This window comes from Eublepharis macularius, chromosome 17, assembly GCF_028583425.1.
Source record: "Eublepharis macularius isolate TG4126 chromosome 17, MPM_Emac_v1.0, whole genome shotgun sequence".
In the NCBI taxonomy this organism is placed as follows: domain Eukaryota; kingdom Metazoa; phylum Chordata; class Lepidosauria; order Squamata; family Eublepharidae; genus Eublepharis; species Eublepharis macularius.
In genome coordinates, this window is record NC_072806.1 from 10044558 (window position 1) to 11114808 (window position 1070251).

Genomic DNA, 1070251 nt, shown 5'->3' on the forward strand with positions numbered 1-1070251 from the left:
AAAGCTGAAGCATAGATCAGGGGCTGAAAATAGCAGGCTTGAGAAATTCAAATTCATCTGTAACTGGGGTGCCCCACTTTACATGGGGCAGCAATCACCTCTATCTGCCCCATTTCCATGATGTCATTTGGCTCCAGGCTTAGCAGGAAAAACGATCCCCCACTCTTGCCGTTTCCATCTTTCCAGCAGGATAAAGCTTCCATTAATATTCTCTGCTTGCCTCCTCTGTTATGCCGTGCATGCGCTTCTGGAAGAGCTTTCGGTGTATCCCCAGTTCGGCTCCCGCAATGACAGATATTGTAACAATGACAGTAGATTAATATCTCTTTAATCAGCCCAAATGAACATGACACACGCGGGTGACAGTTCAATTTCCAGATAACAGATTGTGGCTATCAAAGCCCAACCATTTCAGCTGCGCTTGTTAGCATTATTATTCCTGGCAGAGATAATAGGGCTCGGAGAGGACCCCGGGTCCCATCAGACGCCTATTAAATAAATCTTGTAACACATAGGCGTTACTCACCCACCTGTCGGGAGCTCACACTGCTTGGTGAATTAAATGAGGGTTGACACACGGAATGGGTAGGCATTGTCACTTGGCTGGTGGACGCAGCAAGAATGTTATTCCAGGCTAAACAAAATACCTTGGGCGTCTTTTGCTTTCATATTTGGCTGGGTGGCTTCTTACAGAAATTGGTCCGAGGAGAGTAGAGATGTATGAATATTTATGGCTTCACTTCTTTTAAAATTTTTTGCATGATCTGGAAGAACTTTTTCATCACACCTGGGTTTGGGCATGGGGGTAAATTTCCCATTTTTGTTTATTACTTTTATGCTTTTATGTTTTCATTATGTGCCATTTTTACCCGATTTTTATGCCGTGTATATGCAATTGGCCACGATGCATAAGATAGCCTTCTTAACTCCACCCCCTGAAACCCATGTTTCATTTATTATAAGAATAGGTGCCAAAATCATCTCTTACTTTTGAGGAGGGCAAAAAACAGGGCTTGCGTTAATGCCTTTGAAATTATAGCTTTCATTAGTTTGAGTTTTTATTGATGGTGTTTAATGATGCTATTTTTGCTATTAATGTTGTATCATCTTTGTTTTTTATGCATTTTAAGTTGATTTGGACTTCCCCTGCAGCAGACAGATGGTACATTCTCTTCCAAGCTGAATTTTAAGATTGCTAAATGCAAAGTTTCACTTTGGAACTGTGGCACGCTCATTGGGTAACAGCAATATCTGCTAAATATTTTGCAACTCTAGCATTTCCATGTGAGAAAAAGTTTGGAGAAGGGGAATGGAATTTGCATATGATCCTCATCGACAATATGATCCCGACTCTTTCTAAGCCTGCCTCCCTGTCCTTGAAAAAGTTCCAGAAAGGTACACCTATAAAAGAATGGTGTTGTGATGGAACAGGAAGGCAAAGGGAAGCCACAAGAGATGTATCATTTGTGAAATCTCTCAGGGGTTGGGATTGGGTTTGGCAGCAGGGATCAGCAGAGCTGGGTCAGCTGCTGAACTCCACAACCTGGCAGATGGCCAGCCCTGACTGCACATACTGAGTCTCCCATTTCTCAACGGGAGAAGTGCCTGGAGGCAGTGGAAGAAACAGAGTGGAAGAGAACCACCTTCCACTGCCTCCTACAGGCCCATTCCTAATTGGCCAAAAGTGCAGTGACCCTTCCTTACTTCTTTTAGAGCTTCCAGTAGCAATAGGATTATTTTTTAAGGGTGAGAAATTCATGCCACATGCCCTCCGATTTAATGACAACTCTGTAGGGGAGAACAGAACCTCAACTGGGTGACGGAAATGTGGCCACGATGAAGGGAGGGAAAGATGGTGTAGTGGAGGGGCCTATGTAAACCCTACGCCCAAGAATTCAGAGAAACCTACTTTAACCCTGGTCTATGGGTGTGATCCAATGGAAAGCCCCATGGACATTAACCGTACTATGAGAACACAGAAGTTCTAGATCCCCCCCCCTTTATTTTACAGTTATTTGCCGGGAACTTTTAAAATTTAAATCGATCAGTCAATCAGTACTAAATATTAGAATGTTTTATAGATTACATTGCAAGTTTCCCTGATGGATTTTAGAGATACGATACGGGGGCAGAAAGATACTCTTTTTGTTGTTGTTCTCGTTTGATATCAAAATTGCATTAAGTTCGCCGAATACTGGTTTCCTTTCCAGAGGTTCTGCTTGGTTCCCAGCTCTTCCTTCAGCAGAGAGCATGTTTATTTTGAAAAGCTCAAGTGCGAGCCTTCCTAATGGAAACGTTCCCGAGAGAAAATGAGCAATAAATGACCCCAATGAAGACATTAAAAAGTTATCCATATGATTGTAATTATGAAGTCAAATTCGTCCGGAGGAGTATTCTGTCATCCCCCATTCTCGTTACAACGCTTGCCACATGAGCAGGCTCATTTTCCATTTTTCACTTCTTATTACAGCCTTTGTCATAAAAAAAATAAGTCATCACAGTTTCAAGTGAGTAATAAATTCTCCAAATTACAGTCTAAGGATGCATGGTGTTAATTTTTGCCCTCCCCTCTGCTCCGTCTTAATGGCCTCCTTTGCTCCTACCAACGCTCTACACTTTGAAAGATTCGTTAGGCTGACACAGGGGGGAAAGAAAAGGATTTACTAGCTGCCAGAGAGTCTACCCAGCATGCATTTATCTGTTGCACAAAGTCTACATACAACATCACACCTGGATTGGGATGATTCGGGAGGGAGTTGAGCAACCAAAGCTAACTGATTCCCATAAAACCCATGCCCACTTGAGCCTAATGAAAAACAGATCAGTTCCCCAGTTTCAAATGTACCTCCCAAACTCACTGCATTATGCAATGGTTGTGTCCTACCACCTTTTCCAGTGGTGTGCTTTATGGCAGCACTGCTGCCATAGCAAGACTTCACTACAGTTTTGCAGCAGTGCAAGCGAGCAAGATGCCTGCTGTTTTTCAACCAGAAACCAGTTTACATTTCTGCTCTCAAGGATACTGAAGGAGCTGAGCCCAAAAGGACAGGTGCTTTGCAGGGCTGAGAGTCCAAACTTGGCATTAATGATCCATGAACAATGCATCTTCCTGGGATTTGAAGGGGGGGAAAGGTACCCTTGCAGGGCCTTGCTGTAGTACATAAACAGAAGACTTTTAGCCCTTCCTTCCCCCTGGTCTTGCTAATGAAAACCAACCCATCTCGCTGGCCTGGCTTTGTTTGGTTTTGAACACACTAGAAAAGTGAGATATTAATCTTTTTTATTGAATAAAATAATGTAGTTATTGGCCCCATATGAGGGAAGGAAGAAAAGAAAGAGGCAGAAATCTCCTTTGCGTAAAGACCGGGGGCGGGGAGTAATTTTAATATCAAAATGTTTGCTGGCCCTCCCACTCGACTGGTCGGCCATTCCGAAGCTGCATATTTATTCGGGGATGTAAAGATCTGAAAGGTCACTTACCGCCTCTGTCCATGAGATGAGGTTGTCCAAGTGATGTCGCTTGGCAGATTTGATCGGAAAGCAGAGGTCCGAGTGGACTCTTTGCCGTTTCTTCTTCCCCGTGGGACTTTACTCTCTTTCTTTCAATTCCGAAGGGTATCCTTCCAGGCAAGACTGTAAACCTCTCCCAGGGAGCTTCAGGCCAGCTGTGCTTATCAAATCTCAGTGCTTGAACTAGAGTAAATAATTTAATCCTAGCAAAGGTAGGAGTATTATGCAGGAGCGTCCACTCAGGATGTGATCTTTCCCATCTTTCTCCCATCTGGAGACCCCGATTCAAATCCCCTCTTTGCCATGGAAGCTGGCTGGGTGACCTTGGGCCGGGCACACACACTTAACCGAATCTTTGAGGATAAAATGGAAGAGAGGAGATATAGGGTTGCCAGCTCCAGGTTGTGAAATCCCTGGAGATTTGGAGGGTGGAGCCTGGAGAGGGTGGAGTTTGAGGAGGGGAGACCTCAGTAGGGCATTATTTCCTAGTCTACCATCCAAAGCAGCCATTTTCTCCAGGGGAACTCATCTCTGGGGCCTGGAGATCAGGTGTAATTCCATGAGATGGAGCTGGTAATTCCATGGAAGTGGAGCCTGAAGCTGGTACTGCTCCAGCTATCACCTGGAGGTTGGCAATGTAAGAGGAGAGTGAGGTAAGCCGCTCGGGTCCCCCACTGGGGAGAAAGGCAGGGCATAAATGAAGAAAAAATAATAAATAAACGACATGTAGTTTGGCCCTCTGTTCTCTCTGTCTTTTGCAATTTCCATGAGCCGTTGCTTGTCCCTCCCCCCTTTTTAAAATTGTTCTGTACAGCATTGGTAGTTACCCCTACCTCTACCACTACCCCAATAATAACAACAGTAGTATTTTGGTTTCAGAGAGCAAAACTCCAATTCTCCTAGCTGTAATGAGAATACGGAGGAGCGGATTGTCAGAGAGAACTCATATGACAATGAAGAAATAGAATGGGAGGAAATCCGCTCATCCATTACGTTGGGCTTACAAATGGAGCCAAATGGCTCTATCGATCAGACTGTAAGGTTTGCCCCAGTGAAAGGCACCTGTGGGTGCAAGCAGCACCCAGATGGCTCAGTGTGTGAGCATTTGGGACAGCTTCAGTATTATCAACGTGGCGGCCATTTCCAACAGCTCCCGCATCTTTCTTCATGACCTTTTGAACTCGGAAGCTCAAGGGGGTGCGAATATCATGAAAGATCCCATCCAATACGTTTCCTAACCTGTCTTTGCCAAATCAAATGGTACAGAGAAGTTCTGGGATAAATTAAACAGCCAGATGTCAGAAGCTGAACTCGCCAGCTAGTTAGCCTCTTAAGCTAGCAAGTAAACACCTGAGACTGCCAAGGAGTTTGAGGGCGGAAGCCCTCTAGAGGGAGCCAGAGAGCTTTTTTCCCAGTCTCTTCACAAGAAAGCGAGAGTTTCCAAAATGCAGCACAACTTGAAACTAGGCATGGTCCATTTCTGGAGTGGTAGAAAAGGAAACTTGTCAGAAAGGGCTGACAATAAGAGTCTTTCACTAGCCAGGGTTCAAGCTAAGGTATCTGGTTGAAGGGAATATGATAACTGCGGAGTGTGTGTGTGTGAGAAGATACTAGTGGTTCATAGTGAGCCAGCTAAGCAAGGTGTCAGCTGAATTGCTGCCAAGGCAAAACTGGGCCTCATCTTGAAGCCAGCTTAGGAAAAAGACAGCCAATGAGCTGTTGGAGGTGGAGCTTGAAGTTGGTACGGCTTCTTTTGTCCACTGCCCCACAGTCTTCAGTAGTTCACCATCTGGGCCAGCCGCAGATTTTTACAGGCCATTGACCACGGGGAGTTGATAGGCCCACCCACAGCTGCTCTCTTTCCCCTTTATGGTTGCCAGTACGGCCTTGGCAAATGAGGTTGATACATGGGTAGGATGGAGTTTGGGGAGGATGTGCTGTTGCTGATGCTCTAGGAATTTCCCCTAGTCTCTATGGTAAAGACCACACAGTAGAAATCCTAGAGCATCGCTATGGAGACGATTTTCTGATCATTTTTAGTTCTGCTCCTTAGTTTCTGGAGGGAGGAGGATTGGGGCTGAAGGTGAGGGTTTTAACCACCAAGGATGGGTGGTTAAACAAGCCTATTCCCCTTTCCTACTGTGGCTATGTTTCCATTAACTAGTTCAGGTTCTATTCATCTATTCTTGCAGTAAAAGTGGAGGAAGTGAACTTTCCCTGTCCATCAGTGTGTGCTGATCTGAATGGAGAAAGGAAGAGTGCATATGCACCCCCCCCCCATTAGTTTAATTCAGATCCAGGTATCAGGGATATCATAAAAAATCAGCATCCCTGAAATCTGGGTCAGATTCTGTAATCCTGTTTGGTAAGATTAGAGAATCCCGAATTTATCCAACCATTATCCCCTATGGGGGAAAATATCCCAAGGGTGGAGGTGGGCGTTTTTCAAGCAAACACCACCACGAGTTCAGAGAACCTACTCCTTTCTGTCCACTAAAGACTCACCAAGTTTCAGGAAGGTTGGACCCAGGGGTCCAGTTTCATGGACCTCTGAACAAAATGCCCTCGGCCACTCTCCATTGTTTTGTATGGGGAAAATATTCCCACAGCTTCCCAGGCAAAGAGAAACCTTACACAAAGGCAACCCCTCTCCAAAAGCCAGTCCCATACAAGTACCACTCCCTACACACTCCCTACGCCGAACCAACAAAACCGACACCAAACCAGAGAATCCCAATGTCAAACCAGAAAACCTCCATGTCAAACTAGAGAGCCCTAATGTCAAACCTGAGAATCCCAAACTGATGCAAGGGGGAGTGGGGCTCACTAGACAAGGCACGGAGATTAAAAAGTTACCCGTGGTGACTTGAAGGGCTCTTTTGGAGCTCGGGGGTGGAGGGGGAATAGTAATCTCCCGCCCTGCAGAGAAAAGCAGGCAGCAGAGGTGGAGCAGCCGCCACCAGTGAGACGGCAGTGGCAGGAGGTAGTTTAAAGAGCTGAGGCAAGTGGCATAAGGCCAGTGGAGGGCAGGAGGCAGCAGACACAGAGGCTGGGAGAGGAGCTGGGAGCATGGAGAGCCATGAGCATACTGGCCGAAGGAGTTGATGTTCCCTCCCCATCCCTATGCCTGGAAAGAAAAAGGCGGGGGGAGCTTGGATATGCAGCCTGCAGCGTTTGCCAGATTAAACCAAATAAACTCATTTTAATCCAGCCCACCAGTGTCTGGCTTCCCAATCCCGATCCAGGATCCTCTAATTTGAACCGGCACAGCCGTATTATGCAAAATTGGCATAAATCCAGCTATATAACCAGTATATGAATGCCAGATTGCACATCCCAAGGGAAGACCCTCTCTATCATTGCAAAAGAGTAAAGAGTCCAGTAGCACCTTTAAGACTAACCAACTTTATTGTAGCATAAGCTTTCGAGGACCACAGCTCTCTTCGTCAGATGCATCTGACGAAGAGAGCTGTGGTTCTCGAAAGCTTATGCTACAAAAAAGTTGGTTAGTCTTAAAGGTGCTACTGGACTCTTTGGCATGAGTTTCTATCCCATGGGTCCATTCCTCTAGCAGAAGTGCTTTCCACTAGCAGGAAGAGCCTTCCCCTGATACAAGACGTGTCAAAAGGAACGCTCCTTTTGTCAGAAACAAAGAAGTTCCTGGTCTGAGGCCTGTTTCATGAGATCGGAGCTGCAAGTCCTCACTTTGGACAACGGATTAGAAGCAGCGACTAAGATTCTCAACAGTAATTTCTTGGCATCATGAAGCTAAGATGATTGTTTTAAAAACTAAGTACTCCATCCTTCTACCATCTAGTCTGTTTTCTGTAGCCATAAATAGTGGCTTTCCATTCAAATGAGCTGCGCAATTAAAAACGATGCTGTCAGAGCTGGACAAAGTAAAACGAGATCTTTCTGCCAAGCATTACAACTTGGGATACATTTATAGCCTGCTGTTTTTGAATTGTACCTGTCTGTTCCTTTCTTTGTCGCCAACAGGATGCTGAAATATTCCAGAATCTCCATTGCGCTCCTTTGTACATGTGCCAACAGCTGTCTTGCTCCTTCTCTTACACTCTGCAATATATACACCATGTGTAATCAATGTATGCTACGCTAGTAAATTCACGGATGGTTATGTGTACAATAGGCTTGCAATCTGGCCGTCACCTGCAAACCCTCTCAAGCCATTGGCTGAGCTGCAGTGATGCCATGGAATGTTCACAAACACTCTCAATGCTCAAAGGGAAAGCTGACAGCGCAGCTTTCTGTGAGGGAAATGAACAATCCATTTGAGATAGGAGAGAAAATAGAGCACTGGGGTTCGGAACCATGTTACTGCTTCCCCTGCTCTAATATTTTATAGGGACCCCACTTGTTTGTATTTGTTTAATATCTGCTGGGATCAGACATATTCTCACATGATCCAGAAGCAATATCCAGAGGGGATCTATGCAAATAGGTGCTGGCTCTGTTTCCAATGGATCTGATTAAGAGCATAAGACCACAGGTCTACTCAGAATCTACTTAAGTTCATTCAATAGGGTTTAGTCCCAAGAAAATGTTTTTAGGATGGCACTGCTAGTCCATCAAACAGATACTTCTGGAAACCCCAGCCTTCTCCTGCTGTTGACTCCCCAAAACTGTTGTTCAGAGTAGACTGCCTCTGAACAGAGATATTCCCTTTAGCCATCATAATTAGTAGCCACAGACAGGTCTATCCTCCATGAGTTTGTCTAATTCCCTTTTAAAACCTTCTAGTCTATTGTCAGCATTACATCCTGTGACAATGAGTTCCATAGATTAATTACGTTCCACGAAACAGAAGTGTAACCAGGGTGAAAACTGAGAGGGGGGCAAAACAGAAATTGAGGTAACTGTGAATGGGGACCTTTAGTCTTCAGTAGATAGAAGAAGCTTGGCAACCCTACTTAATCCTTCATCAACCCCACTTTTCTTCAAGGCAGGGCAGCAGATATCTGTTCCTTACCCTGTTATCAACAACCCCAACTTCTGCATGCTATTATCAATGGCTCCCAAGACCCACTCATGTCCCTTTCCCCTTTCTTTTTCACAAACAGCCATCTTAGAGCTAAGTTGCAAAAGACAAATTACATGAGGAGGAGCACGTGAAGGGAGTTGCAAGCAACGTTAGCTGGGAAGCTGAGTTTTAAAAGAGATCAGAAGGCTTTGTCTGTTTCCCCTCTCTACAGAGCCAGGGAGATCCCGCTTAGAGGGTTTGTTTATTTCCTCTTTGCCTCTTAGAAGGGGAGGTGAAACTGACAGAGCCTTCCAGAGGCAAAAAGGAAACTAACAAACCGTCTGAGGAGCGATCTTTGCTAGCTCAGTAGAGAGGGGAAATTGACAAAGCCTTCGGATCTCTTTTAAAACTTAGCTTCCCGGCTAACTTTGTGACTATCTTCAGTGATGTCAAGATTCCTTTAGAGTGTTGTCTTACCAGTTTGTTGTTGCTGGAAATAGGTGTTACTTAATTGTTTTTTGATCAATTGCATTTAAGTTTGGTTTTAAAGTTGTATTTTTATTTTTAGTCTTCTATTGTTAACTGCCTCAAGCAGATTCTGGAGATGTAGGGGTATAAATAATATGAATGAATGAATGAATGAATGAATGAATGAATGAATGAATGAATGAATGAATGTGTCACAAACTGTACCAGTGAAAGTGCCACCATACACTTGAAATGTAGCTAATTTTAAGTAATTCTGGAACAAAAAGAATCTCAGCATTTCCATTATGAGCATTTCCCAACAGTCACTATCCAATTGGCTGCCATGCTGGTGGGTGTAAGCACATTTAAAATATGGATGGGGATTAGAGATGGGCACAAACCAAAACAGGAACCAAAGTTCGTCACAAACCAAGCTGGTTTTTGGTTCACAAAATGGCAGTTCACCGGAGCTCATTTCTGATGAACTGCGATGAGCCGCTATGATTTTTAGAGCAGTTTGTATGGTTCATTTTTTGGTTCAGCACTGCAGATAGGCTGGTGTCGATCAATCTGTTACCAAGGCAATGGGGAGGGGATGAGCTTTCTGCAGACTTTCTGCAGCCCCAGAAGTGATGAACTGACAAACCAAATGAACTGATTCACAAACCAGGCAATTCGTGGCGGTTCGTGGTTTGTGAAACGGGATGAACCGTGAACCTCAACGAACTGCCATTTTCTCGATTTGTGCCAGCCTCTAATGGGGACCAATGTGAGTCCACTTGGTCCTCAAATGGAGAAAAAAAATACAACCAGCACACAAGGAAAGTTCCATTTTTGAGCTTTTTGTTGGCAACGATCACAGCATCACTAGCCGTGATCTCCGTTAGAAGGCCATTCCGTGAAAAGCCTATCAGGATCCCTTGGTATCAGGGACCCTCTAACTCTATTTGCACTTCGTGAGAACAATAGATACTACAGAACAAAAGGCTGTCATGGGTGGTGGGGAGCAACCACAAAGTGGCCGTCATGGTGGCTGGATCCAATCACTTAACACTGGGAGGCAATTCAGAATGTTAGGAGGTTCCCAAGCCATGCATCTTCCTAGAACGGTGGTAACTGTTACCAAATGGGCACTCTCTGCAGACCGACTGGGTTCTTCAGAGGTACCTATTACTCCAGTGAAGTAGAAAATGGCCAGGACTGGTTTTCTGCTTAGAGGAGAAGCTACTTCGGGGGAAGAAGCAAATGAATCCAAGAAACCTGTTGGTAGGTGCCATAGCACCCAGAGGAACATTAACAATATGGCACTCCATTGCTCCATATTGCCAGCTTTGGCTCCCATCTAAGAAAGGGAAGTATCCCTCCAAATCATGGATCCAGGTGTGTGTTACTCCTTCTTATAATTTTTGTCCCATACCACAAAAAGTCACACCTCCCCCAATAATTTGGCACCACTATGAGATCATCCTGTCCAGAGAAATCTATATAAACTCTGATGTTGAGGATTCAAACAGCTGCAGGCCTTTCTCATTATGGAACAGATATAACTCTGTGAAATGATTATTATAATAATAACAACAACAACATTGCTCATTTTAGCACTAAGCTTCTTTATGAGGGTGTTTTATATGTTGCATGTGTGCCATAAATTTTTCCATAAAAATGTGTGTAAAAAGGCAATGTATCGTTTGCAGAAACCAATCAAAGGTTGGTGTTTACCGGGCAGGGCAGCAAAGGATGGAGTGCAGGCAGTTAAACATGCCAGCAAATTCAGGTTATGCTGAATTTGAGCCTTTGAGGCAAGAGGCTGCAGCTTAGCAATCAAGCACCTTGGCCATTGTCTATTACAGGACAGGGCAACAGAAGAGCAAGATTTGGGTCAAGAAGTGCCTTAAAGACCAACAAGATTTTCAGGGCACAAGCTTTCAAGAGTCCAGCTGCCCTTGTCAGAGGTCAATGCAATGTAGCAGTTGGCAGACTAGGAGGCATGGATTCAAATCCCTCTCAGAGTCTCTCTAGACGTGACACCTCGGCGCATGTTCATCAAGTGTAGGGAGATGCAATGTTAGCCGGGAAGCATCGTTTAAAAAGACAGAGCATGAGGAGATTGGTCCTCAGAGAGTTTGTTAATTTCATCTTCGCCTCCCTGACAGCTCTGTCAATTTCACCTCTCCAGTCTAAAACTGGATGGGATCACAAACAGAGGGCACCGAGGAATGGAAATGGGCTGGAGCTGCCTTCCAGAGCCAGGGTTGGATCTGGAGAGGTTATAATGGGCTGAAGTTTCCCTTCTGGCTTTTCACAGCCCCTTCACACAGCTCCAGTGTAGAGCAAAGCCTTTGCCCTGCTGCCAGCTCTGTCTTTTTAAACTAACCTTCCCAGCTACCATTGCATCTTCCGACACATGTTCTTTACATGTCAGATGTCTCGTGTAGAGAGAGACTCAGCCATAAGGCTTTCTGGGTCACCTTGAGCCAAATTCTATCTCAGCCTCGCCTGCATCACCCCGTCCACTTATATGTTGAGATAGCAATGTGAGGAATGGATGGATGGACGGACGGACGGATGTTGAGGAATACCTTCGTGTATCTGAGATCCTTGAAAGTAGACAGTGATTAGCTTGGCATACGAAGGATCTCTGATGTCAGCTTCACCTCTGCTTCTGGGAGCCGGGGAGAAAATAAACAAACCCCCTGAGCAGCCATCTTCTTTGCCGGCTCTCTAGAGAGGGAAATTGACAAAGCCTTCCAATCTGTCTTTTTAGAACTTGTCTTCCCAGCTAGCATTGCACCTCTCTTCACTTGAGTCTCTGCATGTACTTTGTCTCATTTAGAGAGACTCCATGCTAGTAGCCCCTGACAGACCTATCCTTTGTGAATCTGTCTAATCCTCTATTAAGGCCAGAACAATTCTTTGAGTATATAATGGTAACTTAACCACTGGGGGAATGGCCACTGCAGGAGAGAGTTCTGGAAGGGAACGTGCCAAATGGCACACGTGTTCCTTGGTTTTATGGGTTTAGTCTGGCTGGATTTCTGAAGGCCTCCAGCTCAGTAGCACAGCAGGAGCTTTGCGTGCAAGATGTTCAGGGGGAAGTCCCTAGCATCTCCATTTAAAAGGCTCTCAGGAGCAGATCAAGATGGGTAGCCGCATTAGTCTGTCTGTAGCAGTAGATAAGAGCAAGAGTCCAGAAGCACTTATACGACTAAGAAAATTTGTGGTAGCGTAGGAGCTTTCATGAGCCACAGCCCACTTCTGCAGATACGGAGCAGGGTAAGAAACGCCCTGGATGGTACTAGTGAGATATAATAACACTCAGAGCCAAACTCCAAGTGACGCCTTACACAGGTTGGACACTTGTCAGCTTCCCTCAAATTTCGATGGGAAATGTAGGCATCCTGGTCTTGCAGCTGTAATGGAGAGCCAAGCTGTAAAACCAGGGCGCCTACATTTCCCATCAAAACTTGAGGGAAGTTGACAAGTGTCCAACCTGTGTAAGGCATCACTTGTAGTTTGGCTCTTAGCTAGACAGACAAATGGCCCAACTCTGAATAAGGCAGCTTCATGGAATATATTCTCCAGCTTTTCTGAAAAGAAGATGAAAGGATTCCCGATTTCTATCAAGCCACACTATGGTTGATTTCAAACGATTGGAAGTTCAGAAATAGGTAAGATGAGCCCTTCAGGATCAGACCAAGAGTTGCCATGACTCAGGAAGAAACTTACCAATGCTGTTTTGTGAAGATGATGCATCGAGGAATGGCTTGATAAAGCAATACACCGCGAAACAGACTGTTTTAATTGCTAGCGCACCCGTTGCCAACAGCCTGGGAGCTTCCTTATCGACCTTCTGGCTCCCGTCGGACCCTCTTCACCCTTCATTGGCAGGTTTGACTGCAAGAAAGAAGAAACAACTCGTTGGAATCGTGCACTTCGAAAGACGGACTTTGTATTTATATGCATGTTATTATACATGTGTGGTATGGACTGTATTCCATGCATTGGGGCTATATGTGTGTAGACGGATAGTCCCTAGTATGTTTGGAGTATATACATTGGAAGACTTACCTTGCCCTTTTTGCATTGGCACTTTTATTAAAATTGCATTATTGTTATTATCTATCAAGTTTCTGTAGACCATTTGGTCCTTGTTTGGCAATGTCTTTTACAGCTTGCCACCCCCCTGCTATGGGGTCTGAATTTAGGGGGTCGTGCAATATTAAGTGCCGCATTGAGAAATTGTTTTATTTCATTTATAGTGCTGAAACATTTTATTCTATGCTGTTTTATCCTTATATGTATTTACTGAAGTTGTTATCCGCTCTGAGCCTGTTCGCAGGGATAGCGAGCTATAGGTTTAATAAAATCGAAATAAAAAATCAATCAAAATCTTTGTAAATTAATTACTCTCAGTAAAAAGCAGCCCTTAATTTAGCAGTATGCCATGGTGTCCAAATGGGTTAATCACCTCTCATTTACACAAGTTTTTGATCAAGTTTGCAAGATGCGGGAATTTCTCAACAGACAAATGGAGGTGGAAACACTTCCCAGGTAGAAAAGTCTGAAAGAGATGCTGGTTTAGCAAATGGATGAGCTGCTCCAATGTTGCGCTTGCTCTGGCTGTCTTGAGTAGAGATGGGCACGAACCTAAATATGACCCAAAAAAACCCACGAACCAGGCCAGTTCAGGGTTCGCAAACCAGGGTTCGTGGAAGCTCCTTTCCATGCTGGTTCATTGGGTCGTATTTACAGGGGCAGTTTAAATGGCCATTTCCCCAGTCCCTTTAAACTATCAGCTGGGAGGCGGCAGGGCCCTCCCAGCTGATAGTTTAAAGGGACCTGCTGCTTGCAAGGCAGGAAAGGGCCCTTTAAACTGTTAAAAGCCCCTTCCCCTGCCGCTGTTAAGGCCAGAGAGGGGCATTTAAACCCCACAAACCACAAACTAGTTCGTAACTGGTCCAGTTCCATGGTTAGTGGTTGGGTTTTTTTGTTCCATGCCCATGTCTAGTCTTGAGGCCTTTCTCCCCTCCAAAACCCATCTCGAATAGAAGCTGAAGATAACAACCGCAGCTAGAACCAACATGTCCACATAAAATGGCTGTACTTCACAATTCCATCTTCTCAGAACATTGTTCTGTTTTTATTTTAAGTGCCTCCTATCCAAGTCATCTTGTCAGTTCAGTTTGTTCACAAATATGTTTGCACTTTAAAAACCCTTTTTATATGCAACACGACAATCCATTAACACAAATCTCCTGGTTTCCTCTCATGTTAAACTTCATGTACTTTCTCTACCTTTTCTATAATGAAAAGATCTCCCACCTCACTTAGCAAATGTCTGAAGCCCAGTTTGGCATGCCTTAAATATTCACGCATATTGAAAAGGGACTTAAAACCATACACCTTTATTTATTATTTAGATAATGTCAGTTTTTCTGTAAGAATACAACTTTATTCATTTTCCTCCGTTTCCATTAGTCTTCTCGTTAAAGTTTAAAAATAGCTTTGTTGTTTGGATGCCGAGGCTTAGTTCCTTGTTTGCATTCGGGAGGAGAGAAATTTGTTCAGATTATATCAACAAGGTGAAGGGCTATTAAATAAGAATGAGTAGATTGTCCGCAATCCAATCCTTTATTGTTCCAAAATTTTCATTCTGCGCCTCATTCGACTCCTCTGTAAGGCTAATTGAACTAAGAAAGTATCTAAAATTAATTCTGCAATTGGACTGTCATTTACAGTTTGCCAAAATGTTTAGTTCCTTCTGTTGATTTAATATCTCCCCCAGTCATATGCTGTCAATAAACGCATATTGATAAAACATAGCAAAAATTCAGCCTGGCTTACCAGTTTTCATGGAGAAAAAGTTAAATATGGGTATGATTTTGAAATGACGTATCCCCCCCCCCCCGAAACCTCATGTATACAGGAGAAGATGGGTCTGCAGTTAAATATGTACATCATTGTGCAATTGTGGGCTTGCTTCATATTTGTACAAATGGTAAGGGGTCTTGTCCCAGGGCCCCCAAATCTTAGCTATGGCACTGTTGAACAGGTATAGGCAAATTTCTTGTGTTTGTTTGGGGTGTCAGTCCCCCCTCCCCAAAAAATAAATGCAACATTCCAAAATATTTATCATTAATTTATTTAAATGTTTAGACCCTGTTTTTCTCCCTAAGGGGGAGCCAAAACAGCTTGCGAAATCACTTTCCTCTTGGCATTTTATCCTCACGATAACAACCTTGTTAGGTAGATCGGGCTGAGAGAAAATGCTGAGTCACCAGTTTCCGAACCCTTTTCCCCATGAATATTCTACCCTCTGAAAAGTTCGTTCTGGGTGACATAATTGGAGTCCCCTGTCTTTCATGGTAATCATTGTTGTCGATACTCAAGATGCTTGTTGACCTTGCTATACCAGCCTTCGGGGTTTGTGCATATGTGTGTGTAGATTCTGGAATGAGACCCGAAGAGCAATGGGACCTATAAAATGTTTATAAGTTCTACTTTATAAAGTATAGCTAGCTGAGCAAAAACATTCTCTCTCTCCCTCTCTGTAAAATAATGGTTTTGGAACTGGATTCGAGAATGTTCGTTCAAGAGAAAACCGCCCCCCTCCACATTAACCACAATCCTTAGGGTACCAGGTAAGTATACCCCAGGGCCAAAAGAAGAAGAATATCTCTGTGGAATGGTATGGACCTGCAAGCAGAGATACTTTGTTTTGTTAAAAAAATAACTAACAATGCTCTGTATAAACAGACTTGACCCTTCCATGTCCTGCCAACCAGTTCCTTGCCCAATGTGGTGCAATAATCAAGATCTGGCCAGAGAGCACCTAGGTTAAATTTTATGGGTTTAACAGATTTCTTGTAAGAATCACCCATTAAATTCTTGCTTCTCACTGCTTTCAGGTTTGTTGCTCTTAAAAGTCGCTAATGAGGATGGTTTCCATTATAGGACCCTTTTTGTTTTGTTTTCTGTCCTGAAAAGGAGTCAACGGCTGGAAGAAAACACCAGAGGGGCCTCTCTCATAAATAAGTGATTATTCCAAGAAAAGTTAGAGCATTTAATTTTCAAGCTAAGGGGCAAGCATATAAAAACATTGCCATGGTTTCTAGGTGTAATCGTTCAACAAAACAAGCAATACACCAATCCTTGGCACAGAGGCTTGGAAGCGAAACTGTACTGAAATCACTAGAATTAAAGACTGGCTCACTCACTTGATCAAGCTGCGTATTTACTATTAGTATCTACCAATACTATTTGTAAAAACGATGTAGAAAATCCTAGACAAGACTTAGATTGGCTCAATAAGACAACAGAAACTTGGAGGGTTTTGATCCAAGCTTGCTCCCAAGTCCTTGAAATAATTGATACACATCAAAAGCAACATGTATCTTGCTGAACTGAATTGCTTCAAAATTACTGTACAGCTGGTTCAAAAGGACACTGCTGAAAAATGCACAACTATTGCACTTGTAATATTGGTAGTGCAGTTGAAAGACGATTGCATGGATTTTTTTCACCTGGAATGGAAAAATTCAAATATTGAACCTCATGATGTGTGCATATGTGCTATCAAGTCATAACCGACTTATGGCAAACCCAGCAAGGGGCTTTCAAGGCAAGTAATGAGCAGAGGTGGTTTTGCCATTGCCTTCCTCTGCAGAGTCTTCCTTGGGGGGGGGGGGGTCACCCATCCAGGTACTGACCCTGCTTAGCTTCCAAGATCTAATGTGAGTGAGCTATACCATACTGCCTTCACTCCCAGATCTCATGACAGTACCATATTCAAAATGGAACTTCCATGTTCAGGGCCAGTATATCTGAAAGTCAAATACTGGGAAATGACAATGGTAGAGGGCTGCTGAATTAACACAGGGAGAGAGTAAAAAAACCTCATTATCTTCTAATGGTCAGTTAATTTTTATGTTTTTATGATTTGCTCTTGTTTTACTTTGTGAGACAACTTGAGCAGGTCGCTGAAAAGGCAGCATATGAATGTTCTAAACAAGTAAAGAAATACCATGTCATGCACTCTGTAGAACGTCCCCCACTTCTTGCTTCACTTCTCCTTGGAGCCAAAAGCTAATTTGGAGAACAACAAACCACGAACTTTCAAGAACTTGCCCCGGTTTGTGAATTGGTTCATTTGGTTTGTGAAAACGTCACTTCCAGGGCTGCAGAAAGCCCATCTCCCCCTGTTGCCTAGGAAACTGATTGATCAGCACCAGGCTGTCTGCAGTAATGAACCGAAAAACGAACCAAATGAACTGGCCTAAAGTTCATGGCAGTTAGTCAGAAATGGGCTCTCTGACGAACCACCGGTTTGTGAACCACAAACCAGCCTGGCTTGTGATGAACTTTGGTTCATATTTCGGTTTGTGCCCATTTCTAGCAATGACATTTTTCTCTCCCTTCCTCTTTGATTAAGGTCTCCTTTAGATCTTCTGCTCATAATGTCCAAATTATTATACCCCAAATGGGAAACCACCAAATTCGTAAATGGTTAGTGAAAAGTGATACCAGCACTAATAACCTCAATTTGGACCTATTGTCTTCCTGGAATGCACAACCCAGCACAACTTCATGCCAAGCGTTTGTGCACACTTGTCCCAGGTAGTTGTTTGAATCTGTGCACAACTAACAATGCTTCTCATGGTTTACTCCAAGGAGCCCTGAATAGTTCTAAGGCTATTATTCTGAGTAAAAAAAAACCCTCCAGCAATGGTAAGGAATATTGCCTGCTATAAAGTTTGAGTGGTGTTGGTTTAAGGAAAAAGCGCCTGATGTGAAATCATATTGTCAGGAGAAATTAGCTACGCTGTATTAAAAAAAGGAGAACCTCTTACGGAGATTACGCTACCCGTATTGTGTTAACATTACAGGTTGAGTGCGTCTCACTGTGAAACATTTTAAGAAACAACGGTTTATAGTCTCAAATCTTTATGATATGGGCAGAGGGAGAATGTCTCAGCATAGCAAAGCCAAATCTATGTTTTGAATTCAAAGTGAAAAGCCCATCCGTGTTCCCAACAAGGAGAGAATGTCTGGGATCTTTAGTCAAATCAATCCAAGATGTTATTGCGTTTATGGGTATGTTTTTCTCTTCCGACAGCCCCCCCCCCCCCCACCAAACACCATGGTTCTTGGCATACAGTCAGAAACACTGAAGGGAGGTATTTCATGAGCCGATTAAAATATTGTCTGAAACACATATGGTATAGTCCTACCATGTGGAAAGCTAATACAGTCAATGAAAAAAGCTGGGATAATACATTTCCTACCAGCATGCCGTCTATCTATATATAGGGTATTTAAATGTGCGGAGACTGGGAGAAGGGAGCCAATGATGGGAAAGAAGCTGTATTACCTCATCGTTGCAAACGAAGAGCAGCTAAAAGTAGGAAAGTAACGACAAGAAAGCTCTCTTCAAGTGTAGAATCAGTTCAGTATTTCCGAGCATTCTCAGAGAGCGTTCGGAAAAAGCTTTTCTGTTTGCTGAGATTTCTGTCTCAGCTAGTGATGTCAGAGTATGTGTAGCGATGATGCCATATGTACTCAAATTATTGTACTGCCTGTGAGTATGGTATGCTGGTTTCTCCTGCTCAGCGTGTTCCACACAGCACCAGCTATGTGGAGATCTAGTTAGAAATATAACCCCTCCAAATCACACACACAACACACAGTTACACATACACACAGCTAGGAACAACAGAGGCTTTTTGTCTGGGATAAGACAATCTTCACATAACCACTCCAAGGAGATTCTTGTCTTGCTTATCGTTTTCTTCCACTAGCAGGTGAAGACTTTTTTTTTTTTGGTTTTGTTCAGCATATCCCCAATAACTGTTATTAGCCCTCCTCACTGGTTTTGGCATTAACGTTTGTGCTTTTATTGAACTATTTAATATACTATTTTAAATGCTGTTTCTTTTTTAAAAAAAAATAAAATTTTATTGAAGAACCGTATACAACTCAGGGCTCATTTCGAGGGGAATGCACAGGAATGCAGTTCCGGCAGTTCCTCAAAGAGGTCACATGTCAGGTGGCCCCGCCCACCTGACTCTTGGCCATTTTGGGCCTGTTTCAGCCTGGATTGAGGCTGAAACGACCTGGATCGGGCCTCTGACGGGTGGTGGATCACTCTCCTGTTCAGCAGCAGCCCAATCCTGACCATTTTGGGCCCCTTTTCGGCCATTTTCAGCACCTTTTTGGCTGTTTTGGGCCCAATTTCGGCCCTGAATGGCCAAGATTGGGTCCAAAGCAGCCAAGATAAGTGCTGTCAGGGCGTGTGGCATATGCAAATCAGTTATACTAATGACACACTTCCGGCGATGGCAAGAGGCATGGCATATGCTAATGAGTTATGCTAATGAGTTCCTCCAGCTCTTTTTCTACGAAATGACCCCTGATACAACTAATTAATTATAATCCATAACCAAACAAAAATACTATTTGAAGTCTATTATCTCAACTCCTTGCAGAGAGTCTACATTGCACATTCAACCTAACTTATAATTAACATTAGATATTGATAATTCAGTGTTAGTGCTGGTCCTGTTATTGCTGTTTCAGTGTTCAAATGTTTTAATGTTTTTGATGTCCACTGCCTTGGGGACCCCATTTGAGTGGAAAAGTGGTGTAGAAATGTTTTGAATAAATAACATGAAATGTTTGCAAGGAAACCACGAAAATAACTGAACCAGATGAAAAGTGCTTAAGAGTGCTGGTCTAGGACTAGGGAAATCGACTGTCAAATCTTAACTTGGCCCCTGAATTTGGGCCAGTCACTCTTCCAGACCAACAGACCACCACAAGGAGAGGATAAAAAGGGGAAGAGGGGGACTGTATCTTGCCCTGGGCTTCAGGAAGGAAGGGATTAAAAACATGACAGGGGTGGTACTTTTTAAAAATTTTATAGAAGCTTTATTTTAAAATTTAAACCTTATTTTAAATGGTCTTTAAAAAGAAGAGATATGACAATAGAAAGTGTACTACCTTTGGAATTAAATTGAGACATACAAACCTGTATAAACACTACATTTGGAATTAGTTTGAGATGTATGCAAACACTGCATTTAAAATTACATTAAACTAATAGAAAAATACATTCAAAATTTGCCATAACTAGACTTGATTGTGTAATGACTGTCATTCCCCCTCCTTGGTTACTTATCCTTGTACAAACTATAATATCAACTTTTTGGGTTAGTCACTTCCCTGTATTTTATCTTCTTATCTTTATATTAAGTTTCCTTAATTAATGTTGATTTTTGCCTAAGTAATCAAAGAAATCCTTCAATTTTTCCCAAAATTCAGCTATTGGTCTATTTTGTACATAAGTAGTTAATTTGGCCGTTGATGCATATTCATAGATCTTATCTATCTACTCTGACACAACAGGACATATATCTGTTTCCCATTTTGCTGCATATAGCACTCTTGCTGCTGTCACCATATAACGGAAAAGGTCTCCCTGTTCTTTTCTAACATTAATTGGTAGCATATTTAAGAGCAAAAATAGAAAAGAGTCCAGTAGCATGAAGTCCAGATGCATGAAGAAGTTCTCTTCATCTCTCTCTTCAGAAGAAGAGAACTGTGATTCTCGAAAGCTTATGCTACAGTAAAGTTGGTTAGTCTTAAAGGTGCTACTGGACTTTTTTCTATTTTTGCTACTACAGACTAACATGGCTAACTGCTCTGGATCTATATTTAAGAGCATGTATTTTTGGATTTAGCTCAAATCTGAGTTTGAAAATCTTCTGCATCTCTTTGTGTATCTTTATCCAATATTTCCACACTTTCTTACAGGTCCACCGCATATGGTAAAATGTTGCATCCATGCATTGACATTTCCAGCACTGTCCACTGTGACCCTTACTGATTCTCACAGTGTCTTTGGGACTAGTGTAGATAGGAATGGTACTTGATGACGCTCCATCTGGTCACATAGTTCACTATGTTCTACCATGACCATTTCATTCGTCCAAGCAGGGCCTTCTGCTGGTGCTGTTTCCTAAATGGGGGGGGGGTCTCTTTGAGGTTTGGGGGAATTAGCATGCAAGGAGAGGCAGTGAGAGGTGGGTACCTGTGCCTGGAATGGGAGAGTGGATAAGGAGAGGATCAGCAGGCTATGTTAAGGATATCAGTTCAAGAACTCCTGAAAGTCCCTGTTGTCTTAAGTGTAGTGGTTAAGAGCATGTGACTCTAATCTGGAGAACTGGGTTTGATTCCCCACTCCTTCACTTGAAGCCAGTTGGGTGACTTTGGGTCAGCCACAGCTCTCTCAGAGCTCTCTCAGCCCCACCCACCTCACAGGGTGTTTGTTGTTGTGGGGATAATACTTTGTGAACCACTCCGAGTGGGTGTTAAGTCATCCTGAAGGGCAATATGTAAATTAAATGTTGTTGTTGTTGTTGTTATAATAATAATAACACTTTGTAAACCGCTGTAATAATAACACTTTGTAAACCGCTCTGAGTGGGCATTAAGTTGTCCTGAAGGGTGGTATATAATAATAATAATAACACTTTGTAAACCGCTGTAATAATAACACTTTGTAAACTGCTCTGAGTGGGCATTAAGTTGTCCTGAAGGGCGGTATATAAATCGAATGTTATTATTATTATTATTATCATTGCTGCACATCTCTGGGGCATGGGGGCTGAAAGCTAGTCTCACCTGGTGACTCACATGCTAGTAATTTTCCAGCTCCCAGCTGGGATCTGGCAGCCTTTCCCTGCCTTGCTAGGCAGTGTTTCTGTGTTGAAAACACGAGGAGAGGGGCTTATGACATTGCCATATTCATAAGCCTTCTTAATAACGTGAGGGCAGGCCTGACCATTAACAGCACCACCCTGCAAATGGGCAAAATCAACAACTGCCTATACATGCACATTCTCTGCTGTGGCCACCACCTTATGCAATGGCCTGCCCGCTGAGTTCAGGAAAATTCCCACCCTGCCAGCTTTCTACAAACTATGCAAAACTATATTATTCAAGTGGGCTTTTGGATACATATAATGCTGTACAGTACAGATAATACTCTACTGTAACAAAACAGTTGTGAACGATACTCAGAGTAAAGGACAGGGACTGTAGACTGTACCAAGGTATGCCGTTTGTACTCTCTGTTGCAGAAAGTAGGTTTATTCATTTGTTCGTCTACTTTCTCCACAGTGGAGACTCGAAGAGGCTTATATTGTTCTCCTCTGCTCTATTTTATCCTCACAATTTTATCCTCACAATAACCCTGTGAGGTAGGTTAGGCTGAGAGTTGACAACCTGGTCCAAGGTCACCCAGCGGGCTTCCATGGCATAGCAGGACTTCGAACTTGGGACTCCCAGACCTTAATCTGACACTCTAACCACTACACCACACTGGCTGGCAAAGATATGATGGGATTTCCCACCCCAGCAAGTAAGTTCTTCCTATGTAATATCTTCTGCATCATTTAAAGCGTCATGTTAATACTTGTGCTTTGCTTCACCACTGTTTCTGATCCCTGGTAGGTTCCATATGTTGTCCAAGTTAAATCCTATTGCCTTGTCTATTGGATGTTCTGTCTTGTTCATTGTATCGACTTAGGCTGCTTCCACGCACGTTGGATAATCCACTTTCAATACTCTTTAGTGAACATTTGGAACTGCTTTTCCATGTGTGGAACAAAAAATCCACTTCCAAAGGATTGCTAAAGTGCATTGAAAGTGCATTATTCAATGTGTGTGGAAATGGCCAGATTCTGTGCAATCCACCTTGAGCCCAAGCTAGAAAGGTGGACTATGTTGATAAATAAATAATACAACTAATAAGAGTTTTGTTAAAATTAAAGATAACGTTACGAACAATCTTTTGTGTATGCACCTACAAAGCAGCCGTCTTGGGGGCTCCTTCTTCTCTGGCTCAGAATGTTAAATGCGATTCTGACCAAATGCTTCTGAATGCTGAAACCATGCGCACGGAATCTCATTCAACATTCTGAGCCAAGGAGAACTTTTCCTGCTCGATTCCTAATACAGCTAAGCGTTATGAGCTGGATAAATCAGCATCCCAATGCAGACGATAATGAATTTTGGCACCATCACTACAGAAGAGACTCCACTAGTAGTTTTTTCTTGGTGGAGAGCACTGGAGCAAGAAATTCATGTACCATCATGGCACATGAGTGCCGTGATCCTCCAAGCGGAACAACGTATATGTGCACTGCAATAGCATTAGTATTTCCTTGGCAAAGAGGGTGAGCAAGTTATGAACTACCCCAAACTTTGGAAAAGAGTTTGGCTCAACCAGTAACTGGGGTGCATTTTTCAACCCATGGGAGTTTATTTCCAAACCCCTGATTTCTAAAAATGCTTTCCCATGTCTTGGTCACACATCGGTCTTCAATGTTCAATGGCTACAACTTCCATCAGTGATTTACTTATGTGAATGAGCTATCCCAGGTCTAGCACCACTGCATCACCTCATGCCACCTTGAATATAATGCTGATCATTAACACATTCACACACTTCTGGTGTTGGAAGAGTAAAGTTGGGGGCAGCGGAGGGGGGAATCCAGCACAGTCCATTTTCTAATCCTCCACCAAGAAAGGGCTGAAAGAAATGTGGACGTTACCCCCCTTTCCATTAGAAGAGAAATAAAACCTAACACCACCTTGCAGGAATATAGATTGTGCGTTGAGTTTGACCCACTGAATCAAGGTTAAACCATAAGAATCCCCACGAGAAGTTGCCATTCATCTTTTATAGGTGAAGATTTTCAGGTATAAAAGGAGGGATAAACCTAATACAGTGTTTAATGGAGGAAAAAATTATGACACCAGCATCACATCTGTGTCTGTAATTTCTTCGCAGGACAGAGTTATACTCCAGCTCCCCCCCCCCACCCCCATACGTCTCTATATAATACATGTATAATTTAATATCAGCCCCAAGGCTTGTGGTTTCGTATGTCATCAACTTCCAGGAAACCAGATCTTTGGTCTAAGTATCAGATGAGTTGCTAACGGTTGCGGGGGGCGGGGGAAGCATAAAAACATGTTTTTAGTCTCCTTTTTTATTGCTGTTCTTGAAGCACGAATTGGTGATTGTAACCCAATGCAAGCTTTGCAGAGATGGTTTCATTATTGCCAGGATAACTGAAAGCCCAGACAAATGGGGGTGTACAGAGCGGGGGCCCTCTTTAGTGTTCAAGACAGTTTAAGTGCTTAGACGGTTCAGATGATACATTGACGTATCTTGCCATTTTATGAAGGCTTAAAAGGACGGTATTCCCAGCATCGAACTTCCTAGCATACCTGCTGCTCTATATACATTTTGAGTGGAAATGAACAGAGTTTAATTTTGCAACAAGTTACTGAACGTGTGTCAAGAGCAAATGCCTGGTAATGTGTTTCAGTTAAATATATCAAATGCAGGGGTCATTTTGTAGAAAAAGAGCTGGAGGAACTCATTAGCATATGCCACGCCTCTTGCCATCGCCGGAAGTGTGTCATTAGTATAACTGATCTGCATGTGCCACGGCCCCTGACATCACCTATTCTGGCTGTTTTGGACCCAATCCTGGTCATTCAGGGCCGAAATTAGACCCCAAATGGCAAAAAATGGCTGAAAATGGCTGAAAAGGGGCCCAAAATGGTCAGGATCAGGCCACCGATGAGCGGGAGAGTGGTCCACCACCCATCAGAGGCCCGGTCCAGGTCATTTCAGCCCCAATCCAGGCTGAAACAGGCCCAAAATGGCCGAGAGTCAGGTGGGCGGGGCCACCTGACGTGACCTCTTTGGGGAACTGCCTGAACTGTGTTCCTGTGCATTCCCCCTCGAAATGAGCCCTGATCAAATGCAACTTTTCCTGGAGGGAGCAGGAATACACTAGGGATTAGGGGAACTTCCAGCTTGGGCCCTCCATTCCCCCTACCATTTGACAAGCCAAGTTCTCTCTTGGTTTCCTCAGATCTTCTTGAGATGTTTCCACCAAGCAGAGACTCCTCCACTCTTCAGACTTCAAAATTTCACTTTGAGCTAGGAATGCTTCTGAAATTGTCATCCAAATTCCTCTCCATATTTTTGATTTAATTAGGACCAACAATGCCAGGACCTGGATAGTCCAAGCAAGCTCAGTCTCGGAAGCTAAGCAGGGTCGGCCTTGATTAGTAGTTGGATGGGAGACCTCCAAAGAATGTCAGTCTGGGGGTGGGGGGTGGGAATAAGGAGCTGGGCCAAAATTAACAGCAACATCAATTCAATATAAAATAATGCATCTGAAAAAAGGTCCACAAAATGCAAATTACACCTTCATTTTTTTAAAGAATCAAAATCCAGGAATTCAACAGGTCGACACTCCAGGAGCCCCCACATGCCTGTCTAATGATTGCTGCTGACGAAGTTGCTGGTGTTTGAGGAAGAAAAAAGGTCCTGCCTTTTTCACAGAGGTGGAAATGAGCAGATTAAGGTTTTCATGGCATGGAAGTAAATAACCTTGCTTGATAAATGCTTACAGATCAAACTGATATTAAAGGGGCAGCTATAGGGACCAGTTGGCCGGCTTAGCTGCCAGGTTTGCCAACAGGTCTGGGGGGGAAATTGTCCTGTCCCTTTAATAAAGGCAGGGAAATGGGAGCTTGATGCTTCTCATGGCATGCAGGTAAACAACCTCATCCAGTAAATAACATCTCATTAAGTTTCCATTAAAGAGACAGGGCATTTTCCCCCTCTAAACGACTGGCAACCCTCCTCATTGCTAACTCTGCAGGTGTAAAAGCAAGGCATACACCTGAAATGTAGCCAATTTTACAAAGACTTGCTTGTGGTGCTTCTGGAGCATACATAGTCCAAGTAAGACCGTAAATTGTTAGCATGTGCCAACAGCTGGTATCTGTGCATAATGTCACCAGCTGCGGAGATGAAAAATTACTCCAAACGTTGTGCATTTTGAATTGCAAACAACTCATTGATGCGATTGTACAAGACAGCCAACTAGAGAGGCAATATGTATTGCCAGCAAGGTAAATTCCATTTTTGAATGTTTTGTCTGCAAAAACAAAATCATTTGCTACTCAACATGGTGTCTAACTCTTTGCAGGATACACTTCATCATAGAAGAGTTACACGGATGGTCTCAAATAGTTTGTGCTGACGTATATCAAAAAATGGGCATTATTCCAGAGTTCACAGCAAAACTTTTTGATGAGAGTTAATGTTCTTATAGGCATGTATTCAAGAAATGAAGCGCCATCAACAAACTAAACATTTCTTGGGAAGACGGTGAGGTTCCGCTAATATAACAAGAGCTTAATGACCTCATTCCATTGGAACTTCCAAGAAGGTTTTACACCTGGCATCTCTCAAAGTTAAACCCTAACTGTTCATAATTCTTTGGCAGTATTGAACAAAGTTTTGCCACTGAGGGCCAAGCTACACGGGACGAATGACACTTGAACAGCAAGTGTATTTCCCCCTGTTCACTTGCCCTCCACGCGATCCACTTGCCGTTCAAGTGTCATTCGTCACTTGTAGCTTGGCCCTCAGGGCCAAGCTACACATGACGAATGACACTTGAACGGCAAGTGGATTGAGTGGAGGGCAAGTGAACAGGGAGAAATACACTTGCTGTTCAAGTGTCATTCGTCACGTGTAGCTTGGCCCTGAGCTTCTTGTGGTTCAATGGGTTGGGGCAGCCAGTGGCAACGTATCAGGTGAGCAACCTCATGTCATGGGTTCATAGCTGTTGTATCTTATGCAAGTGTCCAGAAATCTCTTGTATGGCAGCTCTACAGCAAATTTGCGGCACTGCGATTCAAAAAGAGACGCACTGTTTTTTCAATCAATAATTATTTTCGTCTGTGGACTTGAGGTGTCAGCAAGGCCCAAAGTCAGGCCGATGCTGAGGTAATTTTTTTAAAAATCTGACTACAACAGTCTTAAGTTTTCTACCAGGCAATCTGTATAAATAAATAAAACTGGTTGTTATGCAGTACAACAACAACATTCTTTAAGGACATGAAACTTAATGAGATGATATGGAGAAAAGACAAGCCAATCTTTTCAATAGGGAGGGTTCTGATGAATTGGCAGGCGGTGGGGGGTTTCTTTGGCTTAGTTTTTTGCTTCTTCATCCCGGGAGCCTTTGGAATATCTTGAAATCTGAGTGGATTTCATGCTGCGTCACCTCTGCAAGTCCTCCTGGTATCCATTTTAAGAAAGCTGTGAATTGCAGATAGTGCGGATCTTCCAACATGCCAAGAAACATCTTACCTTTTTCTCATCGCTTTTTACTTGCACAAGCAATGAGCCAGATGAAGAGTTCTGTGGAACAAGAAACTTGCATTTGCTGTTCTGTAATACTGTGGTTCATTCTGTGGTGGTGGAGAGTGCTGTTAAGTCATAGCTGACTTGTGGAAACCCTTGATGGGGTTTTCATGGCAAGAGACTGACAGAGGTGGTTTGTCATCACCTGCTTCTGCAACCTTGGTCTGTTTTGGAGGCCTCCCATCCAATTACTATCCTAGGTCGACCCTGCTTAGCTTCTAAATTCTGACAAGACCGGGCTTGCCTGGGCTATCCAGGTCAAGGCAAGTTTGGTCCTAATTAAAACAAAAATATGGAGAGGAATTTGGATGAAAATTTCAGAAGCAATTCTAGCTTAAAATGAAATCTTGAAGTCTGAAGAGTGGAGAAGCCTCTACTCAGCGGAAACATCTCAAGAAGATATGGGGAAACCAAGAGTGAGCTTTGATCAGACTGGCCAAATTTTTCAAGGGGTTTTGAGACGTGGCACAGTGGGTGGGACAACCCCACTCATCCAACCACCCACCCTGAACGCAACGTGGGCAAGTCCATGATGACAAGGGGCCACTTGACCCTCTGCGGCCCAGAATGTTGCGTTTCCGTGGATAAACACATGACTTCATCCAAGCCCAGCTGCGTCCTCACCCCATTTGCAAAAACGACTGACAAGCCACAGCTAAAAGGTAAATGACGTTTTCCAGCTAATCCTTATTAACTGGGCTTAGCTGGAAAAATTAAAGCAAACAGAACCTGAGTGCGCGGGATTTATTATTAAATAAATACATTTCATATATATATATATGTTAAACAAACACACACACATACACTCTTGGTTCTCTTGCCAGGTTTCTAACTCTTATTTGAGAGAACTTGGGAGTGGGGTCGGGGCGGGGTGAAGAGAGAGAGAGAAAATGGCCTGGTCTTGTTTTCTCGGTTGATAATGAATTAATCTTTCTGCCCGAGGGATAGAGGGGCAGTTAACACAACCCCTGTGGACTGAACAGATGCAAGCAAAAAGCTCCCCACAAATAAAGGCCTAGCACAAGTCTTACCCGCTTACTGTTTGCTGTAAAAAAATAAATAAATAAAACGCTTTAAACAATTGGCATAAAGTTGAACAGTGCAAAGGAGCACGGCAGGGAAATAATTATTTGCCTACGGCCTGCCCACGTACCAACTGTTGTCCCCATAAATCCACTGAGCTTCAGGCTTCCACCAGAGGCCTCACCTGAATCGAGGTCTTTATGTTCATCTCGACTGGCTCGTGAAAGATTCATGGTCAAAGCCACTTTAAGTATTTTTTTTCCTTATGAATAGGGCCCCTTGAAACATTTCCTTCTCATTTAATTTATCATTCCTTTGCAGGCTTTCAGCACTGTGGACAAGCTAAGGAAGAATGGAAGGAACGTCTGGACCAGGAGCAAAAGGAAAGCGGAGAGAGGAGAATGTCACGTTTGGTCCTCCGTGAGGCCGGATTATTCAAGCACAGACTGAATTCAAGATCACCCTGAATCCAAGAGGATTGAGAGCTTCTTCGGAAGGGGTGCTGAGCAGACTTTTGTGTTTAGATGGGATCTGTTTTTTTAAAACAGAATAATTGGATCATGGATAGTACAATGTAGTAAACAACCATTGGATTTATTTACTTTTATTTATTTATGTCATTTGTAGTCTGCCTTTCTCACTGAGACTCAAGGCGGATTACATAGTATGAGATTAGTACTATCAGTAGCAAGGACAAGGGCAGGCATTTCCATACAGTGTCAAGGACATTTCTGTAAACAATGTCATAGAGTAAAGGTAAAGGTAGTCCCCTGTGCAAGCACTAAGTCATTACTGACCCATGGGGGGACGTTGCATCATGACGTTTTCTTGGCAGACTTTTTACGTGGTGGTTTGCCATTGCCTTCCCCAGTCGTCTACACTTTACCCCCAGGAAACTCATTTTACTGACCTCGGAAGGATGAAAGGCTGAGTCAACCTGTCATAGGGTAAATAAATGCAGATTTACAAAGACATAGATAGCATTAGCAAGGATCCAATTTGGAATTGAAGAATTTCTGAAAAATTCTTAGAATTACGGTTGCCAACTTCATCCTGGGAAATGATGAAGTACGCACCAACCTTGAAAGGTTGTTGTTAGGGTGAAAAGGAAATATTGTTTTAAATTCCAAACAAATCACCCACTCGATCATGTCCAGCAAAAACTTAAAGATCAACAAGATTTTCCAGGGTATACGCTTTCGAGGAACAAGCTCCCTTCTTCAGATACTTGATGTACCTGATGAAGGGAGCTTGGCTCTTGAAAGCCTGATGATGGAGAGTGCCTTCAAGTCATAGCTGACTTATGGTGACCCCTGGTGGGGTTTTCATGGCAAGAGACTAAGCAAAGTGGTTTGCTGTTGCCTGCCTCTGCAACCCTGGTCCTCGTTGCAGGTCTCCCATCCAAGTACTAACCAAGGCCAACCCTGCTTAGCTTCTGAGATCTGACGAGATCAGGCTCACCTGGGCTATCCAGGTCAGGGCCTTGAAAGCTTATACCCTCGAAAATCTTGGCCTTTAAGGTGCCACCGGACTCAAATCTTGACCTTCTACTCAGACCAACATGGCTACTCACCTGAAACAATGGTGATAGGGAGTGTTTGATTCAAGAGGAAACTGTGAGTGTGTATTTTATTTATTAAAATCAATTTGTCTCTAATAAAATTTTTAAAAATGGCCATGAGCAAATAACAATATCCAAGTATGATATGTGTTAATTGTGATATCTTGTGCTCTAGCGGAACTGGGCTCAACCAATATTAGATTATTTGAGACTAAACATGATGTTGCGATTCCTTTTCTAGTCCTCGAAAGAGTTTATTATTGCAATACTGCAAAGGCCTGTTTGATTCCTGCATAGCTCAACTGTTTAGTCTTTCCTGAGAGTTCCCCTGGAGCAGTGGAAAGGATACACGAGGCACATGCAGCAGCTTATCAGGGTAAGGAATCTAAAACATAAAGCCTCCAAAGAACAGAAGGATGAAATCTGATAACACGGCTTTACTCAAAAACTTAATACCATCGTAAAAGTCTTTATTTTCTCTTTTAAGGTTCGAAATGTATTTTGTTATGAAAATCGGGTGTCGCGTTACCCGCAGTGCACAAAAGGATTTGGAGAGCAAAGCCCTCTATAAAATTTCACAGCTACTGTAGATGCGAGGGCAACGGTGTAGGTAGAGTGAAACGAAATCGCAACATTAAACAACTCAGCCCAAAACGAGCCATTAGAAATGTTAATCGCTGCCTCATGGTTATTAATACCTCTTCGGCTGTAAATCTCCAAAGTCATACTCAAAAAGCTTTCTCCCTGGCACTCAGAGAACATGGTCCGACGGGTGCAAATGTGTTTATTTGTAGGGACGTGCAAAACCTGCCCCTTTTTAATATCTACAGGGGTTTTCCTCCATTTTTTGCCCCATGATAACCACAGAAACTTCATAATGCATGCTTAAGTGTCTCAGATTTGGCTCACCCGTGCAGAGCACTGAGGTGGTAGAACTCGGCAGGGCTGGCACGTCCATGGAGGTGGGTCTGAGGCACTGGAGGGGGCACCGGGGGTGGGGGCACGCGCTGTGGAGCTGGCAGCGACAGTGCTGGCGTGTGAGTTTCTCCGTCAGCAGGGGGTGCCGCATCTGTCGGGTCCGCCGTGGCGGGAGTGCGGTCTGTGCAGCCGGCGGGTCCAGAGGGGTCCCGTTACTACCCAGGCCGGGCAAGCGGCCTGTATGCTGGCTCCAGGGGTCCCAGCTTCCCTTCTGATTGGCCTCAGATGGTCCCAGGGATGTTAAGCCGTGTGTAGTGGCAGGCAAGCACAGCCTCTGGGCCCAGGGATGGTCCTTCCCTCAGGACAGCCTCCCTGTTTCTCCCCTCCCCAGCCGGGAAGCTCTTGGCCCCTTTTATCCCCTCCCTCCGGGTCGTCGCCGCCGCAGCCCCCTCCGCGGCGAAGCAGCAGCCTCCACCCGGGTCGCCGGTCCTGCTGCCGCCGTCGCGCCCGTCCACCGCCGCAGCCGGGTGAGTTTCGGGGCTCGTGGAGCTGCGGGGGGCGGCGGCGAGGAGGGAGGGGAGGCCCGTCCCCGGACATGGCGGCTGAGCAGAAGAGCTGGGAAGCTGCCTGTATGCCGCCCTGGCTGCCTGCCATGCCTGGCCCACAGGTGCTGCACCCGGCTAGAAATGCTTGCTGGTGGCAGCAGTGCAGGGCAGTCTGAGCAGGCAGCCTCCCAGCCTTTCCGCTCAGTTGCCCTGTGCTGCCGCTGCCACTGCCTGCACGCAGCTGTGGGCCAAGTGCAACAGGCAGCCAGGGTGGCACGGGACAACTGAGCGGGAGGGCTGGGAGGCCACCCACACACCATCCCAGCAGCCTGCCATGTCAATGGGGCCGGCTCGCAGCGGCATGCTGCATGATGATGTCACATGCAGTGACATCGTCACGCAGTCCGGGTGCGAACGCACACACACGTAGGGACAGCTACAGCCCTGAAGCTGCCCCTGGCCTCAGCCACCAGAAATTCTGGCACCGGCCCTGGAATTCAGAGATGGTAGATGTGCCACTGTAGACTGCAAGGGGTGGGTTCCAGCTTTGAGCGATTCCATCATGGAAACATTCAACGTAAACTGAAATCAAGCACAGTTGGGAGGTTCCTCTTTCTTCTCTTGTTATAATAGTTTTGTACTTGCATGGAGTTCTTAACACAGGGGAATGTCACAAAATGCATCCCTCCACCTGCCATCTCAAACGGGGCCAGCACACACCATTTATCCCCCTCATGGGGGTGGTAGAAAGTGCCATCAAGTCATAGCTGGGGTTTTCTAGGCAAGAGACTGATAGAAGTGGTTTGCCATTGATGCCTCTGCGACCCTGCTCTTTGATGGAGGTCTCCCATCCAATTACTAACCAAGGCCGACCCTGCTTAGCTTCCAAGAACTGATGAGACTGGGCTTGCCTGGCCTATCCAGGGCAGGGTATTCCCATCAAATAAGGTGATAAATAGTGTGCTTTTGATGGTTAACAATCGCATGATGTTTAATTATTTTTATCGTACTGATGATGTCACTCATACCCAGGTCCATGGAGGCAGGTCCGGCAGCCGTCTCAAGCAATGAGGCGCTGGAGGGGGCGCTGGAGGGGTGGGGGCACACGCTGTGGAGCTGTGGCACATGCCACAGAGCTGGCGACGGCAGAGCTGGTGGCTGAGCAGGAGGGCTGGGAAGCCCTGCGCATGCCACCCCGGCCACCTGCCCAGGCAGGAGCAGTCTGAGCAGGCAGACTCCCAGCCCTCCCGCTCAGTTGCCCCATGCTGCCACCACTGCCGCCTTCACACAGCTGCGGGCCAGGCATGGCAGATGGCCTGGGCAGCATGGGGTAACTGAGCGGAAGGGCTGGGAGGCCACTCGCGCACTGTCCCAGCGGCCTGCCTTGCCAACGGGGCCGGCTCGCAGCAGCATGCTGTGTGATGAAGTCACATGCAGTGACGTCATCACGCAGTCCGGGTGCTGCCCCCAGCCTCAGGCGCTAGAAACTCTGGCACCGGCCCTGCTCATACCATACACTGAACGGGTCAGGATGTTGCCTGCTTTCTTATAAATAATGTTGATAAAGTTTATAAAGAATGTTAACTAATCCCACGAGTCAAGGTGGCAGCTCTGCAAGTGCAGATGAGCTGTCTGTATTATTTGATGTAGCTGTAGAGTGGAAAGCTGAGTAGAGAACCCATCACAGGCACATCCCAAATCCGATGCTCCCAGGCAAGTTTCCTAGTAAGTCATCTGGGGGTGCTTACCCTTAATCGGTCGCTCCAGCTGCTTCCTCTTCTCCTTTCATTATCATTACCAATAGCAGAGGAAGAAGGCCAGCCCTTTTCTAGGCCACCCCAAAGTTGGGATGCACAAATGTGTATTTGGTTATGCATGTGTTTTCACTTTTGTGCCGAGCTCGACTCACCATTTTCATCCCATTTGTTTTCTTTGACAAATGTCCCATTTTCAGCTGTTTCATTGGCAACTCCCTTTTTTGCAATAGATTTTATTTTTATTTTACTTTATTCACCTTTCTCCCCGAGACCCAAGGCAGATTACAAAATTTAATGCTATTTTAATGTTGTTGATATGCAACTGGTGCAAAAACAGGCGTCCGTTTCAATGAAGATATTTTTCCTTCTGCTGGTGGAAGGTCTTTGCACGGGACGAAGGCTCTGCTAAAACTGGAATAGAACAACCCCCCTATAAAAAGTTTCCTGATGCAAACACCATGTGTAATGGTATCATTTACGCCCAAGTTTTAACAGTGTGCACATGTGCTTTGCTAAGGTATGGGGGAGCTGCACAAAACAATGGAAAGATCTCAAAAGCTGTTGTAGCAAAATGGTTAAATGGTTGGGTTGTGAACCAGCACTCTGCTAGTTCGACTCCCATTACTGCTACGAACTCTGCAGGTGGCCTTGGGTAAGCCACTCCTCTCAGCCCCAGCTCCCCAGCTGTATTGTGGGGATAATAATAACACTGGCACAAATCTGTCTAGAAGAGTGACATATAAGCACACTGTTATTATCATTATTAAAACAATGCATGATCCAATTGCAGAATGAATTCCAGAAATTCTTCTATTGAAACTGGAATTCAGAGGAAATAAAACTTGTCAGAGAGAAATTCCGAAACAATAAATTAGTGGAATAGGCATAATCCACTCACTCTTTCCTAACAGCCGGGATCTATGCTAACAGACTTTCAAAAACACCCTCCTCTCCGATAGAGGCTGAGGAAGGTCTCCTTGAGAGTAATTCCTTTCATCAAGCACCAGTACTCTTGCAACATGTACTGTAAGATTTGAGCCAAAGAGCAACATTTTCATATAAAGGTAGGCAGGCTGGCTTGGTAACTGGAGTTTAATAGGCTCCTGCGTTCAGCACATTATCTTTGAATGGAGTGTAATGTATTGTAAAGGCAATATTTAATTAAAGCCTGTCAGAATTCACTTTCATATTTTCCCAAGTTGGGATCTTTCTTCTTGCAGGGTTGGTGGGTTTTGTCCCCCCCCCCTCTAAAACCCAGTTTGTGTCACACAGTCAAAACAGAAGGTGCCGTTTAATTTACCATATACACAATCATAAGTGGTTGGCTTCATAGGAAAACACACACACACACACACACACACGCAACATGCTTATTATGGAGAGGTAAGGCTAGCATTATTTTATTATTGCTAATAGTAAGATATGCTCTACTTTCCAGGAAAATAGACTACGGGCACTATAGCAGCTAGAAGAATAATCTCGAAGACCCTGGTTTGAATGTTGCCTCTGCCACGAATGCATCAAGTGGCCTGAGACCAGCAATGTTCAGCCTTCACATCCCCCATTAGCAACATTGGGACAATAACAGTGGCCTCACATTACAGCCGTTTTCACATGCCCGTAACCTTCGGAAAATCGTGCAAAACTCACGGCACGAAGTGTCTTCCTGGTGCAATTGCCCATTGTGACCCCGTTTAATGGCGCGATTTCTGATCTCATTGTGCCATTAAACGGGATCGTGATGGGAAATCGCACCAGGAAGCTGCTGCGTGCCATGAGTTTTGTGCGATTTTCCTGAGGGTTACAGGGGCATGTGAAAATGGCCTACATTACAGGGCTAGCGTAAATGTAACCCCTATGAGGTAATTGGTTGAGCCCAGTAGGGCGGAGTCAGTAGCTAGAGCCAGGCAGCTGAGGAAGAAACTGGTTGCCAGGGAACTTAATAATAATTAATAGATCCAGAGGAGTTAGCTGTGTTAGTCTGTAGTAGCAAAATAGAAGAGTCCAGTAGCACCTTTAAGACTAACCAACTTTACTGTAGCGTAAGCTGTTGAGAACCACAGCTCTCTTCGTCAGATGCATTGGACTATTTACCTTTTAAAGGACACTGTTGGCTGAAAGTTTCTGTATGGTTGCACTTAATTTAGTTTAGTTTAGTTAAAGGGAAAGAATAGTTGTATTTATTATTAAACATTTTTTAAAAAAAATTCTTAACTTACAGTTGTATGAAAATTTGCTTCCTAAACCCCACAGAACCCATACAAAGAGAAGTTACATAAACACTGAACCTTATGGGCTGCCTTCACACAGCCCATTTCTACACATCCTTTTGGGGGTGGTCCACTCACATAAGGCTGGTGGCTTTTCCCCAGGATTCCAGATGTCTCAGTTTGCAAAACATTTGCAGTCTGCTTGGTTTCCGTTTTTTGGTGTCTTTTCTGGGACCGCATTTTCCCTGGTCTTTTCTTTTGCCTGACAGAGCGGTTCTTCTATGTTCTTGGGTATGTGACTGGTTAATGGACTCTGAGGAATCCTCCAATCACAACCCAGCTCTCAGCATGCGATCAAGAGCAGAGCAAAAAAAAACATTTGAAAAGGAGGCAGGCGACAATGACGAAAGTGCCCGATTTCCCCTCCCAAACCACTTTTTTAAAGAGCTGTGAAGGCTGCCTGCAACTTCAAAGTGCAAAGTAAGCACTTTTGGGGAGTAAAATAGAAGAGTCCAGTAGCACCTTTAAGACTAACCAACTTTACTGTTACTGGTTAGTCTTAAAGGTGCTACTGGACTCTTTTCTATTTTGCTACTACAGACTAATGTGGCTAACTCCTCTGGATCTTTTATGGAGTGTGTGTGTGGGGTCAAAACAATAAAAAACACTATTTATATGCCCTTAGTATTCACCCATCTGTATGGCTGGTAATGCAGAGGAGGAAAAGACCCAAAGGAAAGGAAAGCTGAAGTAAAGAGTTTGGAAATATCAAAAAAAAAAAAAAAAGCAGGGAAATTTCCTAATACATGAGAAGGAGGGCAGAAAGGGTTACATTAGTGCTTCATTCTCGTGGACCTTTCTTACATGCCCAGGGTAAGGCCATTCACAACCTTGGGGTCAGGTATCAATTTTCCCCAGGCCAGTTTGGCTAGGGGTCGTGATGGTGTTTTTCCATCTTCCAGGCATGCAGTAAGGGTCACTGGGTGTGTGGGGGGGGGGGCGGGGCGGGGGGGGGAGATCACGGTGAATTTCCTGCAGTGTGCAGGGGGTTGGACTAGATGGCCCCGGAGGTACCTTCCAACCCTATGATTCTATGATTCTACTGCAGAAACAAGATTAGGTGTACTGAAACTTCCAAATCTCACTGCAACAAAGCAGACTGAACAGAAAGAGAACTCCACCCACTCTGGCCACTGCTGGAGTTTAGTCACTTGTTTCAAATATTTTCTATCAGGAGATATCACATCTTTAAATGTTGTGGAGCTTTGGTGCATGTTTTAATGGTACACCAGTAGGATGTAGCGGCTGGGGTGTTGGGCTAGGATCTGGGAGACCAAGGTTCAAATCCATGCAGTTCCATGAAAGCTTGTCCAGTGGACCTTGGGATTGTCACTCTCTCTCAGACTAATCTACCTCACAGGGTTTTTGCTGTGAAGGTAAAATGGAGGATGAAAGAAGAACGTTGTAGGTTGATGTATTGTCGAAGGCTTTCATGGCCGGAGAACGATAGTTGTTGTGGGTTTTCCGGGCTGTATTGCCGTGGTCTTGGCATTGTAGTTCCTGACGTTTCGCCAGCAGCTGTGGCTGGCATCTTCAGAGGTGTAGCACCAAAAGACAGAGATCTCTCAGTGTCACTAGATCTCTGTCTTTTGGTGCTACACCTCTGAAGATGCCAGCCACAGCTGCTGGCGAAACGTCAGGAACTACAATGCCAAGACCACAGCAATACAGCCCGGAAAACCCACAACAACCAATGTTGTAGGTTGCTTTGGCTCCCCACAGGAGAGGAAAGCAAGTGATTAATATCTAAATAAATATTGTAATGGTGAACGTTGTAACAATATGTGTAAGGTAAGGTAAGGTAAGGTAGGGTAAGCTACTATATAAAATTTGGGTAGAATTCAAACTAAAGCCGACATAGAAAAAACACAATCAAAACCCCATGTTGGGAGCAAACAGAAATGCTGATTGGGCAAAATAATGTATGGATAAAGGGGGGGAAAGACGCATTCATACATCTTTAGGAGAATATATTTAAAATTCCTTGCACATAGAAAATCAACATGGAGGCTAGGCTACGACCTTTCCCCCTGACAGTCTAGCTTTCTGTGGGTAGGGGATTGTTTTGGATGCAGGATCATTACATCATGTGATTACCCCTCTTCCAATCGCAAACTGGAATAACTTAGCTTAGGATTCCACTGTAAACCATATGATTGGAATGCTGGAGAGTGCTCCCAAGTCAGAGTTGACTTACAGAGACCCCTGGTGGGGTTTTCATGGCAAGAGACTAACAGAGGTGGTTTGCCATTGCCTACCTCTGCAACCCTGGTCTTCTTTGGAGGTTTCCTATCCAATTACTAACTAAAGCTAACCCTGCTTAACTTCTGACAAGATCAGGCTTACTTGGGCTATCCAGGTCAAGGTAAATCATGTGATTACCGTTCTTCTAATCGCAGATTGAAAAAAGTCACAGGTTGGTCATCTCAGTGCTTACTAGGTCAATGAGGTCACGTTGCCACAGGAGATAGGTTGTCATAGGGGGTCCTCTAACATGGAGGACAAGATGAGTAGGTTGTGTGCAACAAATATGGGGAATGTGTGTTTCATGCATGTTTCGTAACTCCCCTAAAAATGCCCTTTATTGTATGGAAATCCGACTCAGCAATTCCGGTGGATCAATTGGGATGTTTTGAACCAAGTCATTGCTCAGTATTCAGAAAGTAATTTTAGTAGCCAAGGAGTCCTGAAACTGATATTATTGTCGAGTCACTTTGGAAGTCATGTTGAATTAAGGTGTGGTTGGGTCGAAGGCAGAATAAGGGGGACATCAGAGGTCCTAAATGAACAAGGAATTGTTGGGTTGTGTATGTGTATGAATTTTACCTAGGCTTACTTTTTCAACTCTCTTTAATATATTGTTTTAAATAAAAAATGTTAATAAATCTCCAGCAAAATATGTCACAGCCATACTTAAAATCTGTAGTGTAGTATCTAACAGTTCATAAAATATTCGAGTCAAGATTGGTGCCCATTTAGACCAGAAGTAGTTAAGTACAGGATCAGTATTTTATTACCTACTAAAATTAAGAAAGAGGACTGCTGTTTCACAGCCAGATAATTAAGTACCGCTTTTTCTCTCTCTCCCTCTGTCTTTTAAAAAAAAATACTATAAAATTAAACTTCCGGTTTTAAAGGCCCGATGGAGGCTGGAGGCAGAGGGGTCGTCTGATGAGCCCTCGGGGCAAAATCCAGAAACATAACACAACACTTTATTCACACAAGGCTTTAATGGGGTGGAAAACACTGTTTGAATGTGCGTGTGCGTGTGTTGCAGTAAGCAAAGCATCGCACATAATAAATCAAAGATCCAGTTTTTCGCATCATCTTAGTTAATCCATTAAATCTCCATGCAAATGGACCTCAGTCAGAAACAGAAGCTGTTGCTCTTGCTTTGACTTCAAATCATATTAGAAAGCTCAATGGATATCAACTTTATTCTAGGCTTCTAGAGAATTTATTGTCTATAGCCATAGGCCGTCACAAATTTTCAAACATCACACCAACTAATAAACAGTTAACTTCCAGTATCACAATTTAAATTCATACACATACACAATCCAACAATTCCTTGTTCATTTAGGACCTCTGATGTCCCCCTTATTCTGCCTTCAACCCAACCACACCTTAATTCAACATGACTTCCAAAGTGACTCAACAATAATATCAGTTTCAGGACTCCTTGGCTACTAAAATTACTTTCTGAATACTGAGCAATGACTTGGTTCACAACAGTCATCAACAGATTTCCGTATCCCCCATGGTGCAGAGTGGTAAGCTGCAGTACTACAGTTCAAGCTCTGCTCACAACCTGAGTTCGATCCTGGTGGAAGCTGGGTTTAGGTAGCCGGCTCAGGGTTGACTCAGCCTTCCATCCTTCCGAGGTCAGAAAAATGAGTACCCAGTTTCCTTGGGGTAAAGTGTAGATGACTGGGGAAGGCAACAGCAAACCACCCCATAACAAAAGTCCTGTTCTTGCGGCTGTAATGGAGAGCCAAGCTGTAAAACCAGGATGCCTACATTTCCCATCAAAACTTGAGATAAGCAGACAAGTGTCCAACCTGTGTAAGGCGTCTCTTGTAGCTTGGCTCTAAGGCTTAAGAAAAAGGAGACCTTTAAAGCAGACTCTGAAAGAGAAGAAGGACCTGAATCAGGTATGAATTTTCAGGCATAAAAGGAACCAAGAGAGCATGTATGGAATCACCTTTGGGCCACCGTAGAATGAGTGAATGCCATGGGTAGGAGCAGCATTTCCTTGTAATGACAGAATGATAGGGTGGGACAATGCTATGGCATGGTAGCTGAACATAAGATTTACATGAAGAAGGTTCCATGTTCAGTAACCTGTATCTTCAGACAAAGGATTTCAGGTAGTCTGTTGGGAAAGACCCTTCTGACTAAGACTTGGAGAACTGCCACCATTTAAAGTGGGCAATATTGGGCTAGATTATCACTGGCAACTGTGTTTCTGGTGTGACATTCCGGTGATGAACTATGACCAGAAAACCAAGAGTAAATGAGTGGATCCGGAAGCTTACTTGAGATCATTCCATAGAGGCCAAGGAAGTAGAAAATGGAAGAAGGACGCCAACTCAATGAAAGTGGATGACTCCTGGAAAAATGAACAGGCCGCTAAAGAGAGATACCAGGCCATTTTTATCTGGAAAAGTTCCAAGAAGGTTCCCAGGCAAGCCAAAGGCCAGGCAAAAAGAATCTGAGGGATCTCCTTATTGTAGAGAAAGCTGGGAAAATTCGCCAGCCTTTCCATGGGTTGGCCACCGTAATCAAAAGCCTCCATTTCTGTCCTTGTTGAGGGCAACGCTTGGATATGTACCGCAAAGTAAAAGGTCCCTGGAAAGAATGTAATGGTTAAACAAGCCCCTTAGGTTCCATAACAACTCATGCCAAGTCAACATTCTCCAGAACTTTATAATTGATGTGGTCCTGTTTCATTTTTTCCTACTTTACCAGTGCTGGGTAAGCCACTGGAAAGAGAGAGAGAGAGAGAGAGAGAGAGAGAGAGAGAGAGAGATGACTTTAAAAAATTGTCACAGCAGGATTGATTGCTGTTTGTTTCCTCTCCGTTTTTGCCGAGGTGAAATGGATACCCACCAAGATAAACATCTTATATTTCAGGCTTCAGTTTTGTTTTTGCTGTTCTGATTGAAGCCATGAGGGGATTGCCTTTGTTGATGGGCATTCAGGGCCGAGCATCTGAAAATCACTCATCATTTAAGGTACTCAAAGGACATCTAAATATGAAGACTAGGAGGCACAAAAACATGGGAGGCAACCATATGGCACAAACGTTACAACAAGCCATTTAAGATATGCAGAATTAGAATGCTCCTTGATCAACAGAACAATTTTAACTTGGGAGATGTGAAACTTCTCCACAGTGAAGTTGAGTAAAAAGGTAAGGCAGGGTGTGGAAAGCAAGATCTGCTAGATGGAGATATTGGGGCAAAATCTGCTGGTGTCAGTATTGAGATTAGGCAGCCAGATAGGAGAGGTACCGAAAGATGTATCTCAGCAATATCTGGAACAAAGTTGGATAGAGTTCAGGGAAAGATCTTCAGGAGAAACCTTTGGAAGAAGTCAGATCATAAGCCAGGAATGGAGCTAAGAACTCCATTGGAAGGGGGGCTATAATAAGGAAACAGGCAGGTTGGAAAATGAAGATGGGAACAGGGACAGGAGATGAGTACAGAGACAGAGACAAGTGGACACAAGCAGAGTACCTATGGATGTTCTGTGGTATCAAAACAAAAACAAAGGCCAGTGCCACCTTAAAGACTAACAACGTTTATTCCAGCATGAGCTTTTCAGGAGACATAGCTCACTTCTTCAGATATAATGGAAAGAAACTCCTTTACCTTGTTTTTTTACAAAAAATCAGGACTTTTTTCAGCTGGAATGCAGTGGAACGGAGTTCCAGAACCTCTTGAAAATAGTCACATGGCTGGTGGCCCCGCCCCCTGATCTCCAGACAGAGGGGAGTTGAGATTGCAATCTGTCTGGAGATCAGGGGGCGGGGCAAGGGCAACCCACTGAGTTCCACCACCTCTTTTCCCAGAAAAAAAGCCCTGCAAAAAATTACAGAAGGGTAGGGGAAAAGAGGGAGAAGTTGAACATGTTTAATAAGGTCTAGTTTAATAAATCAGGTGAGATTCTCTAGCTGAATGGTTCAAGTCCTCATATAGGTGCATCTGGACTTCTGTTTTGATTAACTGGGTACAAGCCTCTTTGTTGTTCAGGCAGAAATTCTAACCTTGACATAGAAATATCTGCAGCATGGACCAGCAAGAAGGAACCAATGTCTCTTACTGAGCACACTGGGATCTGGAAAGACAATACTGTCCCCTTGTTTTTCCACCCTGTGACTTCTCATGAATCGCCACAGAGGACCACTGCACAAGCTAAGGGTGGAATTGTCATACAGCCCAATTATTTGGGGCTTGTTAAAATCCTGGGCCCCCTATAGGCCATAATCTGCCTCATTCTTTAGTATGAAGCATTTCCATCCCCATTTTCCACTTCAATGAGGGACATCAAATCTCTGCCTGTTCAGTTTCTCCGTGACAAGTTTTTATGTTGTCTGAAAAGAACGCCTGAGCAAACCCTGGAACGAATTTATAGTTGGAGCAGAAGAGTTTTCCATTAGGCTTTGTTGTAGATTTTACCAGAAACAGACACCAAATCAGTTTTAGACAGGGCAGCGCTGAATGTGCTTGATTTACACGGTCAACAAAGAATTTGCATAGATTGCAAATATGGATGCCTGGATTTGGGGGACTGGACTATAACAACCCTAACTGAGAGTCTCTCTACAAGAGACATCTTACACGAGGATGTTCAAGTGTAGGGAGACGCAACGTTAGCCAGGAAGCGTAGTTTAAAAAGACAGAGCCAGCGGAGATCATGCCTCAGAGGGTTTGTTAATTTCATCTTCCCCTCTCCGAAAGCTCTGTCAATTTCACCTTCCCTTCAGGGAGGTTCTGTTGATCGGAGAGTTGTTCTGTTTATTTGAGAACAACAGCAGCAACAGACCCACAGACACATCTCGTTGAACTCGAGTACCTTAATCCATCAGAGATCCAGAGACAAGGACACCAAGGAAGCCGACAATGATGCGTGATGTGCACAACATTTGGAACAAGGCACCAGATCAATAGCTACAGGTGTTTAGGTCATATGTAATTTCTTATTATGAACCAAGCTCTTTTTTATCATGGACTTGTTTACAGAAGGGGCCCATACACGCTTGCAAACATCTGCTGGATATCATCTGTCACTTAGCGATGAGAGAGAGATTCACGCTCTTCCTCGGTGTACTGAAGGGTGGCCAATTAGATAGGGAGGCTGTTGTCGTTGATTTCACAAATCAATGCTCCCCTGAGCTCATCCTTCATCATCTTCATGTTCCAGCCATTTAACTGTGTGTGGTTACTTAATTGGTGAGCCATTGACCGATTCAGGCAAATATCAATATTATTTATCCTTGCTGACTATACTAATGACACTAAATTAGTTTATCATTATGGTACGCCGTAACGGGCTAGGCAGCTGGCTGGGCAGGCTATTTTCAAACACACACATAGAGAGAATGTATCTGTGGCAAGCAGTAACGTTCTCATTACTAAAGACCTCTTCCTGAGACCCTGGAGAGGTGCTGCTGCTCACAGCAGACAAGACTGACCTTGATAGACAAATGATCTGACTCAGTATAAGCCAATTTCATAAATATTTGTGTTCATATAAGCTATGGTTCTGGGCAGAGCTCTAGTCATCTCATGCTTCCTTCCTCTCTAGTTGGCTAAAGGGAAGCTGCTGTAGCACAGTGTGGTTAAGTGGTTGGGCTGTGAACCAGCACTCTGCTCGTTCGAATCCCACTACCACCAAGAGCTCAGTAGGTGGCCTCCTCTCAGCCCCAACTCCCCAGCTGTATTGTGGGGTGATAATAACACTGAGAGCTGCTGTAGCATAGTAGTTAAATGGTTGGGCTGTGAAGCAGCACTCTGCTGGTTCAAATCTCACTACTGCCACAAGCTCAGTAGGTGGCCTTAGGTAAGTCACTCCTCTCAGCCCCAACTCCCCAGCTGTACTGTGGGGATAATAATACACTATGAGAGCTGCTATAGCATAGTGGTTAAGTGGTTGGGTTGTGAAGCAGCACTCTGCTGGTTCAAATCCCACTACTGCCACAAGCTCAGTAGGTGGCCTTAGGTAAGCCACTCCTCTCTGCCCCAACTCCCCATCTGTATTGTGGGAATAATAATATCACTGACTTTGTTCACTGCTCTGAGTGGTGCACTGATCTGTATAGAAGAGTGGTATGCACAGTTGTTGTTATAGCTCTTCACTCTCAGTAGAGTACAACTGGGTTTTGTTTTTTTGCATATGCACATTCTCATATAGCCACATTGAGTTCTGCTATCCCCCATCCTTGCTGCATAAATGTTCTGCTCAGCAAGCCATCGTTTAAATGGGCAATGAGATCATTCACAAATCATATAAATCAATCCTCTGTGCCACGTCTCAATAAAACCCTACCCTTCAGCATTCATCTAAGTAATCCTTTGTGACACTAATAGCCACCAACCAGTTTGGATCGGCAGCATCGTTGCACATATGCACTTTGAGAAATCCCAATCTAAACCAGTTTAGCAGGCATTCAGGGCTGCTCGTCATGAATCAAGCGGATTGAGCAACTGGCTCACCTCTGATCGCCACCTTTGAAACCGGTAAGTTCAACAGTTGCCCATGTTTGCAGTGAAATTTGCAGTATCCCTGATGACCTTGGACCAGTCATTGTCTCTCAGAGAAGTCTACCCCATAGGGTCGTCGTTAAGATACAACGATGGTGTGGAGAACTGTGCATGTGGCTCAGAATTCCTTTGGTAGACGGGGGGGGGGAAGTCTAATAGAAAAATCTAATAAAATTGCAGGTTAAATAACCCCAACATAGTAGAGCTATCAGCAGCAAGCTCATTGGGGCATAATCAGTTTCTGTCTAATTTAAAAATGAAATGCTTGAATAAATAAAAAAATGTCTTCAGGCAATCAGATTGTGGATCTCACAGGTATCACTGGACAGCTGATTCTGTAGGATGGAGAATGCTGAGACTGATGCCAGCAGGTTTTTCCCTGCATATCTCAGTAAGAAGGAGGGCCACATACAGCAGAAGACATCCTGCAAGAATCCCAGAGCAAAGCCATTAAGGGGGTGATTTCTCTAGGAATGATTTCAAATTTCTCATTCTTGCTGTTTCAGCCCCCCCCCCCCTCAAAAAAACTGTGTTTCAAATTCAGTTCTTCCAGCTGGAAATCAAACTTATGATTCTTAGTTTCCTGTTCATAGCACCTTCCCCCCCCCCCCACCCCAAAATTCAGCATTTGTTAATTATTTGTGTATCAGTACATTCACGTACTGTAAATGCCATATAAAAAGCAGACATGAACTCCCAAAAAAGGAATTGACCAAACCAACAGCAAGAAACACAGACATTGGAAACATAGTCTGAATAACACCTTGAATTTAGCTTGGAAGCAGCTCATAGAAATCCGATTAATATATTCCCTTTACCATACACCTAAAACCAACCCAACATTATGAACTGAATATAACGTCTAAATTGCAATTATCATAAGCATCACAGAGAACACATTACAGAAGTCCAAATGTAAAGCCTGGTTCTTTAAATTCCCATGTCACTGGAGTTTTGTCATTATTAATTTCCCCCCCACTTAATTAAAATAATGAGCTCTGATATATAAAGAACACCAACCTGCATCAAAATAAACAAGGTTTCGAAAAGAGAAGAAAACCCAGATGGGCTTGATGAGAAGTGACGATGCTTAGTTCAGCCTCTTATATGAATATTGATGCCTGCATTTATTTATTGGTTTTAGGTGTTTTATTGTGGTTCTAAGTGTATATTTTAAACTCTGTATTCAAACATTGTTCCGAGCTACCCTGAGCCTGTGTGTGTGTGGGGGGGGTTATAAAGGTAATAAACTAAACTAAACCAAACTTGCAGACCTTGAAGAAAATGGATTGTTGAGGACAGCTGAGCGTCAGAAAAGCGGGTGGTGGAGGAAAACAAGGAAGTACACAGAGAATTTGGCCAGGAGGGCCGGCAGCACCACAGCTTGGACAGGGGCCGTGTTTGCAGCCCCGGAAGAAGGAAAGGCAGCTGGGCTTTTCCCAGGCATCCTAAGGGCTTTGCTGGGTGGGCAGAGCCAAAGGCATATAAGCCTGCTCTGCCCTTCCCTAGCATGCAGTCATCTTTGTCGCTCGGCCCACCTACCCTCCCTATAGCAGTGCAGGATTAGCTGGTCGCTGTTTATCAGGGCCAGATAGGATTGTTTCCTTCTCTCCCAACTGGCATAAGGAGAGGCATTTTTTGCCTGCCTTGTACTGCGGGACGAAGTCATGGTAATTGGTACAGTGGAGCTGTAAATAGTTCGGCCACTGGCAGGTTAGGATGGGGAAATGAGCGTGCTGGTGGGGACCCTCTTGGCACGTTCCATTTGGTGAGGAATTGAAGTCTGTCAGGAGTGGCTGGTAGGCTATACAGCTGCCAGTTTTGAGGGCAGACTGCCGCGTGGCTCCTCCTGTACTGCTGGGCTGCTGGGTACAGCCACACGTTGTAGGGCTCACCCTGGAGCAGCGGGGGCTCACCCAGACAGGTCAGGGTGGAGGTCGTGGGCAGCTCTTGTACTGCTAGTTAGTTAGATCCCTTGCCCTATTGACAGTTTATGCTGTAATTAATAAAGTGGCCCACTTTTATACCCAAGCTTTGTATCTGCCTTTTATTTTAACTACGGAGGCAAACTGGCTTGCTTGGGTGTCACAGTGGTAACTGGGCATGCTCACTGCCCTACGTGAAGCAAAGAACGTTGAGGGCAAGGCAGCTGGACATCAATTAAAGAGATGGAAACCAAAGCACAGTGAGAGACAGAGAGATTGGCCTGCTCAAACCTTCGAGAACGTATAGTATTACGGGCAACACAGAATTTCCCAGTGATTTATTCCCCACGCTTGCCGTTTATTTGCTGTACTTACAAAGGTCCTTTTCCCCTCAAGTGACAAGAAGCAAATCTTCTGGCCACCTGTAAAGGCAGTGGTTCCCTTCAAGTAACAGGTAGAAAGATGAAGGACCGCTAAACCAAGCATCTGGCTCCTGCCAGCTCGCGGCATTTCAAACACTTCCATTCCACCTCTTAGTAATCGCTGGCGTGTTTGCCCTTCTCAGCCTTATCACAAAGGGCACTTAGTAACCTGGATTCGTTTGCCATTATGTGGATTTGTATCCATTCGTTTCTGACACATTCTCAAACCACAGCCTGCCGAAGGAACCCATAATAGCCCGGCCTTGTCAATGACCTCCGCTAAGCAGATTGTTTGAACTTCAAATTTGCTCAATTGGTCCCTTTTCCATTATTCCAGCTTGGCCAGGCCAGCTTGGTCGACTGCATTAAATGTCTATTACATTGTTTACTAGAGTCATGTTAAATGGCAGCTTATGAATGTCAATTTGTTCTCTAATTAGCCATGCTTTATTGACTTCCCCTCAGCCATTCAACCATCAGCTTTTCTCAAGTGCCTGTCACAGGGAAGCCCTCCGATTGTCGGAGGTGGTTCTCCTCGTGGAAGTGTGTGCCTCGAGGTACTTTCACACATGAACAAAAAGCTAAGGGCATATATGTGAGAACGATCACAGGTTTACATCGGTCTACAGACGGCAAATTGCACGTGTGTGCACCCTTGTTTTGGACTGAACCCATACAAGGAGGGGGAAAGGAAGAGTCAGCTGTTCAGCTCACGCTAGATTTCATTAAGCGAAATCAGGTTCACTGTGCTGTGGTTAGCATTTTAAAAATGAAAAGGCAGGTTTAGAAAGGATATATCTTCATCTTCCACCCCCCTGTAAATTGCTTGTAATGGCATGGGAAGCCTAGCTTGGAAGTGTCCTATTATCTTTCCCAGCGGTCATTTTGTAGAAAAAGAGCTGGAGGAACTCATTAGCATAACATTAGCATCCCTCATTAGCATATGCCATGCCCCTTGACAGCACCAGAAGTGTGTCATTAGCATAACTGATTGGCATATGCCACACCCCCTGACATCACCTATCCTGGCTGTTTTGGACCCAATCCTGGCCATCCATGGCTGAAATTGGGCCCAAAATGGCAAAAAGGGGCTGAAAATGGCCAAAAAGGGGCCCCAAATGATCAGGATCGGGCTGCTGCTGAGCGGAAGAGTGATCCATCACCTGTCAGAGGCCCGATCTGGGCCATTTTGGCCCCAATCCAGGCAGAAACAGGCCCAAAATGGCCAAGAGTCAGGTGGGCAAGGCCACCTGACATGTGACCTCTTTGGGGAACTGCCTGAACTGTGTTCCTGCGCATTCCCCCTTGAAATGAGCCCTGCTCTTTCCCCTTCCCATATGGTCCCAGTTCTAACCACCCTGTCCTGACAGCTGCATATGCAAATCCTTTGCTTTTTACAGATAAATCTGTGAGCTTAAAAATAGGGCTTAAAATATAGGGCTTAAAGAGCTTAAAATAGGGATGTTTTTCTATTTCCCATCTCTGCCATGTTGACCCAACTACCATTTTGCTTCTTCCTTAACCAAGTCAAATCTAGTTTCAGGTAGGTGGCCATGTTAGTCTTCAGTAGAAGATCATGATTCGAGTCCAGTAGCACCAAAAAGACCAAAAAGAAATTTATAGGGCTGGGCAGTGAAGAAGGCTGAAAGGAAGAAAATTATTTGAAATGTGGCACTGGAGGAGAGTTTTGTGGATACCATGGACAGACCAAATCAAGCCTGAATTCTCCCAGAAGCTAAATGACAAAACTGAGGCTATCGTACTTTGGTCACATCGTGAGAAGACAAGACTCTCTGGAAAAGTCAATAATGCTAGGAAAAGTGGAAGGCAGTAGGAAGAGAGAAAGACCTAAAACAAGATGGCTTGACTCGATAAAAGAAGCCACGTCCTCCAGTTTGCAGGATCGGAGTAAGTCTGTTAATGATAGGACGTTTTGGAGGTCTTTCATTCATAGGGTGGCCATAGGTCAGAGGCAACTTAACACACAACTTAACACATAACACACACATAAGCATTTGAGTGTAAAGCTCCATTTGTCAGATACAAATCCAACTTGTGATTCTTTTTCTGCCCTGTTCTGTCTCTGTATCAATTTTTTCATAAAATTTACTGGCATTGCCACATTATCTGCACAATAATAAATTAGAATTATATGAACATATAACTATACATTTACATTTAACTGACTATATGTACATATAAAGTGCTTATAAAACTTTATAACGTATATCTGTGATACAAACAAATCTATAAAACCAAAAAAGGGTCAAGAAGAATCAAAAACTACTGATAAAAATAGAAATAAATATAAAAAGGAACAAAATAGAGAACACTTTTCCATCCCTTTTTCAAAGCAACTCCATTTGAGAGGGTCATTTTTCATGTTATGCAAATCTACAGTAGTGATGTGTGTGTGTTCTGTGCTGTTAAGTTGCCTCCGACCTATGGCAACCAACCCTATGAATGAAAGACCTCCAAAATGTCCTGCCAGGTAGCCGCTACCAGTGTCGCTCTCCAGGTACTATGAATGAATTGTAAAAGACACGGTGCAATATTGACATGCCCCTGAGGAAGTCCGAGGGGACAAAAATCTGAGTGAGAAAGAGCCGGCCCCGGTTTTGGGCGTCTGGATTTTATTACCATCAATCCGCTGGTCATATTGCAAACTGGAAGAAGAAAGAAGAGACTACATATTTAAAGACTATCTGCTGAACTTACTTACCTTGTACCTTGGAGTAATTAACTGTGGAGTCAATCACACATATGTATTTGCTATGTATTGCTATATGCACATGAGAAACTGAGTACTTGCCACTTTAATTTAAGTAAATTTCTGATATGCTTTTGACTTGGCGGGGTTCTTTCCTCTTTTGGTTGTTTGCTGCTCTGGAAGGCAGCTCCAGCCTATTTCCATTCCTCGCTGCCCTCTCCTTGTGATCCCACACAGTTTTAGACTGGAGAGGTGAAATTGGTAGAGCCTTTGGGGAGGCAAAGATGAAATTAACAAACCCTCTGAGGAGTGATCTCTGATGGCTCTGTCTTTTTAAACTATACTTCCCAGCTAACATTGTGTCTCCCTACACTTGACAAATACGTGCCAAGGCGTTTCGTGTTGAGAGAGACTGAGAGATTGTCCCAATGGAAAACTTCCCTGACTTTTCCTGGGGTATTCCCAGGGACCTTAAAGCTGTGGCACGATCTGCATTCTCAATCCATCATTTGATCTCAATGTTACATTTGAAAGCATGCCGAGTTGTTGTAGGAGAACCACGTGTAACGTATAACCCTTGAAATGTCAAGACCTTTGTGTTGTGATCCCAGGTATCTAGATGTAGTTATGGTGGGGTGCTTAATCACTCCTTTTTAAAAGGGGGGGTTGATTATTCCCACTTATTACCCCCTCTGCGTTCCCACAAAGCACATTTATCCTTTAACTACATGAAAGACACAATTTCAACCCTGTGGTGTTTTACCAAAATAATGCTCATTAAAAGGTCAAGCGGACCCATTCAGGTGCCACTCTCCCTAATTAATAAGCTCAGCTCCTGGACCAAGATCCATATCGAGACTGGAAGGAAGAAACCACTGATGGAGCACAGAACAAATGCGAACAGCACAATGGGCCCGGTAAGTACTTTGCGGATACGTTCCGTTTCCAGGTAACAAATTGAAATCACAAAAGGAATTTGCAAAAAGTCCATTTCTCGTAACCTTTTGAGATATTCTCAAAATGGACTGTGTGCTTAAATACACTCCCCGATGTAAACGGCATGTACAGGTGGCATGGCGGAGAAGGAGCAATCAAGCCTCATTAACACCGGAGCTGATAATTACAAATTACTGTAATTTGTGAAGTAGTCAACATTTGCCAAGGGTGCTATTTCAACTGTCAGGGGGCTAATGAACAGGGTTTGAAGTCTACTGTAAAAAGTTCTGTTTTGCGTTCTTTTATTCTCCCCACAAACAAGCCTCGATGCTTACAGTGGAGCGTGAATGCGCCGAAAGATACAAGTTAGCTATTAACAAATTATTATTTAGGTAAGAACAGGGAGCTTTCAAAATATATATGTTTCAAATGCCTATATATTTATGGTATTAAAAAAGATTTTCAATGTTATTGTAAGGACATGCTTTTGTTTGTAAAGGTTATATTGAAAAGTAGAATGCAGAAGAGGAGGGACGTTTAGCAAACAAGCACAGGGTGAATACCGGCAAGGAGCGCCATTTCAAACAGCAATGGTGGGGGGACTCAGCAAGGCCTGTAGGCCCACTCTTGGAAACATTTGAGGTTAATTACAATTGCTGTTGTTTGCCACAAAAGCGTTGCCAAACTCGGGACATACTTTTTTTAAAAAGACATTTATGAAAGATTGTCAAAAATACACAGCAAAAATGGAACAGTTTGAAAATAGACAATATTTCAGGGTAGGGTTGTCAGCCTCCAGTTGGTGGCTGGACATCTCCCAGAATTATAACTGATCTCCAGGCCACAGAGAAAATGGCTGCTTTGGAGGGTAGACTCTATGGCATTTTGCCCTGCTGAAGTCCTCCCCCTCCCCAAACTGCACCATCTCTGGGCCCCATCCCCAAAATCTCCGGGAATTTCCCAGTCTGGAGTTGGCAATTCTATTTCAGAGAGAGCGAGAGAAGAAATCTGAGAGGCCATCCATTACTATATTTTATACCACTTTCCAGCATGTAATTGTTTTCCAAAAGGGAACCGATGAGGAATCGACACATAGTAAAAAGGACCAGGGCTTTTTTTCAGGGGGAACGCGGGGGAACAGAGTTCCGGAACCTCTTGAAAATGGTCACATGGTTGGCCCCGCCCCCTGATCTCCAGACAGATGGGAGTTGAGATTGCCCTCTGCGCCGCCAAGTGGCGCGGAAGCCAATCTAAACTCCCCTCTGTCTGGAGATCAGGGAGCGGGGCCACCAGCCATGTGACCATTTTCTCTGAGGGCAACCCACTGAGTTCCACCACCTCTTTTCCCAGAAAAAAAGCCCTGAAAATGACAATTAATGTTCAACGCTTGAGGAGAAGTTTTTCAGTTGAAATGGATAGACATGGAGGAGGGGTGCTTGACCTTCCTACCTGTCATGACCTTACCATGAATCTGCCTCTGATGCTGAGGCAGGCCCAAAGCAGGTCATGGCACAGCCATGTCTAACTGAGGAGGCTGTCCGTGGGCCTAGGGGTAGCATACATGCCGTTCTTCGGAGATCTTCTATCCAGACATTGGCCTGATCCCAGACCTGCTTAGCTTCCTCAATGGTGCACCATCATATATTTTCTGACCACAATAATCAATTTAGACAAATTGTATATTGTTTCTCCAGATGTGCCCAGGGCAGCTCATGCCACCCTGATATATTGGAAGCTCAAACTTGGACTGTTTCCACACAGCTGGTCGTTCCTGCATTTTGCCCACTTTTTGTGCGTGTTTTGCTGAGTTGCTCCAAAATCTAAAGCCTCTACACACTCCTCAAAAGTGCTTATCTTGTGCTTTGAGGTCGCAGGATAGGCTGCATTATTAGAAAAAGTAGTTTGGAAGGGGAGGTCAGGCACTTTCGTCATCATCACAGGCCTCCCTATCATATGTTTTTTTTTTACTCCGCACGTGTGTGATCGCATGCCGAGAGCTTCGGGGGAGGAGCTCGGCTGTGTTTGGACAATTCCTCAGAGCACTTTGACCATCCACATGCTCAAGAACACAGAAGACGTCCTCCATCATCCCGCAGCAAAAGAAAAGACCAGGGAAAGTGCGATCCCAGAAAAGATGCCGAAAAACTGGAAACCAAGCAGCCTGCAGCTATTTTGCAAACAGAGACATCTGGAATCGTGGGGAAAAGCTGCCAGCATTCCATGAGTGGCCCGTCCCTAGAAGGGCATGTGGAAATGGCCTTGGTTTGAGAATGTGGGTGTTACATGTATTTTTATCTGCGAAATCTTGAAATATATAAAAAGAAGGAGAGTGAGGAGGAGAAAAGGAGCACATACTTGAAGCAGGCAAGGCTGAAATGAGAATTTAAAAACCACTGCGCCAACTTCATGTAGATTTTGATACGAGCCAAAATGAACTCTTAGGATTCCAACAAGAAATACACAATTTATACGGGGAATGAAAAAAAATGGGAAATGTTTGAAATTGAAAAACAAAATGAGAATCCAGATTCTCTTTCACCTATGTGTTCATGGGATAGTAAAAATGTACAACTTCCTCTGGCAGACTGGACCAACAAGCATTTTATCACCTTGCTGGTTGTTATCTTGCAATTTTCACAAAGAGGAGTTGTTGTTACAATTTGCAGGAACTCATGAAAGGGCGATTGCAGATGGGCATCCCGTGCTGTTCTTATCTCTGAATCCCGTATACTTAACGTTTATTAAAATCAATAGACTCCATTAACCTGCATTGGTTCCATTTTTTAATAATCTATTGATATATTGCTTGGACTTTCACAGGACTAAACAAATTTCCTCTTTATATGCCCTGTAATAGCCCAAGGTCAGACTGGTTGAGAGCAGTTGCCGTATATAAATGTTTATTTAGTGGCTGACTACTGATTGAGAACATATCTGGTCTGCAGGCATCAGATGGCTTTTAAACTAGAGATTTATGACTTACTTCCTGTTTTCCAGACACAGTACAAGTAATGAATGCAAGGTATTGTGAAAGCAAGAGCTGGTGGTTTACCAAATTGGAAATTTGGGACGTGCATGCAAGGCTCTCGTAGGTTGGATGGTAGTCCCTCCACCTCTAGAAAGTTGAAAGTCGGAGGCTTCCAAAATTCTTCAAATTTCCCCCAGATTTTGCTATTCTGAATTACCCGGTCCTGTCTCTGAATGCATGGAGAATATTTGATTTTTTGAATTTCTGAATTTTGTATAGAACACTGCATGTTTGCATAGTTTATTACAGCTTTCAATTATTTCAGTTTATTTGTCTTTCCCCAGCCCCGTATGATATACACAGATTTTAAAAATCTGCAAAATAAAAAAAAAAGCCATCTTGATGCAATTGTATGCATGATTTTATTTTTGGTTTTTTTCCTAACCAATTTTACTGTGGCTCATAATTTCTCAACACCATTTCTTACATTTCCCTCCTCCTCTGTACCTTCTTAAAATTAGCAAGTTGGAGAAGGATGTAGAAAATGAGAGCTGATCGTTCTTCTAAGCTGTCACTACATTCTTGAAGAGAACGCTAGGAAGAATTGGGTTTGTTTGTTTTTTTAATTTCTCCTGAGAGGAAGGACTTTTTTTTTTAAAATGCAGTTTCTAAAATTAAATAGTGGTGCTAAACTATTCCTGATTTTTCAATAAAAACTTCTAAACCTGCTTTGACATTCCTGGGAAATTTTTAATTGCTCCTGACTCATTGACCACGTGAGAAACAGACTACAATTCCCAGAGTTCCTGGCTATAATAGAAGGAGTGAATATGCTCAGAATACCTAAGCCAGGTGTCTTGGTTGTTCCTTCCTTCCCCCCTACAAGTTGGCAAGAGGAGGAAAGAGGGAAGATCAAGGTAACTAACCACAAGAAGACTGGCAATTGTAGAGAAGTTCCTTCCGGCCGAGTCTTTTAGGATTTTGGACAGGGTTTGGGAAAAACCTGAGCTTTCGAGAGATTTATCTAAAAAGGCTCAGAAAAAAACACTCTATTCCAAACCAAGTTAGGGCTTTGTCTAGGAATGTATGAATGTGTGTATTTCTTTTTATATCTGTTTATATTTTTTTGTCAGTGGATTCAGTTCTTCACTTTTCACTGTTGGTTCTGTAGATTCGTTGGTATTGTATAGGTGTGCTGTATGTTTTTTTAAAATGCAATTAATACAATATTTATACATACAGTGTAGGCAATTTAGGTGACTAAGGCACATATAATGTATAATGAAGATTTGTTGATACACACATAACATATTGGAAAAAAAAGCACATTATATGCCCCTGGATAGCCCAGGCAAACCCAATCTCATCAGATCTCAAAAGCTAAGCACGGTTTGTTTTGGTTAGTAATTGGATGGGAGACCTCCAACGAAGACCAGGGTTGCAGAGGCAGTCAATGGCAAACCACCTCTGTTAGTCTATTGCCATGAAAACCCCACCAGGGGTTGCCATAAGTCAGCTATGACTTGATGGCACTCTCTACCACCATGCACCTTATATGGGGAAAAATGGAAAATGGCATGAAAATAAAGAATTGCAGGTTTACTCTGCATGAGGGAGATGAAAAGTCGAAATAGGGATTTTAGGGTCGAATCAGCAGGGATGAGAAATTCGAAATCATCCCTCTTATAAACTAACTTGTATCCAGTGCAAAGGAGCATTCAGGGGCCTAAAAAAGCGAAGACATACTGCTTTTCATGGTGATCATATAGTTCAGCTCTTACATCCAGTTAGACATGTGGTTAAGGGAGTTGGAAACGGTAGATATGGGTTACAGATCTGAAACCATGCAAGGGAGATGAATTTTGCCTCGTGTGCATGCGTCACTCAGTTGGCCTCTTCTAGAAGTAAATCTCACTGGTCTGTGAGTTTCTTGGCAGCAATTTGGATCTGCCTATGGACAAGATTGACCCTAATTGCCCTCAGGGGAGAGATGAGCATTACATTCTTTGGCCATTCCAGTACTGTAAATATCACCTCCCCTTGGGGAAGGCGCTTGATGCGGTTTAAGAACAATGTCCCAAAGACGTTTTGTGGTCTTGTTGGAAGCCTGGGTGATTTAAGAGACAAATTGAGTCTAAAGAGGTTGCAAGGTCCACTTTAAATACACATACCCAGTAGCAGTGGTGGAAATTCTAACCTACCTAGAGAGACGCATATTACAAACCACCATTTTGTGTGTTGCTGTTCTATACTTTGTGTGCCCCTTGTTATAAAAGTATATTAATATTACAAATTATAATTCTGTACTATATTTGGTACTATATTTTTAACTGGATTTTACAGGAGTGTAATCGCTTGTTTTGTGTCATGCTGGTCTATGACCATAATCAATTAATTGATTAATCAGGGGAGGGCGCTAAGGAATTCTAACACAGAATGTCCCGTTCTTGAACCAAACTACAGTTCCCGGGATTCTTTGGGCATTGTGGATGGTTCTATAACAGTAAATCGGGTGTAAAACCTGCCACCAAATGGCGATAATTGTTTTGCTTTTAAGAAAACAGAATTGCATCCTTCTTGTTTATGTATTATTCACAGCTTTAGGTTTTCTGGTTATATCCTCACAATTGTAGAATAGCAGTAGTGGTTTTCTGAGAGATCAAATTCCATCACACGTGCTATTTTCATATAGCTTCCAGTGCTACAGAACTGACAACAGGACGTGACACGTACACTCACGTTCCCATCTTCCTCTGCAACAGATGGAAGGTCGGGGACTAGGGCATTTCTTTACTCCTATCATGGATTTTCTTGTATAAATTTAAGGTTAGAACCTCCTGTTTTGATTATTCACAAATGCAAACTCCCGTTTATGCATTGTTTTCATTTATGACTTTTAGAAAACAAAGCAAAAAAACAAAAAAAACAACAACCCCCTCCCCCAAGAGAAAGCTCCTTACAAAACCAAAATTAAGCTATTCATTTCAGCAGTGTGACTAACCGGCTTTGTACTTAAGGTTGCCAGCCTCCAGGTGGTGGCTGGAGATCTTCTAGAACTGCAATTGATTTCCAGGCTATAGAGATCAGTTCCCCTGGAGCAACGGGGTCCTTTGACAGGTGGCCTCTTTGGCATTATACCCTGCTGAGATCCCTCCTCTTCCCAAACACTGCCTTCTCTAGTCTTGGCCCCCCAAAATCTTCAGGAAGTTCCCACCCTGGAGCTGGAAACCCAGTTTGTACTGGGGATCAAAGATGGGAAACTGAATCAACTGAAGATTACTGGTCAACAAAGGGCAAACTAGATGGGTCACTGCTGGAGCATCCAGGAGCAGAACTTCTTAGCCTTTTTACAGATAAGTTGCAAGTGCAGGATTTGCACTGCAGACATATGTCTGGGATGGGTTTTAGGGATATTTGGGCAACTATTCCCATATGATTGTATCTTCATATTTCAGGGGGCTGAATTATTCTGTAGAATCTTGGTGATGAGGGAATTTTTAAGAAAGAAATAGATCTAACTTTTGTTCAGACTGGTAGAATAGTGCTTGTGCAATTTTCAGCTTACTTGCTTTCCCTGATTACATTACAACATGGAAAGCAGTGCTACTTTATAATTATTATTTATTTATTACCTTACCTTTCTTCCCAATAGGAGCACAAAGCAATTTAACAATAACATTCAATGTATATACCGCCCTTCACGACAACTTAATGCCCACTCAGAGTGGTTTACAAAATGTGTTATCATTATTATCCCCATGGCGTTCCCCCTGTGAGGAGGGTGGGGCTGAGAGAGCTCTGAGAGAGCTGTGACTGACCCAAGGTCACCCAGCTGGCTTCAAGTGGAGGAGTGAGGAATCAGACCCAGCTCTCCGGATTAGAGTCCTGCCACTCTTAACCATTACACCAAACTGGTTCTAGTGCAGGCCAACGGGAAGGAGCGAGTTCCTCAGACCTCTTATTCATGCAGAGATGCAACAGAAACCCTCCTCCAAGATCAGGCCATTTTGCTATGTTTCCGCAGCGGGAGCAATGAGCTCATTCAGTCACAGAACGATTTGTTTTAGTAGAGGCTGATTGAAAAGTGGCATGTCTAGAGTATTGACACATGAAGAGACGCAACAGACAACCTCCTTGTGGTTCAGAAATAGTCACTCTGTACCCACAGCTATCAATCAATAACTGGCTCTCACTTACAACATCATTCGCTTCTCCTCCATTGTATCCTTAGAACAACAATGTTGTGAAGTAGATTAGGCTGAGAGTGAGTGACTGGCTGAATATCACTCGGCAGGCCGTCTCTCACATTCTTGTCCAACATTCTCACTACTGCACCACTGTTGCTCCTGACAGGTGTGATTACAGTTTCTGGGCAGCAATTTAATCGATGTTCATGTATGCTTGTGTGCACAGCTAAGATTTAGAGCTGTATAACATTTTAATTTCTTTGTGCAAATTGCCTCTCTATGACGGAAAGGCAGAATTGAGAGCTTCTAAATATATATAAAAAAGACGCAGAATGAATGAGCCGATTCCAAAATTAACTTCCCCCCCCCCCAAGTATTCACATTAAATTACAAGGCAGATAGAGAGGAGCAGTGGGCAGAGCTAACCTGGGACCCATGATGCAATGGAACAAGGAACATCTGGACTGCAATTTTTTTTTAAAAAACCATAGAATTTGTGAGGGAAAGTATAATCAATGAAAGGAGCATGCAGATGGTAGGGTGGCCACAGCTTGATGTTATAGGCTTTTTCTGTAAGGTTTGTGTGTGTGTATGTGTGTGCATTTTTAATCTGCTACCCCATTAAAAAAAACTACACATGGCACAATGCCAGCTCTATGCGTGCCTCCGAGACACAAGGCCCCTTCTTGGAGAACACGCTTGTTAAAAGGTGTAATGAGAGACATTGCAACCCCCCCCCCCCCCAATATTCTGCAAGACCTTCATTAGCTCTCTTAATTATATCAGCCGTTTCTATAATATAAAAATGTGTGGTTCTTTATTAACATACTTGGCATCGGTGGGAAGCAACCTGGGAGAGTTGGGAGAGGGTAACGGAGAGAAGGAAAAAAATGCAAGACCAAAAAAAGAAAGAAAGAAAATCTCCCTTTCCCTCTCATGTCGCATGCCTTGTTGATTAGAACATCCCACTTTGGAACAAATGGAGGTCAATGGGGAAGATCAGTGGTGGAACGGACTGAAGCCCACAGCCCAAGGAGAAAAATAGAAAGAATGTAAGATCCCTAATGGATCAGAGAGAAGATCCATTTTGTCCAGCATCTGTTCCCCTCAGTGGCCAGTCATATGCCTCCTGAAAGCCCACAATGACGTATGCCTTGGTCTGGCATTCCTGCCTGCCTCCCTGTGTTCCTCTATGGCAGCTTCGCTCATCTGAACACGGTCTCCTGCAGGTGCCAGGCTGCACATGGGTGAAATCAATAGCAGCCTGTACATGGGCTTTCTCTGTGGTGGCCCCTACCCTGTAAAACAGCCTGCCTGAGAAGGTCAGGAGAGCCCCCACCCTCCTAGCTTTCTGCAAACGATGCAAAACCAAACTATTCAAAAAGGCTTTTTACTTGAATGGGAGGGCTGCATTGTAGGGATGGGGTCTCAGATGCTTCACTAATGAGTTAGGGACCATAGACTTCACCACTATGTTGCCTTACATATCATCTGTTGCTTTAAACATGTACCCCTATGCAGGGCTTTTTTTCTGGGGAAAGAGGTGGTGGAACTCAGTGGGTTGCCCTCGGAGAAAATGGTCACATGGCTGGTGGCCCTGCCCCCTGATCTCCAGACAGAGGGGAGTTGAGATTGCCCTCCGCGCTGCTCTGCAGCGTGGAGGGCAATCTCAACTCCCCTCTGTCTGGAGATCAGGGGGCAGGGCCACCAGCCATGTGACCATTTTCAAGAGGTTCCGGAACTGCATTCCCCCGCGTTCCAGCTGAAAAAAAGCCCTGCCCCTATGTACTACCTGTGCTTTATGTTGTCTAACATCAGTCCTAGAAGTGATTATGTTCTGTTCCAGTATTTTCTTCTATTTTGTATTGGATTCTTAATAACACTATGTCTTTTAAAACTTGTATCTGTTTACCCTATGGCATTGTTTATGGAAATGTCCTTGACACTGTATGGAAACATCCTTGATACTGATTGTACTAACCTCACATTGTGTAATCTGCCTTGAGTCTCAGTGAGAAAGGCGGACTACAAATGACATAAATAAATAAATAAAACAACTGGCATTCAGAGAAAACTCTTTTGGAGAGTTTTCACTTAGCAATCACTGTTCATAAATTGATCATCCCTGGATATGTCCTTGTAATTTTGGAATCACCCATTTTTAGCCACCCAGGAAGTTGTTGATTTTGACTGCCTCGAGGAAAATCAATGCATGCCAACGCATTGCAAACCAATCCATTCGGGATCTTGACCTCCAACAAAATGTTCACTTGCATTCTTCTCTCTCACTGAGGCCAGCCTTCTGTTTTTGTTTTTTTAAAAAAAGCTTGCAGCTGAAGCAGCCAAATGAGTACGAAGTGTAAATTCTGAAAATGTTAAACATGTGGTTTGTGTTTCAAGTCCCAGAAAAAAATTATCAGTGCCATAAACTATCCTGCCTTTGGCTGACCAAGTGAGTTATCCCTTTGTGAGCGCACAGGTTGAGATTTACCTACGTGCCATTTGCTAAGTAGCCCATTCCAAGAGGCAAAATTAGAAGAGGAGAAATGAGTGTTATTTATGCGTCGTGGCATTGGGCTGCATGCAAAGGAGGCTTGAAATGCGCACGGGATCATGAGAAGGGGGAGGGCTCATCTTCGTTCTTTAAAGCAGGACTCTTCTGAAGTTCCCATTCAAAATTTCTCCCAAGAATTTGGACTCCCTTAAGAACATCAAAAGAGCCCTGCTAGATCAAAACAATGGGCCATCTTGTCCATCTTCCCATAGTGGCCAACAACATTCCCGTTACTAAGAACCTTGGGACCCTCAAGTGAACCTCATTTCACACGTCCCAGCTCCAACTTTCCATGCACTTGCTCGCACAATCGTACTTCAATTTGCTCTGCATGAATTCATCCACGCGTTAGATATCAGTTCCTCCTCAACTGCTAAAAGTATCCCCGTTTCCCTCACATCCATTCACTGAAATGCAGATCTTGACACTTCCTCAGACCTTAAAGAAGTGCAAATTGGCAAGTCAAGGGAGCCAGACACACTTGCAGACGCACAAAGGAAGCTCCATGAAAGCATCATGCCCATCTGCTGAGCAAGAACAACCTGCAGACGAATTGAGGACCACACATGAAATCCTGCACTTGGTCTAGATGATCCTGGAGGTCCCCTCCAACTCTATGATTCTAAACTGAAGCAAGTGAAAAATATGACAAACTCACTAAGCTCCCAATCTGAAGACGATTTCATAAATTATCCTAGTTTGATGAGCATTGGGAGGCATGGAGCCACAGGCAGGACTGCAGAGTCCATTGTGGGAAATTCCTGGAGATGTGGGGGAGACACCTGGGGAGGGTGGAGTTGGGGGAGGAGGAGGACCTCCACAGGGTGTAACCAGGGCCGGCGCCTCCATTGAGGCAATCCCAGCGATCGCCTCCAGTGCTGAGGCGCCAGAGGGGGTGCAAAGGCTGGGGGCGCGCACCGTGGAGCTGGCAGCAGCAGTATGCGGGCGGCTGACCGGGAGGGATGGGAAGGTGCCTGCGCACTGCCCCGGCCACCTGCCATGCCTGGCCCGCAGCTATTGCAGCCTCCTAGCTCTCCTGCACTGCCGCTGCCGACACACGCCCCCGGCCGGGAGCAGCAGTCATGGGCCAGGCGCAGCAGGTGTCTAGTGCGGTGCACAGAGCAACGGAGCAGGAGGGCTGGGAGGATGCACGCACGCCTCCCCAGCCACGTGCCGTGCCTGGCTGGGCCGGCAGCCTCTCAGCCTTCCTGCCCAGCTGCCTGCCACCCCGCAGTCCAGGTGTGCGCATGCGCTCTGCATGCTGCATGTGAGGGGGCAGGAGCAGTTATGAAGCTGCCCCCCATGCCTCAGGCGCCAGAAATCCTGGCACCGGCCCTGGGTATAATGCCATAAAGCAGTCCTTTTCTTCAGGGGAACTGATCGCTATAGTCTGGAGAGATTGTTAGGCCTTACCTGGAGGCTAGCCACTCTCAGCCACGGCAAGGAGCAGCCCAGGGCCCTGCCATGGTGATGCTCTCAGGCATTGAGTGAGGTCTTTCCCCATTGCTAGGTCCGGGATCAGTGGTACTGTGGCAAGCTGCAGCTCCAACAAGGGCTGCTGGAGAAGGGGTTTTCCCGTGACACGAGAGGGGGAAAACTCATTTTCCTCGGGAGCCAAAACCCCGTTAGATTGCTCTGATCTGCTCTCACACATATTTATTGGCATATGTGATAGAACACACACAGGAAGTTTCACTCTCTGATCCTTGGTGTTCTCAGTTAAACAATCTCAGGGCTAAGAAGTGAGCTGCTGGCAACTAGAACAGACCCTACATGGCAGCTTTGTACATAAGAACCAGTGTTGCATAGTGGTTAGATCCTACCATGTTTTTTAAAAAGTCCTTGTAGTTCTTTGATGACATCAATGGTTTGAGAGGCAAATGCTTCTAGGGAGAATGGGGCTAGTTTTTGGATACAGAGGATGAGATTTCCAAAGATAACACCCAAGTAGGCCACAGAAAAGACAAGACCCACACAAAAGCCAAAAAAGAGCCAAAGAGGGGAAATACCTCCACTCCAAAAGAGGTTTAATCAGATTTGCAGCTACACAGAGCATTTGGCATCAGGAACTCGGGTGGCTTAGTTTACTTAATAGGCTGTGACCTGAAGTCCATTTAGAGTGGAGTGTTAATGAGTAGAGGTTTTTTCAAGTAATTAAATTGGCAGGAAAACTCCATCTTTGAGAGGTGAAAGAAAGAAAAAGGACGGAGGGACAGACGGAAGGAAGGAAGGAAGGAAGGAAGGAAGGAAGGAAGGAAGGAAAAAGAGCACATACCCATCAACATACAGCTGGAACTCTTTGAGACAATCACTTGAGCTTGTTCAGGCATGCACAGAGCTGAGGACATTTCTGCTGGGACTTCAAATACTGGAAGCAGTTTTCAGTTTTCCATTGGCTGGACTTGCTGAGGTATTGGCAGGGCATCAGCAGAAGCCATGCGTAGATATGGGCACGAACAGCATTACGAACAGAAAAAACCCATGAACAGCCCAATATGCTGTTTGCGAGCACACTGTTCGTGAGGCCCCATCCTAAACGAACAGGTGCTCGTTAAAAGCCTTGTTTGTTGCCTTTGGCAGCCATTCGGCAAGCCAGACAGTCTGGCGCCTGCTGCAATCAATCCCCTTGGCAACCAGAGGGAGGGAGGGACTGAACTCTTTCTGAACTCCTTCTGGCTTTGCTTCTGGCTTTAACCCTTCACAGTACTTCCAGCAGAGAATCCTGGTTTTGCCACTGTGAAGAGAAAATGACAGCCAATGGGGAGACCCATGGACCATGCCTTTCCCGGGATGCAATCTCTCTGAAACTTGGGGGGTCTTCAGAGGACAGTGAGCACTATGTCCCTTGCAAATTTGGTGGATATTGGAAATTGAGAAGGTCAGTTTGTGGGATGTTCAAAGGGCCCTGCTCCTTGCACGTGGCAGGGATCTTTAAAGGGCCAGGTAAGTGGGTTTGAGGGGAGGGGGGCTAAGTGGGGGGTTGGGGTGGGGGTGGTTCTGGCCCCCATGAACAACAAACAATGAACATGTACGGGAACAGTCCATGTTCGTCCATGTTCATTGTTTGTTGTTCGTGGATGGCACCGAACGACGAACAGGGTGTTCAGGGGGTTTTTTTGTTCGTGCCCATGTCTAGCCATGAGCTTCTCTCAGGAATCCTTGACTCCCTGAATTCACTAGAGGAGTGGGGGCTCAGCGCTCTACATGATAAGTTAGCAGCATCAGATTTCCCAAGATCAGGAGAGAACAAGCCCGGTGGGCCAAGAGGTTTTGTCTAGGAGAGGCACATGTTCTTGAAGGATAAAACGATGGGTAGATGGACCTAAGGCAAGCAGCTCACTCTAAGGCTGTGGGGAGGAAGGGGCCAGGGCTCTTTTCTCCTACTCGGTCTTACTGATGCACATCGGCATATTGATAAAACACTGCAATAAAGCATTAGAAAAGAGCAAGATTCCAGTAGCACCTGTAAGGCTAACAAAATTTGTGATAGGGTATGAGCTTTCATGAAGCACAGCTCACTTCTTCAGATACAGCTAGAATGTGAGTCCATTTGTCATATCTTGGAGAGTGGAGGGATTTCAGATACCAAATGACAACAGCAGGTAAATGACAATAGCTGGTGACTGACAATAGCAGGTGTGATTGGATTAGGTAGGATATGCAGAGGGGAAGTAGTTGTGGAGAAATCAGCACTGGTAATGAGACAGGTCTCGATTCAATCCAGGTGGATGCATGGTTTTGAGCTTCATTATCAGTTGCAATTCAGCAACAAAGCATGTTGAAAGTGATAATGCCTAGAACTGCATCAAGATCCATTTTGCGGGGCATTTGGCATTCCTTTGCATTGGTAAACAGCTATACCAAAAGGATCTTGATGCAGTTAGCACATACAGTTACATCATGACTGGGTGGATTTTTGGTGGGGAGGGGAACCCCAAAGAGACAGAAAGCCTAGGTCTCGATTCAATCCAGGTGGATGCATGGTTTTGAGCTTCATTATAAGTTGCAATTCAGCAATAAAGCATGTTGAAAGTGATAATGCCTCGAATGGCATCAAGATCCATTTTGAGGGGTCTTTGGCATTCCTTTGCATTGGTAAACGGCCATACAAAAAGGATCTTGATGCGGTTACCACATACAGTTACATCATGACTGGGTGGATTTTTGGTGGGGAGGCGGTATTACTTTATCAATAATATGGGGAAACAAAACCAGGTTATTCAGGACTCTGAAGTACAGGGAGCAATTGGGATGAGAATGTCAAAAGAACATCCTAGTCAGACACTCAACTACGCAAAGATACGGAGGATCACAGTTCTTGTAACAGGATTCAACTTTGAACCGTCTAGTCAGCAAGTGACCTTCGTAGTCACACCATATGGTAGTTCGCAGTCTATGACTCTGCTTACTGCACAACCACAGCAATATTCAGGAATAAGTTGTTCCTTAATTTCTATGAGGGCTCATAACCGGTTGTATCTTTTGGCTTACTTGGAAATAAGTACTGCCAAAGCCTGTGGGGCTCATCTGCAAATATATGTGTTTAGGAATGGGGGGAGAAGCACACCTTAGAGAAATCGTCATCGCGTCTAGGTGTTTGGGCTTTTGCAGGTTCTTGAACGCTGACGAAGCCTGCGAGGCTGAAGGAAAAAGAAACCCTGACAGTTCAGAAATGTTAACCTCCTTCTGGGGGCTTCTCGGTGATTTACGACCCCCTTTATACACTGTTTTCATTAACTGGCAGGTCCATTCAGTGCGTCTTTAAAAGTCCCCAAGTTGGGGTGAAATACTCAATGCTCTCAGCCAATCCAAACACCACGTTGGATGTTCGGAGGCGTAAAACACATTATTCTATTTCATGATTGAACGTTATTAGGTATTCAACGAGTGATGCTTACATTTTGTTCTTCAGGGCCAAAGGCATGAAGAGTTTTGAATTAGGGCTTCCAGATGTCTGCTGAGAGATGGTTCATGACTTCTCAAATCCCTCATGGTAATACTGGAGGCATCATAGAACTGCAGGAACGGAAGAATCGGAAGGACGACTTCCCCTGTATGAAATTGCCGGTGATCCTTCTTGTTGTTCACATGTCTTCAAAGTAATGCAGAACTCTTTCTGTTGTAATATGTTGGCCCTAGAACGGCCTTCCAGCAATCATGCATGGGACATTTTCTCTATCATCTTCTGAGACTCAAAGCTGATGAAGAGAGCTTTGACTCTCGAAAGCTCATACCTTGGAAATCTAGTTTGTCTTTAAGGTGTTCCTGGACACGGACCTTGCGATGAAGCCATTATACACTGAGACAAACCAGGATTTCATAACTTTCTTGCAAGCCAAACCCTGACTTCACAAACTAACCATAATCAACCATGGTTTCACATTGACTGAACAGAACCAGTTTTATTTCACAAATCTTTTTTGGAGGTACTGAATCAGGTTTACTATGCTGTTCACATGCTGTTTGATTATCTGATCTTGCTAATACCTGCTCTTTCAGTTGAATTTATATTGAACTAGCTTGATACCCGTGCTTCGCTATGGTATTTAGCTACTTTAAATCCAGTTATAATACTTATGGGTATGTAGCATTTTTTGTTTTGTTTTGTTTTTTGAGTTGGCAACTCAAGTGAACTTTTAGGGGAAGACTAGGAGGTGCATTTGACCTCAGCCCACAGTCAATGACTCACAAGAGCAACTGCAGACTGTTTAGAATGTGGGGGGGGGGTGAGGACCAATCAGGCCACATATGCAAATGACCTCTGTGTTCCAACTGTTGGGGGGGGGGGCTGAGGTATGGAATGTTTTGAGCCCTGATCACCCCGCATATGCAAATGACTGGAAAAGGTTGGCCCAATCAGGGAAGAGTCACTGAGCTGACCGTGGGCAGGGGTGCAAACAGCAGCAGCCTGCCAGCCACACAGGGAAGCTGTATCCCTTTGGGAAAACATATTTGACCCGTTTGTTTGTTTGTTTGTTTGTTTGTTTGTTTGTTTGTTTGTTTGTTTGTTTGTTTGTTTGTTTGTTTGTTTCAAATTTCTATTCTGCCCTCCCCGCGAGCGGGCTCAGGGCGGATAACAACATATTAAAATACAATTAAAAATTCATCTACATTAAAACATTAAAACAAAAGTGTATTAATACACATTTAAAACAGGATGGTGGACAGCCTTCACAGGGAGGGTTAAGATTTTATACACCGATTTTTTTTCAGGCCGGCGGAGGCCCAGCCTCAGCCATATGCCTGGTGGAACAACTCTGTCTTGCAGGCCCGGCGAAAGGATAGTAGGTACTGCTGGGCTCTGATTTCAGCAGACAGAGCATTCCACCAGGTGGGAGCAAGGACCAAAAAGGCCCTGCAAATTTCTTAAAATCCCTTCTTAGGGATTTTACATCATGAAAGGAATCTTCTCCCCAAATTTCATGTTTCTAGGTCCAGAGGTTTGGGCTGTGTATTGATGAGTCAGTCAGGACACTTGTCTTTATATATATATAGATTTAATTTGTTGTCTGATTTGTAAGCTGCATTGAGCGTTGTTTTTTAGAAAGGTGGAACATTTTTTTAAAAACCAACAACAACAAATAAATAAAGCAATGCATCTGAACATCAGCAGAATGTTCTCTTACATCAACAGAAAACAGTGATGTAGGATGGAGCTGGATGCCTGCCCATTGAGAAGATGGAAGTTGAAAAAGCCTTTTATAGCCTGGAAACCTGAGGTTGGCTCTATCAGTAATTCCCAATGACAGAAGGGGGGGTTGTCAATGGAATGGGACTTTCTCACTTCTCCACTCCACTGCAGCCAAAAATGCTTCCCAAAAGCTGCTACTGGGGGACAGGAAACTCCCAGGAATATCAGGGGGGCAATTCAGAGGTCTGCAGTGAAAAGGAAGAACTGATGAAAACCACTCCCACCACCCTCCATTGGTAAAAAATCTTCCAATGGATGCAACCTATGTACTCCAGATTAATACTTATGCTCCAAGACTTGGCCTTTCAACTCACATCCTGCTCACCAGTCGCAACCTGGAAGCCAAACTTTCAGCAAGCTGTATGGACACTTCTGGGCAAATTTTGAAGGAGATTTGTGCACATAACGTGGTTTCCCCCCACGATTAGGCTTTCTCAGCTTTTCCCTTCCCTTGCCCTTTGGCTATTTCTGCCACCACTTCTAAAATGAATTCACCCTGAGATTTTTCAGTTGAGAATTACTACGAAACTGAAGGCCACTGTCAACTTTAGAAGCTTCTTTTAGAGCATGAGTTTATCTAGTACAGTAGTTGTCTACTCTGCTTGGCAGTGGCTGTCCCAGGTGTTGAGCACAGAAACAAAAACATGTGCATCAGGGATGGGGAAGGGGTGTACAAAAAGCAGCCAGGAGCTTTCCTGTTAATTCTAGATACAATTCCAGCAGACAACTCCATCTTTCCAGCTTCTAGATGCCGCCAATGACACCATCAGAGGTAGAAGAGACCAGCATCATTCTTGGACTGAGTTTCCTTTGCCACTAACTTCAGACTGCACTCATCGGGACAGTTGGAAGGAGGCAGGAAGAAGCAAGGCACCCCTGCCTCGTCCACAAGTTCAGCTGAGGATCCTTTCCCTAAGGCATATTTTCTGTTGACATTTTGATTTCTCCATGAGCCTCTTCGGAAGCCAAATTTTGGCTTCCAAGCAGGATCAAAATATAACAGAGTGTATTAGAAATAAAAGAATGAGAGACTGAAATATTTAGTCAATTTATAATGGAGATAGCTCGCGTGTTGTGTTGGGAGGGGCATGAGGCAGTCACCTATTTTTGTTTCATTCTCTGCCAGCACTCTATAAAATTACTGCGGGTTGCTACAAGAGGATGCCAAGTTCCAAAGGTCAGAGGTCATCAAACACCCCAAAGGATCTTTCTGTCAATGCCCTTTTCTTCCATTGCTTTGTCACCTTCTCCTCCCAAACTCCCCTGTCCCACTTCTCTCCCCCCTCCCTCTTTTAAGTGTGTAACCCCCCCCCAAATTTCTAATAGAATTACTCTTATCTGCAAGTGATTTAAAGCCAGAGGTTTACAGAAGATTTAAAGAGTGAGAACACAGTTGGAATGTTTTAAACTAACAGAACAAGTTGCATTTTAAGAAAATAATTAACTCCCAGGGGAGGCGCGGTTCGTGGAGTAATGACAGATTCAAAGCTAGCTTTGCTCTATATGGAGTTTTCTAAATAATAAAATATCTTTGATTCCCTACTGGTGTCAGATGAGAACCTGTGAGTGTGCTAGTTGCAAGTGGATCGTCGTGGCTGTGAGATTTCCCTCCCGTTCTTTTAGTGGGCCCATTAGAGTCTTAAAGGCACAGTACACGGTAGGTAATCATATATGCAAAGCTTTTGCGCAAAACCCTGTAAAAGAAATTCATTTGATATGCTTACATTTACACACGCACACGTGGAGGGATTCAAAGAATTTATACTGAATATTTTGCTTTGGACAGCTAGACTCCATGCAGTATTTATAAAAAGCAGCAAGAGATATTGAGATACCACGTTGTTATCCGTCCTCCGAGGAGTTCAAGCTATGGTCTGAAAGTACATGAGACAGCAATCTGGATGAAGTTGGCATGTCTTTGTTTCATTAGTGCCTGGATGGGAGACCTCTTAAGAACCTATCTCCACCACCTTACAGAGAAGCTTCCAAATTTTAGGGCCACTGACAAACTGTTATCTAACAAGCCACCTTCCAGGGATAGCCATGAGGGGTCGTTTCATAGAAAAAGAGCTGGAGGAACTCATTAGCATAACTTATTAGCATAACTCATTAGCATATGCTACTCCTCTTGCCATTGCCGGAAGTGTGTCATTAGTATAACTGATTTGCATATACCATGCCCCCTGACATCACCTATTCTGGCTGTTTTGAACCCAATCTTGGTCATTCAGGACCCAATTGGTCATTCAGGGCTGAAATTAGGCCCAAAATGGCTGAAAATGGCTGAAAAGGGGCCCAAAATGGTCAGGATCTGGCCGCTGATGAGCAGGAGAGTGATCCACCACCCATCAGAGGCCCGACCCAGATCGTTTCAGCCCCAATCCAGGCTGAAACAGGCCGAAAATGGCCGAAAGTCAGGTGGGTGAGGCCACCTGATGTGAGACCTCTTTGGGGAACTGCTGGAACTGCGTTCCTGAGCGTTCCCCCTCAAAATGAGCCCTGGCCATGACAGATAAAAAGAAGGCAAAAACCTGTGGGTGTTTCCTCTCATTGCCAATGCTTCTCACTCACCTGCCAGGGTGAACCAGCAGCCCCCCCTGAGAGTCTCTCTACACAAGACATCTTACATGAGTAGGATCAAGTGAAAGATCTTCCACTTGTTCTCCCATTGTGGATACACATGCACTGCTAGGGAAACAGAAAACACTTAGTTGAGCATCACTTGAGTATCCCCATGTAAAATGTCTTCTGTAAAGAGACTTTGAGACAGCAGCTCCACCACCTATTTTTGTGCCTTGGGGACAGTGGCTCTCATTAGCCACGGCGGCTTGTTTGGGCAAGTGAATAAGTATTATGTGATACTGAGCCAGCATGGGGTAGTGGTTGGGAGACCCGCGTTCAAATCCTCCCTCTAAAGAAGCTTGCTGAGTGACCTTGGGCCCTTCACACACTCTCAACCTAACCTACCTCACAAGATTGTTGTGATGATAAGATGGACAGGAGGAGAATGATGTAAGCCGCGTAGGACCCCCACTGGTATTAGTGAAGTTAATTATTCAATAATTAAGCTAGGGAGGATAATAACAACAACATTTGATTTATATACCGTCCTTCAGGACAACTTAGCGTCCACTCAGAGTGATTTACGAAGTGTGTTATTATTATCCCCACAACAATCCCCCCTGTGAGGTGGGTGGGGCTGAGAGAGCTCTGAAAGAGCTGTGACTGACCCAAGGTCACCCAGCTGGCTTCAAGAGGAAGAGTGGGGAATCAAACCCGGTTCTCCAGATTAGAGTCCTGTCACTCTTAACCACTACACCAAACCGGCTCTGGCTGGAAAGAAAAGGAGATGCCACCATCTCTGCCTGTGATGCACTGGTATGTATATCAAAGGAGGAAGTAGAGGTGGGCAGGCCTAGTCCTTCGAGAGATCTAATCCTAACATCTCCACTGCCAAAAACGAAAGAAAGAGAGGGCAGGATGTGACTGCTACCACTGCACAGGGAAGACTTTATTTAGGCTCTAAAATCTCAGCAGCTGCCCAGCAATGCATATTCCTGAGGCCAGCCCTATCAGTCTGAGTTCTATGGACATGAGGGAAGATAAAAGCTGTAAATGTAATAAATATTTTGACTGAAAATCAGCATCTCATCCGTGCAGTTCACTCATGAGACCAACGGGAGGCGCTGATTCTACAGCTTTCATTTAGCAAGCCAGCCCCGAATGTGAGAGAGGGACATGGAAATATATCGATTTGTGGTTAGTGGTTTACATCGTTTGGCCAGGACCTTGGGATAAGGCCCTATCACATCTGTCAGGACTTTGGAGTGACAGTTACAATTGGTAAAGTGGTTTATTTTTAAACAAGAAAAAAAATCCCGCTGATTATTGGCACAGCTTTTTTTCAAAAATGTAACAGATGATATAAATGATTTAGACTTCGCAGACTTGAATAAATATCCAGATTCTGCAACTTTTACTCACAGAATTTGGTATGGGCCAGTCTGCATGAGCAGTTTGTAGATTCCGTTCAGGATTTAATCCGATACTCCTAATCTCTTAGGCAAGGGAAGACGGGAAAACTAATAGAGGACGAGTCCAGGATGGTTTCCAAACTTTTTATAACCTGAATTACTCCCCTCTGCTCTTTCAACCCCCATATCCCTGTTTTGTTTTTGCGTCTCCCTTCCATGATTGAACACATTTCCACATTTTCACGCTGCTTTCTGTACACTCATTCCCATTTATTTCCTGTAACAAGTTTCTTGAATATTTTTTGTGCATCAATAAATCAGATTTTTACATTAAGCATATATCGTACATACGTGTGATGTACATTGTGTGCATTATGTACATGCAAAGCAGATACTCTACAACCAACCCTGCTTTCATAATCATTTGAGAGGTCTCGGCTACAGGAACACATATTGACTCAAGAAGATCCATTCGGTGGTGCAGCCGTAAACTTGCGAACTCTCTCAGCATAGAAATGCCCTCCAAGGTAAATACCTCAATAAGTAAATAACAGTGCAATCGTAAGCAGAGCTGCTCCAGTCTAAGTCCATTGAAATCAGTGGGCTTAGACTGAAGTAACTCTATTTAGGATTACACTATAAATGAAGTTTTTTATTTTGTTTCTTTTGCTATTCATTTATGTTTTTGTTCGGACTCCACTTTTGTGGCTGGTTCCATAGGTTTGTTTGTATTGTGTATTCCCGCTGTATGGTTTTTAATAATAACCATGGTTTTTAATACTGCCCTTCAGGACAACTTAATGCCACACTTACAATGCATTCCGATGCAGTCACTCCAATCTAAGTCCATTGAAGTCAGTAGGCTTAGACTGGAGCAACTCTGCATAGGATTGCATTGTTTGAGTAGTTTACAAAGTGTTTTATTATTATCCTCACAACAATCACCCTGTGAGGTGGGTGGGGCTGAGAGAGCTCCTAGAAGCTGTGACTAGCCCAAGGTCACCCAGCTGGCTTCAAGTGGAGGAGTGGGGAATCAAACCCAGTTCTCCAGATTAGAGTCCTGCCGCTCTTAACCACTACACCAAACTGGCTACTCTATATAGATTGTGTGAAATATTTATATGTACAATATACAACATTTACACTATTCATGTTTTCAGGGCTTTTTTTCTGGGAAAAGAGGTGGTGGAACTCAGTGGGTTGCCCTCGGAGAAAATGGTCACATGGCTGGTGGCTCCGCCCCCTGATCTCCAGACAGAGGGGAGTTGAGATTGTCCTCCGTGCCACCAAGCGGTGCAGAGGGCAATCTAAACTGCCCTCTGTCTGGAGATCAGGGGGCGGAGCCACCAGCCATGTGACCATTTTCAAGAGGTTCTGGAACTCCATTCCACCGCGTTCCTGCTGAAAAAAAAGCCCTGCATGTTTTAAAATGCATACTTTTACAGGGGGTAAAAATCAGTCCAAGGAAACATAAAATGATGTAATGAATGACAAAGACCAGGAAGAAATGGAAATGTTCCAGTAAAAACACTAGGAACGAGCAATTCAAAATCATCCCTCATTCAGCTCACCTGTTGGCTCAACCAGGATTTCCTGCCTTCCCATTTTCTTGGTTCTTTTTCAGGGACTTTCATTGAATGAGGCTGAAATAAAGTCGCAGTCTTTGTCACCTTTCCCTTGGCCAAGCTGGAACTCCCTGAAATAAATGGGCCCAAAGTGAGCAAAAAGCTGTGTTTATTCTTGAACCTACCCTTCCACCAACATGCTCGGGCCAAAGCCTGATCATCATCACCCCTGGAAATTAAACTGGGGTGGTGGAGGGGAGGGAAATAATATTAATCAACAAGCAAAGGGTGCACACACATTGATCTTTTTAAAATAATTGTTAAGAAAATATTCATCTGAGATCTTAGAAAAAAGGTTCTTGTGATGGGTAGCTGGGAAGGGGTGGGAGCTAACTAACACCCCTCACAAGATTTTTACGTCCCTTCACAATTTTAATTTCGCGCCTACCCCTTCTATCAATGCAGTGAACTTAGCAAAGACTTCTGGTTTTGTGCCAAATCGTTGTTTGTCATTATGTCCAAACCACAAACTTGGGTTTTCCTATTCTCTACAAACCAGGATTTCTCCATCTTAACTGTGATTTGCAATCTTGGTTCGCAGACGAGAAAGCCAATCACAGTTTCCACTAAATCTCACCCGGATAGTATTTTTTTAAAATTAATTAATTGTTCCTAAGCCTTGGTGTCTTGTTTTCTCACGGCTTTCTTACCACACAACAGATAAAAGCCATGTGAATATGAGGGAGAAGAGAAATTTGATAAGTATGGTACCACCGTATAAAATGTAAGAACTTTATCAAGGGTGAATTTTCCCTCCTTAGTTTCTTTTGATATTTGTTCATATTTTTGTCAGTGGTTACGTTTCCTTGTCAGCTTTTGGTTTTGTAGATTTGGTTGTACTAAATACACCTGTTGCATAGCTCTATGCACAAATATATGGTATTTCTATGTACAAGTATAATGTGACATACCTAGATGGTATGCTGATTTTTAAAATGAATAAATGTTGGGAAAGGCGTACATAATTTCCCCATAAATGGAAAATTTCGGAGGAAACTAAAATGTTGCAAAAGTAAAAAAAACACATTCATTCAGGTTCATTCATTCTTACACTGCCTTTCTTCCCTATAGGACCCAAATCGGCTGACATCATTCTCCTTTCTTCCATTTTATCTCCATGACAACAACCCTGTGAGGAAGGTTACGCTGAGAGTGCATGACTGGCCCAAGGTGATCCAGGAAGCTGAAACATGAACTTTGGAGTTGAAAAAACAGAGATGAGAAATCTGAAATCATCTCTAATCTGGGGTATAGCCATGCCCGATGGCTAACATTTGTTTTTCCCAGATTCCCTGTGCTTATTCCATCCATATGTCACTGGTTTGTTTTGTCATCGTTGTGCATGATTTCCCGTCCAGTCGTTACCATAATTAAGTTTGGTACCGGTTAAAACCTGACGGATGCCCCAGCGTGCTTTTCGTCAAAGGCCAAGAGAGCTCACGGGCTGCACTTTCTGAACACATGGTCCAAGTTAACAGTTTTCATTGACTATGAATCTATTAAAAAAATACATATGGGACCAAGGTATACGGCTGTCTCTGTGCCTCCTTCTTCAGTCTAATTGGGGTGCAAACCATTTTAATAGACACTGTGGAGTCTGTTTAACTACACCCTGTCAGAACAATGCCCTATTCACGTCCCAAACAGAACACTAGTGATTGGGCTAATATCTTGAAGTTCAGAAACAAGTTTTAATTGGAACAGATGCTGCAAATACCGGCACAAAAAGCCAGCGCATGGGTGATCAAAACCAGGAGTGGCCCATTGATTCGTTTTTAATAGCAGCTTTCATTTTTTATTAGGGGGGAGATGCAGAATTCAGTAACGCGATGCAAACCGTCAGGAACAATACTTGGAGAAAAAGCACCTGATTGAAAATCAGGTTCTCTGTCAGATTTTGTTTTGGGCAAAGAGCTGTAACGATTCCCATTGTATGTGCCATACTATGTTGCTTGTTATGGTATCCCGGTATTGTTTCCGTGGCAAAGACACCAGGTGATTTCTGTTTTGAGTTGTCAGCAAATTCCAGATTACCCTGAGGGTTTTTTTTTTAATTTAAAGCTGCATTTTCCAGACTCTTTGGCCAGGCATCCAGGTGGAATGAATGGACAGCCAAAACTGGCCTACCTGTTCTATTATTCATCAGTTACAGTTTTATCCCATTCCTTTCTTCAAGGAGCTCAGAGCAGAGTACATGCATGTGCCCGCTTCTCATGTTATCTTCAGCAGAGCCACATTATTCATAAGGCTGACTAGGCCAAAGCCTAAGTCAGGGTCGTATTGTTCATAAGGCTGCCTAGGCCGAAGCTTAGGTCAGGGCCGTATTGTTCATAAGGCTGACTAGGCCGGAGCCTAGGGGCCCCGCAGGAACTGAGGGTCTGTCAATTTTTTTTGCCGAGGCACATCCCCATATAAATTACAATTAATTGATTCTCTTATATAACCTCTATTAATATGATAATTAACTGTTTCCTTATTGAAGTGAAACAAATTGTCGCTTATATTAAAACAATTATCCATAAATTATATATATTTTAATAAATAATAAAAATTGTATTCACTTATAAATGTTACAGTATTGAACAATTATACCCCGCAAAAATGTGCTTTCCTGAAGAGTTCTACTTGCACAACAAAAATATTTTTAAAATTGTGAAGAGAATTTTCAAGAGACTATCAAAATGGATATAGGGTAGGGTTTCTCAACTTGGTGCTGGCAATGTATTGCGGTCTGGTACCTACTGTACCATGGTCAGGCTGTCATCTGTAGTGGGGTGAAAGACTGAAGTGCCAGAGGGGGCCCGAAATATCTGAAAGTCTAGTGGCCCGACCATGGGTTGATACGGCCCTGATCTTCAGTACTCTGCAAAGGAGATGGGGCTGCAACTGATTCATGAGGTGAGCTTCAGGTCAGAGTGGAAACTTGGACTAGAGTCTCCCAGATACCAGAACCACTAAGTCTAACTGGAATGAAAAGGGCTGTAGGCAGGCAGGCTTTCCCAAGCCCTCTAGGCTCCTTTGCACATTTTGACGTTGTCATTGGTTTTGTAAACAGCCCGAGAAGCCTACCCATTTACTCCACCCCTTCCTTTTCTAGATGTTCCCTACAAACCGACATACCTTCTTACCAAGTCACCCAAGTTTTGGGACTTTGCAGACAGACCTCTAAAGTTCTCCCTCCTATGGAGGCGACCGCTGACACATGGAGGAGTTCGACTTGCTCCAAAAGGGCAGCTTGTGCACAGTAATTTCATTAACTACATTTGTGGAGAATTTCTTAAAAACAACAAAAAATGACCGCAACAAGCTTTTGTGACGACTGCTGTGTATTTGGGCGTCTGTGTATTTAAAATTTTGCTTCCTTCCCAATTTAAGTGACGGGAGGTTCGAAGCAGCCTTTGCCAACCGAGTTTCCTTTGGAGGAGAGAACACCAGAGACTCAAGGTGTTCTTGTGGAAATCAGCTTATTTGCCAGCTTGTGTGTGTGTTATGTGCCGTCAAGTCACCTCCGATCTATGGCTTACAGGTTGAAAAAGTCAGGGACTCAGCAGCAACCCACACAAGGTGGCCAACTTTTCCCTGGCAAAGTCCCCATGCTTTTAAGAACTGCTTGACAGCCAAAATTTCAACGAGTGATATTAGCTGTCACCCTGTTGGATCAGATACAAGATCTGTCTCATGCAAGCATACAGGTTTCAAAATCTAGATACCTTTGCGGGGTCATAAACAGTGGGATATGAATGGAATATCCTTCCTTTGTTGCATTTCCCAGTATTTGGAGCGTCTGAAAATCTCCGCATCCAAATTCTCTCTGAATGCTGATGTTCCGACGAATCTGGTCATCTTTCTCAAAGGAAATGCTTGCATTAAGAATTTCCCATTGTTCTCATGGTTCTTATTGTCCATGCACGGTTTGCCACAGCTTTCAAGTCCTTCTGTTCATTCGTATGTCCAGCCCCATCTCCATTATCATGTGTGCGTGCCTCCCACGCCTTGTGTGATGATGTTCATTTGTATGTCCACACCCACCCTGCCCTATCTCCATTACTAATATGCATGTGTGTATTAATTTGGGATGATTTCCCTCTGCTTCAATTCTCATTCTCCATTTCACACCTTGGAACAGTGGTTCCTTATTGACATGCCGTTTTCAATTATTTTGCACTATTTTTTCCTTTTAATTGTACACAGTCTTCAGTGTTATTTGTGCACCAGTAAATCAACATTATATGGAATGCACTGCTCCCACCTTCCCCCCCCCCACTTCCCCCCCCCCGCACACACACCACTTACCTGGCCAAAAGCGGAGCGGGGAGAAAGATGGGAAATGGGCCTCCTGGGCATGCTGCCGCGGCCAGTGCAACGACATCACTGGTGTCATCACGCTGCCCCAAGAGCTCTTCCATGCTTCACAACAGGCCGATTTAGGCCCCAAACAAGCCAAATTGGGCCCGTTTGAGGCCCAAATCGGTCCACTGTGAAGCGTGCATGCCTCCCTCACCTTGTGCAATGATGTCACTTCCTGAAAGTGACATCACTGCGCTGCCTTAAGAGTGCTCCCACGATTCACAGTGGCCCGATAGGATACCAGAAAGAAGAAAAGGGTAAGCGCCCGGTTCCCCTTTCCTGCCAGGAGGGTAAGGGGGCTTGGCAACCCTATATGGATACTACATATGTAAATGGTATACTTTTTAAGTATAAACACCATTTCATCAGCATATAAAAGAACTGATTTTTCTGAGATCCTAAAGCGGGGGGGAAATTATCCCGGATAACGTCAGGATAATATCATTTAGATATAGGTTAAAAAGCAAAGGGGTCAGGACACACCCCTGCTTTACCCCTTTCAGAATTGGTATTGCCTCTGTTAAAGAGCCTGAGGTGCCCACCCTGATTTTTTACAAAGATGTTGGAACGGAATTCCTGCAGAAGAAACAATAGCCTCCTGTCTATGTTTGAGGCAGCCAGCTTCATCCAGAGGCGTTCTCTGTCGATGGAGTCAAAAGTGGCTGTTAAGTCCACGAAGACCACATACAGAGATTTAGTGGGGCCCTTGATACTTTGGGATGCTCATTGGTAGAGGGTTTGACAATGGTCGATGGTACAATCGACCATTTGCGGAAGCCAGCTTGCTCAGGATAGATGACTTGGTTGGAAGCTTCCCAATCCTCCATCTTACACAGCAGAGATTTGCTATACAATTTGGCAGCTACATCCAGTAAGCTTATTGGATGGTAATTCTGGGGATCTGGTTTGCTCCCCCTTTTAAACACTGGGACTACTATACTCCGTTTCCACCCTGAGAGGAAGACCCCTGTTGAATTTACCTGGGTGAATAACTTAGCTAAGATGGGAGCCCACCAATCAGGGAAGGACTTAAACTTCTCAGGGGGAATCAGATCCTCACCGGGGGACTTGCCACCATAAACACCATTAGAATCACCTGTTAAACATATACAGCATCATGAATACATGAAGTTGCTTTATACCAAGTCAGACCATTGTCCGATCAAGATCAGCTCAGCTTTGCCTTCTGGAAGGGTCAATGCAGGGTCTCAGGCAGAGGACTTTCACATCACCTACTATCTGACCCTTAACTGAAGATGCTGGGAATTGAACCTGGGACCTTCTGCTTGCGAACCATATACTCTGCCACTGAGCCACAGCCCATTCCCCACTGTTTATCCACGATTCAACTGAGTCGGCAAGCAGGGAACCAAAACTTGTGAGAAAACTATACATAAATATAAAAAGAAATGAACTGATTAATATTCACTCGTCCCCAGTATCACAAAAGCAATCTTGATGGGATTGCATATATGGTTGTATCAACACTTTGTTATGTGCAAGAGTGCATGTACACACACAAATTTTAATGCAGTTGTGTGTACTTATTTTTTTTGCTGTCATGCTTTTTTTTTGCAGTCATGCTTTTTTTTTTTTGCAGTGTTTTGTCAAGATGGACATGAACACCGATAGTGCGGTAGGAAGAGGAAGATACCAATGAATGGAAGGAACCAAAAGAAGCCACAATGGAAATGGATGTGCATGACAAAACTTTTGCAATACAATTAGGAACCATTCTAAGTCCTCCGTTGAAATGGAAACTTTTGTGTATTCAAGGTCGCTGCTCCCAATTGGCCACCCTTATTAAACTATTGTCTATTAGGCACAAGAAAAAAGGTTTATTAATTCTTAGGAGGAATTTCTTGAGCTGCCTTCCAGTGTGGACTTGCCTGTCCTGCTCCAGCATTACATAAAATAACATTTCCTTCTCTGTCAAACTGATAACCAGTATCTTTTTCAAAGGGAGAATCCTGCTTTCTAGACTTCTTTCTCTGGAAAAGAGCACCCCCTAGGGCTCACATTCAAGACTGCTTATCACAAGTTAGTTACCCCTTAATAAAATGTACCCACCCCTCTCTTATTCCCTGCAGTCAGATGCATTATGGAGCATTTTCTCTTCTAAGATGCATTACGGAGCATTTTCTAACCTAACCTTTCCATACTAAAGACTGTGAGAACAGAATCAAACAATGAAAAAGGCATACATTTTGCAGGGGAAACTCAGTGTGAGGAAATGGTGTGAAAATCAAGAATCATGAGTTTCATTCATGCAAGGGAGAAGCAGAAGATAAAAGGGAATTTTTTTTAGGTCAAACAGCAGGAATGAGCAATTCTCATCTCTAGAGCCTTCATGCAGGTGGAAGCTCATTTGGGACTCCCTGCAAACTTAAGACTGCTTAGAGAAGCTCTAGGAGGAGTGGCTGAAACAGTTTTTCTCTTTTGCTCTCCAAGCCCTTTCCCCACTCCTTTTGTCCCATGCTTTATCGAGTGTGCAAGCAGCAATGTGTTCAGTTTATGTCTAGTAGGTGTCAGGTGCTTGGATAAATACTGAAGGATTATTTTAATGGTAATGATTTGTTTGCAGATGGTCACTGGCAATGCAAATGTATTGAATCGAGACTGGCACAAACTGAAATATAAACCAAAATTTGTCACGAACTGGGCCGGTTTGTGGTTTGTGAACCGGCGGTTCGTCAGAGCCTATTTCTGACAAACCACCACGAACTTTAGGCTGGTTCGTTTGGTTCATTTTTCAATTTGTCACCGCAGACAGCCTGGTGCCAATCAATCAGTTTCTTAGGCAATGGGGGGGAGGGGCTTTCCACAGACCTTCTGCGGCCCCAGAAGTGACATTTTCATGAACCAAACAAACCAGCTTGCAAACCAGGGCAAGTTCGTGAATATTCGTGGTTGGTGAAACATGACGAACCACAAATCGCATGGTTCGGTATTTTCCTAGTTCATGCCCACCTCTAGTATTGAATTCAATGGGCTTAAAAGAGTATAACTCTGTTTAGGACCCCCACAGTTGACCATTCACAGTCAAATCCCGCTTTGATGTTGATCATACCTGTTGCTTAATACTTTCTCTGATGTACCACTCTGCTCCTCAGATTATTTGAATGACAATATCTCCATCTCCGCAGCAGATCCAGTGGGGGTGGAGTGATTTTCAAAAGGAGGAAAAACAGCCTTGGAATATAGCAAAACGGATGTGCAAAAACTTCCAGAATCCACTTACCAGCCTCCGTTAGAATTGGCAAATAAGCTGCATGCAACCAAGGCCAGAGGAAGGCCTTACAAATAGAGCAGGGGCATTTCATGTGAGTGGGCAGGATTATTTCCTCTGTGCAAATCGCAAGTGTTCAGAACAGAAACCGTTATGCATTATTTACCCAGAGAAGGCCACCAATCTAGCAATGTGTGCTTGCTCTAGGGGGAGGCGCGTGCTCTGCTACCTTGCTGGCCAGGCCTAGTAATACCTTTTGTGCTGTCTCAGGGCTAGGTGGGTGACGCTGCCAGTCTTAATGGCCACTCTGTGGCACCGTGCGGTGGGGGCACCATCTCTTTGCTTTGTTTGCTCAGGCTGCCCCCAAACCCCCTACCCTGTAGGTGTTTCAGTCCTTGCTCTGGAGTCACAATGGCCGCTTTAATTACTACTATTTCTCAGCCAGCAATTCCACTGCCTTTGGTGCTCAGAGCAGCGGGGTCCATTGTGACTGAATAAGCTTGAGTGGTTTGCCTTACTGACAGTTGTGGGATGAGGTGCGCAGAAAAGCCAGTCCCTTTGGGAGCTGGAACGCCCTGCCCTGAAAGCAGCTTCCTCACTGGGCATTAGGCCTACAGCTGAGAAGTTCTGCAAAATATTTAGGGCATCGTCTTTTTTAAAAGAAACAAAAAAGGGCACAGAGGAACCAGTTAGGAAGTGGTCTAAGCCTGAATATAGGGGTGTAGCAATCAGTTGTTACCCATTTCTTTTGCAATTCATATATGCCCTTGCAAACCTTTTCAGCATCACCCATTTCGGGGCTGGTGTTCCATATTTCTTTGCATTACAGGCCTTTTCATTCCCTTTCATTTGATTTCATTTTAATAGAATTTTTAATGTAATTGATGCAAAAGCACATGTCTGTTCTTAACAGACAATGAGACATCTGTTAGCAGAGTTGAGAAATTATTTTTAAAAGGCCACCAATCTAGCAATCTAGCATTTCATCTCAAGACGGAAGAACTTATGTCAGAAAGTCAGGCTTTCTATTTTTTAAAAAAATAGCATTTACAAACTTTGGTAACATCCTTAATTTGATATTTCACAGCTGAGTTGGGGAAACTTTCTGTCTTTAAAAATCTCCCACTTTATGCAGCTACTGAGTTTTACCCTGACCACATAGCAATTTTATACCTATCCACTGCCCTGTGTGAACAGCAGTTATCTGCCAATTAACGTTACCCAACCCTATTTCGTCGGAACTCTCAAGCCTTCTCCTGTCCTGTTTCTTGAGATTGCAGCTTAGATTCTTAACCCGGGCCAGTCTTTGTAAGGATCGGCTCTCTATTTTATAGTTTGTTTCTTTATATCGCTTTATCGGTGTGCTTGGCAGAGTTGTGCAGCAGGACACATTTTGCACAACGGAGCGAAAGAAACTGCACTGTGAGAATTATGTTTTTGTGCAATAGGGCATGCAGAGTTTAATAAGTAGCTAAGTTGTTTCTTTAAAATAAAAAGATTTTTAAAAGGATATAAGAAGAAACAAAATGAAGATAATATAGTCTCTTTTTCTTCTCATCGTTCTGTCATGTTGTTTTTCTCCTTCCTTCCTTCCTTCCTTCTTTTGGGGAAGGCCTTGGCAGTTATATTCTATTTGTTGGCCCTGCAAGGCAAGTGGTTTAACACTGCGGGATACGTGTTCCAGTCCAGCTTCTCTGGACCAGAGGGGATGAAATTGCTTGAAGGAGCCTAGAATAATCCTGGATGCATGTCACAACAACACAGAATAAAATGACAGGGCCTGTCTTGATGAGTTTACATGCAAACATTTGACTCTAGGGAAGCCACACGGGGAGGGGAAGATAAGTTTACCAACCTCTAGGAGGGCCTGTGGATCTCCCAGAATCACAACTGATATCAAGACTGCCTAGATCTGTCCCCCTGGAGAAAATGGCTGCTTTGGAGGGTGGACTTTATGGCATTTTACTCTCCCCTCCCTAAATCCCACCCTCCTCAGATTTCAGCCCCAAATCTCCAGGAATTTCCCAAACTGGACTTGGCAACTCTGTGGGGAGATCACATGTTCTATATACTTCAGCTAACTTCCAGTAGGGGCTGAAAACGAAGTGATGTAGCTTCTCAGAAACTAAGTTTTGTGTCTTCAAGAAGGAGCGTCTTTCCTCCACTCCTCCTTTCTTCCACCACATCTTATTGCCTTCCCATCTCTTTGCTAGTTTTTGTGCTTCTTCCCATGGTAACACACGATTCCTCAAGGAGTTTCAATCAAGAATAGGTGTATGGAAGCAGCAAAGGGGAGAGCAGGTTGAAGGTCACCATCAAGGTTGAGCTTCTAGCTCCAAAATTCGAGGCTATCATCTTGATTAACACTCCCCTCATTTATCCTGCACATCTCCAGACCTCTCGGATGTTGTCTGGAGGCATCATGTTCCTGTTTATATAACAGAGACGTACCCAGTGAGGCTTGAGGCGAGCCAAAATCCAAGCAGCGAAGAATCTTGACGGTTTTGTCTTTCATTTGGCTGATGGGTTTTAAATATTTAGAAAGGGAAAAGTAAACATCTTCGAAAGGCTCCACGCATTTGCACTTGGAAGTTCAAAATCGTTAGGATTTATAAACTCGGTGGCAGGAAGGGAAGGGAATCCTCTTTAGGATGACACGGGATGGACACTCCAGACTTTCCACCCAAGCGGGTTTGTCTCTGTGGCTCTTCCCTGAGCTGCGTTTGCTGGTGGAGTTTCCTGAAGTGTTTTTTTCCTCTCGTTTGTAAACTTTTCTTAACCTCCCCGGCTGTTAATGAGCTGCTTTGCAAAATAAACGGAGGGTGCCAGCTTGGCAGAGACGACAGAGCAATGTTTGCTTAGTGGAAACTGAAGGGATGGTGAAGATCAAGGAGCAGTGCCCACGGCGGAGTTTTGACCTTTACGCTGGCCAGGATCCAGCCACCTCATGTTACTGCAATCAAACAGTGAGGGTCTGTGTGAAGTAATCATCCAAATGTATAAAGCTGTCTTACACAGAATCGTTCTACTTGGTCTGTCCGGCTCAATCTTGTCTCTGCGTTGGCAGCAAATGTTCCAGGTTCTCAGGAAGAGAAAGATCTTTCCCATCACTTGCTATCTGGAGAGGGACATAGACAGAAACTGGGACTTTCTTCATGCAAAATAGTTCCTCTGTTACTGAGAGTCTCACTACACGAGATATCTGACACATGGAGAACATGTGTCAGGAGATGCAATGTTAGCTGGGAAGGGTAGTTTAAAAAGACAGAGCCAGCGGCAGGGCAAAGACTTTGCTATACACTGGAGGGGCTGTGAAATACCAGAAGGGAAACTTCAGCCCATTACAATCTCTCTAGGTCCAAGCTTGGCTCTGGAAGGCAGCTCCAGCCCATTTCCATTCCTCGCTGCTCTCTGGTTGCAATCCCACATAGTTTTAGACTGGAAAGGTGAAATTAACAGAGCCTTCGGGGAGGTGAAGATGAAATTAACAAACCCTCTAAGGAGTGATCTCCGCCAGCTCTGTCTTTTTAAACTGTGCTTCCCGGCTAACATTGCATCTCCCTATACTTAATGAACATGCACCGAGGCATCTCATGTAGATATCCACAGGCACCACTTACTAGTCTGAAGAACACCATAATTTAAGACCTGTCTAATTGCCATCCTTACTTTTGTGGAACTAGAGATGCTTCCAGAATTCTCTTTATCAGAAGGCCAAACTACCTGTTACAAGGTCCCTGGGTCATGTCCAGGTCCAGCCCAATGACTTTCAATCTGACATGAGTCAATCTGACAGTTCCCAGGTTGCAGAACCTCGATTTGAATAGGGAACACAAAGAAAAGGTGTTTAAGCCTCTGCCCCAGGCTGTTGTCCCAACCTGAAATAGACCTGGGATGTGCCGCTGGGGAAACCTGTATGTATGCCATCAGTACATTTGAAGCTGCAGTGGGGCAAAGAGAATGCAATTGCTAAGTTCTTCTGCAGTTACCAAATGCTAGGTGTATTTCTATAATCTTATAAAGGCTTCTTTTACACTGCAGACTTTAGTATGTATGGCATGACACTATAAACTGTGTAGGAAGCTTTTGCCCTCCGAAGCCGGCAACATTGCTGAACCTTCCCTCGAACCACAGTAGAACTTCCCAAATTCCACTAGGTTTAGCTCCCACCCATCCGTCTCCATGCTGACTCCATGGTCAAATGCTCCATAAGGGAGATGAGACACAACACAGATACCTCTCCACTGTCCCTAAAGACTCTTAATGTAAACCAGATAGGAGTTGTTCTTGATTAAGAAAATAGCAGAAGATTGCTCCCTTTGCGTAGCATTGTGTCCCAGATCCGGGGCTTTTTTTCAGCTGGAACTCAGTGGAACCGAGTTCCGGCACCTCTTGAAAATACTCACGTGTCTGGTGGCTCCGCCCCTGATCTCCAGACAGAGATCATTTCCCATCAGTTCCCTCTTGAGAGTTCCACCACCTCATTTCCCAGAAACTTTTGAGAGTTCCACTACCTCTTTTCCCAGAAAAAAAGCCCTGCTTGGATCTAGACTGCCTTGGCTGTTTTTTGTGGCTGAATTATACACTCAGAGATATCATCATGGATCTTTAGCACGGCAAGTGCCTTGAACATTATAAGGTTTAAAGCGAGGGGAGGGTGAAAGAGACAAGAATGAAAAAGAGGCAAAGGCAGCCGCAGATTTTCTAAATATTTCAGTATTTCCATCGCTCATTTGAAATACATACATTTTCAGCTAAGCATGCCCTTGTCCATTATACATTCTATTTTCAAGATCTATGTTTCTTTAGAAAGGAAAAAAAAAGTCAAACTATTTTCCCAGAGTTGGAAATAATATATGCGGCTGAAAATGCCTCTTTTCAGATTGTTTTGAATTAAATCTGAACTCCTCTGAGGGGCTTGTACCTTCCGGGTTGTTCATCATGACCAAAGGGTTTATTACATTTCAGATGATACTATTAAACTGAGGCTGTCTCCAGAGATACTAGATGGACGTAATGGGTTTAAAAAGTAGAAGGCCATGTCTTAACATCCCCAAGGGAATTACAAGTTACCAAATCAGTAATTTAAGTTTCCCTTAAAAGGACAACGCTAATAAGCCAGAGGTTTTCCTTCCCCTCTCCACCATCTTTTTTATTTGTATCATTTATAATTTATTTCCCCTTCTCGACCCCTCCACCATTTACCTTCAGTGAAGCTAAAAGTCCCCCCCCCATTGACTTTACCCTGTTTCTCCTATTTAACAGACATTGATTTTATTCCTTCTTCATCCCATCTCCCTCCTCCCACCCCTCTCATTTCTGTTGGCTTGGAATTAATACATCTTTTGGGAACATCAGTCTATTTAGCATCTAGAAGTCCCATTTTGTTTCAATATATAATTGCTGACCTTCCCAATTCCCACAGTTCATAACTGTGAACATCACAGTAGTGGAGGACTCAGTTGAAATGGGGGGTGGGGTACATTTTATGGGAAGTCCCAGTTCCTGGGAAATATGCCTTCGTCCCAGTTCTGGTAGTAATTTGGCAGGCCTACAAAACGGGGCAAAAATATCTTGCTGTTTAGAATGAAAGCAGTATACGTAGTTCTCTCTCTGATTTTGCTATATCTGATTAGGGGCAAGGTGCCGTGATCTTTCTAGCTACATGACTGGCCGAATCTTGTAGCTAGCAAGAAGAACCATCTTGAGGAAAAAAATTAAAATCATGCAGCCTGGGTTTTCAAGTCCTCTGGAGGTGAAATCGGGTGATGGGAGAGTCATGGGGGTGAGTAGTGCTAGAGGGGCAGTTACCTCATCCATGCGCATGTGCACATGTGCTCTGTAGCATGCAGGAATGCTTTTTGCTCCCTGCAGCCATGTTCTAGCACCTCCCTCCACCAGCCAGGTGAGAGGTGGTAGGGGGGGCACGTGGAGGACTGGTAAGCCTATCCAAGCAGCATTTTCCTCATGCTAGTCACTTCAGGGACCCTTGAAAAACATTGCTTGGGCATAAATGGAAGTGCCTTGCGCTGCAAAGGGAGATCTGCAGTGAAGGACCACCTTCAGAGAGTCCAGAAAGAAATGCATGTGGAACAAAGTTACAAGATCCAAGCCAAAGTCAACTCACTCGCTAACAAACAAAAACTAAACAAAGAAACTAAAAAAAATGGACAATGGAGAATTAATTTCTAATGCATTTGGTTTCAGGTTTTTTGTTTTTTTTAAATAAGACTAGGGCATCATAATTCCAAAATCTAAGGAGAAATTTGAAATTTAAGATACATTTTTAATCTCTCTCTCTCTCTCTCTCTCTCTCTCTCGCTCTCGCTCTCGCTCTCACTCTCGCTCTCTCTCTTGGGTTGCCAGGCCAATTCAGGTAACAAAGGGAGACATTTTTTTAAAAGCAGCCAGCATCACGTGTGCTATGATGTTGTTTTTCCCAAGAAGTGATGTTGGGTAACTCTAAGAATCATCAGAAACCATATTTCACCATAGTGTTTCCAAGGATTCCTAGAGCTACTTGACTTGGAAATGACATCATGGAACATGTGATGCCACATCCCTCCATGTCATGCCCGCCCCTCCAAGCTCTTGCCAGTTACCAGATGCACACATGCGCACACACACAGGCACACATTTATTTCTCTGCATTGGCATTCTCATCTCTGCTTCTAAAGTGTTTTAGGAACCAGATTTCAGATTTCATTCCTAAACCATAATTCCACAACATCATCATCCTTAATTGCATTTGTAGAAATCCAGGTTTCGATTGCTCTTTCTGCATGGTTTTTTAAAACAGTCTGTTTTCACTTAGCTAGAGTTTAGAGTTCAGTAAGCTAAAACTGTGCATTGTTCAAAGATTGATACAGAAAGGAGAAAGTTTGCCTTTTTATTTCATTTTTTTAAGAGAGAGAATTGTCAATAAAAGCACAAAGCCTTGTACAGTTCTTGAAGTGGAAAATTGTGCGCTCAGCTATTTTCAAATAAAGCAGGCAAAGAATGCCCTATAAATAGCATATTAAACTATTTATGGCTTGTGCCTTCTCAATGGGGGAAGCCGGCATCTGCAAGGAGCTGTTCACAGGTGTTTGAGATGAAATTCTAGTAAACGACTTCTTGTAAAAAAAAAAAAAATCCTACAATGTACTTTACAGTTTCTAATTTTGTCCATTACTGAGGCAAAATCTTGTCACTGGATGCTGTAGGAGGTGTGAAATCAGTGTACGGGAAAGATTCTTGATGATTTAAAAGTCACTGGAACTCACTGCCACAAGATGGATGGCCACACACTTAAGGCCAAACCAGATCTGGATTAAAAATTCTGCAAAAGCCCTATCCCATTTTAACACGGCTTTAAAATGTCATAGGGGTCCGATCCTGATCTATTGAGCTGAGGCAGTTTGGTCATCCTCCCCCTCCCCATGCTGTAACAGCTGCAGAGGGTGTGTGCGGCCATTTTGGCAACCAAAAATACTTGTAGGGTGAGGGGACAAGCGTACCTACGCCTGGGAACCATTGGGAGGGTTAGGGGCACGAACTCTATGGTCAAACCATAGAGTTTCTGCTGATTCCTAGAGCTACCCTACATCACTTCTGGGTTCTTTCTGAAAGTGATGTAACAACTTCAGTGATGTCACTGTCCCCCTCCCCCCCCGTCCTACCACCATTCTGAGCTATGGCAGGAAAAGAGGCCCTCATATTTTTAAATTGTTTTAAAATTGTAGCAGCATTTACGGGTCACAAGCATGGATGCTCTCATATCTAGTTTGGCCCTAAAATGGTTTTAAAAGGAGATTGGACACATTCATGGAAGCTTAGTCAACTGCTGAGTCCAAGCCATGTGTTCAGAAGACAGTATAGCTCAAACTTTCAGTTGTTTGCACAATGATATCTGGTTGGCCATCTTGATAAGGAGCATGCTGGGCTAAATGAACCTTTGACCTGATCCAACAAGTACTTCTTTTCTTAAAAAAATTATTATACCCTCCTCTACCACCAAAACACAATGTTGGTAGAGGCTTACAATTTTTTTAAAAAACCCAGTAAATAAAACACTAACACAAAAAGTATATTCATCACAGTCTTGTGCGGCAATAAATAAGATACACGTGACGTGACTCATCATGGCAGTTAATTAATCAGTTAACACAACTCACCAACACAGCAGCAGAAAGAAACATATCTAAGAATGTATTCATTTGAGCCTTTTCCTGAGCTCAAAATGTGTTTGTGCAGCTAGTTCAAATGTGGCACAACATCGCTAGAGCTAGGCTGGTACTCAACCAATAGGGTGGCTTAAGGGAGGAGCTTATTGGCTTACTCCGCCTTCCTCAAGATTAGGTGGCCATGTCTGTGCTGTCCCACGCATCATAGAATAACATGGAATTGGCTCTTCATCACCTTCAGGAGCCAAGAAAGAATGTTTCAAATTGGCTCAGATTGGGAATCTTGTCTTCAACTTAAATCTGCTTCAAGTTGTTCCTAGGGGGTGGGGTTCGAAATAGGCCTGGTTAGGCCATAACTAAAACTGCTAGGAATAGGGTCAGTTGCTCAAACATGGGTAGGGGCTAGTTGTAAGCACCCTGAGAGTCTGTCTACATGAGATGCCTCAACACATGTTCATTAAGTGTAGGGAGATGCAATGTTAGCTGGGAAGCAAAGTTTAAAAAGACAGAGCTGGAAGAGATTGCTCCTCAGAGGGTTTGTTAATTTCATCTTTGCCTCCCCGAAGGCTCTGTTAATTTCACCTCTCCAGTCTACAAATGTGTGGGATGGCAACCAGAGGGCAGCGATGAATGGAACTGGGCTGGAGCTGCCTCTAGGTTTGGACCTAGAGAGATAATAATGGGCTGAAGTTTCCCTTCTGGCATTTCACAGCCCCTTGACACAGCTCCAGTGTATACCAAAGCCTTTTCCATGTTTCTGGCTCTGTCTTTTTAAACTATCCTTCCCGGTTGCCTCTTCTGACGTGTTCTTCACGTATTGGATGTCTCGTGTAGAAAGACTCTCACACATCAAAGGATGAAAGGCTGTATCAAAAACAAAATGTTTGTAGTAAGCCACATCAGCCAAACTCACAGTTGCTTGGATGGCACAGAAAGGGAAGGGGATGAGACACCTCTTGACACAGTAAATGTGCAGTTTAGGAGAAACAAAGCCAGTGGAAGTACATGCCAGGTTTTGAGCCAGGGTGGCAATGCCCGGGAATGCTGGTTGACCACAGGCTGCCCATTAATTGCAACCCACACTTAATCAACGAGAGAATGTTCGGTGAAACAGATAAGCCATTTCGAAAAGTCGAGTTTCACTCATAGATGGTCATCTCCTGTCTTAATTTGGGGCAGGGGAGATCATTGGGATAACGCTGGGCAAATAGACTTCATCTGGTGCGTAAGCAAAGACAGATGAAGGAGAACATATGCAGAGAGGGAGGGAAGGACTTCCTCAGTCAGGGTGCAGCCGCAGAACCGATCGGTATAAGCCACCACTCTAATCTTTGAAGGGTTTCCAAAAATTGTTTCTGAACAAGACTAGGTACGTGTTTAAGCGAGGTTCCACACTTCCCTCCTCCCTCAAAGCAATGAGAGGCTCCATGTCCATACTTTCCCCGACAGAGGTACATGCCTTCCTTATGGCCCCAAGTCAAAGTTGCTGACTTACGTTTAGGAGTGCCTCTTCATTTTGCTTCTTTCAGCTGGGACCTGCATCTGATTCATAACCACCTTTAATTAGGTGCTGGCACCTTTGCCACGCTAGCTGCAAGGGAGAGTAATTAAATTTAATGGAAGCCACCCTCCCTTTGAAGCAGGCCATAACTTAAGGCTAGCGGGAGAAGCAATTAAAATGCAACCGCTGTGGGCTCTCTACCATTAACTGCACATTCACAGGTGACTTTTTTAAAAAGCGTATTAAAATTTTACTCTAGCTTATATTTCATGGTCAAAGCTGATGGCTTTCCAAACCACGCTCTGAGATTAAGTAATATATAATAACAACAATAAGAGTAATAATGCATTGGAACTTCTATCCCACCCCTTTTTTAAAAACTCCCAGAGACATTAAAATATAATGCTACCTTTAAAAGTAACAATAGTGACAACTTAGTCACCAATGTTCAAATGTTTCTAGGATTAAAAAAAACAGCAGGCGTGTTTTCGGATCCTGTTGTTGACGTAAAAGTAAGTCCTATTTTAGACAATGGACACTTACTTAAGAGTAAGTCTCATTGAACAGTGAGACTTACTTTTTAGAAAACATGCACAGAATTGGAATTCATGTGGCCCTGATCCAGAGAACATGAAGCCAAATCCTGTGCATATATACTCCTATTGTGTTCCATGGGAATTACTCTTAAGTAAGTGTGTATTCAATTGCAGTCCTGTTTGAAACTAAGCCTTAAACACATGTAGATTCTTCTCCTATTTGTTGCCAGCTCCACTTGTCTCCCTTATATATAATTTTAGATTCTAAGCTCCTTAGGGTAGAGGCCTGCCTTCTTGTATTCTGACATGCATATGGAAGGTACTGTTGCAGGAAGAAGAAGAGGTAAATATTTTTTTTAAATTATATTTTATTCAATGTTTTCATAATTTTTTAAACAATAACAAATAAACAATGTAGAATATTACGTACAACAATCAGAAAAGTACACCTCCTGTTACATGGTTCAATATGCCTTATTCGGTTATTTGAGTGGCTGTTATGTGACAAAGATATATAGGAAAAAATTCAGTTAAACAAAAATTTTCCATGTTTGGTTACTGCTTAGTGGTGATCATATCAATCAATGTACCCAGCTGGTATCATAAGTATGCTTGCATTTGTCATATTTTCATCTTTTGGTTGTTGTGGGTTTTCCGGGCTGTATTGCCGTGGTCTTGGCATTGTAGTTCCTACAATGCCAAGACCACGGCAATACAGCCCGGAAAACCCACAACAACCATCGTCAGGAACTACAATGCCAAGACCACGGCAATACAGCCCGGAAAACCCACAACAACCATCGTTCTCCGGCCATGAAAGCCTTCGACAATACATTTTCATCTTTTGTTAAGTAATCTAGTACTGGGGACCATTGCTCCAAAAGGTGGGCTTTATAGTTTCGGTTTTCTCTTTGGGCCAGTTGGTCCGAAAGTTTTCCCATTATAAAATGGTCCCAAATTCAGGCTTGCCAATTAGAAATTGTCGGTGTGGATTTTTGTTTCCAATTAGAAGCTATAATTAGTTTTGCAATCACTAATAATGTGAGCATTAAGAAGAGGTAAGTCATGGCTGCAGGTTAGTTTTGACACCCAGGCTAATTGTCTCTTTGCCAGCACATCAAGTAACTATTTGCATTAGAGTTGCCAGCTCCAGGTTGGGAAATTTCTGGAGATTCTGGGAATGGAGCCTGGACAGGGCGTGTTTTGGGGAAAGGAGGGACCTCAGCAAGGTATAATGCCATGCAGTCTACCCTCCAAAGCAGCCATTTTTCTCCAGTTGAACTGATTTCTGTGGCCTGGGGATCAGTTGTAATTCCAGGAGATCTCCAGCCACCATCTGGAGGTTGGCAACCCTAATTTGCATATGTGAATGAATAAATCTGAGATCAAATATCATCATGTGAAGCAGCAGGGCTTTTTTTCAGTGGGAATGTGGTGGAACCGAGTTCCGGAACCTCTTGAAAATGGTCACATGGCTGGTGGCCCCGCCCCCTGATCTCCAGCCAGAGGGGAGTTTAGATTGCCCTCTGCGCCGCTGAGCAGCACAGAGAGCAATCTAATCTCTCCTCTGGCTGGAGATCAGGGGGCGGGGCCACCAACCATGTGACCATTTTCTCCAAGGGCAACCCACTGAGTTCCACCACCTCTTTCCCCAGAAAAAAAGCCCTGTGGAGCAGGTTGTAAAAACAGCTTTAAAATATAGAACCCTTCAGTTAAAAGCTTGAGTAAAAAGGAATGTTTCAGTCTAATGTCAGAAAGACAGGAAAGCTGGTAGTGACCAGGCAAGCTGCAAGGGTAAGGGCATTGCAAAGACGAGGGGCCACCACCAAAGCCTTGTGTGGTTGCCTTCTGCCTCACCTCTACAGGAAGAGGCTCTTAACTGGTGGGTTTGAGAGTATGGGAGGAAACATACTTGCCCACCCACGTTTCCCACTAACCCACCAATCTCACTCCCGAGCCTATACAAACTGTAGCCTCCCTTTGTTAAGATGCCTTCTATTATTTCATTCATCAAATGGTTCCAAATATTGGAATCTTTCTTAGAACTTCTGGGCTATCTTCTCTATGTACGAGAGGATGCCACTGTGTATGACATCACCGCTCTAGAACCCTCGTTCTCAAGTATTCTGCTCTCTGGCAGTTCCACCCCCTTATCAGGCAGCTTCTCCAGATGAGAAGTGTACCATCTAAAGGATGCTTGATCTCAAAGTTTTAGACATCCCAGCTGTGATCTTTGACAATGGGTCTGGATTATGCAAAGCTGGCATTGCTGGGAACAATTCTCCACGGTCAGTTATCACGGCAATAGTTGGCCGCTCGAGAGCCAAAGCCACCATGCTTGGAGCTGGCCAGAAAGAATTTTACATTGGAGAAGCTGCCCAGTCCAAAAGGGGGGTATTATCATTGAATTATCCAATTCACCACGGCATAGTGACATCCTGGGATGACATGGAGAGAATATGGAGGCATGTCTATGACTGTGAACTGAGGATCAAACCCAGTGATAGGCCAGTACTCCTGACTGAAGCCCCCCTGAATCCCCTTCGGAATCGGGAGAGAATGACGGAGATCATGTTTGAAAGTTTCAAGGTACCAGCAATGTATGTTGCAGTCCAGGCCACGTTGGCTCTGTACGCCTCAGCACGTACCACAGGGATAGTTATGGACAGCGGGGATGGTGTTACTCACACGGTCCCTATCTACGAAGGCTACTGTTTGCCACACGCTGTCTCCAGGTTGGACATTGCCGGTAGAGATATCACTGAATACTTCATGCGGCTCCTTCTAGAGAGCGGCCATTCTTTCGTCAGCACAGCCGAGAGAGAAATTGTGAAAGATATCAAAGAGAAGCTCTGCTATGTGGCTTTAGACCCCGTCCAAGAAATGAGAGCCAAAATGAATGAACTCCTGAGTGAGTATAAACTGCCTGACGGCAACGTCATTAAGATAGGCAGTCAACTCTTCCGAGCCCCTGAGGCCCTTTTCGTACCCGCTAACATTGGTGTCGAAGCACCCGGTGTCCACAAAATGATCTTCAACAGTATTATGAAATGTGATATTGATGTCCGCAGAGATCTTTATGGAAACATTCTGCTGTCTGGTGGATCGACTTTGTTCCCAGGATTGGATGAGCGTATCATGAAGGAAATGCAGCTCCAGGTGCCGACCGGGATATCAGTAAGGATCATAGCTCCGCCGGAGAGGAAGTTCTGTGTATGGATCGGGGCCTCCATTCTAAGTTGCTTGAAGTCTTTCAAACAAATGTGGGTCACTGTTGACGATTACAAAGATTTTGGCCCAGGTGTGGTTCACCGAAAATGTTTTTAAGGAGCTATACTGTCCTATCTAGTGACCTTGCTAGGAAGCAGCGAAACAGAAATTCCAAGGAAGACCCAAAGTTCCAAAACTGGTGGCCCTCCCCATATTTAAAAAGAAACACCTGTCTCTAGATTTATTGGATGGACAAACTACAAGAAAATAAAGAAATACCTGTTAGGATCAGGGTGGCTTTTAAGTGTCTTGTTCCTCTGTCATTTTGCAGGAGAGATTGGATATCCTTCTTTGGCCTAATAGTTAAAATACAACATCCCTGCTTTGCAAGGAGATCTAAAATAAGGGAAAGGTAGGGGCTTTCGAAAGGGACCAGTACCCCCCAAAATATTTGAACTCTAAAACATTTGCTAAAACATTTGCAAAATATTAATAAAATGTCATCTTTTAATAAAGACTTGCAAGATTCTCTCCTTCTGGATTTCTGTTTGTACTTTGAAATTTCAAATTATCTGGTCTTGTTTCCAGATGCAACAGAGGCGTCGTGAAGAATCCTCCATTATCTCATTGTCCAAGTTTTGTATGGTGCCCTCTACATGCACCATTCCTTCGTGTCTGGGCGTTTTACTGACTTAACAGGGGGATGGAGGCAACTCAGCCTTTTGCTGAGCCACCTTCTTTTCGGTTTAAACTTAGCTTCCCCAGATAGTTTTCCATCCATAGGGAAAAGACAGCTTGAGGTAGGGTCCAGCATGAGTAAAAAAGTAGCCCAAAGCACAAAGCAGTCAGTTCCTTCTACCAGGAGCATTCCACAGCTGCTTTTCATTTTTTTAAAAAACCTGTTGGGAAACACACCAACATATGTCATGTTGCTGCAGCCTGAAAGACAAATTGGAAATCCTAGACACAGGAATAAAAGATTAAGTGGTCCCAGAAGGGGTGGGAGAGATACAGCCCAATCCTATGCAGCTCCAGTCTTAGCCCATTGAAATCAATATCTTTATGGAATCAAGCGTGGATTAGATTGCCCTGATATTGAGTTCAGTGTAGAAGGGCTACATATTTGACACTTGTGGCTGTATATTTTCCACTTTCCAGAGCAACTATGAGGACTAGAGACTTGTTTGAAAGAAAATAATTGAATGGCAAGAGTTTGTGGGCTTCAGTCACCCAAATGTGACTTGCAAATCTTGACTTGCTAGGAATCTCTTTCTCTCATCTGGTTTGTGGAAATAATTAGGTTAGTATAAAACTATTCTACTTTGTTATGCTTGCCAATAGTCCTGGATAAAAATGGTCTGTCCCTTAAATAGAGGCTTAATTTATCCTCGTGTCATGAAAAGCTTCAACTGCCCATTTCTATATATTAAAACTCTATTAAAGGGACAGGATATTTCTTTTCCTTAAGGCCAGTATCCTATTTGTTGTCCCCTTTTAGAAATCAGGTAATATTGACAAAAATTTGCTCTCCTCTGTATCAAGATTTCTGCTTGCTTTCAAATATTTGCAATCCTTATTGTATTATTTATTGAATGTTTATTGGATGTCCCAGCTGTTGGTTTTATAGACCTACTTTGTGTAATCTGCCTTGAGTTTGAGTGGAAAAGGCCAACTATAAACAGCATAAACAAACAAACACCAGGCCATATCTTCGGTCCATATTTTAGCCAAGTGTACCTTAACTAGCCTTGGTTCTTAGGCAAAGAAAGGTTCATCTCCAAAAGAGGGTTGCCAGCTTTGGGTTGGGAAATTTCCAGAGATTTGGGGGTGGTAACCCTAACCCTCCAAAGCAGCCCCTTTCTCCTGGGGAACTGATATTTTTCATCCAGGGATCATTATAATTCCAGGAGATCTCCAGGCCTCACCTGGAGATTGGCAACTCAATCTCAACACCTTCTGCCTGAGATCTTAGAAATGGAGGTGCCAGGAATTGAATCTGGAACTATGTGCATTGAAAGTAAGTGCTCTTCCATGAACTCTCAGCCCTTCTCTTGAATAACAACATGCATACAATTTTTTAAAAGATATATAATTTTTGAAAACACATATAATCAGGGCTTTTTTTCTGGGAAAAGAGGTGGTGGAACTCAGTGGTGGAACTCAGGACCACACAGTGACATCACTTTGGGTCAGCTGGAACAAGGGGGGAGTTTTTTTAAAGTTTAAATCACCCTCAGTGAAAATGGTCACATGGCCGGTGGCCCCGCCCCCTGATCTCCAGACAGAGGGGAATTTCTAAGGCACCTCCAGCGGTGCGGAGGGCAATCTAAACTCCCCTCTGTCTGGAGATCAGGGGGAGGGGCCACCAGCCATGTGACCATTTTGAAGAGGGGCCGGAACTCCTTTCCACCGCATTCCAGCTGAAAAAAAGCCCTGCATATAATGAGTTTTCCAATCAGAGCAATGAGTCACTTTGCATCTTAAGATTTCCTCCATCTGTTGGTTTCCTAGAAACCACCAACAATTACCAGTACTTACCTCACTCATTGTTAAGTGTTGTATACAAGCAGTGCTTTCCAGTTACCTTAGAGATGACCATCTTAAATGCAGGTACAACGCTTCAAGAATTTGGGTGTTAGGATGCTTCTTGGTCTTTTGAGACACCGGAAGTTATGCCAGCAGAGTAACTTTGGTGAGGCATGAGCTTTACAGACACATTAATTCAAGTTTAAAATGGTACGTGCAGCAGGAGGACTGAAGGCTAAAGCCTTCAATGTACCAGCCGTGATTATTGACAATGGATCTGGGCAGTGCAAAGCTGGGATTTCGGGAGAAGTTGGCCCAAGACAAAACATTCCTTCAGTCCTTGGCTGCCCCAAAACCAAAGTTATATTATCCAAAGACAAACAGAGGGAATGTTATGTCGGAAAGGAGGCCCAGGATTGGCGAGAAGGATTGTCGCTGCGATACCCGATAGATTGTGGAATTATTACTTCGTGGGATGACATGGAGAAAATCTGGAAGCACATCTATGACAAAGCATTGGGAGTGAGATCCTTTGAGAGAGCCCTGTTGATGACTGAACCTCCTTTGAATCCCCAAGAAAATCGAGCCAAGCTCACTCAGTTGATGTTTGAACGTTTCAAGGTACCAGCCTTCTATCTTTCTATCCAAGCTATACTATCTCTCTATGCCTCGGCACGATATACTGGACTTGTGATGGACAGTGGCTTTGGAGTGAGCCATGCAGTGCCGGTATATGAAGGCTATTGCCTGCCCCATGCTGTCTCCAAACTGAGCATTGGTGGCAAAGATGTCACTGAGTTCCTACGGAAATTGCTTCAGGAAAGCGGGCAGTACTACAGGAGCTTTCCGGCAGCAAACAATGCTGTGGAAGATATCAAAGTGAGGTTGTGTTTTGTGTCCCTGGATTGCTACCCTGATCATAACAAGATGCCGGTGGAACTCCCAAAGGAGTATAAACTACCCGACGGTCATAAAATCAGCATCGGGGATGCTCTCTTTTTAGCACCTGAAATCCTTTTTTCACCAAACAACATTGGCAAAAGTGGACAAGGCCTGGATAAGATGATCACCAGGAGCATTCGAAAATGTGACTCTAGCATCCGCCAGATGCTCTACAAGAATGTGCTGCTTTCCGGGGGTTCCTCTCTCTTCCCAGGATTTGATGAGAGGATCTTCAAGGGGTTGGAACATAAGGTGCCCCAAGGCGTTCCCATACATGTCATATCACCTCCAGATCGGTGGTTCTCAGCTTGGATCGGGGCCTCTATTATTACTTCCCTGAGCACCTTCAAGCAAATGTGGGTCACTCTGGCTGACTACAGAGAGTTCGGACCAAACGTTGTGCAGAGGCGCTGCTTTTAAAGAGGACATGGGCACGCATGGCGAGTTATCAGTGTAGACAATGAGGCTCAGGTAGCGTAGAACAGTGCATTCAGTGCTTTTAAAGGGCTACAATAAAAACACTTTCTACAAGTTCCAGGAAGCTGTTTCGGGTGTGTCATTTGTTTCCTTGGCCAGTTGTCTAATGGCCTCATGAGGTTTCATGCTCCTAGCCCAAGGAAGAACTGGATGGGGAAACTGGAAGTTCGCTCACCTCTTTCATTCTGCAGTTCAAACCAATGTCTCTTTTGGAGGCCTTTAAAAATGTCCTACAGGGTAAAAACCCTGATCTGGATAGCCCCGGTGAGCCTGATCTCATCAGATCTCAGAAGCTAAGCAGGGTCAGCCTTGGTTAGTAATTGGATGGGAGGCCTCCAACGGAGACTGGGGTTGCAGAGGCAGGCAATGGCAAACCAACTTTGTTAGTCTCTTGTCACTCTCCACCACCAGTCTCTTGCCACTCTTAGCACTCTCCACCACCAGAGGAACAGAGCAAGTAAAATACATCCATCTCTAGTGAGTGTTGACTTACTGGTGCAAATGACAGGTAGGTTAGCTTGCCAGTTTGAGTTGGTTTGATGATTAATCTCCAGAATGTACAGTGCAATCCTAAAAAGAGTTACTCCAATGTAAGCCCATCAATGCTTAGCTCTGTTTAGGATGGCACTGTTCATTGAATAATCATTGGATATCAATTTTAATAATTCTGGATAAGAGCTAAGGACGTAATTTTTGAAGCTACCTGTTTTCTGGTGTGTCACTAAAGAAAAGATTCCCAACTATCTTCTTTAAAACAGACAAAATGATTCCTAGTAACCAGGGACTTTCTCCAAAGCCCGAATTGCATTGTCATTCAAAAAACACAGAGATTTCTCAGCTGTCCAAGATATGGGCCCCATATCTTGCTTTTCTACTACAGATAGCACAGCTGCCCACCTGAAACTTAGCTATCCTGACTCCTTCTCCAAACTTCGAGTGAAAAATTCATTCAAAAACACAGAAAGTCTCCCAATAGCTTAGGAAGATCTCCATTAGCTCCCGTTTATGTAACACCATATCGGCATTCAATTGGCTCACAGGCAATTTTTAATTGGCCTGTAACGTTCCAAACAAAAAGCTATGGCCCTAAAACAGCTACATGGCTAATATAGTGACTTGTCTGGGAAAACTTTGTCCTGTTTACAACTAGCATGGCATATTTGGGGGGGCTGGGAATGGAGGCAGAGGCATAACATGGGAGGCCGTGGGGGCAGCCACACCAGGCGCAAAATTTTGAGGGGGCACCACTTCCATGCCTCCCCACAGTGCCCCTTTGCCGCTGCCTCCCCATTTGCCTCTCTGCCCCTTTGCCGCTGCCACCTGTCTCGGCTCGGCCCCCAGCAAGTCAGGTGTACCGGTGGAGCAGCAGCAAGTGGAGAGGCAAGCGGAAAGGTGGGGGCTTCCCCGCTGGACTCTCTGTCCCATTGCTGCTGCCACCCTCCTCAAGTGAGGGGCGGGACACTCCTGTGTGATGATGTCACAAGTGTCATCATCGCGCAGGGCCAGAGTGCGCATGCGCTTCGCACATGCACGAGGTGAGGATCACCACCTCCTGCCCCGGGAGTTCCGCAACCATGCTACTCCGCTGAGTAGGGGCAAAGGTCTGCAAGTTGGACTCATCTTCCAGTGGTCTCATTTATTGCAATATTCACCAGCTGCCTGCCTGTTGTTTTTAGTCCCCTTTCTATTTTGCCACCACAAATGTTCTTCTATTACATCCACACACACCCCAAGAGTGTCCTTCATAACACTTGGAGAGCCCACTTCAGTAACTGCAATATGCAGCTCTGTTGATTACAAAGAAAACAATGACAAATATAGACAGTTCATTGACAAAGTAACGATGTTTCCTTTTCTGCTTTTGGTTTTAAATGACCCCCACATATTTTTTTTTAAAAAAATTCAGTGTGATGAGAAGGGACATGTGTATGCACGTTTGTTCACTGGTTCGTTTCAAAATTGTTGTCTTATACGAAGGAAACTGCTGCAATGGAGCGGGAACCAAAGATCTGTTTAGAAGTGGCTACAACTCAACTGCAGAGCATGTGATTTGCATCCAGAAAGTCCGAGGTTTAGTTCCTGGTGTCTCCAGAAAAGGTGACACTTTGGCAGACAGTGTCATTATGAATTGTGAAGAGGGAAAGCCCTAGTTCTGACTCATGGAGCACAAGCTGCCTGTAAATCATAACTCTGTGAATCAGTCAATCTTGCCTTTCTAATTCAGACTAGAGATGGGCACAAACTGAAATATGAACCAAAATTAGGCACAAACCAGGCCGGTTCGTGGTTCGTGAACCGCAGTTTGTCAGATCCCGTTTCTGACAAACCACCACGAACTTTTAGGCCAGTTCGGTTGGTTCATTTTTTAGTTCGCCACTGCAGGCAGCCTTGTGCCAATCAATCAGTTTCCTAGGCAACAGGGGATGGACTTCCTGCAGACTTTCTGCTGACGCGGAAGTGAGCTTCTGCTGGCCCGGAAGTGACCTTCTGCTGACCCAGAAGTGATAATTTTCTGACTCAGATGTGACATTTTCACGAGCCAAATGAACCAGTTCGCGAACCAGGGGCAGGTTCGTGAAAGTTCATGGTTTGTGAAATTTGATGAACTACGAACCACATGGTTCGTTTTTGTTCTGGTTCGTGCCCATCTCTAATTCAGACACCCAAAAGGACATCTCTTCCCATTTTTTTCACACAACAGCCCTATGAGGTAGGTTAGGCTGTAAGAAGTGCTGTTGGCCCAGCAGTACCCACCAAACTTCAACTAAAGCCAAATCTGCATCGGTCTATTTCATGGGTTCAATTCTCATACTGTGGTGGTTTTTTTTCATGACAGTCTGCACCAGATTTGCCACCATAAGTAGTCACTCTGGTCACTATGCAGCTTTCCCCCAGCTTTCCTGGGAGCACTTATAATACGACTTTCTTAAAAACTCCACTTTGCGGTAGGCTGTTTCCACGTGCATACTCTTTATTCCATTTTTAGTGTTCCACCCTCTTCCCTCCCTCTCCCGCCCTCTGCCATTGTGATTGGCTACTCTCATCTAGCCAGCCACTCCCTCTTCCCTCTTTCCCATTCCTCCCCCTCCCCTCTTTCCTCTTTTTTTTTTTAAAAAAAAGTCCAGAGCAGGATCGATGAATTGCTGGTTTGAAAGCAGGCAGGGGAAAGTTCCCTTTTTATTCTTTTTGCTTTGGCACTGGTGGGAATATTGTATAGGGGGCTAAATATCTAGGTATCAGAAATAATTTAATTTTAGATTCCCTTTTTATCCCATGGTGGAGATACAGATGCTTGGGGGTAACAGAGAAGGAGGCAGGAAGGGAGTTTTGCCAACGATTCATCGCTGCTCCTATGAGAGGTGCAAATGGCCACATACAAGCCAATTCCATGCCCTTCGGCTTGACTTCAAGAAAATTGAGGAGTTATGTCCCCAGTGCAGAAGGGGCTTAAGAAGTAGGATTTGAATCCAGGTCTTCCTGGCTACAATCTAACACTTTTTTAAGACACTAGCTTTTAAAACATTTTCAAGTGAGATTTCTGTCTCTTTCTTTGCAAAAGCATCTCCTTTTATTGTCCCTCTTTGATACCACGGTGCTTTTCTGATGTCATTTATATGATGAACTCTATAGGCTGAATGCTGATGATGAGGAGAACACAAGATGCTGCTTTGCGCTCACTCCTTTCTAAACATGTGTGAAGCTTCGCTGAGGAAGAGAGAACGGTTCAAGTTCAAAGGCTCCTAAGTAAGCTCAGTAGCTATGGGATAAAGGGCCAAGTCCTCTTGTGGATCGAAAACTGGCTAATTAATAGGAAACAGAGAGTGAGTATAAACGGGCACTTCTCACAGTGGAGGGTGGTGAGCAGTGGGGTGCCACAGGGGTCGGTATTGGGTCCAATGCTTTTTAACTTGTTTATTAATGATTTGGAATTGGGATTAAGCAGTGAAGTGGCTAAATTTGCAGATGACACGAAATTGTTCAGGGTGGTGAAAGCCAGAGAGGATTGTGAGGCACTCCAAAGGGATCTGTCGAGGCTAGAAGAGTGGGCATCCATGTGGCAAATGAGGTTCAATGTAGCCAAGTGCAAAGTAATGCACATTGGAACCAAAAATCCAAAATATAAATACAAGTTGATGGGGTCTGAACTGGCGGAGACTGACCAAGAGAGAGATCTTGGAGTCATGATAGATAACTCACTAAAAACGTCAGCACAGTGTGCGACTGCCATAAAAAAAGCTAATGCTATGCTAGGGGTTATTAGGAAAGGGATTGAAAACAAATCAGCCGGTATCATAATGCCTCTGTATAAATCGATGGTGAGGCCTCATTTGGAGTACTGTGTACAGTTCTGGTCGCCACACCTTAAAAAAGATATCATAGCACTGGAAAAAGTACAGAGAAGGGCAACTAAAATGATTAAAGGGTTGGAACACTTTCCCTATGAGGAAAGATTGAGGCGCTTGGGGCTCTTTAGCCTGGAGAAAAGACGACTGAGGGGAGACATGATAGAGGTTTACAAGATAATGCACGGGTTAGAGAAGGTAGAGAAAGATGTGTTTTTCTCCCTTTCTCACAATTCAAGAACTCGTGGGCACTCTATGAAATTATTGAGCAGTCGGGTTAGAACAGATAGAAGAAAATACTACTTTACACAAAGGGTGATAAACACATGGAATTCGTTGCCACAGGAGGTGGTGGCAGCTACAAGCATTGCCAGCTTCAAGAGGGGACTGGACAAATATATGGAGCAGAGGTCCATCAGTGGCTATTAGCCACAGGAGATAGATGGTATTCTCTTTGTGGGGAGGTGGTGCTCTGTTGTCTTGGTGCTGGAAGGAAGGCAGTGGGAGGGCATCTGGTGTCCTGGCCTCACTGACAGTCCTTTAGATGGCACTGGATTTCTAGCCACTGTGTGTGACAGAATGTTGGACTGGATGGGCCACTGGCCTGATCCAACATGGCTTTGCTTATGTTCTTATGTACTTCTGCGGCGGGCCCGTTTCAGTCTGAATGCATCTTTTAGATATTCAGGGGCTGCTCATTTGATCTTGGAGAAAAATATGCCCAGCTTCCTTGTGTCGATGGTACTCTACCTTCTTGAAGACGCTTCCAGAATAGAAAGACAGCCGATCTTTACTTTTCAAAAATAAACTCTGCATTTCAGGTCTTGAAGGGCTTCATCTTACAGGCTAGCTCCCGCTTCCTTGAAGAAGAATCTGTTTCCTGAAACATATGCAGCATGTTCATAGGTCTAAACATTCATTAGAAAAAGAATTATCACCTTTTGTGACTCAAAGAGATCTAGAGTATTGATGGCGGAACATTCCGTTCTACCAGAGCACTAAGATACAGAGCGGGTGAAAAAAAATCCCTCCTTTTTTTGTTTTGCCCAAGAATGTCTCACCCCAGAGCACCAACCCTCCCGGCTGTCATTATTGACAATGGATCAGGGCTGTGTAAAGCTGGGATATCGGGTGAGCAGGAACCCCGTGCCATTGTTGCTACTGTGATTGGCTACCCAAAGTCTAAATCCATTATGTTTGGGCCTGTTCAGAGGGAATATTTTGTTGGCAAAGAAGCTCAAGCCAAGAGGGGCATCTTGTCTTTCAAATACCCTGTGGAACATGGGATGGTCACATCCTGGGATGATATGGAGAAGATCTGGAGACACATCTATAGGCATGAGCTCAGGATGAGGGCCAGGGACAGACCCGTGCTGCTGACAGAGGCTCCGTTCAACCCTGCCCCCAACCGAGAAAAAATGACAGAGATTATGTTCGAGCGTTTCCGGGTGCCGGCCATGTTTGTGGGCCTGCAGGCTTTGTTGGCTCTCTACGCCTCGGCTCGCACGACGGGCTTAGTCCTAGATAGTGGGGATGGGGTCACCTTGACAGTCCCTGTCTATAAGGGCCATTGTTTGCTTCACGGCATTTCTAGGATGAATTTTGCAGGCCGGGATATGACGAAGTATTTAGCAACTCTTCTCTTGGAGACTGGGCATATCTTTTCAAGTTCGGCCGAGAAGGAGATAGTGAGGAACATCAAGGAGAGCATGTGCTATGTTGCTTTGGACCCTAGCCAGGAGAAAGGGTCAGTCCATCAGTACATGCTCCCCGATGGAAATCCTGTCAAGATGGGTGACCAGCTTTTCAAAACTCCGGAGTCCCTTTTCAGCCCCTCTGATGCAGGAGTTCCATCACCAGGCATCCACAAGATGATCTTGGACAGCATTTCCAAATGCAGCGGAAGCATCCAACAGGATATCTGGAGCAATGTGTTTATGGCAGGTGGGTCCACTCTCTTTCCTGGTCTCAGCGACAGACTTCTCAAGGAGCTCCAGGCCCTAGCACCCAAGGGCATGCCAGTAAAAGTCACAGCGCCAGAGGACAGGATGTATTCTGTCTGGATCGGAGCATCAGTACTCACCAGTTTGGCTTCATTTCAGAACATGTGGGTGACCCGGCAGGAGTACAAGGAGGTCGGTCCAACTGTGTTGCAGAAAAAATGCTTCTGAGAACAATGAATGGCCAATCGGCAAGGCAAAATAAAAAAAAAATGTCAATCAGAACAGCTGGGGAGTGGCCAGTAAAGCTTTGCACAAAGAATCAATGTGTTGGACGCAATTTTATAGCATGGTAAGAAAAGATCCCTTGTGGTTCAGTTACAGAAAGGGCTCTTGTATAGTGCATTTTGATGAGCCTGTAAGTTTCTTTATGTATGCTCGGGGGGGCGGGGGGAAGTGTTGCATGAAACAAGAATAGCAAAATTGTTTGTTCGCCAAGCTTTTAAAATTCTAGAGAGCAAACCACCTTGGCTTCTATGCCCACGGGCATTGGTTCTTTGCCAGTCACTGTTAATATCCAAAGGATGTAAAATAGACCAATAGTGCAGAATGGGATATGGCTGCCCCCACCGACCCCAGGAGGAGATATCTTTGGAAGAATATTGCAGTGTATACCAGAAGCAACTTTTCAGGACTGGCAATGTGGAGACAAAGAAAACAGCAGTCGGCAACCTGAGAGCAGCTTGTTCAGACAAAGGAGCAGGCCAGAATCGGAGAATCCTAGGTAGAATCCTAACCCCATTCCACTACCGTCTCTTATCCCTTGTGTCAACCTGAAAAAGAAAAACTACAGTACTTCCTTCTGATAGGCAGGGCTTTATTTCAGCTGGAACGCAGTGGAATGGAGTTCTGGAACCTCTTGAAAATGGTCACATGGCTGGTGGCCCCGCCCCCTGATCTCCAGACAGAGGGGAGTTTAGATTGCCCTCCACACCGCCGGAGTGGTGCGGAGGGCAATCTAAACTCCCCTCTGTCTGGAGATCAGGGGGCGGGGCCACCAGCCATGTGACCATTTTCTCCCAGGGCAACCCACTGAGTTCCACCACCTCTTTTCCCAGAAAAAAGCCCTGCTGATAGGTAATAGTCAAGCACTACAGAGAACAAGGTAGCTGCTTCCATTTTCTAGTGATCTGTGATTGTAGCACAGAGAGGTAAAAGGCCTCTACAGATCACAAGAGTCTCAGGCTGGCATTCTGTTTTTTACATTTAAAAATGTTCCTTAGACCACAGACGGCTTCAAAAAGAAAAGAGGTAGGCCATGCAGTACCGAAGCTAGCCAGCCCCTGCCTTATACCACGTGTATCAGCTTTCATTACGAGCCAAAGTACACATGATATTGGAATTCCACGATTAGAAAATTCAAACACGCTTTTTGAGCCCTTAAAAGAAAATCATGACAGGGCATGATATGGATTCGAGCCACGGAACTGGGGAAGGGAAAGGAAGTATTCTTTCCCCCGTGTTACTTCACCAGTTGAAAGAATACCCCTGGGCTGCTGTAGGCCCTAGCAGCGGGGGTAAAAAAATGACAGATACTCATATTGCACGGCATCATTACAAAGGAAAGAATTATAGCTAGGGTTGTCAGCACTGGGTTGGGAAATTCCTGGAGATTTTAGGAATTGAGATTGGGGAGGACAGATTTGGGGAGGGCATTATGGACCAATGCCGCACAGTCCACCCATCAAAGCCACCATTTTCTCCAGCGGAATGGATCCCTGTCTTCTGGAGATCAGCGGTAATTCCGTGAGATCTCCAGGCCCCACCTAGAAACTGTCCACTTTAATTTACAGTCCTAGCCCTCTTGTTGGTTTGGATTGTATGTCTTTCTTCTTTCCTTTCCTCCCACTTTCCTTCCAGCTTTCCACATCATCTGGTGGCTGCTACACAATGGCCACCTGACCAACCTGTAGCAACACAGAAAAAAACAGATTATGTTGTACTTCCTGAGGGAAGCCAAGAAGCAGGCAAGTGTAACACCTACTTGCTCTCCACAGCTGGGGCCTGAGCAGCTAGAGAGAAGGCTGCTGCTGAGAGAGAGCTCTGTACATAAAAAATTAAGTTTGTTCAAAGACATAGTTTGTTTAATATAAAGACAGAGACAACCCTCTCTGAAATATGTCCCCCTAGCCAGCCATCTGATAGGGAGCAAAGCAACACTTCCGTCTCTCGGGTATGGAAGCAGACTTGGATCAAGACAGAGGGTCCGACCACGGCTGCTGGGCTGAGGCCTTCAGTGACGCAAAGAGGAAGACCTTAATAAAACAACAGGTCTCCCATTCTGTAGATCTTTTTTGCACGGCTGCCAAAGATGGAGATGAGGTTTTGAAGGTTTTCTGGGGCAAGTGCCAGACACAGCCATACCTCCTAATGTCTTCTCCAGCTCCCCTGCCTGCAAACGTTCAGAATAAACAGAAGATAAATCAGGAAAAGGAACGTTCACTAACATTATCTAGCCTCAATGGCCGAGGTGGGAAAGAAAGATGTTCCTCCGGCTAGACGGATTGATGCACTATTTAAAGAGCTGTTATGAAATCTGAGGCAGCATCTGGCAGTCTTTGTTCTTGTTCGGCGTGTTACGTTTTAGCAGCCTGCTGGAAACGTGTAAACAAATGAAGTACAACTGTAGCCAGTTTAAATATTTTACAGCTCACTGACTTCCACAGGAGAAAGGATTTACAGGAACACGAGGGGTTCGACTTCTGCTTCCATAATCTAATGCAGAGAAAAATGCAAAACATACCATCTTGGAAATTTGACAACAGAGTAGCTTGTCCTTGGAGCTGAAAGAAATATGGGAAAAAATGATGGTAGTTTTGTCTGTATATATCACATTTTTAATGCCACCTTGCTTCCAAGAAGCTCAGGGTGGTTTAGATATAGGCCCTCAGCGTAATATTATGTTTGAAGAAACCCAAGTGACATCAGTCCTCTCTAGGAATTGCTCAAAACTCTATGGTTTTACCACAGAGTTTCTGGCTATTCCTAGAGAGGCATGATATCACTTACAGGTTTTTGCCAGACATGACATCCTACTGTTGCTGATCCCCCTTGTTCTTGGCCCCCTGGTCACCTGCTATATACATAGCTCCCTCTTTTCCATTTTATCTTCACAACAACTCTGTGAGGTAGGTTAGGCTGAGAGATGGTGACTGCTGTAGAATCACCCAGTGAACTTCATGACAGAGCTGGAATTCAAATTTGAGTCTGCATAGCCCTAATCTGACATTCTAATCACTCCAGCATGCTGATTCTTTTACCTTGAATTTGCCTGCAAACATTTAGACATAAACACTTTATTACAAGCATCCACATGTGGATATATTCAATTTTTATAACTTTATCAGATGGATTTTATTGGATTTAGGAATTTTAGTACTGAATTCAGCAAATGCTTGCTTTAAAATTAAAAGCTGCCACAACCACATTTTTAAAAATTAAATAATAAATCATCTGTCTTGTTTAATTAGGTGTGCTTTCAAATTCCTCCTCATCCGAATTTTGGAGTTAAAAATGCCTGATCTTGATTCCTAGTATGTTAAGAATTCTCATTTTTTCCCTCTCTTTTACTTCCAAGTTTTAAAAAACAGCACTTCTTTTTGTTCATTTGTGTCTTCCTCATTCTCTACATTAACAGTTCACATGAGTGCATTAATAAAACACTGCAAAAGAAGACATTTCCATTTGATTTTATATTGTTATTTCATCTTTTTTTTATTTTTTATCCCCCACCACCCTCTCCAAATTGCAGGTGCATATGTGTTCAGTGGTAAAATCCACACCCAAAGTGTTTTGAAGCAATCATCATGTATGATCACATAAAGATTGCTTTTTTGCAATGTTTCACACATACACATTGATAATATAGGTGGCGGGAGAATGCAAATGAATGAAGCTGTAGCAAAAGATCTTCTAGGAATTCCAGAGGAATGGAGGGCAGCAGAGAGAGAAAACTTAACAAAACTGTAGAAGCCAAAGCAAAGTTACACTTTTCTAAAACCGTTGAAATAAATGGGTTTAGAAAAGTGTGGCTGCAATGATCCATTCACAACTACTTTAAACGACTGTATGGAGAAGAAGCTTAGATGGTTCTCCAGCTTCTCTACGGCAGGCTAAACTTTGTCTTCCTCAGTCAGGACTCAGTGCATGTTCTCCTAATTAATCATTGGAGAAAACTGAAGAATGCTCCAGCCAGCCCGCTAGAAGAGCAATGACTTTTTTAAAGTGTAGAAAAATAAAAATTGGGCGGCAGGTTATAACACAATTCTATTCCAGTATATCTTCAGGCTGGCATTAAACTTTGAGCCGAAACAGACATTACGAATTACACGTGTTCTCCACGCGATTAAACTTACATGTGTTCCCTGCTGGATTTGCTGTTCACTTGCTGTTCGCTTGTTGCCGCAGTCTTCCTTCCTTCTTTTGAGGCTGGATATTTAACCATGATGCTGTGATAGATAAGCAAATTATATCTGGTTCAGATAGCAAGAAGATTCTAGCCTCAATTCTCATTTGGCCTGTCTCTAAGCGAAGGAGAGCATTAAAGTTTCTACAGATGAGGCCTGTTTGGAGAAATTTTTGATAGATGAGAACTCATCTATTACTAGGCTTACAGTTTTGTGTTTAGGCGACAATATTTCCTAGCAAACAATGAGGCTGTACATAGAGATCTGCCTCCTTTTTAGTATGATATTATCAATTTTAATGTTTTAAATGTGTATTTTATTATATTCTATATTTTACATATCAGAAACTTAATGTGTTTCCCATTTTGGGGGGAATCGTTGTAACCACTTGATGATGAGTCTTAATGGTCACTGACTGTAAATGAAATAAATGAAATGTCTGGTTCCATTTTTTTTACGATATAAGCTGCTTAAAATAAAACCACAATAAAGCTACTATTTGTCCAGAATTACTTTATATAAATTTGGATTGGCCTTTTCTGGCCATCTGTTTTCAAATTACGATGATAGCCGTGAAAAATGGCCACTATGGCTGATTCCGCACATGTTGGATAATGCACTTCCAATCCTTTTTATAGATCATTTGGAACAGATTTTTTCGTGTGCGGAACAAAAAATCCACCTCAAACGATTGATAAAGTGCATTATCCAACGTGTGTGGAATCAGCCTATACCCAAACATCAGTGGCTCAGTGCTTATGTGCTTGTGAAACTCTAGAACTAGAGGATCTCACACATTCTGTATTGTATTGTTCTCTTTACTCTGAACGCAGATATAACTTTTGTGCTTCTATTTTAACCTGGAGACAGAGAAAATAACTTATTTATTATCCAATACAGACCGACCCCCCATGTAGCTCACATGGTTTCCCTCTGTGCATTAGCAGCAAAGACAATTTCAGCTAAAGCACATCCAACTTGGTAGTAAATTACTCAAACTCATACTTTAACTTGTTTTTATGGGAACGAAATTCAAAATTTAATGTTGTTTTAATCACATTTTTTTATCTTTTGAGGTTGGCTTTCTTTTGTTCTTTTATATTCTTTGTTCTTTCTATCTTTTAAAAAAATCTGTAGATTTTACTGTAAGATTGCAACACACTGCAACAGTTTGCAAACAGCTTGCAAGATTGCAACAGTTCAACAGAAGTAAATAAACTTTACTAATCACTGATTACATTTTAAAACATTTCTTCATCTTGAGATGCTATGAATTAATAAAATGACACTTAGTTGATTCATTCAAATTACAAGGCCTTGAAAGAATCCGTTAATGTGTTTTTCATGACTGCTTCCCCAGATCAGGAGCGGGTAACTTTTGTGCACAAGGTAGTTTTATTGGATGCAGTCACAAATTTTCATGTCCCTTCTCTGGAAATGAAGCATGATTCCCTGTTACTTGTGGTTATTAAAACAGATGTAGGAAAGCACTACGGAAACTTGGTTTTAGAAACACTCAAATTAACTTCTGCTTAGGATGCAACCTGGGTTCAAATCTCTGCTCAATCATGACTCTTGCTCAGGTGACAGCCTTACTTACCTCACAGTGTGAAGATAAAAGGGAAAAAAGAAGAACCATATGTGCCCGTCGGAGACACTTGATGAAAGAGCAGAATACAAATGGGATAATACCATAACATAACATTCAATTTATATACTATCCTTCAGGACAAATTAACACTCACTTAGAATGGTTTACAACATGTGCTGTTATTATTATCCTCATGACAATCACCCTGTGAGATGGGTGGAGCTGAGAGAGCTCTTGTGACTGTCCAAAGGTCAGCAAGTAGAGGAGTGGGGAAGCAAACCTGGTTCTTCAGATTACAGTCCTGCCGCTCTTAACCACTGCTCCAAGCAGAAGGAACTAGGTGACCTCAGCCTCCTTTCTGCTGGCTGAGGGCAAAGGGGCTTGAAGACTAACCTACTTGTTTTTGACCCTTGGAATATCCTACAGATTTTCTGTATGAAAGGCCAGGGCAAGCAATCATTCCCCCCGCCCCCTCGCCACCATGGTTTTATTAAGCAGTTCTGTGTTAGAACTATATACATATATATTTAATTTGGAAACTTTTCACCAACACACACACCACACACATACCAGATGCAGTCAGTTTGCTTCACCGAGATTCATTAGTCTTTCACTTCCACCCGCCCAGATGTGTAAGTGGATACTTCTCCGTTACGCAACGTCAGGGTTCCACCATAATGAAAAGCCACAGAGGCCTCCAAGAAAAACAATGTTTTGAACTTGGATGTTTAAAAATTTCATATTCAATAATAATTTTTTTTTTAAAAAAAACACTCATTTCCCTATGAGAGAATATTAATATAGTTTCAGGTCCCAGAAAAGGCAGGCTTGCAATGTGAAACTGAATGTTAGACATCATACAAAATGAACCTATGGGGTACAATTGGATGGACTGTACCACTTCAGCCTGCGGGTGAGGAATGCCATTTTAACATTTTCCTAATTAACTACCTGCAAATCCTCTTCCCTCCAAATCAGAACCTAGCAAGCAAGTAGTGGACACGCCTATAACCTTTCACCCTCATGTGCTTTTTTAGAAAAAAATTTACATGGAAAAGTAAATTTTATTTATTAATGTAAATTTATTAATTTACATTAATAAAATGGCCCACACCCCCTGCAGTCCAAAGTGGTACAATCCAGTGAGTCCACCTCAGGATTCTGCCACCTCATTCTACTGCATGAGTAGACCGGTCCTGTGACTAAAAATCATCTTAAGTGACATCATCAGAAGAATCCTGTTGTATACCTCTTGCTGGACTCTACCACTGATGTGTCCTGTTGAGGGGGGAGCCAAACTAGAAACTTGTTTGCAGCTAGACTAGTTTCATGGAGGCAACGTAAAGGAAATTGGATCCCAGGATCATGATCTGCAGTCTGAAGTGGTACAGCCCTGACACAAGTTGGCCATTGCAGTGCAAACGAGGGCTTTAACCTGGTTCTCTTTCTGACATCCTAGTTTTCAATATGTGGGGAATTTGTACTTAGGAGCATAGTCTAATAATAATAACAACGTTCGATTTATATATCGCCCTTCAGGACAACTTAACACCCACTCAGAGCAGTTTACAAAGTATGCCACTATTATCCCCACAAAAATCACCCTGTGAGGTGGGTGGGCCTGATAGAGCTCTAAAAGAGCTGTGACAGGCCCAAGGTCACCCAGCTGGCTTCAAGTGGAGGAGTGGAGAATCAAACTGGGTTCTCCAGATTAGAGTCCCGCACTCTTAACCATACACCAAACTGGCTGAAGTGGTACACCAAACTGAAGTGGTACATTTCAAGATTCAAGTCCAGTAGCAGCTTAAACATCAACAAGATTTCCAAGGTATAATCTTTCAAGAGTCAAGCTCCCTTTCTCAGATACCCTGGTTAGATACCATGCCTGACCTTCCAGTTTCCCACTGGTTACCATAGGAAGAATATTTGGATACCCTGTGCCATAAAAATTAAGTGCCATGCCAGCCTCTACCTGGTATGTGAGAGGCAGCTAGTTTTCCAAGTGCAATGAGTTTTTAAAAAGGAGATCTAAAGCCCCTTTCTGAATTCTGAAGTGGTTGCATCAAGCTTGTAACCCGTCCGGCTCTGGACTTAACACAGAAATCTTTCATTTCTGAACCTTTCCCTTAAAATTCTGAAAGGAATACAACATCTTCGTGATCGTTTTGCATACCTCAAGCCAGCAGATCCAGAAGGCGACGCAGTTGATTGAAACCATCCTTTCCAAATTGTAATCTTGGCATCATCGCATAATCCTGATTTGGGCAACCCTGCAGTGGTTATAAGTCTGTTTCTGTTTGGCAGTCGCTTATAATTTTCAACAGTGGGATCTTTTGCAGTTTCGGGCTCTACAACGAGTCCGTTCATTTGGGGAACCTCAGAAAATAACCTGAGGGTGGCAGTCCCCTGCTCAGATGGTTTGTTTGCAAATGCCAAGCGGCACCCTTGGATGTTAAAAAGGGGGTTGGTTTGTTGAACATTCAAAATGTTTCCAAACGGAATTGTAAATATTTGGTGCAGTGCTTTTCTATGGCTCACCCCCACCTGACAGAAAAAAAAATTAACTGGCAAAAGAAGCATTTCCTTGATTGTCTAGATGCTAGTATGGGGTAGAGAAAGCTGTGTAATTTATCTCTTTAGTATCCCAATCAGGACTTTTTTTCTGGGAAAAGAGGTACTGGAACTCAGTGGTGGAACTCAGGACCGCACAATGACATCACTTTGGGTCAGCTGGAATAAGGGGGGAGTTTTTTAAAGTTTAAATGACCCTCGGCGAAAATGGTCCCATGGCCAGTGGCCCCGCCCCCTGATCTCCAGACAGAGGGGAGTTTAGATTGCCCTCCGTGCCGCTGGAGCAGCATGGAGGGCAATCTAAACTCCCCTCTGTCTGGAGATCAGGGGGCGGGGCCACCGGCCATGTGACCATTTTCAAGAGGTGCCGGAACTCCATCCCACCACATTCCAGCTGAAAAAAAGCCCTGATCCCAACCTTTCCTGCTTTTTCTCCCATTCTGAACCCCCAAAGCCCAACATGTTCATTGAGTGTTCTAAATTAGATGGCAAATTCTTTGTGTCTACCTGGGAATCGTGATTTGTTCCAGCGAGTTCTGGTCATATGTCAACTTGAATGGCATAGTACATGCTGATTGTGCAGTCACAAATTTGTGCTCAGAATGCAGTGGATTTTAACTTATGCATAGCCAGCTCCAAGTGACCCCCTGTGGCATATGTAACTCAGACGTCCAGTACACTGTACCAACAGCTGTATAGCCTTTTCTCTTTCAGAAGGAACACCACATGCCCAAGGCACATTGGAATCTGACAGCAGTGTGTAAGGGAACTTCAAGAGCAAGGTGTTGTCAAGCTGCACTATTGTCCCCCTGAAGAAATGACAGCAAACATCTTCCCCCTGTCTAGAGATAAGAACCAAGGTCTGTGATATAACCTGAACATTGTGAATGTTGATTAAATTGATAAACATGTTATCAGTGAAATCAAAACATTTTTATTAACATCTCCTTGAGTGAGTTGGAAATAAATGAGAGCAAGAGTTCCCGAATCCCAAGCTCGTTTCGTAGCACCAAAACCATGATTTGCAATCACGCCAGAACCATAACCACACCATAGCATATAGTTTCAGATAGGTAGCTGTCATGATCTGGCTGTGCCAGGAATAGGGCTGCCAGCTCCAAGTTGGGAAATTCCTGAAGATCTAGGAGGTTAAACCTGGAGAAACCTGGAGAAAGTGGGGAGGGAAAGGACCTTGGCATAGCATAAGCCCATAAAGTCCACCCCCCAAAGTAGCCATTTTCTCCAGGTTAACTGATCTCTGTGCCCTGGAGACCAGTTGTAATTGAGGATCTTGCATCTTGGGGATCAACTCTGAAAATCTTTTTTGTCTCTTAGGTGCTACTGGACTCAGATCCTGCTGTATTGCAGCATGAAGCATAATAGCAATCAATGGGATTTTTTTTAACCCCTCAAAAAAACCTTCTGGTGGCATAGTGACAGGGAAAAAATGCAAGGGAAATGGTGCCCGAAAGAAGAAAGTGAATGGAGACCCCACATGGATGCTTTTATTGCCAATGCGTTGCCTCCGCATTTGCAACAGCAAGAAATGCAGAATGGAGATGCTTCTCCGCACGTTGTGAAAGTCATTCTTTTCTGCAGATTCAAGAATGTTTCAGCTTTGCAATATTTCTTGCTTCTCTTTGACCTGTTGTTCTCTGTTTAGTAAACTTACATCTCTTCATTTTTTAAAAAAAAGAACGGAGGAATACAATGTCATAGTGTGTACCAGTTGTTCGGGGATGCCTCACCGCAAAATCTATCCAGATTTCATTTTATTTTTTGGCTTCTGGAAGCAAAAAGCAGGGGATGGGAATAATTTTTGAAAGCGCTTCTTGGCACTGTCATATCTGAACAAAAGTTTGTTTTTAAAAACCGTTTGTCCACTGAAGATTAAAACTGTTTAGTTTTTCTTGCTTCCTTACAACCAAAATGTGCCAAAAAATCTTTCCTCTCTCCCTCATTGTGGTATTTTAAGCTGTATAAGCATAATATCCACCTCTTTCACTGTTCTATAATATTTGCAAGGGTGTTCCATTTTAGGGAGATGAAATGTTTAAAAATAATATTATGTGATTTGATTTGGGAAACTTCAACATAAAGATATTAACTGTGTATTTTAAAACCTTCCCAACAATAAATATACATTTATCTAGCACCGCCACATAAAATTTGCAGAGTAACTGGACTGTGTCTTGGGGAGGGGTAAGTATTTAAGAGCTAACCTGAGCATGCCCAGTCTTGAATATATTTTGTGTGAAAATATGCTTGAAAAGATTTTTAATGTTAATAAACATCCTCCCAAGCATATTTTTATTGGGAGAACAGGATAATAACCACTTTGAATAAATAAATATTAGTCATGCTCTGAATCCAAACAGAATAATTTCAGATTTATTTATTGACTTTCTTACTTCATTTATAATCTGCCTTTCATGCCGAGACTCAAGGTGGATTACAAAATTAAAAGCAATGCAATAAAACAGTATCATACAGTCCAATAAATAATGTAATAAAGACATTTTGCAGGCATTAAAACTTAAGACCCAGTTCCTTTTATAAAAATTCCTCCTGTACATTCCATTTTACACATTCTGCAAAACTATTAAAAAAGCAGGATCCTCCTCGATCTCATTGGCCATGCCGTTCTGTATTATTTGGGATATCTGAGAACTGTAAAAAAACTACTGATATGACCATCATTCTGGTTTGTCATTAATTATTTGGGGGTGGGGGCAGGCAGGGCAATGAGGGGAGTGATTCGTCCGATCTGTGCCTGAAAGGGGAGTGAACCAACCAGTGGTTTTTAGGAGTCTGAAACTGGTACTCGCTCTTGAATATCTAGTTGTTGGATTTTTTTTTTGATTAGCTAGTTTCCGTGTAACAGCTCAGTAGGTGGCTGTAGGCAAGTCACTGTATCTCAGCCCCAGCTCACTCCATCTGCAATACAGGGAGAACAACAGTGACCTGCCTTCAGAGCTGTTGTAAGGATTACTAACAAGATAGATAATGTGTGTAAAATCTTTTTGGACACTGAAAGCTCCATACAGATCATAGAATCTGAGAGTTGAAAGGTACCTCCAGGGACTTCTAGTCCAACCCCCTGCACAATTGCAGGAAATTCACAACTACCCCCCATACCCCCAGGGACCCCCTGCTCCATGCGCAGAAGATGGCAAAATACCTCCAGGATCCCAAGCCAGAGTGGCCTCGGAAGAATTGCTTTCTGACTCCAAAGTGGCGATTGGCATTAACCCGGGCATGTAAGAAGGGGCCACGAGAACTAAGCACTGATGTAACCCTTCCGGCCCTCCCTCTCATGATCTGCCTAGGTTCCCTGAATCAGCATTGCCGTCAGATGGCCATCTAGCCTCTGCTTAAAAACCTCCAAAAGAGGAGCGCCCACCACCTCCCGAGGAAGCCTGTTCCACTGATGGGCCGCTCTAACTGTCAAGAAGTTCTTCCTAATATTTAGTCGAAAACTCTTTTGATTTAATTTCAACCCGCTGGTTCTGGTCCAACATTCTGGGGCTACAGAAAACAACTCCGCACCATCCTCTATATGACAGCCCTTCAAGTACTTGAAGATGGTTATCATATCAACTCTCAGTCATCTCCTCTCCAGGCTAAACATACCAAGCACCTTCAACTTCATAGGACTATACCTCCAATATTAATATCAGTATTATTATTTTATTTTATCAAGAGATACAGCAAACATAGCAGATACTTCTGATCCCACATCTAGGAGAGAATGCCTCTTCTAAGATGGTGCCTGCAGTTTGCAGGGTTTTTAAAATATATATATATATGTTGTGTGTCAAAATTTTTTTTTTAAAAAAAAATCTTCTTAATATACCCAGGTAATTCAATAAAAACATTTAATTGATTAATGTAAACAATGGTATAATGAATTTTGCAACCCTTGAAAAGGTAGGGGTGTCACATGTGTGCATTTTTCTCCAGTAGCTCCAAACGGCACTCCATGACATTATATCCTAATATCTTTATTTTTAACAGTCAAGCGGGAATTCCCTTGCTCTTGGCCTCTTCCAGCTGGCACCGCTTGCAAATTGGAGCTCCAACATCAGTCTTGCCTGTAACATTTCCAACACTTTCGGGGACGGATTACACAAAATCAAAACAGTTCTTTCCGCAGTGGGGATTGCACAGCTGCTGATATGGCTAATATCTGCAAAGTCCTTGGCGAGAATTCATTCCATTCCATTCCATTCCATTCCATTCCAGGCCCACTTACACTTTTGTCGTATGCCATGGAGGTGCAAACTCTCACAGCCTGCTCTTGCGCCTGGTTGCTTGGAAAGTAGGGCCCACAGAATTCAAGGAGACTTACTTCCAAGTGTGCAAATTACTGTGTCCATGCAACATCACAGCTGAGCATCCAGATTAATAAACTATCTTCTTTGACTTGATCCTGCTTTATAAAATCTAAATGGTTCTATAATAACTATGTTTATATACCACTCTTCTTGACAGGTTAGTGTCCCACTCAGAGCAGTGAACTATGTGGTTTGTTATTATTATCCCCACAAAACAGCTGGGGAGCTGGGGCTGAGAGGCATGGCTTACCCAAGGCCATCTGCTGAGCTCATGGCAGTAGTAAGATTTGAACCAGCAGAATGCTGATTCACAGCCCAACCACTTATCCACTAAGCTACAGCAGCTCTCTGTGAACTTAAACACTGAGGGTGGAAATACACATTACCAAGTACCTAGGGATACGCAAGTGAATCTCATTTCACACGTGTCCCCTCCAACTTCCCCAGTACTTGCTCACATAGTCACACTTCGATTTGCTCTACATGAGTACATTTACAAGTTCGATATCAGCTCCTCCTCAGCTCCTAAAAGTATTGTAATTTCCCCCACCTCTCACATCGATTCCTTGAAATGCAGATCTTGAGACTTTCTCACACCTTAAAGAAATGCAAATTGGCAATTCAAAGGAGCCTACAGGACTTGTTCTCACAGTGAAAACAGAGCTGAATTAGCACTTTGCCCTCTGGACTCACTTGCAGACCCAATCACACAAAGAGAGCTCCCATGAAAGTGGCATGCATGTGCGCCAAGCAAGAACAGCCTGCACATAAATTGAGGACTACACTTGAGCATCTCCAAGAAATGTGTATTTCCACTCTATGCTACTGCAACTCTCTTTAGAGGACTGCAGATTTTTTAACATCATCATGTTATTTCCTTCATTTTCCTTCCCTCCTTCTCTCTGCTTCCCCATTTATTGTCTGGATTTTAGGGCTACCACTGCTGCTGCCAAACAAGCCCAGCTACTGAGGTAGGGTGCTAATGGGTCAGTGCAGGCAGGAATACAACTCTTTTCCCCTTCACCACCTTGGATTTTTTTCCTGGCCATCCAGGCTGACCTGTTGGCTTACTCCTTGGCAAGTCCATGCTGAACTGACAAGGAAAATAACATTACTGTTCCCCCACACCTTTAAAAGAATATATCCAAGTAAGCGCAAAAATATATGAGGGACAGTGCATTAAGAACAATTGTGTGTGTATGTAGCAAGATCGTACTGGACAGCCTGAAGGGGTGGCTGGCTATTAAAGATGGGTCTGTGCACCCCTCGATGGGGGTGTTTTGGCAGAGCTTTAACCAGTTGAGCACATGGAGCTGTCTTATATTGAATCAAACCATTGGTCCATTCAGGTCAGCATTGTCTACTCAGGGCCAAGCTACAAGTGACGCCTGACACAGGTTGGACACTAGTCAGCTCCCCTCAAGTTTTGATGGGAAATGTAGGCGTCCTGGTCTTGCAGCTTGGCTCTCCGGCTGCTTTCCAATGGACTTTTCAACTGTCACTTGTCCAACATTCCACCAAGCTGCCTACATTTCCCATCAAAACTTGAGGGAAGCTGACAAGTGTCCAACCTGTGTCATCCGTCACTTGTAGCTTGGCCCTCAGACTGACAGCTGCTCTCCAGGGTCCTAGGTGGAGATCTTTCATATCACCTCCTACCTGTTTTTTTTTTCCAACTAGAGAGGTCGGGAAGTGAACCTGGGACCTTCTGCATGCCACGCAGATGCTGTGCCATTGAGCCACGGCCCCTCCCTAGTCTCCCTTGCTAGATGGAGGTTGCTATATTTCTAGGCTTCATTTCATGGAAGAATCAATGTCCTCACCAGCTAATATATTAGATCTGAACGTGCCTGATCATGTCCTGTCTGTATTTCATCTGCAAAGTCCCCTGTGGATGAGGAACATGGGTGTCCCTTTAGATTAGGGTGCTTTTGACCCAAGAATCTGTAAGAGAGGGCAAAAGTAAAAATTCTTGGCTAAACATCACTCTAAGAAAACAGAGGGCTTTTAGATAAATATGAAGATCTTAAAGGAGGGCTAGGAAAATATGGAAGAAGATGATCCTTCAAAATAGTAAAGAGACCAGTAGCACCTTTAAGACTAACCAACTTTACTGTAGCATAAGCTTTTGAGAACCACAATTCTCTTCATCAGATGCATCTGATGAAGAGAACTGTGGTTCTCGAAAGCTTATGCTACAGTAAAGTTGGTTAGTCTTAATCTGACGAAGAGAGCCGTGGTTCTCGAAAGCTTATGCTACAGTAAAGTTGGTTAGTCTTAAAGGCACTACTGGACTCTTTACTGTTTTGCTACTACATACTAACATGGCTAACTCCTCTGGATCAATGATCCTTCAGATAATGTGGTCCCAAACTATTTAACTGACATCTTCTTGGGCATGTTGGGACTGGGGTTCTGTTGTCTACCTCAGAAGAACCAGACCTCAGAAAGAAAGATATAAATATTTGCAGGGCTTCCAAACAAAAAACAATATACCTCCTCACCAGCTATTTATGTCAACTTTCAGCCTGACAAGAATATGATGTCATGGAATGTTCACAAACATTCTTGTTTCTCAAAGAGTAACCGGAAATATGAGAAGGGGGAGTGTTACTGAGATTTCATGTAGTTACAAAGTGATTTAATTTGTAGGATCAGACTTTGGAATCATGAGCCGTGAGCTCAGAAGGAAATGGTTATAGAGTTTGTTTCTCTCTTTGGGGATAACATGCAGCCAGATTTAGACTGCAATTTCATATGCTCCTTTTTGTGTGCATTTAGATTTGGGGAGCGGGGAAACCCCATGGAATTCATTGTTTGATTCATTCTTGATGGTTTGGAGAAGGACCTCCATTCACATTCCCTTTGAAGCTCAGCTTGCCTTAAAACCCAGTTCTCTGTGGAAAGTAGGGTCACCATTAAATTTAAGCACCAAAGAATCCTTCTTCATCTTATTTATGAGTTGGAGGGCAGGAGGGGTCTCCATAATGGAAGTAAGGTAAAAATATTTCCTCCCATTATAAAACAATATGGGGGAGGGATTGTTCTTTTCTTTCTGAAGCTTAAAGATTGCACTTCACAAAAGCATGCAAGATTACACTTTTACCTTCCCCAAAAGCAACATACATTGCAATTGATGATGGAATTCATGTTGGCGGGAACAGTGAAGGTTTTGACATTGATTGGTAGGGATGCTGTGATGTCACAGAGGGACACAGTAAACAGAAGGCTCTTTATTTTCTATTGGCTGAGCTGATCCAAAGGAGTGGCAGGGCAGGCAGAAGAAAAAAGAGGGGTACAGGAAGTGAGGAACAGAGGAGGCCTGGAACAGAAAATAAGGAGATTTACAGTGCAATCATCCTTGGAGAAGTAATACCCTTTATTGAAGTCAATGGGCTAACAAGGCGTAACTCAGCTTAGGACTGGAGAACGGCATTGTTCCCAGCCCCCTTCATCTCCACTTTATTCATGTATCAGAGAAAGAGTTGGTGTTTTGAGTGCTGATCATTTTATTCCCACCTCTAAAACCAAATTGAATTTTGATTCATTTGCAGTCATTCTTTACACCTTGCCAATAAAGATGTAGCAGAAGATATACTTTCCAAATGACGCCTTTGGCCGCCTGAAAAATAAGAAATATCTGTAATGCTTCTGGGACAAAACCAGTGGATTAATATCCTCTTTTCCTCTGAAAATGTGGGGTCTTTGTTGATTTTTTTCCCCATTGGTTCAGATTCTGGGTGGTTTAAGAACTGAAGATTTTTTTTAAAAAAGTTTAATAATCCTGTGATTAAAAACTACATTCTTATGCACAAATTCCACCCCCACTTGTGATTAGAGCTCCAAATGAGCCAGAACATTGCTCTCCAAAATTGTAAAGATCCATTTCCGACTTGAGACGAGAGACACTTTAGATTTAAGTCACTTAAAAATGGTCGCATGGGTGAGCTCACTCAATTACTTTTTAGAAACTTCCCAGTTCACTCTATTTAACTTTATGCTTTAGGGAAATGGAACTCTTGTCCTGCTTCCTCCCACAATAAAAGAATGAAACTGATGCAGAATGGCAGCCTTAAAAAAAACACGAGGCTGGGCTAAGGTGAAACAAAGTGAACTACGCTCAGCAAAAGGAATGCCTTAACAGAAACATTTGTGAACGTGGATGGCTGCACAACCACAGGAAATAAAATATCTAAAACTGGCACATTTCATGCTCATCCAAACTTACAGAGTAGCTCCACTTTCATAATCACTATTGCTTTTACCATGTTTTATTATTTATTTATTTGTTTGTTTGTTTGTTTATTTATTTATTTATTTATTTATTTATTGCATTTCAATTGGCAGATATAAATATTAAAATACAGCACTTTAGGCGCAGGGCTTGGCTCTTACATCATGCCCTGCGCCACACTTGAGCTCCCGCATGGGTGGTGGATGGTCTTCAGTGGTATGGCCAGCGAGAGGACAGCCTAGCCCCCACCAAATGCCTGGCGGAACATCTCCGTCTTGCAGGCCCGGTGGAAAGATAACAAATCCATCCGGGCCCTAGTTTCCTCCAACAGAAAGTTCCACCAGATCGGAGCCTGTTAAACTGGCAATAAAAATATAGTATTAAGTACCGATTTTTTAAAAAAAATTTACTTTATACCCCTCCTTTTCTCTCCTATGAGATCCAAAGCAGCTTATATCATTCTCCTCTACTCCATTCTATCTTCACAACAACCCTGTAAGGTAGTTTAGGCTGAAAGAGGGTGAATTCCCCCAAGGTTATCCACCAAAATTCCATGGCAAAGTGGGGATTCAAACCTGGATCTCCCAGATCTGAGTCTGACACTCTAACCAGTACACCACACTGACTCTTTTGTATGGCTAGGAATTATTTAGAAAAGTTCTCTGTTTCAGTGGGGTCTCTATTACTAGCAGAGGAAAACTTTTGAACAAAACTGTGTTGCAATACATTAAAATCAACTGCGTGTTCCTCTTACATGTTTCCGGCGCTAATCAGTTTAGAGACATAGGATGTCCAAACTATGTGTATGTGCTGTCAAATTGCCTCTGACCTATGTTGACCGTACGAACGAAAGACTTTCAAAATGTCCTCTCATTAACAGACTTGCTCAGATCCTGCAAACTGGAGGACGTGGCTTCTTTGATTGAGTCAAGCCATCTCGTTTTAGGTCTTCCTCTTTTCCTAATGCCTTCCACTTTTCCTAGCATTATTGACTTCTCCAGAGAATCTTGTCTTCTCATCATGTGACCAAAGTTCGATAACCTCAGTTTTGTTATTTTAGCTTCTAGGGAGAATTCAGGCTATAATAATTTTATTGTTACAGTCATTAACCAGCTCAAACAAAGACGTATTGTAAAAGCAATCCAAAAATCCCATTAAAATTGGTTAATAAAAGTAAAGCATAAAAATGGATATTACACCATAAAAATATAATTATCTACGAGGACAATTAATACTTATTCAAACTGCTAAATTCAGATTTTCAGAGCTTACAGACCTGGGCACAAAATCTAGCCACCTGCCGGGTTGTCTGATGGTTTCTGTCTTACAGGAGATAATCAAGCTTAGTTTTATTTGATCTGCCCAGAAACTTTTCTATCAATGGACTAATAGTTTCCAATCTGATCTTCCTGTGTTTTGGACAGTTAAAAAAGATATGTTTGCACACAGGGCTTTTTTTCTGGGAAAAGAGGTGGTGGAACTCAGTGGGTTGCCCTTGGAGAAAATGGTCACATGGCTGGTGGCCCCACCCCATGCGGCGCGGAGGGCAATCTCAACTCCCCTCTGTCTGGAGATCAGGGGGCGGGGCCACCAGCCATGTGACCATTTTCAAGAGGTTCCGGAACTCCGTTCCACCGCGTTCCAGCTGGAAAAAAGCCCTGTTTGTACATGATGCAAATTATACATGACTGGATCTCCGATGTACAACTGAACTTCTAGAAGCAGCTGGGAGGGGACAATATGGAATGGAGCCTTGACATTATGGAAAGGGGAGGGTACTTCTCTAGTTGTTACCTTGATCAGAAGTGCCACCACCACCCCGAGCCACTATTAGCACTAGCAAGAGGGAAATAGCTTGTATTGTGCCTGCCAATCCCTTTTCCTGCTTCGTCTGAAAGCAGCCTGCAGGGAGGGGGCAGCTCTGATCTGAGAAATAGCCAGACCATTGCAATCCATACCCAATTCCCTTCCACACAGCCAACTTTTGGGGAACTTGGGTAACAGTCCTAAAAAGGACTATGTAGAGGTAAGTCCCATGTTATTCAATGGGGTTTACTGCCAAGGAAGTGTCCCTAGGATTGCAACTTTGGATTGCAGGAAAGTGTCCTAGAATTGCAAGCCTCTAGTGTGCCAGACTATCTCCCCTTCTGGAGCTTTTCCCCTGCCGCCCTTGCTGCTTATAACTTTGAATTAACTGAGCCTCAGCAAGGCAAAGGCTCTGGAAGGAGAAACACCAGCGGCGGCGGAGGGCTGTGAGAGTATTCGTCCCCTCCGGAGTGATCTCTGCAGGCTCTGTCACTTAAAACTATGCTTCCCAGCTAACATTGTGTCTCCCGACACGTGAAGAACACGTGTCAAAAGTATAGTGTAGAGAAACTCATTGAGAAGGCTGTAGGAAATAACCATTGGTTTTCCCTTCTTTTGTTTTTCTTAAAAAGCCTTATTAGGAAATATAGCCGGTCCTGTGCAATGAGAGTGACTGGCTGTGGCCCAGGGTTACTTCCTTATGACAAGTTCAGTGGACTGGCTTTAGTCATGTTACAATGAAGTAGGGGTGGGTGTGAGATTGAGTGAGGAAAGGAAATGCAGACTAACCCCATTTTGACTTATCACATTGCATAGCCTTTCCAATCTACAGAATTGTGTGTGCAGGTCGGAGAAGGACGTTTGAGCTGAAAAGTAGGATACAAATATTTTAAAGAACAGTAATAATGGGTAGCACCTAAAGCACTATATAAATGTGAAATATTATAATTCTCCTTGATACAACTTTGCCTTGAATGCCTTTTCCCATGAAATCTCTCATTATCGAGGATGTTGCATCTCGGCGAAGCTGGCCATCGCTGGCTGGGGTGCAGGGAGGGCAGCATTTAAAAGCAACTCTTCTCTGGCTAGCCCTGTCGGAGCAAGGCAGCCTTCCCTGAGGTATCCCCCTAGCAAAATATGATTGATTGCATCTTCTTTAAAGTCACGTCTAAGAGAGTTTGGCCTCAGGGCTTTCCTGGGGTTTTGCCCTTTCCTTGCTGGTTGGCCTGTGCCTCTCCGCACAGATTGCTCCCCAGTAGGGGGAAAAATGATTTGTTTTCAACTAAAGAGAGGCTTTGACCTGGGCTGATTAAAAGGAGGGGGGCTTGGGTTCAGGAAGGAAAAGCTGACCCAGCCCCCACTCTGAAGGCTCCGTATAGATAATCTCCCTGGGGTGACAGAAAGCATTGACTGACAAGTGAAACCATTGAGGCAGGGAGTAATATGAACAGAGTGTCTTTGCTGGTCGTGGTTCTCTTGTGTCGTCCCCGCATTCATTCTTGACATTTTGCTTCCGAGACAGTTGAGCAGGGCGCCCATTGTCTTTTTCCCCTCCTTAATGTGATATAAGTTGGTTGCTAGACATGGAAATGGGTCTGAGAAGAGGGCAAGGATTGGTGTAATGGTTCTAATACTACAAAGACACTGATGGCAGCCTGGAGCAGAAGAGAACAGAAATAAAGGGATGGAGAGAAAGAAAGATTGTAGAGCTAGTTCTTTTTAATGCCCTGACTTGGATAACTCAGGTGAGCTTGATCTCATCAACTCTCAGAAACTAAACAAGAGTCAGCCTTCATTATTAATTGGATGGGAGACCTCCAACAAAGACCAGGGCTGCAGAGGCAGGCAACAGCAAACCACCTCTGTTAGTCTTTTGCCATGAAAGCCCTGCCAGGGGTCACCAGAAGTCAGCTATGACTTGAGGGCACTCTCCACCATCATTCTCTTTAATATAACCATTGTAAAGCAATTTGCTTTTCTGCTTCTTTGGATCCCACTAAATGGGATAAAAGAAGGAAGCAAGGAAGATTTAATGAATAGTATTACTGTTCTGCCGTTCCTAGATAGAATGAGGATTTGGAGACTTCTCTGTCCTGAGCAACAGGTGAGAAAAAAGTGGCTAGTAAGGATAGAAGAAGGCTTGTATTACCACATTATACAGTACACTTTTCGTTCTGAAAAACCACTTAAACACCCATTCTGCAGACATTGCCATGGTAACATCCCAGGATGAAGGAGAGATGAGTCAAGAGCCAGCAATGTCACTTCAGCTTCCTGACTCAACTTATTTAAGAAAGCAATCCTAAACAGGTCTACTCAATGGGGCTTACTCCCAGGAAAGTGTTCTTAGTGTTGCACTTTTTGTCTCTTTGACTCATGACTAAGCAAGTCAATGAAAATTCCAAGATTGCCGTTGCAGTACTGTGGAAATAGGATCCACATTTCCTTTCCCAACTCTTTAGATCTGAAGTCATACCACACTGGGATGACACCCTGGAGTATCTCTGCCAGCTCCCCCTAAAGATCTCCTGACCTGCTCCTTCCTCGTAACTTCCCAGCCCCTATGTGTGTGTTATGTGCCGTCAAGTCGCCTCTGACCTATGGCGACCCTCTGAATGAAAGACCTCCAAAACGTCCTGTCATTAACAGACTTGCTCAGAACCTGCAAACGGGAGGACGTGGCTTCTTTGATTGAGTCAAGCCATCTCGTTTTAGGTCTTCCTCTTTTCCTACTGCTTTCCACGTTTCCTAGCATTATTATTGACTTTTCCAGAGAACCTTGTCTTGATGTGACCAAAATACGATAGCCTCAGTTTTGTCATTTTAGCTTCTAGGGAGAATTCAGGCTTGATTTGATCTAGAACCCACGTATTTGTCTTTTTGGCCATCCATGATATTTGCAAAACTCTCCTCCAGCGCCACATTTCAAATGAATCCATTTTCTTCCTGTCAGCTTTCTTCACTGTCCAACTTTCACATCTGTACATAGCAATAGGGAATGCCATAGTTTGGATTGCCTTGATCTTGGTTCCTAGAGGGGCATCTTGATCTTTAAGGCTCTTTTCTAGCTCCCTCATAATCCACTTAGTTTTGTTTGATTCATATTACATATATTTAATAACAACCTACATAATGAATCCAAGAGGTTTGAATGGCTTATATAAAAGACATTCCTCAAGAAAAAAAAAGAATTATTATTTAATGTGGAAGGCTGGCAATGGCAAAAGCTTTGGTCACTTCATATATTCCATGTTTCAGGAAATACATACTAGATAATTATACCATTTTTCAACCAAATAATTGACTCCTGAAGCAGCTCGCAGGAATAAAAATTTAATACAAATGATAATTCAAATTAAATATAAAAATATAAAATGTTCTCCATGAAGTGCTGCCCGGCTGGCATATGATCCAGGGTTGCTGAAGGGCAGCTTGTCTGCTTCATGCCATCTTTTGGATGATCCATTCAATGGCAGGTGGAAGCTGAACGGAGAAGATCTTCCTCTGGTGCTGGGTCCAGGCATGGTAGAGGATGGGCGGAACATTTAGGTATACACCTAGAAGTGTAACACATCAATGTGATTAATATTTATTTGTAAACATGTATTTTCCAGATATGCTCATCTTTGCGGAGCTAATACTGTTGAGTCTTTGCATACCTGGGGGAAAAACCAAGTTTGATTCCGCCTAACATATAACAAGGCCAGTCACTTTCTTTCTCAGCCAAACCTACCTCACAGGGTTGTTAGGAGGATAAAACTCAGATGAGAAGCATGTATACCATGCTGATCTGCTTGGATGAAGAGCGGGGTACAAAGGTGAAAGAAAGCATCGCTGAATTGTCTTTACGGAAAAGCGATCTTTATTTATTGAGTTTTGGACTTTAATGCACAAATAAAACAAGAACAAAGGTAAATGATCTCATAGACTGGGATTAAAAGAAGTGTGACTGGCTTGGTCAACATGTCCTGTTTGGTATCTGAAATTAATGGTGTACTAAAATTCATAGTGGTAAAATATCATTTAAAAAAGCAGAAAATGAAAAACAAATGATGTAAAGCAGACCATCTAAATTACCAGAGCGTCTAAAGTGGGAAACAATCATTTTAGACTGGTCATCTTTGCTTCAAGAAGCTGTTTGGAGATCCAGCGAGTCACTGAGATTGAACTAGGGGCACCCAGGTTCGAATCCACACTTTCATTAAATTCACTGGCTGATCTTGGACCAGTCACTGTCATTGTAGCCTACCTCTCAGGGCTGTTGTAAGAATAAAAGTGAGGCAGAACTGGGTATGCCATCTGATCTCATTGGAGGAAGGAATAGAATTGATTTGTTGGGCAGTCTGAAACAACTTGGGCCATTTTCACACAACCCCATAACACTCTGGAAGATCGGGCAAAATGTATGGCATGAAGCATCTGGCTAGCCCAATAACCTCAGAAATTGCACCATTAAATGAGATCATGATGGAAAATTGCGCTAGGAAGATGCCATGAGTTTTGTGCGGTTTTCCGGAGGCTATTGGTGTGTGAAAATGGCCTGTTATTTCATACCTTTTCTCTTCAGTGTGTTTCACTCTTGACTCCCAGTTGAATCCAGGCAGTTTATAAAAGTAATTCCCGAACTGGGACACCCATAATCCTCTACAGTCATTTGCATTACCACCACCGCCACCCCCTGCAATGTTATTAATGTGTACTCGTGCCTCTCAGCTTAACCTACCTCACAAGGTTGTTGTGAGGACTATCCTAAACAAAGTTATACCCTTCTAAATCCACAGATTTCAATGGGCATAGAAAGGTGCAAAAAAGAGAAGCTTTCTTAAAGTGATCTTTCACTTGATTGTATCGAGATCTTTTTGGTTTGGCTTTTCGTTCATGACATAGAAAGCCCGGAAATGTTAAGAATGGACTGAAAGCTGTGCTAAACTGCTCATGTACCAAATCTGGATTATTTTTCAACGGAACAAAAGATTCCTGACATATCTGCTCCGCTTTGGAAATGAGAAAAAAGTCATTCAGAATTCCAAACTGCAGGGAGAGGTTGAGATGAAGAAAAATGACAAAGGATCCACCTAAGGGAATCTCTCTTTTATTCTACTCTCCTGTCACGCCACAAAATTATTTTCCTCAAAAATGTGTCTCCCCCCCCCCTCCCCCCCTCCAGCCCCATGTCCCTATTACTGCCCCTCCTCTCCTTCTGCCATGTCTACTTCACTCCCCTGCAGCTTACTGGGAAATCACCTCACACCCCATAAGTTCTTCGTCCACCTCTATTGAGTTATGCCTCTAACTGGCTCACATTTGAAAGTTTCATTGTATTCTAAATGAACAAAATATGTTGCCGCCAGCCCAGCAAGGTCTTTCTCTGCTCACCTTGGAAGTGAAAGAAGTTAATCGCAGCTCCCTCCCCCCTCCCCGCCCCATAGTCTACAGATTCCTTTCCCCCAAAAAGAAAAGAAAAGGCAAAATAAATGTTCCTTGTTTTGTTTCCTTTTAAAGTCATTTATGTTTTTCCTCGGTGGTTTCTATTCTCAGATCAAGAATCAAAGTCCCATGGATCCATTCTGCAATGGCGGAGCCATTAATTCTTCCCCTCTTGCATGGGGGGGGGGGGCACCACCATTAGCAGATCTACAGTATTGAATCTAATGATATTCTGTAAAAGCTTGACCAAATAAAACTGCTTTTTATCTGGCACCTTAGTATAATTAAAGCCCTGACCTGGATAGCCCAGGCGAGCCTGATCTTGTCAGATCTCAGAAGCTAAGCAGGGTCGGGCTTGGTCAGTAATTGGATGGGAGACCTCCAGCAAAGACCAGAGTTGCAGAAGCAGGCAATGGCAAACCACATCTGTTAGTCTCTTGCTATGAAAACCCCACCAGGAGTCACCATAGGTCAGCAATGACTTGACAGCACTCTCCACGTGGATATATTTGGGGAGGTGGACGTTTCTTAGCTGGAAAACCAGGCTGGAACAGGTCCTGTCTAAAAGCACTTAGATGTATTTTTTTCTTTTAGTTTGAAAACTAAAGAATGCAGATCTACTCAGAACCCTACTAAAGTCAGTTTAAAGGAGCTAATCCCCAGAAAAGTGTTAAGGTTGCAGTATAAAGGAAGATGCAACAGATCTTTATACAGTTTTGGGCGCTGTGGAGAAAGTGGGCAGAGAGAAATTTTCCTCCCCTCTCTCCTAATGTTAAGTCAGATAAAAAGAAAGTATTTCTTCACATTAACAGGGAATTAACATGGAACTTGCTGTCACAAGATGGAGGGGCAGGTGGAAGCTCAAACAGCTTTTCCAAAAAGTACTGTACGGATTTATGGAAGGCGAGTGCAACAACGGCTATTATCTATGATGGCTTAGTGAAACCTCCATGTATAGGGCCAAGCTACAAGTGATGCCTGACACAGGTTGGACACTTGTCAGCTTCCCTCAAGTTTTGATGGGAAATGTAGGCATCTTGGTCTTACAGCTTGGCTCTCCATTTAATTGAAGTTTACAGAAACCCACACACACACACCCAGTGGAGGGGAAGGGGGGCGCCTGGCGAGAGTCTGACGCCTGCACTCCCCTCCTGACCGCATGTTCTCCCTCCCACAGACTGCCGCTCTGTAAACTTCAATTAAATGGAGAGCCAAGCTGCAAGACCAGGATGCCTACATTTCCCATCAAAACTTGAGGGAAGCTGACAAGTGTCCAGCCTGTGTCAGGCGTCACTTGTAGATTGGGTCTCACATGTATTCCTCTCTGTTCACTTGCGCTCCACTTGCACTCCACTTGAGGAGCACAAGTGGAGCGCAAGTGAACAGGGAAGAATAAGTGTGAGTCTGTTCACTTGCCGTTCAAGTGTCATTCGTCACTTGTAGCTTGGCCTGTAGTCTTCCACTGAATCTCAATTGCATGGTGGGCAGTGGGTGGGGTAGATGCCTTCTTTCTACTTTTTGAGTCATCTGGTTGTCTGCTGTCAAAAACAGAAGACGAAACTAGATCGCTTCTGGTCTGCTCTAAGCATAGCCATTTTCCTCATGATCTTGAACATATTTTTGTTTTGTTGGGCTCCATGGCTATTTTTTAAAGGAAACTCTATGATATTGTTCAAACTGTAGAGTATAAAGCGTTTTTCTTACGGAGGGTGGCTCTTACAGCATTCGCAGGATTTTTAAAAAAAACTAAAATCAAATTCCTGCTGTCCAATAGTGATTTTTTGTGTGCATTAACCCTTCTACATGAGGTATAGAAGGGAAGTCAACCCTGATGCCTCAGTTATAAAATCACTAGACAGCTTTAAATAAGTCACCATCTCTATGTCACCCATGGCACCTTCAATATGATAATAATGCAGGCCTACATTAATATGTTGCCGAGTTTGGTAGTGCTTTGCATATCCTAAAGTGCCAAATAAATATTTAATACTAACAACATTATTGTGTAGTCTGTACATTGAAATTATCACCATGCCTTTACCATATACCAAACAACACAGGAATACGTTTCCCTCATTCTACTCCTTCAATAGTTGCCCCCTGCCTTGAGATTCCACTCCTGTTTTATTAGGATAGTTTCAGGTATGATCTGCAGTAGGACAGCAGGATTAGAGTCCACTGGCACCTTTGAGACCAACCAGGCTTTCAGGGGAAAAGAGCAAGAGTCCAGTAGCACCTGTAAGACTAACAAAATAAGTGGTAGTTGTTGTGGGTTTTCCGGGCTGTATTGCCGTGGTCTTGGCATTGTAGTTTCTGACGTTTCGCCAGCAGCTGTGGCTGGCATCTTCAGAGGTGTAGCACCAAAAGACAGAGATCTTGGCATTGTAGTTCCTGACGTTTCGCCAGCAGCTGTGGCTGGCATCTTCAGAGGTGTAGCACCAAAAGACAGAGATCTCTCAGAGAGATTGAGAGATCTCTGTCTTTTGGTGCTACACCTCTGAAGATGCCAGCCACAGCTGCTGGCGAAACGTCAGGAACTACAATGCCAAGACCACGGCAATACAGCCCGGAAAACCCACAACAACCATCGTTCTCCGGCCGTGAAAGCCTTCGACAATACAAAATTAGTGGTAGTGTATGAGCTTTTGTGAACCACAGCTACAGATACAGCTGTATCTGAAGAAGTGAGCTGTGGCTCTCGAAAGCTTATACTCTACCACTCGTTTTTTTAATCATATAGGTGCTACGGGACTCTTGCTCTTTTCCACTGCTACACAGACAGACGAACACGGCTAGCCATCTTGGCCTATCTCCATGGAAGGCTTTCAGGGTGAGAGCTTTCGAGAGTCAGAGCTCCCTTCTCCAGATGCCCTGAAAATCTGGTTGCTCTTTAAGGCAGGGGTCCCCAACCCCCGGGCTGTGGACCAGTACCGGTCCATAGCCTGTTAGCAACTGGGCCACACCGGAGGTGAGTGGCGGGCGATTGCAGAGCCGGCTCCAGGGAGCAGGCGAGGTAGGGACTGTCTAGTTGCAGGAAAACAAGCTCAGGGCTCCCTCTGATTCTGCATTGTGGTGAGTTGTATAATTATTTTATTATATATTATAATGTAATAATAGAAATAAAGTGCACAACTGTTATCATCCCAAAACCATTCCCTCCCCGCCCCTGGTTCATAGAAAAATTGTCTCCCATGAAACTAGTCCCTGGTGCCCAAAAGGTTGGGGGCCGCTGCTTTAAGGATTCAAATCCTGCTGTTTAATTAGGAGAATTTTTGAACTGAATCCCAGACATGGAACATGCAGTTGTCTACTACGGCTTACATTGCCTTCTGTATGTTACTAATACATATATGCACATGGATAAAATACTGCAAAACAAGCACTCCTGATATGATCATACATCTTTTTGCATAGGGTTTTAACAGATGCAACGACATGCAAAAAAACCCAAAAAACCCTCAACTGCAGAAATTCACAGCAAGGTACAAATGTTTCCTCTTGGACTGAATTGGTGGGGGAAATGGATGGTGGCGGAAAGGCAGTGTATTTTAAGACCATTCATTGTGATTATTTTCATACCTCATAATAACGATATCGATATCAGAGAGAGGTATATTTACACAATTGATCCTGCTATGTCTATTCATTAACGGTAGCTCCTTCTCTGGAGTTCGTCACGCCCACTGTTACTGAATCGGGTACTCATTTGATTGATCAGGTGTTCATTGGATTATATCAGGCATCTGACAAAGTTGGTTTGCTTATGCGACAATAAAAGCAATAGTCTTTGTTGCATTAATTATAACACCATTATCAATGCATTTTAAATTGTTACGGCATTTTTGAAGCAGAAGGATTTCCGTCTTTGGTCTGCATCATTTATTTACTTACTTCATTTATATTCCATCTTTCTCCCCAGTGGAGATCTCAAGTGGCATACATTGTTCTCTTCTCCTCCATTTTGCCCTCGCAACAGCCTTGTGAGGTAGGTTAGGCTGAGCGTGTGTGATTGGCCCACGGTCACTCAGCAAGCTTCCATGGCAGAGTGCAGATTCAAACATGTGTCTCCCAGATCCTGGTTTGGCACTGTGACTTCTGCACAGACTGCCCGCCTATATTTTATATTAGTCTATAACTACATAATATTGCATATTCTATAACTACAATATATTCTATATAGTAGTATATAGTAGTACACATAAAAGTAGTAAACAGTGGAAAGAGATAGAACAGAGGTGGCCGAACTGTGGCTCGGGAGCCACATGTGGCTCTTCTAGACATATTGTGTGGCTTCCAGAAGTCTCTGAATATCGCCGTGGCCATACATTTTAGTTTACTTTAGTTTATTTCCCTCACTTCCCTCCCTTTCCTTCTTTCTTTTGATGTCTTTCCCTCCCTCCCTTTCCTTCTTTCTTTCCATGTCTTTCCCTCCCTCCCTTTCCTTCTTTCTTTCCATGTCTTTCCCTCCCTTTTCCTTCCTGCCTTCTTTCTTTCTATGTTGGGGTTGCCAGGCCTGACTCCGAAAATACCTGGGGAGTTTGGGGGTGAAGCCTAGCAAGGATGTGACATCACTTTTGTGATGTCACTTCCAAGTCAAAGGTCAGGTTATGGCTTTTCCCAAGCTCCACCCAATGATGTCACTTCCAGCACTGCACCAAACCCCACACCCCTTCCTGTGATGTCACTTTCACATCCGCCCCTTCATCTGAAGTCACTTCAGTGCACCATGTCTTGCAGCTCTCAAACATCTGACATTTATTCTATGTGGCTCTTACATTAAGCAAGTTTGGCCACCCCTGATATAGAAGTTGGGATGAGAAAATTTCCCTGGTTCTATTACTTTATCATTCCCGAGAGTGTTCTGTCCTGTGAATCTGCTTTCAATAGGAAAGTTTCCCAGTTTTTCCAGAAATAGTGCACACTCATTTTGATGTAGTTTTCAGTTCTTTCTGTTTGCATCTATTCCCCTCTCTGTTACTGATACACTGACGGAACACTGCAAAGGTGCAATCTCGACTTAATCGTCTTTGTGATAACATCCAGTTGTGTAGTGTTTTCTCAATGCGCACCCGCTAAAACACCACACAAAAAAAGAATTTTGGTTCAACCAGGTATACAATTGTATCAAGACTGGCAAAGCTGGAAACAAACAGATCTGAACCATAGGGACCCAATCCTTCAGCAAGTTATTTTACGCAAATCCTTTGATATGCACTGCAGGCTGTCAGGTACAACGACTGTGCCCTGTGTTAATTGATGGATGGAGGAAAGCACCATTTGTATTTCAAACACCCAAATATCTTGTACCCCATTTACACTCCCAACAAAACAAAGTGATAAAATTCTAGACTCCTACTTCAGTTCTACTTTAGACAACAGTTTGGGGGGGATGTTCATATTTTTTAAAACTCCCCATATCGAAACTTCCCCCACATGTGGTCAGCTGGTACATATGAGAGAATGCTTTCATGCATCCGCTACTATGGCTGATTCTGCACACGTTGGATAATGCACTTTCAATGCACTTTATCCATCGTTTGAGGTGGATTTTTTGTTCCGCACACAAAAAAATCTGTTCCAAATTATCTATAAAGAGGATTGGACGTGCATTATCCAACGTGTGCGGAATCACTCTTTGTCACAAGCATGGGTTTTTAAAATCCGAGGGTGCGGAAACATGTGACCTCCAATATTTCATATTCTGAAGTGGTGCGGTCCAGAATTCTGTCCTCCTATCATTCAGTATAGCAGATAAGTGGGTTCACCATCAGGAAGTTCTTGATTCATATCCCTCACTGCTCTTCAGGTAGTTCTGGGTAAGTCTCAGCCCCTCATCTGTAACATGGGGGTTGCGGAGGGGATAATAACATTAGTCTGTCTTAAAGGGTTGTTACAAGAATTGAAAGATAATGTAGTGATCTGAATATCCTAAAGTGTCACATGGGCTTTCTCTGTGGTGGCCCCTACCCTGTGAAACCGGCCTGCCTGAGGAGGTCAGGAGAGCCCCTACTCTCCTGGCTTTCTACAAACAATACAAAACCAAAATAATCAAAAATGCGTTTTACCCAGGAGGGCTGTATTATACGGAGGGGGGTCCCAGATGCATTGCTAATGAATTAGGGACCATAGACTTCACCACCATGATGCCTTATGTTCTATCTGTTGCTTTAAATATGTGCTGCTCTGAGTCCCCTGTGCTTCATGTTGTCTAATGTCAGCCCTAGAATTGCTTATGTTCTGTTTCAGCATTTCTTCAACTCTGTATTGGATTCTTGCTAATGCTATGTCTTTGAAAATGTGTATTTATTTACCCTACGGCATTGTTTATAGAAATGTCCTTGATATAGATTGTATTAATTTCACCCTATGTAATTCACCTTGAGCCTCAGTGAGAAAGGTGGACTATAAATGACATAAATAAATAAAGAACGCAAGACTAGGTTTCTCTTCCTAGGTAAGCCATCAGAAAAAAGGGAAAGTCATCTAAAATTCAAATACAAGTTACAGTTATTACAGTCTGATAACAATATTAAAATGTGCATAACTTTTTAAAGGGGTGTTATCTTACATTCAGGGCCATCTTGCTTTTGAGCAAATTTCCAAGTATCATTATAGGTCCTTGGAGTTTGGCCCTATATTGGAGCAGGATTGTCCAACCAAGAAAACGGATATCCTCTGCAGTGCTTCCTCCGTCCAAAGCAGCTGAGAAAAACAGAACATCCCCAGCTTAAAACTTGTCTCTTCTATGAATTCACCAGGTGGTCTTAGGCTGAGCTCTCACACTTAGGCACATTCACTTTAGGTAGTCCCTGATTTGGCTATGGTTCCCATCAGCAATAAGGGAATAATATTGGCATACCTTAGCCCAGGAGAGCCCGATCTGGTCAGATCTCAGAAGCTAAGCAGGGTCGGCCTTGGTTAGTAATTGGATGGGAGACCTCTAACAAAGATTGCAGAGGCAGGCAATGGCAAACTACCACTTTTAGACACTTGCCATGAAAACCCCGTCAGGGGTCACCATAAGCCAGCTATGACTTGAGGGCAGGATATCATTTCCTGGGCGTACCTTAAGAGGGCTGTTGTCATGTTAAGACAGTATCTCTGCTTATTATCCCACCTGAGGGGCTCAAGGTGGTGTCTGTGGTTCCGGTCTTCTGAGCTTTGTCTTCACAACAGCCCTGTGTGGTAGGCCAGGTTGGAAGAGAGCAACTTACCCCAAGTTAACACAGTGAACATTTGAGTGGGAATTTGCACCCACTCTTAATCACCCACTGTAGCCGCTGTATCATATTGGCTTTGGACTCTGAGAAGAATCAGATAAATGCCAGGGATTCCTGACCTAACCCTGGATGAAGTGGGGGGAGGCTAATAGACACTTTCCTTCACTTGGTCCAAAACGGTTTAGCAAGCCAAGAAGTCCCTGGCTTTAAATCTGGTCTGTGCCTCAGGTTCTCTAGCTGGACTTAGACAAAGCACACCGCCTCAGCTCCTCCCCTTACAATATGCTAATGATATAGGTCCTACCTTGTAGGGTTGTTGTTAAGATTGTAAGAAGACTAAGTCTGCAAAGCGCTTTGAGCACTGGAAAGAATTAAACCTTGTGCCTTTCTGGGTGATTTGAAGGGGAGCCTTGCAGAGAGAAGAAGGCCGCGTTTCCCCATTTCTGCCCAGCAGCTGAGCCACTCCCCCCTCCCTCGCCCTTTCTTACAAAGGGCACTTGATTTTTATAGCTCTCGCCTCCTCCCTCTCCGATCCTCCAGCCAGGTCGTTCCAGTAAGCGCCTGGCACGCATCAGGCTGACTAGGAAAAAAAAAGAAAGAAAGAAAGAAAGAACTTTTCCTTGGAAAGAAATCATGCCTTAATTTAAAGTTTCTGTCCCTTCCACCTAATGATCGCCCCCTCCCCTCGCCTTTTCTATTTGCCCTCCAGGGACTGCTGGGATCGTGCCTCCGCTCTGCACAACCAGCGCCGCGCCCCCGGCTGCTCTCGGCCTCTTCTGGGGAGTCCTCGGGTCGCCCGCCTCTTTTTCCCACCGCCAAAGGTCCTGAACCCAATTAATGGCTAATAATTAGACAGGCGCTACCTGGCAGGGTCGCGGAGGAAGAGCTGGGGAGAAAAGGGGGCCCGATTCCACCGCCCCGTGCTGGAGAGCGCCAGGCACTGGCGGCGGCTGCAATCGGGCGGAGGGAGGGGCAGAATCCCTGGAACCGAATCAAGTTCAGATTCCAGAGACGCTTGTTGGCTGGAGGTGTTAATCCGAATTAAAAGGGAGCCGTCGCCTCCTTATTTTAATAACATGCCTCTCTGGGAGTAATCGCTCCCCGGGGTATTCTTGAGCCTATATTCTCTCTCTCCTTTGCTTTCCTTCTTTCCAGCTTGGATTTTTCTTTCTTTCTTCCCTCCCTTTGTGGCTGCTTTGCTTTCTTTCTTTCTTTCTCTTTCTTTCTTTCATTTTCTTATCATTTTTCTCCAAAGTTGTGCAACCCAGACTCTCTTACTCGGGAGTAAATCTAGTTGAACAGAGTAGGCTTTACTCCCAAGCAAGCACGCATAGGATGCGAGCCGATCCTCTTTTATTTGGGGGAAGACCTTTCTTTAAAAAAAAGTGGGAGAAGGTCCTTTTTAATCGGGGCCGATTAAAGTTTGCAGCAGAATTTCCTTGGGCATAAACGGGTTGCTTTGCGAACGGTCTCCTCGGAAGAAGGCGCTTGCCTCTTTACTATCTCCTTAATTTGTATAGTTTTTTAAAAAATCTCTTTCTGCCTTCTGTTAATGAAAATACTAAGACTTTAACATAATGTAGCCCGAGCCTATACGCAGAAGTAAGTTCCGTGTATAGGCTTGCAGCCGTAGAATACATTAACGAGGAAGGCGCAACGCGCTCCTATTTGATCGATGTTTCGAACGTCTATTCTGCTTCAATAAATGTTGGCTTTAGACGATTGGGGGGGGGGGTAAGCGCCTCCCGCACGTAATGCACCGTCGCCTCCCTCCTGTAAAACTTTCTTTAGGGACCTGATCCTAAGTCGACTCGAGAGTGTGTGTGTTTTTTCCGGGTCCCCCATTTGGCAAATTATTATTTAAAAGGTAAAGAGCAAAAGATGAGATCTAAAAGCCCCCTTTGGCAGGGGAGATCTTTCTGAAAGCGGTCTAGGTATTGTTCAAAACCCTCCCCGAGACCCGACGAATCGCAACTGGAGCAAATGTAGGCAGCTTGGGGCGACAGAGCTGCTTTCCCAAGCCCCATCTGGGCGTTTCATGTTCTTCGCCTTGGAAAACGAACTCTCGGGGGTTTTAATATTTCGGAATGGAAAGGGAACAAAATCAAGGGGGGAAGGAACTCTCTCCAGTTCTCTTAACGTGTTTTTTTTTTATAAGGGGGCGGCGGCTGCAGAAGCAAGAGGGGGAGACCTTAGAATAATCTCAGACCCGCTTTTAAAAACCCGCGCTGGATGATTCTCAAGTCTGAGAGTCGCGGCTCTCCGTGGCCAACGCGAGGAATTCAAAGGCGTAATGAATACCCGATGGGCTCTTCCGCCAAGACCCCTCAACCTCCGTCTTGGCTGTCGATATACACTAGATTAAAACGTGGAGGCTTTTTAAAACATGAATTTTATATTGCCAATCAAATCGCTAAAGCCATAGCTGCTACACAATCCGGGTTTTCTTGGCAAAAGTGGAAAGCCTAATTTTGCTACCCCGGGTTCTCGCGTACCCCTCTCTCCCCCCATCAAAGTTTCCAAAGAAACATTTTGGCCCCCGGCATGCCTACATGTGAAACTGCATACCCGTTCATCATAATTACTGAAATTGTGGTTAGATCATTAGCAATATTAATTGGGCTCCTTTCGGTATGTGACGCGCGAAGACGCGCAACTCATCAAATGTCCTGTTTAATAATATTGTTGCATACTCAATACTACTGCCATCGTTGCTGCAATTATTAACATTAGGCTGATCTATTAATAAGTAATAATAAAGGGAGGGAAAAGAAAACAATATTTATATGGTGCTTTGCCACCAGTGTTCAAAGCGCTCTCCACAGGTATTAGCGGGAAACGGGGGTCTTTTTTGAAAAGGAAACTAGATCCAAAAATAAGCAGTTTGATGTCAGAGGCGATTTTTCCATTCAACTGTTGCCACCCCGCCTTGTTTCTTTCCTCCTCATCGACCCGGTTCCGAAAGGGCCCCAATTCGTCCTTTGTGCGCCCTTATAGACCCAGGGGAGAGAACCTTGCATGCTGAGAACCCATCCCGTGCATGTTTACGCGACAGTAAATGTTTGACTTTAAAAGGCCAGTGCTCTTGCGCGTTTGTTCTGAAGTCCCGCCGAATTCAATGGGATTTACTCCCCCAGTACATGTGTACATGATTTTGGCTTTAAAAGAACTTTGGGGTTGGATCGCGCTTGTTTAAGCTTGGAAATCTAAAGGTAATATAAGGACACTGGAGTAGTCCTCTTTTCTAGCTAGGACTCAAGGCGTCGATAGATCAAACGGATCATTCCCTCCCCCACGACCCTCCGTTGCCTTGTATGCGTGTATACATCAACATGCAACAGAAATTATAAACACTTTTGATCTCCTCCTCGAAGCAAACTTCGAGCGAAATCTAACACCGACCAATTATCGTTGCGTCGAATTATGATTCCTTTATGGGGACCGCGTTTTGCAGAGCAAAGAGTCAGCCCTCTCACTTCAGAGTAAACTGGGGACTTACGTCCGAGAAAATATTGCTAGGCTCAAGCTGCAGGGTTAGGCAGGTCTTCCTCCCGAAAAGCTTCCCTTCCTAAAGTCAGCCGCTTTCTTAAAAGGCAGCGAAACTCCAGGCGGGTTTCTTCCTTCGTCGCAAACCGGCTTCCTCTGAGCCGTTTACCTAGGGAAACGCCTGACATTCACACACTCTGCTTTGCTAACTTCGGGACTACCCTGTTTTTCTTCCTCTCTGTGGCTGGCAAAAGCACCACCTCCGGGTTTTCTATTTGCAACGGGAGAAACGGCGTCTCCTGCGTCTCCATCCCGTGGCATCTGAAAATCCTATGCGTACTCAGCTCGGTCTAATCCAATTAAGAGCAAGAGTCCCCTAGCACCTATAAGACTAACAACATTTGTGGGACGGTATGAGCTTTCCTGAGTCACAGATATCTGAAGAAGTGAGCTGTGACTCATAAAAGCTCCTACCCTGCCACACATTTTGTTAGTCTTAAAGGTGCTACTGGACTCTTCCTCTTTTCTACTGACAGGCTAACACGGTTACCCATCTTGATCTAATTAAACCAGGTCTCCATCTCCATAGGACTACAAACTGCAGTCCTTTGGGGGGGGGTTTCCATCGTGCCTCACACAGCTTGACGAAGAGTTCTGGGGAACTCAAAAGCTTGCTCCACTGGTTTGTAGCAATTTGCTTGGGTCGGGGAGGAGGCGATCTTTGGCGGAAGGGGAGAAAATCCCTTGCAAGTCTGTAACCAGGGACTAGACTGAGGCTGCCTTGACCAATCCCTGCCTTCAGCTGCCCCCTTGTGCCTGGAAGACGATCTCTTGGGAAAGGAGACACGAAGCCCTTTGGCGAGGCAGCTCCTGTTTACAGAAGGAACGTAAATCCGTTTCCTTCTTGTACTGGGCTTATCGGTAAACAGTTTTTAAAAAAATAAAGGAGGAGGAAGAGAAGAGAGAGATCTCTAGGGAAACAGAATGTCAGGTGGGTCTTTCAGCCCCCAAGTGGTGAGCGGAGGCAAAGTGAATAAAGCGCCTCTTTTTAATAAATAAATAAATAAATAAATAAATAAATAAATAAATAAATAAATAAATAAATAAATAAATAAATAAATAAATAAATAAATTGAGACTTTTCCTAATAATCTTTCGGGGCATGGTAACAATCAAAGGTCTGTCCTAGCCAATCCTCCAGAAAGGAAAAGTTCTTTTCTTTTTTTTCTTTTAATGGCTCAAGACATCCTGATCAGCCCATAAAACCTCAACTATTTTAAGCTGTTCTAAGAACATACAGCCAGCAGTGGGGTTACTCTATGTGCGCATTTCGTTGGGTCGTCGCCTGCAAGGTGTCGTCCCGGACACCTTCCCCGCATCTACAAAACTACAATCGCGGCCAAGCAGAGAGGCCCGTTCTCTGCGGCTTGACACGAAATGTAAAGTAAAAGGACCAGTCCAATAAACGGGCGCGGGATCGCAGCCTCAGCAGGTGGTACATTGGGGCCCCATTTAAAACATTTACTCGCAGGGAAATCCTGCTGACGTTCTCGGCTCCTGCATGCGAGTCAGTGCGTTGAAGAGGCTGCCACAATTGGGCTAAGCGGGCAATCTCTTGGTTAAAGGGGTGGTGGGGAAATGATGGAGAATTGGGGGTTCTTGTTCTCAATTTTAACTAAGACTTTAAAAAATCAGAAGGGGATTCGATCGACCCAAAATTGCACCACGATCTCTGCATGCTTACTCAGAAGCAAGCCCCACTCTATTCTCTGGAGCTTTACTCAGAAGGGAGTGCGCTTTGGATGGTAGCCTTTCAGCCCCGGTTTTCTGCTTGTTCGCTTCAAAGTCCTGTTCCATTAAAGATTGTTTACTCGGAACTAAGTGTGTGTATAGTGGCTGCTTTAAGCCCGTCGCGCTCCCTGGGGAAGCTTAGATCTCTCCCACGTGCCCGAAGCTCTCCCATTTAAATCCAGAGGCCATTAAAGTGATTAACTGGTTTTGGATCGTGCCCAGATGCACGTCCCCCCCTTTCCCCACAGGAAAATGCCAGAGGGGAAAGCCCAGCGCTCACTTCAAGGAACAACGCTGCAAACATTGCCATCGTGCAAATTGTTATTAATGGCATTTTTCGGATAGAAAGAATATTGATTTGGAAAAGCAGGCTGGGTCCTCGCTCGGAATGAGCAAGAGGAAGGCAACGAGCATTGGCTTGGCTCAGGTTGACTGTCAGAACCGGAAGCCAGCCATCCCCCCCTTGGCAAATTCCGCCCCCCCCCCCACACACACATACACCTTCTCTCACTCTTAGATCCACCCAAGCTCTAAGGATAATTCTTCCTCTGTTGTTCAGGCCCTTGGGTGGTGCGATTTATGACCAAGGCTTATTAACAAACCTTTCCTTTCAGGCAAAAGTTAAGTTTCTAGTTCTCATGGGTAAAAGATACACTCCCCCGAAGGCTCTGTCAATTTCACCTCTTTTCCGTAGGGTAGTTTAAAAAGACAAGGGCGGTGCTCCACAGAGGATTTGTTAATTTCATCTTCGGGAGGTGAAATTGACAGAGCCTTTGGTGAGATGACGATGAAATTAACAAACCCTCTAAGGAACGATCTCGGCGGGCTCTGTCTTTTAAAACTAGCTTGCTGGCTACCATTGCGTCTATCTACACTTGAGCGTCCCGTGTAAGACGTTTTGTCTAGAGAGACTCTTGAAAAGCCTGTGTGTAGTGGTGGGAAATGCTACAGATTTAGGGATAAATGGCTCTACTAGTTATTTTTTATTCCATTCTAGTTATAATTTAATAGGCAGAACACTGGTAGTGCGTGGAGTTATGGCCTAGCCAGGTGAAGTGGAAAGGACATCATATAGAATCGCATTCCTTCCCTCAATGTCCTTAAATCCCCTCTTCGGATAACTATAAATCTTACATTGCTTCTCCTTGGAGAAATGATGCTTCTCATTTTACAAGTTTCTAGTCCTGGTGAGTACAAACAAGCAAAAAAGAGGGGGTCCTAAAGGATTATAGACGTCTTGGGCATTTTAACTCTGGTTGATTTGATCTGCCACCTTTGAAACACGTCCCAGCACAGGTGTGTGTGTGTGGGGGGGGGACATCGCTCCCTTTGGGGGCAATAATAACGAACCCTCTGCTTGGATCCACTCACCCTCGCATTTCCTCTCAAAGAATCTTGTCTCCACTTTTAAAAGAATGGATGTGAAAACGGCTGAAGGTTCAAAGAGGATTTATTTATTTAAAAAAAAAAACGCTGATTTTCCTCTTCCTTTGGAAATAAGGAAAGCTGTTGAAAGCTGCAGTCCGACCTCACTTACCTGGATGTAATCCCCGTGTAACAGTGTGGGGATTCCTTCTGAGTAAGCACGCCAGCACGCATACTTGACTACATCTTTAGCTCGAGGAAAGAGCGAGACTGTCTACCCACCAATGGATTCTCTTCGACACTCCTTGGTTGACATAGCTGGTTATGAGATCTGGAACAGGTGCACGAGAATAATGGAAGGGGGGGGGGTTCCAAGGGTAAAGGTATTTGAGTTGGGGAGGGGGGCTTGGAAAGGGACTTCTTTCCTAGAATTTGCTTTAGTTGGCCCAGTTAGGGATTTTTTTTTAAAAAAAAAAAAACCTCCAGGGGCTGCGAATATGAAAAGCAACAAGGAGAAGCCTGAGCAGTTATATTTTTCAATGAGGGAGGGTGAAGGGCAGCTGAGTCCCCCCTCCCCCGTTATTAAGGCTGTTCCTATTCATAAATCATAATGTAGAACAGGCGCGGTAGGTTTGCTGTTTTCGCTTTCATTGAAAGAAAGGGGGTGGGCGGAGGTCCCCTGGCAGATCTGGTTCACGTTGTCGATATTCCTCGGGCGGATCAGTAAAGGGAACCAGGTCGCTTAACGCGTCGAAGCCTTTGTTTTCGCCTGCCCGTAACAGCCGCGATCCATAACGCACTTAACACTCAAATGGAAACATTTTAATAGATTAATTCCGGGATCCGAAACGTGTGGGAAACACGCCCAGCGGCTTCGAGGGAGTTGAGATCCTTCGCCTTAATTGCTTTGGGCCTGGAGTGCTCCTCAGAAGTAAATCCCGCAGTCCGTCCGACGGCCTGATTTGAGGCTCCAGTCCTAATCCTATTGACGTCAATGCACGTGTACATGTCCCGTTAGGGCTTACTTCCAAGTAACCAAGGGTGGCTGCGTGGCTACTGAAGCTGGGGGCGGATCGGGGCCTATGCAATTCCCCATTCAATTACTAGTTGTGGAGAACTGTTTTGGAACACTGGATCCATCTGTTTCATGGAAACCTAGCCCCCTTGCTCTCCCCCCCACCCCCGCCGCCAATATCTGGAAGCGACAGGTTGAAACTCGAAAAAAACACCCTCTTTAACTTTCCTCTTTAAACGGTCCCATTCAATGGACGATTCCAAACCCGTTAAACAGCATCGTGGACGACGGTAGGGGCAGAAGTGGAGGGGAAAAAATAATGGTGTTTTGATTCTTCTGCGTCTCCCCCAACAGCTCTTTTGCTGCTATTAAAAATATTCTTTTTAAGAAAGCCAATTATATGCCTTTTAAAATCCTAAATAGATTGGGAGAGACAGAAGAAAGCCCACCTCTCCCCTTATGGACCCCAGTCACCAGTGTGAATATACGGGAGGATGTTTCAGTTAATCGCATTTGTCCATAGACTCAACCCCACCTTTTAAACGTCTCCTTCACCTCTCAGCAAGTCTTAAAATCTATCTGATTTAAACATGGGGGTATGTACTGCGTTAGCCCCGTGCTATATTGACTCGCCAATTGATTTAAACATTTTCTTTATTTTTTTCCATTATCACCAGAAAGGTTTTAAAAAGTTGCCATCTAACAAGCGCGACCCCTCTCTGCCTGCTTCCCTAGAAGACCCACCAAAATGAATGGCTCTTACGCTCGAGTAACCCGACCCAGTGCCTACAAGCGCGTTAGAGTATTCTTATCCCTAATGTTCCCATTACTTACTTCTTACTTACTTCTTACTTACTACTTACTTCTTCTGGGTAAGGACTGTGGAGTTAAAACACTACCGAGAGAACCTTTTTGGATTTTTCAGATTGACACAGAGAGAGGGAGGATCAATTAAACCAAGCTGATTAAAAAAAAGTCGTCCAAAAAAGCCAGGCCAGTAAATTGAAGTTCCAGCCACTAATGCTTAGCGCATAGCTTGGGAACGTTTAAAGCGCTTCACAGACCTGATGTGTGTGTAATCTTTACAGGGCCCCTGTAAGGTAGATCGGTTTTAGCTCCACGTTGCAGTAGGACTAGGCTGATACTGGAATGCCTAATCCGAGCCCACCTGGCCAGCACATGGCACCGTGTGATTCTAACAGGAGGCCCTCCCCGTTATTTTAGCCGCCTGGGTGCCCCTTAACGGGTGATCTGGGCTCGAAAACGGTAAGGATGCGCGCCTTTGCATCCGGCGAAGGTGGGGGGGGGGGCTTTGATGCAGGAAAGCTTCTGGCCTCAATCAAGCTTTTCGTCTTTAAGAAGCCACGCGAGTCTCGGTTGCAGCTGAACTGGGCCGCCGCTCTCGCAAGTCAACGTGTGTGCAATATAAACAAAAATATTTGCTAGACATCATATTCCTGGGGCAAATCCTAACCCCAGTCTTGGAAGTTGAGGTTTCCTTTTTTTAACCCCTTCTTCTTCCTTCCCGGAGTTGTGAAATTGACTAGAGTTCGGAGATTGTCCTCAAGGTTGCAGACACATTGCCCGGTTTCCTCCCCTGTCATCGTTGGGAAGCCAGGTCGCTGACCTCCCCCAGCCCCACACCTGAGTGCACCTGAGCCGGCGAGCCCTCTCTTTAATCGGGGAGGAACAGACCTTTGCAAATGGCAGCCAACCTGTGTGTGTGTGTGTGTCACTTCTGTTCTGGGCGCATTTGCTTGACCTTTCCAAATGGTTTGGGGGGAAGGGAGAAGGAGGGGGGGTGCAAAAGGTATTTTGCAGCCAAAAGACCCAGGATCAAATCTCTAGCCCTGAGGATAACACCATCGCCTTCCCCAGCCCATGAATGTTGGCAAGGAGATACTTTTAATAAGTCGAAAAGAGTCCAGTAGCACCTTAATAAGGATTAACGAACACATCTAAACCTCCAGGACTAGACATTCCAGAGCGGGAGATGCCCAGGTAAAAGGCAGATGTTTTAAAATGCTACAGTAGCAATGTCCTTCTTGGGCACCAACAAAAAGGCAGAAAATTACCGACTTAAAAGAGCCCAAATTTGTCTCCGGATCGGCCCTGCCCTGTTCAATGGATGCAGCCGTTTTTCGTCCCCGTTGGTTGCAAAGGAAAATAAAGCAGGCTCTTCCTCCATTAAACTCCATGGGGCTGAAAAGCTCAGCATTTATTTAATTCATCGTGGCTCGGCGCTCACCCTGTATGCCCGCACCGTGATCCTAAATGCCGGAACGCACAAGGAGCGGCCCAAGCGGCCAAGGGAAGTCACTAACTCGCTAAGAAACGACTGGTAGGCCGATCCTCTGCGTATTTACTCGGAGGTAAACGCCACCACGTTCAATAGAGATCTCTTACAAGTTAATATATCAGCAGGCTTGCAAATCTACCTACAGGTAAAAGTCAGTTATCATCAAGGGATTGGTTAGATAAACGATTTTAATATTTCCGCAAGGCTCCCTGTCTGGTGTTAAAACAACCCGGTTCTGCAGCCTCCGACTGAATCTTTTGTTATTTGCTAGGAATACTGTAAGCTGCCTGGGGCAGCGACCTTGGAACGCAAGCGGACTCCCACCGCAAGGAAATTGCCTGAAAAGAACAAGTTCGCTTCCTTCTAATTCTGTCTGAACTCTCAGCCACACTTCCCATTCAGGATAAGAGCACTTGCTTTTGAGTAAGAGTAGCTAGACTAGGGGGCTGTTCAGGTTTAAAGGGTGCCATCTCCTACGGTCCTGACTCCATTTCGATTAAAGAATGACTATTGCCAACGCATCGGGTCTTTCAGTCTATGCATGCTTACTCAGAAGTCGGCCCCGCTGGCAGTCAATCGGACTTACTCGCAAGGAGCCGTGCGCATGAAAGTGCGGTGCGGTCCCATTAATTTTCAGGATATTTCCTGGACAGCAAGAATGTAAGAAAAAAGGAGTATGAATCAAGACCCAGAGAATGCCTACACATCTCCAGGTGCAGAGGTCCCTTGTCATTGTTCCATCTGGACAAACTGGCTCGGAAATTCTTCTCCCGTTCCATTTGTTCCATTTCTTTCTCTTTTTGCACTGCTCCAATGGGAAGTTGAATTCGAACGTCCCCCCCAGCCACACAAACCGAATCCGAATGCGGCTCGCATGGAATTGCGTGTCTAAATAATTTTGGAAAGTATTTCATCTTCCTTTGAATTCTTTTTAAAAAGCCTGTCAGTTAACAAGAGGGGAGGGTTTTTTTTAAAAAAAAACCGTAATAATAAAACGCGATTTACTTAATTGTCAACTTTGTTTAAAGTTTCTGAAAGTGGGTATTATGTGTGTGTGTTGGGGAGGGGAAAATGTCTTAGGGGTTATATATTTTTTTCTCCCAGAGGGTTTTGAATGAGTTTAAGAAGCAAATGTGAGAAGGGGTAGAAGGATTGATTGGCCCCCGGTTTTTTAGGGAGGGAAAGAAGGGGGAAAGAAACGGCGGCTTTTGTATATCCCGGGATTTCCTTGACATTATAGCTCAACTACATTCCCCACTAGCCAAAAGAAGACGAAAACCCCCTTTGTACACTTCGCAGATTTAAAGGAGTTTAATCGGAAAGGAGGCAGGTACCTAATTTCAAGTTCTCCCTTTCCTCTACCTTCCACCTGCCGAAATCTCCCTCCCCGCCATATGTTTGCAGTGGAAACGCCCCCTCGGCTTCTCCCCCCTTCTTAAAATCCAGTTTATTTTCTTCTAGCCTTACTTCACCTTAATCCCATGCAAACCTGTTCCCCCCGCCGCCAACATCTAACCCGCCCCTTTGAATTCCAATAAAGCTTAATTAATTTTATTAATTAAAAAAATATTTCCGCCATCTCGTCTCCCTTCCCAGTCTTGCCATCTCCAAAATTCCCCAGTCCCCCCCCCCCCGCTGTCCCAGGAGATGAAGGCTTGCCCCCACCAATATCAATAAAGCAGTTTAAAAAGAAATATAAAACAAGCAACTTCGGGAAAGGATTTACTTACCCCGATGATCCCATTCTAAATCAACTCCCCAGAAATTATTGGGGGGGGGGGGAGAGAAGGGGCCCTGAATGCACCAGGAAAAGCACCTATGAACTTGCAAAGAAGGGGAGGGGGGCGGTAGAACCGACCCAGGTTGTTTCGATCGGAAGTCAACCTTGTAAAGGGGCTGGAAGAAATCATCATTTCTCGTCTCTTCTCTCCGCTGGGTGGGGGAGAAAGACAAAACCGAAAAGAAGCGACTGAAGGAGCCGACCGGCACACCAATATATATATCTGAAATATATTTGGGGATGAATGGGTTTGTGCGAGAGAGAAATGCTCCCAGGTTAAAAATTACAAGCCCCTGCACAGCTTTCTGTGACGGTCTGTTCTATTCGACACGTTTACTCAGAGGTAAGTGACGCCGTCTCCCCTACAAGCCTGAGCGGGATTGAAACCTTTGCACCCAAGGGAGCTTAATTTGGAGTAAAAGTACAGAAACTCGGAACCGCACAGCCGGGTTTCAAACCCGTTTCCTAGATGCTGGAATCTCCCTCGAAAGCAACCAGTCCTGGGAAGTGTTACTCAGGAGTATACCCCCACGGGATTTCCTGCTCAGTAAACGACCCATCGAAGCCTATTTCCACGTGAACGCGGCAATCCTGGGGCACCTACTCGGGAGTAAGATCCCCTGAAGCGTAAAGCACGCCTAGGACCGAGCCGCCAGAAAGAACTACAGATTCCCTCCCCCTCCTGCACAAAAAATAAAAATGAAAAATAGTCATACAGTTTGGCGTGTCTCAGAACAGCAGAATGCAACTTAGGGGCAAGAGAATCGGGTAACGCTTTTCGGAAGAGTCCCCCTCCTTCCCCGGCAACGTGCTTTCTAGGGCCAGTGACTGAACCAAACAAAAAGCACCAGAAATCAATCGCTCGAAAAGGGAAGGTCACTGGCGAGTATGTGTGAAGAGGTTTAATCTTTCTTAATAGGCTTTTAAACGCAATTACATTCCCGAGATATGTGCGCAGACTCCCTTTTGTAAGGAGCGGTGTAAAGCAAACCGGAAAGGAAACTCCCGTCCCGTGTAAAGAGAGAAAACCTCTCCATTCGGGCATCCGACCTGCTAAATTCTTGGCTCCGAAAGGCTGCAATCCTATGCACGTTTTTTCCCCACCCCTCTTGGGATAAGTCCCGGCTTACTTCAGAGTAAACAGCCGCCCCAGGCGCACGGCTGCAACCGGATGCACCTTTCACTGCGAAGCAAGTTACATTCTGATCAATGCCCCCCCCTTGCAAGTACTGAAATCCGCTTGAAGCCAGTAAGTAGGCTTTACTCCCGAGTATACGTGCAAGGGCTCAGGTGGGAAGCCAATCCCAGGATCCTAACCCCTAGTTTAGGATCAGGTTGGCTTCCGGGAGGAAATCCCCTGGAAGCAGACGGGACTTCATTTGCGCGTAAGCATGCAGAGGATCGGGGATGCCAAAAGTAGAAGGGGGAGGAAAGGCACCCCCCCCCCAACTCAAACGTAATTAAATAACACACACACACACCGATTTGCAAAGTGGCGCATGCAATTAACCGATTACAGTAGACACACACACAGCCCTCCGCCCCCTGCTTTGAAATTGACATCCGAACAGGAAAGAAATAAGAAATGGCAAAAGTCACCTTCGGCGGGATGTCCCATTCCGTCTTTCAATATTGTCCACCGGGCAAGGGCAGTCTACAAAGGGTTAGGAAGAAAGAGAGGCTTTTTCTTAAAGGGGCAGATCAGGGGAAAGTTGGAGGGGGGGGAGGAAGGATGGTGCTCCGAGAGGAGGGGGGGGGCTGAGATAAGCGATCTGAAGAAGAGGATAGGACCACCGCACTCACACACGCGCGCGCCCAGAAAGAGCCCGCACACACACACACACGCACACACACACGTCCCAGCCACCCCCCAACCCCGATGGTGATGAATACATTGGAAAGTTTTTTTGGCCCCGGAGAGGGTGTCAGATTGAATGCTCTGTGCGCATGTGCGAAGGTGTCCAAACTGACAATGCTGGGGAGATGAAGATAGCGCGGCAGAGCTGCTGCGGGTTCAAGGAGGGATCCACTCCGCCGGCAAGATGAGATCTAAGGCGCGGGCGAGGAAACTGCCCAAAAGTAGGTCCCTTCCCGCGGGGGGGGGGAGATCTCCGGCGAGATCTGGCCGGGGAGAGAGGAGGGGGCGCGCTTTGGGGTTGTGGGGGGGGGGGAGCTTGGCCGGTTGAAGGGGGGGGCGAAGATCTGGTCACCTCCCTGGCTGCCCTTTCCGGGGATGAGCCAGCTGGGCTGGAGGAAGCGAGTCCGCCGCCGATCCGAGCTCTTTTTGTGTGCGTGTGCGCGCTTCTGGCTCCTGGAAGTTTGGGCTCCTCTTCCTCTTCTCCGCACCCCGCGATTGGAGAGGGGTGGGGGGGTTCGCCTCTCTGCGGATCTCGAGGCGATCAAGGATGGCAGAGGAGGAAGGAGGGGGGATCTTAAAGGGGGGAGAAGAGAAGCGAAAGTTCGCCGCCAAAGTTGAACCCAGCAACTTTCTCTCTCGCGCTCTCCCCCCCCCCCCTTTCCCCAAGTCGTTTCCAAGTTCTTGTGAAATCTTTTAATTCCCGGCTTTTGAAATAGTGGGCGCTAGAGATTCGCGGCTGGCAGGGCTCGCCTTCCCTCGGAGGAGCTGAGAGCCGTGGAAGGGGGGAACGAGAGAGAAATAAAACCAGCGAGGCGAAGGAAGGATGAATGGAAGCGGGATCGGGAGCGAAAAGGGGGTTTGGGCAGCGAAATTGACACGGACAGTCGGGTGGCGGCGAAATTGACACGCTCGGGCCTTTCTTAAAAGCGGGGGATGGGGGGCTGTGTTGGCTTGCCTGCTCGTCCGTTCTTGTCTGGGGGAAAAGAGAGAGAGAGAGAATATGGTGGGGAGAATTCCTTCCCCCACCTCTGTTGCTGACTCCCCCTTGGAAAATTCTGCCTTTCTCCGGCGCTTATCACTGGTTGTTAACTAATGAAATATTAAGGGGTGGGTAACGCGGAAGGAGGAGGCTGAATAAGGGGGGGGGCGTGCAGCAGACCGGTCTAAAATATTGTATCTGTCAAACGGTTATTTACCTCCCTCCTCCCCAACTCGGTTCTATGAACTGTTTCTCATTGCAAAACCGTCACACATTCTTAACTGGTTTCTTTTTCTGATCTCAAACCTTTTATGCTTAACTCTTGTATACGTTTTATTTTATATTTGGGGGTTATGTGTGGAAAGCTGGTGCTTATGTTTGTAGCTCTCCTTACTAATATATATATATATATATATTGTTGTTGGCTTTATTTGACAACGCTATACTTGCTCGTTCCCTGATGAAAGTGGACGCTAGAAATTTGAACCTTAAACCCTAAAGTTTAACATACCCTTTTGCAAACGGGGGTAACGTGAAGGAAGAATTGAGCCAGGTAAGGAGAGGCGGAGTGAGAGAGCCTGCAGCCCGAAATGATGGGCCTTTTGGACCCAGAGTCAATTCACTTCACTTGGGTAGTTTCAATAGGAGGCTTCCTTCCCAGAATTGCAGCCTTCGAGGGCTAAATCTGACACGAGATTCGGAACTCCGACGCACCTTTTAAATTTAAATCCCTCTTTTCTCAAATCGATTCGGCGTCGCTTTACCAACTTTCCAAGAAGGTCTACCCTTTCGCCGTGTCAGAGGGTTTTTTTGGTTTGTTTGTTTTTAAAGGGCTCGAGGCTCCTTCTCACCGGCTTCTTCTCGTTCAAGGTCAAAGGGATTTGGGACCCAAGATTTCTCCCAGAACGTTGCAAAGAACTCTCTCTTCGGCGAAGAGTTCGCCCCAAATCGCGTCGCCGATAGATCTATTGTTTTCACAGCACTGTATATAATCTACAACCCTGACAGGGCAGTCTTAATAATATCATTGTTTTCCAGCTAGGAACTCTTTGCTGGAATCATCCAGCTTTAACTTCGCAGAGAACTTCCGTCGCTCTTAGCACCTCCTTTCCAGAACGGCCTAAATAGGAAACTGAAAAAGGGAAAGTGCTCTCACAATAATCAACAATTCTGAATAATTTTTCAGTATTCAGGGGAACAACGCCGCTCCGAAACTGGCGTCTTCCCTGGCAGGCCTCGCAATTTTCAGCAAGAAAAATAACTTCAGCCTCCATTAACTCTCTTCCTTCCATGCCTGGGTAGCGCCCAGCGATGGACGAGACGCCGAGCTCCAGGCACAACCTGCCAGGGGTCTCGATGCTGTTACCGTTCCCGACATCAAACTTGTCAGCGAATGGCTAAAGCGATTATAGGGGGGAGCTACTTTGCAATTAAGACTATAATTTTTCAATAAGCGTAAGGATCGCGCGCGCACGCTCCGTCGCATCCCCCCCCCAAATAGCCCCCTCCCATAATGCCAAAGTTATTTACTGCCTTAAACAGGCGAGGGTGTATGCATTTAAACCTTTTTTTTAAAAAAAATCCTGCCTTTAAAAGAGAAATTAATATATGTCTGCTTCATCGGGTACTGTAGAAGCGACTTGCTTTTTTCAAACGCATTCTTACTTAGGTGAAATTGACAAGGTGTGTTGGTAAATTTCCTAGATAGTTCTGGTGAATTATAGTATAAGTGTGTGTATTAGGCTCCTCTATTATTATTATTATTATTATTATTATTATTATTATTATTATTATTATTATTATTATTATTATTATTATTATTATTTTCTTCCATGGCGCGTGTGTTTGTGGCGATAGTGAAAGAAACAGAGTTATTGCAAGGATGGGGGGAGAAGTCGAAGTAAGGAAGAAGCGGGGGGAAGGATCCTGGAGAGATGTTTTGAAAAGCAGGCAAGAAGGGCGCGTTTTCCCTTTCGGTCTTTTTTGCCCCCGCCGTTTACCACTTGATCCAACCTGGAAGCGTCTGTTTTGGAAAGCTGATTAAATGCAGCTGGTTTAATACCAGTCCCAAACTCAACAGCTTTCGCTCACTCTGGTGTTGGTGGAGGGAATCCTTGGAAGGTGAAGTCGAACCCTGAAATGTTCTTCATTTCAGGGTTCGACTTCTTTTTAAAAAGGTGTTTTAAGAAAAAAGACCCGCTCTTATAGGGGATGCCCCCTCAACCGAATCTCTAAAGCGGGAGATTCTTTCAGGCCTGGGCCTTCTGTTCGCCCCTTTCCACCCGTGTCTGCTTTGCTTTCCCGTTCACCTGAATCTATCTTATATAAAACATCTTGGGGAGGAGGGGGTGGCCCCGGTTTCCGTGCCCGCCTGCGAAAAAGCGCGGGCCGCTGGGCGAAAGCGTGGTCGTCGCGCCGTATCTTTGAAACGCACAACCGCGTTTGCAGGATTCCAATCCGTCGGGCAGTATTCGAAGCAGATGGCGAGAGCCTCTCCAGGGAGCCCGGCTGCTGCTACCTGGAGAAAGTTATGTGCACGTGTGTGTGCGTGCTGGGAATGGGGGGGGGGGGGAAGAGTTGACTTTGGGCCCTGAGCTCTTGCTGGTGTTGAGGTCAGGTTGGGAAAGGAAAGGTGAGCCACTGCGAGGTCTCCGGGCAATGAAGGGGGCAGCACTGGCCGAGAAGGAAAGCGAGAGCTGGGAAGACCCGGCGCCCTCCTCTCCGGTGCCAACACTCAGTTCCGGATAAACGAACTTTGTGACAGTGAGATCCGAAGGTCAAAAGGCGCCGCTCGACTTTTCTGCTGGTTCTATGAAACCACCTTCTACTTTAGTGGTGCACACCCCTCCTCGCCGGGTGATCCTTTCTAACCGTATGAAACTGTTTCCCATCTCTCTAGATGGATTTGGGGGTGGGGGGGGGGTGCTCGGTTTGTGCCGGAAAAATATTGGGGGGGGGGGGGGAGAATGAACAAGAATGCAAGACGGAAGCATGTCTGCAAGAAGGGAGTTACTGCACCGCCCAGACGGAGTCTTTGCTCCTTGGAAGCAAAAACTGCTGGGGGACAGAGAGGATTGTGTTGTGGAGGGAGAGAGGAAAACGTGGAAAAGAAAGTTCAAAAAAGGAACGAAAGAGAAAGGAGAAGAGAGGTCAAAAGAAAGGCCGAAGGGGAGGAAGAAGGGAAACGAAGGGAGCGAGAGAAAGGGACGACGGCGGCGGAGGAGAGGAAAGGAAGAAGCCGGGAATGGGAAGGAGGAAGGCGAAGGAAGGCGAGGAGAGCGGCGGCGGCGGCGGCGGCGCTTGTTCTCTGCCCGCTTTCCCTCTCCTCGGCCGAGGAAGCGTCTTCGGGGCGCCCGGCTGCTTAGCCAAGAGGGAGCTCGCTGAGTGGGGCTCGGGGGCAGGCCGGCCGGCGGGCAGGCAGAGACTGGGGGTCTTGGGCTCGGGGGCACCGGGCAGAGGGATCGATCCACCGTTTCTCCGCGACCCTTTTCTTTTCTTGCTCTGCTTCTGGATCGGTTTTTGATTTCGAAAGAAAAAAGCAGCGGAAAGGGCTGGGGGAGTCGGAACCGAAGAGGAGTTGCTTTCCCGGGGCCAGAGAGCAGTTTGGGTCGGGGGTGGTGGTAGGTTTGGATGGGAGGAGTTGGGGGCATCCCCCCCTCCATGGATCCCCCCCTCCCCGCGCCCCAAATAGGTGAGCAAAGACATTTTCTTGCAAAAACAAAGCTGGAAACCGTCTCTCTGTCCGCCTCCCATCCGATTTCTTATTACAACCAGGAGAGAGCTTTAAAAGAGACTGATTTTTTTTTTTAAAAAAAGGTATTTAAACATATCGAATCCAGTCCCCCAAGACGAATTCCCAAGATAAATGACAAGACTTCTCCTTGCTAGGATGGGAGAGGATCTTTCTTCTTTTTCTTCCCGATCTAAACGAGCCTCGGATCGGGGCCACTGCAGGCCCTTGATCGACTCCCTCCCCCTGAACCTGAGAACAACAAAAGAGCTGCCCCCAGACGGGTCCAAGTTATTACGGATCGGCAAGAGCAAGAACTTTCTTCCAGCCTTTTCCATGCGCCCTGCCTCTCTCCCTTCGATGTATGGCTGGGATGCTGCCCTTCTGGAGAAGTGGGGGCTCTGGGGTGGGGGGGGGAGACAATAAAGCTTTGGAGTGAAGAGCTGTGGGAGGGTGCCTGTGGTTAGGTGGGGGGCTGGTCTCATGATCGCCCTGCAGCAGAACCAGATATGGTGCGGCCTGGGCATGAGAAAAGCCTTCTTGAATCTCACTAAAGGCCGCCATTCTTAACTGTAGCCTGAAGTGCTGGGAAATCCCACATTCCCAGCAGCAACAGGCAACAGCTTTTCCCTCTTGTTTGTCTTCAGTAGCTGGTATCCAGAGGTAGACTGCCTCTAAGCATGGGGGTTCCACCTCATAGCCATTGGTCTCTGACCTGGGCATTTTATCCAATTCCCTCCATTAGTTCCCTTGAAGTCACTGGCCTTCCAGAATCCACCCGGGCAGAAATGGCAACCTTTTAATGTATGCCTTGCTCAAGAGGTTATTTTGTCTGCCTGCTGCCAATCAAATTCATTGGGTACCCCCCCCCAAGTTTCAATATTGTGAAGGAGGGGAGGGGGAAAGCCCCCCTCCTCTCTTGTCGGTCATCTGTTATTTTATGAACTTCTGCTGTCTCTTCCTTTTTTTCCAAACTGAAAAGAGCCACATGCCTAGAGAAATGGCTGTTTGGCCCTTTTGGGCACCTTTCCCAATTCTCCAGGGAAATGGCCCACTCAGTACACTGTGTTGGGGGTGGGGAGACACACCTCTACTTCTTGAGCAAGATTCCTTGCTCTCTTTCCCCTCTCCTTTCCAGTCCCATTAATCAGATGTGTACCTACATCTATATCTTGCTCAATGGTCTTTCTCTCTTTCTCTCTTTCTCTCTTTCTCTCTTTCTCTCTTTCTCTCTTTCTCTCTTTCTCTCTTTCTCTTGCACTTTCATAGCTCAAGCATGTTGTCTGTGAGGAAGAGATCGAGATATCAAAAATGCATCTTGACCAGGGTTGAGCTAATAGTAAGACAATGGCTCAGTTGAAATTCTGTGTGCAAACATTGTCCAGGCAAAAACAAAGGGGGAGCTACGAAGGGGCTGAATATCTTCTGAAAGACCCACACACACACACACAACCCCCTTACCCTTTCTTGCACCTGTTTGCTCAACTTTCACTCTCAACTGCTACCTTTCTTGGCTCTGCTATGGTGCTATTTCTTTTTGAAGAAAGGTTGTTCTTCTAGTTGGTTATGCAGTCTAGTCAATCAGGGATCCTGGAGCTGGTTTGGGGATGTCAGGTGCCAACTGGATATAGTATAACACCAAGAAGCAAAATCAGGCTGAAAGCAATGCTTCTTGCCATCACTCTGAGTGGAAGAATATATTTTGCTGTATGCCCCCCCCCAATTATTGCCCAAACTGAGCAATGCATTTTGTAACTCAGGTTTATTTATTTGTTCGCAAAACCACCCTTGTTTGGACTCAGACCTCATTTTGCACAAGATGCTAAAAACTGCTCCATGAGACTCAGAGAGGCCATCCGTGTCCTTGTGTACAGGTCACTAATATAGGAGGGCATACAGAAGAAAAATCCAAGAAACATGTTTAATATTGGTTTTACATTAATGTTATAGTTTAAGGGCAAGACCTGCATGTGAGAGCTGGGCAAGTGTAGCGCTAAGGGGTTTTCATGCACACCTTCCCAGCATGAGCAATGCAGAGCAGAGTTTTGGGAAAGTGAAATTTGTACTGCTGATGAGCATTTTGGACACTATAACTAATTTCATACGTGCCTTTCCTGTGTTATTAATGTAAAAAATCTTATAATTGTTCACGTGCACAAGGCGTTTTCAATGTGAATGAATGTTCTGGCTCATATCGATTTAATGCTCAATTACAAACCAACTGGAAATAAAGGACGCTTTAGCTACCTGTCTGAAAGTGTGTGAGCTGGGAGGTCCGTGGTTCAAATTATACCTGAGAATCTGGGGCTGGCCATGCTTTGCTCTGCCTCTCATAATAACAGCTGGCCAATTTGTATGGGTGCTATAATGGTGACCAGTACAGTGAAGGCTGTGAGCTGATTGCCAACAACAACCTGTTTCTTTTCTTTCTCTGGAAAATCTTGCTAGTAGCCACCAGCCATCAAAAGCCACAAACCCTCTTTAAGTATTACTTTAAAAAACAGCACCTGTATATGAAACTGCCCTGACCTGGATGGCCCAGGTGAGCCTGATCCTGTCAGATCTCAGAAGCTAAGCAGGGTTGGCTTTGGTTAGTAATTGGATGGGACACCTCCAAGGAAGACTAGGGTTGCAGAGGCAGGCAATGGGAAACCACCTCTGTTAGTCTCTTGCCATGAAAACCCTACCAGGGATCACCATGTCAGTTATGACTTGATGGCACTCTCCACACACATATAGGAAGCTACCTTATAGCGTTAGACCACTAGCCCTTCTAGCCCCATATTGTCTGCTCTGACCACCAGCAGGCAGGTCTTGGCAGAGAAAGGTCTTTCTCATCTCGTTTCCTGAACTTCTTTTCACTGGAGAGGCCAGGTGGCTAAAGCTTCCAATTGGTCTGGTTGAGCCTTCTGCATGCAAACCAGGCACTCTTCTATTAAGCCACAGTGGCACCTAGAGAGCAAAGATGGCCTCATTGTTTGATGGCAGTAACAGTATTTTGCTTTCTTTTCTTCTTTCATACATCCATAGAAGTAGAGCCCCGTGGCGCAGAGTGGTAAGCTGCAGTACTGCAGCCCAAGCTCTGCTCACACCTGAGTTCGATCCTGGCGGAAGCCGGGTTCAGGTGGCCAGCTCAAGGTTGACTCAGCCTTCCATCCTTCTGAGGTCGGTAAAATGAGTACCCAGTTTCCTGGGGGTAAAGTGAGATGACTGGGGAAGGCAATGGCAAACCACCCCGTAACAAAAAGTCTGCCAAGAAAATGTCATGATGCGACGTCCTCTGTGGGTTAGTAATGACTCGGTGCTTGCACAGGGGACTACCTTTTTACTACATCCATAGAACTGCAACCTCAAAACCAAAATAATACTGTAACACTGGCTTTTAGGAGAAAGGTCTGCTTTGGGGACAGAGTACCAGGTTCAGTCTTTGGCACCTTCCATTAGAAACTCAGGAAGCAGGTTTGGGGGAAGGCTGTTCTTTTCCTGAGGCTCTAGATAACCAAGCCAACGGGAGAAGACAAAAGGTGACTAGGAGGGATATTGGACTAGCTTTGGATAAAGCATCTTCATTTAATCCAATCAGAATTTGTTGGCCATAGGAATGGGTTGGCCAATCAGGGGTCCTCTTTCTGCACAAGATGGAGCCTTGACTGTCTGGGCTTAGCCTCGTCAGAGGTGCCGAGAGGAATGTCTGCCTCCAGTGCTCACTTTGTGTTCTAAGGCTGCAGGCACCTCTAGCCCAAGATGAGAATCGGGAACCAAATCCGGCCTTGTGCCTTGCAACATGTCTGTGGAAGAAAGAAACTTGTTTTCTATTTTCATTTATTTAGAAATTCTGTATGCCACCCCTCCAGGCTTGCTTGCGGGGGGTAGGGGGCTAACAACTAAAACAAGAAAATGAAAGAGAGCAAACAAGACTATTTTCTTCTCACTTTGGGTCAAACAACGCAGGATGAGCCATACTGTGGACCCCAGTGTGTGCCCTCCTCGTGGCTGGTTTTTGAGGTTAAATGCCACCAAGTGTGACATGTAGTGAGATCCTTGGTGCTAATTTCTCATTAGCTTCTCGGAGCTCTTGCAGCCCTACCCACCTCACAGGGTGATTGTTGTGAGGATAATAACACACTTCATAAACTGCTCTGAGTGGGCCTTAAGTTGTCCTGAAGGATGGTATATACATTAAATGTTGTTGTTGTTGTTGTTGTTGTTAGAACCACACACATCCAATTTAGAACGGCAGGTTTTGTTTGGAGCTGCCTATTAAGAACTTCCAAAATTGCACTTTTTTTTTTTTTTTAAGTGGACGTTACCCACGCTTTCCAATTCAAGTTTCCAAGTGCAGGCATACAACATCTCAGTGATTCCTACACCATCCCTGAAAAGTAGGCCAACATTATTATTTTGCAAACGCGGGCACTGGATCTGAGTAGCTCGTTTGAGCTCGCTTATTAGGTTTGCAGCTGGCTCAGAACTCGATGTTGGCATCTCACTAGCTGTAATGGACGGAAATGGACGGGTTTTACTTCATCGTGGAAAAATAAACACGCCACAGAAAAGCCTCTGCCAGATCGTGGTGTTTGTTCCCCTCCTCCCAGAAGTCCAAGACAGAATCCATTGCAACAGCAGAGCTGTTTATCCAGTCAAGCTGATTGGTAGCAGGCTCAGGAGGACCGATGAAACAAAGTACTTCAGATGATGCATAAAGAGCTTATGGAACTCACTGCCACAAGATGTGGTTATGACTGGTAGCTTAGGAGGTATTTATAAAAATTAGGGTAAACTGATGAATGGACAGTTTTAGGTGGGAAGCCGTGTTGTTCTGCAGTGGAACAGTAGGTTTGGGGTCTAGGGGCTTTCTCGAAAGCAACAAGATTTTCAGAGTATAAACGTTTGGGAGTCAGAGCTCCCTTCTTCAGACAGAACAGCCGGATTTGAGTCCAGTGGCTTCTTAGAGAGCAACTAGATTTTCAGGGTATAACCTTTTGAGAATCAAAACTCCCTTCAGATACCAAGAGAGCTGTTCAAAGCTCATACCCTGAAAATGTAGTTGGTCTCTACAGTACTACTGGACTCAAATCCAGATGAACGGAGGTTCTATGAATGTCTGTTTCCCACGATTCCTAAATATAGAGCTTTCATGTACTGATGCAGTATACACTTAATGCTGGGGACTGAGGACAAGTCCCCCAAGTGGGGTGGCCTTCAACTTGATCTTCTTGTGAGTTTCCAGAGGTAGTTGTCACCTGCGCTAGATGGAACCTGTGTCGATTCAGGAAATCAGTTCTTACTTTCACACAGTTCTTGGCTAAGATACTAGCCCTGTAAATTAAACTGTGTTGGCACATAGATTAGGCCGAGCCACTTAATCCAAATAGCGAGTTAGTAAAGCTGCCACTGTTTGCAGAAGCCCGGACTTCCCCTCAATGGGCTCAGGATTGATTTGATCCATTTTAATTGGAGAGTCTGGGAAGGAAGGGCTGCCTTACGGGTTTCGTTGGTTCCGGCATGTTCCTCTAAGAAAGGAAAAGAAAATATTTGGGAGCGTTTTCTACCAGCAAAGGGCAGCTTTTTCTTATTAAACTGTAAATGGTCTTATGGTCCTTCTACTCGGTCTTAAAAAAAATGGTATTTACTGAGGCTTTGGTTACTGTTGTGACTTGTTACAATTTCAGCAGCTGCTTTCCGGCCCTTTTGCAGCATCTGTGCAACTGTGACTCGGCAGACGCCAGCTGCTTTCAGTTTGGCAACAGGTCCTCCGATGGGCCTGGAGTCAGGAGGAGTCAGCATAGCACTGCCCTCTCCAAGAGAATATCACTTTCATTCATTTCCTTTGCACATTTTGAATTTTCCAGGGTGTGGTTGATAGTTTCCAGAAATGGGGAACAGATACTTCTGGACTCTAATGCACATGTACATCAATGCCTGCGCATGAACAGTAATGCCTCCTGCAGTGCACGGCCTGACCCTTCTCATACAGCAGCTACTGCGGTGCAGTTGAAAACTCTCGGTAGTTTTTCAAGTTATGTTTTCTTACTGTATTTTGAAGAACAAACATGGCCTTGGGTTTTAAATCAGAGCAAGCTGGGCTAATGCTGTATAATCTTACACAGAGGACAGAGTAGTGTCTTCAGTTGGGGAAGAGACGAGAAGCTGAGGCAGTGATCCTTTTTAGGAAAAAAAGTGCGGTTGTGACTGTGAGGATGTCCTTCTTTTCGTTGGTGAAGCAATTGAGGGAATGTGTGCATTTTGTAGAATGTTCAATTAATTGTCTACAAGACAATCAAGCATTTTTAAGGCACTGTAGAGAGAACCACAGGCTTAAGTGTCAGGTGAGGGAGGAAGAGGCCCAGACTCATATCCCTTGTTTAGCCAGGAAACTCACTGGGTGACCTTAGGTGAGTCGTTCTTTCTCAGCCTAACCTACCTCACAGGGCTGTTGTGATAAATGTGGGGGGAAGCCATCTATATTGCTTTGAGCTCCTTGGAGGAAGTGTGGGGTAGAATTTTAAACAGACAAGTAAATATTGAATTAATCTTCAGCATTTAGGAGAGTGTCAAAGCTGCAGTCTGAAGCGATAGGAAATTAAGGCCTCGGTCTCTCAGGCTGTGCTCCCCTTCCAACCACCAATTTTGGGGATATCATTACTGGTTGATTTTTAAAAATATATATTGATATTTTGTACATTGACTGTGGACTGTACGGAATGCATTTACAAAATGAATGGAAAACCTGTGTTTGAGAAAACAAGTAGGAGCTGACATCTGCAAAGGCTTCTCCTTGTGCACTGCAAAAGACATGCTTGCTTTCTGTGCGTAGAGATGCTCTGTGCATATGCGTAAGGCACTCCATCATATGAACTCCCATCGGCAGCCGCGCTGCACAGATGTGGACCAACTACTTCCCCAAAAATTAGGTATGTGCAATAGACAGGACTGGGCTGCTTAAAAATTAAATAAAATCCAGCGAAAGAGTGTCTTGCTTCTGCAGAAGGAAGGAAGGCCCAGAATTGGGGCCTTGCCGCAGGTTATGAAATCCACTCAACACGTATTTGCTGGGTGGTGTTTTTTTCTTCTTCTTTCCCTTTCTGCAGATGCCATAGCGGTCACCTTACTTCCAATATAAAGAGTTCTTTGTCCCTTGGGCTTTCAGCTCCCCCCACCCCCTTTGTCAGTTGCCTGAGATGGGCACAGAGGCCAAGGAAATGGAGAAGTAGGAAGCGAAACCAGCCCTTCTTCTCTGTGGGTGGGGAGCCACCCAGAAATAATCTCTCACCTCTTCTGCTAATCCATCTTGAAGTTCTTGGCAGCTTCTGCCGCTCAGATCAGCCTGTGGACAGCCAGGCAGCAAAATGGGTCTTTTGCCCGGGAACTGAGTCAAGCAGGCACTTAAGCCTGGGACCTGGTTTATTTCCCCTCAATGCCAGCTGTGGAACACGGGCCCTATGACAAGAGAGCCTCTGAACATGTGCAGAACAGAGATGCAAACTTTGTTTTGTTTTGTAAACTTAATTCATTTTTGTTGTGCGTATTCTTTGAGTCTGTCTGTAGGCTGCCTTTCTGCGAGGGGTGCTTCAACATTTAAAATTATGGGGGGGAATAAAACAAAAGCAGAAATGGTCACAGCCCATTGGTTTTAACTTCAGGAACTGATAACTTAAACTCCTAGGACTGGAATTGATCTTTCTTTCACGGCACACGGCTCAGAGGTAGAGTACCTGCTTTGTAAACAGAAGGTCCCAGGTTCAGTTCCACTTAAAAGCATCTGTTAGGAGGCGATATGAAAGACCTTTCTACAGGGCTTTTTTTCAGCTGGAACACGGTGGAACGGAGTTCCGGAACCTCTTGAAAATGGTCACATGGCTGGTGGCCCCGCCCCCTGATCTCCAGACAGAGGGGAGAATAGATTGCCCTCCGCGCTGGCGCATGACACGGTATAAAGCAGCTTTATATGTGTCCATGTCTTTCAGAAGCCCCTGAGAAAGTGGGAAACGGGCAGTCTCAGGTGGATTATCTCTCACGCCATTGGTGGTCACTTTAGAACTGATGGTATATTCACAGGGAACACATTTTACATTTTATTTCAGTGGGTTTTCAGGGGTATTATGTAGCTTTTATCAACAAGTTTCAATTGATTGATTGATGGATGGATTGATTTGATTTATAGCTCGCCTTCTCCGCAAGCAGGCTTAGGGTGGGTCAAGACAATAGATAAAATTACAGAGAATAAAACAGTAAAATCACAAATCTAAAAAGCATACATTTTAGCAAACCAAAATCTCGACAGACATAAATTCGTCTGCATGACCAAGGAATTTGAGAGGGGTTTGCAAACTCATCAACAGGAAATGAAGTGGTGCGTACCTCTGGAAGGCCTTAAGAGGCGCCCTGTTGGGTCTATCAGACCAGTGGTCCAGCTACTCAAGTTTCATTCAGTGGCCAAGCAGCAGGGCCAGCAAACAGGGTACAAAGCCCAGGGATTCTCCCAATATTTCCTCCTAGCCCTGGAATTAAGAGATTTTTACTGGACAAGGAAGTTCGCTCCAGTCATCTTGGCTAGTTTGGTGAAGTGGTTAAGAGCGTAGGACTCTAATCTGGAGAGGCAGGTTTGATTCCCCACTCCTCCACTTGAAGCCAGCTGGGTGATCTCGGGTCAGTCACAGCTCTCTGCTCTCTCAGCCCCACCCACCTCACAGGGTGTTTTGTTGTGGGGATAATAGTAACATACGGTTGTTGTGGATTTTCCGGGCTGTATCGCCATGGTCTTGGTATTGTAGTTCCTGACATTTCACCAGCAGCTGTGACTGGCATCTTCAGAGGTGTAGCACCGAAAGACAGAGATCTCTCAGTGTCAAAACTGTCAAATTCGTGGTCTGCATGAAACAGCGGAAATTCGCTGGCAAGGTCTGTCGGGCTCCGGGGCTGCTTCCTTACAGCCCGCTCAGTACAGTTCCTCCTGGAAGAAAAGCACAACGTCACTGACTTTTTTGACTACTGGACCATTTGTAGTCTTTTTCATTATGGACTTTCTAGACTTACCTTTTGGATGTCTTCCATACTGTATTTATTACTCATATGCTTAGGTGCATGTAGGTTCATTGCCACTCTGCACCTGGTTTTGTATCTGTTATCGATTTGTGTATATTCTCTTAATTGGTTCTAGGGAGTGTGTACTTCATATACTATTTATTATTTTTGATACTATTTATGACTGTTTTTTCCTACTTGTGTGTATCCACCCTGATGGTTGTTTAGCCTTTCCAATCAGCAAGTTATTGTAAAAACACCAGACTTCAGAGTTCTTCGAGGGAACTGCCCTGGCCAAAACTATATGGATTTTTCCAATGCTTGGAGTAATTTCAGCAGCATTTGCATGGATGTCAGCAGTAGATTATGTAGGACAGGGCTTTTTTTCAGCTGGAATGCGATGGAACAGTGTTCCGGAACCTCTTGAAAATGGTCACATGGCTGGTGGCCCCACCCCCTGATCTCCAGACAGAGGGGAATTTAGATTGCCCTCCGCACCACTCAGCGGTGTGGAGGGTGATCTAAACTCCCCTCTGTCTGGAGATCAGGGGGCAGGGCCACCAGCCATGTGACCATTTTCTCTGAGGGCAACCCACTGAGTTCCACCACCTCTTTTCCCAGAAAAAAAGCCCTGTGTAGGGAGGATTTCAGATGTCTCATCTCATCTCTGACGTTTTGAATTCCCAAGGGGATTTCACATTTCCGTATGCAAAATGAACCTCTGATTATTTTTGCGCCATTTTCCTGCCAGTTGTTTTCAAATTTTCCCTGCTAAAACATTTTAAAGTGATATTCATGCATCAATGAATTCACACCATCTCTCTCTCTGTGTATTATTTATTTATTTTTGTCATTTATAGTCCGCCTTTCTCACTGAGACTCCAGACAGATTACATAGAGTGAGATTAGGACAGTCAGTATCAAGGACATTTCAGTAAACAATGCCACAGAGTAAATAAATGCAAGTTTACAAAGACATAGCCTTAGCAGGAATCCAATACAGAGTTGAAGAAATGCTGAAACAGAGCAGAAGTAATTCTAGGACTGACATTAGACAACATAGAACTACCCAGTAGGGCTATACTTAGATCAACAGGTAGTACATAGGGAGCACATACTTAAAGCAATAAATACTATGTATGGCAACTTATAGGTAAAATATGTAATACGTTTCTTGTATCTGGCCTTAGGCCTTTACAAATCTTACTACATGAAAGGGTAAATGTGTTTGAGACAACTCACCATTTATCCCAGAGAGCAGGCATGGTAGCGCACCACTAGAGAATAAGAGGGGAGTCACTCCCTGCCAGCAGCGGCCCGACCTTGTACCAATGGGTCTAGAAGGGGTCGCTGATGGGCACAGAAGCCCTTCAGGGAAATGGCGCCACCCCTGCACGCTCTGCACCTGCAGCAGCCCAATCTGGGTGGCTGCCGGATGGAGGAGCCCTTTAGGCCACCTGGAGCGCCCCTACCACACACTCCCCACCCACAGCAGCCTGATCCAGGTTGCTGCTGTGCAGAGGAGCACTTCAGGCCACCTGGTGCCACCCTCCCTGCATGCTCCCCATCCGTAGTGACCCGATCCAGCCCCAATTCTCATTCAGGCTCAAGAGTTACATATCATTTAATCTAACTGCTTTCTTGTAAGCCACACTTGCCTTAATTTTCCTGGAGGCTAAGGCAAAAAGTGTCATCTTGTAGGAGACCTAAGAACCCACATCTGACAACATAAACAGTAATTTGTCAGAATTGGAAAAGGAAGTTAAAGTATCCAATGTCTTAGCCCCAAATTTGTTCCTGGGCTCCAGGTATAAAGGGCAAACCAAAACACGGTGAAGAAGTTCTTCCACCAGATTTCCGCATATACAAATGCATCATTCATAGAATTATAGGGTTGGAAGGGACCTCCAGGGTTATCTAGTCCAACCCCCTGCACAATGCAGGAAATTCACAACTAGAGATGGGCACAAACCAAAATATGAACCAAAGTTCATGACAAACCAGGCTGGTTTGTGGTCCACCGGTGGTTCATCAGAGCTCGTTTCTGACAAACTGCCACTAACGTTAGGCTGGTTCATTTGGTTCGTTTTTTGGTTCATCACTACAGACAGCCTGGCGCTGATCAATCAGTTTCCTAGGCAACAGGGGATGGACTTCCTGCATACTTTCTGCTGGCCTGGAAGTGACCTTCTGCTGACTCAGAAGTGATGATTTGCTGAGCTGGATGTGACATTTTCATTAACCAAATGAACCGGTTCGCGAACTGGGTCAGGTTCGTGAAAATTCGTGGTTCGTGAAATGCGATAAACCATGAACTGTACAGTTTGTTTTTTTCTGGTTCGTGCCCATCTCTGTTCACAACTACCTCTCCCCAACACCCCCCAGTGACCCCTGCTCCATGCCCAGAAGATAACAAAAAAATCCCTCCAGGACCCCTCGCCAAACTGGCCTGGAGAAAATGTCTTCCTCTCCCCAAGTGGCAATTGGCTTTACCATGGGCATGTAAGAAGGGGCCACGAGAACTAAGCACTGATGTAACCCTTCCTGCCCTCCCTCTCATGATCTGCCCAGGTTCAACCTTGCTGTCAGATGGCCATCTAGCCTCTCCTTTTGAATATCGTTCAGTAAGTAGCTCCGTTGGCATAGTTTGAAAGCTGATGCTGTGGCTCAGTGGCAGAGTATCTGCTTGGCATGTTGAAGGTCCCAGGTTCAATCCCTGGCATCTCCACAGTGAAAGGGATCAGGTGGGATCAGGTAGCGGGTAATGTGAAAGAGGTTTACTGGAGATCACAGAGCACTGCCACCAGTTAGAGTAGACAAGACTGACCATGATAGGTGAGCGGCTTAGTTCAATATACGGCAGTGCGACATCCGATGACCAAAAATATGCAATATTTTAAAAAGAAATGGGCCCATTCGCTCATCCTTAACGTCGTTGTAAAAGGCTTCCAATGAGATTTCACTCCAAGTCTGCCAGATGCTCCTTATTATAGGCAAATATCCCTTATTGCTGAGCACGATGGTGCCATTTGACATCATGGGTAGACCTTATTTTCAATGTTCCAACCCCTGCAGTATCCCATAGAACAATGTTACAATGTCACAGGAGGCGCATTATTTTGAAATTATGACCTGGCCGTTTTTGCTTCCACCCCTCCTCCTTGACTATTTTCCTCCAGTGCAACACCCACCTACGTCCCACTCCTGTTTCCCCCCCAATCAACCCCTTTGAGGGAAAACTGGCTACTAGCTGTTCTCTCCCTCCCCCCTGCCCCAACAGTTTGATTCAATTAGGCAATTAGGAATACTTAGGGGGTGTGATCTGGTAATTGAGGTGATGTATAATTACAGTCTGAACCCAAATTATCCAGGATTAAAAAAATCTTATTTTTAAATGAAGTTTTGTGCCCCTTGCACCCCCATGCTGGAATAGCATTTGATGCAATTCATCAGGCGTCCAGGGAGGGGGAGAAGGAGGGGAAAGCAAACGGAATGAAAAAGTTAACTTTCCCAAGAAATTAATGCTCTAAAGTGATTGGAATGTTGATTGGGGAGCTGCTGCTCTTTCCTCGGCCCATGTGCCATTTCTCTGGGCCCAGGAGAAACTGTAACATGCTGCCCCCCCCTCAATCTCCTGAGTCATGAAACAGATATATCTGGTTTATTTCTGATGGGTCAGACCGTGTCATGCAAACAGGATTGCAGCCAAAGCCAAACCATCTAAAACCTTGCGCCCTTTTACAATGCGCCCTTCCTTCTCACCATACTCCTTGTTTGGTCCCCCTAACTAGTTCTCATTTAATCATATACTATAATTATCGACTGGTACTATAGGCAGGGGCTGGATACTTTTCAAAAGGAATGTACAGAACCTCATGGGAGGGAAGGTGGCGTAGTATCGCCCCATCTTGTCAGAGCTCACCAGCTAAGTAGGGTCGGTACTTGAACGGGCGGCCACCAAGGAAGACTCTGCAGAGGAAGGCAATGGCGAACCACTTCTGCTTCTCACTTGCTCTGAATGCCCTTTGCTCTGAATGCCATAAGTTGGTTGCAACTGGGTGGCACATGAACATGCACCGTACCTCGGACAATTTTAGGCATTCCGTTACAGTGCATTGAGTGCTTCACATTCAGCGTATGCAGACTTTTCTTCTTATCGTTCTGAAATCTCTGCTTTGGATTCTACTTCTCCTTAACTCTGATTCAGCTTGGAAAAGTCATAAAACGAAATCTGGAACTGGACCACGCGTGGGGTTTGTTGAAGCATTCAGCTCCTTCAATACATTTGTGACTCTCCTTTGCCCTGCTGTGTTGATTCTTCAGTTCACACTCCTTACGTCCTCACCTCCTTAGGGAATTCAACATCTGACCGGGCTTCTAGGAGAGCAAGCCAGCCTGAAATTCGATTTGCCAAGGCTCGGTTTATGATCTTGCCTCCAATATAGGTCAAAACTGATGATCCAGTGGCAAGAACTGTGGGATAGCCGCTTGGGTTTAAACGTGGCCGAGCACATCCCTTTGGAAGCTCAGATAGGAAGTTGTCCTGGGTTAGCTAAGGTTGGAAACGGCGGCTGCACTCATCTGCAGGGGTGCCTCTAAATCTGTTGGCCCTTAATTCAAATTGGCTGATATTTTAAATATTTTTAAATTGCATTTGTAGCCTGTATCATGGCTTTGATGCGCCGTTTAAATCATATCAGAGGAGACATCTGCACGCTAAGGTCTGTGAGTCGGTATTGGATTGTACTGTGTTTACAAAGTTAAAAACACAAATTGCTGGAACTTTGACATGTAGCATTCTTAAGCTGTTTAATTATTTTCATGGTATCAAGTGATATCCTAGCCTGTGCACTATTTGTCTCTGCACGTTTTTTAAAAAGGCATGTTAATGCAATACTGGCCGTACAGGTAAATATTACCATTTGTGAAAAGAGTCCAGTAGCACCTTTAAGACTAACCAACTTTACTGTAGCATAAGCTTTCAAGAATCACAGTTCTCTTCGTCAGATACGCATCTGACAGACAGAACTATAATTCTCGAAAGCTTATGCTACAGTAAAGTTGGTTAGTCTTAAAGGTGCTACTGGACTCTTTTCAGTTTTGCTACTACAGACTAACACGGCTAACTCCTCTGGATCTATTACCATTTGTGCGAGTGAAGAATTTCACCTCTCTGTTCCCTTTTCTTTCTCATGCAAAGTACCGTTAAGGATTCCTGACTTGAGACATAACTCAGGTACCCATCAGTGTACAAATACAACCTCACAGGTGAATTGGAGTTTGTTTATTCCCCACAAACGGGGATTCTTAACCACAGTCTTGTCCAGTTCTAGAATTCTGGCTAGTAAAGAGCAAGTAAACTCTGACCCTCCTTAGAGGGCTATGTTCCTGCATCATGGGGAACCAGAATTTTTTCAACCCAGGAATCCTCAATCATTCTATGCACAAGACAAAAGGAACAGATGTGTATGCATGACTGTGACAACAAGCCATATACACGCACCTCTTGCCGTGATGTCTGAATGCAACTGTGAAGTGTGGGCAATAAGGCTTAAATGCAGCTGTGCTCCCTATTTTATAATCCCCACCTCTCAAGTTAAAATCAGTTAGTGAAGCCCTGTACCATCTTACTTTGGATATTATACTGCTTCCACCTAAGAGCAGCGCCTTATTCACGGTGGCCCCAGAACTTTGGCATTACTTCCTGAGGGCAATTTACCTGTCTGTTTTGCTTGTCGTCTTTGGCTCTTATTTGTCTCTGTATGTTACATTTCTTTATGATTCATCTTTTTTTTTCCTATTTGAAGCTTTGACTTGAGGGTTGGTGGGTTGGAGTGGTATATAAGTATTGCAACACTGCAATAAACCCTCGAGTTGTGACAAGTTGTCAAATTGGTTAAAAGGCTGGTGATTTACCAACTCAAACTGCAGAAAAGAGCAATAGTCCAGTAGCAACTATACGACTAACAAAATTAGTGGTAGGGTATGAGCTTTCAAGAGCCACAGCTGATTTTAGACATTCGTATCTGAAGTGAAGAAGTGAACTGTGACTCACGAAAGCTCTTACCCTACCACTAATGTTGTTAGTCTTATAGGTGCTACTGGACTATTGCTATTTCCTACTGCTACAGACAAACACCGCTACCCATCTTGATCCAGCTCAAACTGAGTGACTACTCTGTTTAAAACTGATAATATCACAGTTCTCTGTGACCCCTGATTCTGTCGGTATTTCTCCAAGGGTGGGTATCTTGGTGTGTAATTTAGTCTCAAAGGTAGCTACTGGGAGAGGGATATATAGACAAGGGCTAGTGAAGGTGTAGAAGGGGTTGAACTTCCTGTATTGATCAAAAAGCCCTGGGACTGCTTTTGGCCCCTGTATGGAAAACACAATACTGTATTTCCCCCCCTGCCAGGCTAAAAGCTGTGTGTGTGTGTGTGTGTGTGTGTGTGTGTGACAGTTTTGTGACAGTTTTGATCATGGAAGACACCCCCTTTCCCCCAAAGCCACCGCTTCCTTGTCTTTTGAGTCTTAACTATACTTTGGGACAGGGCTTTTTTTCTCTGCGCTGGGGAGGGAATCCCCTGTGGAGGGCAATCTAAACTCCCCTCTGCCTGGAGATCAGGGGGCGGGGCCACCGGCCATGTGACCATTTTCAAGAGGTGCAGGAACTCCGTTCCCCCGCGTTCCTGCTGAAAAAAAGCCCTGCATTGGGAGATCCAGTCACGGGTATCTCCTAATATCACACTTTGTTTGGCTCCGAGTACAATTCTTCAGGAGCAAGCCTAAGCTGGTCTACTTGCAAGTAAGTCCCATATTATTCAATGGGGCCTTACTTCCAGGAAAGTATCCATAGGATTGCAGCCTTTTTTTTTTTTAGGGCAAAGGTTTGGCAAAACTAAATAGAACATTGAGATTCTTTCCTCTTTTCTGGGATATGACTGTAATTTCCCCTCCCTACGTTTTTACTCTCCTTTTCTAACTGTGTCCAGCAGACATGATATACTGGCAATGAAGATTGCAGATAATTTAGCCGTCACTATTAGATAGCACATGGACAGCCAGTGCAACACAGTCTATAATGAATAGAATTAACCGTCTGCTTTTCCAAAGGGGGCGAAAAAACGTGTGCTGGCGAGGTGTGTGTGTGGGGGGAGAGGTGTACATGTCAGCTTCTAGTGAATGCTCTGCTTATTTTATATCAATGCTAACTCTTTCTGTCCATGAAAATTGGCTTAATTATATCAATGGAATGTTTCTTTTTCAATTCGGGGTGCAATTAGTCCATCTTGCTGGCTGCAATTTATTTTAATAAAAAAGTAAACCGGTGCCGTGTTCAGCTCTTCGTCCCCCGGGGACAAATGCGATTGGTGTGTTTAATTTCATTAACGACAGTGTGGCCTACTGGAAAAAAAATGGGATAAAATCAGCTTTCTATGGCTTAAACACCGACGTTTGAAACAAATCATTACTGCATTAGCTGTCACGCCGGTAATTCCAGAACCCAAGACAAAAATATTATCGCTGTTTTTATAACCCTTTTGCAAATGCACTGTTAAAATAATTTGTAATCATTTTTTTTTTAAAAAAAGCATGGCTTGTTGCTTTTCAGTTAAGAATATTTTATCACCCCCCAAAGAAAGCTATTCATTTTCAGAGGCATGTTTTGTGGACTGATTCCTAATGGATTTTTCTTTTAGAGTACTGAGTTTAGACTTCTGAATGGAACATGGATTATTAACAGCTGAATAAATGCAATACTGTGTCCTGTGTACAGCTCTGAAAAAGAAACCATGTTCGCAGACCTGGAAGCCTCAGTTTCCTACCAGATATGTCAGGATAGGTGCAAAAATATCATCAGTCATCTAGTGGTAAGGAATACTCACTTATCATACGCTCAGAGGACCATGGTACCTCTGCTCTTTTTGGACTGACCGCTGGCATAGGGGTGTGTGCGATCATTTTGTTTTTGTTTTAATTAATTTCATAAATGGTTAATATTAGTTAATATTAATATTTCTCTATTATTGTGGTCCGAGTTCGGGCACCAAGGGACTACCTTTCCCAGGGTGTACCAAGTCATCTCAGATATATCATAAAGAGTATATGAAGCGGTGGGAGAAGGGAAAGATTCTCGGGCTATGTTGTTTCCCTGCCTGGGGTCTGGGCAATCCTAGACATCAACCCAGCCCATGCAATAAGCTGGGAAAGAAGGACTAAAAAACAACAACAAAAATGAATAATGACAAATATTTATAATGACTAAAGGAATAATTTTTTTTTAAAAGAGTTATAATGTTATTTATGAAGCTAGCTCAGGAGGGATTATTTGAGCAGGTATCGATGAAACATTTCCTGGGCTGAAGTTAGTCCAGGTTCAGATTTCATCTTGCTTTCACACAGCATCCACCTCTCCTTTACCAATCAATGATCACTCCTTCTGGTTAGTGATGTGTAGAATTTTTATTATTTATTAAATTTATAGTCATCTCTCCCTGCAAGCGGGCTCAGAGTGGATCATAACACTTGATATACATAGAATAAAACACTGGTAGTGTAAAAATAAATTACAGTTTGTTAAAACATCCTAAGCACGGCACACATATTGCAAAATCAAAGGATCGTGTGACTTAGAACTGATGTAGTCCTCTATGCAATGTTGTGCCACAGCATAAAGGCAATTTCATGTCTTCCAAATATTCTCATCTGAGCTCTGCAAGAGAGCCCAGAACTGCCTCTGTGCCTGCATATTGAGCTCTAGCGTGCTGCCATTGAGTTTTGCCATGGTGCTTATTTTTGTGGTGGGGGATTCCAAGAACTGAATGAAACACTGGAGAGATCAGATTGGTCAGAATCATGTCCCATCTTAGCATACTGTCACGTATGCCAGCATACCTGCCAATATTGTGTTATGCATTTTGTGCTGATCATAACTGTTTGCTAAGGTTGTATTCCATATTTTGTATCTCATCTGAGAGTGTGTAAACCACTAACTTACAATGGACTGAGCCAGTGGGGACTGTTTGTTATCTATTGCAAGTATTTACTTTCACTTTTGGAGCAAGTAGCCTTGGACACTTGCAAGCAGTGAGCAATGTATCTTTTCTCAGAGTCTGGGATGATTTCACTTTGTACTCTGTCTAGCCTAAACGAATCCGTTCCCATGTAACTCTTCGGGGTTTTCATGCCAGAATGTCAACGGCCCCAAAGGGCGGGAAGTTTCCCTATAATTAGTAGTGTCCATTTTTGAATAGTCACTTCTGCCAATTGCTACCATTGTGTGAACACCTTGTACTGCATGGATCTCTAATAAAGTTGCTTCAACTGGAATACCTGTGTGTTAACTGTGGAGAACTTGAAGGGACCTAGCTGCCAAGGACTGACACATGCATATAACTGTAATGGCATCCTCGAAAGAACTGTGTCACCTAGAATTGAGGGTTCTGAGAATTATCTGGGAGATTGCTAGTCCCACCCCTGCCCTCTCACAACATTTTACTTCTCAGAGTTCCCAGAAAGAGAAAAATAGATTAAACCAGTTACTGTCTAAATTGCGGCAAAAAGCTTAATCCCTGCTTTTATACAAGGTCTAGAAATCAGGAGGCCGACTTTTGGTTTTAAAAGTACCACCCCCACCTCCTGACTTAGGTAGATCTAACATAGATGCAACTTGAAATTCACTGCCTTTTCAGACAACAGTATTGGTACCCAGTAGAACAAGTTCTGTTACAGCAATTTTAATGATCAGGTCAGTGAATTGCTAGCCGGGTAACAATACATTTTAGAGATACTTCTGTGCAGCCTTGGTTTTTCTCCTGCCCAGTATTTTATAACAACTTTTATATATAGTGAGATCTATTCTTTATGCTGTTTGCCAATGTTTTTTGTAAAAGCAGTATAAAAATGCAGGTGAATAAATACAGTGTCCAATACAAAATGATGAAAGCAGCAGCTTCATTTGAGCACATTCCAAAGTGGCTTTATCGGATCCATTTTGCAAAATCAAAGGATCCAGTGGCTTTATCAGAATGAGAGGTAGCTTTTGAATTTCTGGACTCTGCTGTTTGGATCCCATAATCTCCATCCCAGTTTTGCTTTTCCCTTGAACCTATAACTTTTTTTTTTAAAGTTCCATTTTCTGTCACCTTGTATCAAATTAGTAAACCAAGTGCGTATTTTCAACATTGCTTCTGCTTCAATAAAACAGCAATGTATCAAACATATGAACAATTCATGTTGTGTGTATGGCTATTGCAGATAAACACAGTGTGATATGTGTGCATGTTACAAATGCATTTTACAAAATCAGCTACAAAAAGGGGAGAACTGTTGGGGAAAAACATATAAGCATCTGCAAAAACAAAACACAATAGTAAAAGCAACCCTGATTAGAAGTTGATGTTGGGCTGCAAAGCCAGAAATAAACGTGTACTGTATTTATATCGGACTCTTCACTTTACAAAAGGGAATTGTAGGCCCAGCCCTATGTATTTATTTGATTGTCCCCTGCCTAAAGTATCATGAAAAATAATTCAATGCAATAACATTACCCATGCTTCTATCCCTTCTGAGACATGAGACCATGCTTCTTAGAGGCTCTCTACACGAGATGCCTTGGTGCATGTTCGTCAAGTGTAGGGAGATGCAATGTTTGCTGGGAAGCACAGTTTAAAAAGACAGAACTGGAGGAGATTGCTCCTCAGAGGGTTTGTCAATTTCATCTTCTCCTCCCCGCTCTGTCAATTTCACCTCTCCAGTCTAAAAGTGTGTGGGATCACAACCAAAGGGCAGCAAGGAATGGAAATGGGCTGGAGCTGCCTTTCAGAGCTGGGCTTGGATCTGGAGAGGTTCTAATGGGCTGAAGTTTACTTTCTGGCATTTCACGGCCCCTTCACACAGCTCCTTTGCCCCGCTGCCGGCTCTGTCTTTTTAAACTACCCTTCCCGGCTAACATTGCATCTCCTGACACATGTTCTTCACATGTCAAATGTCTCATGTGGAGAGATAATTATACCCTTTCTCCTAGTTCCACATTTCATCTCACTGTCTCAGGACAGAGAGGGAGGAAGAGATATACTGGAGGAGGGAGGAGCAGCTTTGCCAGTTTTGCCTCAGCTGAGTGGCGACAAATGGAAATGTATTGTATTTTCTGATTTCAAGAAGAATGCTGGCTTCATTTGAAGGCTTTCCAATAATCTCCTGGACGAAAGAAACACATGCACCCAGCAGATAACCACATCTAGTTTCATTTGATCAAATACAAATAAAATTGATTTCAAATCCATGAGTGGCCTAAATAACGCTTGTTTTATAGAGCCGTTGACACTTTGGGGAGAAGTTTTGCAAAGTCTATTGGTGAACAGGAGATCGGCCAAGGTATTTTTAGAGCAAAAGGGAATGGAAAAAAATAACTGTAACTGAACGGGAAAAGAAAGATCGATGCTTACTTCTTCTTTGCATTAAAGACGTCTAATTTTATTCCCAGTTCTGTGAAGATATGAAGGAGAGGAGAATCCAGAGAGCATGTCCCCTTCCAATAACACAATGCACAATCTGCCACAACAGTTTTGTGCACATTAAAATGAATAGAAACTATACAACACATGATACAAGAGAGCTTGGCAAGAGAACTCCCGGCAGAGTCCGTACGGTGTAGTAATTAAGGTTGAGCAGAAAGCCTCGCTTCTTCTCCTGCTTTCCTACGGGTCAAGTGTGTAGTAGCATCAAAGAAGAAAAAGAGGAAGAGAGCCAGGTGCCACCATTCCCCATCTCTCATCAGGAAACAGGTGATTTCTCCAAAGCCCTCACAGAGACCTTGGCGTAGTCTCAACTTTTCTGGTGGGAAAGGCTCCTAGAAGGAGAAGATCTCTTGATTCTCTTGTATCGTAAGAGTCTCAGTCCCTTGCTCTAGTGAATCTCCCACCAATGTCACAGGGACCTGTAGGATGCTTGCTCACCCATTTCCTTACTCTTTCAGCTTTGGGGAATGTGTAGTGGAGGTAGATATGGTAGTGGTGGTGCATTTAGGGGCAGGGGGCCGCACCTTGCCCAGAGCCCTACGAAACCTGAAGCTCTCCCTGCCTGAACCATCTATTCGGATGAGCTGACTTTCCCTGTTCCTTCCTTCCTTCCTTCCTTCCCCTCCCCATTCTCTAGGTACACATGCATATTGCATATTGATAAAACATTGCAAAGAAGCAATCTGACCATATGTGCATTAGGATTCTCTCTCTTTCTCTCTCTGTGTTGTTTCATTTGGTTCAAGATTGCTTTCTTTGTACTGTTTTATAAGATCTTTTTCTTTTTGCACTGCTTTATAAATGTGCACATATGAATGAATGTACAGGGACAAAAATATGAAGGGAGAGAAAACTGGCAAATTGCATGGGTAGAGCTCTATTAGGATTCCTAACAACAACAACAACAACAACAACAACAACAACAACAACAACAACAACAAACAACAACTGCACTTATATACTGCTCTTCTAGATAGATTACTGCCTCACCCAGAGTAGTGAACAAGTTAGTGTTATTATTCTCCCTACAATACAGCTGGGACTGAGAGGAGTGGCTTGCCCAAGGCCACCTCCTGAACTCATGGCAGTAGTGGGATTCGAACCAGTAGAGTGCTGATTCACAGCTGAACCACTTAACCACTGCGCTACAGCAGCTCTCTTCAAATACAGGACCAGGAAAGCAGGACAGGGGGGAAATTTGGATGCAGAGAATTTTGGAGGCCTCCAAAAGCAGCACTTGACCGTATGCTTTGTGGCAAATCACACCATTACCAATAGTATGATGTGATTACAGGGTGCTTCTGAGCCATCTCTCCTCCCATTCTGCACCCACCAAATCTGCATTCATTTCCAGAATTAATCTCTAGATTTTGTTGATAGCCGTGCCATCAACACCCCCTTCAAAAGAGACAATGGTGTGTGAAAACCACTCAAAATTCCATTAAAAAAATCCATTAAATCAAACCATCAGTTAATCACTTGCCTCTAATCTGTTGCCATGGAAGGAGAGTAACCCGTTTCTCCATTGGAAGTGCTGTAGCCTTTGGAACATTCATGAATAAACATGGCTATTTCTATAATTTTTTTAAAAGTGCTATTAACGCGTCCGAAACCTATCAAAACAAATATGGTGACGGAATGAGCTGATGCCCAATTGCATGGCTTTGGCATGGGGTAAGTTAATGAAACATGCTCATTTTGGCATCAAAGGCTTTGTTAAGGTGGGATGGGGGAAGAACAGTAAATAGTACTTAAGAGATCCATCCTCACACACTTTTTAATGTAAAAAAATGCCTCAGACCCTTTTGAAGCACTGAAGAGTTTCCCTGCAGAAGATCTCAAGTTCAATCTCCGGTTGAAAGGATCAGGTGGCATTGAAAGACCTCTTGCTGGATAGCTGCTGCCATGGAAGGTACATAATGTTGATCTTAGCAGACCCAGGGTCTGACTTGGTATAAGGCAGCTTCATGACATATGCAACCGTGAGATTTCATTCTTTATTTCAAACCAAATTCATATATTATGGTTTTATCCTTCCACCCTGGTGGTGGTGGAGAGTGCCCTAAAGTCATAGCTGACTTATGGCAACTCCCAGCGGGGTTTTCATGGCAAGAGACTAGTGGAGGTGGTTTGCCATTGTCATTGCCTGCGCCCACAGTCCTGGTCTTCTTTGGAGGTCTCCCATCCAATTACTAACCAAGGCCAACCTTGCTTAGCTTCTGAGATCTGACAGGATCAGGCTCACCTGGGCTATCCAGGTCAGGGCCCTACTTCCTGTAGCTTACATGAAATTCCTCCCCCTCCTTTGAATCAAAGCTTTGACTGATCTGCTTACCTCCACATACTCCTACATCACAGTGGAGGGCTGCACCTGTTGGACTGGAAAAGTTTTGTGGAGTGGCCTGCCTGCAAATGTGACTCTTTAATGAATGTTTAGAAGTACAGTGTATGGTTAACTGCTGTTGAATTTGTAACTGCTTATCTTAGTCGATTTCTTGAGTCTAATAGCTTTGTTGATTAATTTCTTTTTTGCTCCTGCTTGCAGTGTATTCTGCCTTTCCTAGACGTAGCACTTGCAGGGGGTCCTCTCTGATAGCAGTGGCCACCTGGAGGCTGGCAACCCTACCCAGTATTCTCTCCTCTCCCTATGGTGGCCAGGCCAGGGCTGGCAACCCAATCAGTCAGTGAATTTAAGCCAGCCTAGCCTACCTCATAGGGTTATAGTGAGGATAAAAGTGAAGAGGAGTGATCTATGTATGCCTCCCTTACAGAGAGACAATAAATTAGTAGAAAATCTAGCAGGGCTCTATGATGAATCAAGTGCTGTGGTGCTAGCCCCTCTTTTCAAATAAGGTGCTATTGGTGACAGCAGACTAGATCCAGCCAATGGGAAGGTGAGAAGGGACATCATAAATAGCACGTGTGCCTCCCCAATTCAGGAATTTTCCAAACCTCCTCCCACATAGGGACAACACAGCTCCTCCCACATAGGGACAACACAGCTCCTCCCACATAGGGACAACGCAGCTCCTCCCACATAGGGACAACACAGCTCCTCCCACATAGGGACAACACAGCTCCTCCCACATAGGGACAACGCAGCTCCTCCCACATAGGGACAACACAGCTCCTCCCACATAGGGACAACGCAGCTCCTCCCACATAGGGACAACACAGCTCCTCCCACATAGGGACAACGCAGCTCCTCCCACATAGGGACAACACAGCTCCTCCCACATAGGGACAACGCAGCTCCTCCCACATAGGGACAACACAGCTCCTCCCACATAGGGACAACACAGCTCCTCCCACATAGGGACAACGCAGCTCCTCCCACATAGGGACAACGCAGCTCCTCCCACATAGGGACAACACAGCTCCTCCCACATAGGGACAACACAGCTCCTCCCACATAGGGACAACGCAGCTCCTCCCACATAGGGACAACACAGCTCCTCCCACATAGGGACAACGCAGCTCCTCCCACATAGGGACAACGCAGCTCCTCCCACATAGGGACCATACAGCACCCAAAGGCATCTCCGAATGAAGGGCCATTCCTGAAAGGGCTATTCCTATCAGTCATTGTATAGTGGACTAATTTGGGGAGGGACTGCTGACAGTGATTCATCGGCTCTGACTCACGAAAGCTCATTTTGAAATAACATTTTGTTAATCTTTAAGGTGTTACTGAACTCATGTGAAATTTTGCTGCACCAGACTAACGTAACTACCACTCTGGAATGACATCGAATTTAGTGGCACTCTTAGTGGCAACATCGAAACGTGGAAGTTATATAATATATATTTTGACAGTTATAATTATTAAAACACTACTATTTATATTTTGAATAACATTTTCATTCAGTTTTTACACAGGAAGCGCTACGTTCACAGTGATCTGTATTATTGTCTTACCCTTAATTTTAAGGCAGCTTGTACTAAACCAATTCTTACATTGCTGTGTCCTGACACTACTTGATTTTGTAAAGCAAAATCACTTCTGTGCAAATATTTTTATGAGATTTTTTTTCAAAAGCCAAAATGTTACTCAAAAGACTAAGGAAACAGAGAGTCTGCTTAGCACCCAACGGCCCTTTGAAGCTTGCTTTTAAAAGAAAAAAAAAGTTAACAAGTAGATTTTCTAGAAAAATTACCAAATAATCCTCATGGTGTCCAGTTCCAAGATAATGATGTGTCCCTGTGTGAAAATATTAAATTGCAATAATGTGCACTGGGAAGACATTTCTGAATGGAAGAGTCAGTTAACGGCTTGTAAGTTACATCCATTGAGTGACAGGATACAGATGGTGCCTTAGAACACTGGGGAGGGGAAGAGAATTTGCAATCAATCCCCAATGCTTCCCCCTGCCCTTGATTTTCTGTCTATTAGTGAAAAAGCTAAACATGTTTAATTTCTTATTGTAGTGTCAATGTTGAACGGGAATCTTAGCTCACTGGTGCCCCCTTTGCATGCAAAAAGTCCCAGGTTCTGTCCCTTGCACTATGAGGTGCCACGCTGTGCAAAAGATGGGACAGAGGGTTGCAGTGTCTGTTTTCTCTTGAGTCAAGCACCTTTTCTAGTCTTATTGATGATTTCTTTACAATTTGAAAAATAGCATATTTTATGTATCCTTGCAGTAACTGTTATGAGAGAAGACAGAGCAAAGAGTATGTTGGTGTTCTACTGTGGTGTATAGAGATGGGCACGAACCAGAAAAAACCCAAACCATGAGGTTCATGGTTCATCAAATTTCACAAACCACAAACTTTCACAAACCTGCCCTGGTTCGCGAACCGGTTCATTTGGTTCATGAAAATGTCACATCCAGGTCAGAAAACCATCACTTCCGGACCAGCAGAAGGTCACTTCTGGGTCAGAAGAAGGTCTGCAGGAAGTCCCTCTCCTGTTGCCTAGGAAACTGATTGATTGGCACCAGGCTGTCTGCAGTGACGAACCAAAAAACAAACCAAACGAACCAGCCTAAAAGTTCATGGCGGTTCGTCAGAAATGGGATCTGACGAACCGTGGTTTGTGAACCACGAACAGGCCTGGTTCGTGCTTAATTTTGGTTCGTATTTCGGTTCGTGCCTATCTCTAGTGTAGCCACTAAGAGGCTGACGGGTAAATCAGGAAGCCTCTGGTTTAAAGCTGCCTTTGACTTGCTCAGTAGCTGGACCGAATCATATTTTGGCTTCACCATTTTTGGACTGTAGGTAAGAACTTGGATGATGGGACGTTCTCTTCATATGCAAAAACAAAACACGCCCCCCCCCCAAACTCCTAAAAAAAGGCATTGCAGGAAAAGACTAGGCAGAGTTCTTCTCCTTGGTGTCCTAGTTTTCTACACATAGGGCAAAATTTGGTACAGAAGATTATGCCAAGTGGCACATTCTAGACACACCTCAATGAACTCTAAGACTACTTGTTTGAAGGGCAGAAGTGAGATTTGAACACTAGTTCACAGCTGTCTGTCTCCCACCATCCTCTGCAAACAGAGTATGAAATCAGGTGGGGTTTATATTGGTTAGAAGTTCTCTAGTTGTGCTTGTCTGGTAAAGAAGTCCCAGAAAAGCAGTTTAAAAGGCCGCAGGGAACTGCTTGATGGTGCATCTGAATGGCGGTGATCTAGAACTTCTGGGTAGCACTTTCCAGTTCTGGATGACTCCCAGTTTTACTAGGAGACTTATTACGGTTGCTTTTGGAATCAGAGCAGGTATGTTTTGATGGCAGAGATCAATTTAAGAATTTGCATTCTTTTCATCACATTTGGGAGCTGCATTTTGTCAATGAGCACATGTGCCCATTGTTAAAATATGCCCCCACCCCCAGCAATCTTTATGCAATCATATGTTTGATTGCATGAAAGTTCTTTTTGTGTGGTGCATTCTCAAAGCACATGTGCGCTCCCGCACAGTGGTAAAATGCATGCAAAAGAAAGGAACGGGATGCAATCATGTACAACAGCATCAAGATTGCTTATTTATGGTGTGCACATGCTCATGAGAACCAAGGAAGGGGACAAATGTGTAAATGAACTAAAGGAAGCAAAAGCTGCGGCAAGATGTAGAAGATTCGGGATTTGCTTGTTTGTTTTGATGGAGCCATGGAGGAATTCTAATGCATTGGTTGGAACAAGGACCAGGCAATTTGGAACTCCAGAATCCACGGAGGAAATACGGATGAGGAAACTTTTGGAAGCATCCCTAGTATCCGTTTTGGTTTTAAAATGTTTCCAAGCGCAGAGTAAATGAGGCAAGGAAATATTAATCTATGTGGATCTGGATTTCTGGCCACCAGTGAAATGGGAAGGTTTAAAGAAAAGACTTCCTAGGAGGCCTCCTGGCAGGAGATATTCCCTAAAATAAATGTCCTGTTGCATTCCTTTTATGAGTGGAGCGCTAGGGTGCAAAATTCGACTGCTGAAAGCAAAGCGATCTCCAGCCCGGGGTGCAGTCAACTGGAGCTGAGAATTCTCTGGTTTCATGGCTAGAAATTCCAGACCGGCCGAGCCAAAGGAGGTCCCTTTCTTCTTCACCCCTCCCCTCCCTTCTAGGTGTTAATCTCCCCCCCCCCTTTCAAAAAGTTAGATGGAGCTCTTAAAAAGCCATTGTTGGTTATAGAATATCATCTTCTAATAATGAAGCAGGCTCGGTATTCAAGGGCATCCTGGCCGCACCAATTGGGTCATCTCTCTTGGCAGCCTCGATAAGGAATCATTCTTCCCTCTTCACCTAAAGCTCTCCCTTTACCATGGGTTTTAAATTGCTTTTTTCCGATCCTGACAGACTACACTCGTTCAAAGGGAAACGGGAAAGAGGATGACGGTACTGCTGAGTAGTCAGAAGCCATTACCAAAAGCCTGAATTCTGCAGGGGTCTCGAGGGATGTGCCCCTCTCTGGCCCACCAAACAGAGTATTACATTGTGAGAAAAGAAGAACACGAGGATAAAGGAATCCAACTTTGTTTTTCCTCCCTGCCCCCACCCGACAAAGAATCCTCAATACATTTATTCAGCCAAAAATGGAATTGCATTTCTACAAGATCCTTTAGCGAGCCGCCCCCCTCCCTGGTATAACTTTGCACGGAGAAGCTATTTTCCCTCCCTTTAAACAGCTCTTCAAGTAATGAGCCAAGATGTAAATAAAAGTTGGCATTCAGGCCATCTTTTGCTATTTGGGTAGGGTGCCCAAAGAGAAGCAAATCCTCCGGAGAGTTCAGAGTAGCATGAAAATAGCATGCAAATGCTTGCTACCAAGTTTCAGCAGTAGAAATCTTGGCTTAGGGGCAATTTCAAATTTCAAATCCTTGCTGCTTCAACCTGAAGATCTGTTTCAGTTTTGCTTTGCTTTTATGAGAATCGAACCTATGATTCTTTATTTTCCCTCTGTTTTGGATTTGATTACTCCAAATGTTTCCTGTAAAACGTTCACACTTTTGAGTGGAATGCATCAATAAATTGGCATTATACATATGTGTGCAAATGATGTGAATTATATATTTAAATACTGTATAAGTCATGTGTTAAAAACCATCCTGCGTGCTAACACAATGCAAATGAATCTGCCTGAAATTATTGACAATAATATAAATGAATATATGAAAAAACAGTGGAATAGGGAACATTCGCTCACCCCTATTTTGGCTGTTCATATTTGTTGGTCCTTTCAAGTAGCTGTCAGAGGGCCCATTCTGTAAACCCAGCAACCCTCAATTATCCAAACATTAAGAATCCAAATGGCCCAATTACCCAAATTTATTTTTTGGATGATTTCCCCCATCCCATTAGTTTATTGTTCTGGAATTTTGCTTTGCTCTGCCTTTCAATTCTCCTGAATTCTGATTTAAGGAGGAGATTTTTCAACAGCACTTGTAGGTTCATGGGCAGCTCAGTGCAGCTTTTCAGTGAAGATTTGCCTCTTTACTGCTGCACATGCAAGAATAAAGCATATGTAGGATAGCAACAAGATTCTTTTTGAACATTATAATAATAATAATAACATTCGATTTATATACTGCCCTTCAGGATGACTTAATACCTGCTCAGAGCAGTTTATAAAGTATGTTATTATTATCCCCACAACAAAACACCCTGTGAGGTGGGTGGGGCTGAGAGAGCTCTGAGAGAGCTGTGACTGACCCATGGTCACCCAGCTGGCTTCAAGTGGAGGAGTGGGGAATCAAACTCGCCTTTCCAGATTAGAGTCCTGCGCTTTTAACCACTACACCAAACTGGCATTGTTAGTGGTACTGTAAAATGGTACCGGTAAAATGCACCAATATGTATATAATAATAATAACAACTGCTCTTATATACCACTCTTTTATACAGATTAGTGCCCCGCCCAGAGCAGTGAACAAGTTAGTCTTATTATTATCCCCACAATACAGCTGTGGCTGAGAGGAGTGGCTTACCCAAGGCCACCTGCTAAGTTTGTGGCAGTAGTGGGATTTGAACCAGTAGAGTGCTGATTTGCAGCCCAACCACTTAACCACTGTGCTACAGCAGCTCTGTGGTGGTGGTAGAGTCCTCCCAAGTTATAGCTGGCTTATAGTGTGACCCCTGCTGGGGTTTTCATGGCAAGAGACTAACAGAAGTGGTTTGCCATTGCCTGGTCTTTGTTGGAGTCTCCCATCCAAGGTCTACCCTGCTTAGCTTCTGAGATATGATGAGATCAGGCTCACCTGGGCTATCAAGGTCAGGGCAGTTTTATGAAGCATGTGTGTATATGTAGGTATATGTGTATGTGTGTGTGCACAATTATACATACAGTCCTACCAAGACTAGCATTTTGGGGGGTGGCAGGTAATGCTTTACCAATGCATGCATGGTCAAAATAATGAAGCCCAAGGAAAAAAAGCAGAAAACAAAAGTTTCAGAAAACCATGCATGAGCAAAGCTCTCTACAAAATGGGCAGGGGGAAGGATTTTGTCAAATGTGAGGGATTTTCACTTTGGGAACCACACCATGTGTATTTAGAATTCCAAAATCCAGAAGGAATTTATATCGGGAGTAGAAGCTTCTTTTCTCATTTGGATTCTTCTGATTAATTTGGCATCTGTCGAGCCTGTGGGAAATGCAGCCACCATTTATATCAGGGCCAGGCTGGGAGAGGTTTAACCCTGCAGCCCTTACTTGGTTTTGCTAATCAAAACCGAGGTCCCTGCATTATTATTATTAGCTATTTTAAAAGGGGGAGGGATGTCCTTTTCAGTCCCATTGACACCATATATGCGGGGGCAGGGGGGGCATGCCACTGCAACCACATGCATGGAACAAGGTATTAATTGGATTTCCATGTCTGTATGAGGGGCTTATTATTGGCTGGTTGATAAAGTTGATCAGATTATCTGCTGGTTGATAAAGTTGATCAGAAAAACCAAAGTTCCTTTGAATAAACTGAGAAGAAGCATGGTGTAGTGGAATGGGCAGGAGAGACAGGCTTTAAGCATCCACTCAGCCATGAAACTCATTGAATGACCTTAGATCAGTCACACTCCCTCATCCTAACCTACCTCACACAGTTGTGGTGATAAAGGAAGGAGAACCATGTACTCTCCCAGGAGGAAGAACGGAGTAAAAATGTAATCAATAAATGAATCACTGCGACTTGACGAACAGCAAAAAGTCAGTACATTTCACCATATCTAATACTCTAACGGTGGTGGAAAATGCCAAGTTGTAGCCAACTTACATTGATCCCTGCTGGGGTTTTCAAGGGAAGAGACTAACAGAAGTGGTTTGCCATTGCCGGACTCTGTATAAAAACCCTGGTCTTCTTTGGAGGTCTCCCATCCAATTATTAACTAAGGCCAACCCTGTTTAGCATCCAAGATCTGGCAAGACAGGGCTTGCCTGGACTATTCGGGTCAGAGCAATATTGTAGTATGTCGTAGAGCAGTAGAAATTGTTTACTTTGTAGTTCTTATTGCACTATCCACACACATGGCAGGAGAAAAAAGTTTCATGCGTTGAGGAAGTTACATTCTACATTTACATGGTGGTAGAAAGAACAGAAAGAAAAAAGAAAAAAGTGATGGAACTGTACATTTTGTTGGAATTGGGCTAAAGCCAAAAGCTTTATAAATAATGTTGATGACAGATGAATTTTGTCTTCCAGCATTTCCTGCAGTATGCTTTATGGCATCTTTACAGCAGTTTTGCTGCAGTATGATTTGGCAAGAGGCATACCATTATCAGGGAGCAGCCAATTGCTGTTTCGTGTAAAGGACAGATACAAAATAATAGGCTGAAAAGATAATTTGTTTGTTTGTGCGCTTCAATTCTTTCCTCAGATATTTTTTTAAAATTCCAGACTTTCTTTTAGAAAAAAAAAGAAAATTAGTGGTTCCTAGTGTCATATTCCTACCATGCTGTTCTCACACCATAGATCAAAACTTGGTTGATAAAATTTGAGGACTGAATATGTGTGATATTAATCTGTTTTATGGTCTCTCAAACGGTATATATCTAATATTAATTTTAATTATGGAATTATACTCATTTATGTATTCCTTTTTTGGAAATTGTAGAAAATAAGAGGTCAACGTGGATCTGACTCTTAATAAAACTGTGATAAATCAAAGAGGGGAAAGTTCACTTTGTTAGCCCACAGCCAATTTGACTACCAAGCTTGGCTATGCAGAGTTGGTGCTGCTTTGTCCCCCTCTAGTGTTAATTACTGGTATAACACAGACACTGTTGCAATCTAATGCCTACTACAACAAGCTCCTTCTTATAATAGGGAACTCTTATTAGTACTGACCTCTTTTTTAGGGCTGAAAAACCCAGGCAATTAACAAGCCACTTGAGACTACGGTTAATCCCCCCTCGTATACATTTTCTTTGGCTCACTGGTAGCAGCGACCCATTCATAGTGACAAGACCCTGTCCTAGTGCGTGCATATTGGCAGCGGTGTGGGAGTCATTACTGCTTTGGCTTCACTCTATAGTGCTCTGCTAATATCCCTCTGGAATCAGGGGAAGGGGACTTTGGGTGGGGATGTACAATCAATTCTCTGCTCACATTGCAATTTGATTGTAAACGGTGAGCAGTACCCTCAATACACACACACACCCAATATAGGGTTGCCAGCTCCAAGTTGGGAAATTCCAGAAGATCTGGAGGGTGAAATCTGGAGAAATCTGGAGAAAGTGGGGTTTGGGGAGGGAAAGGACCTTGGTATGGCATAATTCCATAGAGTGCGCCCCCTAAAGTAGCCATTTTCTCCAGGTGAACTGATCTCTGTGGCCTGGAGACCATTTGTAATTCCGGGAGATCTCCAGCCACTACCTGGAGGCTCGCAACCCTAACCCAATATCAAGCATTTGTAATTAAGTTTTATCAATATCTAAAATGCAGATATTTTAGACAAGCACGTTTTCGCACTGTTTTTCTGCAGCTGTCCTTGCCCTGCTCTTCTCTTCACCATCTACTCAATACAGAAAATTAATTAATTTCCTTTGGTCGTCTTGATCCTGCAGGGATGGTGGCGGAAGTACTCATGGCTGTCCGTTGAACACTCCAGCCCTGCTCATTTCATCTGCATGAGTTCCAAAGTTGAGTGCATGTACTAAATGTCCTAAATTAGTTTGTAACCAAATGCTTTCTGCGCCCCTGCACGGCCAAGTGGGAACTGCAGTTTGATACAACAAGTTCTGAGCTCGTCCTGATGTGTGGAATATCCAGGGCTTTTTTTCAGGGGGAACACGGGGGAACGGAGTTCCAGCACCTCTTGAAAATACTCGGCAATAGTGCTTGAAAATAATATGATTTCAAAGAATCCTGTGTGTTTCTTCCTCATTTCCCTCTTGAGAGTTCCGCTACCTCTTTTCCCAGAAAAAAAACCCCCTGGGAATATCACTGACTGCAAAGTCAGCTCAAAATGTAGCTGATTTTCAACAACGTGCCACAGATTTACCGTGTTATTATAAGCACACGCCGCTATTTGGTCATGGCGTCATCTTTGCAAATGCAACACTACTTCAACATGTTGCTCACTTTCAGTTGTGAACAGTGTGAGCATCGATATGCCCATACAAAAGTGCTCAACCTGAGGAGGGGAAAGTAGCATCGCTGCAAAACAGGGTAGTGTTCAATTATGTTTAAAACCAATTTGCAAAGATTGCAACACGGCTTGAATTTTAGTGACTTGCTTAATGATAACACAATCCTATGCAGGTCTACCCCGACTTAAGTTCAGTGGGTCTTACTCCCAGGTAAGTGCACATAGAATTGCAGCTTTAATTTTCTGGGAGCTTGTTTGCTTAAGTCTCGGAGTTTGCTTCCCCCTGAAAGGCTGCGCAACATCAACCACCTGTGACTGGCAGGCACGATGTGGATTGGCCAGACCTGCTATAAATAACTATGTTTATTTCCTTTCTGCACTGATTTGAAAAGCCAAGATCGTGTTTATTCTTTTGGCCAGATATATCAGAAAAATACAACATAATTGTCCTAGAATTTGTTATCCTACTTAACAGCTCAAAACGAATATTGCCAGCTGCAGTCCATGAAATGATGCTGTACAGTGCTTTAGCGTTCACGTGTTTACATGCACGTGCACTAGGGACGAAATTCTACCATCTCCAAATGTGAGCGTGACTTCCAAAAAACCCAAGGGAAAGGCAGAAACATAGAACGCAGTAAACACAACAAACATTACATTTTGAATGTTTGGGATAGTGATTAAGAGTGGCAATCTGGAGAGCCAGGTTTGATTCCCCACTCCCTCCCTTGAAGCCAGCTGGGTGACCCTGGGTCAGTCACAGCTTCTTGGAGCACTCTCAGCCCCACCCACCTCACAGGGTGTTTGTTGTGGGGATAATAATAACATACTTAGTAAACTACTCTGGGTGGGTGTTAAGTTGTCCCGAAGGGTGGTATATAAATCGAATGTTGTTGTTGTTATTAAATAGAGGCACTCCTTTATTAAGGTCCAGCTACAAAAAGTAGAGATCGTCCCCCATAAATTGGGTAAGGTGCAGTCATATACTTATGCTTTCCCCTGTTTTCTGATATACAGTCACTGTTTAAAAGATGTCTTAATAACATTTTATTAGCACTAAGTGCTAGAAAAGTCAACAGTTCAGCTTCTTGTTTAGGGTCTCTAGAAATTTAATTCTGGAGTTGAAACGTCATGTGTCAAAAACACGTGCACATGAACACTAAGGCACCGTGTACCATGCAGCCTGCAGTTTCATGCATTGCTGCTATCGAGCAGAATCTTGAACTGTTGATAATCTATAGGTGGGGCAATAATTTAGTGGGCTTTAATCCAAATAACAGCTCCCCTGCATAGAAGACTGGTGGTGCCGTAGTCAATAAACACAGTATGCAGAAAGGAAAACAGAGCCTGCTGCAACATCCAATAGAGGGGTATGTGTGGTGTGGGCTTGGGCCATGCTCCTTGCCATGAAGACTGGGGCGCTTTGACTCTGTCCTTATTTTTGTTTTGTGACATACTGGTGTGTGTGTGAGTCTGTGTGCACATGCATGTAATTTACGGCTGTTGGCCAAAGTACTAAGTCCCAGCCCGTGGGTGGGCACTTACCTGAAGCACATATTTTCTGAGGTTTACCTACTTACATGCTGTGTGAGTTTCCCATTTGATTAAACAACTGCTCCTCAACTTAATTTGTCTATGCCAACCATTTGTACGAAACATGCAGTTAATTAGGGCAAAGAAATAACAGAAACATGTTTATCCCTGAGATTTATGCGGAAAACGAGAACCCCCTTGAAATTTCCAGTAGTGAAGCAATTAAGTAATGGAATTCCGCAGTATAAACATGGTATAATTCAGCTATAAAAATGATGTCTAAGTAATGTTAATGAGTTGACAGCAAGCCACAAATGCAAGAAAATCTCACCGCTCTGGCTGGAAATCCAGTTTAGGACGCGTCGTGCCTTGAAATAAGGCTCTGTTGCACGAGAAAAGGTCCAAACGGGCCCTTTTCTTCAAGAACCACATTTCAGACAGTGGCCACCTGGCCGGAATAACTGTAGCCATTTTTAAAACATTCAGAATGTCTTCCAGATTGAATATATAATGGACAATCAGAAGCAATAAATACGGGAAAGGGGTTTGGCTTGGTTTTGAGTTTATCAGTTTTGACAAGCGTGCTGCTAACGGCTTTTGTAAAGTTTTTAAAAATGTTGAGAAAGTGTAAACTAAGCATCGCTTCATCCATGAGTGCGCTTTCCAGAGTTTTCCAGCACATGATTTTCAGCGTTTGTTTGCAGCGGAGTTAATGGATTCAGTTGCGTGGGAGGGAGATTTATCTGTCTTTACATTTTTATCCCACCATTCTTCTTCCAAGGAGCTCAGGGTGGTGCACATTATTCCCCCCCGCCTCAGCTTGTTCTCACAACAAGGCAGGGCTTTTTTCCAGCAGGAACGCGGTGGAACGGAGTTCCGGCACCTCTTAAAAATGGTCACATGACCAGTGGCCCCGCCCCCTGATTTCCAGACAGAGGGGAGTTTAGATTGCCCTCCACATCACTGAGCAGTGCAGAGGGCAATCTAAACTAGAGATGGGCATGATCCACATTACAATCGAAACCCCCCCATGATAATGGCGATCGCATGATCGTGACCCGGCGGATCGTGATCGTCCATGGCCAATGATCCAGCGATCGGGAGAGGCCTGGATCATTGCGTTCGGGCTCGGATCGGGGATCCAGAGACACGCAGGCGCCAGCAATCTATTCCCCTTGCAACGGAGCCAGGGGAAAGCCTGAGCTCTGTTTGCCCTCCTTCTGTCGCCCTGGAAACCCGAATGGAAGCCCAGCTTTCCTTGATCCAGCAGGGCTTCCTTCCAACCATGGAGCAGCAAAGCAGTCACAAGTTGGGAGAAGACACCCAGGGGAGGGAGGGGGAAGGGCGTGTTCTGTAGCCATGGACACTCCAATCTCATCCCTGCAAACCCTGATAGGCAGCTTTGATGTCCAAACACAGACCTGTGTTGCTGAATGGGACCTGCCAGGCCCAGCGGCCGCCGCCACCACCCACGATCCACAATCCACAGCTTGGGAACAGGAGATGATCGGTGTGGATCGTTAATTCGGGATCGTCGCCGGTGCCAATCCACGATCAGCTGGATTGTTAATTTTTTTTGGATCGTGCCCATCTCTAATCTAAACTCCCCTCTGTCTGGAGATCAGGGGGCAGGGCCACCAGCCATGTGACCATTTTCACTGAGGGCAATTTAAACTTTAAAAAACTCTCCCCTTGTTCCAGCTGACCCAAAGTGACATCATTGTGCACTCTTGAGTCCCACCACCTCTTTTCCCAGGAAAAAAGCCCTGCTACAAGGTATTGGTGGGGAGCTGCCTGGAGAAGGCAGGGTTTGGGGAGAGAAAGGACCTCAGTATGGTATAATTCCATAGAGTCCAACCTCCAAAGCAGCCATTTTCTCCAATTGAACTGATCTCTGTGGCCGGGAGATCAGTTGTAACTCCATGAGATCTCCTGCCACTAGGGCTGCCAGACCCCTGGTGGGGGTGGGGGATCCCCTGCCCCCACCCTCCCACCCCCACTTACCTGGCCAGCGGGGGGGGGGGCGCACACCTTCCATGCGAGCCCCTCTGCGATGCTGCTCACCCCCGCGCACAGCAGCCCCAGGATCAGGCCCATTTTGGCCTGAATCAGGGCCCCTGTGGAGCGCAGGAGCATTCCTGCGCTCCGCAGGGGCCCGCAACGGGCCCAATCCGCGCCAAAACGGGCCCAATCTGAACCCATTTTGGCACGGATCGGGTCTGTTTTGGGGTGGATTGGGCCCGTTGTGGGCCCCTGCGGAGTGCAGGAACACTCCCACTCTCCACAGGGGTCCAAAATGGGCCCAATCCATGCCAAAACGGACCTGATCTGTGCCAAAATGGGCACGGACTGGGCCCGTTTTGGTGCGGATTGGGCCTGTTGTGGGCCCCTGTGGGGCGTGGGAGTGTTCCTGCATTCTGCAGGGGCCCACAACAGGCCCGATCAGTGCCCAAACGGGGGCTGCGTGATGACGTCACTCCCAGAAGTGACATCATGACGCTTGCTGGAGTGCACGTGCATGCTTTGCGCGCGCACAAACGAGCTCCTCCAAGGTAAGAGCCAGGCCCCAGTCTCCTGCTGGGTGATCGAGGGGGCCTGGCAACCGTACCTGCCACCACCTGGAGGCTGGCAACCTTAGCATGCACCATTGGAATGGACAGAAGCTGCACAATAGCACAGTCTTTGTTACGACAATACTGCTTGTGCAGGAGACTTTCTTAACAGACTGAGGTTTCATTGACAGCGCTTACAGGAAAGGGGGAAAATGTTTCAGGGTTAAAACCTTGGATGTCAGCTTTGTATCGATGCCTCGGGGTGATGTTTCTATCTGGACTGATTTTAAACCAGCCTTTCTCTGGCTACCTAGTGTCGCTAATGGAAATGTTTTATAGACCCTTAACGAGAACAGAGAGCAACAGGCTCCCGTAATAAAAAATGAAGTTTATAATATCCTGAATTTTACTTCTTAAAAACTCAACAACCTTTCCATCCCGATCTCTGGCCTCTGGTCGGTACTGCTCATTTAGTTTTTGTATTTATCAGCTTGAATAAGTTTCCCGCCCCCAATAAGTTTGAAGATTGCTAAGTAGTTTGCAAAGAAATGACAGAGAGATCTAACTACGACATATGCTGTGCCCACTTTATGAAGCGTACTCCTTCTTGTTTTCTGACCTCATCCTTATTGTTGGAGCTACTTTGGTAAAAATGTTTATTGCAAAGTGCAAGATGTGGCATTCTTCAGGGTCCCATCTTTTCTCCACCTCCATGTTTCTTTTATGCTCTCAGAGAGTTAAATCAATGTTTGCACATGAGCAGTAAGGCAGCACAGTTATCCGTTCCCTGAAGGCATAATTTTTTAACCACTGATAATCTACTGTAGGAAAATGTTTTGAATCTCTTTAATGGAAAGAGCAAAGAAGACCCTCACGGCTTTGGTGTAGTGGTTAAGAGTGGCAGGGCTCTAATCTGGAGAGCCGGGTTTGATTCCCACTCCTCCGCTTGAAACCAGCTGGGTCTGACACAGCTCTCTCAGAGTTCTCTCAGCCCCACCCACCTCACAGGGTGATTGTCGTGAGGATAATAATAACACACTTTGTAAACTCCTCTGAGTAGGCATTAAGTTGTCCCAAAGGACTATATATAAATTGAATGTTGCTGTTATTATTATTTAAAAAGGGAAGATAAGAAATTGCAGGGTCAATAATGCGGTGGTTCAAGAAGATGCTTTAATAAAGGGAATAGGACTGTGGAATACACTATAGCATACATTATCTGTTTGCTATGTATTATCTTGGGAGGGAAGATGGCATGGTATAGCTCGATCTTGTCCAATCTTGTCTGCTAAGCAGGGTCAGTATGTAGAAGGTCAACTACCAAGAAAGATTCTGCAGAGGAAGATCAAGATTTATTTATTTTATTTATTTTATTTTATTTATACCCCGCCCTCCCCACAGATGGGCTCAGGGCGGCTAACAACATTTTAAAAAAGTCAAAAAAAACATAAAATCAATAATTATTTTTAAAAAGTCATTAAAATAGTCCAGGATCAGGCAATTTAAACAAATATTGAGAGTCCGTATATGGGCATAGCAGATGGCCAAGGGCAGCCCCAGAAAAAGTGGTGGTCTTAGATGGAAGGAGGACACCCGCTGGCACTCAGCCAAAGGCCCGGTGGAACTGTAACATCTCCGTTTTACAGGCCCTGCGGAACTGTAACGGGTCCCGTAGGGCCCAGATCTCGAGCAGAAGAGCGTTCCACCAGGCCGGGGCCAGGGCAGAAAAAGCACTGGCCCTGGTTGAGGCCAGACGGAGGTCTGTAGCAGTAGAAAAGAGCAAGAGTCCAAAAGTATCAATAAGACTAACAAAATTTGTGGTAGGGTAGGATCTTTTGTGAGTCTCACAGCTCACTTCTTCAGTCTTATAGGTGCTACTGGATTCTTGCTCTTTTCTTCAGCTGAGGAAGACAATGGCAAACCACATCTGCATCTCACCTGCTTCGAATGCTCCTTGCTGGTGTCAACATAAGTTGGTTGTGACTTGATAGCACACACACAGAGATGTACTATCTTGTTCTCCCAAATAGTTTTCTACCTATGTAATTCCAGGTTTTTTAGAATTGATGATAACATATGTTTAATACTTATCCTTTGTTTCAGATTTCTGTAATCCTACTACTATATTACATCGTTTAGTAGATGTTTTATTCTATCGATCGCACCATACTGCAATGTGTCTTGAGTCTCAATGGGAAAGACAGACTATAAATAACAGAAACAAATAAGCAATAATTTCTTTTCTGTTTGTGTTCAGAGAGCTTACATATGTACAGTTCTCTCCACACATTCAACAACCTAAATTCAACCCTAAATCCTGGAGACAGCGACACATCTGTTCAAATGAACACCTACCCATGCCCTTTCATTTCACTCCCAGAAAACATCTGGAAGGAAAGCAACACAGCAAAGGCTTCTGCAATGTATACGGATGGGAGCAGAATGTGCGCAACGGTGGTGTCAACAAGTGTGTGCGTGTGTGCATTTCTGCCCATTTTGCACATCGTGGCAAATAACTTCCAAGAGGGAGACTGAAAAGAAGATAGCCTTTTTCAAGTCTAGGCTTTATTTTAGTCAAATCCTCTGGGACGTTTCTGCACTCTGGCCTTCTTTGCAATGCCCCCTCCCCTTGCGTCCACTTCTCAATGTTATTTCTGTCACTTTTGCAAACCCAGTAAACGCTAATAGCCACTTGAAGATTTATGGGCTGCGATCCAGAGAGAGCCATGCCATAGCTCTCTGTGTGCCCAAAGGGGGCCCCACTGTGTGCGTGTTTGCTTTTTTTAAATATTTTTTATTGATTCTCCCCCTCCAACCCCCCAGTTTAAAAAAAAGGCTATCAGACACTCATGAACAAAACACAAAGAGAAGAAAATGTGCCTTAGTTTCAGAGAGACAGAAACACTGAACATAGGAAGACAGAAAAATAGCAAAAATGCAATAGTATGTATGATAAACTTTGCGCACTCCTTGATTATAATAATCCAAAGAATTTCTAATATGGGAGTGGTCTGATGACATTCAAAATCTCATGCACATGGAAGGACTCCTGATTATTTCAAATAATGTCTTAATTTCATCATCAGGCTAAATCGAAGAGTCCAGTAGCACCTTTAAGACTAACCAACTTTACTATAGCATAAGCTTTCAAGAATCACAGTTCTCTTTGTCAGATGCATCACACATCTGACGAAGAGAACTGTGGTTCTCGAAAGCTTATGCTACAGTAAAGTTGGTTAGTCTTAAAGGTGCTACTGGACTCTTTTCGATTTTGCTACTACAGACTAACACGGCTAACTCCTCTGGATCATCAGACTACTTTCCTCTTCAGTCAACATCATAGGATCCTCTCCAACAAAGACCAGGGTGGTTAGAGGCAGGCAATGGCAAACCACTTCTGTTAGTCTCTTGCCATGAAAACCCCACCAGGGGTTGCCATAAGTCAACTATGACTTGAGGGCAGGATTTCATTTTAAATATGTAGATATGGGCTGTTGAAGCTTTTGAAGCTAAATAACATCACCTGACAATTACTGAGCGAACTGATATTAACCAGATGGTCTCTTACTTCTTGTGCAAAACTGGAATGCCTTGGTATGACGGTGTATGTATGTGTGTGTATAAATATATAACGAAGTGCATTGTTATATAATACACAATTAGAATTATCTTTCAAAACAAAACTGATGGTTTCTCTCTTCCCTCTTTTTGGACCGTTACTCTGTTTTCCCTATGCCACTCTAGTTAAAGATATTCTTTCTCACTCTGCGTTTCCGTGATTGTAGGGTTAATATATAGGCCCTGGAAAGGTATCTTCCTTCTGTGAAGTTTCCCCCTGTCTCCTTTAAGCCAATCTAGACCTCTTAGCCCTTGTCTGAGCTGCAGAGAGTTTTCAAGTTCATTTGCACAGCGTTCTACAACAAAAAGTCAGTACAACTTAGCATCCTGTGAATTGGTTTGCAGTGTATACTCTATTGCTCCCTGTACAGGTTTTAAAACATTAGTTCGTATCTCCCCCGCCGCCACCACCAATTCTGCTTAAAGAGGATGTTACAGATCTCTGTGGAACTAGGTGATGAAATGAGTGGATGGCTTTTTAGATTTTTTTTTCATGTACAGATGTTAGACTTTGATAGTATTATGTGCTGTGGGTGTATTGGTGTAATATATAGAGGTTGTAGTGAATGTTATGTTTGATGTAGTTGCCCATTCCCTAAGAAATAATTCTGTATAAGTCCACTGATGTGAATGTGTATGTAAACTCACTGGGTGTACATACTTTACTATGAATCTCTCTCTCTCTCTCTCTGTTATGTGCTGTCAAGTCATCCCTGACCTATGCCGACCCTATGGATGAAAGACCTCCAAAACGTCCTATCATTAACAGACTTGCTCAGATCCTGCAAACTGGAGGACGTGGCTTCTTTGATTGAGCCAAACCATCTTGTTTTAGGTCTTCATCTTTTCTTAGCAGTAGAGTCTTGTTGTCTTCTCACGATGTGACCAAAGTACGATAGCCTCAGCTTTGTCATTTTAGCTACTAGGGAGAATTTGGGCTTGATTTGATCTACAGCCTGCTTATTTGTCTTTTTGGCAATCTGTGGTATCCACAAAACTCTCCTCCAGTACCACATTTCAAATGAATCAATTATCTTCCTGTCCACTTCCTTTGTATCTGTACTGGAATATACTGTCCCCACACGAATGCACAATGGGAGCCAGGGCTGTATTAACCCATGGTAGGGCCCCTGAGCTTTCAGGTATTTTGGGCCCCCTCCGGCACTTCAATCTGTCACCCCACTAAGCTGACAGCCTGACCCTGATATGGTAGGTACCAGACCGTGGTTAGGGTTGCCAGGTCCAGGCTGGGAAATTCCTGGAGATTTGGGGGTGGAACCTGGTGAGGGCAGAGTTTGGGGAGGGGAGGGGCCTCAGAATGGTATAATACTGTAGAGACCGCCCTCCAAAGCAGCTATTTTCTCACCTGGAGATCAGTTGTAGTTTCGGGAGATCTCCAGCCACCACCTGGAGGCTGGCAACCCTAACCGTGGTACATAGCCCTATATCCACTTTGAGGGGCTCCTGAAGAATTCTATTCACAATTTTTAAAATAATTTTTGTTGCGTGAGTAGAACTCTTCAGGAAAGCACATTTGGGAGTTATAATTGTTCAATAGTGTAATATTTTGAAGTGAATACAATTTTTATTATTTATTAAAAATATATAATTTGTGGATAATTGTTTTAATGTAAGAGTCAAATTGTTTCACTTCAGTAAGGAAGCAGTTAATTATCATATTAATAGAGGTTATATAAGAGAATCAGTTAATTGTAATTTATGTGGGGATGTACCTCGGCAAAAAAATTGACGAGACTCTAGTCCCTGCGGGGCCCCTAGGCTTCGGCCTAGTCAGCCTTATACGGCCCTGATGTAGGCTTCGGCCTAGTCAGCCTTATGAGCAATACGGCCCTGATGGGAGCCCACAGGGAATCTTGAGGGGATTTGGAAATCCTCTCCTCATAAATCTCCCTTTCCAAGATTGCTGAAGGGCCTCTGGCAAGCTGACTTTCAACTGCTCTCAATGTCCTGTCCCTTATGGAGCATTCTCAGTCCTGAACAGGCTGGGTGGCAGGTACCCTCACCTTTTTAAATTTACAAATTCATATTTCATCCTGCATTCCCCATGGATTCCCCCAACCGAGGGTTGCCAACACAGGGATGGGAAATTCCTGGAGATTTGTGGGTGGAGCCTGGGGAAGGGTTTGGGGAGGGGGGGTGGCCTTAGTGGGTTTAATGCTACTTTCCAAAGTAGCCATTTGTTCCAGGGGAACAAATTTCTCTCTCATTCAGAAATCAATTGTAATTCTGGGAGATTTCTAGGCCCCACCTGGAGGTTGGCAACCTGTCCACAACCTCATCTGCAGTAACCTGGTTTTGTCTTTCATCTTACAGTTTGTTCATGTATATAAGGGAGGGTGATTGTCACCAATTGCCCCCTGCCACGGCAGACCTCTACCTCCCCAACTTTTCCACAGCTTCCCCTGTCCCCCAGGAGCAGACTTAGGGCCAAGCTACAAGTGACGAATGACACTTGAACGGCAAGTGGATTGAGTGGAGGGCAAGTGAACAGGGAGAAATACACTTGCCGTTCAAGTGTCATTCGTCACTTGTAGCTTGGCCCATCGAGCCCTAAATCCTGTTCCTGGGGTAGGCTTGCCAGTCCCTTGTGAAGGCAGGGATCCTCTGTTTCCAGCTTTTGCCCCCCCACATCACATGATGCTCTGGAGCTCCCACACTGCATATCCATGCATGGTGAATGCCCCCCATGGCTGTGGGGGAGCTGTGCATTTTTGCACACTCTGGAGTGGAAGCAGGGGATGGGGGGGGGTTGTGGGGGAGGAGTCATAGTGGGGGACATTTATCATACATGCAGGCGTAGTGTGCGGGCACCAGAGCACCATGTATTGCTCCAGGAATGACACCATTCCTAGTGTGATATGGAAGCAACAGGTTATGCTGGAGGCCAACTGAGTAAAAATCAGCACCCAATTTAGTGACCGGGGTCAATTTTTATTCAATTGGCCACTGATATGACCCTTTACTTCCAGGTTGCACCAGAAATGATATCATTCCTGGAGCAATACATGGCGCTCTGGAGCCTGCACACTATGCCTGCATGTATGATGAATGTCTCCCACTATGACTCCTCCCCTGCAACCCCCCCATCCCCTGCTTCCACTCCTGGGGTACCTGGCAACCCTACCTGAGAAGCAGGGGGTACGACAGAAATGGCTTGGGGAATAATGAGATTTTCTGCCATTAGATCTCTTACGTATATGTTAAAAATTATTGTTGGTACTTTTTGAGGTTTTACTCCTGTTTTGTCTCTTTATTGGTACCCCTTCCTTTGCTGCTTTTGTTCTTTTTGTGAGTATGGAACTGTTTGTGTCGTTCTTTGGATGTTGGCCATAGTTAAATCTGGACTCTCAGAGCAGAACCACAAGTGACAAAAGGCACAGATTGGACACTTGTCTGCTTCCCTCAAGTTTTGGCGGGAAATGTAGGCAGCTTGGCGGAATGTTGGACAAGTGACAGTTGAAAAGTCCATTGGACAGCAGACAGAGAGCCAAGCTGCAAAACCAGGACGCCTACATTTCCCATCAAAACTTGAGGGAAGCTGACAAGTGTCCAACCTGTGCCTTTTGTCACTTGTGGTTCTGCTCTCAGATATTCATCCATTGACATCACTGAACACAGAGACGTTAGAAACCAAGTGACTTTTTGAACTTGTGCAGCAGAGTGCTTACCTTACACTACCGAGTAACCACAACCAGCCAGTGCATTTTGGATGTCAGGAGAATTGATTTCTTCCAAGCATCCTCCATCTTAGAGATGATGTTCTTGGGCCCCACTCCACTGCCTTTAAAACATAACTGCTAATCTTGTCTCAGGAACGCTTATGCAATGGAATCCATTTGCTACTGTTACTCCAGGCAGCACAGTGGAGGTATATCTGTAAAGAACAGTGTGCCTGTCTTTTCTTTTTTTTTTTAACAAGGTATACCCACAGATCTGTATCCCTCCCCTCCCCTGTAATTGCCTACTAATTAAAAATCTAATGTAAAAACCTGAAGTATACCCGTTCCATTTTTAGTATGCTGCTAAAGCAAATAAAAGAGAGAAACAAAAAGGCCCATACATTTGGGTCGTTAAAAGTGCATTGTTAAATCAGAGAACGCCACAAAATTTCCAAATTAAAAACGGCAGAGAACCACATCTGGAATGGGACCCGAGAACAGATCTCTGTTACTTCATCCGGGAGTCAGTCTATAGTTCATTTGTGCTTCTGGTAACCGGTGTGTTGTGAAGCCCCGGCAAAGCTGTGCTTCTGGAACCATACCTTGCAAAATTTCCTTTTTACAACATCTCCCGTGGTCAACCATAACCCCTCGCAGCTTTACCCTGAGGCTTTCAGGCTCTGAACTCCATATGCTGTCTGGTGCTTTCGCTATAATATGCCTTTTAATATGTTGAAAACAGAAACAGCTTGGAATATTAACTTAGTTCGACGCTTGAGGCTGCCAAGGTGGAATGATAAGGAGACAGGCGGCCAGGGTTTGCAATTAAATGAAATAAGCATGTTTTAAATGCCATGTAGTGATATCTTTTTGAACTGTTTGGACTTCTCAGACCAAGGTTTCCAAGTGTGGCCTGGCTGTCCTAGGGGGTTCTTGGGTGGACTCTTGTACAGAGCGAAACGCCCACCTCTGATTTGGCCCCCCACTGTATGTTGAAAGGGCTTTTCTTAGTGAATTGTCAGGTTATCTACAGAGGGGGTCAGTAGAGAGCAAAGTTATAGGATATTTGCCCTACAGGGCCAAGTTAGTCTATAAAATATTAAAGAGTCCAGTAGCACCTTTAAGACTAACCAACTTTATTGTAGCATAAGCTTTTGAGAATCACAGCTCCCTTTGTCAGATGCATCTGACGAAGAGAGCTGTAGTCCTCGAAAGCTTATGCTACAATAAAGTTGGTTAGTCTTAAAGGTGCTACTGGACTCTACTATTTTGCAACTACATATTAACACAGCTAACTTCTCTGGATCTATAAAATATTAACACTCCTGTTGTTTCCCTAAATAAACTACAGTTTAGAGCCCCAGATTAAATTCAGAAAATTACTTTGGAAATTACCCTAATTGACATTTTTGGGTAATGTTATGGTGCCTCTTAAACTTAAACCTCGGTATTTCTTAATCTGGCGCACCCACAATCCTCTTTTGGCAACTATTAGGATACTTCAGTGATTTAAAGGCAAAGGAAGCTTGGATTTGAATCCCTGTTCAATCACAACTAGGGAGTGATCAGCTCACACACAATCTCTAAAATGTGACTAATGATAACTTCAGCCAGTGTTCCTTTACAATTTAATCAAAGAGGCAACCACATTTTTGGTAATTGCCACATCATTTAGATGACTGAGCATGAAGATGGCAAAAACATGCATATGTATATGGATGGTTAAGGCATTGGAATTGCGCCTCTTGGACCTGATCCATATCCATTAACAGACCCAACTTATGCAGCGTTCTATACTTACACATGAGTAATGCATTTGTTTATGCAGCGGTTCAGTAGAGGATCTTTTTCACTGTGGTCTGGCTTGTCCTTTATATGCAGAACCCAGAAAGAAATTCCTGACCAAGATTTTAAATACTATCCATTCCTTCTCTGACCCTGATAAATTCATTCAAATGTTATCCGACGTGGATATTTATGTGTCTTTTAAAGTGGCACTTTTTGCCTTGGCTGCTAGGAAAATAAGAGCTGTGCAGTATCCAAGAAAGCACTTAATAATTCTGAGCAGTAAGTTTGGTTCTTGCTTGTGATTTGAATAATTTTAATATGGTTTGTTATCTTAGAATTTTTAAATTTTTATGGTTGTAAATTTGCTATATACGTTTTGTCTTGTAAAGGTCAATGGCTATATGCAATAACATTTACCTACCTACCTACTTACACATGTGTAGGCTTCAGGGATTTTTTTTCAGCCAGAACGTGGTGGAACTGAGTTCCAGCATCTCTTGAAAATGGTCACATGGTTGATGGCCCCGCCCCCTGATCTCCAGACAGGGGAGAGTTTAGATCGCCCTCCGCACACAGCACGGAGGGCAATCTAAACTCCCCTCTGTCTGGAGATCAGGGGGCGGGGCCACCAGCCCTGTGACAATTTTCACTGACGGCAATTTAAATTTTTAAAAACTCCTCCCCTTGTTCCAGCTGACCCAAAGTAACATCATTGTGCGGTCCTGGAAGCGTGTGCACTTTGCGTGTGCGCATGTGGTACTAGGGGCACCACCTCCTGCCAGGAGTTGCCCCCTGTGCTGGCAACCTACTGAGTTTCACCACCTCTTTTCCCAGAAAAAAAGCCCCGGTAGGCTTTACGTGTGACCTGTGTTTTTGCAGGGTACAGCTATTACAACTGAAGCCTGAACACATCTTTTTCTATGTGTGTGTTGTCCTCCTATGCAAATGGAGTTTCAAAAGAGCGGAGATACTGTGGAGTGCATATGTGTGTGTCATGGTTGTGCGGCAGAACTGTTATTCCATGTCAGGCAAAAAGTTTATCTTTTTTCACCACTCAAATCAACTTCGGATTTTGCCTCCTTATTAAAAGAAACTGCTAGACAGTTCACAAACAGCCCCCGATGTAATTCTAGTGATTATTTTGAATTTCTCACCCCTGCTTTTTTGATCCCTAAACCTGATTTTCATCTCTCTTCTTCCTTGTGTAAATCAAACCTGTGATTCTTGATTTCCCCACCACTGTTCCGTTCCTTTGCATTAAATTATTCCTACAACATGAAACAACAATATATATTCATACATATTATCGATGACATAAATGATGTATTCAAATACCGCATAGATTGTGCATAAAAACCCATGCAACATGTGTATACAGGTCAAAAGAATCTACAAATCAACTGTGAAAAGCACAGAACTGAAACAATTGACAAAAATATATACAAGATCAAACAAAACAGAGAACATTCATTCATTCTTAAGTATTTGTATACAGTCTCATAAGGCATGAATAGAAAATGTCTATTTTATTTCTGAAATTATATATAAATACCATACAAGTATAATGGGCTTCTGGCTTAGTAACTCTACCCCTCCCCCATTTTTAGACCCTGTAGAAGGTATATAGGGATATACAGGCCTTTTTTTCTGGGAAAAGAGGTGGTGGAACTCAGTGGGTTGCCCTCAGAGAAAATGGTCACATGGCTGGTGGCTCCGCCCTCTGATCTCCAGACAGAGGGGAGTTTAGATTGCCCTCCACACTGCTCAGCAGCGCGGAGGGCAATCTCAACTCCCCTCTGTCTTGAGATCAGGGGGCGGGGCCACCAGCCATGTGACCATTTTCAAGAGGTTCCGGAACTCTGTTCCACTGCATTCCAGCTGAAAAAAAGCCCTGGGGATATGCAAAGGATTTCCATACTTGTGGAAACTTTTTTTCTTTCCCAGCAGAACATTTTACTTTTGCTTCAAACATTTTACTTTTGCTTTGGGTGAAACCCAGTGACCACCTAGGGATGCGTAGATTCACATGAATACATTTTTCTAGTATTTTGAAACCCTTTTGTGTTTTCTCAAAATTCTTTAGATGCTTCATCCATCAAGCAGTCTTACATGCTTAAATTTTATAATTATTCCCCCGTCCCTTCAAATCTATAACCATTTATTTGTAATAATTTTTCTTTTTTTCTCGGGCATCACCTCTCGAATCCTCTCCTGGCCTTTCTTAGCACTGGATATAACTGCTGTTGATAAAGGGCAGGCGGGCGGGGTGAGGGGGGGAGGTCTCTCTTTGTACCACTCTTCTCCCGAAAGAAAAAGTTTTAACATCTGATTTAGGTTTACTGAAATAACAACAGATGTTTATCTTGTATTGTATGGCACACGGCACTCTAACCCATAAACCCCCTCCTGGAGTTTGAGTTGCTCGCCTCAGACACTTACCGGCTTTGTTCCCCTGTTCTTATTTTTTTCCCCTCCCCTCTCTCTGTTTTTATTTCTTGGCCATTTAATCTGCTACCAAAGTATGTATAAGTATCACATTATACAGCGTGAAACAAGGAATAGCAAGGAGATTTCCAATACTTCCTTCCACTGAGGTAGAGAAGGTATATGGGTAACTTTACCTGAAGCCTTCAGAACAGGAAATAACAATGTGGGCATTCCAGAGCATCCTCAGAAGATTCAGAGAACTTGTACTCAATGACTTCCAAATTGTTCCTACCTGCTGTTTCAAGTCCCAAATGTATCTGTTTCAATTTTCACCTGCGTGAATCAAATATGTGATTAGTTTTCCAAATAATTATAAGTATAAAGGACATAAAGATCATAGAGCATGAATACATACCCAACAGTGTACAAAACTGAGAGCAAAGAACAGAGAACTGAGAGTCTCTTTACAAAAGGCATCCAACACGAGAAGAACACGTGTCGGGAAATGCAACGTTAGCCAGGATGGGTAGTTTAAAAAGACTGCTGGCAGCAGAGCAAAGGCTTTGCTATACACTGGAGCTTTGTGAAGGGGTTGCAAAATCCCAGAAGAGAAACTTCAGCCCATTATAAGCTCTTCAGGCCCAAGCCCGGCTCTGAAAGGCAACTCCAGCCCATTTCCTCTCCTCGCTGCCCTCTGGTTGCGATCCCACACAGTTTTAGGCTGGAAAGGTGAAATTGATATAGCCTTCAGGGAGGTGAAGATGAAATTAACAAACCCCCTGAGGAGTGATCTCGGACAGCTCTGTTTTTTAAAACTACACTTCCTGGCTAAAATGGCATCTCCCTACACATGACAAATATGCGCCGAGGCGTCTCATGTAGAGAAACTCTGAAATGGTTGATAAAAACCCTATAAAAATAAATTCAACGGGGATCCCTTTCTCATGCCACTCTGACTCCCTGGATGTGAATGCAAACCATCATCTAACATCTCCTGTTCATTTCAGTGAAGCCTGGGTGAATCTGAACCACTAACAATATATATTAATCCTATTAAAATTTAGTGATGTGCAAAACATCAAATTACAATTTAGTGCAAATTAAGGAGTGGAAGTTGGAGCAGAGCTAAAATCTGAGCTAATAAAGGAACTGAACTGGGGGGAGCTGCTCATCCACCTTATTTGTCTTCAAGATACCTAGAGGGCGAGTTCTGTTGGTCAACTCTCACACTTGGTCACATTTGCATGTTGAATTTTTTCCCCCACTCACCTACAGCAGGTATGAATTGTTTTCAAGCCATCAAAAAGTGTAGCCTTTGTGAACTAGACAGCCGGGATTCTTTTTCCAGGCTCACGCGTATATATTTATTTATTTATTTTATTTTATTCAATTTGTATTCCCCCCTTCCCTTGAACTGGCTCAGGGTGGATAACAATAATGATAGTAACAATAAATAAAAATTTAAAAGAAGAAAACTATAAGAGCAGGTCATAAATCACAGTAATTCAATCTCGATTTCAGATGTCATCAACAGAGTCCATAGGCCATGATCAAAAGTATAAAAAGCTAAAAATTCAGCCATGGTATAGTGCTTAGGGCAGAATGGAGCGCGGCATGGCAGTCAGAAGGAGGGACAGGATGCTGGCTCTCAACCAACGTCTCATCATCTCCATCTTGCAGGCCCTGCAGAACTGCAACAAATCCCACAGGGCCCAGATCTCCAATGGGAGTGCGTTCCACCAGGCTGGGGCTAAAGCCAAAAAGGTCCTGATCCTGGTTGAGGTCAAGTGAACATTCCTTGGGCCAGGGACAACCAGTATCTGCTTATCTGCAGAGCGCAAGGCCCTGCGGGGGGCATAATGGGAAAGGTGGTCCCATAAGTATGTTGTCCCCAGTCCGTTAAGGGTTTTGATTATGAGAACCAACACTTTGAACTGGATCTGGAACTCAACCGGGAGCCAGTGCAGCACTGGGTGAATATGCACTCTAAATGGAGTCCCAATGTAATATATATGTACAGATTAGTGATTTTTTGCAAGGCTTTCAAAGATTAATCAATGACAATTCATTAGCTGGTGTGCTTGTTTGAGCAAAAGTCACTTAAACTTGGTAAAAATGGATATCTCTGCCTGCATTGCACAACCAAAGTTGAGTTCAAAGTTCAAGTTATACCACTGAAACACAGTCCATGTCTCTTTGAGCAAGTGACATCTGCTCTGTGTGATTAAAGGAAAGTTCAAAATGGTCTGATCTGTCCTTGATGCGTCGGTCTTGCTTTTATCTCCCCTCTTCATCAAGGTGTCTTCACATTACATCTGCTTGCTTCATAAATTGTTGATCACGCTAAGCAGCTCTGATGTAATTCTCATTAGAAAATGACCTGGAAGTGTCCGACCTGTTAAGATTACAAAGACTTCTGACTAATGGAAGTCAGAGCCCCTTTTACAGAGAAATGAGAAGATGGAACAGTTTGGGACTGGGGAATCGTCAAGATGACCTCTGCCCACATAAATCTTCTCAGGACCTAGTATCTTCTTCTAAGACCCTTATCTGGGTAGCCTTACCTTCTGAAGACAGGTAGACACCTTATGGAGGGCCTTACCCTGTTCTGAAGTAGTTATTATAAGTGCTCCTCCTGACCCCTCATAGCCACAAATCCATTGTGCTGGGGAGGGGCTTGTTGGTTCATCCTGCAAGATGTTTAGCTTAGAGTGACACTGTCTGGCTCCTGTTCCAGTTCTTCCACTGAGAAGCTGCTCTTTGCCTTCAAAGTAATGTCACAGAATACTCACCAACATTCTCTACTTTGTCAGCCCCTCCTTTTACCATCATTCTCCCTGCCAGTTGTGTCCAGTTTCAACGCCTTGTTGAAGTGTCCTGTAGTTTCCAGAAGCTTTAATCTGCCCTAAACATCATGGCAGGATGGAAAATCCCTGAGGCCAATGTGGATCCGTGGTGGCAGAGGGGCAGAGGGCGTACTTGTCTTCTATATTATCATCTAGTACTGCACTGCAGAACTTGGGTGAGAAGTTGGCATGAGCCTCTTTCAAACTCAGCTGGTGCCAATTTCCCATTGGCTCACACTATGCACAAGGCTAGAGTGACTGGCTGCTGAAGCCTGCTGTTCCGCACCTCCCCGTTAAGGATATAGGGATACGCCCTTCTTGTTTCTATATTGTCATGGCGAATATTTCCATTTCACCCAGTTTCAAAGCAAAAAATACTGACACTTGCAGAAATTGGGAGCAAGTTCAAACCATCTGAACAGGAGCTGGTTGAAGCCATAAAACTGGGTTTCTTTGCAATTCCTTAAAGGTGCCAAGTATGCCACCTGAGTGAGTCTGTGCCATTGTTGTCTTCAACAGGTGCATCTATATTTTCATTTATTACATTTGTCATCCCAGGGAGCTCACAGCAACATCCAAGATTCTCCAGTTTTAAACCTGAGAGAGAGAGAGAGAGAGAGAGAGAGAGAGAGAGAGAGAGAGAGAGAGAGAGAGAGAGAGAGAGATCAGGGCTGGATCTAGGGTTGCCGGTGCCCAAGGCAACCCAAGTTTGGCCTCGCGCACGCGCACAGCGCGCACGCACTCCCGGCGCTGCATGATGATGTCACTTCCGTGATGTCATCACGCACTGTGGAGCACACTGCCCCGTGCAGCAAGCTGGCTGCCCTAGTGCACCGCAGAGCCGGTGGCGGCAGCGCAGGTGGCTGGGAGGCCGTCCGTGCCATTCGCCTGCCCCGCTGAGGGGGCAGCCAGCTTGCCGTGGGCCCCCTGCTCTCGCAGCAGGCAAATGGTGCGGGCGGGCTCCCACTGCCCTCTGCTCAGCCACCTGTGTGCTCCAGGGGGCTGGCAGCTGCGCCCGGTGCCCCCTCTTTGACGGCACCGGGGCCAGACTACCCCCCCTGCCCCCCAGTCGATCCGGGCCTGACCGTGATGGTTTGAAGATTACCCAGTTTAGTTTTATGATAGAAGGGGATTTGAATCCAGATCCTAGTCCAAAACCCTAACCACTGCTTCACATCGAATCTCTGCTCCTCATACAAGAACATGTGTATTTCCTGCATTCTGCAGTGGGTTGGACTAGATGACCGTTGGGGTACTTCCAGCTCTATAGGTCTATGTTTATCAGCTGGGAAGGAATGTGCTTATTCACAAGGAAATGGCATAGCATCAAAAACTTATCTTTGAAGTTGCAAAATGAAGTTGGAAGAAAATTTCCAGGGCAAAGGAGAAGAACGTTCTACAATATAAAGTATTGCTTCCAGACTGAATTTGACAGTTCTATGATTTCTTTTTGCTCCTTTTAATGGCTTGGTTTGGGGCAGACGGTTTAGATCAGCTCAGGAAATCATCATAATAATAACATCATACAAAAAGTGAGATTTAAGAAAAATGTTTTAAAAGGAGTCAGATTAATAACAATATTATTATATCCCCCCTTATAAATGCTTACAAGTAAACTAATTTTAATATAGTTTTTAAAAAATAAATGTGCCCCTGCTTTGTACGTTTTCTAACATTTCAATTTCTTTACAGTTGGCATTAAGCCTCACAATAACCTTGTAAGGTAGATCCCATTGTTCCTGTCTTGCAGGCAGGAATCCAAGGCGAAGAGTGACGTCCCCACCCCCCTCCCCTTCCAGATCTCCATAAGGCACCTGTAATGAGGTTTTCATAATATGATAATTGATTTAAATGTAATCAGTGACAATAGAAATGATTAAATCATTGTTTTTTAAAGTTAGCTGGCAGCTTTTTCAAATTCATCTGTCAATGTTTTGAATTTCCGAAGTCATCACAGTGTCACACTTAAACACATACTTGCAAACGGGTGCAATTTCAGATTTCAGTTCTGGTAAGAGGGAGGAGACGGAGAGCAAAGAGATAGCAGACAGGAGAACCTTAGGAAGGTTTTGTTATTTTGGAGGTTTTTATTATGCCTTTTGGTCGTTAAAATGGCACACAAGACAACCCTCCATCTGAAGTTCAAATGTTAAAAAATTAGGGGTGGGTGTACGTTCCCTATTTCATCTTGTCATTGTTGTTTATAGTTTGGGCAACAATTTTGGGTCTTTTTTTGGGTGGAAGTTTTTGTAGATCTCTTTGCATTGTATATGCATGTTGCATAGTTTATGTGTTAAATGTGTAATGCTAATTTATTGATGCACAGACAACATTGGGGAAAAGTGCTTATATTTTACAGGCAAAACGTGATGCCAGGAAACAGAAAATAAATACAAAAAAAAGAATCACTTATCTGTTTTGTACACACAACTATGTGAGGTAGGTTATCCTTGGCATCACTAGCAATTTTTCTGAAATTCGTACTGCTTAAATCTCTCTCTGGGATTCAGAGTTCCAGATTATTCATTTTTGTTTCCAAACGATTTTTTTTTAATCTCCAATTTTTGTATAGTGCACTGTGCATACGTTGGCTGATTTCTGCACACATTGGATAATGCACTTCCAATCCTCTTTATAGATCATTTGGAATGGACTTTTTCGTGTGCGGAACAAAAATCCACCTCAAACTATTGATAAAGTGCATTGAAAGTGCATTATCCAACGTGTGCGGAATCAGCCATGGTTTGGCATAACTTCTGGTTCCTAAAGTCACCTCCCCTCCCTTACTGATGAGAAAATGTGCACTGATGAAACACTGCAAAAAAGAAATTGTGATGTCATTGTATCAAGATTCCTTTTGTGTAATGTGTTACCAACATACCCCCTAAAAGATATCATAATTGCTGTCAAAACATTCTAGAAGAGGATGAAGTATAACATTAAGTTTACTTAAGGTATTTCTTCACTTATACTTACCTGGTCTTCAGTTAGCCTTAACAATATGGCTTTGACAAAATCTTCAAAATTACCTCTCTTCCTTTTTTGGCTGATGAGTTGAAAGCTGTCCACCTGTTTAGCACTGGCTGCATTGTGAGTTGCCTGCGGAAAGACGAAAATGATATAGCTTAGTGTAAAGGATAATCCATGCATCCAGTTTCAGGAATTAAGGCAAAGATACCCCTGGAACAAGAAAAGAAACACAAATAATCTCCTTGAGTCTTTTGTCAATCGCTGACAAGTTCTTCTCTTTTCTTCATATGACTACACAGGAGTGGGTGTGGCTTGGGCTGTTTGGGGTGGGGAAACTCCAAATCCTTTAAGCTATGTTTGTAGTTCGCAGAATCAAGTTTAATCTAAATCAAGTCGACAAGGGGAATCTTTGTTTTTCTCCATTCTGCCATTTGCCATGAAAACTGAACAGGCTTCTAAGGAAAAATTGCAACTCTGACCCTATCACCAAAGGCAAACTCTGCTCACTGCAGTCTATTTCTGCTCTTTGGTATCTTTATTTATTTATTTATTTAATGTATTTATTTGATTGATTGATAGCTCACCCTCCGTGCAAGCAAACTCAGGGTGGTTTACAGCAATAGATAAAATTACAGAGAATAAAACAGTAAAATCACAAATCTCAAAGACATACGTTTCAGTAAATCAAAATCTTGACAGATATAAATTCCAGTATCCCAAGATGGGGCCCACTTCACTCTTCCCTGCCCACCATACATAAAAAAGAGTGGAAGTGTGAGTTGGTATCATTCTGTAACTACACATGCATGGGGGGCAGATGACTATGTGCCCCCCACCCCCAGAAGGATACTGGTAGGGAGGCTTATTTGATGGCTCTAATACCAGCCTCAAGCATATGCCTGGTGGAACATCTCTGTTTTACAGGCCCGCTGAAAGGATATAAGATCTTGGCAGGTTTGAGTGTCCTCCGAGTATCCTCTGAGTATCCTTTGAGTATCTGTGTAGTGCTTGTGCTTTCACACAGTTCATCTTGGTTATATACTTAGTTATGTCTGAAGTAGTTCTGTATGAGAACTTTGAGCAGACTGGCATAGATGAGAGAACCAGGTTCCAAATCCCAGTTAATCCTGAAGCTCGCTAGATGAATTTAAGACAGTCACTCTCCCTGCCTAGTCAGCCTCACAGGATTGTTGCAGAGATGAATAGAGGAAGAGAGGATTGTGAAAGTTATCCTGAGTTCCTTCAAGGAAGGCCATTACAGATGCTGGCCTTTATGCAGATACCTCTTTCCACACTGGTTATTCCTAGAACAAGCATAAAAATCATGCCCCTTACAAAGACAGAAGAGCAAGATCGGAGTCAGTAGCATCTTAGAAACAAACTAGATTTCCAGGGTATGCGCTTTATCAGATACAAAAGGAGCTTTAACTCTGGAAAGCTCATACTCTGGAAATCTAGTTAGTCTCTAAGGTGCTACTGAACTCAGATCTTGTTGTTCTACTTCAGATCAACACAGCTACCCACCAGAATCATAACAACAACTCATTCAACTACTTTTCCATGCTGTCTGGTCTTGGTTTGCCAGCTCTGGCTTGGGAAATTTCTGGAGATTGGGGGGCAGTCTGGGGAGGGGATGAAACATAGCGTGGATGCGATGCCACAGAATCCGCCTTCCAAAAATACAATTTCATCCAAGGGAGCTGATCAGTGTAGCCTGGAGATCAGTTGGGTGTTAAGTCATCCTGAAGGGCAGTGTATAAATCGAATGTTGTTGTTGTTGTATTTCCAGAACTCCAGGCCACACCTGCAGGTTGGCAAGCCTAATCTGGTTCCATTCTGGAAATACCTAAGACATATTCCCATGCCACACTATGCCCATTTCTGCTGCTTAGAGTAATTCAGGACACTGACGAACAGTGATGACACTTTTTCAGTGCACTGGTGGTCTTGAAGTAGACAGGGCAAAGCCTAGCTGATCCTAACTACTCTAGTTCTCCCCTTGAATGCTCTGAAGCAGGGGTTCCCAACCTTTTTGAGCCTGTGGGCATCTTTGGAATTCTGACCCGGCACAGTGGATAAAGCCACAAAATGGCTGCCACAAAATGGCTGCCATGGAAGGCGAAGCCAGCTACAAAATGGTTGCCACCACTTACCTTCAGTTACACAGTGAAGATCCTTGTGTTGTGATGGCAGTTGCTGCCAAACAACTATTTAAAAATCTGCACAGCCAATCACATTTCCATTGGCCAGTCAGAGAACTTGCTTGGAAAGAGCCCCACCTGACTCCACCTACTTTCGAAAACCCTTTGCAGGCATGAGCAAAAGTGTCAGAGGGTGCCATGGCGCCCACGTGCACCACCTTGGGTACTCCTGCTCTAAAACTTGTGGCGGGCACCTACTTTACTGCCATTTGGCACCTGCTTAAGAACCATTTTCTTTGCCTTGACTTTTTCATGATATGCAATAAAGATTTATTTTAGCTACCATTGGTGCCGCTAGTATTTCTACGTGGTGGTTATTATGGTTTTGGGTTTTGTTTTTCGCTTTATAGTGCCTGATTTTGTGGATGCTTTAGTATTTTTGTAAGCTGCCTTACTCTGAAAGACAGAGAGCAAATATTTTGAATAGTTAACAGGTTTACAATAATGCTGCACTCGTGTCTCTTCTAAAGGAGGACATGGTTTGAACTACATCAACTACATACTCTGCTTTCCATCCAGAAAACCTGTGCAAAGCAGTGGACAGTAATGCATGTATAAAATTGTAAATGTGTATAACTGTATATTTAAATGGTATATCAGGCTGGTTGACTGACAGCTGTCACTGCCATCAAGTCAACAGCTCTGGAGTCCATGTGGCTCGATTTGCAGCAGCCCCTTATATCTTACTTCCTGCCTCAGCTCCGCCTCCTTCAGGTCAAGACCAAGTTGAGTTCTTGTGGTCTTTCATTGCTGCATCCTCTTGGCTGAACTAACCCCCCCTTCCCCCTTCCTTCTTCACTTCTTCCCATCTCCTGCCTTCCCCTCCCTTCTTAGTCCTTGACAGAAGCGCAAACACCCTTTAAATGAGAGATAGTGGCTTCCATCCAATGAAGTAGCCGGTTAATCACCGAACATCGTGGGAAAAACACAAGATGAGGCCCGAGAAACAGCCCATTGTCTGGGCAAGATTAAAGCCCCAAAAGCCGTATTGTCTAGCCAGCGGATAAATCTTCCTACTGTCACTCAAACACTGAATTAAATTCCCCTTCATTTCTAAAGGGGCTTATCTGACCTGAATGGGCTTGTTACGCCACAAGCGTAAGGGAACATTTTAAGTGAACTCCTGTCTTGAGCACCTTCAGAAATGGAACTTTGGGGTGTGGGGAGGACTTGGGGCAAAACTAGATGCCATTTGGGCATCTATGCACTCCGAAAGGGATAGTTGTTAGTTTGGGGGCAAGGGAGAATGTCTATCAATGGAGATAAACTGGCATGTTAAAGGTAGGCTGTCCATATGAAAATTTGGATCCTTCCAAAGGTGAAGGTAGGTAGGAAGAGGCAGATACAGGCAAAAAGCTTCTTTATGTACTTTTATCTGTTTAGTATTTTTAAAAAACCCTGCCCCTCCTCCAAGGGTCTCAGGACAGCATACACTGTTTTCTCCTTCATCATTCTCACATAGGGTTACCAGCCTCCAGGTAGTGGCTGGAGATCTCCCGGAATTACAACTGGTCTCCAGGCCACAGAGATTAGTTCACCTGGAGAAAATGGCTCCTTCAGAGGGTGAACTCTATGGAATTATGTCAGGCCAAGGTCCTTTCCCTCCCCAAACCCCACTTTCTCCAGGTTTCTCCAGGTTTCACCCCCCAGATCTCCAGGAATTTCCCAACTTGGAGCTGGCAGCCCTATCCTCACAACAACCTTGCAAGGTACATTGGGTTGAGAGTGAGTGATTGGTCCAAAGACACCAAATGAGCTTCATGGAAGGGTAGAAATCTGAATCTAGGTCTCTTTATGCTGCTCCTCTGCATTGGCAAAACTTGTCATATTTATATTCCACTTTCCAAAATAAGTGTTCTCAAGACAGTTTAACCCCTCCATTCCACCCCAGAAAACAATAATAGCTGGAAGAAACCAAAGAGCTCTCTGCTAGAACTGGATCCAGACATGATACACTTGTCCTTTCTTGGATGGATGGTCTTGGGTTTAAAGGTAGTACAGAATAGCACGGTAGCCTATATATATTCAGGAAGAAAATTACAAAGTCAGGGTGGTACAGGGTTTACCCAAACTGGGGAAATATGCATCCAGATCCCATTTGGTGACTCTTCTCTCCATTTGGCATTTTGCACAGGGACAAATGGGAAGCAGAAACTCAGCTAATTTTTTAAGTCGATAGCTGTGCCGGTCTGCACTAGAACAGCAGAATTTGAGTCCAGTGACATCTTAGAGACCAAGATTGTGAGAGCGTAAGTTTTTGAGAGTCAGAGCGGTACCACAAGTGACGCCTGACACAGGTTGGACACTTGCCAGCTTCCCTCAAGTTTTGATGGGAAATGTAGGCAGCTTGGCGGAATGTTGGACAAGTGACAGTTGAAAAGTCCATTGGACAGCTGTTGGAGAGCCAAGCTGCAGGATCAGGATGCCTACATTTCCCATCAAAACTTGAGGGAAGCTGACTAGTGTCCAACCTGTGTCAGGTGTCACTTGTGGTCTCGCTCTCAGACACCTGAAGAAGCGAGCTCTGACTCTTGAAAGCTTACACCCTGAACATCTTGTTGGTAGCTAAGGTGCCACTGGACTCAAATCCAGGAGCCTAGTGAGCTCACTGGAAGAAATGGAGTGTGGAAGAGTGCAGAGATGATACAGGAGTGTAGAGATAGAGGTAAAAGCAAGAGCAGGTGTATGCCTGCTTTCCAGACTGTGGTTGAGCAATAACTGTCTCCTCAGGAAACCACGAGGGGAGCTAGGTATCCTTCAGAATTCTCCTCACCCTTGCCAAACTACAATGTCCACAATCCTTTGGAAAGGCTCTTACAATTCAATAACTAGCCAACACATATCTTTAGTGCAGATGTACCCTTGGACAGTAATAGAATGGCAAAGAATGGCTTTAGCAAAGAAGTGGGATGAACAAACAGGGGCTTTCCATACCTTCCATCAGTAACAACAAATTCCGACACTGAATGCTAAAAAGTTAGGGCTCAAAAGCACACAACAAATCCCATTTTTTCCCTATCTACTGAACTCCATCTGTATCCTGCCAGTTCTGCAGAAGCAAATTTTCATCTGTTATCCCAGGTCACCCGTACAACAGTCTTCTGGGAGAGATGTGGCTGAAAGCCCATGACTTGCCAAAGGCTCCTGAGTTTTGTAGAGATTTGCACCTGGGACTCCCAAATGCAAGATGACGATTACCTTATAAACTGAATAGCCTTCAAATGACACTAACCAGTTTCCATGTGTGTTGGGTGGTGGTGACGTTGTCTAACATCAGTGCTTCTGTAACCTCTCAAAGAATTGCTGGTGCTGATGAAGTCCTCCTGTCCAGAGGATTGCAGTCCTTCACCACATCCTGCAGTTGTCAGATGCTAAGTTTTGTGGTATGAATGTCGTGAGAATGAACACAATGCCAGTATTAACACAGTTTTACACCCAGGAATGTGTTTAGGGTGACACAACCTCTCCTTTAAACAGCAATAACGACTTTTGTCCCACCAATGGAGAAGTCTGAGAGATAGATCCAATTCCTCCCCTGAATGCATACACCGAGCCCTCTGTTGGTACAGGAGATAATTTTTTTAACATTATTAAACCCGGGTGGGGGGGTGGCGCGGTTCAGCGGGGACACGGTGGAACGGAGTTCCGGCACCTCTTAAAAATGGTCACATGGCTGGTGGCCCCGCCCCCTGATCTCCAGACAGAGGGGAGTTTAGATTGTCCTCCGTGCTGCTCTAGCACTGCTCCAAACTCCCCTCTGTCTGGAGATCAGGGGGCGGGGCCACCAGTCATGTGACCATTTTCACCAAGGGCGATTTAAACTTTAAAAAAGTCCCCCCTTTTTCCAGCTGACCCAAAGTGATGTCATTGTGCGGTCCTGAGTTCCACCACTGAGTTCCACCACCACTTTTCCCAGAAACAAAGCCCTGATTAAACCAATAATTGTGTCCTTGTTTAGTGGTGGCACTGAACTTTTTTCGATTCTGTATCAAAAGAGTAACGCTGAAGTGGTATTTACAGTGGTCCTATTCTGGCATGCCTGATTCAGGCACAAATTGAAAAAACAGGCCGATGAGGGTTAGAAATGGGCTGTCTTGGTTTTTGTTTTAAAAATGGAAGTATTTGGGCAACCATTTGCAAAGCAATGTTATTGATGGAGTTTAGGTTGAACTTCCCCGAGTGGCTGCGCCTGCGTTTCCCCAGATCTCCAGTGAAATGAAGCAGAGCTCTGCCGTTATCGACAGGTCTTCCCAAACCCTTTCTGGAAAATGAAAACGTGTACGGAAGGGATTGTCTGGGAAAGGAAACAGCCCAAGGTATTACCATTCAAAAACCCACTGATTATACTTTTTCCTCCCTTGGGGTTTAGCCTATTGGATTAAGAGGACACCCTTTTTGAAGAGTGGGTACCCAACAGGAAGACCGAAACAGGATTCTCAGCTTCTCTGGTCATTGGGGGTTTAAGTTTCTCTTTTTTCAAATCTCTCGCTGTGTAAATACGGCTGGCCTCTCCTTTTTGCAGCCCTAACAAGTAGGCTTACACCTGCTTACCAGCTTAATTTAATTAACTGAAAATAAGAGTGAAAGAGCTGGCAGAAAACAATGGCGTCTTAAACAATACCTTGGACATCCCCCCCACTCCTTTTCATTCCCCTCCTGAATTTCGATGTATTAGTGGAAACTGGGTAGGAAGAGGGTGCTTTCCAACATCCCCCCTTTCTTTAAAAGAAAATTGTTGCTTGCTTTGCGAAACTAAGTTGAGATGTGATGTAAATTGGGTGAAGAACATAAATTCTTTAGAAACCCAAGTTTGAATGGTTTCATCTGGGGATGATTTTTAATTTCTTTACTCCCTTTATCCATGTGCAAATTGAACCCATGATTCTTTATTTTCACATCAGTATTTGTTTGTGCTGAACTTTCCCCATAAAACATATGCATTTTTCAATGCTTTTTGTATCAATAAATCCATAAAATTATTATAGTTAGAAATACCATATAAATTGCTTATAAAGATTATATAATAATATGTTTATTGCTTTTCCGGCCGAAGCCATAAGCCGTACAAACACCAACAAAATATGAACTGTACACTTGAACATACCCAATTCACATAGACATAACTCATCATTATCACTTTAAACTATCTAAACTCATGAAAATCTTGTTTCTTTATCACCGTGGCTAAAAAGGAAGCCACTATAGCAGAGGTTTGATTGTCAGGAAAGTTATCAGACAATAACACTGAGATTGCCCAAGGAAGGAAGGGAAGCTTTTCTTTTAACATAATAGGAATAGTAAATCTATCTCTTTCCTAACTCCACTTAGGGCAAAAAACTATTATATGATACAAGGTCTCTAACTTTCCTTGTCCACAGTCACAAACTCGTTCAGGATAAGAGAGTCCAGAGAAACGACCAGAAAGCACTTTAGAGGGGAAGAAAGATTATATAACTGAATATACAAAGTCATCGAATCGACAAGACGGGTGAACTGAAACCACTGATAAAATTATAAAGAAATGTATAAAGCAATGAAATTACGAATATTTGTCCGCCCCTTCTTTCAGTACTTGTAGTGGCGGGAAAGATAATTTAATATTAAGATGAGTGTAAAAAAACCCTCTGTCATTAGCTGCTTGGAGCACAAATAAAATAACACCCCCAGTCTATGCAGTGAAAAGAAGAGATTTGGTGGTGATAACAGCATCTTTGATTGTGATTGGCTGAGCTGCTCTGATGTCACAGAATGGAAGGTTGAAGGATCTCTGGCTGTCATTGACTGAAGTGTTCTCATTGTAGAAAGAGAGTGTCAAGAAAGACATGGCCTAGGAAAGAAGCAACGGCATGGACTCGGGAAAGCAGAAATCTGGGGACTCACAGGAAAGGAGACTTAGAGCCAAGCTACAAGTGACACCTGACACAGGTTGGACACTTGTCAGCTTCCCTCAAGTTTTGATGGGGAATGTAGGCATCCTGGTCTTGTGGCTGTAATGGAGAGCCAAGCTGTAAAACCAGGACGCCTACATTTCCCACCAAAACTTGAGGGAAGCTGACAAGTGTCCAACCTGTGTAAGGCGTCACTTGTAGCTTGGCTCTAAGAAAAAGATTGGAGGGCTAGGCAAGAGAGTTGGAAAAGGAGAGGAAGAGCCAGTTTGGTGTAGTGGTTAAGAGCATGGGACTCTAATCTGGAGAACTGGGTTTGATTCCCCACTCCTTCACTTGAAGCCGGCTGGGTGACCTTGGGCTAGTCATGGCTCTCTGGAGCTCTCTCAGCCCCACCCACCTCACAGAGTGTTTTGTTGTGGGGATAATAATAGCATACTTTGTAAACTACTCTGAGTGGGCGTTAAGTTGTTCTGAAGGGTGGTATATTAATCAAATGTTGTTATTATTATTATAAGAAGGAAACCAACAACTTAAAGGAAAGTCAAACAGCCAGAAAGTAGAGGGGTGTTAGGCTGTGAGCTGCAGCAGTGAGACTTACTTGTTCATTTGGAACAACCAGCCAGATTTTTGTCTTCCTCCCACACCCTTTTTGGTGCTAATTTCCCCCTTCTTTTGTTTTGGATTCTCCCAGAGTGTGCGCTCATGGATCATGGGTTGGTAGGTGCTCCACTGGTCACTTGTGCAGTGTCTTCGTGTAGGACACTGCTGCGTTTGTCCAGTTTCGTGCCAGCACCCAACACAAACGAATTTGCAGAACCAATAGCAAAACCCACAGAACTGAAGCCATGACAAAAATATGAATGAATATAAAAAGAACCATTTAAAGACCTTCGCAACCTGGTTCCCCCTCATCTGTCAAAGAGCAGCTCTTTCTTTATGAACCCAGGTGACATCTCTGCAGCTCAGTCTAGCTTCTGCTGTTGATCCCATTAGCCGCATGACCCTGAGCTTTCTTGGTCATCATGGTGGCTACACTTTGGAACAGCCGTCTAAAAAAATGTGAGGAAGACCTCCCCACTCCCTCCCTCCCAGGCATTGTGCCAGGGCTACAAAAATCCATCATTTTGAGAGGACTTAAACAAGATTTTCTATTTGATACGTTTGCACTGTTAGAACAGCACAATTTAAGCACATTGGATTTTAATCTACTGTAAAAGCTAACAGGAAGAAAACTGATTCATTTGAAATATGGTGCTGGAGGAGAGTTTTGCAAATATCATGGATGGCCAAAAAGACAAATAAGTGGGTTCTAGATCAAATCAAGCCTGAATTCTCCCTAGAAGCTAAAATGACCAAACTGAGGCTATTGTATTTTGGTCACATCAAGACAAGGTTCTCTGGAAAAGTCAATAATAATGCTAGGAAACATGGAAAGCAGTAGGAAAAGAGGAAGACCTAAAACGAGATGGCTTGACTCAATCAAAGAAGCCACGTCCTCCCGTTTGCAGGATCTGAGCAAGTCTGTTAATGACAGGACGTTTTGGAGGTCTTTCATTCAGAGGGTCGCCATAGGTTGGAGGCGACTTGACGGCACATAACACACACATAGGGACTGGGAAGTTACTAGGAAGGAGCAGGTCAGGAGATCTTTAGGGGGAGCTGGCAGAGATATTCCAGGGTGTCATCCCAGTGTGGTATGACTTCAGATCTAAAGAGATGGGAAAGGAAATGTGGATCCTATTTCCACAGTACTGCAACGGCAATCTTGGAATTTTCATTGACTTGCTTAGTCATGAGTCAAAAGTTTTCAAGATCTGAGCAAGTCTGTTAATGTTAGGACATTTGGAGGTTTTCATTCATAGGGCTGCCATAGGTTGGAGGCAACTTGACAGCACATCACGCACAACCCCTTTGGATTCTCGTATCAGGGGGAAAGATGGGCTTAAAGATACTTTAATGAAAATGACACATTCACTCATCTCTGCGTACACTTCCAGACTTTTATCCCAATGCTCCTGCAAGGCCTGTGAAACTGCATGGATGTACTTTTTTAACATGGGTAGAGAAGCCCATCCCCATCTAGGGCAGTGAATGGTTCTTTGTCAAAAATTATATGCAAGTAGATCTGGATCCAAGACCAAACGCACAAAGCAATTGCAGTTGGTATAGACCAGCAAACTTTCCACCCCAATTTTCCATAATGCCACCATTTTTTTGCCCGTTCATTTTATATTCCAAACAACTCGGCTACAGCTTGCTCTTAGGTTAATGGTTTCGCAACCTCTTGGAAGAGGAACAGGAAAACACCTTCTTTTTTTTTTAAAAAATCTCATGCCATGCTACTTTTAAAGTCAATTTTATTTAAAAATCAAATAACAAGCAAACAAACTGGCAAGCCCACGGGATGTTTCTGTCCTGTGGCTTAATGGCAAGAGTCTTTATACATCAAAATGCAGCAGCTTTCAATAACAAAGGATAAAATTCACCAAACAAATTGCCTCTCTCCTCGTAAGTCGTGCACTCATATGCCAGAGGGAAAGATGTGTTGATAACATTAAAATCATTTGGTCCTCGATGAATTGTTAATTCCAACCGAGTCTCTGGCCCGCTGCGTTTGTAGCGAACAGCATGATGCGGGACACAAAATACTTTGTGATTGGTGCGTTTTGCTGTTCATTTTTTTTAAAAAGGGTAATGAGCAAATGCCACTGTCAAATTTGGGTAGGCAGGTTGGAAAAAAAAGGCAAGAACATTATGCAGGGGTGATTTAATGAACATCTGTTTTTTTAAAAAAGACATAGCATCCCTCGGCGATGGCAAATTTGAGCAAGATGGCAGCACTGAAAGGACTGGTGGGCAAAAGGTGTCAGGCTGTCGAAAGAGAAAGTTATTGCAACTCAGAGCGGTACAATGAGTTGCATGACTGTAGCTGGTGCACAAACTTCCTCTGAGCGAGCAATTGGAGGCTTCATGCGGATACATTGTCTATCGGTGAAAGTGTAACCTTAAAAAAAATGCATTGTTTTACTCCCCAAAATTAGTTCCTAAAGTAACTTACAGAAATAAAAATAAAAATATTAATGTACTATGAAAAAGTTCTTAGGGATGTCTCACTCCAAGCAACTGTTAGACGCACCCAGTTGTAAGCTATTACAACATCCAAAAAGCAGAGACGAGTCTTTGGCAACAGAGTAGCAGAGGGGCAAAATGCCGGAGACAATATACTTGCGTCAGAATGCGTTTTACATTGCTATTTTCTTCCATGCAATGACAAAAGCATATACAAGAGGCCCTGTCTGGTAGCAAAGCAGGCTCTAGGTAACCAATGTTGACGTGGTTAAAAGATTCAGACACACCACAGGTTTATCTTTAAGCTCCCTGGAATTCATGGAACAATGTTTGATTACAACACTGATTAGTATTCCTATAACTGTAATCCCACCATTTCTCTAAAGAGCTCAGGGTGGAATATATGTCCCCCTTTTTTATGATCACAATAACAAACTACTGGTTAGGAAAAGAGCCAGTGTGACTTAGAGCCAAGCTATAAGAGACGAATTACACGAGGAGGAGCACGTGAAGGGAGGCACAATGTTAGCCAGGAAGATGAGTATATATTATTATTGGGCCTCCTTGGGCCTGTTACACTCACACATTTTCTATCTCAGTCAAACCTCCCTCACAGGGTTGGTGTAATGAAAAAATGGCGGAGGAAAAAGGCTCCTACACGGCCCTGAGCTACTGCGTGTGTATGTGCCGTCAAGTTGCAACCAACTTATGGTGACCTCAGCAAGAGACATTCAAGACAAGTGAGAATCAGAGGTGGTTTGCCATTACTTTTCTCTGCAGCGTCTTCCTTGGCGGTCATCTCTCCAAGTACTGACCTTGCTTAGCTTCCACGATCTGACAAGATTCAGCTGTACCATGCTACTTTCCCTCTGAGCTCGCTGAAGACATAAAAATGTGATGGACAGAAATGTGCTCAATCAAATGTTGCTCTTTTCTCTGGAGGGAGGACGTAGGGATGCTTGGAAGCAGCCATGCCAAACTAAACCCCTCCTCTTACTGGGTGGAATCCTGTATCCTGATGTTCTCATTAGTTATTGTTAGTTCTTTTTTGCAAGGCAAATACAACTATAGGGTTGTGATTGTTAACTCTTTAAAAGGGTATGGGGAAGGCCTCATTTTATCTCTCTCTTCTTTTCCTGTAGAATAGTAAAGAGTCCAGTAGCACCTTTAAGATTAATCAGCTTTACTGTAGCATAAGTTTTCGAGAACCACAGCTCTCTTCGTCGGATGCATCAGATGCATCTTCTTTTCCTGTGTATTTATTTTTTCTTTAACCCACCCTTGCTCCGAGGAGCTCAGTCAGGACAGCATCCATGGTTCTTGTCTCCTCTCCACCATTTTATCTTCCCAAGTGTCCTGTGAGATAGGATAGACCGTGACTGACTGGCCTAAGGTTACCTAGTTAGTGGGGATTTAAACTTTGGTGTCCCTAGCCCTAGTCCAGAACTCCAGGCACTAATCCACACTGGTTCCACTGCCTAAAGGATTCGTGGTGATATGCATGGTTTGTCTGCATAATACCTTCTGAGAGAGAATATCTTGACTGAGAGAGAACCAGTATTGAATCAGCCAGTGGGTTTCATGAGTAAACAGGGATCTTGACCTTGGACACTCGCTAACTACGTCTCTTTAAGCTGTAGGCGTTTAGATAAACTCAAAAGTGGACACTTCTGGGTTCGTTCTTATTGAGGCAGGTGTTCCAGTTATAAGTTCATATTCCCGGTGCTGTTACTTAAGAAGAGCCTGATGGATTAGACCAAAAGGCCATCTAATGTAGCTGCCTCCCAGATGCCCACAAGCAAAGCAAACTTCTTCCCCAGTTTCTTGTTCCCCGTCCTCCGGCATTCTGAGGTATACTGCCTCTCAACATGGAGGTTCCAGTTAGGTGTCATGGTTCATTGCCATTAACCGATCTGTCTCCCCTTGAATTTCTGACTATAGCCTGCAAGTTCATTTCATTTTCAAATCAGGGGGACAACCTTTTTTTAAAAAAAACACTGGCAAACTTTGATTCAAAGCTCTTTACTCAAGTTAGAGAATTTGGGTTGGACCCCTAAAGGATTAACAAACAATCTACTTTGGGTCACTTTGTTCCCTGGTGATCTAATCAGATGTTAACCTGAAGTTTATATCCATGCAATCCTTTCCTTATGATAGTGATTAGACTAACCCTCTGAATGAATAGACCACAGAGAGATCCCTATGGTAACCCTCCGCACTGCATTCCTCCGGCAGGCTCTGCCACTGTCCCTAATGACATTCTTAACTCGTCTAACGAACGGCATGCTAATTAGCTGCTTAACCAGCCACAGCTCGTTATTAATAGGGCTGGGGGAGCCTGGAATGGTGTGACCGAAAAGGAAGAATGTACACACTTTTGCTGGAGTGGTATTAGTAACAATAATCAGTATGGAGGGCGCTCTTTCATTTCGGTTGATGTTCCTTTCTGTTTTGTAAAAAATTGCACCTTAGTAAAGTTGCCAGACTTCCAGGGCTGAGTTGCACCAATAAATTAGCAGCACAATCTTGTGCGTTTACTCCAATGTATTGAGTACTTTATTTACTCTGACTAGGAGTAATGGTTGCACTGTTTCTCTGTCCAGGGTCATTTTCACACATCTTTACCCTCGTGCAAAATCAGGCAAAACTCAGGCATCTTCGTGGCGCCATTTCTGATGTCACCCTGTCATGACTCTGTTTCATGGCGTGATGATGTCAGAAATCGTGCCATGAAGACTCCCTCGTTCCATGAGTTTTGCACGATTTTGCACGATTTTGCACGTGTGAAAACGACCTAGGTGCATTTCCAGAACTATAGGGAGATGGATAATATAACCTGAAACACTTAGACCAATGATAAAGAATAGGGCAGGCATCCAGCAACACACAAGTGGAAACATCCCACGGGGAGGGTGGGATATAAATATAATAAATTAATAATAATAATAATAACATAAACATGAGCAAAATTTTGTGCAACATGAAGTGCTTTCCTCCCTGTTTATAATAATGGCCACAAATTGGCTGCAAGATCTTGAACAAGAGGAAAGGAAAGGAGACAATAAGTTTGATTTAGTGCAAGCAACTACTGCTCTTTTTCTTGAGTTTCTGTTGGCGCAAGAGCTCCAGCGCAAGTGGACATTTTGCTCTGGATTTGACCCAGGGAGATTCTGAACATGTGCAGAACACCACTTCCTCTCATACCGTGAAATCACCCCTTCCTTAGACTGCTATCTAAACAGTCTTTTAAAAATATAATAATAATACATATCGTAATGAATTAGCACAAATGAAAAATAACTAGAACCTGGGGAGAATGAGGAAGGCTTGCCAACTTTGGGATGGAGAACTTAGGGGTGGAGCCTGGAGAGGGCGGGGTTTGGGGAGGGACTGCAGGTAGGTCTAATGCCATAGAGTCCACCCTCCGAAGCAGTCATTTTCTCCTTGGGAACTGACCTCTGTACTCTGGAAATGAGTTGTAATTCCTGGATATCCACAGTTGTAATTCCCGGAGATCCATTTGGCCTGCCTCTGTATCTTGCTTTGTTTGTTTGCTTGTTTGTTTGTTTGTTTACCTCATTTTATCCCATTTTCTCTACAATGGGGCTGAAATTCTCATTGGGGATTTGCTGCCACTTTAAAAGAAATAATAATTGGCTATGCAGTTGAGTTACCACTGTTTTGAGGTTTTTAGAGGTAATTTAACGTACAGATTGCTTCCTGCTATTTTGCGGGTCTAGTTGCATTTATTGTATAACTTATAACTTGTTATTTTAAAAGTTTTACTATTATTGAGTCTCTGCTAGAAAAATCAAAGAGTCCAGTAGCACCTTTAAGACTAACCAACTTTATTGTAGCATAAGCTTTCGAGAATCACAGTTCTCTTCGTCAGATCCATGCATATGACGAAGAGAACTGTGATTCTCGAAAGCTTATGCTACAGTTAAGTTGGTTAGTCTAAAGGTGCTACTGGACTCTTTTTGATTTTGCTACTACAGACTAACATGGCTAACTCCTCTGCATCTGCTAGAAAAGTGGACTATCAATGAAGTAAGCAAATAACTATTCATTGCCTAGGCTACCAGACCAGTAGAGGAGGCAAGCTGGATTGGGAGGACCGGGGCACATGGGGAGACGGTGCTTAGACTTTCCATTTTCCTGGAAAGTTTTTCCAACTTGGATCGGACCCAAAAGAACCTCTGTTTGCTTTCTTAGGGAAATGTACGTGTAGCCTATCGATACACATGTGCAAACAGTGTCTCCCAAGGGCCATTTCAGGTCAGGAATACAGTGCATGGCTTAAGCCTCCTCTCCCTGCAGGCTGGATCTCAGTAAGAAATAGGCATCTACATACTTGGAAGTGAGGTTTCACCAGGGCTGATTCCGCACATGTTGGATAATGCACTTCCAATCCTCTTTATAGATCATTTGGAATGGATTTTTTCGTGTATGGAACAAAAAATCCGCTTCAAACGATTGATAAAGTGCATTGAAAGTGCATTATCCAACGTGTGCGGAATCAGCCCAGCACACACCTGCTTGAGAGAGGGAGAAGTCAGCACGATTCAGTTTGCAGAGAATTCTGCCTTCTGGTCCTTGTTCCGTTTTGAACCTCACCCAGTCAACATCCATCAATTGTAAGGGCAGAATAAAAGAGGGAGAGCATCTCTGTGCCACCTTGAGCTACTTAGAGGAGAGACAAGATAATCATGCAGAAAAAAAATTACGAATAACTGTTAAATGACGAATCATAAGTCAGTTGGTTCCTAGGTGGCTGTTGAACGAAGCAGCTGGGCTTTTTCATATATTCGGTTAGGATGTTCATCGGAGAGAAGCCATCGCCAGCAGTCCCATAAGGATACGTTAATTCTTTCCTTGCTGATAATTGCCTTCTAATTGGCTTAGTGCTCAGATCAATGGGGAATGCCCTTGATTCTTTCTCCGTCAGATCCAACAGGTTTTGGGTTGAAGTCAAGTTTGACTTTCTGCAGCTTGCAGGTCAAAGCAGCTTGTCACCCTAGCATTTTGCTTCCTTCTAGGAATTAGTGAACACCGAGAATAGTCGTGTTCTGTTTATCTAATCTGTGTCTTGACATTCCTCCAAGGAACTCGGGGAGCCCAGTTAATCCTCACGAAAAACTTATAAGCAGGGTTGTAACTTGAAATCCAAAGTTTTGATCCCTAGAAAGGAGTTGGGGGAGGGGCACCTCCAGGACAGGGGACAGAGCTCAGAGCGGGTTAAGTGCAGCCAGTAGCTGAGCTCAGCATGTGAGATTTGGGTAGAATCAGGAAGGGTTCAGCCGGAATCAGGCTAGATTCGACCGGATTTGGTCAGATTCAGCCACCTGTGGAGAGCAGGAGTGCTCCCAGGGTGACATGTGACCCGCGTGATGATGTCACTTCCCAGAAGTGATGTCATCACATGGGCTGGGAGTGTGCGTGCACAAGGGAGAAGCTTGAAAAGCAGGTTCCTGGCTTTCAACCTTCTGCCCAGGGAGTCAAGGGACCTGACAACCCTAGTCATAAGGCCAGAAAAAATACTGTTTGAGAACTGCTGGGTTTGTTCAGTGTATGATTAGGTTGCATTTAGGATTGCCAGTCTCCAGGGGGTGGCTAGAGATCTCCAGACTACAGAGATCAGTCCTCCTGAAGAAAATGGCTGATATGGAGGATTAATTCTGTGGCATTATACCCCATCGCTGCCCTTCCTTTCCCCAAACCTCATCCTCCCCAGGTTTCACCCACCAAATCTCCAAAGATAAACTGGGAGAGTTTTAAAAAGAAAGCCTTTCCCATCACCACAGCCTTAGTTCATACCCTCCCCTCATGAACCCCCTACAAGCGTCTTGCATAATTTGGTCCTGTGGAAAGCAGAAAAAATGGCTGAAGGGTGGGGAAGAAGAGCGATTCCTCCCCAAAGAAAGGAAGGAAGGAAGGAAGAAAGAAAGGAAGAAAGAAAGAAAGAAAAAGAAAGAAAGAAAGAAAGAAATCTGTTTTTCTAGTTGCTGGCAGATATCCCTGTAGGGCAGAGTTGTCAACTGCCCTTGTCCTCTTGTGCTTTTAACTGCCTCTTAATGGGCAGAAATTAGGACATAGTTCTTGCTGCGCTGTGAAAAGAAGCCTGGTCACGGTCTAATGTGTCCACCCTGAGCTGGTGTTAAAGACACAGCTACAGTGACCAGTTGAAAAGCTGGCAACACTATTGTAGAGTTGCCTCCTTTCCTTGCTGTGCCTACTCCAATATCTTTAGCAGCAACAAAAAATGGCAGCAGCTGATATTTTGCCCATCGCTCACAACGCAATCCTAAGCAAACTTATACCCTTCTATGTCATTGACTTCAATGGACTTAGAAGGGTGTAACTCTACTTAGGGCTGCACTGTTACAATGCAATCCTAAGCGGAGTTACTCCACTCTAAGCTCATTCAAATCAATGGATTTAGACGGGTAATTCTGCTTAGAATTGCACTGTTAATCTTGGGAAAGCTTTGCCTGTTCACTGTACATGGATTGGGCTGTTCAAACTGCCCAAACCAAAGGGAGACGGGGATGCTTAATACTTACATAGAACAGGAACTTTCCACCAGTGCAAATTATGATTTTTGAAAAATACTTATCCCAGTATAATTCTGCTTTTCCATTAAATAAATCAAACCTGTGATTCTGTTACCTAGCCTTGCCTGGTAAGATGTGAACATTTGACAACATTGTTGTTGAGTTGGTAAATCAGCATAGTAATACATATGTTGCATGTATTAATTCCATATAAACTGCATATAAAATGGTACTGCAGATATACACATTGCAGTCAAATCTACAAACTCCGTATAAAGCAGAGAACTGAGACAGCTGACAAAAATGTAAAGGAACATAAAAACGAAGAAAAGTGGGAATAATTCGCTCATCCTTAATTCGACTTCTCTTTTGAATCCTGCTTTTATCTTCTTTCTTGCTGCTAGGCTGATTGCTTAAAAATATTCCCCCAAAGATGCAGAGATAATGAATTAATGTGTGCAATGTACTCTTAGAGATTTTTTTAAAAAAATTGCTCATCTCTACAGTTGTAGCAAATCTGCAGGCCACGGGCCAGATAACAGATATATTTAGCGTGACACATATCGGAGTTTCTGCAAAGGGCAATGTGTGTGTGTGGGAGGAACACTGCTGTTCACTGCCCAACAATGTAGTCCTCCTTGGCTAATTGTCTGGCAGAGACCCTGTACTAATAGTCTGTGGTTTAAGAATCGCTTTACCGCAAGTGAATCAAAAACATTGACCACTTACAACATTATTAAAAGAGGCTTGACTTGTCGAAATTCTGCAAAACCGAAGCATTCTAACATCTGTCGAGAGAGCCATTACACAGCTTTGGCTACACAAAGGAGGGGAGTGAATAAGCAATTTGAAAAAAATAAATGAACGTTAGGGAGGAGACAGGAACAATATTATTGGCCTTACAGACATTGGGGTTGTGCACCCGAACTGGGGACAGGGGCAGAGGAAGAGACGGTAAGATATTTATGTTTTTTAAAAAACTGACTTCTATAAATATTTCGGGGCAAAGGGCTGGCTGAAGGCATTCTGCTGCCAAAGTTGGAAACTCCACATGAGAACCCTTCTTGTTACTGATCACTAGGCCCAATCTACAGGATGTCCTTGAGTTGTAACTTTTGGAAATGAATGGAAACTCTCCATGTATCTAACTCGTTTAAATCCCATCCTTTCTCCATGAAGCTTAAAGTTCTCCTCCGTTTTATGCTGACCTCAGCTCTGGGAGATTGGCAAGGCTACAAGTGACCAGCCCAAGATAAGGTTCACAGATGAGCTGGGAACTGAACTCTGATCTTCTTAGTCCTAACCTAACAATCTAACCACTACATAGAGGTGCCAGACCCCTGGTGGAGGCGGGAGATCACCCACCCTCGCCCCCCACCCCCATTTGCCTGGACAGCGGGGGAGTGCACCCTCTGTGCATGCTCCCCTGTGGAGCTGCGCGCTCCCATGGATCGGGCCCGTTTTGGCATGGATCGGGCCCATTTTGGGATGCTGCGGCACACAGGATCACTCCCGAGCTCCACAGTGGCTCAAGACGGGCCCAATCCGGGCCAAAACAGGCCTGGTTTGAGGCGTGGGAATGCTTCTGTGCTCCGCAGCACCTCAAAACTGGCCCGATCTGTGGGCGCATTTTGGGCCACTGTGGAGCGCAGGAGCATTCCTGCACTCCACAGCAGCCCCCAATACAAGCCCCTGCAGAGCATGGGCACTGGAGGGGGGCTGCTGCGTGATGACGTCACTTCCTGCGCTTTGCGTGCACGTGCCCCCCACAGAAGAGAGGTAGGAGCCAGGCCACAACCTCCTGCTGGGAGATTGAGGGGGCCTGGCAACCCTACCACTACATTACACGGACTCTCCGTTCTGCTTAAGTTAATGGGAACCTTTTCTCCAAGGAGCTCAGAATAGCATACATCCCCTCTCGACCCCATTTTATCCTTGGCTGGGCACAATGATAGGATGTAGAGTTAACAGTTCGAGATTGGGAGATTCCTAGACATTTCAGGATGGAACTTGGGGAGAGTGGTATTTGGGGAGGAGAGGCCCTCAGTGGGATATAATGACATAGAGGGAACATCTTGAGGGAACTTAGTAAGTGGTGGAACTGTGCTGCCACCTTGAGAGAACTTAGAAAACGATGGAACTATGCCGCGATCTTGGAGGAACTTAGAAAGCAGTAGAACTGTATCACCATCTTGAGGGAACTTAGAAAGCAGTGGAACCATGCTGCCATCTTCAGGGAAGTTAGAAAGCGGTGGAAATGTGCCACCATCTTGAAGGAACTTAGAGAGAGGTGGAACTGTGCCGCTATCTTGGGGGAACTTAGAAAGTGGTGGAACTGTGCCACCATCTTGCGGAAACTTAGAAATCAGCGGAACTGTACCGCCATCTTGAGAGAACTTAGAAAGCAACGGAACTGTGTCACCATCTTGAGGGAACTGTTATGGGAGTCAGGGGACGGGTTGTAAAAAGTTGTTTGAGATGATGTAGGTCACTTTGAAGACACGGTTTGGCCAAAAAAAGGAACTCAGTCTACCAAATAAATAAATATGGGGCATCTGGCAGACTCTGAGGTTGCTGGCCAATTGGCAGCTGTAGCAAAGGCATATGTCTGAGAGCAACTGTATTCCGATTAATCCCTCCTTTCTCCCCCATCCTACTGGCATCTCTGGAAAAACAGCATTCTTAAATCTTGTCTTGTTGATGCATCTCTCTGGCTTGTTCAGTAGCATGAACAGGGTGGGGTGATAGTGGGGGGGATGTGAAAAAGCTACTTGGGAGGGCCTGTGTGAAAGATGCTTATTATCCTGGCCCAGATGGCACCAGCTGTACTCTTAGGCCGACACTAAATGACTGTAGCTCGCGCCAAATATGCTCTGGAGTGGGCCACGCACGGCCTTTGACAAATGCAAGTTGAATGTTAATAGATACCAAGTGAAACCCATTGCCAAACCAAACAGCAGCCCCCCCTCCGGATGTACGCAGGGCTTGCACAGACACACAAATGCAAGGAAATTGTACATTTTCAGACGATGCGTTGTTTTGGGATGGGTTTGCCGCAAAAAGCATGCCGAAGAATTCTAGAGCGATGCTGCGCTTTAATGTCACCGTTGCTAATTCTCAGTTATGCTAATAGTCGTGTGAAGGATGCGGGCAGACCGAATGGCGGGGAGGCTAAAGGCCGCCATACTGATATCATGTAAATTTGAGGGAATGGGGGGGAGAGATAGGGTCAGTGGAAAGTCTTGTAAATACCACCTCATCTCAGAGGACATGGAGCTCTGATCTATTCAGGTATTCGGGCCTTTGTCTGCTGATAGAACGCTTGCCTGTCAGCCCCGCGGTCAGAGGTTTAATCTTTTCTTCTTCACGGGCTGAAAAGGTCCCAGCGCCGCATCGGGGCAACACACTGGCTTCCTATTCTCCTTCCCTCAGGAACGCAATCACTGGACAACCCGGCAATAATTCACTCCCTGGCCAGCCCTTTGAAAAGGTGGGCCGTTTCAGCACGGTTAGCTCAGCAAGATAAATCATACACTCGAAATTAACTTCCATTGAAAGGAAGGGGTGGATAAAAAAGGTGGCTGGTCTCGGCAGCACATGCTAAAGAAAAGATGACTAGAGTTGATAAATGTCATTGTGGATAATTTGGGGGCTGCGATTAAGATCTTATCTAGGTAGGAAGTAAATAGAAAAGAATAATAAAAAAGCAAGCCTGCCCGGGGAGCTGTGCTTATGAACTTGTGAAGTTTAATTTCTTTTTTTCTTTCCCCACCCTTCAAGAAATGCCCAGAAGGTCTTTATTAATGGCAAGAGATGTATTCAAAGCATCTCCCAAAAAGGACTTTAAAAAAACCCTTTGGATGAAGCCCCCCCCCCTTTCCACTTCTTCTCAACCTTGGAGACAGCAGGCCAAACCAGGGAGCTGTGCCTATGAGCTTGTGAAGTTTAATTTCTTTTTCTTCCACCTTCACTTAGAAATGTCCAAAAGATCTTTATTACTGACAAAAGATGTATTCAAGTGATCTCTCTCTTTTTTTTAAAGATTGAAAAATATCCTTCGGGTGAAACCCTCTTCCCGCTTCTTTCCCCCCTCCCTCCATAATAGAAAGAGCAGGGAGGGGAAAAATGGAGACTTTGCCATTTGGATAAAGAATTTAATTCCATACAAAGTTAGGGAGGCAACGAACTGAGAAGAATTGATGAGAATTCCTGGGTAAGAGGCTTCTCTCTGTGTTTTAAGGAATGGGCTTTTCTGCCATAAAGTTTTCTGCAAATAAAATGTAACTTTATCCTTTATGTGTAGGGAGAGAACACGGAGTCCTTTCTGTCCATAAAGACAAACAGCACTTGCATAGAGGGGATAAAATATCTCCTATTTTATTTTTATTGCTTTTGAGCAGACGGTTCTCGCATTGTTGTTTAGCCTGATCCTTTTTAATTTAGTTTTTTTTGGGGGGGGGGACCCATTGCTTTGGCAAACTGGTAAGAAACCAAACAAGTAAAGTTTGTGAACATCTGTGTGCTTGACTGGCGGGGTATCTGCATCCCAGTGTGGATTTTCCGCTGTGAGCTACCTTCGCCCTGCCACCCCGTCGTCTCTCCTGCCCCTCCCTTTTGGCTGGGATTGCTGTAGCAGCTCTGTACGTGACGCGAAATGAGTGCAGACAATCCTTAACAGCTGTACAGCTGTTTTCTGTGTATAGACTTCTGTTAGCTAATGAGAGTGTTTAAAATTTTATTGAGGAGTTTATCCTGTGATGTATTGCCTACCTAATCCAAACCTCTTTGTGATACTGTACAGTGAAAGGTTTGCAGCACTCCGTCATACCTGCCCCAGAATTAGCCAAGGTTATGCTACCTCCTCAGTTCACTGAGGTATCTTGTGTGCATGTGAACACACATACACAGACTTGTTATGGTACAGGACCTCTCTTTCTTTAAATATATATTAGAAAAATGGAAATGAGCTGAGACTTAGGTATCAGAAGGTTTGCTTGCTTTGGAATGAATTTGACTGATAGCTGAAATCTTTAGCAGAATTCCTGTTCTGGATGTCCCCAACTTGTGAAGTTAGGAGGGTGACAAGCAAAGAGAGGGATTTTTTTTGTGTGGTGAGTACAATATATATATATTTCATATATATATATATATATTTCATATATATATATATATATATATATATATATGAAAAAAATCTGGAGGAACTCATTAGCATAACATATTAGCATAAATCATTAGCATATGCCACGCCCTTGCCATCACCAGAAATGTGTCATTAGCATAACTGATTTGCATATGCCACACACCCTGACATCACCTATCCTGGTTGCTTTGGACCCAATCCTGGCCATTCAGGGCCGAAATTGGGCCCAAAACAGCAAAAAGGGACAAAAAATGGCTGAAAAGGGGCCCAAAATGGTCAGGATTGAGCCACTGCTGAGCAGGGGATTGATCCACCACCCATCAGAGGCCTGATCTGGGCCATTTCGGCCCCAAACCAGGATGAAGTGGGCCCCAAATGGCCAAGAGTCAGGTGGGCGGGGCCACCTGACATGTGACCTCTTTGGGGAACTGCTGGAACTGCATTCCTGCACATTTCCCCTCAAAATGAGCCCTGTATATATGTAAAAAACCATGCCATAAAACTCCTGGTCACTCCCATAAAACCCCTAGTCATTTGCCAACTTTGCTGGCAAATTTTTAACTTAGGCAGTTAATGGCAGCTGAAATTAGTAACTTCTATGCTGTTTTTAAATTTTGTCTTTTCTCTTGCTCTTTATTCTGTGTGGATTTTTTTTTAAAAAAGGATGTTTGATTGTCTTGGTTTTATGAGCTGCTTTGGGTGGCACGCGATTGAAAAATGGATAGGAATTAAGGCTCAGTGAAACGTTGTGAGTAAACATCTTGTGGACAGGCTGAAAATATTCTCCAAATGAATCACATTTTTGCAGAAATTTGCTCCATTTCATTTTGGTCTAGGCAGCCAATTCGGTGCTGGTTTTTTTGTTTTTTTTAAAAGAAGGATTTCGTTGTGCTTGCTGGCATGTGATCCACTAATGTTCATTTGCATAGCCAAAATGCCACATAGCCAGTTAGATTTTGGCTTCATGATAACAGCCTAAATCAGTGACAGCAATACTTCCTGCTCTCCCCGCTCCACAAATTATCACCAGTGCGGGGTGTGTGTGTGCAGCATTTTGTGGGAAGCATATATTTTCACGAAATACACTCCCCCTATCCTGTTTTGGCTCAGCTCTAGAAAAGAGACTGTTTAAATAGAGCACAAAATGCATGTGACAGGTTAGTTTGTGTGCCCAGACAGGATTTGAACCTCCGTGTGGGATGGTTTAGCTAACTGGTGTCAGAAGTGAAATGTAGGTCTTTCCTCTATTGCAAAGCTGTCCCCCAAAGCAGCTTAATCTTCCCCAAAGGTGCAAATGAGAATAGTTTAGACCAAATTTATATAAAACACTTAAATACTGCTAGTCCCTCTGCCCCAGTTAGGCCCCCAACCTCCATTTGGGGCCTAGAGTTCTCCTTCAGCTTGCCAGCCTCCAGTTGATAGCTGGAGATCTCCTGGAATTATGACTGATTTCCAGGCAAAAGAGATTAGTTTCCCCTGGAGAAAATGGCTACTTTGAAGGGTGAACTCTATGGAACTATACCTCACTGAGGCCCCTCCCCTCCCCAAACCCCACCCTCTTCAGGCTCCACCCCCCAAATCTCCAGGAATTTCCCAACCTGGACCTGGCAACCCTAGTTCTCCTGGAATTAAGCTGATCTCCAGATGACAGAGATCAGTTCCTCTGGAGGAAATGGCACTTTTAGAGGGTGGCATCTATGGCTGATTCCGCACACACTGGATAATGCACTTTCAATGCACTTTAGCAGTCATTTTGAAGTGGATTTTTTGTTTCACACATGAAAAATTCAATTCCAAATGATCTCTAAAGAGGATTGGACGTGCATTATCCAATGTGTGTGGAATCAACATATGGTATTACATCCCTACTAATTTCCCTCCTCTCACCAAACTCCACCCTCCCTAGGCTGTGCCCTCAAATCTCCAGGAGTTTCCCAACCATAAGTTAGCAAATCTCCCAATATTGAGTTTTGAATGAGCACGTATCAGGTTTCTGTGTCAACTAATTGCCAATCAGGAAGGTTGATAAACAGTCTAATTTTACCCTCCCTGCATATGACAAAGCACGTGCTCTGATTCTGGTGCTGGTTAGAAAGTAAAGAAGTGACGTGGTGATCTCTTCCTCTCATGACTGTTCTGGATGACTCTGGTCCGGCCTGATTCAGATATAGGTGTGCACTTAAAAAGCACTGAGTATCTAGTTAGTCAAATAATTTAACTCCTGGCCAGAGGTACACCACCGATAACGATCTAGGTTTGTTACTGGGTATTGTACACAAGTAATACAATTATGGAGTCTCTGTTTCCATTTTAAGCTTTTATTATTTTGAATGACTTTCTTGGTCATATCCAGCAACTGTTCCCCTATACTTCTAGTAATATCCATAGCATGGCCCTATTTACTATGAACCATGATCGCTCCTGTTGGCTTAGCTGCCATCTTGGCTTTGCTGTGTTGTCATTTGTTAGAGGGATGACTATGAGCGGAACTACAAGTGACAAAAGGCACAGGTTGGACACTTGTCAGCTTCCCTCATGTTTTGGCGGGAAATGTAGACAGCTTGGCGGAATGTTGGACAAGTGACAGTTGAAAAGTCCATTGGACAGCAGTCAGAGAGTGAAGCTGCGAGACCAGGATGCCTACATTTCCCATCAAAACTTGAGGGAAGCTGACAAGTGTCCAACCTGTGCCTTTTGTCACTTGTAGTTCTGCTCTATAATTCTTTCCGCTTACTCAGTGTTCCGGCATCTCTCTGCTCTGTACTGATGTCTTGCAAGTTATCTCCACAGTGCTGATGAACACAGCAATTTAATTTTTAGCGCTTCTATATATGAGAATTCCTCTTTTATGGCACTGGGCTGTGTCAGAGCATGTGCTTTGCAGGGACAAGATCTCAGGCATCAAAGGGCCTCAAGCAGCGGTGCTGCCAAAGACCTTGGAGAGCTGCTGCCTAACTCGAGCTAAATGAACGAAACATCTGGCTCCAAATGGCAGTTTCGTAAGTTCACATGGCATAGCCCTATAGCTCGTCTACAGCGAAAGGACGGTGGCTTCCTTAAGAGCGATGTCTTTGCAGCTCATGCAAGTTCCAGAGAAGCATCTAACCCAGACATTTTTGCACTTACCAGAAGTATGAGGGAAGATGTGCCAATTTCTAACAGATTCTTTGAATATTTCAAGCCGCCTTATACTGATTCCAATCCCTCGTGCATCCAGTAGCGTTTCTCCAGGGCTTCGAGCAAAGAAAGGTCATTCCTAGTACCTGCTATCTGAAATCTTTTCAAATTCCAGGGGCAGGGGATTGAGCATGGGACCATATATACTTCTGCTACTGAGGTATGCCCCCTTCTATATTTTGCAGCAGTGACCGTAATCCAGAGGAACATAAAGACTGGTCAGCAAGTTACCCAAAGTAAGGTCTGTTCAGCTGCCACCTCACCAGCATTGCCAGCTCTGAACTAGGAAATTCCTAGAGATTTGGGCGGATCACGGGGAGGACAGGGTTTGGGCAGGAGAAGGGGTATAATGCCATAGAGTCCACCGTCCAAAGCAATCATTTCCTCCGGAGGAATTGATATACACACACTAGCTATAGGATCCCTGATCCACTTAGGTAGCAAGGAGGACCCTCTTTAAAAAATGCCCAATGAGAGGATTATCACATACATTCAAATTATGCAAAAAATGATAAGGGTTTTTGGGTGGGGGTATTTGGGCAACAGTACCAAGGAAAATTTTGGCTCCACCCTACTTCCAATTTGAAACCATAGATTCTTTCTGCACGAGATGCCTCGGCGCATGTTTGTAAAGTGTAAGGAGATGCTATTTTAGCCAGGAAGCATAGTTTAAAATGACAGAGCTGGCAGAGATCACTCTTCAGAGGGTTTGTTAATTTCATCTTTGCCTCCCCAAAGGCTCTGTCAATTTCACCTCTTCAGTCTAAAACTGTGTGGGATCACAACCAGAGGGCAGCAAGGAATGGAAATGGGCTGGAGCTGCTTTCCAGAGCCAGGCTTGGCCCTGGAGAGGTTCTAATGGGCTGAAGTTTCCCTTCTGGCATTTCACAGCACCTTCATACAGCTCTAGTGTATAGCAAAGCCTTTGCCCTGCTGCCAGCTCTGTCTTGTTAAACTACCCTTCCTGGCTACCATTGCATCGCCCGACACGTGTCACATGTCATGTGTAGAGAGACTCTGCATCTCAACAGGATATGAAACAATTCCAATTTTCATACTAAGATTGAATATTTTTTCAACCAATATTTGGCATAAAGCTGTTTTCCAGTTCTCCATCCTTAGAGGGCATAAGCAAAAATGAGCTCCACTTCTCTTCCTTTCCGTCCCAGAAATGGAATGTCGTGTGCAACAATCCATCTTTTCCCCTTACCGCCATTCTTCCCTTGCCATGCGAGAATCATGCCCCGTTCCAGCTAAAGCAGACAGACATTGCACTGTCTGTTAAAAAAAAAAATCCAGGTTCCTCCAGAATCCCATTGGCATATCATAATCTCTTTTTATTAATGACTTGGGCGAGGGGGAACCCTGGCCCCAATAAAGTCTGCACCGGGCAAAAGATATAGTGAGGATTGGAAAGTGCCAGATAAAGCCAATGTCTTGCTACTAAACAAACACAGCAGGACAGGCGGGGGTGACAAACGATGGGATTGTGTCAGCTTGGAAACAGATTGGACTAATGGAACGTTGGACTTTGCACTCCGGGAGATCAATACTCTTTCAAGCCAGAGACCTTGTGAATAGCATTCGGTGAGACAAAAGAGAGATTTCTGCTGATAGGCCCTGCGCCGCTGTGCTTGCACAGTGTCATCTCCCATCGCAATAAAGAGTGCCTTAATAAAGGCAGGTTGGGTGCGGGGAGAAGTTTCAGTGCCAGACAACCCTTCTTATTGCCTTTGCTGGTGGTTTTAAAACTTTCTGCCTTTTAAGAAATGCTTTCCAGTTTTTTTGAAGTCTGCCAAACAAAAAACAAAAAACCATACCCCCCCCCCAAATAGATGTTGAGGAATCTCTATGATTGTAGCTATGTACCTGGAGTGCAGCTGTGTTCATTGAAATGGATCCATTGGGCTTGACTGCATGAACAAGAGGGAGAGCAGCAAACGTATGTGGGATCTTGAGCAAAGGGGATTGGTAGGTCCTTATCACAGGTGCCTTCCCCTACCCCCCACTGCTGCAACTCTACCAGAGGGGCAGTCTCCCAATGGGAAGAGTGCCTGGTGGAGCAGCACAGCTCCTTTGCATTACATTTCTATGGCAGGTACTCCCATCAGCAAGAGATGGGCCAATGATCCATGGTGAGCCCTCCACTAGGGTGTAGGCCTCAGGGGGAACTATGCTGATCCTTAACATGATCCCTGAAAAACTGAAGCCAGTCCCCAAACCTTCCCAGCAGACCTCTGCAGATATGGTGTGCAAATTATCTTTTGGAGAATCTTGTCCTCCCTTTGAGGTGAAATTGGGGAAAACATCAACAGGAGACTGGAGCAGGAGGGCAGGGGCATGAGGGTGGCCATTGGCAATGGTGTGATGTCACTTCCTCAAAGAGACTTCACTCTACTCTAGGAATAATTGGAAACTCTATGTTAAAACAATAACAGTACCAGTGATTCCTAGAGAGGTACAATGACACTTCTGTCGCCCCCACCCCTCCAGGAAGTGACATCATGCCATTGGCCCAATGGCCATTTAATTTTTTTTGTCTCCTGCCACTGCTCTAAGTGGCAGCAGAAAACAAGAGGCAGGGCAGGGAATAGGTGTTTATGGAAATGCCCTTGATACTGTATTGAAATGTACTTGATACTGATTGTACTAGTCTCATACTGTGTAATCCACCCTGAGTCTCAGTGAGAAAGGTGGACTATAAATGACATAAATAAATAAAATAAATAAAAAATAGCCTGTTAAGGACTGACAGCCCTACTTTCATTACTGATCTTCTAAGTGAGAAATACTTGTTAAGCTTTGGACAGCTCCAGTACCACTGTTTGAAAGTCATTTTCTGGGGAAGATAGATCTAATAGATGAAGCCATGCAAGGGTGGAAGGGAATGGCTGTGAGTGCAGGATTATGATATTATTAATAATCTGTAGTGACTTGCTTTCCCATGTGTAATTTTTGAGTTCGGTAGCACCTTAAAGACCAACAAGATTTTCCTGGCATAAGGTTTTGAGAGTCAGCTCCCTTTGTCAGATAGGGACGGTATCTGATGAAGGGCGCTTTGACTCTCGAAAGTGTGTACACAGGAAATCTTGTTAATCTTTAAGGAGCTACTGGACTTGAATCTTGCCATTGTACCACAGACCAACATGGCTACCCATCGTAGGGGTTTCCAAGAGATGTGGTTGGGAGACCGAATGCTGAGCGACCAGCATGACAAAGTGGCCAAACTCATTGGCTGGGAAAATTTCCTTTAGCCCCTCTGCCATTGCTCCTTTGTCCCAACAATGCCTCAAATGTCTTTACTCAAAGATGTACAATTCTGCAACCACATTGTTCAGCCTCAGAATCTGCTAGCTGATACGTAACTTCTGACTTGGAAACAACCCCTTCCCATTAGGGCTTGCTCTGTATAACCCACGGCACTCCCTTGGTGGCTGTTCATTGACCTAATCCCATAAGAAATGTGAGGATAGGCTCCATATTCCTCTACTGAGAATCACTTTTGCTGTCTGGAGTGGAATGGGACATTACCAAAAGTTCTGGAGCAAGCTAAGCCAAGCGGCCCTGCTGGGGCCATCGACACTACTCAGCTCAAGACCCACGACCAGCAACAGGTGTAGGCGCCACAGCAGCCAATGATCTCTCAGCTTGTTCATGGCCATTCGTGGCTTTACAGGCTGGCAGCCCACCAAACTTTCCAGTTAAGTTCAAGGGCTATGTCCAGGGTTGTTTAACACATCAAGACAACAGCTATTAGTATTATCCGCTAGAAACTGGCTGGCATTTTTATATCTTTGCTGGTGTCTCTTTAGCAGTGGCTTATCTCCCCAGTGAACTTGGTTCCGCTTGTGCTCTTCTTTTCAAGATTAGGAAGTCCAGAGTCCGTCAGTGAATGCCACACTGGGCTGCCCCCCTTGCCTCTTTCTGGTTCCCCTGAGCCAAAGCTTGCACCTTCTTCACCTGATAAGCAACATGCTGACAGATGGGCCTCAAATCCGCAATTAGCAATGAGCTGGTAAAGAGAAGGATCTAGAGCAGCCGTTGGATTTTGCCTAGAGCTTTTTTCTGATGGCTCACTTCTAGTTTCCTCCCCAGGATTTCGGAATTCTGAATGACAAATCTTGTTCTGAAAACGGAACTGATGTGTTATGAATTTTTTTAGGGTTCCTTCGTTCCCAACTGCTGTGTCAAGCACTGTCCAGGGACCTTTTGCCTCAACGTACAATTCATAAGAACACGTCAGACCAAAGATGCATTTAGTTCAGCATCTTCTTTTATGCATTGGCCAATTGGATATGCCAAGGAGGCCTGCTGGAAGAACGTGTGTTTTTCTTCACTAGATGGCGAAAACCAAAGAGGATCAGGGAGAACTATAGGAAGATCGATCTAAACTGGGCTGGTGGGCAATAAATGGAACAAAAAGATCCTAACTATAACTGAAACTGAAACGGCGTGGAGAGAGTGAATAGCTTTTTTCCCTCTACCAAAATATTAGAACTTGGGGGCATCTGATCAAAGTTGATGATCAATAATTACGAGACAAACAAAAGGAAAACATTTCTTTGTTCAGCAAGTAATTCATTGTGGAATCCACTGCTAAAGGAGGTAGTGAAGGCCAGGAAGATGTGTGTGTAATGTACCATCAAGTTGCTTCTGACTTATGGCCACCCTATGAATTAATTGCTTCCAACCAGGGCTTTTTTTCTGGGAAAAGAGGTGTTGGAACTCAGTGGGTTGCCAGCACAGGGGGCAACTCCTGGCAGGAGGTGGTACCCCTGGTACCACATGGGCATGTGCAAAGTGCGCGCACATTCCTGGGACCACGTAATGACATCACTTTGGGTCAGCTGGAACAAGGGGAGAGTTTTTTAAAGTTTAAATCGCCCTTGGTGAAAATGGTCACATGGCTGGTGGCCCCTCCCCCTGATCTCCAGACAGGGGGGAGTTTAGATCGCCCTCTGTGCTGCCAGCAGCATGGAGGGCGATCTAAACTACCTTCTGTCTGGAGAAGATCATGGGGCAGGGCCACCAGCCATGTGACCATTTTCAAGAGGTGCCGGAACTCCGTTCCACTGCATTCCACCTGAAAAAAAGCCCTGCTTCCAACACGTCTTATCATTGACAGCCTTGCTCACATCTTGCAAACTGAAAGCTTTCTTTACCGTATCAATCCATCTCATGTTGGTTGGGACTTCCTCTTTTCCTTCCACTTTTCCTCGCGTTATTGTCTTTTCCAATGAGTCTTGTCTTTTCATGATGTGACCAAAGTACGATAGCCTCAGTTTAGTTATCTTAACTTCAAGGGAGAAAAGAGGGGTGATTTAGTTTAGGAACCCAGTTATTTGTCTTTTTGATGGTCCCTTATATCTGTAAACTTTTCCTCCAACACCACATTTCAAACAATTTTCTTCCTGTCCATTTTCTTCACTGTCCAACTTTCACATCCATACATAATAATGGCCACGAACACAGATGACTTTAAAAGAGGGTTAGACAGATTCAGGGTGAATAGGTCCATCCGTGGCTACTAGCTGTGATTCATTGCCATGGTGATGAAAGGGAACCTCCACATCCAGAAGCAGTATACCCCTGAATACCAGTTACTGAAGGGAAGCTTTAACATCCATGCATGTGCTTGTAGGTTTGGGGTGGAATTTCATTGGCTGATGTGGGAAACAAGGTGATGGGCTGGAAGAATCCTTGGTGTGCTCCAGTAGTGGAGAATGGAGTATGCCCTCAAGTTCTAGTTGACTTACGGTGAGCCCTGGTAGGGTTTTCATGGCAAGAGACTAAGAGAGGTGGTTTGCCATTGCCTGCCTCTGCAACTCTGGTCTTCGTTGGAGGTCTCCCATCCGATTACTAACCAAGGCCAACCCTGCTTAACTTCTGAGATCTGATGAGATCAGGTTTACCTGAGTCATGGATCTTCTTAGGTTCAGGCAGGGCTCGTTGCAGGGGGGGGGACGCACAGGAACGCAGTTCCGGCAGTTCCCCAAAGAGGTCAGATGTCAAGTGGCCCCGCCCACCTGACTCAGCCATTTTGGGCCTATTTCATCCTGGATTGGGGCCGAAACAGCCCGGATCGGGCCTCTGATGGGTGGTGGATCACTCTCCTGTTCAGCAGTGGCCCAATCCTGACCATTTTGGGCCCCCTTTTGGCCATTTTCAGCCCCTTTTTGCCATTTTGGGCCCAATTTCGGCCCTGAATGGCCAGGATTCGGTCCAAAGCAGCCAGGATAGGTGATGTCAGGGGGTGTGGCATATGCAAATCAGTTATGCTAATAACACATTTCTGGTAATGTCAGGGGGTGTGGCATATGCTAATGTGTTATGCTAATGAGTTGCTCCAGCTCTTTTTCTACGAAATGACCCCTGGGTTCAGGGAACATAATGATTTCTCTGACCCCGATAGAAACTTGTAATCTGGACCAGCCCTTCCACACACAATCCCATCCCATAGATATAACCTCCTATAAAAAAGAAAAAAATATTTCCAAAATGACATTATTGGACTTGTAGCTTGTATGTGGAATCCCTGGACTTTAATCTCTGCCATTCTTGGTCCTTGACTCTGAGACCACCTTTTTCCAACACTTTTTTTTTTAAAAAAGCTATATTTTTTAAAGAAAATTCATAATCAATGGTTGCGAAACAATTTAAAATAAAATAATCTATACCAACAAGGCAATTTTCACACATACAGTTCGCCTCCATTGTTCCAACGTCTATAAATACAGCAAGGAATATGTCAAACCACATATTTGAGCAACTGCTGATTTAAAAATGGGATCACATTACAAGAAGTAAAATATTGTTACAGGATGTAATTTAATTTTGCTGATTTGCCTTGCTAGGCAATATCTAGTGCACGGGGACGAGCTGCGTACAATTTAGAAAACGAAACACAGATTGAAGTAAGAGAACCGAATAAAACTATAACAACTCTTTCATGCATGTGTGTATACAAAAACCTGGAAATGTGCATTTTGAGGGCATAAGAACAGGACTGCCAAATCAGATCCAAACCCATATCAGGGAAACCATAAGGATAACAATTATCTTCTGTTTATCCCTAAGATCTGCTGTCGACCGGAGCACTGCCTCTGAAGAGGGAAGTTCTATTTAGCTATTGTAACCTCTTTTGTACGGGTTCTATGGGGCTAATTAGGAAGCAAACTTCCAACACAAATGTAAGCTAAGAAAATGTCTTTCCTTCAAGCCTTTCAGCAAATCAGAACAATAGCTTCTCTGAGTGGGCATTAAGTTGTCCTGAAGGCCGGTATATAAATCAAATGTTGTTGTTGTTCTCAGATCCCACCAACTGCTAGAGTCTTTTGCCACAATCCTCCCGTTTGAGAAGCAACTGGAATCCAGGCTTCTGTCCTCTTCTTGGGAATTAAAGCCCTGAAATAATAATACGATTCCAGTAATAATACCAAACTAAATATAACACGTGTATAGAGTTGCCAGATCCAGGTTGGGAAATTTCTGAAGATTTGGGGGGTGGAGCCTGGAGAGGGCAGGGTTTGTGTGTGTGTCTGGGGGCGGGGCTCAGAATGGTATAATGCCATAGAGTCCACCCTCCAAAGCAGCCATTTTCTCCAGGGGAACAGATCTCTATCACCTAGAGATCAGTTGTAATTCCTGGAGATTTCCAGCCACCACCTGGAGGCTGGCAACCCTACACCACTTTTAGTCACTATTGTTCACATACAACGTGTTTCTGATTACCTTATTCAAGGTGATAAGAGCATATCAAATGTTATCAAGCTCCCCAGTACCCAGCCTCTTCCTCAGGAGCTTGGCTCTAGATACTGACTCCGCCTTCCTGAGGTAAGCCAATTAGCTCATGGGGGTTACACTATCCTGGTTAATAAGTGTTAGTCAGCCTGTCTTCCGTTTGAACTGCACGTAGCTGAGGCCTGGAGTTCTTCCAGCATTTCAAGTGATCTTCAGATGACGGAGATCAGTTCCTTGGAAGAAATAGCAATTTTAGAGGGTATGATCTATGGAATGGCCCTGACCTGGGTCGTTTCCAAACATCTTGGCATAACGCTAAACTCTTGCAATGAGGGTGTCTTCCTGGTGCAATTTCTGATATCATCGCGCCACAATCCCGTTTTTGTGGCACGATAACACCAGAAATCACGCCAAGAAGACGCCCTTGTTTAGCGCTATGCTGGGATGTGTGGAAATGACCCTGGAAAGCCCAGAAGAGCCTGACCTCGTTAGATCTCCGAAGCTAAGCAGGGTCGGCCTTGGTTAGTAATTGGATGGGAGGCCTCCAGCGAAGACCAGGGTTGCACTGGCAGGCAATGGCAAGCCACTTCTGTTATTCTCTTGCCATGAAAACCCAGCCAGGGGTCGCCATAAGTCAACTATGACTTGAGGGCACTCTCTGTCTCCAATCTATGGAATGACATCCCCGCTACACTCCCTCCCCTCCCCATACTCCACTCTTCCCGGGCTCCACCTCCAAATCTCCCATAATTTCTCAGGCTGGAGTTGGCAGCCTTAGCCGCAGATGAGGACCGGCCTCAGGGACAGCGGTGTGAGAATGTGTGTGTACTAACCACTTGTGATCTGGTTTCAAATGCTTTAAAAAGCAACCAACCTCTTCCCCCAAAGCATTTGAGCACAGTGTTTGCAACTGGCGATCAAATTTGTGATCTGAACAGAGGAGCGATTGAGCATTCCTGATCAAAATAACTTAATAGTGGAATTCCCGGCTTCAGTCTGCCAAGAAAACATTGTGATGTGACGTCCCCCCCATGGGTCAGTAATGACTCGGTGCTTGCACAGGGGACTACTTTTACCTTTTTTGAACTTATGAACTCATTAGATGATCTTAAGCAAGCTCATTTCTCTCAGTCCCCTAGCTGCACCACCTCGGATGTTGCTATTGGCCTACCTTACAAGGCCATTGTAATGATTTCAGCAAAATAACATGTATGAAGAACTGAAAGTGCTAATAGAAATGCTAAGTTTTATTGTTTTAAAAAATTGAAAAAGACCTGTTCCTCATGTATAAGGAATCAGGGATGATGGGTACCCTCACCTTACCCCAGGCCCAACTTGAAAAGGGCCTGGAAGAACCGTTAAGAAAAATCAACAGCCAAGATTTCCCTAAAGTGTTTGGAAGTCCAAGATTCTTCCCACCATCCTCAGCTGCCCCCTTGCACCCATAATACACAGCTATCTCATCCGATCGGCTTCCAATCCCATTTACCTTGTGACTGGGTCACAGCTAGATCGGCTTCCTAAAACTACATTTCCCAGTGAGCAACAGGAAGTTGGACAATCACCTAATGTGCCCATCCATCCATTGACTGTTCATTATCAGTTTGCTTGAGTAGCAGCAGTGAAGGAGCAGCGATCCCAGAGCAAAATATGTGGCGTTGGAGGTGGGACTGAGAATTCTTCTCTGGCTCAGATAAGCAGAACAACTCTGTGCTTGTATGGTTTACCTTTATACTGAAGGTAAGCACAACAAGCGATTGAAGTTCATATTCCACACCCAGAGAATACACATGGCAGCAGTGTCTCTCTGCCCATCCTCCTCATCTGCAAGACCAGCAGAAGGAGGAACCCTGCTTGAAGGGTGGACTAATATTTTATAAGTAGCTCAGGGCTGCCATTTAAAATGGGAGCTTGGTGTCAAGTGCCTTTCCCTCTTTAATATGAAGTACCAGTTGTCCTGCTTTCTGATGTCATTGTGATGTGCGCTTCATGTTGTTGAATTCAGTAGGAACAAGGAGACACTCAATGCAGTGATATCAAGACAGGAGGAAGTTGTGTTACACTCCAAAGGGGAAGGGAAACTCAACTCACTGCTACCATTCCCCCTGGAAGCCTCCTCACTTGTTTCATATATAATATGATTGCACTGAAGGGCCATTTCCCGTTAAGGAGTTAGAAGCATGGTTGAGTTGAGCCTTTTATAGTTGCCGTGAAACAACCACTCCAAGGAGTTTGGTCAGTGCACCTTTCTGTTTGTTTTCTGCCCCAAAAATATCGGTGAAGTCATCCTCTTCTCATAAGCTGTTTATGTTTGAGGAAATAAAGGCAGAGTTGAAGCCTTTTTAACCTGTTTTTTTCCCTACTAGGCCAATGGTTCTTTGAGGGTTGGTCTTAATTATTTTTACAATAGTATTTTATTGTTGTCTTACAACTGGTAAGTTGATCTGAGTGGTGTCAGTAGTGGGATAAAAGGTTTTAAATAAATGGAGAACTCTTAAGATATGGGTGGGCCGTCTTTATGATTTTCTTACACCTTCTTTTGAAGTCTATCAATTTTAACAACTGCTTGAGAACAATTCTACAGTGGCGTGAAAATATAAGCTACAATAGACAGGTCTTGCAGACGATGTTCTTCGGATTTCTTCTGGTTTCATATTATTTTTGATCAAAGTTCAGTGAGCATTTAATAATGATAGGAATGAAAGAAAAAATATATATTCATCATTAAAAACTTTGGATGCAATAATTTTTTAAAAAGAATTCGTATCTTCCAACTCAATGGAGGTGCATGCTGGGAAAACCAAGCCTTGTTATTGCACAAGGGAACCACCAGAGAAATAAGTGATGTCCAAGTAAATGTGGTACTTCATATTATCCTAGCCGGTCGCTGTGGCCTGTACCTTTAGCAGTTGGCTGCACATGGAAGAAGCTTGCCTGGGTTCTGTTTGACAAAGAAAAATGCATCGAAGCTGCCGTAGTCATTTGTCTTTATTGGTATCCTAATTGGAATGAAAGCAAATGTTAATAGAGGTGCAAGGTGAAGTATGACTGTGTGTGAATATTGTGTGTGAGCAAGAAAGAGTTCTATGCTCGGGATGTACTCACTGGTAAGGAGTATAAAAAGGGAATACGCAGAAATCGGGTTGTCAACCAAATTGGTTGCAGAAGTCCCTGGAGTGAAAACTGTGCTTTGTGTTTTCAGAATGTAATATATTGAATGCAAGAAGACCTACTGGGTTTTTTAAAAATGCAATTTGGAAAAGTGTGTTTTACTAAATAAACTGAGTGCATGAAGTTTCTCGCACTTTGATTATTAGAAAAATGTGACAATTGCAGCTCAATCCTAAAAGGAGTTACTCCAGTCTAATCCCATTGGTTTCAATGGGTTTATACTGGAGTAATTCTTTTTAGGATTGCACTGAGAGTCATTTTTTACCTCTCTCCAAATGGCCAGAAACACGCCAGATGTGATCACAGAATACCGACCTGCAGAATTCCATCTTCACACACTTGAATCAGCCTCCGATTGAGAGAGGGGGTGAGTTGCAACAATAGCCAGGAACCAGTCTGAAGATGGGAAAGCCTCTATGGGGTGGGGATTCCATCTTTGCAATCTCAGACAACCCTCCAGTTTCGAGGGATCTTTCCAGGTGCAGCCAGGGAGCTAAGCTTGCCAAATGCATGCAGTATTCAGTGCACATATTCACTTGCTTCAATAAGCCCTCTGGTTTGAGGAGGATTCAAAGTTTGCAGTGGCAGCCGGAAACATACTAAAGCTTGCAAACTGCAAATTTGATTTAGGTGTGTGAGCATACCATCTTCACCAAATCTCAGGCTTGAAAGGGAAGTGAGAGTTTGAAGGGGAAGCTAGGAAGATATCTATGGTTCCAGGACACAAGCTAGTTTTATAATTGTGGCCATTCTTCCTTTTTGTGCCTTAACAATCAGCAGCTCAGAAAGGAAAGTAAGTAGGCATTCTCAGTGGCAGGCAGGGACATAGAATCATAGCAATCAGAGGGCTAGAAGGTACCTCCAGGGTCATCTAGTCCAACCCCCTGCACAATGCAGGAAATTCACCTCCCACCCCCCACACCCCAGTGACCAGAAGATGGCAACAAGGGGCCATGAGAACTAAGCGCTGATGTAACCCATCCTGCCCTCTCTCTCATGATCTGACCATGATCTGCTTAAAAGGAGTTTGCAGAACACAAACCATGTTTGCATGTGTGTGTATTTGTATCTAGTATGTAAAATATACTTTCTCATGTTAACCTCCATGTGTTAGGAGCACAGCCAGGGTTGGCGTGTCCATGGAGGTGGTGCTGGCAGCTGCCTCGAGTGTTGACCAGGGGCATGCACCACAGAGCTGGTGGCGGCATGCGGAGCAACTGAGTGGGAGGGTTAGGAGGACATGTGTTGCCCCGGCCACCTGCTGCGCCTGGCCCGCAGCTGAGCTGCTGCAGCCTCCCAGCCCTCCCACTCAGCTGCCCCGCGCTGCTGCTACCACCAGCCCGCGCTCCCAGCCGGGCACAGCAGTTGCGGGCCAGGCGGCTGGGGTGACATGTCGAGCAACTGAGTGGGAGGGCTGGGAGGAAGCACGTGCACTGCCCAGGCCACCTGCCATGCCTGGCCTGCAGCTGCTGTGCCCGGCCAGGAGTGCATGCTGGTGGTGGTAGTGCGGGGCAACTGAGTGGGCAGCCTCCCAGCCCTCCCGCTCAGTTGCCCTGTGCTGCTGCCGCCGCTGCCAACACACAGCTGTGGGCCAGCCAGGCGTGGCAGGTGGCCAGGGTGGTGCAGGGCAACTGAGCGGGAGGGCTGGGAGGCCACCTGTGCGCCGTCCCCGCTGCCTGCCATGCCAATGGGGCGGCTGGCTTGCAGCGGCACACCTTGCATGATGACGTCATGCACAGTGACATCATCACGCAGTCTGGGTGCACTCGCATGTTTTGCACGCATGTACGTGGGGGCAGGTATCTGGCCTCAGACGCCAGAAACCCTGGCACCGGCCCTGAACAGAGCGGTTGTTAAATTCCTGCCTTATGGCTATATTTTGCCTGCAGAGGGTTGAGTTCTTTCCTCTCCCCGTGGCTCTTCTTCTCTCCCCCACCCCTTCTTCCTCTCTCCCGCCCTCTGGAGTAAACTTCCCTCATGAATTCATCTAGAAACATATTGATTCCATGCTGAGCTGCAGTCGGACAGTGTGAAGGAGTTCTCGCTGTTTCTTCTTTCATGGAACAGGCCCAGGCTGTGTCTGTCAGAGCTCCTCCGTGCCATAATAGGTCTTCCTTGCGATTCGCAATATGAGCTGTTCATCAAGGCAAGATAGACATTTTAAATAAAGTGCCATCAAGCTTTTTTGCCCACGCAGTGGTGGCCCATTGTGTTGCCATACGGGAGAGCCGGTGATGTGCCTGTCCCCTCGGAATCCTTCTTAATTACCTTTAACATTCTCTCGCCTTGATATTTCAATTGCAGAAAGACCTCCCTGTTCTTTCTTTCTTTCTTTCTTTCTTTCTTTCTTTCTTTCTTTCTTTCTTTCTTTCTTTCTTTCTTTCTTTCTTTCTTCACAAATATTCAAGTATCTGTGAGATTGGAGGAGGGAGGTAAAAGATACTGTCAGTTTAGCTTCTGGTTGTTCGTTAAAGCTAAAAAAAAATGCAGGATCCTTCAGGCATAGTTATGCATTGGTACGCCCTGGAGTGCATAAGGATATTTGGCCCTACTGTCCAAATGTAAGTGTTTTAGCTTTTTCTTTTTAAAAAGAAATATTTGGTCCTTGTCAGAGATGGGCAAACTTTCCTTTGTTCCAATCTCACTTTGATTATAGATGGTTAGCATCACCCTCAAACGTACACAGTTTAAAAATTATTCACCTTTGTGGAATCTTCAGACATCTTCTAAATATATTTGTTTTGCATGTATACATTCTTACACTGCTTTCCCACAGATGCTCTGTCCCCCTTTTCCATCTGCCACCCACCCACCCCACCAGATAGAAAAAAAATAACTTACAAAAGGGATACTTTCATTTCTTGAACCTGTGCTAGGGCTGCCAGCCTCCAGGTGGTAGCTGGAGATCTCCCGGAATTACAACTGATCTCCAGGCCACAGAGATCAGTTCACCTGAGAAAATGGCTGCTTTGGAGGGTGGACTCTACGGAATTATACCATGCTGAGGTCCTTTCCCTCCTAAAACCCTGCCTTCTCCAGGTTTCATGGCCCAAATCTCCAGGAATTTCCCAACTTGGCGCTGGCAACCCTAACCTGTGCTGAGGTGGTAAACAGCAAAGGAGAAGCTGCAAGTTGGCCTCTAGTATTCCAGCTTCTCCCTTTATCCCTTCCTGACTCCTAAAGGTAAGTATAGCAAAAGGGCTGTGGCTCAGTGAGAGAACATCTGCCTCTTTTGCAAAAGGTCCCAGGTTCAATACCGGGCATGTCCAGTTTAAAGACTACCTGGAAGCAGGTGTGGTGAAAGACCCCCAAATCTTCAGGAATCTCCCAACCCTATGCTGCTTGGATCATTTTATTTATTTCTGCAAGCACCTGCTTTTCTCCCTAATGGGGACATAAAGAGGCTTACAATGTCATTCTCCTCGCCTTCATTTTATCTTCATAACAGCAATCCTGCGAAGTAGAACAATTGGCCCAAATTATCGCAGACAGCTTTCATCAACAAAGCTGGGTCTCTCAGACCCTAGCCCAACACTCTAACCACTGCACCATACTTTACTCTTTTGATTGGATCATGTTTGACCTCTCCTTCCCTGATCACCTAATTGTCAGGCATGGCTCATGCAACAGCCTTCTAGCTAGGGTTGCCAACCTCCAGAGGCCTGGAGATCTCCTAGAATTACAACTGATCTCCAGAGGAGTTAGCCATGTTAGTCTGTAGTTGCAAAATAGTAAAGAGTCCAGTAGCACCTTTAAGACTAACCAACTTTATTGTCGCATAAGCTTTCGAGAACCACAGCCCTCTTCGTCAGATGTCCTGATGAAGAGAGCTGTGGTTCTCGAAAGCTTATGCTACAATAAAGTTGGTTAGTCTTAAAGGTGCTACTGGACTCTTTACTATTATGGCACTCTGGGCTCCTTAGAAGAAGGGCAGGAGTAAAATGTCATAGGTAATGCTGACAAATGTTCAGTTGTGATCATACATACAAGAGCTGATGCACATAGAGCTGCCCATGGCTCTTTAATCCCATAGTTTTCCCCCAAAGGAGCAAAAAAATAAGGACCATGATCTTCTAAGGACATGCAACTGTGTGACATTAGTGATTTTCCATGGTAAATAGGGACAGTTGGCATGGACTTGCTGTGGTCCAGGTTCATCATAAATAAGGAAGAATCCATTTCTAGAAATAGGGAAAATATATATAATTAGGTTATTTACTTATTTCTCACTGAGACTCAAGGCCAGATCACATAGCATAAAACAGTGCAACCAAAAAAACATAAGACATCCAATCGTAAAGCAATAGGACTAGAATCACAAAACTCAGCGAACAATGCAAAAAAGTATCTGGCATGATATGATATATAAACCATGTGAAGAAGAAGAATGGGATTGCAATAGTAGACAGTAACGCAATAAGAGCAAGATATGTGACTTTAAGCACAAATGCCAAATAATTTAGGCGATGGTTTCAGGCTGCCGGAGAGAATCCTGTCTTAGCCAGTATTGTTTCATTTCATCATGATCAAGTTTCTCTCCTCCCTGCCTGCCCCCCCTTCCCAGCACCATCACTTCCCTCTCCCTCCTAAGAAACAAGCTGCCACCGGGTGATATTTTTGCCTCTCGGAAACCTCATTAATGTCACCAGTTGCTCACTTTAACTTATGGACTTTAATTGCCAGAAAATGAGCTGAAAGTAAACAAACTTGGGCAGCTCTTTAAAATTCCGTAGCACTTAAAATTTTTTTTGTAAGCTTGCCTCACAGCCAACAACAAGCCATTTGGATAGACAGGAGACAACACACACATGGTTTGAATGTGTTTGTGTGTGTTTTAGAAGCTGGATCTTGGTGGTTCGACACACAGCCGTGTTGATTTGCAAATCAAATTAAGCATCTTTTCCTCCCTGCCCTCTGCTCCATTGCCAAAACTAGAAATCTACCTTGTGAAAAAGATCTTAACAGTTAAAATAATGTGCTAAGAAGCTGAGCTTTTGGGGGCTCACATATGCAGGCCTTTGAAATGTCAACTGGCTGAGTGGCCCGGGTCAGGCAGTTACCCCTGCCTACAGAATGAAGTCCCACACTATATTATTGTTGTTGTTGTTATTGTCATTATTATTGTGGTTATTGTTGTTGTTATTTGTGTCATCTATATTCCACCTTTCTCATTGAGACTCAAGGCGGATTACATAGAGTGAGATTAGGACAGTCAATATCAAGGACATTTCAATAAACAATAAATGCAACTTTCCAAAGATGTAATATTAGCAAAAATCCAATACAAAGTTGAAGAAATGCTGAAACAGAGCATACGCAATTCTAGGACTGACATTAGACAACATAGAACTACCCAGAACTGCCCAGTCATACATAAAGCAACAGCTAGTACATGGCATCATATATTTAAAGCAACACATATTTAAGGCAATATAGAAGTGAAGTCTATGGTCCCTAACTCATTAATGAAGCATGTCTTTGAGATCATCTCCCTACAATACAGCCCTTCTATCTGTGTAAAAAATCTTTTGAATAATTGCATTTTGCATTGTTTGTGGAAGGCCAGGAGACTGGGGGCTCTCCTGTCCTCCTCAGGTTGGCCATTGGAAACTAATAACTTTGTTTATATACTGCTCTTCTAGACAGCTTAGTGTCCCACTCAGAGCAGCAAACAAAGTCAGTGTTACTATTATCCCTACTATACAGCTGGGGAGCTGGGGCAGAGAGGAGTGGATTTCCCATGGTCACCCACTGAGTTCATGGCAGTAGTGGGATTAGAACCAGCAGAGTGCTTATTTGTAGCCCAACCATGTAACCGCTATGCCACAGCAGCTTTTCTAGGCAGCTTAGTGCCCCACTCAGAGCAGTGAACAAAGTCAGCATTGTTATTATCCCTACACTATAGCTGGGGAGCTGGGGCGGAGAGGAGAGGCTTACCCAAGGCCACCCACTGAGCTCATGGCAGTAGTGGGAGTCAAACCGGCAGAGTGCTGATTCACATCACAACTCAACCACTTAACCACTATGCTAAAGCAGCTCATGATAAACTGTGGTTTGATGAAACCTTGGCTTGTTGTGATGGCTCAATGTAGACTAGCCAGCAAGCTAGGAAAGGGTTGGCTGGATGGCATCAAGACTGATTTTCTAGTTAATGTTTTTAACTGATCCGCAGTCCATGTTATCAGTGGTTTGTTGTAATGTTTGAATTTGCAAAACCAGTTTTGCCACCCTTCATGGCTGCCTGGCCAGAGAGACAGCAGCATAGGGAAGATGTCCTCTATGCTGGGAGGCAGAAGTAGACAAAGTGGGGTTGAGTACTTCCTCTAGTAGACTCCTAGAGTTTGTTGTGCATAACACGTTGAAATGTACTGTGACATTAGAATGCAGCCTCGACAAATGCTCTGGTGGTCATGGGATGGGTCATTCGATCTTGTGGACAGCAAATTGACTGTAGTCCTGTCCACTTGTTTAGATGCTTTTCAAAGGGAGATGAAACAGATTTGAGAAGGAGAGCTGCATAAATGGCCATTATAGCTAAAAAGCAAAATGCATCCTCCATGTTCCAGGTGGCGTATTTCTAATGGTCGATTGTTGGGGTGGGGGCTGCAATAAAGAGAGGGTTTGGCTTCAGCGCTACCATTCTGGACATTCTGGAGAAAATGGGTCATTGGCCTAATTCGGCAGGGCTCTTATGTTCCAAAAGCTGCCTGACTTTAGGGCTGCTTCCACACACGTTGGATAATCCACTTTCAATACTCTTTAGTGAAGATTTGAAACTGATTTTCCATGTGTGGAACAAAAAATCCACTTCAAAAGGATTGTGAAAGTGCATTGAAAGTGCATTATTCATCGTGTGTGGAAATGGCCTAGGTTTCGTTGAAGCTGGATTTCTGGCACGCACACGGCCGAACATTACAGCTCGTGCACAATGCAAAGGAGAGGCTGATTCACCAACCAGCAGGCCTATAAACTGGAGCCATCGTCCGCCGAGTTCTTTTTAGATATAGCGGTTATAAAAGTACATGTTTTGTTGACTTTTATGTTCGTAGCCCTTTAAAATTAAAGCTGTAAAACAGAGCAGGAATCTTGATGAAAAGGCATGCTAGGAACTAGAGCTGATCCAGACACTAAGAGCTGATGAACATCAACTGGGAGCATTTTAAGTGCCTTTAAAGAACTGTTGTGAAGCAATGGGGGCAAGGGCTGGCGGGGGGCGGGGGGGGGGAAGTAAGTTGCAAATAAGGAACAGCACTAAGCAGAGAGGCAGAACAATCTCCCAAACATAAACTTCCCCCCAAACCTTGTAGCTTTACATTATTTACGATGCTGGAACTAGAACAGGATGTCTGCCAACAAAATCGAATGAAATAACTCACCCTTTTTTGACTTCATATGCGGACGGCATAATGAACACAGTCCGGAGTTTATTTCTCTTTCCGAAGCAGGGTTGGAGAAATCGCTTTTGGAGTTGACGTCCATTTTTTCTGAAGGAGAATTTGTCCTGTGTTTTTAAGTTAGTGACGGGATATAGTAAAGTCGTTAAAATGTCAAAATCTTGCCTCGAGAACATGTGAGCGGGTAAAACTCCAGCAATTAGCATCTTGGGTATTTGGGAAGCGCTGAGTGGGGCAAAGCAAACTTTTACTATGCAGAACTGAGTAAGGAGCTGGTTAGCAAGTACTGCTTGGATTTCAGTGAAGAGGCCTATCTATGATTCATATCTGCATTAGAAAAATCATTTTTTGGAATTTGGGATGGGAGTTCTAAGGTTGACTTCTAATTTTCTAGCCTTGGTTTTGATTTTGCTTCTCCCTTGCACAAAGCAAAACCATGTTTATTTCTGTACCGTTTTCTGTCTCTTCATGCTGTCCTCCCTAATAATATATGCACTTTTAATCATCATTTATGTGCTGATAAATCATTGTTAGATATATCAACATATAAATAAGATATGAGTTTCATATAAAAGCCATAGAACCTCTGTTCCAATACAAACGAATCAGCAAAAACAATAGCAAAAAGCAGAGAACCGGAACTCATGACAGCAATATAAGACAATATTTTTAAAAAAAGATATCAAATAGTGGACATTCACTTATGCCCACCTCTAACTCAAAATCTAACAAGGAATCTTGAATATTTAGCCTGTCTTCTGTATACGAAAAATCCACTAGTCCTCATGATTGGAGAGGCCCTCATGAAAGTGTGCGGCCAGTCCCTGCAAGATAATTTCAATTTAGGACTTCAAAGAGATCCCATCTGGTATTCGTCGGCAATTGATCTTTCAACAGAAGCTGCAAAGCCATTTAGAAGGTAGAGAGTTGCATGCATGAACACATGAACTGAATTGTGTAGCAATTTTGATTTAAGGAGAAGATCCCCTTTGGGAACTGAGGAAGGATGTATAAATGAGCTACAAAGGTGAAAAACCAACACAATTAGAAACGTGGTAAATGTACAAAGCTGGTCCAAGGTTCTGCTTGCACCCCCACCCCCCAACTGTCCTATACAGTTGAGCCTCTCCCAAAAACACTCAGGAAAATTCTTAGAATCTGAACCTCTCAATGGAACAACACAAATGTAATACTGTATTTTAAAAAAGGGATTACATAATACAAATGCAAATGAATGAAGATTTGTTCACATTTCCTTTTCTAGTGCAATATAAGATTTGTATTTCTTTTAGGAAATATTTAAATTACACCTGTTCAGTTTGTAGGATCCTGAAGTGATTTCCTAACATTGTTATCAAAATGATAACACAATTTATCTTTTGAGTTTTGTTTGAAATTCCAGATTTCTTGCATGTGTCCCATTTTGTACATCATCATGAATTCTCCTTTGATAACACTGTGTACAAAAACGTTAGCTTAAAACCCCAAAAGAGATTGCAGTAAAAATCATAATATTGGACAAATGCAATGGAGTTTAGTAAAATAAAAGAGACTGAAGATAAAGCCAGGTAGAAATTTCCTAACAGGGCAGTTTTTCCTTTTTGGAAAAAAAAAGCTGTCTAAATTGGTGTGTTTCAAATTGTATTCTGGAAATCCTAGAGTACTTATTGGGGACTTTTGGATGAGAAGTAGGGGTGAGTGGATTTTTCCTGTGCCATTCCTTCATTCCGGAAGTTCTCTCTGTCTAGCATTCCACTCCTCCTAAATTCCAGTCTGACTAGGAGAGTTTCTAAAATTAATTTTGGAACTGCAGTTTATAGAAGAGTGTTTAGAGTTTTCTAGGATGCTTCCATGTGGGGATTTTCCCACCCTCGTGAAACCAGCCCTAGACTGCATACTGTCAGTTTAGACAAAGGGGCAATAACAGGTTTAGCTGATTTCCCCCTTGTGAGTCTTTTTACATTGCTCCCAAATCGTTTGCATCTTGCACGGGTTCCACATAGACATGCAAGATCAGACATACAGATGAGTCACTATGGAAAGGGTTTGCAGCAGGTAGAAAACTGAAAAACACCGGTCTGAATTAATCATTATATTCCACTAAATCATGATGATCCACCTTGAAAGCAAGGTCCTCTTTTCCTCATGTTGTCAAGAGATGGCCAACAAGAAATGGGTGTGCGTGTCACTTGGTAGGAACCAAGAGAGCTAAAAACGATTGAGTCTTTTGGACAGTTTGAAGTTTTGTTTGAATGCTTTCTCCAGTGTCTCTTGCTTATTGAATAAATGAAACAAAGCCCTTTGGCGAGAGCCAGAATGTGTGGGACAAAGGGCAATGGTGAAAAATGAACACAGTTTGAAAATGCAGAGAAACAGATGTGAGTCCGTAGTCAGAGACAAGGAGGAAGGGAAGCCCGTTCTGACATGTGGATTTAAGCTGCAGGCTTCTTTATTGACTTCCTTTAAAGTTGCATGCAAAAAATAAGAGAGGGACACTACTAAACATGTAATATGTGCAATAATAGCCCCACATTTCAAATTTCTGATCATTTGGGATCATTTCTGATCATGTCTATAAGGATTTTTAGTATGCATTTTGAATGTTCCAGGCTGGGGGTAGAACAACCACCTTCATTAAGCATTGCGATCGGTCGTGATGTATTGAGTGAACCATTATGAAAAATGAAAGCAAAATCCTTGTGTAATCTCTACAGAACAAAAGACTTTCAGTAAAAACAGAAAGTTGTTAAGGGTGCATATATCAAATGTCAATTTTTTATTAAATGTGCATGTGGCAAACCTGGACTGCATGATATACGTTAGATGCTTATTGCTAGATTTTCAGGTAAGCCAAGATCACAGCTGATGGGATGGCAGTAGACTGACTTGGGGCCTGCTGAATCTGTATGAAGAAGGAATGCTTCCAAAGTTTTCCGGATTTCTTTATGGATTTTGGCGTTCCAAAGTACCTGGTCTAGTTTCTGAAGTGGAACTATTGAACTTTCAAAAAAAATTTAATTGTCAAGTTTGTACAAAGTACAAAGCATGCACAAAGCATGCACAATTTGCAACAGCTTTGAATTCATTCAGCTTTTTGGGGTACCCGTTTCCCTTGCCTAAGAAGCATGAATGAACATTAATAAAACACTACAGAAAGTGGTTTGGATGTGACTAAACGTGATGATTGCATCAGGGTTTGGGGTTTTTTTAAACACCCTTAAGACTAACCAACTTTATTGTAGCATAAGATTTCAAGAACCACAGCTCTCTTTGTCAGATGCATGGAGGGTATGAAGAAACTGCCCAGAGTTCTTCATACCCTCCATGCATCTGACGAAGAGAGCTGTGGTTCTCAAAAGCTTATGCTACGATAAAGTTGGTTAGTCTTAAAGGTGCTACTGGACGCTACTATTTTGCAACTACAGACTAACACGGCTAACTCCTTTGGGTCTATGATCAGTTTTTTTTGTGTGTGATGTTTTTCTGTGCGCTTAACAACCATGCACACATCACTGAAACACCACACCAAAAGCATCTCAGTGCAATCACTGTGGATCGCTTCAAGATTACTTTGCCTTCCTCCTAAGGTTGCCAGCTCCAGGTTGGGAAATTCCTGGAGATTTTGGGGGTAGAGCCTGGAGAGTTTTTTGGGAGGGGAGGACCATAAGTGGGATATAATGCCATACAGTCCACCCTCTAAAGCAGCCATTTTCTCCAGGAGAACTGCTCTTTATAGCCTGGAAATCAGTTGTAATTCTGGGAGATCTCCAGCCACCATCTGGAGGTTGGTGCAACTGCATTCCTCCATGTTACCCGTGCAACCACCCTGTGAGGTAGTTAGGGCACTGGGAGAGTGAATAGCCCCAAGTAACTTAGTGAGTTTCATGGAAGAGTGGAGATTTGCACAATGCTTCTGCATCTCCCCAATACATCATGTTAGCTACTTCCATTACGTCCCCTGCAGGGTGTGGCGCTCTGCAGACAAGCAACTCCTGGTGGTCCCCAGGCCAAAGGACATCTATCTGGCCTCGACCAGGGCCAGGACTTTTTCTGCCCGGGCCCCGGCCTAGTGGAACGCTCTCCCGCTGGAGATCCGGGCCCTGCGGGACCTGTTACAGTTTCACAGGGCCTGTAAAACGGAGATGTTCCACGGGGCCTTTGGCTGAGTGCCAGCGGATGCCCTCCTTCTTCCATCAAAGACCACCACTTCTTCTGGGGCTGCCCTCGGCCATCTGCTATGCCCTTATACGGACTCCCAATAGTTGTTTAAATAGCTTGCTTCTGGACTATTTTAATGATTTTAAAAAATTATTATTGATTTTATGTTTTTGTGATTTTAATATATTTTTTAATGTTGTTAGCCACCCTGAGCCCATCTGGGGGAAGGGCGGGGTATAAATTGAATAAAATAAATAAATAAATAATACATCCAACCGGGTAGCTTGGTTTGGGGACTCCACCTAGTACGTATGCAAGGGTTTACTGCAGGTGTTCCGCTAAATATATGTACATTGAGGAGTAAGACCATCTATGTCCATTCAGTGATTGCGAAAATGCAGATAATGCAACTGAGAATGGTGCTATTCCAGTCCGGGAGTGGTAAGAACAATAATTTAACCGCTCTAAATTAGATAAAATTTGCTGCCATACTCCTCTTGAAGATCTCCGTCTTTGTTTTGTTATTTTAGCATTTCCTTTCTCCCCAGCAGTAATATCCATCAAGAAGGTTATATGGATTAAATGTGTCCTCATGCCCAGTATTAGAAAGCCGACTGTTTGGTAATGCCTGTTCTTTTAGCAAAAGTCAAAGTGAAAACATAATTAGAGTTGTTTTGTGCCTTGGGATCAATAAATGATCCTATTTCATTTGTTTGTATATTATTGTAATTATTTGTCAATAGTTTCAGTGTTTCGCTTTCTGCAATTGGATTTGTAGGATTGTTTATATTTCATATTCAATACAATTGGTGTTTATACATTCAAAGTAAGTAATTTATAGTATATCAGATGTATAATGCCAGTTTCTTGATGCAGAAATAAAGCTGAAAAATATGTATGTTTTATGGGAAGATACAGGGGAAAGCAATGGGAAATGGTGCAAAGTAAAGCTACATACTTTCCAAGAGACAGAAACAGATTCAAAAATGGGTATCTTGGGGTCAAAATGGCAAGGCCAAGGAATTCTAAATCTTTCCTAAACTTAACTGGTATTATGATTTAACTCTTGCCGTGGTGTTACTTCAGGGCTAACATACCCTAAACAGAACTCAAGTGGCTAAATGAAGAAAGGGATCATAACAAAAGAAGGAGAATAAAAAAAAGCTTAAAAATTAATACACAATCTTGATACGATTCTGGTTTTTACTAGACGCCATGCTCTGAGTTAAGAAAAGGAATTAAATTTAAAGGATAGAGGAAATCATTTGACTGTATATCCTTAAAATAAATTAATAAAGAGATAGAGGGTCCCCCTCTTAACATTCTTTTGCTTTGGATTGTGCTTGACTCTTTCCTCTATGGAGCACAATTTTCCTTTCAGCAACATAAGGCCATACATATTCAGACAGGGGCTTACCCAAGTTAGACTGTGAAGAATTAAAAGCTGGGGCCCCCTCCGCCCCATTTCTTTCTCCCTTAAAAAACGGCAAAGTTGACCACCGTTGACACAGGGAGCCGACTTCGAGTAAGGCTGCATGACCAATTTGGAAGGGAAAAGGTTTTCTATCAATCTTGTTACTTCAGCGCTTGTAAATCAACATACCCTAATTAATTACATTCTTTTCATACCAAGACTATTTAAATTGACGAGGGTGTGCCGTTGGGTATTTACTGCTCATTAACTGTGGGGAGTGGACTAAACCCAGAGTCTTGTCCTAAACAACTGGAAAAACTCTGGCCCATTGTGGATATCCAGTTTTACATAACAGTTGACGCTCTAACTTTGTGTTGCTTATATATCCAAGCTTTCTGAGAAAGGGTGCAGTTTCTCTTTTGACTTCTGTTGTCAGTACAATGTAAATTACAAGCAACTGAAGCTATCTTGTAAGAAAAGGCAAGCGTCCGGCTGACCGCAGGAAAATGTCTCAAAGTTGCTCAAAGCGAGAGCCAAAAGGGCTCAATAGATCTCTGGAATATTCCAGTTTTACTTCATCAGCTACAAGGCATGAGAAGAAAACAAAAGCAGCAGCAACGCTTAGAATTTGTACACGGCAAAAATAAAACAAGCTCCTTAAAGGCTAACAAAACACTTGCTAGAATAGTCTTCCCTGAGTTGAAAGTTCTCTTTATCAGACTCATGGAGTCTACTTCCACAACCGTTATTTATATTTATAATTAAAAGCAACAGATGGCCGAGTGCGGGAAGATGTTATGAAAAGAGGCTAGTTTGAAACAATAACTACTTGGAGAGAATCAATCCCTATGGACAGATCACTAGAAGATGGACAGAGCAGGGCAAACATAAAACCTGATCAAGGAAGGTGCAGTGTGAAAACAAGATAAGCAGAACGAGCATTTGTATGAGGTTGTCAAAATGTTTCACATGTATTTTTTTAACCTAATCTTATAGAAAAAAACCCAAAAACTTTGTAATGTTGGTTGGAGTTCTTGTCCCCACACTGCAATGTGAGCAAGAATGTCCGTCTAAGGCCACCTAAAAAGTTCATGGCTGAGATTTGAATTTTCTGGTACATAGCGGGTCAGTCTCTTAGCCACAATGCTTTTCCAGCTCCGCTTATCACATAATGTAAAATGATAATGACTGCACAACTGAATGCACAACAGCAAATAATGAAAAACAATAGTCCCAGTCAAAATAATAAAAAAAAAATCCATGCATAACAGAAGCTACTGTTGTGGCCGAATTACATCAAAGCACAGAAAATATGGCAGCCAGATCATACAGTTATATTTAAATTACCATAAGTTTCAGCTGGTTCTCTTCCCCCCAGCAGTTTTGTGTTGTTTTGTATAGCAGCTTGTGAAAAAGACTCCATCAATCTGGTAACATTGTCTCCGGTCAATTTTGATGGGTAATACTGCCCAGCAATTGTTTGAATATGCAGATCTTTACCAAATATTTTCCAGATATTTGATGTCTATCTCTGTTTTTGAGCGTGTAATAGCTGGCTTGCATTTGGACTTTCACATTCAACTGTGGCATGCACTAGTATTATAATAAATGCATCGCAAAAGGTTCTTGACACATGGTGACGTTTAGGCTTTCCTAACGCACCAGTTCTTTTTTGGAAACAAGAACAGGAAATATGGAATTCCAAAGCTAAGTTCTGGCTGAAAATCATTTCAGCTTTTAGCTCTTGCTCTTCATTTACGTTGCTTCCCACTCTGCATTAGCAATCTATTTCTTGTAGTAAACCATTTTACTCTTGGGTGTAGGGTTTGCATACTTGAATGCTTTTCTACAAAAAAATATTCCTGCATATAAAAAATAACATTTCAGCAAACATGGATGCTCAGAAGCACTCCTTAAATGTTCTTTTTTCTGTTTGCAGGATGTATTTAGGGGGAAAGGCACAGCATTCAAAATGTGATTTCCCTTAGCTTAGATCAATGTACAATCTATGAAAAGCTTTACCACTGGTTATACGTTGGATATTTTCGAATCTCTCATCTCTGCTGTTTTAACCTGAAAATCCTGGTAAATTTTGCTTTTCCCTTGCACAAATCAAACACTTATTTCTTTATTTTTGCAACTTTTTCTGTTTCCTTGCACCAATTCTACCCACCCGCCACCGCCAATAAATGTACTTGTTTTCTAATAGTATTGTGCATTAGCAACTCAGCACTATACATCGAATACATGATGCCCCTTTATATATACAAACTGTGTATAAATTGCATATATAAACAACGTGCATGTGCAACGCAAGCAAATTTGCAAAATCCACCAGAAAGAAATGGAGAACTGGACTCGTTGTCCAAAATCTCAACGGATGCAAAAAAGAAACAAGATAGAGAACATTCGCTCATCCGTACTTGTGAATAATCACAGTCCTTCCACTGGCTCACCCCAAATGTGCAATGTCTCTTTGACACCACTTTTTTTTTTCTTCAAGAGACTAATCTTTGACAGCCAGACAAGGCTTCTCACTCATCAGTTTGCCGGTGGGAATTTATTTTGGACTAATGGAAAGAGGAAGCTGGAGTGGCTCAACTTGAGCCACATGTTTTCCTACAGTCTTGGATCAATGGAGGAGAAGTTAGGGGGCCTCCAAAAGGGACTAGTCGCGAGTCGCGACCTTTCGTTTACTGTCTGTTTAGCATGGCTTACCCAGGGATTTGTGAATTTGGGCATCTTACTACAAGCCCTTCTGCAAGGTGCTTCGAGATCCAAGCAGGAACAAATAATCTGATGTTTTGTAAAGATTCCTCAAGATTGTAGGGGGAGGAAGAAGAACTTCATTTGGGGGGATTTGGTTAAGGAAGTGTATCCAATCTTGTGCAATTTTGGGCTTCTCAGTCGTTTTTAATACGGAGTGATTCTGCCCTTTCATCTGTAGTAGTACTTCCACCACCTAGGTAATGTGGTTCTGGTTTTTATTAAATGGACATTTTATCAGGATTCAAAAGTCAAGAGGTCTTAAACAGAGATGGGCACGAACTGAAATATGAACCAAAGTTCGTGATGAACCAGGCTGGTTCGAGGTTCGCGAACTAGTGGTTCATCAGAACTCATTTCTGATGAACCGACACAAACTTTATGCTGGTTCATTTGGTTCATTTTTTTGGTTCGTCACTGCAGACAGCCTGGCACTGATCAATCAGTTTCCTAGGCAATAGGGGATGGACTTCCTGCAGACCTTCTGCTGACCTGGAAGTGATCTGCTGACCCAGAAGTGATGATTTGCTGACCTGGATGTGATGTTTTCACAAACCAAACGAACCAGTTTGTGAACTGGGGCAGGTTTGTGAAAGTTCGTGGTTCGTGAAATGCAACGAACCACAAACTGCATGGTTCATTTTTTTCTGGTTCGTACCCATCTCTAGTCTTAAATGTTCTTTTCTCTTTGTTCTTCTCACAAAATACTCTATCGCTTACCAGAAGCGGTTGGAAGGTACCTTACTGAAACCAAGGAGTTCTGGGGTGGGACAGTGCCTGGATGGAACATCTCCTGGGAATACAGTTTATGCAGCCTTGAGTTCCATGCTGGAAGAAAAGTGGGGGATTATATCACTTTCTTCAGATCGTCATCACCCAACATTGCCTAACATTGGCAGAAATCCCACTGTCAAATCCCACTGTTTCACTTTCTGGAACATGGTTTAATCCATGAGTGCCCACTTTTCCCTCTGCACAAACGTAATTTTGTTGACAGCCCAGAGGAAAAAAGAGCTGGTACAGTGGAATGAGAAATCTAAAGTGAAACCCCAGTTGTGCCATGAATATAGTTTGCTCGGGGCCACACAATTGCATCAAAATTCCTTTTTGCTTGTTGCATTAACTGATTTGCATGCTCACTCAGAACTGTAAGGAGAGAAAAAATAAATTATAACTAACAGCTTTCTGAAATTATGTTCAGAAGTTCTCCAAGTTAGAACAGAATAGAAGGCATAGCCAACCCATGGAACAATTGTGGAATAGGGTGGAGAAGATCACCCATTTGGTGTAGTGGTGGCAGGACTCTAATCTAGAGAGCTGAGTTTAATTCCCCACTCCTCCACTTGAAGCCAGCTGGGTGACCTTGAGTCAGTCACAGCTTCTTGGAGCTCGCTCAGTCCTACCCACTTCACATGGTGATTGTTGTGGGGATAACAACAACAACAACTTACTTTGTAAACCACTATGAGTGGGCATTGTTGTCCTGAAGAGCGGTATATAAATCAAATGTTGTTGTTGTTGTTATCATCCGATCAGCCCTAATTTTAAGGGTCCGCTTCACCACCACTCTCACCTGCACACAGTTTGGACATGCTGGGTTTTACAAAGAAGTCAGATGTTTCTTAAAAATAAAAGATGTGAGAGAAGCAAAAAAGAAATAGAAAATGAAACTGAATGCTGGCTTTTCTTCCTTCTGTCCTTCCTGTTCTCTATCATTTCACCTTCCTTCCAATTATGAAAAAATGGTGTACTTGCTATGAGGGCAGGGGGGCGTATCAAAGGGATATGTTCTAGCTTAGCCTTTTGCAAGCTGTGATGATTTTTTCCATACAGATAATCAGGGCTTTTTTTCTGGGAAAAGAGGTGGTGGAACTCGGTGGTGGAACTCAGGACCGCACAATGATGTCACTTGGAGTCAGCTGGAACAAGGGGGGGGTAAAGTTTAAATCACCCTTGGCAAAAATGGTCACATGGCCGGTGGCCCCGCTGCGCGGAGGGCAATCTAAACTCCCCTCTGTCTGGAGATCAGGGGGCGGGGCCACCGGCCATGTGACCATTTTCAAGACGTTCCGGAACTCCGTTCCACTGTGTTCCAGCTGAAAAAAAGCCCTGCAGATAATTATTAAAAAGAGAGAACTTTGGGGAGGAGGAATCCTCCCATACCTGCAAACTGAAGTGGTATGTTCCATTTTTCCACTTCTGCACTCTGCTGCATCTGTAGACCGGGCCCAACTCTGAGTAAACACTGAAATAGTCGTTCTTATCTCATAGGAAAGCCCTGGCAGGTATTGGAATTGAACCATCAATTTAGTTGTGTGGAACAGATGGTGGAGAACATCACTTAAAAAAAAAGGAAACGATTAGACACCACTTTTTTAACCTGCTGAAGGGGCAGCACTGTAAAGTTCCGCACTCATATTAAGTGGTTAACTTCCATGTTGTGTCTTAGCAAACATAGCACCACATAATAGCAAACCCAACTTCTGATAGATTAATTCCTGGATGTTTCCAGCCTGACCTAGTAAGTTGCTTGGAGGGCGGGGGGGGGGGTCTCTTTTTTTCTGCCATGGAAGATGAGGCAATTTTAATAACAATCCTGTGTGCGGAAGGCAAGATGCCAGTGAAAGTACCAGCATTAACCTAATTCGTTAAGTGTCAGATGCTTGCTTTGTTTGTACGGTGCTTGTAACCCTATTGATGTCAAGCAGGCTGTTTAAAAGGCATAATGACATGGCATTAGAGACCCTGAGAGCAATTAACAGGCTGCTTAATTAGCAAAAGGAATTAGAATTTGAGTGGCTGATCTTTGCTTAAAGACTTTTTTTTTTTAAAGCAAGGCTTGGAGTAGTTATCTGATTGTGCATTGATCAAACATGCTAACCCAGTCCGTAGGTAATTCTCTTCCCTTCATTGTAATCTTTGAATATACAACTGTTTAAATATTCTGAACTGTCTCAATAAACAAGAGAAGAAAGGCTGCGTATTATGGGGTGGGGTGGGGTGGGGGGAGAGAAAGGCGCCTCTTTTCCTGTTGGGAAGAAAAAGAGGCAGTGGGCGAGGGGGGCGGGAGAGCATGGAACAAATACGGAGAGTTCGTTTAAGTTTGCTGTTGGGTAGCTATCCTGTTTTAAGGGAGGAGGGAAACATTGATTGGCCTGTGTTCCTGGAAGTTTTTTTTTTATTTAGCCTTCCCAAATGGCATGGCTGTTCCCATACTGCAAAACTAGCAGACATATATCTATTTGCTTATTTATCAAAACAATAACGTGCCTTTAAGGGTGCTTCCAACATTTCATCTGAATTTCTCCAGATTTTGGAGTTGCCCGTACTTCTTTCCAAAGTAAAACTGACGCATTAGGAATCCTCTGTTCCCTTTCAAACAAGTGAGCAAATTTGGGACTTGGCACAATTTTCCACGGCTTTCGGTTTCTTTGCATCTCTTGCCATTCCATATCACTGGTGTGCATGTTGTTAAAACACGGCAAAAGAGCAGTAGTGATGTGATTGTACATCTATGGTGGCACGATGATTCTTCTGGTTTGGTGTTTTAGCAAAGCACGAGAGCTGAGAAAGCCCAGTCCCTGAACTGCTGGACCAGAAAGGATTCCTCTCCCAGCCTGAAGCAACTGGCCATCCCTGCTTACATTATTGAAGCATCTTGCTATGTTCACAACACTAGTCGCTCACCTGGATGGTTGGGTCCAGCCAGCTTTTCTGATCAATGTCACCTGATTCCTCTCTTTACAGAATTTGTCCTCCATGGCTTTTATCTATGCAGGTTCCATAATTTCTCTTAGGAGACTCCCTAGCATAATCTCTTTAGCATAATCTTATTGCGGGACCCAGCCTGATCGGTGCAGGGAATAACACGTTGACACTTTGCTGGAGAAAAAACAGGCCACAACTTTATTGATTACAGACACTTAGGAGCGATGGCTGCGTAGGGCACAGGTCCCAGCATCGGCTGACCCGCCTGCCAACCGATGATCCTGTCACACCCCACAGCCCGCCTGCTGAAAGGGGAAAACTGCAGGGATGACGGTTGATGGAGCCAAACTGGGCGGTAGCCTCTGTGTGGCTTCCCCGTCACCTGGAAGCAGGCATGCTCCGTCAGCCCCCGAGCAGGCCTTACCATTGCCATGCCCGGTCCAAGATCCCTTATGGGGATCCCCATCTATGAGAAAACAGTGCCCGCCGGCCCTGTTTTCCCCCAGGGGATCAGTGCCCAATGCCCAAACCGCCAGATAAAGTTGTGACAAATGCTTAGTTACGAACCCAGCCATTGTTGGAACCATACTCATCATGAGACTATGTACCGATACATTAGCAAACAACAGCTTAACTCACCCTATTCTAACATAAACATACTACCTAATTGGATTAAAAACCTCACAAACAACCAACACTGCATTAGTGGAGGGTGGGCGGGGAATCGCTGTTCGGAGCCGACTGCCGGGGGTGGGGCCGGCCCTTCCCTTTATGGAAAGAGGGAGAACCTGAGGAAAAACTTCTCCTCTCAGGTTGGGCAATAGCTCCCATTGTCCCTAAAATTGGCCGGCCAACCTGATTGGTCGGTCGTGCCAATTCAAACGGCGCCGCACAGCTTGTAGCCAGCACGCACGGCTGAATCGGGCCGGTCCCCGAGGAACACCATCCCTGCTGCATCTCCCATCCTGTGGGCCTGCAAACGCCGGCCCCAGTGAGTACGCAGCTGGGGGCTTTAGGAGATTTCCTAGCATAGCCATTTTGGGTGGTCAAAGGGAATGTCTCCTCCTTTTTTCCCACCAGAAGAAAAGTGGCTCGGATCCTACTCAGGATTTTAGAAACCTGAAACATACCTGAAAACAAGCTTCCCTTCTTTGAGCTGGAGCCTGCTGAACATTTCTGCTGACCGAACGGATGGCAGCTATATCTTAATCCCTCAAAGCACCATACCAAATGATACTAGATGTGGGAGAGGCATGAACAGTCTCTTGATACCTGTTTTTATTTTTTAAAATGAAATGCAGCTGTAAGGTAAGACTATGCCCCTCAAAAAGCAATGCTGCATGTGGGGTGATCGAATGTTTCCTTGTGGTCCTTTCCCTCCCCAATCAGGCTTTCACTAGTTTGGATGGAGAGCAGCAACTATTAGAACATTATACAAAGCAGTAAAGGATTGGGTCCTTTACTGCTTCTGAGCTTCTGAGCAGCAGTGATAATGTCCTGGTTAGAGAGGGACACAAACCGGGAAAACACCAAACCATGCAGTTCGTGGTTCGTCATGTCTCATGAACCACGAACCACAAACTTTCACATACTTGCTCCAGTTCCTGAACCGGTTTGTGAAAATGTCACTTCTGGGGCAGCAGAAGGTCTGCGGAAAGCCCATCCCCCCTCAACCCCGTTGCCTAGGAAATTGATTGATTGGTGCCCAGGCGGTCTGCAGTGATGAACCAAAAAACGAACAAAGCGAACTGACCCAAAGTTCATGGTGGTTCGTCAGAAATGGGCTCTGATGAACCGCCGGTTCGCGAACCACGAAATAGCCCAGTTTGTGACAAACTTTCATTCGTATTTCATTCGTATTTCGTACCCATCTCTAGTTCTGGTTTTAACTGTTTTCTCTTCCCTCTTCTATGCAGAATACCATGTACTTGGCCTTGAGGAAGGACAGTAGCTCAGTGGTGGAGCACATGTTTTGTATGTAGAAAGTTCAATCCCTCAGGTGTCAGAAAGTACTTTTTTTGCTTGGGAGCCACAGGGTACATGGAATTAGACGAACTAAGCCACTGTCATATGATATTCAAGATTCCAGAATTTAATCCCACAGCTCTGGTACTTGCTGGATCTTACCAGTTTTTGCCAGTCAAGTACTGAGGGGCAGGAGGGTAACATGAATTGACCAGGAAAAACTGTGATTTTCCCCTGCCCCTGGAAAAAGAAAAATAACAGCCCTTCTATCTATCAAGTTTTGTTAGGCACATCTTATGGATGAGAGCTTGTACACAGACCCTTGAGAAGAACTTCCTGATTCTTTGTCAACCTGACATCCAAGGGTTTCTCCGTAGTCTTTGATGTGATGTAACTTTTCTTCCCCTGACATTTGTGTTTTAGCACACGTAATTATGTAATTAGCTTTCCAGCATTTTGGAGACCATGTGACTGCTGTCTCAGAAGAGGCTGAGGACAGTCTGTGGAATTTGGATTTCCTCATTCTATTTCTGATCCTTCGTCAAAGGATGACTTGATAATGGGAAGAAGGGGCTTGGCGTCAGACTCTTTGGGCGAGGGGACAACCAAGGTATAATTAGGACTTTTCCTAGTTAATTTCTTTATAAATTCATTGATATGCTGATCAACAGTTTCGGTTTTCTCCTTTTTCACAATTGGTTTTGTAGATATGTTTGTTTTGTGCAAGGACATTATGTGCATGAATGCTTTTATTTGTTTTTACCCTGATTTTCTCCCTAGTAGGGAAACAAAGCAGTTTACATAATACAACTGGAATAAACAAATGGAACCAAACAAACAAACAAGGATACCGTAAATCTTGTGTGAAGATTGGCCCTCTGGCCTGGCTCACTTACAGTGACACCCTAAGCAGAGTTGCTCCAGACTAAGCCCATTGAAATCAATGGGCTTAGACTGGTGTAACTCTGTTTAGGATTTCAATGTCCGAGTCTCTCTACAGGAGATGCCTTGGCGCGTGTTCATCAAGTGTAGGGAGACAATGTTGGCTGGGAAGTATAGTTTTAAAAGACAAAGCTGGAGGAGATTGCTCCTCAGAGGGTTTGTTCGTTTCATCTTCACCTCCCTGAAGGCACTGTCAATTTCACTTCTCCAGTGTGAAACTGTGTGGAATTGCAACCAGGGGGCAGCAAGGAATGAAAATGGGCTGGAGCTGCCTTCCAGAGCCAGGCTTGGGCCTGGAGAGGTTCTAATGGGCTGAAGTTTCCCTTCTGGCACTTCACAACCCCTTCACACAGCTCCAGTGTATCGCAAAGCCTTTGCCCTGCCGTCGGCTCTGTCTTTTTAAACTACCGTTCCCGACTACCATTGCATCTCCCAACATGTGTTCTTCTTGTGTCAGATGTCTCGTGTAGAGAGACTCTTAAGATGTAAGAGTTAACAGTAAAGAGCCCTTTGGCTCTTGCTCTTCAGTTCATTCCAAAGCCTTGTGCCTCTGGCCACACCCAAGCTCTGTACTTGCAAAGAGAGGATGAACAGAAGCCCAGCCCAGATTTTATTCCTCTGCCATTGTAAAGGTTTTCCTCAACTTCCTCCCCTGCTGAAGGAACCATTGTATGTTTTTTTTTTTTAAATGCAACTGGTATGGTATTCACAGAAGAAAAGAAGAACCAGGTGCAAAGTGAAAAATTTTTGTAGATCCCTACGTGTTTCACTTAAGAGCTTCGTCAGGGGATCTGTTATGACATAAAACATGATTTATCAAATAAGAACAGTTATATAGTAAAATTGGGAACATTAAAATATAATACATAAACATCCGAGAATATTATAGGTTTACCCTGAAGAATTTCTTTAATAACAACCAAAACTACAACAGTTTTCTGTTTCCACAGTGGAATGAGCACACAAATATACACCTGTATTATGCTTGGATGGATGTCGATGTATTATATTTTAATGTTCCCAATTTTACTATATGACTGTTCCAATTTGATAAATTGTCTTTTTATGTCATAACAGATCCCCTGACGAAGCGGAAGCTTTTAAGTGAAACGCGTAGAGATTTGAATAATTTTTTTCCACCTTATGCCTGGTTCTTGTTTTCTTCTTCATACTAGTGCGGTCGTAGTTTCTCCAGCATTGATGGTGTTCACACACATGATCTATCCTGTAAAATACAGATGATGTCAGCATATTGATATACAAATACCGTTGGAAATGTGTGCATTTTATGGGTAAAATTCAGTATATGGAAATGGGAAACAGTGTACAAATGAAACACAGGTTATTTATTTAGAACATTTGTATGCTACGTCTCCTGAAGCTGCTCAAGGCAGCTCACCAATAAAACAATACCAACATGTAAATAATAATAAGTCAAGGTTTTAAAAATTATAATTTGCACAAGGGAGATACAAAATTGAAACTGGGCATGTTATGCCGGAACAGCAGGGATAAGAATGTCAAAATCCTCCCCCCTAGCTGCAGTTTAATGATTTTTACAGCCCCCAAGTGTGTGAATATGGCTGAGCAGTAGAACATGTACTTGGAATATAGAAGTTCCCACTAGAGATGGGCACGAACCGGAAAATGGGCCTAAATTTCACATGGACCAGGCTGGTTTGTTGTTCACAAACCGGTGGGTTGTTGGGACGCCTGTTTCCTACAGACCCGTGACCTTTTTGCCAGTCCATGGTCCATTGGTCTGGGTTTTAAGTTTAAACTGCTCCTGGTGCCACTTGCAAGAGGCAAGGGGTGTACTTTAACCCCTCCTTGCTCTAGCTGACTGGCGGGGACAATTGCTTCCAATAATTTTCTCTGCCCGAGGCCCTGGAGAAACATTCCCAATCAGAGTAGACATTGACAATACTGAGTTTGATGGACAAATGTTCTGCATATTCATATGTTCACCTCATACTATGGAGTGTTATCCTCACTAATCTACCTGCTTTTCAAACTCAAGACCTATAGCGCCTCCTCCACCATATTAAGGGCAGGGCACTGCCTGGCAACTGGCAGGAGGGCTGTGAGAAGGGACACCAGATGAGATGTCATGTCAGTTCCGGTAAATCACCAGAAGTGACATAGGGTGACTCTAGGAACTTCTGGAAACTCTATAGTAAAATCACAGAGTTTCCAGTGATTCCTAGAGCTATCCTATGTCACTTCCATTTTATTACTGGAAGTGATATGACACCCCAAACAATGTTGTGATGTTTTTTAAAAAATTCTATTACCACTGCTCTGAGCAGTGGCAGAAAACAAAATCGGGGCAGGGTGCCCCATCCCATGCCCTGTCCCCACTGGAGGAATAGAACCCCTACAACTAGGTTGGGGTTGTGGGCATCATAAAACTGAATACATTTCTTTCTTTTTTTAAAAAAAAACTGATGCTCAATTAACACAAGGAATGTAGCCTTTTCTGGCCTTGCCTAAGAAAACGTACTTGGAAAAAATTAGGATGAATCACTGACAGACCTTTAGTAACAGACCTCTACTTGTCAACACAGCTTGTGAGTTGCTGGTCAATCCTGGAATAACAAACTCATCCTCCCCCTTCTCTTGCACAATTTTTAAACCACATTTGCAGATAAAAATAATTGGAATGTATGTATGTGGCTGTAAAGCATTGCCATTAATGGTCCAAAGAAAGACGACGATTTTGCAGACGGAAGTATTTTGACAGGCCCTGGTTCTGCCTGGTAATTGCCCATCTTCTCACGTGCCAGGTTACTTCTGCTGGTTGAGTTTGATTTCAAGGCAGCCTTGTTTACGGAGCTGCTAAGTAAACACTTTCAGAACTTCAGCCTCTAATCAGTACAGTGCTTCCACTCTGAAGCTGCAGGGAATTTCAGTCTTCGCTACATATTAGGTGGGGGGAAAATCCTTCTGTTTAAGGAAATTGGATCAAAATGCTGTAAATTAGAGAAAGTGAAAATTTTAGCAAGAGCAAGTGTGGGAAAAAAAGTGTTATAAACACAGACAAGTTTCTCACCAACCAAATATCTTTTAGGCAAATGTCAGGGCCGAGCTGGAATCATGGAGAGCTCCAATCCAGGGTTCATGGGCTGCAAACATGTTAAACGGTAGACAGCTCTGCTGTGTAGATCACAGGATCCTTGCATCTATTACTAGGCTTGGCCAACCCAGAGACTTCAGCCTAGAGATGGGCATGATCCGCATTACGATCGGAAAAAACCCACGATAATGGCGATCGCACAATCACGAATCGGCGGATCGTGCTCGTCCACGGCCAACGATGCAGCGGTTGGGAGGGGCCCGGATCAGGGCTGTATTGGGGCGATCGTGCTGAGATCAGTAAGCCAGACACTCAGGCGCCAGCAATCTATTCCCCTGGCAATGGAGCCAGGGGAATGCCTGAGCTGTGTTTGTCCTCCTTCTGTCGCCCTGGAAACCCGAATGGAAGCCCAGCTTTCCTTGATCAGCAGGGCTTCCTTCCAACCACGGAGCAGCAAAGCAGTCACCAGTTGGGAGAAGCCACCCAAGGGAGGGAGGGGGAAGGGGGTGTTCTGTAGCCATGGGCACTCCAATCTCATTCCTGCAAACCGTGATAGGCAGCTCTGACGGCCAAACACAGACGAGCGGCCATACCCCCCGCCCCCTGAGGGGAGGTGGCTCGTCGCCGTCTCCCTGTGCCCACCGGGCCCAGCGTCCGCCACCACCACGCACCTTCCCACATCGCTGGGAATAGCAGCGCGCCCCACTTTGGCCTCCACGATCCATGATCCACGATCCACGATCCACGGATTGGACACGGGAGATGATCAGTGTGGATCGTTAATTCGGGATCGTCGCCAGCACCGATCCACGATCAGCTGGATCGGTAATTTTTTTTGGATTGTGCCCACCTCTACTTCAGCCTACCTGCCAAGAAGTGCATAACCATCACGTTGCAAATTTTAACAGGGGCACCTGGCCTGGTTAGCCCAGGGAAGCCTGATCTTGTTAGATCTTGGAAGCAGGGTCAGCCTTGGTTAGTAGTCATTAGAGACCTCCAATGGTTGCAGAGGCAGGCAATGGCAAACCACCTCTGTCAGGCATTGCCTCTGTCAGGCAATGGCAAACCACCATGAAAACCCCACTAGGAGTCGCCTTAAGTTAGCTACCACTTGACAACACTTCCCAGGTTCACTTGTACCATCCCAGTTCTCCTACCTGGGGTCACTGGCCAACCCTTAACACCTCTCCCAGTTGCATATTGCTGAATGCCCTGCTGCACTTTCCATATGACACATAAATTTACTTGACAATACTGACCTTGATTGACCAACCTACAGTCAACTTCATGTGTGTTCTTAAGAGAAAACACTCTCCGTACAATATCGAACGAACAGTGAGAGAATGTGGAGGAATGGTTCACATTACTGCTGTGGAACGCTTTGTCCTCTTGAATTTTGTGTGCTTATGTATCATGAAGCAAGTTCTCATTTTTTTTTTCATTGTACTTGGCATATCAAGAATGCTTTTCCTAAGTGTAATTCAACAAAAAATGAAGTCACTGAGGGTGTTACATGAAGCAGGATTGGTTGCTGAGGAAAGAGGGGGTTCACTGTCCCCCATATACTCATCATCTTCCCAAATCAAATCTAATAGGGGCAAAAACACCAGCATGGAAAAGGTATATAGGCCTTCTTTTCCAAAACCAATTTCAAGCAGCTGCGTCAGTATATGTCGCTATATGTGCCCCAAAGGATGCTCCGATCGGGAGAGAAACACATTTTAGTGGTCCCTGGCCCCAAGGAGGCCCACCTGGCCTCAACCACAGCCAGGGCTTTCTCGGTCCTGGCTCTAGCCTGGTGGAACTCTCTGTCTACTGAGACCAGGGCCCGGCAGGATGTGTTATCATTTCGCCGGGCCTGTAAGACAGAGGTGTTCCACCAGGCATATGGTTGAGGTCAGGCTTGACCTCCACTGGCTGAAAAATGGAGGAAATGATGAAAATATAATCTGAATCCCTCCCTACTAAGGTTGTCCACCACCTTATCATGTCGAGTTGTATCTGCTGCTATCGATTGCCGCCATCTAAATATATATCTGAATATATATTTTTATATGTGAAATATGTTATAACATACTATGTTTTTTATTAATCTATTCGTGGTTTTTAACTATATAAATTGATGTGTTTTAATATGTTGTAATCTGCCCTGAGCCCTTCGTGGGGAGGGCAGAATAGAAATCCAAAGAAAATAAAATAAGTAATAAATAAAAGAGCAAAAGTCCAGTAGCACCTATAAGACTAACAACATTTGTGATAGGGTATGAGCTTTCGTGAGTCACAGCTCACTTCTTCAGATACATTTGTGCAATGGTATGAGCTTTAGTGAGCTGTGACTCACAAAAGCTCATACTGTACCACAAATTTTGTTAGTCTTATAGGTGCTACTGGACTCAGCCTCTTTTCTGCTGCTACAGACAGATTAACACGGCTACCCATCTTGATCAAACAGCTGTGTGTGTGTGTGTGTGTGTTTAGTTAGGGAAATTCAAGATGTGTGTAAAAGAAACATCCTTTCTTAAGTAATGATCTGTATTGTCTCCCCAAGTTTCTTTTGTACTGCTAACTTGCAAGTTGGGGAATTACGAATCCCTAGCATCACGTTCAAAGTAGAGTCCAGTAGCACCTTTAAGACTAACCAACTTTATTGTAGCATTAGATTTCGAGAACCACAGCTCACTTTGTTAGATGCATCTGACGGAGAGAGCTGTGGTTCTCGAAAGCTTATGCTACAGTAAAGTTGGTTAGTCTTAAAAGTGCTACTGGACTTTTTAGTATTTTGCAACTACAGACTGACACGGCTAACTCCTCTGGATCTAGCATCAGGTGTAATTTTTTGCCCTTAGTAAGACGGCAAGGCCAGGGCTCTTGAACAACAGAGAAAGATTGATGCGGTGGCGACAGAGAGGAAAGGCAGAGGAGAAAGAGAGCCTGAATGCATACCTGTACTGTTTGAGGTAATCTCAACCTAATGAGTTTCATTAACGAAACATGGACCCGTCTGAAGCATCTGTACCCACAGTTTTGTGGGGGGATTTTTTTTTCCTAAAGAAAAGATTAAGTTTAAAGAGATTAGACAATTCCACTCCCGTTCCCGCAAGACATTAGCTGTTCAAAAATGACAAAAATTTCCTTAAGCCTCCCTCGACGAAGGGCAGCCCAATAGGCATTTCTTTGTTTTGCCATAATTCTTGCCTGCAAAGACGTTGAGAGGTGGTGTCCGGTCACCATGTGCGGGATACAGCGACATGACTTATCTGTCGCCAATAAAAAATAAAAAAACAACAGGCCGAGGCATTAGTGGAGGGGGGGGGGAAGGATTAGAGGTCCGAGTCGCTAGCAGAGAAGGCAGCCGGCTGGCCACCCACAAGGTGTGGTGAAACATCTCGTCAGCAAATGTTCTTTGCGAGTGGTGGAAGAATCGACTGCTTATAATATTTAATGGAACTTTTCGAGGAATTTGCTCTTTCAAATGGTGGTGGTGATGACCACTGGTGCAGATGGCTTTAAAAGGGGGCTTAGTCACTCTCCTGGAGGGTAGGTTATTAGCCATGAACCTGCATGTCAAAAAAAGACATCTTTGGGGTCATCTTTTGGAAATGACCACTGCCTGCACACAGTTTGATGGAAGGGCTGGAGTTTTTGACTGTGCTTGGAGAGACTTGAGTTCAAATATCTGCTGGACTGCAGAGTTCACTGGCTGGCAGGCCTGTCGTAGTTAGAGTGTTGGACTAGGATCTGGAAGATTCAGGTTCAAATCCCACTTTGCCATGGCAGTTTGCTGGGTGACTTTGGGCCAGTCTCCCATTCCCAGTCTAACCTACCTCACAGGGTTGTTGCGAAAATGAAATGAAGGAGAAGAAACAGTTGCTTTGGGTCCCCACAGGGAAAAAGACTGGGTGTATGTCAGTCATTTTCTTTCTTTCTTTCTTTCTTTCTTTCTTTCTTTCTTTCTTTCTTTCTTTCTTTCTTTCTTTCTTTCTTTCTTTCTTTCTTTCTTTCTTTCTTTCTTTCTTTCTCTTAACCACGACAGGCCTGCCAGCCAGCCAGTCAATCATTCAATACCATGTTGTGAATATAAAATGGAGTTGTGTGTGATTTATTTATTTACTATTAAATTTATAGTCTGCTCGCTCTGCAGGCGGGCTCAGAGCAGATAGCATCATGTAATAAAACCACATTAAAACCACATTAAAATATAAAATTCAAGAAGAAAGGATACAATTAATTATCCTACTACTCTATAGATTTAAACCATTAGAGTATTACATGGATTTTAGTCCTGAAACCCTTTGGGTATACCTTTTAGAGGATAGCCAGAGAACTGTATCTTACGCAGTTGCAAAATTCTGTGTGACAGTATTCAGGAAGCAGTATCATTCGACGAAGGAAACGTCAATTGCTGGGAAATGAATTAACAAAGTGAGTGAGTTTTTACTGTTAGATATATATACATATATATGATTTTATCTTTTATGTATTTACCCATTTTAAGTATTTAAAAACTGTTATTTTTATCTGTATTTTACTTGTGACCGTAATAAACCCTTTGATTGATTGATTGATTGATTGATTGATTGATTGATTGATTGATTGATTGAAATATAAAATTCAGTACAAGCACTCTACATGGCAGCCCATATTGCTGAACCGAACCCAGTACATCCCATAGGGTGGGAGATGGTAAACAGCATTAGGCAAGTCGGCAGAGAATTGCAAACATGTATGCCATATTGAGTTTCCTGGAGAAAAAGCAGAATGAAAATCTAACGATGTAGACTTGGTAGATTCTCGCCGGTGGGAGCAGGATGGTGGACTAGATGAACTCTGAACTGATGGATTAGACAGAGCTGTCAATGACGACAGGATTTGCTGAATACTCGATGTTCTGAGCAAAGTATAGCTCGGCTGGTGGGTTTCCAAAGCGTCTGGTTTTACCACTATAAGGAAACAAGTTAGTGAACTTTTGCTCTGGTCTGGGGGAGTTCATCTGGTGCAATTATATGCCCTGATTACGAGTATACATGGCACTTTTGGGATGGAATCGGCTGCAGGGATGTGTGGTAGGTTTTGTTTGCTGTTATGTCAAAGTCTCCATGGAAGAGGCGGGCTTTGAGCAGCAGTGAAAGGAGAAAAGCTGCAATTGCCCTGCAAGGAGTTCCCTTGAATTTATATTGGATGACAGGCAAACTGGCCTAGTTTGGAAAATAAGTATTTCCTCTGGGTGGAATCCGACCTATAGAACGCCTGGTGGGGCCAAATCATGATGAAGGAGTTTGCAAAAGCCCATGCTATTTTGGTTTAAAGGTCATCCTGTGACCAAGAAGACATGACTCATCCATCAAGGAGTGCCTGTTTACCTTGGCATGGGTTACAGACGGTCATTGTCTCGCTGCTGTAGCCCCTCCACAGCCATTGGCTGAGCTGTTGTGATGTCACGGAATGCTTGCAACACATTGATTGTTTTAGGATGAGCTTTCAATCGAATGTGTTTGCAAAAATGAGAAGCAGAGGCAGCAAAAGTGCTGGAAATGGGCCTTCTGGAATATGTGGACTTTGTCCTCTTTTGGGGAGTTGCTTCTGTTCCATTGGAGACAGCTGCAAACAGTCTTGTTCTACAGCAATCGACCTTCCCCCCGTATTACCGTAAATGTTTCTCGGCCTGCTCAGAAGTTTTGCCTGGTTTCCTCTTTCTGATGAGGCTTCTCATCTGTGGTATCGGGTCTTTGCCATTCTCATGGATAAATTCCAAACTTTGCAAATAAGTTCCGGTTTTTAGAGGATGTCCAGGAAATCATTTGGGGTCGCATACGAACTTTTGAAGCTACCGACACTGAGTTAAACCACTGGTTCATTATTATTTATTTATTTATTATTATTATTATTATTTATTAGATTTATAGTCCGCCCTCCCCGTGAACAAGCTCAGGGCGGATCATAACATACAGACAAAAACACATTGATAAAACAGTATAACGATAAAAGCCAGATTTAGGGGCATAAAAACAAACTCTGTACCATGTTCCTAATATCCCTTCACCCTCCCTGTTAACCATAAGGGGGAGGGGTGGAGGCATGAGTTGGTGCGTGATTTGCCATCATTCCTACATGGGGCAGATTACTCATATAGCGCCCCCCCCCCACTAATAGGAGACAGGCAGGGCGGCCAATCGGTGGATCTGAATACTGACCTCAACCAAAAGCCTGGTGGAATATCTCTGTCTTGCAGGCCCGCTGAAAGAACACAAGGTCTTGGTGGGCCCGAGTATCCTCCGACAGAGAGTTCCACCAGGTTGTGGCCAGGACCGATAACGCCCTTGCTCTGGTCGAGCCAGTTGAGCCTCCCTAGGGCCAGGGACCACCAGTAGATGTTTTCCTGCTGATCTAAGCTCTCTCGGGGGTACATATGGGGAGAGGTGGTCCCTCAGGTATGCCGGTCCCAGTCCATTTAGGGCTTTATAGGTTAAGACCAAGACCTTGAACCTGATTCGGAACTCCATGGGGAGCCAGTGCAGCTGCTGCAAGGTTGGAGCCACATGTGCCCCAAATGGTGTACCCACCAGGACACATGCAGCAGCATTCTGGACCCGCTGCAACTTCCAGGTCAGATCCAAGGGAAGCCCTGCACAGAGCAAGTTACAGTAGTCTAACCTAGAGATGACCATTGCATGGATCACTGTAGTTAGGCCATGGGTTGAAAGACAGGGGTGAGTTGCCTGGCCGGTCGAAGGTGAAAACAGGCAGACTGGGCAACTGCTGTGACCTGGGCCTCCATTGATAAGGAGGAGTCCAGTGTCACACCAAGACTCTTGACTGCCGGTACGGGCACAAGTGGCGCCCCATCGAATGCTGGGAGCTGGATCCCCCTATCCACTGCACCATGGCCCAAGTACAGGACCTCCGCCTTCGTAGGGTTTAACTTCAGTCTGCTCTGCCACACCCACCCAGACACGGCCTCCGGGGCTATATTTAGGGCACTAGGGGCGGATCCAGGCCGGCCATCCATCAGCAGATACAACTGGGTGTCATCCAGATATTGGTGGCATGAGACCATGAAGTTCAGTTTTCTCCGTTGTGTCCTCATTAAGTGTACAGGTGGGTTTATTTAACACCTGAGTATGGCCTTTATTTAATGCCTGATATATAAAATCAGAACATTGCCTTGGCTTTTTGTGTGGCTTGCAACTAACAGCCAACAAGGAAAGAACAGCAGGCACTGAAATCCCTTAGCTCCAAGGCAAAGGTGGAGACCTGACGGATAATGGCTCTCGTGATGGGGGTGAGAGTGTGTGGGGGATGTTATCTTGAAAATGCAGATCAGATGAATGTATAAAATCTGGAATATAAATTTTTTTTTGGAAAAAAAATTGGAAATATCTGGAGAGGCCTTTGTCTAATCGTGGTGCGCATGGATATTTTTCTGCCGTTAGCAGCATTAGACATTGACTGTGTTGGAGGCTGGCTTTCCCTAGAGAGTTTGGTTAGAGATGAGCTGATGTTTCCAGTTTTGTTCCTTTTCGGTTTTGTATAATGTTACTGGTTTGGGCCAATCTCCTTTTTGTTGCTGCTGTTTAAGGGTTTTTTGGGTTCATTTTTTAAACCTGACGATTCACAAACCATGCAAAAATAATACTGAGAAATGGATTCATCATCATTTTTATTACAGGACCAAGACCAATATACAAAAATCATGTTACTAAATGGGTTCATTTTTACGGGGAGAAGAAACTGGTATAAAAATAGACTCACCGAGTTTGTGTCCTACAAGGGATAAAGGAAATAAGAACAGGTATAAGACCAGGTATATTCAAACTGAAACAGACAGCTTTTGAAATCTGACCTCATCACCTGTCAGGTCTCCACCTTTGCCTTGGTGCTGAGGGATTTCAGTGCCTGCTGTTCTTTCCTTGTGGCCTGTTATGTTGCTATGCCGATGATCTGAGTTAATCTCTCGGTAGAACTGATCTGCGGGAAGGTTTTCTCCTGCAAAGAGAGCTTCTTGGACCTCCGTGACTTTTTGGAAGCTACCCTGCCCTTGGCTTCTGAAGCTTTTGGGAATCCAGACTGAGATAACTCCTTGTAGGAGCTGACCCGCCTTTAAATGTTGCTCTTTAAAAAAAAAAGTCAAAGAGGCCTTTTGTCAAATCATGGTGGACTTGGCAATTTTTTCGACTTACTCCGCTTCTGTCCCTCCTAACTGAATTAATGCTTTAAAAGAGGACCGGGCTGATGAATCCCTTCTTTATAACTCCTGTAAGAAGTGGCTTGGAGTGGGCGTTGAGCAACCACCTTGAGGTCTGGTGGTTTGGAAAGCTGGTAAATGGGAAATCTCCCTGCCCCTGGACATAGAGTTCAAACAGAAGTGCGTGGCTACCAAGGTTTGCTCAAGTGGCGGATTAGCGGCTTGTGGTGTTTAATGTGCCAATTCCCACCTACGAGGTTTCCCCCAAACTCTGGCAGCATATTGGTAGGGCAGAAGGGGATTTTCCAGAGTTGCCTTTGGAGCCACAGAGAGATGAAGAGAAGGCCCACAAGCAGATAAAAGTGGGGAAGACGTCGGCATGAATCACATGTCCTTTAGCACAGTGGTTAAGTGGTTGGGCTGTGAAGCAGCACTCTGCTGGTTTGAATCCCACTACTGCCGTGAGCTCAGCAGGTGACCCTGGGTAAGCCACTCCTCTCAGCTCCAGATCCCCAGCTGTATTGTGGAGGATAATACTAACACTGACTTTGTTCACTGCTCTGAGTGGGGCACTAAGAAGAGCACTAGTTAAGTGGTTGGGCTGTGAAGCAGCACTCTGCTGGTTCAATGGCCACTACTGCCATGAGCTCAGCAGGTAGCCTTGGGTAAACCACTCCTCTCAGCCCAGCTTTCCACCTGAACTGTGGAGATATATACTGGCTTTGTTCACTGCTCTGAGTGGAGCACTAATCTGTCTAGAAGAGGAGTATATAAACACAGTTGTTGTTGTTGTTGTTGCTGCTGCTTGTATCACCATAGTCATATCTAAAATTCTCCGATGATACCAGTGATGCTCATTCTGCCTTCCTTCACCAACTAATATTGTTTTTTTTAAAAGATCAATGACCCAATTCAAGAACATTTATGTCAGATGATGGAATATGAGAGGCAAAGGAGGTCTTAGCTATGGGACAGCCAAGGCAGCTGCCCTAAGAGCCCATGCTGAGGGGCTCAGGACAACTGCCAGCCACTGCCCTGAAGCTGTCTCAGCTGCTACCCCATGTGATTCTGGGGCCCCATCCTTGACTTTTGCCTAGGGCCCCAAAATCATTAAAAGTCTCTCTACACGAGACATCTGACACATGGAGAACGTGTGTCAGGAGATACAATATTAACCGGGAAGGGTAGTTTAAAAAGACAGAGCTGGCGGCAGGGCAAAGGCTTTGCTATACACTGGAGCTGTGGGAAGGGGCTGTGAAATGCCAGAAGGAAAACCTCAGCCCATTAGAACCTCTCCAGGTCCAAGCCTGGCTCTGGAAGGCAGCTCCAGCCTAGTTCCATTCCTTGCTGCCCTCTATTTGTGATCCCACAGTTTTAACAAGGCAGGATCTAGGGTTGTCATCATGCAGGGGTGGAGTGTGCTGCCAGTGTGGCAAGCCGGCTGCCCCGGCACACAGTGCGCCGCGGAGCTGGCAGCAGCTTTGCGGGCGGCTGGGAGGCCAACCGTGCCTTTCGCCTGCCCTGCTGAGGGGGTGGCCGGCTTGCCGTGTGCTCCCTGTCCTGTGGGGCAGGCAAATGGCGCGGGCGGCCTCCCAGCCCTCCACTTAGCTGCCCGCACTGCCACCAGCATGCTCCCAGCAGCTGGCACCTGCGCCTGGCGCCCCCTCTTTGGCGGCGCCAGGGGCAGAATACCCCCCCCTCCTGTCAATTTGGCCCTGAGTTTTAGATTGGAGAGGTGAAATTGACAGAGCCTTCCAAGAGGTGAAGATGAAATTAACAAACCCTCTGAGGAATGATCTCCACCGGCTCCGTCTTTTTAAACTGCTCTTCCCAGCTAACATTGCATTTCCCTACACTTGATGTACACATGCCAAAGCGTCTCGTGCAGAGAGACTCTAAGAAAGCCCCTGCAGAGAGGAAGGGCTGGATGAGAATATGGGAGGTGTGTATTGACCTCCGGCTTGCTCCTCTGGCCTTTGGTGCTGTTGAGTGCTTGCTGGTGTGCACTCCTAGGGAAGGAGGGTGAAGGGAAACAACACTCTGCTGAGCCCATTAGGGAACCTTAACCTTCCATTGCAGACTAGAGTAGCCCATTCTTTCCCTAACGTTTCATTTCCATTCTTTGGGGGTGGAGCCTGGAGGAGGGGGTTGGGGAGGGGGAAGTCCTCAGTGGGATATAATGCCGTAGAGATCCCCCCTCCAATCCAGCAATTTCTCCAGAGGAACTGATCTCTGTAGTCTAGAGACTAGTTGTAATTCCGAGAGATCAGCAGGCCCCACCTGGAGGTTGGCAACTCTGGGTCACAAGTGGGAGCTGGAAGGATAAACTCTCCTTTTTTGGTGCCGCAGGCTCCATCTGAATCACCTGTCAGGGGGTGGTTGCTTTTGACCTTTCTAAAAAATCACAAGAAATCCCATTTACTAGTCTCCTGGTTTAGATCACCTCCCGTTTGATTTTCATTTTGTTTCTAACCATCTCATGCTTTCAGTTTATATAATAGTTCCTTCATCTCCAGAGCACAGAAAGGGGGGAAAATATGGTCTTGTCTTGTTTGTTTGTCAGGTAGGCCCGTCTGTCGCACCCTCTGGGCAAATATCTCTCTTATGATCGTTTCCTGACAGGCTTAGGCCAAGAGCTCCTGACCTGTGTCTCCTTCCAGCCGTGGCTTCTGGCAGGCCTTTCGCACAGGACCGCTTAATACTCCTCTTTGCTGACCCGCAAGTTCTGTTTCTAATACTCAGAAACCCAGGCCAGTCAGCAATGGATTCCTTTCTTGTTGCAATTTGGTTGCTGGCCAGCGGTCTGAGCAGCTCTCGGTGAAGAATGATTTTGAATTTTTCATCCTTGCTTTTTTTCCGCTGAAAATTTCTGCTTTCGTTTCCCATCTCATTTGTGTGAATAACTTCCTCAATTCTTTATTTTCACACTATGTTTTTTATTTCCTTACACTGAGTTTTTCCTGTAAAATGTATGAATTTTTCAACAATATTTATGATTTAAATCAGAACCGTATTTCATCTTAGGGGAGCCGTTCACCTGGAGGCTGTGAGCAATCTCCTGCCTACACGTCCCAAGACCCAGAGCCAAGCTACAAGTGATGCCTGACACAGGTTAGACACTTGTCAGCTTCCCTCAAGTTTTGATGGGAAACGTAGGCATCCTGGTCTTGCAGCTGTAATGGAGAGCCAAGCTGTAAAACCAGGATGCCTATATTTCCCATCAAAACTTGAGGTAAGCTGACAAGTATCCAACCTGTGTCAGGTGTCACTTGTAGCTTGGCTCTCCAACTGCTGTCCAGTGGTCTTTTCAACTGTCACTTGTCCAACATTCCGCCAAGCTGCCTACAAGGCGTCACTTGTAGCTTGGCTCCCAGTGGGGCTCTTTGCTCCCGTAGGAGCAAAAAAAGGCAGATGGGAAACAATATTGCATGGCATCACTTCTGGTTGCATCTGGAGGTGACATCACTGGAGTTGCCAAGCGGAAAGCAACAAGCAAGCAAATGACAGGCATACACAATTAAATCAATATACAGAACCAATGGTGGAAAATAGAGAATCAAAACTGTTGGCAAACATTTAAATGAGTATAAAACAAAGCAAAATGGGGCAACATTTGCTCACCATTGCTGTTCTTTTTTTAATTTTTTTTTAAACCTAGATTTCAGTTGATATTGTTTACACACATTCCTGTTTACCAGAAGCATGGTTCTCTCCTCTTCTGGTTTGTCTACACAACAGCCTGAGAGGTAGGTTAGGGTGAGATAGAATGGCAGAAGGTCAGCTATTAATTGACAAGTGAGATTTGAATCTGGGTCTCTTTGGGCATAGCCCAGCACTTCAACTGCTGTACCCTGGTTCTCAACATCCATTTGGGTCAGCAAAATGTCAGTAGACACAGAGGAGTTAGCTGTGTTAGTCTGTAGTAGCAAAATAGTAAAGTGTCTAGTAGCACCTTTAGGACTAATCAACTTTATTGTAGCATAAGCTTTCGAGAGCCACAGCTCTCTTCATCAGATGCATGGAGGGTATGAAGAAACTGGCCAGAGATAGATAGGTGGGGAGGGGAGGGGGGAGAGGGTGCAGGGAGTGAGGGTCATGAAAATGTAACCCTCCCCTCACCACCTATATATCTCTGGCCAGTTTCTTTATACCCTCCATGCATCTGATGAAGAGAGCTGTGGCTCTCAAAAGTTTATGCTGCAATAAAGTTGGTTAGTCTTAAAGGTGCTACTGGACTCTTTACTACTGTGGTAATCATAATTTTTTAAAAATATATCCTGAAGGATATATTTGTGGTCCACAGACATCTCTGGGCACCGAGCAAAGGAATTTTCACCGCCTCTTCCCCCCTCTGCTGCTGACCCTTCAGCTTCAGCCTGCCTTGACCTCTACAAGTGCATCAAGCAGACATGGACCATGTGAGGTGGGTCATAAGGAACAGATTTAGACACAAACCCGTATCATCCCACCAGAGGAATGCAAAGTCCCTCCCGATCCCCTTCCACAAAGCCGCATCATGTGTGCGAGATAAATCCGGGGGACACGCAAGGTCTTTCCAGAAAGCTCGCAAAGGACAATAGCTTCCCTATCGCAGACCAGACAGACAAGAACTCTGCGGTATTGGCTGTTGGGATCTTAAAGGGCCAGCCGTCTCCGCTCACAAACCTTCCTGCAGAACAGTCAGGGTTGCCAGGTCCTGGTTGGGAATTTCCTGGAAATTTGGGGGATGGAGTCTGGAAATGGTGGGGTGTGGGGAGAGGAGGGAGCTCAGCCAGGTAAAACGCCATAGAGTTCACATCCCAAAACAGCCGTTTTCTCCAAGGGAGATCAGTTGCAATTCTGGGAGATCTCCAGCCACCACCTGGAGGATGGCAGCTCTAAGAACAGTGACGAGGTGGGTCTAATGCCCACTTGCTGAATGCGAGACCATGATTTGAGAGGCTATCCTGACAGACTGGAAAGAAACAGCTGTCAGAAAGACTTTGGGGTATCCGTCACTGCATTCAGTAGTAAAGTGTTTGTGTCAATCATAAAAGCTGAAGAACCAGGCCATTGGTAGGCAAGGAAAGGATTTCTAGAGACTCAAAACTCCCAAGGTTTGCAGAATAATACGACTTCATCAATTAACTGAAAGTAAAAGGAACCATTGCCAAAGCAGAACGAGACGGTCTGAAGATATCAGCCAGCCAAACATTTTAGGGAAAGGTAGACTCTCAAAAGCTCACGCCTGGAAATCTAGTTGGTCTCTAAGATGCTACTGGACCTGTGTAAATCTTGCTCATCGCCATTACTGTCTGCTAATGGCAGAAAAATAGACTCCCCCAAACCATTTCTTAAATGGTGTATCATCTCTGAACCCACTGTCAGCTGATAAGATGTAGGTGACGGATTGGATTTTTCACCACATATCTGGGCAGGACAGAAAGTATTCCTTCATGCAAACAAGAAAGCATTTTGCCCATGCTCAGAGGCATGATGCTCAAAGGACCTTATTCTGAACGGCTTCTTTTCTCTTCTGTTGGAGAAGAAAGATGTGCATGCTCAGAATACAGCCTTAGAGACCCAGTGCGACATCACGATTACAGTGTGGGACTAGGGCTGGTCCTTCTCTCAGTCTAACCTACCAAACAGGGTTGTTGTAAGGATAAAATGGAGGATGGGGAAAGCATGTATGAAAGCCTGAGCTTACGGAGGTGGGGAGGTAGGATAAACATGTGATGAAGGTTGGGCTGTTCAAAAGTGAACAGTGATATATGCCCTCATGTGCCAACCAGCGCCAGATCTAGGGTTGCCCGCGCCCAGAGCAACCTTTGGCTGGCTATTTTGTGCGTGCAGCGAGCGCGCAGTGAGCGTGCGCTCCCCGCACTGCGAGATGATGTCACTTCGGTGACGTCATCACATAGGGCGGCAACATGCGGGGCTGGGAAGCCGCCCCGCACCATTCACCTCCCGCAGGCGAATGACGTGGGCGGCCTCACAGCCCCCTGAGCTGCTTTTGTCTGCCCCGCAGGACAGGGGGCAGCCGGCTTGCCGTGCACCCCCTGTCCTGCAGGGCAGGCAAAAGGCAGCGCGGCCACCCGCGCCATTCGCCTGCCCCGTAGGACAGGGGGCGGCCAGCCGCCCCCTGTCCTACGGGGCAGGTGAATGGCGCGGGCGGCCCTGCAGCCCCCCACGCTGCCTTTTGCCTGCCCTGCAGGACAGGGGGTGCACGGCAAGCCGGCTGCCCCCTGTCCTGCGGGGCAGGCGAAAGGCAGTGCGGGGGGCTGCGAGGCTGCCCGCGCTGCTGCCTGCGCCCTCTGGCCCCCCTCGATCCGGCCCTGGTGCCAACAATGTCCATATGCTCTGTACATTGGACAAACCAGTGAACCTCTGCGCAAAGGAATAAATGGACACGAATCTGACATTAAAAATGGCAACATCCAGAAACCAGTGGGAGAACACTTCAGTCTTCCAGGATATTCCATCAAGGACTTAAGTCACCATAGTTCAACAGAAACCTTTCAAAAACAAAATCCAACGGGAAGCTGCTGAATTGGAATTCATATGTAAATTTGACTCAGTCAGACTTGGATTGAATAGAGACTTTCAATGGTTTTCACATTATCAGAAGTAACTGATTTCATTATCAGAAGCAGGGGCAGCGCCAGGGTTTCTGGCGCCTGCTGCTGCCCCTACGTGCACGCACCCCAGACTGCGTGATGACGTCACTGCATGATGATGTCACGCATCAAGCTGGCCCCATTGGCCGGCGGGTGGCTGGGATGGCATGCGGAGGCTGGGTAGGTTCCGCATACCGCAACAGATGCCTGTTGTGCCTGGCCCGTGGCTGCTGTGCCTGGCTGGGGATGTGTGTTGGTGGTGGCAGTGGCAGTGGCATGGGGCTGGCCAGCTGCAGCAGCTGTGGGCCGCGCACGCCAGCTCCATGGCGCATGCCCCCACCCCCGGTGCCCCCTCTTGCATCCCCTTCAGCGCCTCAGCACTCGAGGCGAGGGCCGGGCCTGCCTCAATGGGCACGCCAGCCCTAATCAGAAGCAAGCTGATCCCATTATCAGAAGCTACTGATCGCATCTACTCCCCCCTCCCCTCACCACCTATATATATCTGACCATGACCAGTTTCTTCATACTCTCCATGCATCTGATGAAGAGAACTGTGGTTCTCGAAAGCTAATGCTACAGTAAAGTTGGTTAGTCTTAAAGGTGCTACTGGGCTCTTTTCTATTAAGCAAAAACTGGCACTCAAACACAATTCCAGTACTGTAGGTTTCTGCAGTGGGAGAAAATTATTGGGGTTGCCTTTCAAGGAAAGTGGCCATTCTGATTTGGGGGAACTAAGCATCAGTTTCAGTGGGAGAGCAAGTTTCAAGTCCAGTAGTACCTTAGAGACTAACTAGATTCCCAAGGTATGAGCTTTTGAGAGTCAAATATCCCTTCATCAGATACAAGAAGTGGAAAGGGTATGATGGCTTTACCTGGACTATAAAGACTCCCGCCTTTTTCCACTCCTTTATCTGATGAAGGGAGTGCTGTCTCTAAAGCTCATACCCCGGAAATCTAGCTGATCTTTAAGGTGCTACTGGACCCAAATCTTGCTCTTCTGCTACAGACCAACACGGCTACCTGAAACTAATTTTAGTGGGGTAACCCCCCCTCCAAAAATCCCCACTTAGATTGTGCAAATATTTACACATTTATTTTATCCTTTTGGGTGCCGTTATTACCTCCAGCGGCTCCTGATTTCTGAATGGGTCATGAGAGTGAACCCAACCAATTAAAAAGCATACAGTGAACTTACTATGCAGCCAATTGGATTTGGCTGTTGTGGTGACATCGCTGATGACAATTAAAGGTGAAGGCAAATAAATACATTTTTTGTGAACAATGTCCCAGAAAAGCTGCTTGAAGCTACAGGAAGGTGTTTTAAGAACAAACTGTTCATGAAGAACAGTTGTAATTAAGATGTGTTTTTGTAAACAGTAAGACAGGCAGACAGATAGACAGACAGACTAGGTGGTTGTTGTGGGTTTTCCGGGCTGTATTGCCGTGGTCTTGGCATTGTAGTTCCTGACGTTTCGCCAGCAGCTGTGGCTGGCATCTTCAGAGGTGTAGCACCAAAAGACAGAGATCTCCCAGTGTCACAGTCACACTGTGACTGTCACTGTCACTGTCACAGAGATCTCCCAGTGTCACTGTGACACTGAGAGATCTCTGTCTTTTGGTGCTACACCTCTGAAAATGCCAGCCACAGCTGCTGGCGAAACATCAGGAACTACAATGCCAAGTCCACGGCAATACAGCCCGGAAAACCCACAACAACCATCATTCTCCGGCCGTGAAAGCCTTCAACAATACATCAGACAGACTAGGATTTCTGAATATAAACTTCTAAATTATATTGTATTTATATGTTATATTAAATAATATGTCAGGTTTTCATAAGTTTTACTTGCACACAGAAGCAAACATACTCCTGACCTTGAGCACAGTATCAGCTAAGGAACTATAAACCTAACCAGCAGTATGGATCAGCACAATAGAAATTTTAAAGTATCTTCTTTTTAACAATAAAGATCCTATCTGTTTTAAATTCTAAAAATAACATTGGGGAGAGTAGCCCTTGTTGTTTCTGAACGAGTCTCTAAAGTATTCATAATATATGTCGTTCAGCGGCACAAGCTCTGTGGCAACATCAGAAGCGAAACCACGTTTTTCTTGCACTTTAAACCTGATTAAATTGATTTGTTAAATAATAAAAGAAGGGTGTTGTGATTTCTCCCTTCCCCCCATTCATTTATTTCGAATTGTAATTGTCTGCTCTTGCTCGAGTCATCTTTTGGCAGCTGGCTTCCCATTCCTTAATATTTAGACTTATGGACCAATTTTAGAATATTTTCTTTCTTTGGGGTTTGATTAATGCTTCTAAGCAACAATGTCATCGCAAGCCATCTACCTACCTTGTCAGCTTGGCATCCATCTGACTGTGCCTTGCCGATAATTTACGACTCTGGACGGCAATTTGCAAACCTAATGCGAGAAAGGGAGGGAGACGAGAGGTGGAACGGGATGCCAGAAGGTTGGGAGATCTCTGCTGCCTCTCGCCGACTCGGTGTGGAGCTCCCCCCATTAGGAAAACAAATGGCACCAGGGATCGGACATCATCTCCGAGGCTCGATAAATATTTTATCAGCCATAATGGAAATTGTCAAATTGATCTAATTGTACAATACGTTATCAACAAGATATCTAAGTTGGATGTGGCCTTTGGCCCTGTTGTCTCATTTCTGAGCTCCTTTCCCCCCCCACCCCGTCAATTGCTGCTCCCTGGGAGGGAAGCAGGAAAGAGTGGAGTTCATTACCAAGTTGTGTAAATAATATGCCAAGAGGAAAAAAATATCCATCCAGAAGATAAATTCCAGAGGAGTAATTAATTAACTCTTTACCTTGCTTTGCTCTAGGGGTAAGAAGGAGGGCTCAGGGAGGGTCCTGCCAGGGAACTTGGCTGTGTATTTAAACCTCAGCAGAGAGACTGCTAGCAGAAATTCACTTACGAAAGAACATGTCGCGTCGGAGTTTAATTTGTATCTTTTAAAAAAGCCAGCGCTGAAATTGCATCCCCCCCAAATAAATCAAACCAAATTTTGCCTTGGTCAAAATATCAAGTGAACTTTGTGAGTGTAACCAAAAAGTTTGGATAAAGTTAGCAAACTTCTCAGGGTGGTGGTCCTTATACTGATACGGTGTCCCTGAATTTCAGCAAGAATGAAATTATGAAACACAGTTTCTATCAGGAATTGTCGTGTGGCTGTGAAGGAAGGCAGCCTACAGCCTAAGTAATTGTGCAGGGCTCCGTTTTCTCCTCTTTGAGTATTGTGTCACCAGGGCTGACAACCTCTAGGTGGGCCCTGGAGATCTCCCAGAATTGCTATTAATTTCCAGTCTACAGTGATCAGTTCTTGTGGAGAAAATGGCTGCTTTGGAAGGTGGACTCTGGCATTGTACCCTGCTGAGGTCCCTCCCCTCCCCAAACCCTGCCGTCCACAGGCTCCATGCCCCTCCCATATCTCCAGGAATTTCCCAACCCAAAGTTGGCAACCCTAATAAGGATACTTTCCCCCATCCACCATATTTTCCAGCATCTACTGGTGTTCTCTGGCCCCAAAGAGGTCCGTCTTGCCTCGACCAGGGTCTGGGCCTTTTCGGCCCTGGCCCCAACCTTGTGGAACTCTGTCTGTGACAACTTGGGCCTAGCGGGATTTGTTATCATTCCACCGGGCCTGTAAGATGGAGATGTTCCTCCAGGCCTTTTGTGGTTGAGGCAGATGGCTCTACTATTTGGCCTCCTGTGGCAGGGGGTGGGGTGTCCCCTCCTGGTTCTTGCTTCTCTCATCTATTGATTGCCATTGGCCACCATGGGCCCAAAATGATGGTATGCCAGACCTCACTGTGCGCTGCTGAGGGTGGATTGAAAGACTGCATCTGCTCCTTTTATGCTACCAGTTTTTAACTGTTTATCTTTGTGTCTTTAAAACTGATGTGATCTGCTCTGAGCCTTCTTGCGGGAAGAACAGACCACATATTTAATAATAAAATAAAGAAATAAATGCATTGCCTCATGGAAGAAGAGGAGGAATAGGCGGCTACAACTCCAGTGCACTTAAAATGACATTTACAGAATGTTCAAGACAGTTTCTGCAACCAGGACATTTTCCTTCAGTGAGAGGTTAAACGAATTAACTTCTGAGCATGTGACAATGTCTGAGACCAACCTCAGCCACCTGTTCTGATTAACACTGACCACAAGGCATGAAAGAGGATGAGTTTGAAATGTCTCCCCTTTTTTAAAAAAAAACTGTACTAAGTCTTAATTGCAGTTAACTCACAATACAAATTATTATCAGCAAGGAAAATTCATGCTACAAACTGGCTGCTTTCAGATTTTACAGAATCACTGTTGTCACTTATTGGCATTTGTCTCAGCCACAGTTATCATGGTTGGCATCTGCTTATCATGATCTTTGCTGTTACCTCCAGCCCTTTTCATTTACTTCTGGCAGGCCTAGAAGAAGATAATGGCCTTCAAAGAGTCTGTCTACATGGACATCTTACACAGGGACACTCACGTGTAAGGAGACAATGTTAGCCGGGAAGCATCTTTTAAAAAGACAGCCAAAGGCTCTGTCAATTTCACCTCTATACACAGGGGTAGTTTAAAAAGACAGAGCCTATGGAGATCACACCTCAGAGGGTTTATAAATTTCATCTTTGCCTCTCCAAAGGCTCTGTCAATTTCACCTTCCCTTTGGGAAGATGAAGATAAAATTAAAAACCCTCTGAGAAGCGATGTCTGCAGGCTCTGTCTTTTAAAACTACCCTTGTGTAGAAAAGTGAAATTGACAGAGCCTTTGGGGAGGCAAAGATGAAATTAACAAACCCTGTGAGGAGCAATCTCTGCTGGCGCTGTCATTTTAAACTACGTGTCCCTGCTAACATTGCATCTCCCTACGCTTGAGCATCCCAGTGTAAGATGCCTCATGTAGAGAGACTCTGAAACTGGCTGGATCCTGTACTGGGCCCTTCCATGCCAGGCAAAAGCTTAGAAACATTCCAACAATTCAAAATGTTTTGATCTAGAACCAATTTAATTGTGAGGGAGAGGAGATGTATCCCAAACAGTTTATCATCTGGGCAACATCACAGACTGTGGTGACCAATATCTCATCCTTGGCAAGTCAACAGCAAATATCAGAAGTCTTTTATTCCCTGTTAGAGAATAAAACAAACATATATTTTTTTTGGTAAGCAGCCCTCAAATGATGGTTTTCATTAGATCTTGCGGAGGCTTGAATGAGAAGTCTACACTGGGTGTTTTTGGTTTCCTGTCATTTTGAATCAAAATAAGACTCAGGGAATTTGGTATCTTAAATAAGAACCTTAAATTGAAGTGGCTTTAGGTAGCATTGTTTCGAGAGGAAACATTTTGAAATTAAAGCTAACAAGCTGCACACTTCCTGTGATACAGTTTTGTCATCCATTGGTAAAATTTATCTGCTGCCCCCATCCACCCCCTTAAGTCAAGGAACAGGAAAATGCAAAGAGTTAAGAATCAATTTATGGAAGTTAACTTACAGGCCCCTGTCAGATGGTGATATCCATTAATTTAATCAGAGGTTAAACTGGCTTTTTCTTTTGAGCAAGGGACTGCGACTGAAGGAAGACCAGAGACCCAAGTTGAGCTTACACATCAACACAGCTCACAGCCTCGGGGCTTCTAAGTTCAGAGAGGCTTCAAACATAAGCCGTATGCTAGAGGTTTCCTTGAAAGGTTTTGGGTTTTTTCCCCCCTCCTGAAAAGAAAACCTCCGCATAGCCACTTTCATGTGCCAGACTAAACTATATGAATGAACCAAGCTGGTTTTTTCTAAACCTCCCTACCAAATATGCAGCCAACCATTTGCAAGCAGAGATGCTTTTTTAAATTAGGGATGCTACTGAATTTTGCAGCCTGACTGTTTCGAGCTGAAAACCCCTGTTTGGATTTCCTTTTTCCTTCATGTGCATTGAGCCTGTCTATTTGGGTGCCGTCTGTTTTGCCACACCATTTTCCTTCCTGTTCAAGCGATGTGATTTTTATTTATTATCTATTTATTTGGCTTATTTCTACACCTCTTCTTGAGAGCCCTGTTCAAAGGTGGCTTGCAATTAAAACCACGTCATAATATTAAAACCAAGCCATTAAAAAACAAGTCATTGGACATAAATAGCATAAAAACTATCTATAAAACAGAAGCAGTCCGTTAAAAAGCTGGTAGGTTAAAAGCTCTAATTAAAAGCCCGTGTAAAAAGAAGTGATTTGGCCTGGTGCCTAAAAGAAAGGAAAGCAAGTTATTTTTGTGGCTGCTGTTTGTAAATGGCATATAAGGTATAAATAAGAAACAAATACATTGGGAATGGCAGGAACAAAAATGAGTTAAATGATAGGGCTCATAGGTACACACATACACACATGAAATGAAAAGGGCATATTTATTTATTTACAATTTTTTTTAAAATTCTGCCTCTCCATGGAATCTGCCTATGCTGGCTTACAAAAGATACCGATAAAAACATAAAACCTTAAAAGTTATTAATTAAAATACAGATTTCTAAAAAGCAGAGCATGTTACTTCATCCCTATCTGAAATTCTCTTCCTCTTAATTTTTCTCCAGGTGTTTGAGGTTAAACAGAAACACCGGGCTAGCGTTTCTAAAGAGAAATAAAAATCTTGGGGGTTTTTTTGTTTAATTTCTGAACGTTGTACCGAATTACGTGCATACAACTCAAAAGCATTCCTCTACATTACTAAAATATGTATGCACATGATTGTTTGCAAAAAATCATATGAACGGCCACATCAGTAACATGGGAAGGGGGCAGATGCACATAAATCGAAGGAAGTAAATGTCTTGGCAAACAAAACGTGTTGCATTTTTGGAACTATTTTTAAAAATTCTCTAAATTAACCTGGAATTCAGAGGATAATATGCTGATGGTATTAAAACAGCAAAAGCAAAAGTATAAAGCACTCATACGCCGAAAGAAAAAAGAAAATATGGAAAGAGGCTGGATACAGCTAAGACAGGCAGTTAAGCTTAAGAATACCTCTTTTGGGAGCAATGGGATACATACCAACACAAAGCAAACTTCTGGCACATCGAAGTAATAGTGCATCCTAAATCACAAGGTGTTTTTTTGGGGGGGGGATAGATATCCAGGGCCATTACCAGATGTTGTGTCACACCGAACGAGGTCCCTCTAACTTTTGTTTCCCTATTGCCACTGGAAAAGAGCAAGCTGGATCTCACCTGTGCAGAGACTCAAGCTCGGACGTGGTCAGCGGTGCTGCCATGCTCGGGGAGGCCATGTTCCAATCCTCACTTCTTGTCATGATGTCAGTAACTGAGACAGTAACCCGAGTCCCCGCACCCCATCGGCAGCACCCTTCTCCTTATGATACCTCAAGCAACTGTTTTGCGTGGCTTTGAAGAAACCTGAGCACGTTTAGAAAAAAAAAATGAATGGGTTGACAAGGTTGCTTTTTCAGAGGGTTTCATTTAGGGACAAGGTGAGGCCAGGAGAATTCTGTTGACAGGTAGAATTCTCTCCTCTGGCGACTTGCCCGGTTGTAGGGTGCAAAATCAGCAAAAAAAACCCCCAACCCCCAAAGCCCACAACATTGAATCTTGTATGGCCATTGTCTTTGTTACATCCTTGCTATTTTAATGGTAGTTCTCTTGGGAACATGCAATGTCACCTCTGTCTTAACGTTCCTTTTAGAATATGCCCAAAAAATATCATGTACTTGTTTACTCCCAACATTCCCTAGATAAGACTGCTTCTTTTAAAAATTTCCAATGCCCTGGTCTTCACACTAAGGAATACTGCCCGAGCTCCAATACCCTGTTTTTCTCCACTTGCTATTTCTTAAGATGACCCCAAGAATGTATGTAAAAACAAAAAATAGGCAACATTAATACAATGGAAAAGAATCCAGTAGCACCTTTAAGACTAACCAACTTTACTGTAGCATAAGCTTTCAAAAATCACAGTGCTCTTCATCAGATGCATCTGACGAAGAGAACTGTGATTCTTGAAAGCTTATGCTACAGTAAAGTTGGTTAGTCTCAAAGGTGCTACTGGACTCTTTCCTATTTTGCTGCTACAGACTAACACGGCTGACTCCTCTGGATCAATACAATGTTCAGTGTAGGAACTGATCTGCATCTAACTGGGACAGAATAGAATATATATCTGGTTGTGCCGCTTATGGGAAGTCTAGGATTCAAACACATGTTTAGCAGCATTTCTTATTTTGGATAGGCGGTTTTGTTTAGCTATCCTTTCAGATTTCCTTGCAGCTTCAACCGAAATATGCCCTTTAGCTCATGCTAAATTGAATCAAGTCTACGATTTTTAATTTTCACACCATTTTATTTTCCCATACAAACTGTGCTGCAATACTGTTGTAAAGCTGCCATAAAGCATGTGTGTGTTATGCGCCGTTAAGTCACCTCTGACCTATGATGACCCTATGAAGGAAAGACCTCCAAAACGTCCTATCATTAACAGACTTGCTCAGATCCTGCAAATTGGAGGCTGTGGCTTCTTTTACTGAGTCAAGCCATCTCATTTCAGGTCTTCCTCTTTTCATACTACCTTCCACTTTCCCTAGCATTATTGACTTTTCCAGAGAATCTGGAAGCATAAAGCACACTCTTGGGGAAATGCAAAAAGGTGTGCAACACCTGAGATCTGAGCCACATTGTGCTCCTTGTGCATAGGTGGGGGAAATGGAGGTTTTTAAATGCACAAATGCTGGGAACAGAGAAAAGTCGAGCTGTTTTTCTGGTCTCTGGGGACAAGGCTCAGCTGTTTGAGGTAGGGCTGGGGGAGGAGCCTAAAGCAACTGAGAAGTGTCAGTTTGGGTTTGCTGGCACTTGAACCCAAAGCAAACAGGAACTGGCTGGGCATTTTCCTGGCCTGCTATAAATAATCATACTTAACGTGACAGAGTTTTTTTTCCCCATCCCGATCTCATGCTTTCTGACTCCTGTCACTGCAAAAACTGATTTCCATCAACAATTGCTTTTAGTAGCCAGGGGAAGTATTGTGGGGGTTGGAAGGAGAGAAGGGGAATAAAACATCTCCACCCCCACCCCCCACCCTCTCCGCCTTAGTTTTTTAGGCCAAGAATAACCTTGTCCGAGACGAGCAACTCCCTCCTGGTTTCCTAGAGAAAGTGTCGTGTCTCGGCCTACACAGACAGTGAGGTCATTCCAAGCACTATTGTTTCCTGATAACCCAATTAGGAAAGTGCAATTTATCTAGCCTGTTTCCATTTAATTATCTAATTTGTCTGACTGAGCTGGCCCAGCTATCTCTATCCATGGCACTCCGGGACTGCTCTCGCCCTGATGGCTTGTTCCTGCTCCAGGGTCCCCAGGTGCTTTTCATTCATTCGACCCTTAGTCATAAACACATATAAATCAAGAAGGTGGAAGAGAGGAACCACTACGTTGCATTCCCTTATTTTATCACCATGGGGGGAAAATAGATCCAAGGCAGCAAAGTACCGTCGTTTTCTAGCTTTTGAAAAAAAAAGTTTCCTTTCCCCTACCCTCCTTTTAAAGATGTGTTTGTTTAGTTTTGTTGCAGCTTTTCATTAGCTTTCGTTTCATTTTAGAAGTTGCCAAGTTTTCAATAAAATGTTCAGTTCAGAGAAAATGTATTATTGTTGCAATGCTGCAGCTGGCCTGGCAGTCATGTGTATATGTTGCGAGTCCTCTTGAGGAACAGATCCTGAGATGAATGGGTGGAGCTCTGCAACAAGGGGTGGAGCCTGGTGGGATTATGGTTGCCAACCTCCTGGTGGTTAGCAACCCAGAGGGCAATTATGGGTAAAGAATAGCTACCAAAAGATAAACCCCGTAATGTCACTTCACTTATGTTGTATTAGTCAATATTATTTCAATTGCAAATGCAAACATCCATTTATATATATATATATATATAAATGCCCCTAGTAATGGGCAGAAAACTAGAATACAATTTGTACAATGCTCATCGGAGCTACAAGATATAGAATCTCCCCGGAGCTACAAGAGATATACAATTTAAACATAATGCAATATAGCATGTACGAGGTTATGCATAAGCCACAAATTTCTTGTTGCAGTTCAATTTCTTTAGAGTATACAGTTTCCTCCTTTGTGGTAAAACCACGGCAAACAAGTCCAACTAAGGCTTATCTTCAGCCCAATGTAGGATTCCTGCTGAGGTCCCTCCCCTCCCCAAACTCTGCCTTCCTCAGGCTCCACCTTTAAAATCTCCAGGAATTTCCCAACCTGGAGCTGGCAACCTTAGGTGGGTCAGGACTCAGGAGTTAGTCTTCAAGTTGTAGGTTGTGTTGGTTGGGGGTTTAGATGATTTGGAAAGTCAGAATCAAGTTTTGCCATATAGGGTTGTTTTCTCCAAGTTTGTAATCCGGGCATGCTTTTTGATCCAGCATTATTTATAGAAGATATATAAAGACCGTTGTTTTGCCGATGGGTAGCTGTGTTAATCTGTCTGTAGCAGTAGAAAGGAGCAAGAGTCCAGAAGCACCTATAAGACTAACAAAATTTGTGGTAGAGTATGAGATTTCTTGGTATCTGAAGAAGTGAGCTGTGACTCAGGAAAGTTCATACCCTACCACAAATTTTGTTAGTCTTATAGGTGCTACTGGACTCTTGCTCTTTTCTGTGGTTTTGCAGTAGGTGATTGATCCATAATAATGATAGCATGGCTGCTTTTCTGTTGTTAGTTTTATCATTGGCATGTGTGTAAAGTGCCATCAAGTCACAATTGACCTATGGCGGCCCCTTCTTGGGCTGTCAAGGCAACTGAGAAGCAGAGGTGGTTCGCTATTGCCTTCTTCTGCAGAGTTGTCCTTCATGGTGTCCCATCCAAGTACCAACCCTGTTTAGCTTCCGAGATCTTCCGAGATCGGGCTATACCATGCCACCTTCCCTCCCAGTTTTATCTTTTAATCTTAGTTAAATCTTTCAAATGTTTCATGCACATACATTATGCATTTCTCTTGTGTGAATGAGTACATGGCTCCATTCTGTTTTCTTTCCTCCTACAGAATTTGGGACCAAAAAAAAAAAAGGCATATATGGACACATTTTTCAACATACTTTTTCAGGAATAAATAACCGTTATATGAATAAGGTGTGTACATTTTTGATATGGCAATCTATTCCATTTTTGTATTGGAATAAGATTAAACAGGCAAAACGTACAAAAATAAATTCTGTTCTGCATATGGTTCATAGAATGTGTTTTTCAGTTCTGTATAGATTTCTATTGCTGTTGTTGATCCAGGGGAGTTAGCTGTGTTAGTTTGTAGTAGCAAAACAGTTAAGAGTCCAGTAGCACCTTTAAGACTAACCAAATTTATTGTAACATAAGCTTTTGAGAGCCACAGCTCTCATCGTCAGATGCATGGATGAAGAGAGCATTGTTGTTGTTGTTGTTGTTGTTAATTATTTGATTTATAACCAGCTCTCCCTGCAAGCAGGCTCCGAGTGGGTAACACCAATGAATAAAGATCACATTAAAGCACATTAAGACACAGTACAAGAAGGCAGCAACTCTACACAGTGGCCCATATGCCAAACCCAAACCCAATGTGGATGTATTCATATAATTTTGCAATAAAAGGTCAAGAAGCACCAGTGGATGTGAGATGGGTAGAAGTACTATCAAGTAGTACCCAGAAAAAAAGTCTTTCCCAGCATCTATAATTGGAGATGCTGGGGATTAAACTACCTGCTCCCTAGAAAGCAGGTCTTCAGCCATTGCCCTTCCACACTTACAAACGTATGATATTTTTAAGTATGTGTAAAGAGTACAGAAGTTAAGGCGCACCCTCTTCAATAACCCCTACAGAGGCACCTGTTTACTTTTTGCTCACATGACCTCCATCGTAGAAATCGAAATGACGCAGCCTCAGAAGTCCCTTCCCACTGCTAAGCTCCTCGCACATTGTGCTGAGTTCTCACCTCTTCTCCGTCAACATGTGTATGTGTTGACTTTTGGAGCAGTGCATCAATTATCTGGTAGGAATTGTTTTGCTGACACTCTGGACACCCGGGATGTCCCACCCTTTCCAAGGTGTCCTTTTGTATAAGTTTGTTTGATCTGTCAGGCACCGTTTCTGAAGAGGCATTTTTTTGCTCCTCCCTGGTGCTACCTGAAATTTACCGTGACCTCAGCTATCTGCTGATGTTTGAACTATTTTATTTGCTGTGCTACAATTCTGGACCGCATGAGCAGGTGGACAAATAGCAGTGGCTGGGCGGGTCTCGTTTTCCAGACATCTCCTGCACGCATTTCTATCTCTGCTCTCAACAGCGCAGACAAGCCTATGTGCTATGTGCTATCATGCCGGATCATGTTGTTTTTAAAAGAAATTTATTTAACAATTCTCTAGAAACCTGGCAGTCTGCATAACCACATGATACTTTAAAGCAACAAAAAATAAAGTTCTGCTTTCTGCTATGCTTCGGCGTGTTCCAGGGTCAGTTTCATTTTAGTAAATTTGAAATAAGATTAAAGTTTCTGGAAATACTTAGAAATATATTTATTATGGAGATTTATATATATATATATATGTGTGTGTGTGTGTGTGTGTGTGTGTGTGTGTGTGTGTGTGTGTGTGTGTATTGGTAGCCTAACATTCCATAAAAACTTCCAAAGTAGTTTACATTCTGTGAAGATAAATAATAATGTCATATTAAAGAAATAACTGACAATCTATAAAACAGCAATAAGAAACATGAATAATCACAATAAATAAATGTTCCCAATTTCCTTTCCTTTCATATGGTTTCCAGTCTCTGCTTTTTTGCCATTGCTTTTGTAGATTTCTTTGCCTTCTGATGCAGCGGAGTTAGCCGTGTTAGTCTGTGGCAGCAAAATCAAAAAGAGTCCAGTAGCACCTTTAAGACTAACCAATTTTATTGTAGCATAAGCTTTCGAGAATCAAGTTCTCTTCGTCAGATGCATGGTACAGAAACTGGTACCATGCATCTGACGAAGAGAACTTGATTCTTGAAAGCTTATGCTACAATAAAAATGGTTAGTCTTAAAGGTGCTACTGAACTCTTTTTGATTTTGCCTTCTGAGACTCTGTAGGGCTGATTCCATGTGCAAGTTACATGTTATTTATACGTACAGGGCATGTCGTCTACATATAATGGATAATTCTGATTCACTGGGGCACAAAGAACAGTGAAAAACGAGTACATGTAATGGGCGAAAGATGGGTGTGGAGAAACAAAAAAGGGTTTTGATTTCAAAAAAGGGAAAGCAGAATCAAAACAGGGATTTTTTTAGGCTGAAACCACAAGGATGAGAAACGTAAAATAATCTTTAAACAGAAAAGATCCAAGCAAATAATCTAATCTTTCCGTGGCACTCGAAAAATGGTAGAGTAGGATGTGTGTGTGTGTGTGTGTGGGTGGGTGTGTGTGTGTGGGTGGGTGGGTGGGTGGGGTGGGTCCATAAATGGGACATCCCCCTCCCAAAGGTACCCAATTGATTTGAACCATTTGTTTCAGTTTGAACCTGCAGCTTCTCAGGGTCATTCATTCATATCCACCAAGAGCCAACCGCTCCCAACAAGTTTCATTTCGGTCCAAAAGTGTGGTTGGGATAGCCTCATGACTCAGCATGTTTTACTATGCTTTCGTTATTCTCGTGACTCAGCACATATGTTAATTAATGAATCTCAGTCACTACCCTAAAAGGAAGGGACCCACCGGGGGGGGGGGCTGCCCTTTGGACAAATATCTTTGGACCAATGTCTTTGGACAAAAGCCTATGCAGGCTTTCAAGTGTACATGGAGCTTTTTATCCAGTAGATCTAAGGCCAGCTGCAAGTTCAATACCACCCATTGCAGATAGATCTTAGGTGATTTAGAGGCTGTTCAGTGTGCGTGAGAAATGAATCCTCCTTCGGCAGGGCATAGCTATTCGACGCCACACCTATTCTTAATCAATACCCGCTCCTAAATGTGTTACTTATTGCTTCCTATATTCTCTTGTTAAACTCAGACTAAAATCTCAGGAAGTCAGCTCAGGAGATTGCATTAATAAGCGATAGGGTTGAAATATTTTGCAGTGTTTATTGTATTTATCACCTTCCTTTGACTACGTTGTCTTCTACCTTTGCAGATCTCACTTTCTACATTATAGAATATCATGCTTTAGAGAATTTTTGTTGCCTTAAGTTTTTTTGTCTGTGTTGTTTTCCAGTTCTGTAATCCTAGGCTGGGTTTGCCAACTCCAGGTTGGGAAATTCCTGGAGATTTGGGGGTGGGGAGGGAAGAGAGAGGGCAGGGTTTGGGGAAGGGACAGCCCTAGCTGGGTATAATGCCATAAAGTCCACCAACAAAGCAGCCATTTTCTCCAGGGGAACTGATCTCGGTCAGCTGGAGGTCAGTTGTATTTCCAGATCTCCAACTCTATCCTAGGCCCATGCCCTGGCCTGGATAGCCCAGGTAAAACGAATCTTGTTAGATCTCAGAAGCTAAGCAGGGTCGGCCTTGGTTAGTAATTGGATGGGAGACCTTCTACAAAGACCAGAATTGTAGAGACAGGCAATGGCAAACCACCTCTGTTAGTCTCTTGCCAAAAAACCCCCAGCAGGGGTCGCCATTAGCTGGCTATGATTTGATGGCACTTTCCACCACCAATCCTAGGCCCACGGCATTGTTTATTGGAGGTCTTGACTGATTTTTATATTTTGTAATCCACCTTGAGTCTTTGCAAGAAAGGTGGACTATAAATGAAGCAAAGAAATAAATATACCGAATCTTGCATGTGGTAACCAGCCTGGTATAGGGGTTAGAGCTCTAGAGTAAGATTTAAGAGGCCTGCTTTCAAATCCCCCACTCAGTCACAAACCTCATAAGGTGCCCTTGGGCAAATGAGATAGTTTCATGTGGGTAGCCATGCTGGTCAAGAAGGCCAAGAGCAAGATTCAAGTCCAGGAGCACCGTAAAGACCAACAAGGGCCGTTTCCACACATCTTACCTGCCTGTGGAACATCACACGAAAGACCTGGAAGACAGCATCTTCTTGTACGAAATCGCGCCGGAGAGACGCTGTTATCTGGGAGTTTCGCGCAAAATCGCGTCTTCCTGGCGTGATTTCGCGTGAGAAGATGCTGTCTTCCGGGTCTTTCGTGCCATGTTCCACAGGCAGGTAAGACGTGTGGAAATAGCCAAGGTTTCCAGGGTTTAAGCATTTGAGAGTCAAAGAGCTTTGACGAAGGGAGCTTTGACTCTCAAAAGCTTATACCTTGAAAATCTTGGTTGGTCTTTAATATGCTCCTGGATTCAAATCTTGGGCCAATCAGTCTCTCTCAGCCTACCCTCCTCAAAGAGTTGTCATGAGGATAAACTGGAGGAGGGGAAAATCCTTCACAGTGCCCTGAGGCCCTTGGAGAAAGGGCACAGAACACACGTTACCGACAGATACATTTGGTAACATACCACATTTCACCCCCTTTCTGTTGTGTGTATAAATTGGTCCTCATGAATTCCTCATGAATCCAGACGTCTCCATTTGCAAAATGGTCGCAGGTTGTTTGGCTTCTGTTTTTTCGGCGCCTTTTTTGGGAACACATTTTCTGCGGCACCAGAAAAGGTGCCGAAAAAACAGAAGCCGAATGGCCCGCATCCGTTTTGCAAAGGGAGACGTCGTCAGCGTTCCATTTGTGTGTCGTCCCTTTAAGGGCATGTGGAAACAGCCTATGTTTGTACAGAAAAATGAGTAAATTAGTGTAAGGACAATATTCAGTTCAAGAATGCGCACAGGATCCATTTGATTCTTTCAAGTTTTTTCCCCTCCATTTGTGGACATTATTGAAGTTTTTGAAAAGATTTTTATTTAAATCCTTAATTAAGGTCTAAAAATTAAGGAACTATTGTTAGTTTTTAAGGTGCCACTGGACTCCTGTTTTGTTCTTGCAATAGCACCCCGTTAAGTGCCATTTATCTCCAAGGTAACAGCATCAATGACCTGGCTCCCTTTCCTATGCATCATAATCATGCGACTTACTGCCCACCTCCTGACCCCGTGGTAGTCAAACAGGCACACTCTTACATTTACGAGTTGCTGCAGTTTGCCAAGTATGCAGCAGGGCCTCCGCGAGCCAAAATCTTACCTCTCCCACGCTTCTGGATGGGTGCCTAAAGCACCGAGAAGGGGGCAAGAATTTGACTGTCACCTTGCCAGTGCTAATAGAGGCGCTGCACACTCAACTCTCTTCCTCTGCTTGTTCAGGATCATTTTTGACTCGTCAGGGAAAATGCAGAGATTCTGCTTTGCTTCCTGGAGCAAAGGTATTCTGTGGTATCGGCTGCCGGAGCTTATCCAAACAAGGGGATAGGCCCTGTGATCTATTGCTTTGGGGGAAACCACAGTTGTGCACCTCCAAAAAACTACCTGAGCATTAAATTTATGCACCACATGGGGCTATCACAAAAGCACTGATGCTCCAGAGGGAAACGGATTTGCTTTTTCTGGAAGCCTAAAAGGCCGCTGCTTAAATTTTTGCAGCGTTGCTATAACACTCAACACGCTAGAGGTGGCCTTATTTTCTTTCTCTTCGTCTTGCATAAACACTGAGCAATGTTTATTTTTTTAAAGCCCCCATTTTTCTTTCATTAATAGTTTCAAAAAGAGTTTTCTTTTCAAAGGTTTTTTTTTTTTAAAGGGTGCTCTTCTGGTTTGATTTGAACCAGTAATTATTGTTTTATTTTTTTGCACGACATTTTCTTAGAAATTTCTGCTTTCCAAAAGGGGTGGGGGGTATTGAATGTTTAGGATGTGGAACCTGCAAAAGTAGATCTATGTACAACAAACTTGTGAGGTGAACCAGAGGAAGAGGTTGAGAGAGGCCTAGGGTTGCCAGCTCCAAGTTGGGAAATTCCTGGAGATCTAGGGGGTGAAACCTGGAGAAACCTGGAGAAAGTGGGGTATGGGGAGGAAAAGGAACTTGGCATGGCATAATTCCATAGAGTCCACCCCCCAAAGTGGCCATTTTCTCCAGGTGAACTGATCTCTGTGGTCTGGAGACCAGTTGCAATTCCGGGAGTTCTCCAGCCACTACCTGGAGGCTGGCAACCCTAGAGAGGCCAGTGCCCAACCGTGCAATTCCATTGGCTTAAGGATTGGAATAACTCTCTTTAGGATTGTGCTCTTAACTGTTCTTAACAGAGATTTGCACTTATGGTTGCCATCTTCATCTTAGGAAATGCCTGGAGTTTGGGGTGTGGTACAATGGGACTGTGGTGTTTAGAGAGGGAGTTCAGCCAGAATGTGATCCCATTTGAACCTATAAAATGGAGACACATTTCAAAAATCAGGATTATACACAAAGCTAACAGAATTATAAATTGTTCTTTAAACAATACAACAGGCGTACCCAACACAAACCAAATCTACTGCCCAAAGGGGAGAACCCCAATTGTTCCACCGTGTTGGAAAAGGCACACATGAGTGGGAAGCGGGAAGGAAATGATGCAAATATTTTTAAAATATCAGATTTGATTCACACAAAGGAAGACACACAACTGAAATGGAAATGTGAGGAGCGGGGAGAGGCATCAGGCAAAATTATCCTTTAAAATGAACCGGGCTGGTAGAACTTTATGGAATCCTTTGTATGATACAAGGTGAGGTAGACATTTTTTCTGGCAGGCCCAGTCTAGGGAAATCAGTTATACTTTAAAAAAAAGAAAAAAGATTACCTTCCTCACACAGGCATCTTTTTTTGACCCTTTCAGGGGCCACTGACAGGAAATATATATCTTTTTACTAAACGGCAATGCCTGAGAAGATCTCATACTGGTTTTTACTGTGATAAAAAGACAAAACAACTAAATTGAATTGGAAGCAATCTCCACATTACACAAGGCCTCATATTCCGAGGTACTCAAAACAAGATGGGATGGGGGGGAGCCAGTTTCTGTTGAGGAAAAGAACTGTTAGTCTCCCTTAACTCAGAAGTGAAATATTTTAACCGTCCCAATGCCGGCAAGATTGATCCTCGTACTTTTTGTCTGTGAGTCTGGGCATTACTTGATTTGAGGAAAAATGGCATGACGTTCAGAGAACCGATGTATTAAACTCTAATGTCCAAGGTCTTTTTCTTTTCTTTTTTTTGCGCCACATGGCTGTCTGGAAATCTGTCCTCTGTGAGATCACCGGGGAGTCATTTCAGCCAACTAATGAGGAATTGAAGGGGGGGGCAGGAATAATCAGTTAGTGACTTGGCAGCCTAGAAAAGCAAAGGAAATCCAAAGTTCTCTTCTAGCACTCAAGATTTTAAACATCTTTGAAAAGCTAAGTTCATATTTGTTATGGTTAAGTTGGCCACCGACCCGCTGGACTAGAATGTTGTCTTGCGCACAGACTTGTTGTTCAAGAGTTGCTTGTTTGGGGGGGATTTTTTTTTCCTTGCATATATATTTTGCTGGAAATTGAGTTGAAATGCAAACTGATCGGGTATCTTGTCTCATCCAATTTAATTATTTTAAAGGATTGGGACTGAGGAGGAACCTAAAGGGGGAAAGAAGGAGAGTTTCTTCAACTCCGAGTCACAACATTATTACTATCAATTCTAATTCTCTTGACCTTTGGAATGAAGCCAATGCCTTTGGGTAAAATCTAATCTTCCAAAGCAGATGGTATACTTGATTCAGGACCCAAACATTTGAGTTTGCCTTTTCTCATTAAAAACAAACAAACCCTAACATGTCATATTTAAGAAATATGATAGCATTTAGCAAAGAAAGAGAAGATCTTTTTCATCGATGAGAGATGTTTCTTCAATTCGACCTAGCTCCTACGAAGGTCACAGTAATAGAGTTGCCAATTTTGAGGTGAGAAATTCCTGGAGATTTGGTGGTGGATCTTGGGGAGGGCAAGATTTGAAAAGGGGAGGGACCTTAGCAGGATATAATGCCACAGACCCTATCTGCTGAAGGAACCATTTTTTTCAAAGGAACTGCTTTCTGCCTTCGAAAATCAGTTGTAATTCCAGGCAGTCTCCAGACCCCACCTGGAGGTTGGCAACCCTAAGTAAAGAAAGCCAGAAAGCATAAATCTAAGCCCTCACATCTCAAGGAGTATCCTGTGAGACACAATTCAAAAGGCCTCATATTCCGAGGTACTGGCTCTGTCATGAGGGAAAGTGAGGTGATGGCTTCAGATAGAGGTTTTTTTGGGGGGGGGGCTGGCAGCCTCATCTACCACTTGTCCCCCATTGCTGAGATTGCCACCACCTGCAATGTCTCACACCATATACAGGAGCTGGAGCAACCAATGCACTGTCCCTCACCCCTCAGCTGATGTCTTGGTCGGTCTCTGAGACAATCTCCCTGGTGGGAGCAGATGGGCTCACCATCACTGGTCAACAATTGGTCATCTTCTAACATGGGCCTTAGGCGTTGTTGCTCCACTCTCCCAAACCTCAGCTCTGGATCTTCAACCAAGAATCATCAAACAAAATGTCTTCACAAGGGCTGTGGAGATGAAAGACTCTCAGGGATAAGTGGGGTACAGTTAGATCTTTGCATGATTCCCTCATTTGAGTGTGTGAGGAATTTTCTTGAGGTGTTTCAAGATGGGTGGAGAAAACTTGAGAAAGGTCTGAAGGCCTCATTCTCTTTTTCAGGAATCTCTGATTTTTTTTCTTCAAAGACTGTGTTCTCCTTCCCTGATGATAAATTACAGCTTTACTTAAATGTCAGAATACAAAATGGGCAGATAATAGAGACATAGGAGGAGTTTTCTCGGGTTACATAAGAGACTTCCCTCAGGTAAAAGTGATTTAGTTGTTCATAAATTGACCTCTCCGACCTTTCTTAATCACTGGCAAATTATTCCCTTCTTTCCTCAGCCATTTTCCTCATTTGTTGTTATGGAACAGACAAATTACCTTTTTCATTCTACAGCGTTGCTGAAATTTCCCCATGAGGCAGAGGAGTTTCCAAAAACACTTTTCCTTTGCAATAGCTCCATGTCAACATAAATGTGGCCCGAGAACTAGATCTGGATTGGCTAGGGTTAGCTGTCAGCTCCATTTGCGCCACACCCTGCTTTGGTGACCTTGCAAGTTACTCTCTTTGCCTTAATTTCCAAACAGCAAAATGGATCTAATAGTTATCTGTCTTGGAGGGACAAGGATATACTTAGGTTTAGACAGTTCATGCCTAGTTGTTAACAATATGGGGGAAAAATCTACATATTCTTTAAGAAGAATAACTTTGTCAGCTCCCTTTTTACAAAAAAGAAACAGGGATTATGAATAGACATGGGCACGATCGGAATTACGGTCTGAAAATTGCCCCGATTTTGGCAATTGCGCCATCGGGACCGGGCTGATCGGTTCCGTCCACGGCTCCCAGTTCAGCAGTCGGGTGGGGTGCTTTATTGGGTCTCGATCAGATTGATCAGTTTCCGTTCGGGATTGCAGTCTGCAGACAGTCTGGCGCCAGCCATCTGTTCCCAAAGGAACGGAGCCCCGTGGAAACGGAGCCTGGGGAATGCCGGAGCTGTTTGCCCTACTTCTGTCACCCTGGAAACGCGAATGGAAGCCCAGCTTTCCTTGATCAGCAGGGCTTCCTTCCAACCACGGAGCAGCCAGAAAAGCGCGCGCCCGTCTCGTCCATTTGGGAGAAGAGAGGGGAGGGCGGGGGAAGGGGGTGTTCTTCTGTAGCCATGGGCACTCGAATCTCATCCCTGCAAAGCCTGAGAGGCAGCTCTTACGGCCAAACACAGCCCTCCTGCATAGCAGACCCAGGCTTTATAAATAGCCATGTGCTGCGCAACGAAGTTTCACTTTCCGCTCGCGGGTGGAGTGGGACAGAGGCGAGCTCTCGCTTGCCGCTTTTGGAGAGAGAAAGCGCAAGAGAGAGAGAGAGGGAGCTTTAGCTTTGGGCTTCAGCGGATAGGGAATTAGGGAATAGGGAGCTATCTCCTCTGGTTCCAGGGCTGCCACCTAGCTCTGGGGCCAAGCTCGGTGGGCACCTCGGCTGAGGGCTCAGGTGTGGGGGGGAGTGTTGCAGCTGGGGTTGGGCTCTATTCCTATTCTCTCTCTCTGCTTCCAGGGCTGCTGTCTAGCTCTGGGGCCAAGTTCAGTGGGCACCTCCTTGGCTGAGGGCTCACACAGTATTACACACTCTAGTGCCTGGTCACTCTGGTCTGGGGGAGTGGTGGTGGTGGGGCGCCCTCCCGCGTCAGCCTCCCGATTCCCGATTCCCGATTCTGTATCGGAAATGGGACTTGATCGGCGAGGTTCGGGTACCTGGGTTTGGCGCCGCCGTGGAATCACGATCAGCTAAATTGGGATTATTTTTTGGATCGTGCCCATGTCTAATTATGAACCTGTAATTTTTTATTTCTTATCCTTTCCATGCATCATGAAGAAGGCCTTTTTATTTTTGTTCTTTCTTTTTCTTCAGTAAGTTTCTCATTTCCATTGTTTCTTTGATGCTTTTTCCACACCGTTTATGTGCAACTGATGTAAAACTATGCTTCAGCTTTAGCGGTGTAAGGTCAGACATAACCGATGGCCTGAGTGAGAGAATCAAGGAACTTACAAATCAGACCAGATTTCAGTGAGTGCATGTACCATCCATGTACAGTGTACACATTATTTTTCTTTATATGTGCACTGAAGAATTTTCATGTAACAGTCAACGTGTGTGCAGCTGAACATGACTCAAACTGCATATTTATCCAGGTACTAGTCCCTCCAATTTTGTTTGTAAAGTGACTTCATGTTGGCTGCTTCTTACAAACAGATGGACATATGAATATGCAGGCTGTACGTGCATTCGCTGTAGCAGGAACGCCTCTTTGGTAACGTCCCTAGTTAGAGAAGAATGTCACAAGTAAACCAAGTAATCCTAAACTTCCAGTCCACTGTATATGTATCTTCAGTAAAGCCACATTAAAAGGCAGTCTTTTGAGATGCCTCTCAGCATTGGGAGTGATTTATATTTGGGTAAACATATACCTAAACATATAAGAGCCCCGTGGCACAGAGTGGTAAGCTGCAGTACTGCAGCCCAAGCTCTGCTCACGACCTGAGTTCGATCCTGGCAGAAGCTGGGTTCAAGTAGCTGACTCAAGGATGACTCAGCCTTCCATCCTTCTGAAGTTGGTAAAATGAGTACCCAGTTTCCTGGGGGTAAAGTGTAGATGACTGGGGAAGGCAACAGCAAACCACCCTGTAACAAAAAGTCTGCCAAGATAACGTTGTGATGCGACATCCCCCAGTAGGTCAGTAATGACTTCGCGCTTGCACTGGGGACTACCTTTACCTTTAAACATATACGAAAGTCTGGCTTTTTTTTTTAAAAGAAGATGTGACCCAGCTAATGTTAGGCATGTTTGTATCTCTTCGATTTAACAGGGACAGTTAGGTTAAATGCTTGCATTAATTTCAGTGGGATGCAAATGTGCTTAATTTGGGTTTAGGAACATGTCCTGAGTGATTTAAAGCAGATATTTAACTGCTTTGATTGCATGTTCCTTCCTAATAGCGCTTAATAATACTTCATGACACTTAGCAGTGGAGTGTGTTCCAAGTACTTCACATATATTATCCCAGTAATGCACCCACTCTGAGCTGTCAGGGATAGGGTGATCTAATCCCACAGACTCACATGCATAAATGTGATCACATTCCACGCATGACAAAGTGAGGGACAATAAGAGTGTTGTGGCCAGCTGGGGCTCAAAAATTGTTGGAACTTGAACACAGTCATTGTTACTACATAGTAAAGAGTCCAGTAGCACCTTTAAGACTAACCAACTTTATTGTAGCATAAGCTTTTGAGAGACTTTGTCAGATGCATCTTTATTGTAGCATAACTTTATTGTAGCATAAGCTTTTGAGAACCACAGCTCTCTTCACCAGATGCATCCTATGAAGAGAGCTGTGGTTCTTGAAAGCTTATGCAACAATAAAGTTAGGCTACAATAAAGATGCAACTGACATCAGATTCGTCAGATGCATCTGACAAAGAGAGCTGTGGTTCTCAAAAGCTTATGCTACAATAAAGTATGTTAGTCTTAAAGGTGCTACTGGGCTCTTTACTATGTTGCATCTGATGAAGACAGCTGTGGTTCTCAAAAGCTTATGCTACAATAAAGTACGTTAGTCTTAAAGGTGCTACTGGGCTCTTTACTATGTTGCATCTGACGAAGACAGCTGTGGTTCTCGAAAGCTTATGCTACAATAAAGTTATGCTACAATAAAGATGCATCTGATGAAGAGAGCTGTGGTTCTTGAAAGCTTATGCTACACTAAAGTACGTTAGTCTTAAAGGAGCTACTGGGCTCTTTACTATTTTGCAACTACAGGCTAACACGGCTAACTCCTCTGGATCTGTTACTACATATTAATCTATCACTGACTGCTAGGCTTGCCTACCTCTAGGTGGGGCCTGGCGATCTCCTGGAATTACAGCTGATCTCCAGACTCCAGAAATCAGTTCCCCTGGAGAAAATAGCTGCTTTGGAGGGTGCCGTTATATCCAAGACAGAAGATTAGAGAGGTGTTGCAAAGAAGGCAGTCAGGATATAAAGAATATTCTTTGTAACGTCCGTCTCACCTTCTGACCGGGATATCTGGGCTCAGAATCTCTGCTCCCATTTGTATGTGATGAACAGAGCTTGACTCTCGGAAGCTTATACCCTACAAAATCTCATTGTTCATTACGGTTCTACTGGACACAAATCTTGCTCCTGAACCTGCCCACCTGAACCTGTGAATCTTGCTAGTCGGCCCTGGGCCGCTTACTATCTGCCTGCTTTACCTCACAGAGTTCTTGTGAGGACAAGGTGGAAGAAGGGAAATCTAGCAATGCCCCCACGAATGGCACGTCCTTAAAAGAAGGATGGGATAAGACTATGACAGATAGGTTTATGTTTTTATTTCTCTGCAGGTTCTGCATGTAGTTGCTCCAGAGGTGGTTTGCAGGCTCAAATTAAAACAATAGCAACAATAGATAAAAGCAGAACAATTGTAAACCTGCACACACCTGTTGGAGATGGGAGGAAATAATCTGGCATTCATACTTAGTGATGGGGTAGTTTGAAGGTAGTAAGTTCATTGCAATTAGCCATTGGCCGTAGCAAATTTACAATGAACAAATGAAATATACAGTTGATGTTAACTCCATAATCTCCAAGAACTACAACATATCAGTACAACTGCAGCATATAATACCCTAGGACTGTAAGATAAAGAAATTATCCAGATTCCCCGCTAGTTGCCACAGACGCTCTTCTCTTTCTTGCTGTGATTGCGTCTTTTTAAGTCTCTCTATTAGTTTGGAGGAATTGATTGATAAACCTAGCTGAAAGTGCTGTTGGGTGAATTCCAGCTTCTTAATGTTCCTTTGCCGTGAAAAAACCTCCCTGCAAACAGATAACTGCATAGCAGGGAGAAAGATTTGCACCTCTTCTCTTACTTTGCTGTGTGCCAGTTTGCTAGTTGCAGGGAGGTTGTGTTTTTGGAATAGGGAACCACTTTGAATGGGAGTCCTCTGTGATCCCCCACCTGCCAACTGAAGTAGGCAACCCATTCTATCACCTCCTGCATATGTGAGCAAGTCTTTCTTGAGAATTAATTCCGCAGAACTGTTTCGAAGCAAGAGATAGGTCCGGGCTGCACACCTAGGAGGAGGATTAAAATCGGCATGGCTAGGGCTGAAGATCGGCAAAAAGTATTTGCATGATTAAGACTATGCTAATGAGTGGATATGAAAAAGAAAGGGTGAAATATATCTGGAGACAAGTTAGCAATCAGAGATGGAGTAGCTATTTTTTCCCCCCAACCTGGTATTTTTCCCCAGATCAAATGTGAATAATTACTAGCAAATTAAATTAATCGTATCAAGCTGGCCTCTTTGTTAGAGGGCCTGCTGGTAGCAGGCATTTCAGCGCTGGTAGTGGATTTCTAACAATCATTTCCAAAGAAGTAAAGGAAAAAAAAACCCCACAAAATCCAGAGTCTTGGCTTTGCATCATGGGATCAATAGAAACCACGGCCACTGATTACCATCTCTCCTTACAGAAAGTGGCTGCACTTCAGGTTCACAGAATTATTTTCCTTGTTATCTTTGTCGTCTGGGCTAGCATTGTGTATGGATTTTCGCAGGAGCTTTCTGTTGTTTGAAAGCCAAAGAAACCTGTTGTACATTGTTGGCAGAGGCACTTGCTCCAATTCTGTGACCTTCCCATCTGTTTTCCTTTTTCCTTCCTCTCGATACAAGCAGCATTTCCTCTTGGGGAGTGAAAAGCCTGTGCGATGCCCAAGCCCCAAGTATCCGTCCGTTGCGTTGCAGAGCAGAGCCCGAGTTTGGGTGGACTGAAAATCCAGCCTTCAAAACCTTGGCTAAAATGTGCGCGGCGAAAACGATGCACGTTATTCTCTTTAGGAATATTGGGGCAGTCGGTGTAAATGCAGGGGTGCTTCTTATCTAAAATTCTCTCTAGGTTTTGTGGGTCAAAACTTCTGAAGGGGACCCATCTAGGAAACACTTCCAAGATCATCTTTCTGCACATATTCCTTTCGAACACTCAAAAACACTTGGCAGGCACTCTAGGGTTGCCAGCTCTAGGTTGAGAAATTCCTGTAGGTTTGCGTGTAAAGCCTGGGGTTTGGAGAGGGGAAGAAAATCAGCAAGATATTATGCCATGGACTCCGTTCTCCAAAACAGCCATTTTCTCCAGAGTCATAGATGCAGAGGAGTTAGCCGTGTTAGTCTGTAGTAGCAAAATCAAAAAGAGTCCAGTAGCACCTTTAAGACTAACCAACTTTATTGTAGCATAAGCTTTCGAGAATCACAGTTCTCTTCGACAGATGCATGCATCTGTCGAAGAGAACTGTGATTCTCGAAAGCTTATGCTACAATAAAGTTGGTTAGTCTTAAAGGTGCTACTGGACTCTTTTTGATTTTCTCCAGAGTAACTGATCACTGTTGTCTGACTATCAAACACAATTCTGGGAGGTCTCCAGGCCCCACCTGGAGATTGGCAACATCAAGTATGCAATGGTCCTTGGCCCCGATTTGAGACTGAAGTATTATTCCCTCCCACCCCAGCCTGTTGCATCTGCGTTTTGTCTTACTGTAGGTGAAGCAGAAGTCATGTGTCAAGTTTCAATTGTGGACTTTTGTGTATAGAAAATTCCAGCCTTATACTGTATGCTTTGAAAAAATACCCAAAGAAGCCAGTGAGTCGAACTCAGCTTTTCTCAAATAAAGAGGCAAAAGTTATATTAGGAGAGAAGGGAGGGGGAGAGAAAAAATGTTCTCTCTCTTTACTCCCCTAACTCTCAACTGAGATTATGTACCGATGTCTAGTTTGTTCGGGATAACAGAGAGAAGTATTCCAGGTGCAATGCACAGAGGGAATTCCTTAGCTTCTATTAGACACTTCCACAAAGGAACCTCCTTGTTCAGAAGCAGTCTACCAGGGAGAATTGCTGGAGTGTGGCTAAATCCTGTCATGCCCTTCTTGCACATTCCCCAGAGGCATCTAACTGCTTATGTTGGAACTGGACTCTGAGCCTCTCTCTACATGAGACATCTGGCATGTGAAGAACACCTGTCGGGAGATGCAATGTTAGCCAGGAAGGGTAGTTTAAAAAGACAGAGCTGGCGGAAGGCTTTGCAATACATTGGAGCTGTGTGAAGGGGCTGTGGAATACCAGAAAGGAAACTTCAGCCCATTATAAACTCTCCAGGTCAAAGCCCAGCTCTGGAAGGCAGTTCCAACCCATTTCCATTCCTCACCACCCTCTGGTTGCGATCCCATGCAGTTTCACTCTGGAGAAGTGAAATCGACAGAGCCTTCAGGGAGGTGAAGATGAAATGAACAAACCCTCTGAGGAGCAATCTCCTTCGGCCAGAAAGGAAACTTCAGCCCATTATAAACTCTCCAGGTCCAAGCCCAGCTCTGGAAGGCAGCTCCAGCCATTTCCATTCCTCACTACCCTCTGGTCCCCGATCCCACACAGTTTTATATTGGAGAGGTGAAATTGACAGAGCCTTCAGGGCTGCAAAGATGAAATTGACAAAGCCTCTGAGGAGCGATCTCCTCTGGTTCTGTCTTTCTAAACTACGCTTCCCAGCTCACTTTGTGTCTCACTACACTTGACGAACGCGTGCCAAGGCATTTCCTGTAGAGAGACTCTTGAGTGTGAGATTATTAAATGGCCTGATCCAAAAAGGCATTTATTAGGATGTTAGGCAATGTCCTAACTCTACAAGAGCTTTCACAGGTCAAAATCAGTACATCAGATGTTGCCTGAAAGACAAGAGTCTCCCAGGAATGTTCTATGAAGATCCAACTGACGAAGCTGAGGTGAAACATGTAGGGGTTACTCCATATTAAAGAATTCTTCCCTTGTATCATTTGCTGTTTCTTCTTCTTTGACTGCAGTCTAGCACAGCTGCGCACCTGAATATTTCTGATTTTTGGCATCAATCTAGTTAGAAAGGGAGAGGGGGTAAAGAAGTGGCAGACTGTTAAGAGGAAAACAAATCAACCTTTAAAATTATTGAAGATGTTTTCAAAATGCTTTCCTCTGCTGACAATGAGGCCCGAGTCCACACTTGCAAGAGAGCGAGCTGGTAGAGTGTACCGTGCCTCATCGGTCTGTGATCATATTTGCAAATGCTCCCTTCTGTCAGAATTTCCCTGCAAACAGAAAACCAGCACAGCAAGCAAAGCAACGGGTTATTTTTTTCCTGCCCTGCTAGTTTTCTATTTGATGGAAGATTATTTTCTAAATGCAAAGTGGCATTCAGAGCTAGGATTCTGTCCCTCCCAGCCCCCCAGCATGTTGGTAGTGGTAGAACCTATTCTACTGCCTTATTCTTCTGGATGTGTGAATAAGGCAGAGCCAGGGGGGGGGAGGGTTGTTGTTTTTTGTAAATTCAGCTATGGCAGCAGCAAAAATCCTTGGGTCAATCTGGCCTAGATTTGTGAGCTTGGAAGTGAAGCGAAAATTGAATTAAACTGATGCAGTTTTCCCCCCCTTTTGTCAGCTATTTCAAGTTTAGCTATATATATCTATCTATCTATACTTTTTGTTTAAGTTGATTTGCTGAGAAACTCTAGACGTTCCTCTTTCCAATTAACATCCCAGTAAAATCCATGGAAACCAAATGCCGTGGACTCCCCTTATGCAAACCTCAGCCATATCCCAGGACCTGCTCCAAGCCTGTCTTTGAAAAGGAATGGCTCTTTCTAGGATTCACATTCTATCATAGCTCAAAGTAGGCTCTCTAAATAAATGGGATGGGGAAAATCAATGAGATATATTAGCCACCTGGCATATTTTTCATTTCCTTCTTTCCTACCTTCCCCACGAATATTGGTGATGAATTTGCAAATGTCCCTGGATTATGACAGACCTTCCCCTCCCCTCTTCATTATTTATCCCCCAGCTGAACACCTCTATTAGAGACTACAGTGACAAATGCATGAATAAAAGGCAAAAACAATATTTTAGCATGGCGGTGTAAATCTCCTTTTACGCATTATTAATTTAAAGAAATCCATTACGCCACACGGCATTGGGGAGGGAGACAAGGTTACATAAAGGAGGTGATGGGCGCTTGAGGGTCATGGGAAGATGGAAAGTCCAGTTCTGTTCCTTTTGAGCTGCGTTGCTTTTGTTTAATCTGTCATTAATTCTACTTCTGAAGTGCAGAATAAGAGTTCATCTTAAAAATAGGACAATGGGAGAGAAATGGAAGAACCAACCAGACTCTGTATAACTGTAATCTAAAGACTGGCACTGAAAACAGCCTCCTCCAGGAGAATCAAACCCTTTGCCTGGGTTCAAGGGCAGCCAGGCCCAGTTTTTGGCAAACTACATAACTGCTTGAGATGCCAAAATCCTAGAAACTGCCTTTCTTAGCTAGGTAAATATGGGGAGGGGGCAGGACTGAAGTGTGCATTTTCAGAGGAAGCCGCTTATGGCACCCTAAATGTCTTTTGAGGATCACATGATGTTGACTTGGAAGTAAAGTGAGGAGACTGGTTTGTGGGATGGTCCAACACACACACACACACACACACACACACACACACACACACACACACACACACACACACACACACACACACACACACAAATGCCTGAACAACCCACTTCCCTCCCCAATAAGGGCCCAAGTGCAGCTTCTCGTCCTTTCCTCCTCCTTTTTTATCCTCACAGAAACAACCCTGTGAGGTAGGTTAGGCTGGGAGGCAACCTGTCCCAAGGTCACCCCGTGAGCTTCCACGGCAGAGTGCAGACTTGAACGAGCATCTCTTAAGTCAGTGCTCAGACCACTAAGCCCTACGTGTGTGCGTGACCTTCTGAATTCAAGGCAGCCAGGATTCTTTTCATTCGCTCGGGTTGAGCCCGGGTGCCTCTGGGAAGGCCTTTCCTACATGCTGTGGCCAGCGATCTCCTGGAATTACAACTGATCTCCAGGCCGCTAAGATGAGCTCTCCTGGAGTAAATGGCTACTTTGGAAGGCGGACTCTATGGTATTCTACCCTACTGAGGTCCTGCCCCTGCCCAGACCCCACCCTCCCCAGTCCCGCCCCCCCCAAATCTCCAGGAATATCTCAACCTGGAGTTGGCAACCTTAGCCTTTTCTGACCGGAACCTCCTGGCTTTGATCCAGAGGGGTTAGCCGTGTTAGTCTGTAGTTGCAAAATATTAAAGAGTCCAGTAGCACCTTTAAGACTAATCAACTTTATTGTAGCATAAGCTTTCGAGAATCACAGCTCTCTTTGTCAGATGCCTGACAAAGAGACCTGTGGTCCGCGAAAGCTTATGCTACAATAAAGCTGGCTAGTCTTAAAGGTGCTACTGGACTCTTTACTACTCCTGGCTTTGATGACTCAGTTCATCCGATGAAAGTTCTTTCTTTCCCTTTCCTGTTGGCAGTGGAACGATGACCTGCATTGGCCTGCGCTAGCTTCTTGTGTTCATAGCCTTCTTGCAACGATTTCCAGTTCTCCAAGGTCTCAGGTCAGAGATTCAGGCAGCTGAAGAAACTTCTGAATGGTTGGAGCACTGAAAAAATGGAACCAATTACTAGGCAAGAGGGGGCTGTCCTTCACTGGAGGTCTTCAGGGGCCATCAGTTGCCATCAGTTGGGGACACTCTGGCTTTGGATTTCCTGCATTGAGCAAGGGGAGGAACCAACAGGCAGCCTACAAAGCCCCTTCCAACTCTATGATTCCCAGAACCAGCTCTTTAAGATTCTTTCACTGGAGAGGCTGAGAACTGAACCTGAGACCTTCTGCTGGCAAAATATCTACTGCCCATGGAGCTTCAGTCCCTAATTTGGTGTTAATATGGATTCCATTTTAGTGCTTGGGGTGTGTGGACAAGCTTGATTGTTGCAGTCCTAGAAAAGAGCAAGAGTCCAGTAGCACCTATAAGACTAATAAAATTTGTGGTAGAGTAGGAGCTTTCGTGAGTCACAGCTCCCTTCTTCAGATACCTGAAGTATCTGAAGATACAAGTATCTGAGCTGTATACAAGTATCTGAAGAAGTGAGCTATGACTCACAAAAGCTCCTACCCTAGCACAAATTTTATTAGTCTTATGGGTGCTAATGGACTCTTGCTCTTTTCTACTGCTACAGACAAACTAACATGGCTACCCATCTTGATCTTGTAGTCTTGCAATGGCCTGTGCCTGTTATAAAATGCAATTGGGTGTTGTGTTGTGTTGAGTACCTTGTGACTCCAACAGTGCCTGTCATCCCCTGGGATGAATTCCACTGTCCTGTTCTATATCACTTCTGCAGCTCGACGGCGGTGATATTAGAACCAGGAACCAGACCGAAAGGCAGGGAAAGAATGCAGTAGCACTCTGAAAGAACCCAGGGCAGCAGAGGGAGAAAGAATGAAATATATCATAAGATAATAAGAAAATAAACCATTAAATGGCTCTGTTTTCTATTATCATGTGGTTTTATGTTAATGAAGCTGCTCCAGGCCCACTTAAGTTTTAACTCAGGCAGGGGAATATCTGTAATACGAACAATGTGTGGGGGATGGAGACCCTAAGTTGAAAAGTCTGTGTAACGTTTTAATGTTTTCATTCTACATGCACTGCAGGGAAAAATACAAAGCAAAGCAGTAAGTGGCAAGAAGAAATGATTTGAGGAGGAGGGGAAAAGGAAAACACGTAGGGCCAGATTTTACGGCATGCTCGCAAATCCGTTTAGGTGGTAATCCCGTATTTGTGCACAAGCAGGGAGATGTGTAGGTGAGCCACGCGTCTGGGAGAGCACCAGTGTACATTTATGGGCAGGCGCACCTGTGGGGAAGACTCTAACTCAGTCGCAGAGAGCATGTGTTGCTAGAGTTGCTTGGTTCTGGCTGGGAGATTCCTAGAGACTTGGTGGGTGAGACCTGGAAAGGGCAGGGTTTGAGGAGGGGGCGCAGAATGGTATAATGCTATAGAGTCCACCCTCCAAAGCAGCCATTTTTCTCCAGGGGAACAGATCTTTGTCGCCTGGAGATCAATTGTAATTCCAGGAGATCTCCAGCCACCACCTGGAGGCTGGCAACCCTACTTGTTGCTGTCTGCACTCACTTGGTCTCCAGTAGGAGCTGCTGCTAATCCGAGTAGACAATACTGAGCTATATGGACCAGTGTCCTTGCTTGATATAATGCAGTTTCAAATATGGTGCTCCAGTTTAAAGAATCGAATCTAGAAGGAGCTGCAATTGGAGAAGTCATTGCTTTTCATGCAGAAGTTCAATAGTCACCTCTGGAATCTCTAGTTTAAAAATGTCAATGGGAAAGACCTTTCTCAGCTGGAGATGTCAGAGATCCACTGTCCAGTCAGAGATCCAGAGGAGTTAGCTGTGTTAGTCTGTAGTTGCAAAATAGTAAAGAGTCCAGTAGCACCTTTAAGACTAACCAATTTTATTGTAGCATAAGCTTTTGAGAACCACAGCTCTCTTGGTCAGAGGCATACAATAAGGTTGGTTAGTCTTAAAGGTGCTACTGGACTCTTTACTACACTCCAGTCAGAGTTGATGATGGTGGACTAGATAAACCAATGGACTTTCTTGGTATATGGCAGTTCCATATGTAGAACTTTTGATGCATGGATTCATTGCCCTCCAGCTTGAAGTATCAGAAAAGAGCAAGAGTCCAGTAGCGCCTATAAGACTAACAAAATTTGTGGTAGGGTACGAGCTTTTGTGAGTCACGGCTCACTTCGTCAGACACCAGCTCACATCATCAGCTTGAGTTATCATTGTTCTCATGGACAAAAGCTACAACTGATTATTTTTTCTCATAAAGATTTTTCACTATTCAGAACCCCAGTTCTCATTTAAAAAAAAAAACCCACTGGAAGCATCTATTTTGCAAATTGAAAAGCTTTTTTTAAAAGATCATTTGAGTGTTAGAGGATAAATTCAAGTTGAAAAGTGAAAAGGGGGGGGGGGAGATCAAAATGTCCTATAAGGCATGTGCTGAAATCTGGAGGTCCCTACCTCTGAATGAATCTGTTCATCACAGGCAAACATGCTCGGGTAGATGTTTATTTTATTTATGTCGTTTATGGTCCACCTTTCTCAGTGAGACTCAAGGCGGATTACACAGTATGAGAATAGAACAATCAGTATCAAGGACATTTCATAAACAATACCGTAGGGTAAAGAGATACAAGGTCACAAAGACATAGATCATTTGGAACTGAATTTTTCGTGTGTGAAACAAAAAATCCACTTCCAAATGATTGCTAAAGTGCATTGAAAGTGCATTATCCAACGTGTGCGAAATCAGTTATAGTATTAGCTAGAATCCAATACAGAGTAGAAAAAATACTGAAGCAGAACATAATCAATTCCAGGACTAACATTAGACAACATGGAGCACTGGTAGTGCATAGGAATACATATTTAAAGCAGCAGATAATGGCCGTTTCCACACTACTCACCTTCATCCAGAACGCTGCGGAACGTTGCGGACGATCGCGTCTTCTCGTACGAGTTTTGCATGATGTCGTGCTATCTTCCACCTTTTTTTCGCGACGTTCCGCAGCGTTCCAGATGAAGGTGAATAGTGTGGAAACAGCCAATATATAAGGCAATATACTGATGAAGTCTATGGTCCCTAACTCATTAGCGAAGCATCTTCCCTACAATACAGCCCTCCCATTTGAGTATTTGCCCTTGAATGGCTCCAGTCATTTTCTGGAGGCCCGTGTAGGACCAATCCCCACGGGCATGCATCACAAATCCCCTTTAAAACCCTTACTGATTACTGTATCTAAGGAACAGTGTTAAAGTAGAATATCTCTTTGCCTCCTGTTTGGCTGATTCAACTTAGCTGACAGGAAATCGTGGATTTCCTAACTCAGCTTCCCTTACGGCACTTTTTTTTTTTAAAAACAAAGGAGAATTAAACCGATAAAAGTGAGTAATGAGAAACAGATCAGAAAATTATTCCGCAGAGTAAAAGAAAACATCTTTGACCTGCATAGGAGCCAGTCCAATTCTTGAGCAGTCGGAGTAGGAAACAATTGGGTATTCTACTATTTTTTTCCTTGGCAGGTGTCCTTTAAGAAAATGGCAGGCACCGACAAGTCTCAGAGGACTGAGGCAAAAGAATAGTAGTGCGATCCTAAAAAGATAGTAAAGAGTCCAGTAGCACCTTTAAGATTAACCAACTTTATAGTAGCATAACCTTTCGAGAACCACAGCTCTCTTTGTCATCTGACATAGAGAGTTGTGGTTCTCAAAAGCTTATGCTACTATAAAGTTGGTTAGTCTTAAAGGTGCTACTGGACTCTTTACTATCTTACAGCTAGTAGAAGAGAGCACTTTGTTCAACTGGAAAACATCTACTGGTGGTCCCTGGCCCTAGGGAGGCTCGGCTGGCCTCTACCAGGGCCAGGGCCTTTTCAGTCCTGGCCTCAACCTGGTGGAACTCTCTGTCTGAGGACACTCGGGCCCGCCAGGATCTTGTATCATTTAGGCGGGCCTGTAAGACAGAGATGTTCCTCCAGGCATATGGTGGAGGCTAATTTTAGCCCATCATTGCCGAGCCTCCATACAAGGGGTATGGAGAGTCCACTCCTACTTGTTGCCCCCAAAGGGGCACAGTATTTTATCTGGTTGTATCTGTATTTTATCTGTTTTTATAATTGGTTTTAAGTTGTATTTTAATCAATGCTGTACCTCGCCCTGAGCCCGCTTGCTGGGAGGGCGGGTTAAAAATAAAATAAATAAATAAATAAATAACTACAGACTAACACAGCTAACTCCTCTGGGTCCTAAGAAGAGTTGCTCCAGTCCCATTGATTTCAATTAGCTTAGACTGGATAACTCTCCTCAGGATTGCACTGTAAGTTGGTCAGATGTTGAGACAGTTGTGTGAGCTTGTTCTTCAGAAGGCATGCGGAAGATGCAGTTTTTGAATGCTCCCCCTTGTAAAAAAAGAAATTGTCTTGTGAGTTTAAAAAAAAAATGAGACAGAGGAGGATTCCCCTTGCCTGCTTCCCGCAGTATTAGTTTTCTACCTGCAAGGACGTGTTTATGCAAAGGCGGATTCCAAACTGCAATTTCCCCTATTTGCAGTCTGAAATGTTGTGATCCATTTCACCACCACATTTTGCTACATGACTGGCAGGAAACCTTCTAGGGTTGCCAACCTCCAGATGGGGCCTGGCTATCCCCCAACATTACACCTGGTCTCCTAATTACAGGGATCGGTTCCTCTGGAGAATATAGTTTCAGGTGAGGAGCTGTGTTGGTCTGTATTAGAAGAGCAAGATTCGGGTCCAATAGCACCTTAGAGACCAATGAGATTTCCGGGGTGTGAGCTTTCGAGAGTCAAAGTTCCCTTCTACAGACACATGAGCTGGAAAAAGATAGGAGTCTTTAAATTCCAGGGAGAGGGTGGGAAGGGTTGCAAATTAGATTGTCAGGAAGCTAGCTATTCCGCCCACTCTACCTCAATTTTAAAGGCTCTGTCATATTTCCATTCCATGTTTCTGGTGAAGGGAGCTTTGCCTCTCGAAAGCTCACACCCTGGTAATCTAGTTCGTCTCTAAGATGCCACTGGATTCAAATCTTGTTCTTCTGGACAATATGGCAGCTTTTGGGAAGGTGGACTCTATGGTTCTACATCTGCTCAGGTCCTAACCCTCCCCAAACCCCATCCTTAAATCTCCAGTTATGTCCCAACCCAGAGTTGGCAACCATAGAACATTCAGTCATCCTTACTTTGAACACTTTATAAGGCCACCTTCAAGACTAGCAGAAACTTGTTTTGTCAAAGCGCAAAAGCTGAGGATTTCCATAAGTTACTCTGAGGGCAATGCGCAGCCCTGTGATTGTCTTAAATGAATTGGAGCACGAATGCAGCCCCCATCTATGACACAGCCACCTTGGTCAAGGTTGGCGAGATCTGAGGAAGGGAGCTTTGACTCTCAAAAGCGCATCGCCTGGAAATCTCGGTGGTCTTTAAGGCGCACTGGGCTTGAATCTTGTGTTCTACTGAAGAAAAGAGGTCTGTCTCTGGAAAGCTTCTATCCTGAAAGTCTTGCTGGCCTCTAAGGTGCTGTTGGACTCAGATCTTACTGTTCTTCTGAGTATCAACCCAGCTACCCACCTAAAACTTGCTGTTCTATGGCAGACCAACACGGCTACCCATCTGAAACAACCTTGGCCAAGGTTGCTAGATCTTGGCTGCGCACTTTCCCAGGAGTAAGCCCCACTGAGTAAAATGGGAGAAGACCTGTGTAGGACAGTAAAGGGGCCAGCACAGGTGCCTCTTGGTCCCTGCAGCCAGTCTCCCCCGAGGGATGCTTCCCTTAAGACTCCTGCCCGCTTTGCTTTCCTTTTTTGAAATGCAGGAGGGTGCTTGGGGGGGAATCCCTTCTTCCTCCCCGGCCTGCACGCTCCTGTTCGGCGGCTTGTGTCCCAGAGCCGCGCTCGGGTCAGCAGCCAGCCCAGGCTTTTGTCAGCGTGATTAATAGCGCTGTGGATTGCCGTTAATTCACTAGCTAATGACTGCGACTCCGTCTGCTCGCCGAGTAATCGGGTGATGTATGGAAGGAGCGCGCACCTCGTGGCAGAGGTGAAAAATCATTTCGACAAGTCAAATATTGTCACGGGGAACAAATGGCTCTCCCTGTTAATAAAAATTAATGAATTTTATTCCCCCCCTCCCTTAAAGCTGCTAAATGAAGCCGTCGAGCTGCGGGGAGGGGGTTGGAGAGACGGCGACGAAGTCCGCGGAATTAAGCGCTCTCTTTGACGGTTCCAACGAGGCACTTCTTTTTTACTGTCGCAATAAGACGGGCACGGGAGAGGCGCTTCTTGGCTCGCCCTGGTGGTGCGCTTTAAAATGGGGGGGGGGAGAGAAGATGGAGTTTGGGAAAGCAGACGGGGCTCGAAAGGATAGAGAAGGCGAAAGCGGGTGTGCTTTGGAAGGGAGCTGGGTTGCCAAACTCCAGGTTGTTGCTGGAGATCTCCCGGAATTTCGACTAATCTCCAGACCGCTGCCCTACCCTGTATAGCCCAGGTGAGCCTGATATTGTCAAGTCTCAAGCTAAGCAGGGTCAGCCTTGGTTTGTAATTGGATGGGAGACCTCCAACGAAGAGCAGGGTTGCAGAGGCAGGCAATGGCAAACTACCGCCATGAGTCTCTTGCCATGAAAACCCCACCAGGGGTTTCTGTAAATCAGCTATGACTTGAGGGCACTTTCCACCACCATCAGACCATAGAGATCAGTTCCCCGGGAGAATATGACAGGTGGACTGTGGAATTATACCCCTTGAGGTCCCTCCATTCCATTCCCCTCCCCAAACCCCACCCTCTTCAGGCTCCACCCCCAAAAGGACCAGGGATTTTCTTGTTTGGAGCTGGCAACTCTAATAGGGATTTCAAAGTTCTTCTCATCCTTGCTGTGAGCACAAGCCATGTCATACCCTTGACAGCTCCATGAAAGCTCCAGCTCTGCGCTAGAAAATCCTGGAGATTTGAGGGACCTCAGCAGGGTACAGTGTCATAGACTCCACCCTCCCAAGCAGCCATTTTCTCCTGGGCGACGGGTTCCACTGCTGCCATGAACTCAGGAGGTGGCCTTCCGTAAGCCACTCCCCTCAGGCCCAGCTCCCCAGCTGTATTGTGGGGATTATAATAGTAAGCAGTGACCTTATTCACTGCTCTGAGTGGGGCGATAATCTGCCTTAGAAGAGCAGGGTATAAATGCAGTTAATATCTCTGTGGTCTGGAGATTTGTTGTAATTCTGAGGCAACTCTAAGCCCTAGTTGGATAATTACAATCCTACATAACAGTGTGCAATGCCTAAGAAAGGAATGATATGTGCTGTGTTCTTTGTGGTGGCAGAGAGCGCCCTCAAGTCATAGCTGACTTATGGCAACCCCTGGTGCAGTTTTCATGGCAAGAGACTAACAGAGGTGGTTTGCCATTGCCTGCCTCTGCAACCCTGGTCTTCCTTGGAGGTCTCCCATCCAATTACTAACCAAGGCTGACCCTTCTTAGCTTCTGGGATTTGATGAGATGAAGTTTACCTGGGCTATCCAGGTCAGGACAAAATCCTGCCCTCACGTCATAGCAGACTTATGGTGACCCCCTTATGGGGTTTTCATGACAAGAGACTAACAGAAGTGGCTTGCCATTGCCTGGTCTTTGTTGGAGTCTCCCATCCAAAGTCTACCCTGCTTAGCTTCTGAGATCTGGTGAGATCAGGCTCACCTGGGCTATCCAGGACAGGGCATGTTATGTCCCTACTTATTTCTTATTTATTGATAGATCTTATTTATACTCTGCCTTTGTCCTCTATGGGGACCCAAAACTGCTTATATAGTTCTCCTCTTTTCCATTTTATCCTGACAACAACCTTGTGAGGTAGGTTAGTTTAAGAGTGTGTGTCTGGCCCAAGGTCACCCAGTGAGCTTCCATGTTAGAGTGGGAATTCAAACCTAGAGTTCCTATCTCCAGTCCAACACTCTTACCATGACAACACTCTAACTATCCTACACCACACCAGCTTTTCATATTCTACTCTTGGACCAACATGGCTCTAAACAACTTGTCCTCCTTTCTGTGTCGCCCAAGGAACCCATTCACTCCTCTGGGATTACACATCTCCCTTGAGTGAATGAAGTTCACAAGAGGTTAGATCATTGCATTTGCAGTGGACTTAATTGTGCATCATTCCATCTTTTTCTTTTTTTTGAAAAATGGCCATAGGTTAGATCACTTTTAGGCATTGCACATGCAGTTTTCTTAATTGTGCATCACTCCATTTTTTAAAATTACTGTTCTGAGCAGGAGAGTGCATCATTCACCCCCCACCCTCAGTCTTTGTATACCCTCAGTATAATGGAGACAGCAGTTTTCTGCTAGGCTTTGCATGCACAGTTAAATTATCCTTTATTGCGGTGGATACATGAAAATGTTTACAAGCCTGCTTGCTTGTTTGGGATACTAACTCATGCCTCTGAATACGTGGTTTTTGCTTCAGGAGCTTGAAGATACCTAAGGAGAGAATGCACAACACTGGGCAAATTCCTAAGACCATTCCTGGATCAATCCTTAGCTTCTCCGACAAGTGCAGATTCTCCCACTCCTTGTAAATTGCCAGTTTATTGGATGTGTTAACTGGCACATGGTGGGCTTCATAAATTAGCTGAATGGTACAACACATGGGTTTGGATCCAGACCAGATGTGTTTGTGCATGCAAGGATTTTCACCCAAGGATCACAATTTTCCTGCCTCTCTTTTTGAGTGCCAGCCCATAACTCCCCCCAATCCTTGAAGGAGAGGGCCCCCCAGGAACAGGCTTTCAGGGGCATTGCAGCTCTGTAGAGGGGGAGGTAGAAAAATCCTGCTCTGCAGGTGGAAATTATTGCACCTGCAGAAAGGTTAGTCTGGATCCAACCCGTGCTTTGGTACCTTTAATTAACAATATTCAGAGAGACCTTTTTTCCTGCCTAAATTCCAAGAGAGCAGTTGCTCGTCAGCATAGACAATGCACACGTCAATAGAACAATGGTCTGACTTACAGTCTCTATACACAAGACGCCCGGGTGCATGTTCGTCAAGTGTAGGGAGAGGCAATGTTAGCAGGGAAGTGAAGTTTAAAAAGACAAAGCCAGTGGAGTTTGATCATTTCATCTCTCCAGTCTAAAATTGTGTGGGATCTCAACCAGAGGGCAGCAAGGAATGGAAATGGGCTGGAGCTGCTTTCCAGAGCCAGGCTTGGACCTGCAGAGGTTATAATGGACTGAAGTTTCCCTTCTGGCATTTCACAGCCCCTTCACACAGCTCCAGTGTAGAGCAAAGCCTTTGCCCTGCCGCTGGCTCTGTCTTTTTAAATGACCCTTCCCAGCTAACATTGCATCTCCCAACATGTGTTCTTCACGTGTCAGATGCCTCATGTAGAGAGATTCACAGTATGAGAGCTGCTTCACGTGTTCATAAATGATGCCAAGGCTGTGCTCAAGTTATACTGTTCCCCAGGGGTTTTTTTCTGGGAAAAGAGGTGGTGGAACTCAGTGGTGGAACTCAGGACTCCAGAATGACATTACTTTGGGTCAGCTGGAACAAGGGGGGAGCTTTTTAAAGTTTAAATCGCCCTCAGCGAAAATGATCACATGGCCGGTGGCCCCACCCCCTGATCTCCAGACAGAGGGGAGTTTAGATTGCCCTCCGTGCCGCTGGAGCAGCGTGGAGGGCAATCTAAACTCCCCTCTGTCTGGTGATCAGGGGGCGGGGCCACTGGCCATGTGACCATTTTGAAGAGGTGCCGGAACTCCATTCCACCGTGTTCCAGCTGAAAAAAAGCCCTGCTGTTCCCTATAAGCATGACTCTAGGTTTTGTGGAGTCCTCCTGAAGATAGAGAAAGGATAGGGCTTAAAGGAGAAGCCGTACTCCAGCATCTCTTCAGGGTTCCTCTTTGAGCAGGAAAGCTGCAGGCAAGGATGTATGACTCAAGTGATCTTCCATTCCTGGTGGGAGCAGATGGACCAACTGTGCTACCCACAGCAGAATTACACGCATCTAAGTCTATGGAAGTCAGTGGGCTTAGAAGCTTGCTTCTTGGACCCGCAGTGGGGTTTCTTCAGGTCTGTCTGTACCTTGATGCCTGCCCAATCACCTTCAGCCTTCACGCCGTTCATGATTTTGTGATTTAGGTAGAAACCGTGCTGTGTCTGATGATGGGGCAGACAAACATCTAGTTATCACTATTTATATTTTGCTCATTTCAAAAAATATAGTGCTATTTAACTTAAAACCCCCCCACAAATATATGTTTTACTTTGCAGTCAACTATCTCCTAAAGCAGCTCACATCCATCAAAAGAAATAGGCCAGGCCCTGTGGGTAACTAGAAAAACAAGAAACTCGAGCAGAGGGGAATGGATGGGACAGATAGAGAAGGACAATCAGGATGGCGTAATCAGAAGTGACAATGGATATCTACTTGGAGCAGGGTTGCCGGTCCCTCATTGGTGTGTGCTTGCTTTCAGGGAGGTGGCACACCCATTCTGTTGCCCATGGAACTTTGAATGCCCTTCGTCGCCAGAATATCCGTCCCTTCTCTTCTGCGGTCTCTGGGCCACTGACAGATGAGCAGAACGTTCTTTCCAGGTCAGGGGAAGCAGCTCCATTGCCCCATAACTTCTTGTCTGGCTTATGGCTGCAGCTGAGCCAGCCCTTCTTTCCACAGCATTCTTTCTGGGAAGGGGTGCAGCTTCCCCGTGGCCTCTTGCCAGTGACACAGTGTCCTTCGCCTCCTTTTCTCCACTGTCAGGGCAATAAAAAAAAATTATTCCGCTCCTAGCTGTGCCCAGTCCTGTTGATTGTCTCCATGGCTAATTCCCCTCACTCACCCCTGAACACACATCCAGTTCAGTCCGGCCAAGGTGGGAGGAGGGGTGGGGGGAAAGAGACTCCAAGTCTGGAAGAGTTAAGGGCAAAATGAAACGCTGGAGTTGCTACTCTCAGCTTAGATAGTGCTTAACCAGGGGTTAAGGAAAGAAGGTGGGGATTTGAACTATTCCAGGGAATACCTTTCCTAGCCCCTGGGCTCCTGGAAGTAGTATATTAACCTAGGAACAGAGCAAAAGAGGGAAATGGCCAAATTACATTTCTTTGAAACAAAGAGGCGCTTTTTTGTTTTTTTGGTCCCAGGAACAAGCTCTGATCAAAATGACGGTAGCTTTGCTAGCCATTCCATCCACCACGCCAGAGGCAATATGAAAGCAATGAGGAAATAAGGAGACGCAGTCGCCCCTGAAGAATCCTCAGAGCCCTTTGCATATAAATGATCCTCCCTCTCCCACCCCCTCCACCCCCAACGTATTGGCTTTAAACAGAGACAGGTTCTGTTTAAAGAGGGGCTACCTCACAGGGCTTTCCTTCCTTCCTTTTTCTCTTTTGCCATGGGACATTGCAGAATGCATCGACCCAGGTAGATGGGAATCGCTTTTCTATTCCAGGCTAAATTGGGGAGAAAGCCCTTTGCGGGAGTTTTTGCAAGTTGCACTGAAGCTCTTTTAAAAAATGTTTTTGTGGAAATTTCTCATGGTTTGCCTGGGTGAGAACCTTGAACACACGAAGCTGCTTTATCCAGAATCAGGTCAATCATCTGTTCAGATCAGTATTGTCTACTCGGACCGGCAGCTGCTCTCCAGGGTCTCAGGTGGAGGCCTTTCACATCACCGGCTACTTGATCATTGTACTTGGAGAGGCTGAGGGTTAAAGCCGGGACCTTCTGTGTGCAGCCACTAAACCCCAGCTCCACCCTTCAACGCTTCCTCAAATCCACCTCATCAAAAGCCCATTAGCCTCTCTTCAAATACATCCATCATTGGCTGTTTGGCCCCAGTGGAGCATCACTTAATAACAATAACAACAATAGCAACAACAAAACAATTACAATGATTATGATTATGATAACAACAACAACAACAACATTCGATTTATATACTGACCTTCAGGACAACTTAACACCCATCCAGAGCAGTTTACAAAGTGTGTTGTTGTTGTTGTTGTTGTTGTTGTTGTTGTTGTTGTTGTTGTTGTCATCCCCCCAACAATCACCCTGTGAGGTGGGTGGGTGGCTCTGGAGAGCTGTGACTGACCCAAGGTCACCCAGCTGGTTTCTAGTGGAGGAGTGAGGAATCAAACCTGGCTCTCCAGATTAGAGTCCTGCCGCTCTTAACCACTACACCAAACTGGCTTTAATAGCTCTATCCATACGTATCGCTTTAGAGCACATCAGGTCTCTGCCCCAAGAAGCTTACACTGTAAAATTTGACACATGGAAGTCAGCGTTTGGAAGGGAGGGAGAGCTGTCTTTCCTCTATGAGGTCAACTGGGGTCAAATATACTGACTTGTTCAAAACATGTCATGAGCTTAATGACAGAATAGGGTTATAGATTGTGTTGAAGTGGGAAGAGTGGTTTCCATTACCTGTTGTTGACTACATGGCAGCGTGGTGTAGAACTTACCATGCTAGTCTACTACTGGAGAAACCTGATTTCGGATCCCCATTCTGTCTTGAAGTGAGTTGGGATACCTTGGGTCAGTGGCACTCACAACCTAACCTACCTCCATAGGGTGGTGATGAATATGAAATGAGGAGGCGAGAACCCTATTTGCTGCCCTAACTACCTTACAGGGAGGGCAGGATAAAAATGTGCCAGAGAAATAAGCTTAATTCTAGTAGAGGATAAACATTATGGGAATGGCTTTTTTTCAGCTGGAACATGGTGGAATGGAGTTCCGGCACCTCTTGAAAATGGTCACATGGCCGGTGGCCCCGCCCCCTGATCTCCAGACAAAGGGGAGTTTAGATTGCCCTCCACACCACAGCAGCGCCGAGGGCAAGCTCAACTCCCCTCTGTCTGGAGATCAGGGGGTGGGGCCACCAGCCATGTGACCATTTTCACTGAGGGCAATTTAAACTTTAAAAAACTCCCCCTTGTTCCAGCTGACCCAAAGTGATGTCATTGTGCAGTCCTGGGAGTGTGCGCGCACTTTGCACACGCACGTGTGATACCAGGGGCACCACCTCCCATCAAGAGTTGCCCCCTGTGCTGGCAACCCACTGAGTTCCACCACCTCTTTTCCCTGAAAAAAAGCCCTGGCAATAGCAAAGAAAGATGTACATCAATTGGAATTTCAAGGAAAGTGAACAGAATTTTGTAAGTCAAACAAAACATCTTTGGAAGGAGTGGTTTGCATATCTCCAAAGGCTAAACTGAAAGCAGAGGTGGATGTAGAAGGTACTCTTGTTGCAAGAGATGAGTATGTGTGTGTGTGGGGGGGGGGTATTGACCATCTACCCCCCATATATGAGTAACCACACATGGTTAAGCCGCACCTCCACCTCCATCAGATGCTATATGGTTTTATACGGTGAGCAGGTGTTTTATTAGAAAGCTGTGTTAATTGATTGTGATTTTACCTTGTATATTTTATCTTCTGTTGTGACCTGCCCTGAGCCCGCTTGCGAGAAGGGCAGGATATAAATATAAATATTGATATTAACAATATTAACAACAACAACAACAACAACAATTTGGGGGGATGTTTCAGTGATTTGGAAGAATCCAAATATAGTTCACAAACTGGGGATTTGCACATCTCTAAAATGAAGGGGTTAATTCAGAGACAGGTGAAATTTTGTTCCATTCCGTATTCATTTCTACTTTGTTCCGATTCTCCGCTTTTTGACGTAGGTTTTGTAAGTTTGTCTGCAGTGTACACAGCTTTGTACTGTTTTTACATTGCAATTTATCTGGCATTTATTTAGGCCATGCATATTATCTATACCTATAATAGATGCATAATGTATCGTGCCATTTATTAAGGCAGAAGGGATGCTCTGAGAGGCATAGACTCTATGGCAAAGATTTGGTGTGAGGACACGGAAGATGTTTTGTGAAAAATAAAAAGTTGAGGCACAAATGGAAATCTGAATTGGGGATTTTGGAGTTGAATGGGGTGGACGAGACATTCAAGAACATGGATATATGGAAGCCGCAGGACAAGCTCTCGAATCCTTGCCAATTGCCAGTGATTATTTGCATAAATACATTGCACCTTTCAATTTCTTGTGCACTGTATGCACAGTGGACTTAACTGTGCATCATTCTGAATTCACATTTCACCTTTCTATTTCTTGTACATTTCTCTTGTGCACTGTATTGTGCACAATACAATTGTGCACAGTGCAATACACTGTATTGTGCACAAAAGTGTTGTACTTTTGAATTTGGAATGATGCACAGTTAAGTCAACTGTGCATCATTCCGAATTCAAAAGTACAACACTTCTATGCAGTAGTGGCGGTTAGGCCATTGTTGACTTAACAATGGATGTAGAATTGTCATTCTTCATGTATCAGCCCTTTCCCCTCCTGTGGGACTTAAACAGTTAAATCTCTGAGCTGCGATGATCCTGGCATACATGCATGGAACTGCACATGCATTAACGCTAAGGCTTCACTGGTGACATTCATTTCGAACCATTCGTTGATGGTAACATATTATAGAACAGCTTGCTGGACTGTAAATAAGTAAAGGAGATAAACAGCAGCCTGAAGGGGCATGAGTGATTTGTATTGTGAAAAAAGGAAAATCAGCAAACGCAAGATCCCGGTTTCCATCTCTGAAATATCCAACCGTTTAAATTTAGACCCAGCCGTTCCAAAAGGATCTTCAATTCAGAGCTGAACCAAGCTAGCTCTGCTAATACAGATTATTTGTCTCAGGAAGTGCCTTGAATTTCTTTTTTTACTGAAACTTCTAGCATTTCCAGCCTGATAGAAAACCTTCTTCAGCTGGAGAGAGAGGGTGCGGAATCTTGGCCAGGGTACTAAAAAAAAGGGGGGGTCTATTCCACATTGTTGCACTAAAAACGTGTCCCATCTCTTCTTGCAAAAGGCTTTGCTTTTGACATCCACCTCACGGCCCAACCTTCTGTCCAGCATTGATTCTCAGATGCCTCTTTTCTCCCGCACTGCTTGTGTGGCTACCATTTCATTTCGGGGGCTTTCCTTTGCTCTCCTACCCTGAACCCCCAGACCTGTTTGTCTAGCACCTGATGGGAGACATTAATCGTTCTTGATGCTTCTTAATATTTAGCATCTTTGCAAAAATGTCTTTCTTCCTTTCCCTCCCCACCACTATTAATCTACTATGTTAATAGAGCCAAGGCTCTTGCTTCGGACCCTGGGGAACCAAGTGTGATGGGAATGACAATGAGGCAGTGACAAGAGAACCGATGCCTGGGCTTGGCAGGGATGCGAATTCCCCAGGCAGGGTCTCGTTTGGGAGACTTGCAAATGCTTTCTCCCTTTTGGGGGGAGCCTGAGGGCCAGAATTCAAAGATATACTTTGCATTCTCTGTGTGGGGAACAAAAAATCTAAACTTTCTTGGGATCTTTAACATGGTATTAAAAAAAAGAAATCAACAGTTCCTAAAGGCCGTTCTTCCAAGACAACTGTTCCCCCAAATTTTAGTTAGGTTGCATCTTTCTCTCTCCCCCTTTCCTTTTTTTCCCTTCTCTTTTCTTTCCAATTCTATTATTTTCTTACATTTCCACCTGAAAGAACTTTTCACTGAACTGGAAACTTTTTCCATGCTTTTATCAAAGCTGACATGGCAGGATTTGCAAGGAAAACGGCACGAATTTTCTGTCTCTATTGGAGAGGGTTTTTTTTTAAAAAAAAAAATCCAGCGTGGTTTCTGTAACTTTTTTGTGTTTCCTCCAAATTGGTAATGAGTTTTCCTGTATGAAACCTCCAGACTTTATTACATGGCATCCGTTCTCATCAGAGAGGGAAGGTTTTGAAAGATTGGCCACTCCGACCTTCGACATTTCTGCCCATGGATTTGGTGCTGAAGTCAGTGTTTTTGATAATCTGTGGGTTCCCAAGTTTCACGCAGCCCTGTATATTCCCTCCTTTCTTCCACAGTTGCTTTAATAAATATAAAAAGGTGGTGTTTATTTGCAGGAGTTCATTCGTGGCTGATTCCGCACATGTTGGATAATGCACTTTCAATGCACTTTATCCATCGTTTGAGGTGGATTTTTTGTTCCGCACACAAAAAAATCCATTCCAAATGATCTATAAAGAGGATTGGAAGTGCATTATTGAATGTGTGTGGAATCACTCCTTGTCTGAGGCTGGAGAAAGCAGTAGCTTTCAGGAGAGCTGAAGATGGCAAGACAGAGAATTTCTTCCCCCTAATTCAAACTCATTGCAGACATGAAAATCGGGGTAGGCTTTGCAGTATCCTAGTTCTTATACCCGGGACAGTGGCATGAGCCCCCCAACACTTCACACTACTATCCTGCTTTGCTAAAGGTTCTCTTCCTGAATACCTTGGTCAGTTGTCTGTCTTGCATGGTTTTACAAATCCAAGGAGAGATTTGCTTATTTTGGTAGAAGATGTGCTAGAAAAACGTGCTTTACATTATGTTATCAACAGCCTGAACTATAGGTAGGGGTTTTCAGTCTTTGAAAGAACACATTGTATAGCACATGGTGCTTTAGGCCACATACAGATATCATGACAAACTTTTTTATATTCGTGATAGAGATGAATGCAGTTATCATATTTGCATACTCTTCTCCCATCCTTCTTCCTTTCCTCCCTCCGCATGTGATCAGGGAGCAGTAGTTCAGGACATCCCATATCAGATTTGCCCTGATATTTGAATGGACAAACAGACATTTATTTCTTCCGCACTAACCAGGATTTGAAACCTCCCACCTCAGACTCTCGCTTGCTGGGATGTAGAAGTCTATTACCTGCAGCTGTTAACACTTAAAACTTTTGGCCCAGAATCAAACTCAGAGGAGCCTTTCTGAGTCTCTCTACACGAGGCGTCTGACATGTAAAGAACACATGTTGGGAGATGCAATGTTAGCCGGGAAGGGTAGTTTAAAAAGACACAGCTGGTGGCAGGGCAAAGGCTTTGCTATACAATGGAGCTGTGTGAAGGGGCTGTGAAATGCCAGAAGGGAAACTTCAGCCCATTATAACTTCTCCAGGTCCAAGCCCGGCTTTGGAAGGCAGCTCCAGCCCATTTCCATTCCTTGCTGCCCTCTGGTTGCGATCCCACACAGTTTTAGACTGGAGAGGTGAAAGTGACAGAGCCTTAGGGGAGGTGAAGATGGAATTAACAAACGCTTTGAGGAGCAAGCACCGCTGCTCTGTCTTTTTAAACTATGATTCTCAGCTAACATTGCATCTCCCTACGCTTGACAAAAAGTGCTGAGAGATCTCATGTAAAGAGACGGTCTCTTGCTGTTTGAAGGGTAGTGTGATTTGCTTAGGACTGATTGTCTAATATCTGTGAAATCGGAGAGTAACTTCCATCTCTTCTGAGATGGACACAGCCGGCTGGGCATTTGTCACAAAACCACCTCTTCCTGACATCATTTTGGGCTGATTTTGAAGTAAAAAAAAGAAAATAGAAACATGGGCTGTACTTATAAATGACATCTAGGTGGCATTAAAAGGTCGTGCACATACAAATGACTTTAAAATGTCATAAAAGAAACAAAGGAATCAGCAGTAACTCCAATTCACATGAAGTGGATCCTCATGGAGAGAAGCTCTGGATCAGTGATGGAGCTTCTGCTTTGCATGCAGAAATCCCCACATTCCGTCTCCAGGGAAAAGATCAGGTAGTAGAGACCTCCAATGAAGACTGGGATTGTAGAGACAGGCAATGGCAAACCTGTCTCTCCGTTAGTCTCTTGCCATGAAAACCCCACCAGGGGTCTCCATAAGTCAGCTGTGATTTGAAGGCATTCTCCACTTCCACTCGGGGTGACCTGAAAGACTTCTGCTTGAGACCTTGGAAAGTTGCTGTCAAACTGGGTAAACAATGTGGAACTTGACAGACCAAGGGTCTAACTGAGAAAATGGCAGCTTGAAGTGGTCGTGTGAGACCAATGAAAGAACAACAGCATATAAAATCCCAAATAAGCAAAATTGGTCATATCAGGTCTTCCCTACCAAAAAGAACCAGTGCTTTGCAAGAAACCATATTTCCTTTGCTAATTCTTCTGACCCATTGACTAAGAGCAGCTAGAAGAGACAAAATACACACAGACGCTCACATGAAGAGAGTCGTAATGTTAGCCGGGAAGCTGAGTTTTAAAAGACAGATTGGAAGGCTCTGTCAATTTCCCCTCTCTACAAAGCAGCAAAGATTGCTCCTCGGAGGGTTTGTTTATTTCCTCTTCGCCTCCTAGTAGGGGAGGTGAAACAATCTTTGCTGGTTCTATAGAGAGGGGAAATTGACAAAGCTTTCCAATCTGTTTTTTAAAACTCAGCTTCCCGGCTTACATTGTGACTCCCTTCACGTGCGCCGTCCTCGTGTAATTTGTTTCTTGTCGTTTAGCTCTAATTGCTTCCTGCAAGAGTCCTCACACGCAAAAGATTTAACATGTTTTCCTCTCAACAAAAATAAGAAGGGGGCAGGCAGCTCCAGGTTCCCCCTGGAGGGTCTCTCTCTACCATCTTCAGTATTCCCAATACATTCAGAATCAAAAGAGACAAATATAACTGATTAATTGCCCAGCCTGATCTTTTGACAAACTTGGTTCTGAAATAATTTGTCTGTTGCTCACCATCCTCATTAAATCCAGTTAAAATATCCCTATGTTTGTTTTTTGAACCAGGAAAAGAAATGCATTTAAACAGGATTTATAACAATAACAACATTTGATTTATATACCGCCCTTCAGGACAACTTAACACCCATTCATAGCAGTTTACAAAGTATGTTATTATTATCTCCACAACAATCACCCTGTGAGGTGGGTGGGGCTGAGAGAGCTCTGAGAATCTGTGACTGACCCAAAGTCACCAGCTGGCTTCAAGTGGAGGAGTGGGGAATCAAACCTGCTTCTCCAGATTAAAGTCCTGCCACTCTTAACCACTACACCAAACTGACTCTCTACTTTACTGGAATAGCTATTCTTGAACTTCCTGTAGCAAAAGCCAGGATATCAAGACTAGGTTAGAAAAGAAACAGGCATGAAATAGCTGTGGATACAGCAACTGCCTGTGAAAGATTCTAATATACTTCTGTGTGCGGAAATACATTTGATGCCTGGCTGAACTCAATTTTTACAGGAAATATAACACTGGCATTTAGAGGAGAAGTATTTAGACACTTTCCCTGCTGGTTTTACAAAAGGAAAATGCGCATTAAGAAACACTTTGAAATATTGTTACAAGCTTCGGTCTCCGTTCCACCAGCAGAAATCCTTTTAATAAAAGAAAACACCTTAATTTAGCCTCCAGAAACTGAATGCACAATCAGTCTTTAAAAAAAAAATCCACGCAACCAAGTTTTACATTATGTCATAGAAGGCTTTTATAAGAGGAGTTTGGAATAATAAAACTTTTCTTATGCAGATTTCTTTAGCTCTGCGTCTTGAGAGTTCAAAGCCCTTTCATAATAGAACCGTTGGCATAAAATTCTGGTAGAAAGTCAATCAAACGGCCTCTATCATTTGGACTGCTGTGGGTGGTTCTCGCTGCCCCAACCCAAAAAGGAGATCATATGGTGAGCATAAAAAGGGCATCCATTTGATCACTGGATTGGAGCACCTTTGCCATGCAGAGACGCTGAAGAATGCAGGATTCTCTGTGTAGAAAAGAAGATGATTAAATGGGGAATATGCTACAGGCCTACACATTTTGCATGGCATGAAGAAAGTATATAGAATTTTCCCTATCTCTCACAATAACAACATTGAAGCTGGATATACACGTAGCCCTGACCTGGATAGCCCAGGTAAGCCTGATCTTGTCAGATCTCAGAAACTAAGCAGGGTTGGCCTTGGTTTAATAATTGGATGGGAGACCTCCAAGGAAGAGCCAGGCAATGCCAAACCACTTCTATTAGTCTCTTGCCATGCAAACTCCACCAGAGGTCGCCATAAGTCAACTCTGACTTGATGGCACTCTACACACACATTGTTTATTTGTAGTCCGCTTTTCTCACTGAGATCCTAGGCAGATTAAATACTGCAAGTGAATACAATATAATCAATATACAATATAATCAATAGCTGGGACGTTCACAGAGGGAAAAATACAATGTGACCAACAGTTAGGACGTTCAAATGAAAACATATACAATAGGGTATGAGAGCCTCACCTTTGAAAACTAGCATAAAGCCAAACACATGAAACTTTTCTGAATTAAAGCATAAGTATGGATAGCCCAGGTGAGCCCAATCTCATCAGATCTCAGAAGCTAAGCAGGGTCAGCCTTGGATAGTAATTGGATGGGAGACTTCAAACAAAGACCAGAGTTGCAGAGGCAGGCAATGGCAAACCACCTCTGTTAGTCTTTTGCAATGAAAACCCCACCAGGGGGGGTCGCCATATGTCAGCTATGACTTGAGGGCACTCTCCTCCACCATCCCGATGTAGATAATTCTACTCACCTAATGAAATTGATGGGCAGATGAAAAGAAGCACTAGGCTCAGCATAAATAACTCGGAGAACTCCTTGCCAGAGGATGTAAAGATGGCTGCAACTTCAGAGGGCTTTCAAAGGACATTGGACACATTGAGTGTGCCAATGGCTATGAGGCAAGATGGCTGAATGGAACTGCCATGCTCAGATGCAATGTACCCCTGCGTGCCAGGGGTCTGAAGGTGATAAGCTGGGGGAAGACTTTGTGTTTGTGCTTCTGTTTCCAGGTCCTCAGGGGGGTATCTGGTTGGCCACAGTGAGGAACGGGATACTGGGATAGATGGACCATTGATATGCTCCAGTGGGGCTCTTCTTATGTTCTTGCTGCACAGTCCTCCCCGGTCCCAGCCTTGCCTATAATTACTTCCTTCCAGTCACTCCTCCTCCCTCCAGTCTGTTCCCCAACCGGCTTCCCCTTACAGCTCGATGGCTCTGAGCCAAGCATTTTTCCCACGGATGTAGTCAGGACGGACTCGCCTTGGTAGAGGCAAGGCTTTGGATGCCTCTGCTCCACTTGGAACCTGAGAATGGCACAATATTCATTTTTTCCCCTTGTTTTGCCGAAGGTGTGAAATGTTCCCTGCTTTCCTGAATGTCTCCAAATGTAACTAGAAGCCAAACCCAATTCCAGTCCAAGTGGAGGAAAGAAATCTCCAACACTGAGGCCTGTAAGAAACAAGAACTTTGGGCGTATCATAGTATGAATCGCTGCCCTGACATTTGCAGTAAAATCTGGTATTTCTGCTAAGCCTCTCCCCCCCCCCCCCACCTCCACTCAGCTTCTACAGAAATGTATGGAGGTTTATGTTTAAAATAGGGATAAATTGGTTTCTCCCATTCTTTTCCTTTATTGTTTCTAGAAATTCCCTTCCTGTTGCATTGTGCTCCTCCCTTACCCTGCCCCATGAAAGAGGGACAGAGGAATAGCAAGGGCCGTGCTCCCTCCCTCTGGCTTCACGGCAGCTTTGGTGTATTTGTTTATCTGTCCCCTGCCTGCACTTACCTATATGGGCAGGGCCAGCCAAAGGGCGTTTGATGCCCTAGCAGTGCCATCTCTTGCTGCAGCGCAGGCATACACCAGTCGAATCCCCAAGCTGCCATGAAGCCAGAGGGAGGGAGCGCGGCACTTGCTATTTCTCTATCCCTCTTTTGTGGGGTAGAGCACCCTGAAGCCAGAGGGAGGGAGCGCAGTGGAGCTGATGGCCACATGCTCTTTCTACCTAGAGGGAACGGAGCCCAAGTGTAGTGGATCCTCTTCCTCCTTTGCAAGGGAAATCAGGCAGGCCAAAGGGGGGAACCGGGGCACTGCTAGTGAAGCTACATGCCCTAAAATAGTGTCTAAATTCTCCAAGATGATCTATAAATGCCAGCATTTATTGATGGGGCCTTTGTAAGGACAAATAAGCTAATGGCTGTGAAAGCCTTTCAGCGTTATAAAGCATAACATGACTGCTAAATATTAATATTGTTAACAGGTGCAGTAGTCCTGATTTTTCTGAATTTTTTAGTGGTAAACTTTATGGTTATGCAGCAGTTTTCCAGCACTGTGATTCAGCAATATACATACTGGGGTTGCCAACTCCAGGATGGGAAATTCCTGGATATTTTGAGTACGGAGCCTGAAGAGGGCAGGTTTGGGGAGAGGAGGGACCTCAGCAGGGTGTAGTGCCATAAAGCCCACCCTCCATTGCAGCCATTTTCTCCAAGGGAATTGATCTTTGTAGTCTGGAGGTCAGTTGAAAATTTGGGAGATGTCCAGGCCCCCCTGGAGGCTGGCAACCCCAGTACACACAGCTTTTCAGCAGTAGCCAGTTTCTGTTTTCATCTCAAGGGCCGAGGAGTGAGCTTGGCTGAAACCTGAGCTGAAATAAGATAAATGTTTTCGTTATTTCATTCCACCCAGCCTAAATCTCGCCTTGGATCCTTCAGATAAGTTGCTCTGGGGTGTGTCTTTGGGTGTGAGTGTGTGAAAATAAGTGCTTTCTTTTCTGTTTAGATGTGATTGCTTATTTGGTTCTCCGAACGCAATAATGGATTGCATTCTGCAACCGTAGAAACAGCTGCTTCTATGAAACCTTTCCAAGGCTAACTAAATTAGTGGTAATTCTGATACCTGAAAAAGTGAGCTGTGAGCTGAAGAACTGAAGTTGAAGAAGTGAGCTGTGACTCATGAAAGCTCATATCCTACCACTGATTTTGTTAGTCTTATAGCTGTTACTGCACTCTTGCTCTTTTCTCCTGCTACAGACCGACTAACATGGCTACGCATTAAAATGTGTTGTCATCAGTGGGTCATCGTCTATGTAAAAAATTTCGAGTTTCTCGGTTACATGTAGCTACCTTCACAATGTAGACAGCTGTTTACTATTTCACACGCTAGTAACACTCCATCTCTTATTCCTAGCACTGCTACCCAAGTCCCCCACCACTTGCCGTTGCCGTTTATTACATATTGCAGAAAGTTCTATTTTGTCCCTCCCATTCACTACACAAAAGTCTAATTCTCACTGAGATGGCCACCCTGTGTCTTTATCACGCCACTCTGCAAGCAGAAATTCCATGCAAAAATACTATGCAAGTAGAAATCCAGCATATCAGCAAAAAGGCTAGACTAGAACTTTTATAGAATCATAGAATTACAGAGTTGGAAGGTACCTCTAGGATCATCTAGTCCAACCCCCTGCACAATGCAGGAAATTCACAGTTACCTCCCCCCACACATGTTCCCTGACATCTTCTTTTGTATGGTGCAGCAGGTGCTGTGAGTCCTCATCTGGAGAGATACAGTCTTGTTAAATCTCAGTGAGAATCAAGCCTGAAAAATTATAGCGATCCCTTTTACTTTTCGAAGCTTGAGCCATGCGTATCTCAGAGACATGTCCTCTGCCGAATAACATTAAATAAGGTTCTGTGCAGAATCTCTTCCTCTAGAAAGGAGAATCTGGAAGCAGAGATGCATGTAGGTTTTGGGGGGGGGGCATGTTGTCTGAGGGAACCACTGATAGTCCGTTTGTCTCCACCCCCTCATTTAGCATCTCACTTTCTCTTCTCCTCCCTGATTCCATGACTTCTGTCTGTTTCCCACCTCCATTTTGGTTATACAAGAAGGTCAGCCTTTGATTTGGGAGGGGCCAGGGCTCAGTGCAGGGCGTTTTTCTGGGGAAAGAGGTGGTGGAACTCAGGACCGCACAATGATGTCACTTTGGGTCAGCTGGAACAAGGGGGGTTTTTAAAGTTTAAATCGCCCTCAGCGAAAATGGTCACATGGCTGGTGGCCCCGCCCCCTGATCTCCAGACAGAGGGGAGTTGAGATTGCCCTCCGCGCCATGTGGTGTGGAGGGCAATCTAAACCCCCCTCTGTCTGGAGATCAGGGGGCGGGGCCACTGGCCATGTGACCATTTTCAAGAGGTGCCGGAACTCCGTTCCACCAGGTTCCAGCGGAAAAAAAGCCCTGGTTCAGTGGCAGAGCATCTTCTTGGCATGCAGAAGGTCCCAGGTTCAATCCTTGGCATCTCCAGTTGAAAAATCTGGTAGCAGGCGATGTGCAAGACCTCCGTCTGAGACTCTGGAGAGTCTGAGTAGACAATGCTGACTTTGATGAACCAAGGGTCCGATTTGGTATAAGGCAGTTTCTTGTGTGTTCATGATTTCCTAATGGGATGCATTCTTGAAGGAACATGGTTATCTTTATAATTCTGTCTCCTCCAGTGTTGCAAGGTATCCATAGGTGGTGGGCTTTCTGCCTTGGAAGGATTGCGGTTATGCTAATTCCAGGTACCATCCTGCATGAGAGAGGCAGAGCCCCAAGGGTTTTGCAAGAGCTTCTCCCAAGTAGAAAAGAGCAAGAGTTCAGTAGCACCTATAAGACTAACAAAATGTGCGGTAGGGTATAAGCTTTCATGAGTCACTGCTCATTTCTTCAGATATCTGGTATCTGAAGAAGAGAGCTGTGACTCACAAAAGCTCATACTCTATCACAATTTTTGTTAGTCTTGTAGGAGCTGCTGGATTCTTGCTCTTTTCTATGCCTTCAGACAGATTAACATGGCTACCATCTTGATCTTCCCCCAAAGTAATAACTTTACAGTCGTTCTTTATTGAGTTTCCAAAGCAATGTCATGCCTGCTCACTTTGACAGAACTTGAGCAGCTAACTTAGAGTTTAAATGTCGGCTCCCACTGTTGTTAACACCGAAAAAGTTTGCAACCAGCTTTTTTTAAGATGCAGAATTTTTCTCTGGGTTTTTAAAAACTAATCTTAGAGTCTTTTTTTATCTTTCTGTATGTAAAATGCAATCAAGCAAGATGGGATATTGTAAAGAGTTTTTTAAACTTTGCATTTAGTAGGAGACGAGTATTTCTCTATGCCCTGTTCCTTTCCATAAATGCGTGTCCTTAGTCCAAGATTCCACAGCTTTAACCTCCCAGAAACAAGGCCCTGAAATTCTTCTCTCAGCGTTTACAGAATGAAACTGTCTGTACTTTTCTTTTCCTCTGTATGCCACATTTATATGCTAACAAACCCCGCCGGAGAATCTTCTCCTTTGCTGGCTGCCTTGTACAACTGAAAGCCTGTTGCTACTTTATGCACAAGTAAAAATGACCCATTTCCCCCCCTCTCTCCCTCTCCCTCTCTTTCTGTGAACATCCAGTTCTTCAGCTGTCTGCCAAATTTTAGCCTTGGAGGTCTGCCATATGTCAGGCAAAAGCGTAACGGGAAGAAATTTCGCAAAATTGCTCCAGGCCTGATCCTGCACTGTCAGAGGCTACGTCTGAAGTCTGAAAACAAATGAAAGAATAGGGGAACTATCTGATACAAAATACATTACAAACATTCACAACATTCACACAGAGCCATAAACAGCATTTTAAGAGTGTTCAAAGAATTACATGGTGTTCATAGGTCCAGACGAGTTAGCTGTGTTAGTCTGTAGTAGCAAAATAGTAAAGAGTCCAGTAGCACCTTTAAGACTAACCAACTTTAAGGTAGCATAAGCTTTTGAGAGCCGCTCTGACAAAGAGAACTGTGGCTCTCGAAAGCTTATGCTACAATAAAGTTGGTTAGTCCCAGGGGTCATTCCATAGAAAAAGAGCTGGAGGAACTCATTAGCATAGCTCATTAGCATATGCCACGCCCCTGGACACCACAAGAAGTGTGTCATTAGCATAACTAATTTGCATATGCCACACCCCCTGACATCACCTATCCTGGCTGTTTTGGACCCAATCCTGGCCATTCAGGACCAAAATTGGGCCCAAAATGCCAGAAAGGGGCTGAAAATGGCCGAAAAGGGGCCCAAAATGGTCAGGATCGGGCTGCTGCTGAGCGGGAGAGTGATCCACCACCCGTCAGAGGCTAGATCTGGGCCCCAATCCAGGCTGAAATGGGCCCAAATGGCTGAGAGTCAGGTGGGCGGGGCCACCTGACATGTGACCTCTTTGGGCAATGGCTGGAACTGCGTTCTGGCACATTCCCCCACAAAATGAGCCCTGGTTAGTCCTAAAGGTGTTACTGGACTCTTTACTATGGTGTTCATATTGCGTACAACAGCCCTGTAAATTAGTCTGGTATTACAATTAGGGATGTAGAGCTCAGCTCCTTTCCAATTCTTTTTGTATGTTTTAATCTTCAGCCTTTCTATTCTCCCCATATCGATTCCTGGAGGTTCCAATTTGTTGATTTCCTTTGCACCATTCTTTATACCATTTCTACACCATATGCCCCGTACTGAGTGAACTGATTAACCTTTAGCTTAGATCTTGTTTTGAACCTGCGTCCCCTTGTAACACTCTTCCCCCAGCACTTCCTTTGTGGTATATAAAGATCAGCCTGATGTATTTCTATCTATCTATCTATCTATCTATCTATCTATCTATCTATCTATCTATCTATCTATCTATCTATCTATCTATCTATCTATCTATCTATCTATCTATCTATCTATCTATCTATCTATCTATCTATCTATCTATCTATCTATCTATCTATCTATCAAGACAAGTGTCCTGACTTACTCTTCAATGCTCAGCCCAAACCCCATGGACCTAGAAAAATGAAATTTGGTGAGAACATTCCTTTCATGATGTAAACACCCACTAAGAAGGTATTTTAAGAAATGTGCCCCCTAAGGGGGTAAGAAGGGGGTCAAATGTGTTTTCCCAAAAGGATGCAGCTTTCCTGTGTGGCTGGCAGGCTGCTGCCTGCTTGCGCCCCTGCCCACTGCCAGCTCAGCCACTTTCCCCTGATTGGTCCAGCCTTTCAAGGTCATTTGCATATGCAGGCTGATTGGGGCTCACAACATTCCACTCCTCATCCCCTCCCCACAAACAGTTGGAACACAAAGGTCATTTGCATATGCGGCCTGATTGGTCCTCACCCCCCACATTCTAAACAGTATATAGTTGCTACTGGGAGTCATTGAATGTGTCCTGAGGTCAAATGCACCTCCCCATCTTCTCCTCAAAGTTCACTAGGGTTACCAATCTCCCTGTGGGGCCTGGCTTTCCTGTGTGGCTGTCAGCCTCCTGCCTGCTTGCACCCTCCTCTCTCTAATGGGTCAGCAGTGGAATTCTGAGTAAAAATCAGGTAATGGAAGCCTCAGGCAGTTGAAGAAAGAAGTACAAGGCTCCTGAATAGGGATTTTATATAAAAGTTAGTATGGCAACTGAATTTAAAGTAGTTAAATACTGTAGCAAAGTATAATATATAAATCAGCTTGATATATCCAGTGGATCTGAAAGCTTATGCTGGAATAAATTCTTTCTTTCTTTCTTTCTTTCTTTCTTTCTTTCTTTCTTTCTTTCTTTCTTTCTTTCTTTCTTTCTTTCTTTCTTTCTTTCTTTCTTTCTTTCTTTCTTTCTTTCTTTCTTTCTCTGCTGTCTCTTCAGAGACCAGCTCAAGGTTGTGCACAACGTAAAAGATAAAAAAGACAACATAAAATTATTACAATTGACCAGTAAAAACCAATAGTCAATAAAACCCAGAAGCATAAAACCATGCAAAAACTCAGTAGCATAAAAGCATATGTTAGTATTTAAGATGCCACTGGACTCCTCTTTTATTCTGCAGCTACAGACTAACATAGAGTTGCCAGCCTCCAAGTGGGGCCTGGAGTTCTCTAGGAATTATAACTGATTTCTAGACAAGAGAGATCTGCCCCCCTGGAGAAAATTGCTTCTTTGGAGGACGGAAGCTGTGGCTTTATTCCCCGATGAGGTCCCTTCCCAGGCTCCACCCCCAAATCTCCAGGAATTTCCCAACCTGGAGTCGACAACACCACTTAGCTATCAATCTGAAATCATCATTTGCAAACTGATTTCCCAAACTAACCACAGCTGCAATAAGTCATGGTTTCACGTTATATCTGAACTCAGCCACTGTCATGGCTTTTAAATTGGTGCAGGAGAGGCTGTTACGCCAGCAGCTAATACAGCAGGTAGAATGGAGATTTCAGCATGGGGTAGTAATAGGGAGGGAGATTCAGGCAGTGAACCTTGTTATGAAAATGGGAGTGTTACAAGAATATCCCGCTTTTCAGCAGTGAAATGCCAGAAGGTGTGATGATCTGGCTCAGAAGTAGGGCCCTGCCTCTGTTGTTCCCTATTTCTGTGTCAAGTTTCCTCTCTTGCGGTTCGAGCTTTGCTCTTGAACCCAGTTTTTTCCTCCTTGACTCAGTAGGAATCCCAGTCTCATAAGTGCAAAGAAGGCTAATCATACAGTGGGAAATAATTTGACTTGCTAATACCCAGAGGAGAAACATTTACTGCAACCACAAGTATTTTCAGGATTATGGTGCATAATGCTTTTGAAAAGCTTATTTCTGGGAGCATGATTGCCTTAGCAAGATTACCCTCTTCTTTCGTTCCCTGAAGGAAAGTTTTCTATGCCATAGATACCACCTCCATCAGTAAAAACACTAGGGTTGCCAATCTCCAGGTGACAGATGGATGTTTCCCGGAATTACAAATGATCTCCAGGCCACAGAGATCAGTTCCCCTGGAGAAAATGGTTGCTTTGAAGGGTGGACCAAACTTTCAGGGGTGGCCAAACTTGCAGGGGTGGCCAAACTTGCTTAATGTAAGAGCTACATCGGATAAACGTTAGATGTTTGAAAGCCGCAAGACATGATGAATTGAAGTGACTTCAAATGAAGAGGTCAGTTGGGGGAGTGTCCTGAAAGTGACATCACAGGAAGGGGTGGGGTTCTGGTGCAGTATGGTGGAAGTGACATCATCAGAAGGGGTGGAGCTTAGGAAGAGCCATCCTCTGACCTTTGACTTGGAAGTGAAATCACAAAAGTGATGTCACATCCTTGCTAGGCTTACCCCCAAAGTCCCCAGGTATTTTCTGAGTCAGACCTGGCAACCCCAACATTTTTACTGAATATATGAAAGACATGGAAAGAAAGAAGGAAGGAAGGAAAAAAGGGAAAAGGAGAGAAAATCATGGAAAGAAAGAAGGAAAGAAGGAAAGGGAGGGGGGAAAGACATGAAAGGAGGGAAGGAGGGAAGGGAGGGAGGGAAATAAACTAAACTAAAACGTATGGCCGTGGCGATACTCAGAGACCACCGGGAGCTACACAATATGTCTAGAAGAGCCACATGTGGCTCCCGAGCCACAGTTTAGCCACCCCTGCTCTACAGCGTTATACCCTCCCCTCCAAAAACCTTGCCCTCTCCAGAATCCACCCACCTAAATCTCCAGGAATTTCTCAAGCAGGAGCTGGCAACCCTAAAAACACATACAGCCAAATTTTTCCTCTTCCCTTTCCTTTTAGTCATTCCAAGCAATGATTTTAAGAACTGCTACGAGGCCTCAAAAGAAGAGGAGGAAATATTTCTTGCACACCCAAGGCCTGTTCTGAATATATAAAAGGGATGAAAGATTCATTTCTGAAAGTCCAGCCCCGCTGCTGTACTCTGATTTGGCAGCACAAAATGCCTTTCTCTGCAAAAGTGAAAACTGCAATTTTGGTCGAGCACTGTTTCCCCCCTCCCCTCGATGACATCAGAGGTCAGCCATTAATATTCTCGCTAGGAGACCCTCACATTGCTCTGGAGCTGACAATGAGGCAGTTGTTGGACTGTTATTCTGGGGAGGGGGTGGATGGGAGGGAAGCACACTGCAAAGAAAGCAGGGGCCTGCGGCTTCGTGCTGCCCTGTTAGGAGGGAAATATGTTTCCTCGAAGTATTCCGACCAGTTGTCACCTATATACACAGTGAGTTTGCTTTTTTAAAAAGGAAGTCTTGTAGGTCACATTGGCTGAGGTCTTTGTGCCCTACCTCTACTCCAGATATAGCCAGTTTTCACAGACAGAACACTACGCTTGTGTTCTTTGAATATGTTCTACTCCAAGCGCTTTTCAGATGTTACATCTGTGTGTGCCGGGAAACAAGTGTCGATCCTCTTAATAGGCAGTGTCATCATGTTGTCCGAACAGGGGCAACACATATATTTTGCGTGCACGTATACATGAACCAACCACTAGATTTTATGTGTATGAAAACATAAAAATATGCATGTTGCCCCTGTTCAAACAATATGGTGACAGCATGTATTGGGAGCCCTGATCTGGATAGCCCAGGTGAGCTTGATCTTGTCAGATCTCAACCAGAGTTTTTTAAAGTTTAAATTGCCCTCCGCGAAAATGGTCACTTGGCCAGTGGCCCTGCCCCCTGATCTCCAGACAGAGGGGGGTTTAGATTGCCCTCTGTGCTGCATGGCATGGAGGGCAATCTAAACTCCCCTCTGTCCGGAGATCAGGGGGCAGGGCCACCATCCATGTGACCATTTTCAAGAGGTGCCTGAACTCTGTTCCACAGCATTCCAGCTGAAAAAATGTCCTGCAAATATCTATTTATTTGCATTAGGTCAGTCAATAATGCTAGGAAAGGTGGAAGGAAGACCTAAAACGAGATGGCTTGACTCAATAAAAGAAGCCACATCCTCCAGTTTGCAAGATCTGAGCAAGTCTGTTAATGACAGGACATTTGGGAGGTCTTTCATTCATAGGGTCGCCATAGGGCAGAGGTGACTTGATGGCACTTAACACACACACACATTTACCTTTATCATTTATAGCCACTGGGTCCTCATTGGGGAGAAAAGTGGGGTATAAATTAAGTAAGTAACCAAATATGTCCCACTCTTCAGTTCATACCACGAACCCTCAGAACAGGATCCAACACATTAAAAACACAAAAGCTACAAAAATACATCATGAAATCAGCACCATAACAACAAACACTATTAAAAACCTGCATCAAATTACAATCCTCATCCAATGAAAAAGCCATGAGCTTTAAAGTAAATCAGCATTATACAAGACTGGCGGGTTTCCCCAGCAAACTACACAGCGGCAGTTTGTGAGGGAGTGTGGCTCAGTGGCAGAGCATGCAGAAGGTCCCAGGCCTGGTCTTTGGCATCTCCAGTTAAAAAGATCAGGTAGGAAGTGATTTGAAAGACCTGCACCTGAGACCCTGGGGAGCTGCTACCAGTAGACAAGACTCGCCTTCATAGACCAATGGCCTGAACTCAGTATTAAGGCACCGTTATTAAGAGAAATTCTCTTAAATCCTCTTTATCCATTTTTTCCCTGGAACCCAACCATTTGTTCTCTTTTTTTAGAAATCTGGATTCTGTTTTAAAATCCATTGCTTTTTGATCAGAAGAGAAATTAAAAGAGAGGTGGGGCAGGTAGGGATGGTCTGCGAAAATTCAAAATTTTACTCTGCTGATGCACAGAGACAGGAAATATCTTCCCTAACCTTCCTGTCCTGCTAGAATACCTGCCTGTGCTGTCCAACATCCAAGAACCGTACAAGGGCTGAATTTACAAAAGTGCACATCGAACACTAGTGTGTGGTATAACAAAAAAACTACAAAGTAAAAACAAAGAGAAATTAAAGAGAAATTCCTCTTTTGAAAGTTTTTTTTTTAAAGCATAAGAGGAATTTGTGGCTATGTCCAAAAAATACCACTCTTCATAACAACACGAGTGTAAAGCAGCTTAATATGATAAACAGAATCTGTGAATGCCGGGATAAAAAGTTTTGAGCCATGAGAAGAGTGCTAATAAGGATGGGTAAGGGTAAATCTTACTTGGGAGTAGGGTTGCCTGGCACAGTCAGGCTACCAGGGGGAGATGGTGGGGCAGGGACTTAGTGGGGAGCTTTTGGTGAACGTTAAACCATAGAGTTTCCGATGATCCCTAGAAACAACTGGTGTCACTTCTGGGTTTTTCCTGGAAGTGACGTCATGTCATCACCAACTTTTTTCAAACTCAATTTTTCTTCTGCTGGCTGCAGGAGTGATGGTGGGAAAGGGAGCCAGGGCATGGCTGAGCAACGGCAGGGAAACGATACCTCTATTTGGGAGGAAGTAACAAAGCCGCACACTTCCAAAGAAGGGTCTTTCTGTCCTGGTCGTCCACCGTCCTAATGGTGGGGACGTATGGAAATGGATCTCAAGTAAGGACGTCAGTGCCCAGGCAGATCTATAGGGGTGCAGAAAAACCTCGAGAAACTGTTCCCCCCAAATGTTCAGGGCTTTAAAAGTTAGAACCAGCACTTTAAAAATAAAACTGCCATTTTCTGAACCGTATTGAACAGGTTGCTAATTTTTCTTTCTATGCTTTTTGCCAAAAAAAAGAAAAAGAAAAAAAGGGGGGAAAGAGTCCAAACTGGCTGTAACTGAAGAGTGTTTGTATAAAAGCATTTTCTTTGCAATCCAGTTAAGTGCAGTAATTTGCAGCTTGCTAAAATAATCATGCTAATTTCCTAATTGTTCTGGAAAAACAGCTTTGCTAGATTAACAGTGCAATCCGAAACAGAGTTACTCCAGTCTAAGCCTGTTGAAACCAATGGGTTTAGAATAGAGTAACTCTGTTTAGTATTGCACTGTAAGAGTATTTACCCTCTGTGTGTGTTAGGTAACAATAGAGAACCCAACACTAGGTTCAATCCTGTGAAGTGTTGAGCGCCTTTATTCTCAGTGACAGTCAAGGGTGCTATGCTCCCATCAGACACGCTGTTGGTAACTCGACGTGGTCACCAGTTCTGACTAACACAGCTAATTCTTCCTACTTAGAATTTTACCTTTGTTCTGCCCATGTCCCATTTAAATGTTTTCTGGGGGTGGGGGGAGTTTTCTTGGCTTTTTTTTTTGCTCTTGAGCAACCTAAGAACTTTACCGCATGAAGGAAACAGCTGTGGTTCGGCTGTGGCTTTTGTGAACTGGAAGCATACATTGGTGGAAGGGAAAGAAAGACACCACCTCCCACTCGCCGGCTAATAATTACTCTTCTGAATGCAACTAAATTAAATAAGTGTTTTAGCCACATGACTTTTAAATGTTTGGGCCTTATTGTTTTCGTGTGAGAGAATAGCTTACAAGGAGTTCCTAAAGGGGTTCTGATTCTAAGCGGATTATGACTCCCTTTTTCGGGAACCTGTTAGCCATGCAAAACGTTTCCACTGCCAAGCCGCACCGCAGCCCCTGAGTTAATCACGGGCCACGTTCTTCCTGCGTGGAGGTTTTATACAATAATATCGGTGCTGAAGAAGTGGAGGGAGGGAGAGTATTTAAAAATGTCTGCTGGCTTATGTGTCGTGTGATGCACGGCTTGGAGTGCAGTCACCTCCGCCGGGGATGGTGTCGTGTTCAAGGAGAAACAATTCTCTGCGGTTTGCCAAGCCGCATATGAAACAAGACCAACTTTGGACGGCAGGTTGGCTGCTTAACCTCTCCTTGAGCAACCCACTGAACCCAGTCTGGGGCTGGGCTTTGACTGGCAACCTGAGACAAACTCCAGCCACGTGGGGCACGATTATATTCCAGGAAGCTGCAGGCTGCCTCAGATCTACAGCCCAGGGGCAGAGCAGTTTAGATCCTCTCACTATATTGGTGGGAAAGCAGAGGTATTGAAGATGGGCCACTGGCTCATCTTAGTTCCGCATGATTGATTGGCAGCAGCGCTGGTTGGCAGCGTTTGTCTAGGTTATTGTATAGAGGAATATCATTCCCAACAATGGCTGCATGAGTTTCTTTAACGCAGGCTGGGATTTGACTCTAGAGTCTCAGGCACGGAAAAGTCTTCCCAAAATCTTGCAGCCTGAGACCTTTTGAGAGGGTAGGGACTGAATTGGAGGCCTTTGCAAGAACAGCAGAGGCTCTCATCCTTGAGCTATAGACCCTCCCCCATTAACACACAAAAATGCCTTATACAGAGAGAATCTCTCTGCACAAGATATTTTATATGGGGATGCTCAAGTGGCTGACGTTCTGTGTGGTCTTCTATTCAAGTGTACTCTGTCTCCCTAGCAGTGTGTGTGTACCCACAATGGGAGAACAAGTGTAAGATCTTTCACTTGAGCATCCCCGTGTAAAATGTCTTGTGTAGACAGACTCAGACCTAAACTACAAGAGACAAATTACACGAGGATGCACACATGAAGGCAGTTGCAATGTTAGCCCGGAAGCTGAGTTTTAAAAGACAGATCGGAAGGCTCTGTCAATTTCCTCTCTCTACAGAGCCAGCAAAGATTGCTCCTAAGAGGATTTGTTAATTTCCTCTTTGCCTCCCAAAGGCTTTGTCAGTTTCACTTCCCCTTCTAGGCAGCAAAGAGGAAATAACCAAACCCTCTGCAGAGTGATCTTTGGGGGCTCTGTAGAGAGGGGAAATTGAGAGAGCCTTCCGATCTACTTTTTAAAACTCGGCTTCCCGGCTAACATTGCGACTCCCTTCATGTGAGCATCTTTGTGTAATTTGTGTAGTTTAGCTCTCAGAGTCAGACGGTTAGTTCGTTTTGTTCAGCAATGTCAACAAGAACTGGTAGCAGCTTTCTAGGCTTCCCCAGCCCCTACCACCTGAGATCTTTTACATACTGGATGAGGAAGACTAGTGGACACATTTTTGAAGCCTGCCTCAATGTTCCTCTGCTTGTACTTGCAAAATAGGTTTCCGCAGTGGTCCTAAACCAGGGATCTTACAAAGCTCAGTGGCAGAGCCTGTTCTTGGCATGCAGTAGGTCCCAGGTTCATTCCCTGACATCTCTGCATAAACGGTCTCAAGTGATTCATGGTTAAAGTTAGGGTTGACAGGCCGAGCTTGGCTATCAGTTGGAGGGTTGGGGATCATCAGCATAGGAGGGGCGTGTGACATTGGTGACATACTATATCACTTTAAGGTACAACACCTTAAAGGGATCCTCTCTTCCTGTATGTGCCCCCAAGATCGCTTTGTTCAACTGCAAAACATCCTCAGGTGGTCCCTGGCCCTAGGGATGCTTGGCTGGCCTCTACCAGGGCCAGGGCCTTTTCAGTCCTGGCCCCAACATGGTGGAACTCTCTGAGGACACTTAGGCCAGCCAGGATCTTGTATCATTTAGGTGAGCCTGTAAGACAGAGATGTTCCGCCAGGCATATGGTGGAGGCTAATTTTAGTCCATCAGTGCTGAGCCTTCCACCGGTCTCCTTCTATGAGGGGTTATGGAGGGTCCACTTCTGGTTGCCCCAAAAAGGGGTACAGTAATCTATCTGTCCACTACTACCTCCCCTTTTTGTATGCTGACGGGCAGGTGTGCAGGACTGCCCGTCTTGGAATGATTTTATTGATTGCTGTTTTTATGCTGTCTTTATCGTTTTTATGTTGTATTTCAATCAATGTTGTGCCTCTCCCTGAGCCTGCTTGTGGAGAGAGCAGGTTTAAAATATAATAAATAATAAATAAATAAATACACACAGAAGTGACAATGGGAAGCTCTAGGAATTGCTGGAAATACTATGGTAAACTCTATGGTTTTATCATAGCGTTTCTGGTGCTTTCTAGAGCTACCCATCGTCTAGAGCTGTCAGCATCCAGGTGATGCCTGGATATCTTCCAGAATGACAACTGATCTTCAGGCCACAGAATTCTTCTGGAGAAAACAGCTACTTTGGAGCTCCAAAATCTCCAAGAATTGCCAACTTGGAGCTGGCAACCATACTTCCATGTTGTACACAGAAGTGACATACTGGCACAGAGGCCAGTAATAATTTTTTCTTTATTCTTCACCCGCCACCACCCTGAGCAGCAATGGACAATGGAGATAATAGCTTGGAGATTGCCTGCCATAACCAGGCACATGGTAAACCTAGTTAAAGTGGACAGTACTGGGCTAAATAAACCAATGGTTTGATGAAGTCTAAGGCAGCTCCGTGTGTTTTTCTTATACATACTTCCAAATATTCTTTCTGCCTCTTTTCCTCCAAAGGTGACAACGAGATTGTGAATAACATGTACGAAACTGAGGCAGACCTCCTGGCAGGTGAGAGTGCAGAGGAAGAGGTGGAGGATAGCATCATGTCTCCTATCCCTGTTGGGCCTCCATCCCCTTTCCCCGCGGGCGAGGATTTCAACCCCAAAGAAGGCTCGCCGTACGAAGCTCCCGTCTACATCCCTGATGACATTCCAATTCCGCCCGACTTTGAACTGAGGGAGTCCTCCATTCCAGGAGCAGGACTGGGCATCTGGACCAAAAAGAAGATCGAAATTGGGGAAAGGTTTGGGCCCTACATGACCTCGCCGAGGACGATGTTGAAAGAAACGAGTTTTGGGTGGGAGGTAAGATTTATTGAGTATGGTGATCGGTTGGCCAAGGTGCACAAGAACAATGATAATGGTCTGTGAGACTGGAGCAGGGAGGAGAAATAGCATTACTAATTTCATGTCTTCTTGGTTAAGATTTCTGTTCTTCTCTGTTTTATGTTTCGTACTTCTCTGATCCGAAGGAGATTTCAGGGACCTCCTTTGTCAAGATCAGTTTCTGGTTAGATTTGAAGGGCTCTGAACAAGATTTCCTCTAATGGCCTCTTGTTGAATATTGCTAAGCCTCGTCTTCTTCCACTCCATATGTCCCTCCCCTCACAGTCATTGCACACACATGCATGTGCGCACACACACACACAACCTATATCTCAGAGGTTGGTGAAGAAGGACTAAAGGATGTCAGATAGATGCTATCTGCCCTTCAGCATTTCTTCCATCAGGGAGGAGATAATACAGCAAAGGTGGTGCCTCCGGGAAACCTGGGAGTGAGCCACTCCCTGGGTGGAAATACACACTACTAAGTACCTAAAGATGCTCAAGTGAACCCTATTTCACATGTCCCCCCCTCCAACTTTCCATGCACTTGCTTGCACAGTCACACTTCAGTTTGCTTCACATGAATACATTAACGCATTCAATATCAGTTCCTCCTCAACTGCTAAAAGTATCCCAGTTTCCCCCACATCCATTCATTGAAATGCGGATCTTGACACTTTCTCACACCTTGAAGAAATACAAATTGGCAAGTCAAAGGAGTCTACAGGATTGGTTCTCGCTGCAAAAACAGAGCTGAATTGGTGCTTTGCTCTCTTGAATCACTTGCAGATGCAGTCACACAAAGGGAGCTCCCGTGAAAGCAGCATTCGCGTGTGCTGAGTGAGAACAGCCTGCACGTGAATTGAGGAGTACACATACAATCCTGCACTTGAACGTCCATAGGTGCTTAGTAACATGTATTCCCACTCCCTGAAGGACACCAGTAAGGTTCATAGCTGAGTCAGGATTTGAACCCAAATCTCCAAAGTCCTTGTCAGACCCTAGAAGCTAGAGATAAACGGAGAGGAATATACAGACTAAGTAATTAAATAAAGACTGATCGGCTCAATTTTCCGTATCCAGATCACTGCATTCGAATTTTCTTGGCCCAGCAGTATTATTATTTTTTAAAAATATAAGGTTGAGCACACACAGCTTCGGTTATATTTTCAATCTCCAATGCAAATATTTTTGTATCCACTTTAAAAAGAGTCCTCTTTTCGTTTATTGAACTTTCTGTGAAACTGCTGCAGCCATGACCTGAAATCCTATCTCTCCCCACCCCACACCCCAATATGTTGTGTGAACAATTGTCTCCAACGTTAAGAGAAAAGTGGTGACTATGGAAGAGGCACACTTTCTAGGAATATTTTTCTTGTGCTCCCCCTCCCATTTTTTTTGCTCTCAGTCAAGCAATGAACTGAACTGCTGGTATTTTTGTTTCCTGTTCTGGGTGAAATTCAAGGCAAACACACGACGTAGATGCTGAGCAGGTTGCATTTGGTTCTACAGAAGCTGCAGGGGAGGCTTTTGCAGCAGGGAGAATCCAATTTTGCAAATAAGGTGCTCGAGAATTGGACTTGCAGCGCTCGCAGTGCCTGTTTGCTCTCGAGTCAAGCACCTCATATGATCACGTTGATTTGTCTGCAATTTAATACGGGCTGCGTTTAGAGTAGATTCATGTCTGCGCTGTGGCCGCATTCAGCATGGTGGCTGTACAGGCAGCTGTTGTCGGTCCGTACTGATAATTGACTTGCTCACTGGGCTTACATATGCATTTGCCCCCAAAGCATCATGGGTAGGTCATTGTTTAATTTGGGCAAAGAACATAAAGTATTGGGCTATGATTCCCAGGTGGCAAGGCAAGATTGCCCACAGTGTTTGCGATCCCATTTAGGGCACTGGAGGGACCCAACTATTTTTTATTTAAATACGTTTAATGTCTCTCTGGGGACCAAGATCATGATAATCCAAACTATGGTATTCTCCATTACTATGTATGGGTGTGAAAGTTGGATGGTGAAGGAAGGTGACGGGAAGAAAACTGATTCATTTGTAATATGATGCTGGAGGAAAGTTTTGCAGATACCGTGGAGAGCCCAAAAGACAAATAAGTGAGTTCTAGATCACACCAAGCCTGAATTCCCCCTGGAAGCTAAAATGACAAAACGGAGGCTATCGTACTTTGGTCACATCACGAGAAGACAAGATTCTCTGGAAAAGTCAATAATGCTAGGAAAAGTGGACGGCAGTAGGAAAAGAGGAAGACCTAAAACGAGATGGCAGGACTCAATAAAGGAATCTGAGCAAATCTGTTAATGATAGGACGTTTTGGAGGTCTTTCATTCATAGGGTTGCCATAGGTTGGAGGAGACTTGATAACACACGACACACACAATGATTATATTTAAAACATAAAATATATTCAGCTTTGGGGCCCAGGCAAGCAATTATAGCTTTAATAGCTTTAATGGCTCCTTATTGCAAGATCTGGGCTCAGCGTTTCATTGTCCTATCTATGTCTGTCAATAGACTAGTGAGGATGGCAAAGTCTGTAGTACCCTGCCAGATCTAAAAAGCTGGAAAACTGAAAGCCACACGGCTTTCCCATCTCCCTTGTATTTCTGCCTTGCATTTTCTGCCTTGGAAACGCTGAGTTGGGTGGAAAGGCAGCATAGAAATGTTTTAGATAAATAAATATTTGATTTTTTTTTCCTTTCATGCTGGCAGGTTGAGCAGAAGCTGGTGACAGAGGAGGTCAGGAACAATTCTTAGAATGCAGTGTAACAGTGCACACACACACACACATTTTAATGCATAGAACAAAATGGGTAGCTATGTTTGTCTGTAGCAGTAGAAAAGCTCGAGTCCAGTAGCACCTACAAGACTTACAAAATTTGGGGGAGGGTAGGAGCTTTTGTGAGCCACAGCTAACTTCTTCAGATACCAGATATCTGAAGAAATGAGCTGTGACTCATGAAAGCTCATACACTACCCAGGGCTTTTTTTCAGCGGGAACGCAGTGGAACGCTTTCTGGCACCTCTTGAAAATGGTCACATGGCCAGTGGCCCTGCCCCCTGATCTCCAGACAGAGGGGCGTTTAGATTGCCCTCCACACTGCTCCAGTGGCATGGAGGGCAATCTAAACTCCCCTCTGTCTGGAGATCAGGGGGCGGGGCCACTAGCCATGTGACCATTTTCGCTAAGGGCGGTTTAAACTTTAAAAAACTCCCCCCTTGTTCCAGTTGACACAAAGTGATGTCATCGTGCAGTCCTGAGTTCCACTACTGAGTTCCATCCCCTCTTTTCCCAGAAAAAAAGCTCTGTACACTACCATAAATTTTTGTTAATTTAATGCATGTTACAACAATATTGAGCATACGAACCTAATATCAAGTGTGTTTTGGTGCTGAATGTAATTAGCAATCAAATTGCAATTCTTTCCTTGTCTGGGTTTAGGAAACCCTCCTCTGGAGGGGAGGGGATGCTGTGAAAAAACAAATGAGAGGTACAGATGATATCATAAAAATGAATATTTGAATATTCCTAAGCATGAGTATGTTCATAAGGATTCTGTATAACTGATTCACTTGTTCCGGACTGCAGTTGGAAATGACTCCTCTTCTATATTCCTCTTGTTCATTTTACTCCACTTACTTGTTTTATTACTTTATTCCTTTTATTTTTATTTTATTTATATTGCAAGCCACATTGAATTCCTGCAAGATAGAAAGGTGGCCAATAAAGATTTTAAATAAATCAATAAATAAAATAAATAATAGTCTAAGGATTGTTTAAATGGTGTGAATGGAGGACCCCTCTACCTTCCATTCTGTAACATAGATGACTCGTTCAGTGTTCCTACTTAGGTTTCTGGCTGCCGCTTTAAAAATTCTCTTTCCCCTGCTCGATGGTCCATAGCACTGACTCTGAATATGCAGGGGAAATGGGACGCTTTTCTTCTAAATGTGATGTGTTCCATGGTGACAGATTCCCGGACAGTAACCACGTTAGTCAGCGATGGTAGAAAAAGCAGAGAGACCTGCGGGTGCTTTAAATATCTTACTGATTTATTGAAGACTGAAGTGTCAGAGGCACGAAGTGGCTGGAGTTGCTTTCCTCTCCTGGATGGGATGCAGAAGAAAAAGTTTACTTTGGAAGCTTCCCGAGGCATCTGGCTGGCCTCCGTTGGAAGCAGAATGCTGGACTAGATGGATGTTGGTTTGGTACAGCAAAACAGTTCTTACGATCTTAGGAACTCTTCCACGATTGCTCACATCCTGACCATTTCCCATTCACTCAGTCCCTTGAGGATTACTGCAGTTGGTTCTTATATGAGCAGTGTGGAGTGGAGAGTGCCCTCAAGTCAGAGTTGACTTATGGCGACCCCTGGTGGGGTTTTCATGGGAAGAGACTAAAAGGTCGTTTACCATTGCCTGCCTCTGTAACCCTGGTCTTTGTTGAAGGTCCCCCTTCCAATCACTAACCAAGGCTGACGCTGCTTAGCTTCTGAGATCTGATGAGAGCAGGCTCACCTGGGCTATCCAGGTCAGGATATATGAGCAGTAGAACTACCACAATTACTATTGGTACAACTAGAAGCATTTCTGATATCTGAAGTGCTACTATGCTACTACTACTATTATTGCTATTCATGGTGGTGGAAACTGCCCTCAAGTCATAGCTGACTTATGACAACCCCTGGTGAGGTTTTTATGGCAAGAGACTATCAGAGGTGGTTTGCCATTGCCTGCCTCTGCAACTCTGGTTTTCGTTGGAGGTCTCCAATCCAATTACTAACCAAGGCTGACCCTGCTTAGCTTCTGTGATCTGATGAGATCAGGCTCACCTGGGCTATCCAGGTCAGGACATTGCTATTCATAACAATAGTAAATTTTAATAATGACAATAGGGTAGTGGAGGAGGAGTAATAATAGTACTTTTGCCATTACGGCCACCACCACTGCTACCATTATTATACCACAACTGCCATACCTAATGTTTCTATTGCTAGTAATAGTTATGCCACTCTTCGTAGTAAATGAAGAAAAAGGGAGGGCCGCACAAAGGCAAAACAAAGAAAAAAAGGGCAATTGATGCAAAAGGAAGAAACTTTTGCAGTATCTGCTAAAGTGCATATACAGGAAAGGAAGATTCCTCCGGACGATGCTGTATGCGAAACACGTGTACAATTATTAAAGTTTCTTCCCTTTGCACCAATTGCCCATTTCTACTCTTTTTAGTAATGCAATAGGAGTCCCATTACTGATGGTGCTGCTACTCCAATTAGAATTAGTTTCATTATTAGTATGGCTACAAGCACTACTACCAGAAATAACAGCATTAATAAGCCAACTATGGAATTCTCACGCCACTTGTTGGGATATAAAATGGCACCTTTGACTCACCACATCTCATCCAAGATGTTCTTTCACCATTGACAAGGAGGCAACAGGATTAGGCACCGTCCCATCCCATAATACCTCCATCACGATCAGGGCGTTTTTGTACATCTGCCCTGAGTGAATGGTCGGTTGAATGCAGAGATTAATCAGATAAACCAATCAGAACCTCTTTTTTTTTCCTCCTCAAAAAAGATGGATGGAAAAAGGAACTTTGGCCAAATCTCTCAACTAGGCCTTTCCACTGCATTTAACAAAGATGCCTCAGAACCTCTTCTCGCCCTTAGATGCTTCTCTCATGAATCTCATAACTTTCGGAATGTTTGATTAGTAGCACTTTCCAAAGTTGTGTGCGGAAATGTCTCTCCTTCCCACCTCCTCATTTAGTCTTGGAAATTCTGGACCATTCCAAGAAGGGTGTGGATGCGAAGCAGCCTTGAATTCGCACACATTAAATATCCTTTTATGAGCCCCACGGAAACACCTTGTGGAATGAAGAAAAACATTCCTCAAGGAATATTACACATCAGTTGTGTGTGCGTGTGGAGTGGGAGGCTGACTAAAAGCAGTGACTTTTTAAGGTACGTACAGTTCATTTTAAATAGTTACCACTATATATCTGGTTATTCTGGATTTCAACAGGACAGAGAGCTGCATGGTATCTGACACTCTGAGAAGCTCTGCTTTCATTACTAGGACGGAGACAGAAAGCAAGTTCTATCTCTTATGGCTGTGCAGTTACATTTGTGGATTGGTATTGGTAGAGAATCTTTAGTGGCACTCAAAAAAGAACTTTGCATATATTCAAAGACACTCTTCCCAAAGGCTTTCTTCTGTCAATGGCTGAATTGCTGGGCCTCAGTGTCACAGAAAGTATTTTTGCTGGATAGGAGATGGTTAAAGTGTGATGTGAAACAATATTGACTACGGAAGATAAAGGTGGAAAATTATGTGACTGACTTTGACTTTCCTAAAATTGCTCTTGATGTAGAGCGAAGCTAATGAGTGTCTTTTCAGCAATTCTGCATCAGTGATCCAGGAACCTCAACTCAATGTTGCCTGGAAGAGCACCAAAGGGCAACCACTGGAGAAGGATGAAAGCAAGAGTTCTGTCTGTTCAATTCTGGCACTTCATGGAAGCCATGACATTTCCATTCTTGATAGGAGTCTTTAACATAATGTTATTGTAAGAAGAATATTTTGAGAGCTCTTTGGGACTACAGGTAAAAGTGATAAAAGTAGTCCCCTGTGCAAGCACCGAGTCATTACTGACTCATAGAGGGTTGTTGCATCATGACATTTTCTTGGCAGACTTTTGTTATGGGGTGGTTTGCCATTGCCTTGCTCAGTCATCTACACTTTACCCCCAAGAACCATTTACCGACCTCAGAAGGATGGAAGGCTGAGTCAACCTTGAGTTGGCTACCTGAACCCAGCTTCTGCCGGGATCAAACTCAGGTCGTGAGCAGAGCTTGGGCTGCAGTACTGCAGCTTACCACTCTGCACCACGGGGCTTTACATCTGAGACTACAGATGTAAATATTACTCTAAAGTAAGTCCCATTGAGGTCAATCTCTGCTTAGGATTGCCACCCAAATAAAAATACTTTTTAAAAACCATGTTGTGAGACTCTTCTAAATTATAAGTCTTAACTATTATTGGCAAATTTTTAACCAACGAATAAGTATCAACTTTTCAAAAGTCAATACATCCAGGATCCATAGTTGCCAAAGGCTGATGGCAGAGAGAATAATATTAAAGAACAAGTTTTTTCAAGCAGCTTCATCGCTCCTCCAGACTATTCTTCCTCCTCTTTTACCTCCTTTTGCCAAAAATTTCAAATTTACAAAATATTTAATTCAGAGTATTGCCACTAAATTGGACAAGCATGCATATATCCAGGGTGTCTATACATCAAAATTAAAGCATTATAATTTTAATGTGTGTTTGCGGAATATCCTGTTCTGGGGCTGTCATCCTCTTCTTCAAATTTTGTGATTTCAACAGCAATTAAACTCTTGCTCTTCTGTGCCTGTGTGGAATTGACCTTTGAGCGTTCTTTACAATGGTAAGAATTTCATCATTCCCCCAAACACATGCAAAGCTTCCACTGAGTTTTGCCTTCCTTTGTGCTGGTTTTGTACGTTCATTTGCAAGAGCAGAGATACATTTTTTGCAATGCTAATCTGAACAATTATTATGCACCATGTGTGCATGAATTGATTTAATTACTCATCACCTTATCCCTTGAAACAATATAGTACAGACTATATATTTAAGAATTTACAAAGTGCATTTAAGTGTGTACATGGTGCCTTTCAGAGTTTCATAAATGGAAACTGATGAATCCCTACTACAGATGGGCACAGTTCATCATGGTTCATCAAATTTCACAAACCATGAACTTTCATGAACCTGCCCCTGGTTCGCAAACTGGTTCATTTGGTTTGTGAAAACGTTACATCCAGGTCAGAAAATCATCACTTCCAGGTCAGCAGTTCACTTCCGGGTCAGCAGAAGGTCTGCAGGAAGTCCATCCCATGTTGCCTAGGAAACCGATTGATTGGCACCAGGCTGTCTGCAGTGACGAACCAAAAAACAAACCAAATGAAAAAGCCTGAAGTTCATGACGGTTCCTCAGAAATCGGAACTGATGAACCGTGGTTCGTGAACCACGAACCGGCCTGGTTCGTGCTTAATTTTGGCTCATATTTCGGTTCATGCCCATCTCTAATCCTTACCCCCAGGAGGTTACAATCTAAAACAGGCATTTATTTATTTATTTATTCAATTTATAGCCCTCCCTCCCTATGAACGGGTTCAGGACAGGTTACAATAAAATGCTCAAGGCATTAAAACATATAAATACAGTCAAAAACCATAAAACAACCATAAATACATGCAAAACAGCATTTCGGATGGCGGCCCCCCTCCAATTCCCCAATCATTATGTAAACAGGCACAACAGAAGGGGTGGGGTGGGGCAAAGTTTATAGTAATCTGGTGACTGCACTTATAGGGGGCAGATGATTTCGTTGCCCCCCCCCCAATCGGGAGACCAGTCGGGAGGCTCCTAAGATGATCAAAGACTGGCCTCAACCATACGCCTGGCAGAACATCTCTGTCTTACAGGCCCGGTGAAAGGATATAAGATCTTGGTAGTTGACAGAACATCAAAAAGTGGGGACGGAGAAACAATAGGAGGGAGAGGTGAACATGAGTGAATGCAGTTTTAAATCATGGCGGCACAGTTCTTGTACAGATGATTTAATTGCACAACAGCTTGTGTGTTTGCAGGTGGGGAGCCAGAATAGAGGCTGACAAAGGTTTTGTTCAGGATGCTTATCATTAACAGCACAAAAACAACTTTGCACTGTGAGTTTCAGTCCTGGATCTTTCTGTCATCCCCAAGTTGTGCATATAAGCTCTGGAAGTTCAACAGAAGCTAGCAACAGTATTACCTTTCCATCCAACCTTGGGGCAAACTTTGTCCTTCTTATGTTCTTCTGATAGGAGGCTTTGTTTACTTTCACATTTCAAGTAATGTTGCGTATCTCCTTTATTTGCCAAACGCCAAGCTTTCTCTGGGACTTTTCTATTATCTGCCCATATGCACTGTTGACTTATTGATACTATTAGTTATTTTACAGTGTATGTGAGGGAACCTTTTCTCTCCATTGTGCTTCACACATTTTTTCAAAGCTCATTTGTTTCCTCACCTGACAAAAACTTCAGAAATCAACAAATATTTGTCTCCCAATTGAAAATCTTCAAAGGATCCTGACTGCCCCTGAACTCCTTCTTCTTGTGACTTCAGATAAACTTCAGCTGTTTCTTGCTTTGTTCTAAATTCTCGTCCTTTGTTCCAACTTCCATTCTCTAAGTCTCACGTAAGAAACTTTCAACAATCATTACTGGAGCTGTATCTCTACTGGAGATGTAAACGGAAACTGGAAGTTTAATGAAATGGGAGGACTGCTCCTGGAAAAAACTTAATTACTGGAAATATTAACTTTTATATAATAATCAGTGCCTCTTGTCTCCACCAGCTGTGTCTTCTTCCCACTTCCTGAACCAATCACATGGGGGACTGTAGCCAGTTAGGAATCCCATACTGCATAGGGCAATGATGCAACATAGGGATACCATTGCCCTGGTGGGGGATCCGCCCCTACCAGCCTCCATCCTGCATCACCTTTCACCTATCTAGCAGGGGGGGGAAGGCATGGGGAATGGGCCCAGGAGCCCCACAGCACTCTTCCACGCACTCCTGAACACTACCTTGTCGTGCCAGGAATGAAGTTATTCCCAGTGTGACAAGGAAGTGAAAACCCCCTTGTAGAGCTGACTTTATAAAAATCAGCTCCCAATCTAAGGACTGATTCTGTTCAAATCAGTCCCATGTGGGGGCTTTCACTTCCTTGTTGTGCCGGAAATGGCGTCATTCCTGGCGTGACAAGAAAGTGCTCCGGCGTGCTCACACACTGTGTACACACACAAGGGTCGTTTCCACCCTACTCACCTTCAATCGGAATGCTGCGGAACGTTGCGGAAAAAATGTGGGAGATAGCGTTTTCGCGCGCGAGTTTTGTGCAACATCGTGCAAAACTCACGTGAGAAAATGCTATCTTCCGGGTTTTGTTCACAACATTCCACGGCGTTCTGATTGAAGGTGGAAACGGCCAAGGTATGTCCTCCGGAGGCATGTGCCCCCCAAACCACCCTCCTCTGTCACCCAGGCTGCTTCCACACACATTGGATAATCCACTTTCAATACTCTTTAGTGAACATTTGGAACTGATTTTCCATGTGTGTAACAAAAAATCCACTTCCAAAGGATTGTGAAAGTGCATTGAAAGTGCATTATTCAACGTGTGTGGAAATGGCCCCCAGTTTGGGCTGTAGGCAACCTGGCGACTCCGATGCAACATGACCTGGAAATATCAGCAGAAAATATCACCAGTAAAGTTTGGTGCAACCAATCAGAGTTGGCTATGTGATGCAAGCAAACTTAAAGCAAAATATGTTTACAAAGCGCAAGACTTGAGTCCAGGAACACCCTAAAGACCAGCTAGGTTTCCAGGGTATACGCTTTTGAGAAGCAAAGCCCTCTTTGTCAGATTCACAAAGTGTGCTGAAAACTGGGTGGGGTTGATCCTTGCTCCTCACCGGTCAGCCTTCATTGCAAGTAAAGTTCAGTTCTGTGGTCTGACTTGCATAAGGCAGCTTTGTGTTCAAAGTCAGACCACTTATCTAGCCCACTTCTGCCTCCTCTGTGACTTTCTAAGGTTCTGGGGGAAAGGCGATCCTGTCTCAGGCACCTGAGATTCTTTAAGATGGAGTTGACAGCGACCAAACCTGGGACCTTCTGTGTGCAGTTTCCTTGCTCTCCCTTCTAAAGCAGCTTGCAACTGTAAATAAAAGGATTATCAATGAGATGTTACACATGAACGCCATCTAACTTGGCCCTGGAAATGAGTTACAGAACCATTGCTCTTCCTTTGCAGTTCCACCCTTCCCTGGTGATGAAAACATAGCCCTACATTTGAAGGGGGAGGGGACCTCTTACAGTGGATTGCCCTGTGATTCAGTGGGATGTTACTGCTTTTTTACATACTTTGCTTTCTGGAGTCTATTGGCTCCCTTGCTTTCTGACACAAAACTTCCAAGTCACGGCACCCCGAAATAAATCACGCTGTCTTTTCCTTTCATTGCCCTTGGGATCTTTGAAAACAAGGCCTGAAAGGCGGGAAGCCCCCCCCCCCCACAAGCATGCACAATGATCTCAAATCATTCCTTGAGTAAATAATGACCTAAATCATAGATTTGTTTATTTTGTTAATGAAGAGTGGGTTGAGAAGTGACATTGCGGACAGAGAGATTAACTGTGGAATCCTGGCAGGGCTTAAATATGCAAGAAAACACACACATAAGAAACAGGGATGCTATTTTACATGGAATTTGTGTGTTCTTCAGGCTCATTTGTACCTGTAAAACAGAATTAACAGTTTGCGGGACCATTACCACAAAACTGATTTCTCTATGCTACTAGCAGAACTTTAAAAAAACCTAGAGGAGTTAGCCATGTTAGTCTGTAGTTGCAAAATAGTAAAAGAGTCCAGTAGCATCTTTAAGACTAACCAACTTTATAGTGGCATAAGCTTTGAGAACCACAGCTCTCTTCATCAGATGCATCTGATGAAGAGAGCTGTGGTTCTCAACAGCTTATTCTGCAATAAAGTTGGTTAGTCTTAAAGGTGCTACTGGACTCTTTACTGTATTAAAAAAAAAACTGACACTTTTGGAAAAAATCCAAAATCTGTAAATACATGTTTTTGAAGATGGCAAAGCTCAGCTCAGGGTAGATCAAAAGAAGGTTTCCTTCTGTCTGGTACCCAAGCCCAGAGACCCTGTGACATCCCTCAGATGCCAACTCTAAGTTGGGAAATTCCTGTAGATTTGGGGAGGGGTGGAGCCTACCGAGGGTGGTGTTTGGTGGTGCTAGGAAAATTAGCACTCTGACCCAAGAGCTGCCTGAGTCATCTCAAGAGGAGCTGTAATTCTCTAGAGAAATTTGTAAATTGTAAATTTGTAAATTTGAGTTAACCACATCTGTTCCAGTCCTTTTCACAGGGACTCCTACCTGAATGATTGGCAACTGGATTTACAACTGCTTTCCCTCTACTACAACTTCTCCTCCTACTCCTTCTGTGATGTCAGTTATAAAAGTCTCTGTAAACTTTCCTTCCACCCTATCTGATGAAGTGAGTTCTGACTGATGAAAGCTTATGCCCTAACAGACTTTGATAGTCTTTAAGGTGCTGCGTTACTTAGCCGGAAGTTTTCTTTTCTCTTGTGTTCCATCCGTCTTCCCCCCACCCTGCACACACACTTTTGCTTCTTTGTGTGTGCTTAGAAGCAAACATGCTAAATGAGATCTTTTGATGTGAGAGAACTGATGTGTTAATTGTTCCTTCCACAATTCCATTCACATGCCAGTAGGGTTGCCAGTCTCCAGGTGGGGCCAGAAGATTTCCTGGAATTTCGACTGAAATCAGTTCCCCTGGAGAAAATGGCTGCTTTGGCGGGTGAATCTTCTTAATAAGTGCTAAACCTGAATTTTGAATTGATCCAATTCAGGTAGCAACAGCTGAATGAGAGGTATGAGCCACATCCAGCCATTCTAGAGTTGCCAACCTTCCAGTAACACTGTTTTTTAAAAACTTTTTAAAAAATCTGGCAGTGAAGAATGGCAGCGGGATGCTGTGTGAATGGGACCCCTATCTTCAGACTACAGATATCAGTTCCCCTGGAGAAAATGATAGCTTTGGAGGGTGGACTCTATGAGCCAAGGTACAAGAGACAAATTTCACGAGGAGGAGCACATGAAGGGAGTCGCAATGTTAGCCAGGAAGCTGAGTTTTATAAGAGATTGGAAGGCTTTGTCAATTTCCCCTCTCTACAGAGCTAGCAAAGATGGCTCCTCAGAGGGTTTGTTAATTTCCTCTTTGCCTCCTGAAGGCTCTGTCAGTTTCACCTCCCCTTCTAAGAGGAAAAGAGGAAATAACCAAACCCTCTGAGGAGCAATTTTTGCTGGCTCTGTAGAGAGGGGAAATTGACAAAGCCTTCCAATCTCTTTTAAAACTCAGCTTCCCTGATAACACTGCAACTCCCTTCACGTGCTCCTCCTCGTGTAATTTGTCTCTTGTAGCTTATCTCTATGCCATTATAACCCACTGAGGAGGTCTCTTCCCTCCCTAAACTCCACCCTTCCCAGGCTCCCACCATCTCCAGGAATTTTCCGACTCAGAGTTGGCAACCATAAGCCACTCAGAAGTGACATTGGCAAAAAATCTATCTAGAATGCAGAATCTATTTTAGGAGCAGGCCTTGCAATGTTACTTATTTATTTATTTAAAACTCTTCTTTCATCCATGGTGGCCTGCCCGTCTCTCATTCCAAAGCTGGACCCGGCTAGGTTTTTAACTCTAGATAAGGATATAAAGCATTGTCCAACTTGTTAAAAGTAGAAGTATTTCTTGCTGTCTTATTCTCTCGTGTTTTACCAGTGCGATGACATCAGGACCAGGCTAAGAGGTCATTTTTAGCTCCAGTGAGCCAAAATGTCCAATGCTATGTTCGGAATGGCATGCAAACATGGGTATATAAGGAATTGGGGAGAAGAGAGAGAGACAGACAGACAGAGAGACGCATGCGTGCACGCCCAGTGAAAGAATGACTAAGAATACCTCTGTGATATTTCTCTATTTATTTCCTTAAGGGGTAATAACTCATAAGTAATCCGGCAAAGGGCATTTTCCTTAAAATAGAACACTCTGATTCACAAACAGAAATAGGAAATAAATGTTTTCTTTTCGTCTTTGAGAGGTATCCATGAATACCAGTCTCTGAACCACTATTTTATCATCCCCATTAAAAAACATTTTTTTTTCGGAGAGAGAGAGGGTGGGGGACCAAGAATAGCTTGTTTGTGACCACAGCAGTTGAAAAATAATCCTTCTCCCATCACCAAACCCTTGCAAGATACAGGGAACTCTTTTCTTTCTCTGGAATGTTAACTTTCTGACAAAAATGAAGAGGGTTTTTTTTATAACTCTGTCTTTCTTTCCTTGACAAATCAGGTAGGGAGGAATTTAGTAGCTAAAAAAACAAACAAAGCACAGGGAAGTAATTTGTATCTTTTAAAAGACAACTGTTCCTCGAGTATAAGGTATCTATTCTACCTGGACAGTAGGGTACTGGTCAGGAACCACATAAGCAACCCCTGTGGTGAGTGTCCCAGGACACAGACATCGTGATTTGTGTGAGCCTGGATTTGGGGTCAGGAGTTAACAAGGCCTGCGGACTGTTTTTGGACCTCCTTGGGCTTGAGATTCTTTCCCTCCTCTTTCCCAGCATGAGTACCACATAGGATGAAAGACAATGAAAATTTCACCGGCTCTGTGCTGGTATGTCACTGTCGGGTACAACCCAGAAGTAACAATGGGTAGCTTTAGGAATCACTGGAAACTCTATGATAAACTCCTGTCCCGGCGGTTTGCCCCTCTGCCAGCTGTTCTCTGGCAATCAGTGGGAGGAGGCAGGCCAATTGGTGATCACCCACCACTGGTAGGTAACCTGGGCAAATGGATACATGCGCTCCCAGACCCGTGTGTGATGACATCATCTCCAGAAGTGACATTACCACGTGGAATACAGGAGTGTCTTTCAGAATTAGGCCAAAACACTGTGTTGAATCTTCATTCTCTGGTTCTAACTAGAGATGGGCATGAACTGAAATATGAACCAAATTAAGCACGAACCAGGCCGGTTCGTGGTTCATGAACTGCGGTTAATCAGATCCCATCTCTGACGAACTTCCACGAACTTTTAGGATGGTTTGTTTGGTTCGTTTTTTGGTTCATGACTGCAGACAGCCTGGTGCCAATCAATCAGTTTCCTAGGCAACCGGGGATGGACTTCCTGTAGACCTTCTGCTGGCCCAGAAGTGACGTTCTGCTGACCCAGAAGTGATCTTCTGCTGACCCGGAAGTGATTATTTTCTGACCTGGATGTGACGTTTTCACGAACCAAATGAACCGGTTCATGAGCCAGGGGCAGGTTCGTGAAAGTTCGTAGTTCATGAAATTTAATGAACCACAAACTGCATGTTTCGATTTTTTTCAGGTTTGTGCCCATCTCTAGTTCTAACTATTTAGGTTTCATTGTTCTGTCTGTCACATCTTTTATCAGCTCTTCACTGTACCGTGTGAGGTAGTGATGGGATGTAGTTGGAGAATCTACTCTAAAAGATGAATAATCCAGAGCCCATCCCCCCAGACATACCACAAGAAGTTTATATTTATTTATTTAATTCCATCTAGACCCCATTTTTCTCTCTGGAGACCAGGAAGAACAAATGAAAAAGGATGTGTTTGTACATTCCTTTTAATAATTACTTGTTCATCCTTCTGTCTACAGCGAGAGATGTTAGATCCTATCTTCATTTGATTTTTAAAAATAAAACATGTTTGTAAGCTGCTTAGAACACTAATTGGAAAAAATAACATACACTTTTTTAAAAAAAGTAGATGTATTGATTGATTCTAAAAACTTTACATCTTGCTTTTTGTTTTGAGAGTCCAGGGTAGCTATGAGCAGATAGTAACATCATCACAAGCACAATTTAAAAATGGGGATTCAAATTGTGTTTGGAATTGTGATAGGAAACACTTGTCTCTAAGTAGATATTTAAAGCAAATAATTAAAGCCTCTCAGAATATGTTGAAACAAAATAATACTATGTGCTTCAATGATTGTTTGATTCAGTCATGCACAATAAAGTCCCCTGATAGGTACTGAAACTGTTCCATTCCCCTCAAAATTTTCACAGATACTTGACCCAAGCGAGAACATCTATTTACCTCAGACTTTTCACTCAGCCAAAATGTGGTTGAAACTCTAGTACAAATGTTTGGAATAGTCACTCACAATGATCGTTTGATTTTGACAATTGGGTGAAATTTATCCCTCCAGTACCCCAAACCTGACAAATATTTTCATAGTGGAGAATATTTTCTCCTCTCTAAAAATCAGCTTCCACGCTCAGTCTTTCCTACTGAGGAAAATCACAGCTCCTTTGGGCAACTTCTCATTCTTTTCTTTCTTTCCCCCGGACTCTCGACAAAAGCACAAGAAGGTTTTCCTTTTAGACCCTGAGGTTAGAAGTGGATGCTGGTTAAGCTTAATTAAGATCCAAGCTGATAACCATTAAATTGGTTCACAATGAATGAGGAAATGAGGGTTCAAGTGGGAATGGTAAATAGAGGAAAGGCACCTCTGTATCTGAGAGACAGAATGGAAGACTAATTAGTTCACAATTCTGTTTTCCTCCATCGGTGGGTAGAGCATTTGCCCTGAGGCTTTCAAACCACAAATGGCTGTTGGATCTGGGAGACCCAGGTCTGAATCTTCTCTCAACCATGGAACTTGTGGGGTGACCTTGGGCACACCCTCGAACTAACCTGCCTTACAGGGTTGTTGTGAGCATAAAACAGAGAGGAGAACATTGTAAGCCATTTTGAATCCCCATTAAGGAGAAAGGCAGGGTTTAAATGAAGTAAATAAATGACCTGACCAGATCTCAGAAGCTAAGCAGACTCAGCCCTGGTTAGTAATTGGATGGGAGACTTCCAAAGAAGACCAGAGTTGCAGAGTCAGACAGTGGCAAGCCACCTCTGTTAGGGCCAAGCTAGAAGTGATGAATTACACTTGTATGGCAAGTGAACAAACTCACATGTATTCCTCCCTGTTCACGTGCTCCACACGATTGCATGGAGCGCAAGTGAAGCACAAGTGGAGTGCAAGTGAACAGGGAGGAATACATGTGAGTTTGTTCACTAGCCATACAAGTGTAATTCATCACTCCTAGCTTGGCTCTTAGTCTCTTGCCTTGAAAACCCCAACAGGAGTCGCTATATGTCAGCTATGATTTGATGGCGTTTTCCTCCACCACCAAAATTTTCGAGTAAGGAGAACTGCCCTTCCACAAAAATGGCATCATATATCCAAACAAACCATAACATTGAAGTCAGGGCTTTTTTTCTGGGAAAAGAGGTGATGGAACTCAGTGGGTTGCCCTCGGAGAAAATGGTCACATGGCTGGTGGCCCCGCCCCCTGATCTCCAGACAGAGGGGAGTTTAGATTCCAATGCCAAGTGGCGCGGAAGACAATCTAATCTCCCCTCTGTCTGGAGATCAGGGGGCGGAGCCACCAGCCATGTGACCATTTTCAAGAGGTTCCGGAACTCCGTTCCACTGCGTTCCAGCTGAAAAAAAGCCCTGATTGAAGTACCATGACTGGATGTCCTAACATTCTTTCAGTGCAATCCTAAGCAAAGTTACTCCAGTCTAAGCCCTCTGCTTAGGGTTGCACTGTTTTACCCTAGAAAGGAGCCATGGGGAGGAAGCTGTGTTAAGGGGTTGATATAGTAACAATAATATTTGATTTATACACCACCCTTCAGGACAACTTAACGCCCACTCAGAGAAGCTTACAAAGTATGTTATTATCTCCACAACAATCACCCTGTGAGCTGGGTGGAGCTGAGAGAGCTCTGAGAGAGCTGTGACTGACCCAAGGTCACCCAGCTTGCTTCAAGCAGAGGAGTGGGGAATCAAACCCGGTTCTCCAGATTAGAGTCCTGCTGCTCTTACACAAAACTGCCTCTGGGTAAAGAGATTTCCTTAGTTATCATGGCTAGCAGCAATGGATAGACCTTTCCTCCATTTTCAAGTGAAGGAGTGGGGAATCAAATCTTTCCCCCATGTCATTTCCCAGATTGAATATGCCCGCCCCCCTCTTTAGCTTCACTAGGGGAAAAGGCAGACACCAGCCTAAGTTTTCCATGGACAGAAGGCATGGGATAATTCCCACCAATTTCCTTTTCCTGCTGCAGACCTCTGATTTGTGCTTCATGCTGTTCCCGAGAGACCCCTGCCCCTCCAAAACCTGCATTTGGGGAGATCAGTGGTTTGCATTGGGAGAGGGAAACAGTCATGGTGCTAACAAATGGAAGCCAAACAGCCTGCTACCGTTTTGAAATTGGAGATGTGTGGAGTAAAGAGGAAAAGCCAGCAGCATTCGGTGAGTGGGCTGTCCCTTTAAGACATGTGGAAACGGCCTATGACTAGTCTTTCCACATGCACACATCAGTATCACACAAAATCACCCTTGGAGACCCATGCACATACAATCATGTTAAGATTGTCTTTTGGAAGTGTTTTATCAGCATGCAGCTCTAATATAGGGGACAAGGAAGCACTGAAAAACAGTGGCCAGATGCTGCATGCGGAACTGAAAAATAAAAATACAAATCAGTGGAGGATTCCTAATGCATTGGTCCCATTTAGGAAAGAAGACCTGCTAATTTGGAATTTTGAAACATGGTGAGAAATTTGGATGAAAAGAGTTTCAAAAACATTTTAAATATCCAGTCAGTGCTGGTGACGAGATGCAGTTAATGCCCAAACCTCGTAGGTTGGAATGCATGTATAGAATCCGCCTGAGAAATGTGGAAAGTCTTATCAAACTATCTGGTTTGGGGGAGGGGGAGGGTCCTTCGAAATGAATTAGATCAGTGATTCCCAACATGGCGCCGATGGGTGCTATGGTGTCTACAATGGGTTTCCAGGTACCCATTTGCTTCCTTGACAAAGCATCTTTATCACAAAGCAAAAAGCCAATCCTGGCTTTCCTCCAATTAAAGAGGTGCTTCAGAAGAACCCAGGGGGCATCACTTTTGTGTCTGCAGGGAGGACCCATCCAAAAAACCAGCTGTCTCCATTGTAGGAGGATGCTTGGCTTGCAACCTACCAAAATGTATCATTGGCCCAAATATTCCCCCAAATGGCTACCTATTTTCAGGGCCAGCGCACCCATTGAGGCCAGGTAGGCGGTTGCCTCAGGGCATGGGGTGCTGGAGGGGGCGCCGGAGGAGGCGCTGGGGGCCGGAGCGCACGCCATGGAGCTGCAGCCTCCCAGGCCTCCTGCCCTGCACTGCTGCAGCTGCCAGCACACACCCCCGGCCGGGCACAGCAGCCGCGGGCAGGCATCTGGGGTGGTGCAGGGCAACCAAGTGGGAGAGCTGGGAGGCCACCTGCGCGCCGTCCCAGCCACCGCTGCAGCAATCGGGCCGGCTCGTGTACACACCCGTGATGATGTCACACACAACATCATCACACAGGCCTGGCGCTGCTCCTGACTATTTTGATCTATCTCCATGGAAGGCACCACACAAACTATAGTTCACTGGAATGAATAAGCATGCAAAAGTTTCCTGGTTTAATCCCTTGTAGATGCAGATAAAAAGGGTCTCCAGGAGAGGACGCTAGGAAAGCCTCTTCTCTATTTGAGACCCTGGCAAGCTGCTGTTAGTCAGAATTGACAGTACTGAACTGGATCGACTAGAGGTCTGACTCTCAAGGCAACTTCATCTTCTTTATGGGAGGATCCTTGGTTCAGTGGTGGAGCATATACTTCGTGCACAGAGTCCCAGGTTCGGTCCTTGGCATCCACAGCGGGGAAAAATCCCCTATAGATATCAGGTTTTGGGAAATACTTTTTTCTTCCTGAGACTATGGAGGGTTACTACCAAATCAGAGTAGACAACGATGAGTTTAAATGGACCAAGGGTAAGGATCCCAGATCTTCCAGTGGGATTCCTCACCCTGCCCCGCCACCACTCACCTGACCAGTGGGGGAGGGGAAGGCACAGGAATGCTCTCACACAATGGCATCATTTCCTGGAAGTGACAACATTGCACCACCCTGGGAATGCACCTGGGAGGCCCATTCCTGTGCCTTCCCCTCCCTTGCTGGCCAGGTGAGTGGTGGCATGTGGGGGGAGGGGGGGCGAGGAATCAACCTTCATATCTGAAGAAGCGAGTTGTGACTCACAAAAGCTCATACCCTACTAGAAATTTTGTTAGTTTTATATGTGCTGCCAGACTCCTGTTTTTTTTCTACCAAATATCCCATGGCAGCCATTTTGTGGTAGTGCCCACTTCCCGTTCTGAACATTCTAAAAGTCCTACCCAGAATTTTGCATTTGTTTGAGTTGGAACCCCATTCAAAAGTAAACCCCACAACTCCAAAATAAAAGCGCGTTCTGACAAACGAAAACCATGTTTGTGCCTGCTCGGGAGGGAGGGCATACAGACATATTTCTTCTGGTTCCTGCACCTTGCATTGCCATAAGCTTGCCTGTGGATTTGCAGAAAGGCTGCTCCCTCTGTGAAGAGGAGAGGTTGCCTTTCTTTCTGCTTTTTTATCTGATTAGCCAGCAGTATGTTTCTTCCCTCTTTGAGATAATGCTCGGGTAAAGAAATCTTGGGTTTAATTGCACATCTTATTGTGTCTTCCCTGTTCAATCATGTTAGGAAAATACCTACATTTTCCGTCTCACACCCACCTCCCCTTTTTCCCATTTAGATCTTACTAAAGTCCATTCTGTCTTATCAGCACAGTAATTTCACAAGCAGAGCTTAAGATTTCTGCCATTTAGGTCTGGGCCATTGTCTGTCGCAGCTGCTGTAAAGATAAACCCTCACCCATAACAAAGTTGGAATGACCTTTTACAAGCAAAGGATCTGTCTTGTTTCCCTCCAGACTAATTTATCAGCCTTCATTTCAAGCCTTGATTCTCAGCAGCGTCCTGAAAGAACATTACAGAGAGCATGAATGAACAGGGGGATTAAGATGCTTGGAGTCTCTCCCCTCCCCTCCTTCATCTTTTCCCCTTTCTATCAGACACCTTCTGGATTTACTGAGATGTAAGCTGTAAATGACCATAAGTTGTGAACTGTCTTAAACTTGGGCAGCTGAGGACAGGCCCGTGACAAAGAAGAAACTCTCCAAATGCCTGAGACCAAAGTGTGAAGCAGGAGGTAACCCACCCACACGCTCACCCATCACGGAGTGCTGAGGCACTTGTGTTGGCCAAAAAAAGTCTCCTTCTCTGGTGCTACCTCTTGACTTGTTAGGGTGGAAGTAGGCCTGTTGGGGTTATTTTGTTAATTTAGGGCCAACCTTTCAGTCCCAGGGGAACACCCAGAGTGGCAAAAAGCAATGGTAATAAAAAACATTCAATAATAGAATAAAAATCAGTCAACAGTCAGTCCAAACTGGCAATCTCAGAACATCATTTACTTTCAGAGGTCTTTCCAAGTAAATATTCCTTAAGATTATTCTAGAAGGCTTGAGAAGAAGGTTCTAGTCCCAGAAGTTTCCAGTCCCAGAAGGTTTCTCAGTTTAGGAGTCTCATATGGGTCTTCATGAAGCTTACCTCAGCCCTTGAGGATTCCCACAAGAAGGTACCTTTGGATGATCTTAAAACACAGGCAGGTTTGTACGGATGGAAGAGGGGGTTCAGGAAATTTGGACCCGACCTGTGTAGAGTGTATGTAGCACCAAGCCAAAGCCACCCACCAGTTGTGTATTAGGGTCGCTGGATATTGGGCAATCCCTCTGCTTTTGTAATTCTGAGAAGGAAGTAAACACAAAGCTTCTAATGAGCCACTGTATATGAGTGATCAGGTTTGGCACGTCACCAGATGTGCACCCGTGAATGAATTCTCTGTTCTGTTTGACAAGAAATAGCTGCCAGATAAGCCTGGGTATTTGGGGTTGTTTGTCGAACTCCTGGTTTTGCAAGACCACCTGGACACAGATCTTAAATCTTTGGGGTGAAGTTTGCAGTGGCCATATAATAGGAAAATCAAAAAGAGTCCAGTAGCACCTTTAAGACTAACCAACTTTATTGTAGCATAAGCTTTCGAGAATCACAGTTCTCTTCTCGAAAGCTTATGCTACAATAAAGTTGGTTAGTCTCAAAGGTGCTACTGGACTCTTTTTGATTTTGTGACTACAGACTAACACGGCTAACTCCTCTGCATATAATAGGAGTCTTCTTTGAGTAGAACGTCACGTCGAAGACATTCTTACCATGTGAAGGCAGGGAGGCTAAAGCAGCCTTCACACAGCAGTTATTTGTGTGTATCAGCTAGAGGAAGGAATGGCTTCATGATGACTGTCACATTTATCTCCATCTTTCAAGAACAGGAGAGGAAGGAAATAAGCATCCTTGGTATCTAGAAATTGGGAAAGGCATTCTCGTCCACATTGCTCTGTTAACAGAGGGGAGATATACCCAAGACACCAAAAGCACCAAAGCATTTTATAATGGTATCCATTAATTTTGTGTATTAACAAATGTAGGTGGAGTGCTGGAGAGTTCCCTTAAGTCATAGCTGACTTATGGCGACCCCTGGTTGGACTTTCAAGGCAAGAGAGTAACAGAGGTGGCTTGCCGTTGCCTGCCTCTGCAACCCTGGTCTTTGTTGGAGGTCTCCCATCCAATTACTAGATAAGGCCAACCCTGCTTAGCTTCTGAGATTGGATGAGATCAGATCCACCTGTATGCATCAACAAAGTGCCATACCAAATAAAACTTGATATAATCATATATACAGTCACATCAAGATTGCTTTTTTGCAATGTTTTATCCATGTGTGTGTGTATATGCAAATCGCTGCACCAAAGAGGGGCAAAAGGTGCAAACAAATTGAAGGAACTGTGGCAAACTGCATAGGCTGTAGTTCAGGAAATAATGTTTAGAAATTCTTCTATTTATACTGGAGTTAAGGACGGGGACACAATACAGAGTGGCTTTTCAGAACAGTAGAAGAACATAAAGCAGAAATCCACCTATTATCTCTAGCATGAACCACGGTCTGAGTGCCCAAAAGTGAACGGATAACCAGCTGGTTACAAAACGGTGTTGAATTCCAGAGTGGCCAACCAGAAACCCCAGAAAACAAATAGACATCAAAGCAAGCACAGTGTCCAAGGCCTGCCCTGGCTCTGAACATGAAGGTCCCATGTAGTCATCACAGTTGATGGCCATTAACGAAGCACATCTTTGTTACTTTACCCATCCCCCTTCTGAAACTGTATAAGCTAAAGGCCGCCATAATATCCTGTGACAATAAGTTCCACAAGTTAATTATGAGCTGCAAGAAGAAGTATTTCAGTGCCACAGGGCCGCAAAGAAAGTTTCGCTGCCCTTTTGCTGATGGCAGCTCTTATCTGCTTCGAGTCGTGGCGTGGCTGAAAAGTGTGTTCATTCTATCCCAATTCTTAATAAACCCGAGGATGCATTGAGAAGGGTTTTTCTACTTTTATGGAAAGATCTTTTGCTCTTGACAAGGGCTTAGATCACCCCCAGGCTGTATTTGAATCCTATGGGAAGGAGGAGAAAGAAATTGTTGTTAGAGCAAAATACAGATACTCGCACTAAATGGGACAGGTTATCTTTGGCTGGGGTCCAGTTTCCTGGGAAACGGTTGGAGAGGAGCTTAGCTTTTCAGTTCACTGCAGCTGTGCTTAGATTTTAATGAGCATACGGGATTTTAACAGAACAATGTCAAGGGGTCCAGAGTTGCTAGGTACGTTGTAAGTTCCTTGGGGCAGAATTTTTTGGGTTTTGAATATTACCCCCCAAAGGGGGGGAAAAGTGACTAACATCAAACTGAAAAATACATTGCCCACAGACTTGTTTTTCCTGTGTCACGTTGCTCTTATGCATGATGATCTCTCAAACAGTCAGGGCACCAACATTTTGGTCACTCCAGGAAAGAAATTTTAGTCGATTCGAAGAATTGGATGTGTCTTGATCGATTAATGGGATATGTTAAATTTGCATGAATTTGCATATGAATCAGCTCATGGTTTGAAGAAAAAACTCATTCTTTGTTTTTAGGTGATGCGTGGATGTGTCCCAGCCCACAGTTTGTTAGAAGATGTATTCTTTCCTGCATGTAAGAAAAGGAGGAATGCCTCTTCCAAGAAGGGGTCAGATGGCCAGCTATTAAATTTGCGTGTGAATAAAACCCTGGAAGATGGGCAGAATTCTCTCTTTCTCTTGTATGCTGCCTGCATGTGCTGTAACAAGTGCCATCCCAGAAGAGGCATTCTCTCCTCTGTGTGTGCGTGCGTGCGTGCGTGCGTGCGTGCGTGCGTGCGTGTGTGTGTGTGAGAGAGAGAGAGAGAGAGAGAAGAATATCTATTCTAAGATGTTAACCAGGAATCTGTATGTACCTAGTTTTAAAAACTCATTCGCTTTTTTAAAAAGCTGCTCAGTAATTAGGGGGATCTTTTATTTGATCAAAACTGTCCAATTTAACCAGTGCAGTCCTAAACAGAGTTGCACCCTTCTAAATCCACTGAAGCCAATGGGTTCAGAAGGCTATGATTCTGTTTAGGATTGCAAATGTTGCAGTTCTAACCTGAAGCGATTTTGACTAGTGTGGTTTTCAGATGTGCTTTCCTGCCTTGCTGGGATCCTCCTGAGAGATCACTTGGTTGCTCAAATGAAATCACTTCCATCATTGTAATGGGGCCTGTAACCAGGTTTATACTGCTGTCCTTTGACACTAGTCCTCTGATTAGTGCCCCTCAAACCTATACTGCAAGCTAAGAATTGCTGGCATTCCCCCTTAGTTCATTCTTCTACAGACCTGAGCTTTCCAGGCTTTTCCTTTCAAATATGGCCATTCCTTCCTGTGTAACTTGCTAGCTGAAGTCAGGATTACCCCACAAATTGTTCTCATGTGCAAGAGAAATTAATGAGAAAAGGCCAAAATTCAGTGGAAGAATTCATGCTTTGTATGCAGAAGTTTTCAGGTGCCATCCCCAAATCTCCAGGTAACAGATATTAGGAAAGATCTTTCTCTGCCCAAGACCCTGAGCACTGCTGAGCACAGAGTATTAAGGCAGATAGACCAATAGTCTATGATTAACAATGACAGAAGAAGGTCCCTACTGGATCAGATTTCTAATTTCTATCTAGTCTAGCCTCCGTTTTCCCACGGTGACCAACCAGAGGCCCTGGAAACTGGGCAAAAGAGGCCAAAGACCCCCTTGGTCTTCCTCCATCATAGTAACCAGTATTTACAGGTACATTGCCTCTGAAAAGAGAATTTCCGTTTCGTCATCATAGCTGTTAAATGCTGATGGGCTCCTCTTTTGAATTAATCTCCTCTTAAATCCATCTAAGCTAGCAGCTAACACTACATCTCGTGGCACTGAATCCTACAAGTTAATGATGTGGTGTTGTGTGAAGAACTTCCTTTTGTCTATCCTGAATCGATTGCACATAAACTTCATGGGGTACCTGTATTCTATTTATTTAGTATTTAGTTGTAACCGTGAGATTAAACTTAGAGCCATTGGTTTTAGTGGTTAAGAGCGGCAGGACTCTAATCTGGAGACCTGGGTTTGATTCCCCACGCCTCTGCTTGAAGCCAGCCGGGTGACCTTGGGTCAGTCACAGCTTCTCGGAGCTCTCTCAGCCCCACCCACCTCACAGGGGGATTGTCATAAGGATAATAATAACACACTTTGTAAACCCCTCTGAGTGGGCATTAAGTTGTCCTGAAGGGCAGTATATAAATCAATCGTTTCCGCTACCGCTACTGCTACCGTTACCGTTATTATACCATGCATGATTTTATAACCGCACTTGTCTGTGTTTTAAGCTGAAATATACCCTTTCTTCTAGTGCCCATCCATGCACATGAACACTAAAGCAGCACATGAACACTGATGCACAGGTTTCATGATGTCAAATTATCGTACAATTGGGCTTTGCTTATGAAAGGGGCTGCGCCTTAGTGGTAAACCTCATGTTCTACATGCAGAAGTTCTTGGGCTCAATTCTTGGTATATCCAGTTAAAGCCTCTTTGGTACTAAGAGGATAATCCTATGTCGTCTTGGACCAGTCACTGTCTCAGTGTTGTCTACCACAGAGAGCTGATGTAAGCATTCATATCTGTATTTATTGTTACGATCCAAGTTCAGAAATTAAAATCAGAATAATCAACAGACATATACATTGAATACACGTAATAAACTTATAAAGATATATAAAACAAAATTAATTTGCTAAAACAAAGCCGTATGTTTCTGCCTAATCAGACAGGCTAAGGCACAAAATCTAGCTACTTTAAAGGAGATTTCATTACAATGATTGCCAAGGAGTGACATAGAAATTTGATTTGATCTGCAAGGATAATTGTACATAAGTGGAGTGATGTATATATTCCAAACGTTCCAGTAAAACTGACAGTATAAGAAAACATGCTCAATTGTTTCTACTTTCTACCATACCAAAATGACATGGGCAGAGATGTTTCTCATATGGGATATGAGCGTATCTCCCTTTAAGAAGGGCAGATGGAAGGGCATTAAGTTGGGCAAGAGTGAAAGCGTAACGGTGTTTGGGGAATCTGTTGTAGACACATTAAGTGGAGGAACAGGAAAAGCCATGAATATTAAGCAGAAATTAGTTGAAGGATGTAACAAAATTGTAATATATAGCATGGAACTGGTACAGTCTGCTCTTCCCTATTTTTTTTTAATTGACCTGGACTTGATTTCCTAGAGGCCCTGTGATTTTGCAAACATGGTTAGATTTCTTTGGCACCATCCATGCATGCCCTGGGCTGTCTTGCTCTCCCCTACAGCTCTGAGGCTTTATCCCCATAGCATGTCCTTGAAGCACATAACAGCACCATAATGGAGAGCCAGATTAGTGTAGTGGTTAAGAGCGCAGGATTCTAATCTGGAGAACTGAGTTTGATTCCCCACTCCTCCACTTGAAGCCAGCTGAGTGACCTTGGGTCAGTCACAGCTCTACCAGAGCTCTCTCAGCCCCATCCGCCTCACAGGGTGATTGTTGTGGGGATAATAATAACATACTTTGTAACCGTTCTGAGTGGGCATTAAGCTGTCCTGAAGGGTGGTATATAAATTGAATGTTGTTATTATTATGTTATTATAGTGAGAGCATATGATATACCCTGCTGGTCTACCCTGGAGCAGTGCTCTATCTAGTCCAGCATCCTGTGTCACAGAATGGCCAATCAGTTGCACTAGAAGGGCCAACAAACATCACAAAAGCCAAGGATAGTCCTTAATCTTTCCTCTGCTATTCAGCACAATAACAAGAACAACAAGAACAAGAACAACAACATTCCATTTCTATACCGCCCTTCAGGACAACTTAATGCCCACTCAGAGTGGTTTACAAAGTATGTTACTATTATCCCTACAACAAAACACCCTGTGAGGTGGGTGGGGCTGAGAGAGCTCCTGTACATCAGTATTCATGTGCTACTTTAGTGTTCATGTGCACAGATGGGCACTAGAAGAAAGGGTATGTTTCAGCTTAAAACACAGACAAGTGGGGTTATAAAAACACGCATGGTATAATAATGCTAAAACGGTAACGGTAACGGTAACGGTAACGGTAACGGTAACGGTAACGGTAACGGTAACGGTAACGGTAACGATTGATTTATATACTGCCCTTCAGGACAACTTAATGGATGGTGCCAAAGAAATCTAACCATGTTTAGAGTCCCACCATGCTTAACCATTACACAAAACTGCCTCTGGATGTGGAGATTTTCTTAGTCATCATGGCTAGCAGCGATTGAAAGACCTTTCCTCTACGAATCTCTCCAATCCCATTTTAAAGTCATTAAATTCACTAGCAGTGATTTCCACAATTTAATTACTTATTGAGTGAAGAAATATATCCTTTTGTCCTTTTGATGGTTGGAGATTTGTATATTTATGGAGGGAGAGACACATTTTCTTAACAAAGGAGCATGTTTCCCAGTTCTTACCATTGCTTGTATATTGACTTGCCAACAAGTTAATTTACTTTATATGAAGCAGCACCGTATATGTTAGAAATGTAATCATAGTCCTTTTTATTCTCTTTTATTCCCATTGGCCTGAGCAGATGAATTTCAATGTGTACAAAAACCTTGCAGATTTTCATTTCATACGGGTCTGTTTCATGTTGGGTTGGTTTATAAAAATGGATACGCTCTTAATTTATAATCGGTAAGACTGCAGATGGAGTTCAAGGGATAATGTGCCATTTAGTTTATTACCTGTATTATCAGTGTTACATTTTCCACCCTGTTCCTTGATCCTTCGTGATTTGTGTTTTCTCTAGACTGGCGTTTTCCTCCTCTGATGAATTAACTGTCAATTGAAGTTAGTGAGATAAATCAAAACAAATGGATACCATGCACCATATTGACTTTCTTACTGCCTGATTTTGAAAAACCACTTTCGGAAAACTACACCATGATTATGTTCACTTGATTCTGAGCCAATTTGCAGGAAAGGGGAGGGGGATTGGAGCAGACTGCGCTGGCTAACCTTTTGTTGCATTTCTGTATCTCTATTTTATTTGTTCTTTTTTGGGGGGTGCTGATTTGGGGGTTACCGAAGAGGGTTTTTTTCCAGATGCAAATTTAATCTTGGTTAATGCAATATAGGTTGAAGGAATATCATTCGTTCTGATTTTTATTTGTTCTGTAGTTTTGCCACATTGAATAATTTCTTCTTAATCCTTTGAGTGACCAACTCCCACCCCCCACCCCCAGCCAGGGAACTTTGTGAACTTTATTTGTGTGGATGCACACCATGCTGTGTGAATTTTTATTCATATTGGATACATGTTGCAAGCTGCACTCTCATAGTACTTCCAGAAAGATAATAAGAGATCCAGCTACATATACAATACATACAAGTCCCTCAAATAATTCAGGATATGTCACTGGAAGATGGGCAAAAAGGATACACATGAAGGGCAAAAAGGATTCCTCTCACCACTGCGGAATGGTGTGTTCTGGGGAGAATTCTTATCAGGGTGGTTTTCAGAAGTAACCTCCTGAATTGATCATGCAGTTGTGAATCAGATATGCAAATATCAAAAGCACATAATTAGGGGTCCCATTCCTCTGGTGGGGATGGAGAATCCCCTGCCCCTCACTCCTATGATGTTAAAAAAGAATTAAACACTACTGTGTTGCATGCAGCATGATATCAACTCTGGTAAAAAACAAAAACAAAGTAACATGGAGTAGTTCTAGAAATTGCCAGAAACTCTGTGGTTTTACCAAAGAGTTTCCAGTGATTTCTAGAGCTACCTACGCCACTTTGGGTGTTTTTTTTTTTTACCAGAAGAGTCTGGCAACTCTACACTTAATAATTCCAACACTTATATTCCCATTTTAAAGTTTTTGAATAAGAATTTGGGTTTCAGTTAGACCTGCTGTGTTGTGAATATAGATTGGTTCTCTGTTTCCTGTTCTGCCCACATTGTGGGGCCATAGAATCACCAGTTGAGGCCTGGAGCTTAAACTTCAGTAGAACAGCATTGGGGACAGGTACAAGGGGCAATAGGCGGCTCTGCAAGACCTGGGACAGTTCCCGGCGAAAACAGATGCCAATTTGGCAAAGCTCAGTTAACCCCTTTTCTCCCAGGGAGGGCCTTGTGACTAGGAGAGGCCTGTCCTTCAAGTGAAATCACTGGGAATTTAATGAGAGATCGCTCTAACTTGGAACTGAAAAATGTGAAGCTCTTGAATGACCGCAGTAACCTGTTCCCCCCTTAATTCAGTCTCCTCAGAGAGGGAAGCACCATGTATAATAGATGGGCCAATTCTAGGGTTACTAGCACTGTCTCAGGGCCAAGCTACACATGACGAATGACACTTGAATGGCAAGTGTATTTCTCCCTGTTCACTTGCCCTCCACTCAATCCACTTGCCGTTCAAGTGTCATTCGTCATGTGTAGCTTGGCCCTCAGTAAAAGGAGATTTTGAGGGTGGTGTCTGTGAAGGGTGGAGTTTGGAGAGAACATGAAGTCACTTCCAGGAAATACTCTAGATTTCTCTCTAATCTCAGTGTTAAAGACCATAGAAATATGATGAAATTCCCAGAGCATCACTATGGAGGACATTTTCTGGCCATTTTTTCTCCCACTCCTAAATTTCTCAAGAGTGGAAGATTGCAGCCAGGGGGTGGGGGGTGGTCTAGCCTATTCATTTGCCTTCCCAAAAGATCTTGGCTGCCCTTCCTAGGTTTGAAGTTTGGTCTTCTTTTTCTCAAAGGGGAATCTCCCCCAGATTCCAGACAAAGGGTTGGCTTAAACAGATAAATTGACACCTTTGTGAATGCAGCATCAGGACATGGATCTCTAGTCCGTCACCATAGATCTAAAACATGGAACATGTATGCCTGTTGTAGGGTTTTTATATGGAACTGAAGCTGTGTTTATAAATACAGTCTACGTATAATGGATGTTTTCAGGTGGGCAGCCATGTCGCTCTGCAGTAGAACAATCTAGATTTGAGTCCAGTGGCATCTTTAAGACAAGATTTTCAGAGTGATCTGAAAGCTTATTCCTTGAATAGGTTATTGGTCTTAAAGATGCTACTGGACTCAGATCTTGATATAAGGGATGCTGATTTATCAAGGCACAAATGTTAAAAAATGCATTTTATGAGAAAAAAAACCTATGTTGTGAGGAAATAGAAAATGTCACAAAAATTAGAATAGTGGGCTTGATTCATAAAAAGAAAAACCAAAACAGGTGGAAAAAGCAGGGATGTGAAACTTGAAGTCATCGCTCTTCTAAATTTCTCAGACAAAAACCTGATGACAGCAGAATGAATGAATAAAATGCCAGTTTTGCATTCATGGGAAAGATTCTATTAATGTTTCTGAAATTTTCTTCGCTTGAGTTTTTCCTTGAATTTTGGAATTAAGAAATTCCTGGTCCGGTTTCCTAAGTGGAACGGAGATATTCTGAAGGCTTTATTCTGTTGTTGTTGTTTTATAAATTTCTGAATTTTCTACAGTCCCTACATTCCCAATGAACCCACATGACTTTATAAAACACCACAAAAAAGCAATCTGTATGTGATTAACCATGGATACATGCAAATGAAGAAGGATGCAAATAAAGGGAAGGAGCTTAAAGTGATGGCAACTGATTTATTCTCTAATTCTGGAAATATTTTTTGGAAATTCTCCAAATTAAACTGAAGTCCTGGAGGAGTGAAATGCAGGACATTCCTTCCTTTTCTGCACTACAATTTAACAAGTAGAGTTTCTCAAATTAATTCCAGAGTTGGAGGATGTACAGTTTGCTGCAGCTTTCAAATTTTTCCATCAATTGGCATTCCCCCTCACCCATGCGAGCAAAAAGTAATGCAATGGGTCATGTATGATAGCATCAAGGTGCATTCTGTCCTCCGTTTTGTTGCATGTACAGGCACTTCAGTAAAACACTGCACAAAAGAAAGTTCTTCTCTTTCTTTTTTTGCAGTGTTTTATCAGCGCAAACATCCACCTCAGTAATGTAAAGGGGAAGAATTTGCTAATGAATTATTGGAAACAAAAAAAAGGGGATCAAATAGTAATGCATGTGAAGTACAACATCATAAACTTTGGAAAAATGGAACAATGGGGAGATCACAATGAACAGGCTCCACATTAGAAACAAGACCAAGTAATTCTGGGAGAAATTTGGCTAAGAGGAATTTCAGAAACATTTCTAGACTAGGTGGGGTTTTGATGCAATCCAACTGGGCCCGTCTTATGTTCTCATCATTCATTCAATTTTCTCAAGTTGTACTTAGTTTTGTCTACTCGCTTCCCACTTCAACTGGGGATGGGGGTATGGAATATTTCATTTATTGTGATGCATGAAAACGCGGCTTAATGCCAACCTCTGTAATCGACTGCTAGGTTGGTCATAAACTTTAGTCACTGCTCATCTTTGTGTGTGTGTGTTGGGTGAGTGGGAAGAGACAGAATGGGTTGGGATCTTGTAGAGTTAAAAAGGATTTTTTAAAAGTGTGTGCAGGAATGGGCAGAGGAGAGAAGTAAAGCCGTCTCAGCAGTAGGTTAATTGGAGAGTGGAATTGGAGCGCAGATAGAGGCACGCAGCTCCTGCGGACAATGCGCCAAAGAACTAGGGGCTGGGAAGGACCAGCCGGGATTGTTAGTGAATTAACTGAAGTCAGAAACCCCTGAATGGAGCACAGAAGTAAAGGGGAAATGAAGGTTAGGGTATAATTCAGTCTAAATTAGGTGGGCCATTCACAATGCATAAAGGGACGCTGAGCTTCCTTTCTCGGAGAAAATGGGCAGGAAAGCTTACTTTGTTTGAATTTGGAGCTAGTGGCTGATTTAAAGAATGTACTTACCTACAGCCAATAGCACTGAAAGAGCATTATCCCACATGGATTTGGGGGAAGCCTTGACAGCAATCTCCCTGTGTCATGAACTTGCGCAGCAGCCTTCAGAAGGCAGAATTACATCGACAGCGAAATGAAACTGTGTGATCCTCCCCCTCTCCATCTCATATGAAATTATTTGGCCCTAAACCTCAGCAACATCAGTCATCGTGACTGGCAGGCAGTATGAAGCTTCTGGATTGGCTAGACCTGATATAAACATTAGGAGCCTGCCCTTTGGCTGTGGTTTAATGAATGAGATGGCACACTCTTCCTGCTGTATTCCCATTGCCTAGGTAAGCCCCACTTCCTGCTTTAGTTCCAGTCACTGACTTCAGGGATCCCGGAAAACTCCCTGTAGGGATGTGCACCAAGAAAATTTCCATTCCGTTTGGGTTCCGGGGGTTCCAGAATAATTCCATTCCATTACTGGTTTGTTCCTGCTGGAGTAGTGCCAGCTTGGATCTGATCTGTTTTTTTTTTTCATTTTCATGAGTTTCACCCAGTTGCACAAGCGTTGGCCACACATGTGCAAACATATGCAGTTCTTTTCAAGAAGGGTGGGGAAATGAGGCTCTGGGGCAGCTGTTTTTGCACACAATAGCCCCCAAATCGCACAGAACGCAGTCCTCCCTTTAAACCTTTGACCCACCAAGTTTGAGAGCATGCAACAATGGGGTTCCATGTTTATGGAACCCAAGCAATTGTATGAAGATTGCTCATTTGCAGTGTTGGTAATGTAGAGAGGGGAAAGGAAGCAAAGGGATCGAATTCCCCTTTGGGAAGGGGCAGCAGACCAGTGGTACAGCATTTGCTTTGCATGCAGAAGGTCCCAGGTTCAAATCTCAGCAACTCCAGTTAGAAGGATCAGGTAGAAACCTGGATCTGATACCCTGGACAACTACTGCCAGTCTGAGCAGACAATACTGAAATTGATGATCCAAGGCAGCTTCACGTGTTCAAATATTTCAGCAAATTATGCCTACACTGTGCACTGCCCAAAATTCAAACACTAAAGAATGGAATGTTTTGCAATTTCTAATATATTTCTAATATATCGGTTTCACTTTGGAAGCATGATTAGGTAATTCCAAAATCCAGAAAATCCAATGAGGAAAATTCCAAAAGCATCCCTAAACCATGACACTTTTTCATTGCAATGTGGCTTTCGTGCCATTGTGATATAGGTCTGCCCTGAAATTTCTTGTGGACTTCAAAGTACTTCCGAGTAGACCAAACATTTTTTTTTGCCCAATGGTAGGCTAGTTCTGCTCTATCAAATGGTTCCTCTTGCCTATGTAAGCAGACTTGACATGATGACAGACTTTGGCCCATTTACCCTGTTACTCAGACCCATAAAATACAGCGCTACATGCTATTCTGTGATCTAATGGGATGGGACATTGCTAGAGTGGCCAGCTCCAGTTTGGCGACCAGCAGGAGACTGGGAGGTGGGGACATGGTGGACAGCCATCAGCAACACCATGAAGTGACATCATGTCTCTCTGGGAATCTCTGGTTTTACCATAGAGTTTCTGGAGATTTCTAGAGAGGTTTTCTGGGTTTTTCCAAAAGAGACATCACACTTTCAGGTGTAGTGCTGTTTTTATTTACTTTCTTTCTCCTGCTGGCTGCTGGAGGTCTGGTGAGCAGGGCCCACAGGAGGTGAGACATATCTTGCCCCAGTGGGCATATGGCAACTATAGACATGTAATGGCTCTTTATGAGAGCCAAAATATGGTAACTCTGGGAGATGTGTGAACAAGCCTTCCCCACTTAAAAGGGAATAATCAGGTGAGTCCCCAGTTTGGACTCCAGGGGGAGATGGTGTTTAATAGTACCCCTGACGTTGTTCAATGATTAAAACCGGCCCAGTTGGGCACTCCTTTTCCCCCAGTCTTTTTTTTTCTTCCAGGATCTGGGATCTGACAAAACAGCATACAGGACAAGAATGAAACCACCAATCTCCTTACACCATAGCACAGATCCAAAAGACCCCACCTGGATGCTATTTCTTTTAAAAGCAACAGCACTGATATCTCCCAGAGTTGCATCTAATTTGGCCTTCGACAACCTCCTTGCATTTCTATAGGGCTTGCACAGAATTCCTGTGCAATCCCCGAGGATATTAAGGGGGTTTGCACAGTAGCAGGGGCTGGGGCTCATTGCCTTCTCCCCTGAAAAACTCTCCTCTTGTACATAAAGTAGAAAGGTAGATTGGCGTCTTCCCTCTCCTTTTTTTCAATATACTCAGACCTTGATTCATTTCAAAGGCTTATGTCAGAGCTGTTCATTTTAAATGAGGCTCAGAAACTCAAGGAGTTGTTCGGTGACATTGTTGGAGAAATCACTCAAAACTGTCTTGCAGATTGCAAAGTCTGTAAATGTAACTTCTGCATTTATTTCAAACTAGCGAATGTGACAGGAGTAAGAGACGGGAAAGTCAAAACAGCAGGAATGGGTTAGAGGGGGGGAAACAGATCCTTTGATGAGATTAAAATGCCAGCAGTGTGGAGTGGTGAGCAGGTAGGGGCTTCGGATGCCTCCCGGTACTCAAAAAGCACTTGAAAGTTTATGAGGGGGAATACATGGCCCACCTAAGGCAGGCCGTTTGATCAAAGCAAATGTTTTATTTTTGCTCCAGCACAAAAGATCTCTGCAAGATTGCCACTGGAATTACACAAAAACATTGTGCATGTGTATGTTTAATTACACTGCAAGGGACTGTAAAATGTGTTGTGTTGCAGGGGAGAACTCTTTCCTTTTTTGAGTAGGCAGACATTCTACTTGAGCATATAAGCCTGCCTTCGCCCAAAATGGTGACTCTATGCAGACATCCATTAGGTGTATGACAGAATGTGTGCAACGTGGATCAGGGCCCTTCCCGCTGAATCCCTGCACATGACCAAACCGGTGTGTAATTAATACATTTTCCCTTGCATATTGTGAATCATCTCTAGGTAGGGTTGCCAGTTCCATCTCGGGGAATTCCTGGACAAAGTGCAATAGGACTGCGAAATTTGGGGAGGGAAGTGATACCATAGCGTTCCTTTTCCAAAGCTGCCTTTTCCTGCAGGTGAACTGATCTCTGAAGTCTGGAGATCAGTTGTAATTCCAGGAGATCATCATCACCACCACCACCTCCTGGTAGATGGGCAACCCTATGTGTAGATAACCTACCCATCCAGACATATGTACAAAGGGACCATTGAAACATTGGAGGTTAGGGGCAAGGCCAATGGGCAAAAATCCATTCTCCATTAATACATGATATAAGACCTGCACGGGGCTGGTCTTTTTCAAAAGGTGGTCAATAGAGATGGGCACAATCCGCATTACAATAAAAAAAAAACCACGATAATGGCGATCGCGCAATTATGACCCAGCAGATCGTGATCGTCCACGGCCAACGATCCAGCAATCAGGAGAGGCCTGGATCGGGGTGATCAGGCTTGGATCGGGGATCCAGACACTCAGGCACCAGCAATCTATTCCCCTGGCAACGGAGCCAGGGGAATGCCTGAGCTGTTTTTGCCCTCCTTCTGTCACCCTGGAAACCCGAATGGAAGCCCAGCTTTCCTTGATCAGCAGGGCTTCCTTCCAACCATGGAGCAGCAAAGCAGTCACCAGTTGGGAGAAGACACCCAGGGGAGGGAGGAGGAAAGGGGTGTTCTGTAGCCATGGGCACTCCAATCTCATCCCTGCAAACCCTGATAGGCAGCTCTGACGGTGAAACACAGACAGCTAAACACAAACACAGATGCCGCCGGCATCAACCACCGTTTCTGTATTGCTGGGAACAGCAGGGCGCCCCTCTGCTTTTGCCTCCACGATCTATGATCCACGATCCACGGATCGGAAACGGGAGATGATTGGTGTGGATCGTTAATTCAGGATCGTCGACGGTGCCGATCCACGATCAGTATTTTTTTTTTATCGTGCCCACCTCTAGTTAGGGGCAAGGCCAATGGGCAAAAATCCATTCTCCATTAATACATGATATAAGACCTGCACGGGGCTGGTCTTTCTCAAAAGGTGGTCAATTCCCTGCACAGCAAAAGATACGATTGGGAATTATCGTTATATAGTTTGAATATGCCTTATATTGAATCAGACTCATGTTCCATCTAGATTAGATGGGTTTACTCTGACTGGCAGCGGCTCTCCAGAATTTCAGGCAGAGAAAAAAAAAATTCACAGCTGCTGCCTGAGGTCTTTAAGCTGGAGATGCCCAAAACTTTGGGCACCTGTGCATTGCCAGACTGGCAGAAGTAGTTGAAGATGCAAATGAACAAAAGGAACACAAAGCTACACATCTCCCTGTTTTGCAATCAGCTCCAGAAATTCTACTTACTTTATTTCATTTGCTTCATTTATAGCCCACCTTTCTTACTGAAACTTGAGTTGGATTACAGAATATAAAGCAATCAAACCACAGAGACCTCTGATTAAACTTGCATGTTATTTATTTTATTTATCTACATCTTCATACTCTGTTTTTCTCTCCCAGTAGGGACCCAAAGCAGCTTGCAGTATCATAGTCCCCTTCTCTGTTTTATCCTCACAACAATCCTGTAAATTAGGCTGAACTGAGAAAATGGCCCAAGCAAGTTTCATGACAGAGTTGGGTTTTGAACTTAGGCATCCCATATCTTAGTCTGACACTCTAACCGCTACACCATGCTTGCAGTATTTGGGAGACACAGAGCGGAACTACAAGTGACAAAAGGCACAGATTGGACACTTGTCAGCTTCCCTCAAGTTTTGATGGGAAATGTAGGCATCCTAGTCTTGCAGCTTGGCTCGCTGACTGCTGTCCAATGGACTTTTCAACTGTCACTTGTCCAACATTCCTCCAAGCTGCCTACATATCCCATCAAAACCTTAGGGAAGCTGACAAGCGTCCAACCTGTGCCTTTTGTCACTTGTGGTTCCACTCTTAGACCAGTAGACTAACATGTCAGGGAAATGAATAAAGGGAATAAGGAAATTCACTCCTCCCTAATGAGTGCTTGCCTGCTAACCAGGTTCCAGTTCACAAACACCATCTTTATCCTTGGCTGATCCAGTTGTGCTGCCTACCTAACTGCATGCTGACTTGGTTCAAACTCAGGATGCTAACTTTTAAAAGCTCCATGTAGTTTATGGCTTGTGTATCTCTCTTCCTGGCCACTTGTTTCCCCATAAATCCACAGCAGGATCTCAGCTGTACCCCTTCCTTCTCAGAGCTGGGGGCAAGAGGGTGCAGAGTAGGCATGGGCTCGAACAGAAAACCCCCAAATATGGTGTTCGTTGTTCATTGCCATCCACGAACAATAAACAATGAACATTGACAAACATGACCTGTTAACAAACATGTTCGTTGTTTGTTGTTTGTGGGGGCCAGCAGGCTCTCCTCCAGCCATCAAGATCCCTACCACACCACTCCCAGAAACCCTACCCGAGCAGACAGCAGGAAATATACCAATAATAAATAATAGCTTCGCCCCAGAGCCGGGCAGCAGCCCTGGAACCTGAAGGGGTAGATCCCTATCCCACCACACGCACAGAAAATTCAAGCTCCAATGCACTCTCTCTGTCTCTCAAAATGCCAACAGCAACTGTCTCTCCCTCACTATCAGCAAAACCAGACCTGGGAGACCCCTCCCCCCTGCTCTTTGCTTCCTTGTAACAAATTTGGAGCGCCACACTTGAAAGGAAGACCTGCCTATCAAGCTAAATTGGGCTTAGATTGGGGTTTCCAGGGCAACAGCAGGAGTTCAGACAGAGTTCAGGCAGTCCCTGCCTCCAGTTGCCAAGGGAATTGATTGCAGGTGCCAGATTGTCTGGCTTGATGAACAGCAACAAACGAGGCTTGCAATGACCACCTGTTCGTTTAGAATGGGGCCTCACGAACAGCTTGTTCGCGAACAGCAGATTGGGCTGTTCGTGGCTTTTTAAAGTTCGTATTGCTGTTCCTGCCCATCTCTAGTGCAGAGCCAAGCTTCCTCCATGACAGCACCCATAGCTTGAAATACGTTCCGCAGTAGAGATGATCTGGCCCTCTGCACTGATTGCAGAGGGTTGCTAGGTTGGTTAACGTTATTTCCTGTGGGTACAAGAGTACCCTCTATTGATAACAAGGGCTTCATTTTACTGAGCAAGAGATAATTCAGCAGTGGAGCACACTATTTTCATGAAGAACAGCCCTGGCCTGTAGTTAAGAGCATGGCACTGATGAGAAAGATCCCTGCTTGAGATCTGGGAGAGCTATTGCTGATCAGAGTAGCTAGGTCAATCAGTGGTCTGAGTTGTGGAAGAAGGGTTGCATCTTAGTGGCAGAGTAGCTGCATTGCATGTAGAAGGTCTCATTTTCCCCAATGCTGGAAACATCTTCTGTGCCTTCTGTCTGTTGGAGAAGTCAATACTGAGTGAGAGGAACCAATGGCTTGTGTTCTAGGTGACTATGGTCAGGCCTGATTTAGATATAGGCAGGCACTAAAGAGGCCCTGAGCATCTAGTTAGCTTTCTTATATCAAACCATTTAACTCCTGGCCAGAGGTACACCACCAATAATGATCTAGGTTTGTGGCTGGGTGTTGTACACAAGTAATTCAATTATGGAGTCTCTTTTTCAATTTTAAGCCTTCGTTTTTACAAGATAATTATTCAACTTTCTTAATATCAACGCGAACAACAGAAAATCATACCATCAATTATAGCGACATAGATCATTTAAGGACAGCAATTACACGAGTCCAAAGATACAAAGGTCACAGGCAAGGAGGCCCTTCTAAGAAGAAGCTCTTGATCAATTTAGCCTGCCATATTTATAGAGTTTCAGAACCTTCTCTTATCCTCTTCAAAGACTCAAGTTCTTGGGCTACAGCTACAGCTCAGTGCTGGGGCACCTCCTTTGCATGCAGAAAGTCCCAAGTTCATTCCCTAGCTTCTTCAGTTGAAAGATCTCCGGTGCTAGCAAAAAGGCTTTTCTCTGCCTGAGACCTTAGAGGTCCTTTGAGTCAGAGTAGATGATTCTAGGCTAAAAGCATCCTCAAAGAGGTGGCTGAAGACAGCCTGAGATGGTTTGGGGGGACTAAGTAGAAGCCTGGCTTTTCCAAATGGCATTCCCTGATAGCTAACTGGTTTTGTTTGAACTGTTGCTCAGATATGGATTTTCTTCAGCTGGTTGCTGAGCCTTATTGATGACGTTTGACACCTTATCGATGTTGTTTTTATGAATTATGGATATTGTGTGATGGTTTTAGATGGTGGATATTTCAGGTACTCTCTGGGGGAAGAAAAATGATGGAATAGATGAACAGAACCATAAGCTGCTGATTGTTTTTGCAGGCAGGTAGCATTCAATGGGAATGGAAGCCTTTTCCTCCAATCTCAGCGTATTTCTATTTCTGCAGCAGTAGAGATGCTACCAAATTTTGGTTAGGCTTCCAGTTTCCTCCGCTCTTGGGACAAAACTTTGTTCGTATTTTTTTTCCCACTATAAAATGTGCCTGAAACAGTACTGTTAAAAACAAATGCTACTTTTAAAAAAACACTATTAGTATACATTGCATTTCATGTTTTGCATAACCTAGAATGCCCTCTAGGAAACAAATGAATCGGGAACAGCAGTAATGAAAAAAATGAGTGAATTAAAAATGCTCATACTATATAAAAACAAAAAGAAACTTTAAAAGCCATATTCATGTGCCCGTGTTTAGGAGGACCACGCACTCATTGCAAGTGGGGAGGAGGGGCTGCTTAAAATCCTGATTGCCCCTCTTGCCTCTTTTGAAGACCAACCCCAGGCTTGTCAATCATCCTATGTGGGGGCATATGGCACTTGTTAAGAATCAGTGGTCTAGCCAGCAGGATTTGAGTCCAGTGGCTCTTCAGAGACCAACAAGATTTTCAGGGTATGAGCTAACTCCCAAGATCAGTCCCCCAGGAAGAAGTGGCAGTGTTGGAGGGCAAACTCTATGGTATACCATAAAGTCTAGGAGAAACATCAGTCGTAAAAGAACATCTCATTCTTGCAACCCTGGGACAGGATAGCAGGATTTGAGTCCAGTGGCACCTCAGAGACCAACAAGATTTTCAGGGTATGAGCTAACTCCCAAGATCAGTCCCCCAGGAAGAAGTGGCAGATTTGGAGGGCAAACTCTATGGTATACCATAAAGTCTAGGAGAAACATCAGTCGTAAAAGAACATCTCATTCTTGCAACCCTGGGACAGGATAGCAGGATTTGTGTCCAGCGGCACCTCAGAGACCAACAAGATTTTCAGGGTGTGAGCTTTTGAGAGTCAAAGCTCCCTTTGGGAGCTTTGTTCAGGAGGATGTGTTTGGAAAGCTTACAGCATAAGAACATAAGAAGGGTCCTGCTGGATCAGCGTAGTGGTCCATCTAGTCTAGCATCCTGTCTCCACAGTGGCCAACCAGTTACTCCAGATAGAATTAAGGGAAACAAAATGGCATCTTGTGGTAGTAAGTTGAATAAATTGATAACGCCTTGGATGAAGTACTACTTCCTGTGAGGAAGCAATGGTCAGAGTATCAGCCTGGTAAAACTGGGTTTGAACCTTTACACTGCCATAGAATTTGTTGGGAGACCTTGAGTCAGGGCCAAGCTACACATGATGAATGACACTTGAACGGCAAGTGGACTGAGTGGAGGGCAAGTGAACAGGGAGAAATACACTTGCTGTTCAAGTGTCATTCGTCATGTGTAGCTTGGCCCTGTGTCATACTCTCTGCCTAACCTATCTCACAAGGTAGCTGTGGAGGTAACATGCGGAATGGAGATCCATGTATGCTGCATCAGGCTCTTTGGAGAAAGGATTTATTTATTTATTTATTCAATTTATATACTGCCCATCCCCAGGGGCTCTGGGCGGTGAGATAATGTTCACTAAGACAGATGGGCCTCATCTGAATTTACTGACAAATCAATGCCATTGTTAACCCTAAACTGGACTGTTATCCAAGGAGATAAACACTAACAACAACAACAACAACAACAACAACAACAACATTCAATTTATATGCCACCCTTCAGGACAACTGAACGCCCACTCAGAGCAGTTTACAAAGAGTGTTATTATTATCCTCACAACAATCACCCTGTGAAGTGGGTGGGGCTGAGAGAGCTCTGAGAGAGTTGACTGACCGACCCAAGGTCACCCAGCTGGCTCCAAGCAGAGGAGTGGGGAATCAAACTCAGCTCTCCAATGTGGAATCAAACCTGAGTCTCCAGCTTAGAGTCCTGCCGTTCTTAACCACTACACCAAACTGGCATCCTTTTCTGTTGAGGCATAAACTTTCAAAGAAGGAATGAGCAGCACATGTTCCCTGTTTTCATTTTTTTAAAGATACATTTCTATTTTTGTTAATATTTTTGGCTTTCCACTATTTGCCTTTGGTTTCATTGGTTTGTTGCCACCGTTTATACTTATTATATAGTTTTTAATGTACAATTTTATATGATATCCTCCCATGTAATCTCTGTGTAATGCAGATTTGTTGATTTAAAAATAAGGGGGGGGGATTCATTTGTTTTACAGGGGAAAGATGTTGTGAGGACAGAACAAACGGTCTGAAAATAACAAATCGCTGTTTCGATTTGCCCAAGGTGGAAGTAAAATTAAAAAGACCATTTTGGAATAAAAAACAAAAGGGATGAGAGATCTGAAATGATCCTTAATGATGAACATGTTCTATACACGTGACTTCCTACCTCTAGGCAGACTCTGCTAAGATGTTCTATAAAATACCAGAGAGAGAGACTTCTATTTTTTTTTAAAAAAATAATCAGCTGTAATCATGAATCTTTATATCATATTAGACAAAGCCATGGGTCAAAGACCTGTGAAAGACCTCACAACAAGGTCAGCTCTTCCTGTGTTAAGAGGAAATTATAGAATCTGGGTTGGAACAGTTTTTTTTTTTTAACTCAAATAAATAAGAAGATCAGGAGCCTGAGCCATTTCGCTCCATGGAATACGCAAGAGTCCTCATCTCTGCCTGTGTTTCTGGTTCTTGTCAGGTGGGTATAAAGGAAGTACCCTGTGGTCATTTGATGTGGGGAGCTGAATTATACAGCACAGATAATAATTATGCAGATCAGATGGCTTCTCTCTTCCATTCTGTCCGTGGTGGAGCCATGCCGGCATGGGGAGCTCAGGGCGTCGATGTATGCCACATGGAACGTACTCATCCACCAGTCCATTCTTCTTTAAAAGCTTCCCCGCAGTGGACAAAATGCATGGAACATTGTCGGGAAGAAGGAAAAGGGGGGTAGAGGGGAAGACGTACAATAGTTTTTTTTTTAGCTCAGATAAAGGCGGGAGGAAAGTCCGTTAGGTTTTTATTAATCCTCATTTCCCTTTTTGGACTGTCAGGTCTGGAGTGACAGTGAAGGGGGGGGCGAAGCTTGTGACGATGTTGGCTAATTTGCGTCTCATTCACTTTCTTCTCAAAACCCATCAGGAGGACTGAAGCTGCTCTGCAGTTGACCTTATTCAACAGCAGAGTGATATACTGGGAAACAAGCCAGGTTCCACAATGCCCAAAAGAGCAAATTGGACGGAATCTTTGTTCTAATCTTTCCTCCCCCCTCCATTCCTTCCTTCTTTCTATGCCAGCCATGCTGTAGTTAAGCGCCGTCATTTGTTCCATCAATGGTCCTGGGGCTCAGGTCCTTCCTGGGGTGCTATTGCACGATGATAACTGGACGCCTGGCCTTTGGATGCTCGAGGTGGTTGGGTTAGAACAGGATTCAGTTCAAAAGAGGAATTAAGTTTGAAGACTTGGATGCAACAAGAACGAATTGTCATCGTGCATGTCGCACAGGGATCACGAACCACTGCATTTTGGTGGAAGAACACATGCTCAGAATGTGAAATGCCTAGCACCTCTGGTCATGCTCTGCATGCAAAATGCCTAGCACCTCTGGTGAAAAAAGATCTCAGGTTGGCAGGTGTTAGGAAAGATCTTTCCCTGTTGTGAGGCTGCTTCTGGCCAGAGCAAACAGCAGCAAACTGAATGGAGCAGTGGTCTGAATTGATGTCAAGAAGTTTCCCATGCCTGTTGCCAGGTCCAGGTTGGGACATTCCTGGATATTTGGTGGAGCATGGAGAGGGTGGGGTTTGGGGAGGGGAGGGGCCTCAGAATGGTAGAATGCCATAGAGTCCACCCTCCAAAGCAGCCATTTTCTCCAGGAGAACTGATCTCTGTCACCTGGAGATAGGGTTGCTAGCCTCCAGGTGGTGGCTGGAGATCTCCCAGAATTACAGCTGATCTCCAGGTGATAGATATCAGTTCCCCTGGAGAAAATGGCGGCTTTGGAGGATGGACTCTATGGCATTATATCATTCTGAGACCCCTCCACTCCCCAAACCCCGCCTTCTCCAGGCTCCACTCTCCAAAATCTCCAGGAATTTCCCAACCTGGACCTGGCAACCCTACCTGGAGATCAGTTGTAATTCTGGGACATCTCCAGCCACCAACTGGAGGCTGGCAACTCTGTGTCCTTAAACAACTGCATACTTAATACAATTTGCGACCGTGGGCAGCCATACCCAAATTCATACCTGATACATGTTCTCCTGACCAAGAAACCTGGAGACCATTTGCCAGAACTCGGGTCTGAACTTTAGTGTTAGGGCTGAATTTAGGGGTCAGGCCTCGTTCAATGATAGAACCTCTGCTTTGCATGCAGAAAGTCCCAGGTTCAATCCCCAGCCTCTCCAGTTAAAAGGACCAGGAAGCAGGTGATGTGAAAGAACTTGACCTGAGACCCTAGAGAGGCCCGTCAACAAAACAATGGTGTGATTCAGTATAAGCTTCATCTATGTGTGCTAAAGTGAAGGCCAGACCCCTTTCTCTTCTTTGAGACCCCTTCTGTCCTAGCCCTGGATAATCCAAGTCTGGAGAAAGTGCACAAAGTGTTTTAGAGCTCCATGCAAGCAGGGACTGTGACATTTGTGTCAATGCATAGTTCTGTCTGTGTTCTAACATGGATCTCCCCCACCCTGAAGTGACATAGTGAATGGAGAGCCCCACTAGTGTGGTATTCCATGTGTTCACTGGAACTGCTAGATCCAGGATATATATGATTTATTGGCTTTTAAGGATGGAGATTAGACAACTTGAAGGAGGAGAGGCCTGTCATTGATTTTGATAGCTAAAAGGCTTCTCTGTGGCCAGAGGCGAAAATCCACTGAATACAATTTGGACAGGGACAACAGCAGGGGATAGCCTTTGTGCATCTACTTGGGGGCCTTCTGGAGGCATGTGGTTGGCCTATGGTTGCCAGCTCCAGGTTGGGAAATTCCTGGAGATTTGTGGGTTGGAGCCTGGAGAGGGCAGGGTTTGGGGAGGGGAAGAATCTCAACAGGGTATAATGCCATAGACTTCACTCTCCAAAGCAGCCATTTTGTCCATGGAAACTGATCTCTATGATCTGGAGATCAGTTGTAATTCCCGGAGATCTCCAGCTGCCTCCTAGAGGCTGACAATCCTAGGTTGGCCACTGGTTTCTTGACTAGAAGGTCTGATCCAGCAGGGTCCCTCTTGTATTCTTATAATTTATCTTGTCAATCAGGGATGGTCAATGTTGGCCAGACTGGAACCTTAGAGCCATTTAATGTTACCTTCTCTGTGTGTCTCTATCTCTGTAGCTTAGTTTTTCAAGTAAAGTGTTGTGCAAAAAAAAAAAGAGATAATTTTCAGACGTGTGTATATGGAATTCCAAGGTTTAACATTACACTCTTTTGGGGACTATGGATATTGTTTCCCTGTCACGCCGAACCAGAGGAAACTGATCTTTCACGAAAATTTCATCTCAAGCCAAATTTGATGTAAAACAAGTGATTTCTGTAGAAGGAAAAACAATTCTGTAGCAAATTGGAGAGAAGGCGAAAGAAGTTCAGTAATAGCGGAAAATGATCAAGAGGATGGGGGTCAGCTATGCATCTCACTAGTTTTTACACTTACTGTTGGCTGAGTCCAACTTTAATACATTAACGAATATTTCGTTTTATCTTTGGGAGCTGAAAATCCTGGCTTTTGCAATGTACCTATTCCATATACTTGGACATGCTCAGTAGGGATGTACAAATGTGTTGTTTAATTTCTTTATTGTTTTGTCAAGTTTTCTGATTACTTACAATGTGGCTAATAACGTAGTATCATCTTGTGTTTCTCCTGCATTTGCAGTGCAATCCCAAGTAGAGTTACAGCTTTCTTGGTTCACTGAAGTTAGAAAGGTACAGTTCTGTTTTGGACAGCGCTGTTGGTTGTAAAAAAAATTGTACTCATTTAAGGTGTTAGCTATGCACAGTTGGAATAGTAAGAAATTATTACAATACATGTTAAAATTCTATTGATATATATATATATATATATATATATATATATATATATATACATAGTGATGAAAAACACTTTAACAAATAAATAAAGTAGGGGGAGGAATGGTTTCATTGTGTCCATTCTGCTTTTGTGCAGACATGTAAAGAGATATTTAGGAAGGATTTCAAATTCCTCAACTCTTATGTTTTGATCTCTCCTTTGCTATCCCTGTTTTGATTTGCTTCTCCTTTTCACAAATCAAAACTGCAATTCTTCATTTTCGTACTGTTTGCTGTTAACTCGCCTCAAATTTTTACCACAAAAGGGAATACTTTTTTAAAAAACTGCATGCTCATCAATAAAAAGCATTATGAAAATATCACATGTATCAATGATGTCTACTGAAAGTGTAAATTGTGTATAAGAGCATGCGACAATAAACCAACGAATCTTACAAAAGCAGTTGTGGAAAAAAGATAACCTGATCAGTTGACAAAATATATATAAACGAATAGAAAAAGGAATGAAACAGGAACGTTCGCTATTCCCTAGATGTATTCGATATCGAATCACGATCAATGAGAAATTCGAAATTGTCCCTACAGAAGAACAGAGTTTGTCCCCCAGGGACAAAGACATTGGCTACCCCTGCTGTAATGTAGCATGTTGAGGCCTGTGACTGCCTTGTAAGGCTGTATGGTGACCCTCACTTTATTTCATGTTGCTGCAGAGAAACTGGCATGGTTCTGGCAACCCGCTGTCATCTCCTTGTCCTCCTCCTTCTGGTGCCCCCAGGTCCTCTTAATTTCCCCTTCCTTCTCTCACATTCTGCCCATGTCCGCACACTCATTAATCAACGTCAACTTGCCGAGAGTACAACAAGGCCGGTATTCTTCAGCTGCCCCCTCAGCCTTCATACATCCCATTGTTCTTGGGGAGGGGGGACCCAATTCAGATGCCCAAAAACAGCCAATGCAGCACATAAAAGAGATGAGACAAAAATGGAAAGAATCAAAGGAGGGGAATAAAAAAAACCCCTAAAATAAAAAGAGGAGGCATTTCTCCACCCAAAGCAGTCGAATAAATAACTCTGGCAATGATAATTTAAATTATTCATACATTTATGAAAACATCCATTGAAATGGGAAGTGTATGATGCTCTTTGTCTCTCTTCCTTGTCTCTTGTTTGCGATTAACCTTTACTGTAACTTGGGCAAGCCGTGGCGTTTTGACAAAGACTGGCCTTTTCCTTCCATGGGAAAATATGTTTCGTTGGATTTTTTTTTTAATGAAAGAAAGGAGGGGGACAACAATTTGAGTGGAGGTATTTTGTGCTGATGCTTGCTGATTCTTAGAGATGAGCACAGGGATTGGTCCAAAGCCAATATCTCAAAGTCCATTTCAGCAAGTCTAACAAGATACATGCGAAATTCCCATTCAGTTCTACATGTGGTTTGTGCTTGATGTAAGGAATGACTTGGATGCTGAGAAGCTTGTAAACTTTCCAGCTAGATAGGATTGACTACTTATACAAGAATAGGTAGAAGTGGTGGGTGTGTGCATGGATTTATAGGGGGATAAACAATTGGGGATCCTCCCTTCCCTAGTGTGATAGCATGGGATAAACAATTGGGTATAACAGTATGAGACCGCTGAGTTCTGGAGACAGGAGAGAAGGGCATGGCTCAGTAGTAGAGCATCTGCTTTCTTTGCATGCAAGTAAGTAAATAGTTTTAATATGGTCTAGGACCAGCACAGAACATCCAAAACTATTTCTTTGAATAGAGCATATAAAACTGCAACACATAAAACACGGTTTATACATAATTTACACATAAAATTCTTTGGAAATAAATAATATTTGTTGAAAATCAGTTGTACTTCGTACTATTTCCTTATGGATTTTGCATGCTGCAGCAAGGAATCTAGCACAGGGAGCCATAATCAGTAGATTGACACCTAAAAGCAGTTTCCTGGTAAGTTCTGAGTCAGAAGAGCCCAGAAACCTACCTAGCAAAGGAGAAATAAACTTTGCTCAGATATCTACATAGAATTCACAATGGAGCGAAACATGCTCATTTGTCTCCACCATGCAGAAGGCCAGAAGGTCAGCCCTCGATATTTTCCCTTAAAAGGATCAAGAAGGAGGTGATATGAAAGACTTCTATCAGAGAACTCAGAAAGCCATTGACAGTAAGAGTGGACAATCCTGTCTTTGATAGACCAGTGCTCCAATTCAGTATAGGGCAGCTTTATGTGTATACAAGCTGGAGGTCTGCAGAGCTCCACAACAGGGAATCTAGTGTATTAGCATGGGATAAAGAATTAGCAACCACAGAGAGCGATACCAGGATACTAGCCTCCCTAGTGTATTAGCATGGGGTAAACAATTGGCGACCATACAGAGCGATGTCAGGATGCTAGCCTCCCTAGTGTATTAGCATGGGATAAACAATTAGCGACCACACAGAGCGATACCAGGAGACAGCTGAGTTCCAGAGATAGGAGTGGGGCCATACTTCAGTGATATAGCATCTGCTTTCCAGGCAGGTCCCAGGTTCAATCCCTGTCATCTCCATAATTGCACGAGACAGCTGAGTTGGATAAATGTAGGTTCCAACTCCCCAAATCCTGGATCTCAACATTTTAGCATGGTAGTACAGTTGCCTTATAGCACTGACTGCTGATATGGGTCCCTTGGTGAGTTGGAGGCCACTTATCAGTGTCGGAGAGGTGGATTGTAAGGAAAGGGATATTTTTACCCCCACCCCCCACCCTGCATCTTAGGATGGGCTCTTACAACTATTTTTTGTTTCTTTTTGATTTCTTGTGTTGTTGGTTTCAGTTCACCTGATTTTGGCTCGCCAATGTTTCTTTTGTGTCTTACACCGTTGTTATGCTATTTGTACAACGGGTGCAGGAACTGACCTTGAAAACGTGTTCAATTTAGCAGGGAAAAGACGGTACAATTAAAAAGAAAACTATCTGAAAATAGAGAGTCCTGGGTACGTTTCTGATGAAGGAATGGAATCAAAGCAGAGATACTTTGAATCATATCAGACTGCTTTCAAAATTTGGTCACATCCCTAACTGTATGGGAGGATTTATGGGAGAGGATGCATGCTCCAGGAGAATATAAGTTGTTAGGCATTTGAGAAGCAAATCTCTCATTTTTTCTAGGTTTTGTGTGTGTGTGTGTGTCTTTTTCTCTCCTGGAGAGAAAAGGAGCTCAACTGTACTCAGTATTCTGTGCTTCCTGGTAATAAGCATACCCAGTCCTTTTTAGGCAATATTCTATGAGGGGAGTTTTATAATTTGCATAATACTTCCTTTCCTTCCTTTTCCAAAATGTGCACACATACCCTTTCCTTTGGGTGACCATGTTTCATTGTGTTGCATTGTCTAGGCACTGCACTAGCAAATTCCTTAACAGAAAGAATATTAGGTGCCCTGTGAGGAACAGTATGCAGGAGAGATGCATGAATGGGAAATCCCTCCATAGAATCCTGTGATTGTTGCCGTACAATTGCTCGGGCTGCCTTGATTTCAGACTACTCATCTAGTCATCAACCTGAGCAGTACAACACAGGACTGGGTAGTTTTAGTATCTTCTTCCTGGGCTCTGTGAGAGAGTGGAAGTGCATTATGAGATGCAACTACCACCCGTCGGTGAGGGTTGCCAGCACTGCCTCGGCAAATGCTGGGAGATTTTGAGGGCGGGCCTGGTGAGGGTGGAGCTTGGGAAGGATGTGACATCACTTCCAGGTGATGTTCTAGGTTTTCCCCTTATCTCTATGGTAAAGAACACAAAGATGTGGGGAAATTCCTACAGCATCACAATTGAGGGCATTCCCAGCCGTTTTTCATTCCTGCTCTTCAATTTTGTGAGGGTGGGGGAATTATGGCCAAAGACATGGGGTTATCTGCTACAAACAGGCAAATGGCAAGTCTGCCCCCAGTGCAGAGTGCTGTAATATAGCTTTGTGGCCTGCTTCAGCAGCTCAGACATGCAGATTCTTTCTTTTTTCTATTTCATTTTCTTTATTTAAACTATACACTATAAACAATAATATAAAAGTTATAAACAATAAACATAGAAGAAAAACACAACATTCTAAAAGGAAGACACACTAACAATATATAAACAAAACAAAAAGACCCTAAAAACTAAACTACAGGTTGAGTTCCCATTGGAGCAGCAGTGGGAAATGGGAGTTTGGGTCCAAGGATTCTCCACCCTAACCAGTGGGTTGGCAGCCCTGTCTCGAACTTGGTATGTAGTAGAGAGAGATAATATTTTTCCGGGGTCTGGTGAGTATTCTAAACAGTTTTGTTTGCTTATTTATGAGATTTATGTGCCACCTCTCCAGAGACCTGGTATCTCATGCAGTTAAGAAAACACAATAAAGTCATTAAAAAAGACAACTACTATGAGAATTACCAATATTAAACAAGCCATAAAAACAGCATAAGACAACAGCCAGCTGCCTAAAACAATATCCATAAAGCAGCACTAAGACTAGAAGTAGACTGTAAAAACGGCTTTAAAAGATGCAACCCTCCCATAAAGATAAATGTTTTGGCTGCTGCATAAAGTACACCAGGCAAGCCTCAAGAGGGAAAACATTCCAAAGGTGAAATGCCACCACTGAAAAGGCCCTGTCTCTCATTGCCACTTGCCTCACTTCTTCAGGAGATAAGAAGAGGATCTTAGCTGGTGAGCTGGACGGTACAGGAGGAGGTAGTTTAAATCTGGTTGTGAATCTTCCATCCCAAAACTCCATCAAGGCCTCACAGTTCAGCATTTTCCATCTCACTCCACATTATAGGGCTGTCACATCAAGCATGCATGCTGTTTATTTAACCAAATTCATACCCAAGCAAGATGGAAAAGCAGACACGCTGAACACTGGAAGAGGGCATTAAATATTCCTCAATCAAACTGCTGGCAATATGGTGTTGTGTTCCATGTTACTTTTTTAAAAAAATGGCTGTGAATTCTCTCTCTCTCTCTCTCGAAAGTTCTCCAGGTCCTCTTTGGGCTGACAGTTTGGGAACAGTGGTAATCAGACAAATTATATATATAGCTTATGTGAAGTAATGTGTGGACGTCAAAAGGCCCAGAGGTTAATGAGAGGGCAAATTCGCACCCTCGTTTCTGAACTTGTTGCCATGAGACACCTGCCAACCTGTTACTTCAAGACTCAAAAAGAAGTTGTTATGAGGACGGAGCAGAGAGATTTTTATGCAAGTTGACTGCCTTAGCCTATGCCTGTTTGCTGAGGAGTAAGCCTCACCCTCCAGTATTAATTATCCCATGGGCATTTCATCCATCCTCCAAAGAGCTGCTTTCAGGTAGCAATAACTTTGGGATATGAAATTGCAGTAGCCCAGATGAGTTCTGTGGTTGAATATGGATTCGAATCCAGATCTCCCTGATTAAGAATGTGAACTCGAACCCAGATCTAATACATTAGCTATTCAATGACGGTAGGCCAAAGAAATTAACAATGAAGCCACCTTGCACCAAGTCACACCATTGCTTCATCTAGCTCAGCATTGTCTACTATGATGGGCTGTGATTCCTTGGAACTTGTTGCCATGAGACAATGGGCTCTACTACTAAGCTACAGCTCCTTGCCATTGTTAAAGGTAGATTGTAGTCCATCAGTGAATCACTGGTCAATTTCCTCCAGACTTAGGGTTGTTGTTGTTGTTGTTGTTGTTGTTGTTGTTGTTATTATTATTATTATTATTATTATTATTTCTAACCCGCCTTTCCCACAAGTAGGCTCAGGGCGAGGTACAGCAGTTATAAAATACAATACAAATATTAAACAACAGTTCATAAAAACAATAGTTCAAATAATAAAATCCACAGATAATAACTGTCCCAAGACGGGGTCAATTCCAGGTTCCTGCCCCTCAACATACAGGGGGAGAGAAGCGAACAGATAGCGTACTGCAACCCATACATGGGTCAGCTAATGAATGGGCACTACATAGCCCATGCTGTACCCATACATCGGGCAGCCAACCAGTGGACACTGTATAACCCTACACTTGGTGGGAGACCAGTGGGAGGCTCAGTAAGGATCTCATGCTGGCCTCAGCCATATGCCTGGTGGAACATCTCTGTCTTACAGGCCCGCCGAAATGATACAAGATCCTGATGGGTCCGGGTGTTCTCAGACAGAGAGTTCCACCAGGTTGGGGCCAGGACCGAAAAGGCCCTGGCCCTGGTCAAGGCCAACCGAGCTTCCCTGGTTGCCAACAGCTTGGAGAAACAATGGCCTCCCCCTTTTAAAAAGGCTTAATAAGAGGTTATTTGCTAGGTGGTTATTTACCTTCATGCCATGAAAAGCATCACCTACCCATTGCTGCACAATAAATCTCTGTTAAAGGGATAGGACTTTCCCCCCCCTCCGGGTTGTTGACAACCCTAACCAGACAGCAAACAACCCATTAGTTGCTGGGATAGTTGCAGACTGAGCTGGACTAGGCAGCCCTTGGTCTGACCCGGTGAGGCCTTTTTAAGCTGTTAAACGAATATGCAGGTTTAGCATGACACAGATTATTGTATTGTCGAAGGCTTTCATGGCCGGAGAACGATGGTTGTTGTGGGTTTTCCGGGCTGTATTGCCGTGGTCTTGGCATTGTAGTTCCTGACGTTTCGCCAGCAGCTGTGGCTGGCATCTTCAGGCTGGCATCACACTGTGACACTGAGAGATCTTTGTCTTTTGGTGCTACACCTCTGAAGATGCCAGCCACAGCTGCTGGCGAAACGTCAGGAACTACAATGCCAAGACCACGGCAATACAGCCCGGAAAACCCACAACAACTAACACAGATTATTCTTTAACTGTTAAAATATCTTGACTATGCGTCATCCATAGTGAAAAGTGTCTAGTGGTTGCAGTATTGGACTAGGATCTTAGAGACCCAGGTCTGAATACCCACTCTGCCATGGAAGCTTGCTGGCTGACCTTGGGCCAGTCTTACACTCTCATCCTAACCTACCTCACAAGGTTGTTGTTGGAATAAAATGGAGGAGAGGAGAATTAGATAACCTACCTTGGGTCCCCATTGGGAAGAAAGGATGAGTACAAATATTTGCATACATACATACATACAGAAACACACAAACAAATAAGCAAAGATAAAGTAGGCAAGACTGAATCATACATTGCATCATATTGACTTTAGTAAGCAGTTGAAGGATTGCAGTCTCAATAGTATAAGCATGCCACATTGCTGGTGAGGGGCTTCAATGGAATTGCAGGGGGAAATGATTGAGAATTTCCCCTCCCCATTCAAAACTGCCCTTCCACATCAGCTTCTTCAGTTTATTCTCTTAGCTCCTGTGCTACACAATGCAAGGAAAGAAAAATGTCTCAGCTAGACACACCCACTAATGTGATCTGAACCGAGTCCACTAGGTAGGAAAGAGATCTTAAGGTCATGGTCAATAAAGCCATCAACTTAGCATGCATCAGTGATCAAAGAGACAGTGCTAGCAAGTACAAAGAAATGGATTGTAAACAAGATGGGCCGGTATCTGTTATCTCCAGGTATATCTATAATGTGGTCATGTTTGGAATAGTGTGTAGAATTCAGTTCTGATCAGGTCACCCCATATCAGAAAGGAGATCGTAGAGCTGGAAAAGTTGTTGATAAAGGCAACCAAAATAATCAAAGGGTCACCTTGCCTATGAAAAAAAGTGAAAGCATTTGGGACTTTTATAGATCTTTAAAAAAAATAAACAATGAAGGGGAGCCTAAATAGAGGTGTGTGGAGGATACAGGAAATGTTTTGAGTAGAGGTGGGCATGAACCAGGAAAATGGTGGTTCATTGTGGTTCGTGGTTCATTGTGTTTCATGAACCACGAATCACCACGAACTTGCCTGGTTCTCAAACAGGTTAGTTTGGTTTGTCTCTTCTGGAGCTGCAGAAGGTCTTTAGAAAGCCCATCCTCTCCGTTGCCTAGGTAACAGATTGATTGGCACCAGGCTGTCTGTAGTGATGAACCGAAAAACGAACCATACGAACCGCTCTAAAAGTCATAGCAGTTTGTCATGGTTCGTCAGAAATGAGCTCCGATGAACCACAGGTTCGCAAACCAAAAAAACCCCGGCCTGGTTTACGAACTTTGGTCTGTATTTCGGTTTGTGCTCATCTCTAGTTTTGACTTCTCCATAACCCTAAAACAGAGGGCCATGCAATGAAATGATAGGCAGTGGATTCTGGAGTCTTCATGCAATGCATCATCAGTTTATGGAATTCACTGCCAATGAGGAGTAGAAAGATGAGGAGAGGTCTATCCATGGCTATTAATCATGTTGGCTAAGTGGAACCTCCACACAGATGAAATCAGAAGTGTGTGATTTTGCCTGTTTATTCCCTTCCCAATGGTCTCTGGGTATTGGAGTTGCCAAGGTGCAGATGGAAACTGGGAGGAAATGAGAGGCAGAACCTAGTATGTTGGCACCACGCTGATACATTTACATCACTTCTGGGTAAAACACTGTGACACCTTCCAAAATCTATAGTTTTTGCAAAATGCTGGTGCATCTGCCATGACTCTTGTGGTTTTCACTTGAAGTAACATCAGTGTGTGTTCTCCCCCCACATCCTCGCACCAGCATCTGAGGCACTAGTAGTCAACAAGGTGGGAAGCTGGGAGACCTCCCACTATAACTGGAGGCCTGACATCCCTGCTGAGGAAGGATCATTCTTGGGAGAGGGCACGGAACGTTGCTCTCACTTACCAGAGGACCAGAGGTGACGGTAATTGTACTCCCTGCCGCTGGAGGGAGTTTTTATTTCCTTTCCCTTACCCATGAGATTGCAGAGGACAGGCAGAAAATGTTGGTTCCTTCACTCTTATGTGACTTTATGACAATATCAAGTAGAAAACGAGATATGGCTACCTGATCACCTCTGCAGCCTTGCGGATGGTAAAGTAAAAGAAACAAAAAAAAATGCTCTCCCACTTCAAGAAGTGTGTCTGCTGCCATATTCTGGACCACATATTGGAAAAGGTGTGTAAGGGTATGGTTTTGTGAAGCCTTTCACATCTCGTTCCTCTTTTGCTGAGCTCTAAATAACATGCCACACACAAATGAAGCAATAAGGAAATGTATAGCGCCATCCACTGGTGGGAGGTGCTAAATACCCATTCATTGCAACTACTCTCTTCCAAACCTCCTTGTAAAATTAGAAAATTATCTGTATCAAAAAAAAAAATTCATCGTACACTTGAAACTGTACAAGCTGAGAGAGAGGGGGGGGCGAGAGAGAGAGAGAGAGAGAGACCAATGCCCATATTTCCCTGAAAGAATTTTCTAACTTCCATGTCGACCTGGATGAGTGTCTTTCCTGCATCTTTCTGTTGGTGTTCGCTGCTCCAGATGAGTCATCCCAGCAGCAGCGCCCCCCCCTTTCCCTCAGTTCCCCACCCACCATTTTCTTTCCTTTGCCCATACAAGGTAAATATCAAGATACTTCAGTTATGGAGTAACCTCTGCCTGTCGCTTTTACTCCCACCCGAGCCACCAAGGCGAGGTCTGGGATGGAAGCCAAATGCCATAGAGGACATGAGAGTCATAAATCATCCCTTTCCCAACATCTGCAGGCCCCCAAAGGCCTACTCTTCTTCGGTGATGATGATCTTCCCCTGCCCCCCTCCCTTTCTCGCTTTTTATCCTGTCCCTCTCGGACAAAACACCTATTGTCACAAGCCTGAGTGAAGAAGAGCCATTTTTCCCCCTCACAAAGCGGCCTTCTGAAGCCAAGGAGCGAGCTGCCATCAAAGATGCCTGCGTCACCACAGGGAGCCTCTATCTCAGTCCTTTCTTCCTCCCTCTTGTACGTAGTTTTTCCCTCAGTCTTTTTTTGGGGGGGGGGGTCACCAGACCAGCGCTTTTCATTCTAGCTTCATATTCACATAAAGACATCAAGTAAAAGGGAAGGGGGGAACTTCACCAGAAAGAATTATTAGGCATGGCTGTCAAACGCTTTAGAGGAGGGTATTGCTGGAGGTGGGGGAGAATTCTGTGCACGCCATGTCCTGCCATTGTTTCCACTGCTCATGTACCACTGCTTGGACCTCTGTGCCAGCCCTCCTTAATGACTTCTGGAGGAAGGGAAACCTCAAATACAGGCTTCGGTTCCGCCTATTCTTCGACTGCCTTGCTCCCGTCAATTTTTCCTTCTCGTCGATGGCGCGGAATTTCTTGTCCAGACTCCAAGAATGTTATTGTTTGGCATGTTTATTGAATAGTTTTTTTTTTAATAGAGTGCCAATGCTCAAAAGTGCTGAGCGATTTATGAAGAGGCTGAAGCAAAATGTCCCAGGCTAACTCTTGTGTGGAAAAGATATATGAGTTGGCACCAATGTTTTGCCTGAAGGGAATCTGAGGATTTCATCTCAGACAAACTATCTGAGGCGTTTGAGAGGAAACGCCTCAAAAATTATTTGTCTATAAAGGATCGTTTCGCATAGCATTAAGGGCACGCTGGAGATTGCCACCAAATGTACACTCTGCAGACATTGGAGCATATCATCATGACTCTCTCTGAGAATACTTCCATATGATAATGTGGATTTGGAAATACTTATTATGTAACATTCATACATAAGGCTTTGAGATGTGCACTTACAAGCATATTAGGTGTACTCCCAAAGTCTTAAAATGTGCTGCATTTTCAGCAGACTTCTTTAGACTAGGAGTGATTCCTCACACGTTGAATAATGCACTTCCAATCCTCTTTATAGACCATTTGGAACAGATTTTTTCGTGTGCGGAACAAATAATCCACCTCAAACAATTGATAAAATGCATTATCCAATGTGTGCGGAATCACTCGATGTTTGCTTAAGTTTTATTTGGAACAAGTCAGGTTTGCCTGAAGTTCAGTTTGGAACAAATTTGGAGGTTCCTCCTCACAAAAGCCATCTGAGGAATTTTAAGAGAAGCAAAAAGGAGTTTGTGTTTTTTTGCATCTACACCCATATTTGAAGTACTTTTCCGCCGACAGGAAAAAGAACTCTCAGATGCTGTGTATGTCAAAGCAGAACCACAAGTGACAAAAGGCACAGATTGGACACTTGTCAGCTTCCCTCAAGTTTTGATGGGAAATGTAGGCATCCTGGTCTCGCAGCTTCGCTCTCTGACTGCTGTCCAATGGACTTTTCAACTGTCACTTGTCCAACATTCCACCAAGCTGCCTACATTTCCCATCAAAACTTGAGGGAAGCTGACAAGTGTCCAATCTGTGCCTTTTGTCACTTGTGGTTCTGCTCACAGTGTCAAACTCTGTGAGATGCTGAGAGTTCCATGTAAACAGCAGCCAGGCAAGAACCCAACTTCATTCAAGATAATGCCATACCATTTTCTTAATGGGAAACAGCCTCATGGAATTTCTATTTTGTCCCACTGGGCCAAACATAGAGGCATTCTGTTGTGTGTATCTTCATGGAGGGGGGGGGGAGTGTTAAGCACCTCTTACCCGCTTATCAAGCCATGAAATCGAAAGAATCTCTAGCAAGCTCTGCCAATGGAACTCTCAACTTGTAGATTTCTATTCTTGTCAGTGATTTTGTTTCTTCATTTTCCACTGTCACTGAGAAGTTGTGTAACTACGTGATCCCTGATTGGACAGGATTGCTCATGCATCCAGTACAAGAATTTCCAGGGGAGGTGGAGAATCTGTGCAAAGGAACAGAACACAGTGTGCCAAAAAAAAAAAAATTACAGGCTAAGAAAAGTGAGATTCAATTTGGGATAAGAATGTCCAAATCATCTTTGGGTTTACTAAAGGTGTGCAGATAAAGAGGGGTTCAGCACCTTCCCCCTGTTTCTCTCAAATGGGATGTTGTTAGGGGTCTGTGTGACCTGACAATTGCCATTTTCTCAGTGAGAAGGCTGTCTGGAACATGTGCACACATGAAGCTGCCTTATACTGAATCAGACCTTTGGTCCATTAAGGACAGCAAACTGACAGCGACTCTCCAAGGTCTCAGGTGAAGGTCTTTCACATTACCTTTCCACTGAAGGTGATTGAACCTGGGACCTTCTACATGGTACTCCGACACTGAGCCATGCCCCTCACCTGGCTACAGATGGCACAGCTCTCTGGAGCTGCGCTTCCTCCACTCCCACTGGGAACCTCTCTCTTTGGGAAATGAGAGACGAGTGCTTTCCAGTTGGGAAGTGGGCCCTCTGCTGATCTCTGGACCACAGAAAGCACTTGAATGTGGCAGCTCCCAATGCTTTGGTGGTGGAGAGTGCCCTCAAGTCATTGCTGACTTATCACAACCCCTGGTGGGGTTTTCATGTCAAGAGACTGACAGAGGGGGTTTGCCATTGCCTGGCTCTGCAACCCTGATCTTCCTTGGAGGTCTCTCTCCCATCCAATTATTAACCAAGGCCAACCCAGCTTAGTTTCTGAGATCTGATGAGATCAGAATCACCTGAGCCATCCAGGTCAGGAAACTGATGCTTTACACTTTATGAAACCCATCCATTGCATTAGTCTTTCAGTGGCATGAATAATGTTATTTGGGTGTTGGGGTGTGCATACAAATTGTTTGCCACAGTTTAAATTGTATCCAAGGTGTGATAGCCTTAACCTGTGTTGCTTTCCTTGGATCCAGTGAAGGAAGTAGAAAAATACATCTTTGCTGGTGTTTAGAGGTGAGTGGAAATTCCCTATTTTGGTTCTTATGGCATTTATTTAGATTTTGGCTGTAGGTTTCACTTCTCTCTTCTCTGTTGGTTTTGTAGATTGATTTATATTGCTCTGGACCCCCCCCCCCCCACCAGCCATGTGTCTTTTATATGCACAACATAGTGCTGCTTTGTTGATGGGCAAAACTGCAAACAAAAATGGAGGACACAGATATTTTAAATAAGTAAACACATTCAATGTATGCAGTAAAAGAAATCGTAAATAAAAACTAATTGAACATTGGAGGATTCTTAAGTCACCCGTTCCACTTTAGAAACAGGAACAGGTAATTAAGAATTTGGGGAGACATTTGCAGGAGAAGAAATGTGGAAGCATCACTAAACCCTGATTGGATATATTTGCCCAGGAAAGAGAGAGAAAGATCAACTGGAGGGAGGGGAGAGGTAAAAAGTGGTTTAAAATAATGCGTGGTGTTTTTTTTTTAAAGAACTATAAAAATAGTTGGGTGGAACCCTTTCTCTCACCAAACCAGCTAATTTCTTTCCAAAAACCAACATTTGAGAATTTTCAACAAGGCCCTGATCTGTTCTTGGGGAGAATCACGAAGAGTGGTGATGTTGCCAAAATCTTGTCTTCACCTTTGCATCAAATGGGCTGCTCCTTGAAGTTGTTAACTCTTCAGTCCCACTTCTCCAAATTGTTCATTGCCAAGGGAAAAAGCAATCAGTAGAACTTTTCTTTAAGGAGTCCCCAGTGGCCTTTAAGAACAGGAGATAAATGAGGAACTATAGCTAATCTTTTGGAAGGGCTAATGCTGTGAAGGTTTAACACTTGAATACCCTATTAAAATCTGGGCTGCAGGGAAGGAACAGAGGCATATGCAGAAAATGTATATATAAATCTTATATCAAAAGTGGAAAGTTACAGTCCAAATCCTACATTTCTCCCCCAATTCTTCCCATTGCAAAACATTTTTATTTCCACTTAGCAAAAGAAAAATTGCTAATTTGCTGCAGTTGGACAGGCCTGATGTCTCAATCTGCAACGTGTCAGCACTGTGAAAGGAAATGTTTCACACTGTGCTGGAGAGACAGAGCTGCTCTAAAGAGGGTCAAGGCACCAGGCCCAGAAACCACATTGACTGGCCATCGTGCTAAATTACTCACACAAGACAGACATTGTCTACGGTGCCAGCGATGATGGTGGACTTATTTCACATTCTCCTTCTGTGCCTCTTCAGTGAGCTTTGTGGGGGGGGGGGGGGAGAGAAGTGAGGAGGAAGGGACATTCAGAGTGAAAGGGTTATGCGGGACAAAATCGAGGAAGGCTCGAGAATTCACAGTGCCTCAATTTGATGCTTTTGCTGTCAATTGAGGGCACAAATCATAAAATTATCGACTCTGGTTCAATATGTTCCAACAGGAAAAATTTAAAAGAGTAAAGCTCAGCTTTTGCACCTTAAACAACTGGACTTCAAAGCATGCATCTGTATTTTAATTTGGCTCCCAGGCTTTGCCATCTTTAACATTCAAATCATGTTTTTCCCTGAAAAGTCCCCCAATTTTTTAAAAAAGGATAGTCTTCCGCTTTTTCTTTCTTGCTTACATTACACACACGCGTCTTGATAAAGTATTAAAATAAAGCCTTCTGGATGGGATTGTATTCAGATTCTTTTTTTGTGGTGTTTTACAGAGGCACGTGTGCACTTCTGTACATTAATAGAACACCACAAAAGAAATCTTGATGTGAGCTTTACGTGCAGTTGCATTGGTATTGTTTTTGGTGTTGTGTTTTATAAATGTGCAGAAGCACATGTGCACTTTGGTAATATTCTGCATTAAATAGAATCTGGGTGAAAATCAGAAGTATGATCCCATCAATGTATATTGTTAATGGGAGGAGAAAGATGTAAATAAATTGAAAGTACTGGTAGCTATGGCAAACTGTGCTGAATTCCTGAATTAATTTTAGACTCTTTTCTCATTAAACTGGAAGGAATGAAATGTAAGGAAACATAAACCCATGGAATGAAAAAGTTTAATATCACTTTTCTGAAATAAGGGATATCGTTTCAGATTTTAGTAATGGGATCAAAATTCCCATGCAAGTTTCCAAGTTTGCTTTTAGATATATTCCAAGGTTAACCTGCACAAAGTCTATGTATTTTAAGAGCAGGCATTATAGGGATGAATGTAGGCATAAGTTGGTTAGTGTAATCATCTTGGATAGTGGTCATCTACTGACTCCAGGAATTGGCCAAGGTTCTAGGTACCGAGGTGGGATGCCACCTGTCCTCCTTCTGTCTTATAGACAAGAAGTTGACTGTGTGGTATGGATCAGAAATAGAGATGGGCACAAACTGAAATACGAACCAAAGTTCTTCACAAACGGGGCTGGTTTTTGGTTCACAAACCGGTGGTTCATCAGAAATGAGTTCGACAAATCACTATGATTTTTAGAGCAGTTCATATTGTTTGTTTTTTTGGTTCATCACTGTAGACAGCCTGGCATTGATCAATCTGCTACCTATGCCACAGCGCCGATGAAGAGGGGGCACCGGGCATGGCTGCCAGCCAGGAGCATGCACTGTGGAGCTGGCAGCGGCAGCACTGGTGGCTGAGCAAATGGCTTCCCAGCCCTCCCACTCAGTTGCCCCGCACAGCTGCCACTGCCAGTACAAGCTCCCAGCCGAGTGCAGCAGCTGTGGGTCAGGTGCAGCCAGGGCAGTGCACGGGGCAACTGAGTGGGAGGGCTAGGAGGCCAACCACATGCCACCCCAGCTGCCTGCCACGCCATTGGGGAAGCTGGCTCTCAGCGGCATGCCCTGCGTGATGACGTTACGCGCAGTGATGTCATTACGCAGTCTGGGTGTGCATGCACGAGTGCTCAGGGGGGCTGGAACAGCCCTGGAGCTGCCCCTGGGTGCCAGCAATCCTCGCTGTGGCCCTGCACTTGAAAGCTTCTACCCTGAAAATCTTGTTGGTCCCTAAGGTGCCACTGGACTCAAATCCTGCAGTTCTACCACAGACAAACATGGCTGCCTACCTGAAACTTTTTCTGGCCATGTGTATTGTTGTCAGCTGTAGTGCTTCTTCACTTTGTGCTTTTGGATGGGTAGATTCATTTGCATTGTGTACACATGTTGTATGGCAACAGAAGACCAATGCTGATATGGGATTAATATATATTTATGTCTATTTATTGATGCACAGATTACAATAAAAAGGTGAACATATTTGAAGAGTTTTGGTGTAAGGAAAGAAAATGGCACAAAATTAAATAATTTGGGGTTCATTTCGTAGAAGGGAGAAGGACTTTGGAATGGGGCTGGTGGGACGTTAAACCATATGCATGAGAAATTCATAGTTTTCCTTCATTAGTCCCAAATGGAGAATTTGGCATTTGAAGCAGCATCCAGGTGTGATTCAAGAAAACTGTCTACAGATGGGAACGTATGGGAAATGTATGTGGCCACTTGAAAGAGCATCAGTGCAGCAGGGAGGGGGGGGTGCGGGTCAGAGCAATTTATTGTACTTAATGCCAGCCATTGTCTGTAGCTTTTCTTTAAAGAGAGATGGATTGCAAATGTTAGCCATTTTTATCATAGTAGTGGTGTCTAGATAGCAGCAATGCTATATGAGAAGGCTGAAGCGTTCTATTCCATTGGGAAACTGGATAGGTCTCGGGTCTGTTTAATGCACAGGAAGCCATAGAGCCATCAGTGTAGGAGAGGAGTGTGTAAGGGAGACCTTAATGTGTTTGGATTGCACAGCAGGAATCCAGGTTTATCAGAAAACAGAGGTCCTCGTGGGACTATCAGTGGAAAGAAACCCAGATCTCTGCCATGTCGGGAATGGGCTTTCTGAACATTCTTACAGTGGATTGGAGACACACCCTTGACTTCACACCCAGGTGGAGCCATCCAAAGTAAACGATTTACTCAGTAAATCTGACTTCCTTTTTCAAAACTTATATTTGGTCTCTCTGTTTTTGGCCACCGACGAAATGGCTGTTAATGATTTGCCATGATTCTTGTTCTCAGATCTCATCTGGATTGCAAATTACAAGAAGCACCCTGGAATACTCCAAAATTTGCTTTTGGGGTGTTCTATAATCATAATATTATAATAATAGCATTCAATTTATATAAGTTTCTTTGGGTCCCTTTGGGGAGAAAAACAGTTTAGGGATGTCCGAAGAAAATAAATCAAAAAGGGACACTCCACGACAACCCGTTATGTATAGTCAAGGGAAGTTTTTCCACCCATCTTTTTTAGAAGTTGTGAACTCGCTGTCCAAGATGCATGCAAAGTTGTACAAGCAAATATTAAGAGTTTTTCTCATTTACAGCCTGCTGATTTTACTGATAGATGCAGAGCGCAATTATCTAGGTTTGTTTTTGCCCTGCGATGTTCTTAGCCAGAAGCGGAGATGCCAACTGTGCTGTTCTTATCCAGCACAGGTGCCCAAATGAATGTGCCCCATTTCAGTATAAAGGAAACCACAACTGGTTGCCTTGCCTCTGACTCAAATTGTTTTCCATAGATCCATTATCAGCAGAATCATTTTCACCACGATGCAGCTAATGAATGTATTGCTGATGAAGAAGCTGTTGGCTTTATCCTCTGAAGACACATTGTTCTATTATTTATATCCGTATCTGAATTTAATTCTTAAAAAAATAAACCCACAAGCTCATCTGCAACTTAATACTCAATTTTAAACAGCAACTTGTTTTGTCTAGAGTTACCAACCTCCAGGTGGGCCATGGAGATCTCGCAGAATTACAATTAATTTCCAGACTAAAAAGATCAGTTCTCCTGGAGAACAACAGCTGCTTTGGAGGAGGGACTCAAGATTATTATACCCTGCTGAGGTCCCTCCCCTTCCCCAGGCCCCACCCCCTAATATCCAGTAATTCCCCAACCTTGAGTTGGTAGCTGTGACCATCTTACATATTGTACAAAATTGGCAAGTTGAGATATGGGCTTAGAACCAGCCTAGAATTTCTGCAGGTGCCAAAGGAGTTGCAATTTCCACTGACTTGCCACTCCTGTGGGGTTGCCAGGTTCAGGTTGGGAAATTCCTGGAGATTTGGGGGATGGAGCTGGGAAAGGGTGGGGTTTGGGGAGGGGAGGGTGGGGTATATTGCCATAGAGCCCACCCTCCAAAACAGCCATTTTCTCCCAGCGAACTAATCTTTGTCATCTGTAGATCACTAGTAATTCCGGGAGATCCCCAGCTAACGCCTGGAGGATGGCAACCCTATCCTGGGGATTCCTCATCCCTCAAGAACAGCATGGGGGGGGGGGGGTCCTTTGGGCTGCCATGGGAGTGGGGAATCAGTGACAATCCCACCCTTCCTCTGTCTATGGAATTTCTAGATAAATTCTTCAAAGCCATCAATTTTCATTATAATCAATTCATATTTAGCGGCTGTTGAACAAGACACTTCAGATTTCTAGCAGCATGGTAGGTTAGATGGTTTCCACTGACCAAAATTCAGGTGCACACATAAATGCAGAAAGATGCATCGTCCTTGGTTCTTAAGGTGAGAATTATACACTGGTTTATTTTCGATATACATGTTGGCCAGATTGGGAGGGAGAAGGGGAGAAGTACAAGGATGCTGGGACCATTTTTTGAAAAAAATGGACACCCTCCCCCCCTGTGAATTAATATAAAAATCCAATCAAAGTCTTTATCTTGCCAAGGAGCTGGTGCGGACACAACGAGATGGCCATATATCACTGGCCTATGTCTCTCAAATAGATAATCAATTTTCATGAAAGCATCAATAATCACAGCTTGACATTTATTACCCTCTGGATGGTTTATCTTTTAGGCTAAGGGGGACAGCGGGGGCAATGATGGATGCTGGGGCTGTCACTGAAGACAATTAAATGCCATAAGGGTAAAGGATTTAATATTATAGAAATATATATATGAAGCAATCCAATCCATTCATAATTGAACAAGATTGTATATAGAATATAGGGATATAAATATGACACTCGCCTGCTTGAATAAATGCTCACAATAAAGCCAGGGGATAGTAGAGGGATTCTTGAAACCTGCTGTGTGGCTGTTTTGGAAACTTGGGGGCAAATTTCAGCTTTTCTGGTTGGAGAGAAATGCTGAAATGCATATAAAAAACATCAGTCAAAGACTTGGGGCAAAGAGATGCTTCCGAAATTCCCACTATTTGAATTCATCTCGGAATTTACCAAGTCCAAAGTATACTTGACCTTGGCCCTTTTCACACTACTTACTTGCTTCCAGAACATCACGAAATGTAGAGCAAAAAACGTAGAAGCTAGCGTCTTCTTGCGAGAGTTTTGTGCAACATCGTGCGAGTTTTGCACAATGTCGTGCAAAACTCTCGCAAGAAGATGCTATCTTCCACTTTTTTGCGCTACATTTCGCGATGTTCCAGAAGCAAGTAAGTAGTGTGAAAAGGGCCCTTGTTTCTGCTGGACCAGCGCATCAGGGCTCTCCATTATTTCTCAATGTTGTACTGAGCATTTTCCATGTGCTGTTTGCTACCACTTTTAGTTTCTTCACTGAATTTGCATCACCCCTCCCCCGCCACGTCACAGAGTGCATGTGCACATAGACGAAACACTGATGCTTAATACTGCAGGTGTATCAAGATTATTTTCATGTGATTTCCTACCAATGTGCAGTTGCACATGTGCACATCAAGTGAAACACTGCATTAAAAAAACTTGATGCAGTCATTGGTACTATCAGTTCATGACTTTTCCTTCAAGAGCCAGTTTGGTGTAGTGATTAAGAGTGGCAGGACTCTAATCTGGAGAACTGTTTTTTTTTTAATACAGAAATTTTATTTTAAAAGAATAGACAGAAAAATAGAAAGTACATAAAGATAAACTTATACAAATGCTACATTTGAGATTAAATTGAGACTTATACAAACTTATATAAACACTACATTTGGAATTAGTTTGAAACGTATATAAGCGCTGCATTTAAAATTAAACTATTAGAAAAATAGATTCAGAATTTGTGATAACTGAACTTAATTGTGTAATGGCTCTGTCTGGAGAACTGGGTTTGATTCCCCACTCCTCCACTTGAAGCCCGCTGGGTGACCTTGGGTCAGTCACAGCTCTCTCAGAGCTCTCTCAGACCCACCTACCTCATACGGTGATTGTTGTGGGGATAATAATCGCATACTTTGTAAACCGCTCTGAGTGGGTGTTAAGTTGTCCTGGAAGGTGATATATAAATCAAATGTTAAATTGAATGTTATTAAGACCAAAGAAAGCACTTCTTCACTCAAAGAGTAATTAACTTGTGGGATTCACTGCCACAGGTTGTAGATGGCTTTGAAAGGAGATTAGACACATTCATGGGGGATAGGTCCATCAATGGCTATTAGCCCCAGTAATAAAATGGAACCTCCATGCAATAGCAAGGGATGCTTTTGACTGTATGCCACTGTTTCTAAGCTTTCTAGGGGCATCTGATCTTTCATTGTGTACAAGATGATGCCGAATTAGATGACCCACCGGGCCAACCCCGCATGGCTGTTCTGTGTGAACATCAAGAAGACGGGGTGAGGGATACAAATAAACATAAGAAGCTTAACACTGTGGCAAACCACACTCCTAGTGCTGAGAAATTCTCCTGGTTAAATAGGAATTGAAGATGAATGAAATGTAAAGCAAAGCACAATTACAGAAGAATAGACCTATCTATTTTTTTGTTTAGTTCTTTCTTAAGTAATTCCAACCAGTCAGGGATCATGTACTGGCACTGATAGTATCACAAACTGTTTAACTATTTACAGATAACTTGCCCTGTCCTGGATAGCCCAGGTGAGCCTGATCTTGTCGAAGCTAAGCAGGATCAGCCTTGGTTAGTAATTGGATGGGAGACCTCCAGCAAAGACTAAGGTTGCAGAGGCAGGCAATGGCAAACCACCTCTGTTAGTCTCTTGCCATGAAAACCCCACCAGGGGTCACCATAAGTCAGCTATGACTTGAGGGCACTCTCCACCACCACAGATATCCTAATGGGCAAATGAAGGCCATGCATATAAGGGCAGTACTTTCTGTACTGGAGGTCTGAGCAATTCTATCCAGTCAGGGATCATTCATCTCTTTTATATTGGTCTCTGAAATATTTCTGAAAAGGACATCCCTGATTAGATCCTGATGAAAGGTTCCAAAACTATTCCTCCCCCCGTTTCTGCTTTGCACTATTGAAGAACTTTTAAGTAATGCTTTGACTGTATAGATTTCCTTCCCACTGTTTAATGTCAGCAATGATTGGGCTGTGGAATTGGGACATCACCAAATTTGCAAGTACTTCATTATACTGTGAGTTTTATATTAGCAAAAGTTTCCTTGGTGGTGTGTCTAGATTTTTTTAGCCGTTCAGAAAGTTTGGCTGCATTCAGATTACTGATTATTTACTTTGGATTCCTTAATCCAAAAAATGTACTTTAATAAACCCTCTTCAACAGCATGCAGAAATTTCCTCTTGAGCGTCTGGCTTAATGATGAACATTTGTGGTGTTCATGAAATATTGGTCATAGTTTTAAGACATACACAGAAGTGCCTCTTGGCAAAGGGAGGAATCTTTTTACCATTTGGCATAACAGAAGGAAGCAAGGTCAGGATGATTTTGCAATAAATACTCAATGTTGGCTTTTTTGCTAAACTGCATCCAGAGGACATAGTAGAACTACAGATATATTCTTGCTTTTGCAATGCAGAATAACCGGAGAAGCAAAGCTGAAAGTTTGGTTCTGGAACAACTGGTCAACATTTTTAAATAGCCCATATTACCACATGCTATTGTTTCCAGAGATTATAATGGGAAGTAGCATGTGCATGAGATTATAAAAGAGAATATATGGGTATGAAAATTGGTAAGTGTCCAGTGAAGGGTACTCTGTAACAAGCACTGTGGAGATGTAGTAATTGTCTTGCAGATCAGCCCAAGGTTAAGGATGATTTGGAAATTCTTATCCCAAATTTAATCTCACTTTTTTTTTTGAACACCATATTCTGTTCTCTTGCACTCCCCATGGAATTCTTGTACTGGATGCATGAACAATCCTATCCAATCAGGGATCACTTAGTTACACGACTTCTCAGTGACAGTGAAAAATGGAGAAATAAAATCACTGACAAGAATAGAAATGTAAAAGCAGGGGCCTGCAAAAATCATGGGAGGGTGATTCTGGGAGCTACTGTGGGCTCCAAGCCCCCCCCCAACTCTACTCTTCCTGGCTTCATCCCCCCCTTCATTCAGCCCAAATTCCTTCTGCCTTACCCCACTCACTTCGTCCCCCTTTTTGCCCCTCCCTAACATCTTTCCTCCATCTCTTTAATTTACAAATAGCCCCCCCCTTTACTTTTCTTTGTCCCAACACCAGACATCACCGGCCTAGACAGAACATACCTTGGTGCCCTGGGTCACCCGATTGGCTTGCCACACCATGGCACTGGCTGTGAGAGGACTGCAAGGAGTTGCCTGGAGCTAGCCAGAGAGGAGCTTCCTGGGGCTGGCCTGGGCAGGTGTGCTGAGATGCACCTGAACAGGTGTGCTGCGATGCACCTGAACAGGCATGCTGCGATGCACCTGGACAGGCATGCTGCGATGCACCTGAATAGGTGTGCTGCAATGCTTCCCAGGGCCATCATGAGTTTATTTATTTTATTTTTATTTTATCTATGTCATTTATATTCCACCTTTCTCACTGAGACTCAAGGAGGATTACACAGTGTGAGGTCGGTGCTCCGTAGCACTGGCCCATGCTGGACTAGGTTGCCACACCACTGCCTGCAGCTGGCTGACACAGACCTGTGTAACGGTATCTCAGTGCTTCTTGGGGCCATTGTGGTTTCCTTTCACACTGTGTGTCTCAGTGCAGCTGCTGCAGCTTTCCCTCTGGCCCGATCTGACCTGAGCGGTGCTGCTGTGGAAGTTGGGGCATCTGAGCCGCCTCTCCCCAGCCTCTTCACATTTATCTGAAGTTCCCTTCATGCCACCATTTTTTCCTTCTCCTTGCTTCCTCTACTAGACTCTTCCCGCCAACTACAAAGGAAGAGGTTAGTGTGTCTTTAGTGCATGTGCAGAAAGTGCTATTTGTTTTTTTCATGCTTTTCACATACATCCTTTACTGTTTTTAGATTTCTGTGCAAATTTGGGGAATGCCCCAAGGTTGCACAAACATTTGTCTTGTTTCCAGGCATCCCCAATCAGCAGGTTTAAGTATCTGCAGAGCATGGCCACTTGGCTATTAATATATAAGATATAAAAGTACACTCACTAAGAAACATATAGTCATCCAGCAAATTTTGTAGTCAGAATCTGAATAGTGAAATAGGAAAATACAGCAAATACTGAATATTTATTTATCTCATTGGTAGCGATGCCCTTGTTATTAGTGGAGTGGGAATATCAGAGTTCTTGACCCCCATGAGCAAATTAACATTAACATTTGATTTATATACCACCCTTCAGAACAACTTAACGTCCACTCAGAGCAGTTGACAAAGTGTGTTATTATTATCCCTGCAACAATCACCTTGTGAGGTGAGTGGGGCTGAGAGAGCTCTGAGAGAGCTGTGACTGACCCAAGGTCACCCCCAGTTGGCTTCAAGCGGAGGAGTGGGGAATCAATCCTGGCTCTCCAGATTAGAGTCCTGCCGCTCTTAACCACTACATCAAATTGTCTCCTGTGCTTCAAGAAGCGTTATAAGTTTTGTTAGTTCCACCTAAATGCTGCTGCATCACGCGTTATTGAGTTACTTTATTACAATACAAGTTTCAAGTTTACCTCACAGAATACTCTGTATTACCTCTGACAACTGTACCACAGACTCTTGAGGGATAAAACAAGCATCAACAGCTTTAGATTATAAATAAAGCCATTGGTCAGTGTGGGGATATGCACTATGCACAGCACATGTTCAGAATTCTGTATTCTGCTGCTAGCATGGGACAAAAGCTTCATGTTTTCCCTCTGTGACTTTGGCTGGGGCTGGGTCACTTGATCTTCGTTTATGCCTCGCTTAGCACAGCAGGGAAATCAAGTTAAAAGAATGTGGCATCAGGCACTAAAACTCCTTGCGGAACAGAGCTGTTCTTCAAGGAAAAGCCAAGGAAAGAGAAAGAAAGAAAGAAAGAAAGAAAGAAAGAAAGAAAGAAAGAAAGAAAGAAAGAAAGAAAGAAAGAAAGAAAGAAAGAAAGAAAGAAAGAAAGAAAGAAAGGGCACTGAATGAAACAGTGAGTTGCTTACTGTGTAGTATATCCTATTTTCTGATCCTTGAATTCTAACAGCACATTTACGCTATGGTTTTGAATATGGAAATTGGGAACAGTCATTCCTTCAACCCCAGAGAGCCCTGGGAAGTGTAGTTCTGTGAGGACATTGAACACTTGAGTTCTCAACACTCTCACCAAATGATACCCATGATGCAGTGCGTTGGCGGGTAGGATGCCATACAAGTCAAACAAATAGAAAATGGATGAAAGTTTATATCTCCACAATAGGAGATACAAATGACAGAATCTGCTCGTAAGCAGTACAATTGCTGGTCAAGCTCTGACAGGCGGGGGTTGTGGTTTCTCTGTTCCTTGATCCAGGCCATTATTTCAGATCGCCCACTAGAATTTAGAGTGGACTAGATGGATAAAAAGGAAATTGTTCTGTGAAGAGAAAGGGTCTCATGACGGAACTCTCCCTCTGTTTAGAACTGTGCTGCTGCCTGGTTCATATGCCAGGCCTTCTGGCTACAACAGTATCTTCTCTCCTGAATGTTTCTCGACTCACTGAATGTCTCAAATGGCTGTTGAGGGAATCTTTGTAGAATTCCTCTCTGTGAGCAGAACCACAAGTGACAAAAGGCACAGATTGGACACTTGTCTGCTTCCCTCAAGTTCTGATGGGAAATGTAGGCAGCTTGGCGGAATGTTGGACAAGTGACAGTTGAAAAGTCCATTGGACAGCAGTCAGAGAGCCAAGCTGTGAGACCAGGATGCCTACATTTCCCATCAAAACTTGAGGGAAGCTGACAAGTGTCCAATCTGTGCCTTTTGTCACTTGTGGTTCTGCTCTGTGCCATTGCGGAATGCGGGCAGAAGACATCATCCGACGCAGCATTCTTTCTCTTTACAGTAAGATGTTTGTGGAAAGCCTATTAGCAGGATGAGAACCAACAGCCTCTGGGTATGTGAAAGGTTTGGTTTCTGGAATCCTCCAGAAATTGCGGGTTGAGACCTTACTGTGGGCTTACCTGCCCCCTTGCCCTCTTTCATTTCTGTGTTGCTCTAACCACACTTTGTCATTCATGACATCCAAACTGAGCAAGTAGGATTTTGTTTTGTTTTACTTCAATTGTACCACATTTTTCATCCTAACGAGAACCCAAAGTGGTTTACAACTTTCTCCTCTTCTCCATCTGATCCTCACAACAACCCTGTAAGGTAGGCTGAGAGTGTGTGGCAACCCAAGGTCACCCAGCAACCTTCCGTGGCAGTGTAGAGAATCAAACCTGGGCCCCCCAGATCCTAGTTAGACACTTTAACCACTGCAGCATGCTGGCTCTCGTGTACAGTTAAGTTTGGAGAAAGTGGGTGGAGAGAATTTTTTCTTCCTCATAAAAGTGGAACTCAGAGGCAGCCAATAAAGCCAAGGAGGCAACATATTCAGGCCTAGCAACAGGAAGTACTTCTTTGTTCAGAAAAAAATAATTCAAGGTATTCGCAACTACAGTTTAGGCTGAATTGGCTTTAAAAGGCAGTTTAGGGTGACCAGTTGTAATAGGAGACCTTCCACTACAAGTCCTGCTGCTCCAACTGGTTCTCAGTAGATAACTGAGAGCAAAATTCGGGGTGTGGGGGAGAAATCAATGTTACACCAATGCCGTGATGTCACTTCTGGCACAGACCTGGAGGTGACATCACCATATTCAGGTGGAACTCTAGGATTCACCTAAAGCTCTGTGCTAAAACCATAGAGTTTCAGGCAAATCCTAGAGTGTTGCGCTGACACAATGATGTCACTTCCGGGTTCACACCAGAAGTAATGTCTTGGAATCAGTGCAATGTCAAGCATTAAGATTCCTCCTCCGACATCTCCCAGGGTTGCTAGTGCTGGACTGGCAACCCTAAGGGGGTTAGATAAAGTCATAGTGGACAGATTCCTCAATGACTATTAGCCCTGGTGACTATTTGGAACCTCTGTGTGCAGAGAGTTCTGGGGAAGATGATTAATACAGAGGGATGCTTTGGCCTGTGCCCTGCTTGTAGGCCCTCCAGGGGCAACTGGCTGAACACTGGAGAAAAAGGTGTTGGCCTAAATGGAATTCTTAATTTGTTTTGATCCAATCAGGCTCCCCTTTTATTCTCAACTACTTATGTCAGCTCCAACCACTATGAATTATTTTTGAATCATTGCAGGTAGTTGTGAACCTGGTTAGAGTTGGCATAATTTGGGTGCCATATCATTGGAAATGGGGGAATGAATCAATGCCAGAGAGGGGAGGAGTGGATGTATGTGAGCATATGGCAAGACAGCCTTCTCTTTGAGGAATGCCATTTCCACAAGTCTTCTGTTTTCTGTCGGCTTCTGATTTCTTGGCACCTTGTAGAGGGCTGCGGGAAAGTGCATTCCCAGAAAAGGCACTGAAAAAATGGAAGCCAAACAGCCTGCAACTGTTTTGAAAATGGAGATGTCTGGAGTCAAGGGGGAAAGCCACCAGCGTTCAGTGAGTGCGCTGTCCCTTTAAGGACATGAGGAAATGGCCGAAATCCAAAATTAGGAAAACATTTCACATCTGACTTGAAGGACTCAGTGGGTGGGTTTCATTTCTTAAGTCTAAGTTCTTTGACACTCTGAAGACTATCTTTTGGATTCAGTGTATCTTGCATTATAAGTTTCGTATTATGTTGGGCCTGGGTGGTGTCTTGGGATGTTTAGGACTTGGAAGAAAGCTTCCTGGTTGACCACAGTCTAGCCATTCTTCCTTGGTTTAAAATGCCTCACAGGGCTTCTAGGATAATAAAATGGAGGAGGGGGAGAACCACGCCTACCACCCTGAGCTCCTTGGAAGAAGGGTGAGTTAAACATATGATAGATAGATAAAATTAGCCCAGAATTATATATACTTCCGCGCCGCCAATGTATATTAATTCCTACCCATGGAAGCCATTGTCATCCGCTGCAGAAAATGGAAACTGTGTTCAGTTTGGTCTCCCGGAATTCCTGTCTTGAGAGAAAGCAATGTAATTGCCACCCACTCTCTGTCGTCTGGCGGATAAATAAAATATTGGGTCTTTCCAAACATAATATTATCATTCCAAGCATAATATTATCAAATTGTACCCGGAATTGTTTCAACAGCTCTTAAAAGTGAATTTACCTGGCACCCCCCCATCTGTTCAGATAAAACAATATTGTGCCCTTTTTAAATAGGGAAGTGATTATATGCTTATGACGAAAGTTAATCCACAGAATTGCTGTGTTAACCTTTCTCTGGAGTGAATATCAATGGCCCACTATTTCTTCAGAAGAAAGGAAGAAAAGGGGGTCCGTTTAATTCCCCCCCCCCATTGTTCCTTTCCCTAATACAAAAACCATTACCAACAGGAACCGTTCTCTTGTGATTTAATAGGATTTTTTTTTTACGTATCCTGTTTTTGAGTTGTTGAAGTCTTTATAATGTTATGGCAAAACAATGCCACAATTTGCCTCTGGGAACAAATTACGCCAAAAATTAGACATCTTAACATGTGGGTGGGAACAGTCTAAATATGTTCAGGTACCATTGAAACATATGCAATTTTATCCAGAAGTATGTCCTATCAAGTTCAGTGGGCTTACTCTCAGGTGAATGTGCACAGGATAAAGGATGAATGAATTACCTCAGTTCTGGTCCTTAATTGTTTTGAGAATTTTTCCCTAAAGAATTTTTCCAAAAGCAATTTTGGGAATGAAGCATGCACAGATTGCTTTTTTGTAATGTTTTATCCATGCACATAGGTGAAATGGTGGGAATGAGCTGAAGGAACTGAAAAATGCAGCAATCATCAAGCAATTGTACCTATGATTTGTATAGTTTGATGTTTCACTGATGCCCACACATGCACTCCTGTGGATTGATAAAACACTACACCAAAAGAATCTTGATAAAACTATACACATAATCATATCAAGACTGCATTTTTGCTACATTTTTATGAAGTCACATTTGTACATCTGCAGTGAGGGGGATGTACGCAAATGAACTGAGAAAAGAAGTCTGTAACAAACTAGCCATACATTGTACTCTGAACAAAATTATGAAATTAAAACAAAATTTATTCCAAATACTCAGTTACACTTTGAAAACAGGAGCAAGTAGAGTGGCATTCCAAAATCCAGGGAGAAGTTTCAATAAAGGAACTTCCATTCCAATGAAGAAGGACATGTCTCTCTGTTCCAATGTTATCCAGCCCATATAACCACATTAACAGCCAGGCTATAACAGGCATGAAGAGGGTTTTACTGTTAGTAAATGGACCAGGTACGTATCTTCATTTTCGTTTTCACCTTGCTGGGATGTCTCAACATGACAGCAGCTGAGAACCTGTCACCCCACTTCAATTCTCTTCATTTTTTCCACTTCCCAGGAAGCAACTTTTTTTTTTTACTCTAACATTAATGGGGGTCATTTTTCTCAGTCTATCTCATGGACTAACGAAGACCTTGTCATGTTAAAGTGACAGTTGGCTCGGTGGCTGGTGAGTATCAAACTGACATATCCCATCCTTTCTGTCAGTATACCAAGCAGGGTTATGTTCTCAAACAGTAAAGGAGAGGGGGAGGGGGAGGGGGATAACCAAGCCTCCCTTTGGATGCTAGAAACTCTCAAAAAGGCTGCTATTTCTTGCATGCTTTTCTGGTCATTTCAAAGGTGGCTGACTTTAGTGGCAGGATGAAATTGTGCCTTTCTCAGAATGTTGTAAGCTGGGAATGTAAAACAATTTCTCACATTTGCTGATTGGATTAAACCTTTGATGGTTCAAGGGTAGAAGTCCCATTCCCTGCTCAGACCAGCGGTGAGAGGGAAAAAAAATAAAACTCCACAGCATTGCACACATCCTATCACTTCTGATAAAAAACAGAAGTGACATAGGTAGCTCTAGGAATTACCAGATACTCTATGTTAAAGCCATAGAGTTTCAGTTCTAAGGATAGCCGGAACCTCTATGGTTTCACCATAGAGTTTCTGGTGATTCCTAGAGCTACCTGTGCCAGTTCTATTTTTTTAACCAGAACTGACGTGACACTGCAGCCAGCATTGCAGCCCCCCCCCCACATAACTCCCTCACACACAGTCCTCCTTCTGGTTGAGAGAGGAGGTTCTTTTTTGCAAAGGGTTGGAATTTCAGCTACTGAACAAACTTCATTCGAGAATTTAAGACATCAAAACTGGGCCCTGTTGTTCAAGGACTGAAGATTGACTAGTTGCCACCCTGCCCAAGCCTGTAGCTGCTGGCAAATCATTCTTTGGCTATGCTGATAACTCAGAACGATCAGCCACCAATGCCTACCCTATTTCTCTGGGTAGCAAAGGCAGAGATCCTGCTCCATTATGGGCTGCACGATGCTTCACTGCATTAATCCACCTCCTGTGGCAGTAACAACTTCTCTTCCATACCTACATTGAGGGGGAAGATCAGAGGCGGTTTCTGAACTGCAGTTTACCCTTCCACCCGCCTCCAAAATCCATCACCTCTCATTGGTTGAGTGAGCTGTTAGCAATGGTGGCTGCCAGCATGCACCGGTAGCCAGAACCACCAGCATTCTTCATGCCTGAGTCTTACTGATGATGGAACAGAGAAGGAAAAGGCTTATGGCAGCAAAATGCTTAGGGAGGGAACAGAAAACACCTCTACTTAAGATGTAACAATGCAATGCTATGCAGAGTTGGAAAAAATGAAACCCTGCCCTCAAGTCATAGTTGAATTATGGTGACCCCTGGTGGGGTTTTCATGGCATGAGAATAACAGGTGGCTTGCCCTTGCCTGCCTCTGCAACCCTGGTTTTATTTGGAGGTCTCCGATCCAATTACTAACCACGACCAACTCTGTTTATCTTCTGAGACCTGACAAGATCAGGCTCTTCTGGGATATCCAGGTCAGTATATAAAGTTACTCCAGTCTAAACTCAGTTATTTCAATGGGCTCAGACTGGAGTAACTCTACACAGGAATTTATGGTGATGGTGCAATCCCAAACAGAGATGCACCCTTCTGCATCCATTGAAGTCAACGGGCGTAGAAGAGTGCAACTCCACTTAGAATGCCACTACGAAAGTGCTGTATAAGACCTTATTATGAATAATAATGCAAAGACTAAAGCTTCCTGCAATTGCTTGGGTTAAAAGAGCCCTATCTATAAAGACATTCGCACTGCTGAGCATCACATGTAGTTTGACCCTCCGCAATCAGAGGTGGTGTGCATGTCAGCATTAGCATTGCCGAAGATATATGAGCAGCCCTTGTGTACTTATGATTATTACAGATCATCTTAGCAAACAGGTTATCAATATCCAAAGTACAGGACAAACTCATTCCCTTTTATCATTTTGTCAATATCGAGGTCAATCCGATAACTAAAAAGGTTTTCAAGAAAAGAATGGATGGATCGTATACACAGCCCGGACCGATGCATTTAATTTATTGAGTACTTTGCTTTATTAAAATGAAATTTTTGACATCCGGCCTCAAAGGGCAATGCTTGGTTTAATTTTGTTTTCCTTCTCCAAGATAGCTTTCAGCTCACCCAAGAAGAGTTAGAAACAAACAGCAGTGCTGTTGTTGTCATTGTTGCTGGATCATGTTTGTTGTTATTGTTGCTGGATGCTGATAAAAAGATCCTCACCGACCACACGTGCAGTGAATGAGATTTTGGCCAATTCTCACCACCTCCAGCTTCTATCTCGTATGGCTCCTGGAGGTTCCCCATCCCCCAGAAACAGCATTTGGGGTGCCGTAGGATGGAAGAGACAAGGAAGTTGCACTTCCTTGCATGGAAATTTTGGAAGAAGTTCAACTGATCTGTGTAATTGCATAGAAGTCTGATTTTAGCCAGATTCGATACGATACTGAGCCTTATGAGTAGATTCCTGCATTGCTCTGGAAGTTTGTTCTGTGCTGCATTTCGCTCTAAGAGCATTTCTATAATGAATCCCAGAATCGGAGCATCTGCTATCTGGTACACCTTTTTCAGTTCCTTCAGATCATTTCTATTTTTTCCCCTTCTGCATTACCCACGTGCACATGAGAAATCACTGCAAAAGAGCAATCAAGGTTCTCTTCATGCAGTGTTCTGCTGATGTGCCCGTGAACTCCTGCGCCATTACACCACATACAAAAAGGGTTCCCATGCAGTCTCATCAGTGTTGGTCTCTTCAAGCATTTTATTAACTTGCATGTGCGTGTAATGGAGATGGGGAAGAAAATATAACTGAGGGGAAGGAAATCGGAGTTATAGCAAAGGGTGCGCGTGCACTGCACCAAATTTAGATCTAAGAAATGGAACCTCAAGTTTTTCTACCCTGCTGTTTTCACACACACACAATCCTGCCATTTACACACACACACACACACACACACAATCCATGTTTTGATTTTGTATCTCTCTTACGTGAATCATACCTGCTGAGTCTTTATTTTTGTACTATTCTGCTAGGAGGGTTTTCATGCCATATTTCCCCCCAAAATGCATGCATTTGTCAATGTTATACGAGCACTGTAAAGTCAGCATTACTCATTCTATATGTAAATGATGTTCATATACACTGCATGGAAAAATTGTGCAAACCATATACACAAACACAACCAAACCTTCAAAACCAACAAAGAAAAGTAGAGAACCCCGACTATTGACCAGAATGTGCACGGATATAAAGAAACAAAACGGGGACCATTTGCTGGTCCCTAATATTCAGTAGATTGATTAAATTAATATTAGAATTGCCAAAAGTAGGTTTGCATCAGTGCTACAGAAAGACATGGTAGTATCAAAAGGCAATTAGATCCCTGTTTGCAGACACAGGAGTCCATGTAATGAGCTCAATCTCTTTATTTCCCCCTCTTTAAGAAAAACTGTCAAACCCTGAAAGTGCATTTCATCTGCTCACAAATGCCGGACTTTTAAAGCCTGATAAGAATGCCATATAAAATCAAACAGGCCCTGAAGACTGGGAGATTGTATTTAATATCCTCCTATCACCGGCCTCCGATTACTTGGCAAAGGAAAGGTGCCATTTGGTAATCTGTACCTTGTCTTCTGTTTGTCTTGGCTGAAAGTCTTAAGTCCTCTGTATATTGAACTTCTTACAAATGATCCCCATTAGACGGTGTATTTAACTTCCTGATATATTTGTCCTAGCCAGGATGTGATCACAAAAGTCAGGGGAAAGGTGATTGTTACTTTGTAAAAAGTCTCTTTTTGGTAAATTGCATATTTAAATTTGTGTTCATTTCCTCTCTTGCAAGGATGGTCTTAGCCGTTGTTAATTATTGATTACCCAATTGTTGGTGGCTGCAAAGATACCTCCAGTCCAAATATAATACCAATTTGGTTGAATCAAGTACACCAGGTGGGATCCAGGTTTGGCAGGGGGGAGGAGCTTGGCAATATGATACCAAGTCCCCCTTGTCCCTCTCCCTTATTCCCCACTCTTTATCTTTGAATTCCTCTTCCTCCCGTACAACAACACTGTAAGGTGGGCTAAACTGAGAGTGTTTGAAAAACCCTAGCGTCAACCAGCAAGTTTCATGAATCAGTGGGGATTTAAACCCCAGCTCCTATTCAGACACTCTAGCCATGGTGTCTGGTACCCCCGCCCCATTCTGTAAATCAGCATCTCTTCTCCCCTCTCAAGTTCTACCGGTTGGTTCATGTGCTGTATTATTATTGTATAGGAAGTTTTTTCCCACCTAGGAGACTTCATGGTGGAGTTCTTAAGTGTGGTACCTTTGATGTCTGCATGATACTCGAGCTCAGCGAGACACCCACCTCCATGCTATTTATCATAGTAGTGTTTAAGATTCTGCTGGAAACCCAGGCAAAAAATGCAACCTTGCATGGAAAGGGGATGCAGATAAATGTTTACATAGGAAGCATCTGAGCAATGGTTAAATATTAAGCTTGTCCATATGTAAATAGCACCAAGGAAGTGCACATCTTGCTCGAGCAGTTCTTCATCAACAACCATCATCAAAGAACTTAGCCAGGCCTGTGTGAGCCAGTGTGGTGCAGTGCACAATATCTGTATCTAAAGACAGGTGTCCTCCTGACTGACTCATAAATGCCCAGCTGAAACCTCTGGACCTAGAAACATGAAATTTGTGGAGAACATTCTTTTCATGATGTAAACACCCACCAAGAATGAATTTTAAGAAATTCACCCCCTAAGGGAATAAAATGTGTTTTCCCAAAGGGATGTAGCTTCCCTGTGTGGCTGGCAGGCTACTGCCTGCTTGCACCCCTGCCCTCTGTCAGCTCAGCCACTCTTCCCTGATTGGGCCAGCCTTTCAAGGTCATTTGCATATGCAGGCTGATTGGGCTCACAAAATTCCACATCTCATTTCCTCCCCCCCCCCCCGAGACAGTTGGAACACAGAGGTCATTTCCATATGTGGCCTGATTGGTCCTCACGCCCCACATTCTAAACAGTCTGCAGTTGCTATTGGGAGTCATTGAATGTGTCCTGAGGTCAAATGCACCTCCCAGTCTTCCCCTAAAAGTTCACTAGGGTTGCCAATCTCCCTGTGGTACCTGGCTTTCCTGTGTAGCTGGCAGGCTCCTGCTTGCTTGCAGGAGCCTGCCTCTCTTTGATTGGTCAGCTATGGAACTCTGTGTTCTGAGGTAAAAATCAGGTCAAGGAAACTGCAGACAGTTGAAGAAAGGTGGTACAAGACTCCTGAAAAAGGATAACATGCTTCACTTTATTCAAACACCTTTGTGAAGCTCGGGTACTATGCTATTATACTACAAAACCAACTCAAAACACACATACACACCAAAAATGTTATATAACCATAAATATTATAACTGGATTTAAAGTAGGTAAATACTGTAGTGAAACACTGGTATCAAGCTAGTTTACTTATATATTTTATGTATTTAAAACATTTATATGCCACCTTTCTACCCAATGGGGTCCCCAACACAGCAAACTTCAGACATTAAAACATTTAAAACATTAAAATATATATTAAATATATATAAGAGTTTACTGGGAGGGATGCCACATGAAAATAAAAGTCTTCACCTGCTAGATAATTCAAGATGGGTAGCCATGTTAGTCTGTCTGTAGCAGTAGAAAAGAGCAAGAGTCCAGTACCACCTATAAAACTAACAAAATTTGTGGTAGGATAGGAGCTTTCATGAGTCACAGCTCACTTTTTCAGATACAGCTAGAATGTGAGTCCATCTGAAGAAGTGAGCTGTGACTCATAAAAACTCATACCCTACCATAAATGTTGTTAGTCTTATAGATGCTACTGCACTCTTGCTTTTTTCATCTCCTAGAGGAAGACAATGACATAAGGAAATGGCATATCTCCCTGGGGAGGAAGTTCCAAAGTTTTGGTGCCACGACTGAGAAGGCCCTTTCCTGGGTTGCCACCTGCCTAGACTTGGGGAGGGAAGGGCACTCAAAGCAGGGCCTCCAAAGATGACCACAGTTCATATGGGAGAAGGTATGAATTGTATATGGCTGAATATAGCTTGAGAGGTCAATACCAACTAGAGATTGGCACGAACTGGAAAAAACCTGAACCATGTGGTTCGTGATTTGTCAAATTTCATGAACCACGAACTTTCATGAACCTGCTCCTGGTTCGCGAACCGGTTCATTTGCTTCATGAAAATGTCACATCCAGATCAGAAAATCATCACTTCCGGTTCAGCAGAAGGTCACTTCTGGGCCAGCAGAAGGCCACTTCCGAGTCAGCAGACGGTCTTCAGGAAGTCCATCCCCTGTTGCCTAGGAAACTGATTGATTGGCACCAGGCTGTCTGCAGTGATGAACCAAAAAATGAACCAAATGAACCAGCCTAAAGTTCGTGGCAGTTCATCAGAAATGGGATCTGATGAACCTCTGGTTTGCAAACCACGAACCGGCCTGGTTCGTGCTTAATTTTGGTTAGTATTTTGGTTCGTGCTCTACTCTACTTGAATTGGGCATGAAAGCAAATTGGAAGCCAGTGCAGATGGAACAAGATTGGGGTGATACAGCCCTCTCCAGTTACTCTGGCTGCAGCCTTCTGTACCAACTGCAGTGTTGGGCTTAGGCCAGGGAGACCCTGGGTGTCCTTAGGGGAGACGTTGTGTGCATGCGCTATCCTGTGCTCCTTGGAGGATCAGCGAGAGGGCTTGGCTGGAGAGCACATCTTATGGTACCTTGTTGCAGCAAAGCAGGCCAGTGTCTGATGATGCCTGGACAGGAGACCTCTTGGATGAATTATTTTTCAGACCATTTAAGTCTCCTGGGATAGAAGAACCTACTCTCAGCAAGTTCTGGGACAGGCTTCATTAGTACCTTAGCATTAATAGTAAGCAACAATTGCAAAAGGCAATGGTCACTTAGGGTTAGATCTAAGATCTCAAAATTAGTGGTTCGGTTCAATACGGAGACCTCTTGGTGATCCTGTGTACACTGGTTGTTGTGGGTTTTCCGGGCTGTATTGCCGTGGTCTTGGCATTGTAGTTCCTGACGTTTCGCCAGCAGCTGTGGCTGGCATCTTCAGAGGTGTAGCACCAAAAGTGGTGCTACACCTCTGAAGATGCCAGCCACAGCTGCTGGCGAAGGAACTACAATGCCAAGACCACGGCAATACAGCCCGGAAAACCCCCAACAACCATCGTTCTCCGGCCGTGAAAGCCTTCGACAATACACCTGTGTACACTGTTTTGAATTCCATGAAGGAAGAATGGTGAGATAAAAGTGTTTTAAATAATCGTATGTAATGAAATCTAACTATTTCTAGGGAGAACCCAAGCTTGACTGTTTAAAGGTAACAGGCCCTAGGATTCTATGACCCTTTTTGGGCTACTCTAACCCTTAGTTCCAAAGAGGCAAAGATACACTGTATCTCTGCAGATGCTTGCTCGGAGACATTCTTTCTTCCCATCCAAAAACCATTTTTTAAGTCTCCGGAACTCCAGAACATGTCCGTTCTCTGTAGCGGCCCCCACTTTATGGAATGGCTTACCTGAAGAAGTCAGGAAAGCTTCCACTTTAGTTTATGGAAAAGATGCAATTCAAATCCGGAGCTTTCCTGCATTTATATCTCCCCCCTCCCCCCACATACATCCAAGCATAACCTTTATTTTAGATAATTAATGAATGCAATTAGGATATAATTAATAAATACATGTCGTTAATAGCTTAATGTGCGCCTATGTATATCCAAGTGACGGTTTTGTCTGAGCACACAGGGCCAATGGATAATATTACTATTTACATAAGCTTATTCTGACCCGTCCCGGGAATGTAATCAAATTAGGACTCGATGCAGACGGAGCATGCCAGCTTGTAAACTGTTGTTCAAAACGATTCACATGGCGTTGCTTGACATGTTTAGTTATCGGAAGTGGGGCGGAGATGTGCAAATCCCAAAGCGCTTGGAATGGAACCTCTCTGCTTTCCAACTCCAGGAAGCAGACCGCAGGAACGGAGTTGCCTCTCCCCTTCCCTAGCCCAGGAGCATCTGGTAATGCACAACTGCTAACTCCAGTGGTGTCTGATATGCTGTTCTACATTTAGTTCTCAGCACAGAGAGAATGTGTGATGGGAAAAGGAAGGCAACGCTCTTCCCTGCCAGCTTCAGTGCCAGAGAAATGGTTCTCCATTTAGATTGCAAGATTTTCTCTCTTGCCCTCTCAATGGGCAAGAAGCCCTGCAGAGAGAACCTCTGCTTATGCATCCTAATGTGCATTCTCTGAGCTGGCTGCGTTTTTCTAACAACTTGACTTGGGAAATTTCACACCATCTTTACATTTGTGTATATCCTGATTTGGCCAGCCAGCAGAGCGTGGGCCTTTGGTCTGGCCCAGTCAGGCACCCCTTCCCTTTCACCCAGGCTTAGTTCTGCTCCATCAACCCGGTCCCATCTGCTTGCAGTGGGGCATGCGAAACTATTTAGCGTGCGGTGCAGAGTGTTGATTTCGCCCGACAAACTTTGCTTTGTTCCTCCGGTGCTCACCTTTCACTCCTGTTTGCTTTTCACGACTTTCCAAAACCACAATTTTCAGTGTCTATTAAAAGAAACATAAAATATCGGAGGGGTTAGGAATCCTTCATATTTAAAATCTGACACTTTGTTGTCACAGCTGAGCTTGGAAAAAAGCCTGCCAACATATTTGAACTTAGGAAATTGGGTGGCCTTTGCCAGGCCGGGTCATACAAACACACAAACGGAGCCAGACTCCTCAGCTGGTGCATTTATTGGGCAGAACATGTTGGGCTTCTGTTGCGTGGAGCTCCACGCTGGAAAAAAAAATAGAGTTGACTGTGAGATCCAAGTTAGTTACTACAACTCAAGGAAGGCATCTTGGAGCCATTGCAGAGTTCCCAGAAAACAGCTGTGCAAATGTGTCAGAGAGAAACAGAATATTGAAAGTTATTAGGAAAGAAACAGAAGAGAATACAGAGAATATATTTAGCACTGAAAGCATGAAGATCATGAGCTATTATGAAAATTCTTAGGTCCCTTTGTGAAGACATACGATGGGTATGTGTATGGCAGGGACCCTGGGAGAGGTGTCATGTTTCTTTCCATTGCATATTACCTAAGCTAGGCCAGCTCCTGGTTTTTTTAGGGGCATGGCCAGTATAACCTTTACTGCCCCCTTTAGGTACACTGTTGCTCTTGCCACTTCTTCATCTTCCTGCATCTCATCTGTCCCCTGTACATGCACACATGGTCAGTGCCATCAGATCTAAAGAGAAACAAAATGAACCACTACCCCATTTCTTCCAGTGGCTCTCCGACCTGGAAATGGAAGATAGTCCCAGAGGCATTGTGGGAAGCATAATGTCCCACAGGCCTTTGGGGCAATTCCCCATTCTTGGTCAGGCCAATGGGCCAAGTATTTCTAATTGATGGGTGTCCTCTGCTAAGCTGTGACCCTCAGCAGATGCCCACTCATGTCGTCCATTGACACCTGCCCTGAATGTAAGTATTAGAGATGGGCATGAACCAAAATACGAACCAAAGTTCATCACGAACTAGGCCAGTTTTTGGTTTGCAAACCAGCAGTTTGTCAAAGCTCATTTCTGACGAATCACAATAAATCACTATGATTTTTAGAGTGGTTCGTTTGGTTCGTTTTTTGGTTCGTTGCTGCAGACGGCCTGGCACCAAACAATTACAGAATACCTACAAGTGCTCTTCCAACTGGGCATAAGTATTTGTCCCATAAGCAAATGTGAATAGATAATAATAATAGCAACAAAACAATCACAGCATTAGTTTTATATACCACATATATATCGCCCTTCAGGACAACGTAATGCCCACTCAGATCGGTCTGCAAAGTGTGTTATTATTATCCTCATAACAATCACCCTGTGAGGTGGGTGGGGCTGAGAGAGCTCCAAGACAGCTGTGACTGACCCAAGGTCACTCAGCTGGCTTCAAGCAAAGAGTGGGGAATCAAACCTGCCTCTCCAGATTAGAGTTCTGCCACTCTTAATCACTACACCAGACTGGCTCAGAATAACATGCGCTCTCTGCTAGGCCATGGGTTTTGATAGGTGCTCATCGTTATGATCTCAGGCACCAGCCTTAGTTATTTACAGTATCTTATTACCTTCCAGATCAGCATGCTGACATATTTGTTCTCTCTGTCTTGTTTCCAGCAAATGCTTACAGATCCGGAGACAGCTTTGCAAGATGGCTGCATTAAAAAGGTAGGCAAAAAAAGATCACTCTTATTCAAGCTGTCTTTCATAGCTGGTTAGTTATGGAGGTGCTTGGATTGTTTCTCCTTTTGATTGGCAAGCAAAAGGTGTCTCTTGAATACTGACCTGAAGATGTTGATCTTGTCATATATCTGAATAGGACTGTCCTTTCTCTTGTGCCCTGATTGGGTTTGTGTGTGTAATTTATATGTTTTCCACTAGACTTGGCAGACTGAGAAAAGATTTCCATGAAGTACAGATTATGGGAGTTTTGGATCAAGTTGAAACATTGGACATTGAACTTTGGAAACCAGAAAAATGTATTTTCTTTTAAAAAAGAAATTTCTATTCCTTGTGGCCATTTGTAGAGGTGAATGAATTGGATCTCAGAATTTAGCAGGAATCCTGTATACTTGGAAGTAAGCTCCATTGAGCTCAGTAAGAATTTACATCTAAGTTAATATGTGTAACATTGGGATGTTCGGTGACTGAAAGCAGGTATTTGCAATAAAACATGGTGCCCTTTGTGCAGGATGGAGATTTGGTTGGTATTTGGAAGGGGAACACTACTTATGCACCATAATGGAATCATCCAAACCACAGTATGACAGCAACTAACCTGCCATCTGAGAAATCTCCTCCTCTTCCTCCTCCAAATGCCAGGAACTATCCACATAGTTCTTGGTGATGGCGACTAGTTTCTTGGGGGCAGTTCCCTTGCAGTGAGCCAGTGTAAAGATCAATACTGTAAGCCTAGACTGTAAACTTATGGCTGATGTCCTGATTGAGATATATAGCAGTCACATGACCCAATTGCTTGGCTTTAAAATGGTCTGTGTTTCAGTAGGCTGCACTGCATATACTTTCAAAACTAAATGCCAATGTGGCAAAGCAAAAGAGCTCGTATTTATTCAAGGGCTAATGATTTCCATCTCTTAGTTTAAAAAGAAAATACTGACTTCTTGAGTTCGTGAGTTTAGCTTAATGGATTCTGTTGATTGTGGGTGGAGCTTGGTGGCTTCTGACAAATCTTGTGTGGAGCTTGATATATTTTTGTGTTGCACAGGTAGATGTTTGCCAGAATCTTGAATTAACGGTCTTTTCAACACTCGTAGTCAGCTATCCAACACTCGTAGTCAGACTGATATAAATGGTGCCTTTTGCCAATCCTTTTAGGAGTTTATGAAATCTTCCTCCAAAATGTTAAATTTTCCAGTAGCCAATTGATGAATTGTGTTGCTGTTGTTCTGCTGAATCCATTCTGCTTGTTTCAGCTATAAAAATATGGTGTTTTTTTTACTGTAACAAGCTAAAGGCAACCCTTACAACTGCCACGTTTCATTACTGTCCGTGTCCAGACAATTACAGTGTGTATTTGCCTGGTACCACATTGGCTTGATTTTGCCTTGGGTGTTGTTTTCATTTGGAAATTCGTGGTATCGGAGGAAGTACGCTGTGAGATTTTGCTTGAAAAGCATTGCAGTTTAAGTTGAAAACGTACTACAACTGTTTTTAAAGGAAAAAAATGCTTTGCAATGACACTCTCTCGAGCGCTGAAAGTTAAAACGAAACACCCCAATGGATTTCTGCCAAAGCATCGTGAAATTCTAGACGTGGCCGGCTCCAGAAGCAGTTTGGGAAGAGATACATAGACATATCTATACCCAGTGCTGTCTATTCTGCTCTCCCCAGGACGAGACAAATAGACAAATAATCTGTACCATTTTGAAGCTGAAGGGGGGGGGGAGGGTGTCCCACATTGACCATCTTATGACCTTGCTGGGCTGTTGAACTTTTTACCCTGTTCATCTCCATAAGTCATCAGCCATTTGTCTGGACTACCTTGGGTTCCTATTATATCCCAAAGTGATGTGGTGACAAAAACGCTAGTGCTTATTATCATAACCTTGTTTACCGCAAAGATGGACGTCTCTCCATGCTATATGCCTCAGCGGCACCCCTCCTTTTTTATTATTATTTTTTTTAAGAAAATTTTTATTAGGTGAGAATATTAATATACAACTTTCAAATAGCATCTCATTATCCTTTCCCCCCTTTCCCTCCCCCCTTTTCCAAGACTTCCAACAGCTTTCCAACTCTATAGCCTAATCTATTCCCAATCTGTCCCCTTTTTCTATAACTCCTTATCTCATGTTTACTTACTCTTTTATTCAACTAAGCCCTATCTATTAACTTCAAAAATATTGTTATAAACTTAAAATCTATTATCTATTACTTTATATTAGCTCCACATATATTTAAATTTAAACTAACTAACAGTCGGATAAAATATCTACTTTAGTAATTCTAACAATATCTGTTAACTCTAAGTCCACTTACATTTGGGCTAACAATTAGCTAATACTTCACTTCATATGGTAAAGACTCTATCTCTTCTAATAACAAATCCATTCTAATAATTTTCAAATTGCCATAATCCCCCCTTTACGTCCCACTTCTTTTCTAAATATGTTTTCAATCTTCCCCAGTCCGTAAAAAATTCCACTGGATTCTGATCTCTCAGCTTCCTTGTCATTTTATCCATTTCCGCCATGTACAGCAATTTATGCATCCAATCTTCAATAGTTGGTATTTCTTGCACCTTCCATTTTTGCGCATATAAAAGTCTTGCTGCCGTCAAGCGGCACCCCTCCTGATGGTTTCTCTTTTCTTTGCATTCTGGGATGAGATGTTCCAAGGAAGCCTCATCCCGTTGACAGAGAGCAAAGAAGAAGTCCTTAAAAACGAGCACAGCCATTTAATGGATCTTAATGTTTTACTGTGGGAAAGATGAGGAGTTTTCTAACGTCTGCAGGAAACGTCTCACAGTTGGATGCTGCGGTTTCAAAAAAAGAAAGAGTGAGAGAATTCTCTCTGTTTACCACAAATATAAACTAGGGCAATTATAATATTTGACACAAGCGCTCGCCAAAACACATTGTAAAGAAGCACTACCAGGAGTTTATGAGGTGATAAATTTACCAAAGGGTAGCTGGAGTTAAAAGCCGGGGCAGCAAGTGTTAGAGTAGGGTAAAGAGCTCAAGTCTAAACTTAATGATTTGTGAAGAAACTTGTTACTCAACAGAAGGAATTGCTGTCAGGCCTGGGCCAGGGTTTCATGTTTGATCCGGAGCTGAATGCTCCCAGCTCTTGATTTCAGGAAAACTGGCCTTCTGGATGGGATTGGGCATGCTCACAATGTGCATGGATTTGTACCATTACACCTTCTAGTCTAACAGTGTAAACAAAAATCACAGTGCTTGATTTTTAATTTTTCTTAATTTTTGCAATGGATGTAGCAAACTATTTTTATACAAAAGGCCTTTATCTCAAATCAGACTATTGGCTCATATCATGCTGTTTACTCTGAGTAGCAGCACCTCTCTAGAGTCTCAAAGCAGAGATTTCACGCACCCCTGCTTCCTGAGATTCTTTACCCAGAGATGCCAGGGGGTAGGACCTCCTATGTGCAAAGCGTGTACTCTGAGACTGAGCCTCATCTTGGATTGGTGCCATTGGGCTGTGGCTGAGGCCCAAAAACCTTGGAAAGGTTACCCATCAACCTCTGAAGAAGGTTGTTTTTATATCCCACCTTTCACTATCTGGAGGAGTCTCGGAGCAACTTACAATCACCTTCCCTTCCTCTCCCCATAACAGACACCCTGTGAGGTAGGTAGAGCTGAGAGAGCTCTGAGAGAGTTGTGGCTGCCGGGTCCCCTTGCCTTCCCAGCAGGAGTGGGGGGTGACCTGGCTCTTACTTTCTTCTTGCCCTCTCTATTTGTTACTCACCTTGTGGCTGCATGATGATGTCATTTCTGGTGATGGCACTTCTGGTGACATCACTGTGCAGGCATGGAAGTGCAGGCTGACTTGGGCCCAGTTCAGCCCGTTTGGGACCCAAATTGGCCAGCAGCAAAGCGTGGAGTGGTATTGGGGTGGCGCGATGACATCAGTGATGTTGTCATGCCACCCTGGGAGTAGGGTTGCCAGCCTCCAGGTAGTTGCTGGAGATCTCCCGGAATTACAACTGGTCTCCAGGCCACAGAGATCTGTTCACCTGGAGAAAATGGCTACTTTGGGGGGTGGACTTTATGGAATTATGCCATGCCAAGGTCCTTTCCCTCCCCAAACCCCACATTCTCCAGGTTTCTCCAGATTTCACCCTCAAGATCTCCAGGAATTTCCCAACTTGGAGCTGGCAGCCCTACCCGGGAGCGCGCCCAGGAGACTGGTTCCTGTGTCTTCCTCCCCCACTGGCCAGGCAAGTAGCAACAGGGGAAAGGCAAAAGCAGAGCATTCTCCATCCCCACCGGGGGAATGGGATCCCTAGCTGTGACTGACCCAAGGGCACTCAGTTGGCTTCAAGTGGAAGAGCGGGGAATCAAACCAGGTTTGATTCTCCACTCCTCCACCTCAAGCCAGCTGGGTGACCTTGAGTTAGACACAGCCCTCTCAGAGCTCTCTCAGCCCCACCCACCTCACAGGGTGTCTGTTATGGGGATAATAATAGCACTGACTTGTTAACTGCTTTGAGCATGGCATTAATCTGTCATGAAGAACGGTCTATAAGTAGAAGGTTATTATTATTAGGTTATTAAAACTGGTCTGATCCAGCATGGTTTCTCTTATGTCCAGGGCTACCCTGGACATAAGAGCCAGTTTGATGTTGCGGTTAAGAGCTGCGGGACTCTAATTTGGAGAACCGGGTTTGATTCCCCACTCTTCCACTTGAAGCTAGCTGGGTGACCTTGGGTCAGTCACAGCTCTTTCAGAGTTCTCTCAGCCCCACCCACCTCACAGGGGGGATTGTTGTGGGGATAATAATAACACACTTCGTAAATCACTCTGAGTGGGTATTAACTTGTCCTGAAGGGTGGTATATAAATCAAATGTTGTTGTTATCATTATCATTATTATTACCGAAAGCCTGGAGTTTATTTCCTTTCATTTATACCTCACTTTTCTCTCCCAATGGGAACCAAAGTGACTTGCAACCTGTTTCCCTTTTCCGTTTTATCCTCATAACAACACTGTCAAGTAGGTTAGGGTGAGGGTGCGTGATTGGCCAAAGGTCAGCCAGTAAGCTTCCATAACAGTGTCTGGATTCCCTCTAGAAAGTCCCTTCCATTTTAAGAGTAGTTTGCCAGCATGAATATGTTGGCAGGTGGGGGGTGGGGGGAGAGAGATCGTTTGATAGAAGCATATTGAAACCTTCCATGAGTGAGTGGGACTTCACTGTTCTTTGAATTCTGGCCGTGTTACACAATAGTATTGCAGGTGTGCATTATTTTATTTAGCGTGATATCAGTGCTGTTGAATGGGATACATTATGTATTGCAGGCCAGTTGCAGAACATAATAGGTACACCAATGGTTTGGATTTGCATTTGAAAAAAAACCAAACATGTTTCTGCTTTTGTGGATAAGTGTTCTGAACATGTATTTCCATCATATTATTTTTCCTAGCTGTGCATCAACATACCTCTGCTAAAAGTTCTAGCCACAGCATTGCTCCCTGAGCTTAAATCACAGTTGTGATTATCAGTGAATTTTTAAGAAAGGGATTGCTCTGTATTGGCATGTCATTTGTGCATGTTCTTGTAGCATCTCCTGGAAATTGTAGCATGGAGAAAGACCGCACCTCAATAAAAGATCGTGCAGTTTATCCTGTCCTTTTGCATGAGCCAATGTCATGTCAAAACAGATATAATGAGCAATATATGACTGATAATCTCTGTTTCAATTCTAAACTCAGGAAAAGAGACAGAGGAATGAAATCCCCTTCTGGGCTGGCATTTTCCTGGGCTTGAGTCTTCCGTGGTAAAAGGGTTGACGCTGCATGTATTTAATTTTTTCTCTTAAAGTCACTTTGGATGGATGTAGAAAAGGAAGAAAGAAGCGTGCAGCATGTCTCTACGATGGCTTGTGTCTTATAATTTTTTTGTCCTAGGCAGGGTGATGAGAGACCTTGGGGGGGGGCTAATCTTTCTCCAGTCTGTTCTCCCCCTTGAGTCTCTGTTTACTTAGAGGGAATCGCCGAAGGGGCTACTGGAGAGAAAACAGCTGTGGGAGATAATCTATAGAGTTATCTATCTATCACTCTTTGTTGACCCCGTCTCCCCAGAGAGCAAGCAGAGAGACTTGTAATAAAAAGGCATTGCTTGAAGAGGCTTTGGGGACAAATAAAGAGACATGTTAAGGGCCAGCTGAAATGGATAGGCAACATTATTAAAGCTCAATAGCCGTCTTATCAAAATCCAATAGGATAGACGTTTGGCAAAAGGCTTTAAATTTATTCTGTGACTTTCGGGCAAGTCTGAATTTATCCATTAACAAGAATGAAGTCAGCTAGGAGAGCAAAAAGATACCGTTGTCATGAACGGTGGGGGAAACTCGATCAGAAAGATGATAAACCTTTTCTTTTGTGTATGAACGTGTGAGGGATGATTTTGAATTTCTCATTCCTGGTGTTTTATTTTTCCCCTCCCAAATCTGTTTCGTTCCCCATTTCCTTTTTTTTTGCAATTCAAACTCACAATTCCTTATTTTCATACTGTTTTCAGGCCATGTCTCCTTGGTCCAAATTTTCCCCATAAAAGTTTTATGCTGCAATAAATCAGCATCAAATGTGTCTCTTGTATCTATAGCACACATTGTGCCATACACATCAGGTATCAGAATCATTCGGCTTGCTCAATACAAAGAAAGTACGAAACTGACAGCAGAGAATCATTGATCCGTTTTTTAAAAAATATAAAAATAAAAAGTTTGCTCATGCCTGACGTATGGTTACAGCCCTTGGCTGAATATGAAGTAAAAGCAACTTTCAAACTGTAACGAGTAAAATTCAGAATGCAGAGAACATATTAATGACGAATCCTTCCTTCTTGAAATAACAACCATTTTTCCATACTATGAGCCTGTTGGAGATTTCTCCAAGAAACCAGGCATGCTTTTGTTGTATAATTATTGTATATTAGTACCCACACTTCAGTGGATGCTACAAGATCATTGCATAATACCATGAGCAACTGGATTGTCTCAGCCATACAGGAAAATCTCATTGCAAAAAGTGCAATAGCACATTCATGGCTCAATATCCAGCGATGTGTGGACGCAGTGTGAGAAAGCCTGCATGTTGACAGTGACATCCATTAACAAGAATGAATTTTGACATCCTAAGCCCACTGAAAACAATGCGCCTTTCTTACACACCCAGAGTAATGTTGATTGCCACGTTGGGGTTAGGAAGTAATTTTCTCCAGGCCAGTTTGGCCAGGGATCCTGGAGGGTTTTTGCCATCTTCTGGGCATGGGGCAGGGGTCACTGGGGGTGTGGTGAGGGGGTAGTTGTGAATTTCCTGCATTGTGCAGGGGGTTGGACTAGATGACCCTGGAGGTACCTTCCAACTCTATGATTCTGTAATTTCACTGTTAGATTCCTGTGTTCTCTTCTGCTTAGCTACCAGCTAGGGTTGCCAACTCCAGGTTGGGAAATTCCCAGATATTTGGGTGTGGAGTCTTGGAAGGCAGGGTTTGGGGAGGGGAGGGACCTCAGCAGGGTATAATACCATAGAGTCCATCCACCAAAGCAGCCATTTTCTCCAGGGGAACTAATCACTGTAGTCTGGAGATTAACTTGTAATTCCATGAGATCCCCAAGTCCTACTGGAGGCTGGCAACCGTACAAGGGCTTTATTACTGGCAACACTTACCAGCAACAAAACCGAATGCATTTTTGGCTACATCTTACTTTTGATTTTTTCCAAGGCTCGCTAATTTCTCTAGCTGGGGAAAAAAAGTTACCACTACCAATAGTACGACCGATAAATCTTTCCCTGTTTATGTTGAGAACACACACGCCCCCGAAAAAACCTCTCCACAGGTCATTGGAGCCATCTGATACTTGGGGAAGGCATTGTTCAAAGAAGATGATTGATTGATAATTATGATAATTTGTGAAATCATTATTTGGATATTATAAACATAGCTCTCCCCATTGGGAGGGAGCCGAGACAGTTTTTTTCAAGAGGACAGGGCCATCAAAAATGGCCCCCGGTTATAAGAGAGAGGGAAAGGTCCGCCGGGTCTTCCCCGGTGGGATCAGCCCGGCTGATGAATGATGGCCCAGAGGAGTGGGAAATCTGACTTCAATAAGCAGTCAGGAAGGTAGTTAGAGGGGACCAAGAGAACTGTTAACTGTCTTTGTGGAGCAATTACTACCCGGGCCCTGATGCCCACGGCCTTTGCAGGGTTTATAATAACAGTTCTAAACACACACACACACAAATTGGTCTGAAGATTTTAACTTGAGCTCTTCCAAGTTCACAGAAGCTCTCCTTTTGGCCCTTGCAACAAGAAACAGTTTATGCTGTAATTTTAGAAAAGAAGATTCAATGTGTATGAAGGCATATACGCCAGCTTTTTCCTATTCTCTTGCATCAGTTCTTGGCAAATATCTGTCCATGCTTTTGCCTTTCAGCTATGCCTTGGTTAAATTGTATTCATGAGAATTACTAGAGTTGTCATTCTAGTTCTCTCCCCAGAATATCTAGATGATAGGAGGTTAGTGGATGCTGTGAAAGCCCTGGCTCCCTGAGAAAGGTAACAAGTCGGGTTGCCAGCTCCAGCTTGGGAAATTCCTGGAGATTAAGGGGCAGAGCCTGTAGAAGGTGGCTGGGCTGGCGCGCCCATTGAGGCAAGGTAGGCGGTGGCCTCAGGGTGCAGGGTGCCAGAAGAAGCGCTGGAGGAGGCGCAGGGGGTGGGACAGTTCACCACGGAGCTGCATCCTCCTATCCCTCCTGCCCCGCGCTGCCGCCACCGCCAGCCCATGCCCCTGGCTGGGCGCAGCAGTCGCCGGCAGGCATCTGCGGCAGCGCAGGGCAACCAAGCGGGAGAGCTCGGAGGCCACCCGCGTGCCACCCCAGCTGCCCGCCACAGTGATCGGGCCGGCAGCACACGCGCTCCCGTGATGACACACGCAGGCTGGTGCATGTGTCTGTGCGGGTGCCCGCTGGCCAGCTGTGAGCACCGAAAACCCTGGCGCCGCTGCTGGAGGGTGGCGTTTGGAAAAGGCAGTGGGCTCAACTGGGATGGGATACCAAAGTGTTTGCCCTTCCGAAGCTGCCATTTCCTCCAGGGGAACTGATCTTTGCTATCTGGAGGTCACTTGTAATTCCTGGAGAACTGCAGGCCCCACCTGGAGAATGAAGTGAAAAAAAGAAACGCGACCAACTAACTCGAAATAGTAAAGAGACAATGAGAGAAGCAATTAATTTATCCAATTACTGTGAAATAAACATTAAACATTACATTAAAGTGCTCTTAACAGAAGCCCTGGCATACGCCTAAAGTTCCCCAAGGGGGAAAAAAAGAACTCTCGAAGAGCAAGGTGGACTGTAAAAAGCCCCAGCGTAGTCAATCACAATACACACAGTACATTCATGTATTTTTGTACATAAGTATGTGCAAGGTATAACATCCAAAAAGGGTCAATCCGGGAGTACATTCAAACCGTGAAATTAACAAACATAATCAAATTGTAACCGCAACGGGTTCGCTAGCAATAGACCATCCCGTATCGGATTCTCCTTCTTCCAAGCAGTTACAGAAGAGTAAGAAGCAAGCCATTTGAATGAACTTTATTTGCATATGTTGATATTGCTTCTTACTCTTCTGTAACTGCTTGGAAGAAGGAGAATCGAGTTAGTTGGTCGCGTTTCTTTTTTTCACTTTGTATTACGTGACTCTCTCTTTCGGATTTTGGTCCCACCTGGAGAATGGCAACTCTAGATGAGGAACAAGGCTAGGGCTACTAGGTCCCCCAGCCAGGCACATTTTTGGATATTTCTGCAACTTGGATTGGACTGGAGTCACCTCTTCCTTAGCTTTGTGACCATCCGGACATTTACGAGTGAGCCCATTGTGGCGTTTACTACAGTTTCGCTGGATATAAGTGTTTACCATAACGATTTGGACATAGGAAAAGGATTTTGATTGATTGTATTTATTGAAATTGTATATTTATTAAGGCACTTTTTGCACTTTTGCACTTTGCACTTATTTAAAAAAGAAAATTATACAATCTAATTGCTGGCTAACGGTTTATTCCCGGACTTGTTGTTTCTACCCAGGCTCAGCCTGGCAACCCTATTAGTTAAGGACACCACTCTCTTCCATTTTTAAAAATATGTAAATCAAAATTAACTAGGAGGCTGCAATTGGTGCAAAATGCTGCAGGTTGATTATTAGCAGGAGTGAGCAGGAGCATGAACATCACTCCCATCCTACAATCACTCCATTGGCTACCTATCAGATAACGTGCTTAATTCAAGGTATTGGTTACTACATACAAAGCTCTTCATGTCCTTGGCCCGCCATACCTATGGGACCGCCTCTCTCCCTATGTCCCTCCACGGCAGCTTTGCTCATCTGAACAGGGTCTCCTGCAGGTGCCAGCCTGCACATGGGCGAAATCAACACCAGCCTGTACAAGGGCTTTCTCTGTGGTGGCCCCTGCCCTGTGGAATGGCCTTCCTGAGGAGGTCTGTGCCCCCACTCTGTGCCCCCACTCTCCTAGTTTTCCGCAAATGATGCAAAACTGAATTATTCAAAAAGGCATTTTACTCAGATAGGAGGGCAGTATTGTAGGGAGGGGGTCTCAGATGCTTCACTGATGAGTTAGGGATCATAGATTTCATCACTATGTTGCCTTACATATCTGTTGCTTTAAATATGTACTCCTATGTACTACCTTTGTTTCATGTTGTCTAATGTCAATCCTAGAACAGATTATGTTCTGTTTCAGCAATTCTTCAACTCTGTGTTGGATCCTTGCTAATTCAATGTCTTTGTAAACTTGTATCTATTTACCCTATGGCATTGTTTATGGAAATGTCCTTGACACTGTATGGAAATGTCCTTGATACTGATAGTAATAATCTCACGCTATGTAACCTGCCTTGAGTCTCCGTGAGAAAGGTGGACTATAAATGACATAAATAAATAAATTTTATTTATTTATAAATAAATAAAGTTTAAGCAGGATTGCCGAATCTTCCCCTGGCCCCACACTATTTATATCACTTTCATTATTTTCCCTAGCAACTTAAATTCCTTGTCTTTTGTTTTTTTTAAAAAAAAAGAACACACACAAGCAGCACGGATCTATTTGTAGTTTAAAGTCACTTCCATAAAAACCAACCTCAACAATACTGGATAAAAATCCCATTCGTGTGAATAATGGTATCTAGCCGTTATATCTAAAATCCAGTTTCTACATGGTCTCTGCAGTGAAGTTTCTCTTTCCTTAAGCACTTCAATTTGCTTGTTTTATGGGTTCTGCCTTTATGAAATAAAAGTATGTTTAGCTGCCGCAAACAGAGGCAGCTTTGAGTTGATTTTTATAATCTTTTCTTGAATAGGCTCACTTCATTCCAATAAGCCGTTCCACAAAAGACTGGACAGTCGTCTGAGAGAGTCTCTCTGTGTCCCCCCCTCGTCATTTCTCTTTCTCTTTTTTTTTCATTGTTAGGCCTCTGCTAATAAAAGAATCAGGAGTCCATTAATTCAGTGAATGAACATATAGTAAAGTCAGTTCCCTCTTGAGAACAATAATGTTGAGGTCAGCTTAGGTTGCCATGGAAACTAAGTACCTCTGAGAAGTTTGCCTCCTTGATTTTGCTGAAATGAAGCATGTTAACACTAAAGCCCCGGCCCGAAGCAGCCGCCAGAGGAGTCGCAAAAGCAAAAGTTTAACAGGCCGATGTGCTTGTCGTGCACTTAGGGTTGCCAGCTCCTGGTTGGGAAATTCCTGGAGATTTGGAGGTGGAGCTTTGGGGAGGGTGGGGTTTTGGGAGGGGAGGTAATCTTCTTGCCGAGAACGGTCTGACTTGAACGGCAGTAGCTCTCCAGGAACTCATGCCATAGTCATAGGCTGATTCCGCACACGTTGGATAATGCACTTTCAATGCACTTTATCAATCTTTTGAGGTGGATTTTTTGTTCTGCACACAGAAAAATCCATTCCAAATGATCTATAAAGAGGATTGTAAGTGCATTATCCAATGTGTGCGGAATCAGCCATATATGCGTCCTGTATATCAGCCATGAATGTATGTGGGTTCTGCCTCTGGCTCCTGAGAGTGTGGGAAATTCTTTATTGCTCCATGCCTGTGGGTTATCTTGCAGTGTTTACTTTCTCTTTCTCGCTCTGCTGAGCTAGTGTCCTTGACAGCGCCGAGTGGTGTGCTCTTCCTGAGAACCAAAGATAAATCCATCTTTCTCACTGCTTGCTCTAAATAATGTCTCACTCCAACCCCGCCCCCCGCCCCGGTTAACGGTCCAGGTTAAGGTGGGAATATGCCCTATAACTAGCACTGCTAGCCCTACTTACATCACTTCTGCCAATTCCCATTGTCTATGCACCTCGTACTGAATGGATCTCTAATGAAGTTACTTCAACTGGAACACCTGTGTGTTAACTGTGGAGAACTTGGGGACCCAACTGCCAGGGACTGACAGCCATCTTCTTAAGGTACTGCTCTGCTGGAGAGGAATCCTGGGACCTTCAGTCTGCAAGGTATGGCCACTGGATCTTGTCCCAATGTACTAGGCCAGGCTGTGCTTCATTTTGCCCATGATTGTCTACTCCACCTGGCAACAGCTCTCCAGGATCTCAGGTCTTTTCCAAACCTGCTACCTGAGATAATTGACTCTGGAGGTAACGGGGACTGAAGTTCTGCCTATAGAGCTTGGGCTTCCCGACTGTACAGAAGAGCTTATGAAGAAGTCCACAATGCTGGCTCGCAATTTGTTGGGAAAGGCAGCTTGGGCCCTCAGTGGCTCCCTCTCTACAAATGGACCCACTATTTTGACACTGCTCATTCCTTTGTTCTGGCCCAACTCCCACTGCCACCCAGGTACGGTTGCCACACCTGAGGGATGTGGGGTGGAGGAGGAGCTGGGAGTCCAGAGCCAATCTTTGAATGCCCTTTGTCCTGCTGCATCTTCTGTTCCCTGTTGCCTCCTGTTAGCTTGCTTTCTTTGAGTAAGTAAGGAGGCGTAAGGAGTAAGGAGAAGAAACAATCACTGCCAATCACCTGAGTGTAGGGTTGCCAGTTTCTTGGCAGAGGTAGAGGTTTCCTCACTCTTGCTCTATTACCCGCTGCTACTTGGAGCAGCAGCGAGAGAAAATGTGTAAAAAATAGCCATCAGTCCAATGACATGATGTCACTTCTGGGGAAAACCCAGAAGTGTCATTATGCTTCTCAAGGAATTGCTGGAAACTCTATGGCTTTTCCATAGAATATCCAGAACTTCCTAGAAAGGTATGATGTCTATTCCAGCTTTTCCTTGGAAGTACTGTCACACTATCAGCTGGACAGCTGGTGCTCAATGATTCTGAACTTTGATGCCTTCCCTGGAGCTCCTTTCTGAAGGGGTGATGAAGTTGCTCCAGTTCTGTGAATCATACTAATGCTCTTCTCAGACCATCTAGTCCAACCCCCTACCCAGTGCAAGATCAGCCTAAAGCATCTCTGACAAATATTCATCCAACCTCTTCTTGAAAACTGCCAGTGACGGGGAGCTCACCACCTCCCTAGGCAGCTGGTTCCACTTTTGAACTACTCTGACTGTGAAAAAGTTCTTCCTAATATCCAGCCGGTACCTTTGTGCATGTAATTTAAGCCCATTGTTTCGGGTCCTACCCTCTGCTGCCAACTGGAACAGCTCCCTGCCCTCCTCCAAATGACAGCCTTTAGCACCTTTAGGACTAACCAACTTTATTGTAGCTACTGGACTCTTTACTATTTTGCTACTACAAACTAACACGGCTAACTCCTCTGGCTTTTCTTTGAGTTTCTTGAATTGAATAATACATGACTCAGACAGCAAAGGTCTATCTACTCCACATTATGGTGCACAGAAGAACAAGGATCTGTGGTTCCATGGCTCCTGAGTCCTGATTGAAGAGTCTTTGGTCACCTCTGGCATTCAGTGTCCATGAACTTTGCTTGACCAACCTCAGGGCTGCCGTTTGGAATGACGTGCCCCAATCCTCAGTAATTAATAATCAATAAACTCTCAGTGCATGTGGTTATAAATCAGGCCGAGTTAAGGAGATGAACATTTGTGAATAAAGCATATTTCTTTTCCCTGACGTTACCTCCAAGAAGCTCTACTGAATCAAACAGCTGACATTTGTTGTTGGATTCCTTTGTAACCACTTGAGTTTCCAATATTGCTAATATTATAATGACGCGGGTGATTAATGGCCAGTTGGTACAGCTCTTGCCTTAGAGTTAATGCAAACAAATGGATATGGGCAAAGTGCTATAATTATAACACCTTTGATATAATACCTTTGATCTTGCTGCATCTCTTCCAAACCTCTTTAGATACTCTTACTGAGCTTCCGTTCAATTCTCAAGACTGGCAGAACAATTTGGAGTCTAATGAAGCTAATTAATTCTTCACACTAATTTAGTGCTAACACAATATTTTCAATTTTGTTTGGACTGTTGTGGGGACAAGAACGCTCTGAATTGTTGCCCCGAGACAGATGTAAACTGATCCTATCTGGGTTCATTTCTAATTATCTGTAATATTTATTTATTCGTTCATATTTTATACCTTGCTTTTGTCTTCAAAGCAGCTTACAATATTGTTTCCTCCTCCTCCTCCATTACATCACAACAACAAGCCTGTTTGGAAGGCTAGGCTGCGAGAAAGTGATTTTCCCAAGGTCATCCGGTTTGCTTCAAAGCAGAACAGAGATTCCAACCTGTTTCTCAGATCCTAATCCATCAATCACTACAACACGGTGGCTTTCATGTGTCCTATTACTGACATTTGGTAGTGTATCTAGGAATATGTCGACATGAGACTTCCTGTATTCACTTTTTGCCAGTTTTGATGCAAAGTTCAAAGAGTGGGAGCAATACCGCATAAAGAAAGCACTTCCACGTAGGCTATGGTTTGTAGTTCTTCCTCTAGGCTCAGGGTTGTTTCTGTTGTTTCCTTGGTGAGCAAGATGATTTCAGTACTTCTCACTAAGCACAGTAACCCCTCATGTGTGCAAGGCTGCACATACATTAGGCTTACCAGCTGTGGCAGAAGACTCCTCCCACCTACTGTCCCTAACACTGCTCGGCAGGGTGGCAGGGGGAAGCAGTTGTAGCACTGATGGCATGACATCACTTCCAGTATCAGCCTGGAAGTGATGTCACCACATTGACTGATGCTCTTGGGGGATCCAAGAGCTTCACTCCGACATGGTAATATCACTTCTGGGTTCATGCTAGAAGTGATGTCGCACCGTTAGCACAACAACTCTTTCCTGTTTTTACTGTGCGATGTTAGAGGTACTGAAATTATTTTGCTCAATATCCCATCTCACAGCCAGGAACCACCCCTGCGCCTAGGGGAGGATCTACATAGCATGGGGTGAATGAAGGTGCTTTGCTTTCTCGGTACCTCTTCTTTGGGCACAAAATAATTCCTCCTGTACCTGCCCCCTTCTTCTCCTGCTGGTTGCCAGTCAATGCCGGGTGACTTTAGCACACATACACTTTCCTGCCTGAAGTGTTATTTGGAGATGAAGGTGAGTGTGGCATAACAACAACAACAACAACAACATTCGATTTATATACCACCCTTCAGGACAACTTAATGCCCCCTCAGAGTGGTTTACAAAGTATGTTATTATTATCCCCACAACAAAACACCCTGTGAGGTAGGCTTCTAGGGACTGAGACGGCTTCTAGAAGCTGTGACTGACCCAAGGTCACCCAGCTGGTTTCAAGTGGAGGACTGGAGAATCAAACCCGGTTCTCCAGATTAGAGTCCCACGCTCTTAACCACTACACTATACTGGCATGCACCAAACTGGCATGCAAGCCCAGCCCATTCTGGGGGATGAACACACTGTACCAGTCAAATAAAAAGGGTGGGGCATGCCTGTGGTCTTCTGTGGAGTCTTATAGATTGGTCGTGGGCTCTTCGGAAACCCCAGCTCCTCGGTAGCTGTCAGTCAATGCTGGTTGCTGAAGCCATCCCTGCTTGGGTGCTACAGTGCTTGGAGTTACTATATTTTCAGTCTGGAAGGACAGCGTATGAGTGACTGAGGGCCAAGAGACATCAATGATGGAACTCAGAAAGTGCTGAAATAAATAAAGTGTTATGGCAACTGCAGATACACCTGAAGATGTGAAGCAGGAGATTAGAGCAGGAGGAAAAGCACTGAGTGAAGGAGCAGGTAACCGCCTACACCCATGTGTGCCTGTGTTCCACTTAACATCATCTTTTACATATCTGTCCCGTGTGTCCCCGTCTTCTGAAGTAAGGAAGGTGGCTACAAAAGGCAAAACTTCCTCTGTTGTAGAATCTTGGAGTTTGCATTGATGGCAAAACTTACTTCACTGATTAGAGAAAAGACATTAGTTACATTTTTGACTGAATGGAAACCGTTTATAGACTTTTTACATGAAATAGATAATAAGGACTTGATGACATCTGGATTTATGGATTAAGAATCATGGACAATAGAAAAAAGGAGGGCTCTTATGTTTAACTTAGAATAAGTGAGACTTTGAAAATGATCTATAGCTGTCGCGGAGAAAATTGGAACTCAATTTGTAGTCTAGTTTTAGTTTCTTCTTTCTTTTACTTGTTTGCTAATTTATGTATATATGCATTGTTAGTTGAGTTTATTTTTTTTAGAATGCTTTGGGTTTTTTTTTTACCTTCTATGTTTATTCTGTTTTGCTTCTATGTTGTTTATAGCGTAAATAAAGAAAACTATTTTTGAAACTTCTGAACCCTAAGTTTAGATTTACAGGAGTCCCTATTTTATTAATGGTTGGTTTCATCAATAACTGTAGTCCAGGGCTTTTTTTCAGCTGGAACGCAGTGGAACGGAGTTCCAGAACCTCTTGAAAATAGTCACATGGCTGGTGGCCCCGCCCCCTGATCTCCAGACAGAGGGGAGTTTAGATTGCCCTCTGCGCCGCTCAGATCTCAACTCCCCTCTGTCTGGACATCAGGGGGCGGGGCCACCAGCCATGTGACCATTTTCTCCAAGGGCAACCCGCTGAGTTCCACCACCTCTTTTCCCAGAAAAAAAGCCCTGGTAGTCACTGTTCTTTCCCTTGCCTGCTTTCTGGCGATGGTTGGTTAAGGACTTCATAAAGAAATATTTTAACACATTGACTGGGGAAGTGGGGACAGAGAACCTAGGCAAGCGACGACGCAAGCTAGGAGCCATCAATGGGCTTTGGAATCCAAAGGGCTAAATTGGTTGAAAGTTGTTTTTGTGTTTGCCTGGGTTCAAATGGTAAGCCATTTGGCAGGGTGTATGGGATATAAATAAGAGATAGAAGGATAGTTTAGAAGGAAGGATGTGGACAGATGGCTAGAGAACTCAGCTGTTGTGGTGGTATGCAAAGCGGCTGAGAGAGAGGCCATGGAAAAGAGGCTGTTGAAAGTGTCAAAGGAGGTGCTGTACACCTGCCTCCACCATGAAACCTCTTTCTTTTGTGAGGACTAGGGCTTTTTTTCTGGGGAAAGAGGTGGTGGAACTCAGTGGGTTGCCCTCGGAGAAAATGGTCACATGGCTGGTGGCCCTGCCCCCTGATCTCCAGACAGAGGGGAGTTGAGATTGCCCTCCGCGGGGTGGGGCCACCAGCCATGTGACCATTTTCAAGAGGTTCCAGAACTCCATTCCCCCACGTTCCCCCTGAAAAAAAGCTCTGGTGAGGACTCTTTGTTGCAATCTTTGTGTAAGGATCACACCATACTTTGTCTGTCTTCTCTTTATCTAACTTCATTCTCCTTGGAGGGGGGAAGGCTTTCTAACGTAGCTAGAAGCAGGCTTCTGAAGGGGACATGGGGAGATGGATCACCTCTATAGACCACACCTCTAATGATTACTTCTGACTGATGTACCGGTAATTAAGACATCAGCTCAGGCAAGGCATATGGTCTGGCTCCAGTATCTTAGGAAGCTGGTGGGATCCATAGATGCTTAATAATAACATTCGATTTATATACCACCCTTCAGGATGACTTAGCACCCACTCAGAGCGGTTTACAAAGTATGTTATTATCCCCACAACAAAACACCCTGTGAGGTGGGTGGGGCTGAGAGAACTCCTAGAAGCTGCGACTGACCCAAAGTCACCAGCTGGCTTCATGTGGAGGAGTGGGGAATCAAACCCAATTCTCCAGATTAGAGTCCCACACTCTTAACCACTACACCAAACTGGCTTTTAAGGGTGCACCAAGCAAAATCCCCAAACACAGTTCAGTTCCTAACTGACTTTCCCTTCTACGCTTCTGGTGCTGTTCGCAGATCATAAAAGCAGATTACTATTCCTCATGCAAACCTGTGCTTAAAATACATAGTTGTGCACCTATGTGCAAAGGCCGTATGGCTTGCCAATGGAAGCCGTGTGCTGAAGAGCACCTTCTCTTCCCCGTTCCCTCTACCAGCAAAGACGCGCTCCAGTTTTCCAGCTCACTTTATTGAGAGCGACCCCAACTCAAAATTGAACAGCACTCTTCAAAATCGTAGCGGAGCCCAAGGGTTCATTCATTGAAACAGAGATGAGTGCTAGAGCCGGGCGAGGAAATGAGCTGAGAAATGGCTGGTACTTATACAGACGTACCTCTCTTATCCCACCTTCAGGAAGATTACTTGTGAAATAATATTCTGGATGTCTAAGAGACACAGCAGCCCCCTAGTTCATTTAAGAATGCCAGAATGCCCCAGAGAGCGGCAGGAGTCTGTTGCCAGCCGGCCCCTGTCAAAGCTGAAGGCAGCAATGTCTGGGGCTCGAAATCAACTTCAAGAAGGTCATGTGAAAGAAAATCCTCCGTCATCAGGAAGCCCTCGGCCTCCTGGCCTCTCTGACATTCTCTGACAAACCTTAAATCACCAGCCCCGGCAGCAGACAAAACACCACAAATTTTGGAATGATCGCCCCAGGGATTTCAAAACAGTATTGCTAACTTAGGCAACACAAAGAGGAGAAAGCCTTAAAAGAGAGAGAGAGAGAGAGAGAGAGAGAATCTAAAAGAAAGCTTGCGATTGTCTCTTTATATTAGATTGATAGCAAAAGAGTGGGAAGAATTAGATTAGATAGCGCCTCCCCTCCCCCTTAAGCAGGATAAAAAGAAACCAAAGTCACTGTCTTACTACACAAAAACATCTATTACTTTTCATCTCACCTTTCTTCCAAGAACCTGTGGTAGCATACATGCTTCTCACTCATCCTCACAACAACCCTGTGAGGTTGACAAGGGCACCCAGGGAGCTTCAGGACAAGCAGGGGTTTAAATCGAATCCTCTGCCACCCTAGACTGCCACCCTAGACCGAAACTCAGAGGGGATGTGGGGGAAGATCTAGGCATCACTGGAAATTCTATGAATTTACCATAGAGTTTCTGTCAAATCCTAGAACTACCCAATGCCATTTCTAGGGTCCCCCTGAAGTGACATAGAGACACACAAGATGCTGAGATCAGAGCCGGATCATTATTGCTCTATGTCTGCTATAAGCTTCTAACCATCACCACCCCTACCCCCACAAACAATGATTTCTTTCTATACATGTAATTTCACAAGTCATAAAAGAATATATACATATATTCATATATTTATATATAAATACATTATATATATGTTTCTAAAATTACATAAATAGGTTGTATCATAGTAATAAGTTTGGGCTAGGGATGGATCCCTATCCCTTCTGGCAACTCTACCATTGCACCTCAAAGTCTGGCAGGGGAAAATCGGGGAAATGAGACAGGTGTGCCAGTGTCTTGTTCAGGTACAACATCATTTTGAAACAGGAAGTGACATCATGACATCAGGGACAAAGCTCTAGGATTTGCCAGACCTCTATGGTTAAACCTGTCCTCAACCTCAAATCCTCCAGGGGGTGTCAGGCAGTGGCCTAGCATCCCTCGGTGGAAGCCTGGGTGAATACTAGGTATCAAAATATAAAAGGCATTAGGGCTACCAACATTCCAGAATTTCAACTGATTTCCAAACTACAGAGATCAGTTCTTCTAGGAAAATGGTTTCTTTTTAGGGTGCGTCTGAATGCCTCTAAGCATATCCATATAGGAAGACGGCCAGCTCCAGGTTGGGAAATTCCTGGAGATTTAGGGGGTGGAGCCTGAAGAGGGTGGAGTTTGGGGTGTGGAGGGACCTCAACAGGGTCTAATGCCATAGAGTTAACCCTCCAAAGCTGCTGTTTTCTCCAAGGGAACTGATCTCAGTGGCCAGGAGATCAGTTGTAATTCCAGGAGATCTCCAGCCATCACCTGAAGGTTGGCAAGCCTATATCTGATCAAAGGACCACCTCCATTCCCGAAGGCTCCCAGCATAGTGAAAGGTCAACATCAGGAGACTTAGGCAAGCTATCGGAACTTGATGCAGGCACTATAAATTGACAATAGAGCTCCTATCTCTGAGGTGACCGTGCCGTCCTTAATCATAGCAAGCGAAGAAACAAAACTCCCTCCCCCCTCGTGATTGGGAACAGGGTTCATGTCTGCCCTCAGGCTTTCAAGAGGGTGGGGAGGTCACTCGCTGGTGACCTGGGTGACTTCTCTGAAAACTGGCTAATTAGAAAGGCTTGCTCACGCTGAAAATTTACTATGTTTTACTCAGTCACATGAAATTGTTGTCTCCCCTACCTCTCACCCCGTGCATAGGCTAGATTCTGCTCTTCCTTCCTTGGGGCCTTTTGAATGTCATACCTCACCCCAGCCATTTCAACCTGAAAAAATCCCAATTTTTTTTATTTCATTCCTCCCTGGTGCAATACAATTTAGATTCTTTAATTTCTGCAGTTTTTCCGTTTCCGTTCACCACACTTCCCCCTGAAATGTACACATTTTTCACCATTATTTGTTCATCAGTAAATTATAGCATAAATGACACATAAATACTGCATACAAACCCTTACAGCACACATTACACAATCCGAATGAATTGACAAAACCAACAGTAAAAAACAAAGAACTAAAGTTTCGGACCAAGATATCGATAAATATTAAAAGAAGTGAAACGGAACTTTTGTGCGACCTTATTTTGAATTGTTGTAAGTTGTGTCTACAGACAATAGCCTGTACCAAAATGTAATGCTTATTTAAAAGCACTGAAATTAGACTATATTGGATGGAGTAAAATTTGGAAGAAGCCGGTTTTAGTGTATACTTTATACTTGCGTTATCCGAGCCAGATGGTTACATCAACAGCTTTGCTTATCATCATGAGAGCATGATGTTGAGTTAATTGAATCATGCAGCTCTACTAGGGGAAATACATATCCTGAGACAGGCCTATTAGATCACTTAGGCCAAAAGTTCTATACCAAGAGAAAGGATAGAAGTTGGGCTGGGATAAGCAAATATTCCCTATTTTGTTCCATATTTTTGTTGGTAGTTACAGTTCTGTACTTGTTGCCCCTGTTACTATTTAGGGACACAAATTGTGACAAAGAGCCTTTAAAAGGTTTGAACTTTTAACAAACATGGAATCTTATAAAAAGAGTGGCAGAAAAGATTTGTTTAGATGAATTTGAGGAAAGATGGGTTTGATGTATACACTGGTAAATGCTAAGCTGGAGATAATATTCAATCATATGTATCATTTTCCTTGATTTAAAATGATTTTTGGGCAGGGAGGGGGGATGATATATAATAGAAAGTACAAATTCTTTCAAAATGCAATAGGGAAAATTACAGTGCAATGCTACGCAGTTACTCCTGTCTATGACCATTGAAATCAGTAGGTATCGACTGGCATTAACTCTGCACAGCATGTGCTGCTAGAGTCTTTCCACTATACTTCTGTAGCTTTCCAATCAAATGCAAGTTATAATGTTAATTAGGGTTGCCAACTCCAGGTTGGGAAGTTCCTGGAGATTTAGGGGCAGAATCTGGGAAGGGCAGGGCTTGTGGAGGGGAGGAAGGCGCTCTGCAGTAAGGTAATACCATATATTCCACCCTCCAAACCAGCCATTTTCTTCTGGGGAACTGTTCTCTGAAGTCTGGAGATCAGTCATCATTCCAGGAGACCTCTAGGCCCTGCCTCGAGTTTTGCAACCCTAATAGTAATTGTGGTTAAAAGTGTATGGCTCGTGGAACGTTCATACGAACAGACATTTTGTGAAGTTCTGTTAGACGGACAGAACCTGGTTACTAGAATTTTTCAGAATGTTGCAAACCATTGGTCAGAACTGGGTTTCTCCTATGTAGGGGTGTCATTCCTCTGCCCAGGGTGGGGGATCCCCTGCTCCCACCCTTCCCTTCCCCGCACTCACTTACTTGGCCAGCAGGGGAAGCGTGCTCCCTAGGCACCCCTCTGGGAGGCATGGTGCACCCCTGCATGGCATGGTGCTCTCCCGCAGCCATAGTGGCCCGAATCACGCCCTGCAGCACCCCACAATGGGCCCATTTCAGGCCAAACTGTGCTGCTCAGGGAGCGCCCTTTGCCCCGCGTGGCCACCTTTGACCCGCATGATGATGTCACTTCATGGAAGTGATGTCATCATTCAAGCTGGGACTGCACACACACTGTGCATGCATGCAAACAAAGGGCCTAGGACAAGGCAGGTTAAGTGCCAGGCTCCGAATCCTGCGTCGGGAGAGTCAAGAGGCCTGGCAACCCTACTCCTTTGGGATTTCCTGGAGAAAATGGCTGCTTGGAGGGTGGACAGTATGGCATCATCCCCTGCTGAAGTCCCTGCTCTGCCCAAACCCCGCCCTCCAAATCTCCAGGAATCTCCTGACCTAGAATTGGCATCCCTACTTCACAAGATCATGGAGGGGCAATGGTGAAGAAGGGACAGGAAGAGAGATGCAGTCAGTGAATCAGACATATTGGTCAATGGGATGAAGAATTGGCTGAGATTAGCAGAATATCAAACCAGAAGATGTTCTGGGAAGATTTGTATGGTGAGATAGGATGTGAGAGGCCCCAAATGAAGCTTGGACATGGACAGGGCCTGAAAAATTCATGGGAAGTAGGGTTGCCAGGTCCCCTCTCCCTCAGGATGGGAGGTGGGACAGGGCCAGATCTACGGTTGCCGGCTCCCAGAGCAAGTGAAGACTGATCACTCACACTCGCGTGCAGCATGCACGTGCTCCCAGTGCTGTGTGATGACATCACTACCATGGCATCATCACGCAGGGCGGTGCTTGCCGCCCCACAGCAAGCCGGCTGTCCCAGCATGCCACGGAGCTGGTGGTGGCAGTGTGAGTGGCTGGGAGGCCACCCACGCCATTTGCCTGCCCCACAGGACAGGGGGCGGCCAGCTTGCTGTGCGCCCCATCCTGCAGGGCAGGCGAATGGTGCGGGCGGCCTACCAGCCACCCACGCTGCCTTTCGCCTGCCCCACAGAGCAGAGGGCTGCCGGCTTGCAGCATGCCCCCTGTCCTGGGGGGCAGGTGAATGGCGCAGGCAGCCTCCCAGCCACCCGCGCTGCCTTTCACCTGCCCTGCAGAGCAGGGGGCACGCGGCAAGTGCACCCCCTGTCCTGCTGCCTGCATGCTCCCGGGGGTGGCAGCTGCGCCCAGCACCCCCTCTTTGGTGGCACCGGGGGGCTACCCCGGCCCCCCCGGTCAATCTAGCCCTGAGGTGGGAGGCCTGGCACTTACCTTATTATGCACATGCGTTCTCCCAGGCTGTGTGATGATGTCACTTCCTGGAAGTTATGTCATTGTGCTGGGCCTTGGGCCACCCTAGGAGTGCTCCTGGGCTCTGCAGCCAGGCTGCTTCTGTTTGCACAGTTCGTAACAGATGCTTAAAGAGCTAAACGTTTTCAGAAAATAGAAATCTGAATCTTTATTTAGTCTTTTTGGTTGTTTGTTTATTTCTTATCCGGTTAACAAGATATTATTTTCCCCACCCAGAACAGAGTGTTGATGAATTAGGTCATAGGAGCAAGATGTATTATTCAATGCTGGAATTGTGCCTGGGCTATTCCTGAGCTTCAGCCAAGTCCACAAGCATCTGTTTTGCGAATGTTGGTGTTCCTTCACATTTTATTTTTTTTTAAAATTATGTCATCAAATGCAAAAATGCATAGGGGTGCCGAATTGATGCATTGTAATAAGACAATAACAGTGCAGTCCCTTTGGCTATATCTGAGGGAGCTTTGCCTCTCAAAGACTTATGCCCTGGTCTTCAAGGCGCTACTGGACTCGAATCTTGCTCTTCTACTGTAGACTAATATGGCTATCCACATGAAACAGTCTGCAACTGGACTTCAGCATACTGGAAATTTAGTTGATGTCTATATGGTTTTACTGGCTTGATCATAAATTTGTTTAGTGGATGCTTTGGTTTTCCCATGCAGAATGGACTTTCAAAAACACAGACACCACGGCTTAAGATTTTCAAAACACATTCAGAGGTTAGTGGTGCCTGAAGATGAATACAGCCCAGCCAGTGCTCTGCTTCGTCTTTCCAGAGTGCCATCTCTCCTTCTTGTCCAGAATAAGCCCTAAACACTTCAGCTGACCCTGTTTACCATGGACAGTCCCTGGTTTCTGGTACCTGTCTTAATCGGGATGTCTATTTTGCCATTTGGACTGATTTTGGTGATAACTATTAAAAATAAGTCTGATGTTTCTGTGTAAGCTTCGAAAGAAATTAAATCTTTGACAGGGTGGGAGGGTCAGATGAAACTTACCTTTAATGGACATGCATGAATGTTCATGAAGCACTCAAAACAGGGACAATTAGAGCGGTCCCTCAACGGAACAGGCTTCCTCGGGAGGTGGTGGGCTTTCCTTCTTTGGAGGTTTTTAAGAAGAGGCTAGACGGCCATCTTACAGCAAAGCTGATTCTGTGAACCTGGGCAGATCATGAGAGGGAGGGCAGGAAGGGTTACATCAGTGCTTAGTTCTCGTGGCCCCTTCTTACATGCCGAGGATAATGCCAATCGCCACCTTGGGTTCAGGTAGCAATTTTCCCCAGGCCAGTTTGGCTACAGATCTGGATGGTGTTTTGCCATCTTCTGGGCATGGAGCAAGGGGCACCAGGTGGGTGTTGGCAGGGGGGAGGTATTTGTGAATTTTCTGCATTGTATAGGGGTTTGGACTAGATGACCCTAGAGCTCCCTTGCAAACCTATGATTCTATGAAAATGACCGTGCATTGCTTCATTTCTGCACACACACATACCCTATCCAGCTGCTTACTTCACAGTAATACATTGCTGAATGTATTTGAGAAAATGAGCAATATGTCGAGAAGAGCAGCATGTTATAGTAATATGGGCGCTCAGGCTGTGATTCTCAGTGTGAGAACAGAGGTCTTGCAAGTACGCCACAGAGTTCCAGTTTTTGGCCATAAAATATTAGTTAGAAGATACACAGAGATGGCTATAGCTGCAAATTTTGACTGAAATCCCCTCCATTTCTTGAGAGACTCCAGATTCTCAGTTCCCACTTGCAGAGGCTCAACTCTCTGTGCGTTTTTGGGAATCCCTGTGATAACCAAAGCCGTGATTTATTAGTGTAGGTTGGTGGCTGAAAGAATGAGCAGCAAATTCTGGATTTCCTTGCTTCAAATCTTGTTTCTGCTTTGAACTTGCTAGGTGGTCGTAGGCAATAATTTTCGCTGCGCTGAGTCTCCATAGGGGAGAAATGTGGGGGGCATTAAGGGTTGCCAACCTCCAGGTAGGTCTGGAGATCTTCCAGAATTACAACTGATTTCCAGACTAGAGAGCTCAGTTCCCCTGGAGAAAAGGGCTGCTTTGCAGGGTGGATTTGATGATGTTATACCCCTTTGGGGTCTCTCCATTTCCCCAAATAGGGTTGCCAGGTACCTTTACCCTCCTGGCAGGAGGTGGGGACCTGGTACTTGCTGGCTTTTCAATCTTTGCATTTGTATGCTGCCAGGCTGATGCAATGACGTCACTTCCGGAAGTGACGTGATCACACTTTGCGCGGGGACTGCTCTTATGCTCCACATGGGAATAGGGATCCCAGACCTCCGGTGAGGGCGGAGGATTCCCCGCCCCCACTCCCCCCATCCTGCCCTCACTTACCTAACCAGCAGGGGGTGCACCTTCCCTGCGGGCTCCCCCACGGCGTGGTGCGTTCCCATGAGCAGCAGTCACTGGGATTGGGCCCGTTTTGGCCCAGATTGGGGCCGCTGTGGAGCACGGGAGTGCTCCTGCGCTCCTCAGCGCCTGAAAATGGGCCTGATCCATGGCAAAACAGGCTCATTTTCCGGTGCTGCGGAGCACAGGAGAGCTCCTGCACTCTGCAGAGCCCCCAAACGGGCCTGTTTCGGCACGAATCGGGCCTGTTTTGAGCCCCTTCCAGCCTGGACGTGCTCCCAGGGGCTGCGTGATGACTTCAGAAGTGACATCATCATGTCTGTGGGGGCACGCGCGCACCCCCTCTCCCCCATGGTAAGTGCCAGGCCCCTATCCCCCGCCTGGAGTTTGAGGGGTCCTGACAACCCTACATGGGAGCCAAATTGGCCCTTGCAAAGCACGGGAGTACTCCTGCACTACGCATGATGTCATCATTTCAGGAAGTGATATCATCACAGCCCACCAGAAGTGCGCCCGCCTCGCTCTTGCTCAGGTTGCTTGCTGGTGGTTGGTGATCACTGGGTGGCTTGCAACCTCTTGCCGATTGCCAGTGATCTGCTGGCAATGGGAGAAACCACCGGACAGCTGCAAAGCCTATTCCCAAACCATGCTGTCCCCAGGCTCCACTCTCTAAATCTCCAAGAATTTCCCAACCTGGGGTTGGCAACCATCGGTAAGTTAAACAGCCAGCCCTCTCTTGCTCCAATAAATCAAAACAGAACTCTAATTAAAACATTACAAGGGACTCAAAAGGAGAATACCGATCCTTCCTCTCTGTACCTCTTCCCCTTTCGGTAAAGTGGATCAGTAGAATTGCTGAGGTCAGACTCTGGGCCTAACAAAAGAGGAGGAATGCCTGAGCACTGAGCTGTCTTTCTTAAAGGTATGTATGTACAAAAGGCATGGTAAGTGGAACTGAGCATTTGGGAGTGGCAACTATCAGGCCAATGTATCACACTAGTCCCTCAAACTGCCCCCCCACCCCAATTGCACAGGCTTTCCGCAAATGCTGTGTTTACCAGATCAGGTAAAAAGGGACTCTTAATGCTGTGCAAATATGACTTGCCAAAGGACTTTGCTTTCTCACCTATTCTCGGGCTTTTCAAATCAGTATTATTAATTGGCCGGCTTATCGGCAAAGTACCGTCTGGCAGTTAAAAGATGTTTCCACCCATTGTGTCGTTACATAGAAACTGAGAAATGTCAGGCGCAAGGACAAATAACTTCAGTCCTTTGGACAAGGAAGGATATCTCCTCCCTCCTCCCCAGTGTATTTGATCAGGGATTTTTTTATAGTCATAATCAGTTCCCCCAGTAAAGTTGCTATCTTCCACTTGTTGGTTATCCTATTCCAATACGCTTTTTTTTCAAAATGAAAAATGAAAATGCCAAGCATTGAAAGCAAGGTCAACAGAAGGCCTTGGAATGATGCAAATATCGCCTGGATTTAGCAAATGCCCTGTGGAGGGTGTCCTATAACAAAGGACGTGTGAATTTAAGAATTGTCATGCTGGGTGCTGCATGAGATCTATTTCCTTCTGCACTCTCTTTCCAGCAATGGCGACCAAGAGTGCCTGGAGACACTGGCGACCAAGAGTGCCTGGAGACAAGAGTGCCTGTTGTATGTCTCTAGCATAGCATTCAGAGATACATTGCTTCAGAACATGGAGGTTTCATTCTCAGCCATCATGGTAAATAGCTGCTAATAGATCCATTACAAGTTCATCTAATCTTTAATAAGAACATAACAACTGCTTTCAGGGATCGAAGCAAAGTGCCCACCTGGTCTCACATCTTGTTCTGAAACACGCAGATACCTCTGGAAATTCTCAAATGATCATGCTGAGAGGTTTGTCCCTAGGGTTGCCAACCCTAGTTTGATAAATTCCTGGAGATTTGGGGTTGGAGGCTGGGAAGGGTGGGGTTTGGGGAGGGGAGGGCCCTCAGTGGGGTAAAATGCCATACAGTCTGCTCTCCAAAGCTGCCATTTCCTCCAGGTGAACTGTTCTTTGTCATCTAGAGATGAGCTGTAATTCTGAGATATCTCCAGGTCCCACCTGGAAGCTGGCAACCCTAGAGCAGCCAGGTACTCTCCCGTTGTACATTGACCTAGGCATTGCTTGAGAACTCCATCCCAAGCACATTTTGTACTGCACTTTCATTAGTATTTGTATTGGATGTTAGATGGTGGTAGCTGTCTCGGAAGTCCGTTTTTTGTTTCCGTCTAGAAAGCAAGCTCAAAATGAGAATAAGAAATAAAAACGCAAGTTAAACAATGGCCCTTGAAACTGGTAAAATGTCTCAATGAAGTCAACGAGGAATATTGTGGAAGAAAACAACCAGTTGCTTTACCCAAATATTCACTGCATAATCACATTCCCCACCTTGGGGAGCATTTTAGCAGCAGCGGGAGGGGGGCAAGATGGCCTTCATATTTCAAGCTGATAATGAGAAGTTAATAAACTTGGGATTTTGTGCAATGCCAGACCTCTTGACATCTTAATCTTTATTAAAGAGTCTTTAACTGCTCAAGAGTGGCTGGTGTGGACTGGCACAGCCAGAATTGACAACCGCATGGATGGACTGGTCAAATGAACTGTTAAATACTCATCCATAATCCATCAGCAGAAACAATAAGTGTGGGGAAACATCTATTTTTCCATGCATCAATCATGCTTCCCAAAGTGTTTTCTAATTAATTTATATTACATTTATATTAGACAGCTCCTGAGATGTCTAATCTGAATGAAGTCTTTATTAAAAATGGGGGGCAACACCCAAGGAATCCCTTTTGTTTGCATGTCAAATACTGTCCTATATGGCTCTGGAAAAAAATTATATACCCCCTTCCCTTGATTCAGCTTTTCCTATTAAATACAGACTTGGCTCTCTCATCACTTTTTCCTTGCAAGCTCTTTATGAATGTGAACTAAATAGTTTTGATTGTTTTTTTCAGCGATCTCGATTTTCTTTGTTTCAGTAATCTTGAAAATATGTTGTCTCTGTGCAGTCAACAAAAGACGCAAGCGTTCCTTAAACCAGGAGGCTGGAATTTAGAGAGGGAAAACACACTGCTCTCTTTGTGTTACTGATGAGCAAATACACACTGTTGCATCAATTTTTATATTGATTCATATTTTGATCAAAAATTTCAATTCTTTGCTCTTCTCTGATTTGTTGATTTGGTTCTATCGTGTAAGTAAGTTGGATAAGTTTTATGCACTTTTTTTGGTACTTATACATGCAGCGTTTATTTGAAGGGAGTTTGATCCCACAAAAGATTTCCATGAACAAAAGGGGGTGATTTCCACCTTTCCCCTGCCCGACATACAGCAGATCTCTCTGAACCCCCTCATGCTGTTCTTGGGATCCCCTGACCACAAGGAGCAGCATTTCAGGGCAAAGGGCATTTTTAGATGGTAGTGGTAAGAGAGAGGTGAGGAAGTTGTGCTCTGGGGCTGCAAATCTCTCCCTGCCCCACCCCCCTGTCAACTGGCAGGATGTGAGTGGATGGGGACATGATTCTGCACCTGCAGCCAAGGACATTACTTTAGGTTCAACCTGGAAGCAACAGCATTGCACCAGGACCGAATCTGTAACAGTCTGCCCCAAACATAAGAACATAAGAGAACATAAGAACGTAAGAAAAGCCATATTGGATCAGGCCAATGGTCCATCCAGTCCAACACTCTGTGTCACATAGTGGCCAAAAAACCCAGGTGTCATCAGGAGGTCCGCCAGTGAGGAAGGGACACTAGAAGCCCTCCCACTGATTGCCTCCCCCAAACACCAAGAATACAGAGCATCACTGCCCTAGACAAAGAGTTCCATCTATACGTTGTGGCTAATAGCCACTGATGGACCTCTGCTCCATATGTTTATCCAATCCGCTCTTGAAGCTGTCTATGCTTGAAGCTGCCACCACCTCCTGTGGCAGCGAATTCCATGTGTTAATCACTCTTTAGGTCAAGAAGTACTTCCTTTTATCCGTTCTAACCCGACTGCTCAGCAATTTCATTGAGTGCCCATGAGTTCTTGTATTGTGAGAAAGGGAGAAAAATACTTCTTTCTCTACCTTCTCTATCCCATGCAGAATCTTGTAAACCTCTATCATGTCACCCCTCAGTCGTCATTTCTCCAAGCTAAAGAGCCCCAAGCACTTTAACCTTTCTTCATAGGGGAAGTGTTCCATCCCTTGAATCATTCTAGTTGCCCTTTTCTGCACTTTTTCCAGTGCTATAATGTCTTTTTTGAGGTGTGGTGAGTGACACAGTATTCCAAATGAGGCCATACCTAGCGAGACATTATGTTTTGGGCTGAGTCTTATAGGCCTTCTGCACAATCCTGTCGCTTCCAGGTCACGTCAGAAGTATTGTCATCTCCTGGGGCCTCAGGCATGCATATGTGCCCATTTTCCCCACCCTGCCTCCTCACGTGAATCAGCTGGTGATTGGCAGGCAGAGGCATAAATCACCAAGAGATTGCCTGCCATCAGTGGGCACTTGGCAAGCCTACCATCAGTAGAAATTACCAGTGGATCCAAGCCATAATAATTGCTACTTTATTGATGCAGAAATAACAATACTTACACATATTACAGGGAACATGGTGCATTAATAAGGAATAACTGGTTTGAAAAATGGGTGTAATTATAAGGTTGAATTTGTACAAGGGGAAAGAGAAATCGAAACAGGGATTTTCAGCGGCATACAATGGGGCTGGAGAAAGTGGAATCATCCCTACGTCATTTCATCAGCTCAAGGACGGTAAATAACAAATCACAATCCCATTTATGTGGCTCTGCTTACCCCTTGCTCCAAGCGTAACAGGTGGGATGGCCCCATCACTCGACATATGATTGGGAAACTTTGTCAGATTTCCTAGGCCTTCTCTAAACTTAGTGATCTCCGAAGCTGCATTCAGTTCTTCCATTCCCCTCGTGCAAATATGTTTCACCCAGCTTTATCGCAATAACCCAAAATGTATTTCTATCAGTTCTCTGTATGCCGAAAATGCCTTTTCCGTTGATCTTTGAACTGTACGGCTTAGAAAGGATGGGTGGCCCTATCCATGTAACAAACCCTTGCTTGTCCTTGTGTGTGTGTGTGTGTGTGTGTGTGTTTAAATGCTTTTTGCTAATCCAATGAAAATACAGGGCGGAGAGTGGGGGAAGGACAGATTCTTTGTCAGTATCCAAGCAATTAAGATAATTAAAAAAGAAAGCTTATTGGGTAAACATGCTCTTAAATTGTGACCTCTTAATTAATGGACTACAGGGAGAAATTACAGCAGTGGCAGGATAATTAACACATGCATTTAAAAGGAACTGTAAAACAAGGGGTATTACAGGATAGTAAGGCAGAACTGAATCACTAAAGGGCCTTGGAGGTGAACGAATTGAGCCGAACAGAAGGCTAAGAGTCGCTTGTCTTGGCCTCCTGTGTTCTCAAGAAAAATTATTTATTTTCCTCCCTGAGAAAGCTGTTCTCCCAAGGCCATTTTTTTCATTTGGAGGGGGGGGGCATGTTTTTTTCCCCTGATTTCTGTCTTTGATGTCAAGCGCTGGCAGCTTTGTTAGACCCCATTTAAAAAAAAAAAAAAAAGGAACTTGTTTTATTACGGCCCAACTTGGAAAGAAAAATTCTGAAATTAATTCTCCTAGCTTATGAAATTGATCGGCAGTCTTTCCTTCCTGATCTTTATTTGTTTGCACATTTCCAGTTATGGATTTGCCAAGCAACCCTCAGCAGACTTCTGCCTATCTACATCCATTGAATCCAATGGGCTTCGAAGGGTGTAACTCTGTTTAAGATTACACTGTTGGAAAACTAGAGTCAAAGATGCAGCTGATAAAGTGAGTTCTGATTCATGAATACTCTAGAATAACCCTTGTTAGTTTTTAAGGTGTCGCTGGACTCCCATTTCATTTTGACTGCAATGGGCTAGGTTTGTCAAGAGAAAGCATTCAAAGATCAGACCGCATCGGCAAGACTTCTGAAGTTTTTCAAGCTTGTCCTCCAACCTGACAATTGTCAACTTTCAATTCACATCTCATATGCTTTCTTGTGGAGGTTCCAGCGGTTGCTATACCTCTAACAACAACAACAACAACAACATTCCATTTATATACTGCCCTTCAGGATGACTTTACACCCACTCAGAGCAGTTTACAAAGTATGTTATCATTATCCCCACCAACAACAAACACCCTGTGAGGTGGGTAGGGCTGAGAGAGCTCCAAGAGGCTGTGACTGACCCAAGGTCACCCAGCTGGCTTCAAGCGGAGGAGTGGGGAATCAAACCCAGTTCTCCAGATTAGAGTCCCACGCTCTTAACCACTACACCAAAATGACTCGCCTGGAATGTTAAGTGTCTTTTGGTAGATGTTAAGAGCTTTCCCAGGAAGTATCTCCCAAAGCGGCTTTTCAATCAAGGGAGACAAGCCCTGCCCTCAGGTTTACAGTCTAAAAACACACACACAAGGGAAGGGATTTGAATGGAAAATGTACGGGGAGGGGGAGCTCAGCAGGAGAGCACCTGCTTTGCATTCAGAGGGTCCCAGGTTCAATCCACAGCATTTCCAGTCCAAATAATCAGGTCGCTGGTATTGTAAAAGACCTCCGCCTGAGATCCTGGAAAGCTGCTGCTAGTCACAGTAGATCAGATCAGATTCGTTTTATTGTATATGGCTATTGGCCTTCACGATATCAAAACACTCTCAAATGTCAGTAGACAGTACTGATCTTGACAGGCCAATGGTTTGTGCCAATATTAAAAGTTTGGTGTAGTGGTTAAGAGCACGGGACTCTAATCTGGAGACCTGGGTTTGATTCCTCACTCCTCCGCTTGAAGCCAGCTGGGTGACCTTGAATCAGTCACAGGTCTCTCAGAGCTCTCTCAGCCTCACCCACCTCACAGGGTGTTTGTTGTGGGGATAATAATGGCATACTTTGTAAACCGCTCTGAGTGGGTATTAAGTTGTCCTGGCAGTATATAAATCAAATGTTATTATATTATTATAAATGTCCCATGTATGCAAATTGTAAGACCGCCTCCCCTTTCATGGCATACCTGGGAAAAAACCCTAATCTTGCATTTAAGTTCTGTATTTTTTGATTACAAGAAAGCCTCACCCAAATGTGATAGCTACCAGAGTCTAGAGCCCTGTTCATAAATTTGTATACCACTCTTCTGGACAGATGATTGCCTTTCCAGAGTGGTGAACAAAGGCCGTTTTCACACTACTTACCTGCTCCTGGAACTTGTGAAACATCGTGCAAAAAATGCGGAAGATAGCATCTTCTTGTGAGAGTTTTGTGCGATGTCGTGCAAAACTCTCGTGAGAAGATGCTATCTTCCGCGGTTTTTGTGCGATGTTTTGCAACGTTCCGGGAGCAGGTAAGTAGTGTGAAAATGGCCAAAGTCAGTGTTATTATACACACAATACAGCTGGGGCAGAAAGGAGTGGCTTACCCAAGGCCACCTGGTGAGTTCATGGCAGTAGTGAAACTCCAACCAGCGAAGTCCTGCATTGCAGTTCAATTACTTAACCACTATAGGACACGAGCCACAAAGAATATCTGGTGTTTTATTCACACATTTTGCAGTTGTATATGTATGGAAAATACATCATTGCCCCTTTCCACACAATCTGGTGACAACACATATTGGCAAGATGCCAGGGTTGCTAGATCCTCCCTGGTGTAGAGTGGGGGGACAACAGGGGAGACTTACAGGCTTACAGTGGGCTCTTCCAGATGATGTCATGATGTCACTGCCAGCCCGCCAGAGCCACTGAGGCTCTGGATACAGGAGAAGGCTAGGCTGGCTTGGAGAAGGCAACCCTAAATTTCATCATCTGATAACTAGCCCGGGTGGCCTCGAGCAGCCACTGCCGCTTAGCATAAATTGCTGGGTGGCCTGTTTGTTTAAGTTTTGCCCCAAGTCTGGTGCCACCCAATTGGCCATTCAAGCACATCTCAAAAGAGGCGACATATACATTTTCTAAATAAATTCAGTTCTTTAGCAGCTCTGATGCCCAGACTCCATTTAAAAATACTAACAATAATCCTAAAAACACTTATTTGGGAGAAAGCTCCACTGAATAGACCTGAGTACGAATGTGAGTGGACCTGCTTAATATTAGAGATGGGCACGAAACGGAAAAAAAACGAACCATGTGGTTTGTGGTTCATCAAATTTCACAAACCACGAACTTTCACGAACCTGCCCCTGGTTCGCGAACCGGTTCATTTGGTTTGTAAAAACAGCACTTCCAGGTTAGAAAATCATCACTTCTGGGTCAGCAGAAGTTCACTTCTGGTTCAGCAGAAGGTCTGCAGGAAGTCCATCCCCTGTTGCCTAGGAAACTGATTGATTGGCACCAGGCTGTCTGCACAGACGAACCAAAAAATGAACCAAACGAACCAGCCTAAAAGTCTGCGGCAGTTGGTCAGAGATGGGATCTGATGAACCGCAGTTCATGAACCACAAACCGTCCTGGTTCGTGCTTAATTTTGGTTCGTATTTTGGTTTGTGCCCATCTCTACTTAAGATTTGAATACTGGGCTGCCCAGATGGGAGGGTAGAAATGTCATCATTTGACTTCCTGGAACATCCATAGATTTCTCGTTTGGATGCAACGTTTTCCAAGCGTATTTCCCCCACAGGAGTCATTCCAGAACCATTTTCACACAGTAACCAGATGGAACTCCAGCCGCCCGCTAGAGGGATTAGGGAACTTGATTGCCCCAGCACCCCAAGGTAATCAAGGCAGACACCAATTATGTGGGTTCAACTAATTTCTTCATTAACCATCAGCGTTAACTACTGACCTCCATCAATGCTCATCCCGTAAGCTGACTCTTTTGAGGGTGGGCTGCACTAGGAATCCTCCTTGGATGCCCGCCTGGCAAGTCCACCCTGGCTCGAAACTTAGCTGGCAGCTCTCACCTGCCTTCTTTACTGCCCCCTTTAATGTAATTAATTATTAATTAAAGATTGCCCCTTGCCTCTTCACCTGAGGGCAGCAGAACTTCTAATAAAAATAATAGAAAAGAGTAAGAGTCCAGTAGCATCTGTAAGACCAACACAATTTGTGGTAGAGTATGAGCTTTTGTGAGTCACAGCTCACCTCTTCAGATACCATCTTGATCTAATAGGCAACAAACTGTACACATAAAACAGGAACACAGGAAAACCAATTATTAAAGCTGGCACACTACACACATGCACATAACCAAAAGCCTGGGTAAATTTAATAAAAATCTGGCCTGTAAAAAAAAAAAAGAATAAATATTGGATGGAGTTCCACGGGCAAGATGTCATCATAGAAGATGCTTTCTCCCCAGTAGGCACCTATCTCACTTTTGGAGGTGGGTGTCTCAGAGACAGTGCTCTATGGAAAATTTTAATTCCATTTAAACTCATATATGATCTCATATAGTTTCCCTCTTTAATGCACCAGTGGTCCTTAACACCGTGGGAAGAGATGGGTGGAATTTTCAGTAACTACTGGGGCACATTTCTCAGTTTTCATTGAGCATCTCTACAACAGCGATCTATCTCTACATGAGTTGCCTCAGCTCATGTTCTTCAAATCTAGAGAGACGCAATGTTAACCAGGAAGCATAGTTTTAAAAGATAGAGCTGGTGGAGATCGCTCCACAGAGAGGTTGTTAGTTTCATCTTCACCTCCCTGAAGGCTCTGCCAATTTCACCTCTCCAGTCTAAAACTGTGTGGTATCACAACCAGAGGGCAGCGAGGAATGGAAATGGGCTGGAGCTGCCTTCCGGAGCTGGGCTTGGACCTGGAGAGGTTATAATGGGCTGATGTTTCTCTTCTGGCATTTCACAGCCTCTTCACACAGCTCCAGTGTATAGCAAAGCCTTTGCCTTGCTGCCGATTCTGTCTTTTTAAACTACCCTTCCCGGCTAACATTGCATCTCCCAACATGTGTTCTTCACGTGTCAGATGTCTCGTGTAGAGAGACTCTCCATTGTCTTTACTGGGCTCTATATTTTAAAGATCTAGAATGATTATAGCAGGTTGTGCGTCTGGGGGGAGAAATAGATGGAAATACACATAACAGCTCCATGAATCTTTCATCAGTGCACTGGGTCCCCCATTTTTTTTTAACTAATTGAGTACATTAAATAATATGTCCCCTAAAAGACTGCCTAATGCAAGACATTTTCAAAGCTTCTTTAATAATAAAAAAAATCTATTTGGGATTTCAACCATAATGGCTATCCTTACTTGCCAAAACATGACTTCTTAGCAGGTGACTTTCATCAAGTACATCTGAAATAGTACCTAAATGAATTAGCAATAAAATGGACTTAGGCCCACCAGTGGGAGCCTCCATTAATCTGGGTTTAATCACTAAAGAGATGCCATTCACTTTTCTTAAGAAGTCACATTTTTCTCCCCTTGCTGGCGAACAGATTTCATAAAGTAACATATTTCTAATGAAATGGCTCTGCTTGAATTAAAAACCCTGAAGGTTTATGCAGATTTCAGTTTTGATTACTGCTGGCATGGGCTCTTAGCTGACTCCGGAAGGTAGGTTCGTGGTGAAAGGGTCCCAGCATGGAGTTCATAATATTCTTTGAAATAAAATACTGCGCTTGTACTTAGTGGCTTTAATCAGCTCTGACTTTTGATAACCCAACAATAGCTAATTAGAATAACACCTGCCTTCTAAGTCATGTCATGTAGGTTACTGCCAACAAGAAACCTTGTATCTTAGCTGCGTGATTATTATAGAGTCGAAAATCTATCTGTGGAAAACACTAGAACTGACACTCGGGAAGTCTGCTAGCCATTAAGTGAGTCTTATTTTTCTGATACATTTGAAGCCCCCCCAAGTCCTTCACTGGTGCATCGAAAGGGAAAATCTTTGCCATGGAAGCAGGACTGTTTCCCCACCTTACCCCATATCTCCCTGTTATACGTTGTTACTTATATAGCCAGCACTTCCGCAGATTCCTAACAGATTAACAATTTATTAGTAAAATTTCCAAGCTTCTCAATACTGAATGTTTCATTGTTTGGTCCATTTTATACCCATAGATTTGATTCCCCCCACCCACAGGTTTCCAGATAACATGGAATTTTTTTCACGGATGTTATCTGGGAGGCAGAGCTCTTGTTTCCACCCAAGTGTTGATTGTTATTTAAATAATTATCACAACCATCATGGGGATTCTAATAGAAAGGCGGGGTGCAATTTTTTAACTTTGTAAGTTGGAAAATGATTTTTTTAAAGGCCATTGCTCTTTCTAAAATGAAAATCCCTCTGCCCCCTGTCTTCTTTTGATCAAAATGTATCATTGGATGAATTCGGCTGCTAAGGCTGCCTGTTCTAGAAGCCATAAATTATTGTCTCATTGAAGACTATCTTTTGCTCATTAATTGTTTCACAAACAAGTTTTTTTTTCTTTCCCACAAAGTCACTCAAGCAAAAAAACATTAGTTGTTAGCTACAGGGCACAATAAGACCCCTCTAACAAGTGCAGGAGAGTTAACAACCGAGATACATCCAGTAATAAAGTGATGGATGTGTCCTCCCGCAAGGCATAAAGACGATAACGGACAGCATTTTGTGTGTGTGTGTGTGTTGTTAAACAAGAGATTACACTCCCAATGAAGTCCAAATGGGGGAACTCTCCAGTAACTGCTTCTACTCTCTTCTCAGCCCTGTGATTTCACAATCCTGTGAAACAGATCCTGCCATTAACAACGCAACAAAAAAAAATACACAAGTCAGCAGAGTTTGCTTGGCATAGTTGCGCTGCGGTGTCTGCACTTTCCACACCCTTGAGAGTTAGAATTTGGTCCCATTATACCTGCTCACCTGCAGTTTCACAATTTAGATCTTTTAACTTTTGAATACGTATATATGTGTACTTAGATGTACTTAGTAAATACGTTGAATGAAGTGCGTCACAGCAGAGCTCCTCTTAAATACCTTGTCGTTTCATAACAAGAAATGCTACTTCTTATTAATCGCAAAGAAATGGGGTATCCAGCAGGGCCCATGATATAAATGGCCGAACATATGGAAAACCACAGAGATGCTGTGTTGGTCTGTTGGTGGTGTGTTGGGTTTGGACCGCCAAGCTTGGGTTTGAATCTCATCATGGATTTAAAATTAAGTGGGTTGCTTCACACATTACATAACACCTAGCAAACAATCTGCATATAAAAGGTAGCATATGAATAACAAGAAGAAGAAGATTCGATTTATATAAAGCCCTTCAGGACAACTTAAAGCCCACTTAGAGTGGTTTACAAAGTGTGTTATTATTATCCCCACCACAATCACCTTGTGAGGTGAGTGGGGCTGAGAGAGCTCTGAGAAGCTGTGACTCACCCAGGTGGCTTCAATCGGAGGAGTGGGGAATCAAACCTGGTTCTCCAGATTAAAGTCCTGCTGCTCTTAACCACTACACCAAACTGTGTACAGATGTACGGATGTACTCATCTGGCTTACAATTATACTAATTATGGAGCAAGGATTGGCTGCGACTCCCTTGCAAGTGAACACTCAATTGCAAACCCAAGTTAGATGCCAAAGATGCTCCAGGTTGTTGCTTTATATTTAATTTTATTTTTACAGAATTCATATCCCAGTAAATTGCTCATATGTTTATAATAAAAAGCTTGCATGACTGCTACAGGAATCAAAATGACCAACCAATGCATTTGCCCAGAAACAAACACGCTGCTTCTCAGAAGCAAACACGTTGCTTCTCACTGAGATGGAAACTAGATCAGTACTTGGTTGGTGTGGGAATGAGAAAGTTCATACAAGAAAGACTACCTATCCTGTATATCAGATCCCGGCACTCCATGTTGCAGAATGGACCTGCATGGATAGTCTTTTCCCCTGTTGTACATTGGTGTGTCCCATAGTTCTGAAGAGCCCCACCTCTTCAGAAATATGGAAAATGTATTGACAAAGCATTTGATGCACATGATTATGGAAACATTATGGAACTGTAGATTGCAACTTGCATTAAATACCGACGGCATAGTTTTTTCAAAAAAATTCATGTGCTTATCAACACCCACAGCGTTCACAAAAATCTGCATTTGGTGTTTCTGGGGAATATAATTGCTTGATGGCCTCAAGCTGGGTGTCACTAGATAAAAAAAGCTGAGAGTCATATCAGCCTCAGCTTTGCATCTAATGTCTGAGTATAATGCAGAAGCAGACAGCAGCAGAACTTTACAGCATGTGGTGGCTTCTTTTTTCTTAAAAGAGAGCCAGTTTGGTGTAGTGGTTAAGAGCGCGCGACTCTCATCTGGAGAACTGGGTTTGATTCCTCACTCCTCTGCTTAGAGCCAGCTGGATGACCTTGGGTCAGTCACAGCTCTCTGGAGCTCTCTCAGCCCCACCCACCTCACTGGGTGTTTGTTGTTGTGGGGATAATAATAGCATACCTTGTAAACTGCTCTGAGTGGGCATTAAGTTGTCCTGAAGGGCGGTCTATAAATCGAATGTTATTATTATTATATTATTATTAAAAAAATATTTTTTGTAACATCCAGCCTGAAGAAGAGTTCTGAAGAACTCAAAAGCTTGCACATGGTTATGTGTCCTTTGCTTGGTCCTAACGACTCACTGGAAAAGACAAAAATGCTAGGAAAATTTGAAGACAGTAGGAAAAGAGGAAGACCCAACAAGAGGTGTATTAACACAGTAACGGAAGCCACAACCTTCAGTTTGCAAGACCTAAGCAAGACTGTTAATGATAGGATGTTTTGGAGGTTATTCATTCATAAGGTTTCCGTAGGTCAGAAGTGACTTGATGGCACATAACACATGCAATAAAAGGTATTTATGTGGATTGTGTTTTGAGTTTTTGAAGAAATCTGCAGTGGATCATTGGAAAGAGATGGAACAAACCGCTTGTCACAGTGCAGATGTGGATCGAATCTGAAGAGAAGAGAATGATGGGCAATGCATAAATGAGCCCCCCTTTAGTCACTTTTTTCCTAAACTTAAAGCACCCCCCCAAGCTTTTTAAGTCAGTAAATCCAGAGTGCACGGACCATTTATGATTTTTTAGAGTTAATTTATTTAGATTATTTCTGTTCCTCATCTTCAGATTCACGCTCAAGGTGGCTTACAATTAAAAACCACAGCAGAAAACAAACCATTAGAACAACCTATTTTTAAAAAGCTGTTTTAAAAAAACAAACAAGCCATAACTTGTAACTGCCTTGTAGGTTACCTTGATGAAAGCAAAGCAGGGATGCATGGCGGGGAGGGGGTTTGAGAGGTGGGGGGATATTGCTGTTAACTGACTGTGCTTTGATGGGCCCCTGCCTTTCCACTGAATGTGCTCTTGGGTTCCCACCCCCTCCCCTTTTTAGTTATTCTCGGTCCCCGGTATCATTTGTCATGTTAACCTCAAGCCAAATGGCTGGACATCTTCTTTGTATCAGCTGCTATGTTTGCCATATCCGATCAGCGTGATTGATCATTGCCTTTGCCACAGGTTGGTAATAAGCTGTTTTGAGAGACTCCCGCATTTCCCACAGGACAAAACTGGCACGACAGCCTTGTAAACTGGCCATTCATCAACAAGGTCCCTGGAGGTGACTGTCTGAAGGCTACGAGGCAGGCGGTGGTGCCCGCCCGTTTTTGCCAATGCCCGAGCCTTGTTTGCGGGAGCTGTTTCAAGGCACAGCAAGACACTTAGCTGAAATGCACAGTAATTAACTGCCTCTTTCCCCAAATCAAAACTCTTACTGCAAGCACTGTATTTTAAATTCTGATAAAATGGCTGTAAGATCTTAACCCGGCTCAAGGGATGTGTGCACCTTGTACACGCGCATCTCACCCCAGGAAAATGAGCTCGTTTTCTTTAGACTATTAGTTTACCGTGTATTTCTTCACCTTCAGGGATGATTTTAAGTTTCTTGTCCATGCTGTTTTGATCCCCCAAATCCTATTTCAATTTTTGCTTCTCCTTTGTGGTGCAAATTGAATCTGTGATTCTTTATTTTTGTACCACTCCGCTTCCCCGCTCTGAATATTTCCGTAAAAGTACACATTTTTCAGTATTATTTGTGTGTCGATAAATCAGCGTGATACATTATACATATATTATTACATTGTATGTATAAATATCATATAAGTTGCATATAAAAACCGTGCGGTATGTGTTCACAGTATGAACGAATCGATCAAACCGAAAGCAAATGGCGGAGAATAGAAATGGTTGACAAAAAGATAATGAGCACCAAAAGAAATGAAATAAGAAGCCTTTGTTCATCTCTACGATGGAAGCACTTTATTGTTTTCCTTGGAATTCTTTAGATGTTTCTTGAGAAGGAAACCCCAGGTCCATTCTAAGTTTTGCTGGGGGGGGGGTAGGGTTGCAGCAACTCTGCCAAATGTCTTGGATGAAGTTGTGAATTAAGGTGTGTTAACTGCAGCCCAATGAATACTAAGTGCTTCGATCTGTGCAAGTTTCAGTGGCAATGATGCTGATCAATGCTAATTATTGGAACGAACGTGTGAAGATGCCTTATACCGAGTCCCATTGGCCCATCTAGTTCGATATTGTTGCCTTTGACCAGCAATGTGTTTTCCAGAGATTGTGCAGAGAAAATTCTTTCCTATCTGTTACCAGTATTCCTTTAGCTGATACCAGCAATGCTTTAGCTGGGATTTAGCCTGGGCCCTTCTGCATGCCAAGTCCATACACTATCCGTTGACTGACACAGTGACCATTTCCACACGGCTTACCTTCTTTCAGAAAACAGCGTCTTCATGCACGAAATCACGTGAGAAGATGCTGTTATCGCGCGAAATCGCGTGAGAAGACGCTGTCTTCCGCGATGACAGCGTCTTCTCGCGCGATGACAGCGTCTTCTCGCATGATTGTGCACATGAAGACGCTGTTTTCCGAAAGAAGGTAAGCTGTGTGGAAACGGCCAGTACCTCCAATCAAATTTCACTAGTTACTACTTAGGGGGGTCATATCTCTTTTTAAAAAAAGTCTATAGTTGTTGGAATGATGTCTCTTTGGCACAATTCAAAGTGTAGCTTTAACACCCTAAATATCTGGGAGCTCTGACTTCAGTATGAACATGCTTGAGAACTAAGAGTTTTATCAAAGGAGCTATCAGGTACGATGACATCACATGTGAGGTGAGGCAAGGTTTTTCAGCACTGACATCCTGTCTTTGAAACGCCCACCCCGTTGCTGCATGGTTGGTGCCTGATATTTTTAATTGTGTGTGTAGTGCGTGTGCACTGTTCTGATTTTGATGTTGTTCTCAGCTTTTAAAAAGCTTTAGTTCTGATGTACTGGCTTGCTTGTTTTAGGTAGAGTTTTTAAGTTTGGGGGGAGTTGTTGTTTTATACGTTTTTATTGGGAACCACCTCAAAGGCCTACGACTGAGAGGCGGGGTGTTTAGAATTTAAAATAAATAAATATTTAAAGCCATTACCTGACGTTTGCATGACACAGACCTTTTTCTTTTCCCTTTTCGTTTCTCTTTTTTGGGGTTTTTATGTTAGTTATATATTGTATGCTGTTTATACACCATGGTAATGTTAACATGCCCTGACCTGGATAGCCCAGGTGAGCCTGATTTTGTCAGAAGGTAAGCAGGGTTGGCTATGGTTAGTAATTGAATGGGAGACCTCCAATGAAGACCAGGGTTGCAGAGGCAAGCAATGGCAACCTCTTGCCATGAAAACCCTGCCAGGGGTTGTCATAAGTCAGCTATGACTCAAGGGCACTCTCCAACACCAGTGCCTTGACCCAGATAGCCCAGGCAAGCCTGATCTCATCAAATATTGAAAGCTAAGCAGGGTCAGCCTCGGTTAGTAATTGGATGGGAGACCTCCCCAAAAGACCACGATTGCAAAGGCAGGCAGTGGCAAACCACCTCTGTTAAGTCTCTTGCCTTGAAAACCCCTGCAGGGACCGCTATAAGTCAGCTATGACTTAATGGCATTTTCTACCACCAGCTTATGCTTCTTATTAGTTCCGCATTTTCAGAGTTAGGACACCCAGCATATTAAAAAGGAATGTTATTAACAGGAAAATTATTATTAAGTACTAAATTGTGAATTTCTTCAGCATTACTAGAGACAGTCCTGCTTTCTCAAGGCTAGAAAGATCGAGACCAAATGGCAGCTTCACAGAATGGACTCTGTGGTATCCCATCTCTACATAAACCACTCTATCCCTGCTATCTGAGTCTGAGGCCTTTTCAAAATAAAATCCAGTCTTTTGGGATTAGAGTTACTAACTCTCTATAGTTCTGCTAATAGAACTTGTTCTCCCCTAAACTTGGGGATTGTTCCTAATGTAAGTCTCCCAGCAGTATACCTTTACCAACTCCTGGCTCCCAATTTACGTAGAGCCTTTTCTCTGGCCAGATTTAATGTTCTTCCTTCAGCCATTTTATCTGGTAGATTTCATGGGATTACTTATTCTAGCAGGTGTTGTCCTTGTTTGATGGACTGTGTTGAAACTGTCTCCCATGTTCTTCTCCAGTGCTCTTTTTATCTGGCGCCACACCGGGATCTTCTACATCCTATATTAGCCCAACTTTCAGAGTTTTCTGATGATTTTAAGGTTCAGTTTCTGCTTGACAACCCAGATGGGGAAATAACTGAAATAGTAGCAAAGTTTCTCTACAGTGCCATGGCTATACGCCCTGACAAGTAATATCCTATGCTGGTTTTGCTGCACTGTTGCCCTGTTCCTATTTGTAATTTTAATCTCATTCTGTATGGACTCGTTCCTGTATTTAATATCTTATATTTTATATATGCCAATGAAGGCTTGCTTGCTTGCTTGCATAAACCACCCTCCAAATATCCAAGAATCTCCCAACCTGGCAAACATAGCCCACCATTTAGAGTAGATGATAGGGGAACTAGATGGGCCAATGATTAGTATAAATGCTGGGGAAGAGGGCTGCACCAAGTATGGAGCAAGAAACAAAAAAGCAATGGTGCAGTGGGGAAAGTGGTTTTATTCTAATATCCTGTCCGTACGTGTTTCACTGATGCTTCTTTGGGGGGGGAGGGGTGTCTGTGTATTAACATGAGGTATGTTCCACAGCAGCAGTTATACAGACCCCCGGGAAGAAGCATCAGCAAAATGCATAGGAGCATTAGGTTGGAATAAACCCCTTTTCTCATTGCACCATTGCTTTTGATTTTTGTTGTTTCTTGCTCTGCTTAATATAAGGCAGGCTCACACGTTCATTTGGTACCAGTTCTGGGCTTTGGGAGTCTTTTGAGCAATAATGGATGGAGGGTCCCAAGTGGGTCTACCATCTCAACCCTGACTAGGGTTGACAGCTCCAGATTGGGGGAATTCCTGGAGATTTGGGGGGTGGAACCCGGCATGCACAGGGTTTAGGGAGGGGATAGGGTTACCTGTCCCACGGAGGGAGCAGGGCATCCTCTGCTCCCACCCTCCACCCCCCATCACCACTCACCTGGCCAGCGGGGGAGAAAGGTGCAGGAAGAGCCTTCCGGGTTGCACTCCTGGGATGGTGCAATGATGTCACTTCAGGGGAGTGACCTCATTGTGTCACCCTGAGAGCACTCCTGTGCTTTGCAGCAGGTCGATTTTGATGCTCAAATCGACCCACTGCAAAGTGCATGCATGCTCCTGCACCTGCACAATGATGTTGTCCGGAAGTGACGTCTCTGGAAGTGACGTCTCTGGAAGTGACATTATTGCACAGGAGCAGAGAAGGTGAGTACCAGGTAGCTGCCTTCCCGCCATAAGGGTAAGGGGACCTGGCAATCCTAGGAGGGGAGGGTCCTCACCAAGGTATAATGTCCATCCTTCAAAGCTGCCATTTTCTCCAGGGGAACTGCTCTCAGCCTGGAGATCAGTTGTCATTCTGGAAGAAATCCAGCCACCACCTGGAGGTTGGCAACCTAACCCTGTCCCTCTCCTTTGCTCCCAGTTCTGTCTTAGCTTCCCTTTTTCTTAACTGGCCAAAATTAGGCAGGCTAAGATCTACGTTCCTATGCTCTAGGGAGCTGGCCTTTACTGGGGCACAGACCTCAGCAGGTTCTTGATGGTGCCAGTTCCGATGCCAGCCCTGAATCTCATTTCATAATGTATCTAGAAATGACTGACTCAGCTTCCCTGATCAGCAGTTTCCTTCCTGCCTCGCCCACTGAAGTTTGGATGAAGCTATGTCCATGCCTTGAGTTGACTGTGAAGTTATTTCCTGCTTGTAGAAACTACGCTTTTAATCTTAACGAAAGATTTAATGCTCGCTGAAGTATAAAATAAACCACTGTGTTACAAGCACGGCCTAATCAATCAAATCTACATAGTTCACAGAAAAGTACCTGTATGAGGTTTTTATATCAAAATGCCTGTAATAATAAGGGACGTTTATTAGCACCCATAAAGCTGTTTGAATTTAATCCCTCTCTAAATAACACCAACAGCATTAAAACAAATCTCTAAAGCCAAGTGTGAGCGCGCCATAAACAGCCTGCAACGCAAGGCTTAAAAGCCATTACAGAAAACTGGGAAAGATTCATAGTTCTGATTGGAGAGTCGGTAGACTGAGTTGGGGAAAACCCTGCAATTACTATGGACTGCCCTTGTAATATAGTATTATGGAGTATTAACCAAGTGATGGGCAATGTATTTCAGGGCAAAAACACAGGCATTAATTAGAAGCCTGGCTGTGCAATTCAGCAGGTGTCCAATGACTCTAAGGACTTGGAGTTGGTGATTTTGCAAGAACATTAGAAACTGACTTAGTCAATCAGATCAAAGTCCATAAAGCCAACCATTCCATTTCCAAGAGAAACCAGGTTATGTGTTATTGCAGAAGCCCACGAACGAGGAAGGAAATGACTATCTGCTGTTGAGGGCCAATCGTATTTTAGGCCTCCCTTCTTCCAAGGATCACAGGGCAGTGTAAATGGCTCATCCCTAGGCTGGCCAGGTCTCCTGCTACAACTAGGAGACTCCTAGGTATCCTTCTGGAAAACTTTATCTTTGTCCACTGGCACCTGAAAGACTAGTGGGAGGGTGGAACGAATTGGGGCATTATGCCAGCACACTGACATCACTTCTGGTAAAACCCAGAAGTGACATCGCAGACACTCTACATTTTACCACAGAGTTTTTTGTAAATCCTAGAGCACTCAGTGATGTGGCTTTACCAGACATGGTTTTTCCTGAAGTCATATCAGCACCTGACATGATGCCAGTACACCATGGCATGCCACCTTATTTCTCCGGGGGGTTGTTAGCTGCAGCCGGGCAACCCTATTCACCCCCTCCTTTGTTTTATCCTCAAAACAATGTTGTGTGGTGGAGAGAAGATGCTGGACCCACCCAGTGAGCTTCAGTGGTGGGGGATTTGAACCCAGGTTTTTGAAGTCCTTGTCCCAAACCCTAACTGCTACCCAGCATGTGGTATTCAGACTGAGCAATGACAGTGGTAGGGGCTGGCATTGTCTGTTCCTGACATTTCTTCTTTATATTGTCTCCACCTCGTTGTCTGCCCATTTTGAGGGCAGGAATATTGGGAGGAGCAAGGGAAAGGAGCAGTTTTTGCAGGTCTCCTCACCTTCTGGGAGCCAGTGCAGATTAGACCCAGAAGGAAAAAGACAAGAGTGGGCAATGTTGAGGTAACTGGCCTACACAGGAAGAAGAGACAACTGAGAGACTCTTTAACAAGACTTCCCTCATCCCAGAAGAAACAAAAAAAACCTGGCACATTTTCAAAGGCTGTGCTTGTGCTTAAGTTCATGTGTGCCTTCACCTATCTTTCATGTATTTCTCTAATAATTTGAAGGCCATTGAGATAAAAATGAGCACCTGTAAAGAGTGCTTTGGAAATCCATTGGAAGCCATGATATAAACACCCAAGATAAACCTTGTTCCCAATAGAAGAGACTGCTGGAAATAGGTCAGAAGTCATGCTACGCCAAACTGAATACTCACAGGTGAATGTTTTTGCTTTAAAAGTGGTGGGTTTGGGGGCCCTTCTCCTAAAAATTAGCTGACACACATACTCCTCAATTGCTCGCCTTCACTGCTGTTTACTGCCTCTTCATAGCCCTTATTGGTTGTTGCCCTGGCGTTGCCTTGGAAAATAAAATTGGTAGTCTTCCTGATGTAATGTCTTCATGATCAATTGGCAAATGCAAATATGATAACATCGTTGGAGCCAGTTCGGAGTGAGGGAGATGTTTCCTGAATCCGCTGAGCCTGCTTGCGGGGAGGGCAGAATATAAATACGATAAAATAAAATAAAATAATAATGGTTGTTGTGGGTTTTACGGGCTGTATTGCCGTGGTCTTGGCATTGTAGTTCCTGACGTTTCGCCAGCCGCTGTGGCTGGCATCTTCAGAGGTGTAGCACCAAAAGACAGAGATCTCTCAGTGAGATCTCGGAAAACCCGGAAAACCCACAACAACCATCCTTCTCCGGCCGTGAAAGCCTTCGACAATACATAAAATAATAATAATAATAATAATAATCTCATGGCCTTCTCTTTGAACATGGAGATGTTTTTTGAACCTTTTCACACACACACACACCCAAAAAAGGAAGTACCCAAAAGGAAGTCGTTTTTTCAAAGAGGGTTAAATTGTTCCCGGAAAGTGCCCTCCACCTGTTTTGGCTCAGCATTAGTTTAGAGGAGATTGGTTAAAGGGGATATCAAGATTGCTTTGTGTTTAACAGCTTCGTCCTGATCAGTGAATGTTGCCCTAGTAAAGACTGAACAATATCTTCTGATATTAAGGTCAGGGATAAACAGATTCTTCAATCTGTGTATTGTTTCAGAACTCTGTTCTATAGTTCTCTTCCTCTTTCATACAAATTAGGTAGCCTCTCATGTATTAATGATGCAATTGTGTGTATTTTAGAACTGGTGTTCAACCATAATAAAATAATTCAATTCACTTCCTCTTGTTTAACTAGGAAAAGTTCTAAAGCTATTTCCAGAGTTGGCACATGCCCAGTTTGCCACCTACAAGTTCCGTCAATTCATATACAATTTCCTTCTCTTTCCCCCGTCCCTCGCCCAGTCAGTGTTACTGAAATGTATGCCTTGATAGAAGACATTGCCAAAGGGGGTGGGGGGAAGCAAACTGGATGTGGTCACATCAAGATTCTTTTTGTGTGGTGTTTCACCAATGTGCACGTGTTCCCACACAATGGTAAAGTATGGCACCAAAAAAGAATCTTATTGCAATACTACATATGATTAAATTGTTTTTTGCAATGTTTCATCAGCATGTACATGCACTTTAGTAATACAGAAAGGACATATGCAAATAGAGTGTAACAGAAAGCTGTCAAAAAGTGCAGATGAATGATGCTGTGTATGAACACAGCTTGTATGAGTATGCATTTTTAAATTAATTTTCATACATGGATAGGAAGACCATTTTTTCTCACCTGTTACCTCTGGCAAATGTCCTATTTTTGTTTTGGTGACACATTTTTACAATAGAGGACAATGATACACTATTTATAGACCATTGCTATACAAACAGGTGTTGGTTTTAAAAGTAATATTGATATTGCATTTTGTTAGTACACTAAAAAGGTCTGTAGTTTCTTCCTGTCCTTTTGAATCAAACCACAGTTGTCACCAAATTTGGTTGGGAAAGAGAACAATTTTTAAAGGGAGAAATTCAGCGCAAGGAAAACAAAACTGGTGCAAGCTGCCGGTCCATTTCTCCATTCTCCGCTGTGAGGAACAAAACTGAAATGATGTTTCCTTTCAACCAAGCAGCTTTCAAAATTCAATTTCACCCCCAGGTTATTGTATTTGAAAGGATATAAAATATGGAAGGAGGGGATTTAGAGATAATGATGCCCCAGAATACAAATCCTGGTTCAGAGCTCCATCCTGCCCTGATCTCACAAGGTGAGTTTATGTTGGGTGTACCCAGGGCTCATTTCGAGGGGGAACATGCAGGAACGCAGTTCCGGTAGTTCCCCAAAGAGGTCACATGACAGGTGGCCCTGCCTACCTGAATCTCAGCCATTTTGGGCCCGTTTCGGCCTGGATTGGGGCCGAAATGGCCCGGATTGGGTCTCTGATGGGTGGCGGATCACTCTCCCGCTCAGCAGCGGACTGATCCTGACCATTTTGGGCCCCTTTTTAGCCCCTTTTTGCCATTTTGGGCCCAATTTCAGCCCTGAATGGCCAGGATTGGGTCCAAAACAGCCAGGATAGGTGATGGCAGGGGGTGTGGCATATGCAAATCAGTTATGCTAATGACACACTTCTGGTGATGGCAAGGGGCATGGCATATACTAATGAGTTATGCTAATGAGTTCCTCCAGCTCTTTTTCTACGAAATGACCCCTGGGTGTACCACATATTCTCGTAGGAAGGTAGGTGGCATGGCATAGCTTGATCTCATCAGATCTCGGACGCTAAGCAGGCTTGGTACATGGACAGGGGGGCCACCAAGGAAGACTCCACAGAGGAAGGCCATGGCAACCCACCTGTACTCCGCACTTACCCTGAAAGCCCCTTGCTGGGATCACCATAACTTGGTTGCGATTTGACGGCACATACGTATGTATCTCCTCTCTCTCTCCGTATGTATTTCTTAGACCCCATATTTATATGGGGGGTAATAATTCCGGCCACAGGGTTTGTTTTCTGGGAAAGAGATGGCGGAACTCTCAAGAGGGAAATGAGGAAGAAACACACAGGATTCTTTGAAATAATATTATTTTCAAGCACTATTTCCAAGTATTTTCAAGAGGTGCCGGAACTCCGTTCCACCATGTTCCCCCTGAAAAAAAGCCCTGACCAGCCAGCACAATTTTGATGTACAGATAGGGATGAAGAAGGAGAAGCTGGGCTATCACTCTGTGCTTGGAACCATATGTTGGCAAACCCATTGGAGGGCCTCTTAAATTGCCTGCACTAACTGGGATGCTGAAGATGTTACTAGGATGAATAAATAAATAAATAAATAAATAAATGGTCTCCCTTTTGTGACTGTCACAAAGATTTGAGAGAGAATGTGATGCATTGGAACCTATTTAAAGCCTCTACAAATATATCCTACTATATAAAAGGCAAGCTGTTTTGGTCTCGACTCACTTTTTATCCTCATGCAGGCACATTGCTGACGACTCTGGCCTCCAGGCTGCTGTGAAGCACCCACTTGCCACCAGGAGGGGGCCTGCTGAATCAACAGCCTAAGCACTCCTCCCTGCACCTCTCCTCAGCGCTCTCCCACTCTGGCTTCCAGGCCACTGCAAAGTGCCCACTTGCTACCGAGAGGGGCCCCACTGAATCAGTTTGCTAGAGCCTGCTGCATTTTTTCACACAACGGGCATTGTTGCTAGTCCTTCCATATTTCAGAGTTTCATGGTCTCTGGTTTGACACTGTAACTACTGTGACACACGGTTTAACCTACTGGTGGGAGAGCTGAACCCTAAAATATAACAATTTTAGCCCCCTGCATGAGTAAAATTTTAATAAACCATTCCCCAAAGACAAAAATAAGTATGCCAGTCAGTCATTTATTATTACAGCAAAAACCAGTAAAACAAAACAAATCTGCGATAAAAAATAAGTTATTACATCGGGGCATAAAAATAAGTATGCAATAGGGACTATATTTTACCCGAGACTGGTTCTGGAGAACAGGGGCTGTCCCTGATAAATAGGGACTGTTAGCTATGGAGAATAACTTATTGTTGCCAGGAATACTGACATACTCTCTTGCGAAGTAAGCATTTGAGGACGTTTTTGGGGTGCAATGGTAAATGTGGTTTTGATCAAAGTTCTGAATGAACAGGGGGGGCAGAGGTGTCCGAGGCCCGGCGCAGCAGCCTCGGACTACGGCCACCCCCGCCCCCACCCCAGCAGAGACCCCGGCCCCACTCACCCGGCAACGAGGGCCGCCAGGAGACTGAAGACCACAGCGGTGGAGAATGGTGGTGCCTGCATGGACCCGCCCGCGGCCGCCACGCCGCCGCCGCCGGCACTGGAGGGCAGGGCGACCGGCGGCAGAAGAAGAGGCCAGGAAGCACGGCCGGCCGTGCGGCGGCAGTGGCGGAGAAGCCCCGGCGCAGCGGGAGGCCGCGGCAGGCCGGCTAGGGCCGCGCCCGGCCACCAGACGCCGGTGCAGGCGCACCAGGCTGGCCCAGGAAGCAGCCCGAGGCAGCAGGGTGGGGGAAGGGGCCAGCCTGCCCGGGACGGGAGGGCCACCCAGGAAGCAGCCGGGCCTGCCAGATGGCGCCAGCAGTGGCTGGAGAAGCTGTCCGCCACGGGGGAGGTGGGCAATAGGTCAGGGGAGCAGGAGGGAGGCGGGACAGCCCAGCAGGCTACCCCCCCCCAATGGAGCAGGGGGAGGTGGGTGCAGTGGGCATGGCCGCAGGTAGCTCAGGTGGTGGGAATGACGTTGGGTGGAGGCACTTGGGAGCGGGGGTGGAGCTGAGGGGGGAGAGGGATTTAAGGAGGCTCTGGAGGCGGGCTGAGGAGGAGGTTGCCAGTTGGGATGTGGCTGACAAGGCTGAAGGAGGTCAGGCTGCCCTGAGAGCTAAGGTGCAGCTGGCCTGGGTGGAGCCAAGTGCTGACTGGTTCCCCCGGTTCAGATAAGGGCCGCCCCTGTGTCTGAGGCCGCCTGGGAAGGAGCCTCCACCGGTCAGGGACCCGTTGGCTCCGCCAAGGCGCCCAGGACGGACCCGCCGGGGCCGCCCCACCCGGACCCGTCGCCGCTACCACCAGGGGACGCCCCGTGGCGCCACAAGAGGTTTGCATGGGTGAATAAAAGGGGGCACTATTTAGGCCCACAGCTGTGGCTAACGGATGGGAATTCTGGAGGTAGTTTTCTCACTGGAGGCGAATGAACCCGGATTAAGAGAGAGGATCGCCAGAGCTGGCCTTTGGGCAGGAGAAGACACCGTTGGGTGGGTCTGCTCTTTCAACACCTAAGTGTTGAAAGAATGAATGCCTAAGTTCACTGTCGAGCTGGTCAAACTTCAGGAAAACGCGAAATATCACATTTTCTCGTGCAAGTTTTGCGCGACGTCGCGCAAAACTCGCGCGAGAAAACGCGTTATTTCGCGTTTTCCCCGGCACGATACACAACATTGCGGCATGGAGCAGCTTCAGGTAAGCCATCTGGAAACAGCCTAGGTCTTTAAAAACAAATGCAGAGCACCATATATTAATGATCTGTATCTCCTCCCATCCGAAGCCAGGGAGGTGCCAACGAGTTTATGATCTCGCTTGAGCGGCGATTCCTACATCGAAGAAACAAATGCTATAAAATCTTGTAACTTGGGGTGCATAACATGACACCACCTGCTTTAAAAAAAAATTCAGATTTCAATATGCCTTTTCTTAACCATCTGTCTTTTCTCCCTCGTCCCTTTAATCTGGTGTCTCACCAAACGGTCATATTCCAACCCCCTTGAAACCGTCCCTTAACATTATAAAAATAACAGAACGTGCTGGAGGAAAATTCTCTCTGTCAGCCACAGAACGGCAACCGGAGGCCTTGCCTGCTGTCTCCTCAAATCTCCAGGAAAACAAGGTTGGGGGGGGGGGGAGCCAAGGAATTCTTAAGCTTTGAGCTGAGGGTAATAAAGCAAGGAACTGACTTGAGCAGAGAAACAATTCCAGGAGGCTGCTAATGGGCTGCCTTCTCATGATCTCAGCTCAGGAACCTGGAGAACAGTCATACTCTTGCTGCTGCTCAGGGGCTTCCTTTCTCTTTGGAAAAAAAAGAAAAACACACAGTCACACAAGAGGAAGACTACAGGAACTGGTTTATGGATGCCTGAGGAGCAACTGGATGTTAGCATTGCCAACCCTGGAGAGGGGTACGTGGTCTGTTCATCCTACCAGGAAAGGCCCTGGAGACAGCTTAGGAATGTCTGAGATGATCTCCTATTTTTTCTTAAGAGGAGTACCTAGGGGGAGATAGTAACTTTCTCAGGCAAGAGGTGTGCACTGTTCCCTCGAGGAGACTCTCCCATCAGGAAATAGGAGATTGGCCCTGGGGTGGTCTGTCGTCTCCTGATTTGTGGACACTGGAGTGGAAGGCAGTGAGAGCTCTATGCTTGCACAAGAGGGCCATCATCTTGTTACCTCCTCAAAGGGGCCGTCAGGAAATCTGGAAGAAGATTGGCCCTGTAATGTCATAGAATCATAGGGTTGGGAGAGACCTTTAGGGTCATCTAGTCCAACCCCCTGCACAATGCAGGAAATTCACAAATCCCTCCGCCACACACACACACACAGTGACCCTTACTCCATGCCCACAAGATAGCAAAACACCGTCAGGATCCCTAGCCAAACTGGCCTGGGGTAAATTGCTACCTGAAACCAAGGTGGTGATCGGCCTTACCCAGGGCATGTAAGAAGGGCCCATAAGAGCTAGATGTTGTTAGGGAATCTGTGTCTCTCTTTAGCCCTTGCAGTCTGACTCCTGCAGTAGGTATTTGCGTTGATGTTGTGCCACCTTGGGAGCATACCCAGGGGGTCTGTTTCTGTACATTTTCTCCCCACCGGCCATACAAGGGGTGGCAGGGGGCGGAGATTGAAAGTGGGGGAATCCTCCACCCCCACCAGGGGAATGGGATCCCTATTGGTTAGTATCTGGGGCGAGGCAGCTGAGGAAGAGGCTGGTTGCTGGGGAGCTAGAGAAATGTGTGTGTGTTCTTAGCACCTTGAATAAGGTAACTGGAAACACTTTCTATGTGAAAACTAATGGGTAAAAAGGGGGGAGTTAAATGTAGTTTGGTATTATTACTGGAATCATGTTATTATTGCAGGACTGTAATTCCTAAGATGAAGACAGAAGCTCGGTCTCCAGTTTGTTTCTATAATCAAGAGATCTGTAACAAAGGACTGGCTCTTGGTGGACTCTTAAAGTTGGACTTTACTTACCTTGTTGGAGTGCCAAGAGACAACCAGTTATTGGCTGCAAGTTGCTGTTCTCTGTTGCACCTAAGTGGTTGGTTATAAAATCTAGTTACATTGTTCTGACTATTCAAAGGTTTTGATTTTTAAAAAATTTCTTAACTTACATTTGTCTTGCAGGTTGGGTCCCTAATTTAGCCCCATAGGACCCAGACAAGAAGAGGTGATATGTGTGTGTGCGCGCGCAGTAGATGAGGGTAAAGCATGGTGATGTTAGTGGGGGCACCAGAGGGCATCTTACCCAGGGCCCCCTAAAATTTAGTCTGCTGTAGTCACCCCTAGACTTGAAAGGTGCTCCTGTGCTTTTAATTGCTTGAGTGATCATTTGGAGGGTGGTTCTTCCATCACTGGTAGAAGCCCATAGTTAACCAAATCTATCAAGTCAAATTTATCTGTCTGCTGCAGAATAGCAGTCTTCAGATTGTGAACTGGTATTGTTAGAGAGGGGGCTTATCTTGAAGAATTTTGAAGGATTTTGAAGAATGCCAGAGGAAAGTATTTCCTAGAAGAGATGAGACCCAATGAGCCACTTCTGGGATCTTCCACATTTCTTTTTTTAAAAGTCTACTTAGCAGCCAGATACAACTGCTTTGAATATCGAAAAAGGGTGGCTGGTATGGGAGGGTGTTTAACCATTTCCTCTCATGCCCCTTTCAGGATTTAAATAGCCTCTCCTAAGCTGCAGTTGGTTCTGCATGAGGCGAGGGTGGGGGGGGGATCCACAAGGCCGTAAACCGATTATCTTTTACCATAAAGTGTAACAAAATGGTAAAAAGTCCAGTAGCACCTTTAAGACTAACCAACTTTATTGTAGCATAAGCTTTTGTGAGCCCTGACCTGGGTAGCCCAGCTGAGCCTGATCTTGTCAGATCTCAGAAGCTAAGCAGCGTTGGCCTTGGTTAGTAATTCGATGGGACACCTCCAAGGAAGACTAGGGTTGCAGAGGCAGGCAGTGGCAAACCACCTCTGATAGTTTCTTGCCATGACAACCCCACCAGGGGTTGCCATAAGTCAACTCTGATTTGAGGGCATCACACACACAAGCTTCTGAGAACCACAGCTCTCTTTGTCAGAGCTGTGGTTCTTGAAAGCTTATGCTAAAATAAAGTTGGTTAGTCTTAAAGCTGCTACTGGACTTTTTTACTATTTTGCAACTACAGTCTAACATGGCTAACTCCTCTGGATCTATGACCATAAAATGTAGGGGGTGAGTATTCCGTGCCATGAGCGCCTTGGGGGGATGGGCATGACAAAACAACATTATCCAATGTGTTCATTAAATGGAACAGCATTTCCAAATGAGTTTAAACACAGTTGTATATGATATTAGAATTACAATCACATTGATATACATAATTATAATCCCAATATTGTGCTGAAACCAGAGTGACAGTTTTTCTTCTCTGAAATTCTCTGTTTCCAAATGTTTTCCAAGCGCAAGCAGACGGGGAAAGGAGGGGGGAAACACTTTGAAACAGAACTTGTCCGGGCATTAGATGTGACAGAATGAATGTCACTTCACACCTGTACAAACCCCTAATGAATGAAGGTTATTCGGAGCACTTTGCCCCAGAAAAAGTGTTCACGTTGTCCCATTCAACTCAATATAAACAGTTGTGGGGTTTTGTCCTTTAAAGAGTAATATGCCGAAAGGCGGTGAAGTCGTCTGGGCTCTAAGTGGAAGTAATCTTATGAGAAACTATATGATGCAGTGTAAGAGTGTTGGACTTTGGTTTGGCAGACCCAGTTTCGATTTCCCACTCTGCCATGGGAGCTCACTGGGTGAAAAACCAAAGAATGGAGTGAAACATACTTTGCAGGGTGGTTATTGTGAGAACAAAGTGAAGAAGAAGGTTTTAAGCCACTTTGCCCAAAACAGGGTCTAAATTTAAAAAGGCCATTACCAACCCCCATTCAAATAGTTGCTGTTAAAAAAAAGACCCCAGAGCCCATATGGGTCATGCAATCCAGTGAACCAATTGGGCTAGGCTGAGAAGGGGTGTGTGCAGTGAGAATGGAGTTGCTCCCCAAACATACCACATTGTGAAGTTCTCCTGCGGATTTGTCCTTACAAAACTGGTTTTAAGTTTCAAATTAAAGTGAATGTTAATTCTTCTAGGGAAGTTTTCTCTTGATTGCTGTAAATCCGTTAGCAGCCCCATTCTGTTACTCAGAAGTAGTTCCCCCTTTGTTCAATAGAGCTTTTCTTCAATGAACAGTGCAATCCTATGCAGAGTTACTCCAGTCTACTTCAATGGGCTTAGACTGGAGTGACTCTGCATAGGATTGCACAGTAAGGATTGTGGCCTTAAACAATTTTCCACTTTTTTTTTTTTTTTGCTGTTAGTCTTCTCTCCTTATGAACTGTCAGTGGGGTTTTGAAAAACCAAATAATGAGGTGAAATACATTTTAATTATTATTTAATATAGTTATTTTCAATTAATTATGAATTACGTAGATATGTCCAAAAGGGTTTTGTCTTCCTAAGCAGCGGTGCTCCCCCCCCCTCCCCGCTCATGTCCACACACTAGCCACAGCTTGATTATTTATTTAAATTACAGGTATTGGTTGCCTTCATTTGCCATTAGTGGCACACGAAACCTCCATGGCCAGAGGCAGTGTAGCTCTGAATTCCAGTAAGGAAGGGCTTTTGTGTTCATACTTTGCTTCCCAGAAACAGCTGGTTGATTGTTTTGAAAAACAGGATACTGGATTATATGTATCCATTGGTGCAGTCCACCAAGGATCTTACGTTCTTCTGAAATTATGTTCCTGAAACTATCTGAAAAGTTTACTGCAGAGGTAAGATTGAAGGAAAAGGTGTCCCTTTTCCTTCCTCGGCCACGATGGCAAATGAGCTTTCTGTTGCAATGATATTTATTAAAGTCTGCCCTTCATGAACCATTAATGTGTTTGCTTCTCACCCACACATTATATGCACAGGAAGTATTACATCAGAAGAGAAACTCAGCACCAGTTTTTCTTGGGAGGTTACTAGTAACAAAGCCCGTTGTGGGGAAAAATACAACAGGCTCTAGAAAGGGGAGGGCGGGCAGGCGGGCATTGCTTCCCCCTCCTCTGTGACTGATCCCAGCTGGGTGAAAGTAGGGGTGGACATTGCCACCTGCTCCACTCCAGATCCCAGTCGAGTGAAGGTGGGGGGCAGCCATTGCCACCTGCTCCGCTCCTGATCCCAGCTGGGTGAAGGCGGGGGGGGGCATTGCCACCTGTTCCACTCTTGATCCCAGCTGGGTGAAGGTGGAGGGCGGACATTGCCACCTGCTCAGCTCCTGATCCCAGCTGGGTGAAGGCGGGGGCGGGCATTGCCGCCTGCTCCACGCCTGATCTTGGCCTGGGCTTCCCAAAACGGTATGCTTTCAGAGGGAGGTGCTGCCTCTTCTAGGCTTCCCTCTGGTAGTGCCCTCTGGAGGTGCCCTCTGGAGGTGCACCAGGGTAAGAAGTGAGTTGTCTGGAACACGCTTAGCCTTTTATATAGTAAGATATTTGTATTGGGGTTTTCATGCCCAACTAATGTGCATTTTGCATTGCACAATGCCACAGTTGTCACCTGTAGTGGATAAAGGGGAGTCATGCAGATTTTCATCAGCATATAAGGTTATTTTTAAGCATCTTCTCTTAGTGATAGAAAAAGAACATAGAATTTTAAAGTGTTCATATTACTAGGCGATGCTATGAATTATGATCCTTGAATTCCTATTACATTTCTCTTTTTAAAAAAATCACATCCACAGAGAAAAGCTATTTTTAAAAACAGGCCTCTTGAACTGTCCAAAATGTTTCTTTTATCATTTATTTTTAAGTTTATTAGTGGGTCTGAGATACACTATTAGAACTACTGTATGAAGGCGCCCTCTGTTGTTCATAGTTGTTTCTGGAGCCCTTACATGGAGAAAGCCTTCCGAGAGAAATCTGTGTGGTTTCAACAAAGTTTCCCCCCCCCCGCGCTTATCCTCCTCCATTGCAAAATGACACTCATCTCAATAGGCGCCAAACATTTGCTGAATCTCTAAAAGTCCAACAATTATGATATCTGGCTGGCTAAGAAATGCCTGTATTGTAAGAATATATCCAATTTTTTTCCTGCGGAAGAGAGATAAAATTGATCCAAAAAAATCAGAATATGTACCTTACAAGAGAACACAGGGGAAACCTATCCGAAGAAAAAGTACACATTGACTCATCTGGAAGTCACATAGCATATGTTTGGACAATCTAGATTTTAAATAACTGGATTTAGTGTTCCACCCATGCAAAATGAACTAAGTACGTTTTTAGTTCCTTCCATTGGGAAAAAGGGATGAAATTGGAGTAAATGGAGCAAGAGACGGTGAAGGTTCTGGTATGCATGATACACTATCAGACCACATTGACTATCATGATGAGTGGATTAAAATTAAGGTATTCCTACAACACACAAAAAGCTGAAATCTGATACAGTCTTGGTTCTCTGATAAAAAGTCTGAAGGTGAGCAAGGTTTGCTTGACTTTAAAAAAAAAAACCCAGCTCTCTTCTTTGAAATCTGAGGCACAAACAGGGCAATCATAAACTGAGTTATTCCAGTAACTCTGCTGAGAATCTCTCCGAAAATCTGCCCTAGCAGTGGCCAAAGCTCAAGCACAGGAGCAAGCAAGCTGGGCTTCACCAGTTTCAAAACAGCTCCTGATTGTAGGAGAAGAGACAGTGTGATAGTTCAATAACCAGTTCCAGAGGGGTGACCATCTTGCAAAATATAAACCAATAGCAAAATATAAATCAATAGGATTTTGGAGTACTTTAAAGACAAACACGTTTTTCTTTCTGTGCAAGTTTCATAAACTAGAGCCTGCTAAAATAAAAGCTGGTTAATCTTTAAAGTGCTGTTTGTTTCCTCCTCCAAATTAATAATTGTTCCTGAAAATGAAAAAAATTGCTTCTCTAGGGGTTTTTTTGGTAAACTTTTTAAATGAACCCTTGCGCTTTTTCCTGTGTTCCTATGGAATTATCACAGCAACACTGCTGTATATGCATTTGCCTCGGTAATGAGATGCACAGACCAATCTAGAACGATGGGGCTGGCTTATCCACTCTGCCATATTACCTGTATCTTCTATGCATGGAGGAAGGCTTTTAGAACTGCTCTGTGAACATGTGAAAAGCAGGGGACTGAAACGGTTGCCCAAAATGTAAATGAATGTACGAAGAAATGAAAGAGCAAACATTCATTTTATCCCCAATTTGGCCTAAGATTGCCAGTGGTAGAACACTACGAAGGCTTAAGTGACCAGCCCTTCTCTTGGTTAGGAAAAATATCATCATGTCTGCAAAAAGTAAACTCTGCAGAATAATTCAAATGAAGAACATTATGCATTTGTTCCCTTCCCGTAATTGATTTAGATTGCTGAATTAATGGCACAGAATTCAGGCATTGTTTGAAAACCCACTGCTGGGCTTTTTTACATTTGCTCTTCTTGGCTTGTGTGCCCTGCTTGTCTTTTTTGCTAACTCTCTGAAAAGTTCAAAAGAGGAGGGGGGACGTTGGTGCGAATTTATGAAGGGTTTTTTGGCTACAATTTGGCTATTCTTTGCTTCATTGACAAAGTTTATTAAATGCAACTGAAAACTGAACACTTTCACAAATGCCTCCCTTTTGGGGGGGGGGGGGGAATTAACCAGAAATCGACAACTTTGCTCTCTTGGATCCTTTACATCAATTCGTATGATAGCAAGTCCCCTAGTACAGTGTAATTGGCCTGCTAATGAACCTTCTTAAACAGGGGGGAGGATACTCTTCAAGTTAATTTTTGGCACTAGCCCTGGGCCTCCTCTGCCTAAGCCGAGGCTGGAAAGATTTACGGGCAGAGGCAGCTCGGGTGAGGAAGAACAAACGTTGATGGTAATAAAAACTGCTGGCACTTCTGGTAGCAACAAATGTTTCAGAAGTTTGAGGTGGATTCCTTGAGATATGAGAGCCTCTCTGAGCTGTGATAGAGGAAAAGATGCAGGATTGTTTTAGAGAAAGCTGAGTCTTGGTCAAAATTTGCGGTTAAGTCAGAGCTGCCTTTCCCTTGTTTACAAGCATCGTGGATCTCTTCTAACTCGCAGATAACAAAAGAAAGCAGATTAGGAGCTGTCCTGCTTCCGGAGTAGATTTTTAAGAGGAGGAGGACGAGATTTTCAAACCATTTGTGGTCCACGTTGGGACTTTTCAGAAAGAATTTGCCCCACGTTAGAAAAATGGTGTGTTTTCTCTAGATTTGTGGGATGTAAATCATTTGGTTTTTTAAACTCTCTCAGCTGGGTTTTGTATATGTATGAATACCCAAATGTAGAAATAAGGATTTTAAAATTTTCTTTAGTTGTTTTAGCAATGCTCGAATGTTTCCTGAGGTTTTGTTTTTTACTCTCAGATATTTATATTGTTTTGAGGCTTTTTTTTTTTTTTTGCAGTTTGGTGTTGGTTTTTCAGGTTTGCAACTTGCATGCATGTTGTGCACAAATTTCGAGTGCTTATATGTTCAGCCTGTGACATTTAGACTTACAATGCGTAATGCTGATTTATTGATCCACAAATAACGTTGCAAAATGAATACATTTCGGGAGAAAGATGGAGTGCGAGGCAAAAAAAAAAATTAAAATTGCAGGTTTGACTCGCACAAAGGAGAAGCAGAAACAAAATGGGGATTTGGGGAGTCAAAACAGCAGAAATCCCTATTCTCTAAGATTTCTAAGAGTCTGGGGAATATTTTCGAGCCCTGTTGCATTCACATCGGGCCTTTACTCATACAGAATCAGCCCCATGTTGGAAAAACTGCAGAGAACATTGAATTCTGGGATGTATTTTTTTTTTTTACTCCCAAGTGACCTTTGCATTGGTACAAATTCCTAAATATGGATTCTTTAATTTACATATTTAGAAAAATGTTACCCCAGCTGTCTACTCAAATGTACTGTCTGATCGAGGAGAATCCTTCAGGGGTTTTTTTTGTAAGACATTTATGGTAAGGTGGTTATTCCTATAAATATTAGATGATAATCTGTCTGATAATCTTTCCTTTCCCCCCCCCACCCCGAATGTTTACATAATTTGAGGGAATTTCGATATATCATGATGCCCCCAGATTGCAAGACTGGAATTATCCAAATAGGCAGTTGAGGGTTTGAATGAAAGTGTGAGATTCTAAAACAAGGTGTCTCTCTCTTTTTAATGCTTCTAGATTCTTTGAAGTAAGGAATGTTTATCTGTCTGGATTGGTTTAAATGCACAGACATATTTGGTTGCTTGTGTTTGAACATTTTATCCTGTCTCTTAGTCAAAGGCTTCCAAGACAACTAACAGCAAACTACTATTAAAACTGCTATCACTCCTTAGCTGGCTATGCTGTCCATAAAGAATACCTTTTAATATAGGGGGACCAAGCCCTTCCTACTGTAACAGGAAATCTCCCGGCATAGGCCTTCTGGTCCTTACTGCCGTTTCACAGACTGGGAGAGGAGAATGAAAGGGCGCTGCACCAACATGTGATATCACTTCTGACACAAAACTAAAAGTAATGTCATTGCATTGAGACGATGCTCTAGGACTGCCCGCAACTCTGTGGTTAGTTTTAAGTGAATCCTTGAATGTCACCCTTACATACAATGAGGCCAATTCCCGTTTTGCATTGAAAATGATGGTGTGCACCAGTGTGACACTGGCGAGCTGATCCCTGCCGCTAAATTTGATATCGTGCTGCAAAGAAGGCACATGATGCAATCCCATGCTAATATCAAATGTGTTCAGCACAGAGTTGCAAGAGGGACTACTCATACGAGCATGCCTGTGACTGAAAATTGGCTATGGGTGCCTTGCTCTGTGAATCGCTATGTAAAAACAGCCATGTTGGATGAAGCCTATGGGCTATCCAGACTTGGGTCTCGTTATATCCAGTGGTGAACCGATGTCCACAGAAGGCCTTACACAGAGCATAGAGGCCAAAGACTCCCCTTAGTTTGTTTTTCAGTGCTGGTATTCAGAGAGTTACAGCTTCTGAACATGTAGGCTCCATTTGGTCTTTGTTGCTATCATTGATGCATCCATGCTCCATGAATTTGTCTAATCTCCTTTTAAAAATACTAAACTGGTGGTAGCAATTAACTCATTCTGCAGCAGTGAATTCGACAGCCAATTGCTCTGTGAGCAAAGAATTACATTCTTTTGTCCGTCCTGAGAAAAATAATCTGATTCTTTATCACCACTTTTACATCTTTGTGTATTTGCTTAAAATTGGGGTGGGCATGTTTGCTGATTCCGCACACGTTGGATAATACACTTTCAATGCACTTTATCAATCGTTTGAGGTGGATTTTTTGTTCCACACACAAAAAAATCCGTTCCAAATGATCTATAAAGAGGATTGGAAGTGCATTATCCAACGTGTGCGGAATCACTCCAAGATTGCTTTTTTGCCGTGTTTTTTATTTGCTGCTCAATTGTTCACCAGAAAAATAGAGGAAAATGCAAAGGAAACTGAAGGAGGTATACACAATCTGGAAATTTCTGTCCATGCACAAAATCTGGAAATTTAAAATAACAAAACACTTCAGAAGTAAAAACAGGTGATTTAGAACTCCAAAATCTGGGGAGAAATTCCAGCAAGGAGAATTTTTTGAAGCATTCTAAAGCAAACTTTAAAAATGACACCATGGAATAATGATTTGAAGGACGGGGCTGTAGCTTGTTTCCACCCAGTAGCTGCCAACTCCAACCGCTTGGTGCTATAGACTTTTTTTCTGATGTCTGACAAAACACCAAATAAACGCCTCCAGCCTGAGAACCTCAAATATATATCTATATCTGTATCGCAAAAGGAACATTTGAAAAGTTCAATAAATTGATCCTATTCTGCTGCACTTTCACCCTTCTAACACGAGCACCATTTAAATGCTAATGTCATTTTTTTTTTAAAAAAAAAAGTCAATTATGGGAGTTTTAAACTAACGGTGTCAGCAGTCTGGATGTAAATCGGGTATATTAATCTGCTCCTTATACTATATCCATGGGCAGTGATGCATTTGCCCCAACTTGCTTTCTCCCCTGGAGGTAACAGTCTATGGTGCAGAAGTAAGAGTAATTGAATCAAGTTGATATGTACACCAAAAATATTGTTAAGCCTGGTAGGTATCAGAAGGCCTATGTCGACAGAGCTGCAAGAGACAAAAGGGCATTGACAATTTGGGTACCTCCCCCCCCCCCAAGTTACCCTTTGCAGATTAATAAAATTCAGATGATAAAACTCAGATAACAGAGAGCTATATGAGCTAAGGCTAACTGAAAGAGCACTTTATCTAGAGATGCTTCCAGATTTCCCCTCATTCATGTTTCTCCTCAGCCAGAGCTGCTTGAGTTTTTATATCTTTCCCAGTCTCGCTGAAATCTAGCTCCACCCCTTCCTGTCTTGGTGCCTCCCACTGGATGGGACTGAGCATCATTATTTCCTTGTTGTTGGCCTCCTGACTAGAGATGGGCACAAATCGAAATACAAACCAAAATTAAGCATGAACCAGGACTGTTGGTGGTTTGCGAACTATGGTTCATCAGATCCCATTTCCCACGAACCAGGGGCAGGTTCATGAAAGTTCATAGTTCGTGAAATTTGACAAACCATGAACCACATGGTTCAGGTTTTTTCGGTTCGTGCCCATCTCTACTCCTGACAAGACAGGGCACCCTCTCTATCGGTTTTCTGACCCCTGTCCATGGCCAAGTCAGCCTGTGGTGTTCAGCGCTGTCCAAGTCATTGGAACAGAGAGGCTTCTTCCGATGGAAGCCAAGCCTTCCTCTGAGTTCATGGCCTCCAGCCAAGTTCGAGTGCCTGCCTGCACTGCCTGCTGCTGCAGTGCTCTCATAATGTCCTGCCCCAGCTAAGGGAGGCTCAGCATCCTTGCCGTCCATGGTAGCTGTGGTTCATAGTCATACGGTCTTCCACTTGAAGCCAGCTGAGTGACCTAGTCACAGCTTCTAGGAGCTCTCTCAGCCCCACCCACCTCACAGGGTGTTTGTTGTGGGGATAATAATGATATACTTTGTAAACCGCTCTGAGTGGGCATTAAGTTGTCCTGAAGGGCAGCATATAAATCAAACGTTGTTGTTGTTGTTATATGGTTTTATGCATTAATGCATATTAACTGCCACAAGGGTCTATACTTGAACTGGCCAGTGGCATGCTGATTTTAAATCAAACCGACACGGTACTTTGCTCTAATGCACAATTCAACAATGTTAGAACCCAAGTATTTTCCAGTCGCTGGACTTCCTTGTTTTGCCTAGGTTTTGGGGCATTTGGAGTTAATCTGATTTGGAGCAATTTCTCAAATCTCCCACCCACCCCCAATAGAATTCATCAAGTTGGCTTTGGATCTTGCGCTATGGTAGAGTTCGGCGGGAGTGTGCTTACATCATCCAGGGATGCCCTCGCTTGGGACTTCCTTTGAAATGATTCAGGGGTTTTGCCCCGGTGGGAACCTCGAGTCTGCAAACTTCCCCCCCACACACACCGCTGCTGGAAAAACCAGGCCGGAACCCAGAATGAAATGTACAGTGCCATTAGGACAACTTGGATTTTGTCCTGCCTGTCTAAAAGAGAGAGAGTTGGTAATGACCCACCTCAGCCCTGCCGGCTCTCTCTGACCTCCGCAGCTTCAGGATGCTGTTTAATTTGCTCTAATTACATTCCAGTTTGACAGGAACTTGGACGCACTTTGAAGCTTTCAGGTACCCTTGGCCCAGGACGCACAGCTCCTGTGGCTAAGTAAGAGGGATAGTTTCTTTTTTTCAATGACTTAGCACAACGGTCCATTATAGTTTACATTTAGGAACTTCTAAGAACCCCGTCCTTGGCTTTACTCGTTGTTCACAGACATGGGTGATATGTCCTTTTTTCCTGGAAGGCACATCTTCACACAAGAGAGGCAAAATTTCCAGAAATTTTAAAACCATGAAAAAAAAAATAGAAATTGGAGAGGGTAAATGGAATATATACAACACTGTTTTATTAATCTGATTTATGGTACTATTTTAATGCCATAAACTGCCCTGTTTGTACCTTAGTAAGCATATAAAATTTTACTGTTTGGTATATTCATGAAATGTACATGCAAGACAATCCTGAGAATCTTTTCCCAGGAGTAAGCCCCTTTGAGTAAACCTGAGTCTGGATAGCTCTGTTTAGGATTACACTCTCAGAACATAAAATAGTAAGAGTCCAGTAGCACCTTTAAGAATAACCAACTTTATTGTAGCATAAGCTTTTGAGAACCACAGCTCCCTTTGTCATCTGATGAAGAGAGCTGTGGTTCTCGAAAGCTTATGCTACAATAAAGTGGGTTAGTCTTAAAGGTGCTACTGGACTCTTTACTATTTTGCAACTACAGACTAACATGGCTAACTCCTCTGGATCTACTCTCAGAACAAGCTGTGAACTGTCTTACCCTATGATACCTTAGTATGTATTTTTGCCATTTGTGAGGTAGGAAAAAATAAAAGTTGAAAACCGAAAACACATATTTTGTAATAAAGAAAATAATTACCTGTGTTATTTGGATAGAAATAGTCATAATAAGGCTAGCAGTATATTTGGATATACTTTATAATGTTAAAAACCCTGAACTCTTCAATAATGTATTCCCATCATATATATTATACAGCATATTAAATGTGAACAGATCACATTTAAACAACAAAAATATGTTGTATATGTTCTCAGTTTGCACAGGAACTAACTTTCTCTTAATTGCTTGCTAATGCTATAGATGTTCTTAGCTCAAAATCTTTCTACTATGTATTCTGAATGAGGAAAATATTAAAAACCATCCCACTCAACAGAGAAACTATTTCATAGGAAGGCTTTTTCCCCTTGTGCTCCTCCAGTTTTCCATTTTTTCCTATGGAAAAATAGGAAAAAAAGTTCCTAAAAATCTGTTTTTTCCTACTCACCGCCTCCAACCAAATCCATACCAGCATCTCAGCTTCTGAACCTCTACTTTTATTTCATGTGTCCCAGCAATGGAGAGTCTCTCTACACGAGACATCTCACACATGAAGAACACGTGTTGGGAGATGCAATGATAGCCGGGAAGGGTAGTTTAAAAAGACAGAATCGGCAGCAGGGCAAAGACTTTGCTATACACTGGAGTTGTGTGAAGGGGCTGTGGAATGCCAGAAGGGAAACTTCGGCCCATTCTAACCTCTCCAGGTCCAAGCCCGGCTCTGGAAGGCAGCTCCAGCCCATTTCCATTCCTCACAGCCGTCTGGTTGTGATACCACACAGTTTTAGACTGGAGAGGTGAAATTGACACAGCCTTCTGGCTGCAAAGATGAAATTGACAAAGCCTCTGAGGAGGGATCTCCGCTGGTTCTATCTTTTAAAACTACACTTCCCAGCTAACATTGCATCTCCCTACACCTGACAAACATGCACCAAGGCGTCTCATGTAGAGAGACTCTAAGATGGTCTGGTGTTACCTATTCTGCAGTTTTGCAGTGTTGTGTTCTATTCCACATTCTTCCTGTACATTCTTACTGAAGAATTCCATGAACGGTGGGTGCATGATGCAACTTGTACAATGTGCTTTAGACAGATTATTCATGCTGCAAAACTATATGTCTACAGTGTAATAATGATACCTAGCCAAGGGAGCATCCAATTAGTATTGTCCCCAAAGAATATCTGGGACTCGCTATTAAAAATTGGTGGGAGGGGGAAATGCAATTCTATTATGTGGCATTGGGCAGCTCCTAATGGAACACCATATTCCAGTAAGAGCTCTTATTGGGGAAAAATTGGAAGCATCCCTAATTGAAACCAGGTTCAGTTTACACTGGCCTCTTTCCAGAGTTCCCATTTTTTATCCCAGCTTTCTCTTGTCTGTTTTTTGGGGGAAAAAATATATATTCTTTCCTATTATAAGTTCAATACAGCTTACAGTACCATTTTGGGAAATGCTCCTTACGATGCTGCCAAAGCGTAAGACCTCTCTGTCAATAAAAGCCGTCACCTCCAGTATGAGGTCTTTGATGATTGCACAGGAGAACGAAATCATGCATGAATTTTCATAGTGCAGTTTTGGGGAAGAGGTGAGAGAGAATTTCTTTTGCATGTTGAGACTGTGGCCAGAGAGGTTCCCAGTTTAGTTAGGAACGTGGACTTCCAGAAGAGGCACTTATGAAGCAAGAGGAATCGCTGAAGCAGTTGCACATTTCAAAATATTGTATCATTTTAAAATGCAGCCCCCCCATCAGATAACTGAAACCGGATACGCCGATCTGAACTTGGTCAATATAATGCAGCCCTCTGTTTGCAGAGACGAGTGGCAAACCCTGAACCCGAAAATCCCTTGAGCTGTCTTTCAGAGAGTGATAGTTAAGGAAATTAGCAGTGGAGAAATTCATACTAATCATTCATCGGGAGTCTTATTAGCTGTCTTAGTGATGTTATTAGGAGTGGGCTCAGCCTTCCGATGGTGGGCAGCTGCAAGAGGTCCTTCTTCAACCACAGATGCAGGGAAAAAGTGATGATGTGGGGATCTTCCGAATCGCTTTTAAGGTGGAACCTTAAAACTTTAAGCGGCTGTGGTCAAACCAGGCCTTGGCTTTCATCACGGAATAGCAGGGTCAGACAGACTACACAGCAAAATCAAAGTAGCAGCAGCTGCTAAGAAGCAGAAGTCAGTTTTTGCAGGCTGATTAGTTAGCAGACCCAGTCTTGTTTTCTGGTGTCTGCAGTGATAAAAGGTGACAGGTAGGAGAATCTTGCTGTTAGGTCTGCTATCACCTATTGGAGGGCTATGGGCAAGTGGGTGTCCTTTCTTCCCTTGCTAACAAATGGCTTCTGGAAATATCCTATTATATAAAAAGCAAGCCGTATTGGCGACGACTCAGTTTTTATCCTGGTGCGCCTGCACAGCACCAGGATAAAAACTGAGTCATCGGCAACATGGCCTCCAGAGGGCACCACCACGGCAGGAAGCCCAGGAGAGGCGGCCTGTCCCTCTGGGTCCAAACGGGCCCGATTCAATCTCAATCTGGCCACTACGGAGCACAGGAACACTGCTGGGGCAGTGTGACGAGCCCTGGAGTGCTCCTGCACCCTGCAGCAGCCTGATTTCAGCCTGTTTGAAGCTGGATCAGGCCCATTTGTGGCTGAAATCAGCCCGCCGTAGAGAACAGGAGCACTCCAGGGCCCGTCGCACTGCCCCAGCAGCGTTCCTGTGCTCCGCAGTGACCAGATTGAGATTGAATTCCAGCGTTTTCAGCATTTCCAGCATTTTCTAGAGCCCAGTTTTTTAAAAAACAGGCTCTGGTGCTAGTTTGTTCATATTTGGCCATGGTCATATAATAGGTGATCTGCTGACAATATTTGCTCAGTCAGTGGCCTGGGCATTCCTACCTTGGTGTACGTATGCAATACAGACGTGTGCGTGTAAAGTTCCGTTAAGTCACAACTGACTTATGGCGACCCCTGCTGGGGCTTCCAAGCAAGCGAGAAACAGAGGGGGTTGGCCATTGCCTTCCTCTGCAGAGTCTCCCATCCAAGCACATGCAATACAGATAGCACCGTAAAAGTCAGCTAATCAATCAATTTGATTGTTTTATTAAAATTGATTTGACTAAAAAGTCAGCCCTGATTAATAGGACAGCATTTTTAGTCCCCCCCCCTCCAATTTTTTAAATTATCATTTTCATTTAAATCACAGGAGATATGTGTGGTCTTGAGACTAAGCATTCCTCCTTTCCTTGGGCGCAAGAGTAGATGCCTTTTTCCAATATGTGTGGTCATCATCACTAACTAAAACCATTGAAAGTATACCAGGTTCATCCAAGCAATTTGTTTAGACAATTGCAATTCTGACCTAGTGCTTAAAGATTTCTTTAACCAGATGATCACCAAAATTCTCTCTCACATACATAACACACATTCACACCTTCTGGGAAAGGAGGTGGTGGAACTCAGTGGGTTGCCCTTGGAGAAAATGGTCACGTGGCTGGTGGCCCCGCCCCCTGATCTCCAGACAGAGGGGGGTTTAGATTGCCCTCTGCGCTGCTGAGCAGCACGGAGGGCAATCTAAACTCCCCTCTGTCTAGAGATCAGGGGGCGGGGCCACCAGTCATGTGACCATTTTTAAGAGGTTCTGGAACTCCATTCCCCCGCGTTCCCCCTGAAAAAAAAGCCCTACACACTCTTAATATCCAACTTAATTCCCAACTTTCTTTCTTTAGTTTTGCTTAAAAAATGGAACTCAGGTTGGGATTATGCAGATGGATGGGCAATGCTAAGTATTATATGAGTTGCTACTGCCCTAACTTGGATAGCCCGGGTGAGCCTGATCTCATCAGATCTCAGAAGTTAAGCAGGGTCGGCCTTGGTTGGTAATTGAATGGGAGACCTCCAATAAAGACGAGGGTTGCAGAGGCAGGCAATGAGAAACCACCTCTGTTAGTCTCTTGCCATGAAAACCCCAACATGAAAACCCCAACTGGTTGCCATAAGTCAGCTATGACTTGAGGGCACTCTTCGCCACCACTGCTGCTTCTACGGGGGGGAGGGTGTGGCTGCAGTTGTGTGCCATGGCCGGCCAGGCATCATGTGGGCAAAGGATGTCATCTCGCCACTCTTCCCACCTCCACCTTTGTACACCTTGGACTATGTAACTTTCATGGCTGCTGCACTCTCCAGTTGTCCCAGGGTCAAACCACAGGAGACAAAATACACTGGAATTACACTCGAACTACACTCAAATACACTCAAATTACAAAATACACTTGAATTACCGGTGTAATTCGAGTGTATTTCGTCTCGTGTGGCGAGACCCCCAGCCACCCTCTCCATCCCCCATCTCTAGTTCTTGCTGCTCTTCTTTCCTTTTGTTCCTCTTCAAATCCAGCCCTGCACAAAAATTATCTAGCCCTGAATTCGCTTGCATGTGGCTTTGAAGCTAATTCAGTCTGTCCTGTCCACCTTAAGAGGAACCAAAGAGATAATACTTAGAAAAAGAAAGGGACGTTTCTGGCTGCTTTGTTATCTCTCCAGTTGAACTGTTTTCCTTGTGTGTTGAAAGGGGTACTTCTTTTAAAAGTATGACCTTCACTCTTGACTGCACTGTCAGAGAGACAGAGAGAGAGACAGAGAGAGTGAGTTTAATGTGTAGATGAAAACAGGGGAAAGAATTTACTGCTTATTAGATTATCTCATAATGACATGGAGAAAGGAAAGGAATGTTCCTCTTTCCACTAGCCATGGATAAGTTTAAGAACACAACCTGACGTCTGTTGCAACAGACAAACAAGACTGTCTCCTGATCTGACCACATCTCTCTGATGACGTAGGCCTTCCTTGGGGGGTGGGGTAGTTAATCTGGTTCTGAACTGTACCACAAAGATTGCCAGCTAAATCCTGGCAGCCAGTGGGAGTCTTTGGAGGGCAGGGATATACATGACACATGACGTTGTCGTGACGACACTCCCTTTTTGTACCTGGAAGTGAGGTCATGATGTTCTGGGAATTTATGGTTTTAGAGACATGCAACTTCCTGAAGCACTGTGATGTCATTTCCGGGTATAAACGTATGATATCACTCTCCTCCCCCCACCCCTTGCTATCACAGGAGCAAAGTATCCAGGCAGAGCCTGGAGTCTGGTACGGAAGCTTCTGTTGAGCATGGGAGTGTCCACCAATCACTAGCTACAAGCACGCCTCTGGTTTCCTTTGTAAATGCTGATAGGTGTTCGCTGAAAGTGTGAATGTTTATGTGTGTTCCATGATTACCTTACCTGTATTGTCTGCAATCCAACGAGGTATACTTATTTAAAGAAAGAATGAGTACTTGTTAAATTCACCAGTCTTATTGAAAAGATTCTTTTTTTCCTCCTTGTGATAAATGTTAACATTTTCAGCACAACTTTTGTCTTCCATGTTAGGACGGCTGTAAAAATGGGACTGTGAAAGCAAAGTTCGTATTCTGAGGCCTTGGCGACGAAATTATTGTAATCAGCTCTGGAAAGGTTTGCATCTCCACAATGTGCTTACCCACGGAGGTGTAATGAAACCTTCTAAAATCGCCATGGATGCTGGTTTTGATAATAGTCTCTGGCTAAAGGTTGTATTGATAGCTATGCAGTGATTCATCCATCTATGAAGCAGGACGAGGTATTAATAAAAGGGACTGTGTGGCCCTCGGGCAAAGCTAGAGCGGGAACTTATCAGACGCACTGAACTTTGATGCAAAGCTGTTAAAATATAATTCCATTATTCCTTCATAAATAAAAAGGGTTCAGGTACCCGAGCCATAAACTGCTGATCACAGCATAATTGATCTGTTCTAAGCTCCCTGCGTTTTATCGGCTGTAGGAGAAAGGTGGTCTCAGTCGCCTTCCAAATTATTTGGCATGTAGCAATACATCTTCGCTGGTGGTTGTGTGGGCCAATTGTCCTGTGATCTTTCCATCGCAGGCAACCAGCCAATGGTATACAGGCTGGAGGGACTGTGGCATTTATGGATTAAGCATTTGGCTTGGTTTGAGGATCGAGTGAGCAGCTGCTGGAGGATAAAGGCTCTAAGGGCAGAAGAGATGGAAATGGTACTGCATTTGTGGGATCGAGCTAGGATCATTGCGATTTAATAACAGCAGCAACAACAACAATATTCAATTTATATACCGCCCTTCAGGACAACTTAACACCGACTCAGAGCGGTTTACAAAGCATGTCATTATTATCCCCACAATAATCACCCTGTGAGGTGGGTGGGGCCAAGAGAGCTCCAGAGCAGGACTGGATCTAGGGTTGCCGGCGCTCAGGGCAACCCTAGTCTGACCCCTTGCGTGCATGTGACATCATTATGCAGGGCGGAGCGTGCCGCCCGCGCGCTGCACCAGCAGAGGCAGCATGTGGGGCTGGGAAGCCGCCCATGCCATTCGCCTCCCCGCAGGGCAGGGGGCAGCCGGCGTCCCCCTGTCCTGTGGGGCAGGCGAATAGCATGGGCGGCCTCGCAGGACAGGCATGCGGCCTCGCAGGGGGCATGAGCCAAGCTGGCCGCCCCCTGTCCTGCGGGGCAGGTGAAAGGCAGTGCAGGGGGCTCGGAGGCTGCCCGTGCTGCCATCCGCACGCTCCCAACAGCTGGCAGCTGCTCCCGGAGCCCCCTCTCTGGTGGGGCCAGGGGCAGACTACCCCCCTGCCCCCCCTCGATCTGGCCCTGCTCCAGAGAGCTGTGACTGACCCAAGGTCACTCAGCTGGCTTTAAGTGAAGGAATGGGGATTCAAAGCCAGTTCTCCAGATTAGAGTCCCGTCACTCTTAACGACTCCACCAAACTGGGTTCAAATCTCTAGTCTGCCAGGAAGCTCCACTGGCTGACCATGGGCAGATCACATTTTTTTAACCCTAACCCCAGAGTGGTTGTAGTTACTGACTTTTCTCCACTATCAAATAGTTCAGGATATGAATTTCTGCAAGGGGTCTTCTCTTGGGCATGCCCCATTCATTTTGATGGTGCTTGTGCTTTGATGCCATGAAAATGAACCTATTGTCTACTGAACCTCGGGGCACATCTCTAGATACATCACAGGCCAAGGGCAGGGGCGACACAGATTTGCATTTTCTTTAGTGGGCATGTCAATATTTTCCTGTATAGAACTTTCTCCAACATTGAGCAGAATGGGAATGTAATTCATTTCACAGGAGCTTTGGGAAGTAAGGTTTCTAGTGTTTTGCCCTTGGAATAGTTCATTCAAGGGTAGGCTTCAGGATTATGGAGCTCTGTAATGTGATATTTGGAATCAGAGAGGGCTGGCAGAAAATATTCTTCTCTAGTTTGCATATAAACATTTCTGTTTTTGCAAAATGTGACAGCAACATTTGCGTAAGTAGTGGTCAGGAATGCTTAAATTAGGTTTGCAGGGGAAGGGATTTTTTTTTAAGCCGCATTTGTGATCTCTTCTGTATTCTCTTAAGACAAAAATAATAGTGATTAAATAGTACTCAGCATAAATATGCATGTTAGATTTCAACCTCGTACTTGGCTGCATTGTGAATTGTAAATCTTTCCCACAGGTATGTGGCTTGGAATTTCCCCCCACTGTGGGTTAGGAAATATCTTCCAATCAGATAGCAGAACCTAAAAACAAAGCCGATGCAACCAAAGACTCGGTCAGGGGCCTGATCCACCAGCAAATAGGATGCAGTACAATGGTGGGCGGTGGCGCAGTAGTAGAACATGTGCTTCACAGGCAGGGTCTGTCCCTGGCATCTCCAGGTAAAGACTCTCAGGTATCATGTGTTGAGAAACTCCTTTCTCTGCTTGCGACTGTGAGCAGGAACTGTTAGTGTAGACAATGATTCCTCCAGGTGATCAGGACTAAGCTAGAAATTGGGGTGAGTGGATTTTCCCAGTTCCATTGCTTTATTGTAACACATTTTCTTCCTGTGCACCGTTCCACTTGTCTTTAATTCTAGTTTAACTAGGATCATTTCTAAAATTACTTGTGAAATCAGATTGTGCATACTTTGGTGTAGTTCTCAATTCTTTCTGATCGTTTGCCTTTCTTCTCCTCTTTCACGTTATTGATAAAATACTGCCCCCCTAAAGCAACTTTGATGAGTTCACACATGGGCAGTTGCGTTAGTAGAATATTCTTCTTGACATGGGCTGTTTTCACACTGCTTACCTTCTCTCGGAACGACCTGGAACATTTTTTTGCACGATGTTCCGGGTCGTTCTGAGAGAAGGTAAGCAGTGTGAAAACGGCCATGGTGTTTTACTGATACTGCTTTGCATTGATAGAACACCATACTTGAAGAATCCATGCATATCTTATCTGATACTTCTTTATTTCAATTGTTTCTAAGTTCTGCAATCCTCGTTCTGTGACATTGTTTGTTGGATATGTGAATCTATTTGATTGCATTGTTTTATACTATGTAATTGGCTTTGAATCTCAGCAACAAAGGTGAACTGTAAATGAAGTTAATCAATAAAGCAAATAGAATACAAACATGCACACAATAACTGCTTTTATGCAGTATTTTATTAATGCACGGTGTAAGATGTGCTAAACTGCACATGCACAGTCTTTTGTGCAAAATCTGGAAATTAAAAAAAATGGAGCTATGGAGAATGTCTAGTTCATTTTTTGGAAAATATAGAAGACCATTGATAATGCATGTCATTGCCCACTGTGAGTTTATGGGAAGTAGTAGTTCACACATCAAAATTAAGAACTCATTGTAGGAGTTCATGAGATGTAGGACTGTTTTATGTTCCTCTTCATTGCAATGTCACCTGCTCCTATTTGGATGCTGAAGCACCAAAGTGGAAAAATGGAAGTCATTGCTTAGTGATAGAGCATGCAGAAGGTTCTAAGTTCAGCCCTTCTGAAATGGTGTTGAAACCTTCTGTCTGAGACATCAGAGAGTGTCTGAGCATCGAGGAAAACAGTAGCGGCTTAGACAAATGATTGTATGGGTTGGTATAAGACACAAAAAGACCCAGAGCACTTCTTAAGGTTTCCATACAATATGAGCGGTGGTATGTCCCACTGTGTTCCTCAGAGGACCCTGTACTCCTCCGGGTCAAAACACACGAGACACACAGGCAAGTGACAGATCCTGCAAGGATCCCTGGGAATTGTAGTTAAAAAAACCAGCCGCTCTATGTGAATCTCAGCTCAGCTAAGGAGAATCACAACTGGAGGGACTTTCTCTCTCAGAACTTCTTTCCAACTGCCTGTCCATCATTCCCAACAAGGAAGTCTCTGACTTCAATAGTGCAATCCTAAGGAGAGTTAAAACCTTCTAAGTCCTCTGGAAGTCAATGGGAGAACTCTTTTTAGCCTTGTACTCTTAGACACCTAGAGATCCTTCCCAAAGCTACATTGGATTGCAACTGGCAGGAAACGGTTGTTGCTATATTGGTGGCACCTGGCAGTGTGCAGTGTTAGGATGCCAGCAGGAAGGAATACATTGAAACGTACGTGCAAAGACGGCATCTGTCTGAAGAACTTGAATTTTGCTGTGTTTAGAAGGCCACATTATTGCAAGTCGCTTCTTGCACATTTGGAGCCTTGTGGCATAATTGGGGAGTGCATGTGCAGTGCTGTTAAAGAGGGCTTGTTGTTGACTTCGAGACAGAGACCTGAGAGAGGCCCTCTTGGAAAATGCTGGGAATGAACTCTCCTGCCTCAGGAAGGCTTGTACAATTGTGATCTCGCTCGAGATGAATTCTTGGTCCGCTTAAACAAAAAAGCTCCACCCACACGTTAAACAGAAGCACTGAGCTCCTCTCGTGCCACGTCTTAAAGACATTTGCCATAAAAAAAAAAAAGCAAGCCAACATTTTCAGGAATGGCTAAAAAATATCCGTTTAAATGTTGGAACAAAACAGGTCGAACTGAGTCATTTTAAATGTTTGGCTTGTACAAACCTTGTCCTTTGATAACCCCTTTCTTCACCTCACTGCTCCAAATTGTTGATGTGATATCTTTTCAGATGTTACATCCATACATACTGGTAGAATTGCCAGTCTCCAGGTGGTGGCTGGAGATCTCCTGGAATTACAACTGTTCTCTAGGCGACAGACATCCTTGGAGAAAATTGCTGCTTTGGAAGGTGAATTCTATGGCATTATACTCTGCTGAGCCCCCTTCCCCTTCCCCTCCCCCAACCCCACCCTCTCCAGGCTCCACCCCCCAAATCTCCAGAAATTTCGCAACCTGGAGCTGGTAACCCTACTGGGAAGTAGGGCTGCCAGGTCTTCACCGGCAGCCATAGCTGGAGCGGCAGCGTAAGAATTTTTTTTAAAAGATGACATCATCTGCACTGCTATGTCACTTCCAGGGGGAACCCAGAAGTGACATAGGGTAGTTCTAAAAGCCTCGCAACCCTAAGTGGCAGCCCAGCCCCCTCGTATGTTGGGATCATGTGCTACCTGCAATGCATGGTGTGGCCACCATGTTGTCTGAACAGGGGAGCGTGTGTATTTTGCACATGCATACAACTTCGATATGCATGAACCAGAACCGAGGGAAATCCAGCAATCAGTTCACATGTACCAAAGGCATGTGCATGCGAAAAATGTGTTGCTCTATTCAGACAGCATGGTGACTTCATATATCGAGAGGGTCTGTATGTAATTGCTGGCCTCTTGAATATGCATGGAAGCAACACCTGAAAAGGGATTTTGTTGCAGTCATATCCCTGTTTCTTCCATTACACAAAATGGCAGAGATAAGGCTTTGGGGGCAGGGAGGTCCCATCCAGGCACTGAGCAGACTCAGCCATGCTTAGCATCAGCAAAGAAACTGTGTCCTTCCACTCCAGCTCCTTTATCTTCTATTGTGGCCCCATTGGAGGGAGCAGATGGTGACTTTCTCCTACTTTTTTACTCCATCGACGCAGGAAGCCATAACGGGAGCAAGGAAGCATCATTGCACCGTTGCACATGGGGGGAATGTTGTATTTGGGACAACGAGGAGGGCAGCATAAAATGATTTTTATGCACTTCCCTTCCTCCACTGCCTCCAGGCTCTTTTGCCATTCAGAAATGGGAAATTGCTGCAGCATCTCCATCAGAAGACAGGCCCCCTGCCAGGCTGTGTGCCTTAGCACATGTCCACACATGCCAACCCATGACACCAGCCTGGGGGAGTAAGCAGTCCTCATCGTTAGAAGCAGGGCTTTTTTTCTGGGAAAAGAGGTGGTGGAACTCAGTGGGTTGCCCTCGGAGAAAATGGTCACATGGCTGGTGGCCCCGCCCCCTGATCTCCAGACCGAAGGGAGTTTAGATTGCCCTCCCCTCTGTCTGGAGATCAGGGGGCGGGTCCACCAGCCATGCGACCATTTTCAAGAGGTTCTGGAACTCCGTTCCACCACGTTCCAGCTGGAAAAAAGCCCTGGTTAGAAGAAGTATGGAGGCTGCAAATTTCGCTGCGAACGCATTCGACTGTCGAATTTACCATGTTTGAAGGTGGCAGTCAGATGTGGGCTGATCACTCGGTCTTGTTGTTTAATGCTGTACTGTTGCAGATGCCTGCCAAACCAGTTTGCATCAGGTTTTCCCCAGACTGCGCATGTGCAAAAGACAACTGCTGATTCCAACTGACTGATAACCGCTAGTGTCACTAAGAGTAGGATTTGATTGAAACACAACATTTATTGATGACTGACTTATATGATTTGTGAGTGAGCTAATTGTGTATGTGAAAGTTGCCCACCACTGTTTGTTTTTCACCTGCTGTTACTGTGCTGCTATATCCAGTTGTACTGCTGTATCGTTGGTTATCAGTTGTATTGCTGCCACCATGCAAAGAGTGCTGCTATTTTTATATGATGTTTTAATGTTTTAATATGGAACATTTTAAAATGATTTTAAGGTTGTTATCTGCCCTGAGCCCACTTGCGGGGAGGGTGCAATACAAATATGATATAAATAAATAATAATTAAAATAAAATAATTATTTAAACAATTGCCTGCTGAGCAGAGCAGTTATGCGGCAAGGAGGGGAAGGTGTTCATTCATTTTCATTCATTTATTGTTGAGGTCTCCTTAGACCAAACATATAAAAAGAAATGCATACTTAAAATCCACATTTAGATATCATAGTAAGAGTATAAAACAGTTACATTACAATCTAAAAACCATGCAATTTCCTTAACCTGAGTACTGCCCTACAGAAGCTGGCTACTTGGTAAGGGGAAGGTAGTAGAACCCAGCTGGTCTGTGCTCTAGAACATACACATGTGCAAAAAGCCAGTTGTGCTGTACTGAATGGCTAGGAACTGATCATCAAAAATCAGGACTTTCCAGGCGGCGAACAGGACCTGAGTTGAACCAGCAGGTGTCTGTCTATCACAAGTCTTACTAGTTTATTTCCTTGATAAATACAGGGTCCCTTGTTTTGGTTCTTGGTTAGTGGAGCCACTGGTCTTGTGAAAGTTCCAGCCCAGGTAGAGATAATACAGCCTAGCTTGCATGCAGCAGGGCTTTTTTTCAGCGGGAACGTGGTGGAACAGAGTTCCGGAACCTCTTGAAAATGGTCACATGGCTGGTGGCCCCGTCCCCTGATCTCCAGACAGAGGGGAGTTTAGATTGCCTTCAGCGCCACTGGCACGGAGGACAATCTAAACTCCCCTCTGTCTGGAGACCAGGGGATGGGGCCACCGGCCATGTGACCATTTTCGCCAAGGGCAATTTAAACTTTAAAAAACTCCCCCCTTGTTCCAGCTGACCCAAAGCAACGTCATTGTGCTGTCTTGAGTTCCACCACTGCGTTCCACCACCTCTTTCCCCAGAAAAAAAGCCCTGGCATGCAGTAACTATCACTGCTGCTAGGACGGAGTGATGGATAAGGGTGAAAGATTAGAAAAGGGAGGGGCAATGGATGAGCAATAGAGCACTAGTTCTGCATGCAGAATGTCCTGGGTTCAGTTCTTGGCATCTCCAGTGAAAGCATTTCAGGTGGGAGGTGTTGGGAAAGACCTTTCTATGCCCTAAGGAGAGCCATTGTCTATCAGAGAAGACAGTACTGAGCAGGGGAACCAGTTCTCGGACCTGGTATGTAACAGTTTTCTATGTGTGATAGCCTCCATATGTAACTAGAAGAAGAATTCCAGATCTCAAATCCTTCAGGTAGAAAATTGGTACCGAACTGGCATTTGGGACACGATCCATTTTCCAGTGCCAAAAAAGATGACCATGAGCCTTAGTAGAGAGCCAGCAAGCACTGTGGTTAGGGTGTCAGATGTGGAACTAGATCCAGAGGAGTTAGTTAGGCATGTTAGTCTGCAGTTGCAACATAGTAAAGAGTCCAGTAGCACCTTTCTGTTGCATCTGACAAAGAGAGCTGTGGTTCTCGAAAGCTTATGCTACAATAAAGTTGGCTAGTCTTAAAGGTGCTACTGGACACTTTACTATGTTGCATCTGACAAAGAGAGCTGTGGTTCTCGAAAGCTTATGCTACAATAAAGTTGGTTAGTCTTAAAGGTGCTACTGAACTACAGACTAACATGGCTAACTCCTCTGGATCTACGGAACTGGGAGCCTCAGGTTTGAATCCCCTTTCTGCCATGGTGACCTTGGGCCAGGCATTCTGTCTTTCATCCTAACCTACCTTGCAGGGTGGTTGTTGTAAAATAAAATGTAGCAGGGGAGAACAATGTGGTAACCCACTTTGAGTCCTTGTTGGGGGGGGACTAAATAAATACATTATGGCATTTACATGACACGTGAAAGCAGTTTGTTAAAAATACTGCAAACGGATTTATGTATCAAATGTGGTAAATACAGTGACTCGTTTGCTCTTTCTTCAATAGGATTGTCAGGAGTGTACCTATTTCCCTCTGTCCAGGGTGGGAGGGAGTGGAGAGGGGGGACACCAGCTGGCAGATGGGTGCGATCAGAGGCATCCATTACCCATCCACTCAGGGACAGGTAAACTCTATGGGTGAGATGAGTCAAATTTCAAGGAAGAGGTTCAGAAGAAGGGCAAGGAGCACTGGAGGATAGAATCTGGAATCAAGGGAAGTGAATAGGGCAGCCACAAGTTGCGGGTCGTGGTTCCCAACAAAGGATCTGGCATCGAGTTTGATCCAACATGAAGATTCATATTTGCCTTCAAGACAAGGAGAACCCATAGATATCAAAGCCAGGGATTATAGGAAGAGCTCTGCTGGTCCTCCTGTCCATCTCACTTTAGATAACTTTTTTTAAAAACCCTTTTTGTTTATTTTCAGTATTTTAACCCTTTCTCTGTATAAACTGTTGCTTTTACTGATTACCATTTCATTGCTGAGAATGTTATCGTCAGAAGCGTGTTAATTTTGTCCTTGCTTTCACCTACAATTTATTCTTTCATCATTTTACTTTTCTCGCTAGCCACCTTGGGCAAGGCAGGATAGAACTATCCTAAATAAATAACCCAGCATCCTTTTTCTCACAGTGGCCAGACTGAAATGTTCAAAAAGCCCACAGGCTGCAAAGCAGGGCAACGGGCCTTCCCTGTTTTCTTCCCCTTCCTCACTATCTTATATTTAATGGTAAACTGTTTCAGGACATAGATGTTCCATTTAGCCAGGGCTCATTTCGAGGGGGAACACACAGGAACACAGTTTTGGCAGTTCCCCAAAGACGTCACATGTCAGGTGGCCCCGCCCACCTGACTCTTGGCCATTTTGGGCTCGCTTCAGCCTGGATTGGGGCTGAAATGGCCCGGATCGGGCCTCTGATGGGTGGTGGATCACTCTCCCACTCAGTAGCGGCCCAATCCTGACAATTTTGGGCCCCTTTTCTGCCATTTTCAGCCCCTTTTTGCCATTTTGGGCCCAATTTCAGCCCTGAATGGCCAGGATTGGGTCCAAAACAGCCAGGATAGGTGATGCCAGGGGGTTTGGCATATGCAAATCGGTTATGCTAATGAACCACTTCCGGTGATGGCAAGGGGTGTGGCATATGCTAATAAGTTATGCCAATGAATTATGTTAATGAGTTCCTTCCACTCTTTTTCTACGAAATGACCCCTGCATTTAGCTATCACACCTAAGAGCCCTCTCCTTTGTGTGTTGGTTAAAACAAGTATAGGAGCATTGTAACTGCTTTGCTGTGTCAAACGAAGGATCTTGTTTCCTAACAGTGGCCGGCTAAATGCTTCCAGGAGGCATACAAAAAGGGCAGAGAAGGAGGGTCCCTCCCCTAATATATGTCCCCCAGAAATTGATGTATGCTGTTACTTGGGGTGGACTGGCATGAAAACAGTGGTCTTCTGCTAGGAGTTGCAGAGCGAATCCGACAAGAATCTTTACCATGAGGATTTAAACTGGCACCGGGATATGTCCCAGTTGAAACTCTGATCCAATACTAGCCATGAGCTTGTACGACGTTATTAGCATGGTTTAGCTATTAAGATGCAGCTAGACCGGATATTCACCAAAGACAGATAAAAGAAAAAAAAACTGTGCTTTTATTTTATTTTGTTTTGCATTCAGACTTGCGGACAGTTTAATTCTGGCTTTACCATAAAATCCTGTTTGCATTGAAAATTTAAAAGCACAAGCCCTAATTTTAACCCACTAAAAAAAATGAAAAGAAAGAAAGAAAGAAAAGGGGGGAAGGAGCAAGGAGAGAGCATCTTGAAGTGAATGAAGGAGGTGAGAGGGGAGGGTGAGTGAGGGATGAGCCAAAGAGTTGACGGGTCCCTAAGCCCGCCGGACGTATCTGTGGATTTAAATGACATCTCAAGGGACAGGATCAAACTTCCAGATTCAATTCATCCATCTGATGGGAGAACAAGACCTGGCTTTCAGTCAGAGAGAAGCTGGAGGTTTCTATTGGAGTAAATGAGCTCAGACCACACAGATAAACAGCGTCTTCTGTTCCATTTGAAAACATTTCAGAGGAGAATCATCTGTCATTCGGCTCCGGGCCGGAGGCCTTTCAGCTCTGATTAAAGTAGAGAGTTCAGCACAACACTGGAGCTTTTGAAATTCTCTCAGCAATCCTTCTCTCCATCTTAACTTCACAGCTTCCCAGAATTTGAAGCAAACCGCCCGGCATTCATATATTGCTGATAGCATTCTTATTCCCAAGAAATGAAGGGCCATGCTTAGCAAGAGCATTAGCTGTAATAGGGTCCTTTTTTTGTTAACCGAGCACAGTTTGGGATCAGATATTGCGCTCAGATGTTGTCCTAAAGATGCTTACATTTTAAGTCGCTGGGGGGGGGGGAATGGGTGTGGGTTGGAAATCTAAAGCAAATTCTCTTTTTTCTAGTTTACTTGCAGAAACAAATCTGAATGTCTGTGCTTCATTTCTCCCCAACCCCTCCCCGCTCAAGCGGGCATGTTGGATATAAGGGGGGGTGGGTAAGAGGAGAAGAAAAGTGTCAACAATGAAGTTTTCAAGCAAGAATGGGGGACAGCTAGGAGCAAACTTGGCCATGAAGCTTTCTTGGTGATCTTAGGGTCAAAGCAGAACCGACCGTACAGGGTTGTTGTGAGGACAAAATGCAGAGGAAGAATCATGCTGGACTGGAGGAACAGTGGGATAAAAACACAATCATCTCAGTCTGACATGTCAACAGTATTATTCCTTTAACTCAACTGCAACATTTTTTTGTGGGCTCAAAGCCTAATTTTCTGCGGTGGTACTTTCCCCCCCCCCTTTCAAGCCCCACCTTTCTGATTTTCATTTTTATCCTCCTCCCTAAATCTTTCCATCTCCACTCTGCAATTTTGCCACTGTACTCTCAATTCATCAAGAGAGCACAGCCCCTCTCATCCTAGCAGTTCTGCCAAGCCCACCGTGGGAATGGGAAGTGCCCTGCCCTGAGCTCTTGAAGCAGGGGTGGGGGCTTTAAATGGTACTGTTGTGAGTCCAATGACCTCACTTCTGGAGAAAACCTGGAAATGTTAATGGACAGCTCTAGGAAACTCAGGAAACTCTATGGTTTTACCATAAGAGTTCCTGTTGGAACTCCATAGGAACTCTATGGCCACCATTGGAATTCAGTGGTTTTACCATAGAGTTTCCAACTATTCGTAGAGCTACCTTATGTCCTTCTGGGGAAAGCCCAGAAGTGATGTCATCACACTGGCAAAGCTGCTCCCCACCGTGTCCCTGCCCCAGCTTTTCTATCAGTTGCTCAGCCTGGCAACCCTACTTCCTGTTTCTGCCAATCTGATGTCATACAGTACATCACAAACATCTAAATCTTAAGGCTGTGCTTATCCCTGGGTTGGCAACTTTGGCCTAAGGCGAAGTGCTGTGCCATTGCATTCCACAACTCTTTCAACCCTTCCACTCTGTTTCACAGCAGCTGCATCTACTAACAACATTGTTCTAAGTTGCAAGACTAGCTGCTCCATGACTAACTCTCTATACCAGTTATACTATTTGGCATGAAAGTCAGTGTGATATAGTGATATCTGAAGAAGTGAGCTGTGGCTCACAAAAGCTCATACCCTACCACTAATTTTGTTAGTCTTATAGGTGCTACTGGACTCTTGCTCTTTTCCACTGTGATATAGTGGTTAGTGTCTGAGTGAGCTGAGGTCAAATCTCCCCCCAGGGATGGGACCTGGAGGGAGAGAGGGAAAGGAGCTATGATAGAGGGACCCCTGTATCCAAGAGCCCATAAAAGCCAGCAGCCAGCTCTATCGACTTCATCATAATCTTCCTCTGAGGAACGAGTTCCCAACCTTTTTGAGTGCTTTTGGAATTCTGAGAACAAGTGCACCGCAAAATGGCCGCCGTTGGGGTTGTCCAATCACAAAACATTAGGAGATTCCATAGAATGTGAGGAGATTCCCAGCCAAGCACCATCTTATGTTGGAGGCAGCAATTTCTGAATGGTGGTTCTTCCTGCAGACCCAAAGGTGATGCCTTCTGGGCTCTGGTGAAGCATCTCCTGTTCTAATGAAATAGAGGAAAGCCAGAACTGGCTCTTTGCTTTGAGGGGAATGCAGTTGGGTGCCAGAAAACACACCAGCAGGCAGTGTGGTGCCCATGGGAACCAATATCGGATGGAGATGCTTCGGGTTTTAAATGCCCATTTTATATCTTGTTCAGCTCAATGAAAGTTGTACCTGAAACATATCTCCTTGCAAATATTGTACTCCCAGTTCTTCTTTTCCCCACATCCTGTCTGAGTCAGCACTGCACAAATAAAATTCATGCACAATTGCCAGCGGCTGCAAGGATTCAACCTATGACCGTGTACAGTGATTTCCTCACACGTTTCCATTGAAATAAAGAGAGTTTGTACTTGATAGATCACGTTCATTGTTGCATTTAGAACTGGTCCTTGCAAGCATTTAAAAAAAAAACTCGTATGCACAGGAAAAAAGATGGGCCATTTCTCCCCACCTGACACGCAAAGAAGTTTAATTTTAAAACAACACGCACAACTTTTCAACTCTTAAAAGGACAGGTTGGTTAACTGTGTCTCCTGACGATGGAAAAGATGCATTTTCTGCTTGCATGGCCCCTCGTTAGCGGTTCCTGGCCTGTTACATTAACTAATTTGAGATGGAATTATCAAATTTGCTCATTGCTGCTAGTACTAATTTGAAACCTTACAATAAAGAACAGTTTGAGAAGCAGATGAAAGGGAGCCACCCACCGAGGCTCCAAGACCTGTCCCTAGAGTATCACAGCAAGGTTCGGAAAGATTTTGGGTAATTGCAGTCATGGGCTGCAGTTGATTGAAGAAAATTATACCCTTGGCTATTTTTTTTAACTGCAAAGTTTTTTTTTTCCTTGGGGAGGGGAGGGTTTTTTGGGTATTGGTGATGGTGATGGTGGCTCTTTCCAAATTATGCACTGAAGAAAAATCAGTGACTAGAAAGAATAAGGCTTCTTTTAAAAAAAAAACTCATTCTTCATTATACGGCTGGTGGCAGGCGAAGCAATGGATGGCAAGAGCTTGCAAAGCACATGAGTGGCACATAAACTCAGGGACACCCTTGGACCCCTTTGAATGGTAGTGATTTTGATGATCGGTAGGGGTGCTTCTTCACCCAAACTTGCCCTGGAATTTGGAGTTCCAAATTATCTGATCTAGTTCCCAAACTGGAACCAATGCACTACAAATTCTTCACTGTTGTGCTGTTCATTTCCAACTGTTGTATGCAATACTGTGCATGCACAGTTTGTCAAATTGTTCAATTTCTTTATATCTTCTTGCTTTTACTGGGCTCCTCCAGCCAGCTGTTCCTCACTGTCCCCTTACTCAGATGCTTCCATTTTCTTTGAAGTCCATTACTTTTTGGTTATAGCTTGTTTTAAATAGCTTTGGCGTGTTTTTAATGGCTTGGGTTTAAACTGCTTTGAGTAGATCTCTGGAGGGGCGGCTTACGCATTTTCAAACTAAATAAATATTGGGCCAGTGCTATGTCTGAAAATATTGGGGACATACCCATCTTTGCTCGTCTTCAGGAAGCTATGTCAAGCCTTTTTGTTACAGAATGCTGTTAGTTTAGGGTTCTGTGTAGAGATGGGCACGAATCGAAATATGAACCAAAGTTTGTCATGAACTGGGCTGTTTTTTTGGTTCACAAACTGGCAGTTCGTCGGAAGGCATTTCTGACAAACCGTGACAAATTGCTATAAACTTTAGGCTGGTTCGTTTGGTTGTTTCTCGGTTTGTCACTGCAGACAGCCTGGCACTGATCAATCAATTTCCTAGGCAATGTGGGGATGGGCTTTCTGCCGACCTTTTGCTGCCCTGGAAGTGACGTATTCATGAACTAAACGAACCAGTTTGTAAATCAGGCAATTTCATGCTGGTTCATGGTTCATGGTTCATGGTTCGTGAAATGCGACGAACCATGAACCACAGTGAACCACCATTTTCCTGGTTCATGCCCACCTCTAGTTCTGTGTGTTTTTGAGAAGTCCAGTGGGGCTTGATGTTGGATTGCCCCAGCTTTTCCACTGATGAAAAAAGAAGGAGAGGGTCACTTTGACTACATAAAAGGTAATATTAGGGGCATGAGACTCATATAAATAAATGTAAGCTAGGGGGTTGCAATAAGGAGCGTTATAGGGTAAAATTCAGTGTAAAAGCTAGTGGGATCCAACCCCATATAGTTTTGTATAGTACAGTAAGTTTTATCGCAGTCGATGATCAGATTCAAGCTTATAAAACAAATGTTTGATATAAATATACAGTTTTGTATAATTGGGCTGAGTTACTTGATAAGGCCTTCTAATTTTCCAGTATTTTATTATAGTTTATCCAGTTTTTAGTTTATTGTGTTTTGCCATTTGGCATGATGATAGCGGCCATGAGTCCTCAGAGAAAGGTGGGGCATCAATTTTTAATACATTTTTTTTCCTTTTGTGTTACTGATCTACAAATCCTCATGGGATAAAAAAATACCTACAAGAAAGCATGCTTGATGAGATGGTGGTTTGCATCAAAGTTATTTTGTGTGACATTTTGCCAAAGTGCGAGAGCACATGTGCACATTCCTAAAACACTGTTGATACTATCATATATGTGATCACATCAAGCTTTTCTTTTTTCTTTTATATTTTCTTTGCAGTGTTTTATCAATATGTTCATTGGTTCATGGAGGCAATAATTAAAGTAATAGAATATCACCCATCTTTGCACAATAGTTTCTGTTCTCTTTATTCTCACTATGAACAGACTAGCCTCAAGTAGATCCTGGATATTTTTGGCAATACCCCTCATTCTTCTGAAATGGCCTTCCCAAGAAAGTTAGGAGGCTTCCACTGTAGCAAAAACATTGTAAAGCAGTTCTGTTTAATAGGACATTTGATGGATATTTTTCGTTTTCTTTGGTACAAGTGGAAAATCCAGGAAGTGACATCTCACCTTTCTAGGTTTTACCATAGAGCAGGAGACCCCAACATAGTGCCCGTGGGCACCCTTGTGCCCACCAATACCTTTCTTGGTGCCCACCGAGCGTTTTTAGAAAGTGGGTGGGGCCAGTTGGGGCTTTTGCAATGCTGGGCTTCTGATTGGCCGTTGGAGAGTTGATTGCTTGTGCAGATTTTTAAAAACATTCCTTTGGCAGAAACTGCTTCCATAGCACAAAGATCTTCACTGTGTGACTGAAGTGAAGCTGTAGCAGCCATTTTGTGGCTGTCTCCACCTCTGGAAACAGCCATTTTATGGCAGCCATTTTGTTGCTGTGCTCACCACGCTGTGTCGGTATTCCAGTTGTCCTCGCAGGCTCCAAAAGTTTGGGGACCCCTGCCATAGAGTTTCTAGCTGTTCCTAGAAAGGTGTGATGTCACTTCCAGGTTTTTCCCAGGAATGATGCCCCACAGTTGCTGATGGCACTCCCCCATGTCCCAGCCCCCCTCATCTGTATACACCTTTGGTATTCACAAACTGGCCAATGGATTTTTCAGGGTTCACATTGACATATAGCATGTCTGTATATGGCAAATACTTGTGTTGCTCCTGTTTACCCATCACAGTGACTGCTCATATCAGAAAGATCGTGGGTAGAGTACGCTCCTATTATGCACCGTTGGTCGTCTCTCAGTACATGTAATTGTGATGTTTACAGAGGATTCTTGAATAGCACAAAAATGCCTCTGTGCTCCATCAGATGATGAGTGCAACATGACAGCAGGAAATCAAAAGAAAGGTGGGGCTTCCTGCTTCTTGATCAAGAAAACCGTGGAGAATGGATTCCATTTTCTATCCAAATTATGTGTACAAAAAAGAAATCACTTCTTTAGAGAGATTGCGGGGACATGTAGAATGCCGATAAGATGTCTTGTGCTTCGGGCAGCTCAAAAGTGAGAAAGTTCTTCTAATTTACAGCCTTTTTTGATATTCCCTTCCCCTCTCCTAGAATGTATTTACTCTGGGTGGGATGAGTGGATGACTTAGGGTTGCCAGTTCCCCATTGTGGGCTGGGGATCCCCTCTCCCTCCCTACTCCCTGCCCCCACTTACCTGGCTGATGGGGGGAATGCTCCTCCCGGGGTGTGCTCCTGGGCCACGCGGTGTGCTCCTGCACACTGCAGTGGCCTGATCCAGGCTGAATTTGTTTGAATTGGGGCTGAATTGGCCTGGATCGCGGCCAAATTGGCTTGATATGGGCCTGATCCAGTCTGGATTGGGCCTGAATCGAGCTGATTCAGCCCCGTGTGGAGCATGGAGCACTCCCAGGGTGGCCCTTAGCCTGTGCGATGATGTCACTTCCCAGAATTGATGTCATCACGTGGGCTGGGAGAACGTGGGCTGGGAGAACAAACGTGGGCTGGGAGAACAAACACAACCCAGAGAAGACCAGGTAGGTGCCAGGCCTCCCATCTCTCACCTGGAAACCCTAGGATGACTGGGACAGACTGATTCAGGCAACAAGCATTTTTTTTTCTTGCTTTGGAAAAAAAATGTTTAAAAACCATGATGGCCCATCAATTTGGCATTGCACCTACATGCAATGTGATCTGGACAAGACTTATGAAAGCACAAAGAGCCCTACTGGGTCAACCCCTATCTAATCCAGCATTCTGTTCCAACACCAGCCAGCCCAATGCCTCAACGAGGCCCCAAGCAGGGCAGAAAACAACAGGCTTCCCCAGTTGTTTGACCCCCCTGTTCCCCCAACAACTGGTATTAAAAGGTAAACTGCTACTGAGTGTGAAGGTTCCATTTAGCCCGCATGGCTAGTAGCCATCGATAGACTTGCCCTCCATTTGTTTGTATTGTCTTTTTACACAAGACTCTAAGAAGAGCCTTGAATGATCCACACCAGAGCTCTGTCTAGCCAAGCATGCTGTTTCCAGCATTGTCCCCTGGGAAGCTCACAAGTTTGTCCACAAGCTTCCCCTGAGCTTTTTCTCCAGCATCTGGTGTTCACAGATACACTGCCTCTACACATAGTAGCCATCATACCTACTATCCCTTGATAGACCTGCCATTTCAGTATAATTCTAATTCTATTTTGAAAGATCAAGATGGGTAGCCATGTAGGAGTAGAAAAGAACAAGAGTCCAGTAGCACCTACAAGACTAACAAAATTTGTAGTAGGGTAGGAGCTTTTTTGTTAGTCTTAGTATTTGTTAGTCTTTTGTTAGTCTTATAGGTGCTACTGGACTCTTGCTCCATTTTGAAAGCCATCCATTCCGGGGATCCGTCACCACATCTTGACACATTTCAGATGTTAATTATGCTTTGAGTTTTGGATTGTCCTGGTTCCTGGGGAAAGCAGACTTGATCCAGATAATCATGTGATCCAGTCCAGTCCTAAGTCACCAAGGGGTCTGAGGTTATTAGTGGAAGTGGGCTGGGTGAGATCTAAGGACAGGGCCTTTTTCCCCATAGCACTTCATTTGTCAACAGCTGCCCCCTCCATGGGACAGCTCAAGGCCTACCCTGCTGGGCTTTGGGTAAAAACATTAGTTTCTCCAGATCTTTTGTCAGTTGGTGAGTCATTAAATTATTTATTGTGGTTCTCACATGCTTCGTCTTTGCTGCCTCATCCTGCCTCATCCAGACATCCAAATTGCTTCATGGCCTTTTTTTGAATTGGGTCTGCCTCAGGGCTTTTTTCTGGGAAAAGAGGTGGTGGAATTCAGTGGGTTGCCCTTGGAGAAAACAGTCACATGGCTGGTGGCCCCGCCCCCTGATCTCCAGACAGAGGGGAGTTTAGATTGCCCTCCACGCCGCTCAGCGTCGCGGAGGGCAATCTAAACTCCCCTCTGTCTGGAGATCAGGGGGCGGAGCCACCAGCCATGTGACTATTTTCAAGAGGTTCTGGAACTCCATTCCACCGCGTTCCCACTGAAAAAAAGCCCTGGTCTGCCCTATTTGCTTATTTTTTGTTTTTTTTAAAGATTGTTGCTGCCTCTTTGGTATTACCAGTTATTGGTTAGTCTGACACACTGATGCCTCTCTTTTGCTTTGACTAGCTTTAGTATTGATTTTGCACAGGTCTTTATTATCGCTGTTTACTAATGTTAAGCTTTCTTTTGAATCATTACTGGATGCTCTGCCACCTTGAGCAAATTGCAGAGAAGTGGGATATAAATACCACAAATTGGGGGTGCGGGGCAGAAATGGTTGCTTCTTGAAGTATTGGGCAGGCACCTAGATTTTGGAGGGTTCATTTTGGTACTTTCTCTGGAGGAAACACAAGCGGTACCCTTAATTATCTCTACCAGATGCCCTCAGCAGCGTGTGTGTGTCTCTCCAAAGACAGAATACTGGGGGCTAATTCGAAAAGTCAGCGGCGGAGAGGAAACAGGGCCAGGAATAAATGGCCTGTTGATTTACTAAGGTTACATCATTTTCTTCCCCTCAAGAGCCTATAAATCTCCCGCTCCTTGTAAAAACAGAATTTAAAAACAATTGAGAACTTCTGAGACAACCTCTCTGCTTTCAGCCACAGCAGCTTGAGAGCACAGAGATGCCTTTCACAAGGCCAGGCCTGCTCCGTCCCTACGAGATGCAAGGAGAGCCCCCACCTCCTGCCAAGCAGCCAGAACTGTTAAGATAGTTTATAGTCATCCTAGCAGTTGAGATAACACTCCCTGCGTCCGTATCTCAGGGCCTGAGAGAAATAACCGGCTTCCTGGCTTTCCCCATCAATTTCTAGGGTCATTCATTCACACATTCGCAATATTCTCCTAACCCCACCACTACCGCCACCATTCAGTAATATTTCTGATCAAAGCCATTGTGACCGAGGTCAGTAGAAGTGCTGTTATTATTATTTTTTTTAAGAAGCAGCACAGAGTATGTGGTGTGGGGAGGGGGTAGCTTCGCTGGTTTATTGTAAAATTTATGGGCTCTCTTGGCTCTAAGGCTTTAAATATTAAAAAAAGAAAGAAAGAAAAGGAGGGAGGAAGAAAGAAAACAGCTTGATTGTTCAGCAGCCTGCCGCAGAGCTCATTAATTTCATTTTAAAGTCTCCCATCTGAAGGGAACAGGGAATTAAATCTGATTTCTTTCCTCTTCCCTTTATTTGAATAGCAGGATAATATAATACGACGAAAGTCTGAAAGGTGGCTGGACCTATTAGGGGTTGTTTAAATCTCTAAGGGGGGGGGGAGTTGCCATATGGACAGGTCATGCAACAATTTGTCTGTGTTCTTGTGCTTCTGATCAGCAATGGCCCCAGTGAAGTCCAAGCCTTGCTTTTACACCCAGAGAATTCATTTCAACGTCCTTTAGCAATTGTTTGCGACTGAATTGTGTGAAACAGGAAAATCCAGTAGAAAACGATTGCTAAAGGACGTTGAAAGTGAATTCTCCAATGTATGTTAGCAGTCCAAGAGCTAGTGTTGTATAGTGGTTAGAGTGTCAGAGTGGGAGACCTGAGTTCTAATCCCCACTCAGCCATGAAGCTTGCCAGGTGTCCTCAAAGCCATTTGTGCCTACCAACTTCATAGGCTTCGTGGGAGGTCCATGGGAGGGCACATCCATGCGTGCCATCTAGTAGGCGTAACCTCTATTGCATGGGTTCTATGGGGCTAATTTAGGAAGCAAACTTTCACACCAATGTAAGTTAAGAAAAAGAATGATTTTCCAAACCTGGGAACAATTAAAACAATGCAACTATTTTTTCTTTTCTTTGACCAAACTCGTAAATGCAACAAAAACGGAAACCTTCAGCCAATAATGTCTTTGAAAAACATTCAAGGTAAGCACGTCCAACTTGTCAGATTTGATTAAGTGATAAAGTCCTTTGCCACCGTCCCTGCTACTGGAACCCAGGCTTCTGTCCTTTTTGGGGGGAATTACAGCCCTGCAAGAATAATATAATTCCAATAATAAGACCAACTTATTATAACACACACACACCACTTTTAGTTGCTATTATTCACATATAACGTGTTTCTGATTACCTTATTCAAGGTGATAAAGAGCTTGTAAATTGTTATCAACAGGGGTCATTTCGTAGAAAAAGAGCTGGAGGAACTTATTAGCATAACTCATTAGCATAACTCATTAGCATATGCCACACCCCTTGCCATCACCAGCAGTGTGTCATTAGCATAACTGATTGGCATATACCACACCCCCTGACATCACCTATCCTGGCTGTTTTGGACCCAATCCTGGCCATTCAGGGCCGAAATTGGACCCAAAATAGGCAAAAAGGGCTGAAAATGGCCAAAAAGGGGCCCAAAATGGTCAGGATCAGGCCGCTGCTGAGCAGGAGAGTGATCCACCACCCGTCCGAGGCCCAATCCAGGCTGAAACGGGCCCAAAGTGGCCAAGAGTCAGGTGGGTGGGGCCTCCTGACACGTGACCTCTTCGGAGAACTGCTGGAACTGCGTTCCTGTGCGTCCCCCCCCCCCAAAATGAGCCCTGGTTATCAAGCTCCCAGCAACCAGCCTCTTCCTCAGCTACCTGGCTCCAGATACTAACTCCGCCCTACTGGGCTAAACCAATTAGCTCATGGAGGTTACATAGGCAGGAGGCATGTGCAGTTATTCATTTCTCATTCCAGGTTGGGCATCATTTCATTGACTTTGTTGATAAGTCACCTTTTTCTGCAGATTCTGGATCGTTTGTCCAGGGTTATTTTTGAATTCAATGGAAAGAAGACCTGTTCACTCTTTCACCATTGCAGGATCACATTGACTGGCTCCACCATCAGCATCCATAATTTTGCAAAGCTCGAGGTGGTTTAGACAGAGCCAGTGTGCTGCTGGTGTGCGTTTGTGGGTAGTGCACTATGCTCACCTTCAGTTGAACACTTGGAGGTTGGGGATGCAGACTATGAATGCAAATAAGGGATAAAGGAGAAAGCACACCCTGAACCATAAAGCCAAGAAAAAAACATTGTTTTAAAGTGGTAAAGAGAGGATTTAGAGAAGAATAGTTCTTTCCCTATTAGGCAATTACTATCCCAGGACAGGACAAAATGAAACAGTACAATTTTAAAGTTAAATAAAGTTGCCATCCTTTTATTTGTCTCTACGCCCGTGCATTCAGATTTATAATTCATAGTTTTGCCCATGAGACTTAAGGTCACTATTTTAAGTATCAAAAGCAGCACATTACTGAAGTTGTATGCTTGGTGAGTAATTAATTACTAAGTGTGAATGAATGACTTGCTTATTGAAAAGTGAAAAATTTTCAAACTGTGTACCCAGAGGTCATGTGTTAAGGAGTTTAAAAATTTATGGGATCTGCAAACAGAAAGATTATGAATGGGGAGTGTGATTCCGCATTGATGTACATCCACAACTGATCTCAGTGGGTTCAAATTCTTGTGCACCAGGAAAGGAAATATTAATGGGTTTGAAAACCAGGGTCATTTCTGCTCAGAGCTTGACATAATTCTTGCAATGTTGTTTTCCGGAACAAGTTTGGATATGTTGGCAAAGATGAATTAGCCAAGACAACACTTTCTTCATTGAATGGAGCATGACTCTTAACTCTTTGGATGACAGCTGTATTCCCTGCCTTGCCTTATGCGGTTGAGCCAGTTCCATCCATTTAAGTGGTGGTTGTGCAAGAGAACTTCCCATCTCACTATAGTCTGTAGATCTGTCTGTCTCCTGCTGCAAGAACAGTTCCCAGCATCCGTTATTTCACAGTAAAACTTGCTTTACCCTCCCTTAATGACCTTGGTTAATTTAGCCTTAGGATACCCAGTTAAGATCATTTAATAGTAGGAATTAGTTACTCTTTAACCACACATTCCTAGCCAGTTGTGTGAGAAGACTGGGGTTTCTTTCCTTATTTCAGTGCATACTTATAAGGAGGGTTCCATTTCCCATTCATAGCTGGGCATATAGAACCAGGACTGACGCTTGCATGGAGTTAAGTAATGCGGAATAGCAGAGGAGAAGCTTGTGCAATGAAAGTCTATTCCTGATGAAGAAAATGTGCATAATAGTGAACTGTCATATACTCTCAGTAATTCAGATGTATTAGATGGTTTTAGGTGACTCCCAAGGCCAAAATCGAGGGTTGGCGTGGTTGGATTTTTGCTCACCAGAAATGCTTGGCTGTGGCTTAGTGGTAAAGCACATGTTTGGGATGTAAAAGGTCCTAGGGTCTATTCCTGCCATTTCCAGTTAAGGAATATTGGGTACCAGACCTCAGGAAAGGCCATTATGCGGCTAAGACCCCTGGAGGGTTGCTGCCTGTCTGAGCAGACAATACGGAGTCTTTGTATAAGGAAGCTTCAGCTCTACAGTTGCCAACTTTGGGTTGTGAAATCCCTGGAGACATGGGAGTGGGGCCTGGAAAGGTCAGAATATGGGAAGGACGTTGGTAAGAATGTGATGCCATACAGCCCACCATCTGAAGCTGCCATCTTCCCTAGGGGAAGTCGTCTGTAGTCTGGAGATCAATTGTAATTCCAGGAGAACTTCAGGCCCTACCCGGAGGTTGACAGTAGAAATGGGCACGATCGGCATTATGATCTAAAAATACCCACGATAACGGCGATCACGCGATCGGGACCCAGCGGATCGGTGCTGTCCACGGCGACGGATCTAGCATTCGGGGGGGGGGTGCTTGATCGGGGTGATCAGGCTTGGATCGGGAATCCAGACACTCAGGCGCCAGCAATCTATTCCCCTGGCAATGGAGCCAGGGGATTTTTATGGATTTTTCATCCATAATCATCCATCATTTTTTCATCCATCATCACGCAGTCCATGGCGTGCGTGTGCACTCTGCGCGCGCACACACGAGTGGCTGCAGGCGCCAGAAACTCTGGGAACAGAGCTGGGAACAGTGGGGCACCCCTCCTCTTTGGCCTCCCCGATCCACAATCCATGGATCGGAAATGGGAGATGATCGGTGTGGATCGCTAGTTTGGGATCATCGCCGGCACCAATCCACGATCAGCTTGATCGGTAATTTTTTTTGGATTTTGCCCACCTCTAGTTGGCAGCCCTATTCCCCTCGCATTAGGAATGTAACATCATTGCACGACCCTCTGGGTTACCCTCCCATTTCCTCCTGGGATAGATGCCTGGGGACAGTGGAATGCAACGTAGGTGTGTACCTTGTAGCTTCGCTGGTGCTGATTCAGCAGAAAGGAGCATGAAGAAGTCATTCTTTGCTCCAGGAGGAGATATGTGTGTTTGCGTGTATGTGCATGCATGAAAGTACTATGTACATGGGGGTAGAGGACAGAGTTGGCAGTAATATTTTGCAGTAATATTTAATCACTTGAAGGTTTTTCATCTCATCTTGTTCCATTTCTTGAGCCTTCCACATAGGATGGACTATAAACAGAACCTAGTGCCTAAATCATCATCATCATCATCATCATCATCACCATCATCATCGAAATAGAAAAGAGTCCAGTAGCACCTTTAAGACTAACCAACTTTACTGTAGCATAAGCTTTCGAGAATCACAGCTCTCTTCTTCAGATGCGAAGAGTTCTCAAAGTTATCATCTGACGAAGAGAACTGTGATTCTCGAAAGCTTATGCTACAGTAAAGTTGCTACTGGACTCTTTTCTATTTTGCTACTACAGACTAACACGGCTAACTCCTCTGGATCTGTTGTCGTTGTTGTTGTTGTTGCATTTCTAATCCACTCTCCCTACGAGCACAACACATGTATTATAGCATAACATATTAATTTAAAAACCAGACTAACATTAGTAAAACCAATAATACAGTTTCTGAAAGGCAGCGGCACACATTTTGCATGAGTCTGACCCAACAATAACAACAATCCATGAGGCGGCCCATTGCTAGATGTTAGCAGAATGGGGTCGGGGTGGGGGTGGGGGGTAAGCCTTCTCCCCATGGCAGGAGGCTGGTTCCACGGCCCATCCACCTCTGTACTAGACTTTTACCCAAAGAGCCATGTGTTGTTCTCCTTTAGAACAATTCTGTGAAGTGAGCCAGGCTGGAAAAGAATGACTGGCCCAAATCAATCCAGCAAGTTTCTTGTTAGTATGGAGATTTGAACCCAGGTTTCTTGGGTCCTAGTCTGACATTCTAACCGCTTCACAGGATTTGCTGTCTAAAAGCATCTTTCTCCTTCTTGGCCTGTTTCTTGGCTGCCAGCATCACAACCAAACTTCCACAATGTGTGGCTGACGCTAGAGAAAGCGTTTGTGCGAAAGCTACAAGTTCCCAGCTTTTCATTGGGATTTTTATGTCAGAATTAGTTTTCCCTCCATATCTTTCGCCTACCCTGAAGGATATTAGGCTGACGTTTCAGGCACAAATCTGTTTCACATTCACACAGCAGGACCTCTGAGTTTACCTTCTGTCCTTTCTCCCTTAAAAAAAAAAATCAAGACACAACAATGTTGGTTTCTGCATCTTTCCGTTCCCTTCCCACACACAAACCATTTCTCACAATGATCTGGGTTAAAAACAAAAAAGAATAATGAATTCCCACTATTAGCACTTGTCATTTTCTTTCATAAGGGAATTAAAGAATGACCTTAAAAATAAAAGCAAGACCTCAAAGATGCCAAGGGGTGTTCAGCATCAAGCTAAGGAGGGTGTTTTCTCTCTCTCCCTCTCTTTTGCCAGTGCCCCATTTCCTCCTGCTAAGCAGATAGGCAGGGCCTTTCATACCGTTTGACAGTTATCTCTTGAGCCGCGTCGCTAGGCTGATACACCTCCTTTCAGCAGCCCCCGATAGAACTGACAGCCAGAAGGATTCTGTTTTGTCTCAGGAAAAGAGGAGGGAGAAAGGTGGTCTTTCGGCGGTAGCCGAGGCCACACTCAAGCACCGAGGGGTTACAATGTCTCCTCTGTCTCCCACAGAAAATAGCTCCTGACAGGAATCAGTTTTCAGACAACCACCGTAACATCTCCCATTATGGGAGGCCCAGCCGGCAGGCTGTTCTGTAGATAACCTACCTGTTATCGTAGTGGAGATGGCTGAATGGGGAACTCGGTGGCCTTGCGTTGTGTTGATGGTGGTGCTCCGTCCTGAGTGGGTGGAAGGAGGGGGGGACAGCAAATAAAAGAGCTCCATGCCAAAAATTTATGAGAGGGATTGAGCAATTCATAACGTTGAGGACCACTTTTTCTGGTTTAGTCAAAAAGAAAAAAGATGTCTCTCACGACGAAGGAAAAATATAGCCAAGGCTATGGTTTAATGGGGCAAAGTTGAAGCTGTGGCATAGTTCAGCCCTGATGTTCAATTTTGGTTTCGGAAGGCTGTGTATTTTGCTGAGAACATGTTCAATGGTCGAATTTACAGTGTTTGACAATAACCATCAGATGTGAGTGGATCTCTTGGTCTGTTCAGTTCACGCCAATCCGATGAGAATGACTGCAAAACACATGTGCATTGCGTTTTCCCAAAACTACGCATGAGAAAGCATGTAGTGGTTTCTTCTCCAGTAATGGTTTCTACATAGAAAATGGTTTTACTGATGAGAATTGCAATGTCACAAAAGATAGGTTGCCCATCTTTCTATAATTTCCACTTTTGAAAGGCAAGGGCAAACATTTATGCCTACATAATTGTCACTGCTTCTCCCTAGGAATCTCCTTATAACTTAGCCTTTAAATCATGTTTTCACTGGCAATGCAGTGACATTATTTTCAGCGCAATATGGAAGTGACATGATTGTGCCTTTTTAGCATTCACTCAAAACTCTATGGTTTAACCACAGAGTTTCGAGTGAATGCTAGAGCATCACCCAATGTGATGATGTCACTTTAAGGTCATACTGTAAGTAATGTAATGGCATCCATATGACCTTGATAGCCCCACATTTCCTCCAGCATTTTTCCCCACTACCCACCTGAGCAGTGGTGGAAAGTGCCTGTGGGGGCTGGGGAGGTTTACCAATGAAGTGGGAGACTTGGCCCCCACAGCCCAAGGTCATCTAGGCCGATTCCAGATGACTAACCTTAAGGCACTTCATGCCGCCCTCTTCTGGATCGCGACGGGGAAAATGCGAAACATCGCGTTTCCTTGCGTGAGTTTTGTGCGACGACGCACAAAACTCGCGCGAGGAAACGCGATGTTTCGCATTTTCCCCGTCGCGATCCAGAAGAGGGCGGCATGAAGCGCCTTAAGGTTAGTCATCTGGAATCGGCCCTAGTGAGCTTCATGGCTGAGTAGAGATTTTAACCTCTCTGACATCAAAAACTATGCTGCCCAGGTTCTACTGGGGAGAAAATCATATTAAAAAGAGCTCTCTAGTGTTCAAAATCCTTCACATAGCTTTTTTAAACAAAAACCCTGTAAAGTAGGCCAGTAGTATTAATATTGTCATATTTCTGGCAAAAAGTTGCCTAGTAAAATCATGACAGCTGGGAATGAGGAAATCTCCCATTCAAACCTCGTTTATGCTAACTTTAATTTATCTGCATCTCATTCCCCAAGTTCTGTGACTGAATCCCAGTGTCTGCGGGCTCAAATTGCTTCCTGCACCAGGTGATTTTATTTTTTTTTTGGCATGTATTTTATTTATTGCACAACTGCAACCCTTAAAAGCAAACAGAGAGCTCATAGCCTTTCTTACTGGCCTTGTTCCTGGAACAGAAGCCTGCCACAGCAAGCAACATCTGACATAGGAGTTCTCTGATTGGAACTCCAGATGGACTATTCAGCCCTAAAAATCAGCTCTGGGGACCCCAATATGTTTTGGAGCATAAATGACCAACTACTTTTCAAAATGTTTTGAACTAGAGGTTTCCGCTCTGTCTCCTCCTTCTTAGAAATCCGAAAATGTAACCTAATAATATGCCCTACACACCATAATCTCTTGAGCTCTGCCTGGGCATTCTAGATGGGATGTAGAAAAAAGGTTTAAGATCTGAGCCTGAGATCTGGTCTTCTCTTTCCTCCCCCTCCTCTCTGTCTTTACACCCACCCTGATGGAGAGTTCTGTAGAACTTGGAAACTTGCACACTGTTTTATGTTCTTTTGGACAGTCCTAATTCAGGTTGCCAACAACCCAGTGGGACTTGGAGATCTCAGATAGGAGATCTCAGATAGGAGGGCTGTATTGTAGGGATGGAATCTCAGATGATCCGCTAATGAGTTAGGAACCATAGACTTCACCCCTATGTTGTATTGGATTCCTGTGAATGTCTTTGTGAACTGGTGTCTAGTATTTACCCTATGGCATTGTTTATGGAAATGTTCCTGATATTGACTGTACTAAGCTCACACTGTGTAATCCACCTTGAGTCTCAATAAGAAAGGCAGACTATAAATGAAATTAATTAATTAATTAAATCAAATGAAATTACAACTGATATCCAGATTACAGAGATCAGTTCCTCTGAAGAAAATGACTGCACTGGAGGGCGGACTCTATAGCATTATACCCTGCTGAGGTCTCGCCCATCTTCAGACCCCCACCCCCCCAGATCTCCAGGAATTTCCTAACTCGGAGTTGGCAAGACTACCCCTAAAAAGAAAGATATTTTACATAGCTTGTGTTTTTCCCTCTGTGGGATTTCCGCAGGCAAAAATTTCCCCTCTTGGGCTTTATTAATCCCTGAAGGGAAGCAAAGATCTACATTGTGCCTATTCCTCCTTTTTATCAGGAGAAGTGGCGCAGGGGCCAAGGAGTTAATTTTACTTCTACAAAGCCAGTGCCCAATCCCTACTAGATCCTCCTGTGGCTAATTTTTTTTTAGGGCCGAGTAACACATCTGAAGTTCCCTTCTCCGAACTCCCAACATTTGGCCCTAAGCCGATGAGACTTTTGCTGGCACAGACATGAAAATAATAGAGCAATCGTCGCCTGCTTTGTTGCTGATTTTCAGGCTGCTGTTAAAGGTGCAGGAGCCAGGCCCAGAAGGATGGTTAGAGCTGTTCCTTTTTCTGGGTGCAAAAGTTTGTTTCAAGCAGCTGCCTCTTTAAGACCAAAAGCTTTGCCTGGCCAAAGCCGCCTCATTCTGATTCATATCACCAAGTGATGATGTGCGGGTTCAGCAGAGAGAACAACAGCTTGAATTCTCAGCCAAGAGGGGTTAAGGGTGCCTTTCAGTCTTTGCTGACCACCCACTTCACCTTGTCCATGTCAGGCTCAGCAGGGTTTCTTAACCCTCGCCATGCCTGCACAAATTAGCTTCTCGGGAACGCTTTGTTTAAATTCGGCTTTCAAAAAGAAAAAGAAGAAGAAAACAAGGCTAATTGCTTGCAAGCAGACATTGCCACCTTAGCAGTGCTTTGGCTGCAATAAATGCAATTTGCTAAACTGAGAGCCTTGGAGAATTTGGGTCTGATATGAAGACAATTATGTTTTCTCCTCCTTTAAATTCATGCCAGCTCTTGCATTGTTGTGACTTGAAGTATGTGTCGGAGGCTCTACCCAGCAGACATTTCTTAACTCAAGTGGCCTGGCTGTGAAACTTGATAAAAACTCTTTCAAAGTTTCAGCCAAGTTGTTGGTTTTTTTTTTTTTAAAGTTCTGGCACAGTGCACATTAAGCTTTCACATGACCAAAATCAACCTGGGACAGACCCAGCATTCGTTTGCCCATTTTAAATTGGTGAAATGCTTTACATGGTTTTTAATGGTAGTTAACTCTTCGCCCACATTACAAAAGTCTCAGTTTCCATGGCTTCTCTTACGGTTGTCTTCCCCAGTTGCAACAAAGCCAAACTTCTTGAATAAGCTCTACTCAGAAGAAAGTAGTAGCAGTAAGGATGCCAACTCAGATTGGGAAATTCCTGGAGATTTGGGGGTGGTGCTTGACAAGAGATAAGGGCTGGGCTGTAAGTATGTAGTCTCAAAGAGAAACATCTGTAAAAAGGTAAGGACCACAGACTTTACTACTATGTACTGTCTATTGCTGTAAATATGATCTTACTGGGTAGTTCTGTGTTGTTTAATATATCAGTCTTAGAATTGTTTATACTCTGGTTCGGCATTTCTTCAATTCCTTATTGGGCATCTGCTGCTTTTAAATCTTTGTGGATTTGCATTTCTATTCCCTATTACCCTATTTATTGAAATGTCTTTATGTAATCTGCCTTGAGTCTCAGAGAGAAAGAAGGATTATAAAATAGCACATACACACAAAGAAACAAACAAAGAAAGAAACAAACAAATGTCTTTTTAACCATAAGTGAAACAAAAGTCCTAGAAGGTGTCACCCTCTGTAGCCATTCTAGGACTTCTGTTTTTCCTAGACTCTATGGTATGCAATGCCAGGGAATACACTCTTTGAAATGACCATTTTCTCTGGTCAGATCAGTTGCGATTCCAGAAGAACTCCAGGCCGCACCTGGAGAATGGTAACATGACATAGTCGTAGTTTGTGAATATTCATATTAGCACCAATTTGCTATAAAGTGTTTTGGGTGAGGATTTGGTTGCCATTGTCATGAAACCGTTATTGTCCTTGAGAGTTCTCAGGTTCATTATCGTAGGAGTTTTGTGGTTTAGGAAACGACATGTTGCCTCCTGCAGTAGTACAAAGAGAAAGGCCTTGTGGATCTTCCACTGTCTTTCCCCACCAGCACCTTACAGGTTATGAAAATATTCTGTTGAAGATTTGGGGACAAAATGTATTGTGGTTTGGTGGAGGGACGCAGTAAAGAAGGGAAATGGAGTAAAATTACTTCTCCCCCCACCACCTTCCATGAAAGCTGATTCCTTCCCACTTCCTTTACCAGCAGGAGGAAGTGGTACAATTCCTACAGGCAGAATTCCCTGTACCATAGTACATTTTGTTTTTGAGGGTCCTAAGAATTTCAGCAACAGAATTTAGAGTCATTCAGGGGGGAAGTCAGTGAAGGAGAAAAAAGTGGAGATCTTCCTATGTGAACTCTTTTCTGCTCTCACTAACATAAGATCCGGTGCTTATATAACCTGTAAACCATCAAGAGCACATTAGATAAAGTGGCATAGTAATGTAATAAACTAAATTAAACTCTTTTCCATCAGCAATGTTGGAAAGTATGTTAATTCAATGTGCTGTAGCCCGCCTGCCAAGTAACTCGCATGATAAAAGGGTTGTTTCAACTAGCTCTCAAACCTGTGGATAGAGAGAACTTTTTTCCCCCGTATGAGGTTTATAGGCAGTAGATTCAGGCTAAACAAAAGGAAGTACATTTTCACTCAAAGAATAATTAAATGGTGGGATTCACTGCTGGTTGGGGGCGGATAGTGATTTTGAAAAGGAGAGTAGACAGATTCATGAATGAGAGGTCCAAGAATGACTCAATGGAACCTCCTCATCCAGAGGCAGTCAATCTCTGAATACCAGTGCTAGAAAATGGATATTGGCCTCTATACTCTCTATTAGCTTTCAAGGGTAACTGGTTGGCTACAGCATGCAACATAATGCTGGACTAGATAGACCACTAGTCTGATCAATCTTTCTTTCTTTCTTTCTTTCTTTCTTTCTTTCTTTCTTTCTTTCTTTCTTTCTTTCTTTCTTTCTAATGGCATGCAAAGCTTTTGCAGGAGGTTAGGTTCCGTACCCACCGCTGCCCTCTAGCCCAGGCCTTAAGAAAGGCCTTTCTTTATCCTTCCGAGCCACTGCAGCCAAGGACTTTGTCACCTGTTAGCTCCCTGGCAAGAAATGAAACCCCTCTTCCTTGCAGCCATGATTCAGGGTCAAGAGGTAAGGAGATAAGGCCTGGCTCTTTGTGAATGGAAGCTTGACTTTCAGTGAACAGGAAGTAGGAATGAATGAGAGGAGAATGGCAGGAGTCAGAACACTGAAACTCCAACCTGCTTTGATCTGATAAGGAATAGACATTAAACTTAACACTGACAGGGCGACTCCGTTCAGCAGCCGAGCAGAAAAGGAAGCTCTGGGACCGCTGAGCATTGCAGAGAGAACAAGCTGCCCATATACGATTACTCTTGTCTCTGTACGAAAATCTAAAACCATTGGTCCACCCATTGATGAGGGAAGCGTCCCAAATCCTCCTCTGAGAGTTCTTCCATAATGATAATACAGAACCAAATGCATAGCCAATGCGTACCTCCCCAAAATATCAAGGACACACCAATGGAAAATGAAGAATTATGTAAGCACTACTGTTCTGTGGAATGGACAACTTGAACTGGAATGGCATAGCATCCGAGGGAGAATCAGTATGGCATCTAAGAGCACGTTCCTGGGAGTAAGCTCCGTTGAGTAAACTTCAGTAATGGTTGTTGTGGGTTTTCCGGGCTGTATTGCCGTGGTCTTGGCATTGTAGTTCCTGACGTTTCGCCAGCAGCTGTGGCTGGCATCTTCAGAGGTGTAGCACCAAAAGACAGAGATCTCCCAGTGTCACAGTGTGGAAAAGATGTAGGTCATTTGTATCTACTCAGGAGGGGTGGGGTTGAGCTGAGTCATCCTGTAAGAGTTTCCCAGGGTGTGGAATGCTAATGGCGGGAGGCTTCACTGTATCCTGAGGAGGTTCTTTTGCATATGGATTGGTGCTTGATGTGCTAATCTTCTCTGCAGGGCTATTGTCGGGTGTAGAGTGTTTTGTTAGCCTGGTGTTTTTCAGAACTGGAAACCATGCTCTGTTCATTCTTAAGGTTTCTTCTTTCCTGTTGAAGTTTTGCTTATGCTTGTGAATGTCAATGGCTTCCCTGTGCAGTCTGACAAAGTAGTTGGAAGTGTTGTCCAGTATTTTGGTGTCCTGGAATAAGATACTGCCTTCGACAATACAAACTTCAGTAAGATTCTGAGTTGACTTGGTTAGAATTGCTCTCTGGAGTGAAACATGCATTGAATACATATAAAGCATGTCTAAAGTGTATCTCAACATGTTTATCTTGTGCCAATCCTCACAAAGTTTGCAGAAGTTCACTGCAGACTTTCAGAGCCACAGAACCGTTAAGTCAAAAGGTAAATGGTAGATCATCTAGACAAACTCTTGCTCAAAGCAGGAAATCCGAAGTAGAACATTCCAAATGAATGGCTCTTTAGTCTAAACTTGAATGTGTCCAGCAACCTTTCCTTATAAGTAAGGTGTTGAGTCTGGAACACTTGATACAGTACAACTGTGACAAGTGCCAATTAGTTTTTTTTTTTTAAGTGAGATGTTAATTAGTGTGACTGAATCACACATTTTATTATGGATGCATGGAATCCATCGGAAATTCTCCAGATGTTTTGCCCAAGTGAAAACTTTCCAGTCTGTCTCGAAATTTTGCTCGTGTTCATTCCTTACTGTGTTTCCTTTTTTTTCCAGAAATCTTGTCAAGTGTTGATTTAATTTCCAAAATGAGGGGTCTCAGTGGTTGATTTGGCATTCAGATTTCTGTCTTTGAGGACTTCAGTCTCAAATTTTATGGAGGGCTGATGGTGTTGACTCAATGGGGAGAATTTTCTGCACATGCTCAGAGGATAGGGCGTGTTTTTAGCATAAGATTTGGATTTTCAGTTGTGTCCCCCCCCCCCCATAGACTGGAATTGTGCATCACTTTGTGCGTTATGTGAGGAAAGTGGTGATGTCAAAAATACGTAAGGCTGTTTTGACATGGGCACAAAGATGGTGCTTTCAATGAAACTGCAATTTTTTAAAAAAAATCCAGGCAACTCTTTCAATAAAGCAGTGAAGTGCATTTGGCACGGTAGTTTTTCCACCCATCTTTGAGGGAGCAGCTGTCAGATCTGCACATAAAGCCTGTCTCATAACTTGCTCCAGCATTTCATTTTTACAGCCTTTGAGCTACTTATTGATATACCACCAGTAAGCAAGATGGGGATTTATTGCAAGCAAATCTCTCATAAAATGGTCAGCTTGGGCAAGCCCGAGATCGCAGCAGGGGGACGAGCGCCGTGCTGCTGGGATGGGCTAGACTCCGAGCACATGTGGGGCTGTTAAATGTAATTGGAGACGGGAGGAAATGTTTGCGCGGCTGAACTTCCTTAATTACATGGCAAGCCGGGCTTGCTACTGGTCTATCTCCATGGCTTTCTGAGCCTCTGGAGGAAGAGGAAAGAATCTTCAGAATAGCAGTCTGCAGCTTTATGCCTCCTTTGAACGAGACGGCCGTGACTCTGCAACCATGCTGTGTCCGCTGGAGCTCAATCCACAAGGCAGGATCTTATAGCATCTGAAGAATTCTGAGAATCTTGCCTTTCATTTAAAACACACGTGCAAAGCCCAAAGAGGTTTTAAAGGCAGTGGCATATTCTGGCCTTCTGTTGTTGCTGTTGCTGTTGTTGTTGTTGTTGTTGTTGTTAGCAGTGGTGGTGGTAGTATTTATTTATTTCTTAGCCACCTTTCTACCTCGCAGCAGCAGCAATGGTGTATTTGTTGGTTTCATTCAGTCTAATAGTAAAACAGCTGGTTTCTATGCCAATCATGAAAGCAAAAACAAAAAGTAAAGGTAAAGATAGTCCCCAATGCAAGTACCAAGTCATGGGGACGTCGCATCACGACGTTTTCTCGGCAGACTTTTGTTACGGGTGGTTTGCCATTGCCTTCCACAGTCATCTACACTTTACCCCCAAGAAACTGGGTACTCGTTTTACCGACCTCGGAAGGATGGAAGGCAAAGGGCCAAGCTACACATGACGAATGAACGGCAAGTGGATTGAGTGGAGGGCAAGTGAACAGGGAGAAATACACTTGCTGTTCAAGTGTCATTCGTCATGTGTAGCTTGGCCCTGAGTTAACCTTGAACCGGCTATGTGAACCCAGCTTCCACCAGGATTGAACTCAGGTTGTGAGCAGAGCTTGGGCTGCAGTACTGCAGCTTACTGCTCTGTGCCACGGGGCTCACCACGGGGTGGTGGTAGTATTTATTTATTTCTTAGCCACCTTTCTACCTCGCAGCAGCAGTAATGGTGTATTTGTTGGTTTCATTCAGTCTAATAGTAAAACAGCTGGTTTCTATGCCAATCATGAAAGCAAAAACAAAAAGTAAAGGTAAAGATAGTCCCCAATGCAAGCACCAAGTCATGGGGACGTCGCATCACGACGTTTTCTCGGCAGACTTTTGTTACGGGTGGTTTGCCATTGCCTTCCACAGTCATCTACACTTTACCCCCAAGAAACTGGGTACTCGTTTTACCGACCTCGGAAGGATGGAAGGCAAAGGGCCAAGCTACACATGACGAATGAACGGCAAGTGGATTGAGTGGAGGGCAAGTGAACAGGGAGAAATACACTTGCTGTTCAAGTGTCATTCGTCATGTGTAGCTTGGCCCTGAGTTAACCTTGAACCGGCTATGTGAACCCAGCTTCCACCAGGATTGAACTCAGGTTGTGAGCAGAGCTTGGGCTGCAGTACTGCAGCTTACCGCTCTGTGCCACGGGGCTCACCACGGGGTGGTGGTAGTATTTATTTATTTCTTAGCCAACTTTCTACCTCGCAGCAGCAGTAATGGTGTATTTGTTGGTTTCATTCAGTCTAATAGTAAAACAGCTGGTTTTTATGCCAATCATGAAAGCAAAAAAAAGTAACCCATAGATAAGGCATGAGTGTCTACATAGTTATTTACCTACTTCGCTTATACCTCCCCTTTCTTCCTGATGGGGGCTTACTTAGTTCTCCTCTCTGCCATTTTATCCTCAGAACAACCCTGTGAGGTAAGTTGGGCTGAGTATGTGCGACTGGCCCAAGGTCACTCAGTGACCTTCCACGGCAGAATGAGGATTCGAACCTGAATCTCGTAGTTCCTAGGACGACAATCCAACCACTGCACCAGGCTGGCTCTCATACTCCAGATGTGCAGGAAAATAAGCCTTCGTAAATTTAACCAAATGATGAAGAGGGGAGAAAAAAATGGGCTGGATGGTGACGTACAAATTTTAGGGCTGCGCAGACCCCTTCTGAAAACGGTTGCTAATCTTACCAAAATTCTGTTTTGAAATTCTTAAATGTTTCCCTCAAGCATGAATTTTGGAATTTGACTCAAAATTTCATTTTGGTCGTAATTCAGCAGCCACCAAATCCCTGGGCCTTGTCAACTTTGTGCCCGTAGCATGGAAAGGGGACCAGCTTTTTATGCCCAACAGTGTGGGAGAGGACAACCACAGCCTGGCCAATAAGAGGCACAAATGGTCAGGATAGGCAGACGCCAGACCCCTCCTCCAAACTTTTGAAAATCTCATTGAAATCATCCGTTGCTTCCTTTCTGATTCCTCCAATTTTCTCCCAAAGCAGGAATCTCCAAATTCACCTTGGGATTTCGTTATACCAATAGTCATTTGGTGACAACAAAATTTCCGTGAAAGACAACAAAGAAAAGTACAAGTGAAGAAGATGTGCTGTTCATTGTGATCACCCCTGGAAACCTTAAAATACAAGAGCGGAGGTGGAAGTATTCACCTGCGACCGCCTGTACCAGCAATGCCAACTCTCGCTCGGCTCCCATTACGGCATCTGTCCTTTCAATGATACGAAACCTTAGGAGTTGTCCTCAGACAATGTGCTTGCTGGAGGCCCAATCTTGTGAACCTTCTCAAGCGCACCTCTCATTCACGGAGGGCTGGGCTCAAATTCACATTCCTTTCTTGCTGCATGGAAAGATCCTTGTTCCCACAGCTTAGTCATGTCAAAGAAGAATATTTTTTGTAAGTAGCAGTGCATGGAGGGGGGATATTTCCTTTCTAGACCTTTATTTCGTACTTGCTCATCTTCAAAAGAACAAGCAAGAAAAAGGACACATTTGTACAAAAATCACAGCTATTTAACAGCCAGGCACATAGAGGATAGTATCAATTAGGGGTCCAAAACATGTGCCTTTTGAACCCTTAATGAATGATTTATTTTTTATTGATTGATTGATTTACGTTGTTTATAGTCTGCCTTTCTCACTGACTCAAGGTAGATGACAGTGTGGGTCAGTACAGTCCATTTCAAAGGCATTTCAATACACATGTAATAGGATCTATATATGCAAATTTGCAAACATTCAAAGCCAGCAAAAATCACTTTTGAAGAAATGCTAGAACAGAGCATAAGTAATTCTAAGACTGACGTATTAAACAACATAGGATCTATCCAGTAGGATCATACTATCAGCCAGGGCTTTTTTTCTGGGAAAAGAAATGGTGGAACTCAAGACCGCACAATGACATCACTTTGGGTCAGCTGGAACAAGGGGGGAGCTTTTTAAAGTTTAAATTGCCCTCGCGAAAATGATCACATAGCCGGTGGCCTTGCCTCCTAATCTCCAGACAGAGGGGAGTTTAGATTGCCCTCTGCGCCGCTTGGTGTGGACGGCAATCTAAACTCCCCTCTGTCTGGAGATCAGGGGGCAGGGCCATCGGCCATGTGACCATTTTCAAGAGGTGCCGGAACTCCGTTCTACTGTGTTTCTGCTGAAAAAAAGCCCTGCTTACAGCAATAATAGTAAAGTCTATAGTCACTTCCCTGTCCCTTTACTAATGCATCTCTTTGAGACAGCTTCCTTATATTACAGCCGTCCTATCTGATTAAAAAAGCTTCCTTGAATAATTCAGTTTTGCATAGTTTGCAGAAAGTCAGGAGAATGGGAGCTTTCTTAACCTCTTCAGGTAGGCCATTCCATAAGGTAGTAGCCACCACAAAGAATGACATATATGGGCAGCTGTTGATTTTGCCCATATGCATGGTGGCACCTGTTGAAGGCCTTGTTCAGATGAGCAAAGCTGCTGTGGTGGGACATAGGGAGAGAGGCGGTCCCATAAATATGCCAGGCCAAGGCCATGAAGAGCTTTGTATGTGATAGCAAATAACTTGAATTGAATTTTATTTACTTCCTTTATGCTCACCTTTCATAGGGGATCCAATGCAGCTTACATCATTCTCCAATCCTCCATTTAATACTTACAGCAACAACCCTGTGACGTAGGTTACTCCAAGAGTGTGCATCTGGTCCAAGGTCACCTAGCAATCCTCCAGGCATGGGAGAATTGGGATAGGAAGCATAGCCTTCCAGATCATAGTCTGTACTCTAACCACTATACAACACTGGCTCTCTCAGATTGCCCCCCTTTCTCCCTCCAGCTTCCTGACCCCCCATAAAACTTGTCCAGAAGGGGAACTAAGTGGTATGCAGCTCAGTAGGAACATGTGTGTGTGTGTGTGTGTGTGTGAGTGTGTGTGTGTGTATGTGTGAGTGTGTGTGTGTGATGTGCCATCAAGTCGCCTCCGACCTATGGTGACCCTATGAATGAAAGACCTCCAAAATGTCCTATCATTAACATACTTGCTCAGATCCTGCAAACTGGAGAATGAGGCTTCTTTTATTGAGTCAAGCCATCTCACCTTAAGTCTTCCTCTTTTCCTACTGTCTTCCACTTTTCCTAGTATTATTGAATGTTCCAGAGAACCTTGTCTTCTCATGATGTGACCAAAGTACGATAGCTTCAGTTTTGTCATTTTTGCTTCTAGGGAGAAGGGAAATGGGCAGAAATCACGCCTCCCCTATTCTGCAAGCACTTGAAGTGCTCATGGAAAAGGTCTGTGCAAGTGTGTGGTAGGGGGCTTCTGCCATCCCCCTACCCACTCTGCATCCTACTCTCTTCCAGATATTCTTCTGCCCCTTGGGAGCAGGTTTCATGGGCGCAAGGTGCTACAAGGAAGAAAGATGGGGGCTGCATTCTATCAACTCCTTCTATAGGATACTGTGTCTAAACTTGGATCCTTTTAATTTAGGCCAGTATTATGTCCATATTATGTCCATATTGCAGATATGCTGACACTGAGAGATTGCATGTCTGGCAAATGGACACCCAATGAGTTCGTGACCGGTGGAGACATTTGAACTGGGAGCTGCCCAGATCATTGCCCCATTCTCTTAAAACAACAACAACAACAATAACAATAATGACATTCAGTTTATATATCACCATTCAGGACAACTTAATGCACACTCAGAGCAATTTACAAAGTATGTTATCATTATCCCCACAACAAAACACCCTGTGAAGTGGGTGGGGCTGAGAGAGCTCCAGAGAGCTGTGACTAGCCCAAGGTCACCCAGCTGGCTTCAAGTGGAGGAGTGGGGAATCAAACCCGGCTCTCCAGATTAGAGTCCTGCCGCTCTTAACCACTATACCAAACTGGCTCCTAGCTAGCCTACTATGCCATGCATAGTCAATTGACCATACTCATTTTAATTGACTAACCGATCAATTCCATCTGTATTCCATATGACTAAAACTGTTTTTGTTAAGGAGAAAAAAATCCTTTTACTTGTTTTTAGGTTACGTAGACATATGATACAGCAAACGTTATCTCAGAAGAGACATTCCCTCCTTTATGTGAAAACCTTTTCTATAGATGCTCAGATATATAGATCCAGTTCTATCTAAAAAGTAGATTTATTTTTGCAGTGTTTTTTGATTCCATGCACCAGATTATGTCTGTAAAATGTACATGTTCTTCAACATTATTGGCAAATCAGAATATATACGTGACTGCTCTACCTGTCACACTTATATACATAAATTACATATACTCTACATATAAAAATCATATAAACCGCATATAAAAACCCATATAACATGCATGCACTACATGAATGGAAATCTTTTTCAAAGATGGGAACTGAAACGACTGGAAAAAAATGTAGACTAATATAAAACTAGACAAAATAGGGAACAGTGGCTTACACCCATCTCTGGTTCTCTGCAACAAATCCTGGATTTTTTAAAAAAAAAATGTAAAAAGAACCCTTGCTTGATTTTATAAGGTACTGTTTTGTGTGTGTTATGTGTATTTTTTTTTAAAAAGGGAGTCTCTTCAACTTTATATGTTGAAGTGATAATATAAGCTACTTTGAGCTTTGTAGGAACCAAATGGTTCCCACCCCAAAATAAATCAAATAAATCCTTTAACCTGTTGCTTTCAGTGGGACTGACTAGTCTGTGGCCTTCAGCCAAAGAATCCCAAATATAGAACGTTAATGCAGTCTCTGGTTTTATACCCAATATACCTGAGGGATGTATCACAACCAAGAAATCCTTTTTTGGGGGGTAAGAGTTTATTATCATTTCTATGCAGATTGGCAGTTAGGAAACGGTGCCAAAATTACATAAAAGACCCCTTTTGCTAGTCATCAGATTCACCTTTCGAGGGTCGTTTATGTTGCGTTGTGTTTGCCGCTGGCTCAGCCTGCCGACAAACGCTGAAGCCGCTCAGCTTTGCCTTGGAGACACGGTCCAAAAAAGACTTTCATGTGGTGGCCTCGCTTTGCTTTTTGCATAAACAAACTCTTGAATGTTCAGAGCTTTTCTCATTGCGAAAGAAGATGTGCACAGGGAGAGAATCTAACGTGGCAAGTCGGGTCGTCCTGAAATGGGCTGTCTTTGCCAGCTTTGGTGGGACCTCAGTTGCAACTTTGTGATCTGGAGATGGCACTTAAGTTTTTGGATTCTGGGCTCTTTAGGAAAATTTCTACAATTTCATGTACCTTTTTTCCTCCTTCTAAATTGCTGCTGTGCATGTGTGCATTGATAAAATGCTGCAAGAATGGCAGTTTGGATGATTGTATTCATGATTCTTCTTGTGCATTATTTTACTTATGAATAACTAAGGCAGTTTCTACACACCCTTATAGGGACGGCCCACTCACCGAATGCTGGCTGCCTTTCCTCATGAATCTAGACATCTCCATTTACAAAATGGTTGCGGGCTGTTTGGCTTCCGTTTTTTCCATTTTGGGAATGCACTTTCCGCGGTTCCAGAAAAGGTGCTGAAAAAACGGAAGCCCAAGGGCCCACTTCTGTTTTGCAAATGGAGATGTTGCCGCCAGTGGTCTGGTAGTGTTCCCTCCCTTTAAGGACATGTGGAAATTTCCTAAATTTCACTGGCTGTGTTCTGCTGTCTCCCGTCTTATTGGCACTCAGGAATTCCTTTCTTGTAGCCTTCTATTAGAATTTCTTTCTTCTGTAGTTTCACTCAAATATACATATTTGAATATGCATTTTACTACTGTATTTCCTATGGAGCCCAATGCCCCAGAAATGTATGTACTGCCATGCTTAGCCATGAACATAAGAAGCTGACCGATATTGTCTATCTAGCACATTTTTCTCTCACCTCAGAGCAGCATGTGTGGTTCTCTGTTCCTCGTTTTAGCCTCACAATGGCCCTGTGAGGTAGGCTGGGCTGAGAGAAAGTGACTCGTTCAAGGTCACTCAAATCAGCTTCAGAATGCAGTAGAAATTGGAGCACAGGTCTCCCAGATGATAGTTTGACATTCTGACTACTACACCATGCTGCGCTTCCCAGGTCATTGTTTCATTTTAGTTGTCATATGCATGTGCATATTGGGGCTAAATGCTGCAGCAAACTGCAAACGTGCTATCCTCTATTAAAATTTTGAAAGACAAAGTGGAGAATTCCCTAATGCAATATTTCAGTTTTGTGAGCAATCTTATCTTCCCAACTGCCCAGGCTCAGTGGGCAATTCCCCACCACCGCCCAGCCTCAGTCTCCCACCCTTGAGTAATTAAAGAGCAGGTGAAAAATGGCCTCTATAGTGACGCTCTAGGAATTTCCCCTAGCCTCTATGGATTTTTCCATAGAGATTGGAGAAATTCCTAGATCATCACTCAGAAATGACATTGTATCCTTCCCCAAATTCCACCATAGCCAGGAGTCTCAACATTTGCTTAGGACTTGTTGAGAACCTTACTGTCAGCCCTAGGTTGGGTTGGGCCAAACCCTTAGTGAAATTATTCCATGATCTCTTAGGAAAGGGGCTGTGGATCTTGACCTTAGTGCATACTCCAAACCCAGGCTTTTGCAATGTGTCCCACATATTTTCTTGCCCATACAGCTTTGTGCATGCACCGAAGTCTTCTGGTTGCAAGGGCTTCTGTAGTATTTCAATTCTGTCCAAACTGGGAAGAGATGAAGGTAACACGTCCCCTCTGACGTGGCTGAGTGAGTAAGCCCCCTAACATTCTGGAGCCCCAACAACTGGCTGCCTCTCTTTCTACCAGCAATGTTTTAAACTGTAATGGCACAGTGGAACCAACATTAGAATCCTTTTAAAAATTTAAATGTTTCGAATAAATATGAGTAAATACTTGTTCCTGGAGAGAAAATAAAACCAGTTTGTGCTGAGCTTGCTGTCCCTGAAATAATATAGGTCTTTAAAGTGCTTAACTTTGGGCTGGATCGGGGCCTGCATGAATAAATAGAAGGCTGGCAATGAGGATGCTCGTAATAAATTTCAGTCCGCTGTTCAGGCAACTTAAATTATTCAGAGACTCTGATGCACCAGAAAGCATGGCAGAGAGCTTTGGCTTAATGTGATCAGGTGTGTAACGCAATGCCTCAATCATTAATGCAGCAGCCTCTTGCGGATCTGTGAAAAGAAGAGGACATTGAAAGAGTAAGAGGCAAATGTTGTCACATTTGGGATCAATGGGGGACAGGCCTTCAGTATGGTTTTGTATCAGATTTAGAGATGATTGCCCCCCATTCTTTGTTTCTACCAGTCTGGAATCTTGCAGTGCCTTGAGTTCTTCTCCGTTATTCTGGTTTAACTAGAAAAAGTCTCAAAAAGCAATTCTAGATTGTACCCTGTACAGATGCCCTCCATGCATCTGACGAAGAGAACGTGATTCTCGAAAGCTTATGCTACAATAAAATTGGTTAGTCTTAAAGGTGCTACTGGACTCTTTTTGATATAAATGGAATGTTGTTGTTGTTATCATCATCATCACAGATCTCCCCCAAGGTGTATAGTTGGACCTTGAGTAGCTGCCCAGAGCAGGATGTTTTGACTGGGCATCTGTTGTGCAGAAGTGGTGCAAAACTAAAGAGGTCACACTCTATTTCCAAGATGGCTGCCTTTCCCTGGTGAGGAGTTCGGAATGCAATGTGATTTATCTGGGCCCTGTATTCTCCCTTTATCTAATAAGTAAGAACTGAATTTTCATTTTTAAAAGATCATAAATTATAAGCATTTCCCTTGCAGCTCCCTTCTCCCCAATCTTCTGAGGCCGGAAACACACTGTCAATAAATGCCAAGTTGCTCCCTACGTTCTTCAAAAATCAGCGTTACGGGTCAGCTCATCAGATAGTGCCTTGACTGTTCCCTTAGAAAATAAAACAATTATTTTTTGGCAACTTACATCGATTTAGTGTGTGTGTGTATATGTGCACGCGCGCGCACACACACACACAAGAAGCAGCTATCTTTTTGCATTCCCGTCTCTGTCTTTGGGAAATAAAAAGCCTGCAGGAGATTCAATATACCAATTGTTTGCCTCATCGATCGCATTTGGGGTTGGGGGGAAAAATTCTGCAGACAGCGCAATGTTAAATTATTAACTAAATGTTCCCATCCTCCAGGGACATGTTTCTGTAAAGATCATCTGGAAGAACAATGATCTTTTTATGAAATTAATAGCCGGAGGGATGTCATCAGATAACAAAACAGAAACTCCTGAAGCAGCTGTGGGAGCAAACATGGAAGCAGAGTGGTTCTCAAACATATACCCATTATTGTGTTTTTGTTTTTAAAAAAATGTGTGAGCAAATGAAGATTCAAACATAGTCAGTGCACTGAGGGAAAATGCTTTCTTGGATCCTGACAAACGGAGTTTGGCTGATGAGTTTGTCCACATAGAGATTGGTTCACTCATAGAAGTGTTCATTGCTTGATGATTTACAGCGTGAAAGATTTCCTTGCTTGCATAGATAAGATGGACTGGGTGCTAACATCTAGGGCTGGAGAAACCCAGGAACAAAGCCCCACTGAGATGTGAAACATATTGGGTGATCTCAGTCACTCTCTCTTAGCTTAACCTACCTCACAGGGCTGTCGTAAGAATAAAAAGGAGGTGGGGGAGAGCATTTATGTATTTCAATTATACCCTGCTTTTCTTCTCAGTCTTACCTTCTCCATTTTTATCCTTATAACAACCCAATGAAGTAAATTAATCTGAGTGTATGACGTGTCCCTGGTCATTGCCCTATTCCTCTTTTGATCTGGGCATAATTGTACAGGACGCCACTTTTGACAATCTAGCATTAAGCATAGGGCTGCCAGGCCTTCCACTACAACAGGAGACCTTCTGCTGGCAGACTTTCTTGCCTGTCGCTCACTCTGAATTTTTAAACAATGGCACCAGGTGTGCCATGACATCACTTCCGGGGGAAACCTGAAAGTGTTGTTGGGTAGCTCTCGGAATCCTAGAACCACCCAATGTCATTTCCAGGTTTTCCCCGGAAGTGACTTCACAGCTCACATGACGCCACGCTCCCCACCATGCCCCCATCCCTAAAGCTCTTGCCGGTTGTAAGGCAACCCTAGTTAAGCATTAGGTTAAGCCCAAAAGCAAGGTGGAAAGAGAATTCCTCATGACTGACAGAACATTCTGTTTGGTCCTTTTCCTTAGTAGTTGCTCAAGGGCTCCTTGCATACTCTTTTAGGTTATGCTGCCCCTAGTGGACGCAATAATTACTTTTGTGTGTTTTCCGTGCAATACCTACCTTGGTAGAGAGGACATGCAATCTTTATGTTTCTATATTCAGGCTGTCAGTCAGTCAAAGAGCTGGCCAATCATCTGCTTTAATAACCAGTTTGCTGATTACTGTATATTTAAAGAAACTGGCACCCAGAACTTCAATTTTCACATCCTTTTGAGATGCTGAATGGACCTTAAGATCCTTAATGTATTATGAACCTCTTTGGAGACTTTGCAGGGTACAAACCTAAAAAGATGGATGGATGGATGGATGGATGGATGGATGGATGGATGGATGGATGGATGGATAAAGGCTACGGCTTGGTTGGAGAGCACCTGCTTTGCATGTGAAAGGTCATAGGTTCAGTCCCTGGCATCTCCACCTAAAAAGGACCACAGGCAGCTGGTGCCAGATCTCCAGAGCTCCTGATGTGTTGCTATCCAAGTAGAGAATGCTAAGCTTGGTGGTCCAGTGTCCTGACTCAGAACAAGGCAGTATTATATGTTCAAGGTTATTGCAAATAGTTTATTATTTCCTTTATCAAATACCACATTGGGGTCAACATTGACTTCTACAACATACAACATCAATTTATAAAAGCTGTGTTAGGGATGGACGAGGGGAACAAACAGAGAGATTGGGGAGGAAAGAAATTACAGCTATGTATCAGTAAATCTATAATATCTCAATTAAAAACCTTGAAGCTTTCTGGAATCAGCTGTTTAATGACAAGCACAGATTCAGAAAATAAAGCTCTTCACACAATGAATTTGTGAGTTTATGGCTGCAAGGTATAGGGATTGCCTCTGGCTTAGAGAGCTTTAAAAGGAGAAAGAGTGGAGGAGGGATCTATCAATGACTTTTTAGCTACAATGTCCCAGTGGAACCTCCATGTTTAGTGGCAGTGTACCCATGAATACCAGGTGGAACAGGGAAGGGCTACTGCCTTCTTGCCTTGCCTTGGGGTATCTGGTTTGACATTGTGGGAAACAGGAAGCTATACTAGATGGAACAATGAACGGTGTGATCCGGTAGACAACTCATTGTGTTCTTTGTAATGTTTGAACATTTCATTCTTTGGTCAATTGGAGAATGAAAGTATTAAGAAGGGGTGTTCTCCCCCTACCTTGCTTCTCTTTGTAATGTTGGCGTGAAAGTCATTCACATATTAAATCCCTCTCCCCCTTGGTTGCCCCAAATCACAATGTGATTTGCTTTTTCTTTAATTTGGTGGCAGGTTTTTAGATTATTGTTTAAGAGACAGATGGGGAGAGTTTGGGGGTTTGCATTGAGATACCAGTTTTTCTGCCTGCTTCTGTTCCAAGATTTTGTCAGCTACTAGGGGGGAAATAAAGGGAAGGATTTTTGGATTGATATGGTTGAATCCAAATATCAGACTTTAAGTATGGAAACGGTGTTAGGGAAGTCTTTTTATTCCAGTGTCCAAAATCTTTCAGTGTTTGGATTGACTGCCCACCTTCGTCAGCAGGAACAAAACAACCATTTGCAGAACTTTGATGAATTTTAATAGGGATAAGCAAATGTTTCTTATTTCATTTCATAAATTTTTTTTGCAATAGTTTCAGTTCACCTCGTTCACCATTGGCTCTTGTAGATTTGTTTGTACTGTATATTCATGCTGTATGTTTTGATGCTGTATTTATATGGCATTTATATATGTAATATTCATCATTTAATATATTATAACTTGCAATGCTAATGTATTGATACATAAATAACCATGAAAAAATTCCCAACATTCTATGGGGATTGATTCAGTGAGAGGAGACAGACAAAAAAAAAATCCATGAAAAATAATCACAGGCTTGATTTAACACAAAGAAGTGAAATCAAAACAGAGTTTTAGGTTGAAACAGCAAGGATATTCAAAATCACCCTTAAATTTTAAGAGGACACAGATTTCAAGATTTGCCCACCAGCTGTGTAAGAGAGAAATATCAAGATGCTTGCATGGGGTCTGATGCTCCAGTCATGAATTGACAGGTATGTATTTCAAAATGTACTAGTGTCTCTGTCACCCAGAAAACATGCCTATTCTAGGCAAAAGCCACTAGGAAGAGACACACACCCCTCCTTAAGACCTTAATTTGGTCATTGATTACAATTTCGTTTTACGTTTCTCCACGGCCACTCTGTTTAGTCATCCCACATGTATTCTCTCTTCCTAGAGAATCCACCTAGCACAAAGGTATCCCAGATTCAAAACCATGAACCTCATTGGGATAGCCACCGTCTCTCTCTCTTTCAGCAACCTCACAAAATTGTTGTGTGGATAAAATGGAAGAGGGGAGGATTGTGTAATCCATGCAAGAATTGTGGAACAAAAATCAATAGATTGCAATTGCAATCTTGCTGAGCAACCCACAAGTTGTAATACAGAATCCTCTCATGGGCTCCCTCACTGACCAAGTCTTTCTGAACTCTGCAAATCATTAATTTCATTTTGGGTTGGGGGGGGGGGCGGAAGAAGACTTTTAAAGAAGCTGACTCTAAGTTTCATTCCCCCTCTCCCAAGCTCATAAGAAGTTAAACCTCTGAGCTGGAGGTGGATGCTGTGTGGCCAGTGCACGTGCAATGAAATACACTTAAGTGACATGAAGCATACTCATGCAGTGAAATACATGCACATGAACACCAAGGCAGCATGAAGTTTGCACATGCAATGAAATACATGCGCATGAACACTAAAGCAGCATGAACTATGCACATGCAATGGAATACATCCGCATGAACACTAAGGCAGCATGAAGTGTGCACATGCAATGAAACACATGCACATGGATAGTGCACGCCCTACCACTTCTCATTCTACAGTTGGCAAGGTTCACTTTGAATTGGACAATTATGTCTTTTTCCCTAGTATATTTTTAATCAAATGAACTACCATCTTTGCTGTAAAATCACTGCTGATCAGACACTACTTAGTCCTAAAAGTTCTTAGCTGCCAATACATATACATGTCTGTGCCAAATAATAAAGAAAATGGTTTTCTCCACCTCTGAGCTTGAGTTTAAACAGGTTACAGTAACCATGAGAAATGTATATTTCGGTTCAGAGTAAAGAGGGCAATACAAAATACAATGGGGGAGATCCTGTGGTTCTTGAGCCCCACTGATACAGAAATGCTGACCTCATGATATTAAAGCATATTATGGTATTGGCAATATTGCCGTCACTCATGCAGGCACCATTTGTTGACTGTAAGTGGCTATTGTAAAATTTCCAACAATTAAAACAATGTAAACACAAACCCAGGCTATGCTTCTTAGCCACGCAAGTGAAGATGAACAGTTGGTTCTTTTTTCCCCAGCTGTTGAGTGGACAGACATTGATGCTTGGGACATGGGACCCCCCCCCCCCAACTCAATGCTTTGAGCTCATCCATCTGCCCTTGTGCCGCCCCAAGTATTCGGTAGGGCTTGCTTGCTCTGTGAGATTGGCCCCGTGTTTCTTCCTGGACATTGTGTTCCATGCAATTCTGAGTGATTGCACTTATGCCTTTGACAAGGAAAAAAAAAAGCTCCAGCACAAAGCCGTTGAGCTGAAGTTAATATTTATGCCCAGTGCCTGTTTGTGATAGGGAGAGGGGGAGAAAGCGGGTGGGGGGGTTATGACTGGTGAAGGGGGCTCTTTGTTCCCTGTTAACTCTCCGAAAATATATGTGGCACTGACAGAAAGTCAGCCTTACCCCAATGCATGACTCAATTCCACGCTGAGTCCTCTTTTGTTCCTCGAGAGGAGAATGCACAGCTTCTGCCACTTAAATGAGCCATTTTTCTTGCAAAATATAGCTTTCAGAAAAAAACCCTCCACTTTTTGGAACAAGATCCTCACTAAGGTAAGAAGTCCCGGCATCCTTTCATTCGGCACTCCAGCTGTTTTCAGAGCGGGCCTCTTTTTCCAGTGTCCAACCTATAATAGGTGCAAATGAGCAATATTTTTTTTCTTGTACTCTCAAAAATAAAAAAAAAACGGGACCTTTTGGGAGTGCCTTGTCATCCCGCCCCAACCCCGAAGGAATAAAGACTGTATTTTTGCAAATTAAATGGATTCAACTTTGCTCGCGTCATGTTGCCGCAAAGAGAGTTAAAACAGCCCCGCTCGGGATGAAAAGACCTTGTGAGGTTGAGTTTGAAATTATAGTAACAATTTGTGAATTATAGCAGCTGTAAGTAAATGTGTTGTCAGGAGCAAAAGAAAAAGAAAAAGCGAACTGAGCCATTTATAATTCCCTGGCTTCAAAGCTTGCTGGCCTAATCACCTCCGGTCAGCTGCTGGTGGCGAACTTGTCTCTCTGCTGCATTCCTAGACAAGCCCCCTGTCTCCCGGCAAGAGACTTCTCCCTGCAGGAGATAAGGAGAAACAAGTTGTCTTGGCCAGGAAGGTGTCGATGGGAAGCCACCTTGACACATGAGGAGTGGCAAAGCCTCTGAAAAGGTGCTGACGTGGCTTCGCTAGCTTAATGAGGTCATCGCTGAAGTCACGGCCCCCCGCTGATAACCTTGCAAATCCAAGTTATGTGAAGATAGCAGGAGAGTGTTGGGGGGGGGGGGAGAATCTTGCCCTTCATCAGTCTCTTGCTGTCAGTCCCGCCAAAGAGAAAAGCAGCAATTGCTCCCGAGAAGAACGGCATCTGTAGTGTTAGGGATGACTCTCGTTCTCTGCGCAGGACAAAAACCAACAGCAGCCGCAGCAGCAGCAGTACGGTCTGGTTTTGTTAGACTCAGACACATTATCACAAAGCAAGGTGCAGGTTTCTAAGCAGGAATGATTTTGAATTTTTCAACCCTGCTTTTTCAACCTGAAAATCCCAACTTTGTTTCTCCTAAACCCCTGATCCTTTATTTTTGTGAAATATCCTGTTTCCTTGGGCTGAATTCCCCATACTCAATATGTAGGCCTTTCCCTTCCTTATTTGTACATCAGTAAATCAGCATTGTACAATTTCTATATATTGTATACATAAAAGACATACATTGTAGGTTTGAGGAGCCAGTTTGGTGTGGTGGTTAAGAGCGACGGGACTCTAAACTGGGGAACCGGGTTTGATTCCCCACTCCTCCGCTTGAAGCCAGCTGGGTGACCTTAGATCAGTCACAGCTCTCTCTGAGCTCTCTCAGCCCCACTCACCTCACAGGGTGATTGTTGTGGGGATAATAACACACTTTGTAAACTGCACTGAGCGGGCATTGAGTTGTCCTGAAGGGTGGTATATAAATCGAATGTTGTTGTTGTTATTTACTGTACAAATTCACTCGAAGAGTCATATAGCACGTGTGCTCAATACAAATGAATTTAACAGTCCAACGATTTAAAATGAAGAACTGAACCTGTTCATTAAAATATTTTTTAAAAATATAACAAGAAGCAAAGTAGGGGGAACATCCTCGTCTGTTTGGGGGATTGCGTTCATTCGCTGTGCAAAAAGCAAAGAGCCACAGCCCTTTTTCTTAGGACCATTGACTCACAGAGCAAGTTCCTGAGGACTCTTCATCAGCTGCATGTACAATATTCTAAAAATGCCTTTAAAATGCCAGAACAAATGTTTCAGGATGTGGAAGTAAAACCCAATGTAGCTTTCTTGAAATGGAGATGGCAAGAGTTATACAGAATGGATTCAATTCGATTGGACACCTGTCAGCTTCCCTCAAGTTTTGATGGGAAATGTAGGCATCCTGGTCTTGCAGCTGTAATGGAGAGCCAAGCTGTAAAAGAAGGACGCCTACATTTCCCATCAAAACTTGAGGGAAGCTGACAAGTGTCCAACCTGTGTAAGGCATCAGGTGTAGCTTGGGTCTTAGGCAGAGGCCAGATCCCCAGTGCTGGTCAGAAAGAGGAATTGCACCAGGGAGCTTATATGAATGTATGTGGCTGCCTTGTAGTCACTGCATCTATCCATCCAGCTCAGAATTACCTACTCTAACTTGTAGAGGCCTTAAGTGTCCCATGCAAATAAATTTGCTGCAGAAAGCATTTATGTCTGATGGCGCCTGAATTTTAATGTGTTAATATGTTAATAAGGAATAAAGAAGACCCCCGTGGCGCAGAGTGGTAAGCTGCAGTACTGCGGTCCAAGCTGAGTTCGATCCTGGCAGAAGCCAGGTTCAGATAGCCAGCTCAAGGTTGACTCAGCCTTCCATCCTTCTGAGGTCGGTAAAACGAGTACCCAGTTTCCTGGGGGTAAAGTGTAGATGACTGAAGAAGGCAATGGCAAACCACCCCGTAACAAGTCTGCCAAGAAAACGTGATGCGACGTCCCCCCATGGGTCAGTAATGACTTGGTGCTTGCACAGGGGACTACCTTTACCTCTAATATGTTTTTATTGTATTTTAACAGTATATTTGTTGGAAGCTGCCCTGATCCCACTTGCGGGAAGGGTGAGGTATATGTTGAATAAAATGAATAAATGAATAAATGAATGAATAAATAAATAAATAATGAAAGATATTGGCAAAACTGATGCTGTACTGTGGCTGCAGCTCAGCTTCTCTTCTTTCCTCAAGCATGAATGCGGGGGGGGGGGGGTGATATTGCTGATGTTGTGATGTCACTTCCAGGTAGAACCCAGAAGTGACAGTGGGTGGCTCTAGGAATCCCTGGAACTCCCTGGTAAAACTCTGTGGTTTTGCCAGAGAGTTTCCAGCAATTTCTAAAACTATCCATTGTCGTTTCTGGGGTGGAAACTCAGAAGTGACATACCAACACAGTTGCTGGTGATGTTTTTCTTTCAAATGGAAAGAATCCTTGGGGGAATTGCCCATTGTAAGCAGGAAGCATGGTAGGCCTGATCTTGAGGAATTTTGTATTTAGGGGACAAAGCAGAGCACAAGACATAAAGTTGTGACTGAAACCCTGGTTTCAGCAAAGTTGGTTCAGTCACCTTCTCCAGCTGGTGTTTCAGAAACCTGCTCAGATTGTGTTGACCCCTTCCTGGTTGCCGAAGATACTACGGCCTGCTAAGGCGCTGTCCGTACTAAGATAGGTCTTGCTGATTCATGGATTCTTGCTGATTTCTGAGTAAGAAGGGACAGTGGTTCCAAATCCTTAAAACTGTAGATCAGGATAACATCTTCTCTGTAATCTGCTACCTGAAGCAATTGCTTGAGCTAGCTTCATAAACACTATAGAGAGGGCTTCTCCGGGGACTTCAAATTGAACAACACAAAAGAGCAGACTATATATATATATATATATATATATATATATATATATATATATATATAAATAGAGAAAATTACTTTAAATAGGCCTAATAAGTCAATTGAGTGTATTTATGTGATCTCCAGTGGGGTTGTCTTCCCTTTTGTGTTGTGAGCTAGCTTCATAGAGAGGCTGGCCCTGACATTTCCTGATCTGTCATTCACTCCACACAGCACTCTTCAGCTCACACACTCACAAAATATATCAGGAGTTTTAGGGTGGCTTTAACACTCTCAGTGGCACTTCTAATAAAGGTAAGCATTGAGACTCTAATCTCCTATACTGTACTTTGGTCTCTCCCCTCAACGTTCTGGTAGATTTTTCTCCTCATAAACAACTCTCACCCTGTCTAGTGCCAATAGCAAATAAGTCCCTGCCTTCTTAGCAACTTGGGTTTAACTTGCTTAATCCGTGCAGCCAAATGTCCCACGCTTCTCTTATATTTCCTCCTTAAGGCTGAGAGCTATTTTAATCTCTTGTCGCTGTTCTGAGTCTGTCCATCGGAGAAGAATGAACTGGCGTTTTGGGTTTTCTTGTTCTTTGGACCTTTCATTGAAGGAGGAAACAGAACATGATGAACTCTGAACACTTCAGGGATTGCCTCATTTGTATGACATTGAGTTTGGATGTTAATATGATTTGTGTTCACTTTCAGGGAAAGGTACTGAAGTCAGAAGAATCTCAGTATTTAAAAAAAAAAATATTCAATTTTAGAACTGTAACAATCAAACAACAAACCAATATAATACATTGCATTTACAAATATTAACACAGTGCTTCAACTTTAATACATTAACAATGAGTGGTGTGAAGAGGGAGGTTGCAGATCTCTTGCTTCTATGAATTCGTAAAATGGGATCCATTTTCCCCAGAAGTTTGATCCCGAAGATTGATATTCTGTCTGATGTAGATTGTCAGTTATTTTTTCCATTATCAAATGGTTCCAGATTTTTGTAAACCAAAGTTCTGTAGTAGGTGGAGATTGGTCTTTCCATTTGGTTGCTATTGCACTCCTAGCTGCCACCAGGAGAGAGTTGATAAGGTCTCAGAAGAACCTCAGTATTTCAGGTACTCTGCCATACCCTGAAAGAAGATTTTTGTTCAGAGTTGCTTAGGGGGTATTACTGAGTTTGATTGGATCCAACCCCAGCCTTTTCATTGGCCAGCCTATGTATATATTCTGGGTGGGATGCAGGGCTTGTATACCAGAGGTTCTCTTGACCATCTTTGTCTCCTCTACTTTTGTTCTCAGATTCTAGGAAATAAATCTCTCGTGTCCTTAATCCTGTCACTGAGAGCCAAGCTACAAGTGACGCCTTACACAGGTTGGACACTTGTCAGCTTCCCTCAAGTTTTGATGGGAAATGTAGGCATCTTGGTTTTACAGCTTGGCTCTCCATTACAGCTGCAAGACCAAGATGTCTACGTTTCCCATCAAAACTTGAGGGAAGCTGACAAGTGTCCAACCTGTGTCAGGTGTTACTTGTAGCTTGGCTCTTATTTTAAATGGGTTCAGTGGATTTTGCATGGGGGGGGGGACGAAACACAGCAGCAAGCTGCACCCAGACCTACACACTTCCATCAGAATGCATGCACGGAGTCTATGCACAGATATAGTACTATCCCCACATTATCGGAAACCCATTTTAAGGGTTCTAGATTGCATGGAAAACCCCAACGTTCACATGCTGTATGAAATGAAAAAGACTACACATATTTCTCAGAAAGACACCAATCATATTCCAGAAGAGACATGTACTGGGTATCAAAAACCCTAATCAGAGAAGTCGAAAAAGCGAAGATTCTCCCAAAGATTTTAGCAGATTGTAATTCATTAGAGCTGACTTGGAAGAATGGAAAGAAGAAAGAAGATAGAAATTAAGTGACACTCTACTATTGCAAGATGAAGTAGTACAAAAATGCTTGCTGTATGCTTAAGGTCTAATGCACCTGCATCAACCAGAGACAGAGCTGACTGCCACGATCCTTCTTTTTATTGCTTGCCTATGCGACAAAAAAACCAGAATTTCCCCGTGCGACATAAAAACTGATCTTCCCAGCGTCTCGACACAATTAGGAAGCCGCACCTGAAACATGAGCGCAGTTGGCAGATTTGCATCCAGCTGAGCTGAGGCTTCTGAGAGCTACTGGTCAAGCAGGATGTGGAACAGCTGTCCAGGCAGACAAGGAAGGGTTTCTTGACTGACATTCGGAACAGATGCTGGTTTTGGAGAAGTGCCTCCTCCTTCCTGCTCCTTTCCTAGAAATGGGGAGCCTGCAGGGGGAGAGGCCCAGGTAAAGCTGGAAGAAACTTTTGCACAAACAGCAAAGCGAGGAGTTTCGAAGCTTGACCACTGAGTGATCACAATTGTCCAAAGCAGTATATTTACCAAGAAGAATGTGGATAAACCACAAGTGAAGGCAATGATCCAAAAATCAAAAATTCAAGAAGTATATTGATGTTACAATCAAACCATATGTATGTTGTACAGTGACAGCAAATCACACTTAAATTACATAAGCAAACTGAATTGAAGGACCCAAGTGTCATAAACATTCAAGGGCTCATTTGTAGGACTGGTAAGAGAGTCAACTCATAAGTGCATATTATGAGACAATGCCAAAATTATTTTCTCAGTCCTGTGGTGTCCAACAAAATGATAACCAAGAGGCAAAAAATGGAGTCCCTCCACCTGACATTCAGGGCCGGCAAGGTTCCTGATGTTTCTTGCAGTCTTCCTCAGGAGTGGATGAACATCACATGCTAATTAAGAAAATATACATTGAAACATATTCCACAAATACAGCAATATTAATTCAAAATACAATGGTACACTCACCAAACGAATCAATCAGTGTGGTACCAAAGAATCACAGGTCCATTCTGGCGACCGAACTGTTTGCAAAACAGTATATTTGCCTGCCGAACATTCGTGAAGTTTTCTACATCTTGAGCAATGACTCAGGTGGTTCCTGTCCACCCAGTAAGGAATGTTCTATTGGAGGAAGAACCCATTCTTCTGCTGCAAAAAAATCCTCAGCTAGTGAAAGAGAACTCTTGCCTCCAATCCACAATTAAATATCAACTTGCCACATCCAATATTTGTCTATTTATTTTTATTTTTTATTTATTTTATTTATGTCGTGTATAGTCCGCCTCTCCCACTGAGACCTAAAGTGGATTACACAGTGTGAGATTATTACAGTCAGTATCAAGGACATTTCCATAAACAATGCCATAGGGTAAATAGACACAAGTTTACAAAGATGTAGCGTTAGCAAGAATCCAAGACAGAGTTAAAGAAATGCTGAAACAGAATATAAGCAATTCTAGGGCTGACATTAGATAGCATGAAGCAGAGGTAGCTCATAGGAGCACATATTTAAAGCAATGTAGTGGTGAAGTCTATGGTCCCTCCCTAACTCATTAGCGAAGCATCTGAGAACCCCTTCCCTACAATACAAAAAACCTTTTTTAATATTTCCATTTTACATTGTAGGTCTATTAACCCATAAAATCAACAACACCTATGTAGGGGGATAGGGAAAGAGACACAGGAAACAGCCTGCACCAGGTCACTGAATATACTACCATGTATCTACAGGCACTGATTCCAGTTAAAAACGATGGCTTCCCACATTGCATTACTTATGCCCCCATTTCTTTTATGTCAGAAGAACAGCCTTCTGGTTCAGACCAAGGTCTGTTTGATCTATTTCTAGGGGCATGCATCTAGAAAATTTTCATTGTGGTGTTGTATCCGGAACTGTTAAGTGAAATGTTTAACGTGATTGAGTAGTTTCCGGTAGTTTCCGGTTGCAGGGACAATGTCAAAATCCATTCAGGTTGAGAGATCAGAACTTAACAGAATTTTTTACTGATTGGGGAAGATTGAAAACATATCTAGAAAAGAAGTGGGACGTGAAAGGAGAACTATAGCAATTTGAAAATTATTAGTATTTTTTTTTTATTGGAAGAGACAGAATCTTTACCATATGAAGTGAAGTATTAGCTAATTGTGAGCCTAAATTTAAGTGGACTTGGAGTTAATAGATATTGGTAAAATTAATAAAGTAGATATTTTATTTAATTGTTAGCTTAAATTTAAATATATTTGAAGTTAACAGATAGTAATAGATAATAGATTTTAAGTTAATAATAATAGATCTGAAGCTAACAGATAGGGCTTAGTTTAACAAAGCAGAAGGTAAATATGATATAATGAGTTACAGAAAAAGGGGATAGATTAGGAATAGATTAAGATATAGGGTTGGAAAGCTGTTGGAAGTCCTGAAAAAGGGGGGGAGGGAAAGGGTGGGGGAAAATGATATCGAGATAATATTTGAAAGTTGTATATATTAATATTCTCACCTAATAATTTTTTTTTAAAATCCATTCAGGTTTCCCCCCCCCCCCGTACTTATGATTTTTGTGGTGGTTCTTTTCAGTGGGGGAAGGGACTGGGAACCAACTGGAGGCTTTGGGACCACTGTTTTTGCATTTGGTGGCACCAAAATTCCACAGAACACAGTCCTCCTTCTCATCTAAAGGCCCCCTACATTTCAAGCACATCGAACAAAGCGAGGCGATTTTACAGACCCGCCCCCCGCCACAAAGTAGGTCTTTCTGCACAGCTGCACTAAATTCTCTCTCCTAATACGTATAATGAAGCAGGAGAGCATCAGCCAGCCCGGTCTGCATTCATTTCATTTCCCTACTCTTACAGTGACTGACAACTTTAAAAATTTACCTTTCCACTGAGAAAACTGCATTTGTTTTCCTTCCTTGTGGTTTGTTGTTTGTTTCCTTTCAGAAAGTGAGGAAGGCTTCTGCTGCAGCCCCCCCTCCCCCCGCCGCCATCATTGCACTTTTATTACTGCCTATGGGGGACTTTTGGGGAGGGGGGGTTAGAGTTGTGGCTTTTCAACCAAATGTCACCAAAATTGCAGTGGAGTGTCTTCTGTCCTTCAAAGCATTTGAATTCTGCAAACCCCTGGGCAAAGCATTTGAATTCTGCAAACCCCTGGGAAAGTCAAGCTTTCACATACAAAAAAATTAAAGTTTGTCTGCAGCCCACAAGGAGGGGTGAAGGGGAAGGGGAGGAAAGGGCAGAGGTAAATGGCAGCTCTCTGCAGTTTTGAATCGGCTGGAGGTGCTCTTTGCTCCTCCCATGCAACAATATGATTGGAAGGGAGAAATTCTCCTGGAAATCAGTACAGACCATTAGTCAACTAGAACTACTAGAAGTTTAACTGTGTGTGGCCAAAGGCCGTCACAATACAGAGTTAAGAACAGTCATACAGACATAAAATACAATTATTAGAACAGCAAAATAAAATACAATTAGAATAGAACCTTAGTAGATCCAATTGTTCAGACCACTATTAAAATACAGTACAGATTCAAAGTGAAATGCGAGGCTCAAGCAGCCAGGACTAGTGTTTCTGTTCCAGAGAGTCACAAGTAAGACCTTGAAACAGTTATTGTTGTAATTTTTAATAATAATAACAATAACAACATTTGATTTATATACTGCCCTTCAAGTCAACTTAATGCCCACTCAGAGCGGTTTACAAAGTGTGTTATTATTGTCTTCACTACAATCACCTTGTGAAGTGAGTGGGGCTGAGAGAGCTGTGTGACTGACCCAAGGTCACCCAGCTGGCTTCAAGCGGAGGAGTGGGGAATCAAACCTGGTTCTCCAGGTTAGAGTCCCATCTCTCTTAACCACCACACCAAACTGGCTACTCAAACCTACAATGTATGTCTTTTATGTATACAATATACAGATTTTCCCCCACGGCATAAATTCATTCTGCCCTGCATTTCACTCCTCCTGAATTCCAGCTTAATTAAGACAACTTTGTGACTTAATTCTGGAGTCAACGCATGAGCATTTTGTTGCAGTTTTAAGTTCATTTGCATCTCTCCCCCTCCTTTTACACTGTCCATTGTCATTAATTATTTACTTAATTTATACTCCACCTTTCTCTGCAGCAGGGTCCCAAAGTGTCTTACTTAATTCTCCTTGCCTCCTTAATCTTCACAACAATCCTGTGCATTAGATGAGGCTGAGAGTCTCTCTACACGAGACAGCGGACACGTGAAGAACACGTGTTGGGAGATGCAATGTTAGCCGGGAAGGGTAGTTTAAAAAGGCAGAGCCGGCAGCGCAAATGCTTTGCTATACACTGGAGCTGTGTGAAGGGGCTGGGAAATGCCAGAGGGGAAACTTCAGTCCATTATAACCTCTCCAGGTCCAATCCCGGCTCTGAAAGGCAACTCCAGCCCATTTCCATTCCTCAAGGCCCTCTGGTTGCCATCCCACACAGTTTTAGACAGGAAAGGTGAAATTGACAGAGCCTTCCAGGAGGCAAAGATGAAATTAACAAACCATCTGAGGAGCGATCTCTGCTGGCTCTGTCATTTTAAACTATGCCTCCCAGCTAACATTGCATCTCCCTACACTTGACGAACACGCGCCGAGGTGTCTTGTACAGAAAGAATTCAAGAGCGTGTGACGCTGGCCCCAAGACCCCCAGCAAGTTTCCATGTCAGAGTGGTGATTCAGGCCTGTGTCTCCCAGATCTTAGTCTTACACTCTACAATACACACCACTTGTATTTCTTGCTGTTGTGAATTCCATAAATGAATTATGTGAAGTACTTCTTTGTCTTTTGAGACTTCCACTCTCTACGATCATTGGATTAGACCACCGCATTGTAAATTCCTCCCTTCAGCCTGTCCTCTCCAAATGCTTCCTTGACAACTTTGTGAGTCCTGGATAGATTACCTTATCTAACTCTTCCTTCGCATAAAACTTTCTGTCACATGTTTTCCTTTGCTTACACAAATCATACCCTGTTAGCAGCCCTTATTCTGTTTTTTTCACACATCTTTCCATTCAGCTTTTGCAATTTCTTTCTTGCCCAAAGGGTTTCACTCAGTTCAATTAGCCTGGGTCACAATTCCTAATTAATAATATTAGGAATTGCATTAGAAGCCTGCAGCCAAGGAATTGGCTCGTCCGATCAATAGGAGAAATTCATTCCCCACCCCTCACTGTTTCTTGCCTCTTGTTGCCTGCTGGGTAGTGCCAGTTCAGAAGGCTGCAGTGTTAAAAGAAGTCACAGCTGGCAGAGTATTCTCCTAAACAATATAAGAGTCTAGAATGATGTAGCAACTATAGCGCTGGAATCTGAGTGGGAAGTCTTGGGTTCAAATCCCTAGTTGGTCATGAAGCTCACTGGATGATGTTGAGTCACATTCTTTCTCAGCCTGATGTATCTCACAGGGTTGTTGTGAAGATAAAATGGGAAAGTTATAAATACTACCCTGAGTTCCTTGAAGGGTAGGATCCAAATGTAATAGGCAGGGGTCATTTCGTAGAAAAAGAGCTGGAGGAACTCATTAGCATAACTCATTAGCATAACTCATTAGCATATGCCATGCCTCTTGCCATCGCCAAAAGTGTGTCATTAGTATAACTGATTTGCATATGCCACACCCCCTGACACCACCTTTTCTGGCTGTTTTGGACCCAATCCTGGCCATTCAGGGCAGAAATTGGGCCCAAAATGGCAAAAAGTGTTCTGAAAATGGCTGAAAAGGGGCCCAAAATGGTCAAGATCAGGCTGCTGCTGAACAGGAGAGTGATCCACCACCCATCAGAGGCCCGATCCAGGAGATTTCTGCCCCAATCCAGGCTGAAATGGGCCCCAAATGGCCAAGAGTCAGGTGGGTGGGGCCACCTGACATGTGACCTCTTTGGGAAACTGCCGGAACTGCGTTCCTGTGCATTCCCCCTCGAAATGAGCCCTGGTGATAGCGGATAAGTATAGTACTAGTAACTCTATAATTTATGTGGCCCCACACCCAGTCCCCAAATCTCACTTGATCATGCTTTTCTTTCCTGCCAGTATTGCATATTTCCTATGGCCATGCGTGAGTTTTACCCCAATCATACTACTTCCCCTCAGCTCTATAACTTTATGATGTCAGCTTTGTGCAGATAACTTTCTGCCTTTCCCTCATAGAAGATGAGCTGTAAGCATTCTGGCAAAGATTCCCCCCCCCCCCTGAGAAGCTGGGCCGATTCCAGATGACTAACCTTAAATCGCTCCATGCCGCCCTCTTCCGGATCGCGACGGGGAAAATGCGAAATATCGCGTTTCCTCGCGCGAGTTTTGCGCGTCGTCGCGCAAAACTCACGCGAGGAAACGCGATATTTCGCATTTTCCCCGTCGCGATCCGGAAGAGGGCGGCATGGAGCGATTTAAGGTTAGTCATCTGGAATCGGCCCTGGAATGTTCATGAATATTCCATGCCATTGCATCAGCTCAACCTATTGACTTATTTACAACGTGCTTTTCTCATTGGGACTCAAGGTGGATTACAGAATTAGGAAACAACGAAATCGTGCAATGCAATTGGTTACAAAATTAGAGGACAACAAACTGCCTAGGCAAGGTATAGTGAAATCGCTACAATGCAGTAAAAGCAAGATGATAGTCATTGCAGTGAACTACAACCCTATTCCATCTCAGAGGCTGGCCCAGCACAGCAAAACACAGCCAAGAATGCATTTGCATGGAAACTAGCTATCATTTGGGTATTTTTCTGGTTCTGAATTGGCCCAACAGGATATAGAAACTCTACCTATTCTGTCACTGCTGTTTCTTAACCTTAACAAATTGTTTTCCTGTTGAGTTCTGTCCTCTTTTCTACTGAGATTTTCTGAGAATCATTTTGAGTAGATTTTCCATTTTCTCTCAAACTCTCTTCTGATCTATATGCAAATTGTTTATGAAGGGTTGAATGCAGCTGTTTGCAGTGGTAAAGCCGTGCATGGGGATGATAAAAGATCACGAGCCATTCTAGTGTTTTATTGTTCCACTTTAACTAGCCAAATTTCAGAATTTGATTCCACAACTGAAGAGTGTAGTTTGCCGCAGGTATTTCTCACTTCTTGCCAGGGCCGGATCTAGGGTTGCCGGCGGCTAGGGCACCCCAAGTCTGGCTCTTTGCGCGTGCGCTCTTCCATGATGTCATCATGCAGGGAGGAGTGTGCCACCTGCGCGGCTCGCTGGCTGCCCCGGGGTGCTTCAGAGTTTGAGGAGGCAGCACGGGTGGCTGGGAAGCCGCCCGTGCCATTCGCCTGCCCCACAGGATAGGAGGCTCGCAACAAGCTGGCTGCCCCGTCCTCTGGGGCAGGTGAATGGTGCAGGTGGCCTCCCAGCTCCCCACACTGCCTCCCTCGCACTCCCGGTGGCTGACAGCTGTGCCCAGTGCCCCCTCTTTGGCAGCGCTGGGGACAGACTACCCCCCTGCCCCTCCCCCCCATCGATCCAGCCCTGCTTCTTGCCATTTGTATCTTTCCCCCTTTCTCTGTTTCCAGTGTACACATGCACACTGAAAACACTTCAAAAAAGCAATTTTGGTATGGTTGTATATTTGATTTCTGTGTGTTGTGTTACCGACGTGATTGTGCACAAAGGATAAAAGCCACACATGGGTAGAACCATATGTACCATCACCTCAAATGTTTTATGTTTCACAGAGGAAGCAGTGAGTGATCCAAAAGCTTACAGCAAACTGCAAATACACAACTGTGTAAAAGCCATAAATAAGAAAATGGGTGGATACGGCAGTACTATATTGGAAAGAAGAGCAGATCTCATTTTAGAAGCCAAGAACAATTCAGATAAGGGGAATTTTAGAATTCCTGTGGAAATGAACGGGAATTGCACAGATGTACAGATCATGCTCAAATGCAGTTTTTGTTCGTTTCAGGGAGATTGCACGGGAGAATTTGCCCACAGATTGTGCCCCAGGCTAATTAGCAAGAGAAGGGATCGCTATTTGGATCTTCTGCCTCAGGCACCAAAATGTCTTAGTCCAGACTTTTTTTCCTCTGTGTGTGTCGTCTTCCCTCTATGGGCGCAGCCTCTGTGATTAAGTCTGCAACCCCCCTGCTGTTTTTAATAGGCCTGTAGGCTCGACCATCTGATGAGAACTAAACGGCACAGCTTGCGCTCAAATATTTTCACTGGAATCTCCTAATACACTATATTAATCATTACTGTCAAGCCATTCAGGAGCCAAACATGTCCACCCAGAAGAGCAGGCAAGGGAAAACGAAAGAGCGATTGCTTCCGTATGAAAACCAGACGTGGGATGGGCCCAGAGCGCTTGGCTTCTTAAGGCCCCAAAATTTGGAACAGCGTGACAAGTAAGAAGGGAGCATCAACAAAATTGTCCCTTCATCCTTCCTTTACTGTTTCGCATGAGAGATTTTTTTTTATTGTGGTTTCGCATATTAATGCTTCTGAAGGTGCAGGGCAATCCGTAACCACCTGAAACACCCACTCCGAGTGGTTTACAAAGTATGTCACTATTATCCCCACAACAAAACACCCTGTGAGGTGGGTGGGGCTGAGAGAGCTAGAAGCTGTGACTAGCCCAAAGTCACCCAGCTGGCTTCAAGTGGAGGAGTGGGGAATCAAACCCGGTTCTCCAGATTAGAGCCCCGCGCTCTTAACCACGACACCAAACTGGCTCTAAATTTGCCAACTGTAGAATGGATCATTTCTGCCTCACCCCCTCCTACTGCAACCCATTGATCTTCATGAACATGGAGAGGTCTGCAGGAGGAAGGAGGAATTAGTGGAAATTGCCAGGTTTGTCTGGATCTAACCTAATATAAATTAGGGTTCTCAGGAAATGCCTGGAGATTTGGGGGCAGAGTTTGTGGAAGGGAGGGAGCTCAGCAGATGTGTGATGACGACAGTAGAGTCCACCCTCCAAAGTTGCCATTTTCTCCATGGGAACTGATGACTTTAATCTGGAGATCGTTTGTAATTCTGAAAGAATTCCAGGCACCACTTGGAGGTTGGCAACCTTAGTTGCTCAGTTAAATGGAACATTTTAGGAATATCCAAAACTCTTGCAGGAAAAGCATTGGCCGTCTCTTATGGGAGGTTCTTTTTTCTTGTTTCCATCAGGAAATGTCCTTCCTGTCACTGCTTCCTAGTTTGCACGGAGGTGGTGGATCTGCGTCCAAGTCTGAAATAGGAGCTGACATAATGGAATCTTCTCCAATTTTTTTGTAAAAAAAAAAAAATCACTGAATGTTGAAAGCTAGCCTGCCAGGGTGCACCGAAGGCTAAAACTCTTCCTTCACACCCACGAAACTGCCTTTTGCCCCTGTATGTTCGCCAGCCTCAGCAAGACAAGTAGTATCTGGGGTGGGGGGAAACATATAAGGTCAGGCAAACATCCTGGATCAGTAGCACCCCCTTTCTCATTATCTGGCCATTCTTAGTTTCCCCGTCCTCAGTTATGAAGACCCAAAACCCGGCTACACATGTCCCTTCAAACTGAGGAACTGTTGATAAGTGTTGCCTTTGAAATAATCAGAAACACTGATAAGAAAGGATCAACCATAAAGATGACTGAAATGGCCATTTTCATTGGCCAAGATGGCTAGCTTTGTTTCACTTTGATTTTGTATGCTGTTCTTGAGATCTTTTGTTTGTTTGTTTCTTTTGTGCAAATCACATGCAATTCATATTCCATTTCTTCATCTGTAATGGGAAAAAATTAGTGTGAGGAAAGAGTGTGAAAAAAGAGTATCCCACGTGATATTCTCATGGGAAAAGGGAAATCAGAACTGGAATATTTGAGTTGGACTTTCAAAATAGGTCCAAAATTCCAAGTCTTTTAAATTAGCTGATTTTTTAATACCCATATACTCTGAAAACACTATCAGTGTGCAATTGTGTTAACTATTTGCTTCTGCAAATATTTCCCCATGACCATCATTAGAGGGGTGTGTGTGTTATTTGTACCATTTTTATTTTAATACATTTTTCACCAGCCCTTCTTTTGAGGAGCTAAGGGCAGCATATTCAGTCCTACCTTCCCCTAATTTTATCCTCACAAAAGGGCTGTGAAGCAGATTAGGTTGACAGTAACCTCCCTAAGGTCACCTGCTGAGCTTCATCTCAGAGTACAGATTTGAACCCAGAACCCTCCAATCAATCTGAATCCAACACTCTATCCACTGCTAATCATACTAATATTCAATACATTGCTGTCATGCATTAACATTCAAGAGATGGATGGATGGATGGATGGATGGATGGATGGATGGATGGATGGATGGATGGATGGATGGATGGATGGATGGATGGATGGATGGAGGGATGGATGGATGGATTTCTCCAGCTCAGAGTAAAGGAAAACAGATTACCCTTTATAGCAAGCAGTGGCTTGGGATTGGTTGCCCAAGATCCCCTGATTCTGAGGACAAGGAGAATTCTGGTCTTCCTATGCCATGCAATTTCAGTTCTCTGTCCAACCTAGTATTTTTGGTGGCCATGCATAACCTGTAGGGTTTCTAGTTTAACTCTCGTGCTACTTGATGCTGTAAGGAAGATTCTATCTGTAAGTGTTGTATTGGATAATACATTTTTGACCCAACCAGTTCCACAATCCTGTGACAATGCGGTAAGCAACTAATTTCTTTTTCTGCAGGAAAAAAAAATTCTAATAAATTCTGAAGATACTTTGTCTTGAACAAAAGGAAACTGGATGTGCTTTTACATTTTTAAAAAAACCCATAAAACTGTACTTCTTTTCTCTACACATTCATTATAGCATATATGATGATTTGCCCAAGAGCAGAGAGTGAATCCCCTTTAATATGAGCCATTTGGAAGGGAATGGACTCTCCACACAATTACATTGTTAACAGTTGAAAAACCGCCAAACGCTCCCTTCTGAGAAGTCAATGCCGCACAATTAGAACCCATTGTGCTAGCATTATCTGCTTCTGGATCGTTGAAGCTTGGCTTTCTCAAAAACAAAATCAGTATGCCAAATTAAGACATCTTTGGAAGGGAGGGGTAGAATAAAGACCTGGGCACAGTTCCCACAACACTGAAGATGCCCAGAACGAAAAATACGAGACCTCTCACCAAAAATTCGCTTAAAGCCAGCTTCAAAGCATCCTCCAGCAGAACAATGGATGGCTTTTCAGGGGAAACCAGAAAGAGTTTTCATAAAACAAATGACCTTGAAGGATCTGCGGTCCAATCCTTTGCTCAGAACACAAATTGCAAGCAGCAATTTTCCTCAAACCATCATCGAGGCGCTTGCTTTTCATCGAGTGGACTGATTTGTTCACTGGGAGAAAATACAAGACCAAAAATAAACAGAAAGGAGCAGGTTCATCCATCCATATCTATGGCCCAACACTACAGTCTCGCCCCACCATATTTCCTCACAAAACCACTGAAACCCACCCTCCAGACAACTCACAGATAGGAAGGGGGCTATATCAATCGCTCCCTGCTTGAAATGACACGAGGGGTTCTCATCTGGGATGACCAGGCAAGGAGAACCCCGATCACTCAAGACAAGGAGGTGAGACGTCATGGTAGGGAGCCCACTTTCTTGCCCTAAAGCTCCTGTAAACCCTGAAGCCAGCTCTGTTATTTGTAGGCTTTATTAATCCAGCCGTTCCCCTCTTCAGAGACCAGCGTCTGCCTAGTGGAGGGAGCTTCCCCTCCACCTCCCCCCCCCATATGTATCTGCTTTAGTGTAACATGTTTCCATAACTATATTATTAACTTTGTCCTGCTTACAATAAAAAAAGACGTGATACTCTAGCTGGTATCGGAGTGTTAGGTCATATTAAAACCATGTGTAACAAATCTTTATTTGCAGTAACTTCTGAGTTCGAATTTCAGCTCCTGCTACACCTGTCATCAATATTGATTCTCATAAACTTCCCCAGTTTCTTTTAAAAAAAAATGCAGGCCTTTCGTTTAGAAATTTTCCCTTGCAACACTTTAGCCTTGCCCTACAGCCTCTGTCCTCTTATTTTCTTACAAGAATCTCTTTCTTTGTTACTTAAAAGTATAGCTGGCCTTTCAATCACCATTTTTCAAAACAGTGTACAATATTTAAGATTTAAGAGTGCGAATTATAACTACTTTTGAATTTAAAAAACTAACATTAAAGATTATAGAGCCAGTGTAGTATACTAATCAGAGTACCACACTAGGATTTAACACAGGAGTTTTGAACAACACTTTCATGGGAGTAAATACCAGTGAATAAAATGGAGCTTACTTATGAGTAGATCTGGTAATGATTGCTCCCTGAGAGACCCAGGTTCAAATCCCTCCTCTGCCGTGTAACTTACTGGCTGACCTTAGGACGGTCGCTCTCTTTCAGCCTAACTTGCCCCCTTTGAAGGGTTGTTGTGAGGAAAACATTCCAGCATTCATATACCAGTTATATAGCTGGATTTATTCTGATACGGCATAATCCAGCTACGCTGGTTCAAATTAGAGGATCCCAGATCAGATCTGGGAAGCCTGATACTGACAGGTCGTCTTAAACTTAAGTAGTCAATTTAATCCTGCAGACATTGCAGGCTGGCTTCTCCAAGCTTTTTTTTTCTTTCCAGGCATGGCAGGGGGAGGTAAGGACATCTCCCTCGGCCCATGCCCTTATGGCTCCTCATTCTCCCCTCTGGCTTCTTTCCGAGCCTCTCTGCCTGCTGCCTTCTATCCAGGGCTCATTTTAAGGGGGAACGCACAGGAACGCAGTTCCATCAGTTCCCCAAAGAGGTCACATGTCAGCTGGCCCCGCCCACCTGACTCTCGGCCATTTTGGACCATTTCATCCTGGATTGGGACCGAAACGGCCTGGATTGGGCCTCTGATGGGTGGTGGATCACTCTCCTGTTCAGCAGTGGCCCGATCCTGACCATTTTGGGCCCCTTTTCAGCCATTTTCAGAACCCTTTTTGCCATTTTGGGCCCAATTTCGGTCCTGAATGGCCAAGATTGGGTCCAAAACAGCCAGGATGGGTGATGTCAGGGGGTGTGGCATAAGCAAATCAGTTATGCCAATGACACAGTTCTGGCACTGCCAAGGGGCGTGGCGTAGGCTAATGAGTTATGCTAATGAGTTCCTCCAGCTCTTTTTCTACGAAATGACCCCTGCTTCTCCTTTCTCCTGCAGTGGAGCCTGTCTTGGCACTTTCAGCCACTTCATGCCACTGCCCTCTTGCCACCTCTGCTGCCTATTTTTCTCCATAAGGACTGTGGATTCCCAGCCCACCCACCCACCCACAAGAGCTGCAACTAACCAAATTTTAAACTCCACTGATTGTCTGGCAAACCCCCCACACACACACTTTAGTTTGGGATTCTCCGGTTTGACATTGGTTCCCCTGCTGTAGTTTGGTTGTGCTGAACTTTGTTGGTACAGCTTGCACTGGGAGTAGGATTTGCTTTGGGACTGGCTTTTGGGCAGGGCTTGCCTTTGCTTAAGGTTTCTCTTTGCCTCGAAAGCCTTGGAAATGTTTCCCCCCATAAGAAACAATAGAGAGTGGCCGAGGACATCATGTACCCATAGAACTGAATCCTGGGACCAAACTTCCTGAAACTTGGGAGGGAGGTCTTTGGTGGACAGGAAGGAGTAGGTTCCTTGCAAATTTGGTGGAGTTTGCTTGAAAAATGCCCCTCCCACCAGTCTCTTGGATAGTTTTCCCCATAGGGAATAATGGCCAGATAAATTTGGAATTCTCTAATCAATCTAAAATCTAAAGGCAGCAAACAAGCTTTCTTCTTAATACTAGGTGTCAATGAAAATTCTTTATTTTGTTTCCCATTATATTCTGATCATTTTGTCAGATCTCTACTTTCCACTCTCAGTTTTATCAATTTATTTGTATTGCATGTTGCGCATCGCGTAGGCGTTGTACACCATTTATACAGTATTTATCTGCGCAACGTATGTCATTTACACATCTAATGTATCATGATGATTTATTGATGCTCTAGTAACACTGAAGGATGTGTACATTTGAGAGGGAAAACTGGGTGCAAAGATACAGAAAACAGCATGATACAATGAATTACAGATTCAATTCCCACGCACGGGAAACCAAAGTGGAAATTTTTCAGCTGAAGGGATAAGCAACTAGAAACTGTCCATCTGAAAAGCCTGGCAGAATGAAGAAATTTTCTGTCAATTTCCTAAAAGAGACAAGTGATATGGCCAAAGGCAGCTTTTGTAGGGGGTAGTTACTGATAAGGCACTGCTCCTTTAACACAATTAACTTTCTGACAAATCGTGTTTGTGAAGGGACGTTTCTAGACCAGCTGTCTTGGAAACTTGAGCATGCTGCGGTATGCTGTTTGGGACTCAATTTACTTTTGGGATGGATGGGTTGTCTGCCTGCCCCTCCCCCCCCCATGCTTGAATTATGGGAGGAGACATAAGGGAACCCTTAATGAATCATAGCCAAATCATGCCCCGCCCCTGCCCCGCCCCCAAGCAGATTTCTAACAATGGTTGCTTAGGGAACCATACAAAACATGTTTCATCTTCATATGCAATCTTACGTTCTTCCTGCAAAAGGCAGCATCTCATGCCATGCTGGGCATGCAGCAATTCATGAACCCATATAACCCATCCATTTTGATCCCCTTTGGGGGGATCCCACAACCCAAGTTCTGTCCTGACTTGTCAAGCCCTGAAACCTATGGAATTAGCCATATCCTATGCTTTTTTTCAAGCTAGAGAGGACTTGACATATAGTTCCAAAGAACTTGCTGTGCTTAATCTCAAGCGCATGTGCTGAATTACCGGATTGCAAAGGGTTCCAAAATTCTGCTCTTCTGAGTTGTTTTCTGGATTTGAGAGTTCTACAGTATCTAGTCGTGTTTCCAAAGTAATAATAATATAATAACATTTGATTTATATATCGCCCTTCAGGATGACTTAACACTCAGAGCAGTTTACACAGTGTGTTATTGTTATCCTCACAACAATCACCCTGTGAGGTGGGTGGGGCTGAGAGAGCTCTGAGAGAGCTGTGGGTGACCCAAGGTCACCCAGCTGGCTTCAAGTGGAGGAATCGGGAATCAAACCCAGTTCTCCAGATTAGAGTCCCGTCACTCTTAACCACTACACCAAACTGGTGTAGTGTGACCAGTATAAGAGGAATCCTTGATTGTTCTGGGGTTTTTTCAGAGTGCTAGAGCTCTGTGCATGCTCAGTTTGTTGCAGCTGTCAGTTCCTTTGTATCTTCCTCCACCCTGACCTGGATAGCCCTGATATTGTCAGATCACAGAAGCTAAGCAGGGTTGGCCTTGGTTAGTAAATGAATGGGAGACCTCAAACAAAGACCAGGGTTGCAGAGGCAGGCAACGGCAAACCACCTCTGTTAGTCTCTTGCCATGAAAACCACACCAGCGGTCACCATAAGTCAGCTATGACTTGAGGGCACTCTCCACCACCACTACATTACCAATGTGCTTGTGTGCACTGATGGACATACATGCTCAGGGATGTGTGTGTGCATGAATGAGACACTGTAGAAAAATAATATCAAGGTGCAGTCAACTGCAGCTGCAGTCAACTATGTACGTTATAATATCAGAATTAACTTTAGAAACCATATGAGTTAAACCAGAATTCAGGAAGAATAGAACACAAGGCAGGATGAGCCCAAAAAGAACCAAGGACCAAAATAGGGAGGAAATTACTCACTGTAAAAATGAATAGTCAGTGTCAGAGGTCTGCAACTTACGTCTCTAGAGTAGAGATGGGCACGAACCAAAATACGAACCCAAATTTGTGATGAACCAAGCCGGTTCATAGTTCGTGAACCAGTGGTTCGTCAGATCCCGTTTCTGAAGAACCACCACAAACTTTAGGCTAGTTCATTTGGTTCATTTTTTGGTTTGTCACTGCAGACAGCCTGATGCTGATCAATCAGTTTCCTAGGCAACAGGGGATGGACTTCCTGCAGGCCTTCTTTTGACCTGGAAGTGACCTTCTGCTGGCCCGGAAGTTACGATTTTCTGACCTGGATGTGACATTTTCACGAACGAAAGGAACTGGTTCGCGATCTGGGGGCAGGTTCGGGAAAGTTCGTGGTTCATGAAATTTGATGAACCATGAACCACATGGTTCGTTTTTTCCCAGTTCATGCCTATCTCTACTCTAGAGCCATATGTGGCTCAGTATAGAGCCAAATATGGTTCTTCATAAAGAAATCTTTAAGTTAAGGTATATTGGAAGGGTAGGTGGGATGGTAGAATAACCAGTATGCAAAGGGACGTACAAGAAAAGGTTCTGATGGGGCAAAGGGCTTCTTGGAGAAGCTTTACAGAAAGGGAAATGATAGAAGGGAATGGTTATTCTAATCCAAACGCAAACTGTACACAGATTTAGGACCATGTTCCAAAATAATCACACAAGATGCTCTGGTGTATATTTATTTTTTAGTCTGAGACCTCATGTATGCCACTTCCTAATAAAGGACTCACAACAACCAGCAAAATCAAAAAGAGTCCAGTAGCACCTTTAAGACTAACCAATTTTATTGTAGCATAAGCTTTCGAGAATCATGTTCTCTTCATCAGATGCAGAACGTGATTCTCGAAAGCTTATGCTACAATAAAATTGGTTAGTCTTAAAGGTGCTACTGGACTCTTTTTGATTTTGCTACTACAGACTAACATGGCTAACTCCTCTGGATCTATGACAACAACCAGCATTTGCACTGCGGAAACTTTACGAATTCTTAGTCAACATGTCAATTATCATGAATGTTAAGTGGTATAGTTGCAGTTATCCCAATGGACTTTCTTATACTGGATTATACTGGATGTTTGTGGATCTTTTGCTCTGAACGTTGACATAGTGTAGGTCTTGGATTGCTGATGGTTGTAGAGTCCTAGACATGGCTATGGAATAAGAGACCAAAAGGGTTAATATTCCCCACACCATTCTGTGATGCTATTCTGCATGTTTTCTGTTTGGGTTGCAGACTGTATTTCTCTTTGCACTCATGAATGACTACTTAGAGAGCATGTTGACAAATTAATAAAGGTAAAGCCTATTAACTGCCGTTTGGCAGGCTGATTATGAGGCCAGAGCCAAACATTGCAGAGCTTAGAACCTTGGTTTTCAACGAAGCGCCGCTGCCAGTTCAATGAAACAAGCACGTCCAATTAGAAATGTTAGCAATTCAGTGGGCAACAAGGAGACTGTGCCATAATTGCATTGCGAACGCAGCAATGAAAATATTTTCGTCAGTTCGAATGCACGGACCAATTTATCATGTGCCTGTCTGCTTTCATCTCTGAGAGAGGGTAATAACAAGGACCACATGTGGGACTTTGGCCTCCGCCTTGAAGAAATGTGCCGCTAATCCACTGTGCTACAGAGATAACTTTTGTTGTTAAGCAGTGCTATGTAGCACAGTCCATGTGCGATGCAAAGGAGACTATACACTTTTGGAGGCACAGGTCAGATGCTGCTATAGGAACAGAACATCAATAACAAGCCTCCAGATCTTTGCCTCCTTAGAACCTTGCCCCAGCGGGAAACCTAAACAATTAAAAATACAACAGAAATAAACAGCAAAAGATAGGGGAAAGGCTTCTCTGTGCAGAGCAGGTCTTTCTCGCCTCCCTCTACTAGATCTTCCTTTCGGGTCTAGGCAGGGGTCATTTCGTAGAAAAAGAGCTTCAGGAACTCATTAGCATAACTCATTAGCACAACTCATTAGCATATGCCACACCCCTTGCCATCACCGGAAGAGTGTCATTAGCATAACTGATTTGCATATGCCACATACCCCTAACATCACCTATTCTGGCTGTTTTGGACCCAATCCTGGCCATTCAGGGCTGAAATTGGGCCCAAAATGGCAAAAAGGGGCTGAAAATGGCCGAAAAGTGGCCCAAAATGGTCAGGATCGGGCCTCTGCTGAACAGGAGAGTGATACACCACCCATCAGAGCCCTGATCCTCGACATTTTGGAACAAATCCAGGCTGAAACGGGCCCAAAATGGCCCAAAATCAGGTGGGCAGGGCCACCTGACATGTGACCTCTTTAGAGAACTACCAGAACTGTGTTCCTGTGCGTTCCCCCTCAAAATGAGCCCTGGCTCTAGGCCAGGTGGCTTTTTCACCTTGCATGGCAGAAGGAAATACAGGGCATTCGAAACCAGAAGCCAACATGGGCAAAGCGGTGCAGGCTGTGCTACTATCTATTCTTCTGTACATATCAACGAGGCCTAAGTTTGTAGCCATCGCCATATTGTATGGCAGTGAATTTTATATACCTTAGTGAAGCATTGTGCAAAGAGGTAAACGGATCACGAAGGGATGGCTCGCGCACTGCACGCACATCTTGTCCCCTCTTCAGAATCCCCATCTGGTCACAACATCTGTTGTTCTTGAGCTTCTGCACAGAGGCCCTCAGTCCTTGGCTCCCACCCACCCACCCCCGAGGTGTTCCGGCATGTTCCAAAGTTGAACATCTTCAGAAAGTCCTCAAATGATACCAGATGTGCTGCTGATGTTCCCGTTAGGGTGAAAAAATGTACTACCGTCCGATTGGGATTTTCCATACCCTCATTTTTCCCTCCGTGAAGACGCTGCTGCAACAATTCCAACAGTGTCTTGTTACACAGTGTGCCATTCAGAGGCACAGATAGGCTTTTATGATGTGAGGTGGTTGCGTGGGACAGTGAGGCAGGCATTGTGTTGTACAATCTGGTTCTGTAGTCAGCAGTAGGCAGCATGGGTGGGAATTTTTTCCCCCCCAAAGCCATCCAGTTGACCTTACATTCAAAAGCTGTAGGGAACTCACAGGGTGAACCCTCGGCAACTTTTATGTCGCGTTCTACCCACTCTTTGGCTTAAATGCATTTCATCAGTCTTTCCTCCCCCACCCACACAATAAATTCCTGTACACATCTTAGACAAAAATCTCCTCACTTAAAAAAAAAAAACAGGGTAAAGTATCAATAATACTTAGTCAAAGAAGTCAGCATTATATATAATAGCCACGTAGCCTCAGTGGAATAGCCTCAGTGGAATAGGCTTCCTCGAGATGTGGTGGGCTCTCCTTTGGAGGTTTTTAAGCAGAGGCTAGATGGCCACCAGACAGCAAAGCTGATTCGGTGAACCTGGGTAGATCATGAGAGGGAGGGCTGGAAGGGTTACATCAGTGCTGAGTTCTCGCAGCCCCTTTTTACATGCCCAGGATAATGCCGATTGCCACTTTGGGGTCAGGAAGCAATTTTCTCCAGGCCAGTTTGGCTAGGGATCCTGACAGTGTTTTGACATCTTCTAGGCATGGAGCAGGGGTCACTGGGGGTGCGGGGAGGGGAGAGAGTGGTGAATTTCCTGCACTGTGCAGGGCTGGACTAGATGACCCCGTAGGTCCCTTCCAACCCTATGAATCTATGGTTCTATGTGTACCCTTGTACAGATTTTTTAAAATCCAGAAGAGGAGGCAAGACAGAGGTGTGTTTCTGCAAATGTGTGTGTGGGGGGGGGGGTGACCCAGGTTTGCAGAAAAAAGCAAAACGTTTTAAAATGAGATCTAGAATTATAACTGATCTTGAGACTACTGTGATCAGTTCCTCTAAAGAAATAGATCCAGAGGAGTTATCTGTGTTAGTCTGTAGTTGCAAAATAGTAAAGAGTCCAGTAGCACCTTTAAGACTAAGCAACTTTATTTTAGCATAAGCTCTCGAGAACCACAGCTCTCTTCATCAGAGGCATCTGATGAAGAGAGCTGTGGTTCTCGAAAGCTTATGCTACAATAAAGTCGCTTAGTCCTAGAGAAAATGACTGCTTTGGAGGGTGGATTCTGTTGCATTATACCCTACTGAGGTCCCTCCCTCCCCAAACCCTCTCTTCCCCGTGCTCTGTCCCCAAATCTCCCAGAATGTCCAAGTCCAGAGTTGGCAACATTTGTGGTAGGGTATGAGCTTTTATGAGTCACAGCTCACTTCTTCAGATAGTGTCTGAAGAAATGGTATCTGAAGAAGTGAGCTGTGACTCAACAAAAGCTCATAACCTACCACAAATTTTGTTAGTCTTATAGGTGCTACTAGACTCTTGCTCTTTTCTACTGGTGTACTATGGTGGTTGAACCCCATAATCTAACTACCACTAAAGTCACTTTAACCAATTAGCAGCAATTTTTTACACAAAACAAACTTGGCTCAAAATAGAGATGATCTCAAATTTCTCATGCATGCCATTTGGAGCCTTCCACCCCATCATGGCGCCATTTTGATTTTCCACCTCCTTTGTGTAGATTGAATCTTGGTACAACCATACATGCAGGCATATCAGAATTGCTTTCTTGCAGTGTTTCACCAATGTCCAAAGTTACATCAGTAATATAGAGGAAGGGGAAAGGACCTTAAGCAAGCAATCTTAATCTGGTCTACTTGGAAGTAAGTCACATTTCATTCAGTGGGGCTTACTCCCAGGAAACTGTTCTTCATGTCGTAGCCTGTGAAACTGAAAGCTGTGACAAACAGGGCATGCGCTGTGTTCTGTAGAAAAATTAGAAATAAAACAAAACAACAGCAAAGGATTTGTAATGCATCTGTTCCATTTTCAAAAATAAACCAGGTAATTCAGAAATCCAAAATCTTGGGAGAAATTCAGACGATAAGAATTTTGGAAGCTTCCCTAATTGAAAAACATACCTCACCTTTTATAACCTCCATATTATGGGTTCTTTCTAAATCCCCTTGACCTTCTCAAGGAAACAAATATGTAAGGTCTTTATTGCTTTAAATGCCCTGAGGGGTAATGTAACAGTTTCTAAGATCTCAAGTCCCCCCCCCCCCCCGCTTCACACACATACCTCTTAGCAAACCTTTTCCAATGATCTTTCTATAATTAGTTTTTCCCCACAGATTCATGTCCACGAATTAATGGTTAATGGGAGCCAGTTGTATTTTAAAAAATAACAAAATATGAACTGGTCAGTTACCCCCAAAGCCCTTTACATTACAAATTGTGTTCATGGATAATATTCTGCCCCCTTTAAATCCTCTGTCCCCCCACACCAAAAAAAACTATGAACTAAATGAATGCCTAGTAAATGGTCATATGTTTCTTAGCTGCCTGAGCAATCACATTCGCCTCATCTCAGAAGGCCAGATGGGGGATTTTATAGAAACCAGACCCTTGCCACAGGTTTAATTATCATAGTCCTGACAGAAATGAGTGAAATTCTGAATGACCGGCCATGGAAGAGACCAAAAGCCTATGCATGGATTTTTTCCTCCATAAAATTTTATAGCTTCTTAAAGAAACACCATTCATATATTTTACGAGCCCTAATCATTCACTAATGCCTGTGGCTGCACCTGTGGCATTCAGTCCCACTATTCCCAACTCAGTGCACAGTCTTGTTTTTGACCAACCCCGACAGGCCGCGCACGCCCTGAAGGAGAGGCCGGCCTGGCTTCGGTTACCTGGCAACCAATCTAATAAGGCAGAGGCAAGGAGATTTATGGATATTTACCTGCTGACGTGTGCATTTTGACATTGCGAAAAGAGTTGATTACTGTAGGGTTGCCAACTAGGGTTGCCAGATCCAGGTTGGGAAATTCCTGGAGATTTAGGGGTGGAGCCTAGAGAAGACGTGGTTTGGTGAGGGGAAGGACCTCAGAATGGTATGATGCCATAGAACTCACCCTCCAAAGCAGCCATTCTCTCCAGGGGAACTGATCTCTGTCCCCTGGAGATCAGTTGTAATTCCGGGAGATCTCCAGCCACCACCTGGAGATAGTTGGCGACCCTATTGCCAACTTTAAGTGAGGAAATTCCTGGAGATTTAGAGGAGGGACCTCATCCTGGTATAATGCCATCGAGTTTTCTCCAGAGGAACTGATCTCGGTCACGGGGAAATCAGTTGTAATTATGGGAGATCTCCAGCCACCATCTGGAGGTTGGCAACCCTACTTGAATACCTAAATTTCTTAGGCCTCAAGCCTGAAACAGATCACTTTGCCAATGGCATCTTGGGCACAACCCAATGGCATGGTTAACGATGCCCACCAGCTCCTTGGATTCACCTTGTTCATTTCAGCCACCACCCTCTCTGCTACTTTGACATCATCATGAGGTTCAAACTTGTTTCCTTTTTCCTTGCTGACCTTCGGCAGTCCATCGTGTAGCTTGGAAAGATACAAAGTATCCTTTTATTGAGCAGATCAATTCAAAAAGGGTCTAGTAGTAAGCTCGGAGTATTTGGATAAACTGTCAGCCCTTGGAGACAAGAAAGGGTCTTTTGTCCAGAAAGGGGAGGGGGGAGAGACCGTTATACTACCGTAGGATCGCTGGATCTCATCCAATAAAAACTTAGCTTGGTATGGGGGGAGTGATTGTGGTTGTCTAATGAAGGATCTTTTACTTCAGGTCTTAAGTGTGTTTGATTTATTTATTAGAATGTAAGTCTGACATCCTATGGCACAGTCAGATTCTATGGCAAAGTCCTTCTTTAAGAATATTGTCCACTGACAAAGAGGACTTTGTGTGAAGCGAGCCGAGAATTGCTGTGACTGAGAGCAGGCTATCCTACAGCAAAGGAAGTCAGCCTGCAACAAGCATTTGCTTTTCCTGGCCTCGCAGGGCAGCTTGTGGAGGCTTTTCCAGTTTGCTTATCCTCTGGCCACTTAATTTTAAGTGACAGAAGCCTTGCTGGCCTACATCCGATACTTGAGGCTATCAAAGAAGAGTCAAGGCTGCCAAGGAACATTTAGGGGTGGAGGGGGAAGACGGGCCTCTTTGGATCCTGGGCTGGAAGCATGTCTTTTAGAGGAGGCAGGAGCGTTTGCAAAACTGATCCAGGCCCTGCTGCTTGGGGGGCGGGGGGGGGATGCTGGGCAAGTGTGAGAGCAATCCCAAGTGGGTCTACTTAGAAGTAGCTCCCATATATATATTTTTCCCCTTAATCTTCCCCTTGTGGGGTCCATTCTCCATAAGCAATCTCATTTGGAAATAGTTTTATAAAAAGCATCTGTTTCTGCATCTGAGATTGTCAGATTCATGGACAGCCTAGCTCTGCATCCCCCCCTCCCCCACACACACACACCCATTCATTTGCAAATAGTGGTTGTTGTGGGAAGAATTACAGAAGTCTTTCTGGATTCCGTGATGAATTTGGGTAAAGCAGAATGAATTTATTTCTGTCTTTCCTGAAACTTGGGGAGCGGTGCTACCCTGCATCCATAGCAGGATCTCTTCCATGCCATGCCTCTCTTTTGGAATTTTGCTGTTGCTTTAGTCCCATTCTGCCTTAATTGCAGTTTTCCAAGGAGAATTCCAAAATTCCTATATTGTGGATGAGAAAATGTAGATGAATGTAGAACTTCAGGAAACCTCTTCTGCCCAAGTTCTACGTTCATCTACATCTTCTCCTCCTCTACAAAGTTACCAGTGCATTGTCGAAGGCTTTCACGGCCGGAGAACAATGGTTGTTGTGGGTTTTCTGGGCTGTATTGCTGTGGTCTTGGCATTGTAGTTCCTGACGTTTCGCCAGCAGCTGTGGCTGGCATCTTCAGAGGTGTAGCACCAAAAGACAGAGATCTCTCAGTGTCACAGTGACACTGAGAGCAGAACCACAAATGACAAAAGGCACAGATTGGACACTTGTCTTCTTCCCTCAAGTTTTGATGAGAAATGTAGGCATCCTGGTCTCGCAGCTTCGCTCTCTGACTGCTGTCCAATGGACTTTTCAACTGTCACTTGTCCAACATTCCGCCAAGCTGCCTACATTTCCCATCAAAACTTGAGGGAAGCAGACAAGTGTCCAATCTGTGCCTTTTGTCACTTGTGGTTCTGCTCTGAGAGATCTCTGTCTTTTGGTGCTACACCTCAGATGCCAGCCACAGCTGCTGGCGAAACGTCAGGAACTACAATGCCAAGACCACGGCAATACAGCCCAGAAAACCCACAACAACCATTACCAGTGCATATTTAGAAGCATCTCTATCAGGTTGGGATCTGTGGTTGTGATGTGTACTAAGGTCCCTTTTACTGCATCATAAAATCCAAGAGAGTTTTGTATGTCTTCACACAGCAATGGTGAGAGTTTCTGCAAAATTATTTTTAAGTTTCACTGACTTCACACAATGCCTTTTGCTAAACTCCCCACTGCTATTCTCTCTTGCATTGATTGCACCAATTTGCTCCCAGAGGGCTTGTTTTGTGCCACAGTAAGCTTTATAATACAGGCGCAAAATAAATAGATCTTGAGATTCACGCATATCTCTTGCTTCTGCTGCTAGTGTAACTTTCTTGGAAGCATCCACTTTAGAAAATTGTATGGTATAACCACCAAATGTGGTAGAGCATCGCCTCTCTGTTTATGACATCTCCGACACAACATGAAGAGTCAGTGACTGAAATCATTGCTGATCTAGATGGGGTGTAGTACATGCATATATCATTCCTATAACATTCCCTCATTTCTTTATTTATCAATAATTTTCTATTCTGTTCATGATTTCCTGCTTATTAGTCAGAGAGGTCCATCGTCTTTCTCATATGGAATTCAAATCACAGCCTTCATTTCTAATTTGATGCAAAGTGCCAGTTTGTTGTAGATCTCAAATGTTTTCGTTGTGCTTGTATAGAAACGGATGTGTCAAACTGTGATTTCTAAGTGTGCAAGATCAGAATAGAATTGCGGTACCAAATTTTGGAAAACCCCCACAAAGCTGAATTGCCCTCTCTAGATGATCTAATATTTTGAGCGAATGCGAGGCAATCATTTTGTTTCTCTGACTCTACATGAATCCTCCTTTTGTAAGCGTCTATCATATCCCCATCCTCTTAGTCATCGTAAATCTTTACCCAACTAAAGAAAAAAAATTAGGAGGGCCACACATTTCCCTTAGAATCCTCTTCGAAAACCCACCAGATCTTTCCAGGTTTCTGCAGAGGTCTGTCCAGGATGGTTCACAGAGGCAGAACCCAGAGCAAAAAGGTCCAGCTTCTCTCGTCACTACCATTTCTGTATCTTTCCCAGTGTTTGTCTTCCAGATGGGGTAAGAGTTCGGAATCATTATAGGAGCCCAGCCTACCAATGCCCTGATTCACTTTTGTCTTAGACAGCCTGCCATGTGTAGAGCTGCTGCAGCATAGTGGTTAAGTGGCTGGGCTTTGAATCAACATTTTGCTGGTTCAAATCCCATGACTGCCACGAGCTCAGCAGGTGGCCTTGGGGTGCACCACTCCTCTCAGCCCAGCTCCCCAGCTGTATTGTGGGGATAACAACAACACTGACTTTGTTCACCATGCTGAGTGTGACACGACTCTATCCAGAAGAATAGCATATAAGCTCACTGTTATTATGTTATTACTTCCATTTGCTGACTGGGCTTCTATAATGGACCTCCTTTCATTCCCCCCCCCACCCCCACACTGAGGCAGACATCCTCACCAAAGTCCAAGTTTGCTTGGTAGAGGTGCACAGTGCCAAGTAACAAATCTCTGTTTATGGTTGTAAAATTCTTTTTGTTCCACCCTGATAGGCAGTTATATTTTTTGACTTTTTAATCCAGCCCAGACCTTGATAGGGAAAAAGCAGGAGCCCTCTTATTTTTTGAATGAAATGACACCAGAGGCTGAATAACTCTCAAAAGGAACAGCAACTTTATTAAATAGGCAGGGATGGAATACGGGCAAGTCAGGGGATGAAATTGCTGAGGTAAAATTAATTGGTGGAACAGAATACTTGAAGCGTTTTACCAGTGCAACCAGCCTGTTCCAGAAACGTCGTCTGAATGCACAAGCAAAGACCTAGATGAATACATGAAGCTGCCTGCGCCAGGGGTATAGATTTCTGACCCTTGCCCAGCAGGATTGGAGTCTATTGGCACCTTAGAGACCAACGAGATTTCCAGGGTGTAAGTTTTCAAGAGTCAGAGTTCCCTTCTTCAGACCCGCTCTGACTCTCAAAAGCATACACCCTGAAAATTTTGTTGGTTTGTTAAGGGGCCACTGGTCTCAAATAGTGCTAGTCTACTGCAGACCAACATGGCTGCCCACCTAAAAAAGTCCTGAGTAATTTTAGTGTAGCACCGTGGTTAAGTGGTTCGGCTGCAAATCAGCCCTTTGCTGGTTTGAATCCCACTACTGCCATGAGCTCAGTAGATGGCCTTGGGTAAGCCACTCCTCTCAGCCCCGGCTCCCCAGCTGTATTGCGGGGATAATAATAACACTGACTTTGTTCACCACTCTGAGTTGGGCACTAATCTGTTTAGAAGAGTGGTATATAAACATACTGTTGTTCTTGTTCTTGTCATCTACAATACGGAGATCCTAACTGGGAGTCTTGATAACTTTGCACCAAACATGTGTGGCAGGTAAAAGTATCATTACAATCACATGTCATCTCCTCAATTAGTCATCAGACTCAATCTATGCATCGGTCAGCTTTCCAGATGCACAGTAGCTACGGTTTGCACAGAAGCTACAGTTTGATTTCCTTACGATTTGCAGTTTCTTTTGGCACCTGTGCAACAAGGGGACAACCATATCTCCCAGAGTCACAGTTAGGTCTTGTTGTTCAAAGTTCACACACATTGCTCAATTCCACTCCCCCCCTCCCCTTGCTCAAGCATGAAATGTCACACATCCTGATCGGCAGCTGTTAACATCAGTAATATAGACTTAGATGAACTCCAAATGCTAAGATTCATTTTGTGTTTTTCAATAAATAACCAATTGACTGATTGATCAGTTTTTAAAAGCAGTTGTCTGTAGATTGTCTTGCACTTGTGATGGGGTTATGAACTAGAACTCCGTGGGCTGTATGAGACCATATATGTGTGAAATGCAGCTGATTGTACTCCACTGTTTGAATATAGGGAAAGTAAACCTGGCAGACAGGTTCAAGCTGCTCTGAAACAGAAGAACTGCCTGACAAAAAGTTGGCAGAACACAAACAGAACCAATGTGGGCCAGAGTATCCTTTAATTATAACACTAACCTACCTTACTGGTATAAGGATTACAGCAACATACAGTCTGCCCCTTGCGAACGGAATATTATATTTACCAACTGCGGTATAAACATGAGTGTGCTTGTACTGTGGATCTATATAGAGTATACCTTATTCACACCTTGTCAAACTCAAAAGCAACCGACGAGAGTGCCAAAAACATAAAAGGTATCGTATTATTAAACACTGCAGTGTGGGGAAACCGTGAAGAGACCAAAAAAAAAGTTCATAAGGGCAACGCTTCTTCCCACAACTGTGGCACCTTCTTTTTCTTTTCTTTTCTCAGCATGGCTTCCTGTCCAAGCCAAACTTCAGTATACATGAAACTAATAGCAGCTTAGAGATGGTGCGCTTTCCCCCCACTCTTCACTGGCATATTTCAAAACACGAAACCCTCTGCTTTAAACGTGTAAATTTGTGGTCAGTCCAGCGGTTTTCTGCAAACCTTTACCCCGTGAACTCCTGCAGTTTTATGATAACCTATTGAAAGAGGAAGGCCCACGCAGTTTTTCAGAGGAACATTTCTGCAGCACCTCAGCGAAGTCATCTGTTTACTGGAAGCCAAGTGCAAGGACTGTTTTTGTGGATGGGAGAAAGATCAGAAGAATCACAACAAAGGTCTATTAAATTCAGCATCCTGTTTTTCACAGTGGCACACACACGGGGTGCTAAGGCTAAAGCCTCCAACGTTACTGCCATCAGCAACCAGTATTCAAAGGTAGACTGCCTCAAAACATGGAGGTTTCATTTAGTCACCACGACCAATAGTCATTGGTGGACCTACATTTTGTCTTACTCCGCCTATTAAAAATCACCCAAGCTAGTCCCTGTAGCTACATGTTTGGCAACTTATATCAGAAATTAATTCCACAATATGTGAATAAGTATTGCCTTTTGTGTTGTCAATTTCATGGGGTACTCCTGCCAAGATCTGTTATTGCGAGAGGAAGGGAAAATAACCTTTTCGTCCACATCATGCATCAATATATCCAAATCGGTGAATACTTAAAACTGGGAGACTGGGACCATGAACAGACAAGAAGATATTTCTACAAACCTGAAAAATGCTCGAGGTTTGCAGAACAATCTGAAATCTTTCTTTAAAAAATTGAGAGTTACAAACATCCAGAATAATGAAAGCAGCACTGTAACTTAGAGAAACAAATGGGAATGAGAGAAGGAAGCAGGGAAAAGTGAGGCTATGCGAATGGCCAGGAGAAGGTAAAGAAGAAATTGTTTGGAGATGGTGCTACGGGGGAAACGAGGTGCCCTTCACAAGTCCTTACAGGACCCCCGCTGCACAATTGGACCCAGCCCAATAGCTGGCACTGCTCAACTGAGCCATAGTTTTCCCTGCTAGAGGCTGCCAGGTTGGGGGGGGGGGGCGTGAAATAGGGAAAACTGAAGTCGAGGGGGGTGAAGGTAAAGGTAGATTGTCTGGTGGTAGAAAGGAGAGAAGGAAGCAGGGAAAGATGACGGTGCAGGGGCTGCCAGATTAAAAGAGTGTGGAGAGGGGATTCAAAGGGAAGTGAGGGAAACCACTAGTCCTTGGATGTTTCCCCATCATGCAACAGGGTCCAACTCAGCTGGCATTGTGCAATGGGGCAGAGTTTTCCCTGGTAGAGGCTGCCAAAGAGGGAAAGCTGAAGATGTGGGAGAGGGAGAGAAAGGTGGGTTGGCTGGAGGATGGGGAGGAGAGAAGGAGAGTCTTTGGGGCTTTCATGGAAGGGAAAGAGAAAATAGTGGAGGAAAGGAAAATAAGATGTCCTCCACAAGTCCTTGTAGGTTGTCCTGCTTGTAATTTTATAAACATCTACAGTATCCCCCTCCCTGTCATCTTTTTTTCCTAAAATGAAAAGGCTCAAATACTTTAGCCTCTCCTAATGCCAAAGGTGCTCCCTTTCCTGCCCCTTGTGCAACTCTAAATCCATGGCTTCGTGCCAATGCTCAAATTCATATTCTCATAGCCATGAGATTCTCAATCACTTGCACCACAAGTTCTCAGAAAACATGAACATCCACATGAATAATAATAGTAATAATATTAATAACATTTGATTTATATAACGCCTTTCAGGACAACTTAATGCCCACTCAGAATGGTCTACAAAGTATGTCATTATTATATTGTCGAAGGCTTTCATGGCTGGAGAACGATAGTTGTTGTGGATTTTCCGGGCTGTATAGCCATGGTCTTGGCATTGTAGTTCCTGACATTTTGCCAGCAGCTGTGAGTGACTGGCATCTTCAGAGGTGTAGCACCAAAAGACAGAGATCTCTCAGTGTCACAGTCACAGCTGATCACAGCAGATCACAGAAGATGCCAGTCACAGCTGCTGGCGAAACATCAGGAACTACAATGCCAAGACCACAACTATACAGCCCGGAAAATCCACAACAACCACATGTCATTATTATCCCCACAACAAAACACCCTGTGAGGTGGGTGGGGCTGAGAGAGCTCCAGAGAACTGTGACTGACCCAAGGTCACCCAGCTGGCTTCAAGTGGAGGAGTGAGGAATCAAACCCAGCTGTCCAGATTAGAGTCCTGCGCTCTTAACCACTACACCAAACTATGCCATACACTGAGTCAGACCCTTGGTCTCTCAAAGTCACTATTGTCTACTTTGACTGGCAGGCTGCTCTCCAAAGTATCAAGCACATCACCTACTAATTTCACATTGCCTACAACTTGACATTTTTATCTAGACATGCTGAGGATTGAACCTGGGACCTTCGTCATGCCAAGCAGATGTGCTACCACTGAGCCATGGTTCCTCCCCAATGGCCCCATTGTGCATAAGGCTCATAAAAACCTATATGAGCGAAGGGGTGGTAACATTAATACTGATATGTGGAGAAGGAGAGGAAGGCATTCTGGGGAGAAGGGAAATGGACACACGCAGGAGGTAGAGGCAGAAATCTTGGGTGCAGAAAAGAAGAGTTGTAATGGAGAAAGAAGAATGGAAAGAAGAGAAGCCAGGCAGGGAGGGATAAGATCAGGAAGATTTTTAAAAGCAAATAGGGGGATATGAATTAAGATTTTACAAAGAGAACTCTGGAGGATCAGACCAAGGTTTAATTGAGTTCTATATCCTGTTTCCAACAGTTGCTTCTTGAAAATCCATCAGCAAAACGAGAGGGAAACGGCCATCCTCGCCATTTCACACACACACACACACACACACATCTCCAGCAACTGGTATCCATGGAGATTCAGTATAGCTACCATGGTCCCTAATGGACAGGTGCCCCATGAATTTATCTAATTTTGTCTAAGAGTCTCTCTACACGAGACATCTTACACAGAGGTGCTCAAGTGTAGGGAGAATCAATGTTAGCCAGGAAGCATAGTTCAAAAAGACAGAGCTGGCAGAGATCGCTCCTCAGAGGATTTGTTAATTTCATCTTCTCCTCCCCAAAGGCTCTGTCAATTTCACCTCCCCTTCAGGGAGGCAAAGATGAAATTAACAAACCCTCTAAGGAGCAATCTCCACCAGCTCTGTCTTTTTAAAACTATGCTTTCCGGCTAACATTGCATCTCCTTATACTTCAGTGTCCCTATGTAAGAGGTCTCATGTAGAGAGACTTTGCCAGTGCATTGTATCCTGTGGTAGTGAATTCCACACATTAACCCTGCACATTAACAGAATGGAAAGATAGAAGAAGCCGGTGCAAGGAATGGAACAGAGTGAAGTGATCAAAGCGATGTACAAGGGGGGGAGTGAGGCGGGCAGCAGAGCTGAGCACAGATAAAAGTGGCAAGAGGAATCATGCAGAGGAACACTGCCTCCCTCCCCCCAAGGTATTACGCTGTGTTCTTGGTTGCAGAGGATCTTCTTTTCTATCCAGTCTCCCAACTGCACAAACACAGTTCCCTTCCCTTCTGTTGCGTGCAAAATCTTCATATCTGTTTCTGGAACAAAGTTTTGACAGCGCTGAGATAACCCAAACCAAAAAAAAAAAAGAAAATGTGAATTGTGACATTTAAAGGGGGTGGGGACAACAATATCCTGATTCTTAAAAGCAACACATTTATTGTTCTAAAGCAGTGCATGACTTTTTTTTTTTAAAAAAAAGCTCTTTCTAACTCTTGCCAAATAAAATTAGCATGTCGGCCAAGCTGTCAAAGGCAATCTTCTTGGGGAGAGGAAATTTAATGCATCTACAAAGTGGTGTTGTAGAAACCAGGGCGCTTGGGCACCGATGCTCATGGCTGGTACATTTCTTCATGCACCCAAAGAATCCATTAGCTAAACTGATGACAGATTATCCTGGCATTCTGACTGAACAACTCACCAGAGAGAGCTCCCAAATTAGAGAAGCAGGAAACCTCAAACGACGTGCAAAAAAAAGAAAAAGAAAGCCCTGCACATTCTACCTAGAAAATCCCCCCCCCCAAAATCAACTTTTGCTTTCGCTAATTCAGCATTTCTAATGTTAATGAATTATGAAACACGTCTTTGGACTGAGTCCCCGAATGTCACTCGGTGGAACAGACCGAAAGTGCGAGTGGAATGCTGGAACCGAATGCAGTGCTTGATGGTTCTGTAACCGGCCAATCCCAATGCCTCTATCTGAGTGCATCAGAACATGAGGAACTGAAAATAATGCAGCGTTAGATTAGCCATAATGGAAAGAAATTTCAGATCCTTTGCAGCTTGTGGCCCACTCCATGTGAGCCGCTCAAAACTGTAATGGTTCATCCAAGAATCCAGAATTCATAATGGGGCAGGGCAAGAATTGGCTGCAACTCATCCTGGAGAAGTCTGCCTTTCAGACTGGATGAAACAGGAAATGAGAAGAGGTGGTGCATGTCAGATGCCTTTTTCGGTGAGTGGGGAGTGAAGAGGTAGAGTCTAGCCACGGGAGAGGAGAGATTAGGAACAGAAGTGAGGGAAAGTCCTAGGGGACATATTGATTTTGCGACATGAAAAATTCCCTCGTAATGTACAAGATGTGTTTTCTGTTCAGTTAACTCTTTTTATGAAGGACGTCAGGCTTAGAAGCTGTTCTGACAGCAGTGCTTTTCATTCCCAGCAAACTGGGGGCATCACAGGGCAGTCTGCACCGGTGCTGTTTAAAAGGAAATGTACAAAAGATCGCTAAAGAGACATGGGCAACCTGCCAATCTGTTGTTGAGAACATTTCCCACCTTCCCACCTTCAGAAGTTTGAGCCACTTATCTGCAAAAGCAGAAATGCAGTTTTCTTAATGTCAGTCCCAGTCATCGCTTCACATTGCAAGCACGTTCTTATCCACACTGTCTTTATCGCGCAGCATGTGCTCCAGTCACAAGCACAGGCATCCCTCGAAATGTTGTATTTAAAAAGTGCCTGTCTAGAGCACTGAATGATAACTCCACAACTTTGAACCGAGCCTGGGACAAGCAGAGGTGACCATTTAGGATTGCTTCAGTGCTGTTGTGATATGCTGCCTCCCTGCTACTATCCCCAGCTGAGAACCAAACAGCCATATGTTGTACTCCTCTGCAGGTTCCACATAATATTCAAGGGTATAGTATGTATTACAGTAATCACACCAGGAAGTACCAAGCCCTTCTGAGAGACACTTACATCTGAGAGAGTTTGGGTGCGAAAATCTTTCATACCTGCCTCTGTTCTTGCAAAGGTGTCACCTTTCCTGTGAGAAGAAAGTAGAAGGTGGAGATCTCCGGTTCTGAAAATAATTCTGAAAAAACACCCATTTTTTTTAAAAAGGTCACACTATTCTGTTTGTCTCCCCTACACACACACACACACACACACACACACACACACACACACACACACACTGAGTGTGTTAAGTATTTTTGAGAACTGCTACATTGAGAGCTGATCATTGAACTATCAAGATGGATAGCTATGTTTGTCTGTAGCAGTAGAAAAGAGCAAGAATCCAGTAGCACCTCTAAGACTAACAAAGTTTGTGGTAGGGTATGAGCTTTCAGGAGTCACACGAAGAAGTGAGCTGTGATGCATGAAAGCTCATACCTTACCACAAATTTTGTTAATCTTAGAGGTGCTACTGGACTCTTGCTCTTTTCTACTCTTATGTTTTTCATCTTCAAACCCATGAGTCATGACTCTCCTCCTTGGAGAAACTATGAAGTATGTTGTCTCCTCATTAACCCGATGCTTCTGGTCAATGGAGCTTTGCCTTGTTGGACTCTACTGATTTTCCTGACAACTGTAGTTTGGTTTAAAAGTACAAGCATTTTTTCTGGCTCAGTCGTACATATCGATCGTATTGTGTCTGAGTAAATGTACTTCCCATAAGTACGTTTTATGATGTTTTGCAGCTCTGTGATTAGCAAGAGGAATGTATTTATTTTTATTATTTACTAAAACGTTTGTTTATTATTTATTTAATTCAATTTATATTCCACCCTCCCCACATCAGCAGGCTCAGGGCGGTTTACAATCTGGAGACTGGAGCCATTTGTTGTGGTTCAAGGCAGCTTACCATATCAAGTTTTGTTTATGTATTCCGGGTAGATCAAGATGGGTAGCCATGTTAGTCTGTCGGTAGCAGTAGAAAAGAGCAAGAGTCCAGTAGCACCTATAAGACTAACAAATTTTGTGATAGGGTATGAGCTTTGGTGAGCCACAGCTCACATCAAGGCAGCATCCTGTGTTTCAGTGTGTAACCAGTTGCTGTTTCATCTCAATGGCTCAGGAGTGAGCTAGGCCCAAAGACTTAGGGCCAAGCTACAAGTGACGAATGACACTTGAACAGCAAGTGTATTTCTCCCTGTTCACTTGCCCTCCACTCAATCCACTTGCCGTTCAAGTGTCATTCGTCACTTGTAGCTTGGCCCAAAGGTGGAAATTACTGTATAGACGTTACAACCTCTGGATTGGGCCTAGAAATCTCCTGGAATTACAACTAATATTCAGAGGACAGAGAACAGTTCCCCTGGAGAAAACGGCAGCTTTGGAGGGTGGCTTCTACAGCATTATACCCTGCTGAGTTCTCCCCCTCCCTCCCCCAAACCTGCCCTTTTCAGGCTTCACCTCCAAATCTCCTGGAATTTCCTAATTTGGAGCTGACAACCATAAAAATCAATGTTTTATATACTTAATCATTACAAATTTTAAGTTTGTCCCTGCGTCTTCCAGATAGGGTTTCAGTGTTGTTTTTTGTAAACAAATCGTTCCAGAAGTGTCTGTTGTGCTCTCCTTCCAACACAACCCTTTGAAATGGCCATATAATGGTTGGGCGACTTGCTAGACATCTCTTTTTTCTCTCTTTAATCCTTACTGGGCTTAAAACAGACCTTGGAAAGCAATTGACTTCCATTTTGGTCTTGCTCTTTCAATTTTTTTTTTAAATACTCTTGCCTTCTCTTGCAGATTGGAGAAGAGCTGGGACCCGAAAAATTTTGCGTTGATGCCAGTCAGACAGGAAATGGAAATGGGAACTGGTTGAAGTACATCCGAGTAACCTGCTCCAGTGAAGAACAAAACCTCGTGGCATGCCCCATAAATGACCAGGTATGGTCTGGCTCCATTTTAAACCTCTCTCCCCAGCCTTTTCTTATTTCTCCACCAGCGGGTTGAATTTTGTTGCTGTGTATTTGGTCTTTGCTTGTTGAAGTGGCAGCGAGTATGTTGTGGGATAAAAAGATAACCATATCATAGATGAAAAATGTGATTATTTAATGCTTGGGTTCAATTGAGACTAATGCTTTAATTGCAAAGCATGCTGGACATAGAAGTAAACTGTGCTTCCTCTATGATGAAGGGAAAGGACTCTTGTACATGCTCAGAGGCCAGTTTTTACTTGAGTTTTTTGAGAGGGGGAGGTGGCTCAGTGGAAGAGCTTCTGCTTTGTGTGTAGAAGGTCGCAGGTTAAATCCCCAGCATTTCCAGTTAAAAAGGACCAGGCAGTAGGTGACATGAAAGACCTGTGACCCTGAAGAGCTGCTGCCAGTCAGAGTAGACAATACTGCATTGGATGGAACAAGCTCAAGAAGTATCTGAAGAAGTGAGCTCTAATTCACAAAAGCTCCTACCCTCCCACAAATTTCATTAGTCTTATAGGTGCTACTGGACTCTCGCTCTTTTCCACATGATGGAACAAAGGTCCAATTCAGTATAAGGAATCTAGCAGCCCGGGGTTCGAACCCCTTGTTGTGCTGTGGAAGTTTGCTGAGTGACTTCGGCCTGGTCACTTCCAGTTTAACCTACCTCACAGGGTTGTTCTGAAGAAGGATGTTGTAAGTTGACCAAAGTTGACCAAAACAGTGACCAAAATCATAGACCTTCCAGCAACTCTCCTAGTCCGGTTCTGAGTAAAACCATGAAGGTTAAGTCTTTTTGGTAACTTGGGCATCATTGCAGGACTGACGTCAGTAAGGGCTAATTGTTTAGCCCCCCAAACAGCTTGTAAGACATCATAGACCCTTACACAGTTTTTTTTTTTTTAAAACAGCATGGGAAGAGGGTAGAATTCCTCCTGCCTCCCTGAGGCCATTAGGAAGTCCGCCACACTTGATCTCTTTGGCTCAGTAACTGCAGTTGTTACCAAAGCTTTTTTTCAAGTGTGCCTTTCTGACATTTGGAAGGCTCCACCGGAGTGAATATAGCATCTGCAGCAGACATCCCTCATACAACAGATAAACTTTTCTGTTCCTGATGAACAGCTCTTTCGGCTAGTGAAAGAGTCCTTAAAAGAGCTTGGTTCCTTCCATGTCTCTGGAAGGGATTGCTTCCAAAAATTCTCCTCATCCCTATTTCCACCTGGATTTGGGAGTTCTGAATTACCTTGCTTCTGATACCTAAAAAATCTTCCATTCATTTTTTGTTTATCATTATTATTTCCAGTTTTTCTACAGAAGGCACAATTTCCTGCAGGTTACAATTCCTTCAAGTTATATACATCTTCCCCCTACAGTACTGAAGCATTCTTGGGCATGGATAAAACAAGGAGATGCTAGACAACAACCACGTATCTGTTTTCCCAAACCGACCACCCTCATACCAAAGATGCACTGTTTTAAACAGCTTTGTGATGTTTATTTATTTATTTATTTTATTGATTGATTTGATTTGATTTATACCCCGCCCTCCCCACAGATGGGCTCAGGGCGGCTAACAACATTAAAAAATACATTAAAAGTCACAAAACCATAAAATCAATAATAATTTTTTAAAAGTCATTAAAATAGTCCAGGAGCAGGCAATTTATACCAATATTGGGAGTCCGCATATGGGCATAGCAGATGGCCTAGGGCAGCCCCAGAAAAAGTGGTCTCATTTACAAAATGATTTTAGAAGAAGAAGAAGAAGAAGAAGAAGAAGAAGAAGAAGAAGAAGAAGAAGAAATATCAATCACTGTCACACTGAAAAAAACTCACGGAATGTCTGGCAATCCAACACAATTCCAATAACGTCTTTATTAATATTAATAATAATTAAATAGTTGAAGATATTTTTCTTCTTGGGAGTTCCGGTGCTTATTCGTCCAGTACTTCAAGCCTTTTTATACCAGTCAGTGTGTCATAGTGAGTCTAACAAGTAATAGGAGGGAAGGAGAGGTTCAAATCCATGGCCAACCACTCACCTTCAATCAAACTTCCCTTATTGGTTGTCATGTGGACAAAATGGAGAAAGGGGTACAATATACTGTTTCCTGAACTCATTGGAAGAAAGACAAGATAAGAAAAATAAGATGGATTTCTGTAAGGAGTGCTGATTATTAAGGACTTCTGCATTTTCTTTATTACTCTCTTTTTTAAAAACACATATATACACTGGACTCTTTTTAAAAAGAAATATTGAGGTGGTTTCCCCAAAATATACAGCCAATAAAAATTCAACTATAAAATCACTTTCCATGTAAATAACGTTTAAGAGCAGTTCTTAAGGGCAAAACTCTTCTGAGATAATTAATGGCTAAAATCCTTCTGTATAAAATTAATGTACAACTGAAAAAAGCAAATAACACACAACAGGTGAGGCCACAATAACAACAAAATAAGGAAGCTGGTAAACTCAGGTGACAAAGCGCAGGCAATAAAAAGTCTTTACTTGCAACTGAAAATCTGGTGCCAGGCAGAGGGGTTTGGGGAGGACATTCCACAGACAAGGTGCCATGACGAGAAAGGCCCTGTCTTTAGTAGCCCTCTACACACACACACACCTCTGAACCTCTGGACACGCCCAGCCTTTGATAGAAACTGTATCTTTTACCAAGCCAATCCTCAGGTGTAAACTATATCTTTTAGTAAGTAAACTCAAGATAATGGCTGCATTGGAGATGGCTTTTGACTGGACAGAAGGGTTTTTTTAAACATTCGTGCAGCACATTTCAAAGCTTGCTGCTCCATTTTCATTCTGCAAGTCTTTTCTATTTTTTATTTTTGTTCTCTGTAGTGCCATAAGACTTAAAAATAACAACGTTATTCTCCGTCACCTTTGAATGCTTTCCTCTTTTGGGGTGCAGAATTATGCTGGACCCAATGTAAACTGTCATTTTATCCACGGTAAAAAAATTATCCCAGTAAGAAATGCTGTCATTGTTTTCAAAAATGTCGATAACGAGGGGGCTGCTCCTTCTTCAAAATTTGCTTTTGTGATTTCAATTACAAAAATATCATGTAATATCTACACCCTGTACTGGATACTAAAAAGAGGCGAAAATTTCTTTTGAAAAATATAGGGGGGGCATCTTTAAAAATCTCTGTGTGTGTAAAGTTCCTTCAAGCCTCAGCTGACTTATGGTGACCCTCATAAGCAGGGCTTTTTTCTGGGAAAAGAGGTGGTGGAACTCAGTGTTGGAACTCAGGACCGCACAGTGACGTCACTTTGGATCAGCTGGAACAAGGGGGGAGTTTTTTAAAGTTTAAATCGCCCTCAGTGAAAATGGTCACATGGCCGGTGGCCCCACCCCCTGATCTCCAGCCAGAGGGGACTTTAGATTGCTCTCCGCAGTGTGGAGGGCAATCTAAACTCCCCTCTGTCTGGAGATCAGGGGGCGGGGCCACCAGCCATGTGACCATTTTCAAGAGGTGCCGGAACTCCGTTCCACCACGTTTTGCTGAAAAAAAGCCCTGCTTGTAAGGTTTTTAAGGCAAGAAACAGTCAGAGGTCATTTGCCATTACATGTGTTCTGATCCAATTGCGTATTCCAGTAAATTGCAACTGAAAAACTGCAATATCCCAGTTCTCGAAATAATTCCTGTATTTTCTAACATATTGTTTTATTGAATCTTACTATGTGGGTACATTACTGGGCTATGGGAAAGCTATTTTTTAACCATCCAATGGAAGGCCATACCAAGTCTTTCTGTTGTCTTATGCACAGAAATTTCCTCATGCTAGTATCATTTCTTTTTTTCTGTCCAAGCAGAAATCTTATTGGAAACATGCAATGACATGTCAAACAGCTCTTTCTACTTCTTTTCAAAATTTCTGCATCAAGTGTATCATCAGCTTATATTCTCCTACATCCCTATCAGGGGGAAGTTCTAAACGAAGCTGGTACCACATTCCCAGCTGGCAGTAAATGATTTCTGCAATTTTTAAAAAAAATGCAACTGGAAGATGTTTGATATTGGATAAGATGGGGCAGCTATTGCAAATCTAATTGTTTTCTGATTTCTTTTTGGCACTCCTTACAAGAAACTATGTCTGAGGTCTTTGTGATACAGGTTTCATAATTAGCTTTGACTAGCAGTGATAAAGCTTCCATTTCTCTGGCAGGTGAACTTTCCCTAATGAACCTCTGTCCACTTTTCCCTTCTTTAGGATTTCTAGGCATTTCCCAGGCAGGAGTTTGAAATTCAGCTCTTCAGTTCTTTCTTGTATCAGTTTCGAGGATGCCTTAGAATGGAAGGGGGGTGGAATTTTTGTTCATCACGAAGAATAACATGATCCTGATGACCTGAAGTACTTTTAATACCTGATTCTTTTTGCAGAGTACATAAACATGTTATAAATCAAGATGCCAACCCTGTAAAAACTGCCTTTTTAGATTTTGTTAGCCCCCGCAATTGTTTGTACTATCTCCTGATGTGTAAATTACACCAAAAATTGTAGATGACACCAATTATTTAGAAACCCTAAGACCCCCGTAGTGCTGTTTTTTGAGCCAAAGATTTCCAAACTGTTGACCACCCCATTAAGTCTCTTATCACCAGTTTTACAAACATTCAGAATATCATTCTAAGTTTTCAACATCACAAAAAGAGTCAGCTGAAATCAAGTTAAGAAATAACAGAAATAAGCAGTGCACTGAAGTCAATGGGTTTTGAAGAGTGTAACTAACTCTGTTTAGGATTTTACACTACCTAATCCCAAACTCTTGAACAACAGACATCAACGCTGAAGCTTATTTCTCTCTCTCTCTCTCTCTCTCTCTCTCTCTCTCTCTCTCTCTCTCTCTCTCTCTCTCTCTCTCTCTCTCTCTCTCTGCTGTGGGTGTGCATGTTTGCCTGTAAATTGAACATGTTTAGCAGCCCCGATTTCACCCGGCAGCTCACAGGAACCTGTTCAAACCACCCAAGTTTGCATCAAGCCAGCGAATACATGAAGTTCTTTCGCACTCCAAGTTCTAAACCTTCAGGTCTTGGGATGTAAAGACAGACTCTCCTCTGGTTTGTTTGCGTGATGCAGTTTGAACCTTTTCCTTGGTATGCAAAATTAATCCACCCAGCTTCTTAATATCTCCTTCTGGTCATTGAATTGACATCCAGAGCTTGAATCAGGACAGGCAGTTTGTTCATCTTTCTTTTTTAAAAAAAATTAAGATGGACAACACTTGTTAAACATCACATACACATTCAGAAGCCGAAGAGTTTTATGACAAATAAAACTACTGTAGAAATTCACCACAGACTTGTATTCTTGTATTACATGCTGAGTTACGGAGTGCCATGTGCAATTCACTGTTATAAGATCATCTAAGAATTCTGAATTCTCCATTTTATTCCCCCACCCACCCCAAATTTAATGAATAACCAGTCCTTGTTGCTCATTTCTGCATGTGTCTTCCAAATATAACTCCAGGAGCAACCAACACAGAACTAAATCATGATATTTTGACATTGCATTTGTCACAAAATATGTATTATTAGTATACATGTATATGTAATATGTATATTATTGCATGTATATAATATGTATATTATTACATATAACAATATGTATATGATTACATATATGTATCATCACCATCATTATTAAAAAGTGTTCTCTCATCTATCACATTATAAATATCTTTTTAGGCTTTCCCTTTCTGTAGTACCAACAAATTACCCAGATCCAAAGCATTGCTTTAGATGCAGAGAGATCATATACAATATTTATGATTAATAATTCTAATGTTTTTTTTTTTAAATCAGTGCCTCTGCCAAACTGACAGACCTTATAAGTCACCTTCTCCGGACTACAGTGAAGTAACATTAGTTAGTGCAAAGAACAAAAAGTCCTGTGGTCCGTCCCTTAAAACTGTAACACTGAATTGTGGCACGTGCTCTCAGAGGCACTTGCATCAGATACATGAAGTGGGCCTATTCTTTAATTCACAAATTGTTCTGCTAGCTTGCTCCTATCGATGGTTGCTGGGAAATATGTGCTGCTTCATGTAATTAAATTGACTAACTCTCGGATAAGTTGGCCTACAATTTAATCTTTTAAAACTTCATTAGAAATCTTCATTTAAAAAAAAAAGATTATATTAAAACCATGAAACAAATTACTTGCAAGCCCTTTTACCAAACATTCCCCAAATCAACGATGTCATGTCTGCAAATAACTAGAACTCCTCTTTATTCTGATTGTGTTTTTAAAAAAGGAAATCTTTCACTATTGGATGTTTTCTCATCTCTGATATTGTACTAAAGAAAGGTGTTGCTATCCCTCCCCCCCGCCCAACTCAAAAAGTTTTCATTCTGTTTGAAACTCTGGACTGCTGGCTCCCATAACCCAAACTTCCTTTTCCTTCGACTTGCAACGGGGCCGCAATCTCTCTGACATTCTTAATGTAATGTTAGGGAGGCCGGGTTGATAAAAGCAGTGGGTGTGTCTCAGACATGAAGTTTTTAGGTAATCGAGGAAGGGTTGAGCAAAGGAGAACGTCTGCAGCAGAGGGGTACTCCAAATGGAAGATACTGTTGCAATGACAGTAGAAGACCCCCCCCTCCCCTTTTCCCCTTGGCCAGAGTACCTGCTGTCTCCTTCTAATCGCATAGAGAATGATTTTTGTGGTCTGCTCTCTTGATTCTCGAATAACACACAGGGACAATCTAAATTTAACCTGGGTCTCTCCGGTGGGGAATCTTACTCAACAGAAACAGGTCAGAAATTTTATTGCTTCATCCCCTTTCCTTTGATTCACATTTCCTTTTCTTTCCTTCTCTTTCCCTTTTTCTTGACCCCTTGTGCCCGCCTGAATGCCTGCCTTCTGCAGCGTCTTTTTAGCTCTGATTTGCAGTGTGACGTGATCTCAGGGTGGGGTGCAGCGGGGGCTATCAAAAGCATCCTTTTTTTGTAGCTCATCACACAGAACAAAGCAAAGCAGTTTGGGCCCTGATCCAAAGAACCAGGCAAACTCACTGAACACCCCCAACAAAAATTTAAATGTGTTTTTGAGTGCCAGCATTTTTTTCCCACTCTGTTTCTGAAAATCAAGGAAATTTCAGATGTATTTCCAGAAGGGGTACAGAAATCAGTTTGGGGGAGAGTTAAAAAAAAACATTGGGTGTGCTTAGGCCCAGTTGAGCCCAAGGATTGTAGCAGAAGTGAAATCATTTTATTGGACCATCCAGTGGTCAGGCGATGTACTGAGCTATGCAGAACTCTTCTTCACCATTCATGATCTTTAAAAAGTTGACCAATATCTCTGTGCTGCCACATAAAATCTCTGTGCTGCCACGGAACTCTGTGCTGTTACATAAAATACTATGATTGTGCCTTAGGAGAGATGAATTGTATGAGATGAATATAATTTGTGTTCCTCTCTGTTTGAGCAGGAATTTGAACTGGATTTCTGTGTACTTGGCATGTGTGTTTTAAAGGAAGCATTTCTGATGTTTTATTTCAAAGTTCTGGCTTATTTGTTACGGGATGGCATTCTTTAATTGTTGCTTTAAAGGTATACTTTAAGAGAAGCCGGTGCTAAAGGAAAAGAAACTTGAAGGAGCTGTTAAGACTTTTCCTCACAACTCTGGCCTTATTGACAAATTTAATTTTAATTGGTAAATGCTGCCCTCTTGTGGGTGAGCTGAAAAGATGAGAACACTGAAGCCTAAGGAATGAGTAAACAGTATCTAATTTTGTTTCTTTTGCTTTATTTATTTGTTTTATTCTGTCAGTTTCTGTATTGTGCTTTTCTCAGTTGGTTTTATAACACGCTTGCATTGTGTCCTCATGTTGTAGTGTTTTTATACAAGAAGTGTGGTATTTATACATGCAGTGTACATCATTTATATGTATAAAAGAGGCATGTGCATTAATGCACAAACAACATTGCAAAATGTGTACAATTTCTGGGGAAATTTTTCTGGACGATGGCAGAGAAATAAAGAATTTTGGATGTGGGTCATACACAGGAAATTGAAATGGAGATTTTCAGGTTGAAATAAAGAAGGTGCTCCAGAGAGGTATTCCTCAGAAAATGCAAAATGAAAAAATGAAAAAAAAAATTAATTGAAACCTAGAACATAAATCTATCAAAAGGAACTTTAAAAATCATCAGCCCGTGGTTTCCGCCTTCTACACGTATTCAAATGTCTGCCAGGTTCTTTGCCTCAGTGTGGACGAGGTATGTCAAACTGTATTCTCTTAAAAATGTGAAAGAGGCAGTAAGTTTCGGTAATCGTCCCGAGGAATTCGTTGCCCTTTTCTCAGCCAGGATGGTGCTGATCATAACCTGAATGATTCATTTTTGGCAGCTTTAGCATGTGGTTGTCTAGAAGTACCCCCCAAATTTTGTCTGAAGAAAACTCCAAGGGAAATTTGAAAGATCAGGCAAAAAAAAAACAACAACCCCCAAACCCTGTTAGAATTTCAAATGAATTAATTAACAAGGCATGCTTGAGCAGAGATTTCCCTATAAGACTAGAAGAACATCTAGAAGCCACTTGAAGCAAGACTCTGAACAGACAGTATAGAAATATTCTAAATAAATAAAAAATAAATAAGTGTCAACAATGAATTAGATCTTGCAACTCCGTTCAGCTGAGAGTTTCTCTGGATGAAGGAATCTTACCCCGAGAGCAATGCTTCTCATTGGGTGGAAGGAAGGTATTTGTTACCTTCTTAATTTGTTTTGTGACATTTATATGCTTTCTTTCTCCCAAGACAGGAAACAAGACAACTGATGCTATTATCTTTAAAATACCAAGTACTTTAATATACCCACATTCAAACATGCAGTAAACCAATCTAATAATACCCTAAAATATCAAGATCCATAGGAGTTAGCCGTGTTAGTCTGTAGTTGCAAAATAGCAAAGAGCCCAGTTGCACCTTTAAGACTAACCAACTTTGTTGTAGCATAAGCTTTCGAGAACCACAGCTCTCTTCGACAGATGCATTTAATGAAGAGAGCTGTGGTTCTCGAAAGCTTATGCTACAATAAAGTTGGTTAAAGGTGTGACTGGGCTCTTTACTAAAATATCAAAAGTCTAGCCAAATTCCATCCTAAAACCTGCAGCCTTGCACTATTTCCAATGAAATGAGAGCCTTCTTGACAAACTCAGGTAGGACATTCCTGAGGTGCCACCACAGAAAAGACCCTGGCATGAGCAATGGCTCATCTCTCCATGCTGCACAAGGGGACAGCAAAGACATACCCATCCAAGGATCCAAGTTCATATGGCAACAAAAGATCTTTTAAACGGGATCATCATCTCACACATGTTTTTTCTCACAGGCAAATTACGTACTTATTACAACATGCTTTTATACTGAGTTGTCATTTATTCATGCTTGTTGTGTGCTGTCGATGTACATGTCATACAGTGACTTTACAGTGCCATCAAAGTAGAGTTATACTCTTCTAAGCCGGCTGACTTCAATGGATTTAGAAGGGTGTGATTCTACTTAGGAGAACACTGGGAGTTATTCCATTTCTGTTACGCAGTTCTTCCATCTCAGCTCAAGATGGCATGCTTGGAATTCCCAGGAGGTCTGAGCAGCGCACACTGCACACAGGATACAGCTTATGTTTGGCTAAGTTTTCCAGAAGACCTCTTGTGAAGGTCCTCCTAAGAACTGTTTAGAAATAGGTGTGCAGATATGAAAAGATACATGCAGCCGCAGAGCTGTAAAATATCCTAACTTCAGATATGTGTTAAACTCACTGTTCCCCAGATCCTTCTCCCTTCTGGCATTTCATTCTCAGGTTGTGTATGATTTTTTCAGAATGCAGAATGTCATTGTCGCATATCACAGGAAACTTGTAATTGTTCATCGCATTCAAGGATATTACCAAATTTGGCAGCAACACTGAGCAGATTCAAAGTTCATGTTTCTTTTAAGGTTTTTCGATATCTAGGATGAAGCGGTGCTCCCCCACCCCAACAACTTAACAAAGTAACATTGCTGTTAAAAGTGACGCCTGTTTTCACATCCATTGCATGTAAATAGCGTTTAAAAAACACCTGTGCATAATGCAAAAATGGCATTATACCTTAAAACAAACAAGCAAACAGGTAATTTGCAAAAAGAAACAGGAATACACAAAACTGAAAAAACTGTATATTCATAACCCCATTTCCCATTCAAAACACAAAACTTGTCTAAATTGCATAACGCAGAATTGAGGCTTAGCTGCACCCTCAGTGTACAACTGTGTCATTGGGAGTATCCAGTTATCATTTCTGTTATTTATTTCCTGGTTTGCTTATTTTATTTGTTAGGGTTGGCAGATCTCAAACTTGCCATCCATCCGGGATGCTTATCTATAACAGCGAATGTGCCATTTGCACATAAAATGTAGAGAATGATGAATATTCATGGCAATTCTGATTCAAAGTAATATGGAGCTTCTGATTTTAAAGATTAGATTACCGAAAGGGCAAGTATACTGACATCAATATATGCACCTAACAATACCAAACATGATTTTAAAAAAAGTATTATCAAATATTATTAGACTTCCAAGAAGGAGAAATTTTAATTTTAGGAGATATGAATAGAGTGCCTGATCTCAAAGATAGATCCAAAAAACAGGGAGGGAACCTCCCCAAATGTGTATTTAGTTATATGCACATCTTAGAACTTGAAGATGTTTGGAGATGGTTGCACCCCAAAGGAAGAGAATATAATTTTTTTCTCGGAGAGACATCAGTCATACTCCAGAATACACGTGTTGAGTATCTAAAAGCTTAATTACAAAAGTGGAAACAAATAGAGATTCTTCCAAAGACTTTGGTGGATCATAATCCAATAGAATTAATTTGGCAGAATGGAAATAAGAAAGAAAGAAGACAGAGATTAAATGATACTTTATTGACACAAGAGGAAATAGTAAAGAAATGTAAGAAAGAACTGATCGAACTATGTGAATAGCACAACTGATGTTAACTCAACAACAATTAGAGTAACTTTATTGGAAAGATCTGCACAAAAGAAAAAAGAAAAACAGGAAGCTATAAATAATATAACCCCAATAGTAATATGGAGCTTCAAAGCAATAAGGGGCTTCAGGATCGCTGCTGCACAAGAAAGGGCTTTCCTCATTCGCTTCACAGAGGGGGACATTCCAACCTTATATTATTGACATTTAAATGAATGAGGGAAGCCCTCTGGGTAGAGGATCTATGTGGCCCTTGGAGCCAATCCCTGTGTGTGCCAAGATGAGTGCAAGGCTTCCTGCAGGGAAAGCTGGAAATAATAATAATAATAATAATAATAATAATAATAATAATAATAATGAGGAGGAGGAGGAGGAGGAGGAGGAGGAGGAGGAGGAGGAGGATAATTATAACAGCAACAACAACAACAACAACAACAACTTTCGATTTATATACTGCCCTTCAGGGCAATTTAACACCCACTTAGAGCGGTTTACAAAGTACGTCATTTTTATCCCCACAACAAAACACCCTGTGAGGTGGTGTCAGGTCTTGCTAGGTACTTCTCCCAAACACTTCACTGCATCACTCCAGGGTATGAGTTAAGGATGTTTATTAGGCTAAATACCAGTATCAAGGTGCTGTAACAAGGGAATTGACTGGAATGCCTAAAGGGGGTAAAGCAGGATCAATTATAGGTCAGTGTCCGTCCCCCCCGCCCAGTAAGGAGGAGGAGTTTTGGCACGCATCGCCTGGGAATAAGGAAGGGGTGGGGAAGAGGAGCTCAGTTCAGTCTCTGTAGTAAATCCAAGGTCACATTCTCAGGCTTCTGCAGGAACTTGTAACCAAAACATCTTGCCTGGAAGATAAGGAGTTAGCAACAAGACTACACAACTCCGGTTCCATTCTGCACATACTCAGAGGCACTGTAGTAAAATACAGATGATGCATGATGCATGGCAGATATGCTAAAAGCCTATCTGACAGGTGGGTGGGGCTGAGAGAGCTCCAGAGAGCAGTGACTGATCCAAGGTCACTCAGCTGGCTTCAAGTGGAAGAGTGGGGAATCAAACTTGGTTCTCCAGATTAGAGTCCCACCACTCTTAATCACTACACTAAACTGGAAAGAACTTGGGAAAGTGGCAAGAATGAGAAAGTTTCTGGTGGGAATGGGAAAGCGCATGGTAAATTGACTTCAGTGTTGGGGAATGCTCTATGAAACATTCTACAATGCTGGAAGGAATGGGAAACTTTTCATACACAGTTCTGTGCTAGGCATCAGAGCTGTGCAGAGCTTTCGATTCCAACACTTCTAGGAGCTTCATGACATCTTACAGAGATGCTTTTCAAGAAAAAGTTGACCACAAATCCAGGAGATTTCATGTCCTAGATTGTCATGTTAAGGGATTTTGATTGGAGACTTCATTGGTGAGCCATGCCCTCCACACATGCGAAGGAAGGAGGGGGAGGCACCAAACCCAGAATAATCCATTCAACTTCTGACTCTCCACCACATCCAAGTGGTTTTATGAATCACCATAAATAAAATATAATCGGGCAGTCATGGAATAAGAACAGTGGGAAGGGGGAATACTCATGTGCAGGGATGAGTGAACGTTTCCCTTTTTTTGGATTTTTTTCTCTCCATTCATATCTTAGTCAGTGGTTTCAGTTCTCTACTTTTAGCTGTTGGTTTAGTAGATTTGTTTGCATATTCATATGGTGATTCCTATGGTGTTTATACATACAGTGCATATCAATGTATAGAATATGTCGAATACTGGTTTACTGATGCACAGGTAAACGTTGAAGAATGAGTATATTTTGCATGGAAAACTCAAGGTGTGGAAACGGAATGTGGTGCAAAAAAAAAAAGAATCATGGATTTGATCCACACCATGTGGGAACAAAATGGAAATGGGGTTCGAGTTCAAAACAACGGCAATAAGAAATTAAAAATCATCCCCAGTTGTCAGAAATAATAATCAAAGGTCCGCTATCAGCATTCTCTCTTTGCTGGGTCAGTTCAGATAATCTGAAGGAAAACACAAATGTCTCCGCAGTTTTAATATTTCTCTTTCTCTCTCTTTTGTTTTGTAAACGTCTAGATTTATTATAAAGTTATTAAAGAAATAGAACCAGGAGAAGAGCTGCTGATGTACATGAAGGAAAGCACTTATCCGGCTGGGAACATGCCGCCTAGTTTGGAAGGTGAGAACTCCCCCCTGGCACTTCCCCTTCAAGACATTGCCCTCCCTACACACACACACACACACACACACACACACAAATACACACTCAGTCAAGATAATCTCCATGTGCATTTTCTTGGCCGTAATGTGATTGATTACTGCATATATCAGTGATTTCATTTGGAAACATTTATATGCCATTTGCCAGTGGGCCATTTGCTCATTGGCGTGCTGTGAAGCACTGGAGTGCTTCCATGGCGGCACAATGACATCACTCCCAGAAGTGATGTCATTGTGCTGACCTGGGAGTGCGCCCAAGAGGCCTATACCCCTGCCGACCAGGTGAGTGGTGGCAGAAGGCGGACGGTGGGACTAGTTCCACACCAGGGGACCCAGGATCCCTACTTATATTGAAAAGGGACATGGCTTAGGTGTGATTTGCATCTAGAAGAAGGTTCCCTGATTCAATGGTAGCTAAAACCATCTCAGGTAACAGGCCCTGGGAAAATCCTTACGCTCCCTGAGACCCTGGAAAGCCACAGAGTAGGCAAGATTAAAACTGATGGCCTGACATGATTTCATCGATAGCAAGTGTCCACATATATTCCACAGCTGAACAACCACGCTAAGCAGCAGTCATAATGAAATGCAATAAAATAGTTTTTGAAAATGAACAATTCTATTTTTTTTTTTTTTAGAAATTCAGGTATATCTGGGGGATTTTCCTGTAGCTGGTGTACTGAGCTGACCCTGTTTATAATTTTTTTATCAACTCAAAAATAGTGCATGGCCCATTACTGTCTGAATAGACATTAAGTTCCGTGAGTTGGATGTGATCAATGTTTTGGCTGGGGAAAGAGGGTAGAAGGGCTCAAAACTGCTGTGTCAGGGATTGTTCTACCCATGTGGCCAAAAACCACACAGGAAGGAGGCTGTAGAGAGAAGAGAAATCGAGAAGAGAAGCTGGTAAAAGTCAACCAAATGCATCAATCCTCCGAGACACCTTTTCTCCTCTGTGGTTCCACCTACACATTTTGCAAGACCATATGTACGTTTGGAACTTGATGAGGGTAAATGGCTGCAGGACAGAAGGATTTGAAATGGAAAAGGGAAGGTGGGTTATATGAATGCTCGCCCCTTCATATTGCCCTCTGCCCAAACTGCTTTTTAGGGATAGAGAAGATATTGGGGGGGGGGGGATGTGTTATGCATATTTTCATGCATTGTCTGTTTGTGCATTGTTTGACCGCGTGCCTCATGTACCAAAGAAGTCCCAGCCGAGAGTGGGGGTGTGGTGTCAGTTTTGTTTCTGGTGTGAAAATGGAACACACCAAATTTACATCACGATAATGGCTGAGTCATTTCTGCAGTGGTGCAAATCTTCTGAGAGGAGACATTTTGTATGTTGTGAAAATTAGCCTGCACTGAGAAAGAAAAAGGTCTTGCAAAGTTTTAGATAGAAACTAAGTGGCCACGGCCTGTGGGGTGCCATTTCTCTTGGCCTGGTACAAATTATCTCCCCATATTTACAGTCTCATCAGACATCTAAGGGGGGGGAAACAATATTTTATTTCCAGAATAACGTGAGTAGGCCATATTGCAATAACACTCAAAGAGAATTTCATGTTCTGTTCTTTGTGAAGAGAATAGAAGAAAACCCAAGTGGGGGGGGGGGGAACTGATATACTTTCCAGGATCTGAGCACTTGAGAGAGCCAGCGTAAAGAGTGTTGGGCTTGGCCTGAGAGACCCAGGTTCAAATCACTGGACTTCACTAAGGGCCAAACTACAAGTGACGAATGACACAGGTTGGACGCTTGTCAGCTTCCCTCAAGTTTTGATGGGAAATGCAGGCAGCTTGGCTGAATGTTGGACAAGTGACAGTTGAAAAGACCATTGGACAGCAGTCGGAGAGCCAAGCTGCAAGACCAGGATGCCTACATTTCCCATCAAAACTTGCGGGAAAAAGTGTCCAACCTGTGTTATTAGTTACTTGTAGCTTGGCCCTAAGTGAGCTTGGACTAATTGTTCTCTCCGTCACAATAACCTGCCTCATGAGGTTATTGTGAGAATAAAATGGGGAAGAGGAGAATGATAACCTCCTTGAGAGAAGACTGGGATTTTTAAAAATCGCAGTTGGGCATACAGGGCTTAATAAAGAGAGAGGCTGTTATATATAAAATAAATGAGAATAAATGACTGAAGAACAGAAATGGGCACGAACAGGGGGGGGGACGAACCCTGAGGTTCATGGTTTGTCACGTTTAACGAACCACGAACTTTCAGAAACCTGCCTGGTTCACGAACCAGTTCATTTGGTTCATGAAAATGTCACTTCCAGGTTAGCAAATCATCACTTCCGGGTCAGCAGAAGGTCTGCAGAAAGCCCATCCCCCATTGCCTAGGAAACTGATTGATCGGCACCAGTCTGCCTGCAGTGACAAACTGAAAAATGAACCAAATGAACCAGTCTAAAGCTCATGAGGGTTCGTCCGAAATGGGCTCTGATGCCAGTTCATGACAAATTTTGGTTCATATTTTGGTTCGTGCCCATCTCTACTGAAGAACATAAAGATGAATACTGTTTTTCTTACTTCTTCCTGTTCTTTGTAATTTGTCTTTCTTTCCCTTCCTCCTTCCTTCCTCCCTCCTTCCTTCCATTAAAAAAAAGCCTAATGGATTGGGGGGGAGATGGGAGAGCAGCAATGGAGGAAACAGTTTACAGTAAGCTGTGGTTTTGTTTTCTGCTGATAGTCATTCTGCGAAGAGCAGCTCCCACACCCACTGAGCTATGGCCAGAATTGGGCCTTAGAGCACACACATTGTCTATTCTGTCCCACAGTTGGTGGGTCAAAGCCTTCCCCCCCCCCCACATCAAACCCTGTTGCAAGGAAAAATTAAGCCAAAGCAGAAGGAACACAAAATGTTTCTTTTTAATTGAATTTTGGATGATCTGCTATGCATCATGAATTTAATTTTTTTAATTCCAAAATGACACATTTCTGAACCAACCGGAAAATAAACCCCTACCTTGTACCCAACAATGCTTCCTTTTTGGCATTCTGCAGCATTTATCTGCCTCCTCCTTCTCCTGTATCAAGTGGCAGGCAGTCGCTCGCTAATTGCTTCCCAAACATAATAGCCCATCATCCAAAATTTGACTTTTTAGAATTTTTTTTAAATCTCCTTTGCCTTCAACAATGCTCTCTCTCCCCACTTTTCCAGTGGAACTCTGAATTGCATAAGAAAGGAAATGTTAAAATGTTCCACACAAAGATAATTATCATTTGAAAAAAAAAACTCTTTTCTCCAAACCGCAGCCAAATGCAGCCGACCCCCCTTATCACTGCAGGAATTTTGTGCAAGGCTCTTGAATTCCTTTGAGATACGGCTCTGGTAGATTAGTATGTAGATGCTACATAATTATGTTCCCCTCGGTCTCTTTGAAAGCTATTACGGCCTGATGTATATATTTTTTTTGGTTACTTTCCTGCTATGTCCTGAGTGTTCCTGATGGAACTTAAGATAGAGGCGTGTAACACAAATTTGACAAACGGGGCACTGAAGACTGGCAGGAAAGAATGGCTGTCCCTGTTGGATACGAAACATGCGGACGGCATGCCAATGATTTACAGAAATAAGATTTTTTTCCCCATTAATGGTATTTACTGCTGCTAGCCCTTATCAAACACCAGTGGCGTGATCTCCCATCTCTAATAATGGATAAGATGGCTAGGAGCGCAGCGATCGGGTTCATATTTTCACTTGGCCCTGGGGTGTGTCAATGGGTGACCCTGGACTGGTCGCTGTCTCAGTCTTGAAGGGTTGTTATGAGGATAAACCATAAGTGGGAAGAGCCTGTTATGCTACTCTGCGCTCTGTTAAGGAAGGGTGTGATACAGATGTGATAAATGCAGAAAGACAAGCAGGGTATACAGTGAAGGATGCTTTGACTCTCGAACCCTGGAAATCTTTTTGGTCTTTAAGGTGCCACTGGACTTGAGTCTTGCTCATCTACTGCAGACCAACACAGCTACTGACCTGAAACAAATAAACAGAGAGGGATAGAAAGAAAAAAAACCTTGTTGTGTGTAGGAAGAAAGGCAACAGGCAGGTAGTGCTAACAAGAAGCAAATATGGGCCTTTCAACCAGCTCATTCAAAGTTGATTCCTGAAGTGGGGTGGAGAGGTTAGTTTGCTCAAGAAGATCTGTAGGGATTGTGCCAGACTTTACTCCTGAGGAAGGGAGTTCCAAAGGTCGGGCAGTGGCAGCTGCCAGAACACTCTCCCAGGTCCTTGTTAATCACAGTTAAGGTTGCCAACTCTGGGCTGGAAAATGCTTGGGGGCAGATGCTGAGGAGGGCAAGATTTAGAGAAGGGAGGAACCTCAGAGGAATATAATACCACCCTCCAAAGCAGACACTTTCTCCAGGGGAATTGATCTCTGCAGTCTGGAGATCTGTTGTAATTCTGGGAGAGCTCCAGTGCCCTCCCTGGAGGTTGGCAACCTTAATCAAAGTCCAGGAGCTGTTTTCAGTCAGGGAAAGGACAGGAGGTGGAAAGTTAAACTCCACTTTTGGCTAGGTCATGGCTAGAGATGGGCACGAACCAGAAAAAAATGAAGCATGTGGTTCGTGATTCGTCAAATTTCACGAACCACAAACCACGAACTTTCACGAACCTCCCCCCCCCCGGTTCGTGAACCGGTTCATTTGGTTCGTGAAAACATCACATCCAGGTCAGAAAATCATCACCTCCAGGTCAGCAGAAGGTCTGAAGGAAGTCCATCCCCTGTTGCCTATGAAACTGACTGATCGGCACCAGGCTGTCTGCAGTGATGAACCAAAAAATGAACCAAATGAACTAGCCTAAAATTCGTGGTGGTTCATCAGAAATGGGATCTGACAAACCACTGGTTCGCGAACCATGAACCAGCCTGGTTCATCATAAATTTTGGTTCGTATTTTGGTTCATGCCCATCTCTAGTTATGGCCTTGATCCTTCCTATGGTTTACTGTGGAAGCAAATTACATGTTGGGAGACACTTGTAGTTTGGACTCTAACCTAGAGCCTGCAGTTTCAGTTCACCTATCACCCATAACCCTGACAGCCTCTGAAAAACCAGCTTTTAATTAATTAAGCCTCACTTTTCTTCTCAATGGGATCCAAAGTCCCCTGCATTATATCTTCACACCAACAACAATCCTGTAAGTAGGGTTGCCAACCTCTGAGTGGCGGTGGGAGATTTCCTGGAATTACAACTAATTTCTAAGCCACAGAGATCAGGTCCCCTGGAGAAAATGGCTGCTTTAGAAACTGGCATTATATCCTAGTTCACAGGGAGATTGTTGTGGGGTTAATAATAACATACTTTGTAAACCACTCTGAGCAGGCGTTAAGTTGTTCTGAAGGGCAGTATATAAATCGAATGTTGTTGTTGTTGTTTTAGTTGTTTTTGTTATCCCGATGAGGTCCCTCCTTTCCTCAAACCCTGCCCTCTCCAGGCTCCCCCCCCCAATCTCCAGGAATTTCCCAACCTGGAGCTGGCAAGCCTATCTGCAAGGTAGGCCAGGATGAGAGTCAAACAGTGAGCTTCCATGGCAGAGGGGGGATTTGAACCTGGATCACCCAGACTCCAGTCTGACACTCTACCAACTAGACCGCCTCGGTTCTGTCCATACACAGCTGTCAACACAAGGCCAAAATTGAAAGAACTGCTTGCCTTTTCAGTGTGCAACCCTGGTGCTTTCCCCTGATAAGTTTCTTATTATCATGCAATCCATTCCCGACTCAACACCCACACAGCCCAGCCACACAGCAATACCAGCGACAGCTAAAGGCTGTAAATTAACAGTGAAGCTGTTGGGTAGAAAGGGGAGGAGAGAGAGGGGGGAAACTTTAATTACAAAACAACTTTCCAAAATTGAGAGGGTAGAGGCTGGAGGGAGGGGGGGTCATGTCACAAAAAAGACACCCCCCTCCCCAAATCCCACTAAACGGTAATTGAACGGCTTCTGTTTCAAGCTGACTGCTGGGTGAGGAAATTTTGGCCTGTCTCGACTCCCTCCTTGGAGTCATTCCGCTGGAAAATTTACAGCGAGAAGCTGATTGTTTGGCTTGGCAGCGCGGCCAGGATGCTGCTTTGTAAACTTAATAATAGCTGCCCTCCTTTTAATTTGTTTGACCTTGACTACAATAATTTATTATGTGCACTAGAGAGGATTTTTTAAAAAAAAAATTAAAAAAACTTTTCTTAAAACAAAGGCTCTGGCGTCTTTCTCCTCGCTACATGGAACACTGTCTTGGAATTCCCTTTGGCTGCTGTGTAAGCTATGGCTGCTGCCTGTTAGCAGTTTTCAGTGTAACCAAAGGGAGGGACATAGGGTTGCCAGCCTCCAGGTGATAGCTGGAGATCTCCTGGAATTACAACTGATCTCCAGGCCAAAGAGATCAATTCCGCTGGAGAAAATGGCTGCTTTGAAGGATGAACTCTATATCCCACTGAGGCCCCTCCCCTTCTCAAACCCCACCCTCTCTAGGCTCCACCCCCCAAATCTCCAGGAATTTCCCAACCTGGACCTGGCGACCCTAGAGGGACAAAAGGATTTGACTCCAGAGGCACGTTAAGAGACCAATAAGATTTTCAGAGTATGAGCTTTCAAGAGTAAGATGTCTAAAGAAGAGAGCTTTGACACACAAAAGCTTCTACCTTGAAAATCTTGTTGGTCTCTAAGATGCCACTGGACTCAAATCCTGCTGTTCTACTGCAAACCAGCACAGCTACCCCACCTGAAACAACCTTGGCCAAGATCGGCCAGACCTAATGAAGGGAGCACTGACTCTCGAAAGCTTCTACCCTTAAAATCTTGTTGGCCTCTAAGAGCCAAGCTACAAGTGATGCCTGACACAGGTTGGACACTTGTCAGCTTCCCTCAAGTTTTGATGGGAAATGTAGGCATCCTGGTCTTGCAGCTGTAATGGAGAGCCAAGCTGTAAAACCAGGACGCCTACATTTCCCATCAAAACTTGAGGGAAGCTGACAAGCGTCCAACCTGTGTCAGGCGTCACTTGTAGCTTGGCTCCAAGAAGCCACTGGACTCAAATCCTACTGTCCTATTGCAGACCAACATGGCTGCTCACCTAAAACTATCTTCATCAAAGGGAAGGAGTCATCTATCTTTCAGTGTGTGCCAAGTCAGATTTGCTTTGGTGAAAATACGTAATTATCTTGGCCCCAGCAAATAATAATTTTTATTCTCATATGCATTCCTTTTTATAACTGCTGGCTGACATCCCTTCACTTCATGCTCTCAGGAAGGGCCAGGTGTATGTTCTAGGCAGAGCTTTTTTTCAGGGGGAACGCGGGGGAACGGCGTTCCAGAACCTCTTGAAAATGGTCACATGGCTGGTGGCCCCACCCCCTGATCTCCAGACAGAGGGGAGCTTAGATTGCCCTCCGTGCCGCTGGAGCGGGGCCACCAGCCATTTCTCCAAGGGCAACCCACTGAGTTCCACCACCTCTTTTCCCAGAAAAAAAGCCCTGGTTCTAGGAATTTCTGGGTGGCAATAGAGAAAACAGCAGTGTTCACACATAAGTTTGTTTTCCTTCCCTCTGAGGTGTTCAGAGTAGCATTTGAGCCTCATGGCTGTCTTGTCAGATGAGTTATTCTTACTTCCAGAGAAGAGGGCTGCACCTAGTACAGAGGAAAGGGCAAAAATAACCGTGGTGCAGTGGGGAAAAGTGGTTTTATTCAAATACATGTTTCCCTGAGATTTCTTCAAGAGAGCATGTATAATTGCTGTTTTGGAAAGAATCTGATATTATTATGCAGACCTTCATGAAGAACGTTTTTTTCCATGGCATCACTTTTTTGTTGTTCTTTTATCCTTACTTTCCAATGTTATTTATTTTATCTATTTATAAAACTGCTCTATTGGAAGCTCACTGCAGATCAGTGCCTAAAAAGATGGTAGTATAGAAAATGTATTCTGGATATGGGAACAGGTGTATGCTTTGATGCTAATCTTTCATAAATTTGGGGGCAGGTAGGTTGCTCATTTGGCTGTTTTGCAAATGGCAAAAATCCCATATATTTTTTAATTGTATTAATTTCATTTCTTTATTGACTGCCATTTGACGAATTATCTAACACCATTGCTCTAAAAGAAAATATTTCTGGTCCAACTGAAAAAGCTAGACTTAATCACCTTCTGTCTGATAAGAATGGCCAGATTACCTATCAAGTAGCCAGATATTGTTTGGTGATGTTCAGGTCTCAGAAATCATATTGTACTGTAACTAGATCTTCTTAACTCTAAATTGTTTTATTTGTTCTATTTTATGCTTGAATTTTCTTTTAGTGCAATAGTGTCACATGATTGGTCAAATGACTGTAAATAAAGAAATGAATGAGTTCATCAAACGATCAAAAAAACCATACTTAAACTGTTTGTTAGCCACATTCTCCAAAGTGACTTACAATGTTACAATGAAACACGTTTAATTAAAATCAACAATGAATACTGAAAAAGGAACAGTTCAGCATGACACATCTGCCAAAGTTGTAGGAAACCAAGGCAGTAAAATCACAATGAAGAAAATGCCTGTGCCAAATTTTTTACAAAAAAGTTCTCACTTGTTGCCTAAACACCCTCAAAACTATTTATTTACAATGTTTATATTCCATCTTGCTGTCCAGTCAGGGCCACTAGGCGCCATGTGTGCTTGGAAGTACATCTTGCATTTAGGTTTGCCAACTCTGGGTTGAGAAATTCCTGGACATTTGGGGGTACAGCCTGGAGAAGACAGGGTTTGGGGAGGGGAGGGAACTCAGCACAGCATAATGTCATACAGTCCACCTTCCAAAGCAGCCATTTTCTCCAGAGGAACCGATCTCGGCAGTCTGAAGTTCAGTTGTAATTCCGGGAGTTCACCAGGATCCACTTGGAGATTGCCAGTCCTACTTGCATGGCACAACTGACGTAGCACCACAGAAATGGTCCTTTCTTTTGGTTGCCACCAGTAGTTGAGGGCACCCATAGCGGGGCCTCAGATACTAGTCTGAACTGGTGGGCAGGTTGATGTGGGAACAGGTAGTTCTCCATGGGAGGTGGACGGGTCTTTGGTAATCTAGGTCTTTAGAGGTAAGAATCAGCCCTTTGAATTGGTCTAAACTAACTAGCAGCCAGTGTTGTTCTTTTAAAATAGGGAGATGGCCTTTCTGCACTCTTAGTTCAATAGATGCCTACCTCTTAATAGAGTTGCAGGTTCCAAGTTGTGAAATTCCTGGAGATCTAGGGGGTGAAACCTGAAGAAACCTGGAGAAAGTGGAGTTTGGGGAGGGAAAGGACCTTGGCATGGCATAATTCCATAGAGTCCACCCCCCAGAGTAGCCATTTTCTCCGGGTGAACTGTGGCCTGGAGACCAGTTGTAATTCCGGGAGATCTCCAGCCACTACCTGGAGGCTGGCAACTCTACCTCTTGATGACATGGTAAATCCGCATTTGGGATGCATCACTTGAACTGCCTGATTAAGAGAGCGATCGTAAGCAAATCTAACTTAGAATCCCACTCAAGTCTATTCATTAGCGAAGACTCTCAGGAAAGTGTTCGTAGAATGGCACAGTGTCTCTTTAGTACATTTTTATCCTGCCCTGTATTTGTTGCTCCCATTCTCTATTTTTTTCTTTACAACAACCCAACCAGGTAGATTACGCTGAGATAGCACAGCTAGCCCAAGGTCACCCAATAATTTTCATGGTAGTGTAAAGATATGAGTGCGCGTCTCCCAGACCCCAGTGTGACATTCTAACCTCTACACAAAAATGAAAAATTCTCTGTGCCTAAGAAAAAATAGCTGGTCTTTCCCCTGAAGTGCTTGTTTTCTATGCTCTGATAATGTTTTCGTACAGAAGAACGTTCCATTATGGGAGCCCTCGCTTGCAGATTTAAACTGTGCCGCCCAGACCAACGTTTATTACCTCAGTTCAAAAACTGGGCCGGAGCCTTCTTCAAGAAATGTCCTCCAGTCGATCCCGTTCCCTTCCCGCCATTTTTGTCCCATCGCTAAATATGAAGTGTTCTTTGCTTGTGTCGTTGCTACCTCCTAGAAGTGCACACGTTTCGCTGTGAGGATTGTGACGAGCTTTTCCAGTCAAAGATGGACTTAAGGCGGCACAAGAAATACTCTTGCAACAACGTCAGCTCCCTCTACGAGTCTTTGAGCGAGGAGATTAAGCAAGAAAGCGCGGCTGATGGGCAGGTCCACGAGTGCAAAGACTGCGAGCGGATGTTTCCGAACAAATACAGGTAACACTTTTCCAATCAAACAAAATCCTTCATGGCCTCCAAGAGTGAAAAGAGGAAGCGGGGGGACACTAGGAGATGCCTGAGCACATACTTTGTATTCAGAAGGTCCCCAATGACCCCTGCCTAAGAGAGGTTTGCTAGGTCCCCTGGGCATGAAAGTGGGGTACAGATGGCTCATGAGGTGAGGGCTCAATCCAGAGACTTAACTTATGTGTGCGCATGCTCTGGACCACTTCTTCATCATTCCAGGAATTACTCCATTTCCATCATGACACATAAGCAACGAGTTGAGCACAAGACTGATTTAGTAAAAACTGCGCCCAAATATTACGTTGAGAAGAGAGAGATTTTGGGAATTCCTAGAGTGTCTTGATGTCACTTCCAGATACAACTGGAAGTGATGTCACAATGGCACCTCCCCATTTTCACTCCTGCTGGGAAGAAAAGCAGCACTGAAGGCCTTGGAAGCTGGTGATTGCCCATCATGGCAATCTGGTGTCTCTACTTGACAGACGACTGGTCTGTCTCAGAAGGCCTCTCTCTATGTCTGTCTGATGATTGCTCTTAGTCCATTTTTATCCCACCCATCCCCCAAGGAGCTCAAAGTGTCTTCCTGCCACCATATTATTCCCACAACAGCCCTTTGAGGTTGGTTTGGCAACATAAGGTGAGTTAGTCTAAGGTCCCACAACAAGCTTCGTGGTAGACCAGGGACTGGAACCAAGGTCTCCTAGATAGCAGGTGTACAGCAAGTGTACAGATGGGGTGACACACACAGCTCCCAATGGACAAATAGTGCCCAAGTCAGGAAATTGGTATGGGGTGGGGTTAAAGCTCCTTCTCCCCTGCTCCATGGTGACAGTCCAAATCTGGCCCCAACATGCTTGGGAAATGACTTCCTTCGTACTTGAGGTGTCACCGTCTAAGTCAAAGCTAGGATTGAGGATCTCAGATGCTGCAAAATTGTAACATGTCCTTTGACTCTAAGAGAGAATTATTGGCCCAAGGAAGACAGGCCGGAGTCACCCACTGAGCCAAATTTACTGATTTATATGTATATTAAAGCCTTCCTTTCTCACACACCATGAGACGCAGGTACCAACATTGGTAAAATAATACTAACAGTGAAGACGAAAAGCAAAAATAAGGTAAACAGACATTGTAAGTAAAATGACAGACATTTACAAGATGAAGCAAGCTATTGTCCATTCCGTTCAAGATGCACTAAATACTCTTGTGACCAATTTGGTTTTACAACCCCTCCTGAAGACTAATAAAAAAGTAGACTTTCCTCAAGCCCTCTGGGAGCTTGTTCTAGTCCATGGGGACAGCTACTAAAAAGGCCACTAATTTAATACTAGTTAAGCCATGGCAAGAAAGAGCAAACATCACCAGGAGGAACAAAAGCCAACTGTAAGAAGTAAAAGCAGCAAAGGGAACATCGAATTACCATCCTAAAAACAAAATGAAAAACTTTTACTTGGTATCCTCACTGGAGAGCAGGAAATCTTTGTACTTGCCATGAAATGTTTTCTTGGGCAAAATTATGTGGCATTTCTAACCAAATAAAGGTAGTTTGTTTAGAAGCCTGGCCAATAAGGCGGGTGATGGCTACAGGCGCCCATGCAATGACAAACCAGACAGTATTTCAGTGGAAGGAAAATGCATTATTTGGTACATGATTTCAGATTTGCCCTCCCTGCTGTTTCATTCCCAGCTCTCCTTTTTATTTTGCTTCTCCCTTGTGCACATCAAACCAGTTCCCCTTTTTTCATTTCTTGTTTGCTTATATCACATTTTCTCATAAAAGGTATGCCTTTTCCAATTTTCCAGCACTTCTTGTGTATTAATAATTATACAACATGCATACACAATACATTTATAAAACTGACAGTGAGAAGCAAAGAACTGAAAGAGGTAACAAAAATATAAGTAGACATAAAATTAATGAAATACGGAACATTTAGCCATCCTTATTTGGAGGGAAGGAAGGGTAGCCCTTTTCTGAAAAGGCTGTCAGCCAACTTACTTCCATCCTACAGGCTGCAGAGTAGCGGCCAGTTAGCAAAAGGGAAAATCTCCTAGTTAAGAACTAAAAAAATGTCTGACATTTTAAGTGGGTTAGCACCTGATTGTATTTCTTTCAAATGCTATGTTAACTGTGTTCTGGGAAATTACGGGCCTCTTGCCTATGGAAATAGGAACATGATCACTTCTGCATAAAAAGCATGAATATCTTGTCCTTTGGAGAGAAAAACTTGCCAGAATCTCCACTAGAGAAGGGTAGATTTGTTTTTTTAAAGTTGGTGAGGGGGAAGCAAAAACGTTAAAGCGGACGATTAAAATACTATATTTTAAAGACACAAAATGGATTGTCATTTAAAATACATATAAATGGGGACAATTTCAAGTTTCACAGAATTGTCTGAAGGACTTCAAGAGAAGCAAATGAGAATTGCTAAATTTCTTCCAAGCGTGTCCTGAAAGGAAGTTCAGAGTTCAATTTGGGTGTGGGGGAGGGGCTCCTTAGGTAAAACATCTGAAGAATTTTGAGGAAACTAATAAATATTTTCGTAATACTCAAGGGCATTTCTCAACCTACCTCGGACCTTCAGCATACAAATAGCGAGCTCTCGTACTAAAAGTGCCATCCTAAGAATTCCTCCAGTCTTAGACTTAGGGATCGTCTTCGTCCTTCTGTGCAGCCCCACATTGGGACTGCGCAGGCGCAGGCCAGCCGCGGAAAAGATTTTTCTAGCTCTAAGAGATGTGAGGGGGACGTTCGGATCCACCGCGCATGCGCGCCGGTGTTCCCGCCAATTTTGAATGCATATATATCCGAACGTCCCCGGCATTCCCTCAGTTCCTTTTTCGCCGCCGTCGAAAAGGTTCTTATTGTCTAGCGTTCGTTTCAAGCGTCTCTTCGGAGTTTTGGATCGTTTCTTCTGCTGGTCGGTATTTTCCCCTTGTCATCTGTCGGGAGATACCGTTCACTATGTCGCAGACATCTTTGTTTAAAAAGTGTCATAAATGCGGCACTAAGATGACCCATTCGGACGGCCATGAGCTCTGCCTCATCTGCCTGGGCGAGGGGCATGTTGTCGAGCGCTGCTCCATTTGTATGTCCTTCACTCCGAAGGCAAGGAGTGATCGGAAGGCCAGGCTCCGTGCCTTCTTGTGGGATGCCAACCTTCTCCCCCCCAAGCCGTCAGGCTCTTCGGGAGATAGGCCGCGCTCCGCCGCTCCGTCACCGGCGCCGTCTCGTAAGTCGCCAGAGCCGCTCCCCTCGGAACCGACGGGGCAACCCGTTCCGGAGGCCCGTCCTGATTCCGGTTCCGGGGATCGTCCTTCGAGCCGGAAGGCCAAGAAGCGTTCCGCGCCCAAGCCGAAGTCCTCCTCCAAGCCTTCGGTTCCGGAGGCTGTTTCGGAGCCCCCGTCCAAGAAGGCCAAGGCGAAGTCGAGGGCCAAGGACCGTGCATTGTCCCCAGCTCCGACTGTGCTGCCTGGTTCTCCGGCCGAACCAGTCCTGATACCCGACGATGTGGTGAGTCTCCACACCCCGTCGCCTCCTTGCACGCCTCCTCCGTCGGTTCCCGAGGAATTTGTGCCGTTTCCGCCTTTCCCGGATCCGTTCCAATCTTTTGAGCGCTCCCTGCCGTCCGCCCCGGCGCCTTCAGAGGCCTCCGTTCCACTGCCGTCTACCTCGTCGGTTCCGATGCCTCTTCGCTGGCCTGCCCCGGTGCCTGCTCCTCTGCCCCCTTGCCAGCCGGTCGCGGGGGTTGGGAACATGACCTCCTGGCAGGATTTTGTGGCGTGGTTCCAGCAGTCGCTGCCCTTCCTGCAACATCCGTCGGTTCCGATGGTCTCCGTTCCGGCTCAGCCAGTCGGGCTCCCAGCACCCGCTCCTCCACCTCCGGGCTTACCTCTGCGACCGCCGGTTCCTGCAACTTATCCGTCGGCCCCGACCGCTCACCGGTCTTCGGTTCCGACGCAAACCTCGCCGGAGTTTTCGGATTCCGAGGATGATGAAGGTCTGGCGTCACCGTCGGAGTGCTCTTCAGACGCGGCCTCGGATCCTTCCCCGGATGACACCGTGGGTGGGCCCCGCTCATCGTCCCCGAATGACGATTACAGGCTATTCTCCGAACAAATGGTGCGGATGGCCGCCGCGCTGGAGATAGACGTCTCCTCCACGACCTCCAAGCCCAAGAGTAAGCTGCTGGAGGCGCTGTATTCCGGGTCCCCCGCGTCGGTGGCGTTTCCCCCTGTGGAGGATTTTGTTGATAACGCTCTCGCGCTCTGGCAGGCGCCGGCGTCCCTGTCCGCGACGGCAAAGAAGGTGGAACGGTACTACCGTTTAAAGCAAGATGATTGCCCGTACCTCTTCAATCACCCGAAACCCTCGTCGATCGTGGCTGAGGAGGGTCAGGCTCGGTTCCGTTCCGGTTCCTCGTCGGCCCCGGCGGACCGGGAAGGCAGGAAGCTGGATGGCGTGGGCAGGAAACTCTACTCATCCGCGTCTCTGGGATTCCGTATTGCCAACTTCCAGGCCATAATGGGATCCTATAATCTATTCCTGTGGAAGAGGCTGTCTTCTTACCTCTCCGACCTCCCGGAGGATCGCCGCCACCTGGTTAAGGCCCTCCAAGCCGAGGCCGTGAAGCTGTCAAAACAGCAAATGACAGCTGGCAAGGACGCCGCCGACTCTGCAGCGCGAGCGATGGCAACTTCGGTGGTCCTGCGTCGGCACGCCTGGCTCCGGTCCACGGCCCTGCCTCCAGAGAAGAAGGCGAAGGTGGAGGACTTCCCGTTCGAGGGGCCCCAGCTCTTCTCGGAGAAGACGGATGAGTCCCTCTCCCTGATGAAGAAGAATCAGCAGACGGCCAAGTCCCTCGGGGTCGCCCCCTCAGCCCAGTCGTCGGGTCCGAGGTATCGCTATGGTCGGTTCCGATCCTACCAGACCCCTTACCAGCCTTACCAGCAGCGTCAAGGGCGCTTCTTCTCGGGCCAGTCCTACGGTCACCGATCCTACTCTGCCCAGCAGCGTCACCCTTCCAGGCGCTCCGGCCGGTCCAAGGGCAGGCAACAGCCCTCTTCGCCCAAGCCTTCGACCTCGGCGCAGAAGCCCTCGGTCTTCTGACTGCGCCTGAACGCTCCCCCGTTGGCCTCCGAGGGTGCTTCCTCTGCTGCCCAGTTTCTGGACAGGCTTCGACCTTTTTTGCCCTGTTGGCAACGTGTTACTTCTGACGCTTGGGTCCTGTCCATTGTGGCCCATGGTTACAAGTTAATGTTTACGGATGCACCCCCTCTCTCTCTCCCTCCCCGTTGTTCTCCATGTTGTGATGTTGTGTTACACAATAATGTTATGGAGTTGGTTACCAAAGGTGCTGTCCGGGTGGTCAATGTCTCTACTTCCCCATGGGGATTTTACTCCAGATACTTCCTTGTGGATAAAAAGGGTGGAGGTTCCCGGCCCATCTTAGACCTTCGAGGCCTCAATGGTTATTTGAAGGCTGAGAAGTTTCGCATGCTGACCCTGGCGCGAGTCATGGAACTCCTGGAAGTGGGCGTCTGGCTGGCCATTCTAGACCTGAAGGATGCCTACTTCCACATTTCTATATTTGAGGGCCACAGGAAATACCTGCGGTTTGTGTATGGGGATTCTGTGTATGAATATACAGTGTTGCCCTTCGGGCTAGCCTCTGCACCCAGAGTCTTCACAAAGTGCATGGCCACCGTAGTGGCATACCTGCGGTCCCAGGGTTGCTTTATCTACCCGTACTTGGATGACTGGCTCCTGGTGGGACCCTCGCCTGACTCTCTCCAGGCCCATATTGCCCTCACTTTGTCCGTGCTGGCTAGGCTGGGCTTGGTGGTTAATGGGGATAAGTCTATCCTGACCCCAGGCATGGCCATTAGGTTTATTGGGGTCCATTTCAATTCCCTGCTGGGTAGAGCCTACCTGCCCCCAGACCGGTTGGCCAGGCTTTCCGCTTTGGCCCGGCATTTTATGCATTGCCGGTATCAGACTGCCCTTTTGGTTCAGACTCTGTTGGGCCTTATGGCCTCCACCACAGGGGTGGTTTTCTTTGCGCGCCTGCGTATGAGGCCTCTGCAAAACTGGTTTGTCCGGAGGTACAACCCCCTCACCATGGGTCAGCACCAGAGGTTTTCCATCCCCAGGGTGGTGCTGCGCTCTCTGGCCTGGTGGACTGTCCCTGGGAACCTGTCTGAAGGTTGTCCTTTCGGCCCCTTCCTAGCCGAGGTCACGGTTTATACCGATGCCTCCAACTTGGGATGGGGGGGGCGCTGTGGACAGCTTTCGGCTCAGGGCATCTGGTCCCCATCTGAGGCATCCATGCATATCAACCTTCTTGAGCTTAGGGCGATCCGTTACTCCCTCGCTTCTTTTGCAGATGCCATTCGGAACAGGAGGGTTCAGGTCCTGTCGGACAATACCACGGCCTGCTACTACCTCAACAAGCAGGGAGGGACGGTCTCGCTCAAGCTCTGCAAGGAGGCAACAACTCTATGGAATTGGGCCATGGTCAACAACGTCCTTCCCAGAGCCGTGCACATTGCCGGGGATCTCAACACCTCGGCGGATGCGCTGAGCAGGGTGTTTCTGCCTCAGCACGAGTGGTCCCTAAACAGGGTTTACCTCGACCAGGTTTTCCGCACATGGGGCACGCCGTTGGTCGACCTCTTCGCCACTGCCCGCAACAAACAGGCCCCGCTGTTCTGCTCCCGGGCCGGCATTGGCCGCCACTCCCTAGGGGATGCCTTCCAAATACCTTGGTCCCCAGGGCTCTTTTATGCCTTCCCGCCCTTTCCGCTCCTGTACAAGGTTCTTTCCAGGGTCAGGGCCTACCGAACCCGCTGTATCCTCGTTGCCCCTCGGTGGCCTCGCCAGGATTGGTTCCCCCTTTTGCTCTCCCTGTCCCAGGGGCGATGCCTCCCCCTGCCTCACGCCCCGGACCTCTTAACCAGGGACGGGGTGTGGCATCACGATGTGGCTGTACTGAATCTGGCTGCCTGGCTTCTGGGCAACCGGGAATGAACCTCTCTTCTGGGGTGCTTGGGGTGATCTTGAATGCCCGGAAACCGTCCACCAGGTTGTCCTACCAGAGGAAGTGGTCACGTTTTTCCCGGTGGTTGGCCCCAAAGGGGGTTTCTCCCTTTAGTTGCCCGCTCCCTGTCATCCTGGACTACCTCCTGGATCTCTGCTCCCAGGGCCTTGCGTTTTCCAGTATTAAGGTCCACATGGCTGCAATCTCTGCCTTCCATGAGCAGATTGATGGGAAGACAGTTTTTACTCACTGGCTTTCCAAGCAGTTCCTGAAAGGCCTGTTCAAGACCTTCCCTCCTAGGGCCCATCCCATTCCACAATGGAGTCTCTCCCTGGTTCTCTCCCGGCTGATGCTCCAGCCCTTTGAGCCTCTATCTTCTTGTCCCCTGCCTTTGCTCACTCAGAAGGTGGCTTTCCTGGTGGCAATCACGTCCTCTAGGCGTGTTGGGGAGCTGTCTGCCCTGCGGTGTGACCCTCCCTTCCTGCAGTTTTTCCCTGGTACTGTCATGCTCCACACTAGCATGGAGTTTCTGCCCAAGGTAGTCTCAAGGTTTCACCTACAGCAAAAGGTGTTCCTCCCTTCCTTTTTTCCAACACCTTCATCCCCAGGGGAACGAGCACTACACACATTGGATGTAAAGCGTGCTTTATTGTTTTATTTGCACCGCACCAAATGTTTCAGGAAGTCTCCTGCCCTGTTTGTGTGTTACTCTGGCCCTCGCAAGGGCTCACCTGCTTCTGCCCAGTCCATCTCTCGCTGGATTGTGTCTACGATTAAACTTTGCTATCAGCATGCTGGAGTCCAGTGTCCCTTGTTGGTTACCGCTCATTCCACTCGAGCGCAAGCTGCTTCTGCTGCCTTCCTACGAGGAGTGCCGCTCCGGGACGTCTGCCAAGCTGCGACATGGTCCACTGCAGACACTTTCATCAAGCACTATTCTGTGGATGTGCATGCACGACGTGACTCGGCTGTGGGCACAGCTGTCCTGCAGTCCTTGTTCAAGTAGACACTCACACCCGCCCCCATTGGTGAGATGCTAGTTACTCTCCCAATGTGGGGCTGCACAGAAGGACGAAGACGATAAACAGGGTTTCTCACCTGTAACTGTTGATCGTCGAGTCTCTTCTGTGCAGACACACATTCCCTCCCGCCTGCCCCGCTGTGAGTGCTTGGTTTCTTCCATTGTTTCTCCGGCGGCTCAGGTGAACTGAGGGAATGCCGGGGACGTTCGGATATATATGCATTCAAAATTGGCGGGAACACCGGCGCGCATGCGCGGTGGATCCGAACGTCCCCCTCACATCTCTTAGAGCTAGAAAAATCTTTTCCGCGGCTGGCCTGCGCCTGCGCAGTCCCAATGTGTGTCTGCACAGAAGAGACTCGACGATCAACAGTTACAGGTGAGAAACCCTGTTTTTACCAGCCTCCAGGTAGTGGCTGGAGATCTCCTGGAATTACAACTGGTCTCCAGGCCACAGAGATCAGTTCACCTGGAGAAAATGGCTACTTTTGGGGGTGGACTCTATGGAATTATGCCATGCCAAGGTCCTTTCCCTCTCCAAACCCCTCTTTCTCCAGGTTTCTCCAGGTTTCACCCCCCAGATCTCCAGGAATTTTCCAACTTGGAGCTGGCAACCCTACTTAGACTAGAGTAGGATTATGCTGAGTATCTTGTGCATACTTTCTTGGCAGTAAGCCCCGTTGAACATAGTGGGACTTAATTTCTTAGGTTCTTTTCCACACCAGCTGCAGAAAAGCTGTAAGGACCAGATTTCAAGTCTTCCCTTTTCTTTTAGTGCTATTGGTGCTATGGGATCTAAAATAAGGATGATAAAGTCACTATTCCACTCCTCCTAAAAGGAAAGGGAAGATAGTCCTAGTGTTTCCTTCCTTCCTTGTATGTCACACAGGGCTCCGAGGCAATCTCCTATTTTTAACTGGATAGGGTGTTTGGAGGAAGCAGAAGATGTGCAGTTCTCTTGTGGAGATAGATCAAGAAGGGTAACCATGTTTGTCTGTTGCAGTAGAAAAGAGCAAGAGTCCAGTGGCACTGATAAGACTAACAAAATTTGTGGTAGGGTAGGAGCTTTCAGGAGTCACAGCTCACTTCTTCAGATACCAGGTATCTGAAGAAGTGCTACTGGACTCTTGCTCTTTTCTGTTGCTCTGGCTCTCTTGTGCTTTGGTAGACAGGCCCAATATTCACTCCATTCACTTGAGAGCCCTCTGCCAGGCCACAGACTTCAGCAGGTGCCCAACGGTGTCGACTCAGGAGTCACACCACCACCCTTGTTCTAAGTAGACATGCAAAAGATTATGCTTCGTACATGGATCCTGCACAGTCTGCCGTATTTGACAGGCTGTTACAAACCTCCAGCTTCCCCAATAGTTATCCATGGCATGTTGCCACTTGGTGCGTGGCCATCCATGTTACTCACCCTGTTATTAAAAACTGAGTTCATTCAGGACAGAAAGAGTCCCTACAGCCACATTTTTTTCACCGTGGATGGGTCTTCTTTTTTTCCTTCAAAGCAAACATCTCATCTTATTCTTAATGTTTGCAATACTATATGCTGGTGGATTTCTGAAAAAGTTGCTGGCAGGTACTAACTATAGGAAAATCAAATTCAGTCATTCAGTTTCGATTGCACCCTTCCTCCAAGGAGTTCATGATGGCATTTGTGGTTCTTCCCTCATTTTATCCTCACAAAATACACTGTGAAAATAGGTTATGCATGAAGGTGACTGGCCCCAAATCGCCCAAAGGTCTCCATGGAAGAGTGGGGATTTCTATCTTGGTCTCCTCAATCTCAATCTGACATGTTAGCCACTACATTGTACTGGGTATTTTTATCATTCCTGAACTTCACCTTGTACTTCAGTTTGCTCCTTCTTCATTTCAGTTTAATCTGGATATATTCTAAACTTCATTCCAGAAATAGTTCAACTTTCAATTCCTTCATTTTTCTTGCATCTTGTCACCTGTGTGTCACCAACATACATATGCACATCAATAAAACACTGCAAACAAGCATTCTTTGTGCAATCATACATGTGATTGCGCAAGGTTCTTTCTGTGCAATATTTTACTGAGACATTTGGGTACAGAACTGATTCTACAACTTCATCAAGATGGTCCCCCCCGCAGTGTTTTATTGATGTCCCTGCACCCATCAACAGCATGCAAGGAAAAGCTGCATGTGAACAGTAAGAATTGAAAGCATTAATAAATCTTTACAATTCTTTAAAACTTGGAAACAAATTTGGGCCGTTTCCACACAGCGTACCTTATTCTGCAAAATAGCGAAATCTCGTGCGAAATCTCACGAGAAGACGCTGTTATCACATCTTCTCGCACGATAACAGCGTCTTCTCGCGAGATTTCGCCCGAGATTTCGCTATTTTGCAGAATAAGGTAAGCTGTGTGGAAACGGCCTTGGAAATGAGGAAAGGAATGATGGAGAACTCCAAATGCATCAGTTCCTCTTCAGACAAAAAGGCCCGGTAATTTGGAAGAAGCAATTGAAAATTGGCTCACAAAAATTTGGGATCATTTTATCTCTGAAAAATTGGCTGATAATATTAATCAGGCAGAGCATTTTCCATATAGTACAAATTTTGTGGAGAAGTGGTTTCTGTTTTTTGAGTATCTAGAAAGTAACAGTTCTCATCCAGGTCTAAATTTCTTTCAGGTTTTAGAATATGTTTAAAATATCTGTATTTCATCACTTTGCAAACTTTTCATAGTTATGTACTAGTTATCAACTCTCTCAGAAATTTTGTAATTATGAAAGTCTGACGGTTTGAAATTTTTGGAATGTTGTAATTTTGAAACTGGGAATTTTAAAAGTTTGGAATTTTGTAATTTGTTAAGTTGTTAGTTGTATTTTACATTGTACAAATTCTATTTAATCATTGTATGGAGAATAATAATAATAATAACATTCAATTTATATACCACCCCTCAGGACAACTTAATGCCCACTCAGAGTGGTTTACAAAGTATGCTATCATTATCCCCACAGCAAAACACCCTATGAGGTGGGTGGGGCTGAGAGAGCTCCAGAGAACTGTGACTAGCCCAAGGTCACCCAGCTGGCTTCAAGCGGAGGAGTGGGGAATCAAACCCAGCTCTCCAGATTAGAGTCCCATGCTCTTAACCACTACACCAAACTGGTGTACCACTACACCAATAAAAATTATTTTAAAAAAGAAGAAGAAGAAGCAATTTGAATGAGCCAGATTTCAGAATTCTTTCTAGAGTATACTTGGGACTTCGGTTTCGTGTTATCAGAGTTGCATATCTAATATTTGCTTGGCTTTCTTCAACAGCTTGGAGCAACACATGATCATCCACACTGAAGAAAGGGAGTACAAATGCGATCAGTGTCCCAAAGCCTTCAACTGGAAATCGAACCTGATTCGTCACCAGATGTCACATGACAGCGGCAAGCGATTTGAATGTGAAAACTGTGTGAAGGTATGAGTTCATTATCACATGTCACATGACAGTGACAAGAAATTTCGGCACGGTAGGGCGGAGTTGCTGGTTTGTGGGCCAAGAACTGAGGGACGCAAAGTTTGGAAACCTCTCCTGAGAAAGTTCTATTGAGGGTTCTGCAGAAACACAAAGGTTGTTGAGGACTTCCCCAATCCTTGTGAGAACTTACAAAACTCCAATAGGCTGGAGTTACTATAGTTACTTAAGTTTAACAAACTTCTAAAGTGCTTTAGTTCCTACTCTGTTCTTGTAAACTTTACAAAGGTTCCCCCTCCTCCAGTGCACACCTAATAATCTGGGTATATCTATTATGTCCACCCTAAAGAAGCTGCCATAGTTGAAACTCTTCATGAGATTTGAGGCATGTAAACACCCTCCTCTGAGAAGCCATGATTTTGTGGAAACATTCCCCAATGGTTTGAACTTTCTCTTGACCAGGGCTTTTTTCCAGCAGGAATGTGGTGGAACGGAGTTCTGGAACCTCTTGAAAATGGTCACATGGCTGGTGGCCCCGCCCCCTGATCTCCAGACAGAGGGGAGTTGAGATTGCCCTCCGCACTACTGAGCAGTGTGGAGGGCAATCTCAACTCCCCTCTGTCTGGAGATCAGGGGGCGGGGCCACCAGCCATGTGACCATTTTCTCCGAGGGCAACCCACTGAGTTCCACCACCTCTTTTCCCAGAAAAAAAGCCCTGCTCTTGACAAAGACTTGGCCCTCTGTGCCAAGATCATTGATGGCCTTTGGCAAGAGGACCCTCTAGTACCCCAGCTACCACTAAATGCATCACCTCCTTGCACATGCCTTCCAGGAGAGGGTGGGACAAAGTTCTTTCATGCTCTTTTAGGCTCTGTCAGCATCGGTAAGATTAAAAGAAGGATGAAAGCATCTCATTCTGATCCTTTCAGGAACAAAAGGGTAGATTGTCCCAGAGGCCATTGTGAAGTTATATGGGTCACTAGAGTAATCACCCATTCCTGGCCGATGGACCAAGCAACGCTGATTGGTGATGGACCTTCTACTGAGCCATGAATCTTGCCCAATGACTGACCATACAGACCCTTGACGCTGACTCTTCTTATTGCTGGTATAATGTGAAAAAGGGGGTCCCAGCGAGGCAGAGCTTTAAAATATTTGAGAACCTCTGCCCCGCTAGAAAAGCCAAATTCAAATCCCTTGGCAACTTAAAGGTCAACAAGATTTCCAGGCTATAAGCTTTCGAGAGTCGGACTTCCGAAAATCTTGTTGGTCTTTAAGGTGCCACTGGACTTCGACTGCAGAACAGCATCCATCTGAAATAGGGTTCTCAGGTTCTTATACCCTCCCAGCTGGGGGCGGGGGGGGGAACCAGGACTTACCGGCTCCAAGCTCCTTGTGTGCATTCTTTGAGTGTGCACACTCCCAGAGAGGTGCAATGACATCATTTCCTGGAAGTGATGTCATCAAGCCAGCCAGAAGCATGCTCCCACACTTTGTGTGGGGCTAATTCTGGCCTGTTTGGGGGTCAAAATTGGCCCCAGTGAAGCATGGGAGCACACCCCTGGCTGGTGAACTTCATCATGCCCCATTAGGAGCATGTCTGTGGCACTTTTTCCAGGGTTGCCTGCTGCTGGTGGGCAATCTCTGGGGAGTTTGCCACCGAGGTAGATGCTCAGGAGATTGCCCACCACTTCCAGGCAACTGACAAGCATATCCTGAAAACCTCTGCCCAATAGGACTGCCTTAGAATTTGCTGATGTTTTGTGAGCTGAGGATACCCCCTTCAGCCATAGCTGTCGCAATTGTTCTTCAAGGCAATTCTCTTCCCCTTCTTCCAGGTGTTTACTGACCCCAGCAACCTCCAGCGGCACATCCGTTCCCAGCACGTTGGCGCACGGGCACATGCCTGCCCAGATTGTGGGAAAACTTTTGCTACTTCGTCTGGCCTCAAGCAGCATAAGCACATTCACAGCACTGTCAAACCTTTCATATGTAAGTTGTCATGGCCGTCTCAGAGACCCGGCTGGGCAATATAATTGCACATATCCGGAGGGCCCCCCCTCCCCCGCAAATGCCGGTTTTGCCTCCACAAGCAGCCACTGTAATTTTATAGGTCAGAGCACAAGATGGAATTCCACCACTTTATCGTTCTTTCTCATTTTTTTTTTTGCTTTACATTCGGCCTCTGTTTTTTCAGTAAACATTTGTGGCAGGTTTTTGACAGGTTAAAAGCGAAACTCCACAGCAAGTCCCACCAATTTTGCTTTTTCATTGTGTTCTCCCTCATTTCCTCCCCCTTTCCCCATTTCATTTCTTTCTTTCCTTCCTTTTTTTTGCCCTGATTTGGGCATAAATAAACAGTTGACACCACCTGATAGACCCGTGCTTCAGAAGTGCCTGAAGGAACAACTCAGCTAGAAGGCAGGATTTGGAACTGAAAATGGAGACGTCCTGGAAAAAAACAATTTGTGTTGAGTTTTCTGTCTGTTTGGTAGAACTGGTGTATATTGAAAAGTCCAGCTGGCTGCATAATGGCAGCCATTTAGATGATTTGCATATGGAATACACGGGGAGAGTCTGGAGTCCCCACTCTGTGGCCTGTGTAGCAATCAGACGTGAGTTGTGTGTTCTCCACAGTTCCAACACATGCAATACCTGATTTGGATTAGTGTCTCAAAGTGCATGGATAAAGGACTTCAGTCTCCTCCTGTGCCATTTTCCTAACCTGCACTGGTCCCAGGAGGGCCCAATTTGGCTCCAAAATGTGTGTTATGTGTCATTAAGTCACCTTCGACCTATGGTGACCCTATGAATGAAAGACCTCCAAAATGTCCCATCATTAACAGACTTGCTCAGATCCTGCAAACTGGAGGATGAGTCTTCTTTTATTGTGTCAAGCCAACTCATTTTAGGTCTTCTCCTTTTCCTACTGCCTTTTCCTATCATTATTGACTTTTCCAGAGAATCTTGTCTTTTCATGGTGTGACCAAAGCACGATAGCCTCAGTTTTGCCATTTTAGCTTGTAGGGAGAATTCAGGCTTGATTTGATCTAGCGCCCACTTATTCGTCTTTTTGGCTGTCCATGGTATCCACAAAACTCTCCTCCAGCAACACATTTCAAATGAATCAATTTTCTTTCTGTCAGTTTTCTTCTCTGTCCAGAATAATATGGCTCCAAAATAGAGATGGGCACGAACGGAGAAAATTCTGAACCATGCGGTTCGTGGTTTGTAGTGTTTCACAAACCACAATCCATGAACTTTCACAAACTTGCTCCAGTTCATGAACGGGTTCATTTGGTTCATGAAAATGTCACTTCCAGGTCAGCAGAATGTCTGCAGTGATCCCATCGGCGCCAGGCTGTCTTCAGTGATGAACCAAAATATGAACTAAATGGACCGGGCTGAAATTTGTTATGGTTCGTGAGAAATGAGCTCCCATGAACCGCCAGTTTGCGAACCATGAACTGGCCTGGTTCGTGACGAACTTAGGTTCATATTTCGGTTCATGCTCACCTCTACTCTAATAATATGTCAAATATTGCTTCCCCAGGACCATTTCAGATTAGGAAAATGGTGCTGTGGAGAAGGAAGACTAAGACCCCTTTTTCCTGCATGCCATAGTCGCAGTCCAAATTAGGCACCTGTAGAAGCATGGTACTGGGATATGGGATGCTTAACTCTTGCCCCACATGCTATTTCTGTAGTCATTAATGGACTTCTGTCCCACATGTTGTAAGCCACAGCTGAGGTGGAAATGACAGGCACATACATGTATCTTTTCCCCTACCATGTCTGAAAGAGCCTGGGGGAGAGAGCAGTTTGGATTAGGGAAAACAGTTTGTGGGGAAATAGTTAACCCCTGATGCTATGAGCCTGATACATATCAGAACCCCTGGGGCTGCATTTTGGGACATCACACAGTCATAGATTCTTAGCTTTATTTGGCCTTGACAACTAAACCCAAGAGAATGCAACTTGCTGATTGGGCCGTTGACCTCACTGTGTGAAATGCTGGGGTGATATTTCCTTTTAGTCTTTCTATCATTTAATAAACACCATCTCTCCCTTTGTGCTTGAAAATGATTTGAGAAATATTTATAGAGCGTCCCCATGGAGAAATAACTTGCTATTAATGACTATAACAATAATAATAAAGGGGAGGGGAGGGGAGGGGAAATTAAATAAAATAACACTTGATATGATGATATGAATCCACGTTCTTCTCTTGACAACCTTGGCAACTTCCTGACTGCCCAGCCAGATGGCAAGAAGAGCATTTTCAACTAACATAAAGTGCTAGTCCGACTTTATTTACTGTGATAATAATAATTTCATCTCTTCCCCCACCATAAAAAAAAATCCTTGAGTTATAATAACACATGATGTCAGTTTTCTGCAAATGTGTTTGGAAAAAGATCTCCCCACACACACAAACACACACAACTGGAAACTTGTAGAACTTCTGCCAGTCAAGAGTAGACATTACTGAGAGACGTGGACCAGTGATCAGCTTGTGATAATACCACTGTAAATTGAGATAAGGGAGTCTTTGGTCGAAGTAGAGCACATACTTGGCATGCAGAAGTTCCATGTTAAGTCTACGCCATCTCTGCGTGCTTTGGGAAACCTTGGAGAGACATGGCCCATCAGGGTAGAAAACATTGAACTAGATGCATCCACGGCTTTTTTTCAGCTGGAACGTGGTGGAATGGAGTTCCGGAACCTCTTGATCACATAGCTGGTGGCCCCGCCCCCCTGATCTCCCCACCCCCCTGAACTCCCCTCTGTCTGGAGATCAGGGGGTGGGGCCACCAGCCATGTGATCATTTTCTCCAAGGGCAACCCACTGAGTTCCATCACCTCTTTTCCCAGAAAAAAAGCCCTGGATGCATCCATGGCTCAAAGTATAAGCCCACTATATGAGTTAATAAAGGACGGTACTTCGGCTCAGTGGTTTTTATCCATTCATTCCTCATTTACTTATACCCTGCTTTTCACTCAGTGGGGACCCAAAGCAGCCTACAATGTCATTCTCCCATGCTCCTTTTTGTTCTCACAACCTTAGGTAGGTTAGGGGGAGAGTGTGTGACTGGTCTGAGGTCACCCAGCAACCTTCCACTGCAGAGTTGGCATCTGAACTGGGGTTTCCCAAATCCTAGCCCAACACTCTAGCTAATACACCATGCTGGTTCTCGTGGTGTATGGTGGGTCTTCAACAATTTTCCCTTCCTGACAGTGATCCGATCTGGAGCCTATATGATCTTCACAGGTCTTCCATCTATGCTTCAATCTTAGGCCTTTCCTGATAAAGGCTGCGGGGCTGGGAAAGACCTCCCTTTACCAGAGATGCTAGAGAGCTTCTGCTAACCAAAATACACAACACTTGATGATCCAATATGACTCAGAATGAGGCAGCTTTCAAGGAGGAACCATAGCTTCCTTGTAAAAGCATATGTTTTGAATTCGTAAGTCTCAGATACAATCCTAGGCAGAATTAAAGCCTCTCCAGTTGTAAGTATTAGGAAAGACTTTTCTCTGCTGAAGACCTTGAAGAATTACTCTCAGGCAGAAGAAATAGGACTGTGCTACTTGGACCAATGGTTTGACTTAGCATAAGACAGCTTTATGTTAGGAAAGGACTTGTAGCTCAGTGATAGAATACAGGCTGTGCATACATACATCCAAGGTTCAGTCCAGTTAAGATGATCTTAGCAAGACCTTTGTCTGCCAGTGATCTTGGGGTTGATTAGAATTTTTTTTTAAGCTACAAGATGCTTAAGACCTTCATTCATTATGATTTTGGATCTTCTACCCCATGTTCCACGAGAGCATGCTATGTACAATCCTCTCAATACATGTGTCCGCCATTTTGTGTGAATACAGCAGCCAATGTATTTTCTAGCTGACCAAAAAAAAAAAAAATCTGGGTTTCCAATTGTGTGTGCCGAAGCTGGAAAATATGAGAACTGCCCTGTTTGCACAAAACAGCGAATTCTCATATTGAGAGGATCATGTGTAGGACATTCTCCCAGCATCCAAGTTCAGAACTCCAAAACTGTAATGACTGAAAAGGGCTGTAATCTCCACCCCGCATACTTTCAACTAGCTATTTCATATTAATTTCATATTGGGTTTTGGTGTTTTGGTTTCTGTTGATGCTTTAGGTGAGGTCTGCCACAAGTCCTACACGCAGTTCTCCAACCTGTGCCGTCACAAGCGGATGCACGCCGACTGCCGGACCCAGATCAAATGCAAGGACTGCGGGCAGATGTTCAGTACCACCTCTTCACTGAACAAGCACCGGCGCTTCTGTGAGGGCAAGAACCATTATAACCCTGGGGGGATTTTCGGCCCAGGCTTGCCTCTAACCCCCAGCTCCATGATGGACAAATCCAAGCCATCTCCCAATCTCAACCACGCCAGCCTTGGGTTCAACGACTACTTCCCATCCCGGCCGCACCCAGGAGGACTTCCGTTTTCACCCACTCCTCCAACATTTCCAGCCCTCACTCCTGGCTTCCCAGGTATTTTCCCTCCCTCTCTATATCCTAGGCCCCCTTTATTACCTCCGACACCGCTGCTCAAGAGTCCCATCAACCACACCCAAGACGCCAAGCTTCCCAGCCCCCTGGGGAACCCAGCCCTCCCCCTTATTTCTGCAGTGAGCAACAGCGGCCACCCCAACTCAGGGGAGGAGAAGTTCAACAACAGTAACCTGGGGAACTCCTACCTAGAGAAGCACAAAGCTAGGACCAGCGATGTGTCAGATGCGAGTGATTTTGAGGACATCAACACCACCACGGGCACAGATCTGGACACCACCACTGGCACCGGGTCGGATCTGGAAAGCGACGTGGAGAGTGACAGGGACAAAATGAAGGACAAGAGCAACCCGCCTGAAAGCAAACCGGATTTCATCGGTAGCTCGGTGTCCGCCAGTTCTGCCAACAACATGAGCGACATCCCTCTTTTCTACTCTCAGCATTCATTCTTCCCTCCCCCTGAAGAGCAGATGCTTCCCACGGTGGGGGCGGCCAACGACTCTATAAAGGCCATCGCCTCCATCGCGGAGAAATACTTTGGGCCCGGCTTCATGGGGATGCAGGAGAAGAAAATAGGTTCCCTCCCTTATCATTCCATGTTTCCATTCCAGTTCCTCCCTAACTTCCCCCATTCGTTGTACCCTTTTACGGACCGGACCCTGAATCACAGCTTGCTGGTCAAGGCAGAACCAAAGTCGCCCAGGGACCTTCACAAAATGGGCAGCAGCAGCTCCGAATCACCCTTCGACCTTACCACAAAGCCAAAAGAAATTAAGCCAGCCTTGCCACCCCCCAAAATCCTACCCGCCCATCCTTCTGGGGAGGAACAGCCACTAGACCTGAGCATTGGGAACCGCATTCGGGCCAGCCAGAACGGGAGCCGGGACTCCCGGAAGAACCACATTTACGGAGAGAGGAAGCTAATGGCCAATGAAGTATTACCCAAGATTTCTCATGCTCAGATGCCGCCACAGCCATCCCTGCATTACGCTAAGCCATCGCCTTTTTTCATGGACCCCATCTACAGGTATTAACATACCCTGCCTTAAGCATTGTCCCTTGCGGGCTGCGCCATCCACATATGCACAATTAGCCAAGAGGAGATGAGGTTCATAGTACTCAGGTTTCAGGATGCGAGGAGGGAAATTGGCTACCTTTCCAGTGTGGCCAGAGGCAGGTAGCAGGAGATAAGCTAGGACAGAGGCAAGTTCCATAAGTAGTGGCCGAAGATCGAGTGAGCCATAGGTGGATAACAGCAAGCAAGAGTGGTAGGTGGTGAAAAAGCTGCAGCTCAGGGCCAAGCTACAAGTGACGAATGACACTTGAACGGCAAGTGTATATCTCCCTGTTCACTTGTCCTCCACTCAGTCCACTTGCCGTTCAAGTGTCATTCGTCACTTGTAGCTTGGCCCTCAGTTTCAGAAGGGGATACAGTAATGCATGGCAAACAGGAAGCTAAGGTTGCATGTATGCATGTATATGCCCCCGTTTTTGTTGGGGAACACAAGAATTTGAGTGTTGTTGTGATCCATGGATAATAAGAGTAACATGAAAAGATAGCACTGTATGAAAACAGCAGATTCCCTCCCTGCTCCCCTTTTCATTCCTTTATAGTTCCCCGGGTTCTCGTTGTGGTTCATTCCACCCCTCCTGACTTCTCCTAGAGATAGTTTCACAAACTGAACCTAGCACGCACAAGTTTTGCCGCATTTCAGCTCCTTCAGTTCTTTCTCATCTTCTCCTTCTGTTTGTGGTTGATGCACATAGATAAGACACTGCTGAAAAACTAGCATGGTTAAATGTATGATTTGTGTCAGGATGTGCTCCTCAATATTGGTAAAACACAACACAGAAAGACCCTTGGTACGCCATGGGTCTTTCCGCATGCTGCATTTTCTTCCCTTTATATCAGCAGTTGTTCTGCAATGATTGAAACGTCACATCAAGACTGCTTTCCCACCTAGTGTCTTATATACCCTTTGGAGGGGGGAGTCCCAAACGAAATAATGGCACCGAGAGTTCGCTCTACAAAATTTGAAAATAGTAAATTTTTTTACAGTAAAGGATCGCCATGCCTTGTTTCCACTTTGGAAATTAGAGGAGATCATTCAGAGCTCCTAACTTTGGAGAGAAATTCAGATGAGGGGAATTTCAGAAGCATTCCTAACATGGTTACATGAATTTTTTTCTTTGTTGCATGCATCACAGTGACTTACACTGGAGTAACTCTGCTTAGGGTTGCATGCAGTGCTTTTTTTCAGCCCGAACACCATGGAATAGAGTTCCGGCACCTCTGGAAAATGGTCACATGGTTGGTGGCCCTGCCCCCTGATCTCCAGACAGAGGAGAGTTTAGATTGCCCTCCGCACCATGTGCGGAGGGCAATCTCAACTCCCCTCTGTCTGGAGATCAGGGGGCGGGGCCACCAGCCTTGTGACTATTTTCACTGAGGGCGATTTAAATTTTTAAAAACTCCTCCCCTTGTTCCAGCTGACCCAAAGTGATGTTACTGTGCAGTTCTGGAAGCATGCATGCACTTTGCACGTGCGCACATGGTACCAGGGGCACCACCTCCCACCAGGAGTTGCCCCCTGTGCTGGCAACCCACTGAGTTCCCCCACCTCTTTTCCCAGAAAAAAAGGCCTGGTTGCATGGATAATGCAACAACAATTTATGGAACTCTCTGCCATGGGAAGTGATGGTGGCTACTAGCTTAGCTAGGGTTTAGACAGATTCATGGAGGAAAAGAGCACCTCTTCGCTGAATGGGACCACCGTGTTCAGTTGGAATATACCTCCGAATGCATCTTACTGGGGGGGCAGAAGTAGGGGAGGTTTTAACCTCTATGCCCTGCTTGTAATAGGCCTTCCGGGGGCATCTGGTTGCCACTGTGTGTGACTAGATGGACCTTTGATCTAATCCAGCAGATACATTTATGTTGTATTTTGCAGCACACATTATATATGTTCTTAGGAATGTAAGCCATCGCATGTAAAGGGGCCACATTCATTCACTCCCCAAGTGGCGCTCTGATGTGTTACCTGAGTCAATCTGAATGGGCAACATTTTGCCAGTTGAGGAGCCCCTGAGCCACACCAAAGCTGCTGTATCTATAAAAAGCTGCTTGCTTGTGACTCCATGATTCTGAGAACTTGGACCAAAATATCCCATTTTTCTGGCTCTCCTTTCTATTCTTATTCCTTTGGGAATGCTACTTGAGGTATCGCAAAATGCTTTGATGATGATATCCTCCATAACTGGGGAAATACAGGAATGAAATTCTTCCAATACTTCAGTGTATGAGCCAGAGATCATATGAGAATAACGAGGCGTTGGGGGAGCCATTACCAATTAAAATAGAAGACTTAGGGAAGTAGCGGAGGACCAGAAGGCCAAAGGAAGGGAAGGGTCGAAGGACAGGCATTCAATGTGTTTGGGATATACAGCCATCTTGGCAAAATGTTGAACTAAAGCAGTCAGTCTGCGAAAGGTTTGAAGTCCAGTCAATGGCGTAATAGGTTAAACATCTGTAATTGTCTACACTCTTTTTTGTCACATACTTTCACAGGATTTGACTCCTTATTTTTTTCCACCTTTTGGCTAAAGTTCTCAACATTTTTTTTCAATGGCAAGAATTGCAGTGTGTATGGACTGCCGGCCACAATGGTCACACAGCAACTGGACTGGACAGGTTTACTAGAAACATGCACCAATATCTTATGAAAGTGTTTCTCCTCCTCCTTTGGCACCATATTTATTTTCTGCACATAATTGTGCTGAGAGGTTCTGAGCTCTTATGCATGAGCTGAGGCCTATTACATCCTGCACATGAGTGAAAATTCTCAACCAAGTTATAACACTTTGATACATGTGCAAAATGTGTAAATGCACACATGGCAGAAGCACCTATGAAACTGCCTTACACCAAATTAGACCACTGGTCCATGTAGCTCAGTAACAGCTCCTGTGACTCTCCAAGGATTGAGACAGAAGTCTTTCCTTACTCTGCTGCTAGAGACCATTTTCATGCGAGATGGCATGAACTGAATCTGCAGTCAAGAAATACATGCTACCATTATGTTCCCGCCTACCACCAATGTTGCCTGCGTGATGCTGCTCCAAGCAGCAGTGGAGAAAAATAAAAACTTTGCCAGCCTCAGTGCTGGTACCTCATATCTGAACACAACCTGGAAGTGACAGTGGGTAACTCTAGGAATTGCTGGAAACTCTATAGTAATACCACAGAGTTTCCGATGATTCCTAGACATACTCATTGCTCCATCTGGATTGTACAGAGAAGTGTAGTGATGCCAGTGATGCCACATGCTTGCCATTCTTTGCCCCCACCCCCACCCCTCTGGCTGGTTGCCAGGCTCGACCTGGCTCAACTTGGCAATCCAAGCTACCATTGAGCTTCAGCAAAGGTCCATTGGGAGAATATCTATTTGCAGTTCATCTGGCCACAGCTAACCCTGTTCATACAGTTAAAAAACACTCTAAGCACAGGATCGCACCTATTGGCTTTCCCAATCACATGGAAGAGTCTATGTGCAGGCACTTGTCCATACAGAAAGCTTGCTGCTGATGTTTCAGTAGTGGAGCCATCAGGTGCAATCCCACAGTTCTCTACCGATATTTCTAATGTTTAAGATCTGCACCGAGCTAGAATATGGTGCAAAGTTGGGGTAATACTTTGGGGCAACGCCAACGGTTCTTAGAGGAAGCAGGCAGCAGAACTATCCCCTCCTATCTGGTGGATTGCAGCCCCAATCCCCAAGAATCCAACGTCACTGACTCGCCCCCAGAGGTCCAAGCAGCTCCCAATTGCACACGTCTCCAACAGGCAGGGCAGTGTGATTTCGTTTCTGCCTCGAGGCCCTGTGAGGTATGTAACCCTCTGTGTTGCTGTCCAGCAGGGTGGAGAAGCGGAAGGTGGCGGACTCAGTGGGAGCACTAAAGGAGAAGTACTTGAGGCCTTCCCCGCTGCTTTTTCATCCCCAGGTAAGGCCAAGTGACAGCTTGGTTTGATGCTCCTGGCATCGTTCCAGAGAGGTCTGTTCTTGGTACTTGCTCAGTTTGCTCCAGAAAGTGGGGGCGCCTCTTGAGCAGGTTCATTTGGGAGCAAGCGGTCCCTCTATCATTATTCCATTGGCTTTGAGAATGAATTTTGAATAGTTGGATTTTTATTGTTCTTAATTGCCTCATAATAATGCTTCTCTTTAAAAAAATGAGCATGGTTTGTAAATGCATTGGACATGTCCGAATGCATTGGACGTACTGCAAGTTAGTTTAGGGCCTTTCATCAATGGGTTTTAAGCAGCTGCCAAGCAAGGCCAGGAACGAGGCACAACGAACAGGTTTGTTGACCAGACAAAATTCTAGTTTGGCCTTTCAGGTTAGGGGAAACCAGTGGCTGCCTAGGGTAAGCAGTGTAATTCTAGAGCCTCTCGCCGAGGGCCGCCAGTCCCCCAGTGGGGACGGGGAATCTCCTGCTCCTAGCCTCTGCCTCCATCACCACTCACCTGGATGGGGGGCGGGGAGAAGGCCAGGAGAACGGGGCTGGGAGGCAAGAAACCTTCTGGACCAGCTCAATGAAAGCTCTTCACGGCCTTGGCCCGGCATACCTACGGGACCACCTCCCTCCCTATGTCCCTCTACAGCAGCTTCGCTCATCTGAACAGGGTCTCTTGCAGGTGCCAGCCTGCACATGGATGAAGTCAACAGCAGCTTGTACACGGGCTTTCTCTGTGGTACCCCCCACCCTCTAGAATGGTCTGCCTGGGGAGGTGAGGAGAGCCCCCCCTCTCCTGGCTTTCCACAAATGATGCAAAACCAAATTATTCAAAAAGGCTTTTTGCTCAGATAGGAGGGCTGCATTGTAGGGAGGGGGTCTCAGATGCTTCACTAATGAGTTAGGGACCACAGACTTCACCACTATGTTGCCTTGCATATTATTTGTTGTTTTGAATATGTACTTCTATATATTACCTGTGTGTCATGTTATCTAATATCAGTTGTAGAACTGATTATGTTCTGTTTCAGCAATTCTTCAACTCCGTATTGGATCCTTGCTAATGCTATGTCTTTGTAAACTTGTATTTATTTACCCTATGGCATCGTTTATGGAAATATCCTTTACATTGTATGGAAATGTCCTTGATACTGATTGTACCATTCTCACACTATGTAATCCACCTTGAGTCTCAGTGAAATAGGAGGACTATGAATGAATGAATGAATGAATGAATGAATGATGTCACTTCTTAAAGTGATGTCATAGTGCCTGGCAGCAGACATGCACACGCATGGGGATATCACCTTTGGTATGTGCCAGATCCTCCACCCCTTCTGCCAGAAGAGTAAGGGAACCTGCCAAGCCTACTGCTCAGGAATGTTCCAATATATAACCAGCTTCTTGGGGCAGAAAGGCACCCATTTTACCTCCAGTGGCTTCTGACAGGGTAATATACAGCTGGCTAATACGCGCAAGAGCCCAGGAACGGAAGCCATGCAAGAATGGAGTGTGCCTGTCTCTGGTGCCTGGTCAGAGTCTCAAGATGGATAGCCATGTTAGTCTGTCTGTAGCAGTAGAAAAGAGCAAGAGTTCAGTAGCACCTATAAGACTAACAAAATTTGAGGGAGGGTATGAGCTTTCGTGAGCCACAGCTCACTTCTTCAGATGTGAGCTGTGTATCTGAAGAAGTGGGCTGCATGACTCACAAAAGCTCCTACCCTACCACAAATTCTGTTAGTCTTATAGGTGCTCCTGGACTCTTGCTCTTTTCTACTGGTCAGAGTATGTTCACGCAAAATGCCACATGGTTTTGCTTGCCTTATCTGTACTCCATGTAGGCTTGAAATGTCTCTATTGCTATAATTCCTGTGCAGAGTTGCCAAGGCTGAGTGTGTGTGTGTGTGTGTGTGTGTGTGTGTGAGAGAGAGAGAGAGAGAGAGAGAGACCCGACCTCGAGCACTGATTTGTGCGGCACACACTAAGTGTGCCAACTAAACCAGGCAAAATGAGCTTCTTCATTCATATTGTTTGAGGAACAAGAGCTTTTTTAGAACAGGAAGTTTTCTGGTTTAAGAAATTGGTGGCAGCCGATCATCCGCAGAAGTGGAAGTGCTTTGAAATCTTCCCCCCATTTTGCCCACCCACCCCCCGAGATACCCCCAGGAGGATTTTTCAGAATCTTGATCACCTTTACATTGTAATTGATCCTGAAAAATCCCCCCTTTAGTTAATAGAACAACGAGCACAGCAGGAGCAGGCAAAAGATAACTCAAAGAAGTTATTATTCATTTAAGAAAGGTGTTCATTATATGTCGGTTAAAAGCTTCTGAACTTAAAAATAACTGTTCTTATTCAGGTTATATGTTTCTGACACTAGCAATTTGGAGATGCTAAAATACATATGGATGGGCTGAAGCCAGAGTGTTCTGGAACTTTCTTTGGTCACGAACGAAGAAACCTCTGATTTCCCATTCGTTGCTTTGGAAGCCACATGTGGAAAGATGGCAGCCCCAACCAATAAGGAAGGCTGGCCACAGCCCTGAAACCCTCCCCTGTGCTCACTACAGCTTCCTCCTGTGGCTGCTTTGTTCATGTTCAGGAAGTCAGTCTTGTCCCCCAGAAATGGAGCCGTTTCTGAATGAACAGTGGCTTATCTTTCCAGAGACAACCCTCTGTGATCTGTTAGAGTGCTGTAAAGTATTTAGAGGGGGAAATATAGCAACACTCATCAACATTTTAAAAAAAAACAGAAAAAAACTACAGAGCATGCATGTTCCAGTCCATTGTGTTTAAACAGCACTCCGCATGATGTAGAGAGTTAGGGCGTTGGACTAGGGTCTGGGGGAGAAAGGTTCATATCACCATCTTGCTGTGAAACTTACTGGGTGGCCTCAGGCCAGTCACACCCACTCGGGGTAACCTACCTCACAGGGTTGCTGTGAAGATAAAATGGAGGCGAAGAGAATGATTTATACCATCGGAGGAAGTTCAGTATAAAAATATACTAGCTCAATTAAAACTCTTCTTTACCCCAATGTGAAGACCTCTTCTAGTGAGTCAGACCCTTGGTACATCTTGTCCAGAACTGCCTACTCGGACTGAGAGTGACTTTTTGAGATTTCAGGCAAGGGTCTTCCAAAGTTCTGTTGCTTGACACTCCTTTTTACCGGGAGATGTTGAAAACTGAAGCTGTGACCGTCAGGGCCAACCTGTAAAATGAAAATGGCACCCAGAGGGAGAGAGGGGAGAAGAGCTCCAGTGACAGCAAAGTGAAGAACTGTGCTTTCTTTGACCCAGGCTTCCACCCAGCCAAGTCTTAGAGGGGGAGGCAGGAAATAGGCCTTCCCGGGTCTGGCCTCTAGTGCCGAGCAGCAAGAAAGAGCATCTCCATCTCTTGAACTGCTTGTATTTATTTACCCTAGGGCATTGTTTATGGAAATACCCTTGACATTGACTGTATTAATCTTGCACTGTGTAATCCACCTTGAGTCTCAGTGAGAAAGGCGGACTATAAATGACATAACTAAATTGATTGATTGATGGATGGACGGACGGACTGACAGACTGACGGACTGACTGACTGACTGACTGACTGACTGGTTGGTTGGTTGGTTGGTTGGTTGGTTGGTTGGTTGGTTGGTTGGTTGGTTGGTTGGTTGGTTGGTTGGTTGGTTGGTTGGTTGGTTGGTTGGTTGGTTGGTTGGTTGGTTGGTTGGTTGGTGGAGGGATGGATGGATGGATGGATGGATGGATTGGTGGATTGGTGGATTGATTGAAATGAAAAACTTACAGTCTTAAAATAGTGGGGTGTCCCCATGGCAGGGTCAGGGATGCCATAAAATAGGGTTGCCAACTCTGGGTTGGGAAATTCCTAGAGATTTGGAAGTGGGGGTTAGGGAGGGCAGGGTTCAGGGAAGGAAGGGACCTCAGTAGAGTATAATTTTATTTATTAATTTATTTATTTACTTAATGTAATTTATAGTCCGCCTTTCTCACTGAGACTCAAGGCGGATTATGTAGTTTGAGATTAGCACAGTCAATATCAAGGGCATTTCAATAAGCAACGCTATAGGGTCTATAAAGGCAAATTTATGAAGACATAACATTAGCAAAAATCTGATACCGAGTTGAAGAAATGCTGAAACAAAGCATAAGCAATTCTAGGACTGAAATTAGAGAACATAGAACTATCCCAGTAAGATCATACTTAATGGAACGGGCAGTACATAGTAGCACATACTTAAAGCAACAGATAAGATGTAAGGCAACCTAGTGGTGAAGTCTGTGTCACAGAGTCTACTCTTCAAAGCAGCCATTTTCTCCTGGGCAACTGGAGTTTGGAGATGAGTTGTAATTCTGGAAGGTTGCCAGGTCCCCCGACTCCCCTGGCGGGAGATCAGGAGCCTAGCACTTACTTTGCTCCATTCCTGGGGTTCAAAATCACATGTGATGTGCTCCCAGCTTGTGCGATGACATCACTTCCGGGATGTGACATCATTGTGAAAGTCAAGGGGCAGTCTGGGAGCACTCCCGCACTCACCAAGGGGCGAAATTGGCCTGCTGCGGGGCATGATTCGGTGTGAATTGGCCTCTGTGGGCGCGGGAGCATGCCGTGTTGCCCAGGGGGCGCCACACTACCTGGGGGGGAGCGCCCTGAGAAGTGCACCCCCCCGTCGTCCAAGTAAGTGGAGTCAGGGGAGAAGGTGGGAGCAGGGGATCCTCCGCCCCAGGTGGGAGAATGGCACCTCTACTCCAGGCCCACCAGGAGCTTAGAAACCAATGCATATCATCCAGTTTGGTCCTAGGGCTGGAAGGAGACATCAATAGGGTCTGTCGATGCCTGCATGAAGACCCTTCGAAATCTACTTTTAGACCACACACATTAGGTATGAGCCATTAGCAAGTGTATCCATTCCCCTTCCGCCAGCGATGGCATGAGCCCACACCACGGTTTCATTCTCAGTAGCGCTCGTGCATTTGTTTCCCTGTTGGGGCATTTCCAGCAGCACTTCATGGCACTTTGTGAAAACCCGAAGCAGGCGACTTTCACAGCTAAACTTAGTTTCTTCATTGTTTGGTCTAGGCCTGAGAGTTTGGTTAATAACTTCCCTTGATTTTCCTCTCGAGCAGGCCCTACAATGGTGACGGGCTGGCCAGGGACATCCTGTGTTTGTGTGGGTTTAGAATGGCAAGGAGATCTGCCTCATAAGGGTCTGATGATAGCTATCCCAGCGAGTCTGGCGAGCAAGATACAGGCTCCGAACAAGAGCACGTATTTGGGGGTGGGGAGGGAGGGAAAGAGGGAAAAAATACAACACACGCTAATAAAATTCAGGCCGGGGGAAATATCTGTCAAGTTAGTATCCCACAATGCTATCTGTATATCTATTGCAAAGTCTGTTTTGGATAATCATTTTAGGGACCTTACTGTGGTCGCAGAGAGATGAATGAGGTATCAAAGTACAAAACACACTAATGTGCAGGGGGGGTAGAGGTTTTGCCATTTTACCCACCCCCAAATCAGATAAACTTGGCAAGAGAAGGGAGAGAATCAACCTACAGGTCTTTGAAACCTCTGTAGTTACTGATTGCAAACTCTCTGGCTCATTGCATTGAAATAAACCTTCTCTAGGCATTGGCTCAGCTGCTGGGGTGTTACGGAACGTTTACAAACATTCCAATGCTTCAGGTTTTTTAAGAAAACAAAATTTGTCAGTGCACAGGGGCTGATGGGGCAAGGCAAGGCGCAACAGAGAAAGGACTAAATCATCCTGTTGAAGTTTTGATGAACCATTAAGCTGTGCGAGGGTGTGTTGTGTCTGTGTGTGTGTGTGTGTGTGTGTGTGTGTGTGAGAGAGAGAGAGAGAGAGAGAGAGAGAGAGAGAGAGAGAGTTGAGAACAGACCTGAAGAACAAATGTCCTGCCTCATTAACAGAGTCTTAATGAGATGTTGTTCACTTCTTTTACCTCTGTGCCCTGAAAAGTTTCAACTGCCCGTTTCCACACATTACACCTTTGTTAAAGGAGCAAGATATTTTTCCCCGCTCCAAGTTTTTGGCATCACTTGTGTATTTGTGAAGCTGGTATGTGAATGGCATATCTGCATAAAATTGTTGCGTGTGAGTAGTGTGAATGGGAAGGTGTGTGAGAGTAAAAAAGGAAAAGACAAAAGTACAACACAACTGCGCATTTCTGTAGATCTCCAAAGTATGCAGGCTAACTTTAGTACCTGGATAACTAGGTCTGAAGAAGAGACATGGCCTTGAGTCAGACCCTGTTGTTGTTTCAGTAAAGTAACCATGATTACTGTGATTACGTAAAACAGGGCTGCCAGGTACCCTTACCTTCCCTGTGAGAGGGGGACACCTGTCACTTATCTTTACCATCTTTTCTTCTACACACATAATTCACACACGCTCCTGCCAGCTGCAATGATGTCACTTAAGGAAGTGACATCATTGACCGGGTGGGAGTTCACCCACTGCACACTGGTCCAGGAGGGTTTTCACCTCCTGGGCTCATTCCCTCAACCTTTTCCTCTTACCTGCCAGGTAAGTGGCGGCAAGGGTGGACGCTGGGAGTGGGGGATCCCCCACCCCCACCAGGGGACCTGGCAGCCCTAACCCAAATGTAGGCTATTCCACTTAGTTAGGGCAGGGCAGGGGAGGGCATAAGTTTTGAATAGGTTAATTGGAATGGGGAGAAACATAATTGTACAAAACTTGACACATCAGAGCTAAATACCAAAGCAGCGGAAAGCATTAAACCCGTTCAAAATGTCTTCCAGTGGCCCTCATTCTGCTGCATTGTGGATGTCCACACACTCTTGTACAGGGGTCATTTCGTAGAAAAATAGCTGGAGGAACTCATAAGCATAACACATTAGCATAACTCAATAGCATATGCCACGCCCCTTGATATCACCAGAAATGTGTCATTAGCATAACTGATTTTCATATGCCACGCCTCCTGACATCACCTATCCTGGCTGCTTTGGACCCAATCCTGGCCATTCAGGGCCAAAATTGGACCCAAAATGGCAAAAAGGGGCTGAAAATGGCCGAAAAGTGGCCCAAAATGGTCAGGATTGGGCCACTGTGGAACAGGAGAGTGATCCATCACCCGTCAGAGGCCCAATCTGGGCTGTTTCAGTCCCAATCCAGGACGAAACGGGGCCAAGATGGCCGAGAGTCAGGTGGGCAGGGCCACCTGACATGTGACCTCTTTGGGGAACAGCCGGAACTGTGTTCCTGCATGTTCCCCCTCAAAATGAGCCCTGTTCTTGTACAGGAGAGAGTAACTCATGGCTCTTTTATGCCCTGTTGAAACCTGCAAGGCTTTAAGGCCTGTGAAAGAGATGTCCTATGCTCCTTCTAGGGGCTTAAGGAAGTGACGTCATTGACCCAGCGGGGGATGGAAGATGGTCCCTCAGAGCCCCTGGCAACATCACGGAAGTGACTCATGAAGGAAATTCCTTTTCATCACATTTTCTTTGGGGCCAGGGCCGTTTCCAGATGGCGACATTCCGGGTGCAGGTAAGCCATCTGGAAATGGCCCATCTCTCATCAGCACTTTTGGCTGGTGGCAGGCCCTCTGCCAGGCTCTGGTTGGGTTGCTAACACCTAGAATCTGCCATAAAGTTTGCCCTCTGCAGCTGCCATTTTCTCCAAAGCAATTGATCTCTGTGGTCCGGAGATCAACTCTTAATTCTGGGAGAACTCCAGACCCTACCTAGAAATTGGCAACCCTAGGGTATGAGCATCCTCCGGCCAGGCCAAACTTTAGTACCCTAGCTAAAACCATACTAAGCCAAGTGTCTAGAACAGCAACAGAATAACCAAATGAAAATGCATTTACTGACCGTTTGAAAATCTATGCTCTAAAATACAACTTTTGTTTGCATAAAGGATTGTTCTCTTTGTTACCTAAATAATATACTCAGTTCTTGCCCCTATATTTTTACTGTGCTGTGACAGTTTTTTTTTAAATGTCAATTTGAACAAAGGGGGGGGGGAGGCTGTGGCATTAACATCCCAGTAAACGTGTTTAGGATTTTTGTGCCGATCTCTCGGGCTTCTTTGAAAATGTAACCTGTATCTTTCTGAAAAGCAATTTAGACAAAAAGAAGCTTCCCTCCCCCCTGCATTGATTTGTATGTCTCCTGCATTATCTATTTCAAGCGAACCTCTGGCCCACATCAATCAATGGCATAGCTTTTTATGATTACTTAATGGCAACCTTTTCCCCCCACCTGATGACGGTCTTTTCTTCTTCCTCTCTTTCTTTGTCACCTCTAACCAGCCGCTCGTTCCTTAAATAGCAAAATGCTGGTACCAAATGGAAAGGCCATGGCCGGTGTTTAGAATTTTAAAATAAGCCCACGACGTATCACACTGGCAAAACCTCTGTGATTAAGTGCCGAAAGAACAGGGAACAACAAAAGCCATCTCCAGGTACTCCGGCAAAGGGCTGAGCGAGAAATCTCTCTGCGAGATCTGCAGAGCATTTTAACCGGATGGGTTTTGTTACATGAGTGGCAGCTGAGGCAGGACTTCTGTTCTTCTTAGAACCTCTGCAAGCTGCTCGTTTGCTATTATCATTGGGGCCCCCGATCTATTCTTAATGGCTTTTATGAGCCCCCTTTTATTTTCTTTTATTTTAAGGATTATGAATAGTTGTCAGTCTTCTACAAATTGTTCCTCACTTATCAAGACAACTTCTTTCTTTCTTTCTTTCTTTCTTTCTTTCTTTCTTTCTTTCTTTCTTTCTTTCTTTCTTTCTTTCTTTCTTTCTTTCTTTCTTTCTTTCTTTCTTTCTCTCTCTCTCTCGCTCGCTCGCTCGCTCGCTCGCTTGCTTGCTTGCTTTCCAATCTCTTTTTTCTTTGTTTCTTTTTTCTTTGTTTCTTCCTTTCTTCCATTTTCTTTCTTTCATTATAAAACATTTTTTTAAAAATTGGACATGTTTTTGCTTCATTTATCTCCCCTTCTCCTTTTGAAAATATTTTTCCATGATGGGGTAATCTCTTCATTTCAATAGTTTTAGGTGGGTAGCTTTGTTGGTCTGCAGCACAACAGCAAGATTTGAATCCAGTGCCCCAACAAGATCCCTGGGATCTCTATTCCTACTCGTATCTGAAGAAGGGAGCTCTGACTCTTGAAAGCTTACACCCTGAAAATCTTGTTGGTCTCTAGGGCGCCACTGGACTCAAATCCTGCTGCTCTTCCGTTCAAATTCTGGGGAAATTTTCCTTTGCTAAACGACACTGAAGACCCATGACTGAGAGCAACATGGCTCAGAATCACCCTTCTGTTTTTTATGTACTGAGTTAGGGCATCCTTAAGTCCTTCAAAAACTATGAACTGCCACTCATACACCCAGTCCAAAAGCACCTGGTCCAGAATCTCATTCTATGCTGCTCTGGGGGCAGTGATGACGAGTCAGTCAATTCATCCGAATCTCATAGATAATGAGTAAATGGCTCTACTCCTGCTCCCTGAAAACAGAAGACCATCCCATCATCTTGTTCCTTCTCCAAGCAAGAGTGCCTGAACCACTGAAGTTATTTGGACCTAATTTATTTATGTCACTTATAGTCCGCCTTTCTCACTGAGACTCAAGGCGGATTACACAGTATGAGATTAGTGCAATCAGTATCAAGTATACTGTATCACGGGCATTTCATAAACAATACCATAGGGTAAATAGATAAGTTTAAAAGACATAGTATTAGCAAGAATCCAATACAGAGTAGAAAAAACACTGAAGCAGAACATAATCAATTCTAGGACTAACATTAGACAACATGGAGCACTGGTGGTACATAAAGGTAAAAGGTAAAGGTGCAAGCACCAAGCCATTACTGACCCATGGGGGGATGTGACATCACGACATTTTCTTGGCAGACTTTTTACGGGGTGGTTTGCCATTGCCTTCCCCAGTCATCTACACTTTACCCCCAGGAAACTGAGTACTCATTTTACCGACCTCCGAAGGATGGAAGGCTGAGTGAACCTTGAGCCGGCTACTTGAACCCAGCTTCCGCCAGGATCGAACTCAGGTCATGAGCAGTGCTTGGGCTGCAGTACTGCAGCTTACCACTGGGGTAAACCTTTACCTTGTGATACATAGAAGTACATATTTAAAGCAGCAGATAATACGGAAGGCAGTATAGTGATGAAGTCTAGTGAAGCATCTGAGACCCCTTCCATACAATACAGCCCTCCCATTTGAGTAAAAATCCTTTTTGAATAGTTCGGTTTTGCATCATTTACAAAACGCCAGCAGAGTGGGGGCTTTTCTGACTTCCTCAGGCAGGTCATTCCACAGGATAGGGGCCACCACAGATAAAGCCTGTGTACGGGGTGCTGACTTCACCCATGTGCAGCCTGGCACCTGCAGGAGACCCTGTTCAGATGAGCGAAGCTGCCGTGGAGGAACACAGGGAGGGAGGCGGTCCCGTAGGTATGCCGGACCAAAGCCGTGATGAACTTTGTATGTAATAACCAATATCTTGAACTGAGCACGGTAACTGATGGGTAGCTAATGGAGCAACTGTAGGATGGGAGCGATGTTCATGCTCCTGCTCGCTCCTGATAACCGTCGAACTGCAGCATTTTGCACTAATTGGAGTCTCCTAGTTAACTTAGATGAGAAAGCTATGTATAGAGCATTACAATAGTCAAGCCTTGCTGCTACCTAAGAGATGTCCTTACATCAGTGGAGTCAGGCATAAGCGGCAGCCCTATCACAGCCTCAGTAGTTTCCTCTCAATGGGCTTCCCACAAGACTGGCGAAATTAAGCTATCCACGGCTTTCACACACACACTTTCATTGCACTTTCAATGTACCTTAGTGGTGGTTTGCAAGTGGACTTTCCTGTGTGAAACAAGAAAATCCGCTTGCAAACCATCTCAAAAGTACATTGAAAGAGCATTATCAATTTTCCTAATGGGTGCACCTTTCCCTTCTGGTGGCGCACAGGCCGGAGACAGGGGCATGCGTTCTCCCCCAGTACTGAGCAAACAGCAAGTTGACAGGGGCAATTTGCATCAGGAAAAGGGCATGGGTGGAAAAGGTTAAATGCCTCTACCTATTGCCTCCCCGATCCTATTAGTAACTATTGCCTAGCTGCATTCAGTTGACAAAAGGGAGGGGGATCAGTTGCCAATCTCCCATCTATAATTTGACTCTCCGTTGACCTGTAATTTTGTAAAACCTTTTTATTATGTCTGTTCTTCTTTATTGGATGTTTGCTGACTAAGTACAGCAAAGGTACAGGTGAAAGATGTTGCTTTCTGCGATAGCATCATTCCTGTTGAACTGCTTTGGTTTTGGGCTCAAAGAAATATTTTTGTGAGGAAACTGAAATGTCTCTCAAAACCACCAGCTATGACAGGGCTCGATTCCTTTGCGTCTGCTCGCAAAGGGATGAAATTCTAAGTATAATGGCCTTTAGCTAAAGCTTGGTCTCTTTCAAGTTCCAAAGGACCAATAAGAGATTTGTTCAGTCAGTGTCCAGAGTCGAGGCTCGTGCCACTACAGGCGCTTTTGTGTAAGGTGGGGGATTACGTATGTTGCACCGAGCTCCTGGCAAAGCAAGATAAAAGTGTAAGCATCTTTTCCCCCCTGTTCAAACAGATGTCGGCAATAGAAACCATGACGGAGAAATTGGAGAGTTTTGCAGCCATGAAAGCAGACGCCAGCGCCTCTCTGCAGCCCCTTCCGCATCACCCATTCAACTTCCGGTCGCCGCCCCCCACGCTATCTGATCCCATTTTGCGCAAGGGCAAAGAACGTTATACCTGCAGGTAAAAGTGAGGCGGGGTCATTGCTAGGCCATGATGAGAGGTTCTGCTTGAACAGAAGCTTGAAGCTTATTTCTGTCCATTCCGAACAGTGAAAAATATCTTCAGGAGAGTTTGTCCCACTGGTTTTTAACCAGGGAATGAAGAAGTTTGCCAAAGCATACTTCATTTGACAAGATTTCCTCCACCCCCTCATCTTATCAGTAAAGCAATCTCTGGATCTCTGCACTGCAGAATTGTGAGACTTTGAAAACATTGCATGAAGTTCACAGATTTTTTATTCCCCCCACCCCCACGCCTTTTAGGTACTGTGGTAAGATCTTCCCACGTTCAGCAAATCTGACGAGACATCTCCGGACACACACAGGGGAACAGCCTTACAGGTGAGTAAGAACACTTTGCAAGCATCAGGAACAACAGCAAAACACTGGAGAAACAGATCTGCCAGTTTTTCCAATGGAAATAATCAGCAGGAGGCTCCCTTGCCAAGATTCTGTTGGGGGGCCACATGCCAGGCACAGCCGTGACTCAAATAGTGAAGGCAGAGGGTCAAGCAGGGAGGTATAGTAGTTAGTGTCTTTATTGTTATTTAGTTTTCAACTGTGTTCCTATTTGTAGTAAGTTGTAGTAGTTAGAGTGTCAAACTAGGATCTGGGAGACCTGGGTTCAAATTTATACCCTCTGCCATGAAGTTCATTGGGTGACCTTGGGCCATTTGTTGTTTTGAAGCCTAAAGTATCATACAAGGCTGTTGTAAGGATAAAATAGGGAAGGGAGAAATATGTATGCCATGCAGAGCTCCTTGGAGAAGGAAGGGAGGAAGGAAGAGGGAGGATGGACGGACGGACGGACGGACGGACGGATGGATGGATGGATGGATGATAAGGAGGAAGGAAGGAAGGAAGGAAGGAAGGCTGTTTCTGCTAGTTGCCATCACTTATCATTCACCCAGGTGTGGGAATCAGCATCCATTTGCTTGCTTGCCCCACCTACTTTAATTAGTACCTTCAGTGTGTGAAACGGCAGGCTACACTCTTCCGGGCATCATAGTGCAGGGGTGGTCTTAGCCATGAAGCAACCAGGGCAGCTGCCCAGGAAGACCCTTGCCCCAACTGCTCACTGCCCAAGCACCGTGACTACTGGCCTCTCTGCTGTTTCTAGAGTTGTGGTGGGAAGCAGCAGGGGCAGCTTCAAGGCAGCAGCTGGGGCGATCAGCTGTAGGAGTTCGGTCCCCCCTCTCTCCAACTGCCCTATAGCTGATTGCAGCCCCCTGCACCCAGTGGCCAGGGGTGGCAAACACAGCCCTGGAAAGGGCCTCACTCCCTACCTCGATCCACCCATAGCCCCACCCACCAATGGAAGAGGGAATGGGGAAGAAACAGGCTTCTGAACAGTTGGGGCTGCCCAATTGTGGTGATGGCTTACTTCTGCCTGCTTACTCACAGCAGCAGTGGCTGCTTGCCCTTACCCTGTCCGGGGCCAGGTCAGCTGATTTATGGTAGTGGCACCTCCCCCCCCCCTCACACAGGAGGGTGAGGGCTGCCCTGACTTGGGGCTGGAGTCGCCACAGTGTGACAATGATTCTGAGACCCCATCGTGGACTTTTCCCAAGGCCCTTGAATTTCACGGGCTGCCCCTGCCTTAATGTTCACGCTGTGACATTCGTCTGTGCTAGAGATAAACGAGAGATGGCGTGTGCACCCGTCCCCCATGATTTTGAGATGCTTTCTCCTGAAGGAGAATGACATAAGCAATTCTAAGAAGACATTTCTATTGCAAGACAAAAGTTTGGACAAATTAAGGACAGTAACCTTCTTGTGCCTACCCACCCGTGTGTTGACTAGGGGAGTGGGGAGAACCACACTGGCCCTGCCACCATACCAGCAGCAGTTTGTGAGCATGACACCTGTGCATGGATGAAGCATCTATTTCCTCTCTGTGACCAGGAATGCTCCCCGATGATGAGGAGGGGCCATATGCTTGTGAGCCGTGCTCATGAGACGGTGATGGTGTCGAAATAAGAGGTGTGGCCAGCATGCATGCGCTTGCTTCCATTCTCGGCATATTCATTCAATGCACAGAGGGGGTTGTGTATAGCAGGGACAGGGACCCAAAAGCAGGGACAGCCCCTGGGAGACAGAGACAGACTCAAATTTCCCAGTGATGTTCTTTTGCTTCGAATGAAGGGAACACAACAATGTTCATTTGTCAAGTCCAAAGCACACGCCAGATTATTCACAGCTTGTTTAGCTCTGTTTTCTTCCAAAAAAGGAGACTTTTATACTTAACCTAAGTTAGCAAAATAAAGATGTGTTTGGTCTGGTCTTTTCCCAGAAAAAGGTTCCATGCATGGTCTTAGTAATCGAGGATTGACTTCTGGTAAATCTCGCATTGCAACAGCACTCTAGAGAGTTCACCCAGTGTTTTGAAAAGACTTTAGTTGATAATTGATTTTCTAATGCTGCCTTCACAGCTCTGGTTTCTAAATTTAGCTACAAAAATATAATTGTCTGGAAAGCGTCTTGGCTTGGACCAAGTAGGAAGAAGTCCATTGCACCATCCCGGTTCCTATAGCTGTGCTTTCCTCTGCTTCTTTTGGTCGCTTAAGGACTATTTGGTTGTTGTGGGTTTTCCGGGCTGTATTGCCGTGGTCTCGGCATTGTAGTTCCTGACGTTTCGCCAGCAGCTGTGGCTGGCATCTTCAGAGGTGTAGCACCAAAAGACAGAGATCTCCCAGTGTCACAGTCACACTGTGACTGTCACTGTCACTGTCACTGTCACAGAGATCTCTCAGTGTCACTGTGACACTGAGAGATCTCTGTCTTTTGGTGCTACACCTCTGAAGATGCCAGCCACAGCTGCTGGCGAAATGTCAGGAACTACAATGCCAAGACTACGGCAATACAGCCCGGAAAACCCACAACAACCATCGTTCTCCGGCCGTGAAAGCCTTCGACAATACATAAGGACTATTTGATGGTTCTTTTAATCTGAAAGATTAATCAGACACATTCATATGCCTGACCAAAGACTTGTGGGCTAGATCACAAAAGAGTTTGAATTAGCCTTGAATAATTTGCTCCACTTTCAATTCAGTTTGCTAATTTTCCCTGCTCCTATTGCGGGAGGGAGTGATTCTCAAGGAACAAACAAGAATATGTTGATTGATACGTCACATGATCGTGCAATAGAATCAGCCCAAGTATTTATTTAAAAAAAGAAAAGAAATCAACTTTCCTTTATCTTCCAGTTTCTCACATATGAGAAACATGAGAGATGCAGCATGGTGTCGTGGTTAGTTATTATTTATTTATTTTTATTTGTGTACATGAATCAATTTATTGTGTTTGGCTGTCACAAAATTACAAAAATCCTGTTAAATAAATAAAATACAATTATAGCAGAGGTTTGATTGTCAGGAAAGTTAACACTGAGATTGCCCAAAAATACAATTCTATACAATACAGATTTGCCAATACACAGAAAGAGATAAACTGAAACAAAATTAATTAAAATCAGAATCCGATATGTTGACTACAAGTTCAGGTAACATTCCCTTTCTTTGCAGCGTTAGACCTTATCTTCCTAACAGCAATGGCCAAAAGTGAAACTCTGGACATAACATGCAAATCATATTACATTTGTGTACATTATTTATAGTCCACCTTTCTCATTGAGACTCAAGGCGGATTACATAGTACGGTTAATTTCAAAGACATTTCAATCAACAATGTGACAGGGTAGATAAGTGCAAATTTGCAAAGCAAAACTAGCCAGAGTCTAATAAAGAATTGAAGAAATGCTAAACAAAGCATAAGCAATTCTAAGACTGACATATTAAACAACATATAAACTATCCAGGAGGATTATACTTACAGCAATGGACAGTACATAGAAGTCAAGTCTATAGTCCCTGTCTCTTTGTCTACAAAACTCTTTGGGACCACTTCCCTATAGTACAGCCCTCCTACCTCAATAGAGAGCTGGACTAGGATCTAGGCAACCCCTGTTCAATTCCCCGCTCTTTCATGGAAGCACGCTGGGTGACCTGGGGCTGGTCACATACTTTCAGTCTAACTTACCCTCGCAGGGTTGTTTTGCTATTGCTGTTCCCCAACACTATGGAATTTGCACTCCATCCAGACAGATTCACAAACTTGGCCCAGCCACGACAGACTTCATGTTTGCTTCTAGCTTAGAAATGAAGTTCCTGAGATGTTTTGCCCAAGGAGGAACCTCCAAAATCCGTGTCAAATCTTGCTTAAAGCAACTAACTGCAACAATTGTACAGGCTCATAGATGTCCTCTTCTCTCTGGTCCCCTAAACTTAATGGCAGATACTCATTTATATTCTCCCTCTCCTTCCTCCAGTGATTTAGATTAAAACCAGCACAGATCTAAGAAGTGACCCCCTTCAAGACCACATTAAATGCAATAACCTTTTGCCTCCTTCCTCATACGCTCAGCCATTAGGCGCAGTTCCACTAATGTCTCCCTCTGGTTTTGATTTTTTTTTTTAACAAGCTTGTTATCTAGCCTCTGTATCCTAACCTTGATCTTCATCACTCACAGCTCCAGCGAGGGCTGTCAAAGGAAACTTTTCAAAGACTTCCTGAACATCTAAATAAATGAACAGATGGGCCGTCAAGTTTTGCTTGCTCTGCGCAAGACACTTTGAAGTTCTTGCGAGACGGTAAAAAGGAGCTGGAGAGATGCACCAAAAACATGACGGGTCAGATCCAGCCAGATTTTTCACTCCATCTTGTCCGGCACTCTTCCTTACCACAGCCCCTGCCCCACATAGCTTGTGCACATGCGGTTCCATGATTCCCAACACGCATAGTTTTCTGTGTGTGTCGGGATGTAGTATTTAAACTGGACCCCCCCCCACACACACAATCTTCCTATTTCACCAACAGAAAAGCTGACAGGATCCAACTGAACGTTAATAACAAAGGCAAATAATGTAAGCTGTAATTAGGGGGGAATACGTTATTTTCCCCTGTTATTTTTGTTTGTTTGTAAATGTTGTCAGGGCTCATTTGAAGGGGGAATGTGCAGGAATGCAGTTCCGGCAGTTCCCCCAAAAGGTCACTGTCAGGTGGCCCCGCCCACCTAACTTTAGGCCATTTGGGGCAGGGGAACCCTCCCCTGCCCGGCACCGACCCGATGCCCACGGCAATACAGCCCGGAAAACCCACAACAACCATCGTTCTCCGGCCGTGAAAGCCTTCGACAATACATTCATGTTATTGTTTCTGAACATGGAGTCCTCATTTTGCCACCACAGGTTCATAACGTTTGATGGACCCATCCTCTGTGACTTTGCCTACTCCTCTTTTAATACGAATGTAAGACATACAGTGTAGGTCACTTCTATATGTACGATATACATACAATTATAACCAGGGCTTTTTTTCTGAGAAAAGAGGTGGTGGAACTCAGTGGTGGAACTCAAGACCGCACAATGACGTCCCTTTCAGTCAACTGGAACATGGGGGGAGTTTTTTAAAGTTTAAATTGCCCTCAGCAAAAATGGTCACATGGCTGATGGCCCCACCCCCTGATCTCCAGACAGAGGGCGATCTAAACTTTCCTCTGTCTGGAGATCAGGAGGCAGGGCCACCGGCCATGTGAGCATTTTTAAGAGGTGCCAGAACTCTGTTCCACCGCATTCCCGCTGAAAAAAGCCCTGATTATAACACAATTCTTAAGGCACAAATACTGTCAGAAAATGCATATCCTTCTGACACAAAGTGAACAAAACAGCATGAAAATTAGGATTCGTTGGTGTAATTCACTCTAGGCTGAATGAAGCAGCCTTGGACACATATTTGGAGTGAATTGGTAAACTTGTCAAATACGATAGCATCTTTAGCTAAGGACAAAGATCTAAAGAATTGGAAACTGAAGAGGTGGAATGCCCAGGAATTGAGATGGGGGCCGCAGTTCAGTGATGCTTGCAAAAGGCCTCACATAGATGCTGCTTTCACACACTTTGAGTAGTGCCCTCTCAGTTCATTTTAGCCGTCGTTTGCAACTGGATTTTCCTGGTTCACACTTGATCAATGTGTGAGAGAGGAAAATCCAATTGCAAACAATCGCTCAAGTGCATTGAGAGTACATTGTTCAGAAATGTGTGAAATTTCTGTGTGTGTCTTTTTTAAAGGTTTTCAGGCGGCAGGTCTAGAAAGATCCTGAGAATTGTTGCCAGTCCAAGTGGAGGGTGCTTGGCTAGGCAACCCTGTGGTGCGACTGAGAAAGAGACATCCTTTGGGGACCGGCCACAGCTGAGTGGAAGAGCTCCTGCTTTTCGTACTGAAGTTCTAGGCTCAGTCTTTGGCATGCTCAAACGCAACATGCTTTTCTGTTAATCTTGACGTCTTGATTCCATCTCGTTTTTCAAAAAGGCGACAAAACCACGAGGTGAACGTGGGGTCCAAATAACATTTGTGGAGAGTGTTTCATAAATGTATCTCTGCCGCATCCAAAAATAATAGGGGAGATATTTTTAGAGACCGAGTCGCAGACCCAGCTGTAGGACATCTGGAAAATATGTGCTCTCGGCGCGATGTACAATTGTGACACTTACCATTCTCCCGATTAGTTTTGTTTTTTTAAAAAAACAAACTGGTGTTTGCACTGATAGAAGGAAGGAAGCAAATGGATAAATCCAGCAGCACACAGAAACAAGGTATATTGGTCCTGGGGAAAAGAAATCTGGTCAAGTTGATCCGTAAACTAATCTCTGCGATGGACTGACTGCATGCAAAAAAAACTCCAGTCTTATTTAAGCAGAGATTTATGGCGCGTTCTTCTTGATTCAACAGGCACCAAATGGGTCTGAAATGATCCTTGTTCTCGAGTGTCCCAATGCTGCCCCCTTCAGCAAGTTGAAAGAATTTCCATTTTTGCCATTTCTCCAGGCACCACTGGAATTTTATGGATCATGTCATAGTCATTATTATTAATGAAATGACCATGATTGGTTCTGCCCCAGATTTTGCTTCTGGTGGTGGTGGATATGATAAATAAGATTACCTGCCCAGATAGTGAAACTAGATAGAAATGTACTTGTATTTATTTACAGTATTTATAACCCACCTTTTTTGCTGAGACTTAATACACAGGGTAACGGCCCTGTGGCGCAGAGTGGTAAGCGGCAGTGCTGCAGCCCAAGCTCTGCTCACAACCTGAGTTCGATCCTGGCAGAAACTGGGTTCAGATAGCCAGCTCAAGGTTGACTCAGCCTTCCATCCTTCCAAGGTCAGTAAAATGAGTACCCAGTTTCCTGGAGGTAAAGTGTAGATGACTGGGGAAGGCAATGGCAAACCACCCCTTAAAAAATCTGCTAAGAAAATGTCGGGATGCAATGTCCCCCCATGGGTCAGTAATGACTCGGTGCTTGCACAGGGGACTCCCTTTACCTTTAATATACAGGGTAAAAGAATGTGATTATAAGGTTGCCAGCCTCCGGGTGACTGGAGTGTTCCTGGAATTAGAGCTGCTCTCCAGGCCATACAGATCAGTTCCCCTGGAGAAAAGGGCTGCTTTGGAAAGTAAACTCTATGGCATTATACCATGCTGAGGTCCCTCCCTTCCCCAAACCGCACTTTCTCCAGGCTCGACCCCAAAATCTCCAGGGATTTCCTAACCTGGAGCTGGCTACCCTACCAATCAAATAGGATGAGATATCCAACAAAAAATGCAGCAGGACTCGGGTTAAACAAACAACGCAAGAAAAAGGAGCACCAGACATGATACATAAGAAACAGGATTCTGGATAGATGGACTCTTGGTCTGAGTTAGCAGAGCCTTTCTTATTCAAAGGGGACCACACACATACAAAGAAAATAGATCTATCAGTAGCTGCGATAGCTAAATGGAACCTCCATGCCTGGTGGCAGTATACTTCTGAGTGGCAGTTGCCAGAGGGCAACAGAAGGAGAGAGGTATTGATTTCACACCTGGCTTGTGCATTTCCTAGAACTACCTTGTTATCCACCTCAAGAAATAAGATGTTAATCCAGCAGGGTTCTTCTTTATGTTCTTTTGTCCTGTGTAGATTTATCACTTCTGCATAGGGGTTTGTACACACAGATTCTGAACACATGAGCTGTAACATCCCTGTTTGACAACTGAGCACTCAGAGTCTCAGTGCAGAAGTTGTAAGGATCTATAGTTGTACCATAGGTGTAAACTACGGGGCGGTTGAGGGGCTCGAGCCCCCCCCCCCAGATTTGGCCCGGGGGGGCTGAGCCCCCCCCCCAGGCAGCCAGTGAACTACATGGGGGCTGGCTCAAGCCCCCTCAGATCTCACATGAGGGTCTCAGTTACAATATCTGATGAAGCCCAGGATTGTCCCCCCATTCCTGTTATATCATATTATAATTTCTATGATTCTTTGGGGCTTTGCTCCTGTTTTTTGTTTGTATGTATTAGTGTGTTTATTAAAAATTTATCATTTTTAAAGATATTGTGGTTTGTATAAACAATTTACAAATAAATGTTACAGAAGAATTAAGAGACTCTGATAGAAGATATTTGATTTTGAAAATCAGGCTCCTGGAAGGCAAGATGTACACACTAGCAACAATATATGCACCAAACAATGCAAGAGAAAGTTTTTATGAAAATGTTTTCCAATCCATTTTCAATTTTCAAGAAGATAATGATCTTTGGAGTCATGAATGGGGTAATGGATCTAAGAAAAAGATAGGTGGGAAAAACAAAAACAAAGAAGGCAAACTTCCCCAAAATGTGCTCTCTCCCCTCCTATCAAGGAACTATTTTTGAAGTAATATCTTAAATAGTATATGATGGCTTCAGTGGGCTAAATGTCTAAAAGATTTCTGATCCTACGAAGGGAACACAAAGCTTACAAACTATCAACCAAGCTTGTGTCTCTTTTACATTGTGGGCGACTGAAGCAGTTTACATAAATAAAAGGACCAGAGAGCCTGTGAGATTTTGACAGCCATAAATCCAGAGAGCATTTACCTCAGAAGTCTCTCCCCTCTCTTCACTTCCCCCCATCTTCTCCAAAATGTGTTTAATTATACGGAAATGTTACAATTGGAAGATGCTTGTAGGATCAAAAATCTGAATATTGGAGACTATACTTTCTTTTCTGACAGACATCAAACACATTCAAGGATTAATATGTGCTAGATATAAAAAACATGAGTTATTTATATTGTTTGTTATATTATGTTTACTCTTTTTCTTTTGACATAATTATAATTGTGCTATTGTTTTTATTTTCTTTTTTCTGTTCTGCTTATATTTATAAAAATAAATTTTATATAAAAAATAATTTATACACCGCCTGAAAATACCTTTGGCTATGACACACTAATTAGCTTAGTCCTTAACCCTGGCTGGCTCCACCCATTTTCAATGTAGCAACAGTCAGATTGCAAGACCTCTGTTGAATATAAGTGCAATATAAGTGCATGGCTACAATTTACATTCAGGAAATGTTAGAAGATTCCACTTCTAATGCTGTCCCGTTCCTCAGGTTTCATAGGGAGAGAAACCAGAGAGTTAGAAAGATAGACTGGTCAGAGCATCTGTTTACTGTTTATTCCTTTACTGCCCTTTGAAGTGTACTCAGGAGTAGAGATGGGTACAAACCTAAATACAACCCCAAAAAACCCACGAACTGGGCTGGTTCGGGGTTCGCGAACCAGGGTTCATGTAAGTTCGTTTCCACAGAACTTCCACAAACTGTATGCTTGTTCGTTGGGTCGTATTTACAGGGGCAGTTTAAATGGCCATTTCCCCAGTTAAACGGCCATTTAAACTGCCCCTTTCAGGGCCCTGCTGCAGCAGGTCCCCCCCCCCCGCTGCCTGCCAGCTGATAGTTTAAAGGGACCTGCCTGGCAGAGCCCTTTAAACTGCCCAAACCCCAGCGGCCTTCCTGCCCTTCAAGATGCTGAAAACGGCCTTCCTGCCCTTCAAATGGCTGCCGCGGCAGCCATTTGAAGGGCAGGAAGGCCGTTTTCAGCCTCTTCCGTTGCCCTGCAGGCCCCCAAGGAGGTGGAAGAGGCTGAAAACGGCCTTCCCGCCCCTCCTGGGAGGAGAGGAAGGATGCTGCACTGCAGGATAAGGTAAGTGTGGGGCTGGGCTGGGGGGTAGGGGGACTGGGGTTTGGGCAGTTTAAAGGGCCCTGCCAGGCAATTTCAATTTCCATTCCATGTTTAAATGGAGAGGTGGTATCTATTGCAGAAAAGGACAATTCCTAAAAATGAGTGCTGTCTCTCTAAAGCAATGAGAAGCCTTATCTGCAAGAACAAGATTGGAAGAGGGGGGTGCAGATCAGAGGCCTTTTAAAAATTTCCTTTTGCCCTGTGTCCAGGCTGTGATTTAGTGAATAATGTCTTTTAAGGTGGAATTTAAGCAGTGTGCTAAGAAAGCAAGGTCTATAAAATCCTAAGTAGTATAACTGCGAGTTTTCTTTGGAGTTATGACTAGCACTGTTCTGAATTGCCTCAAAATGTGCTTGTACTCACTTATAGGATATGAGTTTGAAGTGAGAAGATGGGACTTTGCTACTACTTTGCACTCTGTACACTGCTCAGAAATTGAGTGCACGGCAACTGTTTTGTATTCTGCCCTGGTTCAGATTCAACCATGGATTTACCAAATGAAGGCATCTGCAATGCCATAATTTAGTAAATTTCAGTACTAAGTCACCCTTATGAATAAGGCAGAATCAAGACTCCTGTAAACGAACGTCCAGGAAAACTTAAAAAATGTTTCCTTACAGGCTTTTCTGTGTTGCCTTTCTTAGTGTCAAATTTGTGACCATTAGTTTGTCCTATACACATGGTATGTATAATTATAGATCATAAAGTGACTATCCTAAAAGTGAATTTCAAAAACAGGACACAGCAAGAGATTGCTGAGATAGCACTATAACCACTGACCAACTCCCACATTTTCCTAGGTTTGGCCCATCTCAAGGGCATTGTTAGAGGGGTCCCCACGGGTGCTGGGTCCCCCTAAATTTGTGCGGAGCCCTCCCTAAATCTCCCATGGCCCTGCCTCCATAGATGGTGGCAATGGAAGCCCCTCCCTGTGATGTCATTGGCTCCTCCCTATGATGTCACTAGCATAGCAATACCTCTGGCCCGGCCCCAGCCCCCCCCCCCCGGGAAATTGGAAAGTCTACACCCCTGAGTTGTACCAAAAGACACCGTCCGGATCTGTTCCTCCATGTGTACCCATTCTGGCTGCACAAGACTGTTGTGGCTTTTATTGCAATGGGAGAGATGTCAGTAAAACAAGGTGCAAACCAGACTTAATTCTTCCTGTGAAATCAACAGGGCTTGGGCATGCTTAAGTCTGAGCGGCTTATGGACCCAGCATTCTGTCTATTTCAGGTGTAAATACTGCGACAGATCTTTCAGCATTTCATCAAACCTCCAACGCCACGTCCGAAACATACACAACAAGGAGAAGCCATTCAAATGCCACTTGTGTAATCGATGCTTCGGCCAGCAGACCAATCTCGACCGGCATCTGAAAAAGCACGAACACGAAAACGTTCCAGGTGAGCTGGAAGGTCGTAGATCCAGAGTTATAGAAGCAAAATAGAGCCGGTAACTCCCCCACTCCCGTGTCATTGCTCACTTTTACCCGTATTTTACCTGTTCAGGGGTTCATTTGAATGCATGGACAGAACTAATTAGGGCTATAGATTCGTCATGATCTTTCCCTTCCTCCAAGGAACACAGGGTGGCATATATAGGGTTCACTCTGCCCATTCCCCCCCCCCCCGATGAGATAGGTTAGGCTGGGAGAAAATATCTGGCCCAATATCAGCCAGTGAGCTTCATGATAGAGTGGGGATTAGACCCCAGGTTTCCTCATTGGATACTCTAACCACTATGCCACACTTGGACAGAGCTTAAGTGGGGGGCCTTGGATGGCATGTATAGATGCCTGCATTCTTTCAAGCGTACATGCATTGGTTCTGAGCAAGTGTGGACACTGAACGTCTGGAGGTCAGAGGAAAGAGCAGCCGACGTGACCCTCCTTATCCCCCTCCAGGCATTCCGTTGAATGCCTAATGAAAACAACCAGAGGAACTTTTGAATAACCATCATGGTTGGCTCATAATTTGGTCTATCTGTTACATCTCCCTCCACCTCATCCCATATTTCCATTCCACCAACACCACAGCTGATACCTGAAATGTCACATGCTGCCATTCCCCAACAGGACAAGTCATATGTGTCACTCACCTGCAATTGCCCTCTAGCAGCTGAAATTCAGAGGAAAAGGATGTCTGAAAATGGAGGTGCTCTGTAGCCATTCTAGATTTTTTTTTAAAAAAATAATTTATTAGGTAATCCTTTTGTGTACCAAGTAAGCATTTTAAAAAGGGTTAAATTACAAATGTGTAAATCCTACAAAGTGCAACATTTTAAACATTTCTCAACATGCTGTACGGAAACAAATTTAGTGTTAGCCAATATACATACATAACCACTTAAATTATAACTCTTACCAATCAAAACTTATTAAAATAATACACAAACAGTTATATTACTTTACTGAAAACTGAAACAAGAAACATGCAAAAAAAATTAAATAGGGAACTGTTTCTGATCCCTGCTTCTTCAAAGGAAGGGAGCGTGTAAGTTTGATCGCCATTCAGCCAGCACTCCAGTGGCATTTGACTCTTTCGTTCCTAATGTTCTCGTTTCTCCTGATCTTTTACCACAGTGAGCCAGCACTCCGGGGTCATCACGAACCACCTTGGGACCAACGCTTCCTCTCCGACCTCAGAATCAGATAACCATGCACTTTTAGACGAGAAAGAGGACTCGTATTTCTCTGAGATCAGAAACTTTATTGCAAATAGCGAGATGAACCAGTCGTCGGCTCTAGCGGATAAAAGGTACATGCATGGGGACTGAAAGTCAGTGTGGCATAACTGGGGGAAGGGAGGGGCCGTGTTCAAATCCCCATTAAGACACCTGATGACTTTGGGCCAAACGCTCTCTCTCAGTCTACCTCACAAGGTCACTGTGAGGATAAAATGGAGGAGAGAAGAACCATGTATGCCACCGCCAGCCTCTTGGAGGAAGAATGGGCTAAAAATATACTAAATGCTAAGTAGGGTAGAGGAGTAGAGAAAGGAAGAACGAAAGAATGAAGAACGAAGAACGAACAAAAGAACGACAGAACGAAAGAGAAAGAAATGGTCAGAGAGGTCATGCTGTGAGCTTCAGGTGCACGTGGAGATTTGAACATGGCTGTCCACATCCCTAGGCTGACACACTAACCACTAAACAACACTGCCTCTCCATGAATGGCTCACACACGCACACACACACACACACACACACTTATTTGGAGAAATGTATTGCAGTTCCAGTTCCCCCTCCCGCTGCTTTTTCAATAGCTGTGTCCAGTGCCCCAAAGGAAAACCCAGAAATGGTGCTCAGTACCAAAACTCTTCTTCTGTTCTGTGTTTGCTTTCAAGATTCCATGTTTCGAACTGAAATTAGAAAGGAAATCAGAAAGCCAAGGGATCCTTTGGGAAATCAGGAGGCTTTCGATACAAAATAAAGGTGTGATCCTTAGCCAACTGGTATAATTGATTCTGGGGGTGAATCAAATTCGAAGCCTGCGGCGTCTGTAAAAAAAGAAAAACTCAAAAAGCAGGCCTTTCCACCATGTTTAGACTATGGGCCAAGCTACAAGTGACGAATGACACTTGCCCGGCAAGCGAACAGACTCACGTGTATTCTTCCCTGTTCACTTGCCATTCATGGAGCACAAGTGAATGGCAAGTGACCAGGGAGGAATACATGTGAGTCTGTTCACTTGCCAGGCAAGTGTCATTCGTCACTTGTACCTTGGCCCTATGTGACAAGATGCAGGGCTCACGGAAACTGTGTAAGTTTCCTACCCATGTTAAAACACACACACATAATCTCAGTTTGACTGGATATTTAATCTACCAATGAACCAAGGGGGGGGAAAGAACAAGGACCTTTTTTATATCGTTCATGCACTCTGTACAAATGTATGGTGTCAGCTATAATTATGATTCTTCCATTCTGATGTTTCCAAATGCCTCATAATATGAAATGGGCCTTTATTTATTATTTTTGCGCTGGGAATTCCATATTCGGAATGGCGCCTGAGTGAGAGACAAATCAAAATATTTCTGGTTATCCTTGTGGGTGGCGCTTATTTTCTGCGCGAAATAACATTGTAGTGCTGTGTGGTGTAGTGGTTAGAGTGCTGGACTAGGATCCAGGAGATCCGGGTTCGAATCCCCACTCTGCCCTGGAAACTTGCTGGGTGGCCTTGGGCCAGTCACACACACACAGCCTAATCCACCTCACAGGGTCGTTGTGAGGAGATAAAATGAAGGTGGGGAGAATGGTAAGCAGCACCTTGAGCTCCTTGGAGGAAGTTGGAATTTTAAAATGTACTCAATAAAATTAATAATTCTGATGTCTCCCTTGCTAAGACATCTGTGGCTGCCTGTTGTGGGTCGTAGGCAGCAGAGCTCACAGAGTGATAGCATTATGAGTTATGGCAGGACTGGAACTCGGTTCCTGTGTTTCCTATTGGGCAGGAGGAAAGTAGAACGGCTTAACTTTACAAGTGGGTCCCCAAAAGAACAGTAAGTACCAAAGTGAATCTCACTTCTAAATATTTTGAGAACCGCCTTTTGCTAGTTTCAGAAACACACAAACTGAGTAAGGACAGCTTGGGTCTTCCGTCCACCAAAAAGTAACACCGTCTTTAATTCATAGTGCAGTCAGAAGCAGAGTGGTACCCTGTTAAACTCATTGACTTCAATGGGTTGTGAGGTAGGCTAGGGTGTATGTGTGTGTGTGTGAGAGAGAGAGCACACATGCGACTGGAAAGAAGTCACCCAGTTTGGCTGAATGGGGATTTGAACTAAGGTTTCCCCAGTCCTAAGACAACCACACTCTCCAGTTACTACCCTTGCAAGATTAAGATGTTGGTCCATGGGCAATATGGTTTGGTTTCACTGCCTGTCCTAAGGCTTGCTTGCTTATAGCCCAAAGATAGAAAGGAGCCACAGATGAACATCAGTGTGCATTCAGCGCTCTCAATTTACAGTCCCACCCACTGATTCTTCCCGGTCGCATCCCACAGGCCTGAACTCCCGAATAATGACGGCAACTCCCAGTGCCACAGCCTTGCAAATGACAAAACGGAAGACGTGGACGAGGAAGAGGAAGAACTGGAAGAGGAAGACGACGACAGCCTGACGGGGAAGTCACAGGACGAGACGGCGTCTCCGACAACGGAGCCGCAGGGAGGGTATGAGGATGAGGAAGATGAAGAGGCCGCATCCCTTACCATGAGTTTCGACCGCACCCGAAGGTAGGCGTGCTGCAGGTGGGAAGAAATACCAGCTTTCTCTGCCCTTCATTGGCCAGGCATGAGGTGACCACAAATCATCCATTTGGCGCGGCTATTGCATAACCCCCCCCCCCCAGAAATGCCATTTCCTCCCTAGCAAATCCTCTTTCGAGCTGTGGCGGCAACCACAGAACATCCAGAACCAGGGCTTTTTTTCAGCTTGGAATGCAGTGGAACGGAGTTCCGGAACCTCTTGAAAATGGTCACATGGCCGGTGGCCCCGCCCCCTGATCTCCAGACAGAGGAGAGCTTAGATTGCCCTCTGCGCTGCTGAGGGCAATCTAAACTCCCCTCTGTCTGGAGATCAGGGGGCGGGGCCACCGGCCATGTGACCATTTTCTCCGAGGACAACCCACTAAGTTCCACCACCTCTTTTCCCAGAAAAAAAGCTCTGTCCAGATCTCAAACTGGCGCATGCAGGCTGCAGGGGACGTGTAGAGGCCTCCATGCAAGTGTGGTACCTCCAAGAGAGTTGGTGGTCATTGGTGCCGTGCCCAGCTCTTGGAGCTTCTAAGGCCCCACTGCAGCTTTCCTGGCCTGAATAGTAGCCGATAGTAGATAGTAGCTGGATAGTAGCTCTGCCTTTGGTAAGTAATGTGAACTGGGGAGAGGTACAAAGAGGACCCTGTCTGAGTCAGTAGACTAAAAAGGAGGAAGGATTGAACCTTGCTGTCCCAGATCCAACACTCTAAGCATGACACCAACCTTGGTTGTTATAAATGCCATTCATCATTACAACCAGAGTGGTATTTTTAAGGCCATCCTGATGTCACACCATAATCTCAGGGAACAGTCACTTGATAATCATTTGGAAAAGTCTCCAGGGATAGTCCTCTCTGAGCAACAGCCCGAAATGCAAATGCCAGCAAGGCTGAACATCCGCCTTAACACTTATGATCTGAGCTCCTACAACCACGCTTCCCTTGCTTCACTCTGTTCCTTGTGTCATGCGCAAAGTCGTCATCTGCCTGTTCGCCTGTCTTTGTCTGTGTGTCTCCCCCTTTATTGTGTCCTGCACGTGGCTTCTGGCAGCACCACCATATGTGCATGTCTGCTCTGAGTTTGGCAACACTCACCTTCGCCATATCTGTGAACCGTCCGTTGCGCTAACAGGTCACCCCCTTCCCTCCCCTCCTGGTCATTGGTACAGGTGTATTGAGGAGGACGAAGCCGGCTTGTTAGATTTGGAGCAGATTCCGCATTTTGGGAAGGGGCTGGATCTACGCAAAGCGTCCGAGGAATCTTTTGAAGTTAAAGATGTGTATAATCCCACCTTAGACTCTGAGGCAATTAAACAGACTCTGTACAGGCAGGCTAAAAATCAGGTAGGTGTACCTTGGGACTTTTCTTTAGCTGCCCTCCAGCACTTCTGTGGGATCAGCCAATTTGCTTTCTGTCCGCATTAAGCTAGGATTTTCAAGATCAATGTCCAACAAGGGAATCTTGTGGCCCAATGGCAAGTGTTTTTAAATCCAGTGTTTTTAAATCCAGTTTTACAAATTGAGTTCTGCCCTTTCTATACTCTGAAGAGATGGGCTGCGTTTCAATGCCTTATTAAACCATGGTTTATGAATCACTGTTTGCTCAGACCCCGGTTAGCTCTGATGCTCAAGAAACCGGGGCTTGTTAGATGGTGCTAAACTGAGATTTTAAACTAGAGTTTGCAGTTGGTAGTTTATTAGCCACAGTTCACATTCATTTTTGTGGCTTGTTGTGACATGAAAAAATGAAATCCTGCCCTCAAGTCATACCCTGGTGGGATTTGCCAGTTTGGTGTAGTGGTTAAGAGCATGGGACTCTAATCTGGAGAACCGGGTTTAATTCCCCACTCCCTCACTTGAAGCCAGCTGGGTGACCTTGGGTCAGTCACAGCTTCTCGGAGCTCTCCCAGCCCCACCCACTTCACAGGGTGTTTGTTGTTGTGGGGATAATAATAACATACTTTGTAAACCGCTTGGAGTGGGTGTTAAGTCATCCTAGAGGGTGGTATATAAATCAAATGTTATTATTATTATAATATTATTATTGCCATTGCCTGCCTCTGCAACCCTGGTCTTCCTTGGAGGTCTCCCATCCAATTACTAACCAAGGCTGGCCCTGCTTAGTTTCTGAGATCTGACAAGATCAGGTTCTCCTGGGCTATCCAGGTCAGAGCTTGTTATGCATCCCGAGAAGTTAGCCATGTTAGTCTGTACTTGCAAACTAGTAAAGAGTCCAAGGGCACCTTTAAGACTAACCAACTTTATTATAGTATAAACTTTTGAGAGCCACAGCTCTCTTCGTCAGAGCTTGTTATGACATCTAAATTCACAAATTGCAAGTTCATTGAGGTACTGCTACCCCTTGTAACCACTTAGCCATAAAGATGGTGTATAAGAATGATGCTCTCCCTACTGGGAGATGGGTAAGAGACCACACACAGAAGGACCGAGGTTTGCACATAGTCTGGGGTAGGATTCATATATCACTGACTATTGAACTATTTAATAGTCGCTTCCTGGATTTCTGAGGAAAATCCAGAAGGTGATTTAAAAAGCACAATATCCACCAAAATGAGAATCCAACCTGCAATTTGCTACTTACATTTAGTAGACATGCCAGAATTCGTGGCACAAACCACAGAGTAAACAAACCGTAGTTTATTCTGAACGCAGTCCTGGTAGAAAAGGAACAAAGAACATATCCAAACTCCTCTCATATGTTGGTTTTATATCTGCTTAACTATCGTGGCTTTCCCTGAAGAACCCTGAGAATTGTAGCCTGGCAAGGATTCTGAGAATTCAGTTTGGAAGACCTTGGTCCACTAAACCACTAAAAGCCCCTTGTCTTCCGGGAAGTAGGGGTCCCTGCTTAAACTTTGCAGTATAGATATGCCCTGAGGGAGTAACAGCATCTGCCAAAAATTACAGGGGCACAGTGAAAAGGGAATTTGGTTTTCAGCGTCCTTTGCTGTTCAGGAGAGTGCTCATTTCCTGTTTCCACGCATGCCTCAGTCTTTGTTGTCTTTTTTACTAATATGCTGAAAATCGTACTAATTATTTATGGACATTGTGTTATCTGTCGCTTTCCCTATAGTGCCGGGTTTGTCCTGATAAGAGAATTTTGTATGACAAAACACACACACACATACATGCCATTGTGGCACAATTCCATATTGGTGCAGGCAGCAAGAATGGGAGATGGGTGGGGGAGAAAAATATTTTTGTCAGAAGTCCAGTGTCTCCTGATGCTCACTCAGGAGTTCTCTGCATGTCACCATAGAGATGAAACAAATTCTTCCCTCGTATCAGGTGGGAAAGGCCAGAAATAAGAGTTGTGCTTCATCCCCCGCCCGCCCCCCCCCCCGCCCCCAGCTTTTCTGCTAGGTGAACAACTAGTGGAGGCAGTACGGTGTGATTGTTTCATATTCTTTTAAGCCAATTGATAGAGGAAGTCAAAAGAATCTCATTTTTGCTGCCTTCACAGGCACCCTTCCCATAAGAGATGGGACATGACCCTGTGAATTTGCAGAGACCTCTGTGAGAGATCTTTCTTTTCTTAGTTGGAGAAGCAATGGGGGGAGGCAGCAGATTGCAGCTGTCTTTTATTGCAGTCTTGCTATGTTGCCTCCCGATGGCTCTCCTAGCGGAATACAAGAGGTCTCTGCAACATCACAGCAGTAGAAGCAGAGGAGCAACAGATCTTTAGTTGGTGGCAATCACTCAGCTGGCCATTGATGCTTGCACATGGCACAATATTCCCTCTTCTTTCTCAGCCACTAGATATTGAAGATGTTTGCGGCATCCTATGAACGTGTGTGGTGATAACTCGCCCTGGGTGATCACATCTCTTCTCCCTACTGTCCACTCGGCTTGCACGACTTATTGCTACTGGCTTCCAGAGCCTGTGACATTGAGATGCCACTGTTAGAAAACCCAAATGATACTCACCTGGTGCACAGACTCCCAAATAGTTCTCTTGTGGGTTTTATTGTTTTCCCGGGAGATCGGGATCGGACATGTCAGTGCTCTTTCTCCTATGCTGTGTTTTCTTCTTCCTCCCGTAGGCTTATGCAATGATGTTGTCCCTTTCTGAGAGCACTCCCCTCCATCCTTCTTCCCAGAACTCTCTGGATGCTTGGTTGAACATGGCGGGGGCAGCTTCTGAGTCGGGAGGCTTCAACTCCGTCGGTCACCTCTGAGAGGTTCGAGAAGGCACCTGGCCAAGGTCCCAGCAAGGAGACTGAGGGACTCCCCACCCCCCACCCCACCCCAAAGACCTCTCAGACATTCTAGAAAGTGGGGATCTCGCCAGAATGCCTCCAGGGCTTTCCTGCTGGGAGAACAAACCCATCGCAGACAAGTTGCCTCTTGTTTCCGATTGTGTCGAAACCGCCAACCTCAGCAGCCCTGGGATCCCGCCATCTCCGAAGCGTAGCACATACCACGAACGAATGACTTCCTGCGTGGGAAATAACAGGTGCACTTGTCGTTAGCAAATCAAATACTGTCCCTTTTCCCGTTACGGACCGTACTGCTGAGCCAGCGAAAACCTACTTGTAAGCAAACGAAAATAAACTTGAAGTCCTTTGATCCTCCTATCCAGTTCTACTTAAGAAGACGATGATAACTTTCCGGGCCAGGTCTGTTTTAATGAAGTCACTGGATTTCCACCAAGATTAGGACATTGTTGATGTTCCTTTGCTTCATTTCCCCCCTCCCCTCTCCCGTTTTTCAAACCAGTGTCAAATCCTATTCCCTTGGGTCCATGTACGTATGTAGTGTGAATCCTCCTTACTCTGCCTTGGTGTGGTCAAGAATTGCCTCTGAACATATGGTCCCTGTGGTGGGTCGCTTTTGTAGTTGCTCAAGTTCATGCTTCTTTATTTCAGCATGTATCCTGCTCCCTCCTACCCTCCCACGGCCTTCTGCCCACATCCCACCCATTGTCCCTTTTCTTACAGAAGGCCTTCGGTGTAGAGTCTGTTCTGAGCTAAGGAGTCATCAAGACTGGGTTAGAAAACTTATTTTATGTTTTGCCATTTCACTTCCCCTCAGATTAACTTATGCTGGGAAATGATCCATAAGGCGAGCGAAAAGGTGGTTTTTGTCTTTCTCCTGTTGTGTGGCAGGAATGCTGTGATGATTCCTATACAGAAATGGTTCTGGGAAAAGGCACTGCTAAAAAGAAGAATGAGATCCTCTGAGAAAGGGACCCAGCTGAGGAATTTGCAGGTACTCTCAAATATACGAACCTGCTGTTCACCGAGTCAGACCATCGATCCATCTAGTGCGATGTTTTCTTCGCTGGCTGGCAAGAGCTGTTTGGGATCTCAGGCAGAAAGATGGGGACTGAATCTGTGACTTTCAGTCTGCAAAGCATACGCTGTCTTGCCACAGAGCCACACGGCCCTTTTCCAAGCCAAGAAACATTACTAAGATCACCAAAACCCCATCTGCTCACTTGTGGCGAAACGGTGGTGGTAATTCTAGCACAGGTGTGGGTATACTGACCAACATCAGGCTGCTGTATTATTAGTTTTTTGGTGAACGTTGGGGCTGCTCTTTGGATATGCCACCAATCTGAAGATGAAGTTCGGGTGGCAACTGCAAGAGAAAATTCTACGGTTTTCCTTCGTTGATGGGCTAGAGGGCTCTCATTGGGTGTCTCCCATCGAAACCCAGCGGCCGTTTGGTACCCCGAAGTGACATCAAATAATTTCAGGGGTTGGTTTTTGCATTGCCAGCTCTTAAAACAAAAAATGCTGGCTTGGAAATTGGATCGTTTTATCTTTGTGGGTGATAAGGGCCCTTTCGTTGGAAACTTCAGTGTAAGAAATAAGATCACAGTTATCCTAGCATGCAACGTCTTTCAACGTTTGAGCGACTGCCCTAATTTAGATGCGTTCATTTACCTCCTTCCAGCCACACAACAGAAGAATATGGACAGTCAAATTCCACTGTCCCGTGTCTTGGATTCTAAAGGGCTATCTGTCCCATTAGATTCCAAATTGGGACTCTGGTTCAAAGAAAAGGACAAACTTGCCCAGATAATATAAGAGGAGATTGGCTGGCATGAGGAATATTCAGTATGGACTGTTTTTCTCCCCGTGCCAATGTTTTCAAATCATCCTGAAACCAAGTTTTGGGGCATATCGCTGGACTGGCAGAGTCCAGCCTTAAAATTTGCCTGGGTAAATTCAGTTGTTAAAAAAAAAAGGAAATTCTGTGTTAGTCTTGAGTAATAGGGAATGCAAGAGTCAGGCATCAAAGATTCTCCATATTTCTACCCACCTGAAACTATGGCCAAAATAAGACACTACGGATGACGCATGGCTGCCGCTGAAAACCATAAGCCCCACGTTTCCTCTTCCCTGCTGCCCTGTAATATCTAGTTAAAACAAAATATTTGCTGTGGCATCATTATGTTCTGAGGCTCTCTGCCGCCTCCCTGCCTCACTTCATTGTATGTGGGCAGGGAAACTCACAACGCAATGACTTGATGTTATCAGGGAGAGGGAAAGAATGAGGCGCACGGCTGCCATTTTCTGTGGCAGTGATGCATTTTCTGTGGCAGAACACCATCTGCCAGCCTAAGGAACCACATGTGTGAGAGATACTGAAGACTGTGCTTTGTGAACAGATGGTGCACGCTCTTTCTCTCGTTTCAACTTCTTGCACAAAACTCTTTTCACTAACGTTGTCCCTGGACTGTTAAAAAGATGTTATTGTCTAAAAGCTGCTTATCATGTTGGCCCCTCTCTACATACCAGTTTTATCCTATTTGAGCTGTCCTTACCTCCTCTAAAAGAATAGTAGTTTGGCAAAGACAATGAGAAGGTTTTGTTAAAGATCGGCAGGCCCAATCCCTGTGCAGAACATCATTTGCCTGGGTACCCTAGAATGAGGTAACGGCTGCCAAACCAGCATGTCTGTCATACTGATACACCTTTCAAATGACAATTTGCAGAGGTGGAAGAGTAATTTGCAAGCCTAGGTACAGGCAGAGTGTCTCGAACCCAAGGTTCAGATTCTTCAGGGTTGTCTTCTTCCAGCTGGGCGTGTGTTACCATTTGACTCGCATTAAGATCTTTGATTGCCATTTTCAATTTTTTAAAAAAATCATCATTTAGGATACTATGGGGAGAAATTTGACAACAAATCGAGTCAGGCATTTTGGAGATTAGCAATCCACGTGCAATTGTTTTACACTTTCTGGGTTTTTTTTGTTTTTACCCTAAGACTGTTGCAATCTGAACATCTATAATTAATTGGGAATTTGGTCAGGGGCGGGGGAATCAAATTAGGAAAATGGTTTTGAGTGTGGGCAACTACTATAATCAATAGGATCCTTGGGTCTCAGCTCTTCTGATGCAGCCGAGGCTGAGGAAATCAACACACCCGGATTCCCTGAGAGAGGATTTGACATTCCCCAGAAGCTCAAGATGATTCTAGAGTAGAGATGGGCACGAACCAGGGGGAAAACCAAACCATGAGGTTCATGGTTCATTGCATTTCATGAACCATGAACCACAAACTTTTGTGAACCAGTTCGTTTGGTTTGTGAAAACGTCACTTCCAGGTCAGCAAATCATCACTTCCGGTTTAACAGAAGGTCACTTCCAGGTCAGCAGAAGGTCCACAAAAAGCCCCTCCCCTGTTGCCTAGGAAACGGATTGATTGGTGCCAGGCTGTCTGCAGTGACGAACCGAAAAACAAAACAAACAAACCGGCCTAAAGTTCATGGTGGTTCTTCAGAAATGGGCTCTGATGAACCGCCGGTTCGCAAACAACGAACCGGCCCAGTTCGTGCCAAACTGGTTCATATGCCCATCTCTATTCTAGACTTTGGGAAACTCCCCTGAGCTTCATTGAGATGGCTAGACGAAAGCTGCACAAACCAAGAAAGAGTTAAAGCACCCCATTCTTGGTCCCTATTTTCATCTCTCTTTTTATCTTTTCATTCAGTGCATTGCAACCCATGGCATTAGAGCACTTGCAGGGAGGGAAAACAGGCTCTGTTACATTTAGCTGACTTCATGGGTTTTCCGCAAGCCTCTAGCACCCAGAATTTCCCAACTCCTAGAGCCACCAGGACCGGGAGAAGATGTCTTGCATATCCTCTCTGACCATATAAAAAGAGTCAACTTGGATGACTCCTTCCCCTTTCTCAACAGGAACAGTTGAAGGAGAAAGACAAGCTTCACCTTCCCATGAGACCAAGAAGCCTTTATAGAACAGGAATCAACACAGACCCTTCTTTAGTGCATTGTGCAAAGCTCTGCTGTGTGTGGAGGTGTCCCGGAGTCACGTGTCTACCCCATGGCACCTTTCAGACAGCCCAGGTTGTGCACAGCAGCATTGCCCCTGAAGCTTGCAAAGGCACCATCTGCACAGGTCTTTGGCCAAGGAAAAAACATTTTTCTCTATCTCCCTTATGTGAGAAGACACCCTAAAACTGAAGACAGAACATTCCATATGCTGGTGCTCCTAATCCCATTTGTGGAGGCTGTGTATTTTTAGAGGGGCCAATTGAAAAAAAACTAAAACCCAACCTGACGGGAGATTTCAGAGGGAGGGGACGAGATGGCATTTTCTTTAATCTGTATATAACATGTAATTTTTTTAAAAAAAGAAAAAACCTCCTTTTTTCTTATTTTATTTCTTCCGTAACAGTATTTTTATTAATTTTTTTTGTTTTGAGTTAGATATCATTATTGTGAAGAAATAATGTTAATATAAGTCAATAGTGAAGGACCAAAATGGTATAATTAAGGCTGTATGTTGTATGATTGATAACCAGGGAGTAGGATTTGTTTTATTTTATTTTTTAATGTCTTCTTTAATGTGCCAAATGACCCATGGGTAATAATAGTGCTATTCTTGCTGCCAGTTTCCAGACAATCATATATTATGTTTAATTATTCTCTCCTCAAATTTTGGGGGCATTTGCATTTAGAATTAAGCATTCTATTTATTTGAATCTTTGTTTCCTTTTATGATTTGGCAAAGGAAAAGAAGTAGGGGAAATAGCAACCAGAAATCTCAGAAGATGCCCTTAAAAAAAGAAAGAGCCAAGACGCACGCATGCATGCACGCATGAAATAAGGACGCCGGTGACATTCCATATTGCAGCCTTGATGGCATTCAGTGCAAATGTGTGTACATGATAATGATAACTTTTAGAAAAGACTCCACCCCCAAAATCCCTCCTCGTTTTGCTAACGGACTAATTTTAAGACTTGCCAGTCTACTCTGAATACACACACACACCTGCATGCAATGAGCTGTGTGTGTGTGTGTGTGTTTGTGCTTGGGGGCCTAGGGGTCTGGCAGGTGGGCACCCACCCAGTAGATGGTCAGCATGGTCCATTTAGTTGATTGCCTCTTCAAAGAGGCAAGGGCGAAGAGAGTAGGCTGGCTTGGGACTGCCCAAACAGGAAATCGGCCCCATAAAACCTCTTCTGATTTGCAATAGGACCTATGCCATGCTCCTGGAAACCAGCCAGAGTTCCTTTGGAACTCTGTACGCATAGGTGTGTATGTGCACACTCAAGCCATTCCCAATCCAGTAGGAGATCTGTGTGCACAACTGGGTTGCTGTAAGATTGAGTGCTTGGCCAGTAGATCACTGTAGGGGTGAGTTCCACAGGTTACCCATTGATGCTTGCTACCAATAGGGAAAACATCCGTAATAGTTTTGATGCTAGGCTATATGGTAGTCTTTGTTGGGGGAACAACGGTAAATTCCGGTATGTTCCAAAGAAACCTGGAACAATCAGCATTCCAGTTAAATGGCTAGCCTCGACATGTTCTAGAAGGATCAATGCTCTATGGCTCCACCTTCATGCACCCTGCCGGTATGTGCTTCCCTTCCCTCTAAGATCATCCAATTCAACAAATCTCAGTTAACTGGGTCACAGGAAGGTTAGTTAACTAGTTAATTCATTGGTTGAATCCACATATGTTTGCATATGAGTTAAAATAATAATACTGAGAAAGAAAATATACCTTTGGGGGGTTTCGGTGATGCGTGTATATGTCACAGCAAACACCACCTCCTAAGAGACATTTGGTCTGTGTGGGGCAGAGAGGAAGGAACGCTTCCCCCTCTTTGTAAATTCTTGCGTTAAAGAGCAAGAGTCCAGTAGCACCTATAAGACTAACAAAATCTCTGGTAGGGTAAGAGCTTTCATCAATCACAGCTTATTTCTGTGAGACAGACTAACACGCCTACCCATCTTGATCTTGTGTTAAAATAATTAACGTTTTAAAAACACGTCATCTGAATAATTTGGAGAACCCTTTTTTGAGTTCATGAAAATGTTTTTCATTTCATAATTGGCTTAATCTAGCCAGTTAAATATTGCAGCCCTTCCAGGTTTTGTAAGCTCTTACATAATTAACAATTAATTAGCAGCATAATTAGCAGATAAAAAGAAATGCCGTTCACTTAATGGGGGACACCATTTTTCAAACTGATCAAAAGATTATTGGTTCCCTAACACAACCAATGAATTTATCAAATGTTGCAGTCCATCACTGTATTGGACATTGGGGCAAAGACAGGTCAACTGGCCGCCGCAGCAGAGAGCCACAGTTCTTTGTTGCATATCCTTTTATAACCCATTAGTCTGTCCCATGCAAGCACTGCATACCAACTTGCATGTGATTCTAGGGCAAGAATCCATGTCTCTCTACATGAAACACATGGGAGAGGCAATGTTAGCCGGGAAGCATAGTTTAAAAAAAAAAAAACAGAGCTGGAGGAGATCGCTCCTCAGAGGGTTTGTTAAATTTATCTCTACTGCCTTGAAGGCTCTGTCAATTTCACCTCTCCAGTCTAAAACTGTGTGGGATTGCAACCAGAGGGCAGTGAAGAATGCAAATGGGCTGGGGCTGCCTTCCATAGCTGGGCTTGGACCTGGAGAGGTTATAATAGGCTGAAGTTTCCCTACTGGCATTTCACAGCCCCTTCATGCAGCTCCAGTATATATCAAAGCCTTTACCCTGCCTCCAGACGCTGCCTGATCCTCCGGACAACTTTTATCCATTCCAAGGGTCCTTATTGGTGGCTTGCATTAAATTAAGACTTGCTCAACATAATTAAAATACAGCTATAATGTCAGTGCACTTCTCTGAACTCACATTGTACTTCAAATAATGATTTGACTCTTTTAATCCCATGGCTATAGTGTTTGAGCAACTGCTAAATAGGGTGCCTGTATCCAAGCTGAATCCATCTTTATGCAAAATAGGTCCAGGTGTCCAACACCAGATGGCTTCTGACATGCAGAAAGAGCAGAAAGATAACTTGTACAGTAGTTGAGGCTGTAGCACAGTGGTTAAGTGGTCTGGCTATCAATCAGTACTCTGCTGGTTCGAATCCCACTACTGCCATGAGCTCAGTAGGTGGCCTTCGGTAAGCCACTCTTCTCATCCCCAGCTCCCCAGCTGTATTATTGGGATATTAATAATAACAATAACTTGCTCACTGCTCTGGGTGAGACACTAATCTGTCTTGAAGAGCAGTATATAAGTCCAATTATTATTATAGTTTTCCTCAGCATTAAATTTTTGCCTCACAAATCCAGTCTTTGCAAAGGTTTGGAATTCAGCCTCAGCCCCTCGGTGTTAATCTGAACACGCACATGCCAAGTTTGATATAAAAATTTCAGTCCACGTGAGGGTTCTTTTATAGTTCCTGGGCAAAGGTGACTGTAGGGCAGCAATTCCCCCCCCCCCCCCCGCGCATCATTTTAGTCATGCTGCCATGGAAGATGCGAGTGGCTTTTGAAGTCTCCAAAATCACATCCTCAGACATTAATTTCACCTCCTCAGCTCCACAACCCTAGAAGGGAGGAAGAAGCTAAGCTTCTACATTGCAGGCCCTAAAATACTTCCAATACATGTTAGCAGTCAAATGACTGGTTCATTGTACTGAGCCCAATATAGTTTGTTCTGCTTGGCAGCGGTCTGTTGAGATGGTAGGCAGAGATCCTTTCTTGTCCTGTTAACTGAGATTTGTTCTCCCTGCATGCAAAACATGTGTGCTTATGGCCCCAGACCTACTTTCAAAGCTATTTCTTTACGTGTAAAGGATCAGGGACAAAAAGAGAAGTTGTTGGCTGTGGAAGGTCAATAGGGTATCATTTGATAGGCAATGCAATGGAATGCTTTGGTTGAACCAGCCTAGAAGGTGGGTTTGGGCACGTGACGCCTTAAAGCCGGGAGCCTTTTGTCTTCTGCTCCCAACATATTTTTCATGCCAACATAAAGACCCGCAAACAAGGAGGGGATTTTAGGGGTTTTTTTTTTTTTAAGGACAAAAGGACAATGTGAATCGTTGCAAGTGCCAAACTGCGTGTCCTGATGGAAATAGGACACTCATTTTGTCTATTTAAAAACCCAAGAATTAGCACTTAGAATTTCACAAGAAAAACAAAATACTTATTTCCCATCCCTGCGTCCTTGGTGAAGAATCCTGAAAAAGCACTTGTTGGCTGATGCGAGATGTCAGGAAGTTCTCTTGCAAAAACTCCATGGAAAAGAACGGGTGTGACTCCTCTCGATTTCAGTTGAGCAAGAGAGCATCTTGGGGGCTTGCATCAGGTATACATTTTGGCATAAATGAAGCATCGAAGCACTGGATGAGTTTTTTTTCCTCCAATGTACTGCAATCTACTGACTTAACATTCGTTATTTGTAATATGCTGTATTTTTGTTTTGTTTCTTATGTTGTGGTCAGAGGGAAAGCATCATGGTGTAGAAATTTACACTTTTTTAAAAAAAATGAAGGAATGATATAATCTGCTTGCTTTTCTGCAGATAATCCGTGGGCAAATTAATTTTCTTATACGATGGTCAGTAGCGTCATTCACAAAGCCATGGAAGTGTTGTTTTCCTTTATATTTAACAGATACTGTGATTTTTAAAAAGGTTTTGTTTTGCCTTAATCCAAGCGTGTTTTTTCCTTCTTTCCTTCCAGCGTGTCCTTCTCCCCTAGTCCTTAATACCACTTTTAGAACTGTGTTTTTTTAAATAAGCAAAAATGGCAGCTTTTGTTTTCCAACTGGCAATTCACATGAGAACAAAGAATTCTAAAGCCATTTCTCAAATTAGCATATCTACACCACAGACTTAAACTGGTTGAGTGGCCATTCCCTCTCCCCAAGGAACCCTGGGTATTGTAGTTCAGTGAAGAGGGGAGGGTTAAGGGGTCTCTAACAGATGTTTACTCCCCCCCCCAAAAACCTATAATTCCCAAGATTCTTTGAAGCAACCAGTCCAGTTAAACTGGTTTAAAACCAATATAAATCTGTAGTTGAGATATGCCTTGTTAACTTGTCTCAGCTGTCTTTCTTGCTGATTTCAAAATGCAAGCTTTTTTAATGCCCGTTGCCTGCCTGAAAAAAGATGTAATTTTTTTCTTGTTTTTTAAAAGAAACTTATATATATAATGGTAGCAAGGATTATAATTTTGTGTATCTGTCATCATTCTTCCCTCTCCAATCCTCCGCTGTTGTTACAATATACAAATTTGATCTAGGATTTTTTTTTCTTTTAGAACTGTATAGTCTTTTTTTTTAATCAATTGTAAATGTCGTTTTTTTCAAATAATGTTTTTAAAACATTGAGAAAGAGGAAGGTGCTAGTTCTTGGCATTCTGGAGTGTATATTGCTTCTGTTGTTTATAAGTAAAATTGCATGACTTGTGTTTCGAAGTCATTCTCGTGTCCGTTTGTGAAATTTTTATTAAAAACAAAAAAAAAAATTCAGTAGATGCACTTATTGTATATGTGATTAGGGGTATTTTTTTTCCTTTTGTTTGAATTTTTTTCTGTTTTTGCGTTAGGGGCTAGAAGCCTCGAACTGCCAAGGAAAATTTTAAATAAGTGGCAGTTATTAATTAATATGAAATCGCTTTGTTGGGAGAGTAAATGAAGTTAAAAAGAGAGAGAGAGAGAGAGAGATGACTTGTAGAATATAATTAAAAAAGCGATTTTACAAAAAATTCACTTTGATGCTTGTGATAAAAAGATGACTTGTGTAGAGAAATTCCTTTAAAAACAAATAATGACTAGAAAGCGCTGATTTTGAGGTTAATGCTGTAGAATAGGAATGTATACCAAATGTAATCTTTCCAACGCTACGACGGATTTATACATGAGATTGATATGCAATAAACTTGTGTGCTTTTTTAAAAGATGGACCTGTGAATTTTCTTGGGAAGCAGGAGGACGTGAATAACATGGTGCCAGCAATGAACCGAGGCAGCGGCCCTATACCGAGTTGGAACGTTGGCTCACCTAGCTCAGTATTGTCCTCTCTGATTGGTCGCAGCTCTCCAGAATCTCAGACACAGATAGGTCTTTCCCAGAACCCTCTAACGGAGATCTTTTACCTGGAGAAGCCAGGGTGTGAACCAGGGGCCTTCAGCAACGCTCTACCATTGAGCTCCTGGCCCTGTCTAAGAAATTTCCCTATGCAATGTCAGCCCACTGGAGGTTTTTAAGCAGAGGCTCTGACAGGCATGCCGATCTGGCTAAGCAATGGCCAGATGAAGGCAGGCATTATGGACGAAAGGTCGAGGGCTTCACAAAAGGGAGGAAAGGGCTCTACAGAAAAGATACTTTGTTGGAGGGATGAGAATATCCATGTGAAATCCATCCACATCTAGGCAGAAAACATATTCTCAGCCACGAGATAAACGCTAATTACCACTCCTGCAGTTGCCAATGAGTAAGAAGAAGAAACTGGAGGAAAAGCGGCTTTCAGAGGTTAGCCTTAATAGTACCCCAAACAAAGGAGTGTAGAAATTCAAATGGCGTCTTGTCAAGTTTGTCTTTAAAAGCTAGACTCTCTCTGTACTTCCAGCTTCACACACCATGGGGGTGAGTTCCACAGATCACCCAGCCAGTACTGGTTACATTTGGTTTGGCAGAATTCTGAAACCTAAACTGCAAGGAAGCTGGAAAAGTTAACATAAGAAAGCAAAGCTGTGATCATTAGGGGTGATTTTGAGTCCCCTGTTCCTTTTATTTTTACCTCAAATCCCCACTTGGATTTTGCATCTTTCTTGTATAAATCAGACGTATAATTCTTATTTTAATGCCATTTTGGTTTCCTTGCACTCATTTTCCTGTAAACTGTACACATTTCTCATGTGATATAATGTCTTGCCATTTAAAAAAAGCCACCACATAGAAAGCTAGCACATCAGGGAAATGACTAGACAAGGACACTTTATCTGATGGGCTAGCTTTCTGCATGCAAGGATGTATTTTTTTCACAAATAAGCATTCAGTTATACATGATCCCTTGTAAAATGCCATGGCCCAAGTGTAGGTTGCCCACCTCACCAGCTGTTGCACGAATCAACCTCTCTTGAATGACTGCTTCTCCGGCAGCTCAGCATCGGCAAAGCTACTTCCGGATAAGGATATGGCAAACAGATATGGTACATGATGGCCACTAGATTTCACAGTGCTCCCGGTCAACTTCTGAAAGTGCGTGGAAGCATTCCTTTCACAAAGAAAAGACCCTCTGTACATGCTCAGGCACACACTGTTCCATCCCACCCACCCCCACAAGCAAGGAATTGTTTTTAAATTCAAAAGCACTCAGCTCGAACTTTTTCTAGTGATGTAAAGGAGGCCAAATTGCAAAAGAAAGCAGAGGGGCACGAGAGTTGTAGACAAGACGGGGATTTTGACACTTCTGAAACGCCCAAAAAAAATCAGAAATCCCTCTTTCGTGGTAAAATCATCTCCAGACACGAGTTTCTTCCTGATTGCAATGAGTAGCATCGAACAGCAGAGGGCGCGCTGAGGCAGCCGAATGAGCCTTCACTGACCTGGCCAAGTAGCGAGCTTGGGGTCTCTTAGGGGGTTCCCGAAACCCGTTGGAAAATGTTGTATTTGTGACGTGCAATAAAAAGTCTGCAGCTGTCCCCCGTTGTGTGACAGAACTCTGAAGGGACTGGAGCCCTGCTTCCATTCCCAACCCCTATTCTCTGTGTTATGTACATACAACGCAAACAACGACAATCTTAGATCCAACATAAAAGAGGCACCTCTTTAAAAAGAAGAGTTCCCTGGAGAGGATCCAGCATGCTTCTTGCCCGGGGAGTAAAGGGGCCGGTTGAGAGTCACTTAAAGAAAGCTAAAGGAAAACAGAGGCGGAAATTGGCTTGCTCCTGTCTCTAAGAATTTATACTGTCCTGTAGGGGGAGATCAGGACCGAAGAGATTCCACCCAAGTAAATGCACCCAGGATTGTAGTCCATGCATAGTTTCTTGGCGTGCAACGGCCTTTACTGTACAGGATCCTCGTTGGAATGCAGCGCCGCTGCTTTCAGTGGCTCTTACTCCCGAGTAAGCGGCATGCCCTCTGCAACTCTGCCGGCAGCAAACTGAACTTTGGGTAACTTTACCCGAGCGGGAGACGCAGAGGCTTTCGCTTGCAGGAAGAGTGCGAGGAAACGTCGCAGCAACAGCCCTGCCGACCCGAGCGAGGCCGACAAAGGCGCTCTGGTTTCCCCCGGCTCTGTCCCGGCTGGGCGAGGGAGTGCCCAGGTGCCCTTCAGTCCCTCCCCGCCGGGTGGAGTCGCTTGGCGGGCGGGCGCGCTTTCCGGGCAGCTTCTCGAGTCGCTGCTGGCGGCACCTGCCTTCGTCTTCCGGGCCCGAGCGGAGGCGATGGCGACCCGGGCGCTCCGCTGCCACCGCCGTAGCTGAAGTTGCCGCGGGTCCTCGAAGGGAGGCGCAGGTAGGAGCAGCCGCAGGGGCGCGTTTGGAGACGAGGGCGCGTTTGGAGACGCGCGTTTGGAGAGGGGCGCACGCGGGGAAGGCAGCAGGCGGCGGGCGGGGGGGGCTCTCCCCTCTCCCCTCTCCCCTCTCCCCAGTTCTTTGGGGGGACAGTCTCGCATTTTCCTGTGGAGCGCCCCCTCAAATTTCCGACACATTCGCTTTGGAGTCTCTGGGGCGATCCTAGCCATTTGCATTCCGAAGGAAAACTGCCGCCCCAGTTGCCAGAAAGCTCCGGTCGGTTCCAGGCAGGTAACCGAGTCGGTCTGCAGTAGAAGGGCAAGATTTGGGTCCAGTAGCACCTTAAAGGTCAGCTAGATTTCCATTCCAGGGTAGGAGCTTTCGAGAGTTAGAACTCATACGCTGGAAATCTAAGGTGTTCCTAGACTCGGATTAAAATTAAGGAAAGTGGAGTTAACTTCTAAGTAAAGGTGTGTACAGGTTTGCATTGTGTGCACAGAGGAATATTCTCTCCAACACGGAACTACTTCGCCTAAGATTACGTTGAAGTTAGTACTGAAGAAACGAATGCGACTTTCTTGGGAGTAAAACGCCCCATAGGCATGCAGCCGTCCTCTAGGCTAACTGGGCACGGGAAAGGAATACAAGTTAGAGCTGACATCTTTTGCTTGCTTAGGATAAAACTCTGTGGGATTGGGGTGAAAATCGTTTGGCAGTCTAGTTGCAGTCACTAGAAGACAGTCTCATTGCAAGGTGTTTTACTTTTGAAATAGGCACCTTATCCTTTTAAAATCTCTTTTCTTACTGGAGGCTGGAAAGTAACTGCTGACATCCCGATTTTTTCCTGTTCTGATCCAAAGAAGTAGTAAAGAAGTTTTTGTTTCATTTTCCTCTCCCTCTACTCCAAGAGTTTATATCAGCTTTTTCCTGGCCTGGCCCTTGTGCCTTTAAGCTTTGCCGGTGTTCGGAAATGTAAAGAAAATAGTGCTTTGTATTTAACTGAAACTTTAGACCATTAAAAAGGCGCTTTAGAGATGTTCTCAATAATCCTTAAGATTATGAAAAAGAATAATCTAATAACTCCTATACAGCGAGTAACTAATCATGGCTACTGTCTCAGGAATGCTGAGGACAAGGCTTGGTAGTGGTTTCCAAAGAGTTAATTTCCAAGGTGAGATTTGACCTGGAAACTTCCCAATTCGAGCTGCTAACTTGACACCAGTTCTTACTGAGCAAGGGAATAGTCTTTGATCCTTTGTTTGCCCCCTTCCCCACCCCCCTTTTCAAAGCTGGAGTCTGGGGTTGGATGACTACATGTGCAGGCTGAGCCTCAGAAGCAAAGTTGTGTTGAATGGGGGCTATTTCCAGGCAAGGGTAATGGAATGAATGGGAACAATGGAAAGCCATCGAGTTATGGCTGAACCCCATGAGAATCAGATGGTTGTGTGTGGCCCCAGCTTGGTTTCATTTTTGTGTTGGTGTCTTTTAAAATCTGCTTTATGCCATTGTTTGAGTCTTCAAAACTGCCATGGACTGAGATCCATGGGTCCACGGTGGAAATAATTCCCATCGAACACGATGGGAGCAACTTCCAAATAATTTGCACAGGCTCTGCCTGCGCATATAGACAGATGAATGGGGGGGGCCCTTGGTAAAGAGATGCTTCTTGGGAAGCTCAGTGGTACAGCTCCTAGTTTGCATGCAGGTTGTTTCCCAGGCATCTGCAGTCAGTGTTGGGAATGACTTTTCACTGCCTGAGACCACGGAGAGTCACTGTTCAACAAAGCTCCCCTGTACCAAGAAACACCGTTGATCCATCCAGCTCAGTATTGTCCGGTTTGGCCAGCAGAGGCGCTCTCAGGTCTAAGGCAGACTGGGTCTTTCCTATCTCTTGTTCCAAGAACCGAAGATGATGGGGACTTGAACTCGAGTCCTCCTAAGTGCAGAGCAGGCGGCTCCAGTCTGAACCGGAAGAGGGTTTGCCTTGCGTTTTAGTTTTTAAAAGCCCTGTGAAGATCTGTTCTCTTGTTTCCTGTAGAGCTTTCAGTGCTCAGGCACAGCTCTGGCCCAAATCAGTTTTCTGCTTATTTTCCAATTTCTGCAGTTCTTACCCTATTGTATTGTTTATCAAATGTTTATCGATGTCCCACTTGATCTGCAATGTGTAATCCACCTTGAGTCTCAATGAGAAAGGTAGGCAGTAAAAAGACTAAATAAATAATAATAAAAACCCCTTTTCGGCCATTTCCGACGCAGGTAAGAAACATGAGAGTTGAATCGGAAGGATAGCAGGTAAAGCATAGAGGCCGAGACCAGTTTTACCTCCTCACACTGGGACAGAGTCTATCTACACACGACATCTTACACAGGGACGCTCAAGTGACTGACTTTCTGTGCGGTCTTATATTCAAGTGGACTCCGTCTCCCTAGCAGTGCACACGTATCCACAATGGGAGAACAAGTGTAAGGTCTTTCACTTGACCGTCCCTGTGTAAGATGTCTTGAGAGACTCTCAGAGCCAAGCTACAAGTGACGCCTGATGGGAAATGTAGGCATCCTGGTCTTGCAGCTGTAATGGAGAGCCAAGCTGTAAAACCAGGACGCCTACATTTCCCATCAAAACTTGGAGGAAGCTGACAAGTGTCCAACCTGGGTCAGGCATCACTTGTAGCTTGGCTCTCAGAGACTTCCTGCCTCTGAAAAGGTGGAGTCTCTTCAGTCCCCATAGCTAGTCGCTAGGGCTGCCAGCTCTAGGTTGGGAAATTCTTGGAGATTTGGGAGTGGAGCTGGGGAGGGCCAAGTATAACACCTTAGAGTCCCACCCTCCAACGCAGCCATTTTCTCCCCAGAAACTGATCTCTGGGTTCTGGAGATAAGTTTGGATTCCAGAAGATCTCCAGGCCTCATCTGGAGGCTGTCAGTCCTCCTTTTAAAGGCATTTCTGCACATGGGCATAAAACAGTCTGCGTGTTCCTTTCTTCAGTTTGCTGTCAAAGCTTGTTCATGGCCAGCTCCTTCTCTTGCTCGCTTTGCTTCTTGTGTTCCTAACCTGGGTGGGATTGTTATCAAGTGTTGCCTCGGCCGTGCCCAGACTTGCCAGCTGAGAATTCATAGGGTGTTCCCGCTCCAAGATCCGGGCTGATTGCTGATGCGCTCAATACAGCCAAAGGCCTTACATGCTAGATAGCATGTCTCAGCAGGTGCAGGTTGTAAATAATTTCCGAGAGTTAAGTAACTGGTCCTGATTGACACTGAAGTGGTCAACCTCAGAGTGGGTGTGGGTGAATGGGATAGAATGTTCCCCGTGAAGAGTACAAGCACACCCCAAGAGCCCTATTGTAGGAAACTAACACATCAAGGAGAAAACTAGCCTAGAGAAAACGAGACTCAAACAGTTCTTCCTGAGATGCTAGATTTCTTGGTTCAGGGACATTTTTCTGTGTGTTTGGAGTGATGTGATCAGCACTTGGAAGTGGTACAGCCTCAACTGATCACCTTGGTAAGAACTAAGGAACAATCTCAGGTCAAACTCAAATGACTTGAACAGCCAGACTTGGAGATGTGTGGGTCAGCATAATCGTTATTTTCATTTGTTTACCTATTATCAGACTGTTGTCAAGCCACAAATGCCACTTCATATACTGTGGTAGTTTTTCTTTTTTAAAATTCCATTCTGGCTCAGTTTGTAAAACAGGACAGGAGCGAAACTAGTAGCTGAGCACCTGATGGTGAGAGAAGTTATATCGTTCGTTATTATTTTTCAGAATATGAATTTATTATTTCACATCAGCTATTAGCTAACTCTCCATTAACATCTGTATCCAGTTGGTTGATGATTAACATATTCCTTTTTTCAATCAACCCCTTTTCTCCAAATTATTTGCTATTTATTAAATGGGTCAGATAGTATCAGCACCAGCCATACTGGTTGAGGGAGAGTGTTAACAAGCACCAGGTTTTGAAACAATGCCTGAGTGTTAGTTTTAGCTCCCGTTCTTAGAATTCACCCAGTCTGGTGGTGCCATAGGCTTACGTGGCTAATGCTTCTAGGTATGAAAATACAAACAAAACACCCATCCCCCCCCTCCCACACACACACATACCACTTACAATTTAATCCAAAGCAGAGCAGTTAGTGCCCAAACTGTTGTGACCTGTACCCATGGAGTAACTTTTTTGTTCATTGGTTTACAGGTGGAGTTATTTTTTGGGGTGGTGAATAAGTGCATCGTTGTGGCTAAGATACATTACAGTTCGTTCTTGCTGCAAAATCACTAGCTGATCCTAAACATGCTGCGCTTTTTTGGCCTTAGGTAAAGGTAAAGGTAGTCCCCTGTGCAAGCACCGAGACATTACGGACCCATGGGGGGACATCGCATCACGACATTTTCTTGTCAGACTTTTTTCGGGGTGGTTTGCCATTCCCTTCCCCAGTCATCTACACTTTACTCCCAGGAAACTGGGTACTCATTTTACTGACCTTGGAAGGATGGAAGGCTGAGTCAACCTTGAGCCGGCTACCTGAACCCGGCTTCCGCCAGGATTGAACTCGGGTCGTGAGCAGAGCTTGGGCTGCAGTACTGCCGCTTACCACTCTGTGCCACAGGGCTCCTTTTCTTGGCCTTACCCCTCCCCAAATCTTCAATATGGGGAACATAACACTGGCCTGTTGTAAAGATAAAGTGTGGGAAGTGTTCTGAATACTGAAAAAGACGAGCCAAAATTCAAGCATTACAATTATTCTCAAGCGAGTTGAGCAAATGATTGGCGTCACATTACTGTTGTGCCTTGGAGACACAAAGGAATCTACAAAACATTGTAAGAACTGAGCCCTGAAGCAATTAAGCTGACCCCTGCACACCTTTTAAATACCATACTGAAATGTTTTCAGGTTTTTTTTGTCATTGCCAGTCACAACATTTCCTTATTTATTCCCCCCCTTCCGAAACAAAGGGAGAAAGGAGAAATGACTGTGACTGTGGCTGTGTTTATGGGTTGGGCCCTCCCAGTTCTGAATCAGTCCAGTCTCCTTGGACTGAAGCGGCTCTCCAAGATCTCAGGCAGAGAAGGGCTTTTTCCACCACCTCCCACCTGAGCCAGATATCCAAACCGGGATCTCCAGTTTAGTGCCCAAATGCAAAGCTTCACAAACACTGAACCGAGTACTTTTTGAGACATGGAACTCACAGCCGCAAGATGCAGCGTCGGTCACAAGCTTGTTTCAAGGGGGATCAGGCACATTAGCTGAGGTGGGTTCTAGCAAGAACTATGAGCCTTGACACTGGATATTCAGGCCATGGACCTCTGAAAGCCAGACCAGCAGATTGGTCTGTAAGAACAGCAAGGAGCGGCTGTTGCCAAGACATCCGGTTGGCTGCTGTGGGAAACAGGATGTCAAACCAGATGGGTCTTTGGTCTGATGCAGCTGAATTTTTCTTCTGTACTTCTTTCTCACCACATATGGTCTGGCTGGGGAGAGGCCATGGCTCAATGGCAGAGCATCTGTTTTGCATGTAGAAGGTCCCAGGTTCAATCCCCGCCATCTCCAGCTAAAAGGATTTGAGTGAAGTGAAAGACCTCTGCCTGAGACCCTGGAGGGCTGCTGTCAGTCTGAGTAGACAATACTGACCTTGATTGATTCACTGTAAGGCAGCTTCATATATGTGTGGCTATATGTGCAGTGTCATTTATTTCGGCTTCTCAACGGCACGGTTCTTGCTCTTGCATGATGCCTTTCCCTCCTGTGTTGCAACGTGTGGCTTTGAGCAGTCCGGGTGGCTGGTCTGTTTTGAGCATTGCGCCCTTTTCTGAGCCCCATTGTCTGTTATGCACATGAAACATAAATGCTGCATGCTTGGATCCAACCCAAAATAAATAATAATAACAGTGTGCTTATATACCACCCTTCTGGACAGATAAGTGCCCCACTCAGAGCAGTGAACAAAGTCAGTGCTACTATTATCCCCACAATCCAGCTGGAGCTGAGAGGAGTGGCTTACATGAGGCCACCTGCTGAGCTCATGGCAGTAGTGGGATTTGAACCAGTAGAGTGCTGATTTGCAGCCCAGCCACTTAACCACTGTGCTACAGCAACTCTCATAGAATATTATTATCCCCACAGTATGGCTGGGAAGCTGGGGCTGAGAGGAGTGACTGACCCAAGACACCTGCAGAGCTCATGGCAGTAGTGGGATTCGAACCAGCAGAATGCTGATTCGCAGCCCAACCACTATTGTGCTACAACAGGTCTCATAGTGTATTATTTTCCGCACAGTAGGGCCAGGGAGGTGGGGCAGAGAGGAGTGACTTACCCAAAGGCACTTGCTGAGCTCATGGCAGTGGTGGGATTCAAACCAGCAGAATGCTGATTCACAGCCCAACCACCTAGTCAATTGAGAACAATGTTCTCTACCTCTTCTTATGCCAGTTGAGACAATGCCATGCCATTCTTGCAAGAGGTGTGGTGGTCTTATAAAACACTGACTGACAGCTCTATCATATATAACCTTTCACCACGTTTTTAAAAAATCCAACCCCCCACTCCCCGCCCAATATAATGAATTGGCTTAATATTGCTGATTTGCAGGGGTGTTGTGAGGACGGAAGAATGATATAAACCACTTTGGGTTCCCATTGGAGAGAAAGATGAGGAATAAATGAAACAAATAAATTATTGAGGGCCTGTAGCTATGTGGTAGAGTACGTTATATTTCGTTTAAGGGGTGTGTGTCTTAGGGAAGACATGGACGAGGTTTCTAAAGTTATGCGCAGTGTGGAGAAAGTGCCGAGACTATTTTCTCCTTCCCCCAACCCAGGTCATTTCCCCAGGCTTTTGGGTACATGCTAGTAATCTTCCTCCGAGAACACTACGTATCTTCAAGGATCCTCCAAGTGGCTCAGAGAGCTTTTACGGACAGTAATGCCTGCTGCTCTTCCTCTGTAAAGTTTGTGTTATATTTATGTAACACTTTAAGCGTATTGGGAACCTAACATTGGAGTGAAGTTTCTCACCCCAGAAGGCTCAAAAATGTTGTTACTGCCCTGGGATCCCAAAGAACCCTAATCTGCGATTTCCATTCAAGAATACGGGAAGAGTAACTCCGAACGTTCATGCAGAGCCTCTTGTGAAAGAATTAACGTGGGCCCTACAGAAAGAACCATTCTAGCTAGCAGTGCGTCTAACCGGTTGGACAGCTTTTCCATGAAGAGAGCTGCTATGACCTTTGTGTTAACTTTTAAACCATCTGAGGGAGGAGGAATTCCCCCCCCCCACACCAATCGTCTTTGGTACAAGAGCTTCATCTTTTGCAAAAACACTCCAATCTCTGAACTTCATTTTATAATAAGAATGTCTCTGCCCAGTTATGTTCCCTGCTAATTTAGGAACGCTACTGTCTCATTCTTGGCCTGTTTCTCTGTAGTGATTGCTAAAGTAGGGTGGCCAATTTTGATTTGGGAAATTTCTGGAGATTTGGGGGCGGTGCCTGGGGAAGACAGAATATGCAGAGGGGAGATCTCAGCGAGAATGCCATTCCATAGACTTCTCCCTTCGAAGCTGCCATTTTCCCCAAGGGAACTGATCCCTGTAGTCTTGAGTTGTAATCCCAAGAGATATCCAGGCATCACCTGGAAGTTGGCAACCCTGTGGGGTTTGTCTAACCGGTAGGGTTGCTCAAAAGGATTTCTGTAGTAACGTTTGAACAGGTGGAAGCGTTTTATATTCCTTGCTGGAAAGCAACGTCTCTTGCGTTCTTCTCTTTGTTCCATTCCTAGACTCCAGAAAGCTGTCCAGAGCCACATCATGTCCCAGCGGCTTTCGGACACCTCCTTGGCAGACAAAGCCCTTTTGCTAGAGTGCCAGCTCACCTCGGAGTTACAGGTCAGCCCCACTGCTGTGACCCCGCAGGGGACATGCAACTCCATGGCGGCGGCGCTTGACAACGCCGCCTTTTCGGGTGAGCTCTCGCCGTCTTCCAACGGGCCACGCCGGGTCATCCTCAGCACTGAAAGCCCGGTGGCTCTGAAAGTGGGCACGCAGCAGCTCATCCCCAAAAGTCTGGCTGAATCCCCCCGATCCAAGCCTCCATCCCGGCACCAGAGCTTTTCTGCAGCAGTGCTGAGCAAAGAGGCACCGCGATGCGACCCGAAGCGTTTGTCGGCCCCCAGCATTTCTTTCGAAGATCTGGAAGAGGAGTTGGGCGGGGGGACGCTGAAACGCAACCTGCGCAACATGTCCTACCGGGCAGCAATGAAAGGCTTCGGGAACACCGAAGCACCAGAGACTGCCAAGTTCAGCGCCACCCTGAAACCACTCTCAGAAGAAGCCAACGGACAGGGAGCGCGGAGCCCCGGCCGAAATAAGGTAAGCCCTCGAAGGAGGCCCAAGTCCTGAGCATTTAAGAAGAGCAAAGAAAACTTGATTCGAAAAACTCTGAGCAATCTGGGGAAGCAGAGAGCAATGATACACCTATTTATTGCCCTGGTGTGCATGGATAGATATACTGATATGAGTGGTGAAAGGTTTATTGTATTCAGCCACAGGCCATTACAAGTCACAAACAACAAACGAAAACAGAAACACAAGCTTGAATAAAATTGATGTGACATCGTCAAAGCATTAAAATTTAAAACTAGATACAACCATCAAACCATTTCCGGTTGTCAAATTCATAAAGGACAATAAAAGTATACACAGTTAAAACAGTAAAAATCCCCAATGTTCAGTGTTAATGTTATCCCTTAAGCACAGCATTAGCCCGTATTTTTTTTGCAGCCAGGGCATATAAAGGCATTTTATAGGATATGTTAGCATCAGAGTCGGCTAATAAAACTGCAGTCTTCTCGGGATAAGCTAATATGAATTGGATAGATATGCTAATACGAATTGCTGATGTACTGTTTCCTAGTACTGCTGCTGCTTTCCCAGTACAGAGTAGAGTTTCTCGCTTTCAATAGTACGACTTTGATAGTTTGGGTCTCTCTTGGGTGGAAAACAGCAGCTGCTAAATACGTCCAACCTACCAATGAAGTCCGACTGGAAAACCCAGACATTGATATTTGTGCTTGTTTTTGAGGGTTTGGGGATTAAGGAGCTTTTTTCCCCCTCCTAAGCTGTTCAACTATTTGAAAATCTTGGGTTTGAAAAGCACTTTGCAATTACTTTAGGATTTTCTCGCAGCTAAATAATTTGTTGTCATCCGCAAACTCTGCTGATACAGAATACTCATCAGTAGACATTGCAGGGAGTTGGAAAAACTGGTTTAAAAAAATGAGAGGCTTATTTTAATTGACTAACTTAATAGCAAAACAGCCAAACTTGTCTAAAGACTAAATACGTTGAGAAGAACCTGGTCATCTTGAACGTGAGCAAATCCTGAAAGAGTGGATCCTGTTTACCAAGTCTTGATTGAATAAATCCCAGTTGTAGGCATTCTCTGCCTCCCAAAGTTTCAAAGGGCGGGAGATCCATAAAGTTTATGTAATTATTCTAAAGTAGGTGGTGTTTGTTAATGGTTTCCAAGTTCTTATTCCCCTGACCATTTGCCCACTTGTGTAGTGACATGGTGTTCTTTGCACATGGATTTCACCCTGGAGATTGTGTGTGTGTCTCTTGCCAGAGGGCTGCATGCACTGGATTGTGGAAGAGCCACACAAAACCCTTGCCCTGGCAAATTTCATTGATGTCAAATGCTGGGCGTTTCTTGATGCAACATAAGACACCAGGGGTAGGTCCAGGTAAGGATGCCCTGAGCTCTGTGGTAGGGTTGCCAGCTCCAGGTTGGGAAATGCCTGGAGATTTGGGGGGGGTAGCGCCTGAGAGGGGGGGGGTTTAGGGAGGGGGGGGAGCTCAGCAGCGTATTATCCCATAAAGTCCACCCTCCAAAGCAACGATTTTCTCAAGGGAACTGATGTCAGTCAGCTGGAGATCAATTCTAATCCCAGGACATCTCAAATTACCACCTGGAGACTGGCAACCCTATATGTGTGCCTTGGCTTGCAAGTCTAGGTAATTGTAGTTAGATTTGCTACTTCTAGTATCTAAAATCTCAAACTGCAATGCACCCTTGAGCATAGACCTGGTACGCGCCAGCCATATACCTTGGTGACTACCAGCCAACGGAAAATAGGACCAGAAATGGACAGTGAACGCCAATCCGCCTTTTGTTTAAGAAGCAGCTTTTGCTGCTCTGATTGGTGGCTTTGTAGTTCTGGTTTTGCCCCAGGTTTGGTGGGCTGAATGGTCTCTGTCCGACATCGCTCCCGGTTTGGGATCTGTTGTGAGTTTTGACCCTGACACCCGATCCACTGAATCTAGTTTAAGTATGTTAGTTCAGTTCTGGGGCCTCTGACCAAAACAATGTTAATGGAAATTAATTATGGTTTGCTATTATACCTGAATTGACAGAGTAGCGGCTAGTGTATTGTAGTAGAACTTGAGTCCAGTAGCACCTTTAAGACTAACCAACTTTACTGTAGATGCATCTGATGAAGAGAGCTGTGGTTCTCGAAAGCTTATGCTACAATAAAGTGGGTTAGTCTTAAAGGTGCTACTGGACTTTTGCTGGGTGTCTTTGGACCAGGCACTCTTTCTCAGCCCAACCTACCTCATAGGGTTGTTAGGAGGATAAAATAGAGGAGGGGGAGATGATGGAAAGCACTCTAAGCTCCTTAGAGGTAGGTCAGGATAAAAATGTGAGCTAAACACACCGTAGTTTGCTCTTGGCTGGTGAACTGTGGCTTGAAGCCGGTTGGCCAGGTGGCTTATGCTAATTGCACTTTAGCGCAATGTCGTTGTGGTTACTCAGTTCTTACAGCCCTTGTTCCACCTCCAGAGGCTGTTGCGTCGTAGGAGTGCTGAGCAGCTGGAAAACAAAAGTGCACGAGCAACTCCAAACCATGGTTTGCATTAGCTAAAGTTTGGCACATTGTCTGAATTGACCAGCCCATAGTTGAAGCCATTGCTTCACTTTAAGAATAGGATACTGAGAATGTAGGACAGTAGAACAGACCATTGGCTGTAAACAGGTCATTTTGTAGAAAAAGAGCTGGAGGAACTCATTAGCACAACTCATTAGCATAACTCATTAGCATATGCCACACCCCTCGACATCACCAGAAATGTGCCATTAGCATAACTGATTTGCATACACCACACCTCCTGACATCACCTATCCTGGCTGTTTTGGACCCAATCTTGGCCATTCAGGGCCGAAATTGGGCCCAAAATGGCCAAAAAGGGGCCTAAAATGGTCAGGATCAGACCACTGCTAAGTGGGAGAGTGATCCACCACCCGTCAGAGGCCCGATCCGGGCCGTTTCATCCCCAATCCAGGCTGAAACGGGCCCAAAATGGCCGAGAGTCAGGTGGGCGGGGCCTCCTGACATGTGACCTATTTGGGGAACTGCCGGAACTGTGTTCCGGCGCATTCCCCCTCGAAATGAGCCCTGGCTGTAAACCTTGGGTTGCTTGTATGTTTGGCAGCTCAAACCATGGCTTGGATTCTTAAATGACTGGTGAACACTAACCATGGTTGGTTGGAGATGCCTGCTCTGAGCCTGGGACTTCAGAAATGCTTGAACATGAAGAAGCTGCTTTTTACTGAGCCAGACGATGGGTCTGTCAAGGTCGTTATTGTCTCCTCTGTCTGGCTCTGGCTTTCCAGGAGGATCTTAGCTGGTGGTCTTTCACATCACCTACCAGGTGCTTCTGCCTGGAGATGGAACCCGGGACCTCCTGCGTACAAACGAGGTTCTCTGTCACTGAGCCGTAGCCTCTCCCTTTACGATCTTGCACAGTTTACAGGCATCCATGTTTGCCTGAGCTGTCGGTTCGCCTTTCCTTCTGTGTTTTGTGAACCTCTTCAGACTTGTATCTTCATCCAAGGATATCTAGAGCAAGCTTGTCGAAAGACACCAGTTTAGGGCAGCTGGCCTTAATTATCATGTTTGTGAGTTGATGTACAGCCAGGCGAGGGTCAGAGGTCCGAGTGTGTGTAGGAGCATCACAGCTTAACTCTGTGCAGAGAGGAGACCATGGTGGTGGTTTGCAGATGAGAGACAGATCGGCTCTGGGGTGTCTTCGGGAAGCAGCGAGTTAACGGACTGTTTGAAGGTTACTTTGGGATTTGAGCAAACGTGCGGGGCAGAGGGCTTGGAAAGGGAGCAGGAGGCAGAGAGATGAAGCCGTTCGAGACCCGGAGTCCTAGCAACCGCGTGTTCCTGGAAACGTTTAACAAGACAAAAAAGACATGTCAGCTGGAGTTCACAGGCTAGTTCTTGAGGGAAGATGCAGTGCAGCTGTTTGGGGCTTTTGTTTTCGAACAGCTACGAAGAACGCAACCAGCTGAGATGACAAGGGGTCAGTAACTCGCCCTCCCAAAGAAGGCAGAGAGTGCTAATTGTGTCTAAAATCAAAGTACCCAGTGCTGCTTTCCCCATTTCGAAATTGCTCTAATCTTCCAATTCCTCATCTTAAATTGGCCCAGACTCTCACTTTATAGCATTGGCTTTTTCACCTGTAGGAGCCTGTGTGGGTCAGAGCTAAACCGCTCACACTGCAATCCAAAGCAGAGTTGCCCTCTTCTACTGAAATCAGCGGACCCAGGAAGGTCAAACTCTGTTTAGGATCACACCGTGAGTGAATTTATAGGGTTTAAAATGGGTTGATAGTATTGAAATGCCTGATTTCTCAGGGTACACCGTTTTAGTCATACATTGAAAGCAACTGTAGGGGGGTGAACACTGTCTTGGAGGAAGCATTCCCTCCACACACACACAAATGATGGGAGAATGGCATTTTGGGGGGTCAACTGAGATCCATATGCACAGCTTGTGTTACCAAACTCCAGGCGGGCCCTAGAAGGACAACTGATCTCCAGACTACAGAGATCAGTTCCCCTTGAGAAAAAGGGCAGTCTTGGTGAGTGGACTCTATGGCAGCACATTGTCCCTGCTGACCTCCCTTCCCTCCACAAACCTCTGCACCTGAATCTCCAGGAATTCCCTGAGCCAGAGTTGGCAAGCCTATCTGTGTGTGCAGGGTTTTTTTTCTGGGAAAAGAGGTGGTGGAACTCAGTGGGTTGCCCTCGGAGAAAATGGCCACCAGTCATGTGACCATTTTCAAGATGTTCTGGAACTCCGTTCCACCGCATTCCAGCTCTGTGTGTATCTCTGTATCTCTCTTGTCTCTCTGTCTCTCTATCTCCTTCCCTCTCCCGGAGCCATCTTTTTACAAATACTAGATAAGGGGACATGCTTTTTAATGAAGGTGACTAGGTTGGAAAAATCGGCCTTTCAGCTCAAGCGTTAACTCCAAGGAACAGTGCACATTGTGCACAATACCAACGGAGTTTAAAGGGCCACGTCATTGGCCGTAAGCCTCGCTGCAACTGGCACAGGTGTAGATCTGTCTCAAAAGAACTCTTGGGCGGTAACTTTCCGGCCCTTGAGGACAAAGGTCCCCTGGACGATCAAGCCACATCACTTGGGACTTTTCCTCCTTGAAAACTGGAACTAAAACGCAGCAAAAAATATTTCTGTGAATAAGTTTCCAGCTATAGCTCGGATCCTGGGGGAGCACCTTTGGATTCCTAACTCCCTTTAATTTGCCAGTGGAAAGCAAGCTCTTAAGTATGACTCTCTTTCCTTGTTTCTCTACTCTGCACACGCTTGCATTTAGAACTGTGTTGGGCAGTGAAGCTCTGGGTTCAAATCCCTGGAGAGAGAGGCATACTGGGTGACCTTGGGCCAACTGCAGTTTCAGATCAATATAGGTGTGGCTCAGTGGAAGAGCTTCTGCTTTGCACGTAGAAGGGGCCAAGTTCAATCATTGACATCCCTGCTTTTAAAAAAAACACTCAGGTGTTTGGAAAGACTTTCTTTCCCTGGAGCCAGCTGGGGATTTGCTGCCAGTTCAGATACTCTGGGCGGATCAAAGGTTTGATTCTAAGGCTGTTTTTTCTTTGTTTGTTTTAGGATATTTCTAGTTCGCCTGCTATAATGTCAATGTTGTTATAGAGCAGCATAATAGAACACAAAAAGCAAATATTAATGCATCATCAAACTGAACAAGTATAAAAAAAATCTTTTTTAAAAAAGTCAAGAGGCTCCTGTTCTAACCACTATATATGCTGTTGGAACAGAGAAATATTATATGCAGGGCTTTTTTCCAAGGGGAACGCGGGGGAACGGAGTTCCGGAACCTCTTGAAAATGGTCACATGGCTGGTGGCCCCACCCCCTGATCTCCAGACAGAGGGGAGCTAAGATTGCCCTCCACACCGCTTGGCGCGGAGGGCAGTCTCAACTCCCCTCTGTCTGGAGATCAGGGGGCGGGGCCACCAGCCATGTGACCATTTTCTCCCAAGGGAACCCACTGAGTTCCACCACCTCTTTTCCCAGAAAAAAAGCCCCGATTATATGTATTGTACAACAATTTTTTTACAGCTTGATGGAGGGCCTGGTAGATTCCTGGGGTAGGGAATTCCACAGCCTGAAGTCCCCTATCCCAGGACCTTCAGACACGGTTGCTAACTCTGGCTTGGGAAAATTACTGGAGATTTGGGAGGGCGGTGCCTGGGAAGGGGAGAGTTTGGGGAGGGAGTTAAGCAGGTTATAATGCCATAGAGTCCACTCTACAAAGCTGCCATTTTCTCCAGGGCAGCTGGTCTCTATTGTCTGGAGATCAGTTGTAATTCTGGGAGAACTGCAGGCCCCACCTGGAAGTTGGTAACCCTACTGTCAAAGGCTTCTTATGATGATTGGGGAGTGCTATGTGCACTACCATACAATCTTTGGAAAGAAGACAGGATTAAAATGTAATAAATTTAAAAATGGGAAAAAAATAAGTGAAAGGTGATGCAAAATTCTGCACCAAGAAGAACTGGATTTTCTGACTTATACAAAAAGTGCAAATCCGTCAAAGGTGCACTGTTTTTTCCATGATTTGGAAAAGGGGCAAGAGAATCTTACAGGCCACTGAAACATATCCCCTATATAAATGTGTGTCTGTTGCTTTGATCTTTTATTCTGCTTTTTGTTTTGTTCCTGATATTTTAGTACTGACGTTATAAACAATCTTTTTAAATAGAAAAGTGGCATAAACATTCAAGTATGAATGGAATGGCTTCTCAATAAGAGTTTTAATTTAAAAGATCATTCCAGGTTAATTTTAAAAAATCACAAAAAAGACAAAGACACAAAAGATAAAAAAGAAAGAAAAGAGAAAAAAATAGAATGAGTTCTCCATGGTTTGTGCCAGGCCCCATTTTCAGTGGCAATATCAGGCCTCTCAAACTACATTCTGCCAGTAGTGCAATCTTATTCAGCCACCTCTACCCCCACTAAGCCAGGTATACGTAGGCTGTGCATGTTCAAAGAAATCCTCAAAGCCCTGAGGACTAGAAACTTGCTTTTTTAAAAATGAAAACTGAGATTGTTCGGAGGATGAATTCTGCATTCTTGAATGCCATGTCTATGCACCTGTCGAATCGCTCTGAGACAGAGGCTAGCCCCATCGTTTGCCCTTCTGATTACGAAGTGTGATTATCTTTCCTTCCCTGGTGGAGTATATAGGGTTCCCAGCTCCAGGTTGGGAAGTTCCTAGAGATTTTGGGGGTGGAGCCTGGAGAGGGCAGGGTTTGGGAGGGGAGGGGCTTTAGCAAGATATAGTACCATACACTCTACCTTCCAAAGCATCCTTTTTCTCTAGGGGAACTGATCTCTGTTGTCTGGAGATCAGTTGTAATTCTGGGAGATCTCCAGCCGCCACATGGAGGCTGGTAACCCTATTGCTTCCGTCTCCCAAATTCTTCCTTCAACCCCCCTTTGTCAGCCCAGCCATTCAAGACCGAACCAGAGCTACGGCCTTACGTTTCTTCCAGACATTCACTAATTACAACTAGAACCATATTTAATGAAAAGTAGTATAGAAATGCAAGACAAACACAGGGACAGTGTTTTACCAAGGACAAGTGGTAACGGGTGAATACATCTGTGCTAAACCTGGCCCTGAAATAACTCATTTTGCCAAGCATCCGTATTGAACTGTCAAAAGTTCAGGTATCTGCAAGTGTTCAGGAATCATGTTTGTTAATCCAGAACTGCTGTTTCCTCACCACGTCCCTTCTCTGAGGGAAACGTGCCCTCACTATTGTGTAATATGTCAAACAACCTGTCGTGTGGCCTCTTCAAAATTCTCCTTGTATTTCTAGAAGCAACAATTCTCCCAGTTCTCTACTTTGGCTAAAATCTGTGCATCTTTCTAGAGAAACTTCTCTGTGGAAAACTTGCAAAATAACTTCTCAATGTGAAATGGCTTTCGTTGTGACATAACTCTCTGTGATCGGCATTTGTTTGCCTCGGCCAAATCCAGATGATTTTTTCCCCTCATGACAACATTAGTATGCAGGTCAAAGCCGGCCATGGGGAGGAGCGATGTTTGGTAAATCATTAAGGAGTAACGGCCGGATGCCAAGTGGTTTTGCTAACAAAGGTACCTGTTCAGACTGGATTTGTGTCTGTCTCCTGGAGGCTCTTAACAAACATGTTTGTTTCAGCAGCGGGACAGGAAAAAACAACAGCAACTGAGAGAGCAACCCTAAGCAGGTCTACTTAGAATCCTACTCAAGTCTATTCAATGGGCTTACTCCCAGGAAAGTGTCTTTAGGATTGCATTCTGAAACCCAGGAGGGAGGGCAGTGAAGGGACAATAGGAAATGTTGAGCTCTGCCTGAAAAGCTGTGTGTTCCTTGCTTAAAAAATCATCATCATCATCATGTTAAATTAGAGAACGCCGTTTTGATTTGCAAGTCCCAATTTTGGACATGAGTTTTCCCTGCGTGGGATGTAACTGCAGTCCTCTTTTAAATTAATTTGATAGAATTATTGCTCTTAAAATACTATAAGTAGAGCATAAGAAAAATGCACATGTATTGCTACTGAACACGCTCACATAATGCTGCCGTTCTGAGTCAGACCTGAAGTCTGTCAAGGTCAATATTGCCTACTCAGGCTGGCAGCCGCTCTGTAGTGTCTAAGGTGCTCTAAGAGTCTTAAGGTCTTTCACCTCACTGACTGTCAGATCCTTTTAGCTGGAGATGCTGGGATTTGAAGCTGGAACCTTCCGCATGCTAAGTGGATGCTGTACTACCGAGCTACGGCCCCCTCTCCAAAATAAATGAATCCGGAACAGCAGTGTCAAGGGACATTTTTTTTAAAAAACGGACAAGGTCATATTCATACATCCCTGCTAAAGATGCAGAGTTTCCAGGCAGCTCCCCAAGTCTTAAAATTGTTGTTAACTAAGAGCCAAACTACAAGTGATGCCTGACACAGGTTGGACACTTGTCAGCTTCCCTCAAGTTTTGATGGGAAATGTAGGCGTCCTGGTCTTGCCGCTTGGCTCTCCGACTGCTGTCCAATGGACTTTTCAACTGTCACTTGTCCAACATTCTGCCAAGCTGCCTACATTTTCCATCAAAACTTGAGGGAAGCTGACAAGTGTCCAACCTGTGTCAGGCATCACTTGTAGTTTGGCCCTCAGTCAAATGATGGGAAATAATAGCTGGGATCTGGAGAGGAGGGGAGGTTGGGAGCTGTGTCTGGTTTGCTGACAAATAAAGTTGTCCATGTACATGTTGCTGAATTTCTCTCTCACACACTGGCTTTTGACAGAGAACCTTTGGGCGCAAGCGGATGCCGCGGCATGGGGGCTCTTTCAAGGATGGTGAGTATGCAGAGGGGAGGCTGTTGGATTCTAGGGCATGCCCAAGCTGTTTCGGGGCAGAAGAGGGAGCATGAGTGAGTGTTGCCTAGTGGTTAGAATGTCAAACTAGGACAGGAGCAGCCCGGGTGCTGCCTTCTTTTTCAGCCCTGTCTACCTTATAGGATTGTTGTGAGGTTAAAATAGATCAGAGAACTATATACGCTGTCCCGAACTCCTGGAGGATTGAATAAAAACATGTTATGTAGTTGCTTGGTTCAGAATACAAACATGTCAAGTTTGTAAAAATCAGCTATTGCAAGTAAAGTTTCAATTCCCTGAATTTCTCCTCTGGCAAAATAAGGAGGGAAGCAAAATAAGATTCTGCACATGGGTGAAAAGGGCTCTTTTTGTGGGGGACTCTACACATGATCAGAGGCTCTCGAGGCAAAGCTCGTGCACTAGAATTTCTAAACATGAGCCGTTCTCAACCTCCAGTGCGATGAAAGAGGATTCTTGCCAAGGAACTGTTCTCCTGTGCCCAAGGCGGGTCTCGACTTAGCAGCTGCTATGAGCTCAGTCTGTCAGGAGGGCCTGCTGTCCCCTATTGATATTGGCTACTGCTTCCATGCTCTTTCTCTCTCTCTAGGAGAGCCAGTTTGGTGTAGTGATTAAGAGCACGGGACTCTAATCTGGAGAACTAGGTTTGGTCCCCCACTTCTCCATTTGAAGCCAGCTGGGTGACCTTGGGCCTGTCACAGCTCTCTCAGAGCTCTCTCAGCCCCACCCACCTCACAGGGTGATTATTGTGGGGATAATAATAACACACTTTGTAAACTGCTCTGAGTGGGTATTAAGTTGTCTTGAAGGGCAGTATATAAATCGAAAGTTGTTGATATAGGCAAGTTTCACATGAGTAGGTGTGTGGGTCTGTACTAGGAGAGCAAGATTCAGATCTAGTAGCACCTTAAAGACCAACTAGCTTTCCAGGAGATGAGCTTTCGAGAGCCAGAGCTCTCTTTGTCTCTCTCTAGGATATATCAGAAGGGCTTTCTGTGCTGATCTGGCATTTCTGATGTCAGGGTTGCACATAGAAACAGGGAGCATGATGGAACTGCAGTCCAAGAAGAGAGACCACCATCCGGCATTCAACTTGCTCTGGGTCACCCAAAACCTGTAGCCAGCCCTGCCTGAGCCCGCTTAAGTTATCGGCTGCTGCTAATAATGTTTGTTGTGTTTGGTCAAAGATGAATTCCCAGCAAGGAATTACTAATAACTAAATATACCTCTTGGCTGGGCATACTGACAGCCTATAAATACTGCTTTTCAGCAATACAACCAGCTAAAATCTCAGTGTTTAAAACGTTATGTGTATCAGCAAAAGAGCTGTTAAGAGCTTGAAGGATTTATAAAGGCAAAAGAGAGTGAAACGCAATTATCTTCAGTTGTTCATAATGGGGTTCTCCCACCAGCACCGGTCAATGTTGAAATAAAAACTTTCTTGGGAAGATTCCTTTGGAAATGGGGGGAATTTATAGATAGATGAACACATGTTTTTTAGAACATTTTGGAGAACTTTCTGACCTCCATGGATTTAGAGTACGATCGGAGTTAGCCTGTTTTGCTTATATTTAGTAAATAAAAAGTAAACATACTGGGTGTGTGAGAAAGTCGGGGATTTTTCTCATATCTTCTGCCTAGCAATAGGCTTTTGGCAAAAGCGAACTTCGAAACGACCCAGTTTAACTGCTGTTATGTTGACGAAGCTGCTAATTAATTTGATGAGCCAATATAAATTTTTGGCACACACATAAAAAGTAGCAGAAAAAATTCCACCCCTTATGGCTGCTGCTGGGTGGAATGGCATTTAAACAGCGATAAATGAACTGCCTGCAGAAGGGCATTTCCGAGCGGTGAGGCTACAGTTTTAAAAGGCTGTTCTTCTGGAGGATGCCGAATCTGGATTCCTGATAAGATGGACTCATTTTTGTTTGTTTTGTGCGTATCTGACCTTTCTTTCCTCAACCATGGAATTCAAGAGTTCTCAGGAATTCTCCCACTCAATAATTGCTTCGGCAAGGTGGTTGGCATTGTGTATTGTAGGGTGGTCCTGGCTGGTCTCAGACTTTGGGGAAGGAAGGCCGTAGGGAGAGCATAGAGGATTCTCAACGTCTACTTTATCTGTTCTGGTTTCTCTTCCAGATCCCCGCCTGTATCAAGAGATCCGAGAGAGAGGCTTGAACACGATCAGCCACGAGTCGGATGATGACCTACTGGAGGTAGAAAGCATCCCTGAAGAGCCTCCTGCCACAGACTCCATCATCGTGGTGAAGAACTATCGGCCTGCCCATGTCACCTGGAGCCAGCTCCCCGAGGTAGGGAAGAGAGGTCTCCAGGCACAAGGAAAGGAATCTTCCATTCATTTTCTTTCTTGTGCCCCATCGTGTGTTGCTGGTGCGCATCTGAAGCTGCCCTATACTGAGTCAGTAGAATTTACTACAAATAGGAACACAGTCGAAAACCAAATAAGAAGACACTAAAGTGCCACTGTGTGCAAATTCAATAAAAGTTCAATGTCCGTGTGCGTATCAGTTAAGTCTTATAGCAATTGTTTTACCAGATAGTCACAGCACAAATGGTGTTACAACAACAATAATGTTGTAATCTATTTACAGTCAAAGTCAGTAAAACAACAGTGCATTTAATTAATGAGAACCGTTCATATAAGCTACATTCTTCCAAGAGTAACGTATCGAGTCCCAAAGCATAAACATATGATGCACATATGAAACTGCCCTATGTTGAGTCAGGCCCCTGTTCTTTCTAACTATGAACACATGATGCTCCCTTATTCTGAACCAGACTCTTGGTCCACCAAGGATTTGTCCAACAGCACCATAGAGACCCACAAGATTTCCAGGGTATGAGCTTTTGAGAGTCAGAGGTCCCTCCTCCTTGGTCCACCAAGATCAGTATTGTGTATTCAGATTGGCAGCAGGCTGCCAGTTCGAGGCCTTTCACATCACCTACTGCCTGGTCCTTTTAACTAGGGATGCTAAGAATTGAACCTGGGACCTTCTGCACACCGGTTGGGTTCCCTACCATTGCACCATGCTCTCTTTCCCTTGTCTGTTCTGGCTGGCAGCAACTCTCTAGGGTCCTGTGCAGAGAAAAGTTTCTTCCAAACACTGCTCCCCAAATTTCCTTTACTTGAAGATCCCAGGGATTAAACCTGGGACTTTCTGTATTCGAAGTGTATATCCGACCACAAAGTGTTGGTCCTCTCAGGCATATTGGTTGGTCATTCACTAGGTGCCAGGCTGAACAGAGCTTTAATCTGATACAGAGTGGCTATTCATATGAACCATGGGAGGTACAACACTGATATCTGAGTGAGACCCCTGTGTCTGTTGTAAAATAATCCTGTCTGGTGCTGCTGTGGGGGTTTAGGAAATACTTGCTCACTTCTCTTTGGAATAGAAAGTCCTGTCAATACTGTTCCATACTCATTGGCAACAGCCTTGGTTTTGCTTGGGGGGGATTTGATTGGGGTTTTTAACCCTACTCAAGTTAAAAACACAACTAACTACTTTGGAATTGGGGGTATTGATTGGGGGTTTTGACTGTACTCAAGGAAAAACATGGATAACTACTTTGGAATTGGGGGTCAAAATGACCCCCAAATTACAGCAAAAATTGGAAACCTGATAGCTCTCTCAATCATGGCATTAGCTAATAAGAAAAAAATCAGGCCTCAAGAATAACTTTCTTCAGCAGTGCAGGACAAAGAAGAGTAAAATTTGGAATCAGGGTAAAAAATACCCTTCATTGAAAACAACAAAACCCCAACAGGAACGCAAATGGGGGTCAAACTGACCCCACTATTGTTTAGTCCTTCAGCCTCCACTCCTCCTCCTTCTCCCTCGCTGTTAGCATTTTAAAGGAGGGGGAAAGCAAGTCCTTAAAAACATTCATTTTTTTCCTTTAAAAAACCTGATAACCACTAGTGGAAACCCAGTGGAAGTTGAAGGGTTAAAGTTGCTCCCACTTCCTACATTTGCCTCAGGGCCCTGCAGGTTGCACTTTGAAGCCTGTAGCAACTTAGAGGAGGAATAATTTATTGCATCCAAACCTTTGGCGAATTAGTTCTCACACCTTGTTGACCCGCCTGTATTGGTTACTTTGGGGGAAATTTGATTTGTCACTGTTTGAGTCAATATTTACATCAGTCTCCCTCCACACCCTTCCTGGCCCGTGAGGTTTGACAGCTCAGGCAGTCTCTGGCCAACCCCCTGCAGCGGCCACATCTTAGAGAAAATCATTTGGAAGTTTAGGTTGGTGGGCTAGACTGAAAGAGCGAGTTCCCCTGTGGCTTCCTTGCTGTCCTTTGGTTCCCCTCCCCTCCCTCCCTCTTTCTTCATAAGAACAGTCTTCAAAATTTCCTTCTTGGCATTCATCTTGCAGTAAGAGTGCCTGAACAGGTGTGGTTGAAATGTTTGGTGAACCCCACCTTGGCGTCTGTGTTTGCTCTGGCTACGGTGTTCTGGTGAGGCAATGCGTGAGGTGGAAACTCCCTAGCAAGAAGTTTTGTGCCTGCCAGGGTTCATAAGAGTAGCCCTGTTAGGTTAAGATTAGGGGTGTGCAAGCCAAAAATTTTCGGCTATAGCCGAAAGTAGAAAGCCGAAAGAAAATTCTCTATCGTTAAAGCTGAAAGCCGAAACAAGAATCTCTTTCGGGATTCGGGATTCGGGATTCTTTCGGCATTATTTCGGCATTCTTTCGGCTTTTTTCTATGGGAAAATGCCTCCGTCTTCCAGGACGCCTGGAGGAGGCATTTTCCCACCGAATAAGCCCAAAATTGGTGGGGACCTTCCTCTAACCCTTCTCTAACAACCACCCAAGTTTCAGACAGATTGGACTTTGGGGGGCCATGTTATGGCCCCCCAAAGCAGGTCCCCCCATCCTCCCATAAAGGAGCATCTTCTTCATTATTTCCTATGGGGAAAAAATGAAGAAGCAGGCTTCCTTTGCCAGGGGTGGCATTTTGCATGCAAAATGCCCCCTTACCCTCAGGGGCCCTTCTCCCACCCCTCCTCCCACCCCCCACCAAGGCTCAGCCTGCTCCCACTTGGGGGGGCCATTTCATGGCCTCCCCAAGTAGGTGCTCTAATCTCTACCACTGACAGCTGGGGGAGGCTTGTGTTGCCAGGGGTGGCATTTTGCATGCAAAATGCCCCCCAACCCTCTGGGGCCCTTCTCCCACCCCTCCTCCCACCCCCCACCAAGGCTCAGCCTGCTCCCACTTGGGGGGGCCATTTCATGGCCTCCCCAAGTAGGTGCTCTAATCTCTACCACTGACAGCTGGGGGAGGCTTGTGTTGCCAGGGGTGGCATTTTGCATGCAAAATGCCCCCCAGCCCTCTGGGGCCCTTCTCCCACCCTTCCTCCCACCCCACACCAAGGCTCAGACTGCTCCCACTTGGGGGGGCCATTTCATGGCCTCCCCAAGTAGGTCCTCTCAGCCCCTAAAGTCCACCCCTTACAGCCCCACACAAACCCAATTCCCCCCCAGCTGCCGCACACAGACCCAAATCCCCACATTAGCCCCTCACAGACCCAAATCCACCCCCACCTGCCCCACACCCATAACCCCAGGAACAGGCTGGCAAAGGCCAGCCCTCTCCCTTTGTTCCCTATGCTGGGAACTTCTAAACTCTCTTTCCCTGGGCAATTCTGCACAGCCCAGGGGTGCCACAATGGTGGGCACACTTCTGAGTGCCAGCTGGTCCCTGTGAAAGAACACCTGAACCACAGACACCCTCCCTCAAATTCCCCCACCACCTACAGAGATAGCTGGCCAGCCAGCCCCATTGTTCCCTATGATGGGAACCAACTGCACAACAAAGAATAAAACAAGAACAACACAAAATAAAGTTTTTAAAAAATTATTTTCTCCCTTCCAAAGTACAAGTAGGCAAAGCATTATGACACATTACACCAGCAGTCCCCCACACAGAAAAATAACACAACTCACTTAACATCAGAGAATCACAAAGCACGATTCCTGTCAAAAACACTTTATTTCTTGAACAGCTTTAGGTTACACAGCAGGGGGGAACACCAAAGGGCTTGGCAGCAGTATCTTACACAAAAATAACACAACTCACTTAACATCAGAGAATCACAAAAGCACAATTCCTGTCAAAAACACTTTATTTCTTGAACAGCTTTAGGCTACACAGCAGGGGGGGGACACCAAAGGGCATGGAAGCAGTATCTTACACAAAAATAACACAACTCACTTCACATTAAAGAATCACCCCAAAAAATTGCTGTCAAAAGCACTTTATTTCTGTAACTGCTTTAGGTTACACAGTAGGAAGGCACCACAGAGCAGGAAAGCAGTGTACTACACAAAAATAACACAACTCACTTCACATCAGAGAATCACACAAACACAATTGCTGTCAAAAACGGTGAAGTGGGTTGTATTATTTTTTGTAGTACATTGCTATCATGCCCTTTTGTGCCCTCCTACTGTGTAACCTAAAGCTGTTCAAGAAATAAAGTGTTTTTGCCAGGAATTGTGTTTTTGTGATTCTCTGATGTTAAGTGAGTTGTGTTATTTTTGTGTAAGATACTGCTTCCATGCCCTTTGGTGTTCCCCCCCTGCTGTGTAGCCTAAAGCTGTTCAAGAAATAAAGTGTTTTTGACAGGAATTGTGCTTTTGTGATTCTCTGATGTTAAGTGAGTTGTGTTATTTTTGTGTAAGATACTGCTGCCATGCCCTTTGGTGTTCCCCCCCTGCTGTGTAGCCTAAAGCTGTTCAAGAAATAAAGTGTTTTTGACAGGAATCGTGCTTTGTGATTCTCTGATGTTAAGTGAGTTGTGTTATTTTTCTGTGTGGGGGACTGCTGGTGTTATGTGTCATAATGCTTTGCCTACTTGTACTTTGGAAGGGAGAAAATAATTTTTAAAAAACTTTATTTTGTGTTGTTCTTGTTTTATTCTTTGTTGTGCAGTTGGTTCCCATCATAGGGAACAATGGGGCTGGCTGGCCAGCCATCTCTGTAGGTGGTGGGGGAATTTGAGGGAGGGTGTCTGTGGTTCAGGTGCTCTTTCACAGGGACCAGCTGGCACTCAGAAGTGTGCCCACCATTGTGGCACCCCTGGGCTGTGCAGAATTGCCCAGGGAAAGAGAGTTTAGAAGTTCCCAGCATAGGGAACAAAGGGAGAGGGCTGGCCTTTGCCAGCCTGTTCCTGGGGTTATGGGTGTGGGGCAGGTGGGGGTGGATTTGGGTCTGTGAGGGGCTAATGTGGGGATTTGGGTCTGTGTGTGGCAGCTGGGGGGAATTGGGTTTGTGTGGAGCTGTAAGGGGTGGAATTTAGGGGCTGAGAGGACCTACTTGGGGAGGCCATGAAATGGCCCCCCCAAGTGGGAGCAGGCTGAGCCTTGGTGTGGGGTGGGAGGAAGGGTGGGAGAAGGGCCCCAGAGGGCTGGGGGGCATTTTGCATGCAAAATGCCACCCCTGGCAACACAAGCCTCCCCCAGCTGTCAGTGGTAGAGATTAGAGCACCTACTTGGGGAGGCCATGAAATGGCCCCCCCAAGTGGGAGCAGGCTGAGCCTTGGTGGGGGGTGGGAGGAGGGGTGGGAGAAGGGCCCCAGAGGGTTGGGGGGCATTTTGCATGCAAAATGCCACCCCTGGCAACACAAGCCTCCCCCAGCTGTCAGTGGTAGAGATTAGAGCACCTACTTGGGGAGGCCATGAAATGGCCCCCCCAAGTGGGAGCAGGCTGAGCCTTGGTGGGGGGTGGGAGGAGGGGTGGGAGAAGGGCCCCTGAGGGTAAGGGGGCATTTTGCATGCAAAATGCCACCCCTGGCAAAGGAAGCCTGCTTCTTCATTTTTTCCCCATAGGAAATAATGAAGAAGATGCTCCTTTATGGGAGGATGGGGGGACCTGCTTTGGGGGGCCATAACATGGCCCCCCAAAGTCCAATCTGTCTGAAACTTGGGTGGTTGTTAGAGAAGGGTTAGAGGAAGGTCCCCACCAATTTTGGGCTTATTCGGTGGGAAGATGCCTCCCCCAGACGTCCGGGAAGACGGAGGCATTTTCCCATTGAAAAGCCGAATGAAAGACGAAAGAATCCCGAAACGTTTCGGCTTTTTTCTTTCGGCTACCCGAAACGTTTCGGGATTCCCCGAAACGTTTCGGCATTCCCTGAAAGAAGCCGAAACACTTTTGTTTCGGCATTCTTTCGGCATTCTGAATGCCGAAACGCACATCCCTAGTTAAGATCAGAAGCCCAGCATCTGATCTCTGAGTGACCAACCAAATATCACTAGAAGCAGGGCAAAGAGGCCAATTACTTCTACCCAGCAAATGGTGGTTAGAGGTACTCTGCTTTTGAAGATCTGGTGGCGGTGAGTTCCACAAGCTAACGGCACTTTGTCTGTCCTGAATCTACTGTCTGTTGATTTCAGAGAGAGCCCCTGAGTTCTAGTATTCCAAGAGAGGGAGAGATTTGAAAAATCTTTCTCCTTGCCATGCATAATTGTATAAACGTGTCTCATGCGTCGTCCCTCTCTGGTCATCTGTTTTTCTTAAGTTGCAGCCCCCCCACCGCCATGAAGTAGCTCAGAGCAAGGTGGTGTTTAAAACCGGAGGTGTGTGCATTTTTTACCAGCCCGAGGTTGCTTTTTACAGGTGCAGGAAGCAGGAATCCTGGAGCTGATCTCTCCTGAAGAACGCAAGAGGCAGGAGGTAAGTGAAGGCCAGGGGAGGAACAGCGCTAGAAAGAATTGGTGCCTGCAGTTGCTGAGCACCTGAGAAGAGGCACATTAAACATGCCTTTCTCTGGCTTGGCAACTTTCCTAGTGAAGCAATTGAGCATGTCAAGAGTGCTTTTCCCCTCTCCGCTGAGAAACTGCCACAAGTCTCTCCTACTTAGAACGTCTTCTAGGCATGACCTCTGCTCTGGAACCTTTTTTCTTTAGAATGAAGCACTGCCCTTCTTATGAAGCTTGTGGCTTTCTGAGATCTGGGCCCAGGAAGGATCTTTCCCATCTCCTGAGACCCTTTAACCTGCCGTGGCAGGATCTGGCCCTGGGGCTTTGTGTGCAAATTGTGCGCTCTAAAATTGAGCCATTTCCCTTTCAATCACCACTGAGTGACATAGTATATAATAAAGATCGCTCTTCTAAACTAATTGGCATCCCTTAATGAACCCCATCCTAGCCTGCTTCGGAAATTCATTGAACAAGTGAGATGGGATCCACCCGCTCTCCGTGCCCCCAGTCTGCACGTTCAGCTGAATGAGTGCGTGCAAATGTGGACCCCCAACATGCCCGACGTCACCAGCCAAGCCTTTGTGGCCGCTGCACTCTGCAAACATGCAGCTGAGAGCCAGGCTACAAGTGACGCCTGACACAGGTTGGACCCTTGTCTGCTTCCCTCAAGTTTTGATGGGAAATGTAGGTGTCCTGGTTTTACAGCTAGGCTCTCCATTACAGCTGCAAGACCAGGATGCCTACTTTTCCCATCAAAACTTGAGGGAAGCTGACAAGGGTCCAACCTGTGTCAGACGTCACTTGTAGCCTGGCTCTCAATGTGTGACAGTCCAGAGCAGAGCCTGCCTCTGTGACCTTGCCTTGCCTCCGTTTCCTCTCTTCCTCTGTCACATTTATTGTAGGTGTCCCCTCTTTTTTTTCTTCTTTCCATTAACAAGAAATATGTCTCCATCCTTTTTTTTTTTTTAAATGCAGGCCATTTTTGAGATCATTACTTCTGAATATTCCTATATGCGCAGCCTGAACATTCTGGTGACCCACTTCCTGAAGTCCGAGGAGCTCAAGGAGACGATGACGCAGACGGAGCACCACCACCTCTTCTCCAACATTGGGGATATCCTGGCGGTTAGCAAGCGGTGAGCAACAAAGGGTGTTAGGAGGCAGCGTGTGGGGCATTCTTGGATGTCAGTGCGCAGGTCTAGGAAACGTATTTGATTAATAGGAAAGAGTCCAGTAGCACCTTTAAGACTAAGCAACTTTATTGTAACATAAGCTTTTGAAAACCACAGCTCTCTTCGTCAAATGCATGCATCTGACAAAAAGAGATGTGGTTCTTGAAAGCTTATGCCACAATAAAGTTGCTTAGTCTTAAAGGTGCTACAGGACTCTTTGCTGTTTTGTAACGACAGGCTAACATGGCTAACTCCTCTGGTTAAGTGGTTGTGGCGGTCAGAACAGTGCTCGCTCAACAGGCCGTGTGTCTTCAGCATTAAAATCTTCCTTGCTGAACTTGCACAATGCTGGAGTTCCATGCTTTGAAATCAAGGTGTGTGGTTTGTCCTTAGGAGTGATGTGTGTGAGATTTGGATGGAAGCGGTGGTCCGGCAGAAGGGGCTTTAAACTCCAGTTGTGGAGGGAAGAGACCGGTTCCTATATTGTGCCTGTCTTTTTTTCTCCACTGAGGCTTAAAGCAATGGGGAGAGGGGTTTTTTGATCATAGAAATGTCACTTAGAGAGGGGTTAACCAACATTCCCAGATGTCATCACCCAGCGCTGTCTCCACCCTACCTACGAGAGCTTTTTAAGACCAGATAATATATCTGGAGGGCTAATCGCAGGACTCCGGCAAGGTGTGTAGTTTTGTTCCTATGATCTGTTCCAGTTTTACTGCTTGGAAGCTGAACTCTGTATTAATTACACCCCCCAAAATAGTTTGCACATTTCTCCTTTTTTTTTCCTTCCACGATAATATTACTTGACTGACATTTTTCATATATTCAAAGTATTGTGCATACATTATTTTGTTAATTTTATACCAGCTCGATAAGGTAGGCAGAGATGTTTTCCACATATCTAATTTACATGGCAAGTTTAGCAACGTGAAAACTCCCAAGTAGGTGCGTGTCTGCCTAAATTAGCAGTACCCAACAGAGTAGCGTATAGTCCCTGTCCTTACTAGTGCATCTCTCTGCACTACTTCTTATGACGCAAAAGGGGAGCCTATTAGAGTTGTACCCACAGATCTTCCCCGCTATGTGTACTCATCCCAGAGTCCTGTTTGCATGATGCCTGCATATCTAGGCCTCTTAAGTAAACGTGGACCTTCCGTTTTCCAGTCTTATACCCGCTGTTGCATGCAAGAGCCAGGTATGAGAGCCTAGGACCTGAGCAAACAGGGTCTTTGCACACCTGCAAGTTGGGCATGAAGCATGACCCCCTCCATGCGTTCCTTTGTTATCAAAGCAGTCCTTGAAAGGAACTCCTCTTGACTGTGTAAGTGGTAGTAAGGGCAAAACTGGTTTATGCCTTTAGGTTCTTTGAGGACTTGGAAAAGAGGCACCAGGAGCATCTCCTAATCTCTGACATCAGCGACATCCTGGAAGATCAGGCAACCAATCATTTTAACCCCTACGTCATCTACTGTTCCAATGAGGTCTACCAGCAAAGGACGCTACAGAAGCTCTTGTGAGTACCTTCTGCCAGTCCTCCCCTTAAAGACTCTTAATATTTAATTCTTACAGGGATAGGGGGGAAAGCGAAGAGCGTCTGGATACAGGCAAAGTGCTCGTCCTCCATCACACCCCTTCCTCATAGTGGCAAGTAGGAGGGGCTGGTTTTGTTTCAGTTTGGCTAATGAAATGAGTCTTTTGAAAGAGCTTGGGCGTGGGGGGTGAAGAACTGTTGAGAATTGTAGCCAATGCACTGAAGATGGGCAGGGAGCCTAATCATACATTGCATCAAAGATGCCGTGGTTTGTTTTTTCAGCAAAACTATGCTGGTAAAAGCACAACGTCATTTTGCAAATTAATAATAATAACAGTGTTCATATAACCCAGGCTTTTTTTCAGTGGGAACGCGGTGGAACGGAGTTCTGGCACCTCTTAAAAATGGTCACATGGCTGGTGGCCCCGCCCCCTGATCTCCAGACAGAGGGGAGTTTAGATTGCCCAGCGGCACGGAGGACAATCTAAACTCCCCTCTGTCTGGAGATCAGGGGGCGGAGACACCGGCCATGTGACCATTTTCACCAAGGGCAATTTTAACTTTAAAAAACTCCCCCCTTGTTCCAGCTGACCCAAAGTGACATCATTGTGTGGCCTTGAGTTCCACCACCTCTTTTCCCAGAAAAAAAGCCCTGCATATAACACCCTTTTGGTCAGATTAGCGCCTCACTCAGAGCAGTGAACAAAGTCAGTGCTGTTATTATCCCCACAATACAGCTGGAGGACTGAGGCTGAGAGGAATGGCTTCCCCAAGGCCACCTGCTGAGCTCATGGCAGTAGTAGGATTCGAACCAGCAGAGTGCTGATTTGCAACCCAACCACTCTCTATGCTATAACAGTGTCTATATACCGCTTTTCTAGACAGTGAGTGCCCACTCAGAGTGGTGAACAAAGTCAATGTTATTATTAAACCTACAATACAGCCTGGGAGCTGGGCTGAGAGGAGTGGCTTACCCAAGGCCATCTGCTGAGCTCATGGCAGTAGCGGCAGTCAGACCAGCAGAGTGTTTATTCACAACCCAACCACTTAATCACTATGCTACAGCAGCTCTCGACTAAAGTGTGTGTTTCAACTAACAGGGCAGGCTGCCTACATTGCTGAGTCTTGCCAAGGTTCTGTTAAATCTAAAATCCTTGTTTCCCTCCATGGCCATCCAGATGTTGCCAGAACCAGCTCATCCCAATACACTGCCTCTGATCACAAAGATTTCATTTAGGAATCATGGCTAATAGTCATTGATGGGCCTCTTCTCTATGAATGCTTCTGAATCTGGAATCACTGTTTGGCTTTTATGGCCAACAATAGACCTATCCTCTGCAAATCTGCTCTTTGAAATCCCTTCAGGCCAGTGGCCGTCACTTCATCTTGTAGCAGTGAGTTCCACAAGTCATTTCTCCATTGTATCACAGCCAAGCCTAAATATGAACTACTGCAAAGAGGACCGAATCAAGAACTTAACACAATGTTCCCTTGACCTATTATAGAGCCACAAACCCTGCCTTTAAAGACATCTTGAAACAAATTGAGCAGAAGCCGGAGTGCGGCAGCTTGCCTTTGATCTCCTTCCTCATCCTACCCATGCAGAGGGTGACCCGTTTGCCTCTCCTGATGGATGTAAGTAAGAGTCGGGGGTGAAAGAGAGCTTGAGAGGAGCCTTTCCTGCATAATGGCCAGCTAGGATCTCTCTTTGATCGTCTTGCCCTTCAAAGCACATTAGCAAGCCATGGCGCTAGACCCTGGTGAGAACTTGCTGCTCACGCGCCCATCTTTGCATCATCCTAATGTTTTCCAGACCCCTGGCTGCATACATGGGATAAAACAAAAGCATTTTCTGCCTTCAAGGCTGCTTAAGCAGTGTGGATGATCTAGTTCATAAAATCTAATGTTATGCTGGTCTTTCTTCGATTCATAGGCATGTTGTCAGTAGACCATAGCTGTGCCCTTGCATGAATTAATTAATTTGCATGCTCTGTTTAGCTGGGACAGGTTTCTGTATGGGCACTGAAGCTCCTCCCTGCCAAATCCTTGGAAAACATATTCCCCGCTCTGGCCTCTTTGGAGGTATCCTCATGGCCATTAGAGCTTGGTTTAATTTTTTTAAAGAGCGCTCAGTTTCCATGGTAGCTGAAGTTTGCTGAATTCTGTTTGCACATTCCGTGTTGTAACTATGATCTCCTGTAGAACTGCAGTGAACACCCTTTAACCAGAGTGACCTCTGATTTAGTGAGATGTGTTGAATGTTGGGGTGCCCTTTTTCAATTGCAGACAGTTTGCCAGAAAACCCGGATGAACAGCCCAGTGTACAAAGCTGCCACGCAAGCGCTAAAAGCCATAAGCAAGGTGAGTGGGCTTACTCATGTGCAGGACTGTAGCAGTGGTGGTTTTTTGGATCGTGTTGTTTGAGGTGGCCAAAAGTTGATCTAAAAGCATGAATCAGGGTATGGATTTAATATCTAGATATACCGTCATATCAGCAGTGTCTATTATTTTAAGGAAGGAATGAAACACATGTGTTAACAGGTCAATTTTTTTAATGAGGGAGGGAGAAGGAAGTTTGACTTGCTGTACATGTAGTGCCTTCCATGATAATTTTTAATGGCGGCTGTGTTGGTTTAGAAAAGAGCAAGAGTCCAGTAGCACCTATAAGATTAACAAAATTAGTGGTAGGGTATGAGCTTTCGTGAGTCACAGCTCACTTCTTCTGATACCAGCTCACTGAACCAGAGGAGTTAGCCATGTTAGCCTGTAGTTGCAAAATAGTAAAGCATCCAGTAGAACCTTTAAGACTAACCAATTTTATTGTAGCATAAGCTTTCGAGAACCACAGCTCTCTCGGTCAGATGCTACTGGACTCTTGCTCTTTTTTACTGCTACAGACAGACTAACGCGGCTACCCATCTTGATCTATCTTCGTGTTGGTTTTGTAAGCAGCACAATAAAGCAGGAGTCCAGTGGCATCTGAAAGACTCAAAATTTATTCCACCCTAAGCGCTTTGGAATCAGAGTTGCTCCATCGAATGCATGAAGTGTACTTCGGTGAGGTCAGCGGTTCTCTGTTCATTTCAGAGAGGATTCCTCCATCACTGCACATGCTAATATCATGTTTGTAGATGTTAATTAATTCGGCTGTATATCTGTAACTTCCCACTGTATCTGCTTATCTTCTTCCGTCCTGCACAAGATTTTTATGTTAATCCTACTTTGCCTATCTTTGGGAGTGGCGCACACACCCTGTGCTGAGTAAAGGGATTGTCCTTTCAACTGAATCTTGTTTTAAACTGTCCTCTCTTTGTAATTCCCCCACCCACAGCTGCCGCCACTTTTCTGTTGGGGATAATAAATTTACATTCCCTTGCCTTTGATGCGGTGAGCTCTGACTCATGAAATCTTACGCTGGAATAAATTCTGTTCATCTCTAAGATGCTGCTGGACTCCTGTTTTATTTGATCAGCATTGCAGATTACATTTGAATTGTCTGAACAGACTGGTTAAACCCTCTTTTATTAAGTCCTAAGTATTGCAAGTTGAAAACCTTCTGGACAGAGATTCCATGTAGCGCCACCATGATCCAAGCTGTTCCTCTGTGTATGTCATTTGCCTTATGGAGGCTACACCTAGAAGACCCATAGACCAGCCGTACATATTGGGAGGCTTGCAAACTCTTCCTACAAACTTTTCCAAATCATCTTTTTAAACTGCTTGTTTGTAACCTGGATGATGGACATGATTAAATCAATAGTTCTTAATAGGGATGTGCGTTTCGGCATTCAGAATGCCAAAAGAATGCCGAAACAAAAGTGTTTCGGCTTCTTTCGGGGAATGCCGAAACGTTTCGGGGAATGCCGAAACGTTTCAGGTAGCCGAAAGAAAAAAGCCGAAACGTTTCGGGATTCTTTCGGCTTTCTTTCGGCTTTTCTATGGGAAAATGCCTCCGTCTTCCAGGACGTCTGGAGGAGGCATTTTCCCACCGAATAAGCCCAAAATTGGTGGGGACCTTCCTCTAACCCTTCTCTAACAACCACCCAAGTTTCAGACAGATTGGACTTTGGGGGGCCATGTTATGGCCCCCCAAAGCAGGTCCCCCCATCCTCCCATAAGAAAGCGAAGGAGCAGCATATTGTTAGCCTGCTGCTGCTGATCTTTCTTCATTATTTCCTATGGGGAAAAAATGAAGAGGCAGGCTTCCTTTGCCAGGGGTGGCATTTTGCATGCAAAATGCCCCCCAGCCCTCAGGGGCCCTTCTCCCACCCCTCCTCCCACCCCCCACCAAGGCTCAGCCTGCTCCCACTTGGGGGGGGCATTTCATGGCCTCCCCAAGTAGGTGCTCTAATCTCTACCACTGACAGCTGGGGGAGGCTTGTGTTGCCAGGGGTGGCATTTTGCATGCAAAATGCCCCCCAACCCTCTGGGGCCCTTCTCCCACCCCTCCTCCCACCCCCCACCAAGGCTCAGCCTGCTCCCACTTGGGGGGGCATTTCATGGCCTCCCCAAGTAGGTCCTCTCAGCCCCTAAAGTCCACCCCTTACAGCCCCACACAAACCCAATTCCCCCCCAGCTGCCACACACAGACCCAAATCCCCACATTAGCCCCTCACAGACCCAAATCCACCCCCACCTGCCCCACACCCATAACCCCAGGAACAGGCTGGCAAAGGCCAGCCCTCTCCCTTTGTTCCCTATGCTGGGAACTTCTAAACTCTCTTTCCCTAGGCAATTCTGCACAGCCCAGGGGTGCCACAATGGTGGGCACACTTCTGAGTGCCAGCTGGTCCCTGTGAAAGAGAACCTGAACCACAGACACCCTCCCTCAAATTCCCCCACCACCTACAGAGATGGCTGGCCAGCCAGCCCCATTGTTCCCTATGATGGGAACCAACTGCACAACAAAGAATAAAACAAGAACAACACAAAATAAAGTTTTAAAAAAATTATATTCTCCCTTCCAAAGTACAAATAGGCAAAGCATTATGACACATTACACCAGCAGTCCCCCACACAGAAAAATTAAAACAAAACTCACTTAACGTCAGAGAATCACAAAGCATGATTCCTGTCAAAAACACTTTATTTCTTGAACAGCTTTAGGTTACACAGCAGGGGGGAACACCAAAGGGCATGGCAGCACTATCTTACACAAAAATAACACAACTCACTTCACATCAGAGAATCACAAAGCACAATTCCTGTTAAAAACACTTTATTTCTTGAACAGCTTTAGGTTACACAGCAGGGGGGAACACCAAAGGGCATGGAAGCAGTATCTTACACAAAAATAACACAACTCACTTAACATCAGAGAATCACAAAAACACAATTCCTGGCAAAAACACTTTATTTCTTGAACAGCTTTAGGTTACACAGTAGGAGGGCACAACAGGGCATGATAGCAATGTACTGCAAAAAATAAAACAACCCACTTCACCGTTTTTGACAGCAATTGTGTTTGTGTGATTCTCTGATGTGAAGTGAGTTGTGTTATTTTTGTGTAGTACACTGCTTTCCTGCTCTGTGGTGCCTTCCTAAAGCAGTTACAGAAATAAAGTGCTTTTGACAGCAATTTTTTGGGGTGATTCTTTAATGTGAAGCGAGTTGTGTTATTTTTGTGTAAGATAGTGCTGCCATGCCCTTTGGTGTTCCCCCCTGCTGTGTAACCTAAAGCTGTTCAAGAAATAAAGTGTTTTTGACAGGAATCATGCTTTGTGATTCTCTGATGTTAAGTAAGTTTTGTTTTAATTTTTCTGTGTGGGGGACTGCTGGTGTAATGTGTCATAATGCTTTGCCTACTTGTACTTTGGAAGGGAGAATATAATCTTTTTAAAACTTTATTTTGTGTTGTTCTTGTTTTATTCTTTGTTGTGCAGTTGGTTCCCATCATAGGGAACAATGGGGCTGGCTGGCCAGCCATCTCTGTAGGTGGTGGGGGAATTTGAGGGAGGGTGTCTGTGGTTCAGGTGCTCTTTCACAGGGACCAGCTGGCACTCAGAAGTGTGCCCACCATTGTGGCACCCCTGGGCTGTGCATAATTGCCCAGGGAAAGAGAGTTTAGAAGTTCCCAGCATAGGGAACAAAGGGAGAGGGCTGGCCTTTGCCAGCCTGTTCCTGGGGTTATGGGTGTAGGGCAGGTGGGGGTGGATTTGGGTCTGTGAGGGGCTAATGTGGGGATTTGGGTCTGTGTGTGGCAGCTGGGGGGGGGAATTGGGTTTGTGTGGGGCTGTAAGGGGTGGACTTTAGGGGCTGAGAGGACCTACTTGGGGAGGCCATGAAATGCCCCCCCCCAAGTGGGAGCAGTCTGAGCCTTGGTGGGGGGTGGGAGGAAGGGTGGGAGAAGGGCCCCAGAGGGCTGGGGGGCATTTTGCATGCAAAATGCCACCCCTGGCAACACAAGCCTCCCCCAGCAGTCAGTGGTAGAGATGAGAGCAGAGCACCGACTTGGGGAGGCCATGAAATGCCCCCCCCAAGTGGGAGCAGGCTGAGCCTTGGTGGGGGGTGGGAGGAGGGGTGGGAGAAGGGCCCCAGAGGGTTGGGGGGCATTTTGCATGCAAAATGCCACCCCTGGCAACACAAGCCTCCCCCAGCAGTCAGTGGTAGAGATGAGAGCAGAGCACCGACTTGGGGAGGCCATGAAATGCCCCCCCCCAAGTGGGAGCAGGCTGAGCCTTGGTGGGGGGTGGGAGGAGGGGTGGGAGAAGGGCCCCAGAGGGTTGGGGGGCATTTTGCATGCAAAATGCCACCCCTGGCAACACAAGCCTCCCCCAGCTGTCAGTGGTAGAGATTAGAGCACCTACTTGGGGAGGCCATGAAATGGCCCCCCCAAGTGGGAGCAGGCTGAGCCTTGGTGGGGGGTGGGAGGAGGGGTGGGAGAAGGGCCCCTGAGGGTAGGGGGGCATTTTGCATGCAAAATGCCACCCCTGGCAAAGGAAGCCTGTCTCTTCATTTTTTCCCCATAGGAAATAATGAAGAAAGATCAGCAGCAGCATGCTAACAATATGCTGCTCCTTCGCTTTCTTATGGGAGGATGGGGGACCTGCTTTGGGGGGCCATAACATGGCCCCCCAAAGTCCAATCTGTCTGAAACTTGGGTGGTTGTTAGAGAAGGGTTAGAGGAAGGTCCCCACCAATTTTGGGCTTATTAGGTGGGAAAATGCCTCCTCCAGGCGTCCTGAAAGACGGAGGCATTTTCCCAAAAAAAAACCCCGAAAGAATGCCGAAAGAATGCCGAAAGAATCCCGAATCCCGAATCCCGAAAGAGATTCTTGTTTCGGCTTTCGGCTTTAACGGTAGAGAATCTTGTTTCGGGTAATCCCGAAACAAGAAAGCTGAAAGTTTTTTCCTTGCACACCCCTAGTTCTTAAATAATTCTGCAGATTTAAATTGATTTTTATTTTATTTATTTTTTTATTCTATGACATTTATGGTCCGCCTTTCTCACTAAGACTCAAGGCGGTTTACACAGTGTGAGAGTAGTACGGTCAGTATCAAGGACAATTTCATAATGCCATAGGGTAAATAAACACACATTTACAAAGATAACATTAGCAAGAATCCAATACAGAGTTGAAGAAATGCTGAAACGGGACATAAGAAATTCTAGCAATACAAAGTTGAACAGCTGCCTTCTGAAGTGTATTATATACTGCCTATCTTGTGCAAGCCTTTAAGAAAATGTTTATACAATTTTTGTGAATCTCAATTGGTTATATTAATATTAGCGGCTTTTGAGTTCAGTATAATCGTGATGCAGAGTGGTAAGCTGCAGTACTGCAGTCCAAGCTCTGCTCAAAACCTGAGTTTAATCCTGGCGGAAGCTGGGTTCAGCTAGCCGGCTCAAGGTTGACTCAGCCTTCCATCCTTCCGAGGTCGGAAAAATGAATAACCAGGTACCTGGTAGTAAAGTGTAGATGACTGGGGAAGGCAATGGCAAACCACCCCGTAAAAAGTCTGCCAAGAAAACCTCGTGATGTGACATCCCCCCAAGGGTCAGTAATGACTTGGTGCTTGCACAGGGGACTACCTTTACCTTTACCTTTATATTATGAAAAGGCCATTCTTTATATTTACATAAAGAAGTCTATAGACATACAGTTGAATTTCACAAGAGAACTTTAATTAAATTGCAGCAGTGGTTAGATTACCATGGCGATTGTCCCTTATTCTTCTCATCTTTGTACCGCGATCTCTCTCTTTTCTTGCCTATTTTTAGGAGTCTGTCTCTTTCCAATGTTTACATAGTGTAGCCATGACACAGCCTCTAGTGCATGCTCACTCAAAAGAAACCTGCCCTAGGAAGTGGGGAAGGCATAGCAATGCTTCACTCATTGCTTGGAGCTTTTTTTCTCATAGATGTTGCCTTTGTAGCTGTGGAAATCCAGGTGTGTTCTGCTGCAGCCGAACAGCGCTGCTGTTTTATTCATCAAAAGTCTTTTAAAATCTTTTTCCTGCATCCAGCTTGTGAAGAAGTGCAATGAAGGCGCCCACACCATGGAGAGGACGGAGCAGATGTACACTTTGCAGAAGCAGCTGGAGTTTGGAAAAATCAAGGTAAGAATCTTCCTTTTCTTTCTCCCCTTGGATTGAAAGTTTCCGGGCTTGGTCCCCATTGCATTTGGTTCATCATGGGGGTTTCCTTCAATTTTTATTTATTTGTTGGGTTCGCCAAGAGTCTCTCTACACGAGACATCTTATGTGGGGATGATCAAGTGTAGGGAGACGCAGTGTTAGCCGGGAAGTGCAGTTTAAAAAGAAAGAGCCAAAGACTCTCCCCAGAAGGGAAGGTGAAATAGACAGAGCCTTCGGGGAGGAGATGAAATTGACAAACCCTTTGAGGAGCGATCTCCGCTGGCTCTGTCTTTTTAAACAACCCTAGTGTGGAGAGGTGAAATTGAATGTTTAAACTACACTTCCCGGCTAACATTGCGTCTCCCTACACTTGAGCATCCCTGTGTAAGATGTCTTGTGTAGAGAGACTCTAAGTCAGGAAGCTAGTGTGGTCTACGAAACCACTCTAAGGTCCAGGGGAACAAGGTTCGAATCCCCACTCTGCCACAGAAGCTTGCTGGGTGACCCTGAGCCAGTTGCGCACACTCAGCCTAACCTACCTCACAGGGTTGTTGTGAGCGGAAAGTAGAGGAGAAGAGAACTCTACAAGCTGTCTTGCCTTCCCGTTGGGGACAAAGGCAGTCTCTCAAGAGACCCATGTTTTATGTGCAGCAATCCAGCCCTAATCTTGTGGTAGTGAGTTCAGTGAAGAGCTAGCTTGTGGAATTCACTGCCACAAGATATAGAGAGGATCGCTAGTGGAAATGGCTTTTAGAAGTTATGAAGTGGCTGGCTGGGGGTGCGGATGTTTCCGAGGCATCATCATATCCCATTGGGCGTTTCTGATAGCGCAACCTGTCTTCTATCTTCTAGAACTTTCCCCTGATTTCTGCTTCCCGCTGGCTCCTTAAAAGGGGAGAGCTTGCCTTGCCCTTGGCAGAAGAAGGTGGAATTTTCCGGAAGGGTTCTGGGCGTGGAAACTGTTATCTCTTTGTCTTTAATGACGTCCTGATTATCACTAAGAAAAAGAGGTAAGCGGTGGGGATCAGGGCAGGGACAGCCTTTGGGGTCTTTTCTTTGTGTGGCCTGTGAAAAAATTTACCTCCTTGAAAACAGGACAGGGTGGAGTTGATGTGGCCATGCTGAGCACTGCATCCTGTTTTTCATGAGGATGTGGGAGGATGAAAGCCAGTGTGGTGCAGTGGTTAGAACACCAGGCTACGATCTGGGAGACCTGCATTCAAATTCCTGCTTTGCTATGTCACTTGCTGGGTGACCTGGGCTCAATTACACTCTGTCATCATTGCCTAACTTCCAGGGTGGTTGTGAGGATGAAATGGGAAAGAGGAATCATGTATGGCCCCCTCAACCCTGTAGAGTCAGGTATTGGTTAAGAGTTAATGACCCTTAGAGTTGAAAAATGTGCCAAGTGCTTCATGTACGTAATCTTGTTGAGTCCTCACAACAGGCCTGCAGGGTAGATCAGTGCAGAGGGGTGTATATGTGTAAGAGAGCATGTGTGCGCGCCGTGCAGTGTGGCCACGAAAGAGGGTAAGTGGTTATCTAAAGGCCACCTGGAATGTCCCAATTTGTGTGTCAGTTTTGTAGTCAATACGCTACAAGGGACTGTATCCTTAGCTGAAACTTGTATGAAATGTATGTCCGTTTTTTGCCTGTGGAAAGGCTTTTGGATGACTGGCTGGCAGCCGTGGCAGTGGAGAATCCTGAATGGAAAAAGGGGCCATGGGCAAATAAAAGAGGGATCAGCTCTGAGGTGCAAAGGGAAAACCTGTTTGTTACAGGCTTTGTGGAGCTGATAAACACAGAGGAAAAGAGATGAGAAGTTTTTTTAGGGGGGTGCGATTTGGTAAACGGGGGAAGTCTCCTGGGTCATTTTTCCCAAGCCTTTTCTTGCAAACTTCCAAGGAAAGGAGAATCACAGCTTTTCTTCCATTGTCATTCAAGGGCCTTTTCTTTGTTGAATTTCCTTGATTCAGGCCAAAGGTAGAAATGAGTGGCAGGGAGATCCATACCAAGCCAGCTGGATCAATGGCCCTGGATTTTGCATAAGGCAGCTTCACGCATCTGAAGTTGCAGGATGCTGTGCGCTAACAAAGAGCAATTTTGGCCATGCTCCGCCACATAAACACTTGAGAAAACGTGTTTGTTGATAAGCAGGAAGTTGTGGAATTCGTCATGGAATGTCAAGCGGCCGGATTCTTTGGGAACGGCTGATTGCCAGATTATGAGAACAAGTCCTGCTGTTGCAGACGTTTTTCTTGGAGACTCCCTGTCGCTTCCCCTCCCGATTTCTCTCCCCTTCTGCTTCTCCTGTCATCACTTTAGTGACATTTTTAGGGGAAACTCTTGTGCCTTCGTTTTGGAATGCCGGTTGCTCAGTCGCAAAGGAATGGTGAGGGATTGATTGATTGTGGGAATGGCTGGCTGCAGCAGATGCTGTCTTGTTCCCAGGCTATTACTTAATGTGAGTGTCGGGATGGAGAGGCTGGATCCAATCTCATCGAGGGGGACGTCATCCCTTTTTTTAGCATGCTATTACTTTCCAGGGGATTGCAACCACATTGTCGTGATAGAGGTCTCTTTGTTTTGATTAACCCTTTCGGTAGCAAGGAAAGGGGCTGGAAAACAGTTTCCTCAAAAAGATTCCAAATAAGAAACATTTCACCTGAGGATGGGCAAAACCAAATCTTGTTGATTCAGAATGGGCTTTGTCTCTCTGAGCCTCTTTGGAGAATTCTCAGAAAAACTTTGGACCTTCTTGAGGAGTTCTGCAATGCACAGACAGACCCAGGCCAAGGGAGCTCAGATCTTCCATTGTTCCAACCTCCCATCAACCAAATCTCTCTCTCTTTTCTCTGTCCTCCTCTCCTTTTTCTTATACTTGCCCAAATTTGCTATGTTATGAGTGAGTGGAGGAGCAAAATGATTAGAATCTTGGACAAGGGATCTGGGAGACCCAGGTTCGATTCCTCCCTCTGCTGTAGATGCTTACTGGGTGACTTTGGGGGCGAGTCACACACACTCAGCCTAACCTACCTCACAGGGTTGTTGTGAGGACAAAATGGAGGAGATGAGAGCAATGTAAGCTACAGAAAAGAGAGAGAGCAGAAGCCAGGTGTGATCTCTGAGCTGTTCCTCACTTTCTGAGCCTTCTGACTGATGAAATTATTCAGATATGGGGGGGGGACCCTACAATTCCCAGAATTCCATTGCCCCAGACATCTTCAGAAGCACTGGACTGAAACCCAGGTTCAGTTTCCCGCTCTGCCCTACAGTTTCCAGTGAACTAGGGTCAGGTTAGGCTGAGAATCTCCCAGGGAGGTTGGAAGGGTAAAATGGATGCGAGGAGAGCCACATAAACTGCTTGGAACTCCTTGGAGGAAGAGGTAGATAAAAATGTATTGAACAGAAGTCACCATTGGAGCAAAATGTTTGTAGGTAAATTGCGATTTAATTCTGTTATGGATGTTATGAGCCGGCGTGATGCAGCGGGTTAGAGTATCAGACTAGGGTCTAGGAGATCTGGGTTCGAATTCTGACACTGCCATGGAAGCTTGCTGGGCTGGCCAACCCCTCTTAGCCTAACCTACCTGACAGAGTTATTACGAGGATAAAATGGAGGAGAAGAGAACGATGTAAACCACTTTGGGTTCCTTCCTACTGGTGGGAAAGGCAGGTATAAATGAAGTCAATAAATAATGTGGTCACTCGATTTTGTGTCTGTCTATTGCTTTCTTGCAGCGAGGAGAGTTATGCAGTCCTTAACTATGCCATGCTGGATCAGATATCGGTGGAAAAGATCGAGAACCCCGACGCCCCCTCTTCTCCCCCTGGTAAGCCAGGAGCCAGTGGTATTCACCGCAGCGGCCACTTGTTCCGTGTGATCATGAGCAAGGACAGTGAAGGCAAACGGGGGGTGATTGTACTGGCCACAGAATCCCTGTGAGTATTACGCTGGAGCGCACACAGCTGGTTGTTTTTAATCTTTTGTGGTTCAAAATCAGTTGGTGCACATTTTACAGATGCACAATTTAATTTCAGGACTGTGTGCAAACATGTTGCATGCATGTAGCCACTCATTTGACTGCATCCTTTCCAGTTTTTATCATCTTCTGTGTATATCTGTTTCTTTAAATATGGACTCCTATTTCACGTTGTCTCAGGTCAGCCCTGGAATTGCTTATGTCCTGTTTCAGCATTTCTTCAACTCTGTATTGGATTCTTGTTAATGCTATGTCTTTGTAAACTTGTGTTTATTTACCCTTTGGCATTGTTTATGGAAATGTCCTTGAAATGGACTGTGCTAATTTCACACTGTGTAATTCGCCTGGAGTCTCAGTGAGAAAGTTGGCCTATAAATGACATTAAATAGATAAATAAATAAATCTGTCCCGTCATGAAATGGTCAGTCAGTCTCGCAGAGAACTTTCCAGACTGTAATGCTGGCAGTTCACCACATGGGGGCAGCAGCACACCAATCAGGAGCCTTTGATTCTAGCCTAGGCAGACGGTATCCACAGCCCTCCCTATGTATTCTTCCTACAAGAAGGTCTAGAAGGGTGAGGAAATTATTAGCTCAGCAGTTGAGCTGCAGTTCTGAAGAGAATGTATTTCTCTCGTGTGCTGACCATATCAACTTTGGGGAGCTGACTTTTTAAAACAGACGCTTTCTGCTTTTCGCAGGAGCGATCGTGCCCGATGGATCACCGCTTTGATGCACAGAGAAGAAAAAGAGAATGATACGGCACACAAAGGAGGTACAACTTCTGACCCGGAAGTCTTGCCTTTTCCGCTAATCCTGCTTGCAGGTCTCGTACTGTCTGAACTGAGTCTGGCATAGTGGGTCTGAAGGCTGGGTCGTAGTCATACATGCACGTAACGCGGACTGATGGCTTTGTGATCTGCATATGTGAAGGAGCCCACCCTCATATCTAAGTAGCTATGGGGTAGCTTCCTTCTGTTAATATTACGAGCTTCTGACATGGAAAAAGCCAGCATTCTTGCTGACAGCAATGCTGATTCTGTGAGCCTGGGCAGATCATGAGAGGGAGGGCAGGGAGGGATACATCAGGGCTTAGTTCTCGTGGCCCTTTCTTATATGCCCCGGGTAGGGGTGTGCAAGCCAAAAATTTTCGGCTATAGCCGAAAGTAGAAAGCCGAAAGAAGATTCTCTATCGTTAAAGCCGAAAGCCGAAACAAGAATCTCTTTCGGCTTTCGGCTTTCGGGATTCTTTCGGCATTATTTCGGCATTCTTTCAGCTTTTTTCTAAGGGAAAATGCCTCCGTCTTCCAGGACGCCTGGAGGAGGCATTTTCCCACCGAATAAGCCCAAAACTGGTGGAGACCTTCCTCTAACCCTTCTCTAACAACCACCCAAGTTTCAGACAGATTGGACTTTGGGGGGCCATGTTATGGCCCCCCAAAGCAGGTCCCCCCATCCTCCCATAAGAAAGCGAAGGAGCAACATATTATTAGCATGCTGCTGCTAGTCTTTCTTCATTATTTCCTATGGGGAAAAAATGAAGAAGCAGGCTTCCTTTGCCAGGGGTGGCATTTTGCATGCAAAATGCCCCCTCACCCTCAGGGGCCCTTCTCCCACCCCTCCTCCCACCCCCCACCAAGGCTCAGCCTGCTCCCACTTGGGGGGGCCATTTCATGGCCTCCCCAAGTAGGTGCTCTAATCTCTACCGCTGACAGCTGGGGGAGGCTTGTATTGCCAGGGGTGGCATTTTGCATGCAAAATGCCCCCCAACCCTCTGGGGCCCTTCTCCCACCCCTCCTCCCACCCCCCACCAAGGCTCAGCCTGCTCCCACTTGGGGGGGGGCATTTCATGGCCTCCCCAAGTAGGTGCTCTGCTCTCATCTCTACCACTGACAGCTGGGGAAGGCTTGTCTTGCCAGGGGTGGCATTTTGCATGCAAAATGCCCCCCAGCCCTCTGGGGCCCTTCTCCCACCCTTCCTCCCACCCCCCACCAAGGCTCAGACTGCTCCCACTTGGGGGGGCATTTCATGGCCTCCCCAAGTAGGTCCTCTCAGCCCCTAAAGTCCACCCCTTACAGCCCCACACAAACCCAATTCCCCCCCAGCTGCCACACACAGACCCAAATCCCCACATTAGCCCCTCACAGACCCAAATCCACCCCCACCTGCCCCACACCCATAACCACAGGAACAGGCTGGCAAAGGCCAGCCCTCTCCCTTTGTTCCCTATGCTGGGAACTTCTAAACTCTCTTTCCCTGGGCAATTCTGCACAGCCCAGGGGTGCCACAATGGTGGGCACACTTCTGAGTGCCAGCTGGTCCCTGTGAAAGAGCACCTGAACCACAGACACCCTCCCTCAAATTCCCCCACCACCTACAGAGATGGCTGGCCAGCCAGCCCCATTGTTCCCTATGATGGGAACCAACTGCACAACAAAGAATAAAACAAGAACAACACAAAATAAAGTTTTAAAAAAATTATTTTCTCCCTTCCAAAGTACAAGTAGGCAAAGCATTATGACACATTACACCAGCAGTCCCCCACACAGAAAAATTAAAACAAAACTCACTTAACATCAGAGAATCACAAAGCATGATTCCTGTCAAAAACACTTTATTTCTTGAACAGCTTTAGGTTACACAGCAGGGGGGAACACCAAAGGGCATGGCAGCACTATCTTACACAAAAATAACACAACTCACTTAACATCAGAGAATCACAAAACACGATTCCTGTCAAAAACACTTTATTTCTTGAACAGCTTTAGGTTACACAGCAGGGGGGAACACCAAAGGGCATGGCAGCACTATCTTACACAAAAATAACACAACTCACTTAACATCAGAGAATTACAAAAGCACAATTCCTGTCAAAAAAACTTTATTTCTTGAACAGCTTTAGGCTACACAGAAGGGGGGGAACACCAAAGGGCATGGAAGCAGTATCTTACACAAAAATAACACAACTCACTTCACATTAAAGAATCACCCCAAAAATTGCTGTCAAAAGCACTTTATTTCTGTAACTGCTTTAGGTTACACAGTAGGAAGGCACCACAGAGCAGGAAAGCAGTGTACTACACAAAAATAACACAACTCACTTCACATCAGAGAATCACACAAACACAATTGCTGTCAAAAACAGTGAAGTGGGTTGTATCATTTTTTATAGTACATTGCTATCATGCCCTGTTGTGCCCTCCTACTGTGTAACCTAAAGCTGTTCAAGAAATAAAGTGTTTTTGACAGGAATTGTGTTTTTGTGATTCTCTGATGTTAAGTGAGTTGTGTTATTTTTGTGTAAGATAGTGCTGCCATGCCCTTTGGTGTTCCCCCCTGCTGTGTAACCTAAAGCTGTTCAAGAAATAAAGTGTTTTTGCCAGGAATTGTGTTTTTGTGATTCTCTGATGTTAAGTGAGTTGTGTTATTTTTGTGTAAGATAGTGCTGCCATGCCCTTTGGTGTTCCCCCCTGCTGTGTAACCTAAAGCTGTTCAAGAAATAAAGTGTTTTTGACAGGAATCATGCTTTGTGATTCTCTGATGTTAAGTGAGTTGTGTTATTTTTCTGTGTGGGGGACTGTTGGTGTAATGTGTCATAATGCTTTGCCTACTTGTACTTTGGAAGGGAGAAAAAAAATTTAAAACTTTATTTTGTGTTGTTCTTGTTTTATTCTTTGTTGTGCAGTTGGTTCCCATCATAGGGAACAATGGGGCTGGCTGGCCAGCCATCTCTGTAGGTGGTGGGGGAATTTGAGGGAGGGTGTCTGTGGTTCAGGTTCTCTTTCACAGGGACCAGCTGGCACTCAGAAGTGTGCCCACCATTGTGGCACCCCTGGGCTGTGCAGAATTGCCCAGGGAAAGAGAGTTTAGAAGTTCCCAGCATAGGGAACAAAGGGAGAGGGCTGGCCTTTGCCAGCCTGTTCCTGGGGTTATGGGTGTGGGGCAGGTGGGGGTGGATTTGGGTCTGTGAGGGGCTAATGTGGGGATTTGGGTCTGTGTGTGGCAGCTGGGGGGAATTGGGTTTGTGTGGGGCTGTAAGGGGTGGACTTTAGGGGCTGAGAGGACCTACTTGGGGAGGCCATGAAATGCCCCCCCCAAGTAGGAGCAGTCTGAGCCTTGGTGGGGGGTGGGAGGAAGGGTGAGAGAAGGGCCCCAGAGGGCTGGGGGGCATTTTGCATGCAAAATGCCACCCCTGGCAAGACAAGCCTTCCCCAGCTGTCAGTGGTAGAGAAAAGAGCACCTACTTGGGGAGGCCATGAAATGGCCCCCCCAAGTGGGAGCAGTCTGAGCCTGGGTGGGGGGTGGGGGGAAGGGTGGGAGAAGGGCCCCTGAGGGCTTGGGGGCATTTTGCATGCAAAATGCCACCCCTGGCAACACAAGCCTCCCCCAGCTGTCAGCGGTAGAGATTAGAGCACCTACTTGGGGAGGCCATGAAATGGCCCCCCAAGTGGGAGCAGGCTGAGCCTTGGTGGGGGGTGGGAGGAGGGGTGGGAGAAGGGCCCCTGAGGGTGAGGGGGCATTTTGCATGCAAAATGCCACCCCTGGCAAAGGAAGCCTGCTTCTTCATTTTTTCCCCATAGGAAATAATGAAGAAAGATTAGCAGCAGCATGCTAACAATATGTTGCTCCTTCGCTTTCTTATGGGAGGATGGGGGGACCTGCTTTGGGGGGCCATAACATGGCCCCCCAAAGTCCAATCTGTCTGAAACTTGGGTGGTTGTTAGAGAAGGGTTAGAGGAAGGTCTCCACCAATTTTGGGCTTATTCGGTGGGAAAATGCCTCCCCCAGACGTCCGGGAAAACGGAGGCATTTTCCCATTGAAAAGCCGAAAGAAAGCCGAAAGAATCCCGAAACGTTTCGGCTTTTTTCTTTCGGCTACCCGAAACGTTTCAGCATTCCCCGAAACGTTTCGGCATTCCCCGAAAGAAGCCGAAACACTTTTATTTCGGCATTCTTTCGGCATTCTGAATGCCGAAACGCACATCCCTAGCCCCGGGTAATGCTGATCGCTACTTTAGGGTCAGGAAGCAATTTTCCCTAGGCCACTTCGGCTAGGGATCCTGGCAGTGTTTTGCCGTGTTCTGGGTATGGAGCAGGGGTCACGGGGTGTGTGGGGAGGGGAGGTAGTTGTGAATTTCCTACATTGTGCAGGGGGTTAGACTAGATGACCCTGGAGGTCCCTTCCAACCCTATGATTCTTTTACTAGATTTCTGAATCTGCTCATAATATTTTGGTGCATGAACATTCTTGCAGTGCCTCTTAGGAATTGCACTGCAGGGACGGGTTTATGTAGCTTCCACAATAAATATTACATTGCTGGGCTTGACTAAGTATTTGCCACAGTACCCCTAAAACTACAATGTTTTCAGTTGCTGGGAAGAATAAACACTTTCTCACCCAAATGGAAAGGATTAAAGGAACTGAGCTCTGAGCATGCATCAAAAGCGAGCAGTGTTTACCGCTGGATTTAGAAGAGTGTAACTGTTTAGAATTGCCCTGTTGGCCGCTTGGTTCAACAACTGCTGACCTCGCAGGTGCAAAAGCCAGGCGTCGTCTTGAAATATGTCTTGCTATTCATTATGAAGGGGAGGGAGAGTTTCAGGGTGGAGCTGCCCATAGTAAAAAATGCAAAAATTCATATTACTAGCCCATAATTTGCAAACTTCATTGCTCTGGCGTTGCAGGTCAAAGAACTTTCCCGCTGCTACCCCAAATGTGACATTTCCCAGGGCAGCCGATTCACACTTTCATCTGCCAGTCAAAGAGTGCAGAGAAATGACAGGCCCGGGCTGGACTTTGATGTCTGGCAGCTGAAATGTGTGAATAACCTCTGCTGAACCTTGCAGGCATTTGAGGTGATGTGAGCCTGCCGAGAGAGTTTCGCCTCCCCTCTTTTGGCAGCCCGTTTGACATGTCCACCCTTGCTCTGATGTTTTGGTTCTCAGCCAAGAAACCTGCTTGTGTGAAACAGTCTTGAGACTTGCCAAAATCTGTTCTCAGAGTCTGACAGGGAGAGAATCTCAACCTGAATTAAATTTTAGAGTATTTCAGCCAGTCTTCTGAATGGGACGGGACAAGTTTTCTACCCATAGGATTTTGCCCCGAAGGCAAATGGGCAAGAACACCTGCAAAATATTCCCATCATATTCCCTGTTATTCTGGATTCCTTAAACTAAAATCCAGAGTCAACCTTTGGAAGGAGATTTGAGATTAGTGCTTCCTCTGCTGGTCATTTCGTGCTTTTCTGTCTCTGGTTAGTTTCAGGTGGGTAGTCCTGTTGGTTTGTAGTAGAAGAGCAACGTTCGGGTCCAGCAGCATCTTAAAGACCAACTAGATTTCTAGGGTATGAGCTTTCAAGATTCAAAACTGGTCTCTAAGGTGCTATTGGACGCAAATCTTGCTCTGTCTCTAGTTAGGAGTTCAGGCACAAGTATCAAACCGTAACTGCATGGTTAAGTTCCTACTTCCATCTCTTCTCCCTGGCAGGGCTGTTGTGCTTTTAACAAGTAGCTTGCTAGTCCCTTTCCTATGTTCTCTGAGTTTGTTAGGGTTTATTAGAAGAGTTCCAGTGTAACAGACCAGAGGCCCCTCTGATAACACTGACTTTGTTCATTGCTCTGAGTAGAGCACTGTCTAGAAGAGCAGTGTAGAAGCACAGTTATTGTTGTTACTGTTATTATTAACCCAGCATCTGGTTTCAGCCATACATTTCCAGGAAGTGCTCAAGCAGGTTAAGAAGGCACTACCCCTCTGCTGTTTTTCTCCCTTACCAACTGGTATTCTGTTATACTGCCTTGAAATATGGAGGTTCCATTTAGCCAGCAAGGTGAACAACCATTGATAAGACACCCACCCCATGCAAGCTTCAGCAGAGATTATTCACTCTATCACTGCGTCTTGTGGCCAAATGTTCCGTAAGTGAAGCGTGAAGGAGTGTTTTCTTTTGTCTGTTTAGAGTCTACCACCATTCACCCTCGTTAGCGGAAGCCCCTGTATTATGAGAGGGCGAGAAAAAGTTCTATTAATTTTTTTGTACCATGCATGAATTTGTATCAGCCTCTACTGCATTCTTCTTCCTTAATCGATTTCTGACCCCAAACCCATCCAGCTGCATTGGCTAAATGGAACCTCCATGTTCAGAGGCAGTGTACGCCTGAACCCCAGATGCTGGGGGGCAGCAACAGGGAAGGGTTTGGCCTCTAGGCCCTGCTTGTAGGACTTCTGGGGCATTTGGCTGGGCGCTGTGCTAAGCAGGATGCTGAACGAGAGGTACCTTCTGGTCTGATCTGGCAGGGCTGCACTTGCTTTTGTATCACTTGGGGACTGTCATTGTGTGGCCGCGGGTTAGAGATCTTTAGCAAAGAATTTTCATCCTGTTCTCTTCTTTGTGTGTGTGTGGGGTGGGGTGTACGACAATGAAATCAGATATAAAGGTTTGGGTGTGTGTATATAGTACAAATGCCCCCTCTGCAGAACAGCAGGGAGGGAGGGGAATGTTAGCTTTGTTTCTTTATCCACCATCTCTGCCCTCTCTCCCATCTGCCTCCAAGATCTCAAACAGGTGGAGATTACCAGGGCATACCTGGCCAAGCAGACGGACGAGATATCCTTGCAGCAGACTGACGTTGTCCTTGTCCTTCTTCGAGAGGACGGTGGGTGTCCTTCATAAAGATCTCTCAGCAGGGGAGCAACTGACTTGGAGGGTCTGGACTAGATCCTGAGATTGCTTAGGGAGTTAGTGCGGCAAGATAGCTGAGATCTGGGTGGTTGGTTGCACGCACAGGTTTCGTCTCGGTCTCTGCTTCAAGGCCACTAGGTGGCCTGAGCCATGACACACCCTCCACACCACAGCCCTCTTGATGCTGTGATTAGGATGCTGTGAAGGGCCACAGATAATACTGACCTACCTTACCAGGCTTTTGTAAGGATTACTATATCTGTAGAAAGTGCTTTGAACACCAGAAGCAAACACTATTATGGTGGAGTCAACGGAGTGGCAGACAAGAACTGGGATGGAAGGGGGTGCCCTGGGTTTGAATCCTCAGCCAGCTGTAATTCTCCCCAGGCTGATTTTGTCCAAGATGCTCTTTTTCAACGTAACCTACTTCTCAGGGTTGTTGTAAAGATGAAACAGTTGGAGGACCAGTTTGCTCTTTGGACAAAGGATCCTCTAAAAATCTCATCAAAACATATCAGTGTTTGGCACAGACTAGTCACCACGAGATGGGTTATCAGTTTAGGGTGTTTAATGTGTTATACAAACATGGTGAAGAAATGGTACTTTACCATGTAAGAGTGGAGCTCAGAAGGGTGCAGTTTACTGTGCAGTGGTTCATTGGTAGCTCTCGCCACACGAGGGCGCCTTGAAACTCCAAATCGGCATGTTACAGTTTCCTGGGATTAGCCGTGCTTTGAAGTGGCACTGCTAAAGCCCTTGATTTGCAGTGTGCCACAAATCCGTGCTTTGTGTATTCTGTGATGACGCAATGCAGGTGTGAAAATTCAGACTACTATACTCTTATCTTTACTGTGTTTTCTCCTCTCACCCCTTAAAGTCACCCATGTTTCTAGTCTACATATCTGCCAAGCTATAAGTATATGAACTCTGCCGAGTGAAATCTCAAATGCCAGACAGTAGAAGTGTGCAGGAAAAGCAAAGCCTAAGATTGCCAAAAGATTGCGTGATACTTTGTTACTCTCTCTCCATCCACATAATTCATTTTGAGCTTGACACTTCATATAGAGCTGATCATCTCTCCTTCTCTATGCTCTGTTCTGGTCATAAGAGTACCCCAAGTGCATGGTTAAATTCATGCTGTCCACACATTTGTCATTACTCTTTCCTTCTAGGCTGGTATTTAGGAGAGCGCCTGCGTGATGGGGAGAGAGGCTGGTTCCCTCAAGCCTGTGCTCAGGAGATCACCAGCCGCAGTGCCGTGCAGCGTAATGTGCAGCGCATGGAACGCCTGCGCATAGAAACGGATGTGTAGGCTGATGGATTGCCGCTGGAGCATTTGGGGTACAAGCAGCTGGGCCAGAGACAGCAAAACCTGCCCGTCGTTCCCTGTAAACTTCCTCCTGGTTTTGAAGAGGATGCTCCTTCCATTTTTCGGATATGTTCTCTAAGGGAGCCAGAGAGACAAATAACTTTCAGCACGGTGGGTACACCTTTTTTTAGTAAGGCAGTCCCTTAGCCAAATCCATGTACCTCCCTTCAATTGCCAGCTCCAAAAGCCACAGGTGAGGGATGTGTGATCAGCATCGGCAGATGGTTTCAGTGGGGTACCTTGAACTGCTCCCCCACCACCACCACCAAAACTTAGCTGCCAACCAGAGGTTTAAGAGAGTTGTCATCTGGATCGAACCACTCTTTGATGGGGAATTTTAAAGAATCTGTGGGATGTCAGTGATGAAACAAAAGGAGGCCTGTTTCTTGACTGCAGATGCAGGCGAGGCTTGCAAGTTTGAGGGCCAGAAATGTGCCTCTCTGCCTCCCTTTTTATGCTGCCCTCTGCTGTCAACAGGGTGGGGCTGCTCTGTGGCTGTGATTGTCCCCGTGCTAGCTAGTGACCTTGGAGCCCGGATGGATTTTTTTCTTTACAAAGCATGCTGCAGTTCTTTCAATTTGTGTGTTGCTGTGGATGACGGGAGTAAATCTGTTTGCGGCTGGACTCTAGAAGAGCGCCTGAGTCTGAAACAAATTGCTTGCCACTTGCCTGCCTTTATAGAGCACGAGAAAGATTCATGTGGGCCGACGGAGAAAGTGCGTCCTTAGCTCTTCTTCTTAATTCCTCCTTGCAGGGGCAAGAAAGAGATGGGGTGTTGAGCTGGTTTGTCAGGCCTTTTTGATATATAGGGTGTATTAAGCCTTTGAGAGAGGAAAGCTCTAATTTTGGGAGGGTTACAGTGTGGGTGAGGAGGAGATCTGTGTGAGCCGTTTGGGAGCTGCAGTCAGTTCTAAACCCGTTGGTGGCTCTTTCAGTGTGCCTCCAAGCCACACAGTTCTGGAACCTTGGGGATTTGGCAACCAGCAGATTAATCTGCCTAAGTATGGCCAAATTGGACCGATCTTTTTCATCTATGTGGGCTTCAGTTTTTTAAAAATGGGGGATCCCTCAGGTTTTAGGAGAGGTTCTGCTAGCCCTGTTGGAAAGAGGGGTATTAAGCCCCTCTGCTCACCAGCTTGGCTTGTCCTTGGCGGGAGGGGAGATTCGTTGTTTACAGAGTCCATTGTCGAACAGAGCTGCCACCCGAACAGCTGCAAGCAGCTTAGAGGAACGCAGCAGTGCCCTGCTTTGGCACAGATGGCCCAGTGCCGTTGAGCCAGGGGCGCTACAATTTTTGTAATTCACTGCCCTGCTGTAATTGATATGACTATTGATAATAGCTAATATTGCTTGTATGTATCCACTGCCTGTAAGCAGGGCTGCTGGAAAAACAGTACACAGGGTAGACATTTCCTAGAGCATCTTGCATTTTACTTGGGATGCCATCCTAAATTTCCAAAAGTGCATCACTGGAAGTGCAACTTTTCCTGGGTAATCTTCCTCCCCTCTTGATGGAATCTTTCCTGTGTGTCTCTTGCTCTCGTTGATTCTCTGGGCTTAACTTATTGATTTTTGTTTGGCACCATTCAGAATACTACCCACCCTTTCTGTTGTGCAGCCCCTCTGTTTCAAGCCCTCTCTTGAGGCCCTGGCTGGCCACTACTTCTCACCACAATAGGTTGTCGTCTGCCATCCTCGATTCAGCAGGAGTTTAGCAGTTAGTTCTGATCAATTGGTGATGCCTAGGAAAGTGAGTGCCAAGATTTTCTGCTCTTACTAAGGTACTTTCCATGAAACAAAGCATGTGTATATAATACTGCTGTATATTTGCATTTTGTCGAATATTTAAACAAATAAAGTTTTAAATTTGCTATATATTGCAAATAGGATATTCTTTCTCGGGATTGAAGGTCTGTGCTTAGGGTGCTTGCAAGTAGCTTTATTAGATTTACGACTCTTTAAAATGTTAACCAGCAGCGTCCCCTCCTTTCCTTCGTTATAGTTTTATCCACACCTTTCCTCCAAAGAGCTCGAGGTAATGTATGTAGTTGTCTCATCTTCTGTCTCGGTGTCACAATAACCTTATGAGGTAGGAAGAGAACCCCAGCTCTCCATCCCTTCCCCAACAATTTTACACTACTTCTGAAGCTCGGGAAATTTCTTAAGCGGTATGAGGAAGAGGCACCCATGGAAGAGAGAGAAACCAAAATCCTCATGAGGCATGCTAAATAGGTGGGATGGCCGTCCTCATGTAGGCACCAGGGATGTTGCAACCAGATCCTTCTAGGGCCACGTTCTGCTTTTCTCACACCATGTTCCAAGTTGTAAAATGACCCTTTGGATACTGTTTTTTGAATCCACGCTGGTGAGGGGAAGGCATGTCCCTTCCTCCAGTGGTCAACAAGAAGATGCTAGGGGAAAGGGGGTCCTGAGTTGCAGAATGCGGAGTTGAGGCTGAGGCGAATGGGCGTGCCGCTGAACCAAACAGACGCTTTTTTCCCATTCTTAATTTTTTATTAAAAAAAACATTAGTTTTCATTTTGCTTCCTTTTGGGGGGGACATAATACTGCTGTCAACTGCACAGAATACAGAGTAGCATAAAGTTATGTATAAATGCCTTTTTATACAAACAAGTGAGCATAATTCATTTTGTGGGGATGCGTTTTGTGATGATGCTTGACGGAAAGTCTGTTGCCAGGCAAGCAGTAGAAAAGGGAGAAACGGGAAGTTGTGGCAAGCAGGCTTGCAGTGGAGTCTACATATAGAGAAATGGGACCCAATCCACCGGGAACATTTTCCCTGTGCTTCCCACTTGTACACCTCGTGTGCAACTCCTGACTGGCTCTATACCACATCATAATTACATTTTTCTTAAAATGGGAACTCTCTTTTGTGCAGATCTGTGTACAGACTGCTGCTTGCCATTTGCTATTAAATTTAGTAGGCCCAAATCCCAGGGAGGAACTTTCTGATCTCTTATAGCAAAGAGTCCAGTAGCACCTTCGCTAGAGACGAAGAGAGCTGTGGTTCTCGAACGCTGACGATGCATCTGATGAAGAGAGCTGTGGTTCTCGAAAGCTTATGCTACAATAAAATTGGTTAGTCTTAAAGGGGCTACTGGACTCTCTACTATTTTGCAACTACTAACATGCTAACTCCTCTGGATTTCTGATCCTTAAACATGAAGGTGTATTATTTCAACAGGTTGTAGCTATAGGTGCTCTCCTTATGGTTCCCCTTGTAATTAACTCGGGTTCTCCAAGATTTTAGAGCAGGGACCCCCAATCTTTTTGAGCCTGTGGGCAATTCTGAAACAGGGTGGTGGGTGCACCCACAAAATGGCTGCAACAGGAGGTGGAGCCAAGCACACACACCGAGAGGAAGTCCAAGCACAAGGAAGAAGAGAGGTAATTTTAAAAATACACTGGGAAAGAGGAGTGAGCCAATCAACCAACTGTGGTGACTGCTGCCACCAAAGCAATGTTGTATTAAATCTGCACAGCCAATCAGAAGCTGAGCTGTGCCAGAGCCCCACCCACTCAATGAAAACACTTGGCAGGTGCCAGGTAAGGTGTTGGGCACCTGTTGGCGAATCCTGATTTAGAGGTCTCTCAAAAGGTCTCTCTGGGAGAGCTCTCCACCAATTCTCCTTTTCTCAAAAATTGTACCTCACAAAGGGAAACGGCTTATAGTAGAGTTGAAGGTTGGGATTCCTGCAAGGGGCATCCCTCACCAGCAGGGAGCGTGGGAACTGGACTCCCCAGTGCCCCCTTGTTGCAAGAAGCAGTGGCAACTCCCTTCCCCATTATGAGGGCTCTAAAGCTTCTGAAGATAAATGTGCTATAATGATGTATGCTGCTAGTAAACAGATAAAATGATTAGTTACCCGCAAATGGCTTAGAAAGGCAGGCCACATGAGATATTTAATTGTCAAGTATCATAATTGCCTGGAGAAGAGTGGATATTACCCAAGGAACTGGCAGAAGGTGCCAATCCAGGCAGCTGGTATAAACCCGTGTTTGGCTCCAGCTCTTTTATAGTTCAACTTCAAAATTTGTTCTTAAGCAGAACCTGTACAGAGCTCAATCTACAGGCCCCCAAAAAATTTAGCCTGATTCCTACAACATGCTTTAGAATTGTGCTGGTGTAGATGTCTGCTGCAAACCAAACTTTCTAGTTCTCCTGGCTGCATTCAGAAATACAAGGTCAAAAATTCCAAACCGGATTCAGCGATGGGAGAATTCCCCCCCCACTCCCTTGTTCTTTTTTCCTTTAGGCTGCCTTAGGAAACATTGAGGGGCCTGTGTGCACCTCAACCAGGAGCCCTCCTGCAGACTCGCATAACTTCCACACACTAGGTGCTGTTAACCCTCACTTCAGCAGTGGCTATGACACATTGCCCCAGTGGGGTGCAGAGAGGTGGACTGGTGTGGGTTCAAGATCATTGAGCAGCCAGCTGTCTTTTGCTTGGAAGAAAGAATTGTTACTGCATCAACAAAAGTCAAGCTGCTGTAAACGTCTGAACTGGTGCTAATAATTCAGACTTTTGTGCTGGCTGGATGGTGGCAGCTGCCAAGATCCTGCTAATGAGGTACAAAATCGGTTCCAATCCTTGGCAAGCCACCAAGCTGCGTTTCTGGTACGATTCTCAAGTGCTGCATAAGTTTCTCAACTGAGACTGGATCACAGAAATGGCACGCTAAGTGGCAAAGCCTTCCCTTCTTTAGATGTTCGTCTTTCAAAGTCTTCGGTCGGCAGAGACCAAAACAGGCTCCCTTCTGACGTGTGACATTTTAACAGTAAATTTTTCCAGGCTCTACCAGGGTGTGCCATTCTCAAGCTCTGAGCTGAATGGTTCACATTGCTGGTTGCTTTTTTCTTTTCTTTTCGCTTTACTCAAGGGCTACTCAGTCCCACAGGGCTTTTGGAGTAGCAATCATAAACACGCAACTTTTATACATCTGCCCATAAATATCTTTACATAAATACAAAATTTAACTATGGATATTCCAAAAAAAAAAAAATCGTAGTTACACAAACTCTCGAAGTCCAGAGCAGCAAATGGCTATGTATACTTACACATTGCTTCTGAGCTTGCAGGTAGGCGAGTCTGGAATTCACCCCTCCCATTTTTGGCTGGAGGTGGAGGTGTGCAGATTAAAGACTTACCCCTCCCCAATTCACAAGCTGATCTCAGTTTTACCGTTCGGTGAGGGTTTGGGCATGGGAGCTGGTACAGGAACCGGAGAGGTGTAAGCAAACCAGTTCTCCTACACCTGCGGCTGGATTTCTTTTTTGCTACCCATCTTCAGTCACATGGGACCATGTTCTCCTTGGACATGATGAAGACAAGAACTAATGCTTCGTAGAGGGAAGGACCACTCTGGAAGAGGCCTGGTAGGAAGTCCGAGATGATGCAACTGGAAGCACAAACCGTTGCCATTATTATAACGAAATGCACTGGGCCAGAGCAGTAGGCCCTGTTCTGCTTGGCACGGCAAAAACGATGGTTACAAATAAAAAATACAGCCAAACAGATGGCATTCCGTACAGCAGGGGCACTGCTTCCAAAATTCGCTTTATCCTTCTTTATTCCTTTTTTATTTCTAAATTTTGTACGTAGTTTTTTATGGGCACTGTGTTATTGATCCATCATGCCAAAAAGAAATCTTACTGTGATTCTATATTGTACTGTGTTATTTCAGTGTGGTATTTCACTGGTGCATCAATGCATGTCTTGGGGGCAGGGGGGTTGGCTATGTTTTATTAATATGCAAACACCTACTTACAGCTGCATCAAGATTCTTTTAGTGCAGTGTTTCACCAAAGTGCAGGCATGAAGATGTAGCACGCTGCGCAAAAAGAATCCTGATGGAATTGATCGTACCGGTGATCCTATCAACTTCATCTGGTCGCAATTCTGATGAAATTAAAATGAGAGAGGGATGGAATGCAGGGCTCAGCAAACTCCTAGCACACTGAGTGTCCCCGCTGGCAAATGCAACAAAGCCCCTGCCTTCTGTGGTACGACAAGTGGAGCAAACAAGTTAATGTGTCACGTTTCCAGAAAACACACCCTTCAGACTGAGGTTCAACCCTACGATGCTTCTTTTCAGAGAATATTCTTTCTCACTCTGTACCATTTCAGGCTCCAGGGCAGGGTTCCCTTATCCTAATGTTCCTGCCTATTAAAAGGAAAGACTTGTACAAGTACAGGGATTTTTTTTAAAAAAACAAGCAAACTCTGAAACAGGCTTTATCCAGTTCTGCAGTCAGAAGAGAAAGAAGCTGGACCTGTCCATGTGCTAGTTCTTTGGGGGTTTGAATTGCTGGCTTCCCCCCTGTTTTGTGACGCACCCCACCCCAGTCCCCTTCAATCAAGTTACAAGCTGCATAACTGCACTTAATTTCATTTTTAAAAATGATAAATAGAAAGACCCCACTCACGTGATTCCACCTGTCGCCTCATGGTTGTAAGCAGCTGAGGTGGGCCTCCTAGAAAACAAGAAAAACACTAAACTTCTCAAGCCGCAGCTGTGCCCTGCAGCTATCAGACTTGGCAGGGGGGGGGGGCTCTACACCACACACTCTAGTTTCATTCTTCTTTCCTCTTCTGGGGGATCCTTAGAATTGCAATAATTCAGAGAAGACCCAACGTCTCTCAACAGAAGCTTACTGAACTATAGATCCAGAGGAGTTTGCCGTGTTAGTCTGTCGTTGCAAAATAGTAAAGAGTCCAGGAGCACCTTTAAGACTAACCAACTTTATTGTAATATAAGCTTTCGAGAACCACAGATGCATCTGACGAAGAGAGCTGTGGTTCTCGAAAGCTTATGCTACAATAAAGTTGGTTAGTCTTAAAGGTCCTAATGGACTACTATTGTGCCGAAATATAATTCCCAAGATCCTTTGGGGGGAAGACATGACAGTTACACCTATTTATTTAAAACATTAGCTGTCTTTCTACCTTACAGAATTCGAGGTGTCTTACAGTATATACGTTTGTGAGGCAGCCAGGCAAGACTGATAAAGAGCCACATTTGTCTGGAACGCTTGCAAAGAGTTGCTGGGACTGCCCAATTTCCCACTGCCAGTGGCGATCTGAACATGCAACTTGCTCCCCTGTGCCCAGCTCCCTGCACTTAGAAGACTAGCACATCAGTGAAAACCATTGTATCTAACCTTCCTTGAGGTGCTAATTTTCTGTACTGACACGAAAGTGAGACAAAATTGCCAACTTCTAGGGGGGGCCAGGTGGTCTCCCAGAATTACAGCTGATCTCTGGGTGATGGAGATCAGTACCCCAGAGGAAATGTCTGCTGTGGAGGGTGGTTCTATGGGATCACATCCCCACTGAGTTCCCTCTTTGTCCCAAACTCTGCCCTCTCTCGGTGCAACCCCCAAATCTCTAGGAATTTCCCAAGATGGGAGTTGGCAACCCTACACTTGATTGTTCCGAAAGAGTGGGTGAGCCCTATTAAACAAAACATTTCTTTTGGCAAGTGAAGCAGCCCTCTTACCTTCTCGACACATTGTCCCTATGTATCCATTAAGGCAAACGCATCGTCCGTTCCGGGCATTGCAATAAGCATTGGTCACTGAGCACTCACAGGATAGCTTGCAATCAGGGCCAAATTTCTGCAGCGGGCAATCTGAGTCAGTGAAGGGTATATAAAACGAGCAGCCAATTAGGTTCTTAAAAAGCAAAATGACATCTCTGTTTATTTTCAAAAACCAACTCCCTGATGTTGGGAAACTGGCACATCAAGGAGAAAGGTTCAAGTTAGCCTATGAGAGAGGGCTATTTTCTTTTTCTGCAGCACATGGGATATGTAAGGGAAAGGAAAAACGCACTCTCCAGTGACTACTCAATCAATTCAGCCCTGCATGAAAGAGGAGGAAGAATACATCTTTCATATAAGGAAGGATCCCTTCTCCAAGAAGGAGCCCACTACCCAGGTTTTGAAAGCTCGTGCATAAAAACAATCCATATTTTAAAGAAATCCACTGTTTGCATTAATTAGTGCCGCCTTTTTAATTGGAAGATTTGTAATAAAATAAGAAATTACAAGAATAAAGATGGCAGTGAGCTAGGCAGAGCTCTCCTAGTTCTCCCTGTAGCCTACTGAACCAGGGCAGCTTTGACTCTGGTTCCAGGTCAAACAGCTGGACTTTTGCCTCAGCTGTTATTGTGAAACTTATTTTAAAAGGTTGCGATTTAGCTTTTAGCAGTGCTACGGAAGAGTTCTATTAGTGCAACCCATATAATAAACAGATCTTCCCTTTGGCTTTTCCTATGCGCCACTAAAAGTTGCAATACAAAAAAAGAAATTAAAATGGAAACAAAAGCAAAAAGTACTAGTGGATATTAAAATAGCTTGTTAAAGGTCAATAATAGACCAATATCCCCTGAGTGGATAGGCCTGTAGTTAGTGGAGGCAGCCAGTAGAAGAAGCACAGCTCTGCTGCTAGGCTCTCCGTTACTGTTGGAGGATTGCAGGGGCCAGTGGACTCCCCACCTGCCTTGCTAACAGCTAAACCAGTTCTTGAAATAAGTGCCGGTGGTTAAATAATAGGCGGTTAACGGACATAAGAGCAGGGGAAAAGAGCCTTGCTGGATCAGACGTAGAGACCAACATCCTATTTCTTAGAGCAGTCAACCCAAAGCCCCTAAAACCAGGACATGAAGGTCAAAGCTTTCTACACTGTTGCCCCAGCAACTGGTATTCAGGTGGTACACTGCTTCTAAACATGGAGGTTCCATTTAGCCATCATCACCTTGTCTGACCCACACCCTTTTACAAGCTATCTAAGCCATGAACTATCAGTGACCCCTTACGTCATGGAGGAAGACATCCATTCAGAAGGCTAGCAAACCCATCCAGGAGCCACTCTCCCACCCCTCCCCTTGGCAAATAACCCCTTCAACACTCTCACCCACGTCACACTTGATGCCTGTTTTCCCCGGAGGGCAGAGGCAGTGCCCGGTGGTCGGCTCACACGGAGTGCCGTTTACACAGTTGCAGAGATGCTGACAATTCTCTCCAAATTTCCCTTCCTTGCAGCCTGTGGCCAACCACAAGAGAAGTGTCAGTCCAATAGCCTGTTCTATAGGAAAATAGAATTTGTCTTCAACCCAAGGCACCCCCCCATCCATACACACCATCAGTTCCACCTATGCAGTGCTAACAACCAGCCTTTGGAGAAGGCTTGGCTAAAAGAAGCTGGGTTTACCCGTGGCTGCCATTCCTCTTAGTCTGTAATGGTGATTATTGCACTCATGTGGCATGTAACCTCCTCACACGCCAGAATGAAGAAAAAAGCCAGCCAAAGGTTAGATTGTTTGGCCAAGTGAAGTGTTTCTGGACTGCTGCTTGTCTGAAGAAGAGTAATTCCCAAAGAACTGAAAAGGCCAGTGGAGAGATCTTGGTCATCAGCTTCCCGGCTCGATCTCGGCTCAGCCAGCCCTCCAGAAGTCACTCCAAGCGACTCCCCTGCGAACCCATAACGCAGAGGCCTCCCCTGCGAACCCATAACGCAGAGGCCTCGATGAGCACGGACTCCCCAGTGAGCAAGTCACGCTCCAGACAAAGAGGCCAAGCTCAGAACATGGATGGACAGTTTTCTCATGTGCAATTTCATGTCATGGGTTCATTCTGGACCTTGCCAAGTGTGGCAAAAAAAACTTGAGCAACTCAAGTTTCCTGTTATCACATTTCCATCAGTCAATGGGGATAGGGAGTAGGATTTCCACCTTTTCTTGGCAGCAAAATCTACAAGCTGTAAAATGTGCTTCTTGCAACGAGGATAAGTGCACACTTGTTTGGTTAGTTCTGGAGTTCAGAGCCCGTGTTGTGGGCTCAGGTTCCACCCCAGCAAAGATCTCATCCCAGGTACCATCCAAGTTGCATCGGCTACACAAAAACAAATAAGACTCACAGGTAGACCCTCTCTTTGAGGCTTCTTGTTATTCTAGAAACCGCTGTTATTGGTGCTAAGTTGGCTGCAGTAATTCAGCTAACAATGAGGGCTGTGTGCTCCATAGGGCTCAGGCTATGACTAGATCTAAGTTGCTGAAGGTAGAGAAGGGTAGATTTGCAGGCTTCTAGCTCTAAATTTCCTGTCTTAAGCAAGGAGGTTGTATTCGATGGCCTCTGGCCCCTTCCCACTCTAGGACTTTATGATTTGCCTCAGTTGGATTTCTACAAGGATCTGGGCAGGTGGGCCAGGATACACACCTGTCTGACATTTGTTGCCATAGAAACCAGGTGGACAAATACACTCGCCAGTCACTGGGTTGCACGCTGCTCCGTTTTGACAATCGCACACCCCCTGACAGCCAGCTCCATGGAAACCAGCTGGGCAGGCTGGGGAAAACAGATTATAAAGTTTGTTGGTTAACATATACATTAAAAAGAGAGAGAACGAGGGCAGGCTTATATAGTTTGGGCACTTCCAATGTGTCACTCACTAAGGGCAGTGTATACAGTGTCTGGGCAGCCCTCTGTCTCTCCCCGCCCCCCTCTCAGACTCAAGAAACCTGCTTTTGATACCTGCCTGGAACTACGAAAATGGTGGTAAGTCAAGCAGGCACATTGCTGGTGTCTAGCTTGACAGTTTGTAGCTTGTACAGGCAGAGATGCTAGATCAACATCTTGACAAACATCCACCCACAAGCCAGCTACTGTGTCACAAGCAGAGAACAAGACCACGTTTGAAAATGGGACACAGAGGAAATAGCTCCTGCTGACGCAAGCTGGTGAGCTCAACCATGCTCTACAAGGCAAGTTGAAAAGCCCAAACAGCCAACTTGTTCTAACCCCAAATGTGTCTGCTGATTGGACATCATTCATAAACTGCACCAGATGATAACTGCAAGGTTCTTGGAAACTTGCCGACAGAAACCCTGTCTGATATTCTGTACCCATTTAGCACAGGGGCTTCAGAAATAAGTTATATTAATTAAATGACAAGACCACATATCTTTCCAATGGGTAGCCATGCTAGTCTCTTGAAAAAAGAACTGGTTGAGATGTCACTGGAATAGATTCAAGGAGACCCAAATTCAATTTTCTGCCCAATTATGATGCTCGCTGGTGGGGGGACCTTAGCCCAACTCTTGTTTCTTAAGCTAGCCTACGATGCATGGGTGTTGTGATTATAAATGGGAGATGAGGAATCCCTCATTACTTTGTTGCCCTTAGTCTAAAGGCAGGATAAAAATGTAAAAAAAAAAAAAACACGAGTTCAGTGGCACCAAAGTGAACTTATTTAATGTGGTATGGCTTTGACAGGCTTATTTCATTAACAATACTATCGTGACTAGTAGTAGTAGTAATAAATTTTAATAAAAGGGGGGGAAACGGTCTTTTTTATATACAGCAATTAGATATGGTTGAGTGATATCATTGTTACTATACTTTTTGAAGTAAATTTGAGGAAACTTTTAAGACACTCTAAATCCTCTGCACAGCTCAGAGGTTGCCCAGCTTTTTGGCAAGCAGAGATTAAAAAAAAAAAATACGTGTCACACTCCATCAGGATGTATGGTCAAAACTGCACCATGGGCCGTGATTCTCTAGGGGCGAGGCATGGGTGGAGTCTGAGAGGGAGCGGATTGGTTCCTTCTCCCTTCAGTTCTGCAGAATGGTTCCATTGCTGGAGCCAGAGGGGAAGGGGCAAAGTGATAGACCCTCTCCCACAGGACCATCTAGCCCAACACAACTCTCTGGTTTGGCATTGCTGCCCTATCAATCAAATGCCTCGAATCCCACCTGAGGGCATTCAGCAGCAACTGGTGCATGTGAAGTTTGGCCCAGGAAATGAAATGCTCTGACATGAACTGTCAGACTTTCTGCTTTGGTCATTTGTCCAGCCAAGCCAAGTGAACCTGAGCAACTGCTTGGGGCAGTAATGTGCACTGCTTATTCCCAGCATCAGGGGTGTTGAAGGCGATGAGCCCAGTCCCCCATAGCCGTACTTTGCCTGGAGCAACAAAATGCCTCAATCTGCTTGCATGGCAAGAGGGAGGTTCTGGGCCTGCAATGTATTTCTGAACAAAGAACAATAACCATGTCCTTAGGTCTTACAGTGTTCACACAAGGTCCCATAGTGTCCTCTGTCACAGTGGCATGTTCCTGTCACTGGATCGCAGGTCATGTTATTTTGGCAGGTGCAGTTCAGCTGACAATTAGCCCCATACTTCCCTGGGGGGCATCCTGGAGGGAACACAATTTTCAGATTATTGCCATCACAAAAACCATAAAGCGGTATTTTCTTTCAAGCGGAGCAGGCAAAGCTGGGCATCGTGATACAGATTTCTTTCTTAATAGGCTGGCTTCCAAATTTCACCTGCTCATTTAAAGTCCCTCCCTAACATCCTTCCTCACTGGAAACTTCCTGGCATCTCCATTAAGGAAACAGCCTTCTACTGGATTATTTCTTCTCCGGCTGGCATCAGATTCAGTGATCGTAAAAGAATGGTACTTTCAAGCTCCCTGCTCATAGAGGTTAAAAAAAAAGGCAATTTGTGGCGCAATAAAGATTAACAGACTCATTTGTGACGTAAGCTTTAAGGAACGAGAACCCACTTTGTCGTTCGCATGCTCAGTTAGCAGAGACAGCCAGACATAAAGACATAAAAAGGGAAAGGAAGGATATAGTACGGGGCAGCAATGTCTTGAGACAAAAGAAGCAGTTGCTTAAAGCTGCTCCTCTTCTTGGCAGGGCTTTTTCTTGAGAGACTGGTGGCTGGCTAGTCTCTCCCATCAGAAGTGGAAACCCGATCCAAAATTGAACAATGTAAATTTTTGAATTAAATGCATCAAGGACATGGTCCTTACTATAACCAACTGTTCTAAACTCCCTAAAGCATACAGTGCCTCTGACGAGGCTTGGTCCTTGACAAGTCTCCCTTTTTCCCAGTGGATAAAATGGCCCCAGACAAGCACAAAGTAAAATATCAGCATCTATAGCTGGTAATAACACAAACTTCCTTTCTTTGCTGAGCTAACTTAACACCAATGAGAAGATCTTCATCTGGATTCAAACCTAGCTGAACACAACCACGCTTTCATCTAGGTTTGAATCAAGATGGAGGTTTGCTTGTGCACTACTAGTGTTCTATTTATTTATTTAATCGTATTTATATCCCGCCCTCAAACAGGCTCAGAGCAGCTCATAACCTAAATACAAGGTGCAATATGCTTAATGATGTTTGGAAGATGGCCAGTTCCCGCTATTGTAAAGAGTCATTATGCTAAACTTGAATACATTTGAGCACTGCATAGAAATGCAGATTGGACCTCTTTCATTTTATGGCTTTTCAGACCTGCCCTTTGCTATTATTATTTTTCTATACCCATATGTATAAATCTGCCAAAAACAACACTTTAATGCATCTGAAGTGGGCTCTGGGCCAGTCTGGAGTCTAGCTAAGGCCACAATAAATCCATTCGTCTTCAAGGTGCTACAAGACTCTTTCCACAGACTAATAATTGCACCCCATCTGGAAATGATCACAGAGATCTCTCCGCATGCCTGACAAGTAAATTAAGTCCAGGTCAGTTAAAGGCTTTTTTCCCCTGAAATGCACAGCAAGTGGGTGAACATCCAAAGATGCCCTTCCCCCACCTGTCATGGGAGAGGCCAAGAGCAACTCTACAGCATGTGAATTTGAACAGGCTCCAATATTCTGCCCTGGGCACAGCAGTGGCCCCCCACCCGAGAACTCCAGTGGGCTGGCTAATACTCAAGCTGGGACAAAGACATAAGGACTAGCAGCATGCTTGTCTGCTGGGAAAATAAGGAGCCACATGAGCAGAATTACCCAGTTCGCAATATCTCCCTGTCCACCCCAGTCCACACAGGCAGGAACCATTCGTTGCCAGGCAGATTCCCCCATTACGGCAAACACACGTCTGCTGACAGCCAGGCCCGTACTGATTCTTCTGACAACCTGGGAGAGACGAGGATGAGACAGACTGAAAACAACAGAATCGGTACAACATCTTTCTGGCAGGAAGAGCAGTGTCCTGGCCACAAAAAGTGTCTTAATACAAGCATGAAGATAGTGGCAGGTGGGTAGCTATGTTGGTCTGCAGTAGAGGAACAGTATCTGATGAAGAGAGCTTTGACTCTCCAAACCTTATACTCTGGAAATCAACTTGTTCTTTAAGGTGGTCTTGAATCTTGCTTTAATACAACCCCATTCACAATCATACTAAGGTGGGTTGTTTTGGTGATTTTTTTTAATACACACAAGGGCATTTGCAGAGCAGGGAAACTGCACAAAAATAACTTTGATGCTGTCATACATATGTTCATCTCTCTCTCTCTCTCTCTCTCTCTCTCTCTCTCTCTCTCTCTCTCTCTCTCTCTCTCTTGCAATGTTTTATCAAAGTGTATGTGCTATCTCAGTAATGTAGAAGGGAAGAGACTGCAGGCTGTGATATGTAGCCCTCAAAGAATCTGAGGGTGGTACGTGTGGTTCCCGTCTCTCTCCCATTTATCCTCACTACCTCCCCATGAGACAGATGAGGCTGAGAAAGAGAGTGGCTGGCCTGAGGTCACCCCAAGGGCCACCGTGGAAGAGAGGGGATGTGTTCCTAGGTCTCGTCTCCTGGATCATACCCATACCCACCTTCGCAATTCTCTTCTCACAACTAATCTCAGGCAATACGACTAAGTCAATGTTTACCATGCTCGCAGCTGGGGCCAGTCCTCCCTGGCGGGCAAGCGCAGGAACCAGTCACACGATGACAGGTGGCCCCATGACCACAGGAACACACGAACGCACAGTCAGCGCCGTAACGACCAGCCGGGCAAGCTAAGCATTAAAAAAAAAAAAAACAGGAGAGAAGGGCCTGTTTACCAGAGAGTCATCCATAAACCATCTCAGTTCATCTTCACAACAATCCCATAAGGGCGCTTAAGATCATTATTCACAACAATCATTGTTGGCTTCCTCCACCAATAACTGGCTTCGAAGAACAGAATGTTCCAGAATGTTGTGTTTTTACCGAAAAGCAGCTGGGAGAAGGGCGTGTATTTAAACAGAGAAACAGCAAGGTGTGAGCTGGAACCTTTTTACTGAAGCATCAGCATTTCAACCTAATGTGACCCAGTCTGGGGCTGGGAAAACCCTCAGCAAGCTAAATATATGCATCTCATTCAGGAGTGGGCAGCAATACAGGAAAATGCCATACAATGATCTGATGGCATTTATGGGACTGGAGAACCTAAACCCTGGAAGGAACTTGCAGAACGATGCTCTCTGATGGATGGCAGTACCATCCATGTATTAACTCACACTTTGCACCAGTGAGCACACACACTTCAATCTGCATTACAAAGCAGGACACAAAGAGAAGGACGGTGTGGCCATTCAAGGAATCCAGGAGGCTGAAGCTAAGACGGAAAGGCACCTTTTACAAGGGAGGCTAATGCTCCTCACCATGAACCTATCCAACTTACACGCCTCCCTGCAAGTGACCCTCACTGCCACTGCTTTGCCACCCCCACCCCAGCCACCCAAAGGTCTCCTGCCCCCTCAAATGTCTTCGTTCTCTCTTCTTTTGCTGTGTCTTATGCCTGCACAGTGGCATTCTCTCTTTGGGATTTCAAATGCTTGCTTCGAAATCCAGGTTTCCCATATAGCCTTAGGGTGTGTTTCAGTAATGGTGCAGGACTAAGAGCTTGTGCCAAAGCATATGTAACTGGAATGAACACATCATTCTTCTGCCATATCCCCACTTCCTCCCCCTCACTTTGGCTCCTCTTCTTTTTTGCAGTTTTAGCCTGTAAGCGCCTTGGGGACAGAGCACGTCTTCCTGTATGCTGTAAAGCACAGTGCATGCAAACAGCAACAGAAGCAACACCTACACTGACAGCCATCTCCAAATTTCACAACAGTGAAACTTAACCATATCCCTCATTTTCTAAACTTGCTCTCTGGCACCTTAATAATCTTCTTTCTAAACTCAAAAGCTCCAAATGTTGTAGCTTTGGATCATACACAAAGCAAATCAATACCTAACAATGACCCCTTCCTCATGCGCCACACATGCACATGTATGCTACACATTACGATGAACTGCCACAAAACCCCATCCCACTCACCGGTACTGCAGTCAGCCCCCACGTACCCAGCGGGACACTGGCACACCCCTGTAGTAGTCTCGCAATGCCCTCCATTCTTGCAGTTACACTGCCTCTCACAATTTGGGCCATAGCGCCCAGAAGGGCATCCTGGGAGAGAAAAAATACAATTCAAAAGAAGTTTTGATTAGTGCTGCCAAAGCAGAGTGACAGGATGCTAACCACAGATGGCCGTGCCTAAAATGCTCAGTCACAAGCAGTCTAACATATTTTAACCCACCACTTGGTGACACTGGTGCTGTAGATTGCAGATCTTCAATCTATTACAGATATATGTTGCCTCATCTCAGAGCTGGGTTACACACGGCTCAGGGTTTTGGAGAAACAAAATCCTAAAGCACCAATTTCACTTTGGAAGGAAAACCGTTTAATTTGGACTGCCCAAATTTGAGGAAAAACTCAGAGTATGAGAATTTTAGAAGTATTATTCCCATGAATAATAAAGTTTATGATCAAGTGCTTTATCAGCAACGCAGTAAAATGCCCACCCGCAGCCCAAACAAGGAAGGGGTTTCTAGAGCCTCATGGAGTTCCCTATTCTTGGAACAGAACAATCTATACAGGAAGATTATGGAATCCCCTTTCTTTGAAGCTAAAGCTGGTGAATTTAAACACTGTTCAGAAAAAAACAACTGTTTAGGGAAAACTCACTCTGCCGGCAATTGCTGCCATAGAACCCTGATGCACAAATACACTCCCCGGTCACTGGATGGCAGTCATGGTTCGCTCCTGCGCACCGGCAAATCCTGCCACAGTTCGGCCCAAAGGTGCCTGGCAGACAGGCTGTACAAGAGAAAGGGGATAGAATAACAAGAGCTGCATGGAGAGGAGGAGGTTTGGATGCATTTCAGGGCAAAACAACAGGTGCAGAAATTCCATCACAGGGCCAGCCCACAGGGCTGATCACTTTGGCGGCTATTTCCGTAACAGGTGGAATGCAGGTAAGCTCTGGTCTGAGTTGTACACTTCACACTAAAAAGTGTTAATCACACATTCTGAAAAGTGTAGAGGACTAGCATCATCTTCCCTAATTTGGTTTTCTAGAATAACTTTGCGCTGATTAAAACATGTGGCAAAGTTATATGCTACTGTCTTTCAGAGCTAGTTCTCTTTGAGCTGTGCCAAATACTCTCCCCCCAAACACTCCTTAAACATAAAGCGATAGCATGAATGGGATATGAGAACTGTCTTTGGCACGCTTGTTTTCCACATTTAGAGGGTAATTGATATCCACATATGCAATTCCCCAAACTGAAGTCTGATTCAAGGACTCTACCGTTTGCTATTTCTACTGTTTGACTTGTCAAGGTAGAATTTGGTTTTTAAATCAAAGGATGTAATGGGGGGTTTGTGAGATGAGAGAAATGATAGAGTGGGATAGGGAGAATAAGAGCGTGCGGAGGGGGGGGCAAACCACCTGGCATTTTCAGTAGTGACAGTCCCCCTTAAGACCCAATTGACCTTAATGTGCATCTCATAATGGCACGATGCAATTTTCTAATCTTGCAAAGATAAGCTTGAAAATGTGGCATTATTTGATTATTCTGAAAGAGGTGGTAGGGTTAGTCAGCACATTGAATCAACAAGGGGCAGCAATTTGTAATATAATTTGTACAAATGTATACCAGTTGTAGAATACCTATTTTCCTGGTGAAAAATGTTGAGCATTTTCCCGTAAATTAAGACAGTCCTACTTGGAACCAACCATTTTCATGATTATCCGAGGGAATCTGTCTGATGCTCAAGCATTCGGTAATTCTCCCAGCTTATTTTTCCATGAATATTAAGGCAGTTAGGCCCGAGAGTACGCCATCTAAAGCAGTTACACTCTTCCAAATCAATTGAAATCAATGGGCTAAGAAGGATATAATTCTATCCCCAGCCCTTTTTTGGGCTGTCAGCTTTTTTCAAACTGGTGGTTCCATGACTTATTGTACATTTACCAATGGGAATGAGCAAGAGACAGTGTTTACCTCAATGGTCTGAAAAGCATCGCCTGCTGTTTTCTGCAGCCCTAACTGCTGCTCAAGGGGCTTAGCTGGCAAGCATAGGCCAGATATCCTCAAGCAGCGGCATCTCTCTGACGTTTCTCAGCAGAAATCTTGCATCTTGCTGTAAGATCTTGCTGGTCTACCTGGTTTGTACTTCCACTGGTTTGCTCAATAGCCCTCCTTGGATTGAAAAGCCAGCAACGTTTCCTTGTTTGGTTAAAAATATACCAGGGGGGTGGGAGAATAATTACCCTACTAGACCACAGCAGGTAAAGCATGGTTTCAACATGACTGTAGAGTTCATGCACATAACACATGCGCATTAGAGATGACTGACCAGTTCAGAATTGGTAACTTCTAGAAATCTCGGCAGGGGGAGGGAAGGTGAATCCTTGAAGAATGACAACAATGCTAGCAAATTGCACTCACAACGTTTGAACAAAGTATCCCTAAAGGTTACAAACAAAACAAAAAAGGGAAGTGGTTTACCAGGGAGAAGTACCTGAAAACGGGGACCATCCATTGTAAATACAGACAATTGGCGTGGATGCACTGGTACAACCTTGGAAACAGAACCTTGAAATTCACATGTGCACCAAGCATGCTGCCTGTGTTACAGGGGTCCTTGCCAGGCCTGGCTCTCGCTCTGGGTTTATTAATCTAATCCTCTTGGATGGAGCAAGCTGCTCTGGTTTCCCATTTGGCACTGTTGCTTATGTTAGGATTATGTGAGCGTGCAACACCTGCCAGGATCCGAGCCGCCATTTGGCCAGGCCAAGCATGGGTTTATTTACTTATTTATGTTTTCAGAGCAGCTCTGTTGAGCCCAGCCCAGTTTGCAAGCCCAGCCAGAGAAATCCGCACGCACTTTGCTCGCATCCATGGCCCGTGAATCCCGGAGGGCAGCTGCACTCGCCCGTGATGTGGTTGCAGGGCAGTCCTTGAGCACAGTCGCAGCCGGCGGCACAGTCCTTCCCAAATGACCCAGGCAGGCAGGCTGTGGGGAGTACAAAGCACAGAGTCAGCAGTGGAGCAACGGACATCATCCGAGCAGCCACAACGGAGCAGCAGAGTTATTAAAAACTGCAGAGGGGGGTGTTGTTGGAGCCTACTGGGAAAGCGGGCTTTAATTTCCTGCGCACTCAGCTGCTTGCTTTCCAGCTGGGTGGTCTTCCAACCAGGAAACTGCTAACAAGCCAACATCTTTCTTTGGAAAGCCCATGCCCTGAAAAACTGGCTGTTGCGTCACACTGACTCCCTGCTCCCCCTTCCCCAGTGTAAAGTTTATGACAAAGTCATTCTTTGACTGCAGCCAGGATTCCAGAAGCCCTTGACGTAGAGTAAATGGTGCTCACAGGAACAGGGAAGGGGCTGATTGGAGGTGGTTCTTAGGAGATCCAGAATTCGAATCCAGAAAGGGCCTACTTGCTGGGAATGAGAGGGAAGAGAGATCTGTGCATATTCCTAGGTTTCCAGACTGGGCAGGACACGTAACTCAGTATTATTGTTTATTTTTTTATACTCTGATTTTCCTCCTGATGGGGACCCAATGTGGCTTAGAATATTCTTCTCCTTTCCTCCATTTTATCCTCACAACAACCCTGTAAGGTAGATTAGGCTGAATGTGTGTGATTGGATCAAGATCACCCAGAACGTTTCCAGGGCATAGTGGGGATTTAAACCTGAATCTCCCAGATCCTAGTTTGACAGACTAAGCACTTCACCACAGTGGCAGAGCACTCACTTTGTATGCAGAAGGTTCATCTTCTGGCATCTCCAGTTATATGATGACAGGTTGTGGATGCTCAAAACACTTGTCTCTACTTGAAACCCTGGAGACTCGTTTCCAGTACTGAGTTAGTTGGACTACTAGCCTGACTTGGTGTAGTATGTTCAATTGGGAATCAGGGTTCCAGATGTTAACATGTGTCCTCGTTGACATTCCCAACTGGACTACTGAGGCAGCACATAAAACCAACATCACAACTTCCAACCATGTAACAGCGCTGAAGAAAAGATGGATCAGAAGGCATACTAGAGTAGAGAAACCCAACATCTTCAGCCAGATGGGGCAGCGTAATTTCCTGCGACAGGTGAAAGGCAGACACCACCTTTGGCAGGAACTGGAGGCAGATTTTACATGCCGAAACGTTGTGGGTCTCCCCCAGGCAAAACAAACACAAATCATGGCCATCGGTCTGGGCCCTTTTTGTGTGGCACTGAAGGCAGTGCTTAAATAAGGCCTTCGAAGCCATACTAGGGTTGGGCCAAGAGCGTCGTCAAACAGTCCGAGGTTATATTTACCGAGTCCAGTCAGGATCCAAATCAGTCAGAGAAGAATAGTCAAGTCCGAGTCCGAAGTCAAAACCAAATAATCACCAGATCAATCACTAAAGAATTAAAGCACGGAGCTGCAAAGCAGACGTTCTCTCCAAGCGGCGGCAAGAAGAGAACTGAGGGAAGGGGCCGTTGGTCGCTGGGAAGACATGTGACCGTTTGGGCGGGAAAACGGTTGCTGAGGCGTGCAACAAACGGCCCCTTCGGAGCTATAGAAGCGATAAAGAATTCTCCGGCGGCTGGCCTGCGCCTGCGCAGTCCCATGTGTGGAGGCACAGAAGAACGAAGATGAACATTTAGTTCTCACCTTTTTCACAACGACGTCCTCTCCACCCTGGCAGGCAGTCGCAAGCGCCTGTGATGTGATGGCACAAGACACCGTTTTCACAGTCGCACCGTTTCGCACACTGGTCCCCATAAGTCCCCTCCAGGCAAGCTGCAAAGAAAGGATTTAGCAGCATGGCCCCTGAAGCACCAGAAATCATCACTCAAAAAAAGACAGACTAACAATAACCCTAAGACCTGCCACAGCAAAAAAAATTCGTATCAAACTGATATCATAAAGCTGGAAAAACAAACAGCAATGAGGGGTATAATATGAAAAGCTGGAATAAAACAATACAAATCCAAATACATGTGGTGGCTACTAGAAACAGCAAAATCTGCGATCCATCTTGGCTGCTCAAAAGTCAACCAGGGTAGACAAATTACCCCATAACACTCTGAACAAAGCCTAGACTGTTTTGCAATTGTGGTCATCTGTCCTCTGAATTTCAGGACGGTTCCAGCCACATGGTAGGGCTGCTAGACCTCTTGCCAGCAGCCTTTTTTATATGAGGTATGTGCACCTCTACTTCATTTCTAGAGAAAACCTGGAAGTGATGTCTGGTAGCTCTAGGAATTGGTGAACGTTTCTAGAGCTACCATATGTCACTTTCACGTTCTCCTTGGAAGTGATGTAGCTGCGCACATGATATTGCAGTCCTCCACGTCTCCACCCCTGAACCTCCTCTTGGTTACCAGGCTTGGCAACCCTAGAGACCCCTCTGCCTTTACTAAGGAATTATTCATTTCCAAAAGCTACCTGGGAGATCCAGGAAAAAATCTGCTCTGACGGAATTAAATAACTCTAGGAAACACTGTAAACTCTATGGTAAAATGACTGAATTTCCAGTGATTCCCAGAGCTACCCTCTGTCACTTTCACGCTTGTACCAGAAGTTATATAATGGCACAGGCAATGGCACCTTATTTATATTTTTTTCCAGGGCAAAGGGACATGGGGGGGAGGGGATCCTCCACCCAACTGAGGGACTAGCACACCAAGGTGTCTCAGATTGTGTTTTCCATTGCCACATCACAATAGTTTCTTCCTTACCACCACCAGTCTGTAGCTGAAAGAAAGCACCAGAGGTCCCTTTGCTCCAGCAATTTCAGCAGAAATTGTGCCAGAGAAAAGGTCCAAAAAAAATTTTTTTTTGGCAACCTCAGGGATTGGGAGTGCTGACTAGGGCAGAAAGAGAGGAAGCTACAAGTAATGCAAATCACACCATGCTCTGCATAAAAGCACTCTCCCTTTAGACTTATTCGGGTGTGAAAAGCTCTCCCTTGAATAGAGCCAAACATTATTGGAAGTGTTATTCCTGGCCGCTGTCAGAAGGCTTTGGATGCCAGGACAATCTCACCACAGTCCAGGGTATTTAGCGAGACAAGTCCCGGTAATAGGGAGTTTGCTGCTGCTTCTGTCCTTGCAGAAGGAGGCGGAAGTCTTAAGCAGCAGAAAATCCACTCGTGGTTATTACTGGGCTCCTCGAATCCAGGCAGCCTGGATTTTTTATTCCAACAGTTTGCTAATTCAGCAAAATTAAGTTTGTTAACTGTTGCCCTGTTGGCCAGTTGCTCTGTGTCTTCTGGTCCTTGCAGCTATCACAGAAAGCTGCATAGGACTGGGGGATCCTTGCTGCTCCAGAGGATCCAAGTTGCAAGAGGATATGATTGCGCTGAGCATTAGGAGAAACTTCTTAACAATGAGAACAGTTTGACAATGAAGCCAGTTGTTAAGGAGAAAGGGAGACCCTCCTTGCTGGAGAAGAAGCACGGAGACCTCCAGCCTCTTCTAGAAATGCTTTAGTTAGCATGTCGAGTTTTGAACAGAAAGTTGGACTAGATGGATTGTAGAATTGGGCTTAGAAGGGTATAAGTGGTCTTCAACCAAATGGGTGGAACCCTTCAGGTGAATCATGGGCCCCTTGTGGCCCCTTCTTACATGCCCAGGGTAATGCCGACTGCCACTTGCGGTCAGGTAGCAAATTTCCCCAGGCCAGTTTGGCTAGCGATCCTGATGGTGTTTTCCCATCTTCTGGGCATGGAGCAGGGGTCAATGTGGACGTGGAGAAAGAGGTAGTTGTGAATTTCCTGAATTATGCAGGGGGTTGGACTAGATGACCTTGGAGGTCCCTTCCAACCCTATGATTCTATGAATCCCACCAGCTGGGTCTTGGCCTCTGTTGAGCTGCCATAATTTTTGCTGCTGTTTGGAAAAGCCTACTCCTAGTAGGTATACAGAGGGCCTGTGCTCCACATCCCCTGCCTTTCTGTGCATCCATGCTAGAGTACATTTGTTTAGTGATAGAACCCTGTTCTATCAAGGCTGCTGTAGGAGCCTGGAACATGAAGCTTCTAGAAGCTATTGGCAAGGTTGCCCTGCACTGACCTCTCCAGCCCTTAGGCTGTGCAACATGGCCCCATGGTTTACCATGGAGCTGGGTAACACGAAGAGGGCTGGGAGGTGTCTAGAACAGCACTGGCAGAAAATTCATACTGAATCAGACAGAACATCCTCTAGAGCTCACTGGAAGACCTAGGAAGCAGTGGTGACAATGGCAAAGAAATGTTACTTCTTTGCTATCAATTGCATCTGCCAGTTCAGGACCACCCCAGTTTTTAAAGTCCCTCTGTTTCAACAAGATGGTGAGGTCCACTGCATCAAAGGTAGCAGATAAATCCAGACTTATCGAAATCAATTTGGAGTATCCAGTTGGTGCACAATGCCACAGCTCAATTACTATCATGAGATCACCAAAGCATATATATTACATGCGTTCTACAGTCACCCCATCGAAAAGGGAAATCATGATGTCCTCAAGACCCGAGGGTCCCCAACCAGCATTACCTCCATCTTGTCACTGAGTTTTGGAATTGGATGCCATCAATATGCTGAGGACACCTAGCTGTATACCTTTCTATCAAAATCTGTTGGCAATGCAACATTGTTCCTGAGCCACCACTTGACTGCCGTGGTTAAATGGCCGAGTGAACAAATTGAAATTGAATCCTGCCACTCCATTGTCTGCCCAGGTTCAATTCAAGGTATTGACCATCGTACGTAAAGCCCTTCATAGCGTTGGGCCCTGCATATCATTTGCCTTGCATGTATGCAGGCTTTTCTCTTCTCTGCCCCACTTCCATCTTTCATAGCTGTGAGAGTGTCTGATAAAGAATTGTGGGAATGTATGAAAAGGTTTGCACCTCAAAACTGACAGACCTCAAGACTCAGAGCTAAACTACACAAGACAAACTCGAGGACACACAAGTGAAGAGAGACACAATGTTAGCCGGGAAGCGGAATTTGAATTTCACCTCTCCGCAGAGCGGACAAAGATACTTCCTCAGAGGGTTTGTTAATAATTGACAGAGCTTTCAGGGAGGCAAAGAGGAAATTAACAAACCCTCTGAGGAGCCAGCTCTGCAGAGAGAGGTGAAATTCAAACTATGCTTCCTGGCTAACATTGCGTCTCCCTTCACTTGAGTGTCCTCATGTAATTCGTCACGTGTAGTTTAGCTCTCAGGTTTGTATCAGGGATCCGGGAGAAAGCCTGCTCAGCCCAGGCTGCAGACCCAACGCAGTCCCTTGCCTACCTTCCTGGCAGTCAGGAAATGAGCTGAGAAGGTTTAGGGAAAAGTGTAGAAGGAACTCAAACAGTGCATGCTTGCTGGGTGAAAAGCTGGCCTTTTGCCCAAAGACCTCCAACAGCTTGGCACCAGTCCTTAGCCCTCCAAGATGGAACTGGAATGCAGCAAAAAAAAAAAAACAATACTGGGGCTAACTTGGAGGTTTGGCAAAATTCCCAGGGGTTGCCAGTTCCCAAGTGGGATGGGCGGTAACCCAAGCAGCATGGCTCGTGTTGCGGCATGTGACGTTGCCCCGAGGGCATGCCATGTCCACTCAAGTCTTGTTACCTGGCTCTCGCCTCAGACAGAAGGAACAAATGGCAACGATCCAAGGCAAACACAGAGAGAAGGTAAAAGTAAGGTAGATCGGCTGGCCTTCCAGAGCTTAATTCCCAGAGCTTTCCGTAAAGGGGAGGGTAATTGAAACCAGACTTGGATGATGCCAGTTGTAATCCGCAACTGGAAAGTTCCAGCCAAAGTTAGTAGGAGTGTTCAGAAATCCTTTTGGATCCTGCCTCCTGTTAGATGGATCCTGGCTCAGGGAAGTACTCGAACTATGGAGTATTCTTCTTTATTTTCAAATGTTACTCATGTGCTATCTTGAAGCACCAGCTCTGCTGTTTTGTAGATCATTTCCATTTCACCTAATTTCCCGAAAAATGTAATTTCTTTGAAGTCTATGCAAACCCTCGCTCTTTGGTGCTATGCCTGCACTGATAAGAAACACACACATACAGGTCATAGTAAGGATGCTTCCCATTCTCTGCTGATTCGAATTTCTCTCTGGATGCTGGATTCTGATTTCTCTGCCCTTATTTCTGAAGCGGAACTAAGGCATTAGGCAACTATGGCTGTTTCACTTTCCATTTCAAACATTTGTACAGATTGACGGCTGCATGTGTGACACGCTTTCAAGGTTATTTATTTGTTTGGAATCATTTCCCCTTTCTAAATTGACCTGAGTGGTTCTTTGCCTCCACACCATAGCAAAGAGAAGACTTAGAAGGGGGGGGGCGTGATTTAGAGCAGGAAAATGGAGCTCAAGCAGGAGGAGAGGTTAAATGCCCCTTCTTGCAGCCCTGCTGCTCCATTCCAGTATGGGCACTGCCTTCAAGTTAAAATGAAGCACACTAAGAAATCCATTCCCTGATTCCCTGCACAACATGTAATTAGGCCCTGAGCATCCCAGCATTTTTTCTACTTACAGCTTTGGCACTTTTCTCCTGTCCAGCCAGCACGGCAAAGGCAACGCCCCGTTTGTGGCTCACATAGTCCTCCGTTCAGGCAGCCGCAGCTTTGCTTGCAATCCATCCCGTATTTTCCTTGGGCACACTCTAAGGGAAAAGAAGCATTTGGAAAAGGCATGTGGTGTAGCCTTTCAATATTCATCTTACAAAGATAAGCAAACTAGTTGTGAAATCCTAGTCCTAGTACACTGATCATTCAATGTCTTGTCATATGGATTGTATCTACTACAGTGTACTTATTAGACGTCTTTTTGTATGAGTGTGTGTTATGTGCCATCAAGTTGCCTCCAACCTATGGCAATGCTATGAATGAAAGACCTCCAGAACGTCCTTTCATTAACAGACTTGCTCAGATCCTGCAAACTGGAGGCTGTGGCTTCTTTTATTGAGTTAAGCCATCTCGTTTTAGGTCTTCCTCTTTTCCTACTGCCGTCCACTTTTCCTAGCATTATTGACTTTTCCAGAGAATCTTGTCTTCTCATGATGTGACCAAAGTACTATACCCAGCTCACAGGCCAATCCAATCCATCCTTCAGGGCATTGACAATGACCAGTTACAGGATCGCACGTTCCACCATTTTGACAAAGACACGGCTGCCGGCAGCTTGCTCCATAGAATCCATTTGGACACCCTTGGAGGAAAAAGAAAACACCACCACCATCAGATCAGACTCAAACAGAGTCCTAAATTTTACACTGTAATGAATTTCCAGAATCCCAGTTTGACTTCAGCTAGGGTAGGATTTGATGGAAGAGAGAAACAGAAAGATGGAACCCATGTTGTCATACTAGGAATAAGAGGGTAACAATGGCAGAGCAAAATAGTAGAGTCCAGTAGCACCTTCAAGACTAACCAACTTTATTGTAGCATAAGCTTTCAAGAACCACAGCTCTCTTCATCAGAGAGAGAATGCATCTGACGAAGAGAGCTGTGGCTCTCAAAAGTTTATGCTACAATAAAGTTGGTTAGTTTTAAAGGTGCTACTGGACTCTACTATTTTGCTGCTACAGACTAACATGGCTGATTCCTCTGGATCTATGACAATGGAAAAGCAGGAAGGACTGGTGTCAGAGGTCAACATGGTTGGCCACTTGCCAAGTCCCACAGCCTGGCAGAGGTACAGGGTCATCTCCCATTTCCAAACAGAGGAATGCAAAGTGCAAAAAATTGGACTCCACATCCTTTGTCGGGGACCTCTCACAATAGCCCTAAAGTATTTCACCATTAAAATAACTCTTTTTTACCCTTCTACATCAATGGGGACTAAAAACATGTGTGAGGGAGTCACATTTTGCCCCCCTGCAGAGCAGCTCCAGTAATGGGGAAGGGGGGAAAGTAAGCTAGGGTTGGAGAGAGAAAGTGGATGCAATCAGGTCAGGAGTCACAAATGGGAGGAGATTGTCATGGGGATTGGAAGAAGGGAGCAGCGATGAGACACCCTTCCCATGAAACCCTGCAGCCAGCCCTTAGAGCAGGAAACCTTCATGCAGCTAAACAGCTGTGCTGTGACACTTCAGGGCATGGATCGAGTGGGAAAGAAATGTTGGACAATCAGCTAGGGAGACCCTGGATCAACAGGATGAGCTCTCTCTGCTGGATGAATGTGGCCAGAAAACCAGTTTGATGAACAGTAGATCAAAGCACTGGCAACCGGTACCTTGCTTGCAGGCAGCTCCCATCCACCCAGGAGCGCAGAGACATTGCCCACTGACATGGTCACAGGTGGCGCCATTGAAGCAGCTGCATTCCTGGCTGCAGTTTTCCCCATAACGGTGAACCTGGCAAGCTGTAGGGGAAGCCAAGAGACGAGAGGGAACTCTTGAACGCAAGACTGAAGTTCACTGCAGCATCTCCGAGGGACAGCTGGGCCAAGAGGGAGTCTAGCATTAAGAAGGCGTACCAGGGGTCACTTACTCTGGTCGCAGTTTGGGCCGATCCAGCCAGCAGGACAGATGCAGCTCCCTGTAACGGGATTGCAGCGGGCTCCATTCAAGCACTGGCAGGTCTCCCGGCACTCCATCCCGTAAAACCCGTCTGGACAGGCTGGGAGAAAAAGAACCCCACAAGAGACTGTTTTTGATGGAGAAAAGCCAGGCATATAATTTAGATGGTGCCCCTTTAGAGTGTCTGAATCCCTTCTTTAAAAAATCACTTTCAGAAATTTTCATAGTAAGTAAATGGCTAAAGTGAGATTTGAACAGGAGGTTTGCACGCTTCACCAAGATGCTATGCCAGTGCCGTGCCGCAGTTGTTAATATTATTCCTTCAGCACCTTCAGTGGATAATTTCCAGAACAATATAGCGTAAGAAGGTTTAATTGTATATGGCCAAAGGCCGTCACAATACAAAGTTAAAAACAGTAAAAATAGAAATCTGTCTTACAAGCATAAAATACAGTTATTAAAATAATAAAAATAGAATACAATTAAAATGGGACCTTAATAAATACCAGACAGTTATGGGAAAATTAGGTTTCTAAGGAAACAATCTTGGCCCTAATCTTTTTTGCAGCTAAGGCAAACAGGGATAAGAACAATATAGCAAAAATGGACAGATCCAAATTTACACAGGGAGGCAACAGATGGAGAGGAAAGAGGACAGAAGATACAGGAGGTGTCATTTGAGCCTATCTGAATTGCAAAGATTCTGGACAGAGAACTAGTTTTTAATCAGGGAGCAGAGAAAACCAAGAGCTGTTCAAGAAAGCTTCTTTAACTTCTCTTTTGATGGTTTGGAGGTATCGGTAGGAGAAGATTCATTCATAGCAAGGGTACTGCCAGGTCAAGAAATATTGCCTTGTCATGAACTAGATTCATAATGTATGTCTCAATATTATAAAACTTAATTGGCTATAATGTTCACTGTGTGATCCCTGATTGGCTAAGGCCATCATTCACAGGAAGAAGCAGAGGCAATGTGGAAAAAATGGCACCAAGGCAGGGGCCAACTGGGCAACAAACAGCAAGCAACAAAAAATGGAGAGCAACAAAAGGGGATCAGAGAACACCTCATATCTAAACTGTTAAAAAACTGAGCAAAGAGGGAGGATTAGAGAACATTCCCCCTTTCCAGGGAACATTAATTTCACACTCAAAATGTTTGTGGGGGAACATCTGGCACAGGTTGCCTTTTCCTTTACCAGCTGCTGCAAAACAATTTACAGCTGAGTAGGGGAAAAGAAAGCAAACTCGCCTCAGTGGGTAGTAAAAAAACGCAGGATATGAGCAGACAAAGGCTTCAAGCCTCAGCTCACAAAAGAATACCATTTAAGTTACTTACGGCGCTCACAAAAGGTCCCTCTCCAGCCTGGAGCACAGGTGCAGGCCCCGCTGACGTGGTCGCAAGCGGCTCCGTTGTCACACTGGCAGCGGTGCCGGCAGTTTGGGCCAAAAGCTCCTTCGGGGCACTCTTGGGAGAAAACAAAAGGAACGGGAAAGAAAGGTCACAGGAAAGAGGGTTGGGAGGCAGCGTTTACAGGCTGCGAAGTCACGCGTGTCTAAGGAGGTTGTGGGTGTCTGGCAGGCAACGATTGTTCTGGGGCCTTGGCAGCTGCTCAAAGGGCCGGCTGCTGATGCTGACCCTGTGTCCTTGCGTGTTAAGATCGTCTGGGTAGGGCCCAGCACTGGAGATAGGGTGGCCAAGTCCAAGTTGGGAAATTCCTGGATATTTGTGGGTGCAGCCTGTGAGGTTTGGGAGGGGTTTAGGGAGGTGACGGACCTCAGCCGGGCATAATGTGGTAAGAGTTCATCCATAAAAGCTGCCATTTTCTCTAGGGGAATTGATCTCTATAGGGTGGAGACCAGTTGGAATTCCAGGAGATCCCTGGGCTGTAACTGGAGGCACTCTGAAGTTATGCTTGTGACTCATTGAAAGGTCCCAGTCTTGCTTTCTCTGTTGCTTTCTCAGACATTCATAACATTCATAACATTTACATCAGCACCAGGGCTTTTTTTCAGCAGGAATGTGGTGGAACGGAGTTCCGGAACCTCTTGAAAATGGTCACATGGCTGGTGGCCCCGCCCCCTGATCTCCAGACAGAGGGGAGTTTAGATTGGGTAATCTAAACTCCCCTCTGTCTGGAGATCAGGGGGCGGGGCCACCAGCCATGTGACCATTTTCTCCAAGGGCAACCCACTGAGTTCCACCACCTCTTTTCCCAGAAAAAAAGCCCTGATCAGCGCACACTTGGTGCACAACTGGATCAACAGAACAATCAGTGGGGAAAGACCTTAAAGTTGTGTACTCACTCTGATCACAACGGCGCCCCGTGTAGCCAGCTTCACAGATGCACTTTCCTGTCACAGCATCACAGTTCCCATCACTGTTGCTGCAGTTGCAAGCATTAACACAATCCGGACCCCAATGGCCAACGTCACAGGCTGAAACCGTGTTACAAGAGCCGTTGCATTATTTTTATTTCTCCAAGAGGAAAAGGGAAGCTTCCGTCATCTATCTAGGACATTTTTATCCCACTCTTGCTCAGAACAGTTCAGAACAGGGTTCATGCTTCTCCCATTTTATGTTCAGAATCACCCTGTAAAGTAGGTTAGGCTGAGAGTGTGGGACTAGCCCAAGGTCACCCAGTAACATTCCATGTCTGAGGGGGATTTGAACCTGACTCTCCCAGATGCTCTTCTTCCTTTTATTTCTTTGAAAAGTATTTGTTTTCTCCATAGGTACATCTGAGCCACCTGTTTTATAAAATAACTATGGAATGGACTGAATGTACCTTTGTTTTGAGCCGGCAAAAAAACCCTTCTTTTAGTATGTATCAAGTCAAGAGGGACACATGGAAGTCTTTCAGTACACCCACCCTAATTCTCCATCATACTGACACAAGGAGCCATGTGATGGGTTAGGCGATTGATATGGCAGGGGGAAGGAACAACACAGGTGCACGGGGAGGCGAACCAGATCTTGCCTTCTTATGGGGAACAGCTGCTAGGATTTCCAAAAAACAGAACTGAGTCAATGTGAAACTGTCTCATGAACGCACTTTTAGAGAAAAACTCTTGGGCAGAGGCCACAACAGTGCCCCACAATGCAGACCTTAGATGAACGGGGAATGCCCCTTGCATGTCAGAGAGAGAGAATGAGAGAGAGGACACACTACCTCTTTGGCAGTTGTAGCCGGTCCAGCCCGGGGCACAGCTACACTTCCCCAGCTCTGGGTGACAGTAGCCTTCGTTCCCACAGTTGCAACGCATTTGGCAATCCTGCCCAAACCAGCCAGGGGGACACACTGCAAAGTGAAAAAGCGTGAAGCTGTTCATTACCGCCCCATCCATGGGCATGGAGCTGTACGAGGCCATGCCTCAAAGAGCATGCGATTTAAAAGGTGACGTAACAGAGACAACTAAAAGGATTTACCGTCTTGGCAGCGGCTGCCTGTGTATCCGGGAGGGCATACGCAAACACCTGTGGTAGGGTCACAGCGAGCTTTATTTGCACACTCTGGGCAGATTTCCTGACATCCCTGTCCCCAACGACCTTCAGGGCAATCTGAATCAATCAATCAATCAATCAATCAATCAATCAATCAATCAATCAATCAATCAATCAATCAATCAATCAATTACCTTTATTGGCATTAGAAATAATAATAGTCTACAGTCGGGCAATCTGAATCATAGAAGAGAGAGGCAGAGAAATGCTGGAGATCCAGCTTGGCAATGGCTTCTGGTTCTCCCCATACTAGAGGATGGGCAAAGCAGTGGGGCCTTGATGAATCATGGCCAAATCATGGCTCCCCTAGCTAGCCTTACTTTTAAAAAATGAGTAGCCAGCGGGACCCATGCAATCTGGTAATTCCGGCACTGCTGCCTGCCTTTTCACATTTCATCAAGGCAGTGCCCAGACTCGCACAGTGCTTGCACAGTGGGTGTGATCCCACACAGCTGTGATCTGGCCCCCCTCTTTCCCTGGTGCCATATCTTTGAGGTTTCTAGCAGCAGGAAAAGACCTAGTTATTTTTCCAGGCCTGTTAATACTGGCCCGTGTTTTCTTCCTATTTTTCATTTATTTTATTCATTTATTTTTCATTTATTTTACTGCTGGCCTTCTAAATTTACTTTTAGGCTTATGTTTATCCTGGCTTATTCTAATTTATGCCACTGTTTGCTTATACTGTTCTTTTATACTTTTACACAGTTTTCTGTCACTCTGCTGTTTTATGCTTTTTATGCAGCTCTACAGTTTTATGTAATTTATGTTGTTTTAATGTTTTATATTTATATACTTTACCGCTACTTTCCTCTCCCCATCAGTTAACAATGAACACATATATGTTTTAACTTTCGTGTTTAGTATTATTTTAATTTAAATATTTATGGCCTGCTTTCATCCTCGGCAAGAATCCAAAGCAGCTTACAATTTTCCCCTCTTCCAGTTTATCCTCACAACGACAACCTTGTGAGATGCATTAGGCTGAAAGTATATGACCGGCCCAAGGTAACGCAGTGAGCTTCCATGGAAGAGCGGAGATTCAAACTCACGTCTCCCAGATCCTAGTCTGACAATATAATCATCACATCTTGCAGCTGAGCAACAAGTTATTTTTCATGCCCATGTCTACCTTCCAACCTCCTGATCCACCTGCAAGGGAGCCAAACAGTTTAAGAATCGCAACTTCAAAAGCTGCACAGCTGGTGTCCACGAAACTCTGCACTTCCATGCTGAGCAACGCTCCACTGCCTTCTGTCTGCTAAGCAGCTGTCAGGTTCTGAGAGCCAGACGTTTCAAGACTTTCTTACTCACCTTGGCCACAATCTACTCCAGTCTTCCCAGCCACACACTCGCATTTCCCTGTGAACCGGTCACAAGGTGACCCACTACAGGAACAGGCCTTCAGACAGTTCACCCCATATTTCCCTTTGGAACATTCTACAAAGTGAAATAATGGGAGAGGAAACAAGAGTGAAAAACAGTGCATTGTTAGCCAAAGAACAACCAAGCTTAATAGTCAAATTTCCCATTGATAAGAGGTGCCGCTCTCCTCTCTCCATGATGTTGGGTTACCATTAATCAAAATGCCCCCCACCCCCCCAATTTCACCCTACTGATTTCAGGCTGTGAAGTTGGGGGACATTTCAGTGATTTGGGGAGTATGAGTAGTCATGGTTCCTTGCTCTTACTAGCTGTAGGTAGGCATCATTCGTTCCTCTATTATTTTATCCTCAAGATGCCTGACACTGGCCAAAGAGATGCAGCTATCTCAAAGACTCCAATTGGTGCAAAATGCTGGGATGTGACTGTTATCAGGAGTGAGTAGGAGCATGAACATCAGCCCTATTCTGTAGTCAGTCTACTGGCTACCTATCAGCTACTGTGCTCAGTTCAAGGTATTGGTTGTCACGTACAAAGGTCTTCTCGGCTTTGGCCCGGTGTACCTACAGTACTTCCTCCCTCCTTATGTTCCTCCACAGCAACTTTGCTCTTCCAAACAGGGTCTCCTGCAGGTGCCACCCTGCACATGGGTAAAATCAACAGCAGCCCGTGCGCGGGCTTTCTCTGTGGTGGCTCCTACCCTGTGGAATGGCCTGCCTGAGATAAGGAGAGACCCTACTGTCCTGCAGTTTTCTGCAAACAATGCAAAACTGAATTATTCAAAAAGGCTTTTGTATTGTAGGGACTGGGTCTCAGATGCTTTGCATGCTTAATGAGTTAGGGACCGTAGACTTTACCCATAGACTTCACCACTGTGTTGCCTTATGTGCTATCTGTTGCTTTAAATATGTGCTCCTATACCAGCCCTAGAAGTGCTTACGTTCTGTTTCAGCATTTCTTCAACTCCGTCTTGGATTCTTGCTAATGTTACGTCTTTGTAAACTTGCGCTTATTTACCCTATGACATTGTTTATGAAACTGCCCTTGATACTGACTGTACTAATCTCACGCTGTGTAGTCCGCCTTAGATCTCAGTGAGAAAGGTGGACCATCAATGACATAAATAAATATATAAATAAATAATATCCAAAGCGGCTTCTGCGTCAGGACAAAAGAGCAACGAGTGCGAGACAATATGGTGCCCAATGGCAGCAGGCGGCATCACCGCCACCATCCCCAGGATCACAACCGGCAATAGTGGCAGAGGTCCGGATGCGGGGAGGGCAGTTTTCAAATTTCTATTGAATTGCTGTTTCTCACAATGCTGTAAGAAAAGTGATAAATAAATCATCATGTAGGCCCCAGAAACCTAATTACAGGATTCCTTGTTTGGGCCATTAGCAGAATCTATTGTTAGGCATAGGAAGCGTGATTATAGGTGGTTGTGAGCTGGTTCTGCTGGCTGGTGTGTGTGCAAGAGAGAAAATAAATCATACACTTGCATTATATTTAGAAAAGAAATAAGAGTTCTTTATTGCAGGAACTCCATACTCTGATAGGAAAGGAGGAGAGACGGATCCTAACTACCTCTCTAGTCTAAGGATGGGCATGGATGGCAGGGCTAGGCCTGCATCCGTGCTGCCAAGATGGAGGGAGAAGAAGGAGAGAGGTGTTGCCTGGAACAAAGCCAGGAAGAGGAGGAGGGAGAGGGAGGAAGTCAGGAGGAGGAAATCCTGAGAACAGCAATCTGCATATTAAAAGACAGTCAGAGCAGTGAACAATAGTAAACAATAAACAGAGTGCCCCTGACCTCTCTATCTTTCTAACTCTTTGGTTTGTCCCCCTCTGAAACTTGAGGAGAGAGACAGCGCTGGATCCTCCTCTTCCAATAAAAAGGCCTAGAAGTGATCAGAATACATGCTGAAAAGCACCTACCACTTTCTATTTTTTCCAGCACACTGTAAATACGTTCACATGTTTTGACATACTTCTTTGCAGCACCAGTTTTCTCGTTCTTTGCCATCGCTGCCCTCAGTCTCATTGGGTCTCGTTATGTGGCTGGCAAGCACCCATGGTTCTATCAGTGCTTTGGGGGGTGGGGTGGATTCTATAGGGTTATATCTCACTGAAGTCCCTCCCCTCCTCAAACCCTGCGCTCCCCAGGCTCCACAAATTTCTCAGCCCTACCCAAACAGCACAGAAATAATTTCAGCCTCCCTGTGCCCTCCACTCCATGGTCCCAATCCAAATTGGAGCCCTGTACACTTGGGAAAAGAGTTCCCTGGGGCCTAACTGTCTCCATCACGGTAGGCTTGAGTGAACCCAAATCGTAAGGTGTAGTTTGTCCCCAATGCAAAGAGCAGTGTGGAGTGGATGAAAAAAAATACACATTACACTTGAAAGGGAAAAGAGAGAGAGAGAGAAGGAAAATCCTCATGGCACTGAAGCAACCAGTTGGCTCTTCCATCACTTGATCGAGGGGGAGTCTGGTGGGAAAATTGCATCTGATGAAATGCTGGGGAGGCACCCCCCCCCCATGTGCTTAAATGCCCTTGTGCAATCCTCTACCCATGAATGCCCAACTGGGCAGGGTATCTTGTTGCACATCCTCCCGTGAGCTGCAGTATAAACCTCCCTCCACCATAAGAGGAAGGAAAAGTTTGGTGATCGGTTCAGCTGCACTGAAGGCTTTACTGTTAAACAATGCAGTGCAAGCACATACAGGTTCTGCACAGACTGAGTTTTGCCCCACTGCCAAAATCTTCAACTCCATTTGGGCCCTTCGGGATATCCCTGCACTTGGAACCATTCTGCTCATAAGCTGCTACGTTGGAACTCTGCTCGAGATGATCTAAACAAACTGATGCAAACACAAGGATTTGAAAGAAGTCGAGGTTGGAGGGAAGAGATGCACACCGGTACAGATTAAAAGCAACAACAGCATCGATTTTGTGCATTCTTTCCTTTGTGCTAATTGGTGACAGATGCAAGTCTTCATTTTTTTAAATAGGTTCCAGATTTTGTATAGAAGTCCAGAGCTCAATATTGCCATAAAAATGTACATTATTTCCTGTAAGCCTTTCCTGGGGACTTAAGACTCCGCCACCTTTTTTCATGCCTTCAACCCCCACCCCCAAATCTGCCCCGCTCCATTAGCCAAATTGCTCCAGTGTGATGCTCCACGAAAGAGTGGGAATCAGAAGGGATTTCAGAAAGGGCTCTTTCTTTTTATTATGTAGGCCCAAACAATGCAAGACGCCAAAAGTTTGTCATCAGATCTCCACATGTTTTAATTTTTTTATGAAAAATCAGCTGTAGAAGGGACTTCAAATGTTCCTAGTTTTGTTGGGAGAGTGGACAATTAACCCTTTTCTCAAACTAAATTGCCCACATCTTCATAGCTGCTGGCTGCCCTACAGCAGAAAGACTGAACTCTCCCCTTGCCACTGTCTCAATTCAATCCGATTCTTCCTTGGCTACTTATGAATAAAAATGAAAATTCTGTTCATGGATCTCCCCTCATCTTGTGTGTTTTAGATCTGAGAGGTGGGATTTCTCTCCCATGGGGCAAAAAAAAAATCTTATGGAATTGCTGCAGTAATGCAGAGGGGAGGGGGACTGAAATTAATTGGGATCACAGTGAACAGGATAGGCTGCACCTGAGAAAACCCAGTACCACACCTTGAGTGATGAGAGAGAGAGAGAAGAAAGAAAGAAAGAAAGAAAGAAAGAAAGAAAGAAAGAAAGAAAGAAAGAAAGAAAGAAAGAAAGAAAGAAAGAAAGAAAGAAAGAAAGAAAGAAAGAAAGAAAGAAAGGGCTCTGCTGTGTATACAGTTTTAAAAATGCTTCTAGTGAAACTACAATTAAGAAGGGATGGAACACAAAAGAGAGTGAAATTCCAGAACAATCAAAAGAAACACAACAGGAAATCCATTTGTTTGAACTGTGTCCACAAATCTCTCCAGAATAAAAATCTAGATTCACAACCTTGGTCAGAGTGGGAACTCTCATTTATTTATCTGGTGTCCAAAGTGTTTGAAGGAGTGAGGTCAAGAGCAGAATATCCCACAGTGTTTGAAGTAGGCTAGGATGCTAACTTTCCCCTGAAGATAGTTTCAGGTGAGGAACTGTGTTGATCTGTGTAGAACATCAAGATTCGAGTCTGGTAGCACCTGGAAAACCAACAAGATTTTCAGGGGGTAAGCTTTTGAGAGTCAAAGCTCCTTTGGTTCAGATGCCAACAAGGTATGTGATGAAGGGAACATCGACTCCCAAATCATGCTGGCCTTCGGGGTGCTACAGGACTCAAATCTTTCCGCTGAGTTCATGAAGCCAGCAAAACTCTCATTTCCCCATGGGGGAAAAGTGCTTTCTGAGCAACTCTGAAAAGCTCTTCACCTCAGCAACCCCACTCCTAACCCAGCAAATGTTTGGTTGGTCAGCATTTTGCACACAGTCCATACCCTGACTGCAGTTCTCTCCGTGGTAGCCTGCAGCACACTCTCTCTGACACTCTCCAGTCACAGGGTCACAAGGAGCCCCAGAGGGACAATCACATTTGCTCCGGCAGCCAGCACCGTAATGGCCTGAATCGCATTCTGAAAATAATGAGAGAAAAAAGGCAGCATCAGCTATTCAGTCCAAGGATGAATCATCTGAGAAGAGGCTATCTAGAACAGTGCTTCACTCGTAGAAGGCCTTGGGCTCAGGTCAAAGCACCTCCAGTGTTTAAAATATTATCTGGTAGCAACGCCAAGAAAGGGGCTTCTGTCTGAAGTCTTAGAGACACACTGTCAATCAAATTAGACAATGCTGGGAGAGATGGATAACAGTGAAATTTTGTAGAAGACAGCCGCAAATGTTCCATATTATTGATGAACATACATTGCACGCAGAAGGTCTCTGGTTCAATTCCTGGCATCTGCAGTTTCATATAGTGGGTTCTGGGGCAGACTTCGCCCTGAGACCCAGAAGGGCATCTGACACAGAAGGCCTGAGGTCTAGAACACTGGTTACAGGTAGCTTCATGAGAGGATACAGAATACATTATTTGCACTGATGGTCCACACGGAAGGCATGTGAGGTGCTGAATGATACCAGATAGCTAGATGAACTAACTGCCTCAGATGTCCATACACTTCCAAGGTCGCTTAGAAGAAGCGAAGAGAATCCTGTCCAAATGTTAGCACAAACTCACTAGCTGGCCTTAGGCCAAGCCACTCTCTGTCAGCCTAAGCCCCCCACCCCCTGCACTGCACATCTTGGGATAAGAATACCAGCCTACTTTACTGGGGTGCTGTAATGCTTGTGGCAAAGTAATACGTGTGAATCAACACTTGCAACTGTCAGGAGGGTTGGAGGCAGGGATGCAGTGTGGGGGCAGCTGTGTGAGCGAGGCGACATCAGTTCCAGGGAAAACTCAGAAGTGATGGTGGGCAACTCTAGGAATTGCTGGAAACTCCATGGTAAAACCATGAAGTTTCCAGTGATGCCTAGAGCTGCCTGCCATCACTTCCAGTTTTTTCTCCAAAAGTGATATCATAATGCTTGTGACACTACCATATTTCCTTCTGCTGCCTCTTGGAGTGGCGGCAAACAACGGGAGCTCTAGACAGGGGATCCCCCACCCAGGGCTTGACAGCCCTAACAACTACCCTTGGATCTACTCCCCTGACACAGAGGCAATCTTAGAGGAGTAACTCACTTGTCTGGCACTTTCTTCCATGGTAACCCGGTTTACACAAACAGGTGCCATCTTTCTTGTCACACTCCTTGCTGTTCTGCTGCAAGCACTGGCATTCCTCGGAGCAGCCAGCACCGTAGGCCCACTTTGGGCAAGCTAGCATTGAGGAGAGAGTGGAGAGAAACGAAAAACAGAAATGGGCTGAAAAAAGAAATGCATCTTACAAAAAAAAGAAACATGTCTTACACGACAGCCACAAAAGCCAAGAGGATTCCACAGCTACACCCCCGCCCCCCACTACAGAAAGGAATGACAAAACTGGTTTACCTAGATGACAGTATCGCCCATACAAGCCAAGATCACACAAGCAAGCCCCATAAATCCGGTGGCAGCGCCCCCTGTTGGCACAGTTGCATCTCTTCCTGCAGTGCTTCCCAAAAAACCCTTTTGGGCAGCCTGAAAAGAGATATAGGATTGGGGTACAGGTTGGTAAAACCAAAAAGGCGTTAGTTTTGAGCAGGACTTTTTTCTGGAAAAGAGGTGGTAGAACTCAGGACTGCACAACGACGTCACTTTGGGTCAGCTGGAACAAGTGGGGAGTTTTTTAAAGTTTAAATTGCCCTCGGTGAAAATGGTCACATGGCCGGTGGCCCCGCCCCCGATCTCCAAACAGAGGGGAGTTTAGATTGCCTTCCGCTCCAGCGGCATGAAGGGCAACCTAAACTCCCCTCTGTCTGGAGATCAGGGGGCGGGGCCACCAGTCATGTGACCATTTTCAAGAGTTGCTGGAACTCCATTCCACTGCGTTCCAGCTGAAAAAAAGCCCTGGTTTCGAGGTTGTGACACAGGCCTACTGGTACTATGAACGTGGTACATAACGTGCTCACAAAATGAAATTCATCTTGCTCATTAACGGCCCATTTTTCTCTCAAGGTCTACAATCAAGGAACCTCATTGTTTGATCCTTGCATCAGGTTTTCAGAGGCATGCTGCTTACGTACATTAAGGTTCCATTTAGATACTATGGTTAACAGCCATTGATAGGCCCGTCCTTCATGAATTTTGTCTAATCTCTCTTTAAAACCATTTTATGCAGTGGTCTTCTCTATCTCTTGTGGCAGCAAAATCCATAAACTAATTATACTCTGCGTAAAAGGCTTTCTTTTGTCTGTCTGCCCTGAATCTACAGTCCGTCTATTTTTCTGGAAGCGACTAAGTTCCAGTATGTCAGGAAAAGGGGATCTATTTTTTCTACAACATGCATCATTTTATAAACCTCTATAATTTTACAAACCTCCCTATCATCTTTTTTCCCCTCTCTAAACTTTAACAAAATTAAAAGTTTCAAATGCTTTAAAATCTTTTCACGAGAATTATCCCTACAGAAACGTCCGCAGGGGAAGGGATAAGGGTTTTTTTTGCACACCCCTGTAAATAATTCCATCTGATAACTTACAAGGGATGTTTGAATGGCTAAAGGAACAAAACCGTTGCCTCTCCGTGCACATTACGGTGTGCTAACGTTATACAATGCAGCACATGCCAATTCTATGGTGTCAGCAGAGACTGCAGTTAGCCACCACAAGCAGCGCCGGTGAAGCCTTCTTCCATCAGATAAGAACATCAGAGGGCCTGGGAGCAGGAAGGCCTATCTGGGCCAGCGAGCCAGGTTTTAATTTTGTTTATCTAAACAGTACCTTCCTGTACGTTCTTACCAGGCCCCCCTAACCCTTATACACAGATGCCTTCCCAAGGCAAAAAAACTTTGACATATCAACTGCCTCTTGAACTCATTTTTACTTTGCTTGAACTGCGTTTCCTAGCAAATCGGTTCCATATGTTCCCAAACATTTGTGTGAAGTCACCTTAATGGATTTCATTATTTACTTCTCGTTTTCCGAAGTTTGGGGGATCACATCCATCACACATGGTGAATTTTAGGAGTGGGAGCAGGGAAAACTTTGATAGCTGTCATTTCGTGGCACGAAAAAGAAAAGGACCGATGGGACTGTCCATAGATAAAGAACCCAGAGACTTGGGAGAAGATGGCTGCTCCGCTGCAGAAGCACACGGTGGCATTAGGCCAGATGAATGTGACCGTGGTTCCGAATCACTGGACTTTTAAACCTGGCTCCCCACAACCATCACGTAACACGGAATTGTATTTTATGTAGCATTTATACATGAGTATTGCATCGATGTTTTCCACAGAGAGCATAGAGTCCTGCAGTTGAAAGGAGCCCTATAGACCATATAGTTAAACCCCCTGCAAGATGCAGGAAATCCAAAACTAGAATATCCCTGACAGATGGGAGTTCTCCTGCCTGAAGATTTCTAAAAAAGGACACCCCCCCCACCCCCCTACGTAGCAGGTTCCATTGCTGAACCACTTTCATCATTTGGAACTTTCTCCTAATGTTCAACCTAAGTGTCTCTTCTGATAACTTAAGCCCATTAGATCTAATCATGCACTCCCAAAGAGATTACAACAACTCTAACAGCCTTCTAAATCTCTGATTCCCCGGCCTTCTGGGGATACGTAAAGTGCGACCCCTCCCCTCCCATTACTAGCAGCAGATCAGAAGTCTCCGGCTTACCATCCTCACACATCTCTCCACTGACTCCAGGTGGGCAGCGGCAGGCCCCAGTCACCGGATCACACGTTCCTCCATTTTGGCAGAGGCAGGTAAAGCTGCAGTTCCTGCCAAATGTGCCTTCCGGGCAGGCTGTAAGAAGGGAAAGCAAGGCAGATGAAGAACACTGAGGCTTGCAAGGAAGATGCAGGGAGGCAAAGGAGGAGAGCGGAAAGGCCTTGATGGATGAGATCAGAGCATGATCACCCCACTCCTCTGCTTCCATTGGTGGCTCAGAAGATCACAAGCAGAGGAGTGATGACTCTTCCCTTTGTTGGGTGTCATTAGCACCTATTATTTTAGAGGTACGCCTCATCTCTGACCTGGATATGCCAGGCAAGCCCGATCTTGTCAGATCTCAGAAGCTAAGCAGGGTCAGCCTTGGTTAGTAACTCCAAAGAAGATCAGGGTTGCAGAGGCAGGCAATGGCAAACCACCTCTGTTAGTCTCTCACCTTGAAAGCCCAAGCACAGGTCGCCATAAGTCAACTATGACTTGACGGCGCTTTCTACCATCACCACACCAACTCTGAATATTCTTGGCTTTCAACTCATTGTTAATCCTGGGCCAACCAGGACAGCCTGGACAAATATCTGGCTGGCTTTGTCAGAACGGACCTGGACCGTGAAGAGCACGCAGCTGGATGACCCATGAAGACCCTATCCGTCTCTGTGCCTACCACTAGTGATGAAGAAGGATAGATTTTCCTTCTATTGCTTTCTTCCTTGACAATGATGCTGTTGCCCCAAGCAAGAGATTGGATCAGTGATCCACGTTCTCTTGATGTTTGTGATCCTGGAAAAATCATATTGTACAAAAATCTAGGAAATGCCATATGTAGTACAGTGGCTTATTCCATGGGGCTGTGGCAGTTTTAGGACTAACAGATTTATTTTGGTTAAAAGTTCCATCCACTTCCACAGATGCATGAAGTCCTTATCCCCAGTCGGCAGAAGCGTTGGCTAAGTGTATGAGCAGTGAGCCAGAACATCATCATTTCCAAATCTTATTTTGTTATGATGTGACCTTATGCTAGCCAATATCTGCAATATGAGAGAATAGTAGACCAACTTTACAAGACCTTTTGTAAGAATGAATTAAATAATGACTTACTTAAAACCCTGTGGGGCATGTTTTAAATACTGAAGGTTTCAAGTTCAGTCCTTAGCCTCTTCACTTGAACGCATACATGAAGCTGCCTTTTACTGAATCAGACCTTAAGTCCATCAAGGTCAGTACTGTCTGCTCAGACTGGCAGCAGCTCTCCAGGGTCTCAGGTAGAGGTGTGTCACATCACCTACTACCTGGTCTTTCTACCTGGAGATGCCAGGGACTGAACCTGAGACCTCCCGCATGCAAATGAGATGCTCTGGCACTGAGCCAAAGCCCCTCCCCTGAAAGGACCTCAGGTAGCAAGAAAGATCCGGTTGTGCCTGAAACTGTGAAAAGCTTTGCCAGTCAAAGTAGATAATATTGCACCAGGGGACCAAAGCTCTGGCTTGATATCAGGCAACTTTGTATATTTGCATGTTCACTGATAATAAATATGGTTAATATGTTTGTCTGAAAGCAGACCACTCGACTAGCCATGGACAACCCATCACGTCGTCAGGTGAAATAGCAGTATGAAATTGGCTTGTTCACTACGGTTATTCTTAATTATGGTTTCATGTGACGTATGGCTGATGTGAAAGCTGTACAAGAGAAGGTAATCAAACCAGCATTTGCTGAAGCAAGCTGTGTGTGTCTGTTATGGCAGCCCTATGAATGAAAAACCTCCAAAATGTCCCGTCATTAACAGACTTGCTCAGGTCTTGAAAACTAATGGCTGTGGCTTCCGTTATTAAGTCAAGTCATCTCATTTGCAGTCTTCCTCTTTTTCCTACTGCAGTCCCCTTTTCCTAGCATTATTCACTTTTCCAGAGAATCTTGTCTTCTCATGATGTGATCAAAGAATGAGGGCCTCAGTTTTGTCATTTTAGCTTCTAGTGAGAATTCAGACTTGCAGGGATTTAAGTAACCATCTGCAATTAAAATAAACCATGGTTCTAAGTTTTCTGAACTGAGCCTATGTATCTGAAGGACACAGAATCTTCTGAAAGGGCTATATTATTATCTGTCTTTTTAAAAAAAAATTGCATGGTGTTTAACCCCCTTAAAGACAGAAAAGCACTGAATACAGCATAATGCTGCTTAAATCTAAAGCATGCCAAATTTTCAAAATTTCAGATTTTAAAGCAAGTGAAGATTTTCATGAAAGCTAGATTCAGAGAACAGAAGCCTTTCTTTTCCAAAATGGAACATCAATTAATAAGAGGAGAGGGGCGTGAGTCACTTCTGCCAACACAGCAAATAGGCCATAGAGGAAAAATCTCTCTTCTCTCAAGACTGCCAATAGCTTTTGGGTCAGGCATTGAGCTGGAAGACAGAATCCCAAAGATTCCCATTAGTACCTTAAATAGTTAATTAGCCTTTAGGCATAAAGCATTTCTAATTCACCGTCGATAGGTTTATAACTTTGGACTGAGTGCAAAAAGCTCAGATCTCATGCCAATTCGGCACACACATGAAAGTCCGAATCTGCAGACTGGATTCCCAAGAGGTAGATAGGGTAACAACCTTCACCCGATTTTATTGGAGATTTTGTCTGGTAACTACAGCCTTGGCTAATGCCAAGAAAAACATGGCAGAACGCAGGCTATGGGCCAATGGTGACACGTCAGGATCTCCAATGCTATTTTAATCTAGTAGGGCCCTTGACACGTCTTTCTTGAGCAGGCTTTTGGAAGGAAATACTTCAACAGGTTATAAAATACAGAATTGCCTCATTCTGGGGTTCAACTAGTCAATTCAATTCAACTCACTCTGGTTGCAGAGGATCCCACTCCAGCCATCCGGACAGTCACAGCCCATCCGGTCCTCGTTGCATGCCCCCCCGTTCTGACAGTCATCACAGGTTAGGCTACAATCATGGCCAAAAGTGTCATCCAAGCAGACTACAAGACATCAAAGGACATGTTACTGAGAGTATCTGGAGGACAGTTACACAATTCTTTAATGTGCAGATCGTCCTCATTGTCTCTGAGTGCCTAAGCATGTAGACCCAGATGTAAGTCTGACTTAACTTCAATGGGATATACTTTCTATTACCTGTGCTTAGGAATGTAGCCACAGGTCCTGTTCAGAAATCACATACAATCTTCATTCAAGTAAACTAACAGTGCAATTCTAAGAAGAGTTACTCCGGACTGGAGTAACTCTTCTTAGGATTGCACTGTAACCATGGTTAGCGTTAATCTCTAGATGCCTATTTTTAGCTGAGATTTGTTGGATCATGATCTGAAGCCATGGTTTGGAGTTGGGTTATTATATACAGTTAGTCTGAACAATGGCTTCATGTGATTTGTGAATGCAGACATCATGGCTTGTTTCTCAGCACTCCCTCCCTGGCTCAGAGAACAGATGAGATGAAACCAGCATTTTTTGCGGCAAACCAGGGTTTCAGTGATCATCTGTAAGCCAAATCCTGGTTTCCCAAATTAGCCATAATAATAACAATAACAACAACAACAACAACAATACACATTATGTCTGAACCAAGCCATGGTGTTGATCTGGTTTCCCAAATTAGCAGCAGCAACAACGACAACAATACATGTTATGCCTGAACCAAGCCATGGTATATTTTCCTGCAATGGAAAGCTGGAAACACCACGCTGGTTATTTGCATGGAAAACTGCATGCATTCTAACAGAAGGAGTTTTCAGTGTTTCAACCAGTGTTGCAAGTTGAATTAATTTTAAAAAATATATTTGCATGAGCTGATGGAAAAACCTAATTCTGTATGTTTTTTTATATTCTGCCTGAAGGATTTAGCTTTTAAAATAATATAGCATTTTGTCCCAAGAAAGACAGTGGAATAACTCGATACTCTATGATCAGACATATGTAAGATCCGCGGCAGGAGAACATTTTTTAGTCTGCACAGCTACAAAATGCTTACTGAATTTCTCAGACAGGGTGTGCTCCCCTCTGGCTTCTGCCTCCTCCTCTTCCTCATCATACTCATCATCAAAGAGCTGGGTGAGTTCATCCCGCAGGACAGCCACGTGGGGGAGGGGCCGAATGACAGGACGACGGCCATCGAGGGCCTCTATAGACTCTTCAAGTGCTATGCAAAATGCAAACCACATCTGATTAAAGCAGACTGCTCAGGGCAGGATGAGAGGCAGCAAAGTTTGGAGATTAGGAACTGGTAAATCAATCGCAAAATATAAAACCAAGTACAAAATCCTGATCATCCCTGTTAATCTGGCAATCTGTACTGGACAGCAAGTCTATATGGAAGAACAGAAACTTACAACTACAACTCCTTCGGTCGTCTTCCAGTTTGTACCCAATCTGACAGCTGCACTGATAGGAGCCCACCAGATTTTGGCATGAGTGTTCACATCCGGCATTGTTTGAAGAGCATTCATCCACATCTTTTACATGGGAGGAAAGAAAAGATGAAAATAAAAATGAGACTCCAGTTCTGGGGAAGGTTCCCCTAAAAGCATTTAATTGACTCCTGAGAAATCCCAGTTGTCATGACATTCAAAAACCTGCAGACCCTAACTTGGAATATAGAACAGCTACAATTGTAGAGGATCAGAAAACAGAAAGTTCAATCCAGTGGACCTCTCTGTCTAGTGAGGCCAGGGCCTGGCAGGATTTACTAGACAGAGATGTTCCACCAGGCGTATGGTTGTGGCTAGGCTAGGCCTCCACCAGCCTAAATAGAGGAGGAGAAGGGAAAATCAGATCCCTCCCGATTAGCAGCATCCACCATCCAGTTTTTAAATGGCAGGTTTTAAATGGCAGACGGATTGTCCCTGACTAGTTGATTGCTGCTATCTGTGTTATTTTAAACTGATATTTCTTTTTTTGATATTTCCTTTATTGATTTTAAAATTGTTTAAGGTGTAAGTTTTATTGTAAATGTTTTTTTAATTGATGTAATCTGCCCTGAGCCTGCTTGTGTGGGGAGGACAGAATAAATGTTGAAACAAACAAACAAACAAAAAATAAAAGAAGAAGACAGTTTCCTAACAAATGAAAGTTCATAATTTGCATCTTCAAATAGTCCATGAAAGATTAATCAGAGTAGATAGCCTTTGTCAGCAACCCAATATCACCATAAACATCATACACTTTAATAGGGTTGCCAGCTTCCAGGTAGTGGCTGGAGATCTCCTGGAATTACAACTGGTCTCCAGGCCACAGAGATCAGTTCACCTGGAAAAAATAGCTATTTTGGGGGGTGGACTCTATGGAATTATGCCATGCCAAGGTCCTTTCCCTCCCCAAACCCCACTTTCTCCAGGTTTCTCCATGTTTCACTCCCCAGATCTCCAGGAATTTCCCAACTTGGAGCTGGCAACCCTACACTTTAATGAGGTCATCATGAACATGTGAAATGGCCTTCTAGCAAGCCATGGTCCCTGTAGCCCAGTAAGGCCTAATCTGAACGGTAGCGTTTCTCCAGAATCTCAGAGCAAGAAAGATCTTTTCTGACACCCACTCACCAAGATCCTTCAAGTGAAGATGCCAAAGAGTGGGATCTTCTGTTTGCAGTCTACCCTTGAGACTTGGCTGCTTCCCAAATGGAGATGTTGGAAAACTGGCTCTCGTTTTCTAATCTTGTACACTTTTATCTGTTCTAGAGACCATTCAGACATTTTAAGAAAGGGTCATCAACTAGTGAACTGAACCACAACAAGTTTCAGAAATGGAGGTTTGGAAATGAATTGACAGGGTCAGAAAACAAGATCAATTTCCCCAACATCTCTGCTTTGGGGACAGGAGTACAGTGCATTCAGAAATGGAGGCAGTGGTTCAGAAATCAACCGGCCAACCGGTTGACACCTCCAGTGATAGGTATCATTTTATACCAGAATAATATTGAAGGCATTGTCAGATGTATAGTGAAATGACCATGAGAGTTTATCCACGGTATTATGTGTAAATCCTCACAACTACACATTGGCTGAATCCACGTTACCTTGGCGCGTCCCAGTGTTGCACTAAATGTTCACTAAACACCCAGAAATATGGCATCTTTCTAGCGTGATTCAGAAATCGCGCTTGAAAGATGCTATACTTCCGGGTGTTTAGCAAACATTTAGTGCAACACCGGGACGCACAGAGGTAGTGTGGATTCAGCCATTATATAAGCTATTTTAACACCAACACCTGATTTTTAATTCATTTCTAATTTAATTTTAATTATTATTGGAATAATTAATTCCTGGATGTGTGTGATTTTACATAGGATTTTAATGACCATGGAGGAAGGCCGGTATGGGCCAAAATGCGTCTGGTCAGTTTATTTTTAGATACTATTCATGATATAGTATTCATGATATAGTATTTATTTGGATGTATTTATATGGTCATTGGATTCTCCATCAATTTGTATGGAATTTTTAACATTGTGTATATTTATTAGGAGTCCTGATATTTAAACTTTTATCCCTTTAGATTTTAATGGTGTTTGTGTACACAACTTATAATAAATAATTGAAATTGTTTAACACTTTTATATGTTAGCTTAACGCTCTCAGTTTATTCAGAAATCAACCAGCCAACCTTGGAAACCTCCAAATTCTGCTTGACTACTACTGACAGACAAAAGGGCCAGCGGTGGTGGGGGCACTCCCCTGGGGTGGGTCTTTCTGAAGTCTGAAGGACGTTCAGGAAAAAAGCTGAGCTTTTTTCTGAGAATTATTCAAAAAGGCTCAAGTAGAACATCCCCTCTAGCTGTAAAAGCTGGGAACAGTTTCCCAACCATGATTGGCAGTAGTTGGCATATGATACCCCCTGCCTTCACAGACAGCATCTCATAAGTTCATCCACTTCAGCCTGCTTGGTTATGCTCATGCCAAATACCAAGGATAGGAAGTGCCTGATGCTGACCGCGTTCACAATTTCCTAGGCTGTGGATTTTCCAGAAACTGAAACAAATACAGGGATTTACAGCTGCAGGTTCTGAGTCCCATGGTGGCCTCTCTTGCAGTTACTGGAGCCCAAACGGGCCCTCCTTCCTACCGTCACAACTGCAGCCATCTGTGTTCAATCGGTAGCCGGCGTAGCAAACACATTCATACCCTCCGGGGTAATTATAACATTCCTGCTGGCAGCAGTGAGATCCAGCACTGCATTCATCTGTATCTGAAGAAACAAGGAAATAAAGGGTGTGTGTTTGCTGACATCAGAGTGGAGGTAAGGATGAGAAGATACGCATTCATTTATTTGATATCATTTTTCTTACTACCCTCCTTTTTTTCTCCAATGGGGGCTCCAAGCAGCTTGCAAAATAACCCCCCAAACAAAACCAGCACAATACTCCAACACCCTGGACTCGTCCTCAATCTACTGTCCCAGCTCACTAGGGGCCACAGATTGTAATCCATGGACTATGAGCAAAGGGCCAAGAGCCCTTTAACTCTTGCTCTTGGGTTCATGTCAAAAGACTCCTGCCTCTGCCCCTGCCCAGGCTTAAATATCTGTAAACAAAGGAGGAGGACAGAAGCTGAGCCTAGATCTCACTCAGCAGATGCAGAGGGCCCCAAACTTCCTCTGTTCTTTAAAAACCTTGCAGCTGATTCGCAAGCATTCTGCAGGTGACTGCTGATTCACAGCTCTGGGTGTGCACACAGAAAAGCTCATGCTGAAAGGGTTAACCAGTGGTAGAATGCTGAGATGGTGGAATGGGCTTGCACCGCTAAAGGCTACAGGGGGTGGACCGCATCTTTAAATGTAACTTTGCATTTTAAAAAGCTCAATTCAGACAGAAAACTTGCACTGCAGGGAGAGAGGTCCAAGCCGCTTTCGCTTTCTTTCTTTGTTGTGTTGTTTTTCTATGTGCGGGAAGTTTTTTTAAAAAAAAAATACCTAGAGAAGCATTCCAAAACTGTGATCCTCCAAGATTCTCTACCTGAAATGGTTCAGTCTATTCTACTACTTCCAGCCTCTGCCACATCATTACCCCCCCAGCAGGTGTGAACCAAAATGGGAACCACCACTAAAGATAAAAGCCGTGAGTTTCATGCACAGTCCGTCTTTCTCTCTCATCAAGACTCCAGAGTATTACAGAATTAGAAAACAAGGAGAAAGGTGATATGCACAACATGATATATATATATAAAAAACAAAACTGGATCACAAAAACTCAAGACCAATGACCTAAAAACAGTATAATACATCCAATAAACAATACAGTAAAAAAAAATCTGCCCAATATTTTTCACAGCCATTAAAACGGTGTTTTAATGTGTTAAAACGGTGTGTTGCCACCTCTTTTTACCCCTGGTAACACCTGCAAACGCGATGTCTTTGATAGGACACGCATTTTTGCTCTCAGGAGGCCAGGAAAATGTGAAACATGAGATCACATCATATATTATATAATACTGTATGTTAACTAGTGAACAGGAGCTGATAATGGGGGGCTTCTTGGATTGCAACATCAAGTTTTGGCATGAGATGCTTTGGAGGAAAGCTCACTTTAGAATTCGAATGCAAAATTGCACAAGACTTGGATTCAAAGCTTGAAATATTACGAAGAGGAAACTGCCCACATCGATTAGGCGTATTCCCCCCATCAGATAAGCAAAGAGCTTACTATTAAGGAAGCAGACTTGGGGCTTGGGAAGAAATAAGCTGAGAACTCCTTCCAGCCCCAAGGAGTCATAGATAGGGGGAAAGCCAGAAAGCCAGCAAGGAAAAACTTCAAGGTATCCTCTCAAGAAAGATCTGAAGATTCAGAAGTGGTTGAAAGTTCCCCAGTTTAACAGTATCCCCCAACAACTCTCCAAATAGCCACCCTGTCCTCTTGGTGTGGGGATGTCCCATGAGTTAGCTTTTTTAAAAAGGATTAGATAAACTGATGAAGGATAAGTTCATGGCTATTTGATGCAACCTCAGTTTCGGTAAATCTCTGTCTAAAACACCAGTTGCTGCAAGAGTCTGATTTCTTCAAGCCCTGCTCACAAGTATCCCCAAAAGCTGTCCACTGCTGGAATCAGGATGCTTGCCGAGAGGGACCTCTGGGGGATACAACTAGCCAATTTTCATATTCTTAGATCTAAAGACTAGAAATTCAGTTATCTTTGTAGATAGTCTATGAATTACAGCACTTGGAATTGCACTGAATGTGTGATGGTGCTGACCTACCTCTTCCAGCAATATATATAGAGTGTCACAGTCAAATATCCAGATCAGACATGGGGAAAGCTGAGAAACCCCTCTGCGAAATCCACAACTTGAATGTAAGAAGGATGCAGACAAGATTGGGCTTAACAATTCTCTGAAGATCGCCTAGACAGTCCCGGCACAAAACTACAGGGCCTATGCTTGGCATGTTCAGCTCAAATGCATCCAGCACATAAAAATTTAAACACTCGCTAAGCCAGTTCCCAGTGCAGGAAATGCCTGGCTGGTAAACTCTGTGGAGAATTGCTGATTAGGTTAATTGCCAGAATGGGACTCGGTACAGCGCGGTACAAAATGAAACGCAGACGTTTGCAATCATGCTATTTATACACACACACTTTCATGCACACTGAGTTTGTCCAACGGGCAGCCTATAACCAGATGGGGATCTGCATTTTAGAGTTTTGCACACAGATGGAGGCCATGTGATTGTCAATCATTCTGCTAGTGTTGTTAATGAAGGTCTCCCGTTGTGGATACATTTCTGCATAAAGGATGTATGTAAGGACACATTTCCTGGACCCTCCACTTCCCACAAAGCTGGGAAGGCCCATAGCTCAGTTGTGGATTGTTTGCTATGCCTTCAGAAGGTCCAGGGTTCAAACCCAGGCAACTCCTAATTTGAGACAAAACCAAAGCAACTTCAAGTGGTCAAGTCATGCGGGAGTCTCCATAGCTCAGGAGCAGAACAGATGTTTTGAATGCAGAAGATTCAGTCTTTCATGCCCCCTGAGCCCTCATATACATCAGAATGAACAAATGGTGGCTGTAAAAATGTAAGTATCCAGTTGCGCTGCACACAGTGTACGTTTAACTCTTTGGATTGCTTCTAAGTAAACAGAAATATAGGAGCCTCCCCACTGGCACAGTTCACATTAGAGCAAAACAGCAAAAGATAGAAACACAGATCATAGAAACATAGGGCTGGAAGGGATCCCCCAAGAGTCATCTAGTCCAACCCCCTGCACAATGTAGGACATTCTCAGCTCTCTCTTCCCCCACCCCCACCCCCAGCGACCTCTGCTTATGTTCAGAGGAAGGCAAAAAACTTCCAGGATACACCATCAGTCATCATGCTGATGTGCTTTCTTGCTATATGGGATCATTTCTTCATTTAACCAATTACCAGTTCAGTTATTCGATTACCAATGCAAGTTTTCTGGTCTTCATCTAGTTGGTATCCCAGGTTACAGGTGCAGACAGGTCCAGAACTTGTATGACTGCAAAGGTGGGAACAGCCGCCATTGTTGGTCTCACAGCTGTTCACAATTTCCATTTCTATCCCTGGAAAGTCAACAAAACACCCTGAGAAGTTCTCCTCTTTACAGGTTTATGTACATTTTGTGCATTCTTTCTACTTCAGTAATTCATTAACCACCAGAGAGTGGTTCCACCCACTTCAGGAGTGTCATTTACTCTTTTGACTGAGTCTTATTTTCATCTGTGCTTTGCAATGTAATATCACACACCTTGTCCTGGGAAATCAAGTTTTCTTCTCTTATTGCATAGTAACTCCCATCTCTCCCGGCCCTTCTTCAGTTTGTAGCTTTGGGTATAAATCACTCTGCCAACTGAATGCAACATTTCTTGCATCGAACAAAGCATACTCTGACTCACAAAACATTGTGCTACAGCATGATTGTTAGTCTTTAAGGTGCTACAAGAGTCTGGCTGCCACAGCTACCCCTCTGAAATGTGCTCTTGCCATAGTCGTCTTTAGCAACATTTTGGACAGAGTCAGACATTTCAGAATGTGTGTTTTGAATTACAGAAGTATATTCTAAACTGTAAAACCAATCTGCGGACTGAACACATGAAGCTGCCTCATGCTGAATCAAATCATTGGTCCGTCAAGGTCAGTATTGTTTACTGACTGGCAGTAGGTCTCAAGTAGAACTCTTTCACATCGCCTGCTATCTATTTCCTTTAACTGGAAATGCTGGGGATTGAACCTGGAACCTTGTTTATACCAAGCAAATGCCCTACCACTGAGCCACAGCCCCACTGCCAAGTTTCTCTTTCTGGAAAAATGTCACACACACACCCATACTCTCTTATTGCTCAAGCTCAGATTTGCAAGGTGCAATGGCAATCTCAGAATTGTATTTTAACCGGAGAGAAGCATATACAGGCAGACACTTACGGTAACATTGCTTGCCGTCTGCCCCCAGCTCGTATCCTGGATTGCAAGTGCATTTAAAGGAACCCCGGGTATTCAAGCAACTGTGTGCGCATGTGGCTAGCCCAGCCACACATTCATTTATATCTGGAAGAAAAGAGAAAGAGGGGGGGGGAAACGTAGGGAGGCTTTGTTTTTTTCACTGAGTCCTGTTTTTCCTCCAGTGAGTTATCCCATGTTACCCACATTCCCTTTATAAAAAGTACCATCCTCAACAGTGCAGTATTGCTACCACCCTACTCCCTTTATAAAATTGAATTTTGAGAGCTAAAGAAAGGTCATTTTTCAGCAATGGGTATCCACGTTTCCTACGCCACAACGCAGAAAAACAAAGCGAACCCCTGAGCCAGCCAAACAGCATTAGATTCCAGCAGCACCTTAAAGACCAACACAGTTTCTCAGGATATATAAATTCTCCTGAGTCTAACAAAGTGAGCTGTCACTTAAGAAATCTTATACCCTAGGAAATTGTGTTGGTCTTTTAAGCTGCTACTGGACTCAAATTTTGTTCTACTACTGGACTGAAACTAACTTCATGGAAGGCACCTGAGCCAGTCAAATGTATGAAGGCCTGAAACTGTATATTTGTCCCAGCTCTACCACTGGTCATGCAGGTGAAAAAAGCTTGGCCTTGCCCAGAAGTTACAATATCCCCCCCACCCCCGCGCCTCCTTGTTCCTACCAGGCACCCTCCTATTACTTTCATTGCGCCTCTTGCATGGTTTTTTTTCTAAGCACAGAATTAGGGTTCAGATTTTGTGTGTGTGTGTGTTAAGAAAATATTTTCATGAGTCCCACTGCACAGTTCATAGTTTATCAGGGACAGACTACTGGAACAGGAAGTAACTGGGATGTTTTTGTGAGCGTTATCTTCTTGAGCAGTTGAAGGTTCATTTATCATCCTTTAAAACCAGACCCAACAACTCATTATCCACTGAGATAAAAGCGGCATTTGGATGACTTCTGGCTAGTTTGTGTGAAACTCTCATGATATGGCTCATACCTTCACACGTTTTGTGGTCATGCCCCAGTCTGTATCCAGGGTGGCATTCACAATGTGCCACCCCACGGCGATTCTGGCATTTGTGCATACAGCCTCCATTCCTATCGGCACATGCGTTTCTTACTAAAACGATAAGGAAAGCATGTCAGCTGGAAATCCACTCCCCCCACCAATCACTGACTTCTTAATCTCTGCTGCCAGGCAAAAGTGTTCCCCGCTTTGGAACACTCATGGACAGAAAATCAACTAGCCCAGTCCAGAGTGCAGTATGCCACTGCAAGAAGAGAACAGAAGAGTAAACAACTGTGGATCAGCAAGCAAGAATCAACCTCCCCAGCAAGAATGGTAATTTTTGTAGAGGTTCCTGAGCTCTGGGAAAAGAAGCAGAGAGAGGCGAAGACTTATTTCCAAAGTGATTTCCTGAGAATTGCTTTGCAGATCCCTTGCTTAGCCCAAACCAGAGTACTGAATTCATTCCCAGAAAAAGGGAGTGATTGCAAAATTAATGTTTCCATCCTCCTTCACAAGCACCTGGGTGTTTTTCTCTGCTGCATGCCTGCCCAGCGCAGCTCCAGGGCACCCTCTAGGGTGTAGTACCAGCCCCACCACCTGATTGGGTAGTCAGTCAGCTGACACCCCCCCCCCCCCAAGAACCAATGCAGTTCCACCAGGCTCTATTAAGGCAAGTTCTGAGACCGAAGCCTTCAGTCTGAATAAGGCTTCTTGCTATAAGAGGATTCTGCCAGGCTAAGCTCATGCACCCTTTGGAGAATGACCACCATCTGGCAGCACTCTGGACCTGGAGACATCTGGCCACTTTGGTTCTGACGCAGCCTTGGAGGCAGGGGCCTGGCTTTTCTGTGGGGAAGCGCCATGACCCCTGATGTCAGTGTCTAGCATGTAAACCCTGCCTTAACAAATACATCAAAGGCAGTTGGATGGGATGATGTCTCTGGACTTCATCTGGTTTCCATTTTAATCCAGCCAAGAGCCAAGGAATATGCCACAATAGGTCTATTACAGCAAAAAAGTTACCATGACATATTAGTGGGTTTGGGTTTTTTTTTTTGTTCTTACTGTGATGTCTAATGCACAAAGTAGAAACTTTGTGCATCTGGCAAATTAGGCTGTTGCCTTGCACATTAGGCTGTTGCCTTGCAACTTCAGCAGATGTAACAGTGAAGACTCCTGAATGAAGATTTCTGCCTCGCTTGCAGAAAGAAGTTATGTATGGGATGCGGTGTTCTTGGAAAAGAGAAACGCCTTTCCAGCAGAACACTGGCTGTTGTCTATCCCCTGTACGAGTATCCTGGGAAGATCAAGGCCAAGTCCTTTCAAGTACTTCTGTACAAGAGATCTGCCACCAGCCAGACGCCAGAAAGGGATGCAATTTCAAACTTCCTTCGAAGGCTCTAATTTTAACATCCCAAGTGCCCTGGTCTTGGGAGCATCTCCCCGTCAGCACCCTCCCCTTCCTCTTCCTTATCTCAGCCATTCCGGCTGAGAAGATGCAGCTGCTTCCCACCTGAGATGCTGAAGAGAAGCAAAACAATCTTGGATCTCTCTAATACCGCTTCCTGGCTGCCCCCAGAGCCTCCCAACCTGATACTGTTTCATTTGGGTTGGCTGAGTTGCTTCTCTTTTTCCTCCACAGCCAAAACAATCCCATAGAAGGTATCCAAAGGAATAGAAACGCGTACAATTGGCGTTCACTTCTAATACAAGTCAGCCAGCCAAATGGAGTGTCAGGGGGCCATGGAGAATGATTAACCATTTCCTGACCCACTAGTCAGTCAGTCGTCAGGTTCTCTTTCTCTCTCTAAAAGCACCTCCAGCATCCATTCATGAAGCGCATTAAGAAACCACTTGGGGTGTCAAAATCCCAGGGGCACCTGACTCAGCTTGCATTTCTGCAGATTTGAGGGAGGCACAATCTTAGCAACTCACTGGCTGGACAATATGACAGGTATTATTATAATCTCACATGGCTCATGGGAATAAATAAAACCCTATGTAGACATGACAGAGAAATGTATGGATTTGTACATTTTTAGCTCGACGTTTCTCCAAATAGCTGAAAGTGGCTGAGACTCTTCTCCCTGATGTTAGCTCAGTGAGCATCCTGGCAGAGTAGGGGACCAGAACCTGGGTCTCTTCCATCTACGTTGCCTGGAGTTCTCCCAGAGATCTGTTCCCCTGGAGGAAAGGGCAGCTTCTTTCCTCCCCTGGAGGAAAGAGCAGACTCCATGGTCTGATATGTTCACAGTGCTCCCACCTTTTCCCAAACTCCGCCCTCCCCAGGCACCACCTCCAAATCTCCTGGCATTGCTCAAGCTGGCGTTGGCAACACTACCTCCCTCTGAGAGTGGCTTACCAAGCCCTCATAACAAATTAGTTCATAAATTTAATCCAAATGTTCCTTTGGGAAAGGATTCTCATCTGGAAATGAACCCAGGAACAGTGGAGGGGTGCCTGGCTGCCTCCATCTTATGGCTTCATTAATGGCAGTAGGATTCCAGGGGGGCAGAGGGAGGATTTTCATTTGGAGCTGACTCCTTTCTCACCTTTTGGAGAAAAGTATAAAGCCACTAGGGACAGGTCCTTCTCTGCAGAGCCGCATCAGCAGTGGAATGCCCTCCCCACAACGGTCTACCTTGGGCTAAAGCATTTTTTATCAGATTTTTTTTGTTGATTTTGTCTCCCATTCCTGCTCTGAAGTTTTTGGAATGCTCGATCTCAGCTTGTCAGGGATTTTTTTATGGCCAATTTTGTAAGTACGTCTTTTGTATTGTTATGACTTGAGACTTTTCTACAAAACTTAATATTATTAGCCTCTTCTGAAACCTTTGCCTCGAGGGACAGGAATGCAAACCTTTTACCGCAAGTCAAGAAACTTTGACATATAAAGCTTCCTTTATGCCAAATTAGACCAGAGGTCCATCTAGCTCAGAAGTAACTATTCTGAGGGAATATTTCTTGTATGAACACCAGACTATCACAAACCAGCATATTTTCTATTAAAGATTTTGACTGGTAAGGATCTAGATTTGGAAATTCAGCACCATGGAAATTTTGGACTTCTCTGTTTCGCTCAGTGTCATCAAAAACAGGGGGAACTCACAGATGCAATGCTTCCCATCGTCCTTCAGCTGGTAACTGGGTCGGCATTGGCACTGATGCTGTGAGACGGTGAGCTGCACGCAATCATGTTCGCATCCGCCATTATTGATGGAGCAGGTGTTGATGGCTAGGAAATGGAATACGGTCAACAGGATTAGCGCAAGAAAAAAGCACAGCTAGACATCACGATGCAACATGCAGGAAGGGAAAGGTCATTTGAGATGCACACTCTTTGGTCTGCCTCAGGTCCCTCAACTGACAGAAAACTCTCAGAGTCTCTCTACATGAGACACCTGACACATGAAGAACACGTGTCAGGAGATGCAATGTGAGCCGGGAAGGGTAGTTTAAAAAGACAAAGCCCGTGGCAGGACAAAGGCTTTGATATATGCTGAAGCTGTGTGAAGGGGTTGTAAAATTCCAGAAAGGAAACTTCAGCCCATTATAACCTCTCCAAGTCCAACCTGGCTCTAGAAGGCAGCTCCAGCCCGTTTCCATTCCTAGTTGCCTCCTGGTTGTAATCCCACACAGTTTTAGACTGGAGAGGTGAAATTGACAGAGCCTGCCAGGAGGAGGAGATGAAATTAACAAACCCTCTAAGAAGCCATCTCCACTGGCTCTTTCAGAACTTCGTTTCCCAGGTAACATTGCGTCTCCCTACATTTAATGAACATGCACTGAGGCAGCTCGTGTAGAAAGGCTCTTAGTGTTTTAATATTTTAATGTTTGCTACCTTGGGCAGAGAAGTGTTTCAAATAAATAAATAACATGCCATTTTAATACTTCACAATCACCAGGAAAAATACCCTACATATATATAGAACAGCTTGTAAACAAAAGGATATATTGGTATACCCTGATATGCTATTTTTCAACATGCAGGGAGATATGGAGTCACTCAATATATGAATCTAGTATGTTTTTCTGCCACCCTTCCTCCAAAGTGTGTACATCATTCTGCCTTTTTTTCCCTCTCACAATGGAAGTACCTCAGTCAAGGCGATCATGACTGTCCCAGTGTCAACCAGCAAGCTTTATGACAGAGTGGAGGTTTGAACTTGGGTCTCTCAGAAGCTAGTCCAACTCACAAGCCACTACATCTCTTCACAAACACATGTGTGCATGCATGTGAGTGTGCACACACACTACAACTAGTTGTACAGTCTAGGAAAAGCTTTATTGCTTGATCCTACGGAAGATATTAACTGGCCTTGAGGCAGCCATACAAATTCACCAAGACATTCACATCATGCGACCCACACTCTGGATTTTCACACATGAGACCGGTTCACAATGCAGTTCAGAACAGAAACTTGGAGAGTTTCCATTAGCAGATAACTATCTCCAATTTCTCTAGGAGCTCCCCCTTAGAAGAAATGATTGTTGAGAAAGGAGTGGAACCGCCACATCTGTCAAATGAAAGCCACGGCTCTGCAGGCTGGCATCTCTGCAGGTAATCAGCAGTCTCTGGGTGGTCTCCAGAGGTGGCTTGGGTAACCATTCAGCTTTGAAAAGCCATGGCCACAAAAGCATCCATGTCTCCCACAGCCTCCCGAAGCTCATATAAAGTTCCCTTCTTAAAATATGCAGGCTTCTTTCCATCTCCCTACCCCAGAACACACAGCGGCCAGGTTCTCAGTGGCTTTGCTTTCAAGTTTTGTTGGCTGCTGGAACAGTCATCAGAAGTTTGTTGTGAAACGTAAACAACACTCTTAAATCTCTTTTGTTTTTAAAGGTAGACTCCTGTTGTATTTCATGCCCCAAACTGTGCCTGTCCAGGTACAAATCAACAAGTCAATTGTTTATCAGTGGTGCACCAATGTGCAGCGAGCTGCTGAAGCATAGTGGTTGGGTTGCAAATCAGTACTCTGCTGGTTTGACTCCCACTACTGCCATGAGCTCAGCAGGTGGCCTCGGGGAAGCCTCTCCTCTCAGCCCAGCTCCCCAGCTGTATTGCAGGGATAATAACCACACTTTGTTCACTGCTCTCCATGGGGCACTAATCTGTCCAGAAGGGTGGTATATAAGCACACTTTTATTATTACAGGCTCACCGCTCATGCGTTGTAATGCACCACCAGGCATATATGACAGATTATCCTTGTATAAGACATGCTTTCCTTGGAGGAAGGAATAGTAAAAAATAATAATAAATTCTAACGGCTGGGGATGAGGCCCAGTGACGTCAAATCAGAGTCACATCACAGGATGAAAAAACAGATTAAAGCAGAGCTTAAAGAGGCAATCCAGGAACTGCCCTTTGTCTCCGAAACACTAACAGTTTCACCAGTCAAAGCCGACTGAAATCAAAGAGATTAGACAGGAGTAACTCTTCTTAGGATAGCACTGTAAGTGATCCACCAGGGAGAGCATTCAACAAATGGGACAAGAAGGCTGAGGGGTTACACACAGAAAAGGGGCTTAAGAAGTCAGATCAAATAACTATTCAAATGCGCTTTTTGGTAATGTGTAAGCTAGGTACAGTGTGACTTCTGAAGTCAGCTATAAAAACAAAGCAACTGCAGATGGCATCCTGCAGCCAGAAAGGCGGCTTCTCTTGCCTCAGTCTTTCCTGGCTTTCCCTGTTCTTATTAAATCCATTCTTGCTCCGCTCTGCCAGCTTTAGGAAAACTCTTTTGAACAAAAGAGTTCTCTGTTGCGGCCAGATCAATCTATATAGCATGTCGACTGACGTCTGGTTTGGGGAGCTCAGCACATACAGGAACGTCAACGATCTCCGAATAGCACCCGCAGTCTTGATCGGAGGTTTGGCATAGCGTGCAAGACAGAAAGCCACAGAGTTTGTACTCGATTCACTGTAAATGATTCCCCAGCAAAAGGAAAAGAAAAAGCACCCTGGCCTGTGACCTTCTTGACTGAAAGAACAGTTTGCAAATACACAGCCCCTCATGAGCTAAACAAGATGCTTGTGGGCTTAAAGACAGTGAATTTGGTTAAAAGTTGCAACGCACTGCGTGACAGTTTCACAAAGACCTGGAAATCTGGTTTTTATGGTTCGTTTTTTGTTCCTGTTGAACAAAAATCAACTCGGACATGGCAAAAAACAGATGAATATTACAGAGAAATGTATGTTCTTTGGGTCTTGTGGTAGCCATTAAAAGAAATCTGGATATATTAAAATGGGTGATAAAAACACATCCAAAGCTTTCATAAATAATGCGGTTGAGGCCCTTTCTTTCCTTCTGAAAACATTGTTAAAATGATGCTTAAAGCAGGCTTTGCATTGGCTTATCTGGGAGGAAAAACAAACTAGAAGGGTTTAATAAATGAAAATCTTTAATCTAAAATCATCTCTACTGGTATGAAACTCTATATTGGGGTTTGAAATCTTAAAACCATTTCCTCTTATTAAAGCAAGTTTTTTTAAAAAATATAATCAGCTTTATTTGTTTTTAAAAATAGATTTTCAAATGTGGGAGTTTCTTGTTTATTTCTTTAAGGAATTCTAGCTAGGGAGGGGCCTCAACTAGTATGGGTTAAAGCAACACAGAAATTTCATAGGGTTGCCAGATAGATTTTTTTTAAAAGGACTTATCAGTTTAGACTTCTTCGTGCATGTGTTCCTGCCAGGTCTCTATATCCTCCTGGCGGGGGGAGGGGACCTGGCACTTACCTGGTACTTCCCAGGAGTGTTCTTCTCATGCATGTGCAAAGTGCATGTGAGCTCCTGGTGCTTATGTGATGATGTCACTTCCAGGAAGTGACATCATCACACCAGCCACAGGTGTGATCCTGCGCTTTGTACAGGTCCAGTTCAGCTCATTGGGGCTAAAATTGGCCCCAGTGAAGCATGGGAGCATGCCCGCAGCCACAGAGATGATGTCACCTCAGGAAGCGACATCATCGCACTTTGCTGAGAGCATATCTAGTGTGCACTTTCCCTGGTTGCCTGCCAGTGGCAAGCCATTGCAAAGGGTTTGCCACTTCCTCCCGATTACTAGAGATCAACAGGGCAAACACCCGGGAGATTGCCCACCACTGGCGGGCAACTGGAAAGGCTTGTCATACAGCATAAGCTAGACAGACAATGGCCATATTCGGCCCCCATAAGTCCATGCTACTATTTATTTGGAGGGACCAGAGTTGAGGGTTAGAGGGCTCTACCGGCAGAACATTCCAGATTCAGGTAAAGATCACAGATAGCAGGCTGGGAAACAGGTAAAAACTGACAGACACAGGCATAGTAGACCAGTGGCATCCCAGTGTGGCACCCATGGGACTATGGGGACCCACCAATGGTTTTCCTGATGCCCATTTGCTTCTTCCCACAAATATCTCTTCTCCAAAGTAAAGAACCAATCCTGGTTTTCCTCCACCTCACTGGAGCAGAAGGCGCTTCCCAGCAGCACTGGAGGTAACACTGTTGTGTCTGCAGGGAGCCCCTATTCAGAAGCAGCTGCCTCCTTGGCTTGCAGTCCCCTCCCATTTTGTGGTTGGCCTTGGCCCCAGCAGCAGCCATTGTGTAGAAGGCACTGTCCACGCTCAAATTTCTACAAGTGCCACAAGACTGGAGACCCCTGGAATAGACAATAGTGAGCTAGACTGACGGCTCAACGGTCCAACCCAGTATAAGGTGTATGTCCAGACTAGTTGATTTCATAGTAGGATAGGGATGATAGGAGGGGGTGCCCTGCTTGGTCACAAATACAAAGCCTTGCTTCATTTCGTTTGCATAGGCAGCCAGGCTGTCTGGACTAATTTTTTTCTGTCTGTGGCGGCCAGGGCCAAGAGAAGAAGTGGGGACAGCAGCAGCCGGGTAATACCCCCTCGCTCCACATTCTTTGCAAGGATCCTCCACGGTTCTCCCGATTGTCAGTTCACATTTCCCTTGTTTGGTGGAGCAATTTGTAAAGCAAACTGCTTGGAATATGTGGATTTTGCGGAGCGATTTGTTGACTTCCTTTAGATGGGTGATATAAACAATGCAGGGTGTGTGTTCTGTTCTCCCTTTTGCATCAAATCAAAATTCCGTACCGCAGAAATGCAGTGTCTGCACTCAGAATTAATGCGCACAAATTAAGACCACATGCACTTGACTGGTTTTCCTGCGTTAACTCTTCTCTTGCTCTGGAAATTCAAATGAATATATATATTCATATATATGCCATCTTTCAACCTAACCTCCCTATTAGGCAGTTTTCAATGAAACATTCAAAATGCTAACATTAAAACTAGAACACCAAAAGAACAGCAAGTCACGATCATAAGAACATAAGAAAAGCACTGCGGGATCACACCAGTGGCTCACCTAGTCCAGCATCCTATTTGTTTAGATATTTATGGCCACCTTTCCAGCTTCCATAGCACAGTGAGGTTTTGCATTGTGGACGGCCAGTTGCCCCAGAGAACCAACAAACAGAGCATAGAGTCTAAGGCCTCCCCCTGAGATTGATTCCTAGACAGGCTTGCCAAGCCCCCAGACCGGAGAGCTCCTGTTGCCTGCCACTGCTCCAAGAGGTAACAGGAGGGGGATTTAAAAAACTCATCAGCATCATGAGTGTGATGATGTCACTTCCAGGAAAAGAAGGACCGCTTTAGGAACTGCCAGAATTTCAGGGATTCCTAGAGCTACCGCAGTCACTATCTGGTGTTCTCCAGAAGTGACACCACCATGCACGTGAAGATTGGAGCCAGAGACTTCTGTAACATTGTAGGCAGGGCTTTTTTTCAGCTGGAACGTGGTGGAACGGAGTTCCAGCACCTCTTGAAAATGGTGACATGGCCCTGCCCCCTGATCTCCAGGCAGAGGGGAGCTTAGATTGCCCTCCGTGCCCAGCTGGGTCCAGCCACGTGACCATTTTTGCCAAGGGCAATTTAAACTTTAAAAAACTCCCCCCTTGTTCCAGCTAACCCAAAGTGATGTCATTGTGCAGGCCTGGGAGCGTGCGCGCACTTTGCGTGTGTGCATGTGGTACCCAGGGCACCACCTCCCACTAGGAGTTGCCCCCTGTGCTGACAACCCACTGAATTCCACCACCTCTTTTCACAGAAAAAAAGCCCTGATTGTAGGGGTCTCTGGAGAAATTCAGCTGTTGCTGATTGTAGCAGCTAGTGAGGAAGCAGGGCACAGCTCTCTCATGTGCCTTTAAACCTCACTGGCAAAGCCAAAATGAAACAAAAAAGTCATGCACCCCTTTCTCAACCTTTCCTGATGGGAGAGGTACCAGAATGTGACTCTTGCATGCTCCTTTCAATTGACAAAATTGATGGAGCTCTGAGAAGCACAGAGTTGTGCTCTTCTCCCTCCTCCAGGAAGGCATGTGTACACATGGACTTACGTGGGCATGCGCAAGGGGGATGTTGTAGGCACTGGAGGAAATCCTACTCAAGGCCTACCTAGAATTGCAGCTGATGGAGTTCATGAAGATGAGAAACTTGAACATGAAAGGATGTGTGAACAGATACCACCCCATTTCTGTGCTTGGCATGTTGGCCCTGGGAATTTGTCACTCACTAGATTTGCTTTTACTACCTTAAAACGCAGCTTGTGGGGTAACAAGACAATATTCCCCTACTACACACACACTAATAGCCCCATTTGAACCTCATCTATTTCCCCATTGTGCATGTCGACTGCAAAGTGTTCTGTTTGCATTTACCATGCGGAGTACATTCCAGCTTGGGACACGTAATAAGAACCAGAAGCCATTCCTCTGGCAAGGCGCACATTTGTGCTGATATGTAGAAATACGGGGGCTTGGCTGGCATCGCTGTCTATTCAAAAATACATCTGGCCCATGGAAGGACCAACCCAGTAACTTGGAATTGCACTTTAATACACAACCTCCCACCACTGGTCACTATGAAGCCAGTATTAAAGTCACACTCGGGATAAATACCAGAAGCATGGCTTGATTTAAGCTTTCACCGCAGCACAAGCTAATCAGAAATTAGCAGGCAGCTGGCAGACCTACTTGCGAGGTAGGTTAGGTTGAGAATAAGGCACAGCCTGAAGTCACTGAGCAAGCTTCCATGGCAGAGTCAGGATCTGATCCAGGATCTCCAGATCCTAGTCCAACACTCTGACCACAACACAATGCTGCCTCGCACGGATTGACAGCCCCATGAAATCTTCCATTGATGCATATTTTCAGCATGTTCTCTGTGTATGTATTAGCAATGCCCCAGTGTGCGTATTACTGTTCTCCAGGTTGGAAGTAATAAAGAGATCCGTTTCTGAAGCTGCCAGAGTCTCCCGGGGGTGGCTATTGAGCATGGCTGAAAGATGACTTGAAGCCAGATAGGTAAGCGTACCCACCATACCTAAGAGAATATTATGGATTCTGAGAAAGGATCTTAAGGGTAAGAAAGAGGTTGCATCATAAACATGTTCAAAGAAGTAGTTTTAATTACTGGCATGGGAGAAAGGCTGGAGTCATCTAAGGGGGCAAGAGACCCCTTAGAACATCTTTGTTGTACCCCTAAAACTATTTCTGATGCAGACGGGCAGAGCAGCCCATTTCCTGATCTAAAGGGACTGCAAACACTCTTCACTAGAATTTAGCATGCAAGATCCAGGGTGAGTAAATGGAAAGCCAAGTCATTCACTCTGTCTACTTGGTTTTTTTTTTAGTTCTTGAGCTTTTGTACCCACAGAGACAAAAGCAAAGTCAATTCCCAAAGCATAATTCTGGAGACACACTGTGCTTTAGTCAGCAATGGCTCGTGAATGTTGTGGCTTTTGCAGCAACCCCAACACATTTTGATCAATGGCTCTTTGCCCACTTTCATCTTTTGCAGCAAGAGCTTTTTTCCCCTTCAAAATATTCCTGGCACTGCCTTTCTGCTCATTAAGTTTGCCAACAGCTTTCTAGAGAGAATTTGCATGATTGATTATGCCTTTGGGGTCTGTGGAAATGGCTGTTTATCCAAGCTTAGAATTCCACTTGGAATGCCCAAGGTTTCCCTAAAAGTTCCGCTTCCAGTATGAGTGACCTGGAGGGTACAGAAACCAGGAAAGAAGTTTGTGGATGGTCCGAGCTAGTCAGGTTGAAGACCAGGGCTTTTTTTCTGGGAAAAGAGGTGGTGGAACTCAGGGGGTTGCCAGCACAGGGGGCAACTCTTGGCGGGAGGTGGTGCCCCTGGTACCACATGTGCACGCGTAAAGTGCACACATGCTCCCAGGGCCAATGACATCACTTTGGGTCAACTGGACCAAGGGGGGAGTTTTTAAAAGTTTAAATCGCCCTTGGCAAAAATGGTCACATGGCTGGTGGCCCTGCCCCCTGATATCCAGACAGAGAGGAGTTTAGATTGCCCTCCACGCCACTCCAAGGATTAATACACTTTTTATATGATATTATAAAGTAATTTCAAAGGCAATTACAAGAAAATTATACAAACTGTTTATGTACAGCCAATAAAGATGTCCAGAAAGTCTATCATCTGTGTGTATTCCTTAATGTGTATTCCTTAATCGCAGTATTATCATTTTCTGTTGGTACATTTTGTGGGGATAGCCTTCATTTCTTGCCTCCACGCCACTCCAGCAGCGCGGAGGGCAATCTAAACTCCCCTCTGTCTGGAGATCAGGGGGTGGGGCCACCAGCCATGTGACCATTTTCAAGAGATTCTGGAACTCCATTCCACACGTTCCAGCTGGAAAAAAGCCCTGTTGAAGACACTAACAAGATTTTCTCCCAGTACAATAATGAGAGAATGCTACAAAGGCTTCTGGTTCATCAAAGAGGTCAATGGAATGCCCTCACTGTTCACACTAGAAGGAACATTTTCCATTCTGGAAGCTGTGGGAGCTACAGATATCAGGGGAGGCTGTATATACTCCAGGGGTCACCACCAGTGGGCCATTCTATTCTATGAGGACTTCTCCTGATTATCTCCAAATTGGAGGTGGGACTGATGGCAGCCACCAGTGGCCCAGTGCTTCATGGCTATAACAGGCAAGTGATCTGACCTGGGAGACTAGGGTTGCCAGCCTCCTGGTGGTGGCTGGTGATCTCCTGGAATTACAACTGATCTCCAGGTGACAGAGATCAGATCCCCTGGAGAAAATGGCTGTCTTAGAAGGTGGACTCTATGGCATTATAGCCAGCTGAAGTCCCTCTCCCTCCCAAAGCCCGCCCTCTCCATGCTCCAGCCCCCAAATCTTCAGGAATTTCCCTACCAGGACCTGGAAACCCTATGGGAGACTGATGTGAAAGTGTAAACATCCAGAAAGACAAGGTGACCCAGCAGAACTCCATATAGTGACTCTCAGCTTTCATTTAATTAAAATAAAAATAGGAATGAAGAGAGCAATGGGAAAATGTGGTAAGCTGTTCCTTTAGAGCAGCAGCCATCACATGCAGAAGCTCAAGAGTCTGTGTGTGTGGGGGGGAGAAATACCTTTCACTGAAACCATTCGAGATGTACATCTGTCCACTCATATGCACACACACACACATGCACACAGGAACACACACACCCATTCGGGTTGCCATCCTCCAGGTGGGGCCTAGAGCTCTCCCAGGATTACAACTCATCTCCAAATGACAGCGATCAGTTCCCCTGGAGAAAATGGATGCTTTGGAGGTGGAGTCTATGGCAACACATCCCTACTGAGCTCCCTCCCTCCCCCAAACCCTCCCTCCCCAAGTGTTGCCCCAAGTGTTGCCCCCAAATCTCCAGGAATTTCCCAACCTGGAGTTGGCAACCCTAGCACCCATGAAAATGATCCTGTATCATTCTGCCAGTAGAGGCCTGTAGACTTTTCCACTTGTCACCTGAGGGGGATGGATTCATGCCTTCTTCCTTCTTCCTCCAAACTTTCCTATTTTATGCAAGAATTATTCTCTTCCTCCCTACACACACACCCCAAACAACTTAAGCTCACACATTTTGCCATATAACTATTAAAAAACAACAACAACTAAGTACATGTATGAATCTGGATGTTCTTTTGCATCATTACTCCAATAAGCAACCTGGAGGCAAAATTCAAAGAATTCAAATACTGGGCTATGGGTGGGGGACCTCTGAACTACTGCAACACAACCCCCCTGCCTTTCTCCCTCCACACCCCCTCTTTGGCAGACATAAAACTACCCCTCTGTCTGTCCCTCCCTGAGTGAGCTGTGGAAAACCTGTCAAGAATGCTGTTGTACCTTTTTTTTCCCCCTTAATGAAAGACACGTGATTTCAAAGATCAAGTCAGAGCAAATTCTCCATCTCTCACAGGGTAAATATTTATGCAGACAGAGATCTGGCTGAATGAAGCTCTTTCATGCGCCTGCAAAAACACAAGGCATACAGCCGCACACACGTTTGAGGGCCGTGGGTGATTGCGCAGGGACCCCTCCTCTCCTCTTGGCTTGGTGTGCCTCCTTCCCTTTGCCAGATTTCCCAAGGGTTTTGCTACATCATCAGGGTAATATATGTCCATCAGTGCAGCAACAAGAAACCTCTGCCAGAGTTCCTGCAGAAAGCACAGTCTGATTCATGCCCCGTGAATGAGATGTTGTCCCTCCCCAACATGAGCTGTCTGTGTTCTTTTGTTCTTTGTCCAATACATCTTCTTCCCTCCTTATACACAGGAACGGATTCTTAAAGAGCCACTTCAGCCTGGACCTCCCCACACGTTCAGGCCATCATTAGTGATGGTAGAACCACCTCGATTCATTTCAGAATGAAGCTTGGTAAATTAAACAATTTTGCTTTAAAAAAATGACATAGAGTTCATTTTGTTAAACCTATGCGTGCACACACTTTACGTGTAAACATGTAAATGTGCGAATAAATGTCATGCCTGGTGGGCCCACAGGATCAACAGCACCAGAAATATAACCATAAAAAACCCTAAACATCTCAAAACTGGTCTTCAACAAAATCTAAGGAAGAAAAAATACTTTCACTTGGAACATAAAAGATTGAATAGATGGATACTCCTGTGAAGGAAGGGCATTCTTTCCACTGGGTCTTGTGACCAAAAAATGCTCGTCTGTGACAGCCACTTCTGAAGAATCCAATGTGGACTTCAACACTTCCGGAACTGGGATTCACTGAGCAGCAAGCACACGACAGAAACGAAGAGAATTGTGAAAGAAACATAACAGGAAGAAGGGGAGACAGAGCTATGACCTTTCAGAGTTATGGCCAGGGCCAGAGGCAGTATTAGATCAAGAGAGTCAGGGAGCAGAGATCCTAGCATGTTGGGAGTTGTTGGGAGCACTAGATATGTGAACAGCAAAGAAGATTCCAGGAACTCAGTTAAGGTGCTGTTATGCTATTCCTCCACTTAAAGAGCTGAAGGGAATGCAGAGAATCTCATGTCCACTTATTGCTTTTCCTGTGTAATATTCAAAACATAACCTTTGCACCCCTGTTGCAGTGTGATGCTCATGTTTCACCTGTATGTCATGATCTGAACACTGGGCCGAGAACGAGAAAAAGGCTTGAGGTATGGGACAGAGCCACAGACCATCCTGGGGGCAAGAAGTTGTGCAAAAGAGCTGGAGCATTGAGACCTGGCAGACGTTCTAGATGGAAGAAGTCTCTTGGGCCAATGGTGATGGACTTCTGAGAGTTTAAATTCCAACAGGCTCCAACTTTTTCCAAGATGGGCAGATGATGCCCCCAGGCGGAACTCAGTTCCGGCAAAACTCCAGCACCTATAGAGGATGTCAGCTGTCTGAAAAATGGAGACTTTGAGTTGCTAGACGATTCTTCTCTGCCTCTGAAGTCTCTCTACCTCGTGCACTGACAATGGCATTATGGGGAATGAGGGTAAGATCGGGGGAGGATGGGCTAGGTGGACTTTATGGCACCTAAGAACATAAGAAGTACATCTGTTTCCAGCAACCTGTTTCACACAGTGGCCTGCCAACCAGTTGTCCCAGAGGGCCAATGAACAGGCCATAAAGACCAAGGCCTTCCCCTGATGTTGCCTCTTAGTACTGGTATTCAGAGGTTTACTGCCTCTGAATTTGGAGTTTCCCTTTATTCACCATAGCTAGTAGCCACTGATGGACCTCTCTGCCATAAATCTGTCTAACCCCTCTTTTGAAGCACCTCGTCTGCTGCAGAACTTGTGTCTGATTTCTGGTGTCACAGTACCTTTGAGTCCCCTTATGTGGCTGCTGCAAAATACTGCTTTAATTTCCCTTTGTGAACTTGACAGGCTGTGGCCACCTTTCATTCTCCAAGATAGTCTTGTATCACCCTCAGGTTGGACTCAGCTACAGGTGCTATCCTGACAATCTGCGCCCAGAATGTAAATGACTCACAGGTCTCCGCTTCAGACATCAAACGAGAAGTCCAAGCCAAAATGTGCTAGTCACTGAGGCTTCTCCCCACCCTCACCAATTTGAAGTAACATATAAAGAGTCCAGTAGCACATTTAAGACTAACCAATTTTATTGTAGCATAAGCTTTCAAGAACCACAGGTCTCTTCATCAGATGCATCTGATGAAGAGAGCTGTGGTTCTCGAAAGCTTATACTACAATAAATGTGGTTAGTCTTGAAGATGCTACTAGACTCTTTTACTATTTTGCAAGTACAGACTAACACGGCTAACTCCTCTGGATCTATGAACATATACAGTGTGTCTCTTTTTAAAAAAATGGCACTTATACCAGCGCTTGACCTGACCGACTTTGTAGATGAGCATCCATGGCCGTTTTCTGACACATTCCCTTTAAGCACGTTCAAAATGTGAGGCTGTAAATGTCTCTTAATATAATGAATCTTGGTAACCGAACAGAGAGCCACTAATTGCTGTGGTTTGCAAACTTCTCAGCAGGGCACAGAAGCTGTAGCACGCTCCTTTGCTTTCAAACAAGCCATAAAGGAAAAGGTTGTTTTGCAATGAGATGACTCACTCCTGCAATGTTCACTTTGTCTAAGAACAGCCTTGACATTCTCCATGCATTCCTGACCTCCCACACTAAATGAGCATCAGTCTGACCTCTGAAGTCCCAACTTTCCTCCTCGGGTTCCTGCAAAATGAAAGCTGATCTAGGTTAAGAGGAATTAGTCAAAACCCAGGTGTTCGTGGTAACAGCCAGGGTCAACTAGGAAACCCCAGTGCTCATATATAAGGTGCATAAGGCTGGGGAGAGCTCTCCCTGTTCAAGATATATGCCCCCCATGCATGAACTCTCTGAAGTAAGGTTACAGCTCCAGGTGTAAAAAGAAAAAAAGAAGAGCCTCCCTTCCAATAAAAAATAGAAACCGGACCAAACAGACAGCTGTCTTGGAGCTATTTTACTCCACGCGCACTGCCCAAAGATTTGATAACTTGATCGGAATGTGCACTGTACTTTCTAGTCCCAGAACTATACATAGCTCTCAAGCTAAGCGCTTCTGGAGGTGGGAAAAAACAACTTCCCTTGTTTTGGCATGTTTTCCAATGCAATACTTCCCATCATTTTTACAGGCCTTCCCTCATTTTGGCATGTTTTCCAATGCAATATTTCCCACCATTTTTACAGGCCACCAAGGGCTCCTGAACGCAGTGTCCTGGCCAGCTGTTTATTTTCTGACCCAGTTCACCAATTCAGCCTTCCGAGCACCCCACCAAAGGTGGAAACGGCATTACAGTACCCCACCACAAAACCTCCACACCCATTTGAATGGTAGCCCTTCGAATCACAAAACCTGGCCTGTGACTGTGCACCTTCACAAGTCCCCCACACATGCTCTGCATAACTCCAGAGGCAGATGCAAAGTGCAACACTTTCTCCATTCCATCTACCTGTCTATCCCTTTTCATCCTAGCCTTCTGCTAAGGAAGTCGTGGTGTACACAACTTTATCCTCCGCCACTTTATCCTCTACTGTGAAGTAAGTGAGGCTGAGAGACAAAGTGATCTGCCAAGAACACCCAGCGAGCTTCATGGCTGAAGGGGGATTCAAATGCAAGTCTCCCAGACCCTAGCCCAACACCCTAACCACTACACCAAGCCAGCTGTCCATTTTACAACCTGCAGACTGTTTTTTTCCCCATTCTTGCCCTCCAACGCTTTCTCTTCTTCTAACCCCATGTTTTTCTTTGTTTTTTATGCTTAACTTCCATCCTGAAGAACTCAAGTACTGGCTTACTACTTTGTGACTTCTCAGTTGGTCCTATTAAAAACGTTTGTGCTACTGTCGCTGGTTGGATGGCTTCATCAACAGAATACAATTTTTTGTGCTAAAAACGATCATCTGGAAAGCCCCTTGTGGTATTTTCTTGGCACATCCCTCAGTCTTCTCCTCCAAGAATTTGGCTCATGAAGCCAAAGGCCTCTCGTTATTCCAGACAAACAAGCCAGCAGAAAAAGCTATTCCTAACGTCCATTAAAACTTAATTTGATATAAACTGGAGAGAGACTTTAAATCATTGACTCAATGGCATGATTTAGACATCATGCCAAGCCACGGTTAAGGATGTTTAACCATGATTGGTCAGAGTCTGAATGGATAAACCATGCTTTGTGATGGACTGGCAAACCAGAATCAGAAACCAAGGTTTTGTAGTGCTATTGCAAACCGGACTCTGTGCTAAATATACTTTGAAATTATGTTTGAATTGACAGAACACAGTTATAAACTGTGGTTGACAAGCCACTACCAGACACCCCCAACCCCAGGAGTTTTGGGAGTGCAGAAAGGGGCAGAAATAACATTGCATGACATGTCAATGTTACATCAGGACAAAACTTCAGATGTAACATCAGCACATCAGCCAGTGATCTGGACCTCTCCCAAAACTCTATGGTACTACCATAGAGTTTTGAGGATATTCCAGAGTACTGGCTGATGTGCCGATGTTACATCCAGGTTTTTGCCCAGACATGATGTTAACACATTGTGTGACATCATTTTCACACCCCCAGTTCTTCAGCCAGCCTGGATGAAAGGGTGGATGGGAGAGCCAGAGCTGCAGAGAATTGCCCACCCAAAGCTGGCAAACGGCAAGGCTATTACAAACATTGCTCTGGGCCCAGATGCTACTGTAGTGAAAACGATTCTAAACCAGAATTTCACCGTTGTGCATTTGAATGGTCAAACCAAGATCTGGGTTTGAAAACTATAGTTAGAATAAACCATGATAATAGCAAGATGCCTGAATCGATCACGAGAGGCAGTTCCATCTCTTCTCTTCCCCTCAAACCCTCAGTTGTGCCTTGTGCACATCACTCTTCTTGCCTGCAACCGTATTCTGAGCTAATTTCAAGTTTAACAGGCTTCATTTCCCAATCTAATAAGTCTGTGCATACCAGGACCTCAGCAGCAGCATGTACCACTAACATGCAGTACTTGCAATTCTCCTGATACGCATATGTTTCTTGAACAAGGGAATGTGCATCTTTTGCACACGTGCCCAGTTTCAGTATGTGCAAAATGACCACTAGATTTTCTAAGGTTCCAGTTCAGGCATGCCCGAACTGCACACAAAATATGTGCATTCCCCTCTCCAGACAACATCACAGGTAGCGTGTACTTCCAATATGTGTGGTTGCTGGTCTCGTGCATGGACATACCATCCTGCAAGGGCTATAATAACTTGTCAATCCTTGTTCAGCAGAGGATATTCAGCAGGAACTGCAGAATTCTGCCTGGCATTCTATTCCCAACCGTGTGGCCTGGGATACTCCGAGAGGTCAGAAAGGGATGAGGTTCTGCTCAAACTTACCAAGGCAGGTCCTGCCGTCTGTGTGAAGGCGCGATCCTGGCTTGCACTCACAATAATAGGTCCCCGGAGTGTTCACACATCTGTGCTGGCAGCCCCCATTGTGAACTTGGCACTCATCAACATCTGGAAGAGAAGAGAAGTGGAAACATTCAGAGCAGTGGGCATGAGAGAAAGCTAAACTCAGCATTTCTGCTGGCCAGCTCCTTAAGAGGGACTCAAGAGGGAACTAACCACATCCTTTCTTGTCAAACCCAGTGAGCAATGGGGAACGTGTCCCCCCTCACCACCAGCAGTGGCTTGCACCCTAAACAAGCAACCTAGAAAAGAGACTGTTTTGCACGAACAAACCAGATATCAAAACACTTAAGATGGACTAAGGCACGATTCCCAAACTAAGGCACAATCAATCGGATGAACTAAGGCTCAAACAATCTCTGTCGTTAACAGTGCCGTCCCAATTGAAGTTACACCTTTCCAAATTCATTGAACTCAATAGGCTAAGAAAGGTGTTTTATAGAAGGGTGTGTCTCCTAATCAATCTTGTTTAGGACTGTACTGTTAGAGACCCAAGCCGAATTCATGTTCCTACTCTCTTTTGATATGAAAAGCAAGTTTGTTATGGTTACCAACCTCCAGCTGTGGACTGGAGTTCTTCCAGAATTACAACTCGTCTCCATCCTTCAGAGATTAGTTCCTCTGGAGAAAATGACAGCTTTGGAGGGTGGATTGTAGGGCATCACAGCCCCATTGAACAACTTTCCTTTCTCAAATTCCATCCTTTCAGGCACTGCCCTCAAATCTCCAGGCATTTCTCAAGGTGGAGCTGGTAACCCTATTTGATTGTTCATACATTATTTATTTTATTGATTTGCTCTTATCCAGAACAAAAGTGCTTGAAAAATAGTGGTCCCAGCAGGACTGGACTTGGGGGTGAAAGTCCAGGGTCCCAGCTACTCAGGATCAAGGGGCTGGGAGGGCAAATGCAGGCTGTATCTAAAGACGGGTGAGCTCCACCCAGTTCACCGCCATCTTTGTCCCACTGCTTCCACCACCACCACTCCAGTCTATTCTTGGAACTGTAGTTTCCAGAATGCTGGACATTACAAACAAAAACCCTCCCCCAGACAATTGAATCCACAATTTAAAATGATGTAATTGACCCAATGCTCAGACAGCTTACAACAGTATCAGACAATCAGTCATAAGATCTGAACGACTCTTAAAATAACTATCAGCAATAAAAAAAATTTATGAAACAACTCATAAAGTAATTCAGACCAGCGCTAGTAAAATTAAAACAGCCAACCGAGCAGAAAGCCAAAGAATATTTCAAAGCTATTAAGAAAAAACATCCAAGCCAGCAAAATGATAACATCAAGACAACATAAGAAAAGGCAGTAATATATTTAATATTTTAAAACTTAAACTGAACCCACCCAATTAGTTCCATTTTCTATATGCAATGCAATTTCCTTGGGAGAAGGGAGATTAGGAGGCATCCAGAAAACCATAGAAATGGATTCCTAGCTGCATTTGCTTCCATGCTACACCAGCTCTGCATACTGCATAATGCAGATAAGCCCTGACCTCCATCGCCAAATGAACCACAGTTTAAGTTATGAATAACAATCCTCTCATCGTATTCTTGTGTCTCTCCTCCACCGCTAACTTTTATGCTATTGAAATAAAACCTGTAAGCTCCTCAGGTGGGGATAAGGGGGAGAGAAATTGCCCATTGACAGCACTGGTTAGAATATTCAGATTTTTCCCCAGCCTTCCAGTTCTTCCCATACAAAAGATCTTACGATGTTATTTTTGATGTCAAAGTTGGGTTCCTCTTTTTTTTTTTGCATAGACAGTATCCCACTTGGCCCATGTAGACAGCAAAGAGGCATTGCCAACAAAGGATTCACGCTCATGGATGAGAGAGTGAATAAACCCCTGACGGTACAGCTGACATCATAAGACCTACGGGGACATAGTCAGCCGAGTCTGGTCCATGGGCCAATGTCTTTATTAGGTGGTGCATTGTTGCAGTGTGTGAGTTTTTAGGGGCTGATCCTGTCTGCGGGGGAGCGATATTGTCCAGGTTGAGGCACAGATCGTTAGTGCTCAGAGATGACTGGTTTTAGCTGAGAGCTGTACATGACCGCAAGAGGAATTCTGTCACTTTCTCTTTGGGACCTGTCCTGGGGTCGTTTGCCCACGTGCACCAAATCATCTGTGTCAATCTCCTTCTTTGCTTGTCGGGGTGCATAGTTTCAAGAATGCTCGAGGTAAATCATTTCAGTGCAAGGTCCTTGTTTGAGGAATCGAAACAGATACCTGTTTTCTGCTAAGTTATCATCTTGGTGCCAAAACTTTCACACTGAAGCAGATGGTCAAAGTCAAATGCACTTGGCTAAACCTTATCAGTGTTTCACTTCCTGTTTCTGAAATCATTTGGGCTGGAATAAAATCCCATCTCCTGTCAGCCTCTTCTTGACATGTGCCCTCAAGCAGCTATCGTTCTTTCAATACTTCTGGCAACACATTACATCCTGCTGAACATTTAAGGGTGTGTCCACGTGGGAGATTGGTCTTCTTGGTTAGGATATTTAAGTACAAAAATAGAATTGTGGGGACCAGATCTCAGAATAATAATAACAACATTCTATTTATATAGCACCCTTCAAAACAACTTCATGTCCACTCTGAGCGGTTTACAAAGTATGTCAAAGTATGTCATTATTATCCCCACAACAAACACTGTGACTAGCCCAAGGTCACCCAGCTGGCTTCAAGTGGAGGAGTGGGGAATCAAACTCGGCTCTCCAGATTAGAGTCCTGCCGCTCTTAACCACTAGACCAAACTGGCTCTCAAACTTATTCAAAATGAATAAGGACATGGCCTCGCCAGAGCCTTTTTGCCTGCAGCATGTTACTTTCTTACCTCCCGCTTCAGCCCAAAATACTCCATGAAGTGATGTTACTGGGGGAGCCCCAAGAGCTACATCAGGGGGGGGGGGCATTTTGGTCTACAATAGAAGACCAAACAGCTGCACTCAGTACGTGGGATTTTCACCCTCAAAAATGTTCTGATGGATCCAAACCACAGTCATACAGTGGTTGACAAGTTATGCCCTGACCTTATGTGGAACTAGGAGTGCACCCTGTAGCCATGTATGGCATATGATTCCTTGTCTCTGCTGTGCAGGCAGGTGGCGGGACGCAGAAAAGGTGACAGATTGCCCTGTGGATTTCAGCAGTGCTGTAAATATTGTTTGGAGGAGGCGCTCAATGCAAGATATGTGGCTTAGCAGTTGGAACTTCAATCTTCACTGCTAATAGCTGGTTTCAAATAGTATATTAGGATTTTCCTGGTGTTTTCCATGCCATTCTCTATTAATTTTTGGCGATTCTTGCTAATTTTTGTTTTCTAGTAAGTCTTTGTATCACCTTCTCTGTTTTACCCACAAGTCTTCTTTCGTACTATTCTTAGTAGGAAAGTGAGTTGGAAATCCTCTAATTAAATAAAATGAGAGAAGGGCAGAAAACCTCTTCCTTTTTAAATCAGGGTCCCAACACTTGTAACGCAATCTGCTTTTAGAATTTGGAATGTAAAGATCTGGCTGCTTCCCCCACCTGACTTCTTTGTCCTGTTTTGCTTTGTTATACAGCTCTGTGGTGTGGAAATGGGAGACGACGAGACTGGAGTGGTCCTCAAAGCCCCGAGAGTGTGTCGTGTGCTGTTTTTTTGGAGCACAGTTTTATGTTTTGCCGCCTTCAGAAATGTCCTCTGTCAACCTGGCTTTTTGCCCAGAAACAAAAACAGCGAGGTGATTGGCAGATGCAGAGAGGGGAGACAAAAGACATTTCCTGACAGCAGGAGAAAGGCTGATGATGGGCAAAAACGTTCCTTGCATGGAGTCACCCAGGCCACTGCTGAGCAAAAGTCACTCTGTGTCCCAATACAGTTCTTGTGACTAATGAAAAGGGTCGTTTTGGGACTCGGTCCAAGTCCCACTGCCCTCCATTGACAGGGGCCCTGCATGAGGCTGGACGTGCACTTGCAGGGCCAAAAGAACTGGAAAAACACAGCCTGGCAACTGAAAAACACGAGGTCTCCCCTCTTTCCCATGGCCCTGCTGGGAAAAGATCACATCCTCCGAGCTTAGTGCATGGAAAGTTCCAGTATCATTACCACTGTCACCCTTCTGGATTAAAGACGTTTCATAACCCTTATCGGATTAGATTTTTCTAAAAGGAGAGAGAAAATTCAAATATAAATTATGACTTCTGCATACCCAGATTCAAAATTTATAGTGAAATCGTGTTCACCCTTAATTCACCATTGCTTGGCAGATCTCTCTCTGTGGCAGGAATAAAAGGTCCAACCATCTTGTTCCCTGGCCAGTGTGGGCGTTGGTTCACATACACACCAGACACAATCTGCATGTCCTGGCAGGGTGACAGCTGGACACGTTTCCATAACCTTCACCGCCATGTTGCAAAATGAAATCAAAGAGTCACTGTGACCATCACAACTGCGCATCTCCGCACAGTTGGAGAGTGGGCGAGTTCTGGAACGGTCTCCTCCCAAGAAGTTGCCTGGCAAACCTGTTGGAAGATATAATCTACTGGTCCTTTGATCCTCCAACCAAACACACGGAGGCATCACCATTTAGAGCTGGGAGGGGGCAGGAGAAGTGACTGACCTCAGCGGCGCTTGCTTGAGAGAACATAGGAATATTTTGACACAGGCTTTGCTTCTGAACAGAGGAAATTAGACTGAACCAGAGCAGGAATGATGTGCCAGGTGATAATTAAAGTGATTCTCCTAGACATGTGCACAGAAAACGCCCTTAAACCAGATTAGTCATGTTGATCGACTCCTTTGACTAAGCGGGCTTAGTGCAAATTCTTTGGCTTGCAGACGGCCTGCAAAGGTGTCTGACAAAGTCAGAATGTTCACGCTGAATACAATGTCCCGGTCACACCCCGACAGCTGATGTTTTCTTCAACACAGAACACGTAGCTGAAGTTGCACTGGAACTGGAGAACGATGCACGGGTCCTCTCATCTGACTGCACTAAGAAGCCTATTGCAGTACGTGCCGTCAAGTCACAACTGACTTATGGCAACCCCAGCAAAGGGCTTTCAAGACAAGGGAGAAGCAGAGGTGGTTTGCCATTGCCTTCCTCTGCAGAGCAACCCCCGTCTTCCCAGGTGGTCTGCCATTCAAGTTCTGACTGGGGCTGACCCTGCTTATCTTCCAAGATCTGATGAGACTGGGATATACTATGCTGCCTTCCCTCCTCCCAGAAGACTAGAGATGCTTAATCAGACTGTGCAACTTAGTAAAATCTCACCTCTTGCATGGGCCCCAAAGAGGAAAGTGTTCTTCTCTTAGGGGTTTGTGCAGGGAACGTGCATAGAGCAGGAGCAGGAGAGGGTATGAGCCTCTGTGTTCAGAAAAGGATCCACACCTGGATCCTGAGTCAAAGAAACGCTTTTAGAAACCAGCATTCATGACAGTGGCTCCAGGACTCAAAGCAGGAGCCTTATAAACTGAAGCAGGACAGGGGTTGATTTCACACACGTTAGATAATGCACTCTCAATGCACTTTAGCAATTGTTTGCAACTGGATTTTCCTGCAGGAGACTGGAAAATCCACTTGCAAACAATCACTAAGGTGCATTGGAAGTGCTTTCAAAGTGCATTATCCAACGTGTGTGAAAACATCCAAAATGTGCTCAAGCCTAGAAAGGAATGGGCTGGCCATTGGACCCAGCCAATATAACACCTTTGGGGATGCCTTAGAGAGCAATATCTTCAGCATGTATCATATGCTAAAAGCGGAACAGCAATCTGGTTAGGAGGCAAGGTGCAAACTACACAACCATTTTGTCATGTGGTCAAGGACAGACTAGGACAGACTGTAAAAAACTAGGGGGGAGTTGATTGGGCTGCCCAGCTGTAATAATATTACAGTTATAAATTATTTATTTAGTTAGTTAATTACACCCTTCTTTGCTGTGCAATGCAGACTCAAAGTCACTTACCTTAGAAAGGTGTAACTCTGCTTAAGAGCGCACTGTTTTGATGGACACTGTGTGAGTACTATAGGAACAAGCATTTCCTAAATGCTTGGAAAGCTATCCATCAAAGAGAGACCTGCTAGATCATATTGAAGGTCCCAATCTAGTTTTGTATCCTGGTTCTAAACATGTCCAGACAGATATCTCCGGGAAGATCACAAAACAAATGCAAAGGACACAGGCTTCCCCTGCTGTGTCCACCTACGACTGGTCTTCAGAGGTACACTGTCTTTGAACATGCAGGTTCCATTTAGCTGTTGTGGCTAATAGCCATTGAGGGATCTATGCACTCTAGATTTGTCTGACCTTATGGAGATCGCTGAAGAAGTGAAACTTAAATGTTCTAAGTAAACAGATCTTTTTAAAAATTCCTTTTACTGCCACAAGACATGGCAGCCACCACATCTTATGGCAGTAAATTCCATCAGTTAATTATATTGCAAGGGAGGAAGGCCTTTCTTCCATCTGTCCAATTAGTTTCACTGGGTAATCCCAAATCCTGTATTATCAGACAGCGGTGGAAGGGAGGGGGGAATCTTTCCATCCATTCTCTCCGCACCATTCATAATTTTATAAACCTTTGTCATGCCCCCTCCTCTTGTTGCCTTTTTTCTAAAATGCAAAAGCCTCAAATATTTTAGTCTTTCCTTCTTGGGAAAGCAAAACATTTGTGGCTGTTTGTCATTCACTTAGGAGTGGATAATGTTTGGGGGGGGCGGTGTTTGCATTCTAAGTGCTTGCTTTTTGAACATTTGTTTCCACTTGAACGGAGCCCATTTATGCCAGAGAAGTTTTTTGGTTCTTTTCCCCGTCTGTCTCCCCCCCCCCTGCCCCCATTGGATGAGACTGGTGGAAACGGACAGCTTGCTGGTTGGCACAGTTGGCACTGTGCCCCCCAACACTAGCTGCCAACCCTCCTACACTACTTTGGGAACCGAAAACAATAAGAGATGTTCCAAGCGCTAACCCACGTAAAATGCTTTCCCACTTTCTCTGTTGCAGCTGCTCAGGCCCTGCCACTGTATTTCTGAAAACTATTGAAATAAAATAGAGAGGATGTCAAATAATTCTGGATGCTGAACAATTGCTGTGTTCACTTAAATAAATACATGTAACTTGTGTACCAGGCTAAAGCCTCTCTCCATATTCAGAGTCCATTAAGGCATAAGAAACAGCCACATTTGCTAATGGTCTTTTCCCTTTGTCTATTCTACAGCTTAAAGACCTAACTAGATGAGATTGGACCTCCTGTGGGTTTTTCTTTAAGAGCTAACAGCAGCCAGAGGTGGGGTGTTTGGATGGGGTGGTGTTAGTTTCCCCCCTTTGCACCGTTTCTCAAATCCAACCCATGCAATCCAGGGCTGCTGTTTGGACCATGGATACCAGTACATTTACCCCCATGAGGTAAACATTAGATTTGGTGGGGGTAATTTGAACTGGGCAAAAATAACTGAGAGGGTAAGGGTTAAAGCCAACAGCCACTGCCTGACTTGTCCCACTTGGCTATTCACCATAGGAGAGTGATCCCCAACAAATTGCTTAATGTAGCTCTTAAATTGGTTTAATAATCATTCTTTGTTCTCAGAGAACCAGTACTCCTATTAGCAGTGCTACAGATTTCTACTAAAGAATTCTCAATGCCTCTGCCAAACTACACTTCCCAGGATTCTTTGGATTAATGGGTTACACTGGTATAAAAACAATTGAACTGTGTATGATAGATGATGTGTCTTGAGTCTCGTTTGAATATGCAGAATCCCCATTGGTTCTGGATACCTCAGAAGAAGTCATTTAGCATAGCAGCCTACCCTGAAGAAGAATCCTATGCAACCCAAAAGCCTTCTATCCTGACACATCTGATCAGATCTGGATTTTTTCAGGGGCAGGGTCATCTCTCCAGTTAATAATTCAAGCAGAAATGCTACCAGCTCATCAAGAAAACAATACAGCAATTCTATCTGCTGACCCTAAATGCTTACAAAAAGCAACACTCTCTATGGTTTGCCAACAGCTCTGCTTGGCACATTTATTTATTTATGTCATTTATAGTCCACCTTTCTCACTGAATCAAAAAGAGTCCAGTAGCACCTTTAAGACTAACCAATTTTATTATAGCATAAGCTTTCGAGAATCAAGTTCTCTTCGTCAGATGCCTGATCAAAACTGGGCAGATACCCAGTTTTGATCAGGCATCTGACGAAGAGAACTTGATTCTCGAAAGCTTATGCTATAATAAAATTGGTTAGTCTTAAAGGTGCTACTGGACTCTTTTTGATTTTGCTACTACAGACTAACACGGCTAACTCCTCTGGATCTACTTTCTCACTGAGACTCAAGGCAGATTACATAGTGTGAGATTCGTACAATCAGTATCAAGGGCATTTCCATACAGTGTCCAGGACAGTTCCATAAACAATGCCATAGGATTTTAGAAAGACATAGCATTAGCAAGGATACAATGCAAAGTTAAAGAATTGCTGAAACAGAACATAATCAATTCTAGTAATGACATTAGATAACATGAAGCACAAGTAGTATATATGAGTACATATTCAAAGCAACAAATAATATATAAGGCAACATAGTGGTGAAGTCCATGGTCCCTAACGCATTAGCAAAGCATCTGAGACCCCCCACCATTTAAGAAAAGTTAGCCTAAAGAATAGGAGAGCCACCGCAGACTGGCAGCTGTTCTCCAGGGTCTCAGGTGGAGATCTTTCACATCCTAACTGGAGATGCTGGGGATTGAACCTGGGACCTTCTGCATGCCAAACAGATGCTCTACCACAGAGCCACAACCCCTCCCCAATAAGGAGGAATAAATGCAGAGAGCCCTGGTTCTGTGATACATCCAAACATGCCCTAATATTTTCAACACATATTCTGACATGTTCTGATTCACCACAGAAGAGAAAGTAAGAGGTTTAGGTTAAAAACAGAAAACAATACAAAATGAATCACAATTTTTAAAAAAAATCTAAATCTACCCCCCAAAAATGTAAATCTAAAAATCTAGAAACATCACACCTTGCTGTGCTACTTACCTTTTCTGGCCAGGTATAGCAAGAACGGAAGTAGAACTTTGAACAAGATAGGAAGATGGGAAATAATTTGGGGTGGAGGGCAAAGGGAGAGGTAGGTTTGTGTGGAATTACATGCCTGGAAGGCTCAGAGCTCAGTGAACAGAATGAGTGCTTGCATGTAGACGGTCCCAGGTTCAAAATCTCCAGCATTTCCTGATCTAAGGCTCTTAGGTTTCAAGGCTAGTTTTAGGTGGTGTGTTGATCCGCAGTAGAAGAGCAGGATTTGAGTCTAGTGTCATCTTAGAGCCCAACAAGATACTCAACTCCATTCCTACTCAGGTCTCTGAAGAAGAGAGCTCTGACTCTCAAAAAGCTTACACCCTGAATATCCTGTTGGTCTCTAATCTGCCACCAGACTCAAATCCTGCAGGTATCAAGGCTGAGAAAGAGAACTTATCTGACTCACTTTAAGAACTAACCATCTATGGGGAGAAGTCACCGTTCAGGCAGAGCACAGCAATCAGAAAATCCCAGGTTCAAACTCCCACTTCTCCAGTTAAAAAGAAACTCAGGCTGAAAAAGAGTTACTTTATTTGCTTTTGAAGAGGGGCTGCCACTCAGGGAAGACAGCTGGACCAATGGTCAGATTCACTATAAGGCAGCTCCATCTATTCCTATGCCTGCTTTGATCAGCATCCAGTCATATTGCACTATTGTTACATGTTACTCCTAACACGAAGGGTGTGTGAATTAAACAACAGAAGATCCCAGCAACTGAAAAACTAATAACAACAGAAACCACAACTTACAAATAATCAGTGAACATCGATTATTAACAATGCAATAGGGGAGGTTTATATACCTACCCCTCCGCAACAGGGGTGATAGGGCATTGTTTCAGCAGGAGAAAAAGTTACCCTGCCAGAGGCCTGGAAAAAATATTAGTGTGTCCACCAATTAACTGCAGGATTTAAGTCCAGCAGCACCTTAGAGATCAACAAGATTTCCAGGGCATAAGCTTTCAAAAGTTTTTGAGAGTAAGAGCTCTCTTCATCAGACATGGAGCTCTGGTTCCCAAAGACTTACACCTTGTTAGTCTCTAGGGTGCCACTGGACTCACATTCTACTGTTCTACTGCAGACCGACACAGCTACTCACCAACCAACTGATTAATGCATTATATTCTTCTGATATCGCTAGCCGATCATGCTGTCTCCGTTGTGAATAAAGCAGCCTTGACACACATACCTGGCCTCAGCGCAGAGTGGTCATATCCCGTGTGCCCCAAGTAACATGGGTAGCAGTTTTTCCAGAGGTAGCGGTAGTGAAGGCTAGAAGCTCCGGAGAGGCACTGCAGAATGCCAGCCCACCAGAAGGCTATCCTCAGCTGCCTCAGTCCCTCTCCCATAGTGCTGAGATTGAAGAGAATTAAAAAGGAGGAGGGGGCAAAGAAAAGCCGGACCCTGGCCCGGCAGAAAGCAAATCTGCACAGACTGGTGCGAGTATGTGAGAGTCGCCAAAATGCCCATGGAATTGCTCCCACCCCCGACCTTTCCCTCCTGGATGTCTCAGTTGCCTTTCTGCAGCTGCAGCAGCAAAGCTGGCTGGAGAAGATGCTCTGGAGTGCCGCATGCCATCGGGAAAACAAGGGCTCCCGCTTCCTCACAACACATGTCCTTGGGAGGCCGATCCTTCCATCGCAGCCCTCCCGCACTTTTAAAAAACGTTCTCAGCTTTCAACCCGCCCCCTGCAGGTAAAGGCCGAGCCCAGCGGACAGGCCTCGCCTCTCCCCTCCATCTCAAGTTGCACACTCTAACTCCTTCCTCGCCTCTGTTTGTGTGGCCCTCAGCCAAAATTTATGTGACACTACATTCCTCATACACACACACACACACACACACACACACACACACACACACACGCTATACACAAGAAGTGAAAGACAGCCCCCCCACACACACACACACAAATGAAAATAGTAACGATAGTAGTTATTTTGGCCGACCGGGCTCTGGGGCCTTATTGAGAACCTGGCTGGGGGCCAAAGTGGATTTTAAAACTGGTCGTGTTAACAATGAAAGAAAATAGGAGTGAGGGGGAGGCAGAGGGGAAAGAGGGTTAAATCAACACCACATTTTGGAAAGTCCTTCTTTAGATGCGTCTCTTCCAAAAACTGCACTCCGCGCTCTCTCTGACACATACAATGAAGCACCAAGGAGGGTTTTTTCCCATCAGGAATAATAAAATGTTACACAAACAAAATGCATATTTCAAAGCCCCAAAGGCCCATTCACACCTGATTTCCAACTAATGGATAACAATTGTTAGCATTTCTATTGTGCATTTGGAGTACACTCAAACCCGCTTTGTGTACGTTATTGCCACAATCCTTCCAAGAGCCCTAATAAGGTGGGTGAGCTGGATTTTTCAGTATAGGAGTCTGAGGCCAAGAGAACAGTGGCATGTCACACATGAAGCTGCGTCACACTACATTAGGTCCATCAAAGTGAGTATTGTCAACTCAGACTGGCAGCAGCTCTACAGGGTCTCAGGCAGAGGTCTTTCACGTCACCTCCTGCCTGCTCCTTTTAACAAGCGATGCCAAGAATTGAACCTGGGACCTTCTGCATGCAAAATACAGGCTCTTCCATTGAGCCACAGCCGTTCTTTGTATCTAGCAAGCTCATGGTTTGATGAATCAGCTGAGATTTGAACTCTGGGGTTTGCCAGTTCACAGGCTACACCACATCAGCACGCTTCTTGTTCTCAGGTGGAAAAGGAGGAGAGCGGTATTGTAGGGAGGGGGTCTCAGATGCTTCGCTAATGAGTTAGGGACCATAGACTTCACCACTATATTGCTTTACATATTATCTGTTGCTTTAAATATGTACTCCTATGTACTACATGTGCTTCATGTTGTCTAATGTCAGTCCTAGAATTGATTATGTTCTGTTTCAGCATTTCTTCAACTCCATACTGGATCCTTGCTAATGCTGTGTCTTTGTAAACTTGTATTTATTTAACCTATGACATTGTTTATGGAAATGTCCTTGACACTGTATGGAAATGTCATTGAAATTGATTGTTCTAATTTCACACTATGTGATCCGCCTTGAGTTTCAGTGAGGAAGGCTAACTAGAAATGACAAACAAACAAACAAACAAACAAATAAATTTTGCCCCCCCAACAGGTTGAATTGGCCCCCACGACTGATCCAGATTTGCGCCCTTTGCTTTTGGGAACTGAGTTCCCAGAAGGTTACTCACAATCACATGTAAATCACGTGGACCTAAGAAGGAGCTGTGGAAAAACATAGTATGTAGTTAGGTCCCTGGTGCTGTCCTCTCTCCAGAGCTGCCCATGGGCACCTTCCAGCCAATACCTTGCAGCCAACACTGCCCCTTCTCCTTCAGTGCCCTCTGTCTGCAGTGAAAGGGAGACACAGTCCCAGTGACTTCATGACCTCTCAGAGACCTCTCAAGTTTCCCTCCACCATCCACTCGGCTGGGTGAGAAGGGCATCTTAGATAGTACAATCTGCTGCAAGGCACTGCTTGCAGTCCAAGAAGCACGCAGCATGAAAAACAGGAGGCCCTGCATTTACACAGGATGCCAATATAGGCTTGACAGTCCTGCACTTACAAATGCCAGATTTTCCGAGTGGCATCATCTGTGATGCTCTAGGAGTTTCCCCAATCGCTATGATAAAGACCATAGAAATTAGGGGAATTCCTAGAACCATCAATGCTATCTCCCCCTCTCCCCTTTTGCTCATGCTCTTCAAATAACTGAGGGTGGGGAACCGGGGCCAAGGAAGGGGGATTAAAGGAAGCAGGGCAAAGGCAGATCCATTCTTAACTGAGAGACAATGTGGTGTAGCGGTTAAAGTGTTGGACTAGGATCTGGGAAACTTAGGTTTAAATCCCTATTCTGTCATAGAAGCTTGCTGGGTGAGCTTGGGCCAGTCACATCCTCTCAGACTAACCTACCTTACAGTGTTGTTGTGAGGATAAAATCGAGGTGGGAAGAATGAAGAAAGCCACTTCAGTTTTTCATTAGGGAGAAGGGTGGGGTTTAAATGAAGTTAATAATAACTAATTAATAAAATAAGTACCCTCCCAGCTGGCTGATATTCCACAGTGATGGAGATGGAGCCACAGAAAACCAGGTCAAGTCATCTGCAGGGCATCAATAGTTAACGCTGAAGTACAGAGAACCAATTCTATTTCCTACAACCAGTTGGTGCCTTTTTCCTTGTCAGAGCATGAATTTTACTTCCAAATGTAGCTTATTAGATTTTTAGTGGACTAGTAAATATCTTGTTTCATTTGCAATGTAATAAATGTAGCATTGTGATGATTTTATATACATTTTCTGTATTTTTTCAGTTACACAGTTAAGTCTAGACTGTAAGGAGCCTTTGTCAATTGGCATGTGTGGATGGTGACTTGAGCACTGGACATATGAGCAGAAAATGGGTGGGCCAGGTTGAGGTGAGGTCTAGGGTACAGATGATACCATAAGCAGATGCAGATGCTGTCAACATTCCATGACTTCCACTCAGCAGTTCAAATACTTATGAGAATTCCATGACATCACAGTAGGCAGACCAATAGCTGAGGGCAGTCACAAATGGGACATTGAGTCCCACAAAATTTGAAGGACAGCTACTTTGCTTGACTATCCCAGGATTTTTTTTCTCAATCTCCCAGTAAGGCTGCGGGATCCCTGGTGTGTGTGAGGGGGGGGGGCGGAATTCCTGGCTCCCAGCCTCTGCCCCTCACCGCCACTCACCTGGCCAGCAGGGGCAAAAAGGCCCAGGGATTGGTCCCAGGAGGCAAAATACTTCCCAGACTAGCGCGCAGAGGGCGCAACCCACTGAGATGACATCACTTCCAGAAGTGATGTCATTGCGCCTGGCAGTGGGCATCCTCCCACGCTTCATAGGGGCACAAATTTGCCCCTGTGAAGTGTGACAGCATGCCTGCCACTGTAGCAATAACATCATTTCCGAAGTGGTATCATCACACCTGCCCAGGAGCGCATCTCAAGTTGAGTGCCAGGTCCCCTCCTCCTACCAGAAAGGTAAGGGGACCTGGTAACCCTGTCTCCCAGACTCAAGCTGTTTTATGGCTTACTGTATTTTAACCTTCTTTTTGGCTATTTTAGAGGCTTTTTAATGTTTATGTTATTGTAATTTTATTAAGCTTGTGTTTTAACTTTCTGTAAACTGAACAGCATGTCATTCTAAAAGCAGAGGAAAAGTTAGAGCTACGACCAAGAAGTCCCAGCCTATTAACTTTGCCTTCCTAGCAGGCAGCTATTAAGAAAGGACTCCTCAGCTTATTTTAGGAGGTGAGCGGGGTATACAAAGAGAGCCGTTCTAAGAATTGCATTCCCAAGTTCTTTAACCCGACCTGGGCAACAGGGGTCCTTTCTGCACTGAGTTTTTTCATCAGTTGGCCTCTTACTGCATTGATTTCTCTCCAGAGTTCTGCCTGCATGGCCAAAATACTCCAATTCAGACTCCAAACTGCTTCCTAGACTTTTTTGCATTCTGCACAGTGCAACTGAGGAAACTGACCTGTCCTCAGCCAATCAATTGACGAAACAGAAAGCCCATAGCAGAAATGGGGCATTTTTCTAGGGCTGAAAAAATAAAGACTCAGTTCGACTCCCTCAAGTGCAGAATTACAGAGGCCCAATGCAGATTTGATCCTTGTGGGTTGAATACCCAGAAAACTTCTTCATCTTCGTCGAACAGCGCTTAAACAACGTCTTCTCCGACATCCTTGGACAGAAGGTAGAAGATAGAACGATCTCTCTCACAAAAAAGTTTCCTCTCACAGCGGACAGCTAGATCTTTACCGGTCGGCGGCAAAGAAGAAACTGAGGGGAAGGGGGTGACGTCGCCCAATGTCGCTCGGGCGGGAAACGGCCGCGCATGCGCATTGGATCGGACGTGCGCCCCCTAGTGGACGTTAGCTAGAAAAGAAAAATCCGGTCGGCAGGCCTGCGCAGGCGCAGTCCCATGTGGGGCTGCACAGAAGACGGACAGTGAACTAGGAGTTACCAACTCCAGATTGGAAAATTCCTGGGGATTTTGTGAGTGGAGCCTGGAGAGGGGCGGAATTTGGGGAGGGTATAATGCCATAGAGTCCACCTTGCAAACCATCCATTTTCTCCAGGGGCACTCATCTTTGTCAGCTGGGGATCAGTTACAATTCTGGAGGCTGGCAGCCCTATTTCCTTCATACAGAGTTCAATTATTCATCTAGCTGCATTGCCTAAAGTGCATGTCTGACCACATGGCTTTGTCATCTGTTGGGTGTGGCAATGCCGACAGAAGGGAGAAGGCACATTGCCAAGACTTTTGTGTTGCGTTCCACATGCCTGAATAAGCTACCCACGCTTTGCTTGTTTTGTGCAAAGAAAGCTCTCAAACCTTTCAGGATGCAGCGGTCCATAAGAACAAGGTGGTGTGCATCACTGACGTACACAGTATATGGATGTGCAAGCACTCACACAAATGTGCACTAACAAAGAACGCCCGGTTCTGTTGAGAAACCCTCACCTTTCCAGCCACCTGCCTTTGGAATGCCTGGTGTCAAAAGAACCGTGAGAATGCACTGAATATGGTCAGGTGTCACCTTAATACACAGATGATTTGCTGTTAAATGCTTTTCTTTCTTTTTCTTTCTTTCTTTCTTTCTTTATAAAAAAAAAACATTTGCAGGCAGGAGCCAGAAAAATAGAGCACACACAAATTTGGATTTTTGTTGTTGCTGTTGTTGGATCAGAGATTAAGCAAAAACAGTCCCACTCCAGCATACTTGCACAAAGATTAAATTCACCACAAGCGCTGATTTCATAAATGTGGTCAATGTGACCACTATGCAACCACACGATGTTCTGGAGGAGGCTGCACGTCTCCTTTTTCATTCTGGAAGTCCTTCTTGACCAGGCCCTGCAGGCTGCATCCACGGACAGGAGTGTTTTTAGCAACTTAAGCAAATTCCAACAACTGCAGGCCATCCTTGAAAAGACAGACCTTCTCTCACCCCTGGTACATGTGCTTTCAGATTCGCTTACTATAATGTGTGCTCTATAGAACAACCCTTGAAGACTGTATGCAAATACAGTCATTCCAAAACCTAGCAGTGAGATTACTTATTATTACATGCCCCAGTGCTGTAGTCAGGATGGCACCTGTGGATGGGCTGCCTAGCATTGTGTACAGATTAGGCCTAAGCCCAGGGAGACCTGGGTTCAAATCCCTACTTTGACAGGAAGTTCACTGGGTCGCATTAGGTTTGTTATTGGCTAAGTTCAGTTATAATGAAAACTCATGTTTTAAATTCAACTATGGTACATGTGATTGTCTGAACATTGGCCACTCTGCTCACCATAATTACTTTGGATATGTCAAATGAGGATCTGAAACCGTGGTTTGAAATTTGTGTATTAACCACAGTTAGCCTTATCCGTGGTTATACATGATATATAGATGTAAATGCCTTGCGTGTTTCCCACTGCCATCCTCATTCACTCCCCAACTACAGAGGCACCTGGCCAGAGCAAAGGAAATGAAAGCTATGTTTGTTGAAGTAAACCTGGAGCAATCATCTGAGAGCCAAATTCTAATTTCACAAACAAACCACAGTTAAAATACAACATTTTGTCTGAACCAAGCTATTCTCCTTCAGCCTAGCCTGGCCTACCTCAAAGGATTGGTGTGAAAACAAAATAGAAGTGAGAAGAACAAGATATGCATCCTGAGCGCCTGAGAGAAAGTAAGATTAAATCAAATAAATGTATATAATTACTTATTCATTCATACTATGCCTTTCTCCTCAATGGGGACCCAAAGTATCTTATGTGCTCTTCTAGTCTATTTTATCTTCTCAACAACCTTGTGAGGTAGTTAGGTGGGCAGCCGTGTTGGTCTGCAGTAGAACAGCATGATTTTAGTCCAGTGGCACCTTAGGGTGTAAACTTTCAAGAGTCAGGGTTCCTTGTTCCCTTCTTCTCGAAAGCTCTTACCCTGAAAATCTTGTTGGTCTCTAAGGTGCCACTGGATGAAAATGCTTGTGAGGAAGATTAGGCTGAGGGTGTGTGATTGGCCCATGGTCACCCAGAGAGATTCCATCGCAGAGTGGGAATTTGAACCAGGGTCTCCCATATTCTAGTCCAATACTCTAAGCACGAGGCAACTAAATAAAATAAATCTGAAGCACTGATTACCAGTCATCCATGAATGTCTCTGGGTGACCTCAGGCTAGTCACACTCTCTCAGCTTAATCTACCTTGTAGGGTTGTTGTGACGATAAAAGGGGAAAGGGAGAGTATATGTACCCTAGCCCTTGGAAGAATGGGGAAAAAATCTGACAGATATGTAGAAGTGACAAGAAATAGCCTGTTGGGTAGAGATCTTACTATTCATTCATTCATTCATTCATTCATTCATTCATACTCTGCCTTTTCCCCCAATGGGGACTCAAAGCAGCTTACATTGTTCTCCTCTTTTCCATTTAATCTTCTCCTCTCCTCCATTTAATCCTCACAACAACTCTGTGAGGTAGGTTAGGGTGTGTGTGTTTGTGTGTGACTGACTGGCCCAAGGTCACCCAGCAAGTTTTCATGGCAGAGTGAAGATTCGAACCTGGGTCTCCTAGATTCTAGTCCAACACCTTAACCCATACACCATGCTGGCTAATATATCTCAAAGTGGGCCTTTGAGATATATGCTATGATCTTTTCCCTTTTTCACCCATTGATGAAAGCCGAAATGACACCCCTAAACAGCAAACGTGGGGTTTTGTTTTGCATTCCATCTTCTCTTGCCGCGGAGTGTATGCACAGGGGTATGAGCCAGCAATGGAGAAACCTCAACTGTACTTTTTACTGCGTTCTTGCGCACAGAATTAAATGCAAATGTTATTCCACTAAGACAAATACCACCCTGCTAATCACTCACAGAAGTTTTATTTTGTACTAAAAGGATCAACGTGTGTATAGTAGATACACGCAGGAGAGTCCTTAACTCCCTCTATGAAATGCAGGCTGCTGAAAGACAGGATTATCCATCTTGGTGGATACTAGTCTAATCGGTGAGTTATTAGGATGACACGGCTGCATTTCATTCACTTGGGAGCTGGTGACAGGGGGAATAGTTAAAGAGTGGAGAGCAAGATTTTACTGATACGGTTCAGTGCAAACCTCTGTTTCTCTACCTCGATTCCAATTGACTCTACAAGGGAGTGTGGTGAAAGTTTCCGCTTCCCCAATACTCTAAATCCATTCATTGATCGAGAGGGCTCCTCCACAGAATTTGTCACCTGAGTATCCAAAGCTTCACAAAAGCATGAATGGGTTTATTCAGGCAATGAATAAGCTGAAAGAGATACCTGTGGGCATCAGACTGCTGTGGTTACAGCCAAGACAGTGTTGCAGACTCCTACCCCAATCTCACTAAAGACTGTTCAGCAAATGAGATTTTGTGAGCAGTTGGATGCAGAAAGCCACAGGTCCTGTTCCTCAGCATCTTCAGGCTGCAGGAGGTGAATTGATCATCCCAGCTGGGTTCAAGGGGAAAGCAATACAAAGATTACCTTTTCCTAGATGAGGAAAGAGATCTATCGAACCTGACCTAGCGTGACACAATAAAACAGAAGACCAACAAATAGTATTGTAGCATAAGCATTCCAAGCTCACTTCATCAGATGCATTGGAGTGTTCATCCATTAGGCAGATCTATTTACACTCAAAGCAGCAGACAGACAGAGGGGAGAGTATTTTACAAGGAACATTCATTTTAAAAAACAAACATCTGGCCTCTCACTGTAACACCTTCACGCACTTTTCTGTTGTCTGCAATCTTGAGTATAAACACATCTGCCTAAGGGATGAACGCGCCATTACATTTGATGAAGTGAGCTCAGATTCACAAAAGCTGTTGCTGGAATAAATGTTAATAATCTTTAAAGTGCCAATGGACACCTCTTTTATTTTGCCGCTAAAGACTCCCCGTCTGGAATTTCTTTCCAACAAAGAGTCAGATGCCTCCAGAAAGCCTGCCAGCAGGGCATGAAAATGGTGCCTCTTCTCTATAGCATCTCCCCATCAGATAGCACTCATAGGTTTAATTTAGTTCTAACAGCCATGGAGAGATGCTGACTTTCTCTAGTAATCTTACAGATCTACAATCATACTAAGCAATCCAGAGCACTGTCAATGTCATGATCAAAGACTAGATATACACCCTGCCTCATTCCAAATTCTCCTTAAAGGGATTTATCCCTAGATTTTGGAGTTCCAAAGTCAATTTGGAAGTGGAAACAGTCCACTGGGACTCCTTGCTGGCTTCATATTCCATTTCCAAATTTTGCCCATATCCTTGTTTATGTGTGTATTTTTCTGTCTTTTTAATCTTTCTCCATGTTATTGATACATACGTGTGCATTAAGACATCACTGTAAAAAGAGGAAGCCTTGATATGTTGCAGTTGCATCAAGATCTTTTTGTTGTTACTGCAGTGCACAGGAGCACATCTGGATGCAAGCAGACTCACGCGATCACCTCAAGATTGCCTTAATTGGTACATTCACAAACGTTAGTAATACAGAAAGAGGGAAATACCAATTAGCCGAAGGAATTCAACACTAAATTGAAAGTGCACACGTGGCAATTCTGAAGATCGGTTTTAGGAATTCTCCTGGTTAAACTGGAATTAAAGAGGAGTGAAACAGTGTAATGTCAACTTCCCAGTAAAATAAAGGAATGGAAGGTAGAAATCCAGCTACGAAACTTAGCTACGAAACTTAGCTACAACCTATGGCGCAAGCAGGGGTATATTAGTCCAGACTGTATCCAACTATCTATGGATGTCATTTCTTAAGCTATAATAGAGATATATATCAGCACAGACCTCATTTCCCATCCATAATTTTATAATGGCGTATGTCTCTTGTGGCATAAGGCTCCTGTGACTACCGAGGTCCCAGGAGCATGTGCCTTCGACCTACAGCCATTTGGGGCACTTTTCAATATACTTGGCCTTGCATTAGAAAGGCTATAAATGTACTTTAAAAGGGGTTATTTCTTTTTAACTTTTTTTTCCAGAAGCAAAACTCATAAAATACAATTAGCTTTCTAGAATGTTTCGTAACATTGTGTTACAGAAGAAAGAACAGCATCTCTCTCGAAATTGTAGACATTTTCGTGGTCTTCTTTGGCCAGGGTAAAATTCCAAATTAAAATATGTGGTTTGGAGTATAATGAATCTCTCTCCAAATGGTACAGGGAACTGGAGGGGAAGTCCAAGTCAGAAGGAAAATAGCAGTTTTATTGGGATCCGACGTACATTTCTGAAAAACTGGCAAACCCTCGGCCTTCTCAACAGGCTGGTCTGAATCAAAACCATTTCTTAACCTACTCTTAGATTTTGCCTGTTAATCACAATGTCACACTGTTTCCTCTTTGATGTCATGACAAACACTTCTTTAGAAGATGAACAATTGTTTTCAGTAAAAAGAAAGCCACAGAGCAAATTACACAGTTAAATTCAAGTTGCTCATTTAAATAGACGTGGAACCAGGGTGGATTCACCCGAAGATGTGATAGGCCTCTTGCTGGAGGCAACTTACACCAGACTCAGGGTTGCTTGTGTGAAAATGAATGAAGAAAAATGTCTGTCTTTGTCTGATTGCTTTTTTAAAAATTTGAAATAAACAGATTTTTTTAAAAATGAGATGGGCAGAAAAACTTGAGGAATCTATTGATGAGAGTTTTCCTCAGCCAGCTGCCGTTTGGCACAGGGGGGTGTTGGTGAGGTTCGGCACCTCTTGGTGACAATTTTTTATCTTTTAATGCCTTCAGTGTCTGAGACCAACCTGTCTTAAGGGTGCAACCTGACCATCTGGGGGGGGGGGTTAAAAATTCAAATTTCTTTTCTATCAGGCTGGTTCACAACCTGTTTGGATCATGGTATGGGTTTCAGAAGTATTTTACAAAGCTATTTTATAATTTCTTGGATCAATGGTCCTTCTTGCTCAGGTTGATTCCATGTGGGGGATTTTTCCCCCAGGGAAAGCCAGAAGTCCCTAAATCAAAGGGAAATGTCCATGTGATCTCATGTTTGTTCCTGAGGCATCCACGGGGCTTTCTCCTTTAATCCAGAGAGAAATGAAACCTGTTTTTTTCCCATTTTAAATTGGGAACTGTGGACCTGCTCCACCTGTAGCCACCGGGGGAGGTGGGGGTCAGTGGTAGGGCTGGAGCTAAGTTCTGCATTCCATTTGGCATGGGGCAGCTTGCTGCTATATGCCATCTCACCATTTTTAGCCCTTTAAATGACCATCCCCCGCCGCCATTTCCCTGCTAAGCCATTACAGTCTGGCTTGGCAGGGAATGTGATAATGAGGGCAAAGGAGGGATTTTTCGGGGCTACAGGGAGTGCCAGTATGATGGGGGAAAGGGGAAGAATAGAAGAGACAGCTCCAGAAGGCTGCATGAGAACAGATGGAGGCAGATGTTGTTCCCACCTGCTCCTGCATTACTTGCTGCTGCTGCCACATTTTGATACCCCCATCTGGAAGCAGTCTCAGTATGCTCTAGTTCTCCACAGCCTAGGGTGGACAGGCATGGCTTGGCAACTGGCAGGAGTCAGGGGCAGGGATATGGAGGCACCATCACACACAGCATGACATCACTTCTGAGGAAAACCCACAAGTGATGTCAGTCTGCTCCAGGAATAGCCTGAAACTCTACAGTAAAATCATAGAGTTTCTAGTGATTCCTAGAGCAGACAGACATCACTTCTGGGTTTTCCCTGGAAGTGCTGTCACACCATCGTCCAATGGCCATTTTTTTTAGATTATTTCTCTCTCTCTCTCTCTCTCTCTCTCTCTCTCTCTCTCTCTCTCTCTCTCTCTCTCTCTCTCTGGCCACTGGAACAGAGGTCAGAAAGGAGTCAAGGGGTAGGGAATCCTAGGAAAATCACAGCCCTATCACAGTTGCAGGCAAAGAAGATCTCTTCCCAGACACCTGCCACCTGAAGTCCTTTTAACTGAAAATACAAGGGACTGAAACTGGGATCTTAGATATACAAAGATACATGATCCTTCACAACATAGGAAGCTGTCTAATAAGGAGTCAAACCATTAGTGTAACTATACAGTGTGGTCTACTAAGGAGGAACACTTGGGTGTTACTGAAAATACAAACTCAAACCCTTCTTCTCTTTAATATACACAACACTAAAAGGCCAAAACAGAAATGATGATGATCAAACATCTCCATCAGTATGTGAATGGTAAAACTGAGCATGTGTACAATCACAGTTTGGATCACAGCCATGCTGGAAGGGCTTTTTAACCTCTGCTCAGTTTTACTAATTGAGACAGGGTTTCTCGGGCTGATTGATAAATGGCACATCAAGCTAGTATGGTCTATTTGTTACTGACAGTGAGGCTTTACGGACCGGGTGATCTGCTCATGTTTGCTCATCTTGTCAGAACACGGTAAATCCAACATTCAACTTGACATTTGCAGCACCATTTCGCTGGGCCTGTAAGCCAGGCATATGGTTCCGCCAGGCATATGGTTGAGGTCGGGCTTGGCCTCCACTGGCCAAAAAAATGGAAAATAAAATCTGAATCCCTCCCTACTAGGGTTGTCCACCACCTTGTCGAGCTGCGTCCGCCGCTATTGATTGCCACCATCTGAGTGTATATTTTTACATGTGAAGTTTTTTAAAAATCTATTTACGGTTTTAATTGTATAAATTAATTTTAATGTGTTTTAAACTATTGTAATGGAATAGAAATCCAAATAAAATAAATCCCTCTCAACGTTGTAGAGTACCTTCTATAATAGAGTGCACAAAATCCTTAATCAGTCTGGGTGCCCGCTAAAGTGTCCCCCACTAGATGGCCGTTTTCACATGTCCTTATTGTAGCGCCATAGTATTGCAATTGTTCCACTATACTCACAGCTGTACATACATGCCTGTAATCCACCAGTGAAAACCCATCACCCTCCCATAATCGTTGCGCTTTCTTCAAGAATGCAGATTTCCCATTTATTCCACTTTGTAATGCTTCTTTAGCACTTTTTTTTGCCTGCATGAGAATGTTGGAAACGCTCCTCCAGAGACCGCCCACTCAAACCCTTCTCCTTCTTCGGTTTCTGCACCCTAGGAAGAGATTTTCCCACCCATGACCATGAATCCTGCAAGCCTTTGTGGGCTCCTGGCAACAACGACGCTGATTTTTTTTTAAAGGACACCTTTATTGCACTTTATTGTCTCGCTTAAAAGGAACCAACCACACAAACATAGCCACCAATTAACAACTGTAGAAATTAACTGTTTAATGTCTGATGTTACAGTTGCACTTTGCAGGTAATGGAAAGGAAAAATGGGTGGAACACGGCTTTCGTCAACTGTGATGCAAGCTCACCCACCACCCACTATTGCGCTTTTTCTGCAGAATGTGAACTTCTGGAAGCGCAATGGAATGGCAAAAGTCAAGGCAATGTTAATGGTGTGTCATGATAGCGGGATCGCCAGTAATGGAATCATAGCGCAAAATTAACGGAATATTTGGACGTGTGAAAATGGCCAATGTTTACTGAATGTCTCTCAGTGGGCACGGACACTGGCTACATCCTCAAATATGGAAATCAGCTGAATTCGCATTAAACATTTCTATACGACTTTCCAACAGGATCAAATTTGCCTTTTAAAAAAACCCATCAAGCATACAGCATTTTTGAAAATTCAGTGAACATTACTCATGCAGCTCTATTGTGCTTGGACTGGCTGTGAACTTCCTTGTTAACTAATTTTATTCAGCTGACAACACTGTGAGAGGATTTCAATCCGGCAATATATTACGATCGCTGAGAAATTATCATCTCTCTTTGGATGTGAATGCTGGGACATTAATCACCATTTTAGAGTCCTGTTGACATTCATAAGGACAAGAGCAATAATACTAAAGGAATTCACTGGAGTACTTCGCCCCGCTGTCCCCCATCCATTTCCCAATGTGTTAAAACATTCTTCACAGCATCCCATCGTATGAATGACAATTGCCAACAAAAATGATTTTAAATGAAAAGAGGTAATTTGAAAGGCTTGTTGATTTTGAAAATGAACCTTCTAAGTTACTAGAGAAAGACCAACAGATTGCATTTTATCTACCGGGTTACGAGCCCTTGCAGAGAATAGATTCTTTACTCCAGTCAGCTAGAAAGGACTTTGATGCAGCGCTCAGTCTGGGATATTTATACTGCAAACATAAACTGATTTGGTGCCAATGTGACCATCAGGCCTTCTCCGACAAAGAAACCTGAGGATTTCAGTTGTGCAAGGATGCTGAGGAGGATTTTTAACAGCTTCCTAGAACTGTATTGGATTTCTGCTGGTTTTAAATTTTTGCAAATTTGCATTTATAGACATTATTACACTGTTGATTGAAATGTCCTTGAAATTGACTCTATTAACTCACATGGTATAATCCCCCTTGAGTCTCAGTGAGAAAGGCAGACTATAACATAAATAAATAAAACTACAACCTCCTTGATAAATTAGTCAGTGTACATTTGCAGGGTAAACCTATTCATTCTTGGATAACCACCCTCTGTAGGCTAGTTTTCTTTCTAAGATAGACCTCCCCCTGCCACCACCATGGGGCCCCCTTCCCAATAAAGCAATCCTGGCTTCTAGATCTGCAAAAGAAAAAACATGCTTAAAATAAATACGTACGAAATCTTTTCACATATAACTGAGCCCAATTTAGTGCAGCTGCAGCCTACAAGCACTGTCAATAAAAGCACAGCACGTTTAGGAATGTCCAGCAGTGACACTGGTTCCAAAGTGGCATAGAAACAGCAAAACACCCACCCAAGTTACCATTATATATTCTTGCAAGCTGATAAACTACAGCAATCTCTAAACACCTCTCACTGAGCATGCAGAAGGCACACAGTACTTCTCAGCAAGCAATCCCAATTCCACATCAAAATGGTCACAGGGAGAGAAAAAACCATGCACAGCTGGAAAACCACGCTCCTGTAGAAGGTTCAGAGGCAACAATACATATTACAAGATACAAGCAGGGCTTTTTTCCAGAGGAAACATGGTGCAACTACGTTCCGGTACCTCTTGAAGGTAAGCACCTGACAAACTTCCTGCCCGACCGACAGTCCCCGCCTGAAAGCTGAGGCCAGGGTTTAAAGCATTTCTGGGCTTCCCTGTGCTTCCCCCCTCCCAGCTGAAGGTTAAAACGTCCAGTTGGCTTCCCTGGACTTCAGCTGGGGGGGAGCCCGTTTGGCTTGCCTGGGGTTCAGCTGGGAGGGAGGAACTGGGAGGGGCTGCACAATGACATCACTTCCTAGAAGTGATGTCATCACATGGTCCCGGGAGCATGTGTGCTTTGCACATGCACATGTGGTGACAGGGTCACTGCCTCCTGCCAGGAGTTGCCCTGGGTTCTGGCAACTGAGTTCTACCACCTCTTTCCCCAGAAAAAAAGCCCTGGGAGTACCTAGTTTAGGTAGCTTCTAGAGCGGCTGACACACTCAGCAAAGCCTGTATGGCATTACATTCAAGACAGCTTCCCAAAGGAAAGGAAGACCATAATATGGCGACGGAAATCTCAAGTGTATAGGTGTGCTTTGAAACACTGGACAATAGTCTGAATGCTGGGAAAGGTCTAACAGCGCAGCTCTCGCCAAGATCTAAGCAAGAAGAGTTGGTTTTCCTCCCTTCCTGAGTCATCAAAGGAGATTTGCACTGCACAAAGATGTGAATGACACCATTCTCTGCTTTATCAATATTCTGGACACCTGGGACATTTGCACTTCAATTTGTAAAGGTTCCTTAACTGGAGCAACGCCAATCAGTTGCGACAGTCATAAAGGGAAGATCCTGCCTCTTTCTTGTAGGTGCATATCCCGTTTCAGGTGATCCGTTGGGTGGGTGGGATAGCTGGCAACTTCTCTCATTCTTTTGGGCCATCAATCTCCAACCTACTAGCGGAACCAAATTCCGTTTATAAATCTATCAGCAAACGATCAAGACAAGTATCAGAATGCTTCAAGCCATCCACAGAAGTGACACAACTTGCATGCGATCACACCCATTTTGTGCTCTGGGCACTTGGTTGGCAAACATGTTTCCGAAGAACTTTGCTGAGGGCTGTTCCAGCCTCTTTTCGAAAGAAACCACAAAGGAGTGTCACTTAATAAATGGCTGCATATGTGGTTGGACTCCAAATACACACTCACAAGGAAATTATGCCCCCACCCTTCCTTCAAGATCCTTAGGTTGGCATACATGGCTGTCCCCTCCTCCATTTTATGCTCACAACAGCCTTGTAAGGTAGGTTAGGCTGAGAGTAACTGGTGCAAGATCAAAAAAGACTAAGATGATGAAAATTCAGGATAAATCCTGAAATTAGGGAAACTCTGTTTACATACAGACGTAAACTAGCATGACAGTTATTCTTAGGAAAGAGGAAACTACAGCTTTACTATGAGAACAAGAGATCTCTCATGGTGTAGCCTTGACATGTCAACAAACTACATCTCCCACAATTCTTTGTTCCCACAACAATTAAAGGGATATGAATGGTAAGTTCATCAAACTACATTCTCACTGACTTTGAATTTGAGATCTCCTGGAATTACAGCTCCCTCCAGACTACAGAGATCAGTTGCCCTGGAGAAAATGGCTGTTTCAGAGGATAGACTCTATGGCATTATACTCTACTGAGATTCCTCCTCTACCCGCAAACCTGCCCTCCCCAGGGTTGCTCGGTGCCCCAGTGATCAAAATGGGGATGGCAAGGGCAGGGAGGCAGCCAGGTTCTTACCTTTGCCCACACAAAGTTTGAGGGCAATTTTTAATGAATTACTCCTGGCATGACCTGTAACTTTCCCTTTGCAATGAAAAATGATGCCCCCCAGGTTCCTCACCCCTCACTGGCAGGTGAGCAGCGGCAAGGGGCAGGGGATCCTCCCCCCCCCAGTAGGGGGGTGGCATCACTATCCCCCCCCCCAAATCTCCAGAAATTTACCAACCTCTATGTGCTAGAGGTTATCACTCCATCTAGCAGGAGATACTCTCAACGTCACTGGTGGCAGCTGGTTACCCAGTTTATTTTTGGCACTCGTGGGGAATGACGGGAAAGGTTGACATCATTAGGCAGAGAGTTGAGATAGCTGTGGGGTTTTCCAACCTCCCAGGGACCAGCTGGAAGGAACAGGAGAGGCTTATGAATCCATTCCTGCACACAGTTACTCCGTTCAACTCTAACTGGTTTCAATAAGCTTAAATTAGAGTAACTCTGCATAGGATTTTACTGCAAGTGGGTTTCTGGCATGAATGGCAACATAGGTAGATTTTATCTCAATGTAGAGGTTGCTCAGAATAAAAACAAACTGAAGGCTATCCTTTCCATGAATCTACAAGAACTGCTTTCTAATTTTTTCACACAAAGGTACAAATCAATGTACGATCACCTGGATAATGGGGCTTGAAATGAATGGATGGAAATATATCATTTCTTTATAGTTTACAGGTACAACCTGGTCACCAAAAGTGTATGTGTATTTTAGTGTCACTAAATTGTCAGTATCTTAAACTGAAAAAGAATAAGCTTCCCCCCCCTTTTTTTTTAAATAAAAAATACGGGAACTTCTATCTAGAACCTTTTTACAAAACTTGAAGTTAACCCAGCCCTTTCAATGCATTTTTCCCTACATTCATAGCATGGAGGATTTTTCGGTATGATAGAATGGTAATGATCTTCAATGATCCACCCTAAACCAGGAGACATCTTAAAGGTGCACCAGTCACTGAAGTGGAGGGAAGGTGCTGCCAACTGCCAATGAATTTTTGTTTAACCTTACATTTCCCTACGCGTAAAAATGTTTTCATTATTTAAGTGGAAACTGCCATGCTACAAATTCAAAACCTTGTTTGTTGAAGAATTCTTAGGTGGAGTAAACCTGAGTTCCAGGTGGGGCAGTACACCCACTGGCCATACTTCAGCTATACCCCTTAAAGAATAGTTCAAACTTAAAATGGGAAGCATTCACACGTTGCTGGATATTGCACTATTATTATGCACTTGTCCATAACGGGATTTTTTTGTCCACACAAGAAAATCATATTGCTATTGTGCAACAAAAGAGCATCCAGTGGTGTGAGGATACAGCCATGATTTCATAGAATCGTAGGGCTGGAAAGGACCTCCAGGGTCATCTAGTCCAACCTCCTGCACAATGTAGGAAATTTGCAACTACCTCCCCCCTCCCCAACACACACACACAAGCTTTAGTTTGCAAACCATGCTGGTTAGGGTTGCCAGCTCTGAGTTGAAAGTTCCTGGAGATTCAGAGATAAAGCCCAGGGAGGGTGGGGTTTGAGAGGGGGAGGTTGCTAAATAGAGTATAATGCCATAGAGTCTACCCCCCAAAGTAGCCATTTTCTCCAGGGGAAATGATCTCTATCATCTGGAGATCCACTGTAATTCTGGAAGATCTTCAGACCCTATTTATCATTACATTGAAATCATGTCACGGTGACAACTTGTTTCTCTAGCCTTTCTGCTTCTACACCAACATCTGATAGAGGAAACCAGTAACTTTGATGTGTATTTATTGTCTATGTTAAAAGGAAGAAGTAGTTCCATCCATCCTACCAATGACATCTTGAACCTTGAAATAAGCAGCTTGGCTGTTTCTGAACATGGCCATGCTGCTGCTGTTGGTGGAGGACTTGGATCAACAGGACAGGAAATTTAACACATACCAATTGCAAGCTGTGTGATACAATGTGTTCCAGTAAGATCTCAAAAGCCCCCTTAAAACATGGAAGAGATTAGCTGATTATTGAATCAGCAAAACTCCCCTTTACCCCAAGTTCATAATGTTATTGTTTCCTGAGAGGCAGTACAAATCTGCAGTTTCATTTTAGCATGAGGGTGACTACCCTATATTAGAAAAACAAAGGGTTTAAAAGTTGAAAAGGGCGCCGTCCGGTTCCCAGAGGCTGCTCTCCTCCCCCCTCACCGCCCAGCTGGAAATCAGCTGGGGCAGAGGGACTCTTCTAGTTTGCATGATGATGATGATGATGATGATGACGATGATGATGATGATAAGAAGAAGAAAGCAGTGTTGTGCTTACACTCCGCATCCTGCAGACAACCACAAAATGGCTGCTGCAAGAACCAGAGCCCCACACACACACCCAGAGGAAGCCTAAGGGCAGGGTACAAGATAATTCATTTTTCAAAAATACACTGGGGAGAAGGAAAGAGAGAGTGAGTAAAATTGACACTGTGGTGGCAGCTGCCACTTAAACATTAATTTAATCTGCACAGCCAATCAGCTCTCCAATGGCAAATCAGAACCCTGCTGGGCAGGAGCCCTACCCACTTTCTAAAAACACTTGGTGAGCACCCAGAAAAGTTTTGGCGGGCATTGTGGCACCCATAGGTACCACATTAGGGACCCCTGCCCTAGGAGTAGACACTTACCTTAATGGGCAGCTAGGGAAAGATTCCTGGCAGATACATGAACAGAGACACCAGCAACTCTGTCACACGCAGCTATTGGGCTTCAGATTTATTTTTGTTTTCTTCCTCATTTTTTAAAACCAGTTGAATGCAAACAAGCTCCCTGCTTGAAACGAGATGCTTTGAGGAGAAGGGATTCTCGGCATTTTGTTAATATCTCTAAGGGTCCCTTTTGCTTTTTAAAAGTCCATAATTGGCATAGTTTTGCTAGCTTGGACAGAAAAGAAAAACAGCCTAATACATTGCAAGAACTTTGCTAGGAATATTGCCCTGGCCTCAATGTAGCCTCGGGCATCCTGGACAAGCAGCTGGTGGCAGGAGACTCGGCACTATCTTAGTGCCTAGATGCAGTAGTCTGTTGGTTAAGGGGAACTGGCTGAAGTGGGATTCATCTAAGATGGAAATCAAATGGCTGGGAAAGACTGAGATGCTGGCTGAAGGGCCATTCCAAAGACTCAATGTTGTCCACAGCTGTAGAGTCTGTAAAGAGCTTTGGGGTTTGGTTGGCTTCTGTGCAATCATTGGATAAACAAGCGTCCACGGTAAAGCAGTTGGCATTTTTTCATTTACGCCCGGCCCACCAGTTGACTCCCTATTCGCCCAGGTCTAACCTTGCCATGTTGATCCATGCAACAGTTACCTCCAGATTGAATTACTGTAATTCACTCTATGTAAGGTGACCCCTGAAAACACTTTGGAGACTACAGATGGTCCAGAATGCAGCTGCAAGGTTGCACTGGCTACAAAATTAGTCTTCAGATCCATCTCAAGTGCTAACTTTTAACGTTCTTAGTGGTGTGAGATCCTCATACCCATGGGACAACCACTCCCATTATATGCCACCTTGGATCATCTTCTCAAGGCCTTTTGCAGGTGCCCAGTCCCAGGACAGCTCAGTTAGCTGTTACCAGGAGAAGGGCTTTCTCAGTTGTGGCCCCCCTACCCTGTGGAATAGTAAAGAGTCCAGTAGCACCTTTAAGACTAACCAACTTATTTGTAGCATAAGCTTTCAAGAACCACAGTTCTCTTCGTCAGATGCATGGCATGGCATCATACCCTACGGAATGCACTCTCGGAAGACACCCATGCCCTGCCGGATTTGTTTAGTTTCCGCAGGGCATGCAAAGTCGAATTATTCAAGTTGGTCTTTGGCCAACATCCAGCAGACGTTTTAAGGTTGGCCCTGACAGTAAGTAGTATGCTGCTGAGCCAGCTATTTTAGTGTATTTTAATATTTCAATTTTAATTTATTGTTATTACGTGTTCTTATGTTGGCTTCTAACTTATTAAATGTTAAATGTTGTAAGTTGCCCCAAGACCGTAGAGTGAGGGACAAGTTAAAAAAAAATCTAATAAATAAATGAATATAAATCCTTCCTGTGATCACTATCTTTAATTATACAAAGTTATTTGTTATACTTCAGGCCAAACTTTCATGATAAACCTTCTTACACTGAGATTGCATCCCAAACTTCTTATAGCTGAAGTAAATGTCCACAAATATTTCCAATTTTGCTGCTCAGATTTTGAATGTGAAGGTAAAAATAAAACTCTACTCTGAAATGAGGAATTCAAGAGCTTTTAGACTGACTTGCATCTCTTGATTGTTTTGGCAAGCATTGTTAAGTTGGTCTATCCATTTGTGCCCAATAGGAAATGGTAACTAACAAATATAGTCAAATACTGCCTGGCATAAAATATTGAAAACAAACAACATTGTTTAACAATGTATTTGATCACGGAATCACAGAATCATAGGGCTGGAAGAGACCTCCATGGTCATCTGTTCCAACCCCCTGCACAGTGCTGGAAATTCACAACTACCTCCCACCTACACCCCTCCCAGTGCCCCTGATCCATGCCCAGATAGCAAAACACCATCAGGATCCCTAGGCAAACTGGCCTGGGGAAAATTACTACCAAACCCTAAGGTTGCAATTGGCCTTACCCTGGGAATGTAAGAAGCGGCCATGAAAACTAAGCACTGATGCAACCCTTCCTGCCCTCCTCCTCATAACTTGCCTAGGTTCACAGAATCAGCATTGCTGTCAGATGGCCATCTAGCCTCTGCTTTAAAACCTTGAAAGAAGGAGAGCCCACCACCTCCCGAGGAAGCCTGTTCCACTGAGGGACCGCTCTTGTCAAGAGGTTCTTCCTAATGTTTAGCCAAAACTTCTTTTGATTAATTTCAGCCCGTCGGTTACGGTTCTGATCTTCCCCTTGTCAAAACAGCCATCTATATATTTGAGTTTCCCCATCAGCTAAGTTCACCTTCAGACAGCCTGATCCATAAGACACTGCTCCCTGAAGTCAGGTGGGAAAGTACCCAAGAGACAGTTTGTGGAATCCCATTCTGGTGCCTGGTTAAAAAAAAAAAACCCTTCTCCCAAACCTTTTTAATGATTTGTTACTTTAGGGAGTTGGTTGAGATTCCCCCAACAAATGTAGCCCTATTGTTTCAACTGGCTGACCTTAACAACATCATATTTTATATTATGTCCTTTCCCCAGTGAGCATAGATCAATGCATGTCAAGTTCCCAGGTCATGGCCCATCTAGGCAGTAGCCGAGCCCACCTCGATTTACTCCATACATATCTCCGTTCTCCCAATTTGGTTGTATGCACTGAGTCTAAATAAATGACACCTAAGCAAGTCCGTAACATACCAACAACACACACCAAAAATATGTGGGGTGTTGAGATGAAAGCGTTCTTCCGCGCAGCTTCCTGTCTGGAACAAAAACACAGCAACCCAGCGGTTTTTGGCTCACACTTCCCAGCATCCTACTGCCATGTTTGCATGCCTGTTTGCTTAAGAGGAACTTCAAACGGGAGGTCTCCAGTGAGCTCTGCAGCCCCGTGTCATTGAGAACATGACAAAGATCATCCATCAAGTCAAGCAAAGTAGCAGTCTTTGAACCTCCAACTTGCACACTAAGGGTATCCTCGACAAAGTCGTCAATCTGTCTCCAATCTGGACTTCTACCCCACCCACCACCTTCTGGTCCCATGTAAACAATCACCAATGTCACAATAACATTCATGCCTTCTGAAAAGTCGGGGTGACTTGTGAATAAGGTCCAACAAGGCTTCTAACAAAATAATATGAGCATGCCCAGTCAGGAGGGCCCCAGACTTGTTCATATACGCTGCTTCTTTTACAAATAGTCCAGAGAATTCCTAGTTTTGTGGCACTTTGTGGTTAAACTCATGGCACAAGTTCCTGAGAATCTTAACAATCTGAGGCAAAGGCATCCAAAGGGGAACCTGGAAATCAGAAAATTCTCCATTTCTTTCCCCATTTCTTTGTATATCGCTTATAGCTGAACAACTCGTTGAGATAAATCGCAAGGGACAGAGACCGTCCCAGATCACTTCAGCCTACAGATGGATGACTATAGTATTTACTTAAAAAAAAATATTCTACGCATAAAAAATGAGCAGACAGAAAAGCCTAGCTGAGCCCTCTGATATTCCAGATTTTACATGTCAGAAGATTAAGTGGGAGAAACCTTGAAAAATGCAGTTCCCCTACCCAACTTTGTAGTACTAAAGACCCTGAGGAATACACTGAATGGATGTTATACCCATGCTTTGTATCAAAGTAGAACAGTACAAGGAAAATCAAAATTTTGCACAGCTATCCACGTATCCATGCATCTTTATGGTGCAACCTCTCTCGCTCTCTGATGTGCTAGGTTTTTGTTTTGGTTTGGTTTCGGTGTTTTGTTTTTGTTTTTTTAACATGGGGAACATTAAAAATATGACATTGCTGGCATCCTTTTGTTCTGCTTGTACCCCTTCCCTGAGTCATCTGGCTGGTCACCATGCAAACATAATTTCATAACTAGTGAGCTGGCCTTTTTATGAGATGCTGGAATGGGAATGATTTCATTAAATGGACAGGACTTCTAGCACCTCCCAATTTAGTAAACACTGACCACTTCAGAAGAACAATTTCCCTCTTTGAGCACCTAATCATTACATTCCCAGCTTTTTTTTTTTAAGGTACAAAAAACAGCGGAGTGAATGTAAGTTTGGGTCAAAGGTACAGGTCAGTTTGAGTTTGGGGCTTATGTGAGGGTCAGGCGTCATGCTAGCCAAAGCTGCTTCCCGGTTGCAATTCTCGTGGCTTGGATGGACAGAGGGAAAGAATTGATGGTTCATTTCCCCTCAGTGCCAAAAAATCTTTAATCATTCAACAGGCTAATCCTTGTCTAGGGAATTCTGGGGAAATTAAAAATGGCTTAGCTTGGCTCAGAGATGGGCAACTCTGTTTATTTCACACATCTTGATAGTGTAAGGAGTCTGGAAAGAATCCCCCCCCCCAGTAAAACATGACCAATATATGCACATGCACACGCAGTGCTAAGGATACAAAACCTACAATTGTCTAGATTCCTGAATCCTGATCATCCAACCCTCAAAGAGAATTTCCTGCTCTCAGGATGATTTTTATATACATTGGTCTGAATGGGTTCTACGCTTTCCCACTACAGCTAATGACGATGAGCAAATTTTCCCCATTTTATTTTCCTTTGCAACTTTCTGACAATTGCATAGGAATCCTCTGTCTACATTTCCAAAGACCTTTCCAGTGAGAGCAGAAAAACTTTGCCCCTCACTAAAAGGAGCCCAGCAGCCCATGAGCGATGCAGGAAAAACAGTGTGCTCTTGTCAAATTAATATTTTTCTATGGATGTGGTTCCAGGAGAAGCTATGCGGGCCTGGCATAGAGAGGTCTTTACTTTGGCACTGGGACCTCTGCCCAGAGACCTATGACAGACGGGAACCTCTAAAGGTGTTGGCTGATTTAAAACTGTTTTGGTTAGGTCTGGGGCAGAAAAGGGGAAAAGGGAATTGGGGCGACCCTTCAGTCAAAGCACATTTGTTCTAGGTTCCAGGATGCTTCCTGGCAGCCCCCGTTTACTGAAGTTGAGCCAAGTCTAAATGTCACTTTACTACAAAGGAATGGAAGGATCACGTCACCAAAGGCAGCACTGCCCTAACAGCCAGTCTCCAAACCCCTAAGGAGGCAGGCACTCAAAATTCTGCCTGGCTGCCCACTGAAAGTTGGCCTCTTCCCTTCAACACCACCGAGACTGCTGTCTCCCTGGAAGCATCCCAAGACGTGCTGGGATTTTGCACTGTTACCTCCCAGTTCTTTTTTTAATGGGAACGTTTCCCAGTTACTACGCTTCACGTGAATTTCATCTCAGATTCTGCAGATCTGAATTCCCAAGAGTAGCCGATGTTTAGGAACACACTGTTGTTAGGCTTCCGATTTCCAGACTTTGTATACAGCTGTGCATATGCATGGTTTGCTGCAGTTTTCAGTTTCTCCAATGCATTGGTGTCTTGATGTGCAGGTGGGCATTGTTAAGATGCTGCCAACAATTTGGTGCAAACACTCGAATGTTTATATTGATCTTGGTGTAACTGCACATATGATTTATCAAGATACTTCATCAGTGATGTTTGTACTAATAAACCACTGATAAACCACTCCACACACACACACACACACACACAAGCCATCTTGATGTGCTTGCATAAAGGTTATTTTTGTGCAATATTTCACCACTGTATGGGGCACATGGGAGCATCACACCCCTAGTAACAGCCAGGTTGCTTTTTTTCTGTGCTTTCGCAATGTTGGCATGCACAACAGATTTTCAGAAAGGAGGAAAATGCCAATAAATTAGCTGAAGCAAACTGAGTAGACCACGATACCAAAATTAGTGTTAAGAATTCTCCTAGTTAAACCGAAATTCAGGAAGAGTGGAATGCACCGCACAGCAAAAATCTGGAATAATAGAGGAATGGAATGTGGGAAATCTTATCTAAAATGTGGATTGTTTTGTCCTGAAATGAGAAACAGACAAGAGACTCTGAAGGGATCACAGGGGAGGGGAAACGCTCCTGCTGCCCCTTTTTCCATATCCCCCATTCCTTTGACTTTTAAGGAGAGGAGGTTAGTATAGGGATGGAAATTGGAAAGCAGGGAATAGGTGCCATCCTTCATGCATCCCCTGCCCTCAATTTGTACCCCACTCCCACTAAGCTATTTGACGGCTGTGTTATTTGCAGGTGAAATAGCCATTTGGTGGATAAATCTGATGGCAGTTAATTGACTTAGGTGGTATGCTGAAAGGAAGTGAGAAGCAAGTAGATACCCTCCCTACTTCCCATGCCCCGCTGTGGGTTGCTCTGTTTTGGCACTGTGGTAAGCTGCATGGGGTCACCAATAGGCTATTGATTTATTATTTATTCATAAATATATTTCTAATTATTACTAATAATTCGCTATTATAAATAATTAAGTTCCACCTCATGGAGTTTTCAAGACAAAAGATGAGCAAAGGTACGTTGCCATTGCCTTCCTCTGCATAGCAACCGCGGTCTTTCTTGGTGGTTTCCCATCCAAGTACTAACCAACACCAACCGTGTTTAGTCTAAGCTATCCAGGCCACTAGTTGGTTACTTGAGGAGGAAATATCTGTACTGCTTTCATTTCAGTTCCATTTGCATTGTCAAAGTTCCTGAAATTAATATGTAGGTACTCCTAAGGCTGTGACACCTGCATTCTGATTCCAGACATTTGCACCCATGAAATTCATCTCACTGTTCCTTTGCATACGTATTTTATAGTCTGCTGTTGTTGTACAAACTATTTTTTGTAATCTTCTTGACCCATGTTGTTGTTCACAAGTTCCTGTTTGTGGAGTAATTGAAGACTATAAAAACCATGGTGCAATGCCCAAACATACCTGGGGATATCTAACATTAATTATAGGCAATGTGATAGAGCAAACAGGACTAGCTAAAATCTAGCAAACTATTCCCCAACCCATCCCCAAATGTGAGGCTCTGATCAAAAGGCAACATATTTTTTACTGGAAAATCCTGTTGAGAACTACACATCTCATTTTTCTTCCTTCACAGCTCTAACTCACACAACAAGCTGGTGTTGAGTCAACATAAGTTTATAGGCCCACATGAACCTAAACAGTCAACTGATTTTTAAATGGTGAAGTCAACATCAGTGGACTCTGAAGCTGCTGAGCCAGTCTATCGAATCCTTCAACACATGTATGGACTATGACTCAAAGATGTCTTGGTACAGTGCACATTAATAGACTTTCCCAAGATTTAGATGAGGAGTTGTGATCTAGACACATGCTAGAGCTTCTCCAGATGTTCGGCATGCCACTGTTGTGAGGTTATTTTCCCACATAAAAGGAGGACCTGTAAATAACTATTTCAATAAGTAATCACTTCCCACAATGGTACAGATGCTGCTATGTAAATAGCCTTTTATGTATTGTTTTTAGGGCTGCCACCCAATTAAAGAAATTGGAGCTGATTAAGCATACATTTTAGTTGACTAATTGGTTATCAAATGGAATACATTTGCAAAAAGCTGTGCAGATTTTTATCGTTGTTGCTATCTTGAAGATGTGGGTACGGGAAAGGTTGGGTTTTGGGGGGTATACTATTCCTTCATATTGGTTTATGCTATAAGACACCCTGACAGTCTTACAGCCGAAGCTGGAAAAGATGTTTGTCAAATAAATATAAAAAGGGGATCAAAACACTCAGTTTGATCAGAGTGATTGCAAAAACAGAAACCATTTCAGGTTTGGCTGGGGAGCAGGTTTAGGAATTAGGACAAATGCCTAGTTCCTGGGCAATTGCATTGGACGTTGCCTTGAGTTTCATAAAGGGGAAAGGTGGGATATACATGGTAATTTGTGCAGACAACTCTTCTCTATTTTTTTTTTGTAAACCCACCATTTTTTTTAAGGTTTGGGACTTTTCTGCAAACCTGGGTGTCCCCCCACCCTAGGTTTGTGGAAAGATCTATCGTCTATGTACATGGTCCCAATCTGTGGATATAATGATCCACATTTATGACCATGTTGAGGATTAGATATGATGACAAAATGGGTGAAGCTTAAGTGCTGACCCCAACAACTGAATTTCATTAACATTTTCATGTTCTTTGAAAAGCATCCCCTCACTCTAGTTCTCAGCTATCTGGGGAACACAAAAAAGGGACAAAAGAATTTGCAGGAACAACTTCCTTATATTTTTTTAAATACAAGAATCTATTATATGAATACACTGCTAGGGAGTTTTTTAAGGCATAAAAGGGCAAAACAGTGGATTCTTTTCATGCTTGTAACTATGCACATTAGTGAGCAACTGTTTTTAAAGACAAGTCGAATGGGACATGAACCTAAATCCAACTTAAGCTGCTGTGCCCCCAGTCTTTGCAAGTGTGTAGGATTAGCTCTAAGGTCACATCCGAGCTTTATTACCCATCCATAAGAGTATTATTTTTTTGCAAGTTGCTGACTTTTGTTCCTGGAAAAAAACCCACTTGTTTATAATAGGCTGCTATAATTTGCTTTGAAAAAGAGATTTTAAAAGGTGGAGATTCTCTACAGTAGCATTTTCAGTAGGGGAAAAACAAACAGAGGGCTTAATACCCTAGCTATCAGATGGAGGTAGCCAAGAGAAACACATCCAAAGCCCCAGCAAGCCCAAGACACCACTGGTACCTTCACATGTTTTCCCATCATCTTTCAACCTTGAACCTGCAGGGCACTTGCAGTAGAAGCTACCAATGGTGTTGCAGCACTGGGATTCGCAGTCTCCATTCCTGGTTTCGCATTCATTCACATCTGCAGGTGAAGAAAAAAAGGGAGAACTCAGTTGAACTGACATTTAATACCAGAGCACAATTAGGTCTGATCTGCCCATGCAGCAGGAGTTGGTAAAATCCCAAGGTTGTGAAGCATGAATGTTCTACATGCTTTAAAAAAATGGGGAGCATATCGGGGGAAAGTTTCTTGCTCACCTTCATTCCTGCACTGTTACTTTTCTTCTTGCAGGGAAACTTTCACAAGAGGCTTGTTCCTGTTTTACAGGGTTTAATCGATCTTGACCTGATTACTGGTTATGTATACAATTGCATTAAGATTCTTGTGTGCACCATTTCCCTCAAAGTCACCCTTGACACACCGCAAAAAAAAAAAATCTCAGTGCTCTTTTACGGAACGTGCCAGTACACATTAATAATATGCGGCGGAATATGCAAATGAACAAAGAACTAAAAACTGAACATGCTCCGATTCTAAAATTTGAGAACATTTGGGATTTTCCTAGTTATCTTGGAACTCAGGAGAAAACCACAGCCCAGAATAAAGTAATGTTCCGGGGTGGGGGGAGGGAGGACAGTAAGGGGGGAAAGTATATTGGTTTTAAAGTTTGTATTCTATTGTTATTGGTTTTTAATGTTTGTATTCATATTTTAATATTGTATGATCAGTTTTAATGTTTGTATTTATATTAATAGTGTGTTGTATATGTATGCTGTAAACCACCTTGAGAGCTAAACATGATGGAGAAGCAGTATATAAGTTAAATAAATAAAATCCCTCCATCTCAACAATAAAGATTCAGAGGTGCTAGAGAACAATTCTGTTTGGTAGTAATGCCTCATTTTGGAGCCATAGTCCCCACAAATGTCTTCTTCACAGTTCTACGTTTATATTTTTCCAACCATTTTACCAGACCTTCATCAAGGCTGATATTACAGCCCTCCGTATGCTTTTGTTGCTGCTAATTCTTGACATTTTTTCCATAGTGTTGATTGTTTTTATAGGGTTGATTTTATGATAACTTAATGATTCACCTTCTAAATTTTTACCTTGTAAACTTTCTTGGGCACATACACTGGAAAAGGGAGGTTAAAAACACTTTAACTGAATACCTCTTGTTTTACTCAGCTCTTGTTACTTATTTTACTTGATGAATTATTTTTTATGTTGTTAAAAAGTGCTACAAAAATTTTCCAAACAAAAATATAATTTTGTGACCTATTGCTTTACCAGGAAGACACCGCAGCCCCTAGCCAAGCATTGGTAGAACCTAAGCTCAGATCAAAAGCAACAAGCATTTCATTCAGCTCCGCTGATTCTTCGATCCGAGCTGTCACAGGCAGCTTGAGGAGCGAGGAGAGATCAGAAGTGGTTGACAAGAAGTCTGGCCTCCAGCCCCAGGGCTGCCATAACTCAGACCGTTCCAGACTACTTCGGTTGTAAAAATATGCTGAGGAGGGGGGAGAGACGGATGTGTGTATCCACATGCTCTCAGAATGTTATGAGCCCTGACGACCGGAATGAACTCCCTGAAGCAGACGTAGGAGTGCATGACGAGCGATTGCAAGCCTTCGTGCTGGTTCAGGTGTCCAATAGAAGGCCTCTTTCTCATGAAATGAGATAGACCAGGTGGCTCCAGAAAACTCTACCAAGAAATCCTCAACAGCCAACATAACTCTGTAGCATGTTTTTATCCTCACCCTTCCTACAAGAAACTCAGTTTCAGGTGGGTAGCGGTGTGGTCTGTAGTAGAAAAGCAAGATTTGAGTCCAGTAGCACCTTAAAGACCAGTAAGATTTTCCAAGGAATAATTTTTTGAGAGTCAAAGTTCTGATTGAAAGGAGCTTTGACTCTTATATTGGATATCTTGTTGGTGCTCAAGGTGCTACTGGACTCATATCTTGCTTTCCAAGCCGCTCAGCCAGGTGTACGTTACTTTCTCTCCCCCTACATTTCATCTTCACAATAACGGTGGGAGGAAGGTTAAGCTGAGAGAGAAATAGGGGTGCCAGCCTCCAGGTGAGGCCAAGAGATCTCCTAGAATTACCTGGTCATATAGATCCAGAGGAGTTAGCCGTGTTAGTCTGTAGTAGCAAAAATAGAAAAGAGTGCAGTAGCACCTTTAAGACTAACCAACTTTACTGTAGCATAAGCTTTCAAGAATCACAGTTCTCTTCGTGAGATGCATCATGATGCATCTCACGAAGAGACCTGTGGTTCTCGAAAGCTTATGCTACAGTAAAGTTGGTTAGTCTTAAAGGTGCTACTGGACTCTTTTCGATTTTAGAATTACCTGGAATCTCTAGACTGCAGAGATCAGTTCCCCTGTCGAAAATGCCTGCTTTGGAGGGTGGGCTCTATGGCATTATACCCTGCTAAGGTCCCTTCCAAAACCCTGCCCTCCTCAGGCTCCACCCCCTAATCTCCAGAAATTTCCCAGTCTAGATTTGGCAACCCTAATGATTGGCCCAAGGTCATCCGTCAAGCTCCACAGCTGAGGGAGACTTGAACTCGCCTCTTCCCAATAACTACTATACCACATGGTCTTTTCATACCAAGAAAGCTGAGGGTTTGGACTACGTTGGCAACCAAATTTCACTTCAAATGGAATCTGTGGAAGAATATGTGGTTCCAGAAGAATATTCTCTGGTACTGGAAGTAGGGGGAGAAGACCTGGAAAGTGCCAGAAAGAGCTTCTGATAGGGAAGCAATCTGAGTCACTAGTTACACCAGCACCACTCTCTCATAGGACAAGGGAGTAAGCTCTCTGATACACCGTATGCTGAATGTCCCATTCAGTTTGGGGCATCTCCAGTTAACAAGATCTGAAGTAGCAGGCGTGACCAAGGCCTCTGCCTACAATCTTCGAAACTGCTACCAGTCAGAGCGGAGAGTACTCGGCTAAACAGATCAATGGTTTAAAGGCAGCTTCGGTGTGCCATATTCAGTCATACGTGAGGAACACTAACAGTTGTAGGCAACAAAGCCCATGATGCAGCACAGTTCAAAGTGACACACACTTGTAAGTCAGGAGTCTGCTTAAATATGTCCTATATGATGACAGTAACCGGACCCACCGGAATTCGCTGGACCAGATGGATTTTCTTTCAAATTCATATTATGTCACCAAGATATAAATCTACATTTTGGCAAGCAAATTAGAATGAGAGGCGTTTGCTTGAGAAAATTGTTTTCTAGCCAAATTGAGCCGCTAGAGAGATGAGATCACACCGACAAGAATTTATGCAAATGGCTGAGTAACTGGTGAAATCCAAGTTTGCATGTCCGGATGAGTAGTCCTTGGGAAGATATGTGGGTGTACTTCAGACATGCAAATTACTACAGCCAAAGAAAGTAAAACCACATTTACAAACAATGTTATTGTGGCTGCTTGTTTTTCTGTAATGGATCAACATGGCTACCTGGATGTTTTATCTGCTTTGGAGGATATCATACCATATTTATTTACCCCCCTCCCACTGACCCTGCCCCAGGGAGAGATTCTAGAACTGGAGGAAAATAATCTGCTGCCTGCCAATGGAACGTCACTGGCATTTATTTAAAAGATTTAGGCCCTGCCTGAGAGGCTTCTAAGGCGGCTTCCATATCAAATCAACAGTGATAACAATTCAATAGTCAACCGCAGCAATTAACAGAAGGGGGAAAATTATTTCTAAAAGCAGCAACAGAGTGGGGGGAGCACACACATAACCATGCCTTAACTAAAACCCAATACATTGGAAGTCTGTTTTGAGCTGCTGCCAGTCATAGTAGACAATGCTGAGCTAGATGGAACAATGAACAGGAGGAATCATGGCTCCGAGACAGAGCATCTTCTTGGCATGCTGAAGGCCTGAGGTCCAATGCCCGATATCTCTGGTTAAAAAGCAATGTGAAAGACGATCCTCTTGATATCCCTGGAGAGCTGTTGCCAAACAGCGTAGATAAGACTGACCTGGATTCGGCAACGGCCTGACTCGCTGTAAGACAAGTTCAGGTAGGCCACTATGGGAAGGGCCTACCTGAACTCATCTCCATAGTCAAGGGGCCACTAGGGAAGAGGCCCTGCTAATCACTCCTTTTATCTCTCAACGTAATGGCTCTCAAAGAAGGGCCTCTGAAGACACTCTTTACTGTCAAACACAAGCAGTCCTTTATATTAGCTGGCCCCAGGCCCTTTAAAGGTTATAATCAGCACTTTGAATCGTGTCCAAAAGCCAACAGGGCAACCAGCGATGCTCTTTTTAAAACTGGTACAACATAAGAATTGACCTCATGTTGTGAACTCCCTCAAGAACCTTCAGGCTGAGGGGTGAGAGAGAGATTTTCCAAGTGAAAGATAAAACGTTTAAAATTGCTCATCAGCACCACAGCCATCCTCTCTGAAGACTGCATGCCCAACAATACCTTTTTTCCCCTCTCTGCCTCCTCTTGTTTTAACTGCCAGCATGAAGAAGGCCTCTGTGAAACTTGAAAGCTTGCTCATCAATGTGCAAATTAATGAAAACAGCATGAAGCTAGCTACAGTGCTTAATTTTTTTTAAAAAAAAGGTATCATGGATCAAAATGGTTATGTGACCTTTTTTGAAGCAGAGATTGCCTACCGTTAAAGTTCTGACAAAGGGAGCTCTGAATCTCGAAAGCTCATACCTTGGAAATCTAGTTGGTCTTTAAGGTGCTATGGGACCCAGATCTTGCTCTTCAGTTACAGCTATAATCACATACATTTACTGCCTTTAAAAGGCACATTAAATATTTTACATAAATAAATAAATGTACATAAAACAAACCAGGCACACATACATATCAGAAACTGTTTCCTGAGGCCCCAAACATATCGCTTGCTTGCCTGTTTTGGGGGAAACCTATCATAGCCACTACCTGCTTTTGGGAGACTCTTGCCCCCTTGTGGTACATCTTTTGCAAAACAGAGTTTGGGGGCATTCCTCAACATGTTTAACGTATGACTGCAGCAGATACTTTGAGAACTTGGTGGCATCTCTCCTATGCATACCAGGGTTGTCAAGGATGAGGGTGAGCAAGTTGGAACTGAATCCAGACATAAGATGGAGGAGATGTTGGTAGGGAAGGCCAAGGGTCTTAAGGGGAATGGATCTGCTTAGCTTGGGAGGGGTCAAGTTGACTTGGGCAGAGAGAAGCCGCAAGAGGGGAAGATCAGGTCATCTAGCCTCCACACACATATATAAATACACCGCCTCTCTGCCAATTTCCTTCCAAGGGCACTTTGCAGCACAGAAACTGCTATTGGGTGAATGTTACATGTGACCCTGAATCATCACCTCTGGATGTCAAGTCAACAAAGAAACTAAGACATTCATTACATATGAACATTCCTCAATAAAAAGAGAACAAGGTGGGAAGCCAGCAGGAAAAAAATCATGCCAATGTGAAACGGTGAAATTGGCTCAGTGGTAGAATCTCTGCTTTGCACGCAGAAACTCCCAAGTTTAACCCTCAGCATCTCCAGTTGAAAGGACCCAGGAGGAGGTAATGTGAGAGACCTCCCTCTGAGACCCTAAAGAGTTCTTGCCAGTCTGAGTAGACAATACTTAGGTGGGCCAATGGTTTTGATTCAGTATAAGGCAGCTACATGTATTTATGTTTTCCACATGCTCTGAGCATGCCCTGAGCATGTCCATAGCAATTGAGTTCATGGGATCCAGCACATGGGGATCCAGTTCAACTTCAGTCTCCCCCTGACCCAATTTCCTGGTCTGAAATGGCCTGGGGGCGAGCTGTGAGGGCTGCACAGGCACTGATGGCTATTCCTATGTTTCCTCAACAAGGCAAATAGCACCCTTGGAGCCATTTCAGCCTGGGAAAACAGCAAGTGGAGGGAGGCTGAAGCCCTTTCTACCTGTGTGCCACGATCTCAATCGGAATCTGGACCCCAAATTTTTGGGAACTGATTTTCCAACAGGGAGTTCACAACTGACCTCTGACTGAAAGACACAATCCGTAGGAAAACACCACATTAGGTCCCCACAGTGGAAAATCTGTTCATGATTGCCCCATGAAAAATGAAAAGCACAATTTGTAGCTTTGTTGAGGGGGAGGGGAAGCAAGACACAAAACAGTCCCATAGAGTGGAATAATTTAGGCCCAAACTGGCTGTGAAACGGTCAGATGGATCTTTAAAAGCAGGTCTGCGCCATTCCTAGGTAAAGCAGCAGTGCAGGACGTGGTTTAAAGTGCCAAAAGGGAGCAGGCAGGTGGGATTTTTATAATGAATATCATTATACAATTGCCAGTGTGTTACTTTTATAGTGTGTGGATTAAAAAAATATATAAGGCTGTCGACAGAACAGCAAAGAGACCAGACAACTTTTCCTCTTAAGGCTCCCTTGAGAATTAAGTGTGTATGTGTGTGTGTATAGTGCAGGAGAGGGCTATGAAAGTTACAAAAATTGAGGGAGGAGGCGGGAAATGGGGCAACAATGTGAAAAGGTTTCTATACAGCTTGGAGGCCAAGGTGCAAATATGCCCTAAGTAATTGTTGGGTTTTTTTAATTGTACAGTCCAATTGCATATAATCAATTGTCTCTCATTACTACAGCTTATATTTTGAACTCTTGGAAATTTGTTGTATGTAATGCATAAGTCAGTTAAGGAAGGTTGATTCGGGCATCTGTCTTTGGCCAACTTTGGGCTGAAACAGCAGAACTGGAGCAAGGGGAGTGATACCCACAGGACTTCATCCATTCAGCTGTTTTGCTCCAATTTATGTGTCTGTTCCCTTCGGCACCTGAAGAGAATTCAAAGGTCTGAGCTCTGATCATGCAAGGTCAGGGCTTTTTTTTCTGGGAAAAGAGGTGGTGGAACTCAGTGATGGAATTCAGGACCGCACAATGATGTCACTTTGGATCAGCCAGAACAAGGGGGGAGTTTTTTAAAGTTTAAATCGCCCTCGGCAAAAATGGTCACATGGCCGGTGGCCGTGCCCCCTGACCTCCAGACAGAGGGGAGTTTAGATTGCCCTCTGTGCCGCTGCATGGAGGGCAATCTAAACGTGCCTCTGTCTGGAGATCAGGAGGCACAGCCACCGGCCATGTGACCATTTTCAAGAGGTGCCGGAACTCCGTTCCATCACGTTCCTGCTGAAAAAAAGCCCCGTGCAAGGTAGGCTAGGGCCACACCAGGCCAGGAGGCTCCTGGTTCCAGTTCCAGATTCTCCAGCACATTCTGTGACCTCACAGGGGATGCTGCTGTGCAATGTTCAGCTTCACGTGCTGCTGCATATATGCAAGATCCGAAATGTGGCCAGACTGAATCCTGTTGGTGCTTGAGAATGAAAATCAAAGCAGCTTTCCTTCTTAACAGTTTCTACATCTCTTCCACTCTGTTACTGAAGATGGAATACATCAGCATTCCTGGGAGGTCTCCTCACCAGATCCAGATCTTAGCTTCAACAAAGTTGTTGTATGATATGCACACACACCCCTCCACCATACCGTGGGACCAAAGTCAGCTTGTGGGGGGATAATATGCAGTGCCCCACACAGGAGAAATGTCTAGTTATTTGGCCCCATGGGTTGACTGATCCACCGTTTGGCCCCAATATTGCCCCACATCTGTTGCTTCGCATTAGACTGGTTGAGACATCACACCAAGCTATGGTTTGACACTAAGCTTGGCGGGATCCTCTAATTTGGTGTTAAGTCTTGTGGATTGATTGTTCATCCTAAATTTACTTGGGAGAAGCTACTTATTTGCAGGGAAGCTAATTCAGATTCCCAAGTGGGGAGCAGAGAAGCAAGATTTTTTTGGGAGGGGGAAGGGTGGCACAAATTAAAGGTCCAAAGATTCAGCCTGTGGCCACATCAAATGTTAAAATTGTGGGACCACTGTTCATTTGCAAAGCAACAATTGCACCCTTCTGGGTGCTCCCTTCTCCCCCTGCTTCCTTGCTTGGACTATAATCCAATAGTTATTCCCTGCTTGGGTTCCCTGTTACCCATTGCCGCTTGGCAGACAAGTGGAGGAAAGTGGGGAAGGGGTTCAGCATTGTGCATCACTTCTGACATGAAACCAGAAGTGATATTTAACCATGGAGTTTGGGGTGAACCCTAGAGCCTCCAGTGCAACAGTGCTGCTTCCAGTTTCATGCCAGTAGCATGAATGTGCCAGTAGCACATTGGCGTGACACCAAAGAGCTTGTCCCAAATCCCAAAATTCTCCCAGCAGGGTGCCAAGATATGACTGACAACTCTACAGAGAATGAATGCGGAAGGCACTGAAGGGCTACTTACTTTCAAACACTGAATGCATATTGCTCAGGGATGAACACATTCCCATCTCTCTCTCCCTTGAGGGTCACACGATTAGCCAATTATTAATACCTTCCGTTCTCCTTATCCACATTAAAACTGATCTGACGGGCCTGTCAGGGAGCAGGGTGCCCTTCCCCCCCCCCCCCCCGTTGGAAGCATCATCTGCTGCTCAAAGCCGTGTTTTACCTTGCAGACCTCTGAAGACCTGCCAGATCTTCACATGATGCCCCGAAGTCTACATTCTCCTTAATCCATCATTCCAGCAACCTGCCAGCACTAGCTGTCTCAGAGAAGAACTACTAACTCTAAATGTACCTGGGGAGAAACCTTGATTTGGGTTCCTGTGAGGGGAGGGGAAGGCCAAGCGATTTAACTGAGGGTGGCACTAAGGTCAGGAAGGTTCAAAGATTAACTCTTGGAATACGTTGAAGGTTAAAGTGGTGGAGGGAAAGCTGTGCATTTTTAATAGCAACTGTTGTGATTACTTTCTCTCCCGACGTCCATCATAATGAAATGTTATGACAACTTTGTTATTAGAATTCATACCGCTCTTGCAAACAGTAGCAAACACAAATGTTGATTTTTTTTTTACTGATTGGTTTTCAAGAGCCTAGAACAAAAGATGTTTTTTCAATTTTCTGCTATCCTACCCTATTGCATCTCTTTTCACTGAATGCCCGAATTGTTGTTAGAGAGCCAGTTTGGTGTAGCAGTTAAGAGTGGACTCTAATCTGGAGAGCCAGGTTTGATTCCCCACTCCTCCACTTGAAGCCAACTGGGTGACCTTGGGTTAGTCGCAGCTCTTTCAGAGCTCTCTCAGCTCCACCTACCTCACTGGGTGTCTGTTTGTGGGGATAATAATGACATTGACTTTGTAAACTGCTGTGAGTATAGCATTAAGTTGTCCTGAAAAGTGATATATAAGTACAAGGTTATATTTGTTGTTGTTCATTATTGTAGTTTGCTCAGTGAATGTCCTAGCAGTTGATTATATTGTATTTTCATCGCACTGTGTAATCCGCCTTGGATCTCACTGAGAAAGGAAAACTATAAATAATGATGATGATCTAAAAATGGCAATTGCTATAGTGCTAAAAAGCTATAACCATGACTAATTTTTAAAAGTCCACAAAAAGCCCTCTGGTGCATGATTGTGAAAAATACAGGAATAAAACTGTGGCTGATGGAACAAAGTTTGCAGAAAACTCCTCTGTGGAAATCACCACCAAAGAGAACACCTCAGCATTTTCACCAGCAATAAAAGAAATATAGAGAACTCTCACCATATAGCACCTGCCCTGGTCATTTAGCTTTCAGACACAAAGGCCTTGCTTGGTGCAACAGAACAGCACAATTGTGGTGGACAGACAGCATGAGTAGAACCAAGAGACACCCGAAGTTGGCAGCATACCCCCTGACGGGTGCAAAATGATACTGCCCCCTGATACCAGCTCTGCAAAGAACTGTGAGTAGAAGGGAAATGGTTGTTAGCATCGTTCCATTGAAAAAAACATGAAGAGTTCATGCAGGACTACAAGAGGCAGGGGGGAGAGCAATTCTCATGCTTCCATTTGTGCAAGTGGTTGTGCCAGATCACGTGCAACAGGTTGGAACGACTTTGGCTCAAGTTTATTTTTCCCATGCAATCCTCTTGCACACAATAAGCCCTTCTGTAAGCGCAAGACACTGTCCACATGTGGAAGAGTATCTCTGGATACTTTCTGGGACAATCCTTTCCAGTTGTGCAGTTTCTTCCTCTCTTGCACGCATACTCATACACATGCCACAAACAGTCCTAGTTGCCAAACACACATGCAAAAAAAGAATCCTCTGCAAACCCATTCTTCAGAGAGCCATAAAATGTGCAGGGGTTATTCAATCCAGACACCAGTAACTGAGATTTATTTATGTATGTGGGGAATGCAGGAAAAGGGCCACTTTGCGGAGGATACTAATTTCCTGAAGGGGTTAGGAAATACAATCCTTTGGGATTTTTTTCTGTTTACTAAGCTTTGAAAAGCTTAAGTATTTAAAAACCTACCTGATGTTTTAGGAGCAGACAAAGAATTTTGCACAGCAAAAGATGTTATCAAAAGGAGTAGGATTCATACCAGCATTGATGTTTGAGGGTTTGCTTTTCTCTTTGGAGCAAACAGAAATAAAACATTTTAACAGGCAGCAACAGAGGCTGGGCCAAGGGAAAATGCCTGTCTGTTGCACATCTTTTAAAACTTTCAAGATCAAGTAAGAGGGTCTCCCCTCTCTTCCCCCACCCCGCATTCGAGTTCTCCCACAAAAATCCTTTAATCCTATTCTTATGACTTCAGTTGGTTACTAGAGGAGGGAAAGTGATGCCTCGTCACTGGGGCTCCTGAACGGCCGCATGAAATAGGAGCACCAGGAACAAGAGGGAGGGACATTTAATGAAAATGTGATGCAGGAAAACATGAAAGGTGGAATATAGTCGGTAAGAGGAGACTTCGTGTATCGGCACATCAAAAAAGAACATACTTAACATTGCCATTTGCAATTATTCTGCTGTAAATTCTTTGTCGTTCAACTCAGGAGGAGAAAAGGAAAACCCCTGAATAAATCCCAATTCAGCCATTTCATGCTGGAGTCTGCCTTTGACATGTCCCACTAGACTGAACTGGTTTGGGAATACATTGGTGATTTTTAATGTCAGTTTTGTGTATTCTTTTACATAGGGATTGACCTGTTTGTCCCATGCAGAAAGCAGAAGGGCACTGTTGACTCAGCATCTATTCCATTGGAGGATGAGTGAGTGGATGAGCCTAAGGTGGTAATTTGGCCCTCTAACAGCATTGCCCAAGTATACATGGAGATAGTCGTCATCTTGCCTATTGCATAAACTGCTGGTCCTCGTGAAACTCAGAATCCCTTTGCTCGTTGTCCATTACGGGCTTTTCTGGCAAAGGCAGCTATAGTATTCTCATAGAGCTGCAGGATCCACATGTTGCTGGGAGATTTATTTTGACTTTGCCAGGGGGCCATGAATCAGCTGTCACCACCGTGCAGGTGCCGTGAACAAAAAGCAATGGAAGACAGACACTCCATCAAACCGAGAGCCCTTGGAAATCTAGCTAACCAGAAGCAGCTGTGCTGGAGACAGTCTGAGCAGACATTTTGACTGCTTGATAGAAAAAAAAACTCAGAATGTTTTTCCTAGGGAGGGGGGAATTAGCACGCACTCACAATGTCACAGTTTGTTACCTTGTTAAAAAAAAATTAAGTACAATTATTTCAAGCTCAGCCTTCACTTAACTGGAATCAGTCAAGGCCAAATCAGAGATCTATGCTTTCTTTTTTACCCCAAAACAGTTACAGTCATCACTGCTCCAAGTCCACCCTTCTTCTTAACTGTGGAGAACTTATGACACTTCGGGTAATTTTAAGCAGGAAAATGATACAAGGGGGGAGAATTAGCCTTACTTTTTTCTTCACTGCTGCTCCAATCCAATTGGAAGTCCCTGGCAACTGCCTTTAAGTACAAACAAAAATGTCGCCAGACCCATTTGGAAGTTCTCCTGTGTCTCATCTGGTTTCTGCGCCCCCCCCCCCCCAAATTTAAAGTTATGCAGTGTGCAAAATTAAAAACACACTGGAAAAAGGCAACTATACTCATAGCCCAGAATTATTGATACTCTGAGAAGTTAATCTTAAAATTCTTTACGCTGAGATCACTCAAATCAGTTCTGTACATCAGCCATGCTGCATAGTGTCGGCAACTGATTCTGCCACAATTTTCTGTTGGTTTAACCAAGCAGAATCTAATCTTGGATCTATAGTCCTTCTTGTGGAACCTAAGAATGACTCATTCCATCCAAAAAGACTCGGATTTCTATTTTTTGATACCTTGGAAACTCCATTCAGGTTCACATAAAGGTCTGGATTCTTCAATCTTTTCAAGTGAGCCATGCTGAGAATGAGAACAGCCAGCCAACGCATCCTTCCAAAATAAAGCAGTGCTAATGCTTCACAACTCTAACTGCAACGTATCAGTTGCTCTCGACCCAAGTTTTGCTTGGATCCTGAAAAGGTGCCAAAGTTTTACATGAAAAAGTTCAGAGGGTCTTCCATCCAGACTTGAACTTAACAGTTGGATGTTTTTGCAAAGACTCTTCTACAAGCAATGACGACAGCAATGATTAATTATGTTTGCTCAAAACCAAAGGAGAGAAGAGTGCATACAATCCACCACCATGAACCATGATAGCATTGTGGTAACAACAGGGAAGAAGCATTCACAAGCCAGAGACATTCTGAACATTTTTACTGCAGCAAGTTCCAACAATATATGCAAGATGTTTTTTAAAAGGCATTCTTCCTGACATTTTTCTATTGTAACAGGAGGTTCTATTACAAAATATTCGTTTCATTGGGATGTGGAGGAGATGAAAGGGCAGAATACCTGCAGACCTTTGAAACCAAGTATGGGTCGCCTAATATTTTTCTAACAGGCTTCACCCATTCTTGGTTTCCAGGGTCAAATGCAAGACACAGGCAGCAAATCTTTAGTGAAACAGATGAATCCAAACAGACAAAGGGTTTGTTGACCAAGTTCAGTGTTATCCCCAACTTTATCATAAATCTAGCATGATGAGTGCCCGTGGGCTGTAAAGCATCATCCATTTCTTATGAATGGGTCACTAACAGTCAAGCACACCATATCTCACCGAGACAAATTATAGAAAGTCTGCATCTAAATCTCCCCAAGGAACTTATATTCTTTTTTCCCCAGATCAGAATTTACTCCCACAACATGTTCTTGCCCTTTCTTCTTGCCATTGGCTGATTTGCTCTGAAGTCACTACAGAACTGGGAAGAAAGAAGGGAGACAAGGGAAGCTTGGAGATTTAATTACTGAATCCACCAAACTGCCTTTCTGCTCTTCAACTTTCTTCCTCTCTCACATGACCACATGAACACACATGAACACATGAAGTTGCCTTATACTGAATCAGACCATTTTGTGAATTACACTGCCAACAGTTAAAACTACTTGCCTGTCTCTTGGAATCTAACTGATGACCAACAAAACTGGACCCTCCGTGCCCTTACAGTTGTTAAAAGACTGAGAGTCTGTCAACATGAGACATCTTACATGAGGACGCTCAAGTGTAGGGAGAGGCAATGTTTCTAGAAAGCATAGTTTCAATCTACACCAGTCTTTTTAGAGGCCCAGAGCAGATTGTCCATCTCTAAAGGTTTAAACACATCCCACTGAAAAATACATTTTATGCAGAACTGAGCTCTTCTGTTTTCTTGTCCTTTATCATGACAAGATTCCCTACTCCCGATCACTTCTTACTACATAGACTGACTTCTCAATTGCTTTCAACTTTCTGCAGCAATTTAGTCCTTCACAAAAGGGACAGATTGTGTTGTTCATTTTCCTGGGATTGCATCTGTCTTGTTGAGAGAAACAGCACAGAAAAGTGGATACAGCGCAGGTTTTTGATCCAAGCAAGCTCAAATCCTCACTTAGCTACGAGGTTTCTGGGATCATCTCAGGCCAATCCCACCCTCTCAACCTAACCTAACTCGCAAGATTGTCACAACAGGAGAGGGAACCATATATGCTGCTAAGGGAAGGCTGGAATTAAAATCAAGTTAATAATAAAGTCTGGAGGAATTCTTAAACTTGTGGGCACCCTCTGCCTCTTGCATATAGTTCAGAAACTAATATTGTCTACTTTTGCAGCAAACTACAGTTTGGAATTATGTCTGTATTACAAAATAAGGTTTGCCCTTTTCTCCACAAACCAGTTTGGAAGCTTGGCTCATCAGGAAGAGAGTAAACAAATGCTGGTGATTCAGACAGAATCAGACAGAATCAGAAACCATTAAAGTAGGAACAACTCATTTCTGAGCTGTGTATAGTTGGGCAGGCCTGTGGGTTCCTCCCCCTGGGTGGGTCCTGCAATAACAAACTAAAGTTTCTTGCCAGTCAGCTCTGGACAAACCCAGACTGCAGAACTCCCATAGAACTGAATGAGACTTAACTTCTGGATATGTAACAGTCGCACTGCCAGTCTTGAAAGCCTGTGACCCACAACAATCTACAGAAAGATTTCCAAAGAAGAGGCCAGCATTGAACCCCATTGGGCTCACATGGAACAGGCTCCAGCATTCTCCATCTGCTGCTTTTTTCATCACCATCACAAATAGCTAACATCTGTAATTGGTCATATACCTCAAGACATAGGAGAGAAGGGGAGAAACATTCAGGGCACATCTGGTCCCTTTATTTACAGAGGTTTGACATTCCCACATAAAATAAATCCACTGAGTTAAACTGATAACAATTCTTCCCCCCACTGCCTACGGTCCTTCTCCATCTGTCTTTAGGCAAAGAACTCACCAAATAGACAAGCTTATTGTATAGGAATTTATGGCATCTTAAGGAAGAAGAGAAGCTTGAAGAACGAGAGGCTCCTGGCCGAGGGCATCTGCCTGTTTCCTGGACAATGGCTGTCCCTTATCGACCTCCCTGGGAGAGATGCCATAAACAGAACCAGCTGGCTTTGCTGGTTGACAGATGAAGAAAATTCCAGGAGAATCCAGGAAAGAAAAAGAGAGAAAGAAATCACAAAATCCCATCCCTTTGTGGAAGACATCGTTGAAAGCTCTGCTTCACCAGCCATATGCTACATTGCTTGTTTCTGCCGTAACCTACCCTCCACTGATTTAAGATACATTGGAAATATATTCGAGAAAGCCCAAATGGTCCAACAGTATATTACCAACAGTTCTCAAATACACCTCTGCAACTGCAATGTATAAAATGGCCTGGGAGCTTGTGCACTGCATGAGGGTTCTTTAGTGTTTATGCATGTGCACTTATGCACAAGTGTGCTAGCAACAAGATGCATCCATTCAGAGATTTAAATGCAACAGAGCTTGGGAACCGAGCTAAATCCTGGAGAATGACAACGCTTTCAACTCACACTAACAAAATTTTCATAAGGCATTCCATAACTGTCAAAAGGGTTCTGGTTTCTCAGGGGGGTATGGGTTTTAATAAATTGATCTCAGCTCCTGCTATATTAAGAAACTTTAGCTTCACCACTTACTGTTGCCTGACGTCACCAGGAGAGGTGTGTGGCAGCAATATAGACAGTGATTTTCCAGGAACAGAGATTAAGACATAGGGACAGTTAATATACATGCCAGTTTCAGCACACCACTTTTTCTGTGTTGAAATTGGCATGGATATCAACTTTTCTGTGAATGTGCTTATTTCAGCATTCACATGCAACTGACCAATGCTAATCATGCTTCTAAGGCCAGCAGGATAAGGCCCTCTCCTTGATTTCAGCTGTCCCATAGGAACAGGTAATACTTTCCCTGCTCCTGATTAACACAAGATGGGCAATTAGAGATGGGCACGAACCAAATTACAAACCAAAGTTCATCACGAACAGGGCCAGTTCATGGTTTGTGAACAGGCGGTTCATGGGAGCTCATTTCTCATGAACCGTGACGAATTTTAGTCCAGTTCATTTGGTTCGTATTTTGGTTCGTCTCTGAAGACAGCCTGGCATCAATCAGTTTCCTAGGCAATGGAGGAGATGGGCTCTCTGCAGACCATCTGCTGACCCAGAAGTGACGTTTTCACGAACCAAACAAACCGGTTCGCAAACTGGAGTAAATTCATGAAAGTTCGTGGTTCATGGTTCGTGAAATGCAACAAACTACGAACCGCCATGAACCACCATTTTCCCAGTTCATGCCCATCTCTAGTGTCAGTTGTAAGCATGGAACTCTCAGCTGTTCTTTCCCACCCTCTACTTCTGTTGCTGCACCTTCACAGGATAGAATAATCCTTCTCTTTCCCAAGGACCACCACTAATTGCTTTCATTTGGCATTTAGAGAGAAAAATAGGAGAGACACACAGGCTGCCTGAGATGTGGATAAACAGACGGGCCCTTGGCACAGTCTGTTTTCTTACACGCTCTGATAGTAGACAGGAAAAATCCATCTGTGATTCCCTAAAGAAACCCTGTGCATATCTTCTGGAGGTTTTTTTTTTTATTGACTCTTTTTCTAAAACCAGCAAAAGCTGTTATCTACAAGGGTTACTTCCTAATCTTCCAAGTGGCGTCAATCCCATTTGAACATGTTTAGAGAGGAAAGGAGATGGGGCAGACAGCAAAGATAAATATTCATCTTTAAATAGGACAATGCCACAATCACGGGCTGGTGGGTAAGGTTATTTAAGAAAACTTGAGTCAAAACAAGTTTTGGAGAGAGATCCACAAACAAACCGTTGCAGCTCAGATTGACCCAGACCAGGGCCGATTCCAGATGGCTTACCTCCTTCCGGAACGTTGCGCGTCGTTGCACTGAAAACGCGAAATATCGCGTTTTCTCGTGTGAGTTTTGCGCAACATCGCAGAAAACTCACGCGAGAAAACGCGATATTTTGCGTTTTCAGCGCAACGACGTGCAACGTTCCGGAAGGAGGTAAGCCATCTGGAATCGGCCCAATTTGCATTCTGTTCCCAGCATTTCTAATGATGGTGGTTGTATTTTTTTTTAAGTCGGAAGCATGTGACAAGTGAACATCAGATTGTGGCTTTCTAAAGTGATTCTCAGATCTCAAACACTGTTTCAAAGGTGCACAAACGTTCAGAAGTGTGACTTCTGGAATGCTCCCAAATCTTCCATTTTTGAAGTAAAAAGGGTAGGGCACGTCCATAATAATCATTGTAATGGGAATTCCAGATATCAGAGCTCCATATTTAAATATAATTTGACTCTAACTTTTCCTGCAGCCCAGATTCCTGTTAAAGAATCCTAGTCTGCAAGTAGCAACTCTCCCAATCTGGTGGGTTTTGGCCTAAGTTTTACTGATCTTCAGCTAGGAAACAGCAAGCAAAGATGTTTAAGGCTGGAGCCAAACGAGACTTAAAACAGGTTTAGTAGACAGGTCAAAAAGTCTTGGCTGGTTTTTGAGATCAACACAAAAGCCTGAGAAAACCAGGCTGCCAGAGGCAAAAACTGGGATTAGCACACATATCATGAGCAGCAGATTTCCCCTCCCCACCAAATCCCCTTCTGTTCTTTAAAAATGCTGTTGTCTGCCTCCAATCTCACCATCACTGAAGGAAATAGGCCTTATGATGCAGGAACACAGGTGTACGTGGAACACTGCACAAAAATAATAACACATATGAATTGCCACGCAAAGACTGGTTTTTTGGCAGACTTTCATCCATGTATAGGGTTCCCAGGTGCCCACCAGTGGTGGGCAAACTCCCAGGGATTTGCACCCTCATCCACCACCAGCAGGCACCTCAGGAGCGTGTGCCATGCGCATGTTCCCTACTGGTGTGGTGACATCACTTCCATAAGTGATGGCGTTGCGCTGCCCATGGGAGCATTTCTGTGCTTCATTTGGGGCCAATTTGGGCCCAAACCAGCAGAATCAGCTCGGTGCAAAACGCAGAAGTGTTCACATGGCCGGCACAAAAACATCACTTATGGAAGTGATGTTGCCATGGAGGTAGTGTCGTCCGTCACTTACGGACGTGACATTATTACGTTGCCGCCAGAGTGCGCATGTGCGAAGAGTTAAACCAGCCCACGAGAAGGTAAGTGCCAGGCTCTAAACCTCCCAGCAGGAGGATAGAGGGACATTGCAACCCTATCAATGTACTTGTGGGTATTGGTAGCAGGTGTGGGCGTGGCAAGAGGTGATGCAAAAAATATAAGGTACCTAAGACTGTACCTATTGTCTATGCCAGAAATAGGCAAATTCTCCTAGTTAAACTAGAACTGAGGAGGGGTCAAAGGAAGTTCTGGAACAATAAAGGACTGGGTTGAAATCGACTTATCCTTTGACTTTCCTTCATTGAGCGTGACTAACCACTCAACAGCAGACTTCTCTGGGAGTAAAAAGGATCAGTTCAGAAAAGGGGTCCCCTCTCCATCTCCTTCCCCTAATGTGACAGATCTGTGATATTCATTTCAAACTTCTCAACGATTCACTTCATGTGTAAAAGGCCAGTGTCTATTCACAAATATGAACGCCTTCAATCTTCTTAGTTCCTTTCCACGGACTGCAGTTTTAACTAAGACCACCAAGGGGAGCCACATACTTCCTTTCTGTCTTTGAATAGAAAAGCTTTTGAAAAATGTGATAGCTTCCATGCTACTTTCCCCTTAATTTTGTTTTAATCAATAGTGTCAGGAATAGGTCATTTCACTCAACAGGTTGCCACCTTGATGGCAACAAGGCTTTCCAACTAATTAAATAAATTGCCTAACCTAAACCTTTTGAAAAAGGTATTGGTTGTAGAAAGTGGAATTGTTCTGGAGGGTGCTAAGATTGTTGTTTATTGCACTATTTATTACAGCATCTTGTTTGTACTGCACCAATTTCTAATCTTTGCAACATAGTTATTATGTTGCTTACAGTATGCCTTCTATTGTTCTTCTTTATTGCATCATTTTTTCTAAATTTGTAATGAGTCTCCGCAAGAATGTTAGCAAACAAAAAATGGCTTGATATGCAGGAAAAGGTTTTTCATAGCACAGAGAGAAACATTATTACCTGCTAATCTCTGCAGAGCAACCTTCTACTGAAAAGCAGAGCTACAGAGGCTGGTAAAGGCACTGGCAACTCCAGTGGCTAAAGGTAGACTTGGTTCATATCGTGCAGTGCAGAGAGTGCTGGACTAGAACCCAGGTTCAACCCAGGTTCAAATCTCCGCTCTTCCATGGAAGCTTGATGGGAGACCCTGAGCCAGTCACTCACTCCCAGTGCAACCTACCTCACAGGGCTGTTCCTGCGAGGAATGGGGTGGAGAACGATGTTATAAGCCACTTTTGAGTTCCCACTAGGGAGAAAAATGGGGTATAAATATCTAAATAAATAGATTGTGGCATATTTCAGCCTATAGATTAAACGTTCAGGTAGAATATAGCTGTTATGTGCAGAGGGAATACAAATCAGCTACAGCAAACTTCACACTCTCACAAAATTTAGAAATAAAAAAGAGCCTAAAAGAGGTTTAATGCACCCTGCTTTTGTTTCAGATATAAGACCAGGTAATTCCGAACACCAAAACCCAGGGAGAATTTTAGAATTCCTGGCCCACAGCAACTGTTTTTAGCAACAACCTATTTAAAGCACCATCCTACGGGGTTACTCCTGGTTAAGCCCACCAACTTCACTAGAGTTAGCTGTGTATAACTCTGCCCAGGATAGTACTGATAGGTTCCTTACTTCATCCTAAACATCTTCAGCCAGAAGTCAGTCTTGTTATTATTGTTATTTTTACTGCCAAGAAAGCACGTTCAGGATCACAACCAGTTTTCACACTAGGGGAATAATTTACAAGACGAGACACCAGAAATCCAATTTGTCATTTTGACAGATTTTACTCTCAAGGAAAGGCACGTAGGATCATAACTAACTTTCCTCCGGCTGACTGGCCAAAGGCTCCTAAGAGGAAAGCAGCAAAATTACGTGGACTGTGTTGGACTATGCAGCTATGGTGTAGTTTCTTTATTACAATGGATGCCTCTACTCCACGTGCTGCGGCTGATTCTTTTCATAAAGAGATGGGAAGATTAGTTTCCCCAGGAAAGCAAGGAGCAAGTCAGAGGGCTTTAGCCTTTCCCCTTAGGGCACAGGAAGGCATTCTCTTCTTCGCCCAGGGGGATATCTGCAAAGTTAACTCCAAGCCACCTTGAGCGCACAATGGAATGCAGGAGGATGTATTTGCCTTGGGTACCAAATTCCAGCGGCAAAACCCATAAGCTTGTTACGGCTCTGCAGGGAGTTCCCCATCAAACAGAACAGAATGGCTGGCTTCAGACTTAATGGAGCTCTTTGTTTCCAAAGGGGGGGTGGGGGAAGCGTACATTTGTGGAAGAAAAACTTACACTTGGCAGCCGTGCAGAAAAAACCAAAAGGAGAAACCGGTTGTTTGACATGAGGCCCCTCCAGATGGTTCTTTCAAGGCAACGGTTGTGCAGATTGTTGCTTGCCTTCTCCCCACTGCCCCATCCAAGTTGAAAAAGAGTTGATCGCAAGAAGGTTGCACTGTCCCCAGTCAAAAACAAACGCATTTTGTTGCTGAGAAAATATGATTCCCCCACCAGTTACTAGCATAACACAACTGTGAATACAGTCATGAATTTTAGAGCTGGATTAGTACGATATTTACCAAGGCAAAACTGTCCATTTCAGAGCTCAAATAAGTACTCTGCTTACCGTGGCTCAGTGGTAGAGCACAAGATTTGCATGCCCAAAGTCCCAGAATTCCCAGTTAAAGGATCCCAGCTAGCAGGTGTTGGAAAGCTCTTTCTCTGCTGGAGAGCCGCTGCTGGTCAAAGTAGATGACACTAAGCTCAGGGAGGGGCCCGTGACACAACGGCAGAGCATTTGCTTGGCATGCAGAAGGTCCTGGACTCAGTCCCCAGCACCTCCAGTTAAAAGGATGAGATAGTAGGTGATGTGAACCTGAGACTTAGGATGAGCCACTGCCAGTCTTACTAGACAACACGTACCTTGATGGACCGAGGATCTGATTCAGTATAAGGCAGCTTTATGTGTTCCTGTAAGCTAGATGGACCAATGCTCAGGTTTGGTCTAAGGGTCCCATTGCCCTTCCTTTCCTTGTAGATATCTTTCGCATGGTCCGTCTCTTTTGCTCCTCCCGTCCGCTCATGGCAAAGTAGCCACAGAATGATGTGCACTGAGTTTGGGTGCATTATGGTTTAAATGTATGGAGGATCTGCCAGAGTTGGCCTTCACAATGCTCCGAGTTATTCTGTCTTCATGAACACACGAAGCTGCCTAATACTGAATCAGTCAAGGCCAGTATTGTCTACTCTGATGGGCAGTGGCTCTCCAGGATCTCGGGTAGAGATCTTTATGCAATCTCTTGCATGAGTGGAATCGTTGTAGAATCCACTTGGTATAATACTGCAGGAACTCTTGTGCAAACAGTTACATTAGTGCTTGTGTAATTGCCCAGGCAGCTGGTTTCTTTCCTTTGGATACAGCCCTTTATTGCTGTATTGCTGTCCAAAGTGCAGAGCTCTTTAAGGAAAGTTCACTTTGGAAGGAAGCATCCATTGCTCTTGCACACACTTACTTTCTTGGAATGAAAAGTCCTTACAGTTGTCAGTCCACACTGGTCACCCCTTTCCTACATAACAACATCCCAGTTTTCATGTCTGGAGGTTTTCGTGGAAACTTCTCTGTGGTGCAAAGTAATTTTCTAGAATAACTTATTTTTAAGGAAGAGCATTGTGCGGTTGCTCACTGAATCATTTAATTATCTGTGTTGGCTTTAGAGTCTGCCGGCCACAAAAGAGCCTTTGTTTGGGGCAGGGGGATTTTTTTTGGGTTTAAAAAAATCTTAAAAGAATGGACTTTTTCTTATCCAGACAAGCTGATGGCAACATTTCTTGACATGGTTCCGCAGGTTTCTAATGACATAATTATGTACAAACAAGGTACATGCACTTCCTAAGGGGGGTGGGTCATGGCTGGGTGCTCTATCACACCTTGTTTTTTCTATCCAAGTCTTTGTCAGAACAATTTCAACTAGACCTGCCGTCCCACGTTTAAGAAATAAGGTGATATTTTGGCTATAGATTAGGAGATTTTCTGCTCTGGCTAGCCTTCTCCTACCTTTCACCATCAGACCTTTTGCCTCCTGTACTAGTTAGGACCGATATCAATCAAATACTAAGAAAGCTCAGAAAACAGGCTGTGTAAAATTATTTTGACATGTCGCCTGTTGAAAGCAAAGTGCATCCTCTCTGGCTACAAGAGTGTCTGTAGCATTTTTGCCGCTGTAATGTGATAGGGAAGCCAATTTCTTCGATTTTAATCTGGCTCTTTCTCCAGGGCACATAATGGGACACCTTTGATTTTATCCTCACAACAAACATGCAGGGTAGGTTAAGCTGGGATGGAGTGATTGGCACAAGGTCACACAGTGAGCCTCGTTCAGTAAGGATTTGAATCCGGGTCAGAAGACTACCTTTGAAGACTACATTCTTCAAATAAAGTTGACACTTCCCCACTTCCCCGAAACCACAAGCAGTTCTCTCCATCCCTACTCATGTTCTTCCTCAGGGCCTCTGAGCTTCCTCCTTGGAAGTTGTTGCTAGTTCAGCCCTTGCAGACATGCCAACTGCATGCAGTAGCTAGCTGGCACGATGTATACCAGCTTCCAGCTGAGTCTGCTTTTTCATATCCTAGAAGGTCTCCCTCATACTGGCATTTTAAATAACATTTTTTAATGGCACATGCTGAACATGTACAAGAAATGATTGGCTAGAAAAATCCAAATAGGAAGAGCAGCTAGTACCCCGGCAGTTAAGTCGAAAGTTAATCTGATTCTGAAAATGAGGGCTGAAGACAGAATTGGCTGCCAAGGTAGAATTAGAATAGCATGGAGAAGTTCTCAAAGAGAATCAAGATTGCCAATGACAACATCTTCTTAGATTTAGTTCTGACACAATGGTGCTTAGCGCTGACATGTGCGAATGTACCATGGCAAGTCTAACACTGCAGACAGAGCTGTCACTTTACATCCAGTTTTTTCATGCACCCCTAAGAACTCAACAGAAGCCTTGCTGGATCAGACCGATGGTTCATCAAGTCCAGCACCTCCTTTTACACAGTGAGCAACCAGAAGCCAACAGAAGACTGCAAGCAGAGGCCAAGGCATCCTTGCCTCTAGTATTCAGAAGTATTCTGTCTCTCAAAAAGGAAGCTCCATTTCGTTGACTGGGCCAATAGACAGTGAGGAACCTACCCTCCATGAATTTGTCTAATCCCGCTTTAAAGTCACCCCACTTTTAAAGTCATCACTATTGACAAAATTAGTTTCCATGCCTGCTTCCTGTGGAAGTGAGTTCCGCAAGTTAATTGTGCGTTGTGTGATGAAGCAGCTAATCGAGTGCAGAATATTGAAGCTGCTTAAGAGCTTTAATGTTTCGTTCAATCTGACTCAGCGGTCATATATCTTTTTTTATAAAACCCACATACACACCTCACGTTCTTTGTTCTAGCACTAAATTCCAAAGAGGAAAAGGGCAGGTCTCTGCATTGAAAACTGGCAGGAAATGGAGCCGTCCCAATAGGGCAGTAAAAAAAATAATTAAGCAGCTAAAAACCTCTCTCTCTCTCTCTCTCTCTCTCTCTCATAACATTGGGAAAACATTAACAATATTCTTTCTCACTAGACAGCAGGCAGTCAGCAATTAAGAAGTGTACCTAAAGTTTAAACCTGATTTCAAAGCCAAGAGATGTTCACAGGGAACACCAGCAAACTGCCCGCTGCAGTATCAGTTAAGATTACTTGAGGGAGGGATGCCTGCACCACCGCAGTTCATGGCATGCTCTGGATGCAAGATGATTCTCTGGCCTTCCATCAGAGCTACCAGAGCAAGAAGGATGGAGCACTAAATAGTAAAATGCCACTGAACTGGAAGATCCAGAGCAGCCACACAGGTGCTGTGTGGTACCAGCACGGTTGAACATGTAAGTGGACCATGAAAAGATTCCAGTCTTGAAATACTTTTTAAAGGAGTTCAAGGTGACACAAGATGAGCTTTTTAGAGGAGCTGCTGAAAGTCTTATCACCCAACACATTTTTAAGTTCTGTATTACTTGGGTGTTGTTTCTAACACAGAACCATCTGCATTAGGTATCCTCCATTGTCCTCTTTCCAAATTTTATACACAGAAACCCACATGTGCAATTTGACACACCTTCCACTTCTTAAAGCTTTCGGTGTGTCCCCCACCCCCGTTACCCCCCAAATTCTCCCTAGAAGCTGAAATGACAAAACTGAGGCTATTGCACTTTGGTCACACCATGAGAAGATAAGACTCTCTGGAAAAGTCAACAATGCTAGGAAAAGTGGAAGGCAGTAAGAAAAGAGGAAGACCTAAAACGAGATGGCTTGACTCAATAAAGGAAGCCACATCCTTCAGTTTGCAGGATCTGAGCAAGTCTGTTAATGAGAGGACATTGTGGAGGTCTTTCATTCATAGAGTCGCCATAGGTCAGAGGCGACTTGATGGCACATAACACATACCCCCGTTACCTATGCTCATAACATGTACGGGGATGGAACACTGTTCTCGATGCAATTGTATAGGCTGTTGTATTAAGGTTCTTCTTCTGATGCAGAAGAGTGTGCGTGCACATCAGTAAAACATTCTATACAATGAAATGAGATGCAGTCATACATAAGGCAGCTTCAGCTGCCCATTCCCAACTACTTCTAGTCATGGGAAAAATGAGAAAAAAAGAGAGAAAAGAGAAGACAGGCAATGGACCGCTTCATCTTGATACTAGCCAGAAACTGAATCCACTCGTTTACTCTAGAGCAAACCCATTTATCTTTTCAATCTGTGAGGCTGTGATTTACAGCCAGAAAACTCTATTGCTCCTTCCAGAGTTAACAATGTGTGTGTTGTGTGTGCGTATATAATTTCCAGAGGCAGAGATAATAATGGCAAAAGCAGCGGTGGGTCCAATCCATTTTCCGGGGATGGAATGCATGTAAATACCTGTCGTATTAGCATGAGTTACTGAGCACAGGTTTTGCAAAAAAAAAGCCCCAGAGAAGGCACATCTGCCAGGGATAGAGCAATTAAGCATAGCATGGAAACGTTTCCATGAGGAGAAGTTTTGAGATTGCTGAGAGGCCCCTTTTCGAGGAAATGAAATCTAGGAGTTGTGGAGGCGGGGAAAGGGGTATCAAGGATGCTTATAATCTTCCTTTATTTTGCTATTTGCACTCTGCACCTCCACATTAAGCCAACACTTCTGGGAAGTAAAATCTGGAGTTTACTCCACAAAAGCCGCAGAGTAGGTCTACAGATACTGGCTAGCCTGGATTTCTACTTGCCACCAACCTCCCCTAATTCTGTGGTATCCCCAGAGGGCTTGGAGGAATGCAGGAATTCTTCTTAGTCAAGCTGAGGGACAGAGAAGACTCTCCTGCTGAGTCTCCAAACATGACAAGGTTGCCAGTCTCCAGGTGGGGCCTGGGAATCTCCTGGAATGACAATTGAGTTCCAGATGAGGGGAATCAGTTCTCCTCGAGAAAATGGCTGCTTTGGAGGTGAACTCTATGGCAATATATCCTGTTGAGGTCCCTCCCTTCCCCATACCTGGGCTTCACCCCCAAATCTCTAAGAATTTCCAAACCTAGTCACCAACTCCTGTGCTTGATTCTCCCCTTCCACACTCTCCTAAAGCCATTTCTAATACAGCTCACAGGCTGTTTCCTCCTCTCTGTCATGAAAAGAGTGATGGCTGTCTAGGGAAACCCAAGCAGTTCCTCAACCAACCGCTCCGCTCATTATTGCTGCATTGTCTGGACAACTTTCACCAAAGGAAGTTGCAAAGACCAAAGTCTCCCAAGGGTTCAGATCACACCTGCCCAACCCCTGATTAGTTTAATAGACTCTCCAGAGGTACCTCCTCTGCACCTTGCGAGAATCAATGATCCTTTGCAAAGTAAAAACCAGGGCAGGAAAGGAGAGATGATTCCCAGCTGGTACCAGGCAGACGGCTCTAGTTCCATATGTTTGGCAGGCATTAGGATAGTGAAACCGGAGACACCGTTGCTAATCCAGAATTTTCAAACAACAGTGCTATAGCCACAGGTTGCACACTAGCAGTGCCTTCCTTGCCATCCATAGTACATTTTCCCTCCATTTGGAGGGGGATAGGGTGGGGGAAGGCAGCCAGTCTCTCTAACCCCTATGCAACACTGTCTAGTGAACCCAAGACCTCAGAGTCTCTTTACACGAGATGCCTGGGTGTGTGTTCGTCAAATGTAGGAAGACACAATGTTAGCCGGGAAGGGTAGTTTTAAAAGACAGAGCCATGGAGATTGCTCCTCAGAGGGTTTGTTAATTTCATCTTCACTTCCCAGAAAGCTCTGTCAATTTCACCTCTCTAGTCTAAAACTGTGCAGGATTGCAACCAGAGGGCAGCGAGGAATGAAAATGGGCTGGAACTGCCTTCCAGAGACGCGCTTGGACCTGGAGAGGCTATAATGGGCTGAAGTTTCCCTTCTGGCATTTCACAGCACCTTCATACAGCTCCAGTGTATAGCAAAGCCTTTGCCCTGCCGCCAGCTCTGTCTTTATAAACTACCCTTCCCGGTTAACATTGCATCTCCCAACATGTATTCTTCACATGTCAAATGTCTCGTGTAGAGAGACTCATAGTCAATCCTCCAGTTTGACATTGGTACAGAAAGGGCACAAATGCCTTGGTGCCCTCTATCTCATGACACCATTTTTCACTCGTATTTCATAACTGAGGTCAGGAAGAAAATTGCGAGAGGATTCAGCTTCCCTGCATAGCTCATGCCAACTGCCAGACAGTTTACTCTGAAGCAGGAGTGCCGTTATCTGGGAACTCAATTTGGCTTGATATTGTGCAGAATAAACACAGTTCAACAACCGCAAAGGAACTCTAGCGATGCTGGAATGCACATGGCTTCCAAAGCATTTGAATGCCATTCAAGGATGGAAGGAAAGCTGTCCTCCCTGTTTCACACGCCCCTCATTAATTATATCACTAAAGCTCGTGTGTGGTTGGGTCTTTCCAAAGTGCACATAATCACTAATTAAACTGGATTCTCAAAATTGTTCTGCCTCTTGAATTGATATATAAAGCTGTTTGAGCAACATAAAAGGGAGGGACATTGTTCTAATTAGATATCCCTTTCAGGAGTTTTTTTTTTTAAGTTAAAAGACATTGAGGTCACCCTGTGAATTATTAAAAATATGCAAACACTCTTTGGATGGTTGACACTCTCCAGAGCCCAGAGAATAAACTGTATGTCTGTTCTGTTACACAGGAATGGAAGCTTTGAAGTCTTGCTTGAATTTTGTACAAAAAAGAGTCTAGAATGTGGAACATTTAATGTGGCGTGGACTGCATCTTCTTCCCACACTAGCACATTGCATAAACAGAACCCTGCTTGTTCTGACCAAAGCTCCATCTTATTCAGCATCCCACAGTGGTTAAACTGATACCTCCAGGAAATTCTAAAGTTGAGCATGAAGACATTCTCTGAAAGTTTGCCCACCAGCAACAGGCAATCAGACAACCACTTTCTATGAACCTGGAAGTTCTACTGAGCTGTCATGATTGACAATATTCTCCATAAATTATCTACTAGTGGCCAACACCCCACCATGAATTCCACAACCCCATCATGTGCTATGTAAACTACTTTCTTTTGTCGATCCTCAATCTACTGCCTATCAAGGGCAATCTTGCCCAACCTTGTGTGAGAGCAACTCTCCAGAATCTCCGCCATTTCAAAGCAATTTAAAAATGCTCAAGGGCCTGGCAGTGGATGGTGGGCTGAGGCTCCCAGTGCTCCCATGTCCCTTCAAATGCAGAAGCATGCGCACACGCGCGCACACACATGGCTGTTTCAAGTGTTTCAGCACTTGAAAAGGTGGGGCGGGATAAAAGCACCTCTGTCTACCCTGATGTGGGCCCAATCAGGATCAGGCCCTCACAGCATTTTCAAATTGCTTTAAAGTGGCAGCAGGATCCACCGATCAGACCCATAGACTCCATCACATCTAGTTTGGCCTTCAGGTCAAGGTGTTTCACTTCACCTACTACTCAATTTTTCTGTCTGGTTATGCCAGAGGATTGAACCTGGGACCTTCCGCATGCAAAATAGATATTCTTGCATCGAGCCTCAGCTCTTCCTTTCCTCAATGAAAACATGCTCTAACCACTTGATACATTTTGAGTTGCCCTTTTCTACAACTTACCCAGTCCTACAATTGCATTTTTGAAACATTGTAATAATATCAGTATTCGATTGCACGAAAACTGCTGCAAGCTTGATATTGGCTTGATCCATTTATCCTCTACTAAACACCACAGGCACCACTGGTCAGAATTTCCCATAAATTTAATTGCCCAAGAATGAACTCTCTCTCTCTACCTTAGTACCATTTATTTATAATAGCTGATTAAGGTTGCCAGCCTCCAGATGGTGGCTGGAGATCTCCCAGAATCACAATTGATCTCCAGGGGACAGAGATCAGTTTCCCAGGAGTAAATGGCTGTTTTGGAAGGTGGAATCTATGGCATTATGCCTCACTGAGGTCCCTCACTTCCACAAAGTCTGCCCTCCCCTAGCTCCACCCCCTTAAATCTCCAGGAATTTCCCAGTCCAGACTTGGTAACTCTGTGTTCTAAGAAGCCAGCTTTTTAACTGTGATTTTCTCTTGACTTTATAACTTTCAGGATCAGTCTCCTTTTTGTCCGCCACAATAGTTCAGAGGCTCATTATTAATTCTCTTCATTTGGCATTCATGCATCAAATTTTTCTTTATTACCAATTATATTACCAAAGGCTCCAGGAGGTACTACTTGCAGGCTGTGTCATAATTCTGTTGCTTCAGGAAATAACCTCATCGTCTCAGATCAATAGCCTACGACTCACCTCTGTGGTTATGCTGTGACTTTGACAGATGGTTTATGGCAGGGGAGATGTCTCAGGAGAGCTCAGTGCTCACAACACTCTTGCAGCGATCACCGGAGCCAAAATGAAAACATTCCAATATGGATGGAAGTTTTGCAGAAGTCCAAAAGGGGTTCTGCCAAAACCACCAGTTCAAAGTGACCTGAGTTTCTTCAGTGCCAAGACACATAGCATGCAAAATAACAATCCTGCCAAGTTTATCTTGCAACATGTGAAATGGAATGCACAAATACCAGCGTTGACCAGATCAGAGAACCCAAGTGGCCTCAGTATTTATTTGTTGTTTATCTCATCGTTCCTCCATGGACCTCCGTATGGCTCCCCTTCCCCCTTTTATCATTGCAAGAGTCCTGTGAAGTAAATTAGGCTGAGAGCATGTGCGGCTGGCCCAAACTTACCCAGTGACAGCTTCACAGCAGTGGTTAGTTGAACTAGAGTCTGTCCGATCCTAATCCAGCACTGTAACCACTGCACAAAACTGACTGCCCATCACATTATTTTGGAATGAGATGTGTAAAAATGGGATAATGGCTTCAGTGAAAGAAACACAAGACCCTAAAACAAAATCTGTGAAGGCCACACGTATATATCAAATTCATGATCTGAAAACTTGGACAGGCCTTTGGTTTTCCTTTCTCTTAAAAAAAGGAGATTTTTAGTTAACTAATGTAAATAGTGAATCCATTCACTAAACTCTGAAGTATACAAGTCAAAATGATTTAAAACTACAGTGTCTCCTCTGAGAAACCTTGGAGGAATAGACTGATAGTTTTAGTATGGTAGGTATAGAATGGTGTCTGCCACTAATATTCTTGGATCTAAGCCCAGAACTATGCATTTGGAAGTATATCTGGGATTAAAGGTCACTGTCAGCAAGGAATAATAATTAGTACTGCCTTTCACTTGGTTGACCAGAGTTTAAATTACCTTTAACCATGGAGATCACTAGGTCAGGGCTGGTTTGAGATATTTTGCTGCTTGAAGTTCCTCTAGCTTCCCCCTCGTCTTTAAAAACAGCACAGTAAGTCATGAACGTTGTACAGGGATTCCTGAACTCTTGGGAGATTTCTTCTTTACACAAGTTTTCCTTCGCAAACCAAAATGATGGCTGAATGCTCATAGGATGAAAGAACCATGTAAGAATACAGGAAGACCTAGAGAGTGTGTGTTTGCAGCACTGTGTTTAAAGAGAACTGAGGGGATGCAGTAGCAGACCTACATTTTTGGGAGCCTGAAGCTTGAACTGTTATGGAGGCCCCCCAGAATAGATTTTGGTGAGCTTGACGAGCCCATTTAGCTTGGGATGCAGGGGCTGCAAGCCCCTGAGAAAATTTTGAAATTTGACCAATTACAGGGACATTTTGAGACCATATGGAACAGGTATTAGAGCATATTCTCAGGTCAGTATTAAGTACTTCAACCCATTGGCTTATGATTCTGTCACTAAAATTGCCTTAATAACAAACACTTTAAAAAACTGCATCAATTTTGTTGAAAAATCCAAAAAAAGTTGCTTCAGGGCCCCTCCAGGATCAGGGGTCCTGAAGCTTAAGCTTCATTAGTTTCATAGTAGATCCGCCCCTGGGGGGATGAGAAGGTAAAGGGGATTATAGTTGCTCCAGCTTCTGGGTTGAAGAGGCTGTTTCTCAGTAGTAAAGCATCTGCTTTGCATGCAGAAGGTCCCAGGTTCAATCCCCGGCATCTCTAGTTTTGGGTGATTGTTGAGCCAATCACTCCAGCCTACCTACCTCACAAGGCAGTTGTGAGGATAAAATGATGGGAGATCCATCCATGCTGTTCTAAGATGCCTTGAGGAAGGGCAGCCATTAATCCATTACTGCCCCCCAGACACAGAACAATACCATCAAATCCCTTCTGCTTATTTGTTAAAAGATTTCTATCTTGCATTTCCAACTGACCATAGCTGCTCAAGGTGGTTTACAAAAAAAACCATCTCATGTAACAGAAAATTAAAATTATTTTTTAAAAACAGACAAGAAAAACAGTTCTATAATAGAGATGGGCATGAACTGAAATATGAACCGAAATTCATGACGAACCAGGCCAGTTCGTGGTTCATATACCAGTGGTTCGTCAGATCCCATTTCTGACAAACCGCCATGAACTTTAGGCTTGTTCATTTGGTTCGTTTTTCAGTTCATCACTTCAGACAGCCTGGCGCTGGTCAATCAGTTTCCTAGGCAACAGGGGATGGATTTCCTGCAGACCTTCTGCTGACCCAAAAGTGACCAAAACGAACCAATTTATGAACCAGGGCAGGTGCATGAAAGTTCGTGGTTTGTGACGAACCACAAATCTCATGGTTCATTTTGTTTTTCTGGTTCGTGTCCATCTCTACTCTACAACCTTTCCTCATGTTAATAGCCAGCTGGTGAAATAAATTGCTAAATGCCCTCCTGAAAATGAACACCCTTGCATTTCTTACACCATAGGGGCTCTCTGTGCCTTCTGGAGCAGCCACTGGCAAAGAGAGAATAGACAGCAAAAAATGAGGGCTCAACCATTCAGTGCCCATGGAGGTTCTGAGGTGAATAGCCTAATAACAAGCTTTTTCAAAAGGACATTAAAAACAGCTCTCCAGTCAAGCTGACTTTACAGAGGTTTATTTGCATATGATACACAGATCCCAGGCATACATTCAATGAGCCCCTTGTGCCTGATAGCCATCAGCCAAGTTCTTAATGTTAGGCTTGATTCCTATGTGGTGTGTGCCAATTTTAAGAGCCTGGGGGAGAAGTTCAGGGCCTGAGATATTATCTGGGGGAGGGGGGTGAAGCAGAAACTGTTGCAAGTGGGGAGAAGGGGGGTGCTTAAAATCTCAAATCAGTAGAACAGAGCAAGAGTCCAGTAGCACCTATAAGATTAACAAAATTTCAGGTTGGGTATGAGTTTTCATGAGCCCAGCTCACTTCTTCAGGTATCTTCAGGTATCTGAAGAAGTGAGCTGTGGCTCACAGAAGCTCCTACCCTACCACAAATTTTGTGAGTCTTATAGGTGCTACGGGACTTTTGCTCTTTTCTACTGCTACAGACAGACTAACACGGCTGCCGTTTGTGATCTAAAATCCCAAATGTCCACCTTTTTCATCCTAAAAGTTCTGAATGTCCAAGATTTTTAAATCGTCCCCCCCCACCCCCATTAAGAATCACTGTCACAGACAGAATACGGACAGCTTGCAGAACAGAAGCAGCTGGCAGGAGGGTAAGGTTTAACCTTGCCCCCCTCCCCCCGCCCCAGCAAGTTCATCTTGCATCTGCTTTCCCCCTCAACATTGTAAATGTCCATTTGGAACCTTCATCCAAGGAAAGTTGGGGTTTTGCAATTAAAAAAGTGGGGGAAAGTTTACCGCCCTCGCTCTCTGTCCTGCCAATTCTCTGGTGCAAAATGCACCCACCCTCCCACCTGAATTCTCAGACCTTCATCTGCTGCAGAGCATCTTAGTTTGGCCCGAAGATAAGCTCTTTTTAAAGGAGGGGATCACACGGAGGATATCACCCAAACCCTCCCCTGCCATGACTGCTTTTCTCTCCCCGTTTAAACACATTTAACGAAATTTCCCCTTAAAGCTAAATACCTTCTTTCAAGAATTTGGCTCCATTTCCTCCTCCACCTCCTTCAAAGAGTCTGGCACTACCTGTTTGCCAACTATTAAATACCTCATATTTGGCTGAAGGACAAACAGATAGTTAGAAATAAAGTAGAGGTGTTGCTTCCTCTTTTTAAAAAAAAAAATTAACGAGAATGAGAAAGCAGATCCTGGAAGACTCAATGTGGGAACAGGGTTAACAAAAGAAAGATGGTCGAAGGATCTATGATCCATTTCATGATAGTATTTACGTCTCATGTGCAAAAACACCCCATCATCAATATTGTGTGAATTTCATAAAATGGCAATTGCATACATACATACATGATTCTTGTGCAGAACTCTCACTCACGACACCCAACTCTTGCATTGCTTCAAATGTACCAAGTTTTTGCACCACAAAACCCAAATAGTTTCAGGTGGGTAGCCATGTGGGTCTGCAGTAGAACAGCAAGAGTGGAGTCCAGTAGCACCTTAAAGACTAACAAGATTTCCAGGGTTTGAACTTTCAAGAGTCACAGCTCCCTTCGTCAGGCCACTTTCCTCCTCTGCTTACTGAACAGCCCAGATAGAACCAGAGCAAAAGCCCTCTGAACTGAACAGTCTGAAGGGATTAACAAGAAAAGCAGAGTCATTAGTAAATCAAAAACATGGACGACAGTGTGTCAGAGGGCATGCAAAGGAGGGCATGCAAAGGCAGTGAGAGAGAAAGAACAGACGAGGTTCCAATTTAGGGCACATGGAGTTCCTTGCATCACCTCTATACCTGTCCATACACCTGCCAGCTTGGTTTATGCTCACTTTATGAACATTCTCAGCAATCCAAAGGATGTAGAGCACCCCATAGATTCCTTCTTTGTAGACAAACCTAAGTTGACATGCTCCATTCCTAGTGCAGCACACAGATGAAGAACTTCCTTCCCATTCTTTTTGGTATGGAGAACAAGGGGGAAGGAGTGGGTACAAAGTTAATGGGCCGGAGAACAGTGAGAGACCCCCTTGCCTCTGTACCTCACTATTTCATAAGCCATTAACTGGTTAATGTGCAAAACAGAACTGTTTGTGACAGCCTCAGGAATATCTTCTGTAAGTTTTAATGCCTGTAGAGATTGTCTGAGTCGTTTTATTGTATTTTAAAATTATATTAATTATTGGTAATTTTTGCAATCCTCCTTGAGTTGCTGAAAGAAAGGCAGTCTACAAATTAAATAAATGATATGTTTTCATACAACTCATAGTTGCATCCCAGTTTTCCAGTCAAGGACAACAAAATGTCTTGTGGCACCTTAGCCTCACGATCCATTGGGGCAGAAGCTTTTGTGGATTAAAGCCCACTTTGCCAGACACATGAACTGTTTTCCTCACCAGGCACACATTTAAAATGTCCGCACACTTATTTATTGCATTGGCATTCTGCAATTCTTCCAAAGTATTTCCTCTTCCCCACGCCTTTCACTCTAACATACAAATCACATGGATTAACAGGGGCAGAGGATGTAAATAGTGACACTAAAAGTAATAGATGCAAGAATCACAATAAGTGTGTGGCATTTCTGCGCAGAGTCAAAACCCACTGAAGGTAAGATCTTCAGTTTCCTGCTGTAGTTTATGTATGTATCATACTTCACACACTTATTGAACAGCGCCTGTGTCATCACTTATCTCACGCTTGCAGCGATGTTGGGATTTTAATATTACCGTGTTGTTATAATTCTTTCAAAGTGAAGTGATATATACTGCTCTCAAAGGAAGGAGCTCTCTTGCCTTTGATCCTTCTTTTTAAATAAGTGTTCCTTCCTTTTAAATAAGTAGAGAATTCCAACAAGACTTCCTTCTCATTTCATAGGACTGGGATATCACATGGCAAACACGGCGGTCCAGCAAGTACAATGCAGAGGGGAAATCCCTTGTTTTAAAGATCATCTGGAATGAGCCTTCTGCACCTGCGCTGATGTAACTCTTTATTTTAACAGCTAGGGAAATCAGTTATTTCTGTCTGCAAGTCTTAAAGTAAATTGTTATGGGATGTGTGGAATATTGGCCAAGAAAGCACATTGCATTCTGGCTCAGCTCCCAATGGCTGTACTGCACTCTGGCCCAGTCCAAGCGTGATTTTGATTCTTTCCCATTCTTGGTGTGAACATTTTTTAAAAAAAACTACCAAGCTCATATCTAAGTTAGTGGTTTTGCAAACTTTCTTCCTTCAAGCAAGTCTTTCTGTATCTGTTTGGCCTGCCATGAAAGTCCTGTGTATTACAAAGGATTCTGGTCCAAGGACCTGGGGCTAGAACCTGGGGCTCAAGGGTGACCCATTGATCTGAGGCCAGATTTGTCTGGCTTCTCTTCCTCCTCTTCTTCTATATAGCATTTGGTAAGGCAACACCTCTGACAACATCAAGCTGCAAGTGACACCCAACTAAGTCGACTGGGGGCTGGGAAATTCATAGCTGAACGACATTGAGTTGTGCGTTCAAAAATAAGGTGAAAGTAAAAACATGGGGGGGGGGGGCGCGGAATGCATCCTGCAAATCTGCTCTGCTAACAGAGGTGCTTTCCTCTAGAGGAAGGAGTCTTCCCCTGACGCAAGATGGGATTCTCTCATGTCAGTGGAAAACTCTTTCCTAGGTGAGAAGAGGGCCTCCACTAGCACCCTGGATCTATGGGATCAAAGCCATAGAGGCAATCATGCAGAAGCCATAATGTAGAGTTTGCATCATTACTAAAGATGGGCACAAACCCATCTCTTGGGGGGGGGGTTCATGAACCAGCGGTTCATTGGAAGGCATTTCTTACAAACCGTGACGAACCACTATGATTTTTAGAGCGGTTTGTATGGTTCAGTTTTCGGTTTTTCACAGCAGACAGCCTGGCACCGATCAATCTGTTACCTAGGCAATAGGAGGATGGGCTTTCTGCAGACCTTCTGCAGCCTCAGAAGTGACAAACCGATGAACCAAACAAACTGGTTTATGAACTGAGCAAGTTCATGGTGGTTCATGGTTTGTGAAATGCGGCGAACCATGAACCTGAAAGAACTGCCATTTTCCCGGTTCATGCCCGCTTCTAATCATTACCGATCTGCTCTTAAAGAAAACCCAGAGAAACTTCCTAAGAACTCCAGGTTTCCCCAGTTGGGCAACAATGAGGACATGTATTCCCACTCTCCATAGTGGCCTATTTCCTGGTTTCCATCCCTTGCAAGTCCCTTTGTGTCCCTGTTTTTGATATCTGCAGAAGTTTCATTAAAAAGTTATTAACCCGAGTTGCTAGAATTGTCATATTTTCAAGTTCAGCTCTCTCCCCGAGAGTATCTAGAAATTACTTTTCTGAGTAGAGTGCCCTACCTTAAAGGGGTGATTGTGATGCACACAAGAAGCACTTTGAAAGCTTTAACACACTTCACACATACTAAGTATTACTGACCCCAAGTAGGGACTCTGTGAATTTCACTCCAAATGTATTCAACAGTTGAATTTACCATGTCTGACGGTATCAGTCAGACACAAGCCAATCACCCAACCTGTTCAGTTCATGCCAAATAGCCATGAATGCCTGCCAAACAAGTTTGCAGTAGGTTTTTACAAAATTGCACATATGCAATGGCACAACTGATTCAAATCAATTAGCAGCCATTAACTTTGCTCCAGACTGCTTACACAAATAATAATAGTTGGATTTTATTAAAACACTGCATTTATTTACAACTGATTTATATAATTTTGTGACAGATTTAACTGGATATTTAAACAATTGACTGCCAAGCAGAGCAGTTACACAGCACGGATGAGGAGGAGGGAAGATTTCAGTCTGACTTTGTGAGAACACACGTGCGCAAAAAACCAATTTCAATGCCACATGGTTAGGAAGGAATACATTGAAGCAAACTACTGAGGATCCACAAACAAGTCAACGAACAGTTTGAACCAATTATTGAAAAATCAGCTCCCTGTATGCAACTGGCAAACAGAAAGTGAGCTGAACTGGCAGGTGTTTGAACATCCCTAATCGCAGGACAGTCTTTAAAAATATTACACTCTTTTTCAAAATGACTGATGTCACCCCTGATACCTTTCATTAGATTCTATAACAGATGTTGAGTTTGTCTATAAAATTATATGCCTCAGAAAAATTGATGAACAACCAAAAGCTAGCTAAAAAAAAATCCCATCTCGCACCTTGACACAAAAAAGAGAAGATGCCTGACAAATCCCAGAGGAGAAAGAATTCCTTAACTCTTATGCCACCACCAAGAAAGCCCTAAGCGCCACAGAAGGCTGGAGCATCCAGGGAAGGGCTTCTCCAGAAGATCTTGCCATGTAGTTTGATACTAGAGGCTATGGTCCCTCAGATTATCTGCACCCAGATCATGTAGGGTTTTAGAATGGAACTCTGAATTGCACCCAGTAATAAATCACAGGAGTAATAGGACCCCTGTGCCTGTTAGAACCCTCACTATCATGTTTTGGATCAGATTATGTTTCTAGACTGCCTTCAAGGACAGTCCCACATTTAGTTCATTACGGTAATCAAGCCGTGATGTGACCAGAGTGTGGTAGCCAGGCAGAACACAGAATCATAGAATCATAGGGTTGGAAGGTACCTCCAGGGTCACCTAGTACAACCTCCTGCATAATGCAGAAATTCACAACTACATTCCCCACACACACCCCAGTGATTCCTGCTCCGTGCCTACACTCCATGCTCTCTCTTATTAGTTAATACAATATATATGGAGAGAAAGCACACAGAATGCTAAATGCATTTTGACACCCAACAGGGAGAAATTTAAACAAGTGACTTTAAAGCACAGATCTAGCATGCATCTGACGAAGACTGCTGTGGTTCTCGAAAGCTTATGCTACAATAAAGTTGGTTAGTCTTAAAGGTGTTACTGGACTCTTTACTATTTAAAAGCATAGGAAGACCAAAATAGATTCCTTCACTCTGGCAGGCTAACTTTCCACAGGTGTATATATTCCTCCCCACCAACACATCACAAAATATTTACATACATAATTCACCAGCTGCAGCCTGAAGTGACACAATCCAGCAATCAAGTATGTCTCATTGAAAGTGTGATTTCCTTCCAAGAGACCACATTAAGGAACATTTTATAAAAGGTCACATAAATCACCTCTAAACAAAGGCAAGGATCCCTAAAGGTACAGTAGCTTGCTTCTGAAGAACACTAGGTGACAGGAAGACCTCTGTGAAGCAGAGCACACCAGGAGCTCTTTGAGGGTCATTCCAGAGAGAATCTCTGCTGTCAAGAGCTAATTACACATTTCCCAACAGTTCTAAACCAATTAAATCTAACAAAAGGCAGAGTAGCTCCTGCCTGCCTTCCAAATACAGATGAAGTAAGTAGTAGGGGGGCAGTGCTAGAAGCAGATCCATTCTTCTATTTTCCTTTAATGGGGATTGCTAGAACTGACCCCACCCACCAAAGAACATATTTTAATATGAAATCTTCCAGGAGGAACACGGGAAATGTCAGATAGCTTTCAGTAGCCATCAATAAGATCGTACAAGATACCTGTTTAGGGTTTTTTAAAATATATTTTGTTGAAGTTTCATGTTCAGAAATGGCATCCATTCCAGCTGTCCTTTTTGACCAAAGACAGTCCTTATGGTTTGAATACCTATCCCAACTAAATTGGTGTCTCCAATTTTCGCTTTTTGTGGGAGCGGGGGAGGGAATCTCTTGGGATTTTTAGCAAGTATCCTATGTTCAGTCACGAAAGAGTTAAATTGTTGTTCTGTTTTTTTAGTTAGATAGCTAGTTAGCATAGGACCATTTAGCTATCAAGTAAAAGTTCCTGCCATATAAAGGGGAGTCTTTAGTCTTAATGAAGGGTCTAGGATTGTCTACTGGATGAACCAGTTTATTGGGGGGGCGGAATTAATTAGCGACATATACTTTATTGTTCTTTGTTCAGTCTTCAGTCTTAGTTCATGTCTTAGTTCACTCTGTAGTTTAGTCTATCATATTTTAGTTAACCATCAAGATGTAGCGAGATAGCTATTCTTTATTTTCGCCCCAAATGTACTCTTTTCCTTGATATGTGATAAAAGTATTTTTCTAGCGCTAAAACCACAGGAGTCTGTCTTTTGATTCTACTGCGCAAATAACTACTCTGCAACTTAAACATCCAACAGAATCAAAATAGTAACCATCTAAGACAATCTCCTGCACAATGCAAGAAATCCAAATGTACAGAATTCTTATCAGTCTCCCCTTGAAGACGTCCAGTCAAGGGAGAGGCTGAAAGCTACCGAGATGATTGGGTCCGTTATGAAACCGCTCTCACCATTAGGAAGTCTTTCCAAAGGTTCAACTGAAATCTCCCTTCCTGTAACTTAAGCCCATTAGATCTAGCCTTGCCCCCTTTGGAGCAGCAGTGCACAAGTCTTATATGGGACAGCCCTTCAGGTATTTGAAGAACACAGTTATGTCTCTTCTCGGTCTTGTCTTCTCCAGGCTGAACATACTCAATTCCTCTTTACCCTTTCCTCACAGTACTTATTTGCAATGGTAGAGAAAGTCTCCAGAGAGGTGGTGAAGTATATCCTCTTTTGGTAATGTTTGCTCGAAGCAACAATTCATGGGAATGGAGAAAATGCCACAAATATACACCCTCTTCCGAACGGAAATTGATTGAAAACATGAACTTTGGAAGGAGAAAATTGGCACAGTTGAGGGCATACACTCTTCTGTTTCCATAAATTATTCAGACCAAGAAACATGCGTATATATTTGGGGGCACATTGCACACACAGCACTGGTTAAGAAAGACCAAGGGTGCGGCTAGGCCAAAAACTGATTTAGCATTTATGGGGGCCGCTAGATATGACAGAAAATTCTCTGTGCACACATACCAAACTACAATTCCCAGGATTCCTTGGGGGAAGAGGCTATAACAAGTGAATGCGTATGAAGTTGATACGATTTGGTAGGGCAGATCAGGTACAAGGTCAGGCATTGGGCAGTGTCAAGTTAAAAAAAATCCACATTCAAAAGAAATAGGGATAATGTAAAGAGAGTGCTCACCATATTGGCAGCAGGGGCCTTGGAAACCAGCAGGGCAGTGGCAGAGGTGTGGTGCTCCTTCCACGCAATTCCCACCATTGAAACATACTCCGAAACTGCAGACAGCTAAAAGACAACAAAAAATGAGATGCTAGGACAGGCCCATGACACTGGGTAGGTGAAAAGGGAAGCAAAAGGAGGGCTCCAACCCAAGGATTCAAACCCAGCAACATAAGAACAGCCTGGCTGGATCAGACCAGTGGCCATCTATTCCAGGATGCTGTTTCACACAGCAGACAAGCGGTTGCCAACAAACAGAGGGACAAAAAGTAGAGCACAGAGGTCAAGGCCTTCCCCTGATGTTGCCTCTGAACATGGAGGTTCCCTCCGGTCACCATGGCTAGTAGTCGTCAATAGACCAGTCCTTCATGAATCCGCCCAATCCCCTTTTAAAGCAATCTATGATGGTGGCCATCATCACATCCACGGGCAGTGAACTCCACAATTACTTGTTGAGTAAAGAAGTCCTTCCTTTTTTCTGTCCTGAATCCACTGCTCAGCAACTTCACTGGGCTCCCCCAAGCATCACGGCACAGGAGTTCATTCCTAGTTTGGCATTCTGGTTTGTAAGGAAAGCACAAATCATTGTTTGGACATATTGGTAAACAGTGTGCTGCAAACCCCAAAACAGCAAATTAAGATGACCGCACACAATGCGAGAAAGAGAGAGGCCTGGACTGCACCCTGGATGGGTCTGTTTGTTTGTTAATTTGCTTGTTTGTTTATAGTCTGCCTGTCTCACTAGATGAAGCTGTGGTTACTATCTGCTGATGTAGATATGCTAAAGATGTCGTGTTAATTATTTATGTTTTAATTCAGAAGTCTTTCATCCAGGGCTCATTTTGAGGGGGAATGTGCAGGAACGCAGTTCCAGCAGTTCTCCAAAGAACTGGTGGGCCCCACCCACCTGATTTTTGGCCATTTTGGGCACATTTCAGCCTGGATTGGGGCCGAAACGGCCTGGATTGGCCCTGATGTGGGCTCACAAGGCCCAAATTGGCCACTTTCTGCCATTTTGGGCCCAATTTTGGCCCTGAATGGCCAGGATTGGTTCCCAAACAGCCAGGATAGGTGATGTCAGGGAGTGTGGCATATGCAAATCAGTTATGCTAATCGCACACTTCCAGTGATGGCAAGGGGCGTGGCATATGCTAATGAGTTATGATAATGAGTTCCTCCAGCTCTTTTTCTATGAAATGACTCCTGCTTTCATCTATGTGTTTGGCTTTATGCTAGTTTTCAGATTTGCAGCTACCATACCCTATTGTATCTGTTTTCATTGAATGCCCTAATGATCATATTGTATTTTTGCTCTGTGAATGAACTAATCAGCTGCAGTATGTATTCCCCCTTTGATTTCAATGAGAAAGGTGGACTATAAATAAAAAATCAACAACAATCATAATTACACAATGTAAGTCAATACAATTAACAAGTGATACATTCGACAAACAATACTACGGGGTACTGACTGCAGAAATTTGAAAAGAAGTATAGACCTGGGATCTTTTCTCACACAGGTGGTTTAGCTAGTGGTTTGGGTACTGAGCTGCAACGGTTTTTCTCCAAGCCTCCTCATGTTCTCTTTTTCCATGTGTTATCCTTGTTTTTCCTTTATCCTTTCTCTGTGCTTTCTCAGATTGGCTCAAAGGTGATTTGAGAAAGCACACAGAGAAATGAAGAAAAATCTACAAATGGAAAAAGAGGACATGTGGAAGCTTGGAGAAAAAAACCTGCAGGTCAGCACCCAAATCTCTGTAACATCTCATGTGAAAAGACTTCACACCCTGGTTGCCATCCTGCCTCAAGTAAAGAAGAAACATGAGCCTAGGGGGCCTACAACATTTTTCCAGGACTTCACATCTCTACTCAATACAAAAGAACAGGTCCAGCTGTTTTCTCTATACCTCACTGACCCAAATCTCTGGTTCCTAAGGGCTACTTTTCTGTAATTAGCCCCATATATCTGCTTACTAATTTCCATCTAGCCCATATTATACGGAAGGGCTGATAGGACAGCCATATTGCATTACGGTCCTGCAAGGAGCATTAAAAGAAGAAAAAGATCTTTGGCTCAAAGCTGTCGCTGACACAATGCAATTGCAAAGAAAATGCTAAAGATACAGCCTGGCTCTCCGACAAGGGCTCTATCCAACTGGACAAGGTCCAGAGCAAAAGACTTTGGATCAGGTCAGCTGTAGCAGAGACTTTGCTGTGCTGGACTCGGAGTCAATGACAGCAAATTACTCAGAGTTATCTGAAGGAAATGTCCTGAATTCTCAGTGAAACGGCAAGCAGACATGAGCCATTCAAGCAAGAGGAATTTCTAAAATAAATGTGGCAGCACCACCTAAGAAATCTGGGCAACTAGAAGATCCACTCAACTAAGACTCCTGCTTTTTAGGCTGTCTTCCCCTCAGAGATTACATTGCGCTCAAGTAAGCAGCCCTCTCCTCCAGCATAAGTGTACCATCCAAGCTGTCCCCACACCTCCCAGTTGCAAATGGAAAGGTTTTTAATCAGCCCCTCCACCAAAGGCTATAAAAATTGGATGGGGTGGGGACCAAGGAGAAGTCTCTGAACCTCATGCAGGTTTGAAAGACTGTGCCTCCTTGCAAAAGAAGCCTGTTATGTGCAGGGGACTCCGGTGAAGTGTGGTGCCTGTCAGGAACCTCCTTCGAGCCAGGCTCAGCCTAAGGAATGGACTCCTCATCTAGAAGGAGCCAGGGACCATCCTGGGGAAAGATCAGGAGGCTCAGGGGAAACCCAACACCACTGAACCCTCCCCCCACCCCAGACCTACAGTCCCTGGACTCTGAGGCCTCTGTCGAAGTACTGCTCCAAAGGCTCAGCTCCAAATAGTGCTGTCAACAACCCAGACTCCAGGACCTGGGGAGGGTTGCCAAGCCGAGTCTGGCAACCGGTGGCAGGGCTGGGGGGCAGGAACAAGGAACCATGCATGTGACATTGGCAGCATCTATCATAGAGTTTCTGGCCATTCCTGGAGTTACCCTTTGTCACTTCCGGGTATAAACCAGAAGCGATGCAACAATGTTGGTGATGACACTGTTTTTCATTTTATTTTTCTCCTGCCACTGAGTTCAGGCACTGGGGCTTACTGCTGCCTAAGACACAGCCTTTGCATGGGAGAATATCCTGCCTGTTTTCACCAAACAGGAACCAAGAAGCTCCCACTAGCATTCCTCCCAATCCTGGAACAAACCTTGCATTTTCAGACAAAAGGAGGGAGCAGGAGGATGGACAGCCTACTCTGTGCAGAGTTTCCAGGAGGTGGCCCACATTCACTCTGTGTGATCAAAAGGAAAGCTATTCCTTGCACTGAGAGAAAGCCCCTAACTCCAACCAGGATCTCCAAATATCTGAATCACCTCCCTTCTATCCCGTGCATTAACCCCCACCCCCCACACAGAGCACAGCCATTTGTATCCCTTACACAAAGATTTATGACAGGATTCACACACCTCTCTTTGCCTGAACTCCCCCTCCCCTCCACACACACCTCCTTATAAAAATCTGCCCAATGATTTCCTTTCATAAAGCATCTGACTCACAAAAGCTTGTCCTGGAGTAAATTCTATTATTCTTTAAGGCGCCACTGGACAGCCGTTTCATTTTTATTCCACCTTTCCTCCAAGGAGGTCAGAGTGGTGGACATGGTTATCTCCTCCTCCACTTTATCCTCACATCAACCCTGTAAGGTAGACTATGCCAGTAAACAATAATAAACAAGTGCTGCCATTCACACTTAGAAGCAAATGCCATCTATTGCTTTACTCCTTCCCCCAATTCCTTATCACAGTATTAGATCCAAAAGAGCTACAAAAGATAAAGGTACCCTTAATTCTATACCCTATTAATAAAAATTTGCCCTCACTGATCAAATATCAGTAGATTCATCTGCAGATGAAACTCATTCAATCACAGCCACGGTAGAGTGGACAATGTCAACCAAGTAGAACAACAATTTGGGTGGAAGCAGCTTTCATCTATTTAAAATAAGTTGCCAGATCAAACAAAGAAAGCTTGCAGCCCTCTCCAGAGTCAGAGATGAAATATACAACCCGTTATTTGCCTCTCCCAAGTTGGTCTTCTCCAAATACAAACTGTCTTTTATTTACAACGTGTTGCTTTCTTCTACCAAACACCAAGTGTTTATTTCAGAGCATGAACCCCTTGATCAAGACTGAAGTGCAAAGTGATGGTGCTTGGTGTTCCTATTTACTGAGCAAACATGGTGTTTGGGCAGAGAAAACAATGTTTCTTGGCTGTTTGTTGACTCAAGGATAAACTACAAGGCACCCTATGCCACATCTTGTTTCCTTACGGGACAGAACAACTGGAGAGGGAGAAATTCATTCGTTATTTGCAGAAACCCTGCAGGGCACATCCAACACAGGGAGCTTACAGTCCTCAGCTGGGCAGAGGAATTAACAGAACACCCACCATGGGTTTAACCAGGGCCGTTTCCAGATGGCTTACCTGCACCCGCAACGTCGTGCCACGTTGTGGGGAAAACGCGAAATATCGCGTTTTCTTGCGCGGGTTTTGCGTGACGTCGCGCAAAACTCACGTGAGAAAACGCGATATTTTGCGTTTTCCCCGCAACGTGGCGCGACGTTGCGGGTGCAGGTAAGCCATCTGGAAACAGACAAGGTGAGACACTGGAGATCTGTCTTTAGCTCAGATAGAAAGAGGCATGGTTTCTGTGAGCACTAGGAAGGGAAATAAAGGGGAAAGTACAAATCAGCCATCGAACGAAGAGGCACCACAGCATCTCCCCCTTCCACTGATTAAAAAGACATCCCCCTGCCTAGTGGTGACCCTTGTATGATTTATGGTTATCCTCATCCCATTTATGGCACTCACAAATTAACACCCATCAGAGACTCCTGCTAAGGTCAGCTAAGGTCCTAAGAAGCTTTCCCTCTTGTGACTCTGATAATGTGGAACACAAAGGGGAGAGTTATAAACTGAATGTATAAGCTGGATGTTGAGTACGAGTTACAGCTGTAGAGGAATGAAAATCTTTTTTGGTACCTCTCCCCTCCCTTTGTACAAGGAGATCAGAGCCGTGCACACAGCTCTCCTTTCCTTCTTTTGCACCACACCACAACAATTAGCAGTAATTACAGAGGAGAAGGGATCACAAGCCCAAAGCTGGTAGATGGTGTCCAAGTCACCCAACAACCTTTGTGGAAAAATCTGGACCTGAACCCAAGTTTCCCAGAGCCAACATTCTAACCACTGCACCACACTGCCCCACAGACTGACCTATCTCACAGGTATCGTTGCAAGAATTCACTTAAGCACACTGCTTACCAATTTTTTTGCCAAAAGCCAGTAAAAAGATTTCTACGGAGGAAATCACACCGCTTCAAAAAAGAAAATCCCCGTGTTTACCAAACACAAGAATGTCTCAGTGGGTTCAGGTGAATCTTCACCCAATCTAGTTGCTGGCTTTGCAACATACAGGGAGTAGCAAAATGAGGGTAGGGTTGCCAGCTCTGGGTTGAGAAATTCCTGGAGATTTTAGGTGTAGATCCTAGAGTGGCAGAGTTCAGGGAGGGGAGGGACCTCAGCAGGGTATAATGTCATAGAGTTCACCCTTCAAGGCAGCCATTTTCTCCAGCGGAACTGATCCCTGTAGTCAGGAGAGCAGTTATAATTCTGGGAAATCTCCAGGTCCTGCCTGGAGGTTTGCAACCCCAACTGATGGAGTCACCTTCTGATGAGGACTCTGGGGTGCTACAGGGAGTTTGGGAGCATGCACTGCTAAAAATGTAACTTCCCAGGTGGGGGGAGGGGCACAATTCAGACATATTGCCATGGCTTGATTCTTTAAGAATGAGCCTGACTTTGTGTTCATTTGTGACGGCTTCTCTCCTTGTGTGCTATCAGTTAATTAGTTAATTCCTGGTATTTAGCAAACTATAGTTTGCAATTGTAAATTATGACTTGGGATAAAAATCATGGGGGGGAAAACCCTGATGTCCAGAAATTTGTCCACCCTGGAGGAAATGGCAACTTCAGAAGGAAGTAATTAGCAATAATTACAGAGGAGAAGGAATCACAAGCCCAAACCTCATTCCCGACTTGTTCTTCTCATGCCAAACAATGATTTCTAGTTATGTTTGAACCACGCCAGAGGGAGAAGAGAGAGAGAGTTAGATGTTAGACCAGCAGATGTTTTAAAAATGTACTCCATTACACCCCCCATCTACTCATCTCTACAAATTCAGCCAGGTCCAAGAAATCGCTTTGGGGAACTTTTTAGCTTGCTGGCAAGATGGTAACTAAGAGATTTAATAAACAAAAAGGGCTTTAGAAAAAGCCAATCAATAGCGTAAAAAAGATCAAAGCATTTTTGTGTGTCGACCCAGTCGCCAAAGTGGGACGGGTAAAGAGAACAAAAGCCCCGGAGTCTAAAGAGAAGATATATTTCTGCAGAGAGAGAAAGAGTAAACGGAGAAGAGAGTGCTTTTGTTTGCCACAAGTACCTGAATTCAGAACACATGGCATTCACGTGCTGAATCTCTTGGATCTAGAGTGCCAGAAACAAAACCACACAAACAAAAGCCAGAGAAGAGGAATAAAAGACAGCAAGGAAAATGTGGCTCTATCAGCTGCTTCTCAGGTGAGCATTTTTGCGGCTGACTTTAAATAAATTACTCTAACGTGGTGCAGATAGGACTGCATCAGCCCACACCAAAACATTCATCTCCATTTTGCATTGTGTGCAGATTTTCTCAGAGGCTTTTGATGACTATTTTGTGGTTCAGCCTTTGCAACAATTTGCAGCCTTACCACTCATTAATGTGGAGGAATAAGGGAGTTGGGGGCAGGCTTTTGTCTGCTCGCAACAACCAGGTGATGTAGGTTAGGATGAGAGTCAGCCAGTAAACTCCATGGCCGAGGGGGAACTAGAACACAGATATCCCAGATCCCTGTCCAACTATGACACCCCCTAAGTTTGTACCAATTACACTGCTTGGAATAATTCTATCTGCTGTGCATTCTCTAGCTTCGGGGGAGCTGCAGCTGCATACATTTTCAACACATCTGGATCTCCTTGCATTACCACTTATTACAGGATCACACACCCATCAGTAACTGGATCCAATCTACTGGGTAAAATCAGATTATATTTTTACATGTTCCCCTCTTCTCCAAACAGTGAGAAATTCCAAGAGAAGAGTTTTTGGATCAGGTTGCCTTCGGATAAGAGCACACTACATCACCCAAGACAGGGCTGACTTTTCCATTAGTGAAACTTGAGGGGTTTTTGGGGGGTGGGGGGAGCACACTGAATACCTATGTGGTCTTTTTAGTCCTGTGACAGCTGCCATGTGAGATGCAATGGCATTTGTTAAAATTCAACTCCTTCTGCACTAAAATGTAGCTATACCAAGCCACAAATTTACAGCACAATAAAGCAAAACTCTCAAACGACATTCAAATACTTCAAGACCACAGGGCCAGGTTCAATAATCTGGTAAGGTATCTACAAATGCTCCAGACACTCTTGGAGTATACTCAACTTTTAGTATAAACATGATGGTAACTCTGATAATGCCCTTATCGTTGGGCATTAGCACACTGTTGTTCATGATTCCAGGTAATAAAACAGACCAAAAACACCATGACTCAATATCCTACTATTCTCTTTCTGCCCTCAGAAACAAAATGCATTCAGTCTTAACTCTCAGGAAGAAGCAGGGAGGACGCAGTAGTGCAATACGTACTTTGCAGAATCAGTCCTGTTTAAAAAATCCTGTGTAGCAAAGCTGGGGAAGGGGCCCTTGACAAAAACTCAGGAACCAACTATAATAACAGTGTGCTTATAACACAATAATAACCAAGGCTTTTTTTCTGGGAAAAGAGGTGGTGGAACTCAGTGGGTTGCCCTCGGAGAAAATGGCCACATGGCTGGTGGCCCCACCCCCTGATCTCCAGACTGAGGGGAGTTGAGATTGCCCTCGCGGAGTGACCATTTTCAAGAGGTTCCAGAACTCCGTTCCCCCGCGTTCCCCCTGAAAAAAAGCCCTGATAATAACAGTGTGCTTATATAGTTTCAGGTGGGTAGCGGTGTTGGCAAGAGCAAGATTCGGGTCCCAGTGGCACCTTAAAGAACAACTAGACTTCCAGGGTATGAGCTTTTGAGGTCAAAGTTCTCTTTGTCAGAGCATTTGACTCTCAAAAGCTCATACCCTGGAAGTCTAGTTGGTCTTTGAAGTGTGCTTACGTACCACTCCTCTAGACAGATTAGTGCTCATTCAGAGAGGTAAACAAAGTCAGTGTTGTTATTATCCCTACAATACAGCTGGGGAACTGGGGCTGAGAGGAGTGGCTTACCCAAGGCCACCTCCTGCTGAGCTCATGGCAGTCAGATTTGAACCAGCAGAGTGCTGATTCACAGCTCAACCACTTAACCACTATGCTACAGCAGCTTTCTACTCCATCCAACTGGGTTGGATGGGCCAGTGATCTTATCTGATATAAGGCAACTTCACAATAGAGGACAACCCCACAGTGCAGCACATTTTTTTGCATGCACAAAGGCCCAGGTTTGGCGTTCAGGTACAAGAATCTTTGGCAGCAGGGCTGGCAAAGCCTTCTCTATGCCATTGTCAAAATAGACATCGCTGACTCTATGGTCCGATTCTGTTTAAAGCAGATCCTTATTGCACTGTAGTAACACTTTTTGCATTACTGGGAAACAGAAACTTAATTCCTCAGTTATCTACCACACTCTCTGGTATTCTCTAGCTCATATTTGATTCTGGGTGTGACTTTGCTTTAATCTCAAGCAAAACCCAAAATAGATTGTGCGCAAAAGTTTCGTTCAAATAACTATGGTTAATGTGATTGTCTGAATGTAGGTCTCTCCACTCACTGGAGAGGGTCAGAAACTGAAGTGGATTGGTTAAGTGTGGTTTTGAGTGATGGCCTTTTTTCCAGTGGTATGATTCACTCTCCAGCTGTAGAGATGCTTGGACAGAGCAAAGGCAACCATTCATCAAGGCAAACCACGTTTGAGGAACTGTGTGTAAGCCAAATCCTGATTTTGCACAAAGCTCAGCCACTGCTGAAATAAACCATGATTTCGTGTTATGTCTGAACTGAGCATTAGACAGAAGCTACTTTGATGATGTTGAAAAAGAAATATGAAAGCCACAAAATGAGTTGCACAGACACTAAAGTTTTGTCCAAAAAGGCACCAAATGGAGCGGGGGACCAATAAACCAACTATAATTCTACAGACTATGTTAAAGATGTGACTATACAATACCCCCAAACACTAAGAAATCCCCAAAACAGTAGGATTCTACAATACAAGATGATTCGTGAAAGGAGGTTTTGGATCACTGTTACCTTCTGGGCAAATCGACTTTTGCAAAAATAGGAAAAAACATAATCTTAATAAATTGGTCCTTACAAAGCAGAGACAATGGGGTAGATCTAATGCCATGTTTTCATCGGTGCAAGGACTTCTGCCCACAGAGTGTGACTCTGTGGCAGCCCAAAATAGCCCCCCAAAATATTGCTCTCGGAAGAACAGGAGCAGGATTTGGGGAGAGCATTTTGGGCTGCTGAGAAACAAGGGAGCGGAGAAAGTCATATTCCATAGGCAGAAATCCTAGTGCCTGCAAAAATGCAGCACCGGATCCACCCCATGAGTTCCCATTTGCCGTTCCTGAGATTTTTTGTTCTCCAGCCCTTCTATGGACACAGCTTTTTTTCTGGACACCATGATCTCTGGCTTAAATTCCGCGATGACTGACGTCTGAACCCATTGCTACCTCGGACTTTGGCTGCGTAAGTATGGTGGCACTTAAGCCTTTGCGTTAGCTAGAGTTAAATTGTGGTTTAAGTCTCTTAGGAAACATCCTCACCGATGGCTGCTTGTTATGAATACAAAGATAGCATTCAAGCAGGAAAGCCCAGATCTCCAAGGAAATGAGACGGTGTTGAAAAGGACCTTCAGAATTCTATTTAAGATACTGTCAAAATGGAAGCTGGGATTCAGGCCTTCTGGAAAGGTATCAAACACCCAAGGGTAGTTGGCTAACTGTCATGCTTTATTTGCATGAAGTTAACATATACATATACATACACATCTACATATATACATATCCATATCCATATCTACCTATCCATATCCATATCCATACATACATCTACATATACACATCTACATATCCATATCTATATAGTGATGTTCCCCACAAACCTCAGGGTTAGGGCACCGCTCTTACTTCAGGTGATGGCCACTGTGTCTCAGTGCGTAAGTATGGTGGCACTTAAGCCTGTGTCTCATGCTCGGCCACCCCTGGCTGTACTTCTAGCACTTCCTTCCCCTATGCTCCTTCCACCAGTGGGTTTGTGGGTGTATCAGGACCCCTCAGCCAGTTCCTCCATGCCAAGCCTCTGAAGCCCCGTGGGGCAGGAGCAAGTTTCTGCTGGGTTGGCTCTCCTTTCCCTGGCCCCCGGTACCAGGACCTGGCTAACTGTGCTGCCTCTGGGGCCTCAGGTACTCAGCCTGCCTGAGAGTTTGCTCCTCTTTTGGCCTCCGCACTGCATCCGTGGCCAGGGCACCTTCCTTTGGGTGCATTTCCCATCACTGCCCTTCCTTTGCGCTCCCAGTGCTGTCCTTGCCTATCCAGCACCTGAAAGTCTCATTGCATTATGGCTGTGGATACAGCTATCCCTCCATGAATGCATCTAACCTCCCTTTACAATATCGTTCTGCTCTCTACATTGGCCAACAGGACAGCCCATATGCAAAAGAAAAATGGATGTGAATCCAGCCATAAAAATTGCAACATTTAGAAACCAGTTGAGGAAGATTTCCTTCATCCAAGATAGGCTGCTGCTGATCGAAAGGTTACTGTTTTCCCATGAACAAACATCAAAGGGAGAATCTAATGTGAAACTGCCTAATTAGGATTCATCAACAGGTGTCAAATCTATCTCTTCTCCAAGTTTGAACAAGGACTTGGATTTCTTCACTCACTGTACGTTCTAATAATTTGGCATGGTTTATAGATGTTAACTGATTCTGCTTATAATGTCTCACATGATATGGTTATATGTTAATCCTACTACATCCATCTATCAACAGTTGAGAGTGGTCCTCATCCATTCTGAATGGATTCTTTTCTCTTTGGCTATTGTTTCAAAGTGGCCTCTCTTTGTAACATCTCCTCACTTCCACCTTTCTGTTGCTTAACCTTAAGTATTCCTCTTATGGATATACACTCCAGTGCATCTGATGAGGGGGGCTCTGACTTATGAAAGCTTATGATGGAATAGAAATTTGTTAGTCTTTTAAGGGCCACCAAACTCCTGCTTAATATTCTGCAAAATACTAACATATTAGTCTTCTGGAACTAGAATCACTCTTGAAAACCCTTTATGCCTTGTGGCAATGAGCCATTGTCTTCTTCCTATAGAAAGATGGTCAGATGCAGGGCTCATTTCGAGGGGGAATGCACAGGAACGCAGTTCCAGCAGTTCCCCAAAGAAATCACATCAGGTAGCTCCGCCCACCTGACTCTCGGCCATTTGGTGCCCGTTTCAGCCTGGATTGGGGCCGAAACAGCCTTGATCAGGTCTCTGACGGGTGGTAGATCACTCTCCCACAGAGCAGCAGCCCAATCCTGCCCATTTTGGGCCCCTTTTCAGCCATTTTCAGCCCCTTTTTGCCATTTTGGGCCCAATCTTGGCCCTGAATGGCCAGGATTGGGTCCAAAACAGCCAGAATAGGTGATGTCAGGGGGTGTGGCACATGCAAATCAGTTATACCAACAACACACTTCCGGTGATGGCAAGAGGTGTGGCATATGCTAATGAGTTATGCTAATGAGTTCCTCCAGCTCTTTTTCTACAAAATGACCCTGGTCAGATGTTTGCCCAAAACCTCCTTCAAAGCTAAGATGATTTTATTTAATTTGCATTTGGGAGCAACAAGGATGATGCAGCAACGATATCTGGAGCCCAAAGAAATGGCAGAACGGCGCAGCCAAAGAAAGGACAATATGAAAAAGTCTTTCTGCAAAAGAATTGGACCCAACATTTATGAAGTGTGATCTGACAGCAAGGGAAGAGGTTATGAATGCAGCAGACACAACCCCTTTTGATGGAAGGGGAGTCGCTAGGAAGTTTGATATTTCACAAGACAGTTTACTGATCCATGGGGAAAGAGTTGAATACCTCTCCCTTCAGTGTAGTTTCACAGGCTGTTTTTCCATGACATTTTCCTATTTGTTTTCCAGCCTTTCTGAAGATATTCTGGTTCTCAAAAGAGGTATTAAAAAGGGTGCTGACTAGTCAGCGCCTAAATGGACAGGCTGCACACAGAGATCTGTAAAATTTGACTGGGACACAAGAGGGGGGGTTGGGGGGGTCACTCATTACCTCAGACTGACTGTGTGGTGATTGGGTTGCCAGCCTCCAGGAAGTGGCTGGAGATCTGGAATTGCAACTGATCTCTAGCTGACAGATATCAATTCCCCTGGAGAAAATGGCTGCTTTGGGGTGGGGGGGGGGTGAGTGGATTCTATGGCATTATACCCCACTGAAGTCCCTTCCTTCCCAAAACCATGTCCTCTCCAGGCTCCATTTCCCTGTAAGTGACATTATCAGGTTCTAGGGTTGCCAGCTCCAAGTTGGGAAATTCCTGGAGATCTGGGGGTGAAACCTGGAGAAACCTGGAGAAAGTGGGGTTTGGGGAGGGAAAGGACCTTGGTATGGCATAATTCCATAGAGTCCACCCACCAAAGTAGCCATTTTCTCCAGGTGAACTGATCTCTGTGGCCTGGAGACCAGTTGTAATTCCAGGAGATCTCCAGCCACTACCCGGAGGTTGGCAACCCTAACGGGTTCACAACAGTGCCTACCAATCATGTTGCTGCCCCCGTCTTCCTGCAGGTTGCCAGGTTTGATCTGGCAACCCTCTGGGCCTTTCCCAGCATCTGGGCCTGTCGGAAAGTCAAGCCAGTCTACTGAACTGGACAGACCAATTGTCTGACTCAGTAAAAAGCAGTTTCATATGTGCGGAGAGGTTCAATTCTTCCTCCTGTGACCTTTCCCAACATAAATCACTCCCTTGGAGACACTCTTTGCCCTAGTGAGGAAAACAAATGACTCCTATTTGTAAAAGTTTAAAGAGACAGGATCTCACCCTGTTTGGTCCTCATCAGTTCTCAGGCACATGCCTAGGTTTGTTCTGCCTACAAAATTACACATTCCCCGCCCCCACAAATTTGACTGACATGACTGTTGTTCTCCCTAGAACCCTTTCCTATCCATGTCACTATCCATTATCTTGTGCCCGGCTTTTCCTTCTACAAACGACATGTTTCCTCCTCCCAGCTTTGACGGTTCAAATGACAAGATCAGATGTTTCTTTAGGCGGGCTCTTTCTCTTCTCCTCTTGCACCTTTCCTGAATGCAATTATTCACTTCCTCTACAGGAAAACCTTGACAGCAGTCAATTTGTTTTCTGAGTTGAAAGAAGGCCATTTTCTGTCAATTGCCCTTTAGGCCCTCAGCTACCACAGAGCTTCCTTTGGCTTAGTAGGGTTGCCTCCTTATCTTATGGGCATTTAAAAGAGAAAATGGTCCTATTTTGATCAACACATGGTCTTTTTAATCCTTTCCTCTGCTTTTCAAAACTGGCAGTTTGGCAGTCTCATCAGTGAATAAAAAGATGCTAGGTTTAGGAGACACAAATGAACGTAGGGGATAGTAAACACGTGGCCTGAAACCAGGACACCTTCCCCTCACCCTCGCAGGACTAGTCACATATTCCTTCTACAAACGGTATGTTTCCTATACAGAAAAACGTACAGCGGCCCTGCTGCACACACCACCGCTGCTGTCTGAGGTTCTGAGGATGGTTTTGTGGGAGAGGCTTTTATCAATAGCAGCTCTGGGGTTATGAAAGTTGGGAGCCAATCTGCTACAGGAGCCAAACTGATTGGAAAAAGGAGCATGGATTTGTGCTTCAAATATGAATGGTGTTTGGCCAAGAAGCACCCTAACAAAGCATGCTTTCTATAATAAGATGTCCATTTTCAAAAAATGCGTATATAAAAGCAATCAGATAATAACTACTTGAAGATGAGACAAGTCAGAGATGATACAGTATTTTCAGTAACAGAGAGCCAGTTTGGTGTAGTGGTTAAGAGCAGCGGGACTCTGATCTGGAGAACTGGGTTTGATTCCCCACTGCTCTGCTTGACGCCAGTTGGGTGACCTTGGGTCAGTCACAGCTGTCTCAGAGCTCTCTCAGTTCCACCTACCTCACAGGGTGATTGTCGTGAGGATAACAATAACATACTTTGTAAAGCACTCTGAGTGGGCATTAAGTTGTCCTGAAGGGCAGTATATAAATCAAATGTTATTATGTTATTAAACATTTTCTCTCTCAGGCTAGCTGCCTCCATTAAACAAGAACTGCCTCTGGGCAAGGAAAACCACATTTTTGCAAACCAGAAAAGAGCAGCAGAAGTAGTGGTGATAATTCTCCTGTTCAGTTCACTCAAGCATCGGAAATGATTTAGAGATACATGTGGGCAGAGAGGCTACAAGGGATGTTGTAAAAGCTGGTAGCTTTGGCAGCTTTACAAAAATGTGTGATTTGGAGCGATTCTACTGATGGGCAGTAGATTCAGAACGGCCCAAAGGAAAAGGAAAGGAAAAATGTCTTTAAAGGTACTCTGCGTTCAGATTACATTTCCCCACAGCCATCACCCACAAGTAATCAAGCCACCAAAATGGTAATCCATAAAGATTAACGAGCTTTGGTTGTTGTGGATTTTCCAGGCTGTATAGCCGTGGTCTTGGCATTGAACTACAATGAGGAACTACAATAAGGAACTACAATGCCAAGACCACAGCTATACAGCCCGGAAAATCCACAACAACCATCATTCTCCGGCCGTGAAAGCCTTCAACAATATATTAATGAGCTTTACTTACAATAAAACCCAGATGCAATGCCATGTTCTGAAATATGTATAAAGATCAGCCATAGCAGAGATATACTTTCCAAAGTTAATTGTTTACAGAAAAGAGATAAAATTGTTATACAAAACTAGATACAAACAATTCTTCAGAATCAAATTCTTCAGGAGACATGGCACAAAACAGGCCTGATTGACAAGACAGTAAACTCTCTCTGTAATATAAATATGCTCCATGTCTGGTGCCACACAGGAATTTGGGGTGTCTTTCTGAGAGGGTGCTTATCCAAGGCAAATTCTTGAGTACAAAGTCAAAACAAGAGAGATACTGTCCTTGCAATAGGGCTTTCTAACCTTACTTAACCACAGAGTCAGAAGGAATCTGCTTACAAGAAAAAAACGTTTGCCTTCTGTGCGAAAGGTCAACTCCAATAAATGCTCATACATAGGTCTTTTAGAATAGGGGTCATAGAAATTCCCTAACAGGAAGGTACTTCTTTCAACACCTATTGCATAATTGACTTGTGAACGTGCATGAAGCTGCTCTATACTGCATCAGACCATTGGTCCAGCACGGTCAGTGTTGTCTACTCAGACTGTCAGTGGCTCTCCAGGGTCTCAGGAAGAGGTCTTTCATATCACTTCTTGCTTAGTCCCTTCAACTGGAGATGCCGAGGCCTGGACCTGGACCATCTGCACACCAAGCAGAGGCTTATCCTTAACTCACTGCCAGGGGGCATGGTGATTACTCATTTGTAGCATGTTAAGGCACATTTCATGAAGGATAGGTCCATCAATGGCAATTAGCCATGTTCATAATACCATTTGCTTGGGTAGCAGCGACAGAAGAAGGCTTTGGCCTCTGTAACCTGCTTCTAGTCTTTCCTGAGACACATGGTTGGCTACTATGGGGAACAGCATGCTGGACAGGATGTACCATTGATCCAATCTAGTAAAGCTCGGGTCTGATCCAGCAGGGCTCTTCTTATGTTCCTATGGACAGATTCATAGAGAAGAGGTAGTAGCCATGGTGACTAAAGAGAACTTCCACATTCAGAGGCAGTAGACCTAAGAGGCAACATTGAGGAATGTCTCAGCATTTGTGTTCTGTTTATTGGCCCTCCAGGGCAACCAGTTGGCTGCTGCATGAAATGGCATGCTGAGCTAGATGGACCACTGGCCTGATCCTGTAAGGCTCTTCATATGTTCTCTTCTTGTGGTCCTATGCAAAAATTAGAACATTTCAGCAAAGATGCTTGAGAATGGGTCTGCGGTAGAACACCTGCTTAGCAAGCAGAAGATCCCAGGCTCAGTTCTCAGCATTTCCAGTGAAAAGAATCAGATGTAACAGGAAAGTTGCAGCCAGCTGGAAGAAACATTCAGGGTGGATCTGATTCTGCAGAAACCAGGCTTTGTATGCTCAACTGAAGGAACTTATGAAAGCAAACTGGATTTTCAACACCTATCCAAGTAAGCATGCACTCCAAAATCATTAAAGATTAAGAACATCTTCCACATATTGGTCACTTACGGTAATTGCAGCCTGAATCCCCTCCAAGTTGAGACCATCCCGAACAACATCTGTACACAGTCTGGTACTGCATGCTGTACACTTGCCTGTTTTCCACATAATACACTGTCCTGAAATAGAAAGACTATTATGTTGTGTGTGTACAGCTCAATAATAGACACATCTGTGCTTAACTACAGCTATTGCCTTTAAAAAAAAAAAAAACCAACCCACCCTACTCCTTTGAACAAGATTCAGGCTAAAACTTAGAAAAACACATCTAAAATCAAATAGAGTTAATCCTCAATTAAGAATGACAAAGGTTCTCTGCATCAAGGTACTCCAGGATTTAAATATTCCCTCTTGCTTCCACCAGCCCCTTTTCCTATTTAAGGGAGGTGACATCTTTCTAACCAGGGTCGAATCCACATTCACCCATTACCCGCATGTTTATCAGATATCTTCCGTTTGCTTCCAATCCGCGATTTTTTCCTCTTCGTTCACATTCCTGCTTCCAATCCGTCTTTCTCGTGCATCCCTCCGGTCACATGGCCACTCGAAAACTGCTTTTGGGGGCGGGACCTTTTTTCCCGCCCATTTTTTTTATTTTTTTGAGCGCACTTTTCCGTTATTTCAATCTTGCCTTATAAAGAAACATCATTGAAGATAATGATGCCTCTCTTTCCCCCACTGACGGCACTGATGGCTCTCTCCCGTTTCTTTTTTGGAAATTTGGAAGCATGTGGGAAGCTTTCGTGGGCATTTCCTATGCAGGACAGTTCAGTGCCTGAATTTTACTGAAGTTTCACTTCCTTGGAGTGTCATTATTTCGATATTTCGTAATTTCGATATTACAGTAACATAAAATAAAAAAAATAAAAAACAGTTAAAAAGGAAGTTTTGCAAATCCGTTCTGAGGATGGATTCACCCCAAAATGATTTTTCAAACTACCAGATTTGATTCAGAAACAGCATAATCAATAAATCCAATGCTATGAAGTCAAAAACAGTCTTTTGCAGACTATGGAGCACTTGCAAGTTGAATCAGCCAATAGGAACTCTCGGAACGGCCAGAGAGACAGGAGGGGGGGGTAGTTTTTTAAAAAAATGCGTAAATTGTGCATTGGCCCGTTCACGGCCACCATGAAACTCCCATTGAAAACCTGTGACCACATATTCGGGAGAAATGCGAATGAAATGCGTCTGTTTAATGAGGTAATGTGACCGGCACTCAGGATTGCGTGGGGAATGCGGGGAACATGCGACTTAGAATGAGTAATGTGGAATCGACCCAGTTATTACAGAGGACGGAAAGCAATCTTTAATTCAAATTCCATGAGAGGGTTTTTTTGGTGGGGGAGGGAGGGCAGAATGAATAAGGTTGGATAAATCTATTAATAGGTGAGAATGACCTGAGATTTTATGGATTTAGAGTTCTAGATGGAGTTTTGTTAACTTCAGTTTAAATTTTAGGATGTAGTAATTTGTATTAATAGTATTGTACTTTTTTGTTATTTGCTATGGCTGTGCTGAAGCAATAAAGTATACTGGACTGGATTGGACAGTTGAGACTATTGGAAGCAGAGGCAACAGCCAGGCCTAGGGCACGCTTGGATTTGTCCAGATGATAGCTTCCTACCTCCCAGCTGATATTGACAGGGCCACAAAAAGAAGAGGAAGCTATCATCATCATACCTGGATATGATACCTGGATCATGAAAAGTGATCTGCTATTATCCATTCATTCATTGCAAACAATTTATATTCTGCCTCTCCAAAGAACCTGCTGAAGGAGGCATATGACATAAAAAGTGATGGAGGCATAAAAATACTGTCAGGTTAACATACTAATAAAATTAAAAACCTAACCAGAACATTAAAAAAACAAGCTCAGAACATTTAAACAGCTTAATATGATCTTCAGAAAGCAGTCCTCGGGTTAAGAGCTAACAATTTGAAAAAATAACCCCTTCACAGAGTTTTTAAAAATAAAGAAACATCTAGATCAAAAAGAAACATTTTAATTTGGCACCTAAAAGAGAGTACGGTAGGCGCCAGGAGAGCCTCAAGAGGAAGGGCATTCCACTGGCAGGGTGCCACCACTGAAAGGCCCTGTCACTAATCTCCAACTGGTTCACCTCTGCACGTGGGGAAGGCAGATACCAGGGCTTGAAAAGTGGATCTTTACTAGTGGACTGAACAGTATGGGAAGATGCAGCTCTTTAAGTACTGTTTAGGGCCCGAAAGGTTACTTTTACACTTCATGATTTCATTGTTTTAGCTGCTTCATGTAAATTCCCTTGGTATCATTGGTTTTGAAAAGTGATAAATAAATATTGCAAATAAACCAAAACTTCTCAGAGAACAGACCTCCTTGCACAAGACTCCACTGGCCCAATCAAGTTTTAGCATGGAGGTCCTTCTTAAAAGTTGTGTGAACAACTGAAAGAGATGCAGGGCTTCTCCACAGTGGCCCAAAAATATGAAGGTGCAGAAAGTACTGGGCTAAAATACTGAATAAGAAACCTAAAGCTGTCCGGTTTCATCAGGCTTTTGAAAGCCGTTAAATAGTATTGTTTTAGCTTTTCTGTCATTTTTTTTTTAAACTAAATTTTCAAAATATCCTTTTTGGCAGGACATTAAACTGTTTGCTTCAGAAGCATGAGGAATGTAAAAAAGGGAGAGATGGAGACAGCTTCCTGCACAGCAGAGAATGCCAGGTGCATCCATCAAAAAACATCTGCCTGCACAAATCCCGGTTACTTAACACGGGCAATATGTCTCCAACAACGAATAGCTCCAAATCTGAAAAAAAACCCAACAAACAGCTCCCAAGCAAATTGAGAACTCCAAAATAGAGTCGCCCATAATCTTCATGTGCACGATTAAGTGGATTTTAACCAATAATTAGCTGGTTGAATTTAAATAAATCTGCAAGTTAGCCAAAATAGATGCTTGAGATAGTGAAGGGTGATCTAGCTCAGGGCACCCTTTGAGATCTGCAATTGCATCTCCCATACCTACATTCATAGCAGGAGTGGGGTGTGTGTGTCTACAGGGCCGGCGCGCCCATTGAGGCCAGGTAGGCGGTGGCCTCAGGTGCGGGGTGCCAGAGGGAGTGCTGAGGGAGGTGCGGGGGGCGGGAGCGTGCGCCACAAAGCAGCCGCCGCCCATCCCTCCCACCCCACGCCAACGCCAATGCCAGCACAAGCCCCCGGCCGGGCGCAGCCGCTGCAGGCAGGCATCTGCGGTGGTGCAGGCAACCGAGCGGGAGAGCTCGGAAGCCGCCCGCCGCAGCGATCGGGCCGGCAGCAGTGCGCTCCCGTGATGACATCACGCGTGATGCCATCACACAGGCCGGTGCGCGCACGCTTGCACACGCACAGGGGGGGCACCCAGCCGGCCGGCCACGAGCGCCGCAAACCCTTGCGCCGCCCCTGTGTGTCTATTTATCTGGTCAATAAGCACCTCAGAGTGGAGGGAGATAATTTGCATTGAGAAAGTGGCATGAAGGACAGGCTCAAAACCCTCCCCCAGGGAAGTACTCCAAACCCTCCGCACACACACATGCACAGAGCTGCTTGTTCCAGTAAATTCTGATTGCAGCTCTCCAATATCTTGGCTAATTACACCCTCAGCTACCAACACAGTCAGACCATTGATCTTAGCAAAGACAGCACCGTCCGTTCTGACAATCAGTGGTTCTCCAGGGTCTGCAGTCAAGATCTTTCACATCACCTGCTACCTGATCCTTTTAACTGGAGCAGACGAGGATCAAAACTGAGTCTTTTTGCAGGCAAAGCTATTGTTCTACCCTGGACGCCACGACCCCTTTGCTGTCATTATGAAGCTCTCTTCCATTTTTTTAAAAGTCTTTTATGACAGTAAAACCACCAGAACTAAAATACACTCCAAATATACATCCACGTTTAACTTCCAGCCCTACCAATGAAAGCTGCCCTTCCTATAACTAAAGCTTTAGCTGTTCCATCCACCTCTGAAGGCCTGCAAAAGGATGATAAGGCATCATTTGGTTTCATTCAGATATTGTGTACATGTCAAGCCTCTTTGCAAGGAAAAGAAAAAGAGAAGGGGAAAGCATCCAAACTGTTGGAAATAAAAAGTACTTTATCCATTTGAGTCCAAGAGCTTAAAACATGGGGAGGGAGGGAGATCTGGAAAAGCAATATCTAGTCATTAGATTGCAAAACAGCCAGTAAAGTGGCAAAATCCCATCTGGATCTCCCACTGTTGAAATCTCCCTCTGAATTGCTCTCTGTTATAAGCTCAACAAAGCCTGTTTTTAACATCACAGAATCTGTTTTAAAATGTGTGCATTAATGTGAGGAACTCAAAAGATGCCTCAGAGAGAAAAGTTTGCTGATTAGATTGAATGCATCTGTACTACTTCTTCCATTCTTCCACCTATCACAAAGTGAGCTCCAAATTTTGACTTTCCACACTTTGTGCCTTTTATAGTCCGTTGAGTCACAATGTCTGAAGGAACAGGCGGAAGGCCCTGATAATTAGCCATTTTTTACTCATCTTCTCTTGCAGTGTGCAGATGCATGTATCCTAGGACATATTTGGCACATGTGAGGTGCATGTAAAGCAGTGTCATATTAACATGACAGGAAGGTCAGTTCCCAACTCAAATCTTGTACCTCTATTGGGTGGTTATCTTGAATCTTCCCTATGCCCCATTCCATCTAATTTGCTTTCTATCAGAAGGAAAAATAGTACTCGTAGCTGCATTGCTAATTACTTGCGCAAGCTTATTGGAGGGGAAAAGCAGTGGCTGGATGTGGAAAGCCTTACACAAAGTAGCTGCATATCCAAAAATCATTATGAAATAGACATGCTTTCACTTGCTCATTCAAATGTACAACCCTTTGAAAGCAATGGGGTAGAAAGAAAGCATTCGAATATGCAACCCACAGTAAGCCATGGAGTAGCTAAGCCGCTTCTGGGTTTGATGCACATTCTAACTATAGATGAAAGGATTTCCCCCACTTCATTCTTTAATTCTTCTGAAAGTTCTGTCTACATTGCATCTCACTGCCCTAAATTCCAATTTAACAAGATGTTCTAAAATTAATTCCAGAATTGAAGTATGTGCAGCTTGCTGCAACATTCAGCTTAACTGCATTTCCCCCCTCATTGTGTTTCATCTGTGCACGTGTATATTGATAAAACAACTCAAAAAAGCAATCATAATGTGCTTATCCATCATGACTATATCAAGATTCTTTCTGCACAGTCTTTTAGCAATTCATGTATGCACTCCTCCACAAGGTAAAACAGCAACACAAGAAGAATTCTGATGCAATCATCATGTACAATCACTTCAAAACTGCTTTTTGTCATGTTTTATCAATGCACATGTTGGTAATGGAGAGAAGAGGAACAAGCGTAAAGGAAATTGAAGCTGCAACGGTAACAGTGGTCTGGGAAGCCAAAATAGCCATGGAGAGATGCCTCCCCCAAGGCCACTGGCCCACTGCAACACTTCCGTGTGGCCATAACAGCCAATCTACTCTGTGCAGCAAACTGCGCATGCACACCCGTATGTGAAAAATCCAGGTATAAATTAACGATATAATAGAGGATTCCAAATGAAGTGGTTCCACTTGGGAAGCCAGACTAGGTTCTGAAACAAATAATTTGGAACTGGGAAGAAAAAATGGAAGAATTTTGTAATAATCCCTAACACTTATGTACCTCCCAGAATGCTTCTGGTTTACACTTATATTGCTCCTAAAATGGAACGCTAACCAGCCTCCCACTGTGGAGTTTCAATGGATATCAGGGACCCCAGAAGTAAAAAGATTTTGCACATCCCTAATACGATCCAACCTTTACCTGCACAGTCCAAGCTATCCTTATCTCATGGGATCTTGAAAGCTAAGTAGGGTTGGTGTACGTTAGTCCTTGGATGGGAGACCACCAAGGAAGATCAGGGTTGCCACGCGAAGGCAAGCAGTGGCAAACTACATCTGTTTGTCTCTGGCCTTGAAAACCCTATAGGGTTGCAATAAATTGGCTGTGACTTGACAGTACTTTACACACACCCAATAAAGTCCAAGGAGCCCAACCTTGGACCCCATACGAAATGGGTGCATGCCCCAAGTTCCTCTGCAATGCAGCAAGGTTTTGTGGCAGACACAGTGGGCTGGAAATTGGAAAACTACTGCACTACACTAATACCACGCAGGACTTCCAATAAAAGCTCATAAAAGAAGGGGGGGAATCTCATTATACTGTCATCTGTTATAATACCCCATAAAAAGACAAACTGCTCAATATTCCATCTGTACCAAAGGCTGGAGAATAAGCTGGACAAAACAGCCTACTTAACAAGGCCCAGAGGAGAGGAGAGCGGAGGAGTGCCGGACGACGGAACAGCTCAGTTGTCTTGTGCAATTTCTAGTTTGACTATGTTACTCCGGTCTCAGCCGGTGGATACAGACCCAAGGACTATGCTGGCCGTGGCCAAGTATCTCTCCACCATATTTTCCTTAAAGAAATAAAGACTCCCTATCCGCTGCTCAAGATCATTGGATCAAAGGAAAAGGAAAGGAAAAGGAAAGGAATCCAGTTTCAGATGAAAATGCCGATTAGCATCACAAGTCCCCTGCTGCTCCAAGAGTCAACAGGTCATGCAGGGTTCCCAGGAATGCATGGGGAAGGGCTATGGCTCAATAGAAGAGCCTTTGCTTTGCATGCAGAAGGTCCCAGGTTCAATTCCTGGCATCTCCAGTTAAAAGGACCAGGCAGTAGGTGATGGGAAAGACCTCTGCCTAAGACCCTGGAAAGCCGCTGCCAGTTTGAGTAAATGGCTGACCTTGATGGACCAAGGGTCTGATTCAGTATAAGGCAGCTTCGTGTGTATGTGTTTTGTACTGGGACAATGATTTGCTTTTAGTGCAAAAATCCCATTTTCTTATCACAAAAAAATTCAAAAATTTTGGACAGGAAAAAACAATTACTTCTTAATAGAGAAGGAGATTTTTTTTGTTCCTTGATTTACAAATGTAGGGGGGGGGAGTCACACTGCAAGAGAGAACTCTAAGTTGCAACTGGAGAGTTCTGAGCCTTTGAAGTGCTGAGAAAGCCGACGAGACCCCTCACACTTCAAAGTGTTCCGCCTGCTAGACAAAGACCCAGACTTCGAGACAAAATATGTCTACATGTATCAGAGGTTCAGGTTGCTACTTATTCTTACTGATGGGCAGATTTCATCACCGAGCTAACAGTTGACAATTACAGAGTGCTTAGATTCCTTAAACACAAGGCAAGACTTCAACGCCACATTTTTTCCAGGAACATTTTTTAAAAGTATTCCCATTTTAATCAGGCATGCATCCTTCATTCAGAACAGCATATAAGCAAGAGGGTATAAAAAACTGTATGTTGTATAGGTTCTATATGCACAGTTGACATAACTGTGCAAATGAAGCATGCATATAAGATTCTGCTTACATGCACGTACTGTTAAACACATGCATGAACATACATGAATCTGCCTCATATTGAATGAGACTGTTGGTTTATCAAGGTCAGTGTTGACTGGTAGCAGCTCTCTGTGGCCTCAAGTAGAGGTCTTTCACATTGCCTCATACCTGATCCTTTTGACTGTAGGTGTTGAGGACTCAGCCTGGGACTAACTTTATGCAAAGCACATCCTCTACCACTGAACCATGGCCCCTGCACAATGGCACATGCACAGACTCAATTTGTGTGCACATACAATTGGCACGTGCACAGAATCTGCCTGCATGTACAGAAAGCTTGCTATACGTGTAATATACATTTCTGTCACTTGTATGCATGTATGCAGGCTACTGAATATATGATTTGATTTGATTTATTAGACTTTTAGCCTTCCCCACAACTGGGCTCAGGGTGGGTCACACAACATCAAATCTACTACAAAATAAAAGGTAAAAGCATACAGTAAATATGAGTAAAACATAATTAAATACAGCACAAATTTTTTTAAGACCAAATCATTCCAAGATACTCTGTTTGCTATTTCTCAGTCAATACTGCGGAGAGTGACACATGTAGGTCCGTGTGGAATCTGACACCGTAATTCTGTCCGTCGCCTCCACCATATGCATTCAGTATCCCAGCATTCTTTCTTTGTCAGAGACTAAGAGCAAGCCGCCTCCTTTGGCTCTCTGTTAACCCAGGCACAGCTCCACAGTGCATGGATAGCTCAGTTGGTAAAGAAGTGGATGCAGTGACAGCCACAAGCTGGGCCTACAGCTCAATAATAAAGGCATGTGCTTTGAATGCAGAAAGACCCAGTCCCCAGAATCTCTAGTCAAAAGGATCCCAGGGTAAAGGGCTGGTAAAAACCCAAAGCCTTGGAGAGCGACTGCTAGCCAGAGCAGAGCCTACCAGGATAGATTGGGCAAGGTAAAGTGGTTTTATAGGTTTATAGATATGGTGGTGGAGAGTGCCCTCAAGTCATAGCTGACATGGCAACCCCTGGTGGAGTTTTCAAGGCGAGAGACTAACAGAGGTGGTTTGCCATTGCCGGGCTCTGCAACCCTGGCCTTCGTTGGTGGTCTCCCATCCAATTACCAACCAAGGCCAACCCTGCTTAGCTTCTAAGATCTGATGAGATCAGGCTCACCCGGGCTATCCAGGTCAGAGCAAAGTCATAGATATAGCTTTCAAAATATGATCAGACACTTTCAAGGAGAACAAGTCTATGAGCCACAATAGCGAAAGGGACTGCCCATGTGCAGAAGCAAAACGCCTCTGGCCACCACATGCTGGCAATGCATAAATACTTCTGAGAGCCCAGAGGCATCTGGCCAGCCGTTGCTAAAAACAGAACACAAAGTCTAGGTGGACCCTTTGGTGTCATCCTCTTACATTAATTAAACTTCATTCTTTATATCCGCTGCCCAGTGCACTGTCTGCCTCCTCCACAGGTGATCCCAAGTGCCTCAAAAGATCACTGAGGCATGTCTGCTGTTAACAAATTCCACATTGGACAGCCAGCAGCAGTTGAAATCCAGCCATTGGACTGTCAACAGCACCCCGCTCTAATTTGAAGCATGGCACAAGAAGCATTACATTTGGAGAAAAAAAGGATGTAATACACTCATTCCATGTCCTACATACACACACAATTTCCATGTCATGTGTGAAGCAGACCCAGGTTTATCTAGTACAGCAATAGGCAACCTTTTTTTCACCCGTGCTCCCACAAGGCATCGCCTACTTGCAAAGATGTTGGTATGCCAGCAAACAAAATACTAGTGGTAGGAAGACAAGCATTGTACCTGGCCAGATATGCCTGAAGCAAGCCAAGCTCCATCAGTGCTGGCAGCATCTCAGGGATTCGCCTTGAACTTGGCTGGTGGCCATGCAGATCTGGGAGGCATGAGCCATGCCTTTTGTTTTCTCTTGCACTGTCTGTCTCCTGTAGTGCCTTGGGAGGTTGGGCAAAGGTCTGGCCCTGGGTGCCAAGCAAAAGAGTCCGGCGTGCTACCATCAGCAAGTGCGCCATCTGCTACCAACGCCTGATCTAGCATTAACCCTCTGTCTTTAGAGATTTCCAAAATCATTATTAATTTTACTTAAGGGATTTCTAAACTGCCTTTCCACCAATGAAGGCCCTCAAGGAGGCTAACAAGATAAAACAGAAATCATTGTATAACACGAGCATATAAGACACTAATGCCACAACAGCAGGGGTCTCAACAACAGAGTCTCTAGCCCTTTAATTTGCAAAGGCAGGGTTCTCTCCCTGCCCCCAATAAGAAGTAAATCTGCTCCTGCCTTCCAGTCTTCTGGCTCAGGAGTCCTTAGAAAACCTGTAGTTAGTCTCTAGCTTTTGTGCACTGACATCCTCCTGCCAGTATCAGTATCATTTTAGGCTAATTTACCACATTTCTGGCCATGGGTCTACAACTGCATCATGACTGGAGGTGAGTGCAAGGTCAGTGAAGCATTAATAATGCACAAGTGCATTGCACCACCATCGAACATGCTCCAACATTATCAACCAGGATAGTTCTCAGAAAATAGAGGGGTTTTTTTTAAACATTCACAGATACTGAGCCAATTCTGAATTGAGCCACAGACAGTTTGCCCATCACACATTTCAAACTTCTCCCAGTCCAAGACATGAAAGGGTGTGGGGTCTGCAGGTATGTGAACATCTCTCATTTGAGCAGAACCCAATGTAAAGGAAAAAATTCTTTAAAGGTACTCAGCGTTCAGATTACATTCCCCAACAGCCATCACCCACAAGTAATCAAGACACCAAAAGTGAGCCATAAAGAATTAATGAGCTTTATTTACAATAAAGCCCAGATGCAGTGCCATGTTCTGACACATGCATAAAGATCAGCCATAGCAGAGAATCTTATATACTTTCCAAAGTTGTTTACAGAAAAGAGATAAAATTGTTATACAAAACTAGATACAAACAATTCTTCAGAATCAAATTCTTCAGAAGACATGGCACCAATACAGGCCTGATTGACAAGATAGTAAACTCTCTCTGCAATATAAACATGTCTGGTGCTACAAAGGAATCTTGGGTGTCTTCCTGAGAAAGTGTTTATCCATGGTAAATTCTTGAGTACAAAGTCAAAACAAGAGAGATACTGTCCTTGCAATAGGGCTCTCTAACCACAGTCTCAGAAGGAATCTGCTTACATAGGAATAACTTCTGCCTTCTGTGAGAATGGTCAACTCCAATAAATGCTCATACATAGGCCTTTTAGAACAGGGGTCCTAGAAATTCCCTAACACCCAACTTGATTCTGACAAGTGTTTCCAGACAGAAGGATGAAACCATTTGTATTCCTCAGCTTTGACTAGAACACAGAACACTGCAGACCCAACATGTCCTGCAGATGGCTTGTTCCCATGCACTCCATCATCATCCATTTAAGGTATCCTGTAGTCTTTATGATGCTACTTTTGTGTTGCATTCAGGAAGCAAGGGCATGAAAAGAGGCATTCTTGGTTGCTCTTCCCAGTTATGGGAATCTTCCACTGGAGATTCACCAAAGTCTAAGCCTGAGCACATCTCTCAACACTTACTTGTTTGGGCTGGCTTTGGCGGTTCAGAGTTAAGCTATGGAAGGGTGGATTGTCAATGAATCTGAATTTTGCATAGACAGAGCAGGTTTGCTGAGTTTTCACCCAGACCCCAGAGCTTTTGGGATGAGATGACCTATCCACCTAAATCAATCATAAATGCATGGAAGCATCAGCACTTACCTCCGTTCATAGCCCACACACCAGGGCTTACTTCCACAGCCCGGCTTCCATACTTTGACCAATCGGGAAAAGGCTTGGATATGTGGCTGCCACCGGCCCACCATTGCAAGCTCTTGTTCAGCACAGACATTTGGCCTGAAAAGACAGGTTAGGAGAGGGGAGAAAGACAATGCATGTATATGAGCTTTTTTGAGTCAGACCTCATTTCCTCAGATACAATGGAAAGAAAGAAAATCACTTCTGTCATTCGTTTCAGGTAGGTAGCTGTGTTAGTCTGCAGAATAACAGCAAGATGACAACAACAACAACAACATTCATATATACTGCCCTTCAGGACAACTTAATGCCCACTCAGAGCGGTTTACAAAGTATGTCATTATTATCCCCACAACAAAACACCCTGTGAGGTGGGTGGGGCTGAGAGAGCTCCAGAGAGCTGTGACTAGCCCAAGGTCACCCAGCTGGCTTCAGGTGGAAGAGTGGGGAATCCAACTCGGTTCTCCAGATTACAGTCCAGCGCTCTTAACCACTACACCAAACTGGCTCAGATTTGAGTCCAGTGGCAGCTTAGAGACTGAAAAGGTTTTCAGAGTCTCCGCTTTCAAGAGTCAAAGCTGTCTTGGTATCTGAAGGGAGCTTTGACTCTTGAAAGTTTATACCCTGATAATCATGTTGGTCTCTAAGGTGCCATTGGACTCAAATACTTCTGTCACTGTTACACAGAAGGGGAAAGAGGGAGCTATTGAGCAAAGTGGGGCCTGGTACGATATATCTTTATGTTCTCTATGTATGATATATCTCTATATATCTCTAAGGGGGCGGTGCCATGTCGGCCTCCCACCTTTGGGGTGGGGAAGGTTCTCCCCACCACTGCACCTTGTTAATTTGTTTTATTATTTGTATATTGATTTTAGTTTTGTTTTTATCAATTTTAACTGTTCACCGCCCAGAGCCCCTGGGATGGGCGGTATATAAATTGAATAAATAAATAAATAAATAAATATATTGTCTGGGTCGGGGACTTGAACTGCTTGGGTAATTTTAATGATTGATCTGAGGGTCTAGTCTCTAATATGCAATGAAGATAAATCTAAGTGCAATAAAGTATGTTAAATAACTAATTAAGGAAGAGGCAGTTTGAAGCATGAGATAACTGACAATATCAGTAAAAGGTTATGGTAAGATACAACATGATAAGAATAGTCTGTTTCTGAAAACAAGGCCCTGTTGGGCTATCAGAAAGTATGATGAGTGAGGAAACCCAAGTCAGAGTTTAAGCCAGGATGACAGAAAGTGTTTAATTGCTTGATGAGTTCTAATTCAGTACTTTTGCATTGTATATTCCTTTTGGAGTTTTGTTTTTATAGAACAATAACTTTCCAACTGGTAATAGTATTTGCAGGACGATTAAAATGCTCATGCACTGGTTTCTGAGTATTTCCAATATTTTATGTCAGATATGTGTTCATTGATTCTCCCCAACAGAAACCAACAAATTGTTCAATGAGAATAGAAGGCCACGGTTTGCATATGATGGCATATCTTCAATTGGATGATGTGCAAGTATAGAAGGAATCACCCCTGATCAGATAAAGATTCTAATAGTAGCCCAAATGACAAGCTACAGTAGCAATTTTTAAAAGGGTGTTCATCATGACGTCATGCACAATCTAAGGGGTGGCACCACACACCCTCTGTGCGGACTGCAGAGGATTCTGGGATACACAATCTAGTTCTGCAGTGTCCTAGACTGAGCACACTGAACAAGGCCCTGATCATGTTTGACGGCCAGTTGGCTCTCAGCAACTCTCTGCATGAAAACAGAATTGTTTGTTTATGGTCAAGTTAATTTTTTCATTAAACTAAAACTTTCTGGTGAGTGAAATCTATTGTCTTTGGAAAGTTGGGGAAGAGAGGATCATGGAGGCAGGATGTGCCAAACTAAATCAAGCAAAGGGTCTGTCAAGGAAGCAGTTTCATTAATTGATGATGACTAAAGTTTAAAACAATTAAAGGGGCACAAGGCAGTTTTGGAACAAACCGTACTCAGAGCCGAGGCCTTGCGTCTCTCTTCTTTACCAAGACACACAGATACACACGACTGACTGTTTAGGGCTGCCAAACGGATATGCTTTCAAGCTGTTCTAAACTTGTATATTTCAATATCAAAAATTTGCTACAATACGTGGATTACGGACACTCATCTGCTCAAGCTTTGTTTAAGAGATAGGGAGTCTAAAGGAATTTACAACTCCTGGCTAGCACCGACTGACAAGCTCTCTAATTTACAATGCCAAACAGCTCATATCTACATTAAAAACAGTTCGGATTCGTGTTAAGGTCTAAAGAAAGCCAAGACAATTTTGAAACCTAGGCTGTCAGATAGTCAAGGGGGAAAAATAGGATGAAAATATAGAAACTCTTTTATTCCCACATTAAACAGACAGTGCTTCGGGGACCTACAATTCTTCAGTCTTCTATTAGCTTCATGTGTGTCCTACAGAAACAGATGCAAAAGCATCTTAAATGAAGAAAGACTTTGTCTTTCCGTGTTGGGAGATTTTGTGTGTTGCGAGAGGCAGAGAACATAGTTTCTTTCATACTCAATTCCATTGGTCTTCATTCCGTGAGTCAGGATCCTCCTATGGGTCTCAGGGTCCCACCCACATGCCGGGTCCTGAGCCACTATATGGTCTCCGTTTTCTTTTTTGCTGTTTCTTGGACAGTCCTGCTGCTAGCTGGCATGCAGAATGAGCAAGGGTGACACACTTCTGCCTCTTCTTTGCAGGCATGCAGAGAAAAGTAGCTGAATGCCAAGACGAGATCAAGACGGAGAGGATTTCCGTGTGTCTCGTACATTTCTACAACACACTTAAAAGGGATCAAGTTATATTTTCTGTCCCCAGATCTCTTGCCCTGTATGGCTTGGACCTCTGGCTTGTTCATCAATACAATATACCTCCCAGTACTTGGTTTTGTTTTTTGTGACCAGCTCTTCTGGTCTACAACGCCAATGACACTAGCTTCCTCTCTAATGACTTCACAACACTTCCTAGTTCTTTTATTAGTCCAAGAAACATAAAAGTAGTATGCTGCTCAAATTGAAGTCAATCTGCTCCTATTGTTTAGTATTCTGACCAATGAGTGCAAAAGCACTGCATGAAAATTAAATCTGAGTTGATTAACATTTTAAAAATAAATTATTAGGATATTTGTCTTTAGTTTTTTGCTGTGGGTTTTTTCCCTTTTGTGCTGACTCAGAATGCTCCTCCAAACACTATACCATCAAGCTGCAGCTTAGATTTTCCACTCAGTTCTTAACCTTTTTAGAGGGAAGACTATATGGCATATGGTATGGTATAACTTGATCTTGTCAGACCTTGGAAGCTAAGAAGGGTCAGTATATGAATGGGGGACCACCAAGCAAGACTCCGCAGAGTAAGGCACTAGCAAACCACCTCTACTTCTCACTTGCCTTGAAAGCCCCTTGCTGGAGTCACCATAAGTCAGTTGTGACTTGATGGCACGTTACATACACAAGGGGATCCAGTTTGGAATGGACATGTGAGTGGAGCTCACAGATCAACAGAGCTGCTATTAGACCTGGTAAGGGAAAAAAGACAGGTGCAATACAAGTGACTGTCTTTTCCCCTTGCCTGAGCTAACAGTGGTGTGTGTGTGTATTGGGGGGGGGGCAGGGGAATACTATCAAGGAAATGTAGAGGAGGGGAAAGCCTAACCCTTTCCTCTTCAGCACCACAGCCTCAATCCAAACTCCACTCCCCTACTGCTGTGACTGCTTTTGAAAAGTTACATGCAAGTCAGGAGATCAGATCAAGGTTCTCACGCATAATGTTTGGTCTTTAAGCTACCAATGCCAAGAAACTTGCCTGGGTGGAGCCTGAATGACATGAAATTGACATTACCAGTTTCTAAATACTCCACACACACACAGACACCCAAAATCCCCATTAACCTGGAATATGTGACTCACTGGCAAATAATTTCCATTAGGTCAAAGGGGAACAAATAGGCTTAAATCCAAGTTTTCTGGCTTTTGAGTGGATTGTAAGACTAGTATATAGAAGCCCTTGGCATTCTCAAAAGTTACTAGTATTCAACAATTCCAAGTGATCCTTGCCTTAAACTTCTAGGTTTATAAAGCTAATGAGTTTTCCAGGAACAAGGAAATTCTAGTGGAGTTTTTCAGAGCACACACACGTGACCAGACCCCTGTGCTGCCATAACAACATATGGAAATGATGGTTTTGCATTTAGTGCATTGTTCAGTACTGGTTCAGTTTGCAAAGAAAAACAGAAAAAAATTGCTGAGTAGAGGACGTCTGTTTTGGCAGGAACTCAAACTTGTACAGAAACTTTCCAAAGATCTGCCCGGTATGTCAAGCTTAAACCCATAACTTTTAATTACAATACAAAACACTTTTAACGCTAACAAGAAAAAGGGTAGGAAGAAGAGGCAGGAAGTGAATAGAACACTCATAAAAATTAACAGTCTTTTCAATTAGAGTTATTAGCTCCCCCCTCCCTGGTTTTTCCCATGTGGGAAAATAAAAAAAAAACAATAAAGCTTTAGCTGCTTTACTGAATTTCCGCAGACAGGCAGTTTTAAATGCACAGGAGCCTGGCCGAAGGAAAAACGTTGGCAATTAAGTTCTTCCACAGGCTGAAGAGGAGATGCTGCAAAGATAATTTCATTCAATTTTTTCAAGTGTAGTCAATGTTCAAGATTTTTCATTAACCCCCTACTGACTTGCTAAAAAGAACATCTGATGTTAAAGTTCATAATTCTGTGTAATTGAGCACCAAACCAAATAAAATACAATCAGTTCTCCAAATAAGATAAGATCAGTTCTCTAGCATGGATATTTTTATTGATAAATATTCAGCCAGGGAAAATTAGATTGGGGCTCAAGTGGGAGTGGAGTTTAACTCTTTCTCTTTTGACATATTCCAGATTTCAAATGGCCTGTGTGTATTTTACCTAACAGAAGATATGCATGTTGAGGGATTTGATAATGCAAACTGAATTTTTAGAAAGCTTCTTCTTCACCAATATGAATTATAGCCACCTACAGCTACTTAGCAATAAAATAATGAACAAGATTCATTCACAGATCTACCAGTGTCTAGCATGGTTTGACTCTCAAGGGAAATGTGTTGAATTTGGACCAGTAAGCCTGAGATTCAAATCCCATTTCAGCAACGTATCTCTCCCTTACCAAAATAAACCAGTTTCAACTCTGCCTTTCAATGTTCCCATCTCAGCCAAGGAAATCTGAGAACTGCAGTTCTGTGTCAAAAGAATTTCCAGCCCCTTTATAAAACAATAGTTTCTAGAACACTTTGAGAAAATTCAAACAGGTTTCAAACTAGTTTGCATTGGTAATGTGCGAGCAGGTGGTTACTGTCCAGTTTTAGGTAATGCTCAGACTCAGTTTTCCCCATCTGTAAAATGGCACAGACTGGTACAGCAAATGAACATGAAATGTTGAAGCAACAGTCTGGTTAATGTGAGAAATGTACAAGAATCCATTCTGATCAAAAGGAAATGAGCTGCTCTTCATATACCTTCATAATTTCTACCCACTTTTTCTACCAGAGGTGCTCAAGACAGCTCACAGACAATTAAAACATGGCGAGAACCACATATTGAGAACCAGCATGGTGTAGTAGTAAGAGTGCCGGACTACAGACTGAGAGACCTGAGTTCGAATTCCCACTCGGACATGAATGAGTGACTTTGGGCCAGTCAACTACTCTCAGCCTAACCTAACTCACACAGGATTATTGTGAGGACAAAAAGGAGGACAGGAGAAAGATGTAAGCTGCTTTGGGTCCCCACTGGGGAGAAAAGCGGGGTATAAATAAAGTAAACAAAATACTAAATATTAAAGTCATATTTAAGAATCCTCAATAGGAAGCCTGGCTAATCAAGAACATTTTTAGCTGGCTATTGCCAAAGTGCCAATTGATGAAGGATGCCATGGGCAGGGCTAAGCCACCGAGAAGCCATGTCTGAAGCAGAAATTAAACCAGGTGGGAGCCATTTTTCTCCCCACCTTTGGGAAAGTTTCGTCAGCTAAATAGCTGTAGATAAAAGGACAGGAACATGTTGTAGGAAGAACGTCCTTGGCTCCCTTCCACACTTTTGTAATCTTACCACTTGTGTGACAGATATGCTGATAATATTACTAAATACTACACTTGCAGCATGTTAGAACAATCAAAGCACCCTACATACCCATTCTCAGAAGTCTTTCACAACAACCTGGCCAGGGAGTTTAGTGCTGTAATTATCCCCATGTTGTGGAGGCAGGGGGGAAGTAGTACAAGGGCAAGCTTTTACTTTACCTAAAGCTATCTACGACATAATCCTATGCTCAGAGGTAAGTCCCTCTGGATTCATGGGAGCCTATAGCAAACATGTTTAGGATTGCTACCAAGGCAAGCTCAGAACCCAGGACTTTTTGGTTAATCTCTTGGTCTCTTAGCCAGTCAAAATCTACATTAGCACTCTCAAATAGGACCTGGAAACTTTTGCTGATGAGTTAGCCCCATCCCAAAGTCAAGAGAAGTTTAAATACTCACATGTGCGGCAGCAGCTTGTTCCCATAGGTGGCTAAGGGCAGCTTCAGCGCAAAGATGAAAGATAAGGCAAGTGTGTGGAACTCCATCGCAGCAGCAGCTGATTATTTTCTTTCCAGAGTTATCCAGGTTGCCGGCAGCAAGCACCCACAAAGTATTTCTATTTTCCTAACCAAGTGACCATTCAGGCAAATAACTGTTCTTCAGAAAGAGAGAGGGAAAAGAAGCTCATTGCTACTTTTTGACCCATTCAGAGTATTTTTGTTTGTTTGTTTCCTTTACAGAGAATGAATGTTGGAAGTCACACAGTTTTCCCCCTTGCTGAGAGATGTATTGGTCACCCCGGGATACTTCCTCCTGGCATTCAGTACAGGCAAATCCCCCTCTGGGTTCTCACGTCTGTGGAAAAGATGGGATTGGGGGTGGGGTGGTCAGTCACAGAGATGGAGCCCAAGCCTTAAGTTTGTGGCATTTGGCACAGATGTTCTCTTACCTGGCTTTTGCCAGGGTCCGAGAGGGCTGGCAGTTTGCAAAAACCAGGCTCCATCTAATAAGGCAGCCCCCATCTGAAGTCTCCAACTCTGTTCCACTTTCTCAAGGTAGTTACAAATCTAACCCTCCCAGCAGAAGGAAAACCCCACCTCCAACAGGACACAATGAATTCCACCGCTCCTTTGCACAATAGGGAGAGATTTCCATTAACCCTCTCTCTGCACAACCCTGCACCCTGCAGGAGTATCTTCTCTCTGTGTGTCTGTCTGCACCCCCACCCCCTTCCCAAGCTAGCAGCTCAAATCTCAGGACAGTGGCAAAAGTTCCCTCCTGTTCTTCCCACAGCCTTCTTCATTCACATGCTCTCCCATTTCTTCTCTTGCTGACAGTCAGAAATCCCTCCCACCAGCTCTCAGGTTGGGAGGAGGGGACCAGTTGAAAAGAAAAACAGAAATGGTCGGCTGAGGCCAATTCGTTTTTTGCAAGATACGCGTACCAAGGTGAGGACTTTGCAACCTCTCTCTTCTCCCAGTGCCCAAAGAGACGTTTGACTCAGACAAAAGATTCAGCCTCGTCTGCATGCTTGTAGCTTGATCCTATGCATGTGTTAACTCAGAAATTGCCCCCTTGGCATTGCTCATTGCCTAGTCAATGTGTTTAGGAGCACAGCCAGCTAAGGTGTTCCAAGAAAAATCCTAACATGTACCGTTAGAACTGATGATAGAAAAAGTACAATGAACGAATGAGGGGGGCGGGCGGGGGTTATCTCTACCCACTCATATGCCCGCCTTGCCGTAAGAAAGGCTTATTTAAAAGGGTTTTGCCATCACTCTCTAAAAATCAAAAGCTGGTAAGTCTTTAGGGAGGGAGAGAGAGTTCCACAAAACTGTTGAATGAAGAGTTTGCCCCCTCTGTCCCAAGGAAAGGGCTTCTCCAAGACACGGAGCTTGGCAATTTTTTGTTCATTCTTTTGTATCTTCCTGATTTTCTAGCAAGATGCTTTACGACAGCTTTACAGCCCTACTGCAGTGAGAGACATGCTACTTTAGCCTATTGCTGTTTTAATTTAAAAGGACACAGGAGAAGCTAAGCCTGAAAAGAACCAGCAAGAAAGAGAAAGGGGCTCTGTCATTTGTTTGCACAGTCCAGGATTTCCCCTGGATGTTCCAGATTAAATAGTTCTTATTTAAGTACAGAAGGATTTTATTTTTGTTATACATATACTCTGCTTTAGTTCCATTCTTACGTGGCCCACCTCTGACATCCACAGTGAAATTAGCAACTGGAAAACTAAGACAGAGCGATCCTAATCGAGTCTACTGAGAATCCTACTCAGGCTTACTCCCAGGAAAGTGTTCTTAGGATGGCACTGTAATAGGGCAGTCCTGTACAGAGTTATGGAGTAACACTACACAGCACGTGTGAAAACTCCTTGAAATGACCAGCAGAGATAACAAGTTATTACACTTAATAAGCAGGATGATTTACTTACTATCAAGGGTTTGGGAAGGGGGGGCATTTTTAACCTGGCATCTAAAGCATAGCAGGTTTGGCACCAACCAAATGTATCTGGGGAAGGGAGCACCCGAACTGGAGTACGATCAAGCACCTGGAGCCAGACTATAGATAATTTTATCTCAGCTTTCTGTTTGGCAAATTCCTATGAGAGAAGGAGGTCCTTTAGATACCTTGGACCCAGTCTTATGGGGAACCACAACAATGCCCAGTCATTGTGGGCCAATCCCACATTTATCTGCTTTCCTGAGTTCCTCCGTCAACCTGCTCTACTTGGATCCTCACCTAAGCCTACGGTTGCCAACGCTGTCTTCAGAAATTCCTAGAGATTTGAAAGCGGTGCCTGGGGAGGGACTTCAGTTTCTCCTAGACAACACCACTTTCTAACGATGCCATTTTCTCCAGAGGAACTGATATTTGTAGCCTGGAGATCAGCTGCAATTCCAGGAGAACTCCTGGCCCCACTTGAGGGATGGTAACCCTAACTAGGCCAATGTAGAGCATATATAATCTTTATTAAGAATGTGAAATGGAACAAATTGTGATTGCTGTGTAGTCTGTGTGTTGTCTTAGTAAGAAAGGCGAACTCTAAATAATGAAAATAAAAAATAACATGAATAAAACAAATCTACTTGGAAAGAAATAAGAATATACCCAGGTTACTGCTACAGCGTGACAGACAATGTCTAGTGCTTTCTTAATTCTCAGTGCCTGTCTAGCATCAGAGACACTGGACTGCCCTGAGCAGTGGTTTTATCAACTAAAGCTTCACAGTTGTGTCCTTCTCCATACCAGGATACCCGTGAGATCTCACATTCCGTAAAAGCCCACTGGTCTAACCTCACGGAACTGGTCTGTACAGTCTCTACTTCTGCCAAAGTAGAACAATATTTTTCTGGGACAAATATAATTCAACACAGCCCTGTAAAATGGAGGAGGGAATTCCTGGTTGAGGAATCGGGGAGGATTGTGAGGTGCCTTAGAGGGCACCACAGCAGGTTTATTGCAAAATTCTCCCTTTGAAGATTGAACACGTGTGCCTGTTTTCTAAGGCAAGGCAGGAAAGATGCAAAAGAGGTTGTAATGCAATATCTGAATCAAAATGTATCCAAACCTGTGCTTCTCTGTAGAGGCAGATGCTTTTCTTGGCATGGAAATGAAATAATGAAGGGAAAGCTTCACCTGCTAAATCTCTTGCTGGAGGGATGGGGGGGGCAGCTGTTAAAGCTATAGGAACCCTGCCAGGAAAAGAAAGAGATGGCAGTTTTGTGCTGGAGAAGGACAGCAAAGACCTCTTTTACAAGTAGCTACTGAGTACAGTGAGTGGAGGCAAATAATTAAACTCTGGTACCTTTAGCAAGTAGAGGAGGTAGCACATAGATAGCAGAATCCTGACTACTATACTTGATCAAGCAAACATGTTAGAATCACTTGCAGAAACTCCCTCTTCTACACAAAACAGTACAGGAATCTTGACCACCTTTGAGACTGACCATCCTACCACAGAGGGCATCCTCAGGCTAACTTTGCCACTAGATTTCCCAAAGGAAAATCTCTCATCTCGTAAGAACATAAGAAGAGCCCTGCTGGATCAGAGTCCAGCATCCTGTCACACACTGGCCAACCCGTTGCCCTGGAGGGCCAACAAATAGGGCATAGAGGCCGAGGCCTTCCCCCAAGGTGGCTTCCTAGTGTTGGTATTTTACTGCCTTTGACTATGGAGGTTTCCTTAAGGCACCATATCTCAATAGCCACACGGCATGCAGAAAATTCACTCAGCGGTGGTACAAAAAGTATTGCTTTTTACTTGGCAGGCAGCATCTAAGGCCATAGGAGAGAAGCAGGCATCTTAAACTCAGGTACTGGGGACCTTTAAAGACATGGTCATCATGGGTATCTGAAGAACGGATCAGAGAAAATATTGAGGCTTGCCAACTGATCAATAATGACAATAATATTTGATTCATATGACACCCTTCAGGACAACACCCACTCAGAGCAGTTTACAGAGTGTGTTATTATTATCCCTACAACAATCACCCTGTGAGGTGGGTGGGGCTGAGAGAGCTCTGAGAGAGCTGTGTCAGACCCAAGGTCACCCAGCTGGCTTCAAGCAGAGGAGTGGGGAATCAAACCCGGTTCTCCAGATTAGAGTCCTGCCACTCCTAACCACTACACCAAACTGGCTCAAGTGGGGGAGGGGAGCTTAACAAGAAACTATTTATTTACATAAAACTATTTGGAAGATCCACTACAAAATTTAGATGGGCGCAATCAACAACAAAACTCTAGATGTGAATTTCTTGCATTATGCAAGGAGTTGGGCTAGATGACACTTGAGGTCCCTTCCAGCTCCATGCTTCTACATTTTCTGTTTTCTTATTTCAGCAAATGTTTTCTTCTCCAACAGCAATTGACTGCACCTCAAAGCAGGGTGCCTCTTGCCAACTTAAATCTCTGCCAATCTGTTACATCGGAGGGAACTGGAGGACTGTGAAGAGATGCCACAGCACACTGTAGTACTGCTAGAAAGTACTCCAGTAAACCATGAATGAAATACAATTGCCCTGCCGCCTTGTGCTTTTAACAGCCCGTTTTATACGCTGAGATCAGTCGGTGACACAGCAATAGCCCCTGCTGACTGCTGCAGTATGCGGACTGCTTAAATTAGGGGTGTATCAGAAAATGTTCTGCTGCAGTGGCTAAAAAATAAACCCCCAGGAGGCATGTAGTTACTCGGAAAAGGTATTGGTGTTGACGCTTACTGACTTGGCTACTGTCAATGAGAGACTGCTTTGAGGTTCAAGGTAAGGCTTGCATGCAAGAGTGAAAACTAGTATAGAGATAGAAACACTCGTGTAAGAAGTCCTTTTCAGTCATGACAATGTTTGTGCTCTTACCTCGCATACCAAGAGAGTGCACCACACATGATTCTCTCAATATACAGAGTTGCCACTTTGTGTGAATTGGTCAATGTACTATTTTCCTGCTTTGGTATATGTGGATATGCAATAGCCCTTAAAAAAATAACACAGAAGATGAATCCACCTCTGAAGCGCTTAGACAAAAGATTGCTTTGTAAAACTGAAGAGGGCTCATGCTTGGGGAAGGAATGAAGAAAAAACATACCAGTTAAAGGGAAATCAAGCATGTTTTGTTTTACAGCTGAATGGAAATGAAAAACAATTTCATTTGAGCCTGCAATCAGTGGAAAGATGCAGATGGGGGATATTTGCATTAAGGGTGTCCCAGATCTGCGCTGGTGGGGAGGTAGCAATGTAGAGCTACAAACTAGTAAACTTAAGAATAACAGCCGCCCACCATCTCTATACAGGCTGGCTCTCAATTTCTTCATAAACATGACTCCTTAGACCAATATTCTAAAGAATTCTTCCTTTTAAAAAAATATAACTTGGAAAGCACAAAACACTCTCCACCTGCGACAGACATTAAGATTTTGGCAAGAAAAGGAAAGTTGTAGCCAAAGCTATAAGCACTTCTTATTTATTTACTTTGGAACCGTTTTTGCAAGAAAGAGTGCCTAGTTCAGGAAGTGGAATTGAGAGACTTTCTTTTCTGTACTGCCTGATTCCAAATACACTGGGGACAAAAAGCTGCAGTCGTCCAATGTCTGTTAAGTGAGCAAGTATGAAGTGGGACCAATCTGTTGCTCAACAAAGACTAGTGCTTTCCAAAATGAGTAAGAGTCGTTTCAGCCCACTGCCAGGGTGTGGGAGGCCTCTCCTTCTGAGAATAGTTTCCTTCAGTCTTACTAACAGGAGTGAAGAACCCAGTAACAGATTATCAAAACAAAGGGCCAATTTATACGATCTGCAGAATGAAGCAGGAAAATTTTTCCTTGATTGTTCTATGTTACATCATTCCAATTACGTCTCTGAACAATTCACAGTAATAAAACATGCATTTCAAGAATGGGAGTTTTTTAAAAAAAGAAAACATAGGAAGTTGCCCTCTACTGAAAAGTAATAGTAAATACTTCTCTGTTCAGCTACAATCAATTTTTCATTTGAGTTGTTACGTCTTTGGGGAGGTAAAATGGCTCCTACTTCTAACTCGTGCAAAATAAGCAGCTTTCATTAGAGTTTCTCTACAGGAGACACAGGGATGCTCAAGTGTAGGGAGATGCAATGTTAGCTGGAAGTGTAATTTAAAAAGACAGAGCCAAAGGCTCTGTCAATTTCACCTCTCTACACTAGGGTAGTTTAAAAAGACATTACAGGCAGAGATCGCTCCTCGGAGGGTTTGTTAATTTTATCTTTGCCTCCCCAAAGGGAAGGTAAAATTGACAAAGCCTTCTGGGAGGCAAAGATGAAATTAACAAACCCTCTGAGGAGCCATCTCTGCTGGTTCATGCAGAGAGGTGAAATTGACAATGTCATTGGCAGATTTTGAGAGTCATCAGAGTGGCTCTCAAAACAGTTCCAAGCAACAAAGAGGCAGTCAGCTTAAGTGCTACGAGGACTGATGTTGGAATGAACAGAAAGACAATTTAGCTAAGCCCAGCACTAGGAAGAGCCATCTGAAGATGCTCTAAAAACAAACTTCCAAAGAGACTGCACTCATATACATACACACATGCACATTCCAGTGTACGCTTTTGAGGCTAAAAGAAACACAATACATCTTTTGCATGTGACAAAATTTAAACAAATGCTACAAATACTTTAATAGTGGAAAAAAATTTTTAAGTGAAAACAAATTATTTTACAGTGCAAATCGAGAACAAAGCCCCCCCCCCCATGAAACTATTTAGCAGCTAGCTCCCCCTTGTGTATTTAGAATAGACAGACAGCTAATCAGAGAACTTTACAGAAGATAAAATTCCCTTTGTGGAACCAGGTAGGAAACTGCATGACTCACATCCACATATGTGTACATTTACAGTGCAATTGTTTTCTTCTTACTTACAATTACACATGAATAGGATTGAACTGAGACAGCAGGTGGCCCTGTTGGTCCACAGCAAAATCCTAAAACAAAGGCCATGAAAGATCTTTTATTAAAGTTAACCGAAATAACACAAAATAGTGGCTCAAGCTTTTGAGTTGCAGTCTTACAATGCAATCCTAAGCAGGTCTACTTGGAAGTAAGTCCCATTTTATGCAATGGGGCTTACTCCCACATAAGTCTTCTTAGGATTACAGCCTTAGTTATGGGTGCAAGAGAGTCATTTCAAATTTGGGGTGTGTGTGCAAAAAGGCTCACCACAAATTTCAACATTCCATTCTTTGATATATGCGGTATTTCTAAATTTAAAACATATATAGTAAAGCTGGGGGGGGGGGCTGAGCTAACAAAAAAGCATTAACAGTAATGGGTAGGACCAAAATCATGTGACAGTATAGTTTTAAATATAAATGCTTTATATTTTTATATCTTTGCTTCTCAAGGAGTGCATGAAGCTGCCTTATACTCACCCCATTGGTCCATTGTATTCAGTATTGTCTACCCAGACTGGCAGTGATACCTACCTGGGCTCTGAATGAATTCCCTTTTAACAGAGAAGAGAGATACCTACCTGGGCTCTGAATGAATTCCCTTTTAACAGAGAAGAGAGATACCTACCTGGGCTCTGAATGAATTCCCTTTTAACAGAGAAGAGAGATACCTACCTGGGCTCTGGATGAATTCCCTTTTAGCAGAGAAGAGAGATACCTACCTGGGCTCTGAATGAATTCCCTTTTAACAGACATACCTACCTGCCTCTGAATGAATTCCCTTTTAGCAGAGAAGAGAGATACCTACCTGCCTCTGAATGAATTCCCTTTTAGCAGAGAAGAGAGATACCTACCTGGGCTCTGGATGAATTCCCTTTTAGCAGAGAAGAGAGATACCTACCTGGGCTCTGAATGAATTCCCTTTTAGCAGAGAAAAGACATACCTACCTGCCTCTGAATGAATTCCCTTTTAGCAGAGAAGAGACATACCTACCTGCCTCTGAATGAATTCCCTTTTAGCAGAGAAGAGACATACCTACCTGCCTCTGAATGAATTCCCTTTTAGCAGAGAAGAGAGATACCTACCTGGGCTCTGGATGAATTCCCTTTTAGCAGAGAAGAGAGATACCTACCTGGGCTCTGAATGAATTCCCTTTTAACAGAGAAGAGAGATACCTACCTGCCTCTGAATGAATTCCCTTTTAGCAGAGAAGAGACATACCTACCTGCCTCTGAATGAATTCCCTTTTAGCAGAGAAGAGAGATACCTACCTGGGCTCTGGATGAATTCCCTTTTAGCAGAGAAGAGAGATACCTACCTGGGCTCTGGATGAATTCCCTTTTAGCAGAGAAGAGAGATACCTACCTGGGCTCTGAATGAATTCCCTTTTAACAGAGAAGAGAGATACCTACCTGGGCTCTGAATGAATTCCCTTTTAACAGAGAAGAGAGATACCTACCTGGGCTCTGAATGAATTCCCTTTTAGCAGAGAAGAGAGATACCTACCTGGGCTCTGAATGAATTCCCTTTTAGCAGAGAAGAGAGATACCTACCTGGGCTCTGAATGAATTCCCTTTTAACAGAGAAGAGAGATACCTACCTGGGCTCTGAATGAATTCCCTTTTAGCAGAGAAGAGAGATACCTACCTGCCTCTGAATGAATTCCCTTTTAGCAGAGAAGAGAGATACCTACCTGCCTCTGGAAGAATTCCCTTTTAGCAGCTAACCCTTGTTTTGACTCTTGCATTTGTTTATATATTTCTTCCATTGGTTCATCTGTCCAAATTGCCTCTTTTTCATTAATTGTTTAAAGAGAATTTTACAATTCCATTCTAAGCTGAGTTACATTCTTCTAAGTCAAACAAAGGCCATGAGCTTAGAAGAGTTTAACTCTGTTTAGGATCTATTCTATCTGCATCATCACCAGCATTCCCACAAAAGTTATGAGTGGCTATTGTGAATATCTGTGTCACAGTGCCATCTGTGTTAATAACACACACAGGAATTTCTGTCAATCATACCTAAAAAATTTCAAAATAATCAGGTCTGTGTTGAACTTTTTTACAGTGCAAAATCATATCACTCTCAAATTTTCATACCATAAATGCTGTTTTATGGAGCTTTCCTCATGGCTGGAATATTGAAATCTCATGGTTGGAATTTTGAAATCTCTTCACTAGGTGGCAGCAACTTGCTTGATGTCTTTTTAAAACTGTTGTTAGCATTTAGTTGTTAAAATTGACAATCTTCACCTGCCTCCTCCAGTCTCTAGCCATTAGACCTCTGCATGCATATAGCAAAATTTGTTTTTGGATGTGCGCATAAAACATTAAAAATAAGGTTGTATTGGTTTGATTTGTATTTAGTCTGCTTTGTTTTGTTTTATAGCTGTGAGCTTCCTTATAGTATAGTACGGGGTAGTATCTGTTGATGTATATATGCTCCTAGTGGGTAGTTTCTGCACCATTAAATATGTTATGTTTAATTAGATATGTATTGTTTCAGCAGCGTGTTTTTCACTGGACTCCCCAGCTGTCAATCATATTGATCTCCACGGTGTAATCCACCTTGAGTCTCAGTGAGAAAGGCAGGCTATAAATAACATTTTTACTTTGTCCTTTGCTATGCTTGTTTAGAATGTGTACAGCCTCTCCATTAAAAACGTAAATAATAAATTAACACACCTATTTTCATCTGTGATAGTCTCCAAGATCAAGATTTCATTTGTGGGTGTGCAACTTAATCCATGTTGCTCAATTTTCAGGTCATTTTTATTATTTGCTTTTTTGCCAGTGCTCAAAACGCAAAACTGATTCAATGACAGTATGAAGTATCTGAAGAAGCTGTCTGTAGTCTAACCATAGATCCAGAGGAGTCTAACCAGTCTAACCAGTATTTGTTTTGTTTTAAAAGGGGTTGGGCAGTAGTTATATAAAGTCAGCCTTGGAGGGGAAAGGTGCCAGTGCTCATAAGTCAACTTCTTTAAAAAAGTGGCAATACTCATATACGTCGACCTTTGAAACGACGAGGCAAGTACTCATTTATAAGGTCAAATTTAGGAGGGGGAGAAGTGCCTGTACTCCTATGTAAGCTCGCATCCTTGTCCACCAATTTCCCACCTCAGGATTTGAGAAAGCTCCCTCAAAAAACCAGTGCCAGCACAAACACACAAAAAGGCCCAGAGTCTAACAAAAAGATTATCCTGGGTCTTGTTTAAAAGTGGAGGGTGGAACATGAAAGACGCAGCAGCGACCATCAACCTTCATAGACCACGCAAACATTAGGCGCAACATTTTTCCTCAGGGCACCTTCCCGCCTTTTTATTGGCTTGTCCCGCCCCTCCGCAGAACCGTTGGCCAGCGTACGACGCCGCTCTCAATCCCCACGCAAAACCGTTGGCTGCGCGCGCGGCACCGCCCGTCCCCCTCTTTTATTTCCTTGCTCCGCCCCTTCTCCTTCACCACGGCCCTCACGCAAATCGTTGGCCTGCGCACGCGCACGTCCCCGCTCTTTGCTCCGCCCCCTTCCCGCTCGGCCTTTGTCGGGCGGCTCTCCGCGCTCCGCCCGGCCTTTGCTCCGCCCCCTGCCTCTGGCCCCGCCCCAGGGCGGGACCCGTTGGGCGTCGGCGCGGCCTAGCCTGGGCCTGGCGAGCGCTGAGGGGTAGGGGGCGGGGAAGGGGAGGCGGCGGGCCGGCCTGAGGGAACGCAAAACCGGCTCGGCGGCGGAGGCGGGAGTGGCCCGGCCGGCCGTCCAGCGATGCTGCAGCTACGGGACACGGTGGAAAGCTCGGGCGAGGCGGCGCTCTTCGTGCCGGCGGCCGAGGCCGACGTCCCCTTCACGCCTCCTGGCGACCTGCCCTCGTCGTCGCCGTCCTCGCTCTTGCCGCCCAGGCAGACCCTGCGACCCCTTAGCGTCCGCAACCCGACCCGCGGAGGGCGCCTGAAGGAGTACTTCGTCTTCCGGGTACGAGGAAACGCTGGTGTGCACCCCCGTGGTTGCCAGCTCCAGATCTGGAAATTCCTGGAGAGTTTAGGGCTGGAGCCTGGAGTGGGTGGGGTTTGCAGAATGGAGGGTATTATGTCATACATAGTCCCCCCCCGACCCAAGCGGCCCTTTTCTCCAGGGTACCTGATTTGTGGCCTGGAGTTCAGTTGTAATTCCTGGAGATCTCCAGCCACCACATGGAGGTTGGCAACCTTAGCCCCATGTTATTTTCCCCCTCCTATAGTTGGGAGGTGGAGGTAGCCTTTTTAACACACACACACACCCGGCAAACCCTTCCTGAGAAACATGCTAGCAATAGGGAACATCATCAAAATAGAACCTCTATGCGCAGGGGCAGTCTACCTTTTTATTATATCCAGGGCCCTCTGATTGCCTGTTCTGGGTCCAGTAGAGCTATTTGAAACCCTTGTGGAAAAATAGGGCCATCGCTTGCTGCTTCTGAAGGTAGCTCTGGCTCTCCAAAGCTCATGTCCTGAAAATCATGGTGCTGCTGGACCCAAACCCTGCCTGCTGCTTCCCAAGATGCCTAAATTGAGCTTCCACAGTGGCAGCCTAGCTGTAACTGGGTGGGGGTGATTTATGTGCTGTTTAATGTGTCAGGCTTAGGATTGCTTGTGCTGTGTTTCAGCGTTTCTTCAAGTCTGCATTGGATTGCTGCTGGTCTTAAGTCTTTGCAAATTTGCCTTTACCTACCCGGGAAGAAAGCTCTTACCCTACCACAAATATTGTTAGTCTTATAGGTGCTCTTTTCTACTGCTACAGACAAACAGGTCTATCTATCTTGATCTACTCCATTACATTGTTTATTGAAAGATCTTTGAAATTGACTGTACTGACCCACATTGTTTAATCTGCCTTGTCTCAGTGAGAAAGGCAGACTATAAATAACATAATAAAACAAATAATCAGGTAAGGGGATGGAAGGGCTGTCATCTTCACACACTTTTTGGGGGATTCCTTAGGGCATCTGAAGAAACTTCTGCTCTGATCCATTAAGGCAGCATAGGATTGCTTGTGGTGCTCTTCGCCATCCGTGCTTCTGTTAGTCACCATGCACTGTATACCAGTCACCTCATCCCACCCCAACATTTGGAGCATGCCTAAGCTCTGCCATCTGTTTTGTGAAACTTGGATTGCTTCCTCTGGTTCTCAGAAGAGGGAAGGGGTGCCTGGTTGGGCAGCTGTGCCCCTGCGACAGCACCTGCCATCACCTGCTCACTATCTAGCACAGAGAGAGAGAGAGCTAAGAACCAGCTTTTAAAAATGAAGGCCAGGAAGCTTAATTGCGCAGCTAGTAGCAGATAAAGGGATTCCAGGCGGCAGCCCTGTTAGTCTGTCGCAGCAAACAGTGAAAAGGAACCTAGAAGAACCAACGTTTATGTTTAAGGTATCACAGAATTATTTCGAAGATTCAATGAGTTCAGATCGTTGGTGTTACCATTTCAAAAGAGAATAGCTTTTAATACGTGATCTGTTTTGCAGTTTTTTGCCTCCTTTGTCTTTTGGGACCTGAAGCTGAAAAAACTTATTTTATTTTGATTTAGCCAGGAACAATAGAACAGGCTGTCAATGAGATACGTGTGGTTGTAATGCCCACTGAAGATGGAGAAGTGCAAAGTGTATGGCTGCTGACTGAGTAAGTAACAGACCTGGTGGCCATATTAAGGGCACATTTTCTTCCTGCTTCATTTTTTTCAACAGAATTTTGTTTTAGTATACTATACTGGTTAACTAACGGAAAGCACAATACTTGTGAATTAGCGTGAGACAGTAGGAGAAAATTCTTCCATATCAGTATCTTCAAAAAGGAGGAAGCTATCAGATGTAACTAGCTGCTGTTTAAGCAATCTGCTTTTGTTGAATATCCACTTTAAGAACCAGACTGACTTGTTTGGAGTAAGGCAGTTAAGCATTTGAACGAGCCCAGCTGTGGTCAGTTTTCTTATTGCAGACCACTACCATGGCCCTGTGTTGCGTGTGGGTCTGTGTTTTGTTCGGCACTGGTTTGTGGAGTGGCCCATTATCATTCAAATGCCCCAGAGATTTATCAGTTGTTACTATGACAGCTGTTTCCTCTGGGGTGCTTGGAAAGGGCAGCCCATAGGGACCTTTGAAAAATAAATAGTGGGGGACAATCTTATCCCTTGTTAGATTATTCTATGACATCTCAATTTTTCTTGCATTATAAGCAAGCTATCAGCAGCTTACTGTGTACCTATGCTAAACCTAGCGATGAGCTGTAATCAAAATAAGCTTGTGTTTAAAGTGTGAATGGGTGTGCATAGTACTGTCAAACCTAATTAAAGCAAGTAATTTTCTATTCAAGTAGCAGTGACTTGACATGCTGTATCAAGTTTATTAGAGAAGGAATATACCGTGGCTGCTCTTCTGTTCTTCCACAGAATTGATCATTGGAACAATGAGAAGGAGCGTTTGGTTCTTATCACCGATTGGTCCCTGCTGATCTGTAAATACGACTTCATCAGCCTGCAGTGCCAGCAAGTGACCAGAATATCACTTAATGCAGTTGACACAATTTCAATTGGAGAGTTTCAGTTTCCTCCTAAATCACTAAATAAGTATGTTCTTGGTTTTGGAGGGAGGGGGGAGATTGTCTAGTGCAAAGAGTAAGATTGTAATCCGTAACAGCAAGACACACAATAGTGTCTGTTCTTCAGAGGATAGTAAGTAGATAAACTGTTTACTTTCTGCAGTGTTCTAATTAATGCCGGGTGCAGTAGTCTGACTTTCCACATTTAGCATCCAGCCACCATCTTACCTATATTTTAATTACAGCATGACATGGAAGTAGCCTGTAAACTGTTTGCCAAAGGTTTTGCATAATACAGATGTGGTTCTTTTAACTATCATGTTCACACTGCATGAGATCAGTTACCAACATCCAGGTTCAGTAGTTAAAACTTAAGCAGAAAACACTTTGAGCAAGAACTAATGAAACCTCTTCCTTTTTTCAGGCGGGAAGGCATTGGAATCAGAGTGCAGTGGGATAAACAAAGCCGTGCTTCCTTCATCAATCGATGGAACCCATGGTCCTCAAATGTGCCATATGCAACATTTACTGAACATCCAATGGCTGATGCAGATGAGAAGATTGCTTCTCTTTGCCAGGTCAGTTGTCATTGTCTATAGAATTTTTGAGTGACTTGGACTGAAATAAAGTTATTTCTCACTTAGTGATATAAGGAATTTCTAAAGCTAAGAGCTGAAACAGACGTGACGAGATACCTCGGTTCTACTCGTGTTCTCTTACCTCAAGGTTTGTCGGGAAGTGTAGGTGTCCTTGCAGCTTAAAGTTTAGCATTTACAGAGCAGCAGGGAGGGAAGTGCAGCCGTGGGGCCCCTTTCCGCCTGCTCTCTAGGTGCATTGCGGCATTTTCCCTTCCACGCTTACATGGAGTATTGCTTCATCTCCCCCCCCCCCCGGCCTGGCCCCTGCAGAGTGATGCCTGGCTGCGCCGGGAGGAAAGGCGCCCAGAGCATCTCTCCCCCCTCCCGCTCACCTGGCCCCTGCCCAAAGCCACATGGCCCAGAGCTGCATAGCCCGGCGTGCTCTGCCATTACCCCGATCGCACGGACCGTCGCTCCACCCACCCCTTGCCCAGCCCCCGCAGAGCAACAGCGAGCTATGCAGCTCTGAGCCGTGCTGCTTCAGGTGGGGGCCAGGCGAGCGGGGGGCGGGGGAGAGATGCAGCAATGCTCTGGGCGCCTTTCCTCCTGCTCTCCCTGTGTAGCCTGGCGTCGCTCTGCGGGGGCTGGGCGAGAGCGTCGCTGCATCTTCCCCCTTGCTCGCCTGGCCCCCACCTGAAGCTGCGCGGCTCGGGGCTGCATAAACTTTAAGCTGCAAGGACGCCTACACTTCCCGACAAAACTTGAGGTAAGAGAACACGAGTTGAACCGAGGTATCTCGTCACGTCTGTTTCAGCTCTTAAGTCAGAACATTTCAAATAGAAAATGACACATAAATACGTTTTGTGTGTGTGCAAATATATACACATACATATCCTAAACAATCACTTTTTATACTTCCCTTATGTGTGTCCTAACAGAACGAGCATCCTACCATTTTTTTCCCTCAGGACTGTAAATGGAATGTGAAGACTATAGTCTTAATTTCTTCCCCAGCTTTTCCCACCTAGCATCCATTTTCTACTTTTGTAAATATGTTTTTCTCTCAGATTACAGACGTTCCCTTTACGTAAAATTCACACAGCCCCTTAAGCATATGTGGAAGAACATCAGTGTCAGCACTTCCCTAGCTTTAATCTTCCCTTGGAAGACCTCTTGGTGCAAACTTGAGTCTTTCAAATAGAGTTCCCTCAAACCCATCACAGAGCTTGTCTACACAGTGCAAAGGCTCAGACCTCCAAGCGATGTCTTTCACACACTTTCTGAAAGCAACTTCTGTTGCAAAAATTATTTGCCCTGTGGCACGGATTGATGTTTTTTGAGAAACAAGTCTAAGCCACCTCTGAACATGCAAAACTAGTTCCGTTATTCATTAGCTCTCCTGTGAAGTGTCCTCCAGTTCAGGGCATGAACTAGAATTTCACTGGCTTATTTCAAGGAATACAATTAGTGGGAATAATATTCAGCTGAGGCTTTTGCTAAGAGGCAAAAGAAGGGGGGGGAGAAATCCCCCACGGGAAACTGCAAACACTTCAGTCAATAAATTACTATGTCAAAGTGTACTTTAAAGTGCAAGTGCTACATATCATTTCTCACAGTCCTACATGAATTCATATTTCATAATAATACATACAGAAATATTTATAAGAGTATTGTTCCCAGTGATTAATACATATAAGAGCATTCACAATAGTACTCTCTACAAATGCAACACTCAAAGAAAATCGAGTGCTGTAACAATTCGGGTGTAATAAAGTCCATTTTAAACAGAAATCCTTATAGTCAAGTCTGTCTTCTTTGTTTCATTTATTTCCTCCGAATGAGCATGGGTGTAACAAAGCAGATGGAAGGTTCTCCGTCACGCCGGATCTGAGGCCGGCTACAGCCAAGAGATTTCGTGCCCACTGCCTCAGGAGCGTGCTCACTGTTACAAATATAGTTTAGTAAGCTATTTTTTAACATAACATATACTATAAAAAGCTTATATTTGCCCACCAAGCCAGAGGAAAACGATCTCAATCCCTTATACTCACACTACATTCAAGAGAAAAGTTCACAGCTCATACACTCCGGAACGGCGGCGGCTTTTTTTCGCATTAAAAATAGCTTACTAAACTATATTTGTAACAGTGAGCACGCTCCTGAGGAAGTGGGCACAAAATCTCTTGGTTGTAGCCGGCCCCAGATCAGGCGTGACGGAGAGCCTTCCATCTGCTTTGTTACACCCATGCTCATTCGGAGGAAATAAATGACACAAAGGAGAAAGACACGACTATAAGGATTTCTGTTTAAAATGGACTTTATTACACCCGGATTGTTATAGCACTCGATTTTCTTTGAGTGCTGCATTTGTAGAGAGTACTATTGTGAATGTTCTTATATGTATGAATCACTGGGAACAATACTCTTATAAATATTTATGTATTATTATGAAATATGAATTCATGTAGGACTGTGAGAAATGATATGTAGCACTTGCACTTTAAAGTACACTTTGACATAGTAATTGATTGACTGAAGTGTTTGCAGTTTCCCGTGGGGGATTTCTCCCCCCCCCCTTCTTTTGCCTCTTGGATGCTCACGGGAAAAGCCATTACCCTTACCGAGGCTTTCGCTAAGGCAGAATGATTTAACCTCAGTAATAATCTAAAAAAGAATTGGTGTGAATCATAGTTAACAGGTATGTTGACTCCCTCTCACCCCTTAAAGTTGGAGAACTTCAAGACGCAGCTGATCCAAGCTGTGAAGAAGGCTCACAAGGAGTGCCCTCTGCCTGGGAGGGCAAACGGAGTTCTGGTTCTGGAGCGCCCTCTTCTCATTGAGACCTATCTGGGATTGATGTCTTTCATCAACAATGAGGCCAAGCTTGGCTATTCAATGACCAGAGGAAAAATTGGATTTTAACAGCCACTCGAAAAGCGGACCCGCTTACCCAAAGAAGAGCAAGGGAGCAATCAGTGCTTGGCAAAAATCCTTGGAAGAAGAAAGTGGGAGAAGCATGTCGATGAGTTGGAATAGTTTTAGGGGTCATTCAACAGAAATCTTGCTCGTCATAAAATGTATGTATTGCGTTGGCCACTTCCTCGGGTGTATCAACTTCTTTCATGACCAGATCTCTTCTGCTGCTCATTATCAAACCTCTCATCAGTCAAGCAAATGATACCATCCACCTAGACTACCCTAGCTAAGATCTTTCCCTCCTCCGTGTGTCTATGTTTGGAAGCATGTTCATGATCTTTTCCCTTCTGTAAACACACTTCTATTGCAGGTCTTATTTCTGTATACTTGAGATTTCTTTTTGTAGGGTAACTAATCTCTCTGATTAAAGGCGTGATTCTGTCAGTTTGGAAGGGTCATGAACTATTTAGCCAAATGCACCCCATTTTGACGGCATCCAAGTTAACCTTTACGTTTAAGGCTGCCTGTTTGTGGTGAATTGAAATCAGGTTGAGTGATTGTAATTTGCCTTTAAGTACCTTATACAGTTCCAGTGCAGACCTGTCTAATCGTGGCTTCTCGTTCCTGCACAGCACCCTGAAATTCTCACTGCGAACACACGTGCAGCGTGGTCTGCTTTCATACGAATCTTTGCCACAAGGGATCAAGTTTTTCTATCTATAGGAAAGGGAATTTTTGATTAGCTTTATAATTTTTTTTACCTGTAAGATTAATAGCACCAAAGCATGTGTACAACAGATGGCTACAGTAGAGCCTACCTAGATTTGTACAAAGCTATACCTCTATTAAAGCAAAGTAAATAAAGCGACGTTGCGCTCTACTGCCTGAGTAGCCTAAGCCTGGGATCCAGAAGGCTGTATGAGATCTGTGCCTGGAGGGCTTTTCAAACAGTTCCTTCTAGGAACAGCTTCCACAAGTGTCAAGGGCTCCTCTAGAGGAGCGTTCCATGCAGAGAGCTTCCAGTGGGTGGGGGAAACGCCTCTCCCCACACTGCCTGCAAGAGCTGCTTTGGATCCCTGCTTGTATCTTGAGTCTGCTCATTAAATCTTTCTACAGTCAAGCTGTCACTTTATTGAAAATATGTGTAATAGTGAAATACTGTTAACAGTACTGCTAAACATACATATTTCAGAGTCTGAAACGCTGTGAAATAATGGTGCTGGGATGCAACGGATTGCAAGTCCTTTTGTTTTTAAGCCATGTATGTTTAAGCTTATTAAACTTGGAAGTGTGGATCTTAGATTTTACTGATTTCTGTGTTCTTGATAGCAAGGAAGGGGCTACTGGTTTATATGAGGGTGAGTTTTTAAAGCATGGCTGCTTTTCACTTTCACTCAAGGTTCAAAATTTTCTCTGGGCCCTCCTCTCTAGGCTCCTTCTATCCCATGTCTTGCCTGTACAGTTTCCCCACTTTCTCTCTCTCTACCCACACCACTCACTCTACGACATATGCTTCATCATTTCCATCAGGCACATGCACTGCTCCATTTCCCTGCAAAAGTACATGCCTGAAGTTTCAGTTCCTAGCTGTGTTTGCTTCATTCTATATATCCGAGTTGTTTTTCTGCTCACAGGCATGCAAGGCACTTAGCAAACATATGAAATTCATACAGAAATCTTAATCGGCAAGTGGCCACAGCACAAAAATAAAAAATAGAACTCTCCCCGCCCCTGAAAATATAGCATTAAGAACAGACCACAACCTAGTTAAATGAAAAATGAATTTAAAGCCACCAGTCGGGGGGTGGAGAGATGAGGATGAGAACCTGAGAAGCAAAAGGTTCTGCATCTCATAATTTCAGCCTTAAGAGCTGGCTTGGCAGCCTTAACCCATCAAAAGTAAAGGTCTTGCCTGCCAAATTGCATTCCCCTAACAGTACACATGCCGAGACAGCAGTACAACTGGATAAAGAAAGGATTGTCAAAGTCCACTGCTCACTTCTGAATCCCAGGAGAAAAGGAGCAGCGTTCACTTACAAGCAGGCTTGTTGGGCCGCAAATGTTTCCACAAGTCAGCTGGAATGGTCCACATACAGCTGGAATCTTCTCCCTCTGGTGCAGGAGCACAACTGACCTGTGGGCCCTTGTCTTTAGACCTGGCTTAAAGAGAGAACAAAAAGGTGGCCAGGGCAGCCCGATCCATCTATGCTGGTCGGAGACTGAAACTGCTGAAATAAGCAGTGCAACTGTTGGTCCCCTCAATGTGTAAAGAATAATGAAGCGGGGTGGGGGTGAGATCTCCAGGACTGCCTTCTTCAATCCAACAGCTGTCAGTAAAGAAACGTGTTTAAAAATGTATCAAGATTATGGAAAGAGAATTGCCTCTTTTTTATCCCCAATACACCATTTTGTCCCATTTGCGACAGTTAAGACGAGCACTATTTCAAAACTACTCTGGAATCCGTAACTGGCGTTTGGATCTGCAAAGGGAACCGAGTCGCTTTGTGACGTGTATGTATGTGGTAGCAGTAAAACAGTTAAGAACACTGATCACAGTAACCTGAGATGAACAGGAGTTGGAAAATTTATCAAGGCTGATCTGACTGGCAGCAGGACTGCACAGTTAAGCATTTACATAACCTTCCACCTGGAGACTGAAAGCTGGGAAAGATCTTCTCTGTATGCAAAGCACGTGATTCTATCAGTGAGCTGCAGCTCCACCCCAAATATCATACCCAGGATTAAATGGTACGTGTGTAGATGCTCCACCCAGGGAGTTTTGTACTTTGCAGTCAGACAAGCAAGTTCTTCCATGCAAGAAATTTTGGACCATTAGGCTAGATCTAGAAAGTTTGCATGATAATGTGAAAGACTGAAAAGAGGACCCAGGTACTGAAGCATTCTATAAATTAGTAGTCAGGTGCTCGTCTCAGTCTAGGAGCCATCCCTTGGAGACCTAATTGCTTGAGATGCAAATCAGCATTCTGCTGGTTCAACTCCCACCACTGCCATGAGTTCTGCAGGTGGCCTTGGGCAAGCCACTCCTCTCAGCCCCAGCTCCCCAGCTGGATTGTGGGGATAACAATAACACTAATTTCGTGCACCGCTCTGAATGGGTAGTAATCTGTCCAGAAGGGTGGTATATAAGTACACTATTATTGTTATTAATATTTCAGAGGAACACAACTGTTTCCTGCTCACGCTCAAAAGAATGCAAAACTGGCAGCCAGAATACCAACGGCTGTGGTATTTTGGCTCGAAGAAGAGTGGTGTTTATATAATCAAATTGTTTATTGAAGTTTCAAGACAACTAAATAATTTACACGCTGTAAAAATAAGACACTATTAAAAACCAGCAACCTAAAAGCTGAATACTGATTTGTGGCTATTTTTAAGTCTGCCTGGCCACATTAATTTAAACAACACACGTCACGTAGCAACAGATTAGTGTTGCCACATCTATATACAGGCTTAAATTACACCATTTTCCCACGCTAAGCAGTTCATTGCAAAGTCCATCAGGGTTTTCTCCCACCAAATCGTTGCAGAATGTATCAGCCAAGTTCCCATTTTCACTCAGCTTTCCTTCAGTGCAGCTATTTCACCTCTTCTGCTTCTCTTTCTAAGTAGCAGATGCAGAAGTTTTCCTTACTCGTGAGCGCCACGGAATCCCCCGTGGAGTGCCAGCAGAGAGAGACCACCTGGAAGTCACCTGCACATAGATCAAAGCAATTTAATGAACAGATCACCCCACTCTCACCTTGATACCAAAGCCACTTCTACAACATGCTGAATGTGCAGATTACAACATTCAAAGCTGCTTCCTCAAGTGTATTAGACTTAGGAGGATGTATGTTGGCATCTTTTCATAATAGTTTAGGGTTACCTGTATGTTTTCTTAAGCATCTGAAGTATGGCGGGAACAGCATATGCAACAAAATGTTGGCTAGCGTGACTCAGATAAGGACCAACTGACATGCCCGCTTTCTGAATGGTGAGATCAACACACATCTGTAATCATTTCAAAACACCTACATGTTGCCAAGTGCCACAATGTCCCCCTGAAACAACTATTTGGATCCTATGCCTTGTTTGGCTAGTGGGGTTTCCCACTGGTTCTCACCTTCCACTCCAAAACCCTCCTGCTATTCCCCCAGATACATCCCACCACAAACACAGCATTTTAGGAAGCAGAGGTAGGAGGAGGAGACGGAAAACGGCTGTTCTGGGGACGCATACAGTCTAATCCATAAGCTTGAATTCAAAAGTAATACTTTGCAGGCACAAACCATCTTCTGTCACAGGACAACTATTTTACACTTTGTGCTAGAATGTGGTGGAAGGAAAACACAAAAATAAATCCAAAGATGATAATCTGCTTGCACAAGAGCTTGCACTCACCTCTTGTACAAGTGGAAACATGAGAACTACTACAGAACCTACCTACTACTATATCACTATGTGAACTACTTGGATGGTGGCACTGCAGTCCCGGTTCTTCTGCTCACGCCTCTCTGGATCCAACGCACATTGAAACATTTTACCAAAAAAACCCCAGGATGACTTAAAAGAACTAAACACTTATTTGTGTCAGCTGCCACTAGGTTTGACTTGGTGTGGGAGACAGCAGCTATAGGATTCCTTACCTTCCACTGGCACCTGTACGGACACACATCCTGCTGGAGACCACAGGTATACTCTGCTGTTTGCCGTGCACATGGCAAGTCTGGACCGACAGGGATCCCACTGGAACAGCTGAATGGCACACAGCTGCTCCAAGACCACAAACAGTTTCATCTTTTGCATGTCCCAGATCCAGACAGCATTAGGAATATTATCTGTTAGAAATGAACAGCAGGAAGAATTCAAGTTGTAACACACAGAGCCAGTCCCTGGTGTACAAAATGGACAAAGAGAAGGGCTTCAGGGTGCATGACCTGAGGGCAGAAAGGACCTGTGCCACCAGCGATGAAAACCTAGCACACTTCCACTGGAATGTCCCTAACCGAGACAATTCTGTGCATGCATTATAAGAATCAGTAATAGATCCAGCTTTTACAAACAGATAATTCTAATTATTTGGGGGCGAAATGACTGAAGGGTCCAAGCAACTCCCAAAGTGTAAACTAGGTTTCCCAAGTGTAGGCTAGGAAGCAGTGTTCTCTATCCCATGTCAAACAGCAGCAAGGGAGGTCACAGGAGCAATCCTGTCATCCTTTCATTTCTCTGTCTCCAATGTGCGTTAAAACATAAGCACTGCACAACTGAATGAGACAACACGAGGCCATCCCACCCACCTCTAGTTTGGTCCCTAGAAACTAACCATTTCTGGTTGCCAGGAAACAGTTATCTGAGCTGAAAGCCAACATTCCAACTCCAATTCTAGGATTTGCTCGATCAACTGCAGGTTTGACGTGATGCAAAGAAGCAGGGAGTTGGACAATTTCATCTGAAATTTAAGGGGGAGGGAATACACTGTCAGTGGAAACAGTGAACAACTCGGATCTCTTGGTCAATGAATAATGGTGTTGCGCCTTGATTTGTTTAGGAGATTCACAGGCTGGCCCTGCAGAGACTTGACTGAGGAAGCTAAAATGTTTAAGATACAAAACCCATCAACGTTTTTTATAAAACCCCTGTGAAGTGGTGTAAGACAGCAGAAGAATAAAAACATCAACAAGTCATTCTAGATATGAAAAATTAGTCATAAAACAGAAGTAATCATAAAAACTGGTAAGTGTACTCCAGTGGGGATGCAAGGCATTAAGAAATAGCTAAAAGTAGACTGGATAAAACATCAAGTGAAAGTGTGGGTGAAGAAGTATTTTGGCTTGGCTCCTGAAAGACGGTATGCGAGACACCAGGTGAGCCTGACGGAGGACATTTTAATGGCAAAATGCCACCACTGAACAAGCCCCCATCTCTAATGCCATTCACCTCACTTCTGCATGCAAGGGAACAGGCAGCAAGGCCTCGGGGGAGATCTGATCTGGCAGGCAGAATAGTATGGGACAATTGTTTATAGCTGTGTTTGTCCGAGAGTAAAATCCAAAAAGTTAAGAACACAACCCATGTAATATGTGTTTTGCAGTTGGTCGTAATAAAAGGTAACAGTGCACAAGCTTTCGAGCTCACCACAACTGATTACAGAATGGTCAATGGTTGCAAAAGTCACAAAGATCTCTCAGGAACAATATACCAAGTTTTCCCCTTTCGATCTCTACAGGAAGTGTGTTGCGCTAAGACCACATGTATATATCATGACCTTGTGTACTCCGACCATCTGAGATTCAGAGTAGCAGCAATACGAGACCAGGTCTTCTCAGAAACATCAGCAAAGCTGGGGAATGACCTCCCCCAAGGGAGACCCCCAAATGATGTCTTCTTTATCATTGTTCAAAAAGCAAACTTCAGTTTTAAGCAGGTTTTGGTATTTAAAATTTATTTTTGACTAGGTAATAGCATTTTTTTTTGGCTGACATCCTGAAGCACAATCCTAGGCAGCTTTAATTGAATCTAAAACCATGGTTTTAGGCTGCGGTTATTCTGCATAGAATTGCACCATTGCCGTCTTATATTATACTGCTGTCAGGATTTTGAAGATTCATTTTTTTTTAAAAAAAAAGCTGTATTCCTCCTAACTAATATTACTTTTGTGCAGTTGGATAGTTCACCAATGAGATTAGTTATATGGAGGAGTGGGTTCTGTGAAACAGTTGCAGAACCTGTTAGCTTAAAGTTAAAGTGGCAAAAACACAACAGGGTGATGAAAACAGATTAAGAATACCGTTCTATTCAACATTGCTTTTCAAACTCAGTTCAAAATTAAAACCCGATTTAACACAAATAAAGTCCACCCTACAGTCTTCTTAAAATGTAACTCATGATCCTCTCTAACAGACTGAATTAAAATCATATTCTAAGGAAAAAGTGGTACCTCACCAAACACTTTTACTTACATTTACTCTTTGTACTGAAAAGAGAGCTTGCCATTGTCCTGGAAGGAGGGAAGGGAAGTTTGTCCGTTTCTACTGCTGGCGATTTCTCCATTTCTTTATAGACAACCTATAAAGAAAAAAGCAAAACATTTTACAGTACGAGTATTACATGGCTGGAAAGATGTGTATAGCAACAGATACATAGGTAGCCATGGGGGCTGAGCTGAAAAGTATCTGATGAAGACAGAGGCTATGGCTAAGCCAGCCAGCTGGGGATTTAGAAGGGAAATTTATGAGCCCTCAGCTGTTATTTCAACAGAAAATCAGAACTAAATTGTATGATCTAAAGAGAAATAGCACCTGCAGACCAAGAGGACATTACTCATATAAGAAGAGAGTAGGACGTCCGTATGTTTGAAACAGAGCCCGTGCAAGCCACAACATGTGAACCGTTAACAGCGCCTGCTTCAAACACTTCTGACGTCTTGAGTTGCGGGTCATTCTATCTCCCAACCTCTCTGAATCTGCACAGACACATTTTGTGAAAGACAACCAAAAGATGTCAGCAGCACCCATAACTTACTGTCTGGTGTAATGGAATGGCTAAGGAGGGACTGACTTGGGATTTCAAATCCCACCTCAATCGCAACACAAGCTCCCCCTCTCAAAATCGGCAATATGGAGAGAATACTTTTGAGGTTTTTGTAAAGAGTTACTGAAATAATGTGCATGGAGCACTTGGTAGATGCCAAAGTGATACATAAATGCAATATTATCACTGGACTCCATTATTCTCAGGCAGATTTCCATTTCTCTACTTACTATCTTTGGGCTAGTAACGGTTACAGGGTGCTCAAACTCTGTGATTTTCTTCCAAGTCACATGGTTCAGAATGCGCACCTGATTGAAAGAGCAACATGTCAAGAGTAAACACACTGGTTTCTCTCTCTCTCTCAACCTCACCTCACCTTCCCCTTAGCAGAGTGCAGAGTTACGGCATTTTTTACCTTTTCGTCATAACTGCCAATTGCCAAGAACTGGCTGCTGGGGCTCCAGGCAACAGATTTAATACCCAGTGACCATTCATAGGCACGGTACGTGGACAGCAGACGGCCATCAAGGGAATACAGCAAAATTTTATACTGAAACAGAAGTGTACAACTTTAAATTGACAATTTATTTAGATTTTAAGCCTGTTCCATTTCTGGGCACAAAGCAAGCAACCGTTAAAAACACTCCTCATCGAACTGTCCTCAACCCAAAGTATTTCACCGTTGCTATGATTCCCTTGCAAAAGTTTTGGACCAAGAAATGCATCGTGACCCTTCAAAATTAGATTTAAGCAACGGAGCTCTTGAGCTGGCAAGGCATTCTCGTAATAAAGTTATCCATCTGCTTTTATATGCAGCTATCATCCTGTTTTTGCATATCTCTGAAAACAATAATTTGGGTGAAAGGTTCACCTACATGTTTTCCTCACCTCAAGGCAGGTGTCCCATACTGCCAACACGCAACCATTAGGGGCCCATTCAATCCCAGCTATGTCCTGTGTCTCGGTGTCAAAATGCTTCCAAAACAAAGACAGGGGGGGGGGGGAGATGTTTTTGTTATTTATTAATGTTCAGCCAGGAGTTTGAAGGTGATTGGCAAACTGGTTAGCATTAGCCATGGTTTGGGCTGAACACTGAGAATACAAGGGTAAACCAAGGGAGAGGGGATATGGAAGTATTACATTTGCAGAAGCTATAGTTTATCTTAAAAGGTGCCAGAGCCCATAGTAGAGAAACAAGTGAGGGAGGAGTTTGTTTACCCTTAGAAGCTGCCAGTCGCTGCACACAAAGAGACTGACGTAATCCTTGCAGTCTCTCCTCTCTGCCAAGGCCATGTAGCGGCCATCTTTCGTGAATGCTATTCCTGCCAAAGGGGGGAGAGGGGGAGAGAACATTCAGGGAGATGACGTGAAAGCAGAACAACTGATACCACATTCCCAGCTTTTTGTGGCAAGGAAATGCAGTAAAAGGGCAAAGAGAGAAGGAAAACAAAGCCTGAATAGAAAAAGACATTGTTTCTTGGGTGTCATTCAAAGCACTTTTTGTTACTCCTTGGCTCATGTTTATCTCAAGTAGTCTTGCATAACGAGTCCTCTATATTTGCTCTCAAGTGGCAGCCAAGAGGTTTGCTCAGCTCTTTGAGGCTTTAAGTACCACCATTGTAACTCCAGTGCTGTGAAATTTCAGAACAGAAAGCCTGTGTATGTGTGCGCACACGCGTGTAAATAAAACAAAACCATGACCCAGGACACTCAGTTCCCAGCTTCTCCAGTCCATGTGTAAAGAGCACAGAATGCTTTTTGAAGACCACAAAACCCACAACTTTGTTTTAACTCCCATTCTGGCAGGACCTATTCAGTGGGCAAGGATGGGGGAAATCACCTCCCTAAACTACCACGCCTGAGATCAAGGAGGGAGACAAGAAACCCCAACTGACACTGTCACCCGTGCAACTCCATGAACAAAGACAGAAGAAAATCCAAGCAGAATAAAGATAGGTACTTTTAGAAGCCTAGGAAGGGAAGATCTTGGCATTTGGTCCTACCCCAGGGGAGGAAGCTGAGCTCAGACTTGTTGGTACTTGGGCCCCTATTCAAGGAAACCAGAAGAGTAGAGCAATCAAGCACTAACATGCCTGTTTAAGCCGGATCTTTGTAAGTTCAGCGTTCCCGAGGTCAGCTCATGCTAGAGCCCTTGGCTGGGCTCCTATACTAATGACTAAACTTCACATCACTAGGCCTTTGCCTACCACCTAGACTTCCAATCTGAAGTCTATGAACAACCACCAACCCTTAATCCTGCATCTCTGACAGACTTATAGAGCAATACTTCTTGGACTTGATCACAGATATATGTTGTAGGGGGCAGGGGCACTGTCGTTCAGTGATGGAGGAAAGATGCTTAAAAGATGTTCTCCTTTACAGCTGGCCGCCAGGTGTTGGTATTAATACATACCAGACAATGTTCACCCATTACTGTCTCCAAGAATTTTATTCATGTCAGAATTGAGAAAATTTTGGATTCTCACTCTTGGTCCCTGAACCACAGATATTCGGAAATTAATTGTAGTGGGGAAGTATTCATTTTGCTGTAAATCATTAATCAGTAAATGAATACTTGTGCAGATGGTTTTAATATTTCCACAAGATATGCAATTGTTTCTACCCTTCTATAATAATTTGACTGAGGCACTGTCCTTTGCATTCTGACTGAAACAGATTTCCAGGTTCAGATTAAAATTGCATCCTCTAGCATGATTACTACTTAGTAAAGAGATCCTGGGAGGGAATGCCCATTCCCTCTCTCACTTCAAGCAGAATCCATACAGCCAAACAATGAGCGGACACGCAGAAATACAAACCCTGGTACTGAAAACAGTTTCCAGAAGTTCTGGGAATACCTCAGATGTCAAGCAGTAATAAAAGACATAATTTGTTGAGTGCTTATTTAAAAGAACAACAACAGATGCTATCCAGGACATCAGGAAAATAGACCCTGACCAATATAAAATAGATTTGAGGACAGGCTCTGTATGGGATGGTCCCGGCTTCGCTCCCTGGCATCTCCAGTTAAAGGATCATATATAGCAGATGTTAGGGAAAGACCTCTTTGCCTGAGACATTGGAAAGAGGCTGTCAGAGAAGCAAACACCAGGCTTGATAAAACAGTTTGTTATCAGGCTACATATGTTTTCACAGTGCTTCAGGACTCTGTAAGTTTAATGCTGATATCTAAAACAATACAGTCTCAGCTCTGTACCCAAAATGTTGAGGCTCAGATACAATTATTTGAAATGATGTCCACAAGTTCTATTATTTTAGCCACTGGCTACAGCGAAGTACAGTCCGTGTAGGCTATGTCACCATCAGTGCTTTACAGTATAACCTATAACATTATGGTAAAGGAAGCTCAAAATAAAACCTTACTGATGCCGAAATAAAACCACTCTATGAGATACCTCATTATTACTTTTTAAAAAATATGCTAATCTATCCTTTTCAAGGTGGACTTATTGGTGCAGTTCTTAAATACACCTGGGAGAAGTTCTTGAAAAAATATTTTCCAGCTGTGGAATCCAGGGCTGAGGCACGGCTTAAAGCAAGCCCTGTATCACCATCCACCAATTGAACAGGCAGCAATCATGTGAACTGTTTTTTTTGTTTTTTTACAGACTCGCACCACTTGGACAGGTGCCAGAATCTGAGACAATAGGACTCGCTTCGACTGAACAGGATGGATTAATTACCACTTTGCACACCAAGACTCTCTGGATCAAGTTTGTACTCCAATGACCCTTCTGCATAGACCTTGGTTAGAAAAGGTTTCAATGTACACAGAAAATGGCAACAACGAAAAAAAAATACCCTTCATATATTTGGGTAGCTCCACTTACCCTGCTGACAGGCCTTAGGATATTTGATATAAGACACAGATTTGGTACACAAGGACCAGACAGTTATCCGCAGCTGTTGGAAACAGAGAAAGAGATACAGGAAGCATTTGTTTATCTTTGTAGATGAAATGCAGGGGTGGGAATCTTGTCAAAAACCCCTTGAGGCTACACTCAAAAATGGCATGGTTCTGATAAAGGAGATTTAAAAAATAATTTATGTTTTACACTAGTTGAATATTTAGGCTATCAAATACACCACACGTTTGTTTCAAACACCTACTCCCTGCAAAAAAAAAAAAAGAGGCCACCAAAATAAGCACAGTATTACACCCCCGCTGTGCCACAAAAATCCTGCAACGGTTTGTCCCAAAATGGACCAACTTTCTAAACTTCCTCGCAACCACTCACTCTCCAGGATACCACTGATACTTACTCTGCAGCCTTCTCTCGGCGTGAAACATGGCTTGCTAAGGCCCTAATGCAATTGGTGGCATTTAGAAAAAGTTCAGAACATGCCACCTGACCCCTGTCCCCCAAAACCAAGCTCAGGGAAACATCAGAACGAGTCCTTCCCTCCTAAAGCAGGTTGTGAAGGTTCTTCACTTGCATTTGGAGGGCACTGGAAGTGCAACCACTGTTACAAATCCGGTGAGGAACACTCAGACTCTTGAAGAAATGGTGCGCAAAGGAAAGTTTTGACTGCCTTGGGGTCCTTTCATTGTTTGGAATACTCCCCCCCCCACAAAGCACTCCATATGAGAAATTAGGTTACAAGATTTTTTTTAAAAAATCCGTATCATTTTAGGGTTTTCTGTCTTAAAAGTTTGCACTTAACAGCATGTAAAATTGGAACTCAGACCCTGAGCACATTCATTTGCTTTGTTAAGTTACACATGGCTATTCTTCAAAGACAACGAACCAAAAAAGTAGATTGCACGAGACTGAGGTCACTCTTATTCCACAACACACACACACACACACACACACACTCTCTCTCTCTCTCTCTCTCTCTCTCCCCCTCCCTCCCTCCCCCTCCCTCCATGGTGTCCCCAGATCCTGGCACTTTAGAGACCAACAAGATTTTCAGGAGTAAGTTTTTGAGAGGCGGATCTCCTTCTTCACATCCTAGTCTGACACTCTCAGCTCTACACCACGCAGGTCAGCAAAAATCCTGGACTAAGAATAAAAGCAAAGCCCAGGCCAGATAAGAAACTTCTAAAATTTGCATTCTGCATAGCATAGGTGGACAGAAAGTAAACCACAGACCAATGGCCCACAAGCCAATTTCTGGCTGGCCACCTACTGCCCGTTGGTAGTTGGGATTCTTGCAGATAGTCCCAGACAAGTAGACTTTGGCCTGATGCAGCAAAGCAATACTTATATTCTTAGAAGGGTACATACTTACTCAACACAAATTATGCCTCAATGACAGTTTGCAAGACCTGAGCAAAGCTGTCAACCATAGAATGTTTGGGAGGTCGTTAATTCATAGAGTCGCCGTAAGTTGGAATCAACTTGACAGCACATGTAACATACGCACTCACTATGATAAAGGGCTCTGAAAAGCTTTGCTGGTTTTGTAAATGTAACAAGCAAGCGATGACTATTCCTCAAAAACCAAAGGCAAGACAAAAAATAAGTAGATTGCACAAGACTGAAGTCAGCCTGCCCATCTGTAACAACAGATCTACTCACAGTAATTAAACTTCCATCTTAACTGTGCTCAACCCCACTCAAGTATCATTCACCTATTTTACACACTCCTCCAAATGTTCAGCTGCTGAATCCATGACATGTTACGTTCTGGGCTACAGTTCCAAATAGGTTCTGCTCAAGCACAAAGTGTGGAATGTAAGGAGGTTCTTTTAATATTCAGAACATGCTTTAAGAATTTATTGGGGGGGGGGCAGGTTTGAAAGCAGGAGGCCAATATTTGCACTGATGTAAAAAATTCCAAATGAGCGAAAAGGAAAGCAGGCTATTTCCCAGGATTTTAAGTAGTTGTATTTGGGGAAAGTCAGAGAACTAGCTGCGGAAATTGCAGCCCTGTTTGCAAGTAAGCCATGGACACATCAGGAACTAGGCTGCCCCCTTCAGGAATATCCAAGACCATGTCCTAAAAGCAGGCAGCATTTTATTTAATCATCCGTAATTAACTTAATTTTTAGAAAAAGAACATACGCAGAGTATTACAATAAAATCACAGAAAGATTTATCAACTGCTTTCCTTCCGGCCCACGTTTCCATAACAGACCTCTCCCCCTAGCATAAGATGCTGCCTTAATTGAATTTTTCAAACCCACATCCTACCAATAAGCGTACAGCTGTTGTTTTGCATTGAGGTGCAAAGCGGAGTGGGAGGCAATTCAGAAGCAGGAGCATTTTTTAAATAGCCTAAAAACAGCTGAGAAATAAGAAGCATTTAGACAGGAACGTGATAAACAAGTCTGAAGAGCCAGGCTAAAAAATTTCACCCCAAAACTTTGACATCCCTGGGCAGGTGGAAGGACTGGAGATTTTCAATATACAAAACCCACGCCTGAACAACCTGCCGTCTCAAGTGACTGTCAACTTTTGTCCCAGACTTGACTAGGTCACTGGGCCTCCTTGCATAGCTGTGTCTGTCAGCACAGGATTTCGGAGGATTACAGGGCACATTCCTCGACAGAAAGTATTTTTCAACCAATATAGACATTTACAGTTAGCAAAAATTAGAGCCTCAGCCAAAAAATCCACCCAAGCGTTCTCATACATGCTGCTGTAAGCACCTTCACCAGCCATTTGGAACAAAAGCGTTACTCCAAGAGACATTCATAAGTTTAATGCCAAAGATGTAACCTGGGAACCAATGTTGGGCATTCTGTCCTCTAAGTCACAAGGCCTGCCAATCATCTATTCTTCAGCCACACCCTAATTAAACGTGTTGGCTTGCCCACCTCCAATTATTACTGCCTTCTCCGAATCCCCAAGTCCAGACAAAAGAGATATCACATTGCTTCATAACTGACCATTCAAATTACTCTAAATCCAAGAATTCCTGCATCCATCTACTCACCCAGCTGCTCAGCAAAGCATAGCCAAGAAGAGAATGTGAAATAAAATAAATGGAAAGAATTAACACACTACTCCTAGGACTTGCCTTTATAAGAGGCAATACAAATACAACGCTAACACTGATGGAAAACTGGGGTTTGGGGGTGGGAGGGGAAGGCAGTTCCTAAAATGAGGATTAAACTACATAGAACTTCTCTGCGTTTGAACTATCAAACATTTAATGCCCGCAGACTGTAACATATTGCAGTCAAAGCAGTTAATGCCAAAAAAAAGCCACATTTCATTTTAAATAAATATCTACAGCAGACTTGCAAAGTATCACCCCAATTCTGTATGCGTGTTTCAACTTCTAGGAGTCTACCAGGTCATGTACACCTATCGGAGAGAGAGAAACTTGGAAGGGGAACTCGTCAGACATCAAAAGGGCAAAACCAGAGCCAGGAAAGGTTTTATATCTAGCTTCCTCTGGAAAAAACAAAAACAATATTTTGGAAGATTTTTTTAAAAGTCCTGTTTACAGACAGCATCTGAAGGGAATCGAATGGGGAAGGACTAAGTCAGCCAACTGGATGCGACTTTAACGTTATGTTAGCGATAGAAAAACCACAGGTGAAGAATTATGCAGAAACTTGACCCATGTTATGACAAAACAAAAAGCAGCAGCAGAGAACTGACGTTGAAACCAGAACACGGGAGGCCTCTGGAAGACCTCTGAAAAATTCTGGGACAACACTAAGTTCATACAGATTGCGTGGAGGCCACGGGGGCATCACGCAACAATGAAGTTCACTACCATGCCCTGGGCCAGTACACAATGAGCCGAGAGGGCTACACACGTCAGTGCGGCCCAAGCCTCTGGAGCTTCTAAGGGCCACTCTATAATCCCCTAAAGTCCAAATCTAATCTAGATGCTTTGTTGAATTTCAAACGCAGAAACCTAGATTTGCCAACATCCCTAATACAGAACCCGTGCGGAGGCACCCATCTCTTTACCATCCCCCCCCCAATGCTAATCAGAAACCTTTTTGCACAACAGCACAAAGAATCACAAGCGTGAGAAATAATTAGCTGGTGCTCTCTAAAGTGTTAAAAACTTCCAAATTTACACAGCAATGGTTGGGAGGGAATCTTCAAACCTTTCAAATGATCCCTGAAGTGGATGAGGTACACAATGTAGGGATATTAAGTATCCTGGAAGTGCTTGTTCCAAAACAGTAGTCCGCTGTCTGCTCTGGTAGCTGATGGATTTTGAGGACTTGAGAGTGAACACAATACAGATACTGGCATATCCCGGCCAGCTGTCTGCCCCAAGTTAATTTAGCAACCTGTTTACAGCTGGAGAGAAAGTCTATCCGAAACACACATGCCAACTTGGCAAAGGCTTAATGAAAACCCGGCAGGGTCAAATGGAGTTCTGCTGGCTGGTAATAAATACTCGGTGTCCCACCCCCACATACATGTGCCGTTTGGAAGTAGCGCATGGTATGCAGAGGCAGCCGACCATTTCAGTTCCTTAAATTGCACCTGGGCAGTTTTTCTAGCAAAATGAGGAAGAATAACTGGACAATTTTCATCTTGCTAAAGCTACCCATACTTATGAAGCTATATGCCCAATTCTCCCCCATACAGCAACATAAGAGTCAAGGGATTAAAAGAGGAAGTGACAACATGCTCTACAGGAACCTTCTATTCTGTACAGTATGGATAACAACACTGGTCTATAAATCAATCCGATTTAAAAAACTGCTGAGAGAATGTATACAAACAGCTATAAGCACTCAGGAAAAGCAGCATGTAAACATGAAATGTTTTTACAGGGGACGTGGCTTGGTGGAAGAACACATGTTTTATATGCAGAAGGTCCCAGTGTTAAATCCCTTGCATCTCTAACTAAGAGGTCTCTTCAAGGTGCAGGCATTAAGACAGAACTTACTTTGACTGAGAGCCTGAAAAGTCACTACCAGTCAAAGCAGACAAGAAGCAGCCGGCGTGACCTGACAGTATAAAGCAGTTTTAAAAGTTCAGCTGCTTTAGTCATTAACTATTAAACCCAAATGAGCCACTTTATGAATCACTCTGCCACAGCATTGACAATGCTAGTTTATGGTTTGCCCTCATCTTTCCAGCAAGAATATTGTTACACCAAGGTTTGGCACCAGTTGAATGAATAAACAATTCTACAGGTTTTGGTGCAGTTTTATTAAGGTTATTTCAACCTTCAGTTCTGCTCCAAAGGGAACACCAGGGTTCCCCTCTTTATTAATCTCGTGCGATTTTCCTTCCATCCAAGCATCAGGACAGCTGCAAGTAAAGATTAGTATTGGAGGAGCTCCCGCCTGGCGCACCTTGAAATCAGTCTTAGATGCACTATCCGCACCACAGAAGAATTGTGGAAGCTACTCCAGTCACCTTGCAATACAGACAAACATTGTGAACCACTGAAGCTTATACCCCGAGTCTGGGGAAGGCGAACTGCAGCAGCATCACCGCAAGAGACTCCATGGCTGAGTTCTGCTTTGTATTTAAGTCTAACTACATTTCAGATAAATGTAAGGACCCCCTCTCACACACACATACATGCACATGCACAGACACGGTAAGGCAGTGAGTCTGTATTTTTGGAAAGGTAGGGGTGAATACCTTTCCTTGTACACATGATGTTGTATGGTGCTTTGGACTAATCACATATATCACATGCATCACACCTCAGTAACCACACAATCACCTTTTTATGTAAACCAGAATTATCATCCTCACACTACAGAGGGGACTGAGAGACGGTGGTTTGCCTAAACCTGCAAATTAAAACCAGAGCATCTTTAATACTGCATCTGCCAAATTTAAACCTAGTTCTGTGTTCCATCCCGGCCCCATAACCTGCAAAGCCAACTACAAAGAAAGAGCTAATGCAGCAGATCTATTTAAAAAAAAAGCCCTGCAAGTACACCACACTGCAGCTTCAAGTGCTTTGGGCTATTTTAGGGACCAGGGCGCAGACAGTAACATTTGATATCTTGAAGGAGCAGCCCCACTTCACACTTACGTGGAACTCGGTGGTGTTGAGAATGTGACGGCCGTCCGGACTCCAGCAAGAAGCCACCAGTCCTGCAGAGCCTTCATCGATCTTGCAGTGCCAGTCTGGCTGCTCCAAGGACCAGACCTGAGTCAAGAAAGGAAGAACAGTCATCAGAGACTGAACAGAGGCGATAAAGTCCTACCTCGGTCTTCTCAACAGATCACGCTGCAGCTCAGAAAAAAACTCCAAGGAAATCACCAAAGACCATGAAAGACTGCTGCTGGATCCCGTTACAGCGGTAAGCCACTTTCAGCTTTAGAAGCAGCAGAGTCAATGGAGTCTCACGACACCTTTATATGCTAAAGCATTTATTGACGCACAGACTTTGTTAGGCCTTCATCAGAAACCTCAGATGATGATGGCCTGAGGAAAAAGCTGATGCGCACAATAAAGCTGTTAAAGGTGTCACAGGACTCTTTTCTTATTAACCCCTTAATACATGTTAAAAGTGAGATTTGAAAGGGTTCGTTAATCATTTGTAATAAAGGTTTATTAATCACTTGTCTTACCTTGAAAGCACTTTATAACAGGTTTTTAAACAACAACATGCTTGTTTATGGAGAGTAAGTATTGCTTCCAGGCAACCCAGGAAGGCAGCTTAGGGTTATTCTCATTCATTCGGGGCAAACAATGATTAACCTAGGCATGTGGTGTGGACTAATAACTTTTACAGGTTTATTTTCAAAACTGCTTTACAATTAGTACTTTAGAGACCTCAAAGATCACACTGTGAACAAAGTTACTCTATGATTCCCAACTTACATATAAAGGGTCTGAAGTAAAGTGATACACTGGGCTGAAATCTTCTAACATTTCTATGGGTACAAGAGGAAGAAGGGGCCTCTTCTGACACTCAGCATAGCCTTTTTTGGAGACTGTGGGACTCCTAAAGACAAAAATCAGTGTAGAATAGGCTGCAGTGGGGAAGGGAATATAGGAAGACCGGTCCCTCCTTCCTCTTGTCCCAGCTGAAAAGCTGGCACCATTCAACTGAGTAATTTTGCTGAGGATATCAGGCACGTCTAAAACAGCTGGATTTTGAAATCAGTTGTTTCAGACCAGTCTGTGTCCACACACTGGATCAGTCCTACTTCCTTCTGACAAGAACAAAAGCATAAGCTATTTAGAATTACAGCACCATACCAGAAGATTACTGGAACGTTTTTTGAAAAGGTTATCAACATTTAACGTTTTTCGAAACGTGCCCAACATTTCTCCCCATCTCAGCAATAAATGATGAACGAAATACTTGTTGCTTAAAAGACACAAGTTCTAAAAACAAAGTTACGCCATACAGGTGCCTACCTGCACAACCCCACGTTTGTACATTGCGCATAATATAAACTGAGAATCTGAAGACCACTCAATGTGCTGGATTTGATCTACGCAGGTGAAGAGCTGCAGAATTTGAAGGGTGTTTGCACTGCGGACCACCAAACGGTACTGCACACCTGAGGCCTGGAAAGAAACAAAAAATTAATAGCTAGCTTACGAGATGTACTGAATTTTAGCTCAGTGGTAAAATTTAAGTTTTGAGCCCCAGAATCTCTAATATCAGGGCAACAAAAAAATCAAATTCCAAAGAGCAAGGCCATTCTGTTTAATAATATATTAAGACAGTCAATAGCTAGAACATTTTGATTCATTATCTGCCAACTAAAATTTACTTGCTGACTGGGATTTCACTCTTTGAAATGCATCTTACCAGTGTTAAAATACCTCCACTACCCGCGAGTATAGTTCAAAGTGTTATTTCTTACTCATATAGCACTAACTACCTTGGAACGAAGGTAGTCAAAGGACCACCTGCCCCATATGAACCTCCCCAGTTTTAAGGTTATCTTCAAAAATCCTTATGTATGTCCCTCCACCTTCAGAGATTAAGTGGACAGTGAACAGATACTTGATTATGGGGGCACCTTCCCTAGAGAAGTCCATCTGCCCAACTGAGTTTTAAGTGCCAGGTTAGAAGAGTTTTATTTGTCCCAGCTTTGACTTAAGAATTCCACTTGTTTTTTTTTTTAAAGATCCCTCCTACCCAAAACGCAGCTTGATAAAGGCAGGACATGCTTATTGTCTTTGAAATGGTGCAAAACAGTTGAATCATTCAAGTTAAAAACAGATGGGCAAAGCCCGTATGAACATATAGCATCCTAGAGGGAGAAATTCTCTTCCCCATTCTGCAGTTTTTCAGAGACAATACAGATTGTCACCTTTTCAACTTGTATTTTATCTGCAATTGCCGGTCTGCTTTTTGATTACTGGGACTGTATTACATATTTACTGTTGAAGGTAAATTACACATAAATTGTTTAAACAAAAACAAAACTTCAGTAGAGGCACCTGCTTGAGATGCTGGAGGAATCGTATGGTAAATTAAGCTTCAGCAAAAGGCAAAATCATCTTTATTAGTTTATTTTTCATTCTTTACTATTGTTACACAGTGATGAACCAATGATACCTCAGAAGCCCAACATATGAATTCTCAGTCTCATCAACTAATCAGCCAGAGCTTTAGCTCAAATATATCCCCAATTACATTAGATGCACAGATCTAAAAGATTATGTGCCACTAGCAGAGGCAAACACGTATTTTAACCTGATACTGCTCATCATTTATTTGCAAAACATTTAAAACATTCCTTCCCCACCTTTCAGCAATACAATGTTCAGGCTAATATCAGGCTTCACAAAAATTAAAACGTAACTAAACTAAGCATTCACAGAGAGACAACGTAGCAGAAGTTTTAAAAAAGAGGGGCCATTACAGCACCTGCCAACAGGTTACAGACAGATATGCTGTTTTTTAAAAGCAGCACATTTAAGGAGGTTTGCACATAAAGGTGAACTGGAACTATTTATTACTTTAAACACATTACATACAACCATAACAATGAATATTTATCTTGCACTTCCTACAAGAATCTCAAGGAGGCGTACAGAGTCTTTCCCCTCTTTTAAATCCTCAGGACAGAAACTCTTTGCTGGAGGTTATGCCTGGATCATAGTCACTCAGTGCGTTTTGTGGCAGAGCAAGTATTTGAACCTGGGCTTCATTTCATTTACTGGATTTGTAGTCCGCTCTCCCCACAAAGCAGGCTCAAAGCGGTTAACATACAGATTAAAACAATACCGTGTATAATAACAAATAAAAATTGTAACATTATACACAATATAAACAATTAAAACTGGTAGCAGCAAGTGTAGTTGTGATCCCACAACCCTCCTTCAGCAGCGCTTATAGCACAGTCCCGCACATAATCATCATGTCCAGGGCAGCAGATGGCAACAGCAGCAAAGGCAGAGACCAGGAGGGAGAGAGTATTCCCCGTCCCCAGTGGAAGGCCGAAGAGGAGGCCAGTCTATACCTCTGTTCAGCACTCTTTCTAGTACATCACACTGGCTCTTCAGCTGGTTCTCTCTTGCACAGCATTCCACACTTCATCCTGCATCAAGGCAGGCTAACTTATCTGCCAAGTGAAGGGTAAAACCAAACCACCTGCACTACTGTTAATGCTGAATTTCTGACCTTTGCAGTGGATATCCTCTAACCATTAGTCATTATACAAGAATCACCCGGTCCAGTATTTTTGTGTGTGCAACTAATCCAAATGCAGACTATTGTCAATTTTCCCTCACAACAAACTACCAGTTCTACAGAGCAACGTTTTACACAGAAAGACGTTCTGCTGATGTGCATGGAACCAAATGGATAGTAGGATTGCAGCATACACGAATTGTGCAAACTAATCTTTCAGCAAAAAAAAAAAAGTACTTTCCTCAAGTAAGGGGGATTTTTTGCATTGTTTTAATCTGTTGTAAACTGTCTTGGAGCTCCTTTTACTCAGCTGGGGTGAAATCTTTAAAATAAACAGAGATTCCACAGCACCAAACACAGTGTTGATTAAAACCACTGTATTTAGAAACACCAGCAACAATAGAAATCTGGCAACAGGTTCATACAGGTAAAAAAAGCGAACATGTCCACTGTTAGATATTTTTGGCAGATTTTGTTCAATTGGAGGAACAAATAAGATTCTGCTTGGCAAACAGTCCTGCAAAAAAAACTGAACAAAAAGTAGGGTCTGTATGATTTTTCTAGACATCACAGCCACGTCCACATCAGTTGCCATATACAACACAGGGCTCTTTAAAGATTTTTGAAGCCATTGCCGCAAGGCTGAAACACTCTATAGCTGAAACCAAAGTTCAAATTCGCACTCAGCCACAAAGTCACATCTAACTTCCTACTTGTACAGCCTCCCCCATGCCCCCCCAAAAATATTACAACAACACAGCCAGCCATTGCAGGCCAAGCTCACCAGGCACTTTCCATCTGGAGAGAATCTGCACAACTGGTTGGAGAGTTTAAAACACTCTGAAAAATCCATGCTGCCCAACTGACGGGTGGGAGGCACACAAATAGGGCTGTTGAGTTCAGTCAGACTGCAGGCTCAAAGCTATTCTCACAAGAGTGGAGGTGTGCATTGTCTTCCCACCACTCTGCCACTGAACAGGTACTTTTTGGACAGTGAAGGAGGTTAACAGGTGTTAATGGATGCATTCAAGGTCACCTTGCCAAAAAGACCCAGCAGAAAGAATTCTGTGCTGAGAAAGCAAGGGTACATGTGGAGAAATTCCACCACAAACTATAAGAAATACTCCTCCTCCCTTTTAACATATATATGGGAACATATTATGTACTCTAACTTTTTTTTTAGAGGGAGGGAGGAAATGGTGACTCTTCCCCTTCTTGGAAAATGTATCACTTTATCCTCAATTAGAAAAAAAGAGATGCCTTCAAAATCTCCGGTAGTGTTCTAAGGAAGGAAAGACCTAATTACACTTAGTCTTACACACACTCACACACCGATCTAAAATCTCAGGTGGGGTACTAAGAAGGATGGCAAGATGTAGTTACTTACACACTATCACACAAACCCTCCTAAAATCTCAGGCAAGATTCTAAGAATGATGGGGAGACCTAGTTACACTTATTTTACTTACATACAACCACAATTGGACACACACAGCCTCCCTAAATCTCAGGTAGGATTCTAAGGACAGAGAGACCTAATTACACTTGCACACAGTCACACCCTCCCGAAATCTCAGGCAAGATTCTATCGAGGAGGGAAAGCCCCAACTACACTTACTTTACTTAAACAGTTATACACACACTTACACTCACGGCCTCCCAAAATCTCAGGTTGGATTCTAAAGATGGAGACCCTTAATTACACTTACTTACACACAGTCACACCCTCCCAAAATCTCAGGAGAGGTTCTAAGGAGGATGGCGAGACCTCACTACAAGCGTACTTTACTTACAAAGTTGCACACAATCACAATTAGAGACACACGTTGGATTCTAAGGGCGGATTTAATTACACTTACTTTACTTTGAAACGTTACACACACACACACACACACACACACAACCTCCCAAAATCTTAGGCAGGATTCTAAAGACACCCACACAATCACAATCACACTCCCTCCCTCCCCCAGGATGCGATGCCGCCTCCGAAGGCCTGGGTGGGGAAATTAACGGGGGCCCGAGTCTAACGGGGGAAGGATAACTGACTAACCGCCCCGCCCCGCCGCTGCCGGGGGAGAAGCTCTTTGCCTTCCCAGCCAGCCACGGAGGGGCAACGGGCGCGCCCGCCCCACAAGGCCTCCCTCAGCCGGGCGGGAAGAAGCGGCGGGTCGCGGCGCCGCCTGAGGCGAAGTCCCGCCGCCGCCTCCCGCCGCCTTCAAAGGCGCCCGCCAATCAGCCGCCCTTTCCCCAGGCCGGAAGCGCCTGATCGGAAGAGGCGGGAGAGAGCCACAGGCATCTTGGGAGTCGTAGTTCTATTAGGAGTGGGAAAGTGTAAGAGTCCGGTTGCACCTATAAGACTAACAAAATTAGTGGTAGCGCATGAGCTTTCGTAAGCCACAGCTCACTTCTTCAGATACTTAGGCAGGATTCTAAGGTGGAAAGACACCCACACAATCACAACCACACACAATCATGCTCTCCCTTCCCCCAGGATGCGATGCCGCCCCCGAAGTAGTTCTTTAGAGCAAGCGTCTCTGCCTAGGGTTTCCAGATCCGCTCCTGTTTGGAGTTTCTCTCCCCGCTGAGGTTGCCAGCCTCCGGGTGCAGCCCGGAGATCTCCCTGAATTGCAGCTGGTCTCCAGGCGGCAGCGATCAGTTCCCCTGGAGAAAATGTTTACTTTGCTCTATAGCTGGGGGGAACTGGGCAAATGAATGGAGAAGACCACCAACAGCTCAAGGGAACTTCTAGGGCCAGGGGCAGGGCAGGCAGGACCAACAGAGCCTCCATGGTCAGAGAAGGTATACATGCCTGGGGATACGCCCCAGAGGGTGGCCATTGGCTTCAACCCTGGCGCTTTGGTCTTATCTTGCTTAATTTAAAAGGATACACGCAACTGGATTGTCAATTAATTAAAATTAATTTGGGGGATTCGCTGCCATATAATTCTGTGAGGGCCACGGGATTAGACACATTCATGAAGAAGGAGGAAAAGCCGAGGGACGTGGCTGGCCGTGTCCGGTGCTTGCCAGCCTCCAGGCGGTGCCTGGAGATCTCCCGGAATTACGACAGGCTGTAGAGATCTGTTCCCCTGGAAAAAATGGTTGCTTTGGAAGGTAGAATCTATGGCATTATACCCCACTGAGGTCCCTTTCCAAGCCCTGGCCTCTCCAGACTCCACATTCCAAATCTCCAGGAATGTTTCAACCTGGAGGCTGGCAACCCTAGCTAAAACAGAACTTCCCTGCTCAAAGGCAGCCTCGCTTTGCATCTGAACCCCAGCCAGTCTCTGGAGGCCGAACCACACGGCTCAAACAATGCATTCTTGCCCAGCTTCTTTCTTTGCAGCCCGCTGGGACAAGCAACGTCCACTTTTTTCTTTTTGTGGTTAATGGTTTTCAAAGCAGCGCTCAAGCTTACGGCGGATTCCCCGTGGAGATGCGCGCGCCCTCCTTTTGCAGAAGCGCCGCCAGAAATTCCCGGGGAAGCGCCCGCCAAGTTCCGCGCGATCATCTGCGCAAACGGGCACGCTCCGCCCATCCCTTTAACCCTTTACTGTCTAACTAAGAACAGAGAATCGCCACTCGCTCTCCCTCTCACGGACAAATAGTTTCACAGTGCAATTCTAAGGTGAGTTACTCCAGTCTAAGCCCATTGAAATCAAAAGCCGTAACTCTGCTTAGGATTTCACTGCTAAGAGACTACCAAGGCTTTTCAGGGTGTGAGCTTTGGAGAGTCAAAACTCCCTTCTTCAAGTGGTGCTTCAGTTGGTATCTGGCGAAGGGAGCTTTGACTCTCCAAAGCTCATACCTTGAAAATCGTGTTGGCCTCTACGGTGCCACAGGACACAAAAGAGTCTTGCGACTCCAGGCGAACCCATCTCAAGCAGGTAGGCCAGAGGGGTGCAATCGTCAGAGTGCCAGACTACGATCTGACAGACCCAGGTTCGAATCCCCACTTTGTCATGGAAGCTCACCGGGTGAGCTTGGGCCAGTCACACACACTCAGCCTAGCCTACCTTGCAGGGTTGATATGAGAATAAAAATGGAGGAGAGGAGAAGGAGAAGCTGCTTTGGGTCCCCTCTAGGAAAAAAGGTGGGGTATAAGAGAAGTAGATAGATAGATAGATAGATAGATAGATAGATAGATAGATAGATAGATAGATAGATAGATAGATAGATAGATAGATAGATAGATAGATAGATAGATAGATAGATAGATAGATAGATAGATAGATAGATAGATAGATAGATAGATAGATAGATAGATAGATAGATAGATAGATAGATAGATAGATAGATAGATCACTTCATGTCCATCTACAATCCAAACTAGTCAAGGAGACATCAGGGCTAAGGTGGACTATAACTAACATAAATAATAATGATATAAATAATAACGATCATTCCCTCCCATCGACTGTAACAGAAGGAAACGCTTTGCATATGGAAGGGAGGCTGGCAGGGTCCCAGAGAGAAACGTGCGCGCGTGTTCTTATTTTAAAACTCTATATGCAGAACCCCTCACTCGGCCAAAGGCCCCTTTCTGTCCTCTGACATACCTACAACAGTCCTGTAAGGTAGGTTCCCGGTTCGCAGAGGGAGCGCCTAGGCTCAGTGGTTTCCTAAAGGGAGTGATAAGAGAGAATCCCTCGGGCAAGAGAGCTAGCCCAATTGGAATCCCTCTTGCAGCCGGATCCGTAAGCGCGTTTACGCGGAAGTAAATCTCACTTTATCCAAGGGGGTTACTTCCAGGCAGCGTGCAGAGGGCCGCTAGAAGAAGGGACTGGTGCCGCCGTTCTAGGAGCAGGATCGATCCAAAGTCAGAGCGTCCTGCGAAACTTAACGGGAGAGTAAAACAGATGATTTTCCTGCTTGAAACCAGCGGGTCTTGGAAGGACTGACATTGGGCTGGATCGTGCCCCGCTGCTTAAGACTTCAATGGGGCTTAGCTTCTCCAGTTAAGATACCCAAACCAGCCGGGAAGTCACCCCTTTCAAGTCCCTAAAGCTCATCTCCAGCCCGTTTTTATTCAGAGCAAGTCTCATTTTATCCAATGAGACGTCAAGTCCCAGATAAGGGTGTTTTTTTTGAGAATTCATCGTTAACGGTAAAAGGGGAAACTCTTTGTACATGGTCAGAGGCTTTCTTCATGCATAGGTTACAGGATTTCATCTCTTCCCGTGCAAAAAGATCTCATGGAGTCTGATTTTTTTAAAAAATAAACCAACCAACCAACCTGCAGCCCTATACTGATTTATTTGGAAGTAAGTCCCATTTTATCCAATGAGACTTCGAGTCCCAGATAAGTTTTTTTTTAATTGCAGCGTTAGCAGCAAGTGAAAAGCTCTCTGCACATGGTCAGAGGCTTTCTTCATACATAAACTTCAGCATTTCATCACTGCCCCAGCAAACAGATCCCAGGGAGTCTGAAATTTGATTTAAAAAAAAAATAAACCAACCAACCTACCAGCAACCCTACACGGGTCTACTTGGAAGTAAGTCCCATGTTATTCAATGGGACTTACTCCCAGGAAAGTGTTCTCAGGACTGCAACGTTATTCTGCTTTATTATCGTTGCTAATGATTTTCCTAGAGGCGTTCGCCGTGTTAGTCTGTAGTCGCAAAATAGAAAAGAGTCCAGAAGCACCTTTAAGACTAACCAACTTTACTGTAGCATAAGTTTTTGAGAATCACAGCTCTCTTCGTCAGATGCCCTCTTTGCTGAATAACTATTTTCATTCGCTGTTCGATGCTGGACTGTTGGTTTGATTTTAGTGTGATGACCTGAAAGACGGTCTTACAGTGAATTTTAATATTGATGTGGTTTTAATGTCGGCAACGGCCTGGAAAATTCCTAATGAGAGGGCGAGATATAAATTTATTAAATGAAAGCAAAGGAAACAAAATATTTGCCCAGACTCACATTTATTTCATTGACAAGTAAAGCAATCAACTTCATTTCGGATATGAGAACACATGAATGGAGATAATATTTTGTTTTCTGAAGATCTGGAATGTGCACTGTTGCTTTCCAGCGCTTGAGTAAGCCGCTTTAAGTCCATTTTCAAAGGAAAGCGGGGTAAAAATGTTTTAAATAAAATAAGTCCGGAAAGAAGGAACTCCGTTGCTCGCTGTGACTCCCAAGTCTGTGCTTCATAGTTCGAATTAATGCAAAGCGTGGTTTCTTTCAAGTCGATGGGAGTATTTATTATTTTACTCCATTTATACCCCACTTTTCTCCCCAAAGAGGCCAATATGGGTCTCCTCCATTTTATCCTCACAACAACCTTATAAGGTAGATTACGTTGAGGGTATGTGATTGCCACCATGGCAGATTTGAACCTGGGCCTTCCAGGTCCTGTTCGGACACTGTAATAACCACTACACCACACTAACTCTAATAATTTTTTTAAAAAAATAGTTTAGGAGTGGGGTGCCAATGCATTTGAATGCAAAAGATCAGCATGAAGTCGTTGCAAATCTAAACGTGGAAGTTGCTTCCTTTGAAATCAAATGGATTTACTCCATGTAGGAGGTAAGCATCCCGTGTGAATAGAATGTACTTTGGAAGGTGTGCTAAACGGGGCACGCGATTCCTTCCTGAAGCTCTCAAACGAATCTTTCATTGGACTAGATTCGGATAGAGAGGTATAGAGAAGAATGGGGTGCTTCATCTGACACTAGATGGAAGACCTTTCTGGAGGAATCGGAGTGCGATTGAACAGTCCATTGGGACTGCAAGGTTCAGGCAGGAGTCGAATGCCCCGTTTACATTCGGATTACCACTAAATTCGGAATCGGAGATTTGCAGTAGAAGCGTACATGTTCACATCTGGCGCATGCAAATTAGGCCAGCCTTCTTTTATTGAGTTATTTTTGTTTGTTTGTTTGTTTGTTTGTTTGTTTGTTTGTTTGTTTGTTTGTTTGTTTGTTTGTTTGTTTGTTTGGTTGGTTGGTTGGTTGGTTGGTTGGTTGGTTGGTTGGTTGGTTGGTTGGTTGGTTGGTTGGTTGTGTCATTTGTAGTCGCCTTTCTCACTGAGACTCAAGGCGGATTACACAGTGTGAGATTAGTACAATCAGTTTCAAGGACATTTCCATAAACAACGCCATAGGGTACATTAACACAAGTTTACAAAGACATAGCATTAGCAAGAATCCAATACAGAGATTGTCTTATTTTTATTGAGTTATTTCCCTTTAAATTTAATTTTACAAGCGTGCCGTTTAATGATAACTAGCACTATTATTATTATTATTATTATCCTCCCGTTGTTTTTTTTCTTGGCCCCCCTCGTGTTCTCAGCTCCTTTGCTCCGGGTTTAATTTGACACACCAATTAGTCTGGATGCTGGCAGATCGGTGGAGTTAGACAAATCTCTCCCCTCTCTTGAAAGAGAGTTCATTAAAGACCAAGCGAACCCCACAGCAAGCATCCGGGGGGAAAGGAACCTACGCAAAAACCAGGGACTGGCATCAAGTGGCCAAATGGTGAGGGAACAAGACCGAAGTTAAATTTCACCAGTATTGCTTTTCCCAAAAAAGGTATCTCGACCTTCTCTAAATACATTGTACTGCTTTGATATTTGGGGGTGCTTGGCGGATGCATGGATTCGATCGTCTAGGTTTCTTTTTGAGAAAATAAAACCTGCAACTGCTAAGGAAACGGTTTTTTAAACAATCCTGGAACGGGGTCTTTGTGTTGGGGGAAGGGGCGGCGTTGCAACGGGGTTAGGGAGAAACGTGAGAATTGCAAAGACGGAACCGGGGGAAGGGAACTTGGGGGGAGCCTCGATTCGTTGAGAAGGGTGCGAAGAGCTCGGCATCGCCCTTCCCCCAAAGGTGGTGCTTGCAAGTGGGTTAGCTAGAGATGCTGGGGCGTGTGTCTGCACTGGTGCGCCTCTGCTGCGAGTCTAGACCGCTACAAAAGGTTTCTGTCGGGGGCTGTCGGGACGCAGAAGGGTTAGCTAAGCAGAGTGCCGCCCTTCGGAGTCCCCCAAGCCGCAAGGTGCGCCGCTCTGCATAGGATGGCGCGCCGCCAGATCCTGGCCAGAGACGCACCTGTGCAATCTCCAGCCGGCAAATCTCCACGGTTCGCAACGGAGGGCACAGAATCGAAGACGGGCGTCGCTCCCCCGCCGGCGTGCACGACCCCTGCCTAGCCGAGACGGGGACGGCCCGTTTGCAGGCAGGCCGAGCCAGGATGCGGCCCCACCCGACGAGTAAGTCGCCCGGGATCCAAGGGGATCATAGGGGAGAAACGCGTGCAGCGACAGGGCGAGAGGATTGCCACCTTGGGGAGGGGGAGTGTTGCCTGTTGGTCTGCGGTAGAAAAGCAAGATTCGAGTCCAGTTGCACCTCAAAGAGCAGCTAGATTTCCAGTGGCAAGATCCGGGTCCAACAGCACCTTGAAGAGCAACTAGATATCCAAGGTATGAGCCTTCGAAATGAGCTTTGACTCTCCAAAGCTCATTTCCCGGAAATCTAGCTGATCTTTATGGTGCTACTGGACCCAGATCTTGCTCTGAGACTGCATCCCAACACAGCTACCCACCTGAAACTACAGATTTCCAGTGTGTGTCTGTGTGTGCTTGCTGGGGTGGGCTTTCTGGAGGGGGCTGATGTGTGGGAAAGGCTGGCTGGAGGACCTCTGGAAACCCCCTCCTTCCTCTCCCTTCTTTATTCCTCCCCTCCTCCTTTCTCTCTCCCTTCCCGCCTGTTCGCAGCCTAAAGGCGCCTTTTCCGACGCCAGGAGGGCAGTCGAGGGTTAAAAAAGGCATGGCTGGGGAGGGCAGCCTCTGGATTTGGATGGGGAGGGGGAGGAAGAAGCCACCGCAAGCCCTCTCCCCCCCCCCTCCCAACCCAGCTCAGGCAGCTGGAGGGGAGGAACCAGGGAGCATAGCCACCCGGCTTTGCTCATGCCAGTTGGCACCCATGTTCTGGTCCTCTTCGGTGGCAGCACCCAGATCCCTACCGAGCCAGCCAGGTACGGAGGAGAGAAGGGGGGAAAGGGAAGCAGGCTGAGGGGCAAAGCTGTGCCCATCTGGCTGCCCGGGTGCCAGCAACTGGGGAGGGCCCCTCTCCATCAAAGAGAAACGAATATATGGTAAGAAAAGGCAGCCGGAACAAACCCCAGGTTTCAATGCAATCTCATCTTACTTACTCCTTCAAAGTCTGTGCCACTGAATTTGGTGGGGCTTCTTTCCAAGTAAACATGTATAAGACTGTCACCTTGCTCTTCCTCGGTATTAACAGATCTTCAAGCATTCATTAACTTAGGGCTTCTTATCTACCAGATGTGCTGATGCACCACAGGCTTAGAATAGCTTTTTTAAAAATGGGGAACTGGAAAAATGAATGGACTGAGAAGATATTGAGTGATTCCGCACACATTGGATAATGCACTTCCAATCCTCTTTATAGATAATTTGGAACAGATTTTTTTGTGTGTGGAACAAAAAATTCCACCTCAAACAATTGATAAAGTGCATTGAAAGTGTCTCTGTGTGATGGTAAAATAGAACCTCCACAGCCAGAGGCGGTATATCTCTCTGGATACTGGTTGTTCAGGACCCAAGCACTGGACTGCTGTGAGCATCGTCATCAGCATCTGGCTGGTTGGAAAGAAGAGGTTGGATTTGTTGGATCAAGCTCAGATTTAAGTGAGCATTCAGGAAGTCAGTGAAATCAGGAAATCACTAGACACTCAGGACAGAAAGTCTCCTCCCCATTTCCACAATGTGTAACTCATTGATGGGATTTACTGCCAAAATAAATGATACTAACTAAATATGCAGATTAAGCAAATGGATAATCTGTCAATATCCATTAGCCGTGACAGTGAAAACGAGCCTGCATATTCAGACGCAGTATACCTCTGAATACCAGATATGGGAAATATACATGAATCACTTCCATGCCATCTTGGGGGGGGGGGTCTTCCTGAAAACATCTGGAAAACATCTTGAAAGTGGGATACTGGGTTAGATGGACCCTTGGTCTAACCTAGGACGGCAATTTTAAAAGCTTTAAAACTATGTTTAATTGTGAGGGGATGGGACAAAAAAAAGAGGCCAAATTATTTTCCTGAGAAATGGGTTTCTGAGCAGCAGCTGGTAGGAAGAGGGAGCAGTTTGGAGATCTGATGGGGTATGATCTGACGGGGGAAGTGGCTTGGTCCATTGATCCAGGGCACCTATACTGGTAGCAACTCTCCAAAGCCCCGGGCAAGTCTTTGGCTCACTCAGTCCTTCTATTCTTGCCTGCAACCCCCGTTCTTTCCACTGTTATGGCCAAGAGAGGGGGGTCTTTCCCTATCAGGCAACTGACACAATGGCTGCAGGCAGAACAAGGACAACCAGGAAGAAGGACAAACTGATGCACCCCATTCCTCCGCCCCAAGTTTATCCTCACAAAACCCCTGCGGGATAGACAACATTGAGGCCGAGCATTGGGTGATGCACAGATCTCTCTAGTCCACATACAGGATACTTCTCACTGGTTGCCTCTCAGCTTATGAACCAGGAGAAATAGAGCAACAGAATTAGAAGCTTTATTTACAGTGCAGTTCCAGTTGAATACAAAGGGCATAACCTGGGGTAATTTTATATAGAATCAAATAGGATCCTGCTAGTTGTGAATTTCCAAACCAAAAGGAGAGGCTCCTCCAACCTATAACCGAATGAGTGGAACCCCACGAATAGAGGGGAAAGGCGTATATCACAAGAAGGAAAATTCAATAAGCAATTTAATATATGTAAATGTTCAAATATGAAAAGCGACTAAGTGCTCTAATAAATATTCATAAATATATCAAACGTGTTTACAAAAATACAGAGAACAGTTCAGTCAAGGAAATATCGAATATACAAGCATTGTATAAAGTGAATAAGGAACAGTTAATGGATGTCGACTGTCAATATCTATACACCATAGGCAATATTTAAAGCACGTTAGAACATTTACATATATTAAATTGCTTATTGAATTTTCCTTCTGTGATATTCTACACTTTTCCCCTCTATTCGTGGGGTTCCGCTCGCTCAGTTGAGTTGTGAATTTCTGGCATAGTGTAGGAGGTTGGACGAGGTGACCATGGAAGTCCCTTCCAACTCTATGATTCTGTGATGTCATGTCCTTCCTCTAAGGAGCTTAGGAAGCCATAAACGGTCCTTTCTTCCTCCATTTACCCTCCCTACAGCCCTGTGAGGTAGGTTAGGCTGAAGGACAACAATCGGCCCAAGGTCACTCAGGGATCTTCATGGCTAAGCAGAGTTAAACCTGGACCACCCAGCTCTTAGTCCCTCATTCTGACCTCTGCTTAACGCATCAACCCATCCACTCACATCTGTCCATCTAACAGTTTCCCCACAGCTGAGTAAAAAGTGCAATCCACGCTCAGGACAGCTGCTGCAATCTTCAATGCTTCAGCGCTAGCTGAGCGAAGGATTGCATCCCAAAGCTCAAATGCAAAGGACGGGGCAGTAGAAATTAGGTGTGCACATTTTCCAGATCACACCGGACAGTTGGAGCTGGAAGGGGGCCTTGCCCACAGTAGCCTGTGCAATCCGTGGTGAACTCAGTGACCCTGTTTGCATTGTGCCCTGGGTTTCTACGGCGGTTGCCATAGAGGCAATTGTAACCAACGAGGGATCTGGGCACAGGTAGAGAATGTAACAGAACTAGTCTGAAGAGCTGCTCCCGGGAGAACACAGAGAAAATAAGCCCTTTCCAAAGGGGACAATGGGTAGCTGTATTAGTGCATCTGTTTCACACTACGCTTTGCAGTGAAGGATTCCCCCAGCAGTCACGCCCCCCTCCCCCCTTAAAGCTAGTGTGGGGGAGGGTATTCAATAATATCACCCTTTTAAATCCCCAGTTAATTAGTCTTGGAATAATTCCTAGGGTCTCTGAGTTTCTGTTCACAATGTCTAAAAACATTATTTTTTCAAAATCTCCTGCCTTATCTCTTTAAGGTGGCTAAGAAAGCAAGAAAAAGGTTGTAAAGCCACAAAAACTTAATGTAAAGGGTAAGAACCACCATTTGTGTGTGTTATGTGCCGCCAAGTCACTTCCGACCTATGGCAACCCTATGAATGAAAGACCTCCAAAATGTCCTATCAGTAACAGACTTGCTCAGATCCTGCAAACTGGAGGATGTGGCTTCTTTTATTGAGTCAAGCTGTCTTGTTTTAACAGTCCAAAAGAGCAAGAGTCCTGTAGCACCTATACGACTAACAAAATTTGTGGTAGGGTAGGAGCTTTCGTGAGTCACAGCTCACTGGTATCTGAAGAAGTGGGCTGTGGCTCACAAAAACTCATACCCTACCACAAATGTTAGTCTTACAGGTGCTACTGGACTCTTGCTCTTTTCTACTGCTAAAGACAGACTAATGCAGCTACCCATTTTGATCCATCTTGTTTTAGGTCTTCCTCTTTTCCTACTGCCTTTACTTTTCCTAGCATTATTGACTTTTCCAGAGAATCTTGTCTTCTCATGATGCGACCAAAGTACCTCAGTACTTGTCATTTTCACTTCTAGGGAGGATTCGGGCTTGATTTGATCTAGTACCAACTTATTTGTCTTTTTGGCCGTCCATGTTATCTGCAAAACTCTTCCTCCAGCACCACATTGCAAATGAATCCATTTTCTTCCTGTCAGCTTTCTTCACTGTCCAACTTTCACATCCATACATAGTAATGGGGAATACCATCACAACTTGTATACATATGCACCAGATTGGGGGAGGGGAATGTACCTGAAACAAAACAATCACTCTTTGGTGTGGCGTTTGGCATAGCTTAATGGTGTTGTTTAATGGTGGTTTAATGGGTTTGGCTGGGTGCCACAGTGTCGGATCAGGGAGGTCTGCGTTCAAATCCCCTCACAATCATGTTCCTTGGACTTCCTTTTCTACAAGGAAAGGTTGAAGAGTTTGGGGCGTAAAGTTTTTTTGGGGAAAGATGACCAAGATAAGGTCTATGGCAAGGGTTTATTATATTGTGCACAAGATGGAGGAAGTAGATAGAGAACTTTTTTCTCCCTCTCCCCAAATACTGAAACTCAGAGGCACCTAGTGGAGTTCATAGGTAGTAGATTCAGGATAGATTGGGGGGGGGAGCTTGTGGAACTCCCTGCCACATGAAAAAGGGGTACTTTCAGTGGGGATTAAACTGGTCTGTTGATTGATGTTAGCCAGAATGGCTAAATAGAACCTGCATATTTAGGAGCAGTATACCTCTACATATACTACTGGGGGAGCTACAACGAGGGAAACTGGGCCCAATTTGTAGCCCTTCTGTGAGCATAGGGGAAAAAAAGATGTCGGACTAGACGGACCATTGGTGTGACCCAGCAGAGTTCTTCTTGAGTTCTTATCAACTCACAGGGTTCTTGTGAAGATAAAATGGGAGGGGTGCCGATGTATGCAGTCTCCCAGAGATGTCAGAGAACAACATGCTCACTGCAAAGTACCAGCTGGAGAATCAATTCACTTGCGTTGCCTTTGCCAGTTGTGCAGGCTCTTAATTGCTCACCTGTTGTTCTGTGCAGCTATATGGCTCTCCAAGGAGCACCTCTTGGAGGTGGGTGGGGACTTTCCTATATAATTGGACAGGTGTGTGTACATTCAAGAGTTGTCCTGTCACTGTATCAGTCGTCTAGGATGCTGGGCTGTCTCCAATATTAGCCCTTGAAAAGCCAATTTTTCAAACTAGCAGAGCGAACACAAGAAGAAATTGGTTTCAGTTTCTACCTTCCGAAAAGAAGCAAAACATGACTCCATTGACCAGTTTGTAGCAATTTGAATTTATTTATGGACTACTGGGACATGAGATTTCAGGATAAACTTCAACTTTTTAAAAACTTATAATCAGGGCTTTTTTTCTGGGAAAAGAGGTGGTGGAACTCAGTGATGGAACTCAGGACCACACAATGATGTCACTTTGGGTCAGCTGGAACAAGGGGGGGAGTTTTTAAAAGTTTAAATCACCCTAGGCGAAAATGGTCACATGGCCAGTGGCCACACCTCCTGATCTCCAGACAGAAGGGAGTTTAGATTGCCCTCCCCACCACGTTCCAGCTGAAAAAAAGCCCTGTTTATCATGAATGTTATATATGGAGGGGAAAACCCCCATTCATCACAGATACTACAAGAATTATTTTGTAGAAAAATACTTTGTAAATTTTTTTTGTATTTTGGAAGAAAAATGGTTAGTTTCTCTAAAATGGGATTTGGGGGTTTTGTAAAGGAGAGAGATGCACAGCTGTCTATTTCGAAAGTGTGCACCAGTCAGTTCTCCCCCTTTCTTCAAAGCAGGAGCTCTCCAACTTAGAAGCCTAACAATGCAATCCTAAACAGAGTTACACCCTTCTAAGCTCACTGAAATTCAGTGGACTTAGAAGAAGGTAACTTTGCTTCAGAAGGCACTGCTAAGCTCCAGATATCTCCTTTGCTGCCCCCAATGCCTGGAACCGCCTCCCAAAATATGTGCATGATGCTATCTCTCTCACTGCTTTCAAGTCCTTCCTCAAACTCACATTTCTAATAAGGCTTTGTCCCGACCCCAGTCTAAGCTTGTGAAATGGGAATGAACTCTTCCCACTTTCTCCTTTCCCCGCATGTCCTTTCCTTTGTGATCTTCCTTATGGCAAAATTTAGACTATGTGCTTCTTGGGGTAGGGACCTGTCTTCTTGTACTTTTTAATGCCACACACCTTGATAGATCATTATTTATCATCCAATCAGTAACCAATAGGGAAGCATTCTGCACATGTTCAAGGAAATTGTCAGCCTTGAAACCAGGCTGTAGGACTTATCCAGCATGCATGTTAAAAGATGAGGAAAGACTTAGCGCCGGACCTTCTATCCCATCCCATTTCTATAGCTGACTACCAGGAGTGGCAATTTTTTTTATTTACAAAGATACGTGATACTATATTGATGAGTAATACATGCCCCCGTTTTGTGGAACAGCCTGCCTGAGGAGGTCAGAAAGCTCTCGCTTTCCTGGCTTTCTGCAAACTATGCAAGACTGAGAGCAGAACCACAAGTGACAAAAGGCACAGATTGGACACTTGTCTGCTTCCCTCAAGTTTTGATGGGAAATGTAGGCAGCTTGGCGGAATGTTGGACAAGTGACAGTTGAAAAGTCCATTGGACAGCAGTCAGAGAGCGAAGCTGCGAGACCAGGATGCCTACATTTCCCATCAAAACTTGAGGGAAGCAGACAAGTGTCCAATCTGTGCCTTTTGTCACTTGTGGTTCTGCTCTGAATTATTCAGGAGGGCTTTCTACCCAGATTATAGAGTTGTGTCGTAAGAAATAGCCCAGAGAGGTCTTGGTAAGGGACAGGGACTATAGACTAGGCTACTGAGTGCTGTCTGCTGGTGTAGATATGTTCCCACTGGGTAGTTTAACATTGCTAAAGATGTCATATTAATTGAATGAATGAAATCCTGCCTTCGAGTCATAGTTGATTTATGGCTATCCCTGGTGGGGTTTTCATGTCAAGAAACTAACGTGGTTTGCCATTGCCTGCTTTTGTAACCCTCGTCTTCATTGGAGGTCTCCCATCCAATTCCTAACCAAGGCTGACCCTGCTTAGCTTCTGAAATCTGATGAGATCAGGCTCTCCTCGGCTATCCATACTTATGCTTTAATTTGGAAAAGTTTCGTGTGTTTGGCTTTATGCTAGTTTTCAAAGGTGCGGCTGTCATACCCTATTGTATCTGTTTTCATTTGAATGTCCTAACTGTTGGTCATATTGTATTTTTTCTCTATGAACGTCCCAGCTTTTGATTATATTGTATTCACGTGCAGTATTTAATCTGCCTAGGATCTCAGTGAGAAAAGCGGACTACAAATAAACAGTGTGTGTGTAGAGTGCCATCAAGTCAGAGTTGACTTATGGCAACTCCTGGTGAGGTTTGCATGGCAAGAGACTAATAGAGGTGGTTTGCCATTGCCTGCCTCTGCAACTCTGGTCTTTGTTGGAGGTCTCCCATCCAATTATTAAACCAAGGCTGACCCTGCTTAGCTTCTGAGATCTGACAAGATCAGGCTTACCTGGGCTATCCAGGTCAAGGCATATAAATAAACAATAATGATAATAAAAAGAGAAAAAAGAATAAATACATAGGCACAGGACAGTGAAGGTTTTAAGAAGAAGTGTAAGCCAGTTACATAAAAGGATGCAAGAACCAGAAGAGAAAGTGAAAAAGTAGAGAAATAATATCAGAATGAGCAGGGTTTGAGTTCAGCAATGTTAGAATGATAAGCAGTAAAAACTACACAAGTGGCAGAATCAAGAATCAAGAATCAAATGGAAGGGGTTGAGAAGTGAAGCAAGGAGTTGCTTCGACAACTGGTGCATAATGCCTAATAACCTCACAGCACTCAATAGCAGAAAATGGAGCTGAATATTTTTATGTAAGAAGGACAGAAATCAGTGTCTCGCTTAATTACAGATGATACCAACCTTCCCATGATTAACCATCAATTTCCCCATCCCATCATTCATTCCCTGAAGTCCAGAAATGTCGCCCAAGCGCCCCTTGTAATTAGAAGAGCCTTCTTCAACATTTCTTCCTTTTTTCGTACATAAAGCATGCCTCAACTCGCTTCTTGATTCTTAATTTCTGATCTCAGCCAGCATCCTGGCTAATGATGGGGCCGTAATGAGAGAAGCGGATCACAACAGCTTGTGAAAGTTTCCCTCTGCTTTTCAGGAGAGGCTGCAAATTACAAACCAGACGTGGGTAAACAAGTGGCTAATTGGGATAAAAGGGAAAATGACAGAGACCTTGAGGTTGCCATCACAAGTGACACAGAGAAAGGCTTTCGCCTTTTAACACCGTTTTTTTAAAAAAAGAATAACGTATGAATGGGTTTGTACAGTGCATTACGTGAAATGCAAGAAGCAACTGGTTTTAATTCAAACTAGTGTCCAGAGAGGTAGCGATGTTTATACCTATGAGCAGGGCTCATTTCGAGGGGGAACACACAGGAACACAGTTCCGACAGTTCCCCCAAAAGGTCACATGTAAGGTAGCCCCACCCACCTGACTCTCAGCCATGTTGGGCCTTTTTTAGCCTGGATTGGGGCTGAAACAGCCTGGATTGGGCCTCTGACGGGTGGTGAATCACTCTCCTGCTCAGCAGTGGCCCGATCCTGACCATTTTGGGCCCCTTTTTGGCCATTTTCAGCCCCTTTTTGCCATTTGGGGCCCTGAATGGCCAGGATTGGGTCCAAAACAGCCAGAATAGGTGATGTCAGGGTGTGTGGCATATGCTAATGAAGTATGCTAATGAGTTATGCTAATGAGTTCCTCCATCTCTTTTTCTACGAAATGACCCCTGCCTATGAGTGTACATTGGAAGAGGATGTGGTTTGTTGGCAGAGCACCTGCTTGGCACGTAGACGGTCCAAGTTCAACTCCTGGCATCTACAGTTAAAGAGGACCAGTCCACAGGTGATGTGATCCTGGAGAGCAGCTGCCAGTCAGAGTAGACAATACTGGAGTATTTTTAAGTAGTGATGCTGCCTTCTTGGCAAAAAAAAAAAAGAAGTGCTGGAAAGCTGAACTTGCCCTGCATGCTTGAATTTACCTGCTTCATCTCAAGTCAAGTGCATGCTCACCCTGATCATTCAAAATTTAAAAACAAATGGTTTTGTGCCTTCTCCATTAGCTGAATTCAGCTAGCTAAGCCATTTTGTTAGTGCGTGCTTACAGTCAACTGGAGTGCTTGTCTTCCATGTCACCCAGAGTCATTAAGGGCTGGTCATAGCTTGTTTAAAGTCAGCAACAGCAAGGAGAGCCTGACCTGGATAGCGCAGCTGAGCCTGATCTCGTCAGATCTCAGAAGCTAAGCAGGGTCAGCCTTGGTTAGGAATTGGATGGGAGACCTGCAACAAAGACCAGAGTTGCAGAGCCAGGCAATGGCAGACCACCTCTGTTAGTCTCTTGCCATGAAAACTCTAGGGCAGCGATGGCGAACCTACGGCATGCATGCCACATCTTAATGACTAGCAAAAGTTTAATCCAGTATCGGTGTCTGTGGGTTACAGTCTACTTCTTTAGGTACAATGACTGGATCCTAACTATACATGCATTTTATATAGGAGGTTTAAAACAGGGTCACTGGACCATCAAATACTGGAAGTACTAGGGGTACGGGTGGTGGTAGAAGAGATGGGATAGTTTGGTATGACCTGAGATGGCACTGGGAAAAATATCTTCCTGAATAGCTTCATTCAGTGTTGGCATCCTTATTGGGATCAGTGTTGACTTTATGGTGCTGAAATTTCAACAGCTTCCACCCTCACACTGGCCCCCGACATGCCGCTTATGTTTGCCTAGTTGCTACGCCTGATGAGGAGGAAGTAAAGTTGTGTTTTGTGGCTGCACAGTTTGCTCATGTCAAAGCACCAGATTGTATGAGCCCGCCTAAAAGAACCTTCACAAAACAGAAAGTTCAATGAATGTGCATTTTCATTGGGTAATAATGGCAGGGAAACAGGGAGAAAGCATAAATCTGGGAGTTATCCACATTAAGGCTGACCCTTTCTCGATTTTAGACTGGCCTGGTTTTGGGGTCCAATCAACAAAGAGCTGGATTTGAAACAGCCAATCACAACTGATTCTATCACTTGAAGAGTGGCTGGAATTCGGGGCTAGGTGAGCAGGGAGTCTTACCTGGCCTTGGAGACAAGCGGTCTTAGACACTACAGAGGGAGAGAGAAAGCTCCCAGTTGTTGATTCTCACTGTTCATGTCTCCACGTCCATCTGCATATTCAAAACAACATCCGCTTGTACTGATGGAGCCCAAAGATATGCACTAACCACCACAACAAAAATATTCAACTTATAGACCACCTAGGACAACTTAACGCCCACTCAGAGTGGTTTACAAAGTGTGTTATTATTATCTTCTCGACAATCACCCTGTGAAGTGGGTGTGGCTGAGAGAGCTCCGAAAAGCTGTGACTCTCTCAAAGTCACCAACTGGCTTCAAGCAGAGGAATGGGGAATCAAACCTGGCTCTCCAGATTAGAGTCTTGCCACTCTTAACCACTACACCAAATTGGCTCTCTTAGAGCATTAATGTGCATTCTGTATCACAAGCAACATAGAGGTGGCATCAGAGCCCCAAGTTATGGCTGGTGAAAGGGTTGACATTCAGTGTTCTGCTCACTTTCTGTTATCTATCAGATTTTTAGAGCAGCATGTAGTATCCTCCTCCTCCTCTATTTTATCCTCACAACAGTCCTGTAAGGTAGATTAGAGAAACAGAGAGAGAGACTGACCCAAGAAGATCTCTCATGTATTTTCCTGGCACCCCGCCTCTTCTAATCCTGGTCTGACATATTAAACAACTACACACTATAGTTTTCTAGAAGTATTGTTTTGCTTTTGCTCCTGAAATTGCAAAGGATTGCACCTCTATTAGGTAATGCTGATGTTATGTGATGTAGTAGCGGCAGGATCATAGGATGCCCGACACTGAAGTAGTTTCAGAATCTCATTGTCAGGCACGTGTTGAACTTATTTAGAAAGCCAAAGTCTTTTCAGGCTCAAGGCAAAGACCCCGGTATAGTACAACAGAATCAAAATGCTGGCTTGCATAAAAGCATATATTTCTCTTAATGCAAACATAATTATTATAAACTTTTAAGTGCATATACTTATTTATGTGAAGAGGCTATGCCCCACTTTTCTTTGTTCATGAGCTCAGGATTAATCACACCCAGTTCAACAAAGCAAAGTAAGCTCCCTGCCTCTAAACACACAATAAAAAGAAACCCAATTATCCAACACCAACAAAACAACTTAAGCTCTATCAAAAGCCCTGGGTGACTTTTTAAATAATTTATACAGCGTCATCAACAGAGGTGGCACATAACAGAGTGACATCAGCAAAAAAAGACCCTTCCCCAAGGTGCTTGCAAAAGAAATAATGACTTTTGGGAAACAATAAAAGGAGAGGAAGAGATGAAAGAAAAAAGGGGAACAAGACTGAACCAATTAATGAAAATCTAGTCTGTTGTATGCCCATTTTATTGATTAATCAAGTCACTCTGCATATATGTGCACAATAATAAAATCAACAGTTCTGAAAAAAACACTCTGTGGTTTTTATATTATGCATACATGGGTCATGGTATGTACCCTATTAGAAGAGGCATTCCCTTTCATATGAGAGAGATGGAAGATGCCTCTCTAAAGCTGGTGCTTCCAATTTTTGTGAGCATTTCCACTAAAAGATGATGGAATTCTTCTTTTAGGAGGACTCCTTAAAGTACTTCCACTGAGAAGGGGAATTTGTTTTCTAAGGCAGTTTCATGATTTTTATACACCATTAAACTAAGAGAAGGGAGGAATGCCCATTTTAAGACAGTGACTATATTTGTTTAAACCCTTAAACTATGAGAAGAAGGAAATTCCTCTTCTAAGACAGCGACTCTTAAACTAAGAGAAGGGGGATTCCTATTCTAAGACAGTGACTATGTTTTTGTATGCTCTTAAACTATGAGAAGGAAATTCCTCTTCTAAAACAGTAACTCTTAGACTATGAGAAGAGGGAATGCCTCTTCTAAGACAGAAACTCAAACTAAGAGAAAGGGGAATGCCTGTTCTAAGATAGTGACTGATTTTTTGTGCATGCTTCAATGATAAGAAGGGGGAATGCCTTTTCTAAGATTATGCGTAGTGCCTGCAGGCGTTGCTAGATACTTTCTGCAAAAATATTAAAGAAAAAAAACCCTCCTGTCTCATTAATTAGGGACACATATTTAAAACAAACATTAGTATAACCAATGAATTGACTGACCATAGCAACACTAAAAAATGGGTGAAAATGAACAAGCCACACCAGCTAATGGCTATCCCAGGAGGGGGGATTTTTTTTTTTGGCACCTTAGAGGCTAACCCGTTTCATTGTGACAGAAGCCTTTTATCGGAATACAGTACAACTCTCTTGGCTTTTAAAATTTTTTTGCTGCAATCAGACCAACGAAGCTACCTCTCTGGAATTTGGCACCTAGCAGAAAACAACTGGCTGTTGGAGGCCGAGGAGAGAGAAGTCAGTCAAACTAAGACTATACAACACTTCTTAATTCTTCAAGGCAGACGCTGTCAAACGAGCAAGCGAGAGAGCGTTCTCCGATTTCCCCTCCCTCCCTGCCACGCTTGGTGCTCCAGGAAGGAGTGTGTGGGCCTTTGCCATACTTTTCACATAGCTTTCAACAGATCCAATGTCATCGCCTTGGCGACTGGGACGCTATTTCGGTTGGTAGTGCAGTTGAATAGCACGGCTTCTCAGGCTTTAGGCCTCTCCTGGAGGGGAACCCAAGCCACTGGAGGCTGCAAGAAGGTAGGAGGGCACGTTGTTTCCTCTGCTTTTTAGGAGAGTGCATGATTCATACGTATCTAATTGTCACAAGAGATCATGCAACTGTTTGTGTGTGTGTGTGTGTGTGTGTGTGTGGGAAGGAGAACTCTCCAAGTGGATCCCCTGGCATGAAATACTGGTGGATTCTTTGGTCTGGAGTTAAAGTAGTGCTGGGAAGATAAGTGACGATATATTCCTGAACTAGATTGAAAGTAGGGATAATCTTGAGTTTCATATCCTCCACTTTCAACTCCCAAAGCGCCATGCTTTCAATTTTCCTTCTGGATTGTGCAAAACTTAACCCGTGACTCTGTATTTCTGCCTCATTTCCTGTTTTCTCTCCCCAAACGTTCCCTGTAAAAATGGATGCATTCGTGTACTAGTAAACCAGTGGAATACATTATGAATCCATTTTATGTATGAACGATGTAGTTTGTGTGTGCATCAATAACGCCACATTAATTGAGGAAGTGCATACACAGTGCAAATAAATCTACCAAACCAAGAGCGAAAAGTGGAAAATCGAAACCGTCGACAAAAATATAAGCAAAATTTTTTAAAAGAAACAAAATAGAGACCATGTGCTTCTCCCTGGCTGGGAATGCGCTGGCACTGTGCGCTTGACTTCTAGTTATAACTGTTTATAACATTGCTGTGGACTATGGGCAGGATCTTGCCCAAGTTAACCACTTTTTGAAGGCAGAGAAGTAACCCCATGCAGAAGTTTCCCACCGTAACTGACAGAAAATCACTTCTCTCCGGCCAGAGAATGCCAATGCTGTTATGAAAGTGATTCAGTTACATTTTGAACACAGTGGGGAAGTCTGCAAGCAGTTATGACCCAGGACAGAGGGCTAGCATATGGCACAAAGTTTTGAATAGGAAAAAATGTGTCCTCATAAGGCAGGAGATGGGCCAATGCTTTACAAAAGAAGAAGAAAAACACCAGGGAATCCCAAATCACTTCTCATTAGCTTCCGGTCACAATTCAAAGTGCTGTTTATAAACTTGAATTATATCACCTGCATCTTATCTATTCACCAGTGTAGTGTAGTATAGGCTAGAGGGCTGTATGAGGACACAGGGAACAAATCCCCATTTGGCATGACTTTGGGACAGTTACTTACTCTCAACCTAGCCTACCTTCTGAAGATAAAATGGAGAAGGAGAGAACTGCATATAATTCCCTGGGCTCCTAAATAAATAGATTAACAACAACAACAACAAGTGGCTTTGTGTTATAGTATGTGAGGGATTAGAAGCATAGAATCATAGAGCTGGAAGGGGTCTTACAGATCATCTAGTCCAACCCCACTATCCAAGGCAGGAACAGCCTAAAGCATCCCTGACAAGTATTCTTTCTCCTGCTTCTTGAAGACTGCCAATGAGGGGGAACCCACCACCTCCCTAGGCAGCTGATTCCAACACTGAATTACTCTTAACGTGAAGAAGTTTTTCCTAACATTCATACGGTACCTTCCCTCACGTAGTTTAAACCCATTTTTTTTAGTTCTATCCTCTGTTGCCAACAGGAACAGTTCCCTTCCCTCCTCTAAGTGACTGCCTTTTAAATACTTAAAGAGAGCAATTCCATCTTCCCTCAACCTCCTTTTCTCCAAACGGAACATTCCTTGTAGGCAGGGCTTTTTTTCTGGGAAAAGAGGTGGTGGAACTCAGTGGGTTGCCCTCGGAGAAAATGGTCACATGGCTGGTGGCCCCGCCCCCTGATCTCCAGACAGAGGGGAGTTTAGATTGCCCTCCGCGCCAAGAGGGCAATCTCCAGTCATAATACTCACTGGGTGACTTTGGGCCAGTCTGTCTGTCTGTCTGTCTGTCGGTCAGCCTAACCTACACTGCAGGGTTGTTGTGATGGTAAAATGAGTATGAGAGAAGCACATTTGCTGTTCTGAGCTCCCTGGAAGAAATATAAGATTAATGGAGGAACTCTAAAAGTACCTGCCAAAGTTTTTTTCTTTTTGCTGGCAGTTCCAGAGGGGCAGTGACAGCCATATTAGTCTATTATAGAAAAACTAAAAAGAAATCCAGTAGCACTTTAAAGATTAACACAGTTTATTCCAACATAAGATATTCTGTTTAATTTTTAAGCAAGAATCAATTATAGCAATGCTTCATATCCCATGAACACGTTGTCATCATTAAGAAGGGAAGTCTGAAATTTGCACTCTTCAGCATGCTGCAGATGACCTCAGGTCATGGTTGTAACACTCGCAGTCTCATAGCCAGGATCATGGTCCGTACCACACAGTGTGTGCTCTGTGTTCTAGATCATAGAAGTCCTTGGTTCCTTTCATACTCTACATTTTGTTCTGTCTTTTCTCCAAAGATCACATGGCAACCTGCATGGCTATCTCTTAACCATTTTATCTTCACAACAACCCTGTGAGGCAGGTTAGACAGAGAATATGATTAGCCCAGGGGTCATTTCATAGAAAAAGAGCTGGAGGAACTCATTAGCATAACTCATTAGCATATGCCACGCCCATTGGCATCACTGTCATTAACATGACTGATTTGCATATGCCACACGCCCTGACATCACCTATCCTGGCTGTTTTGGACCCAATCCTGGCCATTCAGGGCCGAAATTGGGCCCAAAATGGCAAAAAGAGGCTGAAAATGGCCGAACAGGGGCCCAAAATGGTCAGGATCAGGCCACTGATGAGCAGGAGAGTGATCCACCACCCGTCAGAGGCCCAATCTGGGCCATTTCAGCCCCAATCCAGGCTGAAACGGGCCCAAAATGGCCGAGAGTCAGGTGGGCGGGGCCACCTGACATGTGACCTCTTTGGGGAACTGCCGGAACTGTGTTCTGGCGCGTTCCCCCTCGAAATGAGCTCTGGACTAGCCCAAGATCATACAGAGGACTTCATTGCTAAGCAAAGAGGCAGATGTAGGTCTGCCCCTTACAAGCCCTACACTGAGACCGCTAAACCTAACTGTCTCTTAACTGGAAACACAGATGTGATGAAAACTGTTTGGGGTAGAAGATTCTAAGTGAACTTTGAATGCTGGATTATGCCTGTTTTCTTTTCCTATTCTACTACTAGTAAATTATTCATTATTAGGACTGGGGTGAGTGGAGGAGCGCAGAGAGGCTGTCTGTCTATTTTCCAAAGACCTTCTGTGATGTCAGAGCATCTCAGCCAATAGTGGCCAGAGAGGCTGTGATGGTCACTCCCTGGTGGTGACGTCCGCAATATATGACAATATTAATTATACTCTGATTTAAGCACCATCGCTTTGGGGCTAGGTTTCAGTAAGGCTACAATCACAAGCTGATCTGGTTGGAGTGGTAATATAATGAATTCTACAGGGCTTTGTTTCCAGAAACAAGGCCACAAAGGAGCTGAGTGCGAGATCCCTAGGCCATTGCAAGCCAAGGAGCTAGCGAGAGAATAAAGAAGGAAAGTGTATGCAGTACAGACTCTGTGCTCCTATTTTAATTCATCACAATCAATTAAGCTGCCTACAGTCTTTATGGATTGATGTTCTCTCTTCCACTGATACCAACTGAGCAGTCAATGGATAATACTGTGCCCCCCTCTCAATTTGTTGCTGGGAAAATTTTTACCAGCCGATTTCTACATGTTTTTCAGGTGCGAAAGGCACAGAGTCCAGATTTTTTTAAAAAAAACTAGCCTTATAATAAATCATATTTTTAATTAAATCTCTATTGCCAGTCATAGTCTAGTGCCATGTCTGAAGGAGGGAGTTCTGACTCTCGAAAGCTTGCACTCTGAAAATCTTGTTGGTTTCTAAGATATCACTGGTCTCAAATCCTGCTGTTCTATTGCAGACTACCCACCTAAACGGTAGTCACAGTCAAAGGATTTGGACAACTATTTCAAAACCCTCTTCACCCCTCAAGCTTCCGAACAATTAACTACAACACCAATAATAATATCAAAAATGCCCCAAAAGTAGCTCTCTGGATAATTATATCTTTATTTAAATCTGTATTGCCTGTCCAAACCCTTCTCTTGGGTTGCCAGCTTCCAGGTAGTAGCTGGAGATCTCCTGGAATTACATCTCCTGGCCATAAAGACCAGTTCCCCTGGAGAAAACGGCTGCCTTGGAGGGTGGACTCTATAGCATTATACCCTGCTGAGATCCCTCCCCTCCTAAAACCCCACCTGCTCCAGGTTCCACCGCACAAATCTTCAGGAATTTCCCAACCTGGAGCTGGTAACCCTACCCATCTCTCAAAAACCACTGTCTGTATTTTGGCCTTTGAGGATATTGATACTCCACAGTCAAATTTTAATAGACGCGAAGGAACCCCTAGTCTTGGTATGTTGAATCCACAATATAAGCAGATTCCTGAAGAATGATAACAGAAGGCCTGAAACACCAAGGAAAGTGCTCTTGAGTCCTGCCACCAGGAATGATGCCCCCAGTCCTCCCACACATTAGCAACATTTTCACGTGGTGCACATTGCAGGCTAAAAAATGATTGCTGTATAACTGGTGCCACACCCATTTATATCCTTGAGAGCTTGTATGTGCTTCAGCCTTCGAACATGTTTGATGACTGAGCGTCATTTTTCAAGACTGGTAGAGAATTCTCAGCATCCTTGCCAAACTACAGTTCCCAGGATCCTTTGGGAGAAGTCATGCCAGTAACCAGCCTAGTCTGATCACGTCAGATCTTGGAAGCTAAGCGTGGTCAATACTTGGATGAGAGGCTACCAAGAAAGACCCAGGTTGCTATGCATAGGAAGGTAAGGGCAAACCACCTCTCCTCGTTGCTCATCTCTTGCCTTGAAAACCCTTATGATGGAGTCACCATCAATTGGTTGTGACTTGATGGCTTGCTTTACCTTTTTATCCCAGTTGGAAGTGGGAGTGTCATCAAGTCATAGCTGACTTATGGTGACCCCTAGTGGGGTTTCCAAGGCAAGAGACTAACAGAGGCAGTTTGCCACTGCCTGCCTCTGCAACCCTGGTCTTCAGTGGAGGTCTCCCATCCAATTACTAACCAAGGCCGATCCTGCTTAGCTTCTGAGATCTGATGAGACTGTGCTAACCAGGCCAGGGTTTATCCCAGTTATATTGGAATAAAAACCAATACATCTTTTTAGTGTAGATAAGTGATGGGATCGGCCATCGATGAAACTCTGGCCAGTTTCTGGTGGGTCACTCAAGATCTGCTGGATGTTGAGATTTTTGTGACGTATGCCTGACTAGATGGTCTTTGGTCCGATTCAGAGAAACGCTACTGATGCTTGTAAGCAAGAGAGCACATTAAAGATAGGTATATCTTTAGGTATATCTTGAGTGCACACACTTGCTTTGTAAATTTAATGCATATTGAAAAGAGCAAGCACAACTGAAGTCCGCCCAGTCCCACACAGAAAAATCCTTAATATTCAGGGTTACAGTGTGACTCAACGTCTTCTCTTCTCTTTTAGGGCCATTCATCCTTCATCAGACTTTCCTACTCTGAAGATGTCCCAATCCTCCCCAGCTGATGAAGGCACAACGTTCGAACATCTTTGGAGCACCTTGTAAGTGTTAATAACTCTCTTTCCTTTCGGTGGTTGTGTGTGCGCACACTGAGTTTATTTTCTCTTTCTGTGGTGGACACGGAAAAGAACAAAAATGACATGCTTCTGTTAGCACCAGTGAAAAAGGAACGATAGGCCCCTTTTCCCTTGGTAGGCTATCCAACAGATGTGCTGTCTAGCAAAAATCTGCATTTCAAAATTAATGAATCAAAATTTGAAGCGACTTACTTCTATTCTTTGAGACATTTCATAATCATTTAGGTAACAGTAAATATCAGCACATCGCCAACCATTTATGGAAATCTTTGGAAATGACAATTACACTGGCACCTTGCTGGCTGCTTTATGCCTGTGAGAGAAGCAGCAAGGGGCTAGAATGACTCAACAGATAATCTAACTGACTGGAACATCTTCCAACCAAAAGAGTTAGCAGATGTTACCTGATAATTCTTCTTGGTGGAAGACATATGATACTTATAATAACTACAAGAATAAAGAATAAACAAAATTAATATAATGAACCAAAATGTTTATGCACACCCCTAGTGCTGGTTCCCCCCCACCCCAGTTTACAACAACAACAACAACTTTCAATTTATATACCACCCTTCAGGACAACTTAACACCCACTTAGAGTGGTTTACAAAGTATGTTATTACTATACTCACAACAACAATCACCCTGTGAGGTGGGTGGAGCTGAGAAAGCTCTGGAAGAGCTGTGACTGACCCAAGGTTACCCAGCTGGCTTCAAGCAGAGGAGTGGGGAATCAAACCTGGCTCTCCAGATTAGAGTCCTGCTGCTCTTAACTAGAGATGGGCACGAACTGAAATACGAACCAAAATTAAGCACGAACCAGGCTGGTTTGTAGTTCGTGAACCAGCAGTTCGTCAGATCCCATTTCTGACGAACCGCCATGAACTTTAGGTTGGTTCATTTGGTTCATTTTCTGGTTCATCACTGCAGACAGCCTGGTGCCAATCAGTTTCCTAGGCAAAAGGGGATGGACTTCCTGCAGACCTTCTGCTGGCCCGGAAGTGATGATTTTCTGGCCTGGATGTGACGTTTTCACGAACCAAATGAACCGGTTTGAGAAACAGGGGCAGGTTCGTGAAAGTTCGTGGTTTGTGAAATTTGACAAACCACGAACCACATGGTTCGGGTTTCTTCTGGTTCGTGCCCATCTCTTTTCTTAACCAGTACACCAAACTGGTTTCTCAGCAGCTGGGTGGTAAAGCAAGCCAGTGAATCTCAAACTACACACTTTCAGAGACCCACTGCTAATCAGAGCAAACACTACTAAGTTAGATGGACTTGGTATAAGACAACTTTATGTTATTATCTGTGTATTGAAAGAAGATGTGCTAAAAATATGTTGCCTTCTTTATACAGGGAACCAGATAGTACTTATTTTGACCTCCCACAGTCTGGCCACTCCGGGGGCAGTGAAGTCTCCAATCGCACCGAAGTCACCATGGATGTCTTCCAGATGAGAAGCATGAATGATTCGGTGATGGTAAGTGACTTTAAAGAAAGTGCGAAGAATGCGTCTATCTCTCCGGTCAGAAGATGGAGATGTAGAATGGATTAGACCACTTCAGGATGCACTTGAGGGGGATGGAGTTACATGTATGAATGCTCTCCTATGTACAGATGTCTGCAAACAGAGCATGCCGAGGCCTGAGCTAGAATTTTTTTTATCACGAATGAGCTAAGTTTGCTTGCTTGCTTTGGGGAAGGAATTTTTAAAAAATAGAGGGGCAATTCAAAAAGGGCGTCTCCCAGCGACAGTCTGAAGTACAGTCTACCATCTCACCTTGCTGCTTATATAGGTTGGGCATAAAGATGTGTGTGCCCTAGTCACATTGCGATCAGAAGGAGGACTGAGCTCTTAGGATGGGATTGCCCCTCCTGGGTCTGATAAACTGCTGTCATGCTCTTTACATGTGGGAAGGAGAGGCTGTGGCTCAGTGGAAGAGCATCTGCTTGGCATGCAGAAGGTCTCAGGTTCAGTCCCCAGCATCTACAGTTTAAAAAGACCAGTCAGTAGAAGATGTGAAAAATCTGAGACCCTGGAAAGCCACTGCCAGTCTGAGCAGACAATACTGACCTTGATAGACCGATGGCCTAAGTCGGATTTAGGTAGCTTCTTGTGTGTTCATTTGAGTGTGTGTGACCCACTAATAAGGACTCTAGGGTTGATTTGGGATTGGCTTGTGCTAAGCAGCAATAGCAGTCAAAGGCCATTTTTGCTCCTTGGTTCCTTAAATCCTAGATTTGCCTTTGGAAATGGACTCTTGATTCTTAAGAGGCTGGATGAATACTTGTCAGAGATGCTTTAGGCTGATCCTGCACTGGGCAGGGGGTTGGACTCGATGGTCTGTATGGCCCCTTCCAACTCTATGATTCTATGAAAACCTTGTAACTATGGACCTTGGGGCAGAGAATGTTTTTTCCCTCTTGTGCTTTGAATTTCAAGTGACTTGCTTTCCTAAGAATACATGTATCTGTATCAGTTGTATTCCAACCTGCTTTCCTCAGTTATCTCCAAGGCTATGCTCTCTGCTAGGTTTCACACTAGTGGTAAATGGGGTCCTGCAAGAAGGGGGAGGGACTTGCCCCATTGTGAGGGATGCCCAAATACTGAGAGGCTACACATGCAGACCCCCAATGGGACTTTTTGACTTGTTAAAATGACATGCCCCCCAGAGACTTTGCAAGTTGTGAAAATGGCTTGGGAAGAAAAGTTGAAGCCCCTTTTTCCTGTGCCCCCATCCCAATCCAGATTTGGCCCTTGTGAGTTTGGGAATGAGTTTCCAGCAGGGAGCTCACAGCTGAAATATGACTGTGTTTCTGAACGTCAGGTCAGGGGAAAATAGTCATAGCCCATGGAGAAACATAACATGCAAGAGTGTACAAACAGCCCTGCGGGGTTAGACCAACTGGAATATTTATGAAGAAATACCTTAAAAAACTGACTTGTGTTTGTATCTGTGCTTATGCAGAACAAATATTATATATGATATTTTTTATGGTTATAATTGCTTTGTATCGCATCCGTGTTGATAAATTGTTTTGAATAGTGTTTGTTGCGGTCGCCATTTTGGGAATCGGGGTTATTCCCGCATTTTGGGCCTCGATAAATTCTGTCTGCAAAGCTGGGGGTTTTGCCGCTCCGCTTTTTGCTGCTACCGCTTTCCCTCTCCCCCCACCAGCTTTTCCTGTAGTTTGTTTACCCGTGTCTGCTCAGGAAGCGCTGGTTTTTGCTTGGGGAGAGTTGGAGGCTGCCGGAGCTCCAATTTAGGTGTCCGCCATTATCTCGCGTGGCACCACGCCCCCCCCCCCCCGTGTTGATAAATTGTGAGGCACATTCTCTTTAATGAACAGGCACCGGCACTTTATAGATTTCTGAAAAAACGGTTTACAAGTACTTGCACTTTGCACTGGTTTTGTAAAACATATGTAACTGACTTGATGTATGCCTGTTTTGTGGTCAGACCTGTTTGCCTTCAAAATTTTGTTTATGTGCATGCTTTATTCTGATGGAATAAGGATTGCTGTTAAACTCCTATATGATACACTAACATTACCCTGAGTGAATTTATACATTTCTGTATTGAAGATTGCATAGTTTGATTAGTTAGTTAATCATGGTGTTATTCTTGCGTCTTTTTACCGTGTCACTCTCACCTTTGGCGGTGGGATTAGACCAAAGGTCTATCCGGCTTTTCACCCTGTTTTCTACTGTAGCCCGCCAGGTGGCTTTAAGAAGTCCACAGCCCTCCCCTCTTTCCCAGCCCACCAAATCAGACTTGAAATGGGCCTTTATATGTCTCCTGGACCAATGTAGGACAATGCAAAGCCAGAGCATCCCCAAAACGGTGCTCTCCACCTTCGGACTGGTGACCTCCAGCGAGGGTCAGTCCTCACACATCATAAATAATTGGCTCCATTATCAAACAGTCCGGGGGTTTCTTCTCATGTTCAACAGAAATCGACTTTACTGCAACTCATGCCCATTTGATCTAGTCTTTCCCTATGAAGCAGCAGTCTTGTCCCTCTCCCAAGCTGTTCAGGTTGGTGTTCAAAAAGCAATCTGCTGTTCTTCAACTTTTCTTCACTGAACTAGTTTTCCAGACTCCAACCATCTCCTCTGCCTTCCTCTAATCCCATTCCAATTTATTTGTGGGTGTGAGTGTCATCAAGTTGCAGCTGACTTATGGCACCCCATAGGGCTTCCAAGGCAAGAGATGTTCAGATGTGGTTTGCCATTACCTACCTTTGTGTAGCTGCCCTGGACTTTATATGTTTCCTGGACTGATGTAGGACAATGCAAAGCCAGAGTATCCCCAAAATGGTGCTCTCCACCTTCGGACTGGTGACCTCTAGCGAGGGACAATCGGGGTCTCCCTTTCAACTACTAACGAGGGCAGACTCTGCTCAGCTTCTATGATCTGACAAGATTGGGCTAACCTGGCCCGTCCAGGTCAGGGCTCCGATTTATTTACATCCTTCTTAAAGCTCAGCACCTAGAAGGGACACAATTCTCCAGAGGAGGTCTAGTTGTTTGATTATATTGCTAACGGACTCAACAGTGGAAAATCTATTCACTTTAGCCACATTTTTAGTTCAGGCCATGAGAATTGCTGGCAACTTATAAGAAAGCCTTTTTGCAGTTTACATACTAACCCTCTCTGGCATGAATTCTTCCTTTCTTCCTCATATTTTTAGTTATGTTTGAAGAACACTGCTTACGGCTTGTAGGTCAGTAGAGTAGAGTAGAGTAGAGTAGAGTAGAGTAGAGTAGAGTAGAGTAAGTAAGTAAGTAAGTAAGTAAGTAAGTAAGTAAGTAAGTAAGTAAGAAAGAAAGAAAGAAAGAAAGAAAGAAAGAAAGAAAGAAAGAAAGAAAGAAAGAAAGAAAGAAAGAAAGAATCTCACTGTGTAATCCAACTTTGACCTCAGTGAGATGATGATGATGATGATGATGATGATGATGATGATGATGATGATGATGATGATGATGATACATCTTAGGGTGGAATTTTTGCTTCTTTTCTGCTTGAAACCGACCCTGGGACTTCGGTTTGCAAAGCATGCACTCTATAGCCAAGTCTCAGACCTTTCTCCAGTTTTTAATCCTTTCCAATCTTCTTGCTGAGAGATTCCCCATTCAACCTTAACAAAAATCAAAAGGGATCTCCGGGACACAGTTAGAAATCCCTGCTCTAGGAGAAGCCGGCTACCGGTCTGCCTCCCTTTCCCTATGCTCTTGTTAGGTTTTCAGCACCAGGCCAAATCTACCCTTTGGGGTTCCGAGTGGAGACCAGAAAGGGAGGGCAAATATGCAGGGAGCAGCAAATCCACACACTACAACTTGCTGCCCCCAAACGGACTTTCATCTCATGCATTTTTCCTGCCCGCCCTGACAAGCAGAACGCAAAAGTTCTGCAGTCCCACGCTCGGCAGGTGGAGCACGTCCACTGCAGGAGAGCAAGGCACACAGGTTTGCACAGGTACACAGTCACAGCATATGGAATGCACGCATGGGCTGGGAACGATCACAAGTCTTCTCTTGCAAAACTCCAGTGTTCACTTTACAACCATAGTTAGGCAGAGGCTTCCAGAAGCTCGCCAGCAGACTTAAAAGGTCAATGGCCAACTCCATTGTTTGTCCCCAGCACCTGATAATTCAGAGGCACGCTGCCTCTGCATATGGAGGCTTTATATATTTACCCTGGCTGATAGCTACCAATTAAAAAAAATCCATTGATGTAGCCTTTGCAAAAACCATTGATACCGAATGTCCAATGGGCAAAGGGGTTAAATTCCCCCAGCCTGCCATCGTCAGTGACCCACTTCCAGACCTGTAGTAATTCCCACTTCTCTCCCTCCTCCACTCTGCAGAGACGGCTGCCACTTGCTTCCACAAGAAAAGCCGTGCTGGACCAGACCAGCAGTCCCCGGAATGGCCTGTAAAAGATTGGGCTCAGCTGATGGGGGAGCTGTTGTAGCATCACAGTTAAGTGGTTGGGTTGCAAGCACTCTGCTGGTTCGAATCCCACTGCTTCCATGAGCTCTGCAGGTGGCCTTGGGTCAGCCACTCTTCTCAGTCCTAGCTATATTGCAGGGAAAATAAAAACACGGACTTGCTCACCATTCTGAGTGGTCGCTAATCTGCCCACAAGAGCAGAATATAAGTACAGTTATTAATATTATTATTGCAGAAGAATTACCTTTTCATAGCATATCTTCTTGGCTTTCAAAGAACCTGCATGGTTGTAGTGGGTAAAATGTTGGACTAGAAGCTGTGAGACCTGAGTTCAAATTCCAACACTGCCATGAAGCTGACTGAGTGACACACTTTTAGCCTAACCTACCTCACAGGGTTGCTGTGAGGCTAAAAGGGAGAGGGAACTGTATGTGTCTCCTGAAGCTCCTTGAAGGAAAAGTGTTATACAAAATATATTAGGTAGGTTTGTACAATGGTTACCCCAATTTGCCAAAGTCACTCCAAATTTTCTGGTCCCTGTTCCTAATAATTTGCTGCCCCCTTTTTTTGCTGTTTCAGGACACCCTCTTAAAATGCTGTTAGTTGTTAAAGTAGCCGAACTGCAGATTTCAGCTCCTACCTGCTTAGTTGTCTAACAGTTAGGTCTAGAAATGTCAATCAGTGGATATACCCTGTCCCTAAAGCACATCCATATGAAATGCACACACACATTAAGGAAAGAACCCACCCCCCATCCACATTATCGCTAATGCACGCCCCTCTAAAATGCACATGCACAAATATTAAGGAATCGTGCTTGCCCAGCTCACCATTGCGCATATTGCACAATATTGCAGCTGGTGAGGTTCATTTTGAACTCTTGATAGCATACGATGTAGCTCCAGTGTACCTCTTTAGTAAAAGAGCAAACAGCTTGGCTATTTTATCAGCTCATGGTAATTTTAGGTGGGTAGCCGTGTTGGTCTCCAGTGGCACCTTGGAGATCCACAAGATTTTCAGCTTTCGAGCGTCTGAGCTCCCTTCTTCAGATAACCACCTGACTCTCAAAAGCTTATACCCTGACTCTCGAAAATATATACTCCTACTTTTGCACTTTTATTTGTTCAGTTTAATTATAATTAAATTAAATTGAATTATAAGCTTTTGAGAGGGAGGGATTCAGTGTGCTGATCACAGAGAATGGTGTGAAAATAGGGACTCACTGGTTTGGTGTAGCTGCTAAAAGCGGCAGGACTCTAATCTGGAGAGCCAGGTTTGATTCCCCTCTGCTTGAAGCCAGCTGGGTGACCTTGGGTCAGTCACAGCTCTCTGGAGCTCTCTCAGCCCCACCCACCTCACAGGGGGATTGTTGTTGTGGGGATAATAATAACATACCTGAGTGGGCATTAAGTTGTTCTGAAGGGCAGTATACAAATCAAATGTTATTACTATTATCATTATCAATTCACAAAAGGGAGAAGTATGGATGTGAAAGTTGGACAGTGAAGAAAGCTGACAGGAGGAAAATTGATTCATTTGAAATGAGGTGCTGGAGGAGAGTTTTGCAGATACCATGGACAGCCAAAAAGACAAATAGATCAAGTCAAGCCTGAATTCTCCCTAGAAGCTAAAATGACAAAACTGAAGCTATCATACTTTGGTCACACCATGAGAAGACAAGATTCTCTGGAAAAGTCAATAATGCTAGGAAAAGTGGAAGGCAGTAGAAAAAGATGGCTTGATTCAATAAAAGAAGCCATGTCCTCAGTTTGCAGGATCTGAGCAAGTCTGTTAATGATAGGATGGTTTGGAGGTCTTTCCTTTATAGGGTCATGATAGGTCGGAGGCAACTTGATGGCACATAACACACGCAGCAGGGATGTGAAATTCAAAATTGTCCCTAGTACAATGGGGAAAAAATTGTTCTAAGCAGTTTATTGATGCACCAATACCTGTTATCTGAAGATACAGGTATCCAAAGAAGTGAGCTGTGGCTCAGGAAAGCTCTTACCCTCCCACAAATTTTGTTAGTCTTACAGGTGCTACTGGACTCTTGTTCTTTTCTACTGCTAGTGACAGATTAACACAGGATACCCATCTTGTTCTAAGCAGTCTCATAACTGTATCCTGTGAAGTTATCGGACCCTGATCCTGGCCCTTCCTTGTGACTTCAGGTGATGGGTTGGCTCATAGGGTAGATATCATCCGGATCTCCAGTCCCATTGCTGCAGCCTAGTGCCGAGATGTGGGATGTGGGGAAATCCGGAGATGGAAGGGATACTTCCCCAGGCCTCCTGATTCTCTTCTGTTCTTCCCTCCCCTGGCCTTTTCTCTTGTTCTCATGCCCGTCAACCACAAAACTAGACAATAGTTCTGGTCCCCTCCAGGGACCAGATGTTGAAAGGGAGAATTGGTAAGTGGGTTGAGCATCTTTCATCACTCGGGCGGACTGGGAATGACCCAGGAGCAAGCCATGTTGAGTGGTCTTTCTGGCACGATGAGCCAGCTCTGGAGGGGCCTTTCAGATCAGACCCAGCCAGGGTGCCAACAGTAGGCATCAGGTAACTCAGTGCCTCCAACTGGTAGTGATGCAGGATGTAGCAACGGTGCGGGTGAGACCAATCACTGTTGCTGAGCCAGGCGGCCTTTGAGGCAATGGCGAAGTTGCTTGACTTGGCTCTGTTGCAACAGCCGGGGAATTTTTCTGGTATGTTAAATGACTGGTCCACTCCTGCCTATCGCCTGCAGGTTCTTCCTGAATCCCTGCAAATGTCTCCTCCTTGCCCCCTGCATTGTGGTCAGGGCTTTTTTTCAGCTGAAATGCGGTGGAACGGAGTTCCAGCACCTCTTGAAAATGGTCACATGGCCGGTGGCCCCGCCCCCTGATCTCCAGACAGAGGGGAGTTTACATTGCCCTCCGCGCCAGTGGCTACCGGCTACCGGCCATGTGACCATTTTTGCGAGGGCGATTTAAACTTTTAAAAACTCCCCCCTTGTTCCAGCTGACCTAAAGTGACATCATTGTGCAGTCCTGAGTTCGACCACGGAGTTCCACCACCTCTTTTCTCAGAAAAAAAGCCCTGATTGTGGTTAACCAGGAAATGTCTGAGACAGCCTTTCCTAAAGTATGCTGAAATAAAAGCTGTAGAGTTTTCCATAGCATCCTTTCTCCCAGCATCCCAATTTGTCCTCTGCCTCTAAACATATACACCTAACAGGCCTCTGCTTACTTTTTTTTAAAAAAAACATTTTTATTAAGTTTCCAAACCAAAAAATCCCCAAAAACTCCAGAAGAAATACAACCGCCAACTAAATTGCAAACATGGAGAACAAGATTACACAAAAAAGTGCATTAAAAGATAGACAATGCTGAATAAAAATTATTGACAGAGGGTTTGATATTCAACACACTTTGTGAATTATCTTACAAGATGCAACCAAGAGAGGAATTCGTTGATGGCACAGGGGATTTTTAAAAAAGTGTTATGGTCTTCTCCTTCTTGACCCTTTTTTCTGCTTGGCTTCCCATCCAAATTTTGTGACAAATTCTGTAGGCAAAAACTGCGAGGGTTGTAGCACATGCCTGCTTCTAGAAACCATGAAAATATAAGTAAACGTATGTAGATTATACCAAGAGAGCTCAACAGATTTCCTTTTGCAAAGATTTGAATTCCCTCTCCCTCTTTTTATTTAAAAGCACAAGTTTCTATAGCCGGCCATGATCCACCTAGGGAATAGACCTTTTGTGCAGCGCCACAAAGCCAGAACTCAGAACCATTTCCAACTCGTTCCATTGACCCATGTATGCAAATCGTGTTGCGTCAACACTAAGGTGTATCTTGGACAGCGTTTCAGTCCGCTAATCCTATTGCAAGTGGCTTCATTAATATTTTGAGGGGGAATGAGAATTAAATCTGGCCGAGTTTAATTCTGCAGGAGGACACTCACCAACCCCCCCCTCCCATGGAGAACCATTGGTTCTGTCCACGGCATCACTGGGCAAGTCTAGGCCTGCCTTTGCCTTTAATGAATAGTCATGAGAGAGAGAAAGGGGTGGGCTAAGGTTTGTTGTTAGATGCAGTTTGATGACAGAACCAAGGTGCGGGGAAGGGGGGGGGGAACCAAGCCGAATAGCTAGCCAACTGCACCTAAGTAGCCAGCCCCACTTCTCTCTGAGACCCTTTCGCCACTCGCGCACTGCACTTGTGTGCGCCATCTAATGCCCCCTCTGCTTCCTCCGCCACCCCTTGACCCCATGACTCCGACAGCAGGACATTTCCCAGTTGCTTTTAAACCCCAGGAAGATTAAAATGCTGTACGTTAGCAACCCCATGCAGCACTACACCACGGTAGGTTTTGCCTTTTCTTGGCTTCTCGTTTCCAAAGGGATGGCTCTTGGCTTGGCTCGGGCACCTGTCGCTTCTCGAGGAACTGCCAGTGGTAGCTTGTGTAGGAGGCGAGAAAGGGGTTTGAAAGAGAATCGACTTTGGCTTGCCCGTCGATGTGCTTCTCAGCACATGGGGAGAGGCTTCGATCTCTCTCCAGCAGGTTGCCCACGAACAAGATGGGTTCCAAGGAGGTAATTCAATCCCTTCCCAAACCACAACAGGGCGGTCCTGGCACGAGCTGTTTGTTCGGCAAAGCTCCACATCCATCCTTCTGAGCCACGGCTTGATTCAGTCTTTTGATTTCAATCTCCATCTGAGATCCTCTCTCAAGACTCCCATGTCAAATTCTGATTGCGCCTCGGGGTGTAGATATCCACGGTGGCATGTAGGAACGGGGGTGGCAGTGGCAAGAAAGTAACTCTAGGGCTGGGCTCAAAGGTGGGATCGAAGATTTGGGGAGGTTGAGAAAAAAATCCACAGGGGCATGTCTGTTGCTGTTGAGGACGGGGAACCATGTAGTGTTCACTCTGGCAGTTCGGAGGGTTGTGAGTCCTTTCAGTGATGTGTTGATGATCCTCTACATGAATTCTCAGCATGATCTTTAAGCAATGTGCAAGTGTTCTTCTCGACACATGTAAACAATCTGGTTTACTCTTTCAGCGTACCCAAATCAAAAAGCAATGGAAGGCAGTCGCCCAATATAAAGATGAACGTTCTTGGTTTGCATTCCAAATATTAACCGAGTGCGGCTGAATACAGATATTGATTCAAATGCTCAGTGCTCTTTCACAATGGCACGTCCCATAAGAATTGGCGTCTTACTCTCGAGCCAGTGCAGTTGTAATCGCAGCGGGATTATCACAAGCTTTTCTTGCTGGGTTTCTTGCTGGGTTGCACAAATGTCGGCTTGCTTCTTTATTGTTCATTGACATTTCACTCACAAAGAGATTTGCACATGATGTACATTTATGCCTTCATGTAGATGCTATTAAGGTAGCAGTCCTAAGAACATTTGCCATGGGGTTAAATCACGGCGTTCACTGAGACTGAGTCAGCATGCTTCAGATCAGACTGCCTGCAATTTTGGAACTGGCCTCCTAGTTAGAATCAATATATATTTAAAACGGAGCTCCGGGTTTTGAATCCACGTAGCAAATATTTGTAAATTTTGCGTTATTTTTTTCCCCAATTCTCCTTTTTGTTTTGCGGCATGATTGTGCTGATGGACAAAGGATCCAGGCAAGATCTAATTGCATGGGCATTTTGATAAAGGGGAACTTTGATAAAGGCATTTTGGTAAAGGTGACTGTTTCCAGTTCAAATGCATCAAGGAACAAAGGACAAATGACGGTCACTTCCTTGGGGTTAACTACAGAAGACTTCTTTGGTGCTCCAATCCTAAATGCATTTACTTCATGCTGTTGGTTTTCCTCTGAACCTGTTGCCTTGAATCTGAACCATCTTTTACTTGGAATCCTTACTGAAAATAAACAAACGTGGTTAGAAACAGGCTATAAATGTATTGGTATTCAAGGGGATCTACCTTAGACCTTCTGAAGAAGAGAGCTGTGGCTCACAAAAGCTCATATCCTACCACAAATTTTGTTAGCCTTATAGTGTTCACTGCTACAAACAGACTAACGCGGCTACCCATCTTGATCTCCCTTAGACTTTGTATTCATCCCAATGATATCACAAACCTATTCCTAGAGTGATGCCTTTATGGATGGGTTTGACTCAGAATAAAATATACACCGACTACACAGTGGGTGCCTCCTGGATCCGTGTTCAGAATTTGCTGAATGTTTTCCGTAACCTTAGGAGATAATCACCGAGGTATCAGCCAGTCTGAGTGATTGACAGTGAAATCCTAAGTAGAGTTACTCCAGTCTAAGCCCATTGAAATCAAAGGGCTTAGACTGGAGTAACTCTTTTTAGGATTTCACTGTCTCGTTCATTTATGGCAACTGCAGTCACCATGGTGGTTAAATGCCGGCAGTTGTTTTGAGCAATGTCACTGGCCGAGTTCCTGAACTGACGTCTGTTTTAAAGGGATAGGGAGTCATGGCTAGCGTGTTCTGCACCTGCTCATGTGACCTGTGTAGCCCGTGCCAACCCCAAGTAGTGTAATAGTTAGAATGCTAAACTTCGAGATAAAGCTCCAATCTCCCATCCCGGGACCACCAGGTTCTGTCTCCTAATCTAACCTACCATACAAGATTGCCTGAGCTCTTTGAAGGAAGGGGGCAGGGGTGCCCTCTCTAAACACTTTTAAGAGAAGCCGCTTTATTTGCTAGGACATTTAATGGTCTCCATGAAAAAAGAGGTACCCGCTCCAAATACAAAATATAAAGGTGCGGAAACACAAGAGTAGGGTGAAACGAAGAAACAATAAATACCAATTATACACAGTCAAATCAAGATATATTACTCATATAAAGAGCAAGAATACTCCTCAGAATCAAGGCTTGTCAAACAAAGTCTGACAAGTCACATAATAAATCAATGTCTAACAGGCAGGCGATCAACAGGTAAGTACATAATCTACTAAGTATAGCCAAACATGGATTGTGTTAGACTTTGTTTGACACTTCTTGATTCTGAGGAGTATTCTTGCTCTTTATATGATTAATATATCTTGATTTGACTGTGTATAATTGGTATTTATTGTTTCTTCATTTCACCCTACTCTTGTGTTTTTGCACCTTTATATTTTGTTTTAGGACATTTAATGGGGCAGAGATGGCAGACATTTTAAAACGTTATTTCTTTTTTTTCTCTATATGTTTAAAGTTCTGCTTTGTGAGGGTTAGGAAAGCAGCATAGTATAGCCCGATCTTGTCGGATCGTGGAAGCCAAGCAGAGTCAATAACTCTATGGGGGCGCCACCAAGGAATGCTCCACAGAGGAAGACAATTTAAGGCCTTTTAAGTACCTTCCTGAGGTGGCCATAAGTTAGTTGTGATTTGATGGCACCTATGCGAATTGTCTTGAGCCACAAGGAATATTTTAATGAATTGTGTAGATAGCTTAAAACGATATCTGTTGTATTGATCTCATAATAGCAATTATAACTTACAGAGTGCTTTCCCCAAGAATTCACGGACATTATCCCTGCAATCTTTACCACACCTCTGTAAGGTATGCCATTGTTATCATAACCCCCCCCCCACACACACACAATGGTAGAAGTGGGATGCTGAGGTTTTCATAAAGACCCCCTCCCTGCCCCACAAGGTGAGATTTGAGCGAAGGGATTTTTCAGCTCTTTACTGCAGCTCTTTTATCTTTGCATGTTAGACTGTTTACGGCGCTTCTTTGGGCAGCTTGGTGGGTCGCTGGGGGCGGCGTCTTCTGTGAAAAGATAATAACTAGGTAAGGGGATAGGTTTCATTGGGACAACCGGGCATTGGTGTAAAGAAAGCTTCCGAGTTACGCAGAACCGTTAATCTACTCGAACCGACACAATTACTGTAAACTAATAGCGACAACAGGAGCACTGCCAAGGGCTCGGCAGCCCGTACATCCTTTCAGACTGTAAAAGATACCACCCACCAGCCGTTTTGTTCGTGTGTTGGACAGCCCCTAGGTAGGATCGCCTCTGTGAAAGAGAATGAATGAAAACAAAAAGAGCTAAACGGTTGGATTAGATCGATGGTAATGCTAGATTAGATCAAGGCGTCCAATTAGTCCAATCGTCTGTCTCAGCTGGCAAGCAGGAAGTGGAGGGTTTCTCTTGTTGATGCTCCCAAGACAGAAAGCCTAGTGTAGTGGTGAGAATGTTGGGCGAGGATCTGGAAGTCACAGGTTCAAGTCCCCATTCCGGCATGGAGGGTCATTGAGTGAGCTTGGGCCAGTCACTCTTTTGCAACCTAACCTACCTCACAGGGTTGTTGTGGTGATAAAAGGGAGACGAGGAGAATGATGTTGGGGTCCCCTTGGGGAGAAAGCTGGGGTATAAATGAAGTAAATAAATACAAGAAAGGAGGCTTACCATTTATATGGTAAGTTAATTTCTGTACAGAGATCAGTTCTCATGGAGAAAGAAAGCTGCTTTGGACTCTACGGCATTATGCCCTGCTGAGGTCCCTCCCCAAACTCTGTCCTCTCCAGGCTCCATCCCCCAAATCTCCAGGAATTTTCCAGTCAATACCTGGCAACCCTTTCTCTTCTGCCACCACAATACATTGCTGAAAGCTCTACTCCAGTGGTCCTCCTCAGCCCACGGCTTGGGAGTAGGGCTGCCAGCCTCCAGGTGGTGGCTGGAGATCTCCCGGAATTACAACTGTTCTCCAGGTGACAGAGATTAGTTCGTCTGGAGAAAATGGCAGCTTTGGAGGGTGGACTCTATGGCATGATACCATTCTGAGGCCCCTCCCCTCCTCAAACTCCGCCTTCTCCAGGCTCCACCCCCAAAATCTCCAGGAATTTCCCTATCTGGACCTGGCAACCGTACCTGGGAAGGACCCTTGAGTGGGCCATGAAGTCCCACATAACCCTCTCTAAAGCCACTATTTGTATCACATTTTTGGAAGGGTCTGCTGCTAATGTAGAGAGGAAGGGCATCCTACCCTCAGGTGGGTACAGGTAGGTCGCGTCCTTTGTCACATGTTGCTTCCTTGGTCACATGTCACATGACACTCAAATATCATGTGACTGTGATGTCATGTTACGTCCTTTCTTGAGCTTACAATTCCGTGTGTCCTGGGTCTGAAATGGTTCACCGCTTATTCTGCCTTTAATTACACGAATAGATCTGCCCTTTTCTTTGACCCATTCCACTCTTTCTCCAAGGACCTCCCGGTATAATCCCTTTTTATGTCTTTTTGACGTAAGCATTGATATGCCATTTTTGCTGAAATTCAAGGCAGTTTGCAAATATTAACTCAATTACCAAAAATAATAAAACAGATCGTAACAAAACAATATAATTCAGTTACAGACAAAGAGCTCGGACCAAATGATGTACCGTCTCTTCAAGAGGTAGAGACTCCCATCAGTTTAAATGCTCATCTAAAAAATAATAATAAATGTCCATCCTCTATGGAAATTAGAGAGAGAACTGGCCCTGCTGTCTTCCTCCAGAAGAGAGTACTAGAGCAGATCTTGGACTTTTCCAGAGCATGGAACCCAATAAGTAGAAAGCATGACATTAGAGCCACGTGCTAAGAAGAAGAGGAGAGAGGAAGAGAGAGTGCACGCATGCACGCACACACAATGGTGTGCCATTTGGTGGGGGGGGGGCTACTGAAGGACATTTTGCTCCGGGCTCCCCAAAACCTGCCGCCAGCCCTGCTAGGAAGCAAGCAAGTTCTCTCTCTCTCACGCACTCACTCAGACATAAAGTGCTCTCCGTAATAGAGCAGGATTTGAATCCAGTGGCACTTTTAGAGACCAACAACATTTTTAGTGTCTAAGCTTTAGAAAGTCAAAGCTCCCCTTTTCAGGGCTCCCTTCATGATACATTTTTTCCTAGTTATATCTTGCAACGTTAACTACTTTTGAGTATCAGGGGGAAACGGAGTTATTTACAATGCAGGTCAAATTAGGACATTGTACCGTGCAATCCCAAACAGAGTTATACTCTTCTAAGTCCATAGGATTGCACCGTGTTCTTTACTAAATGCTAGTTAAATAAACGTGCTGTGTCAGATCCCAGTCGATCCAGTAGCACCAGAGGGAGGCAAGGCCTCTGCCATCTGCTTGCCTTAGGGTGAGTTTTGTCAGGTTTCTCCCTTCTATTCACTGTCCAAACTGTCTCCTGCATTGGTCATTTTGCCGGGTCATTATGTAGTCATTCTCTAAGAGCTGGCACCTAAGCTGGTTGTTTTTCTCTTTCCTTCTCAGTCTTTGTGTCATGATGAGTATGAGTCACAAGCCACCTTGAATGCAGAGGTAAATAATGTACACATACTATAGGCAAGCTTTGGCAAAACAGATACTGCCCCTTGTGAATAGGGACAGTCGGAAATGTATGACTCCTGAAGGACCATGTAGAGGCCCCAAAGACCGAAGACTTCCCTGTTGTTATCCTCAGCAACCAGTATTCAAAGGTACACTGCCCCTGAACGTGGAGGTTCCATTTACCTGTTATGGCTAGTAACTGTCATTAGACTTTGCTTCCTCCACAAATCAGTCTAAGCTTCTGGGGGAAAAGAAACTAGAAGCCATCAATACATCTGGTGGCAGTGGGTTCCGCAAGTTATTCCCATGTTTTGTTTGTCTGTCCTGAATCTACTGCCTGTTAACTTCATTAAGTGCCCCTGAATTCTAGTATTCAGGGATCCTGATGGTGTTTTAGCATCTTCTAGGCATGGAGCAGGCATCACTGGGGATGTGTGGGGGGAGGTAGTTGTGAATTTCCTGCATTGTGCAGAGGGTTGGACTAGATGACCCTGGAGGTCCCTTCCAATTCTATGATTCTAGTATTATGGGAGAAGATTATGGGATTTCATTACCCTGGGATCCATGTGAATTTGCTATGAATCACAATCAACATATGGTAATTTACATAAAAACGAAAGACATACAAATGATTTAAATTTGCTTAAACTTCATCACGGTTTCATGTTTATGATTTTGACCGTGTTCCAAGGTGATTTGCATCACCTTAATTTAATTTCATTCCGACTTTGATCCTGCTGGCTTTGCTTAAGAAATCAGATCAGAATGAGGCAACGTTCAGTTCATGCAGGGGGAAAACTTTCAAATAAATCCTCATTTGTTTTTCAAAGATCCCAGTGTCTATTAGTTCAGCTCTAACAACTTTCACCCAAGCCAGTGGTTTTTGAAATTTCCTGCTAGATCCCGGTTTATGGAGGTGGGGTGGACAAGATTCCCTCCAGCATCCTTCCCCTGGTAAGACACTTCAATAGGGCTGGAGGCAGGTCTATCCCAGAGGCTCTTGTGATGTCCCAGGAGCCTATAAGGGAGGGACTTTGGTTCAGTGGTAGAGCATTTGCTTGGCTTTCAGAAGGTAGGTGCATTAGAGCCATACATGACCTGAGACCAAGGTATCTGAAGCACCCTTTCCCCGTATGTTCCTGTACAGGAATTAAAACCACAGAGACTCTCTTGACTGTCATATTAGCTTAAGAAGCTCAGCTGGTGGGTATACGAGACATGGCCTTTTCGGTGACAGCCCCATGATTATTGAACAGCATCCCCAGGGATGTCCTCCTGGCCCCTCCCTGCTAAAGTTCAGGAGGCTGCTGAAGAGATTTTTTAAATTTAGGATTGCTTTTAGTTAACTTTTTTCCTTTGGCTCTAGGCATTTAAAACTTTGTTTAAATGTGTTTTTTAAAATCCATTTTGGGATTGTTTTTATTTTTCATATAAGCTGCCTCGAGTTCCTGTGAAGTAGAAAGGTGGCCAAAAAATGTTTGATTCCCCACTCCTCCTCCTGAAGCCAGCTGGGTGACCTTGGGTCAGTCACAGCTCTCTCAGAGCTCTCTCAGCCCCACCCCCCTCACAGGGTGATTGTTGTGGGAATAATAATAACATACTTTGCAAACAACTCTGAGTGGATGTTAAGTTGTCCTGAAGGGCAGTATATAAATTGAATGTTATTATTATTATTTACTTATTTAATTTATTTATTTCATTTATAGTCCGCCTTTCTCACTGAGACTCAAGGTGGATTACACAGTATGAAATTAGTACAATCAGTATCAAGGACGTTTCCACAAACAATGTCATAGGGTAAACAGACGCAAGTTTAAAAGACATAGCATTAGCAAGAATCCACTATAGAGTAGAAAAAATACTGAAACAGAACATAATCACTTCTAGGACTGACATTAGACAACATGGAGCACAGGTAGTACATAGGAGTACATATTTAAAGCAACAGATAATACGTAAGGCAATATAGTGATGAAGTCTACGGTCCCTAACTCATTAGCGAAGCATCTGAGACCCAATCCTTACAATACAGCCCTCCCATTTGAGTAAAAAGCCTTTTTGAATAGTTCGGTTTTGCATCGTTTGCAGAAAGCCAGGAGAGTGGGGGCTCTCCTGACCTCCTCAGGCAGGTCATTCCACAGGATAGGGGCCACCACAGAGAAAGCCCGTGTACGGGCTGCTGCTGATTTCACCCGTGTGCAGCCTGGCACCTGCAGGAGACCCTGTTCAGATGAGCGAAGCTGCTGTATTATTATTTTAAATAAATAAATAACAGCCCCTGATCCAATCTCCCCACCCCACATCTCCAATTAAAAAGGATCAGGAAATAGGTGATGTGCAAGAGTTCTACCTGAGAGTAACTGCCAGTTAGAGTAGACAATAATGACCTTGATGGACCAATGGACTGATTTGGTGTAAGCCTGCTTCATGTATTCTTGTATCTCTTGGTGGGAGAGGCACTTTGGGAGGCAGGAGATTGTGGCTCTTCCATGTAAACAAGGTTCTCCCTTGACATCCCTTCTATCAGGAACTGGGAGATTGTCCAAGAGTCACCTGAGATGCCATAATCTCCCATTTCCTGGGGAAATAGGGCACAACTTGTGCATGAAAAAGCCGTGCTTCCCAGCCTTACCCAGGTATCTTCCCACTCGTCAGGAAACAGGAGATTGCCCCAGAGGCATCTTTGATATTTTGGAGGCCTCTGGGACAACTTCTCATTTCCTAATAGAAATGAATTGATCAAATGTCTCTGATCGGCAGTGGTCCCTCTATACCTAAACTTTACCTACCACATTTTCCTACATGTTGCTAAGCCGAACCAGTCTCCTAACTTCCCAGGCCAACTTCATAACGTAGAAAACTAGCAAATATCTAACAAAATGGGCACTGAGAGACTTACACAATGAAAATAGAAAATAAGGAGCAAAATCTGGATTTGGCTTTAAAGAGATCCCTGTAGGGGAGACACCCCGGAACCGGCTTGGTGCGGAGCAAAGCATCCCGGGCCTGCATGGCAAAAGGACAAAAGGCTTGTGCCTGCATATTTTCGGGGAGAAAAGAGGTGTTATTTGCCTGTGCGAGTTCAGTCTTGCTTCAAATTCCAACAGTTACTCACTGAACAGAGATGATATTGTGGGAGATGCCGGCACGCTGGAGGTCTCACTTGACACAGAGAGCTCATGTGGGTACATTTTTTTTTAAAGAAAGAGATTGCAGCGCAACATCAGAAATTTATCCATGGGTGAGGTTCGAGAATCCCAAGTTTAGACATGTCCCTTGATTTCAAAGTCTGGTTAGTTTTAAGAATTAAAGATTGATGGCATGTTGGTAAAGAAGGGAAGGGTGGGGGAAGGCAGGCAGGTTAAGGGCTGCGTTTCACTGACGTGTTGAATTGGGAGGCTTGGAAGTTGTCTGTTTTGATGGTCTTTCTGCGACTGCAACGTCATGAGATTTCGCTTCCATCCAGTGCAGAATCAGGGCCATGTCTTGCCAAAGTTCATTCCTCCGGAAAGGAATACCTTGTGGTGTTTATGCACACCAAGATCATTTGAGAATGCAAAACCTGTGAGGATTTTGCAGGAAGGCTCTAGACTGAATGCACAGCAGCACTCGAGAGCAACTTAAAGCCATCTGAGTTGCAAGAGCTAAGCGCACCTCTCTTGTGAAATGTACCTGCCGAAATGCAAAAATGACACCCCGCTCTTTTAAGTCCATGAGAAGGGTACCCACAGGGCCCATTAACTCTGGGAATTTTGCTGCACACGCTTCGTTGGAATTACGAGAGTAGGTGGCCACTCTTGGTGAGGTTCATCTGTATGGCATCCCTGAGTAATTTTAGGGGGGCATCAGGTTAGGCTATTGGAGGTGCTCAGCTGGGAAGCAGGCTGCAGAAAGAGATGAGGCTACAGGAGTTTGGGGTCAGAGGCAAGATTGGCCACAGCCATACCATGGACAGCTCCAAAGGGCAGCCGGCGGCCCAGCTTGCCACTACAAGCATCAACATCCTTGGAGCTGACCCAGATGGCTGTTTTAAGCTCCGCCTTCCAGTGGAGAGAAGAACCAACTTAAAGGAGCTGTGTACCGTACTGGCCTTTGGCAGGCTCACTGCATTCTGCAGCTCTGTTGCTGCCCAAGACAAGGGTTGATGGAAAGGGGGCTGGGGCATTTCAAGAATCCTGCAATGCTGATTGCTGAATGAACTCTGCAAGGCCTTCTGACTTGCAGAGTTCATTCAGCCGTCTGCATTACAGGACTTGAGTCTGTCTGTGAGCTGTCTTTCTTATCGGAGGGGCTGTGGCTCATGGGCAGATCCCACCCTTTGCATACAGAAGGTCCCAAGTTCAATCCCTCGCATCTCCAGTGAAAGCATTTCAGGGCATTAGCAAAGACCATTCTCTGCCTCTGACCCTACAGAGCTACTGCCCCATCAGGGCAAAGACAGTGGACCAAAGATATAGTCCAGTATAAAGCAGCTTTAGATGTTCACATATAGGGCCCACAGTCACTCTACTCTTCTGCAGGTGGAGTTACCATGCTCCCCCATGGACAGCTTTGCAGGCTGCTTTGGAGACACAGACATCTTCCCTGTGACTTCTCCCCAAGAAAAGTCTCCTTCATTCTTTGAGTCACTACACAAGACTGGGACCATGAGAGATAGTGCAGTTGCCATTTCCCATACCAGACAATGGTATAAAACGTTACATTAGAATCATACATTTCCTCGTGTAGGGGGACCTTGGATTACCTGCATGGTGTAATTATTACAGCATTAGACTAGGATCTGAGCAACCCAGGTTTGAATACCTTTCTTTCTTTCTTTCTTTCTTTCTTTCTTTCTTTCTTTCTTTCTTTCTTTCTTTCTTTCTTTCTTTCTTTCTTTCTTTCTTTCGTTCGTTCGTTCGTTCGTTCGTTCGTTCGTTCGTTCGTTCGTTCGTTCGTTCGTTCGTTCGTTCGTTCGTTCGTTCGTTCGTTCTTCCGTTTGTTCTTCCGTTCATTCATTCGTTCGTTCATTCATAGTCTGCCTTTCTCACTGAGACTCAAGGCGGATTGCACAGTATGAAATTAGTACAGTCAATATCAAGGACATTTCCATAAACAAAGAGTGAGGTTGTAGAAAGCATTTTTTGCAGCCGCCTTAACTTGTTTTTCTCATAGTAGCACTGGATCCACCATGAAGATCATAGACCATGGCGGCCTTGGATCAGTTACTCTTTCTCAGCCAAACGTACCTTACAGGGCTGTGGTGGGGATAAAAAGGAGGCGGAGATAATGATTTTGTAATCTGCTTTTGGGTCTCCATTCAAGAGAAAAGCGGGGTTTAAATATCTAAATAAATATAATACCTCAAGGGCAAGGCATTTAATTGCAAGGACATGAAGAAACATGAACTCCAGGGATTCACGTAGGGCTGAGATGCTGGTCAAAGACAGGTGAACAGATCCCATGGCCAAACTAGGGCAACGACCGTCATTATTGTCTTGGCTCTGTAAAATCCTTTGCACCTGTGAAAGACCATTCTTGAGTGCCATCATTTGGGCACCCTTTAGAGTAACCTAGAAAAGAACTCCAGAAGTTCTTTGGTTCTTAAGTTATGATTGGAGAGGGTTTATGGCTCAGTGGCATACCGAAGGTCCCCGGTTCAGTCCCCAGCATCTCCAGTTAAAAGGACCAGGCAGCAGGTGAGAGGAAAGACCTCTACCGGAGGCCCTGGAGAGCTGCTGCCGGTCAGAGCAGACAATACTGACCTTGATGGACTGATGGTCTGATGCAATATAAGGCAGCTTCATATGTTCATATGATGGATGGGTATGGTGGGGAAACAGCCTGTAAGTTGAAGGTAAATGGGGAAGAGCAATGGTAGCACAGTCGTAGAGTGTTTATTTTGTCACAGACCACTGGACTTTAAGAACCAAGCCTGTCTACTCCATCTTCTGCATGGCCATCTGACAGTAATGCTGATCCTGTGAACCTGGGCAGATCATGAGAGGGAGGGCAGGAAGGGTCACATCGGTGATTAGTTCTCGCAGCCCCTTTTTATACACCTATGGTAATGCTGTTTACCACTTGGGGTCATGTAGTAATTTTCCTGCAAGTTTGGCTAGGGATCCTGATGGTGTTTTGCCATCTTCTGGGCATGGAGCAGGGGACACTGGGTGCGTGTGTGTGTGAGGGTGAAGTAGTTGTGAATTTCTGGCATTGTGCAGGGGGTTGGACTAGATGACCCTGGAGGTCCCTTCCAACCCTATGATTCTATGATCTACACACTGGATTCTGTTCTTTGGTCATGCTTGAATGTGACAAAAATGGAAGAGACAAGGAAACATCTACTACACACAGGAGATGCCATAAACCTAGAATGCCTTTAAAAAAAATTGCATTCTCGGATGATATAATCAGATAGCAAGGAAAGCCATGCCCAGTTTTGAATGATTTAAGATAGCCCTCTTCCCCAGTTTAGGAGCAACAGCTATTGGAGATCACAATAATCGCAAACACATTTTAAGACTGAGTTCAGGAGGCGGGGCCACCAACCATGTGACCATTTTTAATAGGTGCTGGAACTCCGTTCCACTGCATTCCTGCTGAAAAAAAGCCCTGATGCTACTAATACTATTATTGCTATTCATAGCGGTGGAGAGTGCCCTCAAGTCATAGCTGACTGATGGCGACCCCTGGTTGGGTTTTCATGGCAAGAGACTAACAGAGGTGCTTTGCTGTTACCTGCCTATGCAGCCCTGGTCTTTGTTGGAGGTCTCTCATCCAAGGCTGGCCTTGCTTTGCTTCTGAAATCTAACAAAATCGGGCTCACCTGGGCTATCCAGGTCAGGGGAGACAGCTAGGTAGATGGCACAGATTTATCCCAGGATGCCTGGGAGAAAGGTGGGTATATAAATATTTTAAATAAAATGTAAGGACAGTTACTTCACTGGCTGTTTGTCACCGGCACAAGTCTCTCTCTCTGTGTTGTATTTCTGCTAAACTGATGCTTTAACAGTGCAATCCTATGGAGAGTTACTCCAGTCTAAGCCCATTGAAGTCAATGCGCTTAAGCTGGAGTAACTCTCCATAGGATTGCACTGTAAATGTTCCATATTTGACTGCTTAACTAGCCAAGCCACTTTGGACTCCTCCAGTGATCAAGCCTTGACTTGGGAAGAGGGGAGAAATATTTGGTGTGAGCCGTAACCAGTTAATTGGTGCAATAAATCAGCACATTCTGGGAAAGGCAAGGATAAATGACTTATTCGGACAAGCACAGGATACATGGCAGATGAAACATTCTTCATTCTCATCTGCTCTGGCATTATTTTCCCTTGGTTTCCCCATTTTAGCATAGTGGCAATGGGGCTTCCCCATATTTTTCCTACCCCCAAACCTATGCCAACAATTCCCTCCCAAGCCACCAGGAGTTTTTTTTAAATTGGTAATTGACATATTGATACAACATGATGTCAGGTAGGTAGCTGCGTTGATCTCCAATAGAAGAGCAGGATTTGAGTCCAGTGGCACCTTAGAGACCAACAAGATTTTCAGGGTGTCCGCTTTTGAGAGTGAGAGCTCCCTTCTTCAGATACAAGCAGGAATGGAGATCCCTACACCCTTCCGGGTTGTATCTGATGAAGGGAGCTTTGACTTTCAAAAGCTCATACCCTGAAAATGTTGTTGGTCTCTGAGGTGCCCCTAGATTCGAATCCTGCAGGAATCCTAAAGGATGGGACAGCAGGATTTGAGTCCAGTGGCACCTCACAGACCAACAACATTTTCAGGGTCTGAGTCAAAGCTTCCTTCATCAGATACTGAACTCAACTGTTATATGAATATGTCAATTGTGGATTTTTAAAATAAATCCTTTTAGAAGCCACCTGGTGGAAATGGCCGCCTGGGGAACTGGGGGAATGAAGTAACATTGATGTGGGTGGGGCTGGGTAAGTCCAGAATTTCCTCCCCACAAGGCAGCCACCCTGTCTTTGCTGCGATATTCCCCCAAATATCGGACCAAAGCAGGTTTGGGAAAGATTGCAGGAAAGATGGGAGAACCCAGATGGTGCTTGAAAGCAGAGCAGAACCTATGCCCGGGCAAACAGCCCATGTTTAAGTGACACTCCATCATGCCAGTATCTTTGAAAGTTAGCTGAAGTGCCATAGCAAGCGCTCTCCAGACGTGCTCGTAGGTCTTATGTGCCGTCAAGTCACTTCCAACTTATGGCGACCCTATGAATTCACAACCTCCAAAAGGTCCTCTCCTTGCCAGCCTTGCTCAGATCTTGCAAACAGAGGGCTGCGGCTCTACAGATAAAACGTACAAACGCTATGTAAACAGCTCTGTTTGTCCTTTTCTCCCTTTCCATGCATGTGAGGCTTACACCCTCCAACCCCCAGTTCTGATTGCTTTAGACCCTTAGTTTCATTTGATTGCTTTAGTTTCTAAACCCCTGAGGTCTCGAGAGTGATGCAAGTAGCAGTGACCAATGCTTTTTATTTGATGGCTATGAGGTTTTCCCACAGTATTATCTGGCCCATAAATCTCAGCCAGAGATAGGTGGCTTGAGAGTCATCCTGTCTCAGTATCCTGCCAAGCGTTAGTTCCAGGAAGGTTTTCAATCTCTCCAGTTTCTGTTCTTTCCATGGGGAATAATTCTGAACTACCATGAACCATTGGTTGAAAGGGGCCTCGGTTGAAGAAGCTCAACAGGGACACAGAAAGACGCAGTGCTTTTGTGTACAAACCAATAAGGTGATGTTTGCTTGTTCCAACATGGCAGTGACTATCTATGTGGTCCCTCTATCGGTTCTGTGAAAAGACTTCTCCCCATGTGGCTTGGCTTCCTGGTGTTCCATGGTTGTCCAAGTCACCTGTGTGGTATATAAATATACCAAAAAGCCAGACCGCACAGGCAAAACTCTAACTGTATTCAGATGTTTTCACCAGAATTGTGCCTGAAAACAAATGCATTTCCCCCCCATAGAAACTAGTGTTCTGTTACAAGGCTGTGTTTTGAAACGTTCTCAAGTAGAACAAAACAATGTCCTAGATAGGGCGGTGTCCCCACTGGCTCCACCCTGGCTACACCCCAGTTGTCAGGTAACAATTGCACATTTTTGTGTAATGTTTAATCTAGGGTTGCCAACTTTGGGTTGAGAAATTTCTGGAGATTTGGGGGTGGAGCCAGGGGTGGGCAGGGTTTGGGGAGGGCAGGGACCTCAGCAGGGTATAATGCCATAGAACCCACCCTCCAAAGCAGGCATTTTCTGCAGGGGCACTGATCTCTGTAGTTTGGAGACCAGTTCCAGGAGATCTCCAGGTAGGGTTGCCAGCTTCAATTTGGGAAATTCCTGGAGACTTGGGGGGCAGAGCCTGGAGAGGGTGGGATTTGGGAAGGGGAAGAAACTCAGCAGGGTATAATGCCATAGAGTCCACCCTTGAAAGCAGCAATTTTCTTCAGCGGAACTGATCTCTGTGGCCTGGAGGTCAGTTGTAATCCAGGAGTTCTCCAGCCACCTCTTGGAGGTTAGGGTTGCCAACTCTGGGTTGGGAAATTGCTGGGGATTTGGGAAGATGGAACCTGGAGAGGGTGGGGTTTGGGGGGGGAGGAACCTCAATAGCATATAATGCCATAAAGTCCACCCACCAAAGCAGTCATTTTCTCCAGGCAATCTGACCTCCGAAGCCTGGAGATCAGTTGTAATCCTAGGAGATCTTCAGGACCCACCTGGAGGTTGGAAACCATTAGAAGTGCAAATGGAGGCGCTCAAGAAGAGATCTTATTAAAAGGGAGCCTGGAACAATTTGTGCAGGAGAGATCCACCTAGGGATATTTGATCAATGAAAACTCCATGTTCCGAGGGAGTAATCTTATAAAAACCAAAGGAAGTTTTAAAAACCTCCATGCCAGGTTTGTACGTCATTCAGGGGGTTCTGATTGCTCTCTGCGTGAAATAGGATGTAGAACTAGATGGACCCCTAGTCTGGCCCAGCCGGCTGCTGTACATTATTTTTTGCATAGTCCGAGCCACAATTTGATGCCCATTATCTTCAGAGCAAGGGCAGTCTGACTAGTTTGCCAGTCTTCTGGTGGCACCCCCAGGGGTGCCTGGGTTCTCCGCTTCTGTGGCCAGCTCATCCTGGGCCCAGTTGCTCCAGCAAATGCTTTCATGTCGCCTGGTGGGCAGACGCTTCCCAAGAGCATCAGACCCCATTTCCTCCGCCTTACTAAATCTAGGCCTGGCCCACTTGAGCTGTCTCCATCCCGGATCAAGCCGTGGAATGAGGGCAGTCTCTGTCAAGAGTATCCTTTGCTTGTTGACAAGCGGGGACTTGTTTAAACAAATAAACACCAAAAGCTAAAAGAAGAATGATGAGAAAGGGGGTGGGGGGGAGAGCCTTTAGAAAAAAAAGCAGAGTGCAAAGAAACCCAGAAGGATTTCCGTTTTTCTGCCAGTTTCGCAAGCAATCTGGCCCTTTAAGACGCCTGTAACTAGACACCTGGAGAAGTTGGGGAGAAGAGCGAACTGATGTATCCCTGTCTTGAAACTGCCAGTTGTTATTTTCTCTCTCTCTCTTTCTCCATCTCTCCCCCCTTTCCCTCCTCCCCCGTTTCCCTTCCTCCAGTCCCAGTTTAATTTGCTGAATAACAGCATGGATCACAGCACTGACAGCAGAGCCGCCTCTTCCAGCCCCTACAGCTCGGAGCACGCCTCCAACGTCCCAACGCTCTCGCCCTATTCTCAGCCCAGCTCCACCTTTGACACCATGTCCCCCGCGCCCGTCATCCCGTCCAACACCGATTACCCCGGGCCGCACCTCTTCGAAGTGACCTTCCAGCAGTCCAGCACAGCGAAGTCAGCCACCTGGACAGTAAGTTGCATGTCTCTTTCACTTCTCTGAAGCTGGCGGCCCAATGTGGGCTCTTTCACAGCTGGGGATCTGTCCCATTCCCCTGATAGGTTACGTTGCAGGGATTCAAAAAGAGTCCAGTAGCACCTTTAAGACTAACCAATTTTATAGTGGTTCTCGAAAGCTTATGCTACAATAAAATTGGTTAGTCTTAAAGGTGCTACTGGACTCTTTTTGATTTTGCTACTACAGACTAACACGGCTAACTCTTCTGGATCTATGACCATGGAAAGCATTGCAGGGATTGCATGTGTCGGTTTTATGCATTTCCCCCACCACTGTTGATATAGGAACTTTGGGACAGGGGAATGCTTCTAACCATCTCGACCTGATTTGCTCTCAAGGCGAGTTTAGCATAAAAGCTCGACTGTATTCATGGGGGAAGTCAATCGAGACAGGAGTGGTCCCTCCAACTGCAAGTTTTCAATGTGCACAATAAGTGTTTGCCAAAGGGGGCAGAGCTGTGATAGTCTGTTGCAGCCCCAAAACAAAGACGTGTGGAAGTCTAATGTGCTTAAATGCCCCAGCTGCTGATTATGTTGTATTTTCACTTTCACTGGGTAATCCACCTTGGATCTCAGTGAGAAAAGGTGTTGTTGCTGCTGCTGTTGTGATTCTACTCTGCTGTTTGTTCGCATTGATATATCTTTCTGCCAACCAAGGTTAACACTTCATGCATCTGATGAAGTAGATTCTGGCTCACAAATTAATAATAATAATAAATTCGTGAGCCAGAACCTACTCTATCAGATGGATGAAGTGTTAACCTCTGCTGGCAGAAGGATATATCAGTAAGAACGAACAGCGGAGTGGAAGGAAGAAGAATTATCACAAAGGGAGGCCAGAATAGGTAATGCCTTGTTGCATCTTCTGGTCTTTTGTTGTAATAACTCCCCTCCATTCACAAGAATTTCTGTCACAATACATCTAATAGTATTTAAGGTGCCCTGAGACTCTAATTTCTTTTCTACGTGATAGGTCAATAGTATAGCTATTGAACTCATTAGAGATTCTCTCTTCCTATCTATTTATCTCTCTGCCAAGTTATGGATTAAAATTTTATCCAAAATTGCTCAGAGCCAGCATCTATTTTATGCTCACAACAACCCTGTGAGGTAGGTTAGAGAAAGAGAGAGATGGATTAAAGTCACCCAGGGATCTGAGTTTATTCCTCTGTTCCCACTTATACCACACTGGCTCTCCAATCTATCTGTCTAATGAAAAGCCATGCCCACTGTTGCGTGGAAATTGGACCTACGCAGGGCACGGTTGTGCAGACAAATTCTGGCTTGATATCAGGACAGATGGACTCACATTCTAGCTGTACCTGAAGAAGTGAGCTGTGACTCACAGAAGCTCATACCCTACCAATAATTTTGTTAGTCTTATAGGTGCTACTGGACTCTTGCTCTTTTCAAATGCTGGCTTGGTTTTCAGTTCCTTAAGTAGAGTTCTGCGGGATTAAAAAAAACGAGCTACAACTCAGGATACCAGGAAAACTGACTTCTCATGCCCGACGCTGGAATCGCCAGGAGTAGCACATGAGTTTTTAGCCACCAACCCAGTGGTGTCCTGGGGTGCACTCCTTCACTTCCCTGCTAATGAAAAGCCACCATGTGCATGATGCACAGAGATGCACTGCCATGTAATGTTCAGCACAAGCCACATCCTCAGTGACTCAAGGTCATAAAGAGCAGGGAAGAGTTTGAGTCTCCAACTTACCCTGTGCTATCCTTTCAAGAAATGGTTGCCATTTGGGAAAGATATATGGGTCCTTTCCATTATACAAACTCTGCCCTCTGCCCTGGAGTGAGAGGCACAAGCCATGCAAGCACAGGTTCTGCAGAACGTGTCTTTTTGCACCATGTGCAAGCAAATACATGCACCCACATGTCATAAGTTGGGGCATTTTGCTAGCTGTTGAGAAATACAGTAATGTTCTGCATTTATTTTCCAGTGCTAGCCAAATGATACACACAAAACTCTCCTTTGGAAATCAGCCTTATATACTGGGTGAAGTATTAGAAGCGCGATTAAATCAAAGCCTGGTGTATGCTGCCTTGGAAGTAAAAGCCGTTGAGTCCAATCTGGCTTTCTTCCAAGTAAGTATGGGTAGCATAGCAGTTAATTCTCTCACCACAACCATGCATAATAAAAATTCCACAGGTTTTGCCCAAGGATATGATCCTGTGCATGTCTAAAGCCCCATGGCACACAGTGGAACTCACTTCTAAATAAATATACTTGGGCTTGGACTCGCTGTGTGCTGGATTGCAACCATTCCTGACCCTGTGCAATTGAGGCCGCACTTCTAGGGCCTTTTAGCTGCAATGCAGCTGCACTAAAATGCAATAGGATTTACTTGCAAGTAAAGGAACGGAGAGCCAAAACATCTGAAATCTACAGTCATCCCTGGATTGTATCAACAACTCAGCAACCCAAGCTCATTATGTTTATTCATGTGTCCATTTTGGAAAAGTGCATCATCCACTTGCAGTTTCATAGATGCCACCGAAGGTCAGCCTCCAACCTGTCCTAGCTGGCATCAGATTTGCTAGATCAAGTCAGAACACTCAAATTGCCACTAGATTGTCAAAGAGCAGAACTCAAGATGTCACCTGAACAAATGAAACAACAACCCTGAGAGTTGCAGGCACTTAGGGCCAAGCTACAAGTGACGCTTGACACTAGTTGGACACTTGTCAGCTCCCCTCAAGTTTTGATGGGAAATGTAGGCATCCTGGTCTTGCAGCTTGGCTCTCCGACTGCTGTGCAACGGACTTTTCAACTGTCACTTGTCCAACATTCCGCCAAGCTGCCTACATTTCCCATCAAAACTTGAGGGAAGCTGACAAGTGTCCAACTAGTGTCATTCGTCACTTGTAGTCTGGCCCTTAGGAGGAGTGGGGAAGAGAAACAGTGTGGCGCAGAAGAGCAACATGGGGAGGGAGGTACTTAGCCCCCCCCAGTTGCTTTTTGGCTGCAACTGCATTTATTCAATAAATTGAATAAATAAATAAATAAACTCCTTTCCCACCATGCTGCTCCCTCCACATGGACAATGCACTGTTCAGTACAGCTATTTTGCTGCTAAGTATTGCTTGCAAACATGCATCTAGGTGACGTATTGGGTCCTACTCTTTGACAATCTAGTGACAATTTGGGTGTTATGCCTTGATCTGGCAAAGCGACACCTGTTGGAGGTTGACCATGGCATGTTTGCCAGGAAACACAGCCAATGAATCTCGCAACTCCTTCGGAACTTAAGAGATCTCTTGTGGCAGAAGCTTTTGTGCACTAGATGCATCTGATGAAGTGGGCTCTGGCTTCATGCCCCCCTAATTTGCTGGCCTTTCTGGTGCCAATTTCTTGTTTCTGAGTCAACGAGGAGCCTCGGCATGTGTTCGTCAAGTGTAGGGAGATGCAATGTTAGCTGGGAAGGGTAGTTTAAAAAGACAGAGCTGTGGAGGTCGCTCCTCAGGGGGTTTGTTAATTTCCTCTTTGCCTCCCTGAAGGTTCTGCCAATTTTACCTCTCCAGTCTAAAACTATGTGGGATGGCAACTAGAAGGCATCGAGGAATGGGATTGGGCTGGAGCTGCCTTCCAGAGCCGCGCTTGGACCTGGAGAGGTTCTAATGGGCTGAAGTTTCCCTTCTGGCATTTCACAGCCCCTTCACACAGCTCCAGTGTATAGCAAAGCCTTTGCCCTGCTGCTGGTGCTCTGTCTTTTTAAACTACCCTTCCCAGCTAACATTGCATCTCCTTACACATGTTCTTCATGTGTCAGATATCTCATGTAGAGAGATTCAAGGGCTATGAAGCTTGGAACGTTCGCAAGGATTTGTGCGGCATGTATGTGTGTAACATTATTTCTGTCCCTGATTGAAGGATCTCTGGCAAATAAGTGTCTGTTTTCAATCTCTCCCTGCCATGCATGCACACACATAGAGCACAGCCGCTGTAAATGTCCTGGGTTCATGGGTGATACCCTCCATATTCAGAAGCAGGGTACCTTTTATTACCAGATGCCTGGGGCAAGCGTGAGATTACTTTCTCCATTTTACTCTTCTGTGATCGGTGGCCTAGGTGAATAGAGGATGCTTTAATTCTTATTTTACCTCCACAAACACATAAACACACCCACCCACACACACAAACACCCTCTGTGCGTACACGAGAAGCCCATTTTGGGTGCTAAAGCCGATTTTACTGACCTTCCCCCTTAGACCCACTCCTCCTTAAATCAAACTTCTGTGATCAGAATGTTTAAATTCCTCCCCTCACCCTCCACCAAATTACAACCTCAGGCCCACCAGCACTCAGGAGTCCGCTCAATCAGTCGGACCACATTATAAAAGCAGAGGGTAAGTTTTCACTCCAAACCACTGGCGCTTCTTTACCTTATCAACTAGATAAAGCTTCAGGCTGGGGGTAAGAACCCTTGATAAAACAGCTATCAGTGAGAGATGCTTTGACGGTGCACGAAACATGCAGGAAGTGAAACTAGTTGCCTCGAGATTGCACATCAAAGGGATCGTCCCGTTTCCATCAAAAAATTCCCAGGAAACGAAGATGCTTTTCTGCTACTCCTCCCATCAAGTCTACATCAAGGTCAGAAGTTCCCAGAAATGCCTTGAGATTGTCTCAAAGAGAGACTTGCATGATATATAGAAGCTTACTAAGGCAGTCTGTATTTTTTTAAAAAAGAATTTTATTTAAAGAAAATAAAATAAAGTAAGCGCATAGCGTAAAAGTGATGCAGATTCTAAATTAGACATTAAATTAAAAGTTATACCATCTTATACAACCAGTAAGTATATAAACAGTACAGTTATAATAGTTTTGGGAGTAAAACAAGCAATATATTTCTTTGACCTGATAAACAAAACATTACATATTTGTTTTCCCTAAGTCTAAATACATAACATTTCTCCTTCTCTCTCCTTCCCTCCCTGCCTCTAAGCTTCTATGTCAATTGGTTTACCCTAAGTAACCGAAGAAATCCTTCCATTTTTTCCAAAACTTGGTCATCAGTCTATTTTGTAAGTAGGTAGTCAGTTTGGCCATTGAAGCATATTCGTGAATCTTATCTCTCCGCTTTGGGCGATCAGGACAAGCGTCGTTTTGCTAAGGCAGTATGTAGACACCCAAGCAAAACATGGATTGTTGAGTCCAAGGGTAAGCATCTGCAACCTATAGATTCTCTGTTCCTTCCGCTCTTCCCCTTGGCACAGCCAGGTGAGAGTGAAGACCTGCTGGTTTTGAATGAACTGTAATTTGTCGCGACACCCAACTTGGCCATTTCAATAAGCTGAGGTGAGATTTTCACCTTGACGCCAGGTTTCTAGTTTAGAAACTATAGCTTAGAATCTAAAGAGAGCCACCCTTGGCGATCCCAGGTTTGAATGCCCAGTCTGCCAGGGAAGCTCACTGGGTGACCTTATAACGGTCACTCTCTCTTTTAGCCTAACCTACCTCGCAGGGTTGTTGTGAGGCTATATGGGAGGAGAGGAGACAGATGTAAGCTGCTTCAGGAGAAAAGTGTAAATATCACAATACATTTTTAAAAATAGAATCTTGGTTTGTAGGCAAGGAAACAAGACACAATAGAATATATTTGGTTAATATACCAAATGTGGATGTTATAATAATTCAAACTTTGTGCAACGTTGGTGGCAGGATGGGGGAGGAAACATGAGAGCTTCCTAGCTGGTCCTTAGTCATATAAACCAAGATTTGTTTATAATGTCTGACACGGTCGGAACTGAGAAGGAACTGGTCCGGGTTTATGCCTCATGGACCTTCCAGCTAAAATGAATGTGGCCACTTTTCCACTGGTTTTTTTGCCTGTACCTTTAAAGGCAGCCTAACACGAAGCTATTTAGAGAGTGAAACTTTTCCAGTCACTTAACACCATGCAGGGAAAACTTTTAGTTGCTGTATTTGGGACTGTTCAGTTGGTCTTAAAAGACACGGGATGGAGTATGGCCTGGAAAAGAAGTAGCAACCCTTGTTGTAGTTAACAGATTAAGGATTGGAATAGACCGTCCCTCTTTGCTTTATTGATTTCTTGAGCTGTATTTTTTATTAATAACGGGTACGTGCATGTTTATGTGTTGCATAGGAGGTTTATGTGAGTCTCTTCATGTCTATGTTTGTGAATGTTTATGCAGAAAATATGGCATTTATAGTAGGAAATGAGCATTTGGGGCGAGTGTCAGTTCCCAAGGGATGGCCTTGTTAGATTGTAGCAGCAGAAAAATTGGGATGTCCAGAGGTACAAGTTTTATTTCAGCATAAGTTTTCAAGAGGCTGAGCTCACTTCATCAAATGCATGAGGTCCATCTCCATCGGGATGATTTATATAAACAATAGAAGGATGATATATGTGGAGGAGTTACAAAGCGAAGCTCATTCAAAAGGAGATCCAATCCAAAACGTAATCAGTTCACTTGGAGTGGGTGTGAGAAACACCCGACTGCTGTTAGATAGGCAAAACACACAAACTAGTTCAGGATGAAATAAGATAAGAAGAGACAATAGGAAGTTACAGAGGCAACCCTGAACTTCTGGGATGGGTGGAGTATACAAGATACTAGCTTCTGTAATGTGCTACGAATTCCAGGTCTCTACGAGTTGGATGTTAATGAACTCTAATTCTGTAGTTTTTCATTTGAAGTTTCTTAGTAAGAGAATGTAGGTTTTTATTCTTGCAGTGCAACCTGATTGATAGCAAAGAGGGGCATTCTGGTTTGAAAAACGGGGAAGGAAAAAATGGATCCCGGGGACTGTTTTTGCACATCGATGCTAGGAAATGCGTGCTGTTTTTCATGTACAAATGGTGGCAGTTGGGGGCCCTGGGGCTTTGTGCCATCGGATGTTGACACATTGGGAAGTAATGTAGCCGGTGGGCAGGAATTCAGAGTTGGCCTGAGAAATGTTGGTGCCTGAAGTAGGAAAAAAAAAATCCCTCGCCCTCCTTCTAGTTAACTAGTTAATCTGTCTAGGAATTTATTTTGTGCAAACCGCATCGAAACAAAACAGAGTTGGCACAAACTACTCTTGGCAATGAAGTGTTCATTGGCAATGAAGGGCATAACCTGGGTGGTGAGGTCTGCTTGTTAGCCTGTACGTGATGGTACCCAAGGAGGATTTCCCCCCTATGTGGAATGCAAGAAGCCCTTGGATTAAAAGAGGAAAAGCCATGGGCTACTCTGCTTATTCCATGCGCGACTCCTAGTGTTCCTGGAGTTCCCCTTTAATCCAGAGAAAAAGAAAACTGTTTTTCCTCCAGTTAAAAACGGGACGGAGCGATGGTTGCAGGAAAAGTATCCAGTTTTGCTTTCAAGACAGTGCGTGGCAGCTCACCATTACACGTCTCCCCCACCCCCTTTTTAGCCTGGAAGGAAAAGGTTTCCCTGTTTGGAGGGGGCAAACGGGCAAGATAGCAGCCCTGCTCTCAGAGCCAAGCTACAAGTGACGCCTTACACAGGTTGGACGCTTGTCAGCTTCCCTCAAGTTTTGATGGGAAATGTAGGCGTCCTGGTTTTACAGCTTGGCTCTCCATTACAGCTGCAAGACCAGGATGCCTACATTTCCCATCAAAACTTGAGGGAAGCTGACAAGTGTCCAACCTGTGTCAGGCGTCACTTGTAGCTTAGCTCTCAGATTCCACTGCAAAGCATCTCTGTGAACAAATCACTCCAGCTTGTTAAGCATCTGTTGTAACCAGGGCGGTTGAACAGATCAGGAGGTGTTTTTTTTTAAAGTACTGGCTGGGTGTTGCTGTTTATTTGCATGACTAGTGCATCGTCTGTCAATACATGTCTGTCTGTGTTGCTGTGTCTGCATGTGTCGGGCCATTTTGCGGTGCCACACGTGTGCCAGCATTCACTGCGCCCAATTGCTTCTCTTTGGTTTATTTTGGTCTCCTTATTTCCTTCTGTAATATGCATGAATGGTTGGTTTCCTATTACTATTTAGTCAAATTGTCTCTAGTAAAAGGTGAAAGATTTATGCTATCTGAAGAGAAACCAGAGTATATTATTTAGTCCCCCATTGTTCTGCCGTTCCTCCAAGAAGCTTGGGGCGGGGGGTCTCCTGCTGTCTCCTTTCCCAACTCCAGGTTGGGAAATTCCTGGAGATTTGGGGGTAGAGCCTGGAAATAGTATGGACTTTGAGGAGGGGAAGGAGTTTAGCAGGGCATAATGCCATACAGCCCACCTTCCAAAGCAGTCATTCTCTCCAAAGGAACTGATCTCGGTTGCTTGGAGATCACTTGTAATTCCAGGAGATCTCCAGGCCCCACCTGGGGGTTGGCAACATTAGCCGTATGCTTACAACAACCCTGTGAGGTAGGTGAGGCTGAGAGATGGTGACTGGTCCAAGGTCACCAGGGCAGCTTCACAGTGAGCACGCTACTCCAACAAGGAGCAGTCCAAGGTGCTGCGTCTGTTTTCGTGACACTAGAGTCAAATGAAGGTGTCAGCGGTGAACTGGCCGGCTGTGCCTAAGCCAGGCTGGGGCTGTGAATGGCCATCCCTAGAACCGGGGTGGGTAGCCTCCAAGCTACAGTCCTTAGAGCTAGAGGCTGAAGCTGGGGGGAACTTCCTGAAGGCCCCCTTTATTTATTTAGTTATTTATTTATTTATTATTAGATTTTTAGTCCGCCCTCCCTGCCAGGCAGGCTATAGCAGCACCGGAGACCCTGTTGGGACTCCATCTGCCTATCTGCCCGGAGAGGCTCATAAGAAACCAGCAGTGTCTCGTAGAAAAGCTTAGTGGCTGAGAATTCAGCAGGTTTGGGGCTAAGGCCCCGTCCTTAGGGTTGCCGGCTCTAGACTGGGAAATTCCTGGAGACTTGAGGGATGGAGCCTAGAGAGGGTGGGGTCTGGGATGGGGCGGGACCTCAGCTGGGTATCATATCATAAAGTCCACCCTCCAAAGCAGCCATTTTCGCAAGGGAACTGATCTCTGTAGTGTGGACATCAGTTGTAATTCTGTGAGATCTCCGGGCACCACCTGGAAGTTGGCTACCCTATAGGGTGATAGCAAGCCAAGGTTCCTTCCCAACCTAGTTTTATAGGTCAATCTGAAAGTTTCAAAATGCCTGCCAATTGTAAACCAATACAATACAGGCCAATCCCAAAGCCTCATGCTACCTGCAGAATGCAGACTGGATGAATTGCATCAGACCTCTCCATTCGTTGTGCTTTTATTCTACTGTTCCTCAAAGGAGCTCAGAGCAACATTCAAAGTTTTCCTCCATTATATCCTCACAACAGCCTTTTGAGGTAGATTAAGCTGAGTGCATGCAACTGGCCCAAGATAACCTAAGCAGCTTTCATAGCTAGGTGAGAATTTAAACCTGATGCTAAGAGTCTCACTACGTGAGATGCCTTGGTGCATGTTCGTCAAGTGTAGTGAGATGCAATGTTAGCTGGGAAGTGTAGTTTAAAAAGACAGAGCCAGCGGAGATCGTTCCTCAGGAGGTTTGTTAATTTTATCTTTGCCTGCCGAAAGGCTCTGTCAATTTCACCTCTCCAGTCTAAAAATGTGTGGGATGGCAACCAGAGGGCAACGAGGAATGGAAATGGGCTGGAGCTGCCTTCCAGAGCCAGGGTTCTAATGGGCTGAAATTTCCCATCCGGCATTTCACAACCCCTTCGCACAGCTCCAGTGTAGAGCAAAGCCTTTGCCCTGCTGCCGGCTCTGTCTTATTAAACTACCCTTCCCGGCTAGCATTGCATCTCTCGACACATGTTCTTCACGTGTCAGCTGTCTCGTGTAGAGAGACTCTTAGACCAAAGCTGTAATCGTTATCCTACACTGCCCTGTTTAGGATTCAGTCACAGGCCTCCACCCATTATCAGAGCAAATGCAACAGAAGTCTTTGGGTCCCATGTGAGAATCTTCTGCAGAACATTAAAAACAAGGAACAAGGGACAAAGCGGGCAGGAGAAAAGGTTCATTCCATACCTTAGATCAACCCCCCACCCCCCACCCCGTGATTCATTTTCATAGCGGGTGGGAGGCCAGGGAAAGTTGGCTCTGGCACATGGCATGACAGAGCATGTCGGGAGTCCGCCAGCGTGCACAAACCTATCAGGCCGTCTGCATGCTGGAGCTGCCCAGACGTGCCGGAGCCGGGAGCTGGATTGCAGCTGCCGTCTCTCCTTCGTGCCCCTCTCGCCACACCAGCCAGCTGGTAACTGATGGATAATTAGTATTTTTCTCAAGTCCAATTTCAGCATCAACGGCTGGAGTGGCCACCGTCTCCCTTTTCAGAAACGCTCGGATGCTGGAAGTGTGAATAGAGCCTTTGGCTTCCCGGAGCTTGCAAACCGCAGAGGAGACTTGCGTGCTGGAGAGCGAATGCTCCGGTCTCCTCTGCAGGCAGGAGAACCAGTCTGCCGTTCGCAGGGGGGAAGCAAAAGGAAAGTAACACATTCTGGGTGGTATAGTCGCTCGAGTGCCCGACAAGCGTCGGAGAGACGCGGAGCTCACGGGGGGCCTGTGGGTCAGGTGCACACTCTTTCTCTGCCCAGCCTACCTTGTGAGGAGACCCATGGACGTGGTCCTGCGCTTCAGGAGCAAGGCCAGTGGCAAGGATTGGCATAGGGCACGCAACCTGGCCGAGGGCCTGGAGACCTATCCGCTGTCGTAAGGAAACTGGCCAGTTTGGTGGAGAGTTAGGCCTCCCTTTGGCCAGAGTCTGAAATGAATTGTGGGCAAATGAGAGCACACAGAGGGCATTTCCCAAAATCTCCCAATCAATGACAGATGTGCCTGGAGGAAGTGGAGTAAAGAGGGTTGCCAGGTCCCCTTACCCTCCCAGGTGGGACCCGAAACTCACCTTCCTCTTCCTCTTCCGCCACTTTGGGGTCAGGAAACAATTTCCCCCAGGCCAGTTTGGCTAGGGAATCCTGATGGTGTTACCATCTTCTGTGCATGGAGCAAAGTGCACCGGGTATGTGTATGTTGGGCGGGGGGAGGTAGTTGTGAATTTCCTGCATTGTGCAGGGGGTTGGACTAGATGACCCTAGAGATCCCTTCCAACTCTATGATTTGAAGGAAGGAAGGAAGGAAGGAAGGAAGGGCTCTCCTTCTTTGGATTTTTTTAAGCTAGATGGCCATCTGACAGCAATGGTGATTCTGTGAAGTTGGGCAGATCATGAGAGGGAGGGCAAAAAAGGTTACATCAGTACTTAGTTCTCACAGCCCCTTCGTACATGCCCAGGATAATGCCGATCGCCACTTTGGGGTCAGGATTCAGGAAGCAATTTTCCCCAGGCCAGTTTGGCTAGGGATCCTGACAGTATTTTGCCATCTTCTGGGCATGCAGTAAGGGTCACTGTGTGTGTGTAGGGGGGGAGATAGTTGTCCATTTCCTGCACTGTGCAGCGGGTTGGACTAGATGACCCTAGAAGTACCTTTCAACCCTATGATTCCAAGTATAGAGCAATGCGTCCCTCTAGTCCTTTTTCTAAGTGTTGCACTTACCCGTGATGCTAGGCCATTGTACTTGTTCTGGGGAGCCCTTAGACTCTTGTAAGGTGATTGAGAGAGAAGCTGGGACTGTAGCTCAGGGCAATATTTTGGCATGCACAAAGTGCCAGGTCCACTCTCATCTCCAGTTAAAAGGAACATCAGTAGTAAGTCTTTAAAAGACCTATTTTGCCTGACACTTTGAACAACTACGCTCCCTACCTGGTCTCGAAATTCCAGAAGAGCCTCCCTGAAAGAGAGCAAAACCCATCACTTTACTTTGCTTGCGGCGCATAGACCAAGGGCCTCCAACTGATAGCTTGTGAGCTACTGGTAGCTCTCCAGCTGTTGCATAGCAGTGCCTGGATCTCCTAGAAAACCCACAAAAAGGTGGCGGAAAGATCTGCTCAGGGGCTTTTTCAAGGTTTTATTCCCTAGGATTCTTCTTGGTGCTGATCACTTCATTTCAGTTGCTCTTCCTAGTCCATGTCCTGTCAATTGGGCCTAAAATGCTTTTCAGTGTCTGTTTCCCACGAAAGAGGGATGGTTCCAATCAGATATTAACATGTGGGGTGCTGTTGCAAGGTACTGGATGACCCCTTTTCCCTCCTGAATTGGTTTGCCAAAGCGTCCGGGTTACTGACTCAGACTGCAGGCAGGGGAAGCTCCCGAGAGGAAGACGAATCACAGTTCCAAGCTTCAGACACAGATTAGATAACCATCACAGCTTCTAGTCCAAAGAGGGTATTCCAGAGTCGAATCCACAGTAACAGGCCAGGGTCACAGACGAGGGGATCAGTTCCAAACACAACAGCAAGGTCAGTACTAAGCGGACTCCACACAGCCACTCCCTTTCCGGCTGCTTTTAACCCTCACAGTGCTCAGCTGCTTGTGCTATAGCAGGCACCTGCCAGCTGCCTCAGTCCTGCTCCTGCAAGCGCTCATCACTAACGATGCTGGGTCGGTGCTGTGCTGTTAGTCTGGCACTGCGCCTTCTGGCTTGGAGGGCTCTCCTAGCCCTTCTCTGACGGTGCTCTCAAGGCTCTGGTGACGAAGGGGGAGATCTGGCCTGCACCTGGCTTTCTGTTGCCAGCCCAGGGCTGGGAAGCTGAGGGACCGATGTGCTGGGACCGGCTGTGGATCTAGGTCAGAGAGCCAAGCTACAAGTGACTCCTGACACAGGTTGGACACTTGTCAGCTTCCCTCAAGTTTTGATGGGAAATGTAGGCATCCTGGTCTTGCAGCTGTAATGGAGAGCCAAGCTGTAAAACCAGGACGCCTACATTTCCCATCAAAACTTGCGGTAAGCTGACAAGTTTCCAGCCTGTGTAAGGCGTCACTTGTAGCTTGGCTCTGAGCCTTCAGAGACTGCCTCCTCCTGCAGTGCCTCTGCCACGGGCTGTGGATCTGGGCCAGGTCCGCCAGCTGCCTCTTCCTCAGAAGAGACCTCTGAGTCTCTCTGCTCTGCTGGGCCAGGTTGGTCCATAACACAAAGTGAACCAGAGGAATACTGGTGGGAAATATTGGAGTGGATCCAGCCATCCTTCAGCTTTCCTCCAGTGTAAGGCACCTTGAACGTAAGTGGTGGTTCCTCCTGCGGAAGAGCCACAAGTCGAGGGAACGCTTCTTAGACAGGAGGAAGGCTTCCATCTCTTCTCAATGGAGTGATAAGACAGGGGTAGGATCCACCCCATATTGGGAACAGAAAGTATTAAGAAGTATTTTAGGAACTTTGCACGGGGAAGAGATCATCCCTATAAGCACCCTTTCCCCCCAAGAGGTTGCATAGGGGAATATCACTACTTTTTCCTGCTTGAAGGAGCCATCGGTGCTTTTAAGATATCAGTAGCCATTGCGCCAATCTGATTGGCCTCTCAGATCTATTTGCATGGCTAGCAACCAACCCACTTCACATGAAGGAAGGGCAAAGACTCCCAGCCTTAACAGTCCAAGAAGCTAAGGGCCAAGCTACAAGTGACGAATGATGCTTGAACGGCAAGTGAACAGACTCCCATGTATTCCTCCCTGTTCACTTGCGCTCCACTTGATCACTACGTTGTTCAAGTGGAGTGCAAGTGAACAGGGAGGAATACACGTGAGTCTGTTCACTTGCCGTTCAAGAGTCATTCATCACTTGTAGCTTGGCTCTAAGTGTTGAAAAGAAATGGAGGTGAGAATAGCTAGAAAGCTGACTATTAAGAAGCCAGAACAGCAGGTTTGGGACAAGGCCCATTTCTCAGGATCTTGTCGCAAACTAAATCCCAAGCCTCTTGTCAATGGGCAAGCTTTCCCTGCATCTCTGTTTGAGATTTCCATCCTTTTGCTATTTGATCAGGGGAAAGGGGAGGAAAAAACCCAGAACCTCGCAGTAGGCATGTGTTCCTGTCTCTCAGGATCCGTCCTAACAGATTTGGCCAAGCTGGTTAACGGTATTTGCGGTTTGCAAGATTCTACATGTCCAAGGGAAATGACAGACACGTTATTATCACCTCTCCGCAGCTATCTGCCCAAACCTGCCTGGTGAAGGGGGTTCTGCAGCTGCTTGCTTGTGGAGCACAAGGAAATTAGCAGCCGGAGGCCCCACTTTTTCCCCCCTCGTCTTGCTCCCTCTTTCCAGGCTAGCGGCTTTCTTGGGATCCATTGACTGCAGCCCTGAACACGTCTGGAGCAGAGCACTAATAAGGGAGTGGAATGCAAAAAAGAAAAAGAAAGAAAAAAAAGAAAGGGAGGGGTGGATGGAGAATGAAAGGGGAGGACAGTAATAGTTGGGCAAATCATTTCCTTCAAGAAAGCAGGAAGAAGAACCCTCCCTGTGCCATGCAAGTCTAGACACTTCTGTGTCAAGAGCTGAGGATAAATAAGATTTTATCGGTTGGGATTCTGTTGGAACACATCCGCCTAGCGGTCCTGGAAAGAGCACGGAAAAGAAAGGCATGTTTCTTGGAAGGGTTCTTACAGGCAAGCAACAGCTGTGGTCTTTAGCTTTCCAGATTTGGGGCGGAAGGAGGGGGAACACTCGTGACATCTCTTTTTGTTTCTTGCTCTGAAAAATGACAAATCTTCATGATGGAGAAAGAGAGAGCTTGCAATAAGGTAGCGGCACAGATTTGATGGATGGATGGATGGATGGCAGAGTGGGAGATGAACTGATTTGCGGGATATAGCCCAATAATTTTCTTGTGCAAATTCCACTGGGTGCGACTGGAGATGGGCAAGGGGAAATTTACATGCAGAAGAACCATTTTAATTTTTATTGCCAAAGGGCTGCCAAGAGTCACCATGGACTTCCAGACCAAAAATACCTATGGGCACCCTCACCCATCCCCAGCCTAAGTGACATATGAAAGTATCTCCATGAGCTCCTAGAGAAATCCAAGACCCTTGAAATTTGACCCCCTGACTTCTCTCTCCCTTGTCAACCTTGCTAGGGAAAGGAATAGTGGAAGGGCTGTCTTTTCTGTGTATCTCTATGTTAAAAAATGAACGACCCGCACACAAAAAAGAGATGTCTCCTCTTAAAGATTAGCTACTCATTCTAGCAATGGCTTTCATGCACTAGAATCATGCGTGGAGAATTATCCTCAGTTGACGTGTCTGTATGAATGTAACACACATGGGAGGGGAAGCAAACAGTGTGGCCCAAAGACCATAAAATGACAGTAGTACAGTCTTTGTCGTTTCAATGTCAGGACCATTCACAAAAACAGGAACTGGATTTGCTATGCTAATTTACTACCTGTAGTAGGAGAACAATACCCCTGTGCACCATCTGGTCCTAAACAAACACAATCAAACTAGTGCTAAGGAAACACATCATACTACCCAAAATGCATTCTTTGCAAGTTTCCCCAAGTAGACTCAGAGACTGTCCAGGAAAGGAAAAGATAGTTTCAGGTGGGTGGCTGTGTTGGTTTGCCATAGAAGAGCAAGATTCTGGTTCAGTAGCACCTTAAAGACCAACTAGATTTCCAGGGTAGGAGCTTTCGAGAGTCAAAGCTCTCTAGATCATGCTAGAGAGCGTCCCAGCGGCTTTCCTTCTTCCCTGATCTCTTTTGTTCGCTGTGCCAGTATTATGGAACTCCATTTTGCAAATACCAGGGACAGCTCCTTTGACAATCAGCCAAAACAATGCAACGAAAGAAAAACAGACCGTCCACTGTAACATGCGTGAATCTGCCTGATGCTTTGTTACCGAAACAGCAGAGGTAGAAGAGGTGTTTGGGAGGGAGGAGGGAAAATAGTTAGTTGATTCATCGATTACAGACCTGCAGATCAACCATAAAAGGTGCCTCAATTAACTGAAAAACCTTTTTAAAATAAATGCTATTTATTTTTAATATCATGATCTAAGTCCAGTAGCACCTTAAGACCTACAACATTTCCAGGGCATAAGCATAAGCTTCCTTAGCTTTGACTCTTGAAAACTTATGCCTTGGAAATGTTGTAGGTCTTTAAGGTGCTACTGGACTCAGATCTTGCTTTTCTACTACAGGCCAACACATCTGCCCACTGAAATCATTTACATATCCAATTCCATCTTAGAAGAGGCATTCTCCCCTTGTTCTCTCACAAGAGGGAATGCTTCTTCTACAATGATATGTGCTATGGCGCATGCTTGCTTTGCTTACAACCACTGCAGATTTTAAGTTCTGCCTCAGAGATATAAATAGGAAGGCCTATCTCCAGAACTCTGAGAGCCAAAACACACGTTAAGAAATACCTAGGTTCAGCACGTGTTCTCTTACCTCAAGGTTTGCCGGGATCTGTAGGCGTCCTGGAAGCTTAAAGTAGGCGTTCTGGAAGCTTAAAGATCTGTAGGTGTCCTGGAAGCTTAAAGTCCTGGAAGCTTAAAGGATCTGTAGGCGTCCTGGAAGCTTAAAGGCGTCCTGGAAGCTTAAAGCTTAAAATACAGGCGCCTGTATTTCCCTTCCCCTTTTTGCTGCTCTGTAAATGCTAAATTTTAAGCTTCCAGGATGCCTACAGATCCCGGCAAACCTTGAGGTAAGAGAACACGTGCTGAACCTAGGTATTTCTTAACGTGTGTTTTGGCTCTTAGTCTTTTAAAAAGAGAGGTCAGAATTCAGAGAACTTGATAAACAGATTATTATAGCATTATAATGCTATAATATTAGGTCAACTGCTAATTTAAGAAGCTCCCCCCCAAAAAAGCCCAGAGTGGGAAGTGAGAAATGGCCATTTCAAGAGGAGTGGGGCAGAGAAAATGCCAGAGACAGCCCACCCCCCAAAAAACCCTGGAAGTTTTATCAGCAGCTGCCGCAGCAATGGGGAAACCACACACACTTATCTTTGTGTGGAAAACCTCCTAACATCATGGAAGAGGGAGAAAACCCCAATTTCTCCACAGCTTGGGGACGATGAGTATCGAGAGGGAGTGGAAGAGCAATGTGAAAAGGTTTGCTGCTTCTGTATTCCCAGTCACCCCTCCAAAATGTAGTTCCATCTCCCCCCTGTTGAAATGCAGATGGCTAGCTCCTTGGGACAGGAACTCAATATATGTGGACCTTACACTGCAATGTACCATGTTATGCTGATTGATTAATAAAATCCTAATCACAGGTCACAGCAACTAAGCCAAAGTGCAGGAAGAGGCCAGGCCAGGCCAAGAACCAACCCCTGGCAGCATACGGCAGCGCTGGGCACGTGCTCCTGAAAAATGTTTGTTGTTGTTGAAAAATCTTTGAAGGCCCCATTGGGAGCTGTTAAGACTTGAGGAGGTTATCAGCATAGGCTTGTCTGTACGGGGCTGTGGCAGCCATTTCCACCCGCAGGGCAATCCAGCTTGCTATTTAAGAACCTTTTCACCATGTCATAACATGGCAGTACGAGGGGGTTTGTACCAAGCAGTTTAGCAGAAAGTACTCCACTGTCCCCAAACCCTTTTCTTCTCCCCTCTTCCCAGGCATGTCAGAGACTTGCCTGGGAATGTCAGCATGAAAGGGAACTTTTAACGAAAGTCAGTGATGTGTTTAACACCTGGCCAGGAAAACCCCTCCTCTTATCCCCAACCGCCTCCAGGGTAACCCAGAAGGCTTTCATTGCCTGCTCTGAGTCACAGCAAAAATTGCATGGAGAAAAGAAGGGAGAATCAGAGAAAACGTACTTTTCTACCCTCTCCCCGATTCATCTGTGGGATTATGGATTAGAGTCCTTGCTCCCTAATTAAAATTATGGAACAGGATACTAAGGTTGTCAGCCTCCAGGAGGGGCCTAGAGTTCTCCCAGAATTACAATTGATCCCTAGACTATAGCGATCAGTTCCCCTGGAGGAAACGGCTGCTTTTGAGGATGGACTCTATGGCATTATAACCCGCTGAGGTCTTTCCATAAACCTCACCCTCCTCAGACTCCACCCCTTAATCTCCAGGAATTTCCCAACCCAAAGTTGGCGACACGACAGGATATAGAGATGGCTACAAGCTTAGATGGCTTCAAAGGGATGAGACAAGTTCATGGAGAATATTCATGGAGGATGCCCATTTTCTGGGCATGGAGCAGGGGTCACTGGGTGTGTGTATGGTGGGGAGGTAGTTGTAAATTTCCTACATTGTGCAGGGGGTTGGATCTTATCTCGAAATAACATGTAAGAACAGAGACCTTTGTTGTGTTTTAACATACCTTGGGAACTTTTGGTGAGAGGTGGTATTCTAAAAGGTTGTCTTTTTCGGCTGTTGTTTGGCACACACATCACAGTGGGGGAAAGGGGAGACGGTGGGGTAATTTTCAGCAGCAAACTGTGCCCTGCCATGCAAGGACTAGTCTCGTCATGCACATCGCTTCTATTCAATTCTTTCTATTCACTGGGTACCTGTTTTCCGATACCCATCTCTTGCAAATCATTTCCCCTATTTTACCTTTTTGGAAGATGTTGAAATGCCTTTTCGAAAAAGGTCCAGCATAAGCTTTCATAGGCGAGAGCCCACTTCTTTGGATACAATACATAGAGGTAGAAATAGTTGAATCTCTCATATATCTCAGGGTACTGTAAATAAATTCCAGCATAAGCTTTCATAGGCGAGAGCCCACTTCTTTGGATACAATGAATAGAGGTAGAGATAGTTGAATCTCTCATATATCTCAGGGTACTGTAAATAAATTCCAGCATAAACTTTCATAGGCAAGAACCCACTTCTTTGGATACAATGAATAGAGACAGAGATAGTTAAATCTCTGGTGAATTTCAGGGTAATGTATAGGAAAGATAAGGCATTTGAAGCAGTGGGTTCAAGTGTACAAAAGCTTGTGCTGGGGGGTGGGGTGGAAACCTTTTTGGTCTTTAAGATACCAGAAGAGTCTTGTTTATTCTATCTGCAACAGATGTAAGACAGCTATCCCTCTGGAATTTTTAAACATGTAGGGGAAGGGGTTGTGGCTCAGTGGTAAAGCATCTGCTTTGCATGCCAAAGGTCCCAGGTTCTGTCCCTGGTCCCTCCAGTTAAAATGACCAGAAGTAGATGATGTGAAAGACCTCTAGCTGAGACCCTGCAGATACACGGCCAGTCTGTGCAGGCTTTGATGGACCAAAAGTCTGATTCAGCATAAGGCAGCTTTATGTGCGTTCATGTGGTGTGTGCCCTAACGCTATCTGCTTTTTGTAAAACTGAGACCACAACCTCATTTTAAAGATACCTTTAAACCTCACAACATATTGTGCCACTCCAGTAGCGCTGCTGCCGCTATGTCCATGCTGCATCTGTTCCATTTGGTTTGTGTGGCCTTGCCCTGACAACCAAGCACCATCAGCTTGGTGCACGAAAGAGATTGACGGGCAATCAGCCCCCTTTTCAAACCCCAAACCGCTTGCAATTTTTTGAGCATCCCTTTTGGACACTCAAAACCGTTCAGCGGACTTTTGCTTATATTTGCTAGGATGCTCACAAAATGCAAGCATGAACTCACATTTGCTCACCTCTTTCCTTTCCCTCCGCAAACTTTACTTTGGGGGAGGGAGGGTAATCAGGGCTCATTTTGAGGAGGAACGTGCAGGAACGCAGTTCCAGTAGTTCTCCAAAGAGGTCACATGTCAGGTGGCCCCACCCACCTGATTTTCAGCCATTTTGGGCCCGTTTTGGCCTGGATTGGGCCCAAAACAGCCAAGTTTGGTCCCAGAATGGCCAGGATCCGGCCTCTGATGGGTGGTAGATCACTCTCCTGCTCAGCAGTGGCCCAGTTCTGACTGTTTTGGACCCCTTTTCAGCCATTTTCAGCCCCTTTTTGCCATTTTGGGCCCAATTTCGGCCCTGAGTGGCCAGGATTGGGTCCAAAACAGCCAGGGTAGGTGATGTCAGGGGGTGTGGCATATGCAAATCAGTTATGCTAATGACATTTACAGTGATGTCAAGGGGCGTGACATATGCTAATGAGTTATGCAAATGAGTTATGCTAATGAGTTCCTCCAGCTCTTTTTCTACGAAATGACCCCTGGGGGAAATAACTTGCAATAAAGGACGGTTCTTTAAACAGAAGATAGTTTCTCCAGTTGAAGCCTGCCTTTCCTGTACATTACTTTTTACCAGGTGGATGCAGGATTGCTGAGATCTGCAATCTTCTAAATTGGATTGTGTAAACTACAATTCCCATCAACCCTGGTAATCCGGTAACTTGTAAACATGAGCTATATTATAAGGAATATGGTGGGTGGTGGTGACCAGAGTTGGTTTGCAATTGTGAGCTAACCAGCAATTGGAGAGAGGACAGGCATGCTTGACTTGGGAAGAAAACGAGCAGGGTATTTTCAAGCCCACTCGAGCGCACCGTTGCTAGTTAGGAGCTACGAGAAGCAAGCATGCGCACACATCATGCCCAAGTGGCTTTCCGTGATGACTCCTTTTCAAGCACCAGACAGCCTGTCTTTCTTTGGCACGAGAACCTCCAAGTCAGTTAACAAGCAAAACAAAACGCAAGAGCCGATAATGAACTTTCACATTATTTCAAACGTGCAGCTGAAATGCAACTCAGACGGACTGGTTGGCTGGAATACACCAACACTGGCCAGGGGAGCGGGAGGTATAAAGTGGGAGGAAAAGAAAATAACTCTTTACACATTGGCCAAAGTGGAGCTTGCATGACAGTGATTTAAAATTAAATGGAAAACAGAACACTCATCATCCACTTAGGCAATGTGTTATAGAGATGGAGAGAAACCCTGCTAGTTCACACCAATGGTCCGCTTAGTTCAGCGTCTTGTTTCTGCGTACCGGCCTTCCGCATGTCCTGGAAAGCCTGCAAGCAGGGGCACAGAGGCTAAAGTCTCCTCCTGTTCTTGCCACATAGGAACAGATAACCAAAGATATACTACATCCAGGCATGAATAAAAGAACATGAAAGACACTGCAGACTTGGCCATCCGGAAAAATCAGCAGTGGTTGAACATAGCCTAACTCAAACAGAACACAGTATCCTATTCCAGGACACTAAAATACTGGGCAACACTTCCAACTACTTCGTCAGATTGCACAGGGAAGCCATTGAAATTCATAAGCATAAGCACAATTTCAACAGGAAAGAAGAGACTTTAAGAATGAATAGAGCATGGTTTCCAGTCCTGAAAAACGCCAGGCTAACAAAATACTCTATGTCCTACAATAGCCCTGCAGAGAAGATTAGCATATCAAGCACCAATCCATATGCAACAGAACCTCCTCGGGATACAGTGAAGCCTCCCTTCATTAGCATTCCACACCCTGGGAAACTCTTATAGGATGACTCAGCCCAAATCCACCATCCTGAGTAGATATAAATTACCTGCCAACATCTTCTCCACACTGTGACACTGAGAGATCTCTGTCTTTTGGTGCTACACCTCTGAAGATGCCAGTCACAGCTGCTGGCGAAACGTCAGGAACTACAATGCCAAGACCACAGCTATACAGCCCGGAAAATCCACAACAACCATCGTTCTCCGGCCGTGTCTTTGACTATATAAAGATATACTACCTCTAAACATGGAGGCTCCATTTAGCCTTCAAGCAGCATCACTGCTGGTGGCTCACTCTGTGGTCACTCTCCATTATAGCTTTAATACTAAGGACTAGAAACCTGGAAGTGAAGGGGGTGCATACACAGGAGAACAGCATTAACACGGAGAGATCATCCAATCAACTAGAAAATATCAACGCCACTTTCTATGTTTCACCAAGTGTCCAGGAACACCGATCTAAAACTAGGGTGGCCAATTATGTTTTGCATTAGCTCTACTCTTGTGTTGTTAACTCTTTTTGACCAGCTCCTGCACCCAGGTTAGCAGTGAAGCTTTGCTTAGCATAGAAATGAGTGGTGTGGGATAAACAACCAATGGCTGCAACCTTAAGCATTGCCTTTACCTGTTCAAAGTCTAGCCGAGGAGGGTACTCTAGATGTTTTGAGCATGAGGTCTTGTTGTTCTCCACTTCCACCCCAAGCCAACCTGTCTCAGCAGATCCACACGAGAAGCCAAATGGTATGGAGCAGGGTTTTTTTTTTTTTGTTTAACCTCCAGGTGAATGTTTGGGATCCCTGAACAAAGATACCTGTCCTGGCATGCCGGGATAATCCCATACGCTCCCAGACTTTGCAGAAAAAGAGAGCGATTCCAAACCGAGCACTTAGAATGCCAAAGGTGGGCTCACAGGGGAAGGGCTGACAAAGGCGTCTTTAAAAGACAACGCCCTAGGGGGTAAAGTTTGCTCCGCCCACCTGCTAAGGACCAACTCAGGTGACCTTTTAAACCAGAGGCAGCCCTTGTTTCTAGAACAGTTGTGGAGGCTTCCACAAGGGACCGCGCAACACACGTCTCTCGACGCAACGTCCTGAACTCTTGAGGTGTTGATCCTGGCTTTTGTGACCATCTGAGCATGACTTTTGAATAGCTCTGATCGGGCACCCAAAGAATCCTGCAGGTGGCATTGATTTCGACAGGCCTGGCCTCAAGGGTTGGCATAGCTGGGCGCCCCTCAAGCCCCACAGCCTGGCAGAGTGCCCACTCCCCAACTGGAGACATCAAGTCAGTCCCCCAAGAACAAAAATGCCCAGAGGCAGTGGGGGAAGCAGAGCATACCAGAGAATCACACGCTGCAGCCTCTTCTTTCCCAGTCAGCCTGGAGGCCTGTGCTATGCTACAGAGTCACTTCCTTGCTCCTTGTAGACCCACCTGCGCTGATAAGTTTAAAAAGGTCCGAGTGGCCCTGTTTGCTTCCTTCAGCATAGCTGCAAGGGGAGGGGGACAAGGGAGCCATAATAGGAGACAAGGGCAACTGTCATGTCTGTACCCCTACATCCATGCCATTGTTCTAGGTGTTGAACCATTGCTAATACTGTGTCTTGGTTTCATTTTGCAAATGCTATAATCAACAATTTCGTTTCTCTCTCTAGCAGCCTGAGAACGCAGCTGTGTTATCTCTTTCTTTGAAACTCACTGAAGTGACCTTGCACTGTCTGCAATGTTGCCATTTCTTTTGTGCCTCTTTGTCCTGTCTAGCTGATGTATAAACTCCAGCAGAAGTTCCCAGACTTCTTCCCACGCAAACTTGTGGTTTGGGAGGGGGGAAATGATGGATTATTTAGAGCTGTACTTTTCTTAAATTTCTATTCCTATCAAGGAAGCATGTACTGCTTGGATGCTTTCTTGCCTCTGAGTAATTCTATGGAAATATATATGGAAAAGATTGGATTTCTGAATAAAACCATTTAATGAAGAGCTTGGCGTTCTTGTTGCAATGGTGCAGGGACTTGTCTACCATATCCTGTCATCCATAGCCTGACAGCAACTGAGATGGAGGTCAGAGCAGAACCACAGTTTGGGATGGGAATTTTGGTTGCAAAGGGGAAGGTCAGAGACAAGAGGTGCACTGGAGGGCCCACGAACACCCGGGGCCAATAAAAACCCGACAGCCGTCCTAGGTGTCGTGGGCTAGGCTAGCCCGAGCAGAGTAATCCAAGTCCAGTTCACAGTAATCACACTAGTTCAGAGCCAAGGGAGAGTTCAGAATCCAAAAGCCCAGTTCAGTCCGAAATCAGAGCTCGAATGCAATGCCAGGTGTGTCTCCAGAATCCAAAAAGCCGAGTCCAGTCTAGTCTGAGGTCAGTTTCCAATAGCATCCAGTCTAGGTGTGGGCAGGGGCAGGGGACAAGGTTCACGGAAGTGGTTGCAGGCATTCAACCCGTTGCTTCCACGCCTGGCAGTTCCTCCCGACTGGCTTTTATAGCCAGTTGTGGTTTGCAGCCAGCTGCTGGGGCTCCATCCTGCTGCTACTCATCCTTGCCCTCCAGCAGCTCATTTAAAGTTGCATTCAACAAGAGAGAAGGAGGTGCAAAACCTGGTGTCGTGGCCCAGCCTGGGCTCAGTGAGAGTGAGGACTTTTCTGGAGGAGAGGAGCCTTGTGTAGACAGCCAGGACTCCTCAGGAGAAGAGGAGCTCCGTGTTGCCAGCCCTAGCCCTGACTCAGCAGAACTGACTCAGTCAACTTTACATGTCAGCTCAGAAGGCGAGCACCGCGCTGTCTGTCCTGCAGCTCTAGCCTCTGCTTCTGTCTGGCGGTGATCTTTAGGTGTGGGTTAACCTGAGGGGTGGAAGCCCCTGGCTGGGCTTCCCCGGTAGTTTCGGAAGTCCCTGGCTGAGCTTCCCCAGTGCGATTGAGGCTGGAGAGTGCTGGTGGCCCTGTCTCAGAGCCAAGCTACAAGTGATGCCTGATGCAGGTTGGACACTTGTCAGCTTCCCTCAAGTTTTGATGGGAAATGTAGGCGTCCTGGTCTTGCAGCTGTAATGGAGAGCCAAGCTGTAAAACCAGGACGCCTACATTTCCCATCAAAACTTGAGGGAAGCTGACAAGTGTCCAACCTGAGTAAGGCGTCACTTGTAGCTTGGCTGTCTGGTGCTGGCTGTGAACTCGGATTAGCCAGCAGCTGTGGTTCCTCCTGATCCCTGGCTTCTGCTGAGTCAAGGCTAGGGCTGGCTGCACAGAGCTCCTCTTCTCATGAGGAGTCCTGGCTGTCTACACAAGGCTCCTCTCCTCCAGAGAAGTCCTCGCTCTCACTGAGCCCAAACTGGGCCACGACACCAGGTTTTGCACCTCCTTCTCTCTTGTTGAATGCAACTTCAAATTCAGAAAAGATCCATTGCAATGCAAGATCCATTGCAATGCAAAAATAGTTTAGACCGTTGACTGATGGCACTATGCATTGCCACTTGTCTATCTTGCCAGTGGCACTTTGGCTGAAGAGGACATGGGGTAACTGCCAGTTGTAGCTCTCATAGAATGAAAGAATTGCACGATTCAACTTCAAGTACAACCCATCCCCCAATTACCACATTGGGATGAACGAACATTCCCTTATTTGTTTCAATTACATTTTTTATTAGCAGTTTCACTTCATTGCTTTGTGGAGATCTATTTGTATTATTCCTGCACTGGGCAGTTTTTATATGCATTGTATATGATATTTTCACATGCAGTGTATATCATATATACATATAGAGAATAGTGCTGTTTTATCCAAGCACAACTAATGTTGAAAATAGGGATTTGCCTGGACCCTGGTTCCTTTGGATTCCTTGCCTTTAGCAAGTGCAAACATCAGTGATGGTTAGAAGGGAACCGGTTGTCTGAGGTGGCCTGGCAAGGTCAACTTAAATCCATCCAATTTTTTTTTCTTCACAGTATTCCCCGTTGCTGAAGAAGCTCTACTGTCAGATTGCAAAGACGTGCCCGATCCAAATCAAAGTGTCGACGCCTCCTCCACCGGGTACCGTTATCCGGGCCATGCCTGTCTACAAAAAGGCGGAGCACGTGACAGAGGTGGTGAAGCGGTGCCCGAATCACGAACTTGGGCGTGACTTTAATGACGGTGAGGAAATATCATTGCCCCCCCCCAATTCTTCACTAGAGGGTCAATTCACGTGTTGCCCTCTTTATAAAGAAATGCACGGAACAAATCCCTCCCTTCTCTCCCTGTTATTATTTACCTTAATTATTAGAAGACATCAACCAATGGCTTGAATAAAGAAACCTGCAGTGTGGGTTAAAAGGGCTACAGTGCTTGGGCTGTAATCCACAAGAATATTGCTTCTCCAAGTGCATCAAGAGGGCAACAAGGGATTCTTATAGCGAAGGGGGGAAATCATAAGACTGTCAGTTCCCAGTTGGGAAATGAATGGAGATTTTGGGAATGGATCCTGTGGAGGGCAGAATTTGAAGAGAGGCTCAGCAGGTTGAATGCCATAGCACCAAGCTACAAGAGACGAATTACATGAGGAAGAGCACGTGAAGGGAGTCGCAATGTTAGCAGGGAAGCTGAGTTTTAAAAGTGATCGGAAGGCTTTGTCAGTTTCCCCTCTCTACAGAGCCAGGGAGATCCCTGCTCAGAGGGTTTGTTAATTTCCTCTTTGCTTCCTAGAAGGGGAGGTGAAACTGTCAGAGCCTTCACTTCCAATTTTAAGAGGCAAAGAGGAAATAAACAAACCTTCTGAGCAGCCATCTCCCTGGCTCTGTAGAGAGGGGAAACTGACAAAGCCTTTCTATCTCCTTTAAAACTCAGCTTCCCTGCTAACATTGCGACTCCCTTCATGTGCTCCTCGTGTAATTTGTCTCTTGTAGCTTAGCTCATAGATTCCATCCTCCAAAGCAGCCGTTTTCTCCGAGGGAACTGACTCCTGTCATCTGGAGATCAGTTGTAATTCCAGGAGATCTCCAGGATCCACCTGGAGGTTGACAACCCTAGCAGACTGTCTACTCTAATGAGCATTACTGACAGCCAAATATCCCCACGCTTGATCCAAAGCGGCTTACATCAGAGCATTTTGGTAAGATGCTCGCAAAATGCACACATAGACTATGCTTGCACCTGCGCACACAGTTCTGCTTTAAACTTGCATTCTTTGTGTCCGCAGGTTTATCGGCTCCCGCCAGCCACTTAATCCGCGTGGAAGGCAACAACCTCTCTCAGTACGTGGATGATCCTGTCACCGGGAGGCAGAGTGTGATGGTTCCTTATGAGCCTCCCCAGGTAAATCTTTCTTGCTGTCAGGAGAATGAACGGCTGCAGAAGGTACTTGGAATAACTCGGGTCTGGCCTGTTTATGTTATGCGACAGAATGTGATGGTAGAATCCTAAGCCAGTAGCTAGTTTTGTATGCTGAAGTCAGAGAGGCGGAGTTAGGACAGACTCCCCCCCCCCCCCCGGAGGGCTGTTCAATATTGAGCTTCCTGAGTTCACAGCCACTTGCAGGGATAAGGGCCATTTTCACACTACTAACCTGCTTCCATAACGTTGCAAAACGTCGTGCAAAAAACGCAGAAGATAGCGTCTTCTTGCAAGAGTTTTACACAATGTTGCGCAAAACTTGTAATGTCGCGCAAAACTCTCTCAAGAGGACGCTATCTTCCGCGTTTTTTGTGCAACGGCTCGCAATGTTACGGAAGCAGGTTAGTAGTGTGAAAACAGCCATTGTGTTTTATCGCTGTAGACGCCTAAGTGGCAACAAATAGAAGGACCAAGGAAAATGGAAAGGGTTGGTGCTCCCCCTGCTGTTGGGCAGAAGTACTGCGCCTTTAATTTTGCTCCCAATTAGGACACGTTCTCAACTTGTGCAAAATGGGTTATTTAAGCAAACTTCTCCTCTTTTCAGTTTAGCTCATCTTGCATTCCTTCCTTGTCTATCTTCTGTGCCTGTCTCAGACTGTGAGCAGGCAGGGAGCTGGACTTGGTTTATGTAGGTATTCAATGAGCAGCTGCTACTGTCTTTTGAACATTGTTAGCCATTCATTAGCAAGATTTAGACCTCCAGAAGCAGGTAATACTTTATCATTATTATACACTTTTGAGAATGCAAGGTATTTCACACCAGCCTTCCCACCTTACATACAAAAGATAATCCATTGGTGGGTCAACCAGAGCATAGCTTTCCACATGCCTAGGGTACCTTCTAAGTTTGCAGAGAAAATACTCAGTTTTTAAAAGAGCGGGATTAAATAACATTTTAAAAGATCTTGCAAGGCTGTACCATGAGATCTTGGATGACCTAGGCAACCGAAAACAAGTCTGATGGGGCCCAGAGCAAGAGGGGAAGGCTCGGGGGTGGTGGTGGAGGGGCACGGATAAAAAATTCTCCTCCTCTCTGTGCCCTTGCCAGCCCTGTTCTTGTATATTAAGTTGTTGTAAACCCGGTCACACCCTGACCAGGATAGCCCAGGTGAGCCTGTTCTCGTCCGATCTTGGAAGCTAAGGAGGATAGGCCTTGGTTAGTAATTGGATGGGAGGCCTCCAACGAAGACCAGGGTGGCAGAATCGGGTTCCCAGGTGCCCTCTGGTGGCAGGCAAACTCCCGGGGATTTGCCCCCTCATCCGCCTATCACTCAGAAATGAGCTGGAGGGGGCAAACTCCCTTCCACCACCAGCAGGCACCCCAGGAGCTCATGCACGGCACACGCTCCCACTAGGCGCTGCAACGTCACTTCCGTAAGTGACGTCATGCTGAGGGAGCATCCCTGTGCTCCATGTGGGGCTGATTTGGGCCCCCAACCAGCTGAATCCGAGCCGTGCGGAATGTGGGAGCGCTCCTGCAGCCGGTGCGATGACATCACTTACAGAAGTGACGACGCTGCATGCACAGCATGGTGATGTCGTCATGCCACCGCCGGAGCATCTGCGCAAAGATTTGAACCGGGGCAGACAAAGGTAAGTGCCCGGTCCAAACCCTCCCGGTGGGAGGCTAGAGGGACCTGGCAGCCCTATTGCAGAGGCAGGCAGTGACCAACCATCTCTGTTAGTCTCTTGCCGTAAAAACCCCGCTACGGGTTGCCATAAATCAGCTATGACTTGAGGGCACGCTCCACCACCATCCAAACCTGGTCACAGCCCTATATGCCCCCCGCTTCCAACACACACATATACAGAACAGGGGATAGCAAAACAGGTGAGTCTCCAACCAGGGACATCTTGATGCACGGTTCAGTTATAATAATAATAACATTCGATTTATATACTACCCTTCAGAACAACTTAATGCCACACACAGAGTGGTTTACGAAGCGTGTTGTTATTATCCTCTGAACAATCACCCTGTGAGGTGAGTGGGGCTGAGAGAGCTCTGATAAGCTGTGACTTACCCAAAGTCACCCAGCTGGCTTCAAGTGGAGGAGTGGGGAATCAAACCTGGCTCTCCAGATTAGAGTCCTGCTGCTTTTAAATACTACATGAAAAGTGGCTACTCAGCCCTGTTAGTTAGGCTAGCATTAATGGTCTCTTAGTAATAGTTTACACATCTGAACGTTCTGTGAACCTCATCTATTTTATATTCCTGCAACAGTTCCAAGAACTCTCTAAAATGGGACAGCATTAGCGCTCCCAGAAGATGGGAGGCTGAAACTACGGTAGGGAGGGAGGGGTGTCTAAGCCCACCTAGTAAATTCATGACAGAGGTTAAATTTTTAAAAACCCAAGAAATTCCTTTCATAGCAAGAAAAAAAGTGTCATAATTCTCACCCATCTTGCGTCAACCTGAGAAATCTCTGCTTTAGTGTCTGTTGTGAGAATCAGCCCCCCGATTCTTGATGTTTGTACCGTTTCTGGTTTTCTTGCACCCATTAAAGAGTACGCATTTCCCCAATTTTATCCATGCATCAATAAATCAGCATTGTATGTTCGTCATACGTATAACTGCCAACCATCACATAGATAAATCTCGCTACACTGCACCAGTGTGAGAAATTAACCCTTATCTCTTTGTTCTTTTTGAGCAGGTGGGTACCGAATTCACAACCATCCTCTACAACTTTATGTGCAACAGCAGTTGCGTGGGTGGGATGAACAGGCGGCCCATTCTCATCATCATCACCCTCGAGACCAGAGAGTGAGTCAGTCGTGCCGAGACCAGTTCTGCAGACTCACCATGCATCCTTTGGCTGCCAAGGGAGAGCCCGGATGGGCCCGTGTGGCCAAAATGGCTACCAAGGGAGAGCTGGGATGGGCTCGTGTGGCCAATATGGCTGCCAAGTGAGAGCCCGGATGGGCCCATGTGGTCAATATGGCTGCCAAGGGAGAGCCCGGATGGGCTTGTGTAGCCAATATGGTTGCCAAGGGAGAGCCCGGATGGGCCCATGTGGTCAATATGGCTGCCAAGTGAGAGCCCGGATGGGCTTGTGTAGCCAATATGGCTGCCAAGGGAGAGCCCGAATAGGCTCGTATGGCCAATATGGCTGCCAAGGGAGAGCCCAGATGGGCCCATGTGGCCAATATGGCTGCCAAGGGAGAGCCCGGATGGGCCCATGTGGCCAAAATGGCTGTGGATGGAGAGCCCATTCCCTTTTGCTGCTATACCATACTAGGTCTCCGGTGTTGTATCCAGAAGAGGTTGTACATAGGATACATAAGAAATTGCAGAGGGCATGGATCCATCACATCCACATTGCACCATGCCAGCGACTTTTCTTCTGGTGCAAACTGGAAGTGATGTCATCGTATTGGAGTTACTCTCTATGAGTCACCAAAACCTTTTACATCATAGAGTGTTGCACTGATGAGATGACATCACTTCCACTTTGTGCCGGAAGTGATGTAGCTTTGTTGGTGTGATGCCAAATCACTCCCCCACCCCAGGAAATAGCGGATCCAGGACAGGCATTCCCCGACCCAGACCTGGGAAATAGCAACCTTAGCTGTACATCCCCACTTAAAGACTTTACTCGTCTATTGGGGGTTGACTTTTACTTTGCTTCTCAGCGGGCAGGTTCTGGGACGAAGGTCCTTCGAAGGTCGGATTTGCGCTTGCCCTGGCAGAGACCGGAAAGCAGACGAGGACCATTACCGAGAGCAGCAAGCCCTCAACGAAAGCGCAGCCAAGAACGGCAACCCCAACAAGCGGAGTAAGTCAGCGTACGATGACTGATTCTGTTCGAAAGGCCAGAAGTTTGGGTCCTATGCAAGAGGGCGGATGCTCAGGGTGGGAGGGCTGGAATGCCTAATGGGAGCGCCACCCAGGCCGAAGGAAGCAGGTGTGAGATTCCAGTGTTGTCTTTAACTAGACAAGTATCTCGCCTCTTGCCAATGGATCTTGCTTCCCAGAAGCCTTTGCTCTATCAGAGAAGGGCTGACCCTCTACTCCTTATTCCTCTCCCCCCCCTAGCTTTCAAGCAGAGTCCTCAAGGGATTCCAGCACTAGGGCCTGGCATTAAGAAAAGGCGGCATGGGGAAGAAGAAATGTATTACGTGCCAGTAAGTAGTCAATATTTGTGGAAGCGAGTGGGTGAATGTGGGTCACAGAATCACAGGGTGGGAAGGGGCCATACAGACCTTCTAGTCCAACCCCCTGCCCAATGAAGGATGAGCCTAAAGCATCCCTGACAAATATTCATCCAGCCTCTTCTTGAAAACTGCCAGTGAGGGGGAGCTCACCACCTCCCTAGGCAGCTGATTCTACCTTGGAACTACTCTGACCGTGAAAAAGTTTTTCCTAATATCCAGCCGGTACCTTTCTGCATGTAATTTATGCCCGTTGCTTCAAGTCCTATCCTCTGCTACCAACTGGAACAGCTCCCTGCCCTCCTCCAAATGACAGCCTTTCAAATATTTAAAGAGAGCAATCATGTCCCCCTTCAATCTCCTCTTCTCCAAACTAAATATTCCCAAGGCCCTCAGCCTTACCTCGTAGGGCTCAGTCTCCAGACCCCTGATCATTCTCGTCGCTCTCCTCTGCACCCTCTCGCTTTTGTCCACATCCTTTTTGAAGTGAGGCCTCCAGAACTGCACACAGTACTCCAGGTGCGGCCCAACCAAGACAGTATAGAGAGGGACTATGACCTCCTGCGATTTTGATGCAATGGCCCAGGCTTCTAAGCCGTAAGAAAGATCCGGTGGACACCACAAGTGATAAATAAATTGTATGTTGGCCCCAGAAACATAATTAAAAGATTCCATAGTTGGGCCATTAGCAGAGTCTATTGTTTGCAGTGAAAGCATGATCATAGGTGGTGTGAGCTGGTTCTTCTGGCTGCAGGAGAGAAAATAAGAAAGCATACACTTGTTTATACTTAGAAAGAAAATAGAGTTCTTTATTGTAGGAACTCTGATAGGAAAGGAGGAGAGAAAGATCCTATCTACCTATCTAGTCTAAGGATTGACATAGATGCTAGGACAAGTCCTGCATCCATGGAGGCGAGATGGAGGGGAAGATGAGATGGTGGCTAGAACAAAGCCAAGAAGAGAAGAGGAAGAAGGAGGAAGTCCTGAGAATAGCAATCTACATATCAAAGGATAGTCAGAGCAGTAAACAGAATGCCCTGACCTCTCTGTCTTTCTAACTCTTTGGTTTGTCCGCCTCTGAAACCTGAGGAAAGGGACAGCACTGAGTCCTCCTTTTCTAACAACATGGACCCCCGATCTCTTTTGCTGAGGGGATGGAGCTTAGCGTGGTCTTCTCTGATGCAGGTTCGCGGCCGAGAGAACTTTGAGATCTTGATGAAAATTAAGGAGAGCTTGGAGCTGGTCGAACTCGTCCCTCAGCAACTGGTTGACTCGTATCGTCAGCAGCAGCAGCAGCTCCTGCAGCGCCAGTGAGTTCCACCAAAGCTATGTTGTTGTTGTTGTTGTTGTTAATATTTATATCCACCATCAAATGGTCAACCCAAGTCCAAACATACACAGAATTATCTTGGGAGAAAGCCACACCTAGTTCCATGATCCTTTGGTGAATTTGATTTCTACTGGCTGTACGATTCTCCTTGTTCTCACGCAGGACTCACCTTCAGCCCCCTTCCTCCTATGGCCCAGTTCTGTCACCGATCAACAAGCTCCACACCGGGGGAATCAACAAATTGCCATCGGTGAACCAACTAGTGGGGCAGCCACCTCAGCATGGCCCCGGTGCAGGGCCGAATCTTGGACCTATGGGTGAGGACCTAGTGCAGAAATATAGGACTATTGCCTTTGTGCCGTACTCTTATCCTGCTCTTTCTCTAGAATGCTCAGAGCTGCTTATGTAGGACACCAAGGTGCCACTGGATACTTCCGCTTGCATCCAGCTCGCTAGGGTTTTCACAGGGTCAAAGACCCTTCCACGACAGCCCCAAACATTCCTTGAATGTTGTTGCTGAGGGCCTCAGGAACAGGACAGAGGGGCACTCGGGGCTGCCACAGAAGGGGAGAAGTGTGGAAATCACACTCCATAGGCCTGCAGAAATATTAGTCTGGATTCAGCCCCTCTGGTGTTCCTCGAGCAAACACAGGCAAGCACTGAGCAAGTGTGTTGTATGGAGGGCATTGTGTCAAGGTGTACGGGAGGGGGTGCAGAATCCCAAGAGGGAAACTGAATTCTGTGCCTTATACAGTACTGTATTTTTTTCTCTCTCTGTGCTGTTCTGGAAAAGCAGAACACAAACTCCTTGGCCTAGGGTTACCAGTCCCCCAGTGGGAGCAGGGGACCCCCCACGTTCACCTTTCACCTCCTGGCCAATGGGGGTAAAAGTGCAGGAACAGGCCTCCTGGGCTCGCTCCTGGGGTCATGTGATGATGTCACTTCCTGGGAGTGACAATTATTCCAACCTCGAGAGCGCTCCCATGCAATGACGTCACCCAGAAGTGGTGTCACCGAGAAGTGATGTCATCACGCAGGCATGAGGAAAGTGCCAGATACCCACCCTCCCACCGGGAGGGTAAGGAAATCTGGTAACTCTACCCCGGTCTGCTAACACAGGCATGTGACCACAAGCTCTTTTGTCCCCAGGCCCTGGAATGCTGAACAGCCACAGCATGCAGTCTAACGGAGAAATGAACGGAGGCCACTCTTCCCAGGCAATGGTCTCCGGGTCGCACTGCACTCCCCCTCCACCCTACAACCCGGACCCGAGCCTCATCAGGTAGGGGTGAGGTCGCTGGACATGCCACACATCTCCTGTTGTTTTAACCTCGCACTAACTGTTGCAACTGGCTGCTAGCCCTGCCTGAGAAATCACTGCTCAATTAGAAAAACAATATGATGCCAGAGATTAATAATAATGTCGCTCCGTCAATGTGTGTAGGGCTTAAAGGAGTTCAAGGAGGAAGGCTCCTGCCCCGAGAAGCTTACACTCCAAAATTTGACTACAGAGGGAGTGTGTAGGGTGGTGGAAGTTGGATTAACTATGGGAGAAACGAGCATTTTCTTCATTCCAGTTGAGCTGATTTAGGTTGCATTCGGGAACTAAGATGACTGAGAGCCTTGCTACAAGTGACATTTTACACGTGAAGGATTGATCATTTTCGCAAGTCTTTCTGGGAACTGAAGTCTCTCTCCCCTGCCCCTTTTCCTTCTGTTCCTTCCCCTCTCTGTTAGAATGGCTGCCTGAAGAGACGGAGAAAGCCTACGGAAACAGCAGCTTTTGCAAATCGTCTTGCTGGGGTGGGGGGGGATGCTCTGGAGAAACCTGAGAAAGTTGCAGCTGCCCACCCCCAAAGATCGTTGAGAGCAGGCTTGTGACTGGAGGAACGATTTGCAAAAGCTGCTGTTGCCGCAGGCTTTCTCTGACTTTTCAGGCAGCGATTCTAACAGTTCTAACAGAGAGGGGAAGGACACTCGGACTTCACCGACATGTCAGCTTTCTCCAGAGCATCCCCCACCCCCCAGCAAGACGATTTGCAAAAGCTGCTGTTGCCGTAGGCGTTCTCTGTCTCTTCAGGCAGCCATTCTAACAGAGAGGGGAAGGAACAGAAGGAAAAGGGGCGGGGGAGAGGGACTTCAGTTCCCAGAAAGACTTGCGAAAATGATCGAGTGTCCTTCACGTGTAAAATGTCACTTGTAGCGAGGCTCTCAGAAAGTCTTGCTTGAGAGCTCCTTGGCCATCACAGACTCAAACTCTCTCCCAAGCACCCTTTCAACTCACATTTCACCTGATTATGGCTTCTGCTCATGAATGTTGCCCTGTACATGGCGGAGGTTCATCACCCAGCATTTACTGGCCACGTCCAGATGGCATGAGCAATGCACCAAGATACCCCAGTAGTCCCAGCACATCACTGTGGCATCTGAGTGGTGCCACATTCCGTGCGCCTAACACTGTAAAACGAGACCAGGATACTTTGGCTGGTACCAAAAATTGCAACTTCAGGTAATACTGAGAGCGATTGGAGTGGTAGCCAAGGAAGGGCCCAATCTACCACAATCTTCCAGCACAACGCAGCCTGTGATAAAGGTTTCAGCACTTCCGGAGGATTTAACCACCGCCTTTATGTTCCAATGTTTGTTTTCCTTTCTGCAGTTTTCTAACAGGCCTGGGGTGCTCAAACTGCATTGACTATTTCACTTCACAAGGGTTACAGACTATTTACCACCTGCAGAACTTGACCATAGAGGTAAATACTTCCCGGGGAAAGCTCTTCTCCTGGCTTCATTACTCTTAGCTGTCGCTCGTGCAGCCCGGCCAGATGCGACAATAGGAGGTGCAACTAATAGACCCTTGCTTTTCCAAAATGTTCAAATTGCAGTCACGGGATTGGGGAGGCCGCACTAATTCGAATTGGGGTTGTGGTGCAAGAGGAAGGTGACTGTACACCATTTCCACAATCCCAAGCACCCCGCAGAGCAATTATTTCCCCTGTGAGGCATCTATTAATAGATCTCCTATCGTGGCATTTGGCTCTTAAAACATGAAGGAAGTGTTTGGGGGTGGGTGCATAAAAGTGGGAGAGTGGGGAGGAAGGGAAGCTTGTCATTTGCCATGAACCTTGCAGGCCACTAAGGCAGGAGCCCGGAATCTTGTAGAAAGATGGACTTCAAGCGACTTCTACTCTCTGTCCACTTTGCAGACCCCGTTTTGTTCATTTCACTCCTCCCAGCAATTCTATTCCAGCGGTTACAGCATCCATGAATCAATGGTTAATTATCAGTTGTTGCATAACCCCTGCTTTTCTTTTTGCCTTCAAACAAGCGCTTATTTTTTTTTATGATTGTCAAAGTGTTCTTATGAAATTATGATAATATTTTTCAAATGAGAAGTGGCTTTGAATGCGATGAGAAAAGCAGAGCCAGTTTGGTGGAGTGGTGAAGAGCGGCAGGACTCTCATCTGGAGAGCCAGGTTTGATTCCCCACTCCTCCACTTGAAGCCAGCTGGGTGACCTTGAGTCAGTCACAGCTTCTCAGAGCTCTCTCAGCCCCACCCACCTCACAGGGTGTTTGTCGTGGGGATAATAATAGCATACTTTGTAAACCGCTCTGAGTGGGTGTTAAGTCATCCTGAAGGGTGGTATATAAATTGAATGTTGTTGTTATCCTCTCCCTCCTCGCCAAAAGAACAGATAATTAACACTGATTCAAGAATGCTGTGACCATAAACAAACAAGGGGGCATTCTCTGCCCTTAGCAGGCTGTACCTACTGACCTACCACTGCCAAACTCTATCCTTCAAGCTCTGAGCCTGTGCTTTAGACAACCCTAAACATCCACGGATCAGATGCCACACTTTGCACGAGACCCAGTCTGTGTTTGCATCCCAGTTCTGCGTAATTGGCTGTAGACACCTTTTCCACTCTGGGCCGCAAGAACTGAATAGAAAATGACGGTCGTCAAGACATCTTGGTTTTTCATTGGCAGCTGGGGCCAGTTGCACATTAGCCTAGACTCAAACCTTGCTTACAACTAACCCTGTGAAGTTTGGTGTTTTGCCGTTTGTTTTTAAGCAAATTTCTTGCGTGATCAAGTCCTTCTCCGCTTGCTGAGACGGCCCAGACATATTAATGCATCGTACTTGCTTTTAACTGAATTAACGAGTTAACCAAATGTGGCCATTTTCCCATACGAAGCTTCAAGGAGTTGCTTGAAATTGGCTCTTCAGATGGAAAGAAAGCCTGCATTGGCTGCAACCTCCTTCTCTTCCAAATTTGATATTGCATAAACTGCATTCTTAAGTGGCATGAAAACCAAAAGAGGGACTTGGTTATGCTTCTGGAAACATCTCCGTCTCAAACATTTGCATTAACAAATGCCAGCCCTGAGTGCCTCTGGGCATGTACTGAATGCTCCATTTGCATAATTGCTGCATTTCCTCTGTGCAAGAGTTTCGGGCCACCTTCATGCAGAACTGTAAGGTTGGGTACACACAGACCTAAGTGGTTTTACCCAGTTCTTTTCCCCAGTTTCTGTGCCCAAATGATTTTATATGCACCATCCAGAATGTTGGAAGTCAGTTGTACCCTGTTCAGGTTTTAATAAAAATCATTCTTGTTGATAAAATAAAACAGGAGTCTAATGGTAAAGACTAACAAACTACATTGCAGCAAAAAATTCCATGCATTAGAGATCATCAGCTGTACAGCCAAGTTCTAAGCATGCACAGAGTGCTTCATTTGCATAGACTCAGTCTCAGGCACCTGAAGACATTGAGCTTGAACTCCTAAAAGTTTATGCTGGAATAAAATTTTGTTAGTCTTTAAGGTGCCGTTGTATTCCTGTTGTATTTTGCTGCAACAACTTTCCCTTGGGAATAATCGGGCTGCATCCTGTAGACTCGAAGCAATCTTCTTCCAGTGCATGGTGGCTCTGTAGAAGGCTGAACAGATCAGTAGAATCCAATCCTATAATCTTGGCAATGTCTTCCTTGGCAGGATCTCGGAGCACTGAAGATCCCGGAGCAATACCGGATGATTATCTGGAGGGGCCTCCAGGAACTGAAACAGGGTCACGACTACGGAGCCCAGCAGCTGATCCGCTCCAGCAGCAATGCCTCCACCATCTCCATCGGCACGTCCGGGGAGCTGCAACGGCAGCGTGTCATGGAAGCTGTACATTTCCGTGTGCGCCATACAATCACCATCCCGAACCGCAGTGGAGCTGACGAATGGGCGGACTTTGGATTCGACCTACCGGATTGCAAATCCCGCAAACAGTCCATCAAAGAGGAGTTCACAGAGGGAGAAATCAACTGAACGGTTTCCTTGAGCGTTTGGAGCCACCAAACGAGGACAGAAAGAGGATTTGAAAGGTGCTTGGAACAAGCCTTGCGGAACCACAGAAAGTATTTTTTTTCAGAGCTCAAGTGGCAAAATGTCACTGTTGTGCCGCGGAAGTCCATTGCTACGTATCTTCCTGGGCAAAGCGGGTCTTGCTCTTTTCATGCCAATGAAACTACAAAAGGAAACTACTGTTCAGGAGTGTTCAGCAGCGAACCCTGAGCATGTTTAAAATGGAACGAATTTTCTGCAAAATATCCACATCCAATTCACACTGCGATGTGAAGGACTGGTTCGTTGCGTTCATTGTGGTAGGCGTGCACTCCTTCCTTTCCCCTCTTTCAAGTCATCCAAGATGGCTGAAGCCTTTCTCCTTTGGTGAAAGCGGGGTCGACCCTTTCTCGTTGTCCTCAACTGGGTCGTCTCCACAGCCAAATGGTACCAAACAACTTCAGTGACTTCTCTTCCAAACGGACTGCCAAAAAAAGTGTTCGTTTTCTTCAAAGCTTTGCAGAACGGCAAAGCAGCTCCTAGAATCTGGTAATTCCCCATGACATTTATATTAGCTAGTTGAAAAGTGCTCGTGTCGCAAAAAGGTTCGCCAGACCTATTGTATATACGATATACGCACCGTGTTGTTGTAAAGTTTTATTTGCCATGTAAGCTATTATCAAAAACACAGACTGACATGAAGAGGCAGGGATTTCATCATTCTTTCCCTAGCCTACAAAGTTGGAAATTCCTCACTTGAAAAGATTATCATTTTGGTCTTTTGGACTGATTCTAAAGAAAACTTTCAAGAAGCCATTGCATTGGAATTAATGGACTTGAATTAGAATTAATGGTGAAATTCTATAATTATATTCCATTCACACACACACACACACACACAATTATTTATAGTGGATGCTAATTGTTTTTCACCTGTTATCCCCATAGAATAATGGGATTTCTTAGTTTTCAAGACTACCATGCAGAGGTGTGATTTCCAATGGAGCAGGAGCAGACTCGGAAATTAAATGGCCCTGGAACAAGCCCACCTGAGTAGCCCTTGGGGTCCATCAAGATATTACGTGCATTGATGCCCCTGCTAAAAAGCCCATTCTGCTGTTTCTTCTATACATTGCATTTTAATCCCATCCTACTGCCAAGAAGCTCTAGAAGGAATCCATAGTTCTCCCTTCCTCATTTTATTCTCACAACAACCTTGCAGAGTAGATGTATTGTCGAAGGCTTTCACGGCCGGAGAACGATGGTTGTTGTGGGTTTTCCGGGTTGTATTGCCGTGGTCTCAAGACCACGGCAATACAGCCCGGAAAACCCACAACAACCATCTTGCAGAGTAGGTTAGTCCAAGGGAATGACTACTTTGAAGTCACCTGGCAAGTTTCATGGCCAAACGTGGATTTGAAGAGAGATCTCCCAGAGCCTAGCCCATCACTCTAACCACTGCACCACACTCCTCTCTCTGAACACCTCTATTCCAACCGAAGGGCTAATTCGCAAGACTTCCGAATCACAGAAATGGTCCAAATGAGCTTACCTGTGAGCAGATTTGTGTCTTGGCTGTGGCAGCCTTCCTGATTCTAGTTGGCTGGGCGTTTTCTTCAGCTCAGGTCCCAAACATGGGATCGAGTCAGACACATGCTCCAGCAAGATTTGAGTCCAGAGCACCTTACATACCACCAAGATTTTCAGCATATAATCTTTCAAGATGAGCTTTGACTCTCAAAAGCTCAATTTGTCAGATGAATTTAACCCTCAGTAGCTCATACCCTGAACATCTTGTTGGTCTCTAAGGTGCCACTGGACTCAAATCCTGCTGTTCTACTGCAGACCAATATAGCTACCCGCATGAAACTATCATAAGCTCCAACAGCCTTTACTTCCTGGTAACAGCCCGTTTTCTGGTCCCAGGCCCTGGTAAAGCAGAATCCCTCTTTCACCTTATTGAGGAGAAGCTAGTCCGCTGGGTTCAGTGGCATTAACACCAAAGTAAACGCATGTGAGATGGCAGCTCTGGCTATATACCTCAGAATGAACCGGAGCCAGGATAACATCTAGTTTTTCCAGAGCTGCAATGTCCATGCTCACTTGCTTTTGAGTCAGCTTGTACAGGGTCGAGTTGCTAGCATAGTATTCTATTAACATTCTTAAACAGGGCTTTTTTTCTGGGAAAAGAGGTGGTGGAACTCTGTGAGTTGCCCTTGGAGAAAATGGTCACATGGCTGGTGGCCCCGCCCCCTGATCTCCAGACAGAGGGGAGTTTAGATTGCCCTCCGTGCCACTCAGCGGCGCGGAAGGCAATCTCAACTCCCCTCTGTCTGGAGATCAGGGGGCGGGGCCACCAGCCATGTGACCATTTTCAAGAGGTTCCGGAACTCCGTTCCACCGCGTTCCGGCTGAAAAAAAGCCCTGTTCTTAACATTTCAAAAAGAGTCACGGTCAGGTTGTACATTGGCCATCCTGAGGCAGCATCCGGGTAGAATTTTAGATCATTTTGTATATGTTTTTGGATTTTTCAAATCCTTGCAGGGCAAGGGTGAATGTTTTGTTGGATTTTTTTTTTAAAAAACCAACAAACAGTAATATGTTTATTGTACCCGCAAAGGAAGCATAGCCCTTATTCCTTGGTGCAGCACAAGTTTGCTTGTGAAAAGGCATTGTCAGTTGCAGGGAAAAAAAGAGAGAGAGAGAATGGAGAAGAGAAAAAGATGTGCTAAGCACCAGAGATTATAAAAGTTTATAAAGCAATAAATAATTACTACACGTATGCATGAAAGCAGAGTATTGCACAGAGACAATTATTGTAATGCACAAAAAAAGTGGACAATGTACAAGGACATTGACAGCAATGCACAGAAACCACAGCAATTCATGCACAAAACCTCAGCAGTGACATAAACAGTGATGCGCAAAAAACACAGCGATGAACGCACAAAAACTCAGCCGTGACGGAATGCCGGCTAATATCCCATTTTGAAATCTCCTTCTTCAAACTGTATAGCCTCCAGCCAAATGGAGCAAAAATGTCCTATATGCAGTACAAATGTAGGTGACATTAACAGCCAAATTGAAGAAATTGTACTGTGCATTTTCTGTGCATTACTGTCAATGTTCTTGTACATTGTTCACTTTTCTGTGTGTGCATTACAATCATCGTCTCTGTACAATACTCCGCTTTCACGCATGTGTAGCAATTATTTATTGCTTCATAAACGTTTATAACTTCTGGTGCTCAGCACATCTTTTCCTCTTCGTCAGTTGCAGGCCCGAGTGCTCAGATACTGGCAGACCTGCTCTGGGTCACAAAACGTATCACAGAACTTGGAAAAGTTCAGGGGGAATTGAGAGTCAGAGCAGCTGCTGAACAAAGACAGGCTAATGCTTTTGACACCTCTTTTTGAAAACAGTTTGGGCGGGGAGGTTGGTAAAAGTTAACAAAACTGTAAAGCAATATCAAGAGGGAGTTTATTCCATCAATAATACTGGGAGCAGAGATCCAGGACAGGCAAAATACATCCTTCTTTGCCGAATGCATAACTCATGGGACAAACTGCCCCATGATGGCTTGAAAAGGGGATTATAGTGCAATCCTATGATGAGTTACTCCAGTCTAAGCCTATTGAAGTCAATGGACTTAAACTGGAGTAATTCGCCATAAGATTGCACTGTTAGACAAGTTTGTGGAAGCTAGTTCTAATAACGGCTATTAGATGCAATAGCTAAACAAAACAGCTCCAAAAAGTCATTCCTTCTCTTCTCTCTGTCTGCCTCTCTCTTTCACATACACACAGAGGTATCACAGGTATCTAGCAATGCGATCCTATACAGGGCTACTCCAGTCTCAGCTCATTGCTCTGCTAGAAGTGGCATTCTCTCCTGAATGAGGAGGGAGAATGCCTCTTCTCAGGAGAGGGAGAATGCCTCTTTCCATGAATTTTTAAATATTTACATGCAAGGGAATGAACCGTTTTTAAAAATCCAGAGCCCCATTCATTAGGTGCACCTTTTAAATATTCCAAAATGTTTGGATCCATTCATTTAATCGATTAAGTGACTAGCAATGAAATCCTAGGCAGATTTACTCCAGTCTAAGCCCCTTGTTTTCAATTGGTTTAAACTGGAGTAACTCTGCTTAGGATTTCACTGTGAATATTGCAGCCACTCTAGAAATTAAGATCCAAAGGAACAGCCAAACTGGCACCTTGTTAAAGATGCTCTTTGCAAGTTGCACACTCACACCTCTACTGTAGCGATCAGGAGGACTTCGGACAACAGCAGAGAATAAAATGTGGATAAAGTAGTAGAGTTGAAAGCACTTTAAGTTGTTTTTTTTTAAATCACTTAGACTTTCAAAGGTAATGAAAATGCTTTCCCCCAGCAGTATTATTGTATATTACTGTATGTGTATGTATGTATATGTTACTGGCAAATTTCAAATTCTGGACACCTCAAGGTGCGCTTGGGTAGTCTAGAGTCTAGACACAGCTGTTTTCAGCGGGCAGTTTGGAGGCACTGTCAAGTCAGGATCCACTGAAACTAGATAATTCAAGGTACGATTCATTGTGAAGACCAACCATGGTCTCATTTGCATTGGTTTTCATTTGTTTTGGTTTGCTTTTGAACATCTGGCTGCAAACATGGTTTTGTAAAATGTGCATTGAATATGTTGTGGGTAGCCGACTTTTGGAATGGGTGCAGAATCAGCGGTTATCTGTGTGCATGGAGGTCCAGAAGTCGACGGCCCCGTTTGACTTGGCTATGACCTAAGAGTGAGACTGTAACTGATCTCCAGCTCAACAAACCGTATGGATAAACCTTATCATGGCACACTTGCTCTCTTTCAGATTCTGGACTTGATTTTGTCCTGATAAATGAACGAGAGTCGATTTTGGAATCACTTGGGATGGATTCAGATAGGACAACGAAAACAAATTGTAACTTTCTGGCACCCTGAAAATGAACACAACTTTATTTCGGTGCAAGTGTTCAGGGCTTAGAGTTTGATTTCCCCAATACTCTGTGTGGATTTTCACTGTACAATCTCATAAAACTGGTCTCTCTGGTGCATGAACACTTGTGCTGGAATATCATTTTGTTAGACTTTTACGGTGCCACGGCTGCAACAGAGTAGCACAACCACGCCCTGCAAATTATTAGATGGGCTACGAGTTGTTCTTTCTACAAATCAGTGCTGCCATTACTAGTCCTTGAACATATATTTTGCCAATTAAGGCATATGTTACGGGCTAATTCTGAAATGTGGACAAATTAGAAGTGTCCAGGCAAGAATCTAGCAATGTCATCTCTTTGGCAGGGGAGCGGTAAGGGCATCGCTGCATTGGCTCGCATGAAAACAGTTCTGGGCAGAAATGGGGCCAGATACCCCTAGCTTTGTAATTGGTTTGTTTGAAAAGTGCTCGGTAATACTCCAGAAATCTTCATTTGGCTTGATATTTAGCACCTGCTCTGATTGCTGGAGCCTACTAAGAAGTACTCAGGATTTGGGATTGCCCTTTAACATATGCACACATGCAGCTCAAGCAAGTTATGAATTGTCCGATCTGTTTTGTTTTATTGTAACGATATCTTTGGGGAGAAAATGTGTTATTTTTATAGCTCTCTCTCATTTTTTTTCCTTTTTGTAACACAATAAACGTATTTGAAATGTTGTTTGCATCTCAACAGAAAGTGAAATCACGTGTGTGCACGGTTTCCCTTTGTGCTCCTCGGGCATGCAGGGGGAGTCCTCTTGGAATTGCTCTCTGTATGTTCTAACCACACTTCTGTTCGCACCATTGTGATGATGAAATTCCCACTTTCTCATAGACCTTGTTCTCATTTTAGTGGTGTGTGTGTGTCTGGCTGTACGTCTTCAAACTGCAGCCCACACGATTGAGCTCTCCGTCCCATCCCCGAATTCCCTTTGCTCAGAAAACTAGCAGGACAGGGAGGTCTAGAAGCCTTTTCCTTGATATGTTACTTTTTGACGTGCATGGATTTTCAAAATGGAGAATCATTCCACCGCAGGAGCCTGCTCCTTCAGTCTAAAGAGCTCATATCCTGGTTGACCATCGCTGGGAGAACTAGGCGATGGCCCTTCCGGTTGAGACAATCGACCTTCGAAGGCCAAAAATGCACAGATCACGTTGTTCCAGAGTCAAAGTCCTCTTGGGAGCAGAAATCCACCACTCAAACCAAGCAAAGCTCAGAGGAACGGTTCGTCAAAACTCAAAAGGAACCTAATCCAGTGTAACTGCTTGGGAAACTTGAATCACAGTCAGCTCTGGCCAATTCCTCGGGGTAGAAGTGTGGGAGACCGAGATCCGAGACCTTGGGATCTTTCCCCATCATTTGCTCTGCAGCTGTTTCTTGGGGGTTCTTCAAAAGGCAGCAAGTCACCCTTTCTGCCAAACCTGCCTCTTCACAACCGCCAATAAATTTCTTGTTCGGCTCTGCAAATTTGTGGACCGTGAACCCTGTTATACATGATACTTCACGGGATGCTGGGATTGAAAAACAGCCCGACTCCAGAGAGCTACCAGGGTAATGAATATGGTTAACAAGATTACCTTGAGAGATGGTCTTTGCACCTAGGATATCAATGTAGCTCCCATTTTTCTGCCAATAGCTTGAGGGCCCCTGAAGTTCATTTAGTCTATGTCCTTTGCAAGAGATGGATGCAGTTCTAGCTACGTGGTGACAAGGGTGACTCTGTGAGTCCTGATGCCACTTTGGCCTACAGATGACACGAGGCCAGGTTATCTGGTGGCACATATTCTAGTTGCCGAATTAGCCCAAGTTTGGTTAATTTGCTGGATCGGTTTTCCTCCTCATGTAGATTCTCAGATGAATTTCTCCAGATATTTACAAATGGCCTTCTAAATTCAAACAGAGTAAGAGAGAAAAGCAAATATGATTTGCACCAGTCCAGTTCCACTACATAGGGCTGCCAGGCCCCCTGGGGGTGAGGGAGTCTCCTGCTCAAATCCTCTGCCCCCCATCACCACTCACCTGGTTGGTGGGGGGAGGGAAGGCAGAGGAACCAGTTTCCTGGGCTTGCTCTGGGCACAGCGTGATGACATCATGTCATCCTGCAGGCCCTGGTAGTGTTCCTGCACTTTATGCTGGGGCAATTTGGGCCCCGAATGGGCCATTTGCAGCCCAAATCAGCCCAGTGCAAAGCACAGGAATGCTTCTGGGGCCTGTGCGATGATGCCACTCCCGGAAGTGACATCATCATGCCACAAGGAAGTGGGGAAGTGCTGGGTCCGCCCTCCCACTGGGAGGATACGGGGAACTGGCAACCCCACCGCTACATCATCTGCAGGTTTGTTATACTCACTGGAAACCCACAGGATCTTTCCTCATATCCATGTCCGCTGCAGTTCCTTCCACCATGCACAGGGGAAGGGCTGTTGCACTGCCGAGTCCGGGTCACGACTCCCAGCCCGCAAGAGACGGGGCACGGAGTCCACGATGTCCAAGAAGACCACCTTCCATCAACTGAGGCAGAGTGGGGTGGGGGTGGAAATCATTCTAGAACCGTTCCTCTATAACAGGGTGGGATGGCTTATTGGGTGACCTTGGGCCAATCACACACTCTCAACCTAACCTACCTCACAGGGTGGTTGTGAGGATAAAATGGAGGGACGGAGAATTATGTAACCTACCTATCAGCCAAGCAGGTTATGGCTACGATAGCGACATGGAACCTCCAGGTTCACAGGCAGTCTATCCCTCAATACAAGATGCTGGGGACAAACACCGTTCCCCCCCCCTGCAATTTCCGTACCTGGACATTTGTCCTCATTACACTGAGCCACTTCCTCCTCCTTCCCTTCACAAGGTAGACCTCCTCTGGACGGTGCAGGGTTGTTGCATATGCGGAGCCGTTTCTTGAACCCGGAACACGTCTCTGAACACACGGCCCAGGGTGACCATTCTGACCACTGGCCGTTGGCTTGAGGGACAGAAGGAGAACCAGTTGCAATTTAGACCCCTGGCCTCTTTGGCCCATGGACGGGTCTGCGGGAGGATTTCATGACAGCATCTGGGCCAAAGTCTCTGGAGAAGCAACAGATGCACCTCCTGACTGAATAAATCAGAGCAGGAGCTCCAGACGCCACTGGACCGTGAGCACAAACCTCAGGCCAGCTATTTAACAATAATACCACCTTTAATAACAACAGTAATTTATGCGTCCTAACAGGACTCTAGATTTTTCTGCTGCTAGAGGGAAAGTCTGTTAGTGGCCTCCCAAGGGCCAGTATCTGGCCTTTGGTAAGCCATTTTCATTATTGTTTTTTAAATACTGGGGAATATTTATTTCATCCCCCCTTCCTTTCCTCATGGTATAGCCAAGGGGTGGCCAAACTGTGGCTCGGGAGCCACATGTGGCTCTTCTAGACATATTGTGAGGCTCCCAGAGGTCTCTGAGTATTGTCGTGGCCATACATTTTATTTTAGTTTATTTCCCTCCCTTCCCTTCTGTCTTTCCATGTCTTTCCCTCCCTTTTCTTTTTTTCTTTCCTTCCTTCTTTCTTTCCATGACTTTCATATTTTCAATAAAAATGTTGGGGTTGCCAGGTCTGACTCAGAAAATTCCCTTGGGACTTTGGGGGTGAAGCCTAGCAAGGATGTGACATCATTTTTGTGATGTCACTTCCAGCATACTGCACCAAAACCCCACCCCTTCCTGTGATGTTACTTTCAGGACACTCCCCCAAACCCACCTCTTCATCTGAAGTTACTTCAATGCATCATGTCTTGCGGCTCTCAAACGTCTGATGTTTATTCTATGTGGCTCTTACATTAAGCATGTTTGGCCATCCCTGGTATAGCCTGATTTTGGAAGCTAAACAGGGTCAGTGCTTGGATGGGCGACCACCAAGGAAGACTCTGCAGAAGAAGGTACCAGCAAACCACCTCTGCTTCTCTCTTGCCTTGAAAGCCCCTTGCTGGAGTCGCCATAAGTCAGTTGCAACTTGACAGCACACCTCTCCTCAGAGGATCACAGGACAGCGGAGGTGCCTGGCATACCTACATGACTTAAATTGTTTTAACCATCATGCCTTCTTTCCAAAAGTGTAGTGGGTGGGGCATGGATAGAGGGTCTTCAACAAAGATCTCTCAACACCATACCAAACTACAGTTGTTGGGAGAAGCCATGGTGACAGTTATACCCAAACTACAATTCCCAGGGTTCCTTGGGAAAAGACACGCCTGTTATATTCAAATTACACATCCTGGGATTCACTGCAAGAACTTCACTGGAAGTTCTGTCCTGTTTCCAAATCTCAGGATTCATTAAAAGAAGCCATGACTGTCGTGTCCAAACTAAATTCCCAGGATCTCTTGGGAGAAGAGCCGCCAGTTGTACACTTCCTGGGATCCTTCATGCTGAAGCAGTGTCAATGATGTTGGGATAAAGCCTGTGTAGATGCGTCCTGTACTACAGAGGTCTGCATGTTCCCAGCTAGCCAGGCTTACTTGGGCAGGGAGGTAGGTTGGGACAGAGCTTGATGTCCGAAGAAGGCCCCATACACCGCATGCCGCTCTCTGGGTGCGTGCACTGGCGGATCCGCATGTGGTTTTGGAAGCCACACGTGGCAGAGCAGAGGGACCACGGAGACCATGGTGTCCAGGTGCTTTTGGCTGCAAGAGGAAAGGAAAGGGATGGAAGCCCCAGAAAGACAATACCATTTGTGGTCACCGACGGCTACTAGCCTCAAGGACAGTGGGTCTGGAGTTCTCCTGGAATTGCAACTGATCTCCATGCTATAGAGGAAATGGAGAAACAGAAGTCCTAGAGTGATATCAGACCCCTACTGAGTTCCATTCCCTCCCTGCACGTTACACTCCCCTGCCACCCACCGCCTGCCACGCCTAGGAATTTCCCAAGCTGAAGATAGCAATCCTGGATTTCAAAAGAGTATCATATAGCTGGGGAAAGTGCAGCAAAAGGTAACCAAAGCAGTCCAGGGATTGTGGTACCTTTCATATGGTAAGGTAAAGGTAGCCCCCTGTGCAAGCACCAAGTCATTACTGAGCCATGGGGGGACACCACATCAGGACATTTTCTTGGCACACTTTTTGTTAGGGGGTGGTTTGCCATTGCCTCCCCCAGTCATCTACACTTTACTCCTAGGAAACTGGGTACTCATTTTACCGACCTCGGAAGGATGGAAGGCTGAGCCAACCTTGAGCCAGCTACCTGAACCCGGCTTCTGCCAGGATCGAACTCAGGTCGTGAGTAGAGCTTGGGCTGCAGTACTGCCGCTTACCACTCTGCGCCACGGGGCTCTTACCTTTCATATGAGGAAAAGCTTAAGTGTCTCGAGTTTTTCAGTTTAGCATAGAGGCATGGTAGAATCTCATAAAACTATGGCAGGTGTACAGAAAATGAGAATGTTTCTCCTCCTCTTCTGATAATGGAACTTGGGGCCACTCACTGAAGTAAATGCCCTGACCTGGAAGCCCAGGCAAGCCCAATCTCGATCTCGGAAGCTAAGTAGGGTCAGCCTTGGTTAGTAATTGGATGGGAGACCTTTAAAGAAGACAAGTATGCAGAGGCAGGCAATGGGAAACCACCTCTGTTACTTTCTTGCCTTGAAAACCCCAGCAGGGGTCGCCACAAGTTGGCTATGACTTGATGGCACTTTCTACCATGGGATGCTGAACTTGATGGGCTCTTGGCCTGATCCATCAAAGCTCTCTTAGGGTTCTTATGGAAAACGATTCCCTGCAGTTACCTTGACACCAAACCCCGTCTCCGAAAAATCCACTTTGACACACACAGAAGTAGGAGCCCAGAGTATTCAAACAAATTGCGTCTTGGTTGCAGCTGTGGCTGCCCCTGGTGCATTCATCGACATCTAGAAATCGGTGTGGGGAAAGAATTCACAAGGTTTTACTTCGAGAGGACTCAAGCGTGGGTCCAAATCATGATGTCAACCTTGCCTAGAGCTGCCAATGTGGCTGAACAGCTAGGTCAAGACAAGCGGCCAAGCCCATGGCATGGGGTGGCACAAAATGGCACTGGCAGCTAGAGTTTGTGGTGCTCCCGGAGAGGGGCATAAGAGGCCAAAGACATAAATGTGGCATGGCCCGATCCCTGCATGATTCTTCAAGGCTGCCATATTGCCAGTTTCTCTTAGCTTAGGGTTACAGAGGATACGGGTGTTCCAGAAGTGGAATTCCTGAAATGTGATTTGGCTTTTAAAAATGACACCCGAAGAGCCCCTAGTTCAGGGCTGTGATGCTCGACTGGTTAATATTTCCCCTCCCAAGCAGTTTCCTGACAACACACGCCCTCTCTTGCCTTTGGTGGTTCAGGCCCAACTGGAAAAAAGAGGGCAGGCACGATGTAGGCCCCTATCTTTCCCCCCTACTAGTTGAGGAGGCCATTTTGATCCGGGAAACCCTTCCGACTTTTACCAAGTCAGATGGTCAAGCCTGTGGCGGTTTCGGACACAGTTCTTTCTCCAAAGCAGCTTCCCCGGCTCCTTCTAAAGTGGAGACACCAGCGGTCTCCCCTGAGACCTCGGGCATGCCAAGTAACATTTCCCACACCACGGGACCAAACCCCACCCTGTCACAATGGCCAGTGAGGAGATTCGACATCACCACGACCTATGCAGCTGTACAGGCCATCTCCTTCGAAACCTTGCGGACAGCGACAAAGATACGACCCGTAACCATTGACGCACTCTGCCTGGGGCAAACAGCTCCTGGGCATCCCTTCTCTGCACTCATCGATGTCTTCGGAGGAAGAAAAGAAGAAGAAGAAAATGAGCTTGTTGGCTTGTTGCGGGGGGGGGGGGGGACCTGCTACCTTGTGGTTCCCCATACAAGTCTATCCGACGCAGCTCTGAACCGCCACCTCCATCTTGGCGTGCAGAGGTGGCTGCTACTAGTATGATGTACAGGGTAGCAAGTTAGAGTAGAATTTGGGAGACCCAGCTTGCTCAGTGACCTTGGGCTAATCGCTCTGCCAGTCTCTCCTACCTCACAGGGTCGTTGTGAGGATGAAATGGAGGGGAAAGCTGTGTTTGCAACTCAAAGCTCCTTGGGATTTTTAAAACTTGATAGAACTGGCAGTATCAGTCCCATTGATTGGAAGAAAAGTGAGATACGGACGTTTTAAGTAAAGGGGGCAAAAAGGAAGAAAAGAAGAAAATGAGCTTGTTGTCCTGTAGGGGGAACCTACGACTTTGTGGTTCCCCATACAAGTCTCTGAACCACCGCCTCCATCTTGGAATGCAGGGGCGGCTGCTATTAGTATGATATAGAGGGTAGCATGCTAGAGTAGTATTTGGGAGACCCGGGTTCGAATCCCCACTCGGCCGTGGAAGCTTGCTCAGTGACCTTGGGCCAGCCACTCTGTCAGCCTCTCCTACCTCACAGCGTTGTTGTGAGGATGAAATGGAGGGGAGAGCCGTGTTTACAACTCGAAGCCCCTTGGGATTTTGAAAAATGTGATAGAGCTGGCAGTATGAGTCACATTGATCAGAAGAAAAACAGGGTATGGATGTTTTAAATAAATAAATTGTATAAGGATGTTTTATTTAATTAATAAAGTCTGTTTGAATTAATTAATTAATTAATTAATTGAATAAATAAATAAACAAATAAATAAATAAATAAATAAATAAATAAATAAATAAAAGCTGCTGTTCCTTAATGCCCTCTGCTTCTAGCAAGGCTCTTCTGAGGAGGGAAGAAGCCATAGTAACCCCCCTCTTTAAACATGATAATCTACTCCACTGAGAGTTAAAGCTTCCTCAAATGCTCTTTAATGCCTTTATGATCCTCCCTGGGTGACCTGGGGCCAATCGTTCTCTCTCAGACTAACCTACCTCACAGGGCTGTTGTGACGATAAAATGGAAGGAGAGCCAGAAATGCCACCCTGAGCAAATTGGGAGAAGGGTGCGGTAAAAACGCACAAAATAAATAAAGGATCCTGATTAAGTCTCCATGTAACTGTAAGCAAGCGCTGGTTCTTGGTGCGCAGCTTGTGTCAGGAGCTGTCCCCAGCACCTGGTAGACTGCCACTGCACCCGGAGGCTTCGCATTTACCCCCAGTTCCTCACAGGCCTACCCTCTTCAGCAACCATCTGCATCAACCGTCACCACACTTTGCCCCCTGCCTTATCCTACGGTATAGTAAAAAGCTGCAAGAAGCCAAGCTCACAATTATTTACCGACACAGTGCACGCCGTTCCCCACAAATCCTTGATTGCAATTGCAGTTCTCGGTGGCCCGGCTTCCGTTGCAACTTTTGCTGATGTCTGGTAGGAGAGAACCAAACCAAAGGTGTGTGTGCAATGGCGCTGACTCAAGCTTAACCCGAAAGAAGCACCCCGCCTTCAAACCTTTTGGCCGTCCACATTCACATGCACTTCCCCACCCCTGCTGGGGTTTCAATACAGGAAATCTGATGGACAGCAGCAGTTGCTACAAGGCTGTTTAAAGGCTCGTCAGCACTGAGGACATCGGTGCTCTACATCTGTATCTGGGAGTGGAGAAGTACCAGGCAGGGAAAGGGCTGCGAATGGGTGGCATGGAGGCAAAAGTGTGCAGCCAAGCCACTGGCCGTCTGACTGCTAGATGGGCGGAACGGGGAGGAAAAGCAGCCACGAGGGCATATTGAGAACTGGAGGTAGGGGGCAGCCCAGAGAAATGCCTGCTGTAACAAACAGTGGCGTAGCGTGCCACTAGAGAGCCCAGGGCAAGGGAAGCCCTCACATGCATGCTACCGGGCCCACACGATGACATCACTTCCAGTACAGGAAGTGGCCACCCCCATCCGCTGCAGCCACGCGCACCCTTTGGGAGGCCACTTTCACCGCTTGCGGCTGACAGGGCTGCCGGCTCGCTAGGTGCTGAGCTGGCTGCCCCATCAGCCGCAAGCGATGAAAGCAGCCTCCCAAAGGGTGTGGTGGCACAGTTGGCTACGGCAGAGTGGAGACTGCACCGTGCCCTTGGGGAGGCCGCCTGCACTGCCTGTGCGCTGATGGGGCAGCCGGCTCTCTGGGTGCTGAGCCAGTCTTCCGGTGGCACGGTTGGCTGCTGTGGAGGGGGACGGCTGCATCCTGCATGGCCCGCTGCAGGAAAACTGGCTTGGTACCCAGCGACCAGCTGCCCCATCTGTGCGTGGGCAGTGAAGGCGGCCTCCCCAAGGGCGCAGCGCAGTCTCTTGAGCCCCTCACAAATTCTGTGTCTGGGGCAAACGCCCCTCTTGCTACGCCACTGGTCACAAATAACAGAAGCAATTCCAATCGAATTTTATTATTTTATGTAAGCCACCTTGGGATCGAAGGTGGATCAGAAATCAGATGGATAGATGGAAGGACAGATGACCAGATAGAAGAAGGATGGACAGGTGAATGGGCAGACAAATAGAATTTTTATTATAATATATCTCCAAATGTCAAGGTTTGCCACCTCCATCTGAGAGCTAGTTTGGAGGAGTAGTTAAGAGCAGCAGGACTCTAATCTTGAGAACCGGGTTTGATTCCCCACTCCTCTGCTTGAAGCCAGTTGGGTCACCTTGGGTCAGTCACAGCTCTCTCAGAGCTCTCTCAGCTCCACCCACCTCACATGGTGATTGTTGTGAGGATAATAACAACACACTTTGTAAACCACTCTGAGTGTGGCATTAATTTGTCCTGAAGGGCGGTATATAAATCTAATTTTGTTGTTGTTACTATTAAAGGCAAAAAAGATAATGAGGCGTGCTGACCCAAGCATGGATGGCCCGTAATTGCTCTACTCTGAGTCACTGGCCTTTGGATTGTATCGTGTTTTTGTTATTAGGTATTAGAGTTTTTATTAATAGATATTTTTATTTAGAGTTTTTATTGATATATATCTAAATGATGATTTTATATCTTAATATTTTTCTGTAAAAATGTTCAGAAATTTCATTTTCTTTTTAAATTTTATCTTGATCAACACTTAATTTTCTCTTGTATTGTTGCTGTGGCTATTTGCTAACACAATAAAGATTGATGATGATAATATATGTCAACTAACCAGAGATGAGAAAAAAGAAGAGATTCTATACCTTTCTTTATTAAGAAGAGTCTCTGGGCCACCAAGACTCTTCCAGGTACGTCGGTGGCAAAATCGTAGACCAGGGCTCGGATATAACCGAAGTCGATATCCCTGAGAGATGGGAAAGAAATCCATGAGAAGCACCCTCCCTAGTCTTCAAGCACAGCCACCAAAGAAAGCTAGAAGTAGCTGAGACTTTACATACGTGTCCCCCCCCTCCCCACCCCCGCACAACTCTCTGGCTTACATGCAAATGGCGCATCCAGAAAGCACCACAAGATGACAACCCTTGGCAAAAAGAAGAAGGAGAACATAAAATCAAAAGAAACCAGACGGCAATTGTGGTCAGCCAAAGACGTATGTCCCCTGAAAATACTTTGATTAGTGGTGCAAAGACAAGAAACCAAAAAGAGACACAACATCTCCGACACGTCCTCAAAATTTAGTATTACTTTACCAGTATGTTCCAAAAGCCCTCTTTCTCAGAGGCACCAGGGCCGTTTCCACACGGCTTACCGCTGCTCGCAACAACCTGGAAGATTGTGCAAAAAACGCAGAAGATCGCGTTTTCTCGCACGAGATTTGCGCGATGTCTCGCGGCATCACGCAAATCTCACACGAGAAAATGTGATCTTCCGCGGTTTTTGCGCAATCTTCCAGGTTGTTGCGAGCAGCGGTAAGCCGTGTGGAATCGGCCCAGGTCTATCTGATTCAGACAGCAGGAGCTAAAGCACAGTTCACCTTGAGGGTGTTTTGTCTTCTCCACAAATTGCTGGACTGGTTGTCCAAGGGAGTCAGCTGATGGTTCTCTCCGCCAAGCAGATGGCTTTAGAGGCTGCAGTCCGAACAAGAAAGATCAAGACTCCTTTGCCCCGGAAGAAACTGGTTTTGAAAATGTAGCAGACTTATTGATTTGTTGTGTTTTGTGTGTGTGTGTGCATGTGCATGCTATCAAGTCACAGGTTACTATGGCAACCTGTACAGTTTTGGGGGACATACTAGATGCTATTTGAATTTATTCCTAATTATCTGGACGAAAGCTCAGACCTGAATACCGCAGGCAAACCAGATCCCGTCAGATTGCAGAAGCTAAGCGGGCTCAGAGCCAAACTACAAGTGACGCCTTACACAGGTTGGACACTTGTCAGCTTCCCTCAAGGTTTGATGGAAAATGTAGGCGTCCTGGTTTTACAGCTTGGCTCTCCATTACAGCTGCAAGACCAGGATGCCTACATTTCCCATCAAAACTTGAGGGAAGCCGACTAGTGTCCAACCTGTGTAAGACGTCACTTGTAGTTTGGCTCTCAGTCTTGGTTAGTATTTGGATGGGAAATCTCCAAAGAAGATGAGAGTTGCAGAAGTAGGGCAAGCCACCTCTGTTAGTCTCTTGCCTCGGAAACCCTAGCTGGGGTCGCCATAAGTCAGCTATGACTTGACAGCACTTTCCACATCTAGAAGAAAGGCAGGCTCATAAATATCTTAAATAAATCAATGATATTTTTAATCACCTTTTGCTGCTGCCTCTCCTTGTGTGTGTGCATGCTGCCCGTGCCGAGACAAGACCATGCTGTTCAACATGTGCTTGCAAATACAGCGACAGGTGCATGCCCGTGCACATCACAAGACTGGGTGTCTCACCGTAACCTACCGGTTCCCGCTGCAGCTTACCCCTTTCATAAGTGTGATTAAGGGGTCCAGCCAAAGGCAATGGGAACAAGAGGCACCTTTCTGGGTATAGGCTGAAAGCCCCTCTGGTGGCAAGCGTACATTAATCCTCTGATCTCAATCTTTTCCACACCACTGGCCAGTACCACGGCATTGCTGTCCAGGAGCGTCATCGGTTGGGACTCCTTGACCCACTTCACGAAGCTGGAAGGAGAAAGCTGGAGGTGTTGGGGTAACTGGATGTCAATGGTGTCTCCTTCCAAGAACTCTCCGATTTCTAGAAAACACAAACGAGCAACGGAGAAATGGTTAAGCGTATCAGTGGAATGAAAACGCTTCCTGTTGGCAGGGCTTTTTTTCAGCAGGAACGCGGTGGAACAGAGTTCTGGCACCTCTTGAAAATGGTCACATGGCTGGTGGCCCCGCCCCCTGATCCCCAGACAGAGGGGAGTTTAGATTGCCCTGCACCCACCACGTCCCACTTTTCGAAAAACAAAGACAAGGGCTCCCCTGGACTGAACTCCAAAGGAAGGAAGGCCACTGCCCACCAGAGGGTAACAACTATAAACATTTGTAGTCACAATTCAGAAGTGTCAATCTACAAAAAAAATTTAAAGTGCTAGAAGTGCTCTATTATGTAAACAATGAACATAATAAATACAATTTTATGAATACAATATATAACAGTAAGATTTCTAGGAAGAGTTCTAGGATATCTTACTGTTATCTATTGTATACATAAAACTGTATGTATTATATTCATTGTTTACATAAGAGAGCACTTCTAGCATTTTTTAAAAAATTGTAGATTGACACTTCTGAATTGTGACTAAATTTTTTTATAGTTGTTACCCTCCAGTGGGCAGTGGCCTTCCTTCCTTTGCATGTCCCACTTTTCTTCAATAGATTTTCTCACGTATTCCTTACGATGAGCATTTTTTTTGGTCTACGTGAATGGGCAGGGCCATGCCTACCTTCTGAAGAACACTCCCCCCCCCAATTCTGTTTATTATTTTTAAAACAATAAACTCTTAACAATACTAATAACTTTTAAGCAAATGTTACATTCAGTATATGCAGGGCTTTTTTTCTGGGAAAAGAGGTGGTGGAACTCAGTGGGTTGCCCTTGGCAAAAATGGTCACATAGCTGGTGGCCCTGTCCCCTGATCTCCAAACACAGGGGAGTTGAGATTGCCCTCCGCGCCGGCAATCTCAACTCCCCTCTGTCTAGAGATCAGGGGGTGGGGCCACCAGCCATGTGACCATTTTCAAGAGGTTCCGGAACTCCGTTCCCCCGCGTTCCCCCTGAAAAAAATCCCTGAGTATATGTTTTCCAAACCAGTATACATGCATACATTCAAAGATAACCTATATATACAACTCTCATTTGATCTAAATTGTTAGGCTAAGAAGTCACAAGGGTCATCTTACCTATAGGCATTGTATCCAGCACAAAAAAGTATCTCAGTTGGGAAGGGTTTAACATCTGAAAGTCCGTCAGAGCGAAGGCCTCGACTGGGGCCGTTTTGCGGGCTGGCATGTGTGACTTCGCTTCTGCCCAGAAAAGGTTTGGGTAAAAATCATCCTCATTGATGGAAAGCAGCGTCAGGGCTTGGCCGTCGTTGGCTACAGACATCCTTTCGGTTGGGTTCTCCACAGGTGTCAACCTTCTTCGGTAGCTACAAAGAAATTATTCACCAAGTGATGACTTACACATTAAAATTCATCAAGTGATGGTTTGCACATTAAAATTCATCAAGTGATGGCTTGCACAGTAAAATTCATCAAGTGATGGTTTGCACATTAGAATTCATCAAGTGATGACTTGCACATTAAAATTCATCAACTGATGGCTTGCACAGTAAAATTCATCAAGTGATGGTTTGCACATTAGAATTCATCAAGTGATGGCTTGCACATTAAAATTCATCAAGTGATGGCTTGCACATTAAAATTCACCAAGTGATGGCTTGCACATTACAATATTGGGTAGCTACTGGGTATGAATTATTGCTGTCTACAAACTCTGATGAGTATCTGATTCCCAACAAATTCAAAGTCTGATTAGTATCTTATTCAAAAACAGAGAAATTCCCTGCTGCCATGTATTTTGCTGTCTGCAATAAAGCTGGTGTCTGTAGCTATGGCAACATGATCTAATTAGGCCCAAACTAGTTAAAATCCTGGTACGACCATTTGACATATGTCAAATAGCTGCTTTTGCTGCATTGGTAGCTTGCGTTCACTCAGAGCTGTTGTTCTGAAACCTTCTAAGAACCATTTTTCCATTGACTTGTCTACAGCATTTGAATGTTGCAGAATATTCTGAGGCAGCACATTCAATTCACAAGGGGAGGAGGGTGAGCAGATTTTCCCCATTCTTCATTCTTCTGCAATATTCCAGAATGATTGTATGTGATGTTTAACTTCAGTGGAATCTAAAAGTTACCCACGTAGCTTTAGAAGATCTGCCCATTTACACACAGTTGATGTGGCCAAGCCAATTTAAGTAACAGAGATGGTGCAAGCAATAGAATACTATGGCATGTCCGAAAGGGGATATAGGGGGCACCTTTGGACAAGATTCAGACTTATCCTCTGGCATGCCTCTCTAGCATTTCACAATTGCATGTATCCCAATTCAGAGAGCCAGTTTGGTATAGTGGTCAAGAGCAGCAGGACTCTAATCTGGAGAACCGGGTTTGATTCCCCGCTCCTCTGCTTGAAGCCAGCTGGGTGACTTTGGGTTAGTCACAGCTCTCTCAGAGCTCTCTCAGTTCCACCCACCTCAAAGGGAGATTGTCGTGAGGATAACAACAACACACTTTGTAAACCGCTCTAAGTGTGACATTAAGTTGTTCTGAAGGGTGGTATATAACTCAAATGTTGTTGTTGTTGTTGTTATAGAACTCTTAAAACACTAGCAAACTTTGTGAGCATACTTTATCAGCTTGGAAGTTCAAGTTTCTGCTACAGTTTCTCCCCATTTGAGGCAAAACTGGATTCATCTCCATGACCATAATAATGATTAAAATTTACTCCTGATATAACTGCCTGTGCATTGGTGGTCTAAGAGAAGCAAAAAAGATTGGGAACTTCAGCGGTGGAAACTGGTAAAATGAAAACACTCGCAAATGACAATTCAAGAAATTAAAAAGAAACAGCAAAGCACCTCCTTTAAGTACCACTCAAGGCAAAACACCAAAGTGCACTGGAACTGACACTTTAAACTTGACTTACGGTCCTTGTGGTGAAAAAAGAAATCGGTTTGTATGCAACCATCCTTGGCTATAAACATACCTGTTGAACTGCGGGCTTTGGCCAGAATAGAATTTGTACCACAACACTATGTGCGAATGGTGTTTTCCAGAGATGGAGAGCGAGACTGTTAAAGTGACTTTCCTTCCGGGCGTTACCTTAAGAAGGCAAAACTGCTTTCCAAAGACATCACAAGGAAATGCTTGGGAAACAGTGAGGTGGACGCCAGGATCTAGAAACAAAATGCAAAGTCAGATTTTAAAAAAACTTTCTATTTATCCAAAACCAGGGCATTTTTTGCAATGAGAAAGAGCATGCGTAGGAATAGCCTACTGGGGGGGTCTGCTCAAGGAAGGGGAATTGGTGGAAATTGTCATAACTTTATACACATGACCAGGGCTTTTTTCCAGCGGGAACGCAGTGGAATGGAGTTCCGGCACCTCTTCAAAATGGTCACATGGCCGGTGGCCCTGCCTCCTGATCTCCAGACAGAGGGGAGTTTAGATTGCCCTCTGTGCCGCTCCAGTGGCGGGGAGGGCAATCTAAACTCCCCTCTGTCTGGAGATCAGGAGGCGGGGCCACCGGCCATGTGATCATTTTCGCTGAGGGTGATTTAAACTTTAAAAAACTCCCCCCTTGTTCCAGCTGACCCCAAGTGATGTCACTGTGTGGTCCTGAGTTCCACTACTGAGTTCCACCACCTTTTTCCCAGAAAAAAAGCCCTGCACATGACTACTGCCAACTTCTTTGTTAACAAAAAAGCACTGATTAGAACTATCACCAATTAAATAAATTTTAATTGATAAATCATATGGGTACCATCAATCTGTTAACAGATACAAGTAAAAGCTCTGAATGGCTTTGAAATGGAAATTCTAATTTGTTTTTCCACATGTGCTACACACATTGTTTAATCACAATGTTGTAACAAGCACTGTCTTAAAAGATAGTTTCAGCCATGTTGGTCTGCAGTAGAAAAGCAAGATTTCCGAGGTGTAAGCTTTTGATGAAGATATCTGACAAAGGAATCTTTGACTCTGAAAATCTTATACCAGTCATCTTGTTGCATCTTGAGAGAGAGAATCCCTTTCCTCAGATAGAGGATTGCCTCTTCTGTGATTCTTTTGAAAGAGAGGAATGAATGCCTCAACTAAAATAGTAAAAAGTCCAGTAGCACCTTTAAGACTAACCAACTTTATTGAGGCATAAGCTTTTGAGAAACACAGCTCTCTTCGTCAGATGCAGAGAGCTGTGGTTCTCGAAAGCTTATGCCTCAATAAAGTTGGTTAGTCTTAAAGGTGCTACTGGATTTTTTTACTGTTTTGCAACTACAGACTAACATGGCTAACTCCTCTGGATTAACTAAGATAGGGCTTGCCAGCTGTACATACCTACATTAAAAATAAAATTAAAAAGTTTACCTGGAGCACTTTTTTAGTTAATCAAGAGGTCTATGGGAAACTCACCTCATGCTGCCTCAATGTTTATCCTGGCAAAATTGTCTAACTAGCCGGTTTGATTCCTCACTCCTCCACTTGAAGTCAGCTGGGTGACTTTGGGTCACTCACAGCTCTCTCAGAGCTCTTTCAACTCCACCCACCTCACAGGGTGTTTTGTTGTCGGGATAATAACAACATACTTTGTAAACCACTCTGAGTGGGTGTTAAGTCATCCTGAAGGGCGGTATATAAATCAAATGTTGTTGTTTTTGTTATTATTAAACCTTCATGTATATTTGTACCCTGGTCCCAAGGGCAAGAGATCAGTCAAAGGATTCATTATTAATTATTCCCATTGTCCAGAAGTTTCTTTTAATCTTTTCACAAGAAGACTTATATGCAACCGAAGTTGCATTCAGGGATTTACTTGCCTTGGCAAAAGTTCATGCCATCCCCCCTGTAGCCCGGCAGACACTGGCAGTAAAAATCAGACGTGACTTCGTCTTGCTGACAAATTGCCTTAGGGTGACA

The 1070251-nt window shown here is 44.4% G+C and overlaps 7 protein-coding genes and 1 long non-coding RNA gene across 10 annotated transcripts; 5 read left to right on the forward strand and 3 right to left on the reverse strand.

Annotated features, from left to right (window-relative positions):
- Positions 1-92071: 92071 nt before the first annotated feature.
- LOC129344869 (uncharacterized) lies at positions 92072-103547 on the forward strand. Its single transcript, XM_055001779.1, has 4 exons — positions 92072-93197; positions 95835-96795; positions 98300-98425; positions 102428-103547. The coding sequence occupies exons 1-4, from the start codon at positions 92072-92074 to the stop codon at positions 103545-103547; spliced, it is 3333 nt and encodes a 1110-aa protein (XP_054857754.1).
- Positions 103548-125705: 22158 nt separating this feature from the next.
- Positions 125706-148353, reverse strand: LOC129344435 (uncharacterized). Its single transcript, XR_008598390.1, has 3 exons — positions 148304-148353; positions 134317-134450; positions 125706-125878 (listed from the first exon to the last, which is right to left on the reverse strand). It is a non-coding gene; the product is annotated as an uncharacterized LOC129344435 (long non-coding RNA).
- Positions 148354-350025: 201672 nt separating this feature from the next.
- Positions 350026-671100, forward strand: PRDM16 (PR/SET domain 16). Its single transcript, XM_055001781.1, has 18 exons — positions 350026-350077; positions 350204-350553; positions 434585-434635; positions 435122-435124; positions 592912-593052; positions 606191-606293; positions 616385-616583; positions 627986-628133; positions 629970-630123; positions 634299-635703; positions 639593-639677; positions 651328-651497; positions 651800-651877; positions 662882-663051; positions 664230-664404; positions 666651-666881; positions 668071-668245; positions 670966-671100. The coding sequence occupies exons 1-18, from the start codon at positions 350026-350028 to the stop codon at positions 671098-671100; spliced, it is 3825 nt and encodes a 1274-aa protein (XP_054857756.1).
- Positions 671101-683058: 11958 nt separating this feature from the next.
- ARHGEF16 (Rho guanine nucleotide exchange factor 16) lies at positions 683059-736338 on the forward strand. The gene is made up of 15 exons (XM_055001697.1): positions 683059-683664; positions 691437-692025; positions 701336-701387; positions 703566-703738; positions 710071-710127; positions 711129-711289; positions 712686-712838; positions 714362-714491; positions 715143-715217; positions 721323-721415; positions 722286-722443; positions 725175-725375; positions 726117-726190; positions 732967-733068; positions 734267-736338. Exons 2-15 carry the CDS (start codon positions 691465-691467, stop codon positions 734404-734406), a joined length of 2130 nt encoding a protein of 709 aa, XP_054857672.1. The 5' UTR covers positions 683059-683664; positions 691437-691464; the 3' UTR covers positions 734407-736338.
- A 626-nt stretch (positions 736339-736964) lies between these two features.
- Positions 736965-919553, reverse strand: MEGF6 (multiple EGF like domains 6). 3 transcript variants are annotated; one of them, XM_055001922.1, is made up of 40 exons: positions 919234-919553; positions 918744-919139; positions 912135-912269; positions 900900-901009; positions 884340-884444; positions 844741-844863; positions 806481-806603; positions 790848-790973; positions 787727-787849; positions 786688-786810; positions 785691-785828; positions 782379-782501; positions 779651-779773; positions 779293-779460; positions 778154-778285; positions 775254-775382; positions 772984-773112; positions 772678-772812; positions 771437-771571; positions 766905-767030; positions 765519-765650; positions 765262-765390; positions 764396-764527; positions 763428-763556; positions 762063-762191; positions 761806-761934; positions 760651-760779; positions 760106-760234; positions 755258-755386; positions 753482-753610; positions 751274-751405; positions 750584-750712; positions 749163-749291; positions 748293-748421; positions 746554-746682; positions 744703-744831; positions 743402-743530; positions 741985-742116; positions 740912-740959; positions 736965-739884 (listed from the first exon to the last, which is right to left on the reverse strand). In XM_055001922.1, the coding sequence occupies exons 2-40, from the start codon at positions 918827-918829 to the stop codon at positions 739820-739822; spliced, it is 4839 nt and encodes a 1612-aa protein (XP_054857897.1). In that variant the 5' UTR covers positions 918830-919139; positions 919234-919553; the 3' UTR covers positions 736965-739819. The 3 variants fall into 3 exon arrangements, 2 of the variants coding, with proteins under 2 accessions (XP_054857897.1, XP_054857898.1); XM_055001923.1 differs by lacking the exon at positions 743402-743530 and having other exon boundaries at positions 918744-919553; XR_008598426.1 differs by lacking the exon at positions 736965-739884 and having other exon boundaries at positions 743406-743530; positions 918744-919553.
- A 9767-nt stretch (positions 919554-929320) lies between these two features.
- TPRG1L (tumor protein p63 regulated 1 like) lies at positions 929321-937056 on the forward strand. The gene is made up of 5 exons (XM_055001911.1): positions 929321-929669; positions 931256-931347; positions 932114-932290; positions 932687-932840; positions 935568-937056. The coding sequence occupies exons 1-5, from the start codon at positions 929463-929465 to the stop codon at positions 935760-935762; spliced, it is 825 nt and encodes a 274-aa protein (XP_054857886.1). The 5' UTR covers positions 929321-929462; the 3' UTR covers positions 935763-937056.
- Positions 937057-939034: 1978 nt separating this feature from the next.
- On the reverse strand, positions 939035-959003 carry WRAP73 (WD repeat containing, antisense to TP73). Its single transcript, XM_055000958.1, has 12 exons — positions 957590-959003; positions 954573-954725; positions 953235-953351; positions 947138-947210; positions 944505-944608; positions 944175-944261; positions 943702-943836; positions 943517-943594; positions 942716-942821; positions 941080-941205; positions 940403-940594; positions 939035-939468 (listed from the first exon to the last, which is right to left on the reverse strand). The coding sequence occupies exons 1-12, from the start codon at positions 957656-957658 to the stop codon at positions 939353-939355; spliced, it is 1356 nt and encodes a 451-aa protein (XP_054856933.1). The 5' UTR covers positions 957659-959003; the 3' UTR covers positions 939035-939352.
- Positions 959004-985185: 26182 nt separating this feature from the next.
- Positions 985186-1049561, forward strand: TP73 (tumor protein p73). The gene is made up of 12 exons (XM_055001253.1): positions 985186-985242; positions 1010617-1010862; positions 1036041-1036227; positions 1037270-1037385; positions 1040121-1040230; positions 1041100-1041242; positions 1041503-1041591; positions 1042804-1042928; positions 1043111-1043265; positions 1044098-1044230; positions 1045608-1045701; positions 1047950-1049561. Exons 1-12 carry the CDS (start codon positions 985201-985203, stop codon positions 1048268-1048270), a joined length of 1761 nt encoding a protein of 586 aa, XP_054857228.1. The 5' UTR covers positions 985186-985200; the 3' UTR covers positions 1048271-1049561.
- Positions 1049562-1070251: the final 20690 nt, after the last annotated feature.

Excerpts from the sequence above, each read along its gene's own strand:
- LOC129344869 (XM_055001779.1), top strand. The coding sequence starts at position 92,072 with ATGCTTGATCTCAAAGTTTTAGACATCCCAGCTGTGATCTTTGACAAT. Across the intron at positions 96,796-98,299 it reads GATGAGAGGATCTTCAAGGG|TGCCCCTTTGCCGCTGCCTC; the intron begins GTTGGAACATAA and ends GCCTCCCCACAG. Across the intron at positions 98,426-102,427 it reads GTGGAGAGGCAAGCGGAAAG|AATGTCTCACCCCAGAGCAC; the intron begins GTGGGGGCTTCC and ends GTTTTGCCCAAG.
- PRDM16 (XM_055001781.1), top strand. The coding sequence starts at position 350,026 with ATGGACAATGGAGATAATAGCTTGGAGATTGCCTGCCATAACCAGGCA. Across the intron at positions 663,052-664,229 it reads CGAACACGAAAACGTTCCAG|TGAGCCAGCACTCCGGGGTC; the intron begins GTGAGCTGGAAG and ends CTTTTACCACAG. Across the intron at positions 666,882-668,070 it reads AGTTTCGACCGCACCCGAAG|GTGTATTGAGGAGGACGAAG; the intron begins GTAGGCGTGCTG and ends TCATTGGTACAG.
- ARHGEF16 (XM_055001697.1), top strand. The coding sequence starts at position 691,465 with ATGTCCCAGCGGCTTTCGGACACCTCCTTGGCAGACAAAGCCCTTTTG. Across the intron at positions 701,388-703,565 it reads TGGGGGCTCTTTCAAGGATG|ATCCCCGCCTGTATCAAGAG; the intron begins GTGAGTATGCAG and ends TTTCTCTTCCAG. Across the intron at positions 710,128-711,128 it reads AAGAACGCAAGAGGCAGGAG|GCCATTTTTGAGATCATTAC; the intron begins GTAAGTGAAGGC and ends TTTTAAATGCAG.
- MEGF6 (XM_055001922.1), bottom strand. The coding sequence starts at position 918,829 with ATGGAGTTCCACACACTTGCCTTATCTTTCATCTTTGCGCTGAAGCTG. Across the intron at positions 779,774-782,378 it reads AGATGGCTGCAGTTGTGACG|ATGTGGATGAATGCTCTTCA; the intron begins GTAGGAAGGAGG and ends CCCATGTAAAAG. Across the intron at positions 740,960-741,984 it reads AGGGACAATGTGTCGAGAAG|GAGGCCCACCTCAGCTGCTT; the intron begins GTAAGAGGGCTG and ends CTTGTTTTCTAG.
- TPRG1L (XM_055001911.1), top strand. The coding sequence starts at position 929,463 with ATGCTGCAGCTACGGGACACGGTGGAAAGCTCGGGCGAGGCGGCGCTC. Across the intron at positions 931,348-932,113 it reads AGTGTATGGCTGCTGACTGA|AATTGATCATTGGAACAATG; the intron begins GTAAGTAACAGA and ends GTTCTTCCACAG. Across the intron at positions 932,291-932,686 it reads CCTCCTAAATCACTAAATAA|GCGGGAAGGCATTGGAATCA; the intron begins GTATGTTCTTGG and ends TCCTTTTTTCAG.
- WRAP73 (XM_055000958.1), bottom strand. The coding sequence starts at position 957,658 with ATGGATTTTTCAGAGTGTTTTAAACTCTCCAACCAGTTGTGCAGATTC. Across the intron at positions 947,211-953,234 it reads TCAACACCACCGAGTTCCAC|CTGCGGATAACTGTCTGGTC; the intron begins GTAAGTGTGAAG and ends TGTTTCCAACAG. Across the intron at positions 943,837-944,174 it reads TATGGGACACCTGCCTTGAG|TATAAAATTTTGCTGTATTC; the intron begins GTGAGGAAAACA and ends CTTCTGTTTCAG.
- TP73 (XM_055001253.1), top strand. The coding sequence starts at position 985,201 with ATGGATGTCTTCCAGATGAGAAGCATGAATGATTCGGTGATG. Across the intron at positions 985,243-1,010,616 it reads GCATGAATGATTCGGTGATG|TCCCAGTTTAATTTGCTGAA; the intron begins GTAAGTGACTTT and ends CCCTTCCTCCAG. Across the intron at positions 1,042,929-1,043,110 it reads CAGCAGCTCCTGCAGCGCCA|GACTCACCTTCAGCCCCCTT; the intron begins GTGAGTTCCACC and ends GTTCTCACGCAG.